Source organism: Lissotriton vulgaris, chromosome 2_1 (genome assembly GCF_964263255.1).
Source record: "Lissotriton vulgaris chromosome 2_1, aLisVul1.2, whole genome shotgun sequence".
NCBI lineage: Eukaryota > Metazoa > Chordata > Amphibia > Caudata > Salamandridae > Lissotriton > Lissotriton vulgaris.
Window position 1 is genome coordinate 472,845,478 of NC_141687.1, and position 1,153,433 is coordinate 473,998,910.

The 1,153,433-nt window shown below is 45.2% G+C and overlaps 1 protein-coding gene across 4 annotated transcripts; it reads left to right on the top strand.

The window, feature by feature from the left end:
- Positions 1-64,588: 64,588 nt before the first annotated feature.
- MYO1B (myosin IB) lies at positions 64,589-822,470 on the top strand. 4 transcript variants are annotated; one of them, XM_086955390.1, is made up of 31 exons: positions 64,681-64,872; positions 194,233-194,373; positions 234,595-234,710; positions 300,894-300,988; positions 319,276-319,380; positions 321,799-321,845; positions 375,443-375,506; positions 405,583-405,681; positions 440,779-440,882; positions 441,789-441,936; positions 454,705-454,823; positions 462,177-462,263; positions 463,349-463,414; positions 486,720-486,824; positions 514,720-514,782; positions 552,884-553,084; positions 557,866-558,092; positions 566,472-566,672; positions 633,566-633,659; positions 635,482-635,631; positions 642,292-642,360; positions 675,108-675,194; positions 676,149-676,235; positions 705,906-705,992; positions 707,620-707,694; positions 722,504-722,638; positions 747,932-748,038; positions 762,420-762,552; positions 774,269-774,421; positions 775,496-775,623; positions 821,034-822,470. In XM_086955390.1, exons 2-31 carry the CDS (start codon positions 194,239-194,241, stop codon positions 821,155-821,157), a joined length of 3,411 nt encoding a protein of 1,136 aa, XP_086811516.1. In that variant the 5' UTR covers positions 64,681-64,872; positions 194,233-194,238; the 3' UTR covers positions 821,158-822,470. The 4 variants fall into 4 exon arrangements, with proteins under 4 accessions (XP_086811513.1, XP_086811516.1, XP_086811514.1 ...); XM_086955387.1 differs by lacking the exon at positions 676,149-676,235 and having other exon boundaries at positions 64,589-64,872; XM_086955388.1 differs by lacking the exon at positions 705,906-705,992 and having other exon boundaries at positions 64,711-64,872.
- The last annotated feature ends 330,963 nt before the right edge of the window (positions 822,471-1,153,433 follow it).

Sequence of the window (1,153,433 nt, forward strand, 5' to 3'; positions counted from 1 at the left end):
GGAGGCGCGCTCACGCAGGTCCAACATCCGCATAACGGGAGTGGCGGAGATGACTCAGACCGGCAAGATGGAACTCTATGTAGAGAAACCTGCGAAACTTCTACTCGGGGAGGAGGCTTTCTCCCCCATGTTTATCGTGGAACGGGCACACCGCACGTTGGGCCCACAACCGCAGCCGGGCGCGCCTCCTCGTCCCATCATCGCTAAGCTCCTCAATTACCACGACAGGGACACTGCTTTGCGCTTGGCGAGGGACAAGGGTAAGCTCCAACATGAGGGCATGGATATCTCCCTCTACCCGGATTTTACGGCCAAAGTACAGGAGGAGCGGCGACAGTTTGCGCCGTACAAAAAGCAACTGCGTATGCTGGGCCTGGACTACGCAATGCTGTACCCGGCCAAGCTTCGCATTAACACAGGGGGGCATTCCTACTTCTTCACGGATCCCAGAGATCTTCAGAAGTCCCTGAAGGAATGGACACGGGAGCGCAAGGAGGCTCGGAAGAACCAAGCAGACGACGCAGGTTCAGCCTCGAACATGGAAGAGCAGGACTAGATGGGTTCTACCGGAGTGTTTAGCTCTCCCTACCGAGAAGGGGACACTATCCCTCGAAATAGAGGAGCTGCACCACCCCCCTGGGGGCGGTAAGTCTGGATTGCACAGGGACTGTCAGTACTGATTGAAGGTGCAGCGTACGAATTGAATAGACTTGCGCTATAATGGTTGCTGGAGAAGAGGACGGTTAACGCTTCTGGGGGGTACGAACTGGTCAATATAACATTGTCGGGGGGTTGGTGGGGTTGGGGGGCGCTTTGGTGTGATTTACTACGGACACTGAAAGAATAGCGGGGCTGGGATGGAGTGCCGAACTGACTAAATACGCTAGAGCAGTTGGTGGTGTTGTACTTTTCAGGCGTGCTTCGCCCCGGTGCCTTTGGTTGTGCGACTCCCTAGGGAGTTGAGTTTCGAAACGACTTACGATCTGCTATTTTTGGGTTGATGGGGGTAGTTCTTGGGGCCTGTCTAACCTGGTTGGGGGTGGTCGGCTGTGGGTGGGCGGGGGAGCGGGGGTGGGGTTTGAAGACAGGACTGTTGGGGGTTTTTGCTTCGGTGTGTTTGGGGGGTTCGTGCTTGCTTTGAGTGGTCTGATCTGTGGAACTGTAACTGAATGGAAATGCCGGCTGGCTACAATGGGGAAAAGTGTACTGCTGTGTTTTGTTCTCTCCATCCCGGGTGATATCATGGTTCATATGTCCTTGCAATGTCTAATGCTGCAATGAATGTTCCCACACATGCCCCACGCACGCTGAAACTGATGACCTGGAACGTGCGAGGCCTGAACGATTACCCCAAGTTGAGGAAGGTCCTCAGCTACCTACACAGACACCATGTTGATTTGGCCCTACTGCAGGAAACCCATTTGCCTATCAACAGCAGGATGTTACGATCCCGTGGGTTGGCGGGACATATAGTAGCGGCTGGCTTCACGACACATTCTCGGGGGGTGTTAACCTGGGCCAACCCTTCCTCACAATTGAAATTGATCCCGGTAAAGGCAGATACGGAGGGTCGATATGTCCTGGCTAGGTGTGTGGGTATGGGACTTGACCTGCTGATAGTTAACGTTTACGGCCCCAATTATGATAACCCTGAATTCTACGCTGCCCTGTCCGCCCACTGTAGGTCTCATGCACAGCCTGGGATGTTATGGGGGGGGGATTTCAATTTTGTCTTTGACCCTGAGAGGGACCACTCCGCGGGCCCTACTCGGCGACCGGTGGCCTCCGCCGCCTATATGAGAGCCGAATTGATCAAACTAGACCTAGTAGATGTCTGGAGGGACAAACACCCCACAAAGGGCGGCTTTACACACTATTCGGCCTACCACAACGTTCACACTAGGATAGATTATTGGTTGGCGTCTCCTCCGGTCCTGAGTAGTATTAGCGCGTGCGAGGTTCTCCCGCGCACCCTCTCGGACCACTCCCCCATTCTGTTGCACCTTTCCACTGCTAGGAAGGGAATACCGGCCTTCACCTGGAGGTTCCCCCCCTTCGCTCTGCTGGATGATGTCTTTCGGGGTGAACTGGCGGAAGACATCGAAAAATATTTTGCTACTAATCTAGGCACGGTCGATGACTTTTTCACGGTCTGGGAGGCATTCAAGGTGTTTATTAGAGGCATGGCTATGTCAAAGCACTCCAGTGTGCTACGCACCATTAGGCGGGAGCTTACCGCTTTAGAGGCTAAGCTGTCGGAACTGGAGAGCCGCCAATTACTGGATCCTAGCACTGACAATGGCCCGACGCTCGCCCCGTTACTGTCGGAGTATCAGGCACTGGCGGACAGAGAAATTCTCTATATGGGCAAATGCCAATCGACTGGCTCTATTGGTCCCAGAGCTGGTTGCTCCGGAACAGTCTGGATTCGTTCCGTGTAGAAATTTAACCTACAACATACGCACGGTGCTGGGCATGATGCAACATGTCAGGCAGGAGAACCGAGCGCTAGCGATATTCGTGGACATGGAGAAGGCATTCGACTCTGTCGAGTGGCCTTTCATGATCAGAGTACTACGGAAGTTGGGCTTGGGCGAACCGTTTCTGCAGAGGATCGGGGCACTGTATCATCGCCCGTCGGCCAGACTGCGGTTGGGAGATAGAGTGTCGGAACCGATCTATATTGGCTGGGGAACCAGACAGGGCTGCCCTCTATCGCCGTTGCTCTATGCGCTGGTGGCGGAACCCCTAGTTTGTGCTATAAGGGAGTACCACAGTCTGGAGGGGATAAGCTTTCCCACCTACAAAATAGGGATTTCGACGTACGCTGATGACACCTTGCTGTACGTCCGGAACCCGGAGTCGAATCTATCCGCAGTTCTTCGGGAGGTGGTCCGATTTGGATCACTCTCGGGTCTACGGGTGAATTGGGACAAATCCATCGCTTTCCCTCTCACCCCGGTGACGCATCCCTTTGACATGGAGTACCCCCTGCAGTGGTCCACGGACTCGGTCAGGTACTTGGGCATTCGACTGCACACTGATCCCGAGGTCCTGGTTAGGGACAACTAGGGCGTAGCATTCAATAAATTAGTCGATGATGTCGACGCCTGGATTAAACTCCCGCTATCCCTCCTAGGCAGGATCGCCATCATGAAAATGATAGTGCTACCCCGGTTCCTGTTCCTTTTTATAAACATTACAGTGGTGCTGTCGAAGACGTTTTTTAGGCAGCTCACACAAGTCTTGATCCGACTGGCCTGGGGCGGCAAGCAACCTAGAGTACAATGGGCGACTCTGACTCTCCCCTGCGAGATGGGGGGTTTGGGGGCTCCGGACTTGGAGCGCTACTACCGAGTTGAGCAAGCTGCTCATTTGCACTCATGGGTCCACGGCGACGCACGCAAGCCGCATCTCATTCTGGAAAGGCTGTTTGCGGACCCGCTCCCCTTGCCTGCCACGATCTGCCTCCCGGTGGATCGTTCAGTCGGATGGATGGATTCCCTTAAGGCGACCAACCATGCATGGCATGCCCTGACGCGGGCCTGCGGCTGTGATCTGTTGTACTCCCCACTGATGCCGGTAGAATGGGCTCTCTGGCTGGACCCCTTGGGCGAAAAGGGTGTTGTCGAGGCTCTACGCGCTCTCGGCATAGTGAAAATGGAGGATTTGTTCTCCGAGGGTACACTGAAGACCTGGGATCAGCTCACTCCCACGGAGTCGGGCCCCTCCTTGCTGCAGAAATTCCAATTTCACAGGCTCCGCTCGACGTTCCGGGAGGTTCTGGGCTCTACCATGGAGGAGCCTGAGGAGGTCCTTGAACTGACCTATATTATTAAATCCAAATCACCTGCTAAATTAATCTCTCAAGTCAACAAGTTGGGGGTGAAGCATCAGCGCTTACAACACTCTAAGGCTAGAGCGGCATGGCAGGACGATCTGCAATCACCCATAGATGACAACATGTGGCGATATTGCTGTTCTAGCACGCGCAAGATCTCCCTAAATGGCAGGCACAGGCTGGTGCATTTCAAGTTCCTTCAGCGGGTGTATTACACCCCCGAACGATTACATCGATATGGCCTCCGCCCCTGGGCGGAGTGTGAACGTTGCCGAACACTGGTAGCTGATTTTTTCCACATGGCGTGGCTCTGCCATGGGGTACACGCTTTTTGGGGGGAGGTATTTACTGAACTCGATCAGATTTTGGGGGAGTCGCTGCCTCGAACACCAGCACTTGCGCTCCTAGGTTACTCTAAACCTCTCACCCCTTCCCTGCGCCGACTGGTTGATATGGCATTGCTGATAGCCAGGAGAGTAGTAGCAGCCTGTTGGATGCGTGGGCCTCTCCCTACCAAGACAAGATGGCTGAGGGATCTACAATACTGCTGTACTCAAACAGAACTGTACAGCGAACTGCTTCCGCCTAGGAGCAGGCCGAAAAATTTCTGGGACCTTTACAAAGAACACCTGCAAAAGGGGGAGGACGAAGGCTCGGAAACCTCAGAGGTGGTGGATCTCCAGGACCAAGTGTTGGAGTAGTGGGTTGGATATATAAGGTTCTCTCCCAGTGGGGCGAGGGATGGAGGAGGTGGAGGGGCGGGAGGGTGTAGAATTGAAGTCCATGGTCCATGGGGGCGGGGAGGGGTGGCAACTGGGGGGACAATCACACTGACATGGGGGTTGGCACGGGGCACACTGCTGACACACCATGATTTGCTCACGATTGGATAACGGTAGTAGTTCCACAATCACACTCATGGGAGGGAGGGGGGAGTTGGGATGGGAGTTCGGGTAGTTTTTCTTTGACCTTTCCTCACCATAAGACCTTGCGGCCGAGTTTACATTTTGGGATGGCCAGTAGTCGCACTGCACCACTTGCTACCTACGGAGAGGTAACACTCTTGGTTACACTGGACTAGCGCCACTACATCACGCCGCCGGGCCCCCGGGATGCCGGCTACTATGGCTGTGTACAGTATTTCTTTGTCTTTGACCACAATGTCCTTGTGATGTGTACACCCATGCAATGTGAAATTGTAAGAGAATCAGTGACGACTATGGCTTTGCTGTTAATAAAGGTCTTTCAAAAAAAAAAAAAAAACATTGGATGATACAGGTAGGCAGCCACACAGCAGGAGCAAAGTGTCACAGTAATTTATTGACACCGTTACAGGTAAGCTTACCAGATGAATCCATGGCAACACTTATTACTGGGCTTCAATAGCACGATGCATCCTGGGAGTTGTAGCACCTGTTGAAGTCAATTGCACAATAGAACTGAAGCCCAGCTACAGCTGCATGAAGAAGCGAAATTTAGGCTGGATTATGGTGTCCCCAGTGGCAGTGGCTTGGAATCATCTGGTCAACTAAAGTTAAATCAAGGGTACAGGAAGACAGTGATATAGCAACAGTGTTATTGGCCCTAAAAGGGCATGTAAAATGTGGTCCCCTGCCTCTTGCTGGGTAATAACAAAACAGGCATTTAAGCAGCATTGTGGGCCCCTTAAACCAGTGGGGTAGAATGCCACTTCAATTGTAGTACTGATGAAAGTTAAGTCGTTAATTGAGACTTGTACATTTGGTAAGTGAGTACCTGTCAATGCTTCATACCTCCAGCAATACTAAATGAAGTGGTCTGAGGCTTAGCTGTGAGAGTCATGACAAAGCATGACTAATGAAAAGTGAAGCGCTTCCTCCTTTGACTCACTCTTTGCCACGCTCTGACCTACCTCAAACTAGAATAAACTAGGAAATGGTGGGATCACTAATAAGTGACTGGGGCCCTCATTCATGGCTGAGGGTTAAATTTCAATCCCTGAGTTAACTGGAGTTTGCACGGTGTCAGGACCCATTCGGACTGCCACAGGACAAGCAGGGATTACTAGGCCTCAAAAGTGGTGGTTAGGGCCATTTACCACTGCTGTTCATCTTACTAAAGCAATGCAAACTGGGCCCAGTGCACTCCTTCCAGCTTAAGTCTCAGGATAGAGAAAGCGAGCAGTCCAAAGTGGTCTAGCAGGTTACCAGCAACAGGTAATCCAACACTATATACTCACCTATCTCTATTCCAATCCCACTTACTTATTAATGCTTTCCCCGCATTAGCATTAGTAAATAACTTATTTTACTTTTCAGCAAAGCAGCTGCCAAGCACGTGAGTTTCATAACAGCCATTTTGTTAGCAACTGCGCAAGTGCTAGAATTTCCCTCCAAGCAAAAGTATGTCATACCACGTAGATGCAGTTGACGCATGCATACTAAAGAATTTCAGTTAGCGGCCATTTTAGAATCACAATTGAGTTACTGGTTCATAAAACACATAGGCAAGCTTCTCTTTCTTGTGTATATATAATGTTGTGCATAATCATTTTCACAATACGAGGTTAATACGAGGTTAAAGGTTACTTTAGACGATTGCGTCCCAGCAAGTCTCTTTTCTACGAGTCCTTGCTCCATGAATCCCCTCTCTGATGGCATTTTAAAGCCATCTCAGAATTACCCATCCCTAATCAGATGCCAGCTTTAGTAATTTTTACAATCTTTTCCTTCCTCGTTTTTGTTGTATTCTTTATTTCTCTCATCCTGTCAAATAGCTTTCCCTTCATTACTTCTAATTGTATCACATTATACTTTCTTTTGGTTCCCTTTCCATTTATTTCAACTCTCTTTCTTCTCAACTTATTAGTGCAACACTTACACCATATTATGATTGACAAAATATTATTGCTATACCTACAAAGGGAAATACAAATTGTCCAAGGAAACTTTTCCCTATATTAGTAAACCAAATCCCTGCTTTAGAAATGCTTTTTATTAGTCTTTCCCATACACTGTCAACCTCCAGTGGTTTTAATTCATCATGCATTTTCGTAATATTCTTTATATATCCTTTAATTTCTGTACTTTTATCCGGTATATAAGTGCAACATTGTTGCACTTTCAACATTTTACAGACTCTGCCCTCTTTTGCTAATTTGTCGCACACAAGTCGATTCTGCAAAACCATTGATCTAATTGCAACCATTTCTGTATTAATCATCAAGAAACCTCCAGCAGTATCAGTCGAAAGTCGATCAACTACTGTTGACAACTGACAGATTCAATGTGGATTTAGAACAACTCCCACTAAAGGTATCAATGCACTAAATATATAACTTATTATTTCTGAAAAACTAGCTCTTTTTCTTCATGTTAGTCCATTAGTGTTTTCATTGCTTCCAGTTATTCTCTTCACATGATAACTCTTTGGAAATACTATTCCGAAATAGCAACTCTTGTACCACCGTGCAGGCAGCTAATAATGAGCTTTATTCCCATACACGTAGGAAATTCTGGATCAGTTCCCTGTTTTAGTTCACAACCTCCCAGAATTAGGAAGTTATGTTCACATTCACTGGAACCAATGAATAAGTTACTATAATCTGTCTTTAATCTATGGAGACATGTTTTTCCTGTCTTCACAAAGTCTAGGGACATCACAGCATGAGCCATGACAGCTGTATGAGTTCCCTCTTTCTCAGCCCATGGTGGAATATGGTGTTTCTGTTCAGCAGCTTTTCTTGGAAAATCCGGTCTCCTTTCTTCAACTAAGTTTGAAAACACTTTCTCTTCTTCTCATAATGAGCATGTTAGTTTGTTTTTAACTGCCTTTTCAATGTCTCTTGACTTCATAATTAATAAATACATTTAATGAAGTGTCATTATCTGTTACGGTGTGATGTAAATCTGTCTCACCTGATGCTTCAAATTCCACTCTATCTCCTTTCTGATTAGCAATCTTTTCATTAGTGTTTGTGTCATTCTTCTTGTCTGTTATCATAAGATAAGGAACCGCTATTATTAGGAATAGCCATACCAAAATCACTGACAATATACTACATATGCAAACTCTACAGCATTTCTTTATACAACTTCGTTTTGGTCTTTCTGCAACTCTGTTCTCAGCCATTTTGACTCTAGAAGATTCCTCTTCTTTTTATAGTTACAAATTAGAATCTTTCAGTATTCCAAGGAGGTCTCACTTCCTTTTGGCCAATCTGTTCAGCATTTATTTCATTTAAATCTAGATTCTCAAATTCTTCAGGAATCACATAAGTCCATTCAGGTCCTTTGAATTTGCTATTCAGATCCTTTAGTCTTGGATTTCTTCGAGAATTTCTAGTAATTGCCTGTTCAGTGTGAGTTTGGCTAGTAACCACACTCACTTGTTCTGGATCTTCATTTGTTTTTCTCAGGCAATATTTCAATCTTTTTACTCCTCTAGGCCAATTATCACCTTTTCTGACCCGCTTAAATTGTACTGCACTTTCACCTTCTTCGTCTCTTTCACATGCTCTCTTATTCTCATTACGTTGTGGCACAACCTGAGTTTTTTCGTTTCTGAGTTCCTCGCTACTTTTCCTTGTTCAGGACTGGTTTATGTGGCATTTTCTGCCTGAACTCGTTCTCCTTTTCCTAACTGGTTCTATTCGGGTAGTTTCTTAATCTGTTTTTCTTCTTCCCAAACTAGTTATTCTTTTCCTGTCTGGTCCTGTTCAGGTCTTATCACAATTTGACCTTCTGTCACCTGAATGTGTTCTTCTGTGCCTGATTTTCCCTGCTCAGGTTCTTCACTGGTTGGTGTACCTGAGTTTGTTCTTCTGTCCCTATCTGGTCCTGCTCAGGATAATTACTTTCTTGGTCTTCTTTTTCCTGAGCGTGGTCTTCTATACCTAACTGGTCCTCTCTAATCTCCTGCTCTTCAAATCTTGTTCTGCTCCTTGTTTTGATAAACACTTTCGGTATGTCAACCACTGGTATCCAGTCCTCCTGACTTGTGCTCAGTTGCTCTCTGTCAGTTTTCCTTGAATCTTGTGCAATAGATTCTTCAACTGTACAACTTCAGCTGCCCCAACTGTTTGAGTTAGTTGTGGTCCTCCTTCATCAGAGGCAGGCACCATTTTGGTATGACTGGCATGAATCCAGTTTGGTATGCCTGCACACTTCACTGCTGTGGTGGTGACTAATATGGCCTGCTTTGGTTTGTCCCACCTTGGTGCCAGGCACGATTCTCTACAAGAACACACGCCAGGCACTTCTGGTGGCGAGCAAGGGAGTAGGAGGACAGGAAATCCATGGGAGATCACTGCCACTCACATAACTGAACAAATTAAGGCAAATAAATCGGGACCCAGAGTGTGCTGCCTCACTCGTGCTCCCGGCCTCTGGATTAATGTATCCATTAAAGACTAAAGTATCCCATGTACACAATATCCACTGAACATTACAATTCATGCACAAAGTGTTGCACTTTTTATCTTGCATCATCACTTATATGCTCACCGGTTATTTTTGATTTCTTCAGTGCTGAAGCAGTTTAGAACCCGTTTTCCAGCTTCTTGAAACAGAAAGTGTAATTCTTTAGGGGACTATTCTTTATGCCCGTAAAATAAGCAAATCGCAGCAAGGAGTCTGCATTTTATATTGATATTTTTGTCAGAGAGAGTGAAGGAGAGAGACAGGGAGGGAGAGACTGGCCACTCTTTGCTGTGCATGTTATTGTCCCCAGAAAGATGACAAGATTGTTAGTTGGCCATGCTGTGGGTTGAAGCTGTGGTGCTCAACCTACTGAGCGATGTTATATATTATTCTTAAGTCTTAACCAACCTCACTGGAATTTCTGAGGCTGCAGTATTTTCTGCATAAGTATATATGTGCAGCATTTGTCACATAATTCTTCATCTGCTGCACAATCTTCAGGTTTTTACTCAAAAAAGTGTTTCTAGCACAAACCGATCAAAAGTTAAAAAAAAATGTGGCAACGCATGTTTACACGCAATGGAAGGCCCTTTGCAAAGGTTTATGATTAACCTCTAAGTTGCTTATTGCTGTGTATTGGTGCTGAATTAGTACCATAGAGATGAAATCTTTGCCCAGGCAGTGTTAATGTGTCAAAATAGCAGAGTAGTTAAGTAATACTATCACAAAATGTGCCGCATTAAGCAACATAATATGCCTATTCTTGCAGCATAATTTAGTCAATCAAACATGGTTTTGTTTTTGCACGGCTACTCACTCGTAAGTGTCTGAAGGTGCAGAACCCTGCCCTATAATCTGGTTCAATTCTACTGTATCATTCCAGTGAACTTGGTTTTTAACACAGTTTTATGCAAGTTTATAGCCCCCATTTACATAGACCAAACACAGAAGTTTATATTTAATGTAAGACTTTTCAAATCCAATGTTTGGAAGGTCTAGGCATGTTCTTGAAATGCCCCAGGCTCTATTACCAGCTGTTTCTCATGGAGGAAATAATAGCCTGCTTCTAGCCTGCCCAAACGCCGTGCTGCCTGTGGCCATCTGCAAAAGGGGAAAGAGCCGTCCATTAGAATGTAGTATTCTGAGTTGTATATTTATGTTCCTGTATTTCACTGCATCTAGCTGCTCAGCCAGCGTGAGTGTTCCATGTAAGAATGTTGGTGTGATTGACATGTATGGAATGCTTGGGTGTTTGGTTTGAGAGTTGGCAGTTAAGATGAGCTGAGCAGCTAGGAGGCTGCTCCTGGTGGGGTTACTTGTTCCAGTCTTATTCTTCCTGTTATCCTGTTTATGGCTGAATAAACCTACTTCAAATCACAACTACAACTGCCTCGGCTACATCTTTACATGTATGTATGGACCAACATACTACATTATTTTTGGCGATGATCTGGAGACTTTCCTGCGCAGAGCATGCCATTTAAGAGAGTTGGGAGTATCCTGTAACTGAAGTGGAACAAGCACCTATCATCACAAAGTAAGGAACCTCTACAAGCACGTTAAGTAGCCCCACCAGTGCCGAACACACCAGGCAGCCCTGGCAAAAGCGTCAAGTCATCTTAAACAAGGTTTCTGCGTAGAAAATCTTCACTCAAGCTACCTATGTGACGCAGAAGAAACAACGTCTAACATAGTGCCTTGGAAGCAACAACCTTAAGAAAACAGTGTCAACATTGAACTTAATCTGGAACCAAGGTAATTGGTGTCTGTCTGGACTAATGCGTAGAAAATGACTTTCTTTTCAACAAGATGTTGGATGTGTTACCATCTTCGTGTGCTTGTTATCATCCGTACTAGCGCTTAACGTGGATGACTTGTGACTGCCTACTTAATTTGTCTACAGCTGTTGTGACAGTTGTCATGGATGTACTTTATGCTTGACCAAGAGCATCTCTGCATAATTGGGAGGAGGCCGACTTTGTGAGTGTACTTCATCGTGATTTTGTGTGGAGTTCTTCGTGTTTTAAAAGACATTTTTGTGTGCTTCTGCTAGGCTTCCTAAATTGACAGTTGGGTTTTGTTTAAAATTTAAAAACGCCTCGTTTAACTCACCTCGAGCGCAGTGCCGCGTGGAGCCCCGTATCAATCTTCTGTGATGTCTTCTTCTTTCAGCGACGCGAGTCGTGGTTGGCAAAAAGAAGACGTGTTGGTTGGCAACGTTATTGTTTCAGCGCGAGTCGTGATTGGCCAAGGAGGACGCACGAGATTGGCAGCGCACTCCAACGTGTGACGTTCAGGTCGGCCATTTCATGATTCTAGTCGCGGGTTGATATGTAACCATGGCAACGTAGTCATGGCACTGTGAGGAAGAGCCTGTGCACACCCACTCAGCTTTGTGAACTTATGCGTTCAAATGACCTCCGCTTCTTCAATTCTTCCAAGTCCGTTCTTCATGTATCTTCAAACATCGTTTGGGCAAAGCTACACTCTACACCGGACCTTGCGCAATTATGCCTCGGATCCTGTGCCTCTGCGTCATCCGTGGTATTGGTTGTTCTGGAATCCTGCCAGCAAGGTACTGTTTCCTGTCTCGCAAGTAAGGTTCCGTTTCATAAATTACTGGCTTTAGCCACGAGCGCTTGAAGCTACATTCACATGCAAACTGATACGTAAAAACGTGGAACTTTTCACCAGAGATTTTCTTTACCTTTGTTCGTGCCACGTTTCATCTTCATCTTATAGGGGCATTTTTCCTGCATCAAAAGTTTTTTTGTTCTGCTGCCATCATGCCTGTCCATCATCCCGGTGACAGGCACACCTATGACTGTGGTTAATTTATAAGCATGTTTTTAACTTTTACATTAACCTACAAGCATGTTTTTCTCACAATTTATACTTTTATGAAATGTTTAAGAAATGTGTGTGTAATGTTTCTGACATGCTTTTACGCTTGTGTCATTTTTTTATGTGGTGTTAAGGGTTCTCTCACCCTCATTTCTGTGTTAAGGGTTCTCTCACCCTCATTTCTGTGCTCATTTTTGTGTTTGGTTCATGAGTTCTCTTACTCATGTCTGCTCAAAGTTTTGTTTAAGGGTTCTCTCACCCTCATTTGCATCTTTGTATCCCTGTTTTTGGGATGGGTTTAGGTTGTAATCCCATTTCCCCTCATGGTTTTACCATTAGTTAACCCTCATGTCTGGGTTATAGGGTCAAAGTCTTTGTTTAGGACTTTATACCTTCTCTACCTGTGTTGGACACGTTGTTGTACGTTGATTGCGTGCATGTCACAATGTGCGAATTTCTCTTTTGTGTCCAGTGTGTAAGACGCCCTGTGCATCACATTTTCATTTGTGTGTAGTCATTATTTGGCTCACTTTGTCTTGTGTGTAAGCTTATTGTGCTTCACTTGTGCTGCACCTGTTCGTGCCGCGTGTGTTTTTGGGTATGTCCTTTTAACACCTTCGTTTATGGGTTTACCCCATATTTTTACTGTTCCTCACTTGAGGAGTGGAATTGTGCCACATTGTGCTGCACCTTCTTGTGCCGCGTGTGTTCTTAGGTCTGTCCTTTGTAACACCTTAGTTTTTGGGTAAGCCCCATACTTTCAGGGTTCCTCACTTGAGGAGTGGAATTGTGCCACATTGTGCTGCACCTTCTTGTGCTGCGTGTGTTCCTAGGTCTGTCCTTTGTACACCTTCGTTCTGGGTTTAGCCCTTGTTTTCTGAGTTCCTCATTTGAGGAGTGGCTTTTGTCTGCCACAGTCTACCTTTTTGGAGATCTTTTCTTCATTCTAGATCTTACTCACTTGCCTTGTGAGTAAATTTTTCATTTATCTTTTTCAATATTAAAGGAGGAGGATAGTGTCAGTGCTTTTGTTTACTGTCTCTTTCTTCCTTCTTTATCTTGTTTGTCTGTTTTCCCTCTGGTGGTGTGGTTTTTCCCTCAGCCCTGGGTTTACGGATTATTATCATCAATTGTAATTTCATTGTGTATAGTTTTCCTCTTCGCTGATAGTTTCTTCTTTCTTTTCTTTTCATGAGGGAGAGGATAATGTAGTATTCTGAGTTGTATATTTATGTTCCTGTATTTCACTGCATCTAGCTGCTCAGCCAGCGTGAGTGTTCCATGTAAGAATGTTGGTGTGATTGACATGTATGGAATGCTTGGGTGTTTGGTTTGAGAGTTGGCAGTTAAGATGGGCTCAGCAGCTAGGAGGCTGCTCCTGGTGGGGTTACTTGTTCCAGTCTTATTCTTCCTATTATCCTGTTTATGGCTGAATAAACCTACTTCAAATCACAACTACAACTGCCTCGGCTACATCTTTACATGTATGTATGGACCAACATACTACATAGTATTGCCACTCTCACCTGCGTTCATGGGGTAGAGTCACTGCATTAGCTTGGGGGGAGACAATAGAGATCGGTTGCTTCCTCAGCTGCCATTTGTCCGCAGACAGCACAGTGCCCGACCACCATTCCCACAAAAGAAGCAGCAAGACAGTGAAAAGTCACAGAGCTGTGGCGCAACTGAATGAGCAAGGTACAGACAAGACACGTTCGGTGAGTGCAGCACGCCCCCGATACCACAAAACAAGCGCCTTTGTCTCCCCTGGTACCTACGCAGCACCAGCGGTGCATTGATCCCAGCACAAGAGCTGAGAAGTGCTCTTCAACCAGTTGCGGAGCCCCGTCAACTTGTGAGGCAACTTGCACCGGAGGCAGCCCTGCCCGCAAGCAAGCTGCCCTGCTCTCCGGGCAACCTTGATGTTACAAAAAACACGATGCACCAGCAACGAGAGCGCTCCCTGACTGCAGAGGCCTGAACTGGTGAGGGGTAAAGGCAGGCCTAATCAGGTTCTGGTCAAAGCAGTGCCCCCAGCGTAAGTAGACGAGCGAGGAACTGCAGGGCAGAAGGTGAGCCCTGGTGGCTATACTACCGCTGCGGAGACCAGAGCACTCCACTTCCCCTGGTGGCGGCCTACCACTTCCAAGGGAGGCTTGAATACAGCAGTCCCAACTGGATGAAAGTTAATGTTAAAGATATACCACACTCTGCAGGGAGTGAACAATAAACCACCCCCTGCACTGAGGAGAACCATGGCAGGTGTGGGCAAACAAAGGACTGCGCCCACCAGTCAGTGGTCTGAGTGCCATCTGAGAGGAACACGGGTCAGCTTTGACACCCAGCACAGAGGAAGGTGTTGTGTTTCGAGTTGTGCCGCACGTTAAATAGCCACGAGTTAGTCTGGCTACATTCCTCGTGGACAGCTCGAGTACAAGACTGAGGTTGGTATGTTTTGAATTTGTGTTAGGTTCGGGAGTTATGTCGTTGTGGTTGAGAGGTTGAGTGTGGAATGAGAAGACTGACCTGCGGCTGCGTCCGCAACTCCTGGATGCTGCAGGAGGATTTGAGTTAATAAACAGATTTATCTTTTAAAGAATTCCGTGTAATTCTTTACAAAAGAAGGCTGCCACAGCAGAGGAGAGACCACTGCAGCGCCAACTTGCGGTAACTAGTGACACCACACCTCAGCACAGTGAACCACATCGTACAATGTGGGCTCCTGGGGCTGGCAATTGCAGATTGTCCACCCCTGGGCAGCTTCGGGCACCTGGTATGGCCCAGGGACAGGTAGGCAATTTCTATTGGCTGGCGCTTTTCAGCGCGAGCCTTGGTCCCAAGAACGTTCTGGAGCGCACTAGCTCCTGCGTGTGGGGTAGGTAGGGAAGGAAAATTTGGCTCATTGTAGTCAGCGTTAGTTTATTTAAATATATTGCGCATTATTCTGTCATGGAGGCGGCTGCTTTGGTGCGGGAAGCGCTGACACCTTATGTGAGGCCAGGAGAGAGGATCTTATAGTCCCCGGTGTGTTATCTGTGGCATGGGTGGGTTTGGAGCTGCGCAGGAGGCCAGCGGCTGGAGGTGTTTCAGCAGCTCTGACTGAATGTTTGTCGAGCAAGGGCTCCCCAGCGTGGCCTGTTAATTAATTAATTAATTAATTGCAGGTTTATATAGCGCTAGGATCGACTCCCGGAGGAGTATCTCCGCGCTTCGACCGCTGCGAAACCCTTCCTGGCTTCCCTGTGAGATGGTCCCTTATTGGGTATCTCCAGGGTGAGACCAGGCATCCCCGGCGGTCTGGTGGGGCCGTTAGTGAAGATGAGGCAAGCTAATGCCCAGAGTTGCCGAGTGTGATCGCTGATCAGAGTGGGCACCGAGGCGAGAGAATTATCGAGTCCGCTGACCCTGGTCCAGAAACCTGCCGCGTCGGGAATCGAACCCTGGTCCCGGGCCGTCCTCTGCTCTCGGGTCTGCCGCCTCTAACCAGTGAGCCACACTACTTCACCTAACAGAAGCCACTCGCTGACAGCAGGGGTGGCTCTAGGCTCATGGTGGCCCTGGGCAGGGAGCGTAGCTAGGGGGCCCCGGAAGAGGGGGCCTGGGCGGGGCGCAGCGCAGAGGCCAGTGAAGAGTGGGTGGTCAGGGTGTTTGGAAGTGGAACAGAGCCGGAGGCTGCCAAATCCCTACCAGGGGCCGCCACGCAAATATGTATCGATCCTCAGAGGATTATTATATTAAGGATATATATTGGCGTGGTGGCCCCTGGGGTTTGGTGGCCCTGTGCAGGTGCACAGCATGCACATGCCTAAAGCCGCCCCTGCTGACAGGCGCCTCACCTGAGAAAAGAAGGCAGCTCTACCGGTCTCTGGCTACTTATTATGGTCTAGCTGACACTGAGAAAGGTGGGAGGGGCAGGCAGCGCACACACGCAGTGCCCTTCTTTGCTCTGAAAAAGAAAACAAATAAAAAACGAAGTAAATCAGTGAAAGAAGAATCTGTGCCTTTCAATACTGATGAAAATGCTCCACCTAGTGGTCAAGTATCACAATTAAGTAGTTCTTTACAAGGGAAGAAAGACATTTGTATATTTGGTAAAAAGCATTTTAAAAATGTGGAGTTTACAGGCGTAATGTCATCAGAAAGATGTTTATCACCTATGATTTCCAGTGAAAAAGGCGACTATCTTATTGTCAAAGAAAACAATAAATACAATTGAGGCTCAATGTACACCTCCTCAAAATACCACGCATGATTTATATAATTTTTCAATGACTACAGAAGTGGATAAGAGCAGTGACTTTTTACTGGACACCCCAGAAAAAATGTTGTTAGTCTGGCTGATGGGCCCCTTGAACCTAAGCAGGATGGACAATAGGTGTGGATACCGAAGGAGATAAATAATGAGAACAGGCTGTTAAAACTGAAAGGAAACAGAGATGTCACGGTTGCAAATTCAAGTGTTTTGCAACGCAACGTGGGCGAAATAACGCCAGGCACAAGAAAGGGCGGTAATGAATATCCAGTCAGATGTCTAGCGTCCTCAACATAAGAGACAATATGGAGGGGGATTTTCAAGCAAAATTCCCCGCCCCATTGGATTCACAAAAAGCTTATAAAAACAAAAAAGCTATAAACTGTAAAGCATATGATGGGGTGTAGGGGATGGGGAACAGCCAAGTGGTAGTATGAGGAGTGGTAGTGTAGCGAACAGTGGGGTGGTAGGCATGCAGTTACGAGATGATAAAAATGAATCATTGGAAGAAGGAGAAATTGCAGAGGAAGATGCAATATTAAACGGTTTTCAAGAATCTATGAGGGGAAAGGGGGTGATGTACTAAAAATGTCTCCAGACTTTATTTTTCACAGGACAGAGAAAGTGAAAACAATCAGGGCACACTCAGTTCAAGACTTCAAGACAAGGGGTTGAAGAAAAGAGTTTACACTGAGAACCGTACATCTACAAACCCAGGAGAGGCTCACACACATGGTGTTCAGAAACATTTGAGGGTAGAAAAAAGAGTTGGTACAGATAATGAACATTCTCAGGTCACAAGGCAGGATAAAGGCAGTCAGGCAGGAAAAGAAGGCGAGATGGCAGATGACGTTTAGTTAAGCTCTGATAGCAACACTAAAACAGAGGCTGAGGTTCAAAATACATCAACCATCAAACAATCGATCAATCATATCATTTGTAAAGCGCACTACTCACCCGTGAGAGTCTCAAGGCTCTGGGGTGGGAAATGCTGCTACTGCTCAAAAGGCCAGGTCTTGAGGAGTTTTCTGAAGGTCAGCAGGTCTTGGGTCTACTGTAGGTGGATGGGGAGGGTGTTCCAGGTCTTGGCGGCGAGATGGGAGCACGATCTGCCGCCGGAGGTCACTCTTCAGGAGCGTGGGACTGTGGTGAGGGCGAGGTCACCGGAGCGGAGCTGGCGGGTGGGAATGTAGAAGCTGAGTTGTCTGTTGAGGTACGTTTGTCCGGTGTTGTGGAGTGCCTTGTGTGCGTGGGTGAGGAGCTTGAAGGTTATCCTCTTGTTGACCGGCAGCCAGTGCAGGTCTCTCAGGTGCAGTGTGATGTGGCTGACGCAAGGGATGTCAAGGATCAGGCGTGCAGAGGCGTTCTGGATGCGTTGGAGCCGTCTCAGGAGTTTGGCCGAGTCTCCTGCATAGAGGGCGTTTCCGTAGTCTAACCTGCTTCTGATGAGGGTCTATGTGACCGTTTCTTCTCATTTCAGTGGGGATCCACTTGTAGATCCTGCGGAGCATGCAAAGGGTGTTGAAGCAGGAGGAGGAGACGGCGTTGACCTGTTTAGTCATGGAGAGAGTGGAGTCGAGGATGACCCCTAGGTTGCGTGCATGGTCAGTGGGTGTTGGGGCGGTTCCCAGTGCGGTCCGCCACCAGGAGTCGTCCCAGGCCGAAGGGGTGGATCCGAGGATGAGGACCTCTGTCTTGTCCGAGTTCAGCTTCAGTTGGCTGTTCCTCATCCATTCAGTGACGGCCTTCATTCCATCGTGAAGGTTGGTTTTGGTGGTCCTTGGTGAGGGAGAGAATCAGCTGGGTGTCATCGGCATAGGAGAAGGTGTTGAGGTCATGCCGGTGGGCGAGCGGTGCCATGTAGGTGTTAAACAGGGTTGGGCTGAGGGCTTTTTTTGATGCGGAACCCGGACTGGGAAGGGTCCAGGATGTTGTTCTCCTTGAGGTGGCGGGTCAGTTGTTCATTGACGGTCTTCTCGATGACCTTTGCCGGGAACGGGAGCAGGGAGATGGGTGGGAGGTTTTTGAGGTCCTTGGGGTCCGGTCCGCTTTGGGTTTCTTGAGTAAGGCGTTGATCTCGGCGTGCTTCCAGCTCTCCGGGTAGATTGCCGTCTCAAAGGAGATGTTGATGACATTCCGGAGATGGGGTGCGATGGCTGTGCTGGCTTTGTTGAAGATGTGGTGTGGCATGGGTCTGACGGAGATCCGGAGTGGATGGTGTTCATGATCTTTATGGTGTCTTTGTAGTTGATGTTGTTCCAGGAGAGCAGGCAGTTGGTGCGGAGATCTTTTCCTTACATGGGTTTGTCCATGCCACTGGGGGCTCATTTAAACAAGGCCACGAAAGAAAAGATATGGAAAGGGGAGTTTATTGATGTATTTAAACCTGTACTCAGAGACATACAGGTGAAAGAAGGTTCAAAGGAAGAGGTGTGGGAGTTGGCGAAGAGACCAAGGGTGCCAATAAAAACACATCGACATCGGCCTTTCTCATTTTCCAGTGTATACTGCGAAAAATTTCCTGATAGGTCAGTGTTCATTTTTAAGTATCTGGATACGATCAGGAAGGCCGCTACAGAATCCGGGGGTTATGCCTGGTTGCACTATGACGAGGAGTTTAGAGCCAGACAAGTTCTGATACCCGAAAAACCATGGGGGGAGGTGAATAATGAACTCTGGGTCCAGTGGATGTACCCTCAATGGCCTCCACCATCCATGCATATGGCTAGCAGCTTAGCAGTTCCTTATCGGCCCTTTCAGAGCAGACCAACCCTGGTGAGGGGCGTGGGGGGGTACCTGGAACAGACAACAAACAGTTGTATCCAGCGAATGGTGGAATTTCAATAAAAGCTACTGTGCAAAAAACCCTTGCAAATATAAGCACGAGTCTCAAAGTGTGGGGGGAAAACACACAGTTATGCAATGTTTTTGTGAGCAATCAAATTGGGGAAGTGGTTTTCCAAACAGAAGAAGAGGTCTCACTTTTCAGCCTGGGCACAAGGGCTTTTACACCAGTCAGGGTGGACAAAGTATGTAAATGGTTAAAATTTCATCCGGACACACAAGAAGCAGCAGTACTAGAATGGGGTTTTAGAGAAGGATTTATATTGGGCTAACAAGGGCCCAGGTGTTGCAGATTTGCACAAAACTTAAAATCTGCAAACGGATTTCCACACAGTTAGGAAAAAACTGCTGACAGAGGTGAAGGAGGGTAGGATGGCAGCCTCTTTCGATTTTTGGCCATTAGACAATCTCATTGTTTTCCCATTATCTGTAGTTCCAAAGAAATCGGAAGGGGAATTTAGGATGATTCAACATCTATCATGGCCTCAGGGTTTTTCCCTTAACGATTCTATCACAAAGGAAGACTCTATAGTCCAATTTGCTTCTATAGATTCAGTATTAACAATGATAAGGAACACTGGGGAGAACTCTGAATTGGCTAAATGTGATATCAAGTCATCCTTCAGACTTCTGCTGGTACACCCCTCTGTTTTTCGTTGCTTGGCATCTTTTTTTAGGGTAAATTCTTTGTGGACAAGACCCTCCCTATGGGTTGTGCGATATCATGCAGGCTGTTTGAATCTTTTAGTTCATTCTTACAGTGGTGCTTTTCTTTTCGCAAATGGCAGAACGGAGTGACACATTATCTTGATCATTTTTTATTCATTGGATGGGCTGGTTCTCAGAATTGTGAAAGGGCCCTGAACGGTTTTAAAGAATTTGCTCAAGACATCGGCATTGCTTTGGCAGAGGACAAAACAGAGGGCCCCAGTTGCTGCCTCACTTACCTAGGCATTGAAATAGAAACTAATAGAATGCAAGCTAATAGAAGAAAATAGTGGAAATAACCAGATTATTGGAATATGCAATTAAAGCAGACAAACTGTCATTGATTGCAGTTCAAGGACAGTAGTAGATCTAGTGAACGGTTAGAAGGCCAAGGACAAAAAGTTGTTAAAGTTATTACAAATATTCAGGCTAGACTGTTTAAAGTTCAACATAATATTTAAAGTTAAACACATTGCACGAGTTGAGAATAACATCGCAGATGCAAAATCTCGTTTTCAGTGGGAGAGATTCCGTGGTTTGACGTCCGGAGCGGATTTACGGAAGACTCAGGTACCCAGCGAGATATGGGATTTAGCGAAATAAATGCTCATCAACTCATAGGACATTCATTAGCAAAGAGTATCAAACTGGCATACAGAAGAACTTGGATGGAGTTTCTTAGATTCAGGTGCATCGTATAGAGTTCATGATAATGCAGGGTTGCGTCAGCGCAGAGAAGACATAGTTAAGTTCATTATGCTTAATATAGACAGGAACATCTCTTCTACGACAATTGCCGGGAAGCTAGCTGGAATATCTTTCTACAGCAAGTTCTTTTGGGGATACGAGCCATCGGCAGGGGAAATGGGCAGGACGGTCTTGCAGGGATTGGCAAAAACAAAAAAGAGAGGGATATACAAAAGAGAGCCTATATCTTTAAAATTATTGTATAGGGTAACAATTAGCTTATATGACATTTGTTTTTCTACTTTCGAATACCATTTGTTCAAGTTCAGATATAGAATTTTTTCTTGAACACTCAAAGATAAACCAAACAGGGAAAGGTTCAAAAGTAATTCTACAGCCCATAGGTGGTCCGTTATGCCCCAAACAAGCTTGTTTAGATTTTCTAGCAATAGGAGGTACATCTTAAAATGTTGTTTTTCGTCATTTGGACGGATCCCAGTTAAAAGCTACCCAATTCCTTTCTATCTTGCTGAAATCTTTAAAGAAGTTTGCGAAAAACCCTGTCAATTTTGGTACACATTCATTCCGCATTGGGACGGCATCAGAAGTTGCCAGATGGGGATTCTCCATTAGCGACGTTAAGAAATTAGGACACTGGTCCTCAGATTGTTGCTTGCGTTATATTAGAAATTTAGAATACAAAGTTTAGGAGCACTGTTAATTGTTTTCTCTTTGCAGCTCTGATGGCAAGTTTATCACTGTCTCAGCTGCAAGTTTGGATAATTGGACACTCATTCGTCAAATGGGCAGCGAAGCAGGCAGAAAAATTACATTTTGGGAATAATTTAGGTTTCAATTCCGAAGATGTGACTGTATCTTGAAGGGGAAAGTGGCATGAAATGGGGCCAATTCCTGCCTTTAATGAGCGAGCTGTCTTTTAAGAACAAACCTGATGTTGTTTTGATCCACTTGGGGGAGGATAATCTAGTTCAGTTATCGGGGCTTGAGCTACTGATAGAGATGAATACAGATTTGGAACTTTTTTCAAAGACCTGGTCCAAAACACAGCTGGTCCTAACAGCATTGATGCCACGCAGAATTTGGAGGGGGCGAAGAGATTTACTGCAGTTGAAAGAGCTAGAAGGAAAGTGAACAGAGAACTGCAGCGTTTTTGTTCCACTAATGGAGTGTATTTGTTAGTTCACAATTAAATTGCAAAAGAAGATTAGCCATTTTTTAGGCATGATGGGGTTCATTTGTCCTTTATTGGCAATGAAATTTACATCCTAAATATTAAAGAGATGATTTCTAAAATCCTTGAAATACAAACTTGGTGTTGAGATATTGCTGTTTAAGCAACAACATTACCTTTTTGTTCCAATTGCGACATAAATACTATATACGTAAATAAACTCCTGCCCTTCCCCTAAATCCACCCTTTCCCCCCTCGCAACCACCCTACACCCTCCATTTTTTGTATTAGATTATAGTGGTAGTGTCCCTGTTATATAATTATACCTATTTTATCACCTGTGTGGCGACAGTGTGAAATATTTTTGCTTACAGTCTTACACCAGTTAACAAATGAAAAAAGTTTGTTCACCTGTTTGGCGACAGTGGTGCTATGTTTTACTTGAACTGATGACAAGCGTCCAGTGCATATAAAGAAGTTTGGTAAACGGGGAGGGGGACCGGAAAAACTCCTGAGTTAGGGTTTTTCCTGGTTGCAGAGTTGGAGAAGATCAAGACAGGCAGGAAGGGTTGGGGGCATTAGGAATAGCTTCGGACAGAGGGAAGCAAGGGAGCAAGGTTGGAGGCAAGAGGTAGGCAGGATATGTAGATAGGGGTTTTGGGGTATATTGCTTAGGGGCGGGGTATTAGTGTGGAATATGTTTTGAAGTATGATCTGTATATTAAGATATCTGTAAAATTGCCTACCCCTCCAATAAAGCGGCCTTTTACCCCAAATTTGGGTATTGGACGTGCTTATTGCCCGAGGAGTGTTTTCCCTGCACCGGTATTTACAGTGCCCCGCAAGGTCCCAGCGTCAATCAAGCAAGCTTCTGTGGTCTGCATTAACACATGGGAAAGTTTCAGCGGCCCTTCCGCCCCGAAGAAAAAGGCTGCAATGTCCCGCAATATATTTCCACCCACCTTCTGAATGCAGAATGGAAACAGCTAATGCCGCAGCAATTGCCTGCCACCAGAGCAGCACTGTCCAGGCCCGTGAGGTGTGGTGTGCCTCCATCAGTCTGGCTATCCTGTGAGGTTTGCAGCGGCCTTTCCAAGAAGTGCCGGAATAGCCGGTAATCAAAGGTCAAAGGCATGACAAGAGCAAAGAATTGTGGAGACTGCAGTGCCACCTAGTGATCATTAGTGGTACTGCTCCTGAACAAACACAGCTCCCAACTAGGCAACGGCTCATCCCAGGCATAAGTTGCTCTTGCATGATGCCTACCCTGCAACAACATCTCCAATGCCCTGCAAAGAGCACGAAGGATGCTGCTACAAGTCCAGTATAGCCAAAGGTCTCCTGTTCCTCAGTACAAGAGAGTAGACACGCGTGCAGTGCACAGACTGCAACACTGAGGAAGGAAAACACTTGAGAAAGCAGGCTGCCCACCCCCTTGGGGTCCTCTGATGACACTGCATGCAGCCATGGGGCCAGCAACAAAGGTGACAAAACCTGCATATCTGCTGCACTACAAGAGTCCTGTCCCCAGCAAAGCAGAAGAGAAGCCCCCATCAAAAGGCTGCACCAACCTCCACCAGACCCTGATACCTGCTGCACCGAAAGCAGTTTCCCAGCAGCATGAGAAAAGTATAAGAAGGGCAAGAAAAGTGTTGTGCATGCCCCTAGAAGCTGTCTGCCACCTCCGCAAGGAAGGCAGAGCAAGCATGCAGGGAACCAACCAGGAGCACCTCACACTGACACAAGCAAGTTACACGAAGAGCCTGGTTGCTTGCCAGGCACCCGCAAGAGAGACTAGGCGCAATACCAAGCGCCACCAGCAGTACCCCATAGAGGAGAAGGGAGTAAAGGCCTAGCATGGCCCAAATGCAGGAGGGAGAACCTCTACACCTCCACTGCACCTCAACCGCCCCAGAGTGGGCCAGAGACAATCATGGGAACGCCCCAGACACTGCTGTAAGACTGCATTGTACATCGGACCATTACAGGCGGGGGGAGAGCCACACATTCCCAAGTGGCAAGCTGCCACCACGGCAACACGAGAAGAGAAGGTGGCATGCCTCCACATCATGAAGGAAAGAGTGACAATCCTGTCTCCCTGAAGAAGGTTTTCCACAGAACACCACAAACATAGGGGAATAATTCCTTAGAGTCCCTTCAGAACCTCTGAATTCTTTTGAACGTTTGACAGCTGTGCCATAGAATTCACCATTTGGTGCAGTTATTTATTTTTTTTGTCGGGGAGAACACCCATCCGAACCCATTTAGTAGGTTCACTAGGTTTAATTGCTTTCAAGTGGGTCTGGTGCTAGCAGTAAAGACATCAGGCAGTGTGATGATGACCCTGTGATGCAAGTAAACTACATCAGTGGTGAAAGGGGATCATTACCTCTTTTAAAAAAATGTTGGACAATTGCACCTATTTTTGGGGGGGTGACAAATTAAGCACTTGAACTTAATTGTAACTCCTGTTACAGCACTTACAAGCGGTTAAAAGGAAAAACTTTGAGAGAGAGGAGAGGCAGAGGGGAAGTAGGAGACGGAAGGGCTCTGTAGTGTTATGCTGGACACATTCTAGTGTCTCAGCAGACACTTGGTTAGTCAGCCACTCCGTCCTGGGAGTGGACATACATGCACACCATACCCATCCACCACAGGCGTCACGAGTGACATGACCCTGCTAATAAAAGAGCCCGGGTGCACGTGCTCATGGCCAGTTATCTAACCACATACCTGGTGTTTGTGTCGTGATTTCAGAAACATGTGGGCCCAGGGCCCACAACACCACAATGGTGACGAGTGGGTCTTAACCCATGTGCAACAACCTCGCAGGTCCTTGGTGAGGAAAGTAAGTGCCACAAAGTACTGCCACTATCGTTTGTCCAGGGAGAACACGGCAAGCAGCACCCCTGCTTGATGTGGAGCAGTGAACTGTAGAGTGCTGGAGATATACATGGCGGGCTGGTGAGTGCCACCCCTAGCCTGTGCATGTGGGTGAACAGTGGTGAGGCAGCCCGCTAGCAAGAGGGATGAGTCCGGACAGTCCCTGCCTGCAGCACTATGCTGCCCGACACCAGGACCGAGCCAGTGGTGCCACGGGACCTCACCTCTCATGGCGTACCGCACCAGTGGTGCCTCAACTGCAAGTGGTGCAAGCGTTTAACACAGTGACTTTGACAACAATGAAAGCCATGAACCAAGGCTACACCTGACCCGATTAGGCCCCTGCTACGCCTGGAAGTGCCTGCGGCCACTCTGTGGACCAGGAGGTCTTTTCCACAAGTAAGGAGTGCCTTAACTCCCCTCACAGAGTGGCAAGAAAGCCAGCAGCCCTGCCACCCACCTAGCGGGAAACGCACCACGAGGTGAATTGGGACAAGAACCCGTCTGCAATGGAACCAGAGGTACATCCCCCTTCCTGCGGAGGTGCCCATTAGCGGCACTGCCTGCCGCCATCTGCCTGGGAAGAAAGCACTTTCTCATGCACTCTGACCCCCAGCAAAGCCTAAGCAAAAGCAGCCTCCCTGTGTGGTGCGCACTCAAGTGTACGAGGCGCATGTATACTGCACAGCTCCCTGCGAGTCTACGAAGATTCATCCGGCAATGAATGCCAAGAGGAGAGCTTGTGGCCTGGAAGGGTTCTCTTATGAGGCCAACCTCGACTGGGGACAGTAGAGGCTGCCCCACCCCTGTCAGCTTTCGCCTCCTTACCTGCTGGTGAGCAGGCACTCATTGATTTGTGCTGCTGTCCCCGCAGCCACTGATACTCCCGTCATGGGCTGCATCCCTCATCTGCGCAGCTATACCATAAATAGTCCTGAATCCCGAAATACCAGGAAAGGCTGTTGGGGTCTTGGGAAGCATTGCAGTGCCACCGAGTGACTCAACGGTACTTCTGGGCCACGACAAGCCCTGCAACATGCTTCCCGGTGATGCAGCTGCATCTGCTGCGAGGTCGATCCTCTTCTCCGGCGATGCGAGGCGCTCTCGTGTTGTGAAGCGGCAGCGGCAGTTTGGCGTCACGCTTCTTGCTTGTGAGTCGTGCTTCCAGGACCTTGCGATGCGCAGTTCCTCAAAAAGTCCAGCACAACTGCAGACACTTCCAAAGAACACTTGGGGAGCTGGGGGGTGAAGTCTGTTGTCCCTGAAACTTCAGCAGGAGGCAAGCTCTTTTCTCAAGCCCTTGGAGATCCTTACAAGTTGATGAAAGTTCCTCTCTCCTTTCTTTGGCAGTCAGGCAACCACTGCAGGCCAATCCCCCAAGCAGCACTTCAGCTTAGGGATAGTCTCTCCTCGGTCTCTCTGGTTCCACTCCTCAGCAAAGGTTTATTCTTGTTTCCCAAAAGTGATCTAAAGTTCTAGGGTTTGGGTCCCCTCTTTTATACACAGTTTCTCTTTATTCTCTGAAGACAGAGAGGCCTTTGCCTAATTCAAACCAGTTCTGGTCAGTCCTGTAGCACTCTATTTACATGACTCCATCTTTCCTTTCACAGTGCAGGACAAAGACATCGGACGCACCACAGGAGGTGGAGCCAGCATTGTGGAGGGAAGGCACAGCCCTATTCAGGTCCTAGGTACAACTCCTCCCTCCCATCTAAATGCAGATCTCTCTATTCAGCCTGTGCTGACTCACCCTGTCTCCTGGAATCCCCCAGCCCCTGCCACTCAAACTACAGACAAGGAATAAACAACCTAGCAGAGGCAAGCTTGGATAGTTAGACAAAAAAATACCCAATTTCTAAAAGTGGTATTTTCAAACACAGAATGTTAAAACCAACTTCACTAAAAGATGTACTTTATCATTCTGAGTTCAGGCATACTAAACTCGAATTTCAACCTAGTTCCCAGAGTCAGTTAGGATTATAAAATGTAATAATCTAACTGCCCATTCTGGCCTATGGGGAACAGGTAGCCTTGAAATAGTGAAAAACGAAAATGGCTGTAATTCACTACTAGGACATGCCACACACATCAGGGCTTGTCCTACCTTTTCCCTACAATGCACCCTGCACTTGGGCCTACCATAGGGGTGGCTGATATGAAGAAAAGGGAAGGTTTAGGGACTGGCAAGACCGTGCACTTGCCCAGTCAGCATGGCAGTACCAGACTGCACACAGGCTCTGCAATGGCAGACCTGAGACCTGAGACACACGTTTACAGGCTGCTTCTGTGGGTGGCACAACCAGTGCTGCAAGCCCACCAGCAGCATTTGGTTTACAAGCCCTGGGCTCATTAAGTGCACTGTACTAGGGGCTGACAAGTAAACCAAACCAGCCAATCATGGAATCACTAATCCATAGATCAATTTAAAATAGGGAGAGCATATGCACTTCATTACTGATCAGCAGTGGTAAAGTGCCCAGAGTCATAAAACCAACAAAAAGAGATCAGACAAAATACAGGAGAGAGGCAAAAAGTTCAGGGATGACCCTGCAAAAGGGCCAAGTCCAACAAGCGCCATACGTCCAGAAGCCCAGCAGAGCCCTGCGACCACACCTCTGGTAGTATACCACCCCACATTAACTCATCAGTTACAAACAGGGGCATGTACTGTTCTCCATCTCTCTCATTCAATGGAGACTGAGGCTGGAAAGGACAGGCGTTGACTGCACCCTTCACACCCTGTCGAGACTGTGTGTCTCTAACAGCAGCCCTGCTTACACAAACAAGGAAAATAAATGTTCATGCCAGTAACCTGCTGCCCTGTAACAATCACACATAAAGCAGTCCCAATGAACCTCTCACCTTTAAAGGAGACAATCAGCTGAGCCGCCTGGCATCAGTGTGAGGCAGTCACACCCCTCAAACAGTAAAGCACCCAAGGGCCAGGGACAGCTCCCTGACCGCATGACAACAGAGACAGTAACAGAAAGTGCTACACTCCTCTTTCACACCTGCCCAATATGTTTGCATTGATGGGAGCAGTGTCTCCCAGTACAACTACAGTTGGCAATGGGGGAGACGAGCATCATGTACTCCCTGGTAGCAGGCAGCCACATCAGCAGGATAAGTACATCTAAGGTAGTGAAGCCAAGGGCAGCCACAGCAACAAAGTCCAAGGAAAGGCAGTACCTAAGGGGAGAACAAGGAGGAGAGCAGCCCAAACCTTTGGACCACAAGTGGCAGCGCCTGTGAAGAGCAGCACTGCCCACAGCATCAGCAAAGCTGCCCCAACCTCCCAGAGTGAGCAAGATGGCCTCACATTGGTGAAGCTCTGCTGGTCGGGGCAACAATCTGTTCAAAATCCTGCATTTCCCCTGCACATCTACGCCTGAGAGACTGCACTTTTGTATCTGCTACACATACTGCACAGTTTTGCGATGTTTTCTGGTAAATATAGGTCGGAATCCCTGCTTAAAAATAACTATCCAGGCCTGGTGACAACATGGCGGACGGCGCGCATAACTAGCTGCTGGTGTAGAGTCTGAATTGTAACGCTGGAGCTGAGCCTACCTGTGTGCCAGGAGTAACGAGAAGGCTGTCGGGCTGATTCTGGGCATGGTAGAAAGTGCAGCAATCCAGCTTGACAGGAGCGCGGTGAGTGCTGGATATCCGGGTCCGAACAGAAAATGCCTTTCCTCTGCGGTGAGAAGGCCGGCGTGTGCTTAGGGGCTGGGTCGGAGCTACCCGTGAGACCTGTTGAGTGAAGGCACTGCGGATTGGTGGTGTGTGAAGCAGCTGCGGAGTTGAACCGATCCTGACTGAGGGTTGGCTACGGCTCTGGATCTGAAGTACAGCGCCGACTAGGTGAGCGGTAACCGTTGGAGGTGCGTGGATTCCTGCTGCTGGGTTGCCCGGGCTCGCTGGCGGCTGAGCGGATCTGTGGGCCGCATGAGCTGGATACGTTTTTATCGCACCTAGCTGAATTTGGTGTTGGAGCTGCTGTTCTGTTTGGCTATAAGAAACTGGAATAAAGACTAAAGGTGCAGTGGAGTGCAGGGCCCCAAATCTGTTGGCTGTTGGATTTGGCCCGCCCGCCAGCAAGATTAAGTGCTGCTATATAAATATCACACATGAAGTCCTGGACCGAGCGTTGGCTTAACGCACTGCGGGTCTGGTGCGCAAACTGAATGGTGCGGTCCCCCCCCCCCGTGAGATCGGGCGGCTGAAACTCACAGATCAGTGTATCTGCAGGTATGTGCATAAAGCATTGCGTTTCCTGGGTTTGATGAGTGCCTGTTGGTGGATTTGACTGTGGGAGAAGGGAGGGCTACGGGGCAAGCCTGCAGAACGTTTAAAGATGCGGTGCCTGCCATAGGACAGGGTGGCTTCTCCAACAGAGTGCTACTAAATCGTGACATAAGGTCTAGACCTCGAGGCACTGTGGAATTGAACGCAGCACTGCAATGCCCTTCTCCACTGGTGGTGAGGCTTAGGATAGCTTTGCAGGCCTTCCTGTGCAGGAGCTGCGGTAGTGACAGTTGGATTGGGGCCTGGCAGTGGGAGTGTGCTGGACTGAGCAACCTGATTGACGCTTGAAAGCTGTGGCCGGGACTCCACTGGGTAACAAGGTTGAGATCACAGCCAGCAAGATGGGTAAGCCAGACAAGCCGCTGCAGCCCACACTCTCGTTTGAGTCCAAACGCCTAAAAAAACACAGATGCAGGCTGCCTCGGACACTGAGACGGACCTGGAAGCAGGCAGCAGCAGCAAATTGGAAAAAATTATGCTGGCCATGCAGCAAAGTTTACATACCATTGACAGTGAAATTGATAATTTAAACCTGCGTATGGATACCATGATGGCAAAACTGGACAAACATGGCATGCGAATAACGGAAGCAAAGAAGCGCATTTCAAACGCAGAAGATAAAGTGGAGAACATCATGGAGTCCTGTACCCAGATGTAGAAAATATTGGAGGTAATCAGGGCCAAAAGTGAAGATTTGGAGGCGAGGTCATGTCACAATAATTTGCGAATCACGGGGTGCCTGAATTTACCAACATGGGTCAAATGGAGCTTTACGTTGAAAAAATGCTCAAAACTATGATAGGTGCAGACAACTTCTCCAACATGTTAGTTGTGGAAAGAGCCTATCGGTCCCTTGCGCCGCGCCCTGTTCCAGGGGCACCCCCATGCCTGATAATTGCAAAATGTCTTAATTATCGGGATAGAGATGTGGCCCTCCGCCTTGCAAGGGACATGGGCACCACTAGGATAGAGGTAGCGTTGTTCCCAGACTTCACAACAGCGGTGCAGCAGGCCCGGAAGGAATTCCAGCAGGTAAAAATAAACTGCAGAGTATGAAGATACAATATGTCATGCTGTACCCTGCGCATTTCAAAATAGTGCATGGCAGCAAACCTCGAATCTTCACGACCCCAAAGGACGCAATGCAGTTCATAAAGCAGCTGGAAAGACGTGAAACGACATTAGTTGGCGATGATGAAGCGGATACTGAAGATTGAAATAGCCTGCAGTCTGTAAGCTGGTTCTATCTGATAACAAAGTAAAAACATCTCTTTGTTTATAGTTTTACAATAGCATAACAGATCTTTAAACTGATGCATTGAGCCCTCTGTATGGGATAGTGGTACGGAACTGTACTGTACAACAGTTGCAATTATTAAGTGAAGCAGTGGAAATGGCATGTCTGTGGGGCACCTCTAAATGAACATTCATGCAGATGTGATGTTGCACCAGTGGGTGAAGAGGACGCACAGATGGAAGTATACCTAGAGGCCTATCTGCAGCATTGGATGAGCGGCAGGTTACAGGGGACAAGGATGTAACACTGTTTTACACGTTTATTGTAGAGATGCAGGGATAATTCTGGCTTATGTCATGGGCACACTATTCATGGTATGCGTAGGGATCGAAGTTGGGGCATTTGTCATATCTTGTCCTGAGCGAGGTGATAGGCAATGACAGTGCGCACTGCCCCTTTTTTTACGCTAAATCATGGTAGTGAGACTCTTTCTGGGGAATGTTATAATTCGTCATATTGTAGGATGATTTGCTGGGAGAAAATTAATGTGGCTCTGACCCCCCTCATACCAACGAGGAGGTCGCTGGGCAGCGGGTGTCCTCCATGAGTGTACAACCCAAGCAGTTCATGGATTCGCTAATAGGATGTGGGCGGCTTAGCTGCTTACAAGGGGGCGGGGCTCTGTTTAATGTGTTCCTTGTATCGGGGACTCAGCATAATTGGGATGCCTAAGTGGGAGGGGGGTTCAGTTCGGAGTTTGTTCAAATAGAACATTATGCGAGGAAGAATGCATGTAGGCAGACAGAGTATGATAAGTAGCATAGATGCAATGTCCACAGTTGCTACTCAGATAAAAAACGTTACAGATGGCAGCTGAGATTGGTAAAATAACATGGGTAACATGGAATGTCAGAGGCCTTAACAATCCGAAGAAGACAAGGCAGGTGTTGGCTTACCTGGATCGGCACAATGTACAAGTGGCGCTGCTGCAGGAAACTCACTGAACCAAGCAGGCAGCTGGGTGGGCCGAGGTAAAATGGGCGTCATCCTTCTCCTCCTATGCGAGGGGCGTCATGATTTTAATTAAAAAGAATCTCCCGTTTGTGACGTCACATGTGGATATTGATGATAATGGTAGATATATTATTGTGCAAGGGAAACTGTGCGGTATGTTGGTGTCTATTATTAATATTTATGGTCCTAACATTGACGACCCTGGGTTTTATGAGACAGTGTGGCGCAAAGACTATAGGTTGCAGCCAGCTGCCATCATTTGTGGGGGTGATTTAAATGTGGTGCTAAACCCATCAAAGGACTGCCACTCCAGTCTGGATCCCTCAGTCAAGAAAGCTGTGCAAGCTGTTAAAGATTGTATGCAATAATTGTCCCTCATATACATTTGGAGATTGAGGCACCCGGGGCGCAGGAGGGTATATGTCACTCTTACGCTTATCAGTCCTGGTCTTGCCTGGATTATTGGTTGACTGCCAAATTGGAACCTTTGTCTAATCCACTATAAATATATTAATCAGATGTACTATACACCAGCGCAACTCTACAAATATGGGTTTAGGGACTTGCATTGTTGTAGAAGGTGTGGTGCAGATAGTGCAGATTTTCAACATCTGGCTTGGAGCTGTCTAAAAGTGGCTGACTTCTTGGAGAAAGTTACAGGGGCTGTGACAGTGTAGTGAATGTGCCATTTATATTGTTGAATGGCCCGATTATGACAGTTGCCCATCACCATCTCAGTATATTCTGACTTAATATAGTGATGTGTAGGCCTGCATATTATGAATAAGCTACAAAGTAGGGCTCGATTATGCCTTTTCTGTTTCCGACTTTATCTTGCTTCATGGCAGTGTTTGCCTATCGGCTTGGGCATCAGGGGCGGTGGGTGACATTTGAAAGTGGTGGAGCGCAAAGTGATTTGCATACAGCACCGTAGCGAGCGCGAGCAGCGTGCGAGCTCGAACCCCAAAAGGGAGGTTTGGGGGGGTTACCCCCCAAGAAAATTTTGAAAAAAGAAGAAAAATCGTGCATTTTCAAGCAAATTTGAGAAAGGAGGAAGGTTAATAAAGCAATTGTGAAAGTGCAGTTATTACATTAATAGATGGCATAACATAGGTAGCTGCTTATTTAGTATAACCATAGAGCTTCATTCATTCCGTCCTATTACGCACAGGTGCTGAATTCAGACTATAAGACTTTCACGAAAATCACAGCTCTAAGAGTAGAAGAAGTTGCACAGCAGTGTAAATTATGGTTTTGCCTATTTGTTGTGTGGCCATTGCCACCAGCCATGCACACTACACATTCGCCTATGATCTGACACCTTTGTTTTAGTCCTTAACAAGTCCAACTTCTGAATGCTCCCTAAAAGGAGCACTCTAGACCTAGCACACCGATCCAACTGCTGACCAATCCTGAAGGGCCTAGGCTATTCCACGAAAAACTGATTGAAATGTGAGCGTTAACATAGTTCTGCAACTACCTTGAAGAAAAAACCTTTGCCTCCGACTGGGATCTGCACTAGAAGAGGCACAGGCTCTGCACAGATCTCTAACGATTTACATACAATAGTGGACACAAGCTTGATCAATACCCTTCTGTAATAAATGGTGCACACAGACAAACTGCACTGTAGACTGCCTGGTACTAGTGAGGTGAGACTTTGGCCAAGATAGCGTTAACGTTTAAAAATTACAAACCAAGGAGGGAACAGTAGTACAAAATGCGCCGCATTATGCCACATAATATGCCCTCTTTCATGCCACACATAATTTGCCCTCCCTGCCGCATAATTCCGGTGGACCTGCATTTATGCATCAATGGATTACGGTCAGCCAGACACAAAGTATGCCCATAAAAGAATTACAATTTGCTTTATTATGCTCTATGTTTCGTTATATACCCGCATATAAAAATGTAACATTATACTCAACAGTAAATGAAACAATGGAATTTATCTACAAAGTTTTATTCTCCACATGCCTTAACTTAAACTTCTTTGGTTTGCTCTCAAGCATACATTTTACACACTGTGGCAGCCTATTATTAAACAAGCATTTTTGCCACTAATCAGGAATTTATGGTCGTGACGAATTCTTTCTGTCAGTCTTCTCAAGAAGCAAAGGTTTGGGACTCTTGATTCTTTCCTTCAAATTACAGGGTTCAAAGAGAATTAAATTGGCCAGAACCTCGAGGAATAGCCACATTACCACTGAGTGTTAGAGAGATGACTGCACTTAACTAAGTTAAAGAAAGGCTCACTGTACATGTAGTTTTAATTTATATGCATTTCCATTTTTAAGAGCACGGAAGAGGCCCAAAGGACTGCAGACACTGTAGAGTCACAGAAAAAGAAAACATTTAGACGTGTTTTGTTATAGGGTGGGTGCAAACAAGGGATAAGCAGATACATGACGACTGTAGAGGGCAGCAAATGAAATGAAGAACAATGACCCAGGGCTCGTGGGCTGCTGGGAGGAGGGGACTTTCAGCAGTGGAAGTTGGGCAGAAGGGGGTGAGTGGGTGATGTGAAGGTCTTTCATTAGTAGGTAACTTTTGTTCACCGACTAGTGTGATGAGTGGAACCTTTTTAAATGTAGAGAAAGCAGGGCAGTTTCTAATTTTGCAGTGATCAGACCGTCTCTCTAATTTAGGCGACGCCATGGAGACTACAAGGTTTCCAAAATTGATGAGATACCAGAGGGATATGATGTGTTAGCTCTCATGTGAACCATTGCTATTTTAGCTGCAGTTACGGTGAGCAAAGGCATCAGAATAAAGTGCATCGTATGCAACAAGCTCGCTGTGCCTCTATGCTTGCGTGCAGTTATGACAGTATTGCATTTCGATGGGCAATGTATAACTAGCACAATAAACAACCACGTTTCGACCCATATGTGAAAGACAACTATCCATTCTTGCATTCACTCACTGTCTCAACATACACACACTCACATTAATACAAGCCTGACCCTCACTCCTGCACTGAGTCACTATAACAACTCACACACCATTTCACAAAGCATCGACTCACACTATCCCACACAAGACCCTCACTTGTTTACGCACTTGTACATTCACTCGCTCATCAAGCACCAGCTCACACAAGACCCCTACACATGCACTCACTCATAGCAAGTGCTGCAGTAGCCTGGCAGTGGTATTACATAGACGACGTGTAATCTATAAACACAATCATCGTACGCTGATTGGTTAAAACATTGTCTCCGCCACCAGTGCTGAAAGATTTTGGACAGAACTCTCCACTGGAATAACACTAACCTTGATCCGGAGTACGGTGCAATCCTCAGTAAATCGGTGAAACGCCTTGTCAAGTGCAGCAAGCGCTATATACATGTACTTGCATTACAGTAATCGTGTTATCGTGTGCAGGTTTATCAACAACACAGTGTCCCTTTCTCTGCACTTTCCCGCCCCCAAATTCAATTCTACCAGTACTAGCAGTGCAGCCCCCTGCACTTTACAGTCGGTGCAATAATGTCAAATACATAATTAATACACATCAAACTATTGATATGTGAACAACCAGCAACTTTAGTTCTAATCATAACCTGGGCACACATAGCGCCACCGCCTAATGCCTCAGATGTGCCGCTTCTGCGCGCTGTAAATAACTGGTGCTTTTGTTAATTCCTGTTGTATTGATTTAAAAATAAAAATGCACATTTTATAAAACAAAATGGAATAACAGAACAGAATGTAAATGCATCACTACAACACGGGTAATCTAAGAATGGCGTGTATAGTTCCCTCTTCCGTCTTCTCCCCAGCCCACCAGGCCGTGTTTTGAGTGGCTCAGCGAGATTAACATACTAATAACACGATTATTTCACTGTCAGTCGCCCAAGGGGGCCCGGGGAGGCCGTAGGTGGATATGAAGCTAATTAATATTATAGGCTATTAATGAGCACGCGGGGCCAAGGCCCCGTGGCGCGAGCCTCTGAAGCCATTATCACAAGGCAGTATTGGATGTCAGAGAGTGGAGGGGGCCCCGGGGTGCCGGAGACGAAGGTGTGGGGGGGCTATTTATTCATAAGCAGGGCAGGCAGCACAGTGTACAGTGAGAGAGCTGCCTGTGTCAATTTGAATTAGACAAGAAAGTGGACTCTGGCATCACATGGCACATATTAAAAATATATTGCACAAATGCACATTCCTAAATCGTAACACTATTACATTGATTCCGACCGACGCAACTCTTACTTTTTCCCACTGGATGCCTGGTTCGGATCTAGATACATAGACTACAGAGCGACGACCGCGACGACGAGCTCAGCTACAGCAGGCACCACCAGGCAGCAGACTATCAGGCAGTTATAACTTATAACTTACCGTTACGCAGGCAGCAGCAGCAGACACTCTAGTTTCCACTCCATAGAAGTGCGGGGAAAATGGGCCGAAAGTCACTTGGGCTCGAGGGGGACCTCCTGAGAATAATTCACTTACAGCAGCCCAACCAAGCTGCACGAGCCTTCCCATGCACATACACTTCAGTGCGAAGGCGATAGGCTTGCTTTAGCAAAGATTATTATTGAGGCTTTTGAGAAATGTAACTATAATTGGGCTTTGTTCGGTTGTGCAGACGCATATGCTTTTTCTAATAAAGTGGTCTTTTTTTCTAGAGAAACACGATCTACGCCTAATTTCAGCCCAAAAAAACCCACTACCATTTATGAAATTTCGCATAGACAAAGGAGAGTTCCAGAGATGTGCCCTAACTTGGGGAATCTAAATAAAAAAGCGCAGGTGAAATGCTATCATAATATATTTTTGTGATTGTGACATGCTTATTAAGGGGATGCATATAAAACAAAAAAGTCGCCAAAAATGCAACAAATGTAGTCTTGTTAATGAGGTACAAATCCTCCAAGCCACATAAATCAAGAATTGGCAAACAAAATCATTTTACACTGCACAATCTTCCACTTGGGTCCGAAATACTGTTTGAAAAGAGACGCATTTTCTGTTAATCTAGCATTTTGGTAAAGACGAAGCAAGTCCCCATGTCCATTTGAAGATATGCAGTTAGTTTGCCCCACTGCTCTTAGTTACTGGCTGTGTTTTGGCATGCTGGAAATGCACCTTAACGCAAGGAGACACTTCTATTTTAAAAAACAATTAAACCACTACTAACCTCTAATCCAGCCACCAGCTCGAGTGACGTGACGAGTGACGGTCTGGTCTGGTCTGAGTCAGTGACGACGGACGGACAATAACCACGAGACTGTGTAGACTGACTGAGTCCAGTAAAGAAGAGAGGTCGGACACTGACAGTGAGTGACGACGGTCTGCTGGCTGCTGCCTGGCCCTGCGCGCACAAGGAGACCGAGAGGGAGCCCCCGCCGTAAAGAAACTTAAATACAGCCGTGCAATTAGTGGAAACGTCAAGGCGCGCACCGGCGCACGTCCCCCAAATCCAGGGCCAATCAGTCCACCCACCCACGCGCCGGCATCCAATAATGATTGCCTGTATTTCGGCGCGGTGGGCCAGCCAATCCTGGCGCTGCATAAGCGCCAGGATTGGCTGGGGGTCACACAGTCTACTCGCCCTGGCGCATTTTTACAGAACGGGGCCCCCAGCCAAAGACACACCCCCAGGCCCCTTCGAAGTTGACGGCTAACCTGGCTAAAGCGCATGCGCAGGCAAGTTTCCTCCTTAATTCCTCATGCGCAGTCGAGTCAGACAGACTGTGACATCACACTGATGTTGTTGTTGTAAACCAGCAACACCCCCTGCGCACTCCCTATTGTATCGGGTCTGTCCCGGTCGGAACACTCGAGTCAATTAAGTGCCGCTGTATTTTATTTAGGTGTTTTCTGTTTAGCTCTCTGCTGCAGCAGCCGCAGGTGCGTCCACCAGGCTTAGTGGGGCTATGCCCCTACGCCCCAATGGACGCACCGCTGCTGTTGGGCATACTCTTATGCCGTCTTGCATACTAATTTTGCTCGTTTACGGGAGTAGTGGCCTATGCTTAAGCAACTCCATTTTCTAAGCTGTCGCCATCTTCTGAGCCTTTATAGGTGAGAAGCCATGTTATATTTTTCACTTGTTTTCTGCACTTTGTATGCTGGTAGAAACCGGTTCTTGTTGGAGGAATGTGCTCACTCTGCTCTTGAGTCATAAATGCTTGGCCAGCCGAAGCTGTGGTACCGAATCTGATGGGAAAAGGGGGCACGGCTCACAGGAGTTTCGTCTTACATCCCGACTTGTACTAAAGGGGGTGTCTGAGTCTCGAACACCAGAAGTTCATTGCAGTGCAGACGTGCAGCTGTGACGGTGGAGCGAATAAACCCAATTCAGCTGGAGAAAGGGACTCCCCTCTGGGAAGAGGAAGAGGGATGTGTAGATACTTGGCTCCTGAAAGTTAAATCGGACCCGCTGGTGGAGGCTTTTGGGCACCTACCTTACCTCGTTGCTTGACCCGGGGGCTTGGAAACCAGCTGCAAGTCTCCCCCGCCGCCGCTAAAACCAACACGCCGCCGCCGAGGCTGGGGACTACAGCCCCCAGGTCTCCCTGCTCACTCCACCCCGCCCACTTCCGCGCCCGGAGGCGCTCAGAGGCAAGGCATTTCTCCTGCATCGCGGGACGCACGCGGGACCAGTCGGGCTGAGCCCGGGCAGAGGGCGGGCCATCTGTGGCCGTCCGGGGCAGGAGGAGGCAGGGCAGGGCCATATCCCTTACATTTGCTTCTCAATACACGGCTGGTGAGCGCCTTCACATTTATATTACCTCCCGGTCCTGACCTGTAATATAAAATGGGAAAGAACGGTGCCATAGCTACTGCGACTAACTTAAATGCTATCGACACCGCATTGGAGCATGCTATGACCCTGGTGAGTAACGAAATACAGATGGCAAAAAAAAGACTGTCCGTGGGTTCTATCAAACCACCAGGCACAAACCTTCTTGAAACACTAGATAATAGCACAGCTCGATCCTCGTCGTATATCACAACTGTACATTCTTCTCAAATTGTAACAGGAGACACCTCTCTGGAATTGGTAGGCCCAGAATTGATTAGCCCGGTTGCCAATGCTGAAGCTGACTCAAGCCAAATTGACGATTCACTTATGGTGAATGTACCCATCACGCCTAACCCGGAAATATGTGGTACTAAAAAGAAGAGGAAAGCATCCAAACAACCCTGCCCTAACCCCAAAAGAATACAGCCACCCCATTTGAAACCCCAACGAGCAACTTTAAATTGATGGTTTAAGGGCAATTCCACTACCACCGATCCTACCATCAATCTTGAACCCTCCACGGATCAAGCTCCAACTGGCAATGGATGCAGTGATATCACTGTTCCATCTATTGTAACAGGGGAGGATTCACAATGTAATTCTAAAGAACACATTCCACACAAACTGGCTTTTCTGATTTTACATTGGGGGACACAGCTTTCGACATTATTGTCAATACAGTCTGTAACCGCATCAAAGGGATGATAGACTCAAGTTTTGATAGGTTGTGGAAACGATAAGACCGCCTGGAAAGCTTAATTTCGAAACCTACCCTGCCTAAAAAGGAAGTTAACAAACTTACCAACTCTGTTAACCCCCGGAAAACCCATACGCCAGGGAAACAACTGACTCTTCCTCCACTCTTAGCATCCAAAATTGTAGTATCTAAGCCTTCAGGGACATCATTGTCTGCACCAGTATCCCCACCAACCCAAATCACAAAATCTGTGTCAGTCACCAAAAATTGTAATACACCCATATGCCACGGTTCATCACACAACACCAACATAAACCCTGCTCATAGCAGGACGATAGATAATGCCAACATAGCCGTGTCCACGGACAAAGTGCCTGACGAACCCAATAAAGATATTCTGAACCTGCCACCTCCATCTTGCCCATACGTCTTAGTTCTGGCAGGGGTTCCTACCCTACAGAGAAATAAAGCTGAGTCATGGGTCCAGCTTGGAAACAAATGTATGGGTTGGTTGGCTAAACATAAAAGGTTCAAAAGGCCTGACATGAGTGAAATCTTAATGGTCCGTAGGGTGGGCTGGGTAGGCCACCCACCAAAAACAATCAAAGGGGACTGCATTGTTATTAACTTTTCACACCTACGGATTGCTGGATCCATACTTGAAGTTAAGGAAATCAGTGACTCCAGCCAAACTAACATCTGCGCTTTGCCCCTGGGGTTCTTTTATAAACGCCCACAGTTACATTACCCAGTCCCTAGCTTTCCCCAGCTTATAAATCAATACCTGGCCCTCTCTGATCTGGATACACTTGATTGACCATCTGAGTCACCCATTTTTAATAACTCGCTGGTATGTGAGAACACGGACATGTCTGTCCCTGTAAGCCGTGAAGCGACCATCCCTTGTAAAGCTGAGATATCTGAATCCATATTGAAGGTCTTGAGCTGGAACGTGGCAGGCTTAGCCTCAAAGTTACAATCATTAGAGTGGGTGAATGCGATTAGAGAATATGATGTCCTCTTGTTCCAAGAGACTTGGGGTCCTAAAGAGCTATACCTCGAGGGATATGAATGTTTTAACACCATCCCCGACACTCCCAGCCACGGTAGACCGATAGGGGGACTATCAATATGGATCAGAATCGCTCTAGGAGGTAGAATAAAATTAATCCCAACAGGTCACGCCAATTTCCAAGCTCTAATCTACACTTGTTTTATTAATTTTTATAATAATGATTTTTTAACAATCCCGAATCCTAATTTTGTCCAATTCTTTAATTTTATTATGAATCAAGATAACCTATTAGAGAAATATAATTTGGCGGGCATTTTCTTGGGGGGTGACTTTAACGCAAGGATTGGAAGAGGCTCCGCTGGACTCCCCTGTGATCCAAATACCCATAACCCATGCAAAAGGGGATATGAGCTGATTAACCATTTAATTAACTCAAGCCTCCTAAATGTTATGGATATCGCCCCAATTAATAATAATGAGAATCCAACGCCCACCTATAGAGGACTAGGACGAGGGTCAGTTATTGACTATGTTTTTCTATCACCCTCGTTACAAAGTTATCTTCTCGGGGCAGACGTAAAGCGGTCCTCCTACGGAGACCATAACCCCATAATTGTTCTACTAAAGGTAGCACGTGGTGAAAATTTTAGGAAGGAACCAGGCGCGAGTGACTTACTCCTCTCCACTGACACATTGAGAGTCAAATGGAGAGGTTTAGATTATAAAGAACTTTTTGTTAAGATGATAAAAACATACCCCACTCTATGAAAAACGTGCCTGGTCTTATCAGACCCCAATCCCTCAGTAGTTATTGCATTTACAGAACTATGTGAAGGCATAAAAAACCTGCTCTCTAGACCAGTGGGCACCCGTAACCCTGACCCAAAATGGTTTGATAACATCTGCTCCAGAGCCAATAGGGAGTTGAGAGCGGCTCTGTCAGCAGATACCAGAGATCCGATGCTTATTCGCATCAGAAGGACAAATTATAAGAGGGCCTTAAGAACCAGGCGCAATACTGTCTTAAAAGAACAGTGGGATAAGCTGGCTTGCGCCGCCAATACCAAAAGTACAACTATCTTTTGGTCTGCTACTAAATCCCTAAGAACTTTTGGGAATCCCTCCACACCCCTAGACTGTAACATCTCTAATGAAGCATGGGTTAAGCACTTCTCCAAAATATACGCTCCCCCATTATATTGTGATAACTCCATGTCTGTTATGTGTCCTACCAAAATTTTAATAACTATAGGCGAGGTCGAGGAGGCAATATCCCAGAGTATGGGTAATAAAGCCCCAGGCCCGGATGGCCTACCGATAGACCTCATAAAAGTAGAACAGGAATTCTGGGGCCCCTTATTAATAAATGTTTTTAATAATTTAACCACAACTGATATTCCTAAGACATGGTCAACTTCTGTAATTGTACCTATTTTTAAAAAAGGATCAAGATCGGATCCTAGCGGTTATAGGCCGATCTCTTTCATTGACAATACCCTCAAAATACTGGGAAGAGTTTTATTTAATAAAATCAGGGCATGGGCAGAAGTAGAAAATATTTTAAACAAATGCCAGTTATGTTTCCAGAGCCACCAGGGTACAGTTGAACAGTGCTTGAATTTGAACCTAATTATAGGAAAATATACCATCGCCAGACACAGTCCACTCTACCTGGCTTTTATGGACCTTTCGTCCGCTTTCGACTTTGTCAACAGGTCGAAACTCTGGCAACGCCTATTAGATTACGGCCTTGATAATAATCTGGTATATTTTCTGGCATACCTGCATAGAGACCTAAAAGCCAGAGTAAGAATAAGTATGGATGGAGCAGTGTCAGGGGACATAACGGTTGGCAGAGGCGTCAGACAAGGGTGCGTTCTTGCCCCTCTTTTATTTATTTTGTTGGTTGGTTGGTTGAAAGCTTTATTCGATATGCAAAGACATCTTACAAGCATAACATACATTATAAAAACAACATTACAAGAAGTACAAGTATGTCATACGTTTTAAGAAGGTACAATTGTAGGGATCCCCCTAGAATAAATTAGCTAAAAAAAGGATTAAACCGAAATAGACAATCTATTGCAACAAATCAACCAGGAACGTTTTAAAAATTTGGAGACACCACAGACTATAAGAGGGGAGGTATCAGTCAATAAAATTCGGAGAGCCACCGAATGCATGCGTGTTCCCAGACGTTTGAAGAGGGGTTTCAACCAGTATCTCCTTGGGTGGATATAGTCTGGACACTCAAAAAGTACATGTGCCACCGTCTCAGGCCTGGCTGGGCAGCGTGTGCAAAAGGGGGATAAATGAGCATGGGACTTCCACTTAGATACAATTGCCCCTAGCGGGAGAGTGCCAACTCTGAACTTGAAGTAAAGGGCCCTATCCGCTGGCATAGTAATTAGGTCCATGTAGGGTTCGTATAATACCACGTCCTTTATTCTAAGAAACGCTGCAGTCGAATTGCAGTGATGTGGATTTCCAATTAGTTGACAAGAGACCCAGTCCCAATATAGTTTTTTGAGGACTGCCTTTGGAGGAGCAGATTTTGTGGACCAGCAATCTCCCAAGCCCAATTCCCCCAAAAGTTTTTTTGTGTCCCTCAGCCACTTGATCTTATTCCAGCCCCCCCTGTTCATTACTTCTGATAGACCCTCGGCATAAGATTTTAGTTCCGGGACCCTCCATATGCGGGACCATAAGAGCAATGGGCGAAGACGGGCCTGGTCTTTGATACTTCTGCAGCCCAAATCCAAGAGCACCGGGACTGTAGGGTTGCTCAAGGGGAGAGCTAAGAGGTCCTTCAGGAGCTTATTTTCGGCCTTGGATAGGGAATCCATATTGCAGTGGCCCCATAGCTCCGCGCCATTTAGAGCAGAAGTAACCCCCCTTGCCTTGTAGATCTCAATTGCGGGTGCCACTGAGGATCTGGGAGATGCATGATGTTCCTTAAGTAAAGCGCCCCCTACCCAAGAACCATCTTGTCGATGTTGGAATACCAGCTCATTTTGTCATTCAGGCGTAGACCCAGATAATCAAATTCGCATACTTTCTCCAGAGGGACCGAGTTCAGAGTGGGAGGACGACCTAGTTTCCTTGGTGGGCGTAGTATCAAATATTTAGTTTTTTCTACATTTATCACCAGCCCTCTGGTTACACAAAAGTCCTGAAAACGGGTCAACAACTTCTGAAGCCCCTGGGGGGTCTTTGAGATAAGGAGAGTGTCATCCGCGAACAACAATGTTGGCAGGCAGGATGCGTCCGCAGGTTCCTGAAGCAGATGCTCCACCACACCATTTACATATAAGGAAAAAAGTGTGGGAGCTAACTCGCAACCCTGTCTGACACCCCTACAAACCGGGATCCTATCTGTTGTTTCGCCATTTCTCCCCCAACGAACCTGGGCAAAGTTGTTCATGTGGAGTTTGGTGAGGAGAAACAGAATGTACGGGGCAAGCCCAGACCGTGGAGAACCCTCCAGAGTTCCTCCCTGGGAACAAGGTCAAAGGCAGTCTTCAAATCGATGAAGGCCAAATAGAGACTGCCCTTGCCCAGTTCTACCACCTTCCAGTGCAGAAGTGTTAACCTAAAGACCTGCTCAATTGTGCCTGTTCCTGAGCGAAAGCCTGCCTGGAAGTCCGATAGAACTTGGTTCTCATCCACCCAATGAAGGATTCTCCCCAGGATAACCTTTCCGGCTACTTTTTGTGTAGAGTCAATCAGGCTTATTGGCCTATAATTCCCTGGAATGTCTCTACTACCCTTTTTGTAAATGGGGACTACCACTGCCCCAATCCACGACTCTGGGATCGGACCACCCTCCAGGATGGCATTCAGGAGGGCCGAGATCATAAGACCCCAGTCAGATGGGTAGGCCCACAGTAAATCCCCTGGGAGCCCATCCGGGCCAGCAGCTTTCAATGGGACCACGGTCTTAATGGCATTCTCAACCTCCCGCGGTGTGAACAAGACAAGGGTGCTAGCCTCCATCGAAAAGGGGAATACAGCTGGCTCATTTAGGGGCCCTTCTATCGCTGAGTATAAGGCCCCGAAATGATGAAACCAGCTCTGGGGTGGAATAGTACAGGTCCTCAGGGTATCATCGGGTCTACTACGGGAACCAATCAGTTTCCAAAACCCCCTGGCGTCTTTACCTTTGCTGGCAGCCAGCCATTCCTTCTTTGCTATCTGGATAGACTTGGAGTAGACCTTCCTAGCCTCCCTTGTCCTAACTTGAGATTTTGCTTTTACTGCCTCAACTAGATTTCTTTTCGCCACCCTGCAGTTGTGGGTATACCAGCCCTCTCTTTTATTAGCCTTTTCTTTCGCCCCAACATGCCTCTGGCGCACAGTAAACAGATTTGTCAGGGCCCCAGTTAGGTCGCAAAATACTTCACATACCTCCCCCAGGCCTCCATTGACTGTGCCTAAGTTGTGATGGGCTAGGGCCAGAAGTTGGGACACAGCCTCAAGTTTCCCGGCAGACAAGAGAAGTTTTGACCATTTCAGGCGCCTGCCGCAAAGAGATACCTCCGACTCGCCTAGGTCAACTGTGGGGCTAGGTATAGAACCCCCACTGCTAACAGTCCACCAGGGGGCTAGGGTGAGGGACAACAAATTGTGGTCACTTTCGACTGAGGGCACTATTACCATATCCCTCACTGAGCTCCATAGACACACATCAAGCAAGATGTAATCAATTCTTGATGTGTGATTAGGCCTACTATATGTATGGGCACCCCCCTTGTCCGAGCTAGTCCTTCCATTTAGAGCCCTCAGACCATACTCTATACTAAGGGCATTTAGCTGCAGTGCCACCTCTGACCACTTTTTGATCGGGGGCAGCTCTAGGACTGGTATCCCCTCCTACCATCCTCCTCATCCTGGTCCTGGGTAACATCCGAGCCCAAGGGCTCGAACGTACAGTTGACATCACCTGCAACCAGGGTGCAGGCTTTGTATCGAGTTGCCCCTAACAAATCCTCCAACAGTGCGATTGTGGGAGACTGCCTCCCCCCTTAGTGCCTCGGGCATAAACGTTGAATATGTTCAAAACGACGCAGCCCCTAGCGTCCTTCAATGTGATGTTAAGCAAATCTGGGCTATTAGTCTTGGTTTCCACTACCCTGCAATTTAGGGATGAAGCTACCCAGATAAGGAGGCCCCCCGAAGGTCGTCCCCTGCCTGAATCTGGGCAAACAGCTGGGATGGCATAAGCAGAGTACCCCACCCTGTGTACTGGCTCCCTACTCCATGTCTCCTGGAAAATGCATATGGAATACTCTTCAACTAGTGCATTCCAGTCGGGCAGTGCCAGTTTTCTGGCTATTCCAGCAACGTTCCAGCTGAAGACCTTCAAGACTTGGTCCGTCACAGCTGGAGCGCATGGGGAAACTATCTCTTGACATGGAGCCACCCTATCCGAGCATGGCAGTGATCCCCTAACACCAATAGAAACTAGGTCCCCCGAAGGGTCCAAGATAACCGGTGGTATAATTTGGGTTTTATTAAGGGAGGGAGAAATAGGTGACATTGCAGTACCGTGTGGAGACTTGCCCAGTACCTCCCTGTCCAGTCCTCCCATTACCTCGGGTCAGTAGTTCCTAAGGCCACAATTTTGACCTGACCACCCGGTCTGGGGATAGAAAAGGGGCGCAAACATACTACAAATTCCACCACTAGCACCATTGCTCGTTTCCCCCATAATAGGCCTAAAAATGGCGTGGTTAGCAGGACGCGGGTAAAAATAGGTCAGGTCCACTGCGCTAATTCCAGGGCCACCCACCACTTGGTCTTGGCTACAGATCGATCTAGCTACTTTGTTGTCCTGGAAATTGATAATAAAGCAGTCTCTCTCCAACTGCTTCTTGCCCTGTCCAACCCAGCCCACCCTGCGGACACCAAGGATTAATCCGTCAACGCCCGCAGGGAGTGGTTTATTTGTTTTTAGCCAGTGGAGGCTTTTGTTTTTTAAGGCCTGGTGGGTCTCTAGTTGGTTATCTTTCAAGGGTGGGACCTTAACCAGCACAACGACATAGGGATGGCAGTCCGGGGGGAGATCAGCATAGGGACAGCCAGAGAGTTTCTTCAAGGCGGGTGCAGCTGAAGCAGGTACTGCCAAATGGCTTTTGACAGGTTTAACTGACGAAGCTGCCCCGTTTCCCTTAGTCTTTGCACTGTTTAGGGGTGATTGCTCAGGTTTAGAATTACACCCCCCCGCTGGAGCCTTTGATTGCGTTGCTTTATTATGCACTTTAGAGACCTTAATGGGGTTCCCTTGAGTTGGAATAGAATGTAGGGCGGGACCTGATTTGGACATAGGTGGGGCAGTGGTAGTAAGAGTTGGAGCCACACTTGGTGCTATTGGGGAAGCCGCCTTTGGCGGGACTGGATCCTGTACCGGAGCAGCAACAGCTGCTGCTCCTTTTCCCAAACTGCAACATGTGGGGTCCTCACTAGTCCTAGTCTGATGTTTAATCAGAGTCTTGAGTGAAAAAAAGTTGTCAAGAGTCGACTGCTCAAGACTATTTACTCTAGCCTCCACCCTCTTGATTTGGTCTATAAGCGGTGTCAGACAGTGTTTGAGTGCATCAATGATTTGGTCCAGGCAAACTAGGACTTGGATAGGAGGTGGCTTGTCGTTGGTATCAAGTCCTATTTCCTGGGACGGAGACTCTCCTAACCCATCCAAATGCTCTGGGCTCTGACCATTACCTAATTTTGCACCCCTGGCCCTTAACCCTTGCTTCCTGGGGCGCTTAAAAAATATAGGATGGCTACCTTTACATGCACTCACAACCCTCTTGACTTGTTTTGGAGCACCCTGAAACACACAGGGCAATGAGAGACCCACAGTAGGAGCAGGGTCTGGTAGCGGGGAGTTTTGACTAGTAACAGGAGAAAGTAAAGGTAAAACGCACCCTCCCGCAGTCTCGTCACTGGCAACACCTGGTGTTAGCTGTGCTACTAGATTCTCTAATCTGTCTATGTTTCCACCTATTTCAGACAACCGGGGATGCTCAGGCGCTTCTATAGTAAGAGGGGATGGAGCCATAATTGGGGGAGGTGACAAGGCTTTGGCCGCAGAGCCAAGAGAGGATCGTCTAACTGGTAGGAGATCCCCGGAAAGGCGACGTTCCGTCATCGCAATCTTCTTCTCTATGACTGCCGCTACTCTGGTTATAAACCTGTCCATAGTTCCTATCGTTGGATTCCCCCCGACCCCTTCGCCCCCAACTCTGAGCGGTTTCCCAGAGCGAGTAGACATAATTGGGGTTTTACCCTATGGCAAAGTCACAGTACCTTTCTGGACCAGTGTAGATGATGTTAGGGACCTGGCCCAGCCCAGCCTCTGACAGCCCCTGACTGCCACAGACTGCCCGCCCTTTGCTCGGGCTTCGCTCGGCGTCCCGCTCGCGTCCCGCTGAGCGTCCGGCGTGATGATAGATAGGGGGCGTTGCAGGCAGGGTGGGCGTGTCTCGCTGTGGGGCTGCCGTGCACACCTGTGCAGCGCAGGGACTCCTGGTCTTCTGAGTCCCTGCTAGCGCTCTCCCACAGCAGCCGGTTGGATGCTCCTGGCGACTTCCTCCCAATCAGCTCCTTCCCCTAGCCTCAACCTGCGAAGCGGCACCCGCAAAGCGGGTGCGGCAAGCAGCTGCACGGAATGGCGGGACCCACAAGGGTCAAGGGCGGGCTGAACGCGGCAACTCTGGGCTCCCCGACGAAAGGTCAGCGTTTTGGTGTCCCACCGAGTGTAGTAAGCGGCCGCCTTTTGAGGTTTTGGACAGGCGGGGTGGGCGTGTCTCGCTGTGGGGCTGCCGTGCACACCTGTGCAGCGCAGGGACTCCTGGTCTTCTGAGTCCCTGCTAGCGCTCTCCCACAGCAGCCGGTTGGATGCTCCTGGCGACTTCCTCCCAATCAGCTCCTTCCCCTCGCCTCAACCTGCGAAGCGGCACCCGTGAAGCGGGTGCGGCAAGCAGCTGCAGGGAATGGGGAGACCCACAAGGGTCAAGGGCGGGCTGAACGCGGCAACTCTGGGCTCCCAGACGAAAGGTCAGCGTTTTAGTGTCCCACCGAGTGTAGTAAGCGGCCGCCTTTTGAGGTTTTGGACAGGCAGGGTGGGCGTGTCTCGCTGTGGGGCTGCCGTGCACACCTGTGCAGCGCAGGGACTCCTGGTCTTCTGAGTCCCTGCTAGCGCTCTCCCACAGCAGCCGGTTGGATGCTCCTGGCGACTTGCTCCCAATCAGCTCCTTCCCCTCGCCTCAACCTGCGAAGCAAGCAGCTGCAGGGAATGGCGGGACCCACAAGGGTCAAGGGCGGGCTGAACGCGGCAACTCTGGGCTCCCAGGCGAAAGGTCAGCGTTTTGGTGTCCGCTTTCGACTTTATCAACAGGTCGAAACTCTGGCAACGCCTATTAGATTACGGCCTTGATAATAATCTGGTATATTTTCTGGCATACCTGCATAGAGACCTAAAAGCCAGAGTAAGAATAAGTATGGATGGAGCAGTGTCAGGGGACATAACGGTTGGCAGAGGCGTCAGACAAGGGTGCGTTCTTGCCCCTCTTTTATTTATTTTGTATATTAATGAACTTCATAACGCCCTGTCTATTTTAACTTCTGATGTCCCTATAATAAATGGCACCAAACTCCCTTCCCTACTCTATGCAGATAATGCAGTTTTAATGGGTCTTACACCGAATGCCCTAAGGATTTTAGTGAGGGGATTTGTGGATTTTATGTATAATCTCGATCTTAATACTAATTTTAAAAAATCGTTTTTAATGTGTTGTGGCCCCAAACAACGGCACATTAATAGGATTGTCTTAGATCAGGGATCACTGTTATGCACTCGCACTTTTCCCTATCTGGGTTTACAATTTTCTGATAACGGCTCATGGACCCCCCCATCTGGCATACGGTCGGACTAAATTCATCAAGGCCATAAACTCTGTACTTTCTCTCCCCAAGCCTAAGAGATTTGAGGTGGTTCAGCCCCTGTTAAAGATCTATAAGACACAATGCGTCCCCGTTATGACATACGGGGCCGAAATCTGGGGATACTCAAACCTAAAAACCATCCAGGCAGAGGAGAATAGATTTTGCAGAAGGCTTTTGGGGTTACCAATTTCATCTTCCACCTTTATAAGCCACAATGAACTAAAATTGTTCTTTTTGGAGGACTACATTAAGGCACGTCCTGTGCTGTTCTGGATTAAGGTTTGGAAAAACCCCAAAGCCTCACTGACAAGAGAAATTCTGGTAGACTGCCTAAAATGTGATCAGGTTATTAAAATCCCATGGCTTGCCCAAGTTTAGGCAAGCCTGGTAGCAGTCAATCTTGGGCACATATTTAACAATCCAGATGGGCTAGAGGGGACTAACGTGAAGATAATAAGGAATATCCTCTACAGGCACTATGGGGAGACTAGATACAATGTAGAATCAATGAAATCCTCTGTAAAGCGCTATACCCAAATAGAAGGTGATATTGTATCTACTTTACCCACACCAGCTGGCTACCTCCTCAAAGAAATTACATTCAGAGAGCACAGCCTTTTGTTTCGCCTGAGAGCAGGATCTATAATGTATCTATTGTGTTTTCCCTTGGGCTACCATTGTAATATTGAGAATCTGGTCTGCCCATGTCAGAACGCTGGAAAGCAAACACTAATGTATTTTTTGTTCTTCTGTTCCTATTATCAAAAATACAGTAAGCCCCTCCTGATACCATTTTTCAGAGCCAAAGGCATAAACGATTTTAATGTGGCATTTAAATCTGTTTTACTGCTTAAAGATGATGGACTAATATTTCGTGTGTGTACCTTTTTAAAAATGGCCGTACGATCCCGCACTTCTATGAATTAACTCTTATATGAACTATGTCATCCTAAAAGATTGGGAGGATGCTTCTTTGCACACTTGAACATTTGCACATTATAACCCATGTTGCTATCGGTAAATATATGAACTCCTTTTCTCTTGCCAGTACTGTAGTAATATGGAGATATAGATAACATCATTTCTTGATCTCTGGCTGCTATTACACGATGCACTTTATTAAGATAGTCCAATAACTAGGATGTATGCCCTATGCACTTTAGAAAATTGGTGTTCAACATAATGCTGCTAGATATGTTCTATGTATATATTGCCAAGTTATTTTAATAAGATTGGAAGGAGGTTTCTTTGTACCTTTGCACATTGGCACTTTAAGATCTTTGCATTTTTTGCACATCGGCACTTTAAAATCTATGCTGTTATTTGTAAATATGTGAACTACTCTTCTCGTGTCAGTATTGTAGTAAATAATGGAGACATAGATATTAATTCACCCTCTGATCCTTGGCTGCTATTACATTGTGCTCTTTATCCAGACAGTTTAATAACCAGGATGTACGCTCTATGCCTTTTAGAAAATACGTGTTCGACATATGTTCCTAGATATATGTCCTATATATATATTGTTGCTGGTTAAACGGTGATCCTTGTATTTGACCATGTATGTAATCATGTGCACACTTTTATGGATAATGTAATATCCGAATAAAGGTTATTTTGACTTTGACTTTGACTACTTGGTGAGTTGTTCCACTAACTCTTATATTCTTACTGATCTTGCTTAACTATCTTTTCTTATTTTCAGATCCAATACATTTATATACATACAAGTTCTATATATGTTTTATTGATTGTGTTTAGCAATTGCTTAGGTGCTAATGTGAAGAAGGCCTATTGTTTTTTTTTTAGTTTTTTTTTTTTTGGTCCTTGTCCCGGGGGCTCTGAGCTAACAGGAGGTTCGACCACTTGAGCTTGGGTTGCCGGCTCAAAGAGAAACACGGGGGCCTTTAGTAAGGGTGTCAAGGAGGGTTTTATTGAAATGTACGTTTTCTTCATGTAAACCAAAATAGTCTCTAGTCTTTACATAACGTGGACTGTCGCGGTGCCTTGTGGTCTTGGTAGTCCTCTTCCTGATCCGTTTCAGCTCAAGGTTCCCACGAGGTACCATAAAAGAAAGGAAACGAAGAGAAAGGCGAGTTACGTCCTGTACTCTGGGATTAACAATAAGGGCCGGGAGTGAGGGAAGACATTCCAGGTGTAGTGCTCAATTTATAAACGGGCGTGCGAGAGAGTGCTCGTGCTCAGGGAAGGGTTTCTCTTGTGGGGAGTTTACACTGGTGGCTGTCTCCGCCTCCCAACCCAACCCGCGACCCGGCCCCGTACCTCTCGTAGCCACGCTCCTCCCGTGGGTGCGTGGCAGGGCGAAGCGTCCAACCGTTGACCTCCTGGCTTGTCGTTCTCGTCTTCTTCTCGTCCTCGGTCTCGTTCAGCGCCGTTCTCCTCCTCGATGTCCTCCGCCAGGGAAACGCTGTCCGTCTTCGATCCTGAGCTTCCTGCTTTTGTCCTCACCAGGGGCGGGGCTTCGTAGTCACCCCGTCAGGCCAATCTGTCTCTATGTCTCCAGCCTCCTCGTACCAAGGACCGGTCTGTGGCTGTGGAGACAAGGTGCAAGGTGAAAGGGGGGTGGCGCACCACCAGTCATTAGGGTTTACCGTCTCTTGCATGTCGGCCCCGTGACACACCTCCCTCCCTGGCTTCTCCCGATTGGGGAGAGGGAACACACGGGACAGGAAGTCCGCATTTGCATTGTCCTTTCTTTACGATGTTGAATCGTGAACGAATATGGCTGCAAGGACAAAAACCATCGCAACACCCTGGGGTTGTGACTGCTATTTTGATGTATCCATTTCAGGGGGGCATGATCAGTATGTAGGACGAAGGGTATGCCCTCCAAGTAGTACCTTAACTTTTCAACTGCCCATTTTATAGCTAAGGCCTCTCTCTCGATGGTGGAGTACCAGCACTCCCTGGGGAACAATTTCCTACTTACATATAGAATTGGATGTTCAACCCCCTCTTTGATTTGAGACAGGACAGCCCCTATCCCCTGATTGGAAGCGTCCGTGGACAGCAGGAAGGGTTTGCTATGATCAGGCGATACCAGGACTGGAGCCGTTGTCATGGTGGACTTCAGAAGGTGGAACGCATGCAAGGCGTCTTCTGTTGGGTGACTAAATTCCTGAATCTTGGTATCTTTGCGGAGCAAATTGGTTAAGGGGACAGCCAGCTCTGCAAAACCGGGAATAAAGCGCCGATAGTAACCCACCAAGCCAAGAAAGGCTCGTAGGTCTCTTTTAGAACTGGGGAACGGTACTGCTGCTATTGCTCTTACTTTCTCGCTCTGGGGAGCGATGGTTCCCTCACCTAGCACGTATCCTAGGTAGTTCACACTTCGAAAAGCTGCTCACGATTTCTTCGCGTTGATGTGGAGTCCTGCTTTTCAAAGGGCTGACAGAATGGTTTGCAAATGCAAGAGATGTTCCTCCCAATCCTGACTGTATATGACTATGTCATCCAAGTAAGCCGAACTAAACTGTGTAAAAGGATGCAGGACCTTGTTCATCAGACGTTGAAACGTAGCTGGTGCCCCATGTAGGCGAAATGGCAGAACTGTGAACTCGAATGCTCCCTCATCCGTCACAAATGCCGTTTTTTTCCTATCCTCCTCACGAAGGGGAACCTGCCAATACCCCTTTGTGAGGTCAATGGTGGCGATGTACTTGGCGTCTCCAATTTTTTCGATCAAGTCATCTACCCTAGGGATAGGGTACGTATCAAAATGTGAGACTGCATTCAGGGCCCGAAAGTCCATACAAAATCTTTTGGTACCATCTGGTTTAGGAATCAGTGCAATCGGTGACGACCAATGGCTCTGCGAGGGTCGTATGACGCCCAATTTGAGCATGTCCTGGACTTCCTTTCGTACAGTTTCTTTCCTTGCCGCCGGGATACGATAGGGTCTTTGTTTTACTACTTCTCCAGGAAGCGTTTCGATGCAGTGTTCCGCTAAATCAGTTCTTCCTGGTAGGTCGGAAAACACGTCTGCATACGGGGTTAGGGTCTCTGCCAACTCCTGCCTTTCTTTGTGAGAGAGCTCCGGGTTCACCACCAGCTGTTCCAGAGTGGAGGTATGTCGAACATCGATTTGTCCGACAAAATGGCCCGTCCTGGGTATTGGTCCCAACCACTCCTTCAATAGGTTGATATAGTACACTTGCGACTTGGTAGGGGATAACCGGAGCCTGTAGGTGGTGTTTCCAATCGTTTCAATAATCTGATAGGGTCCTTGCCACTCATTCTTGTTCTTGTTACTGATGGATGGCAACAACACGAGGGCCCATTTACCCACATCCATAGTTCTCAGCCTCTTGCCCTTGTCATATGATTTTTTGTACCTCTCATGTTGGTTCTCCATGGAGGTATAGGCGAGTTCTCTTAATTTACCCAGTCTGGTTCGTAGCTGAGTGGTGTACTCCAGCATGTTTTTTTTGCTCCTGTGACATTTCGTTTTCCCACATCTCTTTGGTGATGTCCAGGAGACTCCTGGGTAGCCTACCATATAGAAGCTCGAACGAAGAGCATCCTAGGCTGCTTTGCTTCTGGGCCCGTATCACGTACAGGGCAATAGGTAGGAGTCGATCCCAGGTGGGCCCTTCTGCCGTTAGCATTTTCTTTAGGGTTTGTTTCAGAGTTTGGTTGTACCTCTCCACTAAGCCGTCGGTTTGTGGATGATATACCGATGTTTTCAAGTGTTTTATATCCAGCGAGGTGCACACTTCCTTCATTAGTTTAGAGGTAAACGGGGTTCCCTGATCCGTTAATACTTCTTTAGGGAAGCCCACCCGTGAAAATAGTTCCACGAATTTTTCGGCAATGGATGCTGTGGTAGTATTCTTCAAGGGAAATGCTTCCACGAAGCGCGTAGCGTAATCAACTATCACCAAAGCATACAGATATCCTCTCCCGGTCTTAGGCAGGGGCCCTATTAGGTCCATGCCGACTCGCTCGAATGGTACCCCAATGATGGGCATCCTTTGTAAGGGAGCAGCCGGAGGACGTTGTGTGTTTCGTCGTTGGCACACCTCGCACCGAGCACAGAACTCTTGTACGTCTTTGTATATTCCTGGCCAGTAGAAGTTCCTTAGGATACAGTCGGTGGTTTTCTCCTTGCCTGCGTGTCCAGCCATTAAGTGTGCATGTGCAAAAAACAATACCTGTTCCCTAAAGGACTGGGGAACCAACAGTTGCAGATCTGCCTCAGAACTGGCTTGTCGGTACAGTAAGTCGTTTTTGATCAAGAACCGGGGGTATACTTGTGAGGTCAGACCAGCAGAGCTATGAGCGGACTCCCATGCGTGGAATAAGGTTCTATCCTCAGCCTGAGCAAACCTAAAACTACGATCTATAACCCAGGGTTCTGGTGACAGGTAGGATGGAATATTCTCCCTATTCTTTGGTTTAGAAAGGTGTTCCCTAAAAAGGGACAGGAACTCTGGATTGTCTGTTCCTAGGATCATATCTTCAGGCAGAGAATCCACCACCCCCACCCGCACAGTACAGGGGTCTCTATCCTGCAGAGTAATGGTGATTGAGGCAACGGGGTATGGTTTCACATCCCCATGGACGCATCTAATGTATACTGGATTCTTGGGATTCATCTGTTCAGAAGTAACGAACCGGGTCTGTACGACTGATTGTCTACACCCTGAGTCTAACAATGCTTTTAGTTGGTACCCATTCATCCTCATACTCACGTAGAACGTGCTGCCCATTTCTGCGGAGTTCATCACTGTCCGGGGCAGATACCCGACTTCCATGGGTTCCTCTTGGCTCTTCCTTTTAGGACACAGTCTGGCTATGTGGCCCCATTCGCCACAATCGAAGCACTGGGGACCTTTTGACATTGGAGCCATAATTCCCGTAGGTTTGAACAATCTGGGTACCTCAGGTACTATTTTCGGCCTCTTGTCTATTTTGGCGGGAGGAGCTGTTTTGGAAGTCTTTTCGGGCTCCCACGATGCAGTCTTAGGCTGGGCCCTTGCGTATTGTGAGGCCATTTCTATCGCTTGCTCTACTGTTAATCCTACATGCTGTCGAAGCCACCGCTGGGTGGCATACGGCAGTGCTTCCATGAACTGCTCGACGTAGATTTTGTTCAGAATGTCTTCCTTAGTACACACATCAGGGCGTAGCCATTTGTCGGCCGCCATTTTTAACCTGAAGAATGAGGTTTTAGGATTTTCCCCTTGAACCCCTTTCTCTTTTCGGAAGCGAACTCTATAAGCCTCCTGATCCAGGCCTAGATGATCCAGTATGACCATTTTAATAGTTGCATAAGGGGTTGTCCCCAGAGGATTTGCTGCTTGATACGCCGATTGGGCCTCTGCTGTAAGGAGAGGAGCCAGAAAGAACGGCCATTTGTCTTCAGGCCAGCTCATGGCCCGGGCCGCCCGCTCAAAGTTCACCAGAAAAGCGTCAGGATCTTCACCGGGTACGTACTTCTGAAGGGCCATCCCTGATGGGTGGGGAGTGTGTATACGCCCCTCGCCGGTAGCAGCCTGTTGGACGGTTGGTACGGGTATAGTCTTAAGGCCTTTGACGTGTGCTGTCATAGTTTTCGTGAACAGTTCTCTGTCCGCCTGGGCAATGGATAGCTGGTTTTCCACAGCCCACTCCAATTTTTCTTGCCCCTTTATGAGGTGGTCAATAAGGGTCTCCATCTTGTCCTCACAGATGGATGGTGAAGGGGATCCCACTTGTGACACCAGTTGTCCCGGGGGCTCTGAGCTAACAGGAGGTTCGACCACTTGAGCTTGGGTTGCCGGCTCAAAGAGAAACACGGGGGCCTTTAGTAAGGGTGTGAAGGAGGGTTTTATTGAAATGTACGTTTTCTTCATGTAAACCAAAATAGTCTCTAGTCTTTACATAACGTGGACTGTCGCGGTGCCTTGTGGTCTTGGTAGTCCTCTTCCTGATCCGTCTCAGTTCAAGGTTCCCACGAGGTACCATAAAAGAAAGGAAACGAAGAGAAAGGCGAGTTACGTCCTGTACTCTGGGATTAACAATAAGGGCCGGGAGTGAGGGAAGACATTCCAGGTGTAGTGCTCAATTTATAAACGGGCGTGCGAGAGAGTGCTCGTGCTCAGGGAAGGGTTTCTCTTGCGGGGAGTTTACACTGGTGGCTATCTCCGCCTCCCAACCCAACCCGCGACCCGGCCCCGTACCTCTCGTAGCCACGCTCCTCCCGTAGGTGCGTGGCAGGGCGAAGCGTCCAACCGTTGACCTCCTGGCTTGTCGTTCTCGTCTTCTTCTCGTCCTCGGTCTCGTTCAGCGTTGTTCTCCTCCTCGATGTCCTCCGCCAGGGAAACGCCGTCCGTCTTCGATCCTGAGCTTCCTGCTTTTGTCGTCACCAGGGGCGGGGCTTCGTAGTCACCACGCTCTGCCTTAAAGGAGCCGTACACATTCACCCCGTCAGGCCAATCTGTCTCGATGTCTCCAGCCTCCTCGTACCAAGGACCGGTCTGTGGCTGTGGAGACAAGGTGCAAGGTGAAAGGGGGTGGCGCACCACCAGTCATTAGGGTTTACCGTCTCTTGCATGTCGGCCCCGTGACAGTCCTCATCTCACCTTACAAGCCTCTGCGGGTCTTATGAAGCGGCCTTCGTTACTGGTCGCCCCTACGGCTTACCGCACTCGCTTGGGTCATCCGACCAGTCCCATTATTTTGTATGGGACCCTGGTGTAATCATAAGGCCAATGATGTTACAGTAATCTTAAATCCTTGCCCCAGCTCACCAAGGGGTGCCAGATATTCGAGAGCTTATCTTCCACTACATCGTACTCCAGTCGTGCCATAGAGAATGCAGCTTTAAGCCAATCCTCCCTTCGCGGGGGTAGGGCATTCTTCCACCTCTTACACACTTCCCTTCTTGCCAGCAGTATCAAGTTCAGTAATAGACCCCTATCTTTCCGCGAGAGGTTCTGGCTGAGGCGACCATCATCTCCAAAAAATACCAGTTGTATATTGATCTCAATGTTGGTGTTAAATATGCCCAGTAAGTTGTCACCTACCTCAGCCCAGAATCTTGTGAGTGCTGGGCACTCATAGAAAATATGTAAGTCATTTGCTAAAGGTACTGCGCATCTAGGGCATTTAGGAACGGGATAAGGAGCAAACTTTGCAATTTTTGCCGGGGTGTAATAGAGTCTATTAATGACAAAAAAATGATTTTTTTTTAGGCAGGCAGGTTTAACTGATCTGTACAGGGTCTTCAGTGAGGATTCATATAAAAGGTCTGCTGGTGGCCCGAGTGGGGATCCTGTCCACACTGCTACGGAGGCAGGAGTCTTATGGTCTTCGGCCTCCAGCAGACTATTGTACCACATAGATATTTCCTTATTCAGTGGGCGTGTCTCTTGCAGAAAGTCTTCAATCTCCCTGTTTCCGCTTATTTCCCGCTTTTCTGCCACATACCATGATGTTAACTGTATGTATTTAAATCTTGAGAACCCGGTGCCAATCTTAGCCCTCAGGTAATCCCAGGGAAGTATCCCCCCACCGTCCAACAGTTCAGACCAGATTTTGACACCAGCCCTCTTTATCGGCAGTGCCAAGCCATCCTGCAAGCAACCCGGGGTCCCTGGGGCATCCCATACAGGGGCGTAATCAGAGTAGTATCCAATGCCCCATCTATGCCTGAGCCTACACCAAGTCTCCAGAGCTGTCCTTAGGACCTTCAGACTGACCCTTTTGAAGAACCTAGGTGATCCAAATTTATACAGAAATGCTTCTCCATTGCCTCCCCCTTCTACCCGCACCATTTCGTCTAACAGCTTCCCCTAAGCTGATTCCCCTGGCTTAACTAACAGCATCCGTATGCTTTTAAACTGGAAAGCTTCTGCATATAGTCTTACGTCTGGGAGCGCCAACCCTCCTTTTTTTAGTCTGCGTCTAAGTTTTTTCCACGCTAGTCGAACCCCTTTGTTGCCCCAAATGAAACTGTTGATCTTACTCTGTACTTTACTCAGACTTTTACTTGAAAATGTCAAAGGAATTGAAGAAAAGAGGTATGACCATCTTTACTAAGTTGGTTTTTCCGTATATAGTCAGAGGTAGATTTCTCCATCTACTGAATAAGCTGTCAATTTCCTTTATCACCCTCTTTAGATTTAACTCAGGGATCTTTTCAATTTCCTTCACTACATAAATCCCCAAGTATCTCATCTCTTCACTTTCTGTCCCTGTCCACTCCAAATTCCAGCACATCACCTCCGTCTTGGTTCTATTAACAAGAAACCCAGAAATTACTCCAAACTCGCGCATACGCTCTTCCACCCTTATGATAGCTGTATCCGGGTCGCTTGTATACAGAACCAGATCGTCAGCATACAGAGCTATTTTTGAGCTATAATGTTCTGATCTGAATGGATAGATTGACTCATCCAATCTAATCATCTGGGCCAGTGGTTCCATATATAAATTAAACAAAAGAGGTGAAATCGGACACCCTTGCCTCGTTCCTCTCTGAATATTAAAACTCGCGGTGAGGAACCCGTTCAAAAATATTCGGGCAGAGGCACCCTGATAACAGTTCTGCAGGGTCTGAATAAAAATAGGACCAAAACCCATAGCCCTCAGAACCTCCCATAGGTATGCCCAGCAAACTCTATCAAACGCCTTGGCCGCATCGACAGCGATAACGGCCAAGGGTTCTGTCTTCTTGATAGCCAGGTCGATGTTGCCTATAAGAAGCTGTACTTGTTCCTGTATATGTCTACCTGCGACAAACCCTTTCTGATCTGGATGTATTAACCCAGGTATCAGTTTGGCCAATCTCCCTGTTAAAATGCCCATAAAGATCTTATAGTCGGCGCTCAGCAGGGAGGTCGGGCGGTAAGAGTCTGCCTTTTTTGGATCCTTACCTGGTTTCAATATCAGAACTATTATTGCTTCTTTCCAGGTGTTAGGAACCTTTCCATCCAAACCATAAATTGAGTTAAAGGTATTTTCCAAGGGTTTGAGGAGCTCCTCTTTGAGATGTTTATATATTTCACTCGGGAGCGCATCTGATCCTGCAGCCTTTTTATTCTTAGATTTATTTATCTGAGCTATGATCTCCTCTGATGTAAAGGGAGCGTCTAAGTTGTTTTTACTTTCTTCCGTGAGAACTGGAAGTTGTTTGTTACTGAGAAATGACTGAATCACACATGGTCGGGGAGTCAGATCTTCCCTGTACAGATCTGAGAACATGGAGAGAAGACATGTCTGTATATCTTTGGTCTTATTTGAGATTTCCCCGCCGGCGTTTATTTTAAGTTCTTTTATATCGTTCCTAGCCCAGTCGGCTCTGGCTTTCCATGCTAATAGAGCACCGGCCTTCTCTCAATATTCATAACTCTGCATCTTACCAGTCTCCCACTGTGTACATTTAGCTTCTAGTTTCCCTCTATATTCTGATCTTGCCTCATCCAACTTTCCCAAGATTTGAGTGAGTTGTTCCTGGTCCCCATTGCTAGCTCCATCCCTTTCTCTCTCCAAGCCACCTATCCTCACTTCGATACCCCGGCTTCAATCTTATTCTTATAACAGATGGCTCCATGGAGTTTCCCTCTGAGCCAGGCTTTATAGGCGTCCCAAACTACATCTGATGTTGTTGAGTCGGCATTCAACATAAAAAACTCCAAGGTCGAGGCCTGTACAGCGGTGATCACATCGGGGTCCTGCAGCTTGGTCCTATTAAGGGTCCACCTTAGTGACCGTCGCTGAGTCTCCTTGATCTGATAAACAATATGTAGAGGTGCATGATCAGATAGATGACTCGGGAGGACTAAAATCTCCTCTATGTTAGCTAATGAGCCTCTATCTAGAAAGATATAATCAATCCTGGAGGAATGACGATACTTTTTGCTAAAAAAGGTAAAACCCTTCTCATTTCCTTTTATTTCCCTCCATAGATCTACTAGGTCCATATCGTGGATCATGTTAACTAGCGCCCTACGTACCTTCACTGCACCTTTATAATGACTTACGTTAGATCTATCTTTTAGGGGGTCAATCAAGACATTAAAATCCCCCCCTATCACGTATGGTGGTGGCTCCAGCATCAATATTGATTGCAGTTTATAGATATAATCGGGGTCATCCGAGTTCGGGCCGTAAAAAGAGGCGCAGACCATATCACGATTTTCAAATGCTAATGTAGCGATCAACCATCTACCGGAAGAATCTGACTGTACTTTTTTTATATTGCATGGCGTCCCTTTTTTAATTAGTATGGCGACCCCTCTATTTTGGGCTGTTTGTGTTGATGCACCAAAGCTCTTAACCCAAGTAATTTTTGAAAAAATTGCGATGCTTTCTTCATAGCTCAAGTGTGTCTCCTTTAACCAACATATTTGTGCAGTTGACAATTCTAAATGTTTAAATATAAGCCTCTGTCGCCGAGGGCATCTTAAGCCATTGACGTTCCATGAGATGAATATTGCCCCACTACTCCTTGAAGTCACAGTAGCCATCCTCCTCTTTTCCTGCCCGTGCGTATTGACCCTTTTTTTAGGCTAGACTTAGCACATTTACATAGAAGGTTTAGATGAGGTTGATTTTTTTTTCCCTTTTATCCCACTGCTCCCCCACCACATGCCCCTTTCCTACCTACCCCCCCTCCCCTAACCCCGTGCCCTCTCTGCCCATGAGGAACCCTCCCTGCTAATAGGCAAAAGCCTATTTAGCCATCTTTCCCCTCCATGGAGCAACTATATGATCACAGTTATTATTTATAAAAAAAAAATCCCTACTAATTACACATTATTTAAGTAAAAGACCCAGTTAGTCTATCTAAATCTTTTTCGCTCCCTGCCCCTATTTTCGGTCTCTAATCTTGGCTATGGGGGCATCAGCTTCCTCCCCAGACTTAATCAGGTGCATATGGTTGTTCCACATTACTCTCAGCTGTGCCGGAAACTTCAGCTGTGCCTTGGCTCCTAAGCTGTTTAACTCCTCTAGTCTTTTCCCCAACTCCCATTGCCTTGCGGCAGTAATATGTGAAATGTCAGATCTTATATAGAAAGTAAAGGGGTTGGAGCTGTTGAAGTGGATGGAACCTACTTTCAATGCAGTGGAGAGAATCTGTTCTTTTATGGAGTATGTCAGAAAATTAACCAGAATTTTTCTGGGTTTCTGCTTTGTAGGATTTCTCTTGAAGGGGTCACGTTGTACTCTCTGTATGTCATGCAACAGGTCCACCTCTGGCATATCTTTCAAGAAGGCCTATTGTGACTTATATCTATCTTTATCCAATCATTGTGTAATAAAAGAAACCCCAGAGTATATGATTATTTGTCTGTAATCCTTGGCAGAATTTTCAGGCCATTATAGACAGAAATGGCAGGTGAATCTATAGTTTATACCATGACCACTTGCCTTTTGGGAAATGTGATGAAGCTTAAAGCTAGTAATCTGAAATTGTCTGCCTTGGCGCTACTGTTGGCTAAACGCAGAGTCTCAATACCTTGGGACGGTAGACCTGCACTAGAATCAGCACATTGACTAAGAGATATTGCATATTGTCAAGATCAACTTACTTGTTATGAGGAGGAACTGCCAACAGCCTCAAGACCACGTGACATTTGGAGGTCATTCACTGCTTATATGTTAGCTCACTCGACTAATGACTCATCTTGCATTAATACTGTGTCTGATTTATGTTTTTTTTACTGAATTGCAATGCTGCTGTGACATAACTTATTATAATAATATTGTAACAACCTACTGCTATGTATTTTGCAATATAGTGAAAATGGTGATGTTCTATTGAAGTTATCATATGAACATTTATAAATAAAAATAAAAAAAACTAACAAAAACTCCCAAAGTGAGCAAGAAGGTTCAATCGGAGACTGACAAACCCAGCAGGTACTATCGCCACCGTGGGCTGGCAGAAATATGCAAAAAGCCCCAGTGCAGCATCAAGACTTGCACGTCAGAAAATGTGCCCCCACGTATGGGAGACAAAGAAACAAGACTGGCCCAGAGAAAAGGCTGCACCATTCTCCCCCACCAGATCCAAGCACATGCAGTGCTAGAAGCAGGTACACAACAGCACAAAGAAAGCAAAAAAGAGTGGAGAGAGTGTCATACACGCCCCCTAGTGGTTGTCTGCCGTTTTCCGCACTAAATGGAGAAGAAGGCTGGGAGAGACACAGCCAGGACTGATGTGGAGTACACCAGGTGCCCCCAAGAAACACTATGCTGCAGAGCATAAGAAAAGGAGGTGCCTAGTATGAAGAGGAGAGCATCATAAGCAGAATATTTCAAGCCCGAGTGCAAGAGGCTACCACTGCAAGAAAGTAGAGCAAACATGCCAAGCACCAGAAGAGGGCGCCCAAGAAGGACAACGAAGAGCTCGGAGTCAGAAGTGTGCAGAAGGACACACCAGGGAACCTGACAGCACGGGCAGGGACCCGGGAGATAGAGACATCTCCACAGCAAAGAAGCAATGCTGAAGGCAGCAAGGAAAATATCCACATTGCCACTGCTTCAGCAACGCCCCGCAGTGGGCCAAAGACAGCAAAGAGTGTCCAGCAAAGAAGCAATGCTGAAGGCAGCAAGGAAAATATCCACATCGCCACTGCTTCAGCAACGCCCCGCAGTGGGCCAAAGACAGCAAAGAGTGTCCTCCCAAACACAGCCTCAAAACAGAGTCACCAGTGGCCCAAGACAGACAAGAGGAGAGTTGCACACTCCCCATGGCAAGCTGCCATCGCAACATGTACTCCAAAGACTCACAGCAAGTGGCCGAACACCACATCACACTGCAAGCAAGGAGCACGTCACATGAAGTGACCCACCCGCCAGGCCTGCCAGAACAGAGGCATGAGCAGGCACAACGATGGCGCAGGTTCGAAGCGCAAGCACAACTCCCTCGAGTGAAGAAGGTGACCTGCGAAGACCTTTGAAGAAGGGATCGGACCAGCAAGAGGTCCGCGCAAAGAAAAGTGACAATCCAGTCACCATGAAGAGCCAGACGAACACAGATGAGCTGAAAAGACCAACAAAAGGAGAAGAACAAGGACTCGTACCGTCACAAGACAAGAGCGCACCCTGAGATACCAGACAGCCACCAAGGCGGACTAACATCCCTGGAGACAGCCCAATGGGAGAACCAAATGTAAGCTAAAGCCAGCACGAACCGCGTTTCTCTTCAATGCTTCCCAGTGCGACTCTCTAGTCCCGAGCATCAGCAGTCTTAGTTGGATGGCATCCCTGCTACTGGCCGCAGATGCCACGGGTGAAGAACAGCCTCAGCAAAAGAAGATACAGGCTATGAAGTCCCTCCAGACATCCTCTCTCCTAGCAAGACGCCACCACCGGCCGTCCAAGTTCAATGGCAACCACAACATCACTGCCTGTGCATCACCCCATCCAACCAAGGAGCTTTGCACCTGTAGAAGAACCAAGAGACTGAGGAACCCCCATCAAAATGAGAGACCCAGTGTCCAGGGGCTATCTGACAGACCATGTGCCCCTGTATCCTGTTGGCAAGTCCACCGACCATTAAGCCACACACCCGGGAGGCTGCCCGAGCAACGTTGTTGGATTCTGTCAGTGTTCTTGCAGCGCCCCCAGGTGGCCCACAAGTAGCCCTGCACAGTCCACACGAGATCGCAGCAGCCCCACACAAGGGCCTCCAGACTTTCCGGCACCCAGGGATCCTCGCACGAGAGATGGTCGAGAAGCAGCTCCACTGACAAGGTACCGGAAGGCACCACAGCTTCAGAGGATAACGTCCTGAACATCATCGCCTTTCCAGTCATGGCCAATTGGTCATCGTAGTGCCCAGACACCTCAAGCAAAGACTCTGCAGCAGGCCTCCAATGATGCTCCTGATGCACCATAGTCTAGTAAAGAGACACCAACAGCATCACGTCCAGAGCACACAAGTTCATCCAGCAGTGTGCGAGAAGACATTGATCTGACGGACAGGCTGCCATGGAATCTGGACTCCATTGACCCATCGTTTGTGCCCAGTTAAATTATGGACGGGTGCAGAGATGCTCTGGTGCTCCCAGCTGCACCTGTCCACTACTGTCCCATGGACAGCTTCTTAGGACCGAGAGACTGTATGGTGTCCAATGTGCATAGTTTGTTTCCATAAGTTGGACTTTGTTTTATTTTGAATAAAGTTTGGGGGAAATGTAGTGTCGTGCTGGACACGTTCTAGTGTCTCAGCAGACATTTGGATAGTCAGTCACTCCCTCGTGAGAGTGGACACACATGGACCCCACATCCAGCCATCACGAGTTAAGTGACCCTGCTAATAAAAGGGCCCGGGTGCACGTGCTCGTGGCCAGTTAACTAACCACATACCTGGTGTCCATGTCGAGATTTCAGCAACATGTGGGCCTAGGGCCCACAACACCACAGGCACCAAATGTGATTTCGACCGGTGCGCCATGTCTACGAAGTCCGGCTCTGACTAGTGACTACTGATAAGGGTAAATCATTGTAAATATAGAATCGTACGTCATACACTATAGGACAATTGGTTCGCTACTCATACATAATATTTATTGTACTCCCAAAATATGAAACCAATCCAACTAGTAATTCGTTAGATATCTACCTTCCTTATAGCATGCGCGCACGCACAGCACGTCTATTAGCTGCGCTAAATTAATACAAAATCGAAACTACCAGCCCCAGATTATAACGTGCTTTCGACTAACATATTATGTGCCTTACAGCAACTATTACTGGGATAGCCTTAAATACGTATTTTAGCTGTGATGTTGATTGTACTTTTGCAACAGAATTCTTCTTGAAATATCAACAGTTGTTTTTCAGGTCTACAGGTGGAAACTATCAAATAACAATTGCAGCCCCATTATAAACTCCTTGGCTTGGCCTGGGCTCATCAAACTGGTGTTAATGTGTCTGCACCTGCAGGTGGCGCTGTTTGCTCAATGGGAAAGGGCCCCCTGGTTTCAAGCAAAACAGAGGCAGAAAGTGTGGAGCCGCGCTGTCACCAGCAGGGGGAGCCGATGTGAGGTGCGGTCCCGCAGCTCCAGTCCATCCCCGCCCCGGGCTGCTCCACCTTCCAGCGCTCCTCGGCCAGGCGTGGCCATCCCAGGCAGCAGGAGTACCGGAGGAGGAAGAGGAGAAGCCGGCTCCCAGCTTAGCCCGAACTCCTGTAGCTGGGGCGGCCACTCTGCAGCCGGGTCCCGCTCAGTGCCGGTGCCACTCTGCTGTGATTCGAGACAGCGGGGAGCAGTGTCCCAGTGCCAGGTCAGTTTGTCGTCTCAGGAGAGTGCTCTTTATATTGTACTCAGCAGCGAAGGGTACCGTGAGTTAATGGGGGCTGGTGCTGGGGGCGTACTCAAAGGGGGTTAGTGCTTGTGGGAGCAACCGGTGGATGCACACTTAAGCACTCCATAAATTAATAGTTTGATGTTTTACCTTCACTTTGCAGTTAACTCATTCCGGCATCCAATCCATAGCACAGAACTGAGTTTTGATATGTCCAAACTTTACTCCTCAGTCCCGTTTCCTTTGTCCATGCCTGAGTGGGTATGCAGTCCATGTTTTCCCCCTTTGCACTCCGGGGCTTGCAGCGCTGCGTCTCACATTCATACAGACAGCTGGGATTGAAAGGTGCTCACGCACACACGGACGTGGTGATGATGCGGGCTGTGCTTTTCAGCTATTAACGTCTCCGTCAATCAGTCCTAGACATATGGAAAGAGGCACTCCTTTCTGTGGTGTGGCCCCCGTCGTTTTTTTTTTGTAATGTTCTCGTCTGCTAGTAGAAGTGCCTTCTGCCGGGCAGGCAGCGGGTTGCCACGCCTGCCCAGGACACCACAGGGTGCATTGAAAACAGTGGCCTTAGTAAGTCGTCCCACTTTATTCTCTTTTCTGTGGCACTAAAGTGTGAACTCTGCCTGGCCGTAGTCCCCTTCCGGGGAAGCGGGGGCTTATGTGTAAGGTTTGTTTAGTTGGGACCCTCCCCTGGGTCTGATATATGGGCCCCGGGCCAGGCATGTGCCCACCCCTCGCCGCTGTGTCTTCCTGGAATAAAAGTAACGAGCTGCGCTGTGCCCTCAGGGAATCACTCACACCTGTTCAGGGAAGAGGTGTGTGTTTTGGGGGAGGGGGGCTTGTTCTGCCGACGTCAGTAGCGTCAGTCCATGCTCTCCGACAGCCCGCAGCTCATGAGTCCTTGTCAGTTAGTACACTTTTTTTTTTCCTGTCAGTTGTCTTAAAGTCACGCCGTCATTTTCGTAGGTCGGCTTTGCATCAGTGTTGTTTAGCGCTTCATTCCCTCGAGGACACATCGAAGCGCATGCTTTGGAATAGTCTTCTTTACCTCTACATTAAAACGATCGCCGCATGTGAGACGAACTCGTCAAGGTTATTTAATTAGTTAAGTCATATCTAGCGGAGCAAGATGCCTCAGTTGCCTCATGGCGCTAGAGACAGAACTGTAAGAGGGGCGACGCGCTATGGAATTCTTTTTATACTTGAGCCTCAATTATGTATGAGCCCATAGACGGCACACTTTCACGTGTATTTATGTTCACCGACCCCCCCCCCCCCCTAATGGGATTGGTGTATAATAAAAATGCTTTTTTCCCATAATCCCAATGTGTCTACGAATGTCAGTGATTGCTGCTTGACCTTCGAAGAGACACCGCTCCCGGGTTATGTTCCGGGGGGCTTTCTAATGCTTTTCAGCACCCAGTGAACACAAAGGGCGTCCCATTCCTTCCTTTACTGCAGACGCTCCCTCGTGCTGCTCCCGGCTCCCTCCCTGCCGCCCAGTGGTCCTGCTCCGGGGGTCTGGTGGGCGGGGTGTCTTTGTCCAGGCGGCGGCAGGGCCGGCCTCCCTGTGAATGAAAGAAACAGCCCCCGGGTCCTGTTTCCCACACTGGCGTGATTCATTCAAGCCCTGATTGGAACCACATTGGGAGCAGCCGTGGATAACCTGTCGGCGCTGGCCGTGCTCGGGCGCAGCCGGTCTGCCCTGGAAACCTCTTCCTGCACAGGATGGTTGTTGCTTCTATTGTTCAGAGACTTGTTGAGTGTTGTCGTCGGAGGCGGCGCGCGCTGTTGCTTGGTGCTGAATGTGGCTGATTTGGAGTGCAGATAACTCTCTTCACTTGAACGCAGACCTGGACACCAAACGTCAACAAGGCTGGCCACTCCCACCTCTCTCCCTCCAACATGTGCCTGCCTAGGACCAATGTGGAAGCCAGCCCTTTGGACTGCGATCGTAAGAAATACCAAAGAGGGACCCGCAGAGCTACTCAAAGCTTCCAGCTTACCGGAAGCCATAACCTGCATTACTACCAGGCTCTCACTTATTCAACCATCGCACTGAAAAGCGCTACGTCCCTTAACATGAAAACTGGTCTTCACACACCACATGGAAGCACTTCCGGCATAGGATCATAGATAAAGCAAACCCTTAAAGCCAAGCACCTACCTACATGCTGTCATTTGCTATCCGTGTATGCAAGCACGTCATCGCCCCATATAGTCATAGTAAGCTCTATATAAATGTTACACGACTATTTGCCAAAATAACAGATATTTTAACTACAGGGATATTTAAACATAATTTAAAGAAATTCTTCACAAACAAAGCTTTTTTTTTATTTTTTTATACAACAGGTTGGAAGAAATGGCAAACAAAAACTGATCAGGGTACCAAAAAATTGGGTGATGTTAACATCTGATATACAGTGCCTAAACACGGCAGAAGTGTGGTATGTAGTGCTGTGTAAAAGTAGTTATCAAGCTCAAGGCGTGGACATCGAACGGGGTGTTTTTGATAGTTTTCACGCTCCATCTCTCATCAGTTTAGCTGTCGTACCTCTAATAAAAGCTGTACTGGGAGCCCTAGGAGTCAGTGTTTCATCAGTCAGCCACCTGATGCTGCTGGCCGCCTCACGCCTCGGTGTTCCTCTGCTTCCTGGTCCCAGCAGACACTGACTAGGACAGCATCATAGACTGCTTGTGCAATCCTCGTCCTGCTGTCATGTTATTACCAACAGCATGAGATCAGTGCAGGAATTCGCCTGAGCGGGCTGGTCTAATGCTCGCTCAGGCACAGGGAGTCTAAGCTGTTTGTTCAAGCTCATTGTGCAATACTGCTGGGTTGGAGAAACCTAACTGCACATGTCTGTTTGGCTGACCTAAGAAGGCCGGCCAAACAGACATGCGCACTTAGAAGTGCACATACCACTTCATTCCTCCTCACTCCTATTGCCTGGTCTCGCCCCTCCCTACAGACACTTGCTCAGCCAGTAGCTGAAAAAGAAAACCATAATAGAAATTGCTTTTATTTTTCAGCTGCTGACTCTGAGCCAGTGGGGCAGCGCTCCTTTGCCATTGCAGAGGAGCCACTGCTGGTGTTGCATCATCAGTGTCATGGAGTCAACCTGGTAAACTTATCAAGAATGGTAAAAGGAGTCTTCCACGTGGTGTAACTCAACAGACTGTTTGGGTGGAACTTTGTCTTTGGAGAGATGTGTGGAAGAGTCTGCGGAGAATGTACTCCTCCCAGAAGACATCTCTTGTTCGCATTGTTGGTGTTCTGCTTAGTTTCAGGAAGAGGTCATGTTATGTTGCCTGTTTTCGTGGCCGATGTCTAGAATTTCCATAGTGGAGGGTTTGGTCAATGCTGGATCCATGGTATTCTGAGCCCACCATTGAGGGACTGCCAAGGGATGACATTTGTGGAAGTGTTGTCAAATGGACATGATTTGAAGAAGCTGGGGCTGTCTTCTTTTTGAGAGCAGTCTAGAGAACTGGGTGGGGGGTTAAAAAACAAAGAAAGGATAAAAGAAGATTTACCTTTTGGAACACCAGCTGCTGTCTCTCCTCCGTTCTCCCTCAGATCCTGGCTCCCGGAAGCTCAGGCTCCCTCGGATCCTGGCTCCCGGTAGCTCAGGCTCCCTCGGACCCAGGCTCCCGGAAGCTCAGGCTCCCTCGGACCCTGGCTCCCGGAAGCTCAGGCTCCCTCGGAGCCTGGCTCCCGGAAGCTCAGGCTCCCTCGGATCCTGGCTCCCGGAAGCTCAGGCTCCCTCGGATCCTGGCTACCGGAAGCTCAGGCTCCCTCGGACCCTGGCTCCCGGAAGCTCAGGCTCCCTCGGACCCTGGCTCCCGGAAGCTCAGGCTCCCTCGGAGCCTGGCTCCCGGAAGCTCAGGCTCCCTCGGACCCTGGCTCCCGGAAGCTCAGGCTCCCTCGGACCCTGGCTCCCGGAAGCTCAGGCTCCCTCGGACCCTGGCTCCCGGTAGCTCAGGCTCCCTCGGATCCTGGCTCCCGGAAGCTCAGGCTCCCTCGGATCCTGGCTCCCGGTAGCTCAGGCTCCCTCGGACCCTGGCTCCCGGAAGCTCAGGCTCCCTCGGACCCTGGCTCCCGGAAGCTCAGGCTCCCTCGGACTCTGGCTCCCGGAAGCTCAGGCTCCCCTGACCGATCACATGGCTGCCCTACAGCAGCGTAGTGATTGGTCTGAGCACCTTGGTTCGGCGCTCATAGAGGGACTGGGACCTGGGCATATTCTCTCACCCAGGCTGTATTATAGCCTGGGTGAGATAACATGCCAAGTGTGCATGACAGATTGGCCGGCCCAGGACAGTCGGCCGAACCATCATGCGCTCTTAAGGTGCCCAATACTCCTCCCATTGCTGGCTGTGACGACATCCTTGCCCTGCCCCGCCCCCTAAACTGGAGAAAAAAATTATAAGTTATAATTTTATTTTTCCTTTTTCCACTCCTCGAAGAGCAGGACCGGCCGCTGGTAAACCGACTGCACGAAGGCTAACCTTGATGGATGGCGGTTTTGGACTTGATATGGGCATCACTTGTTTTCTGAAATAGCGTGTATCACAAAGGCCAGACCACTGCCCCATTAGTTTCTTTGTGGGGTGGATGTGTTCCTATAGTCAACACTGATACTTTGTCTGCCTCTACATCAAGATATAGTACTTTGAAGCTTGTCGCATTGACGTTTTGGCATCTGTTGTGTTTTTTTATCGTTAGTTACTTTTGTTATACAACTTGATACAACTCTGACACTGCTCCACATGTGGCCCGATCCTTTCCCCACAGGAGAGATCAAAGGAGCAGAGTACTAGCAGAGGTCCACTGGGGGTCTGGCACCTCACATGTTCACGGACAAGAAACTGGTGACAGCCAGAAATACAGGTTGCCCCAGGTGCCGGAAGGATTCTCGCCTCTCTTGGATCAGGACACTGGGCAGGAGGAAGGGAGATGGCTGGGGTATGTAAACCTCCGCTGCCTTACAGGAACTCGCATAGGGATTTGCGCTTCCTCTCTGGAATCCAAAAGTGAGTTCCAGTAATGTGGCGCAGGTTTACATACCTTCGCCATCTCTCTTCCGCCTGCTCAGGCTGCAGCAAACAGCCTTTTAGGTGGTTGGTCCTGGATCAATTTTGAGACGAATTTACCCGTCACTGCATAACCCTGACATCTTTTAGTGAAGAACAAGACATCAGGGAAACTGGTATTAAAGATTTGTGATACTCTTTAATACCCCTCCCTCACCTTAACAAGCGCTAACCATACCCCCTCCCCCACCTTAAGAAGTGCTATCAGTACCGCTAACTGCTGTGTTTTAGTTAATTTCTGTAATGTTAGCTTTTTATCGAAAGGTGTTCGTTATGTTCTTCTTTTTTTAAAAAATTTTTTTACCTCTTTTATAAAATTTGCAAAATAGACCATTACGTACATGAATCACTTATGCTCATACATAAGGCTTCAATATTACAACCATTATCTGTGAGAGAGGGAAGAGACTGTAGATCACTGGCGGTTTCCGATACACACTTATACAGCAAAAAAAAATTCACAAGGAATAAGCTTAAACCAGGTGCCTAACTTGCCAGCCCTATTACACCCCGACATGGATGATGCATATCACTCCCCACCCTATGTCGCTCTATATCGCTTCCATGGTGCCCATATCTTCTCCCATTTTTTAACACAACCCCTGCTCCTATACACCATTTCCTCTTCTCGCTGGCATCAGTCAATATCTTTTTCATACTCCCCCCACTGACGGTGGCAAGGATGCACCCCACCCACTGGCAATGTTCCGCTTGCCACTCCCAGCCACAAGAGCTAGCTCGGCCAATCCCCATCACTTCTAATCATTAGGAGGAGCCATTTAGCATTCATTGGAACCTCCACCCATGTCACCTCAGACATAAAGTCTGTTAATTTCTACCGGAAACGGGTAATGTAGGGACACTCCCACAAAATATGGAAGAAAGTTACTTCCTGCTGACAACCTCTAACACACAGCACTGCCGACACCCTACCACATTTATACAGGTGCATACGCAGGTAGTAGGTGCAGTGTAGTATCTTAAGTTGTATTCATCTAAATGTTGAATAGACTGGGATTTCCCTTGGACTCTGTATTACCTCCTGCCATTCCTTATCCTCCATATTTCCCAGGTCGTCCACAAACGCCCCCTCGCAGGGTCAACAGGGGCTCTGGTGTGTTAGCTCAGGGGTTAGAGGCGGCAGACCCGGAAGCTGAGATCGGCCCTGGACCAGGGTTCAAGTCCCCGCCTCGGCAGGTCTTGGGCTCAAAAATTCCACGGACTCGATAATTCTCGCTCCGGTGCCTTCTCGACTCACGGGTTCACACTCTGTGACTCTGGGCAATAGCTTGCTTAATCTCCACAACGGCCCCTCGCGGCGGGATGCCTGGCTTTCACCTTGTGGATACCCGCTGGGGCTATCACACAGGGGAATATCAGGACGGGTTCCCTAAGCAAGCGCCGGGACACCCACTGCGGGTAGCTGTGCGCTATATAAGCTCAACTACATTTACATTTACATTTATTTATTAGTATGGAGTAAATTGTCGATGTCGCTTTTTCAGGGATGTGATCGAGTAGCAGCCTATCTTCCAGAGGTGAGTGATCCAGGACTGGGGTACCCCAGGGGATGTGGCTTCATAGTGCATGCATTAATCATTCTAAGGTAATGATACTTCTGCATCTGATTCAAGTTGTATTCCTGCTGCAAGTCCTCGAATGTAAGGGGAGCCTCCCCCTGCACACGTCTCCCAGATACTCAATGCTTATCAGTTTCTACCCTTTGAAGCCCGTCAGGTTAGCTACCTCTTTCAATGGGTCACCCACCCATAGTGGGGTCCAGCCTGTCTATTTACCCTTCCAGCTGAGGAATCTATTAGCTTCCCTCCAACACTCTACCACCACTCCAGTGTGTACTGGCCAACCCTCACTCTTTTTCCGAGCATACAAGAGACGCTCACAGTTCCCTTGCGAAAAGGGGAAACAAGAGGACCCTACTCACAGCGGAACCAGGGCAATATGTTTATCCAAAGAACAGTGGTTCCTGTGGCATATTTATTTTACACAATATTCAATATAACCGCTTAAATAAGCACTATTGACTTATAACAGAAAAGGGTTTGGCAAGAAAAGAAGCACACATATATACCAATTTTTTAGAAATTACTTCTTGTATTTCAACTTAAGACACTCCGTCTAATATTTATAACAGCGACATATATACAAAAAAAGTGCAATGTGTCCTCAGTGATTTGTGAACAAAAAACAGAACATGAAACAATAAGTGGCCTGTACAGTTTTGTTGTTATGGATATTTACAAAGGGAAAATGACCAAGCACAATAATAAAGCAATTCTTATCAGTGACTATCTACAATCATAGAACACTGTGCTTGAAAAGGTTCATTCCCTATGGTGTCGACGGCGTTTCGACCTGCTTGGTAAAGGTCTCGTCAGGACTAAACAGTAAGGGACATCTAGGGGAAAGTGAAAAATTGCGTGAATAGAATAAAGGACTTAACTTAGAGTATACCCAGCCGAGCACTGTTTGGAAGCAAGATACAATAGTCAGTTGTTATTAACGCACGTACTTTAAAGTGGGCTAAAGTGTCATGAAAGCCTTTGGGTATACTGTAAGTCAATTCCTTTATTCTATCACGCATGGGTTGCATCAATTAAAGACAACACAAGGTATTATTCGTCCATCCTAGTCCACATATAATTATTAATTATTGCGACTACACATACTTACACAATTTTTCACTTTCCCCTAGATGTCCCTCACTGTTTAGTCCTGACAAGACCTTTACCAAGCAGGTCGAAACGCCGTCGACACCATAGGGAATGAACCTTTTCAAGCACAGTGTTCTATGATTGTAGATAGTCACTGATAAGAATTGCTTTATTATTGTGCTTGGTCATTTTCCCTTTGTAAATATCCATAACAACAAAACTGTACAGACCACTTATTGTTTCATGTTCTGTTTTTTGTTCACAAATCACTGGGGACACATTGCACTTTTTTTGTATATATGTCGCTGTTATAAGTATTAGACTGAGTGTCTTAAGTTGAAATACAAGAAGTAATTTCTAAAAAATTGGTATATATGTGTGCTTCTTTTCTTGCCAAACCCTTTTCTGTTATAAGTCAATAGTGCTTATTTAAGCTGTTATATTGAATATTGTGTAAAATAAATATGCCACAGGAACCACTGTTCTTTGGATAAACACAGTTCCCTTGCAGCATGGATGCTCTATCTGCTCCGTAGGCTGGCTCGTTGGTGTCCATGTATTCCCAGTCATTAATGACCAATAATTGCAAAGCTCAGTCATATAATTTGATGTCCGGGACCGCCAGGCCGCCATCATCGACTCCCTTTTGTAATTTATGTAGTTCGATTCTGGGAGAACCACATAGCCATAGTAGTGTTCTGACTTCATGGACTTGGACTAGTTCCGTGATAACCAGCATCAGTCTGTTTGCCAAGGCTTTGGCCAGCACCTTCGCCTCCACATTGACCAGAGAGATTGGACGGTAGGAGCTGCATTAGTCTGGAGGTTTTCCTGTTCTTGTATATAACTGCAATTGTGGCCTCCCATTGATCAGGAGGAAGCTTCCCCTTATCTCGTGCCTTTATGAGCATTCGCCGAAGCAGAGGTACTATTATGGAGGCCTGTCCTTTATGTATGTGTTCGCTATATTCAAAGCACTTCTGAGTTTGTCAGGTAATGTTACTACAGCTCTGATAGAAGTTACGTTTCCCAAGATGATGCAATCCGTTAAATAAAGTTGTTACGTGCCAACCCTACTGATTTAGGAGGCAGGCAGGCTTCTTCAGCAACACACTACAGACTTTATGGAGGAATCCTACTTCATTTGGGAGAGCTGTGGGTTGAACCTTTCAAGAGGAAAAAGCCAGAAATCTGGCAAACACGAGAATTGCTAACAACCCTCTGAAAGACTAATGCTACCTTCAAATACATATCTCACTGCAGCTGCTGGAGGTACTGCTTTGCAGCACTACACTGGATTAATTGGGTTGCTGGAGAATATATCGATCAATCCGGATTTGTAAAGGATGACTTATCACCCCAGGGGCTATCCAGGCCCTCAGGATGGGCCGATTGGTCAAACAGCCAGGTCTTGAATGCTCTCCTGAAGTCGGAGAGGGTGGTGGAGGTCCAGAGGTGGGTGGGCAGGTCGTTCCAGGGGATGTAGGCTGGTCCTATGTTGTGGAGGGCCTTGAACGCATGGGTGAGTAGTTTGAAGTGGCATCTCTTCATGAGAGGGAGTCAGCGGAGGTTCCTTGAGGCGGAGGTTCCTGGGGGATTATGTGACTGTTTGGGGATATCTAGGATGAGTCTGGCATCTGTGTTTTGGATGTTCTGGAGTCATTTGAGTAGTTGGGTTGTTATTCCTGCTTAGAGTGTGTTACTGCAATCCAGTCGGCTGGTGATGAGGGCATGTCTTACCATTTGTATAGCATGCTACTCACCTGTGAGCGCCTCAAAGTGCTGAGAAAGAGGGGCTGTTGATCTGTCTGTGTGGGGGTTCAGTAGAAGAGCCGGTGTAGAGTGCGTTGCCGTAGTGAAGTCTGCTGGTGATGAGTGCGTGGATGACCGTCTTTTTGGATTCTGTGGGATTCATCTGAATGTCTTTTTGAGCAGACAGAGCATGTGGGAGCAGGATGAGGATACTTTGTTGATTAGGCGGTTCATTTTTTATCGACCTGAAGATCTTGCAGAGCATTTGGAGAATGCGTAAGCTTGAAGAGGTTACAGCGTTCACCTGGTGCTTCATGGAGTGTTTGTTATCCAGTATATGAATTGGTTTTAGCTCGGACTGGTCACAGTAGTCCCAAGTCACTTGATTTTTGCATTTCATTTATTTCTCATGATATCACCGAACTTGGAAGCTGAACTGCAATGTCCTTTGAACTGAGCACCAGGCCATGTGTGATGATCCCATGTGATGTCGTCATTGGATCTAAAGTAATGAATTGTAATTTCCAGTGGTGTATCATTTTACAGTAATCATTGGTTTTCAAACCTAAAAAATTAGGATCTATTTTGGTTACAGAAGACTGGCAGGTATGTCCAGGATGCTGGGGTTGAAATATAGGTTTCCTGGCTCTAGGCCACCACTTTAGTCATCACTTCACACATCCACCTCACACCCCTGAGAAGTCAGACCAAGAGGTTTAGACACTCCACCTTCTTTAGCCTCAGATTTACTACTGTCCGTTTCATTTGCCTCATTGTCTTGCATTGCCCAATATACATCTTTCTAGGAAAATATTTCTAGTGATGGTGAAAATATGTCGGCAAAAAGTCACTCGTTCGAATGCTGTTTCGAACATTTGTTCGAAGCAGAACGAAAGCTTTATATACCGGAGGAAGGCACCCTATACGTGGTAAACCTTAGAGCATGGCATACAATTTAATGAGGGAGTCTGAATCTATAACAGTCCATTGTTTATTAAGACCTGTGCTGAATAAAGTATTTTTTTTTTGTGTAGTTTCATTTTTAGGGCTTGTACCACTCTTGATATGCAGAAGTGCTTTGTGGACGGGTAACATGCAACCTTGTTGGACTAATGTTCTTACATTATGTTACTGTACCACTGCAGGTAGTGGAATGAAAGTGAGTGAGCTAGGAGGCTTGAGCCTACAATGTTATGTTATAAAAAGATTTGTATTGTGCTCTAATACTCTAGAGTGTCCTGGCGCGGGCTGTGGAAGAACGGGCAGGAAAATTAGATGACCAGTTTAAACAGATGAGTTAAAAAAAAAATTTTTTTAAAAAGGCAAAAGTCCTGTGTATGCTGTAGCTCCACGGGGAGGGCATTCCAGGCAGCTACTGCTTTGACAGAGAGTGATTGGCCTCCCAAGTGCGCCCTACGAAACCGCTGAGTGGCAGATCGTAAAGGGCGACTCGGCGTATACAGAACAAAACGCCTCCTAAGATACACCGGCCCTTGGCCATGAATGGCCCTGTGAGATAGAATAAGGGCTTTCAATTGCTCCTGCTGGGCCACAGGTAGCCAATGCAGATCACGCAAATGCTGTCGGACACTAGGTCTCCGAGAGATGTCAAACAGGAGTCTGGCCATTGCATTCTGTACGATTTGAAGTTTCTTAACCAGATAGCCTGGAATGCCAATGAACAGTGCATTGGCATAATCGAGGCAGGAGAGGATGAGGGCGCGTGCTACCATTTCTTTAGCCTCCCCCGGAAGCAGGGGAAAGAACCTTCGTAAGGCCTTAAGGGTCCCGAAGCAGACTCCAGTACGTTTTTTTTTTTTAATGTGTTCTGCAAACCGTAGATCTTCCCCAAACCAAACCCAAGTTCTTTGCCGGGTCACCCACAGAGCTAGGGCATGGAACATTAGGAAGCCACAGGGATTCTCTGAAGACAGTGGGGAACTGGCCATACAGTAGTCCCAAGTACCTCTGACTTTTCTCATTGCACTTAAGTTGGGCATGTGCAAGCCAGTGGAAAACAAACAAAAGGCAAATCTGAGCGACCTTGGTATCCAGATCAGAACCCCTCCAAGTAAATAGCAGCTGGGTGTCATCCGCGTAGACTATAATTTTTTTCATCCAGTTCCTCCGCAAAAAAAATCTGGAGGGGTCAGATATATATTGAAAAGCAGGGGGCTCAACGTGGAGCCCTGAGGCACTCCCGTTGAAAGTTTCCTCGCGTAGGACGAGTGGGGAGGCACCCAGACCTGCTGAGTACTGTCATCCAGAAAGGATTCTATCCACTCCAATGCAGGACCGGCAATGCCAATAGATGACCGAAGAAGAAGTTGGTGGGGCACCGTATCGAAGGCGGCATAGAGGTCCAACAGAATCAGAGCCGCCCTGCCGCCTCCATCTAGGCACATGCTGATCGCCTCAGTCATATCCGCCAGCGCAGCCTCCGTACTATAGGAGGCTCTAAACCCAGATTGAGCAGGGTGCAGAGCACTAGATGTTTCCACGAAGGCCTCAAGCTGCCGGAATACCACCTTCTCACAGACTTTTGCCAAAGCTGCCAAATGAGAGATGGGACAATAATTTGATGGAACAGAGGGATCTAGCGAAGGTGTTTTAAGAAGGGGTAAAAGTATAGCCTGCTTTCAGCACGCAGGAACGGTGGCAGTCTGAAGGGAGAGATTGATAATCTCCGCTACCCCTGAGCAAACCACCTCTGCTACCCCAGCTAAAACTCAGGCCAGACACAGATCAGTAGGTGAGCCTGATTTTCAAAGATTTCAGAATAGCTAAAATATCGGGCTCAGCCACAGGCTGAAATTGGTGGGTGGACTAGAAATCAGAAAGGGTGCCAAAGGAGCACTCCTCTGTTCAAGGAATAGGAATTCCCAAGCTATCCTGAATCTTTGCTATTTTCTCGCTAAAAAAGAAAGACCGGTCCTCACACCATTGTGTAGAGGCTGGCAACATCCTTTGCTCCGCACAGGGAGATTAAAAAGCTCTTAACAATGGAGAAATTCTCCTTCCTGTTATTAGCTCTGGTAATCCGCCCAGCATAGTAGTTACTTTTCGCTTTCCTAATAGCAGTATAATATTCCCTCTGGGCTGTACGGAGCGCAGACTTAGCGGAAGGGCAATACTCCTGATGCAAGCTGTGCTCCAATGTTTTGTTTTTAAATGTTTTTATTGGTATTTACAGGTTACACATAACCTATACTGACAGACGTTTTGATTATTATTCGCCGCTGTTTATACAAAAGAGACATACAAAACAGCCCAGTTTCAGCTCTTTTAGGGCATTCGAAAACCAAGGCTTCAAAGGTGGAAAACGCTGTTTACCACTAGAAGCTGGTTTGGCAGTGGAGCTAACCCCTCGGCTAATCCAGGAGTCAAAGCTGTCCACAGCCCCAGCAAGATCAAGAGCAAGTGCCGGTCGGGCCTGAAGCAGAGCTTCAGAGAACGGCGGAAGATTAATCTCTGGGGGCGGATGCCAGAAAGTACGGCAGAAGTACAAGGAGACATCCCCATGGACCGCGAAAACCTGATCAGATAATGATCAGACCAGGTAACTTGTTCTGGTTCCCTTACAGACAAATCAAAATTAGTACAAACTAGGTCCAGTAAGTGGTCCCCTGAGTGCGATGTGTTCATGTCTTCAGTTGGAAGGGTAAGGAAATGCATCATGGGCTCTGTGGGGACTGTTTTGGTTTTGTGTGATAGATATCGTAACTCGTGGAGTGTTGCTGCACTTTCGCCAGACATGGTACAAAGTAAAGTGAGGGCAACAGGAGACCGTTTTGTTGACTGTCCCCATGATCCCGGTCCAGGCACTCTCTACTATTTCAGAGAACCTGCATTCTTTCCTTAGGAACATAAGCCCCTTTTGTTGAATCCTTGTTTAATGATAGGAGCAGGGTCTTTAGACCTTAAAATCAAGCTCTTTGTTCCAGCCCCCCCTCGAGTAAGGGGTTCCTTTGAAACACAATGTAAAGTGAGACACTTTGCATAGCAGGGATCAAAGGAGACGGAGTTGTCTTCCTGTCACACCAAGCCATTTGGGATGTGAGGGTTGGGTTTGGGTTAGTGGACCATAATGATCAGTCCATATAGTCCCATTTATATTAAAAAAATTAGTCCGCCGCTGGGATCAGGCACCTTGTATACTAATTTCTTTACTGGACTGAGAGGGGGGAATCTTAGGGCGGGTGCCATCCAGTCAGCTGTAAGGCTGCGTTTACACAAACTGCATTGCTGCAGACGCCCAAGCTGCATTTGAAGAAGGGCTGGGAATTGTTAGTCATACGTTTTTGATTATATGCTGTCTGTGTAGCATATGTTTATATAGAAAACCCCTTTATTCATAGCTGGTATTGACCTAAAAGCAGCATTTGATTAATAGTCGATATGGCCCAAACTTTGGATCACGTTGGAAGATTTGGGATTTGAGTCTTGTCAGGACCAGCTTCACCCATAAGCACAGCATTGACTATACATAAAATGTAGTTTTAAAGGAAAGTTGTTCGCATTTTGTGTTTTTAACTAATTTTCATTACCCTGTTGATAATATTTATATATTTTGTGTGAGCAAGAATGTGTATTTGTTTTAAGTGTCTTGGATCTGCATTTTTATAATATCTAATGTAATTATAGCATATCTATGGCTGAAACAATATATTTAACACAAATGGGGCAACTGGAATTATTTGGCAGTAAAAGACCAAATTATACAGCAGGGTTGATGTAATAACTCTGCAATAAAAAGGCAAATTATGGAGCATGCGCTATAATTAAGGGAAAATTAAGAAATATGTATTTAGCTGATTAGACATTTTTACACACACATTGATTTAAAAAATGGGGGTGCCAGTGCTCCCAAAAGACACAGGTGTTTTAAGACCGAAATCTGTGTTATTCAGCAGATTTATTCAAAATATTATGAACCAACAGTTATTTACTATCTTGCATGAAATCAGGGGAACACCATTTTATAAGCACCTCCCTTTCTAGGTGTTGGCATTATATTGTAAAACGTGTTGCATTTAGTTGACAAAACCCCCTATATTTCCGCAGTTCTTATTACAAATGCTGCCCGCTGTTTACTCAACACATCCCATGCTATGGCCTAATATTTGTAGTTATTTTCACCCTTACTTTGTACATTCTACGGGCCCCTGAAAACACCTGTTTTCGTGAAGAATAACCAAGTCGAACTGTATGGATTGTAGATAATTTGTATTTGAGTCTTACTTTGAGATACTTTTAATGTTCAAAACATAGGACTTTGAAATAGAGAGGAGCAACTGGTGGCGTCTTATAAAGTCAGAAACATCTCTTAAAAGAACAATTGTTTTTAAAAATCATTGGCCTGATTCTCAAAGCTTTTTTGACCATACACCTATGTTTTACAACCCAAAGTGCCCCCATTTACACATGGCTGGTTATTATATCTTACAGGTGTAATGCATGTACTACTGCGTGAATATTTGTCACCACTGAGTGCAATTACACTGTATAATCACCTCAGGAAGTGGGCGGATCAAGGTGTGATTTTCTTCCTTAATTTTTAAATAGTGACCTACTGGTGAGTCGGGGGATGTTGGCAAATGTATATTCAACGTTTTCTGTCCCTGTGTATGGTTGGACAGTTACTGCAGCACATGCCTGTTGTGACGGAAATCATGGGTGTGCAGTGGATGAGTTTGTCTGTGGGGAGAAGGAGAATGTTTTTCCGATGGATGAAAAAAAAGTTCCGTTTTATAGCTCGTCTGCCTTTTCCTAAACCATAATTCCCTTCGTGATTTTGGCCAATTATTTGTGATATAAAAACAAAATAAATTGTGACTAGTCAAGCAAAACTTTTTTTGTCACAAAGGAAAACATGTTTCTACCTTTATGTAAATGATTATTATATATTTACGTTTTTTGTTTACTTCTGTTTATAAAAGCCCTATGTCTCTTCAATCATTGGCAATGTTTACACTATTTGGGAAAAATTTTAATTTCCATAATTATCTACATACAACAATCCGCAGCTGATAAGTGAATACTGAACTTTGAGAAGTTGACAAGCTCTGCAGTTGAACCTCATGCACTTTGTTTTAATAGGTCTATTTGAACCAGAAACAACATTGTTTTAGTTAAACTTCTGTAACCGATGACGAGGATTGAAGATTCTGTGGCAAATGTGTTAAACTAAGACTGAATCAGAAACTGTCACAATGGGTGGCACAGACTGTATTGCATAATGCCTAAAGAACTGCTTTTTGGAAACTCATAACTCCAAACCCAGTTCACTTACCATTAATCAATAGGGTAGGTCAAGCAGACGCCCCTTGGCATCACTAGTGCCACGTTGTTTGCTCCATGTTCATCGTGACCAGATAGCCTCATTTGGCCAAAACACCGCACTGCCTGCCATCCCTGGACTTTGCTTTTACATGTCAGTGTTATCAGGTGTATTGGTCCAATTTGCTCAATTAAAATGAACCCCGGCTACAACTCGCAGAATGCACTGTGTGTAATAGTCCAGTTCAGGAAGAAAAAAGGGTGTCCCTGTGACATGGAGGCATGGGGTCATCGCCCTTTTCATGATGCTTTAACAATTGGGTTTCAAGTCTGATGTGCCCGGCTACTTCTCTTCTGGCATCTCACCCCCCAACCTCCCCCCCCCCCCCCCCCCCCCTTTTAGGGCGAACACTTTTGTGTTTTGTCATAACACACCCTTCTGAACGCTGGGTGGAACAGGTCTTTGTAACACACGTCAGGTGTGTCTTCCTAGTGTCATTCTATACTTCCGAATCGGTACATTAGAAAAACGACCCTTCTTTCCTTCCGTCAGTTTGTCTGTCGCAGACAGGTGAGCACGTCAGCAGGAGAGACCGCGGGGCTTGTTTTCGCCCTTTCTGTTGCTCGCACAAATTCTGCGGCCTCAGCCCTTTGGAAGCACCCACACAACAGGTTCAGCCCGGGTCTGCTGTGAGGCGAAGAGGCCGAGACACTGCCACGTTTGTTCAAGGGCTTGCAGTTGTACATTGTGGCCAAAGGCTGCTTTTGCTGAGCCAGAAAAACGACGGGCTTAGTATATCGGTCCTCCAAAAATGTCGCCTGCTTGGAGGTTTTTTGCTGCATATTATGGGCGAAAAGTCGAGCTGGGAGAGAAATATAAACTCCTCTTCATCTGGTCTCAAGCAAAAGAAATTTCACAGGCTTTTGAGGTTTTTACATTTCTCCAGCTGCTAATTTAAATGACAAAACGGCAATCTGGTAAATCGTCCATTAGATGAATGTGCGCTGTGAGGGGGTCATTCACTGCTGTCCATCGTTCGGCGGCCTCACATTTTATTGTGCAGCGCAGCAGTCTGCCGGGGCCCCACCTGCATCTCGAATGATTCACGCTTCGACAATTCTCCATCCTGGCTTTAAAAAGCCGGACGCAGGGCAAGAATAAATGCTCCTGAACCCCTTTAGTGCATCATTATCCGAAAAGAGAGGCTTGGTGGCGGATACTGCGAATCCAATAGTTTGCGTTGGTCTGGTGGCACGGCCCACCGGCGAAGGGGAGACTTCAGACACCGGCGAAGAAGAGGGTGGGTGTGTCAGTCCGAGTGGTAAACTCCAGGCAGCATTACCACCCTCCGCGAGGCCGCGGCTACCGGGAAGCGTGGCTTTCCATGAATAGAAGAGGCGGGTGAAATGACAGAGCAGTGGCTGACCGCTGCGCCATAATGAGAGAGCCAACCCGGAGCATTAAGAGCCCAGCTGGGCGCGCGCCGCCGGCTGCAGCCTGCACATTAGCTTTGTGGTGGTTAATGTCAAGCCAACATACGTCTGATATAGCAAGAGGCTCGGTCCTTGTACTAATTTTAGTTCAGTCACCTGGATACTCATTACATGTCGAAAAGAAAACGAGTTTAAATGGTGCTATAAGGGTGGGGCGATGGCATGAGAGGAATGGAGCGAAATGTCTGTGGCGACGCCCTCTTTCTCGAGAAAGGCTTACTCTCTGCTGCGCACTGAGTAAAACCATCCCTAAACGCCCTTAACCTGTTGTGAATCTTGCCTGGGTGTTCTCTGGTGTCATTGGGACAGTGATCTATGTCCCCTCCAGGTTAGCAGCTGAGATTCCTTAGCAGTATTGTTACTTTTCTCGGTATCATTTCACTGCTGAGTTTGCGGTGATAGTCTTTCTATCTCTCCAAGAGCTGTGCAGTGCAGGAGACAGCTCGCCGAAAGCAGGTTCTGGAGAAGGAAGCAGGGTCTTCTGAGTAAGTGGAAACAGGCTTGCAACAACCCAGCCTCACCCTCCTCACATAAAGGCTGGCGTCACACACGTGTCTCCTATTTCTCAGAAGACGGTGAGGCTGGGTTGTTGCCCTTGTGTGATATGTCTTTAATGCCACCCTTCTATTGGCACCGAACAGCTATTCCGTGTCATAAATGCAGAGCAAGGAACCAACAGCAGGGGGACTGCTTGCCTCTCGTGCAGTTATGTTGTGTATCTGTAGAGTGCACGATCACCTGGGAGGGTGTACCCTCCCACATTTCATTTGTTCCCCTTGCCTCTTCTGTCCTTCCCCATCTCCTCCGTGTTAGACAGTGGCTCTATTGTATGAATATAAGAGTAACCAACATAGCTAGTCATTGAAATCTCTTGTATCTTAGCTCTGGTTCTGAGTAACAGATTGATTGCAGTTTTTTAGGGTAACTTTATGTGCGTTGTGAAGGTAAGCAGCGGAAGGATACCACTGCAAGAGGTAAGCGCAGACTTTTGAGCTGGCTTCATCATAGATTGAAGAGACTAGGTGAGGGCCAGCTCATCCATGTTTCTCTATGATCCCACTTTAAATCGCTGTATAAGGTTCACATTGCAGGGGGTATCACATCTTTTGGGCTCTCTGCGTGTCTTACTGTAATATTGGCAAGCCTTGGTGCCATCTTTGTACATTGCATTGCTGCTGTTGAGCTCCAACGCATCGCTTCGCTTGTGTTTATTGCTGAGGTTGGCCTGTCTCAGATGTTTAATGTGTGTTTTTTATTGTCTATGAACCCTACACTCTTTTGCTGTGGGATAAACAGTTTCTCTAAAGAGTGATTTGCTCTGAGATGAGTTCCCCAAGTTGCTCCCTCTGCTAGTGTCGTACGCTCGTACGTTATCAAGTAAAACTGTGCATTTTTTTGTCCAACATAAACGGACTGGTGCAAGACTGATTCTAAGCACCCCTCAGGATATGTTATCCCATAGTCATGCTAGCTCACAGTGCACTTTTGTTTATTTAATTGTGATGGCTCTGTCGCAGAATGACTGAAAACAAATAAGATCTTGCGTGCTGAATTTAGCCCTTGTACAGAGTGTTCAAGGTCTTCTGATAGAATGCCTACGATGTGGTATGGTAAGCAAACTGAGTTCGAGGAATGTTATCCTGTGTGTGCAAGCAAATGAATGTGTTTCAAATGTAATCGTATTTAAGGGGAGAAAAGGCAACTTAAGAATGTGAGCATGCAAAGGTGGCGTTTCTCAACCGGGCCTAATAACTCCAGGTGTGGTGCCCCATATGCTTTGCATTACTGAAGGCTGACCCCTACCGGTAGCCCTCTGTCTGCCTTTCATTAAGAGTGGTTGACCCCTTGTTGAGAGTAGCCTCAGAGCAACTTGCATTGTTGGGGGGCTGGCTCAAATCCTTCTTGCCCTGTGTGCATTGCATCAGATGACATTTTTGTCCCCCTCTACTTGTCCTCTCAGAGTTTGCCATATTTTCACAATGTGTCTGGGTTTCAACTACTAGGTCAGGGGACACCAACTTTCTATAGTGAAATCTACTTATACTGAAGGACTATCCTCCCGGGCTAATAGCAAATGTTATCACTGTATAATAGTTACAACATCACTTAACATTAATGACCCCTCTAAGCAGCATTATCACTAGTGACCACCGAGCCTTTCAGGTTACCAGCAGAAATGTAAGGAAAAGCTTATGACTATGAAATAGCAGCCACAGTACCTTTTGCCGTCATCAGTTTCCGATAATGCACATATGTTTCTATTGTACACATCTTTCCATTTTGGGTAAACAAACTCACTTTGCAGTTGAAAAATCTTTTAAAAATATATATTTTTCTATCAAAATATCCGTTTACATTTTTCAGATGTACACAGTCCCCAAAGATCGACTTTTCATCTTCATCAAGTATTCACATGTACAGCTGCCACACATGAACAGATTCTGCTTCAAACACCCATAGACCATGGATGCTCACCATAACACCATGGATGCCTGTAGTATGCCATTAATGCCCACCATTGTACCGGAGCCAGCATTGTACCCAGGCTGGTCAATTTAAAAGAAAAGATACCCACAAAATGTCAGTCATGGTCATTATTGTTTGGGGGTGGTCAGCATTATATTAGGGATGGCTACAAGTGGCCAGTCGTGCTCTTAATACATAAATTATGCCTGCCAATAGCCTACAACTAGACCAAGAATGTCCAAAATATATCAAGGACGATCATTATTATTCTATTTCCATAATTATTCCTTGCACGGACAATTGTCAGAGATAAATCCCTTACGATGGCGGCAGCATATATATGTAGTATTCCTTAACATAAGCATAGGTTCCAGGGATCCATACCATTTTATTAAGGAGGGCACAAAAGCAGGCATCACAAACGCACAGGAATATGCACAATTGACTCTCCATTAACTCCTCTCTGGATCCAGATGCTACGCTCCACAGATCTAGGGCTGATCTCGCATCCAACTCAAAAAGGTTTCACTCCGACCACTGCAGCCTCGCTCTTCAGTGAGTCCACATTTCCTAGTTACTTCTTTAGTTGCTTCTTGTACTTATCTTTTCTTGACCATTGTCAGGGCCACTGCAATTAAGCAGCTGGAGAGAACCAAATTACGCAGCAGTGTTGATTAAAGTATGTGGCAACAAAAGGCAAGCTATGCACAGTAATGTGGCACATTTAGTAACCATTTCACGTCATTATTTTGTCATTGTTAAACGGATATCACAAATATGACCTGTTAACCTCTGTCAAGGGCCTTCCACTGCGTAACAACATATGTTGAAATAATTTTAGTAACTTTTGAATCATTTGAGTTTTCCTGAAATCTGCTGATTATGCAGCAGATGATGGATTGTCGCAAATCCATAATTATCGGGAAAAGGTTGCAGCAGTAAAATCTCATCATTCCAGTGCCCCAGCCTGTTGATTGCACAAATGTCTTACAACATTGGACATTTCTGTTCTATTTGCTTTTTTTGGGCCAAGCCCTATCCGGTGCCATCTGTGTTCTTTGGTTGGGATGGAACTCTCTGCCCTTGCAGAGGACTCTGATGCCCTCTGTTTGATCTGCAGAGGGTGGAATTCTTTATGGTGTTCTGTGTAGGGAGCTTTAGGGCTGGGTGGGGGGTGTCAGCACTTTCTGTTGCACTGGATGGAGCTTTGAAGTGGATTCAGCGCTCGCTGTTGCCATCTGTGTGCTTTGCATAGGACCGAGTGTGCTCTCTTGTACCTTCTGTGTTTTTAGGTCTCGCCTGAGCCAGCGCATGCACTGGCCTGGCGTGACATTTAGTGAGTGGGGCATTAGAAATGCGACCACAAGCTTTTGGTTGTGGCCTAAAGCTTGCTGTTACGCTCCTTCTGCCTTTCCTCGCGATCAGGTGCCATCTGGCTTTCCTCTCGCTTGCTTTTCAGACCAGCGCATGGGCCTCCCCACCAGAGAGCGCGTCTCGCGGCCGCAGGTCAGTATTCCAACACTGCTTGCTCTTTCACTGTCCCACTTTCGTGGCCGCGTCACTTTTTACAGCTGCGCGGCCAATGCTCGTTTTAATTATGATGTGCTATCTGTCTAACAAGGACTACCAGTTTAGCTTCACGAGTGACTAAATGTATGCTCCCAGACTTTTCTGCTCCATAAAACAGAAGATTTTTTAGTACAATGTCCAAGTGTCTCGTTCCAGTATTTTGGGTAGGGTGTAATCTCATACAACCCTTCCTGAGTGCTGGCAATCAGCATGCCTCCTCGAAAGCCCTCAAGATTGTTGATGCTTTACATAAGAGTCCATTTGCCCTTCCTCCATGGGACATCTCACTCACCCCTGCCCAAAACACTCCCGCTGAGGGGGGCTTTGTCTCTACCATTTTCACTTACAGGGCCTGATTCTTGACCTTAATTGCAGGAGGCGAGGCCGCGTCACCTCACATCCTGGCGCCTTTGAAGTCACAATGGGTTTGAGATTCGATTGCGGATTCTCCCCTCGGGCATGCTATCTCTCCCGCTCCGCCCCCTGTCCTCTCTTCATTAACCCCTGCCCTTGGCGAGGCTGAGACAAAGGCCCTCATCTGCATGCGCTGATTGGCTGTAATCTGCAGAGCAGAGGAATGCGGTTAGGTGGCAGAACCGTAGGGAAGAAAAGGCGATCCGGGCCTACGAATGCAGACATTGTACCTCAGATTACAAACAGATTTGCACCCCTGCTGACTCACGGGAACTCGGCTTCCCTGCCCCCTTAATGCAGCCAACGCCACAGTATTACAATTCCTGCTCCGACAATTGTACAAGTCATTAGAGAAACAATTGTTTTTTGGGGAAAATGTCACTTTGGGTTGTTTAAAGAACATGTCTGTCCTTAGAAGAAAGAACCACTCACCAGATGACTCCGTGTCATCAAGGACACCATGTTGCAATCATGGGATTTAATTTAACTCTCCAATGATTTCTGGGACTTGTAGTCATGATGTTCATATTGGACGCAGGTTCTATATCGACGAGATTTGAAGGGGGGAAACCCAGGACAAAAACATAGATGGGCAGATTTACAAGCTCCTTGCGCCAATTTTGCGTCACTTTTCCCATGTTAAAAGTGACACAAAAGTGGCTTGTAAATCTGCCCCAGAGTTCCTAATGATGAAAAGTCGTCTGGTAATCTTATCATTCAATGCAGTAAAGATGTACTGATGCCATGTTTGTTCCTTTCATGCACACTCCGCTGTTTTCACACAGTAAAGGTGCCCAGCAAGTTTGTGAGGCATCAGATTGGCTTGAGCAGACGTGTTTTGGTTTTGTGCTAGTTTGGTTTGTTTCATTTCATTTGTTATTCAGCTCCCGAACTTGCTTGCTCCATTGGCATGTGCTATCCATGAGTGATATATAAATAAATAAATATATGCGTTTAGCACTCTGCCGTTTTGATTCCCTGCAAGAGCTTTCTGTTACTAAACCTTCTCTCCCCCTTTCTTTTCTTCGTTTTTTTTGGTGACTTTCTCCTGCGAATAGAGACTCTTTGTAGTTCCCTGTCTGTAAGTTCATAAGGGGTTGAGCTGTATGTTTTGTTACGTTCCATTCTGTATCGTTTAAATGGCGTTCCTCACAAATGATCCAGTTCTCGTTAGTTTTGGCTACATAATAATGTGGGACTTCAGGTCCCAGAATTCCAGGGTTTTACAGGAAGGGTCGGCTGGCTGGATAATTCACTGCCACCACACACACCCTCCTTCTTTAAATGCCTTGACTCCGACTCCCTGCGGTGTTAGACGTCTATTTGGGATTACGCTTTTGTCTGCTGTGATTTTACCAGCAGCAAGTAAGTTTTTGTTGCAGATTTCACACTTTGTCCGCGTTTACCTTCCATAATTCTCAGCCTCCCTTAGACTTTGTGCTAATACCTTGTTTGTGCTAATACCGTGTTTTGATTTTTAAATAGGAAACACCAGGGTTTTTTTTCCCTCTGCCTGAAGGCTGCTCTCTTATTAATTGACAGTGTGTCTTTATTGCATTCGCATTCTTGAACTTCTTATGACCCCCCCCCTCGGTTGGTGAGAGTTACTTAAGACTGTCTGGTCTTAAGTAACTCTCAATTATTTAAGTGTACTTAGAGCACTGTGGATTTTTTTAGTTGAATTTAATGCCTCATATTTATAAATGTAGGTGACCTTATGCAAGGATTAATCGCCCCTCATACATCTCTATGCTGCATTGTTTCTAGGTTTACCGGACGTATTGCTTTTTTGTTCTAGTTCGGCGCTGTCTCGAATTAAGTGTTTTTAGTATGTAGTTTTCATTTTGAGCGGTTTGGTTGCGCTTCAACTACACTTACTGCAATACATGTGCAACCATTTAGGTGTGTCGTCAGTACTTAAGGAGTCCACTGTCACTTGCCCAACGTATTGTCCCTGCCGGCACTGCCAATGACAGCACCAACACAATATCATTTGTACAACAACATCAAGTGTTGCATGGCTAAACACTTATAAGGTCCCAAAGGCGAGACCTATTGGCTATGCCAATTCTTGTTTGCTTTGTTGGGGGTTAACATCTATTTGTTACCCTTTTAGTTATCCTATTGAACATTTCCCTCTATGCCTACCGTCCATGTTTTCATGGCTACCTAATTTCTCTCTCTGATGCATGGATGCCAGCAGTGAATCACTTCTTTTGAATTGCCCATTCTCTACTGACTGATTAAACCGACCAAGGCTATTCCACTGCTGAGGGGTTCTATAAATAGATCACAAATTGATGTTGAAAAGGGGATTTCAGAAGACCATACTTTGAGTCTGTACAGTGTGTTACTATAAAACAAACCAGGTCCTGCTGCCAGATACTTACACTTTTACTCCATAGGTACACGAGGTTTCCAGTTCATTTGTGGTCTTCCTCAATTGCACTGAAGTCATCACATACCGAAGCATGTCAGGACCAAATATCCTTAATGCTTATTCCAGGGTATTTTAAGCGGTTTCCTGGAGCTTGGCAGCTGTCGACTGAAATAAAGAAGATATTTTGAGCCAAGTATTTTCTGGTTGGAACTGAGCCTGGACTTGTGTTCTGTAATAGTGAGGTAGTTGCTGTACACTGGCGTGCTGTTATGATATGTGGTTTGCTGCATCAATGCGTTTCACTGACATCTCAGGACACCGTTTCCTGAAGTCGAGGGTAGCAGCATAGCCACCACTCCGAGTGTACTATTTGCCCTCCATCTTGCTGCAACACACACTCCGAATTAGAACTCGCTGCACCGAACCACTTCGACTGAAAATGATCCTACACACAACTGCATTCCCCAATATTTTGGCATCCGTGGCACCTGAAAAGTAGGTGCCCATTCGTTCATGAGCTCTTGATGTTCCAGGTTACATTAGTATGCAAAAAGTGAATGCCCAACCCTGCGAAATAAACCTTAAAGGCCCGTCCAATAGGAAGTAACTGATGAGGCATCATCTTTTTCCAAGACTAGAAATAAACGGGAGATAGTAGGGGAGACAATGTCGGTTTTGTGCTTCCAGTATGGACTCACTTGAACACGCTGTTATTCAGCTGCAATGCTCGGAGGCCCTAAGAAGCAAATGCCTAAAAACCACGTCTCCCAGGTTTTGCAGTATGTGAAGTTAAAACAAGCATTTTTAAAAAAAAATGAATACTAAAAATCAGCGCATATGTAAATCTGTGTTGGTATTTAACAATTTTAACAAGCACTGGCAAAGCCTAAATGTGTTGCCCTGTTTTGGCTTTGTCTATGCAGTTTGCTTATGCTGTACAGCATTGTGTAAATTGGAGAAAAAAAGCGATGATGCATGTATGGTCTGACGCATATGCCATATTTTTTATTTACAGATCTCAAGTTGGCAAACGGTTCTTGGATCAACTATTAAAAACAAAACAAAAATTGGCTTGTACGAAAAAACATTTTGTAAGCATTAGCACAATTCATGGCAGATGACCAGCCATCCAAAAAGATTTTTTTTTAAATAATGACTACCGGGTCTGTGGGGGGGCGCTGGAGGAGAAAGTGGGGGGAAGGAAGCAACAGGGAGTGGGCAGTTGCACTGGTGCAACCGAGGCTGGACCTGGTGGGAAGAAACCAAAAATAGTTTTTAAAAGGCCAAGGATGGAGTGGAGAAAGCAATGGATGAACTGCAGTCTTGGGGAGATGAGCAAGTTGCAGTATGATCGGGAGTGGGTGTTTGGGGCAGGAAGTTGCAGACTCGAGGGCGAGACGAGAGCTAGAAAACACTTGCATTAAGTGTGGGATAAAAGAACAAAGTAGTTAACTGAATGGGAGCAGTGTAAGAATATAAATCATCCTATCAAAAGGATTGTAAAGAGACTATGCCCTGGAGAGAGACCTACACAATACGAGGAAGAAAGTCATCAAATAATAAGTAAGCAAATGTGTGATTATAAACTCAACCAGGGTTAAGCAGTGGGTTTGCTCTAAGCACCCTATGCTTTTGGTATGGTTCAAAAAAGGTTTTCGCTAACAGACGGGTGGAAGCCCTGATAACAGAGACCTATAAATGGATGTTTAAATGATGTGTATATTATAATAAAAAAAGGAATGCTTTGTCAGTTATCCTATCATGTTACTTTTGTATGATTTTTGGAACATACATCTCCTTACATGCATGCTGCATGGGATATTGCCTACAAAAGATGTGGGGATGGAGTGTGAAGCCTAACACCCATTCGCAACTGATATTACATGTAATGCATTTTCGATGAGGTTACAAGGAGTCTCAGAATTAGACCTCAAAGTTACTGATTGAGGACATTCATAAATAAAAGTTTGAAACACTCCCTTCACTGATTGGATGTAGAGCAGCACGCCTCGGCATGGGGCCAAGAGGAGCTTCAGAAATTTGTGTTTGAAACCGTGGTAACCGGTGTAAATCTTGGAGCGTATCCTCTGCTTGTTAACCACAGAAGGATGATGAAATGAGTACTATTGAGTTGGTACCAATATTTATATATCTAATGTGTGTGTAGCGCCAAGATACCACTTTGTTAAAATGTTCATTCTATAAACGTGCCAGATAGATTTGTTCTCAAACTGGTATTCTGATTGTGATGATGTGTGTGGATTAGAATGCAGAAAATTGAAAGACGGGTCAACTGGAGAGTTGGGCAAAGCTGAAAGGATGTGTTGGTTTTGGCAGAGCATGCACACTCACTCACACTTCTGTGTAGCCGAATAAGTTTATTTTACAAAAATGCTTCCTGGTTCATTCACTCAAACCTATATTTAGCTAGCACATTTTTTTCACTCGTTACTGCTGTCCATGCATTAGCACCATTGATGGGGATTCAAACCAGAAGCAGAAATAGATCTTACTGTTACGGTTGCTGTCTGGGCTCAAAGAATTATGGAAATAAAGAGATAGGAAGAGTTTATGGAGAATGTTTTACATGGAGGTCCTTGCACTTGTATTGAGGTGCGATGACCTGTGACTCCGATTAACAGAGGCAGCACACACTCACGATTGCCCAAGGTCTCTGGTAACCGATGAGGACTAACCCGGGCCATTCTTGGAGTGGTACTTGCTGCTCGTAAAATCACAGCAGACAATTGCGTAATCCGAAATCGACGTCAAGGGATGTAAAGAAGGAGGGTGTGTGTGGTGGCAGTGAATTATCCAGCCAGCCGACCCTTCCTGTACAACCCTGGAATTCTGGGACCTCTATTGGTCCAGCTCAAGCTGCCAGGTCAGCATCTGACACAACAGGAGGAGCCATCGATCAGTGAAATGGCCGCTGAAAGACAGTGACCGGGAAAGAGAAGATCGAGCATTGTTGGAAGTGAGTGAGAAGAAAAACTGCAGGGACGTTGAACCTACAGGGGTTTCTGTCGGTAAACCAACCAATCTCAATATTACTGCGCATAAGAGATGAATGGTGTGGGAGGAGCTGAACCAACCGTGAGTTTGAGCCGTGTACATGCCGGGCGAGTGTCACTCCTGAAACTCAGCACGCCACCCGAGCGTGACCTGCAACTGGAAACAAACAAGCGCAGTGTAAGGCCAGGATGCGGGCAGCACGTGGGAAATGCCTGCAATTCAGCAACCTTTAGTCAAAGCAGCAAGAGGTCAACCGAAAAAGCAAAAGTGTGTGTTGTGATCACAACAGCGAACTCTCCACGCACACCGGGCAAGAGAATAAGAATATATAGTCTCTTTCAAACCTTAAACTCCTTTACTGCACAGTGCACTGATCCGGGGTGCCAAGAGCTTCAGCAGAATTTCGTTTTGATGAAGTTATTAAAGCACCAATTAGTAGAAAGTATGTTTGATTGACACTTCGTCGATGCCCAAGCCAGAACAGAGCCACGCGCTTGCTGCGTTTCTTTGGGAAATTCTAGTATAAAGTTTCACCAAAGACTCATTACTGTCATGGCTGCCCACTGATGAGAGGTATGTGTACACTTTTCCTATATTTTAAAACCTGCTGGAGTTAATATCTCTTAGCTGGGGCCATAGCCTTCTGTTGCAGTAAACCCTCGCAGTTCTAAAGTGACCTGGGTATGCTAGATGGTGCCTGTATGAATGCAGAGTTTCCTCTAAGTTTGATTGATCTAATATTTAACTAATATTGTTCTCCAGGGAAATGCAGGCTCTCAGTTGATTATGAGGATTCATTTCTTTTATATCCACAATTTATTGTGAACCTTATTTTGATGAAGAAATGACTCTCCTGTGTGTTCCCTTTCTTCTCTTTGCCTTCCGGTGTGGGGTCTGTTCCATTGTTGTAAATTTCGTTGTGTAAGATAGGGTTCAGTGTCAATCTTTTTGGAAACTGACTGCACGGATTGGTAAATGAAAAGTAAGTATGAGAAGCAGATGGACCCTTATTAACAAGGAAGTGTCACTGTCTCCAATTAAGGCAGGTAGATCTGAAGCTGCTTGGCCTGAAAGCTCGTACTGAACAGACTTGAAAGTCCTATTTTTATTAGATGGCAGATGAAACGTTAATCCTACCCATGGCTGATGCATGGGGAGAAAAGTCTCCTTACGTCAACACCATTATATTGGAGTTTTTCCACACAATATTATTTGTCTTCCCTTCTCTGCGCTTACGTACATCTGGCTCAATGTTTGTAGCGGAGCGATCACCTGCTGTCATTTAGCTTATTTCTAAGAGTAAAGCTCAACTGTAGAGCGACACGCAATAGACCGGAAAAATAAACCTTCATTCGCCAACCCTTCCAGTCCACCTCTCCAGCAGCCTTTTTTTGATGAACCCCGGTTAACGTATTCCAGGTGCTTTAGCTTCAGTCATTGAAGCTAAAGATGTCTGTTGGTGAATAAATGCTTCTCCCACATCATTTAACTTCCCAGTGTGTGTTGTGCTGGGGACCGGTGCGAAATCCATGGAGACCACAGACAGTGTTCCTCTTTAGTGCCAGGTCTCTTAGTGAAGGACCACCTCCTGGTCATAGTCTAGGAGTAGTTAGAAAGCAAACCGGACCTACTATTAAATTGCCAATGATTTCCTCAATGTGTTTAGCCTACATTTACTGTATCCTAATCTATATCCGGATCCTGTGCTTCGAAAGAAAGGGTTGCTGGGCTGGGAAAGGATCAATCATCCTTTTCATAAAGTTAATGGAGGGGAGGGGAGGGGAGGGGAGGGGAGGGGAGGGGAGGGGAGGGGAGGGGAGGGGAGGGGAGGGGAGGGGAGGGGAGGGGAGGGGAGGGGAGGGGGTGTGTGTGTGTGTGTGTGTGTGTGTGTGTGTGTGTGTGTGTGTGTGTGTGTGTGTGTGTGTGTGTGTGTGTGTGTGTGTGTGTGTGTGTGTGTGTGTGTGTGTGTGTGTGTGTGTGTGTGTGTGTGTGTGTGTGTGTGTGTGTGTGTGTGTGTGTGTGTGTGTGTGTGTGTGTGTGTGTGTGTGTGTGTGTGTGTGTGTGTGTGAGAATATTGGTGAAAGGGAATCTTCAGCATGCATTTGGATATCTGCAAGTTAATGTTTCTTCAATTTGAATAGTATCCATTTGCAGCAATCTACTTTTTCTCCTGTGTAGTAACATTGCATTTGACACAGCTAACTTCATTACCTGTGTTCAGAGATACGAACTAGAGCTCTGGGTAGTTTTGTGCGTAGTTTGCCCTGAAGAGAAGCAAACCGGAACATTAGCAAATTGGAACTGTCTAACTGGGGCTGGAGGGGCCTGTGGGTGCTGGAAGGAGAAGAGTAGGCTTTTGAGGTTGTTCTGCTGGTCTGCTACAGTCCAGATCCAGGCTCAGACCTCTTGAAACAAGATACATAAGATGTTATTTTGAAGCGGTGGGGTTATAACTTATAAGCCATGGCCTGTGACTCACTATCACTAATTGAAGGTAGACAAAATGTCATTCAAGTCGAGGATAAGGTTATAACCATATTGTGACAAGGTTATCCGATTAGCCTTGTCCTATGGACCAATTGGCCTTTCGTTGCTGCTCACAAGACATGCTAGTTTGCATCATACATATATTGTACAATTATCCCAAATCTAAATGAACCAAAGGTGGAGAATGAGAGCGGTGTCTTAGAAGAGGGGTGAACTGAACATACTTCCTAAACACAAGTTGAACGCAGAAAATGTAGTCCACCCTTATATGATATGTCGACACTGAGTAATCCGGAGTGATTATATTTGTGATGATTGGCCTCCCCTACATAGTATGACATGCTTTATCATCAGTGGCGGCCAGCACGGCTTGGGGCGGCGGGCGGCATGGGGGAAGAGAGATGTAAAAAAAAGTTTTTAAAAACGTACCTCCTTGCCGTGTCTCTCCTTGAGAAGAGCCGGCCAATCAATGCGCACACCACTCCCCCCACCACCTTTGCTCCTAGAGCAGAGCTGCCCCTCCCCACCCGCACAGGCACTGCAGTAGGAACAAATAAAATGACAATAGCAACAAGTTATTGTAATTTTATTTTTACTTTATTTCCACTGCTAAAAGCCACTGTTCATCATCAGGACTCCTTCCAGCACTGGGAGGCATCTGGTGGGAAGCCAGATTGTCAATAATTTCAATGTGTTTTGTCGTGAGGCTTTCTTTTTCTGTTTTGGGGATGTATGAGAACGTAGAATGTCATGGGAGAGACCCTGACAGCTTAACATTGTGAGGGTAGGCTACTTTGTGATAAGCAGCTTATTAATACCTCTCTAGCTACAAGGTTAAATAGAAGCCAATCTATTTTTTACACACTGCTGTTTCATTGGTCAGCATGTTTCAGAGCAATATATAAATATAGCACTTTTACCAGGACTTGTTTCCACTAAAAAAGGATACATTGATTAGTCACTCAGTTTGAATGTCATAGATGTGCCCCTAAAACGGCCAAATTCATGGTCGTCAGTTTCCAGTTACCAAGTAAACGCTTAAGAATATGCGCACAGTAGAGTATTTTTTTTAAAAAGATGAAAATATAAGGAATCATAATTTTAGTGTTTCACAAGAACTGAGGAGTCCTATACACATGTGGTTATGGGTGGCACACAACTGCGAGTGGGTATTTTGTTATATTGAACAAGTGATGTGTACTGTCAATTCAATTCATGAAGCTTTATTCGGCACACGTAAATGACCATAAAAGCACAAATATAAAAATACAGTAAATATTACATACAATCATTTTCAGAGTTTAATAAACAACCGGAGGGTTGACAGACATGTGTACTGTCTATTCTACATAAATATGCTGCTGTAAATGGAATGCAACGAAACTCACTCATTTTTCGAAGTAACCGCTAAGTTGAAGGGATTCTTGTCCACAGTGTTCTGGTAACATGCACATACCAATTGCTCCTGAGGCTAGGCAAGCGGCAATCCCTGTTGGTCGAGAGCAAAAGATGTTGGAGCTGCAAAGAGTTTGGCATGTAACAATAATAACTTGTGATCACTCGGACAAAGGTGGAGAACCTAGTCCTTAGGTGCCCCTATCCAGAGGGAGCAGAAAAGAACCGAACACTGTAAAAAAAAAAAGGCTCTCCTGAGAAGCAAACCGTTCCAGCAAGCACCACCCAGTGGAAGTGCCACAACGTACCTGTGCGGTTACCAGGAAGACCCTTGCCCATCTTGAGTGGTAAAGAACTACTCTCACCTCCATGCAGACAGCTTTCAACACATCATTCAATAGCAGTTTTGCGGGTCTCAAGGGAAGAATCACAACGTTTGTGAAGAAGTGGATGCCTGAGGCTGGTTCACAAAAGCTTTATACACACACATTTAACATCACATATTTGTGCAGAAAAATACTGACAATCCAGCTGCGCTGAAAGTGCAAGAATCAATTGATACTGTCTTAAGCTGTAACTCTATTGGGCCCAGTCAAAGTGCCATACTTGCTTTAGTTTCTTTTGAAAAACTTCATATTCTGTGTCGGAAAGAAAATCACACTGCTAAAACTTCTAGACATAACTGCACACTTTGACTCTTGGACCCCTAAATGATACTAAAAAAGCTTTAAAAATGATAATTTTGTCAGATTGGACTGAAGAATGTTTTTCCCCTTCCTCATGGGGTTTGGTGTTTTGCACAACAGACAATGGTGTAACATAGTGAATGTCAATTGGGAACTGCTGTATTTTTCCTATCATTTGTTAAGCCACAGCATGATGTCCGTCAGCCAGCTCTTATACCAAAGTTGGACGTCAGTATATCCTACTCACCAGAAACCACCCATGACGCACCTTTAATCCCCAGAACATGTTTATTCTTGTGTACAGAACCCCCCCCCCCTCCCAACAAAAAATCCAACATGCGTTCAAAGGCACTTGTTCCATCCTTGCTAATGTAAACTCAAATCAAATGTATCTAAAACTATTTAGAAAACTGAATCGCAAATTTTTGGAAGAACGCCTCTGGTTGTAACAGAGTAACTCATTGGCTATTGCTACAGACAATATTATAGTTTTAAAGAACACAATTCATAGACTAGACTTGACAAGACTAGAGCACTTGGCCATGAGAACTGTAACCAGATCCAGCTTACCAGGAAACTGAAGGAATTACCCAGGCTGTAGTTTACATATTATGTTCTGCTTTATTTACTTTTTGAGCTCTCCTGCAAAGTGGTGACCTGGTGCTAGAGAACACAACACAAAAAGCAATATGAAGACAGATGGAAATTCAGCAGAATTGGACCTTGACACTTACATCTGGTATGTCATGATCGATTTTATAAAGATCCGCAGATAAAATGTGGCATGGAGAAAAAACTGGAGAGAGTTCCAGAGGATGGGGATGCCAGATGAAGCTCTGCCATCATATAATACCATATGTCACCATTCTGGCTTTTGTCACATGAAGAGCGGGTCTGGTGGAATGCAAGGCCTGGAATGTGTCTGCTAAATTTGGAGGCTATACTTTCTGGAATATTTAAGTAACACAATCTGTGTACAAATGGCATGGCAGACTTGACTGCAAATGGGCAGCCAGTCCAGTGATCAAGGCACAGGGGTGATAAGTTCAAGAATAAAAAGGCTCAGGAATAACCTTACAGACACAGTTTCCACAAAGCTGAAGTTGTGACTTTTTCATTTCAGCTATGTAAATGCTGTTACCATAAACAAGGCGGGAATGAACCAAGACATTAATCATGGTTATGGGAAGATCACTGAAGGGAAAATCTTAAGTAACTTGAAATAAATAATACACACTGTCTATTTTTACAAGCTGGGTTTCCAGATCAATATAGATTTCCATGCTACGTAAAACATTACCTAGAGGAGGAAGCTGACCCATTGCTTGCAGCTAGCAACTACAGACAGCATCCAGAATAGCTCGTAATAGCTGGATTTTGGTTGGATTGAGCTTGAAGGTTGACTACATTGATCACCTTTTGATACTCAAAAAATTGCCCAAAGCATTTGGATACCAGGTAGTCTTCTCTAAAGTACATTGAGAGAGACCAAGCACTAGCTTTATGACTTCTGTGTACACACAAAATTGGTCTCCCTCCTGATTGAGTATTATAGCAAGGGTCACATGCACATGTCAGATTAAAAGGTAGGTACTATGGACCCTTGTGGGACCACAAGTTTAGTTCCTTGGATTACGATGTATATGGTGGAAGAGCCAAAGCTTGTTGATCAGCCAGGAAGGACATCATGGATTCGAGAGCTGTGCCAGAGAAGTGTTCCTCAGCTAGGGTGTTAGCGGCATAATCAATGTGTTGAAGGCCATTCAAAGATCTAATAGTACCATCAATCATCAGCAAGCCTGAGCAACTCGTGAATTGCCACAAATCTGGTGCTACAGCAATGGCTAAATCCTGTCTGGAACAGATCTATAAAACAGATCTATAATTTTATTTCTGCTCATATTTGCGGTTGCCTAATACCAGTCTCTCAATCAGTGGAATTTGCCAAAAATTACTCAGCGGTCTGGGACAATTTCATAACCATTTAATGAGCAGTGGCCTCACAATAGCAGATTTTAAGATTCTGAGAACCATTCCCAAGGTTAGTAAAAGAAATAATTAACAGAAGTAGCTCCTCTTCTATGTAAGTACAAAGCTCGTAAATGACTCTGCTAACTGACCATGTTCGAGCTGCTGAGTCCACTTTCAGAAATAGTGTCAAGTTGAGACTCTGTAATATTCCCAAACTAGGTAAAAAGAAGTATAGCATACTTGAACAAGGACCACAGAGAAGCAGGATTTACCCACAAACCCTGTGAGCAATGAGACTGATCGAACCCTCTGATTCATCTGTTTCCTGGACACTTGATGAATAATTCATTTCTGAACAGAATATATGAGTGGCCTAGGGTGTGGTTGAGCGTTGAACGTTGATTGTAACCACCAGAAGTTGTTCTAACAATTTTACTGGTATACTCAATAAAATCCATTAAAAATTGAAAGGAGCATAGGTCTTCTCTAATGCCACCAGTATTTGGAGAATATTACTCTGAAATATCTTTTTGGAAAATTCTTCTAATGCGTTTGTGGTGTCCAAGGTGGAATCTTGGACTCTGTAGTAGACTGGAAGAGACGTAGGTATTATGTAATACAGCTTTGTCTTAACAACTTTCTTATGGTGTGGTGTACTGTCTTTTCACAGTCCTCTGAACAATTCTGCTTTTGTCGTCCTTGGTCTGCGCCTGACAGGCAGTAGTTTCAGCAGCATTTACATTTCTTCATTTCTCAGACTTAAGATTTTTTTTTTTTTTTTTAGATTTAAAGATCATTATATATTTTTTAATTTCAAAGTGTTTTTTATTAAGAATCTTTACACATACATTTAACATTGCTTTCCTATCGCGGGGTAACCTCACAAACTGGTCGTGCATGACAGCGGTTCAGGTTAAAGTTTACATGTTCGGATGCACCCCTTTCTTCTGTCCTACTATAGGAGTGTAGGTAAGTGAGAAAAAAGAAAAGAAGGAGCAAGAAAAGGGGGAATGCACGCGGAGGTGACCTGCTTGTGATTCTATCTTGGTCTGCGGGAGAGGCCCTTGTGGATGACCGCCCTGTTTTGATGCTGTTCACGGGGGCTGTTAATGGCCAAGGGACTTATCCAATGAGTTGAGTGCTTAGTTTCTGTTTAATAGGTTTGGGAGAGAATGAGCAATTTCTTCTTATTTAGATTACCATTGGATTCTGCCTACACAGAGATTAGATCAGGATTCTGTAGAGACCCTCGTTAAATACATAATGAACAACTGTTGAATCAAAGTTTAAAAGGGTGAACTACACCATGCAAATGCTGTGCTAACGTGTGCAGTGTTGGCCTCCAACTAGCTCTGCCTGTAGTCCCTAACTGGTTGTCTAAAGGATAAATAATTCCTTCTCTGTGGGACGACAGTTGCAGTAGAAAGAGGAAACTCAACGTGTTTGCATACAAGTTTGATATACCCGCCTCCAACAATAATGTCACTGTTTAGGAAATTGACTCCTAACAGGTGACTGGAAAAAGCGTAACTTTTTTAGCTCACTAGGCTGCGATTAAATACTGTAAACCTATTCAGAGAATTGAGCACTATGCCTAAAGAACCCTCCAAACGAAGATTTTTCTCAGCCTCGAAACATCTTCTCAAATAACCACAACTTTCTCCCTGTTGTAGTAACGTAAGACACGGTCTAGTGTCTCAGTTCTTTCTGTAACTGTACACCTAACACCCACCCACCACCAGGCGTCACAGGTCATGTGACACTGGCCAATAAAGGGGCCGAGCGCTCGTGCTCCGGGGCCCATTCACCCATCCGTGACCACTGTGTCAGTGTCTGCCTCATTGTGTGCTTGCTGCGTCATGAGGGCCTAGCGCCCCTCACCTCAGGATCACGACAATGGCGACGAGGCGGAGCTGTGCCCAGCGTGCCACAGCTAATTGAAACCATCGTGGGGGAAGAGGAGAGAGCTGTGAGGCGACGTCGCGCCCCCCCCCCCCCCTTCCCCCCACAGGATCGGCGCCTGCCTTCCGTGAGACCCGCGGGGCGTGAGCCAAGCCCCGGGCCGACAAGACCGAGGAGGTGACCGGGAGCCGACCACGCACCTCATGAGCACATCGTGAGCTGCTCCCCCTGCGTGGGATAAATAGAGGGCTGCGCGGATCCCACCTGCAGCGGCTAAAAACTGGGCCGCGACTGAGCCCCACCGTGAGGTGACCAACGCAGAGCCCACCCGCGTGGCAAGAGTGGCCCTGTGGCCGAAGGTAAGCCTACGCGCAGTGTGCCCCGAGTGCAAGAAGGTCAGCGGAGCCCGCCCGCAGTCTGCCTGAAGCGTCCCCTGTCCTCGCCGCGCAGCGTGTGTGGTGAAAGGCTGCGGCGGCGGCGTGAGTGAACTGAGGAGACCACTGCGGAGCCTACCCGCGTGGCAGAAGAGGGCCGACAAGCATAAAGGGGTGCCCCAGGGCGAAGCGTTTGGAGCGGAGCCTACCCGCTGCCTGCCCGAGTCGTCCCCCGCCCCCGCCGCGTGTGTGCTTGGAAGCGGCAGGGGCACAGAGACGAATGGCGGCGTGAAGAAGTGCGGCCGGACCCGCAACACCCGTCGACAACGAGGGGAAGGGAGCGGAGTAGCTAACCGCCTCCCGACCCCCTCGCAACGTGATCAAGACCAAGCGGAGCCCACCCGCGGCCTGCCGACGGCACCCCCGAGAAGGATAATAACTGCAGAGCCAACGGAGCCCACCCGCGGCCTGCCGACGGCACCCCCGAGAAGGATAATAACTGCAGAGCCAACGGAGCCTACCCGCGACCTGCGACGTCCGTGACAGGTCTCCGCCGCGCAGCGTGTGGAAGGTGAAGCTGCTGCGGCGGGAGACCGGAGCCTAATCAGCGTTGAAAGGCAGAGCCGGCGGAGCCTACCCGCGGCCTGCCTTATGCACCCCCTGCCCAGGGAAGAGTGATCGGAGCGACACGCTCCCTGCCTGAGGAAGCATCAAACCGCCCCCCCCCCCCCCCCCCCCCCTCGCGAGGACTGCCGAGGCTGCAGCGAGCGGGGAGGGGAAAGAAGGAAGCGCTTACATGCGGCCAGCGCCGCTGCAGATTAGAGGAGCCTCCACCTCGTGGGCTCCATGACCAAACAAAGTGCCTGTAAGCTGCCAGCACTGCCAAAGTTGAGCTCAAACTGGGCAAAACACTGAGCCGTCTTCCCTGCACATCACTTACCCAGCAGGACACTGAAAGCCTACCACCCCCTCCCTGCACAAACAAACCAAAACAGGGAAGGGACTCACCTGAAGGGCAGCATGGGGCCAGGTGACCAGCAGTGGCTCCAGCCCCTGGCGTCCAGTCCTTGTGACCGATTCACAGCAGCAGCTCCAGCCCCCCCTGTGCACTAAGAGACTGAGGCAGTAGAGTGCACATCAGGGGAAGACAAGAGCCACAAGACAGGCTGTTCCAAGAATCCAGCATCACTGACACCCAGTGGCCGAAAGCAAAAGTGCACCTACATCCACAAGAACCAAAACAAGCATTGCACAATGCAAGCTCAGTCAACAGCATCAAGGGGCATCAGACTGAGTAGCGCCCCCAAGGAAAGCATCTAAACTCCCGCAGCAAGCAAGCATCCAACCTCACGCAGCAAGTAACTGCGCAACAGCGCAAATGACACCAACCCACACCAGCAAGGAGTCGGCGGCTGCCACTTCCAACGCGACGTGGGAAAAAGGCACCAGTGCCTCACAAAGCATCCAAGCCCTGACGTCTGGAGGAAACGACTGCCAAGCACCAGAAGAACGTCCGGGGAAACGACTGCCGCGATCAAAGGACGGAGAGAGCAGCGACGCCTGGTGGCCACAGGCGCTCACCGCAGCATCAACTACTCCCGCCAACGGTCCAAAGCATCAAGTACCTGACGACAGCCAAAGCAGCAAGTACCCAAAGCCCTGCAACAGGCGTCCCAGAACCCTGAACAGTAAGTGCGCAAACAACGCGCCACGTGGCGACGCACAGCCACCGCAAGCAGAAAGAAGAATGCATGCAGCGCCATCGCGCAGAACAATCTTCGCGAACGATCGCCCATCAAGTGCCGACCCGCAACAGATCCATGGCGCCTCCCGGGGGCCGATCCGCAGGATGATCGCCCATCAAGTGCTGACCCACAACGGGTCCCCCAGGAACTGTTGTAGCACAAAGTCCGACAGGACGACCGAAAGCAACCTGCCAGCATCGGCAGAGTGGACCGGCCAGAGGTCCAAGAAGTTCAAACACCAAGACACAGTCCACGATCAGCGACTAACGAACTTCGACAACCACAATTCAACATGTAACATCTAAAGAGAGAGAGAAGATCGCAACGCCCGGTCCAGTCACAGACTGACGAGAGAAGACAGTGTCCGTGAACCAGGACAGGACCGGATGGAAGCAGGTGGAGTGCACGCTGCCTGGAGAAGTCTGGTTAGGAAGATGTAACAGCAAGGTGACCAGACCGCGTTGCGAAGAAAATGGAGAAAGGAGAAGAAGTCTGAGTGGCATGACGTCACCAAAGGAGAAAGGAGAAGAGGTCTGAGTGGCACGTTTGCCACCACCAAAGAGAAGAAAAGGAAAAGAGGTCAGAAGCACGACGACAGGACGACAAAGAGAATGGACGATAACTAAGAGGAGTGTGAACCAAGACACCACGACACTCAAAAGGGGAAACACCGAGGAGAACGTGAGAGGTGCATAACAGTCCACACGCACGACCAAGTTACAAGTAACACCACTGGAAGGAAGCGTCCACATGCGAACTCGACAGTCATCCATGGAAGGACAGAAGAGAGCACGCCAGTCTGTTGGCAACACCCACCTCTGGGATGGAACGGACGAAAGGGCCGCGGAAATCCAGGGGCAGAGGCCTCAGGGACACCGGTGGCAGCGGGTCCCACACGAGAGACGGACTGTGGAAGCTCACGCTGGAGATCCTGGAAGACCGAAGGTCGCACAAGACTGAACCAGTGCCAACAACACCCTTTCAGGTGGAACTCGGACACGGAGAAGATGACCCGTAGCGACGACCTTCAACATGTTTGAAGAAGGCAAGGCGGCATGCACACCGGTCCAGTGGAAACCTGGCAGAAAGGCCTCCGGGTCATCCAGTGAGAGGGGACACCCACGAGAGAGGGGTATCCGTGAGAGGGATAACCTGCAGCTGAAAGTCCAGTCAGGAACAGACACCAGTTTCAACCAAGCACTTTGGACAGGACGGTCCAGCGAAAAGTAACACACTTGGGACTCAATGTATATTTATACTTCTGCACGTTCACAGGATGTGAAACAGAGCGAGAGAGACTGTAAAGCCCACTTACAAGCTGCAAGTCTGCCAAGACAAAAGAAAAGACATTGCCAGCAATCAATTGAACCAGCAGTAAAGACCACCACGTGGGAATCGTCGTGTAAATCATAAGTTTTGTTTGAACTGTTTATGTTTTTCCCCGCAGGTTGAACTCTAGTTAGGGTAATTTGCTTAACTAAGGTTGGGAGGGATGTAGTAACGTAAGACACGGTCTAGTGTCTCAGTTCTTTCTGTAACTGTACACCTAACACCCACCCACCACCAGGCGTCACAGGTCATGTGACACTGGCCAATAAAGGGGCCGAGCGCTCGTGCTCCGGGGCCCATTCACCCATCCGTGACCACTGTGTCAGTGTCTGCCTCATTGTGTGCTTGCTGCGTCATGAGGGCCTAGCGCCCCTCACCTCAGGATCACGACACCTGTCAGTCCACCGTACCTTCTTTAATTGCTGTTAGTTGTTAGTGTCACATGTATGTTTCCCTTGTCACTGTACTGCAGAGCTCTGACAGCTTCCCTTGTGGGTGGTGGGCTTATTGGTATTTTTGAGAGTTTGGAGATTTCTTCTATACTTTTGTGAGCGAAGAGATGCTCTTTGCAGGAGTGTTTTCCTTCTAATTGAACTCTCTAAGTTAACGAGTGCATCTGAGGTCTGAAAAAGGTACACTAAAGGCCTGGGGTGTACCTGAGGTGGTTCTTTCACCAGTTTTGTGCGACTCTGGAGCTCATATATTCTGTTAAACCAGCGAACTGAAAGCAGAACCATTTTTTTTTTTTTTTACTAATAACCGCCTTTATTGGACGCCATGTAAAATAGCTAAGTTTGCTCCCCCAAGTGCATAAGATGTGGTTTTGTGGAAGCTAATGATGACCATACTTTCTTCCTGTGTCCCAATATAGAGGAATTCTGGAGTGGAATCGTTTATCCGGAGAGAAACCTTCAGGATGAATTCAGTGTTAGTTCTCTTGGGAGTTGACATAATGCGCAGCCTCCTACGATGGAAGCAGAGTGGTTTCCTAGTTTATCTGATACTTATTGCATGGAGGGAAGTCTGCAAGATGTGGATTGATTTGCTACCCCCGAGGGTTGAGGACTGGGTTAGGGCAGCAGTCTGGGTTTGGCGCTCAGATTTGGGATGTAAAACGGGCCATTGCATCTACGATTTGGGCCGATTTTTCAAAGTGGTGTTGGGTCCAAGGAATTGGGCAAGTATTCCAATGATTACACTGAGGCACCGTCCGAGGTGATGGTACCACCTGGCTTTGCCCGGGACCTGGGCGAAGCCAGGGCGAATGGATAGAGCAGAAGCTACAGTTATTTGAGGACAAAAAAAGGCCTTGGGTAGGTAGTGGCCTCTGTGCCCTGAAATGTATGTGATCTGTGCACTGCCAACGGCAGCAAAGAGTAGGCACTTAGGTGATTGCTGTATGTTGGAAGTGGAAGTTAGATGCTACTGCTCCATTTTGGCCACGTTAACTAAAACTCTTACATAAGACACTGGCCAAAGTCTTGTTTCCCTTTTGAGGTAAACTGTCACGTTTTCTCTAAAACTCGGTTTGTATTTCCAGCTCTTCCGGTTTTTGTGTGCATGAAAGCCTACACTGTGAATATGTGGGTCGATTCTGTACATACTGTGCATCTTTTATGATTTGCAGTTAGTCCATGGAGAATTGCAGTGTTTCAGAGACTTTTCTTTGCAATAGACTTTACTGGCACAATATGGGTGGTGACTGGTTGAGATTCAGCTCCGGTGAAAGGTGATCCACTTCATACTTTCAAAGAAAAGTGTGAGTTTCAGTAGAAAGAATTGAATTGGCCGCTTGAATACATACCCAGAGAACTATTGACTGGGCAGTGCATCTTAACAATGCTCCTGAATGTACGCAGAAGACTCAGATTACTGAGTAACTAAATAACTCTCCTTTATAGTAATTTTTTCTATATTTAGTTGGGAGTAGATTTATATTTCATTGGGACTATTGCCTGTTAACACACTGTGAGGAGGCTGAGATGTCTAATTGACTAAACCATGCAGCCAATCCTCAGGTTCTCCTTCTTTCTACCTACCTCTCCCCCAGAGTGATGTCCTTTGCAGGCCACAGTGGTCCCTCCCATCAGTGACTTCAACAGTTGTGGTGTTAAAAAAAAAAACAGACTGAAGAGGGGCTTCTCAGAACAGCTACATCACTTTTCTGGAGCAATATTGGGTTTCCTAATGAGCGGAATATCCTTTTTATCTGCCTTGTCTCTGTTGTTCAGTGTGTTCGTATTTGCCCAAGAGGGTTGACTGCCTGCATCTGTTTTCCACAGTGCTTGTATTTACCCATTAGGACATAAAGCGTAATGCGGGGGCGTAAAGTCCAGTGAACTCGCCAGTTAACGCAAGAGGAAGATGTATTTATCTAGACTTTGACCTTAGTGATGTGGAAGGCACAGTTCCCTTATTTTATATTTTTGTAGAAAATATCTAATACCGCAGTTGTGCGTTTCATTCACTTCCTTTTTTACATTTTTTTTTTTTTTTTTTTTTTAACTTTCTTCGAAATAGTTCGAGCCCTGATGATTGAATGCTAGGCCCATTGCACAGTGCATTAATTTCTCCAAATTTTTTCTCAAGTGCTGCTTTACTTTATCCTTCTCCAGCCTCCTTTGGGGCTCTGCTTTAATCACTGTTGTCTCACCAACCCACTGCATGCATTAGAAATGTGGAACATTCTGTTCGAGGCATATGAGCTGCAGATCGTATACTTGTGCATAGTTCGCCAGTGGTGTTGGGTTCGGATGTTTGCACTTTGTTTTGGTAGGACGATAATGCGCATGGGCATCGACTCCATCCTTAGATTGTTTTGTTCCGCCATCGGGTTTGGATGTACATTGCAGTGCTCCGGCTTGATATCGGTTTCAAATTCCCCTTCGACGCTCAATTCTCTCCACTCCACAGTATTGTCTCGATCGCGTTTACCTCTTCAACGCAAATCTTTAAAAAAAAACTTCTCGACCTCCATCTTCGACGTGGGTCCTTTGGCCTCTACGCGCCGACAACGCCTGGAGTCATTGGAAAGGACTCCTTTTCAAAAAATGCCCGGGAGTGGTGCTAAGTTCCCACACATAGACTTGCGCGAGGTGTGCAATCTCTGCCTCTCCCCGGAGCACGAAGAAAAGAACTGCAAGGCCTGTGCATCGTTCAGGTCGAAGAAAACCATCCGTGATCGCCGGGCTTGATATCCTGAAATGTTTTGCATAAGCAGCTCGATTCGGGACGTCTTCGGAGCAGATCCCAAAATCCAGCCGGATCAATAAGGTGACGAAGAAGACATCTATGTCTTCGAAGCTGATGACTCTGACGCTGCAGAGGAGACCGTCACCCCAGCTCAGCGGTCTGTGAGTACCGAAACCCCTCTCCCCCAAAACAAACCGAAGGCCCCGGTAACACCCTCGCCCTCCGGCTCGGGTCGTCACTGACAACATACTTCAGACGCCCCGTCCTTGGGCCCATCTCTGAAACCGAAACATAAGCCTTCCGACTCTGGCTCGAGTCAACCCCGTGAAGTCCTCCCCTGCACCAAAGCCACAAGGCAAAGAATCTTCGTCATCGACAAAGCTCTCGGCGTCAAAGCACACCAAAAACGGAGACTCAGAACCTAAGAAATCTTCGGAGCCGAAAAAGGCTTCGGACTCCAAAAAGTCTCGGAGCAGAAGTCCAAAGAAGGCTTGGTACCGAAATCTTCGTCAACGAACAAAGACAATTTGCCCTCTTCGCCTGATTTTTCAGACTCAAAACAAAAAACTTTGTTTATTGATCCAAACACGGGAAAACTAGTCACTAAGCCTTCAAAAAAGAGGAAACTGGACACTTCAGAGGACCCTCAAATACCTCCTAAGCAACAGAACATGGGCACTAACAGTTCCCCACCTCCTTCTCCTCCTCCAGGCAATCCACACCTATTAATTTCTCCACCACACTCCCTACAACCTATAGTTTCACCTCAGACATCCGATACTGACCATGACGTAGATGGGGAAACAGATCCACAGGGGGATGATAATGATGATTCACATACCATCCCATATAACTTAGACCTTTGGGAGGACTACAATACAGACACTGACCCACATAATGACCCTGATGTCTATCCATCTAAGCCCTCACCACCAGATGACAACACTGGGTTTGCACATCTAATCACCAGAGCTGCCCAATACCATGGAGACCCCTTACACTCCGACCCCTTAGATGATTTTTTGCTGGAAACCTTTGCATGCGCGCAAAAAACAACAAGCACCCTGCCAATGTTAAAAGGCTTAATAAAACATGCCTCAGAAGTTTTTAAGGACCCAGTCAGAGCCAGGGTTCTCAACCCCAGGGTGGATGAAAAATACAAGGCAGCTCCTAATGACCCTATTTATATTAAAGGTCAGATCCCCTTGGATTCCCTTCTGGTAACTAATACACGCAAGTGGACAAACTCACAGGGTACATGTGACACCCCACCTCCTGATAAGGAATCCAAAGTAATTGACGCGTCGGGAAACGTATCGCGTCACAGGCTGCAAACCATTGGCGCATCGCCAATGCCCAAGCTTTATTGGTCAGATACAACAGAGCCCACTATGACGAGCTTGGAAAAGCGCATGGAACACCTTACTGACCAGTACAAGCAAAACGACCTTATCCAAGAGGGCAACCTAATTACCAACACCTCAATAAAATGTGCGTTGGATGCGGCCGATACTGCATCTCCACCAATTAATACTAGTGTCTTGTTGCGCCGACATGCCTGACTCCGGATTTCCGGATTCAAGCAGGAGGTTCAACCTGCTATTTTAAACCAGCCGTTTGATCAGTAACATCTTTTTGGGCATACAGTTGACACATCCCTAGAAAAGATGAAGAATGACACAGAGACTGCGGAGTTTATAGGGGCCTTACAGTTCCCTTCCCCCTAGAGGCTCTTTCTACAGAGCCGGCTCAAAAACCACGGGTTCAGAACAGCCCTCTACCTCTTACAAAAGCCCCACTCAAACATCTCCCAAAGGATACTTTCGCGGAGGATACAGAGGCAACAATAATAAGGGAAGAGTTTGCGGCAACAATAGCCGCACCTCCCCTACCACTAAACAGTGACTTCCCTCCACTCCTCCTCCCCCACCCCCCCCCCCCCCACCCCGATCATCCCACTTCTGTCTGGGGATGTCTTTCACAGTTCCTTCCTGTCTGGAATTCCAACAGAATAGACAAGTGGTTAAGACAAAGGATCCAGTATGGTTATTGCCTGGAACTCACTTCTACCCCCAAACATTCCTCCCAGACAGCACCTGATGTCTTTAGAACATCTAACACTTCTCAAACAAGAAGTTCTCTCTCTATTACAAAAACACGCAATAGAACCAGTCTCCTTGCCGCATCAAGGCACAGGGGTTTACTCCATCTGCTTCCTAATTCCAAAAAAGGACGGCTCTCTGAGGCCCATACTAGACTTCAGGCCATTAAACCTCTACATTCAGTCAGAGATGGTCACACTACAACAGGTGCTTCCACTACTTCAACAGGGTGACTTTCTCTCCACTCTGGATCTAAAGGACGCCTACTTTCATATTCCCATTTACCCCGCTCACAGGAAATATCTCCGGTTTGTGGTAGATGGTCAACACTACCAATTCAAAGTCCTCCCATTCGAGGTCACTACAGCACCCAAATTCTTCACCAAATGCCTCGCAGCAGTTGCAGCCCACTTAAGGAGACAGCACATTCATGTCTTACCTTATCTGAACAATTGGCTCATAAAAGCCAAATCACACAGCAGCTGTGTGCAACACACACAAGACAATTCAACTGCTTCATCGCTTGGGATTCACAATAAACCTCGCCAAATCCCATCTCCAACCTTCCAACATACAACAATACCTAGGGGCTACAATAGACACTTCACAAGCTCTAGCATATACCAATCCAGTCAGGATAAGCGCCATACAGGCTCTGATCCAAAAATTTCAGGCTCAACCGTCACTACCAGCGCGAGTGTTCATGCAGTTAACTGGGATGCTGTTCTCCTGCATTCTCCTTGTCCCTTATGCAAGACTCCAAATGCGTCCATTACAGGAATGTTTGGCGCGTCTGTGGAACCAGGCTCAAGGTCAGCTAACAGATCTGGTGTTGGTGGACGACTGCACCCAGCGCTCTCTGCAGTGGTGGAACACACAAAACCTTTCCAAAGGGCGGCAGTTCCACAAACAGTGTTAACAGCAGACGTATCGCTCACCGGCTGGGGAGATCATCTTCAAATCCATACCATCCAGGGCATATGGACCCCCCCAACAAAAACCATTCCACATCAACTACCTGGAATTGTTGGCAATCTTCCTAGCTTTAAAATCTTTTCAACCTCAACTCCCAGGCAAAGCTGTCCTGGTCCGTACAGACAACATGACAGCAATGTACTACATACAGAAACAGGGAGGAACATACTCTCTGCAGCATTCACACCTAGCTCAGTGCATATGGAGATGGGCCATTCCGCAAAACCTATATCTCCTTGCAGACACCTCCCAGGGGTACAAAATCAAATCGCAGATCTGCTCAGTCGTCAAACACAGCAGATCCACGAATGGGAACTTCATCCTCAAGTTCTACTTACATTCTTGCACATGTGGGGCCACCCAGAAATAGATCTGTTAGCCACACACCAAAACACAAAATGCCCAACCTTTGCGTCCAGGTATCCACACCCATTGTCCAAAGGCAGTGCGATATGGATGAAGTGGTCGGGCAAATTTGCTTACGCTTTTCCGCCTCTCCCTCTTATTCCATTAGTGGTTGGGATACTCAAACAGCATTCTCTCACAATGATCCTGGTTGCTCCAACATGGGCCCGACAATCATGGTTCACAACCCTCAGTAGTTCCTCATCAAAAGCTATGCCTCTCACCCAGCTTCTCACTCCGAACCATGGAGAGATAAGACCTCCAGATCCCAATCAACTCAACCTTGCGATATGGCACCAGAGGTCTTAGAGATTGGCTACCTCAATCTCCCACCAGACTGTATGAATGTCATTAAGGAAGCTCTACGTCCTACCACCAGGGCATGCTATGCAGCAAAATGGAAAAGATTTGTCATTTATTGCCCAAACAACAAAATCACAACTAGATGCATCTATTCAAAACATTATCTACTACCTCTTGCATCTACAACAATGTAACCTAGCAGATACATCTATTAGGCTACATCTAGAGGCCATTGCAGCATACCTCCAAAACAGACAACACTTGTCTTTGTTTCGAGTTCCCGCTATCACAGCTTTTATGGAGGGGCTTAAAAGAATAATTCCACCCAGAGTTCCACCCTCTCCAGTGTGGCACCTAAACGTGGTCCTTACCAGACTCCTGGGTCCCCCTATTGAACCTCTCCACAAATGCGAACTACAGTTCCTCACTTGGAAAGTAGCTTTTCTGGTCACTATCACATCTCTCAGAAGAGTTAGTGAACTCCAGGCATTAACCATACAAGAACCATTTTTACAAATCCATCAGAACAAAGTGGTTCTTAAGACTAACCCTAAATTTGTACCCAAAGTCGTATCTGCCTTCCATCTCAACCAGTCTGTTGAACTCCCAGTGTTTTTCCCTCAACCAGACTCCGTGGCAGAACAAGCTCTTCACACGTTAGACATTAAAAGAGCAATACTTTACTACATTGAAAGAACAAAATTCTTTACAAAAGACCAAACAACTCTATGTGGCTTTCTCCCCACCTCATAAAGGCAATCCCATCTCAAAAACAGGAATTGCAAGGTGGATTGTTAAATGCATCCCGATATGCTATATCCAGGTCAAACGCACATTAACCATTCCCCCTAGAGCTCATTCCACCTGCAAACTAGGGGCTTCTATGGCATTCTTAGGGAACATTCCCTTAGATGACCTCTTCAAAGCAACAACTTGTGCTACACCACACACCTTCACAAAACACTATTGTGTAGATGTGCAAGCAAAACAACAAGCTAGTGTGGGCCAGGCTGTATTAAGAACACTTTTTCAAACCACTGCAACAGATACAGGTAGCCACCGCTGAGGAGGTAACTGCTGTATAGTCTATGCACAAGTATACGATCTGCAGCTCATATGCCCTGAGCGAAAAATGCTACTTACCAGTATGCATCTGTTCTTGGCATGTAGAGCTGCAGATTCGTATAAGCCAACCCACCTCCCCAGATACCTTTATCTGTTTCAGCAATATCCTACTTGGATACATTATACATGGGCATCTCTTTCTACTTCTTACTACTTCATTGTAACACTTCATGGCAAACACAATCTAAGGATGGAGTTGATGGCCATGCGCACTTTCGTCCTAGGGAGGAGTCTCCTACCTCGTGACTACAAAGTCTTCTTCCAAGGCAAAAACAAAGTGCAAACATCCGAGCCCAACACCAGATGGCGATCTATGCGCAAGTATACAAATCTGCAGCTCTACATGCCAGTAACAGATGCATACTGGTAAGTAACATTTTCCTTACTTGTCGGCACCATACCCTAGCTCTGTGTCCTTAAGTACATGATGGTAATGCAAGGATCTGCGGTATTAAAAAGTGGCTGCTAATTGTCTACTGAATTGAAAATCTGCCAACAATGAAAAAGAGGACTGAGATGCATTTAAAATGTTATTAGTGATGGCAATGAGCCCTTCGCGATCCCACGTGTTAGCAAGGCTCTATTGGAAACATGGGGTCGAACTTTACATGCTGTGACGTATTATTATTATTATTATTATTATTATTATTATATTTGGGTTTGCAAAGCGCACAGATACCCTGGGGTTTCCCGGCGCTGGCAGAGAAAAAGAAGCAGAGAAGACAAAAGAGGGGGGGGGGGGGGAGGATTAGGCGGAGAACAACCAAGTTTTCACACCTTTCCTGAATTTGAGATGGCATGTTTCAAAACGCAAAGGGATGGGAAGGGTGTTCCAGAGTGATGGTGCCAGGTAAGAGAAAGAACGGCCACCAACTCTAGTGCGTTTGAACCGGGGAACTGAAAAAGTACCTAGGGAGGAAGATCTAAGAGTGCGTGATGGGCAGTATGGCTGAACCAAGGTGGAAAGGTAGGGGGGGGGGACTGCCAGTTTTAATCTTATGCATATAACATAAGGCTTTGAATTTAGCCCTAGATTCTATACGCAGCCAATGTAGGCTGCGCAGAGAGCTGGTGGCAGAGGCAGTTCTGGGCAAGTTGCATAGTAAACGGGCAGCCATATTTTGCACCACCTGCAGTTTGCGTGTCACCTCCTTACAGGCACCTAGGAGGAGTACGTTGCCGTAATCCAGTCTGGATGTCACTAGGGCCTGCACCACTGTTCTTTGAGTGTCAAGAGGAAGCATCCATGTGATTTTCCTCAGCCACCTGATGATGTTTGTACAGGTGGCTGAGACTGTCACCACGTGTTGTCTCATGGACAGTTGGTCATCGAAGGTGACCCCAAGATTGCGGGCTGTGGTAGATGGAGTAGGCACGGGACCCATTTGCTGCGGCCAGTGCTGTGGACCCCAGGGAGTGGTATCAGGGCCAAATAGAAGGAGCTCGATCTTGTCGCCGTTGAGCTTCAGTCTGTTGGTCTGCATCCAGTTGGCGATGTTAGTGAGCCCAGCGCGAAGAGATGAGGTGGGGGAACGTTTATTAGAGGAAAGAGAAAAAATAATTTGGGTATCGTCAGCAAAAAATGGATTTCCAGATTAACAGGTCTGAAGCCTCACAGAACAAGAAGACAAAGCCAGTGCGACTCAGGGTATTGCCATATCACCTTGCATTCAATAAGCAACTGAAAACCCACCTCTTAAAGCTAACCTTCCCCAGCCAATCCACCCAACACTGGCACACCACAGCACTTTTCTGGGTTAGCCACCTGCCCCCTCTGGATATGACCGATCAGCACTGCCAACGTCTTGGCATGACTCCCCACCTTAAATTGAACATTCTTCCTGCAAATGCCTGTAACGCGCAGCACCACTGATTACGTGGATTGTAGCCTATGTAGATGCCCAAATAAATAATTACAGGCCGTTTTGCATAATTTAGACGCTTTGTAAAAAGTGTTGCAAAGTAGAATATTGTGTTTTACATACATACACTTTATAAAATCAAGTCTTTAAAAACCATTGATAAGAAGGCATCTCAACAGTGATGTATGCAGAGTTCTTTTTAAATAGTTTGAATGTTTCTGTATGCTTATGAAAGTTGTCCCCGTGTGTGAACATAAAGTGTGTTCTTTTGTTAGAAGTGATAATGATGAATTTGGTCTTAAAATTGATTTAAACCAGAATACAATTCAGTATGCCGGTGATTGTTGTCTTTATAGAATATTTATGTACTCCTTTTAACAGTATTTAATGTTACTGGTACTGTATGGTTTCTACCGTAGAGTAAGTTTGATTTTGTTTTCATCACTCTATAAAAGATGAGCAGTTTTCTCTAAACTCACCTATGAGTCAACCCTCCTGTGTGTTCCTTTTCCTTCAAATTCAGTGTTACCTGTGGCCTTTTTAGGTCTAGGGACCTATAAGCTGCGCAAAGCGCAGCTTCCGGTCCAGAGATTTAATGTTACTTAGTAGGGCTTTAGAACCCGCCTCCCTGCCCTGTCTCTCCTCCATTGGCTGGCTTCCTAAACGGAGGCCAGCCATTGGAGGAGAGATGAGTCACTCCGATTTAGCCCCGTCTTTTTCGGATTTGGGGGCGTAAGTTTTGCTGTTCTTTAGACAGTGACGTTGTCTGTCACTCAAAACAGCAAAATCACGCCCCCGAATCCGAAAAATTCGGAAGCTGGCGGGCGCCATTTTTTTTTCTCGTCTGCCGGTGAGGATCGTCTTGGTCTTGTTTTACTTGTTCTTGTTCATTCTGGAAACTGGGGTAGATTTATTTTTATCAAGAGTAAATTTAGTTTATCAGTGGTAATGGGTAGAGTACACGCAAAAACAGATAATCTGTTAGAGTTACCATTGGATGAGAAAATGTTGCCGACTGCATCTGCGTTAGAACTGTAATTTTCGCCACCACGCATGCGCACCGGCCACCACTGCATTCGTGTACTCTCCCTTGTTGATCTGGCATTTTCTCTCTTTGAAGTAGAACCATAAAAGCCCAGTTATACCCTACGAGGCCCACATCCATAATGGCAGAAATAGTATCAAGTCTACTCTGGAAGCCATCTGACTTTGATGCTATAGTAGTGTTGCTATTGTCGATAATGCTCTGACATCCCATTTAGTGTGACGAAGGAGGCTCCAACTAATGCAGAATGCACTCTCCTCCGGCACTCAAAAGTTTGAACATATCTCCCGGGTGCCCGGCGATCTTGACTGAACCCGAGATCAGGGCACTAGAGCCCGCGGTCCTCCACTTCCGGCGAGTGGGGCAACAGCAACAGCCCAACGGAGAAGGATCCCGGAGGTTGGCACCAACAACATGGCTCTCCTTCAAGAACACGTCTGTCCTTCGGCCACTAATGCACGTCGAGTCTCTTACCTGCTGCGAGTCGCTTTAAGTCCAGCGTTTTTTTTAAGTATTCTGTTTGAGAAGGGGCCTCTTGCCTTAATTATAAAAAACACACAATGACGTTATTCAAGTTGAAAACATGAAATGCAGCTAGCATCTTTCAAGTTAATCATGTCTGCAGATGCTGGGACGACCAAGCGCGCCTCCACGCACGTCGAGAACTCGTGCAGTCGTCTCCTGGCTCGCAGCTGTGTGTTGTAGTGGAAGCTCGCGCTGTTTCACAACTCTTGGAGAGCTGGCGTGGTACCACAGGCAACGGGTGCGCGCGCGCCATCTGGTTCCCAAGAGGCAGCAGAAGGAGAAGAGTCTTCGTATCAGGGGCCGGGTTCTGCTGAGAAAGCGGTAAGCATGTTCAAGAAACTTGTCTTGTTTTACGGATTATCAGAGTCCAGGCCTGAACTTGGCTCCAGCGGGCCTAACCCCGTCATGTGCCCGGCTCGCATGTGAGACGATGAGGGGATGGGACGAGAGGCGAGCCTTTTAATCATGTCTGACAACCATATGGTCCTGTTTTTTTTTTTTTTCCAGCCTGGAGGCATAAACTCACCCTCTTTGTTTTATAAAGCCATAATTATCTGCTTGCGGTACTTGAAAACGACTCGGGTTGCTCTGACATCTAGGCACATCCCAGCAGCTAAATGAGGGATTCCAGGCCAGCTGAGTCAGGCATCCTTCGGAAATGCTGGGGAATAGGCTTTTATTCTTGCTTGCTTGCCGTGGCTTATATCGAGCTTGCAAACAGCCCGCCACACGCCCCTAACGATTCACCTTTGTTGCGCTGCAAGTGCGCTTTTGAGGTAACCGTCGGCTTCGCAGATGCTTGTTTTTGTTGGATTGTTTGCTGCAGGAAATCGCTGCGATTTGGCGCGATGCAGTCACTGTGCTTGGTGGAGCCAGCGGTCCTTGCCAAGCGTCGCTCTGCATAGCTACCTCATGCCTTTCCATTAACCGGCATCCTCTGTGTTGTCTGTACCTGACTAAACACCAGAGAAGCTATGAATGAACACACGCTGTTCGTTCGAAATGAGGTAGTTTTACCTTTTCGTTGTAAATTACCTAGCGGGTTTACCTGCACTAACCCAGATCACCTTACCCGTTGAAGGGTCATGTGCTCACAGATGCGTGTGCTCACCTTTCAGCGGGTTGGAGTACTCTTCAGTGCACACTCACCTTTGAATAGGCGTTCTCATTGTTTGAGAACCGAGATGGCAATTTGTGGAAATGTAGGTGACTTTTTTTTACTTTTTTCAATTCAGGTCATTGCGTTTACAAATTGATATTGTAATCCTCAAGAGTGCCAGTGTTTGTATTTCTTCTTCTTTAAAATGTATTACATTTTACCCACACTGGGTCGAATGTTGTGATTTCCTTGGAGTCCTCGGGCTATAACAGTTGTGAAAGCCGATTATCATGGTTACACACCCTTGTCGATGGTTCAGGCCTGTAACTCTATCTCGGGCCCATCATTCATTGTTGCCCTCAGCAGCAATCTCTACTGCTTAATAACTCTTTTTTCTCTTTGGAAACTATTATACTGCCTAATAATGATTTGTCTATCTAAATATTTATTAACTTACAGTTGCGTAATGACCCATTTTTGCTTACTGAATATGTGTGCACATTTTGAAAAAATATAGTGCTTTGCTGGATATCTAGCCTTGTGTTGCAGAACCTAGGCTCAGTATTCGCAGGAAGGCGTGTAGTGTCATTGAAACAGTGCTGCCTTTGGACTATGTAACAATATATTTGACTTGCACTGTTTGTATCACTCATAGTTCCATCTCAGTCTCTCTGGCCTCCCCTCAACTCCATTTTCACTGCCTCCCTTTCAATCTATGTCCTCCACTATTCTCTATCCCTTTTGTTCCCCTCTCATATCTACCTCATTCTCAACTCAATCTTTGCATCTCTCCACCCTTTCCATAGCTCCATCTTCAGTCTGTCACCCCCCCCCCCCCCCAACCTCTAGCACGCACTGTCATCTATCTTTTCCGTTGTATTTACCACCATCAGGCCTCTTCAGAACTTTCCGTCCAAGATTTTCAATACAACAGATGATGGAGCAAATCCGCATCTTGAATGGGCATATAAACATGTTTTTGCAGAAAACAGTGGGCATATAAACATATGTGTTTTGTAGACAAAGAATAGTTAACAGCACAACACATGAACTATTTATATGCTTAGAGTGAAACCACAAAAAAGCTGGTCTGCATATAGAAATTCAACATGGAAAATGCCTTCCTATTTGTAAGGCACTGTGAAGGAAGTACATTACTGTTATCTGAAGAAATGATTTTGGGCACATAAGTGATGTGTGTCAAGACTAGGTCTTAAGTTAACAGATTTCTTGGAGAAATGTTGCATGCATTTTGTATTCCCACTGCAGGTGGACAAGACTTTGTTAGTGAGAGAATCTTTGTTCTTAGTAGATGGGGAGGTATGTAAAGCTGCAAATGGTATGAAAAAATGCGATAAGATGGGAGGAGAATTATCATGGGACAAGGAGTCGAGACAGAAGACGGCTGGAGTAACGATTTATGAGAACAGCAAGGCGGTGTATAGAAACCAGTGTGCTCTGATAGTATCGACATTTACTGCTTACAGTTTGTGGAACGTCCTTTGGATATGACTGATGCTATGATGTAATGTGGTGAGGGATAGTTGATATTCTGACTTAGGACACCTTGAGGTACAGATCTCTGCTTTGGTTAGTGTGGCTTTATGCCACGTGACCCATGTTGGAGTTTCTTCTACGGAGGACTCTCACAGCTGACACCGTTCTAAATTTGCCTTAATTTAAATCTGTCTGTTTGTGTGGCTCTGTTTGTTTGTGTGGCTCGGTCTGTCTGTGTGTGCAGCTTTTTTTGTAGGTGGCTCTGTGTGGGTGGCTGTGTGTGTGTGTGTGTGGCTGTGTGTGTGGGTTGCTCTGTGTGTGTGTGGGTGGCTCTATGTGAATGACTGTGTGGTTGGCTCTGTATGTGTGTGTGCACGTGGCTCTGTCTCTGTGTGCACGTGGCTCTGTCTCTGTGTGCGCGTGGCTCTGTCTGTGTGTGCGCGTGGCTCTGTCTGTGTGTGCGCGTGGCTCTGTCTGTGTGTGCGCGTGGCTCTGTCTGTGTGTGCGCGTGGCTCTGTCTGTGTGTGCGCGTGGCTCTGTCTGTGTGCGCGCGTGGCTCTGTCTGTGTGTGCGCGTGGCTCTCTGTGTGCGCGTGGCTGTGTAGGTGTGCGCGTGGCTCTGTGTGTGTGTGGCTCTGTGTGTGCGGCTCTGTCCGTTTGTGTGTGCGGCTCTATGTCTGTTTGTGTGTGCGGCTCTATGTCTGTTTGTGTGTGCGGCTCTATGTCTGTTTGTGTGTGCGGCTCTATGTCTGTTTGTGTGTGCGGCTCCATGTCTGTTTGTGTGTGCGGCTCTATGTCTGTTTGTGTGTGCGGCTCTATGTCTGTTTGTGTGTGCGGCTCTGTCTGTTTGTGTGTGCGGCTCTGTCTGTTTGTGTGTGCGGCTCTATGTCTGTGTGTGCGGCTCTGTCTGTTTTTGGGTGTGTGCGCGTGGCTCTGTCTGTGTGTGCGCGTGGCTCTGTCTGTGTGTGCGCGTGGCTCTGTCTGTGTGTGCGCGTGGCTCTGTCTGTGTGTGCGCGTGGCTCTGTCTGTGTGTGCGCGTGGCTCTGTCTGTGTGTGCGCGTGGCTCTGTCTGTGTGGCTCTGTCTGTGTGTGCGCGTGGCTCTGTGCGCGTGGCTCTGTCTGTGTGTGCGCGTGGCTCTGTGCGCGTGGCTCTGTCTGTGTGTGCGCGTGGCTGTCTGTGTGTGCGCGCGTGGCTCTGTCTGTGTGTGCGCGTGGCTCTGTCTGTGTGTGCGCGTGGCTCTGTCTGTGTGTGCGCGTGGCTCTGTCTGTGTGTGCGCGTGGCTCTGTCTGTGTGTGCGCGTGGCTCTGTCTGTGTGTGCGCGTGGCTCTGTCTGTGTGTGCGCGTGGCTCTGTCTGTGTGTGCGCGTGGCTCTGTCTGTGTGTGCCCGTGGCTCTGTCTGTGTGTGCCCGTGGCTCTGTCTGTGTGTGCCCGTGGCTCTGTCTGTGTGTGCGTGTGGCTCTGTCTGTGTGTGCGTGTGGCTCTGTCTGTGTGTGCGCGTGGCTCTGTCTGTGTGTGCGCGTGGCTCTGTCTGTGTGTGCGCGTGGCTCTGTCTGTGTGTGCGCGTGGCTCTGTCTGTGTGTGCGCGTGGCTCTGTCTGTGTGTGCGCGTGGCTCTGTAGGTGTGCGCGTGGCTCTGTAGGTGTGCGCGTGGCTCTGTAGGTGTGCGCACGGCTCTGTGTGTGCGCACGGCTCTGTGTGTGCGCACGGCTCTGTGTGTGCGCACGGCTCTGTGTGTGTGTGCGGCTCTGTGTCCGCAAATACTCTCTACTACTCTCTAATGCTCACCTATTGCCATTGTAAATGACAATACCATTTATTTGTTTTTGGAAAAAAAATGTCATGAGCAATCCCAATAGCTCTACCTTTAATAATGCCGAGACCATTGCATTGTAAATGCTTGTTTCAGTCTTGATGTAAGCAGTTCACACGGGGAACAGTTGAGTCTGACATTGCTCTGTGTAGTAGTCTCTGAATCACTGCTGTAAATTATGACATTAATGCTCCTTTCGCTAAATATCAATTCTGTTGCATTTGTGATCGGTGGCACCAGCCAATACTGTCATGTCAAAGTATTTCCAAATGTAAATACATAGATCAGTGGTGGCATGCTTGTACACTTAATTCACATTATGCTCTTCAGTGCTTGTATTCCAAGTGTGATCATAAAGTCTCATCTGAATGGGTGGTGGCCTCCTCTGCTGCCCTATTTCTGATTGTACCGGGCACCTATGAGGGCTATAGCCACAGATGCTCCACAAAAGGGACTTGTTCACTTAAATTATGTTGCAATATATATGCATATATATATACCTAGCTACTGTTACAACTAATACTATGTATGAGGGGATTTCAGCCGTATCTATGATGAATATGCGATTGGAGGGGGGTTTATTCGCTTTTGGGCCATGATGAATGAACTCACTTGAAAATAATTTGGTTTGAGTGCTGGTATGTGTGCAGTGAATCATTTTGGCTTGGCACAGCTCTGTGGTGAATGTAAGCTTGAGTTTCACTAGAATCGCACTTGTAGAATATCAGCCCTGTTTAACAGCGTGTTTATGCCAGTCTTTAAGGTGCAAACAAAACAGGTGATGGACAGAATGTGGATCAATGTCACACATTCATCCCAGTCCAAGGATCTGGGCCCATATCCATCGTTTTTTTGCACTCCACACCACCCTGGGTTAGACAATGGCGATCCGGTCCTCGGATGCTTGATTCCGTTCTGGGAAGGACATGGCTTTTGTAGTTCGGACTGGACTGTTCCCATGGGGCACAGGGTCAGAGCTGATTTGCATATCGCCATTGTCTAACCCAGGGTGGTGTGGAGTGCAAAAAAACGATGGATTTGGGCCCAGATCTTTGGACTGGGTTGAATGTGTGACATTGATCCACATTCGGTCCATCACCTGTTTTATTTGCAGTCTTTAAGGTGCAGCAAAAATGCCCTGCACACACGATTTGTTAAATCCGATGACACCCTCAAAGCCCCCCGGGATGTGTAACACACGTTCGGTTTTTATTTATTTATTGTAAAAATTAAAACGACCCTTTTTTGTACAATTATCACTGTTGTATCCTCTCGCTCTCTCTCTGTCTCTCTCTCTCTATCTATATCTATATCTATTTTTTTTATTGTAATCTCGCTCTAGGCTTCATCCTGTTAATTTTCATACAGTATAAGGCCTTAAAAAGGCATCCTTCATTTAGAGACATCACAAAAGAGGATTGTGCGAGTCATTACGTTATTATGGTGCTTTCATTAGTCACCCCTGGGTTAGTTTCAAGGTAAATACAGTAACTGCATAGTATTGTTATTTGCGGTTGTTACTCAAACTGGAGCATGTTCAGAAGTATGTTTATTAGTGCGCGGTGCACACCTAGATGCATTGTCTTGGGATAGATTCGAGTTGCGGTAATGCACCTTAGAAAGCTATCTCCTCAGTTTGTGTTTCAGGCGCTGTAACTTGTAAAAGTTCTGACAGCCTTGTTTGAAGTCTTGCTGTGTCAATATGCAAACATTAAAAAAGACCGCAGACGTGTTGATTCTCCAGCAGACGAGTTTCATGTCTCAAGATTTGGGCATAAACTTGCTTGCCAAAGCCGAGGTTACCATGCTGTTAGGCGCTGCACACGCTGCTCAAAGCGGAGCGTTGGGCTTTCGACGTGCCCAGCCCTGGCTATTACAAGGGCATGTTTACCTCGGCTGTGGAACCATTGACTGAAGACCTGCATTGCTGTTCAAGGAGCATAGTGGATAGGATAGTTTTACGGTTAGATTCTGCTCTATGTCCTGGGATATCAGCAATCCATCCCACTTTCATCCTTCTTCCTCAGAATTGAGACTTCACACTTGAAGGTCTAGACGTCTGTCTGTCTGCCTTTTATACAACTGTGATCTCTGAGGTCTTACTAATTTATCGAAGCTCTGATTTAATTTTAAATTGTAACTCTCCTTATATTGATGTGTTCACCTTCTGTGATTTTGATGGGATGGCCTGGGCGGTCTTCAACTGATATTTTAAGGATGTTTTAATTTAGAATTGTATCTCTTATTGTATTGAACTGTTTTGCTTTTGTATGTCTGGTGGTACTGCACCCCTTTTTATCGTTTTAACCAGCTAATATTTTTTTGAGTCCAGTCCCTCTTGCATCTACGCTGTGTCGGTGTTTGATGGGTACAAATCTTTTGGAAGCCCTTTTGCAGTTTTGGGCCATGGTGGGCATGTTTTAATAGAACTGCAAGTGATTTGAAATAGTTGAAACAACCCTTTTTAGAAGTGTTGATTTTTCATAGATCCAGTTACCCCAAACCATTTGGAACCTTCATTTCAGTTAAATATGCAAAGAATGCTGAGGTGCGTTCCACTTCATGTGGAAATGTTAAAACTATGTATGTAATCTGATGGGCAAGTCTGAATGCATTTATGCACTGTTTCTTTCGGTTTTGTGTCATGGCATTCGCCCAAGTAAAGTTTCGGTTACAGCACAAAGGCAGTTTCCACCAAGAAACGCGTTAGTTGAACTTTGTTACCCAATGGTAGCATCCAGTTATTCATGTCGAGGTGGATAAGGATCACTTTCACAGAATGCATGTCCAAGTCTAGCATCTTTTGTTTGCAGTGCGACTCTCCTCTAGGTTCGCATGCAGTGCGGTTTCTTGCCGTCCACTGGTTGGTTGTCTAAACTGTATGTAAGCAGGAAGGACTCGTACAAAGTATGTAAGGTATGCGTGTCCAAGGATTACAAGTCTGAAGGGTTTTGAGCCTATACAGCTTTCCAACTAAAGACCTTAAAAACTATGGAGTAAGAGGGTAGGCGCGTTATGTTATGGCAAAGTCCAAAGACATTCCTCTAAGGACCTGAGACTGTCACCAGTGGAAGCTCTGGTGTGCTTGAAGAAACGGAGGAGTTTCAGAGGGAATGCTATGTGGCTGGCTCCAAAGTTTCAGCGGCAGTTGACTATAGGTATGCCAAGTCAATGCCAGAATTATCTCCGTACTGAAAAACCCAGGTCTACAATGCCTCGGTAGGAAATCCTCTTGAAGCCACCACGATCTGCAGATTATATGAGGAAGAAAGCTCAGTCGACACCGAAATAAAAACGATCTGCAGTTGAGGGAAGCAAAAAGAAAAAGCATTTACAATGCATTGGTCTCGCCTTTGCAAAAGTTTGAGCTATTGGCATTGTAAATGACAAACTTTTTATTTATGTGTTGGTTTTGAAAACAGATAAATAAATGGCATTGTCATTTACAATGCCAATAGCTTAATCTCTCGCAAATGCGAGACCTATTGCATTTGCACACACACACACACATACATACACACAGAGCCACTCTCACAGAGCCACTCTCACACAGAGCCACTCTCACACAGAGCCACACACGCACACAGAGCCACACACGCACACAGAGCCACACACGCACACAGAGCCACACACGCACACAGAGCCACACACGCACACAGAGCCACACACGCACACAGAGCCACACACGCACACAGAGCCACACACGCACACAGAGCCACACACGCACACAGCCACACACACACAGAGCCACACACACAGAGAGCCACACACACAGAGAGCCACACACACACAGAGCCACACACACACAGAGCCACACACACACAGAGCCACACACACACAGAGCCACACACACACAGAGCCACACACACAGAGCCACACACACACACAGAGCCACACACACAGAGCCACACACGCACACAGAGCCACACACACACAGAGCCACACACGCACACAGAGCCACACACACAGAGCCACACACACACACACACACAGAGCCACACACACACACACACACACACACACAGCCACACACACACAGAGCCACACACACACACACACAGAGCCACACACACACACAGAGCCACACACACACACACACACACAGAGCCACACACACAGAGCCACACACACACACACAGAGCCACACACACACACACAGAGCCACACACACACACACACAGAGCCACACACACATACACAGAGCCACACACACATACACAGAGCCACACACATACACAGAGCCACACACATACAGAGCCACACACACACATACAGAGCCGCACACACACATACAGAGCAGCGCACACACATACAGAGCCGCACACACATACAGAGCCGCACACACATACAGATCCACACACACACATACAGATCCACACACACACATACAGATCCACACACACACATACAGATCCACACACACACATACAGATCCACACACACACATACAGATCCACACACACACATACAGAGCCACACACGCACACAGAGCCACACACGCACACAGAGCCACACACGCACACAGAGCCACACACACACAGAGCCACACACACACACACACAGAGCCACACACACACACACACAGAGCCACACACACACACAGAGCCACACACACACACAGAGCCACACACACACACACACAGAGCCACACACACACACACAGAGCCACACACACACACACAGAGCCACACACACACAGAGCCACACACACACAGAGCCACACACACATACACAGAGCCACACACATACACAGAGCCACACACATACACAGAGCCACACACATACACAGAGCCACACACACACACACACACACCCATACAGAGCCACACACACACATACAGAGCCACACACACACATACAGAGCAGCACACACACATACAGAGCAGCACACACACATACAGAGCAGCACACACACATACAGAGCCGCACACACACATACAGAGCCACACACACATACAGAGCCACACACACATACAGATCCACACACACACATACAGAGCCACACACACACATACAGAGCCACACACACTCTTACCCAAAATAGTATACAAACGGGTTTACAATGGACATTTAGCGACACTTCTAGTGCCTTAAATGTTTAATCCCCATAGCCCAGAATCCTTGAGTGTGTGTGTGTGTGGGTTGTGGTTGTGTGTGTGGGTTGTGGTTGTGTGTGTGGGTTGTGGTTGTGTGTGTGGTGTGGGGTTGTGTGTGTGTGGGGGGGGGGTTGTGTGTGTTGGGGGTTGTGTGGGTGTGTGTGTGGGGTTGTGTGGTTGTGGGTTTGTGTGTGAGTGTGGGGTTGTTTGTGTGTGTGGGGTTGTTTGTGTGTGGGGTTGTTTGTGGGTGTGTGTGGCGGTGTTGTGTGTGTGTGTGTGGGGGGTTGTGTGTGTGGTTAGAGGGGATAAGCTTCCAAGGACCGGAAGGGTGCACGTGCCCGAGGTCAGAACAATGTTTGTTTTCAGTAAGGTGGGGCTTCTTAAGTGAAAACAAAATTGGCCCATCTGAGCTTAAAACCCAAAATTCGCAGAGGAGGCCAGTAGTACGATTAGAAAAATGTCTATTGAAACCAAAAAAGCCCGCAGGGAGATAAGCGAGCATTTATGCAGCAGCAGGGAGATAAGTGAGCATCTATGGAAAACACAGAACACAGCCGGCACTTGCGTCCAATAACACTTGTGACCAGGGCGCCTGGACATGAAATGGAAACAGTGGAAGGTAACCTGGAAAGGGAGATGTTTTTCAACAGTGTCAGCTCCCATATGTAACCAAACAACGCCCTTCTGCGCGCGGCACTTCCAGATACGAAGGGACATTTTGAGAATATAAATTTTCCCTGGAGAGTCCCGTATTTCATGTCTCGGCGCGAGAGCTGCAGCACAAAACTTACATTAGTGTCTGAAAGAGGCCATACAAACTAGAATTTTTTTTTTAAAATGTGCCTCAATTCCCACCACAGCAGAGTACCTTATGTGCGTCACGCGAGGATGCGAACAAACCACACTCGCGTGTGTCAAACGCTGCCCAGGAAAATTCGCCAAAACAGTTGAAATAAGCGAGTTCATAGCACTGCTTGCATGACGCGGTCAGGAAGCAAGCAGAGCTTCCTTGTTCGGTTGTTTATTTTGGAAACATAAATAAATTAAAGGCCGCGTTTCGTGGGATTTTATGCCGCGGATCAATTAAAGGAGGTGTGGCATTTAAATCCGATTTTAATCACACTGCGCGGCTGGCGCTCTGGAGCTCGTGCGAGCCATATGTGCTTGCGTGAGTGAGCACGCGCTGGAAGGCCAGCTTCGCACAGTCTTGGCTCTGCCTCTCCCAGATGTCACCGCTTCCCCCAGCAGCTCCGTGAGCGAGGGGTGGGTGAGTGACAGACCAGCCTAATTTTTAATAGCTTTGTCATGTGCCTGGGAACAGTAGTAAGACAGGTGCCTTCCGCTCGGCCTCAGTGAGGGGCCGCTTTCCAGCATGAGTGTGTGCCGGGCGCCTGGTGGATCAGTGCACTGGAGTTTGAACGCCGTGCAGTTGTCATTCGGGGACTGGATGGCGTGGGACATGTGCAACCAGGACTCTGTATGGAGTGACTTAGAGGTGAGCAGTGCAACACGCAAGCATGCATTTTGAGCCCAAATGCACGTTTATCGGTCGTGCTGCTATTCTGCATAAAAGGGAAGTTGCACCAGTGACCGGGGCGGCCGAAGAGGAAGCACACGCCTAGTCTTATCTGCGCTCCTCCAAGTGGCTATTTTAAGACTGTATGCCTCGGGAAAATCAAAGGTTAGATGCTGTCATTGGCATCTCATGCAGTTCTACTAGGGACACGAGGCAAAGTTATGAAATCCCTTCTCTGCTTTTATACATTGGCAGCCATGTAAATATAGCAAAATAAAGTGACAAAACAGTGCAGTGGGACAAATACTTCAGTACCCATAGTTCAAAGAGAAACAAGCACGCGCCATGACGCGAGTTTTCTCTTTTAGCCTGTTCTTTTCAGAATGGGCTCCCGGACTTCCTGTTGACTTAAAAGGTTCCTTATCTTCTTTATGGGGCCATCTGGACCCATAAAGTAGATAAGAAACCTTTTACTTCAGCAGTAAGTCAAGGAACCCAATCTGAAAAGGACGTGCAACACGCAAGCATGTATTTTGAGCCCAAATGCACGGAGTTTAAAGAGAAAGGAGAGCATCACTAGGACCTCTTCTCCTATGGCTGACCACGTTAAGGAGGCCAGCCAATGGAGAAGAGGGGCAGGGCTTAACCGTCGCTAGTGAAGTTCTCCAAAAAAAATAAAATCTCGCAAGCTCGCCTGTGCATGTGCGCAGTACGCCACGCGATACCTAAAAACTATCTTCTGTGTCGAAAGAGACAACAGTGCGCACAAGCCTTCAGATTGTTTTGAGTCCAAAAAGTGATTCTGATCAGAGGAGGGCTAAATAATAATACACAACTCCACCTCATAAAAAAGACTGATTCTAATTGTGATGCCAGAGTGAAAAAAAAGCTATCAACATCCAAAAACAGAAATCCATGTCTGCAGTCCGATGCTCCAGCCTTTGTACAGGAAAAGAAGGAATTTGAGTACATACCTGCTGCTCCTAAAATAAGACCTAAACAGTATACAACTCTTAGGAAGGAAACCGAGCAGGAGTGAGAGGAATATACACAACCAGCATCGTCTGAGCCAGAGGAATAGAGTTTAAGGAAGTCACTCGTATGCCCATTCAATACGACATTGAGGAATTTATATTGCAGGAAATCGATGAAGATTCCACCCAAGAGGAGATAGACACCTGTTCATCAAAACCCTCTGTTCCAGGTGACTTATCCACATATCACACACTAATAAGGAAAGCATCTAATAAATGGTGTCAGCTGGAAGACCAGGAAAAGACTTGGTTTCTGCTAAAGTGCCCAATGCGGAGGAAAAATCTATAACTTCAAGTTCTCCTACCATTTCATACAAAGGACGGCTGGTATTTAACGGGCCAGTATAATCTAAGGTTTTGACTTCCATGGTGGACACAAGAACCAATTGACATTAGATGTAACATGCCTGCGGGCTCACACATTGTCTCTACTGCCAGGAAAAGGGTGAATGTACCTGCATTTGCAGCCCCTCTACCAGATAAGGATAGCAAGTGACCAGTTTCTTCCTGGAGGAAAATGGAGACATCAACAGCCAACAGAATGGAAAATTCTGAAGACGAGCGTGACCCTTGATAGCTTTATACAATTTCAGTGTGAGGCAATAGAGTAGTCTATTACTGAAAATAGAAAAAAACGATTCAATAAAAGAGGAAGGCAATCTCCAATATCTTTCTAAAACCTGCTCTGAATGCTGCCGATACTGAGGCAAATGAGGTGTTCATAACTGAGCCTTTTCCAGGCGCATTGCCTCTGGTATTAATTTCAAGAGTTCCCCGGGGCTTATCTCTAATGGAGACCCTATTGCAGAGGTCTTCAATCTTTTTCGCTCTGAGCCTCCGACGCAAAATGTTGAGGTCAGCCCCCCTCCAAAACTTTATGGCAAGGATTAGGGGACTGGGAGTGACGTGGCTATGCAGGTGGTGGGGCTTATGAAATGATTTCAGGAGTACTTTTTCCATAGCTCTCAAACCACATTAAATATGAGACTTCTAAAACCGCAAATGCATCAACCAAAAACATGTATTGTCCCAAAAATACTGCTCCCCATAATGGTGGTGTTGTGAACCCCTCGCAATCTTGGACCCCATTGCAACTGTGCCTGCTGCATTAATGATAACGCAAAACCAAAGGGGATGATGGACGGAGTGTTGAATAATGCAAGCACTCACCTCCCAGTCAACTGATCTGGGTTTAATCCATCATCATTCTTTAGCTCACTCTGCCACCCCAGTTCAGACATGGCCATATGCAAATCAGTCTGACCCTGTGCCTCATGGGAAGAGTCCAGCCCGAACTGCCAAGCCATATCTTCTCTGGACATGAAACAAGCATCCTGGGACTGGTTTCTGGCTACTCAGACCCTCCAGGATTTCGCGATTTCGCAGTTTGCCGCAAAATCGGCACTTTTGTATAAATACAGCGATTTTTACAAAAGTGCCTGTGAAATCGGCACTTTTGTGACAGGGTTTCTATATCTCTGCTCACCCATATCCAAAGGTCTGTCACCAATGATGTGCACCATTTAACAAGGTAGTCCAGAGTGCATTTAGCTACAGCAGCAATGAAGGGAAATATAAATGACTATGTCCAATTAATAGTGTTAAACAAAAATAGATTTGACACGCACAGGCAGATTGTTTGTTCCTTGGGTGAACAAGTTGTTGCGTGCTCCTAAGGTGTCACTCTCCAGACCTATAGAGTGTTGTCTCAATTAAATTGTATAAAGCATCCCCTGGCTAGGGGATGTCCTCAGGCCCGGACTGGCCGTTGCGGGCACCGGGCAATCCCCAGGTGCGCCGCATGGGTGGGGGCCGGTTTTGGGCCCAGGGGGCCGTTTTTGCAGCATAGCTGCAAAAGCAGCCCTGTAACAAAATCGGCCGAAAACCGGCCCGCCAAAGAGCTAGGTCGTACCCACAGGGGGCCGGCCGAGCACTTTGTCAGGGCCGGTTTTAAATCTCAGTCCGGCCCTGGATGTCCCTTAGTGCACAGCGAATGGGCCCAATGGGTCTTTCAATTTTTAATCCACTTGAAAATGAAAAAATCCACAGTAGAAATGTGGTTAACTCAAATTTTTAATAATGCGTAGTTCTCAAATCTGATAGAAATCTCAGTTCATAATTCTTTTCACAAGTGACTTATTTGTCATTCCAATGTCAAAAAAACATTCCCGATGCATTTCGGGCAACTACGTGCCCTTCTTCAGGGGATCATCTGTAGATGAAACCAAGCAAAATGCGCAATTCACAAACTGAAATATGATATACATTCACTATACATAAAATCTATAAGCATCATAGTCATGATCATGTCCATTAATTCTTATTCATGTAATACCATAATTAAAGAATTCAAAAGGTGGCAAGCGGTAGCAGTGGTGAAAACCATCATGGAATGTGATGTTGATAAAAGTGGAAAGATGTCTATTAAAAAACATCAAAGATTACTATATTCAATTTGTGTGGTGACAGGTGTGAGGCTTCATGCAAACCACGTTACAAAACGAAAAGCGCTCCCGAAAAGTGACCCGTGTAAGAAATATGGAGACCAAAATCGTCGATCACACATTCTTTAATACGTGCAAAAGTGAAACTTACAAGGAAAGTGTTGAAAGTCACATCCTGATAAAAATACAAAAGAAACAAATCATTGTATGAGGGCAACGAAAGCTTAGTGCGGAAATATTGGGACCCTGCGGAAGACCACTTCCATATAAACACAACATGCGCGTCTGGTATCCGATTTTGTAATCGCTTGTTACGAGCTGTAAGCAGGCTCTGTACAGTGCAATAGCCTCTACAATAAAAGAAGGGTGGAACCCATGAGCGAGTCTGGCACATTTTAAAACGTTATGTGGTGTCGGTGACAGGACACCCCAATGTTACTTACAAAAGTTAGCGAAGAGCGTCGGAAATGTGAATCTCAATCACGGTGTAGGTTGTGGTCTGGCATTCAAACGTGCGCGTAGTCAGATAAAAAAACCGTGTCAAAAATCACGTAACTGCGTGAATAACGGCGGCCATCTTAGCATGGTGAAAACGGAAAAAGAACAGTAAAGTTTAAAATAAAAATGAACGAACGTGACAAAAGAAAGATGCAATGACAAAGTGCAAGTATGTGCGAGAAGGGAAGACAAAAGTAAGTGTATACCCTAAATATGATGCGAAAAATGAACATGATGAATAGTGGAATAACCGGTACAATGTACATCCTGCTGCATTGTTGATAGTAAATCCAATTATGAGTATCTAAACATGGGTGACCTATGTCTCAAAAGGATGTTACAGTTGTTCATAAGTCAATGTCTTATGAATTAAATATCATGAGCATTAATGTAACATTTGTTTAAAAAAATATAACATTTGTTGCAAAAAATAAATGCAAGAATGAGCTAACAAAGACAATCATTAAATCTAAATTACAGGTAGCATAGGAATTCTATCCTATCATTTAGTCCATTAGGACCCTTTGTGTTTAGAAAACGGATCCAAAAGTTTTCTCTTTGTAAGAGTCTGTTTTTTAGATCTGTTCCTTCGAAAAACTTGAATTGAGCAATGTTGTGTTTTTTGTCTGTAAAGTGAACTGCTAGTGCTGATTTAGCATTCTTCAAAATGAATGTTACTCTTATGTTCAAGAATTCAAATTCTTATTTTCTGAGACGTTTTCCCTACATAACATAGGCCACAAGGGCATTTAATCATGTAGATGACGTTTACAGTGTTGCAGGTAGCATTCATTCGGAGTTTAATTGGTATGCCTTTCATGGGGTGGTTTATGGTTGCTCCACGGATAACATTGTTGCAATTGCTGCAGTTAAGGCATGGTTGTAACCTTTTAAAGGAGATAACATTTCAACTGTTCGTGATCTGGTTTTGTTAACATGTCTTTGAGGTTAGGACCTCTGGTATAGGCCAATAATATTTAAACTTTTGAATAGCTTTATCAGCCCTGATTGCACTAAGAATCAGATACCCCCTCTCAAGACCTTTGTGATAATTTGGCTAGGTTATTCAATGATAAAATTAAAACTATTATTGATGACCTGGGTGGGGACCATCAGCAACTTGAGTCTGGGATCATAGACACTATGGGTCTTAGTGGTATTGCTGAGAGTGGTACCGATGCTTCTAAACAGTTTAGAGAGCTTGGCCATCAACAATTTAACAGATTTTGTGCCATTGACTGTGGAGGACTTTAGTAGGGTAGCCTTAGGTATCCCTTCTGGATCCCCTTTGGATCCTGTGCCACAAAAAATCTGGAAAGAGTTTGAGGCAGAGCTGTTCCCTACACTTCGGCTAATTTGCAATCAGTCTCTTTCTAATGGAGTGGTCCCGTCCCACTGGAAACAGGCATTGGTGACACTTCTGTTAAAAAATCCCACACTGGCCCCGGCCTGCCCCAAAAACTATAGGCCAATTTCCCTTTTTCTGCCGAAATTGTAGAACGAGTGGTCAGCAGTACTCTTTCTAATCACTTGGAACAGAATAAACTGCTAGAGGATGTACAGTTTGGCTTTCGGCCTGCCCGTGGCACAGAGTTGGCCTTGGTGACCGTGATGGATGAGCTTCGGATGCGGGCAGACAGGGGTCAAGCAGCTGTTCTTATTCTGCTCGACCTGTCTGCCGTATTCGATATGATTAACCATGGGATCCTGTTGAGAAGGCTGAGGGAGGTAGGGGTGACGGGCCGTGCTCTGAGTTGGTTCCAGTCCTTTCTCTCTGATAGGAGGCAAGCAGTGTCTCTCCCCCCCCCCCCCTTACCAATCTGCCTTTACCAACATCACGCATGGTGTGCCACAGGGCTCGGCAATTAGCCCAATTCTATTCAACATTTACATGAATCATTTGATTGCGGTCATAAAAGAGCATAACATCAACATTGTAAATTATGCAGAAGACACGCAACTGATTCTCTCCTTCGAGGGAGATCAGTCGACATCTTTGGATCTGTTTCATGGCTGTCTGCTTGCCATAGCTCATTGGCTGAGGGAAAACTCTGCAGTTTAATGCGGGAAAGACTAAGGTGCTTTACTGCTCAGTGCGTAAGGTTCCTTCTGTGCTGCCTGGTAATTTCTTGCCCACAGATACATTGACTGCAGTGAAGCCAGTAGAGAAGGTCTGTAACCTGGGCGTTATGTTTAACAATAAACTCACAATGGAGGCTCAGATTACTAAAACGGTGGGAGGCTGTTTTGCCAGTATTAGAACTTTACGGAAAAGCTTCCCCCTGCTGCCTCCTCATGCGCGAGCGTTAGTGGTACAAAGTACCATTTTAAGCATATTAGACTACTGCAAAGCATTATTGTTAGAGTCTCCTAAATATCTTCTGGATAGACTTCAGAGGATTCAGTCAACGGCAGCCAAGCTAGCCCTAGGATAGCCCAGAGGTGGTTCTTCCTCATCGACCTTGGCAGAGTTGCATTGGCTCCCGCTGAGACCGAGAATCCAGTTTAAGTCTCTCTGTCTAGTGTTCAAAGCTTTGCATGGGTCTGGACCTGCTTCCATGCAGAGAAAGTTTGAATGGTATGTTCCAGCAAGAAGCCTCCGCTCCTCATCAGTGAGACTGGTGAAAATACCAATAGTCCAGAAAGCAAAATCGGGTGGCAGAACTTTTGGCGTACCAGCTGCTAGACTTTGGAATGAACTTCCATTAGAATTGAGATAAGTCGGCGATTTCCTTCCTTTTTGAAAGAGACTAAAAACGTGGTTGTTCCCCAAAGTCTAACTCTGCTGTCAGCCTTCGGGCACACTTATATACTGTAATCTGAGTATGCTAGCGCCAGGATGCCTGCTAGGTGATAGAGTGCTTTATAAATGAAATAAATAAATTAAATAAATAAGATGTGGCTCCCTTGCTCACTGTGCCACTGGATTCAAGCTAGCCTGGCTGATGATGGCCGATTAGCCAGAAACCGGTCCCAGGGTGCTTGTTTACGGTCCCGGGAAGACATGGTTTGGCAGTTCGGGCAGGACTGTTCCCATGAGGCACAGGGTCAGGCTGATTTGCATATGGCCATGTCTGAACTGGGGTGGTGAAGTGAGCTAAAGAATGATGATGGATTAAACCCAGATTAGTTGACTGGAGGTGAGTGTTTGATTTGATCCAATGCTCCGTCCATCATCCCCTTTATTATTGCTTTGTTCGCCCTAAGTTGGCAGGGTATGCCCAGACGTGGGTCCGTGTTCACTTTGCCACTGGATTCAAGCTAGGCTGGCTGATGACGGCCGATTAGCCAGAAACCGGTTCCAGGATGCTTGCTTCTGGTCCAGGGAAGACATGGGTTGGCAGTTCGGGCTGGACTGTTCCATGAGTCACAGGGTCAGGCAGATTTGCATATAGCCATGTCTGAACTGGGGTGGTGGAGTGAGCTAAAGAATGATTGTGGATTAAACCCAGATCCGTTGACTGGGGGTGAGTGTTTGATTTGCTCCAACGCTCCATCCATCATTCTCTGTGGTATTGCATTAATGATAAGTCGTACTGAGTAGCAGGATATCTCCTCTGCCTCGTTCACCTCTTCCCCCACTATGCCTGACCATCACTCCAATGTTGAATCCGGCTATCTGAAAGATACTGTAGTTCTAGATTCCTTACCGTAGAATAATCCCGAAGTCAGACTGATATGTAGAATTTTTTTTGTAGCAGTACCCCTGCATGTCGGTAGGTTGGGTCGGCCAACTCCATGCCTGTTGTCGGGATGATGTCGCGGTGCCCTACGCGCTTACATAAGTTCTTTCTTTTTCCACGCCAGCCAACGCAGATACGGAGATAGCGTGCCCCTTAGTCATTTTTTGACTAAACTTTTTTGAGTTTTGTTGACCTCCATTTTGAGGCTTTGACTCCTGGTACACGAGAGACGTCCCATCAGCGGGCTGGCTTTAACCCTTGTGAGTCCTGTCACAAGCTGATGTACGTCACCGTGTGCCTCTGGTGTCTGGAGCGCGACCACAACCCGAAGTCATGCTCCTACTGCCGGGCAATGAACCCGAAGTCTTTGCAGGAGCACTCCCGAAAGCTTTTGGAGGCCAGGCAGTCTACTTCTCGTTGTTTGAGGTCCCGGTTGAGGGGAAGGTCGCGGGTTGCGATGCCACTACCAATCATCCTCAAAGCCTTCGTACTCCTTGGGTAAGTCGAAGCAGAAGAAGGCAAAGAAGCATAGTCTATCTTCGCCTTCTCCCGGTCCATCTGCTGACGCAACGCAGGACCCGGAGCGCCATCGCTCTCTGGCTCCGTGTTTAGAGCCCCCTGGGACTGCTCCCCACTTCCCTCCCTTTCCCAGACCCTGAGCTTACCCTGCCCAGCTTTGTGCATTTGACGAAGCGCAGCACAGCATCTTTGGGCAGCCTGACCCCGCATGCGCGCCTTCGGGCCCCACTGACTCAGCTGGTGGCCCTGGGCCATCTATGTCGGCGGCTCTGGTCCCGGTGCCGGAGGGCCCCTAAGGATCCAGGTGTGAATCCGGAGCAGTGCCTTCCCTGGTACCGATTCCAGTGATGACGCTGGTTGTGCTCCCAACCGGCGTCGATCCCAGCCTCATCCCCGACTTAGTCCCGGTGCTGGACCGACGTCGGTGCCGATGCCGGAGGGTACTTTTGTACCTCTGTTCATCCCTGGCATTCCTGATCGCCCTGGGTGGCAACCAGAGGAGGGTGAGGAGGACTGGGAGGGGTCTATTGACCCTCTAGCTGACCAACTTGAAGAGCTGGACTGGCGAGAGGAGTTGCGTAATGCCAGTCATCTGGATACCTCCCCTGAACTTGGTATGCTTTTCCCCCCTCCCGGGGCTACGGAGGAGGGAGCTTCCTACGCTGTGGTGTTGTGTAGGGCAGCTGACACTTGGGCCTCAAGCTTCTTACGGTGGCAGTCAGGACTAACCTCCTTACAGAGGTGCTTCAACTGGCTGCGGCCTTTTCGGAGCCCCTGCTGCCTTTTAATGAGGCCCTCAGTGAAATCCTTTTGGGCACTTGGTCCAAGCCCAGCACTGGGGCTACTATGGACAGGATGATTGCCCAACGTCACCCACCACCCTGGGCGACCCACTTTTCCTCTCCCAACACCCAACCCAGAGACCTTGGTGGTCCAAACCTCATCCTCGAAAGGCACATTCCCTATTGCTCCCCCAGATAGGGAATGCAAGAAGCTGGGTCATCTTGGAAAGAAGATGTGTTCTTCCGCCAGCTTAGGGCTGTAGTTGGTGAACACCGCATGCCTCTTGGGTGGTTATACCCACATGGTGTGGAATTCGGTTCTGCTAGTGCTGCCACAGTGCCGTAGTAGGCCTGGGCGGTGCTCACCCATGGAGTTGCTGATGGTCGAGGCGCAGCTAAGGTCACCATAAAGTGTGGGTTGGATACCGCTGACTCTCTGGGTAGAATGGTTTCCACGTCGGTAGCCCTGAGGCGCTATTCCTGGTTGAGGACGTCTGGATTTTCTGGGGATGTCCAATCCACCCTTTGGACATGCCTTTTGATGGTCGTTGCTTGTTTGGTGACCGGGTCGACTCGGCGCTCGAGTGCGTCAAGGACTCTAGGGCTACGGACAAATCCTTGGGCCTCGCAGCAAACTCGCGCAGTCTGCCTTTCGCCCCTTTCGTGAGTATGGAAGGGGTGCCTAACCAAGTTCCATCAAATCGCGTTACATGGCGATGCAAGCTAAACAGACTATGCGTGGCCGCGGACGTGGGACCCAGCAACTCTGGTCTGGGGGCCAGCGAGCAGGCCAGCCCACCCATATCCCCCCCCCCCTCACAGCAGCCTCCAAACATTCCTTGTCCGACCTTTCAAGGCCACCATAGGCCAGTGGGCAGACAGATTTGCCATCACCTCCCCCACTGACAAAACCTCCCATTGGACAGGTGGGTTTTGCAGATAGTCCAAAATGGCTACTCCCTCCTCTCTCAGACTACCCCTCCCTCCCTCCATCCCACCAGCACTCATCGCATGTCAGAGGATCACTTGGCCCTTCTCCGCCAGGTAGTTCCGGCTCTCTTGGCCAAGGGAGCTATCAAACGGATCCCTGTGCCAGAAGTAGGTCGTGGTTGCTACTCCCACTACTTTCTGGTACCCAAGAAGGACAAAGGCCTGCGTCCAATCTTAAACCTCAGGGCCGCTAACCGCTTCCTCCAGAAGGAGAAGTTCAAAATGTTAACCTTGGCTGTGGTCTTGTCTGCCCTCAACGCTGGAGACTGGATGGTAGTTTTGGACTTGGAGGACGCTTATTTTCACATCCTCGTCCTGCCAGCCCACAGGCGTTACCTATGGTTCATGGTAGGCCATGAGCTTTTTCAGTTTACTGTGCTCCCCTTTGGCCTCACCAGCGCCCCTCGGTGTTCACGAAAGTGATGGGCGTGGTCACAGCCCATCTGCGCAGTTCAGGGGTTCCAGTCTTCCCCTATCTCGATGACTGGCTGTTGAAGGCTGGCTCGAACCAGGCTGTCATCTCCCACTTCCAGGCTATGGTGGTCCTCCTGCATTCGCTGGGATTAACTATCAACGTGCCAGAAGTCGCACCCGATTCCCTCTCAGAAGCTCCTTTTCATCGGAGCAGTTCAATATACAGCACAGTTTCGGGCAGATCCTCTCTGGAGCGAGTCCAGGATATTCAGGCTATGATACAGATGTTTCAGCCTCTATCCTGGATTTCAGTGAGAATGACCCTGAGGCTGATGGGCCTCATGGCTTCCTGCATCCTGCTGGTGTATCATGCTAGATGGTATATGCGGGCTCTGCAGTGGGATCTGAAGTTCCAGTGGGCGCAGCAACAGGGGAATCTTTCCGATGTCGTCCAGATCTCAGAGGGGCCTGCACGTCTGTTGCAGTGGTGGCTCACGAACCAGGATTGGGTCAACAGCAGATCCCTCTCCCTTCCACAACCAGTGTTCACAGTGGTGACTGATGCGTCACTAATGGGAATGGGAAGTCACATGGGAGTGGCGGAGATCAGAGGCCTTTGGTCTCCGGCGGAGTCCAGGCTCCACATCAACCATCTGGAGCTTCAGGTGATCCGTCTCGCACTGAAGGCATTCCTTCCTTCTGTCAAAGGAAGGGTAGTGCCGGTGTTTAACGGACATTTGCACCGCCATGTGGTACTGTAACAAGCAGGGCGGGTGGGGTCGTGGACCCTATGTCAAGAGGCCCTCCGCCTTTGGACATGGCTGGAACATCCGGGTATTTCCTGGTGGTTCAACACCTGGCAGGTCTCTTGAACGCCAGGGCGGACAAACTCAGCCGCCGGTGCAGGATGGATCACAAATGGCGTATTCACTCGTACTGCCCCCTTTGTGGCTTCATCGGCCAATGACTCGTTGTGTGTATCACTTGAGCTCTTGGTAGTGTGTTTTTCAACTCCGCTACCTGTTCCCATAGCATTTTATGCTTAATTGTGCCACCTTTTGAGTCTTTATACCCATTTTGACCCCAGTAGTGAAGAAACATGTTGTATGATTGTGTGCGTTTTCTTTTGATTTTGTCCAATCAGTGTGGGGAATACTTGATCCGTATTTAGTAGTGCCAGTAACAGGACTTTTAGTTCTGCCAGCTGTGCCACGCAATCTCCTAGAGACTGTGTATTCGTACCACTAGGATGGAAATGCCTTCCTGGATACGACCCTTCACAATTACGCACGCGGCGCTGTATTGCAGTTTACTTCTTATGGCCAGCTGAGCAAATCAGTCAGTGCAAATGATATATTCATACTGATCTAGAGGTATTATTTCATTTGGTAGAGGATATTCTTGTTCATATTGCAGGAATGCTTGTATTTTTAAACTAGGGTCATATCTGTATTCTTCATCCGTTGCTGAGAGCGAATTAGCCCATTTTAATCATCTTGAATGTAAGGCTTTAGCATTAGGAACGCTTGCCTTTGTAGCAGCCCCGAAGGCTGGTACTGGAGATATGACAATTATTAGTGTCCCCTGAGCCGGTGCTCTTTCTCTTACTATAGCGGTCTGTACCACTGTTAGTATTTTTTCTGTAGAAGCAAAGCGCATTTCAGCGTTTGTGTACAAGTGTGATTTATATGCTATGGGTACTGTTTCTCTTTCATTGAAGGTTAGGTAAGTGTATCCAGATTGATGCGCTATAACATGGATCACCGGGTTGCTGACATTTACGAGTGTCTGCAAGTGTTTTGAAGTGATTGTCAGCTTGTAGGGCTTGTCAAGCTTGTAAGATGTCAAGCTGTGTCAGCTTGGCATCTTTTGGCGTGTTTCTCCCAGAGTTTTTGCTTTCTGACCACCCGGTTTTGACTGTTTTTGCTGGCATAGTGTTTCTGCACACTTTTCTCACTGCTGATAAGTGGTACAGTGCAAGTGCTCCTGTGGTAAATTGTGTTATGGATTGGCGTTTCCATGATTGGATATTTGATTTACTTGACAGTCCCTATTAAAGTGTACTGAGTGTGCCAGAGCCTGTGAATCAAATGCTGCTAGTGGGTCTACAGCTCTGATTGTGCCACCCATATGAGTAACCCTGAAAAGGTAACTCAGACCCGCAATTGCAGAGTATGCCCTGTTTGTAACTGCCATGTTGACTTGTCCAATGAACACACTTGCCAGTCCTTCACCTTCCCTTTTCTTACATGTCAGCCACCACTAAGGTAGGCCCAAGGTACCCCTGTAGGCCGGGTGCAGTGTATGTGAAAGGTAGGACATGCCCTGGTGAGTGTGGCATGTCCTGATAGTGAATTATGGCCCATTTCGTTTCTCGCTATTGCAAGGCTACTGGTTCCCCATAGGACAGAATGGGGAGTTTGTTTATAACATCTTATAAACATAACGGGCCCGGGGAATAAGGTAGGGAAATAAAGTTTAGTATGCCTGAACTCCGAATCTAAAGATGCATCATGTAGGGAAGGTTATATTCTGTGTTTGAAAATACCACTTTTAGAAAGTAGGTATTTTCTTGTTCAGTCATCCCGTTTGCCTCTGTTGGAATGTGGATTGCCTGTCTGGGTTTTGGATGACAGAAGGCTGAGGAGCAGGAGTGGCTCCAGATAGTCTAGGTGGGTCACTAAAGGGCTGAATAGACTTGGGCTGCAATTGGTAAAGGGGGAGTAGATTTCCTTGCACCTCAAAGTTCCTGGTCTGCCTCTGACTATACAGTCTCCACCTCCTGCCAGGAAGTCACACAAGAGAAGGCAAAACTGGTTCTGGCTGGGCACAGACACTCTCAGCCTAAGGGTTCAAATGATTTTGGGATATAAATATAGCGGCCCAGACCCCTGAATGTTAGAACTCTTTTGGACCGAGAAGACTGCCAAGAAGAAGAGCTGGAGAAGCTTTGAGGAGGAGCTACCACATTGCTGTGTGCTTTGCTGTGTTGTCCTGCAGTGGCTGCTTCTGTCTTGGGCAGTGAAAGGACTGGACTGAACTTTCTGCAATCTACTTTTGTGAGTTTCTCCAAGAGCTTGAGGTAGAGATTGCCCTCTTCAAGCTCTTCTGCCCTCAGCTCGGGGGACTGTGTGTTTTGTGCTGCAACAGAAGAAAAATCAACCCATCGAGGTCTACGACGCCGCTGCCGACTCCATGTCCTCAAGGCACCACAGAGGGCACCACCGCAACGACGCCTGCTGACGCCGTCAAGTCTTGTATAGTGTCCGTAAAGTGAGCCGTCTATATTTAGATAACGGAAGGGTGGCTAGGGGGATCCCAACATAAGGATGTCGAGCACCGCAGTGAACGGTCTCTTCACCTGTTGCTGCCATGTCCCTAGCCTGCGACAGCCTCATTTTAGCTGGTGGACTCCTGTTCATTTAATATTTTAACCTATTTACGAGACATTAGCTTTGGGACTTTTTCCTCCGTTTTGATGTGATTCTAGGTAATCGTGGAGGCTGATATTGTTCATGCTCATCTCTAACCAGGTGGAGATGCTTAATCTACCTGTAGGCCCTCTCACATAACTTTGAGATTATTCATTGCAAGACTTGGATGTGAGCCTATACATAACACATCACTGCGGTGCTCGACATCCTTATGTTGGGATCCTCCTACTAGCCACCCTTCTTCCGTGATCTAGATATAGACGGCTCACTTTTTGGACACTATATAAGACTTGACAGGGAACATTTTACAAGCAACGAAGCCTGCGATTCACTAGCCTTTGGATGTGTTTGACCCACCCAATACTTAGTGCCCTGAAGAAGACCTGCACTAGGACGAAACGCGTCGGCTGTTTTGTGTGAAGTCATAACATTTGACTCCGTTTTTTAATCCACGTGAAATGGAATAAAAAGAGAGAAATTGAAGAACGTCTTTATTGGATATGGACTATATAATTGTTCTTTTTGCTTGAATTTTGAGGTGTGGTGCACCTGTGCTTGTGTTGTGAACTGTTCGGTTCCCAAGGGAACTAGCATTGTGATGGTGGGTGCGATTCAGTGTGCACACATACCGCTGTGAGTATAGAGGGGATAATACTGGTGTAGGGATAGCAGGTTAGGTGCTGGTAGCTAGGAGGTTCCACTGTCAGGCTTGCCTGTTTACGCATTCTCCTTGGCTGTTGTTGTAGTAGAAGAATGTGTTTGTCGCTAATGGGTCACATATTGAGTTTTTTTTTTCCTACGGCTGTGTTACTTAAAACAACAAGGAAATAGTTTCTTAAAAGTTGGGAAGTACTGACTTTAAGAGTACAGGGTAAAGCTCAAGGACAACGAAGAGGAAGTCATATATCATCTGAGAAGCGACTTAGGAATTGATTGCTCAGGTTCAGTTGAGCCAAGTCCATGATTGCACATTTTAAGGGTAGAATGTGGAGTTAATAATAGCTAATGATTAAAATGTGACCAGATCCTTGGGGTAGCAAGAGCATTGCGGAGTTGTGCAAGAAGCAATGTAAATAGCCGAACAATTCAAGAAGGCACTATTGTAAATGAATATAGGCTAGAAATTGAATAGTTGAGACACTCTCCCAAGGTACCTGCCCTTAAATCACAAGGGAAGTAAGTGTTCTCTTTTTGCTGCTGGGTAAATGACCTTCTAAAACAGCTGTGGATCTCACTTTCATAAAACTGTCCCAGAGGTATAGAACATCTTGCTGCACTCCTGTCAGACCCATTTGGGGTGCTACAGGGCCTCTTGGCAGTCAGGGGCTACTTTGCTACAAACATGGTGATGGGATTGTTTACTTCTGTTCCGTCCTACAATGGCCCTGCAAACTGGGACAAGAACAACCTTCCTACACTTGTACTTAGGTTACAGAGTGTGAACAGTCAAAGGTTTATCAGGAAGGTAGTGTGGGAGCTAGGGACTTAAAGCACAATCAGTCAAACAGACACACTAATTGCCCAGTCCTGTGCAGTCTTAGTAGGGAAATACTTTTATCTTGCAGCAAAACAGACTACTACATATAGTAATGGGAGTTCAGTTATTGGGTACCTTCAAATACATCGTTGGGGCTCTAGCCAATTCTATAGTTCTTATGCCAACTACACAGTTGTAGCAGCAGTGAAAACAAACATTTGAAATGCAAATTGGTCTCGCATTTGAGAGAGTTAGAGGTATTGGCGTTGTAAATGACAGTGTCTTTTACCTACCAAAGGAGTGAAAGAGGAAAGGAAATGGAAAGGATGCTAGAGAAAGGAGGAAAATGAAACGGAGATGGAACTGTAGAATTTGGAGTAAGTCTACGTGACGAAGGCAACTGAAACGAGATGGACCAGTTTGCTTAATGGCTGCGTGCTGCGACGATAGAAGTTAAACTTGGCGGCCATTATAGAATGGTAACATCCTTGTTAACCTTTAAACTCCTGAGCCAGTTACACAAGCAGACTGAGTCTAATCATTTTAATAGAAAAAAACAGTTGACGAGTGAAGAAGCAACATACTGCAACAGAATTCAATGCAACATAAACAGTACCGTGGGGGGAAATGCACTTCAACACCAGCACTGATAGGTTTTGACAATGTCATGTGAAGCGGAGGACGCTCAAAGGGGAGAGCAATGATGTGAGGTGATTTACACAGAAGTAATGGAGGGACAACGACCAGGAGAAACCATGAGTGAATACGCCATGGGAGGAAACCAAGCATACAAAGGCGGGAGAATGATCACCAATACTGTACAAAGCAATCCTACTGATTAATATGAAAATATCCTTGGGAGAAAATGGGAGGAAATGTAACTGTGGCTTCCAGAACCGGAAAACAATGCCTCTGTTAAAAAGCAGAAGCACAAAACTGCCCCCAACTGTGCAGCGGTTACTGTACAAAGCAGTTGAGGTCATTCTAATTAAAGTTCCTCTGTGTAAAACAAAAAAAAGCTGCAGTCCGTAAGGTAGGTGCTGTGCGTGCAGAATTCACTAAAAGATGCTCGGGTCAAAAATAAAACTGCAGTCCATAAGGTACTACGCAAACAAATGATGGACGAAATGCTGAATAAATCAAACATTCACCCCCAGTCAAGAGATCTGGGTTAAATCCATCGTTCTTTTGCTCAGCATTCCACTCCAGTGTAGACCCAGCCATATGCAAACAAGTCTTGACCCTGTGCCTCTTGGGAACAGTCCAGACCGAACTGCCAAGCCAGGTCGTCCTTGGACCGGAAAAAAGCATCCTGTGACCAGTTTCTGGGTATTTCCCTTCATCAGCCAGGCTAGCTTGAATCCAGTGAGCAAGGGACCCACGTCTGGGCATACCCATCCCACTTAGGGTGAAAAGTGCTACACAAACAAATGGTTGACGGAATGCTGAATTAATCATACATTCACCCATAGTCAAGGGTCCAAACTGGAATGGCATGGTGAGCAAAAAACAATGGATTTAGGTTCAGATCTCTTATTGGGGTGAAAGTATGACATTGTTCTGTATTCTGTCCATCAATTGTTCTTATTGCATTTGTCACCCCGAGTGGGACGGGTATGCCGAGACTTGGGTTCTGTGCTCTCCATGCCACTGGAGACAAGCTATCCTGACTGATGAAGGGTGAAACCCCGAAACCGGTCCTAGGATGCTTTTTCCAGTCTAGGGAGAACCTGGCCTGGCAGTTCGGGCTGGACTGTTCTCATTGAGCACAGGGTCAAGACTGATTTGCATATGGCTGGGTCCAAACTGGAATCACATGGTGAGCAAAAAAACAATGGATTTAGGCCTAGATCTCTGTACTGGGATGAATGTATGACATTGTTCTGCATTCTGTCCATCAATTGTTATTTTTGCAGTCCATAAGGTAGACGCCCAGCGTGCAGCATTCATTAAAAGTTCCTCAGAAGAAAATAAAAGCCAGTCTGTAAGGAGGCTGCTTTGCGTGCAGCATTCTGGTACACAAGCCATCGCCGCAGTCCGTAAAGTGGCACTGTGCATGCGGCATGCTAATACACAAGCCACCACCCAAAGAAAAAAAGAGTGCGCACAAATACACATTTATTAGAGAAAGTCGAAAACCATTCAGGGAGGATCTAAAATAGCAAAAGGTGGGAGTAATTAGACATGCTGACCAAAGAGTAGCATGCATTTATAAAAGGCACAAATGGCAACCAATGAAAAAAGAGGGGCTTAAAGCCATAGTATACATTACAGCATGCCTCACAGAGCAGCGTATGCGCTGCCCAGGTTTGATCTAAAAATCATATACAGGAATCTGGATCAATTTTTTTTATTTTAACTGAGTTTTATATAGCGCGAACTTGACACAAAGGTATCTGGTATGAGAGCACTTTACATAGCACCAGTTGCGTTACATGAGGACAGATTCATTTTTGTTAGGCACAGGGAGATTTTGTGTTTTACCCAGAATCACAGAATGTTCAGCGACCTTTCCGAGACTCTAACCCAGTTCCCCAGATTCGGGGTTGACCGCCCCAGCTGTTAGGCCAACCAAATGTTTGGTAACACATAGATCCGTTTGTTTCCGTACCTTTAAGGAAAAACTGTTTACGCTGGCAGACGTAATCTCTTAAACATGCAGACACATTCTCCATCCCATTTCAGGCTTTCTGTAACCTGTGGGCTTGGAAGTGGTTCAGAGCAGAGATTGGTGGTGCACCTTTTGCAGTAGGACAGTTGGCTCCTTAACCAGTGGGCGCAGGATTGCAGAGAGTTGCCCTTCTCCTGTTCTTGCCTCTTGGTGAAGAACAGCACAGTAAATCTGTGCAGTGGTTGATTGTCTTCAGCAGGTACAGGCTCCAGGCGGGCTGGAGTCCTCCACTACTGCGAATGTCTAGAGTTGCAGCAGGAAAACGAGTCCCTCTGGTCATGTTACCATGATCCTGGACGACACGCTGTCTCGGAGGTTGTTGATACTTCATGTAGTTCACCACACAAACTATGTAGAGTGGCCGGGTGACCCATTGTAGGCTGGGTCAGTATTAGTTACCTTCACATTGGGCGTTCCACATTCCTAGTAAATTTGCTGGACTTCTCCTCTTGGACAGTCTCTCCTCCTCCAGGGACAGACTCACTCCTTAGCTCTCTGAGCAGGCAGGTAAGCTTCTGACTTTAAGCAGGCCTGCAGCTCTCTAGCAAGTTGTGCAGATTTGAGGTAGTGTACCTTCACCACTGGGAGATTGGTTGTGAGACGCACACTAGTCCTGGATCACTGCAGCTCTTGCAGTGTTCTTTGAAGCACTCCCTTCCTTGTCCATGTCCATCTTGGAGCTGGAACAACATGGTACCGTTTGGCTCTCCCCTTTATACTGATTTTTCAGACCAGGGATGTTGATTCATTGTACGAGGTCCTGGAACCAGGTAGTTTAGATAATATTCAAATTGTGTTTTCTGCCTGCAGTGCAGGCACAGTCTTTGTGCAAAGAGATGTCTCTCCTCTGATGTATTAAAAATTTGGCTCCTGGCAGGAGTATTCAAAACATGTGTGAGAACTCTACTCAGAAAGTTATGTACCTCTTTAAGAAGAGAATCTGCTGAGCCACCTCCCCTACCATCAATCGTTTCGTTTCATTCGTTTCAAAATGCTTTATTCGGTTTGTATAGGTACAACCATATAGCAACATTCATGAATACAATTGAATTCACTTTTATAAAGAATAATGAAACTTGCTAAAACAATTACATTATTGCAGCCAATCAAGATAAAATCTGAAAGAGAAAATAAACACTAAATATAGCGTCAGTTTACACATTTGGTGCAAGGCATGCCAAGGGGAATAATACAAAATAAGAGGCCTATACAGGGCGAAAGTGCAGTAATGTGTGCAAAATAAGCGAGGATTGAACATAGCATTTAGCAGCAATTTAGCAAATTAATGCAAAACATATCACATTAATATACCATAGGATAATCACTTGTAAATAGCAGCCATTTTAAACGTTTGATACAATATGCAAATAGATGGTATTAAACAAGAGACCTATGCTAGGCCTAAAGTGCAATGATATGTGCAAAGTATGCAAAAGGGGACGTTTGTATTTAGCAGCAATTTTAAAGTGTAGTGCAAAACTTGCTAAGTGAGGTAGTACCAGTCAGGGAGAAGCCTAGACTGAGCATAGAGTGCAATAGTGTGTGCAAATTATGCAAGGGTAACTAAAGTGCAATGTCTACAACATCTCTTACGTATTTTAGCAGCAATTGTATACAATTCGAAGAAAGGCCTGAACTGGGCATAAAGTGCAATAATATGTGCAAAAATATGCAAGGATAACTAAAGTGCGTTGTCTGTAAAGTCTGTTACATATTTATCAACAATTATATACAAAAAGTTTAAGAAGGTATAAGTGGCCAAGGGAACAATCGATACTGGGTCTAAAATCATGATAATAACCGGAGTTCACATATAAGAGAAATGCATAAGGTTTGACAGTAGCTCACAATTGATCAATAGGTGTCTTTTCCAACGGAAATCATATGATAATTGATTTCCTGTGCCTGATACATTTAAGAACATAGGTGGCTACACGGTAACATATGTTAGGGGACGGCAGGTCAAACAATAGTTGCATTGCAGCTCTTATATCACACGTATTGTATTCTAAAAATAATTGTTTTAGATAAAATTTTCTAAAACCAGTATAAAAGTTGCAAAATAGTAAAAAGTGGCAGATACTCTGTTTCGATTTCCCATCGCATGGGCACGGGCAAGACCCCGGCTTCTTTGTAGTAGGGAAGGCCACCAAATGGTGGACTATACCCAGCCTCAGGCGTGCCAAAACGAAACGATGGGAGTTAATACTGACGAATGTAAGGTATGATGGGAATCCTGTATTTAAATTGTATTCCAGGTACAGTTTAAAAGTACTTTGTGTAACATACCCCTTCATTCTAATCCCTTCAGCATGATCCATGTAGGTGGTTTTAAGGTCACGCTTCGTTAAAACTGATTCTGTTGGGGTATCTTTAAAAATATCCTGACCAAAAAGGGAATTATACCAGTGAAAAATGTGTTTTAGCCAGGGGATTTTTAAGTGCTGGTCCAATTTAATACAGTCTAAAATTAATTCCTGGGTAAACTTGGTTTCATCTTTGGCCCAGATGGATCGCCAGAGGGAGAGGGGACGTAGTGCAATCAAGTCTGTGGCATGGTGTATGCCCAGCTCCCTATGTGTAATTTCGTTTGAGGCTGAAGCAGGAAGACATAATAGGCGTTTAAGGTACTTATTTTCTTCCTGCTGGATGGAGAGGGCAATCTGGGAATTATATCCCCATATCCCTGCTCCGTAAAGGGCAGAGGACATGCACCTAGAGTTATAAATGGAAATCATCTCCCTTATTCTACGCCCCCCTAGTTTGGACGCGAATCTGAAGATGCAGTTTGTAATTCTGATCATCTTCGTGCCTATGCAAATTGCTCGTTTGCCCATCTCCCGTCCCCAGAGAAAGTGATGCCTAAGTAACAGAAATGTTGCACAGACTCAAGTTTATCCCCATCAAGGAAGAATGACTTACTTTTCTTTAGTTTCTTCCCGCAGGTCATAGTCATAGTCTTACCCTTATTAATTTTGAGCATTCTGCCTTTGATAAAAACATTAAATTTGTCAATTAACTTTTGGAGCCCATTCGCGGTCCTGGAAATCAGGACCGCGTCGTCCGCGTATAAGAGGACGGGTATTTGTTTGCCATTTATCATAGGGGCATCTGCATGGGACTCTTGTAGGGACTGATCGACCTGGTTTATAAAAAGGGAAAACAGCAAGGGTGCGAGAACGCACCCTGGCCTAATCCCTCTGCCTATTTTAAAAAAGGGGGTGCACTCTCCATTTGGTCCAAATCTAACTTTGCTTGATAAGCTACTGTACATTCTGGCAAACAAATGAATGATTTCAGGGGGTGCGCCCATAGCAAGTAATGTTGGCCAGAGCAGTGTGTGTTCCACTAGATCGAACGCCGAGCTTAGATCGGCAAAACACATGAACAAATGCCCTTCCTTTGCTCTTGTGTACTTGCCGATGATAAGCTCAAGGTTCACACACTGCTCCATGGTTCCTATGCCCCTACGGAACCCGTACTGAATGGGCGATAGGACATTATTGTCCTCAACCCAGGACTCTAATCTTCCCAGAAGCACGCGACTCAGTATTTTTAGTGACGAGTCCAAAAGAGAAATCTGGCGATAATTACGTGCTTCAGCCCTTGAACCTTTTTTGAAAAGTGGCACTAAAATGGATTGACCCCATGAGGTAGGTAGTTCATTCTCAATAGCAGCATTGAAATAGCGTGTTAAAATAGGTGCCCATAGGTCAATCTCGGATTTAAAAAAGTCCACAGGGACCCCATCTGGGCCCGGGGCTTTCCCCCCCTTGCTTTTCTCTATAGCATCCTGCACCTCATTTAAAGATACTGTAAACAATAATTTCTCCCATTTAAAATTAATTGGCATTCCAGTTAAAACATGAGGATCTGAGGCCAAGGTACAATTTAAGGAACAATCAGAGTTAAAAATCCCAGTGAAGTGTATAATCCAATCTTGACAGCTGACATGCGAAGTAAGTTCGGGGATGTTGTCATTCTTTAAGAACGGACTGTTTACAGTGTCCCAGAAGAGTTTGTGGTCTTTTGTTTCCGCTGCCTGATCTAATTTAACCCATGCCTCGTCCTGTAGTTCTCTCTTCCGGGCAGCCAGGGCGATTTTGTAGTTGTGACGCTCTTCCCTTATCTTACAGTGGTCTCTCGGTTTTGTATCTAACGAGGTTTTTAGCCTTTTTAGTGACTGGGCACAGTTATCATCAAACCACGCTGTCTTAACTTTTCTTGGTTCCCGTGATTTGCATGTCAGTGATTTCTCAACAGTTTGTGTGATGATTAGAAATTTAGACAGCAAGATTTCTGGGCATGGTGTTGGGGATAAACAGTACTCCACTTCTCCGTAGCAATTAATAATTACATTGGTAATAATTTTGGTAGGGTCAACTTTTGTCCATTTCACCCTCATCCCATTTGGTCTTCCTACGGAGATGTCCTGGATAGGTTGGCCGTGAGAGTTCCTTTTTGACGGCCAGCCCAGTAATTCGACAGATACACTGTTGTGGTCACTGACCGTTTGTTCAATTACCCACACATTTATATACGCTGCAGAGCTGGAGACGATAATGTGGTCTATAAATGATTGGCTGTTCCTCCCCTACCATCAATCAAGTGGCAGTGCTCAGGCGTGACTAACTTAAAATCCCCCTGCGGAAAGGCCCTCCTAGAATTTCTTATGGTAACTCGGTCTTCATCTTCCCACACTACAATGTCTTGGGCTCTTCCTTTCAGCTTCAGGAATTCAGACAATACATGTCCACTGTCTGGGGAAACCATACTCCAACCTCCATATTGTGCCCTGGCAAATCGGGGGCAGTTCACGATGGATCCCGATGATCCCAGTCCTCCTGCTATCCATACCTGGCACATAGGCACTTATCATGCAAACGGGCTGTAAGCGCAAGGGTGTAAGTGTCACATATAGGCAGAACTTTCCAAGAGCGTGGCTGGTCGGTAGCACTCCATCTGAAAAAGAGAAAAAAGTCTGTTCAGTGCTGTGATCCATAAAAACAAACCTTCAGCCACCACCACTTTGTCAAAAATACTTTTATTTGATTTATAAAAATCATAAAAGGGTGGGTCTTACCACCATACAAACAGCATATACGTCAAAAGCTCAGCATGAAAACAAAATTAAAATCACCAAAAAAAATCATAAAGTTAAAACCTAATCTTGACAGGTTTAGACAAATACACAATCACAGTATACTATTATAAAAATGTGGCTGAGGGAAGACAAGGCTGTCTCGTTGGAGCTGCTAAACAACTAATAATTGGTCTAGGAAAAAAGCGAGAACTTTGGGGAACGAATGAGTTTGGTGAAAAATGCACATTTTAACTTAGAAAGGAGAACACAACCTAGAGAGGTGAAAGCGAGGGAGTAACCATTAGGAGGGGGAGTGGGAGACCTGGGGCAGCCGTGATTAGGCCGGTTGGCCGAAGTCATCGTTAATTATTTCCTTGTTTTCTAGCTCTTTTGCAGCATGAGCCAGGAATTTTATGGTTTTGCAGGCTAATTGTATCCGGGACCCGCTGAGGCATTCTATCACAGCCGCCCTACAAGTTCTCACCTGGGCTTCTCTTAGAAGTGGTAGCAAAAGCGTCTTCCTTGTTTTCTGCAATGCAGGGCATATGCATATTAGATGCAATAAAGACTCCGTGGGGTTGCCACAGAGACGACAGGCAGAAGTTGACCAGGACCGTTGCCAATTGGGGGTGAGGTCTTTACTCAAGAAGCATCCCAGCCTCAGAAGGCTTAATTTCCTCTTATAGTAGTCCCTAAAGCAGTCTTGCAAATATGGCTGAGGTTTCAGATGTTTGTAAGTTGACAACACGATCCAGGCATGGCTTTTTCCGGCCACTGCGGCTTTGTCCATTAGCAGTGATGCTTGTTTGATGGCTTTGTTGGTGAATTGTTTAAAGGCGTTGTATGATATGGGTGAAAGCCAGGTTTCTTCCAGCTTTAACGAAACCAGCGCTTGCCTGAGAGATTTGTATATTGAATTTGTAGATCCGGCCTGTTTTTCTACCTCTAGCCAGCAGAGATGTGCTAGGGTACCACTTTGTCAACAACCCAGGACTAGGAGAGTAGTCCAATTTCCAGATGGAGGCCATGCTTGGTACCGCCCTCCAGGTCACAGTAATTGTCTGGACATCGGAATCATCACGTGTAGGCCTAGGCCTCGAAAGGCGTAGTAGATGAGCATGTTAATCGGGCCAAAGAAAAGTTTGAATATCAGTTTCACATGCAATCGGATAACTAGGGGCTGGGGAACAGTCGCGTCACTAAAAGGGGGGCAGTTGAGAAGTTTTTTGATGGTGATACTGTTGCAATAGAGAAGGGTAGGTGAGAAAAGGGGGTAGATGTGTGAAAAACTGTTGATAATATCCTGGGTTTATAGAAGAGTTCTGTCTCTCCGTGTGGTGGGTGATAGAAACTGGTCAAACTTTGAAGGATGCCAGTAGCCCAGTGAGTGCATTGGGAGGGCACTGGTGGGACAACAGCAGAGTTCAGGCACATTGAAACTTGTGTACTTTGGAGTTCAGGAAATAGGTAATTCAGTCACTAGTAGAGAAAGAAGTCCGTTTTAAGAACCTGGGATTTAAAATGGTTAGATGCGGGCCAGAATTGCAGGTATATTATCGTATCGTGTAGGGAACGTTTGAGTTGGCATCTCTCAACCTTGTTTGCGGCCACCGGGCAGGCCTGTCTCCTGGCGGGCACGGTCTTGCTTAAAAGCCTGTTGAATATTAAAAGCCGTCCCTGGGCGTCTCTCTGACAGCTGCTGCTGTTTGTTCTTTGATGTCTGTGGCGCTCTAGCCTCGGGTTGGTAATCGTTCGCTGGACAACCAGGCACTAACGCCGTTCTGACGTGACACATCTGTCTCGTTGCTTTTATCTGCAGCAGTAAACGTCTGGGAGAAGTTTTGGCGGCTGGAGTGAGAGCGCAGCTGATGTGAGAAGTTAGGGTAGAGGCGCCGCCAGCGCAGGGGGTAGTAGTGCCTCGGCATATAGCGCATCGCCCCGTTGCCTAGTGAAGGGCGATACTGTCACTTTTATAGGGTGTCGTGGTGTGTGATTTTGTATGTTTTGGTAGCGAAATTTCACAATAAATGTTGTGGGATAACCGTAAATAGATGGACCTTAAATTGACAGTTTCTGTTGCAGCAGCACACGCTCGAAGTGAGCCTGCACCCGGTGCTTCCGTGAGCCCGCTGGCGTCACCGGACTCCCCTCCCCCATGCCCCACGCCGAGCCTGTGTTTTGAAACCGAAGGCAGCGCGGTGCCAGCTGTCTGTGTGTGAAATGAAGAGTGCTCGATGCAGATTGCCGCTCGCTTCCTTTACAAACAGGTATGCACGCACGTGAAGCGTGCTGCGCCGCTGTGCACGTTGTAATCCTCACAAACTGACAGAGGGGCTTCGCCGGGGGAGGAGTGGGTGAAAGGTTTACATTTTTGTGGTGAAGGCCAGATGCCTCCTGAACTGATAACCCGATAAACCTGCCAGCCAGTCTGTGAACGCAGCGCTCAGCTGCCAGCCCTCAGCCTAAAAATGACATGAATTCAAAACTAGACTGTCCCAACTTTTTTTTTCTCCTTCTCTACTGGGGCCTCTTAATTCGCCGTTAGAAAAACGTTTCGGCCACCTAGTTGCTAATATTAAATATTCTGCTTGAACGTGTTTGAGTAACCTTGGCTGCTGCCACTGCAGTCTTTTACAAATTAAATCGCCCCTTCTGGCATTATGTAGAATGACGAAGAGAGGTTCTAGCTCGTTAAACTTATGGATTCAGTTAATTTAAAAAAGTAAAATAAATAACTTACATTCGTGACATCACTCCACGTTATTTTAAGGATAGAAACCGACAAGTTTCCTGAGGGCATGCGGCCTTCCTCCAGGTCACATCAAGTTGTCTTAGGTGCACTGGTTACAACTTTCGATCAGTAGTTTACATTATTTCGCAACATCTAAACGTGTGTTTAAAACTGCGGCAAACGTAGAGTGCGTGACCCCAGGCAGAGAGGAGAGACCCGGAAGTGTTTAGCAGCCGAGCGAGGAGTGGCCACCGAGGACCAGTGTTCCCGAGTGAAAGCTCTTTTTCTAAATCAAGAACCGTTGTTAAATCTAACAATTCTGAGTAATACAATACCTGACACCAGGAAACGCCAGAAGGCTCACTTTAAATAATAATGGAAGGAAAGGCAGTCTGTAATTAGTTTTGTCCCTTTTAATCCAAGAAAGCGACTGCAGTTTACATCCCCGTCAGTGAGGCCCTTGGGGAAGGTCTACCTTAAGTCTACAGTCGCTTCCCTTGCTCTTGTCCTCAGAAAAGGTTTGTTTTCATGCACAGCCCGCGAAAGTCGTGGCACGGCCACTGCGCAGTGTCGTGTAAACAGTGCGACCCTCCAACCCAAGGGACTGTAACTTATAATTTTACCGTTAATAATGAACACTTCTATCACTTATAATCGATTTTCTGTAAGATATTATTTTTATTTATTATATTGAATGCTGAAGCAGACTTCACTTCTCTTGACAGTTACAGACTAGGCAAAATGTTGCCAGATATGTGCCCTAATAGGGTTCCCTATTTTCTTTTTAAAGGATGTTGATACCTTCCAGCGGCTGGACATTGTACCAGCATTGTGGACCATACTATGCAAGAGCAGTTCTAATGCTTTCCTTTACATTCATTCATGGTTTCTTCCAATGAGTGAGTTATACACAAAGAGGATTGTTTTCCTGTACCTTGTTCATTGGAAGGTTTGTCTTTGTTTGGTCCAATGAGGTTTCTTTTGTAGCCATCACTTTCAAAGGCAAGTGCGCGCAACACAATGTTCGTTGGACAGCAGTCTCTTCTCTGAATGCTAACGTATAGTGGGAAACCATTCTGCACATCCTCCCATCTCTCAGAAGCTCCCTTGCACAGCATGTGTCCTTGAGACCACTGTCGCAGGTCGCTTGAGCCGCACCTGGATTGCCATTGCTGCCTCTGGCATGCAGTGTGGTTCCCCCACTCCAGTGAGAGATGATAACTACCAGTCGAATAGGATTGAAGAACTTTTATTCACCTTGAATCAAGGTCAAATCTGTACCCCACCTTTTTCTCCTGTTCATAGTCTCTGCCACATTCATCAACCATTGATTGCTGCATCCTCCTCAAATTAGTGGCTGGGACCACTGAGATCGGCACACGTAGCTCAATTAATTCACGTCTTCCCTTCTAAACTCAATAAATTAGGTACCATTTTGCTCCTAAAATTCCCTGTATAATGTACCTCAACGATTGTTTTAAGCCCCCTTCAACATTCACAATCCAGTGTCTACTCTAATAAATACACTCCTATAACTCATCTGCGCCTGAAGATACAGAATGGGGAGGCAGATAGTCACCAAATCAGTGCCTGTCTGTTTTGCATTCAAGTTTGGGTACAAAGAAACATGCTTTGCCTTCAAGGTTATTAAACTGAGATCCTGTTTTTACAGCAAGCCAATCCTACACCTTCCTGTTCATTTTAAAAATATTCATTAATTTTCAGTGAACTTAGTACAAAGATAACGAAACAAAACCACAAGTACCAATTTCAGAAAGCACGACCTTCCACTAGGCAAGCCGCTACTTCAGGCCTCATGGAAATGTAGAAACCTCAATGCCGCTCTCCTTTTTGCATCCTGTTGCTTCGGTACCAAGGCTGCAAGACCAAAACATTGCAGGAAACTGTTTAGTCACCAATCTATTTGAGTGCATTCCCCTGCCTCTAACTGAAAAGTATACCATTCGGACCTGAGAGGGCTTATTACCCGCTATATCAGGACAAAGTGTCGCAAAACAATTTACATGGTCAAGTTGGTCATGGTCGTATCACCAGAGCGGTCACTTTGTCTCAACGTTTCTGACTATTTGTTTCTAGTATGATATGTATTCTAAGCTAGGCATCAACAATATTTTGATGCAACTGCACAGTGTGCATACAAGCCTGGCAAGCTTATCTTTGTTTGTCTGAGGAATAGTCTACACACTGAGTCACTGTCTCACTTCTAAAAACCTGGTTCCGAGCTGGCTTAGAAATCTTTTAGTTCCATGACAAAATCAACATTTTGCTAATAAGCACATTGCAAATCTTCATCTAAATTGGAATTCCTAAGAACGTTTCTAATAAAAGTTAGACTAGTCCGTTTTGTTATACTCCAATTATGGTGTTCTGCTTTTTCTCAGTTAAAGGTTGGTTATTTTTATACTTTTCTTGCGCTAAAGTCTACCAGTCATCTAACTTTAAACGTGTTGCTGAGCATCAAATTGACAGCACCTTAGGGAAATGATATGCAAGACCCATGCATGAGCGCTTCATGCAGTATGTTTATTAAGTTTAATAATGTGTAAAGAGAATAACGCACTTGATGATATGACTAGGGAACAGACCAATATGTAAAGCACAAAAATCAATAAAAATTCAACAGGTTCAATTTATTAATGAAATTACAATATCAATTTATAAAAACACAATCAATACAATGTATCATTAAAAATACACAAACTTATGAAAATGCATAAAAAACATAGGTGGCGAACAATGCAAGTTAACTTGCATTGTTCGCCACCTATGTTTTTTATGCATTTTCTTGTATAATTTGTGTCACGAATATTTCTTTCATACATAAGTTTGTGTATTTTTAATGATACATTGTATTGATTGTGTTTTTATAAATTGATATTGTAATTTCATTAATAAATTGAACCTGTTGAATTTTTATTGATTTTTGTGCTTTACATATTGGTCTGTTCCCTAGTCATATCATCAAGTGCGTTATTCTCTTTACACATTGTTCATTTCCCTGCTTTACAAATCCAGTAACTGAACAGGGGGTCCTTGTTGTTCACATTTATTAAGTTTAATATACACTCTTTCACTATGCTGTTCTTTTTAAACTAAACCATTCACAATACAAAAGTGAAGGTCCACAGCATTTCATGATACATTGTAACTGGGCTTTAAGTGGAATGAAAAAAAGAAAGGGGTGGGGTCTCTCAAAGGGGCGTAGCCGATTGAAATTAAGGGCGTGCCTAAAAAAGAAACAAGCTAAAAATCTGTGCTTAGCATAGTGTGCTGCCCGGATTTTGCTGCCTCTGTCATTGCATCCAGATATATAATACAACCAGTAACATTACACCCACAGCAAGTTAGGGTTATTGGCTTTTCCGATGCTCATTAGTTGTGTAAGATTAAATGGGCAAAAACTATGGCTTCGTTGTACAGGATATTTTAAAGGCTTCGATTCTGAAATAATGAGACTGTGAAAAAACTATAACAAGTCTCTTTGGAGTTACCTCAAAGGCTGTGAAGGGTGGTATAGCGGCAGGTTTAAGATTTTATTTTCACCGGAGGGAAAAAATGCAGAGCCCGATAGACCCGTCTCAGCACCTGCTTTTTACAACTGAGTGTGGGTTGGGATCCTGATAACCAAGCCCCAGCACCAGTGTTCTTCACCAAAACTGTACCTTCTCCCACAATTGGCCCAGCTCTGGAACACATGTAAGCCCCTTGTAAAAGGTACCCCTGGTACCAAGAGCCTTGTGACCAGAGAGAGAGACTGAAAGCTTTTACAACTTCACCCAGCCATGGCAGGTTGCGTGTTTTGGTGCAGACCAAGTCGACATAGCACCCATCCCTGTGTTCCATGCCCACCAACACTGCCTGTGGCATGGGTAAGTCACCCCTCTAGCAGTCCTTAAAGCCCTACCAGGTGAGGTCCTAGCTGCAGGAGCAATATGCCCCTACAGTGTAGGTGCCATTCAGAGACACTGTAAGCGAAGTGAAACCATTTTGGGTACATGGGGTGGGGGTTGGTCACCACGAACTCCAGAGTTCCATGATGGCTTTACTGAAGTTTGGCATCAACTTCCCAGCGCATTAAACCCACACTGATGCCAGTGTGGGATTTGATGAAAAATGCGCTCAGAGAGCATCTTGGAGATGCCCCTGAAAAACAACCAACCCTAGTGTGATTCCTGACTGGCTCACGGACATCTACCACTTTCATAAGGGTTTCTGGACCTCTGGGTAGCGAGCCCCCACTCTCTGGGTCAGGAAAAAAAGCAGATCTTGGGAAGAAGTGTCATGCCTCCTCCCTCCAGGATGGGCAGGGTCCTCGAAGAGGGAGCTTCAAAGGCCTGCTCCTTTGGTAGCTGCCCCTAGCCTTTTGCTGCTATCATCAACTGGCTCCCACCAGTTCTGACCCCCATTTTATGCGGGAGAACCTTGCCAGGAAAGCAGGTGTGCCCACCTTTGTCAACCCCAGCTCCCAGGTGGGAGAGGCGACGTAAAGGCCACCTCTCAGTCCCCACCATCCTGGAGATGGAGGTACCCCTCCAATCAGGAAGAAGCCTATGCCCCTCTCCCACTGGAGGGCAGCATATTAGGGGACGTAGACACCCCAGGGTAGGGACCCATTGGTCTCAACCTGCACATCACTATAACACCCCATAATCAAGTATTTTGGGACACCCCTGAACCTTGCCTCTTCAGATGAGAGGTGAACAGAAGAAGGAGGACTGAAGAGCTGTGGTGCAGAAGAGGAAGATTACGACAACTCCTTTGGCCCCAGCCCTACTGGTCTGCGTCCTGCTCTGAAACCCCCTGCTAGCTGAAACTGGCATGTCCTGCAGCCAGCAGCCTCCAAGAACCCCAGGGACCTGCCCTGCCTTCCTAAAGAACTCTGATCTCCTGTGGACACTGGATTTGTACGATACCACCCCAAGCAAGGACTCGAGATCCAGCTGGATATGCAAGTCCTCACTTGAGGAAGGTGGAATCTGACTATATGGTTACCCCAACTTTTTTCCTGGTGTTTTGCTGGTTTTCGACTTAGTTGGCCTGGGACCCTGCTATTCAGTGCCCCAGACGATCTGTTTTCTCCATAAAATGGACTCCATGTACTTTAGTTACATACCAGATTGGTTACTGGGTCACTCTTGGGAGTCCCTGTATAGTGTATCATAGGTACCCCCAGGGCATAGGTGTACCCTAGGCCTACCAGGGGCTACAGCATGTATTGTGCCACACCTGGTTTTGCTGCCAAACTGACACCACAGGTCTGTTCACACAGCCTGGATAAGGTGGTGTAATCACCCCTTACTTAGATATAGTATACCTATATCTACCTTTACATATAGACACATATACACCTATAAACCACTCCTATGGTAGGCCTCGACAATCCTGGAGGCAGAGTGCTTGGTGTTATGTGAGAGGGTGCCCTAGCATAAGCTGAGCCCCTCTGCAGCTTTCGGAACCATCTCCTTATAGCTTTCTTTGATATAGCTATACCATATACTCTTAAGTGCATTATAATCCTCGCGGTTAATGCTAACTTTGGTTTGGCTTTATCAAAACATGTTGTGTAAGGTGTCAAACACTTTTTGGATTGCTACTCCTCCACCAATTCTGGCGGCGGGGGTAGCTTTCCACCCTTCTAGAGGGAAAAGACATATATGCTACTGCTTTACCCGATTAAAGTTAAACCGAGCCTCAGCATCACAAAATGGATGCTGCTGCCACAGACACGAGTCTGACTTCCTGTTGCTGGGCGAAACTCCAGCAAGGGCGGCCCGGACAATAGGATTCTCTGACCCCGATCCACAGCAAAGCTGAGACCCGTGGCGGACCCGAGAGACGTGGGATCGGACTTCTTGAATCTCCCGCTTTTGGCTACCTGCACTCCTTTCCTGAAGCCTCAGTAAGTTGTGCATTGGGGTACAAGAAGCCCCAGCCCCAAGCACCATTTACACTGAAGCCCAGGCCCCCACACTTGGCGAGTGTCCTGTGGGCCCCGCTTTTGCATTTGAGCTCGACACGTCTTTTCGGTTTCTTGCTCGTTGGCTAGTGAGCCCCCTGAAGATGCCATCTTGAATTTGCTTTGCTTTCCTGGTTGCTCCAGACTTGCTCCAGCTTCCCTGAAAAGGAGAAGTGCCACAGCCCTTGCTGGTCTGCAACAGAGCCAATCTCGATATCCTGCGTGGGTTGCGGTTGCCAACGCTTGTTGTGTCCAATCTGGATATCGACACCGCAGTCATCTAGATCCATTGTGGGACAGCTCAAATCCAGCACCTGGTCATCGTCGATACCTCCTGGACCTCGTGGCTGAAGACAAACTCACCTTCTTCACCTTCAAGCACGCAATATAGTCTGGAAGCATTGGCTTCCTGAAACCTCCCGAGCACCCTGCACCCAGCCGCCCCAGCGCTGCTGGTGATGTGGTCTTGATGCTAACATGGGACCCCCTTTGCCCTGACCTTAACCTTAGGAGTTGGCTTCCAAGACAGAGTGGCCTGGCCGTGAGCAGTCCACAACCGAGGTGCCCACGAGCTCCATTGTATAACATTGGTACCCTGCACTCTACACCCAGCCGATCTAGTGCCGCTGGTCGTGCCCCTTGAGTGCCAACCTGAACCTTGGTTCTACCCCTCAAAACTCCAACCCTGAAACCGTTTACTTACCTGTAAACTTACCATTTTTTTTTATTCTTCATAGGACTGAATGGTGGGTTTTCTCTGAAAGATCTTTTAAGTGTTGAACTGTCTTGTACTGAAACAAAAAGTGACTTCGTGCCTTCACCAGAGTTAACCTGTTCATCAATTGCTTGTGTTGCTTAAACTGTTAGGAGTGTGTTTCATGCCAAACTACAAAAATAATCTAGAAGTAATCCAAAAGTATTCTAATTGTAATTTGAAGTATTTTGAATAGTTTGCCAATCGTTTTCTCCACTGCAAAAGTAATCTAAATGTTCCTACCAAATCAGTATTCACTGTCTGTTGAAAAGTAATATTGTATAAAGAGTTCAACTTACTTGCTACTAAGTAAATCTTGGTTCTAGAAATAATATATAATAATTATTTATACACACAATTGGCCTGGATTCAGTCTTTGAGTGTGTGACATCATTTCTTGTCTTAGTGTGTACAACAAATGCTTTAAACACTACCCTCTGATAAGCCTGACTGCTGAATCACCCTACTGCAAAAGAGAGAAAGGGATTATCTACTTCAGCCACTGTGTTGTAACCTACCCCTTGGTTCCTCCCACTCCGCCCTGTTCCCCCCTTGTCTCCTTCCCACTTGGTATGACCCTAGCTGTCACCTGAAGGCAGCAGTAGAACATTGAGTTGGTCACGACCCTACCAAGCTGGGAGCACCTATGTTGAATAGAACTAAATAAAGGTTCTTGAATCTTACCACGTGTGGACTGTCATTACTACAATTTTGGCGACGGAGGAAAAGGAGCTGAGCCAGGGTCAGTGTGGTGTCTCTCCCCTGGAATGATGTAAGCTTGGACAAGAAAAAGGGAAATAAGAGGAAATTAAATTTATGAAGTACCTTGGGCATTTTAAGGAAATGGAGACATTATAGAGAAGTAAGCCCCAAGTTGATGAACAGTGAAAGAAACGCAAGTCCTTGAGGTGAGCAGCTTAAGCAGAGTGAAGAAATTTGAGTGGAGCAGGGTACGAATTTAACTTTCTGTCACCGCGTTTTGAAGTTGATGTTTTGAGCCTTGCAAGTGCTGCATGAGGGACGTGACCAGTGAAAAAAAAAAAGTGGACTTGGATTTATCGAGTGAAAATCACAGGTGAAGATAAGGAATCTGTGTTGCTCAATACTGAAGTGAGCGAGGAAGGGGACGGAGTGTCCTCGGTATCTACAATTGAAAGGGATATGAATCAGCGCAAACGGCGTTTAAAGTGAAACTTCCACTCAGTGAGCCATGGTGATTAATTATAGGAGAAGTGAGCGAGGAAGGGAGCGTGGAATTTCCTGTAACTACAAGTGAAAGGGAGGTGAATCAGCGCAAAATTGGCGTTTGAAATGAAACTTTTCCTCACATCTCTAGTGTGCAAACAAGGAAAACATTAAGGTTCATGCGTGTTAGGTGAGATTCCCTTCATACTTACAGCGCAAACCCATCAGCAAACGTGACAACCCACTGCCGCCTTGCTACCACTTTGGCAAAGTGACCACATGAAACTACTCCGGTAAGGAGGGATAAGGTCGTATTTAGAATTTTATGGCAGGGGGAGAAATAGAAGGTGGCGGTGATCATTAAGATTTACATTTCTTCAAGTAAAGTGGAAAAGAAAAAGAAAAATAAGCAATTTAAAAGACTTGAGCAAGGTGAAATAATCGCTGATATAGGAGGAAGGGATATTGACAAAGGGTTGACACTGGTGACCTTGTCTGTGATGTATAAAGTACTTTTGCGAGCAAAGGCGAATTCCCCACAGCGAATATTCTTGGATTAATGAGACAATTCAGCCGCGCTTGTGAGGAGAGTGTGACGCAGGTAGAGCGGCAGAATTCCTCGGATGTGCAAACTGCCTGCATGTAGAAGTTTAACTCCCCTCAGCGTGAAGCGAAGTGACACAACTACATCAGAGTAATACATCTACTTCCAGCTCAAGTCAACTGCTGCTTTTGGATTACGTCTTCTGAATTATTTAAAAGAGATAAGGGGATTACCTGGAAGCAGCAGCTTCAAGAACTGGAAGCTACATGGTTAACAGTTTCCGGCGGCGCACAACGATCAGAGTTTCTCCTCAGAGAGGTGGCGCGAAAGGGAGAGAGACGCTCTCCACGTAAGGGCTCCACCTTACTGTAGTTGGCCGCAATTGCACCTCTTCACATGAATTCCGGGTATTGATATATCGAGAGGCTCAACAAAGGATGATCTAATTAACACGAGTTTAGTTAATACTAGAGTGGGTGAAATTAGTACCTTAGAGGGTGGAACTCAGGAACAGCACTTCGAAAAAAAAAAAAAAAATCGGGCATATCGAAGGAAATCTCAACGAAAATTCAACCGAGTAAGAGAAAAGACTGTACGCCCATTTCAAAAGTTATATTTCGAGGAGAATAATCTGCATGAGCTAGGGGAGAAGAATTTGATCTGCGCTTAATAAGGTGAGATGGAACAATTGAACTAAGCTAAGCATCCACAGCCAGCCATACGGAAATTAAAGAGTGCCAAGTTTGTATCCTTTATGCTTACCTTATATTTAACCTCTTCGCCGCTAATGACAAGGGTAACTCGTCATGGAGTTTCCATTGGTTTCAATGGAAATTACATTGAAGAGCCAGAAGAATCATAGCAGCCAAGTGGTTAAAACAGGAAGATATTAGTGTGCAGAGAAAACTTAGAGGAAAACATAACTGCATGAGTTCTGGGTATCTCGCAGTCAATATGGTTAAGAATATGATGTTTAAATTACTGTCACCTAAGCCTTTTATGAAAGGGGAAGATGATAATAGTGCAGAATGGGTAGTGTGGAATTTTTTTTTTTACAGCTATACATACATTTTTGATGTGGAGGATGTACATTGGAAACCAGAGGAAAAAGTAGAAATACTGTTAAACAGTTTAGGATCTGGTGGATGGAAGGTGTACTATGTCATGGAAAAAAAATCTATATGGGAACTGACAGGATTACATTGAAGGATGCCAAGCTAGATCTAGATGGACATTATAAGCTAGTAAAGAATGGTGAGGCACAAAGGAACAAAATACTCAGAGATGAAGGAGATATCAAAATGGTATGGTACAAGTGTGAAATGGAACATGTGTATACCATCAATATAGGAGGAGCAGATTCTGACATTAACGGTGACTCAGGGTCACATAGTACAGTAAGAAGCAAAAGGACATGGAAAAGTGAATTGGCTGTAACATTAGGAAATAAAGGGGAAGAAGTTTACACGTCTCAGGAAACATGCTCTGGTAAAAGCATTATTTGGATTGGAAGCAGAGAGAGGAGTGTGAGTTGCAGGGAGAGAAGCACATGGAGTAAAAAGTATATTTCAGATGAAGAGTTCTCCGTGCTTGGAGGGGATGAGGAAATGAAATTAAGAGTAACGCAAAGCCCCAAAAGTGCAGAAACAATGGGTAGGCTGACTATAATCAAAAACAGACAAATTACTAAGTTGGAAATGATGAGGTTGAGAACACCATTATCCATGGAAGGTGTTGGATGGACGAGGGCTGTAGGGAGAAAAGAGGTGATAAGAGAAACAGCAGTCGGCAAATTCAAAAGAGATCAAAATAATTCCTGGAGGGAAAAAGTGGAAAGAAACAAAAGGAAAAGTGGCGGCGAAAAGATCAGTGAGGATGGTGTTGTTTGGAGAACTAAAGAACTTGTTGATAAGGGATCATGTGTGGTAACACAACCCATGAGGACGGAGGAAAACCTGGGAAAGCCCACCTGCTACAACGCCGAGGAAGCGTGGTGCTTTACTGCGATGGCCGAGTCCAAATCCATTGCAAGGGTGAAATGTTCTGTGGACATTGACCGAGGCGGAGTTCATAGTCAGAGTCTGTTTGAATCCATGGGCAACAAGCAAGGAGAGTACTTGGACTGGCTATATAGTGAAGATAATGAGACGGAAAGTGAAAAGGCTCACACTAACGTACGCTACCCGCACCCCAAAGGACCTTTAAGAGGGAACAGGATGCTTACAGAAGGCGGGAGAGGATATGTGTTCATAGACATAGAGGAGACAGCCACGTTTTCCAGTAGAACAGGTTTGAAGGAATCAGTGGAAAGACTGGTCTTTGGGAAGGCACGTATCGAAGATGTTACCAATGGAACAAAGTGCTACATGAGAACTTACGTTAGACAGAATGCTGATCATTACGATGAGAAGGTAACGGGATATTTGAGTAGGTGTAGACGCAGTGTTACATGGTCCAGGAAATTTCCCAAGAAGAAAGATTCTAAGGGTGAGAATCCACAGGTGGGGAGAAGTGGAACAAGTTATGGGGGACTAGAGCAAAATTGTGAAAAGGTTCGCTGTTGCCGGGGGCACACTGAGGAATTAGAGGAAGAGACTAACTCGGCATCTCTTCCCACACATGCTCCCACCATGAAGTATTCTTAGGGGGTGGGGGCCCTGCGGGATTTTGGAAATGTAGGGCAGCTCAATTTCAGGTTATCCGTAGGCCCCATTTTTCCCGTTTGATACGTTCTCTCCCCCGCGAGTGGGAAGGGACGCACCTTGGGATGGACCCACACGGACCAAAGGAACACTTTTCAAGGTACCCCACGGATGAGCTGAGAAAGGAGGAGAACCTTGGTGTCCAGTGTCTACATTATACCTTGAAGACAAACTTTTGTTTTACTAGGAACTTGTTGTTTTACTATTACTGTTTAGAATTTTGGGGTGGTCGGGGTAGGCGGGTAGTTGGGTTGCCCAGAATAGGCATCACCCGTCACTTGTAGCTTTCCCCCCCCTGGATTGTCATGGGGATATTGAGTCCGGCTATGGTTGGTAGGAAAGGAGGGGCAGAGATGAGAGAGACCCCGGAGACAAACCTCTTGTCACCTCACTCATCACCCCGCCCTGACATAGCCTTCTGGGCAGGTATTAAGGGGGCGCCCTGCCAGTTTAGGTAGAGGTTAGGGGTCTACCCTTCTAGGTACATCCAGGAGTTCAACCGGGGCCCGGGTCTTCCGTGCAGGACTCACTGTTGTATCCCCGGCTCATCTGTTGTCAACTATTCCTTCCGTGTACACCTGATTTTTCTCTCTCCCATATCTCTCTCTTTTTCTCCTCCTTCTCGTTCCTTTCCCTCTCCCCCGCTCCTCCTTAGTTGTCTCCTGCCCTTTCCTTTTTTTCCTTTGTGGTCTCCCTAGGGAGGATGATGTGTTGTAACCTACCCCTTGGTTCCTCCCACTCCGCCCTGTTCCCCCCTTGTCTCCTTCCCACTTGGTATGACCCTAGCTGTCACCTGAAGGCAGCAGTAGAACATTGAGTTGGTCACGATCCTACCAAGCTGGGAGCACCTATGTTGAATAGAACTAAATAAAGGTTCTTGAATCTTACCACGTGTGGACTGTCATTACTACACACTGCTATACCTTTGGGGATCCACTGGACTCTTTGCACACCATACCTTTGGTATGACATATAGAGAGCAAGCTTCCTACACTTCAGCTCTGCAATTTGCACATCTCACTTTTTCTAGTAAGTTTTCCATTCAGTTAGACTTAACAGAATGTTGGACAATATAAAATAACTGGACATTTTCAGTTTGGATAATAGGCTAATTGTCTACCATTTCTTGAAAAAAAGTTTACCCATAAAAGATCTCTTAAAAATTTGTTGCCACCAAATGTGCTCTCTGAGACCAAATCTAATTTCCACATCTCGACGAGAGAGTTGAAAGAGTTAAATGCCTGCCCCTCGGTCACCTAGTACTCCTATAACATTGGATCTTGATATCTTATGTCAGTGTTTAAAAAAAACGTTAACCAATCTTGCTGAAGAGATGAAAACATTTGACTGTTTTTTTTCTTTAGAAAGTTGGAAATAGACACCTTTGAATAGAGGCACTTATTAGTGTTATCTCTGTATAGCAGTGGCTACCCCAAGCAAGGGGTATTGAAGGCAGCGTCAAACACAGATGTAACCTGGGGACTGCAAGCACTCTCTTCCATTTCTTTAACCCTGCAGCAGCAAAAGAAAATTTGTTCATGAAGTAAAGGTGGACCATGATGTGAATCTTGTGATGTCATCATTGGTCAAAGGCACATGATGTCACTTCCACGACCTCTGGCATTTTGGGGAAACATATATACATCAATTACAACATTATTAAGGTAATTATAAATTATAATTGCCTGATGTGCCCCTAACAGATGATCATCGTGGATTTCTGCCCATCCTAGCTGCTGCCCTACCCACGGGCAGGGGATACTTTGGAGTAGGAGTCGGAAGGAGAATGAGTTGCACAGGTATGAGTTCTGTTTGTGGTGTGCACCTCTTTGATCATGATCCCTAAAGCACGGCACAATCCTGGTGAAAGGATGTGAGAAATGCCTCTTGTTTGTTTGACTAGCCAGAGTTTTGTACTCAGAGTTTTACCATCTGTTTACATTTGTCTCAGAAATGCTTAAATTCAGCAATACTGGAATTCTTGCCCATAAAATTTTTTAATGGATTTAGATTTTATTATTTGTTCTACTTTGAAAATTACATTTGTAAAAAAAAAAAAAGTGCATTGTGGCTATAGTTCTCCCAAAGCCCATTAGTGTTCAGGTGAAAGCTAAAAAAAAAGTTAATGCTTGTGTTCTTTCTCATACAGAGGGCTATGCAACTAATGGTATAATATTTGTTACGGAACGCAAACTTAGAAAATGTCATCAAATGATTGTAGAGTATTTCTGGTATTGATTGTTAGATTAAATAGCCATCATGGTAACTAACAGATGATCATCATGGATTTCCGATGGAAATACAAGGAGGGAAAGAGCTTGTGGGTAAGATGTCTATGCTATTTGTTCAGCTTGTAGTGATGAGTTAGCTGAAAGGTTGTATTCTGGCCCCTACGCTTTTCACCTTGTATATTAACGGCCTAGGGGAACACCTGCGCGGTCAGGGCGCGGATGTACCGCGTGCAGGAGATGTGCAAATACCGGCACTCCTGTATGCGGATGACGCGGTGCTGATCGCTCGTACTGGTGTCGGACTGCAGCACCTACTGGACGCCTTCGGCTCCTTTATGGACAATTTGGACCTGAAGGTGAACGCGTCAAAATCCCACACGATGGTCATGGGGCGTGAGTGCACTAAAAAACGTCATAAATCATTTTTCTGTAGTGGGGTTCCTGTTTCGAAGGTCACCACGTTCCCCTATTTGGGAGTCTTGTTCGATCATAAGGGAACATGGGGGCCCCAGGTAACAGCAAAAAGATTGGCAGTAACTAGGTCTTCATTAGCGATCCTTGGCTTTGCGGGTAAGTTGGGGGCAAGGCCAATGGAAGCCCTTTTAAAGATCTATAGGTGCAAATCCGTGGCCATAGCACTTTATGGATCTCCGCTATGGGGCTATGTAAATCCTGAGCCCATCCAGAGAGCGGAAAATAAATTTATTAGATCTCTCCTCTCCTTACCCCAGTCAGCCCCAACTTACTCAATACATCAGGAGGTGGGTTTACCCTACCTGTCGGATCTATTAAGCCTAGCGCCGCTGATCCTATGGCTGAAAATATGGTTGAATGACGATCTCCCATTGAACCATACTATTTTGAAAGATGTACTCTCCCTAGATAAATTTAAGAGCATTCCATGGCTGTCCTATTTAAACAACTCATTTACTGATCTAGGCCGACCAGAACTTTTCCTAAGCCCAGAAAAAATCAAGGCTTCAGACATCGTCTACATAAAAAAGGCATTTATGGAAAAGAAGGCAGCTCGCCGAGAGGATGTTGAATTATTGAAGCCCTCAGTTAGGGCACACAACCTCCTGGTTAGCGCTCCCCTACTTGCCCCTTATCTCAGCTTCGTTACACATCCCTATCACAGGTTTTTACTGATAAAGTTCAGGTTCAACCTGATTCATTTTTACCTGGGTTCTTTTAAGCAATGGCAGAAGCCAGAGCTAGCTCCACCTTGTAGTTGTGATGACTTTTCGGTACAGGACACAATGCATTGCGTCATGTTCTGTAGCCAATATCACGAACCGAGGAAAAAATATTTGCTCCCCATCCTGAGAGAAGCAGGTTTTACTCAGGTACGCCCGGCGCTGCTTTATTTACAGCTTGCGTCAAATCCACGTACAACATTTTGTATTGCAAACTTTTTAGTGGCCGCAGCAAGGGTGAAAGCTGCTGGTCAAATTTCGCCTTCTTAAATCATTGTACATAGTACTTTTTTAATGTGTATGAAGTATGTCGTTTTTTAACATTCAACAACATATATGTATTTTATGCCACGTTTTACTGTTTATGTTTCTTTGTATGACTTGGAAAAAGTCGAATAAAGATATCTTGACTGACTGACTGACTGAAAGGTTTCATAAGACTGACTTTTTAGTTCAGTCCTTTCTGAATGACATGCTATTCGCTTTTACAATACTTTGGATGGATAGGTAAAGCAACCTTGCCTCTGAAACAGGTACAACAATGTTACATCCCTTTTCAAACACCTTCGCAAACCACATGCTCTCCTTGTCCATTGTATAAAGACACTCAGTCCAGTAAAGTAATTCATGCAGTGTAGACGTTCTCCATGAACGGAGGGAGTGTCATGCATCAAAGAATTTCAGTGGGATGGTGATCCAAGCATAAACATTCTGCAGTGTTCGGAAGTGCTGATCAAGGTTCGCAGAACATGTCTTATAACCATGCAAAACTGCTGCTACATGACCCCTGAGAATCACTTTCCAATTTTGTTAGCATCTTAAAGTGACGTACGCCTACACCTAGCCCCCTTTACTTCTTGAGGGAGTGTGATGGTGGAATCATTGTGTTTTACTGTTCATTGGGATTAAAGGGATGCTTTCAGAGGCTTTGTTGTCGGTGAGTCCCCTTGTGCACAGTCTAGTTATCAAGTCATTTAATGCTCTTGTGTTAGACATATTCTCCTCACTGCAGATTAATCAAGGCTCGGCAATCACTCTACTCCTCAAGCAACATTATCTTTGCTCTATTATGTAGGTAGCATTGCCAAAGCACACCACCTCTGCTGTACCGTCTTGATCTATTGAGTGTATTTTCACTCATGCTGTCTTTATCTTCGCCTGCTGCACTGGAGAGCCCGATTTCCACGTTGCCCCTTCTACCCAACTCATCCATTGCTTCCTCCACCCTGTCCTTCTTTACTATTAATTTAAAAAAAAGTTTTCTACCCATGTTTATTTTTTCCCCTTCATCCCAACCAGTTCTTCTTGCCTAGGCCCTTAGTGAAATGAAGTGACTTGCAGCATTCAATTGAATAAGTAAGTGGTTGTTTATTAAAGTAGAACAGCTCCGTTATAAGCATCCAGCTCTAGCATGTCATCCAGTAATAATAACCGTCATATACCAAAAGATGCACATCCCAATGACCTAGCTACATTCCATTACATGGCTACATTCCAACTCTTACATGTATGACATTCTAAGAATAACAATGAATGAGTTATATGAATACAAACACAACACATCCCCTTTTCTTTGACATATAAAAAGAAAGAAACAAAATACATCACTAAAACATTCAATAAATATAATCATTTGTTTTCCGTAATATAATCTTTTAACCAAACCGGCACCACCCTTCTCCTTGATGAATGACAAAAAGAAGTGGTAAGCTCCTTTTGGGAAGATGAAGAAGGATAAGGAGTGGATTCAACTGACTCAGCATCTCCAACCAACTCAGCATTGCCTTCACATTGACTAGGATTTATTTCAACTCCATTCCCATTATGTATTACATCAGACTGACTATTAGTATCATCCCTTGAAGGAGTAATCTCAATATCTAAATCTTCAGGTTTCCATGTCTTGCTAACATCAACAGGTTTGCTTTTAGCAATTCTTTTCAGGTTCCACATTTTGCCATCACTAACCCTTACAGCATTGAGAAGGATTTCAATTACTTGATAAGGATCAGAGTATTGGGAACAACCTTTATGGACCATGTTAGTTTTTTTATCTGAACCCAATCACCAATTTTGATATTCACATCCTTGGTGCCATGTTTTGAATCATAATAGTTCTTACTTTTATTATGAACCAAATCCATACGAGCTTTTCCATCCTCCTTGGACCATGATTCAATTCCACTAGTAAATAACCACGTAGGGATACATTTAGAACGTGGATTCCTTCCTTTCATGAGCACAAAAGGAGAAAACCCTGTAGAATCATGCACAGAGATGAGGTAGTTCCATACGGTTTTCCCAATTTGTGTGTGCCAATTCATATTACTATTGAGAGATAATTGAATCGTATTCTTTAAAACTCTATTAAATCTCTCTACTACACCATTCCCACTTGGGTTGTACAATGATGTGGTTCTGTGGTGGATACCAAGCTTTTTGAAATACGTTTTTGCCTTTAAAGATAAAAACTGCACCCCATTATCTGTAAGAATACAAGAAGGAATACCTTCCGCAACAAAGGTCTCGTCCAGGAAGGAGAGGACAGAATCTGTATCTGCCCTACAAACAATCTTAACTACTGGCCATTTTGAAAGTAGGTCCATCAGAACAATAAGAAAACAATGTGAGCCATCAGGTTCTTGAATTAGCCGCATAATATCAGCTGCCACACATTCCCAATGATTCTTTGGAAATGAACCATCTAACGTAGGAGGTCGAAAGGTATGAAGGGTCTTATCAGAAGCAGAACATGGAATAACATTCCTCACTACACTTTCTGTTTGAGAATTACATCCAGGCCTCCAAAACAATCTCTTAACTAACGATTTTGTTCTAACTATTCCTGGATGCCCCTCATGGCAAATTTCAGTAATGTCTTTACGTAAATTCGCAGGAGGAATTATCCTTTCTCCCCTTAAAAGTGTATTATGTGCAACTGATAATTCAGACCGAATCTCCCAAAAAGGCCTTAAATCCGGTTTTAATGAATCTTTTCTAACCGACCAACCATTGATAGTATGTGAAATAACCATTTTTAAAGTACCATCCTTTCAATATTCATTGTCCCACTCTTCCTCCGGTTTTAATGAATCTTTTCTAACCGACCAACCATTGATAGTATGTGAAATAACCATTTGTAAAGTACCATCCTTTCAATATTCATTGTCCCACTCTTCCTTACTGAAGGCGGATACCCCTTCATCTTGTACAAAGGCAATTTGTAAATCATTCCATTCATCGCTTTCACATTGTTCTAACATTACCGGCATCCTTGACAAAAAAATCTGCAACCACATTACTTTTGCCTGGTACATAAATGATCTTGTAAATGAAATTCTGCATCCTCATTGAAATTCTTGCCAATCTCGCTGATGCAGAAATAACATCCTCTGAAGTCAATTTTCACAAGGGGTTTGTGATCACTTCTTAAGGTACACATTTTTCCCCAAACAAAAGCTTTGAAATGCTCCAAAGCCCAGGCACACGAAAGAGCTGCTTTTTCAATAATAGGGTACTTCTCTTCACAAGGGGACAAAGATCTTGAAGCATAAGCAATTATCTTGTCTAGACCATCCTTATCAACTTGAGACAAAACCGCCCCAAGTCCTTTATTACTTGCATCTGTAGTAATTACGCTGTTAAGCGAAGGGTCAAAGCTATGTAAAGCAGTAGCTTTAGCAATTTCGTCCTCAAATTTTACAAAATCCATGTTACACTCCTTGGAACATACAAAGTTAGAATTCTTCCCTAAAAGTTGGGGAATATTGTAAGTTAAATTTGCAAAATTAGGTACGCACTTCAATCAAAATTCCACCATACCTAAAAATGACCTGACGTCATCCTTGCAGGTGGGCATAGGAGCTTCAGAAATAGAAGAAACCAAAGAAGGCTTAGGTCTAACACCTTCTTCATCAATCACATGGCCCAGGTATGTCACACTTTTTTGTGCGAACTTGCATTTGGAGTGCTCAACCGTAAGACCCTTACACTCCAAAATACCCGGTACATTTTTTAGTCTGCTTAAGTGTCCTTTCTCATCATTACCAAAAACCAGAATGTCATCCTGAAAAAATCTTACACCATGTTCATTTTTAAAGAGCTGGTACATCAAACGCTGAAACACGGCAGCTGCTGAAGCTAACCCAAACGGCATACGCTTGAATTGAAAACCTCCAAAAGGAGTAACAAAAGGTGTATATTTCATTGATTCGGAGGAAAAGGAAATCTGGTGGTAAGCAGATGACAAATCTGTGGTGGAAAACTACTTCGCACCATTCAAACTAGCAACCATTTTGTTGATCTTAGGAAGTGGAAACTTGTCCACCACAATGTTGCTATTCAAGTATCTTAAGTCCGCACATAACCTAATTTTACCATTGCTTCGTCTTGCCACGACGATCGGAGAAACACATTCACTTGCCTCTATCGGTTCAATGATATTACTAGATACTAGTTTTTCCAATTCTTTACTGACCTCCTCCCTTACCAATAGAGGAACACTCCTACACTTGTGTATCTTCGGGCAAGCATCATCTTTAATGATAATCCTATGTTCAAAACCCACCAAATTACCAAGATTTTTACTGAATACATTAGGAAATTCTTCCAAAATGCACTTGGTGATCGCTGTACTGTCCTCAACCACTAGAACATGTTCACGAATGTTAGGATCTAGAATTATGTGCAATTATTTCTGATCATACCAACCTAGGACTGGTGGCCCTTTTTTAGCAATATACAACTTCCCCCTGCATTCTCTTCCTTTAAATTTAAAAACAAACCAACGAAAACCTAGAAGATCAATAGGCTCCTCTCCATAACCTTCAGGATGAATATCAGGAATTAACAATTTCTCACCAACCTTATGTACAAAAGAGGATTTCCGCATGTCTTCATTAATAATTGTGTAAGGTGACCCTGAGTCCGCATATATTTTAACCTCAACACCTCCAATATCCATAGAACAAATTGGTTTGTTTATAACATCTTCATCTCAAATTTTTTATTCCAATTTATCGTGCAAGTTCATAACCAAGTTGTTTTCATCATTGTTCTCATTATTATCATCTTCATTCTCCATATCATTAACAAATGTAACCTTATTCTTTCTCCTGTTACATGCTCTAGTAAAATGGCCTTTAAGACCACAATTTGCGCACTTACTTTTCAAAGCTGGAAAATTCTTAGAATCCGCTAAATGTTCTAAACTATTACATCTAAAACATTTCAATCCTTAAATTCGAGGAAGCTTGTGGATGTTTAGCACTTGAAAACTTTGTATTAAAACTGGAATTACCTTTGGAATAAAAATTAAATTTCTTCCTGTCGGGCATAATTACTTTACTCACCACCTCAGGAATAACCAAAGTATTGTCTTGTTTCAAAACATTAGCACATCTGCCAGACATTTCTGCTTTTCGCACAATGGCTAAAATATAGTCTAATTGTGAATCACCATTAACCCACTACCTGTCCTGTATTGATGAATTATAAGCCTGCATAACAATCTGATCTCTGATAAATTCCTCTTGCAACACCCCAAACCTACAATCCAGTGCAAGTTTTTTAAGGTCAGCCTGATAATGATCGATATTTTCATCCTTCATTTGTTTCCTTGAAAATAATTTATACCTAGTAACACCAATACATACATTGGGAGCAAAGTACGTATCAAGGTGTAGCAATGTCAATGCATAAACCTTTAAATCACCAGGAAAACAAAGGTTTGGTCATGTTTTCATAGGCTTTCAATCCATAAGGACCTAAGTTATGTAACCATCTTTTCTTTTGAGCATCTGACATTTTTCCTTATTCATCCAAGGTATCAATATAGTTACAAAAATAAGGCTTCCACTCAAACCATTTAAGTGGTGGTTCTGTACCTGAAACCCAAAACGCTTGGGGAGCACTTATATTATAATTGGGTTGAGACATGGTGTAAATACTGGTTCAAAATTGACAATGGAAGGTAATAACCATAAATGAGATCAGAAAGTTAATTTGTAAGTACACCTATACTTAAATATTACATGTGAAATCAATCTTCCATCCAGAACATACAAACAGGAAAGAGAAGAGAGAAAAAAAAGTCATACAATATAATTAACAATCTCCAAAATGGTGTGCAGATCACCGATTGTATAATCAGCACAATTAGTCAGAAATTAGTTGAGGGTGTGCGAATCCCCGTTAAATCTCACAATTAACTAGTTGAAAACAAAGTAATCACTTCCAGCGTCGTCTTCGTATTGTGTTGAGGATGTGCGAATCACCGTTAAAATCACGCAATTCAACAAGAATTAAATGTTTCCAGCGTCGATTCCCAGCGTCGATTTCTACTGCCAAGAAGTCTGAAAGCTTGACAACCCAACTTAAAATGGCCGCCCACGTGCGTGTGAAACGTATGATGTCACGCGCTTATAAAAAGTGATGCATCCGCCCCAGATCCATCGTTCGGAAGAAGAATGGCTCGTCCTTGTTGGAACGCTCGGTGAGTTATTATTTAAACCCTCCCACGCTTGTGACAGAACCGTTCTGTCACGCCCCTCGGGTGGGCTGTGCTGGTGACGGAACGGTTCCTTCACGGCCCGCTCGCCGCGCCTGCGCGTTGCTGATTTCGCGCCTGCGATTGAGCGAGCGGGGCCGTGACGGAACCGTTCGTCACAAGCACAGCTCACCCGAGGGGCGTGACAGAGCGGTTCCGTCACCATCACGGGAGCGCCGCGCGGCCCTCCCCCACCCCTTAGCACTGCAGTGAAAGGGTTAAACACCGCACCGCGTTAGCAACACGCGACAGCCAACAGAAAAATCCTTGAATCCAACAGTTTTCAGTTTCTAATTTATTACTATCCGAATCAATAATTAGGAAGTGCCAAATAAAATAACTTACCAAGATAGATCAAGGTCCGGCAGGCTCATCAGTTTTTTTCTTTTTAAAGCAACTCAACCACCTTGTCAGTACCGAAGTTTGGCAGAAAATCCATTTTTTTTTAAAAAAACAAAGCAAGATGCAAGGAATAATCAGGCCAATAAGCAAGGAATCGTCGAGGCCTTCTTCATATTAATTGAATTCCTCGGTATTTCCTTTTCTCCAAAGACGAAGATCCACTATAAATACTCAATCCTTGTAATAATCCGTTTTGCACACAAAGGTTCAGCTCTTCTACACCCGTCGCCAGTGAAATGAAGTAACTTGCAGCATTCAATTGAATAAGTAAATGGTTCTTTATTAAAGTAGAAGAGCTCCGTTATAAGCATCCAGCTCTAGCATGTCATCCAGTAATAATAACCGTCCTATACCAAAAGATGCACATCCCAATGACCTTCCATTACATGGCTCCATTCCAACTCTTACATATATAACTTTCTAAGAATAGCAATGAATGAGTTATATGAATACAAACACAACACCGTGGTGCTTTTAATTCTCCCCCTCTCCCACACTCCTCATGTGCTCCGCTGCAGCTTGGCAGCATTGACTATCCTGCTCTCCTAGTCAGCTACTCCCCTGCCCCTTTATTTGTTTTTTAGGTTAAATGTTTTTTTTTTAGACGGTCTGACATCTGCAATTCTCTGCAGTGCCCCTCTTTTCTTCTTTGTGTGCTTTTGCGCACTTTAAAAAATGTACTGCTCCAAGAATGGCAACCTCTGTGTTAGAACAGTAAATTTAAAGTAAACAAGATAACATTTGCCGTGTCATGATGTATACATCTGTATATGTGTTGACTGACGCATGCACACGCCATGACCCTGCCCATTTTGCCTTTCTTTTCTTTTTGCAAATGCTGTTGGGCGTCGGTAGCAGCAAGCAGATTTTTGTTATTACTTTTCTCTATGCTGTTGAGCATCAGCAAAAATGGTTTAACTGAGCCAAAAGGCTGGGTAACTGCTTTCAAAAGAAAGACTTGTTTTTTTTCTGTTAATGCTCGGGGCTGGTGTGAGGTCACTGAAGCTCGCTCTGCATCTAATTGCAGCGCACAGCATAGAAACGGTGGTCATGTGTCGGATGATTTCACATGTTCTCTTTTGTCTGAAGAGCATACTTCAATCAGAATATGCGCCGAGCCTTGCAATAGTCCAGGATGTGCCCGCATTGAAGGTTCTGAGGGCCCTGTCTGATGGCATGTTTCTCCGCTGTAATTGATTTGATTATACAGTCTGATCATTGCTTATCCCTGCCCAACGTCCTTCCACGGTCTCGTGCTCCGTGTTGTACTGGAAAATGTTAATCCACTGTTACATTGTACAATATCCCGTTTAAGTGATGCCACAAATACACTTTGTTGAACAGATGGGTTGTGTAAACTGAGCTTGGAAACTTTGTTTTAGCTGTCTGTTTTTCTCAGATTTTCCTTTCTTTTGTGTTTTTATATCTAGTGTTCCTTTTTGATACATTTCTGTAAGCCGTTTAAATTATGAGTTATGCTAGTGACCATTGGTAATATGAGGTAAATCTGTGGCTAAAATTACTTGATAGGCAGCTAGAGGCTGGGCTTTCTACCCTGGTTATATGCGATTTGAGGTATAATAAATGCTACAATAGCAATTTTTTGCTCAGTTCTTATCGATTTCCCGATGGCAATTTATGGACTGTACTGCAAACGTAATCTGAAATATAAGCAGTAACAGTTGGTAAAATCGAGGGAATGCTAAAAACGAATTTACAAACGCTTTTCATTAGATGCTTTTCACCCAAAATGTCACAATTGTAGTATTTCGATCCGGATAGAACGTGAACCCTACTACAATCCGAGAAAGTATTCCTAGAGCTCTGATATGATAAAGCGGTCATAATTCGTCACATCACTGTCTAGCATCAAATGGGCCAAGTAGAAATGTATACAGGGCAAGTAGATTTACCACCCTTTGAACAAGCAAATCTCTCTTGTTCACTGTATGAATGAATGAACCAGATCTATCTGTTACCACAGACTTTTACCCAATAAGTCTGTAAAGAAGATACCGCCTCACTTAGCCACAAAACCTGAAACTTTGATGCTTCAGTCTCCTCTCTAAAATTCTCAAGTACTGGGCCGAGAGCCCTGACAGCATAGATCTCAGGACTAGGAGGAGACTGTTGGCTTTACTCCAGAGCCTTCGCCAGTCAATGCAGTGGAGAAAAGCTTCCTGTTTTCTAAGAAGGCAAAACCTAAGAAATGGTCCCCTAACTCAAGACTGTAGGAAAGGCTTAAAGGAGGATTGATAGCCAATTATCTTGGTTTGTCCAATACCTGGGACACTGCAGGTTGTGCAGATAGCAGCACATTAATAATAGCAATCATACAAGGGGATTTACAGTCAAACATGACTGCCATCATATGACTGCTTAAATTGTGCTGAGAAGGATCTTCTGCATTAAGATGAACCTAAAAAAGAACACTGAGTTTAGCAGGTTGATGGAAGTGAATCATATTAGAAACCCAGATTCTAGATAGTCATCATGTGCTTTCAGGTTTAGGGCTGTTGGGTCAGGAATGTGGAGAAGTGTGGCTCAATGGTTAGAGGAGGCGTACCCGGAAGCTGAGGTCAGACCCGGGACCCGGGTTCAATTCCCGACGCAGCAGGGTCTGAGCCCAAGTGTCCACGGACTCGATAATTCTCACTTCGGTGCCTACTCGAACCACAGGTTCACACTCTGCAACTCTGGGCAATAGCTTGCTTAATCTCCACTACGGCCCCCGCGGCTGGATGCCTGGCTTTCACCTTGGGGATGCCCAGTACGGGTTATCTCACAGGGAAAAGCCAGGACGGGTTCCCAATGCAAGCGCCGGGACACCCCGTTGGGGTAGCCGTGCGCTATATAAGATACACTAAAAAAAAAATAAAAATAAAAATGTCCCTTGCGTGGTGCTCAGTTGTTTTCCCCCCTCCCCTCTACTGTGCAGACGGAAGACTCACCCCAAATTTTATGACATTTGGCAAACATCCATCTCATGATGCGTACGGAGACGTGCCCAAAATGTAACAGACAACAAAGATATTCGGTAGATTATGGGACATTTGTTAATTATGTTTATGGATATGTCAATGGACAATTTATGTAACTGCAAGATCCTGAATCAACACTAATATCAGAACGTAGCTATGACTGTAACCTCTCTTGTATTATTGTTCTCTTTGTAACTGAATGTACGAAAATATGCTTAAAATATACTGTCATGGATTAGTGTTAATAATAATGTAAAAAGAACTGATTACCAGGAATACAGAACAATGTCATACATCCCCCCCCCAGTACAGAGATGTGGGCCTAAATCCATAGTTTGTTTTGCTTACCATGCCATTCCAGTTGGAACCCAGCCATATGCAAATCAGTCTTGAACCTGTGCCTCATGGGAACAGTCCAGCCCGAACAACCAGCCTGGCTGAAGAAGGGTGCTACCCAGAAACTGGTCCAAGGAAGCTTGTTTCTAGTTCAGGAAAGACCTGGCTTGGCAGTTCAGCTGGACTGTTCCATGAGGCGCAGGGTCAAGATTGATTTGCATGTAGCTGGGTCTGAACTGAGGTGGCGAAGTGAGATAAAGAATGATGATGGATTCAACCCAGATCTGTGACTGGGGGTGTACGCTTGAAAAGTTGTATAGCACGAACACCGAATAGGGTATCAGAGCGCTTTACATAGCACCAGTTATGTTACATGAAGACACGCATTCATTTATGTTAGGTACAGGGAGATTAAGTGATTTGCCCAGAATCACAGGATGTTCAGCGTCATTGCCGAGACTCTAACTCAGTTCCCCAGATTCAAGTTCACCCGCCCTAGCTATTAGGCCAACTCCTCTCCCCCGACGTGGGTCCCTTGCTCACTTTGCCACTGGATCCAAGCTAGCCTGGCTGAAAAAGGGTGTTACCCTGAAACCGGTCCCAGGATGCTTGTTACCGGTTAAGGAAAGACCTGGCTTGGCAGTTGAGGCAGTACTGGTCCCAAGAGGCACATGGTCAAGACTGATTTGCATATAGCTGGGTCTGAACTGAGGTGGCGAAGTGAGCTATAGAATGACTATGTATTCAACCGAGATCTGTGACTGGGGGTGAGTGTCTAAAAAGTTTTAACGCCCTGTCCATCATCTCCTTGCGTTCGCTTTGTTTGCCCTAAGTTGGCAGGGTATGCCCAGACGTGGGTCCCTTGCTTACTTTGCCACTGGATTCAAGCTAGCCTGGCTGAAGAAGGGTGTTACCCAGAAACCGGTCCCAGGAATCTTGTTTCCGGTTCAGGAAAGACCTGGCTTGGCAGTTCGGGCTTGACTGTTCCCATGAGGCACAGGGTTAAGACTGATTTGCATATGGCTGTGTCTGAACTGGGGTGGCCGAGTGAGCTAAAGAATGATGATGGATTCAACCCAGATCTGTGACTGGGGGTGAGTGTCTGAAAAGGTTTCAATGCTCCGTCCATCATCTCCTTGTATTTGCTTAATAATAATGTAAATCATTAAACCCAGTTTAAAAAAACTACAAACTATAATGAGAGGGTGTATGAGAGAACCATTTACTTCAATACCCTATCTGCTGTCCCGACATGTTCCAGCCTATCTCAGCCGCACAACAGTGTCAAAGGCCTTCCTCAGTATACAGATCCCTTATAATTTTTAATGATCCCTCCTAGTCAATCAACATATGGTAGGGAGAATATATGGCTATACTTGCCCTTGGTAGACACACTTGAAAGGCGCACCTGAGTTTCATCAGTCGTAGTCCAAAACCGGGGATAGAATGGGAACATTGCCCCGTAGCCACACTTTCGACAAGGTGTGATGCCACTGTGTGAGCCACTCTGCTCCCTCTGCCTGCAATCTACTGTATCAACAAAGCATCCAACAGAAGCAGAACTCTCTTCAAAGCCATTTATTTATTTATTTATGTGCTTCTATAGCGCCTGAATAGATCCCCGAAGGGATATCTCTGCGCTTAAGATGGAAACAAGAGTGCTTAACCCCGGGCTAGTCATAAACAGAAAGGTAAAACACAAACTGATTAAATGGTGGTGAAAAGGTGGGTTTTGAGGTTTTTACGAAAAGATAAGTGGTTGGTGATGAGTTTGAGAGAGAGGGGGAGGGCATTCCAAAGGGTGGGTCCTACGTATGCCAGAGCGCGGCCTCCCTGGCGGGATTTTTTTATTTTAGGGACCTGTAATAGGTACCGATTACTCGATCGAAGTGATCTGCCTGGCACGTAGGGAAGGAAAGCTTTTGTCAGATATTTAGGACCCTTTCCTATCAGAGACCTATGAATGGTGCACAGAATTTTGAATTTTGTGCGTTGCCGCACTGGCAGCCAGTGAAGTTTAGCTAGTAAAGGGCGGGAGGGAGTTCTGGATGGAAGGTTGAGAACAAGCCTCGCCGCCGTATTTTGGACTACTTGTAGTTTTTTTTAATTGGCCTTCATTGGTTGACAAAAGAAGGCCATTACAGTAGTCCAATCTACTGATCACCAGTGCCTGGACAAGGGTTTTCCTGTGACCATCGGGTATATAAGGAAACACCCTTTTCAGAAGTCCAATGGCTCTGAAGCAGGTGCCAGCAACTTGGTCGACATGATGTTTAAAAGTCAAGGCTTGAGCGAATAACACCCCCAAGTTTTTGACAGTCTGCTTTGGGACCGGAACAGGTCCTAATTCTGTGGGCCACCAATCCCCAGACCAGAGTATTGCTGCCTCCCCAAACAGTAGCACCTCTGTTTTGCCCACATTACATTGCAGGCAATTCTCAGCCATCCAGCATGACACAGCCCTCATGCCTTCCGCGAAGCCATCAAGCACTACAGTAACTGCTGACACAATGCGATATTGTCAGGAGCGTCTCAATGAGAAGATTAAGGAAATGAGGAATCAAATTGCTGATTATGTACTTTCAATCTTTACTAACCTCAGTACCATCGTGCAACACAATAAGATGGTTGCCCTTCAGCACCTTCACTACATACTACCTGTTAGGACTCCTTGAATCTATAAAGGCTACATCAGTAGTAAAGTTGTTTGTTTGGTGAAGCGCTTGTGCCACTGCTCATCATTACCTCTCCCCTGGCACACATACCACTTGACATATTCTCCCACATCTAAGAAGCTATTATGGATAGCCTCAACATCTACCATCTGATCACATGCCTCCCCCCTCCTGGGAAACATAGACACGATTTTGGCTACCCAACTACATGAATGAAAAGCCACCTCCTCCCTCCTACAAAAATCCCTCTTAGGATTCAGGCCACAGTGCAAGACAGACAACAACCTCACAGATGGTTTATCTATTCCTTCTGCATTACAAAGGTAACCCTGTTCTCCATGTTCTCAACCACTATCCGCAGCATTTATCACCTACCTATACAAAAGATTCAATTTCATACAAATGAGTAACCACAGATCAGATCATATGAACCGTAAAGCCCTCTTTAGTCCCTAGTCATTCAGCTTCTCCATGGAACTATTTAGAGTAGTCCATGGCAGTAAGAATCTCAACATCTATCAGTACATGAATTGTTTCAAGGTCTTACCTGGGAGCAACAAAGACTCTTAGCAGAACTACCCATCAGCCAAACGTAGCCAGGATGTTGAATGCAAGCCTGAAGTGAACCCTTTCTGAGAATTAAGTTTGCCTTGATCACCAATGACAGTAGACACGCTGAAGTGAAGAATGTTGCATGGTAATGAAACTCTGCAGTTTCACCTCATAACTCTGACACCACCAACTCACTTGGATTCCACATCAACCATGGCTTTATGTTGTAGACACATTACTAAGAATTGCCACCCTTCCTCCTTTACTATGTTGACATTCCTCCCCCAAGTCAGACTACAGAATGCGTGCTTAAACATTTTTCCTGTGCCAGCCTGGAGAGCAGGGATGCCCTTCTTGCCAACCTCCCAGAGGAAAACTAGGAGAATCTTATAATGACCATCCCTGGAGTATATGATTTTGCCAGTCGAATCGGTCAAAGCCACCCAATCTTGTGTCAGAGATATATAAGGCCAAGTGTATCCCAATGGCAACCTATGGTTGCGAAATCTAGGGGCATGCCAAAATTCATCACATCCAATTTGTTGAAATACATTTTTGAGCAACCTTTTGGCTGTAAGTCAGGGTGCCCCCACCGAGATCGTTCACGAGGAACTTCATTTCTGACTTAATCCGTGTCTGCCCACTCCTCTTGTGGTGTTATCTGTCTGGTTCACGGAGGATCTACAACTTAATAGACTTATCCAACAGGACTGTTTGTCATCCGATAAAGCCGACCACATACCATGGATCTCATAAATAATTTTTTTTTTTTTATGGAACTTGGCCACCCAGATCTTTTACGTTCCTATAACAAAAAATAATCTTATCTGAGCTAAGCAGGCCTTTGTTCGGAGGGTGGTAGCAGAAAGGGAGAATTCTTTAAAACAAAACAGTTGTTTTGCCGTTATGTCATTGTTAAATCAGTCATGGCAGGGAGCTGTACTGCCTAGTGGATATATCCAATCACCATTGGCGTCTCTTAACATTTCTGAGATGAACACCTTTCACCAATTTTTATTTCCAAAAGAGATCTGGTTTTCTCAATCTACCTTGCCTCCATGCACCTGCGACAAGACTTCCATATGTACTTCCATGCACATAGTACTGCTGTGTCCAAAGCTTTCTGCCCTCTGGCATAACTATCTAAGGCCTATATTGTTTGAATGTGATTCAATCAGATTAGACCTGCTTACCTATATCTACAGCTTTTGGCCATACCCAAAATGTGCTTTCTTGTTGGTTTTCTATCTGGGGTTTTAAGCACCACTCAATAGTGTTGCATTTGCTTGTCTTAGGATTTTTGTGTTACTTTTATTGTTTTTAAGAGCCTGATATTAACTGTGATTGCTTTTTAATTCACTCTGAGCCGATGCATGTGGTTATTTATCCAGGCTTGTTTGTCTTATGATGTAAAATGTTATTGTGTTCTTTTATCATTTTCACTGAAAATTGAATAAAAGTTCATTAATTGAATGACTCCCCCTGTAGTCAAGCTAACGGTCCCTGATGGTCAGTGCAGCCAGCTTGAGTCCAAGTGCAAGAGTAGGAGACGATACATCTCCCGCTGTGCCCACCAGACCTAAGGCCTCATCCTGACACAGTTCTGTCGTGCTTAGTTTCTTTTCAAATTCTGGACGACGCCAAGTGGGCATCTCTTAAATGACTTCTGTTGCTCTGAAGCTAGGAACGGTCTTTGCACACATGCATAAAAACAAGCCCGGTACAGTGTCAAGGACAGTTGCAGGGTTGTGACCCGGAGCGGCAACATGGCTGGTGTGACCGCCTCACTGCAGATCATCATGGAAACTGTCTACGGTCCTGGCCTTTTGACCTGCAAACTATTCAATTCAGGTATCGTAGTCTAATTCTTTTAATAACATCAAGGAAAGACTAAAACACCCTGAATCCATTAAGTGAGCTGCATGCCTGTGCACCTTCCCAGGCGTGCGAAGTAGCCCTCCTGCTATCACGGTTTCTCTATTTTGTGATTCTGCAAACGTTAACTTAATTAATTTACGATAAAACACCAGTTCGTGTGGTTTAAAGGGCCGCATACATCTCGAAAGAGCTGGAAACTTAAAAGTAGGGTTCTTTACCTCGTGTAATCGTCACGAGGGTCTGTGGCTGGCATGAGGTAATGTATCCCCCTTAAGTGTTTCATTTTTCTGGCAGTTAATGCTGTAAAGTAATGAGTAAAAACTATAGAAAGTTTCCACCGTCTGTGATGTTTGCATGAGGTGACGCAACCCAACAGCTCGTTACAGATGTGTGCATTGTTTTAACAGATATCGTGTTACCTCAGTTAATAACTCCATGGTGGTTATTTTTCAGACGCACAATGTTCTGTAGTGTTGTGAAACCGCAACTGGCCATACAGTAAGCGATTAGTCAACCAATTTCCTCGTTGATCGGGAATCAAAGTTGTCTGCATTAATTCAGGAGAAGGGCCAGGGGCAATGAAATGATAGCAAATAAATGTTTTTTTGGGTGGGGGGTGAGGTTTTATGTAGCGCAAACTTGACCCGAAGGTATCTGAGCGCTTTACAGGAGCACCAGTTGCGTTACAGATGGACACATTAATTTTGTTAGGCATGGAGAGATTAAGTGATTTGCCCAGAATCACAGGATGCTTAGCGATCCTGCTGAGACTTGAACCCAGTTTTCCGGCTTGGAGGTAGAAGCTCTAGGCCTCAGACCATATCGGAAACCCCGAAAAGGTTGTGGAGAACTCCCAATTGTTTGCACCTGTTATTTTAGCTTACTTGTGCTGAAGTGGTCTAAGCTATTTCTAATCCATCGACACCTTAGCACATATTTTTTTAGCAGGGCCCTACTGGTTGTGACAAAAGGGCCCTTTCAAAATGCACTAATCACTGCACCAGAGCCATTTAAATAAGTGATCTGTTTTTTATGAATGCGAGTGTGTATGTGTGATCAAGAGAGTTAAACAGTATTATTATTGATCGAAAACCGGTATAAGAGCAATTTGTACACTTTTTAGGTATGATTTCGTAATGTTTGTAAATTTATAAATTTATAATACATGAAATAATGTTTTGAACAATAAAATTCCCATTTGTTGATGCCATTTATGTGAAATAAACCAAATATGACCCCCTCCCTGTTACTGTCTTTTTGGGGTTCACTTTTCATTCGATTTGGGAATCATTGTCCAATAAAGAGAGGAGATAAGTTATGATAAAGGGAAGAGTGGGAGGTGACATCTTGTCCGTTGGTGCTCTGTTTGCTCCCAACCAAATCAAAATAGTTAAAAAAAAAAAAAAAAAGGAAGTTTATGGACATTAGATAAAGAGCACTGGTCCTGGCTTGAGGCTTTAATTTGGTCATGATGGGGTCTTCCACCTCGAGGAGCAATGCAAAGGACATATTGTAGGAAGAGAAGAAGCTGCTGGGAGAATTGGGGTTGGTGAGCTAAGCATTTTACATTTTATTTGCCAGTGCACCACCCTACTGTAGACTTCGGCACGTTACTTGTATTGAGCAAAGCTGTCTTCTCCTCTAGTGGAGCGGAAAATGACACGAATACTGTCGGACCGCGCACTAGTGTGGGTAGCATGTAGTGGTGACCTGTCCTCCCCTTTCAAGGAGAGGAGCTGGCGAGTGAACAGGCACCCTCTTTAGGATGCAGTGAATAGGGCAGAAATCACCAAAGCTGAAGATTAATAGAAGGAATATAATAGTTCACCTGATAACCCTCAGGCAGTTCTCTGGAACACTTTCATAGCCCTAATTGGGGGCAGATGACTGCACTTGTGCCATAGGCCAGGAGGCACAAGTCTGCCTTGAAGCTTACTAACCATACCAGAGGTCTGCCCTGGACTTGTGCTTGGGGGAAGATCTTAAGACCGTCACAGCAAAATAGGAACACCTGAGGGTGCTAATTTAAAAAAAAAACAGAAAATGCATCGTTAACTCTGAAGAGAGAGGCTATGACACCGATTTCGGAGCCCATTGCATTTTAGTGAGCTGGTTCAATGCTAAATATAATACAGGAGTCATGTACATCCAGAGTTATAATGAAGAGGACCTAGTGTTTGAGAATAGGGCAAAAGCAAACCTGTTCTGTTCTTACTACTCAAAGCAACACTCTACAAAAAGTGAAGAAGAGATCTGAGCAGGCCCCTTTTGGGAAAGTGAATGTTTTCCCAGATAGTTGAAGCTCGAGGAGAAGTAGTGGGATTACTATTGATGATCTGGAAATCAGCAATGTAGTTAAACACATTTATATTACATGAACTCCAGGCTCCCGATGGGTTTAGTTTTGAGTTCTGTATGATCTTCTACAATACATTGACACTATACTGAGGGACAGGTATAGATTGTTTTCAGAGCCTGGTCATCTATGGCAAATGCAAATGTGATTGTTATCCCTAAGCCGGTGATGGACCACTCGGAATACTAAGCCTACTGGCCCATAATATATTTTGAGTGTAAATATATATGTAATAATACTAGTAAATAGACTATCCACACTCCTCCTCATGCTGATCCATGAAAACCCTGAAATGTTTGAGGTGGAGAGGCAGACATTTAGCAGCATCTGAAGACCGGGTAACCTTTTTGAAGATGCAAAACTCAGGAAAGTAAAACCTGCTTTGTTATCAATAGATTCTGAAAAATCGCTCAACAGTTAGGGGCTCCTGTATGGTGAATGGGATGGGGAAGTTTGGGCAAAGAAAGCTTTTGTGAACATTGTACTGGCATGTTTCAAAGAACAGAATGGCCGAGCAATGCTTGATGGGGTACCCTCACAACAAATTAACCTGCAAAGACGTACGAGGCAATAATGCCCAATCTCTCCCCTCCTGTTTGTACCAATAGAGTAATTGAACAGCAAGTACAATTTAAACAAAGCCATTGAAGGGATTACTTTTGGTACAGTGGAAAATAAAGCATCTCTGTTCACCTATGACACCATGTTTTTGCTAATAAATAACCCATCCCTTTGCACTCGTGTTAACAATTTCCACGTTGAACTGCTGTTTATTGTTGGCGCTACGCTTGGCGCACGATGTCCATACGTGCCTTCAGTAAACTAATGCTTGCAGTAAGAAGGGTCACCTTCTGACTAAGGCGTGCGCACATTTATATTAGAAACTATTGAGTTTCTTCACTCCTTTCAAGTTTGACTGAAAGGAGTGAAGAAACTCGATAATGTTATTGCTGCAAGATCTATTATATATCTATCTTCCTTGCTTGCGGCATTAGGGGACCACGGGTAACCTTCCAGGTAGGCTTATCAGAGTAAACCTAAACTTCTACGCCTTAACCTCTTGAATGGAAAAGTTGCCGAGCTGAAAGGTGCCTTTCAGAGCTAGGAATAGTGCAAGTACATTTTTGGCCATATTTTTTACTTCCTCCGCTAATGAATGATGCGTGGTTAATGTATCATATAATGAAGTAAAAGGTGACTTGCTGAAATTAAAGTAACTATACATAACATGGCTGAGCAGTATGGCAGAGTTTAAAATGAACATTATTCCTGGGGAGCTGTACAAATTTTAGGTCTTGCTGGTTAGGATAGTGAAAAAGACATCAGAAAATCTACAGAAAGCCGTAATAGACTTATTATGGAATGGAAAATCTCCATGGGTATTGGGTGAACTCTTGAAGGTCCTGTGAATGGGGGAGGGCATTTAGGATTCCCAAACATCCTAGACTGCTAGGGAGGTTCCCCACTGCAGATCGCCACGGAGTGTTTGAGAAGGAAGTCCAACAAGCATTAGGTTCAGATGGGCCAAGCTGTTGTGAGGAGGTATATCTGAGACTTGACCTGGTTTCCTACATAAACAAGCATTTGCAATGCAATAGGTCTCGTATTAGGAAAGTTTGAACTATTGGTATTGTAAATGCTAAATCTTTTATTTATGTGTTGGTTTTGAAAATAGCGAAATTAATATCTTTGTCATTTACAATGCCAATGGTTTTAACTTTCGCAAATGTGACACCTATAGTATTTGTAATGCAATATGTGTTTTATTTACGTGACTTAGATGTATTGATATTACAAATAACAATGGCCTTTAATTTTTAAAAAATAATTAATACTCAGATAAAAGTTATTGTAATTTATAATGGCAATAGCTTTAACTTTTGTAAATAACGTTTGTGAAGATTATGTTCAGTGTATTTTATTGTAACGAAAATCCAAGAACAGAAGTGAAATATTAACATCTTTTTGTGACATTTGTAATTAAAGCTTGAAACATTGAGAGAACCTATTTAAACCAGTTGTTTTTGAATGGTTGCACAGATTGATGCTGTGGTGGTGCTGAGTGATATTGTGGTGGCGACAAGTGATGCTGTGGCGTTCAGTGATGCTGTGGTAGCGCAGAGTGATGTTGTGGTGCCCCTGAGTGATGTTGTGGTGCCCCTGAGTGATGTTGTGGTGCCCCTGAGTGATTCTGTGATGATGCGATAGAGTGAGGGCGATAGAGTGAGGGCGACCAATAGATAGAGTGAGGGCAAAAGATAGATAGAGTGATAGAGTGATGGCGATAGAGTGAGGGCGATAGACAGAGTGAGGGCGATAGACAGAGTGAGGGCGATAGACAGAGTGAGGGCGATAGACAGAGTGAGGGCGATAGACAGAGTGAGGGCGATAGACAGAGTGAGGGCGATAGACAGAGTGAGGGCGATAGATAGATAGATAGATAAACTGCATTTATGAGACGAGGATTACACGTTGATGCATTTATTATTTTGTGTTGTAAAACAGTCCCTTGTGCATTTTGATTCCAGCACACTAAAGGCTGAGTCCCTGCACAAACCTTTTGTAAATAATTCCCTTTCACTGTATATGTTTACGGATTTAGCAATGTGTTCTCCAATCTATTTCACATGGGATCGCAATATGCACTGTGCACATTACCCAGAGGCATAGTTCTCAGGAGTGAAGCAGGTGCAGTGGCACAGGGGCTCAGCAGTATAAAGGACCCGTTGCCCTCTACTTATTGCTGCTTTTTGTTACCAAACCAGGACATGGAGGGATGGGTGGAGCATTCTACTTTCTTGCATTCGGGCCCCTGGCACCTTGTTTACTCCTTTGCTGGTAGTATCACAAGTCAGGGCACATTTCCGCAAGGAAATCTGTGTGACATTGTCCAAAAGTACACAAGCTGTTTTTATTACATATATATGCTGTGTAAAGGCCGGCTGTGTGAATAATGAGTTCTTGTCTATCCAGGGATGCAGAATTGAAACAACTTAGTGAGTTTGGGCACACACATGTCCTTTACAAGTTAGGTCTTGACTGTTTGCATATCGTCCTGCTGTATAAACTTGATTTGAAGCGCAAGACGGGTCTGTGTACTACGGGCCTGTCACAGCCCTGTCTAAGAGGCAGGGAGGGCCCCCCCCCTGGGGTGGAGGGATGGCTGTCAGATCTGAGGGTTGAAACCCAGCAAGAGGTGTGTGTGGGTCTGAGGGAGCCCCTGAAACACAAAAGTACCTGAGCGGGCACACCCGAGCTGAATGCGGCCTGGTGCCAGGGGGTCGGACCCAGCAGGGAGAACTGATCTGCTGAGCCAGTCAGCATAGTGAGACAGCACCTATCCGGGGCTAAGTGAACTAGGGAAGGTGAGAGATGGGGAGGGGGGGGGTGTGGGGTGAGGGAAGAGAAACAATAGGTGGGGAGGTGTGAGACAGGAACTCGAACAGTAGGTGAAGAAACCAGACGGTTTAATGAATTAACATCCAACATGTTCTGCCTAAAATCAGCTCCTGCTGAAAATGGGAAAACATGTCTTTTTTTTAAAATTGTTAATGAACTCAATTATATTTTAAATAATGAGAGCTTCCTCAATAAAGCAAATGCATACAAGGAGATAGCTTCTCATACACATGTGTGCGTGGATGCACGCCCAAGAGGCCTCACATGTCGGTGTGCACGAGTGGCAATGGGCATTGTAGGGGCACTATATTGAGGGAAGGGAGGTGCTGACATTATTTGAACATGGCCGAAGCATACAGCTGTAAATAAATGAAAGTTCAAACAAGGACTATAAGTACAAAGTGCATATTTATACGTGATCGCAGTCTTTTAAAATACATAAATAAAAGGATGCCAATAGGTCAATCTCTCACAAATGCGAGACCTATTGCATTGAAAATGCTTTTTGTATGTTGTAGGCATGAGGTATTTGGACATTAACATATGTTAGCACAAAGTGCTTAATGTGTGTGGGCTTAAAGAATTATGTAGTGGTAGATAATGTAGCAAATGTATTGTTCAATAGGTAGTAATTTATGAGCAGTTGGTATTGTGTTACATTGTGGAGTAATGGGTCATTTTAAAATATTTGTAAGTACTGCAACTAGTGTAAACATCGCTGTATTTTTAGTGACAGGACATGGGGTATAAATGTGAGCATTGTTGTAGTGAAGGACTTGAAATTGGTACAATGCATGTGTATAGTTATAATCGCTAGTGACGCGATGGAAGGAGGAAGGTGGAGATGGGGGGTGAGACAAGCGAGGAAGCAATGATCGAATTGTATTTTGTGTAGTATGTGTTACAAATTATCATGGGAATTAGTGGGAAAAGTGCTGCAAAACCTGTGTATAGCTTGTGAAAAGTATGGAAGAAATTATTTGTATTTAAAGGCACAATAAAAGGTGCATTAGCAGAAGGCTCATGCTGCCCGTGCCGTGCAGGGTAATGTCCGGTGACAAGATTGTTATTGTAGCTTTGTTCCTAGTTTAAGATGTCTGTTTGTACAATAATCGAACGTGTCGTAAGCGTATTGGTTGTAGTGGTTTGGAATTGATCTAAAAGTATTGCAAGATTTGCGGAAATGTACCGGGCATATGCGCCAAGGGCGCCTTTCAGTCTGGCTGTTTGCAATTGTCATAGAAGCATTTACGAGGAGGGGTAAAGGCGCAGCTTGAGGTATACGAACCAGATAAGCTTGTTTTAGCGGCTAATTGAGATCACACATAGATGGTGTGATAGATTAGAAAAAGGAATGTTTCTCGCAGACAGTAAACCGTGCTGCAGGGCATGTGTCTGCTATATGGAAGTTTGTACTTAGCTAAAGATGCAGAGAACATAAGAATGCTCTACTGTAATTTGGAATAATTGATGAAAAAAGTTAGTGCTAGGACTTTAGTTAAAAGCAGATTGCTGCTGCTTAAGCTATGTTATCCATTTTTGTGGCAGAGAATGTGCACATTTACACCTTCTTCGACAAAAGTGACTTAAACTACAGCAACCACTAACAAGATGAAATCCTGGCCCCACAGGAGGAGACTCGGGTGTTACTGCAGCCGAAGCCTGGCCGCGCGCTGAATGCCGGACCATGAGACGAATGGGAGCAGCGGCCTCTCACGCCTCAGTGCGCCCAGCACTAATGAACCCAGGGAAAGAGGCCCAGGGCAAGGCATTAAGACTAAGGAGGAAATACCGCGGTAGGCGAAAGGGACTGCCGAGAAAAGGGGACTGGGAAGAGAGCGATGGGGAAGGGATGAAAAAAACCACCTTGCCAGTAGGGAGAGCAATGCATGAGGAAAAGAAAAAGTGGGTAATAAAGACGGAGGACTGAAGATACTGGAAACTATTTTTTTTTTAATGGCCTCTTCTGTACAATGATTAATATATATAGATATATATATATATATATATATATATATATATATATATCACACAAAAAACTGTATAAAAACTAAAAGCGGACCATCTGTTTGTCTATTGAGAAAGAATACGGAGGTATTCGAAACGCGTCTGACAAAACTTTGAAATAAAAGACCTGCATTTCCACAACACTCGGAGTCTGTATTTCGTCCTTTGGTTGTGTTCCGGCTGGGCACTGCAGAGAGGTTCGGAGATATTCTGATATATATATATTTATCCTGTCTGTAAGCAGTCCTAATGGCGGCAGACATCGGACTCGGGACCATGGCTATAAAATGCTCGCTGTGCCAGCGGATACAAGTTGCACGTCACTAATGGGATCTAAAAAGGTCGAAATCGATGTGCGGTTGGGGGTGATGGTACCTATTGGAGAAAGACCAAGGCTGATTAGCAAATGGTTGCTTTGTCTGGAGGAAGGCATTGAGTAAAACAAGCCGGTGGCTATATGTATGCAGTGTTCATCTCGAAACAGAAGCGGATGAAGTCGGAATAGAATAAGAAACAAGCTGTCGGCATTGCTGGGGTGGGGGGGGGGGCAGACGGGGAGCAGCAACCTTTGATGTCTTTTTATTTATTTATGCGATTTTATATAGCGCAGACTTTACCCGAAGGTGTCAGAGCGCTTCACAATAGGACCAGTAATGATACAAGATTAAACAATTACAAATGAACAAGTTACAAAAGCAAACGTTAAGTTACATGGATCAAAAGTGACAATAGTGAGCAACCAAAATACATGAGGTAGCAATCGGTACATTAATTTGCAGCGTGACTTCCGTTTCAAAAGTGGCTGTAAGCACCAGAGCAAAGAAAGAAACGCTGAAGCTGTTGCTGTGGAAATCCATGTTTGTAGAAGCGAGGCACGGCCTGCGGCCGTGAATAAGTGACGGCGGGGGGCGGGGCAGCTGAAGCCTTTGATGTGGCAAATGCTGCTGGCAGGGGGAAGCCTGTGGGGAAATGCAAGCTCGTGCACGAGGAGCTTGTGGTCACGTGATTCACGTGAACTGTTGAAAATCCTCATCGTAAAAAGTCAGCTTTGTGGATGGGCGGCAATAGGTCTCTCTACGAGACCTAAAAACGAGCCCAAATGTTTGCTTTAGTCAAATTTTATGTAGTCTAATGGCTGTCGGGGACAAGGAAGCAATATTCTGGCAGATTCCTACTTTTTCAAACCCCCTGACCATAATATGTATTAATCCAGAGTTTGGGTCCACACAAAATAAATCCTCCTTCGGAAACTCGGGTGGATTGATTTCGGTTTGAGATGTGTTTCTACATGCCCAATTTAGGATGTCTGAGTAGATTGTAAACAGACCTTTGGTCTGAAACATTTTGATACCAGCAGATATGCCATTGGATGTCAGTCAGAAATTAGAGGCACAGCAATAGGTGGAGATCTGGCATCTACGAAATGGTTACTTCAGCGGTAACTGTACTTTAGGAATTATTTGTCTAGATGGGAACATGATCTGCGAAAAGTGTTCTACTAAAATCTGGGAAACACTTTGGAGAAATGTATGTTAGAAAACAATATCAGTCTAAATACAGAGAATCATCCACTCTGATTATGATTGGATGGTATCTAATGCCAAACAAAACCGAATTATCTCTTAAGTGATTATTGGGTATTTTAGGGGTTGTGGAAATAATTCATGCAGCTCGATATAGGAGGTTTATGAGAAATTGGGTTGTTGGTTGACTGGGGTGTGAGCCTGGTCAAGCAACAGTTACAATCCGTTGCAGTCTGATACCCAAAAAGTCAGTAGGTTAACCTGTGTTTAACCCTGGGTAGCTTGGCACAAAAAGCTGTCGGGCTTTACTGCAAAAATGTATTTATGAAGCACACAAACAGCAATAAAAGTGAACGCAACACAAGAAAAATCCCACACCAATTTAGAAAAATAGTCAGATTGAATACATTGACACCAAAACAACAAAAACCCAATCAGTGGAACCAGAGTTATGAATTTTAAAAGTTATAAGTAAAATCAAAGCGCCAACCTCTGACATCTATTCATGCGAGACCTGGTCAAAGTTGAAAAATATGGCTGACCACTATGGAACGCGGTTCGGATAGAAGTAGTGGATTTAGCCTGGTCAGTGCTTATGTTTCTGTGAAGGCAGAGCACTCCCTATTCAGTTGCAAGTGGGGCTGTGCTCAGCTCCACCCCTCAACCTGCTAAAAGATGGCCCATTGAGGCCCAACTAATCCATCTATTGTGACTGTCTGTGAGGAATTCACGAAGTCTGTCAGTTACAACCAGTCATGTGACCCAAGACAGGCTACAGGTACAAAAGGGCAGAAAAATGCCAGCTTTCTAAAGTGGTATTTTCAAAATTGTAATAAAAAAACCTGACTTCACCATTTAAATATGGATTTTCATTACAATTCCAAATACACCAAACATGACATAACTACATGTGCCAAGTTGGAAATTGATACTGATTAAATGTAATAAGGAAATCCCAATGCTATCTGATGGGAGATGTAGGCCTCACAGAGGTGAAAAATGAAGTTCGTTTTTCCACTAACAGGATATGTAAACCTTAAAAGTACATGTTCAGCCTATTAATTACAGAGCACTCTGCCCTGTGGGCTATCTAGGGTCTACATTAAAGAGACTTATATGAAATAAAATGGGAGTTTAGGGCTTGGCAAGGGGGTTTTAAGGCCAAGTTGACATGACAGTTTAAAACTGTTTTCAGGCTAGAGTGATGGGCATTATTTAAGGTGCTACTTAAGTGGGTGGTATAATCAGTGCTGCAGGCCCACTGGTAGCATTTCATTTATAGGCCCTGGGTATATGGTATACCACTCTACAAGGGGCTTGCACATAAAATAAATATGGCAATTGAGTATAAGCCCATTTAACCATGTTTAGGGGAGTGAGCAAAATCACTTTACCACTGCTATGTCTGAAGACCAACAAAAACAAATTCAGGAAAAAGTACAGGGTAAAAGCAAAAAAAGATTTAGGGGTGACACTGCAGAGGGGGCCGGGTCCAACAATGATCATGCCTGATATTAAAAACATTTGTAAAAGGTACTGGTCTCCATAAAGCAGATTTTATGCTTTGTGATTCAGCCATTACGATTATAGGTCTTTGCCCCAAGAAAGTTGGAGATCACCCCCCTATCCCCCTCCCACTGATTCCAGAAATTGATATACCAAATATTGTTGGTGCCCAAATTAAACATGGCCACACAGTTGAAACAAAGGGGAGAACTTGCGTTGTGCTGGAGGATATAGGAACAATGGCCCCTGAGCTGCTTTTGCTCAAATTATGTAAGACAAGGATGTTTTTTTTGGCCATCTGATTCCATGTACTGCAATTACATGATGGGGCGGTAGGGTGATTATAGTTGAGTGACTCTCCAGCCAGACTGAGGGCACCAAGTTTGAACTGACTGAAAGATCACCAGAGTTGAAAGGTGAGAGACCTTCATTTCAAGACTGACGTGTGTGTATATATATATATATATATATATATATATATATATATATATATATAATGTAATGGGGAACATGTTGCTTATCCACACCATGCTTGTGGTGGGGAGGGGCTATGAGAGTAGAATTGTTAATGTTTGATTTAAAAAAATATACATTTTGGTTTATTTTACCCCACTTGTTCTTAAACTGTGGTGTGTTATGAAAGGTGCTCAACACGGGGATGCCAAGTTCACATGATGAGATGGTCTCATCTATGTAGTTTGTTCTTGCACCTGAAAAATTAGTATGTTTAAAAAAAAAAACGCCAGTTACACAACTTTGAGTGGAGCTTTAGCTTTTTCAGAGTTTATCCCCCTGCAGATGATTTAAGATCCGTTGAATGCACACGTTCAACCTTAGCACCTCTACTGAGACTGAAATGGTCACCATGTGTTAAACTAGTTAGGATAGATATTTTAGAATGAACGGAGACGCTTAACACATTTCACATAGACCACCAAACATATCACAGACAAGAGGTGGCAATGACTTAAGGTTTGTACTGCTGTACCTGTGAACACAAATGGTAGTCCATTGCTAATTTATTGAGCCTTGTGTACTGGACTTCATTGCCGGTCCATTGAGCCTTGCAGCCGCTAAGGAGAGAAAGTTCTGAGAAGATGTTTCAAATAATGTGGGATGAAACCAAAACCATCTGCTTTTGAACACCATGATGTATTTCCAGTTCTGCAAGTCATTTTACAGTGTGGCTCTAATGGGTACATGCAAACTAGGAAAATAATTTATGTATTTTTTCGTTGCAGGTCAAAATGGCCAAAATGGAGGCGAAGACCTCGCTTTTGGATAACATGATAGGTGTGGGAGATATGGTACTTTTGGAACCACTGAACGAGATCTCTTTCATTGACAACCTCAAAAAACGATTTGACCATGGGGAAATCTATGTAAGTAATTAAAGCGATTCACAGCAGAAAATATTTACAAAACACAGAAATTAATGATATTTTGGCGTGGTTCGTGAAGAAAACTATAATTTAACACTTTCAAAGTTTTACTTAACATGACTTGGAACATTCATTTATATGGCTGTGCATCAACATTTTTGAGAAATATTTTAGCAGCTTGGGGTGGGGGAGGCGGAGAAATGATGTATGGCATACAGGCAACGGCGTGGCTTAGAATAATTTATTTAATTGATCTAGGCGAAAGAACTGTCCCTTCAATGCCTTCATCTCGGATTGGAAATTTGCCAGCATTGCTGATTACTCCACCTGTGTTGAATTATAAATAATCATTACAGTACTGCACTGTCCTCTTATAAATGTAGCCCCATATGTAGGTAACTTCACAATTGTCTTCTACGGTGAGATAATCTGCATTCTGCAGACTAACCCTTTCTAGCGTTTCAATGTCAAAGGTTACAGCATTAAGTGCATTTTACACAAATGTGTCTGTACTGTAGCAGTGTCATAGGAAAACGTGTGATATAAAAACACACACATGCTGTATTTTACGAGTATATAGACAAATGTCTCGATCACGTTTTTCCTCGTATCTGGATTTTGTGCAATTGTGCGTGCACCTTGCACACAGACAAATGTCTAACCACAGTGATATTCATAGCCATTTAGAAATAAATAGGTGTGCACTTTACATGTAGCTGGGTTTAGCAGGCCATGGCCACCGAAAGTGTTAAAACTACAGTTGTACAGACCAAGACATTGGGAGAAAAAGGCTAAAAGATTGTATTGTCAAAATGCACCCTTCAGACTTGACATCAATTCTTGTCCTTGTGGCATCATGTTGGAAACTGGCTTTATATATACTACACCAAAGGTATAGTGTGTTTAGAGTCCAGGTGGCCCCAGAGGTAGGCAGAGGTTAGAGTTAGATAGAACCTTACTCTCTATTTGTGGTAGAGTGGTCAAGCAGTAAGGCAATATCAGAGGACAGTGTTAAGCATTTGATGTACACACTCCGTCAGCAAATGAATTCACACACTTGAGGACTGAACTCTAGACCAATTGTTTTGTATAAAAAATATACTGTTGTTCTGTTTTTAGAAGCAAGCCTGGCACAGGTAAGCATTAAATACTTTACAGTAATAAGTTGCTGACTGTAGAACAGTTTGAAAATGCAATAGGAATTGTACTTCGATTTACATGTGATACAGTACAAAAAAATGAATAGGCTTTTTCAGTAAATTACAGGTGAGTTACTTTTTACGTTACTTTTCTAACTCAGTGCTGGATACCTAGATTCAGCACTGGGACATTTCCTGCCAAAAGGTAAATAAGTAAATACGTTTTGGTTATTCATGCGATTTTGAATGAATATTTTTTAGATTTCAAAACTCCACACTTAGAAACTTTTTGGAAGAAAATTGTCAACCCTATGGAGGAAAAACAGGTTATCGGTTCACAGGTAAGTTATCGACTGTGGTAGTTAAGGTTCTGGGTTTAGACTTGGTGGTCCCCCAGGGTCAGTGATGCACTCTTGTTACACCCTCAGCAGCACTAGCTCGGCCGGGTGCAGAGTGTTGAGGCCCAATGTTATCCAGTAGGGGATAGGGAGCCTTCGGTTGGTGGCTGCTGGCAAGCAGGCCACTGGTTGTCGGAGCAAAGCTCCTAGGGTTTAGGTCAGGGCAAATGGGAAAACAATGTAGCACAAAAGGTGCACCCTCAGCGGCACTGAGGCGGTCTGGTGCAGAGTGCTGTTTCGACGTCGAGCACACAGTTGTTTTCAATGGAGAACCTCTTGTTTGCAAAAGCACTGCAGGCAGGGACACAAAGGACTTCTGGGTGCGACCACCATTTCGATAGGTAAGTTGGGAAGTTAGGGGTTGGTTAGGCACTGTTGGTTTGGGCACACAAGACTGTGGGGCGTCAGGTGCAGGGGTGCCTTTTGGGGTCGGATCTTCTTGCCAGCTCCTGGTCACCTTCTAGATTTAGGCTGCAGGCGTCAGCTGGAGACTTGAGGCAGGTCAGAGGTCGCCGGATCTTGGTTCAGGATCGCTGGGGTGACCTCCTCGTGGTGTTTTTCCACTCGAGCTCGGGCTGGGTTTGGCGGGTGCAGAGTGGGCTGGATTTGCAGTTTCCGGTTGCTGCCAGAGGTTGCAGTTGAAGAAATCTGGTGTTCACTGGAGAAGCAGTCTTTGGAAGTGAAGGCAGGCAGGCCTCCGGGGTTTTCGAGGTTGCTGGTTGCAGGACTCATCGGGATTTCGCAGGAGCAAGTTCGAGGGGAGACAGGCCTGAGGGCTGGGACCAAGTCAGTGGGCGTCTTTCTCTTGTTAGCTGGCTGCACAGCTGTTTGGTCCTTCTTTTTTTCTTCTTGTTGTTTCTGGATCTGAGGAAGCAAGGTTCAGGGTACCCCCTAAATACTAGATTATGGGGCGTTACAGGTAGGTAGAGGGCAGAGACCAGTTGGTCCCTTCCCTGGGGAGGGTACACCCCCTATTGTGCCACTCTCCAGTGGGAGGGGGACAGGAGCCTGTCCCTGATTGGTTGAGTCCCCCCATCCTCAGGATGGCGGGGACTCTGATTGTGCTTTACCTCGCCTCCCCCATCTGAGGGGTGGAGTTGGCAGAGGTGGGCACACTTCTCTCCCTCACTTGTTTTTCCAGCCGGTTCTCATGCCCAAAGTGGGGGCTAGAACCAGTGGGGACCAGTTGCTGAAAGCAGCAAGTGGTCTGGGAAAGGTCACAAAGGCAGCATGCCTTTGAAGCTTCCCCTTCGTGAACCTTGCCCATCCTGGGGGAGGAGACCTGGCACCTCGTCCCAGGATGTGCATTGGTTCAGGCCCCTGAGAGCAGCAGGCTCTCGACCCAGGGGTCCAGTAACATGTCTGTTGATGGCAGCCTAAGCAGCCACTCAGGTGGGACACTAAAGCTGGGTTGGTTTTCAGGGGGCATCTCTGAAATGCCCTCTGTGTGCATTTTTCATTAAATCCCACACTGGCATAAGTGTGGGTTTAATGTGCTGAGAAGTTTGATACCAAACTTCTCAGTTTTCATTGTAGCCATTATACTGCTGTGGAGTTGGTAATGACAAACTCCCAGCACCATATACTCTTAATGGCAGCACTGCACTTACAATGTCTAAGAAGGACTTAGACACTGTAGGGGTACAGGGCTCATGCGCCTGTACCCTCACCACTGGTATAGTGCAACCAGCTGGAGGGGGGACTGATCTATGACAGGGCAGAAGGTTGTAGGCATGGTACACAGAGATGTGTGCCATGTCGACTCTTCACCTTGTTCTGCACCAAAACACAGCCTGTAAAGGCAGTGTGTGTGTGTGTGTGTGTGTGTGTATAAAGGTACAGGGCCTCTAAGGGTGGTACCATAAGTGCTTCAGCCCTCAGAGGCCTTCTTTGGGTACAGTGCCCTGGGTACCTGTTGTACCATTTACCAGGGGCTGCCCTGTTGCCAGAGATGCCAAATGGGTTTCATTTTGGGGAAAGAACACAGGCCCTGGAAACCTGATTGGCAGGGACCCAGGGCACACCAAGTAAAAGTGCATCAGTAGTCTTGCAAAAAGTGGAGGGGGGGTTACTGCAACAGAAACCAACTTTCCTACACATCACCACCCTACTATACCTCAGCAAGAATTCTTCTTTAGGTCTCGCCTAGTCAGCGCCTGCGCAGTCTCCTCGATCCATGCTGTATTCAGGAATGGACTTGAAGCTCCCTGCCCATTTTCCACCCATCTTATCAATTGGCTCCTCTTACTGTCCTTTGTAAATGGTTGCCTTTGATTCATGAATAGGCTTAGTAGTCCCTTCTTAGTACCGCCTTTTCTCCTTTTGTAACCTCCCATGAGGACTGCCACTGTATCATGTGGTGTTACTTGGTATGTTTTATTTATAGTCTATGAGCACTATGTTATTAATGACTCTTTCCTAGCTGCTGTTGCAGACACGACAAGCTCTCCTGCTTCCACCGCCCTGGGGTCTAACTGCACCATGACTCTGCGCACAACCTAATTTTAAGCAGCGAGGCAAACCGTCTTCATCTTTAGCGATGGCAGCCGCGCCTTTCTTTTATGTGGCGCGGCTCGCCAAACTCTTTTTTTCCTTTTTTTTTTTTTACTTTGTATTGGTACTGATATCAGGACATAATAAATTCACATGATACATATATTTGGCTGTAGTCCTAGCTTTGAAGTTTGGCAACATTACACATTTTAACAGCATCCATTTTATCATAAATGTTTCAATTGACCCATGCTCATGGTCGTCCCACTTTTCCTGAAACTCTCTTTTTTAAATATTTTATGCTTTTGGTAAGCAGGTCAGTACTCCGCTGTTGTGTTCCCTGTCAGCGGCCTTTATCTTTAACAATGGTGGCCGTGCCTTTCTTTGGTGTGGTTTGCCCAACTTCTTTCTATCCCTTTCTCGCACAGGGCAGCGAGGGTTAAAGTGTACTTCGAGGTCTAGCATCTGCTGGCTGCCCTCGTAGTCCAGCCCATCTCCACCATGGAGAAGTTTAGCGGCTCCACCCCTGCGCCTAACTAGCTTGTCCGCCTTCCTCTTCTCTTGTCTTCATTCCCTCCAACCCCAACTCCTTAACGCCCCAACTAATTCTAATCATATAGTATTGCGTGCACTTTTTTAGTTCAATAATCCCTCCGCTTCAAACCCCAAAATATAAATGAAAAACATTATTTATAATGCCAAAAGCTTAAACCTTTACAAATGCAAGGTCTATTGCATTGCAAATGCTAGTTTTATGTAGTACTTCATCACAGTGTAATGTTGTTTTGTTGTCCTTTAATTGAATTGTGTTGGTACTAGGTCACATCATTTTATTTTATTTAAGAATATCTAAGTCTTTGCTAGCTCTTCCTAGCTCTGTACCCGTGACTTTCTAAGAACATATAGATTTTGGCAGCAAGTGCCTAATGTGCTGTTTACCTTACCAGCGTTGGCACACTCACCCACACACAAGCACACCATTTCTGCCTGCATTTTCACAACCATCCCACATTTTCATTGTAGCAAAACTTTTCTTTGTACTTTTTTCCACTCTCTTTGCAAAGCTTGTACCAGTGCTGGTGTATATTGCTTTTGATCTACCACTCTTTATTTCCACCAGTTTCATTACTTTAAGCCGGTTCTATTCAAAAATGTTTTTGTCACTATTTTTCATTGCACTGTTTATCTTTCCAGGCTGTGCCTTCCCCCACTTTCATCTCATCAGTATACCTGTGCAATATCTTTTATGACGTAATTCTATTTTTTCTCTGGAAATTGTGGACCGTTTGTAGAGTAGCAATGAAGGCAAATGGTGCAAGTTGTCGATAGTACCATCTCCTTTTAAGAAGTGCTGGAGGGTGAAAATAGAGAAAGGCTAGGACATCTTTCACTTTGTGTTGGAGATGAGCAGATCTGCACAGGCTAAGAGGAGTGGTAAATGTATGCCAGTTGAGCAAAAAAGGGACGAGAAGAGGGTGGCCGAGAGGGACTGAGAGAGAGAGAGAGTTTGAGACATTGAGTAAGGAACAAGGGAGAGAACAAGAGTGTAAACCTCTCATTTCAACGATTTTTGTTGGGTTTTAATTAACTTTATTTCTCTTTTAGCTATTTTAGTAGATGCCTAGTACCCGAGCGACCCAGGCTCTATTCATTTTGTTTTATTTTTATTTGAATTTTCACTATTTATCCACTTTCTGTATTCAAGAGCTGATGTAAACATCCTAGTTTTTTTTCGAAGGAAGGGCAAATGAGCATTTTTCTCTGCATTGAAGGTGTCCCATCTCTAAAAGCCAATTAATCCTCCCATGAGGGATATCTATCTTCTGAAACTGGCAACTTTCAGTTGAATATCCATTTGCACCATGATCGTTCACATGGTGATGCCAGCTTTGTGTAGGATTTTGACAATCCACCAACCCCCCTCCTTTGATCACAATATCTTCTATTTTGATGAACCTACACGTCTCCATTAATCTTAATGCTGCTGCTCGATTTCCAGTTGTAGATCTGTTAATAAGGTTCCCTGATACCACCCATGGCCTGACCTGGAACAACAAGATCAACTATTCACCGGTTAGTTTTTTAATGTGGCCCAGAGAATATTAGTTTCCTACCTTTTTGTATAAATTAGCAGTTGTTTTTAAGGAGCTTGGTGTTTTGCACACATTTTATGTATAGTGGGGTGTTGGACTTGGGCTGGCAAACTGGTGCATTAGTGGAATTCTTTCTAATAGTTATCAAAGGCTGAATTTAGAAAAAAAAGTTTGTATAGCTGCGGCAGTGCATCCGAAAAACAGTTGGGAAATATGAAGCGCCTTATAATATTTACACAATTTTCAACTATGTCAAATGAGTGAAGGTGACACATGGAATTTTGAGAGCTTGGACAGGGATGGTGACCGCTGATGTTTTAGAGGGAGACATGTGAGCTGCCAGTGTTCACTAACATAGTGATAAAGGGGTAAACAACAATTTCTTCTAAATAATGCAGAGGTGGGAGAATTACAAATTTTGATTTGTTGATGCTTCTCTTTACAGAAAAGTCGCTCAGATCACTCCATATTCTTTGCTGAGCCCTCAGAATCAGGGCAAGTTGGTCCAGGAGGACCCTGATTGTGCTGCAATGCCATACTAATAGCAACATGTAAGGGAGATGTACAGTGGTAGAGGGTAAATGGGGTGGCCCCTCACTTATGTTGGTCTCCGTACCACTAATTCTGATGTGAGATAAATTTTCCTGACCATATACTATTTATTCAGAAATCATAAGGGGTTAGAGAACTTCAACTTGGTCCATAATAGGAAAACTGAATAGATCACTCAATGAAGATGTGTGAACTGGTGTGGTGTTGAAGCCCAACTTGTGTGTGATTGTTCCATCTTCCGTAGACTGATTGACGCTGCAGTGAAGCTAACGCTGTACCTGTCCAGATACCTTCTTCTCTTCGCACCTACCCAACCACATTAGAGAGCAATTGAGATTCGATGTGACCTTGGCCCCTGCCTACCCACGAAGCCTAGAGTAATAACGTGTGAGAATTATTGTTAAAAATCTTTAACCCCTTCCATGCTGGGCCATTTCCGCCGCTGTGCGGTAAACAAAAGAACAGGGCGGGGCCGTGACGAACCCCAGCCGTCATCAGCACACGAGCGCCGCAGAGCGTGACGGCTGGGGTTCGTCACCAGCATGGAAGGGGTTAATGAAATGGAAATGTTTACAAACGTTTATGCTTTGATTCAGAAACGTTGGAAGTATATTGCATTAACTTTTGGTTCCTTGGCTGTTGGACCAAGCAGCTCTCCAAAACAACTCGAATACTGGGTTTTCACGTTTCTCTTTAGTTTAACGAGTTACCTTTGTGGAAACCACTTTTCTATTTTATCTTGAAAACCCAACATATTTCCTCCCTGCTTTGTCCTTTGCAGTGAAATCTGTTTTTTGGTGTCTTACCTTGCTTTCGTTCTTTGGTGAAATAACCGGTTAACATTGTGTGCAGTGTAAATCCCTGGGTTTTGTTTACGTTTAGGGGGCCCCTGGAGATTCACAAAATGCTTGCCTGACCTTAGGGAGAGTTTTGCGGTGGGAAGAGAGAATTCCCATGAACTGTGTCAATTAATGTTAAGAAACTGGAGTTGAGAAGCAAGTTACCAAGCATTTTTTACATTCTTTCCTAGGGAGCTGGACTCAATCTGAACTGCCATCTCCTGCAGTGGAGAGCAGATATTGCATGGGAAGAAGGGTCATGTAATGTGGGAGGGGGAAGGGTGGTTCTGATCAGATAGGAGCTGTTTCAAATAACAACTTGTTGAACTGTGGCTGCCATAGAACACAAAGTACCTACTTTTAAAATAATTTACACACCAAAACGCAAAAAGTACGTTTTGCCTGCCCATTGTTAACCTTGTAATTATTTGGAACTCTGTAGTTTGGTTTCAAGCATAGCATGTGTTAGGGTGGTATTTCGTTGTACATTGCAAACAGAATCCTTCTTTTTAGGTCTAACTGCAAACCGCTTTCGGGGTTTGTGTGACCTGATGTACGCAACACACACAAAATGAGCCTATTTGGGTCAAACAACCTTTAAGTATTAATTGCCTGAGCTATTTGACAAATTTTGGAGCAGTCCCCTGCCTATCACAGATGTGTAGGGACTGGGATCAAAGTAGTCTTCTCCTGTATTTCGCACAGGTGTCCGTATTGTATTGCATTGTGTATATGTCACTTACTACCCCTAAGCGGGAACTGAACCACCATGTATGTGTGGGGTTGAAAGGTTTAGTAGGAAATTGTCTTTGTTTTGTGATCCTGTCTGGGAAGTTTTTCCATGTTGTGCTTGATGACTACCATGGTGCGGTTATCGTTTTATTGGACTCTGGGATTATGACATGTGAGAGATGAACACTGAGTTTATGGTTTTCAGTAATCTGGCAGCTTTGAGCATCTCTGAAGATCCTTTATTGGTAATCCTCATGATCATAGTCAATTTATCTGGTTATTGCACTGAGCTGAAAATGTATTTATAGTTTTGGTCCAGAAGTGGCATAGTTGGTGAGATCGGCTTTTTTGCTATCATCCTATATCTGATTGTCATTGTGAGATGTAAAGAAGCATTCATACTGCATAGTTATTTGGGACATTCAACGGTGGACTAGATTAAAATCCTCTAATTGACCAGCAGTCTGTGACCGATCTCTTCAGTTGTTCTATGCCTGTTTGTTGTGTGATGGTTGTTTTATTGGCTGCTCCAGTACTGGTGATGATAGTGCACTCTACAAATCTGTAAAACCTATTGCCCAGGAGGTTATCCTAGTGCTGAGCTGGTGTGATTAGCTCCAAACCTAAGGCCTAGTGGGACTTCTTGAAGAGCAAGGTCTTCAGCTTATTGTGGAATTCAGAAAGTAAGGAGGAGGCTCTTGTATAGTGGCAGGCCATTCCACCGTTTAGGAGCTATGTACTCGAAGGCTTGACTGTCAGATCTGGTTTTACGTGCATGGGATGTGTGAAATTAAGAGTCTGGACAAGTGGAGCTGTCTGGAAGGTTTGTGAAAGCAGATGTGATGATTGAGGTATGCTGGGCTAGTATTATGTAGTTCCTTGGAAGTGTGGTTGAGGAGTTGGAAATGTGCTTGCTATGTACGTGGAATCCTGTAGCAGATAGGTCTTATGTGAGTGTAAGAGGGGTAAGTTACACTTGGCTACTGACTGCTCAGTGTTATGGTATTAATGTTAGTGTGGACCAGAAATGTTCTATATGAATTTACATAACTATATAATATCCAGGCGAATGATAGTTAACTCTTCTTAGGTTAACTGCATATCTAAAGTAGTTTGCAGGTTGGGTTTTTCCATAACTGTGGATTGTAAACTGAACATTGAACTTGAAAGTGCAATTGTTTTTCTGGGTTCAATCTCCGGAATGAGAGATAATGTAGCTCCTTCGGCTCTCTGACTGCTCGCACCTGGCAGTCATTCACGTTCAGTGCAACCGACTCCCCTTCCATGTGATTAGATTAGTAGTGCAAGCAGGCCTCTGCCCGTGGAGTGCATCAGACTGCTTGATGTCTCAGATGGGGCTCTCCTCCGGCTGCCCCAGGAGTTGGGCTTTAGCTGGGGGTATCTGTTCAGTGATTCTTAAGTGGGACTCGCTTCTGCCCAGTCGTTTAGAGGTCTGTAAATCAGTGTGTCCCAGCTATATGTGACTCTAGGCACAACTCAGCCCATTCTTCACCCATTTCTACCTCCCCTTGTCAGTGATTCTCCCCTAAACTCTGTTTGGGCCCTCAGTCTTCACAACAAAGAAACCCAGGGGTCTAAAAAAGAGGATATAAAGAAACCTCAATCAACGGTCATTCAGCCTCTCTCGGTGCATTGATAACCAATAGACAGTAGTCTAATCGTCAAAGTAGAACATTAACACAGAACACAGGACCATCGGTGAATGTAGGTGAAACCCATAGACGTCCATTGGATTCCCATCAAAGTCTTGTAATGATCAATTTTATCACTTGGTTATCATCAGGGATAGTGTGTCTCTAGATCATACCATACCCACAGACTGAGTTGGGTTCCGACCCTCAATCACTCTCAGACCATGCGAACTTGATAAAGATGGGACCAAGTGCAGTGCAAAAAACAAAAGTGGTGAGTGGTGAGCTCTACACACCATGCATTCCCTTCAGTGCCCTTTTCTGTTTTTTACCTACCTGCTCTCGCCTCAGTCTGCTGGAGTCCATCTATCTTCAACCACTCCTGCTGACTCCTCCCTTAGCAGCCCTGTCTCCTGCAAGGCTGTGTGAAGATTCATCAAATGGCGCCAACGTTATTAGCAAACAAAAAATCCTTTTCATATGGAAACACGGAGCCTAATGCAGCTCTCAGCGGATGGGTTACTCCGTTACAACTGTGACGGATATCCCATCCACCGAAATATAAATCCCAATGGATATAAGGCATTGATATTTGGGCAGACGGGATAACCGTCACCATTTTGACGTAGTAACCCATCTGCCGAGATCTAAAACAGGCCACTGGTTATAACTATAACTACATAGTGAATACTGCCACTGTGTAAAAGACATGTTTAGATGTACAATGGAGTTGGAGTGCTAGACTGGAGGAGCACGCCAGCTACTCCAAAATACCGCTGTGATACACTGCTTATGGGAACACCTATTACATCGCCGATGACATCTAAAGTCTATGGTGGTGCATGTTATATATACGTAGGTAAGGTACATATAATTGGGGAATGTTGGTGTTTGTGTTTTTTTATTTTAAAACAAGGGGCTTTTTTTATTATTAGAAGACCTACATATAAATCTACCTTAACCTTTGTTTTTGTACTCTGTGTGTCTATATGAAAATGTGTTGGTGTGTGTGCAGACTTACCAAGGGTGGGTAGTGTATAGGGGTAGTATTGAGATTTTTAAGCTCAGGCATGGGCAATGTATAGGGAGTTTTTAGGACTCCTGAATCAGTAGTATGTAGAAGTACTAGGGGGTAATAGGGTTAAGGGATGGGTAATGAATATTGGTATTAAGGGTTTTTTATAGAGGTTAACGAAATGGTAGTTTAAAAAGTAACATTAAACGAAATTAAGTTAAAAATGCATTATGTTAAAATAAAATCACGATTAATTCACTATAGAGTAAATATTAAAAGATACAATTTGCCCCAAAAGCAAATTGGTGGCTTTTTAAAATGCAACTAAAGCATCGTGTGGTAGCATGCTATCCTTTACGGCAGCACATTTTCCAACTGAAATGGGCACTAAATTTGCACAGACCTACAGTTTTAATAAAAAAAAAAAACCCTATACTGCACACCAATAATAATGTGTGGAATTAAGGTTTCAGTAATATTAAGATTTAGTGCATCACCAAATAAAGTCTATTATTTGTGTACTCCTTTTAAATATATTTCCATCACACTTCAGAATTACATAAAAAAATTGTGCTTCATTTTTGCTTTCCTACCCGCTGAATGTGTACACGTCATTTACGGATATTTACATGTTATTGTGTTACCAAAACAAAATGACATTCTACAGCCTTTCCTTTCACCACTCTCCCTGAACCCTAGCAAGACTGCCACATAATTTACTTTACATTTCTTACTCTGATTGCAAAGTGAGAGGAGTTTTAAACACAAATCCCCATGTTAAAAAAACATAGGCTATGCTTTCTGACGAACTGCTGCTTGACATTCGACCTCTGTTTTTGAAGCTCAGCAACTGTGACAAGATAAATACATAATTTAAAAACATCTTTATTTATTGCTTGGAGTTTTGAGACCCACCAAAACTTTGCTCACCACCCATGTATGGGTTGTGACCCGCAGTTTGGTAAACACTGATGTACGCTAAGTTCCAAGAGGATATTGAAGATCCTCAAACATTTAATTCAGTTTTATTGCATCATGTTAAAACTTTATACTGTATATAAACAACTCGGATGATAAAAAGTATCTGAAAGAATAGATCCTTGTTCTGACAAGCCTTTTGAGTGTGGGAGAAGGCCAGTAAGAAAGATCGGAAATCACATCTTAGTTTTTGTTTATTCTGAAATTGTCTAGGTCATATTTATGACATACCAGCAGCTAATTTAATAGATACAAATCTCATTTCCAGGCCAATGTTGTGCAGCTCCATCAGTGAGACATTTTACCTCCTGCTGGGCTTTGTATGATTGATTTAATTCCCACCCCCTGCAGCAGTCTAGGGGAAGCAGACCACTTAAAGCGCCACTACACAATTTGTTTTGTAAAAAGTTTTTTAATAAGTATTCATCTATTCGTTTCAGAATACAGGGTGCCCACACACAGTCACAGTGATTTGCTTCTTTTGTAAATTAAGCTTCTAATTTATTGACTGAATAATATTTTCACTATTTGCACAGGCAGTGCAGTGTGAAATCCCAACCCTGCAAACCAACATCTTATTCTTTGTTTGTAACTGTTGACCCAACCTTGTATAACAAAGAGTGTACATTCAGACCTGCGATTTCCCAGTGTGGAGACCAGTCTAGCATAAGAGTCAAACAGCCATGCGTAACAGCTGGAAAACATTTTGCTTCCTTCTCTTGAGAGTGCATACACGTGTATGTGAAGGTTTGTTATATTTACTATTTCCACATCCACAGGTACATTGCAGTCCTGTGACACTCTCTTAAGAGATTTTCATGAAAAATATGGCTTGCGCGGGAAATTGAGAATCCGTAGGAATATTTTTCGCCAAATGGACACTTTTTCCATTTAAGCTACTTTTAGAGAGATGGTGGACTTTGGTCGTGAACGCTGCCATCGGCCTTTCCCGTTATCCAAACAGTTAGTTTCACTTCGTTGCAGTTTTGAATGGGCATGCCTTTCATACAGCACTTAAAGCGCCACTAATCTGTGTATTACTGTATTAATCAATTTTTTCTGTGAGTAGGAGTGCCACTCGTGACTTGGTCAATTTTGTAAATGCCACGACTGGCTAAGTTTGCGGAAAATGTTAACCTTTTTTGGTAAACAGAATCGCTTTGCTGTGGGAATGCAGTAAACATCAGGCTCTCAAAAGGCCCTCGACTGTTTCAGACATTTCCATGTAATTCGTGTTTGGTACACCCAGAGTTACTGCACCGCTGCCTCCAGATAGGGGTCATTATGTTGATAAACCATGTGTGAAAGGTAAGGTTATCAGATCCCTTTTGGCTCGAGGGACACAATGTTCCAGTTCCACTTATCATTCTACAAATCTTTTTTAAAAAGCTATACATTAATAATAATTTTACTCAAATTAAATAAATAAGTAGGACAAACTGTTAAATTCATATGAAAATGTAATTGGAAATACAGTGAAGGCTATAACTATAAATATAGAAAGACTTTTGTGAATGTGTTTCTTTGGAAACAGATGGAACATGTGTGATGCGAGAGATAACGAATTACATTCACGAAACTCTTTCACCAGTGGTGGGTGGGTGTACAGTGTAGGGTTACAGAGTAAAACAACTATAACGTGTCCAGCAGGACACAGCAGTCCAAGACATTAACATTAGACCAGGACTCTCATGCAATGCCTCATTTTTAGGTTTCGCTGGGGAACGGAGCCGTTAGGCTCCGCCTCCAGAGAAATCTTATGTTTCTTAGTGTGTACTCTTAGTCCCTCCCTCTGTTTCATTGGCTAGCTCCATAAATGGAGGCTAGCCATTGGAACAGAGAGGCGTCCGTCATGGCCGGAGGAGACACGGGGGCGTTCCAGAGAATCTTTGGCTTTGGCTACGTCAGCGTCAGCCAAAAGCCGGGAACGCCCCCTAATCTGGTCCGGCCGGGCCGTGCTTGCTGCTGTCCTGCCTTGTGTCCCTCCTCTCGCCGTCCCCACGTTTCCCGCCTCCCTCCCGACGTCCGTGTCCTTTCCCGCCCTCCTCGTCCTCTCCCGCCCGTCCCCCTCGTCCTCTCCCGCCCCCCCCCCCTGTCCTCACAAATTGTGGTATCCCGTCCCGCCCGGGGGTTTCTTCAGCCGGCCGGCCAATCCTAGCGCGGCCGGCCGGAAGTGCCCACCCCCCCGCCGCCCAGGGGAAGAAGGAAGACGGCGGCCCACAAGAAGTATGGCGGCCCACGCGGGGCTCCCGTGGCCTGCCTGGAGGGAGCCCCGGAAGAAGCGGAGGACGTTGCCGGGCAGGTGTTGCCGAGTAGGACAGCTGCAGCCCCGCGCCTCCGCCCACGGTGAGTGCTGTGTTGCTCGGGTGTTCACGCCGCCCTGGGCCCTGCATGCTCACGGAGGACGCTGCTGGTGCCGTCGTTCCCTGGTGTGCATGGGGAGGCGGCACCCGCTGCAGACACTGCGCCTTGTGCATGTTTACGGGGATGCTCCGCTCTGGACTGGGCAAGCAGTGGCAAACGTGGGAGTTGCATTGTAAATGCTTGTTTGGCTCTTTGGTTCATGCTAAGGGCTCCATACTTTTTTCCCACCTAAGCTAAATTTGCATCCTTTTTCCCCAACATATTGGTGAGTCTAAAAGTGCTCTAGATCAAAGTGTCTGTTTTTTTAAATCCTAAAAATGGCATCAACAGGGGGGGAGCTTGGCTGACTCCAAGAAGGCAGCGAGCTAAGGGATCTCCGCCGATAGCCACCGGTATCTGACATAATCCTGGTGTTTATTCCAACAACAGCTCCCCTATAAGCGTTTATTGATGCACTGAAAGTTGCGGCAATCCACGATATTTGACGATTCCGAGAACTGAGCACACGTTGAGTCGCGATCAATAGAAACTGGCGAAGCAGCACGTGTGACTGACCGTGCCGTAAGCGCAAGCTTGAAAGCACCTAAGCTGCCGGAGAAGTGAGTGAATGATTCGTGGCTGGGGGGGGCTCTCTGGGAGCCCGCACTGGGAAGGGGGGGGATCACTCGACATCCGGAAGCCCATTAACCAGTGAAAATGGCATAGAGGTACAAAGGCCGCAAGGGGGAAACATGTGGCCTACTCCAGTGGCCGGTGGGGCCTAGCATGTGTGGCGACGTGGGACCTCCCTTGGGCACCGGACTCGTATGAGTAAAGCCCTGGACGCCTGAAATCAAAAGAGCACAGTGGGAGCACATCGGCACGCCGGGGCAGGTGAAAATTGCAGTGCCTGTCACATTAGCATACATGAGTGCCGACTAGGGGGGCTCCGCGCTGGTGCCCTCTCTGCGGTGCGACTCGGCCCCTCCGACATGCTCAGAATTTTATCAGCCCAGAGTAAACCTCGCCACAGACTCCAGTGGTGCGCCTAAGCGGCAGTTCGACCTGCGCAAAATCCTTAGATCGCAAGAGCCCACCCCATTGTTTCCTGAAGCTACATCGGACGACTAGGAGGCGTCAGCTGATACAGACCGTGATGCCGCCCTGAGGAAGGCATGAGAATTAGGGATGCTACAACATGAGGGCTCGGGCATATCCCTATTCCCGGACTTTACTCTACTGGTCCAAGAGGCAAGGCAACTTTTCATACCCGCCAAAAAAACGGCTCAGAAATGAACCTGGAGTATAACATGCAATCCCAAAATCCAAGTTGAACGAATGGCAAGGTACATGGCAAGGGCTCTTGTGTGTGTGTGTGTGGGGGGCTCTTGTGTGTGTGTGTGTGGGGGGCTCTTGTGTGGGTGTGTGTGTGCAAATGCAATAAGTCTTGCATTTGCGACAGAGTAAGCTATTGGCATTGTAAATGAGAATGCCATTTATTTATCTGTTTTCTAAACCAACACATAAATAAAAAGTTTGTCATTTACAATGCCAATAGCTCAAACTTTTCCGAAGGCGAAACCGTTGCATTGTAAATGCTTGTTGTTTCTATGGTTTCATCTTTTACTTAAGGGATATGGAAGGAAAACACTAATACAGTGATCAAGGCTTCTCAGCCAAAACATGTCTTGCTTGCTTCCTGAGGTGAACAATAAAGCATTTTAAACTCCTTGGCTTGCCCATTGAAAAAAATAAAAACAAATATATAGATCTATTCTTTTGCTGTATATGAATCTGGTTATATATTTTGAATTTACTTTTATAAATTCTTTGCATTTTTTTGCACTGTATTTAGGCACCTTGAACTTTTTCTATTATGGCGTCTTGCTATATACTTTTAACATATCTATTATGATTGAATAATTTGATTTGTATACTTTTATTTTTATTTTGCACTAATTTTTACTGTTGTGTTTTTTTTAATTGCTCATGACTTCAGCGATCCTGACTATTTAAAATGTTCTATTTCGGTATTTGCTTCTTGTACTGCAATGAATTGGGCGCTTGCCCTTTTATGTTTTATAATTATCTATGAATTTTGTATATTTATAAATTCTGTGACGTATTTATATGTATGGTTAATTAGCATATCTATTTTGGATGGTTTAAATTTTACAGCTTAAAGCTACTGCTAGCCACATTACAATTGGAGCCTCTATTCCGGTTTTATCAATAGTATTTTGTTGCTGTTTATGAAATAGTAGGTGGAGCATCTGTTCAAAACACCACAGTTTTTAAAACCCGTTTGGTCTTGAGCATGTCATGTCATTAAGATCGGGTTTACCTGGTCGAAACGCGTCATGCTGCTGTTGTTGGAAAATAAAGCACTATGCATCTTTAATGAACATACCGAGTGGTCTGTACCTGATTTTGGCGTCACCAGCATTGCTTTAGGATTGTGGAATATATATATATATATATATATATATATATATATATATATATTATAATTACCTACTGGCGGTCGCCAGTAGGTAGTTATAGTTAGGATGTTTTTCAATGTTAAATCTCAAAATTCAGTTTGGAATAACTTTGGCGCCGGTTGACGAATCTGCCTGAAAATTTCCTCAAAACGGCCTCGCGGTGCCCCGGTCCTTCCCTGAAAGTTTGGGGTGGATTTGTCAAGTGGGGGCTGAGATAAAAGGGGGTCCCAAAACGTGTTTTCCCCATGTTAATTTCCATAGGGCGGTCAACCTCACTTTTAGCCCGAGCGGCTGAATGGATTTTCACCAAACTTGGCAAAATTGTAGGGACTGGTAGCCCGATGTGCCTTTGCTATGTCTCAAGATATGTGCTCCAGTGGATTTTGAGTAATTTAGGTTAAAAAAAATATATATATCTATGGCAGCGCCCCTGTACGCGCTCCGGGGAGCGCACCGGGCGCGCCACTCGACTTGCGCACGGAAAGCTGATTGGCTCTCGGGTGTCGGTAAACATTCCAAATGGTCCGGAGCGGCCGCCATCTTGTGTCTCAGTAGGATCGAGACACAAGAGGTGGCCAAAACAAAGGGGGAAAAGACCATTAGGAGGCAGAGTAGACCCCCCTGACCCCCTAGGATTCATGTGGGGGCTATAAAAGGGCCCCGCGGGGCAAAAAAAAATAATATATTTTTTTTCGATTTGCGCGGGGGGAGCGCCCGGTACACGCACGGGGAGCGCCCGGTACACGCACGGGGAGCGCACCGGGGAGTGCACCGGGGAGAAAAGAGAATGGCAGAGTTGAAAAATTTAAGTCATTTTATATAAATGGGAGGTAGTTCTGAAAAGAACTGTTTTTTTTTTTCTTTTTGTTGTTTTATATATTTTTTTGTTTTTTGAACATTTTTTACTTTTTATGGCTTTTCTGAACAGTTTTATATTTTTTTGTATTTTCTTGGGGGAGAAACAAAAAACAGGGAATTGTAAATGGCTCAACTGGAGCAAAAAAAATCAGAATAAAGAAAAAAGGAGGGGGCTTTCATCATTTGGAAAAAAAAACTGTTCTGGACCAATGAGAAGTGTTATTTTCAAGTCACATGAGCAGGGCTTTCATCATTTTGAAACCAAAAGTGTTGTAAACCAATGAAAAGTGTTATTTTCAGGTCACATGACCCGACGCGCTTACGCTATGCGACCCTGGGCGCGTAGCGTAAGCGCGTCAGAACGTTTTGCGATCGTATGCGCATGCGTGCTTCCGGGTGCGCTTACGCTGTGCATCATATGACGCATCACGCGGCTACGCGATACGTCACAATGTTGTTTTCGTTCGCGGCAATAGCGCCAACGGGACACTCACCGGTACGCGCCCCAGGGCGCGCCACAGCACTGCGCTTACCGGTGAGCGCATCGGTACGCGCCCCGGGAGCGCACCGGGGCAAACAAACAAAAAAAAAAAAAAAATATATATATATATATATATATATATATTACATAATTATAAAATATAAAATTTGTTATAAAAAATATTACATTTCATACCTATAGAGATTTGAAATTTGAAATCCACTGAAGAAAAAAATAGGTTTGAGGCCCTATATATAGTTAGGAATTAGCATTTAAAAAACCTTAGAAATTCATTGAAAAAGCCATAGGTTTCACACTAGTTATAGTTAGGAATTAGCATTTAAAAAACCTAGTAAACTAACTGAAAAAACCATAGGTTTCACACCAGTTATAGTTAGCTGGAAATTTTACTGACCTAAAACCATTGAAATTCCACGTTATAGTTAGTTAGACTCACTATAACTTGCGCGCCTGCAATGCACTGCTGATGACGTCACATATTACATCACTCATGACATGGTCAGTGACATCACTCATGACATCACTCATGACACCATCCTTGTGACAGAGTGACAGACCTCCTTTCACTGTAAAGTAACCCTTGAAACACATATTCAAAAATAGAAACTAACATTTTCAAAAAAGTGGAGAAACCCATACCACTTGCAACAACCAATTCAGTAATTCCACCTTCATTATACACATCCTCTCATTCAGCAACAGTTCTACTTAGTCACTCATACATGTACTCACTTCTCATATTTAGTGATACACCTATACATCCTGTTACACACCGACAGTCATCCAAAAGTTACTCACACACATACTCAGACATGCAAAAAAACTATTGAACATCCATTTATTTGCATATATAACTATACACACAACCACCTTCCTGCTAAGGAAACTTACACATACTTACTCTCTTAAACAATCACTTATAGAAACACATACTTATTTAAACAGGAACTCTTACAATCTTACATATACTCACTTATATACATCAATACTCACATATACTAGATTCAAACATATGTCGTTAATGATAAAGACACTAGTGAGATAGTCATTCACTCACTAACACACCCATACAGTCCTGCACATATTCTGTCTTCAAAACTCATACAAACAGTGAGTCAGTCATTGATGCATCTATGTGCTAAGTAATACCCCCACCAAACCATACAGACACTCATACTGATACTAAAAAACATCTAATAACCCATATACACACACATGTAGCTACTCACCAACCCGTGCAGCCACTTATACACAAAGTGAAACACTGATACAAACATTTAAATATTTAAACAATACTCGCTAATATATGTATTCACTAAGATACACTTAATAAGCCAGTTAACCAATCAATAAAAAAAAAAAACATCCATTAAGACACTTATTTAAACATTTATTCTTCCATCGACCTTTACATATACATATATAAAACATATTTATTTTACAGAAAGACACACATTCACTGGATGGTGTCATTAGTGATGTCATGAGTGATGTCACTGACCATGTCATGAGTGATGTAATATGTGACGTCATCAGCAGTGCATTGCAGGCGCGCAAGTTATAGTGAGTCCAACTAACTATAACGTGGAATTTCAATGGTTTTATGTCAGTAAAATCTCCAGCTAACTATAACTGGTGTGAAACCTATGGTTTTTTCAGTGAATTTACTAGGTTTTTTAAATGCTAATTCCTAACTATAACTAGTGTGAAACCTATGGTTTTTTTCAATGAATATATGAATATATATATATATATATCTCATCGTGAGCAAGATGTCGGCTGACCTCGAAACGCGTTGGGTGTTTTCTTGTGCCAAATAAACCTGAAGCACTGATAAACTATATTGGGGCCTCGACTCTGGTTGTTTTCGAGCAAAAAGAAAAGTGGAATATTTAGGGGCTGGTGAACCCCGTCGAGTACCCGCCGTCTTAAGTGGTAGAAGCACGCCATCTGTGTGTGTGTGTGTATATATATATATATATATATATATATATATATATATATTGAAACAAATTTGCTCTCACAGTGAAGACACCCACGCGCCGTTTAAACATCAGCCTTTAATGGTAAAGCAGGCAGCAGCATCACCATTCATTTCTTCATCAGCATAATCTCTGCCATACACACCATACGCATTTCGAGCATTTGTCGCCCTTGTTCACTGGCTATGGCTTCTTGGTGGATAGACAGCTTGGCAATTATTATTCATACTCGCGATGTTTCCTCTAGTAGTCACGCCCATATTGGCGCCATGCATCATTGTTCATGTAGTCCTTTATATCCATAGTGGTGCTTGCTGTCACACTCCCTCCGCTATTGCTAATTCCATCGGTTTGCTGATTCGTGACATGAGCAACGTGCTGCTTCCCTTGTGCCTCACTTCACCGGCAACAGCGCTCCTTCAACGTGCTCCATTTTCAATGAGCGCAAGGACCCGCTCAGGAGCAGGGGATTGTCTTCGTTTGTCTTTGTTTCAATATATATATATATATATATATATATATATATATATATATATATTACCTACTGGCGATAGCCAGTAGGTATATATAGTTAGGATTTTTTTCCTATGGGATTTTTGAAAATTCTATGTCGAATAACTTTGGCGTTTGAGGACAGAATTGGCTGACATTTTCAGGAAAATGGAACATTTTGTTTCTGAGCAGCCCCTGAAAATTTGGGGGGGTTTCGTCAAGGGGGGGCCGAGAAAAAAGGGGGGTCCCAAAACGTGTTTTTCCCATGCAATTTTCCATAGGGCGGTTGGCCTCACTTTTAGCCTGAACGGCTGAATGGATTTACACCAAACTTGGCAAAATTGTAGGGACTGGTAGCCCGATGTGCCTTTGCTATGTCTCAAGATATTGGCTCCAGTGGTTTTTACGAAAATTAACTTTGAAAAATATATATTGGGCTACATTGGGCTATATATATGTTGGAGCCCAAATGTAGCCCAATGTAGCCCAATGTAGCCCAAAGATGGCCACCAGAGACAAAAAAAACAAATGTAGCCCAAATATCAGCCAGATGTAGCCCAACTATAGCCCAATGACAGAATGTCCCAGAGTGTTCTAAAGAACAACTAGAGTGCTAACAGTCCTACTTATTACAAAGGTATGGCACACCTGAAGCCATCTTGATTGGAATAAAGTGGTAACTCTTAAAACATTTAATTTAAAAAGGAACAAAATGAGGGGGTTCATTTTGCCATAGAAAGTATGATTAGCGAATATATGACGAAATCCCGCATACCATCAGTCCGCAAAAAAAATCCTGCATGTACTATTAGGCCGCAAATTAAAATAACGAAAACTTTTAGAACGAATATGCCTTTAGCATACACTAAACAACTAAACTACCCTAAACCCTAAAACACTACCCCTAGCATGACCCTACACTACACAAACAATACAACACTACCCTAAACCCTAAAACACTACCCCCAGCATGACCCTACACTACGCAAACACTACAACACTACCCAAAACCCTAAAACACTACACCCCAGCATGACCCTACACTACGCAAACACTACAACACAACCCTAAACCCTAAAACACTACCCCCAGCATGTCCCTACACTACGCAAACACTACAACACTACCCTAAACCCTAAAACACTACCCCCAGTATGACCCTACACTACGCAAACACTACAACACTACCCAAAACCCCAAAACACTACACCCCAGCATGACCCTACACTACGCAAACACTACAACACTACCCTAAACCCTAAAACACTACCCCCAGCATGACCCTACACTACGCAAACACTACAACACTACCCAAAACCCTAAAACACTACACCCCAGCATGACCCTACACTACGCAAACACTGCAACACTACCCTAAACCCTAAAACACTACCCCCAGCATGACCCTACACTACGCAAACACTACAACACTACCCTAAACCCTAAAACACTACCCCCAGCATGACCCTACACTACGCAAACACTACAACACTACCCTAAACCCTAAAACACTACCCCCAGCACGACCCTACACTACGCAAACACTACAACACTACCCTAAACCCTAAAACACTACCCCCAGCACGACCCTACACTACGCAAACACTATAACACTACCCAAAACCCTAAAACACTACCCCCAGCACGACCCTACACTACGCAAACACTACAACACTACCCAAAACCCTAAAACACTACCCCCAGCACGACCCTACACTACGCAAACACTACAACACTACCCAAAACCCTAAAACACTACCCCCAGCACGACCCTTCACTACGCAAACACTACAACACTACCCAAAACCCTAAAACACAACACCCCAGCACGACCCTACACTACGCAAACACTACAACACTAACCAAAACCCTAAAACACTACACCCCAGCATGACCCTACACTACGCAAACACCACAACACTACCCAAAACCCTAAAACACTACCCCCAGCACGACCCTACACTACGCAAACACTACAACACTACCCAAAACCCTAAAACACTACCCCCCAGCACGACCCTACACTACGCAAACACTACAACACTACCCAAAACCCTAAAACACTACCCCCAGCACGACCCTACACTACGCAAACACTACAACACTACCCAAAACCCTAAAACACTACCCCCAGCACGACCCTTCACTACGCAAACACTACAACACTACCCAAAACCCTAAAATACTACACCCCAGCATGACCCTACACTACGCAAACACTACAACACTACCCAAAACCCTAAAACACTACCCCCAGCATGACCCTACACTACGCAAACACTACAACACTTTCCTAAACCCTAAAACACTACGCCCAGCATGACCCTACACTACGCAAACACTACAACACTACCCCAAACCCTAAAACACTCGCCCCAGCATGACCCTACACTACGCAAACACTACAACACAACCCTAAACCCTAAAACACTACCCCCAGCATGACCCTACACTACGCAAACACTACAACACTACCCTAAACCCTAAAACACTACCCCCAGCATGACCCTACACTACGCAAACACTACAACACAACCCTAAACCCTAAAACACTACCCCCAGCATGACCCTACACTAAACAACCACCACAACTCTACACTACACTAACACAACACTACATTACACAACACTACACTACACTACACAATCACTAACCCACGAAAAAATGAACACAAACCCACTTACCTCTCTCGTCATCGTGGTTTTCACAACGCAAATGCATTTACCATACATGCCTTTAAAACGTAATTCTTTGTAAAGGCATGCGCGATAAATGCACATGCATTTTGAAAACATGCGGGATAATGGTATGCGAGGTCAATGACCTTGCGGGATAATGGTATGCGGACTGAAAGTCTGCGGGATAAAAAATGCGGGAAAATGGCTGCAAACCATGATTAGCAGCAGACTTCCCTGGTGAGCACTAGCTTTACTACAGTGATCTAATGAGCAACTAGAGTGCTAACATTCAGAATTTATGGCAAACGTGTGAAACATCTGAATGCCTTCTTGATAGAACCAAAGTAAACAGGCATTGAAAATGCAATAGATCTCGCCCTCGTTTAAGTTAAAGCCATTCTGTTTGTAATGAGGTGGCTTTTTAGCTTTGCATTTATTAGTGTTTTTAAAACTTTCATGTAAATAACATGCATATGTATGCATATATGTATATGTATGCATGCATTTATATTTATATAGATATGCAGATTATATATGTTTATATATGTATATTACCTACTGGCGATAGCCAGTGGGTATATATAGTTAGGATTTTTTCTCTATGGGATTTCTGAAAATTCTATGTCTAATAACTTTGGCGTTTGTGGACGGAATTGGCTGGAATTTTCAGGAAAATGGCACATTTTGTTTCTGAGCAGCCCCTGAAAATTTGGGGGGGTTTCGTCAAGGGGAGGCCGATAAACAAGGGGGGTCCCAAAACACGTTTTTCCCATTCATTTTTCCATAGGGCGGTTGGACTCACTTTTAGCTCGAACGGCTGAATAGATTTACATGAAACTTGGCAAAATTGTAGATATGGTTTGCCCGACGTGCCTTTGCTATGTCTCAATATATGTGCTCCAGTGGATTTTGAGAAATTAACGTTTAAAAAAAAATATATATCTGTGACAGCGCTCCGGTTAGCGCCCCGGTTTGCGTACCTCGATTCAGAAAAGGGGGTGGTGATGAACAGAGTGTCTGAATTGAGCAGACCACTCTTACCCAGTCCAAAGATCAGGGCTTGATCCATCACCGTTATTTAACTCACTGCCCCATCCCAGCTCAGAACCTGGCTATATGCAAATTAGTCTGTCCCTGGCCCAGTGCATCATGGGAACAGGGCAGACTAAACTACCAAGCCAATTCTTCACCAGAAAGGAAACAAGCTACCGGGGACCGGTTTCTGGCATTTCAGCCGTCTTCGGCCCGGCTTGCTTGAATCCTGATGGAGCAGTGAGAAAGGGACTCATGTCTGAGTATACCCTGCCACACCTATAGTGGCCAAAATCGATTCAGAAAAGGGGGTGGTGATGAACAGAGTGTCTGAATTGAGCAGACCACTCTTACCCAGTCCAAAGATCAGGGCTTGATCCATCACCGTTATTTATCTCACTGCCCCATCCCAGCTCAGAACCTGGCTATATGCAAATTAGTCTGTCCCTGGCCCAGTGCATCATGGGAACAGGGCAGACTAAACTACCAAGCCAATTCTTCACCAGAAAGGAAACAAGCTACCGGGGACCGGTTTCTGGCATTTCAGCCGTCTTCGGCCCGGCTTGCTTGAATCCTGATGGAGCAGTGAGAAAGGGACTCATGTCTGAGTATACCCTGCCACACCTATAGTGGCCAAAATCGATTCAGAAAAGGGGGTGGTGATGAACAGAGTGTCTGAATTGAGCAGACCACTCTTAACCAGTCCAAAGATCAGGGCTTGATCCATCACCGTTATTTATCTCACTGCCCCATCCCAGCTCAGAACCTGGCTATATGCAAATTAGTCTGTCCCTGGCCCAGTGCATCATGGGAACAGGGCAGACTAAACTACCAAGCCAATTCTTCACCAGAAAGGAAACAAGCTACCGGGGACCGGTTTCTGGCATTTCAGCCGTCTTCGGCCCGGCTTGCTTGAATCCTGATGGAGCAGTCAGAAAAGGACTCATGTCTGAGTATACCCTGCCACACCTATAGTGGCCAAAATCGATTCAGAAAAGGGGGTGGTGATGAACAGAGTGTCTGAATTGAGCAGACCACTCTTACCCAGTCCAAAGATCAGGGCTTGATCCATCACCGTTATTTATCTCACTGCCCCATCCCAGCTCAGAACCTGGCTATATGCAAATTAGTCTGTCCCTGGCCCAGTGCATCATGGGAACAGGGCAGACTAAACTACCAAGCCAATTCTTCACCAGAAAGGAAACAAGCTACCGGGGACCGGTTTCTGGCATTTCAGCCGTCTTCGGCCCGGCTTGCTTGAATCCTGATGGAGCAGTGAGAAAGGGACTCATGTCTGAGTATACCCTGCCACACCTATAGTGGCCAAAATCGATTCAGAAAACCTGACGCGTAACGGAACTTCGCGAAGCGAAGCTGATTGGCTCTCCGGTGTCTGTCAACATTCTAAACAGTCCGGAGCGGCCGTCATCTTGTCTCTCGGTACGATCGAGAGACAAGATGTGGTGAAAAATGAAGGGGGAAATGAAGGAAAGGGGGCAAGGTAGACCACTCCTGACCCCCTAGGATTGATGAGGGGGATATTAAAGTGCCCCGCGGGGCAAAAAAAAAAAAAAAATTTTTTTGCGATTTTACGCCATAGAGGCGCGTCCCGGGCAGCTCACCGGGCAGCTAACCGGGCAGCTAACCGGCAGCATAGCTGTCAACATTGTAAACAGTCCGGAGCGGCCGCCATCTTGTCTCTCGGTAGGTTCGAGAGACAAGATGTGGTGAAAAAAGAAGGGGGAAATGAAGGAAAGGGGGCAAGGTAAACCCCTCCTGACCCCCTAGGATTGATGAGGGGGATATTAAAGTCCCCCGCGATTTTTCGCGGTAGAGGCGTTTCGCGGTAGAGGCGCTTCCCGGTACGCGAACCGGGCAGCTAACCGGCAGCGTAACGGGAGTCCGCCATCTTGTGTTTTTGTAGCGTCCAGTTCGCGTACCGGGTAGCGTCCCGGTAAGCGTAACAAGGGGAAAACCAAGAGAAACAGTAAAAAAAAAATTAAGGGAATAGATTTCCAGCAAACTTGACAAAATTGTAGGGACTGTTTGTTTGATGTGTCTTTGCAAGGCCTCCAGATATGTGCACGTGTGGATTTTGTCTAATTAAGGTTAAAAAAAATATATATATCTGTAAGCGTGCTCCGGCACGCTTACGTTACGGGTTTTGTTTGCGCTGCAGAGCCGATACGTCACGGTTATGCGACGCGTCAAGAGGCGTCTCACGTGGCTACGTGATACGCCACGTAATAAAGAATATATTTTACAGCTATAGATATTAGCTTTTAAAAAACCAATGAAATTCACTGAAAAAACCATAGGTTATAGACCATATATAGTTAGGAATTTGCATTTACAAAACCTTGAAAATTCACTGAAAAAACCATAGGTTAGAGACCATATATAGTTAGCTGGACTTTTTATTGACATAAAACCAATGAAATTCCATATATAGTTAGTTGCACTAACTATATATCGCGCACCCGCAATCCACTGCTGATGATGTCACATATTACATCATTCATGACATGGTCAGTGACATCACTGATGACATCACTGATGACATCTCAAATGACATCACTGATGACATCACTGATGACATCTCAAATGACATCACTGATGACATCATGACACACCAATACCAGTTACTACATACGCACTCACTGATTCCTACGTCTACACACACATTCACTCATTCACCCGTACAATCACTCATACATACAGTCACTCATTATTACAACACTATCATATGCACTCATACACCTATGCAGACACTCACACACTGCCACTCTTCCATGGAGTTACTCACACATCTAGTCAGTCCTGTAAAGAATCAATCACAATTCCATTTCCTCATCTATACAGTTAAACACAGAACACCATACTTCAGTGACATCACTGATGACATCACTGATGACATCTCAAATGACATCACTGATGACATCTCAAATGACATCACTGATGACATCATGACACACCAATACCAGTTACTACATACGCACTCACTGATTCCTACGTCTACACACACATTCACTCATTCACCCATACAATCACTCATACATACAGTCACTCATTATTACAAGACTATCATATGCACTCATACACCTAGTCAGTCCTGTGAAGAATCAATCACACTTCGATTTCCTCATCTATACAGTTAACACCTTCACTGCTAAGGCATTATTAGGCTTCTCATATAATTTCCATTGAAATCAATGGAAAGTCCATGACGAGTTACCCTTGTCATTAGCAGCCAAGAGGCTAAACACAGAACACCATACTTTTCACACATATACTAACACATACTTACTCTCTTAAACAATCACTGATACAAGTACACATTGATATGCACAGAGTCACACACCTCCCAGCCAGCCACACACACACTCAGTCTTCCATACATCCACTCATTCTTCAATATGTAAAACATATTTAAACTTTACAAAAACACACAGACACTAGATGATGTCATCAGTGATGTCATTTGAGATGTCATCAGTGATGTCATCAGTGATGTCATTTGAGATGTCATCAGTGATGTCATCAGTGATGTCACTGACCATGTCATGAATGATGTAATATGTGACATCATCAGCAGTGGATTGCGGGTGCGCGATATATAGTTAGTGCAACTAACTATATATGGAATTTCATTGGTTTTATGTCAATAAAAAGTCCAGCTAACTATATATGGTCTCTAACCTATGGTTTTTTCAGTGAATATATATATATATAAAATAAATGTTATCGAATAACATTAATGGCATGTGTACTAATAAACACGACTAAACATGTTACTTCAATACAAAGGTGTTATTACCATAGTAGATTTGAGAAACAACTGATTAATGCTTCATAGTTTCCATTTAAGATTCACGTTAGGGAAGAAGCCAACTGATGCCAAACTCACAAGACCTAGGGTCAGATGTAGGTAATCCTCATTTACCGATTCTAAAATACCGAATTTTACCGAATCGGTATTTTAGAATCATTTAATAATAATAATAATCCACATTTGTAAAGCGTGAACCATCACCTATTAGGGTCTCTAGGCGCTGGGGGCCGTCTGGAAGATTAAGCAAGCTATTGCCCAGAGTCACATGGTGCTGTGCTAATCTGCCGCCGGCCCCGGGGATCGAACCGTGATCCCAGATTCCGGAGTCAGTGTCCCTGGCCGTGGCATGTAGATATAAAATCGGTAAATAATACCGATTGGCACATAGGAATGAATGGGAAATACCGAATCGGTAAATACCGAATCGGTAAATACCGAATCGGAAAGCAAACAAAAGTGAAACTTAAGTAGGCAGCCAATCAGGTGCTACCACCCTCCCCCTCCCTACCAGGAAGTGGCTACAAAGGCAGCTGCAACTAATTAGAAGCTTCTGGAGAGGCAGTTGGAGCTGAGCTGAGTCCCTGAGCAGCAGAAAGAGTTTTGTGCACTTTTAAAACTGCAAAATGGCAAGCAGCAAAGACAAAGAGCAGCCAGAGAGGAGGAGGAAAATGAAATTCAGCAGCATGGGGCTGCAGGTCCTTGTTGAGGAGGTGGTGAAGTGCACCAAAAACTGTTTGGCAGGCAGTCCCTCGCCGTGGCAGAATCTGCCAAAAGGAAACTCTGGCTGGACATACTTGACAAAGTGAATGGAGTTGGAGTGACAACCAGAGACACAGAGGACCTGAAAAAGAGATTCTACGACCTTAGGAGCCAAACTAAAAAAAAAAAAAAATTGGCTGAACTCCACAAGCAGGCAACCAAAACTGGTAGAGGCAAGAACCCAGCACCCCCCTTACTGACCTGGAGGAGATGGTGGCCTCAACCATTGAACCCGACAGCGTCTGCGGACTGGGAGAAGTAGACAGCTCAGCCAGAGCAGAAAAGGTAAGACGCAGGCACAGCATACCCCCCATTCCATCCTCCTTACCTTTACCCTTTGTGGCCAAATGAACCCCAGTCCAGTACTGCTAGCACTATACAGGAGCAATGCATCATGGTACATGTAGTTAGGAAATGTAAGACCATGTCATACAGCACAGCACAGCAACCAGCAAGTTAGGGAAATGATTGCAGAGAGAATAAAGCTAAAGTCAGAAATATTTAATTGTAGTGACTGTGAGACAGTAGCGCTTAGCTAATGAACACTCATATGTCCACAGGTGACACATCTCGCAGGCATTCCAAGGAGACTGAAGGCACGGCACCAGAGAGGGAGGAGAGTCATGAGCCAGGTCCAAGTACACAGAACGTCTCACAGGACACAGGTGCACCAAGTAGCCATCCTCCTGCACAAGACGCAGAAATGGCTCCAGAGTCCCCTGAACGAACACAATCCCCTCTGTTGCTGTCATCCCCAGAAATGCCAGCAGCACTGCATGAGACAACACCTGCATCACAACCAAGCAGGAGCCATGTCGTGGCCCTCTTTTAGAAATGGACTCATCAGCAGGTGACATGGAGGGGGTAGAAACACACACCTTGCCTTTGGATGGTAGCTCTGCCACACTGCAGACCAGTGCAGAGGTGGGCCATACTGGAGCAAGACGCCTCAGAGTCCAAGAAAGCAGTGCATCTGCACATGTAGAGGGTCCACGTGTGTTCCGTGGCTTGGAGGGGAGCATTGCAAGAATCCAGAGGATGCAGGGAAAAGTCATCTTGTCTTGCCAACGCCAAATGAGGTCCCTAACAACAACATGGGAGACATAGGAAAGAGCATCAGGGAATTAGTAGAGGTCAACAAAAACATGGCTGCAGGGATTCACGAAATGACCCAATCAGTGCAGCTCAACCGCCTGGCCACAGCCACATCCCTGCTATGCAGGAGAAGCATAAACATGCAGGAGGCTCTGACCCAAAACAGCAATGAGGTCACTAGGGGCATGGGCAGGATGACCAGTGCTCTTGAGGCGCTGTTAAATGCCCAAACAGCACAAACTGCTGCTCTGGATGTGCCAGAGAGTGAACATAGCACAAGCAGGAGCAGCATGGCAAGCTCCCTTGTCCTAGAGACCAGGAGGAGCAGCAGGCGCAACGCTGAGGCTACAGGCCAAACACAAAGTGAGCACCATACAACTGGCACTGGGAAGCGAGGACACCAATGACTATTACAGTTCATGTGGAAGTGACGCAGGACTCACATCATCGAATGTAAATAATTTGTGTTGCACATTTGTGCTTTAGAAACCTACGTAATGACACAATTAAACTACGTTGGGTGCATACTCCACCTGTCTAGGTCTCTTTACTTACTTTAAAAAAGTTGCGTGTGATCTCTTCCCGTCTGTGTCTGCCATCAGTTGGTGTTGCAACTCCAGATGAGTGTGGTTCAGGCACTGCTTGCTCGTCATCATGGTCCTCCTAATCAGAGATATCCACTTCGGTGCCCTTCTTAACCGCAAGGTTGTGCAACATTGCACAGGCTGCAATCATCTTGCAGCAGGTGATTGGTGTGTACTGGCGGGCCCCTCCACTTTAATGTAGGCAGCGAAACCTGCTCTTCCACAGGCCAAAGGTGCGCTCCACAATGTTTCAGATAGATTTGTGTGCCCTGTTGTATCTCCTCTGGCTGGGTGTTGAAGGGTTGAGGTAGGGTGTGAGGATGAAGGACCGGAGGGCATATGCACTGTCCCCTATTAGTAACAAGAAAAAACATTACTCACATGCACAAAAACACATCCATCTGCAATATGTATCAAGGGAGTTTCACACAGTGTGTTACCTAGCAAGTATCCTTCGCCAAATTCCCCCGCTGTCAGGCGTGCATAGATCCCACTGTTTTGGAAGATGTAAGAGTCGTGGGTACTCCCGGGAAATTTGGCTACTATGTCCGTGATTATGTACTTAGCATCACAGATCACCTGTACATTAATGGTGTGGGTGGACTTCTTCCTGTTCCTATAACTGTACTCTGTGGCAGCAGGTGGACATATCGGTATGTGGGTGCCGTCAATACAGCCAATTATGTTGGGGAAATGCACCATCTGATAAAAGTCAGTCTTGGTCCTAATCAGTTCTGCATGCGTTGCGGGGAAGCTGATGTAGTAATGTATTCTCTGCAACATAGCGTCTAGGAATTTCTTAAAGAAACGGGACAGGCAGTTCTGGGACACCCCACCTACTCGGCAACCACACTCTGGTAACTCCCAGATGCAAGCAGGTGTAGGCTGCATAGCACCTGCACATGGGGTGGGATGGCGTGCGCCCTTGGGGTTGGGTGGTCCAACAGTGGGTGGAGGTCCCTGAGAAGCGTGGCTCAATGGTTAGAGTGGTAGACCCTGATGCAGAGGTCTGGCCCGGGACCAGTGTTCAATTCCCGCCTCGGCGGCTCTTGGACTCAATCTCCTCGGACATGATAATTCTCGCCTCTGTGCCTAGTCTAATCATGGGTTCCACTCTGTGACTCTGGGCAATAGCTTGCTTAATCTCCACAACGGCCTCAGCAGCGCTTTGATGCCTGGCTTCACCTTGGGAGTGGACATCTCACAGAAAAGCCAGGAAGGGTTCCACAGCGGTATGAATACAGCGCTACGAGACCTCTGGGTAGAAGGATCTATATAAATACAAACACATTTACATTTACATAAGGTCCAGGATGGTTTGGGGGTCTAGCTTGTACCTTTGTAGGATTTCTGGCTCAGTTAGCTGGAATAGGGTGATCCTCTGCCTGTACACCTGCTCCTCCCTTCTCCAGACCCTTTCTCCTTCTGCCTGTAGCCGCCTCGCAATCACGTAGAATGCAGCCATTCTGGTGAAACTGTTGTATTTTGGGCCCTTTTTTATAGCCTGCACCTGGTTACCAACTGATTTCAATCCATGGTAAATACAGACTCTTAAATACCGAATTTCATGCAAATTCGGTATTTAAGAAGTTACCTACATCTCAATAGTCATTTTTACCATTTCTTAATTTCCGATTCGGTAAATTTACCGATTCGGAAACTTCTCCAAATCGGTAAATTTACCGAATCGGAAACTTTACTGATTCGGAAACTTTGCCGATTCGGAAACTTTACCGATTCGGTAAATTTACCGATTTGGATGTTTTTTTGTCCCCTACATCTCACAAGCCAAATACAGGTCGGTAAAGGCCGAAATTCGGTATTTTCGGCCTTTACCGACTGGTATTTGGTTACCTACATCTGGCCCCTAGTTCTTAATAATTTTTAATTCTCTTCACAGATTTATCTCCTTCCGTTTTGTTTATGGTTATACACTTACTACTAACTACTGCATTTGAAAAAAATATATCCAGGCAGAAAACCATACATTCAGATCCGCAGAGTGCACTAATCTATATTTTACCATTGTTTAGGGATGGGCATCACGATTCACTCAAGGCTTCACCTCTAGTGAATCATGGCTAGCTTTGACTCTGTTAATAAATCGAATACTCCACTCTGTGCACCTGTTTATGTACTATATATTCACAGAGAAAACTACAATAACTTCACTTCAATTCGATCAGAATGAAAATAACCTGAAATTAATTTCTTGTAATATAGTATGCCAGTCATACATCAGGTCCTCCCATGAAAATCAATCGCCTCTCAATTGACGAGACATATGATGTAACAATTGTCCATTGAATAGGACTTGTCGCAATATCTCCTTACCATTGACATTCTTGTTGACCCCACTATAGATGTAATTAAATTCTTGTTTTTATGCCATTTAATAATTCAGTGTTTTTTTAGTACTGGTTAATATTGATATAAATATTGTTGGGTCATGAGCAGTCTGTATGGTTTTCCTGGCGAGGGCAGCTTTTAATGTACTTTTCAAGCATAATTCTTTATTCTCTGGCGTGTTTTTTTTTTCTGAGCTGCTTTTTATATTGAATGTGTTTGTTTTTATGATACACTGTGTTTATGTGACATACATTTAACCCATTTGTCTCAGGCACTTCTCAGGTTGCAAATAATAAGCAATGTGGGTCAGGTGCACCAGACCCCAGGATGAGCGCGATTCGCAGTTGAAACTATCCGTTTCTGAACATTTTTCTCATGTTACACACAAACTCTACTGAATTTTTCTGCGTTGAATCAATAAGTTCATTTATTCAAACATCCATTACTTCATGGTGAGATTTCAGAGCATGCTGTACAATCCAACAATTTTATATAACCCAATGCATTTCGGGTCTGGAAAAAGAGCCTTCTTCAGGGGTCTGCAACAGAAAAATACATGATGCCAGATCAGCCTATTGACAACCAAATATGTAAAAATGACAAACTGTTCTACACAAACCATCGTTATACTGAGTGAGCTGACCGACCTTAGCCTGTTAAAGTTACACGCTTTATCTCAAACATCGGAAATACAGAGAGCTTAAAGACCTCTCGATCATGACTACGTAAATGACTTAAATCTTTCATCCCGCTCTCCACAAGGTGTGTTTACGCGCTTTTACAGCATGAAAAAGGGTAACAAAGCAGCTGCGCTGGAACATAATACATTTAAGACACAACACGTGTGAACTTACATCCTCTGTTGAAATCACCGGCATGTATTTCGTGCGGGCTTAGACTGGTTAGATTTCTAGGAAGTATACAACAAATTTTATGCGCAATCGCGGCGCGATTTGGAATATTCCCTATGCACGTTATCAAGGCTCATTCTTACACGGCAGCTTCAGATCACATGATAAGATTAACCAATCGTGGTTAGTGAAATACGTTATGGGCATTAAAGTTATTAGCTATCCTGGCTGAAGATGGCAGAGCAGATCCAGGAATATGTATCCTTCAGGATTTACTGCTAGTTATCTCTGCAAATGGATCAGCTTCTACTCACTTTATTTACAATCCTCTTTAGGACCAAAGAGTGATAATTGTATCCATATAAGTACCCATTTAGAAAAGAAAACAACTCTTAACGTACATATCATATTTTTTGTTTTTCCAAATGAGGTCGCACACTGCTCATCCCATCAGCGTGTGACCCCGGAGCATGATGGTCGATGTAGTAGGTATCAGCGGGTGCGCTTGTACCCGAGTCTTGAGGGTGTTCACTGATGTGCTTGCCATCCCTGGACACGAGTTTCGAGGTCATTACCTCTCATCAGCAGGGATTAGGCGAGTGTACGGGGTTGATGCGAGGGCTGCCGAAAATATTCATAGGTCCAGATACCTCTTATGGCACGCAGGTGCGTTGTCTCGAGGTCGTCACCTCCACCGGCTCAACGGAGCCTGTATAAATAGTTTTTCCAAATGAGGTCGCACACTGCTCGTCCCATCAGCGTGTGACCCCGGAACATGATGGTCGATGTAGTAGGTATCAGCGGGTGCGCTTCTACCCGATTCTTGAGGGTGTTCACTGATTTGCTTGCCATCCCTGGACATGTGTTTCGAGGTCATTACCTCTCATCAGCAGGGATTAGACGAGTGCACGGGGTTGCTGCGTCGGCTGCCGAAAATATTCATCGGTCCAGATTCCTCTTATGGCGCGCAGGTGCACTGTCTCGAGGTAGTCACCTCCACCGGCTCAAGGGAGCCTGTCTACATACTGGGGTGAACCACTCAAGAACTACATGTACCAGAGTCCCTAGGGGCGATCCGGAGGAGGGGCTAGCGGTGTGCGGTCCATTGTGATTGTGTCTATATCAGATTTTTTGGACTGGCAGGTGTTGACTTGGAGGTATATGAAAGTCAAGGCATGTTAATTGACTAACTAGTAATTTTCCTCAGCCGTACTCCCCTTTCATCCTAATTTAAGAAATACATCCACTAAACATTGTTACTTACAACACAGTCGAGTGGTTATTAAATAGTCCAACCTGTCAATGCTTAGTAAACAGCCAAGCCTGTTTACTTAAATTTACTTAAAGATTGCCTCTCTTGAAGACATTGAGCTAATGAATGAAACTTTAAAAATGGCATCCTACTAATTTCTCCACCAAGGTGCGTCACAGAAATAAAGGAATGGACCAAGTTGATGACTGCGCTTAACTGCACTCCGACGCTAGTAAGCTCAGCTAAGTCGCTAGGAATTACTCTAGACGAGAATCTTGACATGAAAGCTCACATTAATTCAATGGCTAAAAGCGCCCGCTTCCACCTGAACTACCTAAGAAAACTGAAGCCATTTATCTCTGAAGCAGATTTGAAACTGGCAATCCAATCCTTAGTCATCTCTAGGATTGAATACGGTTGCACTACCTTAGCGGGTCTACCAAAAACTTCCACAGCACCACTAAAAGCTTGCCTCAACGCTGCAGCGAGACTCATCTCTGGATCAAGAAAATTTTACCGCATATCCCCGCACTTGAAAGCATTGAACTGGCTACCCTATGAGGCGAGAATTCAACTAAAGATAGCATGTATCACCCATAGGGCGCTTCACCACAATACTCCTGGATACCTATCCAAGAAAATTGAGCTGTCAGGAGGCAACAGACCTGCTAGGAGTGCCAAGGAGTTGCTGCTGCGTCCAGCCATCTTTAGAAAGAAAAAAACTTATGACAGAGCGTTCTCAGGAGCTGCCCCGAGAATCTGGAACTCACTCCCTCCAAGCATCAGGAAGAACCCTAATACCTTAACTTTCAAGCGAGAAGCGAAGAGCTTCCTAATGAGTAAATACCTCGCATAGAGGAGTTAATGGATCACTTTGGGATCTGATTCTGTCCTCAAACAAATCACTCACGTCATCAGAAAGAGAAGTATCGACGTGAACTAGATGAAAGATAAACTATGGATCGAAACGGACAGACGTTCCTGGTGATTAAACTGTATACCAGCTGCAACCTCATGGCAAAGTGAATGTATATAATTATCTCACATCCCTAATCCATATAACCTCCTACCTCATTTATTTGTCGAAATCGACAGCTGTTAATGCTGCATGCTTTATAGATGCTGCTTACTGGAATAGAATAATTCGAATGGAAATTAATTTCTTAAATGTTACTATTGCCTGCTGCGTACTGGAAAAGAATAATTCGAATGGAAGCTAGTTTCTTAAATGCTAGTATTGCAGGCTCTGTAGTTACGACGTAGTGGAAAAGAGTGCCTCGAATGAAAGCGAGTTGCATAAGCACTCTCCAAAGCTATATAACAATCTACCTCATATCTATTTGTATTCAATGGTTATCATCTTGTTAATATTTATATCATACTTTTATGTGAAGCGCTCTGATACCCACGGGTCTTGTTCGCGCTATATAAAACTTTACAATAAATAAATAAATAAATAAGCCTGCTCATAAAGACATAGTCTCTCCAGAACCATTTCTTTTCGTTAAAAAAGTCCATTCTTTCAGAGGCACCAGCTTTTTGGTAAAGGCTTTTCAGACCGGTACGCCTCTTCCGAGGGGGGATGTGTTTTGGTGACTGAAGCTTGACCTCACTTGGTGGCATTGTGTGATCCTAAGCAAATAACATGAATTTCCTGCACTGGATTTCTATTAGCCTATGTTAGAAGAACTTAGAAATGTCCTAAACAGCGTTCATCACTGTTAAAAAAAATTCTTATATTGAGATTTATGCTTGATAGTTAATTTCTATCATCCATGGAGGTCATTAATACTGATAATAGTTATAAATTACAAGATTAAAGGATCATGGAATCCCAGTCACACTCATCAACATCATCAGAGTCCTCGTTACTAAAGCCCTAAGATCTACCCTCAAAATAATCATCTTTGTAGTAACCACAATCCCATATTGACTCGAGTTGCCCCACCCGCCTTGCAGCGTCTGTAGAGTGTTGGATACTGCACTAGTTGAGAAATACTCCTTTTGACAGTGTTATACGCAGCTGGATATTCCATTTCCTCGAGTCCCACATTGGGTTCAAGTTACATTGCTGTACTTTTCCTGCTTCTTCTTTGGACGAATAGGTGCTACATTGGTGACCAACCTCACCACCTGCTCAGACTTCAAGATTCTTCTGCAAGATTCATACTTAATCTATGCTCTTGAAATCGCATAAAGCTGAACTTAGAACTGCTACACTGGCTGCAAGTGGCCTGCTGAATCCCTCTCAAGGGCCAGTGTATTGCACATCTTGAACTGCTGCAGTCACAGGCAATCTCACCTTGTGAAGACTCCTCTGAGGATTGAAGTTTCCCAGAGACTTTTCTGACCTGGTCATAACTCCCAGTACAATGTGTTGAAGTATATGCACCCAGATGAAAAATTGTGTTCCACCTCTTTCTGTAAGATTATTGAAATGTGCTATTCACACCCAACTAATGACAAATAGAGCACTAGAGCCATTTCCCTGACCAGGATTGATTACCTCAGTTGTCCAGTTTAAACCACAAACATCTTAGGATATGTATAAGCACATTATTTTGCCCTGCGTACACACACTCTGTGATTCTAGTGAGCTTAACTGGAACAAATTCACTGCAACAATAAGGGAGCACATTTCTGACTCTCCAGCTCACCAGCCTTTTACCATGTAGGACACTTGCAGCTATGATTGTAGATACTTGGTTAAATTGTGAGTGTGTTTTGGAACTGCTACCAGCTATTTTCTGTTACAAAAGAAGAACCTCAAGCAATGTGGAGCGAGAAGTATCCTCAACCTTAAAGGAAAGTTCAAAAACCTGGAGTCCCGGTTCATTGTTCTGAGGGGGTGGAAGGGAAACTAAGGAGAGTGGGGGGTTCTCTCCTTACGTAGGTAGGGTGATGTGGTTGAGGTCTGGTAGAAAGTGATGTTGGAAATCATGTCAGTCAAAGGCCTGACACAAAATTAAATAGTTACAAGCGCATTGAAACTGGCCAAGCGCATTGAAACTGGCCACAAAGGATTCAATATTGAGAGCTCAGGCCTGCTAATTGCAAGAGCATCCGAGACTAGTGATCTAATTTCGAGAGCTGCATTAAGGAAACAAAAGCAAGGGAGTGCTTTTGTTTTTCAACCTTGGCCACAAGACTGGTTTAGAAGCTCTTTGGAGAAGAGAACATTCCACGTTCTCATCACCTATCCAGCTCGGCAGAGTCCGAGTTACAAGAGTATTTCTTTTTGTTCTTCCAAGGTGCGGCAAAAGACATTCTTGGAGAAAGTGAAAAAATAATAGTGCCTGCTCAAGTTTACAGCTTGCGGAGCACATTATTGATTTTGTCCAGAAGATGCAAAATATACTTCTGGACTGATATCTGAGTGGACAAATTAGCTAGAGAGGTGGGTGAGGGTAAAATTTACTTGTTGGTTTTTTCCATTTATTAGTCCATTTTAGCCCAACATTTCTCTGTCAGTCTATTCTCTTATGTGCCCATCTATGTACTTTGTTACTGATAGCATATTCCTAAACAAATTGGTAAATATGATGGCTATCTTCATTTACTCCTCTAACAGGATTGCACCGAGTTGCAGCCGTTCCCTTTGAGCAAGCCATATGCATTTGGATGCAATGCAATTAATCAACACATCAAATGCTTCTGTTTCTGGTTATAGAGGATATGCCTGATGAGCATATAATGCCGTCCACTCTGAAATTGTGAGGAAATGCCCAGTCACCGACATGGAGAACCTTCTTGAAATTAAGGTCACATACTGTCCTTCTCCAACTCCAGATTGTTCCATATTCAGGCCTGATGATGCCCTGCTAGGATGTAAAGAAAGCACATGCTACCCAAGAGGGTTGATGGTTCTAAAATCAGTACTAATTCATTCCAGGTTCTGGGCAAACTACGAACTGATGAACTTAGTCTATCAATGAGAGATTACAGATTTGAATATGTTGGACAGGCGCATTGAAGATTTGAACCGTTCTGGTACAAATGTTTGAGTACTTTTTATCTTGATGCACTGTACAAGCACTTTTTTCACTTATCACTTATGGAGCACCTAAATGTTTTATTTATGGAAATTGATCGCATTAGAGACATAAAAAATATCATTCTTAGTAATTAAATTGTCTGGACCATCATGTTCTTATACTTTTTGTTACTATCCATGAATGGGATTTAACCATGTAATACAACTCTGTATATGACCAATTGTGTAACTATCCAACAGAACCAATTTTTGTTTGTACAGTATTTGGAGCCCAGGTTCTGAGGAACACAGGGGCACCCCATTGATATTTAACTTTATCTTCACTCAGTAGCAGGAGGTAATCAATGCTTTTGAGTCAAGGGTTAAAATAGTCTTCACACTGGTTTCTGAGTTTTTAGTTACTTATCTGCTGCTAATGTGTTATAAAATTTGCTGATGCAGTGTAATATGGTATCACTGTCTCGCATCAGAAGTGCCCGTGTTTCACAACAGGTAGTAACTAAAGTGGACCATGATGATCCTTCACTCCCACTTTGTAGGCCTACAGAATTACAATAACCCATTGGTATAAAATGTCTTGTAAATTGGTATAGAAACTAGTGCCTGAGGTATCAAAGTAAGGTCCACCCCATGCAAAGGACATTTACCATACACATTCCATTTGTGATGATCAGCATGGCTGTGTCGGGTAAATTCATTCAGCTGTGAGCCCCATTCCATACCAGTCTAATTTGGTCTCTTGGTTAGGAGGTACAAATCAACCGACAGGACTTCATGGAGAATTACAAATCAGCACTGAAAAAATGTCTATCAATTCGCCCACAAGCATTGTGTGCCATTGGCCAGTTCATCAGATGCTATATCATTTTTTATTTTTTGGTATGGTTTTCTGGTGCTTGTGTGTGCCCCCACTGATGAAGGAAAGGATACCATTCTGTTATGTGATTCTACCCCTCCCCCCCCCCCCCCCCCCCCACACCCCTCAACCATCCAAGTTTTTATCGGATCCTCAAAGGAAGAATTAAAAATTGGTCATTAACCACAGAGAGAACCTATTATAGGGAAAATAAGTAAAATGATAAACATCCTTTTAGTGACTGTTATATATATTTAGTGGGAAGGGCAGGTTAGATATTGTTCTCATTTAGTAGTTAAGTTGCTTAACAAGGGGAAAACTGCAAGCTTTAATCCATGTTGAGGATTGATAAGAATAGGCTGAAACCCGTTTCTTTTTTTGTTGCAGACTTACATTGGCGGTGTCGTTATATCTGTAAATCCTTACCGATCTCTAACCATTTATACACCGGAAAAAGTGGAAGAATACAGGAACCGAAATTTCTATGAACTCAGTCCCCACATGTAAGTATTAAAGTTAATTTGCAGTGCTGGCATGATGGTGGAATGTGAACAATGAATCCCATTTGTATTATTAATTCTGCTTCTAGCTTATCACTGTGACTATAATGTAATTTTTATTCAGATGGGTTATGGTTTAAAAAGTGTTATTTTGTGAAGTAAAATAGAAGCAGATAGGCATACAATTGCATGCGGGCAATGTACTATTGTGTACCACACATTATAATTCAAATAGGTTTCCTTAACAATATCCATGCTTATAACTTTTAGCAGTATGTTTTTTTAAACTTCAGAGATGCTCTGTTTATACATAAAACAATAAAATAAAAAATAGGTGACAAAGATTTAATTTAGAAGTAATATAGCTAAAGTAAATTTTCTATCTTTACATATCATACCTAGATAAACAAAGAGGTGATTTATGGGAAAACATGAGAAATAAAGAATGAGAGGATTCAAACCCACCTTGTGGTTGCCCCTCCCATTTCTTACACTGTATTACGAGCCACGAAAATGAGATCATGGCATTGAACTTGATATGGAAGACCAGTACTGTGGAAGACTGTTAAATGCAATGGAATAACTTCGGGCAGATGGTAGTCGGCTCCTTTCTCTAAGCTTGCTAGAGGCTTTTGACCGTTCAAGTGGCACTATCTTCCTCATTTTACAATGCAGAAAAAAGCAGTAATCTATTTAACTTCAATCTTAATACATTTGATTGGTCATTACGTGGGTTTAACTCTGCTCCTTCAACCACACAAACAACGAGAGAGGCGGTAATTCACCACAAATTGTTATTTGTAGTCTATTTACCAGTGCCCTCTGTTGCTATAAATTACTGTTGTCATTTTGTCTAACTATATACTGTTGCGCTGACATATGCCTATCTTATCCAACAAAGATAAGGCTCATTAAGCTAGATCAACTTCAGAGAACAATTTGTGAGGTACCACAGGACCACACCGTGTAATGGATTATTTGCCTGTGCTTTCACAAGTTGAAGGTGATTCCTCAATGTATAAGCATCAGCAGCTGTGCAGTCCAGTACGGTCACGGCCCACTCACTCAATACCATTGAAGCGGTATCTGATGGGCCCAGGGTTGCCCTCTCTCCTGCTGGCCAAGGAGTTGTAGTTTAACAGTATCCGCTCTTCCATTCCTGTCTAATAATTCCCACTGCACCAACATGTACCCCAAAATAATCACTATTTACATTAAATTTACTCTTGCTGCTTTTCACCTGAAGATTACAGGCATTGACTTCTCTTTTGCACATCAGTCGAAAGTGAAATCTATAGAGGTCTCAACAGAGGCCAAGAAGCCACATTGTTACTGGTGTCCATATGACTCCTGTCACAACAGAGCTGCAGATTTACATCTCTGAAGTCGTGGGGACTTCAGAGGTTAGGATAGGCTTGGCAATAAAGCCTTACTCAGACACCTTCAACTCTCACTCAATGTCTAGGGGATCTCTAATGGAGATCAAGAGAGATCAGACGTACAGCCTGTCCACCCTAGTACTATGTACTTGGTTAATATAATAAAGGAGGTGGGTATCTCCGAATTCTGCATCTGTAAAATCCGAATCATTCAACCCCCTTTCAGAAGGTCAGAAATATTGGCTTTGGCAGCAGTTTTGAGCAATGGTTGGTTTTTACTCCATAGATTCACAGAATACAAATTTCTATGGCCCTACTTGCAGGAGCACACAGTCCTCATGGTGTATCCTTGGTGCTTGAGTGTGATAGAAATGATATATTTTGCTGTTTTACCTGTATAAGAATCTGCCCTTTGTCAACACAGCCATGTACGTTTTGCACAAAAGTTGGTTGCTACCCTTACGTGGGGCTCTTTCGGTGGTGACTGCTTTCAGGGAACTCTATGCAGGTTCTCTATTTCTTTGGATCCTCTTGAATCTTCGCTTTATGTTGAGCATAACATTAAAATCCTCTCAAATTCTTCAGGAAGGATCCAGTTTATCAGAACTATTTTGGACACTGATCTAGCAAAGTATTTCCTCCACCCGAAAGAGTGCCATTTAGTGATGAAACAATGTACCTTTTAGATATGTGCAGCTCAGATGGTTTGAGAAGATTCGTGGACACCAGTCCTCCAAAGAGTGGTGGTTCCTCATTTTAAATTGTATGTTTCTGCAGCTTCACTTGGCCAAGCACTGTGTTGCTGGAGAGCCTTCAAAGTCTGTCACAGTTCAGCCCACTCTGACATCATAGCTCAAATCGTGGATCCTTTCTCCAAGCCTGTCAGTGGGATAACCGTTCAGCCTTCGGTCCAAAATTTCAGGTGCTGCAGACTTCTCTCAGTATTGTGGTGAAGCACTATGGGAACCTGTTCATAAGCACTTTCTGGTCCCAATCTGACACACACCTCCACAAAGCGTTTTTGTCGTTGATCCTGAAGGTGTTCCTATACTTGAAAGCTCTTCTGTCAGTGGTCAGGCCAAAGGTTGTGATGATGCAAACCATCACCATTACAGTCTGTTTTGTATAGGGGAATAAGAAAGCGGGATCCACAAACCACATCACTGAAACTGTCAATAGACTTACAGGAGTGGGCCATCTATGTTGTGTCACATCCACGGTTTCACATCTGGAGAGCATACTGACTCAACCGCTATTTCAGCTTATCCCACATAGCAAAAACAAACATGACATTACTTGAGACAATTGTTGAGGAAATGGGTATCCAGACATGGATATATTTGCGGTTCACATAAATTGGAAATGCCAGGACGTAACATCCTAAAGCATCACATGTCCCAGATTCTGTAGGAGTTGACTTTAAATAAGACTGTACGAGGTGACCTCAATTTGGACTGGTCAGAGATTTCATACGATCATTACTGTAGGCATGGCTTCACTTTATCTACCCCAGGCATACTACAACTCCCTTAAGAAGCCGACCATCCAGCTTCTGCAACAGTCAAACCTTCTGCTAGTAGAAGTGAATGATTTTTAAAGCCTCCATATGTTGGATCAGATTGAATACCTGATTTTATTTATTTATTTTAAAGGTTTTATATAGCGCTGGCTAGACCCGGAGGGATCAGATCGCTTTACATGAGCATCAGATCAAAGTTACAGGTTACAATGTTACAAAGGTTACTTAGTTATTAGAGCATGGCAACATAGTTACTTGTAAGGTCAGGATAAACAATAAGCACAAATACGTGAGGGGAAATGCAGGCAAGGGGAAAGATTTAGGGGAGGGGGAAGGAGCTGGGGAAGTAGACAGGTAATGAAGGAGGGATAGAGGAGGGGAGGGTGAAGGACACCGCAAGGAAAGAGGAGGGGAAGGGTGACTGGGACACAAACCGGTAGACGAGTCAAAGCAACGTCCAAAGTCCAGTAAGCTGTGATCCCAGGGGGAAGTGGTATCACTTCCCTATCTCTGTTGCGGGAGGCTCCCTTTACGCAGTGGACTCTCTCAGAGGGGTCTCTGAGACTCCAAGGCCTACATACTGGATCCTTCCCCAAAAAGGGGAGAGGGAGTGCTTTGGCAAGGGGTGCCATACCATACCTTAGCTGTGAGTGGCTCCCTTGGCGCAGTGGACTCTCTCAGCGGGTACGCTGAGAATCCAGAGTATAAATATTGGACCTTTCCCCAACAATGGGAGAAGGAGTGCTTAGTCAAAGGGCACAAAGGACAGGGGGCTAGGCAGACTAGCAGGCAAGGTGAGAGATTCAGGGGAGAGTGTATAGGCGCTAGGGAGGAAGACTAAGAGAGAAAGGGTACTAAATGGGAAGAAAATTAATTAATGAGTTATTATATAGCGCTGGCTATACCAGATGGAATCAGAGCGCTTTACATGAGGGACAATAATGTTGCAATTTACATCAGTTAAAAGTTACATAAGTATCAAGGAAAGCATTTAACGAACATAGGGGACAAGGTGAATGGCGCAATGAAGAGTAAGGGGATAGGGTAAAGGGGTAGGAGGAAGATAGGAAGTAGAGACGAGGGGAAAATTTGCCCAAGGTCCGGCTGGGTAGGTGACAGCAGGGAGGGTGAGTCCACAACACATCTCCTATTTAGTTATATGGTAGCTCCACTGGGCATCAGCCAAATCGCTAGGTCTCCACAGTTTGGGGTAAGTTCCGCAAGTTCAAAGTCCTGATGTGTAAGCAGGTAAGGAGTTAGGTTCAAGGTCAGGTTAATGTCCAATTGTTGTCCAGGGAACTAAAACAACGTGTAGGGTCCACTATGGAAGCCATCTTGGGGTCAGACAGGGGACTGTGTGGTACACTGGTGGCCATCCTAAGGTCAGTCATCAGGCAGTTAAAGTCAATATCCAGGACAGCGGCTGCCTGAAAATAACAAATCCAGTTTGCACACACCATCACAAGCATAGACCTGCATAAGCACACACCAATGTGAGCACACACTCTCATATGCACACTGATGCACACAGACACGCACATAGCCAGAAACATCCAAGAACACAAGCACACATAAAATCCCAAGCACTAATACAAAAACACCCAAATACATGCACATGCAAACACCATCACATGCACAGATGTGCACAAGCACACACAAATGCGCCCACTCTCATACACGCAGACACGCACAAACACACAAGCACACATACAGAAACTTTTAAAAACACAAGCACACATACAATCACATGCTCCAGTACAAAAATACCCAAGGACGTACACACAAATACATGCCCACACACACCATCACACGCACAGATATGCAAAAGTACACAACAAATGTGCACACACACTCTCATACGCGAACAGAGGGCGCACAAACAGAAACATCCACACGCACATGTACAATCCCATGCTCTTAATACAAAAACACCCAAATACATGTCCACACCATCACACACACAGACAAGCACACACAAATGTGAACATAGTCTTTCATATACGCACACCCCCTTATACACGCACAGACGCACACACAAAAGCACTCCCATGATACATTTCTCCAGGACTGCCGCAGCATTGACGATCCGGTGGGGGCTCGGCCTGTTTCCCCCGTGGCTTCCCCATATACAGGCTCAGATCTGAGGTTTAGCACGGCGTTCCCTGTGCAGTCGCGGAGCAGCCGCTAATGTTTCCGCACTCCACCAGTCCAGCCTCCTGACCGCGCACCGCAGTCCACCCCCTTTACGTTCTATCAAAGGTCTCTTTGGCAATGGGTAGCGTCCATCGTGTCCCAGGCAAGCCCCGTGTCAAATCCAACCAGTTATGCAGGAAAGGAGGGACTCTCGTCACATCGACCAACCACAGCTTCTGAACAGGCACTTTGGTACCATCTCTGGCAACTGACTACTGGAAGGATATCCTGCACTAGTTTCATTTTAAGATGTTATGGGGCACCTGCCCAAGGGTACCATCCCTCTCCCATGCTCTGTGGACTCATAATATAATTGTACTGAGATCTGGTAGTTTTAGATGTGCTGGTGGATATCTGAAAACCCAAAACTGTTTGGCAGCCGTTTTGACTTAAAGGCCAGAAGACTCATTTGCCACCTCCCAGGCGATCAAACCCCACCTTATATGTATAATGGTATTTGGACGACTACTTCTGGACCTACAAAATCCCTTAATGAACTGTTTTGGCCACTCAATCCTGTCAATTTATCATTACTCCAAATGTTTATCCAGTCAATTCTGAAGTGTTTGTGAAACATTTATTAATAAACGGCTCAGATATTCACCTAGTTTCACGTGTATTCTATTTTGCTGTGATTTGTTTTCGAGTGAGTTCTGTTTAAAGCATCCCAGTACTCTGCAGTGTGAAATTCTATAGGTTATTTGTGTAAACTAAATGCTGGATTATCTCCTCCTTGTTGGCAGACTGTTCAATGGTATATACATATTGTTCTCTCACTTCCTAAAACACAAGCATTTTAGACACCTTTTGCTGCATGGACACCAACCTTCTATACCAGAAAGCAGCCTCCTTGACCGCATTCACTTCTGCGGGCTGCATTGGTGAGCTCTGAACACTAGCAGAGGTCTTCCTTTTATATACCAGTCCACACCTCACGTTGATGTGATAGCAACCCTCTAGAGACGGATAGGTAAATCACAGAAATTCTTAATAAAAAAAATATGGTTCTCCAAAAGCTTGGCATTCTGACGTGCCAGGGTAGGTCATACGAAAATGTTGTTCCTAAATTGGGATTGTGACTACAGATCAGCCATTCTTTTAGAGAATACCTACTACATATGATGTGCAACTGAAACAGACAACTGTAAAAATCTTTCTAGCATTTCATGAACTGAATACATCTTGTGCAGTATCTTTCAAAATAACAGCATCACTAAGTACATGGAGCCGTCCCTTGTTAAAGTTGCCTTCAGGGTTCCTTTAGTTTTGCATCTGTAGAGGTCACTTAATTAAAATATTGAATCGCCTGAGACTTCCTGCTACACCCACAGTCATCTGCAGTGGAAGCTCCTATAAAAGAAGGCTGTGGTGACGCCACTCATTTCAAGGCTTAATGCTGTATCTCCTGTGACTCGTGATCTTAAGCATGCCATGATCCCGATCTACTAAAAAGAAACCTGCCTGCCTCCAGATAAACTGGCAATCCTCAGACTAGTCTCTGACCTTTCTTGTCCCATAAAGGTTCTGGAAATTGTGGTACTTTTGCAAATATCTACCCCTGCGAAACATAACCTCACTCTCACAGGGTACTGACACAAACCTTTATGAATCTAGGAAAGAAGATGACGTGCACCAGGGCCACATCTGTGCATTCATTCTTTACAACCTGTCTGTCACTAGTGACACACTGAACCACAATAGAACTACTCCTCTGACTAGAATCACTTTTGTGGTTCAGGTCGTTATGGGGAAAGCATACAGACCGGTGACAGCTGAATATTTATTTCAGCCCTTAAACATCTCGAATGTTGTTCCACAAGATTTAGTAGTCTCTTCTGTGCCCTTGTGCTGACGTGGCTCCCATTGCCTCATTCTGAGCAAGCATACCTAAATGATACACAGATCTGCAGTAGACTTCTGCATGTTTTTTTTCTATTGCCACATAGTGATGAAGCACCTCACTCATTTTCTTTCACTGGATGGGTCTCCGCTACATTTGTCTAACTGAATGAAAACTAACATTGCAGGGCTCAGCACCAGATCATTTTATAATCCTGATCATCTGGAAGTCATCATGGCTTATCCCCAACGACCAGCTAATAAAGAGCTGGGACCGATCTTGGGCAAAACTAGCTCCTGAAATCTGGTCTAATACACTGTGAAGCGCTAACCCGATCCTAGTATAGCCTACGATAACCTCAATGAATGGAACGTTACATCCCTGGACTCCATTATTCCATATAATTGTAGCTCAAAGAGACCTACAGAAAAACGATCCCCATGGTACACCCCTAAAATACGAGAAGTTAAACAAAAATGTAAAAAACTAGAGACCTGGGCATGGAGGAAGGATTACTGCCCAGAGAAAAAACTGAAATATAGAGAGGCACTTAAAACTTATCAGACAGAAACTAAGAGCTCAGGCACAATAGTATGAGGAGAAAATTAACTTGGCAGCCAATGATCCCAAGGAAATTGCCAGAATAGCAAAGTATCTGCCACTCTGCCCCCGCCAGAAAGGTCCATAGAATCAGCACTTCAACTCTGTGTGGAGTTAGCAGAATTTTAAAATAAAAAATTCTCAATATATCCAATGCCTTTCCACCAGCTCTGAAGCCGGAGAATCCGGGCACTAAAGTGGAAAGTGCCATGCAGGGATCGGACTGTCTAGTAGACTTTCCCCTCCTAGACCTGATTACTCTCTCCAAACTTTTCACGACAGTCAAATTAGGATCTCACTTGTGACGCAGCACCAGTACACTTGCTGCACAAGGTACAGGAGGTTATACTACCGGTATTACTAGAAGTTCTCAACTCTTCCATAATCACCGCAATAGTACCATTGACCTGGAAACACGCCATGGTTAAAGCACTAATAAAAAAAAACAACCTCAACCCGGAAGTCTGGAGCAACTACCGGCTGGTTTTGCTACCCCCATAACCAGTAAAATCTCAGAAAAACATGTAAATAAGACCCTTACTAACTACCTTGAATCCCTCGAGATTTTACACACCTCCCTGACAGGATTCCGACCTAACCATGGCACAGAAACAGCACTATTAACAGTTATGGAGGAATCGCGGAAAGCCCTTGACCTGGGAGCTACAGTGGCAATCATCTTGCTTGATCTAAGTGCCACATGTGACACTGTAAATCATGGTATTCTACTGAATAGACTTAAGGAGGTGGGAGTTGCAGGCAAAGCTCTATCCTGGTTTAGGTCCTTTTTAACAGATAGATCATTCCAGGTATTTGAAGGCAGTCATACCTCAAGAAGGATCCCACTAACTTGCGGTGTCCCACAGGAATCATCATTGAGCCCCGCTCTTTTCAATGTGTACTTAAGACCCCTGGCTGAGATAGTCCTCCCGTATGGGGCCCAGATAGTGACCTATGCGGACGACACTCAGCTGGTGGTAGCCCTCAACCACCCTAAGAAGAGCGCAGTCGACCTTGAAGCTTGCCTAGGAAAGGTGGCCAACTGGATGGACCAATCATACCTTAAGCTTTATGGGGATAAGACTGAGCTAATGATTCTTGGCAATGGCACGAGCCGCCCGTCAGATGTGAACTGGCTGAACTGCTTAGGTCCAGCCCCAAAACCCAAAGAAAGGATCAAAAGCTTAGGAATCTGGCTAAACAGGTCACTTAAAGTTGACCACCAAGCTGTACCAGTAGCGGCTATATGCTTTGGAATCTTAAGGCAATTGAGGAAAATATTGCCACTGCTCCCGGAAACGGCATGCAGAACTATGGTACAAGAATTGGTGCTGCCTCGGTTGGACTACTGTAATTCATTATACCTGGGCACCCTGAATTACCCCAACAAGAAAAGTACAGGTGGTGCAGAACTGCGCAGCTAGGCTGCTATACAACATTTCCAGAAAACAATCGCCTAAACCAGCACTGAAGGCACTGCATTGGCTACTCGTCACAGAATGCATAATGTTCAAATCACTTTGTATTGCGCACAAGACACTCTGGGGTACCGGTCCTAAAATCAACCACGCTATGATGTCCTTTCACTGGCCCTCTCGCAGCCTGAAATCAGCCAACCTATTCCAAGCGAAGGTTCCTAAAATCTTGAGAGTACGTTCGGGCGGGCGCATGTTCTCATACAATTCATTCATTCTATGGAACACGCTTCCGATCCACCACTTTGCATTCAGGAAGCAATTCAAAACGTGGCTCTTCCAGAAACTGCAGTGAGACTGGAAACTGCTTATGGTTGCATTTAGCGCTGGGATGCCTAAGGGTAGCCATGCACTTTATCAAGAATGAATTAATAATAATAATAATAATAATTTTAATAATGTTTTTAGTTAACTGCTCATTTGTATAATCACTCATCCTCTTACTCCAGCTATATCTATCCTCAATCTGGTGCTGATCCTTGGCTCAGAGTTGTGTTTTCCATTGAATGCCAGCAATGTGGCCAAGAGTGCGTTCTTCCATCTTTGCTGCTTTTCAGGGGTCCTTCCGTTAATGATAAAACATCACGTAGCAATAATCTTCACAGCTGACGGGCCCCCCTGAGCCAATCACAACGCTGGTGCGGGGTTGTGATTGGTCTGAGCGCCAAGGATCGGTGCTCAAACTGGAACAGGGAGCCTGTGTATGTTCCTGACCAAGCTGTGTAATGTAGCCTGGTTGGAACATGCAAAGTGTGCATGAACTGTTTGGTCGGCCCATTAGGACCGGCCAAACAGTTCATGCGCACTTAGGGAGTGCACACCACTCCTCCCCTGCTCTGACCAGCCCCGCCCCACCACTGACTGCTATAGGGAAAATAAAATGATAATAACAATACTTTATTATCATTTTCTTTTTTCTTTTGAACAGTGAGGCGATGCTCCTATGCCTTAGCAGAAGAGCCCCCACTAGCTTATTTTATAAACATTACAAATGAAGCGAAGCAATTATTAATTTCTCTACAATTGAAACAAGTGGATAGTTAAATATACTGTAAATCATCTATAACGAGGTTACACATAGTTCTTTATGAATTTGTCAGTCCGTAGCACGTTTGGCTCCTTCGGTTAGGCCACTTACTTAGTAACATTGGCTTGTTTACAACCTTAGATCAGGCCGGGCACTTTGGTAAGAACCTGCCTGAATGCTGTTTCACCACATTTTATGGTCCTCCCTGCTTCATCCCTCGTACATCACTAGCAAAGGAGATGCTCAGTATTTCAAAGTAGCCATTTAGCTAGAACTGTGAATGCAAGTGTATATTTCTAAACCACAATCTCGTCCATGTATTGCGGTGGCAGAACGTCTCCTGTATTGAAAGTAGGAGCGGTCATTGATTAAGTGTTTCTGGTCTTCAGTGAGTGCATTTGTGTGCCACATCCCTTATTCTTTTGTTTACCATCCCTGCTTATAAAAAATACAGTGCCAGAAAGTAAACCGCTGTTTGCCGAAAGGCTACAGGCTGGGGACATTGTCAGTAGTCACGGAGGAATGACCTTGTGTAGTTTAGTCTGCTGCCAGGATGTGTGTTCATACCATGCATGGGTATATGTGGATTGTTCATCCGTGTCCACTACAGCCTTATAGCCCACCGTAGCGGGCTATAAGGTCCGTTAAAGGCCCGCTCCAGCATTAAAGTGCGAGGGCCTTTAATGGCTGGTATAGCCCACTACGGAGGACTCTAAGGCTATCAGAACATTACTCCCCTAGAGGGCTGTTCTAAAAAGTAAAACAAAGGCCTCAGGAGCCTGAGTGGGTTGGAATCCACTCAGGCTCGTGAGGCCTTTGTTAACAGCAACAGTTGTGAACAAAGGCCAACCCGGAATGTTGGAGCCCATTAGAAGCCCGGAGCATGCCATTGTCTTTAATGAAACTCCCAACATTCCAATGTTCTAACACCCAAAAGTTCAGCATGGCGTCGGACACCCTTGCAGTCTCTTCCTTTCATGCCGGGGGGGGGGGGGGGGGGGGGGGGGGGGGCTTTAAAAGAATCTGCGCAAAGGTAAAATTGGCTCCTGGTGAACAGACTCCTGTCCTACTTGCACGTGCCCAGCAAACGCGTGCTTCTTCTGAAGGGAGCCGGCTGCTGACTCGCTGCAATGATTTTTGGAATTTGAACACTTGAAATGCACTTCGCCGCCACGGACTGAAGCGAAAGAGCATTGGCCTGGAGTGCGCGCGCTCCTGCCAGGGAATCTTGCTTGTGTAAGAGTATTGTGAAGTCTGGTACTGTAAGCGTGAGCACCCTGCCAAGCGCAAGGGGGCACACAAAAGGCAGAGATCGCCACGAACTGTATTGTAAAAGTCCCTGTGAAAAGATGGAACATTCATAGCTGATTAAGGTCTTGCATGAGTAACGTTTACTGGTTGTAATGTGTGACAACAGAGGCCTCCTTAGAAGTGAGGGGGTGAGGGGGGGGGGGGGAGTGAGGGGGTAAGAGTTCTCGCCGCTGCTGGTAAGTTTGATGTGTCACTGCTTCTGCCCCAGGACTTCAGTTAATGTAGAGATTAAGAATTTGCGCCATGGATGTATATGTGTACTACAGCTTCTGTCTTCAGTTTTTGGCAGTTTCTTCCGACCTTTAGCTCTCTACTCTTCACACACTTGGGACGCCTGTGATCGGCATGACAGAGTTACAGACATACATGCCCATGTCATTTACACTGCTGTCCTGAGAGTAGTCAAGTGGTTGGAGCAATTCTTTAACCACATAATTTTTTTTTTTAAACGGCTTTCCCCAGTGATTGCTATGGATCACCGTATTAAAATGTAACACCAAGGATTTGAGCAAGGCTTGTTGCATTATTTTTAAGGGCACAAGATACATTTTTCTGGGTAATCATAGGAAATTGCTGAACATTTACCTCGACGAAAAACGGGTGCAGCATTCACAGATTGTGCTAGATCTGTGAGAGTGGCATTTTTAGGGTTTGCCTACAGCACACATGCGCTGTCAGCGAAAGCTATTTAAAAAAAAAAAAAAGTTTGAAAACGGGCTTAGAATCCACCCATTACTTACCACTCATTATCATTGGTTGGGTTGGAGTCCACTTCATTCTCTGTTCCTTGCTTCTTACTTGCCATGCCTTCTACTGGTTGCTTTCTTACTCCTGCAGTCTCCTCCGGGCTTCTGTCGCGTGCAGTCTGGACCCATGGGGCACAGCTGCCTGTTTGCGGCCAGTGTTCTTCCACTTGCAGCGCTCTCCTGAAAATACCTTACTTTTTAGTTTTTTTTGTTCTGGCCAAGCACTTGATCTATAAGAGTGCATGGCACTGTACGGTCTACCCCATCCCCTGCTGTCTTTTTCCCCCCATCCCCCACTGTCCGTTTTCACTCCCATCCGCCAGCTATCTGTTTTCAACCCCAATTCCCGCTGTCCATTTTTACCTCACTCCCTGCCATCCATTTCCATGCTCACCCTCCTGCCCACCGCCATTTAACCCGCCAGCCACTTCCCACTCGCCATTGTTTTGATCACTCCCAACCCACCTTCCTCCTTTGTGTTGCTTGTCTCTCTCATAATTATATAGTGGAAGCTTGGCAAAGTGGTATTAGGGTGAATGTTGCACTCTCTCGCTCGCCGTTGTTTCAATCGCTCCCTGCCCCACTCTCCTCTCTTGTGTTGCTTGGCTTCTCCAGTCCCCACTCCCCCTCCACCCCCACACTGTTTTATTTATTTTTGCATATTGCACAGCAGCGCAGGGTGCTGTGCAATATGCCAATGTTCGGCATGTCCTTACCATTAGCTAACAAATAGTTCTCCATTCCATTTACATATAATATCACTAGGAACAGAGCCAATACACATCCTTGGCAAACACCTCTCTTTATTCTAATCTAATGAGTACATTTGCCATTGTGCCAGAAACGTACTTTACAGATATGTTTGTATGCAGCTGGCTCAGTAGGCGGACTATGGTTTCCTCTAACCCATTCCCTGCTTAATGGCTTACACCCTAGAGCTTTTACGCTGTGAAAAGTTCAGCTCAGGTTTTTAAATGCCGGGTGAAGTGAGCCCTGTTTAACTCTACTGTGTTTTACCATTATCAGATCTAGGTTCAGGCTTTGCTTGATTGTCCCAACACCATGTCAGAAGCCATATGGAATCTCAGAAGGGATAGAATTTTCCTCAGCCCAGGTTTTAAATCGGGCCAAAAACACTCTCGCCAAGATATTTACACTGGAGGCCAGGAGTGATATCGGGCTAATAACTCTGGCCCCCAATACCACATTTTAAAATTTGGCTCTATTATTGATCTTTACTAGGAGTGTGGTAGAGCACTTTTACTGGCGGCTCCGATTGCATCGATAAAATAGGGTTCAAAGCAGTGTGTTAGTTTCTCTCTACTTTGCTCTTTTTGAGACTAGCAAATAGAAGCGGATTGTTGGGTCCTACTGCCCACGCTATTTGAAAGCAGTTAGTATAAGTTGTGTACGTTTATGTGTACTGAGCTGGGTGGCTCCATCCTGTAGGTATACTCATTCCCATGACTCCACCATAGCCACACCATTCATATGGAAGCAGCCTACAATCTTAGTCATTCTACCCAAACTGCAAGGATGAGTAGTTCGTGCTGTCTCAAAAATGTGTGAATAGGACTGGATTAGCAGCTCTTGGGGGAACCATCAGTCATAATAGGTTAAGGATGGGGTTGGATTTCCAATCCCTCAGAGTTCAGCCAAATATATAGAAGAGGAAATCATTTGTAACTCCTCAGGTGCCTGAGCTCTAGATATCACTCCTTCTTAAAGTGGTTAAATCAGAAACATGCAGAAGGTACACACCTAGACCTGTTGTCTTTGTGAAGCGTTTTTTAAAGTTTCTCTAGGAATTTGAACATTCAATCAGCATTTGTAAAGCGCAACACTGTCACACTTAGGGGTATCTGGGTGCTGTGTCTCCGTTAAAGAGCCAGGTCTGTTGTCTCTTTCTGCCAGAAAGGGTGCTGTACGTAGTGGGAGACGATGGTCAGTCCAGGTCTTTACAGTGAAGGAGCGGCCATTACTGCGGAATGCGACTGATGCGGGTGGTGTGTGCAAGGGCGAGTGAAGAGGAGTGCAGGTGTCTAGAGGTATGGTGGAAGTTCCGTCAGTGGTTGATGTAGGCAGGTTGTAAGTAACTCGGGGCTTTGTAGGCGTGCATGAGGATCTTGAATTGGCATCTCTTCTGGATTGGGAGCCAGTGGAGTTCTCTCAGGTGGGGGGCGATTTTGGTACAATAAGGGAGGTTCAGGATGAGTCTGGCTGCAGCATTTTGTATGGTCTGACGTCTTCTGAGTAGCTGGTTGGAGATGCCGGTCTTTAGGGCATTTCCATAGTCGAGGCAGCTGGTGATGAGGACCTGCATGACGGTCTTTCTGGTGTCAGTTGGGATCCATCTGAAGATTCTAAGGAGCCTGCGGAAGCAGGAGGAGGCAACTGCATTGATTTGTCGTTTCATGGTTAGTTGGCCTTGGGTGAAGGTCTGAGTCCTCCAGGCCATCAGCTATGGTTCCAAGCAGAGATGTTTTTCCTGAACATCAGAACTTTTTTCAGAGTTGAGTTGGAGGCAGATGTCTTTCATCCATTTGGCTATGTTGTTCATGGCATTGCTGAAGTTTATTTTGGCGTTGGAAGAGTCCTTGGTTAGAGAGAGGATCAGTTGAGTATCAACTACGTAGGAGATTATGTTGAGTCCATGGGATTGGACGATGTCTGCAAGGGGGGGTCATGTCGATGTTGAGCAGGGTGGGGCTGAGGGATGTTCCTTGTCGTTAACCACATATGCGTACTTTGGGTGCAGAGGAGAAGGGAGGCAGTCGGATACCCTGTGTCCGCCCTGTAAGGAAGGAGGCGTTCCACTTGAAGGTGTCTTGCTGTATTCCTATGTTGTTGAGTCTGTTGATGAGGGAGTTGTGGGAGACAGTGTTGAATGCCGCGGAGGAGTCGCGGAGGATCAGTGCCACCGTTTCTCTATGGTAGAGTAGTGCTCTGATGCAGCGGCGTCACTAGTGTTGGTGTTACCCAGTGCGGTAACTCATCATGGTGTCACCCGGTCACTCTGAAAATATTGTCTATAGCACAAATTTGTGCATTCACTGTTCAATTACCGATTTCTTGCGTATTGCTCCTTGGCGTTTGCCAATACGAAACATTTTTGACCTACACATATTTACTGGGTATCGGCTGCAAATGTTTTATATGCTTTTTAAGTCGATGGCAACAGAAACAACATCCGCACCTGAACCGCTATTGCAGGTCTGTGTCGCATAATAGCAGCATGTCTGAGACATGTAGACGGCTCCTGCATTGGGCCACGTCAGTCGTCATTGTGGCAAACCACAAACAATATGAAATACGTCAATTATGTAAACACCCCCTCTTGAAATTAAAATGCGGCCTTAGTAAAAGTCTCAGCTCTTGTTTGCGTCATTTTAGTGTGCTGTTTCCACGCACTTATCGTTTTATAAAGTTCATCTTCCTTATGAGATGTTTAAAATTCTCTCAGGGGAGTCTGAGCTAGTGCACCTTACCCTGTGCTTCAAGAGGAAACTAAAAATTCCCCAATGTTCCTCGCCAGATGGGACATCAGCTCAAACTCAGCATGGAGCCATCGCTTGAAAAATGTAACAACCTCAGACTCCACACAAGAAATTAAGACATTAATAGATTTGTATTGCAAACCTGGTGACCTGCATAGGAAGGCTGAGGAAATTGAAACAGCTGAGGTTTTTCAATCCTGTTTCCTTTAAGAGTCGGGGGCTCCTTTTCAAAAGAAGAATCAAATACACCCCTTCACGACTTACCCCATGATGGACCTACTCCGAGTCCGCCAGACCTGGTGATTAATTAAAAGAGGCTTGCCTTTGCAGAAAGGCTCGCAGCTGACAGAGAAAGGAGTCTCCCCTCCACTGCCCGCCCCCACCCCCATGGTTGGGTCCTCAAGTAATCAGCATGTTTGCTTGTAAAGACCTTCCTAAGGCCACCTTCGTGCAGACGGAGTAAAACAATTCTGACACTGACGGAATCCCCTTAGGTGGATTTCACCGAGATAATATTACAGTTACTACATAACCTGTTTGGGTTATTTTCAAAAACATCGCAGCAGCGCCAACAAAGGCTGTGCGTGATAATACCAGTAGCAACTCCTTGCAAATTAAACTTTACAAAGTCTGCCTTGGCACCAAACACGCACACGTCGGTGTCACCCCTTGCGATGGTGTCACCCGGTGCGGTCCGCACCCCCCGCACCACCCTAGTGACGCCACAGCTCTGATGTAGTCTGTGGCAGCAATCAGTGCTGTCTCAGTGCTTTAGCTGGCACTGAATCCGGATTGGGATTCATTCCGTAGGTGATTTTGTTCCAGGAATGTGGTGGGATGCTGGTTGATGGCTTTCTTGAGTACTTTGGCTGAGTAGGGAATCAGGGAGATCGGCTGTTTATCTTTGAGATCGCAGGGGTCGGCGGAGGCTTTCTTTAGGAGGGGTTCTGATGTCGTCTGCATGTTTCCATCTGCCCGGGAAAATTGCTGTGGAGATGTTGAGGATGCTGGTGAGTTTTGTGTTGATTGGGTTCATTGCAATGTTGTAACGGTGGTGGGGGAAGGTATTGGAGGGTGCCCGTAGTGGATGGAAGACATGGTGGGCTGAGGCGGTTAGGGTGGTGAGCGGAGACCAGGTGGTAATGGTTTGGCTGATGAATGCTGGTTAGTAGAGTTTGTTGGCGTGGAGTGTGGCAGGTTGGAGGTTGAAGTTGTTGTAGATGTTGGTGAGATCTTTGAATGGTGCATTCCTTTTAATAGATCGTTTTGCTAGGTAGACGTTTGAGAAGTTGGTTTGGAAGTCGGATTGGTAAGTTCGCTAATAGAATAGATACAATCAAGCTCTTCCTTGATTTTCCAGAACATTTGTCCACTCATTTTTGCATACTATTTGAAGTTTGTATATGCACGCGATTACAAATCATAGATGCATCATCAGATCAGAACACTTTTCTGCACATAAACTGGAATGGTAACATTTGTTTAATCAATGCAAATAATTATTTTCAATGTATATTTATACTTTGTGTTTTTTATATGAATGCAAATAGCTAGAATGTTAGAACGGAATAAAGAGAGGGGATTGTGAGTGATAATAGATGATTATTCCTTTTCAGGCTACATTTTTTTTTGTATCCTACTTTTATAAATAATGCTGTCTTGCTAGAACCGCCATTTAAGGTTAGAGTTAATTTACATAATAAGGAGGGCAGGGCTACCAGTTAAAGGCTGGGCTACTTTGGTAGTGCTTGCCTCTCTAAGAAGTGTCAATTTAAAAAGGCAGAGTGAAAATCAAGACCAGCGAACCAATTTGGAATATAAATCAATAAATCTGCAATATGGTAACTCAGTTAGGGTGAAATACATAATTACTTACTGAACTTTCAAGAAACGAAGTTAATCAATCTGGCAATATAAAGAATTTTTGGTAGAAGTTAAACCATGGTTTCTCTGGGAATGTTGTTTTATTGGACTGTGTGGTACCTGAGGCCTCAACCTTTCCAATTCGTATAGACATTTTCATAACCTCATGTTGCATGAAGATCATATAGCAGACAATAATGGTCGGATTTATGCGATTTTTCAGTACATGAGGCAGTCTTTCTTTGAACATAAGCAGCGCTACTGGTCTTCGGAATTTTGCACTGTAATGGTAAAACACCATGTGTGCTGGAGGGCATAACAACCCGTATCTTTGTTTGTTGAGTTAATCAGAGTGACTGCTTTAGAGAGTCTTGAAGAGGGACAAGAGTGAAAACATATTCAAAAGGACTAGTGACCTCACCCTACTAATTATTATTTGATTAGGTTGTCATTAGTTCAAAAGTGTATTTCAAAATTGGTTTGCATGATTCAACAGCGTTGGTGGCAGAAAAAATGTGGTTCCTCCTGAGAAGGTTGGCTATTATTACCATTGATCATTATTTCTTAATCTGGGCTCCTATGCTGAAATGGATGAAGAAAGTTTTTATTTCTATAGTTTAACCCCTTGGCCCGTCCGGTAATTCCGCCGCGGCGCTGGGGGGCAGGAGGGTCATGTTCGTTACGGAACCACTCCGTCACGAGCGCGCTGTTCTTGTGACGGAGTGGTTCCGTCACGGCCCCGCCTGCTCCATAGAACGCCCCGCGCAGGCGCAGAATTGCTGCAGCGTGGGCCGGATGGCCACGCTGTGACGGAACCATTCCGTCACCAGCACAGCGCGTCCGTGGCTTGTGACGGAGTGGTTCCGTCACAAGCACGGAAGGGGTTAATTTTTAGCTTTATTTATCTCATGTATATCCATGTAACCTTGGCTTTCTTTCAGGGCATATGCCTTAGGGTTGCTCAACATGTTAATATTTAAGCAAGTGTTAGAATGATCTGTCTTTCTGAGTACAACCGTGGTAGTTTGGCTGTACACTTCATGTTTTCCACCTCTACGAGGCGAGTGACAGTAGGCTCTTTCAAATGTGTTGTTCTTGCCTTAATACATTATTAATATATATTGTTTGATAAATGCGTTCATTGAAAATGTTTTAAGACTTTACTGTAAAGTTGTTTTGTGCCATATTTGCTTGTAAATTTTACCAGCTTTTAATTCTAGAACAAGCCAAGAATTTCTGAGGCAATGTTAGTTATCAGTTTCCCCTGGAATTCAAAGCAGATTGTCTCCAGACTTTGATAAGAGCCAAGTAATGAAGGTTACTTTTCAGTGTGCATAGTCTTGTGGCCGGTCTGTCTTTTAACGTTTATAGGGCAACTCGATCTCTTTGGTTTTCACAATTAAAATGTATATTTTCTTATGACTTATAATGTAAAAATAGAGTTCATCCCTTTATTTCGGGCACTGATTGTGAGAAGTTAGTCTTTCAGATTGATATCTCAAGATTATTTGGTAAAACAAATCGCAAGCTCTTATCCCAACCGCTGCACCCAATGTGAGAAGTTAGCCTGGCATATGATGTCCACTAGTTCTAGTGGGCACCTTGCACCAGTTTAATCCCTTATTGATGGTGGTTGTAAAGTCAACCTTATAGAAACCTTATAGAAAGCTATCCTAACCTTATAGAAAACCTTATAGAAAGCTATCCTAACCTTATAGAAAGCTATCCTAGTGGTAGCATGAACCAGCAGTCTTCAGACTAAGACTTCAGTAGGCGAGTTAAGCAAGTTGTTTTACCATATATAATCCCTTGAATACCAAATGAAAGGACACCACACAAGGTATGCATCAAATATATATGTATTTAATCTAAACGCAACCCTTCTGCACTCTTTATGAGGTCAGAGGTCAAAATTTAATACAAGTCATACAGTTAATATACGATAGGTTGCACAGTATACGTTATGCCCTAGGGGCCTCACAAACCATATACTAAGAAAGTGGTATAAGTACCACTTGAGCGCTAGAAAGCAGGCCTAGGGCCTGTAGAATCGCTGGGGCTACACTAAACAACCAAGGGTTAGGAAGTAGGAGACCCACGGGAGCCGCGTGCAGTGTCTAAACGCAGACGCGGGTTCCCATTGACTTTCTATGGAGATCGTAAATCATACAAAGTTACAATTTATTTATTTATTTAAGAAGTTTTATATAGCGCTATCCTGACCGGAAGGTATCGGAGCGCTTCACAACAAATAGAGAGCAGAGCAGAAAGCAAATATAAACCATTCAGCGAGACGTTCAGGATACGAGTCAAAGTGGAGAGGGTGACAAACCGCATTGTAGAGGAGAGCAGAGGCGAGCGAGCGGATCCTATCTGTTCGATAGGGAGCGGTTGAGGAAAAGGATTTTGAGCTGGCTTTTGAATTTTGGGAAGTAAGGAATAGTTTTGATGTGGGGGGGATAGAGTTCTATATTTTGGGAGCATTTCCGGCAGAGGACCTGACTGCGTTTTTTTGTTTTTGTGCTTTTAGTGGGATACGAAGTAGGGTGTTATCGCTTCTGAGAGTCCTGTTCTGACCCGCTTTTCTGAGTTTGGATGCCAGATACTCGGGTTTGCCTGTGTGAAGGGCTTTATGGGTGAGGCAGGCTGTTCTAAAGTTCGCCTGCATTTCTATTGGTAGCCACTTGAGTTCTTTTAGTGCCGGAGAAATGTGATCGAATTTCTTTATTCCAGTGACCATTCTGGCGGCCGCATTGAGGGTTGTTTTCAGAGGAGCAAGGTGAGTTTTGGCTATTCCAGAGAGGATTGAATTTCCATAGTCCGGTCGTGACAGCACCAATGCTTGGGTGGCTTGTTTGAGGTCTTTGGATGGAATGAAAGGTTCAATTTGGTTTAGAAGTTTTAAGTTAAGGAAGGCACTCTTTGCCGCGATCTTGATGTGTTTGTTCAAATCAAGTTTAGAGTCTAGCGTGTTGCCTAATGATTTGACGGAGTCACCCAAGGAGAGGTTTCCATTGAGAGCATCGATATCTTTTAGCCATTCGATCATTTGTGGATTCCCTTCTTTGTTCAAGATAAGTAGTAGTTCAGTTTTGTCCGGGTTAAGCTTTAAATGGTTGCTTGACCGCCAACGTTGGACATCCTTTAGTGTTTCATTTAAACTTTGGATGTCTTTAGAGGAGGAGATTTCCAGGTAGAGTTGTGTATCGTCAGCGTAGAGGTGAAAGGGCATGTTGGCTTTTCAGAGTAGGGTGGTGAGGGGTTCCATGTAGATATTAAAGAGTTGGGGGGAAAGAACTGAGCCTTGGGTTACTCACCTTATGACTGGGTGGAGGTCGGATTCATAGCTTCTGATTTTGATTCTTTGTGAGCGGTTGTGCAAGAATGAGGAGAACCAGTTGAGGACCACGTCATTGAGACCGGCCCTTTCTTCCAGAGCTTTGAGGAGAAGAATGTGATCGACCGTGTCAAATGCCACCGATAGGTCTAGGAGAATGAGGAGGCAGTGATTTGTGTAGGTCATCAATTACTTTGAGGATTGCAGTTTGTGCTGCACCCTTTCCTGAATCCCGATTGATGGTAGTCGAGAAGGCTGGTATTATCCAAGTGCAGAGTTAGTTGGTGGAGAACACATTTTTCTAGGATTTTGGAGAGAAGGGGAAGGTTAGAGACTGGTCTGAAGTTGTTTAAGTCATTTTTGTCCAGGCCAGGTTTTTTTTAGTAGTGGGGTGACTTGTCCCACAGTCTGGGACTACTCCAGTTTTTAGGGAGCTGTTGATAATCCTGCACCACAGTGGGACAAGGGAGAGTTTCAGTTTTTTGGTGAGTTGAACAGGAAGGGGTTCAAGGGTGTGAGATGAAGGTTTCGAGGTGGCGATAAGTTTGAGTATCTCTTCTTCTAGAATGGGCTGAAAAAGTGACCAGGGTTTAGTAGAGGGAGGGGGGCGCTATCAAGCACCCCACCGTGTCTGCTGTGGGTGGAAGGGAGCGGTTGGTGACAAGAGTGCTCGATCTTGGAGATCTTATCATCAAAGAAGTTGGCGAAGTTGTCACATCGTTCTTTGGAGCCCAGCTCCAGGGAAGTATCTGGTTTGGAGGTTTGCGGTCTAATGATACTGAAGAGTTCCTTGGGTCTATTTTTAGCGCTCTCCAGAGCAGAGCAGAAGAACATAGATTTTTTGTTCTTGATGTGATTATTGTATTTCTTCCGGATAGTTCTGAGTTTGTCACGATGGTAGGAAGTGGGCAAGTTCCTCCAGCGTCTTTCTGCGGCCCTTAGTTGTCTCCTTTCTTCATTGGTGTCAGTCGAACCAGGATCTGGATGGTGTGACTCGCTCTTTTTTTTAGTTTCAGGGGTGCTAGTTGGTGAAGAAGGGATCCCAAATTTGCGTTCTAGAGCGAGGTGAGGTCGTTTGTGGAGAGATCTTTGTCATTGGGTAGGAGCAACTTGAGTCTCTCCTCCATGATGTCCAGGGGGATCTGGTTTAGATTTCTTGACCATTTGGGGGGATCTTGAGCAGGGGGCAGGGATAGGACTCTTTGGTTGATGCGGAATAAAATCATGTGGTGATCCGACCAGTCCACTAGGAGGATGTTGTTGATCGTGATTACGTCTTGATGGGCAATGATGGCATCCAGGGTCGTCGCTCCTTTGTTGTGAGTTTCTTCAGAGCAGTGTTGGGAAAGGTTATTATCACAAAGGAGATTGTTGAGAGATTGAATTAGTGTGTTGTTGATTTCGTTCCAGCGTAAGTTGAGATCACCCAGGATTATGAAGTTAGTGTCTTTGAGAGCAAAGTGGGCAATCAGGTCAGATAGGTGTTCGCCAAAAGTGGGGGAATTGCCAGGTGGGTGGTAGAGAAGGTGAACAACTAAAGGGCAGTTATCCTTAGTCTTGATGGTGACAGATAGATATTCAAAAGAGCTGTATTTGCATGAATCTGTTACAGCAATGTCAATGTCATCCTTGTGGATGATGGCTACACCCCCGCGTTGACCTTTTCTGTCTTTGTTGATGATGGTGAAACCTGGGGGTACCAGCATGTCTAGACAGGGTGGGGAGGTAGGTCTCCTTTAGCCATGTCTTCGCGATGAACGCAATGTCAAGATTCTGAGAGGATGGTTTCAGCTAATTTTGTTGTATGTTTGGGGGCGGCTCTGCAGTTAATGAGCATGCAGTTAGTCGCTGGATTATTTTTGATCAGATGCTGTCTTAATTGGGCCCTCGGTATGGAGGTGAGGAAGGGCGGGGGTCTTAAAGTTTTCAAGAGAGGGAGGTCTCTTCCGAAGCCCGTGATCACTTGGATATTGGAGTTAGTGGGCATTGGGAAAGAGGAGTCATAAGTGGAGGCTAGGTCCAAAGCTTCTTTGGCGGACATTGCTGCTTTCGTTCTGGATTGTCTTTGTTTTTGTGCCTCCTTCCTTGCATCCCTCTGTCTACCTCCCTCCTTCCCTGCCTCCCTCTGCCTCCCTGTCTCCCTCCCTCCCTCTGTCTCTCTGTCTCCCTCCCTCCTTCCCTGCCTCCCTCTGTCTCTCTGTCTCCCTCCCTCCTTCCCTGCCTCCCTCTTTCTCCCTCCCTGCCTACCTCCCTGCCTCCCTCTGTCTCCCTCCCTCCCTCTGTCTCTGTCTCCCTCCCTCCTTCCCTGCCTCCCTCTGTCTCCCTCCCTCCTTCCCTGCCTCCCTCTGTCTCCCTCCCTCCTTCCCTGCCTTCCTCTGTCTCCCTCCCTCCTTCCCTGCCTTCCTCTGTCTCCCTCCCTCCTTCCCTGCCTTCCTCTGTCTCCCTCCCTCCTTCCCTGCCTCCCTGAGTCTCACTCTGTCTCCATCTGTCTCCCTCTCCCTCCTTCCCTGCCTCCCTCTGGGAATTCCTGCAAAGAAAAGAAAATGCACTGGGCCCCTGTGTGGGCCAGGTTCTGGGGCTTATTTATATTGTATATAAGGGGACGAGGGATGCACAATACCCCACTCTGTTGCCCTTAAGGGCCCCGGTGACCACCACCTCACCGGGGCCCGAATGAAATTTAAAGGGACCCTTTATTAAAAAACTGGATGGGTCTGTGGAGACCCCCCTCCTTGCCATTCAGGGCCCAGGGACCACCACCTCCCCGGAGCCTGCATGACATTTATAGGGGAGAAGGACCACACGCCCCCCTCGCCCGGAGACCGCCACCTCTCCTGGACTTTGTAACATTTTTAGCAGGCTGTTTTGTGCGAACACCTCCCCAGGGCAGGCCCTTCAAAATGAAAGTTGGGGAACTTCATGGTCCCCCCACTCCTGGAGCAATTGATGGCCCTGGAGATTACCAAAACCCCAAGGGTCAGCTCCCTATCTCCCAAGGTGCCCACCATTTGGAGACAGCAGGTTGCTTTTGCTTGGTGGGAGCTTTGAAGTGAGAGTAAACTGTAAGTCTGCTCCCATTGGGTAGGAGCAGGAAAACTGCTTCCTTTTGCTCGGAGCAAACTTTTCACCTGGAAACAAGATGAAAGATGTATTCCCACATGCACAGAGCAGCATTTTTGGCTGCTCCCTAGGTGTGGGAGTCATGCTGGCTATGGCTGGGAGCCAGCAGGGACCATGGGGGCTACCACCGCGGCTCCCACCGCGGCTCCCAACATATAACACTGGGGGCCCTGGGTGGGCTGTCTAGCACCCAGGGTCAGGAGGCCAGGCCCCGAGGGATAGGATCTCTGGGGCCAAAATTGGCCCAAGGAGATGGGCCACGCAGCCCCCTTCCAGTTGGAGAAAGGAGGCTGTACTACTCCTTTTTAATTACCCTGAGTATGCAAATGCCCAAAATCCTCTGCAAGCTCCGCTCGTTTGGCGTCTGTCGTTTTCTTTGGTAGTATGCAAAGGTCTTCCCACCTTTTCCCCGGCTGAGGACAGTTTACCAAAAGGTGCCAAAGCGTATTTTCCGACAATTTTGGTGGCGCATTCTTGATGCACAGGAATAAAAAGACATCTCCAGCAAACAAAGAAGCACTTACTTCATATTGCTAAGAGGAAGTACCTCTGGTGGATATTCACCTCTTTATAGGTTTGTTGTCTCCTCTTGATGAGGATTCATGTTATCACAGATTTGTGGATGAAGACGCTGCAGGACAATCACATTGACAAAATTACATGCACAGAAGGTCACCGGAGACATTACCTCGTGGTCCTTTACGCAGCTGTAGTGAAATATATGCACTAGACATTTACCCAAAAAGGTAGCACTTACTCCCGTTGGGTAGACATTTTCGGCAAAACTATAGATTCTTCCCGGAAAAAGTGAGGTTTCACTTTGGCCCGGATGCACATTTTACAAAAATTAAACCTCAGTGGGAAGCACTTACAAACATAAACACAGAAGGTGCTCCAGTTAAAGCTCCACTTCTGTAAAGCACAATTATACCTAACTTCTTGGGCTTGTCGAAGGTGAAGCAAGTGTGTTTCCTGTTGTATGCTATTTTGAAAACCAATTTGAACTCCTTAATAGGGTTGAATGCATCGTTGATTTATTGGAGCTCAATCTGATCTGTTATGACTGTTACGAGTGGTTTCTTTCCTGACTTGAGAGCACAGTCCATGCTTCTTCATTTTAATTACCCTAAGTATGTAAATGCCCAACATCATCGACGATGTCTGTCCCGTTTGTCTCTGCCCTGTTTTCCTTAGAAGTATGCAAAGGTCTTCGTGCCTTGTCCCACTTTGATGGACAGCTTTCCAAAAGGCCTCGAAGCACATTTCCAATCAGTTTTAGTGACACGTTCTTGATGCAGAGGATAATTAAGGACATCTCCACCAAACAAAGAAACACTTATAGTGTCTGAGGAAGGACCCCTGTTTGGTGGAGATTACCCTCTTTGTAGTCTTCTCCTGTTCTGTAGACCTTGCTTCATCTTACCGCTGATTTCTGGACCTAAACACTTGAGAAACTATCACTATTAGTGAAATTACATGCACACAAGGTAAATGGAGACTTTTTCTTTTGGTCAATTACTCAGCTGTAGTGTAGAATATGCATTAGTTATTACCTAACAAGATGGCACTAACTAATTAAGTAGTAGAAAGTACTTCAGTTGGGTATTCATTTTGTACAAAACTGTGGACTCTTGTTAGTTAAAGGGGCAGATGAGGTTCCATTGTGACAGTCATTCACACAGCTACTGATTCACCCACACAGACACTCAACCAACCACCCACTCACACACTCATTCATCTACTCTCACATACACTCACAGACACACACAACCACTCACACACCCATACAATCACGCCCACAAAACTGCTCACACACCCACTCCCAGACTCATACAGCCACTCACACACCCGCTCACTGACCGATACAGACACTCACACACCCGCCTTCAAAGGCTACAGGTTACAGTTAGGAATAAACTTGAAAATAACCTTAGAAATTCACAAAAAACTAAGTTCACAGGGACGTTATAGTTAGAAAATAGAATTAAAGAAAATCATAGAAGTTCACTGAATAAAACAAAGGTTGCAAGGAAGCTATAGTTAAGGTCAGATTTCACTCATACAAATCAGTGAAATTCAGCACTTCTGGTCACCTGAGCCAACTATAACTTATGCCCCTGCAATGCAGTGCATATGACCTCACATATTACATCACTCATACCAGCAAATCGGCAAAATCTGGCAAACCCTCGCTGGTGGCCAATGGAGCCTAGAGACTAGTTACTCAGGACGCCTTTCAGGCCCACTTCAGCCGTGATAATATGAAGTCTTTGAGTTCTATCCCAGTGAATATGGGAGCAGTCAATCGCGAAACTGTAATTATAAAAGTTCTGGACCTATGTGTCTCCATGGTAAAATCCAAAAAGACAAATGGACCCCAATCTGAGAAGTGGTACACTACAGACTTGAGGGTACTAAAAAGAAAGTGTAAAATAACACCAATGGAGACTGTTTAAGCAGGAACCTGACAGGTTAAGGTATAAGTCTGAGCTTAGAATCTACAACAACGCCATTAGAAAGGCTAAGAAGACCTACTACCCGCAACGAATTAACGAGAATTACAACTCAGCAAAAGTGTTGTACAAAACAGTAAGGGAATTTAGCAAACCTGTGAGTATGTCCCAAAAACTGCCCCCTCAGATTAAGCCTGTGAAGAAATCAGATTTTTATCTGTCAAAATCAGTAGAATCTACTCTTCCTTTAACCCAAATACCACAGCAAACTCAATTAACTGGGAGTACTGGACTCCTCACCTAAGTGCTACATTTAGCATGGTCAACTTTTCCCCTCTAACAGAGGATGAGGTCCTAAAAGCGATGGGAGAATTGAAATCAGAATCTCCCTTACACCCCTGCCCTCATTTTGTCTTTGCTCGGATGACAGCGGCGTTATGTCCCTTGTCACTCAGCTACTCAGCCACTCTCTTAACTCTGCTACCTTCCCTGAGGTCTGGAAGCAGCCGGTAGTGACCCCCCTGTTGAAGAAAGCAGGAACAGATGTGCACAACCCTGAAAACTATCAGCCAATTTCTCCGCTCCCATACCTCTCCAAACGTTTGGAGAGATTGGTGAACAGACAAGTATCCAACTATCTAGAGTCAATGATTTATTAGACCCCACACAAACTGATTTCAGAGCACCGTGTCGCACAACCGATTGCTGGAAATCCTGCATGAAAAAGGAATCCACACCAAAGCCCTACAGTGGCTCAGCTCGTTTCTGAGTAACAGAACACAAACACCATTGGCTGCGGCGTGCTACAAGGAGCATCCTTAAGCCCCACATTTTTCAATAATTGTGTCATCCTGTGCTCCTATGCGGATGATACCCAGCTGATGGTAGCGCTTGAGGAAAGACATGATGACATCAAAGCAAAACTGAAAAACTGCCTCGCAGAGATGGCTCAATGGATGTCAGAACATTGCCTGAAATTAAACGCAGGGAAATCTGAGATCCTGCTGTTTAGTGGACCTAACCTGATTTGGGATGCCACTTGGTGGCCACAAACTCTGGGAGATGGCCCAGCACCCACGCAATGAGCTAAAAACGTATGCATCTGCATCGACAATACCCTTAACATGAAGAACCATGTGCGGGTCCTGTGGGAAGGTGCTTTGCAACCCTGAAAATGCTAAGGACACTCTTTTCTTGGATCCCATTGGAGTGCAGACAAACAGTCACACAGGTCCTGCTCATTAGCAAGCTAGATTATGGCAATGCCTTGTTCGTAGGCTTGGCAGACTCTCTTTTTACACGCCTACAGGTACTACAAAACGCTGCTGCGAAATTGGTATGCAATAAAAGCAGACTGAGCTCAGCATCCATGTGCATGAAACAACTCCGCTGGCTACCCATGCTACAGGGAGCCGTGTTCAAACTACTCAGTCATGCACATTAGGCACTACCCTGCAGTGGACCAAGAATCTTACAGAATAAAATCAAATTTTACACTCCTTCGAGGTGCCTACGGTCACTCTACCAAACCCAAGCCAGAATAAAGCACATAAGGAAAGTGAGGGCAGGAGGACTTTCGTTCTCATATGTGGAACGAACTACCTCAAGACCTACGCCTTACAGCAAATTATCTGGTTTTCATGAAAAAACTCAAAACTCATCTGTTTCCTAAATCCTTATATCTGTCGGATCCACTACTCCCGCTGGTAATTGTACAATGAATTCCTGCTACTTAGCGCCGTGATATTCTTCGGGATAATTGTTGGCGCTCTATAAATAAATAAATGGTCCGTGATATCACGGATACTATAATCCACAGAACCATTCAAAATTCCCACACAACCACACCCACCCACTCACACACCTATACAACCACTCACACATCCATAACCATTCACATACCCATTCATTCACCTTTACAACCAATCACATGGTCACTCACTAACCCATTCACCTACTGACAAAGCCACTCACCCACACAGCTACTCACACGCCTATGTTTTCACTGATAAAGCCACTCACACCCCACTCACTAACCCATAAAGCCTCTCAACAGATCCACGCGTGCACCCACTCAACCACGCGTGCACCCACTCAACCACGCGTGCACCCACTCAACCACGCGTGCACCCACTCAACCACGCGTGCACCCACTCAACCACGGGCGCACCCACTCAACCACGGGCGCACCCACTCAACCACGGGCGCACCCACTCAACCACGGGCGCACCCACTCAACCACGGGCGCTCCCACTCAACCACGGGCGCTCCCACTCAACCACCCGCGCACCCACTCAACCACCCGCGCACCCACTCAACCACCCGCGCACCCACTCAACCACCCGCGCACCCACTCAACCACCCGCGCACCCACTCAACCACCCGCGCACCCACTCAACCACCCGCGCACCCACTCAACCACCCACGCACCCACTCAACCACCCACGCACCCACTCAACCACTTCCGCTATGACTCAACCACTTACACACCCACACAACTGCTCATGTACCCATTCCCACAACCAATCACTCACAAAACCCCTCAGAGAACATATGTTAGAAGTAGTATCACTTTGTAGTACAGAAAGAATAGTAATTTACCTTATGCAGTAGCTTAGTATACATCCTTAAATCTCCGAAACATTCAGGATATGCTTACAATCTCTGGCTGATGTCATGAGTGATGTCGCTGACCATTTCATGAGTGATGTAATATGTGCAGTCATATAACTGCTGAATTTCACTCGTTTTGTACGAGCAAAATTTTAGCCCAACTATAACGTCTCTGTAACCTTTGTTTTTTTCCAGTGAGTGTGTGTGTGTGTATATATATATATATATATATATATATATATATATATATATATATATATATATATATATATATATATACACACTGGAAAAAAATAAAGGTTACAGAGACGTTATAGTTGAGCTAAAATTTTGTATATATATATATATATATATGTATGCATGTATATATAGATATGCATATACACATATATGTATATTTGTGTGTATACACACATCTAGAGAGAGACAGGGAAGGGGCTCTAGTTTACTGAGCTAGCTATAACTTGCATCCCTGCCATGCACTGCTCATGCCGCTTATATTGCATCACTAACAACATCTTTGATGCCATCTCAAATCACAGTTGGAAAGATGACACATGCTAGGCTGGACGGTGGACCCAGGAGGAAGATGACAACCTTCACGGACATTGATGTAAAATCAAAAAACTCGTTATGTTTCTTTGACACTCATCATGTCACTACTGAAGCATTTTCAATATTATAAAACAACAAAGCCATTTCATCTTATGTAACTAACAAGCATTGATAAAGCCAATAGTCCTGGCTTGTTTTAGGTTTGATGTTATTTGTTGTAATTATATATATCTGGATGTAATGACAGAAGCAGCAAAATACCATCTGGGCTGCACACAGCTAAGCACAGATTTTTAGCTTGTGTGTTTTTAAGCCAGAACCTGGAAATTGATATTACAACTCAAAATGGTAGATTTGGTCCATAAACAAGTAAACTTTAGTGTAGCCTTGTAATAAATTATACACAGTACAGCACGTTATTTACAGCAAAAAAAACTGTAAAAATGTGAAACGAAGCAATACATTCAAAACAAAACTGGAACCACCTTAAAATCTGCAATTTTGCACAATTTAGCCAAGTCTTCAATTATTTATTTTTTACAATTCATTGCATTACAATTACTTTAGGAAGCCGACAGTAAGTATTCCCGAGGTTGTGATTACATCACCCCCCCATCTCCCCCCCCCCCCCCCCCCACTCCCGACCTCCGGTAAAAAAATGGTGGGGAGCCACGGCCAACTGCCAATTAGGTCAAGGAAGCCACGGGTCAAAAAAGTTTGGGAACCACTGGGTTAGGGTACAAATGATACGTTTCTGAGGACGTCAAGGTGGGAATCCTGTTGGTGATTAGGGATGGGATTATGCTCGACAAGATGAGAAAGATGGTCCACATGTGTATAGGGTGAGGGGGACCCGAGTTGTCGTACTGGGAAGGGATTGCAGAATACACGGAGAGCAAATGCTATGGGTTGAATTGTGAGAAAATGTGGTAGTGACCTCGCGATAACTGGTCTGGCGATAGGTGGACTGAGATAGTGTATGTCCATGCTGGGGAAATGTCGTAGGGAGAGGTCTAGAATGAATTGGTTAAGGTTTCACTGGGGTTGAATGGCCTGCTTCATCTTAAACTATTCAGCTGTGGCAAATACTTTTCGGTGTTTGACCCTCTGACTTATGATGTGCAATTTTGGCAAGGGTGTGCCAGTGGGCAGGGCCGGCTCTAGGCATGTGCAAGCTGTGCACCTGCACAGGGCCACCAAACCCCAGGGGCCACCACGCCAATATATATCCTTAATATATTAATCCTCTGAGGATGGATACATATTTGCGTGGTGGCCCCTGGCAGGGATTTGGCGGCCTCCGGCTCTGTTCCACTTCTAAACTCCCTGACCCCCTCCCCTCTTTACTGGCCTGCGCGCTCCGCCCCGCCTGGACCCCCTCTTCTGGGCCCCCTACCTACGCTCCCTGCCCAGGGCCACCATGAGCCTAGAGCCGGCCCTGCAGTGGGAAACCATAATAAGTAATATTTGGTACGGGGTGCTTTTTAAAAAAAATCAATAAACATAATTGATGACATGGGGTTACTGGGTCTTGTTGACGGGGGTTTGAACTGCATACCGCGCCAGGATACCCCGTGGTAATAGAGCGCGCTATAAAAGTTTTAATAATAAATAATAATATATTTTGCGAGCAAGATGGGGTTGCATTTCTATTTCTGATATAAGGGGTTGTACTTAGTGAATTTGGTGAAGTTGTTGGGTGGTTGAGAGGGATGCTGAGATTTATTGTCAACTTACAAACCGCGTCGGGGAAGGATTTGTTTTGCGTGGCAGTAAGAGAGAGCTGAAAGTTTGATAGGGAAAGAGCTGGGAAGATTGGGGATGAAAAGTATCGGGAAAGATCTGATCCAGGAGGGACAAGGGGCAGTCTGGGCCTGCTGCTTGCAGGCTATAAAGGAAGTAGATGAGGATTCAGGATAACGAATAGGAGTTGAGAGGTAAACAGATTAACGTGTTTAAAGTGTTGAGCGTTAAATGGGGGGAGCGTTGAAGACTTAAGGGGTGGATAATGTTTAGGGGTGTGGGTGCGATGGAACTGATTAATAGAACATTGTGTGTGTGTCTGAACTAAAACGTTGTCAGCTCTGCTTGCTTCCAATAAAACAGCCTTTTCCATAAAAATAAAAGCTTCGACTGGTCCTTCACTCAGTCTGTAGTAGGCCATTACCTGGAGGGTGTAGTGTGCGTTACTTTTAGATGAAGCAGGGAGAAGAATATGGAACAAAAGGGACTAAATCTGCCACAAGAGTGGAACGATTTTCGAGTAACTCTGTCACAAACTATTTGGTCACAAATGCTTTTAAGACACAAGTTGCAAACCTGTGTTTTGTGTCAACAGGCCTGGTTAAGACTTTCCACAGTGTTTTGTCAACATAACCCTTACTTGGTATGCAGTATCATATCACAGATATATTTATGCCCAGTTTCTCACTATTTTGAAAAATGCCGAGAACTAACTGCAGTATTATAATTGTAATTATATTGTGCTTTCTACCCTGATGAGACAGTGAAGTAGTTTGCGGCGAGTGGCACACTCTTCCAAAACCTCAGTGTAGTGGTATATGGGTAGTAGATTAGTAATATAGGTTTTCTTTTCCTTGTGTGATTAATTGTATTTTGTTTGTGCTCTTGAGACCTCATGCATTTATTCTAGTGTTTTAACTAGGGATAGATGAATTGAAATAGATCAATAAAGCAAAGGCGAGATGTTATTGTGAGTGATGAACATGTGCCCTTGTTAGTTGGATGAGTAGGCAGGACGAGAGAAGGGTTTGGAACACATGTTTGGGAGTCCATTGTATTCTGAAAGGTTTGGGATGTATCAGTGTAGGGTAAGGGAGGCATGGAAGGTGTGTGTGTGTGTGTGTGTGTGTGTCTGTACATGTGTGTTTATATTTATATATTTGTGAGTGTGTATATGTATATGTGTGTATACATAGATGTGAAAATAAAACCCTTTTAGGCATAGAGTGATGCATAAATTATGCAAAGAAGGAGAGAACTCTGGGTAGTTTTCAAGTTTAGGTAGAAAGCAGCTCCTGTTAGAGCACTCTCAACACCAGCGACACTCTAGATCTGCTCACCTCAAATGTCTGTTTTTCTATCAAAGTCTTTAAGCATAGAATTAGCACAGTGCCATCCACGCCAAGATAGAAAAGGACAAAGTCTTTTGCCATTTCTACAGCAAAGTCTTTAAGCATAGGACTAGCACAGCGCTTTCCTTGCCGAGTCCTATGCTTAAAGACTTTGCTGTAGAAAAGGCAAAAGACTTTGCCATCCACGCCGAGATAGAAAAGGACATTGTGCTAATCCTATGCTTAAAGACTTTAATAGAAAAACAGACATTTGTGGTGAGCAGATCTAGAGTGTCGCTGGTGTTGAGAGTGCTCTAACAGGAGCTGCTTTCCACCTAAACTTGAGAACTACCCAGAATTCTCTCCTTTTTTGCATACCCCTAAGCGCTGGGATGCTCCAGGGTAGCCGTGCGCTGTACAAAACCGATTTATAACTATAATAATAATACATATATGTGTGTATATGTACACAATAAATTCCATTGGATGAGAGTGCATTGGTGTTTTTTGCTGTCCAGTGGGAAATAGGGAACCCAAACTTGGGATCGCAAATCTGAGAGCTTTGATGCTTGAAACAGGAAAAGGTCAGTTGCGGCTTCTATTGATGCTCTGTGCCCATATGAGGGAAAAATATTAAATGGAGTATTAGGGGGCAACATCCTCTGAACCCACTCCCATGTGGGGTTGGAAGGCAAACCTCCATGTTTCTTAAAGTTGTGTGGTTCATGAACCCTAAGAACCTGCTTGACGACTGCACACATATTGGGTCTTGGGTCCATGAACCTCAAAAACTACACCCAGCTACAGGGATAAGGCCATGTAGCCATGTTTGGGTGCCGGGTCTGGACATAGACTAGGCCTTAAGGCCCATACCTCCTGTGCACGGCTGAGGACCAGGCACAGTGGGGGTTGGTCGCTCATGGAGGGAGGTGGGGGGGTCTTCACCCTCCGACAATTTTGTGTTGTCCTTGTTGGGCAAACGGCCTGGCAGGAGTCCTGACCCTGCAGTCAACCCTGCTGTGCAGAAGCAGGCTCTGTGTGACTTGGTTATATAGAAGATAGATGTAATTGAGCATCCTGAAAAAATCATTGCAAAAATGTAAAAGTAAGAAGGATGGTTTCCTCTAGTTGATAACACATTAATATTTGTTTGAAAAATTTAAGAAATTTGCTTAAAAAACAGGTACTATGTAGCATGGTTACGAAATAAAAGCAAAACACCTATGAGATTGGCAAGTTGTGGTTATCTCACAAACCATGATTTGCACACAGATGCAATACTCAGGACCTTGCAGTACTTCTACTATCAAACAACAGGAGTAAACAACAGAGAATAAGATTGTGTGGCATAAAGAAATCACACTATATGCGTAGTGAACTCATCGATTAATGTCAAGGTGATGTGTAGTGTAACTGGTGATTTCATGGATGTCATGTGGTTGAGGTCCTGAGCATTGAGTTTGTAGCGCATCAAAAAATATACCCACGATGTTTAATGCAAACCAGTAAACCCTAGATTACCTGCAAACTGTAAAACGATGGCAGCTGTGCGAGTTGTACTTATTTGATGTTTGTTTCTTGATTAAAACATATTCTTAATGTACACTTTTTCCTTTGATTTATTTATTGCTTATAAAAGAGGCACAAGAGCTCCTTCAACTGCCGTGCCTGTAGGTGCAGCACCTGCTGTTTACAACTCTTTGAAGCTCAGCCAATAACCCCCTGTGTTACAACACATTATCGTGATGCCTATCACAGTCTGCCACCTACTCCTATGCCCAGCAAGGTTTTCCCGCCTGACAGCCAAGGGTGCTCTGCACGGCCAGGAAAGTTCAAGCTGCGGTGGCTACCGGCCTTTGACAGTGGTTGCAGATATTTGCAACTCACCCCAATGTGATAAATCTGAAAAGCGGCTCTCTGGAAGAGATTTTGTCCATGAATGATATTCATGTTTAAAAAGCAGCACACACCCTAGCCCCCCCTTTACGGCTGTATCTTGGGGCATGGGGTGGGTGGCAGATGAACCAGCAATTATGATAAGTACATACCCTTCTTGGAGAAAAATCAGATATGCTGCTCTTGTCGGACCAGCGGATTGTATTGTAATTGTATTTGAATTTATATAGCGCTTCCTACTCCTGATGAGTCGTCAAATCGCTTTTTCGGCGAGTAACACGCTACTCCGGAACCAATAACCTCATGTGTGTAGACGTAAAGCAGTTGGGTCACATTCTACTTCGCCGTTCAAGTGAGGGTTTTTGTTCTCCAAAGATTGGACACTGGCAAACTGGTTTCTCCTCTGCAGAGATACTAAAATGCAGTCATTTGACTCTTGCTGTTTGATCCGATGCTTTCTAGCTCCCCGGAGGCGTAAATTGTTGGCAGTGTTTTTGCCTGCTACCATTTCACTGGCCTTTCCGGTAACCAGACATCTGGCATGAATTTTCAATGTCTCCAGAGACTGGTAGGAAACTACAGGCAATTCTGTTTTTTAGCAGTGATTACATTCTCTGCAATATGTGGTATAATTAGTATTATGATCTTTTGAGCAGCTCCAGAAAATTAAATGTTGTGGCTAGCCAGCGAGTTGGGGTGAGTGGACAACAAACACCCCATAAAAGTTAATCGCGAAAGCAAAAAGCAGGGTACATGGGTCAATGAATGGGCAAAATGCAGCAATCTTAACAGTGCAACTAGGATACCATAAAGGAAAATAACTAAACATGAATAACTTTTGAGCCACCCTGCCTCCCAATTATATCTTCGTGTCTGCATACCCGCTTAGGCAGCCCTCCCCGTGTGATGCTATTGTTCCATATCAATGTCTGAAGTCTGCTCTCATGCTGCTTCAGCGGTAGCTCAAGTGATCCATGCGAGGAGGACAGCAATATGTCATCCACCATTTGCTAAAGCCTCAGGGTCCGTCTACTTACTGATATTGGTAATGGCGGTTTGCTCTGCTGTCGCTCATTTCTTCAGGTCCCTGCGCTACAGCGACACTGATGGAGGCTTTGTTGCCATCCAGGTCATCACGGTGCAGCATTTGTACAGCATCAATGCTAGGTCTATCATCATCCTGCACTCCAGCCTACATGCTTTAAGCCTCGGCATCCATCCCAGGAGGCAGCGTTCAGGCTAAGGGACCAGATCCCTGTTCACTAGCTCCGCTAGCTCTGCCAGTACTGCTACTAAGGCTTTTGCTATCTTGGGGCGGGAAATGGCCTCTACAACTAAGCCGTTTCCACGAAATCATTTACCACGCATGCACTACAACGCATGCGTGGTTACAACGAAAGGGTTTACCACGCATACCTTTACTACGAAATGGGAAACATCATTTACCACGAAGGCATTACCACTACTAACGTTTACCACGTGACACTTACCACGCAAACGTCTTTACAACGAGGGTGCCTTCCACGACGTCTTTACCACGGGCTGGGGGGGAGACGTGGTATTCCTTCAAGTCGTTCTGCGTGGGCTTGGGGGGGCAGAGGAGGGGGGGCTCGGAGGGGGGCTGGGGGGGGGCTCCCCCCCCAAACATAACAAGCAGGTTACTTTAAAAAAAAGCGAACATAATTTTAGAAGAAAAAGGAAAGAGCCTCCCCCAAAGACGTGCCGTGTACGTCAAAAAAGCAGTCCTTTTTTTATTTTGGTATACGTGTTTTGACGCTTGTTTCCATGGAGGATGGAAGTAAGGGCTCGTAGAGAAAGACGTGCAGGTAAGACGTTTCTACGCGTAGTAAAATCCTACGTTGTACATACCAGCGTGGTAAAGCCACTTGCGATGTAAAATTCGCGTGGTAAAGCCATGCGTGGAAATTGAAATCGTGGTATAATCATATATTCTCTTGGGGCATGCCCACATCATATTATAGAATTGCGCACTAGGCGTCTTGCACCTGGGGCCATGGAAGCTTAAGATTTCTATAACCTAGTTGATATGTTAAAATGGACTGAACTGTTTGGTTTGAGGAGCAAAGCAGAAGTTGTCGAGGGCTCTTTACCTTAATGTATATTTAAACCAGGGGTCTCAAACCTTTTCTAAAGTTAGACCTACTTCTAATTACTCAGTGACAATCTTCATAAGGTACTTCAGGCTAAACTACTTGCTCATTGTTACCAGACACCCCCATACCCAGCTTCATTGACTTTAAACCTAATGTCCCTAGAGCCATATACTATGGTTTGAGCAAAATACTTTGACTAGGAGCACTATGACAGGTCTGCCATGTGTCTCAGTGAGTGTGTGGTCTTTGGGGTTGTATGAACATATGTGCATATGAATGAGATATATGTGTATGGGTGACTGAGAAATTGTGTTGTATTTATTTGTGGCACATGACATACTTTTTTCCATATGTGGCACTGTTACATGTATAACTCAAACATGCAACCGTTTTTTTTTTAAATGGGAGAAATTTAAAGTTCTGAAAAGTGTTGTGCAAAATGTTCATAATATGGAAAAAATGTTGGTCTTTAAATTCCTCCCACTTAAAATAATGGCTTTATTTTTCAGTTATAAATATGGCACTGTGTCTACCAGCCTCTGGGAGCATCATGCCTACTGTGTGTGAAAGTGTGACACTTTGAAATGGGAGTAAATAAAACTGAAGAATCAACTTTAGATGTCCACCACTCAAATGAACTCCTATTTACCTATACTAATCAACCACTAATCCTTTTCGGTTCTGGAGTAGCTTGCTACTCACAGAAAAGGGCTTTGACGCCTCATCAGGGGTAGTAAGTGTCATATAAATACAACTACAATATTGATTCCATAAAACTCATGATTTAAATTTTCTCCTAATTCCAAGTTTGACATTTTCAAACAGCAAGCATCATGCTTCCAGTGGCCTGTAGACATCGTGCCATATTTATTACAGAAAAATACAAACATTTGTAATACAAAGTGAAGAAACATGCTTCATAAAGCATTACGACTTAATTGGTTTAAGAGTGGAGAAAAATACTAAGACTTAATGTTTCACTGAAATATTTTAATTCACTTTAAATTTCTCCCATTTACAAAAATTACTATATTTTTTGGTTATAAATGTGGCACAGTGTCTACTGACCACTAAGACCAAGAGGTCTGCTATTTGTAAATGCAACATTTTGAAATGGAAGAAAATTAAAATGAAGAGTTAAATGAATCAATTAGGTAACTTTTCATTTTCTTCCATTTAAAAGCATTCAGAAACATAATTTTCTTCTCACGCCAATATTGAGTTGACCAGGGCTTTTCTATAAGAGTTAAATCCTGTGTCCCTGTCGTTGCTCATCCCCCACTTGTGGTTTTCCCTGCCCATGATTGCTTGCATTTAACGTGATGAATTGCGAGATTTGCAGTCCAACCTCTGTAGTTTGTCCCTCTCATTCCTTGGTGACAAATCTGTTTTCCCTCCAAATTTCTCCTTTGCTCTGTGCTAAGACCTCTGTGTTAAAACAGTGCACCCCCAGCCACCATTTTGTGTTCACAAGCCAGTGAGGCCAGCTCCCCTGCCCCCCCTCCCAGCAACAGGAATATTCTACATCAGAGGGTGCTTCTGTAAGCTGTTTAAACTGTGTTTACTGGGACCTGTGCACTTCGTATTTTGGCCAGCAGGGCGAATAAAGTTTTATTTAAACAGTATTGTTAGATTTTGAGTTAGTGAAACCTTTACCTGCAGAAGTCCAAAGTGTGGATTCAGCTTGTCTGTCCTCCTAGGTGAGCAGGAGAAGCAGCTTCCAAATCCCTGGCCAGCAAACCTTGTCTGAGGTCGCTGGAACCTTATATGGTCTGCTAGTGGTTGGCACATGTGTACACTGATTGGTGGTTGTATCTGGTGTTTCTATTGGGTTAGGGTTAATGTCCTCATTAGTTGGGTATTTGAGGGTTTTGATTGGTTTATGGGTCTGTGATTCAATCATTGTAGGGTTTGGACTAGGGCTAGGGTTAGGATTTCAATTGGAAGTAGGGACTAGGGCTTCTGGTGTGATTGGTTGTTGGACTAGTTGTGGGACTAAGAGTAGGGTTAGGTTTTCTATTGGAAGTAGGGTCTAGGGCTACCTGTACCATTGGCTGCTTGGACTTGGGTTGGGACTACTGGTAGGGCTAAGGCCTTTATTGGACGTAGAGATCAGGATTTTTGAACTGATTGGGTGCTTGGACTAGGGCTAAGATTGGCAGTAAGGTCCTGGTCTCCTATTGGTTCTAGATTTTAGGGCTAGTGTTGTGATTGGATAGTGTTATGGCTAGGGTGCCCATTGGCTGAAGGGGTCACCTGATTACTAGGGCTTAAAAAAGGCCAGGCTTAGGGCGTCTCAGCCTGGGCGTCGAGGCTAAGGGCAGAGAAGACAAGGGCAGTTGCCTGTTAGAGACTGTTAAGGGCAGAGAGGACAAGGGAAGTTGCCTGTTTGAGCCTGGTCTGGACTAGGGCCAGAAATGCTGCCCTTTTTCTCATTTAGCAATACCCGAAACTCCTTTTTACTCATCCAATAGCTTCCTCCTATTGCTAAGACCTGAAAAAAACAAAAACTTTCACTCTTCTATCCCTCAACTATCCTTTTCAATCGAAATTAACAGACTAACATGTTCACTTCTCAAATTCCATATTAAACTATACTAATATACTACCTAAATAACTGAATAACATATCCACTACTCGAATTACTTCATATTTTTTTTTACTATACTCATTTTCAACAGTAATCCTTTATGGGTTCCGGAGTGGCGTGCTACTAGCCAGAAAAGCGATTCAATACCCATTAGGGGTAACAAGTGCTATATGAATGCAAATCTTTCTTCCCCATTTATCCCTCCACTATCCTTCTCACTCCAATTAACTGACTAATATCCACCACTTAAATGACTTCATATTTCACCATATTAATTCACCACTAATTCTTTGTAGGCTTCCTGAATAGCGTGCGTCAACAAGCGCTACCAAATACAAACCTTTGTCCTCCTCTATCCTTCTGCTATCATTCCAAATAACTGACTAACCTATCTACCACTTAAAATGTACTTGCATGTTTCACTATACTAATTCAACACTAATCCTCTATGAGTCCCGGAGAAGTGTGCTACTCGCCGAAAAAGCGCTCTGACGCCTCGTCAGGGGTAGTAAGCGATATATAAATGCTATTACAATACAATACCTATATGATGCCAGTGCCCTTCACGCACTCAACACCGGATGGCACACCACCTGCTACTGGGTATCACCGATGGACACACGGTCCATTTTCCTGCCAACTGCAGCTGCACCTTCGCCTGCCACCGCACACCATCCCTGCCCACCACAAGATCGATGGACACTGGTCCAGACCGCCTCAAGTGCATCCTGCTCAACACATGCTCCCTCGATGGGCATGCCATGGAGATCTAGGACCTGCCTGACTGTCTGCCCCCGGCACCGCCTTCCTCATGGAAACCTGGATGACCTCAGCCTCTGCCCTGGACATCGACACTGCCATCTCGGATGGTTACAAGATCATCCACAAGTACCACGTCAGCAAACCAGGGGGCGGCATCACCATTGCATACAAGACTACCCTCCGGCTCACCACCCATGCAGACAACCTCTGGGCCAACATGAAGCACCTCCACTTTCAGGTCCAGACCAACCCAAACACCACCCTCCATTGCACCCTCATCTACAACCTCCCCGGACCCTGCCCACCCATCAGCGATTCCATCAACTGCCTCACACCCCATGCTCTCACCTCCACAGACTACATCCTCCTCGGTTGACTCCACTTTCACCTGGACAGCCCCAATGACAAAAACACCTCTTCCCTTCTGGAGAGCCTTGCCATTGTCTGACTCAAACAACTTGTCACCTCCTCAACCCACTCAGCGGGACAAACACTCAACCCCATCTTCTCTGCCAGTGACAACATCACCTTCAGCCACAAAACCAAGCTCCTGTGGACCGACCACCGCTGAGTCCACTTCGCCTTCACCACCGCCACCCCCACCATGGTAACTGCTACCCTCATAGAAGGTCACCAAAGAACAGCTCACCACCTCCCTCAGCAAAACCCCTCCACCAATATCCACAGATGCAACACCGCAGTACGCAATCTACACCTGCGCCAACACTTTGGCTCCCCTGAAAAAAAAACCCAAGCAAGCGACACTCCAAGAAAGCCAGCTGGTTCTCTCCTGCCCTTCATGAGTCCAATCGCACATGTAGATGGCTTGAGAAGAGATGGAGGAGCAGCAAAACCCGGAAAAAACTTGCCCTTCAAGACCACGGTCACCGCACAACACCACCTTATCAGAACAATGAAGAAAGTTGCCCTACAAGAAAGGATCAACGCCAACGCACTCTACAGCAAGGAACTTTTCACTGTGGTCAAAGAATTTGCCAGACCTAGCACAGACAGCAGACATCCCCCCCCTCCCAAGACCTCTGAAACAATCTCAGCACCTACTACTACCGCAAGATCAGGGAGATATAACACCGCTTCGACAGCCTTGATACCCAAGACCCTTCCATCCCACCCGCAACCACCACACCCTACGACGCCGAAACCCAACCGACTCTACTCAGCTGGACCCACTCACCACAGATGACACCCTAATTATCATTAAGAGCATCCACTCTGGAGCGCCTTCGTACACCTGCCTGCATCACATCTTCAACAGAACAGGCACCACCATCACCCCGCAACATTGCCGCACCATCAACTGATCCATCAACCCCGCCACCTTTCCGGAAGACTGGAAACAGAGATCAACCCCTTGCTGAAGAAACCCTCAGCGAACCAAAGGGTCCTCAAGAACTTCAGACACATCTCTCTCCTCGTTTTCTCAGCCCAGGTAATGGAGAAGGCTATCAACGCCCAACTTTCCGAGTTTATCAAAGCAAACTACATCCTGGACCTCTCCCAGTCTGGCTTCTGTTGCAACCACAGCATCGAGATCGCCCTCATCGCCGCCACAGATGACACCATGCCCCCCTCGGTCGTGGCAAAACTGCAGTCCTCATCCTCCTGGACCTCTCAGGTGCCTTCGATACCGTACCTTTTGCACAAAACTCCACGAGGCCAGCATCCACAGAAAAACACTGGAATGGATCCGCTCCTTCCACACCGGCTGAACAGAGAGAGTAAGACTATTACAGTCCCTCTTGGAACCCACAGAGATCAGCTGCAAAGTACCTCAAGGCTCCTCCCTGAGCCCCACACTTTCCAACACCTACATGGCCCCGCTCACAGCCATTATCAACATAGTCTCCTACGGTGACGACACCAAGCGGAGTCTCTCCCTCACCATTGAGCCCACAGTCACCAAGAACAGCTTTCATGACAAGATGAAGGTTGTGGCCACCTGGATGAAGAACAGCTGCCTCAAGCTCGACTCAGAAAAGACCAAAGTCCTCATCAAGGGATTCCATCTGCCTGGAATGACTCCTGGTGGCCCACAGCCCTTGGAACCTCCCCCACACCCACAGACCCCACGCAGAACCTAGGCATCATCCTGGACTCCTCGCTCACCATGAGCCGCCATATCAAGGCTGTCTCATCATCCTGCTTCCACGCACTACACCTGCTCTGAAAGATCTTCAAATTGATCCTTACAGAGTCCAGAAAAACGGTCACCCACGTACTCGTCCGCCTCAAAATTGACTAAGGCAATGCACTTTACAATGGCACAGGGCTCGAAAAATCATAAAAATGTTACTAGACCTACAGGTCTAGTAACTTTAATCATCTACTCGACCTAACTGTAATGTACTTGACCCGTGAACTGGTCTCAAATTGTGTGTTCCTAGGAAAATATTTTGTCTTATGGAGCCATCTATTATCACATAAGAGAGCACCTGCATATATGTAAGTCTACTATTTCTGCTGTACAAAACAATTTTTTTTATTTACTAGACGAAATGTTTGCTCCCTTTATAACCAGAATCGAGCCCAAACATAGGGTACACATGATTCCTGGCTTACCTCTTAGTTCACTAATAGCATTGTTATATGGGCAGAAGCAGTAATAATTGCCAGTTCATGTTTAAAAGCTCGCTTTTCATAGATGTGTGGTAGTGCATTGTCATTTACAGATAGCATATTTTCCATTGAAATGGCCACACAACTTTCCACTAAGATGTAGTTCTACTGATAACAAGGCATCAACAATTTTTGGAAATTGGGTTACAGCAAAATTATTTAAAATATGCCTGTCCGGAATAAATCTTGCTCGACAATGCAAGTGGATTTTTTGAGCCTGCGGCATCACGCAGAAACTCCTCATGAATCTGCAGAACATCCAGAACTCCTCCGCCACAGTCCTCCTCCACATCTCCCGCCGCAGCCACATCACCAGCTACCTCCGAGATCTCCACTGACTCCCAGAATCACCTTCAGGCTCCTCACACAGGCCTACAAAGCTCTATACGACACGGGACCTGCTTATCTCTGCCTCTGCCGTGCATTCCACGTACCCACCAGAGACCTCCGCTCTAACCAAATGGCCCTGGCTACCGTCCCACGTATCTGCAAGACCACAGCCGGAGTAAGATCCGAGTTGGCCGATTGAACACTTTTCTGCTGCCCAGTTTTATTTTCTAATTCTGTAAAACTTTCGAAGATTCAAACACATATCTGTTTTCTAATTAATGATGTGTTTGGTGGGGTAAGGAATGGAAAATGTATTGATTAAATAGGATATCATTCAATTTGGTGCTGATACATGAATTACAATAAAGTGTTGCTAGTCCATCTTATAACTTCTTTTAGTGAGATTGCTACAAGGTTTCAGATCTGACTTTCTATTCAGAATGTGAAAGGAAGAAAATATGTGTAGTCAAGCTCACTATATTTGGTGTAAGTTGGGTTTCAAGGCTTCTGAAGAAGTGAAGGAAAAGAAATCCCTGCTAGGTTTCTCCTGGTTAGCTCTCGTCTTGGGACACTGATTATATTCTTCCAAATGTCTGTTCGCTCCAGAGCACGGGAACAAAGGGGACACCATACTCAGGAGTAGATCAAAACGAGTATATTACAATTGTGCATCTTTGTAAGTGGGTGTTAATACACTCTGGTATAATTTAGTTCACGTTTTCTTCCAAGTATCAGAGATTTACCTTTTCAATGTTTGTCTGTAGAAGGGTATGCGCTTGGAGTGTGCCCGTGCTTGATGCTGCAGCTATACATGGCCGTCATCTTTTACACAGCTGGTGGTTAAGGGACTGTTCTTAATCTGCATCATGGGAACTGACATCCTTGAAGGAGATTATTGTAAGCAGGTTGGCTGTCCATTATAATGCCATTTGTTTTTTACATTGTATTTTGTATACTTACTTAAATCCTGAATGTGGTGTTGGTACAGCTCTTTACTTTCTAGCATACTTTGGATTTGAGCATATATGTGCCTGTACAGCATCCTTCACATTTGTTCGCAATAATTTATTTTAGTGATCAGTCGAAGATTTCATCACAAACAGTTAAACCTTTGAATACCTAAGGGTGACAGCCATTTATTGGAATGTGCCTATTTTCTCAACTTGGTATCAGTTATGTAGATGTCCACATTTAACCTGTGGATAACTGATCGGAAGGTTAGAATTGTCATTCATTTTCTTTGCCAACCCAGATACTTTGCGTTTTGCCTGATGTGATACATTTGTATACTTCGGTCTACTTTTTCCTATTATATTTGCAATACGGACAGTTAATTTAAATGTACAAATGGCCAACTTGCTTTTTTATTTACACATTCGAGAATGGTTCTCCTCTTAGTACAGTGCACAACACTTTACTTTGTATATACATTTGATAAAAGGTCAAATTAATTAAACCTACAGTATCAAACACTTTTTTGCATTTTCACCACCTTATCCAATTTGAGAGCGTCAGTGGGATTCTGTTTAGATGTAGGCTTAGAGTACCTAAAAGGATACCTGCTCTTCTTCTCCTTGAGCTTAAATAAAATGAAGTGTTCCTGCCTGACGAGCAAGGCTGTAGAATGTGAAGGCAGCCAGAGTGCAAACGTGATCAATTCTTTACACAGCCATGGTTTTGTTTCTGGTATTGAGTGCTTCTTTGTCAATGATAATACCTTACTCTGAATGCATTTTCACTAAAACCAAATACAAGTAAGTAGCAGTGTGAGTCATCTATCTGCTGATGTTGGGAAGGCACAGGGAATATAATTTAGCTTGCATTTTCTCCTCTTCATGTGAGCTACTAAGAAATTTCAGTTGTATATTAAATTGCATACCTGTTCTCATATCCTCAACCTAGGTGCATGAGATTGAAGTATGGATGTGACCGGGCTGGTTTGTCCTGTGTGGAAGGAAATACATTGTCTTTGTGCATGTATGGGAAGCGTAGACCAGTAGTACAGTGTTGGGCATGAAAGTGATGTATTGAATGTTGGGGGTCTGTGTGTTATGGATGGGGCCCTGACAGAAGCTATGGAGCTATAGCTGGAACACAAGGGCCTAACCTGGAAGGAATAACTTAAATTTTACATAAGTGGCTCCACATTGCTCTGTGCTGAAGAGCCCTTCAACTACAACATTTTGGTGATGACCTTCTAAAAAGGACTTGCATGGAGTTGCAGGACAACTCTGGTGGCAGTAAGGAGATGTTGCTGAGAGAGGATAAGGACTATATGGAGTTGCAGAGAGACCCTGGTATCTGGTTGTACTAGTGAACTTGGATTTGCAGAACAATGGACAGAAGGACCTGCTTGGAACTAGTAGCAGTAACTGGTGGGATAATCTGGCCAGAAGGTGCTCAAAGTGGAAACGATTGCTGTTCAGGTTGTGCACTCTCTCTGGAAAGCGTTCAGGAGAAAACCTGTCTTGGCTGCATTAACCTAATTTGGGAAGTGGAGTGAGTGCATGATTGTTTTGGTTTATTAACTTTCAGGGCTACCAGTTGGCTGCTGTGCATTCACATGGTCTGAATAGTTGCAGCTGTTGGTCAACAGCGCAAGAGCAATTTAATTGGGCCTGAAGCTAGAACATGGTGCAAGTAGGTGTCTTGGCATTGAGCACAAGACTTAAATGAGAGGAGGTATTTTTCAAATGTTGCTTAGGTGAAGATATGCAAGTGGCGCACCACATCTGTCTGAATGGTAGTGAGGATTCTGGAATACCATTTGATGAGAAAGTTCCATCGATGAGTTAGGCCTCAGGCATGGGGTTGGGCACCAGCGATAAATGACAAGGAGGTACTTGTTACTAGTGATTGTGAGGAGTGTGGTTGACTACAGGGAAACAAAGCAAACACAATAAGATAATAGACGGAGCACTGAAACATTTCAGACACTCATCTCCGGTCGCTATTAAATGTGGGTTGAATCCGTCATCGTTCTTTAGCTTTCTTCGCCACTCCAGTTCAGACCCAACCATATGAAAATTAGTCTTGACCCTGTGCCTCATGGGAACAGTCCAGACCAAACTGCCATGCCAGGTCCTCCCTTGACCGGAAACCAGCATCCTGGGGAGGGTTACGGGGTAACACCCCTCATCAGCCAGGCTATCTTGAATCCAGTGGCAAAGTGGGCATACTCTGTCAACTGAGGGCGAACAATGCAAACACAATTAGATTGTGACATACGGAAACCCCTGATAGAAAATGGCACAAAGAGGAAGGCTTGTACTTGTGGCCTGCCATCCTGTATGATATATTGCCACGGAGTAGCGTCCTTGTCCCTTTATCTGAAAGGTGATGTGAGGGACGAGTGATGGCACGAAGCAGTTGGGTAGAATTAGGCCTCTAAAACATAGCATTTTACAGATCAACCCTGTATGGTACTTCTCTTGGGCATTTTTAGACCATTTTCAGACCATTTTCTGAAATGTAGAATTATAACACAGAGACATGTCTGTTCTCATGAGGGCCTGTTTTGTACGAAGCTGACCCACTGCATCGCTTGGTAATCCCAATTTGCATGTTTTACGGCCTTAGATACAGCAGAGAAGTCTCAGACCTGTGTTTCTCCACCAACACAGCACAAACTGTGGCCAGACTAAGGCAATTCAGACCGCACTGACCGGTACCATTAAAGCCACTAGCAACAAATAGCGGGCCATCAAGCTTGATCAAATGGCTTGCACAGCAAAATAACAGTCTTGTGTCCACAACCAAACCAGAGTTCTGCCTAGGATTTTGCCTAACATAAATTGAAGCCACACAAGGAAATTAAAAAGGTCAGGATCCGAAGATTAAACAAGCACGTCAGGCAAGTCAACTTATACACCCTGCACCGAACTTCGGAAAATACCCATTAATGTTGTATTAAATATTTTATTTATAATGTTAGAATGGATAACATAAAGGTTTTAACTTTCCACTGTAAACTAACATTAACAGATTAATGACCTCATCCTCACCATCAAGTCAGGTTCCCCTACGGATCCATGTCCAGCCTCAGTCTCTAAGCTCATTCCTGATCAACTAGCCCCAAAACTCATGATATCTGCAATGCCATATTTAACACCGGTATCTACCCTGCAATCTGGAAAAAGGCAACCATTAAACCTCTGCTGAAGAAGCAGCATCTTGACCCGCTAGACACAAAAAAACTATAGACCCATCACGAGCCTCCCCTTCCCAGCAATTTTTTATTTTAAGTAATGAATCTACAACTGGCTCACTACATCGAAGAAAACAATCTCTTGGATGAGACACAATTCGTCTTTAGGGAAGGCCACGGCACAGAAACAGCCCTCATCAAAGCAGCAGACTAAATCTGAGCCACCCGAGACCAAGGGAGGAGCAGCGGTCTTGATACTGCTGGATCTATCAGCGGCTTTTGACACGGTCGACCACGCCACCCTGATCGACTGTGTCTCAAATATGGGCATTAAACTAAAAGCCAAAGAACTACTGGCCTCATTTCTGTCCAACCGCACTCAGCTAGTGAGTCTCAGTGGATATAACTCCTCTCCATCCTCCCGTGCGGTGTGCCACAAGGATCATCCTTGAGTCTGACACTGTTTAATATCTGTGTCGGACCTGGCCAAGGTCATCAAGGCCCATGGGATGCGGCTGAGATCCTACGCTGATGACACACAGCTGGTGCTTGAAATCAACAACGACGGAGAAGCAATTGCGGCCAGTTTTCAAACTGGTATGCTCGCCATCAGCTCCTGGATGGCTAAAACTGCCTAAAGGTAAACACCGCCAAAACAGAGGTAATGATTTTCGGTAATTTACACCCAGCATGGTCCCCCACATGGTGGCCTACCACCCTGGGACCTCCACCCCCTCCAGTACCGAAAGTAAGAAACCTGGGCGTCATGTTTGACGACAAACTGACATTCTCAGCTCACACCAACGCCATCTTCTCGTCATCCTTTTACACACTCAGAATGATCAAAAAACTATTACCCTTCCTCCCGTCAAGTGTAGAAAAAACCCTGGTCAGCACCCTAGTTATGTCCAAAATAGACTACTGTAACGGCCTGCTCATGAACGCCCAGAAAAAGATCACCAACAAACTACAGATGGTGCAGAATGCCGCTGCCAGATTAATAACAGGTACCCCAAGTATAAATCTAGTTCCCTGGTGGTTCGGAACTTGCACTGGCTACCAATAATAAGCCGCATCAAATTTAAGGCCCTCCGCATTGCCTTCAAGGCCATTCATAATACCGGACGGACTTTCTAAAGAAAGCCTTCTGTGCTCATGTGCCTAGTAGAACCTTGCGCTTCTCAACTGCCAACCTCCTGATGGTTCACCGCACAAACAAGGTTTCCTGGGGTGACAAAAGATTCACTGTCGCCACTGCCAAACTGTAGAACACCCTCCCTCAGCAAATCAAATCTTGCCCAACGCTACTTGCCTTCAGGAAACTTATAAAAACCTTGCTTTTCAACCAATGAGCAGCATACCATTTGACTACAGCTTCTTTCAGTCCACAGCGCGGAGATACCCACGGGTATTTGCGCGCTCAATGAATTGCTTAAATAAAATAAAATAAATAAATGAATCCATTGCGCTAAAGTGCCCACCTAAAGAACGATTAGCCCGTGTCCCTTAACGTAGCTGTCATCCTCGTGTTTAGTTCCAGCCTGGCCTATTGGTTTTACGATTTTATAGATTTTAGCGAATCCCGTTACTCTAGTCGGAGCATGCTTGTCAGTTATGAATTCAAAAGCTTTTTTCTTCTTTTCTACTTTATACATGGTGGAGGAACAGATGAACTAAAGATGAAGTACAACGAGTTTGACAGTAGATCGTTATTTTTACTCGAGGTTTGCATCAGTTTAGTGAAAATGGACTTGCATGTTAGAAATATATGTTGGATAGTACGAAGATGACGTTTGAGAATTCTTGCAAAGTAGAATACTTGAGAAATTAAATTAATTAGTTCATTAATGCAACACAAAGAGAAGGAGGGAAATGCTTAATGTTCTTGTTGCATAGACATACCTTGAGGAAATGTATTGGCAGATGTGATCTATTGGTGTGCAAGTCGTTCTCTCAGGCTATGTTGGGAAAAATATTTCTGCAACATTTCTATCTTTGTGAAATTGCCTGCATCAAGAATGGAGAATACATACGGCTAGGGTAACAAAGTGTTGGTATTGCTGTCTGATTGTTTCAAGTTTATATTTGGTTTGACTTCTTTTTTTCTTTGGCCATGAAGTGTTTGTGTTTCATTTTTGCGTGGCAGCATGTGAAGGACGGGCAGCACCCATCTGCAGGTTGTGTTTGTCCTAGGCGTGGGTGTAAGTTGTATACTCGGAGCTGTGTTGGTAAACTGTGTGAATCTGGCTGGCAGCTTGCAAAGTGAATTTTTAGTTCTCTTACGTAGGCTATCGTAGAGGAGTCTAAATGCATTGCAAGATATGTTTTACTGTTTTGCCAATATTGGAAAGCGGCAGTACCCTGTCGTATGGTATTTTTTGTGGTGTTGAAGACGTGCGAAATAGAAATACTCTTTGTTAAAAGGAAGTTGGTTGACGTCTAGTACCCTATGGTGTTATGGTAGGTAGTTAAATGTTCCACCTGTAAACCTCTTGTCAATGCATAAATGGTATGTTACTAGAGGCACATTGGTGTTTGTCACTTTAGTATATTGGTGTGTGTGTTTCAGCTTGCGTGAACTGGGGCTGATCATTGTTGCATAAGAATGGAGGATCTGGCTTCAGAATTTGTGGCATGTAGTAGGTGTGGCCTTGGGACATTGATCTAATGTGCTGATGAGGATTAGTTGAAATTTGAGTACAGAACTGCACTGTTTGGATTCTTTTTATTTTGCAATATTTTCTGGGTGCATAATGGTACTGTCGTATGTGGAAGATGTACCTTCTGATGGTTTGTAGGATGCAGAGGGTCTGGTGTGGTTGCAGATTCAGGTGCGGTTTCCGGTTGACACTTCTGAATCTCTCATTTGCCTTATGTATAAACTATTTGTGCTGCAATCTCACCTCTAGAGTTACACTTAACCACTGTTATAAGATGCTACAGTCTGCTTGTCACTCCGCACAATAAACGTATTCACACCTGCTCTCAACAGTGCTTTGAAACCAGTTGGGTGTTGCTTGTGCTAGATAAGGCAGCCAATAAATAAAGATGGTTAAATGTTGAAGTGGCAGATGCTTGACTCTTCACCAAAACGGCTTACTTGATTGGCTGGAACCTGAAGGCATAATTTTCCAGAGCTATCCAGCTCCTTTTTTGCTACATGAAGACATCATCCTATATTTAGGAGAGTTGGATATGGCACACTTTCAATCATTTTGGCTGCTCGGCAAAGGACTTATTGCCACTCTTCCTAAGTAGGATCTTGCGCTCTGAGGACACACTGTTGTTTCAGCATCCTTCCTATCTGCATAGGTTCTGTGGCCATTATGTCTAGTTATCGTTCAGTAGCTTGCCTTCTTTGTAAGTTTTGCAATAATTAGTCCCTGCCCAGGAGAGTAGTATCTTACCACGGCTGATAGATGGGTTGACAGAGCACTTGCAGTCTGGCGTTCAGAAACTCAGCATTACAGAAGTGCAGCGGACGACCCCATTTTTACAAATATTTTTCAGTTAAGTTCAAATTGAATCATCATATCTGTCAAATTGAATCATCATATCTGTCAATCTAGTGTGTGCAGGTAAAAAGGAATGAGGTACACAAACTAATGCTACTGTTCTGAGATTACATTTCTAAAGTTGCAGAAATTCGAAGGAGAAAGCCTTCAAATGCAGGCTATCTATTGATACTAGTTCAGTGTTGTGCTCCCACAAGATACACAGGAGCACGACTCACTAGCCGCTGCTCCACCTACTCTGGAATACAGTGCATCACTGAGAACAAAACCCAAGAACCTCCTCTCCGGGAATCTTCTTTGCTCTGGACAGTTCATACACATCTATGACGTTCACTAAGCGACCATGTCTTGGCATCTTTCTCCAGCTTCTTCTTTAAATCTATTCTGTTTGGACTAGTCCAGTTTGAATCTATTGAGCTAACTAAATCACCTTAAACAAAAGGCACTTTTTCAAAGGACCCTTATTTTGTGTGATATAATTTTTTCATGGATATGGCAATTTATTTTTATTTATATTTTTCTGTAGTAAAGGAAGGATGTAATGGGCAGTATTTTATGTGCCCAGACACGGAGGATTAGACCGACAGTCTGATGTAGCATATGTGTTTTTGGTTTAAAGCTTAGGCCACTAGACTACAGGGTTTATTTAATCTTGTGATCTTGATTAGGCTGCGGGCACCTGCAGTGCATTAGAATGTTATCAAAAGACATTGAGAAACCGGGGACTGCACAACAAAAGGTAAGAAAAAACTTCACTCTCAGCCTTTCTTTACCCTTTTCACCTTAATTGCTTTAAAACATATTCACTCTCCCAAATCGGTCTTTTGGTACTAGTTGGATTTTGCCGTGAATGACTCTGAAATCCTTGGGTGAATTTTGGAAATTTGCAGACTAGTCATTGGCTGATTTGATCATGCTAGTGTGAAGTTCTGATTCTACACTTCTGTGGGACGCAGATGGTTATTTCGCTACCTAATGCATCTTTGGTAATTTTATAGTTCGTAAAAGGTAGTATGCAATTCTATATTTGGGCTGGATATCAAATAAAAATGAACACTTTTTATGTTATTTTTCAGCCGTTATTTGAATTAAAGTGATGAGTGATTGGTGTTCGAGGGTTTAGAAGAAGGATGCACCTACCCAGAAAAAAGATGTCAAGTTTGTGAAGTGTTAGTGTTTTATTTTTGCATGGCAGCATGAGAAGGACTGGAAACCTTTAAGAACTAGTGCTTGTTGTTTGCGTGATGTAGAAAATGCACGACTCAAAATGGAGATAAGTGATGCGAGATATGTAGAGGTGCCATAGTGTGCAATGCCAACCTCACAGTTCTGACTGATGACATGAACCCGGAAAAAGAGGCAGGCTCAGAATGAGTGGGCAGTGAGAGGAAAGGTGATAGAGAGGAGAAGCTGGGCCATGGACAAATGTAGAAGGCAGAGCGGGAAGGCAAACAGCGACATGAGAAACTAAAAGCAAAAGGAAATAAGCCATAGCTAGAGAAAGAAGGAACTGACACCAAGGAAACCAAAGAGGGCAGAAGAATCCACTCCCAAATGGATATTGGAATGCGGGGAGAGGGACGAATAGGGATGGAATGACTAGTGGTTCAATGCGAATACTGGATCCTGAAGGGAAAACGAGGTCGAATGTTAAATTGCAGGGGCCATTTGGTCTTCATTGGCTTTTTTTTATTTACCTAAGTAAATTGGGAAAGCCTGGGGCTCCCTGAAGAGAAGAGAATATTTATAAACATAAGAGAAAATATGAATGGTCAGAAAGAATGTAAAAAGGAGGGGACCAATGCAGGCTTGCTGCCAAAGTTTTTTTTGTTTGTTTATTTATTTCAGTGATTGGCAATACGACCATACTCAAAATATGGTGACCTAGTTTTAGAGAAAGTTTGAAGAATTGAGAAGGTAATGAGAAACCTGGTTGGAGAAAAGAAATGGGAAGAGAATGGAGGAAGGGCAAGGGATGAGTTGGCATGCTCTTTTTAACCCGAGGAGAGACAATGGTCGAAGACAGATACAAAACCCTTGACAGAAAGGAAGAAATATGATCATATTGAAACACTCACCGGTTCCTCATGTGTTCTGCCGAGAGGGCCCTGGCACCTGGGGGTTGGGGGCGGATGGCTGTAGAGTGGTACAGCAGCTTGAGTCCGGAGGTTACCGGATAATCGACAGGATTGGATGAAGAAAAGAAGTTCATACGGATGCTAGCAAAGACCCGAAGAATCTTACACTTTTTTATTGACCAAAGAAAGCAAAGAACGTCGGTGTGAAGATAATTTATTTTACAATGAAACCAATGCAGACCCCTATAACACTTGATGGTATCTACTGTCCACTCAGAAGGGCTGTGAAAAGATTAATATGGAGGTGGTGCAAAAGATTGAGATGAAGGGTAAGAAGTCAAAGCTTTTATCATGATGTAACCATATTCACATTCTAAAAAAATAACATCGTACCTAGTCAGGTGCTTTTTACACCACGCTCCAGGGGAGTAAATGTGCTTATACTGCCATAGCCATGGGACATATTTGGGTTATGCCTCCATGAGGAACTCTGTGTGATGCATTGATATCTTTAATTATTTTGTCTATTGTGCTCGTAATTCAGTTATGTTATTATGTAATGCATTCAACATTTCATTGATTAGGATTTCACTGTCCTGGCTTGTAGCCTTTCATCACGCATTACACATGTTGTGGTGACAGCTACTAGAATATTATGTGCATTGAGAAGTGAATGTGAAATGCTTGCTCTGAGGATCCTGTGGCAAACATGAAAGCGGTTGAAGATTTGAAATCTCCTCTAGATACTTTTCAGATGCTGTGAAACGTTAGTCACTCGAAGGCAGCATTTCAGGTTTGGCGGTTACTGGCTACTGGGTGAATAGAGCACAACGGATATTGGTTAGGAGGGCTTACTAGGGTAAATGGAGGACACTGCTGCAGCGCTTGTGTTTATTCGGGTACAGCAGAGACCAGCCCCAGCTCGTGTAATCTCTGCAGAAGGGCGCATTGAGTTCAGACGGTTTTTCATTCATCGGCCAAATGAGCCAGTGACTGATTTTAGTTGTCATTTGTGACATTTGACGTTTTTCAATCACACTTGGATCAGTGATCATCTTATTGGTGCAGCCTTGTGCTGAGTCCACAGAGAAAAGGGTATCCGATTTTCTTTGTTTTATGCATCTATATTTGTTTTTGTTTAGGCCCTTCGACGCTCATGAGTTACGCCTGTCGTACGCTCATGACGAGCTGAGCTCGTCATGAACCGCGGGTTTTCGCAAAAGTCAGCGCACAGCGGGAAAACACGTAGCGCGCATGGTGTTAATGAGTTTGAATAATGTTTTATCTGCGTTTCTTTGATCAGACAACATCTAAAATGTTCTGATAAAATCAGCTATTTACTGCACAGTTCTTAAGAATTCCTAAGGATCAAAAGATAATTTCAGAATCATAGTGCTGGTTCAGGCATAGTCTTTTTCGGAGCGCAGGAATTCGAAACAGAGTAATGCTCCTTCAAAGCCAACAGGCATAGCAGAGCTAGTCACATGTAAGCCCGAGCGTAGTTCGTGGAGGTTTGCTACGCAGAACTCTGCAAAGTTACAAATAGTTCTGCAAGTGGCGGAGTGCAGTACGAACTGCAGTTTGTGCTGGCATTATTGCAGCTGGGGTAGAAATTATATCCGAGCTGCAGCTCACGCTTGCGAACTTGCCGCTCGCGATCGCGAGCAGGGAAAACACTCTACTGCACATCGTGAAGCAGAGTTTTCTGCAGTCCACGAGCTCCGTGGAGTGCAGAAAACTCCACAAACTCCCCGAACGGAGCGAAGTTCACTGCCCAGGCCTATTAACATGCTGGAGGCTTGTGACTAGGCCTGGAGGCCACCAGAGTTGGGGCAAAGTCATTCACAAGTTGAGTGCACCTCAGGTGGGTGGTATGGCTGGAGCAGAGATGGCCAAATAACACTAGCATGTCTGAAAGGCAAGATGGCCTTATACAGGTATCATACTCATTCTATATCAGGTGCACCTCCATAAGATAAATAGAGCTGGTGCTAAGTCATAACGTCAATCATGTCAGACACCTCAGAAAGGTAGTTCGGAAGGGAGAAATCCACTCTGTGTCTTGTGCCTTTTTACCAGGCAAATAGGACTTTTTGCAGGGATTTTGTTTGAAAACAGAACTGTGCCTTGGGAGAACAGGCCGTCCGAATGTAGGGACTGAGGGCCATATGTATCAAGCATTTTTTGCCTTCGCAAACGGCTGATTCGATTGCGAAGGCAAAAAAAAGCCTTTTTGTTTCAGCAAACCCTATTTTGCGATTCATTAACCTGTTACTAAATTGCAAAATGGGTTTGCGATTCGCTATTAGGAAGGGGCGTGTTTAGGGCGTCCCTTCCTAATACCGAATCGCATTGGTATGCATGAATGTTTTGCAACCGAAATGCAGTTGCAAATCATTCACATTTTGCCACCTACTTCATGGTAACCAATTTGCAAATGGGAAGCTTTGTGAATGTCTGTATATGCATTTTCAAAGAGCAGGCAGTGGTCCCACAGACCAATGCCTGCTCTTAGAAAATGAAAGGAAAAGTTTTCATTTTCTCTTTTGTAAAGTATCCCGTTTTCCTTTAACCCGTTCGGTGCTTATGACAGAACCGTTCCGTCACGCGCCTCGGGTGAGCTGTGCTAGTGACGGAACGGTTCCGTCATGGCCCGCTCGCCGCGCCTGCGCGGCGCTGATTTTGCACCTGTGCGGCGCGTTCTATTGAGCGGGCGCGTTCGTGACGGAACCGTTCCGTCACTAGAACAGCTCACCCGAGGCGCGTGACGGAGAGGTTCCGTCACAAGCGCAGGTGAGCCACGCGGCCCTCCCCCACCCCCTAGCACTGCAGCGGAATTGCCGCCGCAGTGAAGGGGTTAAGGAAAACTGGCTGCTTTATAAAAAAAAAATTGCTTTAATTAAAAGCAATCATGGACATGGTGGTCTGCTGACCCCAGCAGGCCACCATCCCCGTGATTTGTGCAATTCCTAGGGGGTCGCAAATTGTGACCTACCTCATTATTATTCATGAGATAGGTCATTTGCGATCCCCTAGGAATTGCAGAAAGTGTTAAACACACTTTCATGCATTCTATTTTGCAATTTTCTAATTAATCTTAAGAATTCACAATTAAGAAATCGCAAAATGGATTGTTGATGCATCCGTCCCGAATCTCTCTACCACATCAGTACCTGTAGGCCCAAATTCAACTAACTCACAGTGCCTTACCCTCACTCCTAACGTTTTCAGAGTAGCAGCTGATTTTGGAAAGCCTAGAATAGAAACATCTAGTCCTCAAGGGAACCGTGGAACCTGATCACCACCTTTCGTTCTCACTCGTGTATGTGCACAGTAAACCAAAAAAAACAGATGAAGAACAAATGAAGAACATTTACAATATATTTATGAAACTAACATTTTGATGCAGGTTTGGCTACAAACAATGAGCAACCCAACCATGGCAACTAATATATCTATCTAGGCCCACCCTCACTTTGTGAGCACAGGGATATATTTGTGATCTCTGGGATTAGCGCCAAACCCCATACCTGTATGTGTATTGAGGTGGTCTGCATCATGGGTATAAACTCAGTTTACTCAAGGCTGCTGCCTCAGTTCCAAGACTGATCTCTCTAATGGAATTCTCCCCTCTAATCTCCAATGAGCTGGGACACAGTTTAGATTATAAGAACTGTTCTGGTAGAAAGATTACAGCTCTGCTACTGTGGTTTTGCCTAAAAACTTTAGATGTTGGTGACCGTGCACAGTAAAACAGTACACAATGTTGTTTGACCTTGTACGAAATGTTCAGATTGCATCCAAAGTAGTCACTGACTAACAAATATTATGCACAGAGTATTTCTAAAATAATATCATGTCACAAAAATAAATGTATTGTGTGTGGCTGTGCAAAGCAGAGGCAGTCTAAAGCTGCTAATAGGAGCAGCCAAGAGAGACCAAAGTGAGCCCAGAAGGAGAAATACTACAGACTAATATATTCAGCAATATGTTAGTTGCAACACTACAGATCCAGATTCAGGAACATGCCTGGTTAGCCACTGGTAAGCAAGTAGTGCTGGGGCATGCCAGTCAAACCAAGCCTACTTTGGGCAGCTAGAGAGATAAGGGTCTGAACCTTGGATAGTTTTGTATGATTGGGCCACAGACAGTATGTATGTATATATTTGTTTGTATTTATATGGTATTTCTATAGCGCAAACCTAGACAAAAGGCAGAGAAGTGCTGTACATGGTCGAAGACGAGCATAAAGTCCGCAATTAATTTTAGGGGAAGCTGGGTTTGTGAATGGTTAATGCATTGTGAAGTTGTGTACTTTAAAAAGGTGATTCTTAAACGTTTTTTGAATTGGAGCAGCATAGGGCAATCCTGAAAAATACACTTTTTAATTGAGATATTGGATGCATAGATAGAAAAGGCCTGCTGTCTTGTTTTACTTTTTCACACAGGCTGATGCTGTCCTGCCTGTGGGCATGCTGAGAACCTTCAGTTTTGGTGAGTTTGTGCGATAAGTGGGGGTCCTGATCATGATGGCTGTGTAAAAGATGCAGAAGGTATTGAAGATGGTGCGGGCCAGTACGGGTAACCAAAGTAGTTCCATCAGGAAGGGGATGATGTGATAATACTACTTCAGGCCCAGGATAATACATGTTGAGGCATGTAGGAGGCACCTAAAGGGTGCTAATGTTGAGTCTGAGAGGCCATGACATAGTGTATTGCCACCATCCAAATCTGAGATTAGAAAGGCTTGACGGTTCGACTTTCTTTAGAAGAAAGGGCATAAGGATGCCTTTATTTTTGACAATGTGTTCCTTGAACTTGAAGCTTGTGCCCAGGGTGGGTCCAAGTGATTTGATATTCAGCAAAAGTTGGAAGGTATCAGGCACATGTCATCTGGACAAATCTAAACGACCAGTAGAGCAGTAAGGAAATCACCTCATGTCCCAAAGTTCTCATCCATTTTAGTTGCCAACACTTGACCAGCATTGCCATTCCCAAGTGACTTTGCTTTTTGTATATTGCCTGAACACAGAAGGGCACATGCAGACAGAAAAAGATACTTACAGGCTTACATTTGTACACAGAGCAAGTAGCATATAGGCACGTGCACTAGGGCAACACACATACAGGCACCTCGTACACGCACCCCATACTTGATTTTTAAGTCTATCATTGATTTGAAATGGAGAGCTTAGGCGTTGCTTGTGATCCCAGCTTTCTCTCTTGACTCTTCCCTTTTGTGTGAGCTGGGGAGACATGGGCTTGCTGAACTACTTTCTGAAGTAACACAATGAAATAAGGTAATTGGCCCCTGTGATAGATGATAGCTGGCAGGCTCTTGCATGTCTGTGGTAAAGCTAATTTCTTTGTCACATTTTAGATGCCACTGCCTTCATGTACACTTGCACACGCACCACAGCCACAAGCTATTCTGATTTAGAGATAATTGTGTTAATCGGTCCAGTCCACACAAGTGAAGCAGGACATGCTCTAGAATTACTTGCAGCAATTTGTAGGTCTGGTGTGTATACAGTGCCTGCATACACAGTGTTACCAATTCTTTAAAACTGAACAAATTGGACTTTGATTCACTCAGATAAGCTTCATCTCCTCATGTTATGGCTATGTGGTGTATCATTCCACCTTTTAGGAAGTGTTCCTGTCTGACTTCATAAGGGACACTTTTCATCTGAAAAATACACTCCAACACCATGTTTATGACATTCTATCCTTTCACCTACCTATATTCTAATCAGAAAGCAATATCTTATAGCTACTTTTTCCTCACTGATGGAAATTATGCTATGCCCATTTTCTTTCCTAATATTCTCCCTCATATTTAGTGACACACCAAAGTCTGGATTTTATTAATCCGTAGTTGTATTGTTTTGTAAGATAAAGTTTATGTAGGGACTCCTACTCCTTGTTATGGCCCACACCACTGGGTACTACCTATCCTGTTTGTTGCAACATAACCTAATGTGCATGATTTGGAAGGTGTAGGTTTATAGTGTGATCTATGTGAGGAATATTGTGTGCATGCCAGGTGTTCCACTGTTGTTGAAGAGTGCAAGATTGATTGGGTAATGACTTTCCTTATTTACCTTCTCCAACAGAGAGGCTCAAGGTTGTTACTAAAGTTGTTGCCACATCACAGACCTTATGATGTGGGCTTGTTGTTTATTGCAGCTAGCCTAAAATAATACTGAGGGTCAGATGGTGAAGAGCAGCCAGGTTTTTAAAGTACTTCAGAATTCTTGGTTGTTGGTGAGATTCTGGACTTGTGCTGGGAGAGTGATCTAGAGCTTAGCTGTCTTTACAGAAAAAGAGGTGCTACAGATTCAGGAATTTCTGTCTCTAGGAATGTTCAGTAGTTTATTCAGCATCAATCTCGAGAGTCCTTCTTCATTCAAATTTGTATATTTTGGGATGTACAAATATGAACCTGATATTGATGGCTTGATGTACCATGCAGATAGCTTTGAAGGAGATACACATGACTTTCTGGAGCCAGAGAATCTTAAAGAGCAGGGGCAATGGGGTAATTGCATGAAATATGCAGGTGTTCTTTTTATGGTGTTCTGATTATGATGTAGGATGTGTAGAATAAAGACTGGAGCATCATGTTATATGTATTGTTAATTTGTGTTTTGTAAGATGGCAATAACTAAGGTGCTGGCAGCCTGGACCATGTAGAAGAAAACCACAGAAGTGTTGCAATGGCAACCTGGTGTTAAGGAAGGCTTTTGTAGGCTGGTTTACTTTGGGTATTAGGGCAGAGACAGAAATCCATTATTGCCCAAAGGTTTCTCATCTTGCTGGTCCTAATTCCTGTGGACATTTATCACTGAGGTGGTTCATAGACTAGTTCCGCAACTAAGGAACAATGGTTACACATCATCCATTAGTTCAGTACTAGTAATCATAGCCTTTTGTCTCGCATTGTTGCTAGGGTAGTTGTAGCATGAGATGTTTAAGGATTTTATGTCTGAATGAGGATTAGGTAGGTATGGAGCAGAGGAGTAATCAAACTTTAAGGGATGGGTACATCAGGGAGTTAAAGCGATGACAGTAATAAATGCAGTGTGATTATTAGATATAGCTTCATAAAGTTTGAGATAAAGTCCAGTTCAGTGATTTGTATGTGGAGCAAATTTGTGACCAGCCTTCTCTCTAATTATTTTTGTTTGTGTGCGGCTATAGAGTTGTACCTCTGGCCCCTTTGTTGTGTGTCAAAAATACATACATAAATAAAAAGAATTGACAAAGCCAATAGCTCGCTCTTGTAGGGAAGACCTATTTGCTTTGCCAATACTTGGTTGTATTGTTTGAGAAATCCTTTCCCTTTCTTGTACTGTTTTCTGCCTTTGCTTTTACTGTCTTCAGTTTCCTGGAGAAACGGACAATGCTCAAAGTGGTATTGACTTGGAGGGAACAATGAGATTGTTTTTGTAATAAGTGTCAAAAGGCAGTTCACAGAAGTGAAATGGCTGTATTGGTAGTCTAGTTTCGTCCAGCATAAAATCGGGTATTAATAGCTGAAATACCTTGCAGTCAAACGTATTTAAAAATCTTTATCTTCGTAGTTAATTAAGTTGTTCTTGTGGGTGGTTGAAGTGAAGCATGATGGCACGTCTGTCATTCAAGGTGAGTGCATGGTCTGCTGTTACAGTCAAAAATCCAGGAGTTGTTATGATGGCAACAAATGCGCATTCATCGGGGGCTGGTTATTAGCTGTTTAGCTTTTATTGTATCATTGGCTATTTCTGGAATTAGGAAAAGCATAAATTACAGGACATTTGTCAAAGTTTTTTTTCTTTATTGAGATTAGGAGTATGACCAGAGTAATCCAACCCAGGTTTATTTTTACCAGATTCTAGCTAATTTATTTTAAAGGAAACCTATGTATTTGATTCTCTGTTTACTGATGACTGCCTCAGAGTTATTCATTGAAAGCTGTGATTTGAGCAATAATACCCCTGCACTTCAAGTTAAAACTTTGGTTTGTTGTGTAAGGTTTATGTAGTTTGGGGATTAGACTAAGCCAGACAATTTGCATTCACCCTTAGTTTCTGTAGGGGTTCATCCCCCACTGAGAATGGATAAAACTACCATTTATGTAGCACGTTTCAAAATAGTTATATCTAGATGCTGGACTGCCCATGATGTTGCATTAATGCTGCTCAGTAAAAAAGAAAAGAACTCAACACTATTATGTTATATTTTGGAAGTCATTGTCTGTGTATGAATAAACTAGGTAGCAGTTTGGAGTGGTTTCATATGCTTGTTGTTTAAGGGAAGATGGTAACTTGGGCAAACTCCACACATTTTCAGGCTCCTACATTTGGTACTTTAAAAAATACCTTTGGTAGGGGAAATCTGTTCATAAATTGCGTTTCAACAAATGTTATAAAATCGTACAGCAAACAAGTAATACAAAAACTATATCATCACAGTCTTCTAAAAATAATTCATAGGTTGTTTGATTCAGTGTTGTCCTCTACTTAAGGTATTACAAGTTCTTCAGGAGATAAAAGTTGAAAATTGAACAGGGGAAGCCTGGTAAATATTTGAGAAACTTGTCCTCTTCCACCTGCAGCTTTGTGTGTTGACACAGCCTCAATGTTCTTAGTCGAGTAAATCTTCAGTTTTAGGGAGACACCGACATCACCATGACCACTAGCAAATCTAATAGAGACCCAGTTTATTTTTGTCTCCATATGTTGCATGCTCAAGGTAGATGATGTAGAATTTAGTTTAAAATCAAAGGATGCATGACGGTATGATGCAAACCGTCACAACGCGTGCTTTAACAACGCGTCCCTTACAACGCAAGTCGTTACCACGACTTGCGTTGGGGGCGCGGATTGAGAATAGCATAATTTACCATTCTAACACCAATCCCCGTGGACACTAGTGAAGGTGTTGGAATAGAAAATACACTATTCTTAATCCTCTAGTGCCCTCCAGCGCAAGTCGTGGTTACGACTTGCGTTCTAATGGACGCGTTGTTAAAGCCTTGCGGAGTAAAATCCGTGTGGTAAAGGATGTTTCCCGGAATCAAGTGATTGGTCAGTGAATCTACACTTTTAAAGGAAAATATTATTCACACACATTTTGTATGTTTAAAATCTACACATACGGACATCCAACTCTTTCCAGCATTTGCAGAGCATGGTCTGCTGCCAACTCAATGTAAGTGGGTGGTGTGCGTCCATGCCAGTGATCATGTTGGGGGTGAACAGTAAGGGAGCTAAAATGCACAGTCGTAGCACTTCACTACCATAACTGAAGAGGGCATTGCACTCACCATTACAACAGTTCATTTTAGGTCCTTGGACATTTTTATGAGTTTGATGTCCAGGTCACACATGTCTAAGGCTCCCCCATTTTTCCCAATAAGCCCAGTCCAACATTTCAAAGGTCATTGAAGGCCAAATGAATAGCTTTCTTCTTCTGAAATTAATATTTGCAATCCAGTAGCTGGCACTGTTCCATGGAAGCCAAATCGCTTCTGAATTTCAAATTGTACTCTGGGTATGACAATATTCGCACATACACAAATGCAAGGTATCCCCACTACAGGGGAAAATAAAGGAGATCACAAAAAATAAATAAACTTTTTTAATACACCATTTAGATAACATGAAGCTGCTATGATTAGAATCTAAGAACGTAAGAAGTACAGCAATTTAACTCCCCAATTAGAACCATTGGCGGCATTCCAAGTAGTGCTGTAAGGGTGCTTTTTTTTTATTGAAAACACCATTGTAATTGCATAGTAGAGGAAGTAGAAACTTTCTTGTGAGATTTGACTTCCCCTTTCACATATGTTTTTGCTTTAAAGATTCTGCTTCATTGAAATGATAATGGACTGTTCTGTACACATGCTTGTTACATTTATGTTTTATTCTAAAGCTGGTATGCCATCAAGCTACATTTGCTTAATGCTTTATTTGGTTCGTTTTATGTTCTGTTAAACGATTTGTTTGTGGGAAAGGGATAGTTAGTCGGATGAGTCTTGACAGTGGCATACCAGCTTGCTTACTTCATGACCGTTTCAGCCAGTTTATAAAAGTCGATTGCTTTTAGTAACATACAGTTGTGAATATTCCATTAGAATAGAAGAACGCCCTTAGAGGTTTTGGCTAAATAAAATTACACTCATTTCGGAATGTGGTAAGTCATTTTCCTAGTCGGTTTGTGATGAATGCTGACGGTCACTATTTAAATTTTTAACAGATGCCACACAGCTGCCTTTAACTAAATGCTTTTCTTGAGATGCATTCAAATTGTTTAATTGTATAGTGACTTGGAACTAGGGCATGTGGTTCAGGTCTGTAGCTATAAATAATGACACAAGATACAGCCATAACACTTGGGGGTAAGAAAGAAAGTGAGGTGACTTTAAGATCTGAGAAAACATGCTTAGACACTTTGACATGTACATTGAGATTTTTATGAAGACACAAGGTAATTGATTGACCTCTGGTATAATGATGATCTTTATAATTTTGGAACATGAGGTGCTTTGTCACAAGAAACTATACGTGATAGATATTGTATTTTGCTAGATGCTAGTTTTGGCCTGAATGTGCTTCTGGCATGAATCTGCTCTGAGGACACAGCTTCTTCCAACTTTCATCTAGCCAGCAATCTTTTGTTCTCATACCGTAGAGCAGCTGGTTTTGCTGTGAATTTGAGGGCTGGAGTCTATGGAGTATTAGTTGTTAGTTATTATCTAAATGATGATAATTATCCTTAATGGTGATCCCCTTCAACTATTGTTAGTTTATGCCAGTTTGAAGTGCTACGCTTTATATTGAAAAAAGTAATGGAAAGTGCTGAAGAAGGCAGCTTCCTACAAATAAAATCATAAATGCTTTACTAGATTTTCATCACTATAATCTCGCAATGTATATCTTTTTTGATCAGTTAGATTTGTGTAAAGTCCTTGTCCAAGTACGTTTTTTGTGTGCAATATTCTATTAACTGAATAGTTAATATACCTTTTGCTATTTGTTGTGAGCCATTTGACTGCAGCAGAGGAAAAGGGCGTCATTTGCATCTGTATCTATGATAAAAACTAAATTTTACTTTTCAGTTGATAAGAATGTATGCCAAGCGAAGAGGTTTATAATCAGCTAGTTTTAAGTTTGCTCAACACTGCACCTACTTGAGGTAAAAACATTTTTTTTAAATACAGAATCGCACTACAAAAATGCAGCTTAAAGAATGTCTGCTAACAAGCTCCAAACACAATACATTGTATGCCATAACTTTCTTGAGTAAAAAGCCAACATAACGATAAAATCCTTCCAATCCAAATGCCTCTGGTACTTTTCAGCTGCATACAGTTGCCGTCATGTGTTATTCCTTAGTGTCATTGAGTAATGTGGGCAGCCTAGTTTTAGCATCAATAGAAAAATATAGTTCCAAAGACACCTGATATTGATGTTTGATGTGAGAACAGACGTGGTGTTCCTATTCATCACCCTTCTTTGGTGCTTAGTGATGACTATATGGACGCTTTTCTGCCTACTATAAAACAAATAATGGCTGTTGTCTTCAGTAGATCGATTGTCCGTCGAGTTTTCCCTCTTTTATGGCTATTCAACTTTCAACTCAGTGGAGTCAGGTAGACAATTGTCCAGAGAATCATCTGCCTAGGCTTTTACTTTTTAATACTTTTAGGGCAGGATAGCCTTCCCATTTCTTTTCTCTTTAACTTCAGAAACGAATTTACAGTTGCCAAAATAAGTCATAGCTTGCCATGAGCCTACTTTCAAGTCTGTTTGATGATGACTAAAGTGTAATTAGGTCTTGAAATGCTATTCTCAACATTTTGAATCTCGAATCCTTCCCTACCAGACTGGATATACGTAGTCTTAACTCCGTCTAATAACAATTTATTTGATATATATTTTTTGTATTTCTTTTAAATTTTGGCTAATTTGTATAAAGGGGAGTTCATTGTCTGTAAGTAGGGACTGTGAGTAGTGCTGGGTGAAATATTTTGGTGAAAAGCCAAACTAGTGGAATTAGTCATTGTTTTCAGCTTCCCCACTGAAGCAAAATTGGATTTAAAATCATCCTAATCAACTCTTTAGATGAATTAGAAGGTCAGATTAATGTGATTCATTAATGTGGCAAACCTCCTTTATTCAGGCTCCATACATTTCCCTTGGCCTCAAGCCGTGGTCCAGAGGGGTGTCGACGACTGCAGCGATTATTATTGGCTGGCAGCAGCTTAGTGCAGGGATGTATTCTGAGTGGTTTAACATGTTGCCAATCAGATCGCTGTTCTTTCAGTCATCTGATTAGCCGATATTTCAGACAAGCAGAATATGGCTGTGTTTGGCCACCAGCAACCAATCAAAATAACCCTTCCATGAACCATGCCAACTTGTACACCAAATGTTATCATCCAGTGATCTGCTGTCTGGCATTGCCAAATTACCGACCTGCAGTTCGCTTTCCTTTTTATCATTTTTCAGGCAGAAATGTGTGCCCTGAAAATGGAAACATTTCCACATGGGGTTACTTCCACATATCGTGGATTTAAAAATGTAAACAGCCTAACACTGAGGACATGACAAACATGAAGCCTTGCCTAAATACTGAGACGCTGTGTTGACAAATAAGGCATCGAAGTATTCAAGAAGTTGCAGCAGTGTGTTAGGCTGAGATGCACACCTAATGTACTTTAGTCCGACTCTCAGTGTAGTGGAAAGGGGAGACCGGAAATTCCTACCTGCCTCCCAATGAGAGGTATTTGACTGCACTTGTCTATTTGATTGCTTCAGGGGTGAGTGCCTGGAACCCCTGGGCTCTGCTTCCTGTCTGTGTCGTCATAGGGCGCACAGTCTGTGCTCCACTTCTAATGTAGTGGATGGTGAATGTGCCTCTGACAGCTTTTTTGTGCCTTTTTCCCTGATATTATGACACAGGTGCATATGAGGTAACTCTCCCCTGAGGCCTTGCTGGGATGAAATGTGCTTGCAAGATCCCATATATATCAATTTGAGCCGAAGTGTCTGCAGCCCTGTCTTTAATCAAAACATTCCCTTAAGGTGCAGAAAGCAAATACGGAGGAACGTTGTGCCCTTAGGGCTCCTCGGTAATACAACACCAGGAGGTCGAAGGTTGGGGTTCATTTTCAACTAGTATTGACTGTCAGATTACTCCTGTAATATCGCTTTTTAGTTAATCTTGGTGACTGTGTTAACTTGTTTTTCATTTGCCATTGACACGGAGGCTTTCTTCATGCCTCAAGTCTTGTAAGACCCTCTTGTCTGCCATTCGATAACCATGTTCACTCTAGGAAGCTGCAGCATGCTCGCCTGGAACGCACTTTTCCTCGCTAGCTCTTCAGCTTTGAATCTCTCACTATATGATTTCCTTTTGTCATTTTAATAATATGTACATGCATTAGCAAATGAAGTTTATGCTTTCAATGTAATCCGTCTGATATGAATTCTGGTAAGTGAATGCTGTCGTCTTTGTTTTTTCCAGCTATGCTATTTCAGATGAGGCATACAGATCTCTCCGGGACCAGGACAAAGACCAGTGTATTTTAATCACCGGGGAAAGCGGAGCGGGAAAAACAGGTATGTATCTCTTGGCTGCGTCTACCATGTGCAAAGCACTGCGGATTTTGACCATTCGCCCAGAGTTACAAGAACCCAGTGGTGCATCTTGCTGGTCCATTGTTCATGGCAGGTCCTCGCCCCCTGCTTCTGATTTAGTGTAGGTTGTTGTTGATGTAGCTTGTCATCAGTGGTAAGGATCAAAACCTGTGAAATGTGAATGCAGGAGCAATGGTGCGTCTGAGAAGGTTAAAATCAACTTGATGTAGATCTATTAGGAAGGACTTTGCTCGTTCTAGTAGAAAGTATCAAGGCCAGGATAATGAATGCTAACGACTGCAGCAAACGTACCACTGAAATGACAGGGAACCAGGAGCTCATGCGTTTTTGTCTTCCATGGATATAACTGCACATTTAATTGCGGAGTGTGGGTCCAGCGAGAGTGAGGGATATGAAGCTTGAGGTTTGGGATGGAGCTTAAATTGCGAATGCCATGATGACTATAGAGCAAGGAAAGGAAGGCGCATGTGTCAGCAGGTTCGGATTTCTCCGCCTCTCTGAATTTTTGGTACATTGCATGCTGCGGCACCCATAGCTCCCACAGATTACTGATTTACCTCACCCACTGCCACCATCATTGGGCATTGTTCAGTGACCTTGGGGATCTTGCCGTTTGCAGTTCAGATCCAGTTTGCCTAATTTTTTTGGCATAGGTACTGTAAAAGCACAGGACATTAAATTCGTCATTGAGACATCCTTGAACAGTTGGATGTCTCAAGGCAATGGCCATGTATCCTTTGGGATCATTTGTATATCCAGGTTGCTCCTTTTTAACACTTTACTCTTTAAGGGTTAATTAGGTCGACAAGTCCAGAATTAATCCTGACAATAGGAGTATGTTGGGAATTCCTTCACACTATGGAACATTACTATGCCATTTAAAAAAAAAAAAGTTATTTACGCACAGGAACTATAGAGTAGTCACACACAAAACAGAAGATTATATCCCCTTCTTGTGCTTGGATATTGCACAAATAGTTTTAGTACATGTGAAATTCTGGAACAGACTATATTATTGTTTATGGTAGCATGCAGTTTTGTCATCTGTCCTTGGAATAAAGTGGTTCTCAGCCCCCTGACTGTGTCTTTGTTTACAGTCTCCTGCCAATGAAATATGTGCTAAGCAGATTGCCATATTACGTTGTTCATTTGCATAATGTTGCATTGGATTTATTATGCGTGTGATTAATTTGTCCCTTGATCAATTTTAATGTGCAGCAGCGTATCATGTCACAAATCAATGAGTTTGAGTCTAGGCAGTTGTCCTGTATAATGAAGATAAATGTTATAAAAACGTCCACCCAAAAGTGAACTAGTATTTGCCCCCACAGTAAAATTACTTTATCTTGCCAAAAGGTCAACTCCAAAGTCGCAGTGTCCCTTGTCCAGTTATAGGTCACTGATCTTTGGTGGTTGGTTATGGAGGTGCACCTGGCACATTTCAACAGGTCTTAACAGGTCTCAAAAGTCAAACTTGAAATTTGCATGATTTGAGTTGGAAATTACTGTGTTGGTTTAGAAGCTGGTCTGCCGGATTCCCATCTGGATGAAAAGGCACATTTAGATGCTTTATTACGGTTTTGGATGTGAAATATTTGCAGAGTGGCTTTATTTCCTTGGGTGAACACACAAATGTGTGATTGGCTTTGGGAATATAAGCTAGGCCTAAATGAGACCGCCCCTTAATTTTATTCACAGTTCTATAGTTTTTGCATGCCACCAGTTTGCTCTGTTCTCTTTTGGTAGTGATAGCTGTTGGATGAACTAGCAATTAAAGAAAAAACAAAGTGATGTTTTTAGCCTATATATTCCCTAAACTCCCTTCTTTTGGTCAGCCCCTACCACTTGTTCCCCTACCGCTGCCTGATCCTAGGTTGAGACTCCAGGGCAGATCGACTCATTCTATGTCCCAACTCTTGTCACTCTGCTTGTAATTGATAGGTTTCTCTGTATTGGGGGTTTCAATGTACTTGACTTAGGGTCATTTTCTTCACAAGGTCTGTGAGTAGAGATGTGAGACTAAAAAGTGGGTATAAACTACCTCTAGAATTCATTAACCCCTATTTTTTTACGTTGGGATGTTTTAGAGTCTAAAGTGACTTGATTTTCTAGACATTTGGATGTGTGAGTCCATGTATGAGTCCATTCCTGAGGGCAAACGCTGTGTAGCTAACTTGGATATTTTCTATCCTGTATTTTTGAGGAGTTTTGGCACTGAACCAATGACTTGTTAATGTTTTAGGTGTTTGAGCTCGTATATCACTGAAAATTAGTGTCATCTAAGTAGTCGGTGGCTTTTGTTTGCCCGTATTACATTTTCCTTCCATTTCTGAGAGGTCGCTGGTTTCTTCGTGTAGGCCTGTTGTAGAAGTTGAAGGAAGAAACCGTGATGATATGTCTAAGGCTTTGCAATACTAGAGCTCGACCAGGATTAGCCATAATGACCATTTGTGATCACCAGTTGCTCTTTTAATCTTCAATGATGTCCGTTCACACCGTATTTCCTATTTTTCCTTTTCCTGTGACTCCTCTGGCATTGCAAATTCTGAGTTGCTGGACATACATCTGTGTGGAATGTGTTCTCCCATGATGATGTGGCCCAGTGTACTTTCAGAACATATGTCCTATATGTTGTAATAGGTTTTCTGATGGATATTCCTAACTGCAGGTTCCTCCCTTTAGAATACTCCTCAGGCATCATACTGGATCACAAAAAATTCTCTCCATAGCAGTGCTTCTGTGCACAGCTAGGTGGTGTAATGCAGCTTGTTGCTGAGTCCACATTGCCCTGGAACTGATGAAGATATAAACACCACCCTTGTGCTCTGACATCTGTTCCTTTTTTTCCCCACCCCCTATGATGTGGATCTAGAGCCCCGCTTTCTACTTTGTCAGTTTTTACAATGATGACTTCTAAACATTTTCACCATTTATTTATTTATTTATACATTTATAAAGTTTTATATAGCGCAAGCTAGATCCTGAAGGATATCAGAGCGCTTTACAGTTAGTGGTAGAGGAAGGAAAAAGATCACAACAAGCCTATAATGGTGAAACAATATGCATAGAAACATATGGTGCAAGCATAACAGATCCTATCTAATTCAGGATTAACGCAGAGTGTGCTAGTCAATGATATGATATCCAGGGAGTGTAGATACATAATGATGTAAGGGGATGAATACAATTGTAACAAATAGAATTATTAACCAATGCTGTAGAATATACAAAGCGATAAGTGACCATCGTGTTAAGGTAAGAACTTTTTCTGAGGAATCTTTTAGCTTCCATTTTGAAAGCAATCTTGGAGGAGATTCTACGAATTTCCGGTGGAAGAGAGTTCCAAATTCTTGGCGCAGCTCCAGAGAACGCTCGTTGGCATGTTCTCTTGTGCTAGGGAATGATGCAATCACCCAAAACAGGTTTCAAACCATGTATTGAAAGTAGGAATCAAATGTTGGTCTCCGACATGCATGAGGCATGTGATTGGAGTCCAGGCTTGGCCAAAAACACAGTTGTGCAGTAAGTGTATATTCAATCAATCAATATTGCTCATTCAAGCCTCAGACTTCAGGTTTGAGTCCCATCATGCTTCTGGTTTATGGATAATAGACCAGTAAATAACACAAACCTCAAACCATTGGAGAGTGAAAGGGTAGACCCACCTCTTCACCCTTGACTAGATTGCTTTGCGGACCTCTTTATCAACTTATTGTATAGCTGCTCCTCAAACCCCTCACTCGTTCTGTAATAGTTTCAAGCTGTATCTAATCAGACACACTTTGTTGTCCAGATGTTGGAGGTTGATGCCTATGATCAAAATGTCCTTAGCTTCAGATTTCTCTATTGATTCCCTTTTTGTGTGTCCAGCGCTGAGGTATGCATTTCGGTATGATTCTTTGCAGTATACCAAGTAATAATAACATAACATAGCAAATATCAGAAATAAGGGATGAGCTATATTGCTGACTGCCAACACACTAGATAGGTGATGCCCTGCCATATTTTACATCTGGTATTGGGCAAATCTCAAAAGAATAAAAACAGAGAGTAACATACATAACATACTCAAGCTTCCTCTTTACCTCCCTGACAATGTGATGTGCCTAAATATGATTTCCTTCTGCGGCGGCCTAATTTGAAGTAGAGTCTTAAAGTTTAAAATAATTTTTTATGCACGCAAATTGCTAGTTGTCCTGAGTTACATAAAGCATTTATGGTTGAAAGTGTGCCCAATATTACCCAGACTATTCATTGCTGGTTGAAACACTTTCTCGAAAATGGATTCCAAGCTGTGATTCTAAGAGAAACTAAAGACTCCTTACATCTTGATTACATATCGAACCACCTTCTTGGCCCACTCTTCAATTTGATCTAAGACACAAGTCTGAGGTGGTGTTAATAAAAAGAGGAACACATGATCATGTCTTACAACGGGCCCTTAGCAGGTAGAGGAGTAATCCAGAGTGTTTTGAGTTGAAGAGTACATGAAGGGAAGTTCACCGCATGTAAATGCAGATAAGACTAAAGGTGTATTTCTGGCTTTTGGAACTACCTCCGTTTTAGTCCTCTAAAAGCCCCGAACCCATCCCATTGTTTTGTTAAATAGAGATCTTTATCTGACGCCAGAAATAATGTACCACTATTTATATAGTGCTTTTGCAGGTAATCCGCATTCACTTTGATTTTTATTGTATTGGGATTTAAATAGTGCTTGCCATACATCTTGCAAGGCTAAAGTTCCTTCTTTGCAGTTCAGATTCATTAGTTATGCAGCACTTCATACTCCTAGTGAGGTCATGAAGCACCCTTCCTGTTTGGAGCACATGCTTGAGTTTTGACTGTATGGCACTTGTTGGATGAAGTGCCTGAGATTTGAATGATGTGATTGTAGCATGGGGTGTAGTGAAGGGTGTGAAAATAGTTGCAGTCATGTATGCAGGTAGTCATCAACTTTATTGTGGACAGTACACCTGTATAACTTGATTTTGATGTGCATCAATTGTGGCCCCTAACATATACAGAGTTGGTCTGAAGCATAAAATAACCTTTTGGAGTCCCTGTTATTCCACCCAGGGAATAATATATGAAGTCCGCCCAGGAGTGAAAAAAGGGGAGTTCGTTGAAGTACAGTAGAGGTGAGAGTAGCAGGAGATTTTGCCTCAAGCTATTTCCTGCCCCAAATAGGGAATATGCTACATGCAGATGCCCTTAACCTTTCATCTCTTTAGAAGTATGGATGGTCTCAAGAAGGGTTAATGTAGGGGTAAAAGGATGTGGGAAGTGCTCAAGGTGGACTGCCACAACTCACTCCTGGAACCAATCTGAAGAGTCTCAGGTTCTACAAATGACACTAGCTAAGTCGGAGAAGACAGTAAGCCGAAAGGTATGCAACAGAAAAAGATAAAGGACAAAATGAAACTAGCATCCTGAAGTATCCAGAGGCATACAGATTTCTTCTCAAACCATTCTAAAATGTGCAGGAAGCCATGCTTCAAGGCTGTGGTAAATTTTAATTACCTATACTTAATTTATGCGGTAAAGTTCAATAAGAATAACTCAGAAAAAATAAGAGGCAGAGTCCGTGGCATCTGAGGTTTTAAAAGGGGTTTTATTCCTTAAAAAGGAATTGGTTCGAACCAGGGATCATGTTCCATCACCACAAGGGTTCAGGAAGGGAATCACAATACTTTATTGACAGAACATCATATATATAGTCAATGCATTACAGTGGTGATGGATGCAGAAGGCGTAACAGCTGAGAGAAGAGATAAGAACATAAGTACGTAATGAAAAGGCATGCATGAGGGCGTACACGGAGGTGTGTACTAGACAACGTCACTTGAAACGTATCACAGATGGGTGGATCCATAGAAGAGTCCTGCAGTGTCAGCAGAAATATGTGGCAGAGATGTGCGCGCAGCAGCATGACGTATGATTGACGTGAAACTGGAGGGTGAAGGGGACTTGACATTTAGCCTTACATGAGGAGACAGAAGTCTGGGGTGTCAGAACAACCTAATCCCAAATCATATCTAATATCTTGTGTTTGAGGAACTGTATTATCTAGAGGAAAAGGTCTCTCGGGCAGAGGCTATTCTATACTGACTGCTAGTGCGTGCATATGTGACTACGTGTCTACGTGTAAAGCAAGGGGGGCATGGGCCTACCATGGTAACAGGAGCTATGAATTACTTGCACGGAGACAGAAAGGCCGGGCCCTCTGCTCTGCAGCTGGGAAGGATGTTTACCTAAACTACTAGACAGGAATGTATTTTCGAGGAGCGGAGCAGATAACTTGAAGGCAAAATACAGTCTTGGCAGGCAAGCAGGCCGAGCCAGGCACCGCTAGCCGCGCAGGGAGTAAGACAAAGGTCAGGGATACGGATGCAGGTCCAGGCTGCAACATCCAGAGACAGAAGGCAGGAAAAGGCTCGATGGCAGAAATCAGGGCCTAACTCGCCAGAGCTAAAAAACGTGAAAGGTGCACCATATAAAGACGATGGCAAGGCATACTTATGAACGGAATATCCGACCCATTCATGGTGGATCTGAAAGAGGACATGTTAACGTTGGACGCAAATGTATTTGCGTCTTCATAGCTGGAAGTGGAGGGAACATACATGTACTTGAAGCACGTACATGGAGCCGTTGGGGTCTACGATAGGGGACACAATTGACCATAAAAATTCATATTTCCTCATTCCCTCCTTGTCCCCTACGGACCCTTCATGATATATCAATCCTCATTAATCTATCAATCTGTTCATGTAACATCATTTGCTCTTCTTTCTTCTTACGGTATTTTGAACGTGGACTTGGATGAGGAATACATGATGTGGCGCACAGGCCGCAAATCGCTGGCCCACATTGTAGACATAGGCAGCAACTAAATACTATGAGAAGGGCAATACCTAGGAAGGATAGGACCTTCCATCCCCAGGCTGACAACACGCTCCAGAACCAACCGGACCAAGTCCAGGTGCCTGGATTCTGGTGTATCTGACTTGCAATCTTATGGAGACGTGTAATGGCTCTATATACTGATGGCGCGTTTTCTGGAATGAAAACACAGCAACTCGATCCGATGACTCTACAGGCTCCGCCCCTATCGGCTAGGATGACGTCAAGGACAAGACGATTTTGAAGAACAACAATCCGCATCGCAGACTGCTCCTCTGTTAAGTTGCCTAGGGCGGAAGTAGTTTCATTCACTACTGCTTCGAGGGTTCTGGTTAATTGACGTATCAATTTACTATTAAAGACAGCACCTAAGTAGGGGAAGAAACCTTTATTGAAGTCTGTGTATTGCTCCCATGCCGTTTCAGTGTAATCGACAATCGGGAGATCTCTCTGGGGTCTGACGTGTACTAGATGGGAGTCCCTATGATAATCAGGAGGGGCTAGGAAAACAGGTGGCAGAAGGAATGCAATGTAACAGGTGCCATCCCAATCTAGAGGTAAGCGTATATATGCGGTATGACCACAAATGAAATAGGAATGACGGGAAGCTTTAAATGTAGACTTGCCTTTATCACTGAATTCGATCACAGTAGTACATTTACTATGACCCAGGTGTACTGAACCATTCTTTCTGACACATAATTCACCTTTGACTGGTAGTACTGACATAGCAGGCAAGACTGGTACGGTTTCGGATTCAACATTCAGAATCATGAGGTTAAGTGTAAAGTTACCTAATCCATATACTTCATTTTCTAGATCAGTCCCTGTCCTTTTTGGAAGACCCTCCTTGTCAGGGAAACATACTTAATGCAGAACTGTGTTCAGGTTTCCCCATACCCAGTTGCCCTGGTAAACTACGGAAGTGGAATCTAAGGAATTAATCAAACTAAACCATGCGCCACAGGAACCATTGTGTGTATACGGGTACGGGAAGAGAGGCAGAACTCCCTTGTATTTCTGATAGGGAGGGAGTCGGCCACATATCCAACAATTGGTAGCGTTGCTGGTCTGATGAGAATGATGTAACATACTAATGAATGTGTTGTTGCGCAGCGCAAGTCGGTAAGACAACTCGTGCGGGGGCAGTTCACTGAAAGAGTGCTCTGCAGTAACATTGAAGGAAGAATGTGCACGCTTGAAAATAGGGTAGTATATATGTAACAGTATACTTGCAGCAATAATCAAAAGACTTAGAAAGAACATAATCAATAGTGTCACAACACAGTGACTACGGAGTGATTTACAATATTCACGTTTCTTGAGCTGTTTCTGTCCATCTCTCTCTCTGTTGGGGTCCAGGGGATACATGTCAGAGACTCGTCTAACCGATTCACCTAGGGGAGGACTTAAACAATTAAACTGTCTGACTTGCTAGACCTCAATTTTAATTTATAGTCTTGAGAAGAAGTTTTCTCGACCAGGGGGAGTTTTGAGTCAGTCTGTGGAGGAGGGCAGGGCTGAGAGTTCAAATCTGGCGGCAGTCCATGAAACTTTGTTATATGACTCGAGTGAAGCCAGCCCTTGCGGCCCTCGACTTTAATCGCTGTCCTTGTGGTCAAAAGTACTAGCTTCGGCGCTTGCCAACGGGGCTCCAGCTGACTCCTCCTGTCGAAATTCCTTACGAAGACGAAATCTCCTGGAACAACTTCATGGGGCTTCACCTCGGTGTTGTCGGGAAAGGCTGCAGCAACCTGTGAACGACATGATTGTAGTGCAGACATCAAGGAAGCAAGGTAATCTGTCAGCATATTACAGTCAACATCAGTGATTTTGCGAGGCAGAGGCGTCCCCCACATATTTGGTGGCCTACCAAAGACCACCTCGTACGGGGATAGCCCTGTTCTAGAATGCGCTATCATTCTCATGTAAAAGAGCGCAACTGGTAAAGCTACTATCCAGTCGACGCCTTTCTCTCTACAGATTTTGACAAGACGAATTTTCAGAGTCTGATTATGGCGTTCCACGAGACCTGCTGCCTCGGGATGTCGGACACAATGGAACTTCCATTGGTAGCCTAGCAGGAGTGTAACCTGTTTCATAAGCTCGGACGAGAATGGCTGACCGTTATCTGAGTATACGATGCGGGGCAAACCATATCTGGGGAAGAATTCACGTACCAGCTGCTTGGCAGTGGTCGGAGCAGTGTAATCTGGGACTGGATATGCTTCTGTCCAACGGGAGAGTGCACATACAACTACGAGGACATATTTGAATCCTCGACAACGTTCCATCTGGATATAATCCATCTGGAGGACTTCAAAAGGGTGATCGGGAGGATGAAATCCACCTTGCTCTACGGGAATGCTTTTACCTGGGTTGAACTGACAGCAAATCATGCAAGTACGCACTTTCTGTTTGGCTGCTGCTCGTAAATGTTTATTGAACCAAATGTTTTGAATACTGTCTAGCATGGCTTTTTCTCCTAAATGTGCAGGACTGTGTACTGTATTAATGATGACTTGAACCATAGAGTCAGGGAGAAACCATGTGGATTTTCCCTTCGTCATCCATCCTTGATCTGTTTGGATCCCTCCTAGTTCAGTCCATTTCTTGATTTCATCTGGTGTAGCATGTGTCTGTATGTCGATTACATCAAGGGCGGGATCCCTAACTGTCATGCAATGTGTCGGTGTCGGGACTATTGTCTTTGTCAGATCAGTTGCATGAGTCTGATTCTGAGCTGTCTGCTTGGCTGTTCGATCTGCCAGGTCGTTACCCTGGGAAATGAGATCGGTGACTTTTGTATGTGCTTTGCACTTCATGATGGATATCGCTGTAGGCAGATGTATTGCGTCTAACAGAGCTTGAATGAGGGGACCGTGTTGAATTTTGGCTCCGTGAGAGGTCAAATAACCTCTCTCTCGCCAGAGGACACCGAAGTCGTGTACGACTCCGAATGCATACCGTGAATCTGTGTATATGTTAACTCTCTTATTTCTGGCTTGAATACAGGCTTGTGTCAGAGCGATGAGCTCTGCTGCTTGAGCTGACAGGGTGTCAATACGATTCGTTTCTATGACTTCATTTTCTGTTGTGACTGCGTAGGCGGCCACTAACTCTCCTTTACTTGTTCTCATGCATGAACTATCCACATAAAGTGTCAGGTCTGGGTCTGGTAATGGAGTGTCTGTCAAGTCTTGTCTGGGTTTCGTCGTAATAGTAATGATTTCAATACAATCATGTGCCAATGGGTCTGTCTCACTTAATGGCAAAAGTGTAGCAGGATTCAATGTATTACAGCGTCTGATTTCTATGTGTGGCTGAAACAATGTCAATTCATAACCTGTCAGTCGTGCTATAGTCAAGTGCTGGGTCTGTGTTCGGTTTAAAAGAACTTTCACAGAGTGTGGAACTTGTACTGTCAGAGGGTGTCCTAACACTATGGAATCACTTTGTCTGATTGCTAGGGCTGTCGCTGCTACTGATTTTAAGCACGCAGGCAGAGCCTGGGCTACTGGATCTAATGTACTAGAAAAGTAAGCACACGGTTTGTGTGAACCTGCTTGATCCTGAGTGAGTACTGACAATGCAGTACCTTCACGTTCGGTGACAAAAAGTGTAAAAGGCTTGCTGTAACATGGTGTTGCTAAAACAGGTGCTTGACATAAGGCTTTCTTTAAGACTTCAAAAGCTTGTGTATGTTCCTGAGTCCAAGGGAGGACAGTCGATGTCGCTGCCTCCTGGGTTGTCAACTGTATGAGTGGCTTTGCTAGGAATGCGTACCGGGGAATCCATTGTCTGCAGTAAGAAGTGAGGCCTATGAAGGCTCGTACCTCCTTTTGTGTCTTGGGTGGTGTCATGTTTACAATTAACTGGATGCGGTCAGGTGTGAGCTGTCTCCCCCCTTTGGACAGCAAGTGCCCAAGGTACACAACTTGCTGAACACAGAATTGCAGCTTCGAAGGGGACACCTTGTGCCCCTTGTCGGCCAGAAAATGCAAAACCGTCAGTGATGCTTGTTCACATTCAGGTTCGCTTCGGGCGGTGATCAGTAGATCATCCACATACTGAAGTAGGGCAGTGTTTTCGGGCATGTGAATACTGTCAAGTTGTCTTTTCAGTGCTTGGCTATAGATGCTGGGGCTTTCTGTGAATCCTTGAGGTGCGCATGCAAATTTGAAGCTTCGACCATTTAAACAGAATCCGAAAAGGTATTGGCTTTCCGGATCGATTGGGACACTAAAGAAGGCGTTCTTAAGGTCAATTACAGTAAAGAACGCTGCTTCGGAATCAATGGCTGTCAATAGAGACGAAATATCTGGAACCACAGGATATTGTGGTACAATGCATTTATTCAATTCTCGTAAATCGATAACTAACCGATAAACTGGAGGTGCATTTGGATCAGTACGTTTAAGAATCGGAATGATAGGGGAATTACATAGATTGGAGTCGGTTTCCACAACCACTCCTTGTGCAATGAGCTCGTCAATGATTTTCAGTAAAGCCACTACAGCATCTGGGGGTAACTTGTATTGTCGGATTCGTGGCAGTACTACTCCTGGCTTGAGTGTAACTCGATATGGTGTAATATGCATACAACCTACATCAGTGGGGCCTTGTGCCCATAAATGTGCAGGGACATTCTGTAATCTGGGATCAATATCTCTCAACACATAGTGACCCTTAAAGTCACGTAAAAACAGTCTTACTCCTTCCGGAGAACAGCAAATAACAGCTCCTAGAGCTTTCAGTGTCTTTATGCCTAACACGTTTTCTGGACATGACTTCGTGAGTAACAAATCTGTAGTACGTGTCAATGGACCAACTGCAAGAGGAAGTGGTTGCGATACTTCATTAACAATAGGCTTTCCTGAAAATCCAAGGGAAACATTCTGTGAGCCTGAGAGGGGTGCCCCTGGAACCTCGTCGTGACTTATAGTTGTCCTGATTGCCCCTGTATCAATTAAAAACTTTCTGTCTTTCCCTAATACTTGACTATGTACATAAGGACCCTCTTGATCTACAGGAACCTCAATAAGAGGCAAGCCAACCTCCCTCTCTAGGCTGTTTCATGTGTATCGTTGATAATCGGGATAATCATTTTGTGCATACTGGTACATCTGCTGTGACGTATGTTGTGTTGCGGCAATGGGCTGTGACTGTGGTACTGCTACGGTCTGTACTGTCTGTTGTGAAGCATGCATAGGCTGGATATTCTGTGGTACTTGTTGTTGGGCCTGATCCTGTCTAGGTGGACGGGGTCTCTCTTTAGTTTTACCTGTAGCGATATTGTGTTTCAAGACTGCACAATCGTTTATATAATGACCTGGCTGTTTACAATAGTTGCATGTCCCTTTAACAGGAGCTGCTGAATTATTGGACTGTGTCATACCCTTCTTCTGACTGTCTGCTGGAACCGACTGAGCAACTAGCATTTTCATTTTCGTGTCTTTCATACGTCTTTGTTCGTGTTCATGTTCTTCTCTAATTCTATTCTGGTGGTACTGTAACATTTGTAACATTTGTGAAGGGGTGTTTGCTTGCCATGTGCTCTCGACTTTCAGTACTCTGTTCTTAACCTGGGGCAGGGAGTTCTCGACTAACTTTGTTACAAAAAGATGTGGATATGACTCACTACTTGCTTTCAGGCCACTATTAATACCAAAACATTTCTCAAATCGGGAATAAAAATCACTAGTGTCTTCATCAGGTTTCTGTTTGCAGGCTGAGATTGCACCCAAGTCTTCCTTTTTCGTGGCTAATAAACGTGGCAATACTTGTACTAACAATCCTGGTAATGCTTTAGTTTTGTCCCCAAGCCCTAGGCCTGGAGTTCGAGTGTTTTCTTCGTTTTCTAATGCAGCCCAATCAATCTTTTGTTCTCCCACCTCCCATTCTTTTTCTTTGAGTTTCTCGTAAATACCGGCAGGCAATAGTACTTTTAATATTTTCATGATGTCGGGATAGGTATAATCACCCATGAGTAACATGTCTTTTATTTCACGGTGAAAACCTGCTGGATCTTTGTCATGGCTGGGCACTAATTTCTTCATTTCCAATAATTCTATTTTAGTTATGGGCGTGTACACAAACACGCGTCTAAAAGTATTATCATCATTCCGGACTGGGTGCACTTCTCGTAAGGGATTCTGTCTGTCTATGTAATACGTTTTTCTTTCTATGGATGGAGCTGGATCAAACTGTGGACACAGGAAGGCACTATATCTGTGCCGATGTTCTAGAATTACTTTAATTAAATCGGTACCTAGGCCTCTCCATTTATTCATGAGTAGTTCTATTAATATATCAGGTAGGGGACCAGGATCAGAGTGTTGGCTTTTATACAATATAAGGAGGTGTTGTATCATGTACATACCAGCTAATCGCTGTTCGTCTGGGGAAAGATTCAAAAACGTTTGCGCTAACGCGTCATCACTATATTTATCAGAACTGTCTGCCCATTGTACTGCTGACCTGGCTAATTCTTGTTCATCCATGGAATCGAGTACATGGTACCCCATTCGTTCTTGAAGTATTTTATCGGTAGCCTGAAATAGATGTTCAGGGGTCTTTGGATTTGACATGGCTGCTTGAAAAAGTCTCTTACTTTCTGGACGTACCGGGCGTATTGAATTATTAAAGTGTTTTCCCTTACCTACATATGCTATCGTTTCTCTAACTGGTAATTGCAATGCACCTGTTGTCGTTTCTGGTTGTTCCTCCTCCGAGGATTCATTCTTGTCTGTATCTATTTCTCTTTCAGGCTGTCTTCTTTCGTGTATTTTTTCTACTGCTTTTCGGATACTTCGGTACATGTTGTCAATACAACTCTGTTTATCATGTTTTCCGTCTGCTATATTCTGACCCCATTTGTTAAGTGCTTTCATTTCTTCCTGGTCTACACCAGGCCTATCTTGGTCTCTTATCAAGCAGTTTATGAAGAAACGTAATATCATCCTTGGAGTGTCAACTTTCTGGTGTGCCATGGCCTCGCCAATACTTTCAGGACCTTCCCCCGTTTGGACAAAATGATATATTCTGTCTAGATATTCAATCATTCCTGGTAGTAACATTAAATAGTTTGCAACTCGTCGTAGACGTACTGATGATAGCATCATTCTGTCGTCTTTACCGGGTACTGGATCATATCTACAGTCAGTAAGAGGCTCTTTAAGTATGTCATAACTCGCTGTTTGAGGTGTACGTTGTTGTGCTAAATCCCTATAAGTCAATCGATGTGTTTGTGGCGGCGTTTGAAAACCTCCTGTCGCACCTCCTGAGGTGCCAGGTCCAAAAGGATTTAGTGGGTGAAAGCCAGGAATAATAGGTGCAGGAAGGGCTGGGGGAATAGGTGCAGGATGTGGAACGGGAGGAGGAGTTTGTTGTTGCGGAAGTGGGTGTAAATTATCTCGGGGTGGGGTGCCGTCAGCGGGTGGCGTGTGTGCCGGCGGAATATTGGTGTATTCGGGGGCTACATCGTCTAAATAGGAAGAAAGGAATATGTCTTCTGCGGTCTTGTGACTTAATTTAGTCGGGAGCAATGGAGGTGGTAGATCTTTTGGTACTTCCGGGGTGGCCTTAGGTAGACCCTCGGCCAAAAGAGGATACATACCATTCGCAAGAGTATTTCGCTGTCGGTCTACTTGTTCTGCTTTTACTCGTATTCCTTCCTCAACTAATACGTTTTCTCGGGCTTTGTCTGAATCTTCTCTGCTTTTCTGAGTGCTTTCTCTGTGCGTCTATGTGATTCTTTACGCCATAATTCAATGGCATCTTTCTGTGACTGTCTGGCTTTCTTTTTCCATAATGCTTCTTCTACTCTCATGATGCAGTCGGCATCCCATGTCCCTGTAACGGGCCATCTCTGATTCTCTTCTAGATCCTTGGTGTAGTCCACCCATAAGTCAAGATATAATACGGCATCTAGGCCGTGCTTATGGTACATAAAATATCCGGGAGTGTCCCTGGGTGGGATGGGAACAGCTTCCTCGAGTATCCCTTTTCTAGTTCTTATTTGTCTTAGTTTGCTGAATAATGGCATCTTGAACCTTGCTACTTGATACTTACTCGAACTTGAACACAGTAAAATACAATAAACACAGTAATGAAGATCGAACAATCACTCATACCACGACATTTAAAACACACTTAAACATTTTGAAAACTAACAACAATAATTAGAATAAAACTAGCTAACTGCATACTGGATATACTGCTAAACAGTACAGATACACCGCTAAAACAGTGCAGACCGGGTCTGTGTACCCAAACCCGTCTTGACCGGCACAAATTAATGCGCTCGTCTAGATGCGTCCCCAGCAACGGTACTCCCCGGGAAGCACGGAACGGAAGGCCTCGGAAACTCGACACTGGACTGGACCGGACCGGACTCGACTCGACTCGTGACGTAGGTACTTCGGAACTTCGGAACCTGGTGGGCCTCTGAATACCTCGGACCTTGCTCTCTCAGCTAGGCTCTGGTCGGGATCCTCCGCACTCCTCACCGCCTCGTCTGGGTGTCGATCGCAGCCTCAGTCACCTCCGTTGGCCTGAGGGAGGTACAGGAAATCCTGCGGGTACGCGTTGTTGTCCGTCACGGCTGTGGCAGGGGACCGGGCCTGCAACGCACCGCCTGCGCGTAAGGTGGGGGAGGGGTCCCTATTCGGGCGCCAATTATGTGGTAAATTTTAATTACCTATACTTGAATTATGCGGTAAAGTTCAATAAGAATAACTCAGAAAAAATAAGAGGCAGAGTCCGTGGCATCTGAGGTTTTAAAAGGGGTTTTATTCCTTAAAAAGGAATTGGTTCGAACCAGGGATCATGTTCCATCACCACAAGGGTTCAGGAAGAGAATCACAATACTTTATTGACAGAACATCATATATATAGTCAATGCATTACAGTGGTGATGGATGCAGAAGGCGTAACAGCTGAGAGAAGAGATAAGAACATAAGTACGTAATGAAAAGGCGTGCATGAGGGCGTACACGGAGGTGTGTACTAGACAACGTCACTTGAAACGTATCACAGATGGGTGGATCCATAGAAGAATCCTGCAGTGTCAGCAGAAATATGTGGCAGAGATGCGCGCGCAGCAGCATGACGTATGATTGACGTGAAACTGGAGGGTGAAGGGGACTTGACATTTAGCCTTACATGAGGAGACAGAAGTCTGGGGTGTCAGAACAACCTAATCCCAAATCATATCTAATATCTTGTGTTTGAGGAACTGTATTATCTAGAGGAAAAGGTCTCTCGGGCAGAGGCTATTCTATACTGACTGCTAGTGCGTGCATATGTGACTACGTGTCTACGTGTAAAGCAAGGGGGGCATGGGCCTACCATGGTAACAGGAGCTATGAATTACTTGCACGGAGACAGAAAGGCCGGGCCCTCTGCTCTGCAGCTGGGAAGGATGTTTACCTAAACTACTAGACAGGAATGTATTTTCGAGGAGCGGAGCAGATAACTTGAAGGCAAAATACAGTCTTGGCAGGCAAGCAGGCCGAGCCAGGCACCGCTAGCCGCGCAGGGAGTAAGACAAAGGTCAGGGATACGGATGCAGGTCCAGGCTGCAACATCCAGAGACAGAAGGCAGGAAAAGGCTCGATGGCAGAAATCAGGGCCTAACTCGCCAGAGCTAAAAAACGTGAAAGGTGCACCATATAAAGACGGTGGCAAGGCATACTTAGGAATGGAATATCCGACCCATTCATGGTGGATCTGAAAGAGGACATGTTAACGTTGGACGCAAATGTATTTGCGTCTTCATAGCTGGAAGTGGAGGGAACATACATGTACTTGAAGCACGTACATGGAGCCGTTGGGGTCTACGATAGGGGACACAATTGACCATAAAAATTCATATTTCCTCAAGGCTTCTGATCTCTCCCAAGTCTGGCACAAGTGCATTGCATACATAATTGAGTATTTAAAAAACGTGTATAAAAACTTACTGGTCAAAATTAATCTCCAGCTGTTATCTCTTTAGTTTAATTTTTGTGAGGAAATATCCGCTTTGCTAAGCTAAGTTTACTTGTGCAGCAGCAGTCACCTTTAAAAAAACACAAAGGATTGTCCTTTGGGTATAATTTAACCACTGACAAATCTGTAAATAAACTTACAAATTTGTAATTAAGGTCTATGTGCTAGCACACTGGTTGTCTGTTCAGAACAGTCATCCTCATGAGCATATGTATGTTGATTGAAGTGTGTAAATAAGGTAAACAGTGGTTACATTATTTCCAAAGGACAATCCTTTGTGTTTTTCTGATTGAACCCTAGTACTTTGGGTGTGCAAGGGTCCCTCTCACTTTTTGTAAGAGCAGTCCCTTTAGGCCTGTTTACTGTCCAGAATGAGGGATGGTGTCTCACATCCACAATGACTGATTCAGATGTCTGGATCATGAAGCTGAACGTAGTATGAAAGAGAACATAAGATGGTATGTTCCACGCAGAACACTTATGTCTATGAACCTCTGAATAGATGTGCCAGACTAGTGTTAGAACCTAAGTGGATATTACGGGTTTCAGCCGAAAGTGCAGGCTAGAGGCCAGGCTTACAGTTTTCAAGACAAAGCACCGTCTCTGTTGAGGTAGGGCAAACCCATGCCTTCATTTAGTCCTGTTTTACCTTGATTGTGGTTGCCCAGGGCTGTATAATTCGCTTTGTTCTGCTGTGTTCTGTAACCTTCCCGTTCAGCAGCCCCATGTTTGGCTGTATAACTGAGTTTTTGGTGGCTCAGCTGCTCCTCACATTTAGGATCTTTATTTAGCATACACCAAGTTTTCTGATCCACATTCTTAAACTAGGGTTGCTCAGCAATTGCAGTATGGATTTGTTATCTCCTGGTGAGAATTGCTCCTTTTCCTGATATTGACACCTTTCCTATGGCTTTGAACTCCAAATCTCCCAGATACATATATAGACTTTAAAATTACAAAACGGTTTTCTGGCTTTCTATGTTTATTCAAATATTTGTTTGGAATGGTTTCTTTTTCTGGGGGCACGGGCGCAATGTAGCTAGGTCTTCTATTTAGTGCTTTTTGGGTTTTTTCTTCATCCGCTTCAGTGGACTGTTATCCATGGAATTTTTCCTCATTAATTTGCTTTATGAATTTATCAATGAATATATGAATTATTAGATCATTTATTTGTATTCATTAAACTTATTAATTTATAATTATTCATTAATTTATCACGCTAATTAGACCTCCTCATTTCTCCTTGACAAAGCTTACCAGCCGGCCAAGTGTTAGTTATGCTACAACAATGTAGATGTGCTTTGTAATCCTAAATGTCATGCCATTATATTTGAAATATTCTTGTTCTGCAGAGGCCAGCAAGTTGGTTATGTCCTATGTTGCTGCTGTCTGTGGAAAAGGAGCTGAAGTGAATCAAGTGAAGGAGCAGCTTTTGCAGTCTAATCCAGTTCTTGAAGGTCAGTGTCCTGATTGAAGAGTATATTGTTGTAATATGCAACTCTGCATGTTGTAAGATGAGTTTTGATTATTTGTACAATAACTTGATGACTCATTTTTTAAATCGTATGACACAGGTTTTGTTTAATGAAGGAGACATATTTTTGACCCCTCCCTTTAAAAACCTTTGCAATCAAATATCACGCCTGATATGTGCTTATATATTTAAAGTGCCAGAGATGTTATATATTTTTCAGGTTTCTGTAACCAAGCTGTCCATCAGTGGGAACCGGTGTATGATTTTGACATTCCTTCCTGGTGTTTTATAGAGCATGATGAGATTTAAGTTGGCCCGTCGGTTGTCAGCTGATCGGGCTAACCATGTGCCTCCTGGGGTCTGTTTTCGTGTGGTGATGGGCACAAGAAATTGATGCTTACATGTGTTATCTTGTGAAACCCAGGTTGCACTCATCTCTTCGTCCCAATTGTAAATTCCTAATACTGCCCTAGTAAACTTTTTTTTTTTTTTTTTTTAAATTATGTTGAAAGTAGTTTGTCTGACTTATTTGATGTAATTTACATGTTGGACGGTTCTGTAATTGAATGACATGCCCCTTCATTTGAATACAAAATTCACTTTGTGTGTGTGCATTCTTTTTTTACAACGTGCATCGATTCACTGTGCAAATTAGCTGTGCCCTGCAGAACATGACGATTCCTATGTACAGCAGGTTACAATTCTGCCTCTATTAATTTGCATAAGAGGTTATAATTTCTGCTTGAAAATGATGCACTATGACAAAGTTAAAATCATTTAGCACAATGGGGGTTTCTGTGAAATCAATTTGACACACTACTTTCAATGCCTATTGGGCGGGCACATTGCATTTATGTTAAACCGCGCCATTGGTATTTAGAATTCTTAAATTTACAGGTATTTTGGAAGGGTATGAATTCTATTAGAAATAGATACTCCGCATCTGCGAAACACAATTGAATGATGTCACTAAAGGCTGGTTAAGAAGTAAAACGAAGTTCTACTGATCCTACATTAGATCATCTGTGGCTTTCTGTACTCTATGCATATTTTATCACCATGGTGAAGACTGTTGTATGCAAGCGGAGATTAAATGACCGCAATGCTTGCTGGCACTCTTTGGGAGGGAAAAAGCAACAAGGTGTAAGTGTCTTCTGAATTCCTATGAATGAAAACTCATGGTTTAGTCATAGCTTTCAGTTGCTGCTCAGTGTAGGGTTTAGAGTCAGTCGGTACACAAGTTACTTTTAAAGATACCATCGGGCTTGGTGCAGGTTCCGTTGAGAATCCTGTTTGGGCAGGATTCTCTAGGACAAAACAGTACCTATCCTGTATCATTTTAAGCTGAACAGCCATATTCTACATCTACCAGGGTCACCAGTTAACCAAGACCCGTATCGTATTCAGGAGTATCTTCCTACTGTTTCAGGCATAGATCTGTGGGACCAAATAAGGAAAGGTAATTGTTGTAAGCAGACCATAAAATAAACAAAAATGGTGAGACTTCTGAGATACTCACAGTTAGAGTTTGAAATTAGGAAGTGAATAGGGCATGCGAATTTTGCACAAACAGGCAGTCTACTAGTATTGAATTAAACTACCACAACGTACGTACCACAACTCAACAATATCACAAATGCTAGCTACAACTTGAACTGAAAGTATTCCAGCCTAGAGTGCCATTGATCCCTACCTCCAAATCTCATTGTTGCCTGATAAGTGCTCTTGGTTTCAAGTAACATTACGGTGCCCTGTTTGTTTTAAAAGTTTGTTTTAAAAATATTCATAACCGCTTCCCATGACTTTGCATTGGCCTTATAAATTCTGATGACTAGAATCACGCCTTCTGCTCCATCCGCGACCTGAGCTATAATAGAACAAATCCGAAAAAAGCAAACCACCCGCCACAAGATGCCTAAATGAAGAACAACAATGGATGCTGTTTAGATCAGCCAAGATGCCCAGTAAGGCTCCTCCACTCTAAGCGTGTTGTGGCTTGAGAAGGAAGGAAGTAATTTTATGATTGTGTTGGTAGTACCTTATTCCTGGTTGCATCATAGTGATCCGGTTCTAGAACGTTTGTGGACATTAATATAGTGGAAGGGAACTCTATTATTTAAGTCCGTTTTAGACAAAATAAAAATACTAATGTCAGGGAGCTGCCAACTCTAAAAGTTTTAAGTTGTTGATATATTTTGTTTATAAATCAGTACAGAGAACTGCTGTATTAACGGTATTTTGGGGAAAAAGTGACCAAAAGGTTGCATATGTCTAAGTCATCTGCTAGTCTATCTTTAATAATCATGGATATAGTTCTATCTAGATCAATGTATATGCATTTATTTCTCACTGTTGGTTTACAATTGTACTTATGATTTTTTTTTTTTTTTTTTACAATTAGCTTTTGGAAATGCTAAAACTGTAAGGAACGACAACTCATCCAGATTTGTAAGTACTATTCGGAGCAGCGTACCTAAAGTGTTTGAAGCCGATGATTACTAATATGTAGCAGGACATTTGTCTAAGGAAGTTGTTTTGTACCTTGCCAAAAACAAGAGTTTATATTTGCCATTTTAAGCACTATTAAAGTTGTCAGGGTCTGTCATTTTAAGGGGTCTGATTAGTTGAAAATCATGCATTTGACATCTTGTTGCTATCGAAATTTATTGTGGCTGGAAGGAGATCACATGCCACTTCAGTGGATTTCTAAGCCAATGTTTTGATTGAGATTGAAATCGAGTTCGAAACCTGCCTGTTAAAGTGCAGTTCGTTTTAAATTAATTTCAAAAATCAGATATTGAGGTACAACAGTTGCCCTGTACATTCTAACTGGAGCCCCACTTTTAGTCAATTTAGCTTTAACTGTGAACTCTGAGTTTGAGCATTTAATTTATTGCTTTGTCTTGTACACATTTGAAAAATATTTTCCAGCCACACAAAACAGTTTTTATGCTACTATTAGTTTTCCATTATACATCACTTGATCTCCATTGCGTTGACCTGACCGTTTTGATAATTTACTTACTGTTTCTAATGTACAATTGTCTTCTTTTACTTACTGTTGCTCTCTTATAAAATACTCCACATCCCTTAAGTGGGAACGTGCTATATAAACATGTATAGATAAAAAAATAAATACTATCCTTTTTGTATTGTACCTTCACACAACCCTCACACTCGGCTCCCTTTGATGCCTCTCGTCATCCGTTACATTCTCAAGCATATCTTTCAAAAAAGCACTCTTGTGCTGATAGCACCCAGTAATTATTTCGCCTCACAAATAAGCCATCTGAATAATTTTTATGAGATTGAGACCATGGATTGCATTGCAGATGGTCTATGGAGCATAATTTATAAAGCATCAATTGTAAGATGAAAGGAGCATAAAGTAAGGGTGAAAGTGGGTTTAAAAGTGAATGAGTGATAGGCATTGGTCAGATGTTAACTTAAGGAAGTAGACATTTGAAAAGTATGGTATTTGATATGCTGCGTGCTGCCCTGAGCTATGGACCGAATTGCCACACACATCGCAAAGTATTGTCTTGGGCCTTCTTGATTGTACCATTTCAAACGCTTAACCTTGTCACTCAGCCTAAATATCCACCACCCAAAAACTGGCTATTTTGTCCCTCTTATCCTGTTATGTCAGTCAGGCTTTCATGTTTGCACTGTCTATTGGAAGCCCAGGGCCCCTTGTAGTCCCAGCATAGTACACAGCTCCACCTATTCCCCTTAATTGAAGGAGCAGTGGGATCACATGATCCTCATATCCAAATACAAACTCATTGAAGGAAATGTGGCTTACCTTTAAATGTTGCTAGTCGAATAAAGCCTCTGTATTTTTCATTTGTTGATTTTCCTACTCACAGGAATAGAAAAGTTGGACATCGGTTTCCAAGTTTCCCTCAGTTAAGTTTTTAGTGTTATGCAAAATGATGCGGAATAATGAATGCTCTGTTTTCCAAAGCTTATGAGGTTGTAATAGAAATAACATTTTGAAAAATAAAATTGCAAACTCTCTGCCTTTTTGACTCCTTCCATCTCTTCATCAAATCATGGACAAATATTCATATTCGTCGGCGCAGACCCCACCAGCACCGAAACATATTGTGCTGAAGTCTTTAGGCTGAAGACTGCTTGTGCCACAGTTGGTGCCGAAACGATAGAGCCACTCCTTGATTAGGTACAAAAACAGATTGATGCCCGTCAAAGACATTTGATAACTCATCCTCAAACGGGAAAATCTTTACTCGGCCATCTAAAGCTGACGCACATCACCCAAAAATGCATCTTTCTTTCCAGGAAGCTTTGGAAGAAGCTGCAGTTCCTAAATCTTGGAAAAAAGCGGACTAGGCAACCAGCCCATTACCTGCCCCTCCATAACCAATTCAGCCTATGCAGGAATCACCTTCCTGGCACTCCTCACATGGGGATTCTCTTTAATACACTCCACAGGGATCACCACTTCCATTCCACAAGGAATTAGAGGGTGAAGCTTCAACCCCCATTTCACCACAGCTAGAACCCTGTGACACTTACCATGCTGCTCCCCCAGCAGACACCAACCCTGCTCTGTACTCTGCTCGTCCACCCCCACAGATAATTCCTCAACTTGCCAAGAGCTACTTGCCACCACAGCAGCTTATCATAAAGTCCCCATCCATTCTGATCCTGAAGAGGAGAATTTTTTATTTGAGACCCTCTCCACTGAACAATGCACTGCACAATGCATCCCTATGTAAAAAAAGGAATGTTGTGAGAGACAGGATATTTTTCAGAGCCCTTTCCGAGCACCGGTGATAACTCCCCATTTAGACAAAATATATAAGGCTTTCCCTTCTGATCTCTCGTACATTTGAGGTCAGGTTTTCTGGTTGTCCATACAGCTAGGAAGAGGGTTGACTCTCAAACAACGGGAGAAGCACCCAGCTGGACAAAAAGAGCGAGATATTCAAGTCTGTGGCAAAGAGAGTAGCGACTGTGTCTGCGAACTACTGGCAAATTGCCAGTTCTGTAGGTCTCTTAAGTAGATATGTCAGAGCCACATGGGACGAAATTGAGGAACTCTTTGAAAAACACCAAAATAGAGGGCATGAATAAGTGTCTGAGGGAAAATGAATTTCAAACAATACTATAAGATGTTCCCTTGTCCTGGCCAACACTACTGCTTATGGTATCAACTCAAGCCTCCTTCTTAGACACCACGAATGGCTGCGCATATTAGATTTTAAACCTGAGGTTTAGCAGAGTTTGTTAGCCCGAACCATTTGATGAACTACATCTTTTTGGACATTAGTCATATCAAATATTGGAAAAAATGAAAAAAGACACAGAGGACCACAAAGGCGGTGGGTGCACTACAAATGTCCACTTTTGCTACATGCTCTTCTGTAGAGGCTCCAAACAGGTTTCGCTGGAAACCTCCACACACACAATTACCTGCATAAACAGGCACCCTTGGGTAGAGCTTATTCCTTAGGCTCCTCTGGAGGATATAGTTGTAGGAGAGGTAAAGGCCCCTCCCCAAAAGCCAACCCTACCACAGCTACCAAACCCTGACTTATCACTCATGCCTCCGATCACAAAACACCGGTCAGGTGTCCTTTACAACAGTTCCTAACCATTTGGTGGAACATCACTGCCGACCAGTGCGTGCTGGACATTTTACAGCAAGGTTATTGCATGGAGCTAACTACCACACCTCCCACTATACCCCCCTGCAAACACAGTATCTCACCAGGGCACATAAAACTGCTCAAGGAAGAGGTGCATTCCCTCCTTCTCAAAGTTGCCATCGAACCAGTATCACCTCAACAAGAGTTTGCTGTCTGTCTGTATTTTCCAAGGCCTAACGAAGATGGGTTTCCCCATTCTGCACCTAATGCCCCACATCAAATACTTTCGCTGAGAATATTTTCATATGGCCACCCTCCAAGAAGTCATGGCTCTTCTACAGCAAGGGGACTTTATGACCGCACTCGACCGGAGAGATGCGTACTTTCACATACTTCTAAATCCAGCACATTGGCATTACCTCAGGTTTGCGGTTAATGGCAAACATTATCAGTGAAAATTCCTCCCTTTTGAAGTGTTTGGCAGTAATAGACACACACCTACGAAAGCAGGGCATTCATGTCTCCCCTTATTTAGATGACTTGCTCATCAAGTGTTCCACATGCCAGTTATACAGCGACCACACTCAGACCACTTTACATCTTCTGCACACATTGGGATTCACAATCATTATTTCAAAATCCCACCTCCAACCACAACAAGTTTTTTTTTTTTTCTTTTTTTTGAAAACCTTTATTATACCTTCACAGTTTTACACAGCTTGTCGCCTACAACCCGAATGGGCCGGCCGCTACTCAAGGTGGCAAAGAAAAACGTTCTTTACAATACATTTGTGCAGGTAGTTGCCGAAGTCATGAAGGTAAAGATCGGTAAACAAGTGGTGAAGGTTATCTACAAATGGTCCATGCTTGGTAAACAAGGTTTTCATTTTCTGTTTTGTACCTAAAGAAAGAACATTCAAAACTTTGGGAAGTCACAACACGATCAATGAGTATGCTTATTGCCGGTTAGACGTGAGTTTACTCCTGAGTGGAAACCAACCTCATGCACGCCCACAAGGCAAGGTAGGGTGTGAGCGAACCATCTTTACCCCCCCATCCCCCCGGAAGTACCCCCCCACACTAATCAGCCCTCCTCATCCCAACCCGTCTTCTTCGTCTGAGTCCAGTGGGTCATCTTCAGGTAGCGGATCGCAGATGTCGCCCCGGTATGCGTTCCATGGGGACCACACCTTGTTCCATTTGGCCGGACAAGCCCTGTTCAAGTAAACTGCCCGTTCTGTGATCATGGCCCTGTCCATATTTACGCACCATTGTGAGGCCGTCGGGGGGTCCGCCACCCCCCAGCGCTGCGCGATGTCTCTCTTGGCCATCATCATCCCCAATGTTACCCAGAGGCGGCCATGCCGGGACAAGTCAGTTGGCTCCCACACATTGAGGAGGCATCGCCGCGGCTCCGGCAGCACCGAGACCTCCAGAACCTGTGACACAGTGCGCATGACCTGACGCCAATAGGTGTGTATAACTGAACAATCCCAGAATGTATGAAAGAGTGTGCCCTCCTCCCCGCAGCCTCGCAAGCAGAAGGGGTCAGGGGATCGTTGTATGCGGTGAAGTAGAGTCCTGGTGTAATATGTTCTGTGTAGAACTTTGAGTTGGACGAGCCTCATTCTAGTCGATATGCCCGCTTCCTTAGGGGACGCCAGTGCCTCGTTCCATTCATGTTCATCTAGCTCGCCCACCTCCTGCTCCCATTTCTCCTTAAGAGGCACTAGCGGGTCTGGGGAATTGTTAAGGAGTTTTCGGTAAGTAAGGGAGGTGGCCTTTTCTATCATGTAATCCGTCAGAAGGCGATCTTCTAGCGGGGAGGACTCGGGGAGAGTCGATCCCGCCGGGATAGCTGCCAGTAAAGCGTGACGGATTTGGACATACCGGTAGGTTTCATGCGGCCCTAGGTCATAGATTTCCTTCAGACGGGCGAAGGTAATGACTTCCCCACGCTCCCACATGTCCCCCACCGTAGAGATGCCGATATCGTCCCAACGGGACAACTCCTTACTGGTCCGAAGATTTGCCTAGGGCTCGTGTGTCCCAGAGTGGAGTGAGCTTAGTGAGTGTGTCTTTCCACCCTAGCGCAGCGGTGGCTGCGTGCCAGGTGGCCACTGTGAGCCTAGTAGGGCCCTTCAGCGGTCTGAGTTTCCGTCTATCATAAAGCGGTGCCAGCAGGGTATTGGTGCCCAGTTGGGCCCTGTCTGCCTGGAACGCTGGATCCGATTGCGATGCATGCAGCCACTGGTTGATCGGTCTGAGCTGTGCCGCCCAGTAGTAGAGATAAAGGTTGGGGAGTGCGATGCCGCCCTCGTACCAGCTCCTACATAGCTTGGCGTGTGCTATACGCGCCGGGCGGTTGCCCCACAGCAGACCAGAGACCACTGCCGCCAGTCTCTTGAAGTACTTTTGGGGTACAGCAAATGGGGTATTGTCTAGGATATATAGGAAGCGGGGCAGGGATTTCATCTTAAACAGGGCTGCTTTCCCTAGCATCGTCAACGGTAATCCCGCCCAGAAGCTTGCATCTTGTTTGAGGCGGGCCAGCGGTGGCATGAGGTTCAGTTTTTCGTGTACTGCCGGGTCACCCGTGACGTGGATACCAAGGTACTTGAATGAGGAGCCGGCCAACCGCAGAGGGCAGTCCGGACCAAGCGTTGGGTGACCACCCGTCAGGGCGTACAGTTCTGATTTACTCCAATTAATAGTGTAGCCTGACATCTCTCCGTGGTCATTACAGAGGCGCAAGAGGGCCGGTATGCCTTGATCGGGGTCCGTCAGGTATACCAGCATATCGTCCGCGTAAAGCGATATGCGGTCCTCCCAGCCCTCCCTCCATTTAATCCCTTTAAGTAAAGGGGTAGTCCTGATGCGGATAGCCAGAGGCTCCAGTGAGAGTGCAAAAAGAAGGGGGGAAAGAGGGCATCCCTGTCGGGTGCCACGCCTGAGTGGGAAGGAGCGGGAGATGTGGCCGTTCGCTACCACGTGTGCTACCGGTGCAGTGTACAGCAATTTGATCCAGGAGATGAAGACGGGTCCGAATCCCATATATTGAAGAACCTCAAAGAGATAGGCCCACTCCACCATGTCGAAGGCCATTTTCGCGTCAAGCGCCAATATAGCTGCAGGTTCGCCTATGTCATCCGCTTTAGCTAGCACCCCGTGCACCCGTCTGAGATTGAGCGAGGTGTTCCTGTGGGGCATGAACCCTGACTGGTCCGGGTGAATAAGATCGGACAGATGAGGCATGAGACGATTTGCCAGAAGCTTTGCTAGAATTTTACTTTCTGCGTTGAGCAAAGATATAGGGCAGTACGAGGAGCATTCCCCAGGGGGCTTACCGGGCTTAGGAATAGCCACGATCGTGGCCGTCCGTTGGTCCAATGGGAGCATCCCCTTATCATGACACTCTTCATACATTCGGAGCAGGTACGGGCTAAGAACGTCTGTGCGCGCTTGGAACCATTCGACTGGGATGCCGTTTGGCCCCAGCGCTTTGCCCGTACGGAGGGCCCCAATGGCTATCCGCAGTTCGTCGGCGGTAAATGGTGCCTCCAGCTCCGTTACTGCCTCCGGTGGCAGTGTTGGGATGTTTATGTCATATAGTGCGCTTTGGGCTGCAATCGCGGTGATGTCCCGTTCCGGAGTGTATACTTTTTCAAAATGGGTAGCCAGTGCCTCTACCACGCGATCCGGGTCTGTCTGAGTGCTTCCCTCCTCGTCTTTCACCTGCTGGATCCCTCTGGAGCTACCCCCTCTCTTATCGAGCCAGGCCAACATCTTTCCCGCTTTGTCTCCAACATCATATATTCGATTCTGTGTATCTGAGATGTGGCCTTGTGTGATGAGCCGAGCGTGGTCTGTATATAGGCGCTGAGCAAGTGCGAGTGCATGTGTTGTGTCATCCGTGGGGTCTGCTTCATGGGCAGTGGTGGCTACACGCAGTCGGAGCTCAAGGGCCGCGTGTTCAGCTGCCTGTTCTCTTCTATGTGATGTTATAGAACTGATAGCTTGCCCCCTCAAGACTGTCTTGTAGGCCTCCCAGAGGACCTCAGCCGAGGCTGCGGTCGGTTCGTTTTCCATGAAATAATGTGTCGTGGCGGTCTGCAGGGCCTTCCTGACCTTAGGGTCCTTAAGATAAGAGGCGTGTATAGGGAAGACGCGGCGGCGTGTTCGTGTCCGTGAGGTGATGGTGAGAGTCAATGGTGAGTGATCTGAGATGCCCCTAGGGTGTATGAGCACCTCCTCTACGCGCTGCAACCCATCCCCTAACGCCAGGAAGTGATCAATGCGGGATAGACTATTGTGGACGGTGGAGTGGAATGTATACTGTCGCAGTGTAGGGTGAACATGGCGCCATACGTCTACCAGCCCTAGTGCCTCTGTGAAGCGCTGAAACCTGGAGGGACCCCCCGGGAGGGCAGTTGCTGGGAGCCTGTCGAGTTGTGGGTCTGCAGTTGCGTTGAAGTCCCCGCCTAGAAGCATGTCTCCCTCGGGGAGGGACAGTAAGAAGTCACCCAGGGCTGGTAACATCACCGAGTGTAATGAAGGTGGGATGTAAACTGAGACTATTGTTAAGGGGCGCCCGTCCCATTGTCCTGCCACTGCCGCAAAACAGCCCTGTGTGTCAGTCCTAGTGCTAAGGGTGATGAAGTTGGAAGATTTTCTGAGTAGGATACCTGTACCCCGGGACCCAGTGGAGAATTCCGAGTGGGCTAACATTTTATACCCCCTTCTGTCCAGGGCCTTAGTAGCGCTACCCATTAGGTGGGTCTCTTGGAGGAGTATTAAGTCAGGTTTGTGACGTTTCACCTCGGACAGAACGAGGCCGCGTTTCACTTTGTCACCTAGGCCGCGCACGTTCCAGGCAAGAAGTTTGAGGGCGGAGCCGCCCATTCGCGTCTCCTCCGCTCTTATTACGTTAGGCTGTACATCCACCATCAGTAAACATCAGAAACATAAACCATCGGAATAGACTCCACCTCCCCAGCAACATTTCAATAAGCATCATAGCACTTTGTACAGTTTGTGATCGATTCTGTGAATGTCCCATAAAAACGAACAAACCCCCCCCTACCCCCCCCACCCTGCCTCCCTGCCAAATGGACTCAGAACTGCCCGCCACCCCAACTTAGCAGAGCGCTTATCCCATGCCAAAAACAGAGTACTTGCGCGTCAGGGGAGAGTGTCCCCCAAAGCAGGCGGTCCCTCTGCTGTCCTCGGGCTGTCCGGGCCAGCGTCCAAGAACGACTTGATGAACGATCGTAGTGGGAGTAGAGCCCAGGTCACACATTCAGTCCCTCACGGTAGTGTCATTCGCCTCCAGCGGCCCCCACGTGGTCCTGCGATGGCGATCCATTTGCGCTGCCCCTGGTCGACGATTGCGAGCCCGGCCGGCTCTCTTCTCCCGTCCTGTTGCGTCGACGGCTGGAAGTGCGGTCCACCGTGCGCCATCCATCCAGCCATTCTCTTGCGGACTCCGCCGAGTCAAAGAACCAGACCTTCTTATCGGCCACCACTCTCAATCGGGCCAGAAACAACATGGAGTACGGCAGTTCTTGGTCGCGGAGTGATTTTTTAACCTCAAAGAAGGTCCTCCTTCTGCGGGTGACCTCCGCCGTGTAGTCCGGAAAGAAGGATATCCGTGAATTTTGGATTTGGATGGGCGGTGCCACCCTGGCTGCCTGGAGGACTGCATCGCGGTCTCTAAAGTTAAAGAGTCTTGCCAGGATGGGGCGCGGGGCGGCCCCCGGCGCAGGTGTCCCTCCAGGGACCCGATGGGCCCGCTCTACTGTAAAGAAGTTGGAGAGTCCCTTCGGGGCCAGCTTTGTCTTTATAAGGTCCTCAACATACAGATCCATGGCTCCCTTTGTTTCCGACTCAGAACTCCCAAGATACGGACATTGTTGCGTCTGGAACGCCCTTCCTGGTCGTCCAGCTTGCTTTTAAGAAGTTTATTGTCCGCCTGCAGTCTCTCCATTGCCACTTGTAGGTCGGAAACGTCCTCTATATATGATTTAGTCACCACCTCCACCTGCTTCACCCTTTCGCTCATTTTCTGGAGGTCGGATCTAATAAGGGTAACCTCGGCCGCAGTCGAACCCACCGTGGCCTGTACCTGCTCCAGTGCTTTCAGTACATCGTCCAGCGTGGCTTTTTTGGTCCCGTCGTTGTCCGCGCCCTTTCCCAGTGATTTGCGCTGCTCAGGTTGAGTGGACGTCTGGTTGTCATAGGCATATTTTCCGAGCTTCGCCTGAGCGGTGGTCTGTCTTGGCCCCTTCCCCGCCATTTTCCCTTTGCGGCGAGACACCGTTTATGATGGAGCGGGCCGGACGCCCGTAGCCGTCCGCTTGGGGGGGGGGGTTATGTAGAAGGTTCAGACTGGGTACAGGCCAGGGGTCGCTGACGATGGCAAGGTGCTGCCGACGACCGCGGAGCTGTTGCGGTCTCGGCAAGTTCAGGCAAGATGGCGACTGGTGCCTCGCAAGTCCCACGGTGTATGTCGAGTGCAGCAAAGGGGCACCACGACGTAGCGCCACTGGATATGCCGCGTGAAGGGTGAAGTGGTCGGCGGGAAGGATTGCCAGCCGGTGGTGTCGAGTGATGTCGTCAGCGGCTACTTCCGGTTGGTCGTGCCGGGGAGGGTAGACTTCCGCCTGGCCCAAGGTTCCACTCGACACCGGTGCTTGCCTCGTGCCACCAGGCCTTTCGTCCGTGAGGGGCGCGGACGAAGTTTCGTCCCGTTGCTGGGGTCTGAGCGCTCCCAAATTTCCCTTGCGTGCGCCGTTCGGTCACCGCACCCAGGACACCCCTTCTGGAATGATCAGTGAACGGATTGGCATGCGGATTGTTGCGGGATGCCGCCTTGCTACGGGAGCCTCTCTAGGTTGCTGCCGCCATCATCGGCTGCTAGCCACGCCCCCCAACCACAACAAGTTTAACCATACTTAATAGCAATTCTTGAATCTGGAAGGAGGTTGGCCTATCCCAATGCGGCAGGAATACAGTCCTTTCAGACAATCCTTCTACAATGTCAACCAGACTGCCAAGTTACAGCCAAAACAGATAAACACCTTCTAGGCATAATTACCTCCTGCAATGTGATATTGCCTCATGCACAACTAAGTTTGCGGCCATTGCAGGAATTTCTAGCGCAAAAAAGGTCTCCAGCGGTTTGTCATTCGGAAGATCTAGTGTTGGTCAGCCACCAAACTTGTTACTCTTCTGTGGTCGAACACCAAAAACATATTGCAGGGGCGGCCTTTTCTCAACCCAATTCTGCAGAAGACCATCACAATGAAAGCTTACCTCATCGGAATGGGGAACACATTTGCAAACCTTAACTGCCCAAGGCAACTTAGAACCCAAACACCAGGGCATTCACATCTGCTGGCAGTTCAACTAGCAGGGTGCAGCAACAAGTCAATGAGTACTCCACCTGCATGGGAACTCAACCCGCAGGCCCTCCACCAACACTTGCAGTGGTGGGGCTTTCCTCAAATAGACCTATTCACAACTGCAGAAAATGCAAAATGCCCAAACTTTGCATCCAGATACCCACAGCCACAGTCCAAATGCAATGCACTGTGGATGAACTGGTCAGGGATATTTACCTGCGCTTTTCCTTTTCTTCCCTTGCTTTGTTTTCTGGTTCAGAGGTTAGGATGAACATATCTCACTCTCATTCTGTTAACACTTAACAAACTTGGTTCATGGCACTTCTGGAACAAGGAAATTGTCTGCTACCTGCTACATCTGCAGAATTGTGGACTGACACTTATTTCCATCAGGCTGCACCTTCCCACTGTGACTGCTTACCTAAAAAATACACATCATATGTCTCTTTTTAAAATCCAGTTATCAAAGCCTTTATGGAAGGCCTCAAAAGGTTATTTCCTCACTAATCCCCCGAGCAACATCATGGACCCTCCATATTGTTCTCACTAGGCTTATAGTTTGCCCTTATGAGCCTCTTCATAAGGGCAAACTATCTTGGAAAGTGGCTTTTCCAGCAGTTTTACTTTATTATGGTGTGTTAGTGAGCTCCAGGAATTAACCATTGAATAACTTTTCTTTTAGGTATATAGAGACAAAGTTGCCCTCCATACTATTCCAGAATTCCTTCCTAAGGTGGTTTTGCAATTCCACCTCAACCAATCAACAGAACTCCTTGTGTTTTTCCCTCAACCAGACTCAGTGGCAGAAAGGGATCTTAACACACTAGATGTCAAAAGAGCTCTCATGCATTACATAGATATAAGAAAACCATTGAGATTGAGACAACAACTATTTGTTACTTTAGTCAAAACCTCACAAAGGAAAGGCCATTCCCAAATCGGATATTGCCAGGTGGATAGTCAAATGTACTTAAACCTTCTATGCTAAAGCACACCAACCCCAATCAGTCCCTTCAAAGGCTCACTCCACTCACAGAAAGGGTGCTTCTTTGGCCTTCCTAGCAAGTATTTAAATAGTTGAAATATGTGAAGCAACTACTTGGTCCACACCTTCACAAAGCAATACTGTGCGGATGTGTTAACTAGACAACTGGCCAAAGTTGGCCGAGCAGTACTCCGTACAGTTTTTCAATTCACTGCAACACCCACAGGTTAGCCAAAGGTTTTTGGAGGACTGCTTTAGGGTCTATGTACAGCATGTGTATCTACAGCATTCACATGTCTCGAACAGAAAATTTTTCTTACCCAGTAGACATTTGTTTCTCTTCCAGGGGATCCTCATCAATAGTCATAAGCACTGAATATTCCCGCCCATGTATGGGACCCCGGAAACAATATAAAAATATATATGTATAAAACACATATATCTCGCTCCACATATATGTATGTATATATATCATTTTTCTCACATCAATGCAGCCCCAAAAACTGAGGCTAAACAATGCAAACACATATACATGAACTGCAATTAGTAAGGAATCAAAAAACACATTAGGTCAAAAAACCCTTGAACTTTGTGTTTTAATGAGTCAAACCACTCATAAATCCTGAAAATTGCTTATAAATAGACATTGTTAGCCCTCAGGCTGCATTGCAAAACAATATCATAGAAAATGAAACCATTTTCACAATAACTGGCACTGTGCCTTTAAGGCAGCCCTGACCCCAGGCTTCCCATCATGCCTCAGGGGTGACAGTTAGGTCAGTTGTTCTTTCCGGCTCCTTCAGTCAGGACCCTGGTGAAACAGCTCCCTTCTTTTTGACTTTCTGTCAAGAAAATACTTAGCTTTTACTAGATTTTTTGGCTTCACTCGACGTCTTTTAGACATAGAGTGCTGTTTGAACACTTTTTGTGCTTAAAAAAGGTATTTTTTCCTGTAAAAAATGCCTTCTCTCTTCAACAACTGTCCTTCATGTGGAAGGAAAAAGGCAAAGACTGACTCTCATTCAGTCTGTATCCTGTGTCTACCAGACTCTCATTCCTCTAAAACCTGTGAACACTGCCAGGTTTTATCTTCAAGGACTCTTAAGGATCGAGAGAGGATTAGAGCTTATGGACTTTCTGAGAGAGGAAGATCTCCCAAGAAGCAGAAAAGTCGGAAGACGCGGTCGACGTCGAGAGGAGCCCCGACTGGTTCGCATTCGACGTCGGGATCGGCGTTGGAGAAGCAGTCGACGGCGACGAAGAAGATGTCTTCAGCGTCTACATCGAAGGTACCTCCGCTTCAGTCAGCGTCGAGAGACAGGTCGCCGTCGCAACGGAAGAGCTCGACGGCGAGCCGTATGATGTCGAAACAGCATCGTCCTGCTGTGACGTCGAGGCATTCTCCGTCGACGTCGGTCCATCGACGTTCGGCGTCGAGTCATCCTCCGTCGACGACTAGCCATGGTCGTTCGACGTCGAGGGAGCCTCTGTCGACACATCATCGGTCGACGTCGATGCAGCCAACGTCGACGCCTGGACGAGAGCGTTCGACGTCGGAGCGGCATCTGGAGTCGAGGCACGCCCAGTCGCCGTCAAATCAACGACGATCGGCGTCGAAACAGCCTCCATCGACGTCGAGCAGACAGCCTTCAACGTCGAAGGACAGCCATCGCCACCCGAGGTCGACGGGGAAATCACGGTCGACGTCGAGGGAGCGTCTACCTGCTCGGCGCTCGGCGTCGATACAACCACCGCCGAGGGATCAGCAAAGGTCTAGGGAGAGAAGTTCTTCGCAAACAAAGAACGTTACTCCTACAAAATCAAAGGAGGTGGTTCGAGACAAGGAAAGTGACTCGGGCCATGTCCAGACTCATGCCCTGGAGCCGCAGTTGGGTTCTCCCGGCTCAGTATCGGCTGCGGAGGTGGGACAATCTCCAGTGCAGGATCCCCCCGCCAAGAGACGGAGACTTGCAGAAGAAAGATCTCGCTCAAGATCTCCTTCTGGATCTATGGTGAGCCTTTTCCTCATCATCCTCATCATCTCGGAGATCCTCGAATGGACGGAGCGGCGCTTCTAACAGGGGGAGGTCCGAATCACCTGCAAGATCGCAACAGGATCGAACGGAACGACCTCTACGGTTGCGTACACCTGAGAGGGATCCCGTCCACAAATCTCCTTCGGTTCATCTTTCCCCAAGGTGGAATAGACCTCTTCACCACTGGGCAAAGGACAAGGAGACGGCAGAGCGCCTAAAACGATATCGAGACCAGCCTCTTCCCCGCAGAGAAAGGTCTCGTTCTAGACACTCAAGCAGGAGGCATTCTCGTCACAGAGAGAGATCTCGTTCCAAGACGCGTTCTAGCAGAAGAACTAGGTCCAGGAGGGCAAGTAGTTCTTCAAGTTCGTCGAGAACACGATCGCACAGGGATTACTCCCCGACTCTTACAAACAGTCCACGCTCAAGAGTGTCTCCAACTGAGGATATCTTCTCATTCCAAGATATCTTGGGCAGAGGAGCCCTGAAACTAGGAGTACCGTTGACAGCTCCACAAGTCAAGACGACTGTCATATTCGAAACCCTGCAACACAGATCAGCACCCAAACCGTTGTTGCCGCTGGTTCCGGGTATAATGGATCACGTGAATGAAGTCTTCCTCACTCCGGCAACGGTGAAGTCCGTTCCAGCGAGGATTCTCAAAAAGTATCGTCCTCCGGAAGAGGATCCTCTGTTCCTCAAAGCTGATCCCCCGCCAGATTCAGTGATCATTACGGCGGCAAGGAAATCCAATGCGGTGGCTTCCTCATCCACGGTACCTCCGGATAAGGACAGCAAGGTGCAGGACTCATGGGGGAGAAGGGTGTGTAACACCTCAGCCTCTTTCCTCAAGGTTTCTAACGCGGAGGCCCTGCTCGGCAGGTATGACAGGTCTCTGTGGGACTCTCTTCAGAAATGTACCGCAAAGCTCCCTGAAGAAGACAGAAAGGACTTTGAGGAGGTTCTGATGGAGGGCAGTCAAGTCTCCAACCAGATTATAGGTTCAGCAGCAGATGGGGCAACTCTGGCGGCACATGGCTATGTGCACGGAGTAACAGCAAGAAGAACATCTTGGTTACGCCTCACAGCATTAAAACCGGAGGCTCAAGCAAGAATCCTGAACCTTCCTTTTTCAGGCACATCTCTCTTTGGAGCGAGTGTGGATGAAGAAATGCAGCGGATGAAGACCGAGTTAGACACTCTCAAAGCGGTGGGACTCGAGAAGAAAAAGGAATTTAAGAAGAAATTCCGTTCGAACAACAAGGGTTATATGAAGCAGAGGGTTCAAACCCCTCAATGGCAGAAAGGCCAGAACCAACAAGGCCAACAAAAGACACAGTACAAAGGCAAGGGCAATTCCAAGGGAAATGGAAACCAGCGCCAAGGCAACAACTTCAATAAAGCGCAGCAGAAGCAATGAGTTTTCACTTCCCCCAGCGCCGTTACCCACTCCACTTGCGCATCACAGAAAAGAGTGGCAGTCCATCACCAAAGATCAATGGGTGTTGTCTACGCTGCAGAATGGATACTGTCTTCGTTTCCATCGTCTACCTCCGCACGTTTCCCCGGTGTCAACATCAAGTCACCAGCTACAAAGGTTAAAAGCAGAAGTAGCTACACTCCTCGAGAAAGAAGCCATCGAGAGAGTTCCGGTGTCACAGAGGGGGAAAGGAGTGTACTCGAGGTATTTTCTGGTCAGAAAAAAGGGCCAGAAGGAAGAATACAGGCCCATTCTGGACTTGAGAACACTCAATCTGCATGTACGAAAAGAAAAGTTTCGCAGGTTGGCACTTCATCAGATATATCCACATCTCAGGCAGGGGGATTGGATGTGTTCGATGGACCTTCAAGATGCGTACTTCCATATTCCAATACGGCAAGATCACAGAAGATTCCTTCGGTTCCGGGTGGGGACCTCTCACTACCAGTTCAAAGTCCTTCCGTTTGGGTTGAAGTCGGCTCCCAGAGTGTTCACCAAGTGTGTCGCAGTGGTGGCGGCAGCTCTACGCCGCAGGGGAGTCTTCGTATACCCATACTTAGACGATTGGCTGTTGAAAGGTCCCACTCCAGGCAATGTAAGGAATCAATTCAAGACATGCCTAGAACTTTGTCAGCGTCTAGGCCTGCATGTCAACTTCAACAAGTCTGTCTCACAACCAACTCAGAGGATCCACTTCCTAGGAGCTCTGCTAGACTCCGAAGTAGGAAAAGTGTTTCCTTCGGAGGAGAGACAGTCTTCGATAGCTCTCAAGTGCCAGCAAGTTCTTCTCCACAGGACCCAGAAGGTGCGGAAGATAGCCTCGCTCTTGGGGTCGATGGCTTCCTGCATCTTCCTAGTACCGAACGCCAGACTTCGGATGCGTCCTCTTCAGCAGGATCTGGAGGACAAATGGGACCAACATTCAGATCAGTGGGACGATCGGATCACTTTGTCGGAGGTTGCTCAATCATCCCTCCAATGGTGGACAAAGAGACAGAACATGCAGATGGGAGTCCTCTTCCATCAGCCGCCTCCAACACAAACGATCATCACAGATGCATCATTGCAAGGATGGGGAGCGCACATGGGACCCCTACAAGTGCAGGGTCTGTGGTCTCCCAAGGAAAGCACTTATCATATCAACTTGCTGGAGTTGAGAGCGGTTCACCTGGCTCTCAAAGCGTTCCTTCCCTCGCTTCAAGAGAAAATGATTCTAGTACAGACGGACAACACCACCACGATGTACTATTTAAACAAGCAGGGAGGAACACGCTCAAGGACTCTGTCTCTGGAAGCTCAGTGCATCTGGCATTGGCTTCTAGCTCGCAAGTTGTCTGTTCAGGCAGTCCACCTCCCAGGAGAGCAGAACGTGAGGGCGGACGCTCTAAGTCGGCACTTCGAAGACAGAGAAGACTGGGTTCTCAACGACGAAGTGCTAGACGACATTTTCCAGTCTTGGGGTCGTCCTTCAATAGATCTCTTCGCAGACGACGAAAACACCAAATGCCCAAGCTTCGCCTCCAGGTTCTATCGACCAGGAACGAGAGGGAATGCTCTGTTAATGGACTGGTCGGGGCAGTTTGTGTACGCCTTCCCACCCCTTCCGCTGATCCCGAAGGTGGTGAGCAAGCTGAACCACTCGTGCACAACGATGATCCTGATTGCACCCGACTGGCCGAGACAATGGTGGTACACAGACCTACTTCACCTATCAGTGTCTCCTCACAAGAGGCTTCCATGCAGGCAGGACCTGTTGTCGAAGATGAACGGGAGGATTCACCATCCCAACCTTCCGTCACTGAACTTGGCAGCTTGGCTCCTGAGGTCATACAGTACGGACACCTAGGGCTTCCACAGGACTGCATGGCCATTCTGAAAGAAGCACGACGCCCTTCCACTAGACATTCGTATGCATGCAAGTGGAAGAGATTCTATATGTGGTGCATGCAGAATGGTCACAATCCGATAAAAAGTCAGGAAGAAGCAGTTCTCCCATACTTGTTGTACCTGACTAAAGCAGGTTTGAAGTTTAACTCCATTAAGGTGCATTTAGCCGCTATTACAGCCTATAGGCGATCACCTTCACAAACTTATTTTTTTCAGCTTCCTGCAGTAAAAGATTTCCTGCAGGGTCTAAAGAAAGTGTACCCTCCTGTTCGGCCTCCTGCTCCGCCTTGGGAGCTGAACCTAGTCCTATCAAAATTGATGGGTTCACCTTTTGAACCTATTCATAAAGCTTCTTTACAGCATATTTCCTGGAAAGCGGCTTTTTTGATAGCGATTACGTCAGCCCGTAGGGTGAGCGAAATTCAGGCCCTATGTACTAAAGAACCGTATACGGTTTTTCATCTGAACAGAGTGGTGCTTAGAACGCATCCTTCTTTCCTGCCTAAAGTGGTGTCTGATTTTCATGTCAATCAGTCTATCTCTTTACCCACTTTCTTTCCTAATCCCTCTACTCCAGCTGAGAGGGCGTTACACTCTCTGGACCTGAAAAGGGTTTTAAAGTTCTATCTGGACAGGTCCAAGTATATTCGACAGTCTGATCAATTGTTTGTTAACTACGGTTCGATCAGGACTGGTCATGCAGCCTCGAAACGTTCTATCTCCAGGTGGATCGTTTCGTGTATCAAGCTTGCTTACCAATTGGCACGGAAGACTTTAGGGCGTTCCCCTAAGGCGCATTCTACTAGAGGTAGAGCAGCCACGGCGGCTTACCTGCAGGATGTGCCCATGTCTGAGATTTGTAAAGCGGCGACCTGGAGGTCTGTCCATACATTTACCAGACATTACTGTCTAGATTCTGACACGAGAGCAGATACCCAGGTGGGCCAGGCCTCCCTGAGGAATCTGTTTAACAGCTAGAGTTTCTTTTGGCTGTTATGATTGGTTGGGTCATGTACTTCTCATTTACCTGCAGGTGGTTGATGGGCTTGCTATTCTATTCAGTGCTTATGACTATTGATGAGGATCCCCTGGAAGAGAAGGATAAGTTACTTACCTGTAATCCTAGTTCTCTTCCAGGGGTATCCTCATCAAAGTCATAAGCAACCCACCCGCCTCCCCAGGTAAATGAGATTTGGTACTGTTTTTTTGTTTTCAATCTTGTGGTGAGCCCTGTCTTCAGGGTTATGCAAAGAACAACTGACCTAACTGTCACCCCTGAGGCATGATGGGAAGCCTGGGGTCAGGGCTGCCTTAAAGGCACAGTGCCAGTTATTATGAAAATTGTTTCATTTTCTATGATATTGTTTTGCAATGCAGCCTGAGGGCTAACAATGTCTATTTATAAGCAATTTTCAGGATTTATGAGTGGTTTGACTCATTAAACCACAAAGTTCAAGGGTTTTTTGACCTAATGTGTTTTTTGATTCCTTACTAATTGCAGTTCATGTATATGTGTTTGCATTGTTTAGCCTCAGTTTTTGGGGCTGCATTGATGTGAGAAAAATGATATATGTACATACATATATGTGGAGCGAGATATGTGTTTTATACATATATATTTTTATATTGTTTCCGGGGTCCCGCACATGGGCGGGAATATTCAGTGCTTATGACTTTGATGAGGATACCCCTGGAAGAGAACTAGGATTACAGGTAAGTAACTTATCCTTGTCTCATATTGTGCTGTAGATTCACATGCCCACACCCTCTTCCCCAGAAAACCTGGGACCACTACAGTAATCTTCCTATTCATTTCTCTTTTGCATGGACATACATCTCTGCATAGCTTCTCCAATCACTACATCCTCACCCGTTGTATGGCAGAAAATAATCTAACAATGGGTCTCCCTGTGGGAGGTTGTCTTTACTTGTGATTTTTTGGGAAGCTATAAAACCTTGGGGTCCTTGATTTCACTGCATTGAGGATTTCTACCTCATTTTCATAATCCAATCATGGGCCTGTGCTTCCTCCACCATTGTGTTGGTAAGTTTAGGAGTGGGGTCCTAACTCCGAGTGTCTTAACTGTCTCTATCTAAGAGGAGTTGCTGGCACTCAGTGTTCTACATGGCCCTATCCATGACCATTATTGCTCCGCCCATAGCGCCTGGTTTTTTAATCAATCCTGTATTTTCCTTCAGGGTTTCTAGAGCCCTCCACTCTGTTTAGATTGTCAAATGTGTTCTTGATGTTGCAATTATTAACATCAATATCCCTAAGGACTGCTTGTTCAAACGCTAGAACTTCACATGGTTGTGACCATGCGGGGGCTGGAAAGTCTGTTTTATCTGCAGACCACTATTCTGTTCCCCCTCTGTGAGGCTATCCTGATTTTCAAAAAATGCATGTCGTTTGATTCTTCCAAAGAACTGCGCTAGCTCAGTGTGGAGATAAAACAAGCCACTCTGTGGACTGGGGACAAATCCCCAACCTTTCGATAAAAAACTCAATTCCTTATTCGGGAGGCCAGTGATACTAAGATTAACTACAATGGAGGGTGCCTGCTCGTGGATAGAGTGAGCTCTTTTTTATTTTTTACTGCCCGTGACCCTCCGTTCGATTTTAACCACACATGTACCTTTGCAATTGTTTAGAAATTCAGTTACGCTGCCTCCAACTATGACCATTTTAACTTGTTGCAAAAAATGTTTTAATCATTGAAGACATTTCAACGTTAAAGTTACCCAGAGTCTATTCTTTGGAGCACAGTGGAACCTATCTTGCCCCAGAGGTCAGAAAGTACAACTGAGTCAGCTTCACCAACTGGTAATTTCAACTCTCCTTTAATAAAATAGTGAAATAGATAAATGAAACATTAGCTCCTATAACGATCTAAACATGGGAAGCAGGTGATCTGCACAACATTGATTAAACTTCTCTTGGTCCCAAAGAAATAAAGAACCGCAGTCTGCGCCAAGAAATGAAGTGGCCTCTGTGGTCTTGTAGGCCCTTGTAACAAGTGCCGGGGCAGCATGTGCTGGCATATACTACTACAATGCCTTTCTAGCTATTTCAGGGTTTCTGGACTCAGGATTACTAGGTTTGCAGATGCCAGGCATGGTAATTCTGTGCCTGTAAATCACAGGATCTGGATATGGAGCTGCTGGTACTGCATGCGCCTACGGAGTTCAGTACCTGGCTTCTCGTCGTCTTGCACTACTCTAGTAAATGGCAGCCTCCCCAGGCACTCCAACAGCCTAATAAGCCTAAGATCTTTCCCCCTACTGCAGTTTAACGCCTGCTGTGAAAATAGATCTGGGATGAGGAATATTTGTCAAAAAGAACCCTATAAAACAGTACTGCTGGGTTACTCCAATCTCTGGGCTCATGAACGCACTCATAATGGCCGAATTTGGTGCTGGCATACCTGCTGGGATCGAAGATTTTCCCCTGCAACAAAAAACTCTGCCATACGTATCGTAGGAGGCGTCAACGTGCATTTCCAGTGGGGAGAAAATGCTTCAATATCCATTGACACAAATGTGCAATGGACAAGCTACACAACTGTGGTCATAGGAATAGAAAACGGAATTTGTGGGAGATAGGTTGTGCTTGCCTAGTCTTGTAATTGGATTGCACTGTTGGCCAATATTCATATCTGTGTGCATATGCACAAACTATACAAGCAAGTGGTGCTTCTTGCCTAGTGTAGTAGAAAGTGAAAATGTGGGCCTGTGTGTGTTACTGTTACACTGAAGTCTGATGAGCAAGCACTAAAAGGGGCGCAACTAGCTGTAAGCCCAAAAAAATACTTGAACTTCTGCCTGTCACAGGTGCACTGGCACCAATGGAGACTTTTTCCTCATGGTATGACCCGGCCCTGTTATTGCTAAATGCTGCTCCTCCATCTTTGCGATGTCCTAGAGAGACCCGTTGGTGGTTCTTTTTGCACGGTGTCGGTGGTGTCCAAGTGTGACATAGCTCGCCAGTGGAAGTCTTCCTTCCCACCCAATATTGTGGAATGGTGTTACATGATGGGCTGGTGCATGAAGTTAGAGGAGGCAATCTATCGCGCATGAGGATTCCTTCGTGAACACAAGAAAATTTCGGGGAGGTGGTGGGCCTACTATAATCTCAGATGTCTAACATGTCAAAGCACTTTTCCCTCTACACTGTTTCCATTTCGGCTGTGAATGCACACTGCTCGGAACGTTGTATTGTTTTATTCCCTTATTTGCAAAAAACAGTAACATTTTGCTTAAAAAAAAGTACTTAAATTCTCGCTTTGTTCAGTTCAAAAGCCACTCTTTATGTACGATTTTCACTTGTACATCCATGAAATGAGGAAACCGGTATATTTAAACACATCATTTGTTAAATATTTGCATTGGCTTTAAGTAGAGCATTGTTGACTGAGAGGAGAAAAACAACGTTTCCCCTGGACTTTGGACAGTGCTCAAAATGGAGTTTCGTGTTTAGTTCAAAGGAACTTGATGATAAAAGATAAGTAATTGCACATATTATTAAAAAGTGTAAGGTAGACCTACTTTTCATAGCAATGGACTAGTTGGTCAAATGTTTTATGAAAACAGTTTTCTGTCTGCTCCTTTTGATACTTTTGTATCACATTCGATATTATTTGTACACAAGTAGTGCAATTACCACACATATGGAAACTGCCCTCACAAAATAAAGCTGGTAATATATGCGACTAACCGCTTGAAGTTGACTCCTGGGGCCTTGCAGGATTGTGGCAGGGGGTAGCATTGCTGACATTCTTTCTTGTTTGTTTTCCTTTACTGGAACGCTAATGCCGCAGCTATTTGTAAACCACAACCTGTCAGTCTAGCCTGGTGAGTTTTAGGCCATGTTAAACTGCAGTGCAGGGGGTTTGTTTTGCTTCTGATAATGTTAATTCCTCCTCCCCTTCGACTCCTGGACTCAGACATGGATTCTACATTTCCTTTTTACTATTTTAACATAATTGTTCAGGGTCCAAGGTCTTACACACTTACTTGGCCAGGAAGGAGAAGGGGGCTCACAATGGACAAATTCCTTTTCCTCACTGTAGGCGGGCCATTGTGTTGCTTTTATGATTAAGAAAGGTGGTCCTGTTGGTGGCTGTGTATACTAGAAACTAAAGAAACAAACAATTCTAGTGGATGCTCTCTGGAATGTGTTGAATCCTGGCTAGCCCTCTGCCTGACAGATATCATGCTGCTGCCCAGACCAGAGGAGAGCCCGGGCATGTCTTTACTGTTCTCCATGTGTTGGATCACAAGCTCATCTGCAGTCATTTGTATGATATCTTCAGGGGCATGCACTGTTGACATACAAGAAGCACTTTACACCTTTTGCAGCAATGTGCAATAAACTTTAAATGTAGCTGACTTGGCAGTGTGTTTTGTTGAGTGCCTCTGGCAGGTTTGGTCATAGAAACCAGGTAGCATGAGCGTAGGTCAGACTCGAAAGGCACATTCATTGTCCTCAAGTACATTAGATGAGGCCTCGTGCTTCCTCGGAGGAGGACCTGGCACATAGCAGAATACCCCTAAACGTGCTTCACACTGGAGCCTTCTAATGTTCATAGAAAAGTGCCATCTGGTGACAGACAGGAAGTGATGCCCGGTTCCACAGTTGCCACTCTCCTTTCTTCCAGCCATTGCTTGCCGGAGTAACGGGGTGGAATTTTAGCAAAGTGTCAGGGGGCAATAGTCACTAGATCTTGAAGAGGAGGTTGTATTGCTATAGTATTTTGGTGAGAAGCTGCATTGACCTCGGAGGAGTTGGCTTTTATTTAGCACTGTGACTTGTTCGCGAGTCATGACCATACCTCTTCTTTTCCTCATGCCACTGTGCAATAGGAAGGTTCTGCCCAGGGATTGAAATATTGAAAAGTAATCTTGCTTGCTAATATTTGTCAGAAAGTACCTGGTGAAGTGTTGAGAAGCTAGTCTGTCAGATACAGTAAAGACTGTGCTGTAGAGCCATTTGAGAATGGCCTCATTGTCATTATAGCAAGATATACCCAAATGCAATGTGGATGAACACATTACTTCATAAAGCCTAACCTAAACCCATTCACTCGTTCACTGTAAGAACATCAAGCTTATTTCTGAAGGCTTGTGTTCGTTCCAAAACTTACATGCTACAAAATAAGATTGTACTTGCTTTCTCACTGTCTTGGAACAGTTGTTGTGCCATCTTGATAAAAGATTGTGTTTACTAGTGGTTTGTTGATCTGTGACAGTATTTTGCCTTTCAGTATCTTTTTCTCGTAGCCATGGCGCCGGGAAACCCTTTGTGGGTATCTGCGCGCACTATAAGTGTAAAAAATAATAATAATAATAATAATAATCTTGGGGCCCGTGTTTGTAGCTGTCCTTAAATCAGTCTTCTTGAGACTTTGATTCTATGTTGTAGTCTGACTTTTTTCACTTCAGGATCAGGAAATATTTTTCACTATGATTTGGTTCTTCCTCCTTCTCAACAAAAGTTGTTATAATGATTACGGAATGGGAGAGGAAAGTCCTAATTTACCAGACCCATGTGTCCTTCTGCAAGTAACAAAAGTAATTTAGTTCTAATGGATATTTCTAACCCTAGATTCCTCTCCTTTTCAATCTGCAAAAAGTTCCAAACATGTTCTCACACACGAATTGGTGACCGAATGTGGCTCTGTGACAGATGGGAGTGTGAAGACTGAACAGCAGTAGCTACATTCATTTAATTTGCCAATCAAGGTAGTTGTCATCCTTGCGGCCAGATATCCTTCCACGAAGTCCATCTATGCCGGGAGAAATGTCTTGCCTGCTTTGGTACCACCACCAGCCTAGGCTATGGATGTGATAATGTTTGTTTTTTCATTGGCCCACCAAGGCCTTGCAGTGGGCACCATAAAGGCTATTTATCAGCGCTTTCATTTATCCAATCTATAAATATCACTAGATGTGATCCTTTTTTAAAAATTATTATTAAAGTGGTACATTACCATGTTTCCCCAAAGCCATTCACCATGCCATGGTGGAATTTAAATGTAACATTAACATTTGTCCTGTGAATCCCCATTGAACCAATACACATCTTCTCTTTTCCACTCACTCAAGACTGAATTCCTCAATGCTATCACCTAATCACATTGCATGAGTGAACCACAGGTGTGTTCATTGCAACAGTCCTACACCACCTTTTTCCCCAGACACATTGGTGCTGACTACTGAGGTCTCCTTTTTGCCAAACGTAACTCCTTTCCACGTTGGTCAGGCCATTACTCTGCCAATGTTTTCCCTCCCCTCACTCCTTGAAAGAGGCGGAGGAACTCCATTGGCTCAACCCCAAAAGGGTGCGCAGCTTCTATACTGACGACACGAAAGCCAAGTGTGTGGATGACAAACATTTTGCAGGGTTTTCTTGAGCATAGAATGGAAAGCAGTGCAGAAGAGGACCCTGCGAAGGTGAATAGTCCTCATGCAGTGGCCAAGAAACAAACCCATGAAGTCCTGTGGGTTCATTCCACCAGCAGCAAGGTTACTACAACAACACTGATATGAAGGGTATGGGTTATGGTCCTCTGCCAGCCTGCAACATGGGAATCCCTGCACATTTTCGAAAACCACTACTGCCTTGACAGTCAGTTCTGCCTGTCAGGTTTTCCAGTCAGGCCTGCCAGGAAGGCCACTTTGCCTGCTTGGTCTTGCGTGACATTGTGTCCTGAGTTCACTCCCCAGACCCTTCACCGATGGGTGGTTCTGCAAAGTTATCTATTGAAAAAGTGACAAATTTGTGTTTTAAAGTATACCAGGTTAGAGATCGGAAAAACTGTCATTTACAACTTGTGTGCACCACATCCAAGGTCCCTGTGGGAGAATGATTGAAAGAAACGAGTGTCCACACACATTGTTGGCAGCTCCACTCCATTACTTGCCGGCAGAATGGAATCACCACAGAGACACATGGTGCAATTACCCGCACGCTGGAGCATTTCTGTAGAAGTTCTCCACATCCAACTGGGTGTCCTGACACACTGAAAAGATCAGGAATCTGAGGGTAAAACAGATACACTAGAAACTATGCTACCAAAGATAAGTAACTTGTTCATCTTTAGCATCTCAAGAGGTAATAAGTCTGAAATGGCTTTTCTGATGGACACATTTGTGTGGCCATTGAAAAGCGGAGAGAAAGTGGTCATCCTGCTCCTAGGACAATCACTCAGTAGAAAGTGGACATCCTTGCCCGACATTTTGTGTGTAGCTTTAGACAGTGATTCTTCGGCAGTCAATTGAGTTCTCATTTAATGTTCCTTGAACACTGCCAGCATGACATGGGAGTTCAGTAATCAAGGGATACTAGGATCCTCAGCGGTGCAATTTCTGGAATTTTAAGATTATGGATTTGGTGATAGTGTGTAGTAAGTATGGTTGATGTACTGGTGTGGGATGTTTTTCAGCTGTTGCAATATTATGAGGCTGGTGTATCCTTAGAATGACATGGAAAAGAGATGAGCAGACAGATGGGGCCCAAGTGAAAAAATATTGTGACGTTCTCACAGTGCCAAAAAGGATGGCGCACGTGGACAATGGGGGTGGAGAAGAGGAGACTGGAGAAGTTATTAATCCTGTGAAACACATCAGAATGTCCAAAAAGAGCACACGTCACTCAGCAGGAAATGCTCGACAAAGCTGCAAGTTTTACAAATGTACTGAACGGAAGGTAAACAACCATGAATGTTTTGGACCTCTTCAAATTTATGCCAAGAGTATATAGCCAATGGTAAAAGTTCACTAAATGAGAATCCAAACTCAGAGCTGCATAAGTGGCGTAAATGCAAAACAAACTCTACCCTTGCACCCGTATGGCATAGGCAGATTCATACCCTGTGAAAGCTTTGCACGTGATGGAAGGATGATACAATCAGAACCAGCACCTCTGTGTGCCTGTCAATTCTTCCACATCCTAGTGCGGGTGTGTGTCTGCCTTGGTCCTATATCTAGCCTCGTCTATCTGAACAAGCATTGGCATAGCCAATAGGTCTCGCCCTTGGGACCTTATAAGTGTTTAGCTATGCAATAGTTGATGTTGTTGCACCAAGGATATTGTACTGCATAACAAAATATTTATAAGGTCCCAAAAGCTAGACCTATTGTCTATGCTAATGCTTGTTTGGACTGGAGGCAGGGACGTTTCTAAGATTTGGGAGTAGGGAGTTGGTTTTCAGGAAGGAGGGTGGTACTTTAAGGATTTTAGGGTGGGGCAGGGGTCAGGGGGTTAAGACTTACCCGTTAAGTCTTAACCATGGATATGTCTTTAACATACATGCCTTAACAACGCATAATTCGTTGTAAAGACATGCGTGGTAATGGCATATTCATGGTTAAGGCTTGCATTGTTGAGACTGCGTTGAAGCCGCATGCATGGTAAACGCATGCCTGGTTCCATCACACAGCCTAATGCATCATGCCTTTAAAAGGGAGTACAAACGGAGAATGGGGATTGTAGCAATTTATTAATCTTTATAGCATGTTAAGGTTGCCCGGCTGTTGCATTAAGGGAACTCTAGCATTTAATTTTTTGTGTGTGACTTTTATTTTGTCTAAGAAAGCACAACGTTCTTGCTTGTCCTACATTAAGAAATATAAGATTGATAAAGTCGAACTGTAGTAAATTAATCGCAAATAGGTTGTATTTTTAGTGTTGTAAAGGAATGAATATGCACATTTATTGGCGCCTGTGTAAATCTCTTTCCAGAAAAGTAAGAGGTGTCAAATTCCCAGTGTGCACAAACTGTTGCTGTAAAAACACTTAATACCTACATAGGCAAAAAACCTGATGTGAAACAGCCTTTATAATGAAGCCTTTACCACACAGCCTTTACCGTGCATGCCTTTACCATGCAATTAAGTATTTATTTTTAAAAATAACCTATTTTAGGGTACTTTTTGTGTTTAGGGATGAGCAGGGTAAAATAAGGTAAGAGTAATTTTGGGATTTAGGGTTAGGTAGTAGTAAAGGGAGGTAAGAGTACATTTAGGGTTTAGAGTTGGGTAGTGGTAAAGGGGAGATATGGGAAATTATAGTATTTAGGTGTGGATAGTGTCTAAGGTTAGGAGTAAATTAAGAACAAGGGGATGTTTGGGTAGCATCTACCCCAAAAAGAAAGGCAAATTAACGAGTCACGATGTCCATAAAGCATACAATAGAATACATCAATATTCATTGATATTAACAGAATGTACATAATCATTATCATAATGATTTGAAAGCAGTCTCTGCGGATGCTCAAACATTGCATAACAAATACGCTGCATTGGCTTACAGTCCGGGTCTAGGCTCTCTTAAGAGCTTTCCAAATATTTGTTTAATTATTGTGGGATCTACCATACTACTATTGGTTTGGCAGCTCACACATTTCAGTTTGCAAAACATTAATCAACTGAAGTATTTTGCGAGTTTTTCCAAGACTTGTAAATGGAGTACATATGTTATGTCTTGCACTTAAAAGTTTTGTGGATTCTGATGCAACCATTTTGCCCACAACTAGATAATCATCTGGGTAGATCTAGTTAAAATGATAGATTTTCTATCTACAATCCTATTCTGTAACAGACAGGAAAGAGATAGGTCATTCTCTTAGGTATTGTTTAAAAGTTCTTTTGCTTTTAGAGCAAGAATAATTGTTAGACTTGGCATCTTTTTGGCGTGTTTCCACTGAGTTATTGCTTTCTGACCTCCCGGTTTTGACTCAGTTTTTGCTGGCTTAGTGTCTTTGCACACTTTTCTCACTGCTGAACAGTGGGAAAGTGCAAGTGCTCCTGTGGTAAAATGTGTTATGGATTGGTGTTTCCATGATTGGCCTATTTGATTTATGTATCAATCCCTATTAAAGTGAACTGAGTGTGCCAGGGCCTGTAAATCAAATGCTGTTAGTGGGCTGCAGCACTGGATTGTGCCACCCACACAAACGGCCCGTAAATGTAACTCTGACGAGCCTGTGCGCAGTCTAGTACTGCCATGTCGAGTGCACCCACTTGCACCCACTTGCCAGGCCCTAACCTTCCCTCTTCTTACATGACAGTCACCCCTAAGGTAGGCCCAAGGTACCCCTGTGGGCAGGGTGCAGTGTATGTGAAAGGTAGGACATGCCCTGGTGTGTGTGGCATGTCCTGATAGTGAATTACTGCCAATCTCGTTTTTCACTATTACAAGGCTACCTGTTCCCATAGGACAGAATGGGGAGTTTGTTTATAAACTCTTATAAACACAACAGGCCCTGGGAAATAGGTAGAAAAATAAAGTTTAGTATGCCTAAACTCAGAATCTAAAGATGCATCTTTTAGTGAAGGTAATTTTTACATTCTGTGTTTGAAAATACCACTTTTAGAAAGTTGATATTTTCTTGCTCAGCCATCCGGCAGGCCTCTGCTGGGTTTGTGGATTGATCGTCTGGGTTTTGGACGACAGGGGCTGTTTCCTGTCCAGGGAGGACTTGGCTTGGCAGTTCGGTCTGGACTGTTCCCATGAGGCACAGGGTCAAGTCTGATTTGCATATGGCTGGGTTTAAACTGGGGTGGCATGGTGAGCAAAAGAACAATGAGTTTAACCCAGATCTCTTGGCGGGGGTGAATGTATGATGTATTCAGTATTCCATCCATCATTTGTTTGTGTAGCACTTTTCACCTTAAGTGGGATGGGATTGCTCACTGTGCCACTGGAATCAAGCTAGCCTGGCTGATGAAGGGTAATACCCAGAAACCGGTACCAGAATGATTGTTTCCGGTCCAGGGAGGACTTGGCTTGGCAGTTCGGTCTGGACTCTTTCCATGAGGCACAGGGTCAAGACTGATTTGCATATGGCTGGGTCTAAACTGGTGTGGCATGGTGAGCAAAAGAATGATGGATTTAACCCAGATCTCTTGACTAGGGGTGAATGTATGATTTATTTAGCATTCCATCCATTATTTGTTAGCGTAGCACTTTTTGCAGGGGCTGGGGAGCAACAGTGGCTCCAGATAGTCTAGGTGGGTCAGGAAAGGGCTGAATAGACTTGGGCTGCATTTAGAGTAGGGGGAGGAGTTTCCTTTCACCTGAATGGGCTTGGTCTGCCTTTGACAAGGCTGTCCCCACCTCCTTCCAGGAAGCCACACCAGAGAGGGCAGAATTGGTTCTGGCTGCGCACAGACACTCTCTGAGGAAAAAGGATTTTGGGCTATGAAAAGTGGAGCCCAAACCACTGAATTTTAGAATTCTTTTGGAAGAAAAGGACTGCCAAGAAGAACAACAGGAGAAGCTGTGAGGAGGAACTACCACTTTGCTGAGTGCTTTGCTGTTTTGGCCTGCAGTGGCTGCTTCTGTCTTGGGCAGTGAAAGGACTGGACTGACCTTTCTGCAATCTATTTTTGTGAGTTTCTTCGAGGGCTTGGGGTAGCGCTTGCCCCCTGTTCAAGAAGTCTCCGGAACAGCAAAGACGTAAAGTTCTTCTGCCCTCCGCACTGGGGACTGTGTTTTTTACTGCAACAGAAGAAAAAGTAACCCAATGCCGTCCTCGAAGCAGCTGCCGACTCCGTGTCCTGAAAGCCCCGCAGAGGACACCACCGCAATTGCTCACCACAACCTTGGTCTCACTGACGACGCATGCGGACGCCATCACCAAGCCGCTGCTTGCACCGTAACCTGTGGGCACCGCCGTCCACACCGCCTTGCTTGGTATCCCCGACGCCACCGCTCCACGCCGAATTCTACGCTGCTGCCTGCTTCGTGGTTCGAGGGCACCGCTCGTAAAGTTACACAATGCACCACCCTCATTCTGCACCGCAGCCTTGGCCTACCGACGCCGGCGCCATAAACTCGAGTTCATCAGCCGACGACCGCGCTTCAGCAACGACGACTCCGTGCTGGCACCGTGACCTGCCAGCACCACGACGAGCACCGCTTCACTTCGCACCGTGACCCTGGTCTCACCGACGACACCATCTGACACCGCCACCGAGCTGATGCTTGCACCGCGACATGAGGGCAGCATACTTCGCTCTGCTGCAACTTCGCACTGCTGCACCCGACGCCTGCTGACGACAGCTCTCCTGACTTGAACTCGAGGAGTTCAATCTGCAGCATGTGTGACTTCAAGGGCCCAACGACTCCTGCCCCGAACTCCAGAACCGATGCCTTGGGACGCTTTCGGAAGCTCAACAATGGGTCGCATACGCCCTGCATTTCTAAAGGTACTGTTTTGCAGGTCTTCCCTACACCGTATCTGGCCAGCAACGCTGCGGTCAGCCAGAACTGTTTGGGTTTGTTTGTTCATGACTGTTTTTCAACGTTATTTTGATAACTGAAGATTTCTAAGTACTGTATTGTGGATTTTTATCGTTTTTGGTCTTGCCTTAAGTATATAGAAATATTGGATATTTTTCTAAGCTGATGTGGTGTAATTTTTTAGTGCTTGCACTGTATTACTGTTGGTTATGTGCAAATGCTTTACACACTGCCTCTAAGATAAGCCTGACTGCTCGTGCCAAGCTACCAGGGGGTGAGCAGGGATTATTTTAGGAGTGTAACTCCCTTACCCTGACTAGGAAGAAGGGTCCCTTTTTGGAGAAAGGTACCTACCTCTGCCAACTAGAGACCCCCATTTCTAACAATAATTAAAAAAAAGAAGAGGGGACGTGGCCAGGTGCCAGCAAAGATGGCCGCTTGAGTGGGGAGCTCCCCCAGGGCTGAGCTTATGCCCCTGTAAATCCAGTCTCAATCCGTCCCGAGATACACTCCAGGCGTATCCCTGGACTGGCACTGAACAGCGGTACCGGCGAAGCTAACTCCGGGGGCGAGGCTTGCCTGCAGCGCCAAGAGGAGTTCCTGAGTTGCTGGGCCCAGACGGCTGGCTGCAGTACTGGAGCCGCGCACTCGGATGGAGAGATAATACGAGGCCCCAGCTTGAGGCCTGCATGCCGAGGGGCGGTGTGCGCCGGGGCCTACATCGAGATTTGCGCCTGTCGACCGAAAGTGGTGGAGGGGCTGGTGATGGTGTAAGGGCCCCAGGGACACCCCTGAGTGGGAAGGAGGAGCAGACCTGGCCCCTATTGGCACTGCTTGGAGCCGGTAGGAGATGCGGCCGGTTGCGCGTTGGGCCTGAGGTTGATTGCTGAAGCCTGACTGTTGACACGCAGGAGTGGGGGCCTCATGTGACACGAGGGACCACAGGGCAGTGAGAGCAGTGCTATACAGTGAAGGCGGCTGCTGCGGGCTCGGATGGAACCTACTGCGACACGGGCAGAGGTGGGGTCCGTGGTGGGCCCCCCCATCGGGGGTGAAGTGGCGAGTGCAGGCAACAGCAAAAAGCGTCGACTCCGCAGCACGATATGCTCTGACTTGCAGAACCACGTGGGCCGTTCTGCTGCCTGGCCCAGGGGGATCGCGATAGTGTGGAGAGATGGAGGAAGAAGCGCAGCGAAAGGCAGGCGCAGGAGTGCATTTGGACAGGGAGACTTGAGGCCGACTGGCTGCGACTACATCAGGGAAGCACGACCGAGGAGGCGGGCGGTGCCCAAGGGCTTTAAGGACTTACATTTGGGATACTGAAGACAAGAAAATCATGAAGGAAGCAGCCGGCTAGACCAAGGATATAGTGGAGAGGAACTATGGCTCCCGGCCCCAACGGAATAGGGGACAGGAGGGAGGACCACGAGTTATACTCCCGGTGGCAGTGAGGAATCCCTGATCTGTGCCTGGTGCCCAATCGATTGGTCGGGGTAAATCTACGACGGGACTGTGTGCGCCACTCGAACGCGACTATCTGGGTGGGCGGATCATCACCATGAGGCCCAAGAACAATGTGGCCACTCAGACCAATAAGTTGGACAAGTATGCAGTCCAGGGGGGAGGAGCTATGCGCGGATCCAAGATGGACGCGTGAGCACAGGGCTCCCGAGACTCTTGCCGCCTCCCGCATCTATCCTGCTAATTATCCTGATTTGGATGAGTGGTTATAGTAGCTGATGCCCTGCTGACGTACTGTCGCTTTTCAGAAATTGATTTGGACGCTGGGAACCGGACTCTCTGCGCCTTCGAACTTTGTGACCTACGCCGACGGACCTCCACGGCCTTGAGTCTCTGACGTACCCAGGTGGCAATTGAACAACAGCGGCTGCTGGCATCCTTCTGTCGCCCCTGTGGTACTTTCGGTTTCGCTTTTGATTCATCATCCTCTGGGATTCACCCTCTGCTGCGACTGTTGACCTCGCTCTGCGGCTGGCCCTACGTTTCTCTTCTTTTGCCCTCATCCCTGCATTTGTTGGTTGGTGTCTTGGGGAGCCATTCTCACCAGATCTCGAACGGCCGGCTGGTCTCGCTCACTGGTATGACGGGCAAGTCGGATAGTGAGAAGAGAGCCACCAGGGGCACATTCCGAGGAGGTGCAGCCCAGTCTAACACTATCGACCGTTTTGCCCGCCCGAAGGGATCCCCAGGTGGGGTGGGCAAAGTTTCAGATGAGACTGGAGATGGCTCTCCTGGAATGGAAGACTTGACACTGCGGGATGTCATGGGAGCCATTGCAGGCATTTAGACTTCAACGAGCCAGCAGTATGAGGCCCTGGTTTCAAAAATAGACACGGTTGCGATTGAAGTCAACCTTATCAGAACGGACCTTGCGAAAACCAACAAGCGGGTCAAGTCGCTGGACATTAAAACTGCAAGCCTCACGACGGATGTATCGGATCTACAGGCGGAGGTTCGTACTCTCCGATCATCAAATGACTTGTTTGCTCACCGGCTGGACGATTTTGAAAGCTGTGCCAGGCGTAACAACGTTCGTATCATTGGTGTTCCGGAAAGTTCCTCAGAGCTCTCTATGGACCTTTTGGTGGAGGATCTTGTGTTGAACCATCTCGCGCCTAAGGGACTTAGCAATTTTTTCACTGTGGAGCGTGCTCACAGAGTCCCGGGTGGTAGGCCCAAACTGGGCACCGCGCCGAGGCCTATTATTGCCAGGATTTTCAACTTTCGTGATAGGGACGCTATCCTGCAAGCATTGTGTACCAACGGACCTACGAAATTTGATAATGCATCGATTAACTTCTACCCAGATTTCACGCAGGCGGTGTAGAAACAGCGTATGAGCTTCACTGGTGTTAAAAGGCGCCTCAGGGACATGGGACTAAAATATGCCATGCTCTTCCCGGCTCGCTTGAGGATCCAGTACGAGGAGCGTGTGCTCTTCTTTGACCGCCCTGAGGTTGCAAGCGACTGGCTGGACACTTGGCCGAGATATCGTGATGGACAAGATCGGTCGACGGGAGCCGAAGGCGGCCTGGAGGAACGGGCGGAGTGAGCCCTTACCGACGGGCCATCTTTCTAGACTTTCAGCGGGGGTTGATTATTTTTTTCGTATGACCTGTTGATTGCTAGGGGCGGGAGGGCTCGGGATTCTTCCTCCTCTAAGGGGTCTTTTCTCTCTTTCCGTAGTTTAGTTTAATGGTGCGACAGGCACACTGCAAGTTGGGGTGGCTTTCGGGTCTAACGCAGGGGTGCAAGGTGGGGGGGTGTGTTCTGCGGGTTTTCCGGGGGGTGGGGTGGGGCTTTTTGTCTATTTGTTTATCCTGAGGGTCTGTTTTGCTGCATATTTCGATCACTGTGTCTGTTTCCTTGGGGGGGGGGGGGGGGATTGCTCATGCTCTGGGAATGGGGGGTGGGGGGCTACGGGTGCTGAGTTGGAATGTTAACGGTCTGGGTGACAGGATTAAGCGGGGGATCGTTTTACAGTATCTGAAACGTAGTACTATTGCAGGAGACACATCTTATAGGAAATGCTTGCCAGGCAATGAACAGAAGGGGATACCGCTTGGTGGTGAATTCAGGATTCCCTACTGGATCGAGGGGGCGGGTGTTATGGTTCGGAGTTCCCCTTCCCTTGGAGATAGTCGATACTGTGTTACATGAAAAAGGCCGATACTCGGCCATTACAGGTCGCTGGGAAGGGAAGACGATCTCTATTCTTTCTGTATATGTCCCACCGGGTTTACAGTCCGTCACAGTTGCTGATCTGGGTAGGGTGATGTTAAATTTCCCATTAGGTATGATGGTGGTTGGTGGGGATTTTAGCTCGGTTGTTTTGTGGTAGCGAAGATCGTCACCCACCCCGGACTCTTTCGAGGTCGCAGTTATGGATCAGCGATTTTCTGAATGCATTGGGTTTGGTAGATTGCTGGAGGCATTTACACCCTGGGCAGGCACAATATACTTTCTACTCTGGGGCACACGGAAGTCTCTCTAGGCTCGATTATATCCTATTGCCAGCGGCGCAGATGGTCTCTGTGAGGGAAATTCGCCATCTTGCTCGGGGATCTCGGATCACTCGCCTCTCTGGCTTACGGTAGATGTACAATTGGAAGCCGGAGGCCGGGTTGCCCCAATTAACCCCTGGCACCTATGTCATCCGAAAACAAGGGCTGAGGTAGTTAAGTGTGTAGACCATTACTTTGTGGAGAATGCTGGGTCGGTGTCCCTGTGGGAGGCCTTTAAGACTGTTGTCCGGGGCCAAACCCTTTCTCTGATTGCTAGCGCGAGAAAGTGCAAGAATGAGGAGGTGGTGAGATTGGAGACTGAAATTGCGTCGTCGGAAGAGGAGTTGGGATCTGAAGTCACACCCGAGGGTTTGCATGTTTTGGCCTTAAACAAGCTGATTACAAGGCGCTGGTGACAGATGCGGCAAGGATGATGAGTCGTGAGCAACCGGGGCGTTTGTACGACGTCGAAGATAAGGCTGGGAAGTTGATTGCGTGGCTGGATAAGAGAGAAAGGCTGAATCGTGTGGTGCCTGTTGTGGTGAATGAGGACTGTGAACGAATCGTGGACCCGGAGGGTATAGTTGCGGTGTTTGCTCAGCACTTTCAGAAGGTTTACTCGCCGGTTTCCGACAGGCCTGAGGAGGATTCACACTTGCTACTTAGAGATATCGCGTTGCCTAGCCTCTCGGAGTCTGATAGAGAGCTTATGGAGGTAGATTTTTCGACTGATGAAATATCGCTCGCTATTCTCTCCCGTCGTTCAGGGAAGGCCTATGGTCCGAATGGTCTCCCGATAGAGCTGTATAAATTGTGTCCGGATAAAATGGCGCCATAACTTCACCAAATGTTTTTGGAATCGCGCGATCTTGGGCTTTTTCCCCCGAGATCAGAGATTGGCTTCTATTGTTGCTATTCATAAGGATGGGAAGCCTTGTGATCAATGTTCTTCATACCGGCCGATTTCACTCCTGAACGTTGAACCCAAGATTCTGGCGAAACTCCTGTCGAATCGTTTGATTACGGTTATTGGTGATCTGATACACCCAGATCAATCCAGCTTTATTCCTCACCGGAATACGGCTCTTAATTTACATCGCCTCCATGGTGTGCTTGCAAGGGCGGGGTCGCTTCGCGAGTCGGCCGTTTTAGTTTCGTTGGATGCCTCGATGGCCTTCGACACGATTGAATGGCAGTATTTGTGGGCGGCACTTGCTAAATTTTGTTTCGCGCCTCATTTTATCGTCTGGGTTAAACTCCTTTACGAACAGCCAATGGCCCAAGTGGTCTTAAACGGCAGGGCTTCGGAGCCTTTCGTTCTTGGCAGAGGCACACAGGGATGTCCAATATCACCGCTCCTTTTCGCGCTTGCTCTTGAGCCCCTGGCAGCATGGCTTAGGTGGGAACCGTCGCTAAAGGGCATTAGGTGGTCCCCTGATTTTGAGGACCATATATCTCTATACGCGGATGACATCCTGTTATATCTTACTTCCCCTCGTAAGTCCCTGGGAGTGCTGTTTGACGTATTGCGCTCCTTTGGAAGAAATTCGGGTTTAGCCATCAATTGGTCTAAATCCTGTATCTACCCGCTCACTGCGGAGATACCACTGTTGCCCCGTTACTGTCCGATACCAGTATCGTGTGACGGCTTTAAATACTTAGGGGTCTATATCTCCCTGGACTCAGCCGTACGATATGAGAAGAATCTGCTCCCGCCACTCCGCTGGCTCTGATCTGACGTAGCAGCATGGTGCGGATTGTCGTTGTCCCCGGTTGGGAGAGCGGCCTTGTTTAAAATGATGTCCCTCCCTTGCTTTTTATATGCCCTTCAGAACACGCTTGACCTGGTGCCTGCAAGTTACTTCCGGGAGATCGAGGGCCTACAGAGGAAGCTGATATGGGGCGTGCGACCTCGCATTGCGTTGGCGAAACTGACCCTACCCTGGTACGACGGTGGTATTGCGCTGCCTGACATTAAAAGGTATTACTGGGCGTCGCAACTTAGTGTCATCAACAATGCAATGTACGGCCCGGTCCCTAACCTGGCATTTGAGATGGATAGATGGCAGCTCCCGGTAAGAGATTATAACAGGGTGTTGTACTCTAGGTCGGCGGGAAAGTCTTTAACCGGACCCACCAGGGATGCGGTACGAGTGTGGGGCGCGGCGACTGCTGCCACGGGGTGGGCAGATCGGCTGACCAGAGCTACTCCGCTTTATGCGGCTGAGCGACTGGGCTGTCTTTGGAGAACGAAGGGGTTTGACAAGTGGGATCTCATAGGGAAAAGCAAGGTGGGGGACGTCTGGGTCAAGGAGAGGATCAAATCTTTTATGGAACTCCAACAGAAATATAGACTTGGCTATAGGGAGCACTTCCGCTACTTGCAGGTTCGCCACGCACTCGTATCCGTCTTCCCTGTCGGTACTGATGTCCCGGAGTCCTCTCCCTTGGAAGACAGGATGCTTGACGGACATGTCCCGGATAGCACCATCTCCCTTATTTATAAAAAGCTGATTAAAAATCGCTCAGATCTTCTGGTGTGGCTTCGTGAGGCCTGGACCGGTGATGGGCTGGAGCTGGACGATGAAGATTGGCAGGCTGCGATATCCTCTCCTAAGGAAGTGGCGATCCCGGCGCGTCTCCGACTGGTGCAATTGAAGATTCTACACCGCGTGTATGTCACAGGTCCACGTTTGCTGCGTATGGGTTATTCTCTGGATGGATTGTGTAGGCGTGGCTGTGGTATGCTTGCTACTTTTCTTCACATTCTGTGGGAATGTCCGGATGTGGCGGAATATTGGAGACGAGTGCATGAGGTTATGGATGAAGTCACAGGTGTTTCGCTTTTGCCAGAGGCCAGGAGATGTCTGTTGAATGTGTGGGAGCCGAATGACTATAGCATAGCGCAGACTCAATGGGCCTTCCTTGGCAGCGTGATTGCGAAGAGAGACATCGCCCAGCTGTGGGGGTCTCCACGCGCGCCTCTGGTTTCCACATGGGAGGACAACATGGATTGGTGCATGTTTTGAGAGAAAACTGTGTACATCGCCCGTGGACGACTTAAGAAATGGGGAAGGATATGGGGTCAATGGAACTCGTATCATGGAGAAATTCGTACCCCCCCCTTGTAGAAACAAATGTCATCCCTCAGTCCCCGTGACCTGAACATTCCATACGTTTCTGTCCTGCTGTTTTTCACCTGGTTGTCTGACCCTGACCTTGTCATTCCCCCCCCTTCTGTTTTCATATCCTTTTATAGTTGTCATCTTGAGTCACCCCCCCTGCTATCTGGGACAGTCACACATCTTTTACACATCACCTCGGGATTAGGTTGTTTTGTTTTGTTTTGAAAAAAAAAAAAGTGAAACCTTTCAATTATCCTCTTTCCACTTCAAGGATATCGTCTGGGTGTATTTTATCGCTGCTGGACCCCCGGGTTGCCGGCTGATGAGCTGTGTATTACTGATGGACTTTGCTACTTGCTGTTACTGACCGGCCCCTGTGGTTGTAGGTCTGTATTTGTATTGCCCTATCGAAATAAAGGGTTCGAGGCATGTGGGCTGCTGAATTCATATCTGTGCATAGATCGCCGCCTAGTGTTGGGTCCGGATGATTGCACATTGTTGTCCTGGAAGAGTCTTCGAAGTATCACAAGATAGGTGGCTCCTCCCCTGGACTACAGTGCGCATGGGCATCGCCTCCATCCCCAGATTGTTTTTTTCCGCCATTGGGTTCGGATGTGTTTCGGTTCCCTCTGTCGGGACCGATAGTTGTTTACGTTTCTACTTGAGACCAAAAGGTCTTTAGGCTGGGCGTCGGTATTGTTTTCGTTCGGGTTGTCTTCCTTCTCAGCTCCGAACGCTTCCTGCCCCTCCGCGTGCTGTCGGCGCGGACGGGCCTACTCGACGCTCCAAGTTACTGAACATGGAACGGACTCCGTTCAAGAGGTGCCCGGTGTGCACCTCCAAGTATTCACACCTCGACGTGCACCCTGTGTGCAACAAGTGTTTATCACCGGACCATGACGAGGCAAGATGTATGGCCTGCTCAAAGTTCCGATGCAAGAAGACCCTAAAGCATCGTCGGGCCGCTCGACTCCAGGCCCAGTTGTCGGCACCCCCTGCGCCCCCGCCGGACAACATCTTTGAAGAAGACGAAAATGTCTTTCAGGTTTCGGACTCTAGCCCTGCGTCGGAGGGAGATGACTACGACGCTGGAGATGAAGAGTTTGATGAAGCCGGCGACGAGGTAGGGGACGACGATGGGGCCATTGCCACCGTGGGGGATAGCTCGGAGGAGGAGCACCCCCAAACTGACTCAGGGGTCAATCCCCAACATACGGGCCAGGTCGAGGGATCGCCTTCGGGCCTTACCCAAGACCTTGCTAATAGTCCAACTGCCCCGCCTCTCGGCCCGGCCACGGACATTTCTGATGCGCCACTCCCGTTGAAGAAAACGAAAGTGAAGCCATTGGGATCCACGCCATCGGTTTCGAAACCGAAAGTGAAAGCTCCACTGGTGGGACAGAAGGCTCTAGAGGCGTCAACACCTAAGAAAGTCAAGCTGGCCGACTTGAAGAGCTACGCCAAGATGGCCGACCCCAAGGCCTCGGGGTCGACGCCGAAGGCAAAGGCAGCCGACGCGGCTGCGTCGGCGCCGAAGATGGTCGAGGTCGACGACCCGAAAAAGGCTCCAAAGAAGCGTCATGGCGATTCCAAAGCTCCGGCTGCGCCGGCTCCGGCCGTCGGGGCCAAGGATGGCAAGGTGTCGGCTCCGAAGACGCTGCCCCCTGCAGACTCGACTCCCGACTCGGGGAAATCGCTCGAGACGGTCAAGCCCTCTTCAACCTTGACGAAGAAGGTCGCTGAGTCCCTGCAACGGATTCGGAAGGACGCTGTGGTTCCCGATCCGGAGGGCGTGAAGCCAAAGACCGCATCGAAGCCAGCAAAGGTGCAAACGCCTATTCGATACACCCTGCCGCCAAAGTCGACGCCGAAAGCCTTCGCTCCGAAGTAGGGGGCGGACGTGCCCTCGAAGGAGATGTCGACGTCCAAAGCAGCGTTGGTGGTGTCGAAGCTTCGGCTCCAGCCACTCGCGGAGGAAGAGCGCCGAGAGGTCATCGACGCCAATACTGGGAAATTGTCCCTCCTCAAACGGAAAATCACCACGGAGCCGGTGCTAGAACATTTTCGGATTCCTCTTAAGAACAAGAAGGACTCGACGGGCGCTTCGGCCCCTATGGAGCCTTCGTCTCCCAAACATGTGGAACGTTCTCCAACGCGTTCTAACGCGGGGGAAGGTGACGATGAAGAGGAGGTCGAGTACAACTATCCGGCGTACTCGGATCCGGAGGAGGAACATGAACCTTGGTCGGCCGGAGCCGACCCGGACAACCCGCAATCGGGTCAGGAACCGCAGCTCTTTGCGGCAAAGACCTCACCGACCGAGGACTCTGCGGCCTTCAACGCCTTGATTGAGAGGGCCGCAGCTAACCATGATGTCGAGCTCCACTCAGATCCTGTGGATGTGGACTTTTTGTTTGACACTTTCTCAGTGGCCGAGAAGTCAGTCAAGACATTGCCAATGCTCAAAGGAGTGCTAAAGCACGCGCCGGAGGTCTTCAAGGAGCCCACTCGGGCGCGTGTCATCAATCCTCGAATTGATAAAAAGTATAAGGCAGCGCCCTCGGATCCAACATACATCAAGGGACACTTGCCACTGGACTCTTTGGTTGTATCCAACGCTCGGAAGAGGGCGAATTCACAGACAACTGGTGACGCTCCTCCCCCAGACAAAGTCGAAAATATTCGAGGCCTCAGGGAAAAGGATTGCTGCGCAGGCAGCTAACATCTGGCGTATTTCAAACACGCAGGCCCTACTTGCACGCTACGATAGGGCTCACTATGACACCCTAGAGACACTGTTGCAGCACTTACCTGACCAGTACAAGAAGGCTGGGGAGATGTTAATTCAGGAGGGCAAGCTAATCACTAACGCTTCCATCAAATGTGCGCTAGATGTGGCTGACACTGCCTCCAGGGCAATCAACACTAGTGTGTTGCTGAGAAGACATGCATGGCTTCGAATATCAGGCTTTAAACCAGATATACAAACAACCATACTCAACCAAACAGTTAATCCTGACCACCTGTTTGGCCCCGAGGTGGATGCGACACTGGAAAAAATGAAAAAAGACACAGACACTGCTAAGTCTATGGGGGCCCTCCAATCTCAGCAGTTTCGGGGTGGTTCCTTTCGCCGCTCCAATTCCAGAGGCACCTCAAGGGGTCAAGCATCGCAGTCCACACAGTACTATAAGGGCAATACCCAGACCTCATACACCAACAAGGGTAGAGGTGGTTACAGAGGCAACAACGTCAAGGGCAGGGGACGTGGAAACAATAGCTCCAGGTCCACCACCGCCAACAAGCAGTGACGTCTTGTCACTGCCCCCCGACCACACAACACCGGTCGGGGGGAGACTCCAGCAGTTCCTGCCCGCGTGGAAATCCATCACCACGGACAGGTGGGTGAGATCTCTTATCCAGTACGGTTACTGTCTGGAACTTACTTCCACTCCACCAAACATACCTCCAAGAAGCCGTCCTATGTCCGGCGAGCACTTGCACTTGTTGCAGCAGGAGGTCACAGTCATGCTGCAAACAGGGGCAATAGAGCTCGTTCCACTGCAAGAAAGGGGAACAGGGGTTTACTCCCTGTATTTTCTAATCCCCAAAAAGGACGGATCCCTCAGGCCCATCCTGGACCTCAGGCCCCTCAACTGGTATATTCTCTCAGAGCACTTCCATATGCTCACGTTACAGCAGGTGCTCCCTCTGCTTCAACAGGGGGACTTCCTGGCTACACTGGACCTAAAGGATGCATACTTTCATATCCCCCTGCATCCTTCCCACAGGAAGTATCTCAGATTCACAATCCAAGACCAGCACTACCAGTTCAGGGTTCTGCCGTTCGGGGTCACCACAGCGCCAAGAGTCTTTACGAAGTGCCTGGCGACTGTGGCGGCGCATCTGCGACGCCAAAACGTCCACGTCTATCCTTATCTGGACGACTGGCTCATTCAGGCAAAAACAGAACAGCAGTGCGCAGACCACGTGTCACGCACTATTCATCTCCTGCACGATCTGGGATTCTCGCTGAACTATCCAAAATCCCATCTCCAGCCCGCCCATGTACGGCAGTATCTGGGCGCGACGATAAACACACTGGCAGCCACTGCGCAGCCAAACTCCGTGAGAATCGCCAGCATCCAAACGCTGATCCAACGATTCAGACCTCAGCACTCGCTTCCAGCGAAGGTGTTCATGCAGTTGATAGGCATGATGGCCTCCTGCATCTCCATCGTCCCGCACGCGAGACTACATATGCGTCCGCTTCAGGAGTGCTTGGCACGTCAGTGGACTCCGGCTCATGGGCAACTGACAGACCTAGTGTTGGTGAGCGGTCGGGCGTACAACTCTCTGCATTGGTGGAATCCACAAAACCTTTGCAAGGGCCGACCGTTCCAGGAGCCTGTGCCACAGATTATCCTGACAACAGACGCTTCTCTCCAGGGATGGGGAGCGCATGTACTCCATTACACGGTGCAGGGACTATGGACACTACAGCAGAGGAAGATGCACATCAACCTTCTGGAACTGATGGCAATCTTCATGGCTTTAAAGGCATTCAAAGTACATCTGTGCAACAAGGTCGTGTTGATCCGAACGGACAACATGACGGGCATGTACTACATTCAGAAGCAGGGAGGAACACACTCTCCGCAGCTGTCTCATCTGGCTCAGAGCATGTGGAAGTGGGCCATTCAGAGGAACATCTTCCTCATGGCGGAGCATCTCCCGGGCAAAGACAACCAGATGGCGGACCTGCTCAGCAGGCACAGCCACCAAATGCACGAGTGGGAGATACATCCATCAGTACTCCAACCGTACTTCCAAAGGTGGGGTCATCCAGAGATAGACCTGTTCGCCACAAAGGAGAACGCAAAATGCCAAAGCTTCGCCACCAGGTTCCCACACCCGCAATCGCAGGGCAATGCGATGTGGATGAACTGGTCAGGCAGATTTGCGTACGCTTTTCCCCCAGCACCTCTGATACCGCTGGTGGCACGCAAACTCAGGCAGCACTCGATGACTCTCATCCTGGTTGCTCCAACGTGGGCTCGCCAACCATGGTACACCACGTTTCTGGAACTCTCCGTGGTACCGCATCAAAGGCTTCATCTCACCCCCAGCCTTCTGACGCAGAGCCATGGCGCCATTCAGCACCCAGATCCGCAACAGCTCAACCTGGCGCTCTGGCTCCTGAAGTCCTAGAGTTTGGCTACCTCAATCTTCCCCCCGATTGTATGGACATCATTCGGGAGGCAAGGAAGCCCACTACTCGAGCTTGTTACGCGGCCAAGTGGAAGCGTTTTGTCATGTACTGTGTAAACCACGATATTGACCCACTGGACGCTTCCATTCAGAACATTATTTGCTACCTGTTCCACCTGTACCAATGCAATTTGGCGTACTCTTCCATCCGCATTCATTTGTCTGCGATGGCAGCATACCTTCAGAATAGGCAACACCTATCCCTTTTTAAGGTCCCTGCTATCAAGGCTTTTCTGGAAGGACTCAAAAGAGTCATTCCACCGCGGACACCACCAGCTCCAGAATGGAACCTCAATGTGGTTCTTACAAGGCTGATGGGTCCTCCCTTTGAGCCACTGCACTCTTGTGAGCTTCAGTTTCTGACTTGGAAGGTTGCTTTCTTAGTAGCAATTACATCGCTACGGAGGGTTAGCGAGTTGCAGGCGCTCACCATCCAGGAACCTTTCTTCCAAGTACACGCTAACAGGGTGGTGCTCCGCACTAACCCTAAATTCTTACCCAAGGTTGTATCTCAATTCCACATGAACCAGACAATTGAGTTACCAGTGTTTTTTCAAAACCCAGAGTCACTGGCGGAGCGGATGCTCCACACCCTTGATGTTAAAAGAGCCTTGATGTACTACGTTGACAGGACTAAAGATTTTCGTAAGACCAAGCAACTCTTTGTTGCTTTTGCCTCACACCACAAGGGAAATGCTATCTCCAAAGCTGGGATCGCTAGGTGGATAGTGAAATGCATTCAGATCTGTTACGCTAAAGCTAAACGCACTCTCACGATTCCACCGAGAGCCCACTCCACCAGAAAGATGGGGGCCTCTATGGCTTTCCTAGGTAATATTCCCTTAGAAGATATTTGTAGGGCAGCCACATGGTCTACCACACATACTTTCACTAAACATTACTGTGTAGATGTGCACTCTAAACAGCAGGCAGCTGTTGGCCAGGCTGTTCTCAAGACGCTTTTTCAAACTGCTGCAGCTGGCACGGGCGGCCGCCGCTAATGGAGGGACTGCTATATATTCTATGCACAGATATGAATTCAGCAGCCCACATGCCTCGAACTGCAAATGCTACTTACCAGTATGCATCTGTTCTTGGCATGTAGGGCTGCTGACATTCATATTGCCCGCCCTCCTCCCCGGCGCCTGTAGCAGCTGCAGTATTTCTTTACACATATTTATATGCTCTTAGCATGGGCATCACTCACATACTTCACTCCATCTCTGCCAATGGCTAAAAACAATCTGGGGATGGAGGCGATGCCCATGCGCACTGTAGTCCAGGGGAGGAGCCACCTATCTCGTGATACTTCGAAGACTCTTCCAGGACAACAATGTGCAATCATCCGGACCCAACACTAGGCGGCGATCTATGCACAGATATGAATGTCAGCAGCCCTACATGCCAAGAACAGATGCATACTGGTAAGTAGCATTTGCATTTAAAAAAAAAAAAGTATGCAGTCCAGCTGGGGCCGCCCCAGGCTGAGGGTGCATCGGGAGACCAAGCAGCCCCGAAAGAGCCGTCACTGGCCTCCATCATGACGGCAATACAGACACTGGGCACTAACTTGGAGACAAAAATTGATAAAATCTCCATCGAGGTCAACCTTCTCCGCACAGACCTCAGCAAAACCACAGAGAAGGCCAAAGCAAATGAGTCCGATATACGGTAGCTCCAGGCCTCCTCAAAGACACTGGAAAAACGTGTAAATGAACTGGTGCACCAACATCGTCAAGTAGCCCTGAAGCTGGAGGACCAAGAAGGAAGAGCCCGCAGGAACAACATCCGCGTGGTAGGAGCGCCGGAGAAGACAGAGGGGCCCAGTGTGGAACTTTTTCTGGAAGATCTGATCCTCGCACATCTGAAACCTAAGCGCCTGTCCAATATCTTCACCATAGAACGCGCTCATCGTGCTCCTATCCCTAAGCCCAAGCCGGGAGCGCCGCCCAGGACAATCATAGCGAAAAGCTTGAACTATAGGGATAGAGACGCTATCCTACAGGCAGCTAGGCAGACTGGCGACCTGCAATATGAAAATGCCACAATCCGTTTCTTCCCGGATTTCACGTTTCAAGTCCAACGAGAAAGGAGCTCATTCTGCGGGTGCAATGGCGGCATTGCGCGACAGAGGAATCAAATATATGATGTTCTTTCCCGCCAAGCTCAAGATTATCGCGGTGGGCAAATCCTTATTCTTCATTGCACCGTCAGATGTGCAAGACTGGCTTGATAGTCTCATTGCGAGCTCCGGACCGGATGGAGGGAGGAAGCTGGAGAGACAACCAGGTCGCCTCGCCGGGATCGACAGCTGGTCGGTAGTGGATGATCAAAGGCAGTGCTCCTGGCAATCAAGGTCGGTCAGCCCCATGTGGGGGACTCTCCAAAAGGCGGCTGGCCTTTAGTGGAGGTTGACCTGACGACATGGACCCCTGCAAACGGTAACGTATTATATGACACTGTACAAGAGGGTGGGGCCTCTCCTCACCTGTGGGTTTGTGATATGGGGGGGGGGATGTTCCTTAACCAGGTAATAACATATACCCTCTCTTGCACCTGGCAGTGATTGTTGAAGGCCCTCCTCCTTCACTGACTTACGGGCCTGTACAGACCTCCGAGGGGTTGACACACTAAAGTGTCCGTGATAGGCTACAACCTGATGTGACTGAGATCAAATCCTTTAGGAGTGTATTCTTGGGTGGAGAAGTGTTAAGTTCTGAGGGGCGGGCATGGGCAGCGGCTGGAGCTGGGGCCAGCGCACTCTTCCCCTTAAGAAATTTTTCGGGAGAGGGAGGTTTCCTCACTCCTGGGTTGGGGTTGGGCGAAAGATTCTCTGCTAATTGGGGATGTGGGTAGTTCGAAACCTATGGAGCAGGGAGGGGGGAGCGGGGGAGAGGACATCATTCTTCGGGGATGGGGTGAGTTGGGGTACAGTTGTGGGTAGAGGAGTGGGGGGTCAGTTTGGGAAGGTCACACAGAGGTCAGGTACATATTCTGAGACATAGATTTGTGAATCGCAGGGAAAGTTTGGTAAACACCTGTTCGAATGGCTATGAAGTGGGATAAAAGTTTAAAGATGGTCAGCTGGAATGTCAATGGGCTGGGGGACAAACTCAAAAGGAGCATAGTGCTACAGTTTGTAAAGTGGCACCTCCCTGACATTGTTCTATTGCAGGAAACCCACCTGATGGGGAACATGTGTTATGCTCTAAACAGATGGGGATACACCCCGACGGCACACGCAGGTTTCACATCCGGGTCTAGGGCTGTTGGGATTCCTCTGCGACTTAACTTTCCAATGGTCATCGAACACACGGAGGTAGATCCTCTGGGGCGGTTTGTGGCTATCTCGGGGAAGTGGGAGGGTCGTAGGCTCAACTTGGTGACGGTCTACATTCCACCGGGCCTCCAAACGCAGTCGTACCATGATTTGGGGAGGCTACTGCTTTCCCTCCCAGAGGGACAGCTCCTGGTAGGGGGTGACTTTAACGCTGTGGTGTCGGGGGACATGGACAGACACCTGGCCAGACACATTGGTGCAGGACAATGATGGCTTCCCAACCTTATGAAGGCTTTCGGACTAGTAGACCTCTGGCGCCTCAAATACCAGACACACAAACAATACACCTTTTTCTCAGGTCCACACCACACTTTCTCATTCTGGACTACCTCCTGGCACCATGGTAACAAGATGTAATGATTCGGGAGGTCGCCCATCTTGCGCGGGGTATGTGGGATCATTCCCCACTAGGGGCACACGTATCTAGTGGAGACCGAAGAGTGGGGTGTGTGGCGCCGATTAATGCCTGGTATATCAAGGGTGCAGACACCAAAATGAAATTGTCACAACCCATCAATAACTACTTCGGGGAGAACGAGGGTTCGGTAGACTCGTCGGTGGTCTTGTGGGAGGCCTTCAAAACGGTGCTGAGGGGTGAGGCCCTGTCGGTAGTCGCGGGTCACTGCAAGGAACGAGAAGCACAGATTGTGGCAGTAGAAAATGACCTGTTGACACTTGAGGGCACCGCGCAGGGGGACGGGGACCCAGACACGATACACCAAATTCTACTTAAAATGGGGGAATATAAAGCCCTGGCCACTGATGCGGCCAAGACCCTGGCGCGAGACAGGGAGGGTAGGTTGTACGACCAAGGAGATAAGGCGGGCAAATTAATAGCATGGCTGGACAAGAAACAGCAGGCACAGAAGGTGGTGGCCGAGCTTAAGGTTGAATCAGGGGCCATGATCACGTAACCTCACGAGATTGTTGGGGAGTTTGCGACCCATTATGGAAGGGTATACACTAGGAAATCCGAGCGGTCGGAAGAGGAGTCGATGGCCTTACTGGGCGACATCGTTCTCCCCGCCCTTTCTGCAGAACAACGGCAGACTCTGGAGGCACCCCTTACCGCTGACGAGTTAGTTAAGGCCAATTATGACCTCCATCCTGGGAAATCTCTCGGGCCCAATGGTATTCCGGTGGAACTCTACAAGCTCAAACTCGACAGCCTTGGAACACCCCTAAAGCAAATGTTTGATGACAGTAGGGCGCAGGGGACACTGCCGAAAGACCAACGCATAGCTACGATTGTGGCTATCCCCAAGGAGGGGAAACCTAAAGAGTTGTGTGCCTCCTATAGGCCAATATCACTGCTCAATTCTGAGCCGAAATTCCTGGCCAAAGTACTAGCCAATAGGGTTAAACCGGTCCTCCATACACTGGTGCACCTGTACCAGTCTGGCTTTATGCCCCACCGCAACTTAAATTGCGCTGTCTCCACGGAGTGCTGGGTTGTAGCCACCGGCTGCATGAAGATGCTGTGTTTGTGTCATTGGATGGCAATGGCGTTCAACACTCTGGAATGGCCATATATGATGGCCGTTCTACGGAAGTTGGGATTTGGTCCGGAATTTATGGGCTGGGTGCATCTCCTGTACGCCGAACCACTAGCGCAGGTAGTGGTCAATAATAAGATTTCAGACGTTTTCACACTGGAGAGGGGGACACGACAGGGGTGCCCCCTCTCACCTCTACTTTTTGCCCTCTCCCTGGAACCGCTTGCAGCCTGGGTTAGGCAAGCTTCCTCCCTACAAGGGATACCGTGGGCAGACGGTTGGGAGGACAGGATCTCGCTCTACGCGGACGATATCCTTCTCTATCTTACAAAGCCGCATGAGTCCATTCCAAGGGCACTGGATATCTTCAATAGGTTCGGTGAATACTTCGGCTACAGCATTAACTGGGGGAAATCCATCCTTTACGTCCTGCATGGCGCCCCCATCCAATCCCGCGCGACTGCCCGATCCAAATAGCTGTAGAAGGCTTCATGTATCTAGGTGTCTTTATCACCAAGGACTGGACCGTCGGGTACGAACTAAACCTTTTGCCGCCCCTGCAACGGCTCAAAAGAGACACGGCCACCTGGAAAGCCCACCCTTTGTCCCTACTGGGACGGGCCGCGTTGTTTAAAATGATGGTGCTGCCACGGTTCCTGTACGCTCTCCAAAATGGTCCGGACTTAGTGCCCCAAAGGTATTTCGCCACTATTGAGACCACCCAGAGAGACCTTCTTTGGACTGGTCTGCCCGTATCTCCATGCAAAAACTGATGCTGGGATAGTTTGATGGTGGGATAGCGCTCCTGGATATCCAGAAATACTATTGGGCGGCGCACCTGTCGGCCATAAATCAGGGAACATATTGTGCAGGGAATGACCCGGTGTACGAGATGGACAAATGGCTTCTTCCGGGGGGGAATTTTGAGGCGGCCCTTTACTCAAGACCGGGTAGGTGCCGCTTATCGGGACCTACCAAGCACTCGGTCCAGCTGTGGCACATAGTCCAAAAGAAACTGGGGTGGGCGGGCAAGCTTACCCTAGCAACCCCGCTTTGGGCCTCGGAAAAGCTTGGTACTCTTAGCCGTACAAAAGGATTTAGAATTTAAACCCTCCAACACACCTATGACTTGGCTCGGACGGAACACTTTTCCTACATGCAAGTCCGGCATGCACTCCAGACCAACATTCCCCTAGGGACGCAACCCCCGGAGTCTTCACCACTTGTAGACAGGCTACTGGATGGCCACCTCCCGGAGAGGGCCATCTCTCTGACATATAAGAAACTCATAAATCACACCCCGGACCCACTATTGGCCCTACGAGGGAAATGGGAAGCAGACTAGCTCGAAATAGATGATGAAGAGTGGCGAGAAGCGCTAGCATCCCCTAAGGAGATAGCAATCTCGTCAAAACTAAATCCAACTGAAAGTCCTGCATCGAGTTTGTCTCTGGCCTAAGAGGTGCCTCCTTAACATCTGGGAGCCCTCTGACCTCTCATCAAAAGGCAAATTATGGGTCGCATTGGGCCTAGCGATCGCAAAGAGAAATATTGTGAGGCTGTGGGGGGCTGTTACACCACCAACACTCGGCTCCTGGAAGAAGGACATGGACTGGAATATGGTTCAGGAGAAATCTGTATATGTGGCCCGGGGATGTCACGGAAGTGGGTGGTGGTGTGGTCCAACTGGAATGACTACCAGGGAAATATATGGGAACCACCCCTCATTGTTCCTATTGACTAGCTGATTGCCCTATGATCCCAGTAACAATAGCCTTAATCCTGTGCTCAGACGTGCTTTGGCGGAGCTGTAATTCCTGTTAATCTCATGCAAACTTTCATGCAAACTTCATGTATTAACTGTATGCCTTGTGTGTGACGACCACCTTTTGTTGTGATTCTTGCAATAAAAAAAATTATTAAAAAAAGAAGAAAAATGTCTCTGCAGTCACAAAAAGCAGATAGGTAGGACTTTTCATTGGTTTTTCGGTGCACAAAAGGATTGAATGCTGGATTGTTCTCTTCACTTGGGTGCAACATTGACAGGGCATCTGGCTTGTCCCCTCCCTTTTACCACTTAGCAGGGTAGGAGCCTTTTATGTTTGAGAACGGACTAGGGATCTGGAGAGTGTAGGTGTAATAGTGGAACTACATAAAGCAAACTTTGCAGATGTTGCAATATTATCGGGGTCATCTTCGACCTGTGCCAATCATCCTCCATTTGATCACCTAAGTATCTCATCCACTGTTCTCTTCTTAGGAATCTACATTTGGGATGTGGTTGTACATCTCTGTATTTGAAGTTGCTGCTGGTATGTGATTGTTGAACCTGACATACAATGGCACTACCCAGATAAATGATGGATATAGGAGACATCTGTGACTTGCCATGTGATCGATGCAGCAGAGCAAATAAGCCTTCTTCTGCGTAGTGCGGCTATTTTTGAGCACATGATGTCTTTACACAGGCATGGTATTGCAGTATTTTGGCTGTGACTAATATATGTTGGTTCTGGATACAGGGAAGTCGTAGTTGGGGAATAAAGCACATGCAGCTGCATCTAGAAGAAAGTACTGTATGATCATTGGAGGATGCACTACCCCTTATGAGGCTGTGCATTCCAATCCAAAGCTGTAAATACTATACAGTGGCTACTATACTACACATTCCCATTCAAAGCTGTTACTGCTAAACACTGGCTGTAGTTGTACCCTATGTGTTTAAGTTTTTTTGAGGATCAGTTTGTAGCCCACAGCTATTATATCTCTTTACGTGTTTCAGTGGAAATTAATTAAGCCTGTTTGAGAGGTACACAAAATCTGCAGAGCAAATGTCCGCAATTGAGCTGTAACTGGACTTTGAACAGGGATCCTTTGCCTTTGCTATATGGTAATTTCTAGAACTATCAAGCATATGACCGCTTTGGTTGGGTATATGAAGAACTTAAAAGTAGACACGATCACTTTGTTCATGGTTGGTTTAGATGCCATTGATAAAGTTGATTTTGATGTATTCAATTTGAGTGCTTATCACTATGGCAATTTTTGCACTAAAATTAAAATGCCACACTTGGTAAAACCACATTTTCCTCTGCTTGGCTAAACTAGATCTGACCTTCATATTGAATTTAGCTGTACTGTGTTCTCATTTCTCTCATCCTCATACCTAGCAAAATATGCTCTGTTACAATATGCTCTGTTCTCTAAGAACTCTGCTACATTCAAGGCTTGCCTCCTTGAACTACTGTAGGTCTATTCATAACATGAAACTTTCATTGTTTTGAGTGTATCTAGATTTGTGCTGTCATGTCATTATTTCCCAAGAGGTTGTTATAATAATTTGGGGATGGTTTTTGGATGGTGCTAGGATGATGCTGTAATACATTTTGTTTTCTGATTGGTGAAATGATGTATGATCACTTTATGCTGACACTGCGATTTTCGCTGAGAAGTTTGATAAATAGAGCTATTTTTGGAGGTGGGCCTGTCGGGTTTGCTCTGACTGTAAAGAGTGGCTCCATCTCATTCTGTCTCTTGATTTGGATTTGATATATTTTACTCTGGAACTTGACTCTTGGCATTCATTCTCCATGCAGCATTTGATTGAGCCTTATGCTAATTTTCTATACCCATTTACCATTCTTTTGTGTTTTATCCTTGACTTCTGTATTGCACTTTAATTATTTAATAGGCCTTCATGCTTTCAAACTTAAAGGCTTCACGTCTCTTCTTGCTTTAAGACTCATTTGATTGACTATCTGATTGATTTGCTGTTCATCTGCTACCTGTAGGAACACACTGCCTCGTATGATTTTTAGGTTAGGATTGTCTTTCATCCTGCATAGGTGCACTTTTCTTAGATTATCGGGTATGATAACGTCAACACCATACAGTTCCTAGATACGTTTCTTATTGCAGGCACTTAAAGCAAGTCCTACTGGTGAGGGTTTGTGATTATTAATATAGGTTATCACTGTAAACAGTCCATTCATCTTAAAATTGATTTTAAACTCCACTTTTCCAAAGTTTTTGGATTGATACATCCTTCCTTGTTCTAAACTTGGTCTGGATTCACACCAAATCCAGACCTTCAATGTTGTACTGAAAACCCCTTCTATCTACTGTGAGAATTGATATCAGGTTGTGCCTCATTTCTTAATGCAAGTATTCCATTTGAGTTGGTGGAATATCCTGAAACCTGTTTTTATAAACTCTAGTGCCATTTTAATAAAGTATACCAACATCTGTAGTAATTTCAGGCAATTAAGTTTAATCAGTGGGTCATTAGATCTCCTCTGGAATGAAAGGACTAAATGTACCCATTTATCACCCACCAGATCTTCCCATGATCCATTCTTTTAACTATGTCTATATTGGTTTACAAATATCCTCTTGTCAAGATGACCCTGTATTATGCCTTTTCCTTCCCCACCTTTCTCAACATTTTGTTTTGTTTATCCGGGAGCGTCTAGTTTATCTAGGAGCCTCATAGCTTCCTATTTTGGTTTCTCCACTACTATTCAATTGTCCATATCCCAAATCCATTTTTAATTTTCTGTGTTTTCCTCTCTGTTTAATTATGTTTCACTTTGCTAAATTAAAGCCCAAATATATCAATGTTTTGGTACCCTATATCAACTTCAGATCTTAACTTAGTTTTAAAAGCAACCACTCAAGTCCTATTCTCTCGACCTTCTTCTTAATAATGTATCCATCACGAATACATCAGTCAATTCCTGCTAAAAATGTTTGGATCAATCCAAAAGTCCATACCAAGTGTGGACAATCTCATTTCCTTCCATAATAACTGCAGTAACACTTCTCAAATTAAACCTAACTGAGCTGAATTTACAATTTCCTTAGGCCCATCTTTGACTCCATCTTCGTCAGGTCACTTACGAATCTCTCTCACAGTTTTTGGGTTTGGGCTTACTGTTCTTGCTCTGTATATAGTTCTTCCCTTGGTTCAATCAGATGAGTGTTGGACCTGCCAATCCTGCCAAAATTAAGGTGCTTCTGATAATGTGTTTCATTAGTATTGTGCAGAAAAGTTTACCTTACATAAATAAATCATTGTAAATCTCTCATTGTAACATTGTAACCTCTGCTGCTACTCCGTGCATTATTGATCCTGGTGATAATTACTTGGAGCCATGTTCCAGTCTTTCCTTTCTTCCCATCATTACTCCTCAGACAGGAGCCCGCCATATGCATATAACCCTTGGGCCTGCTCCAGAAGTAGTAGTCCTGCTAAAACTGCCAGACCAAGTCCCCTCTGAATCTGAACACAAGCAATCTCAGACCGGCGTTGGCCTAGTAAGGCCTTGTTACTGAGGTACAGATTGAGCCCAGTTGCACAGTAAGCACAGGACCCACAGCTAGGCATCCCCTTTTCCCTTAAGGCATTGCACTGAGGAAAGCATAAATGATTTGCTGAGATGCTTGAATTAATATTAGCTACTGATAATTACTATCTACCACAGATTAGGTCATAATTGTTTTGCCCACCCTACTTCCTCAAGCAGCTTCAAGCCTTGGTCCTGCTGAGCAGGACACAGTGAAAACCAGACTGGTGAGATATGCCTTGCGTCCCATGGCACAGTGAGCACAAGACCAACGTCTGTGCAGCCCTGTCACATTGTGAGTGTCTCACTGCAAAAGAGACATTGCTAAGTGGAAGGCCTACATTAACCTCAGGTGCTGGCAATTCATATTCAAGCACAGCCCTCCATGGCATGTCCGACAGGAACCAGCTATATGCAAATTGGCCTTGGTCCTGCTCCAGTTTCAACTATCCAGTCCAAACTAGCAGGCCAGGTCCTCTCTGGACAGAATCTGCTCATATTATGTGGACGAAAGGGAGGAAATAAGATTTCTGCACTTTCTCAAACACTGGGTTTAACTCTTATTTCTTCCCACTTTGTTCTTTCTATTTTACGCATTCCTTTTGTACATTTAAATAAGCAGCTTTGAGTACATGATGTCAATACGTAAATGATTGATAAAGAATGACTTCCTTCCCCGAGAATGAGAAAGATGGCCTCATTGTGCTTCCATATTTACTGACATTTGGCTGAACGATATTTGCAAGTGAAACTGATGTTGACTCTTTTTTTTTTTTTTTTTTTCTTGGCAGGGAAAATACATGGATATTGAGTTTGATTTCAAAGGCGACCCACTTGGAGGAGTCATTAGTAACTGTGAGTTTCCTACCTGGACTTATTTGAAATGTTTACAGTATTATTTGTTTTGATCTTGTATGCAAATATGATTCATGTGTATTCCAAAATCCACTCTATGGGTCGCGATTAACATGAATGGTTTAACATTCATTGGACGCCTATCAGTTTTATAAACCAATATCACAGATCCAAGGATTCATACATTCTAATATCTTGGTCGTTCCGCTTGTTTCCATTCAAAGCATGTTATAGAACTCCAAGGCATAGTGTAAATTAAAGAGAAAAAAGAATTAGAAATAGCAAAACCAAAGTAACATTCTAACAATAGTTACATAAATGTGTGCGTAAGTGTGTGTGTGTGTGCGCGTAAGTGTGTGTGTGTGTGTTTGTTAACATGAAAGAATGAGAAAATGGTGATGGATGGAATGCTTGAATTAAACTCCATCACTGGTGATTACTCGGGCCAGACCCAGTCCATTGTTATTTTGCAAACCATGGCACCTCAATGTGGACTCAGCCATGTGCAAATCCGTCTTGACCCTGTTCCAAAGCGGACAGTCCAGCCCGAATGTACACATTCAATCTGTGCAACAAGGCATTCTGCGTATATCTCAGACTTGATACATGTACCACATGCATTATTCTGAATAGTATGCTGATGCAAAACTCTTTAAATTGAAATAGACACGGGGCACAGCTGCACTGAGTGGTTAATTTTAATCTTGCCTTTGGGCAAGTTCTCCCGCAATGGAACAGCTATCCTATTATTTTTACTTGGATGCATTGTTTTTGTTCATTGTTTGGTTCATAAATTGCTTTAACTTTGTACATGTAATGCAGTCAAAATCAGTTCGAGTGAACACAAACCCCTGAAAGACACTGATTAAAGAATGACAGGAATCTTTGTACAAAATTGTCAAAACATCTCTCATTCAAATTAAGAAGTTAGTGATGTAGGTTGTCAAAGTAGTGGAGTAGTATTATTTTCATTCGCCCTATATTATGTTACACCCCTAGATTGTGTTCAAGTGCTTTGTTTTGTAGTTTTATATTGAAGTTGATGCCTGAAGAAAGTCTATAGTAGTCTATTTTAGGATTAGAGCATTGGAGAAAGGCGACCACAGCTAAACCAATATTACACTGTCCAGCTGTTTGATAAGTCTGAACGATTCTCATAATGTTAAAGTAGGGCTTGATGCGGTGGTTCTCATAACTCTTGTTACAGTAATTCTTTAAAACATTCATACGAGACCTTTGCTTCACGCAGGTTACTATTACTCTCACGCCCCATGCTGCAGGTTCTTTTGCTATATCTTTGTAACATTTGTGATAGAGACTACTCCACATCTGAAACGTGTACTCAGTCATTAAACTGCGTTTCATATTCAATTTTTCTCTATTTGCATTGTATACAGGAAGCATCTTTTTCTGGGAATGTTTTCTCTGCTTTTGCAAACCCAATAAGTCTGATTTTATAGTGCTAAGCACCATTTGTGGATGCAGCACTTCTAAACATTTATGCATGCCTGCATTTGCCTCTTAGTACATTAAAGCAACACGTACGGTCACTGCTTACTGTTTTAACCTCTAGTAAGAAAGCCGAACATCCTTGATAGAACCACTTTATTACTCCGCCATTAAGCACACACTGAGGAAAATAAAATCTAGTATACTCCACGCTTAGTGATGACCAGGTCACATTGGGAATGTTGGTTCTAAGTCATTTTGCTTAAAAAAATGTAGTGTAAAGGTGGTATGAATAAGTTCATGGCAAGGGAATATTGAGTAATCTCCCTTCACAACCGTATTGTTGAAACGCATTCACATTGGTTCATAGCCATATTGTTTTTTGACGTGATGTGGCTTATGTACAGGTGTTAGACTGAATTGGTCTGTTCCTCCTCATTTAAAACACAACACAATAGCATCATCAACATTTATGAATATTTTACGATCGCCATATGTTAGCTATTGACATAAATCCTGTGTGCTTTATCTCTTTTAAATCCTGCAAGTGAAGAGAAGGTTCAAATGTTGCTTTGTTTACATAGTGCACACTTGCAAACTGTTACTTTAATGTTAGCTAGCTTGCTCTGTTTTGTCTGTTCTTATGAGTTAATGTTGACGCTAAATAAGGTTCATTGAAGAAAACAAACAGACGTGCCTCTGTCTTGAACACGGCACAGCTCAAAGGTTGCAACACATGTGTTTGAAACATTTAAACTCAAGGTAAAAAGTTGCATTTTTAACTAGATTGCACTTTTCCTCTCGCTTAGCGTTATTAAAGCAATTACACATTGTTTTGTCTAATACTTCAGTTGTTCTTTCGAGAAGATAAGCTAATTTGGGATCATAGAGAAGCTCTACTGTTATTGAGTGGACTTTATATTATTTTGACAGAACATAATGTTCTGTTCAATCCTGGGAAAGAGGCTGTATCTCAGGCTTTCTGTATTTTCAAGACTATTGACTGGAAGTCAAACTAACCTCTGACAAAATTTTGAAGGAATACATTCCGCCCAATACTGTGTTTTGGGAGCTGTTGCCATGTGAAAAAGATCCTGGTAGCCTTGGATAAATAATGATGATTTAAAACTGAATTTGTACATTTCTCAAATTTTACTAGATTAAAATATATCTTTTTAGGGATCGTATTTTTATTGTGTGTACTTTAACAGGTTTGCCTTCTTCCTTGGCTTATGGTTAGTTTCTATTCCAGCCAGTAATGTGCATTCCAGATAATTTGTGTAGTGAATATTCTTCGTTTCTCAGGAGCTGCAGGCCTATTCCGGTTAGATGTAAGTAATTGTACACAGCTCTCACGAGGTAGTGCTGATAACATTATTATTTTTGAGGAATATCGCGCCTCATACTGTGCGGCTAGGAACCTTTTTAAATGTCATAATGGTTTCAAAACTCACATTTATAGGATAGTTAGTTTGCCCTGGATAGGGTATGGGTGGTAAGACTCTTCCCAGAATGGCATGCACACTTCCCTCTCTGAAGATACCTAAAGAAAGGGTTGGTAATATAGAATGGCAGAAAAGGACTTCTTCTCATCTATGGCAGTTTGGACTCCCCTCTAGATGTATTTTTTTTGTTTCAAATCTGTTTATTGAATTTATGACAATCAGAGAAAATCAGCTAGGTTGAAAATATACAGTCTTAGAAGGCCACATAGTCTTGCATTCAAGATCCAGTATCCACAACACAGTGCAACAACAATAGCCCACAGGGCATATTCATTACCATACTTCGTAAATCTTATAATGCTGATGAGAAAGCCGCTAAACTGGATGTTGGAGGAGTATGTGGCGGTCTCCGGCGAGCCTATTTTGAAGCTCTTCTCCTGTCATGTAGAGGTAAAATGGAGTGCCCAGTCATACTAGGATTATTAGTAAAGCCGTTCTGATCACCTAGAGAGTATGGAGTAAGCGCCCGACAGTGTGTATGGTCTCCTGTTCATGCACTGTGTTTGACCTGTGTGCCTTATGTTGAAGCATGGTTTTAACAGGAACATACTAAGAGCTTTAGTTAAACATGGGGGAAATCAAAGTCTCAGTGGAGAAGGGAAGGAGAAAAGGGGGAGATGCGTTGTCTAGACCTAAATGTGATGGATAATGCGAGGTCTCGTCGGGGTGGGTGGGGAGAGAGCCTCTTCCGCTGGGCAGTGACACTGGGGACTCCGGCTGTCGGCCCCTAAAGTAGGGCTAAATAGAATCTTCAAATACTTGTAGAGCTCGCAGTTGAGGGGGAACCAGTCTGGAGTGTTCGTTCCCAGAAAAATAGTGTATTGGAGCCTGCCAATTGCGGGTGAACTTAGAGTCTGTGTGATTGACGCAGGCAGTAAGCAGTTCAAGGGCTAGAGTGTGCCATAGATGGAGAAACCATATGGCTATCGGGGGAGGTTGCGACTTCTTCCAGAATAGAGCTATTGTCTGTCTCAATAGCAGCACCGCTGGAGATGGTGAACCCCACAACGCTCTTAATGTGGCTAAGGATCTCCTTCCAGAAGATCGTGTGCCCCAGGCAGGACCACCATATGTGTAGGAAATCACATGTAGTGCCCTGACATCTCCAAGACGTCGGGGGAAAGTTTGGTAGTATTCGTTGTAAGCGGGCAAGGGTATAGTACCATCGCTTAATGAGTTTATATGCGTTGCGGGATGCTGGGATGTCTTGCCACAGTCGATCCTAGTCCTTCTGGAGTATCTCCCCTCTCAAGTCCAAGGTCTATTGTGTTTGATATGTGTGGGGCATAGGTAGTTGTGCGTTTTTCAAGACGATTGAAGTATGAGATATCAGACCCTTCGAGCCCCCTTTGCTGCGAACTAAGGATTCAAAGGCAGTAAGTTTTCTGGTTGCACCTTGGATATATGTTCCTGCGGTAGCAGCCAGTGTCGAATTTGGTAATATTGCATCCAAGTTTGATCTGCGAGACGAAAAGCTGTTTTGCATTGATCAAAAGTAAGGACTTTACCGCCCTTAAACAGATCTCGTATAACTAGACATTCGCACTCCGACCATTCACTAAATGCCCGAGGTTGCAGTGCACGAGGGAACACAGGATTACTGAGTATAGGCATATTCGGAAAGGGAAACGTAGTCAACCCCCGTGAGACCACCAAACTATCCCATATCTCGAAGACCGTTTTAGTGGGGTAGCTATGTACGCACTACGGGGCGTGCCCTTCGAGGGAGCCAGGACGGGTCCCACAAAGGTCTGCATGAAACAACACGGTCCATGTGGAACCAATGCTTCTCGCTCTCTCGAACAACCCACTTCGATATGTATCGTAGGTGACAGGCCCAGTAATACTCTAAAAGGTTAGGGCATGCCAATCCTCCTCACTCTCGTGGAAGCATCAGGATCCTGTTGGAAAAGCATGGACGAGATTTCTCCCACATAAAATCAGTAAAGGCTTGTTGTAGAGACAGGATGTTCGTTTGTGGTATGGGGTGGGGAGGGATTGAAATAGATAAAAGCGTCATTTTTATTGTGTTGATACTTCCTAACCATGCAAGAGGAAGGCCTCTCCATCTGCGCAGTTCCACCTGAATGGCACTTCTATATCTAGGCCAGTTAGCTGAAGGCCAGGTTCAAAGAGAGGGAGTCCAGTCTAAACCTAAGCATCTTATTCACTTATTAGACCAATTCAGCGATATTAGATTTTGCAATTCTAGGAACTCTGTAGCGGGAGCTTGAGATTAAGGGCATGTGATTTAGTGAGCTTAATTCGGAAACCTGATGCTTCCTCGAAGGAGTGCAAAAGCATGACTAGCGAAGAAAGAGAAGTAGACGGGGAAGAGAGAGAGAGAGAAGAAGGTCAACTGCAAAGAGAGAAATGTTATCGTCGGACCATCCCAGGAATGCCCTGAATAGCGGGATTGTGTCAAATAGCGATGGCCAGAGATTCCACTACCAACAACAATGGGGACAATGGACACCCCTGACCAGTGTCTCAATAAATCGGGATGGGGCAGAAAGCCACCTTTTGAGGTGAATGCTTGTGGTAGGATGCATGTAAGAGGTCATCAACTGAGAAATCAGGCCCATTTTTCGCAGAGCCATCCGTAGAAAGCCCCAATCCACCTGATTGAAGGCTTTTTCTGCATCAAAGGACACCAAGCAAGCAGGTATGTTCCTAATATGTGCTTTTTACACAAGGTGGGCAATTCTGCGTGTGTTATCTGCCTCTTGACACTGATATATAAACCCCACCTGGTCCAGATCAATGAGGCCTGAAAGGTGTAGCTCCAGTTGATTTGCCAGAATCTTGGTAAAAATCATGGCATCTGTGTTTAAAAGGGCAACGGGGTGATACAAAGTAGGCAGGGAATGATCTTTACCTGGCTTTGGAACTAAAACTATCTCGGCATCGGACATGGAGCGAGTAAGGACTGAAGCGTCTGAAAAACTAATAAAGAGCTGCAATAAATGGTCACGAAGCTGCGGATAAAAAATCTGATAGAACGCTACCGGTAGACCATGGGGCCTGTCTTCCCTACTGGTAGCTGCTTCAGGGCTTTAGCTAATTCTTCCTGTGAAATGGGTTCCTCCATAAATTCCATATGATAAGTCAATCGTGTCCCAAGTGCAGGAGTCTGGGAAGCATGTGACTGCGTCATGAGAGCAAGGCATGTCTGCATAGAGTTCCTTATAAAAGATCAACAGACTCAAGTATTTGTCTGTCACCGAAATAGCCCATGTTCCGTCTGGGCGTTTGAGTTTGGCAAAATGTGCTCTCAATGTCTTAGCCCGGAGACGTCGCGCTAGGCATGCTCAAACCTTGCCTCCCCCCGTGTAAAATTTCTGCTTAAGGGCGAGCAGGTGTCTCTCGCCCTTTTTAAAAAAAAAATTTATTTGAACAAGAAAGTAGTTGGACAACAATGGCACATTCATAATATATGGCATCGTCAAAATTGCACATAATGAGCAAAGATAATATTTATCTCATTACTAGCATGACCAATACTATAGTGTAACCATAATACAAATGGAGAAAGTGAATATTAAGAGTGCGTACAAAGCTTGCTCAGTATCTAAATTATATCCAAATTACTTTAAGTACTAGCAGCAATTCTAACTTCTACCCTAAAAGATATAAAATAGCATGCCGTGCTTAAATAGAAAGACAGAAACTATTTAAAGTGCATAGTGCAAATAGCAGCAGTTCGTAATTAAAGTGCCTCACAAAACTAACGTTAAAGCCTTATATACATCATCTAAACCTTTGAACGATTAGCAACAGTTCTTGAATAAAGTGCTTAATATTTAGGCTTTACACAAACAGCCTGGGAGTATCGTAACTCTAGCATTTCGTGAATAAAGAAGCAGAGAACTATTTAAAGTTTAAATAGAGAACTATTTAAAGTGCATAGTGCAAATAGCAGCAGTTTTGGATAAACTGCTGTACAAAGGCTATTTAAAGTGCCTAGTGCAGAATAGCAGCAATTCTTAAATAAAGTGCATGATATTTAAACTCTGCTTTAATCGACTTGCTCCTCTCCTATCTCACGCATAATGCCAATATACATAATCTGTCTCACTTTATTAGAATATAGGAGGGTAGGGGACTCTGGAGTACCTTGCCTTTATGATCCTTCTCCTTCCCTCTCGTCCTGATCGAAATACTACTGCCAAATAGCTCTAAATTGTTTGGTTGCTCCTTATCGTCTCGCATAGGCCTCCTTCAAACCTGAAAGTTCTCTACATTTCGTTAAGCCAGTGCTCCATCCATTATTTGTTTTCCAATTTTGTAGGATGAGTGAATCTGCAACAGCTATAGAGATTAATATGAAATACTGATGTATAGTTAACCCTTTCACCTCCCCCGAGGTGCCAAATAAAACCAACATAACCAATGGTTGAATTCTTAAAGACGGACATGAGGAAATCTTGGCAAAAACCTCATCCCAAAAAAGTCGTAACTTATTGTATTCATAGAAAATATGCACCCTATCCTCCCTCATTCTGAATATGACATCTAAAACATTGGTTTGGGTTTGTTGGAAACATCTTTTACAATTTCCGGTGGGTATAATAGCCAAGCCATCTAGATAAAAAAAAATCATTCTCTTGTACTTAGCCCCTCTAAGTGCTATTTTTGCTACCTCATTGAGTTGTTGCCATTCCCTTATATTGAACTTACAACTGGTCTCTAAATACATTTTTTGAAGTTTTATTGTCAGAATCTCTTCTGAATGGACCTTTTGATGCAATAGCCGGTACCAGCATCCTACCCCCACCATTTTATTCGCCATTTGTGTGGCAATTTGCTCTGCCACCTCATTCATTGTTACATAGTTGATTTTAGGAAAGTTAACTAACTGATAGAAACTCAGAGGGAGTGCTGTTAAAGAATTAGCTTGTAGTCAGACTGTTTCCCAAGTTATAAAGGTCTTGTGATTAAAAAAATCCCCAAGCCGACTAAAGCCTAATTTGTGCCACTGTTGGTAAAGGCCTCTAGATAATATAAGACCACCTACTGCACAATCCTCAATAGGGGTAAAAACATGGAATGCTGAAATATCTTGTAATTTAAAAAAAGCAGCATTCTTTCTACTAATGTTAATATCACTTTGTATCTGGTCCTATTGGGCAATTTTGCGAGCCGTAAAAAATTTGGGAGGCTTATTGCACGCTCTTTCAACAGCTGCACCAAAAAAAAAGATCAAATACTGAATTTTCCGCACCCAATTGTGAAAACAAATTTACTAACGATGCCTGGTAATGTATTGGAAAACCTCTTCAAGCTACATCCAATATTAATGTGGCAAATTTCACTCTGGATGTTTGTTTTTTCCAGATAAACTTCTGAATTATTTGATCTAATTCCTTAAAATAAGAACTCGGAATTTTCAAAGGAAGATTGCTGAAAAGGAACAAAATCAGTGGGAGTATCGACATCTTAATCATCGAGACCCGTCCTATTAGTCGTAGATTAGGCAGAGTCCATTTGTCTAATCATTTTTTCACTTTTGTGAGCATTCTGTTATAGTTCAAGGGGAACAATTGACTAAAATTATGTGTAACGTATATCCCCAAATATTTAATTGGATGTGGTGGCCTTATGATTAAATCACACTAACAAGGGGTATATTTTCGCATCCATCTTCATAGCAGACCTTGTAAGTCCGCTAGCAGCCGTTTAATACGGAGGGATGGGTGTAGATGGTCTTTTCTTTCTAGAGCCTTAATGTCCGTGGAAAGGGAAGAGACGGGATTCTCGCAGTCTGGGTATCGATGTATAAGAGAACAACCCGCTTTGTAGCCTTAAAGGCGTCCCACCTAATCGCTCCCTAGGTTTAGATAAGGTCATTTATTACGAAAAAAGCTTCTTTCTCTTTCCGGATATCTGCTATATCAACAGGATCCTGGAGGGCCTGGGGTGGTAATCTCCATCTAGGGTGTGCTTCTGTGTGAGGTTTGGGGGAATGTAGAGATACCGAAACATGGGCATGGTCTGATAGAGAGATGTCTGATATCTCAGCCTCAGTTAAAGTGTGCACTAGCGGTAAGGAAAGAAAGAAGTAATCGATGCGAGAATATGAGTGATATGTATGCGAGAAGAAGGAATAATCCTTGGAGTCCAGGTGTAAATACCTCCATGCATCTACTAATCGGAAGCCTGTAATGATGTTTTTCAGAGTGGCGGACATAGCCCCAGCACTTTGGTAGGCTTGTGCTGTGCGGTCCCATTCCGGGTTCCAAACTAGGTTAAATTCCCCCCCCACCCCACCCCCCAAGAATGATTGGTGTGGTAAGTGAATGTAAGAGTTCGTTAAGGTGTAACCGTAAGAAGGCATCTTGATTTTGATTAGGACCGTATATGTGTTTAAGAGTCAGAGGCGCCCTACTCCAAGGAATTCTGGTTTTTAAAAATCTCCCTTCTTTGTCCATGGTAGCTTTAGAAGGCATCACAGTCTGCCCGGCTTTGAGGAAGATGGCCACTCCTCCAGTTTTAGGAGAGCAAGCCTAAAATTGAGAAGGGTATTTGGGGTGGAACATTAAGCGAGTGTTGGAGGAAAGTAAGCAAGTCTCCTGGAGGAAAATAATGTCAGGGTCCTGACGAATTAGTTAACGCTATACTAGACCCTTAACGTTTAGTGAGACAAATGTAATGACGTTGTCCATGTTAAGTCTAATAGGTTACGTCGCCCATGTTAAGCAGTTGGCCAATGCGGTGGGATGTCTCTTCCCCTCCGAGGGTTCAGGGCAGGTCAGTACAGTCAGGAGACAATCTAGCTCTATTGAGCAAGCAAGAATGTCTCCTGCGTTCCCCTCAGCACTGAGGGCACCTCTCCCCCAAACCACCCCCCTCAGCAGCAGCGCATCTAGGAAAGTAAAAGAATAGAGGTAGAAAAAACCAGAAACCACATATATAACAATAGGCGGCCAACCGGGCCGAACGGTGTCAGGGTCTACTAAGAACAGCCCTATGTCTCCAACACTTGCCAATCGGAAGTAGTCACTCTTTATAAGAACCCTGATACTAGGGGGGGGCAGCAGGCACAGAAGAAGTTTGTGGATCTCCGCTTCCTGCGCCTGTGGCAATAGTAAGTAAGTAACATGTTCATCCCTTCCTGGGTCGGCATCAGAGCAGCCAAGGTTGGATCCAGGAACAGCCATGGAAGGGGCTTCCCTTAATGCTTAAGTACTTGTCATTGGTTTTATGTTCCCACAGAGAGACTACCCCATTCCTGACCAAGAAGCGGTCAAATCAGCGACAACGATAATTTGAGTTGGGTTGGCTAAATGTCTTGTTACTAAGTTATATAAGAAAGGCTAAGTGTTAGTGGGTTTCATGGTCTAGTTAATCTTCCTTGTCAGGTGATCGAGCCTGCGGAGAGGAGACAGCGAAGTATTGAATGTGGCTAATAATCCCTTGTTTGGCCTGTGATGAGTCCCGCTCTCGGAGACATTGTTTAGAGTTAGGCGCATTGGCAGTTGCCCATTCTGATTGCACAGCAGCAGAGAGCCGGATCAGGCTGCCCTCTGCTCCGCTCCCTCCGCAATCACAGTCCCGGAGCCGGAGGTCGTCGACCGATGTGGATGCCACAGGTCAGCCGGTCCAGCCAGCTGCAAAATGGTGACAGAGGGGAACGCCGGAGATGGGACGCGGAGATCCAGGAGTCCACACAGAGCAGCGCCGCTTCTCTCAGGCCAAGCATCGCTGTGGCAAATGCAAAAACAACAATTGATGGACAGAATGCAGAACAATGACATACATTCCCCTCAGTACAGAGATCTGGGCCTAAATCCATCGTTTTTTTGCACTCCACACCACCCCAGTTCAGACATGGCCATATGCAAATCAGCCTTGACCCTGTGCCTCATGGGAACAGTCCAGCCCGAACTGCCAAGCCATGTCATTGTTTCCGGTCCAGGGAAGACATGATTGGCAGTTCGGGCTGGACTGTTCCCATGAGGCACAGGGTCAGACTGAATTGCATATGGCCATGTCTGAACTGGGGTGGCTGAGTGAGCTAAAGAATGGTGATGGATTAAACCCAGATCAGTTGACTGGGGGTGAGTGTTTGATTTGCTCAAACGCTCTGTCCATCATCCCCTTTTGTATCGCTTTGTCAGCCCTAAGTTGGCAGGGTATGCTCAGACGCGAGTCCCTTGCTCACTTGGCCACTGGATTCAAGATAGCCTGGCTGATGAGGATTATAAATCCGAAACCTGTCCCAGGATGTTTGTTTCCGGTCCAGGGAAGACCTGGCTTGCAGTTCGGGCTGGACTGTTCCCATGAGGCACAGGGTCAGACTGATTTGCATATGGCCATGTCTGAACTGGGGTGGCTGAGTGAGCTAAAGAATGGTGATGGATTAAACCCAGATCAGTTGACTGGGGGTGAGTGTTTGATTTGCTTAAACGCTCCGTCCATCATCCCCTTTTGTATCGCAAGCATCGCAGTGGCTTCACCACCACCAGGTAAGGTGGTCAATGTCAGGTACCGAATCAAAGGCTGTAACGGGCCGCAGTGGAGCGGAGACTCATCTTCACGCATCTCGCTCTATTCACGTCCTGCAGATGTATTTTTTTTAAATACTTACACCTCAAACGTTTTTTAAAATATGATTTGGGCAGCTGAATGTTTGTGCAAGTGCTATTTCCCAGGGCTTTGTATCTGAAATTGACCTCGAGAACCAGTTTAGAAGATGGGAAACAGACTGGAATTCAGCTCACTAAAGAGGTGTGGAGAGAGAGGTTTGTGTGCATTCCCTCATTGGGTGTATATTGAATAAAGCAGTCCGATATTATGGAATGCACAGGTTATATTCCACAGTGGTCTATTGACACAAATGACATTGACCGATTAAAAACTGACTCATTTGAGTGCACAAAGTTATTTTGAACACTTTTTTCCCTTTGCCATCTCTGCAAATGATTTGACATTTACCTTAATAGGCAAATTGATAAGATGCCAAAGGAAGACTCTTAATTCCTCCATTCGTCATCTGGACAGAAACTATGATAATGGATCAGGTAGAAGGATTGAAGCTAGATAGTGAAAAGAAGCCCCCCAAGGAAGGAGAGATGTTGAGAGTAGGTGCAGGAGCTGGGGCAATGAAATGTCTGGTTCAGCTAATTGCAATATGCACAGGCCACCATTAACTATGGAGGGACCCCAAGCTTTAAAAAGCCTCCAGAATACATATTAGCAGCCAACAAAGAAAGCCAAAAGCATGTCTCTCTCGCCTCACACTGTCTAACATCAGCCTTGGACCACTCGCCTGCTTCTTTTCAACTGTGCAGTCACAGATTTACTCCTTTGGTCAATCAAACGTACTTCACAGCAGCAAGAAGAATATGAAAACCTCGAAGGAGTAATCTTCTCACGTTATTTAGAGGCGCTCTAGTCTAGACATTAGTAGCAAGCAGGGTGGTAAAGAGGCAATCTTTCTTTCGCCCATCATAAAAAGAATGATCCTTTCTATAATGTAATTGACATTATCTCTTGGTCTACTGCATTTAAAGAAAAAACATCAGAGCGTAGAAATTGAATGGACACCAAATTGTATATGATCATGCCCTACAATCCTATACATGTCTATATCTGACATTTCTTATTACAGTGTTATACTAAAGGATAGGATTTTGGTAAACAAATCCTATTTCAAGAAAAGCTTTACCACTCCATTAAAAATGGTTCTGAACTTGATCATACATTAGGGTAAATTTGTTCAAGCTTAATGTACTGTGTATCAATATGTATTTTTGTGAAAGATTTTTTTTTAAACCTTTATTTGGAGATAAGCAGGTACAAGGGAAGTGTACATTCAAAAACATACATTCACATTCGGCCATTACAGTGGTACGTCAGTGCCTAGAAAGCATACAAAAAAATAAATAAATAAGGAGACACAAGGAAGTACCGGGCAGGACATCAGTCAATACAAGGAGCAACAACGAAATGTGCAAGAGATATTGAAATACGATGATCCAGCATGGGCAGGCAGGCCAATAAGACAATGCAATATGAATACAGTACATTAGCGGAGAACACATGAGCCAGAGGGGACACAAGTATGAGGAGCACTGGATAGAAGGGTGCCGCGTAGGGATACAATCTGGATTCCCGATAAACTACCTGTCCGAAGGGAGACTCCCACCCCCCAATAGCTCGCAGGAAAAGGAGACAGTCAGCCCCCCCCCCGATATCGAAAGAACAGCAGGTGTCGTGTAAAATCCCAGCCCATCACGTTGTCATCAGCCTATCCCCTCACGGTCCTCAAGTTCAGAATCAGAGTCCCGCGCCGCCCTGGTCAGGAGGTACACCTGGAGCGGACTCCAAAAATCCTTTGGTCTGCATCGAACAGGCATCAAGTCAGAATAGATATTGTACTGATCCTGACAGTAAATGAGGTCAGTCACCCAGTCTTGAAAGCGCGGCACCCTACCACGACCCCAGCAACAAGCAACCCTACGCTTAGCCAACAACAGGGCCACGTCAACAAATCTACGGTGAGAGGCAGGTACGTCTTTAGAAAAGCCAAGTAACATCACCAAGGGGTCAAACGCCACCCCATCCTCCGCCATAACCTGCAGGGCTTCATGAACCTGAGTCCAATATTCCAAAACCCCCGCACAGCTCCAAGCCAAATGCAAAAAATCAGCGCCTTCCGCTCGACACCTAGCACACCTGTCATCCTCCGCCAAATGAAACCGCAGTTTCCTCGCCGGGGTATAGTAGTACCTCTGAACAAACTTGTAATGAATAATTTTAAGGCGACAACTAGAAGAGACATTGGCCGTGAGCCCGCAACAATATTTCCACTGCTCGTCTGTAATAGGAGCACCCAATTCGGCAACCCACTGCTCGCGCACCCGATTGGTCGGGACCGATCGCTGTCGGCGAATAGCCCCGTATAACTTCGACACCAGGTGTCGCCCATCTGAAACCAGCAGCACATGGAGGGGGAGGGTTACCCCAGGCTCCGTAGGGTAGTCCGGTAGCAGAGCCCGCATGCCCTGCCGCAGGCGGACAAAGTAGAACAGGTCTAGAGGGGAGCAAGCAGCCGAACCGAAGAAATGAGCCTGCGTACGGAAGGCACCTTCATGAAACAAGTCGCCCCACGTGAGGATACCTAGCCGCTTGCACATTCGCTGAAACCCCGTCTCCAACAACAGCGACAGATCCGGATGATAAGACAGAGGCAAGGCCGGCGAGTAGAGAAAGGGAACGTCTAGCAAATGAGCCATCCGCTTCCAAGCATCCACCGTGCATGTCACCGTCGTGCGGGACGTTTCCACATCTGACACCTTGCCCAAAACCATCCCCTCCAGTGGGAGCGGGTGGGCGACCCAATGCTCAGCAGCAATCTGGGGCATGAATGGCGTGGGGCGCATCCAATGATAGGCATAATGCGCCTGAGCGCTGAGATAATAGAGTTCAAAATCAGGGACGTCGAAACCGCCATCAGCGTAAGGCAACGTAAGGGTGGCCCAGGCCACCCGTGGCTGCTTGCCCCCCCAGAACATCCGCAGAAGCTCAGAACGAAGTCTACGAAAGAAATAAGCACCAGGATGATATGGGAGGTTTTGAAAGAGATAGAGAAAGCGGGGCAGAACCACCATCTTGACAAGAGACGCCCTGCCGGCCATGGAGAGAGGTAAAGACATCCATCTGGTGACATCATCCGCCAGTTTAGTAATGGCCACACCATAGTTGAGCCGAACCGCGTCTCCCCTATCCAAGGATACAACAATACCGAGATACCGCAACTCCGAGTCACACCATTCCAAAGGGTAGTCAAGGGGAAACCTGGCCACCGCAGCCGTGAGGGGGAAAAATTGAGATTTCCGCCAGTTGATATGAACCCCGGATACACCTCCAAAAGCGACCAGCTCCCGCAGGAGCGAATTAAGGTTGTTCTCAGGGTCCTTGACATAGAGTGTGACGTCATCGGCGTATAAGGAAATGCCGACCTGCCGCTGAAGACAATTAAAGGCGCTCTGCTGATGAAACTGACGTATCCTACAGGCTAGCGGCTCAATGGCGATAGCAAACAAGAGGGGTGAGAGGGGGCAACCCTGTCGGGTCCCTCTCGTGAGAGGGAACGAGGGGGACAGCACCCCATTCACTACTACCCTCGCCATCGGATCAGTATATAGAAGCTTAACCCAAGAGATGAAAATCCTGGGGAACCCCATCCGACAAAGAACATCAATAAGGTAGCCCCATTCGACAGAGTCAAACGCCTTAGTGGCATCGAGAAAGATAGCGGCAACCGGGACAGTGGGATCGATGGTCGACACAAGCGAAAACAAAGTGCGAAGATTGTGAGAGGTGGCGCGACCGGGCACAAATCCCGACTGATCAGGCAACACGATAACGGGCATGAGTTCGGCTAATCTCACCGCCAAGGCCTTCGCGAGAATTTTAACATCGCAGTTGAGCAATGAAAGGGGCCTGTAGGAGCCCACATCCAGTGGATCCTTACCCGGCTTGAGCAGCGACGTGATGGCGACCTCACGCATGGAGCCCGGTAGGCGTCCCTCCACCAGAGACTCCTCAAACACCTCACGGAGCACAGGGGCCATGATGTCAATATAACACTTATAAAATTCAGCAGGAAGGCCATCCAGCCCGGCGGCCTTCCCATTAGAAAGAGACATGATGGCATTCCTGACCTCCTCCACCTCCAGGGGTCTGCCTAAGAACTCCCGATGACCATCCGATAGCCAACAAAGCGCCAACTCATCGAGGAATCCACCGTATCGAGTCTCACCCGTCTGCTGTGTCGTGTAAAGGTGTGCATAGTGTTCAATAAAAGTGCGCTGAATCTCCGAGGTGTCTCGACAGCGAGTGCCATCCGGAGACACCAATTCCAACACGTCCGACCCATGCCTAGGATGTCTAGTAAGGGCAGCGAGGACCTTACCGGGCCGCTCCCCTTCGCAGTATCGCCTCGCCGTCCAGTATTTCCCCCTGTGCTTAGCCTCTCGAGCAGCCTCCTCCTCATACTCGGAGAGCTTAGTGCGGAACTGTGCCAAAAGATCGGGGTCCGAAGTCACCTGCATCCTGCGCTCCAAGTCTCGCAAGTCAGCCTCCAACCTCTCGAGGGTCCGAACAATCAGACGGAGTACTCCACAACTTTTAGAAATAGTGACACCCCGGATCGTGACCTTGAACGCCTCCCAAATGACCTCAATGCTCTCCACAGAGCCCTTGTTTCTAGGGAAGAACGCCTCCACCTCCGCACCGAGTTCCTCCTTGAACACCGGGTCAAGCAAAGCACTCGGAAACAAACGCCAAGGCGGGCGCGGCCTGTGCAACCCGGGGACGGACAAATCAACCTTCACCGGACAGTGGTCTGAATACGTCCTAGCTAAATGTGTGGCCCCCCTTAGGCCAGCCATCAACCCCCTAGAGAGAAATACATAGTCAAGTCTTGCCCATGAACGAGCATGCGTGGTGTAATGGGTGCCCTCCCTAGTGGCAGGGTGGGTGTACCTCCAGCTGTCAACCATCCCAGCCTCCTCCACTATCCCCCGCAGCACATCCCTAGCCTGTACATTGTACTGAGGGCTACCCTCCGATCTGTCCAACTGGGCCTGAAATGCAAAATTGAAGTCACCCCCCCACACAATGTGAGTAGCATCCACAGCAAGAACATGACCCCACAGAGTGACAAAAAAGATTGGCGTATCAACATTGGGAGCATAGCAATTAACAAACAGTATAGTGTTCTGCCCAAGCCGTCCCCACAGCAGCACATAGCGCCCCTCAGGGTCCCCCATAGATCCAAGTTCCTGAAATGCAAGCGACCTCTTAACAAGTATGACAACCCCACGAGCATAAGAAGAGTATGAAGCAAACCCCCTGGCCGCAGCCCACCTTCCCCCGAAAGTGGGGGAGGGAGCAGGGCGCAGATGCGACTCCTGGAGAAAAGCAACATGAATAGCATGCCTGTCCAAATACTGTATCACATTGCGACACTTCCTGGCATCATTAAGGCCCCGTACATTCCAGGACAGAATTGAGATCTGATCTACAACAGCAGTTGACATCACATAACGTAAGGGCCCCACAGGACCCTATAACCAAATACAGGGCATCCAACTACCAGCAACAGCCAACGATAGGTCCACGCCCCAGGGCACGGGCCGACCTCCACATACACTCCATACATTTCCCAGTCATCTCCAAAACAACCAAACAAGAACACAACAACTCCCCCCCCAGTCGACCCATCCACGCAGCAAGCACTCAGGACAGACTACGCGCCACACGCCGCCAAGCCATTCCACACGGTCCACATCTCGCACACGCGCTACGCGCGCAGAGTGCGCCCCGGCACGTGGCAGCCTAAAATGGCGGCCGGCGCACTCGGGCCCAAGATGGACGGGAGCACGGATCCCAGAACCCGTCCCGTAAGATAGGAAAGTGGAACAGCCCGGATAGCGGGCGCAACGACATTTCCGTGCACTCAAACAGTAGCAGCTACCAAAGCGAACCAAATGTCCCAGGCAAACAGACACGGACAGCGTCAACCCCCCCCCATCCACCCACCTGACACCACCCCAACTATCAGGCCACATACACCCTCCCCCCCCATCCCTCAACACACATCCAGTCAACCAACATAGGACTAGAATCCAAACATAAGGTAAACATGGGGCACACCCTCCGGGGAACCCTCCAGAGGTGCACGACGCCACTCCCTCACGCCACGCCAGTGTCCGCGCCAACGAGTATCAGGCGGCCCCAGGCGCAGCGCGGGGGGGTGGGTGCCCAGAGCGCGACATCCCATAACACCATCCTGCGGTGCCATCCCAACCCCACATAAACAGCGAAACGCACTCACTCACCGTAATACAGACACAACCCACGCGTCAGCGAAAAAATCAAAAACGGACAATAGCTAGGCCGCAAATACTGAGAAGGCAGCCAACAGGTCTCAATACAAAAATTACATGTCCACAATACTACAAGAACCGGGAAGAAAATAGACAAAGTCCAAAGTCACCAGAATCAGGCGACCTCCTCCTCAGCAGCCGAATGTTCACCATCCGGATCCCGATCGTCACCACGATCCGCAGCAGCGCGCTCGCGCTGGAGGCGCTTCGCAAAGTCCTCAGCATGCTGTGGGTTGGTGAAAAAATGTTGTTTAGCCTGATGCGTCACCCTAAGTTTAGCCGGATAAAGCAAGGCGTAGTCCACTTGAGGGTCCCGAAGCTTCCTTTTCACCCCCAAGAACTTCCGACGCTGGTCCTGCACCATCGGTGTGAAGTCGGGGTACATGGTAAAAGACACCCCTTCGAAGGAGAGAGCCCTGTTAGTGCGGGCGGCCTGAAGAGCAGCGTCTCGATCACGATAGTTCAAGAGGCGCGCGATGATGGGACGCGGTGCAGCCCCAGAGGCCGGGCGAGGTCCCAACGTCCGATGCGCTCTCTCGACGATGAACTGGGACGAGAAAACTTCCGTCCCAATGGCGCCCACCAGTAGCCTCTCCACATAAGTCTCCATTTTGCCCACATTCGTGGACTCCGGCACACCTACAATGCGCACGTTGTTGCGCCTACTCCTCGCCTCCAACTCCTCGTTCTTGGCGGCAATAACACGCAAGATATTGTCCATTCTCGCCAGCTGGGTGGTATGGGTGGCCGCCGTGTCATCATGGTCCGAAATGCGCTGTTCTGCCGCCGTCAAGCGCTCCTCATGCACGTCCAATTTCTGAACGACCGCATCCATGCGCGACGATATCTTGTCCACTTTGTCCACTATAGTGGCGAACCCCTGCCTCATCTCCTGCATCATTTGGGCGAAGTCCGGCGGAGGTGGGTGCGGGACACTCTCAGCGACATTCGGGGGGGGGGACCGCGAAGCCCCAGCTTCCTGGAGCGAACGCGCCCCACGCCTGGCCCCTCCAGAGTCAAAGGACAGTTTGGACTGTTTAGTGTCCGGCTTCCCCATAACGGTGGTACAGAAGGGAAACGAGGCAAATGGGAGTCAGGATACAGTTCGGACAAGGGACCCGGCCAAACAGTAAGCAGCTCGAATCGTGGGGGCACGAGCAGGCCAGCACGCCCCGCCACTCCCACCGATGAGTAAAGGCCGTCGCCGTTCCCAGCCCAAGGGGGGCAAACCCTCAAAATCCAAGTATTAAATCTGTTGTACCTCCGTGGGCGATGGTATCTGGTCAGGCAGATGGGAGAGCCGAGAGATAAGTCCGACAACAAGGGAGAGCCAAGCGTCTCGCCCGGCCAGCGACCGAACCTGGCGGAGAAGGGCGGAGCTAGGCCTACACCCCACGTGCAGAGCCCCGGACTGGCATGAACAGTGACGCCGGGCAAGAGGGCATCAGACTTCCAGAGCGCGAGTCGGAGAAACTCGGGACCCTCGTAACTTCGGCCAGCAACCTCCGAATGGCTCAGGAGTTGGACCGTGGGTGGACAACCGATATCCCAACCGGACCGTGGGGTCAGTTCAGGGCGCAGCGATGGTAATCAGGATTCCTAGGCGGATAATAGCTCCGGGCAGCGGGAGCCTCACGACAGTGCGGCCATTCCGCAGTGCGCCCTCTAGCGCCCCCCGTATTTTTGTGAAAGATGCCATTTAATTAGTTAATGCAGGACTGTAGGGGTAGTCAAAAACAGTCCTACACGTATAGCGATGGTGAAACTGTACCTAACATGGTATGATGGCAGAATAGCTCTCCCAAGTGTCCAGAGATACTATTGGGCGTCCCAACTAACTGTAATTAATCACTGGCTGCACGTCCCTCACACAGACCCAGCTTACACTCTGGAAGGGTGGAACTGGGAGACAGGGGCCCATAGATTGTACTATACAACAAACCACGGATCCTGCTAGGCCCAACAAACCACACGCTCCAGATATGGCTTACAGCACGTAGGAAGCTGGGATGGCAAAACACAATGACACAAGCAACTCCGCTTTGTGTCACGGACAGATTGGGCATATTGGGCAAGAGTAAGGGCTTTCAGCGCTGGGAAGCTATAGGCATATCCAAAGTCTGGGATCTCTGGGTATGGGGGAAGATGCTCACATTTGCACAACTCCAGTCACAATATGAGATGACACCGGCAGAACAATTCTGTCACTACCAAATAAAACGCGCCTTAGAGGCAGCAATCCCACCTGACACTAACCTGCCTGAGGCCTCACCACTAGAAGACAGACTGCTCATGGAACATATGGAGCAATCTCCATGACGTTTCGAAAAATTATTAATAACGTGATTTGAGCAGGCACTTTTCATCAAGACGCACGGTGTTAGAAACCGGAGCTGGAAGGCTCCTCTCCCTCACCCTCTCATTCCTTCGAGATGCTGCATCTTGCACGGGACGGCACCCGTGTCATAATTTTATCCACCAAATCCTTGATGAAAAGTGCATGCTCCCATCACATCCAGATCCTACCAAGGATTCTAACTGACTCTCTGAAATCTGTGCGCATTGGTTCAGTGTGAAAATGTTATCACCTTAGAGCTTGAATATTTCAAATCAGGATTTTTGAATCTGGGTGTGTTCCAAGCAAATTCATTCTTTTACATGACCAACTATCCATTGGATATCTGCAAAAGGCAATAAAGGTTATAGGGCATGCTGCTATGAACAAAGTGAGAAGCTCTTTCATTGAAGACTGTTAAAGTAATGAGCAGATAGCCTTGGATTGTAGTAGTTGTCTGCTTATTGACTGCTTCTGTCCACTTATTACCTACCACCTTTCTTTTGCAAAACTAACACTGTATATTTCGGCTTCCTTTTCTTGTCACCTGCCACTATTCTGAGTTTGTCATCTACCTCAGTATATTTTTTTCCTAACCGTTCACCATTATATTCTTGATGCCTACAGACATTCCCTCCTTGACCATAGTTGTTTTTGTCAACAACTGCTGCCCACTTATTGTGAATTACAGCCATTCGCATCGTGTCTCCTATGGTTATTTTCATCTTGTCATCTACAAACATACTTTTTATGTAACCCTGTCCTTGTCAATGATCTGTGTGCTACTATGCTCTTCTCTTTACCTGCAACTCTCATGATGCCTTCATTCAAACATGCAGACTTGTTGCTACTGAATGTAACTTAGTAGAGCAGATTCTGGCCGTTCTCCCTCATTTCCTATTGCGAGCGAAGACTTCCTTCATACTCAGCCTGCCCATGTGTTCAAGGTTTGCAGTCCCAGTATTATGTTTGATAAAGAAATGTGATAAGTGAACAGCAACTGCAACAGAATGCTAAATCTTAAACCACTTGCTAAATCATTGTCTATCTTCAGTTTCCTCTGCAAACTGGACTTCTCACTGACCTTGAGACCGAACCTCTATGAAAATTGCAGCTATATCAGAAAGCAAACCTCCTGTAAATGTTTTACACTTATACAGTATACTCAACAAAGAAAGGCTCAAAGTTATTTACGTGACCCACAAGACTTTATGAGGCACTTAGAACATTTATCAGCATAAATATGAATATGTGTCTCACCAGTTTGCGATTAAGACGCCTCTACCAGTTCAAAATAGCTTCCGATTTAACACCTTCAGCACGGCGCAGATTCCTGTGCTGTGCTGAATGTTCTAAAGAGCCAACGGGCTCATGACGGAACGGTTCCGTCATGAGCACAGGCCAACCGACGATCATGACGGAACCGTTCCGTCAATAGCATTGAAGGGGTTAAGGCAACTTCAAACCTAACCCAAACACTTGTCATATGATCTTTACAAACACAGTTGACTCAAACCAATTCATCATTGCACATGGTTGTCAACTTTGCTTCTATGTACAGATTTGTGCTATTTCTTCTCCCCAACATGAACAGTTTTCTATTAGCTGTTGTACTGTACATAGTACAGCCATTTAGACCACATTAGGTAGATAAATATAAAACAAAATTACATTTACAATAGCTTAGAAAGACACCTTTATATTATTGTTTTCCATTGACGATTCTCTAAATTTCTAGGTGTAGTTGGATCCATGGAGATGGTGTTGCCCACGAAGATTCACTTCACATCGCCATATCATTTTCCTCACAATGCCTGCCTCCATTGTTTTCTGATCACCCACCACAATTCTCTTTTTGTAATGTCAAAAGTCTTTGTCACTTACATCCATTCTCTTCTCCCCCTTTGCATCATTCCTTTCCTGGTGCCTCTCACCAGTCTGTTAAATCATTCTGTTCTCTTCATCGCTTTCTACCATTCCTTCTTACCTGACACAACCCTTTTCTTTTCCAAGCCTATCACTATTTCTGTCACCCTGATTCTCAATGGACTCTACTGCACCTCCAAACTGCACCTGCTCAACCACTTCCACACACCCTCAATAAAGAGAACTGGAGCCTGGGACTATGGTTGTAAATCAAAACCCCTATATTGGTCCTCACATCCTTTGCGTGGTTTTCTCCCAACTTTTTGCCTTTCAGCTTCTTATTTTGCAGAGGTCGTTTTTGCTGGCTTTAGGTCTGAACACTTTACCGCTGGTAAACAGTGCTAACGTGCTTGGCTCATTTAGTTTATCGCCAATTGGCGCATTTAGTATACCATATACTCAAGGCCTGTAAATCAAATGGTACTAGTGGGCCTGCTGCACTGATTGTGCGTGCCACTTAAGTAGCCCTTTAAACATATCTTGGCCTGCCATTGCAGCCTGTGTGTGAAGTTTTAAACTGTCAATTCAACCTGGCAAATTGCCAGGCTTAAACCTTCATTTTTATTGCAGCCTGTGTTTGCGGTTATAAACTGTAATTTCAACCGGGCAAAAAAGCCCTTAACCTTCATTTTCAATACATATAAGTGAAACCCCTATGGTAGGTCCTGAAAAACCCAGTGAGCATAGTGCTGTATGTTTAAGATGTTGGACATGTACCTTTAAATGTTACATGTCCTGATAGTAAAAAACTCGTACATTCGTTTTTTACCGCTGCAAGGCCTGACCCCCCCCCCCCCCGCTTACCCAGGATACAATTTTGTTACCTTATTACATTTAGTAAGTGATAACGTTCAGTTGGTATCAAGTAGACCGGTCGAGTTGCACTTAAAGAATTGTAATTAAAAACCCTCCTTAATGGTTAAGTCGGCTCAAATTAATCTTTGGGTGAATGTCATTAGAGGAATGGTCCATGTTTGCATCATTTTGCAGGGTGTGGATTCTGTATTAAGGTGTGTATTTATAAGTTTGTAATCGTAGGTAAAATGTCTTTGTACCAATCATTGGTCACAATGGAAGGGTGATGACCACCATCACAATGACTTATATGCCTTTAATTTATGGTAGTAATTCATGGAATTGTTTATACGTGTAGGAATTTGTGTGCATCTATCAATATGTGGGCAAGAATGTCTGTGCTTCTGTTGACTGTGCATGCCTGCATGTGCTAGAATGCCTGTGTTTCTGTTGACTTTGCATACTTGCATATGCTTTATCTTGAATGAGTGCAAAGTGTTTGTCTTGTATGCTGTGTGTGCGTGTGCTGCCTATGTGCGTCTGTATGCACCTTGTCTGTATGTCTTGCTTTCTGTGTCTGTGTGTTCACGCTAATAAAAAAAATAGACCTTCTGGCACTATTTCAGTAATCCTTCACTTTATCAGAGTGTGTTTATTGTTTGTTAATGGGTTAATCCTGAGAAGGAAGTGTCTGGTGGCATGGCCTGTTTTCTGGTGCAGAATGCCGTGAGTCATGTGGAATGTGTGATGTTATTAGTGTGAGTGTCCCATCCGTGCCAGTTGGAGTCTACAGCTGGTGGCTGAGCTGGTCCCATCATAGCTACCCATGGGGTTCCGGGTTTCCTTGTAACTGGTTCCTTAATAAAGTGCCTGTTCTTGTACATGGCTCTCTCCTGGGTCTCCTTAACACCGTGCGTCTTAGAAACACAGCACTATCTCATTTGCCTACATGACTTTAAAAAAAATTTGGTATGGTATTATCTTTAATACATCTATTTAGTTAATGTGTTGCAGTTAAGCTTTCAGAAAATTAATGTAAATTACTTAAAATAAATTGAAATGTCATTTGAAAAAGAAAATACCTCCAAGTTCCAAGAGAAGGTTGTGTGTGCTTATCTCGCCTCCTCTCTCTCATAATCGTCTGCTGTCAGGAGCTGTGTGTAACTGGGATATTGTGAATAATTGGGCCCTGGGGACATTTTGAAAAAAAAATGCTGCATCTCGCGGGAACGCCCTTTCCACTAAACCTGGAAAGGGAATGTAAACATGTTAAACACAAGGTGATCTGCAGGAACAAAGGAATCGTATTTCTGCATTTTTCGAAGTTAGGTTGTTTGTAATTACTGTCCTGGAGTCCTAGTTAATTGCAGACGATTTACTGGTGATTTGGAACTTGTCTGTAAGTTATACATATATTTGCCATCCGACGGTTCCATTCTATGGTTTGTTTATTCCTAACACTATACCTGCTGCATTGTCTTCTGATCCGGTGTTTACAGGCCTTCGATTTGCCTCTAATCCCCGAGCTCAGGTTGATATGTGAGTGCGGTCTATAATAACAGTGCTGTGGTACTTGTCGTCTGCTTTTATGATGAACACTCCCCATGCTAAACTGTACATGCGAGCATTGTCATCATGCGTGTGATGTCTTAGTCTGCCTTTTGAAATGGTAGAAAGTGGTCTCATTAGTGAGCATGGAGTCTGCCCAACTCGTACAAAAAGCTGCCTTGTCCAGTAATATTGAGCCATACCTGAATGAAGAAAGGTCCTTGGCATAGTCTGCGCACACAGGGGTGTGAAGAGAGCCATTTGCTGGGTATCCTCTTTGAAGTTTGGCCTCTGAGAGGCACTGTAATGAAGCACCTGCCTGTTGTCACCGCCTCTAACCGTAGGCACCTGAACCCACACAGTGTACTTTTGTGCTTGGGGGAATTCGATTATTTTGAAGCTAGCTTTGAGAAATGCCCCGGTTACTTACCGGTAATCTTCATTACTCCGAGTATAGTCTTCCTCGCCACATGACTAACATAGTGAGCTTCAGCTCCACGACAGAACCCTCCAAAGTAAAAAAAAGCCTCCCATCCCCTCCCAACATGGCCGACCAGTCACCCCTGACCTCTATAAGAGGCGGGCCGGCCCAACCAACAGTCTGAACCACCAAGCAAAAAATGAAGCCGAAAGCCAGACCGGGAGGGGGGGAGGGAACTCATGTGGCGAGGAAGACTATACTCGGAGTAATGAAGATTACCGGTAAGTAACCGGGGCATTACCTCCTCGTTAGTCTTCCTCGCCACATGACTAACATAGTGAGCAAATACCCAAGCCAAAAGGCTTCATTGACCATCAGAAGAACAACACCACACGGTGAAGTAGAAAACCAACACAAGGTTTATTCAGTACAAAAGTAAGAAAACAGTAAACCTGAATCAAGAAACAAAAGGGGCCATCAAGGAGGCACCGCACCAGCACTCAGAACGGCCCCAGCAAAATCCCCAGGAACAGAACCACCCAGGACAACACGATAATGTTCCATGAACATGTGGGGGGATGACCACGTCGCCGCCCGACAAATCTCCTCAGTGGAGACACCCTTGAAGGAGGCCCAGGAGACAGACACACTCCTAGTGGAACGACCCTGGACCCCTACCGGAACAACCTGATACCGTAAAAAATAAAGAAAACACAAAAAAAAACACACTCCCCTAAATTCACACATTTTACTTTGTTCAATATTGTCACTGTAGTTAGTATTTGTAGTCACTATAGTTTGGCAATGTGATGTAAATGTAATTTGAAACCGCACCTACATCGCCCTTAAAGGGGTGCGCGCGAAAGACAAATAGCAGCAGAAAGAGAACAAAGTTAAAATAAATCAGTCTTTAGTAGTTTTCTAAATTTGGTGTAATCAGTACCAGTACAAGTCTGGAGGGGCAGATTATTCCAATAGGTGGGAGCCAGATATGAAAACGATCTGAACCACACTTTGACCGACAGATGCAGTGGATAGTAAAAAATGATTTATCCATGGATCACAGGTTCCGCATTGGATAATAGCATTTGAGCTTCCGGTGTAAGTAGTTACGCACTTTCCCTATTAAAACCTTATGGGCCAGAAAACATATTTTGAAAATTATTCTTTTTCTGATCGGCAGTGATCTCAGAAGTGAAGCAGAAAGAGATATTGAAGAAAGATCCAAGTCTATGTTCACATCGGCCTGTGTGCCGTGTTTGACTGCCGATCTACAGTCGTGGAGAGCATGAGGTGATAGACTCGGAAACAGAGGAATCCCAGTGAGGATCCTTAGTCCAACCTTTCTGTAGGAGTGGCACGTGTGAGGGGGTCTGGGCAGAATCTGAATATTTCGGATTTCTGCCTTGATCTGGAGCCCATGAGTCCTTGTCCCCTCAGAGAGCCATTCATTATTAGTTACTCTCTGGCACCTGGACCTGAGGGATGGGCGTGAAGTAATGCCCCCCTTTGCCAAGTAGATCGTAAACAACAACAAATGGGAAAGAAAAAACGGAACCGGGGACGTATGTTAGGCAGTTCTAGTGTGCCAACATGGGATAGTCCATGCACTTTTGAACAACCACATCAGTTTGTTTCCTGCTGATGGATAGAGAATATTTTCAGTGATTTGTGAATGAAATGGAGACCTTTGGATAAAGATGCTTATTCATAGAACCCATGCACCAAGAGCTAAACAACACATCTCTGTTGTAATCCTTCGTGTGTGAGGTTCTCATAGGGCCATTGTTCTAAAGCAAATCTTCTAGGAAAGCTATCTGTATGTGACTTTTACAGGAGTTAATTTAGTTTGCTCTTTGAAATGGTAATTTCTCTCCAGAAACGCAACAGAACTCTAGAACAAACGTGTGTTTTGTCTTAACATGCCCACATTTGAATATTACATTTTGTTAACATTGCGGATCACTCAGGGCTGGCAATACCTTTCAGGGCAGGTTTGTGAAGCTCTGGTGCGATCCCAAAACAGTTGTAACTGAGTGACAAGACAAAAGAAGGTTGTAATCCAATGAAAAATGAATGTGCTTTCTGGTAAACCTACTTTATGTCCAAATTAATTTTGCAAGAGGGAGAAGGTGAAGTGACGCCGTGCCCTAGAGCACAACAGTATCAAACTGTATTTTCAGTTAGAGGAGCTAGGCGTGAACATGTATTCTTGCCATAGGTCTGTTGGTTGTTTAAGTTTTTAATTACTGCAGTTTTTTTATTCGTGCATCTGTGCAGGTTACATTTCCTATAAGCCTTCTTTTCAGGGAATCCTCGCGCGTTGATTCAAAAGAGATTGTTTTTATATTTCACAAAACACATTTTTCATGTTTTGAACACTAAATTACTGGTGCAAACCTTAGTTGACACGATTCACAGATAAAATACATTGCAGTGATCTGCCCAAGCTTTAAAGATGCTGGACTTTTCCCATATTTATTGGGTTCTACTTTGTGAAGGCATCGTGTGTTAATCGTGGGATCACAAAGACTAGGATTTGTTTGAAATAGCAGATGCATGAGCATTGTAAATACAGGGTTGCGTTGCAAAAACGCTCCAATATTTCCTTAGATTTCCTTGTGCTTCTCTGCCACAGTGGTGGGATCTGGGCATTGCTGTGTGAACTAGGATAAAAAAATTTATTTTTTTTATTCTAGACGTAGAGTAGTACGTGTTTGTATTGGCCCGTGTCCCAGAGGCGTTAACATTAAGTTCTCCAAGACCGTGTTGTACTGTATGACGTTTGAATCGTAGTACTCGAGCCCATCAGCCTGCATGTGGAAATAGGAGTAGGCAGCATTATGGTGTTGGGTACAACATCCAATGGGTTCCCGACGTGAATATTTCTTTGTGTTAAAATAGAAGGTGAGCAGTGTCGTTCGCAGATCTGGTTCTTGAAGATTAACTCAACCAGTAGCACAAAAAATTAAATGGAACAGTTTTCTTTTTTATTTTAACAACTTTATTTAAAATAACAAACACAAATACAAAATATAATATAAAATCATAGCGATTCTCATTCTCGTATCTTTTGTTTTTAGTTGTTGAAAGCCCAGTTGATCTAAAACCACCACACAAACACAGTAGCTCACTAGGTACTCGAAGAGAATGAATATAAGTAGCAGAGACACAGCAATGGAGAAGTTGGAACAATTGACTTGGGAGTTTGCGTCTGTGTTCTCGTCACACTCTTCCCCAGTAAAGATTCTCTCAGCCATTTAGAACCAAAAATACGCTTAGACATTGGATTCCCACCCAACCCTTGGGGTATTGTATGGGTATTGCACTTTGGTAATTCGAGGGAAAGCAAGGAGAAAATGATTATCTTCAACAGCAACAGGTTAGCTAGAATGTGCCTTTTCTCATCTCTAAGCCTTCCAAAAAATCCTTTGCAGCAGCCATTTGAGAAAACAAATTTTCTGCCCCGTTGAACCACCTTCAATTTAAATAGGAGACCAACTAAAGCCAGTGAGCCCTTCACCACCCACATCGGTTACGGTTAAGTATGTTTTCCAATCTGGAGGTTGAGATGTGGTTGTAAGCACTGCTACAACTCCCCTCAGGATCTCCAATTCTGACACAATAGGATGTCGTAGGTTTTCAAGTCATATTACGACAGGGAGTGGAATTGATGATTTCCAGCTCATTGCTCTTCTACGTTTGGCCGTCGCCAGGTCAAGAAACTTATTGAGGGGCTTTCGGGCTGGCACTCGAGAGGTAATCCTTAGCAAAAAGTGCTGGGCATCCGTTGGTACAGCTTCACCCACTGCCTCCGTTAAGACCTCTGCTATAGTCGACCAATAAGATGCCAAGTGTGTACCCGACCACACCGTGTTGGTGAAAGTAACATCAGGGTTATGACGGAGTGGGCAGGAATCCGCCGTGCCTCGGTACATCCCCTCAAGTCTGTGGGTTGTGTGAGGTTTGTGCGATGAAGGAAATTAAATTGTGTGTACTTCAATCTGGCATTCATAGAGACGCACTTTGGCACCTCAAAACACTGCGCCCACTGCTTGTCGGAGAGCGTTGTGGAGAGTAATATGTCCTAATATGTGCAGAGTACAGTGAAAGAGACATGCTGGTTTATGCGTATAGAATCCTATAGCAGTGTGAATACTCGGTGGCCAGCCCAGTGTGTAATCATAATTTGGAGGGTTCTGGGGTATGTCGGGTTCATCATGGGATTTATCCTAGACCTTATGTAAGTGTCGAGTGAGTGATGCATACAAGAGGAAGGAGCCCGCCAGTCTGCCAAAGTCATCTACTAGGTTCTCAAACGTGCATAGAATCTAATCTGAGAACATGTCACCCCAGATTGTTAGGCCCGCGGTAGTCCAGGCGGCCACTTCTGGTCTAGCACCTAAGTCTGCGCAACCAGGCCACATCCAAAGGATAGCTTATTAGCATAGGGGAGGGAGAGCCGCTGTTAACACAAGTATATATTCCAACATGAGTGGGCCATGGACATAAGAATGCTCCCCACCACTTTCAGAATTGTTTGTTGAATTCAGTAGCCACTTCACCACCCTAGTCTGGTGCGTCTTGGTCGCCCAGTGTCCCAGCTCTGTGGCCTTCCAACCATCGCATTGATCATTGCAATTGCGCAGCTGCATATTAATTATCATAATTTGGGGCCTCTAGGCCTCCCTCCGCTAGTGGGGTTTACAACTTCGTGTGAGACACCTGTTTTCTGCTGTTACCACAGATTAGTGCAATCATGAGCACCTTAAGATCTTGGAAAAAACTTCTGAGGGATTCGAATCGTTAGAGTGGGAAAAAAGTACAACAATCTGGGTAACACCAACATCTATGAACCCTCATACAAACAGGATCCTGATTCATTTCCCTCTGGGAATAGGACATTTGCCTGGTATTGTGTAACTGTAATGGGTTGAAGGCACATCACTGCTAACTCTATTAAGTGATAGGTACGACTGAGGTAAACTTTACAATCAATAATGGATGCTAGAAAATCGACAATTCACTAATGTGTTAACAGATGTTGCAGTCATTCGTTTTTGGGTAAAAGTTACTTAATGGAATAAAAGGTATAGAGCAAACTGCAGTTGAATTTTGATAGGGTGAGCAACTGGAGGCTTCTTGTTTTAGGATACATCAAGAGAGAATATGGTTTAACATAATTATTTTTTTCCAGATTTGTTAGAAAAATCTCGTGTTGTGCGGCAGCCACGAGGTGAAAGAAACTTCCACATCTTCTACCAGCTGTTATCTGGCGCTCCAGAAGATTTGCTGAGTAAGTACTTAATTGAAGCCATGTATTGCACATGGATAACATGACCTGTGAGAAAGGAAAAAAAAAGTAATAAACTGCCTGTGTCACTGTAGTGGATTGTTTGGCTCTGCTTTACCTACCTTTGGCTTAGTTTGTCTCAATAGGATATGACATTAGTACATTGTAATTAAAACTAATTTCCGTATCTGATTGATAGTTAGCCTGAAGTATCATAAGTATAAAATGTTATAACGTCTTTATTTTCATTAGTGATGCGGTTTGTTTTGCATTTTAGAGACATACTTGTATCTGTTCCTTTATCCATGTTGTGGATCTATCGTAAGAGTTTCCTTGGCGTATTGAGGGCATGGGCTCTACAGTTCATAGTTTCTGATTTCATAAAAATAGGGAGAAATGGGCTGTTTTTGTTACCCTTTTAGTTGAGGTTTATTTTTTCCCTTTTATGCGGCACAAGTTGTACAGCAGATTTTAATTTAGGATTTGTTATGTTATGTCAGAAATTACCATAAATTAATAGTCTTTTTTTTGTTTTGTGTGAATTGTATGTTGGCTTGTCTTTTTTAAAATTTGCTATACTTTTGTCATAATTTATAAAAGTCACTAATTTACTATGACTCCGGTTGCAGTGAAAAAAGGCATCACCAGAACTACGTGTGTGCAGGTCCAGGAGGTGGCCAGCACAGCTAGGTTAAACTGACACAGTTCTGTTACCTGTATCAGGTATACCTCAAACCTCAATGTTTGCATAGGATAGATATTCCCCTCATATTCTGAGAGGTGCTTGTGCTGTAACTGGGTACCAGAAACAATCCTTCATATGACCTGGGCCTGCAATGGTGTGTGTTGCTTCTGGAAGAAGGTGGTGGGTAACCTCACTAAGATAAAAAACCTACCACTGGCACTTACAGTAAAACAGTGCTAGTTGGGAGTGGTGCTGCTGCCTAAGCAAGGCACCAAAATGTGCAGTAGATTCGCCTCCTTGGGACTGCTCTGAGCTAGGAGACGAATTGCTATCCATTGGTTGGCCGGGGACCCCCCCGCGTGGGTAAATAAAGATCAGACCTGGGAGAGTGGGCAGTGGCTGAGGAACGGAAATTAAAAATGGTGAGAAGAGTTGAGAACGCAATGAGGGATTTAGGAATATTTTGACAGAGATGTTGGACTTGATAGCCAGTGAACTACTGCAAACACAATTCGAGAATACCCTGGACACTTTTTGACTGCATGACGATAAACTGCAGGGAAATATGAGGGCGGCTGCTGTAGGATATGACCGGAAATATCAAGATTTCCCGCCACCCACTCATCCCCACCTGAAACATAGGGGAACACTAAACATCAACAAATGAAATGACTGCTGTGAGTGCCCTCTTTTTATGCCTCTCTCCACAGTTTGTGATGAACACTTGCAGTTCCTACCCCCATTTAATCTTTTCTAGTGATGTTCTATTGTATGCCACTGGGCTTTGTTTGTTGATGATTGTTGTACTACCATAAAATGTAAAAATTCAAATTAAAAGAATACGTATAGCACGCCCATTGCAGTTTAGGCAGCAGAGCACTAAACAAGTAACCGAGAAGTACACTTAGGAGCTATGAAGAATTGCCCTGTTTTTTTTTGTTCTAAGGTACACTCTAAAAAGGTAATTGTTTTAGATTCCTAGGCCATTTCCAAGTGCCAGAAGAAAGGTAGTTTAATTGAGGAGAATGCAAATTCTTGATGCTGAGCAAAATAATGGCAGTTTACTTTTTTGTTTTTTGGCACCTTCTAGATGAAAGTTACTGTTGCCTCCAATATATTTATTTTCCAGAAGTGCGTAGTTTCTATGAGGTAGCTGGGAACTGCCAGACATTTTGAGTAGTACGGGTTTTTATAAATTCAATTCAATTATGGCTTAAGTGGCGAGCTTATGAAGTTCTCCTAGAATATGAGCAATGGGGATTGATTTTATGTAGTGCCTTTGGCGAGGTGAGGTGACGCATTTAGGAACGCCTTTAAGAGGAGCTAAAGTGTCTTTAGAGAGTCCTGAAAGTAAGGCATTCCCTGCCCCCTTCTAGATGGGAGGGGATCAGGTCAGGGCCTGCACCAGTGTTCTGAAGTTAGTTTGGGCAAGATATCAAGTTGTGCTGATTTGGGAAGGCAGTTCTGGATTGGGAGTGGAACACGAGGAATTCATTTAAACTGGGAAGAAAACCATCAAAACCATCAAATTGTCTAGCGTTTCTAGGTAAGTTTTCACGTTGTAATATCTTACTTACTTGGCCTAATGAAGTAGAAAGCCAAGTTCCACATTTTTAAAGGATTAGTGATCTGAAAGAGCCAAATTTTACAGATTGTGATCATGATTAAATGAAAGATTAAACTAGTTCAGTTCTTAGTGACCCTATCCATGTGAATATGAAAGGAAGAAGTGTTGTCTGGTCAGTTGTTTCAGAAGCAACACTAAAATCAAGTAGCATGAAGAGACATTCATCGTCAATACTTGTTTTACATAGGTCATTCATTTTTTGGAGAATTGGTGTGTCTGTACCACATTTTGGTCAAATTCCAACTGGAAGGTATTCAGGTTTGAATTAGTTGTGCTAGTACAGCTTTTTGAATGGGTTTGAGAAAGGGAAGCTTAGACAGACTACTTTAAGTTATGGTAGCCCATCTGGTCTAGGTTAGGTTTCTTAATAATAGAGGAATCTTGCCAAATTGTAATACAATGGAAATACTTGTTGACTTCTGGATGAATGTCAGAATTACTGGAGCAATGTCAAAAGCTAATCATTTTATGAGGTCGATGGGATGGTATTGTCTGTATAGGATGAAGAGTTGGTAGATGGTATTATTTGGAGAATGGCTTGAGTGCAAACATTTTTAGGATGAGCATTTCGCAGTGTTTCTCTGGAGTATTGAATGTTTATCTCTATGTATTTTTCAGATCTCATCAGAGAAGAAGTTTCCAATATGGCTTGCTGTAGGAGCAGAGCATCAGAGTTATTTTTATGAATTTGTTTATTAAAGTTTTTGACAACATACTCTGGTGCGGACTAGAGCATTCGTTGATATCTTTATAAAAGTAATAGTCTTTTGCAAGGAGAATCTCCTAGATTTTCTCAGAATCTTTAGTGACTGTAGTGATTTTAGAGTTAACCGTTTTGCTGGTTGCCATTTTGCTGGAATTCAAATCACTTGTATACCAACGTGCTGATGATTTCTCTTGAACATATTTTTGAATGAAAGGAACAAATGGGATAGTAGTACTAAGGGTTGAGGAATTGTTCCAGCTGGTAAGATCTTCCATTGCTAGTGGTGTCCTTGGCTGTTGCTAGGTATTTTGAATAATCTGAAAGGTGATAAATAGAAATGTGGGGGGAATACTCCATATTTTCTCCGGTTTAGTTTTGCCCATATTGTGGATCTAAACTTTTTATAGGTTAGTGAGGTTTTGGTCAGCGAACCATCCGGTTAAGAGATCTTTTCTGCCATAAATCTAACCACATCATGCCTATACAGGCAAAAGTATGTCACTTTAAAAAAATATTTCATTTATTATTAATAGAATCCGCAGTTTTAAACACTAAATTAAGAATCACCTAATATTCCTATCAGTGAATCAAGTAAGCTGTTGTAAAACATCTATCAATAGTGAATGACCTTTAACTTTTTCGTTCTATTGTGTTCAGCCTTTTCATTGTGTAGTGTTTGTACTCTGTTAAATTGTTTCAGTGTGATATCTTTTAAGGTCAATAACAAGACTGTGGTGTGGAGTGTCTGAGTCCAGGCAGTTTCTTTTATATGTCAATTTGCCTTGTTTTAGAACCTAGAATTTACATTGCTATGTTCAGAAATTCGTTGAGTTGTAGCAAGTCTTTGGGTCACCCCCAAGCTAAACAACTGTTCGCAAAGCCACTAGGTATAGCTTGAATATGCCAAAAAATTTAAACACAGGAATTGACAAATGCGGTTCATGTGCATTGTATGATCAAATGCTGTTTATTACATTATAGCCTATCCTACTGGCTTTGGATGCTGGAAAAAGTAACAAAAAAAATCTTGATTTCTGTGTAGGATGTATACAGGAGAAAGAACAGAATGCGACAGACCGCCTAGTTGAGTTATTTTCTAGATTTTGAATAATCCCTTGTGCATTCTAATGGAAGCACTGATAGCATGACCTTGGAAAGTAATGCTCCTCTGGGTGGGGCCAAGCCAAAGCTCACGCTGTTTATTTTAAAGAATTGCTAAAAATGTCATCCAAACAGATGCTCTGTTGAGCCGGACCTAAAAAGAGAAGTTCACCTTGCCTAAATTGGCCTGTTATAAAAAAGTTAAAATAGTCTTGCACTAATATTTGTTGCATTTTATCATTCGCTGACATACTTTTGGGGTCCTTTAAAATAAGTCGGATGCTGTCAAAATCCAGTAAAATGTGTAGAACGCGGTTTTCCATGCATTTAATGTCACTGTTCTATAAAGAGAAACGTTCTGCATACTGTGCCTAATAAGACCACTACCTATGATTACTAAAGCACAAGCAAAAAGCTGGTGATAATTTTACTCCAATAATTGCGTAAAAAGACTGAAACAATGACGCCCTTTTATCTCTCAATGTGAAGTAATTTTGTGATAACTGGTTGTGGTATTGTATTGCAGTATTTATATAGCCCATACTACTCCTTTGTGGGGTGCTGAAATGCTTGCATACATGAGTATCACACTACACCATGCTAGGTGTGCAGCTGGATAGCATTTTGTCTTTGTTTTAAATATATGCGGAAGGGTTTTCTTGTCGTGCGTGATAACCATGTCATGCAGTTTTTAGGTCTTGCGTGTTAATGCAGCGTAGATGCACTTGAGGGTGCTACTATTTTGTGGGCGATGTTGCCAGTATGTGGGTGTTGCATTTACCTATTAAATAGCCATGCTTTCAACTGTCTTCAGATGTGTATATGCTCATCTGTGCTTCTAATGTAGGCTGAGTTCCAGAGTTAGGCAGCTTGTACTGATAAAGCTGTGCCCCCTACAGATTTCTTAAGGTAGATTTAGATTTAATCCAATCGCGCCTTGGTTACCGCTGGCATTTTGTAGAACTGAATGAACTCTGATTGCGACAGAATCATCCGGTTTCGTCTTTTTCAGGTAAAGCAGTGGCGAAGGGTTAACATTGTTTTTTAGGTACTAAAGCTTGATACCCCATGCTTCAAACTGGGGTGTGGCGCTTAGTATCATTTATGCGATCTCTGCTGTCCTCCAGGTTGAAAGAGTTATTTCTTTTTGATTATGAATTCCTTGATAAACAAACTTAGTGGCTAACCAGTCCAGAGAATATAAGTGATTTCATGCTGGTATGGTTCCCAGTACATTTAAAATATTTCCTCGGTTCAAATGATCATGTGATCCCTGTGAAGTGTATTGAGGTATTAGGAGGATCTGATTAGACTGTGCAAGAAGACTGAGGAGAGCAGGGAGCGGGAACTTCATGCTGGCGCTTCTGATCATTGGCCCTTGCGCTGGTGTTGCGTAGGTTGACATTTATCAATATTGTCTCAAGATGTTCTCTATTAGGCGGACTACTGCTTAATTTATAAAAAATCAAATACGTGCCAGGGCTCACGTCAGGAAGCCACTGCAGCCTGCACTACATCGCCCCTGCCATGCTGCCAATGATAGTAACAACACAACTACTAACCATCCCACTCCTACAAGTGTAATAGTTCAGACTATTTCAAGCTTCTGAAGGTATAGGAATGGCTTGGGCAGCAGGCAATAGTCATTTTAATGTCTGTTGAATTAATACTTAACTGATGTTGTGGCCATCTCTAAATTAGCCAGACAGTGCCAACTTTGGGCAGACTGTCACAAGTGCCAGTGCAGACAATTAAGTGACAGTGCTGAGCACCGGAAACCACCAGTTCAAATTAAGCACTGGGCTGATTGCACTTCTGCAGCACAACCTCCCCTTCTCCTCTGAATGGGCTGAATGTTTTGTCTATTTGTGCAGGGTCCATCGTCGTTTGTTTTATTTTTCACATGGTCTTTTCTTTGCTCACTTGTTTGACGAGACGGTCTTTCCTGTACAAGATGGGGGATAGTTGAGTTTTCTTTATTTAGGTTTATCATACTCGCAATCGATGGTTATGTGTCTATTGTTGGGATTGTTTGTTTGTTTTGTGCTGTCTTCATCTGTAGACATCGAGTTGTGAATTGTAGAGGTGGTCTTAGCTATTATTTTTTTAATGATTTGGATGTCATCTACATAGTTGTAACAGGTGAGGTTGTATGATTTAATCAGAATTGGTAAGGGGGTTATTTAGATGTTGAATAATAGAGGAGATATGATAAACCCCTGAGGAACTCCACAGTGTCGTGTGAGGAGGTGATGTGAAAATTGGTAGGTAGACTACGCTTTGTGAAATAAGTAGCAATCATTTTAGAGCTTTTTCACTGATTCAGAGGTGTGGACAGTGCCAAAGACAGCTACTAATCCAGAAGTAACATGGCAGCTACTCCATTTTAGTCCTTATGCAATACAAGCGGCCTATTTCCGTATACCAGATTATTCAAAATTAACAGAAAAAGTGGTTGTTGAACATGCACATTCTGTTGAAGAGGAGGAGACTTGACGTCACAGCAGACATAAAAGACTTCTTTGAGAAAAACAAGTTGTAGAGTTTGAGCCAGTAGATGGCAGGAGTCCAACACTGGCAGGATGGCAGGAATGTGCAAAGTATGTGAATCTGCAGCACTATATGCTACAAACAGATGCTTACAAAGTAAGTAATCTACTCCTTGTGCTGGCTTCTTCGGTTCGTAAATCACTGTTTTATCTTTAAGCATGAACACTTTGCAAACTATTGCAAATATAAGCAATTATGTTCATTCAACTCGACCAGTTTTGCAAGGTATAAATGTGCACATTTTCGACCATTCATTTCATAGTTCACTTATACTGTCTGCAGAAAACAATCATAACATTCTTCTGCATTTTTTGTTTAGTAACCAATCCTTTGCCAAGCCCAAATGTAGCTTTTTTTTTTGGAACAAGTTAGAAGTAACTTACAAAAAGATGCCAGTATTACTGGTATATAGGGAAAATGGGATATACAATGTCAGTGTAACTATTATCAAAAAGTTGACAGAATTTAGATACATAGAAGAAGTGATAAACAAAGGACATCGGATGGAAGTCGACAAAGGTCAGAGTTCTCTCCTTTCCTAAATAGATCGTGATTGAAAACCCATTACACCCTCGCATGAAGAAAGATAACCTACCTTTTCATGCATATGGTTTCCTTCTCTTCTGTGTTGCAAAACTTGGGAGTGTTTTTCCAAACATCAGTCACACGACCTCGGTCCCTAGTCCTTATCGGGAGTTTCTCCAACTGCCAATCTAGTGCCAGCAGTATCGTGGTAGTGGTATTACTGATTTGTGGTACACATCCAAACATCCACCATTCTGTAAATTTCTTCATTAGTGGGGTGTTGCTCATCTCCACGAATATGAGAATGCAGCACAGCTCCATTGTACGTTAACAGTAGTTTGTAGTACTGAAAGCTATTCCACTGATGCCCTAAAAACCTTTTTCTAACTTTTTAATGAGGTATGCTTTTTCTTGTTGCTCTATGCTACTTAGGGCCTTTTATCAGCAAGGCCACTGCAGTTATGTGGCAGGGAAGAACCAAATTATGCGACAGGATTTACTAAATTATGCTATAAGAAAAGGCAAATTATTTGAGATTATGCAACACATTTTATGACATTATTACTTTAGCCCTTGGTCAAAGTTTGCAACTCAGACCCAGTCTTACACACAAATACAGCAATAAGCAACCTTGGCAATTGGCCTTCCACTGTGCTGTATAACATATATAGTATGTTTTATATAGTAAGCAGTGGCGACTACTGACTGGTCCATCTCACGCAAGAGCACCATCATGGAAAGATACAGCCCCAACACGTGCTGCATAAAATTTCCAAGAAACCTCTCCAGACATGCTGCTAAAAACTTCAAAGACAAAATCCTCACCCAGAGACACTAATAAGACTTCTTTTACAGTCCAACATATGAAGGGTTTAAAATTACTTCATCTTCTACACCAAGAAAAAATGGAGGCAGAACTTCCTTCAATGCCTTTACATAACCAGCCCCACTAGTGTCCCTTATGGATCTAAATTCACTATCTCCCGATCCCAGAACTGTAGTGGAGTACTGTCCTTAACCATTTACAGAAATGGGAACATCCTAATCCAAGCCTCTTAACAGAATTTATCAATTTTTTATCTCTACTTCCCTGCTCTCTGTGCCTCTATGCCATCTGCTTCCATCGCCACCCCTCCTCCCTCTCCTAGAGAACTCAACCACACACCCACCCTGCCTCCTCTAACTAAACCTTCTGCTCTCAACCCCCTTTTGTATGGTCTCAACCCCCACCTCTCTACAGCCTCTGCCATTCCCAGAAGCCCTGAAGCTTTGGTTTTGCTGCCAGAACAGCTCTCCCCACCCGCCCCAAACCCCCCCCCCCCATTCATGGCCCTCCTCTTCCCAGTGTAATCCATCTTCCACACCGAGCTGTCTCAGTCCTCCAACCAATGCAGGCTGGATCACACCTTAGCCCCCACCCCAACCTCTGGTGAGCTCAATCATACACCACTCCCTTCCACCTAGAACTCAAAATCAACACTATTCTGGATGCAATATCGACAGTATGTGAGGACGCAAAGAATCTGCAAATCCTGCCCCACCCTTCCTCATTGATGCCAAACGCTGATCCTGCCACAAACTTGCACTCTTATTACTCATCTTCCATACCCAGGCAAATGACCCCCTACATTCATCACCACTGCAAATCTAAATGCACCATTACTGGAGTGTCGCAGCGGGAAGCTGAAATGCTGTGTAACACAAACGACAATTTCTAAACCAACTTTGCCACAGCAAGATCGTGGTCATCCTTGGCACCAGTAGGAGCCCGGTCACCACTCAGCCTCCTGCCAAACTAACTACCATCCAGCCCGGTCAACATGGTCCAAGATCTCTACCTACTCTTTGCTGCATGCTACTAAACTGCTTGTCCGCTTTTACGCATGCCACTAAAATAGCTGAAACCGCCGCAGAATTTACATCTTTCTAAATGAAACCTGGATGAATGACCACTCTTTCCCTTTAATAGTACTCCTAACCCCTACAGGCTTCTAAATTACAAATGAAAATGGCAGAACTCCTTGACACACTAACCCTTGCTCCTTTTCCAGGAACGCTCCTAGAATTTGGATCTCTGTGTCTGTCACTCATTCCCTCACTTCAGGAAAAAACGTAAACCCACACTAAAAAAATACCAAAACTCTTCCTCCCTAAATCATCTGCCTTGTTTCTCACTCACCCCAAACACAAGGAGATGGACGGAGCACTGAAACTTTTCAGACACTCACCCCCAGTCACAGATCTAGCTAGAATCCATCAGCTTTCTTTAGTTCACTCCGCCACCCCAGTTCGGACACAGCTATAGGCAAATCAGCCTCGACCCTGTCCCTCATGGGAACAGTCCAGCCTGAACTGCCAAGCCATGTCTTTCCTGGACCGGAAACTAGTATTCTGGGACCAGTTTCGGGCCAACATCCCCCATCACCCCAGCCAGGAAATTGGAGATTCGCTACCTCGGTAAACAAACTGTGCTGTGTCTGCCCACCGCCGCAGCACACTACCATATCTACCTCCGAACCTTATCGTCCACATATTGTATTATGTATCGTTTCTTCCTTTATAGTCTGTTTAATGTATTTCTTATGTATTCCACAAGTAACTTGTGTAATTTCTGCTATCCTAACTCTTTAAAGCTCTCTTATACTTTCAGGCCCAGTTCGCGCTATACAAAATAATCATTAAGGGATAGTAAATGAATTTTAGGCTTCAATGAAGGCTTGCGTTAAGGGGAGTTAAGAGTTCAAGGAACTGGAAGTGTTAAGGGATAGTAAGTGATTTTTTGTGGTAATGGGATGAGGAGCATTAAAATGTAGTAAGGGTTTAGGAAGGGTGGCAGAGGCGGTTTCTAGGGTTTAGGAATAGGTAGCAGTAGGGAATGATACAGGTTTTTATAGGATTCACGGATAGTGGCGTTTAAAGCCTTATATTGCTGTAGTAATTACTTTGGAAATGTGTCTTCGAAGATTGGCATAGTGTTAAAAGACCAAAAAAGCTTCATTCATGTTTGATCTGCCTACATGTATGATAGTGCGGTGTGCTTTGGTGAGTTAACACCTACCCTACACAAGGCACACTACCCTCTTCTGATTGCACATAGCAGGGCACTGTTCATGTAGAGCTGAGTTTTCTGCTAAACCCCCTAGTGAGAATAATGATGTGTACTGCTAAAGAGAAGGGTTGATCACCATCGGTATGTCATGTTCTCTTGCCCCGCAGCCATTATTGACACCGAGGAAGTGTCATTTTAACACCAGGTGCAGTAATCCTAGACAATGCCACATTCAGGCCACAGTTCAAAAGAAGGGCGGGTGTGTGTGTGTGTTTAAACAAAGCTCTGCCGTGTAATTAGCCACAAAGAGCCCTGCCTGACCCGAGGCCCTCACTGCAAGTTGTGTTCACCGCTGTATAATCCAGTATCCCCTCAGGCGCTCCTCGTGGTGATGAGATCAGTGCCCATTAGAAGCTTGGTAGGATGACCTCGAACACAGTTTAAATGCTGGTGGTATTTCTGTTAAACCTAAAAAAAACTACCAACTCACAATCTGAAAGTGTACAAAGCGCCACTTTTCCTTCTTTGTGGCACTCCGTCGTACAAGAAATTCTGAGTCAGCCTGCTGCACACACGCAGGATTAGCGTTAGGCGCAACTGTGCTTTAACCGAGCAAAGTAAATTGTCCCCCGTAAAATCGATGGACAGGTTCGGTGCTTTAGTGTATAAAACTGATATCATAACGACTTCTTTCCCAGCAGTATCTCACACAAGCAGGACATTAACGATGCATTGCACTATATGAAACACGGCACACAGGCATACATGGGAGAGGTCTCCATGGATGGCGTGCCTGATTTTTCTTGCCCCCTTGCATTGCTGAAAGTAGTGTAACACTTGCTTCAGTGATGAAGACTGCTAACATGGCAAGACATTTTTTGCACATGCAAGTTAATACCCCAAATGCAGGAGAAAACTTCCTGGTTTGCCCAAGGGAAACAGTCATTGGATGAATTACTGGAGTATGCAGGGGTATGGCAATGCAAGTACGTGTTGCCTTCCAGACAGTTTAGCTTGCTTATTACAGTTGATTCACCGATCAAGGTGTTATTATCTCATGTATGTATATCCCTATTGGATTTTATAAAGCTCAAATGTGAGGGGGGGGGGGGCATTGGGGTGCTGCACGTCAAGGGGGTGTTGGGGAGGATCTTGTATATTTCACATAAATATGAGGGATATTTCGCAATTTTCAATGAAGTGCGGAGGCCAAGATTCGAACCTATGTCCAGAAGTAGTCATCTTACACACCATGCCAGATCTTATTCTTCATGACGTGAATTGTGTACATCTACAATCTGTGAGTACTGGTCGGTTTATTAGGTGTAAATCCGAGTAGATGTGAGCGGGCACGTGTTTGTACAGTGTGTGATGGGAGTGGCTCTAATGGACCTCTGTTGTCTGGGTACCGTCTGCTGTATCTGATTCATTGTTCTCAAGGCTCAGTTCACACAGCGTCACCAAGTGTTGTTTCATCGCTGTAGCTGTTGTGGTTACTCAGGAGTTTTCAATGGCATATTATGGGCACCCAGGGCCCTAATAGAAGCAAAGAATGTGAACCCATCCGGCCCCTGTTGAAAGCTGGAAAGACTGCAATATTAGTGATGCATCGGGCCTTTCAAACCCTTGGGCTCTCTGTCACTGAACCTACTGCTCCTGTTATAACTGTACCCTGCCTGCGAGTGTTTGAGCCATTCCATGTCCTACATATTTCTTGGACTGGACAGCCGTCTTTCATAGGCTGACCTTAATCATGTTAGTTTTGCCAATCGAAATACCTATTGGAAAACTTCCAATTTTAACCATATCCTGAAAAGGAGAAAGGTGATCCCCCCCTTTACAGAGTGGGTAAACATATTCCAGAGTGTTTGGCTCTAGGACTTAATCTTATGCTCCTATGTTTCTTGTTTGGATTTTTGTTGGTTAAAGGCATGGAAGTTTGCTTATCTAAATCGTCCGGCTGGTATAGAATGAGCAACACTTTTGGTGGCAGTATGGATCCCTCGACTTCAATAGGTATGTGCATAGTGCACCTGGTTTTAAATTGGATCTTACCCTTCGCTAATAATTAGCCTGATGACGCCTTTAGCATTTTTGAAGGTCTATGTAAACTGTATTACTGTCGTCCAACCGAGCTTTCACCAGTGGCCTGGCTTGCGCTATTTGATGTTTGGTTTTCAGGAATGATAGTCTAAAGTGCGCTTCTATTGACCAGTTAAGGTTGGCAGTAATAATGTAGAGGTCCAGTCGTAGAATATAAGAAACATTTGATTAAAATGGTCAAATAAATTGAGACGTACTATATTCAATTTGAATAAATATGTATTACAACACTTTAAGAATTGTGAGCTAGAAAAACCTTTAGTTAATATTTTCATTATCATCCCAAAACATGATTATATTCCTGTTTATAAAAACAAATGTGAAACTGTGTTTTGAGGAAAAAAGAAAGGACGTTTTATTTAGTTACTAAAAAACGAAGTATGCATTTCTCTTCTGGATTACCTTTAAATCCATAACTGAATAAATGTTTAAAAATGAACTGTTATTCATAAAACAGCGAATTCATAAAGTTATTTATTTCATTCATTTAATTTAGAGTGCATTTAAATTATCCATCTAATTTACTTTTGCAGGTAAGTAGTAGACGTTTATAAGGACAATCATCATTGAAACATTCTAAAAACAATAAAACTGTACGTTGTAATATCACCTAAAACCACTGACCCCTCCTCACCCCAAAAGCAGCACAACCTGTTCAAACCCATCCTTAAAATCCTGGTTGGCAGTGAGTATAAAGAGTGCAATTCCGACTACCACATCAAAATAGCACATTTCAGACCGCAGCTGCATCGCATCCAACCTTTGGAATGGTTGATATTTTAAAAACGGGTGTCTTAAAATCTTAATACGAGCAGAGATATAAAATAAACAGTCCATAAGTACATGAGACGAGGGGCATTTTGCATTCAGGAAGCATGCACAGAATCCATTATGATCCCGATTCACAATGCACCATTTCCGGGACTGCAATTTATTCATTTTTGTATGCTGATTTTTTTTAATGTTTCATTGAAAAATAGGTTTTGGCAAGAATTTTTTTTAACTGTTAAAGTAAAATTTAGACACGAAATGCATACTTTGAATACTGTATTTTAATACTTTATTTTAGAATTCTGCACTGAATTCCACAACAAATACTTTTAATGCAACCTTTTCTGTCATGGCTTTGGCATTATGCGTTTTTACCAAGTATAGTTTTACGTACAACCTTCTATTGAATTGTGGTAAGGAGTAGAAGTCTGAGTCAGCGAAAATGACCTGCTTCTCCATTGAACCAGGAGCAGGCTCCCCTGAATGTGTCCATTTGGAGGGGAGCGCTCCATCAATTGCACCGCTGTTTAACATGATCCCTGGTTTAGTGCTGCCTACAACAGTATGTGTTGATGACCTTTATCCCAAATCCTTAGATCTAATGTAGTGAGAGTTTAATTTGAAGTTAAGGTCGCTGCACTCGTTTACCTGCATCAAAAGGCATTTGCACCCTTTGAACAGTAGTGGACAAAAGGGAGAGTGCTGCAATTTGCTGCATGGTACTTTTCATGTTGTGAAATCGGCAGACCTGATTGTTGGCTGTAGTCTCATAGGAAAGACGGGCAATTGAGGCACAGTTTTTGCCTCTTGATCAATATTTCAGATTGAAAATGCCAGTGTTCATCCAAATGTACAACCAAATCGATTTCTTGTGAAGCATCACAAGTCTTAGGTTTTCAAAACTCAACAATTAAAAAGTGGATCCAGACAGGATTTTGAGCGCAAGGTCTTTTTTCCTTCAGAGACGACATAATAACTAACAACTGAAGGAGTCGAAATTCCTTACAAAGATCATGTCTGAAAAGAAATGACACTGCAAAAAATGTATCCTAAAGTAAAGCTCATTTGTTCCAAAATGTAATAAAAGAGAACATAGGTGATCTGAGCTGAAAGCTGGTCAAGGTATGTTGATAACATTTAAGGAGAATTATCTCATTATTACGAGTGTTTACCTTTTTAGATGCCATTAGCGATGGTCATCCAAATAATTTGATATACTACCTCAAGATCTATTTTAATTAAAATCCTTCAACATTTATAATGTGCGGGCCTGATATGTTCATTTTATTATATCTATATTGTGTCCTTTTTATCTTCTGTGTATCTACATACGGCTATGTTCCTGAGCAAGTATGCCCCTCTACTAAAGAACCCCATGCTGTTTGAATGAAAAAATACTTGGAGCCGTTCTGCATATTTCCTCAAAATGCATAGGTCAGAGGGAATGGTCAGACCTCCATTAATTTTTTGTTTCAATGCAAAATAGGAAGGCCAGCCCACTTCCTTCCTTCTCACTGTTTATCTTTTCTCAAGGGGTGAGATGCTGTGGCGGCAGTGACATTCAGTGTTTTATCTCATACTTTTGAAGTTAACCTCTATTTAATGTCAGGCATGCTATGCATACACAGTGTGTCTCACAGACACCTGCAAATTGCTTGCTTGTTCTGCCTTGAACACTTTTTGAATTATAGTTCGATCTACAAATAGTTCCCAGCTCTGATTCTTTTTGATCCTTTTCCCTTTTGATCGTCTCTTTTAACGACCTCATGCTGGTTTTCGTTTTTTTACACGCAATAAACTAGAAAGGATTCTTTCCCCCAGAAGTTGACCTTATTAACTTTGTGGTCAAATACATCTGTTCAACAAGATCATAATTTCCTTCTTTCTAAGCAGCTCCAGCTTAAAATAAGTTTGTCATGATTTGGTATATTCCCAATGTTGTTCATACTATACAGTGTAGTCTGGGTTTGTGGGGTGAATTTTATCATTGCATCAAGCCAATATGTGGCCTGTGCACCAATGACCGCACTCAATGTGTTATAGTGGCTGGCAGAGAACCTGATGAGCTCAAATTCACCATTTCTACCAAATTATTTCTAGGCAAGTAGACCTTTTTAGTGTCCATGCCCATTATTCTTCAGCTGCATCAAGGAACCTCTCTGCTCTAATCCCCTTTTTATGGAGGATTTCAGTATCTAAATTATCTGTTTACAGGAGTATACGACTCTGACACACACTACCTTGTTGAAGAAAAACTACGCCCCCTCCCCCCTGCTTGCAGCATCTCTTTACCTCAGATGATGTTTGGACACAGATGATTTAAGTTCATTCATTTCCACCAATTGAACACTTTTACTGGAGTGATTCCTGCTGGGGTCAAAATGGGTTAGGATGTGAAAGTGCACATATTCTAGTTCCATAGCTACAGATCTGTTTAGATGAAGATCTTTATGTGATTTACTATGGATTGCCTTCTCTCAAAGACAGGACAAATCTTCATTCTTAGGGAAGCTAATCATCACACATGACCTCTTCTGTGAGTAGCCTTCTCCTCCTGATGTTCTGTAGACGTTACTAAACACTTTTCCTTAGCAAGTGGGAATTCAAATGCACTTATGTTCATTTGTATTGGCCACATTTGCACAAATAGCCTGCACATTCTACTTCATTTCTAAAGACAAAATGTTTTCCTGTGGAAAGCATTACATTTTACAACGGCTGCCTCTCTGCTTTCTTTAGGCCAAACCATGATTCTCGCCCCTTTTGACTGTTGTGTTGTCTCTTAGGGCACATACCTGTCTAAAGGTGTCTGGATTAAACAAGGAAATCCCACCCACGACCATTTGGATTAAACGAGGAAATCCCTCCCAGGACCATTTGGCATCCGTTTAAGTTCACACGCCTTCTTCAGTTACACTTTATAAAGGAAGTATATTAACTTCTTGTAGCCGGGTGCTCTTTCCCTTTGAAATTGATGTAATTGCATCAAAATCTATACGCTTATGTGTTTTTCTTGAAGACGGATAAAGCTAAATCTAGAACTCTAGGGTTGTTTTGTTGAGAAAGAAAAGATAGAGGGCAGGTTTCTTTAATTTTAACTTTTGAAATGGTGAATGTAAGAAAATGACTGCTTGTAGCTGAGAGAATAGTATCCTCTAAGCAATGCGGTAGTTATGGTTAGATATTCACATCATCCATCTCCCTGTATCCAGGCAAAGTTTCTTAGCAGATTGACTTTATGTTGGTGTATTAAGGTTTTAAGTACATTAGTAGTTTGTGGCAAATCATGTTTTTCTTTGCGTTGCAATAAAACTTACTCCAACTTCTGAAGTAGAACTTGCTTTATTTTTTTCAAGCCTCCAAATATCTATGCACACTATGCCTTCATTTCGATGTGCAGCAAACCGCGAAGTTGTAATATAAATGTGTCAGGCTACTCTGGCCCAGCTCTGGGGATCCTAGACTTGTTAATTATAGGATTTCAGCTCTGTCACAGACAGACCTTTTTCAAATAAAGAACCCACAAAATGACTGGTTAGTTGGCCATCTCTCTCCCTACAAAGCTGAGCGCTGACACCCACATACCACTCATCAATAAATGGAGCGAAACGCCTTGACCCTCAAATGAACATGTTGATTAGCTATTGTTTTAGTATGACATGTCGATCTACATTCATTTTTTTTAGCATGCACAACTGCATACATTGCATAAAATTAGGTAAAATGAGCCGCAAGGGTTTGATGCTGTCATATTTATCTTACTTATCGGGAGTATTTCCTGAAAATGAGAATAAAGGTGCAAGCCCATTTTGGGGCACTTCAGCACTGCTCATACCCGCTTACCCACCAGGTATTAAAAAAATTGTAAACATTTTACCAGACATGCGGGTCTAGTAACTTGAATAACATACTCGACCTAAATGTTATGTGCTTGACCCATAAATTGTTCGCATATTGTGTAATCCTAGGTAAAAATTTTCACCAAATCAACGTTTTTTCCATTTTCAGCGTATCTGCGCTCCCCAAAAATTATTTTCTTTGAGATATTAGACCACATAAAGGGGTAGACATGGCCCCTGATTTGCCAGTAATAGCATTAACATCAGGACTGGGGCAGGAATGTTTTTCAGTTCTTGCTTAAAAACTCCAATTTTTAATAAATACTAAAGCATGATGTGTAAGTGCACTGCCATTTCCAGACAGCACATTTTCCAGTCACATTGTTTTATTTATTTATTTATTTAAAACATTTGTATAGCGCGGCTGTCACCTTGCAGGTATCCTGGCGCTGTAAAATAACTCCTAAGGTGGAAGGCAGTGGGGGCAACAGAGCGAGGTAACCAGATATTAACATTTAGGGAAAAGCCAGGTTTTGATCCGCTTTCTGAAAGGAAGAAGTTCGGTTGTTTGGCGAATGTCGAAGGGCAGGCTGTTCCAAAGTTTTGCGGCTGCAACTCTGAAGGATCTTCCCCCGGTCCTGACTTTGTTGAATCTTGCTACTGTGACAAGGCGGGCTGTGGAGGAGCGGAGGGCTCTGGTTGGGATGTACCAGGTGAACATGGTTTGCAGGGAGATGGACCCGACTCCGTGCAGTGCTTTAAAAACAAGAAAGAGTGATTTAAAAGCCACTCGCTGTTCCATAGGGAGCCAGTGCAACTCGGCTAATGCCGCTGTGGCCGAGGTTCTCCTATTCCAGCCAAGGGCCAGTTTGGCAGCGGCCATTTGAACTCTTTGGAGACAGTCTAGCAGTACAGCTGAGGCCTCGAGCAGCATCGCATTGCAATAGTCAAGGCGACTAAGAATAGTACACCTCACTATTAACGCCCGGGCCTGAGAGGGGAGAAGTGGCATGATCTTGCGTAGGGAGCGCAGTAGGGCCGAGCAGGTGGACACTGTTTTCGCGACCTGAGTCTCCATGCTAAGTTTGTTGTCCATCATGACACCAAGGTTACGGACGGAGGTGACCGGCTGTGGCTTTTCCGGGGCTTCCGGGGGCCAAAATTCGGCTCGGAACAGGCGGGGGATCCGACTTCCGGCACAGAACAGAATCTCGGTTTTGGAGGAGTTAAATTGCAGGGAGTTTTTGTGCAGCCAACCCGCTGTATCTCTCAGACAGTCGTGAAACGATTCCAGAGGGATCGATTCTTCACCCTCCCAAGAGAGGATGAGCTGAGTGTCATCAGCGTAGTTTCTGGCTTTTAGCCAATGGGATTTTATTAACGTGATCAGAGGTGTGAGGTAAACGTTAAATAAAATAGGGCTGATGGACGAGCCTTGAGGCACCCCATGGGATACTCAATCAATCAATCAATCAATCAAAGACATTTATAGAGCGCACTACTTACCCGTAGGGTCTCAAGGCGCTGGGGGGAGGGGGGTGCCGTTACTGCTCGAACAGCCAGGTCTTCAGCTTCTTCCTGAAGGAGAGGTGGTCTTGGGTCAGGCGCAGGTCGCTCTGTTTTTTAACTGGGGAGAAGGCAGATTGAAACGGGGGAAGGGAAACAGCCTGCTTCCTGTCCCATAGGAAGGAGTGAAACCAGAGCAGGGCAGTGCCGTCAACCCCGGCCTCCCTTAGTCTCCTCAGCAGAATAACGTGATTGACCGTATCGAATGCGGCAGACAGGTCCAGCAGGATCAGGGCTACTGCCTGGCCCCTGTCTGCACGCATACGGAGATTCTCCATGGCAGTGAGAACAGCTGTTTCAGTGCCATGGGCCGGACGAAAACCAAATTGTATTTCGTCCAGGATGTGATTCTGCTCCAGATGTTTGGAGAGACAAGAGCTCACCCAGCGCTCGGGGATTTTTGCCGGGAATGGCAACAGGGAGATTGGCCGATAGTTCTGTAAGCACTCGGGGTTCAAGGAGGGTTTCTTCAGCAGTGGAGTAATGAGAACCTGCTTCCAGGGAGCCGGAACAAGTCCGCAGCGCAGGGATTGATTGCAGATCCTGCAGAGAGTGCAGAAGAGTTCCTCTCCACAAGCCTTCCAGGTTTTAGGGGGTAGAGGGTCGAGTGGGGAACCCGAAGAGATCCCGCGAGCCAAGTTGTCGAAATCCGCCTCAGAAATGGGGGGGAATTCCCGCAAGCGGTTCATGGGTTGGCACCCTGGGCTAACCGTATCGTAGTCAGTAGTATCAGCCCTGGGGCCGTTGAGACGGCCCAGTGAAGGAGAGGTGCTCAAGTTTTGGATAATGGCCTCAATTTTGTCCTTAAAAAACAGAGCGAGATTGTCGCAGAGTGCTTGTGTGGGAGGGATAGTTTTTTTTGCACAGTCAGGGTGGGTGAGGTTGTTAAGGATCTGGAAAATGCTTTTGGAGCTGTTGGCGGCTGAAACTATAGTGGAACAGAAGTAGGTAGATTTGTATTTAATAATTGCTGATTTATATTCCAGGAGTTTGTTTTTCCAAATTAGTTTGTTGGTGTTGGAGTAGCCTTGCCTCCATTTCCTCTCAGCCTGTTTGCAGGCTAATTTAAGGGCCTTCAGGGAATCGTCGAATCAGGGGGCTGATGCTCTACCCTTAGGTTTGCAACTTTTTAAGGGAACATGGGAGTTTGTAGTTGAGGATATCCTAGTGCAGAAGGCCTCGTAGTTGTCCTCTACTGGATTATAGGGGGAGAAGCTGTCATCCACTTGGAACACGGCACCAGTAGTTCTCAGTTTTTCCAGAGCTTTCCAATCTCTGTACATGAATTCCGAGGGGGTGCTGTGTGCCGGCCTTCTGGCCCCCTTACTAGTAATATAGAATTTGAGAAGAGAGTGATCAGTCCAGCCCATAGGCAGGATATCACTCAGGTGTACTAGCTGAGGGGTAGAGAAGATGAGGTCGAGTCGATGCCCTGCTTTATGAGTGGGTTCCTTGACTAGTTGTTAGAGGCCCATGCTCTCACAAGAGAGCAGTAAATTGTTCAGTCCGGTGTCTAAAATACCATTCGGCCATAGGTTAAAGTCACCTAAGATAATCAGCTTGTTGTGGGAGGTCGCCATGTTGGTGAGGGAGGTAAGAAGCGATTGTTGTTGTTGGGAGTTAAAGGTCCCCGGAGGACGGTAACAGATAATTACCGTAAAGGTAGCTCCAGTGTGACTGTTTATAGAGAGCCCGAGGAGCTCGGTCCCAACGACCGGATCCATGTCTAGGCTGGTGATAAGCCACGAGGCTCTATAGATAATACCTAATCCACCACCGCGGCCTTTAGGTCTAGGGAGAGGTAGGATTTTGAAATCATGTGGACAGGCCCAGTCTAGTTCGATTTCACAATCGGCGTGCGTCCACGTCTCGGTTAGAAAAAGAACATCTAAGTGATGTGTGTCAGTCAATAGTTGAATTTCGTCGGCATGCTTTGGCAGTGATCTGACATTTAGAAGTCCTCCCAAGAGCAGACCCCTAATAGCGAAGTCATGTAGTGGGAAGGCAGTTTCAGTGAAAGTGAGAAGACCTTCGTACGCATACTCTCTCAGAGTATGTGTACGAAGCTTCCCACTAACGGACAGTTTTACTATTGCAAGGATTTAGAGCACAAACGAGAAGGTGTCAAAAATTGGGTGATAGCTAATTTTTTATCACTGGCAAGTAGTTTATGGATTTGTGTTGATCCTATTCAAATATTTGTTACAATCACAATTAAGATTTACAAAAAATTGCTTTCCATACTACTTAAGCCTATTTTGAAATCTGTGTACAAGCCATATAAATGTTGTGCTAGAAAATCCTACAGCCTTTCACTTCACATTCTTTGTGCCCTAGCACAATTGTCAGACAGTTCCGTTTTTCAAAATCCTCTAAGTTTGTCGTAAGAGGAAGAGAAGTAAACACCTATCTCCATGACAAAATAAGCAGCAATTTGTCAGAAGACATATGCTGACGTTTGACCTCTGTCTTTGAAATGCACATCAAATGTGACTAGATAAAAACAAAGGCATTTGTATTGCTCATTCACTTTCTGAATGGACTTAATACCTTTGCCAGCTCGAGCTCTCTCGCCAGAGGAGATTAGTAGGCCCACAAAAAATAGCTTGACCTGATGAAATCTGGCTGATTATAGTGAGTGGGCTTGAGCCACCATTCCATGTTCAGTTATAAAGTCAACAAAGGTCTAGTCTTCATGAGGGAAATCGATAGCATATGCAGCAGTATAGACCGCTAACACACACTGCATTCATACCCTGGCCACCACATACTTGCAACATCCCAACCTGGGATTCCTTTTAATCTCTCCCTGAAGATGTTCTCACAGGTCTGTTCCCCTCACTCAACAGTATGTCCAATGGCACCTTCCTACTTCCATCCTCCCTCACCAAGTCCCTGTCCACTTTGACCTAGCTAAGTATCAGTACCTTTCTCAGGACTTCCTTTCTTCCCCGAGAGCTGCCCAGATTCACCAACCGTCCTGATTAAATAAAAAAACTTTGTCGCCCCATTACTCACCTCACATTTTCAGCACAATTCCAGAAGTAGCAATGCCCCTTTAATTCTATTGGAACATTCACCAGCACAGTCTACTGCAGGCCTTTCAATCTAGTTTGATCTAGGTAGTGTTGTGTGTCGATTTATATACCGTATATAGGTTTCCCGATTTATGTCCTTATATAGGCACAACTCACATTGCCATTATTTAGGCATAGAAATCCAACCCTTATTTAGGCATTACCCATGCTAACCAAATACAGGCATGGTCACCTACATCTGTCCATCCACCTACATCTGTCCATCTTGAAAAACCAGACTCTTAAGCCTTTAGGACTTCCCCTGCTTGGATTATTGATTTCTCCAAGAACTCATTTATTATGCATGAACATCTATTCCTTAGGGGTTCATTCATGATGTTCCTCTGGCTGACTTTTACGTCAATACTGGCATTCCTAAACACCTTCAAGGTATGAATATACCTTCACTTTCCATGGCAAGTCACAGCTGCATACTTGAACGGCTCGGCTACACAGCTCGCCAAGGCAAGTTCGGAACTGACCAGATGCTGTCATCCTCCTCGCAGAGAATCCAGCTCCAGTGTTTCTGACTCCCCTTGTGGTGTTAGAGATCAAGACCCGGCGAGAGATTCCAAACTCTCTCATTCTAAGGTATGGAGCAGACTAGAACCTATAGGGACTCTTGGCAAATCTTGACAAAACTAAACTATAGCCAGCTATACTTTAGAAAACAGCACCTACTTCTTTGCTCGTACTACACTTAGGTTAGGTACACTGGGGTAGAACTATTTACATTTTAGCCTGTGTTATTTATGTATGTATTTTTATGAATATATGTCATAGCTATGATATTGCTGTATTATTTTATCTTACTGCTAACGCTGTACGTATTATACTTCGCGTTCTGTCTTACGGTTGTAGCAGCTCATATCTCTTGCACAAGAAATAAGAGTGTTCAATAAGCCCTTTTTTATTTCTATTTCTGTGTAACTCTGTAGAAACAAAGCAAGCACGATTGAGTGAAACTGTTATGTATTGTTTCCACGATTCTGAGAAGAACTGTTCCAATTCTAAGGGAAACAAAGTTGTCATGTTTATGCGGTTGTCGGAGACTAATCCCTTCTTGTTCATTTGAGAAGTTTCTAGTGACCTCTGAGCTAGCTGGCACACACAAGTAATTAAGTTTAATGTACTTGATAGAGACCTACTGACCTCAGTCCTATGTCAAAACTATAGTGTATATTATTCCAATGCGCAGAGTTTATAAGGGTTATAGGAACTACACTACAGTGGTAGATGACACCTAAATAATTAGCGATAAAGTTGATCAATGTCTCTTGCTTCTTCTCATTTCAATGCCATTAGATAAAGTTAGAGACCAAAATTCTACCTAACACTCTCTCATACTGAGTGATTTGCATCAATGTTGTTACCAGGTTCAGATTATTCCTACAACATAAACTACAGTATGTTTATATGGACTCCTTCAAATCCCTCTCTAGAGTCAAACGTCTACTTGACTCCATCATTGATCCATTATTTTAAACTCAAGCATAAAGCCCCTTGGTGTTCTCTTGCTATACAAGATGGTATCTTCCACTACAATATGATAATGTAGAACTATATCTCCAGGTATCAGCCATGATTGACATCTTTTTTTAAAAACTTCCCTGAAAGCAGTTCGGTCATAATTACATTAACCAAACAAAGATAAATCTTGTAACTAGAGGAAAACATTGTCATCAGCTCAAGCACTGACTAAACGGCATGCACCTAGATGGTTTCTCTCTGTTCTACAGAATTCGTGGCATATTCAGTGTGCAGGTACCAGAATAAATAATACATGAAGTTTTGGGAGATGACCATGAGAGAGAATATTTTTTAAGCCACTTTGGTTCATGTACCTCTCTAGATTCCAGATTTGCTAGAATAGCATCAGGAACCTTCTTCATAAAATACACATTTTGCATGTTTTGACCATCACTGGGTATGTAACTTATGCTTGCGAAAGGATCACAACAAAATGTTCAGTGTGAAAATATTTCATTTTTATTTTTTTTATTCAATTCATGTCACAAACATTTAACATAGCAGTTATAAGCCATACAAACACAAAAAGAGAATAGATTTATCAGGGAGGCGACAACAAAACAAAATTATAATCATATTATCATCTATCTATCAAACTATAATCTATTTGATATACTGGATCATAGACTCCCATATCTGGATCCCAAGTCTTACAGATTTCGCAGCATACAAACTATATTCCATATTGAAAACATGATAAAATTTAATCATCCACATCTCAAATGTTGGAGCCTATTTTTGAAGCCAACATGTAGCAATAGAGAGACGGGCAACCACGGCGAAAATGAATAAAATATATTTAAATGTATACATTGGTTACTCGTTTGAGCTATTCCCCAATACTCCTAATAACATCATAGACTTTATTATTAGGATAGGGATACCAGTAACTTCTTGCAAGAATAATGCGAATTGTTGTTCTAAATGTGCCAGTGCAATACATAAAAAAAGAGGCGTACAATATCTGCTCGGTCGCATTGACAACTAAAACATTTAGCATCATTATTGTCCCCCCCCACTTCATCATGCGTTCAGGTGTATGATAAAAATCAAAAATAGTTTTAAAATGCTGCGTTTGTAGGTTCGACGATAACTATTTTGCCTGCAATATCTATAGAAGTCTGTATCACCTCTCCCTCGATCCCTAGACGTAGGTCATAAGTAGCTAAATCATCCTTTTGGTACTCAATTAGCATAGCGTATAGCACCCCAATCTTGGCCTTTCTATTAATGGCCTTTACCATTGGAAGCTTCCCAACTCCCTCAAGCAAATGATGTTTACCAAGATAGTCACACAATTGCCAGTATTTAAAAAAATTGTGAAATTGGAGTTGATACTTTTCAACTAATTCCTCAAATGAGCATAACACCCTTCCCTGATATAGATCTCCCAGATATCGTATCCCCAGCATCTTCCAACATAACATCTTAAGATCCCAGAATATTTCCGGGAACATAATAGCAGAATCAAGTCGAGAATAATAATTAAATTGTGGAACATTCAGCCACTTACACACCCTTTTCCAAGCTTTATAAACAAAAATCATAATCTTGAATCTAGTTTTTTTTTTATAATAACTAGGTTCAGAGAATTTCAGCAGCATATTTCTAGCTTCTTCCCCAATCAATAGTTGATATATTGAGGGAAATTCTGCCTCTATCAAGTCTTCCCCTGTTAGAAGAATACGTATATTTTGTAATAAACAAACATAATAATACAAGCAGAAATTTGGAACCGACCAGCCACCCCTATCTAACGTAACACCATGTATTTAAAAGTTCTGCTAGCTTTACGTTGGCCCCAGATAAATCTATCACATATGTATTGGAGTCCTTGCAGCGGTTTGCTAGTTAACTCCAATGGCACAGCTCTAAAGTAGTAGAGAACTTTGGGAAGAAAGATCATTTTTATAACATTTTGTCTCCCAACTAGAATCAGATGCAAGCACTCCAAACGATTTAACTGTTGCTTAACTGCTAAGGTAATGTAGCTCCAATTAATCTTAATAAGCTCTTGTAGGGACATTCGGATTCTTATACCAAGATATAGAGCCTCAACAGTTACCCGACTTTCCCTTGGGCAGGCCTGATGGGTGCATACTATTTGGGTTTTGGCCGCATTGGGTTTATACCCTGATACTGCCCCACATTCTTCAGCGAACTGTTCTATTTCCTTTATGGCCTGTGCAGGATCAGCAGAAACAACAACAATATTGTCCACATATGCTTGAACACGTATCTGATATAACCCACTTTCAAATGATTTCATCTTATTACTTTGTTCTAATATCTGCACAAATGGGGCAATATGTAATACGAAAAGTAATGGGGAGCAGGGACATCCCTGTCTTGTACCTCTATTAATACAAACTACCTGAGATTCCCTCCCCATCACACATATTATAGCTCTTGGTGATTTATACATATTTGGAATTGACTTGATAAAGTCAGGCCTGAACCCCATCCTGTGTAACAAGCCCCATAAGAAAGCCCATGATACCCAATCGAATGCCTTCTCGGCATCAAGAAATATTAAGCCCACCTTTTTATGATGCGCATTAGCAAAATCTATGAAAGTGATAATTTTGTGAATATTATTAATAGTGCTCCTGCCAGGAACAAATCCATGTTGGGTCAATGAAACCAAAGGCGTAATGACCCTGATTAATCTATTAGCTAAAATCTTAGCATACATTTTCCTATCCGAATTTAGCAGGGATATCGGTCTATATGACCCTGGTTTATTGGGGGGTTTATCCTTTTTTTTAAACATAGCAATAGTGGCCTCCTATCACGACGGAGGCCCATTCCCCCTCTGCGCTGCCTGAAAAACTCCCAACATATCAGTTTTCATGACTGGAAAAAGCAACTGATAAATTTCCAATGGTAATTTATTTGGACCAGCGGCTTTCCCCTGCCCTAACTGTCCTAGAGCTGCCTCAATTTCCTCACTGGTTATTAGCTTTTCTAGTATTGCTTGCTCTTCAGAACTAATCTGATTCAAAACACATCTTTTACAAAAATGTTCAATATCTAGTTCCTCAAAATCTCGTTGTCTATATAATTCTTGATAAAACTCACCTAATACACCCAAAATACCTTCCTCTGTTTCGACCGTATCGACCGTATTACCCACGGAATCAGTCATGGCCGAGATTCTTTGAGAGGATTGTCTAGCTCTAAATCTCTGTGCAAGATGTCTCCCAGTTGACTCGCCATATTCGTATCTCATTTGTTTATAGGTATTATATTGCGTGGCAACTTCCTTACGCCAGATCACATTGATTTAAGATTTACCAAGCGCTAACTTACTATTTATGGCTTTAACATCTGACCTCTGTCGAAGAATAGATATCAATTCCAGTTCTGCTTCCTGAAGCTCGTCCAGGAGCTGATGCATTATTGTTTGCCCTAGTTAAAGTTTTGCTAAGCCAAAACTAAGGGCCTCACCAGGTTTTCCTGCTTAAAGCGTGTCCCACACTATAGGACCCGAGGCAGAACCCCTGTTTATATCTAGAGAATCCCTTGTCCAGCTGGTCAAATGACGCTAAATGCTTTATCAGTGAGTAATGTCCTGTGAAAAGAAAATGATCTTACACCCTTCCTCTGCCTGATTGTGTGTTTATATCCAACAAAAGAGGACCATGATCTGCAGTGATTCAAGGCCATACCTGCATGTTTGCGCCAACTATAAGTGCCCAGGACAGAAGTATATAATTAATCGTACCAGTTTTTTTAAGTGGATGTGAGTAGTACGTAAAACCGTGTTCTGCCGAATGTATAACCTTCCAGATGTCTACCAACCCATGGTCCCTCAATACTTGAACTAGGGCTTTAAAAACTTTAGGTTTACGGCCCACATTTTTGTATTTAGGACTCAGAATTTGCCCCTCTAAATGGATATTAAAGTCCCCGCATAGGATTAACAGAGTTGTCCACAAAGCAAATTCCACATTTAGATCATCCAGTATTCCGGCTTGATCAACATTTGATCCCTAACTGGAACAAGTAGTAGACTTAGTTGTGCCAATTAAGCATTCGACAATCGTCCATCTCCCATAGTTATCGGTCTTTACCCTTCCTGTCCCAATAATATCTCATGAGCCAAGAGAGCAACTCCCCTATTAGTAGAAGTCTGCCGGGAAGCAGCAAGAAGTGTATATCCTAATCCTTCCAAAACTTTACGTTTGGCCCATGGTATATGGGTTTCCAGGATACACAGAATATCTGGTTTAATAATGCGAAGTTCTAGAGCTATCCTACGATATGAAAATATTTCAAATGCAAGAAAATAGTTTGGCATTGAAACAAAGGTGATTAATCATATTATGCTGCAGTGTAACCTGAGGAGTTGATGTGCCTCCAAGGGACTTACAGGAAACTTGAGGCTAGTGGCAAAATCAATGTGGGGCAGTTGACCTGGATGAAGAGGATCAAAAACCAGTCATCGAACGAGGCCATCATGTCCAGGTCTAATTATTTCAAAACGTTGATCTCCCTCAAAGTGAGAAGGGCAGGGGAAAGGGATTCAGTCTAATGGAAAATGGAAAACACACACTAGACAAACCTCTAATTAATAATCATATGAGCACCATGGGAAGTGGATCAGCCTTGAATGGATAAATGGCTCTAATGCATTACCCTGCGACATAGAGGATTAATGTCTGGTGAAAGAATGGCTTTGAGAAGAGGGCCTGAAACAAGTACCTTTACCTTGTGCCTCAAAAACTAGATCCAAGGAACCAAGCTATTCCCGGTGGATGGGCCCATAACTAGGGCGAAACTGGTCCTGGGTTGCTTGTGTTCTGGTTCAGGGAGGACCTGGCTTGGAAGTTCGGGCTGGACTGTTCCTATTGGAGAAGGGTCAAGACAGATCTGCATATAGCTGGGTTCAAACTGAAGTGGCATGGTGTGCAAAAGAACGATGGATTGGGATGGTGTCCTGAGTGATTACCAGTGGCCGAGATTAATTCAAGCATTCTATCCATCACCGCTTTGTATACTTATTGGGTCATCTTAAGTGGAGTGGGTATGCCCAGACGTGGGTCCCGTCCACACTGTCACTGAACCAAGGTGTATCTGACTGATGAGCACATAACTAGTGTGAAACTGTACCTGGGATGTCTGTGTTACTGTTCAGGGTGTACCTTGCACCAGACCAGGCGGACAAAATCAGGGCTGTCAATGTCGGTGCCATATGTAAAGGCTAGAGTTATTTCCTTGTTACGTAGGATAAGATATAGCCCCACCTGGTCAATGAGTTCAAGTAGCAAACGCCATCTCAGGCCCTTCCCTAGACCAATCACAACCTCCTAGTGTAGGGGGAATTTGCTGCTACGTGGTTCATGCAAATCCATATGGATCGGAGTCTGGTGTGGGAACGTTCAGTGAGGTGGAGTTCCTGGTGACAGTTCTATGGCCACTCCATGCCATCAAAAGTGAAGAAATATTTGTCTGACCTTGTATTGGTCTTCTTTGCCCTGAATATTCATGTCATCAATGTAATCTTCAAAAAATACCACAGTCGGTCCCAAGGACTCTACGCACATCCAGGGAGACGCCCAGTCTCCTGCCAGCCATTCCCTCCCATTGCCCAGGGCAGTCTCCACATCCCGCATAGTAGCAAGAGTAGTAGTGATGTACAGTAGCATAGTATTAAGGAAAGAAATCCAACACCCTCCTCTCCCAACCGCTTTTACTACTTCAGCTCTTTGAAGAATCTGCCCCCTGACAATTCAGTAACAAGCAACAGTAAACAAGCCCCCATAAGAACCATTGGAGCTTTAAAGATGGGAACCATCCTGGAGGTATTCAGAGAGGGAGCCGATAGCCCCATCGCACAAGGTCAACGGGTAGCCAGGACAGACAAAGACAGGTGTGGTACTTTGAACCGAATGAGGCAACACACCTATGTAGGAGAACGCCTAGTCATGGCACCATCACGTTGACTGAAGGTCCTGATGCACCAGATATCACAGATGAGGGTGTAAATGCACTAAGGCAATGGTGCTCGTACGAGGTACCTATTCTCCAGCAGGTAGGGAGTAATGGCAGTCAGGAAGGCCCAACCGGAGTAATCGCTTTGCCTGGAGGAAATTGCAACAAGCGCTCTGGACTGCCAAAGTGAATTTTGGGTAGAATGAGAGCTTGTTTCCCTGGTAGGGAATGCCTCCCTTTTTCTCTGGAGATGTGTAATATTGCATCCCAATCTCAGTAATGCAGGAAACGTGCTATGATGGGACACTCCAGAGCTCCAGATAGCGGCTACAGGCCCAGCAAGCAGTGGGCCCACTCAAACTAAAATAAGGTGGCAATATGGTAACCGAAAAGGGAGCAAACCAGGTCTTTAATGTATAGTTCAATTTTATCAAAGCTGTGGACTCCGGCAGACACAGGATCCTGATGTTTGTCCTTGAGTCGACAAGGCCTTGTTCTCGGCCTTGTTGACTTGTAGGAACTTTTCCATCCAAAGCAGCTGTTCATTCTGTGTCGCCCCATCATCATCTCTAGCAGACACTCTGTGCTCCAGGCAGTATCCAGAACTAATTTGTATGTAGGTGGGACTCTAGCAGGGAGTTCTCCTCAGGGCTGCTGCCTCTGCCTTCCAGAGCCCAGGCTCAATTGACTTGAGGCAGACGGTCCACTCAGGCGGTACTCATCAGTCTATCTCTCTGGCCCCACAACGGCAGCGGAGCTCACCAGTCAGGACCTCCCTGGCCTCCTTTCAATCCCTGTGCACTTTGCGTGATGTAGCGGGGCTCACCATCCCAGCATACTACGGGGCAAGCGACACAGTGGTATTTGCCTTTAACGCTGCCCACATTAACCTCAGAATTGGTGGCGCACGCTCTCACCGTAATGGCTGCGCAAGGTTGAGCCGCAGACCTCTCCGGTGGCCCTGCGCTCCCCAATGACTGCTCTTAGATAATGAGCCTAAGCTTCATGACTCCTGTGGACTTTGTGGCCTCTGGAATGCACCATTCAACTATGCCTTATATAGATGGATGGTGGATATTGGTCCTTAATGGAGGCCATCTTGTGGCCTGGCTCTCTGGCACACCTCTTAACCCCCAGGTGTAGGTCAATGTTAAATGTCTTTTGATACAAAAATGAGGATTGGCGTACACTTTTATACTATTGCATATAGCAGCCGTTGCAGCATCTTTGCACAATAGAAAGGAAATCTTGATATTCACATTTTCAGTTTATCAAGGAATTTCTAAAGGATTTTTAAAGGTTTTATCTCATCAGGATCTCTATAATCATGTAATTGGAATCTAAATATTATCCTTACTCGATTAATGGCCCTACCCTTTAAACAACTTATTTCCTAAGTTGCAAGCACTAGCCTTTAAAGTGGATCTCCTCCTAGTTATTACTTCACACAAACACACTTGTGATTCTTGTCCTATTTCACAATAATGAGACTATAGAATTACCAACATGTTTCGCCTCCCCTCAGAGAAGCGCAAAGTGCACTACTTACTGTTTGATGCTAAATGAACGTTCTATACTGATAAAACCAAATCCATTTCTAAGACACAACAGTTACTTTCAGATTTTTGCACTTACGAAGGCAAAAACCATCAAAATACAGAATTGGCAGATGGATTGTAAGGTGTATTTCTGTTATGCTAAGACAAAGGGAACCCTTAAGACTATCTTCCACGATCCTGTATGTCTATTTGTGGTGAGAGCAAGTATCACAACATAACACCATCCAGACCCAGAGATCTCCTTAGGCTACATTTCTTTGTTCCCATAAATTTGAGATCCTCCTGTTTCCTCTGCAGGACCTCACACAGTTATGTAGGGGAACAACGCTGTCTCATGATTCACCTGTACCAATCAAAGGACCGACTAAATGACACACTGCATCTTTCCTCCCTTCATGGAGGAGCAACCATCCACCATTCATGAGATAGGTGAGACCGCTAATCTTCCTCAATGTCGTGAGAGCGGGATGCCGCTTCCCTGGCGAGACTCTGTCATTAAAAACAGATCCTGCCTCCGTGTTACCAACGGGAGCTTCCCTGGCCTTCGGGACACTCTCCGCCGAGCGATTGACATCACCCTGGACGATATTACCGCAACTCGGGCTCAGCATCCTGAGCCATCCAGGATCTGTGTTTCGTTATTTATATCTGGAGTATAACCTCGCATCTGGGAACCTGATTCACTGCTTGCAACACAAGTCTATGCTGACTAAATCTGGACATAGTGATTATCGCCCTCTCCGATTTGTTGCTATGGTTGTTGTTCGATATCTGTGAAGAGAATCCCTATTTGGACTATCTGTAGATGCTGCTGCTGTCCCCCACTCTTCCTTAGTCCGCCCTGATAAAGGTGTGGCCTATTTCCAGGCTGGACACCAAAACGCGTGTCAGAGTTTGAAGTTTGTTCCAGATTCTTTGGATTGTGGTCACATACACAACTAGACCCACCGGGACCATTGTCATCGTACCATCAGTTGGCAGTCATACTGTGCTGAGCGAAGTGTGATCGATGATGCTTGATGAATGTTTGCCTGAGTGTGATTGATTGTGTGTATGAAGTGATGCGTGGGACACCTCTGTTTTTGTATATTTATGATGTATGTGTAAATTATTCTATATATATTCTCTAATTGAAATTATGAAAATAATAAAAATAAACACTTCTTTCTAAAACTGTTTGTGGCTTTAAGACATAATTATTATGTCCTAGTCCGCTTCAGGTAACTAGGGATCATTTTGGGACTCGGGTATAGATCCCTTATGATTGTGAAATCTAGGCAGCAGCTTTTCTTGCTTGGTTGTTTGTATTCTAGTTCCCTGCGCTCCTGCCAAGCATCAGATTCCAGGGGTCTCCCTTTGATTGGTTGTCCAATCAAAGCAGAAGCCAGCTGATCCTAAAACCCACCTAAGATTAAGAAAGGACCGACTAAATGACACACTGCAACTTCTTTCCTCCCTTCATGGAGGAGCGACCATCCACCATTCATGAGACATGTCACCTCTTGTGCTATTCAGGAAGTAACTAAATACTTTCCTGTTCTCCATCCATCTACCTTACTCCTGATCTCTGTCCTCTAATGTAGGCTTAACACTGCTAAACTACTGCATTCGCTTGGTTTTCCTGATATTTCCCTAGTTCATGTGAGTATATAAGTATGCTCCTTCAATCTAGCTTCCTGTTGTTTTCACTAAAAGTTATTTTATGTATTTTATCTCTTTTGATATGATTACCCATCTCTATTTACCATCTCAACCCACTAACGTCAAGGGGTGGGTTCTGACACTTGTTTTGTTTGTAAAGCACTCTGCTACCACTTGCCAAAATTATATATTAAATGATGTTTTATATTACGTTTTATTTTCTGCCTAAGAAACTGCATCACCATTTAACCACTTGATGCTTATGCCATTTACACCCACCTATTCTTCAGGCTAGATATCCATTTTAGAAGCACTTCGCATGAGCTGTCGAAATAGAATGCACTATCTATGTAAGATGCTCCTGGGAAGCACCTATTAGGTGGTTCGTGTGGGGGGCCTGCAAACCAGGGCCATAGCAACATTTGTTGTGGAAAACTGAACTGTAGAAGTTGCGGGGAGATCTGCCCAAGGAAGACTGCATCGTTGGAATCCCACAAGGAATAATGGCAATGGCTGTGTATGAATTTACAGTACGTTATGGAAGGAATAAAAGGCAAAGAATAGTTTTTGTGTAAAAGCTCCAAGAAAGTATGGCCCTTAGTTGGGCATATTAATTATCATGGTCACCTCTTTTAGATGATTACTTTTGTGCTACATCTCATAATGGGGGTAGCTAGTGGCTCTTTTAAAAGCCACAAATTCTAAAATGCCTGCTGCATTGCGACCTATTATACAGGTATAGCATGACAACTAGTTAAAGTGCCAATATTAAATATAAGGTAATACAACAAGAGGTACAATAGTTGTAAGCACATTAAGGGGGAAATGAATGCTTCCCAAAAATATTTAATCAGATCAAGAAGTAGAGATTAACCTTTGTTATTCAGACTTTCCATTCTCCCTCTTCTAGTCCTTCTTCCACCTTAGAGCTGGGATTCAGCCTCGTGTAGTAGAAATAAGCAGGTGCATGGACATTAATTAAGACAGTACAGATTGTACTCAGATCATACTCCGACAATACTAATGTTCTCTGCGATCCTAACCCAGTTTGATGTTCTTATCTAACTCCTAATTTACAATAAACATTGACAAAGGCTATTTACTGTTAATGCTTTTCAACACCGACAAAAAAGAGGGAATTGTGTTTCTAATGATTTTGATCAGCAGGTGTAATGTCTGCACTCACGTGTCATCAATTATGCGTACACTTGCATCCTTCTACGTCGGCGTAGTGTAATGACACACTTTCGTGCATGTGCCATCTCAGAATACCATTTAACATTTTTTTTATTTACCGTTCCCCAACGTGCCAGACGCCAATTTTGGAGAAGTAATTGTTGGAAAGTGAAAGTTAAATGCACTTAAAACGCATACCTAAAAAGGAGTGGCCCAGCAGCAAATTACAACTTCTGGGCCCCGTAAAAATTAAAAACAATTTTATTAATGCGATTTGAGGTATGAGAATTGAGCAGAGGAGCAGATACAGTGAAACACTAGCAGGGTAGTGTGTGTGGGGGTGCAACAGTGAGCAGAAAAGCACAAGCTACAGAAAATAAAATAATGCATTGGAAAAAAATCTGGGAGTGATGGGGAAAGCAAGGGGTAAAAGGAGGAGGAGGGAGCATCTGGGCACACCGGGGGATGGGGGGGGTAGGGAGGGGGGGGTTGAACAGCATATCTGGGTGAGCAAGAAAATACCTGCACTCCTATGGAGTGCTGAATTAGAAAGAAGAAAGTAGTTCTCTGAATGTGAACAGTGGTGGGATACAAGTCATCCAAGCCAAAAGAAGGTAATGAAGATATGCTCCGGGGCGGGGTAAACAAATGCAACATGGAAAGGAAGGGAAGCCAGTGAAGCAAATTGGAAAGCCAACCAGTAGCAATGGGCTGCCCCAGAGCCTTATTGTAACTCTATTATTGTCCTCAATAAGTCATGTTGGAAACAGACAGCTAGACGTGGTCAGTAGGCGAGTCCTAAATATCAAATGCATAGCCTTTTGCTATGGTTCTTAAAGGGGAAAGTATCCTTTGTTTTTTTTTCCCACTGGCATACACCCAACAGAAGTTCAGAGTGTGGTTAATCGGTTTACTAGTGCCGCTGGTGTGAACTCTTATTTGTAGTGCTATCAAATACTGGGCAACCCATTTTGCTAAAGTATTTCTTAATCACCTTCCAGCTGCCCTTACTATTTTCCAAGAATTTATAATAAGTGGAGTGCACTCTCCAAGCACATTTGTATCGTTTTCAGTATTTTAACTATTTATTAAGCCTTATTTGCTTTAAACTCCTTTTAATTGTACTTTATTTAAAATTCTGAACTAACTTCTTTCACTCACATACCCAGGGCTGAGAGGTGAAGTGTAACCTCTTCGAACGTACTTTGATTGAGATTATTCCTTTCACACATTCAAAGAGCTCAGATTACTGTAGCTCTTTTGGCAGATAAACATTTGTGCACTCACTCTGAAGGGAGAATATTTGATATGTTTTAGTCAAAGCTCAGAAGTGTGCTGATAAAGGTAACTTCCTTGAAGGTGTTTGCATATGGGGCAAAAATTCACTTTCCCCAAAGTCTACGGTGTTACAGTGGTCGCCTGTCAAATTTTTTAAAATGCTACTGTGTTGTATTTATTTTCTTCAAATCACGTTGCACTGTAAGTTTTCTCATTGCTATCTTGCTTTGTGAACTGTGACCTGCATTCAGTTTAGTGCAAGGATGCTTGCCTTGCTTACTTACATTTGGAATGTATTTTCATTTTCTACCGATTCGTTTTGCAGCTGGATTGTGTATATTGATTGTCCCTTTCAACTTTACTTATGTTCCTTTTACCAGACAAACTTAAACTTGACCGAGACTTCAGCAAGTACAACTACCTGAGCCTCGATTCCGCCAAAGTAAATGGAGTGGATGATGCTGCAAATTTTCGAACAGTTCGGGTAAGTACCCTCCCTTCTGCCAACTGGATAATAAAAATGACGAATTCGAAGATATTTGCTAAACGCATGTCTCATATATTCACTAGGGCCTCACACAGACAGTGAAATTTAGATTTTAAAATGGTTCTTCTGCTCCGTTTTCCTTACCCCAATTTCTCCAAAGTAATTTTTGTTTTAAAAATCTGTTTTAGAAAGTTTTTTTTTTACTTGCCCCATGGTGCACGGTCAACTCCTTGAAATTGAGGACTATTCATACAGCGGAATGTATGTGTTGTCAAGGGAGCGTGTTACATGTGCTTCCCTTATAATACTAGAGAACTACTCGTGTGCATATTTTCTTCCTATAATTAGCAAATAGCTTACGCTCCTCAACAGAGATCATTGGTAACACTGAGAGTTAAGCCTATACTTCAGCTCTTCTGTGACAAAGGAAATTGCCTTGGTGATGGCTCAGTAGGGTGAATAGAACGTGTTTGAGCTTGAAATGATTTTTTATGGAGTTCTTTGTTTATGGTTATGTGACACTTTGGACAGTCCGCCCCCTTTCCTGTTGAAGAGCTGACATCTCTAGAGAATCTCCTCCCATTGTTCGTTTCATTCCATGCGGGTTCATTGCCCAACCAGTTAAGTTGATTGTGTAAGATAAATGGTTACTCAGGCTGTTACATCATAAATATAGTTATTTTCAATTAATAGCACTTTACAATCAAAAGCTAAGCGTAAGATTTTGTTACTGTGCTACGTAATAGTACTTCATAAGTAATATGAATCCTTTTAAGGCTAGAGTATTGTAATACCATCTATTTGGGGATAAACAAGCGACTACAATCTAATCTACAACAAAAGATTTTATGAGTGTATTTGTCGTTCGCCCTGTAACAATATTTTGCATTGATTCATTTTCAGAACGCCATGCAAATAGTGGGCTTCATGGATCATGAGACGCGGTCTGTCCTGGAGGTAGTGGCCGCACTTCTGAAACTTGGAAACATAGAGTTCAAACCTGAATCTCGAGTCAATGGCCAAGATGAAAGCAAAATCAAAGACAAGAATGGTAGGCTCACTGATCAGAGATTTAAGTGCTTTGTAGGCATGTATTGATAGCTATTACAATTATATTTGGCTGCTTCGAAAATTAACACAATGTGGACACCCTTTGGGAATCTGAATGAGGGGTAGATATTCTGCAACACAAAGGTAATCTTTAGGCGACCATATAACCGAGATTCTAGAAAGGACAAGTTAATCTGTCTAGCAAAAATGGTTGAACAGTGCGCAGCTGGGAGGTGCATCCTGTGTTGCTCATTCCATCTACGCTTCTATTCTGTACACCCTTGGGTTCAGTCAGGATCCCCATTCCTGGGGACTTGAAGTAAATCTTGCTTAAGGCTTTGCTTCTAACTATATGATTGAGATTCGTCTAGAGCGCATTTTGTCATTAATATGGCCAATAATGCTCTTTTAGCTAACCAACCTTCACACTTCACATTTCTGGGATGCAGTAGCAGACTGAAGTCTGATTCAGCTTTCGAAGCTATGGATTTTGGTCACACTTATAGTTTGATCACTGCTTCTAATTGCCTGATCCATCTAAAGCATATATTCAACCAACATTGCTGAATTTAAAGTTTGATCGGCCCTTTGAGGTTCACAGAGTTTGCAGAATAGCTTTGGGCCACCGAAGGTTTTAACACGTAAGGCACATTATTGTCCACTGACCTCGCCAAGATATTTGCAGCTGCAAGGAAATAGAAGGGAATTATATTTAAGACTCCCAGTTTCATGTTTTTTTTTCTACATTTCCGTCTGTATTTATCCATATTTATCTGTTACCCATCTTGTTGGAATGTATCCGTATTTATTTTGTGTTTTCAGAGCAAATGGAGTCCTTCCAGATTTGTTTAACTTGTAAACTTGCCTTATACTTTGATGCCTGTAGCGTTTTAGAAAATTAGACAGCCAAAAATAGAAAAACATTACACCCACATGTAAATATTAGCATTAACTACAAATATTTGTTAAGCTATGCCTATATTTAACGACATCTCATCCCATTTTTTTTTTACCTCCCTATGCTGTCTGTGTTCAGCTGTTGGGCTGGAATTAATGAAGAACAGTGTGGAGAGTCAGTCCCAAGAAGTAACATTTTCTACATTTAAAAATAAAGACAGACCGGAAACACATTATTTTCTGTCTGTATTTATCCGTAAAAATGAGTAAAAATGGAAAACTGAGAGCTGAAGTTATATTACAGATGGCAGTGTTTGTGTTTATCCCGAGGCATTTCCCATTTAAAGGTCATGTTAATGAATATTGCAAACCACAAAAGCCAAAGAGACCAGGTATAATGTGGACAAAAAACAGTGTAGGTGGATCCAAAGAATTTAAAAATCTTTGAATAACACATGCAACATGAGGTGGAACTTCAGATTATAATGAATCCGATTTAATGTTTAGAAGGATAGAAAAATTTATAAAACTATGAACTAACATATTTTGATTGATCATCAGTATGGCTTGCTAAATTAAGAGGATTGTTTAGGCAGTGATCCGAGACGCTATGCTAAATAAGGCTATTAACCGCTTGCATGCTGATGATGGCACCCGTCCGTCATGCACTACGGCGCTAGTGTACTGATGACGGCTGGGGCCATCATAAACCTGCCCACTTGCGATTTTGCCGCACAGGCGCAGAATCGTGGCCGCATGCAAGGGGTTAATATTTGTAAAAGGAGTAGGAATATTTACAGAATAGTAAGTATGTATATGTTTGTTTCATGCAATATGATTGTTTACGAGTGTTTCCTGTAGTTCATTATGTGTTGTGGTAATATTTTTTACCTACATTTCTGCATAGAAATACTCATTCCGGCTCTTCCAGCTGCTGGAATATGACTGTACAATCACACCAGCTTTTAGAAGCGGTTGTTAGTTTGATTTTTAGAAGTTAGAGAAGAATATCGCGCAATACGTTATTCATTATAAACTACTTGCAATTGACGTACATAAATCGAGGGCTAGCTAAAGGTTGTTATATGTGGAGAGGAGTAACTATTCCTTTATATAATAATTTTTCATTTCCCCAGTGAAAGTACCGTCGTAGCACGAGGATTTGGTGAATTGAACTGTATGAAATAATATTGTAATCTATGTTATGGATAATATAGTATTATGAACAAGGGCAAACTGTTGGCTGTAATCGTGAATTAACATTCAAATAGTGCACTTCTTTTAAGAAAGGGCACTCTTTGTATTTTAATATGGTGCTTATCGGAAACAGCTATCGTACTTTACATATTTGGCTACCTGAAGGGTGTGAACTTGAAGTCATTTCCTTCTCTTTGTACCACAGTTTGGGTCTCAGTATGTTTAATATTGAAAAAAAGCAATATTGGGCATCAGAAGATGTTCAAAATGTATTGAGGCTTACATTGCAGCCTTTGCTTTTCTAATGGGTAAGTAACGTTTTTAGAAATACTTGTGCTAATTCCCAACTCCAATGGCATTTCTTTTGAGGTCTTGTCTGCATGAGCATGCGCTACCACATGCGCTCTCGCGAATCCTATGTTTTGTCATGACTTTGAACCTGCCCATTACTTACCATTCGTTTGCAGCATGTTATTCTTCTTTTCTGCCTTCTGATTGGGCAGCTTTGCCCATGCATCACTTCCTTTTCTTTTGGCAGCGCATGAACTAAACATAGATTGAATAAATGTCATGTGATGACCCCCCACTGCTCGTGCTTCGATTCAGGTACTATTTATGCAAGAATGCTGTGCTACGGTCAATGCTGGACACGTCATTGCACTTTTCTTTATATTTTACCTCTACCCCTACCCGCCCCTTCCTCGTTCTTCTCTCAACCCATCCCTGTTTCCTCTTCTCCCGTAACTCGCTCCTGTCCGTGTTTCGTTTTTTACAAAATTTGCCTGTTGCTTCTTTCTTTTGTTTACCTGTGTTGCTTCTCTGCAGTTGCTGCATTTCAGGTACTATTTATTTTATTTTCCCGTGTTGCTTCTTTGTTCATGCCACAAATCGGGTACTATTTATTTAAGAAAAAAATATGCTGTCACGGTCAATGCTGGCCATGTCATCAAGCTTTTTGTTCAATTCCAACCTCCCATCCGCTACCATCTTGTTCTTCCCCTCTTCTCCCAACGGTTTCGTCTTCTCCTCGAACACCCTCTCTCCTGTGTTTCCTTTTGTATTAATTTGTCCCTGTTGATTTTTCCGTTGCCACACATCACTTTTGTGTTGCTGCCCACCCTCCTCCATCGTCTCTCCGCTACTCGCGCTGCACATAGCAGATCTGTATTGCGCATCTCACTGCAGCCATGCGCTGCTTTTCAGTTACAAAAGCTCTGTACATGTGTAAGGCGGAAGTGCCATAGTCTGGCTGTTCATTAGTGGTGACGCTGTCTTCCTGGGGCAGAATGCCATGACTGGGAGGCTAATGCAAAAAGAAAAATTGATGGACAGAATGCAGACCAATTTCAGCAATCAGATATCCACCATCACATTAACCAAACATCCCTCTCCCCCATTAATCTGGTGCCTGTGGGCTCAATTACATATCCATGTTACTGCAAAATATTGTTCATGTCCTATGTTCCCCTTGCTGTTCAATAAGGAACTGTGGCGTACCACCTTTCCACATACGTGGCATACAACCAACATTGTTTACTTACTATATCTAATTAAACAAACAACTAAGAACTCCCTCCCCTTCCCCCCCACCCCCTCCCTTATGCCGGTGTGTTCCATCTATTCACAACAATTCAGAATATAAGACGTGTTGATAGAAAGCCAGGATGCTTTTAATGGGTGTTCCAGTTACCCCAACGTGCCTCATCTCTCTATTTCCCGTCTTCCCCGGTCGATTGGCTTATCAGCGTCTGAACCTGCTCTTCCCATGCCCTTGCCGCGTCCAGCGCCTTTTCATTCTTCTGGCGTCGCGCCTGCTGGAAGCGAATAGCCCCCTCACCACTAGCCTACTTAAGCAGCTCAGCCCTTCACCTCTTACTGCTGGGACCCTCCTTCGATTTCCAGCGCATCATAATTACCCTTTTCGCCAGCACTAGTCCCATATCTACAAACTTACTTGTTACCTTCATCTTGGGGGTGTGAGGGAACCAGTGTAATATGCATGTAGCCATTTCAAAGTCCAATTGGCGCTCCGTAACTAAATTGAATAGGTCTCCCACTTCTCCCCAATAGCTTCCAAAGTTCGGGCACCCCCACAACATATGCTCCAAGTCTGCTCCCACTGTAGTGCACCTAGGACACATCACATTACTAGCATTATAATATTCCATGATCTTACCAGGTGTCAAATACGCTCTATGTACTATGAAGAAATGCACTAGTTGGAAACGTGCGTTCCTGATTCCCTTCCACACCCTACGCAGTATGTGCCCCCATGTGGCCTCCGGTATGGGCTTCCCCGTGCTTACCTCCCATTTCAGACGCATCGTATCTGGGCCAAACCCTCATTCAACATTCTTGAGTATAGGCATGTAACTGCCTTAAACGTACCTGCTGCCATCACCACATATTGACACGCCATTGTTATTTTAGGTTCTAGCAATACACCCTTCCAATGCTTCTGTATTGCCCGCACTAGGGCCGCACGTATCAGAAAATCTCCCATAGGGAGATCAAACCTCTCCTGCAATACCTGATAAGGCAACAGAACTCCATCCTCGTATAAGTCCCCCAGCATTTGGATCCCTCCTTGCTCCCATTCCCGTAATGACCGCCTGTGTAAGAACCTGTAGGTGTGCTGCTATATAATAAAACTCCAGGTCAGGGACCGCCAATCCGCCCTACACCTTTGGTCTCATTAATGTCTTAAGCGCCACTTTGCGCCTCCCTGACCCCCAGATGAACCTCACAATCATAGAATTCAGGTTGGCGAACACTGAGCATGGCACCCATATAGGTAATGTCCTAAAAAAGTACAGCAGTCTAGGGAGCGCCACCATCTTTAGCAAGGCTATCCTCCCCATCACCGATAGCGGAAGGGTACTTCAAAATGCCATGCTACCCTTTAGAGCACGTATGCATCTCCCTATATTCCCTTCTAGTATATCGCTGGCTCCATGATAAATATGCACTCCTAGGTACGCTAAGCAAGAAGGTTCCCACCGCACGGCCTTTGTCATCCTAGGTGCCAGCCTCCCTGGCTGCACTGGGAACGAGCATGTTTTAGTCCAATTAACCCTCAGTCCTGAGACCGTCCCAAAGTCCGACAACAGTCACGCTGCCCCCGCCAATGCGTCACCTGTATCTGCCAAAAACAACAACAAATCATCCACATATAACAAAATGTATTGCCGTTCCCCTCTAAAAGCCAGGCCCTCATACCACTGTCCCAACCAAGCCCGCGCTGCCAATGGCTCTATTGCCAAAGCAAATAACAGCGGGGAGAGTGGGCAACCCTGTCGCGTCCCACGGGCTACCGCATAGCGGGGGAAATCATCTGCCCTACTTTTACTCTTGCCACTGCCGAGGTATATAGCACCATCGTCCAAAGAGCCCAAAGTGCCCCATCGTTTTGTACAAATACGGCCATTCTAGGCTATCAAAGGCTTTTTCTATGTCCACTGATAAGATTGCAGCCATAGGCGAGCCTTCGCAAGCCTCTCCCAGGACCCTCACCAATCTCCGCACATTGGTGGCAGTATTCCTGTTAGGGATAAACCCAGCCTGATCCTCATATACCAGGCTACTCATATGCTGCAGCAGGCGCGACCCCAGGATCCGACTAAGTATCTTATAGTCTGTGGATAGCATTGACAATGGACGGTACGTCGCCGTATCGTACTATCACGTCCCGGTTTTAGTAGTGGAACAATGAGGGTCTCGCGCATAGACGCCGGCAGCTGCCCCCATTCCCGCGCCTCGCTATAGACCTCTCTAGTAGTCTTGATGCTAATATGTCTATATATTGCATATAGAATTCAACAGGTTACCCGTCTACTCCTGGGGTCTTATTCCGTGCCATCTGTTTAATGGCGCTCCTAATCTCTTCAAGCGAAATGTTCCGACCCAGGTGTCTCGTCTGCTCCTCCTCTAACTGTGAAAGTGTCACACTCTCCAAGAAGGACTCGATAGCAGTCGCGTCTGCCGTTAGTGTACTCTCATAAAGCTTCTCATAATACTCCCGGAACCCATGCATGATTCCACTTTGAGTATAGACTGTGGTACCCTCACCCGCCCCTAGTGCCAGGATCGGGGAGCCCGCGGTATAGGATTAGCCAGCCAAGCCAGAAGCATTCCGGCCTTATCACCTTCTGGGTGAGCCTTCTCGACATACTTTCTATAATCAAAGCAGCGCAGCCTCTCTACCTCTGTGGCCAGCATCTTCTTAGCCTCTATCACTTCATTCTGATACTCCGGGTGCTCAGGCCTTGCCTGCTCCGCCAACCTCAATCGTCTGTACGCTTTCTCAACGTCCTGCAGCAGGGTTTTCCTTACTGCAGCATATTTACTTATGCATATCCCTCTTACTACCACCTTAAAGGCGTCCCATTCCACTGCCCTAGTGTTAGTAGTCCCTGCATTCTCAATAAAGTAGTGTGTTATCCCCTCTTCCACCTCCCTACGAAACACTGGGTCATCTAATGTCTCGGGCGCAATCGCCATGTGGGAATTTCAGCTCTTTTCTTCGTCCAATGCAAGGTGATCAGCAGTGGATTATGGTCGGACAGGGTCCTAGTGAGATATTCAGAGTGGGTTACGGAAGACACCACCTCTGGGGAACATAACATGGCATCTAGCCGAACATGAAGCTCGTGTAATGCTGAGAAATAGGAGTAATCCCTAACCTGCGGGTGGTGCGATCTCCACACATCCACCAAATGCCACATAACCTGCCAATCGAGCCTATACTTGGACAGTCTACGAACTGGGGAATCCGGCAAGGGGGGATGGGACCTGTCCATGATCGTATCCGCTATCGAATTAAAATCTCCTCCCATTATGATTGGGCTCGACAGGAAATGTGCCAAAGTGCCTGACATTCGGTCCAGACATCGTGCCTGATCCACATTAGGAAAAAACACAGTTGATGGACAGAATGCAGAACAATGTCTTACATTCACCCCAGTACAAAGATCTGGGCCTAAATCCATCGTGTTTTTGCACTCCACACCACCCTAGGTCAGACAATGGCTATATGCAAATCAGCCTTGACCCTGTGCCTCATGGGAACAGTCCAGCCCGAACTACCAAGCCATGTCTTTCCTAGACCGGAATCAAGCATCCAAGGACCGGTTTCTGGCTATCAGCCTTCTTCAGCATTTTCTCGGGAGACGGCAGACGGAGAACAAGCCAGAAGTTATACGGACGGGCGGAACGAGATCGGACACGGAGATACAGGTACGCCAGGCATCTCCAAGAGGGAACTAGGCACCCTGACACTACCGCCCGATCCCCAAGACCCCTTATCTGTGATTAATAGGACACGAAGCAAACAGAGGGTGTCCCCTGTCATAACAGCAAAGCGGAAAGGAACAAAAATAACAAGCTGAGGATAACACTTCTTCAGGTGTGATTGAATCCATGCCAGCAGATCTTTCAGATCAGGAACAAGAATGTTCTATCAGGATTTTCATTTTTGAAAGGGGATACTACATCCAGGCCAAGACAGTCTCACAACACCATCCATCAATATATAATGCTTAGAGCTTCAAACCACCCAAGAATGATGATTTAAGGATCCATACATAAAGGCAACCATCCAGTGCCACTGTAGGAGAGTCATAAACAAGATTACAAGTCTTGATAAAGATAGCAATCATCTAAAAAGGCCATCGAAACGCGTCGACGCATACTAGTGCATAATTAAACTACCAAACTCGCCCCAAGAACATCGAGAAGAAGTCGGGTTTTGGTTTGAGTCAGATTGGATAGTTAATGTGCATACTTCAATGACAAATTGTGACGGTCTGTGTTTGTTTATTTTCTCTCCCACCAAATGTCTGTCCTATATGTCTTTATATAACTTGAATAGGTCTGTCTTTCAATTAATTGGTTAGTAATTTTGCACATACATGTTTCATTGATGCTTTTTAATACATTTATGTGATGTTGTTTTTATTATTTCTGCATAGAGTTGTTTAACTCTATTTTTATCAAGTATTGCGCTCATACAAACCTGGATTGTCAATTGTTTTAATAAAATATATTTTATATTTTCATACAAATATTGTTGCTATGTTTATGATTTAACTTGTAGCTGCTTGTGTCCAAGACTAGTATTTGGGCTTCAATAACTATCTAACTGAGCCAAGGGATAGTCTTATTCATACTATCAGCCTTCTTCAGCCTGGATAGCTTGACTCCAGTGATGTGGAGAGCCTGGGACTCACGTCTGAGCATACCCAGCCCACTCGGGGTAAAAATTGCAAAAAACACAGTTGATGGACAGAATGCAGAACAATGTCTTACATTCACCCCAGTACAAAGATCTGGGCCTAAATCCATCGTTTTTTTGCACTCCACACCACCCTAGGTCAGACAATGGCTATAAGCAAATCAGCCTTGACCCTGTGCCTCATGGAAACAGTCCAGCCCGGACTACCAAGCCATGTCTTTCCTAGACCGGAATCAAGCATCCAAGGACCGGTTTCTGGCTATCAGCCCATGAGGCACAGGGTCAGACTGATTTGCATATAGCCATGTCTGAACTGGGGTGGCAGAGTGGGCTAAAGAACGGTGATGGATTAAACCCAGATCTTTTGACTGGGTGTGAGTGTTTGATTGATTAAGATGCTCCGTCCAGCACCATCCCCTTTTGTACCGCTTTTGGCTGCCAAAAGTGTTGCAGGGTATGCTCAGACGTGAGTCCCTTGCTCACTTTGCCACTGGATTCTAGCAAGCCGGGCTGAAGACGGCTGGAATGCCAGAAACCGGTCCTCGGAAGCTTGTTTCCGGTCCAGGGAAGACATGGCTTGGCAGTTCGGGCTGGACTGTTCCCATGAGGCACAGGGTCAGACTGATTTGCATATAGCCATGTCTGAACTGGGGTGGCAGAGTGGGGTAAAGAACGGTGATGGATTAAACCCAGATCTTTTGACTGGGTGTGAGTGTTTGATTGATTCAGATGCTCCGTCCATCACCACCCCCTTTTGTACCTGATCCACATTAGGGGCATAAATACTACATAAGGTTACCTCCCTGCCATACAGGCGCCCTTCAACCACAACAAATCTGCCCTCCCCATCTATTGCCTGTTTAAGCATCTGAAAAGGGGCCCCCGCCCTGATCCAAATCAATGCCCCCCTCGCAAACGCCGAGTATGATGTGCTAAAAAGCTGTCCCCTCCATCTACGCTGCAGTGCTAGACCCTCCGATTTATTAAGGTGCGTTTCCTGGAGCAATGCTATGTGTACTCCCCTTCTGACCAGATATGCATGAACCTTGTGGCACCTTGTCATCGTATGTAGCCCCTGTACATTCCAAGTAATAAATCGTAAATCGGGTACTGCCTCCATCATCACAATACAACCACTTCTTCCTTCCACTTACAACATTGAACACACCGGTGTACCCCAAAATCCAACCCAGCCCCCAACTCCCCCACCCTACCAAGAACTGGTCCTAAAACAACATTGTTAGTCCCCATCCAAACCAATCCAACGCACCTCTCATACCTAACCCCAGCAGTAGCCACTGCAGGCATGCCTTAAGGGCAACGGGGGGAGCCTAGTGCCAACAGGTGACCGCTCCTGCTCACATAAGCACCCCGCTGCGATCCCCTAATAAAACACAGCTAACTTTCCCACCGTGTACCAGTCAATAATACAACAAAGGTGCTTCCCCGCCCCAGGGCCACTTCCCAGAATAGCCTCTGTCCACCGCACATTCCCAACGCTCTACCATAATGTAATTCATGGTCCATACACAGCCCTCCAAGCTGCCCTTTAGTCCCAGCACCCAGCAGTCCGAACTATCACTCATCCATGAGTCCATCTGCTGTGGCCGGGGTGACCTGCGGCATCCGAACACTTCTGAGCTCCGACACCTCAGAGTCTGACTGTGTTTTGTCCTTGTCCATGCTCCCTGGTGACTGCAACTTCTGGCTGCCAGACAGCGCCAACACTGCTCCCAGTGCATCCTGTCTCCCCAACTCAGTTTGGAACTGCAACGGTTTCCGCAACTTTTGGCTCCTGCTGGGTCGAAGGCGCTGCGATTGGCGCTGGGGCAGTCCTTCAGATAGCTCATTCAATCGTCGCTCCTTCTGATCTGTGCCAGCCCTGTACGTTTCCAACCACGCCCATGCGTCTTCAGGGGAGGGCCTTGGAAATGAGTGTCACCATCCAGCATTATTTTTAATTTCGCAGGGAACAGTAGCGAGTACTGGAGGCCTTCCGATCTCAACTCTCTTTTTACAGCCAGTACGACGGCCCTGAATTTCCAGTGTATAATCCGGGAATATAGTCACTCTGCCATCATCGACCTGGTATGGCCCATCCGTCCTCGCCCTCTGGAGTAGTAAGTCCCTGTCCTTACAATGCAAAAGCCTAGCCACTACCGGGTGTGGGGGACGCCCCGGCTGTGGCGGCTTGGCAGGCACCCTGTGTGCGCGTTCCAATGTGAAGAAAGGAGATAGACCCTCTGTTAATACCACTGTCTTCAGCCACTGCTCTAGGTACCGCACCATATCCGACCCCTCCACTTTTTCAGGTAAGCCCACCACGCAAATGTTGTTTCGCCTATTCCGGCTTTCAGCATCCTCCGCCCGCTTCTCCAACGCTTGTATGCAATCCAGTGCATCCACAATCTTGTTCTCCAATACCATTTGGGCCGGCGCCACCTCCTGTGGTGTCACTTCCACCTGCTTCACTCTATCCGCCAGCTTAGAGTGGTCTGCCCTCAGTAGTCCCAGCCCTGTCGCTACCTGCGCAATGTCCTGTTGCAGAGCCATGCGCGAATCCGCAATTTCTTCTAGTATACGGTCGAACTGTCTTTGCAATTGAGGGACCTGGGCCTCCTCCACTCCATCCGATTCAGCTTGAAATTGCAGCTCGCCCTCTGGCGGCTGGGCCGCTCCTCTCTGCTTTTCTCTTGGTTTCCCCATGGTTGGAGTCGTTTATTGTCAGCAAGGTGCAAGCGCACTGTCTGCTATCCCCCAAGCTCACGGATTAGCTCCAACGCTCGCTACTGATTGAAATTTACTCTGATGGCACTCAAATCTGTACTTGGGTGGAGAATGAATCCGGGAGCCGAATAAACATGGAAGCCGGACAAATGTAGCCATTGCTTGAAGCATGCTTTATTCTGTATTCAGTCTTGATGGTACACAATTGAGGAATTGCAGTTTTCTTTTGTTACCCGTAACACTGGGAAAGCCATGGCCTCCGTGCCAGAGGTATAAAATGAGGTCATAATCTTTGATGTTGACAGAAACCTCTTAGTCAATCTGTTCACCAAGTATTTGTCTCATGGGTGAGACCCAGTCTGTATCTGAGTGCTGCGTTAGGATCCCCCTCGCATACAGATTGCACCCAACTATGCATGCGGCATGCACAATATACCCTGCGTCTTCCATGCCCTGAATATCCTGCAGCGCATTCCCCACTAAGCTCCTGGCCTGCCTTGGGCAAGACTCCTACCATTGTCCCACAGTCTTGGTATCCGTCCCAAAGGTTCCGGCCCAGAAAGTCTGCAGTCAGCCGGCTCCCCGCAAACATTATCCAGAGTTGTGCTAACTCCATTAACAATATAGTGAACAGAGCGTTGTAAAGATGTACACGGCTACCTGTTTAGGGTCCCATCATAAACCGACCTAAGCATGCAGAGAACCACTCGAGACCAAGGTTGTCCTGAGCGGGGATGTGAACTAAGCATTGCGTTGTCCGATGGAAGTGAGTTATTTGAACATGTCTGAGAGTAAGCTTGTGAAAATCTGAAAGGACAAGCTTAGTATGAATTTAATAGTGTGTGAAAGGGAAGCGAGTAGAGAGAATGAGGTGACACTGATGATTCTGGGTGGAAGAAGAAATGGCATGGAAACAGGTGTGCAGCTTGATGACCGATACTCGCAGCTTGTGTTTATTTGATAACATGCTAACTGATGTGTGAGTAACCATGGCATGGACTGTATCTTTCACACATCCTTGGGTGAAGGAAGACTTAAACAAGGTGTTGGCTGTGTCTGCTGCCCACATTTTATTTAAGTAATTTGCACATAGCAGTGGCGTGGTAATGATGAAAGTTGCCCTGGTTCAAGCAAGGATAGTAAAATACAGCAACCATTAGGGTTCAATGGCCCCTCAAGGCCCTGTCCCCGGTGCCACTCTACTTGCTGCACCAATGGTACCTACTTGTCTGGCTTATAGTTTTTGTGTGAAAATTTGTGAATACAGCTTCCTTTTATTTTTCTTTATGCAATGTTTTTAACGGCCCAGCAAATAAACTTTGATAGCCTTATCTGCCAATATTTCCACCTTTTCATATGAATCCTTTCACTTTACCCAGTGTGCAATCAGCCCTCTTATAAGGTGGTTGCTAACTTATTTAGTTCATAGTTAATAACTTTGTGACGCTAAACTTGAGCAGATGTGGGCCTGCTTATGATACCTTTGAATAAATGTTGCTTTAGTTGTATTTACACAGCTTTGCCCGCAACCAAAATGTTTCATTAAAGTATTTTTGTTTTTAAATTAGCTCATGTCACCTGCAAATGTGAAACCGCTCAGCTTAGACCTAAAATAATATTTTATCTTCGTTTATACATATATGTATTTTATTTATGGTTTACTGATATAATGCAGTGTTAATCTCCACACCATTCCCCTCTCTCCGCTGCCAACAGAGCTGAAAGAAATCTGTGAGTTGACGGGCATCGATCAGTCCTCGCTGGAGAGAGCCTTCAGCTTCCGAACAGTGGAGGCAAAGCAAGAGAAAGTCTCCACGACCTTAAACGTTGCTCAGGTACGACCTGTAAAGGATTAGGAAATACATTGTTTGGCAATGACGTTTGCAGTTTGCAGTTATTGCCTGGATTCCGTTTTTAAACCCTGTGTGTCATTGCAGAGGACCATGTGGGCTCAATTATTTACATCATTCACTTCCATGAATGCAATTTGGCACTTTTTTCTATGCAGTCTGTAAAAAGAAAAGTATCTCCTACATGAAATGTATGTTTGTTTACTTTGACGAAGATGAGGTTGTTATTCCCCTAAATAAACTTGCTTTTTAGCGGTTTCATATTTAATGTCTTGGATTCCTTTATGTGGTATTTACAATAAGAGAAGCTTTTCTATAAATTGCCACCTACATTTTTTTGTACGCACTTCATCTGCAGATTGAGCTTGCTACTCATGCAAAAAGCTTTTTCGAAATGGCATTAATGTGGTTGGTGTGCAAAGGGCACACAAGGTACAGGAGAGGAAGAGGAAGTGAAGCGTGTTCCAGAACTTTAGCACCTGACGTTCTACCATGAGCAGCTCTTCTTCCTAGTGTTGGACCTCACTCCCTCTCTTCATCCCTCCCTTGCTTGCCGACTTCAGGCAATCGTTGGAGTGTAGACACAGTACCAACACTAAAACAAGCATTTGCAATGCAATAGGTCTTGCATTTGGAGAGTTTGAGCTATTGGCATTGTACATGACAATGCCTTTTATTTGTGTTTTGATAACCTGCTAGCGGTGCATAAACACACACTTTGTACTTTTAGTATTTGCTTACGAGAAGCAAGGCTGGAAGTTACTGCGCCTCTTTTACTGCCAACCTTGCCTTGCTTCTCGTAAGCAAGGACTATAAGTACAGAGCGCGTGTTTGCGCACCGCTTGTAGGTTTTCAAAACATAAATAAAAGGCATTGTTATTTACAATGCCAATAGCTCAAATGAGAGACCTATAACATTGCAAATGCTTGTTTTAATATAGCGCTTTATGCTATAATTATGGCAGTAATTAGGGGCATAACAGGGCTGCTGGGTAATAGTCCTCCGCGTATAAAAAAGTGTTGCCTCTGTTAATTGTCACCTATTCAGTGGCTAATTCTTTTTCAAAATCTGACATCCAGCCAGAAAGCTCTCCTAGCATCTGAGATGCTAATCCCCAGAGCGTGCTCTAGTTTTAGCCTTGCTTTTATCGTAATCAAAAATTAAATACTAAATACTTAAGAACAGCCCATATGAAACAATGCACAAGGAGCACATCTTCAAGAGAAAGGATTGTTAACTGGTGCTGTAAGCGGAAATAGTTTAGAGTTGTGTTCTATTGTTGAAAGATGAACTTATAGGAAAGGACTGCAGCAGTGAACTTTCCTGCAGGGGAACGTGACATTACAACCCGCGGATTTCTTCCAAATCACGCTTTTCTTTCATGTTGAAGATAAGTGAAGCGAAGGAGAGAGAAGTGCCCTGTCAGACATGTACGCTTTGACTTGCTTCTCTCAGGTAGAGTCAGGTTGTGGGGATGACAATATTAGCTTCCTTATTGTTACAAGCAAGCTTTGTCAGTACTAATGGCGGTCTGGTCTTCTGAGGCTCTTCCCAGGCTGGTAATATGGTACAAAACAGCATATTGGCAGCTGGTTGGCACAACGAGCTAATCAACTGAATGGCTATTGACTCAGATGTTGAATACGAGCATGAACCCCTTCTTGGTTTGAGCAATGATAGGTAAGAAGGGATGGTGCACAAGTTCAGCACTTTCGATCTGGTTTCTATGAGAGTTTCCTCCTGACATGAAGAAAAAGCCCTCTGTATATTGCCACAGTTCTTTCAGACAATGGGAGGGGGCAAGTGAAAAGGTAACATGAGCAGGCGGCGTTTGGAGCAGAGCTCCGAACAGAAGCAGCAGGAAGCTAAGAAAATTAGCAGCGGAAAAAGACTGCGCCAACACTATGTATGGCCGCTCCTGAAATGATGCCTGTTACAGGGCCAGTTTGCACGACGGTATCTGAAAAGCCAGAAATTGGGACAAAGTTAAGCATTTACATACCAGACCAAGCGAATTTTGAAAGCCAGGTCTAGAAACCATGAAAGGTTAGTGGGCGGTGAAAGGCCCGGGAGAGATGCACCATGTCGAGCCACAGCACATGCACTGCCTAGGCTCGAGCTAAACTGGTGTAATGTAATACTGGCTTGGTACATTACAATGCGCATTGATAGTATCAAACACCACAGCCAGGGTACAAATTAATGAAGCAAATAGCATAGATGAGTGGAAAAGTATTGATCATTCAAAGGCACAGTTACTTGAGAATAACTTCAATAGCTCCATCGTTTCCGCACAAAGTAGATTGGATGTAAGCTGTCTTACAGCTGGTTTATGAAAACTGACCACACTGCTCACTGCTATAGATGTGGTAAAATAGACCAGTAATTAGTATTCATCCCATGCACTGGTATGCTAAATATATGCAAATCTGCATTAAGGGACCTTTTTTTTTTTTTTTTAAATCTTTTTATTGAAGTTGTGTTCAAGTTTTATGCAGCATAGATCAAGGAATACTGACAATCGCAACAAAATAAATATTTACATTTGATTTCAACTTAACAAAACGTCACACCAATTTACTCAAAATAACATCCCCAGATTTGATCGAATTTTCTAATGCCCCCAACTCTTTGAGCATATAACAGTTCGCTTTTCCTAACCCTTTTCATTTTTTCCAGCCATTCCTGTAGCGTCGGGATATAGGTTGAAAGCCAATTCTGCAATAATAAAGATCTAGCCACAGCCATTATAATATATATCAATTTTGCCAGCTGACTAGAAAATGTACAATCAGGATCATAACCAAATAATAACATTGTTGCATTGCATGGGACTGATAACATACAACAAGATTTTAAAAAACCAATAATTTCTTCCCAGAAATGCTTAATTTTGGGACAAAATACTATAATATGTGACCAATTGGCTTGTTCGCAATTACATTGTCTGAAACAGGATGCAGATGCATTATTATACATTTTAGCAATTATTACTGGTGTACGATGTAGTAGCCACTTGCTAAAATACAGCATTCGGCGCCAATTGGCACCACGTAGTACACAGAAATTAAACTGATTAATAGTTTTCCATATTTCCGGTGACAAAATAAAATTTTCCTGAGTGTACCATTTACGGATTGCCTTAGCAGTCAACTCTACCTCCCGACTTTGAATTAGACACTGTTTCCATGCTCCGGGTTTCTTCTCCGAGTTATTAACGAACAGATCTAAAACAAGAGTGGAAGTATAATTCGAAATGATTCCGGGATCTAATTGTGCCAACATAGGATAAATTAAATTAGAATACGAGCCCATTAGCAAAAAATTGCCTACAATTTGGCCAGACATCTTGTTAACAGAGAGCCAAGTCCCGCTGACCAAAAAGTCTGCTAATGTTCTGAACCCGGCTCGGTCCCAATTTTCTATAACAATGGGATCGATTTTGATCTTTAAAAAGGAGAACACTCCAACTAAAGGAGTTAGTAAATGAAAGGGCGGAAGTGAATATCTCTTAATCATTGCATTAGGTCGTTTAAAAAACCAATTTAGAATTTTATACCGCACAAATTTGGGAGATTTCAGAACGAACAAAGGGGATGGAATTTGAGTTTCTGAACATATCAAAATAAAGAAAAAATTTATAAAACAACTAGTAGCTGCATTCCTATTTTTAAATCTCTCTAGATACTGTGCAAAATAAGCAAAGTAATAATCTTTCAAATTTGGAAAGGAAAGACCTCCATAATCCGTTTCTGCAGTTAATGTCCGTATATCTAGTCTGGGTGTTTTTTTTGCCCAAATAAATTTAGAAAACATAGATTCTATTTTGGAAAAAAAAGTACCTGGCAAATGGACTGGAATTGAAGCGAACAAAAAATTAAAGAGAGGAAGGATTGACATTTTAATTAAATTGATGCGGCCAAGAATAGTCAAAGGCAAAGGGTCCCATCGAGCAAACATAGATTGAACTTTTTTTATTAACGGTATAAAATTAAGTGTATATAAATCCAAGATATTGGAAGAGAACCAAATTCCCAGATATCTTTTCGGTTTTGAATTAGTGCAACCTTGTAAATCTTTATGAAGAACTGGGTCTGCACCCCCACATACCAATATTTCTGTCTTTTTTTTATTAATCCGGTAACCTCCTAAAGATTCGAACTCTTCAAAAATTCGAAAAATATGGGTCTGTGATTCCAAATCCGGTTTAATAAGTAACATGATATCATCTGCGTAGAGTTTGATTTTGGCCATGGAGGTAACTGGAGATTTAATCTGAAAACAATTCCTAATAGCAATAGTTAATGGTTAGATAAAGAAAGCGAAAAGAATAGGTGATAAAGGGCAGCCTTCCCTAGTGCCACGTTGTACTGAAATTAGGCCTGCTAATGATTTATTAATAATTATGTTTGCTCTAGCGCCAACATATAAATTCTTTATCAAATTGATGATGCGTTGAGAGATGGCAAACTTAGATAAAATAAAGAAAAGAGTGTCCCATACCACCAAATCAAAAGCTTTTTCTGCATCTAAAAGTAATACCAAGGCCTGCATCCCACGTGCTTCAAAATAATCTAATGCTTCAACTAAAAAGTGTGTGTTAGTAAATAATTGTCTATCTATTATAAAACCGTTTTGATCCGGATGAATCAAGTCCGCCGCATGATCATTAAGGCGGAGTGAAAGCATCTTAGTAGTTATTTTATAATCGGAATTTAATAAAGTAATTGGCCTATATGAGTTCGGGTCTTTGGATTCTTTCCCTTTTTTTAAGAAACTAATGACTGTACCTTCATGGAAGGATTCCGGGACTTGCCCTCCTTCCAGCATTGAGTTCAATAATAACAAAAATAAATCGCTGAAGGAGTTAAAAAAAAGCTTTAAAGAATTCTGAGGGGAAGCCGTCGGGACCACAGGCCTTGCCTAGTGGAAGGTTTTTAACAACTTCTTCCAATTCTGTTTTAGAAAAAGGTCTTTGCATATGCCTCTGATCTTCGAAGGGTAGACATGGAATTTCATGTCGGTCTAAAAACTCTGATAATTTTTGAGAGTCAAAAATGTGTTTTACAGAGTAAATACTTTCGTAATGTTTAAGCATGATATTATTTATTTCAGCCTGATCAAATATATCGGAATGAGTGAGAGGGTCTTTTTAAGGAATGGATCAAATTTGAAGCTGCCTGTTCTTTTACTTGCCAGGCTAGAAATTTCCCTGTAAAGTTACTCTCTTAGTACACTTTTTGTGATTGTTTCTGAAACACCAATTCACTTTGCTCATAATAATGAGCGCTAAGCGCTTGTTTAGCTTCCCTCAATTGAAAAAAAACTGCATAATTTGGTTGATGTTGATAACTTAATGTTAAATCCTGAATTTTTTGAAGCAAGGAGTTCCTTTTCTTTTTCACAACACACCACTCAGCCGCATCTTTACTAATGAAAACCCCCCTTAAAAAAGCCTTTAACGAGTCCCAAATAATATGAAGAGGGGCTGTGCCTATATTTCGGTTAATGTACTCAGCAATCTCAGCCTTTACTGCTGATATCCAGTTCAAATCCTGTAAATACATTTTATTAAACATCCATCTTTTCGAAACCTTAGTAGTCTCTGCATAGTCAAAATTAATCACTATCATAGCATGGTCTGAAAAGCCATTGTGGTAAAATCTCTGTGAACTGAATTTAAGCTGTCTAGATGTTAAAAAGAAGTCTATACGCGATGAGGATTTATACCTTCCTGACCAGCAGGTATACTCCATTTTCAGAGGGTTTCTCACACGCCACGGGTCACATAGACCAAATAAAGATATGTAATTTAGAATCGTCTTAAGAGATCTAGGCTTAGACTGCCTCTTAAGAGATGATGTGGAGTCTAAATTAGGGTTCATGAGTATATTAAAATCGCCACCTATAATGATATCTCCGCTAACCAATAGAAGAGATTGAAACAGAGCATCGTAAATCTGGGGATTATCCTCTATAGGGGCATAAAAGCAAACAAAGGTAATCAAGGAGTTATGATTTTTAACTTTACATGAAACCCAACACCAACGACCTGAAGAATCATTTTCAGTCTGGACTATTTCAATCTCTAAATTTTTATTTATAAGTAAAGCAACGCCTCGTTGTGAATCCGTGGCGCACGAAAACCCCCGAAAAGAAGCCCAGGATTTAAACATTTTAAAATCCTCTTTTTTGGCGACAGCTATATGAGTCTCCTGTAACATGATCACTGTAGGATTTTCAGTTCTAATCCAGGACTCTATTGCACACATTTTTCTAGCGTTATTCAGACCATTCACATTAAAGGATATCAGTTTCAGCCCCATCCTAAACGACATGAAGCAGAATTAATTGCACAGAAAAGTACACAAATTTTAATCTCAAAACAACTTAGTTTACGCATATCTATGCACAATTGCCTACCGGAATACCAAAAATGCAAGATCTTAACACATTTAAATCCATTGAAAACAACTTAAATTTTTCCATTTTTTTCGCCTCCCGCCCCTCACCCATGGCTCTCCTCCTAGCACTCTCCCCCACGCTCGCCACCGGGTCTCCCCCCCAACCATAGAGGTGTCTTGGAATAACACCCCGTTCCCTGCCCAGCCCTCCCGCTCCCTCACTCCTCCACCAAATCCACCATAAAAAAAAAAAAAAAAAAAAGAAAAAAAAGGAGAAAAAGAAAAGAGAAAAGACTTGCGAAGAATATAGGCACACATTATGCTAGGAAACATAGAGTTAGCCTTAATCATTTATCCGGGTGACATTTGACTAAGCAAATCGTTGGCTTCCTCTATATCTGTTAGCAAATGAAATTTGCCTTTAATCAACACTTTTAATTTTGACTGTTGTGCTATAGAGGCTTAAGGGACCTTAAACCGTTACCGTGCCAGGCTCTTGTAATTTTCTAGAACATGCCCTCACCGGATACCTCTACTACTATAAAAAAGCATTTTCAGAATTTCCCTATGCGCTCTGTTGCTTCGTCATTACCTGCAATTGTGGTGTCTAAGTCTTCTTTGTCCCTCTGGGTTCCAAAGACCTCTTGCTGGCACACAAGAACTCCCAGTACTACAGTTTGAGCTAATTTGCTTTTACTTTTCTTGACTGTGTTCTTTTGCTCCTTCAATAGGATACCTTTTTATCTTTTGCCACTCACGTATTTGTTCTACCAGACCGCTTCATTTCTGAGAACACAAAGTTAAAGTGTCTTTCAATGTAGTTTTTTCATATTAGTGTTCTCTGAATGTTTACCTTTTTTGTATTTTATTTAAACAATTGACTGTTCATGGTGACATGACCACTTTTAAGTTACTTTTTCATTGCTTCAATAGGCTTTTTATGCCCGCGATGCCCTGGCAAAGAACATGTATAGTAGACTCTTTTCTTGGCTGGTGAACCGAATCAATGAAAGCATTAAGGTGCGTCCCTGAAGATTTTACGTCTTTAAAATGTTTTAAAATAGACCTATCGCTAGTCTGAATGATTAGTGACTCATGTGAAAAAGGATTTAAAGGATTCTTTCAAGCTTATTTTAGTGCATTCTTAGGAGGGTCTGCCGCCAAAGATGGATCCCTCCATTGCTTTCTGTGGTGTTGCAGCAGGTTATTCTAAGAGAATATTGTACATCATTAATGTGTTTTTTACCCATTTATGGTTGGCTTTAATTTGGGCACCATTTGCTTTAGTACAATAATAACAGAAAATATTTTAGAATTGTTTAACTGATCCGTAAACTTGCTAAAAGAATATCAAGCAAGGTTTTCCACAGGAAAAGCTTTATTGACAAAGCCTCTAAAATTCCGGTATGGAATGCATACAGGTCAACCCCCACCCCTCCCGATTCAGACGGGAGACTACGGATTTCAAGGCTAGTCTCCTGCCTCCCGATTCCTGCATGCAAAAGCCTGATTACTTGATGTGCTACTCCGACAGGGACTAGTTTTATGTGACAGAGTATGCAGTGCCAGGAACCTGCTCCTGAAGGGTCCTGAAGGGTAGTGCACAACATTTTTGTCTTGCTCTATGCCTACACTTTCTCCATAGAAAATAGGCCAGATTCAGGCCTCAATTTAAGTCAACGGGAGAAGTATATTCTCCTGATTATTTTTTTTAATCTACCCCTTTTCTCTTAGAAAGTGTTGGCATGTATGAGAGAATGAGAGACCAAAAAATTAGCGCAGTAACATTTCTTCACTTGTCATTAGCTTCAATGTACTTGGAAGCAGATGTTTTCCCCACCGTTTAGTCCAGCTGGGATGTACTGGAAACCATAGGAGCAATCCTGCCTTCGTCCTTTTGGTCCATCTTGGATTTACTGGTGACCACAGGAGCAATTACCCTATATCTTTCCCTAGTATTTCCTTCTTAGAGGTACTGGTGCCGTGACATGCTTATACTGACAAAACAAATTGTCATTGTGAACTGTTGAATTATGCTCTTTAGTTTGCAGCTCTGCACAGCCACCATTACACAGAAAATTAATATACATCTACTTGTTTTAAAGGCACAAAGCAAAGTGCGGAAGAAGGTCATGGGTGTGTTGGACATATATGGCTTTGAAATTTTTGAGGTAAGTGTATTTGAGGTAGATTATAGCTCAAATACATGTATTTTTGGGGGGAATCATGCACGTCATCTAAAGAGTGAGATAGTTGCATACTGATGCTTGGATCTCTGTCAGTATTATTTATTTGATAAATAGTTTTTTTTTTAAAGCATTTAAATACAATTGTGTGAATTTTGTACAAAACGAAATGCCTAATATACTAATAAAAATGTGTAATTAAAAAATGCCAATTGAAGCAGATAATTTTTTAGAGTTGTTGTAATCCTAGTTAAAATAAGAAAGGGAAATTAGGAAAGTGATAAAAGCTCAAAACAATTACTTTATTCATAATATAATAAGGTCTCATAATTACGGTGAAGTTCAGATATACATTGCTAAAGCCCATGGACCCGAACCATAAATTCAATCCCATTCAACATGATCCATTCTGAGATATGATTACTTATGTTTTGTCTGTACATTTGCCGTTGTTGCCTCCTTTTATGCTTTTTAAAACATTTTTTAGGTCTCGCCTGTCGATGCGCATCGAGCAAGCGAGACTATGGGGGCTTATCCACTCTTTGTCCAACTTGCAAGGAATCGTGGCAATTCCTTGCAGTGCCCGTGACTTTTAAGCTCAATGCGCATGCGCATTGAGCTTAAAAGCGCGTGCACATGCCCCCAGCCGCCTGCCTTGCCTACTCTCCCGCCCCCTCACTTCTTGATTGCACGGCCGCTAGGCCGTGCCTCCCCTACTCTCCTCCTCCTACTCTCCTCCCCTCGCCGTCTGTTCCCGCACTCCTCCCACACCCCCGCTCCGCCCCCTCCCCTGCCTGCCATGTCGCGTCGCATTTCTCCTCCCCCCTCCCCCCAGCCGCCTGCCTTGCCTACTCTCCCGCCCCCTCACTTCTTGATTCCCCTACTCTCCTCCTCCTACTCTCCTCCCCCCTCCCCTTATCTGGCCTTCCCTCTGTCTGTTCCCTCTCCCCGCTCCGCCCCCTCCCCTGCCCGCCGTCTGTTCGAGACAAGACGAGAATTGAATTCCCTCCGGCTTACTAGTATCAAATCCCAAGAGTGGAAAAAGTGTTCGGGTGACAAGGAGTCACAAAGGAGCTACTCTGCTATAAAAAGCTGCGAGTCGTGTCACGAAGCTTGAACGGGGATATTTTTGGAGGGACATCTATTGAGATTAGCTTTTACATCGGCATGTTTATATTAGCATAAGCTCGGATACCTTCCAATTTAACTTCCCCTACAAAAAATGCTCCTCCTACCTGATGCGGTGTATGAGGGGGGTCAACGAAACAATGGATTACTTCCGGTACACGTTCTAAAACTTCCGCCCGAAGCGAAACAAAGGAGGAATCACCAAGGTAGACATAAAGAACGGACTACAATCTTCTCGGTGTCCAGTTCGGAATTAGCTAATTTGGATATCTAACCAGTAGCCGTCCTTTTAGAATGTTGTTAGTTTTTCGTCGTATTTTTACAGCAGGTCATGCTTGTTTATTGCTGGTAAAACTGTCGAATATGCACGTGCAAGTCTGACTGTCCGCCCTCCAACATTTATCGGGATTTCACTTGCGCGAGTAACTGTAAGTTCCTTATCTTCATAGTGTTAGTCGGCATGTGATTGAAGTACCGAATTATTGTGAGGATGGTCAACAATAGGAGATGTACGTAGGACTTTTCAAACCCACCCTCACTCACCCTCACCCTCACTCACCCTCAACCCCTCACCCTCACTCACCCTCACTCACCCTCACTCACCCTCAACCCCTCACCCTCAATCCCTCACCCACCCTCACCCTCCCTCAACCCCTCACCCTCACTCACCCTCACCCACCCTCACTCACCCTCAACCCCTCACTCACCCTCAACACCTCACAATGACTCACACTCACCCTCACACACCCTCACCCTCACACACCGTCACACACCCTCTGCATAACAACACCTCTCACACCCTCACTCACCCTCACACACACTCACACTCACGCAACGTCACACACCCGAAGCCTCACACCCCCTCACTCACACTCACCCTCACACCCCCTAACCCGCACACCGCCTAGCGCTCACACCCCCTAACAATCACCCCCTAACCCTCACCCCCTCACTCTCACCCCACACCCTCACGCCCTCACCCTCACCCCCTCACCCTCCCCCCCTCACCCCCTCACCCCCCCATCCTCACCCCCTTACCCTCCACCCTCACTCACCCTCAACCCCTCACCCTCACACCCTCAACCCTTCACCCTCAACCTCTCACTCACCCTCACTCACCCTCACTCACCCTCAACACCTCAGCCTCACCCTCACTCACCCTCAACCCCTCACCCTCACTCACCCTCAACCCCTCACCCTCACTCACCCTCACCCTCACTCACCCTCAACTCCTCACCCTCACTCGCCCTCACCCTCACTCACCCTCACCCACACTCACCCTCCCTCAACCCCTCACCCTCACTCACCCTCAACCCCTCACCCTCAAACCTTCACCCTCAACCCCTCACTCACCCTCACTCTCACTCACCCTCACTCAGCCTCAACTACTCTCACTCACCCTCAACCCCTCACCCGAACTCACCCTCACCCTCACTCACCCTCAACACCTCACTCACCCTCACCCTCACTCACCCTCAACACCTCACCCTCAACCTCAACCCCTCACACTCACTCACCCTCACCCTCACTCACCCTCACTCACCCTCACTCTCACTCACCCTCAACCACTCACCCTCACTCACCCTCACTCACCCTCACTCACCCTCAACCCCTCACCCTCACTCACCCTCACCCACCCTCACCCTCACCCTCACACAGTGCAATAGGTCTCAGACCATTTCAGTTAGAGCTTTAAGAAATGTTTATGGCTTTTTTTATTTGTAATTCTTTAGCATTGGCTACAGGAAACAAAAATGCTAAACATTTACAAAAAAAACCCATAAACAATTCTAAAAGCACTAACTCTAATGGTGCGAGACCTATTGCATTTCCAATGCTTGTTTTACCAAGAGCTGTGATATAGAAATGCTTTTTTCTGTAAGAGTTATGGGTTACGGAAGAGGTTATTTTTGTCAATAGTTTTCACTTTTCATGGGAGAAAATTTAACATGTTTAAAACACGCTTTGCCTTTTCATGGTGAATTATAGCATTTCTTTTCACTTTGATACATTAGAATTTAGTTTTTCTTAGTGTTACACGTTTAAATCCATTCTGTTTACTTGACTAAACGGCTTCTTTTGTTAGTCCAACATCACATTCTTCTGCGCCTTTGTTCAGGCACAGTACATTTTTCTTTGTGGATTCTAAAAATGATTTTATTAAAACATGCTTAAGACAGATTGAGTATCCGGCTATGGTTAAATGAATGTGTGTAGGGAGGAAAGAGGAGGCAGTAAGCTTTGTCAGCACAAACTGTTATTCAGCAGTGCTGAGCCAGTAATTTAGCAATGGGTTGATTGTTGGAACTCGAGTGTAGTTGTATTTTGCATTCTACAAATTGCAAATTTAACGGTTCTTTTTTAAAAAAGGACTTTTTTTGTGGCAGCGTTGCTTGTCTTCATTTTGAATATTAATGAGTTTGAAAATATGTCCTTTAAAGTAATAAGGAAATGTACAAGGATTAGGCAGGTATTGCACTAAGGACTGTGAGCAATATCTTCACTTCATTTTGTTTTCTTTTTGTGTCAAGCATCCAGTCAGTGTGATTAACGTTGCCGTTTAAACCTGTTGGCTTGGGTGGTGTCTTTGAAGTGTTTCGAAAATACTCTCTTTCTGGGTCGTACCATTTCCAACCCTGGGTTTTAATTTTTGCAAATAATTCGGTTTGGATGTCTTAGTCCAATTGTTTCAGTTGAAAGGAACCATAATGTACTAACTTGCTACTAGAAAGCCCCAGCCTGGATGGACACAAGGTGCTCCACTGTGACCATAGGTATACTTTCTTATAAGAAGCACTGAAATGATTTATTGCAAGAAAAGAATTGACCACGGCTAGGTTTTGGATATGTCCAGTAGAAAAAAGTAACCTGTATGTATTGGTAAATTAAAAGTCCTGAATAGCTGGGCGCAGCTATAACTGTACTTAGTTTCTGTTAATTACAAGTTGTTGGGTTTAAGGTTATTTAATTAAATTTGCATTTTACATGGATATTAATGTAAGTATTCAATATTTTTATTTCACACAGTTAAGGTCACAGCAAGTGGGGCTAAATACTCAGTTTTAGCAAAGTGGATTACAATTCCACATTGAGTGCTGTTTTCTGAATACTAAGTTTTAACAGAAAATAGCGAGGCATCTCCACAGAGTGGCATCCAGTAGCCAAGAAAACTTTTTTCTTCATTGATATCAAGGAATTATGGGAAAGGAGTGAAATATAGTTGACTCGGGAATGGAGCACGCCAAAAATCTCTTGTTTAGTCATTTTCTTGTTCTGATAGAAACTTCTAACAATGGATTCCTCTCCTTGGAATACTCCTAGGCTGCAGACTGGATTCAGAAACTTTTCTTCAGCAGTGCTACCACACGCTGCCAGGTGGCACGGTGTGGCTCGGCATTAGCTCTGTACCACTCCAGTAGTGATGAAGCAGAGCCACATATAAGCATCACATGTGTGCAGTGACGTCACTTCTTGCTTTCTGTGTATTTTTATACCGGTCTGGAGCTCCACTCCAAATCTTGTTGATATTATGGTGACTTCTAATATAAATTCCATTGTGCTAGGAATCGATGTCCACACCCAAAATGACGAGTTTTGAACCATGCCGTGACAAGGTGTTGTCATTGATGTCTGGGCTGGGCTCCAGCTACAACTTGAAGTATTATGATAAATGTGTCCTCATGAAGATGATACTGGGTCAAGAGGCGAAGAACACATAGTTACACGCTTCAAGTAAGTCACTCTTCCACTCAAAGTTGCACACTGTCCTGTTTCTGCAAACAGTCAACGTTGTGGTTGAAGTCCTCCAGTAAGTCAAATCAAAAGAAGTTCAAGCACAAAAAAAATTGAAGCAGGACTCTCTTCCATCCTGCCATTCATAGCATAAAGAGAATGCGTGGGGATGTCTGACATTTGCCGGCTCCATAACTGATCTCATTGCGCCTGAGTTTCCCAGGCCATCTGCAACACTGCAGCAGATTGAAGCTGTCAAGGAAGCCATGCACACAGATTGTTGGTGTGCTTCCGGCTTCCTCTGGCCAGCCTCCAGGCCCAAGGAACAGTAGGTACCCCCTGTCAAGTTAATAGTAGTGGATTAATCCTCAGTGTCACCTAACCCCTCTGGACTCTTATGGGCACTGTACTAACAATGGTACAGACTTTCATTCCGGCTCCTACATCTGCACCACCCACTTACACTTTGATGTCTGCACTGAACCCACTGACTTAAGAGGATCCAGTACCAATATCGGACATTGAACTGACTTCAGCTCAATCTCAACCAATACCACAGTGAGATCAAAAATTCACAATCTGCTGTAGTACATCCTGGCTTTGACCTGGTGCCTCTACAAGGATGTACAAACTTTCACGCCAAGATACTCCTTGGAGTGAAAGTTGCGCGTTAGAAATGTCTTTTACATTACATTACAAACAGAGTTTCCATTACATTTGTAGCCTTTACTCAGAGCAAGGGATACTCTGAGATGTGAATGTAAATAGGCAGGTGATGAGATATCAGATCAACTCAGCTCCTGGGAAACCTCCTACTCCAGAGAGCCTTGTGGTTCAAGCCTCAACCAGTGAAGTGAATCCCCCAAAATTCTCCAGCATTCCTTTGGAGGGGGGAGTCCACTTGGATTTGGGGTTTTGGCAAGCATGTTATTTCCTCCACTAGTCTGCCAATGGATTCTGTAAATGCTATCTGCATAATGAGTTACTATGCAAATGCCTTGTAGAACATCGCCAGGGAGATCTTGCTGGCTGTCCTGGAAGACCTCTAGACCTCTTTGCCTCAGACAATTCACGATGGATAAGACCCTGACAAATACGTTATCTGCGCCTGAGTGAATACGACTGATTGCCTAGGGAAGGGTATTCAGTCAGCACCCGTGTTGTGCTTTGTCAACATGCATGGATGTGTTCTAGAAGTACAGGCCTCCCTGGTCGATACGCCCTTAGATGGGTTACATAATTTCAGTGAGAAGGCAGACTCAGCGTTGTAGCTCTTTAAGGAAATTAGGTCTACTAAGCATTGTTTGGGTCTATCGACCCCTGCCAAACAGTTTGAAAAGTACAGAGGCTATTCCAGGGGTCTGGCATATAGGCGGAGACAGTCTCACCAACCAGTCACCACATTCCTTTTGGGGCCATGGACATAGTTCCAGCACACAGGCAAGCTGGGACGTCTAGCCTCCCATTTGTCTTCTCCTGATGCAAAATCAATGCCAAATATTTACCTTCCAATCAGTGAAAATATCAGACTAGAACCTGCCCACTCTACTGCAAGAGTTGCAATTCTTACTCTACAGGGGTGCTATGAAGGTGGTACGAGACTCAGAAATAGGAGGTTGTTACTTTAGCTGTTTCCTTGTCCCTAAGGATGAGAGAGGTCTTTGGTCTCTTTTGGACCATGAACCTCTGAATACCTCCTGCAGAAGAAAAAATGTAATTGCTCTCGCTGGCCTATATCCAGGCTGTGTGGGTGAGTGGATATTATTGGACTTTCAAGAGACCTATTTTCATATACCTGTCCTGCAGTGCCACAGAAGTTATTTGCTTTTCAGTGTAGGTCAGAAGCATTTCCAGTTTGATATATCACTTTCGTCCTCTCGAGGTCCTTCGATTGTTCACAAAAGTGACGTCGGTCGTCGCAGCCCAACTTCAGAGATCAGGGATACCAGTTTTCTCCTACCTCAATGACTCGCAGTTGAAGATAGTCTTGCCACAGTCAATTGCAGACCACCTCCAGATGGTGAACCTCTGGACGTGGGTTTCTCTATGAACCAACAAAGCCTGATCTGACTCCTTTACAGAGGCTTTCATTCATTTTAGCTGTCTTGCATTTTCAGGCTTCCCTCCACCACGATTCCTGGATATTTGACTATGATTCTGCTATTTTATCCTTGGTCCTGGGTCATGGTGATAGCATCTGTGAGGCTTTTTGGCCTCTTTGTCCCTTGTATCTTCCTTATGAGCTACACCAGGTGATACATGACGGCTCTGCAATGGAAACTGGAGTTCCAGTGTGGTATACATCAAGGAAAGCTGACAGAAGTCATCCAGATCTACGGAAGAGAAAGCTCTTGATCTGCAGTGCTGGCAGTTCATCTGGAATTGGTCTTAAAGCAGGCCAATCCCTATCTGACTTTAGTGACGGCGGTGTCCATTCTGGGCCGGGGATATCGTCTTATGGGTGTGGAGATTCTGATCTCATTCAGAAGCTGGACTTCATTTTAGACTTTAGGAGTTGCATTTCATTCATCTGAGTTTAATAGCCTTCCTGCCATCCATCAAAAGGATGCTGGTGAAGTTTACCCCAGACTACACCATAATGTGGGACTGCAACTCTCAGGGCAGAGTGGGGTTCTGGGTCCTGTGCCAGGAGCTCTGTGCCTCTGGTGTGGATTAGAGTGCCAGGGGATTTCCCTGGTTGCGAGCCAAATGGCAAGGCCCCTGAATGTGAGAATAGACACGCTGAGCAGGTGGTGTCAGTGAGACGAGTCGCGGCAACATCCCGAGGTGGCATAGGGCATCTTCCAACAGTGGGAAGTAACCTATCCAGATCTGTTCACCACTGTTGAGAACACGCAGTGGCAAACATTTTGTCATGTTTTGAGTTTCAGCAAAAGCACTCAATAGGAGATACGTTCCTCCTAGAAAGGAACACAGAATTACTGTACGCCTTTCCACCTGTGCCTCTCTTTCCACAGTTCTGAAGAGGATCAAGAACGACTGGGCCCAAGTCATCTTAGTTGCTCTGGGTTGGACCAGGTGAGTGTGGTAGCTGGCACTTCTGGGCATGAGCATCTGTCCTTTGATAAGGCTGCCACTTTGTGAAGATCTTTTGTTGCAGCAACAAGGCATGGCCCTCCTTTCACATCTGCCCAATCCAAACCTACATACGTGGAGACTGAGCTGCAGCAAATTACTACATTTGATCTGCCGCCTGACAGGTGAATATCACCCTTTCCTCAGGCGCCCTTCCACAAAATCTCTGTGATGGCAGCTGGAACAAATCTGTGGCCTAGTATTGCACTCTCAAGACTGATCCCTTACAGTCAAAGCTGTTGAATGTCCTTCTGTTTGTTTTATCTTTGGCCCAGTCAGTGGGCACCATCCATCAAAGGTAATTAGTCTGTCTTTGGGTCCTTTATATGTTTATGGGACCAACCCTCCTCATTTAAATTACCTGTTATGAACACCTTCCTTATTACAGGTATATCAGCTTGTTGCATGAGTGACCTTCTGACACTTTCAATGCATCCAAATTCACCACTTTTTTCCCTACATGTTGGTGCTGATTTCTCAAGCAGTGTTCTGGTCAACAGCCATGGCGCCCTTCCAAGTTGGCCAATCGATCACCCTGCCACCGTTCTTTGCTGCTGCTCACTCCTTGAAAGAGGAGGAGATGCTCTAACGGCTGACCTTCAAAAGGGTTTTCAGCTTTTACATTTATTGAACACCATGCTGATGAGCTGCTTTTTTGTGGGGTTCTTTGGGGTGAAGAAAAGGAATGCTGTGCAGATGAGGAACCTGTTGAGGAGGATAGTCCTTTGCATCAAGATCTGCTATGTACTGGCCAAGAAGAAGCCCCTTGATTGTCTGTGAACCCATCCTACCAGGGCTATGGCTGCTACCACAGCGTGGCTTATGGAGTGACTATCCTTGATATCTACCAGGCTATGATGTGGGCATCAGTGAAGACGTTCACAAAGCACTACTTCCTTGACAGCTAGGCTTAGTGGAAGGGGCACTTTGTCCACTTAATACTGCAGCACTTTATGGCTCTACTTCACTCCACAGACCCTCCAACCTGGTGCGGTACTGCTTTGGTATCTATTCTAGTGTATGGGATGTGCAGTTGGACGTATCCATCAGAAGAATAAGCTACTTACCTTTGATAACGCTCCTTAGGAATATTGTGTCTAACCACATATTCATCACTGTCCTCCTGCCTCCCTCTACTGTTGAGTTAACTCTTTTTAACATCTAAAACTGCCCGAATTAGTATTCTGCACACTGGCACCACCAATTATTCACTCTCTGCTCTGAGGGTCTGGAAAAGGAGAAAACACAAAACTGATTTAGTCACAGAGAGTAACCTATATGTGACTCCTCTTCATTACTTCTGGGGCGGCACAGAGTCACCAAGCAGTATGTGAGAACATTTATGAAGATAGGTTTCCTGATCTAGTCTTGTGCCTTAGTAATATTCTAAGGAATATTCTGATGTATCTGCAATTAGAAAGAGTATCCGCCAGAAAAAGCATTACTGATTATCTTTTCTTCTCTCTCCCCTCTATCCAACCTACCTTTCTAACCCATCCCCTAATTTTCTGTTCTTATAACTTCCATCTAAACTCTTCAATGTTGGTCCTGTCTGCCCCATCGGTTCTACCGTTGTAATTCCTTATGACACCTGGTTAATTGTAACAGTTACTTGTTCAATGTTGCTTCTCTTTAATTGTGCTCCAACGTTGTTTTTAGTTGTAAAGTCACTGACTCAAAGTTAGAGTTCAGCCGACCTACATAAAAATGTGCAGGAAATAAATTGCAAAGTTTATAGAGAGCAAGTTAGCAAGACATGAGTGCCCTAGATTAGTTCCTGCAGATGGCAAACCTCGTGCTACTAGCCTCAACGGGTACGCTTCAAAACTACAAAATTCAGGTATTCATCAACACTTTGATTGCATACTCACTGTAAAATTGTTTGGTATTTCCATGCGCGCAGAGGGCCATCTGATTTTGTAAAGTCTGCACTGCAGTGAGGAAGAGTTCTGAAGAAGCGTTTTCCATTACTAAGGGAGGCCCTGACATTACAAACTTCGAAGTACATGCTGCGAAGTACTTGTATGTGAAATAGCGAGCCATATTTATTACAGGCACATTTCTGTTCCTGGGATATTTACAAACCTCTATATTAATGGTGTTCATCCAACTCAAGATCTCTACGTTCTAATTAAGGATAATCTTTCCTCCATTCTGTTTTGGTGTTTGATTACACCTAATAATTAGTGTTGCAGGCACCAGCTTGTTAAGACGACTGTGGACAGAGTATGTAAATTTGCCACATCACAACGTATTTTAACATATTCATCCAAATCCTTCACCACTCAACTCTTTCAGATGGAACATATGGAGAGCTGATTTTTAAGAGACAAATCGCCATAAAATAGCCATTGGAGAGGATTTTAGGTGCGATTGCAAGAGGCTGATCTGGCAAGCATTGGTTAATCAGCTGTAATTTACTAGATCCATTGGGGGGCGTCAGTGTGTCCTGTGTGCCTAATACCATTCGGATGTCCTTGTTTTGCTGCGGTGTTCACTAGATTGCATTTTTGGTACTTTCTGAAGAAGCCCAGCTGTTATTCATTGAAAGTCATGAAGCCCTAGTAAGCCCTTGTGGGATTCATTTATGCTAAATCGCCAGAACATGATGTAGAGCACTGGAACGTCCCACTGTGTCTTGGCTTCTACTGCGGATAATATGATGGTTTATTCCATATTTAAGCTGGTATTTAACGATCGTTCATGGCACACTCTTGCTATTGTAACCAGAAGCCTTTCATTAGACAATTTAAAGCATTTTCTTCATAGTCACATTTTTCCTAACATGACTCTTTCCTTCCCCCTGGTGACCCATTGAATCCTGTCCTCCTCGTCCTCCTCTTAGGCGGCGTGGTACTGTCCTTCTCTTAGGCTGCGCGGTACTGTCCTCTAATCACTTTTATCAGTATTGACCGTGCACCACGGTCTCACACCTTGTTTCACACTCCTCTGCTCCTCTGCAAATATCTTTGTGGGCTTGCAGCCATAGAGCTACTAAGGCTTCATTAGATGTTTTGAAACCATACTCCTTCATGAACTGAACTTTATTAAACATACTACATTCGAGCTGAGGCACCGTTTTTGATGCCAACGAATACAAAGTGCGAGTTTTCCTAACATTTACTTGCGGAATGTCAAGCTTTTGATTAAGGATTCTCTTTAGAGCCAACTTTAAAGGCAAGTGCTGTTCGGTTTCAGTCAATTATTTAATTTCCCACATGCTCATATAGATCAGACTTATGTGGCACTCTCATTAATTGGAAGACTTCATTTTTCAGGCTCCTGCATTCTCTTATTGCAGGAGTCTTATTATTTCAAAATCTTTCTTCATTTCCCCATTGTAGACTCCTTTCACCAGTTCGCCTACACGGTTCACTGATAATACTCTCTTCAGCCTTGCTTATGTGCCTCACTACATTCTTCCCTTCCTTTTTGTTCACTCTTTACTTGTCATATTTATATTGACTCCTTGTCAAATAAATCTCTTTTCTAGGTATCTTACTTAAAACTATGCATCTGGGATTCCTAAAATATTCCAAAAGGAAGGCTATCAAGCAGAAACCAACAAACAAAGTTTCACCCACACGAAGACTAGCCTACTAGAAGTCCTGCTAAAAGGAAAGACTATATAGAACCGAAGCCAAGTCAACTCAACTCACTGGAAGCAATCAGGCAGGAATCAACATGAAGTCTCAACCCAAATCCCAGAACAGCATCCCTACCATCTCGCACCCATGCAAGCTACACACATGCCCTTCCTCATATCTCTGCTTCAGCAAATGGACTGGCTACACAGGTTACTAATGGAATGTACAAAGCTTTCTGTAGAACTCAATATTTCTCTTCGAAAGTTCCCTGCAGATTTCCACCATGTCATTTGTACTTGCAGTTTAAGCCCAGCCATATGCAAATTAGTCTCCCAACTGTAATGGCGTTGTGAGAAAAAGGACCATGGATAAAACCCAGACCTTTGCGACTGGTGGTGAATGTTTGCATTGTTCAGCATTCCGTCCATCATTTGTTCCTTTTGACATTGTACGCCTGATGCTGTTTTTGGAACTGGTGATTCATTTCAACGTTAATACACCAGTATCAATCCGGATTCATGCCAGACTGGAGTACTCTTCTTAATCATAGACTGCTTTTCGATTGTATGGAATATACCAAAGACACTTCGGTGCAATTGCAGTTCTATCATTGGATGCTGCTAAGGTGTTTGGCCCAGATTTTCACAAGTGTGGGCTCCGGCCCTAATTTAATGGACTGGTTGTGTTTGCTTTAAGATGAACCTTACTTGTTGGCCAGTCGGGCTACGTCGTGGTGCATTTTTCCCTACACCCTCCATTGTCTGTCACCCTCGTTTTTTACTCCTACCTTCAGTCCATCCAACCCACCCAAACGCACATACCCCACCGCCCCCCTTCACCCACTATCCCCTCAGTCTTGCCTGCCGTTCTGGCTGTAATTGAAAAAAAAAATCATGACCTGTCCAGAGCTGCTGTGCAACATGGCTAAAAGACATTGAAAAAACCAATAGCTCTTGTAGGCAAGACCTTTTAGCTTTGCCGGTGCTTGTTATTGAGTTGCCATTGATGGGGTAGAGTGTAAGGCCAGTAAATTTAGTGGAATGTTACACAGAGCTTTAGATAGCATCTTGTTGTAATCTTTACACTGTTAATGCGCCCACCCCATCTCTGTTTGTTCTTCCACTCTCCCCTCTCTAGGGCAGGATGTGGTCCCCAACATACACTCCCCCCCCCCCCCCCCCCCCCCCAACTGCTATTTCCCATGAGTCCACTCCTATTTTGGCTTTACAAATGTTTGCTTAGTTGTTTCAAAAGCATTGGCAATGCCAAACCATTTTAACATGATGAGTGTGCAGGCTTGTGGTCATATGGTGGCCGTCTTGGTGGAAAACAGTGCAAACCCAATGAAAAACGGCCCCTCTGGCCCACAGATATTTTTATCTTGTCACTAGTGTGTGGCATTTTCTGAGGCCCAAGTGGTTGTGGGGACCACTGGGCCCAGAAGTTGGAAAAGTTGTTTACAAGCTATCTTTTTGCAATCCATAAGCAATTGGTTCTGCCCCTGGGAACCAGGGGATTTTAAGCATTGCAGCGCTACGGTGTCCCTTTAGTTTGGGGGACTAGAGAAAGGAGCCCCCCACCCATCATTAGAGGGGGCCCCTGGATCTGTAACAGTGGTCCCCTGTCACAGGCAGTTGCCTCTTTGCCCGCAGCTGCAGGAGACCAGTGGGCTGCAGGAGATGGTAAGAAACAGCTGATTCGCGTTTGCAGTTTACAGAGCGGACCATGCCGTTTTCCTGGGTTTCGCCGTACAGTCAGTGTGTTCTGTAAGAAGTATGGACTTACACTTTGTAAGCTATACAGGGCAGTCTCATCAAAGGGCATGCTGCAGGCTATAGGAGAAGCCCTTCTAGGGCTCACTTTGAATTTTCTTACTTCCCATGCTCCTTGGTGGAAAGGGAACACTTGCATCTTCTTGAAAGTGTGTTTTGGGGCACTGGAGAAGTTAGGAGCAACGCAGTAGTCTCAACTCAATTTAGACCTTTTTGCTCCCTAAGGCTCCTGTGGCAGGGGATTCATGATGCAGGGAGATCTTTACATCTGTTTCAAGCACTTAAAGGACTGACCCAGCGGTGCGCCCTAGAGAAAAGTCTACCCATTTTTGGGAGTTTTGATGGCAGTCTGGCTTAATGCTACCGACAAGAATGTCACTGACTTGCACACTGTCTTTCTTCCGGTTGTCATTGAAAGCCAAAGACGATAGGTGTGACTTCTTTATGGTGAAAGCTCAAATATAAGCATATTTTGACAACCTGCTGAAACGCTTATCAAGATTGAAATGTTTATGTACTGCTGTTGACGATATAGTGACACTTGTTTTTCTAATGCCCGTTCCAGACGGGCATAGAGAGCAAAAACATTGGCTAAGTCAATAATTAGGCATCCAGTAGCAAAGGCAAGACCCATTGTTTTGCCAATTATTGTTTTCCCTTTAGTGTTTCACTCGAAATGGCAGCAGCTTCACCTCGTACAGCCCTGGCTGAATGTAGACCTTATCCATGAAAGCCTGATGGTTGACGAATATGCTACACTCAACAAAAGAAAGCGTTGATTCCTGCTTTGCCATCTGTTTTTCTCCTGATCTTTGTTGGGGTATATTTGCATATGATCTTTGCCCAGTGTAGGTTTTGCCTAGTCAAATCTATGGTGTGTAATTATCTCCATGGTCGTTGCAACACAGCGGTTCTATTATTAAGGCCTCCCTATCAAACTTACCATTGTTCCAAAACCAGCCAAGCTGCCGAATAGGATTTATGAGTTTGTCATAGGCTTTTTTTAGGCGCGCTCTTTCTGTAGAGGTTTGTTTGCGCGCCTGTTTATACAGCAGTTTCCCATATAACTCAGTTCAAACAACCCTACGATGTCTTTCGTCCACTCACAGCGAGAAACATTTTGCTCTCGTTTTCTTGGTTACCATTACAATTCCAACTTTTGCACTCTGTATTTTATGTTGATTTCTAACCACTTCAAAGTTCTTCTAAAACGAACATCTGCCTGCTTGGAAGGAGTTCCCATGTCTATCCTGGCCCCTTTATGGATCTTTTGTTTAAGCCATCTGTAAAGTTATCAGAACTATTTTGCCCAAGATGATTCAATTATTTCTGTGTGTGGCTTTATTGATGCTTTGGCTGCATTCAGTTCCTAGGGTATTGTCTTTGTGCTCCGAGGCCATAGTAAATGCATAGTGCACACCATATAAAGTCTCTAAAAACAGCAGGGCGCAGTTAGGGTGGGTACTCTGAATGCGAGGAATGCTGCTGCATTTCCCAAGTGAGAATGCACCCGGGAGACCAGCATTCCTGGTCAGGGGCATTGCTGCCTTTGGTGCAGCAGGTGCAGTGGCACTGGGGCCGAGAGCCCTGAGAGGCTTATTGAACCCTGGTAATTTCTGTTTTAACTACCCCAACAGCAGTAAACGGTGCCATTTTCCTTGCTTGTACCAGGGCATTTTTGCTACACTATTGTACTGACTACTTGAGTCTCTTTGCTTAACAGTCCAAGAGCTGCAGGGTTGGGACCAGGCTCGAGAAGACCCTCATGGCCCTCTTTGTTGGGGCTTCCACTATTTGGACTTGGAAGCCCTGCAGTCATTGCCTGACTCCCCTATCTGACCCGCTCCAGAGATACGGATTCCAGGCTGTGATTACAGAAAGGATTTGCCATAGAGGACAACCTTGCTCTCAGCTCCATGCAATATTTTTCAGCTATGTTCAGTAAACCACTCAACTCAAATGTTTTTAATCTTTAGGACACACAAAGCCGAAGGGTTAAATATTCAGGGTCTTGGTTAGTCGTGGGCTTCAAGTGGGACCCTGTGGAACAGAGTCTGGTCTTCTGCAGTATGCCGAGTTAGTTGACACTGGTCCTGTGGGCAACAGAACAAAGATAAAGCCAGCTGTATGAACGTACAGCTCCTGAAAACTAGGAGCAAGCGGAACATAGGTGTTTGGGGGTGGGTGGGCAGGCGGGTGTGGGGCGGGCAGGAGAAGAATCTAGAAGCAGCTTTAACAGATAAGGCTTATCTGAAAGCTGCAGAGCACCGTAGCCTTTGGGCACCTGCAATGGGGATATTGTTAGATCAGTTGACTAGCTTGGCCTGCAGGAGAAGCTCTTGAAAGAACAGTCCGCTGACTGGCTTTCACTTAGCTGTAGGCCAAGCCAGTTAATACAGGATGGACAGAAATGAGCACTTTTGCTAAGGGCAGTCACAGTAGGAATACAAACAGTAGACGGTATTCTTCACTGTTTTTTTGACGATGAAAACTGGTATTGACGGTAACGCAGGTGCCATCATTGAACTGACTCCCACTTCCTTCTAGGTTAGGCCATTCAGTAATCCGGTGTTTTTTTTTAAACTGTGGAGAAATTCTAGTATAGTTAGGGGACGTCTGTACACGACTGGTGCTCCTCGCCCTCTAATTGTCCACTCCAGCACGGACTGATCCAGGTTGAGTTTGACATAGCACCACTTGTAGGGTCAGGACTCACTTAGGCTGGGTCCGGGTGCGGGTTCAAGCATGAGGAAGCCTTTTGAGTCCCTGTGGCTCTGAACAGGAGGCCAGCAAACTAGCTCTTGTGAGTCACTATGGCGGTCCTGGGACAGTTGAAGATGCAAGCTTATCCCCAGTAGCAGAGCAGCTGGGTAATCAGTGCAGCAATCCATCAGAGCCGTAGTTAAGCAAGAATTACAGTCCTTCCAGCAGCACAGCAGTCCTCCTTCCCGGCAGAGAATCCACTGTTCCAGAAGTGTACTGAAGAGTTGGTGTCTGATGTACCCTTTTTTATACCTTGGTGCCCTAGTTCTGTAAGGTGGGAGAAGCTTCTACACAGTGTCTTTAAAGTGCTTGGAATTTCTTGCCTCCCTTGCCTTGGCTCCAAGCTGGCTGCAGTGACAATGTGGGGTCACCTGGCCCCTTTGTTTGAAGGCAGAGCAGGGACTATTCATTTGCAAGTGGGGCTGTGCTCAGCCCCCATTCCTTCCATTCTGCCAGCATATGGCCCATTCAGGCACACCTAATCCCTCTATTGCATGACTCTCTGGGAGGAATTCCCAAGGTGTAACTGCTAGTTACACCCAGTCATGTGCCCCAGGCAGGCTACAACCACCAAAGGGCTAAAGGAAGGAAAATGGCAACTTTTAAAAGTGACATTTTCAGCATTGTAGTGAAAAACCTACTTTACCATTGAAGAGGGTTTATCATTACAATTCCTTTGACACCAAACATGATATAGATACCTGCTCACAATTTGGAAATTCAGCTTATTAAATGTAATAGGGAATCTCCAATGTTATCCTAAGGGAACTGTAGGACTCAAAGTAGTGAAAAATGCATTTGAGTTTTTCACTACCGCAGCATGTAAAACTGAAAAGTAAATGTCCAACCTTGTAATTACACTGCACCCTGCCCTATGGGCTACCTAGTGCCTACGTTGGGGGTAGCGTATATGTAATAAAGTGGGAGTTTAAGGCTTGGCAAGGGAGTTTTAATGCCAAGTCGACATGGCAGTTTAAAACTGCAACCAGGCTGCAATGGCAGGCCTGGGACATATTATGAAGTGCAAGTTAAGTGGGTGGCACAATAAGTGCAGCAGAGACACTAGTAACATTTAATTTACAGGGCTGGGTATATGGTGTACCACTCTACAAGGGACTTAAAGGTAAATTAAATATGCCAATTGGGTACTGGCCAAATTAACCGTGTTTTGGGGAGAAAGCACCTGCACTTTAGCTCTGGTTAGCAGTGGTAAAGAACACAGTACACATAGTCCTAAGGCCAGCAAAAACGAATTCAGCAAAAAGTGGAGGGAAAAGGGCAAATATTTAAAGGTGACTTTCCACACCTTCTCTTCAATGACACTGAACATCCTGTGATTCTGGGCAAATCACTTAATCTCCCTGTGTCTAACAAAAATGAATGTGTCCTCATGTAATTCAACTGGTGCTATGTAAAGTGCTCTGATACCCGATTCGGGTCAAGTTCGCGCTATATAAAACTCTGTAAAATAAAAAAATAAACAATAACTGATTTGCCCACCAGAGTAACAGGATGTTGAGCAGACCCTAGTACTTGAACCTCATTCCTCCATTTCCAAAATCAGCAGCTCCTGCCTTAACTCCGCACCCTCTCCCGTAGTCCATGGACCACGCGCAATGGATAAACTGATCAAGTATATTTGCCTATGCTTGATCTCCTCTCCTACTCCCCCTGTATGTGGTATGAGGCAAGTGTCAATGACCCTTAATCTGGTGGTCTGACAGTATTGGTACCCCACGCTTCTGGAAATGTCCCATGAGAAACTTCTGCTCATACTGGACTTTCGTAACCAGGGACAAGGTCAGTTCCGACAACCGAGACACCGGGCAACTCCACCTAGCGATTTGGCACTTGAGGTTCTAGAGTTTTGGGACCTGAAACTGCCCCAGGAATGCATGACCATTCTGTGGAAGGCAGAGAATGTGAATCAACAGCACTACGCTGTGAACACCAGATGCTTATGCTGTATGCAACATTTTCCTTTCGTTTAAGCTCTCTATAAAGAATGAGTGTTTTCCTGATTTTTCCCTAGTGTGCTTCTGTCCTTTTGCCTGCTCTCAGTGCTGCTCTCTTTCTCATTTGCTGCTTCCTGCACCCCCTGTTACCGTCTCCTTCATTTGCTTTCCCCTCCTGCCCTCCGTGTTGCTTTCACTCATGTTTAATACTTTTCCCCAGGTAACCTCCATGGTATCCCTCTCCTAGAACAGTCAATTTTCATGAGGAGGTAAAATTAGCTATGTCTAGACTCCACATCTCATAGGTGGGGAAAAGGGAAAAGATTATTTTTTATTTAATATAACCCTCACCAGGTCTAGTACTGGCATGCTTCATCATCGGGTTCACCATGACCCCTGAAGGTCAGGGTGGTCTTGGCCGTCTTCCAGGGAGCTCTTTGAATATTTCTTACTAGTAGGGGAGGGGGGGGGGACAAAATAATATTCCCTTTCCTACCGCAAAGTATCCCTTTATATTAGCTGGGAGGGTGGGAAAGATTAAAAACTATCAAGGGGCATTCAAGATATTGTGGTCCTATGACCTTATTGAAATGCCAACGTGATTCTGCCCTACACTACTGGCCTAAAAAAGGTCCTGGGCATTCGTCAGGGCAGAAAACATATTGCTCCCCCATTAATGCTGTATTGTGTCCTGCGAGGATGATATGTGGCATGCAAACAGAATTTATTTGTGCATGCCATAACTATGCCCACTTGCCTTATAGGGAGTCCCCTACTGATGGGTATATTCTACTCTTCGAGGGGCGGTGTTGGTAGGCCAGCTCACCAGTTGGGGATAGCGGAGGCCAAGAAGGATTATAGAGGACATGGGCCCTTTATGATGGTTTGACTACATGGCCAACCCCTACCGCCCCTGAAAGGGTAGAATATACCCATCAGTAGGGTACTCCAGAAAGTCTATTTGACATATTTTTTGCATCCACAAATCATTTTTCTGCTCCCTAGAATGCAGTAGATCCCACCCGGACTTTTAGGCGTCAGGGTAAACCCGATGATGAAGCATGACACTACTAGAGTGGGTGAGCGTTGCATGAAAAAAAATATATATTTTCCCTTTTTCCTCACCTTTGAGAGGTGGAGTCTAGGCGCAGCTTATTTTCCTTCCTCATGAGACTTGACAGTCCTAGGAGAGGGATAGCGTAGAGGTTATGTGATTAACTCTAGGGAGTACGTATTCCCTCATCCTTTCAGATATGAAAGGCTCTCCCCACTCTTCCAGGTTCAGGAAGGCCTTGTGACCTCCTGCACCAGAGTCTAGAGTATTACTTTTCGCCTCCATCCCTCACCCACCCTTATTTATGTTGTATCCTCCTCTAATTGCTCCCCCACTTCTCCTCTGTTGCCTTCCTTCCCATATTGCCCCCTCGTCAATGCACTTCTTTACATCATTTTTTGGGGAGGGACATCCAGAAAATTACTGCTGGCCAAATCTGTAAAAATAAACAAAAGAAAAAAATGGGGAAAAAACACTTTCATGCTACATCAATTTCATTCCCATTTTTGACTGATTCCTCTTGCATCAATGAAAAAATGGTATGCGCTTACGTGATGGCGCATGTGTGCACATACGCCATCACGGATGCACGTGCCACAGAAAATGGTGCAGCTGCTTTATTGGTCCTTATCATTTCTTCTTTTGGCCGAGGTGCACAGCCGTGTCAGAAGGCATTGGCAATGCTAATAGGTCTTAGAGGCGAAACCTATCAGCTTTGGCAATGCTAGTTTGTTAGAATCACCTAACTTTCTAAAAACGATCGCTCTTATTTGATGCATGCCCCTTAAACATCCGACTTTGTCTTACATTTCCTCTCCTTTGTGGTTCGAAATACTGCACCAGCCGGATGCTGATCGTGCATGCTGCTTTAACGTGGTCTCTTTTTATAGTTTAAAGATCACATTGAAACCAGACAATAGATGTTTCTGCTTAAGTGTGGAATGTTCTGATCTGACACTGGAATAAATCTCAAAACTGACAGTATCTGAAGCGCCTTTCTCTGTCTCTGATGCCCTATCATCTTCAAAAGCGGACATGTGACTAGCAAATGCGCTAAACTTCCTCAAAGAATAACTACACATGGTGTCCAGACATGATGACCCTGTGCTGCACTGACTTCAAAGGCAATTAGACGCTGCTCGGATTTGTTTCACTTGCTTATGTTTTGGGTGTTGCCTGAAAGAGTAGTTCTTCCGCAGGATTTATTCACTCCCGGAATGGGGCGGTTGATGTGAAAATACACCCTTAAATTGTGCGTCCCATACCTGACCTTTCCCACACATCAAAACTACGTGCTAACTCCTGCTTCCCTTGTTTGATTAAAGAGTAAATTATTTATTTAATGGAGCTATGTAATGTCACTTCATCGCGAGTGAAACCAAGCAGTCCAGTCTCCTACATTTCTGAAACAAGCCCCTCTTAAGCTGTGTATTGGTCTAGACACAACCTGTATATGCAACGCCTACGAAGTGATTGTGCAAGGTGTGGAGTAGTCCACATGCACCCGTCAGCCTTTTGCCCCATAGTGTGTTTGCAGCCTCTGTGCATTTAGATTTCTTGGGTCCTGAAGTGTTAATCTCTTAACTATGTGCAGGGGAAGTGAATTTCAATGGAGTCTCACATTGTTTGCATACATGAAGTGGAAATATTATTTCCGGGGTCTGCATCGCTGTCAAGTCCAGGCTGGCCAGACATACAGTGCCTTGCGGGGCATTATCCGTACACGCCAACACACTCGATTCGGGCGGGAGATAAAATTGCTTTGTCTTCTACCTAAAACCCCCACATCTTCAATATAAATCAGTGGAGAAAATCATCAGTTCCCCCGATTTTTTTCTCCCCAAATCTCCCTCCTACCAGGTTCAAAATGTTGGCATGTATGCTTTACTTGCTTTCAGCACTTGCTCCCACAGACAGCAGGAGCACACTTGCTACCTTGAAAGGCAGCTCAGGGAGTCCCTGAGACCCACCACTACAGGCAGCAATCCTGCGACACATACCCAATCGGGAACAAAATCCACGGTGTACAGATGGCACAGGAAAGCCTTGTTCTCACCCCCTCCACCCCGCTCCTACCTCCTCCCCCACAGAAGAGGGGGACACGGAGTTTTAATGAAAAGACCGCATCAGGCATAGCCGTGGTGGGGAGAGGTGTGAGGAAGAGGGAAACAAGAGCTAATACTTGGGTCTTATCTTGTAGGATTTCTGTTATCCTGTCCATGGTTTACTAGAGAAAACATTGACTAAATGTACTTTAATGTTGACAAAGCGGTCTCCTCTTTGTTCTCCTTTACGCTATTATAATTTGCACAACCCCCCTCCTCTCTAATGTGCGCTTGTTGTGGAACATTCTTAGTCCTTGCAAGCAGGCTACCCTCTTGCAGATTGTGCTTTGCCAATAATGTCAGGAAATTATAAGTTGTTTCTAATGCAGCTGATGTCCGAAAAAAGAAAATTTGGCAGTTGTTGGGGGTTTTGTAAAACTAACGTTTCCTTATGATTTTCCTTCTGGTTTGTTGTTTCCTCAGAAAGCTGTAAGTATGGTGTTTTTGCAGTGGCAATTGTGTTGCATGTTGTTTACCTGTAATCTCCACTGGAGTCCTTAATACTTGCATTCTTATGTTGCGTCTCTGTCTTCTGGTTTCAAAAATATGATGTGCAATGTGGTATTTTGATTTACCAGTCTCGAAAGCTGCACAAACAAACTTTTTTCATCTTGAAATTGGCCTGAGAGGTTGTAATTTGTCTACTTTTACTTTCTATTTTGAGCCGATACTGCTTTTTATATCGTTTACGCCTTCTCATTGCATAAAAAAGTTGTTGTCTGTTTTGTGGTGTAAAGTTCCTGCCTCGAGGGCACAAATTACATTGCAGGTTTGGTAGATTTGGTGATGCCATATAATCTTGATTTGTTTTGGCGATAGTTGACATTCTAACAAAATACTTTTTGATAAACTAACTGGCGTAGCCAGTAAAAGGCAGTGGGACCCAATTTCCTCTGATACTTACTGATCACCACATCCCACCCTGGGTGTGCTCCCTTTAAGCATTATTTGTGCTTGAGTCCAATAATTCTGTACCAACAAATCGGCACAGTTGGTGATTGATGGTTCCACCCGGTACTTGGCACAATACATGCATGGTATATAAGGTATATTGCATACATTCATCAAGTGCAGGCTAACCATTTGCAATGGTACATATGTTCTCCTACTCCCACTCAGTTATTGAATATTCTAGATTATTTTGATTGCAAACTCTGACCTACTCCAAGTATGATAGGTCAGAGGATTTTTCTAAACCTGTCGAAACAGTCCCATACAAAACTGATCAACCCGTGTTTATCTGTCCGTTTAATGCACAGGTTTATATTAGACACATTGCACCTTAACTTCCTTTTGACTCTACCCATATTGAATGCTCCAAATTCGTGTGTTTTAGACTTGCGGTATGTAAATCCGGGTACCTAGGTTGTGGATTGATGGACAGCCGAAGGCTCAGGCCTTCTGTGTTGCAGGGTACACTGAAATTATAACTAGTGACAGTTCAGGTCAAGTTTGCGCTATATAAAACTCTGTAAAATAAATAAAAATAAAAACTCCGGTCAGAAGATCGATCTCACTGCTTAACATTGGTCATAGGTTTTTGTGAAATCCCAGTTCCACTAGATCATTTTGAATTAATCCGAGGTTTGAGCCCTAAAGTTGAAATAGATGAAGTCTCTCATTCAGTCACTGGTCATGGGAAGTATTGTTGGTTGGTGCTAAATATTCCTTCAGGGGTGCACGGATTGGTTATTTTCTGTGAATAATGAATGCATGCATATAGAATTGTGTGATAGTAACATTTAATTGCAGATCCTGAAACTTGTGATTTATCTGCTATTGGTTAAATAGGCTTTGACTTTTTCAAATTCAAAGCAATTTGTGGTGCTATTTTGACACAGAAATAGAGCACTCTGCATCTGCCGTGGTGGCACGTTGTATCGCCATCTACTCTTCCGGTTATGTTTCTTGGGTGGATTATGTTGCTGCATGATTTCTGTATGGTAGAGCATTTACTACCCCACACGCATCTTTCTTTGAGCTGAAGTAGGTGCATTTCAGTTTGCATCACAAAGCTTGTGTAGTCTTGCTAGGCCTTATTGAGTGAGTGCCCTGTCACGGGGCGTCCATGTATTAACGTTTGTTTCTCTGCATGCAGGACAACAGTTTTGAGCAGTTCATCATTAACTACTGCAACGAGAAGCTGCAACAGATCTTCATTGAGCTGACGCTGAAAGAGGAACAGGAAGAGTACATTCGCGAGGTAATCCTGCTCTTTATTCTCTGTGCTCCTCTGGTCACTTCCGGCCCTGGTTACTGCTGTTTCACATTACAGCCATGCGCTGCTGGAAGAGCTCTTGACTCTCACGTGACTTTCTATACTGATGTTGGGGTCGGAAAGGAAAAGCTCATGTGTTATATCAATTCCTAATTAACTCTGGGCATTAGCTATGGCATAGAATGAAACTCGGAATGCAGAAACGGGCGAAACGCACATCTCATTTTGGTGTTTCAAAAACTAGCCCAAAAACATAGCTGCCAAGGTTTCAGATTGCCAATGTGTGACATTTTAAAAAAGTGAGTGAAATTATGAGTGACATTTCAACGACTTGAGTGACACTTTCTCACGAGCAAAAACCATGCAATGAAGACGAGGGAACAACTGTAATAACAGCATTGCTTTTCAGTTTCAAAACCCACAATGGAAATAATATTCCAGGAAGGCCGTGAAAGGAAAGTTATGTTGCTTAGACATCTTACTCTAGTCTTTAATACATCACTTGCTTCCGGTTTCAAAGTGTGACAACGTGCTGTTTTAGAGTGAGTTTTTTGTAACATCTCTGTACTACAGTGACAGACTTGCTCATAACATTGCTAAATATAGATTTACCTTACACCTCACCTGTATCTGAGTCAGTGCTACCTCATTAAACACAGACCCGGTTACAATACTTTTGTTTCCACATTTAGTTGCCACTTACTTTTATCTTGCTGTGTACCAATTTTGCATGCATGATGCACGTGCTATAGATTACTATAGTGACTGACACCGTGGACTTTAAAATCACTTACTTAGAGTTGTTCAGAGAGTGACAACCCGACTGGTCACTGCACTGCTGTGCCCCAGCCTGTGTCGTCGATGTGCACTCTGCCTCTTCACCCAGGCTTCTGGCCACTAGAGTCGATTCGTCCCGGCCCAGCTGACAGACTGCCTGCTCAGCTGCCAGGCGCCTCTTGGAGTGTTTTGCGCGGCGGGCGGCCATGAAAGTCTATTTTTATTTATTTTATACGTTTTTGTTTAGTGCGGACTTTACCTGAAGGTGTCAGAGCTCACTGTGTCAGAGTGGAGTGGTGTGGCTCACTGGTTAGAGGCAGCAGACCCGGAAGCAGAGAACGGCCCGGGACCAGGGTTCAATTCTCGACGCGGCAGGCTCGTGGACCAGGGCCAGCGGACTCGATAATTCTCGCCTCAGTGCCTACTCTAACCAGGGATCACACTCGGCAACTCTGGGCATTAGCTTGCCTCATCTCTACAACGGCCCCCACATTCTCCGGGGATGCCTGGTTTCACCTTGGAGATACCCAGTAGGGACCATCTCACAGGGATAGCCAGGACGGGTTCCCCAGCGGTCTACAGCGCCACGACGCCTCAGGGCAGCAGTGCGCTTTACAAGACACATATATTTACATTTACATTTACATTACATTTACAATAGGAACAGTAGTGAACCATGAGGAACAACCACAATAGCAAACGGAAAAAAAGTGACGTGTGCACGCCACAAAATCGCACAAAGTACAAGCAGAGGCACAGCACTGCACCAAAGGGCAGACACCCAAAACACAATGTCGGCACCTGCGCATTAATGCAAACAAAATAAAATACAAGAGCGGAGGTGGCCAAGGTGCAGCCTGCAGCTGCAATGTTTAGCGGGGGCAGGCGGCCATGGCGCTTGAGAGAGACAGCGTCTCGTGCGCAGCCTGCACTCTCTAATCCCCTGCCGCTTCTGCACTTGACTTCCTAGTTCCTCGGATGTGACGGCACTACTGCGGCCTGCACATCCGGATTTAATCCCGGCCCCCTGGTGCGCCACACGGTGATTGTCATCTCTGAGCTGTTTGTCATCTCTGAGCTGTAGTATTGACTCAGATGGCAGCCCGGCCCCAATGCAGACTGTGAGGATTCTGAGAGTAGCCGCGCGCCGCGCCGGCGCCGCACCAGTTGTGCATTCTAGTTTCCAGGGCAACACAGGAGTCGGACAGCAGGCAGCTCCTGGCAGAGATGGAGATACATTGTAGCGCGCCGCTCTCAGCTACACAGAGCTGAGAGCTGCAGTCTCAGTTAACTCTTTAGGCACTCTGGCTGAGCTGCACCTCTCTCAGAAAAACAGAGAGAGCCCGGGCACAGGAGCGCCGCTGGCACGCCTTGCACAGGTCGAAAATGCGTGACAATGCATTTCAGTGCGGTGATGCGGATCACCGCACTGAAATGCGTGAGCGTCACACCTGTTGCGTGACGCTTGGTAGGACTGCACACATGTAACTCATTACCCTGACATTTTACGACTGTTTAGTTACTCGTCACTAGACAGAGCCAACAAATCGGGACGTTTGCGAGGGCAAAAAGGCCTTTTCTGATGCATCAAAGGCTTTCCATTTGCAAATTAGGTAATCACAATTTGCGATTCCCTAAATGCAATGCATCAAGCCTTTCTTAACTGCAAACTGTGCAATTAGGAAACGCTAATTACCATCAACTTCAAGTTTATGGTAATTTGCGAATTCTTTGAGAAATGCATTTGTCAAAGTGTTATGTGGCGTGCACAAACATGTCCAGCATATGCCCAATTACCTTTTTGGGAGGGTGCATTAGGGGAGCCTTAGGCCTCCTGCCACCCTTGGAATTGCATTCGCAATTTGGTAAGCGCAATTTGCGAATGCATTCCTAAGGGCCCATAAGAATGAATGGAGTAACATTAGCTAATAGCGATTCGCAATTACCGAATCGCTATTAGCAAATGTTTAGGAATCACAACATAAAATGCGATTCCTACATGCAGAAGAATTTGCAATTCCAAAATACCGATTCCTTAAAAATCGATATTTAGGAATCGCAAATCATTATGTTGATGCATGTGGCAGTTAGTCTTTTACAGCACATTTTTGTTGTTTAAAATTAAAAGCCAGTATCTCATTGCAATTAAGCATTCTCTCATTCTCTTTAATGTACATGTGGCAGTTCTTTTCAGTCAGGTCGTCTGAAGTTACTTTTCCTTAAATGTGTTAAACTGTGGTAGTCAAAACCTTCACTCCAATGCAAGTGATCACTACCTCGACAGCAGCCTGAGGAGAATTAGTGGTGTGAGTAGTTGGTTTCAGCTTTTATTTTGTATTCAGGTGTGTGTCCTTAGTGAAACCCCACTGTATTCTAGTATTCTGGCCTTTCATGTCAGTTGTCAGGTTTCATTCAGTTTGTCTGAATCATGTTGCATGTAAGCAGTGCGGTTACTTTGGGTTCTTAGCAATTGCCGAGTGTCCTGATGTTGGTACTATTGAGTTGCACTGTTTTCGATAGTTGACATTTTTATGTTTTTGCTCATGGCTGGAGGCCGGTAGATGGGAAGGATCTCCCTAGCAGAGGGACTCTGGTAAATATTTGTTCAAATTAACAAACTTTAAAATAAACTGGTGGCACTTAAATTTAACAATGACAAAAAAATTCCCCTAATTTTAAATTTATCTTATGCGCTTTGATAAAAGCAAAACACATCTAGAATTTGCAATAAAAAATGAACTCAAAGAAGGTAAATGCAACAAAATAACATGCAGAAAAATTATGTAAAGAAAAGGCCACACCTTTTTGCATCACTTTTGTCACGTAGTTTGAAACAGGACCGATTGCTTTTTTAAGTGCAGCCACACGAACATTTGTACTTTCATTGTGTTCAATTAATACTTCATTTTGTTGTATACCACCACTTCCAGATGCATCCGATGTCTGAACATCTGACTCCTTCCTAGTTCTGCACAGTCGGATGTATTTGGACACAGGTCAAGACTGGGAACCATAAACGGCCCTGGCAAACCGCGCAGCAGGGCCCCCAGGGGTGTTGGGGGTTGCTAGTTGGAAGCACCACTCCCATCTCACCATTGCCACTTGTATTGCAGGGGCTGAAATTTCAGTTTTGCTGAAAAACTGGTCCCCGGTAACAAAACCGGCCCCCCAGGGGTCCAAAACCAGTCCATACCCTGGCAGCCCATTTGCTGCTACGGCTACGGCTGTTTGGACACCAGAATGCAAAGACATCTAACAAGGTGAAGGAAACAAAAAGCATCTTCCCAAGGGATTATGACATTTCACTATCCTCTGTCATTTAAATGGGCTACTGACACATTTAAGGTCAGACATTAATTTTCAGCAAAGTAAATAGTAAAAACTCCTCAATGGAGGATCACCCATGCCCACATAAAACCATCTGATCACATTTATCGGATCTACATAATACATTCGACTCACAACCAGGCATCTCCACATCTCAAGATTAAAAAAATTTCAGTAACCACGCCAAATAAAGAGCTAACATCCCTTCTGAGTCCATAACATTCAATATTCAGCCATTTCTCTGAAGCTTGCTCTTAGAGCTTCAGGCAGGCACTGTGAGGGTGTCACATCAGACATTTGCCCTAACAAAACAAGACTTACAATCCGGGTTTCGAGCCAAACACAGCACCGGAACCGCCCTCATTGCAGCGACCGACGACATCCGATCACTCCTGGACAACGGAGAAACAGTGGCCCTCATCCTACTCGACCTTTCCGCCGCTTTCGACACAGTCTGCCACAGCACCCTTATACAATGCCTCAGCAACATCGGCATACAAGGAAAAGCCTTGGACTGGATCATCTCTTTCAGTGGCGTAACGAAATTTGAGGGGGCCCCCCTGCAAAGTATGTGGAGGGGCCCCCTCCAGACTCAATCGGGAGCTCTTCTGACAGACTACTGTGCTGTGGGGGCTCCCTGGAGCTTGGGGGTTACGGGGCCTGTGTTACCCCACTGCAAAAATCCCCAGAGACCAACAAACTCTATCGCAAACATCCCCAGAGACCAACAAACACTATCACACAATTACTAAACCCTACCGTCAAACACACACAGAGACCAACAAACACTATCACAGTAATATATGCTACCAGCTACCCAGAAACCGACAAACACTATCCCACAATGACTAAACCCACCATCAAACACCCAAAGGTAATCTATGCTACCAGCAACCCAGAGACCAACAAACACTATCACAGAATGACTAAATCTACCATCAAACACCAAAAAGGAACATACGCTACCATCTACCCTGAGTTCAATAAACACTAAAGCACAATGACATCAAGAGTTTAGCCATTGATATTAGAAATCAGCAGTAATGTCAGACATCCAAATTGCAATGTGTTCTACAAGGCACTTAGTCAATAATACACACTGTCATACACCTAGACATGACAGACTATCAAACACAAACAAGCCAACTCAATGCCTACCACCAGACTCATAAACACCAGTAGATACTATCAGAAAATGGATGACTAAGACACAGACTCTAGAGTAAAAACAGATCAACAAGTAGATCAACAAACAGTATTAGACAATGCAAAGAATAATAGATATATTTAGACAAAGATCAAATTTGACACAGACCACTAGAAACTATTACAGTCGGAGGTTAACATTCAGCAAAAAGTCAAAAGAGAAGCATTGAGCCACCATTGGCGTCAACCAAACACACAGACTGAAAAACACAGCACTCAGGCAGCAAGGACCTAGCAGACACAATCAAGTTCAAAGAGACCCAAACACACCATCAGACACTCTGAAAACAACGCACGCTCTCAGTTACCCAGAGACGAATCAACACTAACAAACACCCATTGGAAAACAGACACTGTCAGAAACCCAGAGACGAACCAACACTGTCAACTAACCACAGACAAACAGACACTGTCAGAAACCCAGAGACGAACCAACACTGTCAACTAACCATAGACAAACAGACACTGTCAGAGACGCCCAGAGAAGAGCCAACACTGTCAACTAACCATAGACAAACAGACACTGTCAGACACCCAGAGACGAACCAACACTGTCAACTAACAATAGACAAACAGACGCTGTCAGAAACCCAGAGACAAAGCAACACTGTCAACTAACCATAGACAGACACTGTAAATTACTCAGAGATAAACCATCACTATCTAATACACATAGACAAATAGACACTGTCAGACACAGAGATGAACCAACACTGTCAACTAACCAAAGACAAACAGACACTGTCAGAGACACCCAGAGAAGAACTAACACTGTCAACTAACTACAGACAAACAGACACTGTCAGACACCCAGAGACGAACCAACACTGTCAACTAACCATAGACAAACAGACACTGTCAGACACCCAATGACGAACCAACACTGTCAACTAACCATAGACAATCAGACACTGTCAGACACCCAGAGACGAACCAACACTGTCAACTAACCATAGACAAACAGACACTGTCAGACACCCAATGACGAACCAACACTGTCAACTAACCATAGACAATCAGACACTGTCAGACACCCAGAGACGAACCAACACTGTCAACTAACCATAGACAATCAGACACTGTCAGACACCAATAGACGAAGCAACACTGTCAACTATCAATAGACAGACAGACACTGACAGACACCAAGAGACGAAGCAAAACCATAGACAGACACTGTAAATTACTCAGAGATAAACCATCACTAACAAACACCCATTGGAAAACAGACACTGTCAGACACCCAGAGACGAACTAACACTGTCAACTAACCATAGACAAACAGACACTGTCAGAGACACCCAGAGAAGAGCCAACACTGTCAACTAACCATAGACAAACAGACACAGTCCGACACCCAGAGACGAACCAACACTGTCAACTAACCATAGACAAACAGACACTGTCAGACACCAAGAGACAAAGCAACACTGTCAACTAACCATAGACAGACACTGTAAATTACTCCGAGATAAACCATCACTAACAAACACACATTGGAAAACAGACACTGTCCGACACCCAGAGACGAACTAACACTGTCAACTAACCATAGACAAACAGACACTGTCAGACACCCAGAGACGAACCAACACTGTCAACTAACCATAGACAAACAGACACTGTCAGACACCCAGAGACTAACCAACACTGTCAACTAACCATAGACAATCAGACACTGACAGACACCAAGAGACAAAGCAACACTGTCAACTAACCATAGACAGACACTGTAAATTACTCAGAGATAAACCATCACTAACAAACACCCATTGGAAAACAGACACTGTCCGACACCCAGAGACCAACTAACACTGTCAACTAACCATAGACAAACAGACACTGTCAGACACCCAGAGACGAACCAACACTGTCAACTAACCATAGACAGACAGACAGTCAGACACACAGAAACGAACCAACACTGTCAACTAACCATAGACAAACAGACACTGTCAGACACCCAGAGACGAACCAACACTGTCAACTAACAATAGACAAACAGACACTGTCAGACACCCAGAGACGAACCAACACTGTCAACTAACCATAGACAAACAGACACTGTCAGAAACCCAGAGACAAAGCAACACTGTCAACTAACCATAGACAGACACTGTAAATTACTCCGAGATAAACCATCACTAACAAACACACATTGGAAAACAGACACTGTCCGACACCCAGAGACGAACTAACACTGTCAACTAACCATAGACAAACAGACACTGTCAGACACCCAGAGACGAACCAACACTGTCAACTAACCATAGACAAACAGACACTGTCAGACACCCAGAGACTAACCAACACTGTCAACTAACCATAGACAATCAGACACTGACAGACACCAAGAGACAAAGCAACACTGTCAACTAACCATAGACAGACACTGTAAATTACTCAGAGATAAACCATCACTAACAAACACCCATTGGAAAACAGACACTGTCCGACACCCAGAGACCAACTAACACTGTCAACTAACCATAGACAAACAGACACTGTCAGACACCCAGAGACGAACCAACACTGTCAACTAACCATAGACAGACAGACAGTCAGACACACAGAAACGAACCAACACTGTCAACTAACCATAGACAAACAGACACTGTCAGACACCCAGAGACGAACCAACACTGTCAACTAACAATAGACAAACAGACACTGTCAGAGACACCCAGAGAAGAACTAACACTGTCAACTAACTACAGACAAACAGACACTGTCAGACACCCAATGACGAACCAACACTCTCAACTAACCATAGACAATCAGACACTGTCAGACACCAAGAGACGAAGCAACACTGTCAACTAACCATAGACAGACACTGTAAATTACTCAGAGATAAACCATCACTAACAAACACCCATTGGAAAACAGACACTGTCAGACACCCAGAGACGAACTAACACTGTCAACTAACCATAGACAAACAGACACTGTCTGAGACACCCAGAGAAAAGCCAACACTGTCAACTAACCATAGACAAACAGACACAGTCAGACACCCAGAGACGAACCAACACTGTCAACTAACCATAGACAAACAGACACTGTCAGACACCCAGAGACGAACCCACACTGTCAACTAACCATAGACAGACACTGTAAATTACTCAGAGATAAACCATCACTATCTAATACACATAGACAAATAGACATTGTCAGACACCCAGAGACGAACCAACACTGTCAAGTAACCATAGACAAACAGACACTGTCAGACACCCAATGACGAACCAACACTGTCAACTAGAGACGAACCAACACTGTCAACTAACCATAGACAGACAGACACTGTAAGACACCAAGAGACGAAGCAACACTGTCAACTAACCATAGACAGACACTGTAAATTACTCCAGAGATAAACCATCACTATCTAATACACATAGACAAATAGACACTGTCAGACACAGAGATGAACCGTCACTATCAAATTCACATAGACAGACACTGTGACACCCAGAGATAAACCTTCAGTACCAAATACCCATAGACAGACACAGTCAGACACCCAGAGATGGCCTGTTACTATCAAGTACCAGTAAACAAACAGACGTTGTCAAACACCCAGGGATGAGCCAACACTGTCAAATGTCCCAAATATTGTGCAGCGGAGGGTTGATGCTTTCAAGGATAGTGGAGGAGAAGGGAAAGGGTGGATGGCGGTGTGTAGAGTGGTTGGTAGACCAGAGGGTTCACATAAGTCCCTGTAACTCCTTCGGTGCAGAGAGGGGGTGCCTTCAAGTGCCCCATTCAGCTCAAAGCCGATGTGTGTTAGTGAGCCATTGGTGACCCGAGTCCCTTATCACATTCAGGAGGGGGGGGGCGTCATTCTGCATTGTGACTTCAGGGGCTGGGACCAGGGCTTTGTGAAGAAGAAACTGTGAAAAGGACCAACAGAGGCCTTTGGCTGCTTGTCTCGGGGGGGGGGGGGGACTTTAGGAATAGGATTGTCAGATCGTCTGGTGTCCTTTGCTTCTTCTGACCAGCTGTTGATAATCACTTAAACCCTGTTTACTTTTGATGACTCCATGGGAGGCATCTTGTGACTTGACCCCAGTGACGCTAGTAACGCTAGTGAAGCTCTTGCTGGTGCACAGGAGGAGAGGATGAAGGGCGAGGCGGCAGTCGGTCCGTGTTTTGCAGCACACACTTGTATGGAAACATATGCTTCACTTACACACTAACAGTGCAAAACATTTCAAAACAAAACAGCAACTTTGTAATAAGTGGTGTGAGGGAGAGGAGGTGGAAGAGTCGTCGTGGGGTGGAGGAAGGGGCGAGCAGAGAATGAAGTTTGGGTTAGGGAGGGCAGAGGATGAAGAGTGAGTGACCCGGGGAACGAGGGGGAGGGCAAGGGGCCCCTCACAGCTCACTCACCGTCTCCTCTGGTGCCTACAGGCCCAGGAGTGAGGGCAACTCTCACATCTCACTCGCCTTCTCTGGGGCTCGGCTCGGTAGCTGGTGATGTCCGCAGAGTGAGATCCTCAGATGCCTGCACAGAGCATCCCTCGACTCTGAGGGTCCGGAAGGGTCCGAGTCCAATCTGGTGATTACATTACAGCTCACAGTTCACACCCGTCCTCAGAACAGGGGTCCTCGGACAGTTATCCCTTGACCCCTCAGCCCACTTCCTGGAATCGGAAGAGTTCTCTGGTGTAGCAGTCCCAGCTCCAGAGAGGCCTGGCCGGGGACGCGCTTGCGCAGCAGTTGCGCGCCATTTAATTAATGAAGAACGAACCTCTGAGGCCTGGCCGGGGCAAAGGCTGCGCCTGCGTGCTGTGTACGTCACCATTTAATTTATTAAGAGGCTGGGGGGCCCCCGGGAGCCCCTGGGTGGGGATTTGGGGCCGAGGCCCCCCCGCAATGCGGGGGCCGCGGGGGCCTGTGTTACGCCCCTGATCTCTTTCCTCGCCGGGAGAACTCAGAGTCCGACTTCCCCCATTCTACTCAAAGGCCACCGAAGTCATCTGCGGCGTACCTCAAGGATCCTCACTCAGCCCAACCCTCTTCAACGTCTACATGAGTCCTCTCGCCTCCATCGCGCGCCTCCACAACCTAAACATCATCTCCTACGCCGATGACACCCAACTAATCCTTTCCCTCACCGGAGACCCCAACACCGCCAAAACCAATCTTCACGAAGGTATGAAAGAAGTAGCCGAATGGATTAAACAGAGCCGCCTAAAACTCAACTCAGACAAAACGGAGGTGCTCATCCTAGGATCCTCCCCCTCAGCTTGGGACGACTCTTGGTGGCCGTCCGCTCTGGGCTCAGCACCCACACCCACAGACCATGCACGTAACCTTGGCTTCATCCTAGACTCCTCCCTCTCGATGTCCAGACAAGTCAACGCCGTCTCATCCTCCTGTTTCAACGTACTTCGCATTCTCAAAAAGATCTTCCGCTGGATTCCCCTCGAAACAAGAAAGACTGTCACTCACGCTCTGGTCACGAGTCGATTGGATTACGGTAATACACTTTACGCCGGAATCACAACAAAATTACATAAAAAACTCCAGCGCATCCAAAACGCGTCAGCTAGACTCATACTAGACATCCCGCGCCAGGATCACATCACCGGACATCTAAAAGACCTCCACTGGCTTCCCGTCAGCAAAAGAATTACATTCCGCCTTCTCACCCACGCACACAAGGCCCTCTACAATCTAGGTCCCGAATGCCTCAACACTCGACTGTCCTTCTACAAACCCACCCGTCAACTAAGATCGTCCAATCAAACCCTCGCCGCAGTCCCGCGCATACGAGAATCCACCATGGGCGGCAGATCCTTCTCCTTCCTGGCTGCCAAGACCTGGAACTCACTCCCCACCCACCTCCGCCTTACTCAGAACCACATCTCCTTCCGAAAAGAGCTCAAAACCTGGCTATTCGACAAATAATGTATCCCCCGCCCCCCCAAGCGCCTTGAGACCCTCTGGGTGAGCAAACTTGAACTTGAACTTCCAACTATCCACTCCCCTGTCTACCATGTCTGATAAGAAGCCCTAAATCGCTTGCTCCCAACCTCTGTAGGTTAGCAGGGCCATATAACTGTGATACTGGCCTATAGTAAGATGATATATTTACAACAAGGGGTGGTGAGGGACAGAGTCTCTGAATTAAGCAGAAAGCTCTCACCCAGTCAAGAGATCAGGGCTAGATCCAACACCGTTTTTTAGCTCACTGCACCATCCCAGTTTCAGAACCTGGCTGTATGCAAATTAGTCTGTTCCTGTCCCAGTGCATGATGGGAACAGGGCAAACTAAACTACAAAAGCCAATTCTTACACTGGGAAGGAAACAAGCTCCCGGGGACCGGTTTCAGGCATTACAGCCGTCTTCGGCCCGGTTTGCTTGAATCCTGATGGTGCAATGAGCAAGGGTCTCACATCTGAGAATACCCTTCCACGCTTAGGGTGGACAAAAATATTTACAACAAGGGGTGGTGAGGGACAGAGTCTCTGAATTAAGCAGAAAGCTCTCACCCAGTCAAGAGATCAGGGCTAGATCCAACACCGTTTTTTAGCTCACTGCACCATCCCAGTTTCAGAACCTGGCTGTATGCAAATTAGTCTGTTCCTGTCCCAGTGCATGATGGGAACAGGGCAAACCAAACTACAAAAGCCAATTCTTACACTGGGAAGGAAACAAGCTCCCGGGGACCGGTTTCAGGCATTACAGCCGTCTTCAGCCCGGTTTGCTTGAATCCTGATGGTGCAATGAGCAAGGGTCTCACATCTGAGAATACCCTTCCACGCTTAGGGTGGACAAAAATATTTACAACAAGGGGTGGTGAGGGACAGAGTCTCTGAATTAAGCAGAAAGCTCTCACCCAGTCAAGAGATCAGGGCTAGATCCAACACCGTTTTTTAGCTCACTGCACCATCCCAGTTTCAGAACCTGGCTGTATGCAAATTAGTCTGTTCCTGTCCCAGTGCATGATGGGAACAGGGCAAACCAAACTACAAAAGCCAATTCTTACACTGGGAAGGAAACAAGCTCCCGGGGACCGGTTTCAGGCATTACAGCCGTCTTCGGCCCGGTTTGCTTGAATCCTGATGGTGCAATGAGCAAGGGTCTCACATCTGAGAATACCCTTCCACGCTTAGGGTGGACAAAAATATTTACAACAAGGGGTGGTGAGGGACAGAGTCTTTGAATTAAGCAGAAAGCTCTCACCCAGTCAAGAGATCAGGGCTAGATCCAACACCGTTTTTTAGCTCACTGCACCATCCCAGTTTCAGAACCTGGCTGTATGCAAATTAGTCTGTTCCTGTCCCAGTGCATGATGGGAACAGGGCAAACCAAACTACAAAAGCCAATTCTTACACTGGGAAGGAAACAAGCTCCCGGGGACCGGTTTCAGGCATTTACAGCCGTCTTCGGCCCGGTTTGCTTGAATCCTGATGGTGCAATGAGCAAGGGTCTCACATCTGAGAATACCCTTCCACGCTTAGGGTGGACAAAAATATTTACAACAAGGGGTGGTGAGGGACAGAGTCTCTGAATTAAGCAGAAAGCTCTCACCCAGTCAAGAGATCAGGGCTAGATCCAACACCGTTTTTTAGCTCACTGCACCATCCCAGTTTCAGAACCTGGCTGTATGCAAATTAGTCTGTTCCTGTCCCAGTGCATGATGGGAACAGGGCAAACCAAACTACAAAAGCCAATTCTTACACTGGGAAGGAAACAAGCTCCCGGGGACCGGTTTCAGGCATTACAGCCGTCTTCGGCCCGGTTTGCTTGAATCCTGATGGTGCAATGAGCAAGGGTCTCACATCTGAGAATACCCTTCCACGCTTAGGGTGGACAAAAATATTTACAACAAGGGGTGGTGTGGCAGGGTATACTCAGACATGAGTCCTTTTCTCACTGCTCCATCAGGATTCAAGCAAGCCGGGCCGAAGAAGGCTGAAATGCCAGAAACCGGTCCCCGGTAGCTTGTCTCCTTTCTGGTGAAGAATTGGCTTGGTAGTTTAGTCTGCCCTGTTCCCATGATGCACTGGGCCAGGGACAGACTGATTTGCATATAGCCAGGTTCTGAGCTGGGATGGGGCAGTGAGATAAATAACGGTGATGGATCAAGCCCTGATCTTTGGACTGGGTAAGAGTGGTCTGTTTAACTCAGACACTCTGTTCATCACCACCCCCTTTTTGTAAATCGCTATAGTAAGATGAGTCATTTAGTCGCCTGTCACTTCATAGAGATTATTGGTTATTATTTAGCAAGGATAGAAGACTCCAGCAACGTTCTGCCAACAGTTCATAGTTCAGGTGTATGAATACAGGTATAACTGTTACAGTCCTCCAACAAGGATGATTGCATGAGAGTGTGAGCAGCCAGAGTTGTGCAGTCGACTGGGCAACACATGCAACATATGGGCTGAAGAAATTAAGGATTGGAAGGATATTTGTTGTAAAAGGTAACTCTCAGATTTCTGGATGTAGGTAAAGTCATACAGACATGTGGAGTGGAGACGTTTAGTGCCTTTTAATGCGGAGCAGTAAGTCTGGTCTGCTGTGGAGAAGTTGATTGACTTCCAAATGGAATATATTCCCATACTGTGCAACCCAGTTCTGATATCCTGCCGGTTTACAGCCAATATTTAACTCTGTCACAAACCATGACCCCCATTTCTTGTCAACACCTTTAGCATTTGCGTACAAAAGCGTTCAAATTGTTGCATGCATTTTTGAAAGTATATTGAAAGGGACTAAGCAATTCTTCAAAGTTTGCAAAACTTGTTCAATGCGTGATATGTCAAATATTGAATTATCTGAAATTCATGAGTTACATTTTGGAGTATACATTTCGGAGTATACATTTCTTTGCTTTTGTAAGGTTTTAGATAAGTAAATAACTATTTAAAGTCCAATCACATCTTAATGTATAATCCAGCACATAAGCAAAAGTCATAAACGTTAATTTACAAACAGTTGAACCCACTCCCAAGAATTCTGTCCACAAAGTGTTTTTGGCAGTAATACATTTTTTTTAAAATACTACATTTTGGCATACATGAGTCTCCTCAATAACCTCCAGGATTATTAAATTCAGACACAATATAAACTTTTATAACTTGTCATTTATGCTAAAAGATTTTATGCGGTTTACAGAATCATCATTCTGGTATGATTCTTGTATTACTACCCAATATTTTGACTTCTTATTTATCTTTAGCGCAGCAGATAATCATCCTCCGGCTATAACAAAATAATCTTAGGGTTGTTCTGAAAAGGGAAACCCCTTCATCATCCCATTGTGCTTTCTCAGGTTACAGAGAACTCACAAAATATTCCTTTTTGGGATATTTTACCACTTGGATCTACATTATATAAATGTCACTGTTCCATTTAAAGTAGCTAGTAATTGATTCACTCCTGGCCAACTGTGGCTTTGATCTTGTCTAACTCTAATTCTCTGCCTATTAATAACTTCACTTTTATCGGCTCCAATAATCAGGACCGTCTTTTTCCTTCCAATGATGTCATCTCTTTGTGATGCCTATGAGTACTTGCCCTTTGTAAATGTAAATGTAAATGTATAGGCATTTATATAGCGCACTACTTACCCGGAGGGTCCCAAGGCGCTTCGACCGCTGCGAAACCCTTCCTGGCTTCCCTGAGAGATGGTCCCTTAATGGGTATCTCCAGGGTGAGACCAGGCATCCCCGGCGGTCTGGTGGGGCCGTTAGTGAAGATGAGGCAAGCTAATGCCCAGAGTTGCCGAGTGTGATCGCTGATCAGAGTGAGCACCGAGGCGAGAGAATTATCGAGTCCGTTGACCCTGGTCCAGAAACCTGCCGCGCCGGGAATCGAACCCTGGTCCCGGGCCGTCCTCTGCTCTCGGGTCTGCCGCCTCTAACCAGTGAGCCACACTACCTCACTTTTAGGAGACTTGCAGCCCCTAAGTCCAATGAGATGTCTCTGGTCTGTTGACCTGTGTCCAGGCTTGGATTCAGAGTAACTCACCCTGATTTGAATGTATTTGTGGACAGTTATGACATTTGCTTACTACAAGAGACCTTCCTGGATTCGATCCGTAGACCTGGTTATCTTAATTCTTTTCATTTCTGCAATCCCTAGTCAGAGGGGCAGGGCAGGGCACCTGGGGATTAGTTATTCGGGTCAGTGGTGCCAAATACACCTGCACAATATTAAATCTCCTGGTATCCTGGGTGTTTAGTTGAACAATGGAGGTAATTCTGTAATAACCATCGACAGTGTTTATGCAAGAAGGGTTAGGGATGGCATGGTATCATGAACTCCACAGGGGCTTGAAAACATAACAGAATAGTGATCTAAGAAATAGTACCTTAAGTGAAAGGTGATTTTAATTTAACATTTGAGCCCCCTGTAATCATGTTTACTAAACCTTGGCTTCTGCGTGGGCTGTCCCCTTTTAGATATTCCCCCCAGTTAATAGAGGAACACAAGCTGCTCTTCAACTGTAGGGAGTAACAGTAGCGTATGGGCTCAGGGCCCTGAATGGTAGGACCAAATCTGACCCAAAAGGAGCTCCCACGTATAATAAGCCATATCATATGAGCCGAATTGATTGCATATCTTAGTTGGCTTAAGGCTGTCATTGACATGATTGTTCTAAATATTTCAGCAGTGACCTTGACCCTCTGTCTATGACTTCGAAGGCAGTCTGTGAAAGTATTTCCCCTGACTCTAGCTTTCCCTCTTATACAAGGGACATTGCTATGACCAGACGACAAACGCCACCTAAAATGGAACCAGGTGGCTACCCGTCCTAATATAGTATCAACTGTTGCTAAAGATCTTCAAACAGTCCTTGCGTACGTTGAGGGGGGTCATTGTTTCACTGCAGACAAACCAACGTCTAGCCACAAGGCCTTCTTTGAGTGTATAGTAGGCCATTTTACCAATGCATATTTATCCTATAGAAAATGGCCCTGACAAGAACCAATCCTGGTTTAATAAAGAATGTCAACCTTAATCGATCCGTAGTTAAAGCTATTAAATCTAAGGACTTGGTTGATATCCCTGCTCTTAGAAAGGCCTACAAGATCGCCATTACTAGTGCCAAAAGGGACTGGAATGAGTAAAGATAGAGGGCTCTTTTAAATGCATGCTAAGCCAGAGACCTCTCAAAATGTTGCCTTTTGGTTGAACGTGGAGGCTTGTCTGCCACACTAGAGTCGTCAAATAATGTTGCTCCATCTGATTGTTAGAAAAAACTGATTGGGCAGATTATTTTAAAAATGCATATTCTGTTCACCCTACCGTCTTAAACCAGGCTGTTATTGTTGTCCTCCCGCCCCTGTCATTTGCCACGCCAATGATTGACATTACTGACACGTTCAGTCTTTAAATACCATTTTGCGTGGCCCAGCCGCGGGCCCTGACGGTGTGCCAGCCTACATAATCTTATCTGACATGGAGGCTTGGCCCGTTACATTTTAGCCATTGCCATTTCAGTAGGGGCTTCCATTCCCGAATCCTGGAAGGGTGCAATAATTGTACCCATCTATAAAATAAAAATGTGATCGATCACAGCCAAGTAGCTACAGACCAATATGCTTAATAGACTGTTTTGAAAGAGTCTTTTGCTGTTGTGTGCTGACAAACGTCCTTATTTGGATTACTGAGAAAGGTGTCCTTAACGCTTTTCACGCTGATTTTCACAGGACGCTATCGACCAGGCCTTTTGCTTTATGCTTATTTATTGGAGGACTGCTGTAATCGGCAGAGGCAATTTTTGTTACCTATGTCGATCTAAAATCGACCTTTGATTTGGTCCTCCAGTCTGGCCTTTGGAAAACCCTTTCTGACCTGGCAATGCTTCCACACATTTTATTATTACTAATTTGCCTACATGGGGATAATTGTGTGTGTGTTAAATGGGGGAACAATGGTCAGTTGTCTGACAGGGTGATGGTCAGCAAAGGTGTCCTCCAGGGTTACATCCTGACACCCACCCTGTCTCGCTATTTATTAACGATACTGTCCAGTTTTTGTCCCAGGCTGATAAAGATGCTCCTGCACTGGCACAAATTAAAACTCTAAAACTGAAGTGATGTAATTTAATCAACAAAAGTTGTATAAGTGGAGTATAGTCCTATGGGGAGCTACCCTCGAGAAGGTTGACTCCTGTACTTATCTCAGAGTGACGTACTCCGGGGGTATGACCTGGCACACCCAAGTTAATAAGGCTGCTATAAAACTTAAGCATATCTCAGAGGCATTAGTAGGCAGGTCTGGTGGCTCAGTGGACTAATGTGTCCACTGCAAGAGCCTGTGTATGACTTCATGGTCACAGGTTCGATTCCCAGCAGGTCCACTTACCCTTTTATCCACCTAAGGTCGATAAAATGAGTACCATTGAGTTGGGTAACAATGAACATCTGTTATTCAGTGCCAAGATACTTCTGGGTGAATGTGCGCTTTATAAATACACATGTTATGTTATTATGTTAAGGAGTATTCAATTCCATACACTAAACCTACTTCACCCATTTTTAGAATTTGACCCCAAAGCATTGGCCCACACTATATTGTACGGAACTGTGTTTTTTTCCAATCATGAACAATTAATCAAAACTGAAAACAATTTCTTTAGAAATCTTGCCTCTCTCAACCAGAACTCCACTATTTCCACTCTTAACGGACATGGGTGTAAAAGGGTTGTTGGGCAAAATTGTGTTGCGCCCACTTTTGTATTGGAGATGGCTATAGACTGCACTTGAACTCGCACACTATGTTGAAGGTCTTGCGGATGTTATGATGGTTGATTGCTTCAGTAAGGTCCTCTACCTTCTGCGTATTAAGGAGGTGCTTGATTTACTTAGGCTGCCTGAGTTGTCGAAGCCCACCAAATTCCCACCAAGGATCTTTTGAAAAACAATATTGGGCATGTGTAACACCTAATAAATTTCGCAGCTTTGCCTGTTTCACGTTAACCAATGATTTCATTGATTTCAAGCTGACTTTATTTGACAGAAAGTTGTACTTTCAGTTTTGAGTGGGTACCCTACCACTGAGAGTGTTCACTTCCAGCTCGGCCAGGGTGGGAAACCTCTGTGTGTCCGGCCTGTAAATCTGCAGAGGAGAATGTCCTGCAAGATGTTTTGTTTCCAGCATATGCATTCCCCCTTAGGACCTGGTTAGCTCCCATATGCAGGCTGCTAGGTGTACGCAACTACTCTGTTGCCCTTCGCCTTCTAAGGCCTTCTTCTGCCATCCTACTGTTGCCATTTCTGTTGCCAAATTTATGGGTGCTATGTTTATGACCAGAAGGAAGGTGCTTTCCCTCCCTGTAGTGGTATTATCTATCTGCTGTCACTTCGCTATTTTATCTATGTGCATGTGTTTAGAAAATTACTCTTTTAATTGTTTTAATCTGTTTTTTAATCTAGCAATTGTCTGTAATTTGTGTTCTATGTTTCCATTTGTTTGTTCCAACTTTGTTGATACTTTTATGGCTCACTCATTCGTATCCCTCCAAAATTGTACTGCTATTTGGCGGCTTCGTATGCCATACCATCTTTGTCCTTTTGGTTCTGTGTTCATTGGGGATGAGGCTGATGTCAAGGGTAAATGTGAGCAAATTTGCATTGGTGAAAGGTGTAAATTGAATCCCACCAGGTTCTATTGGTTTAGCCAGGTTTGGATTAGATGGTGTTTTGTTGTTGTTGGGGAGTAGAAAGATTTCAATCTCGGTGGGTTGAGTTTCGGATAGGTGCTGGCTATGCTTGACTGAGTTGCACACTCACGCCTTGAACTGTTAGATGTTCAGAACAAAGGGCAGTCTCAACTAAAATTAAAAGCTTATTGATGAGTTCTGAAGCTGTTGTCCGTGAGTAGATATTCAAGATGACTTGGTAAGGATCGATGTCTCATGACTTGCTGTTGACTGGTTGCTTCTGGGTTCCGGAGGTGCCAGCCTGTGAGGTCTGGAATTTATTGAATAGGTAGGAGAAGAAGAATTGCACAAAGTTGCAAATGATCCCATTACGTCAGTGGGTGGATGGTCCGCATTTCAGAAGACGGCCTATGGGCCCAAATGTGTCAAGATGAAGGATGTAACTTTTTCTATAGTGTGGGGAGTTCTCTGCATGTTACATGAAGGGATTAGTAGTAGTGTGATGTTGATGCTTTTCTTCCATTGTCTTTACTGTTTGCAAACTGTATATTTGTTGTGGCGGAAGTTAAGGGAGAACCAAGGAGTCGATGTTTTGCACTATCTATTTGTTGGTGTGTCAATGTAAACCACTCGAGCCAAGCAGAGCTTACGGGTAGGTCGCACACTCTCTGCAGCGATCGTTAAACGTGGGAGAATGCTTCAGCGCAACTCCGCATCGACTCATTGGAGCCTTCTCACCGACCACCATAGTCATATGGCTGAGATACCCGCCACCCCCTCTCAACTCGATCCCAAAAAGGAGGGAAACCGGAAACAGTTCTTGAAGATTTTTGGATGTGGGAGGGAGTGACCCTCCCGCGGCCGTATTTATTAAAACAAAAAATTAAACATTAAACGTTTCATGTTATGTACAATTTCATTATCACATTGCGATGTTTGGCTAACCTTAACATATTCTCTAATACAGAGGTTCTCCTAGCCGAACTAGCATCCTACAAAACATTCTCTATAACACTGAAATTGTACATCCTAACGTTTAAGGGCCAACGGCAAGGTCATAACCGGTGTCAAGATCCCTAACCAGACTTACCCCTCCCACTTGGGAGGGGCGACAGCACAGAGGCTTACCTCAAGTGCAACTACTAACAATTTCCCTTGACTTGACGGGGGCACTTAAGACTCGACGCCATTTAAAGGTCGTTCGAAGACTTGTGTGTGGTATCTAGAAGGTATCGTGGACCTCCCCCCACCCCACACAACTTACCGCATCTGCCGTCGCAGATGACACTGGCCCCGGGAAATTCCCCAGGAGGGGGCTGTAACCCCTCCTACAAAGGAAGGGGCCTTGACCGCCTTTCCTTTACTTCCGGCGACCCGCCCTTAGACGGGACCGCCTCCCCATTGAGGGGCCAATGGCCACCTCTCCCGAGCGCTCCCATCCGTGTTGGGTGACGCCCACTCATAGGGATCTACCAATTAGTGCTCACCGATCATGACCTTACCGCCTACCAAAAATAAATACGACAATTCTTACTCAAATCTATGAAAACATTGGTCGCTACGACCGAAAGAGCATGCTTAAAATGCAACACTATATCAACTCATTTTAATTGTAACAAACTACACGATATTCACCATACTTTATTATGATCAACAACAAACTGATACTTTCACAGCCTGTAAACAAAGCAGAAAAACATACTTATAAAATTCACTTTATTGCACAACAACTTGCTGTCCTCAGGGGCTGGTGGGTGGGTCAAAATTGGCTCTTCGTTCTGTCCCGAGCTCACGTGTAGCGAGGAGGTGCAGCTTCGGAGCACAAGAACAAGAGGACGTCTTCTGGTCTTGCGTCTCTTTTTATCCGTCTTCAGGGCGGGCGTAAACCCGCCCCTGCCCGCCCCGGGGGCGGGGCTGGCTACGTCGGTGTCTAGGCCAGCCCACTCTAGGGCGGGGAAAAAGCGCGCCCCGGCTACGCCGCTTCGGGCATACCAGCCGAGACGCGCCTCCCGCCCAAAAATGGCTTCCCGGGGGGATCGAGGCACTCCGCCATACGTGCGGGGGGACCGAGTGGTCGCCCCTTTCCATATGGCTGAGATACCCGCCACCCCCTCTCAACTCGATCCCAAAAAGGAGGGAAACCGGAAACAGTTCTTGAAGATTTTTGGATGTGGGAGGGAGTGACCCTCCCGCGGCCGTATTTATTAAAACAAAAAATTAAACATTAAACGTTTCATGTTATGTACAATTTCATTATCACATTGCGATGTTTGGCTAACCTTAACATATTCTCTAATACAGAGGTTCTCCTAGCCGAACTAGCATCCTACAAAACATTCTCTATAACACTGAAATTGTACATCCTAACGTTTAAGGGCCAACGGCAAGGTCATAACCGGTGTCAAGATCCCTAACCAGACTTACCCCTCCCACTTGGGAGGGGCGACAGCACAGAGGCTTACCTCAAGTGCAACTACTAACAATTTCCCTTGACTTGACGGGGGCACTTAAGACTCGACGCCATTTAAAGGTCGTTCGAAGACTTGTGTGTGGTATCTAGAAGGTATCGTGGACCTCCCCCCACCCCACACAACTTACCGCATCTGCCGTCGCAGATGACACTGGCCCCGGGAAATTCCCCAGGAGGGGGCTGTAACCCCTCCTACAAAGGAAGGGGCCTTGACCGCCTTTCCTTTACTTCCGGCGACCCGCCCTTAGACGGGACCGCCTCCCCATTGAGGGGCCAATGGCCACCTCTCCCGAGCGCTCCCATCCGTGTTGGGTGACGCCTACTCATAGGGATCTACCAATTAGTGCTCACCGATCATGACCTTACCGCCACAGGTCCGGATAGTTGACCGGCTATCCGGACCCCCCACAAAACTCCTACCTAAAGGTCATGCTTTAACGATTTTAACCAAGCTAAGAAGTCTCCTATGAGTAACTCATTCCCCACCCTCGACAAATGCACACCATCCCTCAAATACATACTGTCATCATTAATACAACTATGCGAGATCGAATGCAATGTCTTGGAACGGAACAACCTACTCACTTTATTATTCAGCTTCCTAACAGAATGGTTCAAAGCAGGGGTCGAGATAGCCCCCCGCCACACTTTTCGTGGGATCATATGAGACCATGCAATTATGCACCCCGGAACTCTCCTCGCTAACCAACTTACCGTGGAAAGCATAGCCTCCAGGAGAAGTCGTCTACCGGTGGTGACCAAATCATTGCCCCCCAAATGTACTATGACTAAGGACGGCGGTGACCTCATCCGCTCTAACAAACCTTCAAAGAATGCTTGAAACTGGTCAATACAGAGACCGCCCCTTCCGTAGAAGGACACTCTGTACCCGTATTCCCCAGGTACGTGAATCATGTCACCTGCTTTGAATACGTCTGCGGCCCGTCTCACGTATGAGTGGCCCACGACCCACACCTCCTTTCTCACAGCCGGTGATGTGCGACCGCTGGCCTGGTGTTGGGTCGACTGCACAGTCCGCCCTGCCGCGTAGGCTTGCGCAACTGAAAACAAACAAAAGACAAGAAGCGTGAGTACATGATTACAGCTTCACAACATGTGCAATCGCACATACCTCTTATAACAATTGGAGGACCAACGCCCCACTCGTTTCACTTGTTCTACATTAAGACCCCTGGCTGTAGCTTCAGTGGCAGCCCCTATTCGAAAGGAATGGGTCCCAAATTCGCCCGGGTCCAAGCCCGCTGCGGCAATGGCCATTGCAAGCACCCGCTGAAACTGAAACCTCGTCAGTGGGGTGGCGTCTGCATGCCTTAACAATGTCCCCCCCCCATGATGCCACCCTCCGTGCTAGGTAATCTTCTAAACACTGTACCGGACACATTGAGGACCCGGGGGTCCTGCGAATGATCGTGCAGTCCCCCCTCCCATCTTGGTCGGTCTTGGACCTGAGAAAGGAGACAATCATCGCATCGCCCCTGATCTGAACATGCTCCCTGCACAAGCCCCCCGCCACATCCTGTTTGTTCCTTGCAACCAGCTCACTTATTCTCATAGCCCCGTGAAATGCCAGCGTAAATGCAGTCCGGAACAAACAGGTCTCGAAAGGAGACGAACATGTGTTAGGGAGTGTGGCCAGTAACTGGGACAACCTATCCAGACCTATTGGTCGTCTTACGTCTACTCTGCGACCCTCTAAGCGTTGCCACCCACGCAGCGCCTTTTGTACTGAAAAAGACGCTGTCGGGTCCTGGATCCCGTGGGCCCTGGCAACAAAGGAAATGGCGGCACGATGCCTTTGGGCCGTAGCCACCGATTTCCCAGCCCTACGTAAGGACATCAGAAAATGTACTACCCACTCTTCCTGACCCCAAAGTCCCCCTCTCTCAGCCCCCAAAAAGGCTAAATAGGCCTGAAACGCCCCTTCATATGCCTTCCTTGTCCTGGGTGCTAGACTCTCTCCCACGAGGTGACGAAGTTCGGGGCACCGAGAGACCAGAGAGCTTCGGGGAAGGGTGCCGGCTCTGGGTCCGCTGAAGGAAGGAAACCCGAGAAAGCCTGCATGTGAAAACGAGACAGTGCATCAGCAGCCTGATTCATCACCCCCGGGACATGTTTTGCTCTGAAAACCACGTTCAGTTGCATACACAGTAAGACAATTTCTTTGAGCAGCCTCAAAATCAATTTACAACGGGCTGCCTGACTATTGATGCATTCTACAACGGTCATATTGTCGGACCAGAACACGACAGAATGATCTCTGAACCCTTCAGGCCAGGTTCTCAGGGCCACCAGAATGGGAAATAGTTCAAGGAAAGCAATATTACTCGTCAGCCCCTTCTCGTGCCACCACGGGGGCCACCTTTGTGCAGACCACTTAGTGCCAAAAATGGCGCCAAAGCCTATGCTTCCTGCTGAATCTGTCCATAGCCCAAGCTCTTCGGAGGACACGGCTGGCTTGTTCCAGACGACTCGACCATTGAAGTCCGCCAAAAATGCTAACCAAATTCGCATGTCCTGGCGGACCTCGGCCGATAACCTCGTACGATGATGACCCTCCTTCAGGCCAACCATCGCTTGGGCAATTGAGCGGGAAAAGGGGCGGGCCATTGGGATCACTCTCAAGGCAAAGTTCAACTTTCCCACCAATTGTTGCAACTGATGCAGTGTAACCTTAGATGCATTTAAACATACTTGGAGGGCTGTCCTGAATTTCAACACTTTGATAGCTGGTAAACGGAAACACCCCTCCCTTGAGTCCAACTCGATCCCCAAAAACTCGAGGCAAGTCGTGGGACCCATAGTTTTACCCGGTGCCAATGGCACGCCAAAATGACCCATCAACACACAGAATTCAGCTAAGGCCTGGGCACATTCGGAATGTCCGGCGGGACCAAGGAACAGAAAGTTGTCAAGGTAGTGCATTACATTTCGGAAACCCGTTTTCTTAGTGACCACCCATTGCAGGAAAGTACTGAATTTTTCAAAATAAGCACATGATATAGAGCATCCCATTGGCATACACCTATCCATGTAAAATGACCCCTGAAACCCGAATCCCAGAAGACGCTGGTCGTCTGGGTGTACCGGGAGCAACCGGAACGCTGACTCGATATCTGATTTCGCCATCAACGTCCCGGGCCCCAGGCGATTCAAGATGGCTACTGCCTCATCAAACGATGCGTATCGCACCGAACAAACTTCCGGATCGATTGCATCGTTCACCGAAAGACCATGCGGAGCAGACAAATTATGGATCAAACGAAACTCCCCTGGGTCCTTCTTGGGGACTACCCCTAACGGAGAACAGACATAATCCGGTACCGGGGGTACACTAAACGGGCCGGCGACCCGTCCCCGGCTAACCTCTTTCTGAATTTTCTCATGCACTACAGATGTATGTTGTAAAACGGACAGTTGGTTTTTGCACGTCCCTACACCCTGAAAGTCCCCCACCGGGATGCGGAAACCATGTGTAAAACCGTTCCGCAGCACCCCGGCAGAAGTACGATCCGGGTATTCGCTGAGCCAGGGAATCATTGCCAAGGTATCAATCGGGGTTGGTAAAGGCGCCCCTCGGACTATCTTAGACCTGTTTGGCGCCACCCTTCCCCCCATTCTCACTCGTTCTGGCTCTGCACGATGACTCAGGATGGGACGACCCACAAGTACTACATTCGTGTTTGAATTTACAAGTTCCCGGAGGCCTGGTACATTTCCCTTTGTTGAAGTTAAAACAGAAACCCTTTTTCCCTGTACTGCCTGCGGGTCTCGAATAATCGTCGGTGCTCGTACTTGCTCGAAAGGGCGTCCCCACATTTTGGCGGGAGTAATCAACAACATTGCTCCCAACCAATGGCATTTTTAACATTCCAAATTCCTTCATTTTATCCCATGTCACAGAATCGTAACAATCCCAAGTCAAACTCTTGTTATGCTCCTTTTCTTTCCTGAACAGATTGTCATAACAGAACCAATGGTTACCTTGATACGCTGTCGAGTAACCCATAATTCGTGATTGATAAATGGGAAATTCGGGAAGCAACTCGGGCCTACGTTCCCCTAAGATCGATGTAAAAATACCCCATGCATTGCCCCAGTTGCCAATGTTCTCATTTACCTTAAAGGCGGCCATTTTTGCGCGCCAAACACTTGGATGCATTAGGTCCTTCTGACTCTTGACATGCTCTACCTCATAATGATCGACAAGCAGGGAGAATATATTCACGTATTCCCCCGCCCAAATCTTTTCTTTTATTGCTAAAGGAACATGCTGCCCCAATCTTTCTCTACGAGAGGGGGCTGACTCGTCCCTTGCGATCGGCAATGGCCGCTTACCTGAACCGGATGCTGTTTCTGCCACTTGTGGCTTTTCTATCACTGCTACCGGTGCGGTCACCTTGGCTGCTTCTTTCTCCTTACGCAGCTTGCTTATCAGCGCCTGTGCCTCGGCAGTCGTGGCGCCCCCAGTACTATCGCCCAACCATGCTGCTAGCTGTGCTGCCAGCTCGGGGGGCATATCCTCGTTGGTTGTCGGGGTGATGACAACGGGGATTGGATTCCCCTCCATCGGTAGCGGGGTCGGCACCTCGAGCGGGGCAGAGGGAGCCGGGACATCGCCCCCGGCTGGAACCCTTCTCGGCCTCTTAGGTCTCCCTCCAGCCGGTGGTTGGCCCGATCCCTCCTCCCCGTCTCGCTCCGCCAGCCGCTTCTTTATGTCGGACATATCCTTACAAAGGGCCCGAACCATCTGCTCAGTCGTCATTCTCTTTGCTCCTTTCTTGGGCATCTCTCCGACGAAGTATCTAGAAGACAAAGAAAAAGATCAAAACGCTCAAAATTGGCTCTTCGTTCTGTCCCGAGCTCACGTGTAGCGAGGAGGTGCAGCTTCGGAGCACAAGAACAAGAGGACGTCTTCTGGTCTTGCGTCTCTTTTTATCCGTCTTCAGGGCGGGCGTAAACCCGCCCCTGCCCGCCCCGGGGGCGGGGCTGGCTACGTCGGTGTCTAGGCCAGCCCACTCTAGGGCGGGAAAAAGCACGCCCCGGCTACGCCGCTTCGGGCATACCAGCCGAGACGCGCCTCCCGCCCAAAAATGGCTTCCCGGGGGGATCGAGGCACTCCGCCATACGTGCGGGGGGACCGAGTGGTCGCCCCTTTCCAGCAACTTTGTTGTATGCATTAGGGACTACTCAGCCTTTCATCATTCTGAGGTCGATAAAATCAGTACCATTGAGTTGGGTAACAATGAACATCTGTTATTCAGCGCCAAGAGACCTATGGATGAACATGCGCTTTACAAATACACGTTATGTTATATCTTTCTTGCACATGGGATAATAGGGCACTTAGTTAGACATGTGTACGTATATGTCCCTCAATGAGTAGTTTAGTACACTTTGCACACGGTCCTGACAAATTGCCTTGCGCTCCCTAGACTCTATCGGCAAGAAACATTTTGCCCACCATTTACACCCAGTGATAACGTGGACCATTATATCCACCCAAGCTCATACTTGTGAATAATATAACCGAGGGCTCAACACGTTAAAGACCCCATTAATGAACCCCTAGACTTATTTTTAACACTTCACTGCCCTCTACTCACACTAGACACCCTCACCATTTATACCTACACTGCACAGATGGCAGCTCAAAAGACCTCCGGCAAACAGCCCCCGCATTGCAGCGCCGGCCCAACGAGGAGCTGCCCAATGATGAAGCATGGCACCCCTCGGGGTGTGTCGGGGCTCTTGCTACTGAAGGGTCAGATCCCCCGGACTTGATCACCCAGGAACCTTCCGACCTACTCCTCAAAGGAACTGCACACTTTTGTTTTTCAGTCTTTTTCGGTGTGTCAATGTATACATGGTTTTTCAAGAGGGAGTTTAAGTTGTGGAGAGGGATCTTGTTGTCAGAGGTTTGGAGAGAATGGTCATGGTGAGTGCAAGAGAAATCCGAATTGTAGGTTGACAATACAGAAGTGCCTGAAGGATGCGAAGGGTTTTTGATAATGCCCATAAATTAGCCGTCAGAAAGGGAACCTGTAACTGTAATCATTTTTTTATAAAGCTGAGAACAAGGAAATCTAGGTTCTGTGTTATTATAAACATTGATCTTGTACACACAGCAGTCCTGCTCAAGGGTCTTTGTAAAAAGTTCTGGCTGAGGTCCAGAAGAGTGCATGGGAACTTGACACAGGGCTAGTAATGGAAAGTTAGTCTGGAAGCAGTTCAGGGGCGCACATTTTAGTCCTATGCTGTCAGTAGCAGAATACTGCGTTTCTCAGTTTGTTTTAAGACTTAAAAACACATTTGTAAAATTCTTCCGTAAGTACCCTTAATGGGAATGCACTTTAAAATGATCCCACTAGAGATGCAATTAATCTGATGCCCAAGGCTACATATGGCGTTGTAGTTTCTGAAACTAATTGAACATTTTTGTATTTTTTAGGGTATACAATGGACGCACATTGAATACTTCAACAATGCCATTATTTGTGATCTAATTGAAAATGTAAGTTACCTTTTTTTAATACATTATTGCATTGTGTACATTTCCTGTACATTTCTTTGTTGCTGGTAAACATTTATTGTAATATGTGCTTTTTAATTGAAAGGTCTATTGATTGATTGCAAAAACAAGCATCTAATCAATGATTTGACAGGAATAGGCAGAAAGCCTTTTGTTAACAAAAGATACCACATATTAAGTGAACACCGTTGTATTACAAAGTTGAGGGGCCAATTAAGAGTTTGGCGGTCTTCCTGCAGGCCCGGTCCCAGGAAGGACCGACAAGCACGTGGCAACTGAGGAGGAAAAACATGTGCCCCCATCCACAGTGGGCAATCTCCAGATTAGCCCTAGGACTCTATCTGGGGCAACTCCTAATCAGTACGGCAGTGGTGACATTGATACCGCCGCCATTGAGTGGTGGCGGCGGTCTGGTAACAGTCTCACTGCCCTGTCTTGTGAGACTTGGGGGCAGATTTATGAAGGGCTTGCGCCACGTTTATGCCGCCGTTGCGTGATGCAATGGCGCGGAAACGTGGCGCATCCCTGCGCCCTATTTACAACGTGACGCATCTAGGAGATGTGTCACGTTGTACAGCACTGCGCCAGGAGGAGGCGTGAAGGACTGGGTTCTTTAAGACCCAGCGGTGCCAGGGGACAACACCTGAAACCTTCGTGGGTAACCTGTTCCGGCGTACAAGTGACAGAGACACGGGACACTTCCTTCGGCGTCAAAGATTCGAGGTTTATTACTGCAGGGAACACAGAAGTCACAGCAAGTACAACACGTGCAACTTGGGGAGACTGCTTCGAATTGCTGCAAGTGGGTCCCTCCTTATATACATATTTCTCCCATACGTTTACATGGTACACAAAGGTTTACAACTTGGTTCCCATAATTATCCCCGAGAGGGGTCACTTTGATGTATTCAGGGTCCGGAACATAAGTGCGCAAACATTTGGCGGTTCCCAACTGTAAAAGCCCATCTTCCCACCATTAGTACATTCCAATCAACAATAAACAGATCGAAGAGGGAACAAGGACAGGTGCAAAGGAAGATGGAAACAGTGGGAAGATGGGAAAGGGTGTGAAAGGGGAGGTATCGGGAAACACGAACTACAGGCATCAAAGGGACGTGCCTAATGAGATGCACGGCTGAGTCAATAGACCGGCACGGCAAGATGAGCCTCGAGCGGGGCCATCTGCCTTACAGTATCATCCCCCTCATCATAAAGACACTTTCAAAGGAAATGTGTCTTCCACAAATGTCTTGGGAATCCCAGGGTCGCGAAGCGGACAGCGTCCGTTCGCTGGCTACTTGAGGGCAAGAGACAAAATGGATGCCGTATCTAAGATGGAACCCGTGGGTACAGATGGATAAACCCACGAAACAGACGAACGGTTTAGGTTGGCACAGCGAAACTGCGCACACCCACTAAACTCGTCATTTGCGGTTCATAGATACCAGACTCGATCACATTCGTGCGAGTCGAAAACACCACTTACAATTGTCACGGAACCTCAGACGCTCCTTTTGCCCTCATGTAGGCAAGCACTAGTCAGAATCATATTCGATATTCATCAGACCATCTAGATGTTGCTGTAACATCGCTCTGTCCAACCGAGCTCCTCTGGTAACAGGTGGTTGCCTTATACACGTTGTAGCACAGAGGCCACATAAGGCAGGACCACACTGCACACAAAGGCAGCACGTGAACAGGAACGCCACAACAACTCCGACAATCATCAGAATCTTCCAACCCCAAGTCGACATCAGGCCCCAAAACCATCCAAGCAGCGTCCAATCCCCTACGTCCACGTGTATGGACTCAGAGATCTTATGCAACTTTGAGATGGCTTGATAGACAGTCGGAGGATTATCTGGAATGAAAATACAGCAGCTCGAATGGATCACCTTACATACCCCACCCCGATCTGCTAAGATCACGTCTAAAACCATACGGTTTTGTAACGTCATAAGCCTATCCGCCTGAAGTTCTGTGGTGATATTACCAAGGGCACTGGCAGTAATATTAGCTGTCGATTCCACCACTCGAGTCAATTGTCTCAGGTTCCTACTATTAACCATAGGCCCCCAAAACGGGAGGAAACCCTTGAAAAAGTCTCCTGCCTCTTGACCGGCAGTGTCCTCTTCGCTAATTACGCCCCTCACAACTCTAGTCTTGTGATAGTCTGCATCTACAGTGAACGTCGGAGGCAACAGATTTGCAATAAAACATGAGCCCACAAAGTTGGAGGGCAACCATGCATACGCACGATCATGGCAGACAAAGTATGTACCCTTGGCAGCCAGAAACACAGGGGAAGAGACCATTGTCAGAATGTAGTTCTCGGAGCAAGCACTCTCTCCAAGACGGGCTTTCGATCTTCGGCCACGACCCATTAACCACATCCGCGCTAGTGGAATTCTCCTTCTATGCTGGGATTTACTAAATTCAATGCTTTCATGACGAGCTGGGCTCGTCATCAGTGTGCGAGGAGGCTACACCATGACGAGCCCAGCTCGTCATGAGCCTGGAAGGGGTTAAACAGAAATTACCAATGTGGGGTACGACCCATATCGGAGGCGAGCTTCTAAGCTGTTTTTCACTCGTGAGTGCACTGTACTCAACCTTACTCAGGACTCTATAGGCTTGTACCTCTTCCTCTGGTATGAGCGACGGCTCATAGATATCTCTATCCAAATCTTCTATCGCTATAGACAAAGGCTTGTGATACGAGCCAGGGCCAGGGTAGGAAGAACGTGGCTCTCGACTGGGGTAAGAATCTAGTGCGCTCCGAAACATTGTTTGGAATGCTCGAGCTGAACCCTGGGAACTATAGGGTAGGACCAGATATGGAATTCCCTTATCCGTGGTATGTGGCATCAGTCCACACACCCAACAATTAGTAGTGTTAACCACTAACTGGTGCTGATGAAGGAGCTGGATAAAGGAATTATTTCGAAATTCTGCACGTCTAACCTGTTCGTGTTCGGGTAGGATATGGAAGGAATGAGGGGATGCAGTGGAGGTAAGCTTAGGATCAGAAGTAGGAGTAGGTATGGCAGAAGGTAAGAAGTACGACATCATGTAATACACCCCACCCGCCAATAGTGCAGAAACGGTCAGAAGCAATACGAACACTTGAAACATAAAACATTTGGTACGAATAAGTTGTAGCAGTTTGAATCTTTGCGCCTGAGCTTCTTCCAAGTCCATCAGCTTTGAAAACGCCATCCCCTACGACCGTCCGTAACGTTTCTTGACGCACTTCGTTCTGTGTAGCAGTAGTCAATCCCTAGGAGTTCCCAGGAACCGACGGTCTTTAACCTAGCGTCAAGACCTACTAACCAGAAGGAAGTACACGCACGGCCCTACGGCCTTTATTCACAATGTATATACAAGTAGTCTCTCAGCTGTGGAAGCAAAAACACATATGGAACGAAACTCAATACATACAGAAACAATCACAATAGTACAGATGTTCAGACTGAACAGTAGCAGCGTTGGGGGTGACGTAGTATGTCAGGGGAAGAATCAAAAGTATGGATTTTATTAGTCTTTAACGTTAGAACTTAGAGAATAACGATGTCTCCCAGGACGTGTCTGTTCTTCAAACAATTGGTCCTGTGGCGAAACAGAGTTCTGTGGATCAGTTGAATGTTCAGATCTCGAGTTTGGTGACAAATGTTCAACAATATCTTCCTGCTGCACTGAGGTATCTTCGACAAGCTGCGCGTCACTGAAAGGGACGAACCTCGATGTTGTTTCGGTCTCAGATGAAGCAATGCCTTTCTTCACCCACGAGTCTGCTGGTAAAGGTATAGGGACCTTTTTGGTATGAGTGGCGTGCACCCAATGTTTACGTCCCTCCAAGCAAACAGCAGTCCTCGTGGCCAGCAAGACTTGATGGGGTCCAGTGAAACGGGGTTCCAAACTGTGCTTTCGGCTAAAGTTGCGTGTAACCACCCAATCACCAGGTTGCAGCTGGTGACCTGGACCCTCCGTCTGCGTCGGCAGTGCTTCAAAGACCTGTTGATGAATTAACCTCAGTTTAGCAGTCAGATCATGAAGATAGTCAATCAACATGGGGTACTCAAGATGAGAAAACAATTTAGGTCTAGGGACCCCCCAAACATTTGCAGGACGACCGAACACTATTTCATAGGGACTAAGCCCTACTCGGGAGTGTACTGTCGCCCTTGTTGACAATAAGGCTAAGGGTAAAGCGTCAGGCCACGAAAGACCAGTCGTAGCCTGAACCTTCGCCAGCTTTAGTTTAAGGGTGCCATTATACCCTTCAACCAAACCAGCTGACTGGGGATGATTGGCGCTATGGAATTTTTGATTAATTCCAAGGCCCTTACACACACTCTTCATCACACTCCCCACAAACTCACTTCCGTTATCAGACCATACAATCCGAGGCATTCCATACCGAGGAAAGTATTCCTTCAGCAGGATTTTCGCAGTCGACAGGGCAGTGTTGTCTTTGAGGGGGTAGGCTTCAATCCATCGGGAGAACGCGCAAACCACAACTAAAACGTATTTCAGGTTATTGCATCTCTCCATATGGATGAAGTCTAATTGAATCACCTCAAAAGGACATGATGGGGGAGCAAAATGGCCAGGAGGTGTTGGGGTTCCCTTACCAGGGTTGTACAACATACATACCATACAATTCTTAACCAACCGTTCAGCACATTTCGTGATACCGTCATTCTTCCACACAGGGGACAGCAACTTACAAATACCTTTCACACTAATATGTGCTAACCCATGTGCCGTCGTCCCAACAGCTAGCACATACGCATCTGGCAACATCCATCTCCTATGTTCCGACAAATCAACCCAACAACCAGTCGCATCCAACTTTCCCATACTTTCTTTCCACTTCGTCTTTTCAGTCTCGGTGGCCTCATTCTGTATCGCTTTCACACTCTCGATAGTATCCTCACACATGCTCGTTTCTGTAGGCCACCTAACCGAACTCACCACATACATTCGAGTGCTAAGGTTCCGGGCAGTCTCCTTAGCAGTCTCATCCGCAAACGCATTACCACGACCGACATCATCCGTCACCTTACGATGCGCACTACATTTAACAATCGCTACCTGCTTAGGCAACGTAAGTGCATCCAAAAGGTCATTCACAAGCTGGCCATGCTGAATCTTCGTACCATGCGACGTCATAAACCCTCTCTCTCTCCACAATTGTCCAAAACTATGGGCAACGCCAAATGCATATTGGCTGTCGTTTAACACATTCACACGTTTCCCTTTCGCTAACACACACGCTCTAGTTAGAGCGATCAGTTCTGCAGCCTGGGCAGAGTTCTGATTCAATCTTGCAGCTTCCACAACAGTATTCAAAGTTACAACAGCATACGCAGTAGTCACATCACCATTTGGCAATTTAAAACATGAACCATCCACATACAAAGTCCCATCGGGATCATCCAAAGGAGTGTTTTTAAGGTCCACGCGACCTTTTGTTTCCTCCTCAGTCCTTAAATAACAGTCGTGAGCTGTTATTTCATCTGACTCTGTACTGATTGGCAATAAAGTCGCCGGGTTTAGGACATTGCAACGTTTTATCTGAATATGACTTGCCAAAAGCGTCAATTCGTACCCAGACAATCTTGCACTTGTCAAGTGCTGAGTTTTCGTACGATTTAGGAGAGTATCAACTGCATGCGGAACCATCACCGTAAGCATATTATCCATGACCAATCCTGCTGATTGTCAGATGGACACCGCAGCTGCCGCTGTTGCTCTCAAGCAACTCGGCAATGCCCTAGCTACCGGGTCCAAGGTCGAGGAAAAATATGCACATGGACGTTGCTTACCACCAAAAGGTTGCGTTAAGACACTCAAAGCACAACCTTCCCTCTCGTGAACATATAATGTAAACAGCTTGCTGTAGTCAGGGGTACCTAACACAGGAGCCGAACACAATGAGTCACGCAATTCAGAAAAACTCTTCTGACATTCTTCCGTCCATGGTAAAGGAGTTGAAACATCCTTGCACGTAAGAGCCACCAATGGTTTCGCTAACAGTGAAAAATTCGGAATCCACTGTCTGCAGTATGACGTGATGCCCAAGAAGGCACGCACATCTCTTTGGGTTGTTGGCACAGTCATTCGCGCAATTGCTGCAATTCTCTCTGGGGTCAACCGCCTTCCCTCCTTTGACAATAAGTGACCTAGATAGGTTACTTCTTGACAACAATATTGGAGTTTAGAAGGTGACACCTTGTGATGTAAGTCACAGAGATGTTGCAGCAACGACACTGTAGCAATTTTGCAAATGTCCTGAGTATCCGCAGCCACCAATAAGTCATCGACATATTGAATTAAGGCCGCACCAGCCGGCAACATAAACGCATCAAGTTGACCCTTCAAGGCTTGACTGTAAATCGATGGACTCTCACAGTAGCCCTGAGGAGCACGTTTAAACCGGAAACTACGTCCACCAAGGGAGAAACCGAAAAGGTCTCTACTCAGCAATCGGAATACTGAAGAACGCATTCTTCAGATCGATCACCGAAAACCAAGATGCAGAAGCTGGAATCAGAGTCAGTAGCGCCGTGATGTCAGGCACAACAGGGAACTGAGGAATCACAATTTTATTTACCTCCCGTAAGTCGATAACAAAACGATAAACAGGCGGTTTCGAGGGGTCAGTACGTTTCAGAATGGGCAGTACAGGGCTATTGCACACGTTTCCCCGGGTTTCTTCAATAACATCTTTCTCGATCAGATCATAGATGATCGCTAACAGTGCTCGTTCACCATCAAGAGAGATTCGATACTGGGGAATACGTGGCAGACGTACATTAGATTTCAACTGAACAACATAAGGGGAGATGTCAAGCAGGCCCACATCATTGGGACCTGTTGCCCACAAAGATGCAGGAAGAGAACTCAATTCCGGTGGAAGCTTATCGAGAGACAAGTACATAGGAGAGACAACCCTCTCACCCAAAGTAAGCTTTACTCCCGCAGGAGAACAATACAAAGTTGCATACAAACGTTTTAGCAAATCCAGGCCCAAGAGATTTTCACCACAACCAGTAGTCAAAATCAACGGGGCTTCGAGCTCACGTGGCCCTATTGTAAGAGGCAAAGGGCGTGAAACTGGATTGCTAACAGGGGCGCCAGAGAATCCAACGGAAACATTTGTTAAGCCAGACAAAGGTGTGCCAGGGAGTTTCGAATGCATTATAGAACTTTTCGCTGCACCAGTGTCCAACAGAAAAGGCTCAACGACGCCCGATGTAGCAACTGCGACATAAGGCCCTCTCTGATCAACCGGAACTGATACCACTCCCTCTCCTTGTCTATGGCTGTCCTAGTAATTACTGTCGTCAGTTCCCTGATCGACGTAATGATCGTCTACATTGTACTGCGCAGATCGTCCTTGCGAGGATCCACGTTGATCAAAACAATTATTGAAATTTGATGAGTTATCTGAACGATCATTTTGAGCACCACGACCCCTACCACGTGATGTCTGCTGAGAACCACCACGACCTCCTCTGGAGGAGTTACCACTATTACGATCATTTAGTACAGGACAGTTGAATTTTAAGTGACCCTCCTGTCTACAATAGGCACACTGATTGTACCCTAACGAAGATCTTTGGGAAGAGGAGTCATTCCGCGATTGTGACCTATTGGACTGTGGCTGCGATCGATTCCGCTGCGAATCATTCTGTGTCGAACGCGGAGGATAAGCCTGCTGCAACAACACTTTAGTTTTGAGTTCTTTCGTCTTTTTATCTGCGCAGTCGTTCTCTTCTTTCTCCCTATTCTCATAATATTGAGCCGTAGCCAATATCTGAGCGGAAGTAGAAACTGCCCACGCACTTTCGGAATTTCTTAATTTATTGCTCAAATCAGGCAGTAAATTTGAAACAAATTTGTCCACAAACAACCTTTGACCACCTTCGGTACCCATATCTTGACCACTGTGGTCGATGAAAGCCTCCTCGAACCTCGTAAAGAAATCCGAGACACTCTCATCCTTCTTTTGTTTGCAAGCGGACAGTTTGTCCCAATTTACCTTCATAGCAGGCATAAGCGTTTTCATTAGGGTAATTATTCTCTGAGGGAGATCGGTAATAAGCTGTTCAGGTTTAGCACCACCAGTTTGCAACCCATCCGCCGCTATAAGGGCAGCCCAATCACCACCTAATTCATTTGGATGATTTTCCTGACGAATCTTAGCCCACACCGGCTGCGGTACAACATTACCAAACAGCATATCGATATCGGCAAGAGTCATTATCGCAGCGTCTACAAGCTGCGATAATTCTTTATAGTACCCTGCAGGATTTTTACGAGGGTCAGGCAAGGATTGCTTCACCTGCAACACTTCTGATCGCTTCCACGGGAGATGGATCCATACTCTCTGGAAGTGTGGCAGGATCGGCGGAGCTTGAGTAGCATCACCGGGTATGTACACTGGTGGAACCTCTCGCATGGGAAACTGACCAGCCGCATCGAATTGTCTTTCAACGTCCTCAACGAACAAAGCTTGAGGTATCGGAGAGGGACGGAGGGCCAATAATTGCTCAATGGCACGTCGGACATTTGAACCCACTACCATTCCGCTCGAAAACTGAAGCTGTAAGTTGGTCAAAGCGGCTAACACATCTTCCGATGCGTCTGCCGAAATTTGATCGCGCAAAGCCTTGCACATTTCTTCAAAAACATACCTCTGTGTCGGTATATTGAATTGATTGAACGTGTTCAATACCGAACGCGGAGGATTTCTATAGGGGTGCAGCATCCATGCCATCGCCATATTATACAGCGCAGCACGTTCCCTATTACCAGGGAGCTGACTACGCCTTTGTGGACCGTCCGAGTCAGCGGACTCAAGAATAGGTCCAAGAGAAGTAGGAAAATTTGCAGCCATTGAAGGGGTGCGACGTCGAGTAATTGGAGAAGTATAAGATAAAGTAGTAACAAGAGAAGGAGTAGAAACAGACGAAGCAACAGGAGTAAGTAGAACAGGAGCAGTAGCGGGAGCAGGAGTATGTGGAAGTACAAGCGGAGGAGCAGTAGGAACAGCAGTAGGCAAAGGAGCTGGAACAGTCGGGAGAACAGGTACAGGTTGAAGAACAGGTTGGGGAGGAAGAATAGGAGGAAACACTGGAGGTACCGCGGGAGCCGTGGTACCCTGCACGTACGGAGGTGGCGATTTCATAAGATAGGACATTAAAGGATCCTCAACTAATTCTTCCTTTTTATCCGACTCCGTAGGCAAAGCGGGATAGCATTTATCTATAGACATACGCTGTAGCCTATCAAATACTTCCTTTTCCTTATCCTCCTTATCACGCTGGAACTGCTCTGCTTTCTTCACAATGGTAGCCACACCATCTCTCTGATTACGTTTAGTCTGTCTGATCTCCTTCTGTCGGGCTTCTTTATGCCACAAACGAAAGGCATCAAACATGGCCGGCCTTGACTTTTTCTTAAACAATTTTGCCTCGAGGTTATCTAAAATCGGGGTCTCGAAACTACCATGAGGTGGCCAACTAAGGACACCATCTTTTTTGGTGTAGCGAATCCAATATTCATTAAAGGTAATAGGACCTAGTCCATGTTTACTGTAGAGCTCATAAGTAGGAGTTCCAACCGGAGGTATCGGACACGAGTCCTCCAGTCGGGAATCCGTACCACAACGTCTGAAACAACTAAACAGAGTACAGCGACCAGGCATCCTGCACACTAGCCGAGTTTCACAAACTTCAAGGGTTACGGGATTTACCAAGTCCCAGCAAAGAGCAAAAACCCTCGGTCTTTGGCGGCTGCAGTCGTCAAATATCACAACAAAGTACCAAGAACCACAAATGCAATGGAACCATGCAACAACTAAACAACCACAACCAAGAACTCTGGGAGCGACCCACAAATACTTAACTCAAAGATCGATGGCGTCACCAGGAAGGCCCGTCAATCGTCTCGCTATACCAAGGTCTACGCCAGGCGCCAAAACAGGTCTACAGTCAGGGCAGCAGTCCGTCGCAGCCGTCAGGAGGCGGGGATCTTCGCGGGAAAAGTCATCGGGCCACTTATTTCGACAACTGGATCGATGAAGCGGGGTGCACCTTCCCTCGGAGATTTCACACGAAGTTCCTCACGATCGTCGGGCTTGGACCGGTACCACTGATGCAGCCCCACGTTGGGCGCCAACTGAAGGACTGGGTTCTTTAAGACCCAGCGGTGCCAGGGGACAACACCTGAAACCTTCGTGGGTAACCTGTTCCGGCGTACAAGTGACAGAGACACGGGACACTTCCTTCGGCGTCAAAGATTCGAGGTTTATTACTGCAGGGAACACAGAAGTCACAGCAAGTACAACACGTGCAACTTGGGGAGACTGCTTCGAATTGCTGCAAGTGGGTCGCTCCTTATATACATATTTCTCCCATACGTTTACATGGTACACAAAGGTTTACAACTTGGTTCCCATAATTATCCCAGAGAGGGGTCACTTTGATGTATTCAGGGTCCGGAACATAAGTGCGGAAACATTTGGCGGTTCCCAACTGTAAAAGCCCATCTTCCCACCATTAGTACATTCCAATCAACAATAAACAGATCGAAGAGGGAACAAGGACAGGTGCAAAGGAAGATGGAAACAGTGGGAAGATGGGAAAGGGTGTGAAAGGGGAGGTATCGGGAAACACGAACTACAGGCATCAAAGGGACGTGCCTAATGAGATGCACGGCTGAGACAATAGACCGGCACGGCAAGATGAGCCTCGAGCGGGGCCATCTGCCTTACAGTATCATCCCCCTCATCATAAAGACACTTTCAAAGGAAATGTGTCTTCCACAAATGTCTTGGGAATCCCAGGGTCGCGAAGCGGACAGCGTCCGTTCGCTGGCTACTTGAGGGCAAGAGACAAAATGGATGCCGTATCTAAGATGGAACCCGTGGGTACAGATGGATAAACCCACGAAACAGACGAACGGTTTAGGTTGGCACAGCGAAACTGCGCACACCCACTAAACTCGTCATTTGCGGTTCATAGATACCAGACTCGATCATATTCGTGCGAGTCGAAAACACCACTTACAATTGTCACGGAACCTCAGGCGTTCCTGCGCAGGGGGGGGCGTTCCTGTGCAGGAACTCCTCTTGAAAGTGGCTGAGTGAAATCTATGAGATTTCACTCCGTCACTTTCAGGGCAATGCTGCGTCAAAACCCTGCGCCTGCTTGAAGCAGGCATAAGGCTTGAGGCAGCATTGAAAGAATAGGCCCCCCCAGAGCATTGCTGGAGTTGCGCCGCGCTTGCGACGCAACTCTAGCAATGCGCCACATTTCCGGCACAGATGCGTCACGCATCTGTGCCGTTTTTGCCCCATGGTGCGCCGCATCAAAAATGCGGCGCACCATGGGTGGCGTAGCGGTGGCGCATGTTAACTGGCGCATCCCTCGGGATGCGCCAGTTAACATAAATCTGCCCCTTTGCTTCTTAAGACTCCAGTATCATAATGAGGCCCTAAGTTTTCATCCTCTGACCTCCTGGGACACTAGCTACACAAAACAATTGATCACCTAAGATTCATTGGAATACATGTCACTAACTCGTCAGGTTTTGGGAGGCGACCAGGCCAGCGTAGTATGTGACATACATGTCATAGATAGAAATTGATTTTGATGGAGCATTTGATTTTACCCTTATAGTAGCATGAATATGTGTACCACTTGACCAAGGAAAGAGTTTTCTGGTGGATGATGATAATGCAGTCCTCCTTGCTGTTTTGTTTTGCACAAGTTTTTAAACAACATGCTTGCTGTAGCTGGCCATAATGCTGGTTTTAGTCTGTTAGGTGGTAAAGCTTCCATGGCTCTGGCACACTGAGAATATGTGATGGTAAACCCCTGATTTGTCACTACGCTATGCATTTTAGAATAAAGCCTTTCAAAAGAAATCCATGACCTATGCTACATTCGCTTAATTGCATTTATATATGCGAAAAGGGCAAGTTGCCTAAATCTAGCCTTAATGCTGCTATTTGAAATTTGGGTGTGTTTGTGGAAGTTTGCATTGCCGTCTGATTAGATCTCGGTCTCCTTCATGTGTTCCAAGCACATCCCCCTTTCTGACCTCAGCCTATCTTATTCGTGTACTGATTTTGTTTCCCACTTGATTCTGCGTCCGTTAAAACCTACAACAGGAACATAATCATCCTCTCTATTCCTACCTGCTCACATCATCACCTGACTTCCACTTGTCTGGGCGTTCTTGCTGCCTGAACTTAATTCAGCATCCATTCCTGACTTAGTCTACTACTAATTTTCTCTACTCTTTTAGATCAGGATTCGGAGATGGCCTGTCTTATGTGTTCTTTTGTTGTGGCCACTCAATCTAAACACAAATTGGTGAAAAAGAAGAGGCGGTGAAACTCATTAGATTACCACTTTGAGCAAAGGATAACTCTTAGACTTTGGTATGAAACAAAGTTGAATTACTTAAATAAAAGTAATGTGGTCTCCTGCGAATTAACCTTTTTTTGATATTACTCTTTGTTTCCATCCTGAAAATGGCTTTATTCTTCAGCTGTCTACAGTAGTTATACTAAGATGAATTAGTATTTAGCAAGCACAACAGGGCTAACCTAGATTATTCTTTAGTGGCCTCCCAAGGAGCAGACAAACACCAACAATGCAAATTTTGGATTGAACCGTGTGGAATTGTGTCCAAAGGCTGATGTTAACATCTGAGACTAAACACCCTCTAAGCAGCAAAAACCATACAGAGGAATCAGGAAGAAAGGAGCTGCAAGAGAGGATTGTAATAATATGTGCAACAGATAGTAGTTCAGTCTCTGGACAAGAAGAGCAGGAGACTTGAAACCTGATTTGTTATCTAGACTCTCCCTAGCAGATATGAAGATGTTTCCACTGGGGAAAAAATGTAAAGACCTAGATCAGCATCTATTGAAAGCAAACAATATAAGGTTGGTGGAGATAGTTCAGGAAGAGGACACAACATCTACAGAACCTGAATGAAGACTGCATTGAATGATTCGAAAATTGTTAGTGGTCAAATCTCAACTATCCACTTTCTGTTTAGTTAATCATGCCTTTCCTTCTACTGGTGGTCTAACCATATTCAATTGTCTGCATGTGTTTGGACCAAAATAAGATGAAGTTATGATTTTGTATGAAACATGGATTCCAGCACAGCAAAAAGTGGGGTGCTATAGCACCATGTGCCTTTTCTGTATGCTTCAGGTCTTATTCCAAGAAGCAGGAAGGAACATCCTCAGTGACAGTAGTAGAAAGTGCTTGCGTTTGAGAGCTGGGATTTTTAGAAGGAATAACTTGTTCCTGTGCCAAAGGCATACAATTTAAGAGGTGGTGCCACAAACAAACGGATATGACTCCCATTTCTTTCAACCACAAAACACTTTTTGGAACAGATGAGATTTGCCATCTCTTGCCCTTCTACATCTGTTGAAGGAAGTAAACTCAGCAACTGAATTTTGGGCACAACAAGTTATGGATTTTGCATGAAATGTGGCAGCTTTCATGACACCTTTGACCAAGTCAGACTGGCACAAGCGTGGAGCAATTGCCCCCATCTTAAAGGAAACAATAGCACCATTACAGCAATGTGCCTTAGAGGACGCTCTTTTAGATGGAAGGGGTTAACAGGTGTGTACTGTTGGGTGTCTGCTTCAGGATCTGCATGAGCTTTCTCAGTCCTAAATATATTTATTACTACATTGCAATTAATCTGGTTCAGTGCCACTGCCTTATATTTGTATTGAGTGACAACAGTACTAGTTCAGTGCCCAACCATTTGGCATTAAGGCATTACAAAATGTCAGTCTGTGGTAATAGAAAATGTGTGCTACCAGACCCATGTACCTATACCTTGACAGCTTCCTGGTAAATTGGGTAACCTTTCACTATTATTAACATTAAACCAAGGTAGCATTTTAGCTGATTTGTTATTCTGGGAAATGTATCCCTTGATCCAAAGGCAGTGATGACTGTGAGAGCCTACCAAACATTGGAGAAGATTTAGGCATTCCTGAATACTTTCCTCTTTACCAAGAGTCTGTCTTTGACATTGAGGAATGTGATGCACCTATTGAGAATGATTTAGTTCTTCCATAGTTCTCAATGCAGATTTTAGTCACGGCCATTCCAGAGGTGGTTGGCAATGCAAAGGCCTCCAGTAAAGCAGGTCCAGGGAGAGCTGGTATTGGTGTGAGCTTATCTACATAGCTGCCTAAAATGGTGGAAGTTGCGAACTTGTACTGAAACACAGAGACTTGCAGACCCACAGCCACAGTTGATTATTACTACAGACAAATGCTAGACATGGAGAGGATCCCATATGGGGTGACCTCTTCATAAAGGGAAATTAGATATTAAAAAGGGGCACCCCTGCATATATTAGCAAAGTGGTCTTTGTCTGCACCTACCACACGATGATGCCCAGGTTTGAAAAAGTGGGGTGGGATACAATACTCACCAAGGACGTTGTGGTAAGTAGTAGTTGCCATATGGCACTGAGCCTTAAAAAGGCAGATAGCTATATTAGCAGACCAAGAAGCAGCTTAAATGTGAGGCAGAATTCATCAGCAGAAACACCAGTGGCAGCTGGAAGCATTGCTACTACACACTATTTCCAAGAATGGGCACACCACATACATCTGTTTGTCACAAAGAACAATGCAAAATGTATAATTTTTACATATAAGCACTCAGTTGAAATTTGCTCCGGTTATATTGGTCCAGGATAATTGTATGTAATGTTCTTAGTTTCTCTAACGTCCGGACACCAACTGTGGTACTCTTGTTTCTTGGAGATATTTATGGTCGTTAACCAGAGGCTATCATTTAAACTAAATATTTGTAGCGGACAGAGAGTGAAAATATTACGCTTGCGTTCCATATTGGTAGACTTGGAGAAATGACACCTGAAGTCCGAAATTAGTTTTCCTCTATGCCTCTGTATGAATGCAGTTCTGTTCTGGGTGCCTGTTATGTGGAAAAGAGGAATGGGTTGGCATATTATTAACTTGCAAAAGACATTAGTGTTCCAAAAGCAAGATTACAAGCCAACCTGTATTTTTGATCTGTAGGCCTACAAAAGAGTGATGGATGGAATGCTTGAATTAATATTAGGCACTAGTAATTAGTGGGGGCGCACCATAGTCCATCATGTTTTTGCCCAGCATCCCCATCAGACAGGAGCCAATAGTAGCACCCCTAGTAGCACCCCAGTCTGACCTGCCAGACCAGTTCCTCTCTGAACCGTAACACAGGTAGCCCCAAACTGTTTTTTGTCTATAAGGTCCTCTTTAGTGGGGTGCAGCTTGGTTCAAGTGGCTTAGTGAACACAGAACCAACCAATGTTTAGGCATACCACTCCCAAATAGGTAATCGAACTGAGTACAAAAAAAGCGGTAGGTGAATGTGCTTCAATGAATCTCTGCCTAGCCCCAAACTGTTTTTTGTCTATAAGGTCCTCTTCAGTGGGGTGCAGCTTGGTAAAGTGGCTCACCGAACACAGAACCAACCAATATTTAGGCATACCAATCGCCTATCTGTAAAATAAATAAAATATAGGTCATCGAACTGAGTACAAAAAAAGTGGTGGGTAAATGTGCTTCAATTAATGTCAGCCACATATATTTACTCAGTGTCACATCCCTGCCCTTCGTTGTTTTTCCCCCAAGCCACCTCCAACAGCAGCCAGACGTTTTCTAATCATCCGTGGCCCTGCTCCAATAGGAACAGTCCAGTCTAAACAGCCAGGCCAGGTCCCCTCTGACCCGGAACACAAACATCTACACTGTGGTTTGTCCTATCGGTTCATATCCGTACATTTGGCAGCCATAAAGATCTGTCAGCAATGCAGAGTACACCAGTCTATTCTTAGGTTTCTTGTAATATAGGCATTAGTGGAAGGAATAAAGCGATATCCCAACATGTACTGTTGCAGCACAATCATTGAATCATTGTATCTAGTCTCATGTGATCAACGGTGGAACCCATACATACATTGAACTATCTTCTAAATATTTTTAGTGGCTATACTTAATTTGAGAACATCCTAAAATTACAGGCTCTCTTCATAAATAATTAACGTGGAGACGGATACTCCTTTTTATGGCTAAGTTCTTGGAATAAATTACCCAGATTCCAGAAATTATGTACAATTATTCTTGGTTTTATTTTAACTAAGTGGTCAGAACCTTGCAGAAACCGAACAGCAAACACATGTTTCACCGATATGACTGTCCAACCAAGGTTTTTTTTCAAGGCATATATCATAAGTTTTATTCGTCTATCATAGATGGTGGTATAATGCCCAGAATGTGTGTTTTAAAAATATTACGCACTGAATTGGCTCAAGTAAAAATGTTAAATGCAGCGGTTGTGAAGCGACTGCTTCTTGGCTTCTGGGACCTTTATAGATGACGTGAAGGCACAGCTTCACTTTGCATGGTGCGGTGGTGACCTTAGCCCTACGGCTAGGCACGCTAATCTCACTATTTTTGCTTCATGTGCCTTGAAAGTCCTTTAGACAGCAGCACTCTCCTCACCTCAACATCAGTCTGTACGGTATGGACACCATAACGAGCAAGTCCCTTGCAACTAAGGGGTTTGAGTACTAACTGAATGATGTGTATCAAGAAAGCATCACTATAACGTTGACTAAGCTTGCCCGGAAGTCAGTCATGTCCAGTTATTTCACCAAAGGCTCACAACCCCAGTGCAGACATGTTTTTAAAATCTATCTAAGGAAGGTTCTCCTTTCTCTGCTCAGATCCTGGGTAGTGTATGCCTCTTGATCCTTGACTAGACCAACCAACCAAGTGGATGAAGTCCACTAGTTTTAAACCTAAGGTCAATAAAACTATTTCTGGGCTCAGCTCGAGGTGAATCTGAGCAGATCCTGACTGAGAATTGTAAATAGCTTTAATGTGCTAACATCAGGAAATACCGGCATACGTAAATTCTGTTTGCATGCTTTGACGTGTTAAAGCCAGACCGATTGGCTTTAACACTGCTAGTTGTCCCACGAATGACCGTGGCTTTCATTGGCCTAGGTTAAACGATATTTTTTCATTTGGTTGTTTACTCTAGAAACAACCGTTTTAAGATATTTGGTGGTATTTGGCAACGTTCTCTGGCCATTTTGATGGTACTAGTATGGTCCTGTTTACAATGGTTTCAGTATAGCTCCAGCTTTGTCTGGCTCTGTAGTTCACATGCAGGGCATGTACAGCCCTCCCAACTCAACATGCAGCAACATTGACAGGTGTGTGTCCACGCACTGCAAACCCATATAAATACCCCCCTCTTACGAGATGCAGAGCTGACTGAAAAAACTGTCACACACATGCCTGGTTGCTGTCTGTTTTATTTTCCTTCATATTTGCAATATTGTACTAGTGTGACAATCTTACACTGCAGGCTGCGTCTTTTCAAATGTATGTTGAATCATATCTTTGGATAAAATATAAAATAACATTTTAAAATGCTTGGCAGCCTTGTTTTATTGTGAGTAGTATTTTTCTTCAACTAATATTTCGGTAGACAGCAGTTTTGAAAGCTTTCCTAATTACACATGGTCAACCCTCTGCTTGCTCCCAGAGCCAACTAAACTATTCCTCTTCAGTCCTGAGAGAATAGATGTTGTGCCTGATTAACACTAAGGAACTAGATCTTATGAATATTGAATGTTTTGTACTGATGGATGCGAAAAATAAACTGCAAACGTGTCCTTGAAAACTTAATGGGTGCATAACTTTGAATTAGAAGATACAATGATGGCCTGTTGTCTGAAGATTGCTAAGGTGCATAGAAAGTGACATTTCAAACCATTTCATAGCCATCCGTTTGTTTTCATTATAACTCCAAAGGAAAATCACAAAGTACATGGCAGTTGTGTCTGCACAACTTACACTATCGGGTACACAGGGACTCCTTTCTTTGGCAATTGATTAACGCAGGATCAAAGCCTGCCCGGTTGCATTATAACTGGTATTTTCCTTGGTGCAGTGAGCTGTTCGCTGTGCAGGTGATTATTTGGTGGCAATACTGTAAAAGTCCATAGTTAGGTAATTGTCTCAATAGGATGTTGTAAGAGTGAGACTTTGTTTCTTAAGACTCCTGTAAGTAGTTCCTTTGGCAAGATTCAACATGACCACATCTCAGGGAAGATCGTGCCTGATCCCTTGAGAAACCCCATTAGGTTTCATTACTTCTATGGATCAAGAGTTTGTTCCAATTCATGTGAACATATCTGATTACCGTGCAGCTCATTGCTAGCTTCTGGGGTCAGGTATTAATGAGGTGCCCATCACGCTGTTCTGTACATTAGTGGTGGCCATAGACTCGCAAGCTTTAAATTGATTTATTGGACTTTAGTTGTCCTGTCTGGAAAGCATACCAAAAACTATAAGCTGCCCCCATTGACATTTTTGGTCTGTAGGAAAGGTTTAATCAGTTCCTGACTTAATTTATTAAAGCCATACTCTTGAGTTTCTAGCTCATCATGTTGGGTGTTTTGACGAGAAAGACCTTTTCCAAACAAACATGCTGAATCACAGGATACCGAACCCTCACAGATGCATTTTCAAGTAGTGTTATGTAATAGGTTGGAAAGCGGTCTGGTGCCCAGGGATCGAAACATTTGCCAGCGTTAATCCAAACTGGACCTACATCCACATTCTCTGTCTCTGGCAGAAAGACACGGCTTACAGCAGCAGATAGTCTGCATTCTCTTCTATTCCTTGCCTAGAGGTGCCAGAGGCAGAAAATGGCAGACATGCCTACATGGTCCAAGCCCTGGCTAGATGAGTCTCATCGTCAAAACTCCACCAATGTAAAACAGTAATTTGTTACCAGAAACCCTTGTCCGTACTGATCAACCCTAATAAACCTTGCTTTGGTTTTAAAAATAGTTCTCTGTACACATTTAGTTTATCAGTATTCTGCGTTTTAATAATATATACACAGCTCATATTTCAGAGCACGGTATACTGTGGTGTAGATTATAGAATTCTGTGTTAAAATGAGCTGAAACAAGCTGAAGCACAATGTTCAGCAATTAAACACTATATTTTGGTTGTTTTATTTACCAGTGTTTAGATGTTCAGGAGGAAGGAGAACACCATGTGATATATTGAGCATGCCCATGCCTTCTCCCTGTACATCCACATGCCCCACTTAAATCATAAGTTGCTTCACTGTTATGTGCTCCCGCACCCATGCTTGGCCCATTCTTCGGGTAACACTTTGATGGGGGACTGTGCTGCAGAGGGTTCCCTGCAGAGAGCAGCTCTGCAGTTGGGAGTGAGAGGGTAGCATTAGATGCAGTTTGTGGTGGCTGTTCACCCTGAGGATGAGGGATAGAGAAGGACCACGAGGATGAGGTGAGCATGACAGAGAAGCATTGAGAGGCTGGTTTAGGGGTGAACACTGAGGGTCATTGAGGTCACTGAACCTCCACGAGCTTGCAAGAGCCCCCAAAGTGCTCTGTAGAAAGATCAATCAGTACTGTACGTACTGTCATTATTCCTGCATTTCAACAAGATTTGACTATAAGGTTGAACATGGTAGAAAGAAGTGGAAACTGAGTTGCTTGTATTAGTGCATTCGGTTAAGCTCTGTTGCATTTATCTATGTTCACTGCATGATTGTATCGGTCTACTATTCTTTGAAGAGGAACAAGTCACAATAATAGCTATGTTAATCAGGTGCGATAGAAACGGCAATGCATCGAGCTGCTGCCAATGTGTCATACTTTACGCTCGCTCTGTTCAATCGACGGGAGACTACTTGTTTTTGCATACTTTGCATTTTTCTGGAGAATTTATAAGATGAGACAAATATGCAAGATCCCTGGTCATTGTCCCATGAAATGACGACCGGGGAGGGAGAGCATACAAGAGGGGCATTAAACTCTGATGCATTCCTGAAAGGGAACTCGGCAAACCCATCTACTCAAATTGTAGCATCAGTGTTTTCTTTCATCAGTGCTCCCTCTGATAGATTTGCAGACAGAAGCAACTGCAGAGAGAAAGAGAGAGCGAAAGCTTGCTCATTCATGAAAGTCATCTCATGCGAAGAAAAAGATTACATTTGTATTATTACTGTTGTCAAAATCTACTTATTTTGCAGCTGTATGTAATGGAGCCTGAGGCTCTGATGCTCGTTGGAGATGAAGAGCTATTTAAGAACACTCGCGAGGATTTTTTAAAAACACCCACAACAAGACAGTCCCTTCCTGTGGACGGAGACAATGGCCTTTTTTTTAATCAAATCTCAGAGGGACTTTTAACAAGGGGCAATACTGAAGTTCTGCTGCCTCAATGGAGGCCAACCCAGACATCTCCTTATCTATACACCAACAGACCCCTAAACTAGCCTTCATATAAACTAGAGGTCCAAGTGTAATAATTATAAGCATAATCGGTTTATGAAGTCATTACGGATACATAGCTGGGGGTCTAACCAACATGTTATGCAGGTTCTGAAGTAACACCAAGCAAGTGGTGGCAAATTGTAGTTGTTCCCCACTCCTTTATAAACTAAACCCTATACCCTCTATACTGCAGTCAATTGTTCCCCATTTAAAATCTTTCAAAATGGAGGTGCATTTCTCAGCAGTACATTTCACTGTTCTAGTAGCACAGATTCAGCTCTGAATCCAACTATTTAAGCCAAATATACTTTCTTGACATCTTCAATCTACATCATGCACTCAGAGGGCTCTAATCCAATGGTGAGGGGGCCTATGATAACCAAGAAGTAAATTATAATCACTCCAATGATCAGTCTCGACTTTTTTAGGAAAACAAAAACAAGCTAAAAATTGGAACAAAAGTAATTGAAATGATTAACGATACAAAAAAATGTAATGTACTGTTTATCCCTTACATAATACACTCAGCAATACCAACCCCCTTACCAAAAACGAATTTTGTGGTTTACAGAGAGCACTGCGGATAATAAGGGGCACTAGAGCCCAGTCCATTTTCCACCTGTGGGACTTGTTGATGTTGCCTGCGAGGGTAATCGCAGCAATGTGGGCAAATATACTCCCCCAAATTCTGTCAGAAAACGCATACAGGCTCCACTCAACACCGCACTGAAACCGGTATACCTATGATAAGTGCAGTATTCCGCAAACCAACGCCATCTCCCATAACATCAAAACTACATAACATTGGCTTGAATAGGTCTCTAGTGCACAAGAGTCAGGAAGCTGAAAGATATCTTGGGATGACATCCAACTCGCCATAGTTTCTAATGGAATGTATGACTTTTCAGCACAAGCGTTTAACATGCATGCCTGTACTGTGGAAAAAGGTAGGGCTAGGACCTTTCTCAAGATTTGCCCGGCGCTAACCGCCCTTGTACCATTCAAATTTACCAAGCAATGAGGCAGGCGCCGGAGACCAGAAGGCAGGAAACAGAAGTTTTATTCCGACGGAGCAGAACACATCAGATCAGACAACAAGGTATCATCTCGAGGTGCTCTAACAGCCTCTCGGAGGCCTGGCCTCTTATACACTGGTTTATGGCATGTGACCTTCCTTTAATACAATCAGATCTTTGTAAAGCAAGAAAAAGACATCCCCGTAATCCTAGTGTCAATCCCACCCCCATATACCTTCACAATAGAGGTCCTCAACCTGCTGATAAGAGGAGGGGGCCATCACGCAGCTGAGTGTTCCGTCGAGTTTTAGGATGTGTGCGCCTGACCATATCACAGGGGGGTGGGGAGGCCTGGATCAATAGAGGGTCCTTTGAAGGAGAGCGACCTCATACAATAAAGGGCAGTAAATGATATCTCCCGGCTTAGGCAATGGCCTCGGACCTGTGTGGACAGTCGGACACGGGGTGAGGGGCCATCAATGGAGTGGTATTCATGCTGCGTGGACAATCCAGCGCAGGAGGGAGGTTTATCAACAGAGGGGCATTCATGGGAGGAGAGGAGGTGTTGGTCAGGCGCTGGCGTGACTCCCAAGGACAGGGTCATGCAGAAGGGTCATGCTCATAAGGAGGAGGAGGGAGGGGGAGCCAGGGTGCGCGGAGGATGCTTGCTGGGTCAGAGGGACGTGCTGGCGATCGATCGTGGACAGGGAGACCATGATATCTAAAATGGCTGCCGTGCACGTAGTACATAGGTGACAAGCTGGCGCAGATAATGTTCAGATCGCAAATTAAAATTCCACAGTCCTCCCTTTTAACATGTCTCGCCAACTTGTCAGTTTGGATTTATCCCCATAAGGCCACGTATTTCTACTTCATAGAGGGGACTCATGTGCTCATTTCGGAAGTCCAAAGTCTTTGGGCACATACAGTTAGAAACAAGGCCGCACAAAGGTGGCAGACATTGGATACCTAAGCAACACCCACATAAGATCACAACAGGTATCAGCACGAAGGAAAACAACTTCCAACCCCAATTCTTCAAAGTGTCCCAAAACCAGCTCCCAAGCGACCATCCTTCTTGTTCTTGGTGAACCTCTGAGGAAAGTCTGTGGAGGTGTTCAATGGCTTTGTAGACTGAAGGCGAGTTGTCAGGCACGTATGTGCAGCAGCTGGATCCGATGATGCGGCATGCTCCTCCTCGGTCGGCTAGGACCACGTCTAGGACAAGTCTATTTTGAAGGGTCACAAGGCGGACCGCCTGAAGTTCCGCAGTGTTGTTGGCGAGGATACCAGCAGTGATGTTGATCGTTGTTTCTACTGCCTGGGTCAGGTGTCGGATAGCACGGCTGTTTGCCATTGGGCCCCACAGAGGAACAAGTCCCTTTGCTGCATCTAGGAACTGTGCTCCGGTGGAGTCGGCTTGTCCAAGGTCGTCTGCACGCCTCTGCCGGTGATGGTTGGCAGGGGCTACATATGTGGGTGGAAGAACGAAGGCAATGTAACATGCGCCCTTCCAACCTCTCGGGAGCCAGGTGTAAGCCTTGGTGCCACACACAAAGTACATGTTCGGAGAAGCAACAAAGGAAGGGGGGTCAGCTGAGTCCAATGTCCTGGTGATTCGGCAGGCGCTGTGACCCACCAGTTGCGTTCCCTGGCCTTCTAGGCACACAAGGCCGGTGACATTGATAACAGACAGGGCCACAGTCAGAGTGGCGGTAGTTTGTTTTTGCAGATGAGAGAAGGTGGTTCTGGCTGGATTGTGGAGCACCTGTACTTCGACTCGTTCCTTGGCTGGAATGTCTTTGAGGAAGGTGGCGCCGGCGAGCGCAGGACACAGGGCAGTAGGAGTCTTTCCTGTTTTGTTCAGCCAGAACCCAGAGTAGAAGTGTGACACTGTCCGGCTGGAGGTGGCGTTGTCCTTGTGGCTCTCTTGCATGAGGATCAGCCAGGCGAGGCAAGAGCCGTGAACTGAGAAGGGTGAAGGGATGAAGGGAATAGAGTGTCCAGTGGCATGCAGGAGCAACCCGCAGATCCAACAGTTCGTAGCATTCGCAGCAAGGTTGTGTTGGTGCAACAGTTGCACGAAGGAATTGTTCCAAAATTCCCTGCGCCTTTCTCGGAGCTGAGGCGACAGAGAGATTAGGTGATGCTCTTTCAGGGGGGTCGGCTGTGCAGTAGGTAGCAATGCCTCATGAGCCGGTGTGCTTTCCTCCAGAATCCAGAAGGAGGTCATGAGGAGGAGGCAGAAGAGGAAGACAATGAAGAGTGCGATTGTCTTTGATTTGTGCAAGTTGTCAGTCTTTGGATTTCTATACTGGGTATTTCCTGTTGCTTCCATCATCTTCTTATCTGGCGCTTCCATCATCTTCTTATCTGGCGCTTCCATCACCTTCAAGGGGGCTCGGTAGCGGGCAGAACCACAGACTTCGTTTAGCTTCTCTCCCGGCAACCCTTGATTGTGTTTAGGTCACCGTTCTGAGATTTAACTTAGTCCGTGGCCTACTTAGCCGAAACTCCCTCCTTTCGACGCAGGAAATACCCTTCTCTGGATGGCACAGTGGGATCAGAGAATTTTGCAAGTTCGAGTGCCTCAGTATCGGGATAACAGTCCAATATCGGTCGGTCTTTGCTCAGGAGCTCTTCTTGGGTGCTGACGTTTTCTGTCGTGGCCAGGTTTGCAGAGACCTTTCGGCAATGATGCGCGTGCAGCCAGTGCTTCTTCCCCTCCACTCGGAGTGCCGTTCGGGTGGTGATCAGCACTTGCCAGGGGCCCGTCCACCGAGGTTCCAGACTCTTGGTTCGCTGGAAATTTCGTATCAATACGAAATCTCCCGGTTGGATGTCGTGGCCGGGGCCCCTGAAAGCATCGGGGATGGCCTGCTGCACCTGTTGATGAATGACAGACAACGTTTTAGTTAACTTGCACAAATAATCAGACAGTAGGACGCCCGGGACGTCATGAATGGAGGTCGGTTTGGGAGCAGTCCAGAGATTCATCGGTCGCCCAAACACGACCTCGTAGGGGGCCAGATGGTGCTTGGTGGGAGTGGAGCGCATCGATAACAAGGCCAGTGGGAGGGCATCCGGCCAGTTAAGTCCAGTGGTGGCTACTATTTTTGCCAGTTTCAGCTTCAGTGTGGCATTATGGCGTTCCACTAGACCAGCGGATTGGGGGTGGAAGACCGCATGAAATCGTTGCTTCACCCCCAACCCCTTTAGGATTAATTGGATAACCTCAGCTATGAAGTGGGGGCCATTGTCGCTCCATAAAATTCGGCAAAGGCCATAGCGAGGGAAGAATTCTTTCAGTAGTACTTTGGCAGTAGTCATGGCAGTGTTGTCACGGGTTGGATAGGCCTCTACCCATTTACTGAAGGCACATACAATGACTAGTACATACTTCAGGTTTTGGCATCTCTCTAGTTGGATGTAATCCATCTGAAGGACCTCAAAGGGGCGATTGGGGGTCCCAAACCCTCCCCGGGGTACTACAGTTCCTTTCCCGGGGTTGTGTTGCAGACAGATAAGGCACTGCTGAACTAGGCGTCTGGCTGAGTCGGGGATTTTGTCATTGTGCCAGACTTTGGAAATGAGTTCGATCATGGGTGCAGATCCTATGTGTGCGGGGGAATGTGCCATTGTCAGTATGGGGATCAGGTATGAGTCGGGCAGTAACCACTTATTTGCGTCTTTCGTTCGCCAGCAACCCTCTTCGTCCTTCAAACCCACCCTTGCCCACTTAGTCAATTCGTGAGGGGTGCTGGCCGACTGTATGTCTCTGATCATTTCCCTTGTGTCACTCCATTTTTCTGCTTGCGACCTGGTCACATATATGTGTGTCACCGTCCTATTCTCAGCTGTGGTTCGTGCAGTGATGTCGGCTAATGCATTCCCTTGTCCGACTAAGTCTGTCACTCTTTTGTGTGCCTGACATTTGATCACCGCTAATCGTTTGGGGAGGAGAACTGCCTCAATCAGAGCGGATACTAAATCTCCGTGGAGGATTGGGGTACCGTGGGACGTCAGGAATCCCCTCTCCCTCCACAGGAGCCCAAAATGGTGGACCACCCCGAAGGCATACTGGCTGTCCGTATATACGTTCGCGGTGGTCCCTGCGGCTATGATGCATGCTCGGGTGAGGGCTATCAGCTCTGCTGCCTGGGCAGATCGTTGTGTGATGCAGGCTGTTTCAACTACTGTTTGGGCTGTCGTTACTGCATAGGCAGCTGAGGTGGTGCCATCTGGGAGTTTGATGCATGAGCCGTCTACCCATAGCTCTCCATCGGGGTCAGGAAAAGCAGTGTCTCGGAGGTCAACCCTACTCCTAGTCTGTTCGTCTGTGAGGGTCACACAGTCGTGTATGGGAGGAACGTCGGGGTCGTTTTCAGGCAGGGGTAACAATGTGGCAGGATTCAAAGTCGTGCATCTCTTTAGTGTGATGTGGGGTGCAAGCAGAGTCAACTCGTACCCTGTCAGTCGTGCGCTAGTCAGGTGTTGGGTCTTTGTCTGGTTCAAAAGGGTGTCTACTGCATGGGGCACTAATACAGTGAGGGAGTTGGAAAGTACAATTCCCTCGCTCTGACGGATAGAGACAGCAGCGGCAGCTACTGCTCGAAGGCAGGCAGGTAAAGCTCTGGCTACAGGATCAAGAGTGGCGGAGAAGTAGGCACAAGGGCGCTGCTTAGGGCCAATCGATTGAGTCAGGAACAATAGGTAGGATTGGGCTGTTGCAGACGTTGCTAACCACCTCTTCAACCACTCCTGCATCTACCAGAGACTGAATGATGGCTACCAGTGCCTTCTCACCCTCTGGGGATATCCGATATTGCGGGAGTTTCGGGAGCATAGCGTCCTGTTGTACAGTTATGTGAATAGGATCAATCATCATTCGTCCCACATCAGAGTCATTTTTGGCCCACAGGTTCGGAGGCAGGGTGTCAAGCAAGGACAGGTCAGCGTCAGTTATGGAGCACATGTGTCGTAGGGGAGGGGATCTGGGCATGGCTGGGTTGTCGTACAGGATGACTCGTATTCCATCTGGGGAACACCTAATGGTAGCTCGAAAATGCTTCAGTAAGTCAATGCCCATAATGGCGTCAGGGGAGTTGGAGGAGAGTAGAAATGTCGCGTCAGCAGTGTTGTTTTCTAGGTCAAAGGTAATAGGTACGGACAGGGGGTTAGTGGAGGGCGTCCCATCGAAACCTATCAACGGTATGTGTGAGCCAGACAATGGTGCCCTTGGAATCAGTCGTTTTGATAACACACTACGTGTCGCCCCAGTGTCTACCAAGAATGGAGACTCTGTACCCAGGACCTTAGCGGTGACATAAGGACCTTGCTGGTCAACACAGAGCTCGACTGGATCCCTCCCTTGCCCCTGGCAGTCCTATGCAAAATCGGGGGCATTTTCACCTTCGGATAGCTGATATTGGTTCTGTCGGGGACGGTCAAATGTGTTCAGTCACCCTGATCTGTCATTGCTGGTGTCGTTGGAGCTCCCTCGTCCTTGTACTCTATTTCTCGGACCACCTGCCACATCCCTGGAATCCCTATTTCTATTCATTTCTAGCAAAACCGGACACTGGGTTTTCCAATGGCCGAACCCTTTGCAGAAGGCGCATTGGTCATTGCTAATGTCTCTCCGTCCAGTGTGGGATGTTGGGGTGTGATCTTTAGGAGGTAGATCTCTGGGGGTGGTCGATTGGTAGTTCCCCCTTTGATGTTCCCGTCCTAGCGCTATACCCTGTATCTGGGCTATCATTACCCTTTCCTTTAAATCTTTCTTCTTTTTCTCGGACGCCCTATCATTCTCATTCTTTTGGTGCTCGTAATACTGAGCCATCTGAAGGATAGCTGCGGGTTTGGAGGCCCCCCAACTACTCTCACTCGTCTGCAGTTTTTGGGAGACTTCTTGTGTTAGTCCCTTTACATAATTTTGCACAAACAGTTGCTGTCCGGTTGCGGTGGTCATGTCTTGGCCACTGTAGTCGGAGAACACTGTCTCAAATCGGGAGAAGTATTCTGACACATCTTCCTGGGGTTTCTGTCGACAGGCCGTGACTATCGACCAGTCTACTTTTCTTTCCGGGACCAGTGTTTTTAATTTCTGAACTATTTTATCTGGGAGTTCCAGTATGTCCTTCACTGGTTTACTCCCCGGCTCTCGCTGTCTATCTAGTTTACCGAGTTGGTCCCAGGTGTGTCCAAACAGATCCGTGTGGTCAGCCTTCCGGATTTGCTTCCACACGTCAGCCGGCAGACATAGCCCAAAGAACAAGTCAATATCTGCTAAAGTCATTATTGTCGAACCCAAGGCTGTGCCTAATTCGGTATAAAATGCTGTCGGGTTCTTTCTTAAGTCGGGCAGGGTTTGCTTGAAGGTTAGGATATCTTGTCGGTCCCATGGTTGGTAAACCCAATTGTACACAACCCTTCCCTTTGCATTTTCGTTATTAATATCATCGCTCGTTCCCTGGCCCCGTGGCGGGATCCAGTAAGGAGCCGCTTCTCTGATAGGCATCATAGTATTGGCTACTTCTGCCGAGGTTGTTTCAGGGACCGTAACTTTGGCTTCTGGTTTCTGTTCCGCGAGGTGGCGGAAGACCTCAAGCATTTGCATGAAGAGCTCCGTCGCCTCACGTTCAGTCCCATCTCCAACATCAATTTTCCTATACAGTGTTGTTAGTTTAGCGGGTCCCTTACTCTGATACCTATCTTCATACGCGTTCAGGGTATAGTAGCTGAATCGCAAGATGAAATGCCGTCTGTGGCTGTCGGCATGTGAATTATATACGCTCATTGTATAATCTTCGCTCTCCCTTCGTTCTACTAATGTCTTTGCTATTTTGTCGATCCCATCCCGCTCATCTTTGCTCAACCTATTTAGTCTGGTTGATGATTGTTTGCTAGACTCGGGGTCGTCTGATGAGGTTGTTAATGTGGCTGGTGCAAAGGCCGTGAGGGCTGGTGCACTAGCACTGAGATCGCTTTCGCTCACACTCGGAGAGTGAAAGCTTTGTCGGCAGGGGGCATATGGAGGGGGCATGTAGATGATTGGGGGACCTAGTAGTAACTCATCGTTTGCCCGTTGTTTGGAGGGCAATTCAGGGTAGAGCGCAGAGGGGGTCCTAACCGGACATTGGCCTGTCGACCCTGATTCTTGGTTTTGCATAGTATCTTTTCTTTCTTTTATTTCTTCTTCTAGTTGCTTCGCGGCTAGGTGGGCTGCCTTTCGTAATTCTTTCCCTATTTTTGCTTCTTCTCTTTTCTTTCGTTGTTCCGTTTCTTTGCGCCACATGCCGATACTGTCGAGCATAGTGGGCGTGGTCTTATTCTTCTGGAGCGCTATTTCTAATGTTTTTATTTTATTTTCGTCAAAGGAACCTATCAGTGGCCACTGACTTTCAGGGTTCTTTTTCGTATATTTATGCCATAGTTTAGTGTAAGCTATAGCGACTAGTCCATACTTAGTGAACATGTCCTTATTAGGGGTGCCCTCCAGTGGAGCTGGATGGTTCATCTCTAATAAGCGGTCCGGGCTAAACAGGCTACCAACCAGTGGGGAGAAGACAGGCATGACGGATTACAACGGGGACAAAAGTCTGCACTACCTATCTTATCACGGCGGACAAAGACTAGACAGAATATTTCTATTCTACGTTATTTGGAGGCCGTGAATACCTCAAAAGAACCAATACCGAATAATCGGCCAATCAAACAATCCAGTGGGGAGAATAAGTGGGCACGAAAAATTATCGTTACCCACTCTTTCTCTACCTGCAAAGAGAGACCTTGTTCTTCCCTGTTTGCAGACAAAGGATCTCCAGACAATAATCCACGAACGACAGTTCGGGAAACAGTGGGGGAGGAAGATAGGCACGACGGATTACAACAGGGACAAAAGTCTGCGTTGCCTATCCTTCACTGCTTGCAAAGAGAGAGCCCGTTTGTTTTTCCCCGTTTGCAGACAGTGAATCTCCAGAGGGTTTCAACAAAGCGTAATGCTAGTATTATCCAAACAAAAACAATTTTCCTCAATTCGTCGTGTTTACACGACCTTACCCGGACCGCATGGACGGTTTCCTGTCCTCTGGATCCAGCGCCCGATCGTCCTCTCTCCTTCGTGTTGTTCGCGGCACTCCTGATGGTTCCCAGTCAGGACCGTAGATCACTCGAGAGAGGTCTGTTCAGAACTAGTGAAGGTCGGATGATCGGCTGTCAGACGAGGGTCTATCGGACACGAGCTCTTCCCGATCGTTGCAGTCGTTCACTCTGTCATCGGGACCTCTCCCACTGGATCCACGTGTCGCTGATGGGCCCCACGCTTTGGGACGCCAATTGTGGAAAAAGGTAGGGCTAGGACCTTTCTCAAGATTTGCCCGGCGCTAACCGCCCTTGTACCATTCAAATTTACCAAGCAATGAGGCAGGCGCCGGAGACCAGAAGGCAGGAAACAGAAGTTTTATTCCGACGGAGCAGAACACATCAGATCAGACAACAAGGTATCATCTCGAGGTGCTCTAACAGCCTCTCGGAGGCCTGGCCTCTTATACACTGGTTTATGGCATGTGACCTTCCTTTAATACAATCAGATCTTTGTAAAGCAAGAAAAAGACATCCCCGTAATCCTAGTGTCAATCCCACCCCCATATACCTTCACAATAGAGGTCCTCAACCTGCTGATAAGAGGAGGGGGCCATCACGCAGCTGAGTGTTCCGTCGAGTTTTAGGATGTGTGCGCCTGACCATATCACAGGGGGGTGGGGAGGCCTGGATCAATAGAGGGTCCTTTGAAGGAGAGCGACCTCATACAATAAAGGGCAGTAAATGATATCTCCCGGCTTAGGCAATGGCCTCGGACCTGTGTGGACAGTCGGACACGGGGTGAGGGGCCATCAATGGAGTGGTATTCATGCTGCGTGGACAATCCAGCGCAGGAGGGAGGTTTATCAACAGAGGGGCATTCATGGGAGGAGAGGAGGTGTTGGTCAGGCGCTGGCGTGACTCCCAAGGACAGGGTCATGCAGAAGGGTCATGCTCATAAGGAGGAGGAGGGAGGGGGAGCCAGGGTGCGCGGAGGATGCTTGCTGGGTCAGAGGGACGTGCTGGCGATCGATCGTGGACAGGGAGACCATGATATCTAAAATGGCTGCCGTGCACGTAGTACATAGGTGACAAGCTGGCGCAGATAATGTTCAGATCGCAAATTAAAATTCCACAGTACCACACACATGCCTTTACCACACACGCCTTTACCACACGTATGCCTTTACCACAGGTATGCCTTTACCACACATATGCCTTTGCCACACGTATGCCTTTACCACACATACACCTTAACCACACACACCTGCCTTAACCATGCATGCCTTTACCATGCATATGCCTTTATCAGACATGCCTTTACCATGCATGTTAAGTATAGTTGAGGTAAACTCCTAAATATACGTATATGATTTAAAAAAAATTTGGGGGGTAAAACCCACCTTTTTTCATGAATTGTACACTTTTGTTTTCTTTATCGTAGGGAGCCCCATCAACCCCCTCTTTTTTTAATTACCTTTACCACCATATGTCTGTACCCACCCCACACCCTAAAAATACTCTTACCACCCTAGCCCTTCCGTTCCCAAAACCCTAAAAATACTCTTATCAGCCTATACCCTTACCTCCCTATAGCCTTACCCATTGCTAAACCCTAACAATACCCTAGCCACCACATACCCCTATCTGCCTCTAAACTCTAAAAATACTCCTACCACCTTATTGTGGTTTTCAATGATTGTTTAGCAGCATGTATGACAAATAACTCTCAATCTCAATTGTATACATGCTTCCTGCATAATAAAACAGTATTTGACAGAGAGTTGTCTATTATAATCTGAACTGAGTGCTTTGAGAATTGTCCCCCAATTGCTTAAAAAACAATTCAATCTCTCCATTCTGCAACATGAGAAAGGGTGAATGTAAATTAGAAGAATTACTTTATCAAGAGAATCTACCTAAAGGAGGCCTTAAAACGGGGATGGCTTTTGACACCCCTGTTTTGTTTGTCTGGCTGATATGGGAACAACATAGCCCAGCATAAGATTTCCCCCAAAATTGAGAAAGGTTCTTCTAAGAAGTGTGATCCTGTATGCCAATGAAACAGTGATTTTGGAGAACACTTCAGTATTTCTAAAAAAAAATGTTTAAATGAAGTTCTAAGCCCTACACTGTTAGTGTTATATTGTGAAAAAAACACAGCTGGACCTAGTTGTATCGAAAAAGTGCCTCTGACTCTAGGAGAGAGACAGCCCTAAATAACGGGGAGCGAGGTTAAAGTGGAAGGCTGAGCATTGCCCGATGCTTGTTCGCCTCTTTACAAAACCCTGGACTTACTTTCTTCTGAACCGATTTTGAATGTAATAAGAGCGAAACCAGTTCAGTCATGTAGCCTTTACGGGCCACCTCTGTGCTTAGATGACCAGAATTCATTACAGAACTTTCTGTAACGTTTTCAGCCTCCTGAACTGTGTTCCCCAAGTTTATATCCAGCTGGAGGTTAGCTTCTGAGGCAAACATTTGAGTTAATGGTGTTTAACTTGAAGTCATCTGTTTTCCTGATGAGGGTGCTTGATGGCAGCTGTATGGTGCTTACTAGTTAGAGCAAGAGGTATCTGCACAGTTGCTGGTCTGAATACCGTGAGACATCTCAGAGGCTCAGGTTGTTAATTTGAGCTGGTAGTAGCCAGTGTGGCACAACAGCCCTAATTTTACGAGACCAGCACTTATTGATCTGACTGTGAGGACGGGATGGAGAAACACAAAGCGAGAAAACTGTGGAAAAGAAAGACAGAAAAACTGGTACAAAGGGAGAAAACTGGGCCAGACCAGAGTGAGATAGTGTGTTTGTTAGTGGATTAAAGAGGCCTGAGGTAAATTCACGATTAAAGCCTTGGTATTCGGCATACCGGTTTTTAATAGCAGGGGCAGAGCAGAGCTTTGGACTCCTCTCTCATTCATTTACAAGTTGAGCACTGATCAGAGGGTTCCATGACTTTCTCCTACGTGGGACTCTAGATATTCAAATAGATACTTTAGTATTAAATCATTTTTATTGAAGAATTGCCACACATATGATTATACATGAACTGTCAGGGATATTACATTCATTAGCATAACAAGAGCTGAAGACACATGGTATGAGTGAGTCCAACCAGGTGAATGTGAATGTAAACTGGCAAAATACATAAATGTGCACAACCCCATCAGAAGAAAAACAGAGAAGGAAAAGGAAAACAGAAGAAAGAAAACCATGACTAAATCCCCCCCCACTACCCCTTTACCCTGCCCTACCCTCCCCACCCCCTCCTACATTCAGTGTCCAACACTTTTGTACCGTTCTAGTCAAGCTAACCAAGTTCTCCTCCCCCTTCTCTGAGAGACGCAACAATCTAAGATATCGGGGCCTCACGGAACTCGGAAGACAGCAGGGACAAAAAGGGCTGCCACAGCTCTGCATATTTGGCTCCCTCCCCAGCAGCCGTCAGGGAGAGCTTTTCCATGCCAAGCACTAGCCACCCCCTTTCGTACCGCTTTGTTAAGTTGGCAGGGTATGCTCAGACATGAGTCCCTTGCTCACTTTGCCACTGGATTCAAGCAAGCCTGGCTGAAGACGGCTGTAATGCCAGAAACCGATCCTTGGAAGCTTGTTTCTGGTACAGGTAAGGCATGGCTTGGCAGTTCGGGCTGGACTGTTCCCATGAGGCACAGGGTCAGACTGATTTGCATATGGCCATGTCTGAACTGGGGTGGTAGAGTGGGCTAAAGAACGGTGATGGATTAAACCCAGATCTGTGGACTGGGTGTGAGTGTTTGATTGGTTCAGATGCTCCGTCCATCACCACCCCTTTTGTACCGCTTTGTTCGCCATAAGTTGGCAGGGTATGCTCAGACGTGAGTCCCTTGCTCACTTTGCCACTGGATTCAAGCAAGCCTGGCTGCAGACGGCTGTAATGCAAGAAACCGATCCTAGGAAGCTTGTTTCAAGTCACGGTAAGGCATGGCTTGCCAGTTCGGGCTGGACTGTTCCCATGAGGCACAGGGTCAGACTGATTTGCATATGGCCATGTCTGAACTGGGGTGGCAGAGTGGGCTTACGAACGGTGATGGATTAAACCCAGATCTGTTGACTGGGTGTGAGTGTTTGATTGGTTCAGATGCTCCGTCCATCACCACCCTCTTTTGTGCCGCCAAGCACTAGCCAGAGGTAGTGTAACCACCCATGCAATGTAGGGACAAGCGCCGTCCTCGTTTTGTAGCACAGAGCCCAACGCGATCGCAATCAGGCGACCTCTACAAGAGCGTAGCAGGTATGTCAGGGGATTCGGGAGTTCCAGGAGGACATATGATGGGAGACGGGGGATCTCTGTATTAAAGTGTGCGTCCACCTCATCCAGAATCTGTTTCCAATATCCTTGGAGGTGTGTACAATCCCAAAGCAAATGCACCAATGTCCCCACCTGCCTGCAGCCCCGCCAACACAATGCATCCTTGGTGTGATCCATTTCATGGAGACGTTCGGGAGTGTAATACCAATACGTCGCAATTTTTGTTATGGTGTCCGTAAGCCCCATATGATTAGTGGAGTGAGGTGCACTATAATAAATTCCCTCCCATTCCTTGCGGCTAAATGTCCTGCCCAATTCCCTCTCCCAACGAGCCCTGCCAGCACTATAAACATACATGTATTTAGCTAATAGCATCTTGCATAGATCGGATATTAATGTCTTATACGTCTTGCGCGTAATCAGCCAGTACTCTTAGGGAGTGAGACGTCTATCAGCCCCCGAGCACACCTGCTTGTGAAGAGCCCAATGCCGAGCCTGCAAGTATCCGAGCCTCTCTTCTTCTGGCAACCTATATTCCTGTCTAAAATGAGAGAAGGGAATTACCCCCTTGGTTGTGTATAAATGATAGAGAACCCGGCATCCCGCTGGCCTCCCTTTCGCATAGGCGGCAGTGTCCAATCCTGGAGTAAAATCCGGATTGTCCAGAATAGGTGTACGGGGGGACGGGAAGGTGGTAAATTCATGGCTGATATTTGTCCTGTCCCAAACCTCTATAGGAACCCTCGTGATATATGAGGTGTATAGATTAGGGGGTCTGTGTTCTTTGCGGAGGAAAGGAATTTCTTGTAAGGGCCTACCTACCACTGCCTGGTCCTGGAACAGCCAGTGCTTTTCTGACTCCCATCTGCTACACTCCACCAAAAGGCGTAGCTGAGCTGCCTGAAAGTAAAGCGTCAAATCCGGGAGTCCAATCCCTCCGCCCTCTGGTGGGAGCATCGCCACCCGGAGTTTGAGGCGCGGCTTCCTCCCATTCCATATAAATTGGGCCAATTCTGACTGCGTCTGCTTTATCCAATCCACAGGGGGTTGTAGGGGAATGATGCAAAATAAATATAAGACCTGGGGAAGGACAGTCATCTTTATTGCTGCAACCCTGCCTAGCCAGGACAGATGGTAGTGCTTCTACCGCCCCAGTTCCCTTCAGATCTTAGACCGCAACTGAGCATAATTGATGTCCTCCTTGTCCCTCAAAGATGGGGCCAACCTTATCCCCAGATAGGGAACTGCCCCTGTCGCCCACTGAATGGGAAACGCGCTTTGCAGCATATCCCGGGTGTGTTTCTCTAAAGAAAAATCAAGGGCTACTGATTTCCTCATGTTGACCTTGAACCCGGAGACCCGCCCAAACGAGCCTAAGTCTTCAATACAGGCAGGCAGCGAGACCTTAGGTTGAGACAACGATATCAAGACATCATCAGCATACAAGCTGATCTTATGCACGTAGCCCCCAAATTTGATCCCCATTCAAATGGATACTTTAAACCCCCTGGAAAGTTGGTCAGAACTCTCACTGATCAACAATTTGAAATGATGCCAGAACGTCTCAAAATAATAGCTTTGTCAGGAGCTCTGTAAACTTATTTACTGTCATCTTTTGTTTTGTTTTAACCGTTTTATATTGTTGAGGACCTGAAATCTCCAATATGGGATAAGACACGCACCGTTGAGTGAACAGCAAGTTGAATTAATGAAAGGTTGTCGCGTGCAAACCTGGGCTTCACTGTCTGGACAAATCAGTGTTGAAGTAAGTACAATGTAGCAATCTCCCTATGGGAGTTGTCCCCCAGTGCACCGCGTTAAGAGATACCCGAAGGTATGATGAAGTTCAAATAAACACCAAGTTCATTCAAAATCAATTTGTAATTGTAGTAATCATTTCATCATTACAAATTTCTTAATTTTCATCCATGCGATAAAGTTATTCTTTAGACATGAGTAAATACATCCAAATTAATTATTTCCATATCCCTATGCATTTCGGGCTTGTCCAGCCCTTCATCAGGGGAATAGTCTGTAAACAAATAAAAAATAAATAAAAAAAAACTGACTGCTATCAGAGGGGATATCTGCTATGCACATTTAAAGTTAAACAAACATCTTTTCAATGAAAAAATAACTGTTATTTAAAACATCAAAATAATCCTGAGGGAGCAACATGTATAATCGTAAAGTTCACTGCAAGCAAAATGTTCGGTAACTGTCAGTTTTTGTATATTTATGAAGAACTACGCTTTGTGACAAGATAGAAAAAAACGCCACCAAACGATTAATATTAGAAAGATCAGGTAGGAAGCATCAAGTCAAATACAATTATAACGCTCGATGCAGGCAAGTGGTTCGATAACTGTCAGGTTTAAAAATGGTGAGCTACAGGTTGTGTGCAAAGAATAAAGAAAGACACCCTCAACCACGAAAAACTGGAAAATAACAAATCATGCCCGACTATAGTGCCAAAAAGGTTGTCAGAAACGCGGGGAGTTAATACTCACTGGAAACGTGTTACCGAGACGCTACGGATCACAGGTTCCCTATTAGCGTGTAAGGTTCATACTCGTGTGGGTTTGAAATAGCACGCCGGTGCATTTAGGATTAAACAACGACGGACTGTTTACTTGTCCGAAGTGTGGGGGCCATTTTGGAGCAGTTAGAGAGTTGTGAAGGGAGTCATGTGGGGGCCATATTAAAGTGGTGTAAAACCGGTTATAACGAAATCGAATGACTTGATCCTCAGAGTCTGAAAGGGTGAACAAAACAGGGATTCATAAGTAAAAAAAAACAAGTGACCCAATCCTGAAGCTAATCATGATACAGTGTCTAAAAAGGGTGGAAAGACAAAAAAGATTCATGAATGAGATATGCAAACATACGGGTACAATGATGAGCATGTTAATACATGGCAACTCAGGAAAATCATGTGTTAAAGGCATAATAAGTCTGTTCAAAGATAGCAAAGAAATTCCATACGATCATTCAGCCCTGTGGGCTGCATCGTGCTCAAATATCGTATCCAAAAGTTCTCCCTTTGAAGCAATATATTTTTGGGGTTCATGCCCTCCTGATGGCAGTCCGTTTTTTATTTGTTTACAGACTATTCCCCTGATGAAGGGCTGAACAACCCGAAATGCATAGGGATATGGAAATAATGAATTTGGATGTATTTACTCACGTCTAAAGAATAACTTTATTGCATGGATGAAAATTAAGAAATTTGTAATGATGAAATGATTACTACAATTACAAATTGATTTTGAATGAACTTGGTGTTTGTTTGAACTTCATCATACCTTCGGGTATCTCTTAACGCGGTGCACTGGGGGACAACTCCCATTGGGACATTGCTACATTAGACCTGAAATCTCCGCCAACAATAACGTTTAACAATAAACATGTCATAACAAAATAAACATTGACAAAGCCAAAAGTCTGACAGGCACATTAAGCTGGCAATACTTGTTTTTGCTTTGAAGTTGCTGCTACAGTTCAATAGTTCAAAACCATTTGTCTTTCTAAAAGATGCAGCCACATTTGGGAAGCCTTTATTGTCTTATCTTTAGGTTTACGGGCCTTATATAGATCTTGGCAGATATGTTACTCTGTCGGATATCCCGGATATATCAGAGGACCTAAATCTAAGATAATTGATCAATGAATGGCAAAATGAAACAACACAACTAAACAAAGATCATAAAGAAATAATTTGAAGTGTTCCATGCTTTTTAAAGAATTATATCTCATCTTATGTATTACGTAGTTCCCTTTTAGTTTGTAATCATACAGATGAGTTTTTTTTATAGTTCTTACTTTAGTATTGCTAAGAAATGATGTATACATGAGTAGTTGTTAGTAGAAGCCTAACCATGTGAAACAATGGTGCACAATGCAGGAGAAGGGATTCGGGAGGAGTCGAGAGTCCGCATTACACTGCTAGGGGACCAGTCTTCACACGGGGGCCGCTGGGACGGGCTGGGCTCACAACTGTTTATTGCTGACAGGTTGGCCGTTGAGGTGGTCTGGTTCTATAGTGGCCTAGAACAGTTTTCCTTGGCCTCTAAAGCAGGCAAGGGCATTGAGCTGCTCTGGCCCCTATTAGATAGTAAAAGACCACAATAATTAGGATGCAGTGGGCACTTGATGCAATAATGTGAGACAAGCCCCATGGCTACTATTTCTTGCAGACATAAGTTAAGATTATACTCGATCCGTCTGCATCGAGATGCTGGAAAAAAAATTGTTACTGGAGTTTGAAAACCTACTCTTGTGTTGCAGAATCAAAATGGAATCCTGGCCATGTTGGATGAAGAATGCCTGCGGCCTGGGACTGTTACAGATGACACCTTCTTGGAGAAGCTCAACCAGATCTGTGCCACACACAACCACTTCGAGAGCAGGATGAGCAAGTGCTCTCGCTTCCTGAATGATACCACCCTGCCACACAGCTGCTTCAGAATCCAGCATTACGCTGGCAAGGTACCACGTGGACGTGTTTCTGTATTGTTACGATGCCCAGTCTTGCCAGGAACAAGTACTATAAAATTGTAATGAAAAATGTAAGGGAAAAGATAACGAAAAACATTTATGGGCACTCGCATCAAAAGTGCATGATTCTTAATGTGTCTTCTTTCAAAAACAAGTTTTATATTTGCAAATATGTCTTTTTTATTCATAAAGTACAACCAAGAAAACATAACTTTACCACGGTTGAATGAAACATTCATTAATGTAGTACAGCACCTGGAGTAGCCTCATTCAAAGGTAGAATTTAAGCAGCATTTTTAAGAGGGCAGAGCACCTGGAGATAATGCCATGCGTTTTGACTGAGACCGGAGCATAAATTATCCAGTATTAAAGTTAACTTCTTTATGAATGATTCCCCAGACAGGTGTAATACCTCCAACGCATAAATGAGTCGTTAAATATCGACTCATCAAATGGTGCCATAAATGAACTAGCCAGAGAAGAATTATTTTTGAAGAAAACAAGTTAACTCTTACGTAGTCTATTTATCTTTCTAACCTGTTTGGTAACATCTAAAACTGAAACCGATTGGGATAAATGCCATTATGGAAAGGTAATGGTATTTTCATAGGCAGCTTTGGAAGCTGGTTCTGAGTTTTACACCTCGAAATAGTAGATAATGTGAAGCATTAATGCTACTTAGTGGAAAATCCCTTTTTCATCAGTTTTCCCATGCAAATCCCTCTAGGTACTGCCTACATGGATTTGCTTGGGCAAACACCTGGTCCATGTGCAATTTGGTCCCGACTCTGACCTTCAAATCAAGTACATTTAGATTAAATTAAAAAATGCCAGCATTTATTTAACCTTGTACAACAGCATAACTGGGTTACCATCACAACTGACATTATCTTTGCTTACCTCTTGCTCATTATTGCAGTTTGCGTCTTCCATCTGGCTACATCTTCATACCTCTTCCTAATTTCGAGTATTTCCAGAAGTGCAGGAATATTTCGAGTGCATGCTGAAAACCTAATGCTTACGGTGTTTCATCAAGTTCAAATTGTTTGCATCACATTTCCCATGCACTAAAATGTTTTAGAAGGTATCTTTTAGACATGTACATTGCCTTTTCAGCTCCCCTTCAACAGTTTACGCCAGTATACAATGATTTTATCGTAGGTGTTGTGGTGGATGACGACATCTGTCACCTGTTTCTGCGCACCTTCAGTAGCGCCGGTTCTGCAAGTAATTTACTGTTTCTGGGATTCTGACTTCGGTATGACACCATTTTACCTGACATCTCCTAGGGTTTGTAATATTTAGTGTGATACATAAGTAAATTCTTGTGTTAACACAGTTTGAGCTTGATTTAGGGCTAACCATGGTGGTCGGGTTGAGTCTGAAGGTAGCATAGGTTAAAATGGATATTTTTAGCTTTAACATCAAGAGCTGCGGCTGAAGTAAAACATTTGATATTCATTATGTTTGTTTGTTCAGGAGTTTGAGAGGAAAGTGGATTGATGTGCATCACAGTATTAAGTAATGATTGCACCAACCATTTAATAGTCTGATCTGCGGTTAATTGATTCCACTTCCAAACACTCTACTTGCATGGGTAGTTAGGAAACCCTTTCCAAGAAATGGCAATTCCCCTTTTAGATATCTTTAGGGAGGATTCTATTCAGAACCTTAAATACTGCAATCATATATATTTCCTGCCCATGCCTAGTGTGGAACATTTTAGGCAATTTTCCACATCTCCACCCTGCTATTGTTAGACTTTGACAGGTGTTGATCTTGTCTGATGAGTTTTACAGATTCTGCCGCAAAAGATAAAGAAACATCTATGGATATTGAAGCCCCAGGCTGGGAGTCCCTTTATTAAGTTATCAATTACCTTAAATTTGATAACCTTTGAGAACTTTGGGTCAACCACTTTGAACAACATATAATGTCTAAAAACGATCATGTACGCATTTTTCAAAGAAGCTACCATTTGATATTAGCATCAATCATTTCACAAGAGCTGCCTAGCAACACGACCGAAAACCAAGGAGCACGTATTCTCCAATCCTCAAATTAAAAAAGTCGATTTTAACTAATGTTTTGAGTGGTCTCTTGTGGAAGTAATTTAGAATATATATAACCAAACAACCCTCAATAAATAGAACATTTTGAGGAAAAAAAACCTTTCTGAGTTTAACAAGGCCTATTATAGAAAGTGGAAATTTTCCTACTTCAGAATACATGCATTATGTAAAATTTTGTACAAATTTGTAAGTACAGCTTGTGGAATACGGAAAACTAATGTAACTGAGTTATTCAGTTGTTGCGACAATTCTGTGGTCTTAAAAAAACAAAAAGATGATAGGTAGAATGCTTGACTTACTCTCAGCTACTAGTAATTACTTGGGCTGCATTCCAGTCCATCGTTTTATGCCCACCATGCAAGTCTAGACAGAGCACAGCCGTATGCAACTAGACCTTGGTCAGTTAATGGCCAGTTATTATGTACCTTTGGTAATGAAAGCACAGCTATTTTTCTGGAATTTTAAAGATGTACACATACACGTTCACAAATATTGTGCATATAGTATATAGAAAAAGTGTAACCACAGCAGCTTGGTTTCTGTCCCCACACTAATTCTACCAGCCCTGGGATATCCATGAGAAAGAGGATTTTTCTCTGTACATGGATCGTCTAGTTTCAGTAGATGTTTGTGATACAATATTCTTGGTGAAAAACACAGGTACAATCTTTACAAGCAGTCATCAGTGGACAGTTTGTTTACCTGCATTTCAAATAATCTTGAGGAGAGAGAGAGAGAGCGAGAGAGAGAGAAAGTGTGTGTGTGGGGTGTGTGTGGGGGGGGGGTCCCCTCAAGACTAAGATCATAGACCCAGCATTTAGTAATCATGGAATGGGTAATCCACATGTGAAACATAAGCCCTCTGCCTCTAGGAACAGTTTAATTTTAGCCATACGTATTCTGGCGAAAATAATGCTGTCCCACATACTGATCTGCCTACTTCCAGGGAAAGGTATGTGGGAATCCCATGGCATTATTTTAATTTTATCCTCTAAAATATTTCAGAATGATAATGTGCAAGAGCTAATTTAGTTGCTGATTTACAGCCCTGAGGTAGACCTTAAAATCAAGGTAAAGAAATGTCGTCATAATTCATGCTGTCAAATTTGCTTGCTTCAAGTTTGAAGTTGATCATTCTTGCAAAGAAGAATACTAGAAAGACTTTTAGGGCCTTATTGTTCTTTTACAAGAAGAACAAAGGCACTGTTGGGTCCACGTATGGGTAGCGAAAATCATGCAGAACACCTCCTTACCAGTCCAATTAACACCTTGTGGAGAGTGGAAGTAAGTAGGATGACTTAAAATGTTTATGAGCAGAACTTACTAGGTCGGGTTAACCTGGGCATAGTAACTGAAATGTGTGTAGAAAAATCTCAGGGGTGACCCTAAAATCTCAGGGGTAACCCTACTTATTGAGGAGGCCAGGTAGTGGTGCATGGCAATTAGGACAGTTATGTGAGAAGGCACAACTCCACACATGAACCCATGAATGGAAATAGGCAAAATAATGCAGGATGTGGCAGGAAGGGAAAAGCTGGGTTGCTTGGCAGATTCCGAAGACTTGCATTGAGAAGAAGCCTGGTACTAGAAAACTGAGTGTACTAGCTTGGCAGAGGAATGGTAGATGTGTAAACGTCTTTGTTCATGTTGAAGCACAGTAATACTAATCTGATTTTTGTTGTTGTTGCACTATACGGATCAGTGATAGGAACTAGACCCGGGCAGAGATGTGCCCTTGTTCTGCAAGTACCTGGTTATGTGCTGTACTGTACTGTCCTCAGCGTGTCTTTTACCTTGCCACTTGTCCCCTCTTGCAGGCAGTTTTGAGTTACACTGTGGAGATTACTCTCTTTCTAGGAATCCGCTCTCAACCCCCATTGTGTGTATGGGGAAGGGATGCTCAAGTGTGGGCCCAGAGTGAAATGGATGAATTTGGTTCAAGACCATCTCCTCTCCTACAGAAAGTCTAATGCATCGAGAGGCAGTGATTGAATCACTGTGAAGTTGAAATGGAAGGCTGGCAGTATCCCCTGGATGTTCAGGGAGATCCTTCAGAATGGAGTGCTAGTCCCAAGGAAGCACAGGTTGAGGACGTCTTCATATGAATGGTCATTGAAACATTTCTGTAAAGTGAAATAAGGCTGTTGCTTTAGGTTGCATCCTCGAGGCTTCACCATATTACTGCACAATGGCCAGAAAAATTGAAAGAATAAAAAAACGCTGTTGAGAGCCGTCAGCTGTGCACATTTTTCCATCAGTTGTGCTCTCCAATGATACATTTTCTGGACCATTTTGAAGTCTTAAATGTGAGGAGTCTTCTTACAAAGCGAATTAGGGTGTATCCATGGCTAAACAGTTGCAAAGTGCAATTTTTCTGTTGGGCAAACAGATTCTTTTAGCGAGGACAATCCAATACAATGAGGGACCCTAGCTCGTGAAAAGTTTAGGCTAGATATGTACCTGTTGGATATCTTGCACAGCTTCAACAGTGAGGATTCTAGAATTAGTATCGTGGGTCTCTTTGAATGATGTGGCAGAACATAAAAATTGATATCACTGCCCATGGAAATTATTTTAGAACTTTGTTTCTAGTAAACACCGCATGATGGTGATTGCACTCATTTTAATATCTGAAACATATGAGGGTGTTGGCTTATACTGAATTATGCATTGCTTGCTTTTTATCTCCTTCTTTTATAGGTGATGTACCAGGTGGAAGGATTTGTTGACAAAAACAATGACCTGCTGTACCGTGACCTCTCCCAGGCTATGTGGAAATCCAACAATTCTCTCATCAAAGCAATGTTCCCGGATGGAAATCCAGCCAAGATCAACCTTAAGAGACCACCCACCGCAGGATCACAGTTCAAGGCTTCTGTGTCAATTTTAATGAAAAACCTGCAGACAAAGAACCCCAATTACATAAGGTACGTACATGTTTCATAAGGTCTAGCACTTCAGTGTCCCCTCTACAATTTAAATGTGTACTCTAGTAGTCTAAAATTCAAGGCTGCTTTTAAAACCCTACTCCTGTGACCCCTTCTAAGGTTGAACTGTTTTCTTCATCATTCCCAGGGTGACCCTTAAGGAGGAACATTTTCCTTCTTTGATGAAAGAAAGTAATGTTAGTACCAAAACCAAACTGAAGATTTATAGATGTTTTCATTTTACACACCCTATCACACCAGTACTTTGGGTCAGCCCACCCTTCCTCCTTTGTGGTTTCACCAACTGGCCTCAAAAGGTGCTAAACCTTTTCTCCTAAATAACTAAACCTCATTAACTCTAGTCTCCCTCCCTCTGACCAGAACATGTCTGTTTTGGAGATTATCCATGGTGTTATTGTATTTGTCATCCTGCCTGAGGAGACGCCCCATAATTACAGCATTGAATGGAGGCATGTGTCGTTTGTTTGTAAATGTGAACTTTCTGAAAACCCCTAGTCTAGCTTTCCCTTCCTTTGTTTGGAGACTAAAACATGCTAGACACATCTTACATTATATATATATATATATATATATATATATATATATATATATATATATATATATATATATATATATATATATATATATATGCCTCAGCAATTATCAGGCTTAATCTTTGAGATTGTTGACTGAAGCTTTTCATGAAAATAAGTATATTAATTTAGACCATAGTATGAACAAAAAGTTGAATTTGTCACCCCCCATCAATTGATCTATTCATGAACACACACGATCGCAAGCAGTCTGGTCTCCATCACAGACCCTCTATTATATCCGTAAATTCCTGAATGGTAGATCCAAATATACTAATTGCCTAAACACAAGAAAAGAAGCTTGTTACAGCACACCCATTACTATGTAAACCAATTCTTGTGTATTGATACGCATGTTATCTTATGATGTGCTGACAGCACCTTTAGGTAGTAGGTGTTTGAAGCTACTTGAGCACCCGCTGTACTTACTGCTAAAAATAATTATTATTCACGCTCATTAAGGTTAGGTGTAGACACATTTTTCTTTTTCATGTGCTGTTCTTACCCTCCTAGGGAACACTACTACCTATCAGTTGTTTATCGTAAATTCTACTTGCCTATATGCACTTATCATAGGCACAGGCAATTTGTGAGCACATGACCGATATCTCTTGCACACAGTGATAACAAAAAGATAACTGCATTATTACTTGTGAAAACATTTTTGGATTTGTTTAGACCAAAACAGGAGGATGCTATTATCAGAGATTAAGACTTGCATTCCACATCCTTAACTTTAGTCTGTTTTTGCACAATATGTTTATATTTTGCTGTGTGACCCAGTGAATATTTGGAAAATTGGTCTAGCATTAATTTCAGTTTCAATTTATTCATTGTGTCTAGTGATATGTTCGCCCTCACACTCTGCATATCATTTCCTGTTCTTCGGACTTCTAATTTCTGGCTTTCGGTTATCCCATGAAAATTCTTCATGGAGTGACCGATTTTGCGACTTGATACTAAGCCAAGTGAACATGCAGAGATTATATGATCTGGAACTACCCAGAAACGTGTGTGCACACTGACAAACACCCACTGTCACAGTGTAATTCCAATACAGGAATATAACAATTTAAACAAAACAGCACAGGTGCACCACAAAAGAGCTTAGACAAAGAGTTTTATAAAATCCATGTCCACCAGTATTCTTCCAAAGTTGTTGTTTTATTTCAATGAAGTTTTTAAAACATGCAATCCAAGGTCCCAGGTCAGGGAACTTGGTGATATACGAAGATGATTGCACAATTGCAACAGCCGGCTAGAATCAGTCGGAGTATTCCTCATCAGTAGAAGATCCGTTGGTCTTCTGTGAACTTGAAGCCAAGTTGAACTTCCAAGCGCTTCATCAAACTTCGATATGGCGCCAGCCCCAGCAAGGAATTCGAAATTTTAAGCTTAGGTGCCAGTGCAGACCACATTATCATTATTTTCACAGAGTATATACAAAAAGTTCAAGGAGAGCTCCAAAACAAATCATAAACATTACCTCAAGTTTTAAATGAATCAACCTGATGCGGTCATCCTTCAAACACCTACACGCAAGAAGGAATCCAGATCTCACTATATATGTGTGTAATACATTGCCAAAAAACACTAGCAACCCTATGCCCATGACATAACTTTACTATTTCTAAACAACCATTAGCTCCTCACTAGAGGAAGGCATCTTTCCTTTGTCTACAAAATCTAGCTAAATCATTCCAAGAAAAAAAAAACCTTGTTTTTCATCAAAAAATTAAGCAAGCCATTTAAACTCAACTTCTGGCTCACATTACCAATACTGACTTGGTCAACACCTTTCTGGCTGGATTCTGCCTAAAAGGCAGGATGAGGTGGCAAAAGTGAAAAATACTAAACAGTCTTCAATAAGCGTCAAATGTTTGTGTTGCTTGAACTATCAGTTGCTTTCAATACTGTAAACCAAAAAACTAAACTTCCGATCTTCTCATCTAGGATGGAAACAGAAGTTAAAGGCGTAAATTGTTTAAAGCCTTTTATTATGTCAAAATCCCAATATGTACATGGGGCTGTACTTCACTGTGCGTAAAAAGAATTACATCGTAATTAACCAATACTGGTGTGATACTGTGTCTCACAATCTATACCTTCTAAAAATAAAAAATATTTATGCTAAAAGAACTTCCTTGTAGAATGAATATCCTAGGCTGAGCTCTTTGTTCTTTAAATGTGACATAGAATGTATTCTACTCTACACCTCTGACTCTCCACCTCAGGCAGAGTAATTGTTTACTCATTCTCTCAGCAAGTGATCTCTTCCTCTCTATCCCTTTGCCAAATCCCCAGGCTTCATTATTACTCAAAGCCTAATTATTATCGGACAGATCTCCATAAACTGCTTCCTTCCATCTAGATATGCAAAGAAAACTCAAGTCCTCAAATTATTCCCTTAGACTTAAGGAAAGCATTGCAACTATTAGTGGTTGCTCAATTTAACAGAGGAAATGTATTGCTAGCTAGCTTTCTGAAATCCGTGCAGGCTGCCCTCAGGACTTTCATGTTGAGACTTGATTCTAAGCCTCTAAAAATCACATGAACTCCATTCTGAGAGAACTTTCCTGGCTGCCTTTTGGGACAAGAATTACCTTTAGTTCCTTTCCTCTTTGGCTTCTTTACCTCCTGCATCATATACATCCTTAGTCATCATCTCACCAAGCTACCAGAAGAATAAGCTAGAAACTACTCTAGGCGTAAGTATGAAAGGAGCTAATCAGGTCTCCTGAAAAATCCAAGACCTGCTCCACCTAGCTCGGATATAGAACCATGTACCCAAAAACTTCAGACGTCATACGAAGATACTATCCTTCTATTGACTCCTCCCTTCAGAACCCACCTTAAAGATTTGTGTGAGCTCATGTGCTTTTTTAGGTCTCGCCTTTTCCATTCCGTAGGAATGGGAAATGAAGAGAATTCAAGTGCTCAAAATACTCGTGAAACCAAGGGCTTTTTGGTGCGGTTTTCTTCGAGTTCACGTGGCCACAGGCACGCGCTTTTGGGCCATAAACTTTCACGGCCATCTGTTCCCCAGCTCCAGCACCTCCCCTCTCTCTCCCCGCACACAGCCTTACTTGGATTTCTCCTCCCCCTCCCCAGCCAGCTTCCCCCAGGCCGTGTTCCTTTCTCTTTCATTTTTCTGTTTAATTTTTACTTTTTACATTGATACCTTCCTGTGTGCTCTGTAACAATTTTCAGTTTTTTAACCTCTTTCACCCTTACTTGCATCACCACACGTTTTTCGTCTCGACCAAAACTTTATGCACACTGGGATTCGGTGCATTGTCACCTGTTCCAACATGGCCGCCATGTATGAGTCCTTTTTTGCTTTTTCCAACCCTGACGCTACGAACATTTCAGACACCCATGCACGTTACACTCTCCAGAGTGATGACACCGGAGTTTACTATAGGAACGTTAGACCCGTGATTTCCACTTATGCAGTAAGATTGACAACTCGCTGGAATTTTCAGTAACGGATCCAGCTTTCATCGCTGTTCACGCATGCAAGCTGCCACGATGTTTTTCCTTTACGCGCTTTGCACTTTGTTAATGGACTATCCCGTATATCATGGTAAATCGTCTCTACCACTGTTGAATGCACCATGTTATCCACATTCTCCGCGAGGCATGACTATTTGTTTTTTCTTCTTTTGGGCACTGAACACATTATTCGTTTGTTTACCTCACAACTTCATTAGGACCGTGACTAAGAACTTGCGTGTTTTTTTTCCTTTGGGAACTGAACACATTATTCGTTTGTTTACCTCACAACCTCGTTAGGACCGTGATTAAGAACCTGTGTTTTTTCACTTGCACTTTTGAGTCCCTTGCACGCATTGGCCACCCAATATCAGTGATCTTCACCACCATTACGTATGCTTTTTTCATTTTCTCACTCCTTGATCTTATTATCAAACACGATAATGTGAAACTGATTATCACCTTATACAGAAAGGAAATACTTTGCTCAAATACCACACAAACCCTGATAAAAGGCTACCCCATGGGTAGTTTAACAGGCCTCAACTCAGTTGCATAAACATTTTTCAGTTTTACATTATGTCTTCTTGGTTATAAATAAGGTAACAAAAATGCTTTTAACACTTTTTTTATTATAACTTTATGGCATGCCTCATAGCAGCCAAGCTGCTCTTGAACATAGCTTACATACATTGCCAAAGCCAATAGCTCTGGCAAAAACGTACCATTGCCATTATAAATTACAATCACTTTTATTTATTTATTTATTTAAAATATTTATAAAGCGCGACTGTCACCTGGCAGGTATCCTGGCGCTTGTAGCTACTCTTGTGGTTTATTGACGGGGGTGGACTGGGACTGGCCGGTTTTTATAGGGACAGGGGAAAGAGCCATGTTTTGATACGTTTCCTGAATGGGAGGAGATGGGGGATATGGCGAATGTCGACAGGGTAGACTGTTCCATAGCTTGGCTGCAGCTACTCTGAACGATCTTCCTCCCATCCTGGCCTTCTTACATCTGGGCACTCTCGCGAGGCAGGCAGTTGTGGACCTGAGTGTTCTGGTGGGGGTATACCAGGAGAACGGGTGTTGAAGAGGTCTGGGTCCTATTCCATGTAGTGCCTTGAAGACCAGGCAAAGGGCCTTGAAGGCAATGCGTTGCCTCAAAGGCAGCCAATGCAACTCGGCCAGTGCAGCGGTGGCCGAGGATCTCCTAGTCCATCCCAGAGCCAGTTTGGCTGCTGCCGACTTGACTCGTTGGAGTCTGTCCAGTAGTGTCGCAGGAGATTCAAGCAGCAGGGCGTTGCAGTAGTCAAGGCGACTAAGAATAGTACACCTGACTACTAGTGCTCTGGCGGAGGATGGAAGTAGAGGCAAGACTTTGCGCAGTGAGCGCATAAGGCCGGCGCAAGTTGCGACTGTTCTTGAGACCTGTGTTTCCATGCTTAATTGATGGTTGAGCATGACGCCCAGGTTGCGAACGGTGGTAACTGGTAGGGGGTTGTTGGAGTTTTCCGGGGGCCAGAACTCAGCGGGCAGAGGGCGGGGTATGCGACTCGCAGGGCAGTACATCACCTCGGTTTTCGAGGAGTTGAACTGAAGTGAGTTCCGGTGCAACCAGCATGCCTTGTCTCGTAGGCAGTCATGGAAGGCTTGCAAGGAGATGGAGTCTTCGCCTTCCCACGAGAGAAGGAGCTGTGTGTCGTCCGCATAGTTTACTGTGGTCATGTTGTGTGACTTAATTAACGTGACCAGAGGTTTTAAGTAAACGTTAAAAAGAATCGGACTGATAGAGGAACCCTGGGGGACACCGTGAGGGACCGGGGAGAAGACCGATTGGAAAGGGGGGAGGAAAACAGCCTGTTTTCTGTCGCTGAGGTATGAGTGAAACCAGATCAGGGCCGTGCCGTCGATCCCTGCCGCTCTCAACCGCTGGAGCAGGACCCTATGATTGACAGTATCGAATGCGGCAGACAAGTCAAGTAAAATGAGGGCCACGGCTTGGCCCCTGTCTGCGCGCATTCGAAGCTCCTCCATGGCCGTGAGCACCGCGGGTTCAGTGCCATGGGCTGGGCGAAACCCAAATTGGAATTCATCCAAAAAATGGTGCTGCTCGAGGTGGGTAGAGAGGCATTTACTGACCCAGCGTTCGAGCACCTTCACTGGGAAAGGCAGGAGTGATATGGGGCGGAAGTTGGACAGACAATCTGGGTTTAGCGTGGGTTTCTTTAGCAGCGGGGTTATAAGCGCTTGCTTCCAGGAGTGGGGAACGATGCCGCGGACGAGCGCAGACGAGCTTGCCTTAAGCGCGCCTTCGGCGCGCAATCGGCGTGCCCGCTGCGCTCGTCCGCTGCGCTTCCGACACTGACACATAGTTTATAGTGGTGACGGGTGGCGTAGGAGGGGGTGTGGCCAACAAGAAGTGGGCGTGGCTGTCGTCTCCCTTCGGCGTTCAATGGCGCCAAGAAACGAGTGGTTTCTGAGTCCCAGCAGCTAATAATCCGCTGTTATGGGATCAGGGATTGTGCAGTCAGGCAAGTATTTTAAACACAAATACAGTACACAAGCAAGTTTAAAACGAGTAAAAAAACACCTCCCGGCTTTTCGCCTCAGGAGTAGCAGCAATGGAGCAGCGTTCGAGTGCAGCGCGCTCTATTTATGTCTGCGGAGGGGGCGTGGCCAACAAGAAGTGGGCGTGGCTGTCGTCTCCCTTCGGCGTTCAATGGCGCCAAGAAACGAGTGGTTTCTGAGTCCCAGCAGCTAATAATCAGCTGTTATGGGATCAGGGATTGTGCAGTCAGGCAAGTATTTTAAACACAAATACAGTACACAAGCAAGTTTAAAACGAGTAAAAAAACACCACCCGGCTTTTCGCCTCAGGAGTAGCAGCAATGGAGCAGTGTTCGAGTGCAGCGCGCTCTATTTATGTCTGCGGAGGGGGCGTGGCCAACAAGAAGTGGGCGTGGCTGTCGTCTCCCTTCGGCGTTCAATGGCGCCAAGAAACGAGTGGTTTCTGAGTCCCAGCAGCTAATAATCAGCTGTTATGGGATCAGGGATTGTGCAGTCAGGCAAGTATTTTAAACACAAATACAGTACACAAGCAAGTTTAAAACGAGTAAAAAAACACCACCCGGCTTTTCGCCTCAGGAGTAGCAGCAATGGAGCAGCGTTCGAGTGCAGCGCGCTCTATTTATGTCTGCGGAGGGGGCGTGGCCAACAAGAAGTGGGCGTGGCTGTCGTCTCCCTTCGGCGTTCAATGGCGCCAAGAAACGAGTGGTTTCTGAGTCCCAGCAGCTAATAATCAGCTGTTATGGGATCAGGGATTGTGCAGTCAGGCATGTATTTTAAACACAAATACAGTACACAAGCAAGTTTAAAACGAGTAAAAAAACACCTCCCGGCTTTTCGCCTCAGGAGTAGCAGCAATTAAGTATTAATTATTTTAAAAAATTAAAAGCCATTGTTATTTGTAATATCAATACATCTAAGTCACGTCAATACAAAACATGTGGCATTACAAATGCTAAAAGTGTCACATTTGCTAAAGTTAAAAGTATTGGCATTGTAAATCACAAAATATAAATATAAAATGTCATTTACAAAACCAATAGCTCCAACTTTCCTACTGCGAGACCTATTGGCAACGCCAGTGCTTGTCTTTTCTGCCTTTCTGTTTATCTTTATTAAAATACTAATTCTTGTCATTTCTGCCTTTCTGTTTATCTTTACTAAAATACTAATTCTGGTCATTGGTAATAGCTCTTGTAAAGTTATATATTGTGCTTGTGAATGGATCTGAGCTGTATAGAAATTGTGACCAGGCCCTGAATTAAACTCTGCGCTGTCAGCCAACCCTTCAGTTTCAGTTCAATTTCAACAGTGATGCTTATTGTAGCCTTTCTTGGTTTGGCATTTCTCAATCAAAGCTGTACCCCCTTTCCTCTTAACAGCTTCTTATTTGTATGCGTACTACATTAGATGACTGTTTCAAATACCTTATTACTGCTTGAGATCACGTTTGCATTTTAAATTATTTAAAAGTAACACTCACCGATATTTATATGTTTTGCCCCACTTTGTAAATTAACCGGGATTAACATCTGTGAACGTTATTAGTGGGCCTAAAATATAAAGATTGAGTACAGTAGAGAAAGTCAGTGATCAAACAATTTAACTTAACTCGTGATGGTGAGACCAAATAATTTCAATCCTCTTCTCATGAACACCTGTCAATGGACAATTGCGAAAATACTCTGTTACAATTCATTTACGTAATCCATGTCTATTGCAGATGCATCAAGCCAAATGACAAAAAAGCTGCCCATATCTTCAATGACGCTTTGGTCCAGCACCAAGTTCGGTACCTCGGTCTGCTGGAGAACGTACGTGTTAGGAGGGCAGGTTATGCTTTCCGACAGCCATACGAACCCTGCCTGGAAAGGTACAAGATGCTCTGCAAGCAGACCTGGCCTCACTGGAGAGGCCCTGCAAGGTAAATTGGTTTCTTTTATTTTTTGTCAGGATGGGAAGTTTTTGTCAACTGTTTTGCTTTTTAGGTTTCGACCTGGCGAGGGCACGCAGTGCCCCTCTCAGATCGAAAACGTTTGTCAACAGTATTGATGTTCAGACCGCCTCTGTTTCCCATTGGCTAGCTCCATAAATGGAGGCTAGCCATTGAGAGACAGAGGCTGTCAATCACGCTTTCTCGGAAAAACGCGATTCCGGGGCGTTTCTCTGGCTTTTTTTAAGTCCCGCCCCTTTGTGCCGTGCCGCGCTGTGATTGGCTGTCGGCCCGGGACCTGACTAGTTTTGTAGTTTCATTTTAAAGTACTTCGTAGCTGATAAGGGGCAGAAGCGCGTTTGCGAACACGTGACACCCCATTCCTTTAGTGTTTTGTTTGGAGGTGTGTGTTTTCTCACTCTGGGTATGTCGCTAGTATTTTCGCTGAGTGAGAAGTGCTACTGTCGTGTTTTTGTCTCTCCTCCTTTTAACTTGAAGTGAATCTAAACAGGCCTGAGACTGGGGGTGCAGACTGCAGAGCCTTCGAAATCGCTAGTGTGTGGACGGAGAAAATGCGTGAACGGAGCGTGGCCTGCGTGGGAAGAAATGCAGACCAACGGGCCATTGTAAAGCGCGCGCGGGGTATCTTTGGGCCGCATTACAAGGCCGCGGCGGCTCTCCCGAGAGACGAGCGAGCATCGGCCGGTTCCCAGGAAGATTAGCTGCTGAGCTGCCGAGGCGGGGCAGAGGCGGAAGAGCTGTGATGTGTTTCTTGACTCGTTCTTTCCTACGAGTGCCATCTTGCTCGGAAACCCCTCCATTTCTGTGGGCGGCCTGATGACATCATGCATCTCGCTGGACCTTTATTGGGCCTTTTATGTAAGCCGTAAATGCAAAATATTTGACTGCGACTTACTTTCTTCACAAAACTCCCTCCCTCTCAATCTCCCTGTCCCTCCTCTCCCCTTCTCCGGGGCCCTCCGCTCTCCGCTTCGGTGCGCACTCCCTTCCTCTCGTCACATTTCTTCCCCTTCCGCTCTAATTCGCCTCCTCTCCATGCGTCTCTCGCGCATGCATGTTCATGGTCTCTCCTCTCCGCACATCCCTCCTCTTCGCTCTTCTACTCTCTCAGGTGCGCATCCCTTGTCTCCCATGTACTTCTTTCCTGCACGCGGAATCCTCTCCCCAGCTACATTACCTTCTAAACTCAACGTCTCTCCCACAAGCACAGTTATTCCTTCCCTCGCTCCACTTAGATTCCTTTTCTAACCTCTACTTCTGCCTCATGTGTTCATTCCTTCTCCCCGCGTGGCCATTCAACACTAGCCGCTCGGTGTCTTCCATATGCTGTCTTTTCTTTACTGTATTGCTTTTCAGAGTGCCGATGTCCTCTGGCTTCCAGCACCTCTCACCTGCACATGCCCCTCTTCCCTATCTCACGCGCACCTTCGGTCCTCCGTGCCTCACTCGCTCCTTTCACATCCCCTCTACTTCTCTTCTATGGACACTTGTACTTCTTCTACTTCTCCACCAGCACAGTGTGTGTTTTCACTCGCCCGTGGCACTGGAGACTGAAGCACATCCTTCTTAGGGTGACAACCGTCTTGCTGGTCATTATGGACACTCTTTCCAGTTCTGTACTTTTATGTGATCACACTATGCATTGTGGGGGGTGTAGTGTTGCTTTGATTCCATTAGAACACAGCTGAAAACAATGATTTGTAGATAAAAACTCTAGTCCCACTAAATCTTGGAAGTGCTTATTCACACACACACATATGCAAACACACACTCTCTCTCCCTCAACAGGTGCACCACTACCTCCTCACAAGCACGGACACATTTTGTAAAACAGGTTCTTTAACCCACCATGCCATCTTACTGGCATGAAATCTCTGATCTGCACAACTCTGCTGCAAACACTTATCCCCCTGAGCTATCTGACTGCTATCGAAGCTTGTAACCGGAAAGTGATGAAGGTAACAAAGGCCTTGTTCAGTTTTGGGCAGAGGCATTAATTCCATACTAGTCTAGACCCTTCTGCCGCCCTGCCAATTCCACATCCACTGGTGGTAACTGTTCTGAATTAATGAAATCTCTGAATGGCTGCTTTGTGGAAACAGCACCTTTTAGAGACTTCCTAGCTGTGCAGAATTCTGGGCCTACAGGCAGAACAGGAGAGACATCCTGTGGCAGTCCCAGGGGATTTATTGCGCTTTACCAGGCCGTGTGAGGGCTACATGGCACCAGGTCAATCCGAAGGGTTACCTTCTCTGAGGGCACAATTAACTCCCCCACCGGCCCACTCCCAACAAGAGGGGAAACCTCTCCTGCATGCCCGTTGTATCGCTAAGGTCATTTCTGTGATCCCCTCTTTGTCTGCTGGTGTTTGTGCATAACATGGCTTATGGGTCGAGGTTTGTTTGGCCACTGGCAAAGGCAGGGATGCCACCGCCTGCTTCTGCCTTCTAAGTGGCACCCGGGTGGCAATATCTTGCTGAAAGGAGTCTAATGCTACTCAAAGCTGATGTTAAAACCATGGCAATATTTTCGCAGTGCTTAGTGCTTCGATGTACTATAAAGTCTTATAAATTGTTGTTTATTTTTCATAACATCATTTTTCCTCCCCCGGTGCCTCTGAACCCCCCTTCCCACAACCCTCTATGCTTCCAATGCCCCTTAAACCATCCTCGTCCCACACTTGTATCACGTTTTCTAATTGGGGGCACCTTGGTGGGTGCTGGGAAGATATGAGACTCACAACCCTCTAATCATATTGACCAGAATACACCCCCTCCCACTCATCTCAACTCCCTCATGAACATTCTACTGTAGTGATATCTGCCCTCTTCCTTCTCTCCGTAATTCCACCCACCTCATATTTTACAAGTAATACGGGAGGCACATGGATCCGAGCACTGGTGCAATCCCATGCACTTGGGAAGCATGCAGCAGGGCCCGAATTATGCAGGCGTGATGTCCTGTTTTAGGCTGCAGCACACCATGACACTGCACCCGATTACAGTGCGGAAGAAAACTCTGAAATACTGCGCCTGCGCGGAGGAGGGGGCATCATAGAAAGAAAGAACCCCTGTCCGAAACTACTACTCCATGTTTGCCCGGAGGAGGAGCATCTCCCCTCGCAGGAGGGCCGTGTGCATCAAGAGATGAGCGGCTGGTGTCATCGGTGGAAGGGAAGGCTGGATGCCCTGAGTGACGAGCGGGGATGCTGTGGGCTGCTCTGCCTCTGGCCAATGAGCTCACAGGGAGGAAGAGGGGACAACCCTCCTCTCGGTGACTGAGAAGGGCTGGCGCCACAGTGAGCATGTGGAGATAATGCCCCTTCTCAATCAAAACTGAGGGTTACATTGTTCTTAGTGAGTTCGAAGAGATAACTGGATGCCCCCGCCTCTCTGTGACTGAGAGGAGAGCTGCTCAGTCTCAGAGATTGCAAAGGGATGACGTCTGTATCACTGAGTAAGGAGGGCTGGCATCATGTTTCATTGACTAAGACTAGCTGCCCAGCCGCTGATGGCTGTTCTGTGTCAGTGAGTAAGAGGATAGAGGTGCCTGGTCTCAGTGAGGAGCAAACACTTTGCTCAACTCATTGTGCAGAGGAGAGGGACTGCAATCCTATCTCAGTGAGTGACAAATAATCTATTCCTTTTTTCAGCACTAGAGAAGAGAGAGCCCCAGTGCTTAATTTGTAAAAAAACATAAGTGGTAGCGCCCTCGCCAGGAGGCCACTGTAGTTTTCACCACCCATTGCCCCGGACATTGCTACCAATGACATTATCAAAACAACTTCTAACCATCAGATTCCTAAACGTTTGACAATTCATATTATTTTAGCCTCCAAAGCTATAAGAATGGCTTAGGTGGCAGGTATGAAGCATTTAAAATGTACATTGAATTAATAAACAACAATTGTTGCGCTCATCTCTAAATTCAACTAACAGCCCTACCATGTGGCAGACTGTCATGAGAGCCGGTGTTGATAAATAAGTGGCGGTGCCGAGCACCGGAAACCACTGGCTCAAATTAAGCACTACAGTTGCCATATCTTAGTGAGTAAGAGGGGATGCCCGCCTTCACTCCGTGAGACAGACTGGGAGACGTTGCATGTCTCAGTGAATCAGAAAGGCCCACTTTCCTGACTCTGTAATTGAGACAGAATGTCAGTCTTATTTCAGTGACTAATAAGAGTTGAAAATGAATGTTGGTCTTGCTTCTGTGAGTCTGAAGGGATCTCACTGTTGTCTCTATGAGTGAGCATGTGAGGCCAACGGTCCTATGCTGTGAGCACTCTATGGAGTGCTTGCTATTTTTATAGACGTTCCTCACTAGTTTCACTCATTTTTTGGACCTTCATCCTGCGACCTACGATTATCAGACGCAAAGATGTTTGGTGCTCCAGGCAAAACTGCATTTTGCCTTTTGGGCGGCTCCCAACCACCAGGTTGAATGCATTTTTTCATCCATTTTCCTGTTTTTTGGCACTGCCTTGTGGAGGTCACCGAAGCCTGCTGTTTACCCTGCCCCATGCACACCACAGAAGCAAGAGGTGGGTGTCCGAAGAGCTTCATTTCTCGGGCGAGTGTTCCACGTGGCTGCTTGGCTTGGAGTGTTACCGGTGTCCATGTACAAACCCAAAAAGCCTAGAGCAGCTACACCTTGTTTAGGTTTCGGCCTGGCCGTAGCACTGCGAAGCAGTGCTCCGCCCAGTGCGAAAACTTATGTCCTACAGTATGGGGCTTTAGTCCCACCTCTGTCTTCCATTGGCTAGCTCCATAAATGTAGGCTAGCCATTGGAAGAGATTGGCTGTCAGTCACTCTTTCCCCGTCGGAACGCGATTTGGGGGCGTTTCCGTGTCTTTTTTTAAGTCCCGCCCTCTCCTCTTCCCATTGGCTGGAATTTTACTTTCCAGCCAATGGGAAGGGGAGAGCACGAAAAACACGCCCCGAGCTCTACTCCATCGCGCTCTCGTCTTCTTTTTCACTATTACCCACTCGCTTTCCTCAAAATTTGGGACTGCTCAGCCATGCACATGTTTTTTCTTTTAAACGTTTCTTGTTTTTTCTTTCCTACGAGTGCCATCTTGCTCGGAAACCCCTCCTTTTCTGTGGGCGGCCTGATGATATCATGCATCTCGCTGGACCTTTAAATAGTGCCCGTACGCATGTGGTACGTTTTCTATTCCTCTTTTTATTATCCTATTCTGTCGGACGTCGGGAAGCCGCCCCTAACGCCATTGAGCCGAAGCAAATCAGGTACACGATTCAGGTTTGAAACGCTTCTCCCGATCGGCTGACTCGATAGAGTTTGCTTTTTTAGACGAGCCTGTGCGTGAGTGTACGCCTTTTATTAATACCGGCTCACATCGGTAACTTTCTACCACGCGCCTGTTAAACGAGTGCATGTAACTTATCCACACGAACCTGAGCTGGAGTGTACGCCTGTCTTTAATGCGGGTCTACACTGATAATATTTTACCGCACGCTTGTTAAATTAGTGTGTTATCCTTCCACCAGCCTTTATACACCTTTATGGGATTTTACTTATTTGATTTTTACAGCTTCGAGCCTGCGCACTATCCTGTGTGGTCCCGGCGGCATTATATTCTCATACTCGCTGTTAAGGTAACCACAACTGCATATTTTCAAACTGCCCCACTCCTAAGTTGCTGAGAAGGTACGCCGGGGTTTATTCGAGTTTAGAGACAGAACATGTGGAGGTGTGCCCGACTATTATTCTGATAGGCAGGACCGCACGCCATAACTGCAACTGATGCATTTGTAGTGGGGGACGTAAAGGTATTTTATGTGTTTCTAGGGATGGGCGTATGATGTTACCTACCGCCCCCCCCCCCCCCCCGCAGTCAGACATGGACCTCTCGCTGAGGCCAGTCCCCTAAACATGACGGCCGCTTTGTCTTATTTTCTGCCACGTTTTACAGAATGAGGTCTTTTTGTCGTAGAGATTAACTAAAGACACCGTGGACCATCCGCCCCCCATTGCATAATATGCGCTACGATCTCTAGGCCTATTTACATACAGGATGGCCGTCTCATGTGCTTTTTTACATTCCGGAACAGAATATATCTGTCTCTGGGACTAATTAAAGGCACCACGTTGACACAACGTCACTGCTGGTTTACATCCATTTATGAGGGCTTGTATCTCACAGCTCTCTGATCCAACAACTATTAAGCCCAGGTAAGTGCTTCCTACCAGTAACGACAGGCCTAACTGCTAGGCGAAAGGAAGGGGCTTTTAAATGTGAGATGTCCAACCTGAATTTATGTACCATTTTGTAGGTGTGCTGTATGAACCACGGTGGAACCTTGATGCAATCCCTGGTCGAACTAACTGCGAGTAACTCCTTTTATAGAAAGTGTTTTGAGCAACCCCTGCGCCAAAGTATGCTCAGTGTTGGTGGAACGTTTGTGACAGGTATCTTTAGTCCTCTCTAAACAAACTCCCTGTGTTGGATATCTTGGTAGGTAACATCTTGGGATTTTTTCTTTTTCACCCTATGTTGGTAGATAGACGTTTTGCTGTATAAAGTTGGTAATGCATGTATGGTTCTGCTTGTCTTCAGATTAATTTGGTCCCTATAAACAGACCTAAATAAGAAAAGATAACTTATCCAGTATTTGGGTGTCTTTCATAGATTCACATGCCTGAATCATTCCCCGTCGTCGAGACGGGAGCCTCCGGTACATAAAAAAGTAATGTCCTAAGACATACATAAAGAGGATAGGTCCAAGGGTCTAACCTTAGTAACCTATCTAGGTCCTTATGCAGGAAGGACCAAACAGAGCAGGCTCCAGGGTCCCACCTTGGTAGCCTATCTGTGTCCTTTTGTAAAAAAGGACCAAAATAAAAGGAACAACCAATCAGCTACTACCTCCCTCTAGAACCTTCCTGTGAGGAGCCTCAGTCTCTCAGATTTTCTACCGCACGTTGTGCTAGGGAGTCTCCACCTGAGTTCTCCTCAGGAATATCGAATTTCTCCAAACTTCACAGCTTTTTCGACTTTCTAACTATGGCTGACGTCAAGAAAAGAGCACTTTTCCGTCCCTGTGCCTCCTGTGGTAAACTAAGGCTCCATGTGGACGACGAACATGAGGAATGCCTGTATTGCCTCTATCCTCACCACAAGACCATAGACTGCAAGATTTGCCGTAAGTTCTCCGTCAAAACCCAGAAAGACCGGGAAGGGAGACTTCTTATCTGGCTGAACAGGCTCAAAGACAAACCGGAAAGCGACCTCATTTCCGAAGGTGAGAGCATGTCTGGCGCCTCACTACTTTCCCTGAAGAGGCCTAGGGCTTCCTCGCCTGGCCACTCAGCGACCCCTCCTAAGAAGTCTAAAAAGTCTTCAGAGGGCAAGCCTGCCGTATCTAGCAAGGACCTTCCTGTCCCCAGGAAGCAACCACTGCTTACGGTGACGACGGCGCAATCGGCGACCACCTCATCGCTTAGAACCGTCTCAACATCGACGACGACGGTATCGACGACGATGGCATCGTCGGCGTCCTCCTCATCGACGACTCTAACTTACTCGTCGTCAGCAGGACGACCGATTTCATCCTCCGCACCGTCGACGACAAGACCGTCGACGAGGACGTCGAAGACGGCACCGTCGACGAGGGCGTCGACGACAGCACCGCCGACGAAGACGTCGACGACGACACCATCGACGAAAGTCACACCGTCGACGAAGCCGTCGACGAGGGGCACTCCGTCGACGAAGGGCGCTCCGTCGACGACGGCGCCGACGACGAAGCAGTCGACGAAGGAAATACTGCATAAGGCACCGTCGACGAGAGAGTCGTCGACGGATGCACCGTCGACGAAGACTATACCGACGGCTGCTGGTACCTGGAAAGAATCCGAGCTCCTGTCACATGCAATGGACGCTCAGACTTCCCACGTCTCCATTAGGATCACCAAAAGGCAGATCACTCCGGAGATGACCTCGCCTAGTAAGGTCCAACAGCTGACGCCATCCTGCTTCTTACAGGACCAGGAGCCGGAGGAGGAGGAGGAGTTTACCCAGGCCACTAGTCCTTCAGACCTAATTGTCAAGTGCCAGAGTACGGACGAAGAGCAGGAGGTTGAGGAATCGACTCCTCCAGTAGTGTCTACCCAAGTCCACACCCAGGTGACCCCAATGGTGTGCTTGCCAGCCTCCTTGGTTGCAGACTTGAGCTTTCTCGTTCAAGACTACAAACAGCGGTTTCCGCAGAAAGCCACCCCTGCTGTTCCACCAACCCCGCAGCCATCTGTGACCGTTCCTGCGCAAGGGACAAGACCCAGGCCCCCTCCACTGGTCCTTCCTAGGACACAGGACCCTGCTCAAGACCCTGTCTCGTCCGAGGAAGAGGACAGAGAACATGAAGAAGGGGAAGTCCGAGATGATGATACGGACGTAGATGCAGACCAGGACTATGTCACTCACTCTCCGGCCTCTCCGGAGCCGCAATCCTCTGAGTCTCCACCTGCAGATATTGGAGGTTTCCATAACCTCATGGAAAGGGCTGCCAAAAGGTTCCATATGTCAATGGAATCTCAGGAAACTGAATGTTTCCTCTATGACTTTAAAGAACCAACTAAGAAAACTACTAGATCGATCCCGATCATTGATTATCTACTTAAACAGGGCAAGCAGCTCATGCAATCTCCAGCTTCCCTACAGGTAATCGTGCCCAGACTGGATAAAAAATACAGAGCTACGTCGTCAGCTCCAGCATGCCTCACGGGTCATCCCAAGGCGGACTCTGTGGTCACCCAGGCGGCGCAGAAGAACTCGCGTAACCCTGCATCACCTTTATCGACACCACCAGATAAAGAAGGCAGGAAGTTGGATGCAGTTGGGAAACGCTTTTCCACTACCTCTGCGACAACGGTGAAAATTGCCAATTCCATCGCCCTTCTTGGGCGTTACAACCGCCAACTCTGGGCGGATATCGCGCCCTACATTGCCGACCTGCCAGAAGATGTTAAAGCGGAGGCACACTCGCTCCTCCTTGAGGGCCAAACATCGGCCTCAGAACTGATAGACTGCGCCATTGACGTGGCCATGACTGGATTCCGACAGCTGGCGGGCGCCGCTGTCCTACGACGCCAAGGCTGGCTTAAGGCCACCTCTTTCAGACAGGAGGTCCAGACCAAAATCTTAGATATGCCCTATGATGGCGATCATCTGTTCGGCGAGAAGATTGATGAAGCCCTCACTGCAATTAAAAAGGACACTGACACAGCCAGAGCCCTGGGCACTCTGCAATCTCGCACTCAGTCCTTTCGTGCCAACAGGGGGAGGGGACAATCCTCCTATAGAGGATCTTATCAAAACAAGTCCTCTTACTCTTACTCACAGGGTAAGACGCAATTTCAACAGCGCCAAAACCAGTCGGGACGTCAGTCCTCCTTCAATAAATCGTCCTACAGAGGAAAAGGACAGAAGAGACCAGCAGGCAATCGCCAATGACTTTTCCAATTGGCCAGCCCCTCCACCATCGCTTCCCTTGCGACTTGGAGGGAAACTTTCCTTTTACCTTCAAAACTGGCGGCAAATAACGACAGACCGGTGGGTTCTACAACTCCTTCAATTCGGCCACTCTCTAGAATTCCTCTCAAACCCTCCTCAGACACCGCCTGTCAAGCGTCCTCACAGACACCTACGGCTGCTTCGGCAAGAACTAACATCCATGCTCCAGAAGGGCGCAATAGAAAAAGTTCCATACGCCCAGATGGGGGAGGGCTTCTATTCCCACTTCTTCCTCATCCACAAGAAGGGGAAGAAATGGCGTCCAATTCTCGACTTAAGAGCTCTCAACGTGTTTCTAAAGAAGCAGTCGTTTCGAATGGTCACGCTACAAGAGATCCTGGGACTCCTGGAAAAAGGCGACTACATGACATCACTCGACCTACAGGACGCCTATTATCACATCCCTATCCTCAAGGGACACAGAAAGTTCCTAAGGTTTGCAGTCGCAGGGATACACTACCAATTCCGCGTACTCCCCTTCGGCCTCAAATCTGCTCCAAGGATCTTTACGAAATGCCTTTCTCCTGTCGCAGCCTATCTCCGCCAGCAGGGACACCAGGTCTTCCCTTACCTGGACGACTGGCTGGTAAAGGCTCCGTCGAGAGCAGCCGCAGCTGCATCTTCCGGCGCCTGTCTGCATCTTTTCCGCCGCCTCGGCCTGACCCTCAACAGGGAAAAGTCATCCCTGACACCAGCCCGAGTCATCACCTTCCTAGGAGCGACCCTGGACACGGATTGCACGAAGGCCTTTCCATCACAGGAGAGAAAGTCGAAACTCATCTCCTTGGCCAAGTCAGTGGCATCCAAAAAGACTCTGACCGTCCGCCTCTTCAAATCGCTCCTCGGCATGATGTCGTCATGTATCCTACTCATCCCTCACTGCCGCCTAAAAATGCGCCCCCTACAGGAAGAACTGTCAAAACAGTGGACACAAGCGGCGGGATCCTTCGAGGACCGCTTACGAGTCACCCAACCTCTAATCAACAGTCTACAATGGTGGACATCAGACAAACACCTATCGCAAGGACTACCGTTCCTGCTTCCGGCGCAACCACATATCATCACCACGGATGCATCCTTGGAGGGCTGGGGTGCAGTCCTACAAGAACTGCAGACCAACGGAAAATGGTCGCCACAGGAGTCCAAGCTCCACATCAACATTCTAGAGCTACGGGCAGTCTTCCTGGCGCTCCAGTCGTTCCTCCCGCGCATCAGAAACTCCCCAGTGCTAGTCAGGACGGACAACACCACGACTATGCACTACCTGAACAAACAGGGTGGGACGCGCTCGCTCTCTCTCTCTCGAGAATCTCAGAGGGTTTGGAACTGGCTTCTACAACATGGCATCACCCTCAAAGCCGAATACGTTCCAGGCAAGGACAACGTCCTGGCGGATGCCCTCAGCAGAGAACAGTCCCTATCCCACGAATGGGAGTTAGACGAGAGTGCATTGAACCACATCTTCACGAAGTGGGGGACACCACAGATAGACCTCTTCGCCACCAGGGAGAACGCCAGATGCCCAAGCTTCGCAAGCAGGCTTCCCCAACCAGGAACACTAGGGAATGCATTTTCAATAGCTTGGCAGAACGTGTTTGCTTACGCCTTTCCGCCATTCCCACTGATACCCAGGGTGATCAGGAAAATGAAATCGGAGCCCTGCACTCTAATCCTCATCGCCCCATCCTGGCCGAGGCAGCACTGGTACACGGAGCTCCACCGTCTATCCGTCCACCCGCCTCTTCGTCTTCACAGTCACCCAACCCTACTCACGATGTCTCACGGGCAGGTTCTCCACCCGAACCTGGGCCCTCTGAAATTGTCAGCCTGGCTCCTGACTACCGTGAGTTCAGCCATCTAAACATTCCACAAGAGTGCAAAGATGTCCTGTCCAACGCCAGAGCTAACAGCACAAAAAAGACTTATACTCTCAAGTGGAAACGCTTCTGCATCTGGTGCGAAAAGGAGGGTCTACACCCTTTCCGGGTCACTCCCCAACAACTCCTGCCATACCTTCTACACCTGGCGCACTCAGGCCTGGCCCATGCGTCCATCAAGGTCCACTTGGCAGCGATTTCTAGGTTCACTCGAACTTCTAGGGGCCCCTCTCTGTGGGCGGACAGACTCATTAAGCAATTTCTGAAAGGCCTCTTTAGGTCCTTCCCTAGACCAAAACCTGTCCCTCCAACGTGGCAGCTCAACATAGTTCTTCACCAGCTGATGAGACATCCCTTCGAGCCTATCCACAAGTCTGACATCAAATTCCTGTCGTGGAAGACAGCCCTCCTACTTGCTCTGACCTCGGCCAGAAGAGTAGGCGAGTTACAGGCCCTTTCCATCCAGGACCCATTCCTTCAATTCAAAGAGGACAGAGTCATCCTGCGTACCAACCCACGATTCATACCCAAAGTCCCTTCGGACTTCCATCTTAATGAGCCTGTGGTTCTTAAATCATTCTTTCCGAACCCATCTACTCCGGCTGAGAGATCACTGCACTCTTTAGACCTTCAGAGATGCCTAAAATTCTATCTTGATAGAACGAAACAATTCAGGAAATCATCCCAACTCTTTGTCGCATTCAGCAGACCTAGGAAGGGCATGCCCTTAACTAAACAGAGCATATCAAGATGGATCTCCTCAGCCATAACTCTCTGCCACGAGAAGGCAGGGCGACCTCTGGACTCACGGGCCAAAGCCCACTCCACCAGAGCCATGTCTACGTCTGCGGCACTATTTGCTGGAGTGCCACTCCTGGACATCTGTAGAGCGGCGACCTGGAAGTCCCCGCATACCTTCACCAGGCACTACTGCTTGGACGCTGAGCTGACGAAAGACGCAGCAGTGGGCAGAGCAGTGCTTCGCCATCTATTCCAGTGAGGTGAGCCCTCCTGCTTCCCACCATCCTTGACTGGTATGCACATTTCTTTGTTACTAGATTCTGCATGACATTGTATGCTGTTGTTTTTTCCTACAGTCACAAATGTTCATTTCTTGCAGTTGTATACTTTCTGTATCTTCACAGAATGTGCATATTGTATTGCTTGCTACTCTGATTCAGGCATGTGAATCTATGAAAGACACCCAAATACTGGATAAGAAATGCGTTACTTACCTGTAACAGCAGTTATCCAGTATTAGTGTCTTTCATAGATTCACATGCACCCTCCCGCCTCCCCTGGAAGGACTCACCTCTCTCTACAGGTTTACACCTATCCAACTTGGTGCGTACGAAAATCTGAGAGACTGAGGCTCCTCACAGGAAGGTTCTAGAGGGAGGTAGTAGCTGATTGGTTGTTCCTTTTATTTTGGTCCTTTTTTACAAAAGGACACAGATAGGCTACCAAGGTGGGACCCTGGAGCCTGCTCTGTTTGGTCCTTCCTGCATAAGGACCTAGATAGGTTACTAAGGTTAGACCCTTGGACCTATCCTCTTTATGTATGTCTTAGGACATTACTTTTTTATGTACCGGAGGCTCCCGTCTCGACGACGGGGAATGATTCAGGCATGTGAATCTATGAAAGACACTAATACTGGATAACTGCTGTTACAGGTAAGTAACGCATTTCTTCCTTTAGTACCTTACATGTGGAAGATTGTTAGTTTTGAACCACTTTGGACTCATTACATTAGGCTGATTTATGTTTCTTATTTTTCCGCTCTTCTTTTGGGTATTGAATGTGGTATGGTCTTTTACTAAAAGACACAGCTCTGAGACTTAAGATAGTTTGCATCTAATTGTTGTGACACTATTGGAGTTTGTCTTCCAGTCCCATAATGCAGTTCGGTTGGCTAGCACGCCGTGGCTGACGGAAGATGCGCACTCGGATGGCGCCGGCACTTGACAGCCAGGCACAGAGAGGCGCGTGATTGACAATGGGCGGCAAGACGAGCGTGACTGAGGGCAGATGCCAACTGAAATGTCCAACTCTTAAAAAGGAAAGATTTAATGACGGTATTTTTTGTGGAACTGGTGGCGAGCTTCCTGTTTCAAGATGAGTGAGTGGACCATGTCCAAAAAGACTGACACTCCAGTAGGGTAGTGTAGTGCTTTCAGCAAGCGTTGCCTTAATGTGCCACCCCTGCACGGTTTCACCCCCTCAGCTGTCAATTGGCTGTCTGTCACGTGACACCTGCAGAACGCACTCTGAATTTCTTCAGTGAAATCCAGTAGGGTACAATAGGTCTTACATTTGCAAGAGATTAAGCTGTTGGTAATGTAAATGACAATGCCATTTATTTATATGTTTTCAAAACCAACACATAAATAAAAATGTTGTCATTTACAATGCCAATAGCTCTAACTTTTGCAAAGGCGAAACCGTTGCATTGTAAATGCTTGTTTTATTTGTCCTGCACATTTAAAGAGAAAAAAAATATTTTAGCAACACACCGCCAATATAGGTAATCAAAGCTTTTTTTATTTTAAGGGACTATGCAGTATACGCTACAGAAACAAGGTTGTTGTAACCCTTTCCTTCACTTCCCTGTCAAGGACCAGATTTTCTCCGCAGCCGGAAAAATTGCTCTGCAATGCCCATTTCTCTAAGTAGAGGCATTTACCTTTCACTGAGAATAAGGATTTAAGAGAGATCCTATGCATATCCTACCTTTTAGCAGCAGGTGGGTTGCCTGGACAGAAATGCTCAGTGTCTGCATCGATCTGAACACCATTTGTTCTTGGTATGTGGGACCTGAGCAAGATATACTAGTTTAAAATACCACTCAACACCACAGACCAGTAGTAGGCACCAAAGACCCTGGTGATCCCTCCCCAAGCTGCGCTCAACATCTGCATGTTTTTCCTTTACCTTGCAGTAAGTAACTAAGGGAAATATTAGAATCGCTTTGGCGAGTTTTAGGTTTTAATATGACAGGTTTTTTGTTTTGTTTTTTGCTGGACCCATGCACTTTTCCCTTGTCTACACTCATTTGATCAGATATTTCACTATTTTGGAAGCAACCTGTACTGGCAAGATGGCACCGTGAGTTATCTGATTGCTGCTAATATCCTTGTGTACCCTTTAGGTTATTGGTTATATACTGAAGAAAGACATTGGCCATCCTAAGGCTTATCCTTCTTAACAATACTCAATGTATGAAACACATGTCGAGGGTTAGCAGGCAATGTGCTGTCCTTGAACATGCAATCATCAAATAGCCATTTGTGACTGCGTGAACCAGCATGCATTCATGGGATTGCAGCCATCTTTCAGGGACCGTGTGCATCTCCACCCGTTAATGCACAAGTTAGTTATTTTTTGGTCTGAACAAATGCACTCCAATTTGTATGCAATGTAAAGGTAGGTGGCTGCAGGATTTAGGAGGCTATGCATTGAGATGGGACTCTAGTGTTACATGGAGGATGGCATGTTGTATGAAACCCAGTCTTGGTCGTTAAGGCAAGCAGTGTTGTACTCCATGCCCATGCTAGTCCTCTGTGTGTGTTTTTGGGCTACCTCTGCTGATGGCCATGTGGCACCTGCTCTGTGTTTTATCAAAGGTTGTGGAAACACGTCAACTGTACACGAGCCAAAATAATGGGCATTACCAAAGTTGTTTTTCTTGGTCTTCAGGCATTCGTACCAATACACCTTAAACAGAGTCCTGTAAATTTACTGCTAAGAGCAAAGATAGAGCCCAAAAAATAATGGTGCCGAGCTTATTGGCTCAATAACCTGCAACGCACCCACTACTGACTACTACTCTGCTTTCAACATTGTGTTTACTCACCCTCTGGGGTGCTATAATCTTATCCGTTTAGACATTGTACTGCTTCCATATTATTATTGTTTCTTGATTGTTATTACTCTGTATACTCTTGTATGATTGATACCCTATTTTTGCAACTCAATGTCTACGGAATCTCATATTGATTCAAGAGTCTTGTTTATCCTACCTACTGTTTCTGTAAAGCGCTCTGATATCTGCAAAGATCTTGTTCGCGCTATATAAAACTTTAAAAATAAATGTAGGCGTGTCATCCATATTGGCCGACCTACCAATCCACTATTTGGAAAAATAGCCAATTTGTGTTCCTTTGCCACTGGTTTTCAAAAGCATGTCCGAATAATTTTCTCGCTCTAAATTCGATCGTTTGTTTTGTTTATTTCAGTAAAGAAAGTCGGGTGCTCTTCCTTGGAGTGTATTTTTGCATTCCTACAAATAAATGATAATGTGTCCGAACTGGAATACTTCAGTATTAAAAAATTTATTTTAGAGCATTCTCTGTCTAGTCTTAACCCCTTCGATGCTGATGACGAGCTCAGCTCGTCATCAGCTACGGCGCTCGTATGCTGATGACGAGCTGAGCTCGTCATGTAACGCAGTATTTTAAAAAACGCCACACACAGCGGGAAAAGCTGCCGCAGCGATGCGGTTAAAGTTATTGCATGGCTTTTGTACTTTCTGTTGCTCTGCTGAACTCCACCCGTGGTATCAAAATAGGACCTGCCGCAAATACCACTTTACACCATGTGTGGGAGCTGTTTTTGGAGCAGCACGGGTAATTCACCAGAATAGCTGCAGCATACGTACAAAAATAATTATACGTACCTCACTGGTGACATTTCAGGAACAGTAATAACATGTTCCCTGCTTACATTTCTTTCCACTTTTTTTATTTTTATTTCTTGCCTGGTTCGATGGTAAACCAGGTACCAAGGTCATCGGAAAACTGTACATGTTCGAAGGCTCAGCTCGTAGGACACAATTTGACTAGTGTACATATACATATGTACATTAAATATGGCCTTATGTAGCTGGGAGAGGATTGTTAGTCCGTGAGTCTGCTACTGAACAAGTTGAGGGCAGTAAACGTTACTAAGCTGTTCTATATGTTAAGCGGATGCAGTCATTCTTTTCAGAGTTCCGCTCATGTCATGTTTTGCGTGATCACGTCGAATGCATTGCTGTATCTGATATGCAGAGAACTTTTCCAAAGTTTGATTCGATTTAGTTTTGCTTTGGACTCGGATCTTTGGTGATACTCATGGATGGTAAACTTTGAATTGTAACATTTTCAAACAGATCTGGAACTAAAATAGCCGAGGTGCAATTTACTGCCACCCATCATGTGACTCTAGCCCTGGTGTTCAGCTTTGAATGCATTGTGTGTGTTTTGCTGCTTGTCAGTCGACTCTTTACTATAGGACTAGAAGGGTTTCTGAGCGGTACGGGTATGGGCCATATCTTAAGGCTTTTCTGTGTGGTGGTGAAAAGTTCTACTTCTTTCCTATGATGATGAGAGATGGGGAATGGAGACCGCAATCCACATTCTTGGTGCTGAGTCCCAAAGGTTTGATTGAGCGTGTGTTTTCTTGAAACTGGGGTTTCCCAGTCCAAGCTCCATTTTCCTTCTCATGCTGCCGGGAGCACCCCGAGACTGAGATGGACAGCCGTGTATCGGGGGATTTGTGGTGCAGAGGATTTGTAGGTCAGTCTGTCTTCAATATGCAACACGTGTGCCACTGGAGTTCAGCTCAGGCTGGAAGTGACGTGTTCGTTTTTCCTGGTGCCTACATTGAGGTGGGTTGCTGCATGAACTGTTTTAAAGTATGCCACACCAATTTATTGGGATGCCAGTCAGCGGGGCATCACCGTCGTCCATTAATGCTTACAGGGTGTCACCTACTGATTTTCAAGCCTGCATTGGTATTATTATGCTATTTGATTTTCAGAAGATGCAATAGGAGTTGAGCAACATTTTCACATTCTTCATGTGAAGATCCGGTTTGATTTTGTATGCCCTGGAACAGTTCCTGCCAATTGTTTATTATGAACAACAACATGGGGTTTGATCCTGTAATGCCAGAGTGGGGGAGGTATCAATCAGAGCACGCAAAAAATACAAGACCCCCACCAGCTATCAATTATTTAAATAAAAAACACAAAACAGCACATTTAATCCTGTGTGCAATTTGGGATAATGTATTATTCACATCTTATTAATCTGTTGTATTCGTCTTATTACACAAAGTAGCCTCATCTTACGTATATACAAGTTGGTACACACCACATCATGATACTTTACAAAAAAAAACAAGAGATAGTGGAATATTGATTTCCTACATTCCTATTGAAAGCCTTTTTTTAGGTTGCCACATACAAATGAACAATGTCCAGAGCTCCATATCACAAAAATGTAGAAAGCTACCCCTCGAAAAAATGATTGGGTTTGTATAGTGAAAATCATAAATGGCCCAAATAGGGCATGGAAGTGGACTGTCTGTCTGTCTGACTGTCTGTCTGTCTGTGTCTGTCTGTCTGTCTGTCTGTCTGACTGACTGACTGACTGACTGACTGACTGACTGACTGTCTGTCTGTCTGTCTGATATCTGGATGAGGGCTCCGGAGGCCTATAATTGTTTTTGTAGTGACACTGGTGTGATTGAGAAAAAGAAAAATGTTTTACCTACTGTTAGAAATACAAGGTTCTTAGCGCAAAATACATTTATAAATTAATTCGGAGTGCCGAAGTCATGAAGTCTTTCCATGCTTGCTATGTATTTTTCCATCAGTAGCGAAGAGTCAGTACAGGTTTAAAATGGTGACATTAGCAACACCGGTGTCATTGGCATTTGGGAAAGGCATTTAAGCTGAAACACGTCCTCTCGCAGTGGCGGCCGGTCCATTAGGGGCTTCGGGGCAGCGCCCCACTTGTCACAATCAACAAGACAAATGTTGACGGGTAGCAAGAAATGTAAGCAGACGCAATTCATTAAATTTCCGGCCTGTGTTGGGAGCTGCTTCACAGCCTCAAGTGGGCATGCATCATTTAACAATAACGCACAGTGCATGCACGCAGGCGAGAGCTGCAGGAGTCCGGAGAAGTGGACTCCTACTGCGCATCTGCGAGGGGCGCTTTTTATTTAGCACGTCCACTCCATTGACATTACATTAGGCATGCTGCTCATGCCTAGTGACGTACAGTCGCCCCATGCCCTATCAAATGGCAGGATGCCGCCCCCAGTCTCATCCAGTCCTATGATTTGTCACGTTGGACTCGGAGACGTGATGTGACGCGGGAACGCCGCCGGTGGAGGAGATGGCTGCCTCATCGTGATAAGTTTAGTTTGTTTTAATCTATTTATTTACCCGTGACGCATGCCCCCCTACACCCCACGCGCCTACCCCTGGAGTCATGCAGGCCGCGAGAGGGGCCTGTAAATTTGATGCCACCTCATGCACTTAGATGATTTAGGGACTCCGGGCCGGCATATACAGTGACTGCGACTTGGACAGGCTTGTTGCTAATGTTCAATTTCACCAGGAAGGGCTCGTTGCTACTGTTCAGTTTCGAATTAAATATATATAAACTCTGTAAACAGAGATCAAAGGCCAATTTATTTATTTATTTATTCAAGGTTTTATATAGCGCAAACAAGATCCTTGCAGATATCAGAGCGCTTTACACAGACACAGGGGTAGGGGCAACCAGAGGGTGATTAAATACAATATTGGGTAAAATATGATAGCGTAGTAGAAAAGGATAACAAACAAGTGAATATATGAGAACCAGTAAACGATCATGTAACTAATAAAAACCAAAGGCGGTGCAGAGTCTTAGATCCAGCAACAATAGATATCAGGTGAACTTAGGCCAAACGGATGCCTAGTACCTTTTTCTTAAAGCTTTCAGGAACAAGGGGTAGGGGCAACAGGCAGGTAGTTGGAACCAACTATTAGGAATAAAATAGTAGTCGGTAGTAGGTGAAATAGCCTAATAGGATATCAGTCATGTACAAATATACTACAATAGACAAACAGGTAATCAGTACTGCAGCAACGATGCAGAAGTCTCTGTTCCAGCAGCAGAAGAGTTCAGGTGAACTTGGCCATAAGGATGGCTTTTACCTCTTTCTTAAAAAGTACTGTGGAGGAGATACGCCTAGTTTCAGGAGGGAGTGCATTCCAGATCCTGGGGGCCATTCCTGAGAAGGAGCGTTTGCATGTTTTTTCCTTCCGGAATCTACAAGGTTTCAGGAGTAGATTTTTTGTACTTCTATTGGATCTCGAGCCTCCAGATATAGTCAGTTTTTGGGTGAGGTAGCTGGGTGACTTGTGGTGTACGGCCGAGTGTGTCATAACGGCTATTTTCAGCTGTATTATGGCCTCAAAAGGCAGCCAGTTTAGGGATTTTAAATCAGGGGATATGTGCGAGTGTTTCCTAGAACCAGTGATGAGTCTCGCGGATGCGTTCAAGGAGGCTCTTAGGGGAGCGGTTGTTGAAAGGGGGAGACCGCTAAGGGTCACAATTCCGTAATCTATGCGAGGGATGACTAGGGCCTGTACAGCAGTTTGGAAGTCCTTAGCTGGGAGGAAAGGTTTAAGTTTCCTCAACGTGTTGACTTGGAAGTTAGCTCCTTTAGTGGCTTTGCTAATGTGCTGCTGCATGTTGAGCTTGGCATCCAGTGTAATGCCTAAGGATTTCGCAGATTCCACAATGGTGGGTTGGACATTGAGCGCAGTTAACTGATTGAGCCAGGTTTGGGTGATGGCAATTTTCGTGGGAGGTGAGATCAGAAGGAACTCAGTTTTCAGCGCATTTAATTTGAGGTGATTATCGGCTAGCCATGATTGAGTGTTTCTGAGTGTGGAGTTCAGAAGCTTGATGTCTTCCGGGGATTGTAGCTTGAGGTAAAGTTGAGTGTCATCGGCGTACATATGGAAGTGTACATTAGATGCTTGAAGCAAGGTGGTGAGTGGTTCCATGACGAGGTTGAACAATGTGGGGGATAGGGAGGATCCTTGTGGGACGCCTAAAGTTACTGGCACCGGTGAAGACAGCTTGTTGTTGATCTTGAACTTCTGAGACCGGTTATGAAGGAAGGAAATGAACCATTTGAGAACAGTCCCGGATAGACCCATTCTGGTATTTAGCAGCTCTAGTAGGTTCTCATGTTTGACAGTGTCAAAAGCAGAGGAGAGGTCAAGAAGGATGAGGAGGCAGGAATCGTTGCGATCGAGGATTTGGAGGGCGTCGTCAATTATGTGAGTCCTAGCCGTTTCCGTGCTGTGTTTCGCTCGGAAGCCTGATTGATGAGGGTTGAGGAGGTCAAACTGATCAATGTGTTTTGTCAGTTGGAGTTGTACACATTTTTCCAGAAGCTTGGCCAAGGTGGGGATATTGGTGATAGGGCGGTAGTTGTTCAGGTCAGCCGGGTCAGCTGTAGGTTTCTTGAGTATAGGTGTGACTTGTCCCACCTTGAGGGAGTCTGGGATGAGGCCTTGTTGCAGGGAGCTGTTAATGATTTTGGTCCAGAGTGGGAGGAGCAGGGGGGTGAAGTCTTTCACAGCATTAGCAGGTAGGGGGTCAGTGAAGTGATTAGAGGGCTTCAAGGTACTGAGCAGTTTGTGAATTGCCTCTTCAGTGTAGGTGTCGAATGACGCCCATGATGCGTTGTTTTTAGGGTGAGTGGTAGTCATGCTTGTGGGGCTGGAGTATCGGGTTGCATCATTGAGGAGATCACTTCTTATGTTGTCGGTCTTTAGCTTAAAGAAAGCAGCAAAGTCATCACAGTGTTGCGCTGTTTGATTGAGAGGGTTGCATTTTTGTTTGAGATTTGACTAGGTTGAACAGTTTTCTTGGTCGGGTTTTTGCTTGGTCCAGCTGAAGGCTAAAGAAGTCTGATTTTGCGCGCTTGATTTTCCTAAAGTAGGCATTTCTCTTGTTCTTTAGCCTTTTTAGGTGCAGTGCTGAGGGGTCAGATCTCCAAGTGCGCTCTGCCATTCGCAAAGCACGTCTGTCTTCATTGAGTCTGCCATCATACCAAGGGTTCGAATTCTTGGTGGAGACTCTTTTCAGTTGCAGGGGGGCAGCTTCGTTGATTATTGAGTTCATAGAATCGAGATAGGTCGGTCAATGATTGAACATCAGGGACGCCCGCAGGGGGAAGGAGGAGACTGCAAGTGTGAGGAGGCAGGGAGTTCGGGTTGAGATTCTTCATGTCCCTTTTCCAGGTCTTGGATTTGGTGGGTTGAGCCGTGTTAGGTTTTACTTTTTCATTGATGAAGAAAGTGATAATGTGGTGGTCTGACCAGTCACAGGGTTGGATCGACCCCAATTGGGTAGCGTCCTCTTTGGCGATGATGAGGTCGAGGATCGATCCTTTGTCGTGTGTCGGGCTGTTACAGATTTGGGTGAGGTCAAGCGCATTGAGGAAAGTTTTGAGACTATTCACCACTGTCTTTATGATTGTTCCAGTGGAGATTGAAGTCACCCAGGTAAATTTGAGTGATCTGCCGACCGGCATTGGATGAGATCGTGTCCATGAGTTGTTGGGTGAAGGTGAGGTTGTCCCTGGGCGGGTGGTAGATGACATGTAAAGAGCATACAGGTTTGCCCTCGCTGGAGATATCGAGGCAGAAGAGTTCACAGGAAGTGAGGGAGGGGGAGGTGACTTTGGTAACAGAGAGGTTGCTCCTAAAAATGCATGCGATTCCACCGCCTGTCTTGCCGGCCCTGTCGAGACTAATGATGTGGTAATTGGGGGGCACTAATATGTCCATTATAGGCGTAGAAGTTTCAGTTAGCCACGTTCAGTCAGAATGGCTAGGTCGAGGTCCAATGCTATGATGAGATCCGCAATGTCGGAGGAGAGTCTGGGGTGAGAAGGGTGGTCGAGTGTTCTAGAGAGAGGGGGACTTTTCTGAGATTATTGGAGACGGAATTTCTGTTGCTCAGAGTGGGGGGCCTAAGGGGATTTGTGAGGATTGTGGGAATGGGGAGATGTGTAGCGGTTGTGTGTTTTAAGGGACCAGGGCCGAATGAGCGAAGGAGGGTGCATAGGTCGTGGTCCGAGAGGGGGTTGAGGGCGCGACGGGGGCGTGTGTGATTGCGGGCGGGGATAGAGGGCCAACACGGGGAGTATGATTTGAGAGGGTATGTGGGGTGGGTGGGGGGCTTGTTGCGTGAGGGAGCGGTGGTAGGTAGGGGTTGTCTGGTGAGTGTAGTAAGAAGATCTTTGATGGTGTGGAGCTCTTCTTTGAGTTGAGAGAGGGTGGATATAATCATGTCCAGAGGTGGGTTGGGGATGGTGTGGGGGATGGGCGCCGTGGGCGAGTCGTTGATTAGGGAGCTGAAAAGGGGACTGGCTAGGGAGGGGGGGGGATATGCTAGCGTTGGTGCAGGGCTCTGAGGTAATAGTGAGTGGGGTGTCATTCGATGGGTGTGAGAGAATGTGGGTGAGGGGTGTGGATGGGGAAGGTGGGATGTTGGAGGCATAGGTGGGGGAGCTGGTGAGGGGCGGAGCAGGTGAGTTGAGGGATGGGGGGAGGCTGGAAACAATGGGGGTGTGAGGAGGGTATTGGGGGCTGAGAGTGGGGGGGGAGTGAGGAGGAGGAGGGGTTGAGGTAGGGGAGGTGGTGTGTTCTGCGACACTGGCTGGGAGAGTGTGGTAGTGGGGGGTAATCGTGGGAGGGGAGACAGGGTGGGAGATGGACCTGCCCGGGGGCGGGGGGGATAAGTTCCGGCCGATGGAGGGTTCTGCAAGACTCATAGGAGGTGAGAGTTGGGGGGTGGAGAAGGTGGGGGTATGGAGGATGTATGAGGGGGAGAAATCTCCGCCATTGGGTGAGGGGCGTGGAGAGGTTATATCAGGTAGGTGACTGACTACAGCGCTGGGGATGTATGAGGGGGAGTAGTCTTCGCGCGTGGATGAGAGGTGTGGTGAGGTAACAACGGGTGGGTGCCTGACTACATCGCTGGGGGGATGGGAGAGGTGCGTGTCGTGCAGCTGATGTGCTAGGATAGGTAGGTTAGATTGAGGATTGGAAGTGGGAGTGGGGGGGGGTGTGTAGCTTGAGAAGTTAGGAGAGGAGGTGAGCCGGTTAGAGATGTGTTCGAAGAAGGTGGGGAACAAATTGTCGAGCAGGTCCAGGTTCTTATCAGTGGATTGGAATAGGATGGTACAGTTGTTATAGATAGTGATGGTGGCTCTACCTGGGAAAGTTTGGGATGGTGTGGTAGTAAGTGTTAGGCCATGAGCGGATTTTCTGGTGGTGGGGATAGAGAGAATGGAGAGGAGGGCTTTCCTCCACTGTGCTCTGCGTAGAGTGTAGAGAATGAAGTCGGTGCTCATGGCACCATTGATCAGTGAAAAATAGGTGTCCACAAACGGGGTTTCAGGGTGGGCCTTCAGGAAGTTGTGTTTGAAGCGTTTGGCATTCTTTTTGAATAACTCGGGTGGGTAGCTAATTTTGTATGTGTGCTTGCCCATGCGTTACATGATGGAGGAGGGGTAGGTAGGTAGGTAGAAGAGAGGGGGGTGTGTGTAGTTGAGTGTGTGAGGTTACAGTGGTGTAGGCCTGACAAGAAAAGAGAATGAAGATAGTTACAGCGTATAGATTGCACCTCACTCCAGTGCGAGTTTACCGGAACCGGCTGAACCAGCAGCAGAGGCCGGGCCCGGCAGGGCACCAGCGGGGACCCCCGGTCTGATTGATAACGTGTTATTATTTAATTTATTATTATTTAATTTGTATCCCTCCCACTTTCCTCACCCACGAACCCACACGTCCATTTTGCTGGCCGCAACTGCCCATCTGCTGATTCCCTCAGAATGAGCAGAAATAAAAAGCGTTTCATGTGTCGCCTTTGAAGATATCTATTAACGGCTTTCATTAAGTTACTTCAGTGAAGTGGTTCCATTGCCCCCTGAAGTCTTCTGTTTTTCATAATGCTTATCTGAAGGTGTGAAGGGCGGCTATCGTGAGTCTGTGGTACGCTTCAACCATCAACCCACACTGATCCTAGTGCACACTGTAGAGTGTACTAAGACGGTTTGTGTTTGCGTTGGGGGAGGGGGGTTCTATGATTGCTTTCTCTCACCAGCAACAGCAGACCGATCTGCATCCAGACATCCCCATACCCACGCTCCGGCGGCCCCTTCCCCATGCCTCACCAGATTCAAATGTCACCAGCCGCCCCTGGTCCTCTGTCTAAAATAAATGGAAGCTCTACGAACCCGTGTGCTCAGGTCTTTTTCTTTGAGTTGATTTTCAAGATATATATATATATATTCAATGAAAAAACCATAGGTTATAGGCCATATATAGTTAGGAATTAGCATTTACAAAACCTTATTTTACTCGCATAAAACCATTGAAATTCCATATATAGTTAGCTAACTATAAGCGCTAACTATATATCGCGCACACGCAATCCACTGCTGATGATGTCACATATTACATCATTCATGACATGGTCAGTGACATCACTGATGACATCACTGATCACAACATCCAGTGATTGTATGTGTCTGTAAAGTTTAAATATGTTTCACATATTGAAGAATGAGTGGATGTATAAGTGTCTGGATGAAGAATTTAGTAGGTGCATGACTGACTGTATGAGTGAGTGATTAAATGTGTCTCACTGAGTACATGGGTTAGTGACTAAACTGTCTTAATTCGTGCATCAGGATGTTTGATGTTGTGTAAGCTGCTGCATGTGTTGATCAGTAGCTATAAGAGTGGCCATATGGGTTATTGATTGGTTGCCCAAATATTTGAATGGGAGGCTGAGTGTGTGTGTGGGTGGCTGGGAGGTGCGTGACTCTGTGCATAGATGTGTAAGCAGTTGATTCACTAGGAGTATGAGTTCAAGAGTGCATGTGGAAACAGCTATATGGGCGGTTGACTGTGCATGGGTGTGTTGGTGAGTGAATGGATTTCTCATTGCTACATGTGCAAGTAAGTACGTATGTAAAACACAATACATGTGAGAGTTGAGATATATAAATAACTGAACATAAGAGCCAGTGAATGTGTGAGTGGCTGTATCGATCACTGTGAGCTTGTATCAGGGATTATATAAGAGAGTAAATATGTGTTATTATATGTTTGAATAAGTAAGATGTGTATAACTGTATAGTTGAGGAAATGGAGGTGTGATTGATTCTTTGCATGACTGACTAGGTGTGTGAGTAACTCCATGGATGAGTGACAGTCTGTGAGTGTCTGTTTATACTGAGTGTATGTAAGGTTATATTAGAGTCTGAAGAGGTTCATTGTATTATCACATGAGTGATGTGATCAGTGATGACAAATGAGATGTCATCAGTGATGTCATTTGAGTTGTCATCAGTGATGTCATTTGAGATGTCATCATTGATATCATTTGAGTTGTCATCAGTGATGTCATTTGAGATGTCATCAGTGATGTCACTGACCATGTCATGAATGATGTAATATGTGACATCATCAGCAGTGGATTGCGTGTGCGCGATATATAGTTAGCGCTTATAGTTAGCTAACTATATATGGAATTTCAATGGTTTTATGCGAGTAAAATAAGGTTTTGTAAATGCTAATTCCTAACTATATATGGCCTATAACCTATGGTTTTTTCATTGAATTTTCAAGGTTTTGTAAATGCAAATTCCTAACTATATATCCACTATAACCTATGGTTTTTTCTGTGAATTTCATTGGTTTTTTAATAGCAAATATGAAAAGCTTTAAAATGTCAAGTACGTGATAGATAAAAACATTTTCGTATTTATGCACGCTGATGTGCTTTGAACGCTACCCCCCCCCCTCCCCTCTTTTGCCTTAGTAGTACTCTCTCTTTGCAGATACTGAAGGGTAGTTAACGCAGGCCTTTACCCCCGTTGTAATCCGTCGTGCCTCCTTGTCTCTCCATTTGATTGATTGTTGTCCAAGCATTTACTGTTTTAGAATTGGTTCTCTTTGGATCATTCTCTATTTACAAACAAGCACAAAGTCGCAATACTCTGTTTATTCTTTGCAGATAGTGAAAAATCGTGTAAAAAAATAAAAGTAATCGAGCAAAATCAGTAGGCCACTAATTGGATCTCTTTTTGACCTCGCTAAAATAGAAATATTAGGAACAACCCTTCTTGAGAAATACGAAAATAGTGAGATGAACTGAGCTCCACACCATGAGGGCTGCAAGACAGCTCGGCTCCATCACCCATCCCGCACAAAATAACGACAAACCCTATGCAAATATTAAAAATATAGACAACACACCAGCAAAGAAACAGGGTAAAACATTTTATTAAAAAACTATTTACATAACGTTGGTTTATAAGATGATGTCAGTAGTGGACCGATGTGTGAATAGATCGAAAACAGCACAAGGCTCCAAGATCCGGATAGCAAGCTCCTGGATGTTGGGTGCCATAGTTTAGAGTTCTGAATTTCAGCCTTTTTCAATGCCTGTGCTTTGTTGAATCAAAATGGCGGCTTGACACAAAGCTGACTCAAGCGTTGTTACTGATGCTATGCAGACCAAAACTGGTTTTCAGTTTGTACATTTTTCTAGATTTTTCAATCCAAGTTTGGTTGACTTTGTAGAACGATGGCTTCAGATTTTCAACATACGGTGTGGTGGCGCTGACTGGGAGGGGGCGCTTCGCTCCTGCCCCCTCCCCAAGTAAGATTTTCATACGTGAAAGTACGTTAATGGTTTTGGTCCCTGAGATGCTTCGATGTCACTACCATTCTCAAATAGCATAAGTTCTGGATGTTGGGTGCCATAGTTAAGAGTTCTGAGCAGCGCTTGTAACACTGTCTGAAGCTTATTTCCACCTACTGCAGCTTCACTATTCTCAAAGTAAGTGAGTGTCGTTTGTGGACCTGACTGCATTAGAAAACAATGTGATATGTTACCTTCCTAAACAGCTTGACGGAGGCCCCTGAGGGGCGGTGTGATGGCCATGGACTCGGAGAAGACGCTTGGCTCCGACACCCTCCCCAAGTCTTATAGCACTGGTGTAGCCTGAGATCGCCCCCGACATAGGCGGCCGGCTCCCGGGGTCCGGCGGAACTTTTTGCCTTTTGATGACTCTTCAATTCTGGACCTTGTCCCACAATCCGTTTGACCTGAAGACAAGCTGTAGTGGGGCGCCCCTTTATCATTTTAGTTGCCATTCCGCCCGCTTTTGCTACACTGTGCCTCTTCCGCCATTCAGCTGTTTTCCGCCCGCTCTTGCGACTACAGCGTCTCGCTCACCATGTAGTTGAGATGCGCCCGCTCTTGCGGTGCAGCGATAGGCGGCTGCCACAGGACTCTCAAAATGGCGGCCGGCTCTTCGGTTTTGGGCCTGGTCCACTAAAATGGCCCTGGGACACCTTGGAACTCGGACGCTTGTCTGCTAGGGCTTGGGTCCCATTCTCGAAAAGCGTCCCCTCAGCCGTGAAGATTCTACAAAAGTCTTGGGGGCCTCCGACTCCCGCAGGCTTCTGGTGGGGAGCGGCTGCCATGATTGCTCGTGGAATGGCCACGACGGAGCTACGAGATGGTAGTGGTCTCATGCTGACGCCAGCTTTAGTCTGAAACATCCAGAAACACTGTAGACTACCAATTCGATCAGTTCCGGTAGCGCCCCAACATGACCCGGAAGAGAAGAACTTGCCCTCCCCTCTTTGACTGATGGTTCTTGTTGCCTGTCCCCTCTGTTGTCATTTAACAGAACTTTTTGGACTGCTGAAAGGGGTTGTGTTCTGAACGCTGGTTGGTGGAGACATTTAGACTATATTCTTGACCTACGTTGTCGCGTAATGCGTTTTATGACACGCCGCGTTAGCGCACCCGGAAGTGATCCGAGGCGCGGCGCGCAGCGCGTAACGTAAGCATAACAGGTCATGTGACTTGTTAATAAAACTTTTCATTGGTTCATTTTACTTTTGTTAATTTAATGATGAAAAGCTTGGCCATATGACCTAAAAATTACGCTTTTTATTATTTTCGAACAATATTTTTTTTTCAAACATATGTTATAATATTCCAGGCTAATGTACTTTCCCGGAAAATTTACAACTGTCTTGCAAGTAAAATATATTCCTTTTTCGAGAAAAAGGGCGTTTCTTCCTTCCATGACGGAGCCGTTGAGTAAAAGAGATTCGGCCTGCTGTCTTAGTCGCCGATACGCCTGATTATCAGATTCTTATCGATCACTTTATGTTGCAGACATGAAAAACACAACTGCCCTTGACCATTTATCTTTACTGCGTTCCTACATATTATACCTTTTATCCGTCATGTAATTGGACTGCTTTATTTCACTTGCCTTTTACTGATTCGAAAACAGTCACTAAAAGTAAAAACTTTACAAATGAAAATACTACTACCGTGTTTTGTTTTAAAAACCTTTATTGTGAAAATGTCAGTATACAAATACGGGCCTATAACCACGTGGGCCGGCCACGGAGCAAACTGAAATCGTATATGATGAGGAGACATTTACACTGTAGAAGAACGTAACGAGCGGGCCATTAGGTGACAAGAACAAAGGTGTCTAACAGTTGCGGAATCGGTGGACGTACATTTTGTAATTAAAATACGACAGGGCCACTTACAATAACATTTTCTAGATATACATTTGCGGGCAAAGAGTTACGAGTCCCATTTATACCGGCGCCATTTTGGGCGAGGCCGGGCAGGTCCAAGATATAGTCAAAATGTCTCCACCAACCATCGGCCAGACCAGAACCCCTTTCGGCCCTTTATGCTACAAGATGGTGTCTTCCATTCAGAAAATATTGGTGGCAGCATTTTGAAAGGAAACAGAAACAGCCGTTCTCCTAGTGAGTTTCACATTGTTACATTTAGGAAGAATATTGAAGAGTAGTATGTGGAAAATCTGAAGCCATTTTTCTACAAACTCTCAATCAGACTTGGATGGAAAAAAAAAACCTGAAGAATGTACAAACTGAAAACCAATTTTTGTCTGTATAGCACCAACAGTAACGCTTGAGTCAGCTTTGTGTCAAGCCGCCATTTTCATTCAATCAATAGCGTCCCCCTGCACACATTCAGGGACCTGGTCGTGTCTTCAGATGAAACGCATTGTAGGAAAAAAAGCAGAAAGGAAAAGGCAAAAAGTTCCGCCGGACCTAGTGAAGCTGCAGCAGGTGCAAATAAGCTTCAGACAGTCTTCAACTTACTCTGATTCTTATAATAAACTTCAGATAGTCTTACAAGCACTGCTCAGAACTCTCAACTGAGGCACTCAACATCCAGGACTTGCCATTCGGATCTTGGCGCCTTGTGCTGGTTCCGACCTATTCACACATCGGTCCACTACTGACATCACCTCATAAGCCAACGGGGCACCCCACGCCGACTTTCGGCGCAGCATTGTAGGATGGCCACACCAGTGCGGCAACTTGCTGGACACAACATCTGGGCCATCCAGATCGCGGCGCGTTCGACTCACTGTACCGCAACAGTGACCGAAACTCAGCTGGACACGCCGTCTTTCGGCGCAGCATTGTAGGATGGCCACACCAGTGCGGCAATTTGCTGGACACCACCTCGGTGCCATCCGGATCTCGGCGCGTTCGAGTCACTGTACCGCAACAGTGACCGCAATTCAGCTGAACACGCCGTCTTTCGGCGCAGCATTGTAGGATGGCCACACCAGTGCGGCAATTTGCTGGACACCACCTCGGTGCCATCCGGATCTCGGCGCGTTCGAGTCACTGTACCGCAACAGTGACCGCAACTCAGCTGGACACGCCGTCTTTCGGCGCAGCATTGTAGGATGGCCACACCAGTGCGGCAATTTGCTGGACAACACCTCGGTGCCATCCGGATCTCGGCGCGTTGTGCTGCCTTCGGCCTATTCGCACATCGGTCCGCTACTGACGCCGCCTCACGTGCCAACGGATTTTCTACGCTTTTTGTAGCCCTATGCCGCATAACAGGTCATGTGACTTGTTTATAAAACTTTTCATTGGTTCATTTTACTTTTGGTTTCCTAAAGATGGAAGGCTTGGTCATATGACCTAAAAATAACACTTTTCATTGGTTTAGAACATTTTTTTTCCCAAACGATGAAAGCCCCACCTTGTTTCTGGATCATTCAGACTGAAGCTGGCGTCAGCATGAGAGCACCACCATCTCATGGCTCCGTCGTGGTCATTCCGCGAGCAATCATGGCAGCCGCTCCCCACCGGAAGCCTGCGGGAGTCGGGGGCCCCCAAGACTTTTATACAATCTTCACGGCTGAGGGGACGCTTTTCGAGAATGGAGCCCAAGCCCTAGCAGGCAAGCGTCCGAGTTCCAAAGTGTCCCAGGACCATTTCAGTGGACCAGGCCTAAAACCGAGGAGCTGTCCGCCATTTTAAGAGCCATGTGGCAGCCGCCTATCGCTGCACTGCAAGAGTGGGAGCAACTCAACAACATGGTGAGCGAGACGCTGTGGCCGCAAGAGCGAGCGCAACTCAGCTAGATGGCCGCCACCTGGGGAGGCCCGTTCACGCCGGCTCCCCTACGCCCCCCCCCCCCCGGGCCGCCGCACGCCAATTTTCGGAGCAGCATTGTAGGATACCAAAACCAGTGCGGCAGTTTACTGGACATCACCTGGGTGCCTGTCGTACATGTTGTGTCAGCCATGTGACACTGGACACAGACCGCTACTGACGAGGCCTCCCCCCGCACCACCCGGGACGCCCCACGCTGTTTTTCTGTGCTGCATTGTAGGATCCCTAAACCAGTGCGGCACCCAGGCGACATCACCTGGGTGCCGTCCAGAACTCTGCACGTTGTGCTGCCTTGGGACTATTCGCACAACAGACCGCTACTGACGAGGCCTCCCCCCGCCCCACCCGGGACGCCCCACGCCAATTTTCGGAGCAGCATTGTAGGATCCCTAAACCAGTGCGGCACCCAGGCGGCATCACCTGGGTGCCGTCCAGAACTCTGCACGTTGTGCTGCCTTGGGACTATTCGCACAAAAGACAGCTTCTAACCATTGTTGCTTTTTGTGTTAATAAATGTTTAAATGTTTTTAGTTTTTGTTCTGTTCATTATCGTTAAAAGTTAATAAAGTTTTATAACCTTACTTTGTTGGAGTGTTATCTATTTTTTGAAAAACGGGTGAATGGGGCCTTGAATCGGGTTATTGTCATGTGTGGGCTTTGGAAGTGTGCTGCTGCAGGATCGGACATTTCAAACTCAAATGCACGTTCTTTTTCTTACCTTTCCGAAGCATGGAGCGCAATAGCAAGCAGAGAAAGGGTGATGCACGTGTTGAACACTACCTGACCTGGCAAGTTGCTGGCAGTGCCCCCCCGCCCGCTCCTGAAAGAGGGCACACACACACCGCCGCCCCGAGTACTTCAGAAATCTTTAAAAGACCATGCGCTTGTTCATGAGGCTTAAATGGTTTATCACTTCTTCTAGAACCCCTACATCGACCCTCTGACGTTTCATGGAAAAATTACCATGTAACACAATACCAAGCCCTATCAGCTGAAACCCCCAAGGAATCGTGGGGCATATTAGCAAGGGGGTTTATCTCCGCTTTTTTGGCTTTAAAAACCATGAAAGCGGAGATAAAATTATTTCCCTATTATCAAGCTGTCGCTAACACCAGTTAGTGACACCTAAAAGGAGATAGCGACCATCTTGGGCCCGGCTTTGCATGTCAGTGATACTTATCACTAATGACATGCAAAGTGGCGTGCCAAGATGTTAGCGACTGGAAACAGTCCCTAACATCGCTACCTTCTATTACCAACTTTTGGAGATATTCGCACTAAGCGCGAATATCTCCAAAAGCTAACACCTGCCCTGAGCAGGTCTTAGCCATGTTATCCAATGGGAGGTGGATAACATGGCTAAGAGCATTAGGTCGATAATACATGAATATCGCTGACTTTTCTGCGATAATAGCAAGGTTTATCTGCGATAAAAATCGCCGATGTGCGGCGATAATTTTTATCTCTAAACAAGTTATAGACAAAAATTATCGCTTGTTGTTAGTAATATGCCCCCGGGTTTTTGCTTGCAGAAATCGGGAGGCGGGAGACTAGCACTGAAATCAGTACTCACACGCCTGAATCAGGAGAATTGGCATGTCTGAATTCTCTACAGCTGGGGCCATAAACTACATCCGCAGGGGTAGGTGATAGCCTGGGACCAGCCTAGCATCTAAAATGGCTGCCGTGCACGACAAAATTGTGGCATTCGAAAAAAGGCAAGATGGCGCAGCCGCTGGAAGAGATATATCAACATATATCAGCCTCCTCAGCCACCCTCAGGAAACATAGGGGATTAGGATATGTCTCCCGCACCCCCTTATACCTAGTACTTTAATTAACGAAGCACAAAATGGCGAATTCCCGTTTCGCTACCAGTTTGCGGCCCAGTTCGCGGCCCGTGAAGCGCTTCTACCGTGAAAAATCATTTTTTTTTTATTTTCCCCACGGGACCCTTTAATAACCCCAACAACATTCCTAGGGGGTCAAGAGGGGGATACCTTGCCCCCTTTCATTAAATTCCCCCTTAGTTTTTCACCTTTTCTTCTCTCTCGATCCTACCGAGAGACAAGATGGCGGCCGCTCCGGACTGTCACGCAGCAAAAAAAAAAAAAGCTCACGCACAGCCGCTGGAAGAGATGTATCAACATATATCAGCCTCCTCACCCACCCTCAGGAAACATAGGGGATTAGGATACGTCTCCCGTACCCACTTATAACTAGTAATTTAATTTACGAAGCACAAAATGGCGAATTCCCGTTTCGCTACCAGTTCGCGGCCGCGCTTCTACCGTGAAAAATCATTTTTTTTTTATTTTCCCCACGGGACCCTTTAATAACCCCAACAACATTCCTAGGAGGTCAAGAGGGGGATACCTTGCCCCCTTTCATTAAATTCCCCCTTCGTTTTCCACCTCTTCTTCTCTCTCGATCCTACCGAGAGACAAGATGGCGTCCGCTCCGGACTGTTTAGAATGTTGACAGACACCGGAGAGCCAATCAGCTTTCTGCGCGCAAAGTTCCGATAAGCGAAAAGTAAGCGGACCGGATCGCTGCCCAGAGCGCTGTTACAGATATATATCTTGGTTTGAACGTTAATTTCTCAAAAACTACTGGAGCACATATATTGAGACCTAGCAAAGGCACATCGGGCTAACAGTCCCTACAATTTTGCCAAGTTTCGTGCAAATCCATTCAGCCGTTCGAGCTAAAAGTGAGTCCAACCGCCCTATGGAAAACTCAATGCAAAAAACGCGTTTTGGGACCCCCCTTTTTTCTCAGCCCCCCCTTGACGAAACCCCACCAAATTTTCAGGAGCTGCTCAGAAACAAAATGTGCCATTTTCCTGAAAATTTCAGCCGATTCCATCCACAAACGCCAAAGTTATTAGACATAGAATTTTCAAAAGTCCCATAGGAAAAAAATCCTAACTATATATACCTACTGGCGACCGCCAGTAGGTAATATATATATATATATATATATATATGTATATGTGTATATATATGTGTATATATATGTGTATATATATGTATATATGTATATATGTATATATATGTATATATGTATATATGTGTGTGTGTATATATATATATATATATATATATATATATGTATATATGTATATATATATATGTATATATGTGTGTGTATATATATATATATATATATATATATATATATGTATATATATATATGTAGTTATAGTTAGGATTTTTTCAATGCAAATCTTAATATTCTATTGTGAATAACGTTGGCGTCGGTTTTATTTATTTTTTTTATTTTGAAAGTTTTATATAGCGCGAACAAGATCTTTGCAGATATCAGAGCGCTTTACAAGGACAAGGGGGTGATAGGATAATAGTATGTAATAGTTGAGGTAGTTAGGTACAAGGTGCATAGTTACATAGGTAGGTCAAAATACAAGAGGTAGGTCAAAGTTGAGGTAGTGTAGGTACAAGGTGCATAGTCAAACAGATGCGCCAATAGTATAAAGGTACAAGAAGAAGGAGCATATACTTGATTGAGCGTGCTTAAAATGCTTTTGGAGATAGCATAAAGGTAGGCATAGTTCAGGTAGGTGAGTACAGGGTGCATAGTCACACAGGTGCATCAGTAGTACAAGAGTAGGAATAGTTGAGGTGGTGTAGGGTACAGTATGCAAAGTCAAACAGGTGCGTCAACAATATAAAAATATACAAAGAGGGAACGTATACAATCAAATAAGTCGATGATACAAGTAATACAAATACTCCAAGGGGTCAGGCAGGTAGTACAGAGCGGATTCTTGAGAAATACAGAATAATAGATCATGTGTATTTAGCCATGAGGATCGCTTTTACTTCTTACTTAAAAAGTTTGTTGGAGGAGATGAGCCTGGTTTCAGGAGGGAGTGAGTTCCAGATCCTGGGCGCCATTCCTGAGAAGGAGCGTTTATAGGTTTTTTCCTTCCGAAACCTTCGAGGCTTCAGCAGAAGATTGTTTGTGCTTCTAGTAGTTCTAGAGCCACCAGAAATTGTCAGCTTTTGAGTGAGGTAGGCGGGTGAGTTCATGTGTACAGCCTTGTCTGTCATGCAGGCGATTTTCAGATGTATTCTGGCTTCAAATGGTAGCCAGTTCAGGGATTTAAAGTCGGGGGATATATGCGAGTGTTTTTTTGAGCCAGTGATGAGTCTCGCTGCAGCGTTAAGGGACGCTCTTAGGGGTGCCGTTGTAGTTAGGGGGAGCCCGCAGAGGGCGTTGCTACCGTAATCTATGTGCGGGATGACTATAGATTGTACTGCAGTATGGAAGTCTTTGGCTGGAAGGAAGGGTTTAAGTTTTCTCAAGGTATTGATTTGGAAGTTCGCTCCTTTCGTTGCCTTGCTGATGTGCTGCTGCATGTTGAGATTGGCGTCAAGTGTTATGCCTAAAGATTTTGCTGAGTCTACGATGGTAGGTTGTACATTTAGAGCCGTTATGTTCTTAAGCCATGTTTGAGCGGTAGAGATTTTTGCGGGAGGTGAGATCAGGAGGAACTCAGTCTTCAGCGCATTGAGTTTGAGGTGATTCTCAGCAAGCCAGGATTGGGTGTTTCTGATCGTGGTGTTCAGAAGCATGATGTCCTTGGGAGATTGTATTTTGAGATAAAGTTGGGTGTCGTCGGCATACATGTGAAAGTGAACATTGAATGCTTGTAGCAAAGTAGTGAGAGGTTCCACAACTAGGTTGAACAGTGTTGGGGAGAGGGAGGATCCTTGAGGGACGCCTAGCGATACAGGTACCGGAGAGGACATCAGGTTGTTGCTTTTGAATCTCTGAGACCGGTTGTGTAGAAAGGAAGTGAACACCTTGAGAACAGTCCTAGATATGCCCATTCTTGTGTTTAATAGTTCGAGTTGGTTCTCATGTTTAACTGTGTCGAATGCTGAAGAGAGATCAAGAAGGATAAGGAGGCAGGTATCAATTTGGTCTAGGATTTGGAGGGCGTCGTCAACTGTGAGTCATAGCAGTTTCGGTACTGTGCCCTGCTCTGAAGCCTGATTGATGAGGGTTGAGGAGATCAAACTTATCTATGTGTTTAGCCAGTTGTAGCTGTACGCATTTTTCCAACAGTTTAGCGAGAGTGGGAATATTTGTAATAGGACGGTAATTGTTTAGATCAGTGGGGTCTGCTGTTGTTTTTTTTAGTAGGGGTGTGACTTGTCCGACTTTGAGGGCGCTAGGGATGGATCCTTGTTGAAGATTGCTATTGATAATCTTAGTCCAGAGTGTGAGGAGCAAAGGGGTAAAGTCTTTTACAGCGTAAGCAGGAAGGGGGTCAGTGAGGTGATTGGATGGTTTCAGGGTGCTGAGCAATCTGCCAATTTCTTCTTCGGAGTAGGTGCCAAAGGATGCCCATGTAGCATTGTTCTTTGGTTCAGACGATGCTGTGTGTTGGGGGTTGGAGTAAAGGATTGCGTCATTGAGGAGATCGCTTCGTATGTTGTCGGTTTTTTGGTTAAAGAAAGCAGAGAAGTCTTCACAGGAAGGTGTAACGCCCATGGTGCGGAGTGTCTGGGGTTGTTCTTTGGATTGTGTTCTGATTAGCTCAAACAGTTTTCTTGGGCGGTTTTTTGCTTTGGCGAGCTGGAGGCTGAAGAAATCTCTTTTTGGGCGTTTTATTTTCCTATTATTATGCGTGTGGTGCCTGAGAGGGTTAGAGATAATCGTTGGGATGGACAGATGTTTGGTGGCTAGGCGATTTTGGGGAGCCGGGACGTAAGAGTGGAGAAGGGTGTGTATGTCATGGTCTGAGATCGTATTGGTAGTGCGTCTGGGGTGGTTGGTGGTATTGCGAGAGGGGATAGAGGTCCTGTGTGGGGAGTGTTGTGTGATAAGGCGAGTAGGAGGTGAGGAGGAGGTGTTGTTAGGTGTAAAGGTAGTATTGCGATTGGTGGTATTGCGATTGCGATTGGTATTGCGATTGGTGGTATTGCGAGAGGGGATAGAGGTCCAGTGTGGGGAGTGTTGTGTGGTAAGGAGAGTAGGAGGTGAGGGGGAAGTGTTATTAGGTATAAGGTTGGTGGTGGGAGGGGGGTGTCTGGGGTGTGTGGGGTGTGTGATGAGCAACTCTTTGATGGAGTGTAGTTCTTCTTTCATTTGGAGGAGGGTGGACATAATCATGTCCAGCGTGGTGTTGGGCGCGGAGTTGGGGAAGGGTACTGGCGGTTGACGAATCTGCCTGAAAATTTCCTCAAATTTGCCTCGTCGAACTCCGGTCCATCCCTGAAAGTTTGGGGGGGATTCGTGAAGCGGGGGCCAAGATAAAAGGGGGTCCCAAAACGTGTTTTCCCCATGTTAATTTCCATAGGGTGGTCGAACTCACTTTTAGCCCGAACGGCTGAATGGATTTCCACCAAACTTGGCAAAATTGTAGGGACTGGTAGCCCGATGTGCCTTTGCTATGTCTCAAGATATGTGCTCCAGTGGTTTTTGAGTAATTTAGGTTAAAAAAATATATATATATCTATAAGCGCGCCCCGGGGCGCGTACCGGGCGCGCCACGCGAGGTGCGCACGGAAGGCTGATTGGCTCTCGGGTGTCTGTAAACATTCGAAACAGTCCGGAGCGGCCGCCATCTTGTGTCTCGGTAAAATCGAGATACAAGAGGTGGCAAAAACAAAGGGGGAAATGACCAAAAGGGGGCAGAGTAGACCCCCCCTGACCCCCTAGGTTTGATGTGGGGGCCAATAAAGGGCCCCGCGGGGCAAACATTTTATTTATTTATTTATTTTCGTGGGGGGAGCGCTCTGTACGCGCACCGTGGAGCGCACCGGGGAGCGTACCGGGGAGCATACCATGGGGAAAAAAGAATGAGTTTCAAAAAAATTTCGCTGTTTTAAAAAAAAAAAATGTTTTTGTTGTTTTGTTTTTTTTGATTAAGTACCTACATGTAGAGACTTAGGGGCAGATTTACAAGCCACTTGTGCCACCTTTGCGTCACTTTTCTCATGTTAAACGTGACGCAAAGGTGGCGCAAGGGACTTGTAAATCTGCCCCTTAAATTGTTGTTTTCCTCTCACTCCACTCCCACACTCACCTTCTTTCAGTCCCCCTGCTTTACTTCCCTTCCCCTCTCTTCCCTTCATTCGCTCCCTCAGTAATTCCTCTTCTCTCACTCACCTTACTCCGCTTCACTCACTCCTTCTCTCATTCCCTCTGTCCTCTCACTTTCTCACTCCTCTTCCCTCATTCCTTCTGTCTCACCCTCACTTCCTCTATCCTCTCACTCTGTCACTCCCCCTTCACTCACCCTCACTCACCTTGCATTCCTCACTGTAATAAACTCACCTTTACTCCCTCCCCTTCTGTCATTTGTTCCATCAGTCTCTTTCTCCCTTTCATTCAGTCATTTCATCCAAACAGTTATGCAGTACACATTCATTGAAAAAAAGAACACAATATGTAAGGAATATAGCTCTTTTTGGAGAATTGGAGGTAGTTCTAAAAAGAACTGGTTTTTTTCTTCTTTTTTTTTTTTTTTTTTTTCCGTTAGTTTTTAAAAAATGTTGGTATTTTTTTCAGAACAAAAACAAAACTAGGGAATGCATAACTGCTCAACAGGAGCAAAAAAAAGGGGAAAAATTAGGGCTGAGGGTCGCAGGGGTGTTCCTCCCTCTTTCTAACAATCAGCTCAATGCTCTGCTCCCCATAACAGAGCAGTTGGTCACACTGCTTACAACGAATTGTAATAGCTGCAAAAACAGGCTGAATATTTGGGATCATCACTGCTGGTCTTCCTCTCACCGATGATGTTGAAGCTCCGGTGGAAGTGGAGGGGCCATCGGGTGGTGGATTGCGAGCCAGGGCCCTGGTGCTCTCCCGTGCATAATTAATCGGGTGCCTCCTCTCAACATGCCTGATTAAAGTAGCATTCCCGAAACTATACTTCCGGGTGGGATCCCCACGTGATAGGACAGTGTCACAAATTTAACAGGTGACTTTGGCTGCATTGCATTTTTTCTCCCCCTCTGGAAAAGAGAAAAACTTCCATATGAAGTGGTCCTTCACTTTTCTCTGTGGGGGGGCCTCGGGCAGGAATCCATCCGAAGAGTCTGAGGACTGGTCCTGGGAAGGGCTCTGGGAACCAGACATGGTTGAATTAGATTTTTTTGCCGGAACAGACAAGAGGTGTTGTCTCAGCAAAAGCAAACAGGTTGTGAGGGAAATGGGTGGGGTGTTTCCCTACTTGTGAAAAAAAACTGTTATTAACCAATGAAAAGTGTTATTTTCAGGTCACATGACCCGACGCGCTTACGCTACGCGCCCCGGGGCACGTCGCGTAAGCGCGTCGGACGCCTACGTTGCGCGATCGTATTTGCTAGAGTGCTTCCGGGTGCGCTTACCCCGTGCGTATCACGCGGACGCGGCTACGTGATACATCACGATTATGTATGCCCCGGGGCGCTTCATAAAACGACGCTTTCCGGGGCGCTCACCGGGGCGCGCACCGGGAGCACTCCAAGGCAAAAAAAAAAAAATATATACAAAAAAATAAATTTGGCAAAATTGTAGGGACTGGTAGCTTGATGTGCCTTTGCTATGTCTCAAGATATATGCTCAAGTGGTTTTAACGAAAATTAACTTTGAAAAAAATAGATATTGGCCTACATTGGGCTATATATATGTTAGAGCCCAAATGTAGCCCAAATGTAGCCCAATGTAGCCCAATGTAGCCCAAAGATGGCCACCAGAGACAAAAAAAACAAATGTAGCCCAAATATCAGCCAGATGTAGCCCAAATATAGCCCAATGACAATGTCCCAGAGTGTTCTAAAGAACAACTAGAGCGCTAACAGTCTTACATATAAACTGAGACTTATAGTTAGGAATTAGCATTTAAAAAACCTTTGAAATTCACTGAAAAAACCATAGGTTTCATACCAGTTATAGTTAGGAATTAGCATTTAAAAAACCTATGAAATTCACTGAAAAAACCATAGGTATTACACCAGTTATATTTAGCTGGAAATTTTACTGACATAAAACCATTGAAATTCCCACGTTATAGTTAGTTGGACTCACTATAACTTGCGCGTGCAATGCACTGCTGATGACGTCACATATTACATCACTCATGACATGGTCAGTGACATCACTCATGACATCACTGATGACACCATCCTTGTGACAGAGTGACAGAGTGACAGACCTCCTTTCACTGTAATGTAACCCTTGAAACACATATTCAAAAATAGAAACTAACATTTTTTTTAAAATGGAGATAACCATATCAGTTACAACAACCAATTCAGTAATTCCACCATCTATATACACATCTACTCATTCACAAACAGTTCAATATACTCACTCATACATATACTCACTCATCATATGTAGTGATACACCTATACATCCTGTTACACACTGACAGTCATCCAAAAGTTACTCACACATGCAAATAAACAATTGAACATCCATTTATTTGCATATAGAGCTATACACACACTACCACCTTACTTCTATTGAAATTAAAACATATTTATTCTCTTAAACAATCCCTTATAGAAACACATACTTATTTAAACAGGAACTCTTACAATCTCTTACTCTCACATATACTCACTTATATACATTAATATTCACATATACTAGATTAAAACAAATGTAGTTACTGATAAAGACAATAGTGAGACAGTCATTCACTCACTAACATACACATATACACACTCATTCACCCATACAGTCCTGCACATATGCTGTCTTCAAAACTTATACAAACAGAGAGTCAGTCAATCATGTATCTGTGCTAAGTAATACCCCCACCAAACCATATAGACACTCATACTGATACTAAAAAAACATATAATAACCCATGTACATACACATGTAGCTACTCACCAACCCATGCAGCTACTTATACACAAAGTGAAACACTAATACATATATTTAAAAATTTAAACATTACTCACTAATATTTATTTTTCAGAAAGACACACATTCACTGGATGGTGTCATCAGTGATGTCACTGACCATGTCATGAGTGATGTAATATGTTACGTCATCAGCAGTGCATTGCACGCGCAAGTTATAGTGAGTCCAACTAACTATAACGTGGGAATTTCAATGGTTTTATATCAGTAAAATTTCCAGCTAACTATAACTGGTGTGAAACCTATGGTTTTTTCAGTGAAATATATATATATATATATATGACTTTTTGACAAAGACCGTGCCTTCTAAACGCGTAAAGTCAATGAATACTGAATTCCATGATTTGTAAATCATGTGACTATTCTTGCGCTCTGGCAGAGTGAGGCGATATATATATATATATATATATATATATATACGGAAAGTTGGTGGGGATCTCATGTGATCTCATGTGTTTTTCTGCCTACAATTGTTTACGTTAAGATAGTTTACTATGGTGCTGTGTGAAATGCATTGTTTTGTACTTTGTCACTACCGATAGGATGGGAAGATGAGTAGACTGGATTAATCTCTGCTCAAGTAGGGTGGCAGAGTTGGAAGAATAGCAAGATTAGTGATTCCTAACAGTTTGTCTTATGTAGTGGCACAATGCTCCATTGACTTTTTCAGGAATATAGGTCCAGTGATGGTTGAAAATTGAGGTCTACAGTCAGCTAAAAGACATTTTTTAAATTGCAATGAGGCTATGCAGCCACTGTTCGCTCTGATGTGTATCATCCTATGAATGTCAGAACTGAGGATAAGCCTCGAACACCCAATGCACCACCATGAGTACCAGATCATAGAACACACATGGAAGTTTATGCTTCTTTTTGAAAGAAATCGTATTGGATCTCAGAGTGGATTTTACAAATGATACTTTTATTTTAAGAATAGTGGTACTTGTGGCGCACGGTATTTGTAAAAACCTGTTCCTGTTTTTGCCCTGATGAAGCAACTTGTTATCTAATGTTGTTCACTTGATGTTGAAATATAGAAAATAACATTTCCATTGAAATTCATTTATTATGCTACCGTGATTTTTTTTTTTTTTACTAAAAAACCTGAGTCTTTGCTATGTGGCCTGTGTTTAGGCGTTCGGTGACTACACTGCTTCTGAGGCGTTTGAGGTCGTTTGACTGTAGCTCCTTGAAAGATTCCTTAACTAAAGTGGTTCTCACCGAATTACTCGCATGGCTGCTGTTTTTAATTAGTTCACTCTTTTCTTGAGGGTATAAACTTACAATGTGCTAAAGTCCTGCCAGATCTGTTTTATCCCGCGGGACGTTTGCAGCGTTTGAGTGGAGATGATTTTTAGCCCATTATTATTTTTTTCCTTTAAAGAAGTCTGCAAACTGCAGCCGCCTTTCCAGCATGTGGGTGATGATCGCTGTTGGTGATGTGCAGTAGAAGGCACAACTTAGGATGTTCTTTATGCTCTTGGGCACATTTCTGAATGTGTCAGTTACGATCCTGGCAGTACGCTCTTTTTATATTAAAGATGTTAGCCTGTCGATAACGGAAGTTGTGGTTTAAAGTTTGACTTGAGAAGCCTCCAATTTGATTTCTAGACTTGGACGTGAGTTCTAGTCGCTTTTCTGGTACTGTACTAAAAAGATGTCACACGTACTCCCTGTACTTTGCGAGTGTTGTGATGCCTGTAATGTTGCAAATCTGAAATACTGCACTGTGTGCTGTATAGCACCCCTCAGACTGCATGGTCACATCACCTCCTACGCAAATCTTTTGTTTCTTGCAGGGCCGGCTGTAGGCTAATGGTGGCCCTGTGCAGGGAGCGTAGAGGGGGTCCGGACGGTGCGCCACTTTTTCCCACATTAAAAGTGACGCACTGGTCGCGCAAGGGGCTTGTAAATAAGCCCCCCTGTTCCACTCACTAGTCATAGCTGCCACCAGCTAGCTGCCTGTCTCCCTTAGACTGGTGAGAGGGCACTGTACCAATACCCCAGCGGGCTTCAAAAACAACAAGGAGCACGTTCAGTGAGATCCAAGATAGGAAGCCTTTCGTCCTTACAAAAAATCTGCTCTCCCCCCCCCCTCCCCCCTCCCCCTAAAAAGACCTAATCCAGCTGGCTCTGAAATGTTACGTGTTTTGGTGAAGGAATTATGCCAGCAGCGGTGTTCTAACAATGCGCCATTTTCTTGTTGTTTTTAAGCAATCTATGGTTTGTGCACTCATATAATTCACACACATTGTTACACTTGCCATAAGCCCTAGCTTTCCGCTCAAATCATTCTTTTAATTGTTGTTGGCCCTTGAAGAAAAAACCTTCCTGTTTGGAGAAAAAAAAGCGAAAATGATGGCACGCGCGCTGCTAGGAACAGTAATGAAACATGAGGAGAAAATTACAAGTGAACAAATTACAAAAGCAAACGTTAAGTTACAATTGGCAAAAGTGACAATTGTGAGCAAACAAAATACATGAGGTTGCACACGGTGCATTACAGGAGGAAAAAGTAACATGTGTGCAGCCGGTTACACAAGTCCTTAAAAGATGACTGAAGGCAGGTTTTGAATTTTCCAATCCCTGAATGTAAGAGCTTCACATCCACTGTCTGACTGCTAGATGAATTATCTACACAAGTAATTAAACTAATAACAGTGTATAAAAGCAAAATTACTACTAATGCGTCTTTATTACTAAAGGAACACTTTTGGGAAAAATTTGAATAATGAAATACTGAGCAAAAAGCACTGTTTCTAAACTTATACCTTGCAGTTAACACCATCCATGCAATTCCTTAAAGATGGTTCATAATTCATTAAGCAGGTATAGGTGGTAACCTGAGACCTATCTCACTAAAGAATGTCTTGATGAAAGCAGTAACTCGCTGAGCTTTCTACGTAAAATACAAACCTTGCGCTTGTTCTTACTAATGTTTTTTAAGTTGGGACTGTGATTGTGTATGATTTTGGTTGGTACTACTCCTGTGAGCTCGGTGATGCATTGCCACTTACACTTTGTATCATGAATACATGGGCTGTGTCGGATGAGCTGCCTGTGCCTTGTTGCATATATATTCATGTGTGTCTTTACTAGTGGAATCTTTTAAACAAGACAGGAGTATAACCCTTAGACCAGAGGTCTTCAAACTTTTGGACCCCAAGACCCCCCTGTCAAAATTTACAGGCGTAAGGACCCCCTCCTGAAATAAATTCTAGAATTTGGTACTCCTCATCACCGCCAACCACAAACGCCTCCAGTTCCCATGGCAAATCATTTTTATGGTGGGGAAATATTATTAAACGGTGTTTAGCATATTAAAGGTTTGTGGGTGTTTCAAGGTTGGAGTCACAGGCTTACTACACATTTCAAACCAAAAATCTCTAAGAAGGCAGGGTTACTGGAATTATGAGTCAAGTGAGGCCGAATTATGCCACAGTTTTAAACTTGTAAAGGCCGAACATTAGAGGTATTTTGCAAGGTATGGTAGACTACATGCACTTGTGCTTCCTGCAGACAATATTTGTGGTAATAGCACAGAAATTAAGAGTAAAAACTGTCCACCAGACTGTAAAACAGGTCAGCAAGCAGCAAAACAAAGCACACACACTGACCTGACTGGCCACCCCTGTGGGCACTCCCAGACTGCCCTATAGGAAGGTCTACTAAAATTATGAGGCAAGGGAGGACCAAATTATGCAGCAGGGTCGACAAAATTGTGTGGTAAGAAAATGTAAATAATGCTATGTGATACGCATATTTTGGGATACTACTGCATCATTATTCTGAAATGTTTTGCACACGGTGACACTGGGCAACATTTTCACCTCATCAGTAACAGTTTATAAACAAAATACAGCAATGAACAACAGAAAGATGTCAACCTTTGTAAAGTCCCTTAGGTCTTGTGCAGAGTTAAACAGTTCACACATGCCTCTTTCCTCCCACCCCCTCCCTTCTTTGTCAGTTAAAGTATGCCTGACCCTGTCTCTCAATACCTAATAATCACACACGTGAATTGTCTGTCCATGCTCTTCCCCTTCATCCCATCAATGTTATGCCCCCTCCAAGCCCCCGCCTACCCAGGCCCCCACCAAGCACACTGCCTTTCTGTCAGCTGCATAATATAACATAACTTTCGTCTCCTAGAGAGCTTTTCAGGATCGCTGACTCCCTTACCTCCCTTCAGATCCCAGACCCTATGGTTGCCTCTCAGGAACTGTGCAACAATATAGCTTCCTTCTTTCAGTCCAAAATTGCGGACATTTACATTGCCCTGGAAGCTCAAAGATCCTCTACCGCTGTGACTTCGGTTTCCGCTCCCTTGGAGCCTGATGATGTTGAATCATCCCGACCTCAGGATCTGGAATCCTTTCCTCCTCTTTCTTGTCAGGATCTTGAGATCCTGCTTAACAAAACTAAATCTGGCTCTCCGCTAGATGTTTGTCCGCTAAAGATCCTTATGCAGTGCAGAGAATCCCTCCTTCCCCCACTGGTTGACATCATGAACAGGGCGATGAAGGAGGGCATTTTTCCCCAGCAGTGGAAAAACGCTGTGGTAAAACCTCTGCTCAAGAAGTCCTCTCTTGACCCTGGGGTATTAAAGAACTTTCGCCCCATCTCACTGCTCCCGGCTCCCGCGAAGTTGTTAGAAGCCCATCTTAATAAACATCTGGCTGCATTCGTGGAGAGCTCGGGCTGTTTGGATCTTTCCCAGCATAGATTCAGGAGGGAACATAGCACCGAGTCTGCCCTCACTATAGTGCTCGATAACATCCGCACTAGGGTCGATGGGGGACAGACCTCCCTCCTGATCCTTTTAGATCTCAAAGCTGCCTTCGATGCCCTATCTCCCTCGGTGTTAACATATCGACTGAGGGAGATTGGGGTCCGGGGGTCGGCCCTGGGACTCCTTTCCTCTTTTCTCGATCACAGAGAGCAAAGGGTTATGATGGGCACGTTCCTATCTCCATCCCTGTCTGTGCAATGTGGGGTCCCTCAAGGATCAGCGCTTAGCCCTACCCTTTTTAACATTTATGTGACCCCCCTTGCCAGACTTATTAGATCTTTCGGGATGGAGGTAGTTTCCTACGCGGATGACACCCAGATCCTCGTCTCTCTCTCCCAGTCAGTTACGTCGACTGACGCCAATTTTAGATCTTGTATGGAGGCAGTCGGCCAATGGATGATTCGCAATTCATTGAAACTGAATGGGGAGAAGACGGAGGTGATGGTATTTGGAGGAAAGGAAGAGATCTGGTCTGCTGAGTGGTGGCCGAACTCACTGGGTGCCTGCCCCGATCCTACCTCCTCTGCAAAAAATCTGGGGATTATGATTGATCCCACCCTTAGTATGTGCCAACAGGTCAACAGGACTGTTTCGACCTGTTGGGGGATCATCCACATACTAAGAAAAATCAGGCCCTATCTGTCCCTCCAGGCAAGAAAGCAACTAGCCTTCGCACTTTTGGGCTCCCGTCTGGACTACTGCAATGCGCTGTATGCTGGACTGAATAAGAGTCAGCTGCAGCGCTTGCAGGTGGTCCAGAACGCGGCAGCGAGATTTGTTCTCGACTTGCCCAAACGTGCCTCTGCCACCGATGCTCGGAAGCAGCTCCACTGGCTTCCTGTCGGGGATCGCATCCTCTTCAAATCCATGTGTATGGTGTACAAAGCCTTAGCTAAAACTAGCCCTACGGGCATGGGATCTATCCTGTCTCAGTACAACCCTGGCAGGAATCTTCGTTCCTCACATAAACTTCTACTTTCTGTGCCTCGTGTCAGGAAGACAAGATGGGGAGGCAAGGCCTTTTCCAATCTGGCCCCTAAATGGTGGAATGCTCTCCCTCTGGAAGTAAGGTCCCGCCCCACTCTACAAGCCTTTAGATCTGCTTTAAAGACCCACCTCTTCACACGCGCATACCTGTAGTGGTGCTCTGCAAACTTTTGATCTGTTTTTGATAGGCGCCTTGACACCTTCGGGTTTAGTTTGCGCGATACAAAATGCATAATAAATAAATAAATAAATATTTGTAAATCGCATCTATCACCCAAGCTAGGGTCTCAAGGCGCTGAATAACAGATGTTTATTGTTACCCAACTCAATGGTACTCATTTTATCGACCTCAGGTGGATGAAAGGCCAAGTGGACCTGCCGGGATTTAAACCTGTGACCATGAGGTCGAACACAGGCCCCTACAGTGGATGCAATAGTCCACTAAGCCACCAGACCCAGGTGGTGGCAGCGCCATTTCTAAAGTGGGCAGAGCACCTGGATTCTGCACGACAGTCGCACTGCCCCAACCCTGCCTTGGAAAGAAAGTAAAAGGCACCCACCTAGCTCTCTGAGAGCTCGAGTCCGAGTGCACACAACACATGATGTCTCTGGTTGGTTTCTACAACATACAGTTCTCGAGATATCACACTTTAAATCCATTTTTGGGTTTGGAACTATAAATCAGTATACACTTCTCAAAATGCAATTGCCACTGAGTCATCTCAGGACAAATGCCCTATTAAATGCACATCATGCTTCCCTCATACTATATCCATTTACTTGCGGAGCACAGTGGGATTGTGACGCTCCCATGGGAAGGTTGTGTTGCGTCTGAAGGGCCACGAGTCTTCTAGCCCAATTATGGGTGCTGGTTTTCATGTATTTTCTACTAATTTCCCCTTTCCTATATATTCATTTATCTCCCTTTAGCACTTCCTCTGTCACACTTTTTCTTCTTCTTTCTCTGCGCCTGTTTATCTCTTTACACTCATTCTATCACCATTTCCTCTTGTCTGTTTTGTGCTCCTTTTGTATCTCTGTATCTAGTCTTCTGCCATCTCTCTTTCTCTGCCTAGCTATCATCCAGATACTCATCCTCTATTTCTTTTCATCCCTCCTGTGGTCATTCTCTTCGTATAACGCACTATCTGTTCCCCATTTCCACTCCTCCTCTCTCTCGCTTCTTCAATCTCTCTCTCCCTCACACACACGCACACACAAGCGCTCACACACTCTCGCTCATTATCTCTCTCTCTCGCACTCACTCTCTATCTCTGGCTAAACAGATATAAGGTCCCAAAGACGAGACCTATTGGCTATGGAAATGCTTCTTCAGGTATACAAAGGCAAACAGACTACTGTCTATCAAAATACATACCCTTTAAGCCTTCAGTAGATGGGGGAAGCAAAGGCTGCCCACTGCCCTAGGTGCTGCTCAGTCTTATGGGTGGCAAAGGGCATCAGTGTTAATAGAAATTTGTGCATGGGCATGCCGAAAAATCTAGCAGTGCGGCGTTGGCTAACCTTTTAGATCCCAGGCACTCACACAAGGATGCCACACCAGCTGTTGATGACAACATTCCATATTTATGGCGCCTAAATTATCAAGCCAGTGTCAGTAAGCCCCCTGCAAACATTTTCATTTTTTTAAAGTTCCGTTTATTAAAAGTTACTCCAATAAGTAATTTGGCCTCAAGCCTACTTCCAGAAGGGTACTTTGTTTCATGTTGGTGTCGAAAGCAACAGGACGTCAGACACCAAAAAACATCATTGTGAAGCCGTAGGCGCAAACATTATTAAACTTATTGCATGAATCCAACATCTGTAGAAGAGTTTACATACATTAACGCAACAAGAATACATGGTGACAGTTAGGATATACAAACACATCAGACAATTCGCCCGTTCCAAGAAACCCAATTATCTTTTAATTATTGTTTTAGGAAAAAGTGCAAGGCTCAAGCCCACGTTAGGTTATGTTACCACTTCCAGCAGGCCCCTGCCTCCCCGCCATCCCTCCCATCTCTGTCCGGCAGAACTCCGTACTCCAGTTTCTCTTCTCAGCGTGTCCATTTAACCTACGATCTCTTGTCCCTAATTACTATCTCAGCCTCCTGTCAGCAACTCGGGAGTTTGGCTCCTCTCCTCACGACCGCAGGGTCGAAGAACTGAGTTTTTATTAATCAATGTGCTGGCTTTTACCTTATGAGCATTTCATCAAGGCATAGTTGTGTACACTATTCAGCATCTAAATAAGGCACAGCTCAATCATCCATGGCAAAAATGAAAAGGGGTCATGGGCAGCAAAAAGCTCTGGGGCTGGTCCCAAACAAGAAGGGACATAAGTACTGCCGTGCAGTACCGGCTCAGAGGCATCCAGACAGAATCAGAGTATAAATTAAAATAAGGCCGATCAGCACCCTTCAGCTTGCACCTTTACTAACCACTGCTCCAGAGCCTTCCGCACTCCAAAGGTGCATATGTAAGGCCCCAGTTCCCGGCATTTCCTGGTGTGCAGTGCATCCTGCAATTTCTCTGATTGGCGGACAGTCGTCAATGACGTTGTATTCTTTTACAACGTCCTCCAATCAGAGAAGTCCATGACATGCACTGTTCGGAATCCAAAACGAAGAGTAAATGTTTTGGATTCTAGATTCAGGCAGAAGTGCAACGGGAATGCGCGACCCCCTTTCCACGACTCCACGCCCCCCCTGGGGGTCGCGCCCCACAGATTGAAGACCCCTGCCTTAGACCAAATCAGGACTGGGTAGATAAGGTGCAATTGAGAGACAATGTCCTGAAAGGTAACAGTTATTAGGCAGTTAATCATAGCATGCACATAGCATTACTTGGGTGGACAAGAAGGAGATAACTCATAATTTTGTCAAAAAAGAACTTATTCAGTTTTATATGGATAGCTTGCACCACTTGCACAGTGCGCCGATTAAGCTGTTTTCTCTTTCACTTGCGTCGCCACCTGCACTATTTATTCACGTTTGTTGCACCAAGTCCCATGTGGTTGTCATTACATTCTATGCAGTGCTGTTCCCTCAACTGTATTCGACCATGAAATGATTTCTATCCATATAAAACTGAATAAGTTCTTTTTTGACAAAATTATGAGTTATCTCCTTCTTGTCCACCCAAGTAATGCTATGTGCATGCTATGATTAACTGCCTAATAACTGTTACCTTTCAGGACATTGTCTCTCAATTGCACCTTTACTAGTGGAAGGCGCTGCTGTTTGCCACTTGCCAGATGGAAATAATCTTATGGGTAGAGACGAGTGGCAAAACAGGACGCACAGGCCAGGGATCCGACCCTGTGTTTGAGAATCTTGATCATGGAGGCGGACTGGGGATGAGCCTTTTATAGAATTATTGCTGGCGACGTGCGTCACTGTCGGCTCGGCACGATCATCAGACAGGCAGCACTACTGCAGCACGCTGTGTGTGCAGGTGTCAAATGGCACATTAGACTGATGATGTTACTTTCCCGACCCACACTCGAGGCCTGCACAACACATTGAAATTAAAATTACTATAATTATTTAATTCTCAGAGACTCTCTACTCTCGAGTCTCAGTCTGAGTCTCACCGGCGTTCTGAAGGCTGGTCGGGCCGGGGAAAGAGACAGAGATAGTGCCGCCGGCGCCGCAGTAGGAGACGGAGTTCTCTGATCGACGACGTCGGACTCGGACGGTGACGGTGGCGTATTTCTCGACCCCGGGAGGCGTGTGACCACTGTGACGTCCGACGCGTCAGCGGCTATTAGGTGGGGTGCAGTGAGTTGCGCACTGCGCACAGCGCACGGCGCGGGGGCTGTCCCAGGGCCATCGCGCATCGTCATAGTACATCGTGGGCAGAGCAGAGGGGCTAAGAATGATTGATGGCCCTGGGACCCAAACTGAGACAGTGATGTGTGATTGTGAAACTGAAACTTTAGAAATAAACAACACTGAAAGAAATAAACAACACAACGCTCGCTGCCATTGCCGGGGTCGGTGCCGGAGGCCGCCAAATCCTTCAGGGGCCGCCACTCGCCAGTGCCACCACGATCCAGTAGACAGTTGTTCCGATCTCGTCGTGGCGGCCCCTGGGGTTTGGAGGCCCTGTGCAGGTGCACACTTTGCACATGCCTAGGGCCGGCCCTGTTTCTTGGTTATGGAGCAGTACGTAGTTACTAACAATTGAGATTGTCTACCTCCAGCACGCTGGAACTATTGTTCTTCATTTGGATAACCATGTCACTTTATATTCTTGTCCTTTCGAGGGTAGTTTGTTAGAACAGTCAATGCTTCAGGGTTTTAGTAAGTTTGGAATTTAGGTAGGATTTTTCCAAAGTAATCATACTTTTAACAATAATTCAAATTATGTATTTAGCTATGGGTATTTAAGGTAGATTATTTAATAATTCACAGTGTGCTAGCGTGTTTTGAGAAGACAGCGAGAGGGCATCCAAACAGTAACATCTATTGAGTAATGTGCCAGTGTAGAGAATAGCACTGCAGTCTTTGTACTGTGCTTTCGAATGTGTGAGATCCTACGTCCTTAGCATTCTTTGGGTTGCATGTCTTTATTGTGGATAGTGTTTAATACGGACTCTAGATATCTGAAAGAGACACGTTAGTGATGGTTTCCTTACCTTAGAATGTCCCCAGGCGCCAAACTGGATCTGGAAAGTTTTTCGTCAGCAGTACTCCTGTGCGTCAGTAGGTGGCGTCGTGGGGCTCTGCGTCCATCGCTGGTGTCGTAAGCACCGGGATGACGTCATGGAGACTACTTAAGCGCCACCCATGCACGCTGACGTCAGTTCTTTATTTTTCCGCGCCAGCAAGCGCAGATCCGGTTAGAGCACGTACCCAAGTCACTTTTTTACTAACTTTTTTTGAGACTTTTGTCTCTCCTTCTTCTGAGTCTTCGACTCCTGGTGCCACTTAGGGATGCCTATGTTTAAATCCTGCGTGACATGTCGCTGTACGATGTTAGTGGCTGATCCCCACGGCATCTCTCTCTACTGTCTGGAGCACGACCATGACTCCTGGTCCTGTTCCGTCTGTCTGGCCTTGGCTCCGAATACTTTGCGGGAGCGATCCCAAAAGCTGCTGGAGGCCAGGCAGTTGTCTCAGCACCGTTCGAGGTCCAGGGGTCGCTCGAGGGCCCGGCTGCGGAGCCATCATCATCGCTTCTCGGGGTCAAAGTCTTTACCCTCGGAATCGGTTAAGAGACGTAACAAGAAAAAGTCAAAGAAGCATGTTCGCTTTGCGACGTTCCCCTAGTCAGTCTCCGGACACGGACAAGGGGGCCAGGGGTCCTTCCTCTGCAGCTCCGTTGGAGCCTGGGAGTCCTGCGGCCTATCCACCCTTATCCGACAACTCTGACCCAGGTGCAAGAGTTTCTTGCCGCCATGGACCGCATTTTCACGCTTAGGGCTTCTGCTGGCGTGCCTTTGGGCCCCGCGGTTCCTATTGAGGACCCTTGCTTGCCACCTGCTCCTCCGGTGGTGGCTCCGGCCCCGGCACCGCAAGGTCCTTCGCCCACCACTCCGGTGCCACAGGGTCCTCCGCTGGTGGCTCTGGCCTCGGCACCCCCTCCGGCTCCGTTTCCGGTGCCGGAATGGGTTCTGTTCGTCCCACCTCCGCCCTTGCCTGAGTTTTCGGGCTATTTTGCTCTGGCTTGGGACCCTAATTGGGACAAGGAGCCGGATTGGTGCCGTCCGGCACCGTTCCCGACACCGTTGGAGCATTTGTTTTCTCCGGTGCCTCCCCTGCCGCTGCCGCCTGTGCCTCGGGCCATGGAGGAGGTGGATGACAGGGAGCGGTCGGAGGACCCTCTTGCACTGCGGTGCGAGTCGGAACATGAGTGGGCGGAGGACTCTGAGGATGCTGGTGGCCTTGACCTCTCTTTTCAACCTGGATTTGTCTCCTCGTGCTGTCATGGAGGAAGGCGCCATATATACTGTGGTGCTCGATAGAGCAGCTGAGGCTCTTGACCTTGATCTGCCTACTGTTACCCTCAAAACGAACCTCCTTACGGATGTGCTTCAGCCGGCGAGTTCCATGGAACCTCTGCCTCTGCTCAATGATGCCTTGACGGATGTTTAATGGGCACCTGGTCTAGACCAGCAACAGGGGTTCCGGTGGATAAAAACTTGGCCAGGCGTCATCGCCCGACACCGGGTGACCCTGGCTTTTTAACAAATCATCCGACCCCGGAGAGCCTGGTCATTCAGCCCTCCACTTCCCAAAGCGCATTCCCTACCACTCTGTTGGATAAGGAATCGAAGAAACTTGAGCAGTTGGCAAGAAGTTGTTTTCCTCTGCCAGCCTGGGGCTGCGGTCAGTCAACACCACATGCCTTTTGATCCGCTACTCTCATGCTGTGTGGGACACGGTGATGCAAGCTCTGCCCCAGTGCCCAGGGGAGGTTCAAGCTGTACTTTCCCAAGCTGTTGCGGAGGGAAAGGATGCCGCAAAGTCAACCATTCAGTGTAGACTGGACACCGCGAACACTTTGGGCAGAGCCATCTCCACCACGGTGTCCTTGCGACGCCATGTCTGGCTGCGGTCCACAGGGTTTTCAGGGGATGTCCAGAGTTCTCTCATGGACATGCCTTTTGATGGTACTCACCTGTTTGGCGATAAGGCAGACTGTATGCTGGAGCGTTTCAAGGACTCCCGGGTTACGACCAAGTCCTTGGGTCTCTCCACCACACACTCTGCCACGTCTACCTTTCGTTCCTTTCGTGGCCACGGAAGGGGCGCCCCTACCCATTTGTTCAGTCCGAAGCCTGAGCAGAATCAACCTCAGCGTGGTGACTGCCGTGGTGGTGGCACAGGGGGCCAGCTTGCGGGTCAGTCCACCTCCGCAGCATCCTCCTCAAAGCTTTCCTAGTCCAAGCTTTGGGGTGCACCACACGCCGGTGGGCAGCAGAATTAAACATCACCTCACCCACTGGCGCTCTGTCAGTTTGGACAGGTGGGTGCTGCAAATCGTTTGAGTCTACCCCACCAGCCATGCCACCTCAGCTCCACCCCATGTTGGGGGATCACTTTGCGCTTCTCCAACAGAAAGTCAAGGGGGCCAGAGAGCGCATTCCTGCACCAGAAGTAGGACGTGGTTGTTATTCCCACTACTTTCTGGTCCCCAAAAAGGATAAAGGGGGCCTGCGCCCCATCTTGGACCTCGGGAACATCAAGTTCAAGATGTTGACTCTGGCTCAGGTCTTGGTTGCCCTAGACCCTGGAGACTGGATGGTAGCATTGGACTTGCAGGACTTATTATCACATCCCGTCCTGCTGACCCACCGGTGTTACCTGCGATTCAAGGTAGGCCAAGAGCATTTTCAGTTTGCCGTGCTCCCCTTCGGCCTCACCAGCGCCCCTCTAGTGTTCACAAAATTTGTGGCGGTGGTCACAGCTCATCTGCGCAGGTCAGGTGTGTCAGTCTGTCCCTACCTCGACGCCTGGTTGTTGAAGGCGGGCTCGCCCCAGGCAGTCGTCACCCACCTTCAGAATACTGCCGACCTCCTGCATTTGCTGGGGTTCTCCATCAATGTGCCGAAGTTGCACCTGAGTCCCTCTCAGAAGCTCCCTTTTATCGGAGCGGTCCTGGATTCAACGCAGTTTTGGATTTATCCTACAGAGCAACGAGTCTGGGATATTCAGGCTATGATCTCGATCTTTCAGCCTCTATCCCGGGTTTCAGTCAGGATGACCCTCCGTCTCCTGGGCCTGATACCCTCCTGCATCCTGCTGTTGCAACATGCCAGATGGCATAAGTGGGCTCTGAGGTGGGACCTGAAGTTCCTGTGGGCACAGCATCAGGGCAACCTGTCCGATCATGTACAGATCTCGGAGGGCACTGCACGACAATTGCAGTGATGGCTTACGAATCGCGATTGGGTCAATGGCAGATCCCTCTCCCTTCCCCAACCCGAGCACAGTGGTGACGGACGCATACCTCCTGGGATGGGATGGCCACTTGGGAGAGGCGGAGATCAGAGGCCTGTGGTCTCCGGCGGAGTCCCGGCTCCATATTAACCGGTTGGACCTTCGGGCGATACGTCTGGCACTGAAGGCGTTCCTTCCTTCTGTCCGGGGAAGTGTAGTGCAGGTGTTCACGGACAACACCACCGCCGTGGTATTGCAATAAACAGGGCGGGGTGGGGTCGTGGACATGGTGGGCTCTGGACATGGCTGGAACATCAAGGCATTACCCATTGTGGTTCAACACTTGGCAGGTTCTCTGCTTGATGGATCACAAATGTTGTCTGAACCCGGACGTGGCGCAAGGTCTCTTTCTGCAGTGGGGAGAGCCTTGGTTAGATCTATTTGCCACTGAAGAGAATGCGCAATGTTGTCAATTCTGTGTGTTGGAATTTCCAAGGCGGCGCTCGCTCTGTGATGTTTTTCGGCGCAAGTGGATCTGCGGTCTGCTGTGCGCCTTTCCACCTACACTACTTCTGCCCAGAGTGCTGAAGAAGATTCGGCGCGACCAGGCCCAAGTCATCCTTATGGCTCCGGATTGGGCATGAAGATACTGGTATCCCGAGCTAATCAGCATGGTGATCGATCACCAATCTGACTGCCTTGTCGGGAGGATCTCCGGTCGCAGCAGCAGGGGACGGTCCTCCACCCGAACCTGTCCAACCTCCACCTCCATGTGTGGAGATTGAGCGGCGACAATTGACAGCTTTCAATCTTCCTCCCAAAGTCTCTAATGTCATTCTGGCAGCCATGCGTCCCTCCACTAAGACTGTATATGCCTGCAGGTTGAACAAATTTGTGGCATGGTGCACAGCGAAGGCTGTTGATCCCATTTCTGCCCATCTTTCTGAGGTCCTTCTGTTCCTACTATCCTTGACCCAGCAGGGCTCTAAGCACTATCAAAGGTTATCTTTTGGCCATCTCCGCCTTTCTAAGGCTTCCACATCAGCCTTCTCTCTTTAAGTCCCGGTTACTGTTTTCTGAAAGGCATTACACACTTTTCTTCCAGTGCCTTTCATAATGCCTCAATGGAACTTAAATCTTGTCTTGAACCATCTGATGTGCACTCCCTTTGAGCCCCTTCATAACTGTCCTTTATGTCTTCTCACTCTAAAGACGGCTTTCCTGGTAGCTATCACCTCTGCCAAAAGAGTGAGTGAGCTCCTGGCTTTCTTCTAAACCTCCTTTCCTTTCTGTTCATCCGGACATGGTGGTTTTAATGACCCGTCCTTCATTCTTGCCAAAGGTTGTCACGCCCTTTCACATCGGGCAGACCATCCCTTTGCTCAACTTCTTTCCGCCTCCGCATCCTTCAAAAGAGGAAGAGAGGCTCCACCGTCTAGACCCATAGCGTGTGCTATCGTTCTATCTGAAGCGCACAACAGTTCCGGGTGGATGACCAGCTCTTTGTTGGCTACGTGGGCGCCAAAAAATGCCTCGACGTGCACAAATGGACCATCTCTCTGTGGGTCATTCTGTGCATCAAAGCAGGTTACTCATTGGCTAATAAGGAGCCTCCTGTGGGGCTGCGTGCCCATTCTACAAGGGTGACTGCAGCCACTACTGCCTTGGGACGCGGCGTTCACATGCAGGACATTTGTCAGGCAACTACGTGGGCCTCGCTGCACACATTTACCAAGCATTACTGCCTTGACCGTCAAGTCCGGAGAGACGGCTTCTTTGGATGTTTTGTTCTCAGTGACTTTCTGATGTAACCTTATTCGCAGACCCACCACCGGGTTGGTATTGCTGGGGTATCTATTCTAAGGTAAGGAATCTATCACGAACGTGTATTTTTCAGATGCACAACTTACTACTTGTGTAATGATATATCTGTAAGAGACATTAGTTAGTGATACATTCCTTACCGCCCTACCCATCCTCCCTGTTCAGGGAACTGATTTCTAGGGTTAAGGTCATCTCTTTCAGGACCCTAGATCCGTGGCACCAGTGGTCAGTTTCTTGCATGGCTCTGCTTTCCTGGCACAGAAAGTCGTGTACAGAACTGACAGCGCGCATGGGTGGCTCCTAAGAAGTCTCTGTGACGTCATTTTGGTGCTTACGACGCCAGCGACTGATGCGGAGCCGTATGACGCCACCTACTGACGTGCAGGGGTACTGCTGACTAACAACTTTCCGGATCCAGTCTGACACCTGGGGATATTCTAAGGTAAGAAATCTATCACTAACTAATGTCTCATACAGATATATCGTTACGCAAGTAGTAACTTGTGCGTCTGTTAGCCATGGACAAGACGAGAGGGATATTGGAACATCCGGACCGTGAGGTCACGGTTGCATAGGTGAGCGATGCAGGTTGTGATGGGTGACTGGAATAAGGTGCGGGACGAGTACAGGGAGAAGTTCGTTTTCAGATGTCAGGCAGGTGTTTTTCTCGAGAGAAGGGTGCTTATATTTTCAGGAGGCCTCCAAACGCAGTTACATTGTTTTATGACGAGGCAGGAGGAGGGATTAATTTAGAAAACACGTGCTCTGAGTTACCCGTGTTAAAGGGGGAGTGGGTGGAGCGTCAAATTCAAGTGTGTTTAATAGAAAAGTTTTTCTGGAAGGTGCCTTGGTGCTTTTGTCGAGGTTTAAATTTCAGTCGGTATAACATGTTGATTAGGTGCAGGCACGTTCCTGCTCTGTGGATGTAAAACTCGGCTCCACTGCTTATTGAGAGGAAAAGTAAAGAGGCAACTGGTAACGTTTGGAAATTGGCGCGGGAGCTGTGCCCGCCCTTGAAATGACAACATGTCTGAGGTGTCTTGGTCCATGTGCCGTTACGGTGCAGCTCCCTTCTACTCCAGCCTCTCGGCCCAGGCACGGTTTCCCTAGCTGGCACCCCGTTGTTCTTCGAATCCCCACTTCCTTGCACAACCACTCAATACCCCATCCCTTACTTCAAGCGCCGTGCCCTTTTCAGTATCCTCTAAGTAGCCCTCCCATTCCGTATCGCAAAAGTGGTCCTTTCCGGTCCCCATTTCACCCCTTCAAGCACGCCAGCTCCTGCTACACCTGACAAGAGACTACCCCAGCTGCAAACAATTTTAAACCAGCATTGAAAATGCAATAGGTCTCACCTTTGTTTAAGTTAAAGCTACCTGCTTTGCTAATTGTATTGTATAGCAAAGCAAATAGCTTTAATTTAATAAAAGGCGAGAACTATTGCATTTTTAATGCTTGTTTACCTTTGGTTTGTGCTTACTTTTATTTGTTCACTTTCACAAAATACCTTCATTTTACCATCCTGCCCTGTAGTAGAAAAAGTAATTGAAGAATACAAGCAGCACACAGGATGCTTCTGTTGACAAAAATATTGAGCTACTAGAGATCTTTAGAATTTTTTGATTTAGACTTAAATGTAAATAGATGCAGACTGTGCCTTCATACAAAGAGGCAGAAATAAAGCCTCCCGGCTCCTTTCTATTGAAAATAATCTGAGTTTGCTAGCACATTTGTAGCGAGAAGTGCCAGCACCAAATGTAGTTTTAAAGGCTGGGCTTTTAATAAAATACAGCAAACAAAAGGAGCCCATGTCCGATCTGTCTCTGGTGCGGAGTGCAATCTCATAACTCTGAGCAACTGGTCCACACAGAACCAGAGCCAAGCCTGGAACTCCACACAAACAATTAAAAGTGCGGAGGCATCAGGAGCGGAGGTATCATAGCGTGTACTTAAAATGAGAAATCGAAATTAAGCAAGAAAAGGTAACTAACAACATTTACAAAACAATGAATCTACATATAATATATTACCGGTATAAAACACTTGTTTAATACAGTACAGATATAGTACGTCACATTCCCCCTTTTAGAAAAACAAAGCAACTTCTCAATGCATGCAGGCTCACGAAATTTTCATTCTCCTGTTGGATCCATCTGGTCTTGTTCATGTTTTTTGCTATTCAATGATGTCAAGCCCTGAACAATACTTGCAGAACAAGTATTATGCCCTGAGGTTGAAAATATGTCATTTTAGCTTACACAATGAAATATCACATGATGTTCAATTCCCGTTTCAAGTTGCTGCAATACTTTCCGAGAAAGGAATGTGCCAATCATGGACATATATAGCAAACACCAAATCCCAAACGTTTATTGCACAGGTATTGTCTAAACACCTATCTAGAAACATTTAATGCTCCCAGCCACAAGGAAATGTTGACACCATTACCTGTTGCCATCTGCATGAAGCCTTTACCACGAGATGTTATTTCACTGAAATTGGCTAGATCCTTAATGCTTGTGTAATTCTTGCATTTTCTATCCGCTACACGCCATGTATCGGACCATAATAGTGAAGAAATGACCTTGGTACTGTTTTCTGATTGCATGTGTGTTAACCTGCCTTTTGTAGTTTTCGGGCATAAAAGACCCGGTAAAACTCTTTACTTTGGGAATCTTGCTATTTTAGCTTGGGCTTCCGTGAATTCATGTATACACTGCTATCTTTGAAATGTGACAAATTATCTGTTTCTTTTATTTAGCTTCTACATTCCTTTTCGGACTCTGGTGGTTTTCTTTATAAAAAAAACCTATCACCCACATTCAAAACTACCTCCTTGACATGGGGTTTTCTATCAGAAGTGTATCTAAAATGATTCTGTGCTTATGCTTCTTACCCAATTTTAACAGACCAAAGGTCTTGGAAATCGTTTGCAAAACAGCATGAATGGCGAAATACCAGTAGTACTGTGAGGTTTTACAAAGGTATTGACCAGACTTTTTCTATCAGAAGGCTCTCAACCCCAGAGCTCATAGTAAAAAAAAAAGCCATCTAAATACTCACTTTTAAGAATCTGTTCATGTGCACTACTAAACCAATTGAGGAAGGTGAATAAAGAGCAACTTGGAGATGTTAAATGTGGAAATTATTAAAGAACACTTTCAATTGAGCTGAAGTAAAATGAGTGCGATTACCTGTGACAATTTCTTTAGGTGCTCTTTCAATGTCAGAACATTTCTTCAAACATTTAACAATAAAATCAGTATTAGGGGCATACAAAAAATCAAAACTAAGCCATGTGGAGAAATAATTTACAAGCACCATCATAAACGTCATCAGACCTAAACACAACCACACTCCTCCGCTTCTATGACTCAGGTCCCCATAGCATCACACCCGACACTCTCACTGCCATTCCCACGATTCACTCCAATCCCCTTAGACCCCCCACACTGAACAACAGAATCGCTATCCATAGTAACCTGAGTAATGTCCCCCTCGCTCTAGAACACCCTTCTGCCATCGACACACCCCGTCTCAAATGCACTCTGCTCAACTGCAGATCAGCCGCTAGACACTCCGCCGCCATTGCCGATCTCATCCTAAAATTGGATCTTGACTTAATCATCATTACTGAAACATGGCTAACAGAAGCTTCTACACCTATAATGGACATTCTGGTTCCCCCCCAACTACCACATCACTAGACTTGATAGGTCTGGCAATAAAAAAGGTGGCGGAATCGCATGTATTTACAGGAGCAACCTCTCCGTCTTGAAAGTAACTTCCCCTTCCATACCCTCCCCAACGTCTTGTGAATACATCTGCCTCGATATTGTCAGTGAGGGCAAACAGATCTGCACTCTGCACGGCGTTTACCACCCACCCGGTGACAACCTTACCTTCTCCCAACAAATCATGGACATGATCTCAACCAACTCCGGGCGACAACTCACACAAATATACCTTGGTGACTTCAACCTCCGCTGGAACGATCACAATGATGCGGTGGTAAAAGGTCTGAAGAATTTCCTTAACGCCCTTGACCTCACCCAAATTTGCAACAGTCCAACACACGATAAAGGCTCTATCCTTGACCTTATCATCTCCAAAGAGGACTCTATCCAACTCGAATCTATCCAACCCTGTGACTGGTCAGATCATCATATTGTCACATTCTTCATCAATGAAAAAGTTAAATTTAACCCTGCTCAATCCGCCAGGCCCAAAGTCTGGAAAAGAGACATGAAAAAGCTAAACTCAAACTCGCTGCCCCCCAACAGCTGCAACTTACTACTTCCTCCTGCTGGCGTTAAGGACGTCCAATCCTTGACTGATCACTATCTTAACACTATGACCTCAATAATTAACGAAGTCGCACCCTTGCAGCTAAAAAAAGCCACCGCAAAAATCTCCAACCCCTGGTACGACGGGAGTCTCAATGACGATAGACGCGCAATGCGAATGGCAGAGCGCACCTGGAGATCAGCTCCCTCTGCACTGAACCTAAAAAACCTGAAGAAAAAGAGAAATGCCTACTTCAGGAAAATAAAACGATCAAAATCAGACTTCTTTAGTCGTCAGCTCGACCAAGCCAAAAATCGTCCGAGAAAGCTGTTTGAGCTTATCCGAACACAATCCAAAGAACAACCCCAACCTCTCAACACCATGCGCGAAGCTCCCTCCTGCGAAGACTTCGCCTCTTTCTTTAACCAAAAAACTGACAACATAAAGAATGATCTCCTCATGGACGCAAGCCTCTTCCCCAAACCCCACCGCATAGCACCCACTAAACCAAAAAACAATGCCTCCTGGTCAACCTTTGTCACCTACACAGAAGAAGAAATTGGCAAACTGCTCAGCACTCTGAAACCATCCAATCACCTCACGGACCCCCTTCCTGCTAACGCTGTCAAAGTCCTTACCCCGTCGCTCCTTCCACTATGGACCAAAATCATTAACAGCTCACTTCAACAAGGGATCATTCCCGACTCCCTCAAAGTCGGACAAGTCACACCTTTGCTAAAGAAACCTACAGCCGACCCCTCTGACCTAAACAACTACCGTCCCATTACCAACATTCCGACTCTTGCCAAACTGCTGGAAAAATGCGCACAAATACAATTGACTAAACAAATTACTCAGTTTGATCTCCTCAACTCTCATCAATCAGGCTTCCGAGCAAATCACAGTACTGAAACTGCTATGACTCACATAATCGACGACGCCCTCCAAATCCTAGATCATAACGACACCTGCCTCCTCATCCTCCTTGATCTCTCCTCCGCATTTGACACCGTCAAACATGAGAACTTACTCGAACTATTAAACACAAGAATGGGCCTATCTGGAACTGTGCTCAAATGGTTTACGTCCTTTCTGCATAACAGGTCGCAGAAATTCAAGAGCAACAACTTGATGTCCGCGCCAAGACCTGTATCGCTAGGCGTACCACAAGGATCCTCCCTATCCCCAACTTTGTTCAACTTAGTTATGGAACCTCTAACCACTTTGCTGCAAGAATCCAATGTACACTTCCACATGTATGCTGATGACACCCAACTTTATCTCAAACTACAATCACCCAAAGACATCACGCTCTTGGACTCAACGATCAGAAGCACTCAATCTTGGCTGGCCGCTAATCATCTCAAACTCAATGCCCTTAAAACAGAGTTCCTTCTGATCTCACCACCCGCGAAGATCACTACCGCACAAATGTGGCTTAAAGACCTCACAGCACTTAATGTTCAACCCACCATTGTGGACTCAGCAAAATCTTTGGGCATAACACTTGACACCAATCTCAGCATGCAGGAACACATCAACAAAGCAACTAAGGGAGCGAACTACCAAATCAACACCCTTAGGAAACTTAAACCTTTCCTTCCAGCCAAAGACTTCCAAACTGCGGTACATTCACTAGTCATACCTCGAATAGAATACGGCAGCACCGCACTCTGCGGTCTCCCCCTAGCTACTACGGCACCCTTAAGAGCCTCTTTAAACGCCGCAGCGAGACTTATCACTGGATCAAAAAAACACTCACACATTTCCCCTGACTTCAAATCCCTGAACTGGCTGCCGTTTGAAGCCAGAATACACCTGAAAATCGCTTGTTTGACGCACAAGGCTATCCACCAGAGCTCACCTAGATACCTCGCACAGAAGCTGACGATTTCTGGAGGCACCAGAAACACTAGAGGTACAAACAATCTTTTGCTAAAGCCTAAAAGATTCCGCAAGGAAAAAACCTATAAACGCTCCTTCTCGGGAATGGCTCCCAGGATTTGGAATTCGCTTCCCCCTGAAACCAGGCTGATCACATCCTCCATACTTTTCAAGAAAGAAGTAAAAGCGATCCTCATGGCTAAATACACTTGAACCACTACTGGAGATAAAACTACAAAGACTCGTTACTCATCTGTACTATTTGTTCGAACCCTTTGTATTTTTATTTTGACTCTGAATTTGATTTACTTCACTGTTTTATGATATAACTTCAATGTACTTCTAACATGATTGATGTATCTGCGTATACATGCTCCCCTTCTCTGTAAAGCGCTCTGATATCTGCGAAGATCTTGTTCGCGCTATATAAAACTTTCAAAATAAATAAATAAATAAATAAACGTTTTGTTGCTGGACAAAAGATCAAATGGACCATGCAAAATGAAGAGTTACTTGCTGCAGAGCATCTGCAGGTAAGGGAACCATGTAAATCAGAGACACATTAGTTGAAAACAGTTTCCAGAGTAGAATTGTAATCTTGCTTGGTCTTGGCAAAAATCAGAAGATCATTCTGGCAAGCCTGTACACCAACAGCACCCTCCAGTATGGTGTCCATAAGTCTCTAAAAATCAGTACCCGCAGAGGCTAGACCAAATAGAAGTCTGCAATACTTTTAAGCCCCAAAATTTGTAACAAATGACATCAAATATTGTGACTTCCCATCCAATGGAATTTGATGACACGCAGATTTGAGATTCAACTTGGATTCACTAATACTTGATAAGAGCCCTTGACTCTTGGAAGCAGGTGGCAATAGACTAAGATAATCTTGTTTAGACTGTGAAGATCAGCACACAAACACATTTCTCCATTTTTCTTTTGTACAGTAACATTGGGACTGACACACTTGGATGATTCAGTGATAATGCCATCTTTGATTAAACTCTTTAATAGTTTTTTAAGCTCAGTTCTAGCAAAGGTACACATCTAGCTATTTGAGCAACTCGAATGGCATTTTTCTTGAGCTTAATTCTGTGAAAAATATTTGTTAAATTAACCAATTTTGTTATTGAATGTCCGTCAATGTTCACAAGTGAAACCGGTACATCAGCAATAAGTATGGGTGACTCAGCATCGGGAACTAACTTAGCAAGATCCCGCCAACCGACTCCATTCTTTCCCTTGACTGCTACATACATTTATGTCCACATTTTTTACCAAGCCAAGTGACACTATCCAGAAAAGGTCCAGCCATATCAATGTCTTGGTCGTCATATGCCTTGAGGTGTACATCAGGAGGTTTAAGATCAACATTCGAGTCCCTGTGTTCGTAAAACAAAGTATTAGCAATAATAAAAATAGGTGCACCTGAATCACACATCATATCAAGTTCAGAACCCAATGTGACCTACCTACTGGATTTTTGATCTCCTATGTCAAAATCATGTTAGGCAAATCCACTGTGCATTCATTTTCATTCAGTTAAACACTGTGCCCCTTCCTGGGGTTTTAGTGGATTTGAAAACACAGTGAAAATGTCCTGTCTTCTTGCCAAACCTTTTGTGCTGCGTTTACTTGAGCATGACTTGTTTTTTTTTTTACCTAAATGAGTATATGAACCGCACCTGAAACAAAAATATTAGTTTTACATTGCAACATTCTACAGTGCTTATCGTTAAAATAAATTGCCTCACTCTGTTCAGCATTAACACGTCCTATTGAATTGACTAGAGAAGGTGAAGAAAATTGAAGTGTTCCTGAGAAATCAAGCGCGTTGAAAGAGTTTAACATTTGATGCTTTTAGCTAAGTTGATCACTTCCGACAGTGAAAGATCTCTGTAACTGAGTAGATGTACTTGAATTTTCCTGGAAAATTGCTATAAACAAATTCAGCCCTTATATAAGTGTCTAACGATGCAGCAAAGTTGCAATTCGAAGCCAACAACCTCATTGCTCAAATGAACTCCTCCACACTCTCATCAAGGTTTTATTTTCTCTTGAAAAATGTAATCTTTCTAAAAGAACTCTAGGTTCTTCTACAGATATGTTCCTAAGTCTGGGTATTGCTTCAGCTTATTCATCCCAAGCACCAAATTGACCAGCAGGAGCAATGGCTTGAGGTAAATTATAAAAAACTTCTTGGCCTTCCTGGCCTAAATGACTGAACAAAATTGCTGCTTTGCATTTAGGTTTAAATTTGTTAGCGTCAATAGCAACTAGTTTTCAAAGGATCTTATCCATGTTTTCCATTTGAGCATAGGTTGCCAGGATTATGCAGAAATTGAGAAATCTGTGTAATATTACTGGAAGCCATGACCGTCCGAAATTGAAGCTGTCAAAACAAATGTGTACACAAAACAACTTCAAGAAAGGAATTCTGGAAGCTTTGCACAGTGGTAGGGTAAAGTCGTAAAGAGGTGCTTTCAACTGTAAAATTACAACTGATGACTAATAATGCTCAATGGAGATTCAATAAATCTGATGAAGAAAAGATGGTCGCCAACATAATGCACACAATGGCATCACGTGTAGTAGGCAAACATGGATAATAAACATTTTCAAGGGAAGATGGCCGCTAATGTATTAGGTGCGATGACATCACATGCAGTAATTGTCACAGCGAGAGGTGGTACTCATTCAACCTCACTCACACACTGTAAAAAGAGGCATTGAACAAGGAAAGCTGGCCAAAGTTGGGAGGAGCGGCATGGCAGAAAACCAAAGCACCTGGTCAATATGTGACTGCTCAAAGACTCCCCAGGCAACTAACTGAAATGAACAACGAAACTGAGGACCACAGGAGAAAGCAGGGCTCGTCAAAGAGAGAAAATGAGAGGCTGGACAGGGCTCTAGCAGCTCGTCGCCAAATGTAGCAACAAGCGTCTGCACCAAATATAGATTGAAAGACTGATTTATTAATAAAATACAGTGAAGAAAATGAGCCCAGGTCCGGTCAGTCTCCGGTGCATAGCGCTGTCTCAGAACTCCAAACAGCCATCCCACACAGTACCAGAAGTGAGCCTCTAACTCCACACAAACCATAACAATGCCGAGGCATCAAAGCTCATGCTCTGAATGAGAAATGGAAACTAAGTGAGAAAACGAACAAAAACGTTTTCAAAACTAGGAAACCACATGTAATACTTTATTGATATAAAACAATTGTATAATATAGTGCAAAAAGAGTACAACATTGTTACCATGGTGTTACATAATCCTGGTTCTCCTAGTTAATTGAAGAATACTTAACAATGTCTGTACTTTTTGCTGAACTGTTTGGACCTGTATATCAATACTTTAAGCGAAATCAACTTTTTTTAAACTTGCTTGCCATTTTCCATTTACCACTGTTGTAATTTTTTTTATATATATCTTTTTTTATTGAACACAGAGACTGGCATTTTGGTACAGGACAAATAATATGTCAGACATAAATAGTCAGCACTACTTTATCAAATCAAAAACACAGGTCATGGAGGTCGGGACTTAGGGTGTGAAAGGTTCTTCTAGAGGAGGAGCGGTGGGTGGGATACAAATATTCTCTCTGTATACATTCCATTTGTCCCAAATTGCCGTCAACATTTTGGGGCAGCCCAGTGCTGCATACACTGTTTTTCCCCTCAGCATGTACCAGTCCATGTCCGCCTTCCAGGAGGCCAATGTAGGTGCAATTCCAGATCCCCACAGTTGGGCGATATTCCTCTTAGCTACCATCAAACCCAATGTGACCCAGGTTTTCCCCTTACTATTCACATTTGTAGGCTCCCAGACGTTTAACAGACATCGTTTGGCTTCAGGCTGGAGTCTCACCTCAAGCACCTCGCTTATACACTCATGTCTTCCCTTCCAATATCACTGGATGATGACACATTCCGATTGTATGTGTAAGTATGTACCCTCTTGACCACAATGCCTCCAGTACATCCCATCAGATGCACTCCCCATGCTAACAAGTCTGGCCCCCGACACATAAACCCTATGTAGGATCTTCAATTGAAACAAGCAGAGTCTAGAGGAGATTGCAACTTCTCTCTGGGATGACAACGCCTCTTGCCACTCTTCATCGTCAAGTTCTAACCCGTCTCTCCCCCACCGCCCCCTGATCTGGACAAGTGGATCGGAGGTATTGTTTATTAGTTTCTTGTATGTGAGGTAGATCGCTTCTGTGGGCAGGTAACCATCTAATAACCTCTCTTCCAACGGCGATGACTCTGGGGGAGACTCTCCTCTGGGCAAGAAAGACATTAGTGCATGCCGCACCTGCAAATAGTGGAAATATTCTGAATCGGCTAATTCATACTCTTTTTGCAGACCGGCAAAAGACAGCACTGCCCCCTTTTGCCACAGGTCCCCGATCCTTGAGATCCCAATCAAGTCCCAATTTTCAAACCCCATTTACCACTGTTGACCTAATTTTCTGCAAAGTTGAATTTGTGCAGGACGTTTGTTAAAACATTACTTTGTTGCTCTTTCAGGAACGGCGTGGAAGTGCTGGTAAAAGATTTAGGATTCCCTGAAGAAGAATACGCCTTTGGTAGATCCAAAATATTTATTCGTAACCCAAGAACGGTAGGTGAAAAAACAATTCTTTGAGCATTTAAACTCTGTTTTGTGATCTCTGGTTATCTAGAAAATGTCTTGTGTATGCCTCTCGATTCCTAAGTAATTAGCAGTTCCATGGCACCATTTTGTTGTGGAAATATGATTCATCACCTAAATGTGCATTAAGTTTGTCTTATTATTGAGCCCCATCAGCATTGCACTCCTCCTCGTCCCGTGTTACTTTTCTTACTCAATACCATTGGCATGATTGGCTCTGCTCTACAGTGGTACCCCTAATATGTATTGTCTGCTTTTCCAGATTTTCCACTCACGTTTTTCAGTTTGAGTCCCGCAGTTTGTCCTGACTCTAATCCTATTCTCTCTCTATATACGACCTCACTCTGGGACACATCTTCATTCAGTTCATTGTGCCATCTTTATGTTGATGGTGCACACATCCTTTTGTTGTCTGAACGTTGTGATCAGAACCCTGCTTGCCACGCCTGCCTTTACACCCTCCTCTCCCTTTAAACATTGACCCTGGTGTTTTTTAGTTAAAAATAGGTCCATCTACAACTTCCAAGCATTTGTTAAAAAAATGTCTATCTACAAAGCCCTAGCACCGTTTTCAAAACAGTGCACAATAATTCCTTAAACTACTTATCCAACTTTCTGGTCGTGCTCAAAAGCACAAGTGCTGCTTCCAGAAGTCCATGTAGTTTAGGTCCCATCACTGGAATAAAGTACCCCCACTACTCTGAATTTCCTTGTAATGCAATTAGGGCACAAGAACAATGACTGCATGAAAAATTGAAAGTCAGTAGTGACACGTTGCTTGCAACTTGTGTGAAGCAGTTTTTGTGTCTGGCTCAATTTACATCACAAGCCGCATAATATTAATGCCTGTCTTTTAAAATGGCGTGCACTGACATGGACCTTTTATGCAAAATTTCAATTCGAAATATCTTGCTGCTTGTGAAATGAAGTAATACCAGTTAACTTGTTAGTTCTCTGAGGATGGAGTGTCCTTGTCTCAGGTTGAGCTGGTGTCCTACAGAACATAGACCAAACGCTTCATAAACAACCAACACTGAGAATCTGACAGTTAGATTATTCTATGTTGTGAAAGCATTGCCTTAGCCGAAGAATATAGTAGATTCACAACATTTTTATGAAGGTGTTTATGTGTATTATTTAAAGCTTCAACCGGATGCCATGGAGGGATAAAGCGCTGTAAAGTGATGCCAATTTGCAATTTCTATCATTAATATTATGGTTTAGAACACTAATCCCCACTATGAAACGTGGTTACCTGGAAATAAACAATTAATATTTCGTAAAACAAAACTGTGTTTAATTTTTTGCACACATACGTAGATAATAACTACTGTAACATTTTTTGATAAAACGGAATAACCAGGAAAAATTCAGTATTGTTGGTGGATTTTTTGGCAGCTTCTTCATTCTTTCAAAAAACGCTTAAGTGCGCAGAAATCCTATTTTTGTGTAAAACCATAGCCAGATGTTTTGTTTTTGTGGCTTAGTTCGTCATATTGTGCACTCAAAGTCTTGACACATTTGTGCATCAATTACATTTTGTTCCACCTTTCAGTCAAGCACATGCCACTTTAACAGAACGGCTTCAGCTACAATAAGGTTGACATCAGTTTGAATTGATTTCTTGTTTTTCACCCAATGTTTGGCACCTTGCTTCCGTTAATGCTGTTGTGGTCATGATTCATAATGCAAACTTGTCCAAGTAGAGGCAGGTACAGGTAGTAAAGAGTGCCGGCCATCTGCAGTTTTCAACTTTAATGCTCAGCTTGGATTTTACAATATTGCGTTGTAGTTGTTCCAGTTAGAAGACCTGCGAAAACAGCGCCTTGAAGACTTGGCCACTCTCATCCAGAAAATCTACAGAGGATGGAAATGTCGCACACATTTCCTTTTGATGAAGAAGAGCCAGATAGTCATTGCAGCCTGGGCAAGGAGATACGCAGTAAGTGTCTTTATTTCACAATTACGTTAGCTGTTATTCTATATTATGTACATTTTATTTAATAGTTCTTCCTGTAAAGCATTGGTGACTTCATAGCGAGTGCTGCAAAGGATCAATTTACCTTCTCAAAGATGTGTGAATAATTTGTAAGGAATACCTGCAGAGTACAGAGGGTTGGGAAGGATTAGTTACATTCTCCATCTAAGTGTGGACTAGGGTATAGAAAGGGGGGGTTTACCCAAACATAGACACTGGGACCTGGGTACGATAGGTACTGAGAGGGAGGGGTCCCAGTGTGAGTGTGAATTAATGTAAAAAATCCAAACAATTAATTAACAACACATTGGATGAGTCCACATTGTTTTATTCACAATGGGACTGGGTATATTGAATATACACAAGAACAAATCAATAAGTACAATTGGTTGTACAGTGCCCCAGGGAAGGATAGGGGAGAGGTGGTGGTAGGTGATCAGGTGAGGATAAGGTAGTGGAAAGGAATAAGTGACAGTAAAATCAATGAATCAAAGACGCTGTATTTATGAATCATATACAGTATAATGGACCAATGGTTCATAACAATTAAGTTAGGGGATCATACTTCACATAGAACAGTGAATGAAACAATTGGTGGCATGAAGTTGATAAACAAATAGGCTGTTGTCTTAATGTAATTAAACAATGTGGACTCATCCAATGTGTTGTTAATTAATTGTTTGGATTTTTAACATTAATTCACACTCACACTGGGACCCCTCCCTCTCAGTACCTAAGTGTGGACTATCTTTAATCTCACGTAGGAACCTATCCACTAGAATACTACATGTACCTTTCTCAACGTCTGAAGCAATTCATTTCTCAATTCTATTAACACCCTCGCAAAGCTTTAAAGGAATGCTATTATACCGATCCCCGGGAGCAAGGTCTGAGTTTCTAGTCTCTTAATAACATGGTAGAAGGATTGCTGGTTGAAGACTCCTTTATCTTAGGAGACTTCAATTTCCAACTGGAAAATACTCTTAACAATGATACTAATAAACTACTAGCAGACATGGAGTCCATGGGTTTAAAACAGTTAGTTAAGAAGCCCACCCATGAGGCAGGTCATACCCTGGATGGTATCTTCTCTAACTCTAAAAATATTGAGGTAACAAACATTCTGCCTATGGTGTGGACAGATCACCACGCCATAATATTTAATATCTTACCCGGTAATAATCAGCTTGCAAATGCACCAATATTTGGCCCAGAGATGTTCAAAGCTTGGAAAAATATAAATAATGATCAGTTTCAAACCCTTCTTTTTCTCAACGTGTCCTGAGAATCCATCTGCGCCTAATATAGCTGCCACCGAGTATGCAAACTGGCTACATAATGCGATCAATTTACTGGTGCCTAACAAAAAGATCTCGAAATACAGGAATTCCCCGTCAGCACCCTGGTTCACTAACGCCCTCCGGGAACGAAAACAAAAGTGTAGAAACAGAGAAAGACATTAACGCAAGTTCTACTCAGGCAAAGACAATCTTCGCTACAGGGAAGAACTCGCCAAATATAAAACTATTATTCTGCACGAAAAAAGTAAATTCAACACATCACAAATTGAATCAGCTAAAAACTCAAATAAACAATTATATCAAGTAGTCAACAAGCTTGCTGGTCCATCAGCAGTGGCAGCCCCCATACCATCACAATCGTTCTGTAACTCACTAGCAAACTATTTCTATGATAAGGTAAATATAATTTACCAGGAGTTTTCAGCACTCACAAACCATAATACTCAACCCATAACTTCAATTCCCTTAGATCATGTTCTGGGACAGTTTGACACAGCCTTTAGTGATTATATAGCTGAGGTAATGACCACCATCAAATCAGGATCAGCCACTGACCCCTGTCCACCTAAGGTCCTTGCCGCTATCATGGATCTAATAGCTCCAGTATTGGCAAATATTTATAACTCCATGTTTATAACAGGGATCTACCCCATTACATGGAAACAGACCATTCTTAAACCTCTGTTAAAAAAACATTACTTAAATCCCGACAAGACTACAAACTACAGGCCTATAGCTAGCCTACTTTTTCCGTCCAAAGTGGTCGAGAAGGTGATGAACCAACAACTTTCTAAATATATAGAACATCACCAACTGCTAGATGACACCCAATTTGGGTTTCGGAAAGCACACGGTACCGAAACAGGTCTAATCAAAGCCTCAGAAGACATAAGAACCATCATGGATCAAGGAGGAACGGCAGTGCTCATATTGCTGGACCTGTCAGCAGCATTTGACACGGTCGATCATACCATCTTGATAGACTGTGTCACTGCAATGGGGATTCAAGAAATGGCAGAAGAACTGCTGGCATCCTTTCTCTCTAACCGCACTCAGGCGGCGACTCTGGGCACTTTACATTCTGCCCAATTGACACTGCCGTGTGGGGTACCGCAGGGCTCATCCCTAAGTCCGACACTATTTAATATCTATGTGTCGGACTTGGCAAAGGTAATTAAGGCATATGGGATGGGCCTTACATCCTATGCTGATGATACCCAGCTGGTGCTGGCGGTTCATAACAACGGAGAAAGGGTGGCAGCCAACTGTCAACAGGGCATGCTGGCCATCAGCGCCTGGATGGCCAGCAATTGCCTCAAACTGAACTCCGAAAAAACGGAGGTCATCATATTTGGACAACTACTCCCTGCCTGGTCCAGCTGCTGGTGGCCCTCTTCACTAGGCTCTCCACCCAACCCAGTTCCCAAGGTGAGAAACTTAGGCATTCTGTTTGATGACCGTTTGACATTTGCACCTCACGCAAATCGACGGCATCGGCAGCGTTCTATAAACTTCGACTGATTAAGAAGTTTCTTCCATTTCTCCCTAAAAATGCTGGGAAAACTCTGGTCAGCACACTAGTGATGTCATCCTTAGACTACTGCAATGGGCTGTTTGCTAACGTGCAAAACAAGGTGATACAGAAAATTGCAGACCGTTCGAAATGCGGCTGCCAGATTTCTGTCCAGAACACCCAGGTTCAAATCGATCTCCCACATAATCGAAAGATATCACTGGCTTTCAGGGATAGTTACCAAAGAAAGGGTTTTTAGAAGTGATGGGAAATATTGGGCGCTCAGCTGGCTATCTTCGCAAAAGGTGTTGTGGATAAGTGGTTAAGCGGAGGTGCAATGGAGGGCGAGGGGCTGAGCCCTATAACCCCTCGATGTGAGTTGTAAAACAACCTACAAAATGACAAACGGAACATGCCCTATGCACACTACAATATAAATCAAAACATGGTTTTGTATTTTATATAATCACAGCATATTCCTAATACAATAGCCAAGAAAAAGAAAACACAGTTCCTTCGGAGTGAAGAACTCTTAATTTAATGGTTCTTCGCACACCAGCCTACACGTGTTTCGTCGCAAACGGAATGTGATTTCGGCGACTCCTCAGGGCTTTCGGATATGAGAGGTACAGTTGAAGGTCGCAAAGCCGGTGATAATTCCGATCCGGCTTCGCTCAGGACCGGGTGTAAATGTAGAATGTTCACGTCTGGGACCTGTAAATTTCGGGTGTAGCGACCTGGTGCTTTTTAGATCTTGCGGTGGCGATCCGCCACGGTGAAAAGATCCTGTGATGTGTGGTAGGGATAAAATAGGTCCTCCACGGCGGTCCTTGATAGTGTTGCAAGGATTTGTGGTCAGAAACTAGTCCTTGGTGGCAGGCTGGAAGAGTCCAGTCAGCCAGCACACTAAATGACTGGTAGTTTTCAGGGGTACCTCTAAGGTGTCCTCTGGGTGCATGCCATATTAAATCCAACACTGGAATCAGTGTAGATTTATTAAGAGTAGGTATTTGATACCATACACCATTATTTGCAGTAAAGCAGTTATGTAGTTGGGCAACTCGCAATGATCAGTGCCCAGTACATATGCTCAAAATGGCTTCCTGATCACTTGCAATGTCATGGCAGTGGAACCAGACACCGCGGGGCATATCTGATCATGCATATATGTCCTTACATATAATATAATGCACCATGCATTAAGGCTCTAAAGTTTGCTATAGGGGTTACTTACATATATTATATGCAGTGTTCATAGACATGGCAAACAGAGTGTGCCATGCTGTTTTTTCAAAAACGCCTGATTGCCCTTCAATGGCAGGCTGCATGCAGATCGTGTGTGGGTTCCTTTGGGTAGCATAATACATGTTGAAGCCCATAGGGATCCTCTTTAGTACCCATGCCATGGGTTCCAGAGATACCATTTGCTAAGGACTTACATTGGTGCTAAAGTCTTTGCCAATTGGGTTACAATTAGACATTTATCTGTTTTAAGGGAAAGAGCACTAACACTGGGGGCTAGGTTAGCAGGGACCTAGTGCACTTTCAGTCGAAAAGCATCAGAACTAGAGCAAAAAGTGGGGGTGACATTGTCGAAAAGGGCACTTTCCTACCTCTAAAAAGAAAATAAATTGGATGTTTTTCACCTTGTTGTCTAATTGATGTCACTGTGAACCCCTCAGTGAAAAAAATCCCCGCCATTATTCACTATTACCCATTTATAATCCCTATTACCCATTTATAAGTCTTTATATAACACATGGGAACCTGAAATTCCTGTATGAAAGTAATTCTCTAATTTTGTTTTTACAGTAGAGTATTGACGTCTGTAGTTACCTATAATAATGGAATGATGTTGCTGCTCAACCATAATAACTTATTACATTTGAACGGTGACACCATAATGCCTGCTGCCAAAGTCAGTTGTCAAAGTGAAAGACAGGCCACAGAGCATAATTACAGCTATACTATACTTTTCTATAATCTATAGGTCATTACAGAAAGCCAAACTCACTGTGTTTCAGCACATTTTGAGATATTTGCAAAAATATTAACTGCTTTTGATGTGCTTACTTTTGCACTACAGATTCCACTTTTATTTTTCTACAACCCTACTATCTCTTTCATGTGAAAGAGGAAGACGCCAAAGGATTGAAGTGGGTTGTGTGAATGATGAAGGTCTGACCATGTATTATAAATTAAAAAACCTCTGCTGTATGTTTAGAGGATATTGCAAGTCACCTTGGAGTTTCATGATCTTATTAGAGAACCACCTCCTTCCCTGTTCATCTATTTAAGAGATACAAAGGGTGATGGAATGAACGTTTGCAATTATTATAACCACTAACAGTCTATCAGGATAGCCTTCCAAACCATAATTCTGTAACCCACCTTGCCATTTCAGTTTGTACCCAGCCATATACAAATCAGTCTTGACCGTGCTCCAGTAGGGTCAGGGTCCTGTCACTGGCACCAAATTGCACTTGACTGAAAAGCCCCAACAGCAGTGAAATCGGGAAGCATGTGTTTTTTTTTAGTTCAGAGAGGACATGGCTTGGCAGTTTGGATGGGCTGATCCTTTTGGAGAAAGGATGTTTCTAATCTGTGCTGCATTGTGGGCACAGAAATAATGGACTAGGAGGTCTGAGATTAATTCATGCATCCCTCCCATCACTATTCTGTTTACTTTTGTTCCTCTATATATGACCATGGAAATCCTTGGGATCTACCAATATTATTATAATGTACATCAGAGAGTACGTTATCCCCTATATCTTGATCTACATTCTAGCCATGATACCTATTGTGGTCAGCAAGAGAGGAATTGTTGTGTAGAAGGAGGAGCCTTTAATCTGGCTTATATTCTGGCACCTCTGTATGCTTCATTGAAAGGAGTATGGAGAAAACTCAATATCCAATGGAAGCGCACAGCCAATAGCCCCTAAGGTTTCAACAAAGTAATTAATCTACTGTACTTAAAATTGGCACACAATGTATGACAAGAATCAAATGGGTCTTTGCATATCATCAATTGTATTCATAGACAATCATTGATAAACCCAAAACAAGATGGTGTGATGTATGATTAACAAATCAAATCAACACAGTACAATTTGTTAATATCAGATGAATCACACTTTTGTAGTGACCCCAATGCACCCCTTAGCAAAAGGCTACCTATTCGTAAGTCAGTATATAACACATGGGAACCTGAGACACATGAGACATGGGTCTCTAAAACTGTTACGTGCCCTTCTGTGATGTTTTGAATAGTTATCGCAAAACGCATCGTACACTGATTCTGCTAGATAGACCTATAATCACTTACCCGCAACATGTGACTGAGGGGGACTGTAACAGTTTGAGAGACCTGGAAGCCTTTTGCTAAGGCGTACAACAGCTCTCGTACCCACGAGGACCCCACAGAGGATTTGATTTTCATCATTCATTTTAAATAAAGGTTACAGCTGCGTGGTATCTAAATAAATTTACTCAAGGTGTAAGTAGAATTCGGACACAGGCTTGCAAACCATGTGGTAGTCCTTATGATTGCAGAGCACAAACTCTCTACTAATGAAGGAATGAGTCTTGCGACTAGGCATTCACCACGAGAGGACGAGAGGACGAGAGGAAGTGAAGATGGTATTTTTGTGTAAGTAATATCCACAATCTGAATCGCTTTCAATTTGTGCTTTACTAGCTGTGCTAGACTTCAGGTTTCTTTTTCATACTGATGTTTTGAAAATATTAAGATTATTTAAACTGTCAAATATGTTCAATCTTCTAAACTGCATACATTTATCCATACAGCAACAACAGAAATACAGTCGGATAAAGAGCTCTACCATTATTGTGCAGTCTTACATCAGAGGTTGGAAGGTGAGTTTTTGTTTACAGAATGATGCTTTCTTTTTTTTCTTTTTTGTAACGATCAATATTTCTCTTTATGGCAATATTTTCCAGAGGTTTAGTGCTATATACCCTCTGAGTTATACATTGAAACACTCGAGCCAATTTGGTCCTTAATTTGAATGTAAATATCAACAGTAGACTAGCATTAAGACATTGAACATGCATCTTTTCAAAGTAAGACCCTATTTGCCTAATTTGTACGTAATCTACTGTTTTCCAAAATGTAAAATATATATGATACAGTATCTAACTTTCACGATCATGTCTTACATTTTGGGGCATGAAGTGCGCTATGATTACCTAATGGGTTTAGACTCTGTCATATAAAGAGAAAACTATTATGTTATTTAAGCTATGTTAGATATTTATGCCAAATACATACAAATTGGAGTCATCCATTGGATGATTTACGATTGCGAAAACACAAATGTATTTGATCAAATAATAATAAATAACTACTGTGTAACTTCATTCATTTTTTTAAATTGTACACATTATATGCAACATGACTAAAGTCTTTCAAACACTTTTGTTACATTCAACCCGCCTAGCAGTGTTTCATAATACTTTTATGTGGGGGAAAACCATTACTGTCAGTTACTGTCCATGATCCTGGTTGCATTTTCCAAGACAGCTTAAATACACAATTATTCTAAAGGCCTTCCCAGCAGTATGTCCGCTCGTCTCCTCCACATATTTAGGGATTCAATTTTGAAAGTAACCTTTTTTGTAATTGTACAGACAACCTTTAATCTTTCTTTTTTTTGATTTAGGGGCTTTGCACTGTGTATTCTCTTTTTGAGACACTTTTGTTGGCTTAACAAATATCAAAGATGCATAGATTGAAACCTGCTTTGCTTGTCATGTTTGTAGTGCAACCTGTCGCAAGGTTAGGTTGCAAATGGATATTGTCATGCATTGTGGATATTCTTTTCTAGTTTGCATGCAGGTGGCATGGGATACCTTGGATAAGTGTTTCTACCATTTAGGATGCATATTGAGAGGAGTCTAAGATGCCTAAAGTGTCAGTGATATTTAGATGTTTTTCAAAGGGACTGGGATCAGCGTGTTGCCACAGTTCGTACAGGGTTGCATGCCATTCATTGTCTAAATCATCCTGTCACAGGTGTTGTATTAATGTTGGAGATATGTTTAATGTCAGTCAAATGTAGGGTGGCATTGATCTAAAACATGAGACCTATTCAGCACCCTACGGTTTCTACCATCCTGTTAAGAATTTGATGTTTTCTGCATAACTGTTAGGGCCCTCCTTGGTGTCCACTTCAAGAGGAAGTTTAATATTGACTTTGCGGTGTCTTATCTTAAATCATACAGTACTTTAGCACTAAGTGACATTTTAGAGGACTCTTTAGTGCCTGCTTTCCTCATACTAATGACATCTGAAAGGGGTATTGTGTAATCAGTTGAAGCTATCTGTAAGAATCAGTAGTTTCTCTGTATCATTTTGTTTTTGAAGTGTGGAATGCCACATATCTTCTTGAGTTCTCTCTACCACCCATAAGGGAACAGCTTCTTGTAGTTTTTGTTCTGCATGCTGACCCACATTTACTAAGACCCTTTATTCTTTGTGTTTCTGGCCTTGCATGTTTTGGTCTTTGAGGACGCTTGTCTTGTTTTTATGTATCAGGTTCTTACCCCTGTTTTAAGTTGTATAAGTGATGGAGTACCCGATTTTCTTTAGGGTCCAGAAACTGTCCCATTTCAGTCAGATCAGTTACTTGATGCACAATATGTAAATCAAGCTTAAAGTATTTAGTTCCTCTTATTGTGCTATCAAAGTAAAGCCAACAGCACTGTGGGTCCAAAGCCTCTTTATAATATATGGTTTTGTGTGTGGAGTCATATGTTTTACCCAGTTCTGAAACTGTTTGACAGAATGATACCGGTCAGGATTTTAGAAACTCAGGCTGATGATGTGAGAGACCATGGTAATAAAGGAAGCACAGGGTCGTTGATATACTCTCTTGATGGTCCTATTCTGTTATTGCATGTATTCATTTGCTATGTCTGACATTTGGGGCACCTGAAAGATTCTCTACCATTTCTGTGATGGCATTTTGGAATACCTCAGCAGTCAATGACACCTCAAAACTGAGTCTTGTAGTCGGGGAGATCATCTGTGTGGAAGTTATTTTATAGGGAGTTCTGTAGCATTTCATGTTTATGTTCTAGGGTTGATGTCTACAGATAAGTTAAACATTACTTTATTAAGATCACTTACAGTGTAGCCTATGGTGGATGTAATGTTTCTTTGCAAATCTACACTTTTGTGATGGTCCGATATACTTTTAGGAGTTTAGCCTGTAGCTGCTCCTGAATATAAAAGAGACTTATATCCGGCGTCCCTACTGTGTTGGCGGTCGGCAATTGCTGCGTATTTTTGTATCACCAGGAGTCTTCATCCATCTGCTTTAAAAACCACAGATATCCTATTTACAGATAAAAATAAAGATATACAGACTCGGACTCCTGGGAAACTATTCTCAGCTTATTTTGAGATGTTCAATCAATTCTTACGTCCAGTATCCGTTATTTTCATGATCCACCTAACATAAAGTCAACGTGTGGAGATACCCCATTATTTCAGGTCATATTCCTGACGTCATTATATATTTTGCTTGAAGCTAACTATTATTGTAAAGATATCAACTCAAACTATAATTATTCTCATTACCTGTCTGGAAACAGTTTACCAACAGATACGTCATCAGGATTACATTTCATTATTTCTGAGATCTCAAGAAGTAGTCTTTTTTCAACTGATTGAATAAATCTGCCACATTCTATGCTGACTTATCCATTTTTTGAAAATCTAACAATAGACGGTCACCTGAAGAAGGCTCAAGAGCCGAAACGCGCGTAGTGGTGTCTACCGCTTTGCCTTCAACATTCTACACCAGTTTATTGTCTTTTGATTTTGTATCTTTTTCTACGTAATTTTAATTGAATATCACATAACAAAAAACAATTATTCAAAAAAACAAAACAGTATAATAAAGAAAAGAAAAAAAGAATATAAAAGTTTATATCTATGTACAAAAAAGAAAAATAAAGTTATATCAGAAATATTTAATGTTTATTGGTGTTATATACAGTTGGACATTTATACATCATATAAATATATGTGATGTATAATACCTTTGGATTCTTTTAAAAAAAAACAGTAAAATAATTTGTGTCTATCTACTTTGTGACTTAGCTATAGACCTTTCCTAACCTTATTAAAGAGGATGCAGCAGTGGCACTCCAAAGACTAAAGTAGATGGGTCAAATGTTTGCAAAAATTCCAATCCCATGCATTTGATCAGGGTAGCATTTGAACCGGAAGTACCATTGCCCATCTTGCCACCTCAGTGTAGACCCAGCCATATGCAAATCAGTCTTGACCCTATACCAATAGAAACCGTCCAGACAAATTACCATGCCTGATTGTGAGAAGGTGGCCTGATATGCAGTGCTCACTATTCTAGTGATCACTATGTATCAGTCCAGCAACCCTTATGGTGATTGGTTGTAAGTCAACCTTATAGACCAGCTATCCTAGTAGCGTGGATACGAGTAGTCTAAGGCTATGACTCTAGAGGGCGTGTTAAGACAGCTGTTTACCACACATATACCCCTTGAACACCAAGTGAAAGGACACCACACAAGTGTTATGAAAATAAACAGTGTATTTATTTAAATCACAACAGCCCTGTACTCTTTATGAGGACAGGGTACTAAGCACAAAACGAAACTCTTACAAAAATACTTAAGTTAGCACAATTTACACGTATGCCCGAGGGGCACGGAAAACCATATACTATGGAAGTGGAATGCGAAATTACTAGCAGGTAAGTACTGGACTAATAGGCTTTGGAATCGCTAGGACTTGACTATTGAACCTTCAGATTACTAATAGGAGGCCTAGGGGACTCGGGTGCAGAGTGCGCACTCTCACGCGGGATGCGGGACAAAGTCTATGGTGGCTAGTAAAGAGAAAGTTAGTGTTCTCGGGCGAACCCGACCTGGTAGGAAGAAAACGACAGTGGATCCTGACCCTTGGATAGTGAGGCTATGCTGGGGCACCGAAATGCCGAAGTTACCTAGCCCAGAGGCTGCGGCTGCATATGTCTCAAAAGACGTCGGGAATACTCGTAGACGAACCAGGAACCTGAAGAAAAGATGCTGGCAAGACTGTTCGGAGTGATCCAAGCCTGGATCTTGAAGATGGATGACACCTGAAAGCAGAAGGGACCAAGTTCGTGACTACTAGCCAGTAGTCAGGTGGCACCAGGAGGGCACCGGATGGTAGTCACCTCGGCTAGGTGAGTGGGCGACGCTGTGCTCTGCAGATCTCACGGACCAGGAGGCGTTGTCGGCGACCAGGATGGAGGTGCGAGCTGTCCCACGATGGATGAAGCTGTCGACGTCGCTGGACCCAGGATTGGGGCAACAAGTCTTGGCAAATTCAAGCCCACGCGGTGGACCTAGAATGGCGTCTGGTGTGGACCAGGAGGGTTCGGGGTGCTCCTCTTTTGGAAGGGAGCAAGGGCCAGTCTGGAGCAACCAGACCAGCAGCAGTGATGTCGTCGGGCGTCGTTAAGGAGGCCGCAAGCCAGCGGGCTAGTAGCCAAACAACTCGGTGAGCAGCAAAAAGCAGAAGGGCCCCACGCAGATCGTGGAGATGCTGGGAGGCTGAACTTCGGTGCTGGAGCAGCTCAGGGTCGGGGCTTCTCGGACCCCAAAGCACTCACCAGAGGATCCCTCGGCGGTCGTGCTGTAAAGAAGTCGTGCAGTCTTGAAGATGGCCGGTCCCTCGAGGTCTCGTCGCACCCACGGTTCTCAGCTTAGCTGTAGAGGTGAGTAGAGGTCAGAGGTGCCAGGGAAGCCGGTTCTCGTCGAGCTGGGCAGTCGGATTCCGGAGGAAGGACGTGCAGCAGACCGCAGTGTTCTTAAGATGGTGCCTGCGGTTGCAGGGTGACTACTCCTTAGCCACAAGGGAGAATCTTGAAGAAGAAATCTTGAAGTCCTTTCGTAGAAAGTCGTTTCTTGATTCCAAAGATGATCTAATTTGGAAGGGGGCCCGCTCCTAACTTTATACTAGGAAAAGGGGCTGACCCGGTGACTAGGTCCTGCCTATGGGTGGGACTAGGAGGGAGGTGGTTACACCCCTCTCCCATGCCGGACTTTCCCCAGGCCAGGGGCTGGTGTGCCCCTGGAACTGGTTCTAGCAGGCAGATGCGTAGTGAGCACCGGGGTGCCACTCAGCAGTCACCTTCCTGTAAAGCCCTGCCTACCCAGGATACACAAAACCCTGTCTGGGATGGTGCTAGCACCGCCCCTGACAGGAAACCCTTTGTCCAAGCTCTCCTTGCTGGAAGGACTCCCAGCAGCAGGAGGTCAGACTCGTGTCTGTGGTGGCAGCATCCATTTTGTGGAGCTGAGGCTTTAGTTAACTTTAACCGGGGTTCACAGTTACATACATGTCGTGTCCTTCTAGAAGGGTGGAATGCTAACCCCGTCGCCAGAATTGGCGAGGGGTTAGTATTCCAATTCGTATGACACCTTACTCGACATGTTTTGATAAAGCAATACCAAAGATAGCATTTAACCGCGAGGATTATAATGCACTTAAGAGTATATGGTATGCGTTATCATGGAACAGCTATTAGGACTTGGTTCCGCAAGCTGCAAACGGGCTCAGCTCATGCCAGAGCACCATTTCACACGATTCCAAGCACTCTGCCTTCAGGATTGTCAAGGCCTGCCATAGGAGTGACTGATAGGAATCTGTGTGTCCATTTTAGGGTTAGATATAGGTATACTATATCTACAGCAAAGGGTGATTACACCACCTTGTCCCAGCTGTCGTGCAGCCAGTTGTCAGATTTAGATGGCCATCCAGGGGTGGCATGATACATGCTTCAGCCCCTGGTAGGCCCTGGGTACACCTATGCCCTGAGTTACAGGGTCTGATAAGGTGGCCCAGTACCAATTGGAAATGTACCTAGGGTACATGGAATCCATTTTAGAGAGAGAGCAGTAGGCCTGGGGTCCTGATTGGCAGGGCCCCAGGTCAACTAAGTCGGAAAACCAGCAAAACACCAGGCAAAAAGTTGGGGGTAACCATAGTCGGGTATCTACCTTACTACACTGATCACCCCTGAACCGGAACGCCAGCAACCCAAGTCTGGTTTTGCCATGATTGGGGCTTGTTGGTCAGATATAGTTTGGTTCCAAAGGGTGGCACAGTGAGCTCGGGACCCTGAGTTGGGTAGCGGTGGCACACAGCAAGCAGTTGTTTGATGGAATCAATGGGCATTTTCGCTTTCTTGTCTTCCCTTGCCACCTCTGGCCCCTGATCAGTTGGGTAAATTCCCTGAGTACTAATTTTATCAGAACAGTAATTGTTGTGCAGTGCAGCCTGAATTAGGTCTTCAGTTGCTCAGCAATTGAGAATCATGCCTGTCCCTGATTCAGAGATGAATATATTGACTTTGACTTTTCTATGTATCTGCCTCAACTTAAAGGTCTCATTTTAGTAGCATTTGTTCTAGGCTGCGATAAGTGTATTTTTCGGTTTAAGTTTGGCCTGCATTTCACCTTTTGCATTTCACGTTTTCTTAACTTGGTCTCCTGCCATCTCTTTAAAGTTTGCTACGTTGTTAACCTGTGCTTTTACATCCCCACTGAATGTTGACTTAGCATTTGGAATAGGCTGTCTGTGTGAACATTTTCAGACTCTGAGTAGCTCATGTTTTTCATTGTCTCTTTTTCTGAATTCCGGTGTTATGTTTTTGCCATCTAGTGGTTGGGTCTGCAATTTTGTTTGTTCAGTCCTTTTTGTGTGTGTGTGTCCCTATGGCGTCATTGACCATTTGGTGCCAAGTCTGTCTTCTTGTGATATCAGATCTATGACCCAGAAGCCCATATTCATTTGGTCTGGATGCAAAGTAGAGGGTAAATGAGCCTTGGATGTGTTGAAGAAAGAGTTGGTTGAGCAAATACTGAGGAAATAAAACATGGGACCTCGGGATTCATTGAGGCAAATCACAAATGCTAATAAAAATTGGATTTCTGAGGTCTTTTCATTTGGCGGCAGCGAGAATGGGGCATATCCTCTTCAGTTCCTACCTAAAGTGCCACCACAAGCTTACCTGGAAGGGCAGCCACAAGGTGTGTAACCTTAGTTTGCTGAAGGATCACAGCTTGCAGAGATGAAAAGCACATGTAGAGTTCCTGCCTAAGACCTTAGACACAAAGGGAAAACCAAGGTGAGCACCCTACACCATGACGCAGTCTCAGAATAAACATCCCTCCGTAAAATACACTGGGCTGCCTAGCAATGAGGAGAACCTTGAAGAATCGAAAATGGCAGAGGGGGAAGGATCTGACTCTGATCAGGTTGTCATTGAGGCCAAAATAGAAGAGGTGTCAAAGAGGATGCTGGAGGGAAGAGGGCAGAAGGGGCACCAGGTAACAACACAACAACCCCAGTATGGAGCAGCGATCGTCAGATTCCTCCAAGACTCTCTTGAAACAAGCGAGTGAGAAGTGCCAAGGACTGAGGTTCAATGCCGAAGAGAAAGGCACATAACGCTGAACAGAAAGAGATGGGTATTAAAAAAAACACCTAATCAATATTTTGAGGCTCACATTGAAGCACTGATGAGAAGAGAGGTTTAACTTGCTGAAGGGATTTGGAATCCCTACAAGTACTGAGAAAAGCAAAGGAGGCATACATAGCGTGCCAGGCCAGTTTAGGAATTTTGGAAGACACAGATGCACCAGATAAAGGAGGAAGGGTGTAGACATTGATTCACGAGATGAGGGGATTGAAAGATATCCTCATGTCCCCCACCCACTGAAGATCTTGTGATCTATAATGTTCTCATCAGGAGGTAGGCCAACACCAGTGAGCCCACATGGAGGAAGAAAAGACATACTCGTGGTTCCTCTCAAACGCTTCTTCCATCACAGAGGAAATATCAGTACCTGCCAACGTTACCAAGCATCTTGGATTATGGGAGGGAAGATTTTAAAGGCTCAGTCTCTGCCAAATTAGTTACAACCAGCGTGGAGAAGTCAAACATTCTTCCCAGGACCCAACCTACATCAAGGGGCAATGCAACCTGTCACCCGTAGGCTGGTCTTTCCACAAATTGTTTCCTTTTACCTCCTCTTTTTGCTGATTATTTTTGTTGGCCTTAGGAATCTGGGCACTTTACCACTGCTAACCAGTGCTGAAGTACATGTGCTTCACCCCCTAAACATGGTGACATTCGTTTATATCTGATTGACCTATATGATTTACTAGTAAGTCCCTTGTAACGTCTGTAAGTCAAATGCTACTAGTGGGCCTGCAGCAGTGCTTGTGCCACCCACAGAGGTAGCCATTCAAATCTGTCTTGGGCCTTCCATTGCAGTGCCTGTGTGTGCAATTTACTGCCACTTTGACTTGCCACTTAAAACTACTTGCCAAGCCTCAACTCCCCTTTTTTTTAACATATAAGTCACTTCTTAGGTAAGCCCTAAGTAACCCTAAGGGTAGGGTGCAATATAAGTAAAAGGTAGGACATGTGTGAATAAACGTTACATGTTCTAGTAGTGACAAACACCCAAATTCATTATTCAGCACTGTGAAGCCTACCCCACTCTTAGGCTATTATTAGAAATTCCTTAATACACTTTTGAGCTGTAATTTGTGATCAGAGCGGAGTAGCTTGTTCATGTTTCATATCTTTGAAACGGTAATGATAAATCCTCCTCACTGGCCAAGTTGGATTTCACATTACTGTTTAAGAAATGCCACATTTAGAAAGTGGTGATTTCTCTGCACTTACTGCTCTGTGTGCCTGACAGTCTGTCTCCAATACACGTCTGCGGTGGAGGGGGTCAGCTACACTTTGTGTATTCCCTCTAGACAGCCACAGCCACGGCCACGACACAGGAAGGATAGGTGTGTCTGAACAACCATCTATATTCATCTACATTCTGATGGCCTTGCCTCTGCAGGATGGATGATAGGGGCTAATGCGTCACTTGAATAGTCAGTGCCCTATCCCCACACAAATGTCTGATTTGCCCTCACAGAAATGGCTGTGGGTTGAAAGGGATAATTATGCACTTCATAGAGGTGCTTTGAAGTCACTTCCACATCAAAAGCACTTTTGGCTATAAGTGTTTGGCCAGACACTACTGGGCTTGAAACTGAAGCTCTGCCAGAAGTACTGCTGTGCTGCTTAAATGACTCAACTGGCCTGCTGATCTGGAAGGTGTTCTTTTCTGTTTCTTGCTCTGCTGCCTGCTGCTCTCTGATTCTGCTAAGGAGAGCTGAACTCTGCCTTCACTCCAAGTGATCTCCAAGGGCTTGTTGGCTTGCCTCCTGGTGCTTGAGACTCAGGAATATCGAAGTGTCTACCCCTGCTCCTGTGCCTGGCTCACTGGGATAGGCCCAGATACTTGCCACATGGATTTTGACATCTCTTTTCTGCACATAGGAGAACCGGCACATCTACCCAGTTGCAGGAGTAGAATCGGCACATCAGGCCCAGTGCTATGCCCTTAGAGGTTGACACATAGGATAGCATATTGCCGCTGCTGCAGCTTGATTAGATCAGTGCATCACTTGATGCCTCTCGACTCTGGCACCCATCCTCAGAACTGATATATCGCCTTCACTGCATGGAGAAGATCGACGCATTCTGCTGGCTTCAACATAGACTCATTTCGCTGTTTGCAACCAAGAAAGGTACTCACCAGGTCCTGTAGCCGCTGGTGCTCCATCACAGTTGGCCCGAGCTTTGACTTTGCCCCAGTCTAAAGTAACCTTTTTAGCACTACTTGCTTCTAAGTGCTTTACTGCATATCTTCCTTTAAAATGTAATCTCAATTTATATACATTGGATTTTTCTCAAGTTAGTCTTGTTTTGTTCAGAATAGAACCTATTTTTCTAAACCCGTTTGGAGGCTTTTTATGATGTATTCATTGTGTTACTATACATGTGTGTTGCACAAATACACATTGCCTCTTTAGAAAAGCCTGGCTGCTCTGTGTCCAGCTACCAGAGGGTGAGCAAATGTTTTCTTTGAATGTGTATCTAGCTTACCCAGACTAGAATGGTGTTTCCGGCCTGGCCTGGTTGCATACCTCAGCCAACCAGGAATCCCATTTCTGACACAGCTGCAGACACTATCATGGTTAACTCTATGAGAAAGCAAGCCAACATCCACTTTAATGGGGTGCCCACCAGAAAAATAGAGCAATAGGGTAGAGATGGTGGGATGCAAGATGGAGAGAGCAGGCACCATACACTGGTGGGGAGCAAATTCCAGTGCACTGCTCAACAGATATGGCTGTCAGCAGTGGGAGAAGATGAAAAAGGTAATGCAACCCTTCCCAGAACTATTTAAAAAGAGGAAAAATGCAGTTATAAGAAGGAAATAAACCTCTCTAATTACCTGAAGTTTGTTCTGGACGCGGCAGACAAAACCATCAGGCAGATGTGCTCTGGCAGATTCCTAAGAACACATGCCTGGCTGAGGGTGTAGGGGTTCTAACAAAAGGTTGAGGCCACAATAAACATGACTAACACAGGGGAAACCTCTTTAGAATGGTAATGGACAAGTAACTGCACAGGATAAAATAGGGCAATGATACAATAAAGCAGTTGGGGGCCTTGAAGCTCAGAGTGCCATCCCAAAGAGGAACCACACCCAGCCATAGATTCACCACAAAGGGAGACGCACAGCCTTCTGCACCCTACACCTCCTTTATAGCACAGACTAGTACTCAGAGCACTGTACCACAGTACCAAAAGAGCTGTTTACAATAGTAAAATAAAGTGACCAAGCCCTCATAAAATAAAAAAATTCTTGTAATTTGTTGGCCTCCTTCTTCCAAGACCAGGTTAAAGCGGTTTATAACATATATTAGTTGTTGGACCCGGCCCATTAGGCAGGTTCACCCCTAGACTTTTTGCGTTTTCCTAGCCTATTTATGGAACCTGGGATTGGTGATTTTAGGCCTCTGCGCACTTTTTCACTGTGGTACAGTGTAAAGTGCTTGAGCTCTCTGTGGATGAATGGTGAGTGACCTGCCCTCCCATAGGAATGAATGGGGAATATGTATGCCCATGGTAGTTCCTGATGCGTGGGGAGTGCAGGGGCGAGTTTGGTATGAGAGAACTCGTGAGAATGAATGCCGCAAAATGATGTATGCGACATGGCTGTGTCTAGTCTAGAAGTCCTACTTTTGGAAGTTGGCATATTTGTGCAAGTTGGTGCTAGCGTGTGATTGGCTGGTGAGCCTGGCCCAGAGTGCATGGGCCTGCTTGTGGATTGACTGTCTGGTTTGAGGATGACAGGGGCTGGAGAGCCCAGGAGGTTGTCTGAAGTCAGCCCATGGATGAAAGGCAGCATCTGCTGCCAGGGAAGTGGGAGGAGATGGCACCTGATAGTGAAGGGCTGTTCCTGTGTAACTACAAGGCTGGCTCCACCTCCCGCTGGGCGACTGACACCTCTGTCCCTGATACTGAAGGGGACTTCCCTCTAAACCAGTCCAGCTGGTTCTCACACTGCCTGCTTCAAAGGACTTCAAAGAACTTCAAAGGTTTTGCACTGTATAAAAAGGGGTTGTATCCCCTTCCAAAATGTTCTTGTTTTCAAATTGAATCTGCCAGGGGCATGCTGCTGCTGGGGCTCAGGGGAACCCCTGGGCTCTGCCCAGCTCCTGGACATCTGATGGACTGCTGGGGGACTCTTCCTGGCTGTCCCCCTGTCTGGCTGCATCTTTAAGGACTTCTTGAGCATTCTGTGGACCCTTCTTGCTGTAGGGGTCTGCTCTGGGGACCTTTGGCGCCTGGGAGCGCTGTGCCGTGATCCTGGCGCTTGAGAGCGCTCCTGGCTGCATTACGAGCGTTTCGTTGCACGCATTTTGCGTGAGGATTGGCGGGTGCCACCCCGCTTATTTGATTATTTGCTTCGCGAGTGCCCACCTCGCTTATGGCCGTAATTTTTATTTACTCGAGGTAGCCCACTCCTCGGTAAACTCAGCCCCCGCCTGCCTGCCTAAGAAGGGCCGCTGCGCTGCCCGCAGCGACCCGGAAGTACCTGGCCGGCCGGCCAATCTCAGCGCGGCCGGCCGGAAGTCCCGCCCCCGCAGCCCGAGAGGAGAGAAGCTGCCCGGGGGAAAAGAAGAAGGACGAGTGATGGCGGCGCCGGTGTAAGCAGGACTCCCGTGTCTTGGGGAGAGCCCTGCTGGTGACCTGGATGATGTTGCCGGTCTCCCGTGATTGAGAGGGAGACCGGAGACGAGGAGAGCCCCGACGCGAAGGCCGAGAGCAGCTGAGCTTGCAGGCGGGACTCCGTGATGGAAGAGGAGCCCCGCGCTGCACAGGAGAAGCCGCCGCCCGGAGGAGCCCCGCCCAGGAGAGCCCGGTGAGTTGAAGGGCTGGGGGGCTCCGCGTGGGCCACTGTTGGTGCCTGCTGAAGGCACAGTGCCTGCGAAGAGCGGCCCCACTTGGCAGCGGGCCGCTCCAGCATCTGGGGGCATGTTAATGAGCTCCGTGCGGTGCCGGTCGAGGCACCAAGTAAGGGCGACCCCGAATGGCAGTGGGTCGCCCCACCGTGATTACAGAGCTGCGAAGGGCTCTTGAGGGCCCACCTTGCTGCGTGTTGGTGCCGCTTCGAGGCACAGAGACAGGGCGGCCCCGGATGGCAGTGGGCCGCCCCAACGTGGGGAGAGCCCAGGGAGACCCCTGGGAGCATGTGGCTTCAGAGCCTGTGTGGCTCCAACGTGCGCCGTGTTGGTGTAAGAGCCTGTGTGGCTCCAGCCATTGCGCCTAAGGGCCAGTGAGGGCCCTGGCGCAGTTTTTATGATTCTCAGCTGCTCCGCAATTAGGGGGCTGCTGCACCGTTTAGGCGCAGTTTCAGTAGAGAGTCCTGGTGTGGGACAGAGAGGGCACAGTGGTGCCAGGCCTTCACAGTTGCCCAGCACTTTGTGGGCAGCTGCTACGTTTAGGCTTTTTGTACTTTGGACTGGCATGCCCTGACATTGGACACAGGGCATCCTTGCCCCAACAAGGCCAGTTGGCCTAGGGACTGCCACAGGTAGTGGCTTATGTAGTGTTGGCGCAATGTGATTTCTATGTTTTTAAATAGTAATTGCCTACTGTGTGTTTTTGCGCTATTGATTTATTAGGCACCTCTGAATGTGTTACCGCATCATGTGTCTTCCTTTCCATGCGCTGCACCTCTGAATGTGTTACTGCATCATGTGTCTTCTTGCGCTGCACCCCTGAATGTATTTTATTGCATCATGTGCTCTATTCTTAACACCTCTGAATGTTTAGTCATCATGTGTTCTTCTTTATTACTCCTCTGAATGTAGGTTTATTACATCATGAGTAATGTATTCTTTCTTAGACCCCTAATGCTGTGTGATACTTAGGTGGTTCTGCTTTCTTAGTACAGGTGGTCCTAGTAAGGTCCTGGTTCCTGTTACCAGTGGTTACTGGTTGTTATCTTTGATTATTATTTTATATTCTACATTGTATCTAGAAGTGCTATATCTGAATATGACAGTGGCCTTTGTGGCCCTGTCTTGTGTACATAATCCCTGTGAATATTGCCTGTGCCAGTTGGCACAATGTATATGCGTGATTTTATCTGATATGTTTTTACAATACAAAAGTTATTTTTATAATAACCTTGTGTGGAGTCTCTTTTGTGGTGTGCCTAGTATGTTGTTGCTGTTGTGCGCTGGCGCAAATGCTTTACACATTGCCTCCGAGTTTAGCCTTACTGCTTGTGCCAAGCTACCAAGGGGGTGAGCAGAGGTTATCTTGGCGTGTGACTTCCTTGCCCTGACTAGAATGGTGGTTTCTGCCTGGCTTTGGTGTCAGCCTTAGCCTACCAGAAATAGCCAGTTCTAACATTGGTGGCAGCGGTGGGATTTTGGACTTGTGTTTGCGCAGTGCCATAGCAACAACTGGCTACATTACAAAATTCTGCAATTGTTTTTTTCAGATAGTCACATGTTTGGGATTATTGTTTTTGATTTTTTTCCTCAAGAGTGTCATTTTCAAATGTGTTTCTGCACTTTATGTTTAGTGGCAGATGAGAGAAATTGACAGGGCGGGACGCCAGTAGAGAGGGAGGTTCCCATAGCTTAGGAATCCCTTGCTGGGTCCAATGTCCAATCCCAAATCCTGTCCCTGTGTGGGTAGATGGAAGAGAGGGAGTGTGAGGAGAAATGACTAGCTCAGGAGGATGGTTGTTCCCTGAGTGTAGTGTGTGTGTCTGGATTCCCCAGTGTGGTAGGATCCAGTGGTGGCAGCTTTAATGTGTCCAGTGTGTTAATTCCCATTCCCCGCTCCCAGAGTTTGGTACCTGTGTCACGTGTGGTCAGGTTGAGTGATCAGGGGTGGTGGAAACTGCCTTACCAGTCCGAGGGGGGGGAGTGTGCGAATGAGTGATGTGCTGAACTGGAGGAGTTGGTGTGAGTTTTCTTTTTGTTAAAGAGCTTGCATGAGAGGTGTACCTCTGGTGGTGTGCAGGAGGTCCTGCAGAGGCACTGGACAGGAAGGTGGATGTCTGGCGGTGTGCTAGATGTCTTGCAGAGGCATTAGGGAGTGGTTCCAAAAGGAGTGGTTTGTGTATCTGATGATCCTGTGAAGGGGAAGAGGTTACTGTGTAACCCAGTTAGGTCCCAGTAGTATGGTAGGGGTGTAGGGGCTCACGCCCTGTCTCAGTGGAGGCGGAGTGAGTGTGGGACGGTGTGTCCCACGTTGGCCTGAAACCCTATCTCAGGGCCTGGAGGGTTCCTTAAAGGAGCGCCAGGTCAGGGGCCTAAGCTGTACATAGGTCATTTGAGGAGGATCTTCCTGTGTCTAGAGGACGGGGAGTGTCTGTAACCAGAACTCCGGCGGTCCTAGTGTTGGGCAGTACCGCTCCTAAGTGGAGGGTGCAGAAGTCCTGGCTCGCTGAGCATTTGACCGTCTAGAGTGCTTGACCATTTGTGGGGCCTCTGGAGGTCGTTCCCCGAGGAGGGGGGAAAGCCGGGTTGGGGTGTGGCCTGACCTGGAAGGAGTACTGGAGGAGAGTGTGTCGCTGATACGCCGCTGGCGTGTGCTCTGTCTAGCCTGAGACATACTGGAACTGGAAGGGGGTGCAGAGGGACGGTGTCCTTACTTCTGACCCCGGTGTAACCTGAGGGTTTAGATCTTAGGTTGGGAGATTAGGAAACTTCTAGGTCAAGAGGAATCTCTACCAAAGTGGATCAGCTGAAGAGACTGAGGGGGCTGCCCTTGCTGTGTGTTCTGGGGCTCACCTGCAGTTTGTTATTTACACTAAGGTAGAGGAAAGGGGACTTTGCTGTGTGCTGTGTCCCCCCACCTGCTTGAAAAGGGACTGTGCTGTGTGCTTTGTACCTCAGAAGTGGAATAGTTTCCAGGTGGTAGACCAGTGATGGAGTGAGGTCCTGATCTGGTAGGAGAATTGTGTTCTGGTGAAGTGCTTTTCTGTGAGGGTGCGGAAACCCAGAAGTAGAGGTAGGGTGGGGCATTCTTGCCCGTGACCTCTGGTCAGCTTGAGGGTATGGTCCCTAGGTTGTTGGATCAGTGGTAGTTGTAGCTACACTGAGAGAGAGAGTGGAGAATGGCTATTGTATGCCAGGGGTTACTACCCCCCACTCTGTGGATTAGTTAGGACCTGTGATTTGGATGGCCTATGGCCTGGTCTTGGCTGTGGATGACTAGTGTGTACCAGTGGGGTACCCTAGTTGAGTCAGAGAGTTATTATTTGGAGGAAACCATGTAGGTTCAGAGTGGCGAAAAACTGGACGGTGTCCCTGCTGTGCGAGGCCGTGTCCGTGGTTTTGTCGCCCAAAGCAGTGAAGCCCATCAGTGGTGTGATTGGTCTACCCTGCGTTTTGGCTGGAAGGGGGTTGTGTTGGACCCGGCCCATTAGGCAGGTTCACCCCTAGACTTTTTGCGTTTTCCTAGCCTATTTATGGAACCTGGGATTGGTGATTTTAGGCCTCTGCGCACTTTTTCACTGTGGTACAGTGTAAAGTGCTTGAGCTCTCTGTGGATGAATGGTGAGTGACCTGCCCTCCCATAGGAATGAATGGGGAATATGTATGCCCATGGTAGTTCCTGATGCGTGGGGAGTGCAGGGGCGAGTTTGGTATGAGAGAACTCGTGAGAATGAATGCCGCAAAATGATGTATGCGACATGGCTGTGTCTAGTCTAGAAGTCCTACTTTTGGAAGTTGGCATATTTGTGCAAGTTGGTGCTAGCGTGTGATTGGCTGGTGAGCCTGGCCCAGAGTGCATGGGCCTGCTTGTGGATTGACTGTCTGGTTTGAGGATGACAGGGGCTGGAGAGCCCAGGAGGTTGTCTGAAGTCAGCCCATGGATGAAAGGCAGCATCTGCTGCCAGGGAAGTGGGAGGAGATGGCACCTGATAGTGAAGGGCTGTTCCTGTGTAACTACAAGGCTGGCTCCACCTCCCGCTGGGCGACTGACACCTCTGTCCCTGATACTGAAGGGGACTTCCCTCTAAACCAGTCCAGCTGGTTCTCACACTGCCTGCTTCAAAGGACTTCAAAGAACTTCAAAGGTTTTGCACTGTATAAAAAGGGGTTGTATCCCCTTCCAAAATGTTCTTGTTTTCAACTTGAATCTGCCAGGGGCATGCTGCTGCTGGGGCTCAGGGGAACCCCTGGGCTCTACCCAGCTCCTGGACATCTGATGGACTGCTGGGGGACTCTTCCTGGCTGTCCCCCTGTCTGGCTGCATCTTTAAGGACTTCTTGAGCATTCTGTGGACCCTTCTTGCTGTAGGGGTCTGCTCTGGGGACCTTTGGCGCCTGGGAGCGCTGTGCCGTGATCCTGGCGCTTGAGAGCGCTCCTGGCTGCATTACGAGCGTTTCGTTGCACGCATTTTGCGTGAGGATTGGCGGGTGCCACCCCGCTTATTTGATTATTTGCTTCGCGAGTGCCCACCTCGCTTATGGCCGTAATTTTTATTTACTCGAGGTAGCCCACTCCTCGGTAAACTCAGCCCCCGCCTGCCTGCCTAAGAAGGGCCGCTGCGCTGCCCGCAGCGACCCGGAAGTACCTGGCCGGCCGGCCAATCTCCGCGCGGCCGGCCGGAAGTCCCGCCCCCGCAGCCCGAGAGGAGAGAAGCTGCCCGGGGGAAAAGAAGAAGGACGAGTGATGGCGGCGCCGGTGTAAGCAGGACTCCCGTGTCTTGGGGAGAGCCCTGCTGGTGACCTGGATGATGTTGCCGGTCTCCCGTGATTGAGAGGGAGACCGGAGACGAGGAGAGCCCCGACGCGAAGGCCGAGAGCAGCTGAGCTTGCAGGCGGGACTCCGTGATGGAAGAGGAGCCCCGCGCTGCACAGGAGAAGCCGCCGCCCGGAGGAGCCCCGCCCAGGAGAGCCCGGTGAGTTGAAGGGCTGGGGGGCTCCGCGTGGGCCACTGTTGGTGCCTGCTGAAGGCACAGTGCCTGCGAAGAGCGGCCCCACTTGGCAGCGGGCCGCTCCAGCATCTGGGGGCATGTTAATGAGCTCCGTGCGGTGCCGGTCGAGGCACCAAGTAAGGGCGACCCCGAATGGCAGTGGGTCGCCCCACCGTGATTACAGAGCTGCGAAGGGCTCTTGAGGGCCCACCTTGCTGCGTGTTGGTGCCGCTTCGAGGCACAGAGACAGGGCGGCCCCGGATGGCAGTGGGCCGCCCCAACGTGGGGAGAGCCCAGGGAGACCCCTGGGAGCATGTGGCTTCAGAGCCTGTGTGGCTCCAACGTGCGCCGTGTTGGTGTAAGAGCCTGTGTGGCTCCAGCCATTGCGCCTAAGGGCCAGTGAGGGCCCTGGCGCAGTTTTTATGATTCTCAGCTGCTCCGCAATTAGGGGGCTGCTGCACCGTTTAGGCGCAGTTTCAGTAGAGAGTCCCGGTGTGGGACAGAGAGGGCACAGTGGTGCCAGGCCTTCACAGTTGCCCAGCACTTTGTGGGCAGCTGCTACGTTTAGGCTTTTTGTACTTTGGACTGGCATGCCCTGACATTGGACACAGGGCATCCTTGCCCCAACAAGGCCAGTTGGCCTAGGGACTGCCACAGGTAGTGGCTTATGTAGTGTTGGCGCAATGTGATTTCTATGTTTTTAAATAGTAATTGCCTACTGTGTGTTTTTGCGCTATTGATTTATTAGGCACCTCTGAATGTGTTACCGCATCATGTGTCTTCCTTTCCATGCGCTGCACCTCTGAATGTGTTACTGCATCATGTGTCTTCTTGCGCTGCACCCCTGAATGTATTTTATTGCATCATGTGCTCTATTCTTAACACCTCTGAATGTTTAGTCATCATGTGTTCTTCTTTATTACTCCTCTGAATGTAGGTTTATTACATCATGAGTAATGTATTCTTTCTTAGACCCCTAATGCTGTGTGATACTTAGGTGGTTCTGCTTTCTTAGTACAGGTGGTCCTAGTAAGGTCCTGGTTCCTGTTACCAGTGGTTACTGGTTGTTATCTTTGATTATTATTTTATATTCTACATTGTATCTAGAAGTGCTATATCTGAATATGACAGTGGCCTTTGTGGCCCTGTCTTGTGTACATAATCCCTGTGAATATTGCCTGTGCCAGTTGGCACAATGTATATGCGTGATTTTATCTGATATGTTTTTACAATACAAAAGTTATTTTTATAATAACCTTGTGTGGAGTCTCTTTTGTGGTGTGCCTAGTATGTTGTTGCTGTTGTGCGCTGGCGCAAATGCTTTACACATTGCCTCCGAGTTTAGCCTTACTGCTTGTGCCAAGCTACCAAGGGGGTGAGCAGAGGTTATCTTGGCGTGTGACTTCCTTGCCCTGACTAGAATGGTGGTTTCTGCCTGGCTTTGGTGTCAGCCTTAGCCTACCAGAAATAGCCAGTTCTAACATTAGTGATTTATATTCTTGACCAAAATCCACATTAGATAGAAGGGGGCGGGAGGGTACATGTGTTCCACTAAGGAGATGCACCCACATTGCTCTCTCTTGAAGCGGAAAAGGAACATGACTGCACAGCTGGATGGTTGATGGTAAGCTTTATTTAAGCAAGTATTTCCCTGCAGCACAGAGGTAGCTGCTCGTCCTTTGTCAGCCGGTCTCTTACTACCTTTCTTAGAATCTCCTCACCCTCACAGGAAGGTGGAACTCTAGTGGAGATCGTGTTCCACATTCCTCACAAAGTAAGTGAAGATAGAAACCAATTGTAACACATTCCCTCCCCTTACCACAACCAAACTAAAATTAATTACAGGACAAAGAGTAGAACAAACAAGATAACAAAAAAAATGATTGATAATTCCAGAAATGGATGACCAGGCAGCCAATGAAGGTTCTAAGCCTTAACATATTCATCTAGATTTCCTGGCAGGTGTTAAAATCTGCTACCCCTTGTCCTCTCCACAATAGCATCACCAGGTCCAATATTGACACATGCATCGCCTCTGTTCTGTGAAGACATTGTCACGTCCGCTGGCTCAGCGGATCATGTTCAAAGCACTGGTTCTCTCTTTCCGAGATATCCATCAGCTCGGGCACTTGTACTTGAGGAAATGGTTCTCTCTCTATGTCCCCAATTGCTGCCTACGATCTGCCAATCAGTGCAGAATGGCTATGCCCAGATTTAAGTTCTCCAGGTTGGGGGGCCAGTCCATCTCTGTGAGAGCTGCCAGAGCCTGGAATGCACTCCCGCTCCACCTCCGTGCAGCCCAGACTATCACTTGCTTTAAGAAAGGGTTAAAAACTTATCTGTTTAATGTGGTCATGTAACTGCCTCTCTTCCTTCCCCGCTACCTCGCTTCCTTCCTCGCAGTCCGCCCCACACTCTCCGCCGCGCCAGGATACTAGTGAGTAACAGAGCGCGTTATAAAACCCTTTATAACATAACGTCCAACCCATGCATGAAGGAAGGGTTAAAATCATCAGACATCAACATAAAAGCACTGTTAGAAGGCAAAATTTCCTGCTACACTGTGGTAAATATTTAATTACCGTCCTAATTTCTATGCAGGTAAGTACTTATAAAATAACTCAATCGGAAAGAAAGACGCAGAGTCCGTGGTGTTAGAGTTCTTAGGGGTTTTATTCCTTAAAAAGGAATGGTTCTTGAACCGGATATCGGGTTCCTGACACCACTGGGGTTTAGGAAGGGATAGAGCATACTTTATTGACAATACATAACTTTTATACTTAAAGCACATAATGTTAACCAATACAGAAGGCGTAACAGCTGAGAGAAATGAGATAAGAGCACACACGTGTTAGTAATACGTAATCAGAAGGCATGAACTAGGCGTGAACACAGAGGTGTGTGCTAGAAACGTCACAAAAAAAGTGTCACAAGTGGGTGTGTACATAGCAGAAATCTTGCAATGTCAGCAGAAATCTGAGGTCTGGATGCGCGCGCAGCTGCATGACGTGTGATTGACGTGAAGCTGGAGGGTGCAGGGGACTTGACATTTACACTAGAGGAAAGAAACAGAAGTCTGGCATGTCAGATCAACTTGTTCCTATATCATATCTGATATCTGATGTTTGGGAACCATATTATCTAGAAGGAAAGGTCTCTTGGGCAGAGGCTATCCTATACTGACTATGAATGCGTGCATATGTGCCTACGTGTCTGTGTGTAAAGCGAGGGGGCCATGGGCCTACCATGGTAACGGGAGCTATGAATTACTTGCATGTAGACAGAAAGGCCGGGCCCTTTGCTCTGCAGCTGAGGGGTTGTTTATCTATTCTGCTGGACTGGAATGTGTTTTCGGGAAGCTGAGCTTGACTATGCTGATAGCGTGAAGGTAAAATACTGTCTTTGGCAGGCAAGCAGGCCGAGCCAGGCCCCGCTCGCCTCGCAGGGAGTAGGACAGAGTTCACGGGGGGGGCATCCCACGTTGCAGTTTCAGGAGGCAGAGATGACTTTGAAAAGAGGCTCGATGACAAAAAACAGGGCCTAGCTCGCACAGAGCCAGAAATACGTGAAAGTGTACCATACAAAGACGGTGGCAAGGCATACTTAGGAACGGAATATCCGACCCATTCAGGGTGGATCTGAAAGAGGACATGTTAACGTTGAACGCAAATGTATTTGCGTCTTCATAGCTGGCACAGGAGGAAAGTTACATGCACTTTAAGCTCGTACATGGAGACGGTGGGGTACACGTTAGGGAACATTTCTTGACCATAAAATTTATATTTCCTCATTCCCTCCTTGTTCCCTACGGACCCTTCATGATATATCAATCTTCATTAATCCATTTATTTGTGTAGTTAGCATCATCTGCTCATCCTTTTTCACACAGGATTTAGTACGTTGACTTGAATGGGGAATGCAGGATGTGGCGCACAAGCCGCAAATCGCTGGCCCACATTGTAAACATAGACAGCAACTGAATACTATAAGTAGTATTGTTCCAAGGAGTGACAGTATTTTCCATCCCCAAGCTGATATAGTAGTCCAGAGCCAACCGGACCAAGTCCAAGTGCCTGGATTCTGATGTATCTGACTAGCTATCTTATGGAGACGTGTAATAGCCTTATATACGGACGGAGCATTATCTGGAATGAAAACACAGCAAGCTGACCCGAGGACCTTACAGGCTCCTCCTCGATCGGCTAGTATGACGTCAATAACAAGACGATTTTGAAGAACGACAAGTCTCATAGCATACTGTTCTTCAGTCAAGTTACCTAGGGCAGAAGTAGTCTCTTTCACTACTGCTTCGAGAGTTCTGGTCAAGTGACGGATAGACTTACTATTAAAAATAGCTCCTAAATAGGGAAAGAAACCTTTATTGAAATCTGTGTACTGTTCTCATGCTGTCTCAGTATAGTCGACAATTGGGAGATCTCTTTTTGGTCTGTGAACTAGACGGGAATTTCTATGATAATCAGGTGGAGCTAGGAAAACAGGTGGCAGTAAGAATCCAATGTAACAGGTCCCATCCCAATCTAGAGGCAAACGTATGTATGCTGTCTGACCACAAATGAAATAGGAATGACGTGTAGCTTTGAATGTGGACTTGCCCTTATCACTAAATTCGACCACAGTAGTACATTTACTATGACCCAGGTGTACGGAACCATTCTTTCTGACACATAATTCACCTTTGACTGGTAGTACTGACATAGTGGGCAAGTCGGGCTCGGTTTCGGATTCAACATTCAGAATCATGAGGTTAAGTGTAAAATTTCCTAATCCATATACTTCATTTTCTAGATCAGTCCCTGTCCTTTTGGGAAGTCCCTCTTTGTCAGGATAACATACTCTATGCAAAACTGTGTTCAGGTTTCCCCATACCCAGTTACCCTGATAAACTACGGAATTTGAATCTAAGGAATTAATCAAACTAAACCAGGCGCCACATGAACCATTGTGTGTGAACGGGTACGGGAAGAGGGGCAGAACTCCCCTGTATTTCTGGTAGGGAGGGAGTCGGCCACATATGCAACAATTTGTAGCGTTGCTGGTCTGATGAGAGTGATGTAACATACTAATGAATGTGTTGGTGCGCAGCGCAAGTCGGTAGGACAACTCATGAGGGGGTAATTCGCTGAAAGAATGCTCGGCAGTGTCATTAGAAGAAGAATGTGCATGTGTAGCAATAGGAAAATAGATATGCAGAATTACACTTGTGACAATAATCGTAAGACTTAAAGAAAACATGATCCATAAGGTAACAATACAGTAACTTTTGAGAGATTTGCAATATCGTTGCTTCTTGATCTGTTTCTCTCTATCTCTCTCTCTATTGGGGTCTAGGGGATACATGTCAGAAACTATTTAACCGATTCACCTAGGGGAGGACTTAAACAATTAAACTGTCTGACTTGCTAGACCGCAACTTTGATTTATACTCCTCTTGCGGAGTTTTCTCTACCATGGGAAGTTTAGAGTCACTAGAATCTGGGCAGTCCTTTGAGGGGGTGGAAGAGTCAGTCTCTGGCAATAGTTCATTACATTTTTTAATGTGACTCGTATGAATCCACCCCTTACGGCCCTCAACCTTGATTGCAGTCCTTGTGGTCAGAAGGACGAGCTTCGGCTCCTGCCAACGGGGCTCCAGCGGACTCCTCCTATCGAAATTGCGTATCAGGACAGTATCCCCGGGACGGACATCGTGTGGCTTCACATCAGTGTTGTCGGGAAAGGCTGCGGCAACCTGTGAACGACATGATTGGAGTGCAGACATCAAGGAGGCAAGGTAATCTGTCAGCATATTACAGTCAACATCGGTTATTTTCTTAGGCATGGGCGTCCCCCACATATTTGGTGGCCGGCCAAAGACCACCTCATACGGGGATAGTCCTGATCTCGAATGTGGGACCATTCTCATATAGAATAGTGCAACTGGCAGGGCGACTATCCAGTCGACCCCTTTCTCTTTACATATTTTAGCAAGACGGGTTTTCAGTGTCTGATTGTGCCTCTCTACAAGGCCAGCTGCCTCGGGATGTCGGACGCAATGGAATTTCCACTGATATCCTAGCAGGAGTGAAACCTGTTTCATGAGCTCGGATGAGAATGGCTGTCCGTTATCTGAGTACACGATACGAGGCAAGCCGTACCGTGGGAAGAATTCTCGAACCAGCTGCTTGGCAGTGGTCGGGGCAGGGTAATCTGGGACTGGATATGCTTCGGTCCAACGGGAAAGTGCACAAACAACTACGAGGACGTACTTGAATCCTCGACAACGTTCCATCTGGATATAATCCATCTGGAGGACTTCAAAAGGGTGATCGGGAGGATGAAATCCACCTTGCTCTACAGGGACGCTTTTACCTGGATTGAACTGACAACAGATCATGCAAGTACGCACTTTCTGTTTTGCTGCTGCTCGTAAATGTTTGTTGAACCAGAGATTCTGTAAACTGTCTAACATAGCTTTTTCTCCCAGGTGTGCTGGACTATGTGCTGTATTTATTATGACTTGAACCATAGAGTCGGGGAGAAACCATGTAGATTTTCCCTTCGTCATCCATCCCTGATCTGTCTGGATCCCTCCTAGTTCAATCCATTTCTTGATTTCGTCTGGAGTAGCATGTGTCTGAATATCGATTACATCTAGTGTGGGATCCCTAACTGTCATACAATGTGTCGGTACTCTTGTCTTTGTCACATCAGTTGTCTGGGTGTGAGTCAATGCGGTATGTTTTGCTGTTTGGTCTGCCAGGTCGTTACCCTGGGAAATAGAGTCTGTAACTTTAGTATGTGCTTTACACTTCATGATGGATATGCCTGAAGGCAGATGTATTGCTTCTAACAGTGCTTGAATGAGGGGACCGTGTTGGATCTTGGCACCGTGAGAGGTCAAGAAACCTCGTTCTTGCCATAACATTCCGAAGTCGTGTACGACTCCGAAAGCATAACGTGAATCTGTGTATATGTTAACATTCCTGTTCTTGGCTAGTATACAGGCTCGGGTCAGAGCGATAAGCTCTGCTGCTTGAGCAGACAGTGTATCGATACGGTGTGTTTCTTTGACTTCAGTTTCAGTGGTCACTGCATATGCGGCCACTAATTCTCCTGTGCTTGTTCTCATACATGAACCATCCACGTAAAGTGTCATGTCTGGATTAGTCAGTGCAACATCTGTTAAGTCTCGTCGGGGCTTTGTTACTGCATTAATGATCTCTATACAATCATGCGGGGTTGAATCTGTCATAATCGAGGGTAACAAGGTGGCAGGATTTAGAATGTTACAGCGTCTGATTTCTATGTGTGGCTGGAATAGCGTCAATTCATAACCTGTCAGTCGTGCTATAGTCAGGTGTTGAGTCTGTGTTCGATTTAGCAGGACTTCTACAGAATGTGGAACTTGTACTGTCAATGGGTGTCCTAATACTATTGAGTCGCTTTGTCTGATTGCTAGGGCTGTCGCTGCAACTGATTTTAAGCACGCAGGCAGAGCCTGGGCCACTGGATCTAATGTACTTGAAAAATAAGCGCAAGGCTTATGTGAACCTGCTTGATCTTGTGTGAGGACAGACAACGCTGTACCATCACGTTCTGTAACAAAAAGTGTAAAAGGTTTGCTGTAACATGGTGTCGCTAAAACTGGTGCTTGACATAAAGCTTTCTTTAATTCCTCAAAAGCCTGTGTATGTTCCTGAGTCCAAGGGAGGACAGTTGAAGTCGCTGCCTCCTGTGTTGTCAACTGTATCAGTGGTTTAGCTAGAAATGCATACTGAGGAATCCATTGTCTGCAGTACGAGGTGAGGCCTATAAAGGCCCGCACTTCCTTTTGTGTCTTGGGTTGTGGTAACTGTGCAATTAACTGAACTCGATCAGGTGTGAGCTGTCTTCCCCACTTGGACAGCAAGTGCCCAAGGTACACCACTTGCTGAACACAGAATTGTAGCTTCGAAGGAGACACCTTGTGTCCCTTGTCGGCCAGAAAATGTAAAACTGTCAGTGATGCTTGTTCACATTCGGGTTCACTTCGTGCGGTGATCAGCAGATCATCGACGTACTGTAGTAAGGCAGTGTTAACTGGCATTTGAATACAGTCAAGTTGTCTTTTCAGTGCTTGGCTATAGATGCTGGGGCTTTCTGTGAATCCTTGAGGTGCGCGTGAAAATTTGAAACTTCGGCCATTTAAACTGAATCCGAAGAGATATTGGCCCTCTGGATCAATGGGTACACTGAAGAAGGCGTTCTTGAGGTCAATTACAGTAAAGAACGTCGCTTCTGAATCAATAGCAATCAATAAGGATGAGATGTCGGGAACCACAGGATACTGTGGTACAATGCATTTATTCAGTTCTCGTAAATCAATCACCAGCCGATATACAGGCGGTGCATTGGGATCAGTACGTTTAAGAATCGGAATGATAGGGGAATTACAGATATTGGAGTCGGTTTCTACGACCACTCCTTGGGCAATGAGCTCTTCAATGATTTCCAGTAAAGCCACTACAGCATCGGGTGGTAACTTGTATTGTCTGATTCGGGGTAATACAATTCCTGGTTTGAGTGTAACACGGTATGGTGTGATGTGCATACAACCTACATCGGTTGGGCCTTGTGCCCACAGGTGTTTCGGTACATTTTTCAATCTGACATCGAACTCTCGTAGTACATAGTGACCCTTAAAGTCACGTAGGAAAAGTCTAACTCCCTCCGGAGAACAACATATCACTGCTCCTAGAGCCTTCAGTGTCTTGATACCTAGCAAGTTTTCTGGACATGACTTCGTGAGTAACAGGTCTGTAACACGTGATAATGGACCTACTGCTAGGGGGACAGGTTTCGATACTTCATTTACAATAGGCTGTCCTGAAAAACCAAGGGAAACATTCTGTAAGCCTGAGAGGGGTGCCCCTGGAACTTCGTCGTGACTGATCGTGGTGCGACTTGCCCCTGTGTCAATTAGAAACTTTCTGTCTTTTCCTAATACTTGACTATGTACATAAGGACCCTCTTGATCTACAGGAATCTCAATAAGAGGCAAGCCAACCTCCCTCTCTAGGCTGTTTCATGTGTATCGCTGATAATCGGGATAATCAGATTGGGCATACTGGTACATCTGTTGTGAGACTTGCTGCGTCGCGGCAATGGGCTGTGGCTGTGATACCGCTACGGTCTGTACTGTATGTGGTGGAGCATGCATAGGCTGTATATTCTGTGAAGTCTGTTGCTGGACCTGGTCTTGTCTAGGCTGACGTGGTCTTTCTTTAGTTTTACCTGTTGATATATTGTGTTTCAGGACTGGACATTCGTTTACGTAGTGACCTGGTTGTTTGCAATAGTTGCATGTCCCTTTAACAGGAGCTGCTGAATTACTTGTCTGGGTCACACCCTTTTTCTGACCGTTGGCTGGAACCGACTGGGCCACTAGCATTTTCATTTTTGTGTCTTTCATACGTCTCTGTTCGTGATCTTGTTCTTCTCTAATTCTGTTCTGGTGATATTGTAACATTTGTAACATCTGGGATGGCGTATTTGCTTGCTATGTACTTTCGACTTTATATACACGGTTCTTAACTTGTGTCAGGGAATTCTCGACTAATTTTGTTACAAAAAGGTGCGGGTATGACTCGCTACCTGGTTTCAGGCCACTATTAATAATGAAACATTTCTCGAATCTTGAATAGAAGTCGCTAGTATCTTCATCGTGTTTCTGTTTGCAGGCTGAGATTGCGTCCCAGTCTTCCTTTTTAGTTGTCAATAATCTTGGCAAGACCTGTACTATTAATCCTGGTAATGCTTTAGCTTTGTCCCCAAGGCCTAGCCCTGGAGTACGACCTTTTTCCTCGTCTTCTATTTCAGTCCAAATAATCTTTTTATCTCCCACCTCCCATTCTTTTTCCTTGAGTTTCTCGTAAATGCCTGTGGGAAGCAGTACTTTTAACAATTTCATAATATCCGTATACGTGTAATCTCCCATGAGTAACATGTCTTTAATTTCTCGGTGAAAACCTGCAGGGTCTTTATCGTGACAGGGTACTAGTTTCTTCATTTCTAACAATTCCAACTTTGTTAAAGGTGTGTACACAAACACACGTCTTAGGGTATTATCGTCATTCATAACTGGGTGTACTTCTCGTAAAGGATTCTGCCTGTCAAAATGAAACATTTTTCTTTCTGGGGGCGGAGCTGAAACATATTGTGGGCCTAAGAAAGCGTTATATCTGTGCCGTTCTAGAATTATTTTAATTAACTTGGTACTTAGGCCTCTCCATCTATTCATAAGTAGTGCTTCTAATGTATCAGGTAAGGGACCTGGATCAGAATGTTGATGTCTGTATAACGTGATGAGATGCTGAATCATGTACATACCAGCTAATTTCTGCTCGTCTGGGGAAAGGTTCAAAAATGTCTGTGCTACTGTATCATCATTATATGTGCTAGGATTGTCAGCCGATAGTACTGCTGACCGGGCTAGTTCTTGTTCATCCATAGAATTGAGTACATGGTACCCCATTCGTTCTTGAAGAATTTTATCGGTAACCTGAAACAGATATTCGGGAGAACTCGTTTTTGATACGCCCGAGAGAAAAACTCTCTTGCTTTCTGGACGAATGCCTTTCTTAAGGTAATTTCCCTTACCCACATACGCTATCATTTCTTTAGCCGTGTCAGATTCCTCTGGTTCGTCCTCCTCGGAGGAGTCATTCCTGTCGCTATCTCCTTCCTTTTCTTGTTCCTTTCTTTCATGTATTTCTATTACTGCTTTTCTGATTCTTTTGTACATATTTGCTATAGAACTCTGTTTATCATGGTTTCCATCGGCTATATTCTGACCCCACTTGTTTAGTGCGTCCATCTCGTCCTTGTCTACTCCAGGCCTGCCTCGTTCTCTTATTAAACAATTTATGAAGAAACGTAATATACAACCTTGAGTGTCAGCTTTCTGGTGCGCCAGGGCCTCTTTAATACTTTCAGGATCTTCCCCAGTCTGTATAAAATGATATATTCTATCTAGGTGTTCAGTCATTCCTGGAAATAACACTAAGTAATCTGTAACTTTTCGTAAGCGTAGAGATGCTAACAACATTCTATCGTCTTTACCGGGTACTGGATCGTATCTGCAAATTGAAAGGGGTTCTTTAAGCATGTCGTAACTTGGTGTTCGGGGTGTACGTTGCTTTGCTACGTCCCTAAGGTTTAATCTGTGTGTTTGTGGCGGGGTCTGGTAACCTCCTGTCGCACCTCCTGAGGCGGAGGCTTGAGCATGACTTGTCTGTGGAGTCTGTGTGTGTAACTGAACTTGTCTTTTACCAGGATCAGGCCCAAACGGATTCAGTGTATTAATCTTAGGTGTGGGAAGTGGTGGGGGAACAGGTGGAGCAGGATGTCGAACGGGTGAACTTTGTTGCGGTACGGGCTGGGCATTGTCTTGGAGTGGGTTGCCACCACCGTCACCGTCAGTAGGCGGTACGTGGGCACGTGGATTGGTGTAAGCGGGAGCTACATTGTCTAGATAGGAAGCAAGGAATATGTCTTTGGTGGTCCTGTGACTTACTTTAGTCGGAACCAATGGTGGCGGCAGATCTTTCGGTATTTCTGGAGTGGCCTTAGGCAAACCCTCGGCCACTAAATACATGCCATTGGCAAGAGTGTTTCGCATGTGGTCTACTTGTTCTGCTTGTACTCGGATACCTTCAGCAACTAATTCGTTTTCTCGGACCTCATCTGACTCTTCTCTGTTTTTCTGCTTTTCGGAATGCTTTTTCGGCACGTTTATGCGATTCTTTACGCCACAATTCTATGGCATCTTTCTGGGATTGTCTGGCTTTCTTTTTCCATAGCGCTTCCTCTACTCTCATGATGCACTCGGCATCCCATGTCCCTGTAACAGGCCACCTGTGTCTCTCTTCTAGGTGCTTGGTATAATCAGCCCATAAGTCTAGGTACAGTATGGCATCTAGGCCATGCTTGTGGTACATAAAATTTCCAGGAGTGTCCCTAGGGGGGACAGGAATTTCTTCCTCTAGTATCCCTTTCCTAGTTCCTATCTGTCTTAATTTATTGAAAAACGGCATCTTGTTACTTGGTACTGGACACTCGATACTTGTTACTTACTCTGAACAAAGCTAGTTATACAAAAACACAGTAATGTACATCAAACAGTCACTCATACCACGACATTAATCACATGAAACATTTTGAACACATATGGACTACCCTTGAACTCCAGAAAAACGAGAACAAAAATCGAAACCTTGAATACTTTATATACTGCTAAACAGTACAGATACACTGTCTAAAACAGTGCAGACCGTGTTTGTGTACCCAAACCCGTCTTTACCGTATACATAATAATGCACCCTTCTAGATGCGTCCCCAGCAACGGTACTCACCGGGAAGCACGGAACAGAAGGCCTCGGAAAACTCGACTGGACTGGACCGGACTGGACTCGACTCGATACGTGAATACTTCGGAACTGGTGGGCCTCTGGACACCTCGGACCTTGCTTCTTTCGGCTAGGCTCTGGTCGGGATCCTCCGCACTCCTCACCGCCTCGTCTGGGTGCTGATCGCAGTCTCCGTCACCTCCGTAGGCCTGAGGGAGATACAGGAAATCCTGCGGGTACGCGTAGTTCTCAGTCTTGACTGTGGCAGGGGGCAAAGGCTGCAACGCACCAACCGGCGCGTGGGGTGGGGGAGGGGTACCTATTCGGGCGCCAAATTAATGTGGTAAATATTTAATTACCGTCCTAATTTCTATGCAGGTAAGTACTTATAAAATAACTCAATCGGAAAGAAAGACGCAGAGTCCGTGGTGTTAGAGTTCTTAGGGGTTTTATTCCTTAAAAAGGAATGGTTCTTGAACCGGATATCGGGTTCCTGACACCACTGGGGTTCAGGAAGGGATAGAGCATACTTTATTGACAATACATAACTTTTATACTTAAAGCACATAATGTTAACCAATACAGAAGGCGTAACAGCTGAGAGAAATGAGATAAGAGCACACACGTGTTAGTAATACGTAATCAGAAGGCGTGAACTAGGCGTGAACACAGAGGTGTGTGCTAGAAACGTCACAAAAAAAGTGTCACAAGTGGGTGTGTACATAGCAGAAATCTTGCAATGTCAGCAGAAATCTGAGGTCTGGATGCGCGCGCAGCTGCATGACGTGTGATTGACGTGAAGCTGGAGGGTGCAGGGGACTTGACATTTACACTAGAGGAAAGAGACAGAAGTCTGGCATGTCAGATCAACTTGTTCCTATATCATATCTGATATCTGATGTTTGGAACCATATTATCTAGAAGGAAAGGTCTCTTGGGCAGAGGCTATCCTATACTGACTATGAATGCGTGCATATGTGCCTACGTGTCTGTGTGTAAAGCGAGGGGGCCATGGGCCTACCATGGTAACGGGAGCTATGAATTACTTGCATGTAGACAGAAAGGCCGGGCCCTTTGCTCTGCAGCTGAGGGGTTGTTTATCTATTCTGCTGGACTGGAATGTGTTTTCGGGAAGCTGAGCTTGACTATGCTGATAGCGTGAAGGTAAAATACTGTCTTTGGCAGGCAAGCAGGCCGAGCCAGGCCCCGCTCGCCTCGCAGGGAGTAGGACAGAGTTCACGGGGGGGGCATCCCACTTTGCAGTTTCAGGAGGCAGAGATGACTTTGAAAAGAGGCTCTATGACAAAAAACAGGGCCTAGCTCGCACAGAGCCAGAAATACGTGAAAGTGTACCATACAAAGACGGTGGCAAGGCATACTTAGGAATGGAATATCCGACCCATTCAGGGTGGATCTGAAAGAGGACATGTTAACGTTGAACGCAAATGTATTTGCGTCTTCATAGCTGGCACAGGAGGGAAGTTACATGCACTTTAAACTCGTACATGGAGACGGTGGGGTACACGTTAGGGAACATTTCTTGACCATAAAATTTATATTTCCTCAACACTTTCAGACTGCACCCCCCGTTTCCTTTCTGGTACAATGCCACATGCCTATAGTTTCACCTCTCACCATTCTTCAACACCACAGATTGATGTAGAGTTCGTACATATCTAAACAGCCCTTTGAATTTAAATAAACCAGCCCCACACCTTTCACCCATTCACCTTGCAAGATGCGTTGACATGGCATGCTGTCATACACTACTGATTGCTCACCAGAACGCTGTACCATTACCTTGATCCATGTGGAAACTAATTTCTTCCCAGCAACCAGCCACTTATCAACTCAAAGCGTGTCACTCCATGTACACGCAACCAGTTCACAACATTTCTGAAATCATGACCCTCTCATCTCCCCCAGGAGCTAACATCATCTGAATGGTACCCTTAATCTTATGATTTGCCCTCTCGACCATTCCATTCCCTTGGGTATTGTCAAGTGAAGTGCGATTGTGCCGAATCCCAGAGGCCTCCAGAAATACTCGCATTTACTGAGATTTCAACTGTGTGCTGGGGTTGTCAGTAACAACCACAGAAGGTATCCCTTCCTCACACCAAACCTCTTACAACACATTCACGGTCACCTTGGTAGTGACCTCCTTCATGAATTTTACATCTAACCACTTACAATACACATCAACAAGCACTATCGCAAACCGCAAATCACTTTATTTAATCATGTATTTCCCTGTAGCACAAGGATAGTTGCCCCTCCTTTGCCAGCCAGTCTCTAACTGCCTTTCTTGGACTCTCCTCGCCCTCACAGGAATGTGGAACTCGAGCGGAGATAGTGTTCCATATTCCTCACAAAGTAAGTGAAGATAGAAACCAAGTGTAACACTCTCCATGTCATACCACCAGCAGCTGAGAAGGCACATCACCTTTATTGAGCGACATTGATGCCCAGCATTTCAGGTGCATTTGTGAGAGTGGTAGGTGCCTTTCTAAAGGCACTGCACTCTCAATGTAGTTTGCAAGCACAACACTTACCTGTAGCTACTTTTATTCACTATAATTATTTCATTTGCAAAATATAAGGCATAATTATAACCTCACTGAGGCATTTAAGGCGTGAATGAGGTGGAGAGAGAGAATTGTAGTTATAATGATCCCTTTAATACTAGTGAAAATACACAAGATTCCCATCCCAATTACTAGCTGTAATGCATGTAAATTTATGAAAAATACCAAAGATGGAGAATATTATTTACAGCGGATCGACATTTTTGACTTGGTTAAAATGCTGTATTGGCGGAATGAAATAGTGACCCATTTTCTTAATCAATTCTACATAGGCTCGAAAGATTTTGCGTGAACTGAAGCATCAGAAGAGGTGTAAAGAAGCTGTTACAACTATTGCGGCATACTGGCATGGTACCCAGGTATGGAACGTCAAAAACCTATTTCTTTTAGCTCGTGCTGTACGTGGTGAACTGCTGTTATACATCTGTAATGTGTCTCACAATGTGAGTAGGGTATTCACTAAGACAATATTCTAAACTGCAGCTAATCTCAACGCTGAACTTAGAAAGAGTGGACTGTTCTGGTGGTCTCCTGTGGGGTGCTCAGACAGTTTACTAATATCAGTTAATACACAGTACAAGTGATACACAAATCACTTGTTGTTCAAAAGTACACATTTGTCCCATTAATACTGGGTTCATACAAGATCCTGGTATTCTTGGCCCTGCTGCAAACCAATCCTTGGTTAAGGATAGAATATGTTTAGAAAATATGACCTCATACATTTCTCCTGGAATTTTGCACATAGGAAATGTTGTAATAACATATTTCTTTTATAGCACTTAATCCTTCACTTTTGCCCTTCCTAAGTACTGCAAATAATATACTTTACTATTGCCCAGGTTAATGATAGTCAATTTCTTTACTTTGGTAGTATGTCAATTTTTAACCTTAAGATCACTGCAGAGGTGAGCATGTAAGTTACTGAGCACTCCTTTAGCTAAAGTTAAATATTTTGTCACTCAACCTTTTAAATGTAGTAGGATTGGTGAAAAATGCTATTGCAGGTTCATTAAAAGGCATACTAACAGATGCAAAACTCTTTAGACTGAGTCCGATGCTGAAGGTTTCCTGGAGGCCTGTGCATCCAAGGAAGGGGATTTATGTCCAGACCTTTGAATGACCATGCATTTGTGATTTAAACTCATTCCCACTGCTCACTTGCTTAAAGATGCTTCACCCAGGACCACTTGATTCTTCACATAACTTTTAGGTTTTAAGTAACTAACTCATACTCCACTGACTCCCAAATGGAGCCAACAGCAATGTTTGTTTCCGTGAGGTTTTTAATGCTATTTTCAAATGCACTACAGGCGCGAAGGGAACTGAGACGTCTGAAAGAAGAGGCTAGAAATAAACATGCTTTTGCTGTTATTTGGGCTTACTGGCTTGGATTGAAGGTACTATATGCATACCGTACATCCAGTTTCCCTTTTTAATAACTAACCCTCCCAGTCTTAAAACGTAGTAAGCATTAACATCTAATCTAACTCATAGGTGCATGACTTTACTGCTCAAAGTTTAGGAGCTGGTTGAATTCATGCGTGTTACTTAAACTAAAAAATATTAGCATGTTTCTGCCTAAAATTACTAATTTTTATTATGAACCATTCAGGAAGTTGTGGATGTCATTGGATACAAGTGTAAAAGTTTTCATTAAGCCTGCTGCATGTGTGTTTTTGTTTGTTTTTGAGCTGTGTACTTTATTTCTAATAATTCAGCATGATTTTGTTTTGCAAGTTGAAGTAATCAGGACACCAATGACATTGGAAATCAAACAATGACGTTTTTGTTTGATTTCACTCCTTTATGGGATTCCGGAATTAATAATATATCCTACATTTTAGGGAGTATGTGTATTATGATGATTACATGTAATGCTGTTTATGGCATACCTTTCTCACCATATCCACCATCATGTTATAATCCGCTTCAATTGGTCCTTGAGTAGACCTAATGGTGGGGCCCTTGTTCTATTAGGTAATTTGTGTTGGAAATTTTGGAGCGTGGCAGAACCACTTAGGGATCATTTAAAATAAATGCCAAAATCGAGGTAATGATTTGTTCTGCAACATGTTTAAAATCATATTGTAATTTATCCTGATGTGACTCGTTTCTCTGCTGCATTGAACTTGATGCAAAATTCGGATGAAAGCACATCTAGAAATTCTCGGTGTTGCTGGTCTTTCAAAAAGTCGCTTGTTGATTGTGTGTTGAACATGATGCCATGTGGTCATTTGATAATTCTTGTCGAAGCTGCGCTGACATGTTGACAATGTGTGGACAAAGTTGACCTGCTAAACATTTGTCTGTATCTTAGTAGCCCCCTAAAGAGTGCAGCTATACAGAGTGGTGAATTACTTTGATTGACTACTTTTATTTTGGGGTGCACATCTTCTTTGCTGCTGGCAGTTTTACCAGTATACATGTTACATGGAAGGTTAGACTGGGCAAAATGTACTAGTGCATAAGGCTGAACCAGTCGTCAAAGATTTTTCTGAAGTAAAATTCCTGTTGAGAAACATCACGCAAATCTTAGCAAAAATAAGAGTTCTGGTCCGGTAGACAATGTGATCTGCTGTCCTTTTTCAATTATTTCCTGGTACATATCATTGGAAGACCCACATCAAAAACCAAAATTATCCGACCAATGCAGAGGTGTTTGACCCAGCAGTTCTTTTGTGTTCAAACCAAGCTTTTCAGGTCCAGTTGTAAATCTATTACCTGGTTAAAGATTAGACCACTCCTAGCAACCTGGAGAATATTTAATAATAATAACCAATACATTAGTTATTAAATTTGGTTATGTGGATTACTGGCTGCTTCATGTTTGAAAGGGTTAATGGTGCCTTAGAAAAATTGTAACCCTTTATCATTATTTGTTTCATTTCTAAATTTAAAGAAAAATTTGAGAGACTTAGAACTATATTCTCTGATCCTAGTCAGCAATTCCAAAGTATTTTATATTTATAGCAATTTTTAGGGACCACTCATGTACAAAGTTTAAATCTAAAAGCTATATAATTATACCAAATGTATGTACAGTTGCTTTGTCTTAACCTGCAATAAGTGTTCCTACACCTGTGTCTCAACCTATCACCAATTGCCTTTAACAAGTACATCTTTGTCACTTCTGTCATTTGCAATGACTAGAAAACTACTGGCAATGTTTATTTTAATAGGTTTTTTAATTTTTCATTGTAGTAAAAGAATGTCAGCTATCAATATAGTAATTGCCTCAGAGGAATTCTGAGCTTTGGTATATGTTTTACATTAGTTGCAGAGACAACTAGAAAGCATTGAAAGACTTTAGTGCTTTATACTTCATAACGACATCCGTTTAAGTGGGTGCCATTGAAAAAGTTACAAAATAAGGATTAGTTGTCAAAAGTAGCCAGAACATATTCTAAGGTGGGACCAAGTAGTTGGAACAGAAAAAGGATCTAGGGTTGGTAAGTGTGATAAGAGAAGACTGTGCTGACCTCTTCAGCATCCATCCAATAGCAAAACAAATAAAAAGCATGAATCAAAGAAAAATGCCCAGATTTAATCAGATTTTGGTAATTATCACACGTATTACCAAAACATCTTTCCAAAGCAACATTTAGGCTTGAAAATCTTATATTGCGCTTCGACCTCAGATGATTGAAGAGCAGTATTCCTTACACCTGCTTCCATTCACTACTGCTTTGCGATATTAGTGTGTTTACACTAGGGGAGTTAATGCAACAGCTATGTTTTAGTATGCTAACTTCGTGAACATAGCACAAAACTAGGGACAGGGCTTACAGTCCATGCATGGCGGAATTTATTTAAAAGGCAGGCTGGTGCCCTCCTGTACTCCCCTCCCCCTTCCCTTGATACCGGTGGAATGGTGTCACTTGCTTTCAGTCATCATAGAAAAAGAAGTGCTACAAGCCCTTGCAACACTCAACATTACTAAAATGGGTGATTTACTTTCCGATGGTAGAGCCCGAAGGTGGGGCGAGATTTAAGATGAAGGGCACGACTTAACGCCACTCTCACAGTTTCGCTTTTACAGGGTAGGCATGCAGTGCGTGAGCTGCTTGGCGATGATAGGCAGGAGCCCTCTGAGTTGGTTTCCCTCTCTTTCGTTCTGCGCTCCGCCTCTCCCAACAAGATGGTATCTATGATTTGTGATATGTCGCAAGAATTCAGAACAACAAAATTCATCAAGGTCAGGCTGGAATGGCAGAATGATTTGGGGTTGTCTTTGGACGAGAGCACTTGACGGTACTGCTGTGAGGTTACTCAGCACATTTCGGTAAATGGAAGGCATCGCCTCACCCATTTTAAGTTCCTCGATAGAGTCTATTAAACTCCAGAGAGATTGCTCTGATATGGGGTAAGGGACACAACTGACTGTGAGCGATGCAGAGCTAGCATGGCTGGGTTCATGCATGTTTCCTGGTTCTGCCTGAGGATTGCAGAATTCTGTGGGGAAGATTTCTAAACCTTAAACGAAATCACGGGCTACTGCCTTTACTGGGCTACAGTAGAAAACTACAGAAACGTGTAAGGCGGTTAATAGCAATGGGACTACTTCTTGCCAAGCGTAGAGTTGCGATGCGTTGGGCCCGGGGGCTGGCTCCGTCCGCAACGGACTGATCCATGGACATGTTAATGTAATACGGAGTCAAGTGTTGTACAATGAACTATTACCCCCTTAAAATCGCGCCAAAAGTTTATGGGAATTATGTCAGCCATACCTGGTTGGGAAAGAAACAGGTGAATTGGTAGGGAATGATCTTGTTGTTTATGCTAGTCGGATATCTGTATAGCTCCGGTATTAATGTCACACCTGAGTTAGATGGGAGTTAATGTATATTAAGGATGTCTGTGTCCAGCATAAAGAATGTAAGTGATCGGATACATGAGGTTACGTGTCTGCAATTCAGCAATACCCCAAACAGTGATGTTCATTGTCTGTGTAATTTGCTTTCCGTATAAGTTCTATCCAGTTCATATTATTGCACACTGTGTAAAGCTAATGTTTTACTGTAAAATTTCTAAATAAAATAATAAATAAAAAAACTAGGGCTAGGGCTTGGGAGGAAAGTGTTAGCCACTAATTACTATAACCATAAGACTGGCATTTATGACTGTGTGATGGATATCATTCATCAATAGACTACAGATAACGGACATTTAGTTGAAAGTGTCCCCAGAAGTTCTTATTTTCCTGGCCAATTACTCTTGGTTTAGGACATCACTTTGTTCCTGTTAGTATACAACGTAAGATATCTAGTGGACCATTGCATGCTCTTATCCTTTTTTTTTTTTTTAACCTTACTTATTAGTTGTTGGTGTGGTCATCGTACAGATACACTTTTAACCTTTTTGTATCGGACAGTAAATATTTGTTTTTGCAATATGTGTTACAGCGTGCGTTACATGACATTCTTTGTTTTGACAATCCTTCTTTCAGGGTTGCTTGTTTAATGTCAGACCCATCTATAGTCCAGTTGCACTCAATATCTGCGGCTGCAGTTTAACACACTATACTCACTCATACCTTAGTTTGTCATGAAAGAAAGTAGCAGGCAGTGTTAAACTAGACATGTCTTCCATTTCCAGGTGTTGTTCTTGAAGGAAGTCTGTGTGGTGGGCATGGGCACAGTGTTTATGTAAGTTTGGGGAATGTGCAATTTTCTGGTTGGTGTCATGGCACGAGGCAAGCCTTCATGGACCATTAGATCAGGTTGTTAAGCGGGATACTAGTGGTTGTTGCTCACTGGGTCGTCTAGGCAGCACCCCCTATTATTCTTCAGCATCAAGAAGCTAGTAACCACCTCCATCCACTGTTCGGCAAGTGGTGGTTTACGGAGCCCTCTCCATTTCTCTTCCCTTAAGGCCCCCCTCCATGTTCGGCCAATTTTTAACATCTGTCTTTCACCTGCTGTGTGGCGGGCCAGTGGAAGATTGCTAGAGAAACTCAATATCTCTGCTGGTCACTCCTAAAGCAAAGTCCAGAAATCTGTTGCCCACCTTCCTCTCTGTTTGCTTGCTATATGGACCCAGAAGACATGTCTGCCCCGGCTGTGCTCTAGGGCTACTGTGCATCCAGTATTTTACCACTATGGGCAGTCCCACACCTTGTGCAGAAAGTCCACGTTAGCCCTGGTGCAACGTGGGCAACCGGAAACTGCAGTGGGTAGCATCACATTTAGTCCGGGCGGGGGTAAGATATGGGCAGTGCAAATAATTGAACTGGGTGTATTTAAACCAGGTGTTGCGAGTGTATGTGTACGTGCATTCCAAGGTCTGTTCCCATTCTTCCCCTCAAATTGTATACCAATGTGGGTCTCCCATTTTGCCCCTAGGGCTGGCTTAGCATCTGTCATCATGATCTGCATCATTTTATATAACCAGGATATTAAATGGCTACCATTTCCAAATATCAAGTGTCTGCACAAGGTAATGTGTGAAGTTTGCGGGTCTAGGGTTCCAAAAAGTCCATGCAGCATCTGCACTGCACTAAGTAAACTAGTCCTCTCCTCCAACACGCAGAATGAGACTTCAGAGGAGGAGTCACCTAGCATCACTATGTCTGCCTCTGCCCCAGCTACCATTTGTCAGGCTGTCAGAAAGCCGCCTTTTGGTATAGGTAGCTCCACCAACAGTATCACAGGGCATATAGAGAAGCTGATCCTACACAAAGGAAGGTCTCCCTCCAACAGCATAGAGCAGTGAGTTTCAGTTTACTAGTCAGTGTTATTTTCCCCCCACCTATGCCAGTATGGCCCACCCCCCTCCACCCTTTGCTTGTTTCCAAATTCCCTTAACTCCGCTAGGCCTTAACCTGCCAGCCATCTAACTGGCCATTGCTGCATAGTAATATATTTCAAAGTTGGGAACTACCAGCCCTCCTTTTCCACTTGGTCTCTAAAGCATACGCAGTAACACACTGTTTCACTGCCCGTTCCAGATCAGTTCCCGGAGCATGGCATTCAGGATACGGAACCAAACCTTTGGGGTCCAAAATAGTAAGTCGGCAAAGAAATAAAGGATTCTCTACAGCATGATAATTGTTGTGAGGGCTATCCCAGCCATTATGGAGAGCTGAAGTGTCTGTAAAAAGGTGACACTAACATTCAGACCTCATATTGTGCTACCCAGATTTCCTCCTAGCATATCAATGTCCCTGCAGTAAATTTCGATTAGCAGGTATTTAAATACTGGAGGTGCCCAGTGGATTCCTAGTTGTCACACCAGGCCCAGTGGATCTATGAGGTCCGGCAAGACCAGGAACGCATAGCTTTTCTGCCAGTTGGTGCATATCCCAGAAACCTAACCAAAATCGCCAACCATGGGGCACTCCTCTATTGTGGCCCTCGGTGTACAATTTATTGATAAATGGGTCAACCCCCCGCTCAAATAGCAAGAGCGAATAGCCCTGACTTTTGTCCCAGTGGATCTCTAAGGGGTCTGAAATGCAGCGTCCTGTGCGAACTCTTGCTCATGCACCCGCGTGCAACAGTGTGACCCATTTGACCCAATTACATCTCAGCCAAGACTGCCCACAGGTAATCCCATCTCATTGTATCAAATGCTTTCCTGATGTCCAGATACAGCACCATTGCCCCAGCAAGGAAGGCTCGGTGGTGGGGATTCAGAAAGAACGCAAAACATGCATCTGTTATGGGAGATATTGCGATTAGGAATTAACCTGTTTTGGCACTCATGTTGCAAGGTGGGAAGATATGGTACTAACCAGATGGCCAGGACCTTACTGAGTTTCCTAAAGTCTAAATTCAGCATTGATAGGGAGAAGTAGGCTGATACATCTGTGGCCTCTCCCTGTGCCTTGGGTACAGGCATATCCAGGGCCTCCCTGGCTCTTTCCGACAAGGACCGACAGTCCAGCGCATGCATGTACAGCTCAGCCATTTTTGGGATTTGGAGGTGAGCGCAAGTTTAGTCGAATTTTATCAATAGGTCATCTGTCCTGGAGAACTGGATTCACACCATCTCTTTAATGGGTCCCCTACTCTTGGGTTCCAAAACAATGACTTCCAGTGTTTCCCTATCCTCTGCTGTCAGTTGTGGTTGAATCGGTCATTTCATGAAAGTTGCCAGCGTCTTATCCTGCACAGAGCGCGGCTCCCCATATAAACATTGGCAATGGTGTGTGAAGCTTGCATGTATTTCCTGATGTGTGTGTACCGTCTCTCCACTCGGGCCAAAGATTTGGCCGATGGGGTCTCCCCTTCCCTCTGGACGGACCAACCATGATAAGTCTGTCCCTCCCCACCTCCCTCAAGTGGGCAGCGCTCAGATATTCACGTTGCTTCAAAGTGCAGAGTTTTTCCAACATCGCTGCATGCTTCTCCTCCTCTTCCTGCAGCATCACCAGAGCTCGCAGGTGATCTAGGATCTCACTCAAGTCAACAAATGCTGTCCTCTTGTGTAGTCAACTCAGTCCTAAGCATCCTCTCCACCCCACCAACTGGCTAAACAGTAGCTACTGATCATTACCTTGAAGGCGTACAACTCAAAGTTAGCATGTGATGCAAAACAGGAGGTTACCTGGAAGTAATAGGTAACCATCTCTATCAGGGGGGGTCCCTAAAAGGGGGGGGTCATGCAGGTAGTCGATGGGGAGGCACCAAGTGGGTATAGGTGCAATGTGTCTTCCCCATTATATTGTAACCAATAATGGGTAATGGTACAAGACCTATCCAACCCGGAACACACACGCCCAGATCCTGCACCAGGCGCCTCTACTCCTCAGCTGCAAGTGACATAGATTCTCCAGCAGTCCAGCGCTGCACTATTCTCCATACTCAATAACTGCGCACCCAGCAGATGCAGGTAGCCACGCCGATACCAGTGCAGCAGTCAGGCACCTCTCACTCTCCTCTACATGAAGCCCAGTTCCTCTTGTGCTCCCCGGCTAGGGTCATCCAGTGCCACAGTCCCCCTCACTCCCAACACATATTCGCCAAGCAGGAGTCGGTGGTCTTGGCACACTCATTTCCGTGCACCCTTGTCGGAGGCTATCTTGTGGAGTGCTTTTTTGCTCGGAGAAAGGCACGCAAAGCCCACATAGCACCACTTTTCTGGGCTGCAGTCATCCACCGCAAGCTCAGATCACTGTCGCTGGTGCAAGAGCCTGCTATGCAAGCAAAATCCAGCTGCTCCAGGTGCCACCACTGCTCAGGGATAAGAGACAGTCTAGCAGCTAGTGATTTTTGTGCCTTCCCTAGATTCCTCGCCTTTTATTTCTTCACAAAGTTTGGTGTTTTCTGGGGAACGGAAGGTGAAATGGATCTTCTGGCTTTAGCCATGATCTAACTTTGGCAAAAATCATTATCTGGTTTAAGATCCGTAGAATTAATTATGGCTTTCATTTCCAGTGACCTATTTGCACTCTTCCGTGCCCATTGACATTATTGTATCAAACTTTTAGTTTTGTTGACCTCAATGTTATATGTATACTGTCATTCCAGAGCTCAGCTGACATTGAAGTGTTTATTTTTTGTAGGGGGACGTCATCCCCTTGTAATAAGTTATAACATTTCGAACCCAGTAGTGTGCTAGGCTAATGCATGCTTGCATGCAAATATGTTGGATTCCCTGCGTCTCAGTTTCCCAAAAACTCCATAGAAAATAATGTTCTTGCTGATCACTGTTAGAATATTTAAAGTTATCATGTGACTTGGCTAATAAGTCTGCCTGAAGCATGTTTCCTGTGGTTCCTGAGTTGAAGGGCAAAACTCCATAATTTGCCATGAAGAGAAGTGCTTGTAATCACTCTGTCGTATTCCAGTGAATCATTGTAGCTCGCCTGTCTCATTACGGACACGGACTTGTCTTGGCCATTGTTAGCCGTGCCACTAAAGGAATCGTCCAGCCCAAAATGTCTTTTATATAATTTCTTTACATCGTTCACAGTCGCAAGATGACTTTAAACACAGGCACACTCCTGAAAATGAGAAACACAATGCAGTTCCGGTAGAACCCTGGAATTGTTTATGAAGTGTTTTTAAACATGCAATTTTCAGAGCTCATTGGGTTCACAGCCCTTACAATCTGTGTTTCTAGCAATTAAGAACACTCAAAAACATTAAGATAAAATCAAGAAAGTGGCATATTTAACAGTATCAGTACTGTAACGCTGAAAAGGAAAATATGTGTCTTGGATTACAGGAAAGTGTGTAAAGTGGCCTCAGAAAAGAACCTATCTCCTGGTTTAGGGTTTGGTAGTTGGTCCCTTAAATGGGGATATCCTGAACCCTGGGATCCCTGGAGCAGCAGAATCTGTAACTCCACAGAGCCGAGGGATCCGATTGCACTCTGACTACAGATACACACTGTATTACGCAATAGGACCGCTAGGGCTCACAGAAGTACTCGCGCCATTCGCTCCTTTAGGTAGCGTTCAGGCCATCTAGGTGCTAGACCTCTGCAAGTAGGTCAAGATCAACAGGTCAATCAGAACAAAAGGTGGAGCAATGAGGATTGTGCTCCTTGGGCAGTGTCGATACTCTGCTCTGCTCACGTGCACTTGATGTTGTAGATTTAGTTAAGCAGGCCTGGTCTAGCTTCTAGTAGCGAGGAGAGGACATCAAGGTAATGTGTCCATATCTCTGAACTCTATGGGCTGGTTGGAGGCTTCTACCTAAATAAGTTGTCAGAAGCCGCCTGGCTTTGAGGGCAGTTCGCTGCCAATGCTTAGTTGGCAGCTCTCCACATTCTGTAATTACCAGCATGCAGGCGTATCGAAGAAGGGGTTTAGTGAGGTGCAGGAAGCTCTAGCTCACATTTCCAGTTTCCTGGAGTTTGGCAGCGTCCTACTGCTTTTCTGGTTCAGTGCATTTCAAAAGTATTTAAATCTGTCCAACCAGATTACATTTTCCCTTTCCAAAGAGAAAGATCTCCATCTTCTCTCTTCACAAAGGCTTCTAGGAAACCAACTCTTTCTCTGTGGTGGATTCTTGCTGCTGGTCATTGACAACCTGCTCTAGCTGCAGACAAATGAACAGAAAAGTATGCTTGGGAAGGCTTGCAATGTTACTCTCTGCGCCAATCTTCATTTTGCAAGGCCATCCTCACCAATTTAAAGATGTTTGGGGTCAGCTAAGGGTAGTAACCCTAATGATTGAGAAATGATCATGTTTAAGTGTTTGTTATCATTATTGGAAAAGTTATGCACATAAAGTTGACCGCATTATCACTCATTAAATAGTGCATATTAAGTCACCCCATCTGATCTAGGCCACTGGATTTAGTGCAGAGAAGCAGCCTAGTCGGCATTGTGCCTGTTTGCAGGTACTCGATTGAGAAAAGCACAAAAGCGAGGAGTGCAATGCCTGCAAAAGTCTCAGACACACTGCAATATATTATTTTTCATACGCTTTGCCTCTTGAGATGGGGTACCCCGAAATAACCAAGGCCTGTCGTGTGGGATTAAGGGAAGTTTTTGAGACACCTGGGTTTTGAGTTCACGTAATCCCATGTAATACCGGTCACCCCCACCACCCCAGCAGTCTGAGACATGATACCTGGTGATTTGTACTGCTTTACAAAAATGATAAACTTTGCAGACATGTTCTTAGGACAGCCATAAGAAATTGTTAAACTATACTGATGGCTTTATTTCAAAAGGAGAAGTATAATTTGATGCAGCTGTGTCTGTGTTATTTACTGATGAAATGCAAGCAGACTAGCCAGTTAAAAGTGTATGTTGTTGCTTTCACTTGCTGTGCCTGCTTTTTACAGCAGCAGACTGCGGTGCCCGCAGCCAGGTCTTAGGCCGCTTCGGTGGCCACTCGCTCCTTATGCAGGACGACATAAGATTGTCTTGCTGATGCTTTTACTTCCAGTTTGTCTGTAAGAGAGACGGTTGCATCAATTGTTCCGTTAATATAGAGACTTTGCCTCTGCTACTCGAGTCGTTGCCTTAAAATAAATCATTTCGTCAGAGAGAACCACTTGCCGCAGAATTTATTCAAGTCTGAAACTTGCTTGGAGTATTTGGTCGCCTTACTTTCGCTGGTTTAAGGATGCACACGCTGTCCTGCAGACTACGGGCTCTGCTACATACCTCGCATATTACATCACTCATGGCATGTTCTGTGATATCACTAGCAACCTCCCTGCAACATCACTGATAACACTGCATGGCGGGGGCGCAAGTTATAGTTGGTGAATATCCGTGGTTTTGTACGTTTAAATAGGATGTTTTACTGACATTTTCATCTATCTATATGGTCCCTTTAACCTTTGGGGTTTTCATTGAATTTCTAAAGTGTGTGTTTTTTTTAATGCAAAGTAGCACATTACAATTCCTAACTATAATGTCACTTACTTTAAACTGTTTTATTCTGTGTATGTGTGTATATATACAAATATATATGAAAACCTTACTGAAAGACTGAGGCTGTAGAGGAGTAATGTTTACAACTTAATACCTTTCTTTCATTCTTGGCATGCTTGTCATCGCCAACACCTGCCTGTAGGCTTTGGAATGTTGTCCTCCTGGGACGGCATGACATCATCCCGCTAAGCTAGGCAAGGGTACTGTAGTGTATATATAGGCCGGGGGTCAACATTTGTTTTTGCAGATTAAAGGCCGCGTGCCTGCTGGTGCAGGCTCTGAGTGTTTCCAGTGCGCAGTCCTATTGTTTGGCAGGTGTGTTCTAATGCTGCTTTAAAATATCTGTTCCGCTCGCCAGGTTAGCGCCGAGTATGGAAAAATGTGGGCACTTTGGAGAGTTGTTTTTGCAAACATTTCTAAACTTGGGCTGTCCTAGAAAGTCTGGCCTTTCAGCATCAGCTGTTTCTCTGCCGTTCAATGACCAAGTGGTGCTGTCAAGAAAAATTCCCTGGCTCCTTGGAACAAATGTGACGATTTGACGTGGTCCAGGAAGATTTAGTGAAACACTTTTATAGCCATATGATTATTTTAGTAGCTACAGGGCAAACTAAATGCTCATTGAAATATTTACATTATAGTCCCTCTTGACAATACAATGGATATTGATGTTCGTGTTTTTAATACTCAAGCATTTCACATTTAGCCCCAACAGTTTTGCTTGGTATCTTGTCTGACCTTACTTTATAATTCTGACACATATTTTGGAGGCGTAATTGAACCTCTGCTGGATGGGCTGTTGGAGCTTCAGATAGCTAATTTGTGTCCTTTATACACTAATTCAGTAGTTATTATCTTGTGGTCCCGGAACCCCTGAGGGTCCTGAAAGTCTACTCGGGGGTGCGCAACTGCAAAGAAAATTAAATAATAACACATTAAAGAAGTATCAAAATAAAGAAACAAAATGTAATATTGAACATTTTAAAACGTTCTGTAAATGTGAAGAAATTTGAAATGAGAGGCTAAAACGAAGTTTGTATCCTCATATTGAATTGTGGGCGTGTACAAAAGCTCCAACATTACAAAGGTGGTTTTCTTGGCAAATGTGTTTGAGTTAAATGCAATTTTTCATCTTTTGTTTGTTTAATTGCTTGCTTTTATTTGTGGTTCAGGTAATTGACAATGCTTAGGCCAGGGTCTTTGGGTTCCAGTATTTACTGTGGGGCAACCCGGATTCCACTAATGATTCATTGGGGATGCACAAGTTCTAGTAATGATTAAGTGGGGGTTCCACAGAAGTCAGAAGGTTAAGAACCTCTGCTCTAAATAGCATCCCAGCCAAGATGGAAACTTTTCCATCCAGGCATTTGTCTACTCCTTTCCTGATATCGGATCGTCTACCCAGATCCACTCGAAAGGAACAGCTGACATACAGCCTCTGGATTAAAGTGTAAGGAGTAATATTACAGTGTTCTAGGTGTATAGTTTATCCTCTTTGAAAACATTTCAACTGACAAGGGGATAAGGAGGGTGTCTTTTGGTTTTGCATTAGCACATTCTTTCAAATTTGATATTTAGATCACAATGCTCTGATCCTGTTAAAGTCATAAATGTACTCCAAATGTAGATGCAATTCTTGGGGAGCACATTCATGAAACCTAAACAGTGAGATTTAAGAAACGGGTGCCTAAACACTGTCTTTGGCAGTTATTCTCAAGTAATGTTTTCTGTGCGCTGCCACAATAGTGAGTTGTCGATATTTTGCTAGCTCCAACAATGAATGTGTCCATTTGATTGAGTCTGTACCCTGAGTTGTATGATTTCAATGCAGACAGTGATTTTGGTGAAATGTGTTGTTGTATGTCTATCTAGGACCCTAATTCGATATTCCCGATTCATGCCCTTATGAGGTTATAATTAATAATATCCTTATAAAGGCATAAGAATCATATCCATATTCAGTAATAGCCCATGCAGTCCAAAGCACAGCACGGCTACTCCCATAGACTCCTAGAAAGGACAACGCGTTCTTTAAACAAACCAAGCCTCCAGCAGCCCGGGAAATCCCCCTGCTTTTGTTTTGAACAAGAACTCCTGGAGTCCAGAAAGAACTGTTAGTTCTTAGTGACGTCTTATGTCCAACCTTACGTCAAACTCGGCACCTTTCAGGTATAAATATACCAACAGTTGCCTTAAGCAAACACACAGTGGTTTGGAGCAGAGCGGCTATCTACTTGCCCGAGAGCCCAGTGGATGCGAGAGCCCACGGAAGCCGCCCCTTACGTTTGGACGCACTGAGAGAGACGCTGTTTTTTTTTCTCCAGCCGAGAAAATGCAGCTCCGATGTTTCCAACCACCCTTGCGGGTTGCTGGGAGATAGAGTCCTGAAGAAAGAGATACCAGACCTCCCACATTCTATTACCAAGGTACGGAGCTGACCAAACCCTTAAAGAGAATTCTTGATTCAGATTCTTGGCAAAACAATCTTAACCAACTTAACTTAAACTGCTACTTACTTACTCCTTCCCAAGTATTAGGCTTAGGTCAGGTACACCGGTGTAGACGTAGTTAGAAGCACCAATTGAGTACGTTAGTCAATGTTTTTATGTATTTATATATTTTATCCATTTTAAAGTACCATATGGCTAAGAAACCATATCAATGCTTTTACAGTATTATTTCATAATACTACTTTTACTGTACACACTTTACTTTATGATAAGTATTGCAATTGTGGCAATTCATTTCTCTTGCATGAGAAAGAAATCTGCTCAATAAATACCACCTTTTATTGAAAACGCCTGTCTCTCTATTTCTCTGCACTCTGGTGAAACTAAGTATGCACGGTTGACTGAGTGAAATAGCTGCCTATTGTTTTCACACGACTTTAGAGATATACTCTTTTCTGAGGGAGCAAAGTTGTCATGTTTGTATGGTTGTCAGAAGCTAATCCCTTCTTGTCTAAATCCGGAGAGTTAACTCTTTCCTGAACATTCGAGAAAGTTTCTAGTGACCTCTGAGCTAACTAGCAAAACTAATTAAGTCTAATATAGTCAGTAGAGACCTAGTCAACTTCAGTCTTACGTCTACACTGCTGTTTATATTATTCCAATGCGCAGAGCCTATTGGGAATATAGGAACTACACTACATGGCGCCCAACGTTTGGAAAGGCGAAAATCTAACGCAAGACACTAGAGTAACTCAGTCGTGCTTTTTCACACAGAACCCTTTTCCCGTAAAAACTCCAAAAGACGTCTGGAGTTGGGTGAAAGGTTAATATCCACCAGAACTTAGTAGGAAGAGATTCCTATGTATTAGTTTTTGGTTTAGTCAACGTTGAAGGATACAGTGTTCCAAAATATTGTGCACCTAATCTTTGTTTCCTTGAAACTCGCTCTGCAACAAAAAACTTTCAGTCAATAAAAATGTCAGAAAGTGACAACGAAAGGGAAAGAGCTAGAATAGCAGCTCAACTAATAGAGGATGACACAACCATCCAAGAAAATGACCCGAGTGCTATACTCATTCCGGTCAACGTAAGGAGAACTATAACTCTTAAACTTATAGAAAATGGACTGAGATCACGAGGTGGTACAGTCATATTCGTGGTAGAGGCCCATAAATATCGGCAGACAGAGGTATTCTATTCATGGATACACTTTCCAGCAGCAAACGCTGTAACAAAAGAATTCCACTATTACAAAATAGAGGAACCCCCGGATATATACACTCCTTTCGAGGACGTTGAAATCCCACTAAATTACCAAGAGCACCTGCTCTGGTTTAATGACGCCCTGAAACATCAAAATCACATCACCAGGCACGGTCCACTAGGTAGACCAGGAGCAACGTGGCTGGTTCTAGCCAGCTACACACCACATCCAGACATTGATAAAATGTTAGACTGGGAACTTTTAGCTCAGCTAAAACTATTAATTAAAATACATAGACAATTGGTCCAATATGTCATGCGGACTTCAACAGTCCAACCCACAATTAATATTCCACATCTGACCCTTCATCAGGGGAACACAAACAAAATTACACCACAGAACATAAAAATCATGTCTTGATAAAGTACCCGCAAAACGGGAACAAATTCCATTCTGGTTAGCACAAAAAATTACTCAAATAGAGGCAGTATTTCCAGATACTATTCCTATTGAGAAACAGAGAATTCTGACTATTTGTCTTCCAATGGGGATCGCACCACATGTGGAAGACTGTGACACTTGGGGCATGGTCTTTGCTTCCATCTACACAAAAACACATGGTGTTCCGTCTATGGCGGTTATATCAGATGTACTAAGACAGATTCAAAACGAATACGATCCAGAACCTGCTTTAACTCTGGATATGTAATTACTGAAAGACTTCAAGCAGGTCTCGGCTATATTAGCCAACATAAAAGGTGAAGCAGCATCTGTGGCGATCCACCAGAAATTGAAGGAAACAGATATAGCAGACCAACCATTTGAACTTGCCAAAATCATAGAAAAATCCTATGAAGAACTAGGAAGAGATAGTTTGGGTGGGAAACCGATAAAACCCCAACTAACTGAAAATCCTGAAAAAACATTTATTAAAAATAATTTAAATACTCCAAAAAAGGGCAGGGAGGGTTATAAACAATCCACTCCGAGGGAAAAACGATTCCAGTCCAGAGGAAGGTCTCCTCAATGGAGAGAAAATTCTCCAGACCGAGGAAACAAGTCTCCCCAAAGGGAGCCCTCTGAGAAAAGATACAACTTTAGAAATAGGGATAATTTGAAAAAACCTGATGGCTATCAAGATGTTGATACACGTCCCTCTCGATCTTTTCAGACTTCCTCACAGAAATCGGAAAGAAGAGGACGGTCAGAACACAGAGAAGAGCACATCAAGTCCAAAGACAAGGAACCTGCTCATCAAAGTAAAAAATTACAATATCCAAGAAAGAAGGTAGCTAGTATTAAAATTAAAAATGCACAGGATACTGAGGACACAACTGAAAAACGGAGAGTGTGCCCAGACAATGCTAGACAGCGCAGAAGAAGTGACCACAGCTCACAAGATCCTGATGAATCTTCTGGAGACAGTGGACACGAATGAATACATTCAGGTGGAAACTGCAGACATGCGAGTTAGCGTGCCCCATAAACTATATGAAATAACATTACGTATAGAGGGAGATAAAACTAGGAAAGGTCTCTTTTGGGAGAATCTATCTAAAGGCTATGACATCCTGTTAGCTGAAAAAGACTGGCCACCAGAGTTTGTCAGGGAGTGCCCTCATGGCGAAGAAATGATTATGCCTGCCTTCTCAAATCCTATTCCGATTCATAAAAAATACACATTGGCAAGAAAATGGGCAGAGGCCCAAGCTCCTGCTTAATACAAAAACCATGTAGGATGGGATGAGGATTCGCCTCACCACAAAATCCAGTTATAAAATCAGCCCACTGCACAAAGGCAGTACCCAGTTAAACAAGGAGCTAAAAAGCAAGTCAGGGAGATCTTAGATCAACTTGAATATCAAGGGGTGATTGAAACATGCACCTCACAAATGAGCAATCCTTTGTTTCCTGTCTCCAAGCCAGACGATTCATATTGTCTAGTTTTGGACTACAAACACCTTAACTCCTGTTGTAAAACATTTGCAGTACAAAACTCACATAGTGCAGCACTAATGAATAACTGTTTATACAGCAGAATCAGCCCTTGAGGCATTAACAAGTCCACGCAATCTGAATACAGTTGCATTAGATCCAAAATGGATACAATTGGAAAATTATTTTGCTACAGAAGATGTGAAATACTATTTTGACCCGAAACTGAAAAATCTAGATGATCTAGAATATGAACAAGAAAATCCTCTGCCAATCGAAATTCTGCCTCTGGAACAATATACCTGCGTAATCTATATGGACAGATTCGCACAACACTACGATGTAGATAAAAATCCTACAATGCAGCGTGCGCGATTGTTAAAGGTCGCTGGCGCTCTGGTAAATTCAAACCGATGATTACCAAAACTGAATCACTCAAACTGTTCAGTCAACGAGCTGAAATAAGATCTTTAAAGATGGCGCTTGAAAATGCCGATCGCGAAATCCCCACACTGATAGTGTGTGATTCGCATTTCTGCGTCAAGTCATATCACAGTGACATGCAGACATGGAGTAAAAACGGTTACAAAGATGACACAGGTGCCACAATAAAGCATAAAACGCTTTGGGAACAAGTAGTTCTTTTAAAGAAAGAACTACAAAAGACTCACGTGATACACGCACTGAGTCATCAACGTGATGGCGTTCACGATGCAGGGAATTCATTGGCTAACACAGCCACAGCGGAAGCGGTTCAACAACCGGCTTCCGTAGCCACTGAAAAGCTTTCAGAAAAACACATAGATGGGGAAACCATGCTGGCAGTTAAAGCCTCATAAAAAGGCGATTATGCAGCATTACCTCTCAACTATCCACTCAGTAATACATACATAATTGATGCAAACTCCGTTCCTTTTGCTCGAATCCCTGGAGTGGGGGATATGGCAATTCCAAACATGGAACATAGGTTAGGACTAATTCTAGCGGCACACAAAGGGCTCGCCTCTGCACATGCTGGGGTTTTCGCCACAATATCGTTATTAAAACAAAGATATTGGTGGCCGCGCATGAGATAACAAGCTAGGAATTATGTTCTAGAATGTGAAATTTGCCAAAGAATGAAAGTATCAACAGTGCGACGACCAGCACAGACGCCCCTTCTAATCTCAGATCAACCATTAGCATGTGCTTACCTGGACCACTGTGGTCCTTTACAAAGGGATGGGAACTATAAATATCTCATGGTCGCAGTGGATTCCTGCACAAGATTCATTTGGATGTGGCCCCAGCGCTCGGCTGACGCCAGAACTGTTATAAAAGATTTGCGAGTCTTTATCGGCACATACGCAATTGGCATGCTACATTCTGATCAGGGTCCTGCGTCTAGCTCTCAAGCTTATAAAGAGGCCATGAACACCATGGGCATTGCATTGCAGTACTCTTCTCCCTTCCATCCTGAGGGAAATGCGGTAGTGGAAAGAAAAAACCGGGACATAAAGCAATCTATAACAGCGAGGATATTAGGTTCGGGTGATGGGTGGGTCAAACATTTAACAAGTGTCCAACGTAGTCTTAATAATCTGCCAAGAAATTCTTTAAAAGGTCTCACTCCATACAAACTATTGTACGGTACTAAAAATGCACATTCAGGATCTTGATTGTCACACTTCAGTGGTAGAAGAAAAATCCTTTGATATCAAAGACCGTTTGGCTGTTTTACAGGATTTAAATGAAACAAGTAAAAGCCTGAGTAACATAAAGTTGAAACAACAGCCGACAGCCACTGAAGAAAAACCACCTGTCCCAGCAAGACCTGTCTGGATTCCAAAGATTGGGGATCTGGTTAGAGAGAGAGAAGATCGCGCTGAAGAAGGACCTTCTTACAGAAAATCAGTACCTGTCTTAGCTGTCAGCGGAACAAGATCAGTTGTACTACCGCCCCTTGCTGGTAAAAAGGAGAACAGAGTTGTATCCATTGACCTGGTAAAACCACAATCATGTGGCCAATAATAAGTAGTAGGCCCAGTGGACTCCCAAGAAATAGCAGAATACCAAAATTTGCTACAATCCAAGAGGCTCAAAGTGAGAGACTAACCACATTTGATAAACCTGCAGTGAATAACAATGGACTATGCAATAATGCCATGGAACTTGTGCCTCTTGAAACCCAAATTGCAACAGTTCATGAAGAAACACCAGTCTACAATGATGTAGCCTCTGACTATGCTAATGAAACGAAGAAAAATGCAAATGAAAATCCGGAAATAATTCCAACAATTGACAGAACTGCTTCTGGCTACTTCATCAACTTCGACGACTTTTCTGAAGATCCAAGCGAGCATGAAGAAACGCCTGCAACAAAAACTTTCAAAGACAAAGTAATTGAACTTTTTCATCAACTAAAAGAAACCTATCTGATTTTCACCATGGATTGAATTTTGGATTGTGTTAGGTGTACTTACTCTCCTGCTTTGGCTCATCATGGTTCTATGTTTGGGAAAATTCAGAGATGGAAAATATAGTACAATGGACACAGCAAGTCAGAACATCAACTTGGTCCTAAAGCCTCACACATCCTCCCACATCGAGGAAAGAGAACTGTCATCAGTAAACATCTCAGCCAATCCAATACCCGGTGGGGTAGCATGGGACAGAACTGATTATGACATTATTGGCCCGGTTGAGCTCTTGAAATATTCACACCAGTTCAAGGTTTCATTAAGTGACTTTGTGACACCAAGTACCTTCTCTGATAGTTGGGACTTTGAAAACATAAATAATATGATGTCAGATTTAGTAATGTCAGCCAAATTTACAGAACATGATTACTTACAGGGTTCATCGAATTATGAAGAGTTATACTGTTATAATCATTTTGGTGATCACTATTTGCATAAAACTGCTCAGCCTAGAAATGTTTTATCTTATAACCAATGGGAACACTGTCCAACTCCGCCAAAAGGCAGCTCGAAAACATTTTATGAGAAATTCCAGTACTTCTCAGGGTTTGACAACAGTGATCCAGAAACGTTTTATTTTAAAATGTTAATTAGGATAGGAATGAAAACAATGTTCACAAATACTAAATTGATTTATTCTGAACATTTTTATGATAAAATGTCTATATTTGGTTTCGAATTTTCGAAAAACAACATTGAAACAAAAACGATCTGGGGTACCAAAGATTGGCAAGTACAAGGCCTAGAAGCATTATTTTGGGCCTGCAGGATCCCAGAACAAATGATATTCTTGAATGACACAATTCAACAAACTACTTGTCTTGGCCTAGCTAAGATAAAAGACTTAAATACACCGTCCATTCCGAAACCCATAACTGATAGTGATAACACTACAGATGTTGAGATAGACGTATCCCATATTTTACACAAAAACAGAACACATCCTGATTGTAAAAAATGGTTGATCTGGCCAACAGACACAAATAACTGTCAAGATAGATTCCTGAACAAAACACAGGGGTTCAAAATAACCAGGCCAGACCCAAGATACTCCCAGAGACAACATCCAGGGACAGTTACAACATACAGTGTAGGGAAACTATGCCTTGAGTGGCTACAGAAATCCACACTGGCTGAAATTAAACAACACTTGACTTTACTTAAAGACGGTGCTGACTTGCGTGATTTCATACTGGGACCACACAAACAGCGTCAAAAAAGTTTCATAGCGGCCGGTATATACGCTGCGTACAACGAAGCTTGGAAAGTAATGCAAATTGAAACAGCAGAAAAAATACGAGAAATCGATCGTATAAATTTGGAAAAATCACTTTCTGTAGTGGACAATGGGTTAACGTCTCTGTCCTCCAGAATATATTCACTGGACAGCATTGTATCATCTGCTATTGATATAATAGAGCAGGACTTACTAATGTTACAACATGGTCAGTCTCAATTACGTTCTATTGTACAGCTTGTTTGGACGTTGCAAAATCTGCGTTCAGGCTACGTACCATGGCGTTTAATCAAAGCAACGTCATTATTCGGTATCTTTAACCTTACTGATAAACAAATCAGTTTGGCACAAAAAGGAGCAGACTATACGATTCTGGGCATTGAAAAACTTGAGAGATTACCATTGACAATTTCAGAGAGACCTGTCATTGAATGGATAATACACGGAACAATTACAATTCCGATAACAACTTTCCAGTTTAAATACTGCCAAGAGTATATACCTGCGGGCCAGTAAGAAAGGTTGGGTAAAGAATACATCAAATCAACCTGGGGTTTACCTTATACACACAGATGTTATAGTGAAGAGAAAAAGGAGGTATTCCTTAGTGTTAACAATTGTAAAAAATCACTAAGCGGTACACTTCTGTGTCAAGGTATTAACTTGCATGGAGCCTGCAAAGGGTCTTCAAATAACCTTTCATGTCACCTGCATGGCACGCCTGCAAAACAGCTAGAGCCATTTTTTAGACAAATTTCTAACGGCAGTTACGTTTTAATAAGTGACCACAGCTGTTGTGGAATGGTGTCAGGGAAAGCCTATCTCGTGACCGTAACTTCCAGGGTCGTTTGCTGTATGCAAGTATTGTATCCACACAGCAATCCAGATATGGGGGCTGCGTTATGGCCTTGACCGTTGTTTTTCTCAACTCGAGACTGCGAGGAACCGTCCTGAGACCCGTTATATACGCATGAAAAATATCATGACCTGTTGATCTGGAAATAAGGATACCAGCACAACTAAATCACGTATCAAGCTCTAATTGCATACAGGAGCTACGGCAGATCCTTCCGCTGAAATAATATCCAGTCTGAAGATCGGCCCTATACACCAAGTGTATCTAAGGGGTTTTACTTGATGAAAAATACTAGTCCTGATGATGGTCTTGTAGATGCCAACGTACAAGACCGAAACGTCGACCAAAGACCTCAACTCCTCAGCATTTATGCATTGAAGGACACCTTTATATATTTATGATTTTGGTCTTCCTCAACTATCTAGGGAGCTGATGAACTGTTATGAATTGATTAGTTAACATAGATATACTGCTATTCATGACTTTTACTTGAAGTGTTGTTCTTTTTTGTCCCCATGATTTTTCCTTGTGATTTATCTCAATACAACTTACTTTAAATATAACTTCTTTTGCTGTGTGCTTCTTCTCTCTTTGTTTCACTATATTGAAAAGATTCCTTTGAAAAATATTACTTATGAATGTTTAAGTAATCCTGTGGATACAACTGGTTCAATTGCTTAATGAACCTATAGTTGAATTACACTTAAGCCCAACTGAGCAGTTTAGGAACAAAATCCCTTGTAGTCACTTTTTACACTAGCTACTCATTGCCTAAGCCCACAAGGGTCTATTGGGTCTCCCCACGTGTTTGAGTTCATTGTGAACAGCCAGCATTGATCAGAGAGGAAAAGCTGCCCTTAACCTCCTTGATTTATCTGCGGCTTTCGATGCTGTTAATTACATGGTCCTTTTAAATCCCTTACGTGATTTGTCTCTACCCCCCTTTTCCCTGCCTTGTGGTGTCTCGCAGAGATCATCGCTTCACTTGATGCTCTTTAATATTTACAGTATACCCTTTGCAAGTCTGATCAGATCTTTTGGCTTCCCCTTGGTGTCATATGCTGATGACACACAAATCACTGTATAAATCTCTGGTGACTCATGAAACATCTGTTAGATTCCATGACTGTATGGAAGAAGTGGGGAGGTGGATGAAGCAAAACTGCCTGAAAGTGAACTCAAACAATACACAGGTTCTCATTTTTGGTAATGGTCCATCCTTTTTCTACCCAACTAGTTGCCACTGAATCTGGGGGCACTTCCCAACCCGTTCAGATGGTTAGAAGCCTGGGCGTCTTATTTGGCGATAAACTTATGTTCGAAGCACAGGTGAATGCCCTTACTTCATCCTCCCTCAACACCTAAAGGACAGTTAAAATAAGTCTTCCATTTATTCCCCATGAACTCTAGAAAACCGTAATAATTTCTCTGGTCCTGTCAAAAATTGATTACTGGAACCGGAATGCTCTCTACCTCCACATGCAACAGCGGCTGCTAACAAAGCTTCAGACTCTACAAAACGCAGCTGCCCAGATTCTATTGGGGATTCCAAAGTTCCTCTCAGCCTCCCAAACCCTATATACACTTTTGTGGCTGCCACGGCACAGGTTCTGACTATTTTATAAAAAAAACTTCAACCTTCAATGGTATATCCCCGCCAGACCTCTTTGCCGTGCCTCAGCTAAAATGTTTAGGATTCCCCGTTTAAAATTAGCCAACTGGGGAGGCAGGAGTTTTATTGGTGGTATTGCTAAGTTATAGAACAACCTCTCATTTGATTTAAAATCACAGACCTCCCTATTAAGGTTCAAGAAAGACCTAAAGACCTGACTCTTTACAACTTAGTCATAAAACCATCTTTTGATAATTCTTCTCTCTCAAAGTACTGTAAGCTCCGTGACTCCTCAGCACCAAGACGGCTCTGGGCATATGCACTCTTTAAAAAATAAATTAACATTATCCCTCCTGAAAATGTGGGACACAAAGACAGGTCAGTTCAGTCACTTTAAAACATATACAGTGGTTCACCCATCTCAGTGAACAGATGATTGTCATGATCTCTACACAATTGCAAAATGATGGAATGCAATTCTCTTGCAATAACATGTTTACATTGTTATGGGTTTACAACCCTTATCCTTTGTGACCTAACCATGGCAAACACAAAACTGCTAAAATAAAAATAAAAAAGATGGTGTCAAATCAAATTCAGTACATTGAATCTGCAAAGCAAATGAGCATTTCTCTAGTTAGGGAAGGTTTATTAATTTGACCTGAAAATATGATTCTGCCTCCCGATTTACGTAGTTTGATATTCAATGCCTTGAAATGGGGATATCGTGCAACCTGTGTTCGCTAGTAGCACAAGAGTGAACAAACGCTTGAACCACTCACAACCTTATTGATCTGACTCGATTTGAGTTTAGAAAATATGATCAAAATACACTTTATTCGATTTGTTTTAAAATCATAAAAGCCATAAAACCACAACAATATATACAATTTAAAACAACAAAATTTCGTTGTATATTGTTCATAAAAAAGTCATTATATACATAGTGTGCAAAATAGGCAAAGCAAATAATTTTAACTGATCATACTACACATTGTTTCCTAAATTTAAGCTACAACAGTGGCGGGCAAAGTCCTTGTTTTATTTTTATATGCTGCCACAAAAAAACTGGCCACAGAGTATGTAATACGAATACTGCCAAGGGACTGTAGGTACACCAAAGCTGGCCTTACTTGGGTAAACCCTGCTTCTTTTAAAATCGGTAACAAATATTTGATCCTCTGAACCCTGTATAAAGTGCAAAACATCATAAAGTGCATAGTGTCCTGAGTAGAGAATTCATCGCATTTACATGGCGGTCCTCTTTCCGTTAAACTCCAAGACTGAAAACAACCCAGCACATATGGAATTAAATTAAATCTGAGTTTAATTAGCAAATGTCTATGGAAGGGTTTAGTTACAAAAGCGAGGATGGGCTCCAGGGAAGGGGAGGATAACAGCATATAATGTGATCTAACTGTTGTTTTTGTTAATTCTAGTTCCTCCCGAGCCAATCTCATATTTCCCAACAAATGTTTTTTAACCCAAGCAATGTCCTCCATTCTAATAGAGGATGGCAAATAGAATAAGTTTGGACGACCAAGCTGTTCAAAAGTCTGTCTCACATATTCCTGCCAGGGAATTCTCTTCCTGTGGTCAAGGGACATGAGGTCCTCTAAGATGGCGTGGTTAAGAGTTAGTTCGTTGTTTAGCCATGTCTTTAACCAATATGTTAAGGGAGCCAATCTAAGCTTGTCTGTTATATAATCTAAACCCAACTCCCTGTGAATCGAGTAGGTGGGAGTAGATTGGGGGACAGAAAGGAGTTGTCTTAAAAACTTGTTTTCTGCCCTTTGGAGAGTTTCATGCGACAAATACCCCCATAGAGGCGCACCATACATGGCAATGGATATACACTTAGCATTGTATATCTTTAGGATAGCCTCCATAGGCCTCGCTCCCATCCTGCTGGCAAACCCCATAATGGCTGAAGCGGCTCTTGATATGGCAAGCTTCTTTAACTTAATCTGGGGGCCCCAGGAACCTTTCTCATCAAAAGTCACACCCAGATAGGGAAAGTGTGTGACTCTGGTCACTACCTCCCCCTTACAAAACAGAGAAATAGATTTATCCTTCCTTCTATTGTGGGTTACCACCATCGTGTGGGACTTAGTGGTGTTAATTCTCAGGTCCATCTGATCCATTAATTCACCAAATGAATCTAACAGGCGCTGTAGGCCCACCCCCGTACGTGCTATCAGGACTGCATCGTCCGCTATAGGAGAGCAGGTATTCTTATCTCTCCTACACGCGGTACATCCCCCTCCCACACCTTCCAAGTGTTTTTCAAGGCGATTTATATAGATGGTAAAAAGGAGGGGGGCCAAGATGCAGCGCTGCTGCACTCCTCTCTCTGATTTAAAGTGGGTGGTGCACCTACCCTCTTTTGTAACTCTTACTTTAGCAAAGAGTTCCTGATGTAGGGAGGCTATAAAGTTCACAAGTGAATTGTCAACCCCCATCTCCAATAAAACAGCCCACAGTTTTGCCCTATTTACTAGTTCGAAGGCCGAGGAGAGGTCCATGAATGCCAGAAACAAGGACCCCTCCTTGGCAACTGTGTATTTTGATATTAACAATTGGAGGTTTAGACATTGGTCCACAGTCCCTCTTTTCTCCCTAAATCCATACTGCAGGTTCAACAATCCACCCCTCCTCTCAATGTTTTCTCTCAGTTGGTACAATAAGACTCTGCCTAGGATCTTAATAGCAGACTTCATCTGTCACTTTTCTTGGTGAGGTTTACATATAAAGGCATGACATCAATTAAGACTACAGTTTTTCTGAAATTGGTATGCAAAAGCTGCCCTGCTATTGTGATGATGGCCATTTTTCAGGCTGATATCAAAATGATATGAAAAGGCAAAGTTTGTTACAGAGTCCTGAAGAGAAGTGGAGATGAAATCACAAAGACCCTGCTAAAGGTAGCCAAATTTTAGACTGCGTTGAAGCTGAGAAGTGTACAAATAAGATGTTTGTTGAAATGGTATTGGAGACTGTTGTGTTTATTGGAAGGTGTGTGAGAAGAATGGAAGGAAAAAGTAATGGAAAGATCAGTCTTAGTTTGTACAAAGAGGCTATGTGTGGCAGTGGGCGGAAAGGAAATTCAAGTGGCATACATCAGTAACAAAGAAACCATATAAATCAGTTTACAGTGGATTGAGAAAAGCCAGCCATGTATACAGCACAGGACCAACAGACGTGAAACCAATGGATGTAGAAAGCATTAGTAATGATAGGACGGTCTTGAGGTTGATGAAAACGAAATTCGAATGCAAGTCTAAAGAGAATTTGTTAGCACAAGAAATGTCCTGATTGAAAATGGAAAGCCTTAAGAATGGATTGTGGAATCTCTAGAGAAAAAACGGGAAAAAACCAGTTATGATCAAGGTCAACAGAGTACAATAATCGTAAAACTAAGAATCACAATGTAAAAGAATTGTAAGGTATTTGAGACTGTGATGAGAAAAACCAAGGCATATGTAAGTTTCAGTCTTTTACATTGATTAAGTAGTGCATCTACACCAACATATATTTATTTTTCTTCGAACATGGCATGTAGATTGTATTGACTCTGCCAAACGAAAGAAGATTAAGTTTGCCATAACAAGATTTCATTTCATTACTGTGCTGGCTTGCTTCCTCTGCCACAGTAGAAATCAGAATGTCAGAGGTCTGTGGTGAGATACTTCAATGTGGTCCCTCTAATGTAGTCAGTTATGAAACCCTCATGTTGGCATACAAGCGTCTCCCGCCACAGGGGTTAATTCTAGCGGAAAGTATAACGGTGAGAAAGGAGCATCAAGGCAGCGTTGTGTGAAGGAAAAGATGAGCTGGCTGCAGTGGTGAAGTCAGTGGCAGGATAAACCATGAAGGAAGCGGCCAGAATGAACAGTAAAAGGCTGCAGATTTCAAAGATGGACAATGATCAATTCGAATAGTGCATTGAGCAAAGTGATGCCGGGGTGTGGATGGAGGCCATAACTGGGTGAGGCATGAGTAGGCTTTGTAGTGAGGGAAGCAGAGGTACTAACTCTATGTGTACACATCTGCATTCTGTTTTATGACTCCTCTCTTTTTGGTTGTAAAATGGAAGGGAAGAGGGATCGTGGGGTTCCAGTACATGTGCAAGTTGTGTGCTGAGCCGCTACAGCATACACTGGTGTAGCTGATGCAGAATGTGCAACCCCATTAAAACCTAGAATATAGTCTTTGACAATGTACAGATTTGCTTTACCCTTGCTCAGATACTAAACGAGTTTGACTGTTGATAGGGATTTAAAGTATGTAGAATATCTGCTCTTTTAAACAAAGCTGATAACTTAAGCATGTACATACAGGAGTTTCCTTTATCTTAACTTTATTGCTTTACTTCTTCCATCGAGATTTTGTTATTTATTATTTTTTCCCTTTCGCTAATTTGATGGAAGTGTGTGTATTATCTATCATTAGTACATGTACATGAGGAAAGAAGAGGTAATGGATGAACTGTATGTTAAAACCAGTGCTTAATTTGAGCCAGTGGTTGCAAGTGGGGAGCCCACCGCCACTCATTTTTGGGGACCTGCAGTTATTTGTCCTCATCAGGTTTTGATACAGAGCAAGAGAGCTAGAAATTGAAAAGGAGGCAAGGAGGACGAGGAAGTGAAAGATTAAAAAACCGTACAGAGAGAAAGCAGGAGCCTGCAAGACCGAGATAAAGTGGCATCTGTGGTGGTTGATGAAAGAGGAATGAGGTGGCAGCCTTGGTATTCACCATCCAATCTTAGACAGCGAGGGCCATGACTTCTGAGCGAAACATTAGGCCTTGGCACTTACTGTTCTGCAGATTAAGTGCTGGTTAAAATGTTGTCATTGCAAATGTGACAGAATACCTTAGTCAGTACAATAAAAGTACCAAAGCTATTGTTCCCTCAGGTTTGGAAGTGAATGTATGTCCATTCAGTATGCCCGACGCCCTCTTCCATATGTCCCATGACTACCTCAGAAACAAAACTGATGATTGTTAAGGATTGAAGTTATTCCACCATCACTAATTGACTGTGATGACACATCACCTTATTTTTGAATTTTGAATAAGGGGCACTTATAGGGTTTAACAAATTCATTCATATTCATTACCCTTATTAAATATTTAGTTCTACAATAGATTGGATAATTGCCCAGTAAAATAAGTTGAGGTAAACTGTACTCGTAATCTATACGATATATGCCACAATATTGAGTACCAGTGTCGGTGGAACTGTTATGTGGCACTACATCACCAGAACACCTAAATGTATTACATCATTTCAGGAAGGAGAAGCTGACAAAACTCACCCCCCTTTTTCTATTTTTGTTTGTTTGATAATTTAGATTTTCATAAAGCTTCCTGAGATACATTTTTAAAACTTTGAAAGTTTTCTGTGTGTCTCTAATTCCATTCTAAGTGGTTTATCTTCTCTTATCTTAGTTGTTTAAATACAGTGTTAATGTTGCTGCCCATTTGACTGTGAATTGTGTTCCTATTTGCTTTATTCGTGACCTATTAATCTTTACAGACTTCCCCTGCCCTAGCAAAATGGTGCACAGTGATGATGGATGGGTGTGTTGTTTGCTGGCTACTCAAAATGCATTCAGTTAATCTACTCTTTAAGCAACAGATTCTGTAAATCCTGGACATCAGAATTCAGTGCTTTTAAACATATGGTTCACTCACTCCATTAAAGACGGAAATACCAAAATGAGAGAACTCTCTGCATATCCATTCCATTCAGTTAATTTCATGTTGTGCAAAATCTCTATCCATTAATCCATGAAAAGACAAAAGTGCAGCAAAATCAAACACTGCATGTCAACCATTGTTGGTGAACAGTTTACACTATGAGAAAATCCCATAATCCGTATCCTAAAACATCTGTCAAGAGTGCGAGCTTCTCAGACATCTGCTGAAGAAAATCCTGTACCTACACATGAAGGTTGTCCAGCTAAACATCACTAAGAGATGCCCCTCTATAAATAAATATATTTTATCACAATTCCACATGTCATCCCAATTGCTTCAAAAGCTTAAAGGAGGAGTACTATACCTAACCTTTCTAAGTGGTAATGTATGCCACATTGATAATGAATGCCACATTGATAATGTATAGTATTCAGATCTATTCCCCTGTGATGAGATCCTCAAGTTAAGCTACAAAACAGGCTCTTTCAGAGGGAATAGGAAGTGCTATCTGTGCAGGTGTGCAGAATTAAGGTGAAGCATTGCAGCCTTCTGTATAAACTGCAGGCGCTTGGGGGTTGGCACTTACCTCAAGTTTCATATCATGCCAACTGTGGCCATATCCTGATCTGTGGTGCAATCTTAAAACTTACTGCTTTCCTTGGAATCAAGTTGAGCTAATCTAAGATTGCTTTTAATGTTTTATGAAGTTCTGAAAAGTTGGTGGAGCTTTGATGAACTGTTCGCCTCTATACCTGTAGTTTTGCCGTAATTTATTCTACCATCCTTGAGGCAGCTTAATTTCCACACTTAGTGATAGGGGACCACTAGGTAATAAAGTACAGAAAAGAATAGTCAGGTGAGTAACAAGTTCTCACGCCATTTTAACCCTTTGTTACAGAAGGTTACTAATTGGCTATGATTATACTGGAATACAAGCACATAAATTATATAAGGAAATATTTGGTGTTAACCGGAAAAGAATTAAAAGAAATGTGTACTATTAATTTTGTTCTAATGCCATTCACAGCCATTTTACGAATCAGTGCACGTCTGTGATCAATGTTTTAATTTTTGTGTTTGAAAATACTAACCATTTTATAACTGTTTGATTACCAGGTATTTATGAGGGGTTTTGAATTGTTAATTTGGTTCTGATTTTGTTCTTTACTACGATTGTATTCCGGAAACAATTATTCTTTTTTGGGGAATCCTTTTCCGGGCGTTTTGCTATCCGTATCGGGCTGTCTCTTCATTTACTATCTAAACATTTTAGGCTCGGAGGGAATTGAGGCGCTTGAAGGAAGAGGCTAGGCGTAAGCATGCTGTTGCAGTCATTTGGTCTTACTGGCTTGGACTCAAGGTACTTCTGATCCACTCCTACGTGTTGCAAAATCAGTAGTGTGTCTTCCTCTATTAACATAGACTCTATCGTTGATTGTGTGCCTTTCTGGAACTTCCTTCTCTCAAATAAACATGCACGTTTTGTCATGGAACTTCTATTTGTACCAGAGTTCTCAGTAACCTCAATTGAAAAAGTATTTTGAGGTTTGTGAGCCGTGACTCGGGACTCTCATTGCATCATAGTCTGAAAAGTAAGGAAACCTTGAGGATGCTTTCCATTTTCTGGTCAAGATCAGTACAGTTTAAAGATAAAGACTTGAAAGCGAAAAATAAGATATGACGCTAACATAGTCTGCCACACAGTCCTGCTTATAGGCTTCTACTACGAATTCCAGACAAGTTATTCACTCTTTCAGCTCAACTAACCCTTATGAAGCTTGGTTTGGAATATCGAAACATTGGCATAGTTCCATGGCGAGATTGTATCTGTGTAATACTGTCCTTAAGAGATTGCATTTTTTTGTTTTTGGCCTGATAGGGTTCACACTAATCTTAAACATACACCTTGTACACTTTTTCTTGTGCTTGACTCACATTTGGAGTCAGAGACACTAAACCTTACACTTTACATCATGTACAACTCACTTATTTGGCGTAGTTCATAATCAAAGTAGCATCTCTTTTTTCTTACAATGAAAGTTATTTTCCCACTTGTAAATTCCTGAACAGGTTCCAGGGTTATGGAAAAAAATAGAGAAATTCGGGACACGCTAATTGCAAAAAAAGACTTTAATCTACATGAGTTATGTTTTTTGTTTTTGAGCTTTTACTTAAAATACTATGCCATCCCGTTATTTACAAACAAAATAAGGAATGCATATTCAGAGTGACCAGTTTTCAAATCTCAAAAGCAATCTCTCTCTGTGCCCTTGAATGCCACTCCAATAAGTTGTGATCAGAGTTGATCCTCACAGTACATTACCCATGTACATTGTGAAAGCATTGATGAAGGCACTAGATGCAAATTTTGAGCACATCATAAACTCCTTCCCATTTCAAAAACCTTAAAAGAAAGTAAATACCATATTTTTTCCTGCTTTATTTTGTTATTTATCATTCTCAATGAATCGCCAATCACACAATTATTTATCATGTTATACCAGTATTATCAGGCCAGAAATTAAATGCTGTTTCTTATGTTGACGCAGTTCAATTTATCATAACATACTCTCTACTCACAGGTTTTTCCGATCAAAATTAATTTTCACGCATGTATGACACGAGGGTCTAAATCAAAATGTTGTTGGATAGTATTGCTCAATAAAATCTCAAATTTTGTACTACTCACTTTAAAGTTAAAAGGTAGGTTGCAATATATAGCTTTATTTCATCGCAAGGCACACTTTGAGAAAATATGTTAAACATGTCATTTACAATAGGTTTATTGGCTACCTTCCTTTTCAATAAAATAACATCACTATCGAAGTCTACACCGTTATGTTGCTTATTAACTCTTCTTTTGATCTCTTTCTTACAGCACATCTGGATTATTTTAGGTTTTATCATTTCAGGAAATATCACCTCTAGGAGTTTTGTCGTTAAGTATCCTACTGAGAATCTTAACTTTTCTTTACTTCATTTTTAAGGTGCGAAGGGAGTACAGGAAGTTCTTTCGTGCACATGCTGGGAAGAGGATATACGAGTTTACAGTTCAGAGAATTGTAAGTTTTAAAAACTGATGACGCAATACTGAATCGTTCATCAAAAAATATTTGTCAGGTAGTTTAGTTTTAATGAGATCGTTTCCCAGAAAAGTGGAATTTTGGTTTATCACGTTTTGGGAAAAAAAAAAATAGAAAGCATGCACTGCATATTTAGGAGACCGGTTACTGTAAATGTAAAGGGAAAATGTGGGCTCCAAAGTCCAGTGATCTAAATCTAACTCCTGACTTCCTATTGATACGTTGCAATGTGATTGTTCTGAGAACGTAGGGCAAATCTGATTAACTAAAGTCTGCTGAAAGAAGTGTATTTGATGCCTGTTGCAATATCTGTTAAGTCAGACATAGTCCGAACTATGAATAAAATTCCTTTTTCAAAATGGTAGGTTCACACTTGACATGCTTTACCACCTGAATACGTTTTAAATGTTTGCGGATCTTGAGGAAAGTGTGCAACAGCATGTTTTTAACCGAGGTTGCTACATTTGTGGAGCAAGGCTGTAATTAAGCGTGGCCTTCCAATGTTCCCTATGTTTTACTCCCAACAGTGGTTCTACTTTACTTCCTGTAAGCAGAGTGTTGAAGATTATCAGTGGATAATTTTGTGGTTCTGGCATTGCTCCTTGGTACCTTCAGGCATCAGTCTCTGCTCTTAGTGTTTTTCACCTTGTTATTTAAGAGCCTATGTCTTTGTGCGCTTTATTAATGGTAAGTAAGCCGTAGCAGCCCGAGCCGCCTTCTTGAATTGGCAAAACCAGTAGGTCTGTCTGTTGCAAGTGTGCTATGTCTTTTTTTGCAAACATATGCAATACAAATTAAAAATTGTAAAGTAAAAAAAATTAAACAGTAAACAAAATTAAAATGGAGAAATTGGCTTAAAAGCCATCGCATTAATGTCCTCTCCTAGGTGGATGCGCACAAGTGAAGAGGAAATGCCATCACATTAAAGTGCAAGGTAGCCAGTGGTTGCAGTGGGCTTGACCCTTTGCCCCATACTGTATGTAGTGGTGGGCGGAAGCAAAATGTGAATGACAATTTATCAGACAAATGGATGATGTGGGTGGACTCAAAGCCCAAAGGTCTTTCTACCCCTGGTGGGGGCCAGATAGAGGGCTTACCCTAAGTCTTCCCACTTTTGGAGGGGGAAAGAAAGTCTACTAGAAACCTGCGATATACTAAAAAAAACAAATATGTTGTAGAGACAGCCCACCTAGGCTTTGAGCAATATTACCCCTAAAGGCCCCAGAAATCTTTCTTGTCCCTGCTCCCCCCCCCCCCCCCCCCCCTCTGTGGGGGCAGGAAGCTGGGAATCATGTTTACAAATAAAAAAGGGTGGGGCGATGCCGTCTAGTCCTCTTGCCTCACCCCTCCTGTAAAGTCCGCAACAGTCTTTCTGATGGGAGGGGCATATCGGGGGATGTTACTCCTGATCCATTTTGCAGCTGGTGGGGGAAAGCAAACTAATTAATGTTTAAAACTAAAAAATTAAATGGGGTGCAGCAGTGTGCACTTTGGGATTGGGCCATTACCATACACCTAAAGGCTCCAACAGTCTTTCTTGCCCCTCAGGAGGCTGAATATGAGTTATACGCTCAATCGGGTCTCCCAAGGGGTGGAGGCAGAAATTGCTTTAACCACTAGAGATAGATTTAAAGACAATGGAGTGGGGTCTTCTTCCACCTCTAATGGTCCAACAATTAGCACATTTATCCCAGTCTGCCCCTGGGGGAGAAGAAAGCCCACTGAATGCTAGGGATAGTTGGTTTGTTTTTCAAATGGGGTGCAGGCCTGTCCTTCCTGTAATAAAGCTGTCCCCACCCCTAAAGTCCAACAGATTTTCTGTCCCCTTTGAGCCTAGAGCATCCCCATCCCAATGGCAAGTGAGAGGAAGTTTGGATTCCTTTGAGAATAGTTTTGACACATGGGTTGCGAGGGAGTCAAAAATGCCCCTCCTGTCAATTCTGCCTCTCCTGGGTGGCTGAAAGACTCTCACCTAGGGAAAGGAGTCCAAATTGTTCCTGTCACAGGCAACAGGTTCAGTTATACAAGTGGGTTACAGTTTTAATGTGGAGAAGAGTGGGAATGCTGGGTTGTAGTAATCTTATGGACCCGGGGTCAGAGCTTGCCGAAGGACAAGATGGCCGTGTGATCCAAGTGCTCCGCGAGCCATCTTATTAATGCCACATGAATTCTCATATTTGATGTTGCTGTACGTTATTCCATGGATTTAGAGTGAAGCGCAGGATTCCAGCTGCCATCCAGTGTGGTGGGAGAAAGCGGAACCCCGACATTTAATGGGAGGAAACAGGCGTAACCTTTCATTGCTGTGGAACTCACCGTCCTCTGTTCCCTACTGCCGCACCCACCAGCCCATGGCACAGATCCGGGGCTGTAGTCCGCACTTCCCCAGAAAATCTTGCCCTGAGAGCCCTGCTGCACTTGGGCTGTCGACTGCATGGCCCACAGGTGGTACAGCTCGATCCCGCTACTGACGACTGCTGCTAGCGTTGCGCCTTAGGTATTGTGGCCGCTCCCGGCGACATCAGCGCTGCTCTGCCACCTGGGCGGGCGGTGTGCCAGGCCATCGGGGAGTGCCGCTCCTGTGTTCCCCTCGGCTTCGCCCCGGGGGGAGGACTTTGGGTCCGTGTGAAGAGCGCTGCATGTTGTTGCCCTGGAGGTGAGTCCCCTGAGAGTGGCCCGCTGCAGGATTGCTTGGCATGCTACTGGGTCTCAGCCTCAGATGATTCCTTGGTTGACGTGGCTGCCTGAAGACTGCGTCAGCTGCCCTAACTAATTGATTAAGTCTTCACGCTCTCACAGCAGTGAAAGTGCCTGCTGGTGGCCACATATGAGCGGCACCTTCGCTACGGCGTGCTTCTAATTGAATTTGTTCGCCAACCCCTGAATGATTGCCTGCTGATGGCTGAATCAAACATTTACTGCATTGATCCTGCGAGCCCCAGGCGCCCAAAAGGTTTTTGCCCGTTTTAACTCACCTCTGGCATATTGAACCCTATCTTGTCTGGAATACTCTTCAGTTAGGAACCCCCAATGAGTGCGGGGGAGACATAGTGGAGTTGATTCTCTCTGGCGATAGTTGGTGAAGGATAATTTTCCGATACACAGCCTGAGATCACAACTGGCACGGTATTTAGAGGTTCGGACTCCATACCAGATTTCTAGAGCGGATCAGGAGGAGGACGCGTCCCTTCCGGCACTAGTTTGGGCAAAGTGGACAAAACCCAAACGAAGCTTCTCTTCTACCAAAGGAAGTCTAGAACCAGGGATACAGTGGGGGCCCGTTCATCGGAGGACCAAGTAGACGCCCCTGAAGAAGAGCCCAGTGACATTAAACAGATGTTTGCTGCGGTGCAGAAGAGCCTATTAACTATCAATGGCAAAATAGGCTCACTTGTATTCCACATGGACAGAATGTCAGAGGACCTCGACAAGCATGCAGAGCATATCGACATAACCGAGTGGTGTTTGTCGGAAGTGGAGGAGGCGCAGTCTGAGTCCGACTACATCTAAAACCATATGGCCAAAGCACTGGTGACACTACAAGATAAAGCAGAAGATTTGGAGGTCAGGTCCAGGAGGAGCAACATCCGAATTACCGGCCTACCAGAATCCACCTCGATGGGCAACATGGAACAGTTTACAGAGAAACCTCTTGTCACATTGCTGGGCTGTGAAACTTCCTCACAAAAGTTTGTGGTGGAACGTGCCCACCGAGCGCTCGACCCTAGGCCTCCTCCATGTGCCCCTCTGTATCAGATGATAGTAAAACTGCTAAACTACAGGGACCGTCAATGCCGCCCTAAAGCAAGCTAGAGAAAAAGGTGTGCTGACATACGAGGGCTCTAAGATATCGCTGTACCAATATGCCCCTATAAAGTGTCGACTTAGAGCAGAACATGGACTACTCTATACTTTACCCAGCCAAGCTAGGAGTCATAATGAATGGCAAACCTTGGATTTTCTTGGACCCTAAACCCCTACAAAAATCCCTTCAAGAACTCTCTAAGATGGAAGAGTTCGGAAGCAAAAAGACTTGAGGAGGCATCTGGTGGGACATCCGCAGAAGCCTGTATAAACAAGATTGAATGGTCCTCTGTTTGGTGCATTACCTGATCCCTTTGGCCCTGATTCAAGAATGTGTCCTTCTCTTATAGGGGGCCCTCAAAATCGCGCTCCACTGAGCGACTGTACTATGAATAGCTCTACAAATGGTGCAACCCAGACTTCCGCAAGTATTGCTAATGCTAATGTGGCTGCGGCCCGGGGTGGGGGATACTGTTTTGGTGCGATTGAACACACCACTCCATTGGGGAATACATGATTTATATGTATAGTCAGGTAGTTGATTCCTTCACCCGTAATGTTAATTTTTTTAGAACTGCTGGTATCGGATGTGTCTTATTAGTCCCGATGGCAGAGAAAATAGTTTTTTTTTTTCTGGTGTAGTTTGCGGTGCTTTGGTAACATCCACTCCCGAGGGTTTCACACTTTATGGCTTATTGCCTTCCTCACCTAAGGGGGTTGGGTGGGGGATGGGGGGATATAGACTATTTTGAGTTGGGGTTTGCATGGCGTGGGCGGGTGCGGTGACATTGTTCTGGGTGCTTCTTTTTGTTTGTTTGGTTTTGGTACAATGGCGCTCTCTTGACAACTTTGTCAAGAGAACGCCATTGTAAAGCGCTGCTTTGGGGTTACTCTGTAGGTGAGCATCAGAGGGATTCTATGGAGAAATCGTCCCCTCCTATCATGAACAGGGGACGATACGTCCGAGAACTGAATGACTACCGGAAAACCAGGAAAGTGGTTGCGTACCTCAACAGACATAACCTAGATATTGCCCTATTGCAGGAGACCCACCTCCCTTTAGATAACCCAATATTAATGCACAGAAAGTTACATGGCACGTTACATGCAGCAGGTTTTTCCACGCATGCATGTGGGATACCTACCTGGGTAGAACCAAGAGCTGGTCTCTCCTTAGAAGCTCTCCATACTGATGTAGAGGGCAGATTTATGATCTGTAAATGCAAGGGTAAAGGCATGGAGTTCATCATTATAAATGTCTAGGGCCCTATCTTCGACCACCCCCAATTACATTGAGTGAATCTAAATGTAGCACGACAGTTACCTTCGCTACCGCAAGTATGGGGAGGTGACTAGCGACCGATCTGGGGGCCCTGTTCTGCGTCAGTCCTTAACGGCTAAGGCGATTGAAGATGCAATCGCTGAGCTGGGCATGTTAGACATCTGGCGATCACAGTTTAAAGACCAGGGGGATACACACACTACTCTGCCCCACATGATCTATACACTAGAATAGATTATTAGTTTCTTGCTGGCTCGCTGAGACGCGCAATATGTATTCCAACCATTCACCAATTCTATTAGACCTTGAAAGTCCACAAAAACAACCTTATGTGGAGGTTCCCTGAGGGTGCCGGCTGGGCCCAGGCCCAAATACTGCTGTGATCCGCATTGCCAGAATGGGTGACGGTGAAATCTTGTTGCATTTTTAGGTCTTTACTGTTGGCAGGTGATAGGGATAGGCCCAGCTACACAAGTGGAGGTTATTGGTTTTATCAGGCGAAGTATGGGACACAGACTAATACATTATTTGTTATTAGCAATTGAATTTCTCTCCTTTTTTGACTTACAAATGTATATTAGTGTTCAAGAAAAAAGACATAAAAAAATGTCCTTTGAATCACACAATAGTATTGCTAAACCCAGATTCAAAGTTGTACAAATAACCACTATTCCTAAACTCATTATCTTGGGCTTAATCTATAAAACTATTTGTTTGATACCATGTGTGGCTGTACATGCACATGCTCTTCATACTCCTGCCGTCTAGTGTTGGGTTCGGAGTTGTACAACATATTTTTCTTTCAAGAATTGTTTCGAGTCACAAGGTAGAGAAACTTCCTATTGGTAATACTGCACATGGGCATCAACTCCTTTGTTGAATTCTTTTCTTTCTGCCGTTGGGTTCAAACTTGTCTCTCTCCTCTGTGTTCGACTACTATTCAGTTTCACTTTTCAGTTCTGTCATGTGTTCAACAGTATAGTTCTTACGATCCTGCTTTCCATTTCTCTGCCGCTTTAAATACATCGGCTTTGTTACTCAAAGATCACCCCTCCGGGCACCTCCCGTCTTGAGCCTACGCTTTACATACAGTGTTGGACCAACATCTTGTGTGCAATCTCTGCATTTTGACCCATCATTGTGAAGTCGATTGTGATGCTTGCAAGACTTTCTGCTAAAAAAAACAGGATCGAAGGGCGCGTCTGCTGTAAATGTCTTATCACTCCAAAGATGATACTCATGAACTATTCGGAGAAGCGCATGCTGCAAGAGAAGAAGAGCCATTGTCTATCGAGCAGACTTCTGATTCCGAAACGGAAGACGAATTGGAATTCAATCTGCCACCCTTTCTATTACTAGAGGTCGCCGAACCACCACTGCCATCTGGCCATGGTCGGATCCAAAAAGACACTTCAGCTGCCCCACTCTCAGTTTTGGCACCAAAACTATTAACAAAGATTAACCTCTTGCTGCGGGGTGTTTTCGTCAGCCGCACCCATGTGGTTAAATACTCCGTATTGACTGGGATCTGGCACATACATCGGTATCCTCCCACTTTTTTTATTTATTTGTTTATTTTAAAGGTTTTATATAGCGCTGGCTAGACCCGGAGGTATCAGAGCGCTTAACATGAGCATCAGATCATAGTTACAGGTTACATCATTACAAAGGTTACATAATTATTAGAGCATGGCAACATAGTTACTTGTAAGGCCAAGATAAACAATAAGCACAAATACGTAAGGGGAAAAGCAGGCAAGGGGAAAGATTCAGGGGAGGGGGGAAGGAGCTGGGGAAGTAGACAGGTAATGAAGGTGGGAAAGAGGAGGGGAGGGTGAAGGACATCGAATGGAAAGAGGAGGGGAAGGGCGACGGGGATACAAACCGGTAGACGAGTCAAAGCAATGTCCAAAGTCCAGTAAGCTGTGATCCCAGGGGAAGTGGTATCACTTCCCTATCTCTGTTGCGGGAGGCTCCCTTTACGCAGTGGACTCTCTCAGAAGGGTCTCTAAGACTCCAAGGCCTAAAAACAGGATCCTTCCCCAAAAAGGGGGGAGGGCGTGCTTTGGCAAGGGGTGCCATACCATACCTCAGTTGTGAATGGCTCCCTTGGAGCAGTGGACTCTCTCAGCGGGTACGCTGAGACTCCAGAGTATAAATATTGGATCTTTTCCCAACAAGGGGAAGGAGTGCTTAGTCAAAGGGCACAAAGGACAGGGGCTAGGTAGACTAGCAGGCAAGGTGAGAGATTCAGGGGAGAGTGGATAGGAGCTAGGGAGGCAGGCAAAGGGAAAAAGAGTAATAGATGGGAACACATTTAATTGATGAGTTAAATATATAGCATTTGCTAGACCCGATGGAATCAGAGCGCTTTACATGAGGGACAATAATGTGGCAAATGACATCAGTTAAAAGTTACGTAAATATCAAGAAAAGTATTTAAGTAACATAGGGGACAAGGTGAATGGAGCAGGAAGGGTATGGGGATAGGGTAAAGGGGTAGGAGGAAGACAGGACGTAGAGACGAGGGGAATATCTGCCCAAGGTCCGGCTGGGTAGGTGACGGCAGGGAGGGGGAGTCCACAACCCATCTTCTCTTTAGCTATATGGTGGCTCCACCGGGCATCAGCAAAATCGCTAGGTCTCCACAGTCTGGGGTAAGTTTTGCAGGTTCCAAGTCCTGAGGTGTAGGCAGGTTAGGGGATAGGTACAAGGTCTGGTCAATGTCCAATTGTTGTCCCAGAGAAGTAAAACATTGTGTAGGGGACCACTATGGAAGCCATCTTGGGGTCAAGCAGGGGACTGTACTGTACACTGGTGGCCATCAGTTTGACCTTGTTTGAAGACTTCTTAGGAGACATAGGGGCTGTGCAGCGAAGGACACTGGTTTATGGACAGACCACATTGCAGGAAGGAGCTCAGGGAGGTCCCCTAGACTCTTCTTCCACCCTGTGTTGTCACAGGCCTTTTAGTGATTAGGGGGAGCCCACGGCCATCTTAAGGTCAGACAGCGTGAGTGAGCAGCACCCAGTCTCGGAGCAGCCAGCGGCAGCGAGGCCCACCATGGAGGGGGGAGTAGGAAGGAGGATGTACTGCCTACCTCTACTCCTGCGGTTGAGTGGTGTAGTCCAGAAAAGCTCTGGGGCCAGATCAGGACCCCAGCGCCATCTTGGAGTCAGGCAAGGTGCCACATGTAGACAGAGCATAAATCCAAAAGCAGCTAAATGCTTAAAAGGCCTCCGGCTGCTAGCGATGATCATTCCTAGTCGTGCGCAACCCCCACGCTCTGTGGTCTTTTAGGCAGTGAGCACTCCTCAGGTCTCGGGCCTGTCTTGGGCCGCCGCACGGTCAGCACCAGATCCACCAGAGATAAGGGGGCAGCGCAGGCTAGCACAGGCACAATCAATACTGCTAAAGCAGCATTTCCACTGTATCTCTGTCCGTGAGCATTCACATTATTTGGCATAGGAGGCACCTGTACCTGTACTTCTGGTGTAACTACTTGCTGCAGTTGTTGCTGTTGTTGATTCATAACCACCTCATTCTGCATCTTTAACACTGGTGTTTGCTTGGTCGTAGCTGGGATGAAAGAGCAGCAAAGGAGGTTGGGGCCTCTTGTTCTTCACCCAAAAATTAGGTAATGGTTCAGGTTGTCAGGCTTTGCCAGGTGCGTGCTTCCATCTGTCCGACAACCGGAAACTCGTTCCCTGACGACGACGCTCCTGCAAATTCGACGATGCTCATGCGGCCACGGACTGAACTGACCCAGCCTCTAACTGCGTCTGCCTCAATGCCAGCTAAGAAACATCTTTCTGCTATGATATCTTCAGTTCTGAAACAAGCCAAACATAAATCCTCGAAACACTCTTCTGAAATTATCAGAGGCGAACATTTTGAAAACATTCCACAGTTTCTATGTCTCCTGTTGAACCTATCTTCAAAATGATGGATAATTGACAAAGAAAAAAATTCACATTCAACTAGGAACCGGAGGAATAGCGCTCTATCTTCCACCATAGAGACAATTGACTTTTGAGGAGTATTTGCACGCTCATGTGCCACAAAAGAAGAGGTTAAAGGGCACTGCTACCATTTCTACTCATTATCTTCAACCGCCTCCTCCACCACCACTATCTCCCCCTCAACCACCATCTCCTCCTTCCTTTCATGCATCTTTACATCATGATCCAAGAGATGCTACACCTCCAGGTTCACCTACAACACACGCTAGAGGTATGGGGAACGCAAAAAGAGAGCCAGACCCAGAGGACCCAATGATAGCTAATGATCCGGATATACATCAGCTTCACCCTCCCCTCTTGAGAATGATAGTGTCTACCAACAGGTTATTGTCAGGCCAGCTAACTACCATGGTGTCCAATTACAGAAAGAATCCTTGATAGGAAAAAACTATAGTTGCCATCATTGCTCGCAAAAGAGCTAATAGTCAAGCATCTGGAGATATGCCACCCCCTGATAAAGAGAGCAAGCGTTTCGATGCAGCAGGCAAAGGGGTGGTGGCTCAGGCAGCTAACAACTGGCATATTACCAACTGCCAGGCCTTCCTAGTGCTCTATTTTAGGGCCCACTGGGATGAGATGGAAGAGTTGTATCAACATCGCCCTGCGGAATATGGCAAAGTGGGGCATCAGACGGTGGCAGAAGGTCATGCCATCACTAATAACTATCAGATTGGTGGTGGCTGCTTCTGACACGATGGAGGGGGGGGGCAGTGAGGGGAAAAACAAGAAAAAAAGAAGAGAAAAAGTACACTTACCTTCCTGCTTCTGCCTCTACGATCCTCTTCTCCTCGCCTCTGCAAACTAAAGTTCCCATGAGCACAGACTTCCCTACGGCCAGTTCCAGCGTTTCAAGAAGCGCTGGGATTGGCCTGAGTGAGCTTGGTTTCTGCTCCAACGGGTACTGGCAGCTTGTGCCTGCTGTACTCTCCACCTGACAGAGCAGCTCTGGGTGGGGAGATGTCAGTGCGCTTGTCAGTTTGGCCGTCCTGAAACGGCCGGCCAAACCAACATGTGCATTGACAGCAGTGCCCAGTGCCCACTACTGCTGATAGCCCCGCTCCCCAGGACTCGGTTGACTGCTGCGGTGTTGTAACCGGCTCCTAACTGTCAAACAACATGATAATAAAGCACTTTTAATAATTGCTTTATTGTCATTTTATTTTACATTTTCTCCTCCTGCTTTCAGCAGTGGGGCGACATTCCTTTTCCAAAATAGAGGAGCCACCCCTGTATCAGATCTTAGTTGCAGCAGACACAGCTGCATGAGAAAAAACACCAGTCATGCTTGAATCGGGTGTTTTGGCTTTAAGCCGGGAGGGCAACAAGCAGTCCTTAAAATGCCCTTTGACAAGGAACATCAATTTGGTGATCAGGAAAATACCACTCTAGATAAATTAAACAAAAGATACGAAGACAGCTAAAGCCATGGGTGCCTTGCAGACTAAAACATCTAGAAGTTCATTTTGTCACTCAGGGTACAGGAGCAGATATAAATCCTTAAACGCAGATGCCTCTACTTCCCAACAGAAGCAAGGCCAATCCACCTTCTCCAAATGTTTTTTCATGGGCTCCTTTAAAGGCAGTAGCAACAGGGACCGAGGTAGAGGCTCTTCCACTCGTGGAGCATCCTCCAAACAGTGACTTCCTCACCATTCCTCCCCAACCACACAACACCTGTCGATGGAAGGCTTTAGTTTGTCCATCCAGGCTGGGAATCCATCACCACAGACCAATGGGTATTAGCCATCATCCAACATGTTTATTGTCTGGAGCGTGTTACCAACCCACCCAATATCTCACCTGACACTCACAGGATCATCTAGCACTTCTCAAGCAAGAAGTCCAATCCCTACTCCTCAAAGGGGCAAAAAAACAAGTCTCTATTCACCAACAGGGCATTGGAGTATACTCCCTATAATTCCTCATTCCAAAAAGGGACAGGCCTTTAAGAGCAATCTTAGATCTCAGGCTCCTCAATTATTATATCCTCTCAGAACTTTTTCACATGGTCACACTGCAGGATGTCATTCAATTTGTACAACGGGGACATTGTGACCACACTGGACCTAAAGGACGCTTAGTTTCACATACCGATACACCCACTCATTGCATATACCTCCAGTTTATCATAACAGGAATACATTACCAATTTAAAGTTCTTCCATTTGAAGTCACTATTGCTCCTCATGTCTTCACAAAGTGCTTGGCAGTAGTGACAGCACACTTAAGATGACAAAACGTTCATGTATTTCCATACCTAGACGACTGGCTGATCAAAGCCCACAGTTATCACCAATGTCAACAACACATACAGTTGACAGTGGATCTACGCTACGGCTTGGGGTTCACCATGAATATCCCAAAATCTCATCTTCAACCTCTTCAGATTCAACCATACTTGGGGGCAATACTCAGAACACAGTTGTCATTAGCATATCCCAATCCAGCTAGGAGACAACATTTTCAAACAACTCTCTCACCTCCAGCCGAAACAAAACTCTCATAGTGCAGACTGTCATGCGTCTTACAGGAATGATGGTGTCTAACATGGCCATAGTCCAACACGCAAGGCTGCACATGTGCCCACTGCAAAAGTCTCTCTTGCCAGTAGTCTGAAGTAAAGGGTCCTCTACAGGATCTAGTGCTGATAGACCGCCACACTTACTGTTCTCTACCATGGTGAAATACCAACTATCCATTGAAGGGGCGGCCTTTCTTGGGCCCAGTGCCATAAATCATTCTAAACAAAGACATATCAGAAACAGGCTGTGGTGTGCAGCTCTAACACCTAACAAAACAAGATTGGTGGGGTGCCAAACATCAATCCCTTCACATTCACCACTTGGAACTTCAGGCTGTCGTCTAGCACTGAAAGCTTTCCTTCCTCATCTCTCACAAAAGGTTGTCCTAGTCCACACAGACAATATGACAGCCATGCACTATCTACAAAAACGGGGGTGGGAGGGCGGGCGGTCTTCAACTGTCACACCTCGCTCCGACCGTATGGAATTGGGCTCTTCACCACCACATTCATCTCTTGGCGAAATATCTGCTGGGAATGGACAACATTCTTGTGCACCTGCTCATCAGGACCAACCAGCAAACCCACAAATGGAAAGTCAATCCACAAGTTCTCCTTCAATACTTTCAAAAGTGAGGGTTTCCTCAAATAGAGTGATTCATCACAGCCGAAAACATAAAAATGGCATGACTTCGCCTTCAGGTCCCCACACCCCCTCTCCAAAGTCAACGCACTACGGATGAGTTGGTCAGGGATATTTGCATATGCTTTTCCACCTCTCCCCCTCATTCCATTTCTAGTTCGGAAACTCTGGCAAACATTATGACAAATGATCCTTGTAGCTTCCACCTGGGCACGTCAACCCTGATTCATAACCTTACTAGATCTCTCAGTAGTCCCACCCGAGAAGCTACCCAACAGGCCGGACCTTCTCATTCAGGACAATAGACAAAGCGGACATCTAGACCCCAAGATGTTCAACCTAGCGCTCTGGCACCTGAGGGGTTAGAATTTGCTTGAGTAAACTTGCCAATGGAATATATGGACATACTTAAACAAGCACGCAGACTCACAACTCGATCTTGTTATGCTGCAAAATGAAAATGTTTTGTTTAATATTGTCCTTCAACAAATAAATCCCCTTAAAGCCACAGTACAGGATATTATTTATTTGCTTAATTTACAAAAATACAATTTAGGATATACTTACGTTAGATTGCATCTTGCTGCCATAGCTGCCCATCTTCAAAATAGACAGCATCTATATCTCTTCAGGATTCCAGTCATTAAAGCATTTATGGAAGGCCTTAAATGAGTTAGTCCACCTCGTGTTCCTCCAGCACCCTCTTGGAACCTAAATATTGTACGTACAAGGCTCATGGATCCTCCTTTCGAGCCTTTGCATTCATGCCCTCTTCAATTTCTATCATGAAAAGTGTTATTTTTAGTTGCCATTACTTCCCTCACCTTAAGTAGTTTTCCAGTTTCACCTCAATCAGTCTATTGAGTGTACAGGTTTTTTTTTTTTGGAATCCTGATTCTATTGCCGAAATAGCTCTTCACACTTTGGATGTAAAAGGAGCGCTCATGTTCTACATAGATAGAACTAATAAAATAACTCTTTTTAGCTTTTTCTCCACCTCATCACGGCAACCCTCCATCCAAATCTGGTATAGCTAGGTTGCTAGATAATTAATTTCAAACTTGTTACATTGAAGCCCGGACACCTTTACTGGTAACTCCTAGAGCACATTCCACTTAAAAAAGGGATTAACTATGACCTTTTTAAGAAATATTCCAGTAACTGACATTTGTAAACCAGCTACATGGTCTACACCACACACATTTACTAAACACTACTGTGCAGACGTTTTAGCACCAACAAGCCAATGTAGGGCAGGCAGTGTTACATACTCTTTTTCATGCTTTTGTAACCCTTCTGTAACCCACACAAGCCAGCCACTGCTTCTAAGGAGGGACTGCCTTACAGTCTATGCAGGGCATATGTATTTACTGCCACACATGCAATTGAATGGATTATGTTACTTACCCTATGAGCATCTGTTCGTGGCATATAGTTCTTAAGATTCACATGCGCCCTTCCTCTTCTTCAGACACTTGTGCCCATTGCAGTTACGTTTTCATCACATATTAGCATGGACATCTCTATTTTTTATGCATTCACTACACTCCTTTCTCACCTACTGCTGGAAAACAATCCAACAAAGGAGTCGATGCCCATGCGCAGTATCATCAAGAGCAGGAGTCACTCTAACTCGTGACTCGAAACAATTCTTCGAAGAAAAACATCTTGTACAACTGTAAACCCAACACTAGATGGCAGAAGTATCCGGAGCATGTGAATCTACGGCTCGACATGGCACAAACAGATGCTTATAGGGTAAGTAACATAATCCATCCCTGTGACAAGAAGAGCCTGACATACCGAACTGTATATTAGTTTTGTTAATTTACCATGAAGCAAAAAATTGCTGATGAAAAGTAAGGGGTTCAACTTAAAAGAAGTGATTGGTGGACTGTCGGCACGGTGGAAGCTGGAGCATTCTCTATATTTAAATGATCTTTTCCTCTCTATACTGAAAAGAATGTTAAGTGATAAAAATACTTCTAGGAGGTTCTTATTTAAAGGAATGGAAGTGTCTTTCTTTGAGCCCAATACTTCTGCTTTGGGACTGTTTTTATTATTAATATAATAATAGATTTTCCAAATCCCACTTTGTATGCCTGTGATTTTTTCAAGGATTTAACTTTATTTATTATTCCGGGGTCTCAATGGTATGAGGGGCATTCAGCACCACAGTTATGTTATTCTAATCAGAGGGACCATTTGCCAGGCTTGCATTAGGGCCCTTGACACTCTTGCTACATCATGGAGAAAGATCATCAATAAAACTATGTAATTAACTGTGATGTGCACCTGGCTTTACTTCCTAAGATGGATATATGCTGAGCTTGAACTGAATAAATATATTTCTCCATGGAAAACGATGATGTTGCAGAACGAAAGTGAAAAGTAAATAAGTTTGGTATAAAGCCTTTGAATAAATGTTGTTGACATTAACTTGATGCCCGTTGGATTTCCTACTGTGTATGTTTTGCATTCATTATTAATCGAAAAAAAATATTTGATTATTACAGATACAGATGTACTTTCTTGGAATGAAGAAGAAGATGCCTTCTTTATCGCCTATAGACCAGGTCTGGCCAGCGAGACGCTACCTTTTCTTGGAGGACACTGACAAGGAAATGAAGCGGATATTCCATTTGTGGAGGGTAAGTATGTTTGGGTTTGTCTTCGTGTGCTTTTGCTCTTTTGGCCTGTTTTTCAAAGTATATGTGCGTGCTTCTTTTATATCATATATGTTAACTGTCTGTGCAGAATCTGTTCTGTTCTATGCTTGGATTGTGTTGTAATCTAGCAAGTGTTTATGCATCCTCCCTATGCTTGCCCCTGCTTGGTATACATTAGGTCATCGGAATGTTGAGAGGGTTTGATTGTAAGTAAGAATCAGTTGGTGTCAAGGGCTGAGCAGTGAAGTGCTGCTCCTGATGGGGCCTATAATATATCTCTGTAATATGGATTTTATCTAAAGAATAAAGCTGTGATCCTGAACTACACCTCTGGACAATGGATCTTTCTTTTAATTTTAACACTGGCGACGATTTTTAAGGACCTGCGTGCTATTTTTATGGAGAATGGACTTTCAAAACTAAAGGAACCTAGAGTAAATCTGGATTTGAAGAAATCTGACAGAGAAACTAAAGGAACTTCAAATAAAGATACTACAACCTATGGATTAGATGAAAACTGGTACTTCGAAGGCCCCACTAGTGACCATATCAATGGTCGCCCTACCACGTAAGTGCCAGTTTGCCTTGGACTTTCTTCAGTTTGCCCTTTCCTCTTTGTCTGTCCCTGGTCTTCTGAAGCTCCAGTGCCTGTGTTAATGGGGAAGAGGGTCAAGTGGGACTACAGTGTGGAGAGCTTCCAGTGAGACTACAGCGTTAGGAGTTCTCACTATCACATGTGAGAAGCCCTGTAGTTCTTGCTTGTGGGCCATGGTCTCCCCAACCTGCAAATACCTGACCTAGTCCCCCCAACATGAAATTTTGGAAGGAGGTACATTTTGGATGTGTGAACAATATTGATTTTAAACTTATATGCAGCCTTTGATGTGCAGTGAACCAGCACTGCGTGTTTTGAAGCTGCCTTAAATGCACGTTGTAAAGCGTTAACTGCTGTTACTTGAAACCAGCTTTTCAACACATTCTGCTGTCGGGGGCATAAGTCGAGCCCTGATGAGTGTTTGGCAGTACTTCACACTCTTATGGAGTATTGGTCAGCGATAACAGTCTGAGGATATTAGTGTCTTAAGGCGGTGCAGATAACAGTGAGCAATTATATCTTGTTGCCAACCTCAGTGCGTATTTTGATTCAAACACCTACCAGCATTCTGTAGTGGGCGCAAGATTCTTTTGGGAGCGTGGGTTCCCACGAGCTGAGGCATCCTCCAAGTTCCTGTCAGAGTCATAGTGGAAGATATGCACTATCAACGTAACGCTGGTGTTTCCTTAGTAACCCACAACGCTGTTGTCATTGGCTGTGCTGTTACGCAACGTGATTCAACATGCAAGAACGCCGGATGCGTTTTGGCAACCTCATTGCAGATCGTCGAGGATGATGGCGGATCTGCATGCAGTAAGGCCGGACAGAGGTGTTCTTCAGCGGGGCAACTCGGAGGCGGCATGTCGTCTCAGAGATGTCATGATCTATGCGAAGTGGAGGATACCTAAGTATAATTTAACAGCAGTGACTACCTTTGGTGTTGGGTCGAGTGTGGAAGTCTGTTTGTTGAAAGGAAAACTGACCCAACGTTGGTGTCCGTTTCTGTTTGGAGGTGAACTGTGTACATGGCATAGTGAATGTTTTTAACACCAGCAAAATGTTATAGTGACTTTAACGTGCTAGTTGCTCTGCGGTCGCATTCATAATTTGAAATGGTGTATTCCTGCAAGTTTGCCTTCTGGATTTCCCTTTTTAAGTTGTGGGGGAATGGTTTAGAGAGCATCCTGTGCTTCTGTTTTTCAAGTTTTGGCCATTATGTTTTGGGTTCAAGAATACCTGGAAGGTTTGCGGTTTTCCATAGTCCTGCAAGGGGTCCATTTGACTGTTTTCCTAACTTCTCAGATGTGATATCTATGTTTTTGTCGTAATACATTATACCATGCTTTTGCACATTGTTTTAACTGTATTACTTTGATTGTTTCCATGCCTATGAAGCTATACTCTGTTGTATGAACTTGTTTGATGTGATAACACTGTTGGATGAGTGAATGTTGTATTTGGTCCTGCTAGTGCATGCAAAAAGGGGAAGTATGTAGTGTAGTATCCATAGTCTTGCAAATATGTGCTGTAAAGGTTTTATTTTTAGTTTTGGTTGGTGTATTCAGAAGTGGGAGTATGTTGTCTCCTTAGTCCTGTTAGTGTATGCAGAAGGGGTTCGTTGTTGTGGGTTGACTCTGGACTGTCTCCCCGTTGGCATTGTCTGGCTTTATCCTTGTAGTTGTTTTGAGAGTGTATTTCTCTCATCTGGTTGTGAGTTGACATAGGTTAGTCACCCCGTAGGCAATTTCTGCCTTTATCTTTTCTGTGGTTGTTATGAGAGTACTGTTCTCTCACTTGGTTGTGGGTTGACATAGGTTAGTCACCCCGTAGGCAATTTCTGCCTTTATATTTTCTGTGCTTGTTATGAGAGTACTGTTCTCCCACTTGGTTGTGGGTTGACATAGGTCAGTCGCCCCGTAGGCAACGTCTGCCTTTATCTTTTCTGTGGTTGTTATGAGAGTACTGTTCTCTCACTTGGTTGTGGGTTGACACAGGTCAGTCACCCCGTAAGCAATGTCTTACTTTTGTGGTTGTATTGGGAGTATGTGTTCTCTCATTGTCGGGTGAATAAATCTAATCCCTGACATTTTTGTGGAACTTTTCATTAATGGGTTTGGAATGCTTGAAGATTGATGATTTGAAGGTTGAATATTGATGTTATTGAAGCTTTATTTTATTTCTGAAGCTCCTTGACTCTCTCTTTGTGCTTTTATAAATCTCTGCACATTTACTCATTGTTGGTCATATTGTATGTATGCATTTAAACTCAAATGTTGCTTTTGCAATTTTCTCTTTATGCATATATACATATTTGCACGTCTACATAACGTTGATTGTATTGTATGTGTGCATTATAATTCACATGTTTCTTTTGCAATTTTGATGAAGGGGGGATGTCTTGTAATCTAGCAAGTGTTTATGCATCCTCCCTATGCTTGCCCCTTCTCTACTGCGTGGCCTACATGATGTCATCGGAATGTTGAGAGGGTTTGATTGTAAGTAAGAATCTGTTGGTGTCAAGGGCTGAGCAGTAAAGGTCTGCTCCTGGTGGGGTCTATAATATATCTCTATAATATGGATTTGATCTAAAGAATAAAGCTGTGATTCAGAACTACACCTCTGGACAACGGATCTTTCTTTTAATTTTAACACATAACCTGGCTTGAATGTTTTGGTGAATGATTGCTTTTGAACTACTCTTCTGCTGGAGGTAACTCATTATATATCTAGCTGATTATGAACAATATTGCCTAAAAATAGGTTTTGCGTCTTATTTCTCTTGTCTTGAATCCTCCTGAATACTCCTTCCTAAAACAATGACTTGATTCCTTTTTTATAGCGTTTATTAAAGAGCTGTTTCTTGCATCCACTTGAATAACACATGGGGATTCCTTTATTTCAAAACTATCACTTCTAAGTCCATTTAGTATGAATCTGATGGTATTACCTAGAATGGCACTTGCAAATGCTGCAGCAAGACTGTTTGAATTTCTTGTTGAAACACCACATTCAAGTAAGTAATACTACTCATGTAGGAGAAGCATTAGTTCTGCTCTGTGTGCTTGATAGTGTGATAAGTACCATTTGCAGGTGTGGTTGTGACAGAAGTATAGGAAGCACATTTGGAAACAATCAAATGTGTGCGACGTGTCCTGTATTTAAACAGAACACCAATAATAAGACATCTGAAGTTGAAACATGTTACGGGTCAGAAGTCAAACCTGTTTTATAAAGTATTTAGGGTGGAATGGAAAGATGAGACCAAATGGGAACATGGTTGGAGTATAGCCTCTACTTTAGCCTTTCAAGCATTTATATAAATGAACACTCTCTATGACCATCTACTCACTCCACACTTTGCATTATTCCATGGCAACCCAGCTGTGCAGCTACATGCCATCGGGAACAAGCATTTGCGGTTCATGGTGTCTTTGCCTAAACAACCCCATTAAACACAGAAACCAGGGTACTTGTTATGACTGGTTTATAGGCGTTTCTTAATGTGCAAAGCCAGTGGGGAAGATCTTTAATATTCTGCCTGCTGTCTCTTTTCTGCTTTACCTAAAGGAGGGGAAAGAGGCTGGGTGTCCTCTTGGGTTAGAACCTAGATGCACTGCTTGTTTTGGCACTTATGTAAAGCACCAGGCCTCGTTTGTCACTCCAAGTCTGTGAATGGCCCAACACAAGGCAACGTGTCTTTCATTTTATGATGGTAAGTTCATTGCCGAATCATACAGCAAGCAGCTTATAAAGTGCATATTTTGGGATATGAAGGGCGTAAGACCCTAAATATGATCTCTTGCATGTCCTGCTTGAAGCCCTTCTATGGTTCAGATGTTTCTTGTTACAAGGAAAGAGTCTTGTGCAGTGCAAATGTATAACAGCTTCATGGAAGACAACTGAACAGAAATGTATAGAATCACTCTGCCAGTGGGCAGAGGGGGAAGGCAGCCCCTCCCAAAAGAGAAACCTAAACAGATCTGCCTCATTGTTGATCATGAAGTAGCCTATCACTGGAGAGGGGAGGAGGGAAATCAATTTATGCTTGCATTTGTCAACCTGGAGTGCCCTCATCCAGAATCTTGATTCTATGTGATGCAAAAAAGCTCAAGGCTAGTGTAACGACCAATGTGGTCCTGCAACGATTTAGCCTGTTTCTGCCAAATTAGTTCTTTACAACAATAAAGCTGTGCTACATCCTGTTAGAGCAACAGGCTGGTGATAGGCTGTGTTTAATTGATATAAAAAGCAATTCCACGTCAAGTCGTAGCCGAAGTGTAGGAAATTCCATCGGCTGGTGCCAGTAAGTGTTCACGAACAGTACAAGGTGATTTACAAGTTAGTCATGGCCTCTTGTTTCCACAAAGCTGGTGGATCTGGTGGCCACTCATTTTCTCTATTAAAGGATGTAAAGCTATCCCTTCGTTGCCATGTTGATAATGAGGGCCTCAGAGGCAGTCTTGTACACAGGGCAGTAGGTCATGATGCTTCTGCTATTCCATCTCAGATAGGTGATGGTTGAGGGAAAGTACTCCGCCTCTGAAAGAGACAATGTTCTTCAGTGTACTACAAGACAGTCTAAGCAGCCACTTTGTCACAGTGTAGAGTTTAAATAGGATCAAATGGCTTGCTGTGTATCGGTAGTTCCGCTTGCTTGATGTTAGGAAGGATTCAGATGCATCTGTCTTCCTGCAAGGATCAGGCATCAGATATTCTTGTTGGTCTTGGGTTCGGTCTCACTGTAGTTCCTCTGTATCCTAGCATAGGACGTGTATCTTGTAGTTGGGACATTCACTTACAGTGCTCACATTTCTGTCACTACCAATGTGTCAGAGCATTGTTCCCATAGTTCCTTTTGGGTTTCACCCATTACTGTGTTATGTTGGAGTAAAAGGTGTTCTGTCTGACTCTTGAAGAACTGCTAATCCCCTGTATATTGCTGCCCCATTAAGGGCCAGATTGTCTATCCCCTTAAATACAGCAATCTTGATTTTAATCACCAAGCATGTAGGGCACCCACTTATTGCTTAGACTGGGATTGGACATGTAGTAGGAATGCCCACCACTAAAGTACACTGATTGACCAGATTGACTCACCATCTTTTGAAGTGAGCTACCCAACTCAATACATAGTATCTGTCCTTTTGATGCATTTGAAAATTCGTGCAGTGATCAGTTTGCATTCGGGTAGAATTATACGTGCATACTCTTTGCATGATAAATATGGCGAGGGCCTATGCCCTGAGCAACACTTTCAAAGTGCCCTGTAGCCGAAAGTGTTTCACACAACCCTTTCTCAGAAACTAAAGTGAGTGCAATGGTACAGTTAGAAGAATAGCCTATCCTGAACTCTGATCACAACTTCAGCTTAAGGAGAGCTCTGGCATATTTAGTGCCTCACTATTATCTAAATGATGTATTAACGAAGGAAATTCATAAACCGAGCCTTCAAATATTCCCATATTTCACACTGGAATGTTCAGTGATCATTATAAGCAGAAATGTTTTAGAGCCTTGATGGAATACAAACCCTGATATAACAGTACGCCTTTCATAATCAGAGTGATCTGACTTGAGAAGACTGGAATAATTTGTCAACTCACTTCCTGGCATCAAATGGACCAAGGACATTTTTATACAGAGCAAGTAGATTTGATTCATACCGTCCTTTGGACAAGTAGATAATATGCACATGTCAGAAGACACTTTCCATAGTGACTGGTGTAGCGGTGCTAGTCCATATTCTCCTGCTCCCCATCACCAGTGATCGCCTCACTCATTTACCTTTGTTTAAGCACTCAAGTTTGCACTGGGAGAAAAGGTCCGCAGAGGACCTAACTTTACCTGTTGATGCTACATTCGGGTATCTCTTATGATTCATGAGTCTGGAGACAAATATGACTGCTACCAGTACAAGAGTCACTTTGGTGAGTAGCTTGTACTTCCTTTCCTCTTGCTTATGCCACATATACAACGGCCTGCCTCAAACTGAAAAACTAAATCCACAAAAAATTACTGGGGTGATTCACACCAACTAAAGATTACCTCACAAAACCTGCAAAAACTCCAGAATGTACAGATGCAGAACAAGCCTATACAACAATATTAAAAGGGACCTAATAGGCATTGAACTACAGTAAGTAATGCAAAACAATCTCTTAAGAAGAGACTAACACTACTTCTTTCATCGCTGGAGAACACTGGGCACTTTGTTACCGCTAACGCTGCTCCCGACCGCTGTGTGCCGCCCCTGCTCGCCGGACCCGCTTCGCGGGTCCCGCTTCGCGGAAACACAGCGGCGGTCATCTTTTAAGGGGCTTGTCTTCACCGGCAGGGCTGCGAGGGTAGAGCGGAGGACTCCATAGACCAGGAGTCCCCGCGCGCCCGTTACCAGCTGGGCTCCTCTCCCTGCCGGCCCCGCCCCCAACGCCGGGATACCAGAAAAGGCAGCTGAGCCTGACCTCATCGGATTCCTTCTTTCATCGCTGGAGAACACTGGGCACTTTGTTACCGCTAACGCTGCTCCCGACCGCTGTGTGCCGCCCCTGCTCGCCGGACCCGCTTCGCGGGTCCCGCTTCGCGGAAACACAGCGGCGGTCATCTTTTAAGGGGCTTGTCTTCACCGGCAGGGCTGCGAGGGTAGAGCGGAGGACTCCATAGACCAGGAGTCCCCGCGCGCCCGTTACCAGCTGGGCTCCTCTCCCTGCCGGCCCCGCCCCCAACGCCGGAATTAGCTCTCCTATAAAGCTAAGGTAACAACCCCGCCGCGCGGGAGCGCGCCGGGAGAAGCCCGGGACAAGGGCGGGACCGTCTGGGACCGTCTGTGGCCGTCTGTGGCCGTCTGTGGCCGTCTGTGGCCGTCTGTGGCCGTCTGTGGCCGTCTGTGGCCGTCTGTGGCCGTCTGTGGCCGTCTGTGGCCGTCTGTGGCCGTCTGTGGCCGTCTGTGGCCGTCTGTGGCCGTCTGTGGCCGTCTGTGGCCGTCTGTGGCCGTCTGTGGCCGTCTGTGGCCGTCTGTGGCCGTCTGTGGCCGTCCGGGGTCGGACGAGGTTGGGTTGGGCCTAGAGTCCTGGTTCTAATATTTAGATACTTTGTTAAAACTGTACCCAGAGGCTCTAATACCTGCTCCTAAATATGGCCCTGAGATCTGGTAAACAACGACTAGTGCATATTCAAACTTCTAAGGGTGTGGTTTCCGGCCCCCTAGATGCTTTTATAACCAGAGCCACAGGAATACTAGAAAAAGAAATTGAACTGGTTGAGCACAGATTGTCCCTGGACTTAGTCACTGGGAAACGCTCCTCAATAGGCGCATTGGCTCGTGCTAAAAGCCCACTAACCAACGCAGCGTTCAACTGTATCTCTACATCAGACGCCGATATAATAGTCCATGCGGATGGGGTCGAAGCTATAACATCTAGGTCACAAGAAAATATAGATCTGAACTCTGACAATAATTTGTCTAGTACAGAAGTGGATAGCCTAGCTATCGAGAATGATAAGCATAGTTCGCCAGGAACCCCACAATTAAATGTCCCCACCCCACTCAGTACCCCTGTTCCGCCACCAGTAAATACCAATCGGATATCACGAAAAAGAAAACATGCTTCAAGCCCACAGGGAGTCATGACACAGAAACAACCTAAAATAGATCTTGCAAATAGCTCTTCCCACTCTCAGACCATTCAAGTACCCCCAATAGTGTACTGCCCATCTTTGGCCCATTCTGGGTCTTCTAACCCCTGTCCAACCTGTCTCAGTAGCGATGACGTCTTGTTGGCAAAAATGGAAGCAATGGTTAAAACCCTATTGCTCCCGGTATTAGAGAGTACCAGGATAATGTCCGCCAAAATAGATGTTTTAGAAGCAGCTATTAATATTAATATGGACCTCCTACAAAATTTAACATCTACCGGTACAAAGCCGAGGGGCCCAAATCCAACAGGGGGAACAATCCTAAACACGGGGACAACTACAACTATTCCTGCAGTGGCATCAACTATTAACCCAAATAAGAAATCTCAAACTGGGGCAAAAACACCATCTGCTAGTAGAGTCCCTATTAAAGGAACACCTAAGGCCAAACTTCCATTGACAGCCAACATCGCTCAGGGGAAAAAACAACAAGCTAATGGTGTATCAAATCAACTAAATAATACCCCAGCACATACACCTGCATTGGGCAGGGACAACAAAACCCCACACCCAGATAGGAACAAGAGGACAGATAATAGAACTACACGAATTCCACCGAGGGTTAACCTACCTCCAGAAGCATCACAATACACCATTGTATTAACAGGAGTGGCCCCCCTCAGAGAGGGTATTAAAGAATCCCAAAGGGAATTGCGGAACAAGGTCACATTTTGGTTGAATAAATATCGCCCTCTTTCCCCGTCGTCCCCTACCGAAATCCTCTATGTAAGGAGAGTAGAATGGGTAGGAAAGGGTGAAAAAGACCTAGAAGGGGACTGTATTTTAGTTTCATTCAGAGACCCTTGGGTAGTGGATAGCATCCAAAGGAAAGCCAGATTCGCCCGCATGGGTGATGTCCAGACCCTACACCTTGGCTACTTCTACCCCCATACACACCAAACTAATTATATGGGCCACAACCCATGGAAACTTAAAGGGGGAAGACCTCGAGAGCCTGCAATACACTACCCCCAATATTACCCTCCCCTCTATAACCATTTTGAAGCACTGTCAGACTTAGAATGGGTTGACTGACTATGTGCACCGACCCAGTTATCTAACCTAATATCAGTGGAAGTCGAAGGCGTGTATACCCCATGTACCCCGACCTCAAAACTAGCAAAGGAGCGATTGTTCACGCCACATAATCTCAGGACGCAGAGGGGGCCTGTGGGGATCAATGCTACCTCTTCTAACTCAGAAGAAATTGTACCAACAGACACCTGCCCACTGAGTCCCCAATCCACTCTCTGTCAGCAACATCCATGCAGAGATAGACCCACTAACTTCACACATGGTGTCTTGGAATGTTGCTGGAGTCAAGTCACGCCTGGGATCTGAGGATTGGTCGGGGTTTATAGGCAATTACGAGGTTGTACTTCTGCAGGAAACGTGGGCTACAGCTCCGTTCTACATGGCTGGATATATAAACTTTTCTAAACCGGCAATAAAAGGTACAAAGGGGCGGGCGTCCGGGGGATTAACCACATGGGTAAAGCAGGCCTGGTGTTTTTCGGCTGCTGAATTGTATGTAGATAACCCTGATATACTGGCCATAAGGTTGAGCAAAGCAGGGGGGCAGGATATGCTTATTATCAACATATACTCTAGAGGCCTCCCTGGCGGCAGATGCCCCAAGTTGATAGGTGCCTTAGACACACTATTAACGGGCTGGAACAAAGCCTCACTAATCATGCTAGCAGGGGATATCAACTGTACGATTGAGCCATTGTATTTGCCGGAGGACAACTGGGGGTTTGAAGAAGATGCCACGTGGTAATCCCTGAACTTTCCAATAAAACCCTAGTCAAAGCAACGGAGGCCGCTCTGAACTGGACAGCCTTTTGCCTTACATGGGGTTTAAGGGCTGTGAATGGTCGCACCAAATCAGATTTTGGAGCCAACCCTACTTTTGACAATGGTGTGAGGAAAAGTCGAATTGATTACATCTTTATAAAAATGGAATATTGGAGTGTAATTGATGATATGGAAATCATAGTACGCCCAGAAAGTGACCATAACCCCCTGTCCCTGAAACTTAAAATGTGCGATCAGAGATTAGGGGAACCTGATCCGAGGGGGCAAGGGATTGTAACCATATCAAACGATAGGAGGAGAGTGAAGTGGTCATTAATTTCAAATGATGTAACGATACAGGCCAATATTGAAAATGTGGTGACAAATGCTTTAAATAATATGAGGGCTGTTGCTGTCGAGCGGGGCCAGGGTGAACTACATAAGATGATGGGCTTACATGACAAATGTTTCTCTGAACTTAAAATTATTTTATCAAAGCCGTGTAAGCCTAACACTGGGCACCTGAATCCACCTAGAGCAAAATGGTACAATAGAGAATGTAGAGAGGCCCATAGCTATCTCATTGAGAAAGTTAAATCTAGAGACTCTGATGCAGTTAAAGAGGCTAGGAAAAGATATAAAAAAGTTCAATGGGTGGCAAAGAAGGAATGGGAAGACGATTTTTGGGCTGACCTGCTGGACGCCAGTAAATCAAATGACCAGACCAAATTCTGGGATATTGTCAAATGTGGAAAGGATGGTGAGTTTCGTACCCCGTCTAACCACGTATGCCCAGAAGATTGGATTAAACATTACTCTACTCAATTTTGCTCAGTAGCTGTAGAATCCTTGTCCGGATCACCTATGTTGTCGGTAGCCATTCCTGCTAATACGACCCTGTCCTTTACTGAAGCTGAAACAGAGTATGCATTAGGGTTATCAAAGAGGGGGAAGGCACCCGGGTTGGATCAAATTCCGACAGACCTATTCAAAGCAAATACAGGCCTTTGGGTACCTTACTTGACAAACATAGCTAATATTATAGCGAGAGGTGCCCGCATCCCAAAAACATGGAAAGGGGCGGAGATTCTCCCCATATACAAAAAGGGAGATAGATCAAACCCAGGGAATTACCGCCCGATTAGCCTAATTGACTGCTTTTAGAAAGTGTTTGCTCGCATGATTTTGGTGAGGGTTCTTGGGTGGATGGAACTTGAAGGAATACTGTCCCCTCTACAGGCGGGCTTTAGATCTGGTACAAGTACCATTGACCAGGTATTGAGGTTCTGTATGATCTTCTGGAAGACTGTTATACTCGGCGGAGGTACCATCTTCGCTGCTTTCATAGATTTGAAATCAGCTTTTGATTTGGTGCCGAGGGGAAAACTATGGCAGGTATTGAGGGACCTAGGAATGCCGGGGGAACTAGTGGAAATTATTATCAGACTACACGAAGATAATTTCGCCAGGGTCAGATGGGGGGCACAAGGGCAAGTTACGGACTCATTCCCAGTGTCACGAGGAGTCCGTCAGGGGTGCGTTCTCGCACCCACCCTATTCTTACTCTTCATAGATCAGGTGGTGAAATTCTTCGGGTCTACTAACACGGATGCACCATCCCTGGCGGGGACTAAATTCCCAATGTTGATCTTTGCGGACGACACCCTCCTCTTATCAAAAACGAGGGGGGGTCTGCAGAGGGCTCTAAATCACTTTGAGGAATACTGCAACCAAAATGACCTCCAGATAAATGTGGGGAAAACTAAATTCATGGTTTTCTCCAGGAAAAAACCTATACGTAGTAGTGTACAACTTAACGGGGTTAACCTGGAACAAGTTGACACGATGACGTATCTGGGGGTCACTCTGGATTGCCGCCTGTCCTGGAAACCACAAATTGAGACCCAGCAGTTAAAACTGGCCCAATTGACTGGCTGCCTCCTGCGAGAGCAAAAGAAATCTATCACCAAAAGGGTTGCTCCCGCGTTACAAATTTATGATGTCAAAATTAATGCTGCGACACTCTATGGGGCAGAGTTATGGGGCTACATGGATCTCTCGAGTTTGTACAAAATTCAGTGTAGGTTTCTTCGTAACCTGGTGGGGCTTCCCCAATCAACCCCACTGATCCCTCTTTGCCATGACATGGGTTGCCTTCCAATAACAGACATGGCAAGGTTTAGAGTAGTGTCTACCTGGAGAAGATTGTGGTCCACGGAGGAGTTGGCTCTTTTCGCAAAGGAGATAACCGAAGTGAAGGCAATTGGGGGTTCCGAGCGAATCCCCTGGCTCCACTCTGTAAAAACGAGCCTGTGTGACATGGGTCTTATGCATTTGTGGGTTTCGCCAGGTACTAATAATTTCCCCCCGAAAAAGGAATTTAAGAGCTTATTCTGGGCCTCAATTCGCCATTCTTTGGCACATGCATCTAGCTCTGAAGATCTGACTGGGCGTTTTTTAAGATTTAAATTGGATCCGGATCGTGAGACATATTGGGATCTTATCACCAGGCCATTAGACAGAAAACTGTTCCACCAATTTCGGGTGGGCTCATTACCCCTTAAATCCTTCACCTCATCTTGGAACAACAACACCACTAATCTTTGTAGTCGCTGCCCCGGGTGTAAGGAAACAGAGGGCCATTTTTTGTTCGCCTGTCCCCAATACAGAGAACCCCGTTTAAAATGGCTAAAACCCATTTTTAAACGCACGAGATGTAATAAATCCTCGGATGCAATATGGGCTTTAAAAACAAATACAAATGATTTTACTGTAATATGTCTGGCCAAATATCTAGGTTGGGCATGGGCAATCAGAGCAAGAAGGAACTTAATTGCCTCATGATTAAATAAAGTGTGTAAATTCTGTAGTGTTTTTCAGCAAATGTGGAAGATATTCTTAAGATTTGTTAAAATTAATGTCTTGTTTCCTCTCAATAACGGTTTAATAACTTTTTAACTGTGGATTCTAGATTGATTTTATACTGTCGATTATATATAGATACAACTACTTTTATAAAATCTTGTAATATGTAGTGATAATGAACTTGTTTTAAATGTTTGTTAAAATTGTCTTTTATGATTTTATTATCGAAATAAAGACATTAAAACCTGAACCTGACTAACACTACTAGATGAAAAAAATATTGAAACTGCATACTACCAATAAATCAATAACCATGCCCCCAATCCTGGAAACCATGCCAGTATAACAAACATTTGCAGATCTTCTGTTACACATCATAAAAGCATCTTAACCAACATGTCTAAAAAGTACAATGTTGAAAGAAGTAACTGCAGTATTAATCAGAATCATTCCGTCCACTTGTTGGACAGCAAACCCACTAACCTCTCGGATATATACAGGGGACTATTCACTTTTCACACAAATGGTAACTAAATTCATCATGGGATTGTGACTCCAGTCCTGGATTCATGCGTGCCTGGCTGATGAAGTGTGTTTCACATTCAGGGAAGACCTGGCTTGGCAATTCGGGCTGGATTGTTCCCATGAGGCACAGGGTCAAAACTAATTTGCATATAGCTGGGTCTGAACTGAGGTGGCGAAGTGAGCTAAAGAATGATGATGGATTCAACTCAGATCTGTCACTGGTGGTGAGTGTCTGGAAAGTTTCAGCTCTCCTTCCATAATCTGCTTATGTTTGCTCAGTCGTAACATTATGCAAAATCCATAATTGCATTAATTCATCCAAAAATTTCTTGATTTACTGCATACTTTCAGCATCTGCCTTATTGACAGTGTTAGTTATCACAACCCTGGTATGTAATTTCTCAGTGTCCTGGAGTTCTACAAGCTGCAGCCTGCCTGGTGGTGCCTTTTGGAAGCAGTTTGTGGCACAGACTCTGTGTTTGAGGCTCTTGTGCGCTGATGCAAAACAAGCAACCCTCATTCTTTTTTTTTTTCACTTTGAGTTGCTTTTGATACACTTGATCATAACATCCTGTTAGAATATATATCTGATGCAGGAAGGATTACAGTAAGGCAAATGTTTATTTATGAAACTTTCTCTGTGCGTAAAGAAATATGATTTAACGCCCTAAAGTAACCGAAACACTAGGTGTGGCACTTAAAGCCATAAAATAAACTCTACATCACTTCAGTAAACAGGGGGAGTCTGACATGAGCCAGCACCATCCTCAATCCATTTCAACATACATTAAACATTGCTTCCCAGTACAGTTCTGCAACTCGGTGCAGAATTCTACACTTGTACTGGTAGTGCTTTGTTGTTCCTGGGCATCTCTTGCTTTATCCTATGCGACAGTGAGGTACCTCAGCTGCATCTCGCTGGTGATTCTTCTTACATTAAAAGACCGGGTTCAGTCATTGATTTTCGTCCCCCTCTTTAGGCAGTTTAGTGTTAAATCATCATTATTTTGAGGGCACAATTGGTTGTGTGTGTTTGTGTGTGTGTGTGTGTGTGTCAGTGTGCACAGGTGTAAGATAGTGTCAGCGACTAGGTCATACTTTGGATTTTCTGCATATCTGATTCAGCTTTTCCATTTATGGACCACAAAGAGCAAAGACTGTTGAATTGGGTGTTAAGAATCTGTATGTAAAGTGCTTCGAAAGACAGACTAAATATTATTGTGAGATCCTGCGTACTGCACTAGTGTCTAGTTGCAAAATGTAAGTCTGTTGTTGAAATGTTGTATCCTATCAAGTTCACTAGTAAACAACCCTGTTTTGAAACAGTAACTGGAAATGTGGTATCTGAAAGAGACAGTTGTAGCTTCCTTACCTTTGAATTACCCCCAGGTGTCAGACTGGATCCGAAGAATATTTTCTTAGCAGAAAACCTGCGCACCTGTAGGGGGTGTCGGTCGACTCTGCATCCGTTGTTGGCATCATGTTTGCCAGGGTGACGTTGTGGTGCCTACTTAGACAGCGCCCCTGCTCGCTGATGTCAGTGCTTTCTTTTTGCATGCCAGGCTAGCGCAGATCCATAGAGAGCTACCCCTTTAGTCACTTTTTGGCTATGCTTTTTTCGACTTCTTTTTTGAGTCTTCGACTCCTGATGCGCAAGGGATGTCCCATTGTCGGACGACTTCAAGCCCTGCGAGGCCTGTCACAAACTGATGTCTGTGTTAGACTTGCACCTTGTGTTTGAAGCGTGACCACAAAACCGAAGTCGTACTCCGACTGCCAGGCCATGAATCCTAAGTCTTTGCAGGAGCGGTCCTGAAAGGTCTTGGAGGCCCAGCAGTCGGCTCTGAGTCGTTCCCGGTCTCGCTCGAGGGGAAGGTCTTGAGACTTCTTGCGGAGCCACCACACCTCATCCCATTCCAAGTCTTTGAAGTCCACGGGTAAGTTGAAGCACAAGAAGAAGGCGAAGAAGCACTGTCGCTCTTCGCCTTCTTCCCACCAGTCGGCTGGCGCAACGCTGGACCCGGAGCGTCGTTACTCAAAGGCTCCGTCTTCGGTGCCTCCTTCTGGGACGACTCCATGCCTCCCCCCATTTCCCAGAGCTGGAGCGTCCCCTGCCCAGCTTCATGCATTTTACAAGGCCCTCCATTCCATTTTGGGCGACCGACTCTGCCGGCGGGCCTTCAGGCCCCACGGAGCCGGATGGGGGTCCTGGGATCTTTGGTGCCATTGGCTCCACACCAGCACCGAAGGACCCCATGGATCCAGGTCTGGATCTAGATCAATGCCTTACTCGTCCTTCCCCTGCACCAATCCCGGTGACAACATCCCCAACCTTACCCCGAGATGGACCTGGAGCCGAACCGACGTCGGCCGATGTCTGATTCGACACCCGAGGGTTCTTTTGTTCCCCTGTTCATCCCTGGTATTCCCTATCGCCCAGAAGGTGGTGATGAGGATTGGAAGTGGTCGCTGGTCCCTTTGGCAGACCAGCTTGAAGAGCCGGACTGGAGAGAGCCAGTGGTCTGGACACTTCTCCAGACCTTGGCATACTTTCTTTCCCTATCATGGCTACGGGGGAGGGAGGCTCTTACGCTGTGGTGGTGCGAAGAGCAGCCGAGGCCATGGGCCTGGAGATCCCTTAAGTGGCAATCAGGACTAATCTCCTGACAGAGGTGCTTCAGCCTGCGGCAACCTCTTCTGAATCCCTCCTGCCCTTCAATGAAGCCCTCACTGACTTCCTTCTGGGCACCAGGTCCAAGCACAGGGGCTCCTGTGATAACGACAATTGCCCGCTGCTACCGCCCAGCTCCGGGCAACCCAGTTTTCCTCACCCAACACCTTTGCCCCGGCGCGGCAGGTTTCTGGACCTATGTCAGCGTACTCGATAATTCTCTTGCCTCGGTGCCCACTCTGATCAGCGATCACACTCGGCAACTCTGGGCATTAGCTTGCCTCATCTTCACTAACGGCCCCACTAGACCGCCGGGGATGCCTGGTCTCACCCTGGAGATACCGATTAAGGGACCATCTCTCAGGGAAGCCAGGAAGGGTTTCGCAGCGGTCGAAGCGCCTTGGGACCCTCCGGGTAAGTAGTGCGCTATATAAATGCCTATACATTTACATTACATTTACATTCCTCCAGCATGGCACTGCGGTCCATGAATACCATGTGCCTCTTGGGCCGATTCTCTCATACTATCTGGGATACAGTCGTGCAAGTGCTGCCTCAGTTCCCAGAGGAGGCCTGGTCTGTTCTCTCCCAGGTAGTGGCGTATGGACAAGACGCAGCCAAATTAACAATAAGATGTGGACTGTATACCACGGACTCACTGGGCAGAATGATTGCCACGTCGGTAGCCCTTAGGCGATATGTCTGGTTGAGGACATTTGGCTTTTCGGGGGGATGTCCAGTCAACATTTTCAGAACATGCCCTTCGATGGACGTTTGCTTTTCAGTGGCAAAGCAGACTCTGCGCTGGAGCAATTTAAGGATTCTTGAGCTACAGCCAGATCCTTGGTACTTGCTGCGTCATCTTGCCCCCCCTGAGTCTGCTTTTTGTCTCTTTCGTGGTTATTGGAAGGGGCGCTAAACCATGTCTGACCCAGTCCAGCCACCGGATCCCTCAAGCTGCCCAGCCTCTCTGCGGCAAGTACATGGGACCCAGCAATGCAGGCAGACTAGCCCACCCTTTACCGTCTGCAGTAGCCTCAAAGCCTTCCTAGTCTGACCTTTCAGGGCCACCAAAGGCCAGTGGGTGGCAGCATTCGCAATCACCTCTTCCACTGGCAATCCATCATGTCGGACAGATGAGTGTTGAAAATAGCCAAAAGGGACTGTTCCCTCCCCTTCGAGATTACCCCCTCCATGCCACTGTGTTGCATGTAAGAGGATCATTTGGTGTTTCTCCGCCAAGAAGTTTCAGCTCTCTTGGCCAAGGGAGCTATGGAGAGGGTTCCTGCACCAGAAGTAGGTCGTGGTTGCTATTCCTGCTACTTTCTGGTTCCCAAGGAGAACAAAGGCCTGCATCCTATTCCAGACCTCAGGGCCCTCAGCCGCTTCCTCCTGAAGGATAATTTAAAACTGCTATCCTTGGCTCAAGTCCTGTCTGCACTCGACTCTGGAGACTGGATGGTGGTGCTGGACTTGCAGGATGCCTATTTTCACATCCCCGTCCTGCCAGCCCACAGCCGCTACCTGAGGTTCATGGTAGGCCACAAGCATTTTCAGTTCACCATGCTCCCGTTCGGCCTTACCAGGGCCCCATGGGTGTTCATGAAAGTGATGGCGGTGGTCGCAGCTCATCTGCGCAGATCAGGGGTCCAGTGTTCCCCTATCTTGACGACTGGGTGCTGAAGGCCACCTCCTGTATTCATTGGGGATCACTTTCAATGTGCCGAAGTTACTCCCTCTCCAACGCTCCTTTTCATCGGAGCTGTTCTGGACACTGTGCAGTTTCAGGCCTATCCTCCCGAGCAGCAAGTCTGATGTTTCAGCCTCTATCCTGGATTTTGGTGAGAATGACCCTGAGATTACTGGGCCTCATGGCCTCCTGCATCCTGTTTGTGAATCATGCCAGATCGCATATGCATGTTCTGCAGTGCGACTTGAAATTTCAGTGAGCGCAGCATCAGGGGATTCTTTCCGACTACTTTCAGATTTCGGAGGGGACTGCAAAGCAACTGCAGTGGTGGTTACCGAACCAAGCTATTGTCAGAGGCAAATTCTTCTCCCTTCCCCAACCAGATCTTAGAGTAGTGACAGATGTGTCAATCCTGGGATGTGGCGGCCATTTGGGAGAGGCGGAGATCTCAGGTGTCTGTCTCCAGCAGAGTCCGAGCTCCACATCAACCTGCTGGAGCTCTGGGCAATCCACCTGGCACTGAAGGCATTCCTTCCCTATCTAAAGGGGAAAGTGGTGCAGGTGTTCACGGACAACACCACCGCCATGTGGTACTGCAATAAACCGGGTGGGGTGGGGTCGTTGAACCTATGTCAAGAGGCTCTTTGTCCCTGGACATGGATGGAACATCAGGGTATGACCCTGGTGGTTCAACACCTTGCAGGCTCTCTGAACGCCAGGGTGGACAAACTCAGCCACCAGTGCCTGGTAGATCATGAATGGAGATACTAGGAGGTGGTGCAAGGTCTTTTTTGGCGGTGGGGAGAGCCACCGAAGAGAACACGCAATGTCAGCAATTCAGCTCGTTGAAGTTTTACAAAAAGGGGGGTGGTGATGAACAGAGTGTCTGAGTTAAACAGACCACTCTTACCCAGTCCAAAGATCAGGGCTTGATCCATCACCGTTATTTATCTCACTGCCCCATCCCAGCTCAGAACCTGGCTATATGCAAATCAGTCTGTCCCTGGCCCAGTGCATCATGGGAACAGGGCAGACTAAACTACCAAGCCAATTCTTCACCAGAAAGGAGACAAGCTACCGGGGACCGGTTTCTGGCATTTCAGCCTTCTTCGGCCCGGCTTGCTTGAATCCTGATGGAGCAGTGAGAAAGGGACTCATGTCTGAGTATACCCTGCCACACCTATAGTGGCCAAAAACGATTTACAAAAAGGGGGGTGGTGATGAACAGAGTGTCTGAGTTAAACAGACGACTCTTACCCAGTCCAAAGATCAGGGCTTGATCCATCACCGTTATTTATCTCACTGCCCCATCCCAGCTCAGAACCTGGCTATATGCAAAACAGTCTGTCCCTGGCCCAGTGCATCATGGGAACAGGGCAGACTAAACTACCAAGCCAATTCTTCACCAGAAAGGAGACAAGCTACCGGGGACCGGTTTCTGGCATTTCAGCCTTCTTCGGCCCGGCTTGCTTGAATCCTGATGGAGCAGTGAGAAAGGGACTCATGTCTGAGTATACCCTGCCACACCTATAGTGGCCAAAAACGATTTACAAAAAGGGGGGTGGTGATGAACAGAGTGTCTGAGTTAAACAGACCACTCTTACCCAGTCCAAAGATCAGGGCTTGATCCATCACCGTTATTTATCTCACTGCCCCATCCCAGCTCAGAACCTGGCTATATGCAAATCAGTCTGTCCCTGGCCCAGTGCATCATGGGAACAGGGCAGACTAAACTACCAAGCCAATTCTTCACCAGAAAGGAGACAAGCTACCGGGGACCGGTTTCTGGCATTTCAGCCTTCTTCGGCCCGGCTTGCTTGAATCCTGATGGAGCAGTGAGAAAGGGACTCATGTCTGAGTATACCCTGCCACACCTATAGTGGCCAAAAACGATTTACAAAAAGGTCCCCGGGAGCTTGTTTCCTTCCCAGTGTAAGAATTGGCTTTTGTAGTTTGGTTTGCCCTGTTCCCATCATGCACTGGGACAGGAACAGACTAATTTGCATACAGCCAGGTTCTGAAACTGGGATGGTGCAGTGAGCTAAAAAACGGTGTTGGATCTAGCCCTGATCTCTTGACTGGGTGAGAGCTTTCTGCTTAATTCAGAGACTCTGTCCCTCACCACCCCTTGTTGTAAATATTTTTGTCCACCCTAAGCGTGGAAGGGTATTCTCAGATGTGAGACCCTTGCTCATTGCACCATCAGGATTCAAGCAAACCGGGCCGAAGACGGCTGTAATGCCAGAAACCGGTCCCCGGGAGCTTGTTTCCTTCCCAGTGTAAGAATTGGCTTTTTTAGTTTTGTTTGCCCTGTTCCCATCATGCACTGGGACAGGAACAGACTAATTTGCATACAGCCAGGTTCAGAAACTGGGATGGTGCAGTGAGCTAAAAAACGGTGTTGGATCTAGCCCTGATCTCTTGACTGGGTGAGAGCTTTCTGCTTAATTCAGAGACTCTGTCCCTCACCACCCCTTGTTGTAAATACGTTGAAGTTTCCAGGCATCACTCGCTCAGCAACGCTTTGTGTTGCAAGTGGAACTGTGGCCTCCTGTACGTTTTTTCACCTGTACTACTTCTGCCCAGAGTGCGAAAGAAGATCAAGCGTTACCAGGTTCAAGTTATTCTTGTGGCTCCGGACTGGGCACGAAGAGTCGGGTACCTAGAGCTCCTGAGCATGGCCATCAATCCTCCACTCAGACTGCCTCTTTGGAAGGATCTTCTGTTGTAGCTCCAAGGGAGGCTTCTTCACCCAAACCTGTCCAGCCTTCACCTCCTTGTGTGGAGATTGAGCGGCGACAGTTGACATCTTTTGACGCTCCACCCCAAGTCTGTAATGTCATCTTGGCATCCAGGCATCTCTCCACTAAATGGTATATGCCTGTCCCTCCACTAAAATAGTATACCCCTGTTGATGGAATAAGGTTGTGGCGATATGTACAGCAAAGGCAGTTTCCCCGGTTTCAGAGGTCAATCAATCATTCAAACTTTATTCGGTTTGTGGTCAAAAACCATAAAAGTTGCACAAATACAAGTACATAAAAACAATTATACGTTTAAACATAATTAAAAAAATTATCCCATACCGCAAGCAAGAACAGCTAAACTAGTAAGCATGCCTAGATCAACAAACTCCACACTACACATCCATACATGTCCTAGATTTTACAGCAGCTTTTAAAAACCCTACTATAAAAAAAATGCAGACATCTTTCAACAGTTGAAGATACACCAGGGCCGGTCAAGCCTGTCTAAAATTCATTCTTTTTAAAACAGGAACCAAAAAGTGCCTGCAGGGGTTTCATACAATTTGTATAAAAACAGGAAGTGCAGCAAAACCTGCGGAGACTGTCCGTCGCAGCCGCAAGAACCTAGCACTTGACCTCTACTATAACCCTTAGGTCTGGCTAACAAAAGATGGAAGAGATTCATCCAAAACCTGGTTAGTAAAAACTTCTCGTGTGATGACAGGGATCCCATAAGATAAGGTTCCATTATTGGGGTTGTTTTAAGCATTAAAAACATGCGAACACTAGGTTTCTGCACCTCCTCGGCTTCCCTCTCCGTTTTCCTTAAAGTCAGGAAGGCTGTCTTAATTCATTCCACATCCTTCTTGAGAATAACATCAGGCTTATAAAATAGATCACCACGCCCTAACCCTTCAAAACTACTTTTAATATGCCTAAGCCAGGGAATACGGGATGAATTGTCGAGGGACATGCACTCTTAGAATCAAATGGTTGAGAGTCAAATCTTTGTTCAGCCAGCACTTTAGCCAAAAAATCAATGGTCGCAGCGCAAGAGCATCGCTTAAATAGGGGACCCCCAGTTCCTCGTGGACCGCTAGATTAGAGGTTCCACGTGGAACACATAATAAATGTTTCGAAAAATCATTCTCCACTACCTGAAGGGAATCTGTGGCAATATATCCCCAAATTTCACTACCGTAGGTAGCCATGGCCAAGCTTTTAGGTTGATAAAATTGCACCATGGCTCCTGTTGGTTTCTTCCCTATTTTAGAGGCAAAATTACAAATTTCTGCGTTTACCAGATCCTCCTTTTTACTCAAAATTAGATGACCCCATTTAAGTTGATCGTCAAAAAGAACCCTTAAGTAGGAAAATACATTCGTGCGGGGGATCTTAGCAGGGGCAACACTAAATTGAAAACTCTTTTTCGATTGTTGCCCCACTTTCATGACGTAGGAGTTGGAGTTGTTAATTGCCAGGTCTTGATCAGACATGAATCTAGAGAATGTACTTAAAAGGGATTGCATACCCTATTCAGTCCTGGATATGAAGACGGCATCGTCCGCATATAGCAGGACGGGAATGCCACGCCGCCCTACACAGGGATAATCAACTTCAGTTGCTCTTAATACACTATCCAGTTCATTTATGTAAAAATTAAATAAAAAAAGGCACCAAAATGCATCCTTGCCAGACTCCCTCTTGATCTCAAGGTCCCTAGTGACCCGCAAATCCTGTGAGAACCTGACGTTGGCTTTAGTTGATTTATGCAGGTCCTCGAGAAAATTAACAATACTGAATCTTGCGGCCATCTCTGCCTTCCTTCGGCTAAGAGATCAGCCATCTTTGTTCAATTCCCCTATTGTAAGTAGATTCTTTAAGGGCATTACTCATCTCTTTCCTCCATCTCCTTTCATAATGCCCAAGTGGGACTTGAACCTTGTCTTAACTTATATCATGTGTGCTCCCTTCCAGCCTCTTCACAACTGTCCTCTCAGGCTCCTCACATTGAAAACTGCCTTCCTTGTTGCCATCACCTCTGCTCACAGGGTGAGTGAGCTTCAAGCTCTTTCTCTAAGCCCCCTTTATTCTCTGTGCATCCGGACAAAGTGGTGCTTCGAACAAGACCCTCATTCCTTCCAAAAGTGGTTACACCTTTTCACATTGGACAAACCATTACTTTGCCCAGCATTTTCTGACCTCTCAACCCTTCCAAGGAGGAGGAGGTACTCCACCATCTGGACCCAAAACGTGCGCTGTCCTTCTTCCACACAAAAGATTTCTGGGTGGATGATCACCTTTTCGTTGGCTGTGTAGGTGCCAAGAAAGGTCGGGCTGTTCAAAAGCGTACCATCTCTAGATGGGTTGTCCTTTGTATTAAAGTCTATTACACTTTGGCGAAAAAGGAACCTCCAGTGGGGCTCCGAGCTCATGCCACTAGAGCTACGGCAGCCTCCACTGCCCTTGCACATGGAGTTCACTCATTGACATCTGTCAGGCAGCCACGTGGGCATCCTTGCACATGTTCACCAGACATTACTACCTAGACAGCCAAGTCTGGAGGGACGGCAATGTTGCTAGTTTGTCCTCCAGGACTTTCTAGTGTGAACTTGGTTCGCTGACCCGCCTCCGGGGTTGGTATTGTGGGGGTATCTATTCTAAGGAAAGGAATCTATAACTAACGGTCTCTTTCAGATGAACAAGTTACTTACCTTTGGTAACAATGTATCTGTAAGAGACATAGGTTAGATATAGATTCCTTACCGCCACACCCATCTTTCCTGCTCTGCGAACTAACCTCTAGGGACATGGACTTCCTTGCAGGGCCCTAGTTTTAGCACACCAGTGGTCAGTGTCTTTCATGGCTCTGCGCTTCTGGTGTGCAAGGTCGTGTTAGAACTGACGTGCAGGGGTGGCGTATAAGTATGCACTGCAATGTCATCCCGACAAACATGATGCCGACGACGGACGCAAAGTCGACCGACCCCACCAACCGACTTGCAGGGATACTGCTAAGAAAGAATTCTCCGGATCCAGTCTGACGCCTGGGGTAATTCTAAGGTAAGGAATCTATAACTAACCTATGTCTCTTACAGATACATCGTTACTGAAGGTAAGTAACTTGTTTGTTAAGGTTAGTCAGTCCCAACCTTGCCTGCTTCCTTGACTGAGCTACAACTCTTTGTCTCAATTCAAAATGATCCGAAGTTCCTTGTAAGCCAGGAGTGTAGATATTCTGCCATCCATTAAAAAAAGTGTGGTTCATCAGTTATGTTTTTTTTATATATTATCTTTAATGTCCAAACTAACCTCACTCTCTCGGGTGTAGGGTTGGTGAATAAGTCCCCTGAAAGGCATGCCACCGCTTACATAGACAAAATAGCCACCCACTCACTACAGCCATGGCTTCATGCCATGAGTGCCTTGGGCAGGGGTGGCTAGCAAAGTGGCAGAAGGGGAAGAAATGCACAAGTCAGCCGCATCAGTTCTTATTGGTTCAAGAGGACCTGGTCCTTTGCTGATTTGAGATTACCTTTCTCATAATTATTTGGGGTTAGTGAAAGACTTGCAGGAAGAGACTATTCACACAAATCAAGAAACTTGGTAAAAAGTTATAATATCCTTGCGCAGCCTTATGCTTCTATCATGAAGGGTCATAGACAATCTCAAAAAATGTAACTAATGAGGTGTTAACCCTTAATATTGTGGTGTTAAAGTTAAATCGTTATTTAAACAAATTAACCAGAGTCTTCTGTGACAGTATTTGTTTTCCTTCAGATTGAATTCACCTTTCAGCATTAAGTAAGGCCTAGTATTTTTTTCTTCCAGTGATTCTAAATCTTTATTGAACAAAATACATGAGGGAAAATGGAAAGGAACACTTAAGTGGCTTGCTGCTTTTAGTCATTGTATCCTCACTACAGCTCCTTAACCAAGCAGCTCCCAACAGCAGCACTAGGGAGTTAGATGAAAAGTCACTTTTACTTATTTTTAAAGGATGTCAACGCTACATACATGTTCCATTAAAATACATTACAGTTGACATTAAATGCAAATTGTAATATCAAATGTGCCAGTAAATAGTCTAAGCTTCGCGTTGCACCTATTCAAAATTTGTCTAATTAAGTATAGAATGTGCATGAAGGCTACATTTACTTACTAAATTTTAAAGGTTTAAGATAAACATACCCTGACCTAATAAAGAAATAGCTTGTACTTGCCAATAAAGTAACTCATCTTTTGGCGTCCTCCTTTTTATACAGACTGTTGATGTAGCAATTATAAATGTCATAATTTGGTTTCATTTAATTTTCCCTCCACCACTAGAAGCCTAACAAAACAATTTCTCTTAAGGCTACTGTTCCCATCTTATTTACTGCTCTTATAGAACCAGCAGAAATGCTCTTACTATAGATAGTTGGTAAATTATGCAAAGGTGTCATTGTTTTCTTTTACTCGTTTAATTTGCAATCCATGTTTCTCTTCTACATCCACTTTATCTAAATATGCTAGCACTAAGAGTTGTTACCGGAGAGGGATGGTTATTCTCGTTTTTTTGTTCATTTCACTGTTTCTTCAACAGAGGAAAACTTTTGACATTAGGGGGTTCATGTTGAAGAGTTCAAATTTTGTTGTGCAGATAAAATAAATCACTACTTGTTTATTTCATTGCTCTGTTCTCTTTGTGTAGTGTAAGAAATACCGAGAACAGTTCACTGACCAGAAAAAGCTGACCTACGAAGAGAAGCTGGAAGCCAGTGAGCTCTTCAAAGGGAAGAAGCTGTCTTATGCATCCAGGTATTTAACTTGTTACTGGTGTTTCCAGAATTGAGACATGACTACAACCAGTTCGGTTATTTCTTAAGATAAGTTCTGGATATTTGATTTCTTTAAACCTACATTTTAGGTTGCTTATCTACTACTTTTACTGGTTGTGATGACATGATAGCTGTACTTTGGAAAGCAACAACAACTCCCTTATGAACAAGCCGTAGAGGCACAGTTATGTTATGTATTTGTTTGAGCGCGAACAGCTGCCCCAGCAACGAGGCGTCCCAGCGCTAATAACCATGAAATAACAGCTGAGGGGTATGAGAGGGAACAGCGAGATGGCCTAGGACAGAGGGAATAAATGAGTTTTAATTGCCTTCTGGAAGGCGGACAAGTTATTCAGGGAGTGAATGTTCAGTGGCAGGGAGTTCCAAAGTTTTGCCCCCAGAACTTTGAAGGAACGGCCACCCATTCGGCAGAGCTTCGTTCGAGGGATAGTCACAAGATGTTGACCTAGGGAGCGCAGATTGCGCTGAGGGATGAAAGGTACTAAGAGCGGGCGTAGTAGTTCAGGACATTCTGATTTAAGAATTTTAAAAGCAATAGTGAGGGTCTTGAATTGAATTTGAGATTCGATCGGCAGCCAGTGTAGTCTTTGAATGGTAGCTCTGACGGAGCACCTACGGGGGAGGCCCACCACGGCCCTTGCCGCTGAGTTCTGTACCCGTTGCAGCCGTGCTATCTCTGCTTTATTGGCGCCTAAAAATAAAACACTGGCGTAATCCAGCCGAGAAAGAATGATAGATTGAACAATTAGCTGGCGCGTTTTTGAATCGAAGAAACCGAGTATCGGGTTGAGACTCCTCAGCAGGCCCACACAAGTAGCTGACACTTTCTTTGTGTGGGTCTGAAAACTGAGCGAGGAGTCCAGCCAGACGCCTACGTTTTTAACCAGAGTTTTTGGTGAAGGGATGGGGCCCAGCAAGGAAGGCCACCAGTGATCACTCCAGTAACAGGAGTTTTTACCGAGGAGCAGCACCTCCGTTTTCCCTGCGTTCAGTTGTAAGCAGTTGCCCGTCATCCACTGGGCAACTGCAGCTAAGCCATCCCTAAATCTCGTAGCCGAGATTGAAGGGCCCTCAGTGAGAGTGATAACCAGCTGCGTGTCGTCGGCGTACGACACCAGCGTGAGGTCCCACTCTTTGGCCACTGCCGAGAGAGGCTGTACATAAAGGTTAAAAAGGGATGGACTGAGTGCAGAGCCCTGGGGAACTCCTTGACCGATGGGGTGGGACCGGGAGATAAACGGAGGGGCTGAGACCCGGAAGGACCTGTCCTTCAAGAAAGAACGGAACCAATCAAGGGCAAGATCACTAATCCCTATAACCTCAAGGCGTTCTAGCAAGATGTTATGGGAGACCGTATCAAAGGCTGCGCTGAGATCAAGTAGAATCAGCGCAGCACTCTGACCGGCATCAAGTATATTCCGGAGGTGTTCGGTGGTAGTCAACAGGGCAGACTCTGTACTATGTCCTGGCCTGAAACCGTTCTGAGATTGGGTCCAAGATGTTATTTTGGACCATGTGGTGGGACAGGACATTATTCACATGGGCTTCTGCTAGTTTAGACACCCATGGAAGCAGTGAGATAGGTCTAAAGTTTTCCAGATTTGTGGGGTCTAAAGTAGGCTTTTTAATAATAGGGGAGACCCATGCTTGTTTCCAGTAGGCAGGGACCACAGCCGAAGAGAAGGAGAGATTAAGTAGCGTGGCCAAGGAAGGGAGGAAGAAATCTAAAGATTCAAAAAATTGGGCCAGTCTCATGGGATCTGTAGGGGAGCCGGACTTAACCTTTCTGCAAAGTTTGGCTAGGTCGTCATGGGAAATTTCAGGTATGAGTGACAGCCTAGAGTCCTTGATGGATGGATTAGAGGGGTTAGAAAGGTCGGGAGAGTCCTGTGAAAAGGCACTATACATTTTTCTCACCTTTTCTATGAAGAAAACGGCGAGATCCTCGCACTGCTGTGTGGAGGTGGTGCAGGAAGCTGGATTACAACTATTTTGAAGTTTTTGCACCAGTTTAAAAATAGTTTTTGTAGGATTAGTGCTAGAATTAATTTATTTTGCGTAGAAGGACGCGCGCGCAGGACGTATGACTTTATGATAGAGTTTTGACTTGGACAGGTAGAGAGCTTTATCACTGTCTTTGTACTCCTTTCTCCAACTGCGCTCAGCTATTTTGCACTCTTTCCGCATGATTTTTAGAGTTTCATTGTACCATGGGTTGGAAGGGGAGCTGCGTGCTTTGGTCCATTTAGCTGGTATTATGGTGTCAGTCCTTTAGTAATCCAGTCCTGGAAAGCAGCATAGGACGTATTGATATCTTTAGTAGCTATGAGTTGGGATTCTCCTAAGGTGGTGAGTAGGTCACCAGTTAGCAATTTATGCCATGGCCTCTTAAAACAAGGGGTAGACATTTCTTTAATGGGTAATTCTCTTACCATCATCGTAAATCTGATGAGAAAGTGGTCAGTCCATCCCATGGGTTTGGGTAGGTCAGCCGTGGCCTCTGGGATATTGGTAAAGACGGGGTCTAATAGGTGACCAGCGGAGTGAGTGGTGGTATGAATAAGAGAATTTAACTGTAAAGCTGTGAAATCCGCCAGAAGATTTTTGATGGTGGGGTCAAGAGTGGAGTCAAAGTGGAGGTTAAGATCTCCCAATATAATAAAGTTAGCCGAAGACACTACGAGGGCGTGAGCCACGTCTAGAAGTTCCTCAATGAACTTAGGGGTGGGTCCCGGAAGACGATAGATGTAGAGCCCAGAGAGGGCAAAATGGGGGCCTGTAGTGATCTTAAAAAGAGCACTTTCACACCCCCAGATGTCTTCCTTCATGAAAGAGCAGGTGTATGCTGTTCGGTATATAACAGCTATACCACCTCCCCTAGTGTCTCTATTAATAGACTTCATTGAGAAGCCCTCTGGCAGCGTGAGGCTATGAATGCTCGTCAGATCGTCATGGAGCCAGGTTTCGCATAAAAATAGAATATCAGGGTTCTCATCAGTTAAGAGAGTATTAACTTCAGAATGGTGTTTTACAAGGGACCTGACATTTAACTGGAGGACCGTGAGGGAGGTGTTTTTTGGCATGATGGCTCTGTGCCCAGATAAGCAGGGTTTGGGTGTGGCAAAGTTACAGGACTTACATTGTAAGCAAGTCCGTCCAAGGCAGCCTGCTAGCTTGTCACATCTCTGAGCCGAATTCAGAGCGAGGAGACGCTCCCTGTCATAGCGGTATACATACCGTGGAATTTGAGCAGGGGGACAGGCGAGAGGCGATGTCTTGGTGATGACGGGCGCAGACGGGCTTGCCTTAGGTGCGCCCGCTGCGCTCGTCCGCTGCGCTTCCTCCAGATGCACATGATTTATAGGAGGAGGGAAGGCGGAGGGGGGCGTGGCCTCGAAGGGGCGTGGCCTCTGTGCACGCCGGTAATGGCGGCAGCTGGTATTGCTTTCGAGAGGGCCGCGGCAACGATAAAATCCGCAGCGCGGGTTGTCAGGGTGAAGGTCTCTGTCCCTGTCTGAACAGCAGAGAATGGGGTGAGTTTAAAAACAAACACAAGAACGTGACTCAAGTGAAATATTTAAAAACAAAGCAAAGCAATAACACTCCCGTTCTTAACATTAGCAAGTTATATAGACATGCAGTCGAACATGTACCTCTCAGAACATTAACTTTTTTATTTATCATTAGGTCAGCCTTAAGCAAGACCTTATGCTGTTAACAAATACCAAGTGGATGGGCTCCGGATTTGTCCCAGTTAGGCACTGTCATTGTGTTGGCTCCTTCAGTCACTGCTGAAGTGTTTGTCACTTGTTTGGGCTACCCACCACGTGTTGATGATGTGTACATTTAGGCTGGTGTCTGATCAAGATTTTAATCTACCTTCAGTACCAGATTCCAATCACCCACAATCTTACTACGAGTTACTTTCGGTGCGCCTTTTGTCCCGGGCCACTATGTACTATTTCCTTTCACTCTTGTTCTGTTGGCTCTTGAAAACACCTTATGGCTCTGGGTAGACTGGTATCAAGAGCTTCTTTTCTGGCATAAGATTTTTAAACTGAGGTTGCCTAACCCCGCCTCGTTTACATTTAAGACTGTGTTTGCATGTTTCTTTTTGGTTCCTTGTGTTTTACTTTTTGCTCCGGTACTGCTTCAGTTTCCTGCACCTTTTCTCGCACACTTTACAGTGGCCTTATGACCTGGTCCTCAGTCATTCCCCCTCTCCCCCTCCTATCCCCAGTATTTGAATTACTTTTGCGCCAGTAAAGTTGATAACTCCTCTATAGTTCCGCTATCCATTATCAGTGAGATTGAAGAAAATGTATTTGATAGTTAGGAGATAATCTGCAAAGGATACATTTGTTTTAAAAGACATGCTAAATGCTTTCTGTTTCCTCTTGATGGGATGACTAGGGATTTGATAAAAAGGGCTAATAGGAGAGGTACGTAGATGCACTCCTGCCTAGTTCCCTATGAAATTTGAATATGGGTAGTCCTTTAACCTGTAGCGGATGCACTATGGGGGTTTCTACAGAACGTGTGCCCCTCAAATGAAATGTTGCATTAATGTTATCTGTTCCATTACCAGCCATGGTTTTCTCCATTGCACAGGGTCAAATGCCTTTTCAGCATCTGCCCATATTGCGACATTGCATATTTTCAATGGTAGCATAATGTGTTCAGGCTTACTGTTGTGATGTATTCTTGTTTAATAATCTACTCAGTAAAAAAAGCTGCTGTTTAATATGACTAGCCCCAAACACAACAGGTTGTGGATGTGGGCTGAAATTTGGAAAACGTCTTGTGCTCCGTGTTGTTCAGCAGTGTTATGGGACAGTAAGCACAGTAAAGATGGTCATCATGACACAGTTTGTGGATAAGTGCAATTGAAGAATCAGGAGTCAGCAGTGTGTTGATAACATCCCGACAGAGATCCATTGGTGGTGTAATTACTTGGGATATTGACATTTCCCAGACTTTTAGACCCTTCTAAAAAAGAATCACTTCTGATCTGTCTAGAGGTATGATTAGTTCTGCTTTTTCTCACCCATGTACGTTTGGAATTTTCAGATAAATCGAAAAAGGTATATAATTGTCCATTAGAGGTTTACAATTGAAAGCTTGAATGAATGAATTATGACTCAGTTGTTAGCCTGCTGCAGCTGAGGAGAAAGCCAACAAGATGTTTTTTTCTTTGTAGCTGGATAACTCACCTGTCGACATTCCATTTGTCTATTCTACATTCCCTAGTTTGGAAGATTTTCGAAGCGCTAAAGTCTAGACACTAACAGAAAACCTGAGAGGTCATAAGGGAAAGTGTGTGTAATGCAAGATGTTTGCTTTATCTTGTTCTCCCAAATGAAAGAAGTTGAAATACTGATGGTTTATTGTCAAAGTTTAGACGTACTTGTACTGAGAACTAGTGTTATACCATAGTGGAATGGTTATTATTTGTAGAAAATGTCCTGACGTTGCATTCCCACCCATTGAAGTAATAGAAATGGGCTACCTTTTCTACAGTGGCCATAAGCAGGGCTCTCATGCATACTTTCGTCTGGCAGAACTTTGATATTTGAAATACTCCAGGAATTTCCCTTCACCTGAAAAACATTTTATCAGGCATCTTTTGGCACCAGAACTAGACTGTGCTACCCTTCATTGATGTCTTTCCGTGGAGTCAACTAAAGTGGCATCTCCTTAGTAATGTAGACACATGCTTCAATAGCATTTTACAGTGCTCCCCGAAAGAGAATGGTGAAAGTGCTCTTACTACTCAAAGAGCGGTCGTTCTATTGTCTTTGTATACAATAAGAACAAGTCAACTGCTGTGAAATGTACCTGCTTACTGCATCCATACCCTTAACAGTCAGTTAATAATAACATAACATAATATGTGTATTTGTAAAGCGCAAGTTCACCCCAGCAACGGGGCATCTTGGCGCTGAAATAACAGATGTATATTGTTACCCATGCCTTTCAATGACCAGAAGACCATACTTTCCCCTGATTAAAATAAAAAGAATAATATTTAACAGTGTTGTTAATCGAACTCAGCACACAGAATGGCAACACCATTGTTTGAAAGAGGCCTTCCACTGCTGTGTAATAATTAGTACTGCATTTTAGAATTTAAAAAGAGTCTCTGCCAGATATCAGAGATTGACTCCTAGAACAATGGGACAGATATTTGAGACATCCTCTACCTTTAAGTTTTCATTCACATGGTTTTATGAACAGCATGATAATAATCTTTTCATTGTGTGGTCTGTAATAAAGTTTATGGAAACACATTACTTAACACAAGTTTCTTTATATTACTGTGTTTTGGCTACACAGCTATCTGTTTATAAAGTAACGGATATATTACCTACAGATGTATAATGTTCTAGGAGAGGTTTTCTGTGTTTTTGATTGCACAGCTATCAAAGACATATTGCTTAAAATATACATAGAGCATACTTTGGGTCCACCCCCTTTCAGCCATTGGCATTTTATGAGTAGCCTCTTTCATCTATTGGCAGGTGAATTTGTTACTTTGGCCTTAACTCTGCCCAGTGAATTTTCCTGTTTCACATAATGGGATTGGATGTTTGGATGTAATCTTCTGAATCCATTTGAGTAACTGCATCGGATTACTTTAAAACTCTAGCCCTGTTTAGTTGAAATAGAAATAAAAAAAGATGCAACGGAGCCTTCGATACAGTTTAACTATAGATCTTAAGTACTAATTTCTTTCCAGCTAACACCTATGTGGTCTACAGATTTGTTGTACGGTGGATGCTTATGCAGACCTAGCTCCACAGTGCTGTCTGGGCGCCGGATCCTATCTCTCGAAGCAGAGGTAGAGAGCTAGATAGACAGTTTCTCATAACGATGAGAGACTTGTATTAGTCACACCTTATGAACATCCTAGGAAACAATGATGCCATTTGAGTTGCAAGTGTCACATTTTCTCTTTTATGCAAGTTTGTCCAGGACCACACACTCTACATGGAAGGAATTCGCAGCAGGGAGAGAATGCCCATTGTTGAACCTATATAGGGCTATCTGAGAACCCCATGTGAGCCAACGCCTACTGATTGGGCCTAGGTAGACCAAGACTTAAAGTGAATGGAATAAAACACTGGCATAACCTCTTACTAATTTCCTCATTTGTTCCTTTGGTGGTGGGATTGGAGGAGATCTGCTATATGTCACATGGTTATTCAGGATAACACAGGGATTCTATGATCGTGATTAATGCATCACAAAGGATGGAGAGGCCTATGGTTACATTTAATAATAATAATAATAATAATAATAATAATAATAATTCTTTATTCGGTTAATCACGAAGAAAACCATAAAAGAAACAGTCAGCAGAAAAAAGTCCATACAAATACAAGTGATTAAAAAAACATTTCATAAGAACGTTTACACTCCGAAAGGTTCACCAACCTACGCCTCCCACATGGAACTGGGAATTCCTTATCTCCAGGACCTTCTCAAAATCCAGCCATTGCTCTTGTGGAGGCGTATCTAGATATCGGACACAAACAGGTTATCTCAGTCGATAGTGGCTGACACAATGTCACTCGACCACTCCTGCAGACTGAAGTGGCTCCGTTATATTAGAAACTTCTTCACCGACCTTGGGCTTGAAAAATACTATCTCCAACCAGAGTCGATTGTCGCCCTCCCAAAGAACGAGCTTAAGGAACTTGCACTACGACATCTGGAAACACTAAGATTGTCAACCAATGCTGTAAAACCTTCAGTGATTCACGCAAATATAGTTCAGCAAACCTTTGGCATTCAACCGTATCTTACCTTGCACACTAAAATATATGAGAGGATGCTGCTGACCAGGCTCAGACTGAACCTTTTTTTCAGACTGGTCGCTTTTCCCTTAAATAAGGCCTGGGAACCAAGCATGCCCCCATGTCCCTGCGACGGGAAATCAATACAATCTAATATCCACGTTATCATGTTTTGCAAATGTTACCATCCTCACAGAAAACGTTGGATTCTCCCGCTATGTAGGCGATGGGGCTTCAGACAATGTCGATCGGCCTTTCTTAGACTGCAAACCTTAGAGTCTGAAGAAGTCTGTTACCTGGTCTTAAACTTTTTAAAATGTATCATGAACCACAGAAAAAACCTTTAGCAACATGCACTAGAAAAAACAATGACTTTTAAAAGCAAAAATACTCCCTTTCTTTTTAATCATATGACTGTTTTTCCTTATTGTGTAAACGTTCTTATGAAATGTTTTTTTAATCACTTGTATTTGTATGGACTTTTTTCTGCTGACTGTTTCTTTTATGGTTACATTTAAATAGAAAGTAAACAAAATGGGGGAGTAGGCGGTAAACGTTAGGTTCGTCCTCCAGACAGTGTATAGTTATTAACAAATCTGCAAATGACAGATCAGAGAACCTTATCAAAAGGAAGGGCTTCCGCTAAATGTACGAAACAACGCCCCAAAACTAAGAAGAGAAAATTCTCTTCTTGAGTCCCCTCACTCACCAAGGGTTTCTCCTAGGTGATAGCTACTGTCTGGGGTGTGCTGCAACTTGCGGAACTACATAGAAGCACTGTTTGTGAACAAAATGTGTAGTGCAGTGTTTGGGGGAGTGGTGATGCTAAAAATACATAGCTAATGAGCGATTAATTTATTCCTGCTCCTAGTTGGTATGGATCAAAAGGTATTAATAGTAGGGAGGAAGTGTAACTGTTATGTCTATACTTTCCCTAGTATTTGGTTGACATGTTTCGAGGTGTCCCCTAAACCTCTTCTTCAGGACCTCATGGGGGCCAGCCCCATGTGTACCACTCCGTGAGAAAAACTATCCTATACTATAGTCATCAGTGACGGACTACCTGCAAACCTTAAGCAATTTCTAAAAATGTTCGATAACTTTATCTGAGTAGGAACCGGCAACACATCTCTAAGAAATCAACCACACCCACTGATCAAGGGTATATCGAACACCTTGGGTGTTAAGCAGCACAATTGCGATCTGTAGTGAATGGAAAAGATTGGAGTAAGAGAAAAGAGTAGATTTTTCTAAAAAGAAATAGCAGAACGATCTATCTGGAAGCAATTGTAGTTACATAGGGCTCATGGAAGGTGGGAATTTACTGGTCACCAATTGCAAAATCTGAGACTGGGTAGCTCTCAGGTTTGGGCTTTCCACTTGCACCTTCATCATTGTCCCTCATTGTGGTAAACCTAGAGTTCACTCCTGCCATGGATCTCACTGGTTTCAACACCTGGGAAGTGAAAGGATTTGTTACACTAGTGGAACTCTCCTATAAGGAAAGGTATAAGGTATTTGGAACAACTCAAATCAGTATATGGCTTGCCTTAATATGAAAGATTTAGGTATTATCAAATACTCTGTTATGTTTTGAAAACTGTGATTTAACCAATGGTCTGTAGGAACCTTCCTAAATCTGAAACCTAGTTTTTTACTAAGAAGCTGTGAAAGGTGACTGATATCTGAACTCTATACACTTATGATGGGTGCACACACACAAAAGCAATCCACTGACTAAATAAGCTAGGAGGCTCAACTTTGGACATCTGTCTCAAAGTAGGACAGGAAAGACATTGAGTAAGGTGCAAAAGACTGCCTGGAATACAGCCAGGAAAGAAGCTAACTTGCACCATATTTTAATTTCCTTGCAAGCGCAAGCTTGTGCCATTCCTAGAGTTGACTGGCTCCTATAGATACAGGCACTAGCTTTTAGAGGGTTAATACCCGTTTTATTAATTTTATTACTTTTTGCACTGTTATTTTAGCTATTATTTATTTTACTATTATTCTGTTAACTTGCTGGGGATCCGGCGGTGACTGGTGGGGTTGCTGGAACCCGGTTTGTTTTTAATTTCTCCAACCTGTTTCCTGTCCATGGACTCTTACAGGACAATGCCTCTTTGACACGCCCTGCGACAGGCGGGCTGTAATTTCACCATGGCAGTGCGACCGTGCAGCGGGCACGCCACTGGCGCGCTGAAGGCCCGCAAAGGCAAGCCTTTTGTGCCTGGACTGTGTCATATTCTAGAAACCCTGGCCAATTTAGTAAATACACAATAATCATTTTTAAAAAGCTTTCAGCCGTAGCCTCCTGTGATGAATGTAATCGCTTTCTTTTTAATCTAACACAAAAATCATATATTTGCTATAAGTGCCATTTCACATGCAATATCACCAAAAGGGAGTCTACCTCTCCTGATCACCACAAGCAGTGAATTGTACTCTACTAAAATCTTATTCAATGTTAAAGCATAAATATGAGCTCTAGAGTCCTACAGCCCTGATATTACCTTTCTTACTGAGACCTGGGCAGATTCAGCAGCTGGCCCTGATATAAACAGTGCGCTACCTGCTAACTACAATATTATGCACCTGGATAGAGTAGGCAAATGGGGTGGAGAATTAGCTTTTATGTTTAAAAGCTCTTTCGATCGGTCTGATCACCCAGAAACTAATTTCCGATTGTGAAGCTCTCTTTAGTAGTAAATTAAATATCCACGCTAAGTTTCATGGGTTATTGGTTTATAGACCTCTGGGTCCTAAAACCAGCTTTTTGGAAGCTCTCAGTGAGTTCTTAGAACGAAACGTTCATTTCAGTAATTATTCAGTCTTAGTAGACTTTAACTTCCATCTAGATGTTCCTGACAACACTGATACAAACATTCTGCTAGCCAATCTCATGTGTTTTGAGCTAAAACAAATGGTCCTCGCCCCTACTTTCTGGGCTGGGCATACTCTGGATGGGATCTTTACAAATCTTTGAGAATGTCAAATTAGCAATATCCTCCCACTTACATGGTCCGATCATAAGACAGTTCAGTCTAGTTTTAATATTAATCTCTTGAAAGAGCCATCCAACTCATCTCCCCATACCAAATTGGTCCGGTCTTGGGATGAAGTCAAGAGAGCTGATCTCATTAAACACCTTGAGACCTCTGAACTATCTCTTTCGGACTCTCCCAACAAGGATGCCTCCCTCTTTCATAGGTCTTCAAAAAGCTGCAAACAAGGTGGCCCCACCCAAGAAAATCGCTAATCATAGAACTAGACCTTCGGCCCCCCCTGGTATTCTCCCAAATTGAGAGAACTAAAGAAAAATTGCCAACGGCAAGAGAGGACTTGGGAAACTCACTATGCCTCAGAGGAAAAACAGAAGTACATATCATTAATTCAGAAATACAACAACCTGATAATCTCAGAGAAGACTATATACTTCTCTGAGAAAATCAGGTCTGCCTCTAACTCGACCATGGAACTCTTCCAAACAGTTAATAGGCTTGTCTCTCACCCTGATTCCTCTTCATCTCCTCAAACGCAACAATTTTGCGATCTTTTTTTCAAAGCAAAGTTGAAACAGTTTTCAACAATCTTCCTCACAGCATCACGTCTGACCAGAACCCCGCAATCTTTCTGTTTTAAGCATAACCCATCAACCCTTCAGGAATTCCCTACCATTTCCCCATAATTATTGATTGAGCTAATTAAGCAACATGTTCAGAGCTCCCTGGGACACCTGTCCTACTAAAGTACTGCATGATATAGCAGACTTTGTGGTTCCTTCCACAACCTTGTCGCTTAACATGTTAAAACGTGGCTGCTATCCCATAGAGTAGAAAAAGGCCTCCATTCTGCCACTTCTGAAAAATCCCAGCCTAGATCCGGTGTCAGTAGTGAACTAGCGCCTGATAGCAAGGCTCCCTTTTCTTGCTAAGGTGTTAGAGAGACACCTTAATAACACTCTTACCATCTTTTTGGAGGAAAACAGCATTTTAGACGTCTCCGAATTTGGCTTTAGGAAAGCACATAATACTGAAACTGCATTGATCTCAGTAACTGAAGAGGATAGGACTATTCTAGATCGAGGTGACAAGGCTGCGGTGGTCCTTCCGGACCTTTACACAGCCTTTGACATGGTTAGGCATACTATGTTGAACCAGTGACTGAGTGAAATAGGTGTTCAACTCCTCTGCTCCTTCCTAGATGACAGGGAGCAAGCAGTGAACCTTGGAAACTTTAGACCAAAGCCTTTCTCGCTGCCATGCAGTGTTCCAAAGGGCTCATCTTTGAGCCCGACCCTGTTTAAAATATGTGCCCCCTCTCATGAGCCTTATTGGGTCTTTCGAGTTTGTCACTGTCCTGCGCCAATGACACTGAAACTAATGTCCCCATAAAGAACGACATTAATGAGGTGGCCACACGTTTCAGCATCTGCATGACCGCAATCTTCAACTGGATGTCTTCCTGGTGTTAGAAACCTCCTTTGAGAATAGCTCCTGGTGGCCACCAGCTCCTGGCCCTGTGCCTACTGCAGTGGTCAAAGCAAGGAATCTTGGAACTATTTTCGATTCCAAGTTTTCTTTTAAGGATCAGACCAGTTCTTTGGTCTCTTCATGCTTCCATTCCTTAAAAGTGTTGATGAAAATACTTCCTTTACTGCCTGCAGGCTTGAAGAATGTAGCAGTCACCTCTCTGGTGCATTCAAAGTTAGGTTATTGTAAGGGTATGTACGTTGAAGCACAACAGGATGTTTTAAATAGACACCAGAGGCTGAAGCAGTAATTCTGGTGGCTAAAAGATCAAAGATTTTTAACCCCTCTCTGAAGCTGGGCATGATTTACACTGGCAACCCATCACAAAGAGAATCACCTTCAAGGCGCTCAGTGCAGTGCACAAATCACTCTACCATACGGGCCACACCCTGCTTTGAGACAAACTCAGTTGGTCCATCCCAAATAGATCTTTGTGTTTGGCTTCAGCTAACAAAATGTTAGTTCCAACCATCTCCACATCTTCCTGGGCAGATAGAAGCTTTGCCTATGCAACTACCGCCTTTGGAACCATTTCAGGAATTGGGGAGAGGATGTAGCCTTAGGACTAGAGTGGTCGATGTGGAAGCTGGGGAAGTGGGTTACACTCTCTGCAATGACGCTTAACATCCTGTGATTCTGGGCAAATCACGTAATCTCCCTGTGCCTAACAAAAATGAATGTGTCCTTGTGTAACGAAACTGGTGCTAGGTAAAGCGCTCTTGGGGTCTAGTTTGCGCTATATAAAACTCTAAAATAAAAATAAAAATTAAAACTCTAACCATCTGGCTATTAGAAAGTCACTGACATCCAGGCTGTTTACCTCTGCCTTTTAATCTTCCTATCATTAGTTCCAGTCATTTCACTCGAGGTATCGCATTGAAGCATATGTTGTGCTTTATAAATGTAATCGAATCTACCGTCACACGGACAAAGCTATGCAGATGAAACACTAACATGTTGGATAAATGCTAGCAAAGCTCTGAGGGCTTGGGAGCACAGGAACACTGATAAAGGTTTTGTGTCAATATCCAAAACTGCAAGAATATTGGGGAAAAGTACTAAATACAATTGAAGAGATTTGAAACTGATACCCAGATTCCCGGTATAAACACAATTAGACCTGCCAAACAAGCTAACATCCCCTATACACTCCCATGGGGGTGAAAAGATTGCAGCAAAGCAAATGATTTCTCGCCTAATGGGGCGAAACTTAAAGGCTCCAAAAGTGGAAAATTGGAATATATGAATGTGAGTCTTGTTGAGAATGGAAAAAAAGAATAGCCACCTTGATTGGTCTGTGAGACAACTTGGAGATGCATTGACCGCCTTTCTTAAATTTCTTATTAACAGGATATAGGAAACTTATTCCGCCATATGAAAGTACTAAGACTCAAACAACCCAACAGGTCACAAGTAAACTCGAAAAATGAGAAAGAAGAAGAATACTTAGGACACCGAATGGGAGTTGGGGAGGAGGATATTGTTTAGTTTGAAATGTTAGTGCTTTCTGTTCCAAGAGAAGAAGTGGACCATTTGTATGAAAGACTCTTTTAAAACTTAGATTTAAAACCTAAAAAATGTAGTAGATTAGTGCATCAGGTGCATAATAATTGGTTTTAAGAGGCTGTCAAGGTTGTTTTGTTGCATGTGAAGACCACTCGTCAATCGCAGCTCAGTGATATGTGCATTGTTTTGGTGCCTGTACCAATTCTGAATGACAAACATGACAAACCAGAGGTTAATGCATTGCAAGCGCCTTAGTTTGTCAAAGTCTTTTTGATAACCCAACCACTTATAGCTTGATTTGCTGATAGTGTTTTATTGGTATCAATTGACGATTTTATGAGTTTAATCCAAAATGTCAAACGCTTTCTAATGGAATCGAAGTTCAATACAATTAATTTGGATCAGTTATTCAAAATAAATATATTTTGTAAATGACATAATTTTGCCTGTACATTGCCTTTTGTTCTGGTTTTCATAACGCTTGCCTTTTCTTTCTTCTGCAGCGTTGGACAGCCTTTCCAAGGAGATTACTTAGAAATCAGCAAGAACCCAAAGTACAAGAAACTCACAGATGCACTGGAAGAAAAGAACATTATTGCTGACAACATCTCAAAAATTAACCGGGCTAATGGAAAGGTGATTTTAATTGCTTAAATTGCTTAACATCCACATTTACCTCCGGGACACTACAGTTGGTGTCAGGTTAGGGAATGGGCTAATTATAAAAATGCAGCACAGAACTACTCAGGCGGGACATCCTGTCAAACTAGTATTGAATCACCTGTGGCCTTGCTACTATAGGTATTTTATTGGACTAAACACCTTGTTCCTTCTATTAAGTAACTGTGTGTAGCGAGTTATCACTTTTATTTGCTGGTTTTAATTGGCAACTCTGGGGGCCATGTAGTTAACCAAGCAGGTTGTTTAGTAGATGAATCTCATTCACCCAGAATGGCTGTATCTTCTAATGCTGTCACAATTAATTATGAAATGTACTCTCCTGCAAGGCTATGAGTAAATTTCCAAAATGCAGTATTCTGATGCAGTACTTCCAAACTACATATTTTAAATGCATGAATCTAAATGGGGTTCTTCTGGACACTTTTTTCTGGTGCATAAATGTTCCTGTCCATTCAACGTGGTCCAGGCCCCCAGAACCTCTATCGCGTTAGCCCTTGGTTTAGTGAGTCAAGTGCCTTGTTTAGTAGCGTTATGTATGTTAGTGAGCAAGGCTTCACTGTGATCTCTTCGGATGGAAGTAAATCCTCTAATATCAAATAGGATGACAACACCTCATCGATTTTCACATCATTTCCTCTAGAATGGAAGAACTGTAGATAATAGAAAATTCAAATTGTAATGTTAGCAATTCATCAAATAATTGCTGGAATGTGTTAATTTCGTCATACCCCCATAAATCAAGAGTCCTAGGTAACCCTATCAAGTCCCATCTTTGAACCCTTCCAGACTCTGGACATCTCTCATCCTGTCTGCTACCTTTTTAAGTTTACCGTTTCTTGGAATTAGTGAGCAAAGTCAACAATAGGCTATTTGTGTACGTTGTCAAAATTTTCTAATTTTAGAATTCTTCTACACAGCTTGGTGATGATAAATGTGAAACTGATAAATTGACTACAACATTTACATTTGCTTATCTTTTGTTGTTGAAGTTTGATCGAAAATAGTTACATGTTTTTCCCTGCATTCCACCTGCTTCCTGTATCCCAGATATACAACTTTCGTAGTTTGTCCAAAAAGTCAGAGACCCAGGAATGTCTACGGCAGTTAACTTATATGAATCACACTACATTTTACTACTCTTACCTCAACATATTTACATTCCATAAAATAAAATACTTTTCCTGCCAGTGGCAAATGACCTAGAATCCTGCATTCCCTCGCTTCTTGTGAAAAACATGGTACTTCACTACGGGGTGAAACTGCAACCGTGGCATGCACATTTTTTACATGGACCATTTTCAGATTAGGTTGACATGTGGGCGAGTTATAGGCATTTTACACCTTTGAACCCTAGAGTCCCAGGGGAATCCAGGGAGGTGTAATTTGTTGACCTCATCACTATCTGCAAATGTTAAAACATCACTAACTAACAACTTTCATCAAATTCAAATGCTTTAAAACACTCAATTTTTCTGCCACCCACAGTGGAGGCGAAATGCAGATGATCGGTGAAGTTCAAAAAGATAGTGAGTGCAAGGCATAGTGTTCCATTGTAACATACATGATCACTGCATCCCTGAGAAAATATAGGTTTTCATCAAGAGAAGTTATTTGTGGTGGGGTGGACTGTTGGAGTATGTGGTGAATCACTTTCAGTTTGCACAGAAAGCTCCAGCAAGACTCCTTTGTGGTTCTTCAAAGTAGATCACCAATTTCTCTTCATCTTACTAGGCTTCACTGGCTTCCTGTTCTCACCAAAGCAGTTGTAAGATCCTCTGCATGGTTTCAGAACTATTAAAAACTGTGACACTCTATCTCCAGAAGAGGCTTGTTTCCTAACTTTCACTGAGAACTATAAGCTCTTATTCAGCCACACTTCTCACTGTGCCTGCTCAGTGCTTTTTTGAGAGGGAAGTTTTATGTAGCATGAACTAGACCCGAAGGTATCAGAGCACTTTACATGAGTACCAGCTGCGTTATGGACTGACACATTAATTTTTGTAGGCATGGGGAGATTAAGTAATTTGCCCAGAATCACAGGATGTTGAGCATCCCTGCTAAGACTCGAACCTCAGTCCCCAGGCCCGAGGTTGACCGCTCTAGCCGTTAGGCTAAATCTTCTTCCTATTTTCCTTATTAGGAGCTAAAAACTGGAACTTGCTTCTTTTTTTCAGTAGCCAAACTCATTTTCCCAGCGTAAAAACGGACTTTTCTTTGTGTAAGAGCTTGCAGTTGTACCGCTGTGCCAGGACTGTTTAACAGGATATTGTACACATGACCAGCAATAGCAATGAACGCTTTGGGGGCTCAGGTAAGGATGCAGCCATTTATGAAAGGCATGTATTGGGTAAGTTCAAATGTGTGAGAGGGTAAATCTCCTTGAAGTGATCGTCTTAGTGTTTTTTTGAATTTCTGGAGTATTAGAGCATCTGTCCAATTGTGGATCCTATTAAAGGTTCTGGGTGTGTAAATGGAGAATGGTGGTCTTCTGTTTTTTTTCCTCGTACCACTTTTGTTCTCTAGTGTGGTAATCTTGCTCTTGGTGTGGTGCTGCCCACTAGCGTTTGTTGGGTTCGGATAAATGCTCTTAACTGATTACTAGCCTTTTGAATTCCTCTGCAATTCCAGACTTTATTGGATAAAGTCTTCCAGCAGTTGTTCCTGCGTGCCTGTAGGCAGCACCATCCAACTCCAAAGCAGTGTGATCCCAGAAGAGCGGCACCCCCTCTGTAATCGGGTTTCAATTCCTTTATTTCTGTCACTCTTTGATGTGTATCCAGAACTCTACTACATATTTTGTTTGATCTTCGCCGACTTCCCAAATGCCTTTTTTGATCAAGGTGTGCTATTGATGTCTCCCTCAAACACTACATGTGTCAAACACCACCTTCAGCTAGCACATGTCTATTATGAATCCACTTGATGTCCGCCTTTGGTATCTTGGATCCAAGCACCATTCATGCTCAAAATGTTCCCTTATGTGCTCAAGGGCCATCAAGGAGCAGGAGGCGAAGTTGCATGTCATGGAGCAAAAGAAACAAGACCAGTCCAGCTCCAAGTCACTGGCATTTTACTGTTCCAAGTCTCAGTCCCTGTTCAGGTAAGTGTATGATGAAGTCCATGGACCAATCTTGGCACAAACACAAGAAGTCCAGATGGGATTCGTCCTCTCCCAATCCTTCTCGCTTCAGAAACGTATTGTGCAGTTGGCACTCCAAAATCGGACTCTACACCAGTCAACCAACTCTGACTCTATTCATCAGGTCGAGACCTTCTAGGAGGCAATAATGAAGCTTTTCCAGAGGGCTCCATCAACCTACCAGTGCCACTAGTCTTCTGCAGATGGGACTTTCCCTGGTGCAGACAGACCCCATTAGGCCTTCACCTTCACCAGTGGAAGAGGTATGGCGCAGTGGCCAGGGCGGCTGACTCCAGAGGCTACAAAAGGTGCTTCCAGCCACGTCTATACCTGCCCAACCACTGCGGCGTGCAAGCTTCCCAGTCTCTGTGGGGCCGAAGAATGGTACCCACAGATCTCATGGGTCGGGCAGCAAGATTTCGAGCCAATCCACCGCCGTCTCGGCAGCTGCAGCCTCTAAATTGGTATAGTCTGTCCACTTACGATGGCGCATCCTGCCTTCCCAGTGGAAGGCAGGATGCGCCATCTCCTGCCCCACTGGTGGTCTATAGCATCAGACCAATGGGTTTGGTGGATTGTCCACATGGGCTACTGCCTCCTCTTCAAACCTACTCCTCCACCCATGCAACCCTCTAGCGACAGGCTGACAGAGGACCATCTTTCTTTGGTCCACTAGCCTGCCTAACAAAAATGAATGTGTCCTTGTGTAATGTAACTGGTGCTCATGTAAAGCGCTCTGATACCAGATACCTTCGGATCAAGTTTGTGCTGTATAAAAACTCCAGGAGAAAAAAAAATGTGACTGCTTTCTTGGCCAAGGGACCCATAGAGAAGGTACAGATGCCAGAAGTAGGTCATTGTTTCTATGCCTGCTACTTTCTGGTGCCCAAGAAGGACTGAGACATTTGTGCTATCCTAGACCTGCACATGCATTGGATTTGCAGGGCTCATACTTCCACATTCCAGTCCTGCCAGCCCACGGGAGTTACCTGTGATTCGCAGTGGGCCACAAGCACTTTGTTTGCTGTGCCCCATTTTAGCCTTACCAGCGCGCCATGGGCATTACCCTAGGTGATAGCGGCGGTTGAAGGTCATCTGCGGAGATCAGGGGTGCCAGTCTTCCCCTATCATCTTGATGACTGGCTGCTGAAGGCGGGCTAGCCCCAGGCTCTCATCTCCCATATCCAAACTTCAAAGGACCTCCTATGAATTTGCTAGGGTTCACTATCACCGTGCCAATGTCACACCTGACTCCCTCTCAGACGCTCCCTTTTATCCTCGTTGTTATGGACACTGTGTAGTTTCGGGCCTATCACTCCGAATGGTGCATCCAGTATATTCAAACTATGATACCGATGTTTCAGCCTCTACCCTGGATTCCAGTGAGACTGAATCTGCGGCTGCTGGCCTCCTGCATCCCACTGGAATTTGCGGGCACTGCAATGAGACCTGTGGGTGCAGCATTTGGGAAATCTCTTTGACATTGTCCAGATTTCTGAGAGAACTGCAAAAGATCAATAGGGTGGCTAACAAATTGGGTCAGTGGCAGACCCCTCTCTTTTCCCCAACCAGATCTGACAGTGGTGACAGATGAGTCACTCCTGGGATGGGGCAGCCAGCTGGTAGAGTCTAGAGATCAGAGGCCTCTAGTCTCTGTCGGAATCTGGATTCCACATCAACCTTCTGAAGGTCCGGGCTATCTGTCTAGCATTAATTGCCTTTCTACTCTCCATCAAGGGAATATTGGGCAGGTGTTCACAGGCAAAATCAGCACAATGTTGTACTGCAACAAACCGTGTGGGGTGGGGCCGTGGAACCTTTGTCAAGAGGCCCTTCCTCTCTGTACATTGCTGGAATATCAGGGTATACCCTGATGGTTCAATGTCTGGTGGGCTCTCTGAACACCAAGGCAGATTAACTCAGGGAAGATGCCTATCAGATCCCAAATGGTGTCTCCATCTGGAGGTGGTGCAAGGTCTCTTACAGCAGCAGGGAGAGCCTTGGTTAGATCTGCCACTGCTGAGAACGCACAATGTCAGCAGTTCTGTGCGCTGGGGTCTCCAATGAGACTCTCGATCGTAGATGTTTTTAGACTCAAGTGGAGCTCAGGCTTCTTGTATGACTTTCCACCCATACCAACCCTGCCCAGAGTTCTCAAGAAGATCAGGAACATCCAGTCTCAAGTCATCCTTCTGGCTCCAAACTGGGCTCAGAGAGTTTGGTTTACCGAGCTGTTGAGCATGACCTTTGGTCCTCCGATCAGGCTGCTCCTTTGGAAGAAACTTTTGTCACAACAGCAGGGGAGGGTTCTCCATCCAAACCTGTCGACACTCCTTCTTGCATGGAGATTGAGCGGCACCAGTTGACCGCTTTCGGCTTTCTGCTCAAAGTATGCAGTGTTATTCTGCCAGCCAGGTGTTCCTTCACCAAAACTGTATGCGCCTGCCATTGGGGCAAGTTAGTGGCATGGTTTGCAGGAAAGCAGTTTGACCTCCCCATCCCCCCCTCTCCCCCCCTCCCCACCCCCCCCAGCGCCCAGCTCCCTTTTCGCTTTATTCTTTCTCTATATTTTTCTGTTGTCCTGCAGGGCTCTGCTCTGGGCACCTTGAACAGTTTTCTTTCTGCTGTCTCAGCCTATCTGCGGTTGCCTGAACAACCATTCCTCTTCAAATCCTCTATTGCACATAAGTTCTTGAAACGTTTGCAACATATGTTTTCTCCTCCCTTTATAACACCTCGGTGGGACCTTAATCTACTCCTGACATTACTGAAGTGTGCTCCCTTTGAGCCCTTGGACAACTGTCTAGCCAGGCTCCTTACCATCAAGATGGCCTTCCTGTTGGCAATAGCATCTGCCCAGAGGGTCAGTAAGCTTCAGACCAAGCCTAAACACCTGAACATCTACCCAGACAAGCTGCTTCCATGATCTAGAGCTAGCTTTCTACCTTAAGTCATCACTCCCATTCATGTAGGCCAGCCCATTACTCTGCCTACTTTTTACGCTGCGCCACATCCCTCTAAAGAAAAGGAGCGGCCTCACTGACTGGACTCAAGAAGAGCGCTGTTGCTCTGTATTGACCAGATGAAGGAGTTCCGGGTGGACAACCAACAGTTCGTGGGGTATGTCGGAGTGAAGAACGGAAAGGCTGTGCAGAAATGAGCCATCTCCCGATGGGTCATGCTCTTCATTAAAATCTGCTACACATTGGTCAAGAAGCAATCCCCCACCAAAGCTAAGGCTGCAACCACTGCGTCAGCATGCGGAGTCCCAGTGCTGGACATATGCCAGGCAGCAACGTGGGCTTCCTTGCACATGTTCACAAAACACTACTGCTTGAACAGTCTGGTGTGTCGAGATGGGCACTTTGCCCGTTCGGTCCTGCAGGGTATTTTTTGGTATGAAATTGTTTTGCAAACACACCTCTGTGGGCGGTTTTGCTTGGGTATCTATTCTGTAGTAAGGAATCTGCTGCTAGAAGTTTCTATCAGATGGACAAGTTACTTAAATAATGCCTCATCTGATAGAGACTCTATCTAGCCATAGATTCCTTACCGACTCACCCATCCTCCCCAGTCTGCGAATGGATTTCCAGGGACTGGGCTTTCCCCTTTTAGGGGCCTAGTTTTTCACACCAGTGGTCGGTGTTCTTCGTGGCTCTGCATTCCTGCATGGAAAGTCAAGAAAAGAAACTGGCATCAGCACGCTGGGGATTGCGCCTATATAGGTACCGAGCACTTCTCGTTCAGCGCAGCCAATGCCATCGCGCAGAGCAGATTGAGGCCACCTACCAGTGCACTGGTGTACTGCTCAGAAGAACCTTTCCCAATCCAGTCTGAAGCCTAGGTAAGGAATCTGAGGCTAGATAGTCTCTACCAGATAAGGCAGTACTAAATGTGAGTAACCGGTATGTTATGCCTGCCATAGATCTCTGTCTCCTTTATATGCGCTCACCTTTGCTGCTGCTTTCCTATAGTTCTGAATAAAGTCAGGCGGAGCCAAGTTGGGATCATCCTGATGGCCCCATTTGGACTTGGAGTGTCTGGTATACCAGCCTGCTGAATCTAAATGTCTACCTCATACTCTGTCTACCTATTAAGGAGGGCCTGCTCTCCCAACAGCAGGCCAGGGTTTGTTATGTGAACCTCCACATCCAAGCATGGAGATTGATCAGTATCAGCTGCGCAGATTTCATCTGCCAGAGGAAGTGGTGGATGTCATCTTGGTTTCACGTGCAAAAAAGTAGATACATATATTTATTTTAGGCATCCTGCAATATTTGTGCCTAGTGAGATGACTGTCTGGTCGCTCCACTGTAGGTGAAACTTTCTGATGCGCTTCTATTTGTCCAGTGTTTTGTCCGGCAGGGCCTTCATCGTGAGCTCCATTAAAGGCTATTTCTGTGTTTGCCTAATAAACCCTCTTTATTGTAAGTCACCAGTTGTGATGCATTTCTTGATAGATCTTGTGTATGTATATAATGTATGCATATGTATATATATATGTATGTGTATATATGTGTTTACTCCTGCGTTTGTTAGTCTGCAATGGGACTTTAATTTGATTCTCACCTTTTTGGTATGAATGCCTTGAGTATGCAAAGCTCCTATTTTAAAATATTCTGATTACTTCTAGGCCATGTCAGTGAAGTGCATGTGCTTCCAGTGCTGCCACTGTATACTGTGTTCTTTCCAGACAAGCTAATGCTTCAGACTTTGACATCATTTCTATCATAAGTGGCATTGCCCTTACATGTGGGATATTTTATCACACTCTTTGCATTCTTATCTCTATCACATCCCTTTAAGGAGGAGAAGAAGCTTCACTGTTTGGGCCCCCAAAGAGTCCTTAGCTTTTATATTGATTGAACTTAGGAGCCCTGAGTGGATGTCAAACATTGTGTTTGCTTGGCAAAATGTTTGTGTGCTTTTATGGGTCTAAAAATGGAAGGGCAGTTGTGAAATGTGCCTTATCCAGATGCATCATTCGTTGCATATGATGTGGTATGCTGCCTTGGCCAAAAAAGAACCTCTCGAGGGCCTTTACATTCATTCTATTAGAACTAAAGCTGCCACTACTCCCTAAGCCAGAAATGTTACAGTGATGCCAGGCAGCCACATGGGCATATGTCCATACCTTTAAGAGGCATTACAGTCTTGACTCTGATTCATAGGAAGGGCCTTCCTGTTTGAATTCCCACTCCTCAGACCCTCTGCCCTAATTTTTGGGTGGTACTGCTTTGGTACATATTCAAAAGGTGCTGAGGTTACAGTTAGAAGTATTTGTCAGTAATTCTTTCTGGTGGATACTCTAACTGCAGATTTCTCACCCACCCACCCTCCTTCCCATCGTAGAAGTGCATTTCTATGAATTAAGGTTCCATGTTCGATTTTGGACACTCACTGTTCTCAGTCTGTTACTGAAGTTCTGTATCTGAAGGGATGTAATGCTCTGTTGTAAACTGATCTAAAATTACAGGCATGACGCACCAATCGATCAGGTTGTACCTAGTTTGCAGCATTTTTCATTCTTTTTAAATAGACACAACATGTTTTTGTTAAGATCAGCAAACAAGCAGATGTTTGATAATGTAGCCAGTACAGCAAATAGTGATAACCAAGAACCTCCATGCCTTGTGTTAGAGCTGGTGGTCTCGATAACCAAGAACTACCATGCCTTGTGTTAGAACTGGGGGTCTCTAGTTGGCTGAGGTAGGTACCTTAGTCCAAATATGGACCATTTCTTCTAAGTCAGGTAAAGGAAGGACACATTCTCAGATTGCCCCTGCTCACCCCCTTGGTAGCTTGGCACGAGCAGCCAGGCTTACCTCCAAGGCAAATGTGTAAAGTATTTGCAACCATGCTCTCAGTAACTTAGTGATAACACCACAAATAGACTCCACACGAGTTTCATGTAAAAAAGTATATGTTTATAAAAACATATTTAAAAAAAAGATCTATGATGAGACCACACAATATAAAATCCAACATATATACTTATTTGTAATATTTCACATTGCCGGTTCTTGCAGTAATAATGAGCAATATTCAATGATCCGGTGCAGTCCTAATGCAATGCTATGCAGTTCGTAATGCAAGAATCAGGCAGTTCGTGATGTAAAAATAATGCAGTTCGTAATGCCAAAATAATGCAATTCGTAATGCAGCAACCAGGCGGTTCGAAATTCCAAAATAATGCAATTCGTCATTCAGCATTCAGGCAGTTATGAATGCAAAAATAATGCAATTCGTACTGCAACAATCAGGCCGTTCGTAGTGCAAAAATAATGCAAAAATAAGGTACTCTGGCACCGATTGCGGGGCTCTGGACGGTCTCTATTTCACTCTTAAGTACTCGCGGTCAGCTACTGCCAAAATATGCCCCCAACACTGTTATGATGGAAAACAAAGTGCAGCTCCACACTCCGGCCCCGGTACTGCCGATTTGTACTTGAGCGCAGGCTTGCGCTGCTAAGAGGGAAAGGCCGAAAGCGTTTACCTCGTATCCTGCCCCAGGCAGCGACACACGCATGCTCGCTGAGCTTAACCTGGGGGTACAATCTCACTCTCCTCTCCTCTCAGCTTGGGCCTCCGATGCAACTTAGTTGATCCTGGGCAGTGGAACTCGGACCCCCGATGGTGATGGGGTCGAGGTCTCTCTTTGGCAACGGCAGGCTCCGGCCAGCGGCGATGAATTCCCACAGCTGCTCTGGAGATGCCGGGACATACAGTCACTGGGAAAGTTCTCACAAAGATCTCAGGCTGCCACAGGCACACAGAGTCACTGATACTCACTTGAGCTCCGGGTGCACACGATCACAGGGCAATCCTGACAAAGCTCTCAAGCTGCATGAAGCACACGCACATAGCTTTGCTGAGACACACTTGGAAACTTTTATGTTCCTGAGTTTCCACAACAAGGAGCTAGCTTTCCTCTGGCCCTTGGGGACGAGTTACTTCAGGACACAGCACACAGCAAAGTCTTTTCAAGCAGGGGAACACAGTACACAGCAAAGTCCCTAAGCCTCTCCTTGGTTAAATCAGCAAACTGCATGCAAGCCCCAGAACACACAGCAAGGGTCAGTCCTTCTATTCAGTCTCCACAGATGTTCTTACTTGGCAGAGGTTCCTATAGACTACAAAGTAGTCTATAATCCCTTTCAGTCATGATCAGTCCAATGTTCAGGGGTTTCAGCTCTCATAGTTATACCTCTAAATGTCTGAAGTCTTTTTGTTCAGGGTGCACTGACCCCTGTCTAAACCAGTTCTCGGTGTCTCCCTGACAGTGACACCTTCATCCTTTGATTTGTGGGGTTCTGGATCCTCAATCACTCAGCAGGAGAGGGAGCCAATGTTTTATTGCAGCAGCCAAGGCCTCTTCACCTCCAGGGGCTACTCCTTCCCCCTACACTACAGATGCAGGTCAGCCTGTTGCTGTCTCACCTCCTCCCCTGGGTCAAGACATTTCCCAGATCCTATCACATTCAAATCCAGACAGTCCATCCACAACCAGGCAGAGACACACAGAATTGTTAGAACAAAGAAACCAGCCACTTCTAAAAGCGTGGTTTCTAAACACACAATTCAAAAACCACCTTCACAAAAAGATGTGTTATTAATTGTGAGCTCAGGCACACTAAACTTCACCTCTCCTTAAGCCTATGGGAAGATAGGCTGGGATCATATTACACAGCCTCCCCCATTCTGTCCTATGGGCAAGATGGCCTTACAACAGTAAAAAACAAATGTCAGTTTTTCCCTGTTAGGACATGGTACACACCTTAGTACATGGCAAACACCTTAGTACTTTCACATACACTGCACCCTGCCCAGGGGGGTACCTTGGGCCTACCATAGGGGTGTCTGATGTGCATAAAAAGGGAAGGACAAGGCCTGGCAAGTGGGTGCCCTTTTCAGGACAACATGGCAGTTTAACAAACCCCGCGCAGGCACTGCAGTGGCCGGCCTGAGTTCTCTCTTTAGGGCTACTTGTGTGGGGTGGCACAATTAATGCTGCAGACCCACAAGTAGCATTTCCATTACCAGCCCTGGCACACACACAGTGCACTATGCTAGTAAGGCAAACATACCAATCATGGACAACCAATTACCATTACACTTTACACAGGGAGCACTTGCACTTTGACACTGATCAGCAGTGGTTAAGTGCCCAAAGCATCTAAGTTGGCGACACCATGTCAGAAAAAGGGTCTAAGGAGAAGGCAAAAAGTTTAGGGAACTTTAGCCAAAAAGGGCCAAGTCCAACCCTATTGTAATTATATAATCCCAGTGGCCCCAAATGTAAGTGAGAGCGGCTTCTGACCTTGGCGATAGAATTATAATTGACGTTCAAAAAATTGCTTTCAGCAAAAAGATCAACTTTGTAGTCTGTGGTAAGAGAGGGATATCAAATGTATATATATTTGGATTTCTATTGATTATTGCTCGACATTGATGCCAATTACCTGCTATATTTTCCTTCACATGCTGTATTTGTTTCTCGCTCTCAATTTGTACTCATTTGTTTGCTTGAAGGGAACACCAAGAATTTTCTTGTTGACAAAACGTAACATTGTTCTTGCTGACATAAAGTCTGGACAGATCAAGTTGGAAGTCCCTCTTGTAGATATCACCAAAATTTCCATGAGCTCACAAAATGATGGCTTCTTTGCGCTACACCTGAAACAGGTTTGTTTGTAATTGATTACTAATGCGAACCAATCTATTCTTAAGCTCGGACTGAATATGTGCAATTGCAGTAAAATAGTCTTATGATGATGTAATTTCAGTGAATTTATGTGTGATCTCCTATTGTAGATACTAGTAAGACACCTGTGCAGCTTCTCTTGCACAATAGAAGTATTTCTCTTGATCTTTCTCTACTTCATTCACCCTTAATTTCCACAATTTTCCTCCCTCTATCTACCCCATCCTCTCCATCATGTACTGTCACCTCCATCAAGTACTGACATTTCTGGTCTTTCTGTACCATCCGCGAACACAAGAATTTTGTGTTATTCAATTGGTTGCACAGTGTAATTCCTTCAATGTTCACCAACTTCCTTCCCTGCCCAGGCATTCCACCTGTGAGTTGTCTCCACATTACCTCTCTCTAATGGATACTGGTACCCTAGGTCCTTCCATCCCCTGCCCGCTCATGACTATTCTTTGCTCTGCTGCTTTAAAATGCTTGGCTGCACACTTCCAGCTTCAGTGTCTATGATGACGATATGAGACTGCTCTTTTTGCAAATTAAAGATTAGCTTACTCTCACAATTTAAGAACTTTACGTAAGAATCACTACCCAAATCTTCCTTGCCAATGCATATTTTGTCCATGGTTTCACATATTTGTTTAAAAGACTTAATTGTAATTTGAGTATATGAAGAATACAAGATATCTTTTGAGTTTTAATGAGATTGTAATCATTCTACATGCACCCTATCCATACATCAGTATACTCTATAGAATTTCTCAAACTAATTGTTTATCTTGCTGTATTCTTTTAACATACGTCCTTGGATCTGAAGGCATATTAGAAGCTAATAAAATACTCTAATTCCGTAGTATGGACATTCTGATGGCTCTAAACAGTGTATTCATGTACATGTTATTGTTATTTCAAAATGGTTAGTAGTATTTCATAGATACAATTAACATGTACAGACCAATATGGTTCTTATGGCCGTGGAATTTTAAAGGTTTGGCTCTTTTGTTTGCCTTAACTGAAAACTAACCCAACCGCTGTTTTGTTTATCATAGGGCTCTGCTGCTGCTGCTAAAGGGGATTTTCTGTTCGACAGTCATCATCTTATCGAGGTGGCTACCAAACTTTATCGCACTGCACTCATCCACTTCAAACAGAAGATCTCTTTCGAAATTGCTGATGAGTAAGTCCCTAATGCTCTTTAACATTTAGTCAGTGTGCCTTAGGACTTAATGTGCAAACTGCACACTTCGAGCTGTGTAGTATTCTGTGTACCCATTACCTGTAAGGCTGAATTGATGCCCGCAATGCGTGGGCGTAGCCAGCGTGCCATGGACCCTAGTGCAAGGAATGAAATGGGTAACCTGGATGCTGTTTGAACTGTGAAATACTGTCATCATAAGGTTTCAGTTGGCCCAGTGTATCTGCTGCACCAATGGAAGTTACGCTCCTGCTGGTGTGTGTATTGAAGTGAAAGCTATAAGGCAGAGTTGGAGGTAGGTTGGAAACCTAACAGGACCTATCTGCTGTGACTGTACCCTAAGGGCATAACGTGGAACAAAGAAGTTACCTCCTACCCGAGTGTCCCAAACTCTTGAAAGGAAGACACTGCCCTCTAATCTCAACAACCAACTTGGTCTTCTATTAGAAACTAATGTCAATCTTCAAATAGGGAGCATTCATCAAGATTCAACATCACACGTTCTTCTGAATTTGTTTAAATCCTAATTATACCAGAAAGACTGATATTTTGTTTCTCTACTCTTTATCTACCATTTGGTCCCTTTTCATTTTTCTTGGAAATGTTGAGCTTTTTCCTAAATATATAATTTTTCAAATAAATGTATACTGCTTATTTATGCGACAGCCCTTCTGATGAGGTGGTTACCCTTTTCATCAACATCCCCTGCTTCAGAAACATCCTCTACTTCAGAAACATCCTCTACATCATACACCGAACTAAGATTAAGAAAGACCTTTTATATATTAGACTCAGTACTATGCCATAGTTTTATTAAGCATGTTCAACAGTCTCAAAATATGTGTAACCAAAGATTTTGAGTTGTAAATATTAAGTTGTTAGAAGAAAGCTGTTAATATTTGGTGAATCCAATTGATAGCCACTGTTTTGTAAGTGAGAAAGTACCTCTTTTTGCCTGGTCACCCCCATTTTTTCTAGACTTGATAACACTGGGCTTCTTGGTCTCGCCTAGGCAGGGCTTTCGCTGTCTCTTCGCGATGTGCTGTATTGAGGTATGGATTTGAAACCCCGCTCACACTCAGACCACCTTTTTGGCTGCTACTACTGTCCTTTGTCAATGTTGTTTTTTGATTTGTTGAACAGCTTATTAGTTCCTCCTTAGTACCTTCCTGTCCTCTGTTGTTACCTCCAATGAGGACTGGACCTTTTACATGTGTTGTTTCTCAGTGTGTTTTAATTGCAGTCTGTGAGCACTATTTTGTTAATGACTTTCTCCTGGCTGTTGTTGAAAGACGCTCCCTACCCTCCTCTCCCAATCCGCATCTGGCATATACACAATTCCTTTGTATTTTTTTTAAGGCTCCAGCAATGGTGGCCACGCTCCTTTCTTTGGTTTACTCCATTTTTTTAAACATTGCATGTTTTTTTCTCACAAAGCTGCATGACGGTAATTAGACCAATGTGGCGTATTTTTGAAATACATGGCTCGCGATGGGGCCCATGTGTCTTATTTTTAAAATGCGGGTTAATTTAACAAAAAAATATATATGTTCGAGGCATATGAGCTGTAGATCGTATACTTCTGCATAGATCGCCATCTGGTGTTGGGCTTGGATGTTTGCACTTTGTTTATTCTTGGGAGAAGTCTTCTGTAATCACGAGGTAGGGGACTCCTCCTTAGGACGATAGTGTGCATGAGCATCGACTCCATCTCCAGATACTTTTTTTTGCCATCTGTTTCGGATGTGTATTGCTGCGATTCGGGATCCTCTCCGAACCTTTTGGTGTGCAGTCAGTCCCCTCCACGGTATTGTTTCGTTCACGGTTTTCCCCTTCAACCCGCATCGTTGAAATCCAGCCACTTCGATCGAGATCTTCGACATGCGCCGCAAGGCCTACCCGCGCCGACCACGCCAGCAATCGATGGAACAGACTCCATTTAAAAAATGCCCTGTGTGGGACTAAATTTCCACACACAGACCTACACGAGGTTTGTAATCTGTGTCTATCCCCGGAACATGAAGAAAGTAGCTTTGAGGTCTGTCGATCATTCCGATCAAAGAAAATGAATCGTGAACGTTTGGCTCGACGTCACGAGATGAGACATGGCACTATCCCGGTGCCGGACATTTTTGGAGAACAGAGTGACTCATCAGCACAGCGCCGATCAAGAGAAAGAAATCTATCTGTCTGAAGCTGACGACTCCGACATGGAGGAAGACTCTCACATCACTCCCGGTCAATGAACTGTGAGTAACAAGCCCCAAGGCACCGAAAAATTCATGAAGGCTCCGGTACTACCTTCGCCTCAGGTTTAGGGAAACACCGAAAACATGGCTCAGATGCCCTGCCATCCGGCCCGGCTAGGAAACCGAAAGACAAAGCCTCCGGCTGGGGATTGAGACGTCCCCACGGTACCGAAACTCCATCTCCGGCACCAAAAACCAAATCCAAGCATGGAACCGATGCCCCCATACCGGCACTGAAGTCATCTTCGACACCAAAAGACTCCGACCCGAAACCTCATAAAACCAAGATTTCAGAACCGGCAATAACTAAGCCCAAATCTTCGGAACCGAAACCTAAAGATAAGCCTTTAGATCCAATAGTTAAAGACAAACCTTCGGAACCGAAAGTTCCGAAAGACAAACCTTCGGTGCATAAACAACATGCACCAAAGGATTCGGAACCGAAAAAACACTGCCAATAAAATACCCTCTGAAACACCCGAAGAGAAGGAATTACCACCTAAAGAACTTCCTTTACAAGAACCAATGGATCCCAAGCAAAAGTAGCTGCCTATTGATCCAACAACTGAACATCTTGTAGCAACCCTTCCTAAGAAACGCTAACAGGACATTTCAGAGGAACATCATATACCTCCCAAAAAAGAGGAAGGACATGGGTACTAACCCCTCTCCCCCTTACATACCTCCCTCTCCTCCACTTTTTGATGCCAACTTACTAATATCTCCATATAACTCACCACCACCTCATTTCTCCCCTGACCCACAGGGGGATAATGAAACATACGATGATACTAATACAGAAGGGGATGGGGATAATTACCATCACACCATAACACAAGACCCAGATCCAAGGGATGACTATGATAAAGACCCAGACAATACTAATGATCTGGACCTATATCCTTTCAGACCATCACCACCCGATGATACTATTGGATTCGCACAGCTTATCGAAAGGGCTGCTCTTTATCATGGGGTAGAATTACACACTGACCCCTTAGAGTGGGATTTCCTCATGGAAACTTTCAATCCATCCCAAGAATCAACTAACACATTGCCAATGTTAAAGGCATGCTAAAGCATACTGATGAAGTATTCAAGGACCCAGTTAGAGCACGAATCCTCAACCCAAGAGTTGATAAAAAAATATAAAGCTGCTCCTACAGACCCAGTTTATATTAAAGCTCAAGTCCCCATGGACTCCTTCTGATGAGTCAAAGCTCTTAGACGCAACAGGCAAACGAATTGCATCACAAGCTGCTAATAGTTGGCGTATTGCCAATGCGCAAACCCTCCTGGCATGCTATGAAAGAGGGTAGTATGATGAACTTGAAAGCTAATGCAGCATTTGCCAGATAGTGTGGCTCACTGGTAAGAGGCGGCAGACCCGAGAGCAGAGGACGGCCCGGGACCAGGGTTCGATTCCCGGCGCGGCAGGTTTCTGGACCAGGGTCAGCGGACTCGATAATTCTCTCTCCTCGGTGCCCACTCTGATCAGCGATCACACTCGGCAACTCTGGGCATTAGCTTGCCTCATCTTCACTAACGGCCCCACCAGACCGCCGGGGATGCCTGGTCTCACCCTGGAGATACCCATTAAGGGACCTTCTCTCAGGGAAGCCAGGAAGGGTTTCGCAGCGGTCGAAGCGCCTTGGGACCCTACGGGTATGTAGTGCGCTATATAAATGCCTATACATACAAAGGTAAAGCCAACGACCACATGCAAGAGGGTAAATGAATTACAAACATCTCTATAAAATGTGCACTTGATACCGCTGACAGCATCCCGTGGCATTAACACCAGCATCTTGCTACGCCGACATGCTTGGCTTCGAATCTCAGGATTCAAACAAGAAGTACAGTCAGTGATACTAAACTAACCCTTTGACCAACAACATTTTTTGGACCAAATGTAGACTCTTCATTAGAAAAAATGAAGAACGATACAGAAACTGCCAAATCTATGGGAGCCCTACAACTACCATTCAATAGAGTCTCCTTTTGTCGCTCCTTTTATAGGGGCAGCTTCAAAGCAATTTCATCAGAGAATACCTTCTCTACTAACAACAACCAAAATCAACCTTCCTCCTCCCGGGGGTACTGTCGAGGAGGATATAGAGGAAACAACAATAGGGGAAAAGGCAAAAATAATTCCCCCCGCACTTCCCCTGCAAACAAGCAGTGACTTCCTTCCGCTTTCCCCCAACCATTCCACTCCGGTCCGGCGGACGCCTATCAAAGTTCCAACATGCCTGGGATTCCATTACAACAGACAAGTGGGTAAGACAAATTATCCAGTATGGTTATTGCCTGGAATTCACTGGTACTCCAGCAAACATTCCTTCCAGAGAACGCCCAATGTCCTCAGAACATCTCACTCTTCTCAAACAAGAGGTTCTCTCCCTGTTACAAAAACATGCAATAGAACCAGTCCCTTTGCCTCATCAAGGCAAAGGGGTGTATTCACTATATTTCTAATACCAAAAAAGAACTGCTCTCTCAGACCAATACTGGACCTCAGGCCATTAAATCTATACATTCAGTCAGGCCATTTTCATATGGTCACTCTCCATCAGGTACTCCCACTACTCCAACAAGGCGACTTTCTATCCACTCTAGATTTAAAGGATGCCTACTTTCACATTCCCATTCACCCCGCTCACAGGAAATATCTCAGGTTCATGGTAGAACGACAACACTACTAATTTAAAGTCCTCCCATTCGGGGTGACTACAGCAACCAGAGTCTTCACCAAATGCCTTGCAGTAGTTGCAGCCCACTTAAAAAGACAACACATTCATGCCCTCCCTTATCTGGACTACTGGCTCATAAAAGCCAAGTCACACAGCAGCTATGTGCAACACACACACACAAAACAATCCAACTGCTTCACACCTTGGGATTCACAGTAAACCTTACCAAATCCCATCTCCATCCATCCAACATACAACAGTATCTAGGGGCTACAATAGACACTTCAAAAGCTATAGCATACCCCAACCAAGTCAGGATAAGCACCATACAGGCTCCAATAGCAAAATTTCAACCTCAACACTCACTACCAGCACAAGTGTTCATGCAAAAATGCGTCCCTTACAGGAGTGTTTGGCACGTCAGTGATCTGGTGTTGGTAGACGACCGCACCCATCACTCTCTGCAGTGGTGGAACACACAAAACCTTTCCAAAGGGTGGCCGTTCCTCGACCCGGTTCCACAGATAGTGCTATAAACAGATGCATAGCTCACCAGCTGGGGAGCTCATCTTCAAACCCATACTATTCAGGGCATATGGGCCCCTAAAAAAACAGTTCCACATTAATTACCTGGAATTGTTGGCAATCTTCCTGGCTTTAAAATCTTTTCAACTCCACCTCTTAAGCAAAGCTGTCCTAGTCGGTACAGATAACATGACAGCAATGTATTATATACAAAAACAGGGGGGACACACTCTCGCCAGCTATCACACCTAGCTCACAGCATATGGAGATGGGCCATTCCTCAAAACATATACCTCCTTGCAGAACACCTCCCAGGAGTACACAATCAAATTGCGGATCTACTTAGTCGCCAAAAACAGCAGATACACGAATGGTAACTTCACCCTCAAGTTCTGCTTCCCTTCTTTCAAATGTGGGGGCACCCAGAAATAGACCTGTTCGCCACACACCAAAACGCCCAAGCTTCGCAACTAGGTATCCACACCCATTGTCCAAAGACAATGCGCTATGAATGAACTGGCCAGCCTAGTGGTTCGGAAACTCAAACAGCATACCCTCACAATGATCCTAATTGCTCCAACATGGGCCCGACAACCATGGTTCACAACCTTCTTGGAAGTATCAATAGTTAGTCATCAAAAGCTACGCCTCTCACCCACGCTTCTCACTCAGAACCACGGAGAGATAAGCCATCCAGATCCCAATCAACTCAACCTTGCGATCTAGCACCAGAAGTCCTAGAGTTTGGCTACCTTAATCTCCTGCCAGACTGCATGAACATCATTAAAGAGGCTAGACGTCCTATCACTAGAGCTTGCTATGCCACAAAGTGGATAGGATTTGTAATTTCCTGTGCAAGTAACAAAATCAACCCACTAGATGCTTCCATTCAAAACATCATCTGTTACTTTTTGCATCTACAACACTGCAACCTAGCATATACATCCATTAGACTACATCTTGCGGCAATAGCAGACTACCTCCAAAACAGACAACATTTATCTTTGTTTAGGGTACCAGCTATCAAGGCATTTATAGAAGGACTTAAAATAATGATTCCTCCTAGAGTTCCACCCTCTCCAGTATGGAACCTAAATGTAGTACTTACCTGGCTCATGGGTCCCCCATTTGAACCTATGCATAAATGCAAATTACAATTTCTCACTTGGAAAGTAGCTTTACTGGTTGCCATCACCTCTCTTAGAAGAGTCGGTGAACTCCAGGCATTAACCATACAAGAACCATTTCTCCAAATCCATCATAACAAAGTGGTTCTTAGGACCAACCCAAAATTTCTACCTTAAGTCGTCTCTGCTTTCCACCTTAACCAGTCTGTAGAACTCCCAGTGTTTTTCCCTCTACCAGACTCAGTAGCAGAACGGGCTCCTCACACGCTGGATGTAAAAAGAGCGATACTTTACTACATAGAACAAAATCCTTTAGTAAGACTAAGCACATTTTTGTGGTTTTCTCCCCACCTCATAAAGGCAATCCCATCTCTAAAACAGGGATTGCAAGGCGGATTGTTAAATGCATCCAAATATGCTATGCTAAAGCCAAATGCACCTTAACCATTCCCCCTAGAGCTCACTCCACACGTAAACTAGGGGCATCCATGGCCTTCTTAGGGAACATTCCCCTAGATGAGTTCTGCAAAGCAGCAACTTGGTCTACAGAGCACATGTTCACAAAACACTATTGTGTAGACGTGCAAGCAAAACAACAAGCTAGTGTGGGTCAGTCTGTATTAAGAACACTTTTTAACCCACTGCAATAGCTACAGGTAGCCACCGCTAAGGAGGTAACTGCTGTGTAGTCGATGCACAAGTATACGATCTACAGCCCAAATGCCTTGAACGGAAAATGCTACTTACCAATATGCATCTGTTCTTGGCATGTAGAGCAGTAGATTTGCATACGCCCACCTACCTCCCCAGATACCTCTATCTGTCGAGTACTATCTTACTTAGATACATTACACATGGACATCCTATGCTATTTCTTACTAACTCCATCATAACCCTCCATGGCGATGGAGTCGATGCCCATGCTCACTATCGTCCTAAGGAGGTGTCACCTACCTTGTGACTACAAAAGACTTCTCCCAGGACAAAAACAAAGTGAAAACATCCGAGCCCAACACCAGATGGCGATCTATGAACAAGTATACAAATCTACAGCTCTACATGCCAAGGATAGATGCATACAAGTAAGTGGCATTTTCCTTATTTTTACAGCACAGGATGCTTTAATAGCGTCCCATGCCTTGCTTTTGTTAAGCTTTTATTCCACACACACACACTAGGATGCCGCTCTATCCAGGGCAGCTGACGCTGCCTCACAGCCCCCCTCCATACCAATTCAACAAAACAATAGGGTGCAAGGCACAGGATTGAGTGGGTGTTGCTCCGAGCAGACCCTCCCCCTCAAATGGGCTTCACTGGTTGGAGGCTCCTGGGGGCAATGGTGTGCTTTGTAAAGGGCCACTAATCACAAACGCAACAATACCCAATGAAGATCCCTCTAGCTAGCCTTACGAGGTTGTGGGAACATACGCCAGGCTAGTAGTATCATGGTATTCGTGTGGACTACACAGTTATTTCCGTGTACAGTACAAATTTTTGTCTAATTGTGGTTGGATAGTAATTTTTATAATGAAGTGGCTTGTGGCCTTTCGTACTTTCAAAAGTAGTAAACTGGAAATGAAAACATATGTAAAATCTTTTGAGCATTCTCTGTGTGTGCGTCTTGCTAATGTTTGAAATTTTTCATGCAGCGCTCTATTGCATGTAGGAGAGTAAATGTGAACCTACCTGTTATAATGTCATTGATCTCCTACTACGAGATGTTGGGTGATAACCTCGGGTTACATAAGATCACCCTCGTAAAGATGGCGGAGGCCTAACAACTAGATGCACCCTCATAAACATCTAGCTCAGTGTTTAGCAGTAATACGCAATGGAAAAAAAAGCATTTGCAATTCAATAGGTCTTGCATTTGCGAGAGTTTCATCTATCGGCGTTGTAAATGACAATGCCTTTTGTTTGTTTTTAAAACCAACACATAAATACAAGGCATTGTCATTTACAATGCCAATAGCTCAAACTCTTGCAAATATGAAGCCTATTGCATTGCAAATGCTTGGTTACTATGTGCACTGGCACACTTCTAAGCTGGCCCGGTGAATGTACTCTTACCCCTGAAACATGTTGAAATTGGCTAATACCCTAATTGGCATAACTATCTTCCCTATAAGGCCACTGTATATGGTGTCTGTTAGACCTGGTATCCTTGGCGTGGTGTACCCCTAACGTTCAAACCACCTGTTTCTGCTGACCTTAGGACTCTGCACACTTTTTCACTGCTAACCAGTGCTAAAGTACTTGTGCTCTCTGCTCAAAACATGGTAGCGTTGGATTATACCCAATTGGCATATTTAAGTTTCTTATAAGTCCCCAGTATAGTTCACTACATGTGTCCAGAGCCTGTTAATTAAATGCTATTAGTGGGCCTGCAGCACTGATTGTGCCCCCCACTTAAGTTGCCCAGTAAACTTGTCTCAGGCCTAGCATTGCAGAGCTTGTGTGTGCAGTTTAAACTGCCATTTTGACCTGATGAAGTAAACCTTTTGCCACTCCCAGAACTTTCTTTATAATATATATTTCACCCCCCAGGGTGGGCCCTGGACAGCCCAGAGGGCTAGGTGCAATATATTTAAAAAGTAGGACATGTACTTTTAGTTTGACATCTCCTGGTAGTGAAACACTCCTAAGTGCGTTTATTTCACTATTGCATGGCCTATCTTTCCCATAGGATAACATTTGGGTTGCCTTATTACATTTCATTTTATAATTGTAATTTCCAAATGGGAAGGGATTCCCATGTTTGGTGTCTCTAACATGGTGATGTCAGATTTTAAATTACATTTCCGAAAATGCCACTTTTAGAAAGTTGGCTTTGTCTTGCCTTAGCCATTTGGTGCCTGCAGCCTGTCTCTGGTCACATGACTGAGTGTGGTTAGCATTTTGGCTTTGTGTATTCCTCTTAGCTACCCACAGACAATGGGAGCTTAGTGGTGATTGGATGGGCCATCACTGACGGGATGGGAGGGAAGTCCTGAGCAGAGCCCCTCTTACACTTGAATAGGCTGAAAACCCTCTGTAGTTAGTCTGGAGCCAGGGCAGGGAAAGCAGGGAATCTGTGCACATCAAGGCATGCCTCTAGAAGCGTCTCCCCACTTCAAAGGCACAACTGTTTATAAAAGAAGGGCCTGAGACACCAAATCTTCAGTACTCTTCTGTACCTTTGGATACACTACCAGGAAGGAGGACTGCTGTGCTGCCTCAAGGACTATCACTCTGCTGCTCTAAATGAACTGCTGCCATGTTGTGCTGACCTGCTGCGCTCTTGCTTGGGGAAGAACTGGACCTGCAACCCTATGCTGAAACCAGCACCTCCAGAGTGACTCAAAGGGCTAGTCTGCTGGCTTCCTGATCTGAGATTCGGGGATATAAAAGGCTCCCCAGCAGGTCCTGGATCAGTTTTTAGCGAGTTCCTGATCCCTCTCCACCCCCATATGGTGCCTCTCAGGTCCTGGACCCTAGGTGTGGATCTCGAGTACTTGAGCTTTTGGTCTTCTACTGACTGCGAACAGGCCCATTCATACTGGTACCGCACTGCTAGCTCTGAAAATCAGCTTGAGCCACCGCCAACCCATCTCTTTGCACAGTAGCATCGACAGCTCACGGGGGACTGCCAAGCCAAATGTTAAGCCTGTCGGTTTGCGACACCTGGCCTGCTCTTCGTGATACGCCGACCTCTGCCAGCACTGCTCTCCTTAACCCTCGCTACCCTCTCCAACGCAAACAGGACTTTTGGCACAAAGCTTGAGAAGGTAAATCTTCAGCGGGACTAGGATGATTCTGTATCCTACCTGGGCTTTATCGAGGCCAGCCTGAACGTTGGTCTCTGGCCTGGTCCAGCGTGACTAAAGACCAGATGACCGTGGTTGACGCATTATGCTTCTAAGTGTGATATTTAGGTTTTTTCTTTAAAAATCATCCGAAACTCCAGCTCTACTGATTAGAGTTTTGTCTTTTTGGTCTTGTTTTATGCATTACATTTTACTCTATTTTTCTACCCTTGCTTGGTATCTTTTTGTGTGGTGTTTTCACTGTTTTACTGTTTAAAGTGTTGCACAAATACTTTACACAGTGCCTCTAAGTTAAGCCTGACTGGTCTGTGCTAAGCTACCAAGGTGGTTGAGCACAGGTTAATTTTTAATTTGCTTGTGTCTTGCCCTTACTACGATTGTGGTTGTTGCTTGACCAGGGCTCACACCCCAGTAACCCAATTTCTAACAGTGTTTCAAAATACACACTCATGGCATGGAAAGTTGCAAGTCACCTATAGACTCTGGCACTACTGTGCCATCCACTAGTGCAACAAGACAAGCATGACTTCAGCCCTACCATTGTAGCCTGGCTGCTGTAGGTTTGAAACTGCATTCCAGCCTGTCAAAATTAACCCTTTTGCTAGGAAAAAAACCTCCCTTTTAAGTATTGTCACCCCTATGTAGACTTTGTAGCTCACAAAACAGGGTGCATTTTATTTACAAGTTGGACATTTAGAAATTTAAAGTTAGCAGTGACTAGTACCCTAAATCTATTTTCTCTGTAGGAAGGCTGGCTGGCCCATAGAGAAACGCTGGGAAGTAGCACTTAATTCATAAAAAACAAATACATAAATAAAGAAAAGTAAGAAATAAGTGCCTGGGCCCTTGTCAGGAGGCCACTACGGCTTGCACCACCCATTGTCACTGCCAGAGCTTCCAATGACAGTATCTACACAACTACTAACCATCACACTGCTACAGGTGTGACAATTGAGATTGTTCTTGGCACTGAAAGCTGTAAGAATGGCTTGGGCATTAGAAATAAATTGTTTTTCTTGTATATTGAATTAATGAACAACCATTGTTCTGCTCAGCTCTAAATTACACAAACAGTGCCACCTTGTGCCAGCTGTCATAAGTGCCAGTGTTGACAATTAAAATCCGTTGTCCCAGCAGTGGGAAAACACTGGCTCAAGTTAAGCACTGCTGGTAAGCAATATTAAATATCAATTCTGCAATTTCAGGCTCGAGAGCAGTTAGAAAAATAATTCAAGAACTTATTTGAATATTTATTAATTTCCCAACTCAAGGGTAAAGTTGGATTTTTTTTTTTAATTAAAATTTTATTGAGAGAAAAAAAAACCAGAGCACAATCAGCGATACATGAACACAAAAGCATAAAATGTGTCACAGTACAGTCGGAAAAGCATAGTAATCATATCCATTGAGGACTCGGTGGTAGGTCCCGTCTGAAAATCAAAATAAAATCAACACTACATAATACAATGACATAGAAAAACACAATATACAAAAGTATGACAGCCAGGTTATTTCAGTTGGGGTCTTGGATTAGACGTCTCGACCTATCCATTGCCAAGTCTGTGGTAGGGAAGCTACAAATCTCACCCCTATATGCATTCCATTTTCCCCACTTTTTATCCCATTTTTTGGGGCACCCTCTGAGTTTGTAAACGTTTTTTTCAGCAACCATAGCCCTATCCATTTCCGCTGTCCATTCCACCACTAACGGACGGTCCGGAGCACCTCACTTCATTGCTATCGAATGTTTTATAAGGAGACACCCATATATTGAGGAGACCTCCCCTAGATGTCATTGGGATCTGCTACCACAGCGCCTCCACCATTTTGTTGGTCGCCTTGGTCCATAGGATTTGAATTATGGGGCAGTCCCACAGGGTGTGATAGAAGGTACCAGTCAGGCCGCAGCCCCGTAAGGATAGGTCGGTAGGGCGTCTACCAAGTTTTGCCAGTAGGGTACCTGACATGTATGTCCTATGTAAGATTTTGAGTTGTATCAAACGGAAACGGTGACTAATTGCCAATTCCTGTGGGGACATCAGCGCCGTTTGCCATTCCTCATCCTCCAAGTGGTCCATCTCCCTCTCCCGCTTGTCGCGCAGGGCTTGAAAGGAGTCAGGCAAATTATTACAGAGTTTGCGGTAGGTGCAGGAGATGGCCTTCTTTAAGAGGGGTTCGGAGAGTAACTTATCCTCAAGGGGCGAGTCCTCGGGGAGGGAAGACAGGTCACATACATTTGTAAGGATGGCATGTTTGATCTGGAGATATCGGAAGGCCTCCCATTGTGAGAGTGAATGTTTCTGTTGTAAGTCAGAGAAGGATAGGAGTGCCCTCTTATGTAATAAGCCTCCCAGCGTGGATATACCAATGGTGTCCCATTTGTCAAAGCCCAAGTGGAAACAAAAGGAGCCAAGGGCCTGAGAGGACCAGAGAGGAGAGGCTTTGGTGAATCTGTTGGCCCAGCCCAGGCTCTTAGTTGCCAGGTGTCAAATGGCCGTTGTGTGGCACATTGGACCTATATAGCGATTACGGGCGGGTCCACTGTAGTGTGCCCCCAAATACCTTTCAGGTCCAGTCTAGTATCTCTCCAAATGGAAGACCGGGTTTGTGAGTGACCCATGGATCCAGGAATTTGTGGCCACTAGCTCGGACGCCCAATAGTACAGACGCACGTCGGGCAGAGCAATTCCACCGTCGTACCACCCCTTGGTGAGTTTACGGAGAGCAATACGTGGAGCTTTCCCGTCCCACAGCAGTAAGTGCAATTCCCCTTCAAGTGTGTTGAAGAATAAATCTGTAATAGGAAAGGGGCAGTCTGGAAGGCGTATAAGAAGCGCGGAAGTGGTAACATTTTGAACAGAGCGGCTCTACCAGGGAGGGACAGAGGCAGTGACCTCCAATGAGAAACCTCCTCGTGCAGTCGCTGCAGCTGGCCTTTTAAATTACGGTCGTAAAAGATTTTTGGGTCCGGAGTGACAAAAATCCCAAGGTATTTAAAACCGTTCTGTGCCAAGGGAATAGAGTAGCCCCGGGGCAGGATAGGCGGGGGCCATGTAACATGTATAGGACCGACTTTTACCAGTTTATGGCGTAGCCGGAATATTTCCCAAAATTCGTAACAACATGATAAAGGCTGTTGATGGAGGTGGTCGGGGATGCCATGTAGACTAAGACACCGTCTGCATAGAGGGAGATTTTGTCAGTTATGTCATCATTCTATTTAAAGCCCCGAATAGAGGCATCTGCACGGACCCAGTGAGCTAATATTTCCAAAGTGAGGGCGAACAACAACGGCGACAGGGGGCAGCCATGTCTGGTCCACCTGTACAGTGGAAATTGCAGAGAGGTATGGCCATTGACTCGTACTTGCCCCAGTAGGTCGGTGTACAACAACCTAACCCACTGAATGAATTTAGGGCCAAAGCCGAATCGTGTGAGGACAGCAAATAGATACGTCCATTTGATTTAATCAAATGCCATTGTGGCGTCGAGCGAAAGGCCCCCTCTTGGATATATGGCACCCTGCCTAGTACATTATTGACCCTACGGATATTCAGGGCCGCGTTGCGGTCCGGGAGGAATCCCGACTGGTCAGCGTGAATCAGTGAGGGAAGTACCGTGAGGAGCCGTGTTGCCAGGAGCTTGGCTAGCACCTTGCCCTCTGAGCTAATTAATGAGATTGGTCTGTATGAGCTAAAATCTGTGGGCGGCTTATTCGGTTTAGGGAGGACTACTATGGAAGCCAGTCTCTGGTCGAGCTGTAAAGTGCCTCTATCGCAACTCTCCTCGAACATGCTTTTCAAGTGGGGAGTTATACCTAAAGCCGTGGCCTTCAGGAACTCAATTGGGATTCCGTTAGGGCCCATGGCCTTACCGGATTTAATCGCAAAGGTGGCATTGTTGACCTCTTCCAATGTGAGGTCCACGTCCAATGCATCTCTCTCAGTGGGCAGGTGCATTTCCTCTAAAAGTTGCCGAGATTCGTCAGCGGTATAATGTGCTCTGGCTGTGTAGACCTGTTCAAGGTGGTCGGCGAAAGCTTCAGCCACCTCCTGAGGGTCCGTAACACGAGAACTATTAGAGTGGATAAGCAGGGGAACCCATCTCGATCCTTGTTCGCGACGCTCCAACCATGCCAGCATTTTGCCCGCACGATCTCCTAACTCGTATACTCTGGGGCGGGTGTGGAGGAGCTGGGCCCGCAATACCTCTGAAGCCAAAGTCTTCTATTCCAACTGTTTCGTTTGTATCACCGGAGGGATTGGCATTGTGGTCAGACTCCAGGCGGAGCAGATCAGCTTCTGCCTGGAGCACTTGCTCATTGTGTTTGCGCACATATCCCACTTTGAGGGCCAGCGCCCTACCTTTGATGACATCCTTGTAGGCCTCCCATACCGTAACCGCTGACTGCACAGAACCAACATTCTCAGAGAAATAGAAATCTGTCTGTTCAATCAAATCCTCCTTGATATCTGGGATTTTTAAGATCCAGGGGCTAATAATAATCGGCCCACGAGTAAATTGTTGATGGTAGGTGAGCTCAACACTTAGAGGGGAATGGTCGGAGATACCTCGAGGGAGTCCCCGCATATTTCGGAGATAGCCCACATCAGCCAAGGGACAGAAGATGTCATCATTACGGAACATGCTATTGTGAGCATTAGAGTAATGAGTGTAGTGGGGGGTGTCAGGATGTTGCGAGCGCCATATTGCTTCGAGTCCCATTGCTTGTGTAAAGTCCGCCAGGTCAGACCCTGGTCTGTAGGAGCGTCGCTGGGGGTCTCTATCCAATTGGTCGTTCATTGTCAAGTTAAAGTCCCCACCTATCACCAGTGTACCCTGGGGGAGGTCTAGCATTATCTTACCCAGGGCTCGTAGCGCCTCACCACCCAATGCCGGCGGAAGGTAAGCAGAAATCACATTCAAGTGCCGACCCTCCCAGGTCGCCTCCAGGACTGCAAATCTCCCCTGCGGGTCTGCCCATGATTTCGTAGGTGTCAATGCCAGGGTCTTTTTAACGAGGATACCTGTCCCCCGAGAACCAGAGGTGAACCCAGCATGAATCAGCTGTTTGTACCCCCCACGTTGAAGTGCGTGGCAGCAGTTACCTACTAAGTGTGTCTCTTGCAGGAGGACTAGATCGGGAGCATGACGTCTGATAAATTGGAGGACCACCCCTCTTTTTATTTTGTTACCCAGCCTGTTAACGTTCCATGTCATGAATGTAAGCTTTGTATCAAGGAAGTCTGTCATGGTGATGAGTGAGGTAAAAGCAAGATGGATGGGCGGGGCTGACGTCCCACCCTACCCCTGGAGAATGTCCGGATTAAAACGTAATAAGATCCCAGGGAGACCCTTGATTCCAAACCTCGTGGCCAACATGTTGCAACACTGTAATATGCTCTGTATACAAAAACAAAAAAGACAACCAAACCACATCGCAGCGCCCCCCTCTTCCCTGCCCCTCCACCCTGCTTCCCTGCCCGTGGATTCAGAACTATCCACTCCCCAACTAGGCAGAGTGCCTGTCGCCCTCCCCACCATACACGGGGTGCCTGACAGACCGCCGTGCCATTCGCCATTATTCATCAAAACAATGTAAATCAATAATGTTCAAGAAAAACATACCAGTCCAGGTGTCACAATACCCTCAGGAAGAATGGACAAATGGAGACCATATAACACCCACAGGTCCAAAGGGAACTAGAGTGGAGAACCAATGCCAGGGTGGTGGTCACCGCTATTTAAATACAGGTAAAGAAGTGGGCAAACAACTTATGTGAAGGAACCATGTCCAAATACGTCCAAGCCATGAGGAAATGTATCACTGTGGTTACGACCTTTGGTCTCCACGGTCCGCCCCGGCGTTCCGATCTGCTCGCTCCGACGAGCGATCCCCGCACGTTTCTGCTCCTGGCGATCCACGGTTGTTCAAGATCTGTCCCCCCGTGCGCCATCCCTCCAGCCACTCCCATGCCTCCTCCGGGGAAAGAAAGAACCAAGTCTTGCTATCTGACTCCACCCGCAGCTTGGCTGGGAATAGCATTGAATATTTAAGGCCCTTGTCCCGCATCGCCTTTTTCACCTCGAGAAAGCTACGTCGACGAGCCTACACCTTCATGGTAAAGTCTGGGAAAAACGTTATCAGCATTTTCAAGTTTCAGAGGTGCATTTGTCCTGGCTGTCTGAAGTATAACGTCTCTATCCCGAAAGTTGAACACCCGGGCTAGAATCAGGCGCGGGGGTGGGGGAGCCTGGTTTCGGTCTACCCCCAAGGGCTCTATGGGCCCGTTCGATGGAGAAGAAACTGGAAAGACGTTTGGGCTTGAGGTGTTGCAATACAAGATTTTCCACAGCACTGGATTCAAGCAAGCCGGGCTGAAGACGGCTGGAATGCCAGAAACCGGTCCTCGGAAGCATGGCTTGGCAGTTCGGGCTGGACTGTTCCCATGAGGCACAGGGTCAGACTGATTTGCATATGGCCATGTCTGAACTGGGGTGGTGTGGAGTGCAAAAAAACGATGGATTTGGGCCCAGATCTCTGTTCTGGGGTGAATGTATGACATTGTTCTGCATTCTGTCCATCAACTGTGGTTTTTGCATTTGTCACCCCGAGTTGGATGGGTATGCTCAGACGTGAGTCCCATGCTCTCCACACCACTGGATTCAAGCAAGCCAGGCTTTTACAGAAAGAACTACAAAAGACTCACGTGATCCATACACTGAGTCTTCAGCGTGATGGCGTTCACGTTGCAGGGAATTCCTTGGCGGATGAAGCCGCAAAGGCAGCTGTGCAAACTGCTTCCGTAGCTGCAATCACTTGTTCGAAAACTAAAACAGACAGCGAAATAATGCAAGCTGTCACTGCTTCAATAAAAGATAGTGGTAAAACATTACCAAAAGGCTTTCCACTCAAGTACGTATATATAACTGATGCGAATAATGTTCCTTTTGCTCGAATCCCTGGAGTGGGGGATAGAGTGATCCCAAACATGGAACACAGGTTAGGACTAATCTGAGCAGCACACAAAGGTCTTGCCTCTGCACACGCAGGTGTTTCTGCCACAGTTTCATTGTTAAAACAAAGATACTGGTGGCTGCACATGAGGAAGCAAAGCAGAAACTATGTTTTGGAATGTGAAATCTGCCAGAAAATGAAAGTTTCAACAGTGAAACGCCCGGCGCAGACGCCCCTTCTAATTTCAGATAAACCATTAGCATGTGTTTACCTGGACCCTTGTGGTCCCTTACAATGGGATGGCAACTATAAATATATCATGGTCGCAGTGGATTTATGCTCAAGATTCATTTGGATGTGGCCTCAGCGCTCAGCTGACACCCGAACTGTTAAAAGATTTGTGAGTCTTGATCTGCACATACGCAATCGGCTAGCTACATTCTGACCAGGGTCCTGCATTTAGCTCTAGGGCTTACAAGGAGGCCATGACCAGTTTGGGCATTTCATTGCGATTTTCGAGTCCATTCTGAGGGAAATTCGGTTGTGTAGAGAAAAAACCGTGACATAAAGCAATCTATAACAGCTAGGGTATTAGGTTCGGGTGATGGGGGGGTCAAACATCTAATAAATGTCCAACGTAGTCTTAATAACCTGCCAAGACATTTTCTGGGTGGAATCACTCCATATGAAATCCGTTTTGGTACTAGAATGTTGGTTGAAGACCTCGATCGTCACACTTCAGTGGTGGAACAAAAACCCTTTGATGCTGTTTTACAGGACTTAAATGAAACAAGTAGTCGTCTAAGCAACACCAGCAAAAAGCCAACGACCTCTGAAGAAAAGCAAGACCTGTCTGGATTCCAAAGATTGGGGATCTAGTCAGGGAGAAAATAGCGGACAAGAAGGAATTTGGGCCTTCTTACAGAAAACCAGTACCTGTACTAGCAATCCACGGATCAAGAACAGCACTACTGCCGTCCCTTGCTGGAAAAAAGGAGAACCGGTCTGTGTCAAATGACCTGGTAAAACCACACCATGTGGTTGATAATAAGTAGTAGGCCCAGTGGGCTCCCAAGATGTAGCAGACGACCAAATCTTACTACCATCCAAGAGGTTCAAACTGGAAGACTCATCACCTTTGAAGATTCTAAAGTGAGAAAAGGACTATGCAATAAAGCCATGGAACTTGTGCCTCTTGAAACCCAAATAACAGTTCGTCAAGAAACTCCTGTCTACAATGATGTAGCATCTGACTATACAAACATGTCAAGGGAACAAGCAACTCCAGCGATTTCAAAGAATCTGGATGCAATACCGACTGTTGACAGAACTGCCTCTGGCTATTTTATCAACTTTGATAACTTCTCTGAGGATCCCAGTGAACCTGAAACTACGCCAGCAAATAAAACTTTCAAGGAAAAAGTAAAGGAACTTGGTCAAGAGCTTACAAATGCATATCTGGTTTCACCTTGGGTTGAACTTTGGATTGTCTTAGGTGTACTTTTTCTCCTACTATGGCTCATTCTTGTGTTAAGTTTTGGAAAGCTGATAGATGGAAAGCACATTAAAATGGACAGAGCAAGTAAGAACATCAACTTGCTCCTGAAACCACACAAATCTCATTGTGAACAACAAGACCTGTCATCAGTGAACATCACAGCGGTTCTTCTACCTGGTGGAATAGCTTGGGCTACAACTGATTATGACATTTATGGCCCTGTTGAGCTGCTGAAAGTTCCACACAAATTTAAAGTTTCCTTGAGTGATTTCGTTTCACCCAGCACATTTTCTGATGATTGGGACTTTGAGACTGTTAATAACCTAATGGCAGACTTAGAAATGTCAGCAAAATTTACAAAACATGAATACTTAGAAGGTTCATCAAATTATGAAGAAATGTATTGTTTTAATCATTTTGGCCATAATTACTTGCATAAATCTGCAAACCCTAGAAATGTTTTAACTTCTAATCAATGGGAACATTGTCCAACTCCTTCAAAAGTTAGCTCTAAAACGTTTCTTAGAATATTTCCATATTTTACAGGTTTTAATGTTACAGACCCAGAAAGTTTTTACTTCAAAAATATGAATAAGACAGGCATGAAAGATATGTTGACAAATACTAAACTAATTTATTCTGCGGCCTTTTATGCTCAATTGTCCACCTTAGGCTTTGACTTTTGTAAAGACACTATTGAGACAAAAACTGTTTGGGGCACAAAGGATGGCAGGTACAAGGTTTAAAAGCATTTTTAAGATCCTGCATGATGCCAGAACAAATTATGTTCCTAAATGACACTGTTCAACAGACATCTTGTCTTGGCGTTGCTAAGATAAAATATTTGAACAAACCGTCCATACCTAAGCCCACACCTGATAGTAATTTAACTTCAGATGAGGAGGTAGACGTAAATCATATTTTACAACAGAACAGAACAAATCCTGAATGGAAGAAATGATTAATCTGGCCCACAGACACAAATAACTGTCAAGATAGATTCCTGAACAAGACACAAGGGTTCACAGTGACTCGGCCAGATCCAAGATATATCCAAAGACAACATCCATGGATAATAATAACTTATAGTGTAGGAAAACTATGCCTTGAGTGGCTACAGAGATCCACACTTCCAGACATAAAACAACACTTAACTTTGCTTAAATATGGCGTTGATTTACGAGAATTCTTACTGGGACCTCGTAATCCACGCATAAACGTTTCATGTTTGCTGGTATATACGCTGCATACAATGAAGCATGGACAGTCACGCAAATTGAAACAGCTGAAAGAATACGAGAAATTGATCGTATTAACCTAGAGAAATCACTCTCTGTAGTTGACAATGGGTTAACAACTCTATCGTCCAGAATATATTCTTTGGACAGCATTGTATCCTCTGCCATAGACATAATGGAACAAGACTTGCAAATGTTACAACATGGCCAGTCTCAATTACGTTCTATAATGCTATTAGGCTGGACGTTGCAAAACCTTCATTCAGACTATGTGCCTTGGCATCTAATCAACACTACATCATTGTTTACTGTATTTAACCTTACAGATAAACAAATATCGTTGGCACAGATGGGAGCAGACTATACAGTGATGAGCATAGAAAAACTGGAGAGATTACTATTGACCGTTTCTGAGAAACCATCAGTTGAATGGATAATACATGGCACCATCACGATACCAATGACAACTTTCCAGCTTCAGTAATGCTTAAAACACATACCAGCAGGCCTGTATGAAAGGTTGGGTAAAGAATACATTAAGTCGACCTGGGTTTTACCATACACACACAAATGTTGGAGTGGGGGAAAGGAAGTAGTTCTTAGTGGTAAAAATTGTGAAAACTCACTAAGCGGTACACTATTGTGTCAAGGTATTAATTTTCACGGAACCTGCGAGGGTTCTTCTAATAACCTTTCTTGCCACCTGCAAGGTTCGCCCACAGCGGTGATAGATCCAATTTTCAGGCAGCTTTCCAATGGTAGCTACATTATGTTAAATGATCACAGCTGTTGTGGAATGATGCCAGGAATAGCCTATCTCGTTAGTGTGTCAGCCATGGTCCCTTGCTGTATGCAAGTATTGTTTCCTAAAACCAAGACCGACGGGAAGTCACCACTATGGCCTTGACTGAATATCTCTTCTATACGAATTGATACTTTAAGCAGAATGAAAGCCATTCTTTTGCGACCCTTGACCCTTCCAGGTAGGTCGCTCACCCTCCGCACAGCACCGCCTGTGCCCGTTCTCTCCCTCTCTGCCCCCGTGTCTCTCTGCCCGGTTTTCCCTTCAGCTCCCCTCGCGGCCCGTGTGTCTCTGCCCGTTTTGACTTCTGTTGCTTAGCTGCCCGTGCATTTCTGTGACCTTTCTGCCCTTTCTTGTTACCTTTATGCCTTTGTGCCACTTGTTTCCCCTGTTTTTTGTGACCTTTCTGCCCTTTCTTGTGACCTTCCTGCCTCTGTGCCACTTGTTTCTCCCCATTTTTTGTGACCTTTCTGCCCTTTCTTGTGACCTTTCTGCCTCTGTGCCACTCGTTTCTCCCCATTTTTTGTGACCTTTCTGCCCTTTATTGGGACCTTTCTGCCTCTGTGCCACTCATTTCCCCCCGATTTTTGTGACCTTTCTGCCCTACCTTGTGACCTTTCTGCCTCTGTGCCACTCGTTTCCCCCTGTATATTTGTGACCTTTTGCCCTTTTTGTGACCTTTCTGCCTTCTACTTCCTTCATCGCCCCTCGCCGCTGCGTCCCCTGCGGCCGCATCCCCCTGACTGCCCATTCGCTGTCCCCACCGCTCGCCTCCCAACTGCTCCTCCCTCCCACCTCCCCATATAGGCCGGCCACTGCGCGGTGACGGGAGCGACCCTTGACCCTTCCAGGTAGGTCACTCCCCCTCCGCACAGCACCGCCTGTGCCCGTTCTCTCCCTCGCTGCCCCCGTCTCTCTGCCCGGTTTGTCCTTCTGCTCCCCTCGCTGCTCCCGTGTCTCTCAGCCCGTTCTGCCTTCTGTTGCTTAGCTGCCCCTGCATTTCTGTGACCTTTATGCCCTTTCTTGTGACCTTTATGCCTCTGTGGCACTCATTTCCCCCTGTTTTTTGTGACCTTTATGCCCTTTCTTGTGACCCTGTTGCCTCTGTGCCACTCGTTTCCCCCGTTTTTTGTGATATTTCTGCACTTATTTGTGACCTTTGACCCTGCTAGCAGGCAGGTCGCCCCCATGCCGCTGCTACTCACCTGACTGCCGGGTTCCTGCCTCCTTGCTGCCTCCTTGTTTCCTGGGTTTTTCCCTCCCCTCTGCCCTGTGCGCCATTTCCCCCCACCCCCGCGCCGCTCCCGATCCGACCCTTTCCCACCGCTGCTTCCCTGCGGTCCCGCCCCCCCTGCACACCCATTCGTCTCCCTGCTCCCACCTTCCAGCTGCTCCTCCCTCCCAAGTCACCTCATATGCAGGTCAAGAAGCAGGCGCGCCTAAGGCAAGCCCGTCCGGGCCTTGACCGCCCCCAGCGCCAGAACCCCTGGACCCCATAAATGCCACGCCAGCACTCTCCACGCACTCAACGCCAGCCGAAACCACACCTGCTTCCAGGCCGCCCCAAAACGGACCCACGGACCCTTCTCCTGCCACACCTACAGCTTCACCTGCGACAGAACCACCAAACCTCCAAGGACTGGACCCAACCACCTCCGCTGCTTACTCCTCAACACCCGCTCCGCACGCAAACATGCCGTCGAGCTCTGGGATCTGCTCGACACCTCTGCCCCAGACGTGGCCTTCCTGACCGAGACCTGGTGGAACGACTCCTCGGCACCTGACTTCGCCATAGCCATCCCGGACTGCTACAAGATCACCCGCAGGGATCGTGCCAACGGAATCGGAGGAGGAATAGCCATTGTCCACAAGTCCACTCTCAAAGTCGCCACCCACGCAGACGACACCCTCAGCACCGTCGAACACCTGCACTTCTGGATCCACACCGACCCCAACACCACCCTCAGAGGAACACTCATCTACAGACCCTCCCGGGCTCAGTTCGGCGACTCCATCGCCAAACTTGCCAGTACTCACCCACTCGCCTCCACAGACTACATTCTCCTCATGGACCTGAACTTCCACCTCGAGAACAACAACGACGCCAAATCCGCCACCCTGATCGCCAACCTCGGCCTCATACAACTAGTCACCGCACCCACCCACTCCGCCTGCCACACGCTGGATCCAGTCTTCTCCACAGGCTCCCACGTCGCCTTCGACCACACCACCGAACTCCACTGGACCGACCACCGCTGCATCCATTTCAACTTCAAGAAACCAACCACGCACCACCGCACCCAGCAGCTGCCTCGCCGCTGCTGGAGTAAAGTCACCGAAGACCAGCTGATCACCTCCCTCGCCAAGAACCCACCCACGACCCCACCATTCCAGACGCCGCAGCCCGAAACTTCAGACAGTGGATCGATGACTGCGCCAACACCCTTGCCCCGCTCAAGAAACCCTCCAACAGCCACACCAACAAGAGAACCACCTGGTTCACCGACGAGCTCCAGACCTCTAAATGTGCATGTCGGAAACTGAAGAAGACATGGCTCCATGAACGCACACCGGACATCCACGCAGCCCACAAGGATGCCACCCGCAGACACAACCACCTCATCAGATTAGCCAAGAAATCCTCCTTCAAAGACCACTTGGATAACAATGCACACGACAGCAAAGAGCTCTTCAGCATCGTAAAGGAACTCTCCAACCCCAGCGTCAACGGCAACGACATCCAGCCCTCACAAGAACTGTGCGACTCACTAGCCGTCTTCTTCCACCGCAAGATCGCTGACATCCACGACAGCTTCAACACCATGACCGCCCCGACTACACCTCCCCTGTTAACACCACCAGCGCCAACCTCCTGACCTCCTGGTCTAACGTCGACGAGACACACAAGGTCATTAACTCCATCCACTCGGGATCTCTTTCTGACCTGTGCCCACACCACGTATTCAACAAAACAGATGCAGCCATCGCACCCTAACTACGGAAGGTCATCAACATCTACTTCGAAACAGCTGCATTCCTGGAAAGCTGGAAGCACGCGAAATCAACGCCCTCCTCAAGAAGCCCAAAGCGGACCTCAAGAACTTCCCGCCCATCTCCCTGCTCCTGTTTCTGGCAAAGGTCATCGAGAAAATCGTCAACATGCAACTGGCCCGCCACCTGGAAGACAACAACATCTTGGACCCGTTCCAGTCCGGATTCAGACAAAACCACAGCTCCGAGACAGCCCTCATCGCCGCCACAGACGACATCAGGCGCCAACTAGACAACGGCGAAACATCAGCCCTCATCCTCCTGGACATGTTAGCCGCCTTCGACAAGGTCTGCCACCGCACTCTAAAGACACGCCTCCTAGAAGCCGGAATCCAAGAGAATGCTCTTGACTGGACCACATCCTTCCTCCTTGGCAGAACCCAGAGCGTTCGCTTCCCACCCTTCCGATCCAAAGCCACCCACATCATCTGCGGCATCCCCCAGGGCTCATCCCTCAGCATAACGCTGTTCAACGTCTACATGGCCCCTTCGCACAAGTGGTCCGCCATCACGACCTCAACATCTCCTACGCTGACGACACCCAGCTCACCCTCTCCCTCACCAAGGACCCACACACCGCCAAAACCAACCTCCACCAAGGAATGAAGGCCGTCGCCGACTGGATGAGGAGCAGCCGTCTGAAGCTGAACTCTGACAAGACGGAGGTCCTCATCCTCGGACCCACCCCCTCAGCCTGGGACGACTCCTGGTGGCCGTCCACACTGGGAACAGCACCAACACCCACTGACCATGCACGCAATTTAGGATTCATCCTCGACTACTCCCTCTCCATGTCTAAGTAGGTCAACGCCGTCTCCTCCTCCTGCTAAAACACCCTCCGCATGCTCCGCAGGATCTACAAGTGGATCCCGACCGAAACAAGAAGAACGGTGACACATGCCCTCGTCAGCAGCAGACTGGACTACTTTCACCTACTTTGCCAGCCTTGATGACTTAATGTTTTCTCCTAACACCGAGAATACCTTTTGAAATGATCACACAGCGTTCTTTGGGAACTCTGAAATTCGACCTTCACTTTTTTCAAGATAAAAGCTTCCAAGTTTGGACTTTATTTCGCTACAATTTAATTTAATTTTTTCCAAAACCGACTGAACTTTGGCACAAAGTAATCTGCTTAAAGTAGAACTATTCTTAGAGAACAAGAATTCCTTGAACACTTCCTAGAAACAATATTGACCAAATATACAAATCAAACTAGCTTGTATATTTTGCTATGGGATGGTCTCGAATTTCTCTTCTGTATCTAGAGCCATTTCATGTATGTAAATGTTGTGACTCATTTGGTTAGCATTGCTAAATATCATATTATATATATAACTAAATCATTGCTTTTAGATGCATACTGTACTACTGCTCATTTTGTGTACGACCATTTTTTCAAATGCATTTCATGTATTTTTTGCGGTGGGATTGTAAAAACACATACTCTGGCTTCTATGTTTTAGTATTTACTCTTAGATGAACATAATAGCGTGGAGTGGATGTTGTGAACCATTTTAGGACACTATTGTAATTTTCCCGACTCATGCCCTTATATAGGTATAAATCACCATATCCTTATATAGGCATAGAAATCATAACCATAACCATATTTAGGCATAGCTCATGCAGTCCAAATACGGCAGGGCTACTTCCACTAGTTCCGAAAATCTACAACGATTTCTTGGAAAACTCCGCTTCAGCAGCTAAGGACTTTCCCTTGCTCGAGAACTGACTTCTCCAAGAACTCATGGAGTTTTCAAAGAACCAAGAGTCTTTAATGGCGTTATTATGTCCACCTTTACGCCAAACTCTGCACCTCCACGGTATAAATATGCCCACACTCGCCCAAGCAAACACACTGTGGTTTGGAGCCATTCGACTATCTACTTGCCCAACGCACCCTGCTACAGCAGGTGTCTAAGGAAGCCGACCCTCCAGGAGACGCACTAAGAGAGACGCTTTCATTTCTCCTGCCGAGAAATCCAGCTCTAGTGTTTCCAAGCTACCCTTGCGGGATGTTGGAAAATCAAGTCCAGAGACTGACCTTCTCCATTCTAATCTAAGGTACGGAGCTGATTAGACCCTAAAAGAAATCTTGGACAGATTCTTGGCAAAAGAGTACTACATTTATGCTACACCTCACTTACTTCTTTCCTTGTACTAAGCTTAGGTTAGGTACATCGGGGTAGGCGTATTTTAGAAGCACCAGTTGAGTACTTTTTAGCTTTTATTTATGTATGTATTTATTTATGGTTTAGGAACCATACAATGCTGTTACAGTATTATTTTATTCTACTCTTTATACTGTATGCATTATATTTTACAACCAGTTTTACAATTGTAGCACTTCATTTCTTATGCTTGAGAAAGAAGACTGTTCAATAAAACCTTTATATTGAAAACGCCCGTCTCTCTATTTCTCTGCACCTCTGGTGAAACGAAGCATGCACGATTGACTGAGTGAAATATCTATTTATTGTTTCCACGACTCTGAAGGTACGTTTTATCTTGGGTAAACAAAGTTGTGATGTTTATGCGGCTGTCGGAGACTAATCCCTTCTTGTGAATTCGAGAAATTTTCTAGTGACCTCTGAGCTAGCTGGCACACACAATTAAGTCTAGTATATTCGATAGAGACCTAGTCGACCTCAGTCCTACATCTAATCTATAGAATATACTATTCCAATGCGCAGAGCCTATTGGGAATATAGGAACTACACTGCAACCTAGGGCAAAGCTAGTTGGTGCATCTGACCCGTGCTCTATATAGATAGATCTTTTATATGTATAATAGATTTCTGCTGTAGAGGTTATTTATTATCAACATATTTATCATGTCTATTTTTGACCAGGGAAAACTTTCAAACCTTTTCTTTGGAGGATAACATGTAGTGCCACAGCATTTTTATTAGAAATATTTAAAAAAAAAAGTTTTTTAAAGTTAACAGTATGCATGAGAATATAACCGGGACTCAACCAACAGCAACTTTCATCTATTGCAATTAGATAAGAACCATTCACTAGGAGTGTATGATAAGAAAAAATGACTTAAATAGGTACTGCATGTAATTTACCAGCAACGCTGGGCTGCAAGAGTTACACGTCCTGTGTAGAGCGGAGGACTCAGAGGAGTCAGCGTCCTAGTGGGTTTTATGAATGCAGCAGGATGGTCTTTTTTCCAACAATGTAACTCAAAAGGAAATTTGCAGGCAAGGTAAAGGAAGGCATTTTGAGTTTTTTTCATACCACCCTAAGGATGTGTTTTTGACAATCATAGATATGAAAGGCAGTGATTGGCAAGGAGATTACTCCATGTAATAATAATAATAATAATAAACTTTATTCGGATTTTTTCAAAGATCCATAAAAGCAGTACATAGTAAAAAAAAATCTGCTGTACAATGTATTTACAAGTAACATTAAATTTAAAAAGGAGATTGGGTAGTTTGTACAGTACTGTTATTTTAAAGATTTTTTTCTGTGTCTGTATATACATTTCAGAAAGTTAAGAACGTGGTAGCATGTGGCTTCAGTGTCCAAAAGCTGCAAACTCAGCATGGCTGCTCGACATTGTCTAAGACCCCAAGTTTTTAAAAGAGTCAATAACCAAACTTTACGATGTTCCTGATAAAATTTACAGAACAAAACAGTATGAAGGGTAGTTTGTGTTGATTTTCCATCGCAAGGACAAGGAAGTGGATTTGGGTCCCAAACGTTTGGCGTTGGAAAAGCTACCAGTTTGTGAAATATGTTTAGTCTGAATCTTATCAGGAGGTATCGGTCGAAGGTGCCAATGTTGAGAGTTAAGTAGGGCTGAATTAAAAAGGTTGATTGCACCATTATTGCATGCTGAACGGACTGTTTCCCTGCTTCTGATTGTAATCTCAGATTTCCCAGGTGGTCCAAGGCTCGTGTTTTTAAGTTGTTTTTTGTGAGTTCTCCAATTTTTTCGGGATTTAAGTAGTATTTTTCTATTCCGAGGTCGATGAGGAAGTTCCGGATATAGGCTAGCCATTTGATTTTTAGAGCGTAGTCCAGGGACATTGCATCTGCCAATATTGTTTTTGTAAGATCGTTTTTTTCTGAAGCCCAGATGCGACGCCATAGAAGAAGCGGTTGTATTTTCGCGAGGTCTTCGATATATGGAGCGCCCAATTCTGTGTGGCAGGCGTAGGTCGAAGCTCGCTTGGGGGCTGATAAGAGAAATCTAAAAAAGTTATTTTCTGCTATTTGCAGAGAAGTAACGTCCGTGTGGCCCCATAATCCTGCTCCGTATAGAGCTGTAGATTGGCATTTGGCTTTGTATATAGTCATCAGTTCCATGGGCGGACGTTTTCCTAGTTTTTGTGTGAACGTCACCAGTGCGGCTAGTGCTCTTTTAAAGCAGTGTTTCCTGGCTTCTACTGCTGTTTTCCAAGAGAGTTTGTTATCTATCGTGACTCCCAGATAGCAGTATTCATTTGTGGAGTCTATTTTTTGGGTGTCAAGATAGATGGTTTTTTGATGTTTTCTCCCAGCCCCAGCCTTCATTACGAAAGTCTTTTTCACGTTTATATGAAGGTCTAGGGTTCTCATGAACTGAGAGTATCTGTTGAGGGATTTTTGGAGTTCACAGGGGGTTCGTGCAAGGAGGACGGCGTCGTCCGCATAGAGCAGAGCGGGGATCGGGCGATGTTTAGCCTGCGGGAGATCTCGGGCACCCTTCAAAAGCTCTACCTCCAAGTTGTTAGTATAGAGGGAGAAGAGGAAGGGTGCCAGGACGCATCCTTGTCTGACCCCACGCTCTACTCTAAATGACGCAGTCAGTTCCCCCTTTGTGCCAAAACGGACTCTTGCGGATGGATTAGAATAGAGTTCCCTTAAAAAGTTCAGGAGTGGTGGATCTACCCCCATTTGTGCTAAAAGGGACCATAATTTTGTATGGGAGACGCAGTCGAAAGCCGCGGACAAGTCCACGTAGGTCATATAGAGTTTTTCTTTTTTGGCTTGTACGTATTTTCCAAAAATGACCGAGAGGTTTAGGGCTTGTTCCACGGTTCCTAGTCCTTTTCTAAATCCGAATTGTAGGTCAGATAGTATACCTCTCTCTTCCGCCCAATCCTGAAGTCTTTCTAGGATCACTCTGCCTGCCATCTTCCCCAGTGAGTCCAGCAGAGAAATTGGGCGGTAGCAAGCAGGGTCCAGGCGGTTACCTTTCTTGAATATTGGCACCATAATGGACCTTGTCCATGACTCCAAAATTCCTTTTTTTGCCGTTGCTGTGCACACCCTTGTTATGATCGGTGCCCAAAGTTCTGTTTTGTATTTAAAAAAGTCCGCCGGGACTCCATCTGGGCCTGGAGCTTTTCCTTTTTTGGTTGAGTTCAGTGCCAAAAGGATCTCGGAGATTTCGAAGTTTATGTCTATAGGGTATGGTAGAAATGTTTCTTTCTCCTCTTCCGTCTCTTGATCAGAGGATGGTTTCTGAAAGATTCTGGTGAAATGTGATACCCATTCTGCAGCATCTATTGCAGCTTCGATTTTTGGGCGCGTGTCATCGACCAAGAAGGGAGTTCTTATAATTCTCCAAAAGGCTTGGGTTTTTTTTTCTTGTGCGCTGGTATGGAGTTCGTTCCAAAGTGCTTGCTTGAGTTCCTCTTTTCTCTTTTTCCTGATTTTATGATATTCGCTTCTGAGGGTGGCTATAGAGCGAGGGTCCCTTTCATCTTTGTTTAGGGCTAGCTTCAGCTTTGTGTGAGCCTTGGTGCACTCTTGGTTGAACCAGCCTTTAAGTCGAGGTAGTCCAGTTTTTTGTTTTGCTGTAAGTAGAACCTTTAATTTATCCATAATTTGGGCAAAGTTGTTAAGAAGCTCCTCGTCTTCTGTTGATATGTCCAAACAAATTTTAATTTGGGGATAGACTGATTTTATTAGCTCTTTAGTGAGTTCCTCTGGGTTTATCCTGCCCCATTTTATTGAGTACCCATTTAGTTTATCCATACTTATATTTTCCTGAGTCAGTGCGTTAGCTATTGTCATTGGAGGACATTGTTGGTGGTTTATTATCACTTCCAATTTTAGTATTGCGTGATCGCTTTGGGGATTCGGTTTGACTTCAAAGTTTTTTACTCTTGGTTGTAAGGATGCTGATATTATTATGAAATCAACCGTGGTGTTGTAACCTCTTCCTAAGTAAGTCGGTGCTAGCGAATTAGCTCCGTATTCCAAGGTGTTTACTACTTGGAGATCCAGGTCAGATAGAAGATCGTTCATTAGTCTGCCCATGTTGTTATGCGAGAAATGGGTAAGGGAAAGGCCTTCCTCTGTCACCATGCCAGAACATTTTTGTTTTGGTTGGGTACAGGCGTGGAGATTAAAATCGCCTGCCCATATAATTGTTGCCGGACCTCTTTCTCCTTGTTTCGTTCTGAGGGTGGTTAGTTTTTCATGGAGGTGGGTCAGGACTCCCTGAAACTCTGGTTCATCCAGGTTATTATAAAAGTTAATGATGACTATTGACTCTTTTTTCGGTAGGAAAAGACCAAGGATCTGCAAATTAGAGTCCAGTTCAATGACCTTTATTTTGATATTTTGGATGGTATTGGCTACATAGATGCATAATCCTCCCTTTGGTCTACCCATCTGTCCCGACTTTGCAAGGGAGGAGTATGTCTTGTACCCCTGTAGGTGGTGTTCTTGTTGTGACCACGTCTCCTGTATGCATATTATTTGATGGTTATGCGTGTGGTACATAATTGTCCCGTCCTCCACTTTTGTCCTTAATCCTGCGATATTCCAGGAGATCAGGCTTAGGGTTGTTGGATTATCCCTAGAGATTTTAACTATTTTTGATTCATTAAGAATCTCTGGGTCTGAAGGGACTGGTGGAGAATCCGGGGGTCCCGGTAGGTCGGTGCTATTTAGGGAGTGTTCTTCTAGGTGTGGTAGTCAGTCAACGCACTCTAGGGCACTATACTTATTTGCTAGGGGAAGACCATTCCAGCCATCCCAACGTGGGGGATCACTGTAATTTCTCCACTGTTCTTGTCCTCTCCATTCCTCCCTTTCTCTGCCTCGATGATTAGGGCCTAATGGGTTGAAAGGGGGTGGCCGTCCTTGCCACGGCTGCTGCCATTGATGAATAATGTGTTGCGTGGGTTGAGGGGGTTGCTGCCACTGTTGAGAAGTGTAATGTAAGTATTGAGGAAGTTGAGCAGGTGGTTGAGTAGTGTAATGTAGAGATTGAGGAAATTGAGGGGGTGGTTGCCACTGGAAAGTTGTTTGTTGTGGTGCTTGTGGGAATCGTGGAGTATGTGGGGGCTGCTGGCATTGATACGTAATGTATTCTGAGGGATTTATGAGCCCTCTATTTACTGGAAAAGTGGAACAGGGAAAATTTTGCCGTGAGGATGTAGGTAGGAAATAGGACAAGGGAAGAGGATTTATTTGGGTGGCAGGTCCACTGCTAGGTGTGTTACAGATATAGTTTGCTGCCCCTATCTCCCTAAATTTGATGGTAATAACATCCCCCGCTATGGTCTTCATGTTTCTGCCCACCCATTCTCCTCTACGTACAGAGAAGATCTCACCCCTGATGTGAGCAGGTAAGGGTTTATGGAGTTGGAGCCACTGGGCGCATTTATTCCTCAACTCTGTGAAAGTTTCTCTTACACCCTCCTTCAGTGGTGGTACAGCTGTCAACACCACCACGAAGGGAGAAGCTTCCGGCGGCAAATTAATTATTTTGGGGCGAGACTGCTTTGTCTTAGATTCTTGCGGTTTCTCTAAGAGAGGAGTCACTGCTGGAATAGTGATGTTTCCATTAGTGCCTTTTGGTTGTTGGTTGTTTGTTTTGGTTTGACCTAATGGTATTGCTTGTGTTGCGGGGGCGGGATCTACCGCAATAGGGGTGTCTGGGGGAGCATCTAATTTACTCCCTTTTTGGGTTGGAAGCTGTATCGCTGACGCCTTTCTAGCTGATGAAGTATTAGGCTTGATCGATGTGCCTGTTGCGTGTTTGGTGCAGGATGTTTTTTTAGGAAGTATTTCTTTTGCCCCATGCGTTTGAACGGGGCCATTACCGCTTATCTTACTACCACATTTCGAATTGATTAGTGACGTGAGTCTATCCAGCTTCGATATTAGAGGTTTAATTTGTGCCACAATTGTGGCTTCGAGGTCTGATTTAAGGTCTATTACCATGTTTTCCACCCAGCAGGGTATACCTGCCGCGGAGTTAGGGGTGGGCGTAATCAAGTTGTGATTCTTTATTTTTGCTTTAGGTTTTTCCTTGGTGTTTGGCATAGCCTTGGTGAAAGTGGGGGTGTCTTTCCTTGTTTTTATCAGTTCTAAGGTCATTTCTGGATCGGGTAGGATGGATTGACTAGTTACGCTCTGCTCTGGTTTGTCAGTTGGTGATTGGCAGGCTTCTAAGTCTGGGGTTGCCTCAAGGTCGACATATGAGTGGTCGGAGTCTGATTGGGTCACGGATAAGTCTACAGAGTTTGGAACAGTCAGCGTGGGAACAATAGTTAGGGGTAATGGTAAAGAGCAATTGTTCACGGCCTGGTGAACGGGGGAGCTTGCAGTGGCAAGAGAACCCCGCGAAGAGCGTTTAGCCTGCATAAGGTCCAGGGAAACTCTTTTCTCCAACAGAATAATGCTCTTGTCGATGGTTTCGTTGACCCGGGATATGAAGAGATCTATGGGACCGGTCACTTGTGCCACAGCTGTAGCTTTTTTAGTGTTGCTTCTGGTTTTGGGACGCATAGTGATCGTCTGCGATGTAAATCAGGAACCGCGGGGTCCTCAGGAAAAATAATTGGTGAATCCTGAGTCTGGCCACTCTATGTTAAAATGTGGGATAAGTATCACTGGGACGCCTACCTTGCATATGATGGAACAGAATGAATGCAGGGGGACTGGACCGGGGCCGTCCTCGAACGGCCTCAAACGGCCCTGTCTTTGCCCAGTCTTCGCCCGGGCTGCGTCCCGCGCTGCGGGAGTATGATGAGGTTAAGTAGAAGTTGTCGAAATTGTCATAGGGCGGGGGGCGGGCCAGCAGGGAGAGCGGACCGGAAGCTCTCCGTCGGTCTTGCAGGGACTTCTGGGAAATGAAGTCCCCGCACGCTCGCAGCCCCGCTGGTTCCTCGCGCCCCTTACCGCCTTGCCGCCTGGACGATGTGATGCCTCTCAGGGTTCCTGTCTCCACCAGCGTCCACCTACGAAGCGGCACCCGCGGAGCGGGTGCGGCGAGAAGTGGTCTGGGAGACCGATGTGCTGCTGGGCTGAAGGGCTGATGACACGGTGAGCCACGAACCTCCGTGTAAATTAGGTAGATGACCCGCAGAGTGGACAAGCGGGAACGCTATTATCAGCCTTGGTGGGCGGGGGGCGGGCCAGCAGGGAGAGCGGACCGGAAGCTCTCCGTCGGTCTTGCAGGGACTTCTGGGAAATGAAGTCCCCGCACGCTCGCAGCCCCGCTGGTTCCTCGCGCCCCTTACCGCCTTGCCGCCTGGACGATGTGATGCCTCTCAGGGTTCCTGTCTCCACCAGCGTCCACCTACGAAGCGGCACCCGCGGAGCGGGTGCGGCGAGAAGTGGGCTGGGAGACCGATGTGCTGCTGGGCTGAAGGGCTGATGACACGGTGAGCCACGAACCTCCGTGTAAATTAGGTAGATGACCCATACTCCATGTAATAGCCACATGAGATGTATGTCTTCTGCCACAGAAAATGGGGAACTCTATCTCTTCTATCGATTAGAGCGTACAATTCCTCGTTTTTGCAATCGGTGTCTAATTTGAGGTCAAATTATGAAGATTAAACTCTGAAAATGTGTTAATAAGCTGCCAGGGCACTTGGTTTTCAAAGTTTGTAAACCTCAGTGCAAATGTGAGTTATTGAAAGCATCTAAGCATGCCCTGGTTGTAGGAGATTTAATCCTTTTTTCAAATGATTGCAGGTGGAAAAAAAAATGGTTGATATTGTATAGAACCATTTTTAGTATTTGAAAGCAATTGTTAGTAGGCTTAAATTTACTCTGCATTATTTGTGTATCAGTTTCTCTAACTCTTTCAGAAGCTTTTCTTTATGAATATGCTTGGTCTTTAATAACCGCATATATCAAGGTAGATGCCAATCATTTACTCTGCACAGAGTGTGGAACCAGGAGGAAATCACTCAAAGTACAAAGTTCTGACAGATGTTCTGTCACAGCAGTTTAACTGGAATCCGTTACCGTTGTTGCAACAAATTGTCAACCCTATATTTGGTTACCGTCATTGGGAAACATAGTTTGTATTGTGTCCTGTCTGTTTGCCAATGGTCCAGTGGCTTTGAAAAAAATCTATTCATGTACCCATCATCTGTGTACGGCCTATTGCCCATAGGGCTGTTCCATTTCAACTGGACACATTTAAATTGTGAGTCATACTGCACCATTTTACCCAGTTCACTGTCAGTGATGTTTTATTTACATTTACAGAATGAAAAATGTGTTGAAATAGTTTTTGGAATGGATGGGGCTTTTAAATCACATACAGACACAAAGTTCATCCATGTTATTTGTTGAACTGTTATGTTTAGAAAGCATTTTCTGGCAATCATAAATGAACTAAATATAGTATCTGGTTACCCTCACACTTTTCAAATTTATATTTTCTTTCCAACATGCATAACCTTGGACTGCAAGTGAACCAACCTGTGTAGAATAAATACATCTGTGATTAGTGATCAGTATTTTTTCAGTTTCTCTGGCTCTTGGGAATAATACAAAAATGATGGCTCAGACCTATCAGTTTATCAAAATAAGTAAACTTTTTCTGGAAGCTTCAAGGAATATTTATGGTTGGAGCCTGACAATGGTTGCACAATGTATAATTATATTTCGCTCAGACACTGTGTGAACTATGGATGTAATGTTGCCCGTAATGAAACAAACTAAACCGGTCTTGATGATTTTCTATATTTAAATAGAAATCTTCACTATCTAAAGAGACATAGGATCCTTAGTCAATCATTCTTTGACAGAATTTATATTCCATGAATTTTTAAAAGGGCCAGGAATTATGTCATCTGTGGATATTTTTAAAACATAAGGTATTTAAATCATTTACGCCTCTGACCTTTTATCAGATTAATAGATTTTTCCCAAAAAAGCACTATCCAGCGTAGGATACAAGATGATGTTCACAGCTTGATAATTCAGTTCTACTCTGTGAGAAGAATGCGGCTGCAGTTCCTGAGCCACAGGAAATGTCACACTTTTATCAGAAATATAGTTCCAGTGTAGAAATATAACCAATATTGTAATCCACATTAGCATTGATTGATAAGAATCAAGTAGTAACTCAGATGTATAACCACGGAAGACGCAGCAACAAGAAGTCATCTGTTATGTTAACTGATTGTAGGAAGGATGGTTTCTCATTCTTTCAAAATATGTTTGTCATTTTTGTATAACGCAATTTCTTGCAATTGTATAATTTTAACTGATGTTGCTTCTGTTTGTGGTTCATAATAAACTAACATATGCAGAGGTTGAAGCTGTTGTTATTGCAGCGTCAATAAACCAACATATGCAGAGATTGCAGTTGTGGGTATTGCAGCGTCAAGTTCACTTGCTGAAACTGGTACATGGTGTGAAACTGGAGAAAAGCAGAATCATCAGTGACCTAAAATGGTGTAGAAAATGCCAGCATGGTTGCACTTTTCATAATGTAGTTTCTCCAGAGTAGAAAGAAAATGTGATAATTTATTCTAGAGTCAAAGGTACCTTCATATTGATGGGTATCTGTCCACCCAAATCAACTATGCAATGCTTTTTAATGTGATTGATCAACATCGTCCTGCTCTTTCTTGCACCAGGAAGCGGCAGCAAGAGTACTGTTCAAGTGCCTGCTACTCCACGAACAGGTGGCCGCGAAGATGGCTCGAAGATTTCCTTGTCTGGGATTCTTTCTAGAACCCGCTCTCTCACTGTGACAAACCACCTGTCAACAGCTTTAATAACTTTTTCTTCACTTGTTTCAGAGTCAGAATTCTTCATGTGGGACAATTTAGTTGTAATTCTTGAAAAGTCTGCTCACTGGACTCCTGTATCCAATATAGGATTGCAGTTAAGCGTATCCAATACAGGATAGCAGTTAAGAGCTGTTTGAGTGTACAATTAGCTTGTTCTAACACACCGTTTGATACCTGGTGGAACAGGTGCAAATTCAACAGGCATTCTCCCATAGGTCCTTGGGTGCCTTGGCTTTGAATTCAGGACTATTGTCTGATTGCAAGTTATGAACTATAGCCATTGCTGCTAGGCACTGCGGGTCATTTAATACTGCTTGCTTGAGCAGTGATAGTCTTTGGTGGGCAAGCCAAATTAATCTAAAGCATGAATTTAACAAAACAAATATATATTTACATTGATTAACGCTCGGGAGTGTCCAAATATGGTAGAGGAAAGTTACTCCAAATGGTTTAACGGAGATAGTAAGGAGAGTATGTGCTGATCTTACAACAGTTGAATGTTTTATTTATTGACAAATATTGCATTGCTGCACATATTTTTTGTGAGCCTCAATAAGTATGGCCGGCAGTATAGTTCCTGTAGCATTGATAGAGTAGCACTGATGCCAGCATGAGCTGAAGCTATACCTTCATGTGCCACTCTAATTAAATCTTATCTAGCTCACTCATTAGGACTGTATCTGTCTCCTACCCCATTTATGAAGCCCATATGATCATTATTCTTAGTGCGAGTGTAAGAGTGTTTAGAGGGAAATCCATCAGCAGGGTTTTCCCCTATCAATGTTTCTTATATTGTCACTAAAATGTCTGCATCAATCTTAGTTTGAGATAGTTACATCAGCGATCTTAAAGGTTTGCACCACTCTTTGTGCCGCAGGATCTGCTGTACAGTTACCTTCACTTTTATTAGCCACAGAAGCCAAAGTAAGCTTGTCCTGTAGAACAGCTGCATGTAGTTATTTTTATCGATTTTCCCTTTAAATCTCTGAATTTGTTTAAGCACGATGCAGTGAATTCACATTATAGATTTGAACAGAAAATGCTAAATCTGACATAATAAATGTAGGGGCTTACAGATCAGGTTTCTGTAGGGCAAGTAGCAGGGCATGTATTTTTGGTAGCTGTGCAGTGGAATTACCCAGACATTTAGTATGTGCATGTAGTGCCCTGAAGTCACCATCCAGAAAAATCTTATCTTGTGTATGGGTAAACATTCAGGCTTTGTGGAATATTTTGAGTGTATTGCAAAATTACCTGAGCGTGAGGTGTGGGATTCATATTCAAAATTTACATCCATAACATTTAAAGTAGCATCCCACTGCAACCAACAATGCGTAATATTAGCTTCTGTTGTTGCTTCCAGTGTAGAGATAGGGATACTATAATGATTTGTTTTTTCTGTGCTAAAAGATGCTCTTTCAGTATGGCTTGCTGTTTTGAATAAGACATCTCGCAAAAAACATTTAAACATTTCCTCTGTAGAGGAGCACTGGTGGGATCTCTATGCTATGGCAGTTGCCTGTCCCACATTGTATACTACATATGTGTACCAGGAACAACCCTAATTACTAGGTTTGTCTTGGTGTCCAGTGTCTGCAAATAATCAGGCAGTAGAAGAGGGCAAACATCTCAAACATGTATGCTTGCAGTTCATATAAGATAGCTGTGTTTTTTTTCCAGTTCTTTTCAGAAAATATCAGCGTAATTAATTCATACAGTAGATTCACTTACCCAGCATAATACTGCAAGTTACTTCTTCCAAAGTTAAGGAATCTAATTAGGCCTTTTAACGTCCTTAGTATGTTTGGAGTTTGCACATTATCGCACTTCTTGAGGAAGTCTGGTGATAATACTTTACCCTCTCTGGATAGCTCATGATCATGAAAAATCACTTTAAGATATGACATTTTATATTTCTTAAATTTGATTTTATATCCATGTTGGGCTAAAAGAGTTGTTAATCTGATCCACCCTACCCAGGTGTTCAGTTAAGTCATCATCCGTAACGTGGATATCAATGTTTTAAAGTGCACAGGATCTTATTTTGAGAACTCCATAATTCTTTCTACAAAGCCCTGGGCAATTTTTATACCTTTGAGGCAATCATGAATAAGTATACTGAGTATAACTGAATGAAAAAACAAGTAGATACTGGGATTCAGGTGCTATATTTTGTCTAAAGAGTCCAGTAATAGCCATTAATCCTGCATTTTGTACAGCATGTCTACATGTATTTGTATTCAAATTTCTATAATGTAAAACTACTCTGAATGAACTGTTCACTTTATCATTTGGGGAAAATGAGTGTTCATAGTAGAATGTCAAGGCATTATACTTTGATATTATAGGTGATCTAAAATCACTTTTTATATTTTGCTTCGCTTTGGGCTTTAAGGGATATTAAGCCTGTACTTGTGTCTCACTTCTTAAGGGAAACACATGTAGAATAGATTCTTTGTCCTACCCCGGTTGAAATGAAATGAAATGAAATGAAATGAATGAAATGAAATGAAAAAGAGATTCCTAAAGCGCACTGCGGCCAAGCGGCTTCCTGGCGCTAGGGGCATATCAGTATCAACAGAGGGTCCCAAAGAAATTAGCCGGGGAAAGCCTGAAGAAAAAGAAAAGTTTTGAGGGCTTTACGAAAGTGGGAAAAAATAGGGATAGAACGAATAGAAAGAGGGAGATTGTTCCAGATCTGGGGAGCCCGCATAGAGAATCGGGTGCCCCCATTGCGGGATTTGCGAAAGCGTGGGACGTGAAGAAGGGAAAGAGAGGAAGAACGAAGAGAGCGGCTGGGGGCATGGGAAGAGATTAAAGAGTTAATGAAAAGCGGGGCAGAACGAGAGTGCGCCCGAAAGGCCAAACAGGCAAGTTTAAACTGAGACCTAAAATGGACAGGAAGCCAATGGAGGGTCTTAAGGGCCGGGGAGATGTGGGAGGATTTAGGAAGACGAAAAATGAGGCGGGCCGCCTGGTTTTGGATAGCTTGGAGACGGCGAGTTTCGTAGGCAGGAATGCCTACGTACAAGCCGTTTCCATAATCCAGGCGGGATGTGCTCAGGGCCGTGATGAAGGTTTTGAGGGCGTCAACAGAAAAGAACCGGGAGATCTTACGAATAAGGCGGAGGGAAGAAAAACAAGAAGACACAACGGAGCTAATTTGGGCATGCATGGATAGGTCATTGCTGATCTTGATGCCCAAAGTCCGAACAGAGGGAACTGGGGAGGGAGGGGGGCCAAAAGAAAGGGGCCAGTGAACGGAGGACCAAGGATTAGACGAGCCACCAGTAAGGACGAGCTCTGTCTTGTCGGGATTGAGCTTCAAATGATTGAAGCTCATCCACTGAGAAATGAAGACAAGAGTGGAGCAGAACTTAGGGAGAGAGTCAGCTGGGGATGAGAGATCAAAGACGAGCTGGAGGTCGTCAGCGTAATTGTACACCGAGACCCCCAGCTCAAGAAGGGAAGAAACAAGAGGGCGGATGTAAAGGTTGAAAAGAAGGGGGAAAGAGAAGAACCCTGAGGGACCCCACAAGTGACCGGAAGGGGGGGAGCAGAGAAGTCAGAGAGGTGAACTGCCTGTGATCTGCCCTGAAGAAAGGACGCGATCCAGGAGAGGGCCGTGCCCTGGATGCCCGCTGCGCTGACACGGCCGAGAAGGATGGCATGATCGACCGTGTCAAACGCAGCGGACAAGTCCAAAAGGACCAGGGCCTGGGGGAGGTTGCTGTTGGCCTTCCCCTTGAGTTCATCCAGGACCACGAGGACCACACTCTCAGTGGAGTGGCCGGGTCGGAAGCCCGCCTGGTGGGAGGCCAGGAGATGGTTTTCCTCAATATAGGCGGAGAGGCAAGATGTCACATAGCTTTCGAGAATCTTCCCTAGGTAGGGGAGAAGGGAGATCGGCCTGAAATTAGATGGAAGGGAGGGGCCCATGCCAGCTTTCTTCAAGATAGGAAAGACAATAGCAGATTTAAAGGAGGAGGGAACACAACCCAAAGCCAAGGAAGAATTGAGAAAGGTAAGGGGGGGGGACGGGACAGCTGGTGTAAAGGGTTCTGAGGATCCGTGCAGGAGCACAGTCCGCAGGGGAGCCAGACTTAACCTTGACAAGCAGGTCAAGGAAGAGCTCAGGTGAAATTGGGTCAAAGTGATCCAGAACAGAGGGAGGCAGATGAGAATGATCAGGCGAATCAGGCCGGGGCACAATAGGAATATTGGCCTTGATGGTGATGATTTTATTAATAAAGTAGTCATTCAAAGAGTGGCAGAGAGATTGAGAGGGGGCAGGAGAAAGAGAAGCGCGGTCAGAGGTGGCAAGACTGTGCACTAGTGAGAAAATCTCACGAGATTTGTTGGCCGAGAGGGCCACTCGCTCAGTAAAATATTTGGATTTGGCCGCTAAGATAGCTTTTTTATAGTTATTGAGGAGGGCTTTGTATTTGAGGCGGAGGGTAGGGCAGGAGTTGCGTCGCCAATGACGCTCCGAGCGCCTGAGTTCTAATTTCAGGGATTTGAGGTCGCTGGAAAACCACATGTGAGCGTCATGGTGGCGAGCAGATTTAATCTTTTTAAGAGGAGCGACCTGGTCACAAGCGTAAGAGAGCCAAGTGTTGATAGCATCCGCCTGACTTTCCAAAGGCAGGTCAGTCAGGATAGGAGCAGATGACGACAATAGGGAAGAAAGATCATTAAGATCAGTCTTGTTCCAGCTCCGAGCAAGGATGTTTTTAGGCAAGGAGGCTTTCTCGGCTTGGGCCAAGTGAATGGGAAAGGAGATCATGAAGTTATCCGACCAGACACAGGGGAGGATAGAGGTGGCCGAAAGGTTACAGCGTAAGGACCAAATTTGGTCCAGGATATGACCGTGAGTGTGAGTAGGGGCCAAAACGTGAGTTTCTTTATAAACGGTAGCCTAGTTCAAAGCCCACACTTATGTTTATTTTTCCCTGAGTTCTTCAAGTGCTAAGGAGGAAAATGGTTGCCTTATTACCTCCTAACTCTGAGGTGCATCCTTTCCGAAAATCGGATTCCAGTCATCCTCACCAGATGTTCTTTGACAGTCTGGCAAACTTGTCAATTCTGCTGTGTTCTCCTGAAGCGTTACTGTCCATATCCCATTCTACAGGACAATCTGAAGTTTGAACGGCATGCTCCTTTTCTGCTACTTTTGTTTCCTTAAAGGGTGTCTTTGACTCCAAACCTTTCTTTTAATTTTTTATGCGAACTTCACTATCTTACATCAGTTCACTGTTCTGCTTGACATATTCATCCTCTCTGATACCCAGTCCGTCCACTCCTTTCCTCTTACTGTCCCAGGTAGAACGGTAATCAAAATAATTATGCCAATCTGGCTTTCTGATTTTCATCACAGTCTCTCAAATTATACCCACCCATTCTGGATGATTCTTGCGAGATCCAGTCTATTATTTTTGTTTCATATTTTGCTTTTTTTGATCTCTGGTGCAACTTTCTCTTTACCGGATTTGAATTCTTTGCCTTGAGCTGTGGCTTCACGGCTTGAGAACCTAAGATAGGACAGTCCACAGAGGTGTAAACTTCTGAAATAATCTTTGGAAGTTCCTGTTCGAGATCTTGAATAGGAATCAATACCAACCAGTGGTGCACTGGCAGAACTGCAGCTTCTTCTCCAATGTTACTCATAACTATTAAGAAAACTGTCTCAACATGACCCATCAATTTCATTCCTAAATGTAGAGCTGGTGTACCTGCATACGTTTTTTAACACCTCCTGTAACACCGCTGGGGAGGGTGTGCAATGCGTAGTAGTATGAATACTTGCAAATATTGTTCCACAATGGTACGCCTTTCTTGAAGAGGTGGTACCATAGCAAGAGGAACACACAGAGTTAACATCCGTTGTCTGTCCTGGGATGTTGTTGTTTAGATTCTAGCTGGTTTGTTTTATGAGAAAAACAGAATGGAATTCTGTCTTGTTTTGTGGGTGCTTTGCCCATAATTACATTAATAGTCTGTTGAGTAATTGCCTGTACCACTGATGCGCTATTGTTGCGGAGGACAGGGACCCTTAGACATAGCAGGTGCCAACCATGTGTTGTGGTGGTCCCCAGAGCCATCTATAGCTCCAGAAGGTGGGTCTGGGGGGGTCTCGGAGGCCCCCAATACAAGTTCATTTTTGCCCCGTGGAGGTAGTGGTCCCCGAGACCAGGGAGGGGGGTCATAGAGGCCCCACCCATAAAAAAAAGTAGGCAAGGGTAGGTGGTGATGCCTGGGATACAGGGGGGTTTCAAGAGCCCCCCTGATTACTTTCGTACATTTGGCCCGGCATCCCAGGGTGGTCCGAGAGGCCCCCGTTTAAATAGAAATTAGTCCCGGGGAAGTGGTGGGCAATAATAAGCGGCATGAGGAGAGCCCGTGCACCCCCCTCCATTTAAACAAAATGCCCCCGGGACCTGGCCCACTGGGGGCGATAACTAACAATCCACTGGAGCCTGTGCTCAATATTTTAAAATTTTGGCAGTATCCGCAGATCCCACCAAAAAGAAAGTGCTTTTTTTGGCCCTGCAGGGGTCCATGTTCGATCCCTCCCCTCCCCTTACCTACTGGTGATCGCCAGTTTCCATAGGAAAAGCGTTTTGACGTGCCTGTATCTTTCGTCAAACAGATATTCCCTTTGGGACACCTTACTATTGGAACATATATTCTCAGGACACATACACAAGAACAACAAATACTAACGCGATACTATATTGGTGAGGCAAGATTTAAAGGTAGACAAGATTATAGGATTATGCTAGACAGTTTATTCATAGTAAAAAATACATCATAGTTAAAATAATCATTAAAAAACAGGGGACAGACAAATAAATTAAGGAAGCACTCAAATTCCTATTGGTAAAAAGGAGGTACAAAACAGAAATTCAATTCAGCAAAACATCAGAATTGTCTTCAAATAGTATATAGCATAATCCTCCTTTTTCTTAAGCATCAACGCGTTTCGGCGGATCTTCTAATTAAGCCACCTACATCAGGCATACATATAATGTCTTCCCAGTAAATTCTCATACACGGATATGCTAATGTTTCAAGGTGGAACACTCCTACGTCCTTAATGTATCTCTCGTATTTCGAGAAGCAACTCCTACAAATCAGCAACCTTTCGCAGTGCTTGTATACGTAATCTGACGCAAGTCCAGGATCTATATCTCTGGTTAAAACCATAAAGAGGTACTGATGTATAGTTGCAGTATAAAATCTTTAAAATACAATCTGTGCTAGGCACGCGGTATGTATATCAGACCTCCATGGCGCTTCTTTAAAATCTGCCACATTTATAGGCAAAGGTACACAGAAAATACGAAATTGCGATTCCAAAACACGTCCTATTTCTTAATACAGTGCCACCGTGATTGTAGAAACGCCTGCGTCCCGCGTGTCGTGCAATTCCAGCCTGCAGACTTGGTATTTTAACATTTCGGCAGGATCCGCAGATCCCACCAAAAAGAAAGTGCTCTTTTTGGCCCTGCAGGGGTCCATGTTCGATCCCTCCCCTCCCCTAACCTACTGGTGATCGCCAGTTTCCATAGGAAAAGCGTTTTGACTTGCCTGTATCTTTGGTGTCGTTTGACAAATCTTCATGAAAAGTCCTAAAAAAAACTGCATGTATTCACATATGTATGTGTGTATATGTATATTGCACATTTAATTACATGAGTTACCTTGTCTTGTAGTACTGTCTTTAATCATAAGGGGAATCGCCAATTGCTTTCGAAATAAATGTAAACAAGTATTGGCAAAGCCAGTTGGTATGGGCTTAATACCTGCAGCGTAAGGCAATAAAAGCCTAATTAAAAAACGTAGATAGCTCTACATCCCGTTTTTTGTTTCTGTCTGTATTAAAGGTCGGATGGCAATGTAATCTTCAGTGTAGCCCTCCTTTAATTTCTGTGACCTGGAAAAATATAAAGAACGATACCGACTGCTCCAGTGGCACCATCGTTCACTTGCATATAAACTAGAAGAGGGTCATATTTGAAGGCAAGACACACATCAATATATTCAGTCTTTTTTTTTTCAAAGATATTCAAAAGAAACCCAGTTTCTCGAGCACTCATGCGATACACAAGGGAGGGAGCCAGCAGGAGTGGAATGAGGAGTCAGTATTTGAAAAGTAGTCCCTCATACAGTTGAATAGGAGCACTACTTTGTAGAGGGAAAGATACATTCGAACAGCCCATAGCATCAGATGAGAAAGAAATACTCCTCTAAATTGAAAAATTCTGAAGCCAAATGCTGAAAGAAATTGGTTAAAAAAACAGCCAATTGTTGAAGGAGTGGGGTCCCAAAGTACATTGTAAGTATATTGTTAGCACAATGTCTGGTTTGACAACTGCGTTGTGCACCCGAACTACAAATGGTAGAAAGTGTACTGTACAAATCAGGAACAAATCTATACTTTGGGCTATTTCAGGGAATAAAAATCTTGAAACATTTTCTTTTCATTGTAATGTATGAGGTTTTGTATGCGATGCAAGGCCTTTTTACTAAACCTGGACAGAGTTCTGCGTATGCAGAGTTCTGCGAGCGGCAGAGTGAGTTGGGGTCAAGCCAATTTTGAGCAGCGGTTGTCTGTCCTGCACTGTAAAAATCACCGCAAACTGCACCATGCGTAGCGCAAGAGGGCACAGCTTCCTTTCTGCTGCTCGAGTAGATTTTCTACTAGAGCGCGCTGCTTTCTCAACATGACCGGAAGGTTTCTCAACGTGAGTGGTCGCAACCTGCCGCGACCACTCGCATTGAGAAATCCGTCCACCCGCTTTGAGAAATGTTGCCAGGAGGTTGAGTTTCCTCACTCACGCTGGCCAACTAGACCTTGGCTAGCTCGCGCAAGATAAAATCTCATCGGAAGGGGAATTTTCTTCCCTCTCGTTTGCTAACTTGACATTGACAAGCGCGAGGGAGAGAAAAAAACTCTCTGCTATGCAGAGCAGAGTTTTTGGGAACTCCGCGTGCTCCACGGAGTGCGGAAAGCTCTGCAAACTCAGCGAACAGAGAGGAGTTTACCATCCAGGGTTACTTTTTACATATATTAGTTGAAGTGATGTAAAACACCTATGTTTTCACAGTGTTTTTTATGCTTTGGTGAGAACTTGTTTTTTGCTTTGTTTGAGAAGAGGTGAGATCCCAACATCTTTTTCTGGCACAAAGATGATTGGAATTGGTTTGTCTGGGGCATTACCGGATTACCTTTTAGGTGTTCAAAGTTGGTTACCCTCCTAATGCAAGATGTAGTTGTAGCCTAGCAGAAGAACAATGTGGAAGTATGTATTTTCACTTGCTTTTACCGGACACACCAGTAGCATAAAAATCTCCCACCTTCTAAACCCGCTGATCAACGAGTGATGGCTACATAAAATGTGTTCTTGTTTTGATTTTTTTTTCCTGTTGCCTTTTAGGTTCATCGTTCAGTTCAAACAGGAGGATGTATGTGTCAAATTCATACAAGGAAACCAGAAGAATGGCAACATTCCCACTTGCAAGCGGAAAAGCAACCGGCTTTTGGAAGTTGCAGTGCCTTAATAGACATATTTTCTGATCATTCCAAGACTCATTTGTCTGCATCAGTGCAACAACGGAAATTATTTTTAATTGGTTTATTTTTGGGAAGCCAATTGGAGGTGACATAAACTCTTAGCCAAATATTTCAGTTGCTAATTTACTTTTTAATATCTCATGTTTTATTATTTGAATGGGTGTACCTTTTAACCACTGATGTGCTGCATAGTAACATATTTTATTGTCTGGAAATAGCCATTTTTATTTTCATACCTATTCACTACAATATTTTTTAAAAAACTTTTCATCGCTGAAGGATTTTGTTGTTAAACTGGCTAGAAGCACATAACCGTACATAATGAAAGTGGAAAGCTTTTAAAAGTATGTGAATCAAAAGTCTGTATAGTTATCGCCTCATACAAATCTGGTGCCATAACTCCTGAGCATTGCCAAAGCAGAAACATGGATGAAAATATTAAAATGAGTCACTGTGGTATTTGTGATGCATTTTAAGGCATTTGCAATTACATATGTTCCTCATACCTTTTTGACAGGATCAACAGTGTCTGCATAGCAGTGATCTGACTGTACAGTTAGTTTAGTTTTTATAATTATTTGAAGGAAACAGGCAAAGGCTTCAAACGCACCTTCAAATTAGCAATGTTGCATTGTCTATAGTGAAGGATAAGCTTTTAAAATTTTGATACGATGGCCACAATATAGTGTAGTTTCTTACACTTAAAGCGGACCGCTTCAGTTGTTATGCTCCAAGTTTCCATACCCTTGCCATTTAAATGGCTCTTGCAAGAAGTTTAGATATCAGACTCATGGTATTTGTTTCCATAATTTATGCAGGTATTCAAACAATGCCTTAGCTAGAGCTCTTAAAACACTGAGGAATGTCCTGTCCAATGTGCAATCAATCCTATAAAACGAATTGTTAGTTATTTATGCTATACATTATTAGAACATTTATAAAAAATGTAATGGTACTTTGCAAATTTGATGTAGCAGGAACATGTAAGTGTTATTGATTTGAAGGTGGTATCAGTTGTACACTACACTTGTCAGGTTATGGAAAATACTTGCAATACAGATGTCTACATTTTGAAGGCTGACGAACTGTACATAAAATGTGTTATGATATATGTTAAATTCTGTGCTATTTGGTGCCTGAATATTATAACCATATTTTTGTACTTAAAACGTTTATTATATTAGCTGTGTACCTGATGTAACTTTGAAGCACAACAAGTTACATAAAAGAACTGCAAAGTTGAGAGAAACTTGTAATGGACTGCAATGTATGGTCTATAAACCAGAAACAAAATTGAAAACCATTGTCTTTTGGAGTTTTCTTTTGCTCTTGTTTTGTTAATGGAATGTTTGACAGCTGATGAACTTTGAAAATGGTCCATCAAAAATAACCACCATGAATTTTAGTGGGAGAGCCTGATATGCCTGAGAAAATGTTGAAAAAAATATCCTATTTGTGAGTTTCAATGCACCATATTCCTATAACGTGACTACAATAAATTGTTTAAAAGACTTACATTGTAGGCACTCTTAAAGTGATTCACACTTAAAAATGCTTGAAAAAATTATTAGTAAAACACCACATCACTGCCTAATTTCCCTAGTGAGGGTATGTGTGTGTAGGCATGTACAACAATGTATCTGCGTTTGTAGTCTTGCTTCACGTCTACCTTTGAGTTCCTTTAATTTTCCTATCTTGCTCCTTCCATGTAGATTCTCAGCTTTATATTATGACTAAGAATCTACTTAGAAATATCAGGGTGGGGAAATAAGTCCTACAGATCTTGCAGTGTGAATGTATATATTAAATACGTACTTTAAGTTAAGTGGATTGCACAGGCTAGGGATACATTCAGAAAACGCACTGGTCTAGATAGCAACATAATCATTTGGTTCCATCTTGCACACACTACCCTCCGGTAGCAGTACTGATGTCATAAATAATTTTGCTCATCGAGTTACTCAAACATCCAATGTGAGTAGAGATGCTCCGGCTCCAAGGAGATCACTTCAGTAATACGTGCCCCCAACCAAACCTTGAATTAAAACTCAGATATCCGGTTTAAATGTGATATGGAATTCAAATATTATTGTCTCCAAACATTAACTTGACATAATATGAATATACCCACATTTTGCTCCTATATATCCATGTTTTTTTAATAAACTAAATTAAGTTCCTTGAATGAAAGCATATATCTTTCTGAAACTGTTTATTTCCTTATGCCGGTATTTTTTAGTAAAGCCACACATTTTGATCTCCGAATATTGAGAATAAAAACATAAGTACTTTTATATACCACAACAAAACTAAGAAAGGTTTCTCACTATTTTTCCCATGTATCACAAACCATAGGTTCCTATAGTATGCTAGGAATATCCCCTCTTGTGCCAAGGGTGGCAACAGTAATACCATTGCTACTCCAAAGTGCCAAGCACAGGCTTCGTAACACTACGGATGGCCATAGTGCACAAAGCTCCTACTAATTGCCAAATATGGCAAAGGCCTGGCGTGACCTTCATTGTGTCATTTATGTTCTCAATATGTCAGAGTGACTTAAAAATTTGTCAGGGTTGAGCAGGGTCAGCATTAGTGCTAGGGTCCGGAGGTAGGATTTACTCGTGTCCCACCACAGTGTAACACAGCTTACATGCTACAACACGCACTCACAAACACTATTGCTGAAACATACATACATGTTATTTCGCCCTTTAGTAATTCCAGGTGCGGAAATAACCGAGATTTTTCTGGACAACACTTAATGAAGTTTTAAGGAGTAGGAATTCTATAAAGAGTAAGCAGTAATCGCTATCCAAAGAGATTTTCAGGTGACGTTGACAACTGCTGCTCATTTTATGAAATAACAATGAATGAAAGAAGTTGCAGTCAAAAATTGGCATCATTACAGAAATCGATATTTTCTAATAAGCTTCACCATGGCTAAACTGAAATAATTTGAAAAAGTTGAAAATCTGAAATGTACACTGTTTGTGGCGCTATATATTGTAAAAGCTGCGCACAGAAATAGTGCAATCCATTTGTTGGAAATGGGCTATTTTACATCGATAACATATTCTGATACCCCCTGAAATCATTGTGAAAGGGGAAGTAAATGTTGATGACTTAAAATGTCCATCATCTACCTACAATAACGTTGCTTTTCCTTAGAAACGAAGCTTGCACGATTCTGATAGGCAATGCAGCACAGAAAAGGACTCTGCCAAAGCGGATAATCCTCTGCCTTAAGATCAGCTAAGCATGACTAAAAAGCAACCTCCAGGGACTGAGCTGTTACCACTATCTTGGCAGACAGAATGCCTGTTCTTGATATGTCTGACAGCAGCAGGGCCACCCATGCCTACTTTCTCGAAGCGCCACTGCTTTGACAGCCATGAGCAACGGGAAGGGCACTTTGCCCTTTCAGTCCTGCTGTGCTTTTTGTTTTGAGCCATTCCACACCCCCCACACACAAATTACTCCCCATAGGAGGTACTACTGTGTTATCTGTTCTAAAGGTAAGGAATTTGCAGTTAGAAGTACCCAAAATAAAAATAAGTTTCATACCTTTTGTAACACTCTTTCGGGCAGATACACAGACTAACTTTGGATTCCTCACTGCCCTCCTATCTCCCTGTTCTGTAGGATGGTCTCTTTTCCAATCTGAAAATTGTCCCAATTTTGGAATAGGAACTCTGGTACCTCTGATTACTGTTAGGCTTTCCCTCGAAGGGCATGAACAGAGTCAAGAAACTGATGTCGGCATGCAGAGGTAGCGCTTACATGCTGCTCTGGTCTGTAGTGGAACACATTCAACATGGAGCTGCATTGTGCGACCTACCAGTGTGTAGGAGCAATGCCTTTTTAACCCCTTGCATGCTGCCGCGATTCTGCGGAAAAAATCGCGAGTGGGCGGGTTGATGACGGCCCTCAGCCGTCATCAGCACATGAGCGCCGTAGTGCATGACGGATGGGGGCCGTCATCAGCATGCAAGGGGTTCAATCTTCTAGATCCTGAGGGGCACCAAGAAATATTCTAAAGCTGAAGAGTGAGTGGCTAAATTATCAACCAGAAAGAGCCTTACTGAAACTGAGTAACTTGTTCTTTAAATCAAACTCAAATGTAGAAACCAGTTTCCAGTAACCCTCACCTTGCAACAACTCTTCCATCCACCTTTCAATTGACGGTAATAAGCAGCACCTAATTTCAAACCTCACCAACCAGGGCCGAGACAAGGAGAAATGGCTGTTTCGCTTCAACTCATCAGGTAGGTTGTTGATCACTCATCCCAAATAACTGCTGAGGAATTCATGTGGTTAATCAGATATGTTGGAGTTACTGTGTGGATCCGCAGGTACCCTAGCATCTCAATTTTTGATCACTGGTTCTGAACGAGCTCCAGTCGCTGTCGCCTGATTGGTTTGAGAGAGTCAATCCACAGCCATCTTTGTGAGATTTTTGTAATGATGCATCCAGTATCTCTAGCATTTCTGCCCGCATGACCCCGCCCTGACATCCTCCATGGGTGAGACGTAAGCGATGTCACATAAGCCCCACCCCGGCGCAACAACATCAGTTTTTTCCTTTTCCACGTGCAACACTGATCCGGTTCATGCTCTGGGCCTGCTAGGCCTTTCCCTTAGCTATTGCGTGTGTTTTGTGGGAACAGTGTGCAGATGCCTTCGGGCTTAAACGTGTTCGTCTTGTGGATGCATGATGTCGGCGCCGGACCCTCACCTCATTTGCATGTGGTGTTTGGGGGAAGATCACGGCTCCACTGATTGTGAGGCGTGCCAACGGTTGAAGCCGAAGTCGCTGCGGGAATGCTGGATGAAACTTCTCTCGGCTCACCTGTCTAGGTCAGCTTCGTCCCCTCGATCAGCTTCTGTGGAAGGTTTTTGAAGCAGCCGTCGCCGTCATCGTCCTTATCCCTCTCCTGTGCCGCAAAAGCATTGCTTCCCCGTCGGTAAGTGTCTCAGTTTGTCCCTGAGGACTGGTTTCCGGCCTGTTGAGGGCGTGGGCTCTCTGCGGGTGATGTGGCCCCACATATCGGCCCCCTATTCACTATTTCCTGGTTAGGGGGCATCGAGAGGCCAAATGGAGACATATGGAGCGGCTTTACAGGCCTCACTGGCTTATCCTCCTCCTCCTCCTTTTCCTCCTGGGATATCAGCGGATCCCTTGCTCTGAGCGGGGCCTCTGTGGCGTCGCCGACGGCTCCGGCCCGACTGCTTCCTATCCATGCTTGGAGGATGTGGTGCTGTTGGGGTGTGGCCCTTTGGGGGTCCCTCCTTCGGACCACGGCGCCCCAGCTTCACCGCAAACTCCTGGTGGTGTCATGGGAGGTCGCCGGGGCTCGGGTCGCATTCCCGAGCCCCTTTTGGCCCTTTGAAAAGGTGATCCTTTCTAAGGCCGAGGTGACGCCGCTGCTGGCCCTGGCGGCGCCAATGGGGTTGGCGGACCCCCCTCGTCCCATCATGGGTTGAGGCTGGCTGAGGACCCCTTGTCCCTACCCGGGCCCCTCTTGTTCCTCCACGCATGTTGGAGGTCGAGTTGGCCTTGGGGGCGCCACAGGGGTCGGCGTGCCCCTCTCGTACTCTGTTGGGTCGAGGCTGGCTGGGGTCTCCTTATCGCTACCCGGGTCCCTCTCGTCCCTCTGCGCAGGAGGCTGCCTCACCCTAGGTCGAGTCAGCCTTGGCGCCACCATGGGGGTCAGTGGACCCCTCTCGCCCACTCATGGGTTGCGGCTAGCGGGGGGCTCCTTGCCACTCCCCTGGTGCCTCTCGTCCCTCCACCCAGGTGGCTGGCTCGTCGGAGGTTGAGCCGGCGCCGTTCTGACACCGTCCCCTAGCCACCTCGGCTCCGCTCCCACCCTGGTCTCCAGTGCTGTGTGATGCAGCGGAGGCCTGTCCGGCCTCTCCGGTGGTGCCGTATGATGACGACACCCTGCTCGAGGTTGCGGATTCTACAGCACCGGACAGGCGTGGACTCGTCTTGGACGTTCCTTCTTCCCCGGAGGGTGGACGCCTGCTGGTGTTCTCCTTGCCTAGAGACGGGCCGCTGCGTCGTGGCTTTTTCCCCGATGTCATCAAAGGCCGGCTCCTCACCATCACAGCGGCCATGGTATTGCCAGAGGAACAACAGGTCCCCCACTCCTCGGCGCCTCGGTCTCTTCCCTACTCCGATTGGCTAAGGGAATGGTCGCCTTAGCTTGCAGCCGTCGCCAACAGAGGAGCTGCTTTCCCCACCGCGGGCCCTACGGAGGCGGGTGTGGGCTCTCTCGCACTGTTTCCATGGCTGTGGGAATTTTGCACGTGGGTGATCCGGCTGCTCATTTTCTTGCAGATCACCTTTTGGAGGTTCTCCACCAGGGCTCTGGTGGGAGGGAGTTGCTGCTTCCCTTTGAGGGTTCGGCCCATTCTTCTCTGATGGGGACTTGGGGCACCCCGCCATGGGGGATCAGGTGCCCCAACACCTTCTGCACCGGCACCTTCCAGGACCACGTGACCAGGTGTGTCTTTCCTTCCACCCCTCTGCTAGTGGGCCCCTTTTGCGGAATGCCTTTCCCTCCCTGCCGTCGCTGTTGTCTCCACCATCACGGGAGGCCAGCTGGCTGGGCTCTTGGGGGCACAATATGTTTGCTTCGACCAGTGCTGCTCTGCGGGCCCTTAACAATTTGTGTGTTGGCTTGGGCCACCACTTGCTTGTGGGACTCGGCGGCGTCCCTTGGATCTGCAGCTGTTCAGGACATCTCTGAGGTGCTTGGTCGGGCCATGGCTTCCTCGGCTGCCATTCGCCACCATGCTTGCCTTTTGGACAGTGTGTTCCCAGAAAAATGTTCGGTAATGGCTGGTGGATCTTCCCTTCGATGGCATTCTTGTTTCACGCCGGTGCAGACTCGGCCATCCGGAGGTTCTTGCCGGGATTTCATCCTCCTCGTCCTCGTCCTCGGCCTCGTCCTCGTCCTCGCCCTGGTATTCATCCTCATCCTCCTCCTCCTCCTGGCCGGCCCTTCTTGACTGTGTGTTTTTTCCTCTAGTTGTTTCTTCTTAGCTGCTTGACAACCTTCTGCTGGGGGTTTTCCCACGTATTTTTCTGTTGTCCTCTGCTGCAGAAGTTTCTTCCTAAGAGGGTTCCCATGTCCTGAGACTTAACATACCCTAGGTAGGGTAGTAGTAGCTGTTATATAGCTTGCTCTATGCTTGGAAGCTGTGGTTGCCTTCGGGTCTCCGCTCTCCCTGGCATTTAAGAACGTTGCAGGTGCAATTCCCTTCTAGGTGGTTGGAATGCTTTGGCGGCGCCCGGGGTTTCCTTCTCCGGGGTCGCTGCGCTGTTAGCCTGGTCTGCCCTGCTGTCTGGGGCTTGGCGTCATGGCTCTGGTTCCTCGACTTTTTGTGTTGTGTGTGCGGACCCCTTCCTCGGGTGTGTCCGCGGCCTTCTTCGCCTTGTGGCTCTCTGTCTTGGGGGCTGGGATAGATTTCTGTTCCTCCCTGTTTCAGGCGCACCCTGCTTGGTCTTCCTGGGTGTCCCCAGGCTGCTCTTTCTGCTCAGGCCTGCTTTATTGCTGTAGGCGCTGTTCTGTCTGGTCTATTGACTTCTAGCTGTGGTAGGATCAGCTGCCCTTTTCACAGGTGTGTTTCTGGTGGGGGGAAACTTGCCTTCTTTTCTGCCTTGTCTCCTTGGGGTCTTGTGGTTGATCTTCTTCCTCTTCAGTGCCTTGGCCCTGGATGGAGGGTTTTGTTGCCTGATATAGAGGTGGGGTGCTTCAAACTCCTCTTGCCTTCCCCCTGTTTCCTCTGCGGAGTGTGAATGGGCTTCCTCTTCCTTTCTTCTTCCCGCATCCCCCTTGGGATCGGTGGTGTTCTGACTGTAGGGGTTGCTCCTCGCCCTGTCCTATGGGGCCTTCTGTTATGTCCAGGCTGGTGGGTCCTCTTGCAGACCCTCCTTCCCTGTGGGTATGGCTAGGGTATCTATTCTACATTAAGGAATCTGCGGCTAGTAGTCTCTATCAGATGTACAAGGTACTTACCTTTGGTAACGATGTATCTGGTAGAGCCGGTACTAGCCGCAGATTCCTTCACAACCCGCCCTTCCTACCCGTTCTGCGAGGCCCTTAGCTTGCTCTTCCACACTCGCGTGCTGCTGGGTGCTTTGTCTTCTGCGAATGTCCTCTTTCACTCCTCCCTAGCGGAATGCTTGTTTGGTGGGTTTGCATTCTTTCCCTCCATTTGGTCCATAACTGGTAGGTTGATGGGTGATCCTGCATCCCTACCCTCTGGTGTTTCCCCTGTGGGGCCTTGTCATATTTTCCCCTTTTTCCTAGTTGGGAGTTTCTGACTCATGTGCAGTCCTCTGAGTTGGGGTCCCTTGATTGGGCCTCTGTCTTGGCTCCTTTCAGGGGACGCAACTCTCCTTGGGGGTGTTGTCTTGGGGTAAATTGTTGTTACTCTTCTGTCCTTCTCTGTTAATGAACTGTGGTTGCAGACTTCTTTCGTTTGTTGCAGTTTTTCATATGCTTTTTTCTGTCTCCAGGGAGAATGTTGTATTTGTTTACAGGTTTGCTTTGCAGTGGCTGTGCTCTGCTCTTCCCTTCTATGGTTTTCAGTGCCACAGTGCCTGGCACTTTCCCGAATGGGCTGTTCTCCTCCATTCACTTCTTTCCTTTCTGTTTGTCTGTTATTTCGCACCATGTTCCCATATTCTCACAGTTTTTGTTTGTGATGGCTCCGCGTTGTAGCCCAGAACAGTTCTCCGAAGAAAACTGATGTTGGTGCTCCGTGGTGGGGCTATTGTGACCTCGCTGACGTCGCGCCTGCCGACGACGTCAGGGCGGAGTCACGCGGTACTGCCCCCCCGGCGTGCAGAGATGCTGGACAAAAGAACAATTTTCCGGATCCAGTGTCACGCCTAGGGATAATTCTACATTAAGGAATCTGCAGCTAGGATTGTCTCTACTAGATACATTGTTACCGAAGGTAAGTAACTTGTACGTTTGGTGTAGTCGGGGAGCACAATCACCATAGCGGATTCATTGGAAAATGGCCTTGTCCTAATAGCTTCCCCAGTATACCATCTGACTTAATATCACTTTGCATATGGCTTGATACAACTGGCAATGAGATGTTATTTATTTTTATTATAATCAAGTTCATCGCAATAAAGGTATTAATGATTCTGTATTGAGTATTGGCTCTGTTACCATTAGGGTCAAAATTATCCATTTATGTGATACGCCTAATGACATGCTTCAATTCTCTATGCAGAGGCACTAGAATTTAGATATACTCTATAATCATGCCTTGCAAACTTTCAGGACAAGGCTTTGTTGGGCCTTCTGTTCAGTCAAGCCCTTTGCTCTCTATACTGTTTTCCCAGAAGACATCAACGAGTGCAAAGTGAGACCAATAATGGCATGGTAGCCATTTTCTCTTCTAAAGAAAGCCCAACCATGTAATCCATAAAGTGACTTCAGAACTGTTGTTGAAGCCCTCAGACTCTTGCATCTTGATGGTGGTAATGCTGTGCTCCCTGGCTCCCCAGCCCCACCCTGGTACCCCTTAAGAGTATGCAGCACATCTCGTCCATGGCGTGAAGAAATATACTAACATCAGTCCTGTTCAGTTGAATTTCATTGGCTCCTTTTGCCGACCTGCACTATCTTCAAAATCAAGCGACATTATTTACAGTCGTCATGACCACAACCCCACTTATCTTTTCAGACAACCTCACCATCTCTGCTGATTGTCGCATAGCTGCAGCCAGACACCATCAGACTGCAGACTAAGAAGTGTAAAAAAGAAAAATCAAAGATAGCAGACCTTTTCTATCTGTGCACCCACAATCTGGAACAGTGTCAATGTATCTATCGGGACTGCTGCTCCAATTTAGGCAAGAGTTGAAGACTCGCCTCTTTAACCCCTTCAATGCTTGTGACAGAACCCCTCCGTCACGAGCCACAGGTGGCGTGTGCTCATGACGGAGTGGTTCTGTCAGGACGCGGCTGCTCTGCCCACGCAGCACTAATTCCCTGCCTGGGCGGGCGAATTCGTGAGTAGGCAGAGTCGTGACAGAACCACTCCGTCATAAGCACAGCCCGCCCGTGGCTCGTGACGGAGTTGTTCCGTCACAAGCATGGCGGCGCCATGCGACCTCCCCCTCCCCCCCAGCACCATGGCGGAATTACCGCTGCGGCTAAGGGGTTGAAGAACAGTACACCTCAATCAATAGTCATCCACAAACCAGACACCTATACTATCACTCTTCATTGATAATGTACAGTGTTCAGCTGTCTTTTGACTAGGTTTGCATTATAGAAATACCACATACCTAACAGTCTTTCTGTGCAAGTACGTGTCTTTGTCTTGGTGCTGCATTTGGGTTTTCCAACCCAATGGTCAATTGGATAAGAACCTTAAACATATATAATGGTCTTTGTGTGTCATGTCTCCGCTTTGGCATAAGCTTGCATTTACCACTCATTTTGCAGGAACCACTGCAGTTGGCCTTTGCTTATGCCAAGCAGAATCTGTCTGGACTGCTTGGTCTGTGGCAAGCCATACTTGAATGCTCCCGCTCTAATATCCCAGTGGGCAAGATCTTTCTTTTGTTTGTAACACTTCCATATGTGTAAAAGGGCATTCATTTGCAGTTTCAGTGAGGTCATCAATAATCTCATTGGTGATGAATGATGTCACTAGGTATTTCATTGGTATCATGTTTTCTGTGCCATTTTCTGAGGCCACGAAATGAATGCACCGCTTTCATAGCGGGTGAATTTAAGTGTTTTAGGTTTTGGATTGTCTGACATTTTCTTTAGGAAATTACATTCTTTACATAACATTTTATATTGATTTCTGGAACAAATCTTTTCAAAAGAATTATTGTTATACTGTTATGACTCACTAACCCCCATGCAATATATTCAGTGGGTATGGCCTCAGGCAATATTCAATATGCTGTGGATGCATGTTCTTAGGCAGTGCCATAGACCCAGCATCCATGTGCTCAAATCCCATAGTGCACAGCCCACAACCTGTCCTGTTCCGTGTGACACTACCGCCTTCCCCAATGTGCGTTGTCCATATTATCTTGAGACTTCTTGAAAACTCTTCATCTAAGTACAGCAATCATTTGTGAGGCGGACGTTGGGGAACACATTTTCACCCCTCTGGGAATCAGCCATCTCTGGGGACACATCCACTGTGGTTAGAGGATTATGTTTTCGTTAAATACCCCCATGAACTACAGACCCCAAACCAAATAAGGATCCAATGCATGCCCGTAGAGGTAGGTCCTAACTAAAGTTGTCAGTTTCTATATGGAACGCTAGTTCTTGTCCCATCATGACCTGCTGCTTTTTTGTTGTTTAGACTGCTGATCCTTTCTCAATAAAGACACGATTATATTTATAGAATGTCATCTTAGAGGCAACACACTCGCTTTATTAAATAGTTTCTTTGAGAAATCAGTAGATCATTATGGTAAGGATTTATGTCAGTTGCATTATTCCTTATGCTATTCTTATATGATGGTTTCACAACGTACTGATAGCGCGCAACAATCGTCACAGTAACTCCAAGACATCATACACCAACACAAAAAATGCAGATGTTCAGCTCCATAAAGCCAATAAGATTCTATCCACATCCATTAATAAAATTGTAAAGTCTGAATTTTCTTTGTAAAATTATAGAAAGTCTTGAATTGTACAAAATTTGGAAAAGAGCACTGAAGGAACTGGTCTTCAAATGCACGCAAGCTTTGAGTTGTTATATAAAGTATTTTTTTTCTATAAAATATCGAGAGGTTCCTTATTTGAAGAAAAATAGAGAAGCCACATTTTGGGATATCCCTAAATTTCCTCCTGACTAAAGTGCCAAAATATTTAAATGATTAAACATAAATATTTGGGAACATTTAGCACAGATTTGTCAAAATGTCCCAATGTTAGTGGCGAAAAAACGTTTATATGGAGTAACCATCTAACCACTGCTATGTCATGTATTCGAAAGTCAGCATTTGTTCTTCTGTAATTAAGGTTGAAATGTGAGTTTAACTAGGAAGGCACTATTCTCCCAGGTTATAAGTTTTCTTCCCCTTTACAATCTAAGCCAAATATTTCAAACTACAAAGTCCATATACTCACTTGTATTATGCCACATTTATTGCAGAATGGTCAAAGAGTCTGGGGAAGCAACAGACGTTTACAAAGATGTTCTGAGGACAGCCATTTTGTTTCCCTTACGTTTGATCACATAAATAAAAATGTTCACAATTAAATGTGTAAAAAAATATAAAAGGTGGTTGGTACCTTTTACAAATGGTTATCAAAGTATGGCTTGTTTTTTGGGGATCCCAAAAGGCAGTGCAAGACAGGCTAAATAAAAGCTTACAGTAAACACACATTAGTATTACATATATCTATACATCTTACACAAACCTATTAAAAGTATCATTGATCCCTCGGAAACCTCTTAAAAAAATTAGGATACATGAAAATGTTCATATACATTAGTCTGAATGACAATGATTACGTCCAATTATATGGACCATCATTACGAATGACGTGCTAGCCCCAAAGCACTTCAGTCTCACTCACAAAAAAACAGTAACGGGTGCAATGATGCCAATCTGAAGTTCCATAAAGTTGCTCTAGATCCTGAATTGTTACAGCCGTCCGCTCCTAAATGTGAAAACTCTAAATAAGTGATACACATATTTATCAGGATTCAGTTGCATTGTTCAGAACCTCGCATTGTCGAAGTCAAAAATAAGTAATTTCCAAAAATAATTCAGTGAATTAATAAAGTCCAGAAGGCACCACAAATAATTTCCAGATTATGAAACATCCCCAAAAAGGATTCCCTCAGCAGGAATTCCGCATCCCAGACATAAAGTCAAACTTAAACATTACAAATCAACGTGTGCTGAGTGGAGCTATGACCATCTTTGGCATGGTCAAATACTGTGATGGGTATGCGCTAACTCCTCAATTCCCCTACCCCATACTGGGTGGCTAAAGACGCATTTGAGAGACATACTAATCATTTAATATTAAACGTAGCCAAAGGTCCAAGAGATGCTTTGAGGAAATCTCCTTGGTGATTCAAACCGCACTTTGTCCTTGCCCAAGTGCCAAGGAGATTTTTTTTGTTCCCCCTCTAAGTCAGTGACAGGGGTCGAGAAATAGAGGTTAACCTCTCTTTGCTCTTCCTAATGTCCCCGACCACAAAGACCTCTGAACAGATCAGTGCTGCCCCAGTATTCCAGTCTAAATCCGACAAGGACACTGGGCAGGTGTCAGCTTTCCTGATCACCATCTGACACCTATGGGAGATGGACGAAAGAAGCATCTGGCCTCTTATCTGATTGGCAATTGTGCAAATGGGAGAAGGAGAACTGCTGCGAAGGCAAAGCATCACTAGCAGTGGAAATCTTTAAGAAAACAAAAAACACAGTCTGTGGAATGTCATCTCCCATCATCAAACCCTTTAAAAAAGTGATTTTAAAAAAATGCCGCCAAACCACTGAATAAACTATTTAGCTCTTGTGGTTCAAGAGTTGTTACATATTGAGTTGACCTTGTCTGCAAAGTTTATGTCTCAAGCTTTTCTAATAGTCTGTGGGTAAATGTCCCCGCCCCGCCCGCCCCACCCCACACCACCCCATCCCACCCCACCCCACCCCACCCCATCCCATCCCACCCCATCCCACCCCATCCCATCCCATCCCATCCCATCCCATACATAATTGATCAATGAGAGTACTTGGGAACTTTTATGTTTCTATGAAGCGGGATGAAAGTCTTGGAGTCAACCTTTCTAAATTTTATAGGATCTAAAGATGAGGAAAAACATGCACGCAAGCAGGACCATATATTAGACTGGATCCTGATATCCGACAAGGCTCTGCCATTAAATATTTACTCTCAGTATTTTATATGGACTGATCATGCCATTGTTTCATGTGTGTGAATATCAATGGGATGAACATTCTAAAGAAAAGATAAACAGTCAGCAGCTTTTGTTAGATTTACTATCATTCCACTCATGTAGATGGTTGGCTGTATTTATTCAACTTCTTCTTTATAGTGGTTTGTATTCACCTTGCCCTTCAATAACAGTAGATAGCCTGTGGAAACAACAGTAGTGGTACGTTGGAAACCTTAAGAAAGTTGCACACTGACTCCAGGCTTCCACCAAAAAAGTAGAAGAAAGCAGTCTTCCGAAAATAAGCAGGCAGCACACTCATTACAGGAAGGATATGGAGAAGGCGTTAAGTTGCCATAACACTTTTCTACAGCACACACGTTTTGGAGTAAGGGAATTGCATAAAAGAACTCCTAAACATTATCAGGGAGATGTAAAACTTTCAAAGAAACAAACAGCCAGGAACTTCTAGCAGGATAACATCTGCTTAGACAATCCAGAAGATCTTTATCCATATTGTATCATATATTAGAGAGAAGACGTTCATGCTCAAACAAATTAAAGCATGAACGTTGGGCTGTAGAAACCATTAACAAATGAATGTCACCCATGTCCAGGTGACCCTTGACTTTCAATCCTAGTTAAAGAGCTCTGTCGAGAATTGTTAGCAGCTCATTGCAGACAGGTAAGGCTCTGAGTAACTCACAATGGCCAAGGCCATTCCACTACTGAAAAGCCCCTTCATGTCCAATCAATGACCTGAGTTACAATTCTAATGATATGTCATTGTTCAGTGTGAAAGGGTTGTCATTAGGCAATTGTCTACCCACTTGAGGAACATAATCTTGGGTGAACTGCAATCTGTTTTGCAACCCTGCTGTAGTACAGAAACAGATCCGAGCCGTTAATGGAAGTCTCTAATGTGTAGAGAGCAGCACTGGGTCTGCCCGAACTCTGCTGTGCGCAGTGACATTTGACCATTGCATCTAGATCAAGCATCTACACATGTAGCGGGATCCTCTCTAGTGTTGGACTGGCTTCCTGGGTGGTTTGGCACTGCGATTTGGGCCAGCTTGAAAGGAAGTGTGTGTGGGCCATTTCTTTTTGGTCTTGTAGACAGTGATAGGACTATCACCCAACACTTCTCCCTTTTTAAGCTGTCCCCTGTGGTGGCCCAGACAGCTTGAAAAGCCAGTCTAATACGGATCTGGAGTTTAACTTTCACATGAAGACTTTACATGATTTCTCGGACTCGCGGGACGGGAGAACTCGTTCGAACATTGATGCCATTTTAAGGTGAAAGAGAATGGCAGTCATTCTCACGCTGCATCGAAGATCAATAACTAAAGTTAGGATTAAAAACAATTCTCACAGTCATAATGAAATTGGATGTCAGGAGGTGGTGACACCACCTCCCATCCAAGGTCCTTTTGTTCCCTTTCCTGAGAGCAATGCACATCTCTCAGCAGGCTGCCGAATGACAGTTGGGGATTATCTCAGAATGGGCTATTAGAGGTTTAAGGCAAGAAAATCACATTTATAGGAGTGGCATTTTCAAAATAGTAATTTTATTTCCAACTTTGTCGTCCGTTTGAATTTTAAATTACTCTTAATTTGAGTGGTAGAACCAGGATTCTAGCGATTCCCAATCTGAAGTTATACATTAGAAAGTGTTAAATAGTAACTTTGTGCTTTTCTAAGAGACTGCAATCCTTGCATTGAGGAAAAACATCTAACAGGACGTTAAACTGAAGGACACATACCTCACTTTTTAAATATCATGCCTATTGCTCTATGGTTAGTTGGAGCCTACCTTAGAAGTGAGTTGCCAGTATTAAAATGGAAGTTTTAGGCCTGGCAAAAATTGTGTTTTGCCAAGACGAATTTGCAGTTTAGAAGCACAGCTGGGCTGCAGTGGCAGGCCTAGAGTCATGTTTTCACTTGCCACTTTAGTGGTGGCACTGGGTGCTGCAGTCCATGTGTGACATTTAACCTACAGGCTCTGGGTAAACTGATACCATATACTAGTAACTAACAGGTAAATTACATATGCTAATCAGGGATTAGCTAATTGTACACATTATCTGAAAGAAACACGTTAGTTTTAGATTCCTTACCTTAGAATATCCCCAGGCGTCAGTCTGGATCCGGAAACTTTTGCGTAGCAGTACCCCTGCGCGTCGGTAGGCGTCGTCTGCAGGCGTCCCCTGCGGCTCTGCGTCCGTCGTCGGCTCCGCGTCCGTCGTCGGCGTCGTGCGCCGTGATGACGTCGCTGGAGTATATAGACGCCGCCTCCGCGCGCTGACGTCAGTTCTTCTTTTTTCCGCGCCAGTAAGCGCAGATCCGAAGAGCAGTACTCCGGTCTTTTGACCAAGTTTTTCGAATTGTTATTTCACTCTTTGTGCCTGATAGGATGCCTGGGTTCAAGCACTGTGATGACTGTGAACGCACGATGTCGGTCACGGACCATCACCGCCTCTGTCTCCGGTGTCTGGGCCCCGACCACGACGTGGACTCCTGCGTCGACTGCCGGGCCCTCACCAACAAGGCTAGGCGGGAGCGGTCCCGCAAGCTACTGGAGCTCCGGGTGTCGGCCCAACGTCGGGACCGGGAGCGGTCCCGGTCCGGCCGGAGGTCGAGAGAGCGTTCGAGGGAGCGGTCGCGGAGCCGCGCCGAGCGTTCCGGAAGTCGACACCACTCGTCGGGCTCATCAGGTAAGAAGCACAAGAAGTCGGGGCGTCGTCATCGTACCCCCGACTCCCCCCGACGCTCGCGCGATGCGGCCGGGGGCTCGGGTGACCCCAACCCCGCGGCTCCGCGAGAGTCGCCGGCGCGGCCTGCCTCATACCCTCCGGTCCCTGGGCACGGCGCGACGCCTGAGGAGATCGAGGCGTTCCTCATGGCCATGAGGGCGCTCGGTTCTCCGACGGGGCCTACGGCGCCTTCGGGCCCAGTGCCACCGTCTGGGGGCCCTATCGGTTCGGGTGTCCCTGCCTCGCGCCGTCGGGTGCTCTGGCCCCGGCGCCGCCGACGGCTCCGACCCCGGCGCCGCAAGGGCCTTCGGGATCGGCGCCGGCTGGTCTTCCGGCCTCTCCGGCGCCGTTACCATCGGGGTTACCCCCGACGCCGTCCCCGCACGGCGCCGGTTCTCCGGTGCCGGCTCCGGCCGGCAATGGGGCTCCGACGCCGGCTCCGGGCGGCGCCGTCCCCTTACCTTCCCCGACGCCGGATGCGGAGTCGGACCGGCGTCGCTCGACGCCGGGATCGGCGCCGGTGGGGCCCATGAACCCCGAGGAGCCGGTCTACATCGTTGACTCCGAGTACGGAGAAGATGAAGAGTTCGGTGAAGGTTGGGAGGGGTCCGAGGACCCTCTGTCACGCGAGTGCCAGTATGACCCGGACTGGACAGGTGACTTGGGGGATGCCAGTGGTCTGGACGACTCTCCTAACCCTGGTTTGGTCTCTCCTCCTTCCGTGGCATCGGTGGAGGGAGCTGCATATTCAGTGGTGCTGATGAGGGCTGCCAAGGCCTTACACCTTGAGCTCCCCGTCGCGGCCGTGAGGCCTAACATCCTCACTGAGGTCTTCAAACCGCAGTCATGCCCACAGGAGCCACTGCTGCCGTTTAATGAAGCCTTGTCAGACGTTCTGTTGGGCACGTGGTCCAGGCCCGCTTCAGGTGCGCCTGTTGATCGGAACGTGGCCAGGTGCCACCGTCCTTGTCCGGACGACCCCAAGTTCCTGTCTACCCACCCCACTCCTGAGAGTCTGGTGATCCAGGCCTCGACCTCCCAGTCCGCATTCCCGTCGGCCCCGCCCGACCGGGAATCCAAGAGGTATGACCAGTTTGGCAAGAAGGTCTTCTCGTCCATTAGTTTGGGCCTGCGGTCTTGCAACACCGCTTGCCTCTTGGGCCGCTACACCCACTCTCTGTGGGATACGGTTGCGGAACTGCTGCCAGAATGCCCCATGGAGGTGCGGGCAAAACTCGGTCAGGCTGTGGCTGAGGGCCGAGATGCAGCTAAGTATTCGATTAGGTGTGGTCTTGATACGACCGACTCGCTGGGCAGGGCGATGTCCACGACGGTGGCGATTCGTCGGCACGCCTGGCTGAGATCCGCCAATTTTTCGGCAGATGTCCAGAATACATTGATGGACATGCCGTTCGATGGCTGTCACCTGTTCGGTGACAAGGCGGACCACGCGCTGGAACGCTTCAAGGACTCCAGGGTCACGGCCAAGTCCTTGGGTCTCTCGACCCAGCGTCAGCAACCGGGTTCGTTTCGCCCCTTTCGTGGCCAAGGAAGGGGCGCCCCCACACGTGCTGCCAGCCACGCGCCGCAACAATCCTTTCAACGCGGTGGCGGCCGTGGAAACCGCCGTGGTGGCGGTCGGGGACAACGGCGGGGTCAGACCACACCTTCCCCCGCAGCATCTGCCTCAAAATCCTCCTAGTCCGTGCTTTCGGCCCCATGTGACACCAGTGGGTGGCAGGGTTCGCCATCACCACGCTCACTGGCGCACGATCACTTCGGACAGGTGGGTGCTGCAAATCGTCCGAAGGGGCTACTCCCTCCCCTTCGAGACCCCTCCTCCAGCCATGCCACCGCAGAACCACCGTGTGTCGGGGGACCACTTGACACTTCTGCAGGAGGAAGTTACGGCCCTCTTGGCCAAGGAGGCCATCGAGCGCGTTCCTGGTCCAGAAGTAGGGCGTGGTTGCTATTCCCACTACTTTCTGGTACCCAAGAAGGACAAGGGGGGCCTACGTCCTATCTTGGATCTAAGGAACGTCAACGGCTTCCTCCGGAAGGAGAAGTTCAAGATGTTGACGTTAGCTCAGGTCTTGGCTGCTCTAGACCCGCAAGACTGGATGGTAGCGTTGGACTTGCAGGATGCCTATTTTCACATCCCCGTCCTGCCGGCCCACCGGCGTTACCTGCGGTTCACGGTAGGCCAGGAGCACTTTCAGTTTATCGTGCTTCCCTTCGGCCTTACCAGCGCCCCACGGGTGTTCACAAAGGTGATGGCGGTGGTCGCAGCCCATCTGCGCAGGTTGGGGGTTTCAGTCTTCCCCTACCTAGACGACTGGTTGTTGAAGGCGGGCTCGCCCCAGACAGTCGTCCACCACCTTCAGATGACGGCAGACCTCTTGCACGACCTGGGGTTCTCCATCAATGTGCCGAAATCACACCTGTGTCCCTCTCAAAAGCTCCTTTTCATCGGAGCAGTTCTGGACTCGGCGCAGTTTCGGGTTTATCCTCCGGAACGGCGGGTCCGGGATATTCAGGCTTTGATTCCCATCTTTCAGCCGCTATCCCGGGTTTCGGTCAGGTTGACGCTGCGGCTGCTGGGACTGATGGCTTCCTGCATCCTTCTGGTGCATCACGCCCGGTGGCGGATGCGGGCTCTGCAGTGGGACCTGAAGTTTCAGTGGGCCCAGCATCAGGGCAACTTGTCCGACCACGTCTTGATCTCGGAGGGCGCTGCGAGACAACTGCAGTGGTGGCTTACGGACCGCGATTGGGTCAGAGGCAGATCCCTCTCCCTTCCCCAACCGGAGCACGTTGTCGTGACAGACGCGTCCCTCCAGGGCTGGGGTGGCCACTTGGGAGAGGCAGAGATCAGAGGCATCTGGTCTCCGGCGGAGTCCCGGCTCCATATCAACCTGTTGGAGCTGCGGGCGATTCGTCTGGCACTGAAGGCATTCCTCCCCTTTGTCAACGGGAGTGTGGTGCAGGTGTTCACCGACAACACTACCGCCATGTGGTACTGCAACAAACAGGGCGGAGTGGGGTCGTGGACCCTTTGCCAGGAGGCTCTGCGCCTCTGGCAATGGCTGGAACGTCAGGGCGTGACTCTGACGGTTCAACACCTGGCAGGTTCCCTGAACGCCAGGGCGGACGAACTCAGCCGTCGGTGCTCGATGGATCACGAATGGCGTCTGAACTCGGACGTGGCGCAAGGTCTCTTTCTGCGATGGGGAGAGCCTTGGTTAGATCTATTCGCCACAGAAGAGAACGCGCAATGTCATCAGTTCTGCGCGTTGGAGTTTCCAAGACGGCACTCGCACGGCGACGCCTTTCGGCGCGAGTGGAGTTGCGGTCTGTTATACGCCTTTCCGCCTATACCACTTCTGCCCAGAGTGCTGAAGAAGATCAGGCGCGACCGGGCCCAAGTCATCCTTGTGGCCCCGGACTGGGCTCGAAGGTACTGGTATCCCGAGCTACTCAGCATGTCAGTCGGTCCCCCGATCCGCCTGCCCCTTCAGGAGGACCTTCTGTTGCAGCAGCAGGGGACGGTTCTCCACCCGAACCTGTCCAGTCTCCACCTCCATGCTTGGAGATTGAGCGGCGGCAGTTGAGGCCATTTGACTTGACTCCTGAAGTCTGTGATGTAATTCTGGCAGCCAGGCGTCCCTCCACTAAGTCGGTATACGCCTGTCGGTGGAACAGATTTGTGGCATGGTGCACAGCAAAGGCTGTGGATCCACTCTCTGCCCCTCTTTCCGAGGTTCTTCTGTTTCTTCTCTCTCTTGCCCAGCAAGGCTCTGCTCTGGGCACTATCAAGGGCTACCTTTCTGCCCTTTCAGCCTTTTTAAGGCTTCCTGATCAGCCTTCTTTGTTCAAATCCCCAATTGTAACTCGATTCTTGAAGGGCATCACTCACATGTTTCCACCTGTTCCGTTTGTGATGCCTCAGTGGGATTTGAGTTACCACCCAATCGCGCACTGTTCATGTGGCGCTGTGGCGCTTTGTGGAATCTTGTTAAATCAAACTATGTTTTGAACCACTGTTGTCTTGTATTCCACACTTTTATTTTTCTTTTTCTTTAACTCATATTATTTTTCATATGAATCGTGGTTACATTTTTTAAAGAAAACAACGTACATTATACTATTTCATTATTGACAAATATTCACTGGACTTATGCATTCCATGTACATCAATTTATACTTGGCACATATAACATAATACTTTTGATCAACACTTTACGAATGGGCCCAATGCATTTCGGCACTCATGTGTGCCTTCATCAGGGGCAGTATCTGATTCTTGGGGTAATGTGTGACCTTAGTCCTGTCCCTCAATATGGCTCTTATATCTTAAAAACGTTGTCTCAAGTCTCTGATTAAATGTGCCTCAGGTTTCTGTTCTGGCTTCTTTTATCCCGATCTGAGGTTAACGTGGTGTCCGCTTCAAACGATTCCCGCACTCCGTAAAGTGTTGATCAAAAGTATTATGTTATATGTGCATAAGTCCAGTGAATATTGGGTGGTAACTCAACACCACCATAACGAGCTTTCAAAACCAGGACTGACAACCCTTAACGATCGCAGCACCGGTGTAAATAAATAGAGAAACTCAGAGAAATTCGGAGTGCTCCTACAACCCTTCTATCAGTGGGATTTGAACCTGGTTCTGAACTTTCTGATGTGTGCTCCCTTTGAGCCCCTTCATTCTTGCCCTCTCCGTCTCCTGACCTTGAAGACGGCTTTCCTGGTCGCCATCACCTCTGCCATGAGGGTGAGTGAGCTCCAGGCTCTTTCTGTCAAACCTCCTTTCTTGTCCATTCATCCTGACAAGGTGGTTCTGAGGACTAGACCTTCTTTCCTGCCCAAGGTTGTTTCGGCCTTTCACATCGGGCAGTCCATCACCCTCCCTTCCTTCTTCCCGCCTCCCATCCTTCAAAGGATGAAGAGCGGCTCCATCGTCTGGACCCAAAACGTGCGCTTTCATTTTATATGGATCGCACACGCCAGTTCCGGGTGGATGACCAACTGTTTGTTGGCTACGTGGGTGCGAAGAAGGGACGGGCGGTCCATAAACGGACCATCTCTCGATGGGTCGTTCTCTGCATCAAAGCGTGCTACTCTTTGGCTCGGAAGGAGCCTCCTGTTGGGCTGAGGGCCCATTCCACTCGGGCCACGGCGGCTACTACTGCCTTGGGCCGGGGAGTCCCTTTGCAGGACATTTGCCAAGCGGCTACGTGGGCCTCGCTGCACACTTTTGCGAGGCACTACTGCCTGGACAGTCAAGTCCGGAGGGATGGCTTCTTTGGCCGTTCTGTCCTCCAGGACTTTCTGGTGTAGGAATGTATTGGTTCGCAGACCCACCACCGGGGTTGGTATTGCTGGGGTATCTATTCTAAGGTAAGGAATCTAACACTAACGTGTTTCTTTCAGATGAACAAGTTACTTACCTTCGGTAACGATATATCTGTAAGAAACATTAGTTAGTGTTAGATTCCTTACTGAACCCACCCATCCTCCCCGTTCTGCGAACTGATACCTAGGGTTAAGGACATCCCTTTCAGGGCCCTAGTTTTACATGGCAACAGTGTTGGTTCTCTCATGGCTCTGCGTCTCCTGGCGCGGAAAAGCTGTGTACAAAGAACTGACGTCAGCGCGCGGAGGCGGCGTCTATATACTCCAGCGACGTCATCACGGCGCACGACGCCGACGACGGACGCGGAGCCGCAGGGGACGCCTGCAGACGACGCCTACCGACGCGCAGGGGTACTGCTACGCAAAAGTTTCCGGATCCAGACTGACGCCTGGGGATATTCTAAGGTAAGGAATCTAACACTAACTAATGTTTCTTACAGATATATCGTTACCGAAGGTAAGTAACTTGTTCTTTAGGGTTCAGAACGCACACACACTGGGTGCTGGACACCGCCTCCCTGTTTTCAGCCTCTGGAAACCAGCACTAAATCTAGGAAAAAGTGGGGATGATCCTGATGAAAAGGAATATTACTCACAGCAGTAGTTTGGTGATATAGATCTTCAAGGTACGTAGATTAGTGAATACTTACCTCCCTCCGAGCACTTACCTTTCAGTATTTTATCCCTCAATATTGTTGCAATGATATTCTGTTCCACCAATATTTTGAATTCGATATGAACAGCCACGGTTGCATATCCTTACATACTATATGAATGAGTTTCACTTTATATTTTCACCATGAAGACATTTTTGAAAAAAATGTAGCAAAGGGCAAAACGGTACATTTTACAGAATGACCTTTTAACAGTATTGGCCAAAGCTTTATAAACAAGGTTGTTTCAGTTAAGTATTACAATACTAAAAGGCTTGTTGAATGCCTAAGATTCCTAATTCTACAACGCAGCAAATAATGCATGGGCTCATCAGTAAATTCTGTGCCCAGATAAGCAACGAAGCCACAGTAGGTTATTGTACAAGTGTAATAATGTTTGTGTAGTACAATGTGCCCCAACATAAAAACGATGTTGAAATATCTACGATTGGAGAAATAATGTTTTTGTTTTGAACACTGTGCTAGGACATAAAGTCAATCAAAATGTCAGTGGCAGAAAATAAAATCCCATTGGAACTGATGATGACATAAGCCACTGTGCTTCTGTTAAACCACCTGCGTGGTACATTAGATATTCTCAAACTTTCTAGTGTGCTTCTAATAGTCCGAGGTACCTTACACCACCTTGCCAGGGATCTGCTCCACACAATAAAGTTCTCGGTCTGTCAGGGGTGTTCACTACTGCCGAAACGGTCAAGGCTGCACACTATGACATTGTTTCTGGTGGTCATGTTCTGCCTTTAGGCCAGGATTATTGAAGTTTCAATGTCTGCCTACTGGGTATTGTTATAGCATGGCTTGTATAGCACTATTACAATTGGGGTCCGCCCATTCAGTACTCCCAGATTTTTTGCTTTTTGGATCATCCGGTTTTGGACTTTTTACTGGGATGAGCCTGGCTACATGCGTCTTGCCCACGGTAATCACATGGCAAATGGACTGAGAGTGTTTACAGCAAGTGTCTTGTCTTTTAAGATATGGCCACTACGATGCAGCAAGTTTAAGGGGCTCTTGACTGGTTACTTTTGTTGTGCACAGCCCGGTAACTGCGCACAGGTAGCCTGGCACAGAAGGGACTCTGCAGGGTTAGATATTGACCTGGAGTAGGCCTTACAACGTTTTTGTACACTAATAGGAAAAGTCAGAGTGATTTGTTGTTTAGTCTGTAGTGACACTTTATTATACACATTGGTGGAAAACAGCCTTAGAGTGCAGTTTTGCTGCTCTTTGGCCTACAGAGACCAGTGATAGTTTCGAAATAGGGTGTAACCTGTGTGAGAAGAAGAAATCTGCAGGTTCCAAAAAGGTATCTCTGTAACCTATGGGTCATCAAGAATTGCCACACTTCTCTGGCTCAGCTCAGGATCAGAGCCAGGCCTTTTGTCACCCTTCTGTGCCCATTACATTTCTCTCCATATGCAGAAACAAAGGCCTACCCACACTAAGGGAGCGACTAACAGTGCTTCACTCAGCTTCTGAGGAAGAATGGAGTAGGGCTGATAGATCTGCAGCAATTAATTATCTGTCGCACTGTACCAGGGATGGGCCTGGCTATGCCCACTGAACAATGGAGGGAGCCCAGACCTCTTGAGCCAACACCGGAGGGGGCTCCCCTTCGATGATTTAAAGAGGAAGGCCCTGGCAGTAATGTCAACAAGGAACTGGGCTGAGGCCCCCAGAGGAGATGTAATTAGTCATTCTTGGACGGTGCCAATTTGAACTGATCCAGCGTGTTGTGCAGGAGGGTTGGCATAGGGGTGGAGAAGTGATGTGACAACAACCTATGATTTCCTGGGGCGCCTGGCTTCTGGAATCTTCCACTCCCCTTTAACAACTCTTGCACAAGAGGGAGACTCACTCTTGCTTGGTGATTTCTCTGCGCTTTGCTGCTGGACTTTGGGGTCACCTTGGACAACTGGAAGGAAGAACCCCTTGCTGCCCACTAAGGACTCTGCCCAGTTGAGCAAAGGACTATTGATCCTGCTCAGGGCCCCTCTTACACCCCTGAAGACCCTTTGTGGGTATGCCTTGGGCTTTTGTAGACAGCGATGAGGAGAACAGTTCGGACAGGGAGCCAAGAGAACCAGCTTTGTGTGCACTGCGCTGCTGAGGAGGTATGCTGCAACTGGCTAGAGTTCACCACCAGGCGTAAAATGAGCTCAGGGTCATCAAAAGGACCCAGGGGCCCAAGTTATGGCATTTTAAAGATTGGTAACTTTACATTTGACCTTTTCTTACCAAAGCAGAATGTGGGGCTCCACTGCAGTTTTCCCCAATTACCCCCAGGGTGGGCAGGGCCTCAGGCTCGGCGCGCAATTTATCATTTTGCTTTTCCAAGGGCGGGGGCAGGTGGGACCCCCTTCCGGGACACTCTACTAGCCGGTGGACCCCATCACCAGGGCCGTTTCTACTGAAAGGGAGGGGGGCAGGACTCCATCTCCAGAAGCAAAAGGGGGATGGGAGTGGGCCATCATGCCACTTCACTGGTGGTAAGCTTGCACCCACTCCCTGTGCCTGTGTCTGGGGGGAGTGGGGCAGCTGCTGGAGAAGGCTGCTCCCTGGCTGTAGAAGAGGGCAGGGAGAGAGAAGCTTCCGGCTCCTGTTGTCATATAGATGCTGCTTTTCTATATATTGTGTTAAGTTAGCAGGAGTTTATTAAATGTTTAAACGACATATTTTCCTTCAGCTTCATTTTGCACACGACACATAATTGTTATTGTAGCTTTCAACCTAGACGAAAGATGTGATTTATTTGAGAATAATATGTTATTGCTCTGATATCAGTTGTGCTTGGTACACTTGGTACACTGTCTGCACACTGAGAGCTGAACCCTCTAAGAATAACCTAACACAAGGTTGCTGGGAGGCCTGATCCTCGCACCACATTAGACATAACACAAATAAAGTTGCTGCCAACATTGGGCTCTAAGCGGGTTTAAGATAGAGTTACTGAGAATGCACAAACACACTTGATGGTGCTTCGCATGCAGAGAGCTGGTAGCTGATGATGTGATCTTCTCCTACTGACATTTCGAGGTATGGGCCCGCCCTGCTAAAACCCAAATGAGACCTTCTTAGATATAATATAGTATGCTAAATAGGGTGCGCAAAAATATAGGTGATACAGACTTCTATTGATTTTTGCATTATAATATGCTATCACCGTTAGCTTACTATGGATTAGTGACTATGTTGATAACTCTGATTTTTATAATATGTATTCTGGTATTATATAAGATACTGCGTTTGAGAACCTTGCATTGAAAAATAAATATTTCAAACTTGCACGTGTCTTCTTTTACTCCCCGTTCTGGTTTGAAATGATTATATAGCGAAAGAGTGTTCATGTGTTCCACAATACCTGAGGTAACCTAAGTTCATGTTCTGGTTTGTCTAAGTCATTGGGAGTTTGTTATGACCAATGAGACACTGTAGCTAGTTCGGTAAGGGGATTTTGGATACTAAGGTGGGTTTTGGGTCACCCTAATTCACAGAGGTTCTAGATCTCTGTGCACAGTTCTGTGGGAGAACAGAAACACGGCTACACTGTGGTGGCACACAGAGATGCCACCACGAGGGAGCCAGGGGGCAGCGATGGGGGGTTGCCTCGACAGCCCTAAAGATATGGAGGCATGGGCTGACAGGGTAGGACCGGGCACACCCCCGCCAAAATAATTTAAAGGAGGAGCGGCGCGGCATGAGGCTGTGTGACAGAAACAAAGTAGCGGCTCTCCCCCGGTGCAGCAGGAGAGCCTCTCCATAAAGTATTCATCGCGGTCGACTATTGCTCCCTATAATGCATTATGTGGCCTTCAGTTTTGCACATTTCCTCTCCTCACAGTGGTCCCAGCATGGCTGGGGTTCTACCTATGACTCAAGGGAAGCGTTGGGGGCTGAAGGAGTGCAGCAACTCCCCCTTATGAATTTGTACTAACTACTGACCCTATGTTTGCAGGATCAAGAAATTCAAGGCCCATAGGGGCTTACTCTATATTTGTAATTATGGCGGCCCTAAGGTGTACAAAGAAGAGGCATGTACTGAAGTGCCCTCTAGGTGCTAAGTCTATGGTTGCATGTTATGACATCAAAATGTGATGTACTCTAGGGGCTGTTTTTAAGGTTGCGTTTTCATGGCTGGAAAGTTTGTAAAAAGCACACCGACACTTATTTTGCTGTTTTTTAAATGCTCTATTGTAATAATGTTGGCATTGATTATGGATCGAGTGAACATGCTTTAATAATCCAAATTAATGAATGTATGTTTTCCTGATTATTATTATAGATTGTGTTTACAAACAGAATTATGTTTTTAACCCCTTCGCCGCGACATGAATTTTGCCGCTGTGCGTGGGAGTGGGAGGTGAACGCTGCGCTTCCGTGGGAGTGCTGGAACCAGGCCGTCACGGGCGGCATGTGCTCATGACGGCGTGGTTCCGTCACGGCCCCGCCCACTCATTAATTCGCCCGCACAGGCCGGGAATTAATGCCGCATGGGTGGAGCGGCAGCCGCATGACGGAACCACACTGCCATAAGCACATGCCGCCCGTGGCTCATGACGGCGTGGTTCCATCATGCGCACGCAAGGGGTTAACAAGTGGCTTGTTGATCTTCACTATTTAACCAAGCCAATAGACTTACTACATAAATCTCTATGACCCCTTTAGAGGGTCAAAGGTGATTATGCGATGTTATCTATAGTAATTTCTATATTCCTATGTACATATTTGTAAATTAATGTGTAGAATGTGGTAGTGTGTGTAATAAATTTACTTTTCCGTTTTGTAAAGAAAAAGTACAGACTGGATTTTGATTTGAGTGCTATTATTGCTTGCCACTGAACAGTGATTACTAGCCCACACCACCTCCCCTGAGTTGGCTTGGGGCAGCTCTGCTCTGCCACCCTGAGAGTCTAGTGCTACAATGGGGTACTTGGTTCCCAGTAAGGAGAACTGTGGACCTTTGACTTGTGCAGGCCTCACCACTAATAACTCAATTTCGTACAAACACAATTTCTCTAAATTGGTGCAATCCTTGAAAGCATCACAATCTTATGACGTGAAAACAAATATTACTTTTTCTTCACTAAAAACACTAGAAGATCTATATTCCCTGTTTGAATATGTTTATTGGCGTATCAATGTAACAAATTTCATTGTAACGCTGTAGGTATACATTGAACATTGCAAGCCGCATATTTAAAGATCTTTATTCTCGTGGCCACATAAGGGGGGATGGAGCTCTTTAATGTATTTTTTTTCTGCAGGGCTGTGCAAATATTTCTCAATGTATATTTGTGGTCCAGAGTAAAAGATTAGTCACCAATCAAGGGAGTATCAGGGTTGGACTGGAACAGAAAATAGGCCCAGACAACATACTAAAAGTGGCCCCATTAGTGAATTATATATCTAAAAAAAGTGGGCCATGTTTGCAAATCGAGGCCGTTTTGTACTTGTAAAGACACAAAATATCAGTATTTTGAAAGGTATGAATGACTGCATTCATGTGAGCTTGTCGCAGACAATGATTTTTTTATAGTATCAGGGAAATCAACAGTAAAAACTGGCCCACCAGACCACAAAAGGCCAAAAACAGCCAACAAACAGTCACATTCACCTGTCAGACGAGCCCATTGTCTACTGCCTGAATGCCCTACAGGCCAGTACAACCCTGGAGGCGTTGCTTCTTGGTGCAGTAGGGCCAAAAGCCCAAAGAGTCCCTTTGCACGCTGACAATATTTTTTTTGTTACCCCAATAGCAGTAAAATTGGCTATTTTCCTTGCTTGCCCCAGAGCCCACGACATCCTTCCTACGCTACTGTCGCCCAGTGGCCTCGGTTGATGTTTAGCAGGATGGATTGTATCAACATCTTCTGAGGGTCTTTGGATTAAAGAAATGTCATGTGAACTTTTCGGGGGTTCCTGTTTGAGGCTATGAATTCGTTCCTGGGGAAATGACGTAGCAATGAATGGAATGCGATCCTAATGACAAGAAACACATTTCCTCTCAACCTGCAAGCCATCTAAGCTGCTGCCCTGCCCACAAAACCTTAATAAAATAGACTTTTCATTTTAACTACATTTATGTTGTAACTAATATGGAAATGATGATAACATAGAATGTTAATTCAGACTACAAAATGTTTGACATGATGCTCCAACCCGGCCAGGCTCCTGGAGCTCGCTCATTTTATCCAGATGTTCTGAATCACATGTGGGGAAGTGTTTGTGGTCAGAAGCTGTTTCAAAGCGATTGTTGATAGCCCCATGGGACATACCATGACAAATTGTATAATAAAAAGGCTTAAAATAGTACACGTCTTCCCTGGATAAGCAGAGTTCCCACAATTCTGCAAGCTGGGAAAAATGTGCAAATTCACGTGGACATTATGTGCTAGCCCCTAGTTCTTGCAACCTTTTGCTGAACCCAGGATGTCGATTTATTGTGCTCTCTCAGTCTCTTGTACAAACTTTAACTCCATATCAGATCGAATTTTCTTTGTTTACGTTTTAACGTACACGTGCATACATATTGACTTGCCACGCACGTATTGCCGTGCGTTTCGGGACAATTTTCCAAACCTAGGAGATTATCTGGAGATAGAGAAGTTATACGTTTTGGGACATAAACCTAATGCCATCATGTTGGCAAGTCCATTCATGAAGCGGCTTGTGCAGCTGACCTGTGCCAAGAGACGTGAAGTTTGAGAAGGATTATGCTGCAAGTTCATACATTTCACACAAAAAATGCATGACAATTACAGAAGTCATGAATGTGCTCGTGTGTCTGAAGTCGCAGGAAACTTTAGCATCTTAAAAAAATATCGATATGCATATTTTTTCCACTTGTAAGGTTAAAGTGACGGTATAGATAGGCGCTGAAATAACACTAAACGGACATGGTTATAAACCAAAACAAGCATTTACAATGCAATGGTCTCGGCATTATTAAAGGTAGAGGTATTGGCATTGCTCATGACTTTTTTTTTGTTTTTTTTTAATTCATAAATAAATGGCATTGTCATTTACATTGCCAATAGCCTAATCGCTCGCATATGCATGACCTATTGCATTTACACCCACACAGAGCCACCCACGCACAAATACAGAGCCACCCAATGTCACACAGAGCCACCTACACAGAGCCACCCTCACACAGACAGAGCCACCCACACATAGAGCCACCTACAAAAAAAGCTATCCACAAAGCCACACACACACACAGACACAGAGCCACACACAGACAGAGCCACGCACACACACAGAGCCACGCACACACACACAGCCACACACACAGACAGAGCCACTGGACATCAGTTAAAAATACAAGTCAAAGCTCTTTGGGATTTTAAAGTGTCTGTGGAATTTTATTTTCAAGACTAAAACCAAAAATAAAAATTGAATTGAAACACACTGTGGGAAGGTGGCCTGATATGCAGTGCTCACTATTCTAGTGAACACTATGTATCAGTCCAGCAACCCTTATTGATGATTGGTTGTAAGTCAACCTTATAGACCAGCTATCCTAGTAGCGTGGATACGAGCAGTCTAAGGCTAAAGACTCGAGAGGGCGTGTTAAGCCAGCTGTTTACCACACATATACCCCTTGAATACCCAGTGAAAGGACACCACACAAGTGTTATGAAAATAAACAGGATATTTCTTAAGATTCACAACAGCCCTGTACTCTTTATGAGGACAGGGTACTAAGCACAAAACAAAACTCTTACAAAAATACTTAAGTTAGCACAGTATATACAAATGCCCGAGGGGCACGGAAAACCATATACTTGAAAAGTGGAATGCGAAATTACTAGCAGGTAAGTACAGTACTAATAGGCTTTGGAATCGCTAGGATTTGACTATAGAATCGTTAGATTACTTCTAGGAGACCCAGGGGACTCGGGTGCAGTGTGTGCACTCTCACGCGAGATGCGGGACAAAGTCTATGGTAGCTAGAAATTGCAAAGTTAGTGTTCTCGGGCGAACCCGACCTGGTAGGGAGAAAACAAAAGTGGATCCTGACCCTTGGATAGTGAGGCTATGCTGGGGCACCGAAATGCCGAAGTTACCTAGCCCAGGGGCTGCAGCTGCATAGGACTCAAAAAACGTCGGGAATCCTCGTTGCCGGACCAGGAGCCTGGAAGAAAGAAGTTGCTGGCAGGCGACCAGTGAAGAAAGTTCGGTGGATCCAAGCCTGGATCGATGGAAGATGACACCTGAAAGCAGAGGGGACCAAGTTCGAGACTACTAGCCAGTAGTCAGTGGGCACCAGGAGGGCACCGGATGGTAGCCACCTCGACAAGGTGAGTGGGTGACGCTGTGCTCGGAGATCTCACGGACCAGGAGGCGTTGTCGGCGACCAGGAAGGAGGATCGAGCTGTCCCACGAAGATAGTAGCTGTCGGCGTCGCTGGACCCAGGATTGGGCAACAAAGCCTTGGCAAATTCAAGCCCACGCAGTGGACCTAAAATGGCGTCTGGAGTGGATCAGGAGGGTCCGGGGTGCCTCTCTTGAAGAAGGAAGCAAGGGCCAGTCTGGAGCAACCAGACCAGCAGCAGTGATGTCGTCGGGCGTCGTTCAGAAGGCCACAAGCCAGCCGGCTAGTAGCCAAACAACGCGGTGCACAGCAAACAGCAGAAGGGCCCCACGCAGATCGTGGAGATGCAGGGAGGCTGATCTTGGATGCTGGAGCTGCGCAGGGTTGGGGCTTCTCGGACCCCAAAGCACTCACCAGTGGAAGACTCGGTGGGCTTGTTACAAAGAAGTCGTGCAGTCTTGGCGATCGTCGGTCCCTCGAGGTCTCGTCGCACTCACGGTTCTCAGCTTTGCTGTAGAGGTGAGTAGAGGTCAGAGGTGCCAGGGAAGCCGGGTCTCGTCGAGCTGGGTCGTCGGATTCGTGAAGAAGGACTTGCAGCAGACCGCAGTGTTCTTAGGATGGTGCCCGCTTGATGCAGGGTGACTACTCCTTAGCCACAAGGGAGAATCTTGAAGAAGAAATCTTGAAGTCCTTTCGAAGAAAGTCGTGTCTTGATTCCAAAGATGATCTAATTTGAACAGGGGGCCCGCTCCTATCTTTATACTAAAAAAGGGGGCTGACCCGGTGACTAGGTCCTGCCTATGGGTGGGACTAGGAGGGGGGTGGTTACACCCCTCTGCCATGCCGGACTTCCCCAGGCCAGGGGCTGGTGTGCCCTTGGAACTGGTTCTGACCGGCCTATGCGTAGTGAGCACCGGGGTGCCACTCAGCAGTCACCTTCCTGAAAAGCCCTGCCTACCCAGGATACACAAAACCATGTCTGGGATGGTGCTAGCACCGCCCCGGACAGGAAACCCTTTGTCCAAGCCTCCCTCGCTGGAAGGACTCCCAGCAGCAGGAGGTCAGACTCGTGTCTGTGGTGGCAGCATCCATTTTGTGGAGCTGAGGCTTTAGTTAACTTTAACCGGGGTTCACAGTTACATACATGTCGTGTCCCTCTAGAAGGGTGGAATGCTAACCCCGTCGCCAGAATTGGCGAGGGGTTAGTATTCCAATTCGTATGACACCTTACTCGACATGTTTTGATAAAGCAATACCAAAGTTAGCATTTAACCGCAAGGATTATAATGCACTTAAGAGTATATGGTATGCGATATCATGGAACAGCTATTAGGACTTGATTCCGCACGCTGCAGACAGGCTCAGCTCATGCCAGAGCACCATCTCACACGATTCCAAGCACTCTGCCTTCAGGATTGTCAAGGCCTGCCATAGGAGTGACTGATAGGAATCTGTGTGTCCATTTTAGGGTTAGGTATAGGTATACTACACCTACAGCAAAGGGTGATTACACGACTTTGCCCCAGCTGTCATGCAGCCAGTTGTGTCAAATTTAGGAGGCCAGCCAGGGGTGGCATAATACATGCTGCAGCCCCTGGCAGCCCTGGGTACACCTATGCCCTGAGTTACAGGGTCTGATAAGGTGGCCCAGTACCAATTGGTAAATGCACCTAGGGTACATGTGGTAATTTAGGAAGAGAACAGCCAGGCTGTGGGCCTGATTGGCAGGCCCACAGCCAGAGAAAGTCGTAAACCAGTGAAACAAAAGCAGAAAATCTGGGTGATCATAGGATTGCAGACCCTACTCTCCTACACACACCTTTTAAAATTACTGTGCACATAAAAAAAACACTTTGCTTCCATGCTAGTGCTGGCATAAGTTTGTTTATTGTGCCCTGAGTTAGCTGTCCTGTGCCTAGTTGGTGAGCAAAACATTGGAGGAAGGGAGAGATGAGCTACGAGAGGTTCATTGACAAAGGAATTTAGGTAGAAACTTGTCATCCCTGGTGCCAACAGAGTGGGAGCTTAAGGGAACAAGACCTATACAAAGTAATGAAGCCGAAACCAGACCGGAGTAGGCAGATGGTGAGAAAAGAGGCATGTCTAACTATGTATAATACCCTAGTCTCGATAAAAAGCAGCATATTAATCTGGCAAGCTCCCTTCAACACTGCTTAAAATGACCCTTGCATGAAGAGCCCACTTTGACCCTGGGAAGAAGCGGTGCCGACGGGAGGAGTCCAGAGTCTTCCATGATGCTCACCTTCGGTTTCCATCCAGGTGAGAACCATGGTGTCAGGACAGACAGGGGTGCACTGTGAAGATCCAGCCATTACTTTTCAAAGTCTACAAAGTGCAAAGGTGCGATGCTACTAGGGACTTTGGCATATGGGGGGGGTCCCCTCAAAGGGCGTTGCCAATGTAATTAAGGGCGTGGCTTAAAATCACATAAGCTAAAAATCTGTGCTAAGCATAGTTTGCCATCCGACAAGTATTTTGCTGTTTCTGTTATTGCATCCAGAAGGTGGGTGGGGGAGGTGGGGTGTCTCTCAAACGGCCGTGGCCAATTTAATTAAGGGTGTGGCTTAAAAACACAAAAGCAAAAAATCTGTGCTAAGCATTGTGTGCCGTCCGACACGTATTTTGCTGTTTCTGTCATGACCTGAAGCATAACCCTGGCCTCTGTGCTTCGGAGCCCCGCCACCTGTACAAATCGGCAGAAGTCGCTTCATGCGGAGGGGGAACAAAACATACAATCCAAGGCTGCAGCACTTCCACAACCCGGCAACGGGATTTACCCTCTTACATTGGCACTTTTACAAATTACACATTACCATTCCTTACTGATGCTAATATATATATGTATATATATTTTCCCGTGTGCGATTCGATAGTAAACTAGGATGTAATTTTTCTTGTGAAGCATAAGTCTAGTGCCTTGGTGTATATACCGCATGTGACAAAAAACAATGAAATGCTGAAAAAAAATTAAATGGGTGATTTCTAAAAAAACCTAGCACACGACGCTACTAGTGTCCATGTTGCATAACAGAAGCTTTCTGTTAAAAAACACAAAGACAGTTCCCTTCTGCAATATATAGAGAGGGTAAGAGCGTAATTTTGGTGTACAGAATGCGGTGCAAAACAAATATCACGATGGTGGGCAGGTAAAGACAAAAACTGTTACTCTAGAGAGGAGCTCCCACATCTCAGACAGACCTATTCAACCCCACAGGTTTGGGTTCAAATCTGAACTTGCTAATTTGACATTGGGAGCCTAGACACGGCCCTGGCAGAGATAGAAGCACACTGAATCTAGACAAACACGCCATGATCCTGGTCCACTCAGTGACCCCCGCCCAGCGCCCCATCTAGGTCGCTCCATTACCAGCACTGCATCTCCAGGTCCGTTACCTGTATGACCACAGAGGGCCCTGCCATGTACATTACCTACTGGAGCCCGGGATGGTCCATTACCTACAGGACCCCAGTGGGCACTGCACTGCCAGGCCCATTACCTGCAGGACACTCGGGGCCCCTCCCTTGCTCATTACCTTCAGGGCACCAGGGTCCCCTGCATTGCCCATTACCGGCAGGGCACCAGGGGCCCCTGCCTTAACAGGCGCATTACCTATGACCCTGCGAGGTCCATACCCGAGGACCCCGGACTGCTCCATTACCTGCAGGTGCAGCGGAGGTTCCTGTGGATGCTCCTCTTGAAGAAGCTCTTGCGGCCCTCGCAGGTGAAGACCGCGTAGTGATTGCCGCTGGACTTGTCCCCACACACCATGCAGTCCACCTGGATGCCGCTCTTGTCCTCGTCCCCGTGCTCCTTGTCGCTGGCACCGCCTTGGGGGGAGGTCTCCTCCTCGGAGTTGCGGGGGCAGCCCTTGCCCATGCCTTTGGTGTCCCCGTTGGGGTCTCCCCAAGCCACCATTGCCATATCTCCCTGGACCACCAACTCCTGGAGAAAATGATATGGCCTCGCTTTAGGAAAAAAATATACCCGGCGGTGGGCGGGGATTTCTGCACAAACTATTAATGTTCAACTCTGGCAGCACAGTTCGGCCGCTCTCCAAGGTGAAAAAAAGTGTACTAAAAGGTGAAAAGTTCACAGATGAAAAACGGGATCGAAAAGGGCGCTGCAGCAGCAAAATAAGCTAAACATTTTAGAAGTGAAGGGGTCTCTCGCCTGACCGGCTTCCTACACACCTCCAAAAGAAACCGTGCATAGGGGAGGTAGGATGCCATGAAAGGGTTAACAAAACAGGCTCTCAGGCCATCGGTGTCAGGTCCCAGAAACACGTCCGACCAGTTCCTGTGCCTGGGAGCGAAAACTCGGCGAGGAGCTGTTGAACCGAGGAGAGAAGTCACAACAAGCAAAAACGGCAACAAAAAAAAATGGCGGCCGCAAACATCCGAAAATTTCGGATTCGGGGGCGTGTTTTTGGCGTTCTGAGTGACGGATGACGTCACAGTCGAAAAAACGCAAAAAAACACGCCCCCAAATCCTTAAGAGACGGGCTTTATTGGAGTGACGCCTGTCTCCTCCAATGGCTGGCCTCCGTTTAGGAAGCCACCAATGGAGGAGAAGGGAGGAGAGAGGTGGGTTCAAGCCCCCATACTCCAAATCATTAATTCTCCTCCCGGAGACTGCGTAAGCGCAGCCTTTGGTCCTCGACCTAAAAACACTGAAAATTACAGGTTATAGTTGACTGAGCTAACAATAACTTGGTCACTGCCATGCACTGCTTCTCACCTCACACATTACATTGCTCATGGATTCCCTCACTACCACCCTTTAACAGTGCACCTCAAGTCTCCATAACCGCTCTCTCATGCAATTCTTTTGTTTTATAATGCCAGTCGTACCTTTCTAAGGTGTCCGAGCACTTTACATCACACACACACACGTTACAGAGACAATGAATCTTAAGTGTGCAAATAAATGTATAGGACTGCAAGGTGTAGGAGTCACATGTCATCCATACTGGTAGACAGTATAATTTAAGAGTGCTCGGTCTGGAGAAGCACAAACTCAGAATTTAAAACGGAACACCATGTTTGGGGATTGGCTTTACTAATAAGAATCAATTTCTATCCAAGCGAGCCCTTTTTGCAACATTAGTATAATAAAAACTGGGGCAAAAAATCATAACGCTCTAATTTATACCTTGAAGTTGGTATGCAGCTATTTTATGATAGTTAATAGCTCATTGTTCTATATTAGAATGTTAACTTCTACACTAGGAGTAACAAAAGGGTGTCTCTGACTGAAAATGCTGTAACATTTATATTGTGTGCAATTTGTGATCTGTATGGTACATGTGTTTTGCAGCAGGCAGCATTTTAACCTCCTGCACTACTTTATTATGAGTCAAATCTTCCACCAGACAAAACTCTCTGCATCAGGTCCATTAATCACCAGACTTATCTTGACATTTTCATGGTTGCCTGTAAATTGCTGGAGGCAAGGAACGTGACAGCAGGTGCTTTTAAAACCATATTGTGCTTCAAAACGTAGCACCGCACCATAGTCTGCACCTGATGTGGAGGCACCAATTGCATTGCCCTCGAGCTATCTTTCTATCTATCTATCTATCTATCTATCTATCGATCTATCTATCTATCTATCTATCTATCTATCTATCTATCTATCTATCTATCTATCTATCTATCGTCTGTCTGTTTGTGTGTGTATTATATCATATAATCGCGGGTGACCACCTTATTCAACAGCTCCACGAAGGTACCAACTCCCTGGGGTCAAAATCCACTCAAGCCACAAGAAATGATTTCATTTATTTCATTTAAGTGATACTGCAAAACATTAATAACAGCTTCGTTTTGGCATAACCCCTTCCATGGGCCTACATGATGTGTATATATACTTTTATGACACAAACTTTATTGCATTTTTACATACAGACATTGTTAGACTTGGCTTTTTCAGTGGGTTTACCTGCAGAACTTTTGCTTTTTGGTCTCCTGTTTTTTGTTGGTTTTATGACTGGGCGCTTTACCACTGCTATTCAGTGCTAAAGTGCATGTGCTCTCTCTGTAAATTGTTAATCTGAAAGAGACACGTTCGTGATAGATTCCTTACCTTAACATAGCCCCAGGCGTCAGACTGGATCTGGAAAGTTTTGCTAGCAGTACCCCTGTGCATCAGTAAGTGGCGTTGTGCTGCTCCGCGTCCGTCACTGGAGTCGTATGCGCTGAGATTACATCACGGAGACTACTTAGGCACCACCCATGCGCGCTGACATCGGTTCTTCTTTTTACGCGCCAGTAAGCTCAGATCCGGTTAGAGCACGTGCCCTAGTCACTTTTTGACTATTTATTTGGGTACTTTTGTCTCCTGTTGGTATTCTCTGGTACATAGCGATGCCTGGTTTTAAGTCCTGTGGGGCCTGCTGTCGCAACATGTTGGTGGCAGACCCCCACGACATTTGTCTCTACTGACTGGAGCGCGATCACGACTCCCGGTCCTGTCTGGACTGTTGGGCCATTGCTCCAAAGGCCTTGAGGGAGCGGCGCCGGAAGTTGCTTGAAGTTCGGCACTCGTCCCAGCGCCGCTCGAAGTCCAGGGACCGCTCTCGTGAACGCTCCCAGGGCCACCATCACCTCTCCTCGGACTCCAAGTCTTCACTCCTGGATTTGGGTAAGCGGCGACACAAAAAGAAGTCGAAGAAGTGTTGTCGCTCTCGGATGTCCCCCCGTTGGTCATCGGATGCGGACAAGGGGGACCTTGGTATCGCCACTACAGCTCCTTCGGAGCCTGGGAGTCCCGCGGCCTACCCGCCTTTCCCGGGTCAGTTGGTGACTCCCGCACAGGTGCAAGAGTTTCTTGCTGCCATGGACCGCCTGTTTAGGCCTCGGGCTCCCGCTGGTGCACCTTTGGGCCACGCGGTATCGTGTCAGGCTCCTGCTGGGCTCTTGACACCACCAACCGCTCCGGCACTGATGCCAGCCCCGGCACCGCAGGATCCTGCACCGTCGGCTCCAGTGCCAAGAGGTCCTACACTGCCAGCTTCGACTCCAGCGCCACCCTCGGCTCTGCCTGTGGTGCCACAGTGGATGTCTTTGGTCCCGCCCCTGCCCCGGTTCCCGGACAGTTTTGTCCCCGCCTGGGATATGAATTGGGACATGGCGCCTGTTCAGCCCCGATCGGCGCCGTTCCCGACGCTGTGTGTTCCTCCCCTGGCACTGCCCCGCAACCACGGTATGTACTGCATGCGGGGGGGACGAGGATGACTGGGAGGGGTCAGAGGACCCTTTTGCTCGCCAGTGCGACTCCGAGCAAGACTGGGTGGACGACTTGGAGGAGGCCAGTGGCCTTGACATCTCCTCTGACCCAGGGGTTGCCTCTCCCCATCCACTATGGAGGAGGATGCCTCATATACGGCGTGGAGGCTCCATCAGTTCAAGGGGGCCATCACGCGTGTTCCTGGGCCAGAAGTAGGATGTGGTTGTTCCCTCTACTTTCAGGTCCCAAAGAAGGACAAGGGGGCTTGCGGCCCATCTTGGACCTCAGGAACATCAATCGCCTCCTCCGGAAGGAGAAGTTCAAGATGTTGACTCTGGCTTAGTTCTTGGCTGCGCTCGACCCTGGAGACTGGATGGTAGCGTTGGACTTGCAGGATACCTATTTTCACATCCCCGTCCTGCCGGTCCACCGGCATTACCTGCGGTTCAAGGTAGGCCAGGAACATTTTCAATTTGCTGTGCTCCTCTTCGGCCTTACCAGTGCCCCTCTGGTGTTCACGAAAGGGTTTGCGGTGGTCGCAGCTCATCTGTACAGGTCAGGGGTGTCTGTCTTCCCCTACCACGACGACTGGCTGTTGAAGGCGGGCTCGCCCCAGGCAGTTATCACCCACTTCCAGACTATGGGTGACCTCCTGCATCTGCTGGGGTTCTCCATCAATGTGCCGAAGTCGCATCTGAGTCCCTCTCAGAAGATCTCCTTCATCGGAGCGGTTCTGGATGCGATGCAGTTTCAGGTTTATCCTCCCGAGCAGCAAGTCCGGTATATTCATGCTATGATTCTGATCTTTCGGCCTCTATCCCGGGTTTCAGTCAGGATCACCCTCCAACTCCTGGGCCTGATGTCCTCCTGCATCCTTCTAGTGCATCATGCCAGATGGCACATGCGGGCTCTGCAGTGGCACCTGAAGTTCCAGTGGGCGCAGCATCAGGACAACCTGTCCGATCACGTCCAGATCTCGGAGGGCACTGCTCGACAACTGCAGTGGTGGCTTACGAATCCTGATTGGGTTAATAGGAGATCCCTCTCCCTTCCCCAACCGGAGCACACAGTGGTGAAGGATGCTTCCCTCCTGGGGTGGAGTGGCCACTTGGGAGAGGTGGAGATCAGAGTCCTCTGGTGAAGGACTGGGTTATTTAGTACCCAGCGGTGCCAGGGCACAACACCTGAAACCTTCGTGGGTAACCTGCTCCGGCGTACTAATCACAGAGACACGGGACACTTCCTTCGGCGTCAAAGATTCAAGGTTTATTTACTGCAGGGAACACAGAAGTCACGACAAGCAACACACGTGCAACTTGGGGAGACTGCTTCAAATTGGTTCTGTGAATCGCTCCTTTTATACACAATTTCCCCATAGAGTTACATTGAACACAAAAGTTTATGACCCGGTTCCCACAATCATCCCCCAGAGGGGTCGCTTTGGTCACTTTGATACACATAAGGCCCGGAACATAAGTGCGGAAACATTTGGCGGTTCCCAACTGTAAAAACCCATCTTCCCAACATTAGTGCATTCCAATCGGTAATAAACAGATCGAAATAGGAACAAGAACAGGTGTAGAGGAAGACGGAGACAGTGGGGAAATCGGAAAGGGTGTAAAAGGGAGGTATCGAGAAACACGAGATACAGGCATCAAAGGGACGTGCCTAATGAGATGCACGACTAAGACAATAAACCGGCACGGCGAGATGAGCCTCAAGCGGGGCCATCTGCCTTACAGTATCATCCCCCTCATCATAAAGACACTTACAAAGGACATGTGTCTTCCGCAAATATCTTGGGAGTCCCAGGGTCGCGAAGCGGACATCGTCCGTTCGCTGGCTACTTGAGGGCAAGAGACAAAATGGATGCCGTATCTAAGATGGAACCTGTGGGTACAGATAGGAATGCCCACGTAACAAACGAACGGTTTAGGTTAGCACAGCGAAACTGCGCACACTTACTAAACTCGTCATTTGCGGTTCATAGATACCAGACTCGACCATATTCGTACGAGTCGAAAACACCACTTACAATTGTCACGGAACCTCAGACGCTCCTTTTGCCCTCACGTAGGCAAGCACTAGTCGGAATCATACTCAATATTCATCAGACCATCTAGATGTTGTTGTAGCATAGCTCTGTCCAACCGAGTTCCATTGGTAACAGGCGGCTGTCTCATACACGTTGAAGCACAGAGGCCACATAAGGCAGGACCGCACTGCACACAAAGGCAACACGTGAACAGGAACGCCACGACAACTCCGACGATCATCAGAATCTTCCAACCCCAAGTCGACATCAAGCCCCAAAACCACCCAAGTAGCGTCCAATCCCCTACATCCACGTGTATGGATTCGGAGATCTTATGCAACTTCGAGATGGCTTGATAAACGGTCGGAGCGTTATCTGGAATGAAAATGCAGCAGCTCGAATGGATCACCTTACATACCCCACCTCGGTCTGCTAAAATGACATCTAAAACCATACGGTTTTGTAACGTCATAAGTCTATCCGCCTGGAGTTCTGTGGTGATATTACCAAGGGCACTGGCAGTAATATTAGCCGTCGATTCTACCACTCGAGTCAACTGTCTCAGGTTCCTACTATTAACCATAGGCCCCCAAAACGGGAGGAAACCCTTGAAAAAGTCTCCTGCCTCTTGACCGGCAGTATCCTCTTCGCTAATTACGCCTCTCACAACTCTAGTCTTGTGATAATCGGCATCTACAGTGAACGTCGGAGGCAACAAATTTGCAATGAAACATGAGCCCATGAAGTCAGCGGGCAACCATGCATATGCACGATCATGGCAGATAAAGTATGTACCCTTGGCCGCCAGGAACACAGGGGACGAGACCATCGGCAAAATGTAATTTTCAATGCAAGCACTCTCTCCAAGTCGGGCTTTCGATCTTCGGCCACGACCCATTAGACAAAAATTGCCAATGTGGGGTACGACCCATATCGGAGGTGAGCTTTTAAGCTGCTTTTCACTAGTGAACACACTATACTCGCCTCTACTCAGGACCCTATAGGCTTGTACCTCTTCTTCAGGAATAAGCGAAGGATCATAGATATCACTATCTAAATCCTCTATTGCTATAGACAAAGGTTTTTGATACGAAGTAGGACCAGAGTAGGGAGAGCGTGGTTCTCGAATGGGGTGAAAACCTAGTGCGCTTCGAAACATTATTTGAAATGCTCGAGCGGACCCTTGGGAACTGTACGGTAACACCAGATATGGAATTCCCTTATCCGTAGTATGTGGCATCAACCCACACACCCAACAATTAGTAGTGTTAACCACTAACTGATGCTGATGAAGGAGCTGAATAAAGGAATTATTGCGGAATTCTGCACGTCTAGCCTGCTCGTGTTCGGGTAAGACATGAAAAGAATGAGGAGAAGCAGTGGAGGTGAGTTTAGGATCAGGAGTAGGAGTAGGTACGACAGAAGACAAAAAACCAGAGATCATATAATACACCCCACCTGCCAATAATACAGAAACAGTCAAAAATAATACAAATACTTGAAATATAAAACATTTTGTACGACTAAGTTGTTGCAGCTTGAATCTTCAAGCTTGAGCTTCTTCCAAGTCCATCAACTTCGAAAATGCCATTCCCTACGACCGTCCGCAACGTTTCTTGACGCACTTCGTTCTGTGTAGCAGTAGTCAATCCCTAGGAGTTCCCAGGAACCGACGGTCTTTAACCTAGCGTCAAGACCTACTAACCAGAAGGAAGTACGCGCGCGGCCCTACGGCCTTTATTGCACAAATATATATATATATATGCAAAAAACAATGTTTCTCAACTGTGGAAGCAAAAAGGTGTAAGGAACGAAGCTCGATGAATATATACAAAATAATCACAATAATACAAATGTTCAAACTGATCACGGAAAACGGAATTAGAGCAGTTGTCAATAAAGCAAAGCAGGATCTTTTATTAGTCTTTAGTGCTCGATCGCAAAAAGTATCGGGTTTTCCCAGGACGTGTCTGATCGTCAAACAAAGGATCCGTTGAAGAGACAACGTCCTGCTGATCAGTTGAGTGTTCGGTTCTTGAGTCTTTAGATGACAATTGTTCAACAGTGTCTTTCTGCTGCACTGAGGATTCTCCAACAGGCTGTGCGTCGCTAAAAGGTACAAACGCCGGCAATCCTTCGGTTTCAGTTGATGCAATACCTCTCCTCACCCACGGGTCTGCCGGCAAAGGGATAGGGACCTTTTTGGTGTGGGTGGCGTGCACCCAGTTTTTCCGTCCCTCAAGACGGACAGCAGTCCTTGTGGCAAGGAGAACCTGGTAAGGTCCAGTAAACCTCGGGTCCAAGTTGTTCTTGCGCGAAAAGTTCCGCGTCACCACCCAATCTCCGGGCTGGAGCTGGTGGCTTGGACCCTCCGTCTGCGTCGGCAGTGCGTCGTGAACCTGTTGGTGAATTAACCTCAGTTTAGCAGTCAAGTCATGAAGGTAATCGATCAGCATTGGATACTCAAGATCACAGAAAATACCTGGCCTAGGAACCCCCCAGACATTCGCAGGACGGACGAACACTATTTCATAGGGGCTAAGCCCTACTCGGGAGTGTACAGTCGCCCTAGTTGACAGTAATGCTAAAGGTAAAGCGTCAGGCCACGAAAGACCAGTCGTAGCCTGAATCTTTGCTAGTTTCAGTTTAAGGGTACAGTTATACCCTTCAACCAAACCAGCTGACTGGGGATGATTGGCACTATGGAATTTCTGATTAATACCAAGGCCCTTGCACACACTCTTCATCACACTTCCCACACGACTCTAGGCATTCCGTACCGAGGAAAGTATTCCTTCAGTAGGATTTTCGCAGTAGACAGAGCAGTATTGTCTTTGAGAGGATAGGCTCGATCCATCGGGAGAATGTGCAAACCACTACTAAAACGTATTTCAGGTTATTGCATCGCTCCATATGGATGAAGTCCAATTGAATCACCTCAAAGGGACATGAAGGGGGAGCAAAACTGCCAGGAGGAGTTGGGGTTCCTTTGCCAGGATTGTACATCATACACACCATACAATTTTTCACCAGACGTTCAGCACATTTCGTAATACCATCGTTCTTCCACACAGGGGACAGGAGTTTACAAATACCTTTCGCGCTAATATGTGCTAACCCATGCGCCATTGTCACAACGGCCAGCACATATGCATCAGGCAACAACCATCTTTTCTGATCCGACAAATCAATCCAACAACCATTCACATCCAACTTTCCCGTACTTTCTTTCCACTTCGTCTTTTCAGTCTCGGTGGCCTCATTCTGAATTTCTTTCACACTTTCAATAGTGTCTTCACACATGCTCGATTCTGTAGGCCACCTAACCGAACTCGTCACATACATTCGAGTGCTAAGGTTCCGGGCAGTCTCCTTAGCAACCTCGTCTGCAAACGCATTACCACGACCAACATCATCCGTCACCTTACGATGCGCACTACATTTAACAATCGCTACTTGTTCAGGCAACGTCAGTGCATCCAAAAGATTATTCACAAGCTGGCCATGCTGAATCTTCGTACCATGCGACCTCAAGAAACCTCTCTCTCTCCACAATCGTCCAAAACTATGTGCAACACCAAACGCGTATTGGCTATCGGTAAACACATTCACACGTTTCCCTTTCGCTAACACACACGCTCTGGTAAGAGCGATCAGCTCTGCAGCTTGGGCAGAATTCTGATTCAATCTTGCAGCCTCAACAACAGTATTCAATGTTACAACAGCATAAGCAGTAGTCACATCGCCATTCGGCAACTTAAAACATGACCCATCCACATACAGTGTACCATCCGGATCTTCCAATGGAGTGTTTTTAAGGTCCACTCGACCTTTTGTTTCTTCTTCTGTCCTCAAGTAACAATCATGTTCTGCTACTTCATCTGACTCTGCACTAATTGGTAACAAAGTTGCCGGGTTCAGAGCATTGCAACGTTTTATCTGAATATGACTTGCCAGCAACGTCAGCTCGTACCCAGACAATCTCGCACTCGTCAAGTGCTGGGTTTTCGTACGATTCAAAAGAGTATCGACTGCATGCGGAACCATCACCGTAAGCATATTATCCATGACCAATCCTGCTGATTGTCGGATGGAGACCGCAGCTGCCGCAGTTGCTCTCAAACAACTCGGCAATGCTCTAGCTACTGGGTCCAAGGTCGAGGAAAAATATGCACATGGGCGCTGTTTACCACCAAAAGGTTGCGTTAAGACACTCAAAGCACAACCTTCCCTCTCGTGAACATATAAGGTAAACGGCTTGCTATAGTCGGGAGTACCCAACACAGGAGCCGAACACAATGAATCACGCAGTTCAGAAAAACTTTTCTGACATTCTTCCGTCCATGGTAAAGGAGTTGAAACATCCTTGCACGTAAGAGCCACTAATGGTTTCGCTAGCAATGAAAAATTAGGAATCCATTGCCTGCAGTACGACGTGATACCTAGAAAGGCACGCACATCTCTTTGGGTTGTTGGCACAGCCATTCGCGCAATCGCTGCAATTCTCTCTGGGGTCAACCTCCTTCCCTCCTTTGACAATAAGTGACCTAGATAGGTTACTTCTTGACAACAATATTGGAGTTTAGAAGGGGACACCTTATGATTCAACTCACAGAGATGTTGCAGCAACGACACCGTAGCAATTTTGCAAATGTCCTGAGTATCAGCAGCCACCAATAGGTCATCGACATATTGGATTAAGGCCGCACCGACCGGCAACCTAAACGCATCCAGTTGACCCTTCAAGGCTTGACTGTAAATCGATGGACTTTCACAGTAGCCCTGAGGAGCGCGTTTAAACCGGAAGCTACGTCCACCGAGAGAGAAACCGAAAAGGTCTCTACTCTCCTCGGCAATCGGGATGCTGAAAAACGCATTTTTCAAATCAATCACCGAAAACCACGATGCAGAAGCTGGAATCAGAGTCAGTAGCGCCGTGATGTCAGGCACAACGGGGAATTGAGGAACCACAATTTTATTCACCTCCCGTAAATCAATAACAAAACGATAAACGGGTGGCTTCGAAGGATCAGTACGTTTAAGAATGGGCAGTACAGGGCTGTTGCACACGTTTCCCCGAGTCTCTTCAATAACGTCTTTCTCGATCAGATCATAAATGATCGCTAACAATGCTCGTTCACCATCAAGAGAGATACGATACTGGGGAATACGTGACAATCGCACATTGGATTTCAACTGAACAACATAAGGGGAGATGTCAAGCAGGCCCACATCATTGGGACCTGTTGCCCACAAAGACGCAGGAAGAGAACTCAATTCCGGTGGAAGCTTATCGAGAGACAAATACATAGGAGAGACAACCCTCTCTCCTAACGTAAGCTTTACACCCGCAGGAGAACAATACAAAGTTGCATACAGACGTTTAAGTAAATCCAGGCCCAAAAGATTTTCACCACAGCCAGTAGTCAAAATCAACGGAGCTTCTAGCTCACGAGGCCCGATTGTAAGGGGCAAAGGGCACGAAACTGGATTGCTAACGGGGGCGCCAGAGAATCCAACGGAAACATTTGTTAAGCCAGACAAAGGTGCGCCAGGGAGTTTCGAATGCATAATGGAACTTTTCGCTGCACCAGTGTCCAACAGAAAAGGCTCAACGACGCCCGATGTAGCAACTGCGACATAAGGCCCTCTCTGATCAACCGGAACTGATACCACTCCCTCTCCTTGTCTATGGCTGTCCTAGTAATTACTGTCGTCAGTTCCCTGATCGACGTAATAATCATCTACATTATACTGCGCAGATCGTCCTTGCGATGATCCACGTTGATCGAAACAATTATTAGAATTAGAGGAGGTGTCAGAACGATCATTCTGAGCACCACGACCCCTACCACGTGATACCTGATGTGAACCACCGCGACCTCCTTTAGATGAATTACCACTATTACGATCGTTCAAAACAGGGCAATTGAATTTAATGTGTCCCTCCTGTCTACAATAAGCACATTGATTGTACCCTAACGATGATCTTTGGGAGGAGGAATCATTACGAGATTGTGATCGGTTCGATTGCGGCTGTGATCTATTTTGTTGGGGTGCATTCTGATTTGAACGCGGAGGATACGCTTGTTGAAGCAATACTTTAGTTTTAAGCTCTTTCGTCTTTTTATCAGCGCGGTCGTTCTCTTCTTTCTCTCGGTTCTCATAATATTGTGCTGTGGCCAATATCTGAGCTGAAGTAGAAACGGCCCACGCACTCTCTGAATTCTTTAATTTATTGCTCAAATCGGGCAATAAGTTAGAGACAAATTTGTCCACGAACAACCTTTGACCACCCTCGGTGCTCATATCCTGACCACTATGATCAATGAAAGCCTCCTCAAACCTCGTAAAGAAGTCGGAGACACTCTCATCCTTCTTCTGTTTACAAGCTGATAATTTGTCCCAATTTACCCTCATAGCTGGCATAAGAGTTTTCATTAACGTTATTATTCTTTGAGGGAGAGCAGCAATCAACTGGTCGGGTTTAGCACCACCAGTTTGTAACCCATCAGCCGCTAAAATGGCTAATCACCACCTAATTCATTCGGATGATTTGCCTGACGAATCTTAGCCCATACTGGTTGCGGAACAACATTGCCAAACAACATATCGATATCGGCAAGATTCATTATCGTAGCATCTACGAGCTGCGATAATTCCTTGTAGTACCCTGCAGGATTTTTACGAGGGTCAGGCAGAGATTGCTTCACCTGTAACACTTCTGAGCGTTTCCATGGGAGATGTATCCACACTCTCTGAAAATGCGCCAATGTCGGAGGTTGAGCATTAGGATCAGCTGGCATCCATACCGGTGGAACTTCGCGCATAGGAAATTGACCAGACTCATCTGGCAATCTTTCAACATCCTCAACAAACAAGGCTTGGGGTATGGGAGTGGGACGGAAAGATAGCAACCGCTCAACAGCACGTCGAACGTTGGTATCCACTATCAGTCCGTTCGAGAACTGAAGCTGAAGATCAGACAGGGCGGTCAGCACCTCGTCAGGTGCGTCGGCCGATATCTGATCGCGTAGGACCTTACACATTTCCTCGAACACAAATCTTTGAGTTGGTATATTGAATTGACAAAATGTGTCGAGCACAACACGTGGCGGATTTCGAAGAGGATGCATCATCCAACCCATCGCCATATTATATAGCGAAGCGCGTTCTCTGTTACCAGGAAGCTGATTACGTCTTTGAGGACCATCGGAACCAGCGGACCCAAAAACAGGTCCGAGCGAATGAAAGAAACTAGCTGCAAGAGGAGAATTACGAGAACGAGTAGAGGGGGAAGTATAGGACACAGGACTAACAAGCGAAGGAGTAGAAACAGTAGCAACAGCAGGAGTTAACAAGACAGGAGCAGTAGCGGGAGCAGGAGTATGTGGAAGCGGAGGAGCAGTAGGGATAGCAGTAGGCAAAGGAGCAGGAATAGTCGGAAGAGCGGGTGCAGGTTGAGGAACAGTCACAGGAAGAATAGGCGGAGAAATAGGTACAGCAGGAACCACGGGGGCTGCGGTACCCTGTACATACGGAGGTGGCGACTTCATAAGATAAGACATTAAAGGATCCTCAACTGACTCTTCCTTCTTTTCCGACTCCGTAGGCAAAGCGGGATAACATTTATCCACGGTCATACGCTGTAGTCTATCAAACACTTCCTTATCCTTAACCTCCTTGTCGCGCTGAAATTGCTCTGCTTTCTTCACTATAGTAGCAACATTATCTCGCTGATTACGTTTAGTCTGTCTGATTTCTTTCTGTCGGGCTTCTTTACGCCACAACCGAAAGGCATCGAACATGGCCGGCCTTGACCTTTTCGCAAATAATTTAGCCTCTAGATTATCTAAAATCGGGGTTTCAAAGCTACCATGAGGTGGCCAACGAAGGTCACCGTCCTTCTTCGTATATTTAATCCAGTATTCATTAAAAGTAATCGGGCCTAGCCCATGTTTACTGTACAGTTCATAAGTCGGAGTTCCAACCGGAGGTATCGGACACGAGTCCTCCAGTCGGGAATCCATACCACAAGGTCTGAAACAACTAAACAAAGTACTGCGACCAGGCATCTTGCACACTAGCCGAGTTTCACAAACTTCAAGGGTTACGGGATTTACCAAGTCCCAGCAAAGAACAAAACCCTCGGTTTTTGGCGGCTGCAGTCGTCAAACACCACAACAAAATGCGCTAGCAAAGTGTCATCGACAAAAACACTCTCACAGCGTCAACAACAAAAACACTCGCTAAAGTGTCAACAACCAAGGACTCTGGGAGCGACCCACAAATACTTAACTCAAAGATCGATGGCGTCACCAGGAAGGCCCGTCAATCGTCTCGCTCTACCAAGGTCTACGCCAGGCGCCAAAACAGGTCTACAGTCAGGGCAGCAGTCCGTCGCAGCCGTCAGGAGGCGGGAATCTTCGCGGGAAAAGTCTTCGGGCCACTTATTTCGACTACTGGATCGATGAAGCGGGGTGCACCTTCCCTCGGAGATTTCACACGAAGTTCCTCACGATCATCGGGCTTGGACCGGTACCACTGATGCAGCCCTACGTTGGGCGCCAACTGAAGGACTGGGTTATTTAGTACCCAGCGGTGCCAGGGCACAACACCTGAAACCTTCGTGGGTAACCTGCTCCGGCGTACTAATCACAGAGACACGGGACACTTCCTTCGGCGTCAAAGATTCAAGGTTTATTTACTGCAGGGAACACAGAAGTCACGACAAGCAACACACGTGCAACTTGGGGAGACTGCTTCAAATTGGTTCTGTGAATCGCTCCTTTTATACACAATTTCCCCATAGAGTTACATTGAACACAAAAGTTTATGACCCGGTTCCCACAATCATCCCCCAGAGGGGTCGCTTTGGTCACTTTGATACACATAAGGCCCGGAACATAAGTGCGGAAACATTTGGCGGTTCCCAACTGTAAAAACCCATCTTCCCAACATTAGTGCATTCCAATCGGTAATAAACAGATCGAAATAGGAACAAGAACAGGTGTAGAGGAAGACGGAGACAGTGGGGAAATCGGAAAGGGTGTAAAAGGGAGGTATCGAGAAACACGAGATACAGGCATCAAAGGGACGTGCCTAATGAGATGCACGACTAAGACAATAAACCGGCACGGTGAGATGAGCCTCGAGCAGGGGCCATCTGCCTTACAGTATCATCCCCCTCATCATAAAGACACTTACAAAGGACATGTGTCTTCCGCAAATATCTTGGGAGTCCCAGGGTCGCGAAGCGGACATCGTCCGTTCGCTGGCTACTTGAGGGCAAGAGACAAAATGGATGCCGTATCTAAGATGGAACCTGTGGGTACAGATAGGAATGCCCATGTAACAAACGAACGGTTTAGGTTAGCACAGCGAAACTGCGCACACTTACTAAACTCGTCATTTGCGGTTCATAGATACCAGACTCGACCATATTCGTACGAGTCGAAAACACCACTTACAATTGTCACGGAACCTCACTGGTCACTTGCGTAGTCCCGGCTCCATATCAACCTTTTGGAGCTTCGGGTGATCCGCCTTGCACTAAAGACATTCGTTCCCCCTGTCAGTGGAAGTGTGATGCAAGTGTTCACGGACAACACCACCGCCATGTGGTACTGCAACAAACATGGACCCTATGTCAGGAGGCTCTGCACCTCTGGACATGGCTGGAACATCAAGGCGATTCAACACCTGGCAAGTTCTCTGATTCCAGGGCGGACAAACTCAGCTGCCGGTGCTTGATGGAGCACGAATGGCGTCTGAACTCGGATGTGGTACAATGTCTCTTTCTGAAGTGGAGAGAGCCTTGGTTAGATCTATTCGCCACCAAAGAGAACACGCAATGTTCTGCGGGTTGGAATTTCCAAGGTGGCACTCGCTCAGCAACACTTTTCGTCGTGAGTGGAGCTGCGGTCTGTTGTACGCCTTTCTGCCTATGCCACTTCTGCTCAGAGTGCTGAAGAAGATTTGGCGCAACCGGGCCCAAGTCATCCTTGTGGCTCCGGATTGAGCATGAAGATGCTGGTGTCCCGAGCTACTTAACATGGCGATCGATTCCCCGATCCGACTGCCTCTTCGGGAGGATCTTCTATCGCAGCAGCGGGGGACGGTCCTCCACCTGAACCTGTCCAGCCTCCACCTCCATGCGTGGGGATTGTACGGTGACAGTTGACAGCTTTCGATCTTCCTCCCGAAGTCTGTGATGTCATTCTGGCAGCCAGACGTCCCTCCACTAAGACGGTATATGCCTGCAGGTGGAATACATTTGTGGCATGGTGCAGAGCAAAGGCTGTGGATCCCCTTTCTGCCCCTCTTTCCGAGGTCCTTCTGTTCCTTCTCTATTTGGCCCAGCAGGGCTCTGCTCTGGGCACTATCAAAGGTTATCTTTTGTCCATCTCCGCCTTTCTAAGGCTTCCAGATCAGCCTTCTCTTTTTAAATCCCCGGTTGTTAACCGGTTCCTGAAAGGCATTACTCACATGTTTCCTCCAGTGCCTTTCATAATGCCTCAATGGGAAATCTTGTCTTAACTTATCTGATGTGCGCTCACTTTAAGCCCCTTCATAACTGTCCTTAACGTCTTCTCACTCTCAAGACGGCTTTCCTGGTAGCTATCATCTCTGCCAGAAGAGTGAGTGAGCTCCAGGCTCTTTCTTCTAAACCTCCATTCCTTTCTGTTCATTTGGACAAGGTGGTTTTGAGGACCTGTCCTTCTTTCTTGCCAAAGGTTGTCACGCCATTCCACATCGGGCAGACCATCACTTTGCCCACCTTGTTTCCGCCTCCGCATCCTTCAAAAGAGGAAGAGAGGCTCCACCGTCTGGACCCAAAATGTGTGCTCTCGTTTCATTTGAAGCGCACACTACAGTTCCGGGTGGATGATCAGCTGTTTGTTGGTTACGTGGGCACCAAAAAAGGTCGAGCCTTGCACAAACGGGCCATCTCTCGGTGGGTCATTCTCTGCATCAAGGCCTGTTACTCGTTGGCTAAGAAGGAGCCTCCTGTGGGGCTGCGTACCCATCCCACCAGGGCAACTGCAGCAATTGCTGCCTTGGGACATTTGTCAGGCAGCTACGTGGGCCTTGCTGCACACGTTTACCAAGCATTACTGCTTTGACAGTCCAGTCCAGAGAGACGGCTTCTTTGGCCGTTCTGTTCTCCATGACTTTATTTATTTATTTTTGAGATTTGTAGGGCGCACAAATGCCAAGGGCGTCTCGGCGCTACGGACAGCGGCAACAAAGTAATGAACAAGTTATTGATTAAACAGCCAGGTCTTTATCATCTTTCTGAAAACTAGCAGAGACTGACAGGATCTAATCCCACTGGGAGGGTGTTCCAGAGTTTTGCCACTGTAGCAACAAAGCGCTTATTGCCCCAAGAGACAGTTTTGGTGCGGGGTACTGTGAGATGGAATGCAATCAAAGATCATAATGGCCTGTTGGGGATGTAGATGGTTAAGCGATTTATTAAAAACTGGAGGCCTATCTTCCAGGAGGTTTTATAGGTGATGCATAATGCCATGAATTTTATCCGGCTTTTCACCGACAGCCAATGGTACCTCTTGATGACAAGTGAAATGGACTTGAACTTAGGAGTTCTAGAGAGCATTCTGGCTGCCGCGTTCTGAACGGCTTGCAATTTTTGAGTAACTATGCTCTGTGCATTGGCAAACAGCCCATTGCAATAGTCTATAGATGACATGACCAATGTACTGACCAAGGTTTTTCCCGCATTCAATGGAAGAAATGGTAGCATCTTTTTAATAAAACGAGGCAGAAACCACCGAATTAGCATGGGATGCAAAGGTCAGTCTGTCGTCGACTATGACACCTAGATTCCTGACCTTGGTGACTGGGATTGGTGGGGAGTCTAGCGGGTGGCCACCAGGAGTTGGAGCATATGGGGGATAGCTTACCAAAGATTATGACCTCCGTTTTGTCGGAGTTCAATTTAAGACAGTTGCTGGCCGCCCAACTACTGATGGCCAGCATGCCCTTTTGGAAGCTGGCTGCTACCCTTTCTCCATTGTTGTTTATTGCGAGCGTGAGCTAGGTGTCGTCAGCATGTGATGTAAGACCCATCCCATGTGTCTTGATGACTCTGGCTAAGTACGACACATAGATATTGAAAAGTGTCAGACTTAGGGATGAGCCCTGCGGAACACCACACGGTAACAACAGTTGGGCAGAGTGAAAGGTGCCCAGAGTCACCACCTGGGTCCGGTTTGTGAGAAAGGATAGCAGCAGGTCTTTAGCCTTGTCCTGAATGCCCATTGCAGTGACATGGTCGATCAGAGTACTGTGATCGATCATGTCAAATGCAGCTGAGAGGTCCAGCAATATAAGTACTGCTGTGCCTCCCTGGTCCAGGATGAGTCTTATATCCTCGGACGCCTTAATTAGTGCAGTCTCTGTGCCATGACCCTTACGGAATCCAAATTGCGTGTCATCTAACAGATGATGGTCTTCTATATATTTGGAGAGTTGACTATTCATCACTTTTTCAACCAATTTGGCCGGGAAAGGCAAGCTAGCTTTGGGCCTATAATTTTTGATGTCATCTGATTCCAGGTGAGATTTTTTCAATAATGGTTTTAGAATAGTTTTCTTCTGTTGGACAGGCCACGTGAGAGGCTTGCCTCCTCCCCGCATGGCAGGGCCCGAGCCCCGGTCCTCCAGATGTTACCCACAGAAGCAACCCGCAACCCGTCTCAGGCGGGACTCCTGCCCCCGGACATCTCTGTATCATGTGGTCGAATCCCTTCCAGCTCCCTCGGCCGGCCCGGCCGCCATCTTGGACACTGCACCACGAGGCCGCGTGGCCTCAGATCGACCCTAACCCTGGGCCTGGCCAGGCCCCGACATCCCGGCACCACCATCCACCCAGGAGGTGAACGGCCCACTTGGCAGGTCAATGGGAGAAAGAAGTGTCGATGGCTCTCCCCCGCCAGGTGCCGATCGCACCCAGCTCCCCCGGGCGCTGGCTCCACCCCCCTGCTGGGTGTCTGGACTCCCTCATCCCGGACCTCCCGACCTCCAAGTGCGAGGGTCCGGACATCAAAGGGCGCCAGACCTATAACTGGGGCAGCTCCCGAGCAGGAAGGCAGTTGTATCCTGGAGTCGAGAGACACCGCGACGAACTCATCCTTGACGGACTACTGGCGCTGCCGTAGTCCTGCCTTGCGAACGATTGTCCTGCCTGCTGGCGCCGCCGCAACCTTCTGAATCCTTCAACCTCGTCTGGACCTGCTGGCACTGCCGCGGACCGTTGTAACTACCATCTTCACCGGGACCTGCCGCGGACCGTCGTCACATTCGATCATCTCGGGACCTGCTGGCTCCGCCGCGGCCCGACCATCTAGAACGCCGAGCTCGAGGATTGTGAGCTATCCATCGTATCATCACATCTACCAGATTGGTAACAAGACTGTCCCGCTACCCCCTTCCCATCCAAGAGACTAAAATTCGAGGGGACCCCTGAGTCCAGACCTCCTTGCACCATTCTACCGTACTTAAAGATTGCATATAAAGAACGTTAAACCTTATCTTTGTGTGGTGCCCATCTGTGGGGGGGAAGTTACTCATCTGTACGATCGCTGGAGACGGCTCTCCCCGGAGACCTCTCCCCTTGTCCTCGGCCGACCCTCCCGGTCCGTCTAACATCTTCCAAGCAGTGGGGTATGTCCCTGAGGAGAACATAAGTATTGCAGATCTCTGCTAGTACCGGGGCAATCTCATCGGTGACGAGTGTAAGGACAGATGGTGGACAGGTATCACTAACTGAGCCAGATTTATTAGTAGGCATTAGGTTGGCAATTTGATCATGGTGTAGTTTTTTCGAATTGCACTAAAGAATGATCTAAGGGATCAGTGGATATAAGCTGATTGGTTTGATTTGTTTGTGCTGTGAATTCAGAGTAAATATTATTTACTTTTCCATAGAAATAATCCGCTAAGGAATTACACAGGGATTGTGAGGGAACAGGGGCTGCCACTGAGACACGGACTGATATCATTTGCGACTACTTGATAAAGTGGTTTATTTGAGTTTTTAGCAGTTCAATCTGGGCTATATAGTATTTGTTTTTTTTTCCCAGCACATTCATTCGTTTATATTTAGCAAGTTCATCCTTATAATGAAGTTTTTCTTTGCAGGCATAAGATTTACGCCAGTGTCTTTCCCGATTTCTCCATAGTTTCTTTTGTTCCCTAAGTGGTTCTGTGAACCAGGGGACTGATGGAGAGTTCCAATTTGAGGTTTTGTTTGGCACCAACAGGTTGATAGCATTGGACAACCAGTTTGCATAGTTTATTGAGGCTGTGTTTGGATCTGATGAGGCATCAGGTTGGGTTGATAACAAGTGTGTCTTGAACAATTGATTATCTATATTTTTCCATGCTTTGAATACGACCGGCCCGTTTAAGGGCATATTATTGGACGAGTTGTTGTCAAGTATTATGTTAAATATGATTGTGTGATGGTCAGTCCAGGCTAAAGGTAAGATTTCTTTTAGAAGAATATTTTTAGAATTAGAAAAAAGGCCATCCAGTGTGTGGCCAGCTTCATGAGTGGTTTCGGACACTTGCTGTAATAAACCCACAATTCCAAATCTGCTAATAAGGTAGTAGTATCCTTATCATGCGTATTCTCAAGATGAAAATTAAAGTCACCTAAATGGGAAAGGTGTTTTCAACTGCTATAGATTCCACCAGATTACTAAAAGTGGCCAGAAATTCTGTTCTAGTTTTCCTGGAGGTCGGTAGAGTAGAATATCTTTAAAAATGTGGGAAGAGGTCAGCAAAAAGGAAAAATATACTGCTTCACAGGTTGCGGAGGGAGCATGGGATATCTTACTTGTCAGATTGCTACGAGAGATTATCGCCAGCCCACCACTTTTTTTATCAACTCTATCCTGTCTCAGGGTGGTATAGCCTTCAGGGGTGTCTGCTGCCAGATCTGGATCAGATGACAAATCTGTCCAAGTTTCTGAAATAAACAGGACATCAATACTGTGATCAGTAATCAAGTCTGTGATTTCTTCTTTGTGAGCGGGCATTGATGAGGGCTGCTACGATGTTTTTACCTTTTTTGTTATATGTACCTCATGTAGTGGTGGCATCTGAATTTAAAGATCTGGAAGGCTTGAAGTAACAGTGAGAGCAGGCTTTTACCTGTGTTTTGGCCGGGACATCAAGTGTCAGCTGGGAGTGTGCCTTATTTAAGGGTGGGCGTAGTTGTAAAAGTTCCTTGCTAGTATAAGATGATTTTGTTAAGTCTGGAGGCTGCCAACCAGGGGCTATGGCCTGGGCCCGGTCTAGGTGCGGACGGGCTTGCCCTTGGCGCGCCTGCTATGCGCGTCCATTCTGCGTGCCTTAAATGCTAATGGTGGCGCCAAAGACAGAAGCGCTGACCCTGGCAAGACTGATGTAGCTGGAAGACTCCCAAAGCCCCCTGCACAATCAGCGCAAGCCGTGTCGGACCGGGGCTAAGGAGATGAAATAATGGCAGCAGCAGGTAAATATTCCAATATCACAGCGTGATTTTTAAAATGACAACCAAAATTAAAGATTAATAGACCTGTGTATCTTGCACGAGCAGCTGTAATCTTATTTGTAGACCCTCCACCGGGATTGGTATTGCTAGGGTGTCTATTCTAAGTTAAGGAATATATCACTAACTTGTCTCTTTCAGATGCACAAGTTACTACTTGCGTAACGATATATCTGTAAGAGACATTAGTTAGTGATAGATTCCTTACCGTCCCATCCTTCCCGTTCTGCGAACTGATTACTAGGGTTAAGTACATCCCTTTTAGGGCCCTAGTTTCATGACACCAGTAGTCAGTTTCTTGCATGGCTTTGCGTTTCTGGCGCGGAAAGTCGTGTATAGAACGGACATCAGCGCCCATGGGTGGTGCCTAAGTAGTCTCAGTGACGTCATCTCGGCGCATACAACGCCAGCAATGGGCGCAGAGCTGCACAACGCCACCTACTGACTAGCAGGGGTACTGCTAGCATAACTTTCCAGATCCAGTCTGACACCTGGGGATATTTTAAAAAGTAAGGAATCTATCACTAGCTAATGTCTCTTACAGATGTATCGTTACACAAGTAGTAACTTGTGCTTATGGATTGGTGTTTACATGATTGGCATATTTGATTTACTATTACATCCCTAATACAGTGCACTGAGAATGCCAGGGCCTGTAAATCAAATGCTACTAGTGGGTCTACAGCACTAATTCTGCCACCCACCGAAGTAGCCCTGAAAAGGTAACTCAGACCGGCCAATGCAGGGTCTGCTCAGTTTGTGTCTGTGTCGACCTGACAAGTGCAGCCACTTGCCAGGCCCTAATCATCCCTTTCCTTACATGTAAGACACCGTTAAGTTAGGCCCAAAATAGTCCCATGGGCATGGTGGCGTGTATGTGAAAGGTAGGACATGTACTGGTGTGTGTAACATGGCCTGGTAGTGAATTACAGTGCATTTAGTTTTTCACTATGGAATGGCTATCTGTCCCATAGGGTAGAATGGGAGATTTACTTATAACATCTTATAAGCATAACTTCCCATTGGGACAAGATAGGGAAGTAGAGTTTTTTTTCTTTTGTTTTTAAAAACTTTATTTATCATTTTCCAAATAAAGTAGAGTTTAATATGCCTGGACTGGAGAATGTAAAAATGCATGTTTTTGTAAAGATGATTTTTATGTTCTGTGTTTGAAAATACCACTTTTAGAAAGTGGGTATTTTCTTGCTTAGCCATCCCGTGTGCCTCTGGAGATTTGTAGATTGACTGTCTGGCTTTGGACTGACAGGGGCTTGGTATGTTCATTCTCTCAGACAGCCACTGGGGGGAGTGATGTGTGTCCTGCCTTTCCTGGCTGATTCAGGGCTGGACTGGTCTAAATAGACTTCTGCTGCATTCAGAGTAGTGGGAGGAGTTTTCACTAGCACCTGAATAGACCTCGTCTGCATTTAGAGCGTTGGCAGGAGATTTCCCTTGCACCTGAATAGGCCCTGTCTGCCTTGTACAATGCTGTCTCCACCTCCTGCCAGGAAGCTGGACCGGAGATGACTGAACTGGTTTCGGCTGAGCACAGAGCCTCTCTGCACCAAGAGAAAAATGAATTTGCTGTTTGAATATTGGGGCCCAGACCCCAGTAATTTAGATTACTGCTGAACTAAGGAACCTGCCAGAAGGGACGGCATGTAAAAGCTGTCAGGAGGAACTGCCACTTTGATGCATGATCTGCTGTGTTGGTCTGCTGCTTGCTGCTTCTGTCTTTGGCAGGGAAAGGACTGGATTGTACTTTCATCAAGGGCTTGAAGTAGAGCTTGCCTCCTATTGGAAGTCTCAGGGAGATAAAAGACTTCAGAGAACTCGCTGGAATCAAGGAACCTGCCGAGAAGAAGAGCTGGAAGAGCTGCCAGCAGGAGTACTGCCCCCTTGCTGTGTTCTTGCTTTTTTGGGTTAGCCTGCAGTTGCTGCTTCTGTCTTGGGCATTGAAATGTCTGGACTGAACTTTCTTTACATGTGCTGAGTATCTACAAGGGCTTGAAGTAGAGCTTGCCTCCTGTTTTGAAGTTTCAAGGACCCCAAAGACTTCACCAAATTCTGGATACCGCTTCTGGAAATGCTGTTTTAGTTGTCACTGAGAAGGGAAAAGCAACCTACTCTGTCACCGACTCCGTCGCTGGCTCGATGTCCTGAAGGCACCAACGCATCTCACACCGCAACCCTGGTCTCACTGCCACCGAGCCGCTGCTTGCACTGCGACCTGCGCATCACACTCTGCACAGCCTCACTTCACTCTGCCTCCCTGGTCTCACCAATGCCGTCGCTGACCACGACTTCTGTGAAATCATCATGACTTGGGGGTACCGCTCCTAAGTCAAACGACGCACCGCCCCAGCCCACACCGCAGTCATGACCGCCCAACAGCAGCTTCCCTCAACAGGCTCTGTCGCCTGCACCGTGATCTGTCAGCACCGCAACGAGCAATGCCTTCAATCTGCACTGCAGCCTGGTCTCATCGCCGCCGCTGGACAATTGTCACCGAGCCTCTGCCTACACTGTGACTTGAGGGCACCGCATGCCGCACCGCTCCCCTTCACACCGCACCCGCGATGGTTGCCGTAACCGGCCTACATCAACGTGTCAGCCACAACACACAAGGTACTGTTCACTAGTCTGTTGACGCCCTTGACTGATGCGGTCAGACAGAACTGTGGGATTCAGCTGTGTGCAGCACCTGACGGAGCTACAGACTTCAAGAAACTGTGTTTACAAAGTATTCTTGCAAAGTGCATATGTATGTTGGATTTTTGTCATTTTGGTCTTGATTTGGATTTATAAAAATATTGGATATTTTTCTAAGCTGGTGTGGTGTACTTTTTTGTGTTTTCACTTTATAACTGTTGGCTATGTGCAAGTGCTTCACACAGTGCCTCTGAGATAAGCCTAACTGCTCTGGCCAAGCTAACAAATGGGTGAGCAGGGGTTATTTCAGTAGTGTAACTCCCTTACTCGGAAGAAGGGTCCTTACTTGGACAAAGATGCAAACCCTTGCCAACTAGAGACCCCCATTTGTAACAGACATGCACTATTGTATGGTGATATAAAGAAAAGCACAATTACCAATTTTCTAGCCATGAAAGTAGGAATTGTTGGCAAGTACAGTACAGACAGCAAAAACATTAAGGAAATCAAATTCACCATACACGTGGTCATTGGAAAGTGATCAGAATCATTTTCAAACATAAGCAATCCACCCCAACCCTCTCCTTCCCCAAACTTGACATTGTCACAGTATTCATATATCAATCTACCTACTGCAACTGGGTAGAAACATCCATGTGGGGTAATGACTGGTGGGAACAACAAACCCACTGAGATCAGACATTCGTAACCGAAAGTGTCATGAGCCACATGCTAATCCCTAATGCTTACAACGGGGTAACATAGGGATATTATACATATATATCATGACAAAGATTTCCCAAAAAATTACACCGCTGATTCTTGTTGTGCATGGAAAGTTTCAGGGTGATCTGATCTGAGCCTGAGAAGAAGGGTGGTCAAAGAAAATGTTTTTCCCATGTTAATCCCCATAGGGATTTTAGAGACGACTACAGCCTAAACTGCTGAATGAAATTACATCAATGAAATAAAGTTGGAAACGCGAATTGAGAGTGCTGCCTGTTTGTTTGAATAGCCCCATGAAGAAGAGGCGGCAAGCCTCAAAACGCGTCGGGCACATAAAGTATGTTTTAGCAGCAACGAGGATTCCAGGCTGTGAGAGGCATAAATAGCTGGATGGCAAGAGGCGTTGAGGGTGACTGTTGGTAGCGCAGGAGCGCATTTGCTAGTTTTGATGTTTCACACGGCTGCCCCGGGCCATGCAGCACACACCACCTCTGGCTGCAGTGAAGCGTAACACAGCGCGGAGGGGCCATGGCGCTGCACTGTGTTCGTCACATTGGTTCAACGGTTCTGGGACAATGTCAGTGCTGGAATCCTGCAGTTTTTCCCCCTACTCAAAGGTGATATAATAATGGTGAAATCTTCAAATCAACAAGGCAACCTACTCAAGGTATAATAAACACTCTCATAATGGACTACCACGACCATCATGCTTGATGGCAAAGACGATTAAGACACGCCCACTGAGGGCGTTTTCCCCCAATGAAATAAAGTTGGAAACGCGAATTGAGAGTGCTGCCTGTTTGTTTGAATAGCCCCATGAAGAAGAGACGGCAAGCCTCGAAACGCGTCGGGCACATGAAGAATGTTTTAGGATCAACGAGGATTCCAGACTGTGAGAGGCATATATAGATGGATGGCAAGAGGCGTTGAGGGTGACTGCTAGTAGCGCAGGAGCGCATTTGCTAGTTTATATATATATATATATATATATATATATATATATATATATATATATATATATATATATATATATATATATATCCTACTCACTCTCTCTCTCTATTTACATAGTTACTTAACAGTCCATGTACACATATATATTAACTACTAGTGGTCGCCAGTAGATAGTTTAGTTAGTAACACGGTTTTATAGAAAAAATGTTTTTTCACTTGCCTATATCTTTGGTGGCGTTTGACGCCTCTTCACAAAATGTTCCAAAAAAAGTGTCAGTGAGTTTTGCTGTGAATGAAAAGTTTCAGGGTGAGACTGAGGAAACAGGGGGTAAAAAAAAAAAAAGATTTCCCATGGTAATTCCTATAGCTTTGAACACGACTACAGCCTGAACTGCTGGACAGAATTGCATATAATTTGGTAGAAAGCTTGATGTTGGTCCAGAAAGTGACCTGATTTGGTGAAAATGTGTTTAGTAGTTGTTGAGGAAATTTAAGGGAAAGCAGATAAGGATGTAGCAGATAAAGATGAAAGTACTTCAACTAAAAAGTGCTGGCAGCCATCGTTGGACCAATATACGTGATAGCACCCCATTGAAATGCATTGTAGTGAATAGCAGGTTTTGAGGGACACAAAAAGGATCGATCATTTGTTGATGGTACTTTACTTACTAATTTTAGGAATTATGGTGTGTTCTAAGATGATTTTAACCTGTGACAAATCCTTCTGCTGGGAGTACATCAATCATGTTTAAGAGAACTTTTTTTTCATGATTTTCCCATAGAGGTTGTGGAAGTTGCTCCAGAAGCCAAAATAGAGCATATTTTCTATTAATTCACACTATGTTTCTCAGCCATATGAGAATGAAGTCTAACATTATCAATAAAATATGTACTTCCAACAGGAGAAGCCTGTCAGTTGATCCCCTTTTCTACTAATGCAGCCTCCCAGAATGTTCTAAAGAACAACCAGAGTGCTAACAGTCTTACTTATGACAAAAGTATGGCACACCTCAAGGCATCTTGATTAAATCAAACTGATAAAACTTAAAAAATGTCATTTAGAAAGGAGCAAAATGAGGGGTTTCATTGTGTTATAGAAACTATGGTTACTGTTGTAGAAAGAAAAATTAGGACACATTTTAAGTGAGGTTTCAAATATCTTCCTTTTCTATTTCATTAAAGCATTCTGACACGCAGACTGAAACATGCACCTTTGACACCAGCAGCAGAATGCCCGTTAACTCCCTGGTGATCATCAGTTTACAATAGTTTTCTGATGAGCAACTAGAGGGCTAAAATTCCAAATTTATACCAAATGTGTGGCACATCTGACCACCATCTTAATGGGATTGCAGTGGAAAACTCAAAGCATTTTCTACTGAGGTTACTGCCGCAAAAAATGAGATTAGAGAGCTTCATCAGAAATCAGTCTCCCAAGATACTCTCACCAGAGAGACAAGAGCCCAAATGTAGCACAAATGGTATGCAACGTTTACAACGAAGTTTTTACAACGCACTACCATTACAACGCAGGCATTACCACGCATACCATTACAACGCATTGCGCTGGGGGGCGCTCTAGGATAGGGAATACGTTTAATTTTCTATCCAATACCTTCCCTAGTGTCCACGGGGACTGGAGTTGGAATAGAAAATTATACTTACCACTATCCAGCACCTCTAAGCGCTATGCATTGTAACGGTATTCGTTGTGAATACCACGTTGTAAAGGTATGCGTGGTAAAAGTATGCGTTGTAACGTCATACATCCAGCACAAATATCACCCAAATGTGAACCAAGTATAACCAAATTTCAAAAGTGTGCAAAACACCCACACATATAGGGCTTCTTTATAAAAGTGCATGAAAGTGTTAACACATACTAACCATTCAGGAATGTAGTGATAAAATAAAATAATTAAAGATATGTTTTAATTTGCTGCTTCTGCACTATCAGATGGTGCATAGTTGAAAATGCTGCCATTAATGGTTGCTTTGTGTTAGAGTGGTGTGCCATTCTTATACTTAGTTTTTACAGATCCTGATAGTATCGTATCTACCTGCTAAGCAAAAAATATTTGATCAACAAACTCAATTTGTAAGTGTGTGAATTACATTTAATTTGGAGTAAGAAATTATTGAAAAGGTATTTGTGAGAATGTTATAAGAGAGTATCAAATATTTTTGAGTAAATATTGGAATTATATGAGATAATATATAAGTGGCTTTGGATGTTTAATAACAGGTGAGTAAGACACCTTATGAGTGTATGAGGATGTGACAGGTTGTCTGATTTGCAGACTAGGTGTGTGAGAAGTTAGTTTACAATCTGTTGCTTTGAATTAGTATGTTGAACATTTACTGCTTACTACAAGGTGTAATTAGTAGTAAAAAAATCTATCTTAAGAATACAACATTTAGTTAGCAAGCATTAGAAACTACTTGTACATGCAGCAGATTCAAACATAGTTGTAGTCACATCTATATTGCACTCTTTTCCGTAACACAGGCACTGAGATATTTGTTTATAGCCACTTACATACATATATAGAGAGCCGGAGATAGATAAAATAGACAGGCACATTTACTTAAATGTCTCATGGCACTGCTACAGGTGTACTTCTACTATTTCTAAGATATGTTGCCAGTTCTGACACATCCTTCTCATTCATGTTGGGAAATATTCTTTCAACCATGCATGATGCTTGGTAGTACAGGTCCTAAGTGTGCCCTTTCACTTGAAGTTTGATTTGCCATATAAAAGCTGTCTGTCAAGTCTTAAATCCAAGATTCAGTCTGCACAAGTCACATGTGAGAGAAGCTGTAGGTGTGATATAAACAATGCTGGTTTGTGCTTATAAGATGATAGATGTTCTTTTCAGTTCACTAAGTTACTTGTGCACTTGCATGCCCCTATGCCAAGAACTACAAAGTGTATGGCATCCCTGAAGTAACTGACAACCATGTTCTGAAAAACATAAAGCCTCTGTTTCAGCTATTGAAGACCGCTACAGAAGCACATATAGATTGAGTCGCTCACCAGAAACTACTAATACATGTAGATTACTCAAAGTTGCAGTCACACCTATGTAGCTCTACATTGCCTAACACAGGTGTCGTGTCCCTCTTGCGAACCATGAAACAGAGCCTCATGTCCATAGAAACCAAGATGACTCGATACACACAGGTCGATTTTCTAGCTCAAAAACTGGAAAAACATGATGGCAGGCTGCAAGAAGCAAAGCATAGAATCTCTGAACTAGAGGACACGTCAGATGGCAGACAGGGACAATTATTGCCAATGGAGCATCTCTTAAGTTATCGCCAAGAATGAAGACTTAAAAGCGAGCTCATAGCACAACAATGTGCACATTATGGGAGTACCGGAGAGCACTAACTTGGGGCGAATGGAGGACTATGAGGAACGGATGCTGAAAACCCTGTTTGAAGTAGATTCCTTTTCCGAACAGTTGGTGGTTGCTAGAGTGCATCGCTCGCTGCGTCCCCAACCCCTTCCATGAGGGCCTCCAAAGCGAATATTCGCTCCGATCCTTAACTTCCGGGATGTGGCCTTCCGACTGTCTAGAGAGAGGAAGCAACTTGAATTTGAGGGGAATGCTGTTTTCACAATGGCAGAACAGGAGGCCAGGAAGAAGTTCCTACCAGTAAAGAAGAAGCTGTGGCAGGTCCCAATAGATTACTCAATGCTGCATTCAGTGCACCTTCATATCCTACATCAAGGAAAGCAATTCTTTTAAACCAACCCACAGCAGGTTGAAGCCTATCTGAAACATGCTGGCAGAGCCTCGAATGACAGACACTGAGAAATCACTGAGGCAGTCGCCATCTTCCCTGTCAGAGCAGGGATAAACATGTTCTCCATGGGGAAGGAATGAGCAGTGCCCTGGACACCGACAGAGCGATTGGAGTACATCTGGATTAAGGATCCCACAATTGCAGCAGAGAACAGTGCAATTGCCCGGAATAGACTGCAGGACACCAGACTTCACTAAAGGACATTGTACTAGATTGTGACACTATACCCATGCACCCCACTTCCATAGAGCAGTAGGGGGTTGGAGGCTGTGCCCCCTAGGAAAACAACTTCAGAAGGAGACCCCTATTGGACTTTTGTGAGAACCCCTTAATACTCTGCTGTTTTCTACTACTTTTTATTATCCCCCTTTTCTTGCACTCCTCTTTTTCTTCTCATCTTTCTTCTAGTGGTAGCTCACTACTGTTATATTAGTTCTAGTCTTTCAAAACTGCTAGTATTCACCTCTATTCTAACCTCTGATTGCAGGACATGAGGAGACTCATTCTGACATATGCACATGTGGAGAATGGGATTGGTATGACCTTACGGCACCGGTCCGATGTCTCAGACTCCGAGAGAATGGAAGGTGAGAGGCTCCAGAAGCTGACTACACTTTCATTAGAAGACGGCTGAAATGCCAAAAACCGGTCCCCGGTAGCTTGTCTCCTTTCTGGTGAAGAATTGGCTTGGTAGTTTAGTCTGCCCTGTTCCCATGATGCACTGGGCCAGGGACAGACTGATTTGCATATAGCCAGGTTCTGAGCTGGGATGGTGCAGTGAGATAAATAACGTTGATGGATCAAGCCCTGATCTTTGGACTGGGTAAGAGTGGTCTGCTTAATTCAGATACTCTGTTCATCACCACCCCCTTTTCTGAATCGTTTTTGGCCACTATAGGTGTGGCAGGGTATACTCAGACATGAGTCCCTTTCTCACTGCACCATCAGGATTCAAGCAAGCCGGGCCGAAGACGGCTGAAATGCCAGAAACCGGTCCCCGGTAGCTTGTCTCCTTTCTGGTGAAGAATTGGCTTGGTAGTTTAGTCTGCCCTGTTCCCATGATGCACTGGGCCAGGGACTGACTGATTTGCATATAGCCAGGTTCTGAGCTGGGATGGTGCAGTGAGATAAATAACGGTGATGGATCAAGCCCTGATCTTTGGACTGGGTAAGAGTGGTCTGCCTAATTCAGATACTCTGTTCATCACCACCCCCTTTTCTGAATCGTTTTTGGCCACTATAGGTGTGGCAGGGTATACTCAGACATGAGTCCCTTTCTCACTGCACCATCAGGATTCAAGCAAGCCGGGCCGAAGACGGCTGAAATGCCAGAAACCGGTCCCCGGTAGCTTGTCTCCTTTCTGGTGAAGAATTGGCTTGGTAGTTTAATCTGCCCTGTTCCCATGATGAACTGGGCCAGGGACAGACTGATTTGCATATAGCCAGGTTCTGAGCTGGGATGGTGCAGTGAGATAAATAACGGTGATGGATCAAGCCCTGATCTTTGGACTGGGTAAGAGTGGTCTGCTTAATTCAGATACTCTGTTCATCACCACCCCCTTTTCTGAATCGTTTTTGGCCACTATAGGTGTGGCAGGGTATACTCAGACATGAGTCCCTTTCTCACTGCACCATCAGGATTCAAGCAAGCCGGGCCGAAGACGGCTGAAATGCCAGAAACCGGTCCCCGGTAGCTTGTCTCCTTTCTGGTGAAGAATTGGCTTGGTAGTTTAGTCTGCCCTGTTCCCATGATGCACTGGGCCAGGGACAGACTGATTTGCATATAGCCAGGTTCTGAGCTGGGATGGTGCAGTGAGATAAATAACGGTGATGAATCAAGCCCTGATCTTTGGACTGGGTAAGAGTGGTCTGCCTAATTCAGATACTCTGTTCATCACCACCCCCTTTTCTGAATCGTTTTTGGCCACTATAGGTGTGGCAAGGTATACTCAGACATGAGTCCCTTTCTCACTGCACCATCAGGATTCAAGCAAGCCGGGCCGAAGACGGCTGAAATGCCAGAAACCGGTCCCCGGTAGCTTGTCTCCTTTCTGGTGAAGAATTGGCTTGGTAGTTTAGTCTGCCCTGTTCCCATGATGCACTGGGCCAGGGACAGACTGATTTGCATATAGCCAGGTTCTGAGCTGGGATGGTGCAGTGAGATAAATAACGGTGATGGATCAAGCCCTGATCTTTGGACTGGGTAAGAGTGGTCTGCTTAATTCAGATACTCTGTTCATCACCACCCCCTTTTCTGAATCGTTTTTGGCCACTATAGGTGTGGCAGGGTATACTCAGACATGAGTCCCTTTCTCACTGCACCACCAGGAGTCAAGCAAGCCGGGCCGAAGACGGCTGAAATGCCAGAAACCGGTCCCCGGTAGCTTGTCTCCTTTCTGGTGAAGAATTGGCTTGGTAGTTTAGTCTGCCCTGTTCCCATGATGCACTGGGCCAGGGACTGACTGATTTGCATATAGCCAGGTTCTGAGCTGGGATGGTGCAGTGAGATAAATAACGGTGATGGATCAAGCCCTGATCTTTGGACTGGGTAAGAGTGGTCTGCCTAATTCAGATACTCTGTTTATCACCACCCCCTTTTCTGAATCGTTTTTGGCCACTATAGGTGTGGCAGGGTATACTCAGACATGAGTCCCTTTCTCACTGCACCATCAGGATTCAAGCAAGCCGGGCCGAAGACGGCTGAAATGCCAGAAACCGGTCCCCGGTAGCTTGTCTCCTTTCTGGTGAAGAATTGGCTTGGTAGTTTAATCTGCCCTGTTCCCATGATGAACTGGGCCAGGGACAGACTGATTTGCATATAGCCAGGTTCTGAGCTGGGATGGTGCAGTGAGATAAATAACGGTGATGGATCAAGCCCTGATCTTTGGACTGGGTAAGAGTGGTCTGCTTAATTCAGATACTCTGTTCATCACCACCCCCTTTTCTGAATCGTTTTTGGCCACTATAGGTGTGGCAGGGTATACTCAGACATGAGTCCCTTTCTCACTGCACCATCAGGATTCAAGCAAGCCGGGCCGAAGACGGCTGAAATGCCAGAAACCGGTCCCCGGTAGCTTGTCTCCTTTCTGGTGAAGAATTGGCTTGGTAGTTTAGTCTGCCCTGTTCCCATGATGCACTGGGCCAGGGACAGACTGATTTGCATATAGCCAGGTTCTGAGCTGGGATGGTGCAGTGAGATAAATAACGGTGATGAATCAAGCCCTGATCTTTGGACTGGGTAAGAGTGGTCTGCCTAATTCAGATACTCTGTTCATCACCACCCCCTTTTCTGAATCGTTTTTGGCCACTATAGGTGTGGCAAGGTATACTCAGACATGAGTCCCTTTCTCACTGCACCATCAGGATTCAAGCAAGCCGGGCCGAAGACGGCTGAAATGCCAGAAACCGGTCCCCGGTAGCTTGTCTCCTTTCTGGTGAAGAATTGGCTTGGTAGTTTAGTCTGCCCTGTTCCCATGATGCACTGGGCCAGGGACAGACTGATTTGCATATAGCCAGGTTCTGAGCTGGGATGGTGCAGTGAGATAAATAACGGTGATGGATCAAGCCCTGATCTTTGGACTGGGTAAGAGTGGTCTGCTTAATTCAGATACTCTGTTCATCACCACCCCCTTTTCTGAATCGTTTTTGGCCACTATAGGTGTGGCAGGGTATACTCAGACATGAGTCCCTTTCTCACTGCACCACCAGGAGTCAAGCAAGCCGGGCCGAAGACGGCTGAAATGCCAGAAACCGGTCCCCGGTAGCTTGTCTCCTTTCTGGTGAAGAATTGGCTTGGTAGTTTAGTCTGCCCTGTTCCCATGATGCACTGGGCCAGGGACAGACTGATTTGCATATAGCCAGGTTCTGAGCTGGGATGGTGCAGTGAGATAAATAACGGTGATGGATCAAGCCCTGATCTTTGGACTGGGTAAGAGTGGTCTGCTTAACTCAGATACTCTGTTCATCACCACCCCCTTTTCTGAATCGTACACTTTCATTAGAGGCACTAGTTTTTGGGGAGGGGGTTTCTTCGTCCTTGACAAGTAGGGGTTGTCATTGTGGGAGGGAGATGGAGGGGAAATACATCTTCTCAATTGTATGGTACATGACTTCAAATGTAAGCTATTAGCTGTCAGATATGTCACAGCCTCGGTGGATGGCTGTCCTTTGCTATAATAAAATAATATACTCTCTCCTCCTTGGATGACGGGTCTGCAGGATAATAAAGGATTAAACCTCCTAACCTGAAATGTCTGGGGGCTTGGGAACCCGCATAAATGTAGGCAAGTCCTGCCCTACTTGGATTGGCACAATATTCACATAACCATGTTGCTGGAAACACACTTTACACCCTGTTGGGCGGCACATAGATGTCTTTCTATGTACTCTAGAAGCACAGCAATACTGATAAAGAAGAGCGCACCTTATGTGGCAATGGGGTCGATGCAGGATTCACAAGCACACCACAGCATTATGTGCGGAAGATTCGCTACATACTCTATCACATGGGTGTGCTGTTATTGTCCCAATATAGACAACCCGTCCTTTTCCAGTGTCCTCTGGGGGAAGGTGTTGGATATAGGACCCACATATGTGTTGGAGGGGGGGAGACCTAAATACGACTGTGGAACCTCACAAGGACAGATCTTATCCCCAACCACATCATTACACAGCCACACTGAGTCAAGTACAACAGATAATTGCAGACCCCTATCTCATAGACACATGGAGACATTTACACCCCCAATTGAAGGAAGGCACCCACTACTCTGCACTTCACTCTACCTGGTCCAGACTTCTTGTTTGTATGCAGAAGGATGGGAATCTGTTACACCAGCTCAGCATCTGGCTCGTAGCCTGTCAGACCGCTCCCCGGTTCGGTTCGCACTTGTCCCCCTGGTGGACTGCATGCCTCCCACCACCTGGCGACTAAATCCACAACCTTACTGGATTCCTCTTTTAGGACAGAGGTGGAGCAAAAGATACATGACTTTTTTAAATGTAACGTATGGTCGGTTCCCTGTCTAACCACAGTGTGGGAGGCGTTTAAGTTCACTACTCTGGGCATATGTATCGCAAAAGGGGAAGGATTACTGTCATACATACTCAATACCCACACCAATCTAGAGAAGGACCTTAAAAGTCTAGAAAGAGAGCTCTCAAACTCCCCTCCCCCCAATTCTCTAATTAAGTGCTCGAGATAGGAAACCCAAATGACATCACACACAAGGACATGACCAATATCTTACAGATCTTTACTGCATTCTACTCATCCCTGTATCCTCCAGGGGGAAACAGTCTATTTCTTGAGCAACATATTTGAGGATGTGGTGTGGGGTGGATTGGAGAGGCACAAAGTGAGTACCTGGCTGTGGAGATCGAGGAGGATGAAATTAGAGCTGCAGTGATGCAGCTATGCTGTGTTAAGGCACCTGGCTCAGCTGGCCTACTGGCCGAGTTTTCTTACACATATGTGGACTATCTAACTCCTATCCTTAAGAAGGGATATGATAAAGCTGGGGAGGAGGGAGTTCTTTCTAAGTCCATGAGCGAATCGGCAATTGTCTCACTGTTAAAATCAGGAAATTCGGGTGATAAGTGCTAATCACACAGGACACTAGCCCTCATAAATTGTGACAGCCCAGACCTCAATGGGACAAACAATGTGTTTCTTTGCACAGGGTGGCTTTGAAGCCTGTGACATGAAATTGTATTATTAATGCACGCAGTACATAATGCAACATATTGGTTTCTTCCTCCCCCATATATGCCGCACCTTGGCATTGAGCAGGGGTATATGGAACCCACCCCACTAGAGGGCTTTATTGCACATAAATTTGAGTGCAAAGAATTGGATCCCACCACGGTAGACTGTACTATTGCGGCATGGAAGGAAATCGCTAATAGACCAAAGATAATGATGCTATACTCACCTAGATTACAACTTCCACATTATCCGGCTCATGAGATGACAGGCGCAGTGGGTTGCCAACAAATGCTACAAAAATTCAAATTAAACGCATGGGGTGACCTATACAACAATGGGATTTTGAAAAATAGGGAACAATTCTTCCATTATAGTGAACCTGAGTCCATGGAGCTGTTCTTATCCATCAGACTCCGTCAGTGTGTTAAAGCAGCTACACCCGACTTTCCCCGAAGGCCACTAACACTGGGCCCACTGCGTACTATATTACAATGCACCTCCCCATCACACGTAGTATACCTTTTGAATTGTCACACGCAGGCTTCTCTGACCTAAATTCAAAGATTGGCTCCAAGACCTTATCTTACTATGCCAAGAACAGTCCCTGACATATGCAGAACTTCTTCCGCCAACCTCAAGGCTGAAGGACATGTAGAACCCCCTACGAATGCATGTATTAACTCACCCACCAAAGAGAGTGGGGGGATTGGGTGGTGCCACTGGGGGACGTGATTGTGGGGAGGGAGGGAGAGGACGAGAGGTCATGCGGGACACAAATTGACTATTGTAGGGATATTTCCCTCTCTCAGGCGATGTTACCTTATATATTTCTTTCCCATTATTTATATCTGAAAAACTTCAATAGAGTTTTTAAAAAGTTACTTAAGAAGTACCACATAGAGAAAGCCATCCCTAAAACAATTGACATACATGTTCATAAAAGCATAAGACAGACCATATGCCCCTCAGATGGCTTAAAGAGATGAGGGGTGAGAATCCCAAATTGTTGAGGCGGTACATCTCCTCACAGAGACTCGACTTTACACTGCCCTGGGTCAGACCACATGGGTTCTGATGATCTATCCAGGTTATTCTCCCTTAGTTATGAGAAATGACAGGAGGTTGGGTCACTTCTCTACTTCAGCTGGGGGGCAGACGTATTACATTAGGTTACCTTATTACAAGTTTGTAATTTCGTGTCCTAAATCACATGGTGCTTGTATCCTGTTCCTGGGTCACATAGCTAGGTGTAGTTGGTCTTTGTGTATTCCTCCCAGACAGCATCACATTAGAGGGTGTGGGTGTAGGTAGGATGGGCCATCTCTGGCAAGACGGGGGATGGAGCTGTCACCTACCACACTTGCACTTCAAGGGCACTAGACCAGCTCATAAATCAACTTCACACTAATCTACCATGCCCTCAGATAGACTAGGACCAGGGCAGGGAGAAAGGAACTTCCACAGTCCTCTGTAAGGGGAGAACCCCAGAACCTTTTTCCACTTTCAAGTGGGCACCAGGTATAAAAAGAGGACCATCAGATCCACTCTTTAGTACACTCCTGGACCTGTGAATACTATTGAAGAATGACTTTCAGCTACCACGCTGCTTTAGGCCTGCTCTGCTTGCTGAAAAGGAAGGCTGGACCTGCACCCTTAATCCAAGACTGATGTGGCTCTAAGGGTCAGCTGACTGACCTCCCGTTCTGAGCTGTAGGGATATAACAAGCTCCAGAGGCACACCTGTAACTGCCCAGTTGAGCTGCTGCAATTGGACCTTCCAGAACACTGTTGGGCTCTGCTGGAGTGGGTTCCTGAGCCCCAAGAGGTGCCTCGTAGGTCTTGGACCCTTGGTGTTGCATCATTTGAGCTTTTTCTTAAAGAAATAGAGAAATGCTGATGTTTTGGGTTCCTTGTGACCAGGAATGGGCCCATTCTCTCCAAGATCTTGCCACCTGAACTGACACCCATTGTGAAGCTTTGGGGAACCCTATTCCTTGCGCTATAGCAACAGCGAATGCCAGTGAGGACCGGCAGTGCAAGCTCTGCACTTTGCACTACATCATTAACAGCCTACATTGACCATAAATGCAAATCTACAGCAACAACTCCTTGCCATCCTCTCCTGTTCTCTCTTCAATTCCCTCCTCCCTCTGGGGCCACATCCCCAGGTTTCCTGAAGCCTCTTTCCCCGCCAGGCTGCTACATCTCTCCCAGGCTTGGGTCTTCTCAAATCACCCCTGCCTTTGGTTCAACAGCCCCATGTGTCCTGCAGCCTCTCTTCCTCCACACTGCTACATCTCTCCCCCTCATAGCCCCTTGTCGACCTCTCTCCTTCCCTCCTCCTGCCTCTAGCGCAAAAACCCCATATTCACTGTAGCCTCTCTCCTTCCAAGCTGCTACATCTCTTCCTCTCATGGCCCCTTGTTGTCATATTTCCTTCTTTCTTCAAGTCACTGCAGCCTCACTCCCCCCAGACTGTTACATCTCTCCTATAAACACACTTCTCCCCCTGCAAAAGCACCCAGCACAACTGCCTTGTATCTCCCTGCCCCCTTGTTGTATGCCGTTTAAGATTCTGAATGGATTTTTAATATTGATTTCTCCAAGAACTCAGTTACTTTACAATGAACAACTATTCCCCAGGGGTTCATTCATGAAGTTCATATGCCCGACTTTACGTCAAACATTGCATTCCTAAACACCTTCAAGGTATAAATATACCTTCGCTTGCTATAGTAAAGCACAGTGGTTGGGAGCAGTTTGAAGACCTACTTGCCTGACGCAGCTCGCTACAAGTGCCGAAGAAAGCTGACTCTCCAGCTGATGCACTGATCAGAAAGCTGCCCTTCTCTGCCGAGAATCCAGCTCCAGTGTTTCTGACTCCCCTTGCGGGGTGTTGGGCAATCGAGTCCCGAGACACAGATACCAACCTCCTTCATTCTAAGGTATGGAGCTGATTAGAATCTAGCGAAAACTTTGGTAGATTCTTGACAAAACTAGACCTATGCAAAAGACCATACTTACTTCTTCCCACATACTAGACTTAGGTTAGGTACATTGGGGTAGGCGTATTTTAGAAGCACCATTTGAGTATTTTAGTCTATGTTGTTTATATATGTATTTTTATATGACTTGGAAGCCATACAATGCTCTTACAGTATTATTTCATATTACTGTTTACGCTGTACGCATTATACTTCGCTTTCTGCCTAATAATTGTAGCATGAGAAAGAAGACTGTTCAATAAACCCTTTTTTATTGAAAACGCCCATCTCACTATTTCTCTGCAAACTCTGTAGAAACGAAGCATGCATGTTTGACTGAGTAAAATAGTTATCTATTGTTTCCACAACTCTGAGAGATATGTTCTTTTTCTTGGGGAAACAAAGTTATCATGTTTTGGCGGTTGTCAGAAACGAATCCCTTCTTGTGGATTCAAGAAATTTCTAGTGACCTCTGAGCTAGCTGGCACTCACTATTAAGTTTAGTATATTCAATAGAGGCCTATTGACTTAAGTCCTACGTCAAATCTATAGGATATATTATTCCAATGGGCAGTGCCTATTGGGAATATAGGAACTACACTACACCCTCTTCTTGCTCTTGCCTGTTAACCCTCTGCCTCCCCACCACCTTCTTCTCTCACTCCCCTGTCTCAGCATCCCAGCCCTCTCTCCACCAACTGTATGGGACGAGGCCCCAGCCCTGGCCCTGCTGCATATAAACAGAGGGTGTTTGCCATAAGGTAATATAGGTTTCCTAATCTCGACACAGATAACTGTTCATTAAAAAAATACAATATAATCACCAGGCTTGCTTCCCTGTGCCTCTAATAGTTTGATTCAGTGTTAACCACTACCTGCAAGTGGTCCAGGTTTAACAGCTGAATTTCTGGTCTCAGGGTCCGCTTTTCTGTTATTCATTAGGTCTAGCTGCTTCTCCGGTGCTGCAGCTGCATCTGTGGTCCTATCAGTAATTCCTCATTGTAACTTCTCTACAAAGTGCTGCTACCAGCTTCTCTGGTCTCATAAGTAATACCTCATTCTAAATCCGCTCAACAGTGCAGCAGCTGCTTCTCTGGTCCCAGTGGTAATTCCTCATTCTAAGTCCTCTACATAGTGCTGCAGCTGTGTCCCTGTTCATACATCCACTACACTCTAAACCAAAAACACACAAATGAATACATTCATATTTACCGCACCAATAGCTCTAACTCTAATAATTGCAAGACCTATTGCATTGCAAATGCTTGGTTTTTTGCTTTTACTTCAGCTCCTCTTTCACCGTCACCCTTTCTTTTACAATTGACTATCTTTTGGCACTTCTATTGTGTATGTTTTTTCTAAAGCATATATTTAATGGACAGTTAGTGTGTAGAATATATCACCAGTAAATCATTATTCAAATATAAAAAAAGCAGGGTATGATAGGGGTTTGTGTGAAAGTATGTTTTTTTCTGCTCCTGTTTGTATATGTGTGTATGTTTATGTATTTGTTTCACAGCATTGGCAAAGCCAAAAGGTTTTGCCTATGCAAAATCTATTGGCTTTGTAAATAATGTTTTACATGTTGCATAGTAGTTAAGCTGCAGCGGAACAGGGTTTAAAGTAAATAAAAAACGCTATGACGCAGTCAAAGATGGCCATGTCTTATTGTTTTTAAAATTAACTTTAAGCCGTGTTGCACAGCAAGTCAACTGCTGTTCACCATGTAAAAAACATCTGCAAAAACATTGTATTTTGCATAGGCGAAACCTTTTGGCTTTGACAATGCTTCTTTTCAAATGCAAGCAAGGAGCCCTGCGAAACCTAGGACTCAAGAACCCATATTAATATGTTGTGAGTTGGAGTGCTGTGAACGGGTTTTCTTTTACCAACATTCAAAAAAGGAGCTATTGTCCCTCACTTAGACTTAACAAACTTTGTGCTCTCCCAGTCAAGTAGAGTGGTAGCCCCCGTTATTACATGCACCATGAACCTTAAACAAGAGAATATAAAATCTTCTTTCTGTTTAAAGTTCCCAAAGCCACCACATCTAAATTGTAGTGTAATCAAACGTCTACAGCGATATACTGTACCTCACCTACAAGCCCTGCTTGGATTTTTCATGTGAAGGCTGCTAGTCAGTGAACTGCTTCCCTTCCTGCAGAGCTCCACCTGGTAGCTGCTGCCCCTGACCCTTGCAGGTCATTTTGTTCGAGGCCCTACTCCACCCGTAGGCACCCACCTGCGTCTCATCTCTGGTAGTCCAGTAGGGAGCAACTCTGCTTTGCTGCTGCTTTGCACTCTCTCTGCTTTCTGCCTTTTGCTCCTCTGATCTCTTTTTTTTACCTTCCTTTCATCTTTTCTGATTTTTTTCACTTTTTCTCTTTTTGCGCCTTTTTTCTCTCTGTATCTCTGCTCTTTCTGCACTGCCCCAATCTCTCCAATGCCGGTTTCCCACTTTCCCACCTGTCCAGCCCTCCTCCTCCCCCTCCCACTACTTAATGGTGGCCGTAGCGTGGTGAAAGGAGCAATCGCACTTACCTTGTCCGTGAACTGCTTCCCTTCCCACATAGCTCAGGCTGGTGTCTGCTGCCCCTGACCCTTGCAGTGCTGGGTATTCGAGGCCCTCCTCCACTCGCAGGCACCCGCCTGCGCCTCATCACTGGTGGTCCATTGGTGAGCATATCCATCCTGCCCTCTGTCTCTCTGCCTTCTGCCTTTATCTAATCTGATTTCTTTTTTACCTTTCTTTCATCATTTCTGCTTTTTGTCACTTTCTTTCGCTTTTGTTACTTTTTCTTTTTTTGTGCCTTTTTTCTCACAGAGCCCCTGGTCGTCACTTGCAGACCTCCATCACCGCTTACCCGCTTTTCCACCTCCAAGCTGTCCAATGCGGAGCATCTCTGCTCTTCCCTCCATCTCTCTGCTTTCTGCCTTTTTCTCCTCTGATGTCTTTTTTACCTTCCTTTAATTTTTTCTGCTTTTTGTCACTTTCTTTTGCTCTTTTTGTGCCTTATTTCTCTTTGTGTCCCTGCCGCTGCTCATTCCCCGAAAACACACAATGGAGATCTGGAAGCTGCTTGACTACGTCTCCCCTGACATTGCCTTCCGCACAGAAATCTGGATGAATGCCACTTCAGCCCCGGACTTGGCCATCGCCATCCCGGACTGCTACAATAATCGTCCACAAGTACAGTTCCACCCGACCAGGAGGAGGCATCGCCATTGTGCACAAAAACAGCCTTTGCGTCACAACCAGCTCGGCCAACATGAAGAACCTCTACTTCCGGATCCAAACCAACCCAAACAACACCCTCTGCTACACCCTCATCTACTGACCTCCCAGACCCCGCCCCGTTCATGAAATCCCTAGATGACTTCATTGCACACAATGTTCTTGCCTCCACAGACTACATCCTCCCCAATTTCCACCTAGACAACCTCGACAACCACAACATATCCCAATTGGAGAACCACACCACCATCGGACTTATATATGTAGCTTGATGAATTTTAGACCATACCATGCAAGTGGTAAACACATGTATACAGTTCAGTCGAGTATAGGCAATTGAATATTTTGCATTGCTGTGAAACATTTTATGGCCTTTGGCCGTGATAAAGTATTTTCAACAACCATTGGTCTCATGTAATTGGTCACCTCTCCAACCCACTCAGAAGGACACACTCGCAACCCCATCTTCCCCGCAAGCAGTAGCATCTCCTTATGCCACACCTCTGAACTACAGTGACCGGACCACCACTGCATCCATTTCTTCTTCACCAAACAGGAAACCCTCCAAGAAAGCCAGCTGGTTCTCTCCCACCCTCCAAGAGTCCAGTGCACATGCAGAAGGCTCGAAAAAAGTTGGAGTAGCAGCAAGGTCTCAGCAGACCTCGTAGCCTTCAAAACCACAGTCACTGAACACCACCACCTCATCAAATCAACCATGAAAATGGCCATATCAGAACGCACCAACGCTAATGCACACAATTGCAAACTACTCTTGGAGCATGGGGCTCGCGGTTTGATCCCCGGAGCCGGCAGCAGGTTAGCCCAGCACCATGTGACTCTGGGCAATAACTCACTTAATCTTCCTGACGGCCCCCAGTGCCTTGACACCCTTAGGGGTAATTATTCTCGCTTTACAAACACCAGTATTTCATATTTAATTACTCTTCACGGTGGTCAAAAAGTTCACCAAACCCGGCACAGAGATGACAGACATCTGTCCCTCCCAAGACCTATTCGACAACCTCGCCACCTTCTTCCATTGCAAGATCAAGGAGATCTATGATCTAAAACCCATCTAACCCAAGGAAACCACTGCATCAAAAGAACCCATACCCCAATAGACCCTTCTCAACTGGACCTCCCTCATCACTGACGATGCCCTCAAGTTCATAAACAGCATCCTCTCCGAAGCCCCCTCAGATCCTTGCAGCCACAACATACTCAACAGAGCCAGTGCCTCCATCCCACCCAAACTCTGCCGCAGAATGAACTGATCCATCAAATCCGACACCTTCCCTGTAGACTGTAAAACATGCAAGATCAACCTCCTACTGAAAAAAACATTTGCCGAACCAATGGACCTCAAGAACTACAGACCCAGCTCCCTGTTCCCCTTCCCAGCCAAAGTAATTGAGAAGGCTATCGACAACCAACTCTCTGAGTTCATCGAATCTAATAACATCCTGGACCTCTCCCAATTATGGATTTAGGAGCAACCACAGCACTGAGATCGCTCTTGTCGCCCCAACTTCATTCTCCTTGATAGAGGCGAAATCACGGCCCTCATCCTCCTGGACCTCTCCACCTCTGTCTCCTACGACATCCTCTGCACTAGACTTCATGACGCAGTTATTCACGACAAAACCCTCGACTGGATCTGCTCCTTCCTCACTGGACAAACGCAAAGAATCAGATTTCCACCTTTGCTCTCAGCACCCACATAAATCAGCTGCAGAGTGCCACAGGGCACCTCTCTAATCCCCACCCTTTTCAACATCTACATGGCCCTGCTTGCAACCCTCATCAGAAACCACCACTGATGGCCCTCAGCTGATCCTCTCCCTCTCTGATGAACCCGCAGCCGCCAAGAACAACTTCCACAGCGGAATGAAAGCAGTAGCCACCTGGATAAAGGACAGCTGCCTCAAGCTCAACTCAGACAAAACGGATGTCCTCATCCTGGTCCCCAAACCCTCCTCCTGGGATGACTCCTGGTAGCCCACAGTGCTTGGAATCCCACCCCCACACATCCACAGACCATGCACAATTATACTGCATCACCCAGGACTCCTTGCTCTCAATGAACCGCAAGATCAACACTGTATCGTCCTCCTGCTTCCACACGCTCCACCTGCTCAGAAAGTTCTTTAAATGGATCCCTACTAAGACGAGGAAAACAGTCACACACACACTCATCAACAGCAGACTTGACTATGGCAACACACTCCATGCCAACGCCACGTAGAAACTCCAAAGGTAGCTGCAAAACATCCAAAATGCCTCCACCAGACTCATTCTGAGTAATCCCTCACTGCAGCCACATCACCGACCACCTGAGAGACATCCACTGGCTCCTGGTCAAAAAAGGATCACCTACAAGCTTCTTACACACACCTTCAAAGCCCTCCACAACGCCGGACCCTCATACCTCAACTACCGCCTCACATCAGACACACCCACCAGACATCAATGCTCCGCCCATCAGGCACTGGCCATCATCCCACAAATGTGCAGAGCCACTATTGGAGAAAGATCCTCCTCCTACCTTTCTGCAAGGACTGGAACTCCTTTCCTCTGCATTTCAGGCGATTACAATCTCTGCCTCAATTCAAGAAAGATCTTAAGACCTATCTATTCGACTGCCCAGCAACCCTCCCCCACCCCTCAACAACGCTCTGAGACCCTTACAGGTGAGTAATCACGCTCTACAAAACCCTGATTGATTGAAGGCTAAGAGTTTGAGCCTGTGGTCCCATTTTGTTGAGACTCGCTCCGCATGAAATAAACCAGTCCATGATGTCCCGATTACTTCTTGGGCCACATCCTTGTGGCTCAATGGGGACCTGATTCCTGGACTACCATCCAAAAAAAACGGCAAGGAACGAAAATTCAACATAGCATTAAAGAACTGATACCAGCACGCTCTTCGCATGTACTGCCCAAGTTTAGTGCACAGTACCCAGCTGAAAGTGAAAACCCACAGCAAACCCCCTGCAAATTTGAGAGAAATGTCGTTATAGCCTTTCTAGAACTCAAAAGCACCAAAGCTGGATTTCCTCAGGCAGGGAGGATTATGGGCCATATGTAGGTAGCCCAATTGTGATCGCAAATGCAGAAATTCGCAGAATTTCAGCGTTTGCGATGGCAATTTGGGCTGTGTGCTATATAGCACACAAAAACCCACATGCAAAATAAGGAATTGCAAAATTCGCGATTCCTTATTTTGCGAATGCATTTAAGGTATCACAAATTGCGATTCCTTGAATGCAATGTAGGAAGCACCCAAGTTGTGCGATTTTGGCTTAAGGAATCGCAAATTACCACGAACTTCAGGTTGGTGGCAATTTGCGATTTCTTTGAAAAATGCACTTTTTTGCATTTTTCAGAGTGCCATGTGGCACACATACATGCCCTTAGCGCACGTATGTGTGCCACGTGTGCACACATGTTTATTTCATGGGTGAAAAAGGGTGTCCTATTGACACCCTTGCAACCTTGAAATTGCATTCTCAATTTGCGATTCTCTAATTGAGAATCGCAAATTGAGGATGTCTTCCCATTCATTCCTATGGGCCTTCTAGCCCATAGGAATGAATGGGAAGGTATTCCTTATTTGCAAATCTCAATTTGTGATTCGCAAATAAGGAATAAGTGGGATTCACAAAATATTTTGCTAATCCTACCTACATTGTGTTTTGCGATTCTTTAATTGCGATTCCCTAAAAATGGCAATTTGAGAATAACAAAACATGTATTACCTACATATGGCCCCAAATGTAGTCTTTGTTGTTGAACAACTAATCCTGGAGCCCTACTTCAGAGTGAACTAGCATAACTGGAAACCATTTTCCAAAGGACCCGCAGCCTGGAAAGACCCTGAGACAGCATCAAGATGAATCTGGCATGACCTCACACGCTCGGATGTATGACGTTACAACGCATACTTTTACCATGCATACCTTTACAACGCGGTATTTACAACGAATACCGTTACAACGCATAGCGCTTAGAGGTGCTGGATAGTAGTAAGTATAATTTTCTATTCCAACTCCAGTCCCCGTGGACACTAGGGAAGGTGTTGGATTGAAAATTAAACGTATTCCCTATCCTAGAGCGCCCCCCAGCGCAATGCGTTGTAATGGTATGCGTGGTAATGCCTGCGTTGTAATGGTAGTGCGTTGTAAAAACTTCGTTGTAAACGTTGTATACCCACACTCTCTTGAATAAATTAGACATACTCTTATCTACAAAGGGGCTATTTCTCCTGAATAATTGTGAGAACGATGAAAAGCAATTATTAGGAGCATACTGTTTATTGTGGTGATATGAATTTGCCAACTGTTTGATTACTGTGCCTAGGGAAGAGTAAACATTCCCCAATGAAAATGAGAAGTCTGAAGCCAAGATAGAACCTTTCCTTGAATAATTAGAAGGAACCAGAGCGACAAGAAGGCTGTCTCATATTGATTGCTCTCTCTCTCTCTCTCGCAAACCAACACCACCAAGTGGTATGATTGATGATTTCAGACCCCTAATCCTGGCAGAGAAGTCTGCATTTTAAATGTTTTCAACGCTATTTTGTGTTTGTCATTCCATATTGATGTCAAGAGTGAGTCCATTTTTTAAACATTTTGCAAGGATGGTAAGTGGTAGGGTAGTGAAGTAGTAAAGCAAACAAGTCATGATGAGTCCTATGCTCAGGTAAGGCCAGCACAGGTAAGAGCGATGGGGCAGGGTGGTCCGAGTCTGCTATGCACGTATGTGTGCCACGTGTGCACACATGTTTATTTCATGGGTGAAAAAGGGTGTCCTATTGACACCCTTGCAACCTTGAAATTGCATTCTCAATTTGCGATTCTCTAATTGAGAATCGCAAATTGAGGATGTCTTCCCATTCATTCCTATGGGCCTTCTAGCCCATAGGAATGAATGGGAAGGTATTCCTTATTTGCAAATCTCAATTTGTGATTCGCAAATAAGGAATAAGTGGGATTCACAAAATATTTTGCTAATCCTACCTACATTGTGTTTTGCGATTCTTTAATTGCGATTCCCTAAAAATGGCAATTTGAGAATAACAAAACATGTATTACCTACATATGGCCCCAAATGTAGTCTTTGTTGTTGAACAACTAATCCTGGAGCCCTACTTCAGAGTGAACTAGCATAACTGGAAACCATTTTCCAAAGGACCCGCAGCCTGGAAAGACCCTGAGACAGCATCAAGATGAATCTGGCATGACCTCACACGCTCGGATGTATGACGTTACAACGCATACTTTTACCATGCATACCTTTACAACGCGGTATTTACAACGAATACCGTTACAACGCATAGCGCTTAGAGGTGCTGGATAGTGGTAAGTATAATTTTCTATTCCAACTCCAGTCCCCGTGGACACTAGGGAAGGTGTTGGATTGAAAATTAAACGTATTCCCTATCCTAGAGCGCCCCCCAGCGCAATGCGTTGTAATGGTATGCGTGGTAATGCCTGCGTTGTAATGGTAGTGCGTTGTAAAAACTTCGTTGTAAACGTTGTATACCCACACTCTCTTGAATAAATTAGACATACTCTTATCTACAAAGGGGCTATTTCTCCTGAATAATTGTGAGAACGATGAAAAGCAATTATTAGGAGCATACTGTTTATTGTGGTGATATGAATTTGCCAACTGTTTGATTACTGTGCCTAGGGAAGAGTAAACATTCCCCAATGAAAATGAGAAGTCTGAAGCCAAGATAGAACCTTTCCTTGAATAATTAGAAGGAACCAGAGCGACAAGAAGGCTGTCTCATATTGATTGCTCTCTCTCTCTCTCTCGCAAACCAACACCACCAAGTGGTATGATTGATGATTTCAGACCCCTAATCCTGGCAGAGAAGTCTGCATTTTAAATGTTTTCAACGCTATTTTGTGTTTGTCATTCCATATTGATGTCAAGAGTGAGTCCATTTTTTAAACATTTTGCAAGGATGGTAAGTGGTAGGGTAGTGAAGTAGTAAAGCAAACAAGTCATGATGAGTCCTATGCTCAGGTAAGGCCAGCACAGGTAAGAGCGATGGGGCAGGGTGGTCCGAGTCTGCTATGCACGTATGTGTGCCACGTGTGCACACATGTTTATTTCATGGGTGAAAAAGGGTGTCCTATTGACACCCTTGCAACCTTGAAATTGCATTCTCAATTTGCGATTCTCTAATTGAGAATCGCAAATTGAGGATGTCTTCCCATTCATTCCTATGGGCCTTCTAGCCCATAGGAATGAATGGGAAGGTATTCCTTATTTGCAAATCTCAATTTGTGATTCGCAAATAAGGAATAAGTGGGATTCACAAAATATTTTGCTAATCCTACCTACATTGTGTTTTGCGATTCTTTAATTGCGATTCCCTAAAAATGGCAATTTGAGAATAACAAAACATGTATTACCTACATATGGCCCCAAATGTAGTCTTTGTTGTTGAACAACTAATCCTGGAGCCCTACTTCAGAGTGAACTAGCATAACTGGAAACCATTTTCCAAAGGACCCGCAGCCTGGAAAGACCCTGAGACAGCATCAAGATGAATCTGGCATGACCTCACACGCTCGGATGTATGACGTTACAACGCATACTTTTACCATGCATACCTTTACAACGCGGTATTTACAACGAATACCGTTACAACGCATAGCGCTTAGAGGTGCTGGATAGTGGTAAGTATAATTTTCTATTCCAACTCCAGTCCCCGTGGACACTAGGGAAGGTGTTGGATTGAAAATTAAACGTATTCCCTATCCTAGAGCGCCCCCCAGCGCAATGCGTTGTAATGGTATGCGTGGTAATGCCTGCGTTGTAATGGTAGTGCGTTGTAAAAACTTCGTTGTAAACGTTGTATACCCACACTCTCTTGAATAAATTAGACATACTCTTATCTACAAAGGGGCTATTTCTCCTGAATAATTGTGAGAACGATGAAAAGCAATTATTAGGAGCATACTGTTTATTGTGGTGATATGAATTTGCCAACTGTTTGATTACTGTGCCTAGGGAAGAGTAAACATTCCCCAATGAAAATGAGAAGTCTGAAGCCAAGATAGAACCTTTCCTTGAATAATTAGAAGGAACCAGAGCGACAAGAAGGCTGTCTCATATTGATTGCTCTCTCTCTCTCTCTCGCAAACCAACACCACCAAGTGGTATGATTGATGATTTCAGACCCCTAATCCTGGCAGAGAAGTCTGCATTTTAAATGTTTTCAACGCTATTTTGTGTTTGTCATTCCATATTGATGTCAAGAGTGAGTCCATTTTTTAAACATTTTGCAAGGATGGTAAGTGGTAGGGTAGTGAAGTAGTAAAGCAAACAAGTCATGATGAGTCCTATGCTCAGGTAAGGCCAGCACAGGTAAGAGCGATGGGGCAGGGTGGTCCGAGTCTGCTATGCAGCGAGCGCAAGATAAGTGGTTTTATTTATTTAATTTTACCTATGCCGTCGTCTATCGACTCACCACCGCTCTTACTTGTGCCGCCCTCTTCTGCCTATGCTCCCAAAAGTGATAATCAGTAGTTTTGTCTAAAACCCAGCATTACTCATCAGTGATCTAACAGCCTTACCAATATTGGCCTCAATGAATTCCTTACCCTGTGCAATATCTGTATGCCCAAGTACTTGAGCATGCGTGGAATCCAACTTAACCTCATACCCTTTTCACAATATTGTGTCTTTATTTTTTGGCCCAATCAGCAAGATCCATTTCTTGGCCCAGTTAGACTTCAGACCTGACATTTACCCAGAATCTCAACTGTGTACTTTAGGCCTTGCTGAGCATTCCTTAGGATTATCCGGATGACATCTGCGTAATGGCAAATGATGTGCTCGTTCCTGGTTTTATTAATATGTAAGTCAAAGTTTCACCGCTAATGGTTCCGTTACCATTGCAAATAATAGTGGGAAGCTACTATTCACTGTAAGAACTCCAGGATTAACCTCCCTGTCTTTATCCTCGCAATAGGTGCCCAATAAGGAATTTTGGTTCAGGTTGTGATTGTTTCATTTATGCCCACGCGACACTCATGACCTTAACAAATAACATCCAACTAACTGTGTCAAAGGCTTTCTCGAGGTCCACAGAGCCGACCACCGGTTCCCGTGCCTCATCTGCAGTTGAAACTAAGTAATGCAATTGCTTTTTATGTTGGCCGACATGATATGTCATGGCATTAAGCAGTCTTAACTTGGTGAACTTGGCCTGGTCACTTCCCACGGATAGGGGAGTCTATAACTTTGCTTATAATTTTACTTTAACCCCTTGCGTGTTGATGACGGCCCCCGTCTGTCATGCATCACAGTGCTCGTGTGCTGATGACGGCTGGGGGCCGTCATGAACCCGCCCACTCTTCGAAACGGCCACACAGGCGCAGAATCGGGGCCGCGTCCAAGGGGTTAAGGGGCTCAGCATAAATAACGGCCTCTGTACATTTGTATCTCTTACTTCGTGTCCTGATTTGGGCAGGGGAATGACCAAGGCACCCTTTGTCATGTCAGGCGGTTTCTGATTTTCGTACACCATTCCTTAGTTATAGTAATTTAGGAGCAAATTTGCTGCCGCCTGTCTTGTAAAATTCAGCCAGCAGCCCATCTAATTCAAGCAACTTTCCAGGCGCCTGTCCATCGATAGCCATCCGCGCTTCCCACTTGTTTAGTGGGCCATTAATACCTTTACTCTTTTTGGGAGTTAAATAGTTGAGTGAAGGTTGTCATAGTACTCATAAAAAACGTATATTTATTTTGCATTGTGTGTGCTTTAACTCGTGTGCAGTAATGGACACACCTCTACTCTCTGGCAGAAAAGGAGCCTCCTAGCCTTGTTGCCCATGTAATGTCTAGTGACCATGTATCCCTTGCAATAATGACACTTGTCATGCATGCCTCTCTTTTGCTAGTCTAAGGTCATCTTTAGCGACCATTGTTACCCTAATGAGCAAATATTATCAAGTCTGACGTGAAGGTCATGATGGAGGAATAAAATACAAATTCTGTAAACACTGGGTTAGCTGCTCGCCAAGCATCACCTGCCTTCTCGTGCCTATCATGCATCAATGTGATGATAGGCACGAGAACATTAAAGTGTGTATTCTGTATAAGTTAGATCAGTACTCTAGGACCTCAAGACAAAATCCATCCATTGCACTCAAATTCTACACATCCAGGGGAATTAAAACACATTCTCAACTGCATTAAAGGCATTTCACCCAATCTGTGAAGGCTATATACATTCTATGCAGATGTTGATACTGAAATTGGATCAGTACCGGAGTTACAAAACATTACTGGAAACAGGCCATTTGCACCTATTACACCGTGGATCCACCATCTCAGAACTCAGGTGACTGTTCTAAATTCCCCAGCACTAAAAGTAACCCGGGCAATGACCTTCCTGGCTGTCTTATATAATGTAGAAAGCAGCCACAGAGTACAGTATGCCAAGCAGTGTGTAACCCATGGGGCATTTAGGCAACCACCTGAGGCAGAATCTCAAAGTATGTACCAACTACAAATGTCTAATAAAATGTCCTTCTGTCAAAGCTGCTTACCATAACTAGGGTAGCCAACAACTTATACTACACCTCAGTCAATGAGGTCACCAATCGTAGACAAGTTACAGACAATGAAAACCGTAGTGTGAACCCCCTTTAATATGCATAGGGAGGTAATCAGCCTGGGTTAAAGGCAAGTTATCCCTCGTCAGCTTCAATGTTCTTCCCCGTTCCTGAAGTACCATAAACTTCAGTTAAACATCAGAGACTGTACCCTGGAACTCATCAGCCAGGCACCTCTTATAGCCAAGTCCAACTATAACCTCCTCAAGTTTCTCCATGGGGGTGACAATACACTCCTTCAAGATCACCACAATGTTTTGCAGTTAGATTGCCCAATAGTAGTGTAAAACCTGGACTAGAGAGCCCAGGTAACTGTATGATTGGATTATCGGACACTGGCATCTTCCCAGCCCGTACGTTTTCTTTTGTGTTGATAGAGCAAGGATTCGCATACGAAGCGACTTACTCATACTCATGAACCTCTAATAACAATAACGAAGTAACCAACCTGTTTGTTTTACTAATTTCGCACATCTTACACTTACATGGGGAATACGAGTGAAGCTTGCTTATGTGTTTTCTAATATGGCTGCTGCTATGCGGGAATTTCTACTGCGCATGCATCTGTCCTACCCACGTGACATGACGTACTCGCAGTTTTGGAGGGAACCTTGTCGCATTTGCGCACTAGTGCTAAAATGGCTGTTCTGTGTTCTCACATGCGAGAGGCTTGCACTGCTGCTTTAGCTAATTTGTTCGTTCTGCTTAATCCTAATGCTGTAGTTATTATAAAGTAATGGGTATAGTGTAGAAATTCATGGTATACAGTGTAATCATTTATTTCTGTGTTCTAAAATGTTTCCTTTTACTTTTCATGTATCGTATTCTATGGGCCTGGAAGGGGCTTACTACATTTTGGAAGTCCTTTCTGCGCATGTCACCCTGCAGAGGGGAGATGAACTCTGTGGCATTAAAACACAGCCAGATGGCAGCAACAGCTAATATGTGCCTGGGAAGACGAACCTTAACCCAGCTAGAAGGAGCTGAACTGTACTGAAAATTATTGCAATGTGTTCAATGTTATATTCACCATTGTTAACCGAAAGGCATATGTCATGAGAACCTGAAAATTTAATGGGCGTAGACAAAATTTAAATAAGGAGACTGAGAAAAGTCCAACATTTAGGTGGTGTGATAACCTGTCCTCCTCCTTTGTCCAATCGAAATTGAAATCCTTACACTTGCAACATTGGGGGGTGGTACACTGACCTGAAAAACAGTATAATTAGCGTAGGCTTAGCTAGAGAAATTGTCCAACTTGTCTGATTAGCTGACCTGTCACTGACCCCACACACTCAATAGGTGACTAAGAGCAGAGAGCTGCGGAGCACTCTGACGGGAGGTTCGAGAACCCAATCGGGGTTTTGGGAAGTCAAAGTGCTGGCGAAGCACTTTGTTGGTGAAAGTTGTAACCCAATCGGGGTTTTGGCAGATTCCTTTCAGAGAGGGAGTAGCGCAGGCGTTGCAACCGAAACTGCGGGTGCTGGTCTTAACCTATGGTGATCCGGTCCTGATCCAAATTCTGGGGTTATCCTGTCCTGATTGTCCATGAGGTGCATCTGCTTGCCTACTGGCACTGAAGTCTTTGGGGTTTCTCCTGTCCTTTCCAACTGACCCGTGGCCAGGGTTGGTCTTCACACTATTCTAGGTAAATATAAATCTGTGTGGGTGATTGTCTTTCTAAATCGCGTCCTTTTCCTTACCCTCCCTGAAATTTGCAAAGCTTTGATTGAATATGTTCCTTTTCTTTCCTGTCCCTTGGTAAATGAGATTTTCATGTATTACTGACTATGAGCGTGTTCCAATTTTAACCCACCTTTAGTCAATGCTAAATCGTTTCTATAATAGTATAAGTTCCTTTCCTCACCCTCCCTTTAAGGAGATAAGCTGAATCTATAGTGTGTTTCAATTTTTACCTTCCCTATAGTTATTGTGCTAAATCTGATTCTTGAATTGCATAATTGTGTTCTCTTTTCAAACTGCCAGTGATTTACGAAAGTTCTTGGGCTTAGTATGTTCCCTTTCTTTACCCTCCTTTAATCAAGTTGCAAAAGTCTGATTAGCATGTTCCTTGTTTTTACCTTCCCTTTATTTCAAGTTTGCTAAATGGTTGGCATAATCTATCTTATACATAGCTTTACGCTGTTTCTGATCTTGGTTATTGATAGTTTGATTGCATTTAACCTGTGGCTTATGACTTTTGATGATGATGATTAGATAAAGAGTTTGAACCTACCCTGAGTCTGTGGTTATTATATAAATGCAAATGTTGTGGTATTTTTGAGTGCCTTTTCTTTAATTTAACTCCCTGATTCATCTTGTTTAGGTATCTAGTGACAAGGATTGATAAGTTACTGGTATAGGAATTAGTAAAAACACAAACTGGTAGTAGAGCGTGGGTAGTAGAGCGTGGGTTACCTGTCTGAGGTAATAATAAAAATTGATGACCTTATTTTTTGAAATTATGGGCCCAGGCGTTTATTGGTAAGATCCGAATCGGGTGACCTGCGTGTTCTTTCAGAGTGTAGAATCAACGTCCCAAAGTCGAAGGGGGATTTAGAAGATAATGTTTAGAAACACATGTCTAGACAACTAAGACAGCCAAAACTCATTTAAGGCACCCAGACAAGTAGATGCCAAGGTCCCTCAGTCGGTATAGCTTGTGATGCTGGAGGATTCATGCACTAGTGAATGCCTTCTTGTTTTGTATTTTGAAGACTCTGAATTCATTGAATGATCGTTTTGTGTAGTCCCAGTGTGAATTTGTTACATCAGTCTTCATAGACAGATTGCCTGTCATAGCTGTGGTGATCATCAATTCTCCCACTTAACAAATGATTTATTTCTCATGCCACATGAGTGGCGATAGATAACAGTGGGACTGGTTTGTCCTGATGCCAACAGCCCTCTCTGTTGTACCCAGGGTGCATACCAAGCCCAGTGTGCAATGTTCTGATGAGAAGCACTTACCATCTTCACTTTCTCCACACTATACACTGAAGAAAACACACGTTTTCACCTCAAAGTCGAAATAAGCAACAGTGTCCTTTTTTAGGCAGGGGCGTAGCTATCAACAGTGCAGCAGGTGCAGTATCACCGGGCCCTCCCACCGCATCCCACTGAATTGCTTGCCTTTGGGCCCCTTGTACTCCTGCTTCTCTACCGTTAGTTTTTCTGCAATCTGCATTGGGATTTCTTGCCGGTGTTATTTCAAAAGCTCAGTGGAAATCTAATGGAAGTTTTTGCAAGAATAAGTGAGAACTTCTAAACCGGATCTTTCCCAAATTTATGGTACTACTTCATTAAACATTTCTGCGTGGACTCCCTATCACATCACTCCCGTGTGTCTAGTACAATAATTGACACACTTTCTTTGTTGTTTTTCTTCCACGCTACTTGCTGACAGAAGTTGTATTCAAAACAATATTTGGTAGGACAGCGTTTACATTCCCCCGTCTCCTCACATGGGGTAGGGTGAGACACCATTATTGTCACAAGTGCTGACATCGGTGATATGCTGTGATGCTGATTGGCCCGCCCGGTGTTCTGCGGTGAATACGATGGAAGTTTATTTCAAAGCCAAAATCCCTTTGGCTATTACATTCAATTACGAACCAGCGTACATAATAAAATTGTATCAGGTACAGTTGCACTCGTTTGCTGAGCGCATACATGGAGTAACTTTAGAGAAAAAAAAGGATGCGTTTTATTGTGTTACTGGACATGACGTGGCATAATTAAGGCTGTATTTACATATGAATTCCCTCTGCCTAAGGGAGAGGTGTGGGCACAGTCCAGGAAACATTTCCTCTGGAATAGGTTGCTTCTTTAATCACTGAGCGTGTGGTAATTGTTACCACTGAAAACAGTGCATTATATTTGTTATGAAATATACCGTGATGATTAAAAAGGCCACGTGGCGAATCAGAGGATAGTCAAGGGCGGAACACGTCTAGCCACACGATTACGTATCCTGCCTCAGCCGCTTGCTAAGTAAGATACATGGTTTCCTGGCACGAGGCGTGGGAGGAAAATGCCACTTACTGCGTCACCAGGAAGAGAACTCCGCATCGACTACTAGAGTGAGCTAAACTCACACAAAAACCACAAAGAAAATCTGCTTATCGAGCTGGTGTGCACAGTGGCAGTGAGTTTTGAAAGGACACTCTGGCATCCCGCAGACTACGATTTTTTCCCTTGAGCTTCCGTGTTGAGTGTATATACTAAACATACAACTAAGATACACTCGGCGAGAGATCTAACCCCAAACAGTCATATAGGTGCCATAGATGCTAAGCACTATGAAAACAGTTAACATTGCAGTAGACTATTTTGCACAGGGTTACTATTGAAAGCTAGAGCAATGGTACCAATGCTTGTACTGCAGTGATGTTGTTTCAGCAATTGGTATAAAGTCAATTGTTCCTGGTCCACCCACTGTCCCACCACCCAAAGCAACAGAAGTGCCCATGCTTCCTTGGAAAGGATACCAGTCAGTCAGTCAGTCAAGTCAAGTCAAGTCATGAAGCTTTATTCGGTGCATAAAAATGACCATAAAAGCACAAGATACATACATGGTATAATAATTACAGTGGTTTACAGGATAGGGAGACTACCAAAATATAACAGACACAATGGTTTAAAAACACATACTTTTCCTGGCCTTAATAGATTGAATTAAAATTGTAGCAGTTAAAAAACAGACAACAACATGCTGCAGGTTAAAAATAAGACTCATAGCCTGAATAACTGTGCGTACACCATATTTAAGAAACATAGGTTTTAAATAGGTAGTACGAAAAATCATATACAGTTTACAGATGAAAAGAAAGTGCAAAGTGCTTTGTTTGGATACACCATCCCACATACATGGCCCCTGGGGATATTTCTTAAGAGTTGGCAGAGCTACTAAGTGATGTGCTACACCAAACCTCTGCCTGGTTAGCTCAAACTTGTGTGATGGCCTTGTCACCCATATTAAATACATGGGAAAACCTTCAACAATAGTGTAACTATTGTAAAATGTAAGAGTAGATAAAGATCAGTTAGCAACAGCTCGCTTTCTCACAGAGAAGGCCAAAAATTTGGATTTCAGCTCAGATTTTGAAATTAAGGCCGCTACGCCAGGATCAACCAAGACATTTAAATAAAAAATCTCAGAAAAACAGCTGATTACATATTTTAACCAGGGTGTATTAGAATATTTATCCAATGAGAGACAGCCCTCTATGATCGATCTGGTAAAAGATTTTTCCTCCTGGAGCCAGATTGACCGCCAAGTCATAAGTGGCCTCAGGGATAATTGATCGATCAGGAAATGAGTGTCCATTTCCCGATGGATTAACTCGGTAGAAGCAGAAGTTGGCAACGACAGGAGCTTTTTTAAACAGGAATTTTCCTCCTGCTGCAACTTATGGTCACGTCTATGTCCCCAGACACCAGCCACATAGAGTGCGATACTGATGCACCTGGCTTGGTAGATCTTAAGCATATCTCTGGTACGTCGGTCCCCGACCATGTTAGCAAATCCTAAAACACAGTAGGCATTTTTTGCCATTTTAATACGGATGTTTTTAAATTCGTTGGACCATGATCTATCTTTGGAGAAGGTTATACCAAGATAACAAAATGTATCCACCTGATGCACCTTATCTTTATCAATAAAAAAAAACAATTTGAAGCTTTACTTTTAGCCCCACAGGTCATGGTAAATGTTTTCCCCTTGTTAATAATTAATTTTCTATCGCTGATAAAGGTAGAAAATCTATTAATCAGGCGCTGTAATCCTAACAGTGTTCTAGAGAGCAGGACAACATCATCGGCGTATAATAACACCAGCACAGGTGCTCCATTTATCTGGGGAGCATCCGCTTTAACACTTTTTAAAATGTCATTGATTCGGTTCATAAATAAAATGAAAAGGAGGGGGGCCAGTACACAGCCCTGTCTAATCCCTCTTTTAACTCCAAATTTTGGGGTGCATTCACCATTGGTGCCAAAACGCACACAAGTTTTTAATTTCCTATGCAGCCGAGTCAGAAAGTAGATTATGCCCTCAGGTGCTCCTAACTGTAACAGGGTTGGCCATAGAATAGAGTGGTCAACCATGCAGTGGTCAAGCACTACTTAGGTCTATGAAGCAGAGATAAATTGAGCTAGATTTTGCTTCAGTGTATTTCCTGATCAATATATCAAGGTTTAAACACTGATCGAGTGTACCCCGGCCCTTTCTAAATCCGTACTGACTATCAGCAAGGATACCCTCTTGCTCGGCCCATTCCTCTAACCTCGCTAACATAACTCTACTCATAATCTTGACTTAGGAGTCAAGAAAAGAGATCAGACTGTAATTTTCACCTCAGACCTACTGTCCTTTTTATGTATCGGGATAATAATTGATTCCCCCCATGTTTCAGGGGCCTCGGTACATACTGCATATTTACCAACAAGGGGTGGTGATGGACAGAGTTTCTGAATTAAGCAGAATACTCTCACCCAGTCAAGAGATCAGGGCTAGATCCAACACCATTTTTTAGCTCACTGCACCATCCCAGTTCAGAACCTGGCTATATGCAAATTAGTCTGTTCCTGTCCCAGTGCATGATGGGAACAGGGTACACCAAACTACCAAGCCAATTCTTACACTGGGAAGGAAACAGGCTTCCGGGGACCAGTTTCTGGCATTTCGCCGTCGTCGGCCCGGCTTGCTTGAATCCTGATGGTGCAATGAGCAAGGGACTCACATCTGAGTATACCCTTCCACGCTTAGGGTGGACAAAATATTTACCAACAAGGGATGGTGATGGACAGAGTTTCTGAATTAAGCAGAATACTCTCACCCAGTCAAGAGATCAGGGCTAGATCCAACACCATTTTTTAGCTCACTGCACCATCCCAGTTCAGAACCTGGCAATATGCAAATTAGTCTGTTCCTGTCCCAGTGCATGATGGGAACAGGGCAAACCAAACTACCAAGCCAATTCTTACACTGGGAAGGAAACAAGCTTCCGGGGACAGGTTTCTGGCATTTCAGCCGTCGTCGGCCCGGCTTGCCTGAATCCTGATGGTGCAATGAGCAAGGGACTCACATCTGAGTATACCCTTCCATGCTTAGGGTGGACAGAATATTTACCAACACGGGGTGGTGATGGACAGAGTTTCTGAATTAAGCAGAATACTCTCACCCAGTCAAGAGATCAGGGCTAGATCCAACACCGTTTTTTAGCTCACTGCACTATCCCAGTTCAGAACCTGGCTATATGCAAATTAGTCTGTTTCTGTCCCAGTGCATGATGGGAACAGGGCAAACCAAACTACCAAGCCAATTCTTACACTGGGAAGGAAACAAGCTTCCGGGGACAGGTTTCTGGCATTTCAGCCGTCATCGGCCCGGCTTGCTTGAATCCTGATGGTGCAATGAGCAAGGGACTCACATCTGAGTATACCCTTCCATGCTTAAGGTGGACAAAATATTTACCAACACGGGGTGGTGATGGACTGAGTTTCTGAATTAAGCAGAATACTCTCACCCAGTCAAGAGATCAGGGCTAGATCCAACACCGTTTTTTAGCTCACTGCACCATCCCAGTTCAGAACCTGGCTATATGCAAATTAGTCTGTTCCTATCCCAGTGCATGATGGGAACAGGGCAAACCAAACTACCAAGCCAATTCTTACACTGGGAAGGAAACAAGCTTCCGGGGACCGGTTTCTGGCATTTCAGCCGTCGTCGGCCCGGCTTGCTTGAATCCTGATGGTGCAATGAGCAAGAGACTCACATCTGAGTATACCCTTCCACGCTTAGGGTGGACAAAATATTTACCAACAAGGGGTGGTGATGGACAGAGTTTCTGAATTATGCAGAATACTCTCACCCAGTCAAGAGATCAGGGCTAGACCCAACACCGTTTTTTAGCTCACTGCACCATCCCAGTTCAGAACCTGGCTATATGCAAATTAGTCTGTTCCTGTCCCAGTGCATGATGGGAACAGGGCAAACCAAACTACCAAGCCAATTCTTACACTGGGAAGGAAACAAGCTTCCGGGGACAGGTTTCTGGCATTTCAGCCGTCGTCGGCCCGGCTTGCTTGAATCCTGATGGTGCAATGAGCAAGGGACTCACATCTGAGTATATCCTTCCATGCTTAGGGTGGACAAAATATTTACCAACACGGGGTGGTGATGGACAGAGTTTCTGAATTAAGCAGAATACTCTCACCCAGTCAAGAGATCAGGGCTAGATCCAACACCGTTTTTTAGCTCACTGCATCATCCCAGTTCAGAACCTGGCTATATGCAAATTAGTCTGTTCCTGTCCCAGTGCATGATGGGAACAGGGCAAACCAAACTACCAAGCCAATTCTTACACTGGGAAGGAAACAAGCTTCCGGGGACCGGTTTCTGGCATTTCAGCCGTCGTCGGCCCGGCTTGCTTGAATCCTGATGGTGCAATGAGCAAGGGACTCACATCTGAGTATGCCCTTCCACGCTTAGGGTGGACAAAATATTTACCAACAAGGGGTGGTGATGGACAGAGTTTCTGAATTAAGCAGAATACTCTCACCCAGTCAAGAGATCAGGGCTAGATCCAACACCGTTTTTTAGCTCACTGCACCATCCCAGTTCAGAACCTGGCTATATGCAAATTAGTCTGTTCCTGTCCCAGTGCATGATGGGAACAGGGCAAACCAAACTACCAAGCCAATTCTTACACTGGGAAGGAAACAAGCTTCCGGAGACCGGTTTCTGGCATTTCAGCCGTTGTCGGCCCGGCTTGCTTGAATCCTGATGGTGCAATGAGCAAGGGACTCACATCTAAGTATACCCTTCCACGCTTAGGGTGGACAAAATATTTACCAACAAGGGGTGGTGATGGACAGAGTTTCTGAATTAAGCAGAATACTCTCACCCAGTCAAGAGATCAGGGCTAGATCCAACACCATTTTTTAGCTCACTGCACTATCCCAGTTCAGAACCTGGCTATATGCAAATTAGTCTGTTCCTGTCCCAGTGCATGTGGGAACAGGGCAAACCAAACTACCAAGTCAATTCTTACACTGGGAAGGAAACAAGCTTCCAGGGACCGGTTTCTGGCATTTCAGCTGTCGTCGGCCCAGCTTGCTTGAATCCTGATGGTGCAATGAGCAAGGGACTCACATCTGAGTATACCCTTCCACGCTTAGGGTGGACAAAATATTTACCAACAAGGGGTGGTGATGGACAGAGTTTCTGAATTAAGCAGAATACTCTCACCCAGTCAAGAGATCAGGGCTAGATCCAACACCATTTTTTAGCTCACTGCACCATCCCAGTTCAGAACCTGGCAATATGCAAATTAGTCTGTTCCTGTCCCAGTGCATGATGGGAACAGGGCAAACCAAACTACCAAGCCAATTCTTACACTGGGAAGGAAACAAGCTTCCGGGGACAGGTTTCTGGCATTTCAGCCGTCGTCGGCCCGGCTTGCCTGAATCCTGATGGTGCAATGAGCAAGGGACTCACATCTGAGTTTACCCTTCCATGCTTAGGGTGGACAAAATATTTACCAACACGGGGTGGTGATGGACAGAGTTTCTGAATTAAGCAGAATACTCTCACCCAGTCAAGAGATCAGGGCTAGATCCAACACCGTTTTTTAGCTCACTGCACTATCCCAGTTCAGAACCTGGCTATATGCAAATTAGTCTGTTTCTGTCCCAGTGCATGGTGGGAACAGGGCAAACCAAACTACCAAGCCAATTCTTACACTGGGAAGGAAACAAGCTTCCGGGGACCGGTTCCTGGCATTTCAGCCGTCGTCGGCCCGGCTTGCTTGAATCCTGATGGTGCAATGAGCAAGGGACTCACATCTGAGTATACCCTTCCACGCTTAGGGTGGACAAAATATTTACCAACAAGGGGTGGTGATGGACAGAGTTTCTGAATTAAGCAGAATACTCTCACCCAGTCAAGAGATCAGGGCTAGATCCAACACCGTTTTTTAGCTCACTGCACCATCCCAGTTCAGAACCTGGCTATATGCAAATTAGTCTGTTCCTGTCCCAGTGCATGATGGGAACAGGGCAAACCAAACTACCAAGCCAATTCTTACACTGAGAAGGAAACAAGCTTCCGGGGACAGGTTTCTGGCATTTCAGCCGTCGTCGGCCCGGCTTGCTTGAATCCTGATGGTGCAATGAGCAAGGGACTCACATCTGAGTATACCCTTCCATGTTTAGGGTGGACAAAATATTTACCAACACGGGGTGGTGATGGACTGAGTTTCTGAATTAAGCAGAATACTCTCACCCAGTCAAGAGATCAGGGCTAGATCCAACACCGTTTTTTAGCTCACTGCACCATCCCAGTTCAGAACCTGGCTATATGCAAATTAGTCTGTTCCTATCCCAGTGCATGATGGGAACAGGGCAAACCAAACTACCAAGCCAATTCTTACACTGGGAAGGAAACAAGCTTCCGGGGACCGGTTTCTGGCATTTCAGCCGTCGTCTGCCCGGCTTGCTTGAATCCTGATGGTGCAATGAGCAAGAGACTCACATCTGAGTATACCCTTCCACGCTTAGGGTGGACAAAATATTTACCAACAAGGGGTGGTGATGGACAGAGTTTCTGAATTAAGCAGAATACTCTCACCCAGTCAAGAGATCAGGGCTAGACCCAACACCATTTTTTAGCTCACTGCACCATCCCAGTTCAGAACCTGGCTATATGCAAATTTGTCTGTTCCTGTCCCAGTGCATGATGAGAACAGGGCAAACCAAACTACCAAGCCAATTCTTACACTGGGAAGGAAACAAGCTTCCGGGGACAGGTTTCTGGCATTTCAGCCGTCGTCGGCCCGGCTTGCCTGAATCCTGATGGTGCAATGAGCAAGGGACTCACATCTGAGTATACCCTTCCATGCTTAGGGTGGACAAAATATTTACCAACACGGGGTGGTGATGGACAGAGTTTCTGAATTAAGCAGAATACTCTCACCCAGTCAAGAGATCAGGGCTAGATCCAACACCGTTTTTTAGCTCACTGCACCATCCCAGTTCAGAACCTGGCTATATGCAAATTAGTCTGTTTCTGCCCCAGTGCATGGTGGGAACAGGGCAAACCAAACTACCAAGCCAATTCTTACACTGGGAAGGAAACCAGCTTCCGGGGACCGGTTTCTGGCATTTCAGCCGTCGTCGGCCCGGCTTGCTTGAATCCTGATGGTGCAATGAGCAAGGGACTCACATCTGAGTATACCCTTCCACGCTTAGGGTGGACAAAATATTTACCAACAAGGGGTGGTGATGGACAGAGTTTCTGAATTAAGCAGAATACTCTCACCCAGTCAAGAGATCAGGGCTAGATCCAACACCGTTTTTTAGCTCACTGCACCATCCCAGTTCAGAACCTGGCTATATGCAAATTAGTCTGTTCCTGTCCCAGTGCATGATGGGAACAGGGCAAACCAAACTACCAAGCCAATTCTTACACTGGGAAGGAAACAAGCTTCCGGGGACAGGTTTCTGGCATTTCAGCCGTCGTCGGCCCGGCTTGCTTGAATCCTGATGGTGCAATGAGCAAGGGACTCACATCTGAGTATATCCTTCCATGCTTAGGGTGGACAAAATATTTACCAACAAGGGGTGGTGATGGACAGAGTTTCTGAATTAAGCAGAATACTCTCACCCAGTCAAGAGATCAGGGCTAGATCCAACACCATTTTTTAGCTCACTGCACCATCCCAGTTCAGAAACTGGCTATATGCAAATTAGTCTGTTCCTATCCCAGTGCATGATGGGAACAGGGCAAACCAAACTACCAAGCCAATTCTTACACTGGGAAGGAAACAAGCTTCCGGGGACCGGTTTCTGGCATTTCAGCCGTCGTCGGCCCGGCTTGCTTGAATCCTGATGGTGCAATGAGCAAGAGACTCACATCTGAATATACCCTTCCACGCTTAGGGTGGACAAAATATTTACCAACAAGGGGTGGTGATGGACAGAGTTTCTGAATTAAGCAGAATACTCTCACCCAGTCAAGAGATCAGGGCTAGATCCAACACCGTTTTTTAGCTCACTGCATCATCCCAGTTCAGAACCTGGCTATATGCAAATTAGTCTGTTCCTGTCCCAGTGCATGATGGGAACAGGGCAAACCAAACTACCAAGCCAATTCTTACACTGGGAAGTAAACAAGCTTCCGGGGACCGGTTTCTGGCATTTCAGTCGTCGTCGGCCCGGCTTGCTTGAATCCTGATGGTGCAATGAGCAAGGGACTCACATCTGAGTATGCCCTTCCATGCTTAGGGTGGACAAAATATTTACCAACAAGGGGTGGTGATGGACAGAGTTTCTGAATTAAGCAGAATACTCTCACCCAGTCAAGAGATCAGGGCTAGATCCAACACCGTTTTTTAGCTCACTGCACCATCCCAGTTCAGAACCTGGCTATATGCAAATTAGTCTGTTCCTGTCCCAGTGCATGATGGGAACAGGGCAAACCAAACTACCAAGCCAATTCTTACACTGGGAAGGAAACAAGCTTCCGGAGACCGGTTTCTGGCATTTCAGCCGTTGTCGGCCGGCTTGCTTGAATCCTGATGGTGCAATGAGCAAGGGACTCACATCTGAGTATACCCTTCCACGCTTAGGGTGGACAAAATATTTACCAACAAGGGGTGGTGATGGACAGAGTTTCTGAATTAAGCAGAATACTCTCACCCAGTCAAGAGATCAGGGGTAGATCCAACACCATTTTTTAGCTCACTGCACCATCCCAGTTCAGAACCTGGCTATATGCAAATTAGTCTGTTCCTGTCCCAGTGCATGATGGGAACAGGGCAAACCAAACTACCAAGTCAATTCTTACACTGGGAAGGAAACAAGCTTCCGGGGACCGGTTTCTGGCATTTCAACTGTCGTCGGCCCAGCTTGCTTGAATCCTGATGGTGCAATGAGCAAGGGACTCACATCTGAGTATACCCTTCCACCCTTAGGGTGGATAAAATATTTACCAACAAGGGGTGGTGATGGACAGAGTTTCTGAATTAAGCAGAATACTCTCACCCAGTCAAGAGATCAGGGCTAGATCCAACACCGTTTTTTAGCTCACTGCACCATCCCAGTTCAGAACCTGGCTATATGCAAATTAGTCTGTTCCTGTCCCAGTGCATGATGGGAACAGGGCAAACCAAACTACCAAGCCAATTCTTACACTGGGAAGGAAACAAGCTTCCGGGGACCGGTTTCTGGCATTTCAGCCGACGCCGGCCCGGCTTGTTTGAATCCTGATGGTGCAATGAGCAAGGGACTCACATCTGAGTATACCCTTCCACGCTTAGGGTGGATACAGCCAGGTTCTGAGCTGGGATGGTGCAGTGAGATAAATAACGGTGATGGATCAAGCCCTGATCTTTGGACTGGGTAAGAGTGGTCTGCTTAATTCAGACACTCTGTTCATCACCACCCCCTTTTCTGAATCGTTTTTGGCCACTATAGGTGTGGCAGGGTATACTCAGACATGAGTCCCTTTCTCACTGCACCATCAGGATTCAAGCAAGCCGGGCCGACGACGGCAGAAACGCCAGAAACCGGTCCAGGGTAGCTTGTCTCCTTTCTGGTGAAGAATTGGCTTGGTAGTTTAGTCTGCCCTGTTCCCATGGTGCACTGGGCCAGGGACAGACTAATTTGCATATAGCCAGGTTCTGAGCTGGGATGGTGCAGTGAGATAAATAACGGTGATGGATCAAGCCCTGATCTTTGGACTGGGTAAGAGTGGTCTGCTTAATTCAGACACTCTTTTTATCACCACCCCTTTTCTGAATCGTTTTTGGCCAATATAGGAGTGGCAGGGTATACTCAGACATGAGTCCCTTTCTCACTGCACCATCAGGATTCAAGCAAGCCGGGCCGACGACGGCTGAAATGCCAGAAACCAGTCCCCGGTAGCTTGTCTCCTTTCTGGTGAAGAATTGGCTTGGTAGTTTAGTCTGCCCTGTTCCCAAGATGCACTGGGCCAGGGACAGACTGATTTGCATATAGCCAGGTTCTGAGCTGGGATGGTGCAGTGAGATAAATAACGGTGATGGATCAAGCCCTGATCTTTGGACTGGGTAAGAGTGGTCTGCTTAATTCAGACACTCTGTTCATCACCACCCCCTTTTCTGAATCGTTTTTGGCCACTATAGGTGTGGCAGGGTATACTCAGACATGAGTCCCTTTCTCACTGCAACATCAGGATTCAAGCAAGCCGGGCCGACGACGGCTGAAATGCCAGAAACCGGTCCCAGGTAGCTTGTCTCCTTTCTGGTGAAGAATTGGCTTGGTAGTTTAGTTTGCCCTGTTCCCATGATGCACTGGGCCAGGGACAAACTGATTTGCATATAGCCAGGTTCTGAGCTGGGATGGTGCAGTGAGATAAATAACGGTGATGGATCAAGCCCTGATGTTTGGACTGGGTAAGAGTGGTCTGCTTAATTCAGACACTCTGTTCATCACCACCCCCTTTTCTGAATCGTTTTTGGCCACTATAGGTGTGGCAGGGTATACTCAGACATGAGTACCTTTCTCACTGCACCATCAGGATTCAAGCAAGCCGGGCCGACGATGGCTGAAATGCCAGAAACCGGTCCTTGGTAGCTTGTCTCCTTTCTGGTGAAGAATTGGCTTGGTAGTTTAGTCTGCCCTGTTCCCATGATGCACTGGGCCAGGGACAGACTGATTTGCATATAGCCAGGTTCTGAGCTGGGATGGTGCAGTGAGATAAATAACGGTGATGGATCAAGCCCTGATCTTTGGACTGGGTAAGAGTGGTCTGCTTAATTCAGACACTCTGTTCATCACCACCCCCTTTTCTGAATCGTTTTGGCCACTATAGGTGTGGCAGGGCATACTCAGACATGAGTCCCTTTCTCACTGCACCATCAGGATTCAAGCAAGCCGGGCCGACGACGGCTGAAATGCCAGAAACCGGTCCCCGGTAGCTTGTCTCCTTTCTGGTGAAGAATTGGCTTGGTAGTTTAGTCTGCCCTGTTCCCTACGATGCACTGGGCCACGGACAGACTGATTTGCATATAGCCAGGTTCTGAGCTGGGATGGTGCATTGAGATAAATAACGGTGATGGATCAAGCCCTGATCTTTGGACTGGGTAAGAGTGGTCTGCTTAATTCAGACACTCTGTTCATCACCACCCCCTTTTCTGAATCGGTACATACTGCAGCATTAAAAACAATAGCCAAAAGAGGGCTCCACATCTCCGGCGCTACTTTATAGACGTCGATGGGCACTCCATCGGGTCCCTGGGCTTTCCCCCCCTTACTTGCCCGTATGCCAAGTTCCACCTCACTAACCGTGATATCCAGGGGTAGAAATTCCCACCTTCTATGGTCGGTATCCAAACAGCTGTTGGAATTAAATTTTTTTTAAAAATGGGCTATCCATCCATCGCTCGGGACATTAGAAGTTATTTCTGACAGATTTTCATCCATAAGAAAAAGAGAGTTCACAGTAGCCCAAAACAGAGTACTATTGGAGCACTCGGCCGCCTGGTTGAGCGAATTCCACGCCAACTGCTGGAGCTCACTCTTCCTCTGTTTTAAGGCACACTTATATTCTCGTCTTGATTTTATTACAGAGTCAGTGTCCCTGGGTTTTTTGGTAAGGGCATGTTTTAATTCAGTTAAAAGCCTAGTACATGAGTGGTCAAACCAGGCCGGTTCATTTTTACGCTGACCCCCTTTAGGGTTAGTGAACCTGGCATCTGTTAGGATCCAAAGATCGTAGAATCCCTTACTGCCTGTCTGAGGGTAGTTACAGGCAGAAATATGCTGTTACGCGCTGCTGACACTACAAATTCCAGAATGCCATAGTGGGATGTACGTAATGGGAAAGACATTTGACTTTGTGGGCCAATCACAGACAAGGAGAGGAGGTCCTTATACCTCCCTCTCCAAGATGGCGGCGCTTGGTTTTCCTTGCTACGATCCTTAGACGTGCTTCGTGTTTGGACCTTGGACGTGTCTTGTTACCAGAATCGTGTGTCTGGATACTGCTTCCCTGTCTCCCTTGTTACCCTCCAGCAACTCTATCTGTTTCCTTTTGGATTTCGCAGCTACCCGCCCTGTCCGGAAGGAGTGCCCGGACCTCGCAACTCCTCCCCGCTTTCCCGCTCCACCCCCCCCGTCACCTCCGTGACTCTGGACCCGTCGTTTCGTTTCGCGCACGGAAGCGCTGTCTCGAAACAGACTGTGTTCCTGAAATTGGCAGCGCAGGAATAGCTGCTGCATCTTGCTATCATATTTTGTGGTCAAACCAGGCCGGTTCATTTTTACGCTGACCCTCTTTAGGGTTAGTGAACCTGGCATCTATTAGGATCCAAAGATCGTAGAATCCCTTACTGCCTGTCTGAGGGTAGTTACAGGCAGAAATATGCTGTTACGCGCTGCTGACACTACAAATTCCAGAATGCCATAGTGGGATGTACGTAATGGGAAAGACATTTGACTTTGTGGGCCAATCACAGACAAGGAGAGGAGGTCCTTATACCTCCCTCTCCAAGATGGCGGCGCTTGGTTTTCCTTGCTACGATCCTTAGACGTGCTTCGTGTTTGGACCTTGGACGTGTCTTGTTACCAGAATCGTGTGTCTGGATACTGCTTCCCTGTCTCCCTTGTTACCCTCCAGCAACTCTATCTGTTTCCTTTTGGATTTCGCAGCTACCCGCCCTATCCGGAAGAAGTGACCGGACCTCGCAACTCCTCCCCGCTTTCCCGCTCCACCCCCCCCGTCACCTCCGTGACTCTGGACCCGGCGTTTCGTTTCGCGCACGGAAGCGCTGTCTCGAAACAACCTGTGTTCCTGAAATTGGCAGCGCAGGAATAGCTGCTGCATCTTGCTATCATATTTTGTATTTTGTTTCCTTCCTGCAAAACGTGAAAAAACGTTTTTCTACAATCTTTGGCCCCTTTCTTTTTTGTTGCAAAAGAGACGCGAGGTAGCGTTTTTTCTACAGCCTAACATTAAGCTCGAGCATTTTGTACTCAGATAAACGCGCGGAAGCGGTTTCCTATTAGAGTACATTGGCATTCTTGATTTCAGTGGAACTTTATTTCACGGAAACAGAGAGACAGAAATCTTTTGGGACTCCGAAGCCTTTTGCCTATTTTCCTTTGAAGAGAGACCTACAGACTGTTATTTGGCCTAAATCCTTTTTTGCTTATGTGAGTGCTCCTCACGTGCTGTGTAATGCACATATACGTTTGTTAACCACACCGGTCAGGTAAGAGCGTGACAGCATATTTCTTCTATGGGTACTAGTAGCTAGTCACATAACATTCAAAGGTCACATGTTATTGAATCCTTTCTTGTTGTCTTTTCTATCCTCTGCAGGGAACTGTGCCTTATTGACGTTTGGGTCTCTGCCCGGCAACCCCTTTTATTTGACCTTGGTTTTGGTCTCTCTCTTTTCCTGGGATAGTACCATCCCCTTGTGTCTTTTTGTACCACGGAGGAGGGTATGTCCTAGGGGAGGAGATTGATACTGTCTACACTTCTGAGGAGCCTGGTTTCTGCCTGGATACTGGTCTACACCCGACAGAAAACCAAGCCCACGTTGCATATCTCCTCCCGAATGTAGACAGTCATGGACGTCAACGACTTAATGGAGGATTCTAATGAAAGTACCTTGAGAGACTTAGCTACTACAGTAGTGAACTTACAGACAGAATTGAAACTATTAAGAAACGAGAACCAAAGGTTAATGTCCGAAAACACAATGTTAAGAACAGAGAGCAAACCCACAGCGCCTCAACCTAGATTTAAAAGAAGCTATATACAACCTGCACATTTTCAGATACCCACTACCTCTGACCCTGACCAGAGTTCCTCTCAGGCCGCTTCTAACCCTGTCCAAGTCATGGTATTGACCCCCCTCAAACCCCACTTGCCATGCCAGAACGATTCAATGGCGATAGTCAAAAATATTGTGTTTTCATGAACCAATGTCATCTGAACTTCTTGTGTAAAGCTACGTCCTTTCCTGACGATGCGGCTAAAATCGCCTTCATTATTTCCTATTTAAGCGTTAATGCTGCCTCTTGGGCCGTTACACTTGTAGAAAATGACGACCCCGTTTTGTATAATTTAAATCTATTCAAAGAAAGAATGTGAAGTTTGTTCGCTAGGCATATGTATATGCAGGCCAGTGACAATGAGCTGTTGAACCTAAAACAGGGATCCAAGGATTTGTTATCATACATTACGACTTTTAATCGGCTAGTAACAGAAACCCACTGGCCTGAAGATAAACGCACTACTCTATTTTATAGTCAAGTCAAGTCAGATAATTTATATAGCGCGCTACATACCCAGAGGGTCTCAATGCGCTTGAAGAAGGGTGAAAGATGAATGAAAAGATTTCTTATCCCAAATAGTGGACCCCCTGAAGAATGTTCTGCTTTCATGGATCTTGTGGTAAAACCGGATCACCGACTTACGGAGCGTAAGGGTGATAAGGCTAAAGGAGATTATCCGAAACTTTTGCTACACAGACCAGAAAAAAGAGAAACCAAAGATACCGGTGAACCCATGCAGATCGGGGGTATTCGGGGTCCACTAACTCCAGAAGAAAAGGAAAAACGCTGGAAATTAAGCCTGTGTCTATACTGTGGTAAGGCCGGGCATTTTGCGAGAGAATGCCAGATAAAACCCAAAAGCTCTGTCAAGGATGCACAGAGCAAAGTCCCTAAAACTGTGCCTTCGGGAAACTGAGTGACTTGGGGAGTATTGAGGTCACTCTTCCAAGTCCCTTTGTGTCTCAGACCTCTCATTGCTTAGCAAACACATGGACCCCCATCCCCAAACCTTTTACCATTAACGTGGTGTTTATCTTGCCTTCGCAATGTCGACATACAATGGCAATCCTCCTAGATTCAGGGGCGACTGGCAACTTCCTGGATATAACCCTAGCTAAGTCCTTAGGATTGGAATTTGTTAAAAAAGAAAATCCAGAGAAAGTCAGAGCAGTTGATGGAACTGAATTATCATCAGGAAGGTTGTTGTACCAGACTCCTGAAATAATCGTTCTATGCGACAATGGACACAGTGAGAGTGTGTCGTTTGATCTCATTGATGCACCTTCTTTTGGAGCCATCTTAGGGGTGCCCTGGTTGCAAACACACAACCCGCAAATAGACTGGACTGCCAGAACAGTCACTCTTCGTTCTGCGCACTGTTTAAACCATTGTTATCAGGACATCACTCATTGGCATACACCTGTCTATTGTGCTACGACTACCATTGATGGCGCTTCCCTACCCAGTGAATACCATCAATTTGCTGATGTGTTCGATGAAGAAAAAGCAATTGCTTTACCCCCCCCCACAGAACTTACGATTGTAGGATTGATTTAGTGCCTGGTGCGGATTTACCTGTAAGTTGTATATACGCACTCACCGAGACAGAAACCAAGTATCTCTATGACTATCTGCAAGACATGCTAAAAAAAGGTTTCACCAGTCACTCCACCTCACCAGTCTCTTCCCCCATCTTTTTTATTCCCAAACGGGAAGGTGGGCTCAGAGCGTTTCTGGACTACCGCTCATTAAATAAGATGACTGTAAAAACCAAATACCCTCTCCCCCTTATTTCTACCCTACTGGATCAGGTATGGAAGGCTACCATCTTCACCAAACTTGATCTATGCGGAGCGTACCACCTGATTCACATTAGGAAGGGGGATGAGTGGAAGACTGCCTTCCGAGCCAAGTTTGGATTATATAAATACAATGTTATGCCTTTTGGCTTGTGCAATGCTCCCGCAGTGTTTCAGTTTTTTTATCAACGAGATACTGCGGGAGTACTTGGACATCTTCGTCATAGTCTATATTGACGGTATACTTATCTATTCTGCTAATGAAGCAGACCATGTATCACATGTGCAAACTATCTTGAGAAAATTACAGGAACATCATTTGTTCGCTAAACTTGACAAATGTATATTCCACACCAAAAGCGTGGCCTTTCTGGGGTTTATCATTTCCCCCTCGGGGATACATATGGATCCTGCCAAAGTTTCTGCTCTAGTTGAGTGGTCTAGTCCTACTTCAGTAAAAGAAATTCAATCCTTCCTGGGATTTGCTAATTTCTACAGAAGATTTGTTTCTCATTTTTCAGATCTTGTTTCACCAATAACCAGATTGCTAAAAAAGGGGGTTGAATTCAAGTGGGATAACGAGGCGGCGAAAGCTTTTCAAGCCTTAAAGGCTAGTTTTACCTCTGCCCCGGTTATCAAGCATGCAGACGAAACACAACCCTACTTTCTCGAAGTAGATGCATCTCAGTATGCAGTAGGAGGTGTTTTATCCCAACGTGACAGTTCCAAAGGAACACTCCATCCTGTCGCCTACTTCTCCAAGACTTTAACCCGATCAGAACAGAACTATATGATAGTAGAAAGGGAACTCCTTGCAATTAAAAGAGCCTTTCAAGAATGGCGCCATTATTTATTGGGTTCCCCTCACGTGATCACTGTATATTCAGACCACCAAAACCTACAATATTTCCGTGCGGCTAAAGCCCTGACACCTAGGAAATTGAGGTGGGTCTCTTTCTTCAGCGAATATGATTTCCAGATACATTTCCGTCCTGGAATACGACAAGGCAAAGCTGATGCTCTATCCAGACTAGGAAAAGAGAACAAATGTACAGTGGAGAAACCTCTGCCTATCATCCCAGAGCATAAACTCATTGCGGTAGGAGAAAGAATAGTGGACTCGCATACCTTTCTTGCACATCTTGAAGACGCTTACACTCACCTAGATCAGGAGAAATGGATAGAAGATACCAGCAATGTCATACGGGATAAACTATGGTTTCATGATCACAAACTCTTTCTTCCCAGCAAAGAAACACAAAAACTGATACTGCACTGCTGTCAAAACTTGCTTTTGGTGGGACACCCAGGAGAAACCAAAACGCGACAAATGTGTCAAAGGTGGCCCAAAATGGTTCAGGATATTAACGACTACGTCAAATCCTGTCCCACGTGTGCACGACAAAAGTCATCACACTCCGCATCCGTTGGGTTGTTGCAACCTCTTCCTGTACCAAATAGTCCCTGGACATCCATTAGCATGGACTTCATTACTGATTTGCGTGTAACTCGTGGTTATACTGCTATCCTGGTGGTGGTTGATCTACTATCGAAAATGGCCCATTTTGTACCCCTTAAAAAGTCACCTACTTCTTTGGAACTTACTGAAGTCTTTATACGTGACATTGTGAGACTGCATGGCCTACCTTCTGTAATCATCTCTGACAGAGGGCCCCAATTCATTTCTAGATTTTGGCGAGAATTGTGTAAAGCCCTACACATTGATCACAGATTGTCCTCCGCATATCATCCTCAGACGGATGGACAAACTGAAAGAACTAATCAAACATTGGAACAATACCTACGATGTTTGATAACTACTTCTTGTCATGATTGGGTACAAGCCTTACCCCTTGCCGAGTTCGCATACAACAACTCTACTCACTCCGCTTCCAAGATCTCCCCATTCTTTTTCACAACATGTTATCACTCTAAATTTCTGCCTCTAGAACGTCTACCCTCTGACACCCTAGTTCCTGCAGTTAGAGAGCAACACGATAATCTGTTACACATTTGGAACCTAGCTAGAGACGAATTAACACAGGCCAAAGCAGCGATGAAGACACAAGCTGATAAACATAGACGTCCAGCTCCTGACTATAAAGTAGGGGATAAAGTGTGGCTTTCGTCCAAAAACTTAAGACTAGAGGGTCCCCGCAAGCTTCAACCAAGATTCCTAGGGCCTTTTTAAGTACAGAAAGTTCTTTCCCCTGTAGCACTCAAATTGAGCCTTCCCCCCGAATTGCCAGTGCATCCTGTCTTTCATACCTCCTTACCAAAACCCTATTTGGTACCAGCACACCCTGAACCACCTCCACCACCTGTCACTGTTGAAGGAGAACTAGAATATGAAGTCAAAAGAGTCTTAGATTCTAGACGTCTTAGAGGGAAACTGCAATATTTGATTGATTGGCTGGGTTACCCTCCTGAAGATAGAACATGGGAACCCGCAGAAAACATACATACTCCTAGATTAGTACGAAGGTTCCATGCATTGAACCCCTCCAAACCCAGACCCGTTAGGAGACCATTAGGGGGGGGGGGGTACTGTTAGGATCCAAAGATCGTAGAATCCCTTACTGCCTGTCTGAGGGTAGTTACAGGCAGAAATATGCTGTTACGCGCTGCTGACACTACAAATTCCAGAATGCCATAGTGGGATGTACGTAATGCCAAAGACATTGGAGGTTGTGGGCCAATCACAGACAAGGAGAGGAGGTTCTTATACCTCCCTCTCCAAGATGGCGGTGCTTGGTTTTCCTCGCTACGATCCTTAGACGTGTTTCGTGTTTGGACCTTGGACGTGTCTTGTGTCCAGAATCGTGTGTCTGGATACTGCTTCTCTGTCTCCCTCGTTACCCTCCAGCAACTCTATCTGTTTCCTTTTGGATTTCGCAGCTACCCGCCCTATCGGGAAGGAGTGCCCGGACCTCGCAACTCCTCCCCGCTTTCCCGCTCCACTCCCACCGTCACCTCCGTGACTCTGGACCCGGCGTTTCGTTTCGCGCACGGAAGCGCTGTCTCGAAACAAACTGTGTTCCTGAAGTTGGCAGCGCAGGAATAGCTGCTGCATCTTGCTATCATATTTTGTTTCCTTCCTGCAAAACGCGAAGAAGCGTTTTTCTACAAACTTTGGCCCCTTTGGTTTTTGTTGCAAAAGAGACGCGAGGTAGCGTTTTTTCTACAGCCTAACATTAAGCTCGAGCATTTTGTACTCAGATAAACGCGAGGAAGCATTTTCCTATTAGAGTACATTGGCATTCTTGATTTCAGTGGAACTTTATTTCACGGAAACAGAGAGACAGAAATCTTTTGGGACTCCGAAGCCTTTTGCCTATTTTCCTTTGAAGAGAGACCTACAGACTGTTATTTGGCCTATATCCTTTTTTGCTTATGTGAGTGCTCCTCACGTGCTGTGTAATGCACATATACGTTTATTAACCACACAGGTCAGGTAAGAGCGTGACAGCATATTTCTTCTATGGGTACTAGTAGCTAACATTCAAAGGACACATGTTATTGAATCCTTTCTTGTTGTCTTTTCTATCCTCTGCAGGGAACTGTGCCTTATTGACGTTTGGGTCTCTGCCCGGCCACCCCTTTTATTTGACCTTGGTTTTGGTCTCTCTCTTTTCCTGAGATAGTACCATCCCCTTGTGTCTTTTTGTACCACGGAGGAGGGTCTGTCCTAGGGGAGGAGATTGATACTGTCTACACTTGTGAGGAGCCTGGTTTCTGCCTGGATACTGGTCTACGCCCGACAGCATCAATAGATTTATTAATATCATTAAAAGCAGATAAAACCTGTTTATGGTGGTCGACACTGTTGTCAAGTATGAGAGTGATATCTCCTATACAATCCCTGACAATAGAGCCAATTAATTCAGTATCATTTTCTCCTACCCATCTTAAACGGACTCTGTTTGGTCTATGGGGTTCCAGATTAGAAACTGTAGTACCCACGGTAACAAAACGTTCACTCCAAAAAGTGGTTTCCAAGATAATACAATTGTGGTCACTTAGGGTAGATGATTCAATCCTAGGGGGAGCACAACAGGATGTAATATTTGAAGAAACAATCACATGATCAATAACTGAGCTGGAATACCGGTTCTTAAAAGTAGGGATAATTTGACCATTTTCATCTTTTGGAAACTCCAAAATTTCCAGTTCATAACATCCCAAGAAATAATTTAGAGCCTCTCCATATCGGTTATGTCTGAAATGTAGATCATCCAAACCGGTATCATTAATAAACCCACACACTTTCCCTGTCTGCAGTTTACATAATGGGGTATTAAAGTCATCAACCCAGATAAAATCAAAAGAAACATTTACATCTGGGGTTAGATTTTCGACAGTGCTAGTCAGGTCATCAACAACTACTGCCCTGGAGCTATCGAAAATAAAATTGTAGTCAGTCAAAAAAACGTTATTTTGGCTATACAGCCATAAAAGCACATATAATTATACTGTTACATGTATAATAAAAACATATAATACACAAAAGTTATAAAAAATACCAAATATCCTTAGGACCGAAGGAGGTAGTATAATACAAGTTTTACAATGTTTTCTGACTCCACTACTGCTGATTGTCCTGTTATTAACAACCTCAGATATCATTCATTGCCTGGTAATCTATGAGCATGATAAAAACATTTAAGAACAATTGCAATATATACATTTAAAAAGGATTAAATAGCTCACAAAAGGAAGGTTTCAAAAGAGCTGTGCAAACATAGCTTAGCAGCATAATTAATGGGTGAGCACAGTTGGATTATTTCCAAGCTCCTGTTTCTTTATAATGCCCCTACGTATGCACCACATTGTGAATAAAAACCTGGAAATGGCAAATACAAATAGTGGGTGTGTCTCATATTTTAATAGCCTGAAGGCCTCAGTGTGTTACCTAATCCCCGCATTTCTGCAGAGCTGGAGCACCCACTTGGACCTTGGCCTTCTATAATTGGGACAAAAAAGAAGGACATGGAGTTCTGTTTCTTCTGTCAAATTACACCCTGGCCAATCTAGTTTGATGGCTCCCTTCCATTTGTTTGTAATTGCTCAGAGTGGGAGCGCCCCATGTCTAAATTGAAGTAACAATTTCTTTGCCATAAAAGGTTGAATACTATGCAGGGCCAACTCTATCTTATATTGCTGTTTGACATCCAGAAACCTGGAGGTCAGACTGCTTGAGTTGGTGCTCTGCGCATAGTTGGGCGAATTTATGTTCTTTATAGGCAAGGAATAGGGACTTTTTGGGAATGGAGGGACAGGTCTCTTCTGGTGTTAACCACATATTGGCCCTCCCCAATGCTTGGCATGTGTTCCTAATATAGGACAGCCATGGTATGTTCCCTGCTCCCAAGATGGTCATAACATCCTTCAATTCCTCCCTATAGTTCACTGACTCAGGGGTGCTCCAGAGATGGCACCAGAATAGAAGTGGTTGTGAAGCAATTATGTCAGCAATGGGGGCGATACCCAGATCCATCCTTAATGGTGTTAAGGGGGTGCTCTTGGGGAGGCCCAACAGCTGCCTGAGAAAAGTGTTCTCTGTAATAGATAGCGTATTGGATGGGCAATGACCCCAGAGTTCTGCTCCATATAGTGACGCTCCCCTTGCCTGTATTTTATATATTTCTGCAAGTGGACCTACCACTTTCTGGGTGCAGTTTTTATGTACTTTTAGGATACCCCCTATGGACTGTGTCAGTTTTAAATTAGCTTTCTTTACTTGGGTCCCCCAATCCATCATATCATTAAGTGTGAGGCCCAAGTAATCGAAGATTGACACCTCTCTAGGGCCCTGCCTTCCATTTGAGGGTATGGGCAATTGATAGAATTAGCATGGAAAACCATATATTTAATTTTTTGAAGGGTTATCTCCAAGTCCCTCTTCCTGCTAAATGAACAGAATTCCTCTAATACCCGAGATTTGGACAGTAGAAGTGTATCGTCCGCAAACATTAATGCTGGTATTTTGCAGTTTGCTAATGTCGGTGAATCTACACATCCATGTCTCACCCCTTTCTTTACAGGGAAGGGAGCTGTCAGTTCCCCTTTTTTACCATATCTTATTCTCGCATATGTATCCTGATGCAAGCGCTTCAGCTGATGACATAGGTAGGCAGGTACTCCCATATCACGGAGTAAGCCCCATAGCTGATCACGCTGCACCATGTCGAATGCGGATTTAAGATCCACGAAGGTTAGGTAAAGACTCCCACCCTCCATAATTACTGTTTTCCAATAGATCAATTTCAATCTGAATAGCTGGTCAATAGTTGAGGTTTTAGTCCTAAAGCCAGCTTGTAAAGGTGTTAATACATTGTTTTTTTCCATCCATGATTGCAATCGACCAAGGAGAACACAGGCAAATATCTTTTGGGTAATGTCTATTAGACTTACTGGATGGTAGTTTGCCGGATTGAGGGGTGCTTTTTTTTATAAATGGGAATCATTTGTTCCCTTGCCCAGGTTAGGGGCAGTGCCATACCTTGTAGGATAGCATTAAATAATGTGCATAGGTAGGGTGTCCACACTGCTTCTTCTTTTCTAAATAAGTCACCAGGAATTCTATCCAGCCCCGGTGCCTTGGCTGGAAGCAAATTACCCAGTGCCACAGTGACCTCTTTCATTGTGCAAGGGGGCACTACTATTTAGGGGGGGTTTTATCTACTACTACTTCCCTGGCAACTGTAGCCCCATCTAAGGCCCTTGAGTATAAGGTTTTAAAATGGGATCTCCAAACTTCTTCCCCCAAGTTTGGATCGATAGCTGAGTTGCCTTCAGATTTACCCGTTTTAACTAGGTTCCAGAAAACTCTCATATCTTGGTTGTCTAGGGCTTTTTTAATTGCTTCCCATTTGTCTACCTCCCAAGGGGTTTTTGCTTCAGCTAGGGTTTTTTTATATTGTTTCCTAGTTTCTCCAATACGTAGATTGTCATTCTCGTTAATCCCCATTAATAGAGCATGTTTAGCTTTTCTACACATTTTGTTATACCAGGGATGTTTGGGTTTAGGATCAGACCTAGTATTGTCACTATTGTAAAAAAAACTCTGACAATTTTAAAAACATATCCTGGTGGTTCTTTCCTAGTAACAAGAAGGATTCAGAACCTTCACTGTTTTCAAACAGTCAAAATGCAGTATCTAAAAAAGGAATGATGTGTTTATACAAATGTTCCCCAGCTTACTCTTCTACCTCCATCAATTGCAACTCAATTTGGAAACGGGTTGTGTGGGTGTACTCTGATGGTCCTTGTGCAAAGGGAGAGCTAATTCTAACACCAACGGAATATGGTCACTTTCGTGTCGGGATTGGCCGAGAAATCTTTAATTTTGTGCCATAGTTCAACATCTACCAGAATATAATTAATTATAGATGTCTGTCCCAACTCATTAAAGGTAAAATTGCCAGGGCTATCAGAGGGGAATCGACCATTACATGCCCTTAGTGAGTGGCTAAATGTAACTGAGTTCATCTGCAGAACTAAAGGGGTTCAACCCCTTATTGGGTAGTTGTTACATTCAGGGATTGACTAAGCCGAATCTTCCTCACTTGTAATGGTAGTGGAAATGCCATTTAAGGGCTCAAAGTAACAATTAAAATCTCCGCCAATAATTGCATAGGTAAACTCTGGTAGAGTGTAAAAATCAAGTGGGATGGGATGCGGACTCTCCTCACCATAAGATCCAGTTAAAAAATCAACCTACTGCTCAGAGGCAGTATCCAGTGACGCAAGAAGCTAAAAAACAGGTCAGGGAGATCCTAGATCAACTTGAATACCAAGGGGTGATTGAAACATGCACCTCGTCCATGAACAATCCTTTGTTTCCAGTCTCTAAACCAGACAATACATATCATCTAGTTTTGGACTACAGACATTTAAATTCTTGTTGCAAAACTTTTGCAATAACAAATGCACACAGTGCAGCACTGATGAACAACATAGTGCACAAAAAATATAAAACCACATTAGATATTTCGAACGGTTACTTCGGTCAAAATATCGCACCTGAAAGCAGGTACTTGACCGCTTTCTCAATTATGGGGACACAGGATCACTTCTGTCGTCTCCCCCAGGGATTCAAGAATATTCCAGGGTTATTTTCAGTAAGAGCAACAGAGTTACCACAAACGTATGATGATGAGGCATTATCGTATGTCGATGACATCTATCTTACAGACGATGATTTGAACAGGGTGAACACCATAACACTTGGCTTCGCCTCTGGAGTGTACAAATTCAATGAAAAAAAAATAAGGATTGCTCACCTCAACGTCCTATTCTCAGGATACGAACTTTCAAAGTGAAGGCAAAAGCCTGGCAGCAAACTTTTTAGAGTAATGTGCGCTGCTACAACCTTAAAAAAAACAAAAAAACCTAGAGTCAGTTCTAGGATTCCTGAATTCCAGAAGAACTTACATTCTGAACTACGCAGAAAGGGTTAAACCTCTCTACGAATTAATCAAACCTACTAATTGGGCTCAAAAACACACAGAAATTTTGCGTTCAGTGCAAACAGACATGTTAGCAAAAACACATTTACAAACACGCGTAAACGAACACAACCTCGTAATCCGAATCATACCAGGGAGATGCGGATTCACATACTAATGAAGGTGAAAAGGTACCAATAGCTTACAAATCATACTTGTACAAACAAGCTGAAATGAAATTCACTTCAACAGAAGAAATTCTGACAGCGGTTCAAACTGCAGTAGCAAAAGAGAGAGCCCTCCCGCTGGGAAAACGCTTAAGGTCGTTACTCCTGTACCTGCCTTAGAGGCAGTGACAAAAGCGAGCATTCCAACTATAAAAGCTTTACATCCGAGATGGATACAATGGGTTAATTCTCTTGCTGCAACAGACGTTGAATACGTTTTTGACCCCTACTTGAAAACTCAAGAATTTCTACAATACGAACAAGAATTTCCTTTGCCTACTGTAATTCTCCCTCTAGAACATTCCGGATGTACAATTTATACAGAGGGATCAGCACAACCCGCAATTGGGGGAAAACTAGTTTATAGTGCTGCGTGCGCGAATGTTAAAGGTCGCTGGCGCAATGGTAAATTCAGACCTATGGTCACAAAAACTCAATCTTTAGGAGATTGTACAGCTCAGCGAGCTGAATTACAACCATTCAAAATGGCGCTTGAAAATACAGATTGCGAATTCCCCACACTTATAGGGGCAGATGTATCAAGATACCATTTTGCACTTCTCAAATAGCGATTGTTAAGGAATCGCTATTTGAGAAGTGCAAAATGGTATGTATGTAGAATTTCGCTATTTATTAGCGATTCCTTAGAATTCCTTAATTGCGAGTAGCAAATTGCTAATCGCAATTAAGGAATAATTTCCCATTAATTTCTATGGGCCAGGAGGCCCATAGGAATGAATGTAAAATTATACTCAATTTGCGATTAGCAAATAGCTAATCGCTAATTGAGAATAATTTCAAGGGTGCAAGGGTGTCTTAAGGACACCCTGCTGCACCCCTGAATTTGATATGTGTACGCATATGGTGCACATACATGCCCTAAGGGCATGTATGAGCGTCATATGGCACCTTTAGAATTTAAAAAAAGTGCTTTTTGAAAAGAATTCGCAAGTTACCACCAACTACAAGTTGATGGTAATTTGCGAATTCTTAGTCAAAAATCGCAACACTGAAATGCTTCATAGATTTCAAATATTAAATCGCAATTTGCCATTTCTTAAAAGCCTCGCAATGTTAAGGAATCGCTAAATTAGCGATTCCTTAATATTGCGAGGCTTTTTGAATGATACATTCCAAATCCCGTTTTTTTTGTCGCAAACGCTGCTATTTTCCGAATTGCAGCGTTTGCGACAAAAAAAACGGATGATACATCTGCCCCATAGTGCGTGATTCGTATTACTGCATCCAATCTTACAATGAATACTTGCAGAACTGGGTTCAAAACGGTTTCAAAGATGCAAAACGTGGCACAATCAAGCATAAATTGCTTTGGGAACAAGTAGTTCTATTGCAGAAAGAACTACAAAAGACTCACGTGATCCATACACTGAGTCATCAACGTGATGGCATTCACGTTGCATGGAATTCATTGCCTGATGAAGCTGCGAAGGCAGCTGTGCAAACGGCTTCCGTAGCTGCAATCACTCGTTCAAAAACAAAAATAGACAGCGAAATAATGCAGGCTGTCGCCGCTTCCAATAAAGACAGCAGTAAAATGTTACCGAAAGGCTTTCCACTCAAGTGCTCATGTATAACTGATGCAAATAATGTTCCTTTTGCTCGAATCCCTAGAGTGGGGTATAGGGTAATTCCAAACATGGAACACAGAATAGGACTGATTTTAGCAGCACATGAAGGGCTAGCCTGTCCACACGCAGGTGTTTCTGCCACAGCATTGTTATTAAAGCAAAGATTCTGGTGGCCGCGCATGAGAAAGCAGACCAGAAACTATGTGTTGGAATGTGATATCTGCCAGAAAATGAGAGTTTCAACAGTGAAACGCCCGGCGCAGACGCCCCTTTTAATTTCAGATAAACCACTTGCATGTGTTTACCTGGACCACTGTGGTCGCTTACAAAGGGATGGCAACTATAAATATATCATGGTCGCAGTGGATTCATGCACAAGATTCATTTGGATGTGGCATCAGCGCTCGGCTGATGCCCGAACTGTTATAAAAGATTTGCAAGTCTTTATCGGCACATACGCAATCAGCACGCTACATTCTGACCATGGTCCTGCGTTTAGCTCTCGAGCTTACAAGGAGGCCATGGCCAGCTTGGGCGTTGCATTTCGGTACTCCAGTCCATTCCATCCTGAGGGAAATTAAGTTGTGGAAAGAAAAAAAGTGACATAAAGGAATAATGGAACCAAGTGCCAATACTGCTCAGTATTTTGTTTAGTTTAACAGAATAATGGCACCACAATTATCCTGTATAGACTACTCTTTCAGTCCTGATTTAATCTTGCAGCAGTGATAGATCCAATTTTTAGGCAGCTTTCCAATGGGAGCTACATAATGTTGAATGATCACAGCTGTTGTGGAATGATGCCAGGAATAGCATATCTTGTTAGTGTGTCAGCCAGGGTCACTTGCTGTATGCAAGTATTGTTTCCAAAAACTAAGACAGACGGGGAGTCACCACTATAGCCTTCACTGAACATCTCTTCTATACGAATTGATACTTTAAGCAAAATGAAAGCCATTCTTTTACAAAAAACTGTGCCACAGACCTCGTCCAGAGAGACGTATGATCTGCAAGTTGCAAGGTCCTCTGCGGAGATACATGCATTATTATCAACAAACTGCCCCATACATTTTGCCAAAATGTTACGACGTATCTTAAAAATGTCTGATACCAGTGGTATTGTACATGTATTTAAGATGATTTTTTTTGGGACTGTTAGCACCATTTGAAGCAGTCCTAGGAATTTTTTCAAACTTCGTGCCCTCTGTGTTCGGCGGCCTGCCTCTCGTTTTGGGACTCGTAGCATGGATACTATTTTTATTCCTCCTGCTCCATTATGGCAAGTCCAGTCACCAGCGATACCCAGATTACAATGGAGAACACTCTTCTGGCAATGCAGTATCGTGAGCGCATAACACAGATTCTTGGCTTGGCTCATTTGAGAGATCTGAATACCACGTGGTTCAAACCCATAACTGGACGTCACAAATGTGGGCAATGCATTGCTTGCGACACTACCATTTAAGGGACAGAGTTTGTACACTGCAACATTAAATGGTGCCAGAGAGTTTTCTCAAACTTCAAAACTGCAAATGCTGTTGTAACAGAGAGACTAGGAGGGTGGCGGAGCTGCTCCTACTGTTGAATGGCGGGTTGTTGATTCTACCACCCCTCCCTCTCTCAAAACCCTCCAGAACGAGTGCAGCACAGACAGGCATCCACTATGGTCATCGCAAGAGGAAGAAATCGGACAAGGTTCCTTTAACTGGGCGTATGAAGAAGAGGACATGCCCCCAACTGACGTGATGACAGTAGGAATGGCTAAAAACAAGGAAGTTACATACCAACCTAAGAGTAGCAAGGGGTCAAAAAACTAGTGTGTGTATGCCTTGTCCGTTGAAGGTATGTGCTATAATCAAATAAACTAGCGAAATCTGTCAAAGGGTCTCTCCAAATGCTCAAAGAGATCCCATCAGACTTCCACCCTGTACTGCCCTACATCATTTGGGAATCTTCAAAGTGCACCTGGGAAATCGAGTACCCAGTGCAAGATTTGGCCAGACTCAACTAAATCCCTCACATCAATCCCAAACAGTCTGTGATGTAATCAATAGTAGGTATCAGGAGGTAGCTGGAAAGCAGTGCTCAATATTATAAACCAAAAAGTGTGTAAGGTGTTGTGGCTAAAATTGAGTAAGAGGAGGAAAATATGTTTAATGGATACCTCCCTTTTCTCAATATTAAAAACAGTGCATATGGTAGCTGTAGCAAATAACTACACAGACGAACAAAGTGGTTGACATGTTTCTGCAGACTTTCACTGGGCCCATGGGTCACCTAGCTGCTTCATCAGGACCTATTTTTGCTACTGCTATGTGTAATGATGTGAATTAAACTAAAAATTAAAGTGACAATCAAAGTAAATATCACCTGAAAATTCTCCTGTGTTCAGATTGTAGGAGTACACCGAACGGACAGACAAACATACAAAAATGAGAGAAATGTACATATCATTAGTGACAATGTCATGTCTTGAGAAAATAAACTGCTGAATTATCATGTCCAGTCAGGTAAATGTACTGCAAAACATCATGTCACCTAAATAAGTGTACCTTAATATAGGTGGGTCCTAGAGGAGTGTTTACTTAAACAAGATTGCTAACCCCACAGAAACGGGGTGGATACGACTACATTTCCCTAGTTTCCCAGGGGTTTTGTAGTATAGTCTGTAGTCCGATAGCACTGAGAAGAGCGCGGGGGTATTGATCTTTTAAAAAGGAACAAGTGATAGAAAACTGATTCACTTTAAGGCATAAGCTGAACTACAAGACATTCAGATGAGTGTTTTCTGATCAGATCCACAACCTGCATATGCTAAGTAGAATCGGCGATAATGCGCCAATGCACTACATTTCCCTACAACCTCGAGGGGCGCGCTGATATGACATCACCGCGATAACCAATCCGAGATTCTGCCTAATAGACCTCCTCTTGTCCGTCAGGTACCTCCCACAGACAGCCCAGAAGGACGTCTGGAGTACCGACGGACAGGTAGGAAGGCAGGCTCGGCTGGTCTACAGCTGTACTAGCAGAGAGATCGGATAGTCTGTGATAGAAGTTAGAAGGGGATTGTAGTAAATGCGAGCGCGGCATAACAGCTGGTGTTCCCTTTTGGCTAGAATGATAACAAGCATTTTCACAGGCTTAGTGACGGCGCGAGGGATGATATCCTGATTCTTTAGTTACAGAATACACACGGCGCTAAATAACTTTCAACAGAAATCGGCCGGTGGAAGGCTCTGTCTCGCTGTACGTGAGGAGTGGAGCGGGAGACATCAAGCTTGAGCCTTGGACTTTTTCCACCGCATTTACCGCACTGAATGAGTACTTGACAAAGTAAATTACTATGAGAACGCAAGTACTCTGATTACAATAGGTTATGCACGACAGGATGCAGGTCATAGAAACTCATTCTGGACGATAAGTGTGGGCAGATACTGCTTTAGAAATATTCTTATAAATATTCTTATGAATATAGTAACCACGTGTAAAAACGCTGTGCCTCCATTCACTAAGGATGCCAAGGTTATGCGCAACAGGATGCAGGTTATAGAAACTCACTCCTGATGATACTTGTGGGCAGATACTACTCTATAAATATTCTTATAAATATTCTTGTGAACATAGTGACTACGTGTAAAAACGTTGTGCCTCCATTCACTAAGGATGCCAAGGTTGACCTAATTGGTCAATGACTATTATGTTTATAATAGGAAATGAAGGTTCTATCCACATATGTTTGGTCTAGCAAAGACGCGTAGTTTTGTTGTGCAGCGTCGAGGTGCTTCCTCTGATCCCTTCCATTTGTTTGGCTTGAACAGAGCGGTGCTCCGTGTTACCTGAGCTGTGGCCAGGTGAGGGGGGGGCGACATTCTCCTACAAATTGGGTGAGTGTGAATTATATGTTTTTTGTACATATGATTATGAGACACATTGAAGGTCTAGCTCTCAAGGTACATGATGTTTTGCAGTACATTTACCTGACTGGACATGATAATTCAGCAGTTTATTTTCTCAAGACATGACATTGTCACTAATGATATGTACATTTCTCTCATTTTTGTATGTTTGTCTGTCCGTTCGGTGTACTCCTACAATCTGAACACAGGAGAATTTTCAGGTGATATTTACTTTGATTGTCACTTTAATTTTTAGTTTAATTCACATCATTACACATAGCAGTAGCAAAAATAGGTCCTGATGAAGCAGCTAGGTGACAAATGGGCCCAGTGAAAGTCTGCAGAAACATGTTGACCACTTTGTTCATCTGTGTAGTTATGTGCTAAAGCTACCATATGCACTGTTTTTAATATTGAGAAAAGGGAGGTATCCATTAAACATATTTTCCTCCTATTACTCAATTTTAGCCACAACACCTTACACACTTTTTGGTTTATATTATTGAGCACTGCTTTCCAGCTACCTCCTGATACCTACTATTGATTACATCACAGACTGTTTGGGATTGATGTGAGGGATTTGGTTGAGTCTGGCCAAATCTTGCACTGGGTACTCGATTTCCCAGGTGCACTTTGAAGGTTCCCAAATGATGTAGGGCGGTACAGGGTGGAAGTCTGATGGGATCTCTTTGAGCATTTGGAGAGACCCTTTGACAGATTTCGCTAGCTTATTTTATTATAGCACACACCTTCAACGGACAAGGCATACACACACTAGTTTTTTTGACCCCTTGCTACTCTTAGGTTGGTATGTAAGTAATTGTCAGGGTTGTAGTATTGGCAGGTCGTTAAACATTCCCTGGGACCCTCTTTCTGTGGTTTAAATAAAAACAAGAAAAAACCCGAGAACGGTGTGTGTCGTCACCGAGGAGGAGTTTTTTGGAGGATTTTTTATTAGGAGGAGTGATTGGAAGTGATGGAAGAGAGTACCGGAACCGAGAGACACAAGTCGAATTAATCGAGGTAGTTGCGGTGCCTGGAGGCAAATGTCCCCACGAGTCGCCGAGCCACACTCCCGGGGGAGGAGTGTGGCTTAAGCAGGTACGGTAGCGGGTGTCGGGTTGGGTTGGGAGGTGGGGAGACTCGTCTTGTTAGAACCTCGACCAACCTGCTTGTGCCTACCTTCTCTTTGTAAATATCCTATCCAGCACCCTCTTTCCCATTATTCCCCATCACCCTCTCCTTACAATCGACTACCTCACACCTGGTGTAAATAGCTTTTTTGTAAATACACGACTGCAGCGGTGTCCCCTTCCCTCCCTGGTACCCCAAGGGTGTTACAAGAAGAGAATCGTGTCCTGACAGGTACTTCTATATCTTTTTTCCCTGCATGACCTTTGGTGAGGAAACTGAGGAGCAGGACGTATCTTCTGAAGCGAGACGAGCAGGAATAAAGAGACTCCCCAGAGGGAACCCGACACCACGGATCCCGTGACGTATTCCAGAGAGCGACTTACGTCTCGCAGTAAAAAGACATTTACAAAAATAAAACCCTACTTATCCTCGATCCAGTCTTCGGTCCCTTTCTGCAACCCCGCCACAGCTGTTTATGCAATTCTCTGCCCATGTCAAAAGTTGTACGTTGGCAAAACGAATTAAGATGTACGACAGAGACTGGCACAACATAGATCACAGATTAAGAATACATTTGTTACTGCTCCAATGGTCTTCCACTTTTTGGAAATGAATCATTCAGAACGGGATTTCAAATGGACAATTTTGAGTGTGATCCAACCTGGCTCAAGAGATGGTGATACAGAAGAGCTATTGCTCCAAAAAAAAGCATATTTAATTCTAAAGTTCAATTGTACGATACGCAGCCTTAATGAATTGTTTTCCGAAATTGGAAGAACAATTCAATAAATCAGCAAGACCACTTTGGGACTACTTGTACCATAATTCTTTGCGCTCGTCAAACATGACATTAACCCCAGCCAAAAACGGAAATCAGGAACGAAAGCAGCAGCTGTGAGATGAATGCACGTTCGAGTCAGAGTAAGGTAAAAATGGGTTGAAAGGACTTGCTCTTGAATAGAAGCCTAACAGAAGAGAAATTGACATTGCTTTTCTTTCTCTTCTCTGCCTGACAGAGCTCAGGATTCATTGCAACAATGTAAAACTCTAAACTCTGAACACAGAAGGAACCTAATTAACTTCTCCTTCCTTCTTCTCTGCACTTGACGTGCCAGCAAATGTAAGTGACTTTCATTTTCTGGATACATTAGCTAAGGCAATGCATTTGATTGTCACACTAGATAAAATCTGAACTCAGTCCATGTTTCTTTCTTTTTTCTATTTTTTCTTTTTTCTATTTCTTTTTATTGAAAAAAAACAAGCAAGGCGAAAACAAAATACATGAAGTGTATAGACTGCGTGAGGGTAGAACATCATTGCAATAAATAATAGAATGATCAACACATAGACGGGGAAGGGGGAAGGGAGGAGGAGAAGAGGAGGCATCAAAGACATTAAAGCAGTCAAGAACTAATGCGGGGTCAGGGGGAAAGTGGGACATCAAGGACAGCTGTCACTGGTGGTACACATATGTCTCCTCTATACCGGTTCCAAGGACCCAAGACTTTATGCCACTTTCGGGGACGATCCCGAGCCAGATATACAGTTTTTTCCCTGAACATGCACCAATCCATGTTTTCAATCCACACCTCAAGAGTAGGAGGCCTCTGGGACCCCCACAGCTGTGCAATATTACGTTTAGTGATCATGGCCCCTAGAGTCACCCATTGAGTTTGAGCCACCGTATGGTCGGTGCTCCCAAACATTCATCAGGCAGCGCCTGGCTTCTGGCAAGAGAGCCACACCTGTGACCTCCTGAATCACCTTGTGGACCTTCCTCCAATAAACAGCGACTTCCCTACACTCCCAGATGATGTGGAGAAACGTACCCAACTGTCCGCAACCCAGTTGGCACAGACTCTCTTCAGAAAAACCCATTCGGACCAGACGGGGACCCGTGCCATATACCCTGTGCAATATTTTGAGTTGAACTAATCTGAGTCGTGCCGGAATCACGACCTCCTTGGGAGAGGAGATCGCCGACTGCCAGTCCTCATCATCAAGCTCAAGGCCGTCACGGGTCCACTGATCTCACAATTTCGATAGAAGGTCTGCCCTATGGTTAATCAATTTTTTATACACCAGGGAGATGGTACTATCCAGCATATGACCATCCAACACTCTGTCCTCCAGTAGGGTAGATTCCGGTATCTCCTCCCCTTCCGGTAAGACTGACTTCAATGCATGGCGAACCTGAGCATAACGGAAATACTCAGCCTCTCCCAATTCAAACTCAGTCTGCAAGAACGCAAATGACTTCACTTGTCCCTTAGCCCAGAGGTCTCCCACCTTGTTGATGCCAATGAGATCCCACTTGTCGAACCCTTTAGTGTTCCACAATTTACCAACCCTATCAGATCCGAAAAGCGGGGTCGCCAAGGTCAAACAATCTTTCCACCCTAACGCACTAGTGGCATCCTGCCAGACCCGTACGGCGTCCTCGTCAGCCCCGACAAGGACCTCACCACCGATTTAGAATATAGCACCCTATAATAGTTGCCCCCGGGAAGTAACCACCTATCCATGGCGAAACCAGGGTTTAACTCAGAGCCATACATACTGTGGTTGATGGCCCCTAATCACGATGTCCAATAGTACCTTTTAATGTCGGGAAGAGCAATACCCCCGTCGTACCAGGGGAGCGCCAATTTGGCAAACGCAATACGAGGTCTGCCATCCCATAACAATTTCCTTTGTAGACCCTCAACTATCCAAAAATAACTAGCAATAACTATGTCAATCGTGTTCTGAAGGGCGTACAAAAAACGAGGAAGAGACATCATCTTAAAAAGGGCCGCTCGCCCAAGCAATGAAAGCGGAAGCTTCCGCCAGCCCGCAACATCTCGTTTCAACCGATTCAAGGGTGGGAGAAGGTTTTTTTCATACCGAACCAGGGGATCCATCGAAACATAAATACCAAGATATTTAAACCCCTCTTGCACTATCTGGATGGGACAGTTACGCGGCAAAACCGGAGTGTGACCACAGAGGACGTAAAGATAGGATTTTGCCCGAATTTCTACCAAAGGAAGTCAAAACATCACATAACACTATCAGAGACTTTCTAGGGGAAGTCAAGCAAAGCAGGATGTCGTCCGCATATAGGGAGATTCGATCCTCATACTCCGGAGACCAGTGAATATCCCTCATAGAGGGCTCCCAACGGATCCACGCAGCGAGGGCCTCCAGGGCCAATGCGAACAAATGGGGAGATAGCGGGCAACCCTGGTGGGTACCCCGCCCAAGACAAAACGGAGCTGAAACGCGACAGTTAACCACAATTTGAGCGAGTGGGTTTGCATAAAGAAGCCGCACCCAACCAATAAAATCCAACCCGAAACCAAATTTAGTCAACACCGCCCATAAATACGGTCATTCCACAGTATCGAACGCCATAGTGGAGTCCAAAGACGCCAAAATGGCCGGCTCACGCAACTTCGCGGCCCTCGCGAGAACCCCGTGTAGGCGCTGAAGGTTCAACGCTGTGTTTCTATGCGGAATAAAACCAGACTGATCGAAATCGGTCTGTACGAGGCACACTTATTTCTCAGTTTCCCTTCCTTGTGTATTACAACTATCGTTGCTAACCTCTGGTCGCGGGGGAGAAAACCATGGTCCCGGGACTGTAGGAACATGTCCCTTAAATATGGAACAATCTTGTCAGGCCCGAGCTTGTACAACTCTATCGGCAGACCATTGGGACCCATTGCTTTACCTGAACGTAGGGAACGCTACCTCGTCCGCTGTGATTGTACGATCCATAAGTTCCCTGTCCGCCTCAGAGAGATTTGGAAGGGCAATATTTCGTAGCAATAAGCAAGAGTCCTCCTCCGGTATATCCGACACGGAAGAGTACACAGTATGAAAATGATCGGCAAAACACGCCACTATCTCTTGTGGTTGGTCATCATGGCCCCACTCTCCGTCTCAATCTCCGGTACCACGCGACTTGCTCTATCTTTTCTATCCAACCATGCTATCAATTGGCCCGCCTTGGGGGAGGAGCTACGTTATGATCCAAGATGGCCGCATAACCTCCCGGCTCCGCCGACCTCCACCGGCAGCTCGTATATCCTGCCTTTCATCCTTCAAGCACGCCGGACTCCCACACGTATGAAGTGCTCCTGACTCCTGCGGTGCAAACCCGGACCCTCCAACTTACCGGGTGACAAAGTTACGTCGAATTTACTTCTCGGCCTATTCCAGAGCTTCAGCCGGGACCTCGATTTCTGGCCCATCCGGGTTGGAAGTGATCAACATCGGCTGTGAGACCAGGGCTGCTTCCGGTTTCCCGACCTCGGTCCAATCCTTCTAATTCCAGTTGGCAACTGAGTAACCGGCTTCATCCAAGGACACGGCACAGTGACGCATGTGATATCGGTGACCACGGTCGGGGGTTTTATGCCCGGCGACCCCCTGGGGAGCCCGGGTTGTCGGGCTGGCCCCCGCGAGTGGCGAAATACCGACCCTGCCTGTTGCGTGAGCGCTCGCTGTTGTTATAAGCCCCGTGTGTGCCTGGTTCCTGGACGGTGTTTCAGGGGTCCAAATCCTGCCTCGTCTCATGCCGGAGGAGATGGGGGAGACTGACGGTACACCATCGCTGAGGTCCGTAATGGCTGCCATTGGGGCGCTCCGCTCTCACTTTGCCATCCTGTGTCAACGGATGTCAGTAAAGCTGGATAACGCACACTTGGAACCAGAAGTGGATAATCCGACAAGTTGTCAGCATGCCTTGGACCCCGTGGATTATTCTCCGCACCATTTAGAGACCCCCTGATGGAAGCCTGTTTTAGCCTATTTTGATGACTCTGGCCTTATGGAGGGTGCACCTGTAATCGTCGTTGGCTTTCCCTGCTCCATTCCTGTTCGACGGAACATCATTGCTAAAGGTTTTTACCGCCAAAGACAGTTCTTCAGTGACTTTCGGTGAGGTTTGTCTTCCTTCTTCATCCTCTATTTCGGATGCCGCCATTTTGTCTCCTCTCCTCGATCCGTCGCCAATGTTTTGAACTGTCTTGGACGCTTCGCTTTCTTTGTGATTGCTGTGGCTTGGACGACATGGGCTTTCGTGAAGAACCGAACTGGTGAGGGTTGACTTTGACATTCGGGGCTAGCTTTTCTATGTGCTTTCTACCGGATATGCACCGTTTATACTACTGGGAGACGGGAGGTTTTTTGTTGGAGTTCTCCCCATTTATGTGTTCAATACTTGCTTTAATAGTCGACATGGAATTTTGGGAGGCTGCTGCTGATGGGGTGTAATGAGGACCGGGAGTGTGTCTATTGCTCTCCTCCTCCGCTTTCTTTCCTTTCTTTAGGGCAGTTCTGGGGCGACAGGCACGCTGTTAGTGAGGTTGGCCGTAGCCATTACAGGGGTGCAGCGTGGTGGGGTTGGGGGGGGGTTTATTATTTTAGTTTGTTTTGTTCTATGGTCTCTTTCTTTTCCTTTTTCTCTTAGGTGGGGTTTCCCTTCCTCTTCCGTAGGTTGGCTGTCTCTCTCTATCTCACTTCTTTCTCTATCTGGCATCTATACTTGCCTATGCCTTATTATCTTTGGAGGGTGGGTTTTCGGGATGATGCTCTAGCTGAATCGCCCGCTATTATACTGATTCTTGCTCCTTGTCTGCTTTAGCGGGCGTAGTATGTTTAAGGCTGTAATGTTCATCACCTGGTTCTGGTTACACTGCGGGGTACGTCCCCCCCCATCTCTTCTTAATTCTATTCTATGGTGTGACGCCATCGACAGTGCAGCCACTACTGCTTCTTCATAACCAAAAAATGAAACCTTTGATATCCTTTGCTTCATGGCACATACAATCATAAGCTAAGCTTGTCTTGTTGATATTACGCGGTCGTATACATTTGCATGCCGCCTGAATTTATATCTTGAGTTTGCGGCCGGCCCCTGTGGTTGTGGGCCCGCGCTTGTAATGCTTTGATAATTCAATAAAGGTTTTAAAAAAAAAATTAAAAAATGTGCCCGCCTTGTCCCCAACATCATAGAGATGTCCCTGTTGTTCCCGACTAAGGGCCTTCGCAGCCTCCGTCACCAACGTCCTATTTCCCAGCTGCTTTAATTGCAGGACATGCAATCTAGAACGGGTCACATCCTGGTCTAGCGCTAGTTCCAAGTCAGCTATCTCAATCTCTATCTTTACCACATCTTCCTCTTTCTGCTTCTTTACTCCAGCAATCAATGATAGAGCTTGACCCCTAATGACGGTCTTAAACGCTTCCCATAATGAGACCGCGGGAAAAACCGAACCTTCATTCTCCCGGAAATAGTGATCTAAAGCCTTTACAAGCTCACTGTGGGTCTTGGGATTGCAAAGATACCAAGGGTTAATCGGGGCTACCTGTCCCTCAGCACCCGATGCTAATTCCAACGGAAGCCACAGCGGGGAGTGATCGGAAATACCCCGGGCCATATGCCTGACCTACATAACACAAGACGCCTGTGCAGCCGGCACCAACACATAATCAATCCTAGAGAGGCTACCATGGGCACCAGAGTGAAACGAATACTGCCGCTGAGTAGAGTGAAGCAGTCCACTAGGCCTAGAGTGTCCATGAAGTCAGGCAGCTAAACATGCGTCTCCCTTAGGTCCCTAGGGGGGTGTCTATCAAGCATACCGGAAACCACCGCGATAAAGTCTCCACCCAGTATCAAAACCCCCCGGGCAGATCGAGCAAAACCCGTCCCAAATCAGCAAAGGTAGTAGATTGTAGGCCGGGAGGAACATAAACAGAGACCAGGGAAAGTGTGCGGCCCTCCCACCGCCCCGAAACAGCTTCATAACGTCCCCTATCGTCAAGGACCGTGGAGTCCACCTCAAGTGGGAGTGCATTCTTAATAAGGATTCCAACCACCCGGGACCCAGAAGAGAACCCAGCGTGGGGAACTAGACAATACCCCTTCCTGTTCATGGCATGACATGTATTCCCTACCAAGTGGGTCTCCTGAAGTAAAACAACATCAGGGGAGTGACGTTTCAAAAGCTGCAGTACCAACCCACGCTTAATCTTATCCCCCAGCCCATTAACATTCCAACTCATCAACTTCAACCCCCTACCCCCCAGACATGAAAGAGAAAGAAGATCCAACCCAGAGCAGAGTCCAGCACATCAATGAAAATGTCCAGCAATATAGCGCCTTGCAAAAACAGTAACCTGAAAACCATCACCCCTCCACCACCCTCCCCTAAACAACCCGTTGCAGCACCCCCCACCCTGCACCCCTGCTTACGACTAAAGAGCCACCCCAACTCGCAGTGTGCCTGTCGCCCCCACATCTAAACTAAACTACAAGAAGTAAAGCTGAGGAGGAGAAAGACCCTCAGATAGCCCCGCAACCCCCGTTCGAACAACAATCAGATGTACATCGGAATTGGAACAATCACAGTATCATTCCCCCCAGTGTCTCCAGAAACCAGGCAAATGGCACTCATTCCTGCCTCTCAAGTCCTCCCTCTGCTCCACCAGACTGACTCTCTGGTTCCTGTTGGGCCGGCAGAGTGTCCAACCAATCGGCCACCACCTCTGGCTTATCAAAAAAGTGGACCCGTTCGTTATATTCGATCCTCAACTTGGCCGGGAAGAGCATGGCGTATTTGAGTCCTATTTCTCTGAGTCTCGTTTTCACCCCCAAAAAACAGAGTCTCTGTTTCTGGACCGTCTGCGTGAAGTCCGGGTAGAAACTGATAGAAGAGTTCTCAAACTTCAAGGATCCACCTGCCGGCGAAGCCTGTAGGATAGCATCTCTATCCCGAAAGTTGAAAATCCGCGCTATCATAGGCCGCAGCGGGGCTCCTACTTTCGGTCTACCACCCGGGATCCTATGGGCCCGTTCCACCGTTAAAAACTTGCTCAGTCCCCTGGGGGGCTAGATGTTTAACTATAAGGTCCTCAACAAAGAGGTCAGCAGCTTGATCTTCCGCCTTTTCCGGAACACCAATTATGCGGACATTTATCAGACGAGCCCTCCTTCAAAGTCCTCCAGGCGACGGTTAACAATGTCATTGGAGGCCTTTAGGTTACGGACCTCGGTCTGCAGGTCAACGACGTCATCGGTTAGGCTCGATGTTTGACCCTTTCATTGTTTTTTGTAAGGTCCGTACGGATCAAATTCACATTGATCGCCACTGTATCCAATTTGAGAGCAAGGGTCTCCATTTGTTTTCCGAGGGAAGACTTGATACCATCGATGGCGGCCATCACATCTTGTAAAGTTGGTTCCGTTACCGGAGTCGATGAACCCCTCGTCTCCTCCAGTGATTGACTAGGTCCACTGGGCGACCCCTTAACCTGAGCATAACGATCCATCACGTTGGTTTGGGTATAGTTACCCCGTCTGGTGGTTTTCAACTTCTGTTTGTCCCCCTCCGGTTTGTTCGCCATTTCGGAATAATCCCAGGTGTTATCCAAATCAAGAGAAGGGGGGGGACATAAGCAGGCCAACCAGAGAGCAGTAGATATAACCCAACTGCAAGGGATGTCGACCAAGATGTTAAAGCAGCAGAGAGTCAAGAAAGCGAAAGTCCAAAATGGCCCTTGGGCAAAGGAGTAGAAATGGTCAAAAAGACAGCTTATACTGTTGTCCAAGGCAAAAACTCCAAATATTGTTCAGCACGCCCGAGAACCAATCAGGATACAAGCTTTCGAAGCTAGTGAGGCGTCCCCAGGATTGGGATCCAAACCGAGTGCCAAAAACGAAAGCGAAAGTGGAACCGGACCGGCCGCCTCTGCTGCCTTAGGCCGTTGTTGTTCACTTACGCCCTGGGCACCATGCCAACTCGAGCGCCGGGGATCCAAGAGGCGAAGCCCGCAACCTTTCCAGCGCCACAACTCCGGTCTCTGGGGTCCGATCGGGATATAAATTTCAGTTTTCGCTTCTCCTGTGGTTCATCCGCACGAAGACGTCAACAGCGAACAGGATAAGTGACAGGATATATTCAGGAGGTTACGTGGGTCTCGGGAGCCCTGTGCTCACGCGGCCATCTTGGTTTTGCGCGAAGCTCCTCCCCCTCTTTTTTCTTTTTTAATAGAACAAACAAAACTCATTCTCACACTGAACCTCTGCCCAAATGAAAGTCACAGTTTGTAATACTTGAATCTAGAGTTTGACCCTTAATAGCCAGAGCCTTTAACTAAACAAACATCTGTCCTTAGATTTTTCAGAGTTATTCCCTGAATTAAAAGTCAAAGCGATGGTAAAATTTATGCTTCATTTTTTTAACTTCACCCCTTTCGCTCATAGTGCTTTTAAAGTCATAATGTTTTATATTTTAATTTAAATTCTTTCTGGTCTTTCCAGAAAATGTCCTGTCCAGTCTACAGCCCTGATGAGAATCCCATAAAGAACTTAGGCGTTCTCCTTACTGCTGGGTTATTTAAATAATAATTGTCCAGATTCAGCATGTTGGTTGAATTTTATGCACATTGGATCTAAAACTGTTAACCTAGGAGTGCAACAACCCCTGTATTTTGTATGTAATTTGATGCACTAGGAAAAGTCGTTGTTGCTTATGGTTTAAATCTTTGACTGGCTATGTTGTTTCATAATGTTTTGTCTTAATACATGCAATTTATTTTGTTCACAATATATGTTATACATGTTATTTCGAAACTACGGAATTAGGTGGTGTGTGTCTTTCCACTGACACTTCTTGAAAAAATGTTGAATTTGTGAACTTTTTTTCTTTAAAAAAAAAAACGGTGGTAATTAAATCACCAAGTCCATGCTAAAAAGATAAATGGTCTGATGTCTGTTTATTCATTGAAACAGCCACTTGAATGCAGGCCAGGCTATTTTTTGTAATAAAAAAATTAAAACAGCCATCACTTACAGGGTGTGCAGGTCACTTGTGATGCAAGATACGTCATTACAGACGTAGCAGAAAATAACAAGGCAGTAATGGCACCTACATCTCCTGGAATAGAGTAATACATCAGCATTTGCCAGCAGTGGCTCCTTCTGCATACATGTGCGAACAACATAGATCACCACATGTGAAATATGTGGGGGAATCCTTACACCCTATCTTTATCCCTCCATCTGAAGGCAACACAGGTACAGCAGTGCTGGGCTGGGGTGAAGCAGACATGTGGGATCAAGACGTTCAAATTAAGGTACATACAAAGGGCTGCCACATTATAGCTCCATGCATCATAGTACACAACATAGCAATGTGTAGCGCCATTGAAGGTTTGCTGGAGGACGATGGGGGACACCGAAAAATGACAATGATGAACCGCTCCTGTGAGCGATTGTGACACAGCCCTGGTAGATTGTGCAGGAAGAATTAAGTTAAGCAAAAAGAGGGTCACGTGTCACCGGTGTTGCTGCCTTAAATTGTTCATTTGAACCTGTGCATCTTCCAAAAATGGCCTTCACATCAGCTAAGTCATGCACTGCCCTAGTGTTTCATCTCTCTACTTGCCTATAATGGCATGTTGGAGGTGGCCTATTTACCAGCCTAGGCATTGCCTAATCTATGCTCCATCTACCCTGATCATACATGTTTTTAAGCCGCTGTATGCACCAGTGGAAGCTGATGTCATCTCACCTAAACAACACCTAGTGAAATTAATTTCACACAGAAATTGCTTCTACACTCATAACTTTGATATTTCAAAAGCAGAGTATTTAGCTGGGTAACATTTTGCTCCTGCATGCTTGTGACCAGGGTAGTTGGCACAGGGGCGAGATATTTTTGGATGTGTTGCACTATGTGGTGTTTGTGGTCTGCCCTCTACCTGCCTCGGCTCGATGGGTTCAAGACGTTGGTCAGCACCTGGTGGAGTGATTCCTTTCAACTTCAGGGTTCCTTCATCCATGGATTCATCGTCTGATGCATGCTCAGACAAGACAAGGAGGGTTCAACATTGACTTAAAGAAAAGGGTAACACTTTGGGTGACTTAAAAAGCCATAAGCAGGATATGTTTTTGATAACTGTGATTTACACAACAGTTTTTTGTCAGGATATTCACTGTAGATCGGAATATTGAATTTTTTCAACTGTAAATACCAGAATGCATTACATTGACGCCTTTGCATTCCAGATTTAACTGGGAGTTTCCGCCTTTAGCATTACCTGTAATGGACGAGGCTGTTATCACCACCTCAAGCCCCCCCTCATTGTTTTCTTGATGGTGACCCTCATCCAGGAATGGGAACAGTGCTTTTGTGTTTGAAATGTTCCCCTGCACCTGGCTTTCAGTTTCCTCACTGCTTTCTCTTGATGCAGAAAATACATATTTCATAGCAAAGATATTAACCCCCTGAGTGTGAGGCACAAGAGTAGATGGGCTGCGAGGAGACCTACAGTGAAGTAGAGAGTGGTGTTGTAACTTAAACCCTGCCAGTCCACCCCTGCTGCTCACCGTCCTTTTTCCCCGGCCATGGGCGGCAATCTGAGGGATAGCCCCGGGCGCCAGAAGCTCTAGCTACGCCACTGGCTGAAGAAAGATAAGAGCTGCTGCCTAGTCATACCCATGAAGCTTCTACTAAGAATAGGGAGAGGTATTGTGGAGCTGAAATGTCCAGCAGAACAGATACCAGCTCCTCTCGCATTAAATACAATGACCACTGTCAATCTATCACTGCAAGGGAAGAATGAGCAGTAGCCACTCTCTGTAAAAGAGGGGTTCACTATGCATGAGCCCTAGACCTGAGAGCCAAGCTCTAATGTCTAATATCATGATTAACAATTAAGACCCTCAATGAACATGCAAGACTGTCATATTCACTGAGGTAGATATTAAGAAACCATACCGTACTTTTCTAGGAAATCAACATAGGGTAAAAAAGCACCCTCTACTGAGCCATGCAGAAGACTTCCTGTCCCATAGTCATAATAATAACTATCACTCAACCTAATGGTACTCACTCTATCACTCACAGGAGGATTATAGGGCCTGCTCTGCTGGGGTTTGCCTTTAAAATATATCCTTTTTATGGAACATTCTACAACATCACTGACCTCCTAAAACTTCTCACCTCAAATGACTAAATGTTTTACCACTCCCGTCACAGTATTACAGCTTTGGATTGGTAAAATACTATCCAATCCAACCTGGAATGAATTAAAGCAGTCCCTGGTACATGCGTTGCTCTCATCAGAGCTCATCAAAGAGACATAACATTGTCCAGACAGAAGGGAGCACCCAGTACATGTCCAAGTAATACCCTGTCAGGCTTAGAGTGCTGCAAAAAAGGAAGTCAGGTCTCTGATTAATTTAGGTGTAGAGCAGATTCTTCATATGGAAGGCCACACTTAGTTTTCAAACTCTGATGCACATGGTCTTTGTGAGGTTGGGCACTCAACCCACTGAGTGAAAGCATTCCATGTTGTGCTCATCCATTGGCCTTGTGCAGCTGCAGCTCCCTGCAGGGCCGAGTCTGTGGCGATGCCCTATAACCATTCCTTTGATCATATGCATAAGGGGTTTGCCAAAGGACCTGGCACAGCAAGGCCTTCACCCAACCTGCTGAGAGTGGTCACTGACTGTTCGATGTATATTTTCGGGGGGTCTATGACCAAACCATTTTTTTAACTAAACCTTTTTTTATGTTTTGCTTCAATTTTTTTATGCCTATGTGGAACTTTTTTTTGCAATAAGAGTTTTATTAAAGCTCCCATTTTTTTTAAACCATTTCATTTTCAGTGGTAGTTTATTTTTGTAAGGGAAGCCTGAAGTCTCTGAAGTCTCTGGCCTAAAGATATCCTTCAAAAGGAGCAGGGAGAGATTGTTCCCTGCATTGCAACTGTGGGCTTGCATTGCATGGTGTGTGGCAAGGTTACCTCTTATAAAGAATAGCTGTAACAGCATGCTTATCCATCAGAAACTGTTCAAAAACATTTTTGTGGGGTTTTAACCCAGTTTCTCCCTCCCATTGCTTATGTTTTATTTTTGCTTTGTTTCGCTAAAAAGGTAAAAATACATACAAACTACTGATAAACCTTTTACAAAATAAAAAAAGGTTCTTTTCAGAATCAAATTTAGTGATTTAAGCAAGGCGAATATGAAATATTTCTTTTGTATGTGAGAGAGAGGGAGTGAAAGTGATGAAAAGCAGAGATGGGTGAGTAAAAGTCTGAGTGAGTGACAGTATGTGTAAGTGATGAGTGAAGGGTTAAATAAGAACGTGAGCGAGAGTAACTAAGAGAGACTGAGTGAAGGGAGTGGGAGGGAGTAAGACATTGGGTGAGGGAGGGAGTGATAGAATGAGTATGAGAGTGTGTGCCGCCGGCTTTGGCTGGCCATGTACAGTGGAAGTGCAGTTCAGGATGGCCAGGCACTGCACCCAACCCTATGTGGTTGCCAACGCACCCTGCACATGACTTTCGGCTGTGCACAGCAGATGCTGGCCACAGATCCAGGCCTCTGGACATGCTCTGTACCCAACCAGCCACAGGCAGGCAACCTCCACAGCACAGTAGTGGCTGACTTGTGCAATAGAGGGCATCCAAGTTTCAACTGTGATTCCTAAGCATGAATCCTAAGCATGTAAGCTGTGGGCTGGGGGTTAGACTATGTGTGTGGATGGGGTTGGGTATGGTTGTTTAACTAACCTTAAATTTGTAGTTTCACAGTTTTATATTTTGGATAGCTGATATAATTCTTCTTTCCCACGACAACATCGGTTGGAGTTTGAAAAAATATTTGTGTTGTTAGTGTCGGAATACTAAGCTGGACCCCTGTATATGAACTTCAGGAGTACACATACACATTTCCTTGGTAGGATCAACCCTTTATTTCATCAGGCACTTTAAACACCACAGCTTTGCTTGTGGCTATAGAGCAACAGGGAACATTGTTAATTATGAAGTTAATTACTTCACTTCTCTGCACATTATTTTACTTTTGTACATATCAGACTGCATTTCCGATAGCATTTACATGATACTATTTTCACTTAATTTTTAGCCGATATGTGATCAACTGAAAAATAGCTTTTTGAAGCACTACAGAGAGAGGGTCATTTAACTTCCACTGAAAAAGAGTGCTGCAATTGCACATTTTGACTTATTTATTTATAGTTTTATAGAGCGCGTAGTCACCACGCGCTCTGGGAACATTCATGCTCAATACATGACTACATGAGTCATAGTAACAAGCCAATGATCAAGGCTATGAGCTTAAATTTGTTCACTATGAAAAGGTACTACAAAGGCAGTATGACTGGTGTATTTTCGCTGTGGAAGGGTTTCAGTAGATAATCCTTCTTAGGCCCTTTTAGGAGGGAGTGAATGTTTTTGCCAGCTGTAATTTTGTATATATTTGTTCACTTCTGACTGTATGTGTGATGGTTGTTTTGTGACAAGATAATGCTCAATACAGTAGGTGGGCTTGAGTAGGTCACAGAGGCCATCCAGGGATAAGCAGACCTGATTGGTTCACTTGTAAAAGCTATGTCAGATGCCTCATGTCTGATCTGTTTACTATCCAAAGTTATGGCAAAGGCAGGCAGCGTCACTTATTTATTGTGAAAACATTTCTTAAAGCCAATATGCATTTAAGGATGGACTTTATTACACTTTATTAAAGGCTGGAGAGAGGTATTTTGCTACCTAGAATCTCACTGATTACTGTGTTGGCAAGGATTTTAGTATTGGTTACCCCCTTTGACACACATAAGGTAGAACATTTGCACTGTGATAATCTTTGTTAGACGCTCTAGACAAGGGTTGTATATAGTTTGACAAGTATAATTTTGTATTTATTTGTAATTTTATGGCTGTATGTCTGATGTGGTTACACTCTATTTAGTAGGCCTAATTTGGTTATGGTGACAAGCTATAAACTTGATTCATTCTTTAGCAAAAGTTATGTCATATGTAATAGGTCTAATCTATTTATTATGAAAGATACTACTAAGGCAGTAGGGCTCACTTATTTATTGTGCAAATCCTATGTTAAATCCAATCAAACTTTATGTGTGGAATGCAATTTACACGGTGTTAATGCGTGTTACAGATTTCTGCAGTAGGTAGGGGTGATGATGTTGGTGCCCTCACAATCCCTTGGAGTCGAATCGTTTGACCATATTAGTTCTTGGTAGGCCCTCTTAGGAGGGGTTATATATTGCTCTGTAATTGTAAATTGGTACATATTTGTAATTTTATCAGTGTATACCTGATGGTTGCCTTGTAGGAAACCTTATGCTCAGTACAGTAGACCTGAGGTGGTCATGGTGATGACCCAGTAATAAATGCTATTGGTTGGGGTGATTCATTGGGGAAAAGTTATGACAGAAGCTAATCATAGAGGTCTAATCATTTTACAATGAACATTTACAACTAAAACATGTAGTATGGCATAGTTATTATGAAACACATATTCTAAAGCCAATAAGCACTTAAGGAAGGATTGTTATCATTTTCTGTTAAAGCCTGGGGGAAGATATTTTCTTAAATGGAGTCTAACAGGCTACCTTAGTAGGCAATAAGTGCAGTGTTGGCTACCCCCATTGACATACCTTGTAGGTAGAAGACCTCACTGTTAGATACTTTTTAGGCAGCCATATGAGGGGTTGTATTGCCATCTGTAATCTTTTACCTATTTATACTTTTATCACTTTATGCCTGATAATTGCCTTGTGGGAAAAAGCCAGATCAATACAGCAAACGGGTGATGAATATTATAAGAGACTAGGTTATTAATTGAAGAGGATGCAAGTTATTGCTAAATCCAGAATGAATTAACGATCCATAACTCAGCTACCTCCCATCACTTGCTGACTCTAGCTTTTCTTGGACCCTATACAGAGCTCCGCTGCCTTTTGGCTAGGTTTGTGTTATGGAAATACCATACACAAGCATTCATACATACCAAAACATATGTACCTTACTCTGTTCTGGTATTGTTGTAGGTACAGTTTAGAGCTGTAGATAGGGTGAGTAGATACACTGCAGCGTCATGTTCTTTTTATATTATGTCGCTGAGTACACACTACCCTTACATTTATATGTATTTCTTAATTGTTACAGACTTTCAGCCGGGGACATCATGGTGCTGTCTTTTCTGAAGCAGGGCATAGTCAGAACATTAATGCTTGGTAGAATCACGGTAGGCTAAATGTTATCACAATTTGAAGAGCATGATACTTAAAGTGAGATTTAAAATGTCTATCTCTGTCTGCCTATTTACTAACTCTACAGGAACGTTGTCTTTTTTATAGAATGCTTGTGCTCACAAAACATAGCTTTTCCAATGAAAGTTCCATGGCAATATGTGTTCAGTTAATCAAGAGGTTTTTTGAAAAGGCAACATAAAGGCAATAATTGTATACATATAACAGGACGATTTACAACTTTGATAAAGTGCATGGAAACTGACTTAATATTTGTGACAGCAATGGCACTGCACTGATAAAAATAATGAGAACATGGGTGGAATTTGCCACTTCATATACAAGGATAATCCAGTATAGCCTAGAACGTGGTATGTTGAGGACTTGCAGCTGTATTTGAAGCATAAATCAACTCAATCGGGCCTCCTTATCACTGAACCAGTATGGAAGATGTTCTTGTTCACTCTTCAGTGCTTTCACTAACATATCTAGCAACACAAGGAAAAGCAAGTCATCATCATCCGGATTCACATTTTATGCTCACCTGTCTCTTAAAACGAACTTAATTTGTCCACTGGCAGGTGTTCTTCAATGTAGGAGATGCATTGATAGGAAACACGCCTTTTAGTAGTATTTCCAAGCCATCGCAGATTGTAAAAAGGTTTAAAGATGGAGTGAAGGTTTGTGTTTTTTCACAGTGATCTAGAGAACTTTTCCAAATCAGGGAAGACTTTCTGATTGAGGGGAGCATTAATTAGTGAACACCATATCAACTCAAATAAGTGGAAGTTGGCTTTAATTGTGTTTGAAGGACATTAGTAAAGCATATTTTATGTTTAGAATGCGAATAGGAAATGTGAGCCCTTCAGAGTCCAGCACTTTCCCCAGAGAGGCTATAATAGGAGTGGGAATAGTACATCTGACACCCCCTAAGTCCAACACTTTCTCCAATGTGGATAAGTTGGAATGGGAATAGTCAATGCGACCTTCCAGAACTCAACACTTCCCTAATATGACTAGGTTTGGAGTGGGAATAGGAAATCTCACACCCTTGAGTCCAACACTTTCCCCATTGTGGCTACATTTAGTGTGGGAATAGGGAATAGTGAATCTGACTCCTTCAGAGTCTAACACTTTCCCGAATTTGGCTATGGTGTAGTGAGAATAGTATGTGTGACCCCTTCAGAAAACAGTACTTTCCCCAACCTGGCTAAGTCTGAGATAAGAATTGGAAATCTGACCCCTTTAATGTCCAACACTTTCACCAATGTGGCTAATGTTGGAGTGGGAATAGTATGCATGACCTCTTCAGGCTCCACTAGTTTCCCCAACGTGCATAAGGTTGGGGTAAGAATGGTAAATCTGACCCCCTACAACATTCAACACTCTCCCCTATGTGGCTAGGGTTGAAGTAGGAATAGCAAATTCCATTTCCTCAGACTCCAGCTCTCAACTCTTTCCACAATGTGGCAAAAGTTGTAGATGGGATATAAATTCTGATCCCTCCAGTGTACAGCACTTTCTCTAATGTGGTTAACGATGGAGTGGGAATAGTAAGTATGCCCTCCAAGTGTCCAATACTTTTCCAAGGTGGCTAATATTGGAGTGGGCATAGAATGTCTGACCCCTTCTGAGTCCAATAATTTCCCCAGAGTGGCTAAATTTGGATTTGGGACAAAAGTTAATCTGACACCCCTTAGAATTCAACACTTTCCAAAATGTGCATATGTTTTGAGTGGCAATAATACATCTGACCACTTCTGTGTCCTATAATTTTTTCAATGTGGTTGATGTTTCAGTTGGTATGGTAAATCAAACCCTATCCCCAGAGTCCAACACATCCCCCTAAAGTGGCCAGGTTTGGAATGGAAATATATAAAAATCTCACCCCAAAACGTCAACACTTCTCAAAGAGGCTATGTTTGGTGTGTAAATCATATATCTGATCCCTCCAGAGTCAAAGACTGTCCACAGTGTGGCTAAGGCTGGGTTGGGAATTGTAAATACGACCCCCTTCAGCATCCAATACTTTCTACAGGTGGCTACCTTTGGAGTAGAAATAGTAAATCTGATCTCTTCAAAGTTCAGCACTTTACCCAATATGGCTAAGGTTGGAGTAGGATTATTAAATCTTACCTCTTCAAAGTCTCATATGGTCATCAAGTAATATACATTTCAATATAATACATTTAATAAACTTTTGTGTTTAATAATATTTTTCATGTATTAAAAATAACGATTTTTGTATTAATCACCTTTATTTTCTTTCATGTATATGTAATATATTTTTTAAGTAATTGTCTTCATTATTTTTACAAAGTGAATAAATTGCTTTTACATACATAACAGCATTTCATAGATTGTGATGAAGGTATTAAGATAAATTGTTACAACATTTGATTTGCATATATGTAATTAATTTTCATGCTGAGTACTTTTTATATAATTTAGTATGACCAGAAAATGCATATTTTTTCTATTTCATTATTTAAATATTCTTACAGATTGCATATTTAAACAATTGCTTTACAACTAATACAATTTTAACATTTTGTTATCTCTGTATTGTAACTTAAAGTATTTTTTTCATAAAAATGTTACTGCTGTGTTTTGTTTTACGATCATTATGTTTTATGAAGGGTTTTATGTTAGTCAAAAACTAAGACCGGGTAAAACCTGGTCTTAGGATGGTGATATGAGAATAAATTATTAATTCCTCCTCGTATTTTGCTCTTTTTATGTGTGCTGTAATCTGCAGCACACATAGAAACACAAAGTTGACTTTGAATATTGTTTATGTGCAGGAAGGTGTCCCTTCCTGCACACAAACAATCACCCCTGCAGCACTGACACCCTTGCACCATGGCGCAAAAGGACCTGTGCTGGCAGTAAACAACTTTTTTAGCGCCCCGGGAAAAGCAGCGGTGCGCCATATTTTTTTAAATATGGCGCATTCCTGGCGTTACACCACGCTCTGACAACATTTTATTGTACATATCCCTCTTTGTGTCCTCACCACAACATCTGCTTTCTCGGTTTCACACCTGAAAACACCTTTTCAGATCCATAAATTGGGGAAAAAGGTTAACAATGCGTCATGGCTTAGTTCCTTTATCCAATGAGGTGTTGTTCACAATCCTGTAAGGTTAGAATTATTGATAATGCCAACTATTATTGTAATGTTTAATTTTAGCAAAGTGACCATATCAGAGCCATCAGTGCCATGCCAAATGCCATAGCTCATTAACTTGTTTCTTGTATTTCTCATCTGCAAATCATAAATCTGTTTCTTGAGTAGGGCTGTCTCTTTGTCCATTTTATTAACTTTCTCAATCTCATTTTGTGCATGTTATGCATCTCTACAAATCTGTTAAACCTCTGTCATTCTTACTTCCAAAGTTTATCATTTTTCCACAATTCTTTGTAAGGTACGATTGATCTTGACCACAAAGGATTTCAGAGTTCTAATTTCTTCCAATATGTCAACCAACTCGAGTGACACCACACCATTCCTAAGCCTTTTATTTTAGCTCCAAAGTTATACTTCTGTGCAGTAGTTGTAGATCTTGCTGAGCCACTTAGTTTATAAATACCCGCAGCCTGACTTTCTGACATAGAGCACCTAGGGATAGAATTAATATTATAATATATATATAATTATAATTATAATCTTATAATTATTAATCTTCTTCGTTCTTCCTTAAACAAATAGGTTGCAGCTAAAAAGCCTTTCAGTTGAAATAGGATCTCAGAGCATAGGACTGATCCAGCAATATCACTTTACAGGAGCATCCAATGAAAAGCCCGAGTTATTGACTACCCGCCCTAAGGGGGAGTGCGTTTGCTTAAAAAGGAGGGTGTGATCAAATGGGACTGAATAGAAATATTTTACTGGGATTTTTTTTAACTCAGAAGCTTAAAGAACCACTGAAAAACAAACTTGGTGCTCCTCATCCTCTGCCTTAAGCTGTCTCCATGAAGCACTGGCTTTTGCGCTGCCTTCTTTTTCAATAGAGACCGGTGGCGAGAATCAGAATCAATCAACCACCTTCCAAGGCCCTCAAGCCATGCACCATCAATGCCACCTTAATTTAAACATATTACTGTTTTCATAGGCGCAATGTCCCTTTGCTAACATCAGGAATAACTGAAAGCTGACTGTTGGAGTTGTCAAAATTAAACCAGCTTGTTGCCAATAGTTTTGAAAATTAGAACTACTTGCTTCTTATGTGGCTCGAAACCTAGTTAGTTTATAATTTCCACAGTGTTCCACAGTGGTGCCGCTACTCTTTCCTTAACTATTGATGGCCTGGTTGGATATTTATTGTTTTCTTGTTTCTGAATTGATTTAAGGAAAAATTAAAGTCAAATATGTGTAGATCTCTCAAATACATGTGTATGTCTTCCCTTTCTGAGAGTTTCATCTTCTAGCCACCCACAGTTCCATTCTTGCAACTACTCACCCATTTACGAAATATTTGCCAGACCTAAGAATAAGATTTATATACAATCACTAGGAATTGTATTTTGAGATAACTATGCACCGAAGCTGGTCGGATTCATGAAAAGGAATATTTCCAACTGAATTTTTTCATCTACGTTTTATATGGATCGATTGATAGTGATCCTTTTCAAATCCTGCAGCGATCTCTTTTTGCCTTAGGAAGAAGAACAGTAAGGTATTTTTCTAAGTCTGATTCCTATGCTGGGGTAGCCAGGTATATTCTATTATTTAAAATTACATACATTTCAAGGTCATGGGTCGCACTCCAACTCCACCCACCAGCGGGTGAACCCCAGGAGCATCATGGTAGATGCAGTTTATAGCGAGTGCGCTATTTTGAAAGTTCATGTGTTAAAGCAAGTTTGCAGCACCAACTCTGGACACCGGTGTTTCGGAATTGTTGTTCCTCATCAGCAGAGTGTAGGTCAGTCAGGGGTTTGCTGTGCAGGCTGCCAAATGTTCTCAGGTTGATACCTCTCAAGGCGCGTGGGTGCGGGATCCGAGCTCGTCAGCTCTTAGCTCGAGGGAGCCATATTACTGAAGGTCATGGGTCGCACTCCAACTCCACCCACCAGCGGGTGAACCCCAGGAGCATCATGGTAGATGCAGTTTATATAACTTGCTTTAACACATGAACTTTCAAAATAGCGCACTCGCTATAAACTGCATCTACCATGATGCTCCTGGCGTTCACCCGCTGGTGGGTGGAGTTGGAGTGCGACCCATGACCTTCAGTAATATGGCTCCCTCGAGCTAAGAGCTGACGAGCTCGGATCCCGCACCCACGCGCCTTGAGAGGTATCAACCTGAGAACATTTGGCAGCCTGCACAGCAAACCCCTGACCGACCTACACTCTGCTGATGAGGAACAACAATTCCGAAACACCGGTGTCCAGAGTTGGTGCTGCAAACTTGCTTTAACACATGAACTTTCAAAATAGCGCACTCGCTATAAACTGCATCTACCATGATGCTCCTGGGGTTCACCCGCTGGTGGGTGGAGTTGGAGTGCGACCCATGACCTTCAGTAATATGGCTCCCTCGAGCTAAGAGCTGACGAGCTCGGATCCCGCACCCACGCGCCTTGAGAGGTATCAACCTGAGAACATTTGGCAGCCTGCACAGCAAACCCCTGACCGACCTACACTCTGCTGATGAGGAACAACAATTCCGAAACACCGGTGTCCAGAGTTGGTGCTGCAAACTTGCTTTAACACATGAACTTTCAAAATAGCGCACTCGCTATAAACTGCATCTACCATGATGCTCCTGGGGTTCACCCGCTGGTGGGTGGAGTTGGAGTGCGACCCATGACCTTCAGTAATATGGCTCCCTCGAGCTAAGAGCTGACGAGCTCGGATCCCGCACCCACGTGCCTTGAGAGGTATCAACCTGAGAACATTTGGCAGCCTGCACAGCAAACCCCTGACCGACCTACACTCTGCTGATGAGGAACAACAATTCCAAAACACCGGTGTCCAGAGTTGGTGCTGCAAACTTGCTTTAACACATGAACTTTCAAAATAGCGCACTCGCTATAAACTGCATCTACCATGATGCTCCTGGGGTTCACCCGCTGGTGGGTGGAGTTGGAGTGCGACCCATGACCTTCAGTAATATGGCTCCCTCGAGCTAAGAGCTGACGAGCTCGGATCCCGCACCCACGCGCCTTGAGAGGTATCAACCTGAGAACATTTGGCAGCCTGCACAGCAAACCCCTGACCGACCTACACTCTGCTGATGAGGAACAACAATTTTGAAACACCGGTGTCCAGAGTTGGTGCTGCAAACTTGCTTTAACACATGAACTTTCAAAATAGCGCACTCGCTATAAACTGCATCTACCATGATGCTCCTGGGGTTCACCCGCTGGTGGGTGGAGTTGGAGTGCGACCCATGACCTTCAGTAATATGGCTCCCTCGAGCTAAGAGCTGACGAGCTCGGATCCCGCACCCACGCGCCTTGAGAGGTATCAACCTGAGAACATTTGGCAGCCTGCACAGCAAACCCCTGACCGACCTACACTCTGCTGATGAGGAACAACAATTCCGAAACACCGGTGTCCAGAGTTGGTGCTGCAAACTTGCTTTAACACATGAACTTTCAAAATAGCGCACTCGCTATAAACTGCATCTACCATGATGCTCCTGGGGTTCACCCGCTGGTGGGTGGAGTTGGAGTGCGACCCATGACCTTCAGTAATATGGCTCCCTCGAGCTAAGAGCTGACGAGCTCGGATCCCGCACCCACGCGCCTTGAGAGGTATCAACCTGAGAACATTTGGCAGCCTGCACAGCAAACCCCTGACCGACCTACACTCTGCTGATGAGGAACAACAATTCCGAAACACCGGTGTCCAGAGTTGGTGCTGCAAACTTGCTTTAACACATGAACTTTCAAAATAGCGCACTCGCTATAAACTGCATCTACCATGATGCTCCTGGGGTTCACCCGCTGGTGGGTGGAGTTGGAGTGCGACCCATGACCTTCAGTAATATGGCTCCCTCGAGCTAAGAGCTGACGAGCTCGGATCCCGCACCCACGCGCCTTGAGAGGTATCAACCTGAGAACATTTGGCAGCCTGCACAGCAAACCCCTGACCGACCTACACTCTGCTGATGAGGAACAACAATTCCGAAACACCGGTGTCCAGAGTTGGTGCTGCAAACTTGCTTTAACACATGAACTTTCAAAATAGCGCACTCGCTATAAACTGCATCTACCATGATGCTCCTGGGGTTCACCCGCTGGTGGGTGGAGTTGGAGTGCGACCCATGACCTTCAGTAATATGGCTCCCTCGAGCTAAGAGCTGACGAGCTCGGATCCCGCACCCACGCGCCTTGAGAGGTATCAACCTGAGAACATTTGGCAGCCTGCACAGCAAACCCCTGACCGACCTACACTCTGCTGATTAGGAACAACAATTCCGAAACACCGGTGTCCAGAGTTGGTGCTGCAAACTTGCTTTAACACATGAACTTTCAAAATAGCGCACTCGCTATAAACTGCATCTACCATGATGCTCCTGGGGTTCACCCGCTGGTGGGTGGAGTTGGAGTGCGACCCATGACCTTCAGTAATATGGCTCCCTCGAGCTAAGAGCTGACGAGCTCGGATCCCGCACCCACGCGCCTTGAGAGGTATCAACCTGAGAACATTTGGCACCCTGCACAGCAAACCCCTGACCGACCTACACTCTGCTGATGAGGAACAACAATTCCGAAACACCGGTGTCCAGAGTTGGTGCTGCAAACTTGCTTTAACACATGAACTTTCAAAATAGCGCACTCGCTATAAACTGCATCTACCATGATGCTCCTGGGGTTCACCCGCTGGTGGGTGGAGTTGGAGTGCGACCCATGACCTTCAGTAATATGGCTCCCTCGAGCTAAGAGCTGACGAGCTCGGATCCCGCACCCACGCGCCTTGAGAGGTATCAACCTGAGAACATTTGGCAGCCTGCACAGCAAACCCCTGACCGACCTACACTCTGCTGATGAGGAACAACAATTCCGAAACACCGGTGTCCAGAGTTGGTGCTGCAAACTTGCTTTAACACATGAACTTTCAAAATAGCGCACTCGCTATAAACTGCATCTACCATGATGCTCCTGGGGTTCACCCGCTGGTGGGTGGAGTTGGAGTGCGACCCATGACCTTCAGTAATATGGCTCCCTCGAGCTAAGAGCTGACGAGCTCGGATCCCGCACCCACGCGCCTTGAGAGGTATCAACCTGAGAACATTTGGCAGCCTGCACAGCAAACCCCTGACCGACCTACACTCTGCTGATGAGGAACAACAATTCCGAAACACCGGTGTCCAGAGTTGGTGCTGCAAACTTGCTTTAACACATGAACTTTCAAAATAGCGCACTCGCTATAAACTGCATCTACCATGATGCTCCTGGGGTTCACCCGCTGGTGGGTGGAGTTGGAGTGCGACCCATGACCTTCAGTAATATGGCTCCCTCGAGCTAAGAGCTGACGAGCTCGGATCCCGCACCCACGCGCCTTGAGAGGTATCAACCTGAGAACATTTGGCAGCCTGCACAGCAAACCCCTGACCGACCTACACTCTGCTGATGAGGAACAACAATTCCGAAACACCGGTGTCCAGAGTTGGTGCTGCAAACTTGCTTTAACACATGAACTTTCAAAATAGCGCACTCGCTATAAACTGCATCTACCATGATGCTCCTGGGGTTCACCCGCTGGTGGGTGGAGTTGGAGTGCGACCCATGACCTTCAGTAATATGGCTCCCTCGAGCTAAGAGCTGACGAGCTCGGATCCCGCACCCACGCGCCTTGAGAGGTATCAACCTGAGAACATTTGGCAGCCTGCACAGCAAACCCCTGACCGACCTACACTCTGCTGATGAGGAACAACAATTCCGAAACACCGGTGTCCAGAGTTGGTGCTGCAAACTTGCTTTAACACATGAACTTTCAAAATAGCGCACTTGCTATAAACTGCATCTACCATGATGCTCCTGGGGTTCACCCGCTGGTGGGTGGAGTTGGAGTGCGACCCATGACCTTCAGTAATATGGCTCCCTCGAGCTAAGAGCTGACGAGCTCGGATCCCGCACCCACGCGCCTTGAGAGGTATCAACCTGAGAACATTTGGCAGCCTGCACAGCAAACCCCTGACCGACCTACACTCTGCTGATGAGGAACAACAATTCCGAAACACCGGTGTCCAGAGTTGGTGCTGCAAACTTGCTTTAACACATGACCTTTCAAAATAGCGCACTCGCTATAAACTGCATCTACCATGATGCTCCTGGGGTTCACCCGCTGGTGGGTGGAGTTGGAGTGCGACCCATGACCTTCAGTAATATGGCTCCCTCGAGCTAAGAGCTGACGAGCTCGGATCCCGCACCCACGCGCCTTGAGAGGTATCAACCGGAGAACATTTGGCAGCCTGCACAGCAAACCCCTGACCGACCTACACTCTGCTGATGAGGAACAACAACTCCGAAACACCGGTGTCCAGAGTTGGTGCTGCAAACTTGCTTTAACACATGAACTTTCAAAATAGCGCACTCGCTATAAACTGCATCTACCATGATGCTCCTGGGGTTCACCCGCTGGTGGGTGGAGTTGGAGTGCGACCCATGACCTTCAGTAATATGGCTCCCTCGAGCTAAGAGCTGACGAGCTCGGATCCCGCACCCACGCGCCTTGAGAGGTATCAACCTGAGAACATTTGGCAGCCTGCACAGCAAACCCCTGACCGACCTACACTCTGCTGATTAGGAACAACAATTCCGAAACACCGGTGTCCAGAGTTGGTGCTGCAAACTTGCTTTAACACATGAACTTTCAAAATAGCGCACTCGCTATAAACTGCATCTACCATGATGCTCCTGGGGTTCACCCGCTGGTGGGTGGAGTTGGAGTGCGACCCATGACCTTCAGTAATATGGCTCCCTCGAGCTAAGAGCTGACGAGCTCGGATCCCGCACCCACGCGCCTTGAGAGGTATCAACCTGAGAACATTTGGCAGCCTGCACAGCAAACCCCTGACCGACCTACACTCTGCTGATGAGGAACAACAATTCCGAAACACCGGTGTCCAGAGTTGGTGCTGCAAACTTGCTTTAACACATGAACTTTCAAAATAGCGCACTCGCTATAAACTGCATCTACCATGATGCTCCTGGGGTTCACCCGCTGGTGGGTGGAGTTGGAGTGCGACCCATGACCTTCAGTAATATGGCTCCCTCGAGCTAAGAGCTGACGAGCTCGGATCCCGCACCCACGCGCCTTGAGAGGTATCAACCTGAGAACATTTGGCAGCCTGCACAGCAAACCCCTGACCGACCTACACTCTGCTGATGAGGAACAACAATTCCGAAACAACGGTGTCCAGAGTTGGTGCTGCAAACTTGCTTTAACACATGAACTTTCAAAATAGCGCACTCGCTATAAACTGCATCTACCATGATGCTCCTGGGGTTCACCCGCTGGTGGGTGGAGTTGGAGTGCGACCCATGACCTTCAGTAATATGGCTCCCTCGAGCTAAGAGCTGACGAGCTCGGATCCCGCACCCACGCGCCTTGAGAGGTATCAACCTGAGAACATTTGGCAGCCTGCACAGCAAACCCCTGACCGACCTACACTCTGCTGATGAGGAACAACAATTCCGAAACACCGGTGTCCAGAGTTGGTGCTGCAAACTTGCTTTAACACATGAACTTTCAAAATAGCGCACTCGCTATAAACTGCATCTACCATGATGCTCCTGGGGTTCACCCGCTGGTGGGTGGAGTTGGAGTGCGACCCATGACCTTCAGTAATATGGCTCCCTCGAGCTAAGAGCTGACGAGCTCGGATCCCGCACCCACGCGCCTTGAGAGGTATCAACCTGAGAACATTTGGCAGCCTGCACAGCAAACCCCTGACCGACCTACACTCTGCTGATGAGGAACAACAATTCCGAAACACCGGTGTCCAGAGTTGGTGCTGCAAACTTGCTTTAACACATGAACTTTCAAAATAGCGCACTCGCTATAAACTGCATCTACCATGATGCTCCTGGGGTTCACCCGCTGGTGGGTGGAGTTGGAGTGCGACCCATGACCTTCAGTAATATGGCTCCCTCGAGCTAAGAGCTGACGAGCTCGGATCCCGCACCCACGCGCCTTGAGAGGTATCAACCTGAGAACATTTGGCAGCCTGCACAGCAAACCCCTGACCGACCTACACTCTGCTGATGAGGAACAACAATTCCGAAACACCGGTGTCCAGAGTTGGTGCTGCAAACTTGCTTTAACACATGAACTTTCAAAATAGCGCACTCGCTATAAACTGCATCTACCATGATGCTCCTGGGGTTCACCCGCTGGTGGGTGGAGTTGGAGTGCGACCCATGACCTTCAGTAATATGGCTCCCTCGAGCTAAGAGCTGACGAGCTCGGATCCCGCACCCACGCGCCTTGAGAGGTATCAACCTGAGAACATTTGGCAGCCTGCACAGCAAACCCCTGACCGACCTACACTCTGCTGATGAGGAACAACAATTCCGAAACACCGGTGTCCAGAGTTGGTGCTGCAAACTTGCTTTAACACATGAACTTTCAAAATAGCGCACTCGCTATAAACTGCATCTACCATGATGCTCCTGGGGTTCACCCGCTGGTGGGTGGAGTTGGAGTGCGACCCATGACCTTCAGTAATATGGCTCCCTCGAGCTAAGAGCTGACGAGCTCGGATCCCGCACCCACGCGCCTTGAGAGGTATCAACCTGAGAACATTTGGCAGCCTGCACAGCAAACCCCTGACCGACCTACACTCTGCTGATGAGGAACAACAATTCCGAAACACCGGTGTCCAGAGTTGGTGCTGCAAACTTGCTTTAACACATGAACTTTCAAAATAGCGCACTCGCTATAAACTGCATCTACCATGATGCTCCTGGGGTTCACCCGCTGGTGGGTGGAGTTGGAGTGCGACCCATGACCTTCAGTAATATGGCTCCCTCGAGCTAAGAGCTGACGAGCTCGGATCCCGCACCCACGCGCCTTGAGAGGTATCAACCTGAGAACATTTGGCAGCCTGCACAGCAAACCCCTGACCGACCTACACTCTGCTGATGAGGAACAACAATTCCGAAACACCGGTGTCCAGAGTTGGTGCTGCAAACTTGCTTTAACACATGAACTTTCAAAATAGCGCACTCGCTATAAACTGCATCTACCATGATGCTCCTGGGGTTCACCCGCTGGTGGGTGGAGTTGGAGTGCGACCCATGACCTTCATACATACATTTCAAGGTCCCATCTGGGGGCTCAGCCAGCAGTTGGCAGCCAGTTTGACTGCTGAGCATCAGACAAAATGCCCTTCAGATCCCTTTGTCCCTTTTGAGCATCTTCAATGCCCCTATCCCTGGACTTATCAGCATTTCTGCAGGGGCAAGAAGATAACATAATCTCAAGATGTTATAAGCATGCCCAAGATACACATGTATTTTCGAAAGGTCTGTGAGTGGGAGGCAATACTCCTGGCTCCAGTCTTTCGAGTGACGAGTTTACAGGTTCAGCAGGAAGTGAGGCAAAGTTGAAGGTTGACAGCTGCAACCATAATGGAAAACTCAAAACATGTCATTCGTTTGAGAAAATAGTGAAGGCACACTCACTCTCAAATCTGCATGGTCCAAACATATCCTAATGTTTTCAGCTGGAGTTACCTTAAAATACCCCCTTACCAATCGCCTGATCATTTCAGCTTAGGTGTATAAATGAAAACCACAAAGAGGTTTATTTGAGTAATCTCGTTTGAATCTTGCATCAAATCAGTGTCCGATACATCTGTACCAAGTAGGTTCATGAGGAAATAGCTCATAAAAATGAAAGTTGATTATTTTTTTTATTTTTTTGCTAGCCGACCTTGCTGTAGACACATTTGTAAGACGGTCTCCATGGACCGGGAGACTCGGCTTTGAATCTAGTGAAAGCACAGTTGTTAGAGGTATCTGATTACTCGCAGAGCTTTCTCACAATTCATGAGTGTACAGTTTCAGCTCTCTATTTATCATGTCACCTGGATTATTTGTATTCAGTTCTATCCGCGACAGCTCAAAGAAAACAGTTTAGGAAGTTCATGCGCCCAGGCAAGAAAAAAAGTGCAGTATAAAACAGCAACTTGATACGGTCTTGACTGCCTCGCAGAGATTCATTTTAAGGTGACGTTGCTGAAGGACAAAGTCATGAAATGGTTTAAACGGTGGCAGCGTGCAGTGAAAGCTGCTCTGGGAATGGTCCACATTTTATAAATGTGATACATTTCAATTAATCATCTTGCTTTTGAACAATCTGCATTTACACGCTATATCGACTTCTAAGTTCTTCTGCTCGCATTCTTCTCTTCATAAGCCAGATTTGATACACACATAAATATGACATTGTCGTAGTACCGCCGTCCACATGCGGATGTTCACCCTCAAAGCACCCAGAGCCTTGGTCTGATCTTTTATTTTCAATACACTGGGCTACTTGTGGTTTTCTGATCTGTGATCACCACTAATATTCAAGCGGCAAGCTATCGCCATTGAGCATTTTCCAAACATGGCTGGGGAAAGCCTCTACTGTCAAGAAACTGGATATTATATGCATTGGCAGCTCCCAACAAGATACGTAGCTCTGTTTTTAGGCCTTGTTTGCCAGTGCATCAAAAACAAAGCAATGGATGGAATGGTTGAAATAATTTCAGCCACTGGCAATCGCTCGTTTGCCCACTGTGCCACCTTAGTTTAACCCACCCATAGGCAAATCAGCCATAATCCTCCTCCAATGGGATCAATCCACCCCAAACTGCCAGTACAGGTGATCCCTGAACTGAAACACAAGCAATCCAGGACCTATTTTGCTCTTTCTGTGGGCTCATCAGTCAAGTATAGCTTGATTCCAGTGGCATGGTGAGCACAGAACACATGACTAGGCATAACCTTCACACTTAGAGCATCAAAAAACAAAGTGATGGATGAAATGCTTGAATTAATCTCACCCACTGGCATTATCTCAAATTTGTTATTTTTTTGCCCACCGTGCCACATCCGTTGGGACCTAACCATATGCAAAGCAGCCTTGACCCTGCTCCAATGGTAGTAGGCCAGCCTGAAACTGGTGGGACGGGTATGCCCAGATGTGGTTCTTGTGCACAATGTGTCAATGGAACCAAGTTGTACCCGGCTGATGAGCACATAACTGGGACAAAGTCGGCCCTGGGTTGCTTGAGTTCTTGTTTAGGGAGGGCCTGGCTTGGCAGTTCGGTCTGGACTGTTCCAATTAGGTCAAGAACTAACTTGCATATAACCGGGTCCAAACTGCGGTGGTATGATGTGCAGAATAACAGTAAACTGGGATGCGGCCTGAGTAATTACTAGTGGATGAGATTAATTCAAGCATTTCATCCATTACTTTTTGTGTGACGGTCATGGCCAGATGTGGGTCTCCTGCACACTGTCTCACTGGAACCAAGCTGTACCTGGCTGATGAGCCCCTAACGAAGACAAAACATGTCCAGTGTTGCTTGTGTTACATTTAAGGGAGGACCTGGTTTGCAGTTCGGGCAGGACTGATCCAGTTGGAGCAGGGTCAAGATTCATATGTAAATAGCTGAGTCCAAACTGAGGAGACATGTTGTGTGAAATAACGATGGATTGGGATGTAGCTCTAGTAATTACTAGTGGCTTAGATTGATTCAAGCATTCCATCCATCACTTTTTTATATACTTCAGCTTGTCGCCCTAAGTGGGACAAGTACGCCCAGGTGTCGGTCCCTTGCACACAGTTTTACTGGAACCAAGCTGTACTCGGCTGATGAGCCAATAACTAGGGCAAAACTGGCCATGAGTTGCTTGTGTTCCGGTTTTGGGAGGACCTTGTTTGGCAATTCAGACTGGACTGTTCCAATTGGAATTTGCATATAGCTTGGTCCAAACTGAGGTGGCATGGTTTGCAAAATAACAATGGCCTGGGATGCTACCCGAGTAATTTCTAGTGGCTGAGAATCATTCAAACATTCCACTCATCACTTTTTTGTATATTTCAGTTTGACATTGCAGATGTCGCTGGACCTTATATGATCGATAGAAAAAGAGCATTCAGAAGCACCACTGAGAGAGCAGCTTTGGATTCGACCCACATAGTAATTGCCTTAGTACAGCATTTAATTGGGCAGAAGTTGTATGCTTCCTCTAAAACAAGAGTACTGGTATCCTTATGTTTAACCTTGTGGAAAAGCTAAACTCATGATAGCAGGACTGAAATGGTTATGGTGCCAATTCAATGATCAAGGCCTTAGACCTGTTCTGTTTATTAGCAAAAGGTACGAAATAGGCAGTAGTGCTCATGAATTTATTATGAAAAGCATATGTTAAAGAACATTTAAGGATGGATTGTTATTACACAGTATTAAAGCTTGTAGAGAGGTATTGTGGAATCTCATAGTTTGTTGTTGGATACAAGGATTATAGTTATTGTTTCACCCTCTGACAAGTGTGGATGGTAGAACATGTGCACCGTGATAATCCTGGTTAGGCCCTCCTTGGGAGGGCTGTATTTTGGTTTGCCAATTCTACATTTGAATGTATGTGTAATTGTATGCCTGATGGTTGTCTTGTAGTAAGGGTTATGCTCAAAAGAATAGGCTTGACTTGGTTATAGTGCCAAACCAATGACAAAGCCTATAGTCTTCAATCGTTTGTTTATTATGCCTAATGCCGAATGTGATAGTTCTGACTTGTTTAGCAAGACAAGTTATGATTAAGGCAGTTGGTATGGCTTATTTATGGTGAAAAGTATGTATTAAAGCCAATAGGTCTTAAAGGGTGTATGGTTATTACACTGTATTAAAGGCTTTAGAGAAGTATTTCGTTATATTGACTCTCGCTGATCACCATAGTAAGCCAGCTTTTTGTTACTCAGTCGAACAAACCCTGGGCATAGAACATTTTCCGGGTGAAAATCCTTGTTAGGTCCGCTTAAAATGCATGCATTTTGTTTTGCCAATTCTAATTTTGTATGCTTGTAATCTGATAATTGTGTGCCTAATGGTTGCCTTCTGTGTTATTGGCCTGAGCTGGTTCCCTGGAAAAGGTTATGCTAGATGCCATATGTGTGATCTTTAGAATATGAAAGTTTACTTCAAAGGCAGGTGGCCTAATATATTTATTTAAAAAAGCGTGTGTTATAACAATACATTTTTAATGGTGGTTAGCTAATATATTGTTAAGACCGATATTTTGCTATATTGAATCTCACAAATTACTGTACTAGGTTCTGGTGTTGGTCGCCCACTCTGACAAAACCTTTACCTTTTTCATGTCATAATCCTTGTTGGACCATTTGTAGAAGAGCTGTAGGACTGGATGCCTTATGGCTACCAGTTTATGCACAATACAGTAGGCCTGTGTAGCTTATGGTGAGAAGCCAATGATAAAGACTTGATTGGTTAATTGGGAAAAGTTATGTCAGATGCCATATGTTTGATGTGTTTATTATGAAAGGTTATGACAAAGGCGCTAGCCTGACCTATTTAGTGTGAAAAACATTGTTAAACCTAAAGGGCCTTTAAAGGTGGATTGATAATACACTTTATTAAGGACTGTGTTAGCCAGAAGCTCAGAGATCACCAAGGGTGTTAGTGTAAGTTACCTCCTATGACAAACCATGGTGGGTGAAGATTTACACTGTTAAGAGTCCATTTTAGACCATCTTTAGAGGGGATTGTTGGACTCGGATCTCTCTGTAGGATCTCCTCCAAACTTTTTGCCTTCAGTCCTCCTGTTTTCTAAACCTGTTTTTATTGGCTCTAGGATTCTGCACACTTTATCACTGTTAACCTATGCGAAAGTGCTCGTGCTCGCTCACTTTTGAACATGGTAAAATTGGGTTACACCCATTTGACACAATGAACTTTCTTGTAAGTCCCTAGGAAAGTGATGCTACATGAACCCTGGGCATGTAAATTACATGCTACTAATTACCAGTGGCTGAGATAAATTCAAGCATTCCATCCATCTGTTGTGGAAAACAAATATTAAAGCCAATAGGCTCCAAAGATGGATTGATATGGTATCTTGAGAGTGCCCCATGACAGTTATTTTGCAGCATGGAATCCTGCTAATAATCAAGGGGTGTTGCTTACCCACTTTGATAAGACCAATGGGTAGATGATTTGCACTGTGATGTTCCTTGCGAGACACTGTTAGGAGGGCTTGAAAGATTGGGTTGTCTGACAGGCACTTGTAACGAAAGCACTCAATACAAATACATACATGCATAGAAATACATACAAAGAAAGGCTTTAGATGATCCCTCTTCTGCCATCTATGTGTTTGAGGATCAGTTTCAGGCTTCTTCCATCCGTGACAGCACACAGCATGGGGCAATGGGTAAGCCCTCTTCAGCCACTGTCTCTATTGCCCTATGTGTGACTACATTTTTCCAGATTATATGTGGAACTATGCCTGAAAATGAGCGTTTCAGTGAAAATTGGCTGGTTGGCCAATACTTTTTTTTGTTCCCTTTTTTTAATTCCCCCTTTTTTAATTTCTATTTTTTTTTTAGTCTAGTATTTGTTTTAGAGCGCAAAGCAGCTCTCTGGACAGTGCCACTGGACACCTCACATGTGGCCCATTTCATCAGCACAAAGCTGTATCCTGCACAGCCACTGATTCCAAACCAGGCAGCCACCTTGGAATGGTATTAGCCATAGTACACAATTGTTTATTTTTCTGAAATGGCCAACACACTTCTGCTAAATATGGTGGTCATTCTGAAACTTTAAAACATCAATTGCGCATGTACAATAATATTACAAGACAGCCGCCCACTGCTATGTTTATTTTAATTGTTTTAGAGCTTAGACAGTGGCCTTTTTTAATATTTATTCTTCTAACTTATCTTGCATATGCTTATTTAACTTGTGTGTGCATCTGATAAGTGGATGACTGCAAGAATTGAGTCAGTGGGTGGATGAATGAGAGTCTGAGTACATTTATAAGTTTCTAAACTGACCAGTCACTGAGGAGGCATATTCAGTTAAAAGCCATATCTTCAATCTTCAGCTACCCTCCTCTAAACGCACGCATACACATGCATATATCATCTATGAGTAAATCAGACTAGACATTGGAAGAGTAAATACCATAAACATGCACAAACACACGTGTATATATAGTCTATGAGTAAATCAGGCTGGAGATTGAAGGACTATGTACAATAAAAATATTAATTAGGTATTTGTGTAGGTAACCATATCTAATCTGACACCTTTCTGTAACACATCAAACTTATAACCAGATATAACTTAGCTGTATTATGTTAAAAGCGCACCACCAAACCTCAAACTCCTCTCCCAACACCTCTGATATACTACCAGCATCCTATTAATAATGCCCTCTGCAAAGGGATCCCAGAAACTCAGTGTAAATCAGAGCACTATACATTCTTGTAATGTGTGGGAAGCGATATTATGGCGCCACACTAAATGTAAATGTGCCTTGTCTCATCAGCACACTGCTTAGCACAATCTGCCGTCAGCCAACTCAGGTTAACACCTGCACATGTTTTATTGGGGCAGCACACTGGTGCTGCACCAATCTTCCCTCTTCCCCACCACTCGTCTCATGACCCGGACAAGTGAATTTGCTACTACATTGGCACTCACACATAATTCTGACAGCTCAGCTGGTGATTACTGGATTGGCCCAATTATAGCCCTCCAAATCCAGTAACTAGAGGCAGACTCAATAAGTGAATGACAAAGGGCCCTCAACTTCTTGACTGACTGTTACGGATACCTATACGGGAGAATAATTGGCACACAGGCGTAGATTACCTGGCAGGTGTGTAATATTTCTAATTTTCTCCTTTATAAATAGCTGATTGGTGCAGTGCTGTTCTTCTCTCCACTTAACATGCACACAACGTCATCAAGGACCTGCATAAAATGGTTCGAATGATCAATGCCATGGGCTGGATAACTTTTTGAAATTGACTATGAGGTGTTAGAAATCCATGGATCGTATGCGATTCCAGTCTTGATCCAGGCCTTCAGCAGATGAAGTATACAAGATAGCAATCCAAAACTCTTTTATTGTCATGGCTATTGGCGCAATAATGATTAAGTTTCGGTGTTTACAAGTCTTTGGATTTGAGCATCAGTTATACATTACTGTTAGAAAGAGAGCTGGATTGAAGCTATAGTTTATACTACTAAAGCTTTATTGTCCTAGTAGTGTCACAACATTGGCAAGGAGATGTAATGAACCTCATTGTGAATCCCAAACCTCTGCACCAAAATTCACCCCTCGAATCGCACTGTATATGGGGTGTTTCTGAGGGTAAGTGTAGGCACGAGGTAGTTGACAGTCCAATCTCCAGTAATGTCGAAGTTGGGTGGTATCAGATTGGCTGACTTGAGGAGCAACGTAACACAATAAAGATGGTATAATGATCAGGAATGCAGTCAGTTGAAAGAACAGAGAGAAAGAACGAGGATTGTATCAAATGGGTTCAGTCCATATATTCCATCAATAGTTTTCATAATTGATTACCAAGTTTTTGGATATTTACTGTGAGTAAGTATAACTACCTGAGTCTCACTCAGGGTAAATTCCCAGCAATTGGAACGAGTATCTTAGCCACCAATGTTTGGGTATGTCCATAAGGCCACTGCAGTGCAGCTAGGGTAAGAGGCCCTGGGCTGGTTATACATGAACACAGGGCCACCACCAACAATTTTAAAGTATTGTTCAGGGCTGCAAAAAGTACAGCAGCCCACTCCTAAAGGTTGAAGGGATGACCCTGGGAGAAGTTTACTTTGATTTCAAGCACTCCCAGAGCTAGAGCTTTTTCTATTAGGCTCTAGAGTGGTTGGTGCTATGGCTACATTATGTGGCCTGTAGCAAGTGAAGAAATACTTAAACATGCTATTTTGAATGTAAATGCTTTTTTGACATCCTCAATATTAAACAATGAACATTTACCATTATGGTGAATGCATTTGGCTGGTACTATTAGTTTCCATTCATTTAAATATTGCTGTCATATTGAAACATGACATGGGGCTGTTTTTGCTAATGTGGTGACACCCTGACAAAACCAGAAGACCTGCCTTATATCTACCTATATCCCTTATAATACTATGTCTTGACAATGTATAACATGTAGGTAGTTTTATTAATGAATAACCCCTTGACAAGGAAGGTAGGCCTGCCTCATTCAAAATGACACACCCTTATAATGTGTCTGTTATGCGAGTTGGGGATATTGTGCTTATGGGGTTCAGGACCTATTTGGGAAGAAATGTGATATGAGAGTGCCACCAAAGCTATTTCCATCTACCTAATGTGTATGTTTGTAATTTCATGCACTGTATTTGCTACCCTGAGAGAATTGAGTGCTGCAATGCTGTGCTTGGTTCCCAGTAACAAGACAGATGCAGACCTATTACTTGTTAAGAACTCATAGGTTTTGCATTTAACAAGCCAGTTTCTTATATAGACATTGTTATTATTGTAGCAGTACGCAAGAGATGTACCACTTAATGTGGAAGCTGTTACCAATAGTATACACCTGTTACAACGCATTTGTTACAACGCACTACCGTTACAACACGACTTTTACAACGCATACCATTACAACGCATTGCACTGGGGGGCGCTCTAGGATAGGGAATAAGTATAATTTACTATCCAACACCTTCCCTAGGGTCCACGGGGACTGGAGTTAGAATAGTAAATTATACTTACCACTATCCAGCACCTCAAAGCGCTATGCGTTGTAATGGTATGCGTTGTAATGGTCGCGTTGTAACGGTAGGTAGTTGTAATAGTATGCGGAGTAACATGGTACATCCGTTACCAATTTCTCCATCAGTGAGACTCTGATGAGCCAGTGAATGGTAAGGTCACACAGGAGAAGCCAGCGATAACTGCAGGAGGAGGAGTGAGGAAAATCCAAAAGTAAAGGAAGCCAAAAGCAATAGTGAAGACCTAACCAACAATTGAATGCACCTAAGAGCAAAAATAAGAAAGGTTAGGGTCATGAATTGTGTCCAGACTTTACGAATGCCATATACTACAACGGACTGATAGTGCTTGGTGACATTACTTTCTGTCAACATCTTTTAATGGATGCCAGAAGTAGAAGTGTCCCACTGCATGTGTTGCACATATGGGTGTGTACTCTAAGTAACCCAACCACCTTCACTGGCCTTCTACCATTGCCATCAAGACTGTAATATGCGTCAGCGATCTCTGCTACTGATCTTCCCATGGTTCAAACCTTGTGAGGGTAAGCAGGATCTTACAATCAGTGTCAAGCTTTTTTGCCTGTCCCTTGGATGCCTTTATGTTTTTACATGGCACCAATTAATCTACAGCTCATTCAGACACTACAAATTTTCTCACCTAGCATGATTCACTACTTTTGTTCATTGTTTAGGTTTAAAAGTCTTTGATTAGCTCTTCAAACTCTAAAATAGTATTTGCTCATTACCTCCTCTTGGGTACACTAGATAATCAGCTCCTACAAGATCTTAGTTTCATTACTTGCAAATCATGTCTTACTTCTGGTTGCGTTTCTCTTTCTGTCTCTCTATCCAATGTATGGTCACCACGTACACATTTTTATTGCCTTTGTTAAGTGGTTACCATTTAATAAGGCAACACATTGGATGCAGGTAAGAGAGCTTCAACCAGATGAGGGGAGTTTAAGGTGTGAACTTTAATGGATATCATGATCCTTGGCATTGAACAACACATAAATACATCTCCTTTCTCCTCAAGACCCTTTAGCAATCTGAAGCACAGTTTCAATCTCAGGATTCACCTGTGTTGTGGTGTACACATTCAGAGCCATTTGTGAGACCATGTTCACCGGGAACAGAGACGTTCTAAGGCATGAGCAAAGTCGGCTCTGGCCAAGGACCCCAACCTTTCGGGGGAGGGCCCTGATAGATCTGGCTCTGTTCTCCAAACAGTCCTGCTCTGATGACCCTGTTAGTAATTAAACACAGGTTGTTTTAAATACCATTTTCGTATAGGTTTAGTGTGTGAGTTTGTTACAAAAATTTTGTAGCAAAATGCTGTTCAATATTTTTCAGTACGATATAACATCTATAAAAAAAAGTCCCTTTTAGATAAAAGCAGGACCTCATGTTTTAGAAATGGCAGTGGGTTGCAGAGTTTATTTGCAATAATATTATTGAGCTGCTGCTATATTAGAATATTGAAGAGCCAAATATCTGTTCCTGAATATTCGAAGGAAACACATTAAAGATTTAGACGAGAGTGCCTCTGCAGTGTCGGTGACCTGGCCAACGAGGGCATGAAAAAGCTGAAACTGGATCCTAAATTCAGAACTGTTCTGATCAGGGTCCCTCAAAAAATGTTTGGCCCAGGCCCCCGTAATCCTTAAGATGTCATGGCTAGTACGTGTATGGAAAAAGAGTTCCGACTGTCACACATTTGAGATTTTTGGTACAGTAAGTTCAAGAGATCAGTCCCGCTACGTGACCTTCCACCGATGTCATATTCTGTGTGTGGATACATTAAAAGAGCATTCTACTTGATCAGAAGATGTATAAATGTTTTGTGTCATGCATATGTAGAGAAAGATGTGTGTGACTTTGGTTGGGAAGAAATTGATGGGGTGCTAAAACTTACAAAATTTCTAAAGCCTCTTCTCACAGAACTTACACGTACATGTAGTTGCAAAACCTGTGCTACAAAAATATGTCCCTGTCAATATGCCCTTCTCAAATGTTCAACAATCTGCAAATGCACCACAAGCAATTATCAAAATAAATACATAACGTGAACATAGAAAATGTGTATAAACAGGAGTGATCAACATTATTTGTTTTAGTATTCAGATTATAAACATTGTTTGGTGTATACATAGAAGGATTAAAACCCATTATTATTTGTTTCATTTCTCCATATATGTCTTTTCTTTTGCCCTGATGAGTTATTTTCTGTCTCTATGAGTCCACTTAACCCCCAAAACCTATATTTTGACACCAAAATGAAGTATGTAGGTCTCATGGTTCCTGAATTATTACATCATCACTGCAACACATCGGACATTTTTTAACAATATCGTCCAGAAAAATTCGACCTGGATCAGTATTGTCTACCCAAGCTAAATTACATCTCTAACGATCCAAAAACACAAATAAAAAATGAAAATCTCTGGCCAACAATTAGTTTACAGAGGTATATCAGGGACCCAGGACCAAATGTGGAATGTCTGTGTTAGGTTGTAGCTGCATCTTTTTATAGTAATGCAGCAGTGCTGCTTTCTCAAGTACGACAATTTGTGGGGGTAGTGAATCTCATTGCACATCACTCTTGAACAATAAAAGTTTATTTTTTTGTTTTTGTTTTTACTTTTCTTTTTTAGCTACAAACCATAAGCAATGAAAGGTGGGTAACAGAGGAAACAAATAAGGATAGCAAATATCTGCAACTAAATGTCAGTTTTTGGACTAGTTGGGGCTACTCTCCAAAAAGTAGAAGGTTTTGCGGCTTGACTTAGGTGCCCTCTGAGAGTAGCATGATTCCTTTATGAAGCCCTAATGCCACCTATGCAGAACAACAATGTCTGGTTTCAGGTGCCCTGATGAGAGTTCGCAAGGGCAAAAGAATCCCAAATGGAAAAAACTTTGAGAAACAGAGGGTTGCAGATGTTTGGAGAAACATATTAGTAGTTCATGGGAAGATAAGAATCGAGATGCTAAACTACTCAGGACTGCATAGAGAAGAATCCAGACCTGGGAGAGCTGCAGGAGAGACTTGCAGAAGTTTCTGGCACCCAAGAAACTACTGGAGGAAAATTAAAGTGGCAAAAATATAGAGCTGGAGTAAAAGAACATGACAGAAATTCTATCAGCTATGTTAAAACACATCTTTCTCTGAATTCAACAACTTTTTATTCAAAAGAAACAGGAAGTGACATCATAGGAAGTATAGAAGCTATCTTGGATTGGAAACAACATCAATCCATTGCGTCCACCATATTGGATTGGGAATGATGATATAGTCCAGCTCCGCCTCTTCATTCAGAACTGTGGGAGAGCGAAGGCAAAATGGAGTATTTCAGATGGCACATCGATGGCTTCCTGAAATAAATAACTTTTCCCAAACCCTTTTCCCCCTCAGATGGTCCATGCAGATGTGTAGGGTTTTAAGGGAAACGGTTGTGCAGATTTGCAAACGCAGAAAACCATTAAGGTTTCCTCGAAACACAACATTTGAAAACAATGAAAAGACTATGGATATCTCATTGGTGTAAATATTAACGTGTACCATTTTGTATCCTATTTGATGCTATCATATATAGTCATAAATACAAAACAAAGGTCAAATATTTCAAATATTTGTACTAAATGCAAAATATGTGAATGGTATGGTAGTTCAGTTACACAGACTATGTCAGTGCCATTGTTTTGAAGCTATCCAGCAACCAAGTATGAGAGCTGCCTTAAAATACCATAAGTGAGTCTAGGAAATCTGACCATGCACCAGTGACTGCTCTGGGTTTCCCATGAGCTTACATTTGTTAAAAAATAATTTCCCCGCTATGACTTTGTGTCAAGTTGTATATCAGCATATAAAGCCAAAAAAGAATGTGCTGCAAACATACTTTACCTGAAATATCGCTTACCACAATATCCTAATAATAAATATATATAGGTAAGTGTCGATATACCACTCTTACTCCCGTATCAACATACCTTAAATATATATCTCTCATCAAGGTACTTACATGTGGAGTTATGAATAGCAAATCTCTATACTTACACATATATGTTTACCTTCATTATGTTGTAGAGTTTGATATTTTGGTTTTGAATATTTTGTTGCATGATATTTTGGATACAATACTTGGCGATTACCCTGTGTCGTACCTCAAACTTTGGGCCTGCTTGATTTAGATAAGGATCACATAGATATTGTGCATGTATGCAACTTGTCACATAATCGTTAGCCCTAGGCAATTCCTCTTTGAAATTAGGCTTAGCCATATCATATCTATTTCTCCTCGATTTCAGGTGGTTCACGAGTAATTTGGTGTGTATGTAAGAACCCTCACTGGTGTTAGACAACTTCACTGATTGCTGCTTCCACAGCTTCTTAGCCACTTGGGTGCCCAAGACCTGCTGTTCTTTGTGGGGTCCCATAGTTCTTGAGCCTCAGAAGACACAGTACGTATCTCCCGACTGCGGACTAGCAGAGTCTCTCACTTGGGCCTGTTTCTTTTCATACTCCCGGGTTCCTAGCTGCTGCTGCTCTCTTCAGCTTCAACGTGACAATGACTTGACTGAGGGTTTGTAGCTGCCTTTTAAGATGACTACATAGCTAATTCATTTAAGGTTTTCCTTCTCTACTCTTTTCCCTTTCTATCCTGGCTGTTCCTCCCTTGGTTTTTTCCTGGCTTTCCAATCCATTAGGTTTCCTGTCATGTGCTGTTTGATGTAATTTCCCTTTCCAGTTTTTTTTAAACTATTTAAATGCCTCAGTCTGGTTTTAGGTAGTGTTGCAACAAAGCAGCAATCCTTCACTTGTTTCCTCCCTACCTCCACTTGTTGCTCCTGACTTCTGAAGAATTCCACTATTAGATTATTGATTCCTAGTTTTTCTTCAATCCTTAGAAGTCTATGTCCAGCAAGAATGTTTCTTTATGTCTTTGGTTTTTTCCTCATGAGAAGATGACAGATTCTCAAGAACACTTGTTTATCATATATTCCAGTATGTGGTGGCATTGTGGCTTCCTGAAACAGTCACGTGTACTTCGGATAGTGTAGGAGGGCCCAGACTGGACTACAGGTAAGCATTTAGACCTGAACCGTTATGGTCCCAGATATTTATCAAATTAAAACATACTTTTGAAAGTATTTTTCAAATATAGGCACACGCTTTATCCTACGTCTCTTCATTTAAGTCTATATTCATGTTTACTGGTATACCTTGAATATGTCAGGCCAGTATTGTCAGCAATGTCAGGGAATTAATATAGACTATACATTGACCACTCAAAGTCAATATTCTTTATTAAATTCACACCTGATACCAATTGGTGAACCAGGATTGTTCCTATTCTAATATTTCAGTAATGAAGAAGCCTTTATGCGTCACTCAAACAGTGCACAAAACAAAAACAACACGTTGAAGGAAGGAACGCTTAAATTTATCTCAGCCACTTCCAATCGCTCTGGGCCACATTCAAAAACCATAATTTCTTTTCCTACTGCTGCTTTATAGACACAGACCCTTCTTATGCAAATCAGTCTTCGTAGTGCTACAATTGGACAGGCCTGCCCAAATTGCCAGGTCAGGTCCCCTCCAGATGGGAACACACGCCGCCCCTGACCAGTTTTTAATTAATTAGGTCTTATCAGTGAGATATTGCTTGCATCTAAGACACAATGTGCACATCCCATCGCATTTAGGGCATCTACTGCAGGAATAACAAGGTCTTAGAAGGAATGGCTGAATTAATCTCAGCGACTGGCAAACGCTCTGGGCTGTATACCAGACCATCCATTTTTGCCCATTATGCCATCCTAACAGAAATATGCCTTATGAAAATCAGCCTTGTTCCTCCTCCAATAGAAACAATACAGCCGAACTGCCAGACTGGATCACATCCAGAGGCTAAAACAAGAATTAGTAAATCAGTAGGTCTGAATTTATTATGATAAAGTATGCAAACACAGACATGCAGAAATTATGTTTCATTGTGATACCACATTAAATACAGGACATAAAGTTTTGCCACAACATTGTAGTAGTGTTGATGATGTGGTGTTGGCATTAGTGGTGATGGTACTAGTATGGCTATTGGTATTTGAAGGGTGGTATTGGTGATGATATTGGCAGTAGTAGAGTTATTAGTGATGGAATTGTGATCATAGTATTGTGATATTGATAGCGGTGGTGTTGTGGTATTGGTAGTGCTGTATTGATCTTATTGGCATTGTTGGTTATATTAGTGGTGTGTTATTGTGGAATCGGTGGTGGTAATGTGGTGGTATTGGTGGTAGCATTATTAGTGGGGGCTGTGTGGTGTTGGTGGTGGTATTAGTGATATTGGTAATAGTGCCTGAGGTGGCACTGGTCGACATAGTAGTGGTATTAAAAGAGGTGGAATTGATGATGGAGGTATTAGTAGTGTTATATTGATGTGGTATTGGTAGTGTATGGTATTCAGGATTGTGTTATCGTTTTTGGTATTGTTTGTGGGTGAATTTGTGATGTGGGAGATATTGGTGATGGTGGGATTTACAAATGCTGGTGGTTTTGGTGGTGATACTGGTATTATGGTGGCCATTATTTGTAGTGTTCATGACACTGGAGGAAGTATTGATACTGGTATTGCTGGTAGTATTGGTGTTATTGATATTGGTGGTAATGGTAGTCATTTTTTTAAAACTCTTTTTATTTCGCATTTTCATTAATACATTACATTGTAAAGCACTGCATGCATAACAAAGGCTGATTATAGTGATAACTTTAGACAGATTGCTGTGTGTTCAGATCTACGTCAACTAGAGTTGAGATCTAATGCATTAAAGTTACTGGACATCCTGTGTGAGCACAATAAATGCTGGTCTCTTAGTACATTTTAAGAGATAAACCTTTACAACATCAGTCTTTAAAATAAGCCTGCTCTGTTTGATAGTTCAGGGATAATTATGCAGTATCCATCACTTTGTAACAACATGGGGAGCATGACCATCTTTCTCCTACCATGGTATGGGTTCCAGACGTCTATCAGGAATGTCAAGCAGTCACCTTAGGCTCTGTTGTAGGGGGGCGGTCTTCCTTGTTTATGCTGGCCTGGAGCTCTGTCAACAGCGCATCCAACGCAGCAACTACGGGGTAATTACGCAGTCCCATTGTGTCTTTGCAATGTAGTGCCTGCTCTCGGCTTGTTCCCATGCTTTTATGGAGACTGGCCAGGGTGGGGGGACCAGGGGATTTCCATGTGCGTTTAGCGAGGATCATTGTTAAATCTGTGAACCTGGAGGTGGCTCTGTTTCTCTTGGTGTGATGCAACAGGGATAACAAGCAGGCTCCCCAGGCATGAAGTGTTGTGTGTCCCATGCAACCGGGCAGGTGGGTTGCAATCTCACACCAATACTGGGTGAGCAATAGTACCATACCATGTTGAGAAAGTATGCATCCAGTGTGTGGCAGTGCGGGCAGCCAGCATCAGTACGCTGGAAGTAGCTATACATTTTTTGGGGAGTGAGGCATGCCCTGTGCAACACATACCACTGTATAAGGTGAAAGAGTGTACTGAAGGACACCAGTGCAGGGCATTTTACAATGTACTGCCACTCCAGATTCGTGTGAGGCCGACCCAGGTTGATGCTCTAGTGCTGGCTCAGTGTGGCGAGTGTGTGAGTTCAGGGATCCAGCTAGTCAGCGAATTGGATGCTGGCCTCTCCCAACATGTGCATGTATTGAGTCATTAATTGCATGTCTGGTTCTTGTTGTATTTCCATCCAGTACGTCTTCCGTGACTGAACGATAGAGGTATGCAGCAGGAACTGGCCTGGGTATTGACCAGTGTCTGCTATTAGATCCTCCTTCGGCAGGAGTGCCCCGTCAAAGTAGAGGTCACCCAGTGTGTACACCCCTGTGTTGTGCCAGCAACCTAGTTCTTGTCTCAAGGTTATCACTGCACCGTGTGGCATGCCCAGGAGTGGTAGGGCCGGTGCATAAGCCATATCGACCTTGTGAGAAAGAGGTTTAATTTAAAGGAATGGTATTCCACATAAGCAGCTGTGGCACCGGCATCCTGGAATGAGGGTGGAATAAATGAAATACTCTGGGCATGTCCAATGGGGAGAAGCTGACGCGGTGTCCTGCAGTTGGCGAACCTCCAACCACCGGGAACCCCACTGTAGCTGGGAGGTCAGTTAATAATGCTCACATTTTGTTATGCCTAGGCCACTTTTATTGGGAGGGAGGTAGAGTTTAGCTAGAGCCACCCTGCGTGGAAAGGCATGCCAAATAAACTCTCATATGTATTGTTCTAATGAGCTACAAAATGGCTATGGGATATACAGGGGGAGGTTATAATATAAAAGAGGAGGTAGAAGTACCATTTTGATAATAGCTATTTGGCCTACTACTGAAAGTGGTAGTGTCTACCAGAACGCAATTTGTAACTGCAGGGTGGTAACTACCTGGCCCAAATTACCACCCAGAAGGTCTGATGGAGTATAATATATGTGGATTCCCAGATAATGAAATGTGGTGAGCTGCACTGTAAGCGGACACCATTGATTTGACGAGTGAGGTGGAGTGTGGTGGTCACAAAGGGAAAGAGGCATGATTTGCTCTAATTGACCCTAAAGCAGTAGAACATTACAAATCATTCTAGTGATAGTGCTATAGTGGCAGGAATGTCTCGAATATCTTTGAGGTCTAGGAGCATGTCATTTGCGTACAGTGACTCCGAGTGCTGACCATCACTCAGGGGTATCCTCCATTGCTGGCCTACATCTCTTAGGATGTGGGCCAGCGGTTCTCCGGCTCAATAGCAGCGGGACAGAGGGCAGCCCTGTTGGGTGCCCCTGTGGATCTATATTGAGCCAGATATGAGTTGTCCCATCTTGATTCTGGCTGTTGGATTAGTATACAATAGTTTGACCAAGTGGATGAAACACAACCCCAGGATGTAGCGACATGGTATTGGTAGTCTTATTGATGGTGAATGTGGTACAGATGCCGATCCTGGTTTTGTTGATGTTTGTGGTGTGGTATTGGAGGCGGAGGTAGTATGGTAGTGGTGGGGTGTGGTGTAGATAAATAGCACAAAGTACCGAAGGCATTTTGAATTTATAAAAACATGGTTACTTAATTTTCTTTGAGTCGGTTTCATGACCCAGACTTTGTTTCACCAAGAAATAAAAGAAGGGCGAGTCTATCTTGAAGGCTTATTTGCTGTGCAGGGCTTTCATACTACTGTGTTTGTCACTATGTGGGAAGCAGAAAAAGAAATGCAGGACCATAATGAATTGCTTAAAGCCTGACATGTAGTTTCCACTTTCCAGTAGGAACTGTGCATTTGTTGACCAAGACCGATTCCGAGCACCCCCTCAGGGTATGTTGTCCTAAAGACTAGCTAGCTCACAGTGCCACCATAAGCATCTCTAAACCTAGACAGGTAGCAAATAGTTTTGGCAACCACAGAACATGAAAATAAGGAAAAGAGATGTCCGGTCAGAGGAAAGCGTGTGCTGCACTGAAAACTAAATACAGAATGAGATCAAGCAATAACCAATTAGAATAACACTAGGCTGAGAAACTCCTATCAGCCCACCCATAAGGCGGAGCATCATCATGTGGGATACAGATAGTAAATCCAAACCTCTCCCAACCCATCAGTTGATGGTGCAGAGATGGATTTCTGAGGTAGAACTTTAGCCACAGTGTTGTTCAATTGAACCCAAATGGGTGGGCTGATGGGAGTTTCTCAGCCTAGTGTTATTTCAATTGGTTATTGCTTGATCTCATTCTGTATTTAGTTTTCAGTGCAGCAAATGCTTTCCTCTGACCGGACATCTCTTTTCTTATTTTCATTGAGCTGGGGCCTGAGATGTCAGGGTCGTTAAACTTAACCCCTTCGGACCCTCCCCAACTTCCCCTTTGTTTCAACCACAGATCATGACCACCCAGATCCCTCCCAGGAATTGTGTTAACCGATCTAGAAGGCTCAGGTTCAGTCACTTGTGCTCTCTTTCTCTCAGAGGAATAAACAAAGAATACACAGAAGACCGTTTTTTCAATATTTACTAAGCCATCTTGGTTCTTGTATAGAATATTCTTGCTGCAATGATCAATAGACAGACATAGATAAGAGTAATTGGTTGAGTAATCATTGAACAGAATGAACAGTCCCACCATCTTGCTAAAGCAATGTATATATGCGAGCAAATAAAACTATATCTAGATAGATTACTCCTACTATGCATGCCCTAACCTAAGTGGCTAGGATGAGTGTGTTCTGCCACGAATCCTGTATTGGATGATCCAACCCCCATTACCTGAATGGAAAGAATGTAGGTCCCTGTCTTGATCAAAGGTCGGACATCTCTCCTCGGAGAGGTATCAGCCAGCAGCTGGGCTGAGGTTTCTGTGTATAGTGACCTTGCAATAACAGCAAGTAGTCCTCTACCTAAACTCGCTGGTGCTTATTTATTTATAACAAAAAGCATCCTTGCTCTGAAGCCGAAACATTAGTCAGGCCGCCATTGTTTATGATCTATAGATAGCTGTGTCGCATCATGGATGGACAATAAACAATCACATTTTCACAATGTATGTTCAGACCTTGTACGTAGTGTTAAAGGTATTGTGATAGTAATCTTACAAAGTGGAACTTGTAAGCAATGTAGTTTCAGAGAAACTAATCCTACACTGTCACTCACGCAAATGTGTGTAAAAAGTAATTGTGTGAAAGAGAAGGCAACTTAGGAAAATGTGTGTGGCAGCAATTCACACTGGGCCTAACTGAGACACATGACACCACCTTTGCAAACATAGGTCGACTAATAAGCTATCTAAATAGGACGAAAGGCATGGTAATTAATACTACAGCATATGTACATACAAATGATTGTTAAAAAATCAAATCAAAAAGGCATTCGTAAAATTTGAAAGTCAAAGCAATAAGAAAGCTATTAAAAAACGTAAAAGCAAATAAAAGACAATGTTGAAACAATTTAAGAAGTTCAAAACAGGCTGAATTAAACACTCCCACCAAGAGAAGAGAAGGCAAATTAGGAAACTGTGTGCATTAAAATGGGAGCATATTTCACTGGGCCTAATTCAGACACATGACAAGTCCTCTGCTTATGTTTATGTAAAATGAAGACAGGGTGGCAACAAAGCCTTCATTATACTCCTGTTTTTTTGTGTCACAGAAACAAGGCCATGGCTATAATGAAGCTTAATTTCACCTAAGAACAAATACAAGACTGAAATGAAGGCTCTTGATAGCAAAGAGATATGCCCTATAATTCTGCTTTTGTTCTACTTCATTGGATTCTGATCAAGTGCTTATATATGTATATATAGGTGTACATCCGTAATTCCTTTTTTCATCAGTTTGGGATATCCTGACACAAGATAGATAGTCATTTGGTGTGATAAACAAAAAGGAACTAAAAAAGCCTGTTTCAGAAAACAATAGTTTCTGTAAAGAATGCAAGCATAGGATAAAGGTGTGACAAAATGTGTGATGGCTGAGCTTACTTTTTACATGCAGATTAGTACCTCATGCACTGCATTGCAGTGCAAGCACACTGTACGAGGTGGAATGATGTACCAGACTGCCAATAGGATCACTGTGTCGGAGGAATACTCCTATGGACTGATCAACGGCCTGAACAAATATGATAATCTCCATTCTGATGGAAACCCTACTCACTCACCATGCTACTTGCACAATGTTTAAAACCAGCTCCAAGCGACATCATCTCCAATCACAACCAATACCCCCTCAACATCTACTTGCCTCACAAGATCTCCAATTCCATTATATTTTGCAGAATATTCACATCCAATGGTTGAAAGAGGCTGATCCAAAAAAAGCTATTGACTAACGGGGTCCAAAGCCCACTCGATGTGGATTGTAGGCTGTCAGACTTACAGGCAGCTAAGCTGGCAACCCAAACCGACACTTACAGCACCTACTTTCCTTAAGTAGTTTAAAGATGATTAATGCTACCCTCTGTACCATGTTTGCCCAAATCAAGCATTGCAGGAACTTTTCAAAATCCATCAATATTCTGATTGGGATCACAGGAGGAATTTATGGGGTAAATTGTGAAAGGGGAGTAGAATAATTGTGGCAAAAGCATTCTCTAGGCAGGGCTGGGTGACAAGGCTTCTATTCAACCAACAGGGGCCCTTACCTATCATATCCAAAGCACTGCCTCTCTGATACTTTTCCAATTCACATAGTGACATGCATTCCAACTTTTCAGGTTAAAAAACAAGAACCATTGTAAACGTGAACTACAGGTTTCCCCATATTTTTCACCTTAACATGTACCAGCCTGCTGAAAGCTGCTGTTAGTGAAATAATGCCTTACCCTCTATCAACACATTTATGTTATGTTATGTTACTGGAACTAATAAACACTTGGGACTCTTGGAAGCATCAGTCATAACTCCAACACCCCGTGTAAGTGTGTGCTGCTGCTCGATTGCACCAGAATCAACACAAAGGTTAAAGGAGGCAAAAGATGGTACAAGATTGATACTCCAGCATATCTTCCCACGTTGCTCATGAGAAAAGACTGTCCATTTTGTCCTCATAGGTTAATCAAAACAGAATTTATTTACTTACTTTGTTGCTCTTCATGAGTCGTAGTAAGAAAACAAGTTCACATGCTTTCACACAAAGGGATAACGAAAAATTAGCTCATTTATGTGGAATACGATGTGAAGAAAACAAATAAAGCAGAATTTTAAGGAATGTAGTAAAAGCCCATTACCTCGTAAAATGCAAACCTAAGGGGAAAAAGGCAATTTCTTGCATTTAAAGTCAGCATTTCTTATTTAGCAAATGAATCTCATAATTATTTCAAGCATAATGAAATTCAATAAGTATATCATATGTTGAAAAAGTTATGATTCTGTCAACGATTATTGGATAGAAATGTTCAACCCGAAGTATGGACTACTGCTAAAATGCTTGAAAAAGTTCATACATGTAAAATATTCTCAAAAGTCAACATACACATTTTGTTCTAATAAATCCACGTCCCTAATAGTATAATTTCTGAAAATGTCATTCATATATGACATTGCATATTAATGTTGCAACCCTTTTTTCTTTCCATGATGCATTACAGAAAAGAAATTAAAGATGCTAGGTTTCATCATTCATAATAGCATAATAGCCTGTGAGACTCATTTACAATTATAATAATTCTTTGTTAATTTTCCATTATAGCAAACATTTTCATTAATAACTTTTCATTATGATCTTGTTAATAAAATTCGTAATTATTAATAATCCTTCAATACTCATAGTAAGTAAATTATTTGATTTATACAAGTCCAAGTACACTTTTATGGTGCTGATACTTCAACTTTTCCGAGTGTCAGTGTTGGTTTTCTAGACACACGCAAAGTTCACATTAGTTTACGTTTGTCACAATCAGTTTTATGTTGTTAAAAGAATAATCTGCTTTTTTCGCTGTTACAAACTCCTATCATAAAGTGGGTATTTCACTGCCTCAAAAGCTTTCTTGCCCTTTGAACGAGTTGTAAGTAATCTATGACAGGACATTCTTCTCAGTACTACCCGAGTCTCAGGATAGTATTTTTGACATGGTAGCATAGAAATCCAGCATAGCTATAATGGGAGAGCCTCTATCTAGGGGTTGTGAGAAGGTGTGTTATGATCACACAAGTGGTTAGTTATTCCATTGCATGAAAAGAGATCAATACTATAGACCTGTAAATAGCATATAGTGCATGCAATCTGAAAGAAAGAAATATTCTGCATTTTTACTTTAGCTGTCTCACAGAGCTCAAGTAGCAAGATTAGTTACGATTGCAATTCATCATATTCATCAGCTATTGGTTGCCTATAATTTTTTGCCATTTTTTTAGTGCAACAGGAACATGAGCACCTATTGGAGGATAGTCATCATTTTTCCTTTGTGTTGTTCAGCTTTTTTGCCAAATCATAATATTTTTAAGGATATGTGAATTAGCTGCAAAGAATGGTTGACATTTTGTACTCTCTTTCTTCATGTGGTTGCTGTCAAAAACACAGCCATGATTTCGTAGCCCTTGTTTACTCTCATCGGTTGCTTGGTGCGAGGATCGGTAGATGCACTGTAGTACTTGACAGGCAGTCTTACTCAGCATTCCTGGATATTATATGTTTGTACTGCAGACTACTAACACATATCTCATATAACATGTATTAAATGTCACTTCATCATTGACATATTGAGACGTGGTAGTCTATTTAATCCGTTGGCACTTTCAGGTGAAGGCCATAGTAACCTAATCTCATCAGAAAGATGCAATTCATTGGTGTCCTCGGTGACAGAACTTGCATTCACAGTACTTGAAGACTCGAGATAATTCAGAAAATTTGCTTTGTTCAAAATCCTATGTCATACAGCATAAAATTGCAATCCCGAATACAGTTCACTAGTTTGCAGTACTCGCTGCCACGGTATTACAACTTCATAGCACTGTATACATAACGGAAGATAGTTTAAACCAATTTGGTGGGAATCCATTTATCCTGCTGCTTGGATTAAAGCCTGTGAGGTTAGCAGGTAAATTATCTTATTGAGCTGTATCACCAGTTTACAAAGTCGTCAAAGCAAGGGGCAGTTTTATGTTGCATGATATAGCTGTTGTGAAAATAATATTATGAAGTAGTTAAAAAGTCTTTTTTATGTGTAAACCTTTATCTTTTTCCATTTTCTAAAGAGAATAGACTATTCGATGCCTGTTCTTTATGATTGTTTTTACCGTTTAGTTGGACCGCTTTACGGATGTACCTGAGGGATGAACTATCAATTATAATTTACTTTAGTTTAGTTCTGTTGATGTTTTTATGAACCACGCACTACACAATAAATCGACAATTGGCGATGTGTCTATCTGTGCAATGTAATTTTGTATAGGTGAATGTGTGGCTATAATATACATATTTCCTGGTACGTGTGCTTCTAATATTCACCTGCATAGAACTGCGGCATCTATGAATGTCTGTAGTGTTGCCTTGTCGCAAGTCCCCTGCAGTAAGGTCAAACATACAAACATGGCTTTGACAATGGTGGTTTTAGAAGTGCTTCAGAGTAGCAAATGCGAAGAATCCGTGTTCAATATACCTTAAATGAAGCTGTGCTGCTCTCTAGTGGAAATTGTTGGGAATACAGAGAAATATTCAATATGGGAATTAGGCATTCAATGTCAGTCGTATAGCAGGTTTCGGTTTACATTTTTTTTCGCTAATTTTCTTAACGAATAATGATAGGTTTTGTCTTCGTTTCCATTTTTAATGATAATATTTTCATCACATATAAACTTAACTATCAATTATTGTCGATATATATCACTTGCTGCCAGGCGTTCAGCAATAACAGATGATGTAATCGAGAAACTCGGTGACACTCAGGGCCTCATTTATGCCGTTTTGTCGTAGGGCAGCGCTGCGCAGCAAGACACCTTACTGTGCCGCCCCATGCCAAAGTCAAAGGGCAGGAATGCACTGTGTAAAGATGCACTTTCTTCCCCCAATAACTCTCGGAGTCGGGTGACTGTGTCAACCTCTTTATTCAAGCTATTACATACAAGGAGCGCAAAGCATGTCCTACGCCCAGCCTGCTCGCGCTCTGAATGCCGCGCTGCACATACTGCGCCCCTACGTCACCGTACGTCACGTGGCTACGTGACGTACAACGTTGGCGCGCTCACTACATATCTCCCCTTTTTCCAACGAACTATATGTACAAGTCCTGACTCATGTCATAGTCTCTGAACCTTGCTGGTGGGACCACCGCCCTGCCCCTTCTCGTCAGTCTTACCGGGGACGTGGCAGTAGTTGCTTCTTCTCCTTGTCCGCTCCCTAGCGCAGCCGCGCTAGGCTCATTCTGGCTTCTGTCTTCTTCACTCTGCTGCTCTCCACTCGCCTCTTGATCCTCATGCCTTCTCTCTCCAATGTCTAGGTCCTCTCCCCCATATTCACAGGGGTGGTCACTGCTGCTCTCACTTTCTTCTACATTTCCACTGCTTCTCCAGCTGAGTATTTTGTTGCACCTGGCCATGCGGTCCTGCGACCACACATTGCCATCGCTCAGCAAGGCCGCCCTGCCTTTGACTTCCACTACTCGTAGGGGCTTGCTGTACTTGCTTTCACCCTTTTTCTGCAATGTGGGCAGTCTTACTCTCACCCATTCTCCTTTTTCTAGAGCCGTGTCCTTTACATTCCTCCTTGCATCGTAGTGTTTGGTGTACACCGCTTGTGCTCTCTCTAGATTGGCTTGCACCACTGCCGGTGACCACTCGCTCTTAATCACTTTTTCTTTCCATATTCTGTTGTCCTGAGTGAAAGGCTCGGCCTCTGAGAATCTGGAAGGGACTATAGCCCGTGTTCGTGGGTGTTATCCGGTATGCCCACACCATGTGCCAAATCTCTGCTTCCCAGTCTTTGTTATCTGAAATAGCTGCTTGTATCGAGCCCATCACCACTCTATTGAAACGCTCCACCAAGCCATTTCCCGCTGGATGGTATATGGACGTGTGTTTTGTCACTATTCCGTTTCTCCGCATGAACTGAGACCATTTTTCAGAACGGAACTGGGGTCCGTTGTCACTGAGGACACTCTTTGGGATGCCCTCTCTCACAAAAGTTTCCGCCATGAAGCTCACTATCCTCTCCGTGTCCATGGTTTCTTCGATTCTCAACTCTGGCCATTTGGAGTAGCGATCCACCATTACGCATATGTACTTCTGTATTCCTTGTGCATTCAGTACTGGACCTAGAATATCTATAGACAGTTCCTCCCACGGATTTTGTGGGGGATCAATTTTTCCTAGGGCAGGGCGTAACGGTTTTAGTGTTTTGTCCGCGCCCTGGCACCTCGGGCATTCTCTTACGTGTCTTTCCGCTCTTATGTCCATTCCTGGCCACCAATAATTCTGCTTGGCCCTTAGTTTCAACTTTCCCGCTCCCAGGTGGCCTTCATGTAACATGTCCATCAACCGGGAGATCATCGTTGCCGGGGGTATGACTCTCTCCCCTCTATATACGAATATGCCCTGGTCATCCATAGACAGTTCCTCTCTCACTTCAAAGTAGGGGACGAGGCCACGCTCCGTCTTGCTTTTGTCTGGCCAACCCCTTATTATATGGGCCTTCACTTTTTCCAGGACAGGATCCTCTTCATATGCTGTCTTCCATTCCTGCTTACTTATGGACATTTCTAAGTCCTCGGTGAGTGCGACCCACTCTTCCGCCGCCTCACTACATTCTGTACTGGGCTCCATCGCTGCCGCCCGACTCAGGTAGTCCGCCACTTTGTTCCTATTCCCTGGAATGTGTTCCACGTCATATCGGAACTCCATTAATTTGAGCGACATTTTCGAGATCCTCAGCGTTGCCTCTGCGTGTCCGCTTGATGTGAGCACCTTGAGCAGAGGCTTGTGGTCGGTCCTCAAACGGAACCTGGTGCCCCACAGAAATTGCCGAAACCGGGACATGGCCCACACCACTGCCAACATTTCTTTTTCGATCACACTGTATCTTTTCTCAGTGTCATTGAGGGCGCGGGACGCAAAGCATATTGTTTCTACTCTCCCCTGGCCTCGGTCTTGCATGAGGACTGCACCCAGTCCTTTATCACTGGCATCCGTCGTGAGTATTGTGCTTCCTTGGGGGACAAATCCTTGCAGAGGAATCGCCCCTGCCACTTCTCTCTTAATTACCCCAAATTCTCGCTGAGCGTCCTCTGACCACTGGAACTCACTGCTCTCTCTGGTTAGTAGCCTCATGTGATGGGTTTTTGAGGCGAAATGTTCTATGAACTTTCCGTAATATTCCGCCATACCCAGGAAAGATCTGACCTCCTCCTTGTTGGCTGGTGGTGGTGCGTCGCAGATCGCCTTAACATTTTCTCTCTTGGGAGTCACTCCTCGTGCACTTATCTCGTGGCCCAAGTACGTCACCTTTTCCATTCCTATGCGGCACTTAGCCCACTCTGCTGTGAGGCCTTTCCTTTCCAGGATACCCAATACCACCTCCAGTTTCTTGTCATGGTCAACTCTGTCGCGACCCATCACCAAGATATCGTCCTGGAAGTATTGCACCCCCCGGATGTCCTGAAACAGCTGGTGCATTAGTTTTTGGAACACTGCAGCCGCCGAGGCTAGCCCGAACGGCATGCGGCGGAATCGATAGCATCCGAAGAGAGTTATGAAGGATGTCAAACTGCGGCTCTCCGGGTGTAATGCTATCTGGTGATACGCTGATGTTAAGTCTATGGTGGAGTACCACTGAACACCCCTCGTGCTGGCCAGCATCTCCTCTATCCGGGGAAGGGGGAACTTCTCTACCACTATGTTTTTGTTCAACTCACGTAGGTCCACGCATAGACGGACCTTGCCGTTGGGTTTCTTCACCACCACCAACGGCGATAGCCATTCGGCACAGGCAATCGGCTCAATGATCCCTCTTTTCTCTAGCTGTTGTAGCTCCTCCTTCATGTCGTCCCTTACTGCCAACGGGATGTTCCTCACCTTGTGTGCTACCGGTACTGCTCCCTTTCTGAGTATGATCTTGTGTGCAAATTTGTCGAGCCTTCCAACTGAACCCCCAAAGACTGTTGGGAACTCCTTCCTCCATTTGTTCGTGTCCAGCCCTTCCTCCGGCTCCGTCAGCAATATCTGCTCCTTGCCACCTGGATCCAACTTGATCCCCAGGTCTCCTTGGTCGAGCCACCCCAGGACAGAAGGGCCTTTCTCGGAGACGTACAGTTTGCACCTGGCCGCTCTGCCCCTGAACTCGAAGTTCAGCTTTCTGCATCCAGCCATGGGGATTCAGTCTCCATTGTAGGTGACTAGACGTATGTCCAGTTTATCCAGCTCGGGGCCCAGTTGTGGAGCAAACTTCTCCTCCCACACGTTTCTTGGGATTATGGTGTAAGGTGACCCTGTGTCTGCCACCACTTGGATTTCTACACCTCCTATCGTCAATTCCAAGATTGGCTTCATCGTTCTTCTTCCGTCGGTGCCTCGGCCTCGGTCGTTTATGCTCAGGATTTCGTCGTAGATGCAGAGGACTGTGACCACCTCTTCCTCGGCCACCTCTTCCGGCTCCTCCACTTCTTGGGCCACGTACTTCACTGCGTTCTTGGATGCCTTCTTCCTGCACACTTTTTCATAATGGCCGACGATTCCGCAAAACGTGCATTTGGCGCGAAGCGCGGGGCACTTCCGGTCGTGCGCCTCGTGCGTCCAACTGCCGCATCTGTAGCAAGGCCGTTTGTTACTTCCGGCCGGTTTGCCGGGGTTGCCTGAGCTGCTTTGCCATTTGTGAGGGCCCTTTTCTGGCTGTTTCCGCGCCAGGTGATCTTTGTGGAGTTCCTCATTGTCCACTTTGTTCACCACCCCACTGGGCGCGTTCTCTTTCTTCGTGGCCGCTGCACACCTTCGCGCCAGTTCAGCTCTCTTGACTATCACCAGCACGTCCTTGAGCGAGGTGTCTCCTGCGGCCCATAGCTTGTCCTGTACGCTCGAGCACGTGGTGTGCATCACCACTTGGTCTTTTATGAATTCACTCTCCCAGTTGGCATACTTGCACGAGACCGCCAGTTTCCTCAACGCCGCCACATACTCTTCCACCGTTTCCCCTGGTAATTGTTTCCTTTGTTGGAAGTTAAACCTGTCCACTGAGACGCATACGGAGGGTTTGAAGTGTTCTTCCAGGTCTTCCATCGCGTGGGCGTATACATCGTCGTCATCAGTCTCTCTCTTCTTAGGCACCAAGCTTTTGTAGATCCTCAGGCCTTCTGGGCCCAGGTTTAGCAGCAGAATGCGTTTCTTTCTCGGCGGTTTGAATTTTTCCTCACTCTCATCTTCCAACACTTCTATGAAATTATCTATGTATTCTTTCCAGTCCTCCCATTTCATGAGCGGCTCCCCGGGTCTGGGAAGGAACTGGACTGGCGCTATCGCGTAACCCGCTTGTGCGTTCATCTTCTCGCCCCGGGATGCGGGCAGCGTACTTTCCAGGCTTCTCGGGCTCCTTGGCGCACCGTTTTGTTCTTCCTTCTTGAGTAAGGGTGGAGGGCTGCTCCTTTCAGCCCTTTCCTGCTCAGGTGGGGTAGCCAGTGCGGTTGCCGATGGGCCTTGACCGTGACTGGCCTCCTGCTTTGGATGTGTCGCAGTTCTCCGACCGGTTAATCGCTGTGCTCTCACGGTGCTCTGTTCCCCGTGCTGTTGGCTGCGTCGCGCTCCTTGTGGTACCCTATCAGGGTGTGGTCGCTGTGCGTTCCCTCGGGCCTTCCTTGCTCGCTTCTGCGACTCCGCTCCGTTCCGCCTTACTTCACGTCGTCTGCGTGGTGGGGGTCGTGGGTCGCTATCCCACCCTCGTCGCCACTGTAAAGATGCACTTTCTTCCCCCAATAACTCTCGGAGTCGGGTGACTGTGTCAACCTCTTTATTCAAGCTATTACATACAAGGAGCGCAAAGCATGTCCTACGCCCAGCCTGCTCGCGCTCTGAATGCCGCGCTGCACATACCGCGCCCCTACGTCACCGTACGTCACGTGGCTACGTGACGTACAACGTTGGCGCGCTCACTACACACTGCATGTAAGCAATACTGTGCATTCCTGTCCTTTCTCCCTGCGCTGGCGCCGATTTGGCCGGCCTAGCGCTAACATAGGCACTCTGGCACCATGGTGCAAGGGTGCCTCCATTGCAGGCAGGATTGTTATTGCGCAGGAAGGGGCACCTTAATGCACAAAAACAATACTACAAAGTGTTTCCCTCTTTCCATGTGTGCTGCGAAATGCTGCACACATGGAAAGAGGAAATGTCAAGTCAATCAAGTTAAAATTTGTATAGCGCATACAGATTTGACGCTTCCCCATAAACATCAGTTTGTAAATCTGAGGCAGCATCAAATTCAATGGGTGTTGCATGGGAAAACCCACTGCAAAGCCCATGGAATGCCTCTTGGGCGCAGAGTAAGGCGCTGCCGAGATTTGTGTTGTGTCGCCTTACTCATGATTTATGAGGCCACTTAAAGCCACTCAGGTTGGATTTGCATGGCTTCATGAATCTTTATGAGAGCCCTACATCATACATGAACCACTTCATGTGGTGTAAAAGTGACGCAGGGCTCTAATAAATAAGTTCCCCAATTTCTCGTTCTGCGAAGAATGACATGCTGTGCTGAGTAACTTGCAATGATCTGCAAATTACATGCACATTTCTGGAGTATGTGCGTGAAAATGACTTGGTTACCTACCTGTAATTTTCATTACGCCGAGTCATATGCTTTCTTGTCACAGTCACCTCTGAGGACTACGTGTTCTGGGCACAGCATTCACCCCTAGGAAAAAAAAAACCATACCGCATCCTGACATACCCAATAGAGCACAAAGAACAACAAACAAAAAGAGAAACAAATAAAATGAGAAAAAGCAAGGAAGACCCAACAACTTGCGCAGTGACTAAAATGGACCATTTTAACTTTTGTTAATCCCACAACTCACAGGGGCAGGAGGGACGGATACAGAACTGTAACGAGGAAGACTATGACTTGGAGTAATGAAGACTGAGACATTACCTTTCTCCTCTGTCTTCCTAGTCACAATCAGCTTTGAGCATATACCAAAAGCACCAGACGAAACAAAAGGAAAACCAACACCTTGAAAGATGCCAAACAAATGTAATTGTTGGTTGAGCATGATCAGTGAACTGCAGTAAGAACAGCAGGACCAAAATCATCAGACAAAACCTACCCATCTTCAATTTATAATGGGAGGTGAAGTTATGAGGGAAAGTCTATGTTGCTGCCACACAAACATCCGTCAACAAGGTGCCCTTAAAAAACGCCCAAGAGAAAGCAACAACCTTGGTCGAATGCCCCTGAATCACAGGAGAAAGAGAAACCTCGGAATGAAGCTAGGCAAGGAAATGACTGACCTAACCCGACGAGAAAGTAGCAGCCGGTGGGCAATGACCCTGTCCGGCTACCCTTAAAGTGACAAAACAAAATCCACCTGGTGAATAGAGGCAGTTCTCTCCAGATAAACAGCAAGAGCCCTTGTCAATTCAAAAGAATGTAGCAACACTTCCTCCTCCGTTGAAGGGCAAAGAAAAGAGGCAGGAAGGACAATATCTTGGGCCAAAAGGAAAGGAGAGGGAACCTTGGGAAGGAAAGCGGGGTCAGGGCGACGGACCACCTTGTCCGGAAAAAACCTTATGTAAGAAGGCTTGCAAAACAATGCTCAAATCTCCCCCAAATGCCTCCCCGAGGTTATAACCACCAGGAAACACACCTTAAGGGTCAGAAACTCCAGAGAAACAGAAGAAAGTGGCTCAAATGGAGACTTCTGCAAAGCATTGCAGACCAGCAGGCGATCCCAGGGAGGTATACAACGTTTAGCACGCATTTTTTACCACGCACTACCATTACAACGCAGGCATTACCACACATACCATTACAACGCATTGCGCTGGGGGGTGCTCTAGGATAGGGAATAAGTTTAATTTTATATCCAACACCTTCCCTAGTGTCCACGGGGACTGGAGTTGGAATATAAAATTATACTTACCACTATCCAGCACCTCAAAGCGCAATGCGTTGTAACGGTATTCGTTGTAAATACCGCGTTGTAAAGGTATGCGTGGTAATAGTATGCGTGCTAACGTCATACATCCTCCCAGGGAGGAACAGGCGCGGAAACTACTGGTCTCTTAAGGTAGGAACTTCAAAAAAGGCAATTGTCCAAGTAATCAAAAGGAAGTAGAGAGGTACCCCTGCTAGCCTTGATGTGGCCCATTGGCTATGGAGAGTAAAGACCGAAAGCTCCATTAAGATCCCATGTCGTAGGAACTCAAGATAGAACCACCCTCACAAGTGTCTGGGACAAACCCCCACAATGAACACCAGCTAGAGAAATTCTTACAGAGCCATTCATAAACCCGGAGGGTACTGACATTTCTGGAATTCTGAATTGAAGGAGCAGCCCAAAGTGACTAGTCTCTCCCTTTCAATTTACAAACCCCCAATGACAGCTGCCTAAGTGAATTGTGGGACAAATGAGGAAAACCTGAGTGGAGAAGGGCACAGTGGAAACTTGCAAGGAGGAGCTACGGCCAACTGGTGCATAAGGGGGTATCACGGTTGACAACACCAAAATGGGACTACCAACAGCCCCACCACCCTTCCCTTCTTGATTTTTCCAAAACCCGCTGAGAAGCGGAAAGGGGGGAAAGGCAAAGAGAAGACCTAGTGGCCACAGGCAACTCAGGGCGTCCACCTTCCAAGCCTCCCCACAAGGAAGAAGGGTGTAGAACCTCAGTAGAAGAACGTCCTATGGGGAAGCAAAAAGATACAGCAAAGGTCTCCCGAATCTCTCTGAAATCTCCTGGAAAATCAGAGGTGACAGGGACAAAGACCATGAGGAAGGGAATTGGTGACTTAGCTGACCTGCACACCCATTCTCCCTCCCGGGCAGTTAAATTACATTCAGACCCAAAAGGTTGGCCTCTGCCAAAGCCCCTATCTGTTCCGCCAGGAGAGCTAAAAGAGGAGAACAGTCCCCCTGCAAATGATTTAAATAGGCTTGGTTGTCCATCCTGATCTGAACCAACTTGTCCTTGAGAAGTGGGGCAAAGTATAGAAGAGCTTTGAAAACTGCAGCCAGCTCTTTCCAATTCGAAGTCATACAGCTCTCCATCGTTTACCGAAATCCCTGAAAGTGTCCAGAGGGTAGCCCGCCAACCCCAAGGGCTTTCATCTATTGTCAGGGAACAGGGCACTGGTGAGTCCATGTCAGGTTGTCAGTAGCACAAGATTTAAACAACGCCACTAACCTTTCTCTGATGTCCAGCATAGACGATGGGAGCTGATATTTTCCCCAATTCCCCTGAACGCGACCCACAACAGAGGAAGAGAACACTGCTGCGTGAGGTCGTGCCCCGGATGAAAAAGCGAAGGGGATAAAATAATAAACTTGCTGCAAGCCTTCTTGTCCCTCTTGGTCTGGTCTAGGGGACTGTATGGCACCCTTCTTGATTTTTGTTTCTGTAGGACAGGAGAAAACACAACATACATGAGAAACTCCCCTTGAATCCTAATGAGCACTAACAATGTACTCTGACCCACTCACCAGAAATCCTGCAGCTCAAGTGACTTAGTAGTGATGAGTCGCTAAGACTTGAAATTTTCACTTAATATATACACCCAGGAACAGGCTGAGCGAACTTCAAGGGTATGCAAAGAAATAATAACCTACTGTTGCTCTTCAGTAAAATATAATATTTGTCCAGAAAATCACAATGCCCAGTATAGAAATTCACCACTTAACTAGTGCAATGCAAAGTGATACTCTAACATTCCCAGGTACTGAATTGATGGAGATAAATGTACGATAAAGAAACAAGCTGAGTACACGGCTCTGCTGTGCTAATGCCAGTTCTAATAAGAATTGTCAAGACCGATCTCTGGCAATAACCAGCAGAATATACAAAAAAACTCTGACCTCAAAATCAAACAGTAATAGTTAGTTTGCTGAATATTGTCATCAGCAACAAAACAGAAACCACAAAATGTTGCGGGTGGAAGAAAGTGCTCCTCCGCGTCTTCCCCTGCCACAGGGTTCGTAAATGCAGTCGCTGCAATGAAGGAAACACTCCTGCGTTTCTTTTGCGTCTGACCACGGCTCAACCAGGCAGAAATAAACGGGTAGGGCAAAGCTGATGTCCATCTGGAAACCCTGGGCATTGATGATGTCACCTAAAAAGACGACTTCTTGGACATGGAAAAGGGATTTCTCGAGCTTGGCATATAATTAAAGTTGTTGGAGTCTATCCAAGACAGCTTTCACATGAGTTATGTGTTCTAGGAGCGCAGATGAATAAATCAAAATGTCATCAATATAGACCACACAGAATGCCTCCAAGTAGCCACACAATACCTAATCAATAAAAAACTGAAAGGCCGCGGGGGCGTTGCAAAGCCCAAAGGGCAACACCCTATATTCAAAGAGACCAAACTTTGTTCTAAATGCAGTCTTCCATTTGTCTCCTTTTTTTACTCGCACTAAATGATAGGCTCCTCTGAGGTCGAGCTAGGTGAAAAATCGAGCACCTTTCAATTGATCCAGAAGCACCGGTATCAGTGGTAGCGGGTATCGATTTTTTTTATTGATACCCGGTTTATGGCTCGGTAATCAATACACATTCTTCATTCATCAGTCTTTCTTCGGAATATAAGAGCGGATGACGCTGGCGAAGATGAGTGTCTTATAAACCCGGAGGTAAGATTTTCTTCAAGGTATGTCTTCAAGTATTGCGTCTCAGGTTCCGTTAAGGCATACACTCTGCTACATGGTATGTTAGCTCCTGGTATCAACTCAATACTACAGTCATACACCCGATGGGGTGGTAACCGAGTCGCTTTCTGTTTGTCAAAAAGGGGTTGATATTCGCTGTAGGTGTCAGGCAGGACAGTAGAACAGCAATATCGCTTTTGTACACAGGTGTGGAAATTAGCAAAATTAATGTACCTAAGCGGCGTTCATTTGCCCTCTCCCGTCCCCCTCCCTGTAGGCACCACGTATACCCTGAAATGTTGACCGCATCATTCTGCCAATGAAAGCCCGTGCCCATATGTACATGACAGCCATTTTAGGCCATGGCCTCTCTGTCCGTTTTTATAAAATCCCCGGCTTCCCTCCTGCGTGCATTTGAGCACCCCCCTCCCACTCTCCCATGCATAGACCATGAAACTCAGCACTCTGCGCGACCCTGCTATGAAAGGCAACCCTCCTGCTTGACCCAGGCACCCCCCCCCATTTCCCTCTTGAAGAAGCATCCTTCGCCTCAGCTGACATAGCCCCCAGCTGTATCTGACTGCCCCTGTTCTCTCATGTACGGGTCATAAGGCCTCTCTCTCTCTGTGCGACTCTGACCCTGCGCGCACCCTGACCCCCTCCTTCTCCCTCACATGGACAAGTCATAAACCTTCCTCCTCTGCAAGACCCTGTCCTTGGGAGTCACGGCCGCGCCTGACCAAACACCTCCTTTCCTTCCATGAATGCCCCTCTGTTGACAAGCCTTCCCTCCGCGCTCGATTGTCCACGCGGCATGAATACCACTCCTTTGATGACCTCTTCCCCCGAGTCCGGCTGACCACACATGTCCGAGGCCATCGCCTAAGCCAGGAGATACCATTTACTGCCCTTATTGTATGCCTAGCCACCCCACCCCCTGGGCCATGATCAGGCGTACACATCCTACGAAACACTCAGCTGCGTGATTGCCCTCCCCTCTTATCAGCAGGTCAAGGGTCCCCATTGTAAACGTATGTGGAGTAGGATCATCACGAGGATTATAGGGATGTCTTTCTTTTGCGTCATACTGTCCTGATTGTACCATCAAATGTTTTGCAAGGTATAAAGGCAAGAGTCTCAAGCTCACTTGTTAGAGCACCTCGAGATGATACCTTGTTGTCTGATCTGATGTGTTCTGCTCCGTCGGAATAAAACTTCTGTTTCCTGCCTTCTGGTCTCCGGCGCCTGCCTCATTGCTTGGTAAATTTGAATGGTACAAGGGCGGTTAGCGCCGGGCAAATCTTGAGAAAGGTCCTAGCCCTACCTTTTTCTACAATTGGCGTCCCAAAGCGTGGGGCCCATCAGCGACACGTGGATCCAGTGGGAGAGGTCCCGATGACAGAGTGAACGACTGCAACGATCGGGAAGAGCTCGTGTCCGATAGACCCTCGTCTGACAGCCGATCATCCGACCTTCACTAGTTCTGAACAGACCTCTCTCGAGTGATCTACGGTCCTGACTGGGAACCATCAGGAGTGCCGCGAACAACACGAAGGAGAGAGGACGATCGGGCGCTGGATCCAGAGGACAGGAAACCGTCCATGCGGTCCGGGTAAGGTCGTGTAAACACGACGAATTGAGGAAAATTGTTTTTGTTTGGATAATACTAGTATTACGCTTTGTTGAAACCCTCTGGAGATTCACTGTCTGCAAACGGGGAAAAACAAACAGGCTCTCTCTTTGCAAACAGTGAAGGATAGGTAACGCAGACTTTTGTCCCCATTGTAATCCGTCGTGCCTATCTTCCTCCCCCACTGTTTCCCGAACTGTCGTTCGTGGATTATTGTCTGGAGATTCTTTGTCTGCAAACAGGGAAGAACAAGGTCTCTCTTTGCAGGTAGAGAAAGAGTGGGTAACGATAACTTTTCGTGCTCACTTATTCTCCCCACTGGATTGTTTGATTGGCCGATTATTCGGTATTGGTTCTTTTGAGGTATTCACGGCCTCCAAACAACGTAGAATAGAAATATTCTGTCTAGTCTTTGTCCGCCGTGATAAGATAGGTAGTGCAGACTTTTGTCCCCGTTGTAATCCGTCATGCCTGTCTTCTCCCCACTGGTTGGTAGCCTGTTTAGCCCGGACCGCTTATTAGAGATGAACCATCCAGCTCCACTGGAGGGCACCCCTAATAAGGACATGTTCATTAAGTGTGGACTAGTCGCTATAGCTTATAATAGGTTATGGCATAAAAATACAAGAAAAAGAGTTGAGCGAAATCAGTAGGCCACTGATGAGCCATCAACTTCGCTAAAAATAAAATAAAAAAACGTTAGAAATAACTCGCAATAAGAAACATAAAAAATGGCGAGGGAAGACAAGCTTGACACCAAGGCAGCCACGAGGTAGCTAGGTTCCGTTGCCTATTTCTGCCCTAAACATGTCTGCCTCATTGCCCACCACGCCCAAATAACGGTCACATGAAATAGAAACAATTCAATAGGTACCTACCCCCATTCCGGAAACTCCCGAAGTGCCACAAGTCCGCGGTTAGGCCCATCCGGAAGGTGAGGCCTCGAGGCATGCGGGGCTCGCCTGGCCGCAGTCAGAAGGAGAGGCTGTTGGGCAGACGGCCCAGAAAACAGTGATGGCCTCTCCTTCTTTCCTCTTCTACTGCCCTGCAGGCCACGGGGGGGGGGGGGCTGTCTTGCCTCAGCCACCGACCACCCCCCCTCTCTTTCTCCCGCCTGATCCGGCCCGCAAAGAAGGCCGAAGCCGAAGCAAGGACAGCGGCGCTTACAGGTAGTCCCGCCACATGTCAACGCCTGGACAATTGCAGGTAGTCCCGCCACATGTCAACGCCTGGACAATTACAGGTAGTCCCGCCACATGTCAAAGGGAAGGGGGGGCTGTCTTGCCTCAGCCGCCGACCACCCCCCCCCCCCATCTTCAATAGCCGGCACGGCCAATACCGAAGCGGCGGAGCCGAGGAACGGCGCGGGGTCGCTGGAAGGGGGAGGCGGCGCGAACGAGCCTCCCCCACCTCCCTTCAGGTGGAGGCTTCCAGCGACACCCCAATGCTCTTGCTTAAAGAGGGTCCACATCGAAAAGCGGTCTCTTGCCCGGGACGGGCACACGCCCCATGCCTCCTCCCCTCAACTTTGAAGATTCTATGAGAGCCGGGGGGCGCCCTGACCCCTCCGCATGGGTGCTCCCGTCCCCCTCACTGGAACCGCGACATCGGCGCACTCCTGCCAGCGCCAGCCTCAGTTTGGAAATGGCTAAAACACCGCCAAGGTACAGACTTGTTCAGTTCCGGTGGAACACCAGAGTGACCCGGTAGGAAAATTGTTGCCGCCCTCCCCACTCTTTGACTAAATGGTCCATATTGTTAGACTGTTACCACATTGCACAAAAACTTTTTGAACTGCCAACGGAAGGTTCTGGTCCAACCATGAGTCATTGAAGACATTCTGACTATACCGGAACCCGCCTGACCTCGCCCAAAATGGCGCCGCTACACGAAACGAAACTTTCGAACTCCCTGTTCACCCGGATTGCTCGAATATTGATGCTCTGAGATATGTATGCATTTTTGGACAATGAAAGTCGATAAGATGGATAGTGATTATGTGCTTAGAGAAGAAAAGCAATACCGATATTGATCATGTGTTTGGACAATGAACTGATTTAGGGTGGGTACTAATTATGAATGGGAACAATGAATTGGTGTAATTTAGACAGTGAACGAGCATCTGGATAATGAATTAATGAATTAATTGAAAAACTGAATTCTTGATATGCATCATGCCTGCTCTGTAGTAAAGTTCGATACGATTTTATTGCACTGCCGCACTTTATGCAATGAACTGCCATCAACTTCTTTCTTCCTATGTACAGTTCCAATCTGCTCCGTGGCTGGTCCACTGGGTTGTAGGCCTGTATTATATACACCAGCACTTTTTATTAAAAGTATTTTGAAAAAGAAAGCATAGTTGTAGTGGTTGCATTAATGAGTTTTGAATGTATTACTACTGTGAGCAATGAGAAAGTATGATGAAGGCTGAAGGTTAAAAAGGACCCGATATTTAGCAGCTACATTATGTGTGACAGGCAGCCGGAAAAGTGTTTTAGACGCTTTTAAACGACACCACAGAAATGCCACCTGACCGCCACCCTTGCACGCAACCTAAAGGGGTCGCGACCAAGTAACTCATGTAGATATGCAGATCGTCAATGATTATCTATCTGACGCTACTGGTCCCTCTGGGCTTAAACGCCGAGATGGCAAAGAAATGCACTACGTGGAGATAGGTCGAGTATGTGGTAGGTAAAAACATTTCCGGATTACTGCATGCTGATGAGGTTTGAATGCTGCCCCCCACCCCTTCTTTCTCCTCCCTTCTGCAGGTCACGTTGGAACATCGGCTGAAGTATGGGAGAACGATGATCGAACAACCGACGAAAAAGGGAAGGAGGGAATATGAGCATAGACCTTATGACGATAAGTTTTTAGAGACATAGACTTAAATATGACTGTTCCTCCATTAGAGCATAGCGACTGAGAAAATGGACTGACATAGAAACTCGACGGGTACTGTATGACGGAAACTGACTGGAAATTAGCACGTTAGAACAGCTGGGAGGATGGACTGACATAGAGACTTGACGGGTACTGTATGACGAAAATTGACTTGAGATAACACGTTGAAGAATGTAACTAGACGTTTGACTAGGTAGGGAAAGGACAGAAGAAAAAATGCAAGAGTTAGGGTTACCAAGGCTGCTGCCGTCTGGGAAGTTAGAAATGTTGCTGATGTTCAAAAATACTGCTCCCCCGCCCCTTCTCACATTATAGATCTAGCCAAGCTGTCCGACTGTTCTCCCGATCAATACTTGCCGTTGCCTCAGCCTGGAGAACTTCCTACCAAAGGAAGAAACTGAAAAATGATTTAAGATCCAACCATGGGTAAATAGCGCGACCAGGTTAATTTCTGATCAACTAATCGAGGTGTAAGTATTGGCAAATGAGAAGGCTCGAAGAAATAACAAACGAAAAGGGAAATGAGAGGAAAAGGAGGAAAAAGGTAAAAAGAGCTCAGCACGTAGATAAATAGGATACTAAAGATGCGCAGCATGCAGAAGTTCTGTTTGGCCAATAATTGTTTTATGTTTTGTCGTGAACTCTTTTGTATGTAACACATGTACTGTCTTCCCTTGTCTGAGTTTGTGTGTATGTAATGTACGGGTTTATGTCTTCCCTCTGTCTGCGTTTGCGTGTTACCTGACCTCTGTCGTTCTGTGTTGTGAGCACACTAAATGACCTATTTTTGTACACGTCTCTCTCTCTCTCTCTCTCTCTCTCTCTATCTCTCTCTCTCTCTCTCTCCCTCTCTCTACATGTCATACGTGTACCGAATGGCTCGTTTAGGTTGCGGACGACTCTCACTCCCTACGAGAGTACCCCCTGTCCCACCCCTTTTGTATGGTAATATTGTGCCCCGTCGGCACCAGTCTGATTGGATACTTATTGAACGCGAAGGTGTTCAGCGAAATTGACCGAAACTAAAATGACTGTATCTCGCCATATTACTACCTCTCCTTTCTACAAAATGAATGAACTCGAATTGGCTGAGAAGGAAAGGACAGGTAAGACGACTAAGGTCCCCCAATTTGGCCTTTTATAGGGGAACTGTATGTCAATGGCACCTTATTATTTTTTTTTTTGTTCATTAGAGACAAGCGCCGAGGTCCAGATTGACCCCCAATGCCCAGCTTGCCCCACCCCTTTGCACCCAAGCACGAATGCCCGAAGCGTCCCCGCCCCACTTGATTGACCCCAGCTACTGTCCCCGATATATATATATGATGACCATGAGTAACTGCAGCCCATCGAGAAAAACATGTTTGACCGTGTCTTTCAATGATTGCACACCCCGCTCTGTTTGAAAGAGTTAGCAAGCTCTAAAGGGAAATGTAAGACTGTTAAAGCTCGGGTTAGAAGGACGAGTCTCCCCTGAATGTTGTCAATCTTGGGGTTTTTGATGAAATACGCAAGTGACAGGAGTCTGACCTCTGTCCATATATGTCATGAACGAACGCCGATTAGACTTGGTGCGAACGCAGTAGAAATACCCACCTACTTACTTCATGCTAATAGACTTCTGACTATGACCAATGAGCATAGGTGCTAGGATTGCGAGTGGAATTCAAATGTAAAAATCTCTTCTCCTGCCAGTTCTCTAAAACTTGTTTTTACCCATTTAAAGATACTCAATCACCGGAGGAGAAGGGCCGGACGTGACGCACAGCCTGGTTGCAGATCATGAGACACATGCGACCTCGACCAAAGGTGGAGCCGCAGCACAACAAGAAACGAGACGAGGCAGCACTTTCAAAGGCGGTAAAAGAAAGGATGAAGGGCTGTCCTGAAGCTCTCTGTCCGCCAACCCACGTGTGCCTGGAGCCTCCGTCCCCCTTTTCAAGCCCGATTGATGGGCCTGCTTGCTTGTTATCCATTGCTCCCTTGGTCCCTTTGGTGTGTCCCAGGAAATCTGCCCCCACTCCGCCCTCTCACTCCCATCGACTATCGCAACAACACACCCTCTTTTCCACGCGACTCTCTGCTGAAAGGAAGAACAGCATCTAGATGGAAATGGGGTTACGCCACGGAAATATAGGTGCCAAGCTTAAGGCGCCACTAAAAGGATTGTTTAGGGAACAGGACTGTGGTCTAACAGCAGAGGACTGACTGCACCCTGCAACGCGTAAGGATAAGACCCGAGCTGGACCTATAGCTCCACCGCCGGTGCTCAACAGCGCCAACGAAAGGACACGGACTAGAGCCTACCAGTGATGGCTCACTGCTAAAAGACACTGTGACGAAGAGATCTTGTGTATTGAACTGAATTCCGCCCTCAACTGCTTGGTCAAAATGTTCATTGGTCACATTTTTAAGTCAGAAACATTTATGCTATGTAGTGCTTTTGAAATGATAGGAACTCGACAAATGCAATTTCCTATGTGCTGCATTCTGCCCATCACATCAACTGTTCATGATTTTTTTTGCAATATGTTAGTATTGACAAATGCTATTTCATCAACCACATGTTTATATGTACGCCCCTTAACTAGGAAGGATAGGAAAATGAACTGTTGTTGTTTATATGTACGCCCATCAACTAGGAAGAATAGGAAAATGAACTCGCTTATGTTAAAAGCGGCGACTGTGGAAATTAGCAAAATGAATGTACCTAAGCGGCGTTCATTTGCCCTCTCCCGTCCCCCTTCCTGTAGGCACCACGTATACCCTGAAATGTTGACCGCATCATTCTGCCAATGAAAGCCCGTGCCCATATGTACATGACAGCCATTTTAGGCCATGGCCTCTCTGTCCGTTTTTATAAAATCCCCGGCTTCCCTCCTGCGTGCATTTGAGCACCCCCCTCCCACTCTCCCATGCATAGACCATGAAACTCAGCACTCTGCGCGACCCTGCTATGAAAGGCAACCCTCCTGCTTGACCCAGGCACCCCCCCCATTTCCCTCTTGAAGAAGCATCCTTCGCCTCAGCTGACATAGCCCCCAGCTGTATCTGACTGCCCCTGTTCTCTCATGTACGGGTCATAAGGCCTCTCTCTCTCTGTGCGACTCTGACCCTGCGCGCACCCTGACCCCCTCCTTCTCCCTCACATGGACAAGTCATAAACCTTCCTCCTCTGCAAGACCCTGTCCTTGGGAGTCACGGCCGCGCCTGACCAAACACCTCCTTTCCTTCCATGAATGCCCCTCTGTTGACAAGCCTTCCCTCCGCGCTCGATTGTCCACGCGGCATGAATACCACTCCTTTGATGACCTCTTCCCCCGAGTCCGGCTGACCACACATGTCCGAGGCCATCGCCTAAGCCAGGAGATACCATTTACTGCCCTTATTGTATGCCTAGCCACCCCACCCCCTGGGCCATGATCAGGCGTACACATCCTACGAAACACTCAGCTGCGTGATTGCCCTCCCCTCTTATCAGCAGGTCAAGGGTCCCCATTGTAAACGTATGTGGAGTAGGATCATCACGAGGATTATAGGGATGTCTTTCTTTTGCGTCATACTGTCCTGATTGTACCATCAAATGTTTTGCAAGGTATAAAGGCAAGAGTCTCAAGCTCACTTGTTAGAGCACCTCGAGATGATACCTTGTTGTCTGATCTGATGTGTTCTGCTCCGTCGGAATAAAACTTCTGTTTCCTGCCTTCTGGTCTCCGGCGCCTGCCTCATTGCTTGGTAAATTTGAATGGTACAAGGGCGGTTAGCGCCGGGCAAATCTTGAGAAAGGTCCTAGCCCTACCTTTTTCTACACAGGCCGTTGCCAGGTAAGTAGAGGGTGTAACTTTGTTATCTCTATGGTGACTTTCCCCCTTAGTGCAATGTTTTCTGCAGTAGTCAGAGACCATAGAAACTGTGCGGGCAGCCCAACTAACCACTGGATCATGTAACGTCAGCCAAGGCATTCCAAGGATGAGACGGAACTGGATGTATTCATGGTGATCAAGGCTAAACTTCATCAGTAGGTAAAGTGTGCGGTACATCACTGGACCAGAAGGCAGGGCTGTCCCATCCACTGCCTTTACAAGTTCGGGGTTTCTTTCTTTTCACAAGGAATTCCTATCTTCAGAGCGAACTCTTGGTCGATGTAATTACCGGTCACCCCTGAGTCCAGCAGGGCATCCACCTCCAATACGTCCTTTGAGGTGATCCACAAGGATACACAGACGTTCATGTGAGCTACAGCGGGTTGTTGGGTGTTGGCAAGTACGGGAGAGATCGTTGTTTGTTGTTTACCCAAGTCAGAGATCTCTTCTTGATTTGGGCTCCTCAGTTTTCCGCCGGTTCTCCGTGTCAAATAGCGACTTGTATCCGTGGAACAGAGTTTCTCCCAGGGAGTGATGTCCAAGCACTGCATTCTCTAATGAAATTACCTCCTTTCCCACAGTAACAACACATCTTTATCTTTCGTTGTTTTTCCTTCTCCTCAAAGGTAAGGGTACCCCGAATCCCTCCTATCTGCATAGGTTCAGGTCCTTCTGGGGATTTGAGATGTTCTCCCACTGAGCTTTTTGGTCTAGTATACAAGAATCGAGTGTCTCCTCTGTTTTATCCCCTTTTCTTTCCTGGAGTCTGTGGTCTAGTTGAAAAGTTAAGTCTATTAACTCTTCACATGTCTGTGGTAGCTGGACTACCTGGGAAAGAACGTCTTTGAGTTCTCCTTGTAATCCCTGATAAAACAGAGTAATTCTTTTTTTGGAGGGCCAGTCGGTTTCGACCACTAATCGAATAAATGTTGTGATGTACGTCAGCAGATCATGGGACTCTTGCCATAAGGTGAGTAGTTCTCTCTCCAAGGTCATTGTTGGACTTGGCCCTTCTGGCAGGTTCACCCCTAAACTTTTTGCTTTTAATCTGTGATCTGTGCTAGTGATATTTGGGTCTCTGCGCACTTTTTCTCTGTGTCCCAGAGCAAAGTGCATGCATGTAGTTAGGCTGGCCTGCTCTCCCATAGGGATGCATGGGGAATGTCTGTGTCCCTGGTAGTTCCTGATGCGTGGGGAGTGCATGCTCGAATTTGGTATGTGCGAGCTCGTGAGAATGAATCCTTCGCAATGATGTATGTGGCATGAGTGTGTCTTGTGTAGAAATGCCACTTCTAGGACTTGGCATATTAATGTAAAATATGCCTGGCGTGTGATTGGCTGGAGCTGGCTGGTGAGCCTGGCTCCAGGAAGGCTGGATGGGTCTGCCCGGTGGTGAGTGTGAGATTAGCATGTTGATGGCTGAGGAGGAGTGCACCTGGTCCCTGATGGGGCTGAACTTTCCCCACACAATGCTGGCTCCACCCCCTGTGGTGCGACTGATGACCCTAGCCCTGCCAGTGAATGAAATGGGTGGTTGAGCTATCAAGGGGGCTCCAAAACCAGCTGCGACTGGTTTCTCCCCCACCCTGCACCTACAGACAAAGGAATTTACAGTATAAGAAGGGGCTGTGTCCCCATACAATTTGTTCTCTACCAGGATCTTGCCAGAGGGGGCTGCTGTTGTTGCTGGGGCCAGGAGGACCGCCACTTGGACTGTCTCCCTGCCTGGAGACCCAGTGAGCTTGCTCTGGCTCAGCCTTACCCCCTGCCTGCCCCCGGCCCCTCCTGGAGCTGTTCTTTTGTCCCTAGCACTTGAGAGCGCTGTACTCTTGCTGCTAGAGCTGGGAGCGCTTTTATTTCCCTCCCTAGCGCTGGAGGCACTTTATTTTACTTATTGCGTTAGGAAGCGCTTTTTGTTGCACAGCCGGTGCCCACCCGGCATCTGCTGAGTTCTGCTGCGCTCGTTGGTTATTTACGAGTGCCCGCCTTTATTTGCCCCGTTTTTATTATTGAATCAAAAGGGAGCCTACCCCTCATTTGCTCCGGATTGCTGAGCCCCTTGGAGTGCCCACCTCGAGTCCTTGGGTATTTTAGACGAGCTGGTGCCGACCCATCATTTGCTCCTTTTTCCTCGCCGGGCCGCCGCGCTGCCCGCGACGACCCGGCGAGTGTTGGTCCGGCCGGCCACTCTGAGTGCGGCCCGACCGGAAGTCCCGCCCCACAGCGGCCAGCGAGCAGAGAGGTGACGGAGGGTGCAGGCGGGGCTACGTGGTCAGGAGGAGAGCCCCGCCGCCCCAGAGAGAAGTGCCGCCTCCCGCCTGGCTCCCCGAATGCCGGGAGAGCCCAGCAGAGGAGCCGGGAAACCGAAGCGAAGTCCCCAGCGAGACCCGGTGAGTGGGGGCCGGTAGAGCGACTGAAGGGAGGAGGGCGTCGGGATCCATTGCCAGTGCCCGCCCCTCCCCTCCAGTGCGCGGGCCGGGCCTGAGAGAGGCCCAGTGGTGTTCGAGCCCCGAGAGGCTCTTGGGGCACTTGCCTTTGCTCAGAGTCCCCCGTGAGGGACTCCAACAACCCCGCATTTTTTGATTAGGAGCCCCAAGGCTCCTGAGGGCAAGTTGTGTATTTGGAGCCCTGAAAGGCTCTTGGGCCCCATTGTTCTTTCGAGCCCCGAGAGGCTCCTGCGTGGCACTTTTGGTGTAAGCGTTCCCAGAGGAGGGACTCCCAACGGGCGCATCTGTTATTCCGAGCCACAAGAGGCTCACAACGCCATCATTGTGTAGAGAGCCCGAGAGGATCACAGTCCCCCCTTGTTCTAGAGCCCCCAGAAAGGCTCCCGGTGCCATATTTGTTTTAGAGCCCAGAAAAGGCTCCTAGGGGACACAAGTGTGGTTAGAGCCCTGCGAGGCTCCCACACAGTACTTGCCCTCACCATTGTGTTCTTGAGCCCACGAGGCTCCAACGTTGGCATCATCTGTGATTTACAATTGTCCAGCACTTAGTGGACAGTTGCTACGTTTAGGCTTTGTGTTCTGTGCTGCCTGCGCAGCCTTCCCTGATATTTGGACTTAGGGCATTCCAGCCCTTGTGAGGCCAGTTGGCCTGAGGGACAGTGCTAGTGTTGTGCTACATGCACCCTGCGCATTGTAATTTACTTGCTTATTTGATTCCTGCACAAATGTTCTACCTGCACCTCTGAATGTGTTTTAATGCCTCATGTGCAATGTGTTTTATGTTTTATCCCCTTTGCTAAAAGTGACCTGCTTAGAGGATTGTTGATGTCCCATTGCCTTTGCTAAAAGTGACCTGCTTAGGTATTTTATGTTTTATCCCCTTTGCTAAAAGTGACCTACTTGGAGGATTGTTTATGTTATTACCTTTGCTAAATGTGACCTGCGTAGGTGATTGTTTAGGTTTCCTTCCCTTTGCTAAAAGTGACCTGCTTAGGTGATGGTTTTCCTTCTATAGGTCCTGATGATGAGGTCCAAGTTCCCTGTGTTATTTTCCTACAGTGTTTAGGGTTGCGTTGGAGGTATTTACCCTTACCAGTGATTACTGGTTGTGTGCTACATTTACTATTTTAGTGCTACAGTCATTATATGTTTATGTGCTAAGTGTTATACCTACAAGTATTATTTCTAACAAGTGCCTACCCCTGACAGTGGTCCACGTGGCCCTGTCCTGTACATAATCCCTTGTAAATTCGGCCTGTGCCTGTTGGCACATTGTAAAGTGTGTGTGTTATCTAATGTGTTTTTACTATAATACAAAGGCTATTTTTTTACATAACCTTGTGTGGAGTTTCTTTTGTGGTGGGCCTTGGGTGTTGTTGCTGGGTGCGCGCGCAAACGCTGTACACATCGCCTCCGAGATTAGCCTTGCTGCTCGCGTCACGTTACCTAGAGGGTGAGCAGGGGTTATCTTGGTGTGTAACTCCCTTGCCCTGACCTTAGACATGGTAGTCTCTGACTGACTTTGGCGTGAGCCTTGGCCAGCCCGGGGTCCCAGGTCAAACATTGATGGCAAGCGGTGCGGATTGGACTTGCGTTTGCGCTGTACCACCGTGGCGACAGGCCGCACTACAAAACTCTACATTTTTAGATAACCACTTTTTGGGGATTATTGTTTTTTAGTTGAAGTTCAGTATTGCTTATCCTGAAAGGTGTAATTTGGTAATTTTGTCCAGTACCTTGTTCCCCGCCCTGCTCCCTGATTGGTACCTGTGTCGCTTATGGTCAGGTTAAGAAATCAGGGGTGGTAGAAACTGCCTTACCGAGGGGGGGTGTGTGTGTGAATGAGTGGTGTGTTACACTGGACAGAGGAGTACAAGTTCTCTGAGATAGGAATCTTGCTGAATTTTGTTAATTGTATACTCCTGTTAAGCTCAGGCCCCCAGGTTCCCTGTGTCAAACTTTTCTTGAGAACGTCCGCCAAAATGGAGCCTACTTTTGATTTCTGTGATCTGTTTAGATACAGTATGTTGGAGTTGGTCAGATTCTGTGAAGAGAGACATAGGGGTGGATGAGTCAGATACTCAGTCCGAACTTAGGAGCAGCCTGATCCTATGGCAAAAGGATCAGTGGGATCTTGAGCACAGTGAGAGAGATAGGGCCCGGGCCGCACGCCATGAGGGTGGTGAGTCTGTGGGGCACCCTGAAGATTCTGATGAAGAAGATGATGACAGTGGAAGGGCACCAGCAGATAGTGAGGACCCCATAGGCAGGGAGTCCCTTGCTGGGCCCAGTGTCAGTACCAGCGCCCCATCCCTTGTCCTGTCCCCAGAGGAGTGGGAAGATAGGGAGAAAGAAAGGGAGTATCAGCTAGCGATGGAACAGCTCAGGTTGGAGAATGTCCAGGCTATGGCGCAGCTGGGTGTCAAGAAACAACAACTAGAGATCCAGAGAGCCTTAGCGTGGGAGAGGATAGAGGTGGAGAGAAGGGCCATCATCCGTGAGAGAGCAGCCCTAGAGGATAGACTCTCCCCTGCCCACAGTCGGAATTGTCTGGATTCCCCAGGGAGGGTGAAGTCCAGTGGTGGCAGCGATTTAAATTTCAGTGTAGACAGTCCCACTCCCAGTTCCCCAAGTATGGTACCTGTTTCCCGAGAAGAGGAGTGTCGGTTGAAATTCAGGAACCTGAGGAAACAACCTCACCAGGATTGGGAAGAGTTTGTGGATGACTGTTCAGATGCACTGTGTGATTGGATGGTGACTAGGCCGGACCGGACGGATGGGAGAGCAATTGATATGTTTCTCAAAGAACAGTTCCTCAGTATCTGTTGTCCAGAGTTGCGCCAGCACCTGTTGAGTTTAGAATGTCTTTGTCCTTGGGACCTTGCAAAGGAAGCAGATCGCTGGGACAGTGCGATAGGTTCTTTAGAATAACTAGTGAGTGATTCCAACAATAGTGGGTCAGGTGTCCTTCAGCCCAGTGTGGTGGAGGAGGGTGAGAGTAGCCCAGCTAGGTCCCAGTATAGTGAGGAGGGTGTAGGGGCTTACTGCCTCTCTCAGTGGAGCGGGAGTGAGTGTGAGACCGAGAGTCCTCAGACGCCCGAAGCCCTGCCTCAGAGCCTGGATGGTTTCTTTAGGGAACACCAGGATGGGGACCTAAGCTTGCCTGTTAGTTCACTTGAGGGAGATCTCCTAGTGTGTAGAGGACCTGGAGCATCTGTAAGCGGAGCTTCTATGGTTATAGATTCTGGCAGTACTGCTCCAGTAGGGAGGGTACAGAAGTCCAGCGAAAAGAGTGATTGGGGGATAGTATGTGAGTCCCCAGAAGTCCTGGAGTGCCTGGCAGTGATTCCACCAAAGGTTCTAGACCGGAGGTTGGAGGTCCAGGTTCAGGGTTTGCCTGACCTGAAGGGTGGGAATACTGTAATCAGTGTCCTGACCAGTTCTTGCTCCAGAGGTACCGTCCCGATTGGGATGGAGCAGGACTCTGGAAGGGGGTGCAGAGGGTGGGAGAACCCACCTCTGACCCCGGTACCACCTGAGGGGTTAAACCCTAGGTTGGGAGAATGGTGTTTTGAGGGTACCCCTCGCAGGAGGAGGAGGAACCCTAGGAAAAGAGGTAAGGGGAGGAGAGCCTTCCCTGAGACTCCTGGTCCACCTACGGTTGTAGACCCTAGGCTGGAGAACCAGTGGCAGTCTAGCCCTGTCTTGCAGACGGGAAGAGTGGAGAATGGCTATTATGTGCCAGGGGTTACTACCCCCCACTTTGTGAGTAGGCAGGAACCAGTGGCACCTGGATGGCCTAGGGCCTGGTCCTGGCCGAGGGCAGCTGGAGATTACCAGTGGGGTAGCCCAGTTAGTCCCTACCATAGTTTTAGAAAGAACCCCAGGGGTTCACCGTGGCGTAAAACAGGAGGGTGTCCCTGCAGTTGCGGGCCCGCATCCGTGTTTTATCGCCCCAAGCAGGGAAGCCCATCACGGTGGTGATTGGTATGCCCTGCGTTTTGGCTGGAAGGGGGTTGTGTTGGACTTGGCCCTTCTGGCAGGTTCACCCCTAATCTTTTTGCTTTTAATCTGTGATCTGTGTTAGTGATATTTGGGTCTCTGCACACTTTTTCCCTGTGTCCCAGAGTAAAGTGCATGCATGTAGTTAGGCTGGCCTGCTCTCCCATAGGGATGCATGGGGAATGTCTGTGTCCCTGGTAGTTCCTGATGCGTGGAGAGTGCATGCTCGAATTTGATATGTGCAAGCTCGTGAGAATGAATGCTTCACAATGATGTATGTGTCATGAGTGTGTCGTGTGTAGAAATGCCACTTCTAGGACTTGGCATATTAATGTAAAATATGTCTGGTGTGTGAATGGCTGGAGCTGGCTGGTGAGCCTGGCTCCAGGAAGGCTGGATGGGTCTGCCTGGTGGTGAGTGTGAGATTAGCATGTTGATGGATGAGGAGGAGTGCACCTGGTCCCTGATGGGGCTGGACTTTCCCCACACAATGCTGGCTCCACCCCCTGTGGTGCGACGGATGACCCTAGCCCTGCCAGTGAATGAAATGGGTGGTTGAGCTATCAAGGGGGCTCCAAAACCAGCTGCGACTGGTTTTTCCCCCACCCTGCACCTACAGACAAAGGAATTTACAGTATAAGAAGGGGCTGTGTCCCCATACAATTTGTTCTCTTCCAGGATCTTGCCAGAGGGGGCTGCTGCTGTTGCTGGGGCCAGGAGGACGCCACTTGGACTGTCTCCCTGCCTGGAGACCCAGTGAGCTGGCTCTGGCTCAGCCTTACCCCCTGCCTGCCTCCAGACCCTTGCTGGAGCTGTTCTTTTGTCCCTAGCGCTTGAGAGCGCTGTACTCTTGCTGCTAGCGCTGGGAGCGCTTTTATCTCCCTCCCTAGCGCTGGAGGCGCTTTATTTTACTTATTGCGCTTAGGAAGTGCTTTTTGTTGCCCAGCCGGTGCCCACCCGGCATCTGCTGAGTTCTGCTGCGCTCGTTGGTTATTTACGAGTGCCCGCCTTTCTTTGCCCCGTTTTTATTATTGAATCAAAAGGGAGCCTACCCCTTGTTTGCTCTGGATTGCTGAGCCCCTTGGAGTGCCCACCTCGAGTCCTTGGGTATTTTAGACGAGCCGGTGCCCGCCCGGCATTTGCTCCTTTTTCATCGCCGGGCCGCCGCGCTGCCTGCGACGACCTGGCAGAGTTGGTCCGGCCGGCCAATCTGAGTGCGGCCCGACCGGAAGTCCCGCCCCACGGTGGCCTGCGAGCAGAGAGGCGACGGAGGGTGCAGGCGGGGCTCCGTGGTCAGGAGGAGAGCCCCGCTGCCCCAGAGAGAAGTGCCGCCGCCCGCCTGGGTCCCCGAGTGCCGGGAGAGCCCAGCAGAGGAGCCGGGAAACCGAAGCGAAGTCCCCAGCGAGACCCGGTGAGTGGGGGCCGGGAGAGCGACTGAAGGGAGGAGGGCATCGGGATCCATTGCCAGTGCCCGCCCCTCCCCTCCAGTGTGCGGGCCGGGCCTGAGAGAGGCCCAGTGGTGTTCGAGCCCGAGAGGCTCTTGGGGCACTTGCCTTTGCTCCGAGTCCCCCGTGAGGGACTCCAACAACCCCGCATTTTTTTGATTAGGAGCCCCGAGGCTCCTGGGGGCAAGTTGTGTATTTGGAGCCCTGTAAGGCTCTTGGGCACCATTGTTCTTTCGAGCCCCGAGAGGCTCCTGCATGCCACTTTTGGTGTAAGCGTTCCCAGAGGAGGGACTCCCAACAGGCACATCTGTTATTCCGAGCCACAAGAGGCTCACAACGCCATCATTGTAGAGAGAGCCCGAGAGGCTCACAGTCCATCCTTGTTCTAGAGCCCCCAGAAAGGCTCCCGGTGCCATATTTTTTTTAGAGCCCAGAAAAGGCTCTTAGGAGACACGAGTGTGGTTAGAGCCCTGCGAGGCTCCCACACAGTACTTGCCCTCACCATTGTGTTCTTGAGCCCACAAGGCTCCAACGTTGGCATCATCTGGGATTTACAACTGTCCAGCACTTAGTGGACAGTTGCTACTTTTAGGCTTTGTGTTCTGTGCTGCCTGCGCAGCCTTCCCTGACATTTGGACTCAGGGCATTCCAGCCCTTGTGAGGCCAGTTGGCCTGAGGGACAGTTCTAGTGTTGTGCTACATGCACCCTGCGCATTGTAATTTACTTGCTTATTTGATTCCCGCGCAAATGTTCTACCTGCACCTCTGAATGTGTTTTAATGCCTCATGTGCAATGCATTTTATGTTTTATCCCCTTTGCTAAAAGTGACCTGCTTATAGGATTGTTGATGTCCCATTGCCTTTGCTAAAAGTGACCTGCTTAGGTATTTTATGTTTTATCCCCTTTGCTAAAAGTGACCTGCTTAGAGGATTGTTTATGTTATTACCTTTGCTAAAAGTGACCTGCTTAGGTGATGGTTTTCCTTCTATAGGTCCTGATGATGAGGTCCTAGTTCCCTGCGTGATTTTCCTACAGTGTTTAGGGTTGCGTAGGAGGTATTTACCCTTACCAGTGATTACTGGTTGTGTGCTACATTTACTATTTTAGTGCTACAGTCATTATATGTTTATGTGCTAAGTGTTATACCTACAAGTATTATTTCTAACAAGTGCCTACCCCTGACAGTGGTCCACGTGGCCCTGTACTGTACATAATACCTTGTAAATTCTGCCCGTGCCTGTTGGCACATTGTAAAGTGTGTGTTATCTAATGTGTTTTTACTATAATACAAAGGCTATTTTTTTATATAACCTTGTGTGGAGTTTCCTTTGTGGTGGGCCTTGGGTGTTGTTGCTGGGTGCGCGCGCAAACGCTTTACACATCGCCTCCGAGATTAGCCTTGCTGCTCGCGTCACATTACCTAGAGGGTGAGCAGGGGTTATCTTGGTGTGTAACTCCCTTGCCCTGACCTTAGACATGGTGGTCTCTGACTGACTTTGGCGTGAGCTTTGGCCAGCCCGGGGTCCCGGGTCTAACAGTCATCATGTGTGATTTTCTATCCAATAACTTCCTCATTTCTAGGCAGATATCTGTAAATCGGTGCAACACAGGATCGTTCCTTTCCATCAGGGGGATGGTCCAGCTGGCTGCATTTCCTCCCATGTAAGACATCATGAATGCCGTCTTGTCCGCTTCGTCTTGAAACACAGCTGGTTTGCATAAAAAATGAAGTCTGCATTGGTTCAGGAAGGTCTCAAACTTTATTGGATCTCCATAGAATCGTTCTGGGGGTGCCAAGGGTATACCTGTGTTCTGTATCACATGTACTGTGGGAACGGTGTCAGTGTTGGTGGGGGAACAGAAACAGCTGCAAAATGCCCACTCCCTTGAGTGGCAGGGGAAGGAGAATGTGTAGTGTGGGCAGGAGGAGATAAGGTAGCTGCTCTGATTTAGGAACCCTCCCCATGACCCATACGGGTGAGGCCCGCGACCTCTCTACGTAATGTATCCATCTCTGTTTGTAGTTTCTGATTTTCTAAGCGAGAGGTTTGAACCTCCTGTTGAAGAGCAGTTAGGCTCTCCAACAGCGAACACCGCATTGGTATCCATCGTCCAGGCCGGGCGTTAAACTTGGGCTTGACAATCTGTCAGGTAGTCAGTAGCACAAGATTTAAACCACACCACTAACCTTTCTCTGATGTCCAGCAGAGACGATGGGAGCTGATATTTCCCCCAATTCCCCTGAACGCGACCCCCAACAAAGGAAGAGAATCCTGCTGCGTGAGGTCGTGCCCCGGGGAAAAAAAAGGGAATGGGGTTAAAATAATAAACTTGAATAGTTAGTTTGCCGAATATCGTCTTCAGCAACAAAACAGAAACCACCAATTGTCGCGGTGGAAGAAAGTGTTCCTGCGCGTCTTCCCCTCCCGCAGGGTTCGTAAATGCAGTCGCGGCAATGAACAAAACGCTCCTGCTCCTGTGTTTCTTTCGCGTCTGACCGCGGCTCAACCAGGCAGAAATAAACGGGTAAGGCAAAGTTAAGGAAGCACACCGGCTTCCTTCGGAATACCTGAACCTCGACAAACCTCTACAGAGATTTTGGAGTCCTCGGGAAAGATACTGGAACAACGCAGAAATGCTTCAAGCTGAAAATCCGGCGGGGAGCACCATCCGCCATCTTGAATTCAGAATAGAAGATTGTCAAGCACCTTCCTCATGAGGAGGAGGTGCTTAAGTACAGAACTGCTTTAGCCTTCCCTTTGCCTCGCCCTGCTGCCTGCTGGGAAACGTAGTTCACAGGGCTTTTTCTCAATTTAAGCCCGGGGGCTAGAATATACATATGGCGATATTTAGCCTGTCTGCCAGTGATGGGTGAACGCTACAGTCCATTGGGTACCCCTTTGTAAGGATTTCCGGCAGCAGCCACAACTGCAGCTGCTGAGAAATTGTGGCTGACACTGGCACCAAGGCATCGTAATCCCGGGACCTCGGATTCTATTGCGCTTGCAGGTGATACACCAGATGGAAGAGATGCCTGCGAGCCCGAGGAACCAGAAACAGGGAGGCAGACATGTCCCACTGAACCCTCAATCAGTGCCTTGCTGAGCAGAGAGGTAAGACCCCAGACGGGACCTGAGTCGTTGTCGTGCTAGTGGACTAAACACCTTTCCCAACCTCATATCGAAGAAAGCTTCTATGAACAGGACCTCCTGAGATGGGACTTGCTGAGATTCACAATGAGCCCATGGGTCTCCAGGCAATCCTGCACCAACATACAAAACAGAGTGAAAGGAGTGTCTGAGGGAAGAATTTTATAGACCTGTGCGAACTAAATGCCCATTTCATACATAACAACCACAAGAGTATGTGGGTCTAATGAACAGAGCAAACAGTACAATTAGCAAAAAGTAACAAAACTACAAATAACTGGGAAGTCCTATTTAAGAGGACGGAATCCCATCACACATCGGAGTGGCATGCTTCATCATCTGGGATCTCCTCTTGGCTGCAAACCTAGTGCAGCCAAGGAGCTACAACTCCTGTGATGGAGGAGCTCGCTGAGGTTTTATTCCGATCAGATAGTTAGATCTCCTAAGATCAATGGAGCGTGACAATGTGTAAGAGAATAGATATATTGCAGTGTGTGAGGTGATTTAAAATTGACTACCAGGAGAAATGTTTGTTATTAAGTATCTCTTGGTGTCAAGAGTTAAAAACAGTCCAAGTGCGATCTAATAAAATGTGCGTGCACTGGTCAAAACAGAGGGTAAACATGATCATAATGAGATTGTGGCCTTCCTCAGGAACTAAATGATGCTACAACTGCAAGAAAATCAAATGTGAATAAGCAAGTGTAAAAAACCAAATCGTTCGGAACAACCAGATGACGGTCCGAGGTAGCGACGGAGAGAGCGTTGCCTCGCTCCCTGTGTTGTTACCAGGAGTGGTGAGACATCCACCCGTATTCTGACGGGCATCAACAACATCCCTGTAGTCTCTACTAAACAGTACTACACAAGTGATTGTAGGTTGTATCGCTTCCTTTATCCAGTTTTAAAATTTACAGGTTTTGGCTTTTTACACTTGCTTATTCACATTTGATTTTCTTGCAGTTGTAGCATCATCTAGGTCCTGAGGAAGACCACGATCTCATTATGACCATGCTTGGCTGAAATATGTAGACCTTCTGTTTTGACCAGCGGGCTCACTAATTTTATCAGATCGTGCTTGCACTGTTTTTAACTCTTGAGACCAAGAGATACTTAATAAAAAATGTTTCTCCTGGTAGTCAATTTTAAATCACATCGCTCACTGCATTATATCTATTCTCTTACACTTTGTCACACGCCATTGATCTTAGGAAATCTAGCTATCTGATTGCAATAAAACATCTGCAAGCTCCTCCATCACCATGAAGTAGTTGTAGCTAGTGCAATTAGCAAAAAGTAACAAAACTAAAAATAACTGGGAAGTCCTATTTAAGAGAACAGAATCCCATCACCCACCAGAGTGGCATGCTTCATCATCTGGGATCTCCTCTTTGGCTGCACTAGGTTTTGCAGCAAAGAGGAGATCCCAGATGATGAAGCATGCCACTCTGGTGGGTGATGGGATTCTGTTCTCTTAAATAGGACTTCCCAGTTATTTTTAGTTTTGTTACTTTTTGCTAATTGCACTGTTTGCACTGTTCAATAGACTTGCGTACTCTTGTGGTTGTTATTTAATCCTGCACCAACGCCACTTACCCCTGGGCCTTATGGAAAGATGAGGAAGAAATTAGCCAATCATCTAGGTAAGGAAACAGAAGCACTCCTGAGCATGTAAAAGACCCACCAGTGAAACTCGAGTTTTCGAGCATGTAACACACCCACCAGTGAAACTCAGGTTTTTGTGAACATCCTTAGGGGCCGAGACCAAGCCAAAGGGAAGCACACAGAACTGGAAATGCTCCCCCTGGGCAATGAATATCAAATACCTCTGTGAAAGAAGATATATTGGGATATGGAAATAAGCCTCGAAAATGTGTCAAAGAAGCCAGAAATGCCCCAGAAGAAATAACAGGTAAAATCTTCTGTAAGCTCACCATCTTGAAATTTTGGTAGGGAACATAGGAATTCAATGTCTTCAGATCCATGACTGGGCAGTAACCCCCTGATGCCTTCTGGACTAGGAACATCAAAGAATAACATCCCTGACTCTACTATTCCCCCAGGACAGGAATGACAACCCCTTTCTGGAGAAGCTCGAAGGTCCACTTATGTACACCCTGGAGCTTCAGAAGATTCCAAGGATTTGGAATTGATACGAAAAGATCTGAAGGTCGAAAAGAGAAGTCAATAGAATAGCCATCTGCCATGAAAAGACAAATCCAGGCATCAGTGATGTCTCTTGACCAAACTGGTGACCAAGCTGGTGAAAATCTTCCGATTCGGCCTCCCACCCTTTGACAGTCATGCTTTTGGAGTGGAAGTAGCAAGGGGGGCTCCTGCAGGCTGTTGCCAGGACTTATCAGAAGAGGGAGTGCCATGGCTTCATCCCACGAAAGAGCTGAGCGTGCCCTCTGCCTTCTGAGGAGGAAATCTCCAATGCCCACCTGTAACCAAACCCATGACGTCTCACCGCAGGCCTCAGAGGTGTCAGGAGCTTACGATCCTCCACTGACTTCTTCAATAGCTCCTTGAGTGGAGGATCAAAGAACATTACCCATCAAAGGCAGACGAAAAAGGAGGGCCTTTCGGGACACTTCAGCCTTCCATGACCTCATCCATATATGGCTCATAGCTGAGACAATGGAACCAGAAATGGCTGCTACGGCTGACAGAGAAACAAAGATAATGTCTGACAAGAAGCGAACCTGCTGCTCCATAAGAGACAGCCATGAATGGACATTATCCAATTGTTGAAGCTCCTCAGACAGGCCCGAGAGTCATGCAGGAGGGACTGAACAACATACGTGGCATAAGCCCCTGACTTGATGTAAAGGTTAGAGGCTGGATATGGCCATTTAGCAGCACTGTCTACCTTGTTATTAATAGTCCTTTAAGCAGGGCTTAACCTCCTTCAATGAAGCACCCTTCACAAAGCACATGCTGCCCCCAGGATGCAAGTGGCGCCTAGCCCACATAACACCCACCACCACTCCATCATACTCTGTGCAGGAGCATCAATGTGTCTGTCAAAACAGGCTGCAGGATACTAGCAAGAACCCTCGTCGTAAAACAAATATTGTGACCGCCACTCCACTCTGCTATAGTGCAGGAGTGGCACTGGGACATGCAGAAAGAGCGAGCCCACACAGATCACAGCGGCTCCCATAGTAAGAGTGCCGGTGGTCCAAAATGCAAACTGAAACTACGACTCCCAATCGCCAGCGTAGGAGCAGCAGTACAGAGTAAACAAAGGCATGGACGCTATGGTAGTCCCGCCTACATTCAAAATAAATAAAAACATACTTACCACTGCATCACAGTGCATGGCGCCATCAGCATACGTTCCAGGGTGTCCTTGCCGAAACACAGAGAAAAACACAGGCTTTGGTACGGGTTCCGCCCCCTTATTATAGGGCAGGTGAGAGATACTTCATGTCAGGTCACTATGTTTGCTGGGGATTTTTTTCTATAGGTGAATGCTGTGCACCGAACACATAGCGCTCAGAGGTGACTGTGATGAGGAAGACGGAGAAGGATGGTAATGTTGACTTAATCTTCATTGAAAAAATCCCATCACAGCACTTAAAATTAGTAGGGGGAGAAATGTGTGTAATGTGCTTTTGCATAATTATGTGAAATGCTGCCAAAATTACATGAAGTTACCTGGAATACCAAACTAGCAATTAAGACTAGCCTTTAGACTCAATGACTAATTTTGCACCAAACAAATAGTGCAAAATCCACAAGTGCCGATAACAACAGCTGCTTGCGTTCTAGTCGTTTGAAATTCACAAAATTACATCATAGGTCCTAGAAGTAAGCGTGCAGGGGTGCTGCAGCACCCCTCGATTCTGCGACATATACTTAGCAGACAAAATCATCTCTCTTTCATACAGTCGACTGTCACGTCGTCTCGCCTGACCTTTGAGACAGGACAGGCGAACAGGAAGAGGAAAAGGAAGTGAGGTAACAGGAAGCCGTATTCCTAGTCTGTAAGGCAGTCTGAGGCTGCCAGGGAATAAAGCAAGACGTAGAAAGTAGCCTCTGCCTCGGTGTGTTTATTTCATGAAAAGGGTGAGCTTTGACAATGGCGACGAGGGTGGGATGTCCCTAACACCCACAAACCCAACACCACCCAGCCGAACGAAGCGGCCGACCACCGAGCTCAGCAGCCCGTCTGCCGGTAGCGCGGAGAGCGCGAAGATCTAAACAGACGCCGGCGCTGCCAACATCCATACGACGCCAGAGGCGCGAATCTGAACATCCGCCGAGTGGCCCAAGCAGTCCCTGCCTGCAGCAGTGAAAGCTGAATATCACCCACGGAGGAAGGGGAGCACGTATGCCAGAGCGCTGCCCCACGTGGTCCTGACTCGAGCACAAGCCGACTCGACCTACCTAAAGATCCTGACGCGAGGGAGAAGCTGCCTGCACTCGCAGCTGAGAGCGGAGGGTGAGTCCCGACCAGCAGCCCCCGGCGACGCTGAACCTGAAGGGAGACAAGGCTCTCAGCAAGATCCTCGGCACAAGTAAGACGCGAGACGTCCCGCGCGGCGGCCATTTTGAAGTCAGGCGCCGGCGCTTTACACGGCACACGCCCAAGTAGTGGCGGCCATCTTGAGGTCAGGCGCCATTTAAGAACTACACATTCCAGCCCAAAAAAGTGCGCGAGAACACAACTACACAGGTCTGAATGCTCTCAAAGCCTACAGTTGACAGGCAACACGTGCAGATCACAATACAAAGCGCACACAGAGCCACAGAGGACCCTGGAAATTCTCTAGAGAGACTGTGACCACCGCACATCCAAGCAAGCCCATTCATTCCTCCGAAGGGACAGTACAGATGTCCGACATACCTCCTGATAGCTCATCCAGTAGCATGAGCTCAACGCAAGCAGCCACAGCGGCTCCACAACCAAACCCAGGGGGTTCTTCGTCCACCCTGCCCATTCCAGGCGACGCATCAACCATGGCCAACAACCCCATCGGAGCGTCCTTCATGCGCCAACCGCTGCCCTTACCTCTAACACCAGGCAACAGCATGGGCCCCACGTGGAAACGGTGGAGTGAAGACTTCGAGGACTACATGATAGGGTCCCGAGTGGAAGACTCAAAACAAAAAATAGTAGCCCTAAGGAACCTCGTTGGTCCGGACATCGCACAAATCATCAAAGAACTACCAAATATAGCAACCGCCACCTATGATGACGTAAAACTTGCTCTTGACAGACGATTCCTTCACAAACGCAATGTGGACTATGAACGGCACACCTTTCATCTGGCCGCACAAGACAAAGACGAATGCATGAGTGATTTCATCATGCGTATCAGAAGGCTAGCCCAATATTGCGACTTCGACAACTTCAAAACTGAAGATGCCCTGAGACTCCGCATCATCAGTGGATGCTACTCCGAAACCCTCCGTCGACGACTGCTCAAGAAACCGCATTCGTTGGAGGAAATTGAAGAGCTGACCAGGATAAACGATCAGGCAGAAGACTATGCCAAGCGAATGGGCACGCAGAAATCCGATCACAAAGACCACCACGCACTACGCGTTCAGTCACACCGAACGTCCAAATCATCCAGGCACATGTCGAGCTCTTACAAATCTCATTCTTCCCGAAAGGCACCATCCAAAGGAAGCTCGCGTCACTCCACATCGGCCAAGTCTGCACCCACCTGTTACCGATGTGGTCAGGATTACCCACACTCAGGACAGTGCCCAGCAATTGGCTAGCGGTGTCATCGCTGTGGGCGAGACAATCACTTCGAAGTGGCATGCCAAGCCAAGCGGTCACCCCACACATCATCGACCAGAGGCCGTGACGCTCGCCATCGTGACACCCGCCATCATGCCAGGGCTATCAAAGGAAGAGACAGCCGATCTTCCAGCTCATCAAACTCCAGTGCCCGGTCTGCCTACTCTGGCCAGTCCAGAAGCCGCTCCGAGAGCCTCCATCGGACCAGGCATCACACATCTGAATCCTATCGATCACGCAGAGACACATCCAGCGGGTCTTCCTCATCGCGCACCCCGACATCTCAAGATAGCGATGAATATATTTGCATGGTATCTGACCCGGACCGTCTAAAGCGATACCCGAAATTGGACATCCTCATAGGCGACCATCCGGCGAAATTTGTCCTGGACTCAGGAGCATCATTAAATTACATCTGCGCCCTGGAATACTATAACATGAAACAAAAGCCCAAATTGTCTCCTGCTGCTGTCCGCATCTTTACCTGGATGTCACGTAAGCCCTTGCCGTGTCTAGGTCGATTCCACACCACCCTCACCTTCAAAGACCGGACAGTTGACGCATATATCCATGTGGTGGAGGGTCCGGATGTGGCGGATTGCCTCCTCAGCCTACCAACGGCAGAAAGACTCAAACTAGTAGAGCTCCTCTACATGACAGAAGATGCTCCAGACATTATAGCAAAATTCCCAAACCTCTTTAAAGGCCTTGGAAGACTAAACCACTTCAAAGTAAAGCTCCACATCAATGAGAAGGTGACGCCCATCGCTCAACACCATAGAAAGGTACCGTTCCACCTCCAACAAGCCGTGGACGATGAATTACAGGATCTACTCCAGACTGACATTATCGAACGCACGTCAGGACCCACACCATGGGTGTCCCCGGTTGTGGTAGTCCCCAAAAAAGGACAAGACAATAAAGTCCGCCTGTGTGTTGACATGCGTGCGCCCAACACCGCCATCGAGCGGGAGCGCCATCCTGGGCCACACATCAGTGACATGATTACGAAGTTAAATGGAGCCACTGTCTTTTCAAAACTTGACCTTAACAAAGGCTATCACCAACTGGAGCTCCATGAAAAATCAAGATACATCACCACATTCACCACGCACCAAGGCCTGTTCCGATACAAACGGCTGAACTTCGGCATCTCTTCGGCCGCCGAGATCTTCCAAGAAGCCATCAGAAGGGTCATTCAAGGCATCTCCAATGCTTTTAATTACAGTGATGACCTACTGGTATTCGGAAAAGATCAAACCGAACATGACACAGCGCTGGACAGAGTCTGTCACGCCCTGCTGACTGCAAACCTGACTCTCAACGCCAGCAAATGTGAATTTCACAGAGACACCCTGAAATTCTACGGGCATATCTTCTCCAAGGAGGGGATGCGACCTGATCCAGAGAAGGTAGTAGCACTGGCAGACACCCCGAAACCTCGAGACGTAAGTGACCTTCGCTCCTTCTTAGGCATGGCGAGCTACTGTGCGCAATATATTCGCGACTACGCCACAATCAGCTACCCCCTACGTGAACTTACTCGCCAGGGCCAATCCTTCGACTGGACTGAACCATGCCAACTAGCTTTCAACACCATCAAGCAAGCTGTGGGGTCCGCCACGAACCTGGCGTACTTTGACACCAAGAAAAAGACAGAGATCACAGTCGACGCCAGCCCAGTGGGCCTGGGCGCCATCTTGGCCCAATACCGAGATGACTCAGACCAACGCCACATCATCGCGTATGCAAGCCGCAGCCTCACGGACACTGAAAAAGCCTACTCTCAACCGGAAAAAGAAAGCCTCGCTGTAGTGTGGGCCTGTGAACACTTCCACTTGTTTGTGTACGGCAAGCACTTCACAATCATCACAGATCACCAAGCTCTCATCACCATCTTCGGCAATCCCAACGCCAAGATGCCACCTCGTATCGAACGATGGGGCCTACGCTTGCAAGACTACATATTCACGATCATACACAAACCCGGCAAAGCTGAAAACCCGGCTGATTTCATGTCGCGCCACCCCGTGGCCGGAGCCCGGAATGCCCTGTCTGTAGCTGATGAATATCTCCACTTCGTCATTGATGCGGCCTGTCCGCCCACAGTCCCCATCGCCGCAATTCAAGAAGCGTCCACGTCTGACCCGCTCATTCAAGCCGTCATGACTCGCATCCGCACGAACTCCTGGAGGGACGTGAAACACTCGCCACAGGACTCCGACTCCATGCGGCAAGACTTGGCCGCATTTCAACGAGTGCGTGACGAACTCTCCATCAGTGACAACGGCCTTCTTTTGCGGGGGGGAAGGATAGTGATTCCCTTCAACCTGCGCCAAGGAGTCGTCAATTTGGCACACGAGGGACACCGAGGCATCAACGCAACCAAGAAAGCCTTAAGAGAACGCGTGTGGTTCCCCACACTTGACCACATGGTAGAAACAACCCTGAAAGACTGCATGACCTGCCAAGTGGTCAGTCGAGAAGAACCCCCAGCACCACTACTAATGTCAGACCTCCCGGAAGGGGTATGGCAGCAAGTAGCAGTTGACTTTTTCGGACCACTGCAATCAGGACAATACATCATTGTCATCATGGATGAGTACTCCCGGTTCCCCTTTGCACAGCTAATTCCATCAACTCGAGCAACGACAGTAATCCCAGTGCTGGATGAAACCTTTGCTGCATGGGGCATCCCACTCCGAGTAAAAACAGACAACGGACCACCTTTTAACTGACATGAGTTTGCAAACTTTGCTGCACACCTTAATTTCAAACACAAGAAGATCACCCCACTATGGCCACAAGCCAATGGCATGGTGGAGCGGTTCATGGGGACACTCAAAAGGGCGATTCAACAGACTGAATTAACTCACAGAGATGTCCAACAGACACTAAATGAAGTGTTACGGGCATATCGGAACACTCCACACAGCACCACCAATCAATGCCCAGCCACTGTGATGTTAGGCAGGACACCACAGACTCGACTTCCCATGGCAGATCCCGCGCCCCAACAGCGGCCTGTCACCGTCGACCACAACACGCTAGTCGAGATAGATCACAGGAATAAACACCGAATGAAGACCTACGCTGACCAACGAAGACATGCCAAAGACACTAACATCCAAGAAGGAGACTGGGTGATTGTCCGGAGTGATCGGCGCGCCAAGGCAGATAGCCGGTACCTCGACATCCCCTTCCAAGTCGTCAAAAGGAAAGGAACCATGATTACAGCCAAATCGGATCACAAGCAGATAACGAGAAACATCTCGCACTTCAAGAAATGCAACCAGAACTCCAGACGAGGGACCTCGTCGAGCCAAACCTCAAGCGAGTCTCACAACCACAGTGACAGCAGTGACCAAAACATCCACAGCCCGACCAGAACTGCGGAAGTCACAAGACGTCAGAGTTCACCGCCGAAACAAGAGAGACGCCCCCATCGCCTCACCAGGAAACCTCGACGATTAGTAGAGGAGATGTAGCAGAAGCAAGACTTTGTGAAACAGGGGAGATGTCACGTCGTCTCGCCTGACCTTTGAGACAGGACAGGCGAACAGGAAGAGGAAAAGGAAGTGAGGTAACAGGAAGCCGTATTCCTAGTCTGTAAGGCAGTCTGAGGCTGCCAGGGAATAAAGCAAGACGTAGAAAGTAGCCTCTGCCTCGGTGTGTTTATTTCATGAAAAGGGTGAGCTTTGACATCGACCAACAGCATTGCATCAATGGGCCAGTTACAAAACAATAACACGGGTGGCTAATGCTACAATTGGTCAATGTTTGATTTTCGTAAGCAGTGGATGTTGTTATTGCTAAAAACATATGTGTGCCATAATGTAATTACTCATCTTCCAGTCAGTGGACTACCAGAGGTCTTGCGCAGTTCAAATCAATGGTGCTGTTGCTACTGAAAGGAGAACATTTCTCTGCAGCTCAACGTGTGAATGCAGGCTAGACAGTGCAAGCCTGCGAGATCAAGGCGCTGAGTGGGCTGATTTAATTGCCCTGTGAGGGGCCTTGTAATATGACCTGCAAGAGCAGAAATTATAAGTTATCGTCAGCTGCATTTCTACAAAAGCCTAGTAAGTAGCACTGGCATAGAATGAAAGGAGGGCATAACATGTGAAAACACTGAGGGGCGTATTAGGATGGCCGGCCCGGCGAGGGCGATACTACCGCCATCCATGCCTGATTGACCCCCGCATATTAGTATGGTTGGGGGGTCCGTGGTGGACGGAAAACCGGTCCACCACTTTTCCACCCATCGACTTGTCGACCAGACGGATGAGGGGCATAATATGGTGGCGGTGTCTACAAGACACCGCCACCCATATTATGATGCAGGCGGAGATCAGCCGGTTCCTGCTTTTGGAGGCCTGTTGCGGGCCTCCAGGGTGTTGAAGGGTGGGGGGTGCACATGGGGATACCTATGGTACCTCCCTGCATTTGCATGCACAAGGTGGCAGGCACCGCGCGGTGCCTGCCATGTTGCGCATGCAAGTGCACAACATGCATTTTTTACATTGCGGCGGGTTCTGCTTACAGCACTGCCCGCTGCAATGTAAAAAATGGCTGGCGCATCCCAATTTGAATGGCGGTACCGCCGCAACATTGGCGGTCCGTCCGTGCTTCGATGTAGTGGCGGGCGGACATAGTCCACCCGCCATCGTAATAGGCCCCTAAATGTTTCGGGCCACATCTTGTGTTTTCGTTAGGTTCCTCAATGTGTGCTACTCATGCAACTTTCATGGAAACGTTAAAGGTTAAATACAGTGTCTAGCTAAAACAAACTCACTTTCAGTTTTTCCTTTGCTAATGATCATTATATAGTGAATCTCAAAGTACCAATGTAAGTGGTCCTGTACACCAAGTAGCTCTGCTACCTTTCTCTGAAAAAAATAAATCTGGTAATTATTTCATGTATTGTAATTCCAGTGGGCCAGGAGCGAGGTTGTATTTTATAATACCCCTTGTAGTGTCTTAAGTATATAGAAGTTTGTATTAATGTACTGTTGCCCTTTAACTCTGCATAGAATCTGGAACATTGGCTACACTGTGCTGTGCTCTGCTGAGTTTCAGATGACAGTTGCCAGTTCTGTGCATTGGATGGGGTATCTCTTACTAGAAACCGAATAAAGTGGATTCCTCAACTTTTCATGTCTCCTGAGAGTATTTGATGTGGATCTTACACCCCTGTTTGCTTGAGTAATCACCTACGATTAGCTTACATATCTCCACAGGATTTTTATAATTGATTTCTACTTGCACTCGATGTTGTAGGTTTAGAATTCAGAGCCTAAAATACTGCCTTTACTGATTTCCTCAATTTTCTTTACTGGCCTTGAAATAAAGCTACTGTCCACATTGCTAAAATACCCGAACAGAAGTAGCAGTGGGGGAATTTGAATCGAGAAAGGCCTGAGGGAGAGTAGAAAGCTCTCAATATTTATATGCAGAGTGACTGGAAATACCAGCACAGGAATGGGAGACGCTGGAAGATAATGAAGATGGCTTCAGGATATTGTAAATGCCTGAACAAGAATAGAAATAACAGCGGAAAAATGTGATATTCCAAAAGTGCATGAACATGACCAGTCAAATGTGACCAGCTGAAATGAAAGGGATGGAAATAACCTGTGTCATTCTTCTTTTGAATGGGTGGGCGTGGACTGCGTAGGTATGGGCCGCAGGGCCACAACCGTCCATTTTCAGTAATATATTCCCTATTCTGTTGTTAGCCCATTAGTCCATTTTCAGTAATATGTCCCCTACATTGCTGAAAAGTGACTACATGTGATGGGAACCAACACATTTGAAACAAACAATTGAGCTAACAAGATATTATAAAAGGGGAATTACCGTTCAAAAGCCAGACTTCAGTAGATATCCCCCACCTCTTAGCGACTGGCTTCAGACACCAGTCCAGGTTGCATAGTTCTGTGAGTTTTCTGTGGAGTTCTCCCTCCCTTGGTTATAAAGGTTTAGTGGTGTGATCTGGGTCCTGCTTTCATATACAACTTCTAGACAGGTGATGTGAGCCCACTGTCTCAAGTTTAGGAATACATTTAGGGTGCTTCGACTTTCAAGTGTCCTCTCTAGAATGCTCACCAGACATAGTGTACCCATCTGCGTACAGTGATGCTTCTTACTCGGGTACAGGGCAGGGTTCACCTAGAGAATTCCTTAAGTTTCACAAGAGATTAGTCCCATAGTTGTAATCCACCAAATAGCAGAGGAAAAAAAGACCAGCTGATCAAAAAGGCATCATAGAACTTCTAAAGGTCTCCTGTCCTCGTTCCACTCACTTCAATGTCTGGGCCTTCTCGCGCCAGCTTCAACAATGTACGCAATACAGTTCCTCTGTCTGGGAGTACAGTCCTCGCTCTCCATCTTGTGCTAGGCTAGGCAAGAGGCATCCAAAAGGGATCGAACTGGCCTCCCTTACTCTGGCTCACTCAAACAACATGCATGTGCTACACTTGCTACACACACAATGCTTAACATGCACTTGGGATGTTAGCGCAAATGTCTGGACCTATACACAGAAACAAAACTTTACACAGGTAAGACAGGGAGCCTCAACGCGAGTGACCCAGATAAAAAGGTCTTGTGACAATACTGATTTCTCTTAACCACAGTATGCTGCCATCACCTCTCTATGCGCCCTAATCACGACAGGTACAATAGCCCACTGTCAGTAACGAGGGCACGCTTGCTGGGCCCCTTCAAGTCAAAGGGCTGGTCCAGGATCTTGTTAAGTCCAGGGCAGGCCTAGGATCTGCACACATTATAAAATAACATTTCCCCAGTGTCAATATAAAAAAAGGATACCAACAATGTAGTTGGGGATTCACGGCATTGGAAAGCACCCTACCTAGGACATTCCAGCAAGAGTGTAGTGGGGATATGTGAGAGTGAGTTGAAATAACAGAAGACTGCAACAACTTGAATGAAAATGGAAACTCTCCAATAGGGCAAACTGTCAGCATAAGAAAGGACGCAAATAGCTGTCAGGGAAAGTGACAGTCTGAGGGGGAATGAAAATGATTCTGTATAATATAACGTTTGTATTTGTTAAGCACACGTTCACCCGGAGGTATTTTGGAGCTGAATAACAGATGTTTCTTGCTACCCAACTCAATGGTAGTCATTTTATCGACCTCAGATGGATGAAAGGCTGAGTGGACTTGCCAGGATTTGAACACAGGTCCCTGCAGTTGAGTCCACTGAGCCACCAGACCCAGCTATATTTCCGGAATGTGACAGTAATGACTCTGTAAAATGGCAAGGGCTGAATGTGACATTGACAGCCTGAGAAGGAATGCATATTGAGTCACTGTGTTCATAGGGCAAAGCCAGCAAACTCCTGAAGGTTAAACACATTGGTCTTCATAGAAGTTCAGTAGATGTTCATACAGTTACAGACCAGAACTGAACGCATTTGAAAGGTTTGTCGTTGTTTTACTGGAATATGAAACAGAGTGAGTTTTCTTGCAAGTGTCTTACAGCTGTCTAAGGCCCGTTGATATTTATTTATGATGCTTGACACAATCAAGAGCAGCAGGAAAACTGCAGCGCTGAGGTTGGAGAAGGACAATCAACAGCATAGGCGGAAGCAGGTGGAGTCTGTTAATGATGCCATCAGTGGTGTTTGTACTAAAAATAGATGACGCAAAGATGAACGCGCTACGCGAACTCCACTACACTGCTGCTGTTTGTACTCTGATCAACTCCACATGCATCAGGTGCCGGATTTAATAGCAAGATTTTGCAGAGTGCAGTATGCAAGCTCGGTGACTCCTTCATTTAACCTGTAACCGAGACCTTCGGTTACCTGATTTTTCTTTTGCCGATACACACATTGATGTGACTCAGAGGGCCAATTCTGAATCACACGGATTTTGGTGTTCCTGACCTAACGAGAATCCATTTGGGAATTATGACAAGTGCTCATTAAGGACGCCTTTCTTCTATTGTAATTACCCATTCATCTATTACTCATGTCTGACACCAGAGGTTGGTCTTGAAGTCCAGGCTCTATCTAGCCTGTCTTGTGGGAGTGATAGTTCCTTCTTCGCCCATGAAAACAAGCATCCCTGGTTTGTGTCCCTGTCTCCCGTCCTGATGAAGACCCCATTGAAAGGGATCAACTCAAGCCTGCCTTTATAAAAGGGGTCGAAACGTCGACTTTTTCTTGTGTTTTCAGCTTCATCCCAATAATTATGTTATTAAGTATATTCATGAAGCATGTTATTTTGGAGTATTACATTTGAACCTATGGTCGGTGATAATCTGAATCAGTGTATATGTTAATCCATTATTGTGTGGCCTTGCGGCTTTGTTTTTATGTCACTTACCCTTTCCTACACTCACTGCACACTTCCCCTCTTCCTTTTCCAGGGCACTATATTACATTTTCAAGTGTTGCATCAAGAATGTTTGCCCTAATAATTGGCTTAGCTTCATTGTAATTAAAAACAATGCCAGTAGATTGACTTCTTTGTCTTTATATTTGATTTATCTCGATGTTTTGTAAATAACTTTTTGTGTGATTACTGGGACCCCTCTCTCTCAGCAGCAAAGATGAACTAGCCGTGTGTATTATAGGATTTGTACTCGAGGTATAAACCTTCTAGAACATATGCCTGATTCTAGAGACAACTGTACCTATTCAACTGTTCCGGCAGTGCAAGGTGCATGCTTCAGCATAAAGCACACTTCTTACACATTTTATTTATTTATAAAGTTTTATATAGCGCAAACATGACCCACGGGGGTATCAGAGCACTTTAAAGTACATTGTTATCACATATTATACAGACAATCGGAAATAGCATATAATACAAAAGAGGTAGAGATTGGTGTTTGGATATAATCAGTGGCAAATAGTCATCAGAGAGTTAAAAATGTAGGATGTTAATTTGTTCATTAGAAACATTTTCGCTTCTTTTTTGAAGGCGGTAAAGGAGGAGATTCTGCGTACGTCTGTGGGAAGGTTGTTCCAAATCTTCGGTGCGATACCTGAGAAAGCTCTGCACCCAGTTCTCTTTTTGTAGAAGGATTGAGGTTTTAGTAGTAGCGAGCTCGAGCTTCGCGAATGTCTGCAACCTCCCGACCGCTCTAGCTTTTGTTCTAAATAGCTGGGGGTGTTGCTATGTAGGGCTTTATGTGTCATGCAGATGATCTTTAGTTGTATTCTCAACTCATAGGGTAGCCAGTTCAGAGCATTCTGGGCCGGGGTGATGTGGTTATTTCTTTTTATTCTGGCTACCAGCCTCGCCGCAGCATCAAACGATGCCCTGTGGGGTGCTACATGTATTTTGGAAGACCGCATAGAGTGGTGCTTCCATAGTCCAGTCTTGGTAGTACTAGAGCTTAAACAGCCATTTTTAGATCAGTCTGTGGGAGAAAGGGTTTAAGTTTCCTTAGGATACTCAACTGATAATTGGCTCCCTTGGTGGCATTGTAGATTTGTGCCTGCATATTTAAATGTTTGTCCAGGGTGACTCCCAGGGATTTTGCAGAGTCAATGATGTATGCGCGCAATCAAAGGATGTTAGATGCTTTAGCCATAAGTCTATCTTGGGTGTGTGATTGGGAGGGGAGATGAGGAGGAATTCAGTTTTCTTGGTGTTGAGCATGAGGTGGTTGTCATTGAGCCAACTTTGGGTTTTATGGAGAATTGCATTGAGGGAGATGAAGTCATCTGGTGAGGAGATTTTCATGTATAGTTGAGTGTCGTCCGCGTATAGGTGATATAGAATGTTTGCAGAATTCAGAGCATTAGCAAGGGATTCCATTAGTAGATTAAAAAGGATTGGTTATAGTGCTGATCCCTGTGGAACTCCTAGTGTGATCATGGATGGTTGGAAGAATGATTGCTTCATCTTGATTCTTTGGGTTCTGTTGCTTAGGAAGGAGGTGAACCATTGTAACCCTGGACCGATTAGGCCCAGCCTTCGTTCAAGTAGGGACAGTAGATTGTCATGTTTAACCGTGTCGAAAGCGGAAGATAGGTCTAGAAGAATCAAAAGGCATGAGTCGTTATGATGTAACATTTTTAAAGTGTCATCCATTATATGGGTCAGTGCTGATTCGGTACTGTGGCCTTGACGGAAGCCGGATTGGTGTTTATCTAGGAGGTTGAAGTTGAATTTGTACACATTTTTCCAGTAACTGGATATAGGGCGAAAATTGTTGAGGTCTGTGGAGAGGGAGTTGGCTTTCTTTAGTGTAGGTGTGACCTGCCCTATTTTAAAGCAGTCAGGTATGGAACCTTGCCTCAGAGAGGCGTTAACAATTTTTGCCCATAGGGGTAGAATAGAGGTCTTTACCATTTTGAATACAGATGGGGTATGGGATAGGAGAAATGATTGGCAGGGTTGATCGCTAGCAGGGTGCTATAGATTTCGTGTTCAGGGATGGGTGAGAAGGAGTGTCAGTTTGCATTGTTTTTTGGAACTTCGATTGGAAAGCTAAAAAGGTCCGAGATCTGTGTGTAAAGAATAGATTCATGGCCAATAGTTTGTTGGGGTTCTTTCTTGGATTAATTGACATTTTCAATGGTTCTAGTCTTTTCTAGGAAGAATTTGGCAAGCTCGTTGCAGTTAGAGGTAGCCGGGTTGCTTAGCTCCACTACGTTTGGAGAGTTACGCCATTGCTGTTTTATGATTTTGAATCATTTTTTTGGACGGTTAATGGCTTGGTTCAGCTGTGTTTTGAAGAAGTCTGCTTTAGCTTTTAAGATTTTTCTGTTGTAAGTATTTCTCAGTGCTCTAATTTGGTATAGGTGATCAGTGGAGGGTGCTGATTTCCATGCTCGCCCAGCTAGTCTTAACTTGCGCCGAAGATTGCGCACATAGATGTACTTGTCATAATATTACTTGTGGAGGAGTGTGGCTCAATGGTTAGAGCGGCAGACCCTGATGCAGAGTTCTGGCCCGGGTTCAATTCCTGCCTCGGCGGGTCTTGGGCTTAATTTCCTCGGACCTGACAATTCTCGCCTCGGTGCCTATTCTAATCATGGGCCCCACGCTGCAACTCTGGGCAATAGCTTGCTTAACCTCCACAACGGCCCCAACAGCGCAGGAGTGGACACTTCACAGGGAAAGCCAGGAAGGGTTCCACAGCTGTATGAGTAATAGCGCCAGGAAACCGCTTGGTGGCAGTGCGGTCTACAAATACCTTGACATTTACATTTGACATTTACTTGACCTCTTGCTTACACCTTCCTTATTTCACCTGGTGTGAGGATCTGGAGCAAAGTCAAATCACACTGCTTTAGTAGACCTGGCTTTGCTCCCAAAACTATTATTTTCGTGAACTTCTGGGGTAGACATGTTCCCTTAAAAGTGGTTTTGTTGTTGTGCAAGTGTCAACTTTTCGTGCAAACAATAGCATTTCCACACAAAAGTTGATCATTGCTACTATTTACACTGCTTTGTGTCGAGCAAACATACCTTTAGTACATCTGGGTCTAGATATGGATGAGGCATCATCAGATGTTGATTGAGTGTCCTCTGTAAATTAGGCACCAGTAGACGATTCAACGCCAAAAAATGAATTTTTATTTCTTTGGAGGTTAAAAAACAATCATCGTTACTATCGGAGATCTTGGCTGGCAGCATATTGAAGACTGCCCCAGGAAATGATAAACAACTTATCTTACAGACACAGTGCACCTGTTCCGCTTCAAAACCATTCACAAAATCCCATTACACAAATATTCCTCTGGGCATGTTTAAGTTATGTTATGTTACTCAGTAGCGGTTGGTGGTGGGAGTAGCTGCCAGGCGGTGATGTGGGGAGGGGGAGGGGCAGGGTGGGTGGTAGTAATCTATGGATCACAGAGGATTACAGGTAAGTAAACATATAAATAAATAAAACAAATTTTGTTACGCGCACTGTGTCCACAAATGCGATGCAGTGCACGCAACGAAATTCGTTTTATTTATTTATATGTTTACTTACCTGTAATCCTCCATAATCCATAGATTTCTACCCCCCACCCTGCCTCTCCCTCTCCCCACGTCACCGCCCGGCAGCTACTTCAACCACCTACCGCTACTGATGTTACTTGGTTTCTATAAAGCTCAGGACACACCCTCTTGGTGCCAACATAAAGCTAAATGTCTGTGATGCAGTTACCAGTTACACATCAGTAGAGAAGAGCCATATTTTCAGTTCTTATCTGAAATTGAGGAGAGAGGATTACTCACGTATGATGAGTGGAATATTGTTCTCAAGTTCTTCTTCACACACTCTGAAAGCACTTCATGTGAGTCTTTTGAATTTAGTTTTCAGAGAGATAACAGGGATGCAGCATGTAATCTCAGAGTGAGTTTTGGAGCATTTTTTGTAAACTGCTTTCTTAAGCTGGACCTTTTGGCATTTTCACACCATCCTGTTCTTTAAAGCAACTTTAGATGCTGTGTTCCTTTGGCTTCTGATCACCCACATGAGCTCCATGGCGTGCGGGATCCTGTGTGCCAGCCTTTTGTGGTGGCAGATCTGGGGACTCTCTTTTTGCCCCTGGTGATGTAGGGAGGTCCTGGTCACTTCACACTTCATAGCACACCACATAAAGGCTGCGCAACAGAAAGAAGTCAAGCCATAACTGGCCTTTTTATATCTCATTAAGGACAGCTTTAACAGTTTGGCAAGACCTGTTGTCACCGCTACGCACTCCCCACAGACCTCATTGCAGCACCCTACACACAATGCGTAATACAGATATAGAAAAGGGGCTTTAGGTCAATCCATTTCATCCATTGGCTCTTTCCTGTGAGCCTCATTTGGGCACTGAATCAATAGTTTTTGCCAAAGCTTGTTTTAATGTGCGATGAGCACACTCTTGCAGTGTGATCTTTGGCAACTGTGCCGAAATCTAGGGGCACATTTACTATTATTTCAAGCCGCCCAGCAAGGGAACTTGTGTGAAAGGGAGAGAGCAGAAGTGCTCCATATTTACAAAGATGTAGAGCATTTCTGCTATGTCCTTGTGCTGCCTTGTGCCAACCCAGGTACCCCAGCACCGTAGCTCAATTGTGCCTGAATTATAGGCAGGATTGTTTTTGTGGAGGAAAGAACACCTTCCTACAGAAAGACATTCCTTAGAGGAATATTCCTCTTTCTATGCATGCTGCAGAATACAGCACACATGAAAAGAGGAAATAATGAGAATAAATAAAGATATTTCTTCTTGTTACAACACTGTTGGGTAGGCGCACCATTTGGAGCAAAATCAGGTTTGCCAGTCTTTGTAAATCTGAATTTGTGTTAAAGTACATGGGTGGATGCATGGGAGCACCCATGATCCAACCATGTAATGCCTACCTGACGCAAAGCAAAGCAAGTCAGCGCAATGTACTGCCTTGCGTTACTTTACATTTACTAAACCATGCAAAGCCATGTTAACTGCCATTGCGTTGCTTAGTAAATGCCAAAAATAATTTTACACCAGCGCTGTGCCATAAAAGTGACGCAATCCGGAAAACCATAGGAAATCTGGGCCCTAATGAACAAAAAATGTAACGTGTAAATGTGCTTTGTTTACTTCACGGACACTACAAGTATGCTTTAGCACAGCACGTATGTCATGGGCCAAGCATAACAAAGGAAATGGGCACCAGGGCTGCTGTTTGAATTAGAAACTACAATAATAATCGTGGTTCAGTGGGCCCCTTGGGCTTCTGTTCCTCAGTGCCACTGCACCTGCTGCACCAATGGAAGCTACGCTCCTGCAAGGATGCAATCCTGAACACAGGTTGGCACACCATGCGTAGAAATCCATTTTGGTAGCACGTGAGTTTTTTTGACTGCACCAAATATGAATTATTCCTGTATATGCATCTATATTTGGGTCAGAACAATCACATGTATATTTTATTTGAGAGAAACCTGTAACTTTGATAGAGTCCTTTTTATCAATGCTATATACCCTGATAACTTGACAGATTTGTCCACCTGGCTGGTACATTTTGATGTAAATACAAATTGTGAAGCATTGAAACTAGAGTTGTGCACAATTTGCGCATCTTACTTTTCAAAATAATTTTTGTGAAAATATCCAAAATGCAAATCTGTCATTCAACGTATATTTTAGAGTGAAATGCATCTTTGGGTTTGGCATGAGGATGCATTTCATGGTAAAAATATAGTGTGAAAAACCAGACTAATTTGAGCAAAAATCATTCGTATTCTGGCTGTTTGCGGTACTCCAGCGTGATCGCTGTAAAATGTCACATGGCATAATTATGGAAATTGTCCGTAATTAGAGTAATGTGAAATTCCCAATGTTACACATATTATGCCAACGTAATTTAAATGTTATCCAGGGGGGCTCATTGAAGCTGCATCCACAACTCATTGTGTGCGCTATAAAGTGCTTTCATTTAGTGTGGTCGAAGAGGTGGCATCACACATGCTCCTCCTGCTCCTTCTTTCGTCTGGTGGTCATTTTGCCATTCAGATCCCTGTGCATGCATGAAACCTAATATGAATGTTTTAAACCCTAGAATAAAAGGTTACTATATGAGTCGATTGTGCAAAAGGATCTCGTCTGACTTCTGTGGAAGCAGCATTTGTTCCTTTATTATGAGAGCTTGCAATGCTTATGACATTGGAATGATGCATTGATTTTACATTGCTATACCTGTTCTCTTAGAGTGAAACCTACACTGCTGCTCTCTACACTGCACCAGTTATTGATTGAGATGCATGTTGCTGCCAAATCTGTGCTGCTTTGTGCAGGGGCAGCGGAGCGTCGCCCCACTGCTATTTCGCAGTGCGAGAAGCAGAAAGATAAAATGGTAATTACTACTATTTTATGTTTCTGCTTCTCGCACTGTGAGAAAGCAGAAGGGTTTGGCAGGTGGCGGGCGGGTCGGCGGGCTGCTGTGTGAGCAGGGGAGGACTGGTGTGCCTACTCATGAGGGTGCAATGACTGTTTGGACGTCCCTCTGAGGACACCCAAGCCAGTCATGCACACTCTGCTCTTTCTCCATGCGGCCTGTGTGGAGAAAATGGCCTCCCCATAAGCCGCAGGCTGGGCGGCGCACCCACCAATCACAATGCTGTCATTGCAGCGTTGTGATTGGCTTAGAGGAGGGGAGGGAGGCTGCCTGCTTCCTGTTCCTGCCAGAGGCAGGAGACAAAGAGCAGGCGCTGAGTAAACAATGAACTTGGCCGGCTGACAGGTACGTATTTAGAAAATATTTAAATGTACCCTTCCTGCCCCCTCATCCCCTCACCCCCCCATCCACAATTAATTCTGTCTGCAACTGGCTTTGGAGCTTATGATGAAAGTTTTCACCACTCATGTTGCTGCCCATTCATGCCATAACCAGACCCACCCCTGCCTGGTACTTGCATAACTGCTGCAGCGCGGTCTTGGTGCCCCGTCTGTAGCCACTGGGCCCAGCATCGGGCGCTCTGGCTCGCTTCTCGGCCGGCGGTGCTCCGCCGTCTTGCACTGTGGCCTGGTCCCTCCGCCACCGTCAGTCGGCCGTCCGGGATCACCCTGCCTGCTACAGCTCTGCTAATGTTGGGAGAAGGGCCTCCGCAACCACACTCAGCACGTCCCTGTGGCCAAACAGCCCCGGCTGACGTCTTGCCACCAGTCACTTTACCTTAGGGCACCTCCATTTGGGTCGGCCCGGTCCAAATCTTGAACCAGTGCAACCCTGAAGTGTCCACAGCTCCAAATGAGGGCACCCAGTATCCCGGAGGCAAGGATAATTTAGGATATTTGGGTGGCTGCCGCGGACCTGATCGGCCCGGATGGGCCCCGGCGGAGGCTCGGGTGAGAGGGCATGGCCAGCTCTTCCCACTGGTGCCGGCCTGGTCCGCCTCCCTTCACCTCTGCAGTCTCGGCTGCTCTGTCCGGTCCAGCCTCCACGAGGAACCAATAGAGGCAGGCCACCTCTTTTGTTTCAACCTTCAGCCCGCCTTCTTCTCCTCAAGCCAGTGAGCCCCAAACATTACAAGCCGTTCTCAAAGACCCTTCCAAACTACTTCTTCTTCCTCTCATTGCAAGTAGTTGTTCTGGCATAAGAGCTGTTTGTTCAAAGATGGCCGTGTTCAGTGTGCAGGGAAACATAGAGTAAGCCATAGACATTGACATTGATCCATAAATGCATCTGTACTGTATACATTTGGACATTTGAAAACAAATCTGCTGTTCACTTTAACCCCTTCACTGCGGAGGCTATTCCGCCGCAGTGCTAAGGGGGTGGGGGTCCTCGCGGCGGTCCCCTGCTCGTGACGGAATCGCGCCATCATGGCACGCGGGTGAGCTGTGCTTGTGACGGAACGGTTCCGTCTTGGCCCCGCCTGCTCAATAGAACGCACCGCGCAGGCGCGGAATTCACGCCGCGCAGGCGCGGCGAGCGGGCCGTGACGGAACCGTTCCGTCACCAGCACAGCCCACCCGAGGCTCGTGACGGAACCGTTCCGTCACGAGCATGGAAGGGATTAAACCAATGAAGATTGTGGCTACACCCAGACAAAGGGTCATATTTCATAGTCGTGGGAAGCTGAACTCCTGCATTCTGGGCCACCAGAAACGTTTTCATCAGTTTCATCAAGACCCACAGGTCCTGGAATGGTCAGTTGTGCAATTGATTAGTGCGTCAGCATTAGTGATGCTTTTGATGTGTTACAATTCCTTTTCTTTAGTGAGGGCGATGAGCACCTAGGGCATTAGTGAGGTAACTGGAATTGCTTTTGAAAGCTGTGGTTGGTAATAATGAGTGACAAGTATGCTCCAAAGACAAGATGTTCATAGATCAGCACTGCGTTGTTATTTGTCATGGCTATGGTCTGGTGGAGATTCGGTTTGCAAATCAGATATTGCATTATATTTCATCCGCTTTGTAGTGTAGTTCCTAGTTTCCCACTAGGCCCTGCGCATTGGAATAACATAAACAGTAGTATCGACGTGGAACTGCTTATATTCCAGGCCTCCACTGACTATGCTAAACTTAATTGGGTTGTGTTACCAACTAGCTCAGAGGTCACTGGAAACTTTCTTCTCTGCATAGGAAGTGATCAGCTTCCTTGGCACAGACAAGAAGGGATTCAGTTTTCCAACAACCGTGCAACATGACAACTTTGCTCCTCAGATCAAGAGTCGATCTCTAGGGTCGTGTGAAACAATAGACATAGATTTCACTCAGTCAGTCTAGTGCAGTTTACTTTCACAGTATGTAGAGAATAGAGAGACGGGCGTGTATCAATAAAGGTTAACATTTATTAAACAGTCTTTCTTCTCATACAAGAGAAATGTATTGCCACAATTGCAATAACTGTTATTATGAAAAGTACGTACAGTAAGATAAGGATTGCGAAATAGAACTGTAAAAGCATTGATATGGTTTCTTAGCCATACAATGGTTTAAAAGTAATAAAACATATATACAGTCATATATACATTAGGCTAACATACTCAACTGGTGCTTCTAACTAAGCCTACCCCAGTGTGCCTGACCTAAGCCTAACACGTGAGAAGGGGAGTAAGTAAGTAGCTTAAGTTAAGTTGGTTTTGCCAAGGTTTGTTTCAAGAATTCTCGTCTAAGGGTTTAGTCAACACCATACCTCTGAATAGAATGATGGAGGATTGGTATCTCCTTCAGGGGTCTCTCTCGATATCCCAGTCACCCGCGAGGGTAAACTGGAAGCGCCGGGACTGGATTTCTCTGCACGAGAAATGCAGCGGCTTCTCTCTTCAGCGCGTCGAGGAAGGAGGGGTGACAGCGTCCGCGGGCAGCTGGGCTGGATGTCTTCGCAGAGGACGGCTGCTCGGCTCCTCAAGCGTACTGCACCATAGGTCGCGCTTTAGCGGCGATAATGGTAATCAGCAGCTTCACCACCACAGGATAGCAGGCTGCAGCGACAGAGTGCTAGTTTTTACCAACACAGGGTCATGCAGGCAGCTGGCATCAGCAACAGGTTCGCATTGCTTAAGGCAACGTTGGTAATGTTTATACCTGACAGGTGCCGGGTTTGACGCAAGTTTGCTGGACATAAGACGTCAATTAAAGATGTCACTAGGAAGTGACAGTTATCAGTTGCTCATTAGAGTTCCATTACTAATCAAAACATAGCAAGCGGGGATTTCCAGGTTTGCTAAGTTTTTATCTTGTTGAAGAACTCGGAGTGTTATCTAGGAATATCAGATAGTGACTGCTGCACTGTCATTGCACTAATTGGTCGCAAAGGAAGTAGCAGAGAGTCATGCTGGAATGTGGCTCTGTTCGTGTGAGGCCAGAGATGACTTTTCAGAAAATCGCACTTGAACGGTTATGCCAATATAGGGAATAAATGGATTTATAGCCGAATAGGGGCATAAGGTCACAGTATCGATCAGGAACCTAGATAAGCACGCAACACCCACTCCACGTTTTCATGTCCATCAAAATTACTAAAACTAAAGCAATTAGATGCATGTGTAACATTGCCCACCCCAAAATACATAAATGCATTCGAAATAGGCGTACTTGTAATACATGGAATTTAGGTACTGTACGTTTTTTAAAGCATAGTAATCATTCAAAAAATTATTGCATATGAAATCAATGAACGATTATGCAAAAAGAATTACACATGAAGTATCTCTGACAGAAGAAATGCGAGATAAATCATCACATAAAAATGCATTGTAATAACATGTGTGCTAGAGGCTGGTGTTATGTTGTTATGTCTCTAGATGTGTTTAGAAATAGAAGTGTGAAGCTTCTGTTCTCTAAGAATAGTTTTTACGTTAAGCAAAGAATTGTTCGTGCCAAAAAGGGTCAATATTAAAAAAAAATTGTCCAATTCAAAGGAAATAGATTTCCAAAGCTCCTGGCAGTTTTTGTTGATCAAAACTGAAGGCCGAATTCAGAGTTCATGGGAACGCTGTGTGTCGGAAAAGCTTCTAAAAAGTTATTGTTTCTCTGTGGGTGAGAACATCGTATCAGACAGGCTCGCAAAGAATTGGTCTACAAAATCAGGTGATAGTTCAACCAAATTAGATAGCGCTGTAACTTGGCAGGTGTGAGAATGATTGCTGTCATCGAAGGCAGGACCAGCAATGCTCACAGAACGTTGTACCTGGATGATGTTGCTTTTGTCACTCGCTCCACTGTTACCACTAGGCTGTAGTACAGGAGTCTCCACGAATGCCGTCATCAGGATTGGTAGCCGCTGGGGACAACACAATGCGTGAGCCGTTATTGGACTGAGCAAAGTATCGACGTCCATTGGTACTGCTGATGGAAGTGAAAGACAGATGTCCAACACGCATTCATCGCCGCAAAGCATACACCGTAGCACAGGTAAAATGCAATTTTGCCATATCGGTCTGAATGAAAGGAACCAGGTCATGTTTAGATCTCTCAGCCTGGCCAATCCGAGGACGTTAGTTATCCTGTCCCTGTAGCGCATTGCTAGGATTGTCTCTTCCATTCCCATGGGAGCTATGTCTGAGCCGAGGCTTGCCATAACGTAGCAGGAGGATCAAAAATAGAATCCCTGCGATGAGTCCCAAAAATAGTGGTATACCACCAAAAAATGGAGTGCACAAAATTAGGAAAGATTCCCAAAATTGCCTCGAAGGGTGTTAGCAGTCCCGTAAAGACTGTCTTAAATATGCCTGGGATGCTTGTTGCACTAGACATGTTAAGGAGTTGGCTGAACATTTCTACGAAATGCACGGGGCAATTTGTTGATAAAAGGTCATGGACCTCAGTAGCCGTCCTTGCGACTAGAAGATCATACGTCTCTTTAGATGACGTTATAGGCACTGTTGTCTGTAAAAGTACAGATTTCATTTTGCTTAATGTATCAATTCGTATAGAATAGAGATTCAGACGAGGCCAGATGGGAGTCACTATGTCTGGAGGCCCGCTCGGAAACAATGCTTGCATACAACATTTGACCATGGACGTTACTTGTACTAGATAACTTTTCCCTGGCGCGAGGCCACAGCACCTGTGATCCGTTCTAAGAATGTAACTCCCGTTTGCGAGTTGCATAAAGAAGGGCTCTATCTGAGTTGCAGGTGTTACTAGCTGGTGGCATGAAAGGTTGTTTGAATTTCCATCACATGCTCCGTGTAAATTAATACCCTGACACAAAAGTATACCACTTAGTAAGTGTTTACAGTTCTCACCACTAAGAAATACATTTTTGTCACTGTCACTATAGCAAGAATGAGTGTATGGTAATTTCCATTCGGATTTTACATATCCCTTACCCAATTGTTCATATTGGCCAGCAGGTATGTACTCAAGGCATTTATGAAATCGGAAAGTTGTTATCGGAATTGTGATAATTCCGTGTATTATCCATTCAATGACAGGACTCTCTGACATTGTCAATGGTAATCGCTCGAGTTTTTCGATGCTCAGGATTGTATAGTCTGCTCCTTTCTGTGCCAAACTGATCTGTTTATCAGTAAGGTTAAAATTGGAAAATAATGACGTTGTGTTGATTAAACGCCAAGGCACATAGCCTGAACGAAGATTTTGCAGCGTCCAGCCTAATTCTATAATAGAGCGCAATTGAGACTGGCCATGTTGTAACATTAGCAAATCTCTGTCTATCACATCAAAGGCAGAGGATACAATATTGTCCAAAGAATATATTCTGGAAGACAGAGTCATTAACCCATTGTCTACCACAGAAAGTGATTTCTCCAAATTAATACGATCAATTTCTCGTATTTTTTCAGCAGTTTCAATTTGCTTTACTTTCCAAGCCTCGTTGTAAGCAGCATAGATGCTGGTCGCTATGAATCGCTTTTGACGCTGTTTGCGTGGTCCAAGAATGAAATCGCGCAAATCAGCACCATCTTTTAATAAAGACAAGTGTTGCTTAATTTCAGCCAGTGTGGATGTAGTTAGCCATTCTAGGCAGAGTTTCCCTACACTGTATGTTGTAATAATCGCTGGATGTTGTCTCTGGGAATATCTAGGGTCTAATCTGGTCATTTTTAAACCCTGTGTTTTATTCAGGAATCTATCTTGACAGCTATTTGTGTCTGTAGGCCAGATTAACCACTTTTTCCAATCAGGATGTGTTCTGTTGAAATGTAAAATATGTGACACGTCTAACTCAATATCTGTGGTTGCATTTTCAGGTATTGGCTTTGGTATAGACGGTGTTTTAAGGTCTTTGATCTTAGCTAGGCCAAGACAACATGTTTGGTGTACAGTGTCATTTAAAAATAACATTTGTTCTGGTATCATGCAGGTTCTAAATAGTGCTTCTATGCCTTGCACCTGCCAATCTTTTGTACCCCAAATTGATTTCGTTTCAATATTATTTTTCCAATAATCAAAACCAAATGTCATCATTTTGTCATAAAATGCTTCTGAATATATCAATTTAGAATTTGTCAGCATTGTTTTCATTCCTGTTTTATCTAACAGTTTGTAATAAAACGTTTCTGCATCACTGGTGTTAAACCCTGAGAAGTATTTGAATTTCTCAAAAAATGCTTTAGAACTGCTTTTAGGTGGTGTAGAACAATGTTCCCATTGATTATACATAAAAACATTTCTAGGCTGTGCAGATTTATGCAAGTAATGATCCCCATAGTGGGTGTAACAGAATAACTGCTCATAACTAGATGAACCTTGTAAATAATCATGATCTGTGAATCTAGCTGACATTACTAAATCAGACATCATGTCATTAATACTGTTAAAGTCCCAATCATCAGAGAATGTACTAGGTGTAACAAAGTCACTTAAGGAAACCTTTAGTTGATGAGGATACTTCAGGATTTCGACCGGACCATAGATCTCATAGTCTGTTTTCTCCCATACTACCCCACCAGGTATTGGAATTGCTGTGACATTTACTGTTGACAGTTCTCTTTTCTTCACGTGGGATGATCTGTGTGGTTTCAGGACTAGGTTGATGTTCTGACTTGCTGTGTCCATTGTAATATATTTTCCTTCAATGAATTTTCCCAAACATAGTACCATGATGAGCCAAAGCAGGAGGAAAAATACACCTAGACCGAACCAGAACTCTAGCCAAGGGGAAATGAGGTAGATTTCCTTCAGTTGATGAAAGAGTTCCGTTGCTTTTCCTTTAAAAGACTTTTTTGTTTCTGGCATCACTTCGGGCTCATTTAAATCTTCAGAGAAGTTGTCGAAGTTGATGAAATAACCAGAGGCAGTTCTGTCAATTGATGGGATTGTTCTTTCAATCTGTCTCTCGGTAGCACTTTCTGATGCCACATCATTGTAGACTGGTGTTGTTTCTTGACGAACTGTTTCAATCTGTGTTTCAAGAGGCACGAGTTCCATGGCATTATTGCATAGTCCTTCATTGTGCACTGCAGGCTGATCGAATGTGATGAGTCTTTCAGTTTGAACCTCTTGGATTGTTGCAAGTTTGGGTATTCTGTTGTTTCTTGGGAGTCCACTGGGCCTACTGTTGATTATAGGCCACATGCTTGTGGTTTTACCAGATCGATGGACACGATTCTGTTCTCCTTTTTACCAGCAAGGGGCGGTAGCACAACTGATCTTGTTCCGGTGACTGCCAAGACAGGTACTGCTTTTCTGTAAGAAGGCCCAAATTCCTTCTTCACCGCGATCTTTTCTCTGACTAGATCCCCAATCTTTGGAATCCAGACAGGCCTTACTGGGGCTGTTGTGGGTGGTGCCTCGTCAGTGGTACTTGGCTGTTGCTTTAACTTTATGTTGCTTAATGATTTTCTTGTTTCATTCAGTTCCTGTAAAACAGCCAAACGGTCTTTTACATCAAGGGGCGTTTTTTCTTCTTGTACCACTGACATCTGACTATCGAGGTCCTGAACGTTCATTCTAATTCCGAACAATAGTTCGTATGGGCTGAAACCTTTTAGAGAATTTCTTGGCATGTTGTTAAGACTAGTCTGGACACTTATTAAATGTTTGACCCACCCAGCGCCTGAACCTAATACCTTCGCTGTTATAGATTACTTTATGTCCCGGTTTTTTCTTTCTATCACACTATTCCCTTCCGGGGCATGACGGACAAGAATACCGCAACCCAATTCCCATGCTGGCCATGGCCTCCTCATAGGCTCGAGAGCTGAAAGCAGGACCCTGGTCAGAATGGAACGTGGTAATTGCGTATGTGCCGATATTGACTCGCTAATCTTTTATAACCGTTCTAGCGTCAGCCGAGCGCTGGAGGCCTCATTATTTAAGTGCTTTTCGTCTTAAATGGTGTACACTGGGACGCGCTTCTCTTCTTTGATTGCACAGATAGACCGCCTTATGCTGTCTAGAAGGGATCCTGAAACTACACTGGCCTGTTCATTACTGCTATCTCTGTTGCAGTCTTCACAATTTTGAGCAAAACATTGAATATCTATACTCATTCCTGGCCACCAGTACTCTGATTGCAATTCTTTCAGAGAGGCTTTGATTGTTTGGTGTCTCAAACCCAACCCCATGTGTGCTTCCAGTAAGAGGAAGCCCCTCCTGCTCCTGTTTGGAATTACTCTATCCCCCACTCCAGGGATTCGAGCAAAAGGAACGGAGTTTGCATCGATTATGTATGCATAATTGAGTGGATAATTTACGGGTAGTGCTGCACAGTCGCCTTTTACGGTCGTTTTTACTGCCAGCATGGTTTCCCCGTCTATGTACTTATCTGTACGCTTTTTTGTGGCTACGGAAGCCGGTTTAGTTGCTTCCGCGGTGGCTGTATTAGCCAATGAATTCCCTGCAACGTGAACGCCATCACGTTGAAGACTCTGTGCGTGAATCACGTGAGTCTTTTGTAGTTCTTTGTGTAAAAGAGCTACCTCGTTCCAGAGCTTTTTATGCTTTATTGTGGCACCTGTGTCATCTCTGTAGTCATTTTCGATCCAACTCTGCAGTTTGTTATTGTAAGAGTTGACGCAAAAATGAGAATCGCACACTATAAGTGTGGGGAATTCACGTTCTGCATTTTCGAGCGCCATCTTTAAACATCTGATTTCAGTTCTTTGAGCCGAACAGTACTTTACTGATTCAGTTTTTGTTATTTTCGGTTTGATTTTACCGCACAGCCAACGACATTTAATGATCGCACATGCTGCATCGTAGGATTTTCTCTCTACGTTGAAATGCTGTACAAAGCTATCTGTATAGATTATACAGGCGTATTGTGGGAGAGGCAGGATTTCGATTGGCAGAGGATATTCTTCTTCATATTCTAAATCATTCAGTTCTTCAAATTGCGGTGCGAAATAGTATTTCACGTCTTCCGCTCCTAGAGAATCTATGCACTGTATCCATTTCGGATCCAGTGACACTGTAGGCAGGTTTACTGGGCTGAATAGCGCTTCGCTAAGTTCTTCCGAAATTCAGAAAACCTAGAATGGATTGTAAATTCTTCAGCGTTTTTGGAGCTTAGAGTACAGCGCACTTCTCTAAGAAGTTGTCCGCTAGGCTTTTCCCTTCACTTGATAATTCGTACCCTAAAAATAGTACTGTCAGATGGGCAATTCGGGACTTTTTAAAGTTGAATTTGTAACCCTCTGCTGCGAACCCAAGTATAATGGTGTTCACTCTTTTCAAGTGAGTATCCAAGTCGTCCTCTGTGAGATAAATATCATCTACGTAAGATAATGCTTCATCATCATAGATTTGTAGTAACTCTGTTACCCTAGCTGAGAATAGTCCTGGGCTGTTCTTGAACCCCTGTGGGAGTCGACAGAATTTTTTCTGCGACCCAAATGCGGAGAAAGCGGTCAAATATCTGCTTTCTGGTGCAATGTTTTGACAAAAGAAACCATTAGAAATGTCTAATGTCGTTTTATATTTTTTTTCCTAACTATGTTATTCATTAGGGCTGCACTATGCGAGTTTTGTACTGCAAAAGTTTTGCAACATGTATTAAGATGTCTGTAGTCCAAAACTAGACGATATGAATTGTCTGGCTTGGAGACAGGAAACAAAGGATTGTTCATTTGAGAGGTGCATGTTTCAATCACCCCCTGGTACTCAAGTTGATCTAAGATCTCCCTGACCTGTTTTTTAGCTTCTTGCTTTATGGGATACTGCCGTTGGGCAGTTGGTTCACTTTTTAAGTGGATTTTGTGAGGCGGTGAATCCTCATCCCATCCTATATGATTTTTATACAACGCAGGTGCCTGGGCCACTGCCCATTTCCTTGCATAAGTATATTTTTTGTGAATCGGTATGTGATTCGAGAAGGCAGGCATAATCACTTCTTCGCCACGAGGGCACTCCCTGACAAACTCCGGGGGCCAATCTTTTTCAGCTAACAGAATATCATAGCCTTTTGAGAGCTTATCCCAAAATAGACCCTTAATTTTCCTAGTCTTATCACCCTCTATACGCAATGTTATTTCGTATATTTTATGGGGCTCGCTAAGTCTGGCGTCGGCAGTTTCAACCTGAATGTATTCATTCGTGTCCATTGTCTCCAGATGACTCATCAAGTTCTTGCGCGCTATACTGATCTCTGCTGCACTGTCCAACATTGTCAATGCCCACTCCCCGTTTTTCAACTGTGTCCTCAGTATTCTCGGCATGGTTGATTACTCTAATACTGGCTACCTTCTTTTTCTGAAATTGAGATTTCTTATTTTGAGCAGGTTCCTTGTCTTTGGACTTGGTGTGCTCTCCTGGGTCTGACCGTCCTCTTCTTTCCGAATTCTGTGGAAGAGATCGAGAGGGACGTGTATCAATACTTTGATATCTATCAGGTTTTTTTTATATTATCCCTATTTCTAAGGTTATATCTTTTCTCAGAGGGCTCCCGTTGGGGAGACTGGCGTTCTCGAGTCGGAGTTCTTTCCCTCCGTCGAGGAGACCTTCCTCTGGACTGGAAAACTTTTTCCTTGGGAGTGGATTGTTTATTTCCATCCCAGCTCTTTTTAGGGGTGTTTGAATCATTTTTAATAAATAATTTTTCAGGATTTTCGAGCAGTTGGGGCTTAACTGGTTTTCCACCCAAGCTGTCTCTACCTAATTCTTCATAGCATTTTTCTATGATTTTTGCTAGCTCAACAGGATCTTTTATATCTGTTTCCCTCAACTTCTGGCGGATCGCCACAGATGCTGCTTCTCCTTTAATGTTGGCTAATAATATAGCCGTGACCTGCTTGAAATCTTTTAGTAATTTCATACCTAGATTTAAGGCGGGCTCTGGACCGTATTCATTTTGAATCTGTTTTAGCACTTCTGGTATTACCGCCATAGACGGAACACCGTGTGTTTTTGTGTAAATGGAAGCAAAGACTGTACCCCAAGTGTCACAGTCCTCCACGTGTGGTGCGATTCCCATAGGAAGGCAGATGGTCAAGATTCTGTGTTTCTCAATGGGGGTAGTATCAGGAAATACTGCCTCTATTTGAGTGATTTTCTGGGCTAACCAGAAAGGAATTTGTTCCCGTTTTACGGGTGTTTTACCAAGACATGACTGTATGTTCTGTGGTGTAATTTTATTTGTGTTCCCCTGATGAGGGGTCAGCTGTGGTGTATTAACAGCTGGCTGGACTGTTGCAGTCCGCATTACATATTGGACTAATTGCCTATGTATTTTTATTAATGTTTTTAGCTGTGCTAACAGCTCTTCCTTAGACATTTTTGCAATGTCAGGATGTGGTGTGTAGCTGGCTAGAACCGGCCACGTTGCTCCTGGTCTACCTAGTGGACCGAGCCTAGTTATGTGATCATTGTGTTTTAGGGCGCCATTAAACCAGAGCAGGTGCTCTTGAAATTTAAGTGGGATTTCAATCTCCTCGAAAGGAGCGTACTCTCCCGGAGGTTCCTCTATTTTGTAATAGTGAAACTCTTGTGTTATAGCGTTTACCGCTGGAAAGTTTATCCATGAATAGAATACCTCTGTCTGCCGATACTCGTGAGCCTCTATCACGAAAATTACTGTACCACCTTGAGGTGTCAGTCCGTGTTCTATAAGTTTTAAAGTTATAGATCTTCTTAACTGGACCGGGATGATAATAGCATCCGGGTCTGTGTATTCGGGACCTTGCTGAGTCGCATCTGCTGCGGCCCCAGTGGTGCCGTTGTTTTGTACTGACATTCTATAAATGCAGTTTTTGCAGAGTAGGTTTCCAAGGAGACAAAGATTAGGTGCACAATATTTTGGAACACTGTATCCTTCAACGTTGAATAAACCGGAGCTTTACATAGGAATCTCTTCCTACTAAGGTCGGGCGGATTTTAACCTTTCACCCACTCCAGGCGTCTATTGGAGTATTTACGGGAGAAAGGGGTGTGAAATATGCACGACTGAGTTACTCTACAAGTCTTGCGTTAGTTTATTGCCTTACCAAACGTTAGGGCGCCATGTAGTGTAGTTCCTAGTTTCCCACTAGGCCCTGCGCATTGGAATAACATAAACAGTAGTATCGACGTGGAACTGCTTATATTCCAGGCCTCCACTGACTATGCTAAACTTAATTGGGTTGTGTTACCAACTAGCTCAGAGGTCACTGGAAACTTTCTTCTCTGCATAGGAAGTGATCAGCTTCCTTGGCACAGACAAGAAGGGATTCAGTTTTCCAACAACCGTGCAACATGACAACTTTGCTCCTCAGATCAAGAGTCGATCTCTAGGGTCGTGTGAAACAATAGACATAGATTTCACTCAGTCAGTCTAGTGCAGTTTACTTTCACAGTATGTAGAGAATAGAGAGACGGGCGTGTATCAATAAAGGTTAACATTTATTAAACAGTCTTTCTTCTCATACAAGAGAAATGTATTGCCACAATTGCAATAACTGTTATTATGAAAAGTACGTACAGTAAGATAAGGATTGCGAAATAGAACTGTAAAAGCATTGATATGGTTTCTTAGCCATACAATGGTTTAAAAGTAATAAAACATATATACAGTCATATATACATTAGGCTAACATACTCAACTGGTGCTTCTAACTAAGCCTACCCCAGTGTGCCTGACCTAAGCCTAACACGTGAGAAGGGGAGTAAGTAAGTAGCTTAAGTTAAGTTGGTTTTGCCAAGGTTTGTTTCAAGAATTCTCGTCTAAGGGTTTAGTCAACACCATACCTCTGAATAGAATGATGGAGGATTGGTATCTCCTTCAGGGGTCTCTCTCGATATCCCAGTCACCCGCGAGGGTAAACTGGAAGCGCCAGGACTGGATTTCTCTGCACGAGAAATGCAGCGGCTTCTCTCTTCAGCGCGTCGAGGAAGGAGGGGTGACAGCGTCCGCGGGCAGCTGGGCTGGATGTCTTCGCAGAGGACGGCTGCTCGGCTCCTCAAGCGTACTGCACCATAGGTCGCGCTTTAGCGGCGATAATGGTAATCAGCAGCTTCACCACCACAGGATAGCAGGCTGCAGCGACAGAGTGCTAGTTTTTACCAACACAGGGTCATGCAGGCAGCTGGCATCAGCAACAGGTTCGCATTGCTTAAGGCAACGTTGGTAATATTTATACCTGACAGGTGCCGGGTTTGACGCAAGTTTGCTGGACATAAGACGTCAATTAAAGATGTCACTAGGAAGTGACAGTTATCAGTTGCTCATTAGAGTTCCATTACTAATCAAAACATAGCAAGCGGGGATTTCCAGGTTTGCTAAGTTTTTATCTTGTTGAAGAACTCGGAGTGTTATCTAGGAATATCAGATAGTGAGTGCTGCACTGTCATTGCACTAATTGGTCGCAAAGGAAGTAGCAGAGAGTCATGCTGGAATGTGGCTCTGTTCGTGTGAGGCCAGAGATGACTTTTCAGAAAATCGCACTTGAACGGTTATGCCAATATAGGGAATAAATGGATTTATAGCCGAATAGGGGCATAAGGTCACAGTATCGATCAGGAACCTAGATAAGCACGCAACAGCTTCACCTTTTTTCTCATCAAATCAATTTAGCTACAGTCTTGCACCCGCCTCTGCCTCTAGTTTCTGTGAATTCCTTTGCCTCTATAATATCACATTTTGTTTTCCTTAACCTGTTTACTGGCTTGACCGGCCTCCATGTCTGATTTCTAGTGTACTTTTCCAAAGTCTCAATATCCCTGCTTTCCAATAACTCTGCATTCTCCATCTGTGCATTTCTACACATTATATCATATTTTCTCTCCACATCCTCAACTTCCCAGTGCCTAACTGAGAATCCTGTGTGTAATGTGAGGCCTGTACTGAAGCAAGCTTTGCGAGTGGGCTCGAGCACCTCAAGGTTAATTTGGAAAGCATGCACCACCTCAGATGATTTTTGTCTTAAAACAAGACTAAATATTCAATCTCATAACCATTTTTCCCAGTTGTATTTGCTTCCACAGCATATTTAGAATCTGTGGCAAAGTGTAATTCATGAGTTAGCTCCATGCTTTAGGGCCTGACAATCCAGGTATGTGCTGTTTTCATCATCAGCTGCCCTGTTATTAAAATGGCTTGCCTAGTTGAACAACTGAGCAGACATAAATATCTGTCATTTGGTGAATATTGGCGACATCATTAAATACTTCCCAGCCAAAAGAAATGTCTTTTATACCAACCACCGCCTTTCGTTGCCAGCGGCAAGCCCATCAAATATACTGCACAGGAAGTTGAAATATAGCCTGCTTTTCTTCCATTATATGCTTTTTTGCTGCCATTTATTACCTCTGTGACGCTCAAATTTCCAAATGCTCTGCCGATGAGAGCAGGGGGGTCTGTTGGGATATCTGGTCGATAGGTTAGAAGCAATGAGGTGGTGAAAGTTGGGAGCAGTGAGCAGCATGCAATTACTGATTTACCCTGTGATATTGAGTGATCATTGATTATGGAAGGCACTAGCCGGAGCACTCCCTGCTGCCAACTGCAAGGACCACCGTCTCTACCAATGCACCTCTATTATGACCAAAGCCACTATTAGGTGCCACACTACGTCTCTGCCAGAGCACCGCTATCCCTGCCTGCAGTGCCAACTTCTGCCAAGTGATGGGATCAAACCACAGTGGTATACCAGTGCATATCTTTGCGACATTCGGCCCCTAAAAATTAATACAAGCACCTACAATCGGCAGCTTGTCCCCCCACACGGACTGGTAGTCATGTGATGACTTAGTTTAGCTCCTTGATGATTTTGTAGGTGCTAAGATGATGCAGTGAGCTTCCTTTCCAGCTGCTCTATGTGACACACTAAGTAATGAGCATGCTTTATAAAGTTCTACAGAAAAGTACATACAACTGAGTTTTTTATTTTATTAAGGTGGGGAGGGCATATCCTTACCAAGTGCATTAATGTTTGGCCATTTATATCATATATTAACCCTTTCTATGCTCATGACGGAGCCGCTCCGTCATGAGCCTCGGTTGAGCTGCCCTCATGACAGAGCGGTTCCGTCATGGCCCGCTCGGCGCGCCTGCGCGGCGCGAATTCCGCGCCTGCGCTGGACGTTCTATTGAGCGGGCGGGGCCATGACGGAACCGCTCCATCATGAGCACAGCTCAACTGCGGCTCGTGACGGAGCGGCTCCGTCACAAGCATGCGAGCGCCGCTCGCCCCCCCCCCTTAGCGCTGCGGCGGAATTCCCGCCGCAGCGAAGGGGTTAAGTAATTATTTATTGGTGTTTGTGTGCCATGGAAGGCAGGCCTTAACAGCACACCACATCATTAAATTCTACTACATACCACTCCACAACACAAAATACCATTCCACATATTTACACTCCAAAACAGACAATTCCACTCCACATAAATGCAATTCACTCAATACGACATAATTACTATCCACATAATTCCATAGCACACCATGCCACATAATTCCAATACACAAATCCACGCCACACCACACAATTCCACACCACACAATTACACAGCCAACTTATCCAATTCAACCTACATAATTCCACGACACATCAAACACATAAATAAAAATCATTACCATTTACAATGCCAGTAGCTCCAACTCCAACAAATGCGAGACCTATTACATTTCCAATGCTTGTTTCCCAGTTGTTATGGTCGACTTTTTGTTAACCCTGGGCGGAGTGGGCAGAGTGGGGCTACGTGGAGCGCCACAGAGTTGAAAACAAAGTCTGTGAAACTCAGCATAGCTCCACTACGCCACCCGCCTCCCACCCGCCCTTTTAACAATAAGTTAAAAAAAAATTTTTAACGATTTAAAAGTAAAGACAAGCTTTGGCGTAGCCAATAGGGCTCACTTTTGGGACCTTATAAGTATTTAATTATACAGCACAATATCCTTGGTGCAAAAACATCAACTGTTGCATGGCTAAACACCTATAAGGTCCCAAAGGCGAGGCCTATTGGCTATGCCAATGCTTGTTTTTCCTGGCGGCCAACCAAAGCCTAAGGAGGTAGAAAACTAGACAGATGTAAGAATCAACGCAAACCTACAATGGAACCTTTCTAGTACTGGTCCAACTACAAAAGGAGAGAAGGGGGAGGGGTGAAGAATCTGCAGAAGATAGATTATACACCATAAAAAGAGTTATCGGACACATTGGATACTTCTTCCCCACACACCTAATCTTAAGAAATTGTCTCAGAGCAGTACTCAACAGGCGGCACTAAGAAGTGGCAATCAGACAAGAAAATCATGCAAAACTGGCCAGGCAAATGAGTTACTGCTCCTCTACTGAAAAGCCAGACAGTTGTCCTTGGCAAACACATGCTCCGTAGTTCCCGAGCCAGCCTTGACATGTTTAGCTGTTCGATATGTTGTCTTCTTACCGAGCGAGCTGAACATCAAGACCGGTCGAGGGGCATTGCAGGGAGAGCTTTGAGACTGTCTGTGGCAAGTTTGTAAGGACTAAGGGTCGGTGTCCTGGGTGATTAGCTCCATTTGGGAACAAGTTGTCTACACGATTTACAGCAGGCTGCCAGAAACGGATGAGAAAAGCATATGGAATCTGTATTGCACCCACACAGCTCTGAAGCTAAATGGAGCTAAAAATTACACACATCGATTAAAAAGCGCATGTTGAAAATACATGCTTTGATCAGAAATATTAACATTTAATTTCCATTAGGAGAAAAGACTTTTCAATATTAGAAATTATAATGTTTTCTAGGAATATAGATTTAAATGAAACTTTTTATTGCCCTTAAAGGAAAAAATATTTCTAATCTGCCTTTCTGGATGTAAATGTTACAATATTATTAACACCTCAAATAAAGATACCATATTTTTCTTGCTTCGTTCAAACAGTACTTGATAGGGAAGAAAAGCAAGAGTTTTGGGGTGGGTGGAGGAAACAGATAAACGGAGAAAGACGGGTGTGTGTGATTTAGACAGACAATGCCACAGAGAACAAAAAAGAGACACTGGGAGAGGATAAAGAGATGGAGAGCGAAAGGGCGAGATAAAGAAATGTTGAGAACATGAGAACGAGGAGAGGACTAGAGTGAGGGAGAGAGGCATTGAAGAAAGGGGGGAGAGAGAGAGAGGAAAACGAGAGACACGGAATGCGTGCAAGAGAGGGTAATCCCAGGGTTATAAAGAGTTAAACTTCCCGAGTTTACAATTCCTCACCACACAGAGTAGATATACATCTCCTTGCTGCACTGTTTCATTATCTGTACTCATTGGTCAAAGTGGGGGAAAAAAAGTAGGGGAACTGTGGGCGGAGACTCCGAGTGCGGGGATAATCCAAGGATTGGATCAGTGGGCGGAGTCAGAGGTGTACCCAGAATGTGCCAAACATCCCCATCTATAGTGTTTGTTTTGCATTTCATCGACCAGTTACAGCTTATTGTGTTATTTAATTCAACCAATGGATACACTTGATTATCTAAGGTTTAATAGGAGTTATTGGCATTTAAATACATTCACAAAGTGGAATATATTTCCAATCACAGAATGTCCCAAATACGCTTAAAAAGTGGAATCACAAGCCATTTGTCTCCAAGCCATGCAATTTCTCTCATTAGCACTTCTCCTCCCTTCTTCCACAAGAGCAGTTCAAACATGAATTGCAAAATATCCTGGTTTGCAAATGTTTTCTATATAATTATGGCTCTGCCATATTTGTCACATAATACATCATTCACTGCATAATCTTGTAGTTTTAACTAATCATTTTTGTAGCTCAAACTGATAAAAAGTTACTAAAAAATGTGAATTCAGTTGCTGCAAAGTGGACGGCCCTTTGCAAAGGTTGACTGATCACCTTTCTCACTGCAGCATTTGTATGTTATACTGATACTAATGAGGCAGATTCTTTGCAGAGACTTAAAATGTGTAAAAATGTATAAATAATAAAGTATAAGAAAATATATTGCATTATTCTGCAGCCTTGTTTTGTTGCATAATTTAGTCAACACTGCAGCATCATTTTGTCCCCATTGCTGCATAATTCCAGTGGCTCCGGAGCAGGTAGCACACATTAAAAGTGCTTGTGCATGAAGCAGAGAGTGTGAACTTTGCAAACTTTGTTTGGTGTGTGTGCAAATCCTGCATTGCTGATCCTTGGTGGGTTTCAGCTACTACTGCTGAAACAAGACCAATGGAGGTACCAATGGGTGAGGCAGACTGGCCTCGATGGCAGTGCCGGCTTTAGTGCTGGTGGTGCTCTGTGCAACAATGTTTGTTGGTGCCCCCAAAGATCACATACGCCTCGGACACAACACAGAGACAACCATTTATACGTGTGTAAATCACTGTATAGGAAATGTTACATAAGACAAAGGACTACAAGGTGTAGAAGCCGCATGACAACCATACTAGCAGGCAGTATAGTTTAATAGCTCACTGTTCTATGTTAGGATTTTAACTTATAAACTGCAAGTAACAAAAGGATCTCTCTGACACAAGCAATAACCTACTAACCTAGTTAACATTATGTGCACTTTGTGATCTGCATGGTACATGTTCTTTGCAGCAGGCACATAAACCGTCTGTGCCACCTTTCCAGGAATCAACCCTTCCAGTAGACAAAACTCCAATCTCTCACTAGGAAGAACATTAAACACCGAAGTTATCATGACATTTTTATTGTTGCTGAAAGTTGCTGGAGGCCAGGAAGGAGGCAGCAAGTTTTTTAAAAACCATAATATACTTGCAAATACTACGCACTCACCGAAATAGGTACCCAGTGCGGTCACACAAGTTGCTGGAGGCCAGGAAGGAGGCAGCAAGTTTTTAAAAAACCATAATATACTTGCAAATACTACGCACTCACCGAAGTAGGTACCCAGTGCGGTCACACTGTTTGCACCGCCTTAACCTGATCAAGGTTCATGTGACCTCAGTGACAGAGTCTCAGTGATTGAATCACTGTTGCTCTAGGGTGCGCTGCTTCGTAGGCCTGCCCGCAAGGCTGGAGGTGAACTTCAGTATGAATTGTGGTGGACAGGCCTTCAAGGTTAACTCACACTTAAATAAATGGTAATGTAGTTTCTTATATAGCGCACGTATCACCACAAAGGGTATCTCGGCGCTTGCTTTGGGAACCCGTCCTGCTTTTTCCCTGTGGGATAGCCCAGCTGGGCACCCCCAAGGTGAAAGCCAGGCATCCCGCCGTGGGGGCTGTAGTGGAGATTGAGCAAGCTATTGCCCAGAGTTGCAGAGCGTGAACCCCTGATTCAAGTAGGCACCGAAGCGAGAATTATCAGGTCCGTGGACATTTGGGCTCCAAACCCTGCCGCGTCGGGAATTGAACCCTGGTCCCGGGCCGACCTCTGCTTCTGGGTCTGCCTCCTCTAACCGGTGAGCCACACTTCTCCACTTGCCACTACAAAGGTCCACCTGCTGGTGCTAGGACACCTGGGCTTCTAAGGTCTAGTGGGGCTTTCTAAGATCTAGCATAGGAATGTGCTCCCTCAGGAGAGTGGTCTGGGGGACTGGTCATGAAGGCTGAACCCGGCTCCACAGTTCCAAATTCGACAGCTCTGGCCATAGTGCCACATCCTCTCCCCCACTGAACACCATACTGCCCCTCTGAGAAACACTCACACTGCCTTCAGCTACAACCCAATTGTGCCCCGCTATAAACACCAGGATGCGACTTAATTCAAAGTATGCATTTGATAAGAGTAATATGCTGCCTGAAAAAAAAGTATAAGCAAACATTCATAGGGAGTGCAAGATTAAGTAAAGCTTGTGAAATGTAAGCAGAAACAACATGGTTACCTTAACGATCTCTCGCTCACGATTCAGAAATCAGCGAGTGGTTTTACCTGAAAAGTTAAGGACATGACTACAGGGCCCTGAACGGAACCGTTTCAATGTCCATTACTTATATCCTTAATAAACATAAACAGTATGGTTTAAAAAGACCACATCCATAAACACAGAGGTACGCTATTTGTTTTCCAATCCACCGATCCACCAGTTATTGCAATACATCCAGGAATGGTGCACTTCTCCACCTGGGGACAACAATGCTGGTCAAAGAAAGACGAGAAAAACAAAAGTAGTGCTTCACTGCAAAGTTTGTAAAGAGAGGCTGATGTGTTTGGATGTGAATGAAACCAATCTGGCCACTTTGCAACAACTCCGTCTTGCTTTATTTATTTATGTATTTATTTTTTATATTTAAAACCTTTTATTTCTCTCCATCCCGAGGCTACACTGTGAAATAGAAAAATTTCAGAAAATGGGCATTTCCCTTAAGAGTGTTTTTCTTTTTTGTATCTATTTCACAGGGAAGCAACTAAATGAAAGAAGGAAAGAGCGGTTGTGAACCATTTCTTCAAGTCACGGTTTTCAGTAAGTGAGGAGCAAGACAGAAAGAGAGGGAGTAATAGGAAGGGGGGTGGGGCGGGTGTGGGGGGTCAGCTGCCAGCACAGAAAAGAAGAGGACATTGTCCGTGTCTTCTCTGGGGAGTAAGGAAGAGACTAAGGGCCAGATGTAGGTAAATGAGATTTACCGATTTTTAATTACCGAATTTTACCGATTCGGTAATTAAAAATCGGTAAATCTGAGGGGTGGATATGTAGGAACATCCAGATGTTCCTTTTACCGAATCGGTAAATATCTGTATTTACCGATTCGGTAAATACCGACCGGTAATGCCCCATTCATTCCTATGGGCTTTGAAGCCCATAGGAATGAATGGGGCATTACCGGTCGGTATTTACCGAATCGGTAAATACCGATTCTGACAAGGGTGCAGGGGGTGTCACTTTGACACCCTCTAGCACCCCCAAAAAAGGTTCGGGGGCCATGTGGCAGGCATACCTGCCCTAAGGGCAGGTCTGCCTGTCATATGGCACAGGTGTGCATGCACACATGTGCATGCACACCAGAATCAGTATTTTACCATCAAATAGTATTTGATGGTAAAATACCGATTCTGTAATGCTTGTGGGACTCAGAAGAGTCCCACCTACATATCAATTTTACCGAATCGGAAAAAATACAGATTCGGTATTTTACAGAATCGGTAAATTTACAGATCGGTAAATTTACCGATTCTGTAAAATACAGGGCCCTACATCTCAAATTGCATTTACCGGTCGGTAACGGCCGAATTCGGCCGTTACCGACCGGTAAATGCCTACCTACATCTGGCCCTAAGTCCTTTTCCTTCTCTGCCCGTCCCAGATCGTCCATAAAGCAACAACGGTCACACATGTTGCCCGCTGCCCCCCTCAGAAGTATTCTCTAGCCTCATTGCATTACAGCCTGAAGAAAAGACAAAGAAGGAGAGGCATAGCAAGCATTGGAGAGGCGGAGCGAGGCACATGCGCTTGAGCACGTAACAGCAAGCTCTAGGCCGCCAGAAGCAAAAGTGCGTGGTAACATTTTCTGGAGCCACACACTAAGGGGCAGATTTATAAGGCCGTTGCGCCTCTTTGCGCCGCAATTGCGTCACTTTTATTTGACGCAACTGCGGCGCAAACAATACGCCCTATTTACAACTTGGCGCATCTAGGAGATGTGTCATGTTGTAAAGCACTGTGCCATAAGGAGGCGTTCCTGCGCAGGGGGGGGCGTTCAGGGCAATGCTGCGTCAAAACCCTGCGCCTGCTTGAAGCAGGCGTAGGTCTTGACGCAGCATTGTGTAGATGGGGCACCCCCGAGACTTGCTGGAGCTGCGTTGCGCTTGCGACGCAACTCTGGCAATGCGCCACATTTCCGGCACAGATACGTCACGCATCTGTGCCGTTTTTGCACCATGGTGCGCCGCATTATAAATGCGGCGCACCATGGGTGGCGGAGCTGTGGCGCACTGTGGCGCATGTTAACTGGCGCATCCCTGGGGATGCGCCAGTTAACATAAATCTGCCCCTTAATGTCTCGCAGAGCACTGCATGCGCTGGCTCAGCTAGACCTAAAAAACGCCTTACCTTAGCTGCGACGTCCCCGGGCTGCCCTCTTCCTCTTCAACACATTCTTGGTCATAACTGCACATGCACGGTCATCCGCACATGCAATCATGTGTGGGCGACCGCGCATGCGCAGTTTTGAACAAGAACGCGATTAAGAGGGCAGCCCGGGGACGCAGCAGCTAAGGTAGGGTGTTTTCTTTACTTAAATCGTTTTTTAAAAGTTTTTACTTATTGTTACTAGGGCGGGTGGGTGGCGGGGGCTGAACAAATCCGCTCCCCTGCGGAATGTGCAGAGTTTTGTCTACTCAGCGTTCTCCATGGAACGCGGAGTAGGCAAAATTCTGCACACTCCGTGGGCAGAGTGGAGTTACTTTTTGTAATCCTTGACCTCAGTGACTATATCTCCCAATGAGAAGCATTTACTCCCATCGTCGTAGAGCAGTAAACCTTCTACATTGGGTGATCGAGTCTCCCTTTGTTCTGCTCTCTCTCGCTCACTTTCTGTCCTATTAAAGATGGATGTACATATGCAATATCCACACGCTTAGAAGCAATGCCCTCTTCTTTGGCTGCCTGCATTGTTATGCTACTATAGTCTCTCACGAGCTGACTGACTCACCCACTCACTCACCTTGAACACGGTGATGTCATCTCAGTGTAAATGTCTTTGAGGGGGAAATGAAATGCCATATTTTGCGGTACAGAACACATTTATGTTGAAGTTTAGCATGAAACCCGCTGATAAATACCTGCAGTGCCAGTGGGGTCTTCTGCTAGGAAATAACTGCCCCTTTCTTTTTACTTCCATATAAAGCTCGTTTTAATTCTTTTGCTGCCCTATGGTTTAACAGAGTGTCCTAGAAGAATTAGAGTAGCTCAATCCAGCTGCATTGCTTGACAATAATGTAAATTAAGCGATGTTTTCCACTGAGGTGGTGTGACTGAATGTATTTTTATAGGCTTGAATTGTGTGCAGTGTTGTTTTCCATTATGAGCTCAGCTTGTAGTGGAGCTGACTAATAAATAACAAACGCCTGCATTTGGCAGAATTAGCAGAGAACAAAAATGTTCATAATTAAATGAATATTTCAATTTCCTCGCCAGCTACGGATGTGGAATTTTCAGTTTACTGAAATTCATAAATCCGGGTCCCCTAAAAATAGATTAAGAACATATCGGGTCTATTCCCAAGACACACCAGCGTTTTATAATTAAAGCTACCAAAACTGATGTTATTTTCATTGTCATAGATGATGTTGTTAATGATTAACCAATTAATAAAATTATTTAAATCGCCAGTCGGTCTGACCTTGCTAAGCTGGTGCGATGATTATTTTTTAATGTTTACTGCAAGCATATGCAACAAAAAGAAAAGATGCCATTGCCCAAAAGCTGTAGTCCTAAACTTGCAAACAATATTTCAAATGAAAAGAAAAGAAAAACATTACATAGCACTTTAGAACAGCATGGATGCTTCCTAACAGGTAGGGCTATGTACAAGCGACATAGAAACTCTTTTTATATGTAAACCACATCACAAGAACACAGTGGCGGCTGGCATGTACAGAGGGTGGTGAGCTAAAAATAAAAGTAAAAAATGATTAAAAAATAATAATTACACTTACCTTCCAGGCAGGCAGGCAGCAAGACGGGACTCGGGAAACTGCTCTCATGCAGCATGAAAGAAGCGCCAGGATTGGAGCGAGCAAGGACGCTGGTTAAGATAGGCTTAAAATGCACATGCCTGGTTGCCCGTCGCAAGATGACCAGCCAAAGAGGCATGCGCACTTTAAGCCTTCAGTGGCCTGACCATCACTGCTTTCTGCTGCTGCCTGACTGGCAGTAGCAGAAATCAGAAAGCCCCACCCGTCCTGATGCTTGGCTTGGAACAGGGTTTTGAAAAATAAAATGGTAATAAATTAACTTTATTACTACTTTAATTTTTCATCTCTGCGGGCAATTTAGTTAGTGGGACGGCGCTCCTCTGCCTTAATGGAGGAGCCGCCCCTTCAAGAAAATAATGATTTTTATTGGTGCCAATTATTGTCTTTGGATTACTTTAACTAAATACAAGGATGGCTACAACAAAGAAAAAAAGGATAGAGAATTCAAAGAGATTGAAAGAAACAAATCTCAACTAAGTATAGTATTGGACTAGCAGCCCTTCTGCACTTCTTAATAGGTAGATTTGCAAATGGGATGCAGCCAAAACCTGTTACCTACAGTGCAAAAGACTTAATGGCTTAAGTGGGCTGACCCCTGATCCCAGACAATATGTTCTGGTGGGAAGGAGTACAATGTGAAGGACAGTTAAGGAGGCTAATGAAAAGGGCAGACCCAAAGCCCCTCTACATCTAAGCGAATTATTGCATTGTTTATTTACGATTTTTGTTTATTACATGAGGTTGGCTAACCAAGTGATGCAGTCTCGAGCCAGACCTAATGTAATTATTTTGTGCGGTATGGAATTGTGTATCATTTAATTGTGTGGTGTGGCATTGTGTGACATGGTGTGGAATTCTGTGGAGTGTATATATGAGGCACGTTGTGGGGTTTAATTTTGTTGAGTGCAATTATGTGTTTTGGAGCTGAGTGGATATATGTGGAGTGTAATTATATGGTGTGAACTGTAATTATGTAGGTTGGTGTGTAATTACATGTAGTGGAATTATCTGGAGTTGAATTGTGCTGCAAGAAGTGCAATGAAATCATGGTTGCATGGCTTGGTATTATGGGAAGTAGAATTATGTGGCATGGAGCAGACTTGAAATTTGTGGAGATGAATTTGATGGATTGTCATTATGTGACATATAGTGGAATGATGTAGAGTTGAACTGTGTGGTATTATAAGATGCTGAAATGTGTTGTGTTGTGTAGTGGAATTATGCAATGTGCATTTGTGTGTTATGAAATTGCATAGTAAATATGAACTAGTGACTTACGTCATTAGACCCTTTCTGCACTACCTTTGGCAGAAATCCATCTGCCTATGTAATCTTGAATAAAAAAACTTTGATTTGAATTTTCAAAAAGTTTAATTGAATTGTCATTTATCACTTCTTTTTCCAAAAGTTGGTGCTTACTGTATTTACATGTGGTAATGGAAATACTTATTAATTCAGCTTTCTCAAGACATTCAATTCGCAGATTTGATATACAAAAAAAGTTACAACTGAAGACAAAAGGTAATCCTGTCCCAATGCATTTCGGGATTATATCCCTTCGTCAGGGGGGCTGAAAAACATAACATGATAGATATACTTAAAATGCGACCGGCAGCACACATAATAATTGACTGTTAGGTTCATATGTTGTCATACATGGTCTAACACAAAATAGAAAATGTACTAATACAAAGTTTTTACATATGGCGCTTTTTGAGTGGACATGATAATTTCTCAGTTGGAAAAGCACATAGTGAGGCATTTGACTGTGCGATACATAGTTTTAAATCATACATTTGTATTACCCAAGAGAAAATGAGCTTGCAATATTGCAAGGTTAGAAATGAACTGCAATTCAACATTGGTATGAACGTGAAAAGATTGTTGTGAAATGAACCCTGGTTGCGAAAATGAAAGTTGTCTAAGAATGATGGTTAAGAAGGTTTTAAAAGAGAGAGACTCACCCTTTGCACTTTACTGCCATGTGATACTTAGTTTGCGTGCTGCAGCGAAAATCGGCAAGTGTTTTGGTAGAGACGTTAAAAGTAGAAGATTGGACTATGGTTATAAAGTATCCTGTTGATTGGAACTGAAAGGGTTAGAACAAATACTGAATTTCATACCGTGTTTTAAATATCCGATTTGGCTTGAATATGTATCGCAAAAGGAGTCCAGGCGTCCTCTATTTATAGAACTGTTATGGAGATGAAAGAGAAAAATAATGATACTTTTGCAGCCAAGTTGGAGGAGTTGCTGCTGCAGTCTCGCTAATTGGTAAATGAAAGATTACCTAAGTATTCACAATTGATGGACCGTTGACTCGGCGAGCGCTAGCATCGTAAAACATGTAGGATTTCGTTCGGCGAGTTTAGTTGCTAGGGAATACACATGGGTCTGTTAGAACTCTGATCACATAATGAATGTTACAAAACGAGAAAAGAAACTACGTTGTAAAGGGATATGAACATAGGTTTACCTTTTTAACATGCGTGATGGTTTCCTAGTTCCGTGGTGCCTACTGGCGTGAAAACTCGGAGTGCAGCTACTCTTAAAGTACCGGTACCTTAAACAAAACGGAAGGTGTCCATTAAGGAAAAATACCGACTGGGATTTAGTGTGCTAGGCTACATGGTAAGATGAATACCTGTGTCGCGGAGATCGACGATGAAAGTTGCCGTTCCGTGGTGCACAATAGGGTGTCAAGTCGGTGTGCGACTTCTTTAGAGGTCACGGTGCCTTAAATAAAATAAGAGTGATCCGTTGAATAAAGGACAAACTCGAAATACATTTATAGTCTGCGACACAGGTATTCATCTTACCATGTAGCACGGTAGATGACGTCAATAGTAGAAAGAGGAAGAACAAAACGTTGAAAGAGGGCAGATGAGAAAGGAAGTGATGGAAGCGGCAGGAGACAGAGGAGGTGGGAGTGAAGAGAGGATAAAGAGAGACAGAAAAAAGGGGAAGGGCAGAAGGGAGAGATAGATGGAAATAAACGCGAGGGAGCCTCGAATGGAGGGAGAAGTACCTTTTTGCTTTCCCCAGAGTCCAGCTTTGGTTCAATACTCCCTCTGTTATTAAAAAGTATCAATAAAACGTGAGCTCCTGCTGAGCCCCGCAATGGAAAAGTCTTGTCATTGCAGAGCCAGCATATCAGGGTAAGGGGTGCATGGCACTGAACGAAGTGATCAGACTGCACAAGGGTGCCTCCCCCCATTACAAATGAAAAAAGCTATTGCTAGGATCTAAGTCCGAAGCAGGTAGCTGCTGTTCAAACCACGTCATCTAGTTTTGTGGCAGAGTCAGAGAAAGTACATAATTACCCCTTATTCCTGACAAAACTCTGACTTAAACTAGAACACAAAAACACAAGCACGCAGCGCAGGACTTAAACACATGATGATCCGTTTCACAATATACTGAATGGATGCAATCTTCCTTTAGCATTCACCGCGCTGTTTCAATGGGGCACCCCTCACAAGTATTTCAGTTCAGGTCCCCCTCAAACACTGAAGAGGAACAGTTGACAAATAGTATCAACATTCAGGCTCAAAGACAGGGAAGTGAGCTAATATTATTCGTAATGCACACAGACACTTTGCAGCCTTAGACAGTTCTGTTTTGCAGAGGACACTTGCCACCTAATACTTGCAGCCTTGGACATTAGGGCTGAGGACACCCACCGCCTGATTGAAGTGTTCTCGTTCACCAGGCGAATTTGAAGAATAAAAGTGAATGAGAATGACATAAGATTTCCCCTGAACATCCTTAGAGTAAAGAAAGTGGCAGTGAGCAATTAAAGAAAGATCAAACGGATGGAGTGGAGCGAAGGAACAGTTTACCATCCAGAAGTCAGTCAGGTATGAAGAGTGACGGCTGGCCAGTGGTGCAGAAAGTTCTATTGAACAGGAGACCTATGTATTTGTTTAGACATAAACTTCAAGAAACACCAAAAAAACAAGCGAGCAGCTCTAAGGAGACTGGAGCAAGGGAAGTGGGTGAGCGCCTTCGGAAAGGCAAAAAATGTGTTTGCCAGTCCGAAATAAAGAAATACAAATATGCTGTAGTGAATTGTGGAGGAAAAAGGCGCCATTCATAAACAATGGAAGGCGTGCTTAAAGTGAAAGCGGCACCATTCATAAACAAATGAAGGAACGCCTAAAAACAAAGTGGCGCAGTTCATAAAGAAATAAAGGTGCCAGGCCAGGATGTATGACATTACAACGCATGCTTTTACCACGCATGCCTTTACAACCCTGTTTTTACAACGTATGCCTTTACAACGCATAGTGCAAAACCAAGCTGCCCGCCTCATCCTCTCCCTCCCTAAATCCTCTCATATCACCCCTGTTCTCAAGTCCCTTCATTGGCTTCCTGTTCGTTTCAGATCTTTCTTTAAATTGGCCTGTCTTGCCTTTCGGGCTCATTCCCGCTCTGCTCCCCTGTTCATCACTTCTCTCATCTCCTCTCATGTCCCCAGCCGCACTCTTCGTTCCTCTTCTCTTTCTCTTCTCCACATCCCCCGCTTCCGTAAATCCAGAACGGGGGGCACCCTGTTCTCAGTCCTGGCCCCCCAGTTCTGGAACAGTCTTCCACTCTCCATTCGTTCCATCCCCATCTACACTCACTTCCGCAAAGCCCTCAAAACCTTCCTTTTCTCTCAGGCATTCCCTTCCTAGTCTCCCTGGGTTCCCTCTGCGAGCTGTGATCAGGTCCCCAGCGCCAAGAAGCCGATTGGCCGCAGTGCGCTTTACCAAATATTTTTTTCATTTCATTTCATTTTCATTTCATTTCATTTCAGTGCTTTGGGGCGCTGGATAGTGAATAGTTTAATTTACTATTCCAACTCCAGTCCCCAGGGAAAGTAGGGAAGGTGTTGGATAGTAAATGAAACCTATTCCCTATCCTAGAGCGCACCCCAGGGCAATGCGTTGTAATGGTTTGCGTTGTAAAAGTTGCGTCGTAAAGGCACTGCGTGGTAAAAGTTGCGTTGTAAAGGATGCTTCCCGCTAGGCCATGCTATGTGATAAAGCGCCACACTCACCTCTGCCACTGCTTACATTTCGCGCCCTGGAGAAAAAATAAAGAAAGGCTTACTGCTATGCTATTCCTTGAATTTAAAGTAAAAATGACTCCTGGAGAAATTAATAAAAGTGTGTCCCATGCTGGGTAATAAGCAGAAGCATGTTGTTGTTATTAAATAAAATGAGCAGCTGTAAGCCACCAAACTAGGCAATACCTAATAAGATTAGAGTGCTCACAGAGCACCACAAACTACACTGAAAGTGTGAACACATGTAGCAAGGACAGTCCTCATGGGAGAATATAAAAATCTAAAAGGAAGAACTACAAAACATATTCACAATCAAAAGCCAGCATTTACAAAGGACAGTAAGACGAGCCAATTGAAAAGATGGGTGAAAAATGGGCGAAGCTTACAGTCAGCCCCTGAATACAGCATGTCTTGAAGAGGCAGTGCAAGCACTGTCTAGGTGGTATCTAAAAAGGTTTAACAAAGAGAGAGACACATTCCATTAAAATTCTTAAAAATCTGGGAATGTGGAAAAAAAGGTATTGCAGAAGCTGGCGACATAACCAAGGTAAACGTTGCAAGGCGAGTACAATAATGAAGTCACTCACTGCAATGCTAGATTTATTTCTGAGAGTTTGTAGGGCAGGCATCCACCACACCCCTTCCAAAAGATTTGAAACAGTTTGGACAAAAAACATGGACCCCAATAGGAAAGGTCCAAGAAAACAATTTGAGAAAAATATTGAAGCAAACAATAAATGTGGACGTGATTGAGTGGCTGGGTGGAAATCCATCTGATGATGGAGAAGACAACTCAGTAACACATATGTTTGCTGGGTGAGTTTGTCACATCTCAGACTTTTTTTTCTGTTACCTGCATCAATACAGAATTGCAATGTCTTTGTTTCTTGTGCAAGGGGACTCCTAGGAACACCATTTTGGATTGGGTTTATATCAACATAATTCTTCCCCTTATTCCACACACCACCCCTTTTCCAGTGTCAAAAAGACCTGGAAGGACAACTCTACAGTCCTCAAACTACCATAAGGTGATTCATAATGCTGTGTTGTGTAGACCCAGTTGTTGGGTCGCTATTTGTTTGAGTGCAGAGTAAGTTCTGGGAATGGGACTCTTTGGATCTCTTCACTTTTGTGCGTTTTCCAGCTTGCAAAATCTCTGCGGGCAAGATGTCACCACAATGGCGCCCGGAAGAAGAGGCATTTATGAGCTACACAAATCCTAATGACAATGGCAATATCTCTGTAGAGTACTAATACATATACACAGCTGTAGATATTATCCTCAATTCCCCATAAACCTTTTAGAATTGTAATAAGACTGCAAGCTGGTTACAACCCCACAATATACATTCCATATCAGTTAAGTAGTAATGAGCCTTTTAGTTTGTTGCCATTCCCTCCATAAACACTACATATCATAGTTAAATGTGTAAAGACATTTCTTTTCCCTACTAGACTGTTTGTCCATGGCATGACTTTGATATTTACAGATAAAACAGGATTTCAGGTTTCCAAATGCACTTGACTGTTTGTTTTCCTAAATTCATTCTGTGTTTGTGCATTGGATGGCTCATCCAGTAACATCTAATTGCTATTTTGTATTCAGTCACTCATGCATAGAAATAAGTGCAACGTTTTTACACTGCTGTGTTTATGGCATCCAAGCACAGACCAGTTCCAGAAATTGTATTGCCAAAGTGCAGCTCTTATTTGTCTTTGTCTGGAGGTTCATCCCATCAAGCCAATTTATAAAAAATCTCACTAGGTAAACATATTCAAATCCAAACGATACACCATGGGGGGGTGACAACGCTAAGGCAAACAACCAGCTATTGAAATACAGTATAATAGGATGGATAACATATTCCTCCTACTATAATGTGCAACATGGCGTAGACGTTATGACAAAGTTAACCAGTGCCAGAGTTAGAGAGGAGGTCTGCGCTAGCGTTCGAACCGCTAAGTGGGAGAGAGGGCTTCCCTCCGACCCCGAGGTCTGCTTATTATTTTGTTTGTAAACCTGACAGATTTCCTGCGCCTTTGTTGGAGTGTCAAAGATGCGTGCCCTGCCGCCCACATCCACTTTCAATCTGGCCGGGTAGAGCATACTGTATCTTAACCCCAAGTTCCTAAGGGTGGCCTTCACTCTGTTGAACTTACGGCGGGTGTCTTGAACCATGGCTGTGAAGTCTGGGTAAAACCACGTTTTCTAGAGAGTCTCAAAGCAGAGTCACGGTCCCAGAAGTTCATTATGCGTGCAACAGTAGGCCTGGGAGGAAGAACCGAATTGGGAAGAGGTCCCAGTGATCTATGTGCTCTCTCAACCACAAATCCAGAAGTGAAAGATTCTTTGCCAAACAGATCCATTAACAGTGTCTCTACATTATGAATTTTGAACGTGTCTTTGGAATTGCAACCTTTTGTCTTCAGCAGCATACTAGTTTGTGAAAATATACACAGTTTTCTATCGAATGCAACTTTCCATTAAACATTCTCAGTTTTCCAGAAGGAAATCCATATAATTTTTCATTTTTATGAAATGCACAGTCCCCAAACTCAGCAAGTTATTTTTCATCAAGTACTCACATATAAATGTACACCTGGAGGACAGATTCTGCTTCAAATGTGCAGGGGTTACAATCATAGCCCACAGATGCTCACCAGAACACTAAGGCTATCTGTAATGTACTAATATGCCATGTGCCAAGGTTGGACATCATAATGGCAAGGATGCTCACCATGTATTGGTCATGGTGCTCATTATTATGTGAAGGGTGCCACCATTATGTCAGCAATTGCTAAAAGTAGGTCAGTCTTGTTCCTAATAGATCACTGATTACTGCCAGTGTGTCACAACTAGACTGAGAATGGTCAAAGTACTGCTACATTTATGAAATGAACCACCACAATTGTTCCAAATATTACACACACTCACACACTGCTATCCTCAGCTCTTAAGTTGATGGTGTAACCAACAAGCACATTTTTACTGTAGCCCCTGCAGTTCTACACTTTGAAAGGTTAGCACTAGTTACTGTTCAAGCTATTACTGGCATTATTCTTTTCTTGCCCATTGTTCACACACTTGGTGTGATTGATAAAGCAGGGCCTACAACATGGCCCATCTCCTTGTGACTTGCGTAGTTTGGAGAGGGGCGACAGGTGGCCATGTGTGACACCCCATAGGCCAACGTGGTTAAAGCCCTACTACGGTTTGACTGGTTGACACTTTAAGGGCCTTGGGATGAGCTGCGCTACCCTCTTTAATAGGCACAGAAGCGCTCAATGGAGTGCTGGACTTGGCTTCACCTCTAAGAGGTACTTTGAGGATATTGGTGAGCTACCAGTAGCTCTTGATCTACACATTATATACCCTGGATTAGAGTGAAATACAGTTGTCCTAAAACCCTATGTTTCCATACACCATCTGCAAAAAGAACGGTGTCTCAAGATGCAGGCAAACATTTGGATTTTGCCGGTCAAACTTACGGGTCTATCGTTCCTACAGTCACTATGACAGCCGTTTTTAAAAATGGAAGGGGTTCCCACTGCACAACTGTATTTCACATGGAAATATTGTCCCATAGCTAGGACTCTGATTTAAAGAGTTCAGCTGGGGTTTTATCTAACCCTGGCGCTGTGCCTGATTTCTGAGATCAAATGAGTTACTTCATAAAGAAACAAATGCAGTTAGTTACCTTAAAAGCAACCATGGGTACTGAGCTTTCGGCAATGCTTTTTGCATCTGAATCTGGCACGCAGTGGCCATACAATAAAGTGAAATACTGGAGCCATTCCTGCAGCATAATATAGGTTTCGGGAGTTCTGACCTAAGGCAAACTGCCACTCATCGGGATCCCTATTGCCAAGTGTGACATCTCATTTTCCATCTTTTACCATTGTCTTATTTGTCTATGCTTTTAGTGAAATATTTCATTTGTTTCTGGAATATGTTTTCTTGTAGTATACTTTCAACTATAACAATAAAATCACGGTGACCGTTTCACCATTTGAACAGCTATTGTGTTGGTTGAGAACAATATCTAGTCACGAGAGGGTTTGAGCGAATCCTTATACTTATTCATGCCACTATTATATACACTAGACATTGTTGAAAACTCTGTTAGCAAATATTGTAAATAATACTGTCACATTACATTTTGGTGATTTTGCACTGGAGATTTACCCTAATCCAAGTGGTTAAGCTACCTGGAGGGGTGATCCTTATTTGGAGCAGAGGAGTCAATACTGTAATTGGAGAAACCATTCTCATAAATAAGTATTGTGGCCCAAGTTTCCTGGCATAGATGTCATCTATTAAAGGATATCACTCAGCTGGAATCATCTACTTTATAATTAAGCACAGATATATAATACAATCTTAAGTGACTGGTCTATAGGTGTCTCACTTTCATACAATGACATGACAGTTGATGAGGGGGGTAACTGAGGGACAACTTCAAGGGTTTGGTAGTCAACCTTCAACCTCAGGTTCTAGGCAAGAACCCTCTGTATTTTGTGCCAGGGATGATCTCAAGTTTCCCTATCACTTGGTAGGAGAAATTGAATTGCAACAACTCGAGAGTAACAGGACTTTCTGAGTCAATCTGAGGTGGTCAACATTTTAACCGAATACTGGAGTCATTTGATAGAAGTGATCGAAGAGTCTGCAAGCCATTTCTCACTTCTGGATTGTGGACTTTAATCTGAATGTAACCACAAACGTGGGTATCACTCAAAACTTCCATTACACACTGCATTGGAAATATTCGATCTAATCAGTAAATGTAGTATTCAGTGTATCACTTTCTTGGTCAGGCAGGTCCAGTTTTCCAATGTGGTACAGGTTGACTTTGGGACCATTAGCATAGAAATTTCACTTTCTTCCTTTCTCCAAATGTATCAATCCTTTGCATGCAAGTTCTCAGGGACCTTATAGTCCTCCATTTTGTGTTGTATCTTGGTTTCCTGCACATCAGTTGAGCAATTACTCAAAGAATAATAAATTGTACATCCTTCCGTTTAAACAACCACTCTCTGTGAAGAGAATCTAAGAAAATAAGTAATACCTCTCATCTAGTGAGTTTGATGAGCTCTTAAAGTAGTTACCAATAGCTTCATATATGCATGTTTGCATAGGATGCCTTTTAATTTTGCAAATATCATTACTAATGGTTGAGGAAGAATTTCCGAGTGCCTGAGTTAATTTCCCTGTCATAGTAGGCACTTGTTCACGTAGGCTACCATAGTTTTCCCTTATTCTAACTCGTTTGCTATTAGTAACAGCTTTCTCACAACTCTGTGCCTCTTTCATGATCAGATTTCCAGGTACATCTTGGGTTCTACTGGAATTTTCATCAACTGGAAAGGCACAAAAAATGATTACTACAGTCTATATTAAAATGTTAGGTAAACTAGATTGAACTGTGTCTTTAGGGAAATTTTCTATGGCCATTGGAAATTCACTGGCTTTACAAAGTCGATCAAAGATTCCCTTTTCAGTTGGGGTCATTTTAGTATTCAATTTCGTTTGCTTAGGTGATTTAGTCACACCTCCAGCTTGAGGAATAGTTCCTCTGACTCTATAATGCAAATCCTTTGGGGCAAAAGGGCCTTTGGATTGCTATAGTGATTTAATGGCATGAGGAATCACTATTTGTCTTTCTTTCTTTTGCCTGGTGATTGTGTCATTAGTTGACTGTTCCCCCTGATTTATCTTGGTAGTCTTTTGATGTTGAAGCTGCACAATCAGAAGATTTGGACATCTTCAGAGCTGTATTAGGGCTTACTTCCTTTAAACACATAGGGGCTTATTTACAAGCCCCTTGTGCCACTTTTGCATCATTTCTTTACATGGGAAAAGTGACGTACGGGTGGCGCATGGGGCTTGTAAATCTGCCCCATAGACATGTTTGACAAGTGAGCACCAGTACATGTGAGTGGTTGTTAGCAGTATTTACTACAGAAGCACTCTCATTCTCTTTCCTGTTTCTACTAATACCTTCTCCTCTCATATACAAGCCCAATACTAATTGCACAATTTAGATCACAGATTTAGATACTAAACCTTGGGATAAACTAAGCTGAAAAAAACACTATATCAATCAATATGAAATATTACCTGAATTATATCAAAACATTGTGTTGCATTCTTTACCTCTGGTTATGATAGTGTAGGTCAGCATTCTCATAATCTTTTGGAATGTGTTGATTTACGAGGAGACTGTCACTTGCTGGCCGACTCCCTCATTGTAACCACAGATCTAGTACCCTCCTTGTTCCTCCCACTATGTCGACTTCCTGTCTCTGGATTTTTCAGTAGTGAAGAGGATGGGATTATCTAAGCACTTATCAGCATTTCATTGCTGCAGAGAGGAGCCTAGAAACCCCGAGTAGCGTCTACTGTCAACCTGAGCTTTACCAACAGCGCTACTGTCGGAAGGTAGTTTGGAGGAAATATCTGCTTTTGTGAATCTTTGCAGACAGCTGCATGCACCAGTGCATTCACTGAACTTCCTTGATAGAACACCGCTGTGCAAGTGCATGTGCTGGAAGAGACACTGCTCGCGATCAGCATGTACCACCCCACGTGACTACTTCACGTTGCCTAGCAGCAGGTAGCGGCATCATGCAGCGGGGACACATCAGGCTATTAACCACTCTATTGCCTGTTATTTTGTCCCAATTGTCAGCGCACCACTAATGGAGTGGTTTCTAGCATGAGCACCTTTAAATAGTGGAACTGGTTATTTGTGATTACAATTTTTTTCCACAGCAGTAATAATGGAAGGGATGAGTGCAACATTACCTTTCCTAAACACACAGACAGAGCAATAACAAAATGGGAAGACTGAAAAGAAGCTTATGTAGCAGTGATTATGGAAGATATTTTTACCACTTCCCACTAGCTAGCCATGCTAAAACACTTAAACATTGTTGGGGGAGGAGGGACGACGAATGGTCAAACATCTCCCATCCTTGCTGGAAGTTGACGATGAAGAAGAAGACCATGATGATTAGGAAATGACTATGCAAAAGTGAGATCTCAGCTACGGAAAGAAAAGAAATGAAGCAGTTGAAAGAGTTAGGTTTATCAAAATAAGTTCATATCCGAGGAATGCTTGGACAACTTAATGGCAGCTCTGCGGTTGCTGGCATCTACGTGTAACAAGAGAAGCTGTTTAGACGAGATGCTACGTGATCGGTTGGTACACAAAGTGATTAAAAGAGTGCAGGAAAAAATGTTGCAGAAGGCTATTGATATTGTGAAAAGAATTGAGAGTACGGATGAGGGATTAAAGAAAATGTGGTCCAGGGAATCCAGAAATGTAGCAACAGTTCAGGAAACTATTTGGATAACTTCTGTGAAAAGGAAAGAAACATCATCTGGATGCAAAAGTGGTTTCCTCAAGTACAAGGACTTAACTTGAAAAAGCATGGGCGGAAAGGACATCTGGCCATAGATGCCAATTGCTCTGCCATTTGTCACACGTGTAGACAATGCAGACTGAATGACTAATCAGGCAGGTCAATGAGTTCTCTTAATGCCATTAATATGAATAATACAAATTACTTACTAGAGGAATTTGTATTATAAATTAGTGAAGATGGAGTTCATAGGGATAGAGATCATCCTTTTTTGTACCGTCTTAATTTAAGGGGTAAACGCTCAATTTATGGCAGATTCAGGTGCTCATTACATTTTAATCTTGACAAGTTCCCTAACTGTATTTTGAGTCCTCCCGACATGAGGTTAGTTGACATTGGTAATGATTTGTTGAGCACTACAATAAGATGAAAAGTGTACATTGCAAGGGATATGTCTTGCTTGTTGGGGGTGGCCCCAATAAAGAGATGTATTCATATGGTGAGAATCAAGTCATCCTGATCAGGCTTTAGAAGAAGTGGCAAAGTAGATATGTTGCAGTGTGAGAAGTGGGAAGAAATGTTTGCAGAGTATTTAAGAACGAGTTGGGGTGACTTAAAGCGTTTGCACACAAAATTGTGCTAAAAGACTGGGTAGTCCCCAATGCACATACACCATGTTGTGTGCCATTGGTGATGCGAGAACCTGTTAGGAAACAGTTACAAAGATTTTTGTGATGATAATATTATGAAGGGGATTGGTGCATTGGAACGTGGTTTTGGCCAAGAAGGCTAATAGGGATCTAGAGTTATGTGTGGACCTTCAAGAACTTAGGAAGGCCATTTAAGTGTTCCGACATACTCGACCCAACACTAGCAATATCTTTAAGACAATCAAAGGGGCAACTTACATCATTTATCAAACCTGAAGCAATTTACCGTTTCAAGAGCATACCTTTTGAACTGGCATCACCTTCTGCTGGGTTCTAAAGGGCAATGCATTACGTTTTCCGGGCAATAGAAAACATGACATAATTCTAGTATGATATTCTGGTATTCAGAGAGAACAATGAAACTCATAACAGAGTGTTGAATATAGTGTTAGATGTTTTGCAGAAAAGTGGGTTGACTGCCAAGAGTGATAAATGTAAAATTGGAAAGAAAGGGTTTTAATATCTGGGCACTGGCTGCACAAAAACATAGTATCGCTTGCAACAAAGCCAATTATAAAGTCTCTCGCTGCCGCCTTAAAGGCATCCCAAATGGTGTGCTTGGGGACGGGGGAATTATCATTCAAGGAGAAAAACTCATCTGAGAAAGTAATGAAGGAGGTGGTAAATTTGGGGTCTAAAAGAAGAGAATTGTTAAAACGCCAACGTTTAGGACCAACTGATTTGGGTAAAATGTCCAATTGAACTAAAGTTGGGGCATGGTCAGAAAGTAAAATCGGGCCAATTTCAGCATGGGTGAGAGTTTGAACAATGTTGTGGGACACAAAAATGTAATCGATCCTGGATTGGGAATGATGGCATGGAGAATAGAAAGTGAATTCTTGGAGTTCTGGGTTACATAGACGCCAAGCATCAGTAAGTTTATGCTGAGAGATGGTTTGAAGAAAGGATTTATGTGACTTGTTAGGAATGAAGTGTGCCTTGGAATTTCTGTCCAAAAAGGGGTCTAGGGGTTGGTTACAGTCACCTGCCAAAATAAAATTGTCATCAGTAAATCTGGTAATGTGTTGGGAAAATGAATGCCAAAACGTAGGATCACCAGTAGTAGGTGCATAAACATTTAGTAGAGAAATTGGAACATTCTTGACAGAAAGCCTAGCATACGTCCAGCGGCCGTCAGCATCCGATTCCTGAGCGAGCAAGGAGTGAGAAAGAGCTTTATGACATAGGATGGCCACACCATTACGTTTACCATCCCCAGGAGAATAGTAAACATCGCCCACCCAACTTCTTTTCAGTTTAACAGATTCTTCAGCAGATAGGTGGGTTTCTTGTAAAAAAGTAATATCCCCATTTAAACGTGCAAGGTGTGATAGGATTCTCTGTCGTTTGATGGGAGAATTAATGCCTTTAACATTCCAAGTAATTACTTTCAAAGACATATCATAAAAATAAGAAGGAAAATATCAACATGAAGAAAAAAGATGTGAGAAGAACCCAGAGGGGAAGAAAAGCCAAAGAGAATGCGAAAGTCTGTAAGAATCAATACAAAGTAAGGTTGAAAAGAAGAGTGTGGGAAAGAAAGAGAGAGTAGAAAAGAAGGATTTAAACACTGTTGACTTAAAAAAGATAAGAAGGTAGCCCAAAGAATAGAGAAAGTGATGGAAAGAAGTTTATAACAGAAGAATTGTCGAAAAACAAGAGAAGAAGACACCTGTGGAACAAAGAAAACTAGTGAAGATGAGAGAAAAAAAGGTACAAAAAGGGAAGCGAACATCAGGGAGAAAAGGGAAAACATACTTACGGAGGGTAAAAAGGAGGAGGGATGATCACCAGGGAGAGGAGACGAGGAGAGAAGAGTGAGGGGGGAGCGCCAACTAGAGGAGGCAGAGCATCCAATGTAAGCGAACGAACAAGTCGAGGGGTGAACGCAATACAAATCGTGGAACCTGCAAGGAAGAAAAACAAAAAGGAATAACGTGAATGAGAGAAGAGGGGAACAAAACAATGGTGTATAACGAGAACGCATACAAAAGACACTAATGAAAATTACATATTCATCCAACAGGGATGTAAGAGAGATAGGAAAGAGTCAAAAAGGAACAAAGAAACTGAAGATACTGGGAAGCCCAGAAAAAGGCAAACAGCAAAACAACCAACAACAAACATGAAAGATGCAATGTGATTAGGACAACAAAGTCATATCAAGCAAGATTCACGGAGGAAAAGCTGATGAGGAGCCAGATGAGTCCATATCAGATGTTTGCGTTGCGTTCAAAAAACTTTGGAGACGAACAGGATCCTCGTAGGTCGTGGTCTTGTTGTTGTGAGTAACTCTGAACAGGCAAGGATGAAAAAGGCCGTATCTGGCTCCGATGGCACGAAGCTCTGGTCGCATATCCAAAAAGGCTTTGCGGCGACTGGCTGTAGTTTTGGCGTAATCCTGCGCAAAGAAGAGATTGGATCCTAACCATTGGAGACGAGGTGAAGCACGAGCCGCTGAGATGACTTTGAGAAGGTCAGTATATTCTAGGAAGTACATGATGACACCTCTCGGCCGTGAAGAAGGAGAGGGAGTAGAAGGGAGGCGACCCAGTCTGTGTGCACGCTGGATGTTAAGCGTAGTACCCTCAGGCAGATGAAGAAGTTTGGGTAGAAATGATTTGAAGAAGGCGATGGGATCAGTCCCTTCACAATTCTCTGCCAGGCCGTAGAGACGGAGATTGTTGCGTCTATTTCGGTTCTCCAATTCTTCAACTTGCTTTTGAAGAGAGGAAATCTGAGACTGCATATGTGAGACCTTGGAGGACGACTCTTGGAGAGAAGACAAAGAGTGTTCCACTGTTGTCACCCTGGCATCCATCTGAGACCAGTTGTCGGTAAGAACCTGCAACTTAGAGTTAGTTTCTTCCATGAAAGGTCTGAGGGCACGAATTTCCTCCAATAACAGCTCCATGGAGACAACCGAAGTGGATCCTGTTGGTGATGGTGGATCTTTTTTAAGACGTTTCGTCGTGACTTTACCTTGAGGCTGGGCAGGCCGCTCCGTGGTAGACTGCGACATCTGAGTGACGAGCGCCTGAGAGGCCTCGAGGTGCGCCAGTGCAGAGAAGACTTTTGAGTTTTTAATGAAGACACGACGTGGAGTTTTGAGAGTGCGAGGAATTGCCCTTCTTTCCATAAAAACAGTTATTGGTAAGGAGAAATAGAGTTCAGTTGTGTTCACTGCGAGCCCATAGACAACTGCAAGTATAGGCAGGAACTCTTGATAGGAGAAGGGCACCTGAACTTCCAAAAAATAAGAAGAAGGAAAAGAAGGCTATCTGCGCAGAATTCAGGAATGCCAGGAAATTAGGCAGGTGAGTGGAGCATCATTCGAGTCGTTGGAGGAATTAACACGTTGATGGTGGAAGCAGAGAAACACCATGGCACTGAGATATAAAGAAAAAATGGCACAATGTGGTGCTGGAGAGGACCATCAATGAAGGAACATCACAGATGCAGGGAGAGCAAGTAGAGAAAAACGTGCAGAAACAATGCGCAAAACTGCTCCAAGTTGTGAATAGCCATGAAAATAAAAGCGTGAGGAAATGAAACGCTTTTAATGGAGAGTAGGCTACAACTGCGTGTGCATGCAGGTTACCTGAGGTAAGAGGAATAGCAATTGCTTAAAATGGCCGCCAAGGTCTTGAAGTCGTGAGTAAAACTTGCCTAAACTCACTTAAAATAGCGTCATGATTTAAACTTCTGCAGCTGTGGTGCCAAGATGAAGAAAGTATCTCACCAGGAGCAGCTGAAGGTATGGAGGACTCTGTGGCAGGCTCGCATGTTTTCAGAACGGGACCGCCGTAGTCCGCGATGACAGGATTCAAGATGGCGGGCGCGACCGTCACACAGCCGCGTCCGCTACAAAAGTAGCGAAAATGACCATTGCGCTGCTCGTGCGCTGTCACAGCCAGAAGCGCGCTGGTGTCCTCGGCCTCCGATCCAGGAAAATATAGTTTGCAGGCGGTGGTGAGGTCGGATATGCGGCGAACACCCCTTCCGACCCGGAGCGCTCACATTAGAGCCGCCGTCCTCGCCGGGCGCCAAGCCAAACATGGTATCTCTTAAGTTAAAGTTTTGAGAATGCCCAGTGAGTCACCACAGTGCAAGGATCAGCTACGATTACTTCTGGGATTGGGAGAGTAATGCTCTTGTTTCATACAAATGTTTGCAGACAAAACAAAGTGCATGCGTAAATTAATTGTGATTAATGCTACAATTGAGTGGTGCGAGAAATAATTTATACAGCTAAAAATGTGGATAGCTAAAGCTCCTGAATTTAAATGTTTTGACACGTTTGATAAAATAATTATTAGCACAGATGTTATCAGTGTGGGTCTAGGTGCGGTGTTAATGCAGTATTGTTGTATAAAATTTTAGGACCCTATTGTAATTTCCCCGATTTATGCCCTTATATAGGTATAAATCACCATATCCTTAAATAGGCACAAGAATCATAACCATATTTAGACATAGCTCATGCAGTCCACTAGTTCTGAAAATCTACAATGATTTCTTGGAAAACTTGGCTTCAGCAGCTAGGGACTTCCCCTTGCTCAAAAATTGACTTGTCCAAGAACTCATGGAGTTTTCAGAGAACTGAGACTCTTTGATGACGTTATTATGTCCACCTTTAGGTCAAACTCTGTACCTTCAAGGTATAAATATGCCCACACTTGCCATAGCAAACGCACAGTGGTTTGGAGCAGTTTGACTATCTACTTGCCCGACACATCCTGCTACAGCAAGTGCTGAAGGAAGCCGACCCTACAGCAGACGCACTGAGAGAGACGCTGTCTTTTCTCTTGCCGAGAAATCCAGCTCCAGTGTTCCAAACTACCCTTGCGGGTTGTTGGGAAATTGAGTCCTGAGCCTGACCTTCTTCATTCCAAATCAAGGTACGGAGCTGATTAGACCCTAAGAGAAATCTTGGACAGATTCTTGGCAAAGAATATTACATTTATGCTACACCTCACTTACTTCTTCCCTCGTACTAAGCTTAGGTTAGGTACATCGGGGTAGGCATATTTTAGAAGCACCAGTTGAGAACTTTTAGCCTCTGTTATTTATGTATGTATTTATCTATGGTCACCATACAATGCTCTTACAGTATTATTTTTATTCTACTCTTTTTACTGTATGCATTATATTTTCAACCAGTTTTACGATTGTAGCAGTTCATTTCCTATGCTTGAGAAAGAAGACTGTTCAATAAATCCAATTTTGAAAATGCCCGTCTCCCTATTTCTCTACACCTCTGGTGAAACGAGGCATGCACGATTGACTGAGTGAATTATCTATCTATTGTTTCCACGACTCTGAAGATCAGTTTTATCTTGGGGAACTAAAGTTGTCATGTTTATGCGGTTGTCAGAAACTAAATCCCTTCTTGTGAACTCGAGAAAGTTTCTAGTGACCTCTGAGCTAGCTGGCACTCACAATTAAGTCTAATATATTTCGATAGAGACCTAGTCGACATAAGTCCTACGTCACATCTATAGGATATATTATTCCAATGCGCAGAGCCTATTGGGAATATAGGAACTACACTACAGTACAGGAAGGGCAAGCAGGTCACCATAGCATATTCTTCACCCTTAAGAGGTGCTGAAGTGGCATATTCCACAATTGAAAGGTAAGTGTTAGTGTGCTAGTGGGGTGTGAATCATTTGTTAAAAAATGTGTCTGAAGTACGGAATTTGTGATTCGTATGGACCTTCAATATTTTATGGACTGTTTTACTACCAAAGGTCCAATTGAGCTTCTCCCAGAATGTTGTGATGGTTTTGAGAATGCTGGAATATTGTTAAAAGATGGAGAATGTTCCAAGCAAAAAAAGATGTTTTGGCTGATTGATTGTCATCTTTAACAGCACATAAGGGTGAGGTGTGTGAGGAAAGTGATGAAGAGTGGCCTGTGGTAAATGTGAGTGAGACCACAGAGGGATGCATATCACGTGAAGAATGGGTGCACACTGTAAGGGAAAAAAAATGTTTTAGAGAAAAAATTTAAATATATTTATAAAGGTTGTCCAAAGAAATGAATAGATTTCTTATTGTGAAGAATCTTTCTGAAACGTTACACCGAGTTGTTGGCAGTCGACAACATGATGTTGAGAGAACTATTGATAATGCCAGAGATATTGAGGTGTAGAATTCTGAAGTTGGCACATGAGGGCCACATTTGTATTAGTGCTACTAAGAACAGAATTGTGCTGATTATTGATGGCCTTGTCTTGCCAGGATTTGGACAGGGCTATAAGATTCAGCTTGCCCTGTACTTGGAATGATAAGTCACAATGAATTGTGGGGTATCCACCTGTGGAAAGTGAGAAAACAGATGGGCCATGGAAGGAGATTGATTTAGATATTTCTGGGCTGTAAAATGTGTTGGTATCTTGTTCCAAGTATGCCATGGTGATCTTTGACTATTGTTCAAACTGGCTGTATTTAAAATGCACCAACCAGTTTCTAGAGGAGATGTGGGATAGAAATGGAATATTGGAGATCATTGAAACGCACAAAAGTGTACAACTTGTGACTCTACTGATGAAGGATTTTTTAAGGTAAATGGAGTTGAGCAATTAGATCATCTGTCTACTATACCCAAAGCAATGGTCTTGTAGAGAGGTGGACCCGGACTATGAAGGAAAGGTTGCAGTTGGCTGGGTCCAAACTGGAATGGCATGGTGAACAAAAAAACGATGGATTTAGACCCAGATCTCTGTACTGGAGTGAATGTATGACATTGTTCTGCATTCTGTCCATCAATTGTTCTTTTTGCATTTGTCACACCGAGTGGGATGGGCATGCCCAGACGTGGGTCTCATGCTCTCTATGCCACTAAAATCAAGCTATTCTAGCTGATGAGGGCTGAAAGCCCAAAACCGGTCCTAGGATGCTTGTTTCCATTCCAGGGAGGACCTGGCCTGGCAGTTCGGGCTGGACTGTTCTCATTGGGCGCTGGGTCAAGACGGATTTGCATATGGCTGGCTCAAAACTGTAATGGCAAGATGACCAAAAGAAAACAATGGATTTAGGCCCATATCTCTGTACTGGGGTGAATGTATGACATTGTTCTACATTCTGTCCATCAATTGTTCTTTTTGCAGTTGGCATTGTGTCAGATGGTCAGAGGAGGAATGCAATAAGCAGGTTGGTGTGGGCGCATCGCACAATGTCCAACAGTATTACTAGAAGAGCACCTTTTGATGTTATGAGAGGAAGGAAGTCAAGAGTGCTTTGGCCAAGGGTGTGGAAAGGGGCAAATTGGGTGTTGATGTCTCATGAGAGTGGCAGTGAGCTGGTATGTAAAGTTTTTGTGTGGGTGATTGGGTACGTGTAAAAAAAGGACAGGAGGGTAGTAAGGGGTTGTCTAACTTTTCCAAACCTCTCCAGGTCAGGAAACTGAATAGATACAATATTCTGTTGAGTGATGGCAATGTGTGGAATTACAAGAAAGTGGTAAAATTGCCTGCATGTCTCATGGAGGGTGTGTGGAATCGTTTTGATGACTGGTCAAGCATGGCATAATTTTCTGGGGCTCTGGCTCTGCATCAAAAAAGGATCAGACAAGGTCCCAAGTGGTTAAATGAATATGAGATGGAACTATGGTGGTAGATTTTTCTGTCTTATTAAAATTGTGATCACAAAGTTTTACTTTTTTTAGGTTGAAATTGCAAATTAGTTTGTTATGTTACATTTTCCGCTGTTAGGTAGATTATTATCCTTTATTTTTGTGTGTTGAATTTTACTGACTTTCCCGTTTGTGATATTTTATTTAATTGCATGAAGGGGAAGATGTGTTGCATCGTTAATTTTGATTATGAGAGTGTTTATCAGCATTCTTACTCTTTCTCTTTTTTAGAATGTGTTGATTCATGAGGAGACTTTTGATCATATGTTTACAGGCTCCCTCCTTTTAACCACAGAGCGAATAAACTCCTTGTTACTTTCCTTACGCCTGCTTCCTGTCTCTGGATTTATCAAATAGCTTTAGGTCACACTAGCTTGGGTGGTTGCACATAGTCCGAGGACCTACCTCCCCCAACAGCACAAATTAGTTTGATTCTGGTTAAAAAGAATTTCAAGTACTAGATAAATAGTCGATACAGTACTTAAACTCTGGGGAAGGATCCATAACTTCAGGGGTAATGCCTGTCTGGCTCAGGGCTACACATAGTCCAAGACCCCTAACCCAACATCTTGGGTTTGTTTCACTCTAATAAGATACAACATAGTCAGTCAGTACAAGTTACAGCTTTCAGCAAAAGCTCCTGGCTGGCTCGGACTTCAAACCTGATCAAACAACTCTCCACACAAAGTCAAAAAGCAATGAGCATAACGACCAGTCTCATTAATAATGTTGTGCAGAGTGGAAACAATGCAAGATGTACTTTATAAGCTACTTGCCAACTCCTAACAAGGGACCTAGTCAAGTGGCCCAACCCAGCCTCTTCCAGGCTTTGATGGGCACAGAGGAGTCCGCGCTATTTCCGAGAGTGGCCAGGAGCACCCATGCACGTGCTGGGCAGCAGAAATGGTCTGCACATTTTGTATCAAGTTACATGATTGGTGGGCCGTCACAGCCAAGTATAAGATCTTTGGGGATTTTGTACCCCTAAGGCCAGATGTAGGAGCCCTAATACCGGTAGGAAACGGCCGATTTCGGCCGTTTCCGACCGGTATTAGGGTTTTCAGATGTAGGGGGCTGAAAAATACAGAATCGGTATATTTACCGATTCGGTAAATTACCGAATCGGTAAATATACCGATTCTGTAATTACAAATGTAGGTGGCACAGTTTACAGTGCCACAGGCCCTTAAGAGTCAGTATTTTACCACCCAATCCAATTGGGTGGTAAAATACCGAATCCAGGTGTGCATGCACATGTGTGCATGCCCACCTATGCCATGTGACAGACAGACATGCCCTTAGGGCATGTCTGTGTGCCACATGGCACACATGTTTGTATTTAGGGTGCTAGAGGGTGTCAAAGTGACACCCCCTGCACCCTTGCTGGAATCTGTATTTACCGAATCGGTAAATATCGATTCAGTAATGCCCATTGATTCCTATGAGCTTCAATGCCCATAGGAATCAATGGGCATTACCGAATCGGTATTTACAGAATCGGTAACTACCGAATCTTAATGATTCGGTATTTACCGGTTCTGTAATACCTACATCTCCCCCCCCCCCCTATTTTACCACTTCTTAAATACCAAATCGGTAAAATTCGGTATTTTAGAAGTGGTAAAATAAAATTACCTATATCTAGGCCCTAGTCCTGAGACCTCACTAGCTGCTAGCTCAGTCACACACAGCCACAGAAATGGCCAGAAATGAGAAATGCAGTAGGATAAAAATAGTGTCACATTCAGGCTGACACAGTGTGGCAGCCTGAATGTGACACTTTCAAGAAAATAAAGCAGCATAAGTACAATGAAGAGTTGATAATATAGAAGAAAACTTCAACATTTAGAATGAAGGAACCAGCTGCCGTGTTGCATCAAAATCCATTCAGTCTTAAAATGTATCTAAAAAAAAAATACAGCTGGGGATTAATAGTCTAATGACCAGTGACACGGCATGGCCTGTGCATCTGCGTCATCCTCGATAAAATATACTATCACTAAGCGAGCAAATAGAGAGCTGGGGACTAAGGTCTGATTTTGAGTGTGGCAGGCAGGGTTGTCGGCCTGCCAAACCCTCAGTCTGCTTGCCTCATTTAGAGATGAGCGGACCCTAAGTAATCTTTCACTGGAGCCCCTTTGTCTCATTTGACTGAATATTTCCTCTGAAGGCCCTACATAGGAAGACAATTATACTGCCTACTCTATTTAGGGTGAATAGTGCAATCCTTTTTTTCCTAAAATAAGTCTCAAGGTGTAGGGTAATTTTTTTTTTGTTTTCCAGAAACAAACTCTTGCTTTGGGAGTTTGTTTGTGAAAAACAAAAAAATTACAAAAGTTTGAGAGACAGCTGTCAAAACCGACAACAGCCGTCCACCAAACTTTTAGCACATTGAAAGAAACCATCATGATGATGGTTCCCTTCAATGTACAGAGATGACCACCGGGCCACATGTACTCTCTAAATTTGGTGGGCGAGTACCATCGAGTTGGAGGACACAATGTCGTGTGCCTTATCAACAGACACTACTCCATCTAGGGTCATGGATAAATAATTAGCAACATACAAAGCGAAGCCTGGTAAACTTAGGCAATGACAGAGAATACAGGACTGTGGACTAAACAGAGTCTATGTTCTTTTCATTAATTATTTCTTGATGTGAATAATAAACATTCATCGTCATTAAATTAAAGCATCATATCAAAATGCATAGGTACAATGAAAAACCTTATTTTATCTAGTAGACAAAATGGGTTTGTTTTCCATGGCCCCAAACAATATGTCCTGGGGATCAGGATATAGGAATTCCACCCCTTAGTATTTATGACTTCGTTATGTTATTAGCTGCACAACAAAAATAATTTTTCACTTTGTCATGTACCATGTTGCTGAGGCAAGGCCACCAATACTATAATCTCAATCTAGATTTTGTCAAATTTCTTCCAAAGAGCCTTTCCTGTCCTACAGCTATTATTTTGTCCCATATAGTTCCGGGTGGTAGTAATTTTTCCCTTCTGCGTAATCTGTCATCTATCATGGTCAATTCATCTCTAACCTCAAAAAATATATTTTCTATTTCTGTTGTTTTCCCAGTCAACAGTGTTGTATCATAATGTGCTAGTGAAAGTAAACGTCAGGGGCATATCGTAAGGGCTAATTACAAAAGGCTACCCCCATAGTTACAACTTGAAATGTCTCATTGCCCAAAAGCAAGCTAGGACTTCATGTTCCAATGAAGAATAGTTCAATTCAGATCTCTTTAAAACTCTGAGGTAATAGTCATGATCCTTTCCTTGCTATTGACTATTTGTGTTAGTGTAGCACCGAGGCCTATTGTGCTGGTATCTGTAATAACAGTTGTATTTTTTGACACATCAAATGATCCTATAAAGGGTGCTCTGAAGATTTCTCCCTTCAGTTTGTGAAAGAGAAGAGGAGTTTCTACAGACAAAAAAAAGTAGACCGCTTTTTGTTTTAGAAGTAGTCTTATTGGCTCAGTAATACTTGATAATTTTATAACAAATCTCAAATAATATTCAGCCATACCTAAAAATGACCTGGGTTCATCCTTATCACTGGGAAAAGGTGCTTCACGGACAGCTTCAAAAGATTATGTATAAGTTTCCTGTCTTTGAAAAGAGAGTGCCCTAAGTAGCTGCCTGAACCTACATTTATTTAGCACTTGCTTTTCTTTACAGTAATCCCAACATTGATTCTCTCCAGAATCAGCAATTTACTACTATCAGGAGGTGATGGTGGGTCTCCCAAATTTTTGGAATTAAGATCCCTCAGAACTACACTTAAGTTGAATGCTTTTTAAATAGCTTTGTTGGTGAGAACGATAGAGTGCGCCATTCTGAGGCTCAATAGGCTCGATGACTTTGGCGTTGGTGAGTTTTCCTATTCAACTCCTAAGCGGTTATGTGACTTAATGGGGAACTCAGTGAAACTTGTGGGCCATTAGAAGGGCTCCCTCCTTTAAGTGAATTTTGTGCTGAAAGTTATTTTTAGGATGTTCAAATTTATCTGAAAATTCCTCCGGGATTTCAAGATAAACTGCATCAATAATGATGGGCTTCCCGGAGGAGGAGCTTCGCGGGCAACCAAGATGGCCGCGTAAGCTTGGAGCTCCGAAGACCCTCCGATCCTCCGTATTGATCCTGCTAGCTATCCTGTCCCACGACGGTGGGAATCAACAACGGTGTTGATGCTGACGCAGCGCCCGGTCTCAGATTGAAAATCCGAGTTTCCTGGACCGAGTTACGCCGTCGTGAAGCCAACTGGCGATGACGCCATAGTAGCCTGGCATTGTTGGGGCTGTGCGGGGCCCGCTTCGGTGCACTTCGAGCTGAACTGACATACTTGCTGGACCCGGTGGCCCTGTTGGTCTCCCTGGCAGCCTGCTTTTTACTGCGGGAGGTGGAATGAACTGTTTGCTTTGATCGAGTGGTGGTGGCGTACTTGGCTAGCCCCCTTTTGGATCACATTGACCCGGTTGCTCAACATGGCGGGCAGAGGAGTTCCAGACAAAGGGAAGCCCCCGAGAGTCAGCAGAAAACCCATCCATTCGCAATCCACCATCCCTGAGCGCTTCTCCCACTCCAGGGGATCGCCGGGGTCATCGAGCCATACCAAAGATCCGCAACGAGACGTGTCCCCAGAAGATACGGAACCCACCCTCCGGGACGTGATGGGAGCCATTGCTGGCGTGAAGGCCGAGATGCATAGCCAACACGAAGCGCTGTCCAGTAAGGTGGATACCCTCAAGATTGAGCTTAACCTCATCAGGGCCGACCTCGGAAAAACCAACAACAGAGTTAAGTCACTCGACATTAAGACGTCGAGTTTGACTTCTGATGTGTCGGACATGCAGACCGAGGTACGGGACCTGAAGGCGGCTAATGTGGCACTTGCTCGCCGGCTGGACGATTTTGAGGGACGGGCATGGCGCCAGAACGTCCGTATTACAGGTGTGCCGGAGGGAGTGGAGGAGGAGGCGGTGGACTTGTTCGTGGAGGACTTGGTGGAGAAGCACTTGGCGCCGGGCGGCTTGAGTAAATTCTTTTCGGTTGAGAGGGCTCACCGACTGCCTGGTGGCCAACCGAAGTTGGGTGCGTCCCCGCGCCCCATCATTGCTAGACTATTCAATTACCGGGACCGGGACGCCATCTTGCAAGCATCGAGAAGAGGCGGCCCGCTACTGTTTCAGAATGCGGACATCAACTTCTTCCCCGACTTCACCCAGGCCGTCCAGAAACGCCGTCAGAGTTTTATGGGCGTGAAACGGAGGCTGAGGGAGATGGGGCTACGGTACTCTATGCTTTACCCGGCGAAACTGCGCATTGAACATGGCGATCGGACGGTGTTCTTCGATTTACCGGATGCTGCAGGGGACTGGTTGGACACTTTGCCCCAGCGACGGACCACTCCAGAGGACCAGTCGGAGGGGGCGTCAGGAGGACCAGGTTCCCAGGAATAAACTTTATAATGTTGGCTTCTCTCTGGGAGGGATGCTGAGGACGGCATCAATCACTGACACTTATTTCTTCTTTTTTACTTCTTCTGTTTTCTCAATTTGGAGGGTAACAGGGGGTGATAGGATGTCTCCTTTCTCCTCTGGGGGCTTTTTGTAGGTTAGTTCTAAGGGGCGACAGGCACACTGCTAGTTGGGGTGGCTTCTAGTCTAATGCAGGGGTGCAGGGTGGGGGGTAGTTGGGTTGTGTGCTTCCCTTTTGCTCTTTTTCCCTTACTTTTCTCGTGGCTAAGGTATTACTGTTTTGCTTTCATCATTTCGGTGGCTGCTTTCTGGGTGGGATGGCTGGGACGGGACATCATTGATGATGGGGGGTAAGACCTTAAATGTCCTCAGCTGGAACGTGAATGGGTTGGGGGACCGTATTAAGCGTGGCGTTGTGATACAAATGCTTAAACGTTAAGTTCCGGACATTGTTCTCCTACAAGAAACTCATCTTATTGGCAATACTTGTAAGGCTCTGAATAGGAAGGGGTTCAAAATGGGGTTCTACCGGGTCCCGAGGGGTGGGGATAATGATGCGCATGTCTCTCCCCCTGGAGGTGGAGTCCACGCTGGTGGATGATAGAGGCCGCTATGTAGCCGTGGTGAGCAGGTGGGAGGGGCGCACCCTGGTTTTGGTTTCGGTTTATGTCCCCCCGGGGTTGCAAGCGGCTACCTTCCAGGATCTTGGTGGCGCCATTTTGGGTCTCCCGGAGGGGCTGTTGATACTGGGTGGGGACCTCAATTCTGTTGTTTCAGGCACATTGGATTGTTTCCCGTCCAGAGATCTTCGCAGTGCACAATCATGGCTCCCGGACTTCATGAGCACCATGGGCTTCATTGATTGCTGGCGACTTTTACACCCCGCGCAGCGACAATATACTTTCCATTCTGGGGCTCATGGCAGTCTCTCTCGCATTGATTACATTCTGGCGCCTTCGGCCCAGGCACAATCTGTTGCTAGTGCCCGTCTCATGGCCAGGGGTATCTCGGATCACTCTCCGGTTTGGGTGTCGTTTGACTTTGGCATTGTGGCGGCGACTAGGGTGGCGCCTGGTATTTCCGCAACCCTAAGACTCGAGACCTCCTTGCTAAAGCCATCGACCTGTATTTCACCGAAAATACGGGCTCGGTGACGTCGGCCGTTTCCCTTTGGGAGGCCTTCAAGACTGTCCTTAGGGGGGAGGCATTCTCCTTGATAGCCGAGGTGCGCAGACGATGGGATGAGGACTTGGTGCGGTTGGAGTCCGAAATCGCGGACTTGAATTCTCGGTTAGCGCCGGGACCGACGCCAGAGCTGCTCCATGCTCTCTCCCTGAAGCAGTCGAAATACAGGGCCACTGCCACGGATGCGGCCAAGGCGATGGGCAGGGAACAGCAAGGGAGGATATACGATGCCGGAGACAAGGCGGGCAAGCTTCTTGCCTGGCTGGACAAGAAGAAAATGGCCTCTCGGGTGGTGCCCGAGATCCTGGGTGATGATGGACTGGTGGTTACTGACCCTCCCGCTATTGCCACGGCGTTTGAAGACTACTTTGAGACGGTTTATACATCAGTCTCCGCTCTGACCGAATCCGACTCGGCCTCCTTCTTGGAGGAGGTTGAGCTACCTTGCTTGTCTGACATTGAGCGTGATGACATGGACCGTGGCATAACGGTTGACGAGGTGGCGTTGGCGATAAGATCGTTGCGCTCCGGGAAGGCTCCGGGGCCCAATGGTCTCCCAGTGGAGCTGTACAAAATTAAGGCGGACACTGTCGCCGCGCCCCTGCGGAATATGTTCCTGGCAGCTCGGGATGCCGGTGAACTCCCGCTTGATCAACGCCTGGCCACCATAGTGGTCATACACAAGGAGGGGAAGCCCCGAGACCTTTGTAGGTCGTACCGTCCTATTTCCCTATTGAACGCCGAGCCCAAAATTCTGGCAAAGTTGTTGGCCAATCAGCTCGTGGGTGTGATTGCAGACTTGGTCCATCCGGACCAGTCTGGTTTCATCCCTCATCGGAACACCGCCCTTAATCTAAGACGGCTTCACGCCGTCATGGCGCGAGCGCACATGCTTAGTGAACCAACAGTCCTTGCCTCGCTTGATGCGACGATGGCGTTCGACTCGCTCGAGTGGAACTACCTCTGGGCGGTGCTTTCTAAATTTGGATTCGGCCCTGACTTCATTAGTTGGGTTCGGCTCCTTTATTCTTCCCCGATGGCCAATGTGACGGTCAATGGCCGCTTGTCAGCCTCCTTCGCTTTGCGCAGAGGTACTAGACAGGGTTGTCCGTTATCGCCGCTCCTTTTTGCCCTGGCGCTGGAGCCGCTGGCCGCCTGGTTCCGCACTCACCCTGATATTACTGGTATCAAATGGTCTCCCGGCTTTGAAGATCGCGTCTCGCTCTATGCGGACGACATTCTTTTGTATCTCACCTCCCCTTGTCGGTCCTTAATTGTGACATTTGACGTGCTGGGTACCTTTGGTAGATACTCGGGCCTGGTCATCAATTGGTCTAAGTCCTACTTATATGTGCTGCGCGGAGACACTCCGTGTCTCCCTAGAGGTTGTGCCATACAGGTCTCACAACAGGGCTTCAAGTACCTGGGCATCTATATTTCAACGGATGCCCGGGTACGGTATGCGAACAACTTGCTCCCCCCTCTGGCGCGCCTTCGGCGGGACGTGGAGGGTTGGAAGAGACTGCCGCTGTCCCTGTTGGGCCGTGCGGCGCTGTTCAAGATGATGTCCCTGCCGTGGTTCCTCTACGCGCTTCAAAACACACAAGACCCAGTGCCATCTAAATACTTCGGGTTGATTGAGAGCCTGCAGCGCGCTTTGTTGTGGGAAGGTAGACCGCGCATTGCCGTCGTCAAATTGACCATTCCGTGGTATGACGGTGGTATTGCCTTGCCGGACATACGCCGCTATTATTGGGCCTCTCAGTTAGCTGCCATTAATCATGGCTTCTATGGGCCGGCGGTCAATCCGGGATACGCCATGGATCGCTGGCTTATGAACGACGGGATGTACTACAGAGCGCTGTACTCTAGATCTCTGGACCGGAAACTGACCGGTCCCACCAGGACTGCGGTGCACTTGTGGAGGGCGGGGACTAAGGCTCTGGGGTGGAAAGATAGGCTCACCATGGCTACTCCCCTTTATGATTCCGACTTATTGGGGAAATTGTGGCACTCTAAGGGGTTTGACCGGTGGGACCATATTGGTATCTCCAAGGTGGCGGATGTGATGTCCAAGGGGGATATCAAAACGTTTGCTGCTCTACAGGCGGAATTCCAATTGGGGGCCACGGAGTATTTCCGTTATGCGCAACTGAGGCACGACCTCACGTCTTCCTTGCCTGTGGGTCGAAAAGTTCCCGAGTCATCCCCTCTTGAGGACAGAGTGCTGGATGGCCACATGCCGGATAGTGCCATCTCTCTGACCTATAAGAAACTTATCAATGTACGGACGGACTTGTTGGTGAAAGTGCGAGACCTCTGGGTGAATGATGGGATTGAGATGGATGACGAGGACTGGCAGTCAGCGGTCTCCTCCCCTTTTGGTCCAGCTGAAGGTGCTCCACAGGGTGTACGTCACTGGCCCCAGGGTGATTCGTATGGGGCTCTCCCAGGATGGCCTCTGCAGGAGAGGATGTGGAGCGACGGCCACTTTCATGCACATCATTTGGGAGTGCCAAGTCATCGCCTCCTACTGGGAGCGAGTGCATGCGGTTATGAGGGTTGTGACTGGTGTGACTTTGCCTGCGGAGGCTCGACGCTGCCTGTGTGGGGTCCGAATGATTATAATACTGCTCAGACCCGCTGGGTCACCCTGGGTAATATGATTGCTGAGAGGGGCATCGCCCAGAGATGGGGTGCCCCGACCCCCCCCACGGTTAGCCTTTGGAAAACCAACATGGACTGGTGCATGCTCCGGGAGAAAACTGTTTACGTAGCCCGGGGTAAGCCCAAAATGTGGGGTCTGGTCTGGGGTGCCTGGAATTCGTATAGAGGAGACATCTGCGTGCCCCCAGAGACAATTCAACCGGAGGTCCATCTCTCTCCATAGTTTCCCCCTTTCCCCAAGTTTCACGTGGATCGATCCTGAATTTTGCTCCCCTTTCATATGTTGCTTACATGTACTGGTTATTTCGTGATGCTACTGCTCCCGCCTCTCCCCCTGGATATGTGCCTTACCGTTTTTCTATGCTCCTTTGCCTTGCCAACTTTATCTTCTTCTTCCTCTTTTTTCTTTCTTCCCCTTTCTTTCTTTTTCTTGTCTTTCTTAGATTCTTCTTGTTCATTGAGTTCATCTTTAACATTTATAAAATTAAACCTGATTGCTCCTTTTTCTGTTTTGTACACATTCCCGAACTGCTTTACCATGCTGCCTAGCCTCCGGGATGTACGGCTGAATAGCGGTGTACTTTGTTTGGTTAAATAAAGGTTTTCCCAAAAAAAATTTAAAAAAATGATGGACTTCCCAACCAAAGGAAGAGGATCCATTTCATTTGAGTAAAGCATTATTTCACTTGTCTTCTATTGTCGCCATTCTAACAGACTTGAGCCTCTTTTTGCTAAATAAACTTTTCCCACTATGGATCTTCTTTCAAACGTAGCGCACATTCTTATCATGCATTCTAAATGGAAGGAGTCTTGGTTATAACCATGTGTTCTAATGTGTGCTTTTTTCAAGCGTGAAATTAGTTGACAGACCTTCTCATGGAAAACCCCACTGTCAATTAAGGTGTAAAAAGAATATGGGTCAGCTGTTTCTTTTATAATTTGCCTATCTAGATCAATATCTCAACTGGGTAGTTCTACATTTATGTTGGCATACTTCACTTGAACACATAATTATAAATATTCTCTTCTCAGCTTTCAATGGTATTCATATGTCATTTGGTATCATAGCATTATATGCACTGGCATTATGCCTCCGTTTGAAATTGTGACAAACTGAGTTCCTTGCATGCAAACTATGCTGTTGGCCTAACGACGCATATTACCACAGAGAAAATATTTAGACATAGTGGTCCGGACACCAGCTTTTGTCCTGGTACTGTACGTGGATTGAGAGATATATTTAGATTTTTTGTGTCTTTCATTCACATACTTTTTATGCTGCAATCAACTTCATCTCATTTACACAATCCACTGTTAGTTCAATGCTCTCACCAGTTTCTCTTGTTTCAGAGAAACCTAGGTTTTGCTCAAGTAGATTCTCCTGGAAGTGGGGATTGTTCATGCATCAGACAACTTGGGGCCAGATGTAGGTGGCCAAATACCGAGCGGTATTGCCGACATTCGCAGAATTTCTGTGTTGCTGACCGGTATTTTGCTGAGAGCAATGTAGGTGAGTTTATACCTACTTGCAAAATAAGGAATCGCAAAATTGTGATTCCTTATTTTGCTCTTGCATTTAAGGAATCGGAAATAGCGATTCCTTAAATGCAATGTAAGTAGCACAAAAAAAGTGCACTTCAGCCTTAAGGAATCGGTAATTACCACCAACATTCAAGTTGGTGGTAATTAGCAATTTCCTTTAAAAAAGCAAGTTTTTGCTTTTTTTAAAGTGCCATGTACCACACAGCCACGCACTTAGGGCATGTATGTGCACCACATGTGCACACATGCACATTTCAGTGGTGCAACAGGGTGTCCTTTTGACACCCTGGCACCCTTGAAATAGCTCCCGCTATTTGCGATTCTTTAATACTGAATCACAAATAGTGAATATCTTCCCATTCATTCCTATGGGCCTCCTTGCCCATAGGAATGAATGGCTAGGTATTCCTTATTAACGAATCTCAATTAGTGATTCGTTATTAAGGAATATTAATGAATTGCTAATATTTTAGCGATTTCTACCTACATTCAATTTAGCGAGTCCTTAATAGCGATTCGGTAAAAATCGCTATTAAGGACTCGCTAAATTGAATTTACCTACATCTGGCCCTTGGTCACTTATCAAAGAGTCACATAATTGACCTAAGTCAAGTCTTAACTAAACTACTTAAAATTGCAATGTAGCTTTAAAGTCTCTCATTATTTTCTTGAACACATCCCAAAAACAAATGCCTTTTTAATACTACATTGATTTCTCCTCCAAATTGTTTTACAACTTTCTAAAAGTTGTTTGATTTACATATCCCTGCTTTCACCACCTTTTCCCTAAATATGTAAAACAGCCGTTGTAATGGTTAGAATTAATGGAACGAGCAGGTCTAAAATGTAGTAACTGTGTTCAAGAAATACATCAACAGTACTGGATGTAGTTTATACACCCTGGTAAGGTAATAACCTCCTGTGCTCATTTCAGGATATTACAAACCTTTTGTCTTTCTTTTCCAATTTGGTTCCCTTCCTCCTCACTAATAAAAGGTGGTGAATCGGGAAAGTCCCAACCAAGGAGGAAGTACAGGGTAATCCTTGGGCATGCGTAGACATTTTTCCCCGAGTAGTGTAGTCCTTCCCATATAGATAAGCACAAAATAGAAACTGAGTGTGGTATATTGGCCATGCACCAAAAAGGAAAAATGAAGCACTATAAATTAAATTAGCAGCTGCTTAAATGAGTAGATATCAGGGCCACTTATTGAGGAGTCATCCATTGCCTGCGGGCACAACCAGGAAAGCGTCCACGCTGTTTCAGCATTGCAGACAGGCTAACCTTTTCATATTGCACAATTGTGGAAAGCACTGTAGTCCTCCTGCCTCACTTTGCAGGAAGGCGGATGTCTCTGTGCTGCACAATCAGGGAACATCAAGAGAAGCGAAATACCTCGCCCGGACTGCTTGCACAAACCACTTTTGGTAGTTTGATCAAGACATTTAATTTTATTATCACAGTAATTATTCCTATCTCATTCCAAAACACTTAAATCAAAGTCACTGGTTAATTGTACACCATACTAGCCATTAGTAACAAGTCATGATTGAACATAGAATCAACAGACACAGCCAACCAACACACAAATGTCTGCTATCCCAACACCAATATGTGAGCATATGATAACATTAAATGAAACAAAACACAATGAAGAAAAAGTACTGTGTCGAGTTCAATTCATTGACAGATCATAGAACGGTCCAATGTCCATAATACCTTCATCTCTGTGCAATCAGGGAAGGCATGTCAGCAAGGGATGCACAGTGAAGATGTACCAGCTGTCGAATAGCTATGCAGGCAAACAGTCTTAAAAGCTAGCAATAGGAAAAGTGGTGCGATTCAACAACGTTGTCTCAGCTGAGACTGCCAGGACCATAGCTTGCAGGGAAGAGTAATAGTCAAGATGGATGGGCTCTAACATCACAAATATAATTGTTCATAAACTCACTATGGATAGAGAAGTAAAGTGAAAGGCGGAATTTAGAGGTCGCATCTGCATCCTCTTGCTCTGCCTTTGCCACACCTGGCCTCAGAGGTGGCAGAATCAGTGCTAAGAACACAACGCCAGACCCTTTTTTATTATACTAGTAATGAAAATGTGTTTATTATTTATTATTGGAGTGGTAAAAAGTGGTGCAGAAACAGGCTCTTCACTGGCAACTGAAGTGTTTTTACATGCATACATATGAGAATATTCTTGGAATAGGGGACAACCATGGCATATTGGCATTATTTCTTAGCAAAAGGGAGGTCATCCCTAGTATATGGGAGGGGGCTACTATGACAAAATACTGTCCCTGACATGAGAGGTCATTTTTAACATAACAGTCACCCATGGTATATAGATGGCATTAATGGAAACATTCTGGCACTGAATGTTGTATGTAACTTTTAGCATAAGTGGAGACCATGACAAAATGCAGGCCTGGCACAGTGGCGCTTTTTTGACATATAAGGGAACTCATAGCACACTTTGCAACACATAGAGTCAACTCCTGGGGAAAGTCAGGTTTCAATGGCTTAGCACACCATGAATGTACTGCAATCTATAACAAGGGCCCTTTCAGAGGCTATTGCTTTTTAACACATTTATGTGAAAATTGTGCTTTAAAATGAATGATTTGATCACAGATTTTCAAAATGGTCTCAGGGAGACTCCCCCTCCCGCCAACCACCTTAGAAGAGGATTGGCTCACTCACTTTGCCTGCTTCAATATAGGGACAGTATAACATCCCACCACTTTGAAAGATCGTATCAGCACCATCATGTAGGCGGCATCCGAAACATACATTTGTCTGTGTTATATTAATGATGCAGTTATCATAGCACTTTGGTGATGTAAATGATTGTGTTGTCATCAGGGTTACGATCATGTGACATCACTTTATAGAAGATTCGGGGTTATGTGGTGTCACCTCCTGTGATGTTATTAAGGGCAAAGAAAGTTTGATGTCACTTCCGTTCACCCTGGCATTTTGGTGAATCGACCTCCATAGTCTTTACTTCATATAGGAAGCATGATGTTGATGAAATGTGGAGCAAGAGGACATCTGACGAACAGCACAAGGCATGGTGACCGCAAAGCTCTCATCAGTGTAATGAAGAGTCTCTATAAATGAAAGGTGTCCACTCTTGCACCTCAAAGATTATCCTCAAGATAACAGAAAACTATTGCCATGTTACATGGTACTATCCAGGTAGGCGAGAGACGAACCACTTGGAACAAAGGAGAAAGTGGTAAAAAAGGGAAATGGTTGTACCAACATAGGTTTGGAACAATGGACCATTATGACTTGTACAATAATTATAAGACCAAAAAGAGTGGAGCAAGGTTTCGCATGTAAAGCGCCTTGCTTGGACTCAGCCCTCTCAAAATAAACTGTAATATACTAATAAACATGTTTTGTCTTATTAACAATGCAAAACACGACATTTCTAGTATCTAGGGGAAACTTTTCTATGTGCTTTTACTAACAGTAACTCGAATGCATTAAAATGGCCCCCGCAACGCTGGAACTTTTCTGCGCATGCGTCTGTCATACTCACGTGACATGCTTTGGTGGGAAAACTTTGCTTCTGCGCACTAGAACTAAAGATGGCTGCTCTATGTTCTCATGTGCTAAAGCTTGCATTGTTGCTTTTACTAAGTTGTTTGTCCTGCCTAATCCTTAACGCTGTAGTAAAAATAAAGTAATTGGAAAAGAGTAGAGACAAGTGGTATACAGTGCATTCATTTATTTCTTGTTCTAAAACTGTTTCTCTTCTATTTTGCATGTATCGTACTTTGGGCCTGATGTAATTTTGCGGCACTCCATCTTGCAAATCCTGCGACTGCGCAGAAGAGCTCAAGAGTCCAGAAGCCATGACATTGAAACCCGGCCAAGTCCTGAATTGCTAGAAGATGTTCATGGGAACCTTACCTCATCACCCTAGGAGAGGAAGCTCAACCGAATTGTTATATTGCGTTGTAGTTCTTATTGATACATTCACTGCCGGGTGGAATAAAATTGCATGGGAAAATAAAATGTTAGGCAGGAAAATAAATCTGAATATTGAAGAGCATGACCTCATAACTGGTATGGTGTGATGACCTCTCCTTGTCTTTTGACCAATCAAATTGCCGGAATTCACACATTTGCAACATTGAGGGGTGGTACACTGCCCTGGAAAATTGTATAACTAAGGTAGGCTTAGCTAGTTAGAATGTCCAATTTGTCCGAATAGCTGACCTGTCACTGACCCAACGCACTCAATAGGCGATCGAGAACAGAGGTGCTGGCGGAGCACTATGCCAGAAGATTCGGGAGCAGAGGTGCTGGTGGAGCACTCTGTCAGAAGAATCGATAACCCAATGGGGGTTCTGGGAAGGAGTTCGATAACCCAATCGGGGTCCAACTGTTATCTGCAGAGGTGGGTGTGACGCTGGCGTTGCACTTTAGCTGTGGGTGCCGGTCTTGACCTGCAGTGGTCCTGTCCTGATCCAATTTGGTCCGTACTTATCCTGATTCTGGTCTGCACCTGTTCTATCCTGTTGACACCTGCACTTTCGGGGTCCTGTTTTTTACCTAGCCCGTGGCCACGGTAGGTCTTCACACCATTCTAGGTAAATATATAGCTGAGTGGGATATGTCATTGTGCTGTTTCCCTTTTCTTACCCATCCTATGTTTCAATGCTTAACGAAAGTCTTTCAAAATGTCTGCATCGTTTTACTTTGATTCTATCCTTTCTAATTGATCAAGTTCTGACTGATTTAGTATGGACTCTGACATTTAAGAATTTACATAGATAAAGTGTTAACATTTTTCTTGAGTCAGTGGTTATTTTATGAGTGCAAATGTTTATATACCACCTATTATTCTAACTCCCTTGATCACTTAGGACTCTAGGTACCGGTGACAAGGATTGGTAAGTCAAATGGTATAGGTCCTAAAAGGTTAATTAAAATCACTGGTATAGCATAGGTTTACCTGTTCAAAGTGTGTATGTGTTTAAGGGGCCCAGGTGAGTAAGGTAAGATTCTGGGCAGGTGAACCAGCGCTCTATCAGAATTTTTGTTTTGGTAGCAGTAGTATGGTTAGGGTTTAGATCGGATAGGTAGTTAGTCATGTATTGATTATATTTGAAGTTCCATTGATTTTATGTATTAAACAAAACCCGTTTGTATTGTTTTATGTTTGTTTGGAATCCCCGGGGGCAGAATAGCGGGTGGTAAAAGGAAGCCACTTTGCATTGAGGTCACTTGCCTAAGGAAATAAGTACATTGTTAGGTAAAACTGGAAGCACTGATTAGGGATTTTCTGTATAAATGTGTGAATAAATGATAGCAAAGAAGTTCGCTGGTGAAACTTCAGCCTTATATCACCTAGAAATGGTATGCCCGAGGGAGTAACAGGTTCTCTAATGCTTGTCTGAAGAGTAGGCGGAAGGGATCTACTCGCAGTGTATGAAGAGTAAGCGGAAGGGATTTACTCGCAGTAAAATTAATCATCTTTTCTTTGAATTTAGTCACTTAGGCACAGTGGCGAATGTTTTTACGTTGTTAATTAATAAATATTACTTTTAAGGTGAAAAGAAGTAAGTTCTCATATTACATTGTTAAAGAGGGAGTCAGTTGCGGAACTGCGCTGACGTCACTCAGAGCCGCGCTGTTATTGGTTGAGACAGCGGATGTGTAGCTGAGGTATTTGTAAAGGAGGGGTGAGTGCAGGAGCGTGGAAACTTGTCTCACGAGAAAAGCAGCGCAATCTTTGGTCAAAAGGTATTTGAATTCTGAACAGTGATTGGTTCTCAAAAATAAGAAACGCGCTGGTATTGGTGAAGTATTTAGTAAACAATTGAGTGTAGCTGCATATTAAATTTATTGGTGTAAATGATATGTGGCATTAAGATTCAACAGTTATAGGAAATAGACCCTGTAGTACATAAGGGGAAGACCTTACATCATGTACGGAGGAGAGAGAAAAATTACGCTATTTAAAAGAATTAAGAATTTCTTTTAAAAGGACAAAAACGATTAAAACTAGAGAAGTAATTTTTATTCCTCCACCAAATACGCCCGCATCATACATGATGGTAGAAAGGGGCAACCACACCTGTATGTGGTTAGAGAATTGGACAGAGTACACAAAAGATGATGGTGTTTTGGCATTTCCAGAACATGGTACCTTTAATGGTAGAGTTTTGTACAATTTGAGAACACGCATGAATTAATTAGATCCCAGACCTAGATTAACTCAGTACGAAGCATTAGAGGAATGGGAGACTGAGGCTTTCGAGCGAGATGGACCCAGAAGCGACAGATATTGGAGTAAATTTTATCCCAGATTTCCAAAAGAGACAAGAGATAAACAACTGAAGAAATAGAGACAGTCTATGTTAGTAGAAGGATTATATCCTGTAAGGACTTTAGAGGAAGTGTCAGGAAGCAAATGCACAGATAAAACAAAACATTTTTATTACTTGTGGTGAGTCAGATGATGACTACTTGGAGGATTTGTTAATGAAAAGTCCGGCACCTTACCATGAAGAAGCAAATAGAGTTAACCCCAGCGCCCCGTTTTTAAACCCACCTTTGGTTCCGTAAGTAGGCCATGAAACCTAGTTTGAAAAAGTGTTGCAGGAAAGGGAACGAGGAGCCATAAATAAATAGAGAAGTGAATTAATTCAGAAAATTACACAGTTAAGTATGAATACTGAAACTTTAACCATTCCGGTAACCATATGTCCCGTTGCCCCATTATATGGAGAGAAACAGTCCTGTCCTAAACCTCCTGTTCTGACTACACCTGTAGTACAACCTTGAAAAGAACCCTTGATATTTGATGATCAAGCAAATGAATGCGAATCAGTGATTTCCCTGATGGATTTACCTATAAGAGAATCGGTGGGTGATTCTGTCAGGAAAAATACTCCTGGAACTTCTAGAGAGGTACGGATGGAAACCTTCTCAGGTACAAGAAGTGCTACTATAGTAACCCCAGAAAAAAATAGAGGGATGGTCTTGAGAAATAGAAAAAACAAAATCACAGCCAAAGGTATTGGATATTTTGAAATTAAGAGTAGAATTAGAGGAACTGATGGCTGGAAATGTGGGATTAGACAGGTTAAACACTCAATGAGGATGAATTATTGTTTATATGTCGAAGTATCACTCGAAATACTAAAATATTTCATGAAAAGTTAATGAGTTTGGCTTCTGAAATGGGAATTGATATTGGGAAATCTAAAGTTTTACAGAAACCTTACCGAGCTGAATTTTCTGACAAAGATTTAGAAAACATGAATGTGTCAGGATGTAAAGTGCAGATCAAGGAGTTACTATCATTGTTGCAGAAGTGGGGTGATTTAGACAAATGGAAAGCTAGATGGGCAAAGAAAAAAGACGAGACCCAAGCGAAAAATACTGCAAATGAATATTTATTAAAAGAATCAGAAAAACTGTAGAGTGGTACAGACAAGTCGAGAGATTTTATAAAAGTTTCAAAAGTGCAGCTAAAAGATTTAGATGGGATATTTGAAATTGTGGTTCCTGTGGATCTATGGACATAATGTAAGATAGCGGTTGATTGGCCTAATGATGAGTACCCTAGAGACCCGAAGACGGGAGCCCCGTCAGATGAGGTAATGCAGAAATATAATCAGGTAATACTGTACTTGAAAAGGGAAGGTACCCCAAAGGAAACTGACTAGACAAGAATAGACAGAACTACCGAAATAAAGATGAATCAGTACATGCATATTATGAACGCCTTTTACAGGTATTCAAGCAGTACAGTGGGTTGGAAAGCATTGACACAAAAGACATGACCCATTTTATTTATCGATTTGTGTCAGGATTAAAACCAGAAATTTCACAAATGATTAAAGATCATAAAATCTGTTGGCAGGTCAAGCCGATAGATGAAATACTTAAGTATGCAAAATATTGTGGTAATGAACTTGACAATAAACAAAAGAATTTAGAAAAAAAGGTAATGTGGGCCCAAGTACAATTCGCAGAGCAACAGGAACTCCAGTTAAATCTATTGAAAAATAATCAGAATCAAGGAGATGGAAATGGGGGTAAAACAAGAGGTAGAATGAACAGAGAGGAGGCCACGAAGAAATTTCCTTGTCATGGGTGCGGAAAGATGGGGCATTGGAGAAACAATTGTAAAGCTGTATTGAGTAACCCTGTACAAAACGATAATTTGAATCCACAGACACAGAATGGGGTGTCAAGGAAGCCACAGCAACAGGTAATACAGAACCAGTTACCACTTGCACCTGAGCCCGATTCTGGGAGCCAAGCAAATTATACGGTGGATACCACAAATTGGGAAGGAAGTGGAAGGAGAGACAACATGACATCACAGTTTCTTTTGAGTGACGCATTTTATGAGGAAGATAGTTACTGATGGTGCCTGAGAGGGGAACACGAGGAGCGCATACTTGCCGGTAGATCAGTCAGGTCCATACATTGAGGGAAAAGTTGAGGGAAATTATGTTATCTTTTTGTTGGATACTGGCGCAACCCGTTCTACTGTGAGAACAGCAGACGTTCTAAACCTACCCCTCTCGGGAGAAGCGTTCAAAGTAGTGGGCGTTTCTAATAAACAAATTAGTACCCCTGTTACAGAACCTATGGAGCTCAGAATAGGAAATTCTAAAGAAATGCACAAATTTGTGGTGTGCGACTCCAGTCCAGTGAACCTATTAGGTAGGCACTTGCTGGGCAAAATGAATTACACAATCTTTTGCACCCCAGGTGGTGTTGAAATTTAAACCCCAGATGAAGATGGAGTTTATAAATTAATGTTGGCCAAACAAGAAATAGAAATTAAAAAGATGCTAGTGGAAGACCTCCCAAAAGAATTACAGCATACAGTGAATCCTGAAGTGTGGGATTTCACTGGGCAAGATGTAGGATTAATGGCAAATGTAGACCTAATAAAAGTGACAGTGAAAGAGGTGCAGTTTACCCAAATATTCGACAATACAAAATGAACCCGGAAAAAAAAGCAGGTGTTGCAGCAGAAATAAAGCGTTTGGTTGAACAAGGCATTTTACAAGAAATAATGAGCAGTCCATGTAATTCACCGATAATTGGCATAAAGAAACCGAGTGGGAAATATAGGGTCGTACAAGATCTTTGCAAAATTAATAAAATTGTCGTCCCATGTTATCCAGTTGTGCCAAATCCTGCAGCGATTCTGTATCAGATACCGTGGGGAGCTTGATGGTTCACGGTAATAGATTTGTGCCATGCATTTTTCTCCATACCATTACATCCAGATAGCAAATATCTTTTCTCGTTCAAATTCGACAACCATGTCTACATTTGGAACCGTGTCCCTCAGGGGTACACAGAGAGTCCATCGATTTTCAATCAGATTTTGAAGAAGTGCCTTGAATCTCTGGTTTTGCACGGACAATCTGTCCTGGCGAAATATATAGACAACCTGTTGGTGGTGTCTAAGACTCAAAATGACTGTGTTGTTGATACCATTGCATTGCTGAATCATTTGGCAGAAGGAGAGCATAAAGTGTCACCTGGGAAGTTGCAATTCTGCACCACATCGGTAAAGTATCTGGGATACCAGATAGAAAGAGGTGTTAGAAGAGTTACCTCTGAAAGAATCAAAATAATTAGAAAGATGAATCTACTTCAGACAGAAAAAGAAATCAGAATGTTTCTTGGAGTTGTAGGTTACTGCAGGCAGTGGATTGTGGGATTTGCAGTCCTAGATAAACCTCTGATACAGATGACAACAAAAAGAGCAAAAAACCCATTAGAGTGGGATGACGAAAGCATGAATGCCTTTTTGAAGCTGCAAGACTGTGTCTGCTTAGCTCCAGCCTTAGGGATGCCTGATAATTCAAAAGAATTTGCATTATTCTGTGATGCACAGGACAATTGTGCATTGTCTGTTTTGACCCAAACTCATGTTTTAATGAGATGTCCTGTGGCATATTTTTCATCCACACTAGATCCAGTGGCATCTGCATTGCCAGAATGTCTAAAAGCACTAGCTGCAACCTGCATGAGTCTTGAGCAAAGTAAATCCATCTTTATGGGACACCCTGTAACCGTGTATGTTCCACACGCAGTGGTGATTCTGTTAACCAGAACACGTACTCAGTATTTGACTCCTAGTCGGCTGACTAAGTATGAGCAAATTCTTCTAGGTGCAAGGAATGTGACCATTGCCAGATGCAGTGTCCTAAATCCAGCTACACTGTTACCTGAATCACACTTTGCAGAAGTGAAAGGGGAAGTCGAGCATGATTGCATCGACCTCACAGAATACAGTACAAAGCCCCGACCAGATATATGAGAAGAGCCATTGTAGACATTTGAATATGAGCTGTTTGTAGATGGCTCATGCATGAGACATGAGGAAGGAGGATTAAGTGCTGCTTATGCTGTATGTACTCTGTGGGGTCCAGTGGAAGCATTCTATTTACCTGGAGTCAGGTCTGCACAAGTAGCTGAATTGGTTGCATGGACAAGAGCCTGCAAATTTGGGAAAAATTTGAAAGTAACCATATACACTGACAGTCAGTATGGTTAGGGGGTTGTGCATGACTTTGGCCAACTTTGGACGCAAAGGGAGTTTCTGATTTCTTCAGGTACTCCTATTAAAAATGGACATTATGTAAAAGACTTACTAGAAGCATTTCAATTACCAAAAGAAGTGACTGTGGTCAAGTGTGCTGCTCACCAATCTGGAAATGACCAAGTGACAGCAGGTAATCAATATGCTGACCAACTAGCCCAGCATTGTGCCAAACATAAGATGGCAATAAATAAGAAAATCGATGCACATGGAAACAGCTGCCAACTTCTGTCGCTTGAAAGAGTGAAAACATGTGAAGAAGTGAGAGATTTGCAAAATGAGGCAGAAATGAAGGAAAATGAAGAGTGGGAGAAAATAGGATGTCAGCGAAGGGCTGAGGATGGTGTTATTGTTTACTTTGATGGGAGACCTGTGTTAAGAGATTGTACGCTTGCTCCAATGGCTAGGATGTATCATGGAAGCTCACATATAGGTAGAGACGCAATGGTTAGACAGTTCAGACAGAGTTGGTTCAATGCGAGATTCAGGAACGTAGCAGAGAGTCTTTCCCAGAGATGCATAACATGCCAAAGAATGAATTCTGGTAAGAGAACTGTAGTGTTGCCAGGAAAGATTGGAAAGGCAGAAGGTCCCTTCATTCAACTCCAGATTGATTTCATCCAATTACCCCCTTGCCGAGGACTGAAGTACGTCCTAGTCATTGTCTGCCTGTTTTCAAAATGGGTGAAAGCTTAGCCTACACGCAGAAATGATAGCATCACTGTAGCTAAGTTACTACTGAGGGAACTCATACCACATTTTGGTTGTCCAGTAACGATTGAATCAGACCGAGAGTCTCATTTTAATAATGAAATAACTCATCTGATCTGTGAAGCGATCCAAATTGAGCAAAAGCTGCATTGTGCATACCACCCAGAGGCTTCTGGAGTGGTAGAAAAACTGAATGGCACAATCAAATCACGATTGGTAAAGATGTATGAATCTACCCGATTGGAGCGGCCTGATGCTTTACCTCTTATTTTGATGGGACTCAGAAGCCTTCCAGACAGAAAACCAGGCTTGAGTCCCCATGAGATACTCATGGGAAGAGCAATGAGGCAACCATGGGTACCAGGACACAAGCTGATAAATATATCTGATGATTTAGTGCTCGAGTACTGCAAAGAACTGGCTGACCAAGTGCGTTCTATCTCTCACCAGGTTGGGGAAGACGCTGTCTCCAGACAATCAACTCCAGCACATGACCTGAATCCAGGTCACTGGGTAGTGATAAATGAACATACTCAAGAATCTTGCCTAGCACCAAGGTGGGGAGAGACACATCAAGTGATATTGGTTACTACCACAGCTGTAAAGTGCAAGTTAATTTCAAACTGGATCCACGCGAGTCACACCAAAAGGGTGACTGAAACTGATGATGTAGGAGCTGAAGGTTGTATAGCTGAGGGCTCTCAAGAAGTAGATCTCGAAGTAGTTGAATAAGAACAACCGAGCACTAGTCAGGATGGATTCCAGTAGTCGACAAACATGCAGACTTTGTGAGAACCAGAAGTCAAATCTATCTAGATAGACAGAACGATAGTGAGGATGAGACAGGAATAGAAGAAGGTACTCAGATCATAAAAATCCAAGTCAAAAGTGATTCTGAGAAGGATCAGATAAGGAAAGGTTGGTGTACTCAGACATTTGAAACTTCAGCCGGTACTTCAGAGTCTGAGGAGGGAAAGATAGGTATTAGGGCGAAAGCTCAGGTAGAAGATAATCAAAAATTCCAAAGACCTGAGCAGGACCAGATAGGGGTAGAAAAACGTGTTCAGGAAGAAGAAGGTGAACAAAGTCCAAGTCAAAGTCAAATACAGCGAACTCCTGAACAAGGCCAGATTAGTATCCAGGCAGAAGAAATACAATTAAGACCTGGACCAAGTCAGAGAGAGAGGGATTCAGAAGTTGACATAGAACAAGTAGTGCCACAACTGAACGAAAATAAAAGAGCATCTGAAGAAATTCAAAGCACAGTGCAAGACTCAGACAAGGCAGGGCCGGACTGGGAACCAAAACCGGCCCTGGCAAATTGCTCGGCCGGTCCCACCTCCCCACTCGGAAAATTACAATATTATTATTCTAATCTTGATGTAGTCTTTTCTGAGGCTCCTTTATTTAGAAATTTAAATCACATTTCTAGTACTAGAGACTCTACACACTTTATGGGAGATTATTTTCTAACAGTAGGGTCAATAGATGTAGCCAAGGCTCACAAAGATAATCTAACATGTATATTACAAGAGAAAGAAAAGATGTGTTTAGATTTAGTCGAGAAAAAGAGACATGATTTCCAAAGAAAAGCCACTGATCATAAACGAAAGCTTCCAAAATGGGCTGAAAATAAAGAGTTTACCGCTAATGGCAAGACTCAAGCTGCTATGTTGCTGGATTTCAAAAAGAAAGGGAAACTCTGTCTCCATAGGGAGAAAACAGATTATTATACCAATATATTCATTGGTTCCAGTGAATGTGAACACAATTTCAAAGTTATTGGGGGTTGGGTTTTCAAAGATGGAACTGAACCTGTTTATCCTGGAATTTATTACATTTGCGGGAACAAAGCTTTTTTTAAATTGCCTGATCATTGGTACAGGAGTTGCTATTTTGGAATAGTATTCCCAAAGGTATACCATGTGGAGAAAATCACTGGAAGCAATGAAGAAAACTAATTGACTAACTCGTAGTAAAAGAGCATCATTTGCTGAAATTGTGGGTGACATATTTAGTGCAATAATACCTTCAGTGGGAGTAGTTCCGAACACTCAAAGAATCTGCAAATTGTCAACAGTGGTGGATCGCTTATCGACTGACACTGCTAGTGGATTTGTGATGATCAATACCGGATTAGTTGCGGTAAGATCAATGGTTTTACAAAATCGACTTGCTCTTGACATATTATTGGCAAAAGAGGGCAGAGTCTGTAGAATGCTGAAGACGCAACATTGTTGCACTTACATTCCAGATGAAAATGTAAAAAAGAAAAGGTACGCCTGAAATATTACCAATTTGAGAGTAGAATTGAAACCACTGGAGGTTGACAGTGCATGGAAGGGACTAAATAGTGGTCTCTCTTCAATAGGTAGTTGGATCACTAACGTTGCAACGAGTTTTGTAGGTAAAATACTGATGCCAATGGTGAGATTAGCACTACTAATTTTAGGGATAAGCATTTGTTGCAAATGTCGCAAACATAAAAAGACATATAAAGTAAATCAAAAGGAAAGAAAATAAACTTCAGTGAAATTGAGCTTGAAGAATTAAATGGGGACTTGTATAAAAGAATGAAAAACTTCCTCATAAATAATGGGGAAAAGCCTAAAAGAGTGTTTGAAGAAATAGAAATGAGTAAATGTTGAAAGTTGGCATCCATCTTTTTCTGTAGTTTGTGATGATATAAAATATCATCAAAGAGGGGATTGATAGAGCAAGGTTTTGCATGTAAAGCGCCTTGCTTTGACTCAGCCCTCTAGAAATAAACTGTATTATACTAATAAACATGTTTCGTCTTATTACCAAAGCAAAACACAACATTTCTAGTATCTAGGGGTAGCTTTTCTATGTGCTTTTACTAAGAATAACTCAAATGCATTAAAATGGCCACCGCAACCTGGGAACTTTTCTGCGCATGCGTCTGTCATACTCACGTGACATGACATACTTACAGCTTTGGTGGGAAAACTTTGCTTCTGCGCACTACAACTAAAGAGGGCTGCTCTATGTTCTCATGTGCTAAAGCTTGCATTGTTGCTTTTACTAAGTTGTTCGTTCTGCTTAATCCTTAACGCTGTAGTAAAAATAAAGTAATGGAAATAGAGTAGAGATAAGTGATATACAGTGCATTCATTTATTTCTTGTTCTAAAACTGTTTCTCTTCTACTTTGCATGTATCGTACTTTGGGCCTGATGTAATTTTGCTGCACTTCATCTTGCAAATCCTGCGATTGCGCAGAAGAGCTCAAGAGTCCAGAAGCCATGACATTGACACCCGGCCAAGTCCTGAATTGCTAGAAGATGTTCTTGGGAACCTTACCTCTTGACCCTTGGAGAGGAAGCTCAACCGAATTGTTATATTACATTGTAGTTCTTATTGATACATTCACTGCTGGGTGGAATAAAATTGCATGGGAAAATAACATATTCGGCGGGAACATAAATCTGAATATTGAAGAGCATGACCTCATAACTGGTATGGTGTGATGACCTCTCCTTGTCTTTTGACCAATCAAATTGCGGGAATTCACACATTTGCAACATTGGGGGGTGGTACACTGCCCTGGAAAATGGTATAACTAAGGTAGGCTTAGCTAGTTAGATTGTGCAACTTGTCCGAATAGCTGACCTGTCACTGACCCAACGCACTCAATAGACGATCGAGAACAGAGGTGCTGGCGGAGCACTCTATCAGAAGATTCGGGAGCAGAGGTGCTATCAGAGCACTCTGTCAGAAGAATCGATAACCAAATCGGGGTTCTGGGAAGGAGTTCGATAACCAAATCGAGCTCCGACTGTTAGCTGCAGAGAGGGGTGTGACACTGGCGTTGCACTTTAGCTGTGGGTGCCGGTCTTGACCTGCGGTGATCCTGTCCTAATCCAATTTGTTCCGTACTTATCCTGATTCTGGTCTGCACCTGTTCTATCCTGTTGGCACCTTACTTTCGGGGTCCTGTCTTTTACCTAGCCCATGGCCAGGTTTGGTCTTCACACCATTCTAGGTAAATATATAGCTGAATGGGATATGTGATTTTGCTGTTTCCCTTTTCTTACCCTTCCTCAGTTTCAATGCTTAACGAAAGTCTTTCAATATTTCTGCATCGTTTTACTTTGAATCTATTCTTTCTAATTGATCAAGTTCTGACTAAACATGGGCGGCAAATTCGTTTCGCTTGCGGAATGTGCAGATTTTTGGCAATTTCGCGGTCCACGAATTGTGCGAATTTGCGAAAAAATCCGCAATTTGCTAGTTGGTTAATTTGTTTTGCTTGTTCGCGCTTCAAAAATACAATCTTACGCGTGCGGCGTTGACCTACCCTGATTCTGAGTTCTCCGAGTTGTTTTCCTCCCAATTTGCGTGCACTGCGCCATTTTGGATCTGGCTGCGTGATCGCGTGTGACTTTTTGACCGTGAGTATGTCAAGGAGTCTCGCCATCTTGCACTGCGCGACTTTGAGAACGCGAATACATCATAAGGGCCCGCGATCACGCATCGCGAGAGTAAACAATTGTGAATACGTAGATGCGACGTGCAACTGACATCCGGCGGGAGATTTGAACAGCTCGCTCTCCCGATATCGCAAAAATTGCAATTCTGCACAAGAAATCTATCACTGGCAGCATAAACCTCCTGAAAATGATGATTTGGATCAGAATAACTCCTCAGATTGATATTTGGCTGCACTTTTTTGTGCAAGGAGTCCATTTTTGGGGGGGTGGGAGGAAGGAAGTGCCCCAGAGTCTCCAACTTCCTGTTCCTGTCCAGCAGGCTCCTCCCAGTGCTTTGTCCATGTCCTGGTCACTTTTCATTTGGATCTGGAGCTGGAAGGATTACTCTTTATGGCTGCTGCTGGATATTTGTATTTGAGGACTTTTTGTTTGGATAACATTTGGATTTGAGATTTTACAAGTAAGTTGGTGTTGTTTGTTTGGGGCATTGCAGTTGCTGCAACTACAATTTATAAACTTTTTCACAACTTTAAACAAAATATATTGTGGGTAGCCACAGTATCCAGTAGGCCCAGGGTTAGTCATGGGTGCATGATACAACTGTTTCTTAGAGTTGAACTTAAATATCAGTTACGGCATGGATGGCATGGAATTGAATAGCTCACTGTTATATGTGGTAGTTTTTTAAAATTTTGTGGTACGTGATAAAGCCACACTAGCCAGTAGGCCCAGGGGTAGTCAGTGGTGCATGGAACAAGTCTTTCTGTGGGGTCTCTTGAATTTAAACATCATTTAGGGCATGGATGGCATTGGATTGAGGTGATTTTTGTGAGTATTTCGATTTTTTGGGTGTGGTTGGGGCCTGGTCCAGGGCCTGGCCATGTGGGTGGGGGCCATTGTGAGGCCTGGTCCAGGGCCTGGCCATGTGAGTGGGGGCCATTTTGATGCCTGGTCTAGGGCATGGGCATGTGGGTGGGGACCATTTTGATGCCTGGTTCAGGGCCTGGCTATGTGGGTGGGGATCTAGGTGCCATTTTGAAGCCAGGCAGTGTGCTTTGTGCAATAGGCCTGCACCCAATCTGCCTTGCTTTCATCCATTACAGTGGTGCATGGACGAAATCTTTCTGTGGTCTCTTGAATTTAAACATCATTTAGGGCATGAATGGCATTGGATTGGGGTGATTTGTGTGTGTATTTTGATTTTTTGGGTGTTGTTGGGGCCTGGTCCAGGGCCTGGCCATGCGGGTGGGGGACATTTTGATGCCTGGTCCAGAGCCTGGCCATGTGGGTGGGGGTCTAGGGGCCATTTTGAAGCCAGGCAGTGTGATTTGTGCCATAGGCCTGCAACCAGTCTGCCTTGCTTTCATCCATATGCCCAGGGGTAGTTGGTGGTGCATGGACCAAGTCTTTCTGTGGGGTCTCTTGAATTTAAACATCATTTAGGGCATGGATTGGGGTGATTTTTGTGTTTATTTTGATTTTTTGGGTGTGGTTGGGGCCTGGTCATGTGGGTGGGGGCCATTTTGAGGCCTGGTCCAGGGCCTGGCCATGTGGGTGGGGGCCATTTTGATGCCTGGTTCAGGGCCTGGCCATGTGGGTGGGGGCCATTTTGATGCCTGATCCAGGGCCTCGCCATGTGGGTGGGGGTATAGGGGCCATTTTGAAGCCAGGCAGTGTGCTTTGTGCCATAGGCCTGCACCCAGTCTGCCTTGCTTTCATTCATTACAGTGGTGCATGGACCAAATCTTTCTGTGGGGTCTCTTGAATTTAAACCGAGCATCGTCTGCCCCTGGGGCGAGGTGGTCTGCCCGACTGGGCAGAGCCAGTGTGGACAGCAGGTGGTAAGTGAAATGGCTGCTTGAATTCAGTGGATGAGGGAAGCACTATTAGCTATTCAGAACTGCTGTGAACCACATGGGCAGGGGGCCAGGGCTGCATATTCCGAAATTGTGTACCCTGGAATGAGGAAAGCACTTGCTATTATCGCGATATGTCCCATTCCAATACCTGACACCAGGCATAGCGTGGTGACACCACACTGGCAAAATAAAATACCGCATCCCACAGGGGCAGAGTTACCAGTTGCAGACAGTGGGCTACAGTGGGGTAAGCCTCCCTGAATCTCTTTACTTTTTGGGGCACTCCACAAACAACTGTTTGTTGAGGCGTTGATGCAAAATTGAGAATCAGAATCCTTCCAGGTTGATGGCCCAGCTGGCATCTCTCTTTCTTTCTCTGTATCTCTCTCCCTTTCCTCTCTCTCCCTTCAATTGCTTTCTTTCTACTCTTTCCCTCTCTCTTTCTCTCTCTTCCTCTCTCTCCCTCTTTTTCTCCCTCTCTCTGTTTCTCTCTCTCTATTTCTCTCTGTTTCTCTCTCCCTCTCTCTCTCTCTCTGTCTCTCTCTCTCTCTCTCTCGTTTTCTCTCTCTCCCGTTCTCTCTCTCGTTCTCTATCTCGTTCTCTTTCTGGCTCTCAGTCTCTCTCTGTTTCTCTCTCTCTCTCTCGTTCTCTCTCTCTCTCACTGTTTCTCTCTCTCGCGTTCTCTTTCTCCCTCTCAGTCTCTCTCTCTCTCACTGTTTCTCTCTCTCGGTCTCTTTCTCTCTCTCAGTCTCTCTCTCTCTGTTTCTTTCTCTCTCTTTGCTATCTCGCGCTCGCTCTCATGCAGAACACGGGGATGGTGAGCACAGGTCAGAGAGCTCCGAGCTGCCCTGTTTGGCCTCATCCCCTCACCCTCCATGATGGCTGTGGGGGCCTCTTTCTCCTCGTGTAGGGTGTATGTCCCAGGGAGTGTAACACACAACAACACCCCTACCCAGAGGCTATTCCAACCACTCCTCAATTACTCTTTCTGGTTCTGGGCTTTCCTGCCAAAGACCCGGCAGTAGTTACAAACTGACTGAGAAACTGCCCCTTTTCGTCCCTATATTCATGTCCTCAACAGGGAAAATACAGATTGATTTCTGAACAATCAGTTTTAATGTTCCAATGTGCAGTTCAGGCCAACTCTCTAGTTTCTGTCACTTTTCACGTTTTATTTCATATTGTAAATGTTTTTGTTTTTGTACTTGTACAGCGCACAGCTACCCGCAGTGGGTTTCCCGGCGCTTGTACGAATACCGCAAGGGAACCCTTCCTGGCTTTCCCTGTGAAGTGTCCACTCCTGGGCACCCCCATGGTGCAGACCAGGCATCCCTTGCGTTGTGGGGGCCGTAGTGGAGACTAAGCAAGCTATTGCCCAGAGAGAATAGGCACTGAGGCGATAATATCCGGTCAGGGGAATTAATGGGCCAGAGACCCGCAGAGGTGGGAATCGAACCCCGGTCCCTGGCCAGAGCTCTGCATCGCGGTCTGCCTGCTCTAACCATTGAGCCACACTTCTCCTATTGACCCCCTAAGGGCGTTTGCTTTCTCCAGATGCTGTGTTTTTGTAGTTTTCTACATGTATCATGGGACTCCTGTGTAGTGCACACCGCCAACCGAGCCGCCCCTTGTGTCTTAGTTTTTTCACATGTGAGTGAGTGTCTTTCCATGACTGGGCACAATGAAGACTGCTGGAGTTGAGGCTGAGGGCAGTGGAGGTTCCCACATATATAATAACTCCACACATATATGTGTGTGTGTGTGTGTGCACGTGCGTGTTTGTGTGTGTGTGCCTGTGTGTGGTGTGTGTGTGTGTCGGAGTTCAGCGCTGGCCAGCATCTCGCATCACTCCGTAGTTCACATTTCTGCAAGCCTGCGGGATGTCTCCGTCGACTAATGAAGTTTGGCTAAACATAATGATGTTATGACGCAAACTAGGGGCTTGCCCTGTTAAGGAGGGTTTTAAAAAAATGTGTGTTTGATTTACTCTGGCAAAAGAATTGTCCGTGTGTAATTCACAGATGGTTCGCAAAGTCCGAACCAAATAAATGCATTCTTAGTTTTAAAATTCAATTACACCGCTTGTAAGTCGGGTGAGTGTTGTTTCGACATCAGGAGGCTGATGGGCTGAGTGGCCCACTAGAGCTGAAAGCTGTGAGCTTGAGTCAAGCACGGATCCCTGCAGGGGGTGCCTAGCACCCAGCTTCACCGGAGGGTGTGGGTAGGCAGGTCTCTGGTTGTTCTAAATCTACATCTCACACGTAAAAATAGGAAATCCGAGAGTAGTGATCTGTTTTTGGGGCTATTCTTCAATTTCAGATGTCTCTTCCAGCTAGGTAAATTTCACCTGCCTTAGCGGGAACAACAACTGAATCTCACCTGAGAGAGTTCAACTTACACCGTTTCTGATTTACTCCTGTTTTCATTCTTTGCAACCTGGTCGCTACCATCACTCACCCTTTGCTCTAGATATTTTGGATTGCAAAGCTGATGGTGTCCGAGGTAGCCGCAGGACACCTCAAGTTCAACTTTACTGCAGATTCTAGGCTGGGACACATGTTTAGGTTTGAGCCTTAGGAAGGTTTAAAACAAGCATTTGCAATGCAATAGGTCTCACATTAATAAAGTTTGAGCTATTGGCATTGCTAATAATAATGCAACACCAATAGCTCAAACTTTAATAATGCGAGACTTATTGCATTTGCAAGTGCTTGTTTAACTTTGCCTGCTGTTCGGGCGCATTTGGGTCTGCATTCTTTGAAAACTTTAATGGTTCGCTAAACTTCCATTCCTGTCTGTCACCAGGCTTTCTATATAACTCCTTAGTGCCAAGACCTCTGAGTGTCAGCTGCTCTTTACAAATAATACCCTTAAAATGGTATCAGGCCCTCCTTTGCAAATCGGGCCTGATATCACGGGGTAGGATGATTAACTTTGTTATTGCCCAGCGGTACAGTCAAATTATTCTATAATTAGAATACATGTTACCTTTAGAATGGGTGTTATTATTGTCACTCTACGCAACTAGACAGATGTCACGGCAGAATAAACAAAAGAAACAGTTTGTTTCTTTACTGAAACCCTTTCTGAGACTCTGTAAGTAGAGCGAGGGTTGTGTGTATTCCTTCAGCTGCTCGGCTCAGTGAGCTGCTGCTCCTGCCTGTTAGAGCCGAGACTCGCTTCTCCTGAGGTGGGCGGGGCTGCTGGGGGCTCGTTCGAGCAGTCCAATCGACAAGACCTCCGAAGGCTGCCGAACGCCACTGGATACACAATCCCAAGGGGATACCACATATTACACAACACCGGGAGGTATTTTAGTGCTTTACGTGAGCACCAGTTCTCCAGTTCCAAAGTAGCAGCTCGCCCCAATAACATTTTCCAGCAAGGACATCGGACGGCATTAGGTTTGCTCCTCGCCTCACTTGCTAAAAACCATGACTTCAAGAAACGGATCTTAACAACAATTTCCTAGATTTTCTGATCTTTGAAGTGGATCGAAAAAAAGAAAGAAACATTTTGACTGCAAATGTCATCTTCGTGCACACTTTCCCACAGCTGCTTGTTTTGCAGTTGTAGCACAAACCTGACTGTAGTGTCCTGCTGGACACGGTCTAGTTATTCTAATGATGTCATTCACACTTTACACCCACCCACCACTGGTGTCACGAGTCACGTGTCCAAGTTAATAAAGGGGGCCGGGCACTCGTGCTCGAGGCCAGTTTAGTAACCCACTACCCTGTGTCCGTGTCTCCATGAGCGCCGTAATGCGGGCCTAGGGCCCAACACCACATTGGCGACGAGGGCAGACGCTAGCCTCGCGTGCCGCATCTGAAAAATCCACGAAAAGAAGGAGGGAACTACCCATGCGAAGGGTACACTCCCGGGGAAGCGGCGCTAGCCGCCGAGCGGCCTGCAGGGCGTATGCCGAGCCCCAGGGCTGCCTGCAGACAAGGTGACCGGGAGCCTACCCCGCACCTTCTGAGCCAAGCCTGCATGGCTCCTGCATTCGGTGAAGAGGAGCGGACCGACCGGAGCCCACCCGCGTCGGCAGCGAGAGAGTGACCCCCACAGAATGAAGAGCGGACCGATCGCAGCCCACCCACGTCGGCCGCGACTGAGCCCCCCCTGCCTGGGGTCAAGAGAGAGCCGTGTGGAGCCCACCCTGTCGGCTGCCACCGAGCCGGAACTGAATGCCCCACAGACGCGGCGACCTCCACGGAGCCCACCCGCGTGGAGGAGGAAGGCCAGCCAGCCGAAGGTGAGCCAGGCGCGAGAGTAGAAGCCCTAAGCGCATGAGGCTAGCGAGAGCCCACCTCGTTAACCACGCCGAAGCCTACACTGACTCCCCTGCCGCGCAACGTGTGATTCCGAGGCTGCGGTGGCGGGGAGAATGTGCCTGCAGCGTGAGAAGAGCTGCCAGGCACTGTCCCTGCAAGCGGAGCCTACCCGTAGTGCAGCGCCAGCGTGCGGCCTACGGCCGATCAAAGCAACCCCCCACTCCCTGCACAAGCCCGTGAACTGGGAGAGACTGCTGCGAGGGGCGGAGAGGAGCAAAAAGCACTGCAAGCGGCCAGCACTGCAGCTGAGCATAGTGAGGAGGAACGGCGACTGCCAGCCCCGCACGGAAAAATCAGGGAGCGACCGGCAGCGTGGGGAGAGCTAACGGGCGCTGATAACAGAAAGCGGAGCCTACCCGCTGTAATCCGTAATGTTGCCCCCACCTCCTGGGTCCCCTGGCAAACGTGTGAAAGGTCTGCAGCGTGAGCTGAGCGGCAGAGGCCTGCAGAGTACAGCCCCACAAGAGGCCACGAGTGCCTGCAGCACAAGAAAAGTTCATGGACCAGCCTCAAGGCATGGAGGCAAAGGCGAAGCCTCCCAAAGTGAAGGCACACGCTGCTGGAGACCGGAGTCTCCTTCCCCCTTCGAGCACACAAACAGTAATGCTTTGCCCTCCCCCTGGCAGTACACAGAAATGACGCTTGCACCATTATGCTCCCAAACAAGTGAACAAAAGAAGCACTCACCGGGAGGAAAAGAGGACGCCTGTGATCAGTGTTTGGCTCCAGCCCCTGTGCAAGCCCGAGGGAAGCAGGACCTGCATGTAGAAACAACACGGAAGAAAGTCAAGGAACAAAGGAGGCTACTATTGAAGGGAAGCATAATCCTCTGCTCCAACGACCCCCAGCGAGAGCCAAGCCTCGAAAACGAGCACTGTTGAACCGAGTGATGTCCCAGGAAACGAAACACTGCCATCTACTGGCCATCCAGCTCCATTGCACCTACACAAACCAAAGAAGCAAGCAGTGCTCAAACCAAGTGCCATAGAAGCAAGTGGATTAGCCACATCCACGTCTGCCAGTGGTGCTGCCGCCACCACCAGAAATCAGAAGGGCTCCACACAAAAGAACAAGCCATGGGCCAACCAACTACAGAACCTAACCCAAGACAAGCCCGCAGCAACGCAAGCCGAGGACGGCAATCACCACAGTCACTGCGAAATGACTGACTGCAGCGCAAGGCCACCACAGGAACACGCCAGGAAACAGCGCAGGATCGCACCAGAAGTGCAAAGAACGCGCCAGGAGTGAAGCAACTCCACACAAACACTTAAGAGAACGTGCAGCAAGTGCACCCAAGAAAGGCAAAGAACGCAGCCATCAGCACACAAAAAGAAAAGGTCAACGGAGCGGTGACGCAACCCTCCTGAAGCACCATAGGGACACCAAAGCCCGGAACCCCATATGAAAACGCCAGCGAAAGTCACAGGAGCGGTGGCGCAACCTTCCCGACACAGCGTAGCACATGAAGAGCGCAGACAAAAGGATGCCAACGCAGAAGCACTGCAACGGAATTAAAGTGATGATCCCACGGGTCACAGACGGCATAAGGACGCAAGACCACGCAAAACCAGAAGCGCGCAGGAGGTCACGCCAGTGAACCTGACTGCACCGTCAGCACCCAGGAAACCTCTCCATACGGAACGCAGGTTGGAGAACACACACATCTCCACTGCCACAGCGAAGCCCTACAGTAGGCCGAAGACCACCCACAGTGTCCTCCCTCACACTGCCTTTAGACTGAGTCAGCCACGATCCAAGATCGGCAAGAGCGGAGTCGCACACCCCACGTGGCAGGCCGCCACAGCACCAAATGCTCCAACAACCAGCGACACAAGACTGAACGTCACTTCCCCCAGCAAGCAAGAAACACGGCACCAAATTACTAGCCAGCCAAGCACACCAGAGCAAAGGCAGAGGCCGGCGCCACGACAGCGTCGCCTCGAGGTCCAAACGCAACGCCCTCGAAGAAAAGAAGAAGAGTGACAGCTCTGTCACCTCGAAGACCGGATGAGCACAGGTGGACTGAACAAGCCAACAAAGGGAGACGACCGAGGACTCACAGCCAGCCAAGAAGCACACCCTGACACGCCAGACAACCACCAAGGTGGACCGACGTCCCAGGATACAGCCCCACGGATGAACCAAACATAAGCCACAGCAAGCACAGTCCACATCTCATCCCAACGCTTCCCCAGGTGACCGTCCATCCCCGAGCGTCAGCAGTCTGTTAGTCGGCATCCCTGCTCCTGTCCGCAAATGCCACGGGCGAAGATCCGCACTGAGTGCCCGCCCTCTCACCGCCTCAAGATGGAGTTGGCAGTGGCCCTACAACAGGCAAGAGAGGAACCGTACACTCTACGTGTCAAGCCGCCACCTAAGGTCAACATCAACAAAGCGGAGGCACGTGACTGCCAAATCTCTCCAAACATCCAACACTCCCAGCAAGTCACCAACACCTATCATCCCGAGTCTCTACATGGCTGGCAACCACCATCACCCCAGCCATCAGCACCTGTGCCAATCAACACCACTGCCAGAGACCGGCAGTGTGGACTGGCAAGAGGTTCAAGAAGTTCAAGTAAGACGTGGTCCGTGACCGAGAAACCAACAAACTTCGACACCCTCAAGAACCAGAAGTATAACCATTATCAAGAGAAAGTTGCTACGACTGGTCTAGTCACAGAGTGGAAAAGAAGACAGTGTCCTAGAGCCAGGACAAGAACAGAGGGAAACGGGCGGAGTGCACGCCGCTCGGAGAAGCCTGGTCAGGAGGCCAAGAGCAGCGCGATGACCAGACCACGTCGCGAAAAGAAAAACGGAGAAGGGCATGTGACACGACGCCAGCAAGAACAACAACATCCAGAAAGGTGAGGAGAGGTGTGACAATTCTACACACCCACCAAAAGAAGAGGTGACATGCACCACAACACCACGTACAGTGACCCACATGTCCAGGAGAACATTGGTGGCACTAGAAACAGAACAGGTATCTACTTACAAGTTCCCCGAACAACCCGTCGACTGCAGGAAAGAACAGGCTGGACCATTGGCAACACTCACCTTTGGGATTGAGCAGAAGCCTGGATGCGGAGAATGTTCAGACGTCCGGAAGAAGGAGAACTGACCACTCCACACCTGCCCGTGGATATCCAAGGGGCAAAGGCCTCAGGGACACCGGTGGCAGAGGGTCCCGACACGAGAGATGGATCCGTCGCCATCTACCCTGCACGTCCCAGGAAGAAGAGGAACTTGTGCACAAAGGAAAGAGTCAACAACCACCCTCCAGGCGGAGCTACGGATGCATGGTAGTAATTTCATCGCCTCCTCCATTCACACCGGCTTGTGAAGTAGGAGCAACGCTGCAGCGAACACCCTGCCCAGCGGAAACCTGAAGAAGAGGGCCTCCGGGACATCTCGTGGCAGGAGAACACCCGCGAGAGGGGCGCCCCAGTGAGAGTTATACCCTTCAACCACTCCCTCCTTTGCAATGTGTAGCCAAGCTGCCTAAAGTGAAGAAACCCGACGGACTAGTAAAAGACAACCTCCATCTGGTCATCCTGTTCGGCGTCACCCCAAAATCAAGATCTCAATGGACTGAAAATCACACTGCCATGGTGCCAGTCCAGAAGAGCACGCTCACCGATAACTAGGACGTCAAGCCCAAGAAAACTAACACTTCAGCGTCAAGTTCCACCGGCGTCATCAAGCAAGCAGCTGAAAAGACTATTTCTAAAATTATGAGTTTGCATATTTTGTGTTTTTCCTCCCACAGGTTCGGACTTTGTTTTGTCTCCACTTTTATTAAAGTTTGGGAGGAATGTAGTGTCTTGCTGGACACGGTCTAGTTGTTCTAATGATGTAATCCACACTTTACACCCACCCACCACTGGTCTCACGAGTTACCTGACCCAGTTCATAAAGGGGGCCGTGCGCTCGTGCTCGAGGCCAGTTTAGTAACCCACTACCCTGTATCCGTGTCTCAATGAGCGACGTAATGCGTGCCTAGGGTCCAACACCACACTGACCGGAAGGTGTTGGAGAGCTTTACATGAGCACCAGTTCTCCAGTTTCAAAGTCGTAGCTCGTTGCGCTTTGCTCCTTGACTCACTTGACAAAAACCATAACTTCAACAAACGGCTCTTAGCGCCACTTTACAGAGTTATCAAGTGGAGCACTACTTTTGTTTTCTCTTCTTTCTTTGAACAACAGTCAGTGTTCACCTCCACTGCTTTGATACTGTCCCCTCTCCATCTTTCTTTCTTCCTCTTAATTCCGGCATGCACCTGTTACAACGCAATTTTTACAACGCACTACCACTACAACGCAGGCATTACAACGCATACCATTACAACGCATTGCCCTGGGGGGCGCTCTAGGATAAGAGGTAAGTTTAATTTACTATCCAACACCTTCCCTAGGGTCCACGGGGACTGGAGTTAGAATAGTAAATTATACTTACCACTATCCAGCACCCCAAAGCGCTATGCGTTGTAACGGTATGCGTTGTAAATACCGCGTTGTAATGGTATGCGGAGTAAAAGTATGCGTTGTAACGTCATACATCCCTTAATTCCTCTTTGTCTCTGTCTCGCTCCTCCTCCTTTTTTGGTAGACCGGATTTTTAAAACACAGATGCCATTTCTTGACTTGCTTTGATCTATCCACGTGGATTGTTTTGCCTTTTAAACTCTACAAGATGTGGCTCTACATGGGTTCTGAAGTGCCCCGCATCAGCAGTTAGTGATGGTTTTAGGTCCCACTGTGTGGCTCTGAATCGTTCTCTGGTGCCCAAATGTACTGAGCGAGGAGAACATTCAGAGACTTGCTAGCAGAGCTCAGGGTTCACTGTCCCTTGCTTCATGGAGTGAAGGTCCGCTGGCAGCCTCTTTGCCCTTGACTCTAAATGCATGTGCCTTGCATGAAAGATAGTGATGAATCGCTCAAAAAGCCTGATTATTTCTGTTTACGATTAAAACCGCATTGGCGCTGCTTTGTATAGTGTGGCGCTGCATCTTATATCTACTATATTCACTTGGTGAACATTGTGTATTGGCATTTATATATAGCGCACTACTTACCCGTAGGGTCCCAAGGCGCTTCGACCGCTGCGAAACCCTTCCTGGCTTCCCTGAGAGATGGTCCCTTTAATGGGTATCTCCAGGGTGAGACCAGGCATCCCCGGCGGTCTGGTGGGGCCGTTAGTGAAGATGAGGCAAGCTAATGCCCAGAGTTGCCGAGTGCGATCGCTGATCAGAGTGGGCACCGAGGCGAGAGAATTAGCGGGTCAGGCTGACCCTGGTCCAGAAACCTGCCGCGCCGGGAATCGAACCCTGGTCCCTGGCCGTCCTCTGCTCTCGGGTCTGCCGCCTCTAACCAGTGAGCCACACTACTTCACTCATTGTGTGAGTTTATGATTGACTTTGCTCTTGAAATATCTAGCAGGTTTTGGAAGAGGGAAAACTTTTGTGGCCTGCTGTGTGATATTGAAATTTGTGCTTGAAAATAACAGTGTGTTGACACAAAGGGCTGTGAACTTCATCGGGTTAACATGGCATCCCTCTCTTTTATTTTCTCTTCTTTCTTTGAACATTAGTCAGTGTTCCCTTCTCCTGCTCTGCCACTGCCCTTTCCCCCTCTCTCTTTCTTCCTCTTCGTCTCTGTCTTGCTCCTCCTCCATACGTATCTGCCTCAAAAAAAGCACCTTCGGAGCTCGAGGCCGGCTCGGAACCTATCACTAAGGCCTTTTTGGAGTCCTTGTTCACGAGAAGATATTCTTACTATGAAGAAGGAGTTCGCAAGTGAAATCAGAGCGGTTTGCAGGGATATGGACAGATTCGGGGAAAGGGTTGCTGAGCTGGAGACCAATAGTGATAATAAAGACACTGAACTCGCAGCTTTGCAGCAAGAAATTGTGCGGCTCCACAACCAGCAGATTGCTCTTCACACTCACCTGGCAGATTTGGAGTACTGCTCACGGCGGCATAATGTTAGGATTCGAAATGTGACACTGACCAATGAAACGAAGGATTTGTTTCGCTTTGCGACAAACTCTTCAAACACATACTGGGGCGTCCATTGGAGTCAGAGCTGCGTCTGGATAGGGCACACCATGTCGGGCCCCTGCGGGCTTCCTCTGCGCCCCCCCGCCCCCAGATATCTTGGTCTGTGTACAGGACTTTCGCACGAAGGAAGAGATACTCCAGAAGGACTAGACAGATGCATCCATTAGTGTTTCAAGGTCAGTCACCTGTCCTGTTTCAAAATCTCTCAGCTCTCACCTTGCAGAAGCGCAGACTTTTCAAGCCTGTCATGACCCACCTACAGAAGCGGACTATTTCGTATAGTTGGGGCCACCCATTCCGCTTGGTATTTAAACTACACAACAAACTGTATCAGCTGCGACCAGTCTCGGAGGCCTGCCGATTGCTGGGCATTGACCTACACGTGGATGACTCTAAGCCCCGGTGGCGTCTGCAGGGTCGACGACGACAAGTGAATAAACCTCCGGCAGCCGCGATCGCGGAGGGCCAGAAAGCTGCAGTGGAGGAGGTTGCCTTGGACGGTAACCAACCCCAGACCAGCTGATTTTGGTGAACTGTTTAGTCTGCTTGCCTGCTTTTCTTAATGTTTGGGTCGGCGGCGGGAGGGGTGACCTTTGGAAGTGTAATGGAATAGCCCGATTTACCACTTTTCCGATCATCTGGGGTGATGGACAATTTGGACATGTGTTTCTTGTTTCATTTTAGGGATTTCTTTGGGGTGGGGTTACTGGGGGGAGGGTATGGCTGTTCCAAGTCCACCAAGCACTACAGGGGGGACCCAGAGCCTTGTGTGCGCCTGACTTAGAGAAGCGAGGTATACATTGCCTGCCTCATTCGCAGACAGGTTTGTCCCATGGGCATTTTGTGACCCCCTAGTGTGTAGATTTCAGACACCGAACTAAAAGTCCTTATGTTAAACATGAGGGGGTTGAACAATCCGGTAAAGCGCAAGGCGGTCCTTTCCTTGCTAGAGCATTCTCAGGCAGATATCTGCCTCCTGCAGGAGACACACTTGCTACAGAACGATTGTCACCGCCTTAGATCTTGTAGTTTCCCCTTGCAGTTTTTCTCCTCTACTGCTATGAAAACCGCAGGGGTCGCAATCCTAGTGGCCCAGAGATTTTGGGGTAAGGTACTGAATAAGGGGGCTGAGATAAAGGGGAGGCTGCTGACGTATAGGTTCTCCTTAGGCACCTCATTGTTTACTATTGCTCTGTATATGCTCCCAACAAGGGTCAGGAGCATTTTTTTCATCTTGCAATTACTGAAGCTTCTAATACAATAGACTGCCATGTCTTGCTGGGGGGAGGATCTTAATTTAGTTTTTGATAACACTTTAGACAGGTCATGTCAGCATACCTCCCAGTCCGTCGCTTTCACTGTGGAGGGGTTAGCCCTTTTGCAAGAGGTGGGTTTGGTGGATATGTGGCGTTGTTTGCACCCCGGAACAGGGAATACTCCTACTTCTCTAATGCACACAAAACATATGCCCGCTTAGATTATTTGCTTGCTTCCCCCTCACTGCAGACACAGTGCCCGTTGTGTTTTCCCGCCCGTCTGTTTCGCACGTGACGCGGCACTGGTGATTGCGGGAACCGCTGCTACACCGTCAAGAGGTGGTTGCACGACCCCAGCGAGTTATAACTGACTATCTTACACACAATAGTAATGCGGACACTGCGCTGGCGACACAATGAGCAGCATTAAAAGCGGTATTAAGAGGTGAGCTTATTGCAATCTCTGCGGCTGACAATGTTGAACGCACGCGCAAGAGGGAGGAACTCACACAGCAGATGCGGGAGTTGGAGCAAATGCACCAACACACAGGGGCTCCCTGGGTCTGGAGAACAACAGTGCGGCAACAGTTGGCAGCACTAGATCAGGACCGGGCAGAATACGCGGCCCTATGGCTGAAACACGCATATTACACTGATGGGGATCGATGTGGGCACCTGTTAGGTCATAAGCCACGCAAAGCACTACTGCGTCAGACTGTGCAAGAGATTCTTTAACAGGGGGGCGGGCGAATCACAGAGGACACTGATATTGCCGCCGCCTTTAGCGATTTTTACACCAACCTTTATTCTGGGTCCACCATTGAGATATCCTCTGGAGATTTCTTCCTTGACTCCATTTCCCTTCCCACTCTCACAAAAGAACAAGCAGACCACCTAGACCGTGACATAGGCCGGAGGAAGTCATTGCACAAAGAATCGGAGGGCATCTATTACAGGACTCGGCATTCAGCATATCAGATGGGACTTACGGACACACTCACTAAAGTTGCAACATACTGGTACTACACGCCTGAGCTGCTACATGCGATGGATCACTCTAGAGAGGCGACGTGCTGGCAAGGTTGTAGAGAGAAAGGCACGTTGGTACACTTGCTCTGGGATTGCGTCCATCTTCAAGGGTATTGGAAACAAATTCTGGACGAGGTTGATGCACACTTCGACACGGAGATTTCACGATTCCCTTCCTATGTATTGTTAGGTCTGCCAAACCCAGTCACATAACCGCTGTGCTCCCATACGGGCCAATTGATAGCAATTGCCCTGGGTTCTGCCATTCAAAATATTTTCCTGCATTGGCGCACTGCACATGTCCCCACATTTCAGGGCTGGCTCCATCGCTTGTGGTATATGTTGGGCATTGAGAAGCTTTCTTTGACACTGGCAGGAGAGGGTACTAAGTACTCAGAGCTGTGGCGGCCCTTTCTGTCCCTCCTGGCCTCGGAGTTTCGGGAGGAGACCTGTCCTCGCTATCTGCACTGGAACTGCATGAATACCTAGGGAAATGGCATCATGGACTTTGATGCTCACAAATTCACTTCCTCATAATGTACACTCTTGATTCTAATATTGAACACATTTGTGTATTGTATGGCTGCAAAAATGTCAATGTAAACACTTTAAAACTAATATCATATCTTTGTTACAAGAGAAGTCAGGAATGCCATGTCTTCCCATCGTCTTACCCTCACCCAGCATATAACCACACAGCTTCAAGGGAGGTGCATTAGTGCGCACACAAGTACCAGAGCCATTATTGAGTGGCCATCTAGTGCAATTCTGGCAGCCTCAGGTGACGCTTCAGATGTCTTGCTAATACAGTGCGATGCTCCCGTACTCCCCAGTAGTAGTAGTGCAAGAGCATGGTAGCTTGTTGCATGTTGCATAAAATCCTCACCAGACGGAGCTTACATGTAGAATTGCCCTCTGATGAATACTCCATTCTGGGTTCCTGGGGTAGCACAAAGAACTGAGGTCAGTGTCTACAACTGTGTGACTGACCAGTGGCTTCATATTTCACCTAAACTGAGAACTTGTTGACTGCATAACAGTGGATGAACAGTGTCAAGTCAATGATGATTGGTGGATTAGGATACCAAACACATATACCAGCCTAAGACACCACTGTTGCTACCAAAGTAGCAAAGTGTGGTATCAATCAACAAATACATCACTCACTTACTCCTTAAAGCAGGGGTCTCCAAACCGGTCCTGGAGGGCCGGATCCATGGCAGATTTTTAAAATAACTACATGTATCTCAATGGGGATGGGCGTGGCTTGGACGCCGATCGGGATGGCAGCGTGAGCTCGCAGCTCCGCGCGGAATCCCGCTATTTCTCCTGTTTTTCGGGACCCTAGGCGACCCGGAGACGACGCTCCTGCCCTCTGAAGTGTAAGGGGACAGCTGGGCGTAATCGGAGAGTCGCTGGGGGACTGCTGGCCCCGAGGAGATCGAGAGAAGAGGCGGCCGAGGTGTAGCCCAGGGTGTGAAGAAAATGGCGGCGAGGTGGTCGGACGGTCCCGAACTTCAGCCCTGAGTCCGGATGTCGCCAAGTAGCAAGGGACCCTGCACCCGGCTGCCCGACACACTGAGATTGGCGGCGCGATGTCCTGAGACCAGGGGACGCTGACCCGATTCACCCAGAAGATCGGGGGCCCTCGTTGGCCACCGCCCTAAGACTCATCCTTCCCCCCGCAGGCCAAAGGGGGGTGACGGGACGGAGCTCGTCCGCCTGGCCATTGTTCCTGAGAACGTCGGCGGGGACATAGCACTGCCCGGTGCCCGGTGGCCGGCACGGGCCCACGGGCGTACTCGCAGAACGGGTGACCGGACTTGTGACGCAGCGCCCTGACATGGCGGCGATCGGAGGGCCGATGCCCGGGAGCCGCGAGGGGGACTCGGCGACATCGACTCGGCTGAGTGAGAGTCCCTCCCCGGAGCTTGATCAGGAACAGCGGCTGAACCGGCGTTTGGATGCCATCCTTGAGGCGATCACCTCCACTAAGGAGGCATTGCACAATGACATTGCCCAAGTAGCCACGGGCCTGGGGCTGCTACGCGCGGATCACGCGAAGCTGGCGGATCGGGTCAAGGATCATGACCAACTGTTGCTGGACCTGAAGCTATCGGTGGTGACCGCGGAGCACAGGATCACGGACATTTTGGCCCGACTGGACACACTGGAGCGGAGGGCGGAGGATGCCGAAGGCCGCAATAGGCGGAACAACGTGCGGGTCGTAGTCCTGCCGGAACGGATTGAGGGGGAGGATGCGGTGGCCTACATGGAGAACTGGTTCCGCACTGTGGTGGCGCCGGAGGGGCTTACTCCATTTTTCACTCTGGAGCGAGCTCACCGGGTGCCCGCTCGCCCGCCGGGGCTTGGCCGCCCCCCCCCGACCGATGGTGGTGCGGCTCCTCCACTACAAGGACCGAGATCTCCTCATCCAGCGGGCCAGGATGTCGGGCCCTTATGAGGTGGAGAACAGCAAGGTAACGATCTTCCCGGATTATACGCAGGCGGTCCAGAAGGACAGGGCATCGTTCCTTGCTGTGAAGAAGGAGCTCAGGGAGGAAGGCATCCAGTACTCCTTGCTCTACCCGGCCAAGCTGCGGATTATCATGGATGGCTCCACGCACTTTTTCCAGACTCCGGACGAAGTTTGGCAATGGCTTGAGTCGTATAGAGCGGGGACGGACAGATCGCACCAAAGTCGGCGAGACCAACCCAAGCAGCCCCGGGTGCGGCAGTCACAACGCATCAGATCCCGCAACAGGCGCCAGCGGGAGAAGCGGGAGGCTCAAATGGCGGCGGAGAAGAGGGATGCACTCGCAGCGACGGCGGCCATTACAGGGTCGCAACAGAACAGTGAACGGGCCGAAACGGACTCGGGAGGGGAAGGCAGCAGAACAGGAGAGGAACTTTCGGAGGCAGAGAGCCAGAAGGGGCCGATAGTGACCCCACAGACTTCGGATGTTGTTTTCTGCGGCTGAGATAGAACTGGGACTAGATCGGGACTTCATGGTAGGGTGATATCCTGTTGCTGGGGGGCGGGTTGCCGGGAAGGGGAGCTGTGTGTTTTGGAGGGGATGAAGTGCGGGACGCGGGCTCCGCTAGCTGGGGTCGGCGGCGACTCACCCCCCTTGGGCCCTTAAGGTCGACTGTGGTGGAGACCACAGGGTAAGTGTGTGTGAAGTTGGATCAAGGTTTGGATGGGGGCGGCCATTGGGTTCGTGTGCTCTGTCCTGGGGAGTGGGGTTTGGGGAATGTTTCAGTTTTGGGACTGTTTGGGGGGGGGCAACTGCATTGGGGGGGCCATGGACCGTTGTTATTTGATTCGGACTATACGGAGTTGGAATGGGGACATTACCTAACTTGAAATGCCTAACGTGGAATGTCCGGGGGCTGCGGACTATGGTGAAACGTCACAAAGTACATGCATACCTGGTACGCAGGGGGGTTCAGATTGCTATGCTCCAGGAGACTCATCTCACTAAAAAAGAGTGCGCTGCCTTGCAGAAAAGATGGCGGGGCCAGGTCTTTGGCACCACTTACTCAGCGTATGCCAGGGGGGTCTTGATCTGGGTGAGGGCGGGGATACCCTTTCAAGTGCTGAATCAAGTAGTAGATCCGGATGGCAGGTTTGTAGCGGTGGAGGGGAGGTTATACGGACGGGATGTGGTTTTCTGTTGTGTTTATGCACCGAACACTGACCAAAGCCGATACTTTGATAGCCTCTCGGGGTCCTTGGCCTCTTTCCTGGCGGGTCCGATAGTGCTAGGGGGGGACTTCAACTCAATTACGGATGTTGCTCTGGATAGGTCCCATCCCCCCCTAGTAGACTCTCCTGTGCGCAGGCTGGCCGCGCACAGGAAGGACTGGCAAGAACGATGGGGGTTGCTGGATGTCTGGAGGGAGAGGCACAGGGGAACCAGGGACTATTCCTTCTATTCCGCTCTCCATGATCTACATGTCAGGATCGATTCGGTGCTTTGCGGGGGATCCCTAGCCCCATTGATTACCCATGCGGAGTACCTGGCTAGGACTATATCCGATCATAACCCCCTATTGGTGCATATTCAGTGGCAGAGGGAGCGCTCAGTGATACCAACATGGCGGCTTCGGCCGGAGACGTTAGAGGATTCTGTGTTTGACGATGCGGTCCGGCAAGGCATTGATAGCTATTTCGGTGTGAATGAAGGCACGGCTTCGAGTAGATCTACTGAGTGGGATGCAATGAAAGTGGTGGTGAGAGGGGTGTGTTTGGGCAGGTTCTCGAATGCTCGTACGACTGTGCTGAATGACCTAATGAAAGCGGAGGAAACTTTGAGGGACTTGGAGCGCCGCAGGCCGGCTAGGCCAGGTCTACAGGCCCAGTTGTTGGAGGCGAAGGAAGTGGTAGCCGCGGAGACGGAACGTTTGAGATGTTATGACTATAGGCAGTACATTATCAGGGCACACGCAGAAAGGGACAAGGTGGGTACCCTCTTGGCCAGACTAGCTAACCCGGAACTTAGGGGCTGCCCGATTCTCAGCATTAATAATGCGCAGGGAGAGATGGTGTACTCCCAGGCAGCTGTGTTGGACCGCTTCAGGGGATATTATGAGGAACTGTACCGGAGTCAGCTGGGAGTGGGGGTTCAGGACATCGCGGAGTACCTTGGGGAGAGGCCGCTTCCGGTCCTGGACGAGGAAGACGCGAGGGAACTGGGTGGCCCGATCACGCTTACGGAAATTCGGGTGTCCATCAAACATATGGCCCGTAACAAGACGCCCGGGGTGGACGGACTGCCAATCGAGTTCTATCAACACTATGTGGACATCCTGGCGCCCAGGCTGCTGGTGGTGTACACGGAAGCCTTCGAGAAGGGGGCATTGCCTGGGTCCATGAGGGAGGCCTTGATAGTACCGCTCCTCAAGCCTGGCCGGGATGCCGCGGACGTGAGGTCTTATCGCCCGCTATCCATGCTGACGGTGGACTATAAGATCCTGAGCCGCATCCTAGCCACCAGACTGGCCCCACATATGACGGGCCTGGTGCACAGGGACCAGGCCGGGTTTATACCCACGAGGAGCACGGCGATGAATATCCGCCGCCTGGTGGGAATAATGGACGCCATCTTGGATGGGGAGGGAGTGCCGGCGGTTCTGTCCGTGGACATCGAGAAGGCCTTCGATAGCTTGGAATGGCCTTTCCTGGATGGAGTGCTGGAGAGGTTTGGCATGGGCGACGGGTTTCGAAGGTGGACGAGGGTCTTATATACCTCGGCGACGGCGAGAGTACGATTGGGCGGCCTGGTGTCTGCGGCGTACCCGGTGGGCAGGGGAACACGACAGGGATGCTCTCTCTCCCCTCTGTTGTTTGCCCTGGCGATGGAACCCTTGGCGGTCCATGCGAGGTCAGGCGACCGATACGCGGGGATTGTGAGTGATGGGCTATGGCATTATATATCGCTCTATGCGGATGACTTGCTCCTGTACCTAGCTGACACCTCGGGGGCATTGGTTGGAGCGATGGATCTGTTGACTGAGTTCGGCCGGCTGTCGGGCCTTAAGGTCAATTGGGCGAAGACTTGCGTGTTTCCGCTGAGAGCGGGATCGCCAACCCCTAGCAGCGATTTGGGTGTGGTATGGGAACCCTCTTGCATCACCTACTTGGGTGTCCGCATTTACCACTCGGCTGCGGACCTTTTGGAGGGTAACATTGGCCGCTGTGTCCGGGCGCTGCGGGGCAGCTTGTCTTTCTGGTCGACCCTCCCGCTGACAGTCCTGGGCAGGATAGCACTGTTGAAAATGGTGGCGCTCCCCCGCTTCCTCTATTATTTCCGTACGCTGCCTACCTGGATTCCCCAGGGGGTGTTTAGGGAACTGCGGTCGATGATGACTGGCTTTCTATGGGGGCATGGCCGCCGCAGAATAGCCCTGAGCACGCTACTTCGCCCCAAGTTGGAAGGGGGCATGGCCGTGCCCGACCTAGAGCTGTATTATCTAGCGGCGCAGTTGCAGGTCCTTACGCAGAACGTAGTCAGGGTGTTCCGGGGACCGGAGGAAGATCGGGATCGGGGAATACAGCGCCACGTGCTGTCCTACATCATCATGCAGCAGCGGCTCGAGTTACGGGCCCTCACCATGGAAGAGCGGACGCTCCGGCTGAGCTGGCAGAGGAGCCTTCGGAGAGCGAGGGCATTGCGGCCTTATGCCCCGGAGATCCCGCTCGGGATGTTGACGGCGTTGCCGCACGGAGGAGATTGGTCCCCGTTGTTGGATTGGGAGGAGGCAGGGTTGCAGGTGGTGGGCGACTTGTACATAGATGGGGCTTTGGCACCGTTCGAGGTGCTCCGGGACCAGTTCGGACTGCCTGAGGGGGGCTTCCTCCTACATGCGGCAGTTGTGGCTGCCGTACAAAAGCACTGGAAAGAGGGGCTCTTGGAACCCGCGACGACTATGGCGTGCCAATATGTGGTAATGGCGGCTGGCACATTCAAAGCTGTGACGTGCCCCCATAATAGGATGCTGAACGAAGGGCTGGAACCACTCCACGGGCTCAAAGCTAAATGGGAGGCGAGCGTTGGCCGGCCCATACCGGATACGGCATGGGGCCATATCCTGCGACGCACGTGGAAGGGCACTAGGAATGCGCGTTTTCAGCAGGTCCACTTCTATGTGCTCCATTGGGCCTATTTAACTCCTGAGAAACTACAGCGGTACTTTCGGGTGCCGGATGCCTGTTGCCCCCGGTGTTCGTCCCTAGGGGCGGACATGGACCACTTGTTTTGGGGGTGTCCACAACTGGGGACCTATTGGGCGGAGGTAGGGGAACTCCTGAATGAAGTGACTGACAGGGAGGTAGAATTCGACATGGCGGCGTGCCTATTGCTCTGGTTCCCGCATACTAAGCACACCAAGGTGACAAGTAAATTCATAGACCTGGGTCTGATATTGGCACAGAGGGAAATATCGTGGCACTGGAAGTCCAGGGGAGGTCCCTCACTGCGTAGATGGAAGAATGAGTTGCTGCGGTGGTCTGACTGCGAGAGTGTGCTCCGGATGAAGCAGGCAGTAAAGTTGGGGAATGAGAAGGCACTGGATGCGGCGCGTGCATGGGAGTTAGTGGTACAGGCTTTGCGTGATTCTTTGGTTGAGGATGAGGAAGGCGAGAACTAAGCCGCTGGACACCGCGGGGCGAACACAGAAGTATGGTACTACGCACTGTAGTGGACCCATCCAATTCGATAGGGCGAAGCACACACCTTAGCAGTTGCCAGGGGAGGGGGGGCCTTGGGGGGGTTGGTTGTAGGGGGTTTGGGGAGGGCCGGAAGCCATTGGAGGGTTGCTTGTTAGGGCCTTGGATCTATTGGGACGGTGGGCACTGAGTGGGGGGTAGACTGGCTGGGTGGAACGACCAGGTGCGAAGGCCCATATAGCCTAGGGCAGGCCCCGGCACGAGCGATTTCATTGATTATCACGGAGATGGCTGACGGGTATGTTGTTGTGGGTGGGGGGGTAAAAGCAGATACACAAAACGACCTTCCGCCAGGGTCCCAATGGGACGTACACTGTGATGTGTTCCTTTTGAGCGATGTAATATGCCGCCCGGCCTCCGGGATGCGGGCTGAATGGCTGTGTACGACTGTGTACTATCATTGGACGGGGGGAGCCCACAAGTGTAATGGCTGTTTAATTGTATCCTGTGGTTTATAACTCTGCAATAAAAATATAATTAAAAAAAAAAAAATGTATCTCAATGGGGATATCAGAAAAAAATCTGGCATGGATCCGGCCCTCCAGGACCGGTTTGGAGACCCCTGCCTTAAAGCATTCAATTATATAACTACATGTTAATTCACAAAAAAACATCACCTCATCATCAAAGTAACCCACATGTACTGTATAGAATGACACATAACACATGTAGGACTATATCTACTCATCTTAACATATGCATTTGCCAACTTAAATGATCAAATAATTGAGAATCCAATAAGCTACCACTATGGGGCTATTTGGCTTTCCTATTATACTCACAATGCAGAATTTTTTATACAGATGGAAAACTACATAACAGAGGCGCAGAACTACAGAGTGAAGGTGGCGTTCTTCCACTAACTGCAACAAACAGGAAGTGATATACAGGAACGTGAAGTAGGCCATTCTTGCACCATCCCATGGCCACAAATACTTCCTCTAGCCTTCTGCTACTTTATTTATGGAAACTCCCACATGGGCTGAGAGCAGAGAAGAGTGGGTACCTAGTTTCTCCCAAGAGGAATTGAAGGAAATTGGGAAGAAGAGTCCTTCACAAATATCCCAAGGTCTAAAAGGGACCGGACACCGTGGATGGAAATATGGCAGTACATTGCTAAACACTGCAGGCAATTGGAGTTCAAAACCTTACAACGTTAAACACGTAAGTGGAGAGGGGAAGGGAAGGCCACTGTATGTTCTCTCTAAACTAAACACTACAACACAAAATAGGTAGGGTAGCTCAAGCAGGAAAAGGACTTTCTCTCCTATTTGTGAAGTAAAGTCGGAGCCCTGTTTGGACCCCACAAGAATTCTGTAAGATCACGTGGGAAGACCAATCTTTTGGAAGAGGACGCCACACACAGTTTGTGTCATGCTTCAGCATCGGCAACCTCTTCCAACCCAGGTAGGACAATGACACCAGGGCGGACTTGACCTCCGGATGGACTCAAATGAAGGAGGGAGTTCTTAGTTAAAGTTCAATTAGACAGATGGTGGGATCCAGATAAGTTGCATATACCTTGGGGTATCTAGGTATATCACCTTTAATAATAGGAACCTCAGGTATATCTAAAAACATAGTGAAGACATTCCAAATAGTAAAGAAAGTCCTTTTCATGCTTGTGCTACTGTATCTTTTTGTATTGTGGCACTACCTTACAACCACAGAGTGCTGCAAGTCCTGGACAGACCTCCGGCGATGGCAGTCCAGAATACACAGGATGTCCTGGGGTATCCTCCAAGCCACATATATGGTACCTCGCCCATTTGCCACTGCATAAATGGGTTGTACAACCAGTATGGTTGACTTTCCATGCTCAACAAGATGTGCACAAGCAGCAATAAAGTATTGAACTTTACCATGTAATTTAAAAATACTGTGGACTGAATTACCAATCACTCAAATAGGATTTGTAGAGCTCAGCTAATCACCTGTGAGGGTATTCGGAAGCTGGGGGTTTCTACTGCTGAGTGGTATCAGTTAAACAGCCAAGTCTTCAGATCACTTCTGAATTCCTGTACGGAGAGGGACGTCTGGAGGGGGAGGGGGAGGCTGTTCCAGGTCTTGGCTGCTAGGTAGGAGGAAGAGCATCCACTGCTCTTGCTTCGGCAGATGCAGGGGGTCTGGGTGAGGGAGAGTGAGGAGGAACGCAGGTGTCTGGAGGGCTGGTGGAAGTTCACATGGTGGTTGATGTAGGCTAGTCTCTGATTATGCAGGGCATTGTAGGCATGGGTCAAGATCTTGAATTGGCACCTCTTGTAGACAGAGAGCCAGTGGAGTTTCCTGAGGTGTGGGGTGATGTGGGCCCATCTCGGAATATCAAAAACAAGTCTGGCAGCTATGTTCTGTATGTTATGTGACCTATTCAGTAGGTGCAAGGTGATACCTACATAAAAAGTGTTGCCATAGTCCAGGCAGCTGGTGATGAGAGCCTGGGTGACGGTGCATCTCTTGTTGGCCGGGAACCACATGAAGACTTTCCGGAGTATGCGGAGAGTGAGGAAGCAGGCTAAGGATACTGTGTTGATCAGATTTTTCATGGTGAGTTTGCTTACCAATATGATGCAGAGGTTCCTGGCCTGCTCTGTAGGTGTGGGTGAGGGTCCAAGGTCTGCTGGCCCCAGGAGTTGTTCCAGGGGGATGTGTCCTTCCCGAAGATTAGCACCTCAGTTTTGTCAGTGTTAAGTTTGAGGAAGTTGTTATGCAATGAGTGGATGACATTGGTCATGCACAGGTAGAAGTTGGCTTTGGTGGAGGAGGTGTCTGCGGAATGAGAGACAGGATAAACTGGATATTGTCTGCATGTGATATGATGTTCAGTTCATGGGTCCTGACAATGTTGGTCAAAGATGTCATGTAGGAGTTAAACAAGGTGAGGCTGAGGGAGGGCCCTTGTGGGATGCCACAGATGATGTTCTTGGGGTCCTAGGTGTAGGGTGGGAGGCAGACACTCTGGGTTCTTTAGGTGAGGAAGAATTCGATGCACTTGAGGGCGTCCCCTTGAATCCTGATCTGATGAAGCCTCTTTAGGAGGGTGTAGTGGGAAACGGTGTCCCAGGCTTTTGTGAGATCAAGGAGGATCAGGAAGGCTGTCTTTCCCAGGTCTATGAGAGTCCTTATGTTGTTGGTGGCTGTGATTAGGGCAGTTTCTGTGTTGTGGTTCATCCAGAACCCAGATTGGGATGGGTCCAGGAGGTCATTGTTCTGTAGGTGGGTTTGAGAGTTGGCGGTTGATGACCTTTTCCAGGACTTTGGCAGGAAAAGGGAGCATGGATATGGAATGGTAGTTCTCGAGGTCGTTCATGTCTTCAGAAAATTTTCTGAGGAGTGGTTATAATTCTGTGTGTTTCAATTCCTTCAGGAATGTGGCTGAGGTGATGGCTGCGTTGTAGGTGGTGGTGAGTTCTTTGTGGATAGTATTGTTCTCCTGGTTGAACATGTGGTGGGGAGAGGGGTCCCTGGGTGGATGGAACTAATGATGGTTGAGGTGCCCTGCGTGGTGAGTTAATCCCATGCAGTGATCATGAGGTTTGGGTGGAAGTCGGCAGAGTTGAGGAGGCTGAAGATACTAGCATCGGAGTTTTGGGGGTTGAAGGGTTTGTAGATGGTGGCGATCTTGTTATGGAAGACGTCTGCCAGAGTGTTGCAGAGGTCTTGGGAAAGGGTGGCAATGTTTTAAGTTGCTGCAGGGTTGGAGCATTCCTAGACTATGTTGAATAGTTCTTTGCTGTGGTTAGAGCTGGCTTGAACCGGGTCAGCAAGGTTTTCCCTTTTCGTATCTTTCAGGCACTGGTTGTAGTTGTTGACTGCCAGCTTGAAGGTGGCATGGTTGTTTGGCTCTTGGTTAGAGCACCAAACCCTTTCCAGTTGTTTGCAGTTGTGTTTTGGTAGTTCTTAGTTCTGGGGTGTATGTTGGATTTCACCCGGCTTGACCCACATCACAGAAGCGAGGATGGCCCCAATCCTCTACCCCTATTCGGATCGCCACACGCCCATATGTATCACAGCGTGACCGCGAACCGGACAAAGGGAGAAGGTAGGAAAAACAATAAGAAAGAGAAACGCCAAGGCTCTTTCTATGTACAGCTAGGCAGACCCAGTTCGTGCTTATATGTATAGGTCTTCTAACCTGCAGCAAGACAAGAATAGAAAAAGAAGACAGAAAATTACAACAATTCCCAGTGTCCTGTTACCTGAATCCTCATACACCATTACACTGCCCAACACACCCCCAATTCCTCTCCTTACCAGTCTGTGTCATAGAAGAATCTTCAGAAGGGAGCTTTAAGGATGAATAGTCCAAACAAAAAAAAATGAATTCAACAGACTCCCTGTTGCACAGCGTTTCTTTTAAAGAGGGGAAAAAGTCAAACCTTGACAAAAAAAACCCTTGTAATGCTATTAACAGCGGAAACGCTGTATCTGCATAGCGTTTTTGCCTATTGTGGCCACAATCTAAAGCGCGTTGATAAACAACGCACTGAACACGACTGCAATGAAAAATAGTCCAAAACCATTCACATAACGATGTGAAGCGGATAACCTTGACCCGGAAATCGGCTTTACCGATGGTCTCCCAAGTACGTAAATTATATTGTTCCAAAAGAAAACAAATAGATTAGTCCCAATCACGGTCTGCACGCCAAAGATCAGGATCACACCGGGTCTCCGAGGAAGAATTCCGGACTGACAAGCGTCCGAGGTGCGCCAGTTCCAGAAGGCAGAACGAAGCCTCGTTCTGCACGGCAACTTCCCAGCGTCGTTACTCCGAACGCGGAGAACGTATCCCTCATGCAGTAAAACGCTAAATAGCCTAAACTCGATCTGGCTCGTTGAAGACAACCCAACCAGGCTAGAAACCAAGCGCCGAACACTGGCGCTGGAACTCAGATAAGGAGGAGGAGAAAAGGGGCGGAGGCTACCAGAGACAAACAAGAAACAGAAAGAGGACACCGGGAAACCCCTGCACACCCAAAGAAAGGAAAGAAACAGGCTAATTCCTAACAGTGTACCAGCTGTCTAGTTTGGTGGGTTTGCTGTGGGAGATTTTGTTGGCGCTGTTGGTGATCCAGGTGTTAATGTTTTTGATGGCCTCTTTGAGGTTGGTAGTGGTGCATTCGGGTCCCTGGAGTTTCTCTGATTTAAGATGATTACAGTTACACTTTATGCACATATGAGATGAATCATATGAAGAATGAAATTGAATGAAATAATACCATGAAACTATATGATAAGTTTGAAAATCACTAAGTGAATGACAATTTTTTTAGCGAAACATAAACTAAGGGATTGGTGTCCAGACTGATTCCAGACACCCCGAAGGATATGTTAGTCTGTAGACCAGCTAGCTCACAGTGCCACTATGAGACCCTCTTACAAAGGAGCGAATAGTTTCTGGCAACTATTGGACATGACACACCTGACCCCTTAGGGATCATGGAAACAGTACAGTACTTTTTGCTCAGTCACTCTTGCTTACTTTGTCTCAGAGAGATACACAGAATAAATGGTGGGGACGTTTTCAATAAGTATTTATTGAACCGGAGTCATTCAAGTATAAAATAAGTGTGCTGCAACAACCATTAGCCATAAACAGGTATATACTGTTATGAGCACCAATTGAGTACAGAAATGGTCGATTTCTACCATATTTAGTTATTTATTTATTTAGAAATTTGTAGAGCGCGATCAGCTACCCCCAACGGGGGTGTCCCGGTGCTGGAAACATGTGAAGTCAGAGAGGGTCAGTCAGAAGAATTCCGCAAGGCTAAATCTGAGAGAAGAGCCAGGTTTTAAGTTTCCTTCGGAACACAGGCTCAGATGAAAGGAATCTGAGTTCCACTGGAAGTGATTTCCACAATCTGGAGGTGACTACGGCAAAAGCCCTACCACCTGTACGAGCCAGACGGAAGCGTGGACAAAACATAAGGCGAAGATGGTTGGATCTAAGATCCCGTGTTGCGAGAGTCAGCCTGATTCTATGCCTTAAGTATGCCGGGCCAAGGCCATTGAGAGCTCTGAAGGCAAGGACCAGAGCCTTGAACTGAATGAGATATCTCACAGGTAACAAGTGTAGTTTGGTGAAATCGAGTGGCGATAAGGAATGTTACAAATCAGCCGGGCCGCCGAGTTCTGCACTGTTTGTAGAAGGTTAATGCGATACGCAGGGGCACCAACATACAAACTATTTGAGTAATCTAAATGGGACGTGATTAGGGCGTGCACTACTGTTCTGCGGGACTCAAAAGGCAAGAAAGGAATGATTTTTTTAATCATTCAGAGTTTTCCAAAACAGGATGATGAAACCTTATTAATTTGAGTCTTGCAGGAAAAAGCTGTGTCAAATTGAAAGCCCAGATTAAATTGTTGGTGGACATCCATGAAGCGATGTTAACCAGACAGTGGCGAAAGCGGGCAAAAGAGCTTTCAGAGTGATCTTTAAAGGAAAACACAAGCTGAGTGTCGTCAGCGTAAAAGATCACTCTGACGCCCCAAGATTCAACCAGCTCTGCCAATGGCATTAGGTACACATTAAATAAGAGAGGACTAAGAGCAGATCCCTGCGGAACCCCCCATCTCAATGGTTTCTTTTTGGAAACAAAGGGTCCGAGGGAAACCTGTTGAAACCTGCCTGTCAAGAAAGATTTCACCCAGGCCAGGAAAAATTCCTCCAATGCCCACCTCATGAAGGCGATTCAGTAAAGTGTCATGTGAGATGGTATCGAATGCTGCGGATAGGTCGAGGAGGACCAACATGGCCTCCTCTCCCCTATCCACACGTTCGCGAATCGATTCAGACACTTCCAACAGAGCTGATTCTGTACTAAAATCAGGCCTGAATGCAGACTGGGTGTCATGAAGCAGGTGATTAGTTTCTAAATATTCAGACAGTTGCTCTTGTACCGCCTTCTCTAACACTTTTGCAGGCTTGGGGAGAAGTGAAATGGGGCGGTAATTGTTAAAGCATAATGGATCAGCACCTGTTTTTTTTAAAATTGGTATCAACAGTGCCTGTTTCCACAAGGATGGGAAAAGGCCAGATTGCAAAGAAAAATTCCAGATTTCTAACAAGGGCTTGATCAGTAGTGGGGCTATGTCATTCAGAATATGATCTGGAGCTGGGTCAAATGGGGAACCCGATTTACACTTCAAAAACAAAACCAAAGCTTAATCTTCAGTCAGTGGCTTAAATGAGGTGAGCACTTCTGCACAGCTGGTATCATAAGCTGCAGTTGCTGCTACGGGATTCTGCTGGATGTTTGCTGTAATATTCATGATTTTCTCGTAAAAAAAATGAGACAGTCCCTCACTAAGCAGTTGGCTCGGGAAAATAGGGCAGGCCAATGCGGAAGGGTTGGCAAAATCCTTAACAATATTGAAAAGGGTCTTGGTGGAATTTTCTGCACTTTTAATTTTATCCGCAAAATACTCTTTCATGGCAGTACGTTTGAGTTTATGAAACTCTTTAAGGGCAGATCTATAACGGGCTTTAGCCGACGGGTCATATGCCCAGTGCCAAATACGCTCCAGTTTTTTGCAACTGCTTCTGTTTTCACGTAGCGTCAGTGTGAACCATGGGGCCGAAGGTTTAGATCTTAAAGAAGAGAGATTCTTCAAGGGGGCAATTTTTTCAATAGCAGCAGAGAGATCTTTATTAAGGGTGGATACGCATTCATTAAGATCATCAACGGGTAAAACAAAGGTACTCCTAAACCTTTGTTCCAGAGCCGTGCAGGTGACTTTATGCCATTTTCTACCCTTTCCTCTGCAAGTAGATTCCATCCTGGGTGGCTTAGATATGGACACCACAAACAGAATCAAGTAGTGATCGGACCACGTAAGAGGCATGGAAGGGAGAACTTTAAGGTCAGGCAGATTGGAGAAAATCAGATCAAGGGTATGTCCTGCAGAATGGGTAGGACCACTCACCCATTGGGGTAGATTCAAGCCTTGCATGGCGTCAAGAAGATTTTTAGCACGTGTACAGTCATGCAAATCAACATGATGGTAAAAATCCCCTAATACAGTAAAGTCAGGGTGCTTAAGAGAGAGATCAGCGATGGCAGCCATAAGCGAGGTCAATGCAGGCTGTGGGGTGTTCGGGGGATTATATACCAGCATGCCTGAAAATATCGCAGCAGATGACTCAGAAATAAAAAAAATGGAGTGCCTCTATAGGCCCTAGATTTGAAAATTTCCTAGAAGTGATAGTTAGATGATTCCGTAAAATCACGGCAACACCACCGCCAGGTTTCGATTCCTCGCGGCTAATTCCTATAAGGTGGTAGCCCAGGGGCGTAGCCAAGGCAATATCTGGATGTCCTTAATCCATGTCTCAGTGAGAAAAAGTAAGTCCCAGGACGTCGATGATAGCAGCAGCCATATATCGCTTGAGTGGCATGGTAGAGAGCGGCAATTCAATAAACCGGCCGGGTAGAAGTGGGGAAGGGCTTTGTAGCGGAAGGAGAAAGTCTTTTATCAATGGTTAAGGCAAAAGTACATTGATTACATTTAAAATGGTTGCAGCAAGGAGAGGCCAAATTGCACCGTGTCTGGGGGATACAGACTCCCTTATTCCATGCCAACAGCTGAGATCTGGACCAGGATTGTTATCGAGTGGAAAGGGATCCGGCAGCATGGCTGGCCCTAGGCACGGAGCTGGCGCGGACGGGCGCAGACGGGATCGCCTTTGGCGAGCCTTCGGCACGCCACCGGCGCGCCCGCTGCGCTTCCGATGCCAAGGAACCATAATGCCTGTGGGGCGGGAGGGGCTGAGCACTAGACCGCTCACCGGTTCCTCGATTCACACAAGATGGCACCCAAGTAGTCGATCCCAAGCAGTCCCTAGTCGTCTGCAATGGGGGCTACAGCGCTTCAAGGGGGCGATGGAAATTCCCAACAGGTGGATGCAAGCGCAAAGTGGGAAAGAGCGGGTTTTTAAAATTTTAGCAAAGGCACCATAGTGCTAAAACAATGAATATATGCAGGCATTTAGATACATAAAAATAAAAATGTGTACTCCTACAATGCAACCCTCACTAGATGTGCCTAAATGTATCTAGCATGCATGTAGGTGTGTAGCTAAGAATTCCCTTAGGATAGAGCTAACCCAATTACCTGATGCGGGAGAGCGAAGGTCTCCGTCTTGGTCTCGAAATGGACACGCCCCAAGGAATGCCAGACCACTGCATGCTGAAATGTCTGTGTGCAGGGACCTCAGCATCTTGCGTCAGTGTGTCAGCATGGAAGTCTTATCTCCTCTGGTTTGTCCAGTGAAGATGTAGTGCTTACATACCGGAAAGGTACCCTCAGGGGTTCTACCTAGAAGTGTACTATGAGCATGTAGGGCAAGGATGACGAAAGAGAATACTCTTATACAGAGTTATTATGCAGAATATGGTAATCCTGCTGTGATGCTGAGAATCCTCATGCATACTACATGAGGCTAGTTTTCTGGATAAAACCATATGACAGTCATGTAGCACCTAACTAGGTTAAAGGCCAGCACCAGACATATAATGAAGAACAATGGTTAGACAGATGTAAGTAAGAGGTTGTGTAACTACCTAGGCCTATATTGGGGTTCACAACAGTTCCGGACAAGCATCTGTGATTTTGTAGCTGTTGCCTGAGGACTTGCAATTTGTAGGAGATCACTAGAAGGGAGACTCCTGTCCAGCATTGTAGTGTTTTTGAGATGTTCTCCTGGGTGGAACCGACAATCTTCCTCTAGAGCGGTACAGGCCACAGAGGTGGCAGCTTGTAAAAGGATTGCATGATGCCCTCCTCTCATGGATGATATGGCATTATCCTCAGGTTCTTGGTCCCAAAAACTGCAAGAAAATGACAAACTGATTGGAAAATTAGACATTAGCAGTTGTGTATCGGCTAAAATCAGACATGTTGTACATTACTTTAAGAAATAGATGACATTTTAGCATACATAAATCAAACATTTTACTATACCATGTTATTTGTTGGGTAATATATGCCCATACAAATATGCTGTAATAGAATCTTACCTGCTTCTGCCATGTATGCTTCCTTTATGGGTGGACCTCTAGATGCCAGCGTTGAACCAGTGTCCTTAAAAAAGGCGGTGGACGTGTCTGCCTTGATCCATCAGCCAGAGGAATGAGTAATGAAGAACTTTGGAGTTGTGACAGTGGGACTTGGGGGAAGTATGATAGGTAATACAAAGGGTGTAAATACTGATAAATGTACAAGGTGTGTTCCTTTCACAACAGAAATTGGCTCAACACAGCCATTTGTTAGAAATTACAAGGGGGTAAAAGAAGTTACAAATGGATATAGTGAGTAGTACATCTTATATAAATGTACAAGGTGTGTTCCTTTCACAACAGAAATTGGCTCAACACAGCCATTTGTTAGAAATTACAAGGGGGTAAAAGAAGTTACAAATGGATATAGAGAGTAGTACATCTTTCTGGTCACAGACTTACCTGCCTGAACAATGGTAGAGGGTCTAATATCTGCCTGCAGGATGCCCCCTTATGTCATCTGTGTGTGCAGTGTAGTATGAACAGCAGTAGGAGTCATTGTATTACTGAATCTAGCAAAAGAGACAAATAGAGAGTAAGAAAATACCCCAACACAAATAGTATGATGGTCTGGTAATGTGTAATTGCAGTCAGACATAAACTTTATTTTGATCAACCAAAGATCATAAAAGTACAAGAACAGACATATTAAAACTATCCAATCGATATCCGTAAGTGTAATTGAAAACAAGAAGTCTCAGTACGACCATTGTACACTTTGAACCATATTTCGTTCAAGGCATCATACTAGTTCCCTTATTCCCCATACCACATAATACAAGGTATGCTTAATTAAACACTGACTACGTTGAAAACACATACAACCAACATAGCAGTGTACCTAGGGGCTAGGCAGTCCATCCATCTAAAAAGGTAATGTATTGTATGGTCAGGATTCAATATGTACAACCTATCCTGCTGGACCTAGGCTCAACACAACACAGTATAGTATAACTGTTCAAATAAAGTGCAGGTGCTTCTCTTGCCGAAATAGATCCCCAGTATTTATGTAACCTTTTAAACCCGAAAGGGTGTGCAAAATAGCAATAGGCCACTAGGTACTAAAGTGCAATTTTCTGTTCGGGCTCTTCATCAGACATATGGCACAGTACCACTAGATATGAGTTAAAACACTTTTGAAAACTTTAAAGTTAAAATCAATGTTAGAAATACAGTTGCAAAATCGTGAGTCGTGCAAAAGGTTACAGGGCATAATAGATTTCCTAAAAAATAATTTAGCAATATCACATATGAAAGGAAGACATGCTCGCAGTCTCCCACATGATTGTCATGGCGAATCATATTTACTTGCTCAGATACTCTTTAAATGACAGATCCAGGTAGCTAAGAGGTTTCTTGCTACAGCAAACACCACCAACCTTGTTCTCAACATCCTAAAAGCCTCCAGGTGCGTCCTAGTTCCCAGATGCCTGCACAGGGACAATAACCATCTTTTCTTCTGGTGGACATAAGCAGGAGCAAAGAAATTGTGGGGTATGGTCCCCAGAGACACTCTGCATGCTGGACACACATCACCCACATATTGTTCATTAGCCTTCTTGAAACAGAAGGCTCTAGTGGGAAGAGACTGATACCTAAATTGTAAAAACAGTGTTTCATCAATCGTCCTTTCATACACAAAGATTAATTTTAAGTTATGGTCTGATAATATCCCTTTTAAGTAAGGAGATAGATTCCTCCGGCATTGGCCAAAGCTTCTTCAATACCAGGGGCCTTATTTATGAAGGCCTTGCGTCAGTTTTGCGCCACCAGTGCGTCACTTTTTGTGACGCACCAGCGGTGTAAAAATTGCGCCTCGTTGCGCCATATTTAAAAAGTGACGCATCTAGGCAGATGCGTCACTTTTTAAACCCCTGCGCCACATTATACCTGCGTCAGGTATAATGTATGCAGAGGGGGCGTTCCCCCGCAAAAAGCCTCGTAATAGTGACGCAGTGAAATCTATGAGATTTCACTGCGTCACTTTTAGGACGCTGTTGCGTCACAATCTTGCGCCTGCCTCACAGCAGGCGCAAGACTGACGCAAGCCCTTCCACATGGGGCTTGCCCCTGTGAAAGGACGCATTGCTGTAGTTGCGTCACTTTTGTGACTCACTCTAGCAATGCGTCACTTTTGCGCTTATAGATGCGTCAGAAATACTGACGTATCTGTAACTCCTTGCAACATGATGCGTCATACATTAAATATGACGCATCAGGAATGTCGCAAGGAGTGCGCAGCGAAAAGTGACGCATCGCTGTTTTCACGCAGCGATGCGTCACTTTTCATAAATGAGGCCCCAGGTTCCTTAGAGTCGTTGTGCATGAACCATGGGAGTTCGAGGGCAATAGGTGTGGCTAAAAGATCCCTGTAGGGTTTCAAAGCAGTAAAGGTCCAAAGTCTATGCAAGTAAAGCAAAAGCCTAAACCCTGTTCTCCGAGACATTTTCCTAAATGCCATGTCTAGATGCAATGGGGTGAAAGACGAGCTCTTAGGAAGAGAAAAGCGTGATTTAATGAAATTGTTTTCTGCTAGTGTTAGTATGCTACAGTTGGCGTGGCTCCTAAACGTCGGGGCCATACAAGATGGCTCCCAGTGCCTTCGCATTGTATATCTCAATGGCAGGGGCAGCTCTCTTTGAGCTGGTTTTATTGTGAATCTTTAGCATTCTTGTTGAGTAGTGAAGTAAAGAGCAGTGAGATTTTTGTACTTGCATTGACCAATCCAGGTTTGGAGTAAATCTTATCCCTAGATAGCCAAAGGTGGAAACATATTTTATAGGGTCATTGTTGGCATCGAATTTACATTTGATGTTTTTACTTTTTTTAGGGTTAAATATCATACATTTAGTTTGGGAGTTATTAAGCTCTAGCCCACGCTCTTTACAAAAATGTGTTATTGTTATATAGTACATAATCATCCACAGAGTCCTTTCCTCGATGACAGCTACCAGGAGAAAGGTATCTGTTTTTTTGTTAGCCATTGACATAATATGAGAAAGAGTTAGGGTCTGTGACAAAAGACATTCCAATGCACTTGGTATGGGGACTGTATAAGACAAGTTTAGAGTTTGTGCAAAGTATCAGTGAAATGTGTGTGGGAAACGTCTATTTGTGAGGGGTGGGGATAGTTCAACATGACTGGAGAGATTTCAATGTAGTGGGAAGACCAAGGGTTTTTTGTTTTTACCTGGTCTAACATTTGGATTCTCTAAACAGGCAGACAAAATGCAAGATAAGGGAGCATGATAGAGAGGACAAGTTCATCGATGGGCATGAGATGGAGACTAAATCTGGTGTCAGTCTGTTGGAAATGGCCCTTCTTGCAGGGTTGCTCAAATTTCTTTGCCTTCCTCCTCCCTTTTGTCTGACCTTCTTTTTGTTGGCTTTAGGACTCTGGTCACTTTTCCACTGATAATCAGTGCTAAAGTGCATGTGTTTTTCCCCCTAAACATGGTATGCTTGGTTTTAATCTCTGATTGGCATACCTGATGTACTTGTAAGTCCCCTGTAGAGAGGTATACCATATACCCAGGGCCTGTAAATTGAATGCTACTAGTGGGACTTCAGTATAAAGAAAAGGAGGTCCGAGTTACAAATCAATTAGTTCATGAAATAGGTTCTGTATTACACTATATAGACAAACACCACAAGTTAATTGTACCGAAAGTAACTGAACAATTCTAGAAAAGGAAATATGCAGTTCACGAATTTCAACTTTGCATTTATTTATGCAATGGTTTACTTGCGTAGTTTTTTCAACATATTGAGTCACATATATTCAACAGCATTATGTAATTGTGAATTCATTACATTTCGAGTGCTCTCAGTGACGAAGGGAAGGGAAGGGAAGTGTAAGAGTTGTGAGGGACTGGATAAAGGTGGTGTGACTATTTAAGAACATTGCGTCATAATCAAAAAAACGCCTTTACAATCAAAGTAGAATAAGAGTTCCCAAGTTACATCACACATAGGTTAAAACAATTCTTTTCTTTGAGTCCTATGGCGTGTTAGGTTGGCGTAGTCTACGTTTCGACCTCCTTGTACGCTTAAGGGTTATTCATGCCTCATGTTGGGGTCTTCGTCAGGACAGTGAAATAGAGAGCATCAAAGGATGGTCGCCATCTGTGCCGTCCTTGATTGGGCCTGTGTGCGCTCCCAGAAGTTTTGGACAGTATTCCTCATTGGAGAGTGGACATCACCGTGTCACGTGTGGTTTCAAAAAATCAATCCTTGGGTTCAATGCGCAGCGTGCGCCGTTCTCTTCGGCGTGCAACCGCCGCCGTCAGTGCTCGTAGCTAGGTAGCTAGCTACACTACTTGTAAACTGCATATTTCCTTTTCTAGAATTATTCAGTTACTTTCGGTACAATTAACTTGTGGTGTTTGTCTGTATGGTGTAATACAGAACCTATTTCAAGAACTAATTGATTTGTAACTCGGACCTCCTTTTCTTTATACTGTTTTATGGACCCAGGTCCTTGATTTCTAAAGGCCTACCCCTTTATAACTCACACTAGTGGGACTTCAGCACTGATTGTGTCACCCATTGAAGTAGCCTTTAAAACCAGGCTCAGGCATGCCAATCAATTCAGGGCCTGTGTGTGCAGTTTACTGTCACTTCGACTTGGCACTTCAAAACTCCTTGCCAAGACCTAAACCCCCTTTTATTGCACATAGGTCACTCCTAAGGTGGGCCCTTGGTAGCCCTAGGGGCAGGGTGCCATGTAAGTAAAAGGTAGGACATGTACTTTTATGTTTGACATGTCCTGGCAGTAACAAAATGCCTATTCTGTTTTTCAATACTGCAAGGCCTACTCCTCTCATAGACTATCATTGGAAATTCCCATACATACTTTTAAGTGGTAATTTCTTATCAGAAGGGAGTAGCATTGCCATGTTGGGTATGTTTAGAATGGTAGTGGTAAATCTTAATACTGGTGAAGATGGATTTCACATTACTATTTTTAAAATGCCACTTTTAGAAAGTGGGCTTTTCTCTGTGCTTATAACTTTGTGTGCCTGACAGCCTGTCTCGAATATACATCTGGGTTAGGTGACAGCTACACTTTTGCATGCCACAATACAGGAAGGGCTGGCGGTGACATGGGATACATTTGCATTCAACTGCATACTGATCGCCTTCCTAGGCAGGAAGTGTTGCGGCGCATTTTGTCGGCCGACGAAGGACACTGCTAAGACCAATTGGCCTTGCATCTGTCGATTACATCATGAAGGACTACACTTCCCATGGGGTTCAGGGCAGATGACAAGTGTGACGTCACCACGTTTCAGGAAGCAGGCTTATGAGTGCTTCCAGGGCGCTGGTCGGGTGCGGTTGATTCCTGGATCATAGCCGGTATCCTGATGGACGCGAGGAGGACTGGTAGGGGTGCACTTGGCACCATAAACTTCTTGTTCCTTTGTCTACTTTTGTTGTGGGTTCTGCAGGCTCTGTTGAGTTGTGGGAACTGAACTCTGTCACTGTGTAGCCTCGTTGGACGAGCTGTGAATCTGGCTCTTGTGGGGCTCTTTGAGTGACTCTTATGTTCTGCTTTTAGAACGCTCACATTACTGCAGTGCGGTAATCTAATAACAGTATACCCCAAATTCTGGTTCTTCAGAAGCAGGTTGCACGCTTTGTAACACGGCTGCAGAAACTTGCCACGCATGTTGCATTATTGCTGAGTCATCTCCTTGAGGTATAATAACCCCGCGGATGTCGAGAAAGTACATCGGCATATGGGCTGGGAACATTGTCTCTCCACAACTGCTCGAACTATTCATTGAACGCTCAAGGGGTATTGAGGGTTCTTTTCATTTCATTCAAAGACTTTGTGCTATGTGGATTTAATTGCTTAGTGAAGGGTCCAAGACGGATTGGAGCCTCAGCCAGTATTTATGCAATACGATTTGTTGGAGTTTGTTAACCCTCCGATGTTATAAGTAACTGTGCCATTGCCTTGGCTTGTTTATTTGTCTTTTCCACAGCAGTGGATTGTTGAGCATTTCCCGGTGGCAGCTCCGCACCCCTCTGTTAAAAGCCACTAATGAGTACTATTGGTATGCTGTGCTTATTACATGAATCACCATATTTGAGGAGAGTAACTGAGAATTGTCATCTGACTTAATTTGTTCCACCCATAGGTTACTAGTGGCTGCACTTGAT

Coding starts and splice junctions, on each gene's coding strand:
- MYO1B (XM_086955390.1), top strand. CDS start 194,239: ATGGCCAAAATGGAGGCGAAGACCTCGCTTTTGGATAACATGATAGGT. Junction 463,415..486,719: donor ATGGCTTTGAAATTTTTGAG/GTAAGTGTATTT, acceptor CTCTGCATGCAG/GACAACAGTTTTGAGCAGTT. Junction 635,632..642,291: donor CCTGGGCAAGGAGATACGCA/GTAAGTGTCTTT, acceptor TTATCCATACAG/CAACAACAGAAATACAGTCG.